Genomic DNA, 975,175 nt, shown 5'->3' with positions numbered 1-975,175 from the left:
AGGCCAGAACATTCCAGTTTGAAGTAGAACCTGCAGGAACCAAAGTGAGGGACAGACATGGAGGAAGAGCGCTTCAGATGGCCATGGGAGGTGGCTGGGAGGAGTCGGGGTTGTTGGTGATGGGGTTCCTCTCTTACCTTCCAGGCACTTGTATGTCAAAGAAGAAATTCATGATATATCAACTAGGGATGTCAGGCCATGGGCCCTGGTGCTGCCACACATCATGAGGACCAGGGAAACTATTTTTCTCCAGCAGCTGTCAAACCAGCTGGAAATACAACATGAAAGTCTAACAGGGATTACCTGAGATGCAGATCTGTCTTCACTTTAATGTACAATATTAACCGCACACACGTTCTCCTTGGTCTCTTTTTGAGGGGATTTCTCTAGGGGCGGTTAAAGACATTCCTCTCCTTAAATGACAATCACAAGGTCCTAAACTTCATGTCTGGGTCAGGGGCCTGTAACTAAGTTTGTGTTGTTCTGTGATAAGAATGCCTGAAGTGGTGGTTATCAGATCCCAAAAAAATGACCGCAGTCCTGCAGAAACACAATGAGGTAAGAACAAAAACAAAAGCAGAAACAAAGGTTTTCTTCCTGAACCAATATTCAAAGGAAATACAAAACTATTAAACCAACATATAGCGTGTTTTGTTTTGTTTTTGAATTTAATTACCAGTACTGCAACAGTAGTGATTCCTATTGTTCATAATGTACAGATTCAACAGGATTGTGGATTTGTTTTCTAGCTAAGAAACATTACTATTTATACTAAACAAGCAATTAAGTTTCAACGAATTAACAGGCTTGTTACGTTAACTTTGGAACACAGTTGGGGACCGCCATTGCTTTTACCTAGATCAGTAGAAACTTCCTCCTCCTTTTTCTCTTCTCTTCCTCTTCTTTTTTCAATTTTTAGAGTCTTTGTGTTTGAAGGATGCCAGATGTATGGAAGAGAAGGGGTCTTGCTCCACAAACATACCTTGAAATTGGATTCTTGCTGAAAAATGGACCTGGTTTCACAAATGATATTTGGATCCAATGGCAGGATGTGTTTAAGTATTTTGTCTCCAATTTTTGACTGAAAAATGAAAGATTCTCTATGAAATAATACATTTGCTTGGCACAGCTAAACACCTGGATTCTGAACAGATTGAATTCATGCTTTAAGTTAAAAAATTAGTTTTGTGCTTTTCTGTCAAAAATGTGAAAGAAGTTGAGTAAGTGGATTGCACATGAGCAGTCTATGTCTGGGGAAAATCCAAACAGATGGCCTCTGAACTATTTCTTAGTAAGACATAAAATAGGAAACCCAAAGGATGAATAAAGGATTTCATAAATTATTCAAAATTACCACATTAGATTATTTCCAAAAAATGGTTTTTTAGGCATTTCTTGATATTTCCAAAGAACTTTTAAGACAACTTCAAGGGACCTCTGACCAAGCCATACCATTTCTACAGTTTTCTTAGGAAATATTTAAGTAAACAAGTGTTAAAAGAAACAACACTTATCACAATATAGTTTATAATAGTGAAATTTGAAAGCAATCCAAATATTCGAAAGTAAGGGGTTGGCTACATAAATTATGATAATCAACTCAATAGAAGACTATCCAAGCATTGACAACTATACAGAGCTATATTTATTTATGCAGAATTACATTTTTGATATATTAATAAATTTTAAAATGTGCCACAGAACTGTAAAGTACAATCCAGATTATGTTTAAAATTCACCTTTAGGTATTCCTCCTATATAGAAAATCTGGAAAAATATCCTCCGAAAGTATTGCAGTAAACGTAAGAAAAAATCCTTCTGGAGTCTCTTCTCTCTTATTCATTACTGCGTTATCATTGACAGATCACTTACATATTACCTTTTTCATTTTACAAAGAAATTAATCTTCACCATTCCCCTTAGAAGTCCATAGACGTGAGGTATTAACATACATAGAATGATGATCATTTATGAGAAATTACCATGGAAAGAGTAACCACTGGGATTTTCTATCCTCACTATGGGTAAGATACTACTCTATGCACACTGTAATTGTACAGAAAATCACATTTTCTTAAAAAAAGAGAGAGAGAATTTTTTTTTAGAGCACTTTCAGGTTCACAATAAAATTGAGAAAAAGGTACAGAGATTTCTCATGTATGCCTCTGGCCCTACACACGCATCACCTCCCCAACTATCACCATGCCCCACCGGAGTGGTCCATTTGTTACAGCTGATGAACATACACTGACACATCATTATCCCCCAAAGTCCATAGTTTACACCAGGGTTCACTCTTGATGCTTATTCTATGAGATTGGACAAATGTATAATGACATATTCATCATTATAATATCATCAGTGTATTTTCACTGCCCTAGAAATCCTCAGTATTCTTCCCATCTATCCCAACCCCCTCTAGGCCACCCCCAGCTCCTCAGCCCTGGCAACCACTGATCAATTTACTGCCTCCATAGTTTTGCCTCTTCCAGAATGTCACTTAGGTGGAAGCATGAATGAAGTATGTGAACTGTTCAGATTGGCTTCTTTCACTTAGTAATATGCACTTCGGTTTCTTCCATGTCTATTCATTTATTGATAGCTCATTTCTTTTTAGTGCTGAGTGAAATCCTGTTTGGACTTAAAACAATTTATTTATATACAGTAACTGAACTGGATGTATGGTTATGTATTCACCCACCGGACAACATCTCGCCTGCTTCCAAGTGTTGGCAATTGTGATTAAAGCTGCCATAAACGGGTCTTTACGCAGGTTTTTGTGTGGACATGCTTTCAGTTTTGGGGGGTAAGTACCAAGGAGTATGATTCCCGTGTTGTATAATAAGAGTGTGTTTAGTTTTGTGAAAAACCGACAAACTGTCTTCCAAAGTGGCTGTACCAATTACGATTCCCAATAGCAATACATGGGACAACCTTGCTGACCTTTGGTATTGTCCGTGTTCCAGATTTTGGACATTCTAATAGATGTGTAGTTGTGTATGTCATTGCTGTTTTGATTTGTATTTCTCTGCTGACTTGTGATATGGAGTATCTTTTCATATGCTTATTTGCTATCTGTGTATCTTTTTTGGTGAGGTACCTGTTAAGGTCTTTGGCTCATATTTTAATTATTTTTTTTTGCTTTGTTTTCTTGGTTTTAAGAGTTCTTTGCATATTTTGGGTAATGGTCCTTTATCAGATAAGTCTTTTGCAAATATTTCCTCCCCATCTGTGTTTTGTCTTCTCATTCTTTTGACATTGTCTTTTCAAAAGCAGTTTTACATTTTAATAAAATCTAACTTATCATCAGTTTCTTCCATGGATCATGTCTTTAGTGTTGTAGCAAAAATGCATCACATACCCCAAATCATCCAGGTTTTCTCCTATATTATCTCCTGGGGGTTTTATATTTTTGCATTTTACATTTAGGTCTATGATTCATTTTAAGCTAATTTTTATGAAGTGTGTAAGGTCTGTGTCTAGATTCTTTTTTTTTTTTTTTTTTGCATGTGAATGTCTGTCTAATTGTTCCAGTACCATTTGTTGAAGGGACTATCTTTGCTCCATTGTATTGCTCCTTTGTCAAAGATTGGTTGACTATATTGATGTGGGTCTATTTCTGGGCTCTCCATTTCTTCCAATGATATATTTGTCTGTTCTTTCACCAATACTACCTTGTTTTGATTACTATAGTTTTACAGTAAGTCTTGAAGTTGGGTAACATCTGCTTTCCAACTTTGTTCTTCTCATTCAATATTGTGTTAGCTTTTCTGGGTCTTTTGCTTCCCCTATGAACTTTAGGATCAGTTTGTATCTATAAAGTAACTCACTGGAATTTTGATTGGGAATGCACGAACACTATAGACCAAGTTGGGAAGAAGTGACGTCTTGACAATATTGAGTCTCCCAATCCATGAACATGGACTGTCTCTTCATTTATCTGGTTCTTTTTTAATTTATTCATCAGAGTTTTATAGTTTCCTTATATAGATCTTGTACATATTTTGTTAGATTTATATAAAAATATTTTAATTTGGGGAGTGCTAATATAAAAAGAATTGTGTTTTATTTTTTTAAAGATTTTTAAAAAATGTTTTTTATTTATTTTGAGAGAGGGAGTGCAAGCACATGTGTGGGGGGAGGAGCAGAGAGAGTGGGAGAGAGAGAATCCCAAGCAAGGTTGTCAGCACAGAGCCTGACATGGGGCTCATTCCCACCAACTGTGAGAACATGACCTGAGCCAAAATCAAAAGTCAGACACTTGGGGTGCCTGGGTGGTTCAGTCGGTTAAGTGTCTGACTTCAGCTCAGGTCATGATCTCATGGTTCTTGAGTTCAAGCCCCGTGAGTTCGAGCCCCGAGTTGGGCTCTGTGCTGACAGCTCAAAGCCTGGAGCCTGCTTCGGATCCTGTGTCTCCCTTTCTCTCTGCCCCTCCCTTGCTCACACTCTGTGTGTGTGTCTCTCTCTCTTTCAAAAATAAACATTAAAAAAAATTTTTTTTTAAAGTCAGATGCTTAACCGACCGAGCCACCCAGGTGCCCCAATATTAAATATAATTTATTGTCAAACTGGTTTCCATACAACACCCAGTGCTCACCCCAGCAGGGGCCCTTCTCAATGCCCATCACCCATTTTCCCCTGTCCCCCACCCCCCCATCAACCCTCAATTTGTTCTCAGTATTTAAGAGTCTCTTATGGTTTGCCTCCTTTCCTCTCTGTCACTTTTTTTCCCCCTTCCCCTCCCCCATGGTCTTCTGTTAAGTTTCTCAGGATCCACATATGAGTGAGAACATATGACATCTGTCTTTTTCTGCCTGGCTTATTTCACATAGCATAATACCCTCCATAGTATTATGTCTTTAATGTCAAATTCTACTTGTTCGTTGCTGACACATAGGGAAGCAATCGGCTTTTGTATACTAAACTCGTGTCCTGCAAACTTGCCATAATTGCTTATTAGTTCCAGAAGGTTTTGATCAAATCTTTCAGATTTTCTACAGCTAATGCCAATGGCTAACAAAGACAGTGTTATGTCTTCCTTCCCAATCCTTTCCAAACTATAAACTTTCATTTATTTATTTATTTATTTTGCCTTGCTGATTCCTAAATGGTGTTGAAACAATGTGTTGAGAGGGGACATCCTTGCCTTGTACTTGCTCTTAGTGGGAATGCTTTGAGTATTATGTTAGCTGCAGGTCTTTTGTAGATAGTCTTTATCAACTTGAGAAAGTTCCTCTCTATTTTCAGCTTACCATGAGTTTTTATCATGAATAGGTGTTTCTGCATCTATTGATATGATCATGCGATTTTTCTTTTTTAGTCTGTTGATTTTATGGATTACATTAATTGATTTTTGAATGTGAACCAGTCTTGCATACTTGAAATAAATCCAACTTGGTCATGGTCTCTAATATTTTCATACATTTTTAAACTTGATTTGTTAATATTTTGTTGAGGCGGATGCCTGGGTGGCTCAGTTTGTTAAGCGTTTGGCTTCGGCTCAGGTCATGATCTCACGTTTCCTGAGTTCAAGCCCTGCGTTGGGCTCTGTGCCAAAAGTTCAGAGCCTGGAGCCTGCTTTGGATTCTGTGTGTCCGTCTCTCTCTGCCCCTCCCCCGATCGTGCTCTGTTCTCTAAAATGAATGAATGTTAAAAAAAAATTTTGTAATATTTTGTTGAGTATTTTTGAATCTGTGTTCATGAGAGATATTGGTCTGTCATTTTCTTTTCCTGTAATGCCTTTGTCTGATTTGGTATTAGGGCAATGCTGGCCTCATAGAATGAGTTAGGAAGTATTCTCTCTGCTTCCATTCTCTGAAAGAGGCTATGGAGAATTGGCATGATTTCTCCTGTAAATTTTCAGTATAATTCACCGGTAACATATGTAGGCCTTTCGAAAGGTTATTAACTATTGATTTGATTTTTTTAAAAATAGATATAGATATAACATTGTCTATTTCCTCCTGGGTGCTTTTGGAAGATTGTATCTTTCAAGGAATTGGCCCATTTCATCTAGATTATGAAATTTGTGGGCATAAAGTTATTCACAGTATTCCTTTATTATCCTTTTAATACAGAATCTGTATTGACGTCTCCGCCTTCATATCTGATATTAGTAATTTATGTCCTCTCTTTTTCTTAGTTAGCCTGCCTTATTGATTTTATTGATCTTTTCATAGAAGCATCTTTTTGTTTTGTTGATTTTCCCAGTTGATTTTTTGTTTGTTTGTTTGTTTTTGTTTTTGTTTTCATTGCTCTGCTCTAATTCTTATTACTTTTCTTCTGGTTGCTTTGGATTTAATTTGCTCATCTTTTCCTAATGGGGAAATTTATGTTACTGATTTTAGATGTCTCTCTTTTTTTTCTAAATTATGCATTCAATGCTATAAATTCCCCTCTAAACACTGCTTTTACTGCATGCCACGATTTTTGATAAGTTGTGTTTGCATTTTCATGTAATCAAAAATGCTTAAGATTATTTCTCAAGATTTATCTTTTGACCCATTTGCTATTTAGAAGTGTTGTTTACATTCCATGTATTTGGGATTTTCCAGTTATCTTTCTGTTATTGGTTTCTAGTTTAATCCGATTGTGGTCTGTGAGGAGGAGTGTTATGACTTCTGTTCTTTTGAATTTGTTGACGTGTGTCTAATGGCCAAGACTGTGGTCTATCCTGGTGAATTTTCCATGTTAGTTTGAGAAAAATATTTATTCTTACTTTCACCTCCACAGTTTGTTTTTTTAAGCTTATTCATTTATTACTTTTGAGAGAGAGAGTGAGAGAGAGAGTGTGTGCGTGCACACAAGTGGGGGAGGGGCAGAGAGAGAGAGGGAGACAGAATCCGAAGCCGGCTCCAGGTTCTGAGCTGTCAGCACAGAGCCTGACATTGGGCTCCAACTCACAGACTGTGAGATCATGACCTGAGCCAACGTTAATGCTCAACCGACTGAGCCATCCAGGTGCCCCAGCCTCCACAGTTTAAAGGTGGGAGGGTGGACTGATGGGCAAAAAAAAAAAAAAAAAAAAAAAACAAACCAAGTGATTTGCCAAAGAATGAAAGACTGTTGGGCTAATTACTTCTCAGACTCTAATGTTCATATCATCCCTGAGGAGATATTAAAAGCCAGCTTCTGGCTCTAGATCTTTGGAGGGGCCCTAAACTTCATTTCTAAAAGGCTCCCAGGTGATATTGATGCTGCTGGTCTGTGGACCACGCTTTCAGTAGCAGGAGGTGAGAAGATCTCTTAGACAAGGGAGCCAAAAACTCTCATTTCATAGGAGGAAACTTGGGGCTCTGAGATCACAGATGAATTTCATCTTGCCCACAGGCACAGTGTGAACCTGCTATCCTGTAGTGGGGTTCTTCCTCTCATTCATCATTCTGTATCTCTGTCTCTTCACTTTCTGGTCTGTCCAAAAGGACACAGAAGATCCAACACTCATCATATTTTGTTATAGTCAAGAGAGTATACTGAACGGGTGCAGGCTTGGGGACTCCAGAGTCTCTGAGGTTAGCATGAGCAGAGGATAATCTGCAGAAGCTTTGGCTACATCTTTAGTTAGACCCACTAGAATTTTATGGGTGTGTCTAGATCATAATGGGAAAAGGCAAAATTAGAATTTGGTAGAAGAGCTAGACTTATTTCTTTCTTTCTTCCGTGGAGGCTGAACTGAGGGTTCCTGCACCTTTTTAGTCTGTGTAAAGCTTCCTGTCAGACATGAAGTAGTGGAACTTGAGCAATGTTTGTGTCCCGGTTGCTTTGCAAGAGATCTTAGGAACTCAGATTGGAAAGGTCAAAACTCAGAGTACTCGGTGCTTGGTTATGGATATCTAAAAGCCTTAGGTTGGCCTTTCATCAATCCTTTGTGACTGAGTGATCAGCAGACTGGGAGAGGGACAGGAGCAAGTGTTAGAGGAAGAGGTCATTCAGGCCCTGGAGAGAAGACAAGTGTCTCGCATGAGGTCACTTAGGCCATGGGAATCATGGGTTGACCAGGTTATAGCTAGAGACCTCCTTCCATGCCTTCCTTGTAAGTTGGAGTCAATGAGGCACGGGGGCAAAAAGGGCACCGGGCACCCACCACGTGCTGCCATTTGTGGCACCTTTTTCTAGTTATGAATTACTGGAGATGATTGGAAAGAAGAAAATGGCTGTTTTTGGATAAGATATTGCAAATTCCTGAGGATTAGGAAGGAGAGTTTTATAATGTTCAGAAACATGGTGAGGGGATCATTCGTTTTAAAGGATGGACAAAAGACAATGGTTTTACAGATTTTACCAAGGATAAATTTATATTCTATCTTAAATATTTATAGAACATATCTAATAAAAGTTTAACAACTAATTTAACAATGGAGATTTTTTTTTTGTTTTAAATTTCAATGTACAGATGCCAAAAGAAGATGTCAAATGAAAGCAGCAAGCAGTACAAGCAAGCCAAATATTTTTAAAATATAAGTTCTTATCTGGTTCTCCACTGCAAGGACTGATTTATGCTTTATATTCGCTGAATATATTTGTTAAAAAGGACAAGACACCTTTTAGACTAGGAAGCATTTGCTAATCATAGAGTCTTTGGCATTAAACATGGCCAAATTCTATTTTTTAAAAAACTTTTTAAATGTTGTATTCATTTTTTGAGAGAGAGAGAGAGAGACAGACAGACAGAGCAGAGTGGGGGAGGGGCAGAGAGAGAGCGAGAGGTAATCAGAAGCAGGGTCCAGATCAGATCTAGGCTGTCAGCAGAGAGCCCTATGTGGGGCAGGAACTCAGGAACTGTGAGATCATGACCTGATCCAAAGTCTGATGCTTAACGGACTGAAGCACCCAGGTGCCCCAGAGATGGCCACATTCTAATCCTAGTTCTGCCTCTTACAGGTGTGTGACCTCTGAGCCATGGTGTTCTCCTCTATAAATAGGGGTAACACTAGGGATTGCTGGGGGTATTAAACGAGAAAATGTTTGCAAAACTATAACCACAGGGCTTCATACATAGCGAATATTAGTAAATAATGTCATAATCATGGAACCAGTAAGAACAACAAAAAAATAAATCATGAACTCAACAACGGTTTTGTTCAGATTCTCCAGGGGCCATCTCCATTGAGCTGGGAAAGTCAGAAGCAGAGATGCACGAAATGACGCCCCGGTTCAGAGGCGCTAAAACTACATTTCCCAGCAGCCCCTGTTTCCAGTGTCTAGGTTTCTCTCATTTCCGGGTCTGTCATGTGACTCTCTGGCTGCATCATGGCGGAAGCAGAGGGGCAGGTAAATGCTGCAACTGTTAGGCCGGGGAGGGAGAGGCGAGATGAGGTGATCCGGGCTTGGAGCTCAGAGTGTGGAAGTTCGGAGCTGCCAGAGGGCGAGGCAGGCCCACCGCGGGACGCGCGAGGGGCGAAAGGCCATTTCGGGGAGCAGAGGAGAGGGTGGGATGGCTACTCTTGGAGGGCACCCGGGGAAAGCTCTCCGACACACCCCCGGCGTTGGAGGGGCGGCCTTGCTTTGTCGCTGCCCCTGTGACCTGTCTTCAGTGAAATTTTGGCTGGAAGGCAGCCTGGTTGTCCCAGGAACTGACTGCCCTTGGGAAGCGTCGAAGTGAAGACAGTGAGAGTTGGTTTGCAGGAGGGCCAGGAGAGAGTAGATGATGAATTTTGTTTCGTACCTATTGTTTTTAGGTGCAAAGCTAAGTCAACTGTGACGTGCAGCAGTAGTTAAGTGCATTTGTCCTGGAGCAAAAATGTCTAGGCTCCAGTGCTGGTTCTCTTTTTTCTTTCTTTTTTTTTTTTTTTAATTATTTTATTTTTTGAGAGAGAGAGACGAGAGACAGAGCACGAGCGGGGGAGGGCAGAGAGAAAGGGAGACACAGAATCCCAAGCAGGCTCCAGGCTCCGAACTCTCAGCACAGAGCCCCGTCGTGGGGCTTGAACAGACCGTGAGATCATGACCTGAGCCAAAGTCGGACACCCAACCGACTGAGCCCCCCGGGTGCCTTTGGTTCTCTTTCTTAATATGTGACTTTGGGCTAGTTACTTAACTTTAAATATAAGATGGAGATATAAGAGTAACATTCTTGGAGAGTAAATAAGTTAGAGGGTAGAATAAGTTAGCACACCAGTTGAAGTGCTTAGTAAAAGTAGGGCTCAGTAAAAGTTACATGAGGTTCTTTGTTGCTGACAGAACATCAGATGGCAATGCCAGCCCACACATGGCTATGTGGGGTTGGAGTTTAGAGTAGTAGATAGTGAAGGCAAAAGAGTTATTTTCATACACGTGATAGTGGTAATCAAAGCTTAGTTGAAATGACAAAGTACTATCAAGAAGACAGAAAAGTGCAAAGCCCAGAACTAATTGTCCATCCACAGGGTCATTTCAGGTTGGCACAGTTTTTCCTTACAAATTAACAAGGCCATCAGTTTCCATAATTGTCTCTAAATAGTGGTGTATGATGAGCTGTGCCATAATGAAAAGTTTAGCTACTTGATAATTTATTATCAGTGGTATTAAGAATACCACTTGTAACATACTTCATTTATGTAATGCAGAGTTGCCCTAAGTACATTTGATATACATCAGTAATTAAGAAATAAAGTAGAAATTTGGTTTGGGTGGTCGTTGTGGTAATAGGAGTGTTGCTACCAGCCACCGAAGCCTCCTTTTTTTGATTCAGTCACTTCAAAGGAAAAATGCTTGTTAAGCACATGCAGCTTCATGAGTCATTGCTGGGTTTGATGATAGTGGTGAGATTGGTTTTCACACTGTTGGTCTTTCTGGTGGAAATAACAGCTTATTTGTTGTTTGATTTCAAACCAAAACGGGGTGCCTGCGTGGCTCGTTCCGTTGAGTGTCCGAACTCAGATCAGGTCATGACCTCACGGTTTGTGAGTTCGAGCCCCACATTGGGCTTGTTGCTGTCAGTGCAGAGCCCGCTTCAGACCCTCTGTCCCCTTCTCTTTCTGCCTCTTCCCTGCGTACGCTCTTTCTCTCTCAAAAATAAATAAAACCAAAAGCCAAGACCTTAGATACAGGGTAGTAGAGATGGAGAGAGTTGCTCTCAGTATTTACTGCTGTTTTGTGCAGAAGTTTGGCAAAGCTGTCTGGTATAAAAACACACATAGAAAGTTAGTGATATAGTAAGTATGCTTTGAATTTTGATGGTACTTTTCAGTGTAAAGCCTTCACATCACATTTGGTCCTCACAAAGTAATTCTGTGTGGTGAATGTTTGTTCTGATATATAAGCTAGGACCAGCACCTCCTATGTTCCAGGCCTGCCAGTGGCTTCCCATCACACTCTGAGGGAAAGTCAGACTCCTTTATAATACCCTAGTTGCCCTACAGGACCTTGCCCAATTGTTCCTTATTCCTTTTCTCTGACTTCGTTTTCTACTCTTCTCCTCTTCTCCCCTTTTGTCACTCTGCATCAGCTATACTTGGCTTTCTTACTGTTCCTTCAACAAGCTGGCCTGTTTCTACCTCAGGGCCTTTGCTCATGCTACACCCTTTATTGACCTCATATATCCAGGGCTTGCTTCTGGGGTTCCTTCACGTCTTTGTCCACGTGTTATCTTTTTGAGTGAGACCTTTGATTGTTCTTTGAGACCTCTTCCTTGCATTATTTTTCTCCTTAGTGCTCATTACCATCTGACATAGTATGTTTTAAAGTTTCTACTTATTTGTCCTGTGTGTTTCTGTGTTCATTTCTGTATATTCTCCCCATTTGAACATAAGCTTCATGACGGAAAGAATTTGTTCACTGCTGTTTGCCTGACACCTAGAGTATTGCCACAATATGTGTTAAATGATTGAATTTTACACATACGCAACTGGAAATTCAGACAACATAAGTAATTTACTCAGGCTAGTGTGTGTAATAAATTTCCAATCTTCTATTTCCAAATAGAAATGTGTTTTCCAGAGCTCATGTTTTTTCCCACTAGAACACCCCACCTTTTAAAAAAGACTTGAGAACCTAATTCTAATTTTTTTTTTTTTTTTACTTTATGAAGTAGAATGAACCTTATCACCTTAATAAATTTCCTTCAAGTCATAATTTCACCTTTGACACTTCAACAGCCTGAATATAGTTAAAGCAGGCATTCATCTCCCCAACAGGGTCATTCTCAAAAAGACCAGTGGTCCATTGTCAATGGCAGAAAGAAGCAGACATTCACAAATTGTCGTTCTGTTTTTTTAAAGCTGGTAAATAATTGTACCTATGTTATCAGTTCTTTTAGATTAAAAATGGTTAGATTTTTCTCACCCTGGTTGATTTGTGTGGTAGGGAGCTGTTGAAATCTGGCCTTGTGTCTACAGAGTTTTGAAAGCTAAAAGTGAACAAAAGTGGAGTTAAATAAATTTGTTAATTGTTCTGTTCGGCCCCTTGAACCTTTTAGAAAATCTTTTTTTTTAATTAATTTATTTATTAAGAGAGAGAGAGAGAGAGAGCATGAGTCGGGTAGGGGCAGAGAGAAAGAGAGAGAGAACTCCAAGCAGGCTCCCCACTGTCAGGGCAGAGCCCGATGCAGGACTCAAACCCACAAACTGAGATCACGACCTGAGACGAGATCAAGAGTAGGTCGCTCAACCGACTGAGCCACCTAAGTGCCCCGAACCTCTTAGAAAGTCTTGACCTAATTTTTCCCCCTAAAAAGCTTTGAGACCTGAGATGGGTATTAAAATGAGCTGTGATGACAGGTTAGGGCAGAGGAAGCTTTTTTCTTGGCATCATGCACTGGGAATGCAGACCGCCTCCATGATGAGCAAGCCAAAAATAAATCTCTCCTCTTAACTTTTCTTTGTTTTTAATTTTTATTTATTATTTTTTAATTTTAGAAAAAGTGAGCAGGGGAAGGGTTGGGGGGGAGAGAGAGAGAGGGAGAGAGAGAGAGAGAGAGAGAGAGAGAGAGAGAGAGAGAGAATCTCAAGTAGGTTCCATGCTCAGCACAGAGCCCAGTGTAGGCCTCGATCTCATGATCGTGGTGACCTGTGCCGAAATCAAGAATCAGACACTCAACTGACCGAGCCACCCAGGCGCCCCTCTCCTCTTAACTTTTCTGAGCCTTGTATTCTTTGATGATTGCTTTTTTTTTTTTTTTTTACCCTTTAATTTTAGAAAGAACCAAAGTAATAAGATCTGTATTGAATTAACATAATGTAAAATCATTCATGGGCTCTCAAGCTACGAAATCACTTATTTGGACATGATTGAACATTTTTTTAAGGCACTGGGAGGTCTTTGTTTATGCTGAGTACAGGGAAGGGAGTTCACAGAAATAACCACATGTGTATAGTTTGGAGAAAGGACTCACACCCTGTATTCTGCCTGGGAATTTTCTAACCAGTAGTTTTACTTAGTTCCAAAATGATTTACAGTTGACCATCATGATCATGGATGCCCAACAGTATTTGTTGAGACCTCTCTTATGAATAACATTCTGCTTGGAGTCTGGTTGTTTGTATATTTGTCTTATGTCTACTACAGACTGCTGAGTCCTCAAGAACGAGGACAGAGCTCACTCATGCGTGCATCTCTCACAGGGCTAGTGCTTTACAGGTACTAGGTGCTTAGTAAAATGTTTAAATGAATTTATTCGGGAGGAGAATGAATGGCCTTCTGAATTGAAGATGTCAAATTGTAAGTGAGATGCAGTAGAATTTGTGTTATGTTAGCTCCACTTGAAACTTTCAAGAGTTATTCATTCAAATGTATTGTAGATGACATTTCCTAAATTCCTTACTCTGCCAGCTCCCTGGGTACCCTTTGATCTTTCCTACCAACCATCAGGGAACCTGGTCTATTAAAATATTTGACCATCTATTCCTTGACAGGAGAGGAGAGTTTCTTTTTTGAATTTTCCCTGTGCGTTTTAGAATTGAGGATTTTTTTTTTTTTTTTTAAGAGAGAGTGTGAGGGCAGGAGAGGGTCAGAGGAAGAGAGAGAGAATCCTTCAGTAAGCTCCAAGCTCAGTGCAGGGCCCAAATGGGGGGTTTGAGACCATGACCCGAGCCAAAACCAAGAGTTGGATGCTCAACCGACTGAGCCACAGGAACCCAAAATTTGGGGAAATTTTATCCTTATTGTAGAGCATTTACTGATTATCAGATGACAGTTCATGAGCACGTACACACCCATGCGAGTGTGCCCCATGTGTAAAATAAAAATCACATCAACCAATACTTGCCTGTGGACAGAGGCATTTACGCTCTAGAAATCTTGTGAGTCTGAAATGAGATTATGTTAAAGTGGCCAGGTCAAAGTGCCTTATATGTGGGACTAGAGTTTATTATCTAGACTTGGGCTTTGCTCAGTTATATACTATTCTCTTTTTTTACAGTTTGATAAAGATCTTTTGAAAGCAATTTGACTGATAACTAAAGGAAAAATAAAGCCCCAAACAAGCAGTTGCTAAAAGCACAGAATCCGGGAAATTTTTAGAGGATCCACTCTTTACTGTGTAACTAAAGTGTAGTCACAAATTAGCTAGACGTGGTTATTGCCTTATAAGTTTTTCTGCTCATCTTTGTCTGGGCTGATTGGCTGGAGTCCGGCATCACTAGCTGATTACTAGCGGTCGCCCCAGTACCCACGTTACCACCTTGGGAGGGAGCACTCATCCAATCTGGGGTTCTGCGTTTCATGCATTCCCCATTCTTAGCTGTTCAGTCACGGTTGCCTTTGTTTCTGCCGGGGACCTGGTCCTCCTCGGTGTTCTTGTTCCCAGATGCTTGTGATTCTAGGCTCTTATTTCAACTCAACAAATCCGAATCTGTGAAGATGGCATGTTTGCGTGGGTCCTACCCAATTCCCCAGACTGACCTTATGCGATTGTGATGCGAAGTCAGATTTGAGACTGGGTCACTGGATGGCTTGGCTGGTCCCTTTTTCCACACTGGGCAGATGTCCAGATTTTCCTTCATTTGCAGAATATGATGAGTGCTGGAGCTGAGCCGTGGGGGGTTAAGCGGGGTACCCTGAGTCTGCCCACTCTTGTCAGCCCCCCATGTACTCTTTCATCTTTCCTACTCAACCAGCCTATTGCCTGAGTGCCCCGAACTGGCCACAGCTCCTTTGAGCTTTTAGAAATTGAGGCCTCAGGGCGCCTAGGTGGCTCAGTCCATTAAGTGTCCAACTTTGGCTTAGGTCATGATCTCACAGTTTATGGGTTTGAGCCCTGCATCGGACTCTGTGTCAACAGCTCAGAGCCTGGAGCCTGCTTCGGATTCTGTGTCTCCCTCTCTGCCCCTCCCCCACTCATGCTCTGTCTCTGCCTCAAAAATAACAATAAACAAAAATTAATTACATAGAAATTGAGGGCTCAATGATACCGGGATAGCAGGTACATATCACACAAAATATATCCTTTTGCCTCTGCCTGTGTCACATGTTGGGATCTCTCACACCCTGTCTTCCATTAAGCTCAGCTGTGTCCCAGTTTGTTGGCAAGGGGAGAAGGTGACCGTGTAGCGTTGAGTGTTTCAGCTCTATCCCCAGGCCAGGCTGATTGCCCAGAGACTGGTCTCTGCTGTTTCTTCATCCTGCAGACAAGGGAGCTGGCCTTCCTCAGGCTCCAGCCTCCATTTCTCCCCCAAATTCTGCACCCTCCCCCAGCAAATAGTGTGTATAGATTCAAGAGGTCACATGTCAAGCACCAAGATCATTAGGTTTGGATATATGCTTGAGTTTAGGGGATTGGTTTGCAACAGAAAGGTAAGGTAGCATTCCACTGTTGCCCAGATTTTATCTGGCTATATACTTGTCTCTCTGTGCCTTCTAGCTCATCATTTTTGCTTCAACCAGAACAGCACCATTTTATTATTGTGGTAAAATATGTGTAGTATTTACCACTTTAACCATTTTGTTTTTTAAGTTTTATTGTATTTATTTTGAGAGAGACAGAGACTGTGCGAGAGAGGGAGGGGCAGAGAGAAGGAGAGAGAGAATCCCAAGCAGGCTCCGCACCACCAGCCGGAGCCCGACGAGGGGCTTGAACTCATGAATCGTGAGATCATGACCTGAGCTGAAATCAAGAGTTGGGCACCCAACCGACTGAGCCACCCAGGCGCCCCACCACTTTAACCGTTTTTAAGTGCATTGGCATTGTCAGTGCAGCTGTCCCCACCGTCCATCTCCAGAACTTCTCATCTAGACCTGTTAAACCCTATCCTAAACCCCCCACCCTGTCCTCCCCCCAGCCCCTGCCAAGCTCTGTTCTACTTTCTGCCTCATGTACTTGGAACCCTGCAGTATGTATCTGGTTTATTTCACTTAGAAAACAACACAGTTTTGTAACTTGTATATTCATGATTTGTTTGAAGTTCTTGGAAAGATATAGAGTATGAAGCTAAAAAACGGTTGAAAACCACTGCCCCTTTCTAAACCGTAACCTTTCCCACCGTTCAGCCTGGCTTTTGGAGCCCTCTCTGGGACTTTCACTTCATGTCTTCCGATTTGCCCCTCAGTCCCCAGGGCATTAAGAAGCGGGGCTTTTTCAGTGGATGAAGCAAGGAGGTAGCAGACCAGGCTCATTCCTGAAGTCACTCTTGCATGGCTTTGGTAAGATTGCGGGCAAAAGTGTAATTTTTCTTGAGGCCGCAGCTCAGTTTGGGAGGTTCATGCTGGAGCGGGGGTAAGTTTGAGAATATCCTGGAGTAAATGTTCTCACTGATACCAACAGCTACAGGAAGCTTCTGTGAGAGCCTGGTTTTCTTCTGCAGGCTCGGGTTTTTGAGAGTCTCATGCCTCCTGGTATCACAGCCTGGCACTGCATGGTTTTTGGTGCAGAGTCAAGCATATAATTTGATTTTGGGGCGCCTGGGTGGCTCAGTCGGTTGTGCCTCCGACTTCGGCTCAGGTCATGATCTCATCGTGAGTTTGAGCCCCACGTCGGGCTCTGTGTTGACAGCTCTGAGCCTGGAGCCTGCTTCAGATTCTGTCTTTCTTTCTCTCTCTCTCCCTCTCTGCCCCTCCCCTGCTCACACTCTGTCTCTCAAAAATAAATAAAGGTTAAAAAAATTTTAGGGGCGCCTGGGTGGCGCAGTCGGTTAAGCGTCCGACTTCAGCCAGGTCGCGATCTCGCGGTCCGTGACTTCGAGCCCCGCGTCGGGCTCTGGGCTGATGGCTCAGAGCCTGGAGCCTGTTTCCAGTTCTGTGTCTCCCTCTCTCTCTGCCCCTCCCCCGTTCATGCTCTGTCTCTCTCTGTCCCCAAAATAAATAAACGTTGAAAAAAAAAATTTAAAAATAAAAAAAAAATTTTTTTAAAAGAAAAGAATATAATTTGATTTTGAGCTTTTGGTTGAAATTGGTGGGTGGAGACTTACGCTTTGGTTTTAACGAAGAACGTAAATGAAACATTTGTCCTTTTACCGTGTCTATATGAATGTATCTCAAAACAAAAAACAAAAAACAAAAAACCTTCCTTAGGTTTAATGGCACTTTTCTGAAAAGAGTAATCCATTTTTCCTTTAAAGTTCTTGAGCTGGGGATAGAAATCTAGGGGCAGGTCATTGGCATGGTCGTCAAAGCCTTGTTTCTCGAATGTTAGTAACTTACTATTCAGGGACAGTCAGGGGCAGAAAGGGTGTCAGAAGTCGTTAAGTTCAGCCTCTAAGCCTCAGTGTTCTTACCTCAGGGGTCATTAGGAAATTCTAAGATGCTGGGTACAAAGCATTTAGCATTGTGGGATATATATAATAGATGTTCAGTAAAGATGTCAGAATAGTGACTCTTAATAATAAATGGAGTGTGTCCAGAAGAGAAGGATCACGGTGGTAAGTGGATGAGAACCAGGATCTGGGGATGGTTAGCACAGAGGAAAAACAATTTAGAAGGGCAGGCATGATACGTGTCATTAACTCTCTGGAGAACTGTCAAGTAGTAGAAGAATTGGATTTTTTTATGTGTCTTATTGGTGCCAAGAACAAAAAGTTCCTATGGCGAGATTGTAGCTCCAAATTAATAAGCATTTTCTAGTACTTAGAAGAACCTTACCGCGTCGGGGTGTGGAGGAGATTCTCATGTTCATCGTGGTTAATGGCACAACTACAATAAAATTCTTAATCACAAGTCACATTCGTCCCCGTTTCACAGATGGCCTCTCAGAGCAAGTACCGTATCGTCCACAAGGCTGTTGCAGAGGCAGCCTGTCACCTGCAAGGTTCTTAGGAATTTCCTATGAATGAAATTAAAATGTGTGCAAACACCAGATTTGTGTTTAGCCTGCTTCGCAACCAGAACTGAGTAATAGAAGCATCTAACTTTTGTTAAAATGTTTATTTTTTTTCTTGAAAAATATTAGTACTTTCCAAGATGTCCTTGCCCCATTTTTTTCATTCTTGTATAGCTCATGGATTGTTGCAAAATGCTTACATTCAGTGTCAGCATATTAGTTGTAACCTTTTATTGCTATTGATATCTATAAGTACGTTAAGTAAATCTTCATTTTGCTGACCTCTTTGAGGATGCGTGGCATCAGCAGATTCTCTCTTTCAGTGGACAGGTGAGAGATTAGCAGGATCGAGTCAATTTTTCCCTTTTTGCTTTGTTTTCTCCAGAACAGCAAGATTCATGCTCTAGCAAGAGGGAAACTGTGTTAAATGGCAGAATTCGTCTTCTGGCTAATGGTTTTAAGAGTGGATGTAAATTATACAGCTTGTTTGCACAACGGCTGATAGGTACCACTCTAGGGGAATTCTTTTGTAAAAAGCTGTTTAAGCAAGACCATCATTTTGACTCAACCAGATTAATAGCATAGTAATTAATAGCACAAAGCCTTTTCAGTATAAAAATTGGCTCACGGATAATTTGAGACGGCAGCTTCCTCTTCCCTTCCGTGATCAGTAAGGCTGCTTTGCTGGACCCGTTTCCATTTTTAGCGAAGGAAAGAGCCTTCTGTGTCTTCCCATGACAGTTCCCGCGGTCATTCGTCAGCCTGCTGACCACCCGAGGGAGGTCAGCAGGAGCAGTGGGTCTGAGTGGCCCCAGAGTGACCGTCTCAGTCCTGCCACGCATGGGAAGTGGAGGGAGGCCTAGGAGGGTCACACCATGTGGAGTCCTTTCAACTGTGGTTGCAAATTACCTCCCAGCAGGGCAGGTGGGTGTTGGTGGCGGGGATGTGGTGACCCTTTTCTCTCAAAAATATGTTATATTTTATTCTTTTGTCACCTCTTCTGACCGTTCTCCCCCTCTGTGCTTTGCAGGAAACTGAGTCTCTCGAAGAATCTACAGATGAGTCTGAGGTAAGGTGGGTGGTTCAGGAGCCTGAGGATTTCGTGTCGCCACATGATCCCGTGCTTGTTTTGCCTCGTGGGGACTGGGGTGCGAAGGGCAGTACGTGATTGAACCTTGGGGAACAACATGCCAGTTGTCTTCAGAAATATATTAAAAAAAATTAAGGCTTATTGATTTTTGAGAGAGAGAGAGAGAGAGAGAGCGTGAGTGGGGAGGGGCAGAGAGAGGGAGACACAGAATCCCAAGCAGGCTCCAGACTCTGAGCTGTCAGCACAGAGCCCAATGCAGGGCTTGAACTCACAGACTGTGAGATTATGACCTGAGCCAAAGTCAGACGCTTAACTGACTGAGCCACCCAGGCGCCCCCCAGTCTTCAGAAATATTAAATGGATCGGCTTAAATAAGCAGGAGAAGGAACAAAACACTTTCTCCTGATCTTGAATAGTACTTTAACCCAAAGTGCCTTGGCAGTGGGAAATTTGATACAAAGTTCTACAAAACTAATCTTGGCCTCTTTAAAAATCTGAATTTTAAAACAATCGCTGTAGGTTCTACCATACTTATTTTTTTCTTCATTCTTTTAACAAGTATGGCATGCTCACTGGTGTAATTTATCAATCACCAAAATTAGAGTTTAGTTCATAAAATAAAAAGGAGGAAAGTCACTTCCTTAAAAACTGTTAAGAAGCTAAGTTTTGTTAAAGTTTGTATTTTAAGGAGAATAAAGTAATATATAGGGTGGGCTTTTTAAAACAAATTTCTTTTCAAGACTATGCATAGGAAATAGGTTTAAGTATAACAGAAACTAATGAACGTACCAATTTTATGGATGGACTTATAATAATACTTATATTGTTTCCTTATACTATTTCATTTAGCTCAGAGGAGTGAAAAAAATATGTGTGATAACCTGCTGGAAATTCACACCAATGTGACTATAGCCAGTATAATGTATAAATTTGGGTTGATATTGCGTATAGTTATTACATGGAATTTGTTTCCTTTTTCAAGGAAAAGGTGGGCTTAAACATATTCATCTGGAGAACATCTTATATGTTATGCTATTATGTGTTTGTAGTTTGGTGCTGCAGGCATGGTTCCTAATACCTTTACTACTAAAGACCTGTGATAATCTCTTTGGGGCTCCTGATAAGGCACTGCAGAGTTTGCTTATAGATATGGCATAACACTTGTTAATTTTTTGTGTGTGTTCATTTGTTTTTGAGAGAGAGAGAGAGAGACAGACAGAGACAAGATTGTGAGTCTGGGAGGGGCAGAGAGAGAGAGACAGGGAGACACAGAATGTGAAGCAGGCTCCAGGCTCTGAGCTGTCAGCACAGAACCCGACATGGGGCTCAAACTCACGGACCCTGAGATCATGACCGGAGCTGAAGTCGGCCGCTTAACCGACTGAACCACCCAGGCGCCCCAAGGTTGTTCTTTCAAAGTTGAACAAACCGAGACCCTGCAGGTAACCTGTCGTAATGTCGTATAGCAGGTTCATGGGAGAAGTGGGTTCAAACTCCAGCCCCCAGCATTTTGCTGTCTAGCTCTGATAGATGGGGACTGAGGGAACTGGAGTCCGGCCTCAGGTTCATATCTCAGCTGTACTTTGTACCTGCTGTGTGACCTTGGAGGTAGCACTCAGCTCCTCTGTTCCTCAGTTTCCTCTTACAGAAAATGGGGTCGTTGCTGACTGTGTGGCTGCCGTGACGATTAGGTAAGATTGCTCTTTGCACAGCATCTTGTATGGTGCTAGCACCTGGGAAGCAAGCAGTCCACGTAGGCTAGTGATTCTCAGCTTGTGTTTTAAAGGTAGCGGGGCGCCTGGGTGGCGCAGTCGGTTAAGCGTCCGACTTCAGCCAGGTCACGATCTCGCGGTCCGTGAGTTCGAGCCCCGCGTCAGGCTCTGGGCTGATGGCTCGGAGCCTGGAGCCTGTTTCCGATTCTGTGTCTCCCTCTCTCTCTGCCCCTCCCCCGTTCATGCTCTGTCTCTCTCTGTCCCAAAAATAAATAAACGTTGAAAAAAAAAAAAAAATTTAAAGGTAGCGCTGGTGCCCATTCTACAGCCTGGGGCTTCCACTTGAGGGCTTGGAGAGGCTCCCCGAGACCCTGGGAAAGCAGGTGTTCTCCCCAATACTGTGGCGTCTAATGGGTCCATGGGCCAGCGAGGTAGTCAGGCTGGTGGTAGACAAGTCTGGGGCTTTTCGGTGTAGCGAGTTGGTTTATAATCCAGCCTTTGGAGCATTTTGTCTTGGGTTTGTCCATTTGAATCACTTTCTGGTTATAGGATTGAGATTGTGAGACACTGCTCAGTTGCCGAAGAATCTTTATTTTTCCTTTTCTCTTCTTCCCACTAGGTTTTATAATGGTTAATTCAACTTGCACAGGGCAGGCCTTTCCTCCTTATACTTCTGCCTTTTCTTTATTCAAGTGCTCAGGTGTTTTTCCATTTCTTTTCTTTTCTTTTTTTCTTTAATTTTTAATGTTTTTTTATTTTGGAGAGAGAGAGACAGAGAGAGAGAGACAGAGACAGAGTGTGAGCAGGGGAGGGGAGAAGGAGGGGAGAGGGAGACACAGCATCCAAAGCAGGCTCCAGGCTCCGAGCTGTCAGCACAGAGCCCGACGCAGGGCTCAAACTCAGGAACCACGAGATCATGACCTGAATACGACATGTCCGAATACGGACACTTAACCGACTGAGCCACCCAGGCGCCCTAGTATTTTTCCATTTCTGCAAGCAACAGTATTTAGCGTTTTCAGCCATGGAATTGTAACAATTTATCTGTTTCCTTATGAAATGCTGCATTTCTTATAGACAGCTTTTATATTGGGAAGACCCTAGTGTTAGGTTATTCTAAAGTTGTTACTTAAAACATTTTTAAATTTATTTTTAATTGTGGTAAACTACACATAATGTAGAATTTGCCGTCTTAAACGTTTTTAAGCGTACAGTTTAGTATTGTTTAGTGCAGTCATGCTGTTGAGCAAACCTACCTCTGGAACCTGTTCATCTTGCACAACTGAAACTCTGTGCCCCTTGGATCACAGCTCCCCGTTCTTCCACCCTGCAGCCCCTGGCAGCCACCACTCTACTTTGTGTGTTTAGGAGTCTGACCACTCTAGGTGCTTCGTGTAAGTGGACTCATGCCGTACGTATTTGTATTTTTGTGACCGGCTTATTTCATTTAGCATCACGTCCTGAAGGTGCATCTGTTGTGTTACCTATGTCAATTCCCCCCTTTTTTTTTCTCTTAATTTTTATTTATTTTTGAGAGAGACAAAGTGCGAGCGGGGGAGGGACAGAGAGCGAGGGAGACAGAATCCAAAGCACGTTCCAGGCTCTGTGTCATCACAGAGCCTGTTGCAGGGCTCCAACCCACGAACGGCGAGATCATGACCTGAGCTGAAGTCAGACGCTTAACGGATTGCGCCCCTCCTTCTTTTCTAAGGCTGAATAATATTCCATGGCATATACAAACCACATTTTACCTAGTCATCTCTGATGGGCACTTGGGTTGCCTTTACCCTTTTGTTTTTGTGAACAGCGTGGCAATGAACATGAGTGTAAAACTATCTCTTTGAGACAACTGCTTTTAGTTCTTTGGGGTATGTACCCAAAAGTGGAATTGCTGGATCATGTGGTAATTCTATTTTTAATTTTTTTTGAGGAACCACTCTACTATTTTCCATAGAGGCTGCACCATTTAATGTTTCCGGCGGTAGGGCACAAGGGTTCTGGTTTCTTCACGTCCCTGCCAACCCTTGTTTTTTCTGTTTTTCTGTTTGTTTGTTTTTATAGCAGCCATCCTGACAGGTGTGAAGTGATACTGTGGTTTTCATTTGCATTTCCTTGATGATTCAGTGGTGCTGAGCACCTCTTTACAAGCTTGTTGGCCATTTGTATATTTTCTTTGAAGAAATGTCTATTCCAGTCCTTTGCCCATTTTTTAATCAAGTTCTTTGGGTTTTTGTTGTTGAGGAGTTCTTTATATATGCTGGATGTTAATCCTAGTCAGATGTTTGATGTAGTCCACTTTATCTGTTTTTGCTTTTTTCCCTGCCTTTTGGTGTCGTATCCGAGACATCATCGACAAATCTGGTGTTACAAAGCATTTCCCTTATGTTTTCTTCCAAATTCTCATTTTGTGTGTTCAAAAAAGGAAAACAAACTGCTCAAAACTCTCTGTTGGGGCACCTGAGTGGCTCAGTCGGTTGAGCGGCCAACTCTTGATTTCAGCTTAAGTCATGATCGCAGGATTGTGAGATTGAGCCCCATGTCCTGCAGTGTGGAGCCCGCTTGAGATTCTCTCTCTCCCTCTGCCCCTCTCCCCTGATCGCTCTTGCTCTCTCTCTCTCTAAAACAACAACAAACCAAACAACCCAGAACTGTCTGTGCTTTTTTCATTGTTCTTGGAACCTGCAACCACATAAAATGAAATTGCTGGGTGTAGTATAATTAATATAATTGACAGAGGTGTATATGTCACCATATAAAACTTTTAAGAATTTTAAGTTGTACTTTGCAGTTAAAGTGGAAATTCAAAACCATATTTCAACCAAGGGAGTATGTTATTTTTTTAATGTTTATTTATTTATTTTGAGAGAGAAAGTATGTGAGCAGGGGGAGGGGCAGAAAGAGGGAGAGAGAGAATCCCAAGCAGGGTCTGCACTGTCAGACCCGGGATTCGATCCCACGACCCTGGGATTATGACCTGAGCTGAAATCAAGAGTCAGATGCTTAGCTGACTGAGCCACCCAGGCGCCCCTAGTATGTTACTTAATAGGTAACACAGTTAAGGGTCTTTCATTCATCTTAATACTAAATGACTTGTGGCAAATTTTGTGGGATAACTGAAGTGGTCCTCATGTGTAGTATTTTTTGTTTCTAATACATAGTCTGCTGTTTATCCCACCTTCATATCATAAGCCAGACTATTTCTTAAATGGTGCTTTACTCTTGAAAAACATCACAAAGAAGTCTGTGTTCAAAAGAACTTCATTCCCATTTTGAAGCTCCAAGATCTTGTGAGTACTTAGGGATGATTGCTGTGGCATAGGTTGTGGCAGAGTGCTACGGGAGCACAGAGGAGTGGATGATTGGTCGGGAACGGCTTCATTTGGGGTCTCCAAGAATTAAATATGGAAGACGAATCTAGGCAGAAAGGCTGGGCAAGTCTTCAGGAAGAAACCGAGTCATGAAAGTGCATGTGCGTTCAGCCAACCGTGAGGCACTCCCTGTGGCTAGAATTTGGAGGAAGTTGGGGAAATGAGGCTGGATGAGGAAACTAGGGTGAAGTTGTGAAGCTACTAACATGTCAGACCAGACAGTTTGGACTTGATCCTGTGGACACTGGGGAGCCAGCTAAAGCCTTGATTGTTAAGGGTGGAGATAGGGGCCAGTGATAGATAAACTGGAAGGAGCGACCCATGATCAGAAGTTCTAGTGCAGGCCCCAAAAGAGAGAAGTAGGGGTGTAGCGATCTGAGCTGGGCAGTAGCAGAAGACAAAGAGGAAATGTTTCTCCAGTTCACTCAAAGGGAAGTGTGGGATAGTATGTGGCAGACGGGCTGGGTGGAGAGTCAAGAAGATTCCAAAGCATCCAGTTCAGCTGTGTTGTAGGAAACTGCATAAACTGCACTAGTAGTTAAAGTTTTGAAAAAGACATTTTAAACCTGGAGTTTGGGCGCCTGGGTGGCTCAGTCAGTTAAGCCTTCGACTCTTTATTTGGCTCGGGTCATGATCCCTGGGTCGTGGGATCAAGCCCCATGTTGAGCTCTGTGTTGAGCATGGATCCTGCTTAAGATTCTCTCCCCCTCCCTCTGCCCCTCTCCCCTACATACACACTCTCTCTCTCATACTCTCTCTCTCTTTCTCTCTCTCTCTCAAAAACAAACAAAAAACAAAAACAACAACAAAAAACCCCTGAAATTGATATCTCTATATTCAGGTTTTTTTCTTCTAAAGTGGTACCTTCTAATCCATTCTTGATTCTTCTTATAATGGTTTTGTTCAAGCTGAAACAAATAATATGCTTTCATATTAAATATGCTTTTAAAGAAAAACAAATGAGCAAACTAGTATCTGGGATTTTGTTGTTAAAATCTCACAAGTTACCGCTTATAGAAGAAAGTTCTGAGCTCTCTTTGGAGCAGAGATGGTGTAGTAGTGAAATCAGCAGTGTTCACGCTCTACTTTGATAATGAAGATTATTACAAAACCAGACTCATTTAGTGTAGGAAACAGCTCTTGGCACTTTGGTGAGCTCTTTAGGTACAGTAACAAGTCCAAGATTTGGCCCTGATTATTGCTTCAGATGAAGAAACAGACTTACAGTGTTTAGGTAACTGGCCAGGCTCACCTGCTGGTAAATGGATTTGAATCCTGCAGTCTGACTCCAAAGCCTGGTCTTCTACTGTGTAGTTACAATGCCTCCAACTTCACTGTGACCTCTCTAATTTTATTCCATACCCTTCTCTGTGTGCCTTTGTAGAATTGGGCAAGATTAAGAAAAAACTCCCTTGGAACTCCTGCCTGTGTATAAAATGATATTTTGGGTGATGTTACAGATTTTGGCTTGTTCACCTAGTAGGAAAAAATACTAGTTTCAGAATCTTGGAACTTTGCTTCTTTTCTGGGGAATAGAGAATTGTCTTGTTAATTTATATATAACGTTAATAATTATAATAAATTCCTGTTTTGCCATAAAATAAATAATGTTACCTATTTAGAAAATAATAACATAAACATTTATAAAATATTTATAAAGTAAATGTTAGGTATAAGTTTGTCTCCTTTGAAAAGTACATCCATCTTTGTGTGCAGACATTTAGCTACAAGAGTGTTCATTGCAACTTTGTTTATAATATAAAAATTTAGAAACAGGCTAAATATCCAGAAAGGAATTGTATTATCTTTATAATTGGTAAGAGCTTTTTGCAAAAGTGTCATTTAGAGCAGAGGCCGGCAAGCTTTTTCTGTAAAGGTCTAGATAGTAAATACTTAAAGCTTTGCAGACAAAGAGGCAGTACTGAGGATGTTATGTAGGTATGTAACCATATAAATATGTAAAAACTTGCTCGAAATCTGTACCAAAACAGGCATCTGGCTAGATGGGCTGGTTGTAGTTTAATGATTCCTGATTTAGAGTATAATCCAGTTTTTCTCCACCCTCCAAAATCCACATGTAAGCATAGAAAAAAAGATCACAAGACCATGTTGTCATTGGATCATGTGATTCTTATTTTATTTACTATCCTTATTTGCCTTAATTTTCTAAAGTTTTGCAAATAGGCATTACTTACATACTTAGCAAAACAATATAATTATTTTTTTAACAAAACATATTAATCTCTGCACATAATCTTACTGTGTTATGTGTAGATGTTACAGAACTTTTGGGTTGCATAGCAATCGGACTCAAAATGAAACCGCATTGTCCTCCCTTTCTTACCTCAAACTCAAAGTAGGGAGTTAGGAGAAAAGGTTTGGTTTGTTTCTTGCTGTCTTTATTTCATCCAAGATTACATAAGGCAAAAATTGTTCTTAACTCTAGTGTACATTTTTTCCTGAAGATTTTTTTAATGTAATTTATTGTCAAGTTAGCTAACGTAACAGTGTATATAGTGGGCTCTTGTCCATCAAGTGAAGAACGGACAAAGAAGATGTGGTTGTATATATACAACGGAATACTACTTGACAATGAAAAAGAATGAAACCTTGCTATTTGCAAAACGTGGATGGAAGTGGAGTGTATTATGCTAAGTGAAATAAGTCAGAGAAAGACACATATCCTATGTTTTCACTCATATCTGAAGATTTTTTTTAAGTTTTAATTTTGAGATAAATGTGGAGTCACATGCGGTTAGAAGAAATAATAGAGAGATTCTGTATACCCTTCACCCAGTTCCCAAAGCATAACATCTCGCATAACTTTGGTGCAACATCACAAGCAGGAAATCAATATTGATAACAATCCAGGGACTTGATTCTGATTTCACGAGTTTTACATGCAATCGTTTGTGCGTGTGTGTGTACATGTGTTAGTTCTATGCGCTTCTTTTTTTAAATATTTTTTTACATATTTGAGAGGGAGTGCAAGCAGGGGTGGGGCAGAGAGAGGGAGAGAGAGAGAATCCCAAGCAGACTCCATGCTGTCTGTGCAGAGCCTGACACGGGGCTCAATCCCACGAACCGGGAGATCATGACCTGAGCTGAAATCAAGAGTCGCATGCTTAACCGACTGAGCCACCCCAGCGCCCAGTCGTGTGCACTTCTGTCACATGTGAAAAGTCGGGTGATCACCTCTGCAGTAAAGATGCAAGAGCAGTTCACCACAAGGTTCGCTTATATGAATGATCACGGCCGCTCCCTCCCCAGCGGCAGCCCTTCTCTCTCTCCGTAGTTTTGTCATTTCAAGCACATTATATGAATTGAACCGCACAGTGTGTAATGTTTCCAGATTGACTTTTTTCCACTCTGCCAATTTGTCTGTGAATTGGCATGGTTTGATCATTCACATTTAAGGTAATTATTGATATTTTGGGGCTTAAGTCTGCCATCTTATTTTCTGGTTCCTCTGCTTTTCATTTCTCTTGTTTCTCGTTTCTTCCCTGTGAGTTAATTGAAACTCTTTTTTAAATATTCTTAAATATTTCTTAAAACATATCCATAGTTCTTTTTTTTTTGAGTGTATTACTTTGTATGGTTTTCTTAATGTTGCTCTAGGTATTAAGATATGCATATATAACGTATCCGTCTACTGGTGTCCTTGATATTTTACCACTACTGGTCAAGTATGAAAACCTTACTTCCATTTATGTCTGTCTCCTGTTCCCACTTTTTAAACACAGTTGTCTTAAATATTTACATTCATTGAGCACCCATGTCAGAGAGTTGGCATTAAACTTTTTCTTCAACTATATCTTAAAAACTCATAACAAGAAGGATAATTTACCCCAATTTTTACCCATTCCTGTGTTCATTTTAAAGTTCTAAGCCTCCAGGGTGCCGAGTCGCTCAGTGACTTAAGTGTTGGACTTCAGGGAATGCTCTCACGGTTTGTGGGTTCGAGCCCCGTGTCAGGCTTAGTGCTGACAACTCAGAGCTTTGGAATCTGTGTCTCCCTCTCTCTGCCCCAGCCCCGGTTGTGCTCACTCCCTCAAAAATAAATAAACATTAAAAAAAGAAAGTCCTAAGCCTTGTGTTATCTTCTATCTTCTGTTTCTTCCTATTTAGAAAACTTCTTTAGCCATTCTTTAGGCTTTCATTTTTGAGGGATATTTTCACCAAGTATCACCAGATATTCACCAAAACATTTGTGGTCGATGATTCTTTTCTTGAAAACTGCTCTGCACTCCCTTCTGGCATCTGTCATTTCAAATGACAGATGTGCTGTCATTGATGCTTCTCTATAAGTAATGTGTCCTGTTTCCCAGGCTGCCTTCAAGATTTTTTTTTTTTTTTTTTTTTTTTTTTTTTTTTTGCCTTAGTTTCCAGAAGCTTAATTATGATGTCTCTTGGTGTGGCTTTCTTTGATTTGTCTTAACTGGAGTTTGCTCAGCTTCTTGAATCTGTAAGGTTATGTCCTAGACCAAATTTGGAAAGTCTTCAGCCATTATTTCTTTGACTACTTTTTCAAATTCACTCTCTCTTCTTCTGGGACTTGAGTAATTAGAATGTTAGCTCTTTTGTTATTGTCCCACAGGTCCCTGAGACTCTGGTCATGTTTTTTCACTCAGTTTTCTTTCTCTTGTTTAGATTGGTAAATGCTGTTGATCTGTTCTCAGGTTCATTGGTTATGTTCTCTGTCGTCTCCACTCTACTGTTGAGCCCATCCACTGAGTTATTTCCTTTGGTTATTTTCTTTTTCAGTCCTAAAGTTTCCATGCCTTTTTTTTTTTTTTTTAACTTCCATTTCTTTGCTGAAATATTACTTCATTGGTTTCAAGAGAATTTATAATTGCTTGCTTATTGAAGCACTTTTATGATGGTTGCTTTAAATATCTTTTTTTTAATGTTTATTTTTAAGAAAGAGAGAGCATGAGCAGGGGAGAGGCAGAGAGATAGGGAGAGAGAGAATCCCAAGCAGGCTCTGTTCTGTCAGTATGGAGCCTGATGCCGAGTTTGATCCCATAAACCACAAGATCATGACCTGAGCTGAAATCAAGAGTTGGATGCGTAACCGACTGAGCTACCCAGGTGCCCCAGTGATGGATGCTTTACACTTGATCTTAGCCAAAAGGCTGAGAAGCGATGATGATGGTTGCTTTGAAATCCTTGCCAGAGGGGCACATGGGTAGCACAGTCGGTTGAGCCTCCAACTTCGGCTCAGGTCATGATCTCTCACTTCGTGGGTTCAAGCCCTGTGTCAGGCTCCAGGCTAACAGCTCAGAACCTGGAGCCTGCTTTGGATTCTGTGTCTCCCTTTGTCTGCCCCTCCCTTAGTTGCACTTTCTCTCTCTTTCTCTCCCTCTCTCAAAAATAAACAAACATTAAAAAAAATTTCAAATCCTTGCCAGAGAATTCTAACATCTGATTCATTTCATTCTTACAATATGCATTTTAATAAAACTCTGTAAATCCTGAAGAGTCATCAATTATTTCAACTTCAAGTCCCTTTCCTTATGTACCATGTATCGTGCTGAGTGCTCTGCATGGAGTATTCCCTCCAATATGATCCATAATTCTATCAGGTACTATAGTAGGCAGGAGAGGTTGGCTATGCTACAGTAACAATCAGTTCCAAAATTTTAACAGCTTAACACAACATGGATTTGCTTCTGAGTAGAACCAGTGGTGCAGGGAGAGGAAGTTGTGGCATCAACAACTCAGAAATGTCCTCATCTTCCGTAGGGTCTTGCCTGTTAATGGACCAGAAATGATGTCCCATGGAGTACTTTGGTCACAGAGCTGAAACCTGAGGCAGCTCTGCTGTGGGCAGAGATGTATTTTCTTAGACCTGGCTTCCTCTGAGTATAGGTTCCTAGGGTATTGTTTAGTTAGAAGTGTATTCCACCTTATCTGCAAAGAGTTTAGTGTGCCATACAAAGGACTTCGCAGCAAGAGCATCAAACTGTTAGCCTAACATTTCAAGATGAAACTTGCACAGCGAAGAGAGGAATAACAAGGGAAACAGCATCAGGCTAAAGAGGAGTGGCAAGGGAAGAGAACACCTGTGGGAGCAGTAGTCAGTCTGCTTTGTACCAGGTGAGGGTTCCGGTGACCTTTTGTTATTTGGGAACACGACTCAGTGCCTGTAGTAAGTTCCTTTGAAGTGAAGATTGCATGTAAATTACATTACCCCTGGCCTGGGCCCGGCATGTAATAACAGAGAGCTAATTAGTGTCACCGCTGTCTTGATTTTTGCTACCATTATTAATAAACATGCCTCCTGAATAGAGACCCATTCACATCTGGCTTAGTTCCTCGCAAATGTCCCAATCAGATTGCTTTGAATATGTTAGATATATTAATTTTAATAAACCAGGTGGACTGACAAATAACCGAACCTATTTAAAATAAACCTAGAATGCAATCTATGTTGAATGGGAAATTAATATTAAAATAAAAGGCAACTTCCAGATGCATCCGCGACAAGGATTGTTCTTTTCATTTTGTTAAAATGAAAACCAGTCATTGTGAGAAATCAGGAGATAGCTTTTTTTAATCAGAAAATGCATCACACAAAAATAATTTATTTATCTTACCTGGTGGGTAGAACATGGTGAATCATTTATTGAAACTCAAATTGATTCTTTACATGTATTAATTTTAATAAACAAATTTAGAGCAACTAGTAACTAAAATGGTAATGTACCTTGTTATGAGATTGATTGCTGAGAAAAATGGAGCATGGGGTTATAATATATCCTTCCAAATAGCCTTTGGATCAAAAATTTGCTCTTTCATTTAATGAGCTATTAATATTAACAGGTTCTACTGATTATTGCATCACTCAGGCATGGATAAACATTCCCTTTGAAGCATATATTATAAAAATTATATTTTTGGAAACTTAGTAGAAACTTTCTGGATGCAAATACAGATTTGTGAACCTGTATTTCTACCATTTGTTAGGGATTAAAAGATGAACACGACTCTGGTATGATATATTAGTCCAAGATGGACTGATTGATCATTTTATGTATTTGGCAGATATTTATGGAGTACTTTTGTTTTCTGGGTTCTAGGATACCCCAATATTTATTTGATGAAGGAGGCAGACAGTAAACCAAAACTTACGTATTAGGTGGTAGCAAAAGTTGTGGATGAAAATAACATTGAATTAAGGGACTGTGGTGCTGTTTTGCCCTGGGTGGTCAGGGAGGGCCTCTCTAATAAGATGACATTTGAGTAAATATATGGGAGAAAGTTGTTGTAGGGAAAAGGAAGAGCAGACAGTACTTTCAAGCAGGGTTGCACTAGACGTCTTTGAGGTTGCTATTGGGGCTGGAACTGAGTGTTAGGAAGTGAAGGAGTGAGTGGCCAGAACAGAGAGGCTATAAACCAACTGATGGACTTTGGTTTTTACTGTAAGATGGGAAGCCATTGGAGGGTATTGTTTTCACGAGAGCACCCTGGATGCTGTTTGAAAAAAGTCTTGGGACAACAAGTAGGCGGCATGCTACAAGACCACATAGGAGGCTTTGGCAGAGCTCTAGCTAGAGGTGGTGAAGGACTTGGGGTCTTTTTTGAAGTAGAGCCAATAGATTTCTTGACTAGGACATGGGGGTGTAAGTGAAAGAGTGGAATCAAGGGTGAACAACCAGAAAGGTGGAGCTGTCAACTGAGATAGGGTCAGGTGTTGGTGGTGGGGTAGATCAGAAGTTCCATTTTGGCTGTTTTAAGCTGGAGATGTCATTTCCAAGTGGAAATGTCAAGTACGTGGTGAGATAAAGAAGACTAGTGCAGGTCTGGGCTGGAGATGACAAGTTCTGAGTCAGCATTTAGATGGTGTTTAATGCCATGAAACTGGATGAGATCATTTAGGGCCTGAGGTTGGGTGAATGAGAAGCCTCATGCTTGGACCTGAGGGGTACTACCACGTTTTTGAGACCTGCTAGATGAAGGGAAGTCCTCAAAGGACACTGAGAAGGAGTAGCCAGTGAGGTAGGAAGAAAGCCAAATGAGAGTGGTGTTCGAGGAGTTGAGGGAGGAACGCATTGCGGGAAAAAGCATGGCCAACTGTGCCAAGTGGCCATGGAGAGGATTAGTAAGAGGGGCTCTAGGGATTCACCCTTGAATCTGCCAAGGTGAGGCCATTGGCCATCCGTATAGAAGCAGTCATGGTGACTCATGGCAGTGGAATGGGCGCAAGAGAGATTGGCTTGGGCAATGTCTTTGATGCTCTTCTAAGTTCTTGTACTGTGTGTCACAAAATGGTGACATCTAGAATGCTCATAAGAGACGTATTTGTTGTGTGACTGTTAATGGAGCTGATATGTATTTCGTGCTTTGTCATGGGAAGGTGTGCATTAAGCATGCTGCTGCTGCTGCTTTGTTACTTTCATCCACCTCTGGGCCCGGTGCTTTCATGAGGGCAGGGCCCCTGCCACTAAGGTCTCATTAGCAGAGCTGCTTGCGAATGAATAGATGAATTGATTACATGACTCCAACAATTATAGGAAACTGGCATTATGTTCTTTTTTTGGAGATCATGAAACCAGAGCTTTGAGAGATCCTTTGTCAAAAACAGATATACCAAGGACCTCCTGACTCAGGCTGAGAATGGTTTTAGCCCATGCTGTGTCCTCAGAAGGATCATGATTTAATTTAGGGATAAGCAAGTGAGAACTTTTAGCTTCTGGTTTGGCTTGGGGCATCCAGCTCCAGGGCCCACTATCATTTTTATCCTCTCAGTAATAGACAGAATAATGGTAGGCAGAATAATGGTTCCCCAGAGATGCCTATGTCCTGATTGCTGGAATCTGTGAATATGTTACATGGCAAGAGAAATTAAGGTTGCAAATGGAACCTGAGCTGACTGTAAAATAGGGAGATTGTTCTGGATGATCCAAGTGGGACCAGTATAGTCACAAGAGTCTCTACAAGCAGGTGAGAGGTAGAGGAGGCTGGAGTGATATGATGTGGGAAGGACTTTCCTGGCTTTGCAGGTGCGGGAAGGAGGGGGCCCCCACAGCCAAGGAATGCAGGTGGCCTCTAGAAGCTAGAAAGGAGAAGGAAACAGATTCTTTCCTAGAGCCTCCAGAGGAATGCATCCCTTCCGGCATCTTGATTTTCGCCCAGTGGTAGCTGTATTGGAGTGTGAGACGACAAATGTGTTGTTCCAAGCCACTGAATGTGATAATTTGTTACAGCATCCATAGGAAACAAACACAGTGAATAATGTGATTGGATGATCATACTCACTTAGCACTTTGCCTTTAGCACAGAAAATAGTTGCAATGAAATTGCTGATACTGTCAGGAGCTGTATTTATAAAAATGTATGTGTCTCTTTTCTGATACCCAAGAATGTTGTTTAAATAATAATCACATTTGACAATTAGGGCCTGATTCTACCCTGTCAGGACTTGAAAGCATTCCTTTCTCAGAAGAGTTTTATGGAACTGCCATAACAAATCTAATTTCTAAAAACTGTAGGTTTCTTTTTACCCATGAGCTCCTTCAGTTTTAATGAAGTTTTTTTTTTTATAATTTAACTTTGTTTTTTATTTTTTTTAAAATTTACATCCAAATTAGTTCGTATATAGTGAAGCAGTGATTTCAGGAGTAGATTCCTTAATACCCCTCACCCATTTAGCCCATCCCCCCTCCCAAACCCCTCTAGCAACCCTCAGTTTGTTCTCCATATTTGTGAGTCTCTTTTGTTTTGTCCCCCTCCCTGTTTTTATATTATTTTTGTTTCCCTTCCCTTATGTTCATCTGTTTTGTCTCTTAAAGTCCTCATATGAGTGAAGTCATACGATTTTTGTCTTTCTCTGACTAATTTCACTTAGCATAATACCCTCCAATTCCATCCACATAGTGCAGCCATTTTTAAATATACAGATTCACAGGCGCCCATGTTAACATAATTCTTTCTTTGAGAATATGATTGTCTTCTACAAAGATCTCAGTGAATGAAATAAATCTCTCAAAAGAGTATCCAAAGGGATGAGAGTGGGGAAACCTTTGATAAAGCTTGAGGTTTCAGTCTTTTGTCATCATTTCCATCTGTCACTGGGCGCTTTTGACATATTTGGCCTGTGATGGTGTAGGAGTGCTGATGACACTGACTCCATCTTGTTGACTCCTCTGTTGCCACTTTAGGTAACTACTACAGACCCCTAGGCACACAGGTGGCACCACTGTAGAATACAGACCCTCAGGTGCACAGGTGGTGCCACTTTAGATAACTACTCCAGCCCCCCTCAGACACAGGTGGCATCACTTTCGATTGCTAGGGACCCTCAGGTGGACAGGTGGCGCCACTGTAGATAACTACCCAGTGATCTCACTACCCTGCCCCTAGCTCTATAAAAACTGTGGGTTGAGGGGCGCCTGGGTGGCGCAGTCGGTTAAGCGTCCGACTTCAGCCAGGTCACGATCTCGCGGTCCGTGAGTTCAAGCCCCGCGTCAGGCTCTGGGCTGATGGCTCAGAGCCTGGAGCCTGTTTCCGATTCTGTGTCTCCCTCTCTCTCTGCCCCTCCCCCGTTCATGCTCTGTCTCTCTCTGTCCCAAAAATAAATAAATGTTGAAAAAAAAAATTAAAAAAAAAAAAACAAAAAAAAAAACTGTGGGTTGAGGTCCAGGGTTTGTGGAGAATGTGTGGTGGAGGGTGGGGGGAAGGGGGAAGGAGAACAGCTACTTGGTGCTCTGGATCGTCTGTCTGCCCGCCCGCCTGATTGTCCCTATTAGTAAGTTACCCTGAATAGAATCCTGTGTAAATGGTGTGGAGTGGTTTCCTTCACTTTTTTGGCATTAAAGTACCTTCTGAGTCTGGAGGATACTTACCTTCCTCCACCCTCGAATGGATTAGCTGCTTCTGGTGTGTACAGGCTTCCAGTAGAGACCGTAGCTTTCCCCTTCCTTTTCTAATAATGGGTTTGAAGACATTGTTTCAACGATGTGGCAAAATCAGAAGTAATGTATGTTCATTTTTTGAAATCCTATAAAACAGGTAAAAAGAGGGGTAATTAGGTTTAGATAATTTTTCTCTCCCTTCTCCCATCCTTTTTAAAATTGTTTTTATTTTTTAAATGTTTTATTTTTGAGAGTGAGAGGGAGGGGCAAGAGAGAGAGGGAGACAGAGAATCCCAAGCAAGCTTTGTGCTGTCAGCACAGAGCCCGGCTCAGGGCTCACACTCAAGAACCCTAAGATCATGACCTGAGCCAAAATCAAGAGTCGGATGCATAACGGACTGAGCCACCCAGGTGCCCATCCTTTTTTTAAAATTTTTAATGGCATTAGTAAACTTTACCAGGATTTTTTTCTTATTTCTTGTTATTATCTTTCATATCTCTTCCAGCATCCCCTAGATTTATTTTGTATTTGAATACTTCCTTGGAAAGTATGTTTCAGTGTGAGAATTTGTGCCCCGAGTCTTCTGAGTCCTGGTAAAGTGCCCTTTAGGCAGATCTGCTGGAGGCAGCAGCGCTGGGGGAGTTAATCTCCACTCGGTAGGGGGGAGGGATAGAAGACCAGGAGTGAATGCACCCAGGCCAGGGTGGAGCTGTTGCTGCCCATTTCTCTAGTGAATGGGGGTGGTTAACAAAACCTCAGAGGCCACCTTGGGGAGAGGTGAGCGCTGGGTCTCAACAACTCCCCCTTCTGGATGATTTCGATTGCCTCCAGAGTTTCTCACTTGGGATGTTAGGTTCTGGAGTCCCTCTTTCCTTTTATAGTGTCTTCAGGGCTGGTTTGGAGGGAAGAGGTCAGCAGTCCCGGTAAGCTGTCTGTCTTGGCAGGAGCTGTGTCTTAGGGTTTTGTAGAGAAACAGAACGAATAGGATCAGAGAGCGAGAGAACATCTGAGAGAGATCAGAGGGATCTGAAAGAGAGAAAGAGATGTGTTGTAAGGAGCTTGCTCATGGGATTATGGCGTTGGCAAATCCCCAGGTCTGCAGGGTGAGCAGCCAGCCAGAGATCCAGGAGAGCCAGTGGTTTCACAGGCTCAACGCCAAGAAAGAGCCAAAGAGCCAAAGAGCCCGTGTTTCAGTTCAAATTCGAATACAGGGAAAAAAAAAAAAAAAAAGCTGCCCAGTTTGAAGGCGGTTAGGTAGAAAGAACTTTGAGAGCTACTTGAGAGGGTTGGCCTTTTTTAATTTTTTTAATTTTTAAAAATTTATTTACTTAAATTCAAGTTAGTTAACATACAGTGCAATTTTGGTTTCAGGAGTAGAACGCAGTGATTCCTCTCTTACGTATAACAGCCAGTGCGCATCCCCACAGGTGCCCTCCTTCATGCCCATCACCCGTTTAGCCCATCCTCCCACCCACCTCCCCTCCAGCAACCCTCAGTTTGTTCACGGTATTCAAGATTCTCTTATGATTTGCCTCCCTCTCTGTTTATATCTTATTTTTCCTTCCCTTCCCATATGTTCATCTGTTGTGTTTCTTAAATTCCGCATAGGAGTAAAATCATACTTGTCTTTCTCTGACTAATTTCGCTTAGCATAATACACTCTAGTCCCATCCACGTTGTGGCAGATGGCAAGATTTCATTCTTTTTGAACATCAACTAATACTCCATTGTGTATACATACACCACATCTTCATTCTGTTCGTCAGTCAGTGGGCATTTGAGCTCTTTCCATACTTTGGCTATTGTCGATAGCACTGCTGTAAACATTGGGGTGCGTGTGCCCCTTCGAATCAGCATTTTTGTATCCTTTGAATAAATACCTAGTAGTGCAATTGCTGGATCTTAGGGTAGTTCTGTTTTTAACTTATGAGGAACTTATGAGGAACCTCCATACTGTTTTCCAGAGGGGCTGCACCAGTTTGCATTCCCACCGGCGGTGCAAAAGTGTTCCTCTTTCTCCGTATCCTCGCCAACATCTGTTGTTGCCTGAGTTGTTCACTTTAGCCATTCTGACAGGTGTGAGGTGGTATCTCATTGTGGTTTTGATTTGTATTTTCCTCATGATGAGTGATGTGGAGCATTTTTTCATGTGTTGGTTGGCCATCTGGATGTCTTTGGAGAAGTGTCCACTCATGTCTTTTGCCCATTTCTTCACTGGTGTATTTGTTTTTTGGGTGTTGAGTTTGATAAGGTCTTTATAGATTTTGGATACTAACCCTTTATCTGATCTGTCGTTTGCAAATATCTTTTCCCATTCTGTCGGTTGCCTTTCAGTTTTGTTGTTTCCTTCGCTGCGCAGAAGCTTTCTACCTTGATGAGGTCCCAATAGTCCATTTCTGCTTTCATTTCCCTTGCCTCTGGAGATGTGTCTAGTAAGAAGTTACTGTGGCCTGCAGGAAATTTTGAGGAGGATTCTCTGAGTGGAGGGTGGGGGAAGACCAAAGTGGCAAAGAGTACAAAGGACCAGAGAACATCACCACAAACAACAAATCTGCAGATAATACAACGGCACTAAACTCGTATATTTCAGTAATCATTCTGAAGGTAAAGACTAAATGCTCCAATGGAAATACATAGGTTGTCAGAATGTATTGATAGATAAGATCCATCTATCTGCTGCCTACAATAGACTCATTTTAGATCTAAGGACACCTGCAGATTGAAAGTGAGGAGATGGAGAACCATCGGTCATGCCAGTGGAAGTCAAAGAAAGCCGGAGTAGCCGTACTTATATCAGCCTTTTTGTTCTGTTCAGGCCTTCAACTGATTGGATGAGGCCCACCCACACTGGAAAGCACAATCTGCTTTAAATTAGTCTACCAGTTTAAATGTTAATCTCATCTGGGTCACCTGGGTGGCTCAGTCAGTTAAGCGTCTGACTTCGGCTCAGGTCATGATCTCGCGGTCTGTGAGTTTGAGCCCCGCGTCGGGCTCTGTGCTGACAATTCAGAGCCTGGAGCCTGCTTCGGATTCTGTGTCTCCCGCTCTCTGCCCCTTCCCCACTCACGCTCTCTCTGTCTCTCTCTGTCTCTGTCAAAAATAAATAAAACATTAAATAAAAAATAAACATTAAAAATTTTTTTAAATGTTAATCTCATCCCAAAAATCTTCCTCACAGAAACACCCAGAATAATGATGGACCAAATATCTGGGCATTTCATGGCCCAATCAGGTTGATACAAAATTATCACAAGCCTCGAGAGTTTTGTTCTTTCCATACAGTCGTATCCTCTGTGAGATCATCCAACAATGATGTATTTGTTTTTCATTTTCTTGTCTTTGACCTTGACTGAAAGTTCTAGATCAGCTTTGAAAAATAGTGATTAATAGACATCAGTGAGTCCTGTTGCTTCGTTTCATTGTTAAGTGAAGTGTCATGTTGGCTTTGATTTCAAATGGTTGTTCTCAGCTCTTAAAAGAAACCTTTTTATTTACTGAAAGCTTTTCTTTTTTTTCTCTCAAAGAAGCAGAAATGAGTGTGGAACTTTGTAAATGCTATTTCAGTGTCTGTCAGTGTGGTGCTACAGTTTTTTTTCCTTCGCTCTATTAAATAATGAAATCAGATTTCTTAATATTCAGTCTTTGTGTTTCTGTGATATTTGATCTTAAAAGTATTCTATTAATGTATTTGCTGGGTTTAATTTGTGAACTCCTGTTTGGAATTTTTACACTTAAATTCTCCTATGAGATGACTGAACTCTGCTTTTTTCCCTGTGATGTACTCTTTGGGAGTTTTGGTATCAGGTTACGCCGCCTTTTCAGAATGACTTGGGAAATTTTTATTTCCCTGTTATGGGACAGTTTAAATAACTTAGGCATTTACCTTTTTTACCTTTATTTTTGAGGGTGGGGGTGGGAAGAGAGCGTAAGGGAGGGGCAGAGATAGGGTCCCAAGCAGGCTCTGTGTGCTGTCAGCACAGAGCCCCAGGCGGGACTCGAACTCACATATTGGGAGATCATGCGCTGAAATCAAGAGTCAGACGCTCAACCGACTGAGCCACCCAGGCGCCCCATAACTTAGGCATTTTCTGCTTGAGTGAGAGTTTTCAATAGAACATGCTTAACAGTCTAGGCCAGATACCCTTCTGCAGGTAGTACTGAGACGACTTTTATTTTCTGTTTATTCTGTTTGTGTTTAAAAAGCGCCAGCCCTTGGACTTAAGATTCAGTTTTCTAGTTGACTAATGCATTCTTAACTTTACCTTTCCTGAGTGTTCTCTGGTTCCCTGCAGTGCCCCCCTCCCTGCTTCCAGCGTTCTCCTGGTCCTGCAGTGCTTATGGCTGGGGCTCCCAGACTGTCCATAATGCCCTGCCATATGTTAGGGGCTTTTGGTCTCTGCTGGTAGGAGAAAGAGGTAGACTGATGGTTGCCAGGGCTGGAAGTGCAGGCATGGAGAAACAGCGGGCAGAGGTTGCACATAGATGCCGCCTCCTGGAGAAAACAGCCCCTAAGGGGTGGGCGGTCCTCTTTCTGGTGGAGTGGGTCAGGCTCGAGGTCATGGGCATGGGGGATGGTGGGAAAGCTAAACATCTTTCTACTTTTGTTCAGATTATGTTTTCATGGAACACATCAAGGTGTGTCATAAACTCACCGTTCATTTTCAGCATTTGTATCAGTTTCTCCTTGATTCTGGTAATACTTCGTCTTAATTGTTATTGCTAGTGTAGGTTTTTAAATCTGTTTCTTCATTGAAATTTTTGAGAAGCTGTCAGACTCTGGTCGGGGGGGCCGGCAGGGTGCTTCTCTGCATCGAATATGGAGTGTGCAATTGAAAGATGTTTGGGAGGTATTTAATCTTCTCTAAAACATAAAATAGTCTTGGGAATTGTAGCATTTTCCTTTCCCATATAACAAGAAACACATGCCTTATAAATGTAGATTTTTCATGAACATTGTTTTAGCTGGCAAGGTTTCTGTCTGCTGTTGCAGTTAGAAGATGATAGAGCTTCATTTCTCTGAATTTCTCTGTAATTCTAATTTCTACCACTAACCGAATAGCCACTAGCTTCCCTCTGGGAAGCTTCCACTTCCCAGCCTCCCTCCATTCCATCCCTCCCCCCGTGTCTGCAGAACACATAGTTTAGATGATCTGTGTAGTTCCTTTTGACTGATAGCTTATGATTTGGATTTTCCTGTGCGGAAATCTAAATGAGAAGGTCGTAGAAAAGCTTCTACTGAACTCGGTCTGCTGGTACCGCTTACTTTTGTTTTAGCTGGTCTTTATTAGGTACCCACAGTTTTGTTAGGTGACGTTCAGAACAGTGAAAAGGCATAAACCCTGCTTCTCAGGATCTTGTGATCACCAAGGGATATTGGGAAGAAAGGAAAAGAGGGTTATGTTGGCTTTCGGGGCGGAAATTGTCCACCTGAATGGCATACCTTGAAGATTGGTGAGGTTATTCCATATTGGTGGAAGGAAATGAAAAGCTTACTTGCTTTTTTCATTCCCCCCCTCCTCTATATATTCTTATCGCTTTCCCAATATAAAATAAATGATGGGAGTTGATCCTGTTTATGGTATATGGCTTAGGGCACGGGAACCTTCACCTTATTTTTTTTCCTCCTTGAATTGAACATGCAATTCTGATGCTACAGGGCAAAGGAGAGACCAGGGTTTATGAAGACTGCATATCTTGTGAATCTTAAGTAGAGCTCTTCAATTATTAGAGGCTCAACTTTTTCTCACCTTCGTACTCCGTGTTGCGGTAAGGAAAGCAGCTTTGAGAGATAAGGATCTGAGTTCAGTAGACATCAAGTTTTGAAGAGGATGTTGAACAATGGCTTTAAAAATAGCATTTATTTCTATAATAACAGAAAATATAGAAAATATGGGCAATAGCTCACAATAGTGATTATTTGCTATTGTCTTTAGTGGTCACATCAACCCTGTGATGGGGGTCCTGCTATCATTCCCCCATTCTACAGATGAAAAAAACTGAAGCTTAGAAAGGTTACTATTTTGGTGCTTATTCTTCTGACTCCCCCCTCCCCCCCCCCCTTAAGCTTCTCCAATAAAATTTGGATCACGCAGGGACGCCTGGGTGGCTCAGTCGGTTAAGCATCTAACTCTTGATTTTGGCTCAGATTGTGATCTCATCATTCATGAGATTCAGCCCCACGTCAGGCTCTGCACTATCAGCACAGAACCTTCTTGGGATTCTTGCTCTTCTTTCTCTGCCCCCCCACCTTCAAAATAAATAACGTTAAAAAAATTGGGGTCATGCAACGCACATTTTATGATCTACTTTTTCAATTAATAGGACATTTTGAGAACACTTCCCTTGTTATTAAATAGTCTTTGAAAAATGATTTTAGGGCCTTTATAGCATTTAATCTTACGAAATGTATTTAACCCAGAGTTTCTCAGTCTTGACGCTATTGGCATTTGGGGCCGGATAACGTTTTGTTCGGGAGATTGTCCTGTGCATTGTAGGACGGTTAGCATCCTCTCTGGCCTCTCCCCACTAGATGCTAGCAGTGTTTCTCCTCCCACTCAGTCGTGACAACAAAAATGTCCCCAGACATTGTCAAATAAATGTCTTGGGGGAATAAAATTACCCTTGGTTTAAGAACCTCTTATTTAACCATATGTATTTTATGCTTTTAAAAATATATGGATATGTATAGACTCATTGTGAATTAACTATCTGTATGAAAAAGTAGACCCATGTCATCTAGATTACATCTATCAGCTCTAATTTCAGCTACTTTCTTTGGTTCATATATTTTCAGTAATAGCAATATTGCTTGGAAGTCAAAACTTAACAACATTATTTGCATTCATATAAGAATGTAATTGCTTATCTGTCACCAGTCTGATGGAAAGGCATCCTGGGAGCATTGACCACAGTTGTTTTATTGTAGATGAATTCCATTATCTCCATGTCACTTTCCTAAAAAGTTTGGTCATTGAGGCAGCTATAATACCTAGGGTTATTAATGGAAACCAGAAGTTACTTTTTCAGCTTGTTTAGGTAGTTTTCTTGATACGTTTTGACATTTAAGGATATATAAAGCCATCTTTTCTACCAGTCATCTTTTTATCTAAAGAAAATTGTATTTTGTAATAGAACTGTATAGCCTCCAATAATTAATAGTTGCACTTGACCTTTTAAGGTAGTAGCATTCATTTGGTGGGCAGGGGATGGTAGGCAAAACAAAGCTAATTGGAATCGTTAGTCCTTGGTTAATTGTGAATCTTTCGTTCAGGGATTTTACACAGTTTTTTCTCATCATAGATCTGTTCTTTCAGGAAAAGTTCAAGATTAGCATGAGGTATTTGGAGATGTCCTGTAATGTGCATGTATATGCATGTATGTTTACTGATAACGTTATAGCTTCAAATAGATGTATTTACACAATAATGTATAGTTCTTGACTTTGTTGACAATATGGTATTGTAGTGAATAGGTCTGTTTCTTAAAAATTTGTTAGTTATGGGGTGCCGGGGTGGCTCAATCAGTGAAACATCTGACTCTTGATTTCAGCCCAGGTCATGATCTCACAGTTTGTGGGTTCCAGCCCCACGTTGGGCAGAGCCTGCTTGGGATTCTGTCTCTCCCTCTCTCTCTGCCCCTCCCCTGCTTGCTCACGCTTTCAAAATAAATTATGTTTTAAAAAAATTCATGTTTTTGAAACTTAAATTTGTTTTGATTGACTTAAAGTATGGTTTGAATTATGCTTAAAAATTTTCATTTGTATTTGGCACAACTGTTTTATTTTTCTTTTTTCCCTCTCCCTTCTCTATTAAGTAGTGATTACAGAGATTTTAATATACCATGGGACTTCTTTCAAAGTGAATTACTTGTAAAGAAAGAACATTTTTTAAAATATAGATTTTCTAAAATTCAAATGTCCTGGTACTAGATTTCAATAGCTTTTTAAAACATATTTTACAATATCAGTTATATAGATTTCAAACATATAAGGGTGAGTACCAGTTTTGAATATTTCAGTTCCCCTTAAGCTAATTAGAATTCTAGAGAGAATGTTCTAGGTTTTCTTTTATACCTTCATACCCATGATTATTCATTTGCTTTTTATTAACACTTGATTTTTTACTGCAGAAGTTCAAACTGCATTTTTTTTTTTGATGATGGCAGTGTCCTTATTGTATCTAGCTTTAAAGCATTGATTGATTATTTCCTAAAAAGATTTGCCCCTTGTCAGATGCAGTGGTGACATGAGGCCAAGTAAACAGTTCATCTTATCACACTTTCTTTTTTTTTTTTTAATTTTTTTTTAATTCTTTATTTTTGAGAGAGAGTGAGACAGAGTGTGAGTGGGGGAGGAATAGAGAGAAAGGGAGACCTGGAATTCAAAGCGGGATCCAGGCTCTGAGCTGACGCGGGGCTTGAACCCACAAACTGCGAGATCATGGCCTGAGCTGAAGTCAGACGCTCAACCGACTGAGCCACCCAGGCGCCCTGTCACACTCCCTTCCCTGAATGTTCAGCTGAGGTCTTTCTCCTAGATGAAGCTGGCTGGGACAAAGCCCATCTCTGTAGAGTGAGGTTGTGATTTGTCAGGGAGTGCTCACCTGCTGGCATTTTCCACTAGCTTAACTTGGGTCTTATATCTCCCCTGTCCCTTTCAGCATGTCTAGTATTTTATTTCGGGGGCGGGGGGGACAGAACAAAAAATAATCCCACTGCATTTTCATAAAGAGATAGTATCCAGAAATAACATTTTAAGCTCTGTATTAATAGTAACAATAAAAAATACAGCGATCTTTGTTTGCTGCCTGAATACATGTGATGCACATTTTTTCAAAGTAAAATTCTTGGTCCTCTGGGCAGTGGTATATAAAATATACCCATGTGCGAAGGACCTAGATAAAGTTAAAACAGGATGAAAAATTGGTTCTAAATACCAAAAAAGCTTTTCTTGTACATGAATTTTAAGTTATCAGGTGAAAAGCGCAGTATTTCTTGTGCCTATACACATCTAAGTTAGGTGACAGGATTTCTGCTGTGAAAATTTACCCTACAGTGTTAGGAACAAATGCCCAAATAGTTTCTCAGGTGGAAATCTTTAATTGCCTTAATTGGTTATCCGCAAAAGCCATTCTTTTGCTTTTAAGTTTCAACTCCGTAGGAGTGGTATGATTGGGATATCGGATTGGGATATGATAGGATTATGATATGAAATTTGTTTTTCAGATACTGTTTTAGAACCCTATAGGGTGGTTTAAAGGACTTTTAATTAAAAGTGCTATACACTTAGTGAAAATCCGTGTTAGCTGAGGAATTGATTCTTGTGAAAGGAAAGCTGCAAATTTTTCTTGTATGGGTAAATGTCACTCTTTTCATATCTTCGCTTTGCTGCAAGCCAGGACTTATACTGTTCCACTAGGTTGTCATAGAAACGCACTTAACTGTCATCTCCACTTGACTGTTGATGGTTTTATTTGTAGGTTTGCAAGATTATTAAAATTTAACAAAAATTATTGATTTGCCTTTTATTAGCACTGGGTTGTTTTCCATGGAAATTAAAACTGCACAAAAGTCTTTTTTTTTCTCTTAAAAATTTTTAAAGATGACACTATATTAAATCTGCTTGATTTAAAAAAAAATACATATATTTAAAATGTGATCTATAGTCTGCAGCAGAATAACCTCCATGAATTGTATTTTTGAATCACTTTCCATTTTCTTTGTTTACAGCATGCAGAAAAAAAAAAAAACAACTTAAGTTAAAAAGCAGGCTAGAGGTGAATTTTTAACATAAAAGATACCTGTCAGAAAAGTGTGCAGTGCTACATCAAGTGCCTAATATTGGAGTTTTCATTTTATTTATGGTTTTTGAAGCCTAGCATGAATGCTTCAGTGAGCTGTGTTGTGAAAGTATTTACTTTTGTATATTTATGTGAGAGAAATTATTTAGTTTTCACTTATAAATAAGACAGGCAAACCTTATTTACAGTAACTTTATCTAATGGCCCGTGGATGACTGCTTTTATGCAAAATAGTCAAGAGGCTAGTATTAACTTTTCACATTGGATGCACATTTGATGTCCAGACTTCAGCAACATGTGGCATCTTATTATAAAGACTAGCATTCAGGGTTCAATTTGTATTTAACACATTTACTCCAGAAGGCACACATCATCTTTGCCACATTTAATGTTAACTTTGTAAGGATTTCTGTTTCTTGCCTGTAGGTACATAAGTAGAAATCTTTCTTTGTTGCTTTTTGTAATTTTCCTTTTTATGGGTTTTCTTAGACTTGGTTAATTTGTTATTTTAACAACAGGTCACTTCTAACATACGACAGCTCCTTGGGTTGACTTTCATCAGTTACCTTTTTATTTTTACTTTTTAGAGCATGCAAGTGGGGGAGAAGGGTGGAGGGAGGGAGGGGGAGAGTGGTGGGGGGAGACAGAGAATCTTAAGTAGGCTCCATATTTAGTGCAGAGCCTGATGCAAGGTGCAGTCCCACAACCCTGAGATCATGACCCAAGCTGCAATCAGGAGACAGATGCTCAATTGAATTAACCATCCAGGCATTCCCTGTCAGTTACCTTTTTAAAGAAGTATGGATCTTTTAGATAACCATATGTATTATACTTCCTTTTGTCACTATTCTTAAAGTTATTCTCGCAAAGTTAGTAGTGGGTACATCATCTTTGATTTTTCACAATTACTAAATAACTAATAGCTTGTATACACTTGGGGAAGAATATTTGATAGCTCATCAGAGACATGGAATACTGATTTTTTTTTCTTAAATCAGATTTTTTGCTTTTAAAATGTCATTACTTCTGTAGCTAGCCTGCACAATAGCCCCCTGATGATCCTCACCTGTTATTCCTGCCCTTGTGACCTTCCCCCCCAAAACTGAAATGTGGCTGACCTGTATGATAAATGGAATATTGCAGGAGTGTGCCTCTTAGGCTAGGTCATATATAACTGCTTTCTCTTGGATCACTCACTGTGGGAGAAGTCCCTTTCCATGTCCTGAGGACACTCAGGCAGCACTAAGGAGAGGTCCATGAAGTGAGGAACCAAAGCCTCCTGCCAGCAACCAGCATTGACTTGACAACTGAGTGAGCCATTGTGGAAGCAGATGCTCTAACCCCAGTCCTGCCTTCAGATGATTGCAGCCTCAGCTGACATCTTGCCTGCGACCCCACGAGAGACCTTAAGTCTGAACCACCCAGCTAAGCCAGTCCTGTATTGCTTACCCACAGAAATATTAAATATTTAAAAATTTTTTTAATTTTGAGAGCGAGCATGTGAAGGGGTAGGGGAGAGAGAGAGACAGACAGACAGACATGGAGAGGAAGGAAGGAAGGAAGGAAGGGAGGGAGGGAGGGAGAGAATCCCAAGTAGGCTCCGTGCTCAGCACAGAGCCCAATGCTGGGCTCGATCCCATGACCCCAGGACCATGACTTGAGCTGAAATCAAGAGTTGGATGCTCAACCAACTGAGCCACCCAGGAGCCCCTAAATTAATATTTAAATAGTTAAAATAATGTGTATTGTCTTAAATCAGTACATTTTGGCATAATGTGTTATGCAGCAATAGAGGACTAATGCAGCTACTGAACACTTTTAAACGTTTCCTGTTGATCACGTAGTTCATAGTTATTTGTAGGCATAGGGGTTGTGGAGGCTTCTGTTATGATTTGTAGCATTTGATAGGAGATTAGGTAGTGTACTATACAAGTCATTGACTTTAGGGCATTCATAACTCTGAATTTTGGCTCTGCGTACGTGCCTTGATGAAATTAAATTTATGGGGCGCCTGGGTGGCGCAGTCGGTTAAGCGTCCGGCTTCAGCCAGGTCATGATCTCGCGGTCCGTGAGTTCGAGCCCCGCGTCAGGCTCTGGGCTGATGGCTCGGAGTCTGGAGCCTGTTTCCGATCTGTGTCTCCCTCTCTCTCTGCCCCTCCCCCGTTCATGCTCTGTCTCTCTCTGTCCCAAAAATAAATAAAAACGTTGAAATTAAATTTATGATCATAATTTTATGCTGAAAATCTGTAAAATGGAATAATTATTCTTAACTCTTGGGTGTTTTTTTAAGTCAAGATGAAGTGAGATATCTGATGTTAAGTCTGTTATATGACGTTCTGTTATATGAATGTCACCCTTTCCCCCGGTGACGATGTGGTTCTGTGACCTAGAGGTAAAGACCGCTCTTGCCATTTGAGTTTGCACCTCTGCCTGGTGCGTCATAATCTTCAACAGGCCCAGCACAACCATTTTCCTTTTACTTACTTTTTCTTTTTACTAGGACGTGCCTAGGTGTGATTTTCTTCATATTTATCTTGCTTGGGATTACAGAACTTCTTGAATTTGTGGGTTGATGTCTGTCAGTTTCAGGAAATTCTCAGTTCTCTCCTATTCTCCCCTAACCCCTGGCTCATTTTCCTTATTCTTCTGGGACTGTAATTAAAAGTGTTAGCCCTTTTCACTGTGCTCCACATATCTCCTATCCTTTTTCTGTATTTTTCATCCATTTTTCTACTCTGGCTTCCCTTTGGAGATCTATTTGACCTGTTTTACACTTCAGTAAGCCTTTCCTTAGCTTTGCTAACCTTCTGGTAAGCCATCTGTTGCATCTTAGTTTCAGTTTTAAAATTTCTACTTGATTCTTTTTTACAGATTATAATTCCCTGTTGAAAATTTTTATCTCTTTCATCTGTCTTCTCCATCTTCTTTTATTGTCCATACTAATCATAGTTACAGTAAAGCCCTTTTTGATGATTCCAGGTCACCTGTGGGTCTACTTTTATGGTCTTTTCTCCTCTCTGAGTTTTAGTCACTGGGTCCTATCTTGTGGCATACCTTGTCATTTTTTTTTTTAAATTGATTTTGATATTTATTCTCATTATTGTGAGTGAAAATGGTAGAGGCCCCAGTACTTTTGTACTCCAAAGAGAAGTTTTCTTTTTCCCAGGAGTCCCCTTGTCCTTTACTGGACAGATAGGTTGGTAGTTACATACCTTAATCCAGTCGGGTTGAACTGAGTCAGAGACACACTGAAGTTTGGGTAAGCTACTTTTTCATGTCCCCTGGGGACCTGGGGTTCCAAGTAACGTGTGGTGTTCATCAGGACCTCATTTGTTGGTAATTCCTGGACTCTAATTCTTATCTTCTAAGCACATCAAGGCAGCTATTTTGTATTTTTGAGGCTTTGTGTTTAGCTTTTTAGCCTCATGCCCCATGTAGCTTTGGAAATTGGCAATTGTCTCATGGGGAAAATTGGCTGTGTAACAGGCTTACTTCTCTGCCCCTCTCCTCCATTGGGATCTTAGCCCCTCCAGTTTCCTGTTTTGTTACTTGAGTCCTACAAGTGCCAGAAGATTTGCGGCTTTTCCTACCCTCAGTGGTGGCCATCTTCCGAGGCAGAGCCTGGGTTCTCAGCCTCTTGTCCTATACCCAGAATCAGTAAATGGCTGGAGATTGCCAGCTCACCTTTCTGTGGTTTCTCCACCATCTTGGAATCTTGGCCCTTCTAGTTCAGGTTGCTTCAGCAGCCCTTTAATTGATGCCTTAGACTCGTGCTGTGTATTTCATTCAGCCTTTCTAGAGGCTTAGAGGTGGGAGCATTGGTGTGCCTGAAGCTATCTGAATGTTAGCGGGAAAGTGAGGACTATACAATTACAGTACTTTTGAAGGGAATGTCAGTGAGCAGGTTGTTTTCATGAACTTCTGTTTTGGCCAGCTTTATCCTGTACTTATTGGTACATGCACATTTTATAGTTTGTCATTACATGTTGATACAGTAAAATAACATCTTTTCCTGAGTCCTCATAATAATTTTTCGTAATTCTCCTTGATTTAATTCAGAACCATTATAGGCCACATAGATTCCTAACTTTGTTCCATAACTGTGAGGATTAAGGATATCTTTTGTTGTTGTATCAATAGTTAGGTTGAACATAGAAAGTGAGTAATAATACATACAAAACAACTAAGAAATTTTTAACACATTAAAAAAAATTTTTTAATGCATTAGGTTTATTCAGATGAAAGTAAATGGTACATTTTCTAACATAAATGATCATGGGTTACCAGTTTTTATAATTAAAATATTTTTTGATGTATGAATACAGTTTGTACATAAAATTTCCAATTTCCTTTCTTTGATTTTTTTTTTTGTAATTATATTTTTCTAACTAAAATGAGATATTCTCAAATCCAGCAAAAGTATTTATGGTCTTAAAATACAAAATCCACATCTTTAGAAGTTTATTGTATTCCTGTCTCACTGCTGTTTTTTGTCCATGACGTCAAAGTGACCAGTATTTTGCCCACACATCTTTTATTGGCATATATGGACGTACGGTTTTTGTATTTATTTATTTATTTGTCTTTATTTATTTTTGAGACAGAGAGAGACAGAGCATGAATGGGGGAGGGTCAGAGACAGGGAGACACAGAATCCAAAACAGGCTCCAGGCTCCAGGCTCTGAGCTGTCAGCACAGAGCCTGATGTGGGGCTCGAACTCACAAACCGCGAGATCATGACCTGAGCCAAAGTTGGACGCTTAACCGACTGAGCCATCCAGGTGCCCCTGTTTTTTTTTTTTTTTTTTTTTTTTAAGTTTAGGTATTTATTTTGAGAGAGAGAGAGACTGTGCGAGTGGGGAAAGGGCAGGGAGTGAGGGGGGAGAGAATCCCAAGCAGGTTCAGCACTGTCAGCTCAGAGCCGTATGCAAGGCTCAAAGTCACAAAATCACAAGATCATGACCTGAGCTGAAACCAAGAGTTGGACGCTTAACTGTCTGAGCCTCCTAGGTGTCCCTGGGTAGATAGTTTTATATTTAATATGCCAAGGTTGATTACTGTCGACGATAAGTATGTATACTCCTGTCCTCAACTTTTGAATGTATTCTACTTGTGAAGTTGTAACAGTTGATGTACCCAATTGGAAAAATGGAAACCTGAAGCTCTATTTTTTTTTTTAATTTTAATTAATTTTTTTGAGAGCTAGAGAGCACAAGCAGGTGAGGGGTAGAGAAGGCGAGACAGAATCCCAAGCATGCTCTGTGCTTCAGTGCAGAGCCCAGTGCGGGGCTTGAACTTGCAAACTGTGAGATCATGACCTGAGCCAAGATCAAGAGTCGGACACTCAACTGACTGAGCCACTGGGGCACCCCAAAACATTAAGATCTTAACCTTTACCTATAGTTGTAGTTATTGACAATCAATGGAGGAAGCCATCTCTGTTCCCCCTTAAGAATAATGTGTTTCGAGTCTATTTCAAATCTGTGATGGCTGTCATTTTCTCTGTTTTTTGTGTAGGAAGAAGAAAGTGAGGAGGAACCCAAACTGAAGTATGAAAGGCTTTCCAATGGGGTAACTGAAATCCTTCAGAAGGACGCAGCTGGCTGCATGACTGTCCATGACAAGGTAAGGTAGCCCTTGCAGAGGATTCTTCTCAGAGTCCTTTCTGTTGTTAAGTTTGTGTCTCCTCTCGACTCCTGATGATTTTGGTGGTGGCTTTTTCCAGTAATTGTATCTCCCTCCCACTCTTCCTTTCTTCTTCCTCTCCAACAGAAGAATGAAAACGACAACCAAAAACCTGATACGTATGTACACACATGCACACACACACACACACACACACACACAGAACACATTGCAAGGGTGTATCAAGTAGAATTTAGATAGATATGAAAGATTTCTAGCAAGTAGTTCTCGGCAGCTCTATCACTTTAAATTCTTCAAACTGTTAGTAGTAGAGTTGGGAAGTGTTCAGACTGGAAATCATGTAACACTCAGTGCTTTCATGATGGGAGGAGATGTTGCATCGGAGGTGTTAGGAATCATTAGAGCGGCCCCAAATGATTACTTACATATGTTATGGGTTAATACGTTCCACATCTGGGGCTCTGCCTTAACAAAACCCCCACCAGCTTTGTGAGTCCCCACCAGCACCCTTTGCCTCTTGGACCAAAACAAAATGTGTTCTGAAGGGGGAGTATTGGAGGCCTGGCGGTTTGAGCCACTGTCCTTTTCTCCCCTGTGGGCCTCCACAAGTGAGGCAGTCTCCCCAACTCTGATCTATCCCCTGGCTTCATCCTGAATCACCTGTAGTGTTTCTTTATCCTCCTCCTTCCCTCTACCCTTCCTTTTGTTTTTAATGTCTTTTTCTTTTTGAGAGAGAAAGCTCAGAAGCAGAGGAGGGGCGGGGGGGAGGGGGGGGACAGAGGATCTGAAGCGGGCTCTGCACGCATAGCCGAGAGCCCAGTGTGGGGCTCAAACTCCCGAACTGTGAGATCATGACCTGAGCAGAAGTCAGACACTCAGCCGACTGAGCCACCCAGGCTCCCCCTACCTTCCTTTTTACTTCAGGTTTCATCCCGCTGTTAATAGAACGCTTGTTCTCTCTTGCTTTAACCAGAAACCGCCTCCCTCGGGGCACCTCTTGTTGTGGCTGTCCCACCATCTACCCCTTCTCATCGTCGCCATCTTCCAGTCTGGCATGGCGACCACATCCCAGCCTGCTCGTCACCTTGCTTCGCTCGCTGAAGACTGGCCTTGCCATCCTTCTTGCGGGCCTTTTTCTTGATCTTAAATTTCAGTTTCCATGACTGCCCCCCAGGGACGCCTCCCCAGAATAGCGTGCCCGTTTATCCAGGTGCCTCGTTAACAGTTCCACCTTTTGTTCCATTTTTGCCAGAAGCTTGGCTCCCCCATCATGAGCGCCCCTTCTGCTCCCTCTGTAATCTCACATCTGGTTTTTGTTCTGTGTCCCATTTGGCAGCACCACAGTCCCTTTTGTCACCTAAGCCAAAGCTGGCTCTTCCTCTGCATCCACCCAGTCATTCCTAAGTCCTGGTGATTTTCTCCCTTTCCCTGCCTGTGCTCCCAGACCACTCCCTTTTCTAGTTTAATTTTTTTTTTTTTGATGTTTATTTATTTTTGAGACAGAGGGAGACAGAGCGCGGGGGGGGGGGGGGGGCAGAGAGAGGGGGAGACACAGAATCCGAAGCAGGCTCCAGGCTCTGAGCTGTCAGCACGGAGCCCGATGCAGGGCTTGAACCCATAAACTGTGAGATCATGACCTGAGCCGAAGTCGGACGCTTAACCAACTGAGCCACTCAGGCACCCTTCCCTTTTCTAGTTTAAACCCCTCTGCTGCCTGGTTGCCAGATCATCTGTTGAAAATACAGGTTTAAAACCCTTGGGTGATTTTCACCATCTGCTACGTAAAGTCTCAGCTCCTTCATGTGTGGCACGTGAGGCCCCCTAAGATTCTGCCCTCTTGTGTAACCGGCTTTATGTCTTACCCCTTTCTGCTGTATGGGTGGTATTCTGGTAGCAGCGTGTGGCTGTTTTTACTCACACCCTCTCTTCTGCCCAGATCCTACCCCCATCCCACCTGCTCGAGTCTGTTGGTGTAGGCATTTGTCTTTTCTCTTTGGAACTTACGCACATGTTGCTTTGCAAATCCACAGCACTTCTTTCTACTAAAAACAATCTTCCAGGGGTGCCTGGGTGACCCAGTCAGTTAAGCATCCGACTTCGGCTCGCATCATGATCTCACGGCTCATGAGTTCGAGCCCTGCGCCGGGCTCTGTGCTGACAGCTCAGAGCCTGGAGCCTGCTCCAGATTCTGTCTCCCTTTGCCCCTCCCCTGCTCATGCTCTGTCTCTCCCTCTCTCAAAAATAAACACTTAAAAAAAAAAAATCTTCCAGAAATTCAAGTCTGATCATGTAATCCTCTGTAGAATTCTTTAGTGGTTTCCTGATGTCTTCATGATGTGGAAACATTCTCCCACACCCTTTTCCTCACCTGTCTTTCATCTCCATAAATATTCAGATGCTTTCTGTTAGCCAGCCTTTCCAGCCTTATTACCTGTCTCTTCCTTGGACGCAAACTGGATGCTCCCACCATGTAAAACTATTTGTCATTTCTTGACTTTGTCCTACCCTTTTTTTTTCTCCAAAGTTTATTTAGAAAGAGAGAGGGAGAGAGAGGAGAGGAGCAGAGAAAAGGAAACGGAATCCCAAGCAGGCTCCACACCATCAGTGCAGAGCCCAACATGGGACTCGAATACACGAACCGTGAGATCATGACCTGAACCAAGATCAAGAGATGAACACTTAAACAACTGAGCCACCCAGTACCCCGACTTTGTCCTGCTTTTTGTAGGACTCCATGCCTTTGAGCAAGTTGTAGTCACTCTGCCTAAAATGATCTTTACCGCGTCCTGTCCCATCAGCCTCAGGGTGTACAGTCTAACTCCTCCTTCAAAGCTCAGCGAGCTGACACCTGCTGTGTTCCAGAGGGTCTTAGAGATGCCCCCATTTTAGGCATACTCTTTAAATTTAATTAATCAGCCCTTTCAATCTACCTCCCTCATTATACCATCACCTTTGAAGTTACACCTGCTTATTATCGAAGCGTATATAGGTGTTTTTTGTCTGTTGAATGAACCTCTGGATGAAGTGGGGAGCACAGTTTGCCCGCCCAGAGACCACACTTTAACACCATAATTAACCAGGTTGGTCAAGGAGCCTTCTGACAGTGGGAACTGTACTCAGTACTGACTTTTAGAACATGCACTCTTAACATGATGCCCATGTTTCTATTTATGAAGCCTCTGATCCAGTTGAGAGTATCTTGGCTCTTAATTCTAGCCTTAGGTGTGCCAGTGATTGACTGTTTCCAGGGAGGGCCTATCAACTCCTGGGGCTTCTTTTCTCATGTCGAGTTAAAGGCACTCCCTGCTCTAATATTTTGAATACTATAAAATGGTATGCGAAACATAGATGATTTTATACAGGTGATCACGTGTGAAACAGGCTCCTTCTTGTTTCCTTCGTGGGGTCTGAAGGACTGCTTATGCTTTTCTTCTGCTTCCACAAAGTCCGCTCATTCAGAGTAAAAGCAGTTAAGCAGTTATTCCAGGGGATGGGATGGGTCAGAAGGATTGGATGTCCAGTCTGCTAGTTCATAAAAGGAGTCAAGTTTCTATAATTAAATATGGAAGGGACTAATTAAATTATGCTTATCCTTTGCCCATCCTGGATTTTAAGTGTTCCCAGGTTAAAAATGCAATGGTTACAACAGCTCAAGGCTTTTAATGGCTGGAAAGAATCACATGAAAAACATTTTTTTAAATATTTTTATTTATTTTTCAGAGAGAGAGAGAGAGAGAAAGAGAGAGACAGTGAGCAGGCATGGGCAGAGAGAGAGGCAGACACAGAATCCGAAGCAGGCTCCAGGCTCTGAGCTGTCAGCACAGAGCCTGACGTGGGGCTTGAACTTGTGAACCGCGAGATTGTGACCTGAGCCACCCAGATGCTCCTGGGAAGAATCACATTTAAAGGGTTTATATTTACCTTTGTGATTTGTAGCCAAGTTTGCATTTTTGTTGTATTTTGAATAGTCTGAAGCATGTGTAAGGGAAAGTGTGACTCCTCGATAGTCTCAGTAGTTAGATTGTCTAAGACCTATACACTTGTCTTATCGAGACTTTTTTTTTTTTAAGGGCACGTAAAGTATTTATTTCTAAAAGGCAGCAGCAACAATTGATCTAATCCAAATGATGAAATGTTTTAGTAAACAAAAGGTAGCTTGTCCTAGAAACTGCTGCATTTGTGTTCAGAAGTGTTCTAAAGTAATTATGGTTTCAGGTTGAAACAGGAAAATCAAAATAATTACGTTTTCTTTCTATCTGAAATATTAAGTGAATGAAACTAGCAATTTTGAAAGAAAGAAAAAGGGAAGGAATTAATATTTGGGTGCTCTGTATAGAACCTTTAAAACTTTTGATAAAATCAAGTATAATTGGAAGTTCAAGAATGGCCTCCACAGAGGTATTGCAGAATCATCCAGTGTTAAAGCAGTTTAAGGATCCAAGCCCCCTTAGTTTTCTGACAAACTAAATACAGTATTTATGAGGAGAATCAATACCGTCCAGTACTTGGGGCCCAGTGAGCTTTTAAGACTCATTGTTTCACCATAGACCGCTGCGGAATGAAGCGGAGTATTTGTTTTTAGCTAGTAGTATGTGGGTTTTTTTCTATTCAAATACTGTCCGAGTGTCACTGTGGAGAAAAAATTACAAGCATCTGAGCCATCTGAGTCCTCTGTTTCTGATTAGAATGTTCTTTTGCTTTGGAGGCAACGTCCCGGTTTGGTTTAAATATTCAGACTAATTTCCCCCTAGAATTACCTCTTGCCCCTTCGTTTGCAGGGCCCGGGCATCCGCTTACACCAGGCTGGCTGTCTGCCCTGGATGAATAATCGGCACGGCACCTGGTGCATTCAGGCAGGCCTGTGCGGCCAAATCGTCATACCTAGTTATGTCTGCACACCTGATGTTTTATTAACCAGTATTGATTTTTTTACCCGGGGGACTTTTTTCTTCCTGAAAAAAGGCAACCTTGCAGGAGTGAAAGGCATCGCCGGGGATGAATTTCTAATGAGCCCCTTCTCTCCCTTTTTGTGACTTCTCTTTAATGTAGCTTCATATTTTAAATGAAATTTCATTTTCAGCAATTCCATTTTGATAAAATCCTTTTAAACCTTGACTTCCTGTAAGGTTATTTTTATAAACATTGTGCTGCTTGGCTAAAACGCTTAGTAGTGACTGTAAATTTCAGCATTTCATTATAGGTTGCAACGAAGCATGCTCACATGCAATGAAAGACCTAGAATTCGGAACATTTGAGTAATGGGGAAAGGAGTAAAATGGAAGAAAAAAATCTCCTGTTCTATTTCAGGTAGTTCTCAACTTTCTTCAGGTTTGTTTAGGGTTGGTTCAAAGAATTAAAGGAACGGTGGGAGTCCAGAACTTTCTCCTACCATAAACTGAATACATAGTTCAGCAGTTATTTTGTCACGGGAAAGGATTCTTTTCGCATTAGGATATAAACATCTGTAGTTCGTGTTACCCACTAACTTTTGTAGAGCATCTAATGCTAACTGATGATGTAAATGCTTCTGAGCTTTTCATCCCCCAACAGGACTCAGATTTTGCTTCCTAAAAAACAGTACTCTGTTGTTTGTGCGCATGTACATATATGTTTGTTAAACCCACATGATAGCACAGATTTACACATTTGCCATAAATTAAGGGGGGTTTCATCATTTCCTTTTGACTTTGAGCTCAACTGTAGGTTGTTCGTGCTTTCCCAGCTGCATGTGAATTTGCTGCCCCAGTCCGTCAGGCATTGTGTACAGACCGCAGACACACCATTAGTCGTCAGTAGATGAGGGTCGTCATGAGTCATTCTGACAGCCAGCGTGCACTCCTACGGCAGTCAGCCCTGCTCTCTTCTTTCCCTGAAGCTGGAAACAAGCCTCCTCCAACGCGTGCGCATCTTCCGAGGCACTGCAGAGATCACTTACGCATTCAGAGTGTCGACTTTGAAATTGGTTTGATTGCTAAATGTGCGTTGGTGGGCTCACTAATAAACTCCCCCCTCTGTTCTTCTTGCAGTTTTTGGCACTGGGCACACATTATGGCAAGGTTTATTTACTTGATGTCCAGGGGAACATCACTCAGAAGTTTGATGTAGTAAGTATACGGTGTAAAATAATGTATGAGCTAAATAAACTTCATGCTGAAATTTTATGCTTTACGTTATTAATTTTAGCAGTGTAATAGTATAAAGAAAGGGTCTCTATCAATTAAATCAGAGTGCTTAAATGTAACTGAATTTTACAGTATGCTAAAAATTATAACGGTGAACGTAAAAGGAAAGAGGTCTATATATATACATACATTTTATGTTTTGGCTGAGTATCTTTTGTATATAAACTCCATTTAAAAGTTAATTTTCATAAATCCATTGAATTGTAATTCTTGAGTTGATGATACTCATCCCTTTGGCTTTGAATGGGATTCAAAATATTTCTCTGTGCGTTTTAAATTAGAACAGTGTGGAATATCTAGGTGAGTTGTTATTTAAAAAAAAAAAAAAACTTCTTTTATTAGTGAATACTGATCTTAATTTACATATCGGGGGAGGTTGTAGAATCCTTAAAGTGTAAAGCCCTCTCATTTGGTCAGTGGTAAGCATATGCCCCACCATCTTCTCTAGATGCCAGATGTAACTGAAGATTGATCGGTCACCTTGTTGGTTCAGGTTATCTCTCCTAGATACATAAAGCTAGTATTTTATGTGAATGTTTTCATGCTTGGTCCCTTAGGGGATTATACAGATTGAAAGTGAAGAGCGAAGCTTTTTAATTTATTAATTTTGATTCGGAATCATTGAGGATGAAGGAAATGTTGAATCTGAAGCTGGATTTTGGTGTTTAAGATATACCTTGAAAGCTTCAAGAGCGTCCATGCTACTGTGAATGTGAACACTTGGGGTGAACGGGGTGCTCGTTTTAAAGGGCAGATATTACTTTTTCAAAGAGTGCATCAGCACCTGTTGAAAGATCGATTGTAAGGGATTGGTGTAGTTTACAAAGGAGCCCACAGTTTCTGATTTGGGCACATTGTGTCTGAAAGGAATAGGTTCCTTTGTTTTACTTAAAAGAGACTGAACCGGGGCGCCTGGGTGGCGCAGTCGGTTAAGCGTCCGACTTCAGTCAGGTCACGATCTCGCGGTCCGTGAGTTCGAGCCCCGCGTCGGGCTCTGGGCTGATGGCTCAGAGCCTGGAGCCTGTTTCCGATTCTGTGTCTCCCTCTCTCTGTGCCCCTCGCCCGTTCATGCTCTGTCTCTCTCTGTCCCAAAAATAAATAAACGTTGAAAAAAAAAAAAAAAAAAGACTGAACCACTGAATGTTGATGGATTCTTTTGGAACAGTCCACGAAAGGGACTTGTGTGCACTAATCATACTAACATATCAGGCAAATTGTGGGTTCTGGCTTTTCTTCAGCATCTTTCAGACCAGAGGAATATACTTTTGATCCTCTCTATACCTCTTGGACACCCATCTTGGTGACATAAACATCTGTTCTTTCAGTTGCCCTCCATTAAAATGTGTAGTTGGTGCTGGGGAGAGCTCTTTTTCGTCGTGGTACCTGTATCTCCTCATCTATAGAACAAAAATGAACACAAAACAAACAACAACAAAAAAATTCCACCTTTCTGGTCTCTTGAACCTCCTGCTCCAGTTTGATTATCTGACACTGTGCTTCTAAATCAGTCTCTTTTAAGTATTGTATAGAAGTTGCAGTGCTTGGGGCGCCTGGCTGGCGAGGTCAGTTAAGTGTGTCCGACTCCATTTGGGCTCAGGTAGGTCATGATCTCCCAGTTCGTGGACTCGGGCCCCTCATTGGGCTCTGTCTGTCAGTGGAGGAGCTTGGGATTCTCTCTCTCTCTCTCTCTCTCTCTCTCTCTGTCTCTCTCTGCCCCTCCCCCATTCTCTTTCTCTCTGTCTCAAATAAATACTCTTAAAAAATTGCAGTGCTTGGGGCGCCTGGGTGGCGCAGTCGGTTAAGCGTCCAACTTCAGCCAGGTCACGATCTCGCGGTCCGTGAGTTCGAGCCCTGCGTCGGGCTCTGGGCTGATGGCTCAGAGCCTGGAGCCTGTTTCCGATTCTGTGTCTCCCTCTCTCTCTGCCCCTCCCCCGTTCATGCTCTGTCTCTCTCTGTCCCAAAAATAAATAAAAACGTTGAAAAAAATATTTAAAAAAAAAAAATTGCAGTGCTTGATTGCTCAGGATTATGGGCATACCTGCTGGTTCAGTTGCCAAAAGAGAAACCAAGAAAAATACTGTAGGAGTTTATTCATGTGTTTGTTCACTCATTCATTCATTCATTCATTCAGTCCTGTGTCTACTCAGTATAAGCCTTCACTACCTCTTCTCTCCTGTCAGTTGTATCCAGTATATCACGTATCCTCTTTCAGGTAATTTATGGTGTCATCTCTAAATTTGCCCACAGCTTTTTTCTTTTTTTTTAATATCTTTCCATACGACATCTTCGAAAAATGTTTTCTAGAACCTTGCCTGCCCCCCTCCCCCCCCCCCCTTTTTTTTTTTTTTTTTGGCAAGGAGGGAAAGATGGTTTGGTGGTATTTTGTTTACCTTCCCAAAGAATTTGATAATCTTCTGTATTAAGGTTTTTCATGAGACCCTGGCTTCTTCATGATCATTACCGTATTAGGCATATGACTTTCAGGTGACAAGTTTCCTATTGTCCTCTTTTGGAAGGAGCCTTAATGTACAGCTTTTCATCTGAGTTTTTTCTTCTAGTGTTTTATTTTTCTGTTTCTGATGATGTGATTGCTTTGTGGGTCTCTGTATCACTTTTTTTTTTTTTAAGTTTATTTATTTTGAGAGAGAGGATATGTGTGTGTACCTGAGCAGGGGAGGGATTGAGAGAGAGAGAGAGAGAGAGAGAGAGAGAGAGAGAGAGAGAAGGAGAAGGAGAAGACAGATTGAGAGAGATAATCCCAAACAGGCTCTGTGCTGTCAGTGCAGAACCCATGAACCATGAGATCATGACCTGAGCCGAAAGCAAGAGTTGGACACTCAATTGACTGAGCCATCCAGGCGCCCCTGTGTCACTCCTTTTAAAAAAGGATTCTTTCAGTAAATACTATGATGCCTTGAATTTGCCGGTTTTCTTCGAATGTAATGATTGCTGTTTTAGTCCAAAACTTCATTCTTCGTTAGAATTGCAGTGAGAGTGAACAAATATTTTTAAAAATTAATGAATAAACACTCCTGACTTTAGTTTTCAGTTCTAAGTGAGAATAATTTAAACAAATTAAAATTAGAGAAAATAATACCTCACATTTGCGTAACATTTATTTTCTCCAGTAAGATCTCTTTACCCCATTCAATGCATTTTTGGTTTTGATTGCAGTAGTTTTGTTTGGCAGGGGGGTGGGGGCACGGAAGGATCTCTTAACAAAGTTTCCCGAGTGATTGTGCTGTTTGAGCTGGGATGGAATAATTGCTCTAGATGTCTAACTTTACTTTAAATACATATGATGTAAAAGAAAATAATGAAATAAATCATTCTGCATGTTGAAGAAAGGGATTTCTCTGCATTTCCACTTGCAGATATATATTCATGACAACTGAATGCTGTGTTTATGTACACACACACACACACACGCACACACACACACACACATGCACACACAAAATGTATATAGAAGAGTGTTAGAGTAGCTCAATTCATAATAACTCCAAACTAGAAACAACCCAGATATTCATCGGTGGTAGAATGGATAAGTAAATTGTGGTAGATTCGGAGCACTCGGAAAGAATAAACTGTCTATACATGTAACAACATACGTGAATTGCACAGATTTAATGTTTGGCCAAAGAAACCAGACACAAATGTGTACATGTTGTAGGATTCCTTTTACGTGATGGTCAAGAAAAGGTGAAATTAAACTGTGGTGCTAGAAGTCGAATATTATTTGACCTGGGAGAGAGCACAGGAGAATCTTCTGGAATACCGATGATAATCTCTGTCATGATAGTTTTCCATATACACATACACATACACACACACACACACACACACACACACACAGGTATTTACACACAGGTAAAAATCACTGAACTATGTATTTGAGGTTTGTGCTCATTAGTCTATGTGAGTTATACCTCCCATCACACGCACACGCACACACACACACAGACACACACAAACAGAAATACCTATACACTTGTCTGTATCTTTGACCTTGAGCAAAACTCACATTATCCTTTGTCTGTTGAAACAACCCTTTCTTCTCAGTTCTAAATACCAGTAAATTTATTTCCTGTTCAGGGATTTTTTATATGAATGGATCATGCCTACAACTGTATATTCTTATACAATTACATAAAAATGTAGGTAGAGAGGATTCTGTGTTACCCCATCTATGACTGTTCTTTTGTACTTTCTTTTAGATGTGGATTTTGCGATTTCAGAACACTTAAAAGAATATTCAGGTGTTAATGTTTTAACCACATATGTGGTTTTTAGAGGTTATTTCTACATATAACTTTTTGTTAATTCAGACTTAAGTGATAAAGTTCACTTCGTAACTCCCAGAGTAAAATGAAAATAGACCTCGCTTCTCCTATAAAAGTGCTCAGGTTGCTAAGAAAACTGCCTTTAACATAACATAGATCAGGCCATATTCCCCTGAGTAATGGTTGTCTCCATGCTTCCACAGTATATGACATCTGACTTCAAAATTCTTAGAGAATCTCAAAGACCTTTGAAATATCCACATGGCATTCGTACCCATATAATGCCGTTAAAAATCATTGTAGTTACTTTCTCTTTAATAGCTTCCACTTTCCTTGAAGTATATTAATGTTAAGGCTTACTAGTTAGGAGTACTTTCTTGGAAGCAATGAGCAAATTATTTGGGAGCATTATTCCATGTGTTTTAAGTCTTTGTTCTTTTAAGTGTGCTAGAGGGAGAGCAGAGAATTCCACTGACCGGACATAAATTTCTGCTGTTTACCTCTAGGTGTTTTTCTTCCTTTGCTTGAAATAGAAAACGATCCAGCTTTGCTGTCATGGTGCCGTGGCAGGAGGCATCAGATAAATACGGATGGTCACAAAAGGAAAGGGATAAGAAAACAAAATAAAACAGAACAGGGGCTTATTGGGCATTTTGTATTCAGATAAATACCAATTTTTTGAACTAAATCTCTTAAGAGGTGTGTTCAGGATTCTTCTTGAACTCCAGATAGCAGAGTCTATTGATGTTTCTATTCTTGTTTTTTATTTAGGATTAAACTAACACACTGTGCTTCCTACAGCTAATCTTTTCTACTTCCTCGTGTTCATATGCTAATAAAATCCCAGATCTCTATCACACCTTAAGTACCTTCACAGGATGGTATGGTATCTTAACATCCCTTCTACTGGGGGGGAGGGTCTTGTTTCTGTCCCCCCACCCCCGCCTCCATCAGTCTGATCACTGCCTCTGAGAACACTGGATGGCCCCTCATGCCTCCCCGGGTAGAGTTACTCTAGCTCAACACTCAAGACCCTGGTTTGGTCATATAGCCAAACCCACCTTTGTGACCTTCGTTTTAGTTTCTTTTTCCTCCAGACATTCTGATCCACTGACCATTTTCTGAGTATTGCCTTGGACATGCATGCTTGCTTCCAAGCTTTTTATCACATCTTTCTGGAATGCCCTCCTTCCATTAGTTGCATTCTTTTTGTAATGTGCTTGCCCTGGATTGTTGTCCTGAGGGTCCTCTCCTCACTCTGAACTCCTGTGTTATTACTGTTTTATTTGCACTGTTAACCCCTCGGAGGGTCAGTCCAGCTTCACATTCATATATATATTTAAGGTTTAGGAGAGCAGGGGCCGTTCCCTCTGCTGGGCCTCTCTCCTCTTTCTCTCTCTCTTGCTCTTTTCTTTGGGACTGTTTAGTACCCGATAAGCATATATTGGCTGATAATATCCTCTTGAAACATACCCACACAACTGGTTATTTATCTGTCCTTACTTAACCTCTGGGAGTCAGATCTCTGCTCTCCTATGTATTTTTCAACCCCCCACTTCCCCATTTGGATTTATGATTAGGACTTTTTATATTGAGATGTGAAACTTAACTCCTACTTTCAAAAAGTAACCCTTTTATTTCATAGTAGTTACCAAGTGGTTAACATATACTCAGATTTTTCCTAGTTGCTATGGGTAATTCAGGAAGTCATCCAAGTTTAGAAGCTGAGGACACTTAGCTCGTTCTAGATATAAAAGGTGCCTGGTAAGGAAGCCTGAAGGAAATTGGGCTTGAGCCACTTTGGTTCTGTCTTCCCTGCCTCTGTTCTTGCTTGTCTGGGTTATCGTAGGCCTCCCTCACATATGTAGACATTCTGATCAGGTCATTTCCTCTACCAAACTTTGAGATGTTCCTGGCCTGTGATTGACCATGGTTTCATTTCTCTCTCTGGGCTTTGGGACTTGGCCATCTTTGAGATTGCACCCCTGGCCTTCTGCTTTCTGTGGCTCAGAGGAATTCATCTGATATAAATCAGCTCCTTTTTCCTCTTTCATGTGTGTTGAGACCTAAGTGTTTGCAGGATCATGCATCTTTATTTCCCGTTTCAGGAAAAGAAATGCTTCCTTCCCATCTCCTCCCTTTGTTAGTCTAATCCTGGAAACTTAGAGTTCCTTTCAGCTTCTTGGACTGCTGTTTAAATATTCACTAACACCTTTTATCCTTCACATGATTTGATTTCCACCTCCGTGTTTTTACCACTTCTTGAACATCCAGTACTTGTGTTGAGATTATTAGAATAGAATAGAATAATAATATTCTATTAGAATAGAATGTGAGCTTCCTGAGGGCAGTTTCTATGTGCAGTTTACCTGTGCATCCTTGGTGCTCAGCCTAAAAACTGGTAAATAAGAGATTGATACCAGTTGGCTGAACTCTGATAGTTCTATATCTGTAACAGATACCTTATATTTGGACTACCTTCCAGATAATCAGGAGGTTTTTACACCTTCCTTTGCCACATCCAGCTGGGTGTGTATACATTATGGGAAATTGTATGGACATGACCATTTCTGTCAGAGTTAATACCGATACTTTAGGCTCATTCATAATGTGGCCAGGATGATATTGGGCTGATTATTGATGAAAAGAACCTTTGAGCAGATTGAAAAACATAAACTATCATTGAACAAAGAAATTGTGCTCTCCTCTTGGTCTCGTGGCACTTGCTTACCCACCTGATGTAAATCCCATCTATAGTATGTTCTTCCAGATATGGCACCATTACTTGGGAAGCATGGCATGTATCTTTTGATACTATCAGAGTCGTACATTGTTGGCTCAAATGTGTCAGTGTCTTTGATGCCTAAGAGTGATTGACAGGTCTCAGATTCCTAGGTGTTTAAAGAATCTGCCTTCTATATTTGGACTCAGTATTTTGAGTGATAAGAATTGTGTCAAAAGAGTTGAGAATTACTTAAGTGGAAATCATTCTAACGGACGCCAAGGAAAATCATATTTCCAGTTTTCTGCATTTTTGTATTCAATCATCTCCAGTTTGTGGATTATTTATGGGTATCTTGGTAACTTTGGTAGCATCTGTGCCTCGAGGTGGCTAAGAAAACATAATCAACTTTAAGTTGAAGCAATTAAAGCATTATGCTTACAGAAAATTGTAATATATGACTTTTTAGCGGTAACTACGTTTGGGCAAATACCTCTTAAGTAGCTGAAGTTTAAAGTATTTCTTCACTGAATGAAATCACCCTGATACTTCACACATTTCAAAGTCAGGGTTGTAGTGATTTTAACTTTCCGGAATGAGTCTGAACTGGGTAGTAGATTGGGGCCTCACAGAAAACCTGTGGATTCCATTCTACATACAGTATAGGGAATCCTCTGTTCTAGTGCTTTCTTTCCGGGTCAGACACAGGTTGCAAAGTGAGCACATTGAAAGGATGATAAACAATGTGGAGACTCAGAAGGTGTGATTAGCTTTGCAGGTGGGAGAAAGTGACAATTTGAGGCAAATCTTGAAGGGTGGATGAGCATTTTTCGATTGAGCAGAGTGATGCAAGCTTCATACAAAATGGAATCTGAAAGGACACTTAACACAGCCTTTTTATCTACATACAGGTTTATTTTTTTTCCACTAGTAGCTTGAGAATCGGAGAATGGAAAGGGAAAAATGGTGAGATGCAACGAGAGAGACTTTTTCAGCAGGTTTAGTAAGAGAAGGACCAAAGGGGAAAGAAAGGGAATGTTTTCACGAGAGTATCTTCATGGTGACTGGCTTTGGAGTTGAGCGTGTTTAGCAAACTAAATGAAACCATTATAGTGATGGTAAATCAGATGTCCTGGACCAGGAGGCAGGGGCTTTTATATATGGGTAAGGTAAGAGTGTCTGTGTATAGTTTAATAACAAATAATTTTTACCTTGAGTTGATGGTATATTACTTTTTCCTTAAACAAGCTTTCACTTTCTGTTTGAATAGCTTTGTTTTATTAGCTTTATCTAGAAACTATTTATTTGGCTAAAATTCCCAGGTAGTTTTCACTTGACACGATCATGATATATTGTGATAGTTGGGAACCTCCAGGATATTTTGTTCATCTCCCCACCCAAGACATGAGATTCTTCAAAAGCATTCTTGTCCTTTCCTTTTCAGTCCTTATAAAATAATTTTATATTCAGTCCTTTATAAAATAATTTTATACCTCTAGTAAGAAGAAACTTATTACTTTCGGGGGCAGCTATTAGCTCTTAACACTTTAGATTTTGTTAGCTTAATTGGTAGCAAGGAAAAAAATCCTTATTAAAACGAAATACAATGGAATACTACTACTAACAACCTCTTAGAATGGCTTACATGACAAAGACTGACCATACTAGGTGTGGGTAAGCCATTAGAAAAACTGGAACTCGCGTACAGTACTGGTGGAAATGGAAAATGGTATAACTGTCTTGGAAAACAGTTCAGCAGTTTTCGAAAACATTAACATGTACCTACTACACGATCTCGCCCTTTTACCCCAAGGAAATGAAAGCGTATGCTTGTATAATCACTTGTACATGAGTGTTCATGTCAGTTTATTTTTTCTTAGCCCTACAGTGGAAGCCATCTACACATCCGTCTGCGGGGGAATGGATAAACAAAATGTGGTATATCCATACAATGGAATTCTACTTAATCAGTAAAAAGGAACTACTGATGCATGCTATATAACATGGATGAATTTCAGATCTGTCCTATTAAGTGAAAGAGGTCAATACTTTTAGTATTAGGCCTTTTAGGCCTACCTATTATATGGTTACATTTTATATAAAATGCTGGAAAATGCAAACAAGTCTATAGTGGAAAAAAAGCAGATCAGTGATTGCTTTAAGATAGGCAGAGGGCTTCTAGAGTGGCATGAGGAAACTTTCAGGGCTGATAGATACATTCATTATATTGGTTTTGATGAAGGTTTTACGAGTATGTACACATGTCAGGACTTAACCAAATTTATACTTTAAATATGTGCAGTTTATTGTATGTCAATGGTATCTGAGTAAAGCTGTTAAAAAATAATAACAATAAAAAGACAAGCTGCAGAAAAGATGGAATAATGTGTTCCAAAAGGTAATGTTTACATATTAGTTCCATTTATGCAACCCCAAATTGTTTGGTATGCATTAAGGTGCTTGACATTATAAATGGCACCATACTGGGGTGCCTGGGTGGCGCAGTCGGTTAAGCGTCCGATTTCAGCCAGGTCACGATCTCGCGGTCTGTGAGTTCGAGCCCCGCATCAGGCTCTGGGCTGATGGCTCAGAGCCTGGAGCCTGTTTCCGATTCTGTGTCTCCCTCTCTCTCTGCCCCTCCCCCGTTCATGCTCTGTCTCTCTCTGTCCCAAAAATAAATAAAAACGTTGAAAAAAAAAAAATTGAAATGGCACCATACAGAATGGGGTCTATGTTGTCAAATTGCTGGCTGCTTTGGCTTTTCTTTAAATTGAGTTAAAAAAAAAACTACTTTTATAAATTTTTATTTTTATTTCTTTAATGTTTATTTTTGAGAGAGAGAGGAAGAGAGAGAGAGAATGAATAATGGAGCAGAAGCAGAGGAGGGGCAGAGAGAGAGGGAGACACAGGATCTGAAGCAGGCTCCAGGCTCTAAGCTGTCAGCACAGGGCCCAGCAGTGGGGCTTGAACTCACGAACTGGGAGATCATGACTTGAGCCAAAGTCGGATGCTTAACCGACTGAGCCACCCAGGGGCCCCAACTTTTATAAATTTTTATGTAACTTCTTATTTCTGACCAATGAAATATAGCTGGGGGAAAATACCCAAAGTTTAGCTTCTTACATGAGTGGTAGGAGAATTCTACCAATATTATCTTTTTTCCTGTTTTAGTTCTGTTTGCATAAGTAATATATGTCCCTTTTCGGGGATAGTACCACCTTTTATAGAAACGATATAGTAACTGGGAGTGAAATCACTGGATAGGTAAGGATTTGACATATGATTAAAAGGGGGCTTGTTTGAAATAGTAGAAATGTGCTAAGTATCTTGGGGTACATCTTCCAATGTAGCAGAAAGTCTCCCCTAATTTTGTTAACTTTTTTTTTTTTTTTTTTTTAGATTTTAGATTAGTATCTCAGAGTATTAAATGCCCTGTGAGGTAGTGAGGTAGTCTAAAAATCTAATTCCATTTTACTTATATGGAAAAAAATTAATATATCAGGGCACTTTGGTTGCCCAGTGACGGAAACCCAACTCAGCCAGGCTCAAACAACAGTGGGATTTACCAGCTCCTGTTGTAAGTCAAGTTGAAGTGGGGACGCGAGGCTCCAATGTTGTCTTGCGGCACCATCCCTGGGATAGGCTCTTTTCATCCGGTGGGCGTCATGGTCAGCCCACAATGCAAGACTAATGTCACTAATCCTCGTAAGTGCGGCTCCTTCAGTAACTTTGGCAAAAACCTGCCAAGAAGGGCTCTGATGGGCCTGGTTGGGTATATACTTCTGTTTTAATAGGATGCTCTGGCCAGGCTCAGGTTAGAAGTAGAACTAGATGGGGGCAGGGTGATCCTCACTCTAATAGAATCAGTTTCTTAAAGTAAAACGCTGCTCTGTTAACTGTCAGGAGCTGTCCAGGAACCAGCTTCCCAGTGCCTTATACACTTGATGAACTCTGCTCAATCTTGGAGTGATATTGGGCTGGGCTAAGGAGTCTAGTGACTGATTCTTTCCTTTGAATGCATCCTTTGAGGTGAAGTCACTTGTTCAGACACTATGAACACTTTTAAGGTTTTGCTATAGATTGTTGCATTTCAGTATACTGAGACGATACTGAACTGTACTCCCAGAAACCCTGTATGAGAATATGCTACTGTATCTTGTCACCAGCATTAGGCGTTGTCATTCAAAAATTCGTTTCCACTTAGATTTCCAGAGAATGGGAATTTATTGACTTACTTTGTATTTTTCTGGTTACTAATGAGGCTGTTTTACTCTTTTGAGAATTGTTAGTTCATCTACTTTGTCAGTATCTGTGTAAAGTTCTAAATTGATTTGTAATTAAAAAGTTCACCGTTGACAAGGAAAAATAACAACATTGATCAGGGAGGATCATGTGATGGCTCAAAATCAGAAGTCACCAGCAAGTCAAATTTAACACTTGCCATAAATCTTTCTGTCAAACGAAACACTGATGATTTGCCATTAGGATGACGTCCCTTTTCACCCTAAATTAATACTTTAAATGTGAACTTCATGATTTTTGTTCATTCACTTGTTTGATTTTTCAAGTTCTATAAACCTGTAATCATAAGGTATTTATAGCACATTTTAACTACATATGTTTGTTAAAATATTACTCCACAACAAGCTCTTATAGATCAATAAGGAAAACACACACACTGTGAAAGAAACAGGACAACAGATGAACAGGAAGTTCTCAGATAGAGAAGCCCAAATGTCTCCAATAACCACATGAAAAGACACCCAATTCTCTAGTACTCCTGGGATAATCAGGAAAATGTGAAATTATCTCACCCATTAGATACCATTTTACACTCCTCAGTTCAGCCAAACATCTAAAAGTCTGCTGAGTACCAGGCACAGACACTGGTGGTGGGCAGGGAATCGGGCCCTTCCAGTGGCAAACAGAAGAGTCTGGACATCTCCTTGCTGGAAACAGGGACAGATGCCTTCCAGTCTAACTTTATCTCTATCTTTTTTTGTTTGTTTTTTAAGTTTTACTTATTTATTTTGAGAGAGACAGAGACAGCGTGAATAGGAGAGAGGGAGAGAGAGCGAGAGAGCCTCCCAAAGCAGTCTCTGCACACCATCAGCGTGGAGCCCAGCGCAGGGCTCGAACTCATGAAACCGTGAGATCGTGACTTGAGCTGAAACCGAGTCAGACACTTAACCGACTGCGTCAGCCAGGTGCCCCTATCTTTATCTTTTAATTCCACATTTGTGGTATTTCAGTTCGGAAGCTTTTTTTATTTGAACGCAGGAAATATACGTTAATCTTCTCATTTAGAGTTTGTATCTTTCATGTCTTTGGAGAGAGAATTTTTTTGCCCCTACTGAGTCATAAAGCTATCCTTCTGGGTACAGAGTTTTCCTTCTCACATTTAACTTTCCGTTCTTCCGCAAGAAAAAAAAAAAAAACCCTGACTGTATAAAGGGGAAGGATTTATTACTTGGTATTGAGATGGAGTCTGAAGTTCTTGTCTTACCAGGAAAAAAATACATACATACAAAAATTTGCTACCCCCTGAGCCTACCAGTTTCTCATCTTCTTTCCCCTGTAATTTTGACTCGGTTGCATTATTGGAAATGCAGCTACCCCAGAACAGATGTGGAAAGAGAAGCTTTGAGGGGGTGGTTGGAGATGCAAGCTGACAGGGCAGTAATGCCCAGCAGAAGGGAGGCTGGCCAGGCTCTGGGGTTGGCAGGTTGCGGTCCTGAGGCGGGAGTTGGGCGGCGTGGGGTCCATCTCTTGGCTTCCAGCTCTTGAACCACGTTCAGTAGTTCAGGCAGGCTACTGAACCTCCCTTGTGCTTTCTTTCTCTGAAATGTAGGGCATAGTCTCACCCCTGACCAGTATGATTCATTTGAGGGTTATTTGAGATCTGCATGTAAAATATTTGGTGCAATGCTCAGTATTAACTACCACGAGGAATGGGATCAGGCCAAGTGTCTGATTGCCGACATTTACGACACTTCAGAAAGAGAGCTGTTGTTTTTTAATTCATTTATGTATTGGGCTCTAACGGTGTTCATGGTGTCTAGGACATGCAAAAATAGAAGAGGGAGGGACGGAGGAAAGGAAAAAAACAGAAAAAGAGAAGAAAGAGAAACTTTCTCAACACTCCCATTTTTAGACTGATTTTGCTGCCTGCTCCATCCGATCCTTTGTTTATTTGGGGCATTGGGTCCCTTTTATAGTATGTTTCAAATAGGTGTGTTTCTGTCATATTATAAGAGCACGCTTACTTAGGTAATGATGCTCTGTGAAACTGTTCCCAGTGCAGGTCCGGTGAGCTGACTTCAGGAATTCCTTTTTAGTGTAGAGACATTGCAACTTAGTTCACAGGGTGCTCTTTCTGAGAACTGTTGAGAGCTGACCATCTACTTGGGAAAGTGCCCTAATGGAGAATTGATAAAACAATGTTTTTACACTGGAGAGCATTCTAACGGTTTCCGTAGTGAAAGTACAGAGGCAATGGTGGAAGTTTAAATGGTCCTTCTCTGTCTTCTTCCTGAAAAAATAAATTTGGCGTTTTCTATCTGATTAATAATTCCGTCTCCATTATTTAAACCATATGTCCTGCTAACCTTTTTAGGTAAGTGATTCCCCCACCCCAAACCCATGGAAGCACCAAGCCTTTGCTTTCTCAAATGCTGTTTTTAGGCATATAGAATGCGTTAGCATTGTTGCTGTTATTATTCAGTTATAAATGAAAGAAGTAAGTAAGAACATCTTTGCTCCTAACAGATTTTTCCTTTATCATTGGTGGTATCATGAATGTGCAGGTCGAGAAATGATGCAGGGTTACCTGTGGGCCCTGGTGAGATGTTCACATAGCTCTGCGGTTGGCATGGATTTACACTCTCTCCGGCTTTCTGCACCAGCTTTTGTTAATGAAGTTTGTCCTTCAAGGTCTGGCATAGCAGATGCTTAGGACTTGGCCAGTCTAGGGGGGCTCTCTAAGATTTAATTTAAAAAAAAATTTTTTTTAATGTTTATTTTATTTTTGAGAGTGAGAGACAGAGTGCAAGTAGGGGAAGGGCAGAGAGAGAGAGGGAGACACAGAATCCGAAGCAGGCTCCAGGCTCCAAGCTGTCAGCATAGAGCCTGACGCGGGGCTCAAACTCACAAACTGCGATATGACCTGAGCCGAAGCTGGCGCTTAACCAACTGAGCCACCCAGGTGCCCCTAATACTTGATTTTAAAGAATAGTAATATGCTTGTTCTTTCTCTATTTATATAGTTACAGGGATGATAATCCCATTTCTGTTATATTAACTTTTATAGAAAAAACTTATATGCTCAGGGTAACGTTCTCTGGGGGAAAAGTGAATTTTTTTTTTTTCTGGAATTGTAGCATTAGAACCCTGTAGGCTAGAAACCTCGGGGCGATGGCCACTTGCAGAGGATACCTGATCCATTGTGCCCCCCCCATTCAGCTGAATTTACTTGGGTAGTAAAACATCAGTAATTATTTCTATGCTAAATTATTACGTGAAGTAACTTAGACAAGTTGGCTTGTGTGATGCATGGAAGCCTCTGTGTCGTGACACAAGGAACCGCTCTGCCCCTTCCCTGCTGAGCCCTGGCTCCCTGGTCTGATGGCACCAAAGTGCCCCCAGCAAGGTCCTGCCTTTGAATCAGACCCTGTGTCTTTCGGAAGTGCTTGTTTCTTCATCAGGCCGGTTGAGTGGACCAGACGAGGTATAGTCTCTTCTTGAATCTAAATACTGTAGCCAAGAAAAAGCCAATCTTTGCCTAACTGCAAAGATCAGCCTTTTCCAGGCATCTGATGGATGTTCCGTCTTCAGGAAGCCCCGTCCTCTTCTCCTCGTTGGGGTTTACTTCCATCTCTGTGATGTTGATCCTGCCTCGTGGGCCTCCATTACCTCGTATATCCCCGAGATTCTTTCCTGAGCTTGTTCGTTCTTTTGCTCGCTCTTTATATTGCCGCCACTCTTGGTCAAAGCCTTTATTGAATCCCCCCTGGGTTATTGCAGTGAAACCCAGCTGAGCTCCCTGCCTCATGTCCCCCTTAATCCATCCTTCACACAGCTGCCCAAGTAATCTTCCCAAAGGAGTGCCGGGGTTTTGCTGCTCCCCTCCTCGAAACACTGCTGGCTGCTTCTGCGATGGCTGTGGGATAAAACAGAGCTCCTCTCTTCAGCCCTCAGGCTTCCACTGTCTCGGCTACAGTGTCCGCCCCCCCCCCCCCCCCCCCCGCCTCACTGTGGTCTGTGCCGTATCTGGGCTTTGTCTTTTGCTTTTGCTGGAATGTGCTTTCCTGTCTTTGCCTGTGGAAGTACCCAGTATCTCACCGACTTCATGACCGCTTTCTCGATGGCCCACACGGAAGAGTGCCCTTTTCGTATTCATTCACTGATTGCTTCTTCCTCCTTCAGTAAACCTTTTGTAAGGATGTAGAAGGGATCTAGAGAATGATACAACACAGCTCCTGTTCTCGGGTCTGGTCATTATGGAGCTGGTTATATAAATAATCTGTAACATAAGGTACTAAATGCTAAAATAGAAGTGTTACAAAGTGCTGGAATCACAGCCTCTGTACGGAAACCCCTTGAAGGCAGGCAACGTTGCTACGTTTTTTGTTTAATCCTCCTTGTATCATGTAGGCTTTTTGGTAATATTAGTTGCTCTTTTGCTAAATGCATTTATTCTTATTTTTCTTCTGCATTATTCCCTTGCAGTGCCCAAACGACTTCGCGTTTCTGTGGTGACCCCGCTTTCCTTTTTCTGTCACTCCTTCCTTTGTATCTTTGTTGGATACGTGTATATGTAAGGAAAATATTAACTTGGTTAAGAACAGATAGGTTTTTTTTTCATCCTACTTCACACATTGTATTTCACCATTTTGAAAACTGTCCGTTGTGTTTCTTTCCAGGTCATTTATATATGTAAGAAATGTTTATTCTTCTAACTGTGGTTTTCCGGCCACACAAATTGTTTTATGGTGGCATCACAAACGCCACACAGTGTCTGGTAGGCGGCAGGTGCTCAGCAGTTCTTCTGGTACGGGTACTGGAAAGGGAAACTTTGCTGGCTCCTTACGCTGTTGCCTGGACTGCTTTCCTATTCAAGTTTTCCTCCCTCAGCTGCCAAATTTAGCATTGTAGACAACTACCCAAGGCATCACAGGGAGACTTCTCCACAGTGCCTACTCTGAATTGCTCAGCAAATGGCCATTGCAAACTCTAGGGAAAATGCGTTCGGACTCCAAGGACAGAGGACAGCAGCACATTTGTAGCAGCCCCGGGAGGTCACGGTCTTAAACGTGAACAGCGCGTCAGTGGTTTGCAAGCCTCAAAAGGGCAAGGACCGCATTTACTGTCTTCTCTGGGCATCTGGCAACGGCCGCTGGCAGGTGAATGAAAGACGATTGAATAAATACATAGGAGAAGTTGACCAAAAGCCTGATTCTTGCCTTTTTACTGAAGCGGTGTTGTGATCGGTGCCCAGCTGTGAAGGACTGTGTCGAGGACCTGTCGTGTGCAAGCCTGCCTCCCACCGTTGTGTGTGGGGATGTGGCACGCACCGGCAGACGAGGACGTTTAACAAAAGGAAAACGGCTCTAGGAATCAGCAGTGTGCCGGCTTCTTAGGCGGCAATCCCTTCCAAATCCTCCCCATGCTTTGAAAGGTTGTTAGGATTTAGAAGGCGAACGTCTGTGTAATAAATTTTCTGCCGTTCTGTGCTCCTGCCTCTGGGAGGTTGTACCATCCCGGTGGGGTGCCTTTCACCGGCGAGCCGTGCCTGGGAGCTGTGGGTGCTGGGCCCCAGGCGCGGGCAGCCGCCTGGGCTTTGAGGGGTCAGAGGAGGTTGCAAATGCCGCTCTCAGTTTACAGCATTGAAGTCATAACCCCGCGTGCTCTTCTGGGGGAGGTGGTTAAACCTCCTGATTAGAGGATACTCTTGAAAGGTTAAAGTATTTAGTGGCTCAGTAAAGCATCCGACTCTTGATTTTGGCTCAGGTCATGGTCTCGCAGCTGGTGGGTCTGAGCCCCACATCGGGCTCTGCGCTCACATTGCGGAGCCTGCTTGGGATTCTCTCCCTCACTCCCTCTGTCTCTGTCTCTGTCTCTCTCTCAAATAAATTAAAAAAAAAAAAAAAGAGGTTAAAGTATTTGGGAATGTGTCAGCGGCTCTCAAAGACTGATTTGTAAGTATTGTTCCAAATGCAGAAAATTTGAGCTCGAGTGTTAAAACAGTCATGACACCATTGAACGGACAAAATCCTTTTCTTTTCCAACAAGGTGACACTTCCCGAGAACGTCTTTCCACTCTTCTCGTTCCCACATGACTTTTTACTTCTTGTAGATTATTTCCAAGGTATCAGAGTTTAGATCACTTTCTAGGGACGTCGTTTTTCTAATAGGGAATTTCAGCTTTTGATCGTCAAAATGCAAGTTAAATCTAAGTGACAGATTAGAGATAATTAATTTCTGTTTTCCTAGCGAACTGCGTTCTTGTGGAAGTTGTGGAATATTTATTAAGGCTGTTGGGAAATGTAGACAGTGTACTGTGTGTTTTAGGTTGATCATTTCATATACACTCAGTTTTGCAGCATCAGAGGAAAGCTGTGTTGAACCAGAAAGCTACTCCAAGCACTGTGGCCAGATTGGAGTCACTGAGGAGTGCCTTTAATAGATGATGATATTGGGGGAGTAATTCAGAGTCCCTGCATTAGGAATACAGTGGACATTACCTCAAATAGCAGACCAGTCATTGTGTCACATTAAAATAGCTGTCAGTATGCCCAGCATTTTAACCAACATGTCATTTAAACTACTTTTCACTTAGAGATCAGCTTTGCTTATGTAATAGGTTAGTACTTTATTTTGAGAACATGTGACTTCTTTTCTTCAAGCTTTATTGCAGTGTAATTGAAGTATGGTGTTACATTAAGTTTACGGTGTGGGGTCTTATGATCTGATACACATATATATTTCAAACTATTTACCACAGTAAGGTTAACCTTGGCCTCACAGAATTGTCATTTGATGGTGATGTATGGTGATGGCGTTAAGTCTCATAGCAACTCTCAAGTATATGATACAGTATTGTTAATTATACCTCAGATGGTACCTCAGATCTCCTGAACTTTTTCATCTTATAACTTCGTACCTTTGACCAGCATCTCCCTGTTTCCTCACCTCCTAACTTCTGCAGCCACCATTTTACTCAGTTTCCATGAATTGGATGTTATTAGATTCCACGTATAAGTGAGATCAGAAAGTATTTGTCTTTTTCACTTAGCGTTATACCCTCAAGGTCCATCTGTGCCATTGTAAACAGCAGGATTTTTTTTTTTTTAATGTGTGTTTATTTTCAGAGAGAGAAAGCACGAGCAAGGGAAGGGCAGAGAGAAAGAGGGAGAGAGAATCCCAAGCAGGCTCCATGCTGTCAGCACAGAGCCCAACGTGAGGCTCAATCCCATGAACCAGGAGATCGTGACCTGAACTGAAATCAACAGTTGGACGCTTAACCAATTGAGCCACCCAAGTGCCCCAGCAGGATTTTTTTTTTTTTAATGGATGCATAATGATCTATATATATACACACCACATTTTCCTTATCCATTCATGTATGTGTCAGTGAACACTAAGGTTGTTCCCATATCCTGGCTGTTATGATTAATACTGCAGTGAACGTGGGGGTATAGATCCCTTGGAGGTCCTGATTCATTTCCTTTGGATATATACCCAGAAGTGAGATTGCTGGACCATGTGGCAGTTCTGGTGTTAAGTTTTTGTGGAATTCCCACACTGTTTTCCGTAGAAACTGTACCAGTTTACATTCCCACCAACAGTGCCCTAAGGTTCCCTTGTCTCCGTATGCTTGCTGGGCATTTGGTATCTTTTATAATATAATATAATATAATATAATATAATATAATATAATAGCTGTCCTAACTCACTGTGGTTTTGAGTTGCATTTCTGTGGTGATTAGCGATGGTGAGCACCCTTCACGTACCTGATGGCCCTTTGTAGGTCTTTGGAGAAATGTCAGTTCAAGTCCTCTGCCCATTTTATAGTCAGATTATTTTCTTGCTGTTGAGTTGTATGAATTCCTTATATATTTTGAGTATCAACCCCCTTATCAGGTATGTGGATTGTAAATATTGCCTTCCATTCTTCAGGCTGATCATTTTGGTGATCATTGCTTTGCTGTACAGAAGCTTTTTAATCTGATGTAGTTCCGCTTATTGATTTGTGGTTCTGTTACTTGTACTTTTGTCGTCCTATATAAAAAAAATCATTGCTAAGACTGTCAGGGATCTATGTTTTCCCCCTATGTTTTCTTTTAGGGGTTTTAGGGTTTCCTAGCTTACCTTTAAGTTCTTAATTCATTTCGAGTTAATTGTTGTGAGTGATGTGAGATAGGGGCCCGATTTCATTATTTACATATGAATATGAATTTCCCTACCATTTGTTAAGGAGACTATCCTTTCCTCTTTGAGTATTCTTGAAATACGCAATACTAGGTGACCATATACGCATGGGTTTATTTCTGGCCTCTTGATTCTGTCGCATTGCATTGTGTGTGTGTTTATGTCAGTACCGTAATCCTGTTTTGACCATTATAGCTTTGTAAATATAGTTTGAAATCAGGAAGTATGATGCCTCCAGCTTTTTCTTCCTCAAGATTGCATTGGTTATTTAGAGGCTTTTGTGGTTCCATATAAAATTTAGGAATGTTTTTTTCTATTCACATGAAAAAGAATGTATTTTTGAAAGTATATAAATTTTTAACTGATGATCAGTTGTCTTGTCCTTTGTAGAATAAGGGATATTTCAGCCACATCATCATAACAAAATTTGAAACGTCACTTTTACACAGCTATGCCTCCTTTCACCACTTACCCCTGCCCCCCCATTTATTCAGAGTGGAGAATAATGACTTTGTAGGTTTTTACAAGTTGGAATGAATTGTTGTGATGGAGCTTTTTCCATCTGCAGAAACAGCAGCTTCTGTTAAAAGCTGGATTATCACATCAAGAGCCTCAAATTAATGTAGTTATTAAATCTTAGAGAGGTAGGATCATCTTTAAAACCTCACAAGAGGGGCGCCTGGGTAGCTCAGTCGGTTAAACGTCTGACTTCGGCTCAGGTCATGATCTCACGGTTCGTGGGTTCGAGCCCCGTGTTGGGCTCTGTGCTGACAGCTCAGAGCCTGGAGCCTGCTTCGGATTCTGTGTCTCCCTCTCTCTCTCTGCCCCTCCCCCGCTCATGCTCTGTCTCTCTCTCTCTCCCTCTCTCTCTCTCTCTCTGTCAAAAATAAACAAAAATTTAAAAAAAAATTAATAAAAATAAAAACCTCACAAGAATACAGTTTTCTTGCATACTCATTTGAACAGTAAAATGTAGTCAGTATCACAGGGAAATGACTGCCAGATGTGGACCGTCAGCTCTTTAGCCTTTCAAGCCCGATACTGAGTACTGAAAACCCGAGATGAAATCTTAGAGCCACGGAGAAAATTTGAGGGTTTATAGTTAAAGGTTAGGTTGTTCTGGCCATAGAATAAGTCAGTGAGAAAATAAATGTTTGTTTTGCAGATTTGTAGAAAACCCACAAGGAGGTGTATTCTTCAGAGACTTCTTAAATCCAGCTGGAGGTCTTGCTCACCTCAGGGTGTGTCATCGGGGGAGAGTAAAATAAGCAGTAAAAAGAGCTTTTCCCGAGTATGAAAGAACAGGCGTCTGCTTTTCACACATGTAATGTAAGGGCAGCTTGCTTGCTAACTGTGACTAAAGAGCATGAACCTGCATGGGCAACCATGTGGATGTTGGGATTGCTAACTAGCGGATCTCAGAGAACGAAAATGAAATCCATCTTCTGGTTCTTATTCATTCCACTCCGTGTCCATGGGGACGCAGCATTTGTGAAGGAATCAATTATCCATTTGTTAGTCAGAGGAGCCTTACAAATTATACATTAGCAGATTGATTTCTTAGGTTCACTGTTGGGGGACCGATAGCTTCAGGTGGGGTGATGAGGAGTGTCGGGGGAAAAGAAGTTGCCACAAAGAACACCATTAAAGGCAGCTTTCGAAATGACCGTGAATTTATTCCTAATTGAAGAGCTGACATAATCCATACTAAGTGTATTTATTTCCAGCATTTTACATTAGGTGATTGATTATCACATGAGGTGTATGTGTTGGTGATTTTGCCTTTTCTTTAAATTTAAGAACTTGAGGCCACCTGTAGTGGACTTGGGCTTAGAAGGGGTATGCTGGTCCTTGCCCCCTCCTGCTTACTCAGGCTTCTTTTTTTTTTTTTTTTTTTTTTTTTGTTCCATTAAGGAAACATTTTTGTATGTTCTATAGTGTCAGCTTGACATTATTGATTTTTGAACAAACTCACTTATATTGTCCAGAATTCCAAACATGTCTCCATTAGGAATAAAATTGTAGCTAATGGAAAATACAGCTGAGGCCATTCTTCTCTGGTCTTCCCCACACTCCCCCTCCCCCCTCGGTCCCTTTTTCTTGTCTACATCTACTCCAGTATCCCATCTTGGCAGATACCCCCCTCATCTGCCCACCCCCAAAATCTGTGTGTAAAACAGGCAATTAGAAAATTCCATATTGAAAAAGAATCTTGTACTCTGTTTCCCCCTCCTGTGCCCTTTCTGTTTTTCCCTTTATTTCAAGTATACAGAAATGGTACATATGTGTGAGGCATTTGTCCCTGTTTCTGTGAGACATGTTCATAGATGCCAGATCCGTTACTTGTACTAATTGGTTGACAGCTGTAATGTTGAAATCCTGCTATTCTTTATCAAATATTATGGAACTATGAATAGAAACCGACGGGCACAGTGATGATAGTTGTCTCTTTAGATAAAAATAGATGCTGCAGGTGTGATGGCTTTACCATTTGGCATCTTTTTGGTTTTAAGTGAATGAACTGATTACATGATCATTTAAAAATATTTATCTTTGAATTACAAACAAAATAAATATATGTTTGTAGAAAACTAGCAAAACATAGGAAAGGACAATCTAAACAATAATAAGATCTCAGCACCCAGATATGACAAGTGCTAATATTTTGGAGTATCTACTTCCAGTCACATATATTATGTACAAATACTTGTCGGTATAGTCATATTTATAAACATTGGCTCGTGTCTCATCAGAGCTAGCCAAATTGTTTGAGTTGAGGGCATAGTCTTCCAGATGAGTGAATCTGCTGCAGACTTTCAACACCAGGTACAAGATCTGGGAGGTTCTCCATTCCATTCTCCTGATTGATGATTAGTTAGAGGCCTCACAGAACTCACTGAAAGTTATTATACTCACACTTTATTACAAGGAAAGGATACAGTCAAAAAAAAAAATCAGCTCAGGTAAGAGACACTTAGGGCAGACCCTGGGATACAAGATCCCATTGTCCTCAGGACATGTTACCGCCCTGGCATAGGTATTTGACAACCAGGGAAGCTCACACTGGTGTTCAGGGTTTTTACTGGGAATCTGCTATGTAGGCATGATTGGTTACTGGGTTGTCCACATGCTTGAATTCAGCTTCCGGGTTGGTTGATACCCTGTGACCCAAAGCCCCCACCCGAAATCACAGGGTTAGTCTTTTCTGGCATGGTCCACTGAAAGACTGTCGGGTTTTTAGCCTTTAACAAAGGCATCCCTATCAGGTGTGCAGGTGTGACAGATTATCTCCCAGAAGCCAAGGGCAAAGGACTGACTTCTCTTTGGAGAAAGTCAAATTCTTTACTACATAATACGTTTTTTAAGTTTCGTTGTTTTTTGTTGTTGTTCTTTTAATTTTCATCATTTACATTCCTTGCTTTTAGAAGTTTGGATCATTTCTATTTCTTAGTGCCTTAAGAAAGAAACCTGCTGTAGAAAACATCTTTGCAAAATAACCTTGCTACTTCTTATGTAAAACAGGCAATACACATTTTAAAGATTTTTGACACACAATGCCAAGTGATCCTTAGGAAAGTTTCTCCAGATTTGGCTCTACACCGATAGGGTATGAAGAGTGTCTGTTTTGGGGTTGCTTTGCCAAAACTGGATAAACAATCTTTGCTGGTTCCATAGACAAAATATCTCATATTCTTATGTATTTGTTATTACTGAGGTTGACTCTTGTTGTCTACCTATAATTTGTACGATTTTTTTTTGGTGAGTTGACTTTACTTGATTTACGTGAGTAAAAAAATCCAAATATTTTCAAAACCTAAAGAAAATATTTAAGTGTACACAAGAGGTAAATATTCCTAATCCTTACCTGACGTCTCTTGAATCAGTTTTAAAATTATGGCCATCCCACTAGCTCAACAGTTTCTTCCTCTAGATTCAGACTTAGAACTTACAGTTTAAGATTATAAATTTTACCAATGTATTAACTAGACTTTGTCTCCAATTCTGTTTGAAGTGACTTACGAAATAGAAAATATTTCTACTTTCACTTTGAAATAGGGAAAGGAAGGAGGTAGGAAATAAACATGTGGTAAATACCTTATCTTCTAAATGAGCCAGTGTATATAGTTGCATTGATTTGAAGTGAGAGGTAAAGTATAATTTCTAAAAATTTAAAGATAATCACTAACAGGATACAGACAGAATGAACAGCATTTAAGTTCATCCTAGACAGGCAAGAGAAAAGAATTTGAGGAGTGTAACAAGAGTAACAATGGAATGGGGAAACACACTTCTAAAAAGTACAAAATACTTCACTGTTAACTTAAAAATAGCCTCAGCTTTGATGTTTGAAATAAATATTAAGCATGTTGACAATAAAAATGTGAGGGAAAAGAGTTGAAGGCAAAAGAGCATATTCACTAGGAGACCCTATATCCTGTTGATTACATGTAAAGGTAAAAGGAAACTCTAACAATCATACCTTTGTGCCAAATTACAGGGCATCTAATATCTAGAGCAAACTTTACTTGAAATGCAGAGAGAAATGGACAGAACTGCAGTCGTCGTGGGACGTTGTTTAAACTTTTTTCTGTCAGTCTTTGATCAAGAAGAAAAAAGTAAATAAGAGTATATAGAAAATAATATGATTTAAAAATATGTGTATTTTGAACCACAAATAGGAGTTACTTTGAAATACCACTTTTTAATGTTTATTTATTTTTAGAGAGAGAGAAAAAAAATGCATGTGTGTGAACTGGGGAGGCACAGAGAGAGAGAGAGAGAGAGAGAGAGAGAGAGAGAGAGAGTCTCAAGTAGGCTCTGCACTGACAGCAGACCTCACGAACTATAAGATCATGACCTGAGCCAAAACCAATAGTCAGACCCTTAACTGACTGAGCTATACCCAGGCACCCCTGATACGATATCTTAAGTTTCAAAGAGTAATCAACTAAAAAAAAGTTACATAAACCGTATTTCTGACCACAATTGTAGTTATACTAGAGCTTTATTAATAACTAGACAAATAAGCAGATAATACTGTCACCATCCTTAGAAACGAAATAAAACAAAATAAAGTATTACTTTTCCCAAAGAGGAAATAATTACTGCAATTCTTGTATTATTTTCTGGGCTCTGGCCAGTTGGTATACTCAAAGGCAAATGCCGAATGTGTGGTTATTTTATGATTAACAGACAAGCAGTAACAACTAATGCATTATTTACTAATGTCAGGGAATTAGAATAAGGTCAAGACAATTGTTCTAAGACCAAAAGGGAAAGTAAATATAGAATACATAGAAATTAATAAAGTAGGAAACATTAAAATTATTTTTTCATATTTGCAAATAGGAAAAATAGTAGCTACCTCTTCGTATTGCGTGAGGACTAAGTGGTATATGTATAAAACTCTTAGAGCCTGATGCATGATAAGCATATAGTAAATGTTAGCACTAGTGGTCATAGTAATGTCACTAGTGTTATTGCAATATGAAAAGAAGAAAAGGTAAAAATAAAAAAAATTTCATCACTAGCAATATGAAATGCAGTATTTTCTGGGAAAAATCTAGATGACCGGAATAGAACTTTTGAGTTGCTTGACAGTCACGGGGAGCAGAACATAATCTAAGAAATAAATCTTTGATGGTATTGACCCCAGACGTTTTCATGGGCAAGTTCTTTGTAATTTTATTTTAAATTTTGTAACGGTTATTTTTATTGTGAAGTACAGCTTTACAAAGCACATAAAATGTGCAGTGAAACAAATAGTTATAAAGCAAACAATCACGTAACTAACATTCTGGAGAATAGACCATATGACCTACCTCCTCTCCATGGCTCCCCTTTCAGTTCCCTTAGAGGGACCCCACTGCACTGACCTTTATAATTAAAAATGCTTTGCTTTACTTTGCCATTTTCTGTCCTCTATGTGTACTACTTGTGCGCTACCTTGGAATTTTGTTGGTTTATTTATTTTTTTGAGAGAGTATGAGCTGGGGAGAGACAGGGAGACAGAGAATCCCAAGTGGGCTCCAAGAGTTGGACACTTAACTGACTGAGCCACCCAGGTGCCCCTTGCCTATTTTTGTATGTTGTGTAAATGGAGTCCTATTATACATATCAGGAATGAGAAAAGGGCGCTCACTGACGTTGCTACTCTCAGAATACAACAAAAGTATCAGAATTTACTTAGAGATGTTAAAGAAGGTCTAATAAATGGAGAAATGCTCCAGGTTTATGGATTAGAAGGGTCAATACTGTAAAGATATCAAAGGGAAAGCTTTCAATATTTCACCATTAAATAACAATGAGGAATTTTTCTTTTATTATGCCAAGAGTTTTTACCATGAACGAGTGTTGAATTTGATCACTTTTGCATCTATTGAGGTGATCTTTTGACCATTTCCTCATTTCCCTGCTGTTTTTTAAAAAAAATTTAATGTTTATTTTTAGAGCTAAAGAGCGTGAGTGGGGGAGAGGCAGAGAGAGAGGGAGACACAGAATCTGAAGCAGGCTCCAGGCTCTGAGCTGTCAGCACAGAGCCCATCGCGGGGCTCAAACTCCCAAACCGCGAGACCATGACCTGAGTCAAAGTTGGACGCCCAACTGACTGAGCCACCCAGGCACCCCCTCATTTACTTTATTAATGCAGAAAATTGTAACATTAATTTCCCTATGTTATACCAGCCTTAGTATTTCTGGAATAAACATGCTTTTTCTATATATGCTGATCTTACTAATATTTTCTTTAAGTTGTTTCATTCATGCTCATGACTGAGATTCCCTTGTACTTTTCCTTTCTCTTAATATCCTTGTTGAGCTTTGTTATTATAAGGTTATGCCGGCTTGGTGAAATGATTTGGGAAACATACATTCTGTTCTCTGGAAGAATTTGTGATTGGAGTTTTTTATTCTTCAAACTGTCCCTCATGTATTTAATATTGTAGTGAGTGAGTAAAACTACATAGTAAGGTAGATAGTGGTGAGAGCTACAGGGGGCACCAAGCAGTGACGCAGTTGCAATGTTCAGGTGAACATTGGAATTTTATATCACTGGCCAGGTGTCCCTGAGGAGGTGACTACGAGTGAAGATTTGGCGGAAACACATTCTGGAAGTGGTCAAACAAGCACAAAGGCTCGAAATCTAGAAAACAGCAAGAAGGTCATCGTGGCTAGAGGAGAGAGAACAAGGCAGAGAGTAGATGGGGGGGTGGGAAGTTGGAGGCAGGGCTGGGCCAGACTGTTTAGGACTCTCGGGTCATAGTAAAAACTTCAGGTTTCATCCTGAGATGGGAGGCCATGGGGGTAGTTTAAACAAAGGAATGACATTATCTGATCACCCGTGAACAATAGCTCTCTGCTGACTCTTTGAGAACAGACTTCTGGGAGAGTTAGGGCAGAAGCATGTCGACCAGTTAGGAGACTGTTAGGATAATCCAGACAAGAATGATGGTGGCTTGGACCAGGATGGCAGCTGTAGGGCTGGTGAGTGTGGTCAAAGTCTGGGTAAATTTGGTATAAGAGATGGTAAGAATTGTGCCGACAGATACACAGTAGTGTGTGAAAGGAAGACAGAAGTCAAGAATGGCTCCAAGGTTTTTTGTCCTGACAGCCAGAAGAATGTAGTAGTCCTTGACTGAGGTGAGAAAAGCATTAAGAAGGGCCCTTTTCTAAGAGAGTATCAGGATCTTGGGTTTGGATACGCTTTAGTTGACATGCCTGTTAGGCATCCAAGTCCATCTATAAAATAGGCAATTGTATATATTGGTCTGAGGTAGGGAGAGGCCCAGTCTAGAGATAAAATTCAGGAGTCAGTTCATGGCTGGGAAGGAAATAACCAAAGGAACAAAGATATGTCAGAGAGAAGAGCTGCACAGACTGAACCGTGAAATACAGAAATCAGGAGATTGGGAGACAAAGAGGGGAGCAGAAAAAAAAAAAATTTTTAACGTTTGTGAATTTTTGAGAGACAGCGAGCGAACCAGTGTGGGGAGGGTCTGATTGGGGGCAGGGGGGACAGGATTTGAAGTGATCTCTGTGCTGAGAGCCTCAGAGCTAGAAATTTAGAAGGAAAACCAGACAAGTATGGTTTCCTGGAAGTAAAGAGAGTTATCAGCAGTGTCACATGCTCTCATGAGGTAAAGTAAGCTAGGCACGAACAGTGACCACTCTGTTTAGTAACATGAGGGTCATTTCATCTTAAACTTCACATGGAAGTTGGGAAAAGCCAAGGAAAGTGTGAAGAATTGTGACTAGGTCTTGCCTCTTACCAGATAGGAGAACATGCTAGGTATGCTATGTATATTATAAATAGGTCAGTGATGGATTGATCTTGCAATGGACAAAAGAGACCACAATTGAAAACCCACAAGGTTTGTGTTTGTAAATATTTATTGTATGGAAGATAAATATGTAAATATTTATCTCAGTGTTTGTAAATATTTATTGTATGGAAGACATAGTTCTCTTCAGATGAAGGGTGGATTATTTAATGGGGCCAGCCCAACTGGATATCCTTTTGGAAGAAAATGAGTCCTGAAAGGATTAAACACTTGGACTTTAAAATAAGGGATAAAACAATAGCCATCTTGCAAGAAAAGGAAAAAAAAAAAAAAAGAGAGAGACCACATACACTGTCTGGGTGAGGTATTGTACCCAGACCTCATGCCCTAAAAATAAAAAGGAAATTAGCGAGAAAACAACAAACATATTCATAGAACAATGAGTAAGAGCTGTGAACAAACTAAGCTGCTTGAGCACATTTAATTGGCCAACAGACTTAAGAAAAATGCTTAAGTTTATTAGCATTCGGGGAAACAAATCAATGAATATTGATCATTGGCAGAAAAGTAAAAGAACAAATATCTGTTGCTAATGGTGATGTGAGGGAAAGAGGATCCTTATACCTTGTAGATCTGATTCCTCTGTAATATTGCTACTGTGGATTCTACTCAGGAAGAAACAGGTTGTAATGAAAAGTTTGGCTTGGGGGCGCCTGGGTGGCTCAGTCGGTTAAGCGTCCGACTTCAGCCCAGGTCACGATCTCGCGGTCCGTGAGTTCAAGCCCCGCGTCGGGCTCTGGGCTGATGGCTCAGAGCCTGGAGCCTGCTTCCGATTCTGTGTCTCCCTCTCTCTCTGACCCTCCCCCATTCATGCTCTGTCTCTCTCTGTCTCAAAAATAAATAAACGTTAAAAAAAAAAAAATTTAAAAAAAAAAAAAAAAAAAAAAGTTTGGCTTGTTTCTGCCCAGCCACTGAGAACTACTGTTTTGGACAGGACAGGAAACCTTGGCGTCGATAAGGCTTCATGCACCTATTAAATTATAATTTGAGATAGATTACAACCAATTGCCAATTAAATTACAGTCAGAGGAACGTGGGGTTTATATTTGCCAAGAGCAAAATGGGTATTAAAATGTTTGTGGGGCGCCTGGGTGGTTCAGTTGGTTAAGCGTCTGACTCGATTCTGGCTCAGGTCATGATCTGACGGTATGTGAGTTTGAGCACAGAGCCTACTTGGGATCCTCTGTCTCCCTCTCACTGCCTCTGTCTCTCTCTAAGATAAATTCAAAAATATATAAAATGTTGTTTGGTGAGGGGCACCTACCTGGTGGCTCAATCGATAAAGCATCCAACTCTTGATTTCGGCTCAGGTCATGATCTCACAGTTCGTTAGATTGAGCCTCGCGTTGGACTCCATGCTGAGCACGGAGCCTGCTTGGGACTCTCTCCTTCTTTCTCTCTGCCTGTTCCCCAAAATAAACAAACTTTGGAAAATAATATAAAATAAAATGTTGTTTGATGATCAAAAGATGAGAATTAGGGAACTGGTAACAAAAGATACTCTAGAAGGAAAGCATTTATCTGAAGAAGATTGGTTTTCTATATTCCATGCTGCCCATGATAGCATTCCCTTTACAGGACGCCGGTCCACTGCTCTCAGGGTCGGATCCCTGGCTCGTTCTCTGTTGTGATTCTCATCTGTGGGCTTCAGTCTATGTTCCTGTCAGAGGGATCAAATCTGTCTTCAAGGTCTTTTCCTCTTTAACACTCTAGGAACTTTTAAGGAGATAGGTTGTTTTTCAAAGATTACATTTTACAGGGGTGTTGCTTGTGTGGTGATCGAGATGGGGAAAGATTGTGGAGTCTGCCGTCTCCACCTGGGATGGGGGGAGTTTCTCTTACCGTCACCAGTCAGTGAGTGGGTAGCCTTCCGAAGTCTGGGAGTGTTGGTCTGCCCTGACCTTTGCTTACTAGCTCCAAGATGCGTTCCGCTGAGAAAAGAACATCCCATTTTGTATATTTCCACTTACTCCTATCCAAAAGCCAACTTATCTTAAGGTTAGAGACTTGAAAAAACTAATCTGCAGATTTCTGTCATAACTGATAAAGGCCAACTTTTCTTTCCTTGGTTAGTTTGTTCTATCATGTTTTGGGTAAAGTAGCTGGAAACTGCAGTTATTTAAGAAGGAAAACAAAAGCTGGCCATTGTTTAGTGTTGTCAACATTTACCAATTTTTTAAATAAATGTTTAATGTTTATTTTTGAGAGAGAAAGAGAAACAGAGCATGAGCTGGGGAGGGGCAGAGAGAAAGAGGGAGACACAGAATCTGAAGGAGGCTTCAGGCTCTGATCTGTCAGCACAGAGCCCGATGTGGGGCTCGAACTCACGAACTGCGAGATCGTGACCTGAGCCGAAGTCGAATGCTTAACTGACTGAACCACCCAGGCATCCCCAACATTTTGACTTCTATTAGAAAATCCACCTATCTGAATATTTTAGTAAGTAAACAGCTGTCTACATAGAGAACCAGAAAGCTGTGAAAAATAAAAGTTCAGTTGGGTATTTACGCTTGGGAAAATATATCCAAAATAGAATGCCTGCGTTCGGTCTTCACAGAATTTTTAAATTTGAGATTACTGGAAAGAATAAGGAGAACAAATTAGGGAATATCAACTAGACCCTGTGGATTTCCCTCCAGAAAGTACTAAGCATGAAGTATGAATACCAAGTTGATTCAGTGATTTGTGAGAGAAGGACAAATAGAGTGACTGATGAACTGAACTAAAACGGTGAACATTTTTCTTTACATCTTGATTTTTTTATTTTGGCTTTTGTTGTGTTCTTTTAATGGATCTGGTTGGGAAGGAATTTTAGGAGTATGGAATAAATAGAACAGAACAAATAAAAAGGCATGTAACCTGTAACAAAAATAACATTTTAGCTGGGACTTCAAGCACACGAAATAAAAAATTTTGAGGTGATCTTTTTCCATGTGTGAGAACAAAGCTATATGTCACCATTTTCACCTGCAAAAACAAAATATGTGTTGCACTCCTGCGTCTAAGCTAAGAGATGATTTGTATCACTTCAGTGTTTACAAGGAGCCAAGGTATTTGGTTGTTGACGGATTATTTTCCTGAAGTTTTACATGTTTGTTTGTTTGTTTGTTTTTAATAGAGTCCTGTGAAGATAAATCAGATTAGCCTGGATGAAAGTGGAGAGCACATGGGTGTGTGTTCTGAGGACGGCAAGGTATGGCCATGACCTGGTGTCAGAAGCCATCTGAGGGCTGGGATGTCCCCCAACTGCAGGCACTTGGAAAAGCCTTCTGCTCACTGTACCCCTGCCTTAGGAGAGCCTTGACTCCTCTTTTTGGGTATTGGACCTGCTTCGGATTGCTCGTAATTAAAGTAAAATATATTTTGCACAAATGTGCCTGAGGAAAAGTAATTACAAGAATGTCAATAATGTAACTAGTATTAAGCTGATTAACAGCTGTGGCAGGGCAACGTGTCACCTTAATCATTATCCCTGTGCCACTTATACTTCAGTGACTAGTCTGCAGTTCCTGCAAGACAGTAGTTTAATGCCTTTCTGCCATAAATCCACAAAATTGGATTTTGTGGGTATGATTTCTGTGGGCCGGTGGTTTTCATTTCCACACAAGTTATGAATGTTTCTCTTGAATTATAGAATCTTTTGATAAGCAATCATAGTTTATCAGAAGAATAAAGTGTCTTACAATGGCCACATTAAATAAATGTAAAATCAATATATGTACAGTTTTCTAAAAACCTGGCACCCACTTCCTCAACCGAGGACATACATCATTTGTGTGGTGTGTAACTAACAATTATCAGTGCCTCTTGCTGGTGTTGAGCTGTGACATTTAGTGGCTGTGGTGATTGATTTTCCACTTATAAGAATGTCTTTTTTGTTTTTCAGTCGATGGAAGTCTTTTCTAATGTTGGTCTGCAATGATAAAATTCTAATGCATGGTGTATTTAAGCTACTTCTCTAAAATAACAGTTTCAGGAGAAAGTACATGAAGAGTCCTTCCAGAATCTCACATGATCCTGACCGAGTAGAATGCATTTCCTAACCTAATTTTGTATTTTTACATGACCTAAATTCAGTGGGTCATTAATATGAGTGGATGAAAGATCGTGTACTCCATCTAAAAAATGTATACCCATTTAATCTGTTAACAAGAGAAAAATGAAGTCCTCCCACAAGAATGCATTTTATTTTTATTTATTTATTTAAATTTTTTTTTAATGTTTATTTATTTTTGAGACAGAGGGAGACAGATCATGAGTGGGGGAGGGGCAGAGAGAGAGGGAGACACAGAATCCGAAGCAGGTTCCAGGCTCTGAGCTGTCAGCACAGAGCCCGATGTGGGGTAGAGCCTACGAACCCTGAGATAATGACCTGAGCCAAAATCGGTAGCTTAACCAACTGAGCCACCCAGGAGCCCCAAGAATGCATTTTACATGTCTAAGTTGAATGTTGCCCAAAGAGTCTTTTGAAATGGTAATCAGTAACCTCTTTGCTTTCCAAAGAGGACTGTCAGATTTTGCAGTACTTTCTAAAATTCTGTGGTCCACCAGATTGTCAGAGTTGAGGGAGGAGTTGGTATGTATGGAAATTGAGAATGATCCAAACTGTTGAAACCTTTTTACATTCATGGTTTGTACAGAAAGGTCAACTTTATTTTATTCTCTTAAAGAAAACAGAACAAAAAAGTCCTTGTGGACTGACAGCCAATTTAATTGAACTGAATTGGTTGAAAGAGAACATTCGTTTTTCAAACTGAAAAAGGATTTTTATTAAACTACTTTGTCAAGGAATTTTCGAAGCTTTAAATGTTGAATAATTATTATTTGTAGAAAAGTGGGAGATTTTAACTCTGGTGGATTATGACCCTCAGATATCATCTGCTGCACTTCTTGGCAAATAGCTGCTTTTTCGCTTGAGTCCAATTCCTCACTGTCCTATTTTGGTGTTGACCCAGGATACAGTAAGAAAAAAAATTTTTTTAATGTTTTATTTGTTTTTGAGAGAGAGAGAGAGAGCATGCAAGTGAGCGTGAGCGGGGGAGGGGCACAGAGAGAGACACAGAATCCGAAGCAGGCTCTAGGCTCTGCGCTGTCAGCACGGGGCCCAAACTCGAACTCGCGAACCGCAAGATCATGACCTGAATCAAAGTCAGCCACTTAACCGACTGAGCCACCCAGGTGCCCCAACCCAGAATACATTTTTTAAAAATACTTTTCACGTATGTTTTATTAGCATTGATAAAACTGAAAATAAATCTTCTGGTATGCATAATTTATATAAGCTAGCCAGTATTGTGAAAATTGAGCAGCTAGTATAGAATGATCTGGCAAAGTGGTTAGTAATGATGAAAACATAAAGGTTATTATGAAGGTAAACTGCAGATATCTAGACCTAATGCATCTTTACATGGCTGTTGTGGTTTTTCTTTCTTTAGTGTACTAAGAGCCCTAGATAAAAATATGTCGCCTTCATACGTAAACTAGAATCAATTTAGTATAGAGTGCAGGGTAGAGATACTTTCTCTTGAAATTTTGGAAATGTTCCCTTTTGTCTGACCTTTATTTTTGTGGACGTGTCTGAGGCTAGCATACTTTTGTTCTTTCATGAAACCTTTTTAAATTTTTTTTTTTTTTTGTCCTGCCTTGGAGCTTAGACTAATAATAATAACAACAATAAAACAACAGCATACGGCCCTTGTAGTTCAGTTTGCTAAGTTATGTCTTGTTCGGGTCTATTTTCATTAATTTTGTCTGGAACACAGTAAGTCCTTGTGATCCATATACTGAAGTATTGTTTTCATTTCAGGAAAGTTTACTTCAGTTCTGATTTTGATTATTGCTTCAGTTCCATTTATTTTCATTTCTTCAAAGAAACCCAATAATACTTAGGCTGGAGGCAGTTACCATGCAGAGGCTGAGAGCATGGCTGTGTATCCCGCCTGTCCGGGCGGGATTTCCGCTCCCCTGCCCTGGGCTGGGCTCACTGCTTGCCCCCACCCCCCACCCCCACCCCCAGCATCTCCATTTCCTTAGCTGGGCAGTGGGCACGCCGGGAGGTCTGCATGAGGATGTTGTGAGGTGCTGGATATATGGCGAGCCCTCCAGGTGTATGTTAACTGTTTTTATTGCTAACCGTGCATGCCTTTTTAATTTTATTTAAAAAAAATTTATTTTAACATTTGTTTTTGAGAGAGAGAGAGAGAGAGAGAGAGAGAGAGAGAGAGAGAGGGAGCGGGGGAGGGGCAGAGAGAAAGGGAGACACAGAGTCCGAAGCAGGCTCCAGGCTCTGAGCTGTCAGCACAGAGCCTGACGCCGGGCTTGAACCTGTGAACTGTGAGATCATGACCTGAGCCAAAGTCAGGTGTTCAACCAACTGAGCCACCCAGGCACCCTAGTGAATGATTAATTCCCTCCTTAACCCATTGTAGACTGGCCTTTTCCCCTCCTCGCATTATTGTACCGGAACTTTTCAAGGAAAGAGGGTGACTGGGTAAGCACTATTCACCCTTCTTTTGAAAATATGCAGGTTGTAAGGAAAATCGGTCCTATTGTGTGACACACACATGTGTGTACTTTCATTTCTCATTATTTTTATCCTGCTCACTTCTCTGGAGTGGGGGAGACTTTCTTGTCTGTTTCCTTTGCTGATTTGCTTTTATCCCACTGTCCATTTTGCCTTAGGGAGTAGAGTTTTGCTCCATCTCGGATTTTTAATTTTCCTGAAATCTTTCTCTTGCTTCCAGCTCTATTTTCATATCAGCCAGACATATATTTAATTAAACAAAAAAATTTACAACTTGTTGTATGTCTTAGAGTGCCGGGCAGTGCAGTCTAATGGTTAGGAATGAAATTCTGCCACATGGTAGCCATGTGAGTGCAGGTAAGTTATTGTCATCTCTCCGTGCCTCAGCCTGTTTCCTTCTCTATAAAATGGGAATAACCATGGCACTTGCCTCAGTGATGATTGGAAATAAGTGAGCTAATACTTATAAATCGTTTGGAATAGTATCAGGAACAGAAGAAACACGTAGCAATTGCCAGCTATTATGATCCTGTCTTTCCGCTCCAGACTCATGAAGGCCTTTTCTTCTTATTGAAGTCACCCAATGGTTTTGTAGTTTCCTTTCTTTGCTGGTTACTAGTAAACACTTGTAAAAGCATGCTTCATCTCCCTCCGAGTCGTTGGAATGGCATTCTGCGATATCCTTTTTAGAGACCTCGTGTCCATTTTGTATTGCTTGTTTATCCAGTCCAGAATGAGGAGAAGAGCTCTTTCTGAATGTGGGTTGGCAAACACGTTCTGGGTCTGATTGCTCTCAGCCCAGCCTGTTACCATTTTGGGTAGCTCCGCACAGGGGCCTCATGAAGGAGCTTGATTTCCTCTGACCAGAGGGAGTCAGTTTAAGGCAGCCCCGCCAGCGACAGCCTCTGCTGTCCTCTCTCCCGGGTCTCTGACACTCTCCGCGGGCGGAGAAAATGAAAACCAGCTACCTCCTCTGTGATGGTCTCTTCAGCCACCACCCTAGATGAAATGGCAGCTTACATGTTCATCCCTGTTCTAACCTGACCCGTTACTGTTTGGAACCTGGGGTTTGAGAAAGGCCATTTCTCAGGAGGTTTTCTGATACTCTGGCTACCTCATTCGTGGTTCTCCTACATCAGATGGGCTGTCACCCGTTTTCTGGTTGACAGATCTGTAGAGCTCCATGCTCGAGTGGAGAAGAATACACAACTTCCTTATCGATTCGTGAGGATAGGCTTTCTTGACTTCAGGCAGTAAAACACATACCACATCTCCTCCGTGGTCCCCATACGGCCACCAAAGAGATGGTCTGGAGTTAGTGAGAACTCCTCCAGGACTGCAGTAGATGGACTCTACGGCCAAGTGTTCAGAACTTTGTTTTTCTTCGTTAGGTATTTTTTGTGACTAGTTGGGGGAGGTTGTTGGGGAACACCATTTTTAAAAAAAATTTTTTTAGTGTTTGTTTATTTTTGACAGAGAGGGAGACAGAAGATGAATGGGGGAGGGAGGGAGAGAGAGAGGGAGAGAGAGAGACACACACACACAGAATCTTGAAGCAGGCTCCAGGCCCCGAGCTGTCAGCCCAGAGCCCAATGCGGGGCTCAGACTCACAGACCGTGAGATCACGACCTGAACCGAAGTCGGACGCTCAACTGACTGAGCCACCCAGGCGTCCCAAAGGACACCATTTTCAAAGGGAGCCCCGCAATTTTAACCTTTAATTCTATGATCCTTATTTGGGATGAGATCTTCCTTAAAGCCAAAACTGTCTAGGCAGACATTGAACAGGTTCCTTTCACAGATGAGTATGATATTTAACAGGCAAGATGGCAAAATAAATCAAGAGGGAGAGAGAAAAAATGAGTAAAAACGGTTTTGGATTTTATTGGCTATCGTAGTGTGATTGTGACTGAGTTTCGCTTGTTATATTAGTGAAGTGAACCAAAACATCGAGGGTTTTACAAATCACCCTGCTTGTCCCGATCAAGTTAGGAGATTTGTCTCAAGAAGTTACAGTGTTCTTCCATACTGAAAGAGAAAATACAGTTATTTGACCAAGAGATGATTCAATTAAACACAGCAGTAGAGACTGACCCCAGAGTTCTAGTCTGACCTCTTTTCTGTTGATTCCCCCCCTTATTGGTCTACTATTACATCTTCAGTATTGGTCCCTAATGTTTAAAGGGGCACTTATCCCTGGTAATTCATCACTTATTTCACCATTAGATTCACAGTCCTGATATATATCTTCTCATTTACTGATGCCTCCATCTTTTTCAGTGGGTTCATACATCATTTATTTACATCTCATGTACTTTTCCCCACAGTAAAAATCACCTGCGGGCGCCTGAGGGGCTCAGTTGGTTGGTTATGTGTCTAACTTCAGCTCAGGTCACAATCTTGCATTTCTTGGTTTCAGGCCCCACGTCGGGCTCTGTGCTGACAGCTCAGAGCCTGGAGCCTGCTTCGGATTCTGTGTCTCCCTCTCTCTCTATCCCTCTCCTGCTCTGTCTCTCAAAAATAAGTAGACATTTAAAAAATTAGGAAAAAAAAAAAAGTCCCCTAACCTTTGTTCTTAAAATCACCTTTAGCCTGTTGTAGCCACAAGGAAGTTGATCCATTTGAATAAAAAGTCTGCTCCGTTTCGTTTCAGCTTTTTATCACAGTTGTCTAATTCAGAGTCTGACATTCACCTTTACTTAAGTTTGGTAAACATTTGAGGCTTTTGAATGGTATTTTCCTGTTCCACTTTTCTTATACTTTATGCAGAAAGATCTCTTATTTCCATATTTTAGGCTATCTCATATAATGTTAGTGTGTAAGAGAATAGGGTATGAAACACTCATCTTGTTCTTTGTGGCCTTGGCCAAGTCACTTATTTTTCTGCACACTCCTCTTTTAAGCAGGCATAATGGTGTTTGCAGTCCATACCTCGTGGTGTTGCTTAAAGGACCAAATGAGGCAGAGCAGGATTTTCAGTGCTAGCTACATAATTCCAGTTGTGGACCTTTTAAAATACCATTTCACTTCACCAGAACTGTTTGGTTTATCTAGGGTGGGGTCTTGCCATTAGTTTCCAGGGATCTTAACTGTGGAGTAATGATAATTCCCTCTAAACAATGAGAAGCAAGGTGGTGGGGGGGCATGCCTGAGGTTATCGTGTCAATAATGCGTCCTAAGGACTACCTCAGGGTAAATCCAATTCCCTCTCTGTCATATCGTACCATATGCTGTTGTTGGAACCCAAATAACATACTTGGCACAGGTTATAAAAACAGCAGGCCCAAAATGAGTGTCCTGAAAATTTTATCTCTTACCGAATGAATTTGTTTCCATAATTATGTCGTAAGTTTTCCTCTTTGAACTTGCAAAAATGAACCACTCACAACTTACTAAGATGAAAACAAGAAATCAGAAGTCTGAATAGTTTTATCACTGTTTAAACATTTGGATGTGTAATTATTTTCTCACATAGAGCCATCCAACCTAGATAGCTTCACCAGTGAATCCTTACAAATTAAAAAAATAATACCACTCTTCTAGAGACTGGAGACAGAGTGCACACATCCCAGGTGTTGGGAAATAGTTCGTGCACACATCCCAAGTGTTGGGAAATAGTTCTAAGTGCCCCTAACGGTTAGCTCCAAGTGTTTGAGAGCTCCTGGAATCTTAAGCCCTGTTTGGTAAGAGTGTAAATTGATCAGAACCACTTTGTGAAATGGTTTGGCTGTTTATTAAAAGTGAACAGATGCATAGCCTATGGCAACAATTCCATTCCTACTTACGTATACCCTTCATAAATGTGTACCTAAGTGCACCAAAAAATTTGTAAAGAGTGTTCATTGCATGCAGCTTGTTTATAATAGCCCCGATCTGGACACAACCCAAAGGACCAACAAATGGTAGATACATGTATTGTGCTGTATTCACACATTGAAATACTATACAGCAATGGCAGACAACCAGGCACTGCTATCCACAACAGTCTGGACACATGTTACAAGGAAGATGTTGAGTGAAAGAAGCCAGTGAAATAGTTTGATTGTATTTATAAAAAATTCAAACATCAGGACAGCTTCTCTGTGGTGATAGACTTCAGGGTGGTGGTTAATTTGTGAAGGTGTTACTAAATGGGAAGGAACACAAAAGTGCTTCTTGGGCTCTGCCTCTTGATCTGGATGGTGTCTGGAGGGGTATGTTTATGTCGAAAAAATTTGTCAAGCTGTAAATTTGTGATCCGCACCCTTTGCGGTATGGATATTAATCAGTTTTTAAGTAAACCACTCAGAAAAGAGATTAAGTATGAATAAAGTACGGTAGTCTTGAGCAACTTCAAGGGAGGCAGTGATAAGTAGAAACTTAAATCTTACATTTATACACTCTCAGTAGATTCAACATAAGATTATAAATGAAGTGCAGATCACCTAATCTCTTGCCACATTGATCTGCATGTTTGATTTATGTATGTATGACTCAAAAAAGAAGCACCTATTTCCTTCAGGAAAAGGAAGAAAACAGTTCCTTTAGGGATAGCCTATGGAAGTTCATAAAAGAATATTAATAAATGATTCATAACTATTTCATTTTTAAAAGTTGGCATCCCTTTAATAAATTAAATTTGTGGTGAGTAAAGGGAACCGTGTCCACGAGATGCTTATGAAAGCTTAATTGCGTTGGAGTACTCCCACCCTGATAGAATTGTTTTCATTGGATATTTGATAGAGATCACAAGGGCCCTAGATTATTAAATATTCTACTTTTTGTTAATCAATAGTATGTGTTCTCACTGACTCAGCAGCCTTCTTTGTTGCCGTCCTGGTGAACTGACCGGATCCATTTTACTTTTTAGGTGCAGGTGTTTGGACTATATTCTGGAGAAGAATTTCATGAGACTTTTGACTGTCCCATTAAAGTAAGTATTCAGTAAGTTTTAATTTTTCTAAGGATTTTCTCAACAAAGCCGTAAGGATTATAATACTTTGAGCACTATCCGTCTCCCATCAATTTCATCACTGAGCGTCTCTTCAGCACTTCGAATGTACTAGATACTATTTGATGGTATTAGAAGAGCATAGGATGTGTCTTATGTGACTGTGATCTCAGGCTATCCTCAGGAATTTTTTTTTTTTGTAGTGAGTGAGATGATACATACAAACACCCAGTCTGTCGTTAATGACCCAAAGTGGTAAAAACAATATTAAGGAGTCCAAAGCCGAGAGAAGTTACTTCTAGCTGTTCTTGGCGGTGATGGCTTCACAGGGGGCGTGATGTTTGAGTGAGCTTTAAGAAATGGACAGGGCAGACAGAGAAGCTGGCTTTCCATGTGGAAGAACGATATAATACAAACGGAGAGGGCAGAAAGTTCAAGTTGTGTTCAGGAAGTGGCAAAAATGGCCTCGTTTAGATGGCGCATAAAACACGGACTTGGCAGGAGAGCCATAGAGGCAGATTGGGGCTGGCTGTATTTTCAGGCGAAGGAATTTGGACTCCGTGTGGTAGATAAGGAGAAATTATTGAATGTGTAAGAGCAGAGAAGTGACATAAACTGAGCTAAGCTTAAGGAAAATTAATACGGTGACTATATACAGTATAGATTGGAGGGATGATAGGCGCGCGAGGCAGCAGGAACAGTCTTAGATAACAGTTATGGCCCTTAAAGTGACGATTAGAGTTGTTGAAGGAATAGGTCATTCGTTGTTTTCACTTGTTTATTCAAACACTTATTGATCAACAGGTAAAGGAGAGATAGGATCTGATGTGTGTTTTAGGAAGGCAGCTCTGCCGGAGTGGAGGGTGATTTAAGCAGGAGAGGGATTGCAGGCAAAAGGCAATTTAGAAGGCTCATGCTGTCCTGGAGACAGGGCATCACGGGGTCTCAGTGACAGGAGCAGTCGGGAGCGTTCAAGGTGGAGTCGAAGACGTGAAGGCGGAAAGCCTTTAGGAGGTAGACTTCGCAAGCCTTTGTGTTGGGTTGGATGGGGTGACGAGAGAGGGAGGAGCTGGCCCTTGGCTCTGGCCGTGGTGTGTGGCGATGCCACCACTTGCAAGAAGGGATGATTTGAATAAGGACGTTGCTAATTTGGTCTTGAGTTCAGATAACTGTGGTGTATCTGGTGGAAACGGTGTGGAGGTGTTGGAGACATGAGTGCAGAGCGCAGGGTAGAGACTGGCCCTAAAAACACAAAGTTGATACTCGTTGAGTAAGATGAAACCATCATTCAAAATCTCATCCAGTTAAAAGCTAACAAGCTGGCAGAGAAGACTGGGAGGGGACTGGCTCAGTGGAGAGCAAATGAGGAACTTCGGCTGCAGGGAAAGGGGCACGTCCTGCACGGTCAGTTCTGTAAGTGCGGTCCTGCAGCCCCGTTGTCTCCCACTGACGGAGGCTTGCTGTGACGACCCTAAATGCCTTTGAGGCTGCGTTGCCCCACCTGTTCCACTTGGTGCCCTCAAATCACTGGTGGGCATCCCGAACGAGGAGACAGCTGGGTTCTCTCTCTGGGTTTCTTCAGCTCATGGTGTTCAGTTACAAACATTTGTGACCTCTTGCTGCCTCGATTGACCCTAAAGAGGGGATGTGCACTCAGAGAGTCCTCACGCAGCCAGAAACTAGAACGAACTCACTCCTGTCTTTTAGCTTTCACCTGGCTTTCCAGAAGAGCAAAAACTCCGATGTCCTCAGTTGCAGACTGTTGCTTGAAGAGACCACTTCTTACCTAGATCTCAGGATAAGTTTTAGATCCTGCTGCCTGTAATGCATAAAGGGTTTTCATTCTGTGGGTTGGTTTTCATTCTGTGCGTTAATGGTGGCTCCTTAACCAGTGATGGGTCCTTGTTCCTTGTAGATCATTGCTGTGAACCCGCATTTTGTGAGGACCAGCTGCAAGCAATTTGTGACTGGAGGGAAGAAGGTAAATGCTTTGGTCTACCGTCACATGCCGTCTTGGGGTAGAGGGTGGAGATTCTGTGTGCTTTTTAATTTATCTGTAATATTTTTAACATCTGACTATTCAGTAGGAGGAATTGTGAGAAAGACTGATGGGGTGAAATTCTAAGCCCATCATCTCTCTGAGGAGATGTGATTCATGCCTGTCAACGATACTCCGTTGTAGTAGGTAAAGGGCAAGGAAAAAAAAGGGGTGCCTGGCTGGCTCAGTCAGTTAAGCATCCAGCTCTTGATTTCTGCTCAGGTCATGATCTCACAGCCCCCATGTTGGGCTCTGTGCTGACAGCGCAGAGCCTGCTTGGTCTTCTCTTTCTCTCTGCCCCCACCTCTCAAAAGTGAATAAATAAACATAAAAACAAAAGGAAAGAGAGAGCTGTTACTGGAACTGCCTAGTGCTTTGAAATGTCCCTTCCACAAAAAAGGAGGTAGCATTTAAAAATAACAAAAAGAAATGGGACTCCTGGGTGACTCGGTTGAGCATCTGACTTCGGCTCAGGTCATGATCTCACAGCTTGTGGGTTTGAGCCCTGCATCGGGCTCTGTGCTGACAGCTCAGAGCCTGGAACCTGCTTCGGATTCTGTCTCTGTTTCTCTGTGCCCCTCTCCTACTCACGATCTGTCACTCACTCCTTCTCAAAGATTAAAAAAATACATATATATTAAAAAAAATAACAAAAGAGCGATTAAACTTATGTTTTTCCACTTATTGTAGAAATCTCTGGCAGGCCTTGATAAAGTTTTAGAACAATTATGGCTATTTCTTTACTGACCTGTTTCTGACATATTTCATGATCTTAGTGCTGTTTTAAAAAATAAGGGAGTGAAATAATCCTTGTATATGTTTACATGTTTGTTTACAGACATAGTAAATTCTAAAATTAAAGAATCTTTCTGCTTATGGAACAAATCAAGTTAATTGTCTTCTGGTTTTTATTAAATGGTGTGTATTAAATGGTATTTAACCATTTTTATAACAAAACGCTGTCACGGTACTGAAACAGTGAATATTAACTTCATACGCAGTTTCGAGCTCAGTGATGATGAGGTAGTCTGCAGTTATTTCCGTTGTAGTGCACGCCTACGGAATGGCACCGTGAGGCTCAGCCACCAAAGGGTTTTTGAGAGTTTCATGGTAGTTGTCTGTTGTTTTCCCCTGGTTTTGCTGCTTCCTAGACTGATAGGGCAGGAAAGCATCCTGGTCCATACCCAGCATTTCTCAAGCCCTGGTTTTAGCTCATCATAGTGGCTGAGTGATGGGTCCCATAGATCCCCGATTCCATCCCACCACATGAAGCCGGCATTGCACCAGCTCTGATTTCTGGTTGTGAGCCAGCCAGCTTGCCAGCTCCCGCCCTCTCCAGTTCATCATTATCCTTAGGCTGTACCCTCATTAGCCTCACATAAAAATATGGGATCAACCGGTGGGAATTACGGATTTAATCTAACATTCTTTAGCTTAGATCTGCAGCTGATTCACTCCTGAACAATACAAAACAAAGCAAACAAACAAACAAAAAACTATCTTACTTGTCTTTGCTGACCTCAGGAAGGAGCAGCTTTAAAATTCCTCTATTACAGTATTTCTTTATGAAATACTTCTCTAGTTAAAAATTTTTAGGTGAGATATAGCATAAATTCACTAAGCTGTAATTTAAACCCACACATTTTTATTTAAAACTCAGTGGGGATAAAAAATGCTGAGTATTCTTTTGTGTGTTTGTTTTTTAAGCGGCTTAAAACAACAAACTTTTACTGTCTCACAGTTCAGAAAAAAATCACAGAGTGGTTTACTTCTGTAGTGCTGCCTCAGATTCTCTCCCTAGGCTTCAGTCTGCATTTTGGCTGGGGCTGCTGTCATCTGAAGGCTTGACCGGGGCTGCGGAATCGGCTTCATCTGCCTTCTTAATAATAATCCTCAGATACTTAAAATTGATAAATCACTTTGGTGTAAGTATTTTCCTAGTGTAGAATGCGGTTTTGTGTTCCAGTTTCCAATTTTAGGAGTTAGGAAGTTCACACTTGTCTCCTATTTCTTGGAGGTCTTGGTATGAAAGAACATATCAGAGATAATAGGAGTGGTGATGTCCAAATGGTAGGACTCAAACTCTGAAGGTGGAATTTTTCTGTGTTAATTTGTGTACTTAATGATCAGGTTATTCATGAAGGTTAATTAATAGTTGCTTTTATACTGTGAGGGATATCTGTGGTCTCATCAAGTCTGCCACAGTTGTCTTGGTACATGGATGTTTTGCCAACCTGCAGGATGCCTGGGTGAACTGTGCCAATCACATACTCTTCATCCTTCTACTTAGCATGTGTAGGAAGGATAGTGTGACTGTGGCTGTTCGGGCCAGAGCTCCTTGAGTAGATGCATGAGCATCCTGCAGACACCCTAGTCCAACCTCCAAGTGCAGATAGAGTGATTTGGGAAAAGTGGAATTGATACAAAGATGAACATTGTGATGGGCTGTGTAATTAGAATTCACCAGATGCTGAGCAGGCAAGAACATCAGGGGTTTGGTTCATCTCTTTGGTTATCATGGTTAATGTGTTAAATTAAAAGTGTTAATGTGTCAAGGGCTCAGTATATTGGGGTTGACAAAAGTGTATGTTATATTTTGATGTGAAGAATACTATGATTACACATGCCATTGTAAGTGATATTAAATCAATTTGTTTTAGGTTTTTAACAGCTTTATTGATATATAATTTGCATACCATAAAATTAACAGTTTCAAGTGCACAGTTCGATTGTCAACTTTTCCAAAGTGGCTGCACCGTTTTACATTCTCATTAGCAATACATGAAGGTTTCAGTTTCTCCACATTCTCACCAACATTCACTTTTATCTTTTTGATTCTAGTCAACTGGGTGTGAAGTAGTATGTCACTATTTTGTTCTGATTTCCATTTTCCTAATGGTTTTCATGTGCTTATTTGTCCATTTGCATATCTTCTTTGGAGAACTCTCTCTTCAGATTCTTTGCCCATTTTTTGATTGGGATATTTGTTTTTGTGTATACTTGCAGAAAATATTTTTATGTATTGTTCATACAAGTCCTTTATTGATATATGATTTGCAAATATTTTCTCCTAGTCTGTGAACTGTCTTTTCACATTACTGATGGCATCCTGTGAGGTACTGAAGTTTAGATTTTATGAAGTTCCATTAACTACCCCCACCCCCAACACACACACACTTTTTTGTTTGTTTTTGACACTTACGCTTTTGGTGTTGTATGTAAGAAATTATTGCCTGATCCAAGGTCATGAAGATTTATGCCTGTGTTTTTTTTTTCCTAAGAGTTTCATAGTTCTAACTCTTAAATTTAGGTCTAGAATTTGAGTTAATTGTATGTATGGTAGGAGGTAAGGGTCCAAATTCATTTATTTGCAAATAAATGGATGTCCAGTTGTCCCAGCCTCGTTTGTTGAAAAAGTTATTCTGTTGCCGTTGTCTTGGCCTCCGTCAAAAATCAGTTAACCATAAATGTTAGAATTTATTTCTTGACCGAGTTTTATCAATCTGTATATTTATCCTTGTGCCAATTTAGGCTTTAGAATCCCTAATTTTGCTGAGATTATTTATAGGATGATAAACAAATTAGCTGCTCTTAAAACATTTTGATTTTGAGTTCTCTCTCTTTAAAAAGCCATCATAATTTCTCCTATGTATATTAGAGGCTTAAACATTATTTTTTTTTTTAATTTTTTTTTTTTAACGTTTATTTATTTTTGGGACAGAGAGAGACAGAGCATGAACGGGAGAGGGGCAGAGAGAGAGGGAGACACAGAATCGAAAGCAGGCTCCAGGCTCTGAGCCATCAGCCCAGAGCCCGACGCGGGGCTCGAACTCACGAACCGCGAGATCCTGACCTGAGCTGAAGTCGGATGCTTAACCGACTGAGCCACCCAGGCGCCCCAGAGGCGTAAACATTATTATGTAAATGTATCTTCCATTCAGGGACTTGTAACATACACACTATTGACTGATTTCTCTGGATCCCTTAAGTTTCTTATATAAATATGTATTAAGCAGTAAAAAAGTAGTGTTTATTCAATAAACTATAATGATATCTTTGTACACAGTTAAATAACTAGGGATTTCCATAATGTGCACCACTTTGGTGCAGTTTGCAGAAATCTCTAGAGGGATTTCCTCCTCCGTGTGCATGGTATGCAATTTTAAAGATCCCTTATGCTGAATGGTTTTGGCATTGGTGTGCTTTGTTGTAAAACACACTAGGTTGAAAACATTTCAGGAAATATTTCTAATTTCGTTAAAGAATATAGCTTTGATTTTAAAAACTAAGAAAAAGGCCTTGAGAAGGTGACATTAAAAAGGGGGCACTATTGGGGAACCTGAGTGGCTCAGTAGGTTGAGCGTCTGACTTTGGCTCAGGTCATGATCTCACAGTAAGTGGGTTCAAGCCCCGCATCAGGCTCTGTGCTGACCGCTTACTCAGAGCTGCTTCAGATTCTGTGTCTCTTTCTCTCTCTGCCCCGCCCCCACTCACGCTTTGTCTCACTCTGTTTCTCAAAAATAAATAAATGTAAAAATTTTTTTAAAAAAAGGGGGCACTACTATGAAATGATCATTTCCATTTTAAAAGTGTTGGCAAGTTTTTAGAAGGATCTGTTTTTTTTTTTTAATATAACCAAGTTATGGCATTTTATACCTTTGAAAAATGAGAAAAACAGGACAACATTGGCCCAGTTGCAACTCTGATCTTTCCAAGTGCAGTTTCAACTAGCACCATAAACTAAGCAGAGCAAGTTTGAAGAGTCCAGCACTGAGCAAATGGTGATGACCTTGCAGTGATCATATATTGTAGATATTGAGACCTCTCCGTTTAGAACACATAGCAGATCCTATAGAGAGAAAAGAGAGTAAAGACAAGTATCATGTAACTGAGAGGTTATGACCTTCCACCTTTAAAAGAGAAATTATTCTAGCCGGATGAAGGTGGAGTGTGGAGGAAAGGCGTTCTTAACCCTTAAGAACCCTGATCTTCCTTAGACTGACAGCTAAAGGAATCTTGGAATCACCTGAGACCTTCCGTAAACAGTGGTGAGCGTGGCACGGAGACTCGAGAAGTGAAATTAAGTAAGTGGAAGCCCTACAATGAGACATTGGTAAGAATAATGAAGACACGCCTCATGTAATATTTTAGTTCTGAATTTATTAAAAATCTTGATTCCTGTAAAAACGTTTCTTCAAGTAATTAGAACGTGCAGTTCAGGACGGCCCTGCAGAACAGCAATGTAGCAGAAAAAAACTTGAGGCTGTAGTTTGACACATTTGTTGATATTTCCTTTTTAAGGTTCTAGCTTTTGAGGTCTTTAGAGATAGCTCCTTATCCACCAGGGACTAGGAAGAGGAAGCGATAGTTCTGTCTGGCATAAACTTTTATTTTTAGGTTTTCAAGGTAACTTCTCAGTAGTTGAATGCCATAGCTGGATTTATGGACTCTGCTGCTTGACACACGAGCATAAAAAGCTTATTCTAAATTCTGTTTTGTTTCCATGTTGGGAAAAAAAAAGGCGGGGGAGAAGAAAAAGCACATCTCTTAAAAGTGCCATTGGGAGAGAGCTTTCAAACTTGTGAACCTGTGGATTTCTTTTTTAAGTGTAACCTCTCGTGTAGCCAAAATTCCAATACGTGAGCATAGCAATGAGGTTTCTAGTTTAGAAATAAGTCTGCCAAGCAGCTCTTACCTGGGTGTTTTTTTTAATTGCTCAGCTTTCTCTGTCAGCAGATAAATTTTAGCTTCCTGTGACCTTTACCTTTGAACTCTGAAATAACACTTTGTAATAGTTGGTTCTACCGCTCTGACAAATTATTAAATTTTCACGATGCTGTTTGCAGCCGAGCTCATTTTTAGAAACGAGATAGTCAGCTGTTTGGCGTGGCGGCAGGGTGGAATGAAGGGACCTGGCTGCAGGGACAGGTTGCTTTGTAAGCTAGAAAATGTCAGTCAGCAAACAAAGAAAGGGTCTGTGTGCGGTGAAATGAGGAGAAGCACTTCACTGTTCAGGGCTGAAGGCTCCTGGCAGATTTTACGTGAAGGACAGAGATGGTAGCATCAGCTAACTTCTGGAAGTTTCCAACAGTGATCTGCAAACTCAGATGGCATTCTTTTTTTTTTTTTTTTTTTTTTGTTCCCCAGATTGCACTCTGACTCCTTTCTGGAAGGGGATTCAGTAGAGGAGCCTTTTGTACTAATGCAGATCTTTTTAGAATCCTGACAGCCCAGGGAAACACTCCAGGTGAAATGGAGAGCTGGTTCCTTCTGTGTTTCCTGTCTTCTGCTCAGGTTGGAGCAGGGGTTCTTGGGGCCAGAAGGGATTAGACTGTCAGTTATCCTGCTTGGCCTGCTGTCCAGTGGATCTCCAGGATGATCCTTTACAGGTGGTCAGATGGCTCTATATGCAAACGTTACATCCTGGTGGTTGCAGGTGGATCCATTATACAGAGATACCTTCATTTTTCAAGTACTAGGGTATAAATTGCTGTTCCATTACTAGAAATTCATTTCATGCCCTAAATAATACCAAAATTGATTAAAAGCCACCCATTAATAGGAAGTACAGCACAAGTATAACCTTCAGAAACATTTTTTAGGTATGTAACACCAAGTTGTGTTACAGCTATATTGCAAAAGGTGTTTGGGTGGGTTTTTTTCACGTACTGAACTGGCTGAAGCCACAAATAGAAATCCTGTTCTTAAAAAGAGAAATCAGTTCAGTGTCAAAAATAGACATTCTTCAGTGCTTTAAAAAATCAAGTTCGTTTGTCTCAAATACTAATTGCTTTTTCGATGTCAACATGAAGCCTTCCCAAAGTCTTTGGGATGGATCCATGGCAACTTTAATTTCTTCAGCGATTTCTCTTGTTTCATAGCCATCAAAAGCCTGTTGACAATAGAAGCCTTTTTTCTTTAATGAATTCAGCTCACTTTTCCCAATGTAATATTTCCATATTGTTTGCAGCCTCCCCCTGAATTCGGATGTAAAACTTACCATCTGTCTTCCTGGAGCAATCAAACCATCTTTTGCTTCTTGCTGAAAATATCGTCCTTTGCATGTTGAGAGCGCTGTGACTTTTCTTAAGTATTTTGAATAGTTAATGATGTAAGAATAATTTCCCACTTCAGATTGCTCATTTTCTCCTGGGGTTTAATACCAGTTGACTGTCGTTAACACTGAGAGGTGTTGTCTGTCTGTCCCTCTCCTTCTATATATAGCTGTACAAACACTGTCATTAACTTTGTTTTTTCTTTTTTTAAGATCAGGCTATTAAAGCAAGGGGTCATAATTGCAACTACTGTGGGTCGGTGTCACCAGTACAAAGTAAATCGTAGTCATTCACAGGACTGTTTGACTTGAATCTGCTTCTTGAGCACAACTTTGTGTCATGGTCCATGTTAGGAGCTGTGAATACACAGTCCTGGATTTTAGGAATGGTGGGGCATTTCCAAAAGTAGATGGGAGGAATGCTGTTGGTGGAAAGCAGCTAAACCATTAGACCATGAATCAGAATGGTGATTTTGTAGGAAAAGGAGGATTCTAAGTCTTTTGGGTGGGAAGAATGTGTATGTATATATGTATGTATGTATCCCTGTGGGGTAATTTTGCATTCCTTTGCCTTTGTATTTTCTCCCCCTGTTGTTTGTTTCCTTTCAGTTTTCCAATTCGGTTCCAGCCTCGATTCTTTGATGTTTGTAACAGTGAAAATTGGAGCAAAAGAAATGTCTAACAATAGTGACTGAGCTGTGTCAGTGCCCTGCAAGCAGAGGAACCAAGTGTACGACTGTGGGTTGTGAGGAAGAGGGTGTCAGAAAGAAGGAATTCTAGGGCTGGGGTTGGCGAGAGGGTATCTGGGCTTCGCTCTAGATTGGATGCTTTCAGGAAGCAAGAGTCATTCTCCCATTGGGTATGTTAATAAATCTTACCTAGGAGGAGGAAAGAATCAAGGCTAAAAATGTAACTGGTAAAGAAGCAGCAGCGTCTCATTTTAGCCAGGATAGGGACACGTTTGATCACTGATGTGGTTGGAAAATGTTCCTACTTTGTCTGTGTTCAGACATGGTTATGGAGTCGTTGTGGTTTTGTCCTGATCTTTCATGGTTACAAGGCCAGGTCTGATGTTGGTGTTCTGTGAGATTGTACCCGTTCGCCCAGAGAGCGCCGGGCCCAGCCATGAGTGCCCGGCCAGCTCCGGATGTCAGCTTTTCTCTCTGTTGCAAAAATAAAATGCCCAATGTTTGCTAGATTGCTTCTATTGAGGTACTTTACAAAAATATATGTATACTCAGATTCTTTTTTTTTTTTTTTTGTAGCAGTAGGAAAGCTATATGTGAAATTATTAGCAATACTAGTAATATTCACATTAACAATGTCTGTGCAGGATTATAAATGTTCTTTTTGGCCTTCATTGGCATTTTCTGCCTTTTTTTTTTTTTTTTTTTTTTTTAAGAAAATAGCCATTACTTTTATAATAAGAAAAAGTAATAGGGGCACCTGGGTGGCTCAGTCAGTTAAGTATCTGACTTTGGTTCAGATCATGATCTCACCTTTTGTGAGTTTGAGCCCAAAGTTGGTCTGTGCTGACAGCTCAGAGCCTTGGAACCTGCTTCAGATTCTGTGTCTTTCTCTCTCTGCCCCTCCACTGCTCACGTTCTCTCTCTCTCTCTCTCAAGAATAAATAAATATTTTTTAAAAAAAGCAATAATAGAAGAATGCGTATCTCAACTATTTTGGATCTTTTTTTAACTTAACATTGCAAATCATATGAAATTCCCTACATTGTTGAAGTCTAATCTTAAGTCAAGCATTCTTTAATGGTTATATAATCTTCCATCCTATCAATAGGTTTAATTTTTCTTAACCATTCTCATACTCTTGGACCATTAGGTTGTATCCAGTTTCTGGCCATCATAAATCGTGCTGTAATGAAGTGAGAAATCTTTGGGCATGAACTTTAGCTATGCTTTTTAATTTTTGCTTAGCACTGATTCCCAAGATGGGAATTACTGAGTCAGAGGTCATGATGATTTTTTAGGCTTCAGATGCATATCACCAAGTCAAAGTGCATTCCAGAAAACATACCATTTACACCGGCTGGTACCTACCTGTCTCACCACACTGTCTTTACCCATTTTGATACGCAAAGAAAGATAGTCCATTGTTCTCTTTTGTAACTTCTTTGTATTATTAGCAATTCTGAACATTTTTATTTACTGGCCACTTACACATCTTCCTTTATGATTTGTCTGACTGTATTCTTTGCTTGGGGCAGCTTTTAATATTACCATAGAAGCCAGGACAATGAAGACTGTCCATTTGATATTTATTGTCAGTTTGAGCACAAATTATTGCTGCTTACTGAATAGCCTGCAGCCTTTTCTCCAACTTTGGCTAAATCCGGAATAATTATTCTTGTTCCCAGGGAGGCATTATGTAGGAGTCATAATGAGACTGTAGAGTAGACACTGAAGTCTGTAAAAAGAGGACACATACAGGCTCCTCCGCAGATGTGAGTCTGCCCTCAAACCATCAACTCTGCCACGTGCATGGAGGCTGTCAAGGACAGACCAACGTGCTCTGTTAAGGCAAGTTCATTTGACTTGGTTTCTTCTCTGATGGTGTTCCTGATCTTTATTTTTTTTCTTCCCTGTTTGCTTTACTTCGAATCGAGTGAAGTGCTTGTTCAAATACATGAACGTGTGTGTTTGGGTGACTTTTTCTGTTACTCAAGGCTTGGCAGTTTTGTATTTCTTTTTCCTGTCTGCACCACGCGAAGCTCTCCCTCCAGCCATCTGTGATTGAGATTATGCACAGTTAACATCAGAGGTTCTTGTGCGTCGCGCAGACCATTAATTCAAGTTTAATGACCCAGTGGATGACTTTTGTGTTTCCTCTGCTGCTGACGGGGTCCAACCTTGAACCCAGCCCTGGGAAATGTATCCTCAGACAGCCGCAAACCGAAATACAGACCCGAGGCGTTTGGCATGAACCACCATGGGACTCATAATGGAGGACTTAAGTGGTAACATTACTTAAAAATCCTTTGTTCACTTTTAAAATCATACTTGCAGTTGTGCATCAGCATAGGCAGAAATTGCGGATTGTTGGTCTACGTAGGAGCCTACCTCACGTGCTGGCCACAGTCGATTGCTGAACCCATATAGATGGGGAGGTGGATACACAGATCTATATCTGTCTGTCATCACCAGTTTTTTAATATAAAGGAAACTGCCCCTAAGTGGTACCTCTGGTGTTTTGCTTCTTTTGCTCTCATTGAACCCGTAGCTTGGAGTCCTCAGTCACTAAATTGACGGTTATTTTGTCTTGATATGGTGTTTCTTACGTTTCAGAACGTTGTTTTGTCTGCACACTTTTCACAGGGTTGGTTAACTTCACGGGGCTTGCCCAGAACCTGTGTTGCACTGGCATCGTATTTACTCAGACATTGCTTGAAAGCAAGTGGTCCATCAAGCAAGCTCTGGAAATCTATGTCCTGAGACTTTCTGTGGTAGCAGTTTTGGCCTGTATTTATCCTCTTTTAAGCATGTTAAATTACCTCTAGGGAAAGGAGATTGAGGGATTATAACTCGTCCAGAAAATAACCACTGAATTTAAGCAATACTGTATTTGGGAAATTCTCCTTGTCTTCACACATGCTTTATGTTCTTTCTTGATGGTGTTTGGGAAAAGCTGTGTGTTTGAAACTTTGGTACTGAGCCAAAGCCAGAAGGAGGTGGTCTCTCCCACCTCCATCCAGATTCAAGACTCCTCTCTGTTGTCAGCAGCCAAACACCATCCCAGGTCTTTTCTGTGGTCACTAATTTTTTCTCACTTGCCTTCTTGAATTAAAATTTTTTTAACGTTTATATATTTCTGAGAGAGAGAGAGAGAGAGAGAGAGAGAGAGAGAGACAGAGCATGAGTGGGGGAGGGGCAGAGAGAGAGGGAGACACAGAATCCAAAGCAGGCTCCAGGCGTGGAGCTGTCGGCACAGAGCCCAATGCAGGGCTCGAACTCACAAACTGTGAGATCATGACTTGAGCCAAAGTTGGATGCCCAACTGACTGGCCACCCAGGCGCCCCGCTTTCTTGAATTTCATTCCTAATCTTTTCCAACTTTGGATTTTTAAGTCCCTCTGTGACAAGTCCTGCCCATCCTTATGCCCTTTGTCTATTTTTACCGAGACAGTCTTATTTGGCATGTCCTAAACGCGCTGAGTTTTCCTTTTGTTTCCTTATTCCTCAATTTTATTACCTCGAGCTCCAGCACCCTCTGTGATCGGGCATTTTATCTTTGTGGAGCCTGTTTTCTCCAAGCGCCTCAGTCGTTCCTGCAGGAATGCACCTGCCATCCAAGGCTTGCCCGTGGGCTTCCCCCACTGCCCACTCTTCCCTGCACCGTCGTCTGCCTCCAAGCAAGCACTGCTGCTGGTGTTCAGGAAGCCTGAAGAGTCAAGTGATTTATATACTTGAAAGATCACAAGATGATTAAAAAGGGGCCAATCACACTCCCTTTCCTCCATCAGGGAAGAGTGGGCGATGGGTAATGACGGGTGTTATGTTGCCAGAATCGGTGGCTTTATTACAGCCCGGTAGGAATCCCGCCCCGTGTGTGGGAGATTCTAGGATGTGCATCCTTACCTCTCTGTAGTGTAGCAAAGTACTAGATAGATTTATCAGCACAAAACGTAGGAGAATAAAGTATATTGCCGAGGATGTGAGGGCTCCTATTGAAATATAAGTACCGAGAGTGCTGACTGCCAGAATGTGGATTTATGGGAAATAAAGCCCTAAAATACTTTCTCCAACAAAAAAGAGACCTCTTGGAAACAGTTTTTCCTCTCCTTTGTACTTAGCTCCCATTGAGCTTAAATTGCTCTCAGTATTGTGTTAATGACAATTCAATATTATGGGATGCAGAAGATGAACCAAATAAATTAACCAGCTGCTTTTAAAGGTAGTTCACTCGATGACTCACCCTCTAAAATGCTTTGTAGAACATTCATGCTCAGTAGGTCTCTAGGCAGTTTTATGACTAGAAGAGAGAAACGGATTTTATTAAATGTCAGTGAAATACAGGCAGATAGTTTTGCTGTAGTTAAATTAGTGTAGAATATTTGTAAGAAAAGTAGCTTATCTTTCCTTATATCACGGAAGCAGGACTTTCCTTGGCATTCCTGCCAGGCAGTGTGTTTCTGCTTGAAAGTCCCATAGGTTAGGATTATAAAAGCAAATGGAGAGTGGATAGTCTGGTCCTTTTCTGGCCTGTATGAAACCCTGTACCCTATAGAATCCAAATCAAATCCCCATGTACTGCCTAGTTGTACTGGGAGAGTTTCAAAGTACAGTAATGAGAATGCTTCGTAAATTACTAGTTGCCATTTAAGGTTTTATACTACGTATGGATTGGAAATGAGGACTCATGAGTGAGGAAGAAAGTAGAGTGGGGATAGAAGGCAGAAATAAGTGCTTCAAGGACCAGGGGAGGTAACTCAGAGGAGAGAAGCAGGCCAGGGCTAGCCAACCAGGAGAAGAGGGCCTGGCGGTGATGGGGAGAGCCTTAGCAGGGCACAGCCACATTTCAGATCCTTACTGTTGGGGCCCAGTGAGAAGCCAGGCAGCATCCCTGAAATAAAGGAATTGCAGTCAGCTGAACTGAAGAGGAAGACTAACCTTAAAAGTACCTCCCAGTGGTGCCTGGGTGGCCCAGTCGGTTGAACTTCTGACTCCTGATTTCAGCTCAGGTCATGACACAGGGTCATGGGATTGAGCCCTGCCTCGGGGCTCTGCATCGAGCATGAAGCCTGCTCAGGATTCTCTCTCTCTGTCTCTCTCTCTCTCTGTCTCTCTCTCTCTCTCTCTCTCTCTCTCCCTCTCCCTCTCTCCCCTTCTCTCTCTCTCTCTCTCTCCCCCTCTCTTTCCCTCCCTCTCTCTCTCCCCCCCTCCCCCTCTACACCTCTCCCCCCCTCCCCCTCTACACCTCTCCCCGACTCACGCTTGCGTGCTTGCTGTCTTCCATAAACAAGTACCTCCCAAATTTGTGATCAGAGGTGCACAAATTCCGTCTTTTGGCATTGAGCAAAGGGAACAGGACCGACGTGTCAGGCGCAGGACACGGAGTCAGGATAACTGAGCCTTTTCTCAAGGGATGTACTTGTTCCATCGAGACTGTATTCATTGTGTATCAGTCAGTCACAGGGTTCTTTCCTTTAGGTTTGAGAAATTAGGGCAGATGCCATTGTGTCCAAAACAGCTTAGGGACATCACTAACGATGGGCTGAGTAACTGGAGGGTTTGGGGGGTGACGTAGGTAGCCTCCTCTAGGGGCAAACACATTGTGTGTGTAGGCAACAGGGCAGGCAAACTTGCAGGGCGCGGGAAGCCTGCTTGCTATCTAATACTTACTGTGCCCTGTGCATCTAGCAGGGCATGTGTGGCCACTTCCCTGCTGCATTTGAAGTGCCCTGGGGAGATGGAAAGTAAATATGTAAATCCCAGCCAACAAGAGACAGTATGGTATTTGTTATCTGTGATAGAACCAGCCTGACCCTAAAATGTATACAGAACCAAGAAATGAGGAGGACTTATGAAAGAATCCTAAAGGGGCACCTGGTGGCCCAGTCGGTTAAGCGTCTGACTCTCTGTTTCAGCTCAGGTCATGATCTATCTCATGGTTTTGTGAGTTCGAGCCCCGCATTGGGCTCTGTGCTGACAGTGCAGAGCCTGCTTGGGATCCATTTTCTCTCTCTCTCTCCCTCCCTCCCTCCTTCCCTCCGTCTCTCTCTCTCTCTCTCTCTCTCTCTCTCTCTCTCTCTCTCTCTCTGTCCCTCCCCTACTCCTACTGTCTCTGTATCTTTCAAAATAAATAAACTTACGGGGCGCCTGGGTGGCGCAGTCGGTTAAGCGTCCGACTTCAGCCAGGTCACGATCTCGCGGTCCGGGAGTTCGAGCCCCGCGTCAGGCTCTGGGCTGATGGCTCAGAGCCTGGAGCCTGTTTCCAATTCTGTGTCTCCCTCTCTCTCTGCCCCTCCCCCGTTCATGCTCTGTCTCTCTCTGTCCCAAAAATAAATAAACGTTGAAAAAAAAAAAAATTAAAAAAAAATAAATAAATAAATAAATAAATAAACTTAAAAAATTAAAAAAAAAAAGAATCCTAAATGATGATCTTCTCTAATATATATTTAAGGCCGTTTGTTTACAGATCATTTATTATTTTTCATCCACAAAATAGAAAATGATTGAAACTGAGCTATTTGAGGAACATCAGAAAAGAACACAAATCGTGTCTAAAACTGTAATGCAAATGAGTTAAAATGTGTTTCCTTTACAGAAGGTAGGTAGTGTATTAGCCTCCCCCGCCACCCTTCTTTTTGTTTGTTTTTTTGAAACCCTCATCAGTTAACACAGACGTGTGCCATCTGCACTATGAAAATCTCATTAAAGAAGAAGCTTCTTGGGGCGCCTGGGTGGCGCAGTCGGTTAAGCGTCCAGCTTCAGCCAGGTCACGATCTCGCGGTCCGTGAGTTCGAGCCCCGTGTCGGGCTCTGGGCTGATGGCTCAGAGCCTGGAGCCTGTTTCCGATTCTGTGTCTCCCTCTCTCTCTGCCCCTCCCCCGTTCATGCTCTGTCTCTCTCTGTCCCCAAAATAAATAAACGTTGAAAAAAAAAAATTAAAAAAAAAAAAGAAGAAGCTTCTTTGATCCCATGTCAGAGCAGGGTACCCAAGGTTTATCGTAATAGAACTCCGGAAACTCCGACTCAGCCTGGAGACCAACTGGATTCAGAATTCTCCCCTCTCTCCTTTCCTTCCTGCCCTCTGCTGGAGGTTTGCCTTGGAGCTAGAGCAGGAGACAAAGGAAGGCCCCTGTCCGCAGGCCTCAGCTTCCTGCCAGAAGCCAAAACACACCCACCAGCGACAGAGGGCTCCGCTGGAGTGAGTCTGGATCTTGGTTGGAATTGCAACGAGATCTCATGAACAGTTTCCAAAAGTTAATGCCTCATTGAAAAAGTAGGTGCACTTTATGTGAATTAATTCTACTACATACTCAGTGTGACTCCAAATTCCTTCCTTCTCTGAGTTTCAGTGAATTGTTGATGCTGTTTCGCTTCAACTGTTACCTGTGAAATTATCCCGATTATAAAAATAAGAGAATGGATTTTCATCCCCATATGTATTAACATAAAATTAATTCACATGTTCTATGCAGAATAATAAAAATAATATAAATCTCCTATCACCTGTTTCTAGAATTAATTAAGATTACTTTGTATTGTATCCTTCAGGTTTTAATATACGGATACACGTTCATTTTGTATTTAAGGACCATCATGTTTAATACTGTTTTGCAATCTGCTTTTTTATTTAATGGGCCCTGAACATCCTTTTACATTAATAAGCGTACATCGATAAAATCACTTCAAACTGGACACACACTTTTTGGTGATCTAGCTCCACCACATTTACTCCAGCATTTCCCAGGTGTTAGTGCATTTCTAGCTGTTACAAAGAACTAGACATAACTTCTTTATTCGCTTGTCTGATCACTTTTTAGCAGAAATTTCTAGGCATGAACTTCTTGGGGTCGTTTTTAAAGCTTTGAATCCCCAGTGCTAAGGGATCCTCCAGAAACAGGGTGAGATGACCACAGGGTAGTTTGAGGGCGCCCTGTTCCCTGCGCATATGTGCGCACCCGGCCCCCGCCCAGGGTCTGACCTCCTTGTTTTGATTCATCTTTATCAGTTCTTCCTTTTCTTTTTACTTCATGTGTCCGTTCTAGGATCATTGCTGTACTGTTTTGAGTGCGAATTTCATAAAAACACCCATTCTCCCACCCACAAGTTGCCCAGTTTAAAAAAAAAAAAAATTCCTATTATTCTCACATATCTTCAAATGAATTGATAGCATTTTGGAAGTTCTAGAAATCACTCCTTTGGGGGTTTCTTTGTGCTTCCATGAAAATCGCAGATTAACTAGTAAGGCTTAAGCTCTTCAGTGAGGATTTTGAGTCTTCTTATCCAGGAACTTAATGTATCTTTACATTTAGGTGGCTTCCCCTATTATATCTGCTAGTAAAATATTTCTGCTTTTGTCATTGACCTAGCGCGTGCACATCTGTTTTTGCCGATGTGCAAATGACTGACTTGTAGAGCTGTGGACTTTCCCTTGCTTACAACTTAGCATCCCCTAAAGTTCAGGTTCACAGCACAGTAGTTGTATTCTCGTTTCCAGAGTGCCCTGGTCGCCGTTTGATTTCCTCCCTTACTCGAGGGTATTGAGCATTTATTTTTTTTATTTCCACTTCGTTCTGTTCTTCTTATCCTCGGGTGTTCATTTGCTCAATTTTGTTGTCACCCGAGAAGAAGAAGAATTACTTCTCAAGCCCTGGTCTGTCTGGTGGAAAGTCTCATTCGTGTGGAGTCAGGAGTGGGACATTTCCCCTATTCCCTAGAGAAGTCCTGTTGCTTTCCTAGAATACTGAACTTGTCCATCTTGTTGGGGTTTTTTTCTCATCCATAGTTACTGAGAGAAGTCTATACCCAGTGTTCACAGTTGAAGTCGCTGCGAACGTCTTAGATTTTGCGAGAATTGGTCTGAATCTGGACATGGCAGGAGAAGGAAGTTTTATGGTTTCCTGTCTGCCTGGACTGGAACCCGATTGTCTGTCGGGGAAGTGGCTACCAAAGGGTGTAATTATTGATGCAGCAGGGAAGTGGCGTATGCGTTATGAGCCTGCTGTCCGTATTCACTGAGGCAGCTTGAAGTTTGTGCAGGTGGTTCCCGCCTGTCGTATGGCCCCGCCGCCATGGGTGAGCACCCACCCCGTCGCCAGCGTAGCTGTCTTCTTCCTAGCTGTGTCCCCGGATGACAGCAGGAGTGGCTGCTTCCACTGCCAATGTCGACCGCGACCTGTGTGTCCCTGCGTGAGATTTTCCCCGTGACCCCCGTCCCCCCAACCCCAATACACTGAGTGTGCTGGTATCTACCCTACCAGCGGCTTCCCAGGTGGGCTTTTTCTTGAAATGGGATAAATCCTGGCCTTCACCGGGGTCTAATTTCTGTCATACTTTACAGAAATCTTAAAGTTTGGGGCCTGTTGAGTTTTCCTAGCACAGGTGCAGATTGTCCCCCTTTCGTGCCACGTCGGTCACTTCTGGGTGGGATTGGAGGGAGAGCATTGTGATGCCACCTGCACCCCACTTTCCTCCTTGTCATCCAGCCAGCCATTCCTTCCAGCAGGTGGTTATGGGGTACTCCCCGGGCTCAGCCCGCTGCTTAAAATCCCCTCCATCTGAACCAGGCCACAGACGGAAGATAGGCATTGTGATCTCAGTTCCTCATGTTGAACATGATGGTTCCTAGCTGCCTGTGTTTAGCAGACTGTGTAGCAGGAGCTATGTGGTCAGGCTTTCTCCTTTCTCAGATTCCAGACTTAACCCTGTCACAGAATCCTGAACACATCGAGTGACCTCCTCGGCTCTGTTTTTTACATCCTGGCCGAGGAAGAGGCAGAATCACAGAGGGCAGATCTCAGGGTCTTTAACTGGGAGCAGGGAGGCATGGTGGTGGGGTTTCTTACTTAGATCATGGACTGGGAGAGGAAGGGATGGGTGAGAAGATCTTTGGGAGCCTAGAGGAGGCTTTCCTGTATCTATCTGACGGGAAGATTAGACCCCATGTGGTCAGTAAAAGCCCTACCTCCAGTCTCCACTGTGGACCGTGCGAGGCCACCTTTCTTTTGCATGGGTAATAGAGAACTTCAGACATTTATGTCATTTTAAAGAGACCGTTCTTGGCACGTTTGTGAAGATGGACGCTTATCTGATTTTAAGGTTTTGGGGTGTGTGTTTGTGTGCCCCTTCTGAGTATGGGAGCCTAACTATTGAGAAAGGTATGTAACAAATATAAATGAAATGTGAACTTACTCTCTTTCTCCTGTTCCCTATTTTCCTCCTCCTTTTTTTTTTTTTTTTTTAATTTTTTTTTTCAACGTTTATTTATTTTTGGGACAGAGAGAGACAGAACATGAACAGGGGAGGGGCAGAGAGAGAGGGAGACACAGAATCGGAAACAGGCTCCAGGCTCTGAGCCATCAGCCCAGAGCCCGACGCGGGGCTCGAACTCACGGACCGCGAGATCGTGACCTGGCTGAAGTCGGACGCTTAACCGACTGCGCCACCCAGGCGCCCCCCTATTTTCCTCCTTCTTAAGGGTGGGAAGGGACACAGAATACACTAAGGTAAACAGAAAATTACTCAAAAGATAGAAATTTTTAAACTTCTGTGATGGAATCTGTCATCAGCATTTCTTTTAAAAGGTAAACATCTACTTCAGGATTATATGTCCGAAGTTATATGTTGTAAATTATGTATTATATAAATTTTACATTAAGTTATATTATGTAAATGTCTTAAGGGATTTAAACTGGATACATCAAGGAAAAAGTATTGTAGCCCTTAATAATGCTTGAATTACTAGAACTACATCTTTACCAGTCTTAGAGGTTTTACCAGTTATATTTGGCAATAAAATTTATCCAGCAGATTTTTTTTTTAAAGATGTTATTTTTAAGCAGTCTCTATACCCAAGGTGGAGCTCGAACTTAGAACCCCAAGGTTAAGAATTGCGTGTTCCCCTGACTGAGCCAGCCAGGAACTTCCCATCCCCACACAAGCAGATTTCTTTTCTTTTCTTTCTTTTTTTTTTTTTAATAGATTCTTCCCTTTAAAATAAAGACCCTGGATAACTATGACCTTTTTTTTTTATTTAAAAAAAAAATTTTTTTTTCAATGTTTTTATTTATTTTTGGGACAGAGAGAGACAGAGCATGAACGGGGGAGGGGCAGAGAGAGAGGGAGACACAGAATCTGAAACAGGCTCCAGGCCCTGAGCCATCAGCCCAGAGCCCGACGCGGGGCTCGAACTCACGGACCGCGAGATCGTGACCTGGCTGAAGTCGGACGCTTAACCGACTGCGCCACCCAGGCGCCCCACTATGACCTTTTTAAAGAAGTTTAATCCTAAAGTAAGTTTGTCTTATTTTATAACATGAATTGCTGTTCAAACATCATTATTAAATTCTTTTTCTTGGGTGAAATGAAAAACAGGCTGCTTCTGACGATTGCAGTTTAAGCCGTGACTAATATCTTACTTTCAAGGAAAAAATTATGAGGTTTTGATTTCCCAAGTTACAAAATAAATTAATTTCTGGCCAATATTTGAAGAACTTTCTGTGACACAAATCTTTTGACTAATGTGTTTTTCTCCATGAATTTTGGTATTTTGCTGCCATCTAGTGGCGTAACTTCATAGTAACTTCAACATTCCGAGGACAGGCAAAGCAAACTGTCAACAAGAAGCCAGTAAAGAAATCTTGTATATGCGTCTCGGTTTCTTTCTTTCTTTTTCTTTTTAAATGTTTATTTCTTTTAGAAAGAGTAGGAGACAAAGTGTGAGTGGGGGAGGGGCAGAGAGAGAGGGAGACACAGAACCTGGAGCAGCACCAGACTCTGAGTTGTCAGCACAGAGCCCCATGCGGGGTTCGAACCCACGGACCATGAGATCATGACCTGAACCGAAGTTGGAAGCGTAAGCAGCTGAGCCACCCAGGCGCCCCATGTTTCTTGGTTTCTAAAAGTCTGTTTTTGTATTTGTCCATAGCTGCTGCTGTTTGAACGATCTTGGATGAGCAGATGGAAGTCGTGTGTTCTGCACGAAGGGGAAGGGAACATACGGAGCGTGAAGTGGAGAGGCCATCTGATCGCTTGGGCCAATAATATGGTAAAAGCACACCTTCATCTTCCAGATCCTTCTTCAGAGCCGGAAGAGTAGCCGCATTAGGAGGGCTGTGACCAAGAAGAAAGATGCCTCTGCTGCCATGGTCTTTTCTAAAGACCTAAAATGGCAACTGCCATCCTACCTGAAGGTTAAAGAGACTAGATTGCTCTAGGCTTTCATAATAGAGTAATTCTTAGCATATTCTGGACTTGACTTTGGAATAAGAAACGCGAGGCATGGAGAATAGCCAAGAAAATGAAAAGGCGTCTTAATAATTGAAGGGCTGTGTTGGGAATGCGGTGTTGAAAACACCATTTGCCTATTAGCCAAGGGCAAGGAACAGTTGCTATGAAACAAGTCAGGATATTGCTGATTTCATTTTCCTCCCAGTATAATCACAGGCAGAAATCAGGCCTGCCTTTTAAAAAGTAGATTGTAATTTTTGGTGTTACGCCCTATTTAAAGTTTACTCAATATGAGTTAGGGCAAGTAGAAAGTTTAAAAATTAGCTTTTGACATCTGGCCTGTCTTTTGGAATTCCAGGGTTTAACATAATAAATTGGTTCTATTCAGTTTTCAATGGTACAGTTCTCCCAGAATCTACTTTGCTATTCAAGACATTTCTTAAATTTCTCCTGAGTCATAGTAAAGGTAAATAAACCTGTTTGTTTGTTTTTTAATTTTTTTTTTTTAGATATTTGTTTATTTACTTTGAGAGAGCTAGAACATGAGCAGGGGAGGGGCAGAGAGAGGAGGGAGAGAGAATCCCAAATAGGCTCCGTGATGTCGGTGCAGTGCCAGACATAAGGCTCGATCTCACAACCCATGAGATCATGATCTGAGCCGAAATCAAGAGTCGGACGCTTAACTGACTGTGCCACCCAGGCTCCCCCCCTGGTTTATCTGTAGTTAGCTGCTTGCTTGATGTTCCCATTTGAGTGCTTTAAAATGTCAGGTGCAGTTTTCCTGGTTTTTCAGATTCAAAACTTATCTGAAAAAAAAAAAACAACCTCCATTTTTGTAGCAGAACAACACAATTAGAAATGTTACTTGTCTGTCATCTTGGAAATGCAGTGCTTGATATCTGTGTGTCTCACCCTTGTGTTGTGTTTGAGCCACTGAAGCCATCTGCTAATAGAATCTCTTCTGTCCAGAAAGAAGGGGAGAGGTTTTCTTTTGTTGTGGGCTCTCGTGGGGTTTGCGTGGATGAGGAGCGTGGCTCCCAGCAGTGCTCAATAAACACTGTCAATATTTTGCGGTGCCAGTTACGGGCGGCGTGTGGCAGTGGCTTTATTAAATTTTCCTTTCCTTTCCTTCTCCCAAGTGGAGGATGCCTAACGCTGTTGTATTTTCCAGGGTGTGAAGATTTTTGACGTCACCTCAAAGCAGAGAATCACCAACGTGCCCCGGGATGACTTAAGTCTTCGCCCGGATATGTATCCCTGTAGCCTCTGTTGGAAGGACAGCGTGACGCTGATTATCGGCTGGGGGACTTCAGTCAAGGTGGTTTTGCTTGCCTTTCTAATAAGTCTGTGTTGTTACAGATCCGCTGAGGGTGGTGCAAAGGAACAGGAGTTCTTTTTTTATTAAAAAAAAAAAAAAAATTTTTTTTTTTTTAAATGTTTATTTATTTTTGAAGGAGAGAGAGAGACAGAGCGTGAGCCGGGGAGGGGCAGAGAGAGAGGGAGACACAGAATCCAAAGCAGGCCCCAGGCTCCAAGCCGTCAGCACAGAGCCTGATGGCAGGGCTCGAACCCACGAACCGTGAAATCATAACCTGATCCGAACTTGGACACTTAACCAACTGAGCCACCCAGGTGCCCAAGGAATAGGAGTTCTTGAATTTCTTCCCACAGCCAAAATGTTTCCCCCTGCTTGTTATTGTCCTGTGATATTCACTTAACGGTCAATTCTCTTCATATGTGTAAGTTTGGAGATACATTCCGTCTTTTCCATGCTCTGCAAAACAGATGGGGAGCATTGTTCGTAATGGTGCCTTCATTTATGATCTTTAGATTTTCCATTGCCCAGTTGGCCTTAGCTCTTTATGGAACATGTGGTCGGTTTCAGTGGTTTCTGGATTTTCCATTCTTTTGTGTTTTTTCCATTTCCCTTAGCTTCTCCTCTTAGTTAGAGTTAATGGTGGAAAAAGAATGTTACATCTAAATCATCCTGCTTGCTTGGTCCTAGCTGGATGGAGCAGAGGCCCAGACTTCTTACTCGTAAGATTTGGGCCCATTTGGTGGAACACAAGTAAGTGTCTGCCCTTACTGTGCCTGGGTGACAGAGACACAGGCAGTCTACAAAAGCAGGCCCAGAGCTCACTCACATTTAGTTTTTACATACCAGTGTTTGTCTTGTATTAGATAGTTCAGAACCCAAAGTCGTTGGCTTCCCTTTAAAAACTTATAGCTTAATCTAAACAAAATAAACTGAAAATTAACCAAGGTAAAAATAGTACGAGAAAGCATCCCAGCAGCAGTCTGGTGGCAGAGCTCAGGCTTTAGAGCTGGACAGATGTGAGATCGGTTCCACCTTCTCCACGCACTTCCTGCATGAGCCGCAGCCTGACTCTCCTCATCCATAAATGGGAGTGCTGACTGTGCTCCGGTCCTGAGTTTGGGGGAGGATTAAATGAGGTAATGTGTACAAGGAGCTTAGCATAACATCTGACATACTGTAAGTGCTGCATAAGTGTCAGTTGTCATTATCGTGCCAGAAAATTCTAGAAAAGTCACGAAAGAGACATGTTTATTTATTTATTTTTTAAAGTTTACTTTTATTTTTGAGACAGAGACAGAGCATGAACGGGGGAGGGCCAGAGAGAGAGGGAGACACAGAATCTGAAACAGGCTCCAGGCTCTGAGCCATCAGCCCAGAGCCCGACGCGGGGCTCGAACTCATGGACCGCGAGATCGTGACCAGCTGAAGTCGGCCGCTTAACCGACTGAGCCACCCAGGCGCCCCTAATGTTTATGTTAAATGTACCCTTCTCTGGGGCACCTGGGTGGCTCAGTCAGGGAAGCATCCAACCCTTGATTTTGGCTTGGGTCACGGTCTCATGGTTTGTGAGATTAAGCCCTGCTCTGGGCTCCACACTGAGCCCAGCCTGGAGCCTGCTTGGGATCCTCTCTCCCTCTCTCTCTGCCCCTGCTCGCACACACATGTGCACGTCTTCTCACTCTCTCAGAAACAAAGAATGTACTCTTCCCTGGAAAAGGAAAGCACAAAAATTGTTAACTCGGTGCTTCTTACTGCGAAAACAGTCATTGTTAACTTGAGGTAAAGTCCTCCTGGCCCTTATGTCGGTGTGATTCAAGTCCTCCTTTCTTTCTTAATTGTTTCCACGTATGAAGCGAACTTAGCCTGATTCACATTTAGGATAGCAGCAGAGAAATTGTGTGCAGTAGTCCAGGATAAAAGAAGTAAAAAGTGATTTTCTAGTCTTCCCGCATAGTGTGGTTACTCATCCAGTAAGCTTCTGTTCAGGATATTTTTAAAATGCCTTAAATGGACCAAGTGGCTTTTTGTTGTTGCTTAAAGTTGTGATTTTCTTTTGGTGAGAGACCAGGCAAATGAGCTTGTAGAGACACGTGAGAAGTTTACCGATTGCTACCAGCAATGCTTTCTTCCTTAAGCTGAAGGGTGGCCCACAAAGGTAGCATGTCCTAATCCTGCAACCCATAAATGTTTCTCTGTATGGCACGAAATATGATTAATTAAGGATCTTGAGATGGGAAGATTATTTGCATTATCTGGGTTGACCCTAAGTGCAGTCACAGGTATTTGCTTTTTTAATTAAAAAAAAATTTTTTTTTAAATGTTTATTTTTGAGAGAGAGAGAGAGAGAGAGAGAGAGACAGAACATAAGTGGGGGAGGGGCAGAGAGAGAAGGAGACACAGAATGTGAAACAGGCTCCAGGCTCTGAGCTGGCAGCACAGAGCCCTCTAAGGTGGGGCCCGTACCCACGAACAGTAAGATCATGATCTGAGCCGAAGTCAGATGCTTAACCAGATGAGCCACCCAAGCGCCCCAGTCACAGGTATTCTTAAAGACGGAGCGCCACCACAGAAAGAGGGAAGGCAGTGTGAGTGGGGAGGCAGGGCTGGAGGGACACACGCAGCCACCAGAAGCCAGAGGAGGCATGTGGCAGATAGATTCTCCTCTAGAGCCTCTGCGGGGGGTGCGGCCCTGCAGACACCTTGATTTTGGCCCAGTGAAATTGGTTTTAGACTTCCGGCCTTCAGAAGTTCGAAAGGAAACATTTCTGTGATTTCTAACCGCTAAGTTTGTCCGGTAGAGTAGCCTTGGGAACGGGCACACTCTGGCCACACCCCAATGAGGATCCAACGTCATTTTTCCCATCAAGTGTTTCTTATTATCGGGGATTCCTCTTAGTAACATTTTGGGCGGTTCTTCTCAGCCGAGAATCCCACTGCATTCCGCTGAGGGAAGACAAGACAGGACATAGCCTATACTCCCAGAGAACAGTTCTGTTGGGGAGAGACAAGCACACGGCGTAGCAGGGCCTGCAGTTAGCGCCAACCATTCATTCCTTCATTCGCGCAGCAAATACTTACCGAGTTCCTGCGATGTGCCAGGCGGTATTCTGGCGCTGCAGATATGTAAACAGATGGATTCTCTCCTGGGCAGCTTTTCATTCTAGTGAGGGAAGCCATCTTCAAGTGGCAAGTGAACACAGCATGCGGATGGCGGTAAGATACCGAGGGGAGTAGTTAGACAGGGAAATGGGGGGAGGGGTTGGGGGTGTGTGCCACGTAACATAGAGCGGTCCAGGGAAGACCTCTGGCATAATGAACGTGCCCTTTGTCAGAGATCTGGAGGGAGGAGGCCATGCAGCCGTGGGAGGGGGGTGTCGGCAGGGGCAGCACCCTTGAGGAAGAGTGTGACTGGCGTATCTTTGTGGAAAATAAAGCCGCCATCGCCAGAGTGGATGGAGCAGGTGTGGAGGAGAGGGGAAGAGATGGGAGGGAGGGGGGTGCATGGTGAAGGGGCAGATCGTGTGCAGTCTTTGGCTTTTTTTTTTTTTTTTTAATTTTTTTTTTTTTCAACGTTTATTTATTTTTGGGACAGAGAGAGACAGAGCATGAACGGGCGAGGGGCAGAGAGAGAGGGAGACACAGAATCGGAAACAGGCTCCAGGCTCTGAGCCATCAGCCCAGAGCCCGATGCGGGGCTCGAACTCACGGACCGCGAGATCGTGACCTGGCTGAAGTCGGACGCTTAACTGACTGCGCCACCCAGGCGCCCCAGTCTTTGGCTTTTAATTTGAGGCGGGAAGCCAGCACGGGGGTTTTGAGCCATGGAGTTAGTTAAATGATCCAACTTGGATTTTGAAAGGGTCACTCTGCCACATGGAGCCAGGAGGCAAAGGGGCAGTGAAGAGGGGAGGTGGGGCGGGGGGCTCCTGAGGAGCCTCGGTGGAGGTTACGGTGTCTTGGGTCAGCCTCATGGAGCCGGTGGGGAGGGAGTGGATTCTGGATGTATTTTGAGCACAGACTCTATACTATTAGTGGTTCCGTGTGGGAAGTAAGAAAAAGCCAGAGCTCAGCGGTGACCCTTTTAAGCTGGGAAACTGGGAGATAAAGCTCCCTTTTACTGACCTGGGAAAGGCTGCCCGTGGAACACGCTTAGCGGGGAAGGCAGGAGTAGGTTTTGTGTGTCCACTTGAGACGCCTGTTAGACACGCAAGTGGACAAGGCAGTTGGATGAAACAAATTAGCGTTCGTGGGTGAGAACCTACCTGTCAGGGTAAAGGCTCTTGAGGTTATTGATTTGCTCTTATGCAGGACATGAGCTTAGCACTCAGTCCTCGCCCATGTGAGGCAGGTGCCGGGCTGGAGCTCAGGCCACACACGTCTGAGGAGGGAAGAGGGGAGCCCAGCCTCCAGTACCGCCCTGTGTCCTGGTCTTCAGAGGGGCGGTAGCATGGCCAGAGAAACAGTCCGGCCTTGGTGTGAGTTCACTTTTTCCGAGAAGCTTTCCTCTGGTCGGTAGATGCCCCTGCTCTGTATTTCTGTACTTTTCCCTTCCCGCTTGAGTAAAATCCCTGATTTGTCTTCCCCTACTGCACCATAATCTTCCTAAGAAAAAAAGCTATGTCTGTTTCTCAGAAGTCTTTTTTTTTTAATTTAAAAAAAAAGATTCTTTTCTTTATTTTGAGCAGGGGAAGGGCAAGAGAGAGAGAGGCAGAGAAAGAATCCCAAGCGGGCTTCGCGTGGAGAGCGCAGAGCCCAATGCAGGGCTCGATCCCAGAAACTGTAAGTTCATGACCTGTGCTAAAATTGAGAGTCAGTCACTTAACTGACTGAGCCACCCAGGCGCCCCTCTCAAAACTCTTGTCGTTTTTTTGTTTTGTTTTGTTTTTAAGTTTGTTTCAAACTTAGAGAAAGCTTGAGTGGGGTAGGGGCAGAGAGAGAGGGAGAGAGTTTTCCAAGCAGGCTCCACACTGTTAGCACAGAGCCCGACGTGGGGCTCTAACTCACGAACTGTGAGATCAAGAGTTAGGCGCGTAACCGACTGAGCCACCCAGGCGCCCCTCTCAAAACTCTTAACTTAGGACTGGTGCCCTCTAGTTGCTCAAAGTGTTAGGTAGTATTATTTATGGGTTACTTTCTATGATTCTACCTCACACCATTTGAGATACTACTCATGTTCTTTTATCAGCACATTAAAAATCAGCACAGCGTCTGTTTGGCACTGTGGGGCATGCCTGCTAGATAATCGGGTAGATTCCCTTGTAAGTGTGGACGGAAGAATAGCTAATGTGTCCGACCAAAAGTCTAACAAAAGGAGGGGGAAATTAGGGAAGACTGGGGAAGTGGACAGGGCATTGTCTGAGATGGACAGGCAACAGAAAGCAATCAAGGGAGAATATTTCCAGTCACTTCCAAGCAAATGCTTCTGCCTCCACAGCCTTGGGCCGGATCGAGTCCTGCCTTGGAGCGAGGACTGTCGTGTGGTCACTGCATCGCTGCACAGCAGCTTAGACATGTGTGCATAACATACGAAACCTTCTACTAGTTCACATCCCCCTTGATCTGTCAGTTCTACTTCTAGGAATTTATCCTGTAGAAACAAAAATCCAAAAGTTTTATATCCAAGTATGTGGATTGTATCGTGCTGTTGCTTGCCTTTGGGTTACATAGAAGCGAAAACCAAATGTCTAAGAGGGGATCGAGCAGGAAAATTCCAGTACACTCATACAGTGAAATACTATAAAGAATTGTGGAAGAATATGCAAATAATATATTAAATTGTTAGGTTAATAAAAGTAGTTTCCAAAAAAAAAAAAAAAAAAAAAGATTGTTAATGTGTTCACTTTGTATCAGAACAATGAATAATATTTGTTTTTTCTCTTTGGTTTTTTTATATTTTAGAATTTTCTATTTTGTCACTAAACTTAGGGTAACAGTATTTCTTGTGTTCTTTTATAGCTATCTGAAGAGAAAGGAAAAAACTGACGAAAGTTGTGTATAGTCAGCATTTAACTTTAGGCTGTCTTACCTTGATAGCAGAACTTATGTAAATTTTTGTTGTCATATTACAAAATAGAATATATTCATTTCAGAAAATACAGCAAAAGGGCGCCTGGGTGGCTCAGTCGGTTAGGCATCCAACTCGTTGATTTCGGCTCACGTCATGATCTCACGGTTCGTGGGTTCAAGCCCCACGTCGGGCTTTGCACTGTTAGCTTGGGATTCTCTCTCTCCCTGTCTCCTGCCCCTCACCCCACTGCCTTTCGCTTGCTCACTTGCTCTCTCTCTCAAAAATAAATAAACTTTAAAAAAAAAAAAAAAAACTGCTACACACGCATGTATATATCCAAACTGTATACATAGATTTGATTTTTTAATGTTTTTTTTTAAGTTTGTTTACTTTGAGAGAGAAACTGAGAGTGGGCGAGGGGCCGAGAGAGAGGGTGAGAGAACCCCACGCAGGCTCCATTCTGTCAGCTTGGAGCCCAACACGGGGCTTGAACTCACGAACTGTGAGATCATGACCTGAGCTGAAATCTAGAGTCACATGCTTAACCGACTGAACCACCCAAGTGCCCCTACGTGTAACTTAAAATAGAGGTTGGCAGGGGCGCCTGGGTGGCTCAGTCGGTTGAGCGTCCGACTTTGGCTCAGGTCATGATCTCACGGTTCGTGGGTTCGAGCCCTGCGTCAGGCTCTGTGCCGACAGCTCAGAGCCTGGAGCCCGATTCTGATTCTGTGTCTCCCACTCTGTCTGCCCCTTCCCCACTCATGCTCTGTCTCTCTCTGTCTCAGAAATAAATAAACATTAAAAAAAATTTTTTTAAATAAATAAAAAATAAAATAGAGGTTGGCAGACTTTTTCTGTAGGGGGTGGCAGGTGCTTTAGGTTTTGTGGGCTCCATACTGTTTCTGCTGAATATTTTTCTCCTCCTGCCTTCCTTCCTTCCTTCCTTCCTTCCTTCCTTCCTTCCTTCCTTCCTTTCTAGCCTTTCAAAATGTGAGAACTATTCTTAACTTACAGATCATAAAAAGACAAGTCAAAGACAGGCTGTAGTTTGCCAGCCCTGATTTAAAGTACGTAATACATTGATTTTAAAACACCTGAGAGGAAAGATAAAAAATAAAAAGCCACTCGAGAGAAGAAGAGCATGATGCCACTTATACAAAGTATAATTTAGCAACAGTGAAATAAATGACTAATATATAATCAGAAACACAGCCCTAACGCGAATGTTGCCCAGATTTGCTGTTGGGCAGAACTTTATTTGGACGATGGTAGAAATAGTCCCTGGGGTATCTGGGTGACCCGGTCGGTCAAGTGTCTGACTTCGACTCAGGTCACGATCCCACGGTTTGTGAGTTCAGGCCCTGCGTCGGGCTCTGTGCTGACAGCTCAGAGCCTGGAGCCTGCTTCAGATTCTGTGTCTCCCTCTCTCTCTCTGCCCCTCCCCCGCTCACACTCTTGTCTCTCTCTCTCTCTCTCAAAAATAAACGTTAAAAAAAAAAAATTAAAAAAAAAAAAAAAAAGTAGTCCCTAAGTAGAGTTGCTGAGAATGGGTCATTGGAAACGTTTTAAAACTATATTACAGTTTCTCTTCTTTCATTGCCCTCGAATAAGACTTTACTGAAGAATAATGTTGTAGAACCTAAGGAATGGTTGCTATACGTCATTGAAATTAATTTCTATCAGTGAAGTCGATTGTGTGCGTTCCATCTCCGTGCTACACGGCCAGTTTAACGAAAGTGTCCTATAGTGAATGACATGCTATGTCTTTTCCATGCAATGAATGAAAGAACCTGTGAATTTCTTTTCTAGATCTGCTCAGTGAAGGAGCGTCATGCCAGCGAAATGAGGGACTTACCGAGTCGCTATGTTGAAATAGGTATGCCTTCCGCGAGTATAACATGTCAAAAGAGAGTCCATTTTAGTAAAGGGAAACCTAAAATCGTGTTCGCCTTTGGGGCTCGTCCCTTGGCACCTTAGTGAAGTAGGTGGAGAGGCTTTTAAGTTTTGAAACTTTGCTATAGTATTTTTTTTTTCTGTCTGTATTTCTACTTTTTAGATGGTACTTATGTAGTTGGCTTTGAAGTTGAATAACCATGGGTTCAGGTTCTGGTTCTGTTGTTTCCCACCTGGACTTTGGACAGATCCCTACATGCCTCTGCATTCTCATCTATAAAATGTGAGAAAGAACCCCTGCCCCACGGGTGTCGTTGAGAATTCAGAAAGAATTCACGCACGCACAGCCCATAGCATGGTCCTGACACCTGGTCCTGCCCACGATGTACCCTCAGAATACTCCCCTTCATCGTCACCTGACTGGACCGGGCTGCTGTGATCTTTTCTCTGGATCGCTGCCACAGCCTCCTGACTGGTTTTTCTCCTGCCACCGTGAATTGCGGGGATCTAGCCTCCCCACCGCAGTCAGCATACAAAGCAGATCGTGTCACCACCCTTCAGCCCATTCCCATGTTTGTGGCACAGAGAGGAGACGCGTGGGATTTGTGTTGGCCCTCACCCGCGCCTCCAGCTTTAGCTCACAGCAAGTTTCTCTAACGTCTCTGCACCGCGGCCACACTGGCCACCTTTCACCCATCCATGCTCCTTCTTCAGGTGTCTCTAGAAAGCTCTTCTTGCCTGTTTGCACTTCCTTGACCCTTAATCATTCTTCAGCTCAAGGATTGCTTGAGAAAGCCCGCTGCACCTTGCTAGCTGGGTCAGCCGCTCTCCTTTCTCACGCCTGTTTCACTTTCAGTGATTGTGTGATTGTTCAGCGCGGGTCTGTCTATTCCAGCAGACTGTAACCTCCCTGAGGGCTCGCACTGCATCTGCTTTGGCTCAGTGTTTGTGTCTCAGGGGCCCGGCACAGTGCAGGTACTAAGTAATGCCGCGTACTGAACGAATCGGCGACTCAGGGACAGCTATTCAGGAGAAGTATGCCGAGAATGACACAGTACTACGTCCGCATCTTGGTTTTAGAACTCAGTGTAAAAGTTATTTGGACACAAGGGATAAAAATAGAGTGACTTTTGCCGATTGAATAGATATAGTGAGAGCTGTTTGGGATTATTCAGAACCAAGCAGAAGGAGACCAAGTTATGTGCCGAAGCTGTTTTGCCATCTTAGAAATCAGCTGAAGAGCTCATTTCCCTATTTGGATGGGAGGCGGGGAATATCAGTTTGAGTGGTTCTTACAACAAGGTGAAGCCGAGACAAATAATCTGCACACGACTGTATTTCTGGAAACAGAAAGGTGTGTGGTACCTCCATGGCTAACATAGTCCTAGCTTTTAAATCTGGGGTGTTTTGTACTTGAAGACAGGAGTGGGTTGGGTGACAGGGTTTCAATAACTTTCTGCCTTAGACGGAGAAATAAATCCACAGTTCGGATTGCGCAGAGGATGGACAATAAGCATGTGTAGAATATGATGGTACCAAGAAAAGCCAAGGAACGAGGAGCTAGAGAAAACTGAAAACTACAAGGTCAGGGTCATTATTTCTGTGTCTCCATCTTCTTTCCTGCTTCCCAGCCAAAACCTCTGAACATCTCAATGCATAGTGTCCTGAGAGAGAAGTATTCAATGTTTTAAATACAGATGAGTGGCGGGGGATGGGGGTTGGGGTAGCGAAAACCATGGGAGTTTTTAAGGATGGAGGAATTGCCAGGAAGACACAAAAGCGTAGCAACTGTCTTCTCTCCTTAGCTGGTGCTGATCACTCACACGAGCGGTGCGGGTCAGTCCCCCGTGTGGTTCACCTCACCGTCATGGCAGCCCCCTGTGGGGCAACTGGTCTGCTCCTCAGTCTTGTTCACAAAGACAGTTGGGGCTCAGGGACGTAGCTATCTTGTCTAAGATCTTACTACAGTGGCGTTAGACATGGACAGACTCTAGGGGCGCCTGGGTGGCTCAGTCGGTTAAGCACCCGACTTCAGCTCAGGGCGTGGTCTCATGGCTTGTGGGTTCGAGCCCCACGTCGGGCTCTGTGCCGACAGCTCAGAGCCTGGAGCCTGCTTCGGATTCCTATCTCTCAAAACTAAACATTAAAAAAATTTTTAAAAAAGAAATGGACAGACTCTGGCTGCAGAGCCACCGGCAGCTTCCAGGAAGGCAAGGCGGTTTGCCGAATTCCTGTGTGATCTTGATGAGCCTTCCTGAGCCAAGCTTTCCATACCTGTAAAGTGGAGCTGATAGTACCTACCTTCGCAGGCAGTTGTGAGAATTACACATTAAGTAATGTCTTGATCTCGGTGCTTGGCATACAGTAGGCGCTCACTGAATCATGGTGGTGATTATCACTGTGCAGACTTCCATCCCAGCTCTGTGACTGCTAATGGCTGGCCCAGTGGTGGCCCCGGAGCCCTGGGATCATGTTATTAAAGTATAGTTCATCTGGACTACAATTTATGTGCAATAGACCGTGTGTGGGTGCTGGCAATATCACATTACTGACGTTTTACTACTGTGGTTAGTGGTTAAGTACCATTTTTTCCCCTCTTGAGAGCAAACCTTTAAGAATATAAACCATTTCCACAGCAGGAGGCAAAGTGGTTGAGATAAGAGTCCTTGACGAGGATAAAGGAAAAGAGAAATATTAGGAGGTCTGGATTACAATTTGCTTTAGCCCTGAACAGTGTGAGCCACACTGTTCTTTAGTAAATGAGGTGAAAATGGCATTGAGGTTAAAGAACTATCGGTGCTGTACATTTCTTAGAAGCCAAATGTTTGTAGCTCTTCCCTATAAATCAGAATCTCAAGAACAACACAAAAAAGGTTTTGCTCTTTAAAATTTTTTTTTTCAACGTTTATTTATTTATTTGGGACAGAGAGAGACAGAGCATGAACGGGGGAGGGGCAGAGAGAGAGGGAGACACAGAATCGGAAACAGGCTCCAGGCTCCGAGCCATCAGCCCAGAGCCCGACGCGGGGCTCGAACTCACGGACCGCGAGATCGTGACCTGACTGAAGTCGGACGCTTAACCGACTGCGCCACCCAGGCGCCCCAAGGTTTTGCTCTTTAAAAGGATATTAATTTATTCTTATAAATGAAAATGAATGGCAATAATGAATATGAGGCTTACTGGGCAATCTACATAAGGCTTTTTGGATGTCATTTCTTTTTCCAAATTACATTGTGGGTTTTTTTTTTTTTTAAGTTTTTATTTATTTTTGAGAGAGACAGAAACAGCATGAACAGGAGAGGGGCAGAGAGAGAGAGAGAGAGAGAGAGAGAGAGAGAGAATATCCCAAGCAGGCTCCACGCTATCAGCACAGAGCCCAGTGCAGGGCTCGAACTCACGAAACCGTGAGATGATGAACTGAGCTGAAACCAAGAGTCAGATGCTTAACCAACTGAGCCACCCAGGCGCCACCAAATTACATTGTTAAAAGTAGGTTCTGGTCTAAGCCTGCCATAATTATTTGAACTTGGATCTCTTGCACTATCACGGGACTCCCTTGCCCTGTGGCACTGTTCACCAAAGTCTTCCGTGGTCTTCCAGGAATGGCAGTTGGAGAGCTCTTGAGAAATGAAGCCTGTATTTGTGGGTCATTTTCTGGGTGTCCTGCCAGAACAGATGGCTCACATGTGAGGAATTCACGATTCACTTCCTAGTCTTGATTTCCTATGGAAGCTTATTTCAAAAAACAAAAACAAAACCAAAATGAATCAAAGGAAATATTATATGGGAATCTATGTAAAATGATAGAAGCTAGGAAGAAAGGGAGGAGAAAAGGGATGTCTTTTCACTTTAATTAAGCAGTGGCCGTATCTTCAGTGATTGTACACCATGGCTCTGAATTTAGCACATTGTTCTATTTTTAGCCTCTTGATTGATTGGGAAAACAGTGACCTGGAAATGAAAGATCTGCGTGCTGGTGGAGACAAGCGTGAGATAATAGTCTTGGCTAGATCTAAGTGTGTCTTCCCATCCACCTGTTACTATGCTGACCCAGATACGCGGGTTCCACGTGAGTGACGTGGTTCATCTCCCTGGCTGAGTCTCAGCAGGAATCAGGACGGTTCTGGTATCATTCAGAGTGTTTTCGCTCAAGGATCTTTATTTGGTGTTCTGTTATAAATTCAGTTCGACTCTCTTATAATCTTGTAATTCTTCTTTCTGCATTAAAATTTTCCCTGACATCTTATCATGAGAAAAATTAAAACATACCAACAAGCGAAGAATTCTCACAAAATGAGCACCCATGTGAGCGCTCCTGGGTTCTGCAGTTAAGATTGTACTGTATTTGCATGTCTGGTCCTCTGTCCATTCCTCTTCAAAGTCAGGACTCTTTCCCTCTCAGTGCTGGGAACTCAAACGTTTGTTGTTGGGTGTGGCATTGGTAACTTTTCTCCGGAGCAAGTATCAGTAAGAAGTCTGAAACACTTGATGTAGCAAATATATTTTGTTCATTTTATAAAAACAACCACCAGGCACATGCCACGTAGATAGAATTTCATTTAACCTTCACAGCCAGATGAACAGGGCTGTTAGCCCACTTCATAGGTGAAGAGACTGAGGTTCGGAGGGGTCAGGTAACCTGCTCAGGATCATTACATTCATAAGCAAAGAAGACAACGTTTGAACTCAGGATATGCCGAGTTTCAAAGCTGTTGCTCATCGCCCCTGTGCCATACACTCTCACATGCATTCCCTCTAGCTCACGCCGGCCCTCAGCTGCAGCCAGAGGAGCTGACGAGAATGATGGAGGCTTGCCGTGGGCGTTCAGATAAAAACCATAGGGTAGAAAGTCTATAGAATCCAAACACCCCTTTCAATATGCCAGTGATATTACCTGTTCTTCAAAAGCCAGATGAAATTCCGTGGATTTTTTTTGTCTTTATTTTGGTTCGGCCAAGTATCCCGTTCAGAGAAGTAGTTATTTTAGTTCCCCTTGTTTTATTCTGGGACTGATAGCCCTTCACTGTTCGTCTTCCAAATTGTTAGAGAACATCTAGAATATAGGTGCTTAAAGGGAACCAAATCCGGATTTGTGATGTGGTGCTTTCAAACATTTGAAGAAGAAAAGCTTTTGTTTGCTCTTTTTTATTGTTTGACTTCAGTTTAGTTGACGCATCAAGGTAGTTTCGGAGCGGGGGAGGGGGGGTTGGTCTCTAAAATTATTTCTGTTTTTCAGTTTAATTGTGGTAAAGCTTAAGGTAAGATCTACCCTCTTAATGTTTTTTTAAATGTTTATTTGAGAGAGAGAGAGAGAGAGAGAGGGAGGGAGTAGGGGAGGGGAGGGGAGGGGCAGAGAGAGAGGGAGACACAGGATCTGAAGCAGGCTCCAGGCTCCAGGCTCCAAGCTGTCAGCGCAGAGCCTGATACAGGGCTTGAACCCACGAACCATGAGATCATGACCTGAGCTGGAAGTCGGATACTTAACTGACTGAGCCACCCAGGCGCCCCTGCCCTCTTAAATTTTTAAGTGTACAATACACTGTTGACTGTGTGTACAATGTTGAACAGGAAATCACTAGAGCTCACACATGTTGTTAACTGAGACTTTAGGCCCATTGATTAGCAATTTCGCACTTTCTCCCTCCCGCCCTTGGCAACCACCATTCCACTCCTTGATTCTATGGGTTTGACTCCTGTAAATACATCCTAGAAATGGAATCGTGGTATTTGTCTTCCTGTGACTGACTTGTTTCACTTAGCATAGTGTCCTCAGGGTTCATCCATATTATTACAGAATTGTCCTCCTTTGTCCTCCTTTCTTGAAGAATTGTCCTCCTTTCTAAAGGCTGAATAATATTCCATTGTCAATATACCACATTTTACTTATCCATTCCTCTGTTGATGGACATTTAGGTTGTTTCTACGTCCTGCCTATTGTGAATAGTGCCGCCACAGCGACCGTGGGAACGCTAATGTCTCTTTAAGATACTGATTTTAATTATTTTGGCTAAATACCCAGAAGTGGGATTGCTGGATCATACGGTAGTTCCATTTTTCATTTTTCGTGGAACCTCCATGCTGTTTGGCATGGCGCTGGGGCCACTCTGCTCTCTCCCCAGCAGCGTACAAGGTTCCAGTTTCTCCACGTCCTCACCAACATTTGTCTTTTCTTTTCTGACAATAGCCTATTTACAACTGCAAGTGTAACTTCTTGGTTTGACCCTTTTGACCCAGCAGGTCCTTGACCATTATGACCTTTTCCGCAGCGTAAGCAGCGTGTTGTGAGCCGCTCCCTAAATCACTCCTCATCCGTGCTGCTTCCTGAGTGCCAAAGTTGAGATGAGATTATCACAGGAACTGAGCTCTGTCATTTAGCACAGTGGTGTGGCGAATATTGATTAGAAAATATGCAATTAAATTGCGGACTACACTTGCTTTAAATGGCTTTTGTCTTATGTGTACTATTGGCTCCTGGCTTGAATGTTTTTGTTATTTTGTCCATTAGTCATCTCCTTCTATTTTATGCCTGTGTATGAGGTCTTCTCCCTGGTTTGCTGATGTGAAACATGGTAAAGTCGCTTTTACTTTCATGCATCTGCTTCACAGCACAGCCCTGAAGATGTTGGAATGTTGTAATATCCAAATGTGTTTTCTTAAATCAGTGGTCAGCCTGACAGAGTGTCCAAACTTACTGGAGAGTCATTATGAAATACTAATACTAGCGACTGAGGGGTCACATTCTCTTGGGAGGAAGGCACTATCACAAAGGGACCTCGATGCTTTTTTCATAAGTGAATGCAAGACAATGAAAGATAATTGTTCCTGTTTGGAAATTGCTTGAGAAACTCCTGTTTGTTTGTTTTTTAAGACTGAGAGGCCAAAATCTACAGCATATGATTTTATTTAGCTCCAGTAAAGATACCAAATCCTCTGGGTCACATCTGCTGGGGATTTTGAAAGCAACAAAGTGAAAACAAGGGCCTAGAACAAAGAAGCAGTGCAGATTGTCTGTGCTGAGTGCTTTTTGCGCTTTGTAGCACAGCAAATTCAAGGGAGGGGCCAGGCACCCCGGCCGCCGGCCACGGAACCACCAGAGGACTGTCAAAGCCTTAACTTGCATTTCTGCCAACTAACTGTAGCACACTTTTTTTTTTTTTTTTAATTTTTTTTTTTTCAACGTTTATTTATTTTTGGGACAGAGAGAGACAGAGCATGAACGGGGGAAGGGCAGAGAGAGAGGGAGACACAGAATCGGAAACAAGCTCCAGGCTCTGAGCCATCAGCCCAGAGCCCGACGCGGGGCTCGAACCCACGGACCGCGAGATCGTGACCTGGCTGAAGTCGGACGCTCAACCGACTGCGCCACCCAGGCGCCCCAGACGGTAGCACACTTTTAACCTGAGTATCTTTGTTCTGATGTATGCTTTCTAGTGTGACTTCTATCTGGGAAAAGGAAGCCTTTCAGATTCCTGCTTGAGTTACCTTCTACTTAACTTGAGTTAAGAGATTACCTTCTACCTAACCTCTCTGAGCTTTAGTGTCCAGTCCCCCCACCCCCGTCCCAAAATCAGTACAGGGTGGTTATGGTAAAAAGAAATCATGTCTGTACAATATTCTGCATCCTGCCCCTCCGCATAGGGAATGTTCATTAAACGGGAGCTGTTCATAACACTACAATTATATTCAGTTACTCAGAGAAAAGAGAGAAAAACAGCATTTCTTTTAACAGTCAGACTAAAATACTTTTGTCCACAAAGTCATTTGAAATAGGGATGCCTGGATGGCTCAGTAGGTTAAGCATGTGACTCGATTTCGGCTCAGGTCATGATCTCACAGTTGGTGAGTTTCAGCCCCACGTTGGGCTCTGCTCTGATAGCATGGAGCCTGCTTGGGATTCTCTCTCTCTCTCCCTCTCTCTCTGTTCGTCCCCTGCTTGTGCTCTCTCTCTCTCAAAATAAGTAAATAAACTAAAAAAAAAAGTCAGTTGAAAGAGAATTGGGGGAAAGGTATAGGTAAACATTTACCATTCCGAAGAGATTAGTATATTTCATGCCTGCATTTTTCAGTAAAATGTATCTTATAAACCTATATGATACAGATGCAAGTAATCAAGAATATTGATTTAAATATCACTTACAGGTCTGAATACACTGATAGTGAGACAATCTACTTGTGAATTATTTGGAAAATGGTCTTTGTGTTCAGACCTAAAATCTTGATTTTTATCCTTTACAATTTGATATACATTTCTAATACTTTTTTTAAATGAAAACATTTTAATGAGCACTTACTGCATTGTTTTCTTTCATGTTACGAACACCATACCTGCTCTTGAGGGGCTGATGGTCATTGCTGTTTTCACCCTTTTCCCTACCCTTCTGAAAATAAATTATCTCACTTTGTACAGTACCTTTTTTTATATATATTTCCATTTTTGCATAGCATGCTGTATTTTATTTTATTTTATTAATTTTTTTTTTTGTTTCTAGACTCAGGCTCTTTTAAGTCAGACAGGATCTTTAACATTCTGATACTTCTAAAAGAATGTCTAACCCAAATTGGTGCTCGGCGATTCTTCTTTTGAGTAGTTGATAACCAGAGATGTAAGGCGCAAGGTACAAGAAAGGTTTTGCTAATTTCTTTTTCAGTCACGCGGCAGTCATTTGGAAACTGTTAGCGGGTCTGCTGTCGAAGGTCCAGCGGTACCTGCGTATTTGTGACTCTAACCCTGACGCCATTGCCTGGCTGATGGAAAGCTCGTGTGTCACCCTGTAGCATTTTGTACTTGGAGGATTCTCAGAAGCGGCAGCATAACTCTTCAGTCTGCCCGAGTCGTCACCTGACAAGGGAACAGCTAAGTCACGCGACCAAAACCACATTGACAACATTGACCACACAAATGAGTGACAGAGTGGACCTGAGAGCCCCAGATACGAGTGAGCGGGAAGGCCCACCGATCGCCGCCAGACCCGCTGTGGGGCCCATGTCTGTGTGAGAGAAAGTAGAGGGTGGAGGGGAGCCAGGGGGCATGTGGTGAATTTGAGGTCAGGAGAACTCCCGCACGGCAGACGGGTGTTCCCAGGAGAAGACCACTGGCCGTTCAGCAGGTGCCGGGACCGCGTTGAGGAGCATGAAAGCTGAGTAGGATCGGGACTGTAGAAAGGAAAGAGAAGGGACAGTGAAAGTGGGGAGGGAACAGAGCCAGGAAGTCTCAGAAAGCAAGAGGCCGGGTTTTTTTTTTTTTTTTTTTTTAATTTTTTTTTTTCAACGTTTATTTATTTTTGGGACAGAGAGAGACAGAGCATGAACAGGGGAGGGGCAGAGAGAGAGGGAGACACAGAATCGGAAACAGGCTCCAGGCTCCGAGCCATCAGCCCAGAGCCCGACGCGGGGCTCGAACTCACGGACCGCGAGATCGTGACCTGGCTGAAGTCGGACGCTTAACTGACTGCGCCACCCAGGCGCCCCTAGGGTTTTTAACACTAAATAAAAACAGCGCAGGAGGGAGCGCTCTGCTATGTTTGATTAGCTGTCCTAGCCCCTGCCTCTTCCTAAGAGATCAGGGACCATGTTGTCGCCCACAGATGAGCACCAAAAGGCACCAAGGTCAAATCCCATACTCAGGCTTAAGGAAAAGTAAACAAGGAGCAGAATAACATCGTTGGCAATGAAAGCAAGAAACCAGAAAGAAACACCCAGAACAAGCGGGAAGACTTTTTTTTTTTTTTTTTTGAATTAGACATGAAAGAACAAAAAATCAATTTAAAGAAAATTTCAAATGAGATGACAGAAGTCAAGAAATATTTATAAATGAAAGGTCATTTCAGAAACAAAGATTGAACTAGAAGGAACATGGGCAAACAGAAAGACCGTGCCGTCAGAGAAATTGAAGGGGGAAAAGAGGACAATTTGAAAACATCGCAAAGCAAGAAGAAAAAGATTTAACAGTGAAATGATAAATACCAAAGACTGGCAAAGATGATTCAATTGACAGGTAAGGGTCCCTGAAGGAAAAAAAAGACAAGACAAAGGAATGGAGCAGATCCCAAACACAGTAATTCAAGAAAAATTTCCTGAAACTACGAAGAAACGAAAAGTTGAAGCTAGAAAGTCATACCCTGTGTCTCTGAAAATAGTGACCCACAAGGAGCACCATCAAGTTATGTTTGGGTAAAATGACTGGACTTTCAAGACAGTCTGTCGGGCGTCTAGATCTGCGCTGCCCCGTTGTAGTGCCGGATTGAACTGTACCGCACGCAGGATTCTAACGACTTAGTATGAAAATAAGTAAATTGTCTCATTAATTTTTTTATGTTCCATGTTGAAAACATTTGAGATACGTTGCAGTAAATATGTTTTAAAATTTTTACCTCTTTTTACTCTTCAGTGTGGCTACTAGAAAATTGAAAATTGCATGCGCAAGTTGTGTTTATGGCCTGCGTTAATATTCCGTTGGACAGCGCAGATCTAGAACTCCAGGCCCCCTTCTGCATCAGAGTCCCCATTCTGCATCCGTAGTACCTTCCTGGATAGAATTTTCCCGTGAATAGTCCTTTTGATATTTTCTCTCCATATGCTTAGAATCTCTCTTTTTTTGTCTTTTTCCTTGAATTCTTCTTCTAGCGTTTCAGGGAATTTTTCTCTTCCAGAATAAGCCAGGGCACAGCACTGCTTCAGCCCTAACAGGCACCTCATTGCTTCATCAGTCCTACTCGAAGTGAGCACAGCGCCCCCTACAGGGCCCTGGAGCCATCCCCACACTCTGTCTTTGTCTCCCTCTAGGAATGGCATTTTTCTCTCCTCTTTCTTCCCCCTCACCAGCTTTGAACTTCTGTTTTGTTTTAGTGCTCTCTAACCAAATTTGTCTTTATTTTCTTTGTGATTTATCTTTTTTAGATAAAGCATTTAAAAGATGAGCTTCTGTGGCAATAGACCTAAAAACTCTGTGTGTTTAAACTAGTTTTCTTTTAGGCAAAAAATAAGCAATCATCATTAGAATGATTAAAAGCATTGATATGTGGGAAAGAACAGAATTTCAGGGAAAATAAATTAACTGAAACTTCCACTGGTCCATTGGAAAATTTGAAATAGAAAGCCCGGTCATTACTGGAAGGTATTTTACACAATCAGCCCATAATGTTTTATATCATTTATGCATGTTCTTCAGGAGAATAAACATTACCATTCCACATTTCCTTCTCTTGGCACTTCTCTTGACACGGTTTTTATGTACGACATCCTTTCTTCGTAAATAGCATTTTTCTAGTTAGTTTGTAATTTAGTTACTGCCTAAATTACTACTAAATCTCAGGAAAGTCTGGTAAGATTTAGTACTTAACAAAAGCATTTATTACAGTGTCTGGAATTGACAAGTGAAATAAATACATGGTTCTGGACATTTCTCCTTGTTTTCTTTTGGAACACCTTAGATTTTCCACTGTTCTTAATTAGAGAACAGGAAGTCTTCTGTCTAATGCATGGAAGCCATTGTGCACTGGGAAATAAGTATGTAGAGCAGGGAAGATTTGGACAGAATTATCTCCAAGCTTTTCTGTTCTGTTTCGTACAGCTCATTCATAGACATCCGGGCTTGATGTGTATTTGGTTACATTGGGAAAGCCCCGGTGTTCCTTGTTAATGAGCAGCATATGTAGCATCCTGAATGTGGAGAGTATCTTGTCCACACATCACTTGCTAGATGGTGTTCATCCTCAAGTGCCTATGGTAGACCAGCACATCAAAGCTTCCTCGTAATTACCATGAATCTGTGGCATCTCTGACTGATTGATTGCACTGGGGGTATAGCATTTCAGTGATGAAATGTAATTTAGTAAAGTGGAACTCAAGTCCATTTCTACCAGATGGGGTTTAACCACCTCAGGAGTCAGTGCAGTCAAAACCTCTCGTTAATATGCCTGCGTGTCTCCTAGAATGTGACACTGCCACCTCTTTGATCACTGGCCCCACACTGTTCAGTAGCACCTGGACATCCCAGACCTCCCCGGGCCTTACCCCACCCCCTCCCCCTACGTAACACAGCAGTGGGAGCTTCTCTAGAATCTTCAGTGCCTGGTGCCCCTGGATGTGCTCATCTGTGCACGTGGCTGTGGTGGAGGCGGCCCTCTGCACGTGCACTTCATGTGAACACTGATCACGTAACCACCGTTTTACCGAAAGTATTTGCAAGTGCCGGATACAGATACTCAGTTGAAGCCCACAAAGGTTCAGGAAAAAAGTGTTAGTGGCAGTGCTAGGATCAGAGCACCTGCCTTTGGAGTTCTGCTCTGCTTCTTACCAGGGCACCATAACCACCTGTGTGATCTAACCAAGGCCAACATGTAAGAAATACTACCTTTTTAATGCTTATGTTACCATTTAGTAATTTCTTTGATCCTATAGATCCTCAGTTTTATTTCGGTGTGAAAATTGTGAAAACGGTTGTATAAGGAGGTGGCAATAAAGACAGGCAGGGACAAGTCACACTAAGTGACCTGCAAGGAAAGTGGAGAGGAGGTGGAAGAAAAATTCAGGGGTGCCTTATTTCATCTGTGTTAGGGATTTTACTTTTACTCTGATTCCATTATTTTATAGATGGGAAAAGTTATACCTGCAGAAGTTAAATGACTTGTTCAAGTTCAAGTTATAACCCAGATCTCTTGAGTCTACATTAAATATTGTTTCTAATATGCTACACAGACTTCCTGTAGTCTGGAGAAAAGAATAGTTTCATCCTAGAGATTAAATCTGAAGCTAATACCACGAACTGTGGAGAAGATCGGAGTCCGGGAACTCTTAGACAGTGCGGTGGGTCCAAATGAGAGTTTGCTTCCAAATGAGTCTGTGTGTGCAGAGCACGATTCTTGGAAGAGTCTCTGTCAGCAACACTACTGTATCAGCTAGCTTCGCTGTGTAACAAACCACCCCAAATTTAGTTGCTTAAAACAAAAGTCATTTATTATAAGTAGTTTACACCAGCTATTTATTAGAATCACACCGTAGCAATATTTGTACTTCAACCACTAAGCTGTCAGGTCTGTGAACTCCATTGTAACTAAATCCGTATACTTCTTCTGTGATACACTGGTTCTAAATTTTTAAATGTCTTTGAAAAGATAGAAATTTCTTTTTTTCTCTGACCTTTATTGCACTTAAGGAATCATGGTGTTTCATCACAAGGTACTCTGTATTAAAACACTTTTTTTTTTTTTAACTTACAAGTCTTCAAAGAAAATGTTTCTTGTTTTTTTAAAAAAGTTAGTTTCATAGTTTCATAATTACAAATAGTACTCTTTTGTACCACTGCAGTGCCCTAATTGTGAAAAACCTAAACTCAGGCATTTAAAAAAAAAATTATTATTGTCATTAATATTAGTTTACATTGGATTTTATGGGTTTAAAAGTGCCTTCATGGGGTTGAACTATGTCATTTATAAATTAGCTGCTCACAATGTCACCTTGGACTGTTCACGCTGGTGTTACTGTCAGGTTCGCTTTTGCTGGTGATAGAAAATTTCAAGTGTGAGTTCCCAGATATCCTTTCCTGGCACTTCACTATTGTCAAAAAAGGGTGATTGTCCACACCCCCTTTGCGTTGGCTTTCTCCAGTAAATCCACCCCGCGTTCGAAGTCCGTGTGTTCTTTCCTTGGTGGGCTGCTGTTTGCTCCTGTTAACACGGAGTCTTCTCCCCATTTTGTTTGCAGTGTCTCAGTTTGAAACCGAATTCTACATCAGTGGGCTTGCACCTCTCTGTGACCAGCTTGTTGTGCTTTCCTACGTCAAAGAGGTTTCAGAAAAAACGGTAATTTTATTCCATCCTTTTTTTTTTTTTTTTTACCCCAAATACGAAAGGAAGTGCGGATTCGGTTTTTAGCATTATGCCCAGATCAGATTGCCCAGGAAAGGGCTGTGCTGTAGTCTGAGCAGAAGTTCCCAACCTAGAAAATAAGGTCGGCAGAGGTTATGTATTTACCTTTCAGAAGCTCCACTCATTGCCTGCCTTTGTTCCTCTTGCTGAGCAAAGGGAAGTCATTTTTTTCCCCTCTTTTTTCCATCTCTTGGTATTTTAGGCGAAAGGAATGAAGGATTCCTTTTGCTGAAGGGCGAAGAAACGGAGCTGACACTGTGCGTTAGCAGAAATGACAGCAATGAAGTTGATCTGCCACAACAACAGGGGTCCCAGTGGTCAGAGGGAATTACGGAAAGGGCAGTTCGTTATTTCCCGTGGTCCAGACAGATTTGCTTCCTTCCCAGTGGCCTTCCGATCCCGAGCAGCTTGATTTTGCTTTGAAATGGATTGTGGCGAGGTCTCAGTTATCAATGCAAATGTGAGGGAAGGAGACGTAGGGCTGATAGAAAGCAGCAGAGAATCCAAACATCGTTGGACGTGACTTTGGAGGGAAGCCTGTATGTGTGATCCAGTGGAGGCCACGTCCAGCAGAGACACTCGGTCTTCCTTTGAAGCTTGGATGAGCCCCCTTCCCAGCTTGTCTTCACTGTTAGCGTCCAGGGGTGCTGCCGGGAAGGGAGCAGGGGTGGCTTCAAGGCATAAACAAGGAGAGCTTACCATAAAGGATTTTCTCTTAGATGCCACGTATAAAAGAAATTGCAAATTGATTGTCTGGTCCTCTACAATAAGAAGGCTCTCCTTGTCCGTATCCTCTCCTTTTCTCCCCCCTTTTCAACTGGCTGGGAATAAAATGGGGAGAAAAACCCTGGGAGGCCTGGTTTTGAAGTGGTAGCTTGAGAGCATTTCTCTGAGCGAGCACTTGCGGTGGGAAGTCATTGCTATAGTAACCTGAAGCTCTGGGCGCCCACGTTGCTAGGCGATGGGATGCTTTAGACTTAAGTGAATACTCACAGCTACTAAAATCAATAGGTCTGGCTTCTAGCCCTGTTGCAGGACATCACTTTATTATTTTATTTATTTTATTTATTTATTTATTTATTTATTTATTTATTTTTTTGAAAACAAAGGAAAGCAGTAGCTCCCAAGGGAGTAAAAATACAGTGCTTTCTGATGAGGAAGGTGGGGTGGGTTGAGAATGTGATTGAAAGATGGAGGAAGGAAGCAGTAAAATGAAAAAGGGAAAGCCCAATGCACAAGTGAGCAAAAAAGAAAGGAAGCAAGGAAACCTTTGCTAATAAAGGAAGAGGATTACAAAGGAGTAGAAACCAAAGAAAGGCCAACCCCATAGACCACATTAGAAAATGGAATTTCTTCAGAGGAAGACTTGTGAGGGTCTTGGAGATGATTTACAGTTGTGTGTGCCAGTACACGTAGCTTTTTATATAGCACTGAAGTACACCTGAGATCCTTAAACACAGAATAAACTAACAAAATTAAGACAAAGGCATAAAGCAAGCGTGGGGGCCAAACCACTCTCCCCTTTGTTCTTTTCTCATATGAAAAAGACAGTGTAACTGCGACATTAGACAAAATTCGTCTTTATGTCACGCATATCCTCCCCCAGAATAGTCTCCCCGTTACACCCGTCACGTACGTGCGTTATTCCGCACCGTTGTTGTCATGGTCGCACGCTCTTCTGTGTTGCCCTATTTTTGTGAACCTTATTCCATTCTCTCTCCATATGGCTGTGTCGTTTCCTGTCATTATCATTTATAGTGGCCGTGGACAATTCCATCTGGATTTATTCGGCTGTCTCCCTTACGTTTGTTCCATTCATTAACAAAGCATACGTGTAGCAAGAATCATGCTAAGCACTGGGGATCAAAGGCCAGCAAGACCAAAATCTTGCTCCTGGGAAGGTCACAGATAAGCAGGGGCCGCACGACCAGTGAGCAAAAGGTTGTAAAGGAACAAGATGAATCACTGATGGTTTTCTTATGCATTTAAAGGAGCTATTTATGTGGCCAAGCAAGGTGGTTTTCTTTTACTATTATTTGCTTCCAATATTTTTCTATTCTTGCTGTTCTAATTTGGATTTTGTTTTTGCCCTTGTTACAGCAGTTCATTTTTTAAATATTACAACCTTTCCACTTTTTCCCATTGTTTCAAAATTGAGACGGTTCTCATTTTTCCACAGATGTGAAAAATTCTGCTGTATACTCCCTTGTTTTTGTCCTCTACTAGTCGATCTTTCATAATTGCTGTTTTATTTTTGCCATGTTTTTAAACGTACGAGATGCAAAGCTAATGTCATTGCCTCTCAGTTAACCTGACAAAACGGATCAAAGAACTCTTGCAGGCTCACTGCGGTTCTTGGGGGACGTGGGGAATTGGGGGACATCTTCCACGCGGCCCCGCCTCTGGGTTCTCTGCGCCAGTGTCCCACGGCTACGGGTCTTGAGGCTTCGGAAAACCGGCAAGTGTATGTTTTATGCCTGTGTGCCAAATGCTCAAAAAGCACAAACTTTCAAAGTAAAACAAACTTGACTTCAAGTCCAAGGTTTACCGTAAGTCCCAGTTTTGCCACACATTGCAGTCTCCCTATTACATGACTTTTCTTTCCTACAACGACATCCCCCGTTCCTTCATCTGTGATATGTGGAGCAGTAATACTCACTTAGGTAATTTAAGGGGTAACTTATGAGCTCTGTGAGAACAATGTGCGTCTCATCGCCTTCTAGGTTAGTGGTGCTGCCACAGGCCCTAGAAAACCCTCTCTCCCCCTTCTCTCCTGACCTAGAGGTGCACTGTCCAAAACTATGGTCACTCACCGTATGTGGCTATCTACATTTTAATTAATTAAAATGAAATAAAAACTGTTTCTCGGTCGCGGTAGCCACGAGTGACTCTTGTCTGTCACATTGGGCGGCGCACATGGCCACCGTTGCCCTCTTCGTCTGAGCGCATTCTGCCTTAGACGTGGCTCTCGGTCCCTGGCTTCTCAGCGTCACCAGTGAGTGTACCAGTGGTGGCAGTGGCTTGGCAGTTTGTCACGTTATTTTTATGCTTCCCCACATTCGTGAGGAAGAGCCGAAGCCAGTTGTGGAAGTGTGCGGTGGCCATGCCCTTGGAGCTGGACAGGCCGCAGTGGGGACCGCCAAAGGACTCCATAGCACCTGTCCCCTTGGTCTCACAGAAAGGTCAGAAGATAACATGGTGTGACAAGGCTGTCACGCAGGTGGTTAGAAGGGCCTACATCTGTCCAAATTATGAAACCAAGGCATTTAACTAGGACTGACTGGAACGCATTTGTACAGTTTCTAGAAACATAACGAAAACATGCCTTTTCCCTCCCTTCCCTCCCCCGCCCCCATCCAGGAGAGAGAATACCGTGCCAGGCCTCGACTGGATATCATCCAGCCGCTTCCTGAAACCTGTGAGGAGATCTCTTCAGACGCTCTCACCGTGAGAGGCTTTCAGGAGAATGAGTGCAGAGATTATCATCTAGGTGAGAGCTCAAGGCTCTGGCTCATGTTGTTTCTTACGCTTGTGGGTTTTTTCCCCTTTCACGCTGTTAGCACAACCAGGAATTTAAATTGAGGTGCTGGAAGGGTCTTAGAGAATATCTGGGCAGGCCTGTTGTGTTGAGGATGAGGGCACAAGGCTCAGAGCTTGCTTGAGCTCCCACAGAAGGGAGGGGGAGACCAAGGTGAGGGGGCTCCGTGGGCTTGGTTCTTATGTTGTATCTCTTGCCCTGTGGAGTGTGACACCCACGGTGACATCAGGCAGCATGGTTCCATGGTTGCCAGATGACTCCCAACTGTGTATGTCTGGAAAGCGTGCTCTGGGATGGCAGACAGTCGTCTTCCTGTTAGTGACCAAATGCCTGTCACCTGGGAGAGTGCCCGGCAGGGACTCGGGGTTCGCCAAGAATTTGTTGAGTGGGTGAACGAATACGCTGGTCACTACTCAGAAGTCAGGGATGAATGGCTGTTATTTGGTCATTGCCAGGCCATCTGTGCTAGAGTGTCATCACATCATCCAAAAATACAGTGATGAAAGTAGAACAGCCTAAGCTTTCTTTTCGAAATTTTCCTGCTTCGAAAGCAATGGATGTTTTTGTTTTTGTTTGTGTCTGTTTCCAGAATATTTTTGGTTCTCATTTTGGCCAAAGGAAAGAAAGAAATATTCTATACGGTTTGAGCTTGCTTGCTTTCTTTTTTTTTCATTTTATTTTTATTTTTTTAATGTTTATTTTTTGAGAGAGAGAGAGGGCACAAGTGAGGGAGGGACAGAGAGAGAGGGAGACAGAATCAGAAGCAGGCTCCAGGCTCCAAGCTGTCAGCACAGAGCCCAACATGGGGCTCCAGCCCATGAACCATGAGATCATGACCTGAGCCAAAGTTGGACGCTTTACTGACTGAGCCACCCGGGTGCCCCCAGTTTGAGCTTTCTTATACGGAGCCCCTAATCAGTTGAGAAATTAAGAGTATATTCTGGACTTGGCAAAAAGCACATGTGATTCACAACCGGAAGTGTCCAGTCAAGGCATTTTGCTCAGCACACTTAACAACCCTTCCAAACAGGTTGTGTAATTGAATTCTGCAGGAAACCCTCGCAACTGGTGTTGTGCACAATGTGCTGAAATGATAGATGATGACCCCGGGGCCTGGGGCATCTGTCATTTATGCTTTAGGTGGCCTTGACCTTGATGAGGAGGAAACATTTATTGCCAACTATGGGGTGTAATTGTTCTGTAAAAATAGAACAGTGCTGTAAATGGCCATAAATTAAGTTTATATACAGAAGATGAATTCTAACACACAGGTGACACAGAGCATTTTGATCACCATCTTTCAGCCGAGGTCACGATGTTAATGTGTTAAACATAGAATTATAAACTACCTTATTTTTTCAAAGTTTTTTGATATTCCTTCCTTCCCTCCCTTTTTTTTTTCTTTTAAATAATTGTTTGCCTTCAGACAGAGCCAAACAGACTTGCCCAAAGGTAGCCAAGTTTTCTGTTTCCCTTGGAATTGTATAACCTGAGTCCCTTGAAACTGCTACTGAAGCATCTAATGCCAAGCCACCCACGCTGTTCCTTTCTTGCCTCACCTACAGAGTACTCTGAAGGGGAGTCACTCTTTTATATCGTGAGTCCAAGAGACATTGTCGTAGCCAAGGAACGGGACCAAGATGACCACATTGACTGGCTCCTTGAAAAGAAGAAATACGAGGTAGTTTTGATTTTACTTTCCTGAAAGTATGGTGGCATCTGTAACAGAGGATAAAAGGTTTGTGTAATAAATCTTTCATGTCGGTGAATTAGAACGCCCTAAGCTAAAAATAGGTAGGAGGCTGATAACTTTCCAATACTCTTTTCAGAAATGAGGGGAGAAAGGATTACAAGGAGGTTAACTGGTTTCGTTGTTCAGTGGAGGAAGAGGTGTGGTAGAGGGAGCGAGGCACATTAGATGCAGCCTATTCAAGTGTTTCTCCTATGGTTTTTCAAGGAAAATAAAATCGAGCTAGTGTTTCAGAATTGTCTCTTCTGTCTGTTAGTGACACCATTCATTTGTGCCAATTTCATACATAAGATTAAGCTATCAAATCAATACTCACTTGGAATTGTTTGAACTACTTGTTCAGAGATGATGATGATGTCCACCTCACCGAGTCTGGATTCAGACTAATTTGAGTAGAAAAATGTCCCATGATGACTTTTTTTTTTTTTTAACAAAAAGAAAACCTTTTAACTTTAAAAGCTGTAATGGTATTATTACGGTTGGCATAGAGAAACTCTCTGGATGGGCTTACATACTAATAAGCTGAAAACAAACAGACACAAAATAATCTACTCATTTACTGCTTTAAGTTTGTAACCGCCTGAAAGGATTTGGGGGGAAAATGGTTTTCATTTATAAACTAGCTTGAGTCCCGGCATTGCTACAGAGTTCATACCTCAGTGATTACCATATTGCTTCAGATGCAGCAGTTCCTTAAATAATTTTATGTTTTAGACATTTGTGTTAAAGTAATAATTATGAACTTCCCAAGATAAAAGTAAAAGTAGGGTTTTTCGAGATCTTAATTGCAGATACACTTAACTGTGTGCATCAAGTTTTTTTGTATCCCACAAAGGAAAAGTGCCCCTTTGTCACTGTACGTCATGCAGATTTAGAATGACAGATGAATTTTTTTGTTTCTTTGAACCCCAGAGATGTTGCTGTATTTTGATTTGTGTCTGAAATGTGATTCCACTATCCTAATGTGGAAATGCATTCAAATGGAAATAAGAGAAGTCTTCATTTTGGTTGACTGCTTCTGTTGGAGTTTGAATGCAGTGAGGTTCATTCAACCATAACATTAAAAATGCCCATGCTTGAAGCAAAAGCCATGGGAAAATGGGGCTTTATTTATGTAGTCTAGAACTTTAAAACATAATAAATATAGTGTTTATAACCTCAATGTCTTCTTTCCCACTCTCTTCCATTTTCCCTCCCTTCTTTTCTGCTCCCTTTATCGTGCTTTTGTAAATGTAGGAAGCTTTGATGGCAGCTGAAATCAGCCAGAAGAACATTAAAAGACATAAGATTCTAGTAAGTGTGTAATTTTATTATTTGAAACATAACTTTACCTTTTGATAAGTTATAATGAGACTTAAAGTAATTTGAAAAGAACAGGTTTTTTCCTACCTTTTAGAGACTTTATTTCAGACCTTCCAATCTGCAAGGTCAAAATATTTCATTTTATTGAATCAGTGTCTGCTTGTAACCAAGAGGCTTGACTACCTGCTAGGAGGCTGTTTTGGGTAATTTGGAAACTGGATTTGTGACATGCACTTTAAGTACAAAACTTTCCCATTGTGTGCGGGGAAGTTTTCTTTGCATTATCCCAAAATGTATCCAGAGTAGTTTCATAATGCCAGATTGCCTCAGTGTCTCCATAATAAGAGTCATATGTGTCATGGAGACGAATATAGGACCTCGGATACAATTTTCAGTGCATTTTGGACTATGGAAAAATACGGTGACTGAAAGCCCATTTCTTTGCTAATTGTGACAGTGAATGTGCAGATGGAAAGAGTGTGAAAGGTCTTTAGAAATCAGCCAATGCAGGACCATTGTTCACAGATGAAAACTGGAAACCTAGTGGTCTTTTTTTTTTTATGTTTATTTTTGAGAGAGAGAGTACAGGTGGGGGAGGGGCAGAGAGAGAGGGTGGGACACAGAATCTGCAGCAGGCTCCAGGCTCCCAGCTGTCGGCACAGAGCCCGACGCGGGGCTCGAACTCACAAACTCTGAGATCATGACCTGAGCTGAGGTTGGACGCTTGACCGACTGAGCCACCCAGGCATCCCTTTTATTAAAATTGATTTCCATGTTGGGGCGCCTGGGTGGCTCAGTCGGTCGAGAGGCCGACTTCGGCTCAGGTCATGATCTCATGGTCTGTGAGTTCGAGCCCCGCGTCGGACTCTGTGCTGACAGCTCAGAGGCTGGAGCCTGTTTCAGATTCTGTCTCCCTCTCTCTGACCCTCCCCCGTTCATGCTCTGTCTCTCTCTGTCTCAAAAATAAATAAACGTTAAAAAAAAAAATTATAAAAAAAAAATTGATTTCCATGTTTATTTGCATCTCGTATACTTTTCCCCCCCACAATAAAAATCACCTAGGGGCACCTGGTGAAAATAGAAACAACAGATGCATTTAAACATGCTTAGGAAGGAAATGAGCATAATTATGTACAGCACACTAAGGTGTATAAAACAGATTCTAAGCAGTAGTGTGCCAGCAGGACCCTGAGGTCATGGCCTGCTCAGGAACTGAGGCTCACCTTCCCAGTTTTTCCAGTTAATTATGAAATTCCTTCATTTCATTTTCCCTAGGACATTGGCTTGGCATATATAAACCACCTGGTGGAGAAAGGAGAGTATGACATAGCAGCACGGTAATAATGATATTTTCACAATTGTTTGTTAGTATAAGTAGAAGCGAGAAACGTTTACAGTAAAATAAGCCATTCTCTGGGGTTGGCATTTTTTTAGATCTTTCTTGGAGGGGTAATTTTTGAGTATTAGCGGCCTTAACCGCAGCCTGGCTTTGTTACTTACCCACCTACTGTCTCATTTTCACCAAACAAGGGATTTAATGAGAAGGATGTGAAAAACATGAAGCGTGTGAGAGTTTACCCTTTTTATAAGCTAACAGGGTAGCACATCGGTTTCACGGGTGCTGGCAGAAGACGTGACTCGTGGGTCGGAGACGCAGGCCTGCCTCAGCAGCAGCCGCTGTAGCCGGAGCGTCCACATTTGTGCCACATCCCACAGCCCCAGTTCCTACAGAAGGCCTCCGGGTGGCACTGCGCAGGCCATCGGTCGTGTTACAGGAGAAGGGACCCTGAGCTTAGGGCATCTGATTCTTTCATAATGAGCAGTAATCCTGCCTGCCCTTAGCTTCAGAGGAACACAGTATTTTTATCATCACCAACCTGCCCTCGGCTCTGGAGGGAAACACTATCTGTGTCTCTCGTTTCCGGGGCTGTTCACTCTACAGACATCCTTGAGAAGGCAGTCAGTACCACTGCCTATAATTCAAGGAGAGGGGTCTGCCAACAAGAGGGTGGCAATTACACAGAACTGACCAGATTTCAGGCTTCAGGTTTGCAAGAACACAAATGTTGTATAGTGATTGTGTGGGTGTGTGTGGGTGTGGCTCCCCCTGGAGCTTCAGGGTTCTCGCCTGCGGGACTGCACAGCAGCTTGGACACCTAGCCTTGAGGCCTACCTATTATTTTCTGAGATTTAGGGAAACGTGGTTTTTTGCAGCCTAAATTAAGTTTTGATTCGTATATAAATATTTCTCCAGATGATATACAGTGATAGGCTTCCAATTTTCTGACGTCTGATTTTGTAGTCTATTACTTCAAGCCATTCAAGAAGTGGTTTAAATTGGTGCTTTTGGGTATGGTGACATTTCTTCAAGGCCCCAAACCCGCTGGTTCCCAAACCAGCAGTGCTCATCTGGCTTAGTAGGAAACCCAGAACGGGATAATCATTGGGAAAACTCCTACAACTCCTAATCGTAGTCTTCTGAAAGGGACTCCTCTTTATTTCTAAGTATTTCATATCAATTTTCATGATTTCCGTCAACCTTGTATATGCAGGCAAGTGGTTGTCTAGTAATACCTTTATGTTCCTTGGCACTTGAGATAGAAATTTGTCACAACTCTGGGATGAGAGATTTATCTAAACCAATAGAGGAAATGTATTACTTATTCTTTTTTTCTTTTTTTCTTTTTCTCTTTTTCCTTTCTCCCTGGGATGTTTTGACTGCCAGCAAATGCCAGAAAATTCTTGGGAAAAATGCAGCACTCTGGGAATATGAAGTTTATAAGTTTAAAGAAATTGGACAGCTTAAGGTAAGCTAGCCTTATTTTTAACTCTTAATTTTTGTATGTAGGATATTAATATTGAGATGGAAATAAAATGAAGACCATAGTAATCAGTTTCTTCCTGGGAAGTGAGTGTTATCTCAGCTAGGAAGAAACATCAGAACATAAATCTGGTTTATATTTCATGTGTATAAAACATATACCTATATGTTATACCTTCTTACATCACTCCAGTTCTCTCTGTTTAGATGAAGTGTTTAATGTCCTTTCTAATGAATACGGAAAGCAGGTATAGTCTCATCCTGCAGATTATAAAAACATGAGTCGTTTTTCAAATGCACTGAAGAATTAATGTACTTTTCAAATAATATTTTATTTGTTGGAAGACAGATGAAAAGTTTGACCATGTAACTATAACACGTAACTCAATATTTCATGTCTTTACCTTCTTTTTTTTTCTTTTTCAAGTTCTTATTAATTTCCAGTTAGTTAATATACAGTGTAATATTAGTTTCAGGTGTAAAATTTAGTGATTAGCACTTAACATACAACACCCAGTGCCCCTCACGCTTGTTGATGTGATAAGTGCCCTCCTGAATGCCCGTCACCCATTTAATCCATCCCACTCCCACCTCCCTCCAGCAACCCTCAGTCTATTCTCTGTAGTTAAGAGTGTCTTATAGTTCGCTTCTCTTTTTTTTTACCCCTTCCCCTACGTTCACGTCTGTTTTATTTCTTAAATTCCACATATGAGTGACATCATATGGTATTGGTCTTTCTCAGACTTATTTCGTTTAGCATAATACATTCTAGCTCCATCCATGTCATTGCAAATGGCAAGATTTCATTCTTTTTTATGGTTGAGTAATATTCCACCTTCTTTATCCATTTATCAGCCGATGGACATTTGGGCTCTTTCCGTAATTTGGCTGTGGTTGATATTGCTGCTAGCATTGGTGTGCGTGTATCCCTTCAAATCAGTAATTTTGTATCCTTTGGATAAATACCTACTAGTACAGTTGTTGGATCGCAGGTAGGGTACTTCTATTTTTAACTTTTTGAGGAGCCTCCATACTCTCTTCCAGTGTGGCTGCACCAGTTTGTATTCCCACCAACAGTGTAAGAGGGTTCCCTTTTCTCTGCATCCTCGCCAACATCTGTTGTTGCTGGAGTTGCTAATTTTAGCCATTTGACAGGTGTGAGTTGATAACCTCATTGTAGTTTTGATTTGTATTCCCTTGATGAGTGATGTCGAGCATCTTCTCATTTGTCTGTTAGCCATTTGTATGTCTTCTTTGGAAAAATGTCTGTTCGTGTCTTCTGCCCATTTTTTAACTAGATTATTGGTTTTTTGGATGTTCAGTTTTATAAGTTCTTTATATATTTTAGATGCTAACCCTTTATCTGATAGGTCATTTGCAAATATCTTCTCCCATTCTGAAGATTACCTTTTAGTTTTGTTGATTGTTTCCTTTGAAGGAAACGATTTACCTTTCAATTTATTGCACAACATCCAGATTAAATAATATTATGTTTGTTTAAAATATTTAATTTTCCCCCCAATATTTGTGAACCTTCTCTTAGAGTTATGAATATGTTCTTAAAAATTTCTAGTTATAGGGTGCCTGGGTGGCTCAGCCAACTCTTGATTTCAGCTCAGGTCATGATCCCAGGGTTGTGGGATCATGCCCTATGTCAGGCTCCACACTGAACACTGAGTGTGGAATCTGCTTGAGAGTCTCTCTCCCTCTCTCCCTCCCACCCTCCCCCCACCTTCTCTCTCTCTTCCTTCTCCTCCGTCCCTCTCCTCCACTAGTGCTCTCTCTCTCAAAAAATTTTTTAAAAACTTAAAAAAAAAAAAAATTCCCAGTTGCTCAGTCTGCCCGCCCTGTGACATCTGCACTTTTGCCCGCATGTTGTTCTTCTTCCCCCAGGGACACTTCTTGTCTTGTTCACTGGGCTGCTCCTGGAGGATCTTATCCAGTCCTGTGGCCATGTGTACGCTGATGGCTCCATAAACCCATACCTCTCTTTTAAATTCAGTGTCTGTCCTGGAAACGCGTGATGGCCATTTTTACTTGCATGAACTGCTGATAACAATCACTCAGATGAACATGAATCCGTTGCTTTCCCAAATTTGGTCCTCCCTCTCTCAGTCTGTATCTGTGGCTTCACGATACACCCATCCCTCCATGCTTTACGGCTCACAGCCGCTGCCCTGATGAGAACATCTGAGCTGCCTCCCGATTCTGTTTAATCTGCGGCTCTGTCTTACCTTGTCAGCACCTCTCTTCCCCTCCACTGCTGCTGCCTTGACCCTTGTCTGTGCCATTGCAGGGGCCTTCTGGCAGACGGACGAACAGCCCTACCCAGGGCTAGCGGTTTAAAAATTAAATCTGCTCTTCTCTCTGCCCTTCTGCTTGAAGTATAAAATCCAAATTGCTTTCATTGCCTCACTTCCCCTTTCTCTCCAGATTTAGCTCACTTCTGTGACCCCTGTCCCACGTCTCTGAGCCCCTCTGGTCTTCCTGAACACAGTGCGCATCCATGGCTCCACGCTGTTCCCTCTGCCCTTCCCCATCTTTCTTTTCCTGATGGACTCCTGGTGTCCATTGCATCTGCCTCAGTATATAGGCTCCACCCCTGCTCACCCAGCACCTTGTGAACCCCTTTTTTAGAACACTTAGCACACAGGCTTGCAGTTGGCTGTTTAGATGTGTGCATGCCATCCCTCTGAGGCTTTGAGCCCCTTGGGATGGTGACTCTAGGTCTGTGTCCCCAGGACAGAGTATGGTGATGAGTACATAGTGCACTGCAGGGTCATTTAACAGTGTTTGGAAATTCAGCACTCAACACAGCACTCAAATGGCTAAAGAACGCAAGGTGTGTTATTTTCCCTTAATTTCAAATGATGATTATAAGTTTTTAAAGAGTGATAGATTCCATTTTAAGGAAAAAAATAGGGATAGGTGACCTGTGACTCCTTGATTACTTAAGGTAAAGCTTTTATTTCTGCGACATTCTTCCTCCTATTATTTAGAAGTATCAGGAAGAAGAGCGAGAGAAAGTTTAACCTGAGGCAGTGTTTTATTCATCATTCATACATACGTACATGTCATAGATACTTTTGAATATATATTGTAATGTGTTGTAAGACAGAGTTTATTTGAATTTTTTTCATAATAATTTTCCAAAGTACTCTGTTGCCATACATTTAAAAAAAACTTTTTTTTATGATTGTTTACCTTTGAGAGAGAGAGAGAGACACACACACACACAGAATGAGAACAGGGCAGAGAGATAGGGAAACAGAATCCAAAGCCGGCTCCAGTCTCTGAGCCATCAGCACAGAGCCTGATGCGAGGCTCAAACTCAGGAACCATGAGATCCTGACCTGAGCTGAAGTTAGATGCTTAACCGACTGAGCCACCCAGGCACCCCATCTGTTGCCTTACATTTTTAAAAGTAAAAATACAGGGGCACCTGGGTGGCGCAGTCGGTTAAGCGTCCGGCTTCAGCCAGGTCACGATCTCGCGGTCCGTGAGTTCGAGCCCCGCGTCAGGCTCTGGGCTGATGGCTCAGAGCCTGGAGCCTGTTTCCGATTCTATGTCTCCCTCTCTCTGCCCCTCCCCCGTTCATGCTCTGTCTCTCTCTGTCCCAAAAATAAATAAACGTTGAAAAAAAAAAAAAAGTAAAAATACACAGATGGTCTCCTACTTACAGTAGTTTAACTTCTGGTTTTTCAACTTTACATTGGTGCAAAAGTGACACACAGTAGAAACCGCGCTTTGGATTCGGATTTTTTCTTGGGCTTGTGATACATGGGACAAGCCTCTGTCGCACTGCCGGGCAGGGCAGCCGAGCGGAACTCCCGATTAGGTCAGCTGCACCATCACCTGGGTCAGCAGCCCATACGCTCACAAGCATTCTCTACCCACACAGCCATTCTGTTCTTCATTTTCAGTACAATACTCGGTAAACTAAGAGATGTTCAATGCTTTCTAATAAAAGCAGGCCGTGTGCTTTTATTTTTAGAGGATTTTGCCCAACTGTCGGCTAATGTAAGTGATGTGAGCACATCTAAGGTATGCTCGGCTAAGCTGTGATGTTCAGTAGGGGGGTACTTTAAAAGCATTTCTGACTTAAAATATTCTCATTTTGTGATGGTTTTATCAACATAACCCTACGATAGGTGGCAAAAGATCTCTGTACGTTTACATTTTCTACGTAATTGGAGTATGGTTTCGTTTTGTCCCTTCTGAAAAGATTTTTTTCCTTTTCCTTCCTTAGGCTATTAGTCCTTACTTGCCAAGGGGAGACCCAGTTCTGAAACCACTCATCTATGAAATGATCTTACATGAATTTTTGGAAAGTGATTATGAGGTACGGCCATTCTGACACGGTCATAGTTACTTTGTCTCAATGGGAAAGCGGTAAGAAATCTAGAAAAGTAATACAGGGGAGCAGGGGGTTGAAAGGGAGCAGATTTGCGGGTCGTGTGTGATAGATAAAGCCGAGGTGAGACCTTGATGCCCACTCATGTCTGCGTGTCTGCGTAGACCATGAAAATCTCTAGTCTGCATACATTGTGACCAGTTCCTCTGTTCCTTTATAATTTCCTACAGCTAATTCCTTTGGCTCTTTGAAAGGGCTAAAGAAAAAGGACTAAGTACTGTTTGGTGATTTCGTACACAGAAGAGCAGCAACCCATTGATGCTGGAGACTCAGAACTAAGTTTGCCAAAGGCAGAATGAAGAGAAACCGGGGGGGGGGGGGGCAGTGTGCAGGAATGGGGAAGGAGATTGGAAAAGATCTGTTTGCTTATTGATGGCAGGGAAAGGCACCATCTACAGCTCGTCGTAAAGTTCCAAGAGCCTAACCCAGTGATAGGTGTTCGTTTTTGGTGCCTCGTAGTATGCTACCAGCTGTCCCTGCCATCTTGTATCTTGGTGTTATGTTTTAAAAGATAAGGGGGGCGCCTGGGTGGCTCAGTCGGTTGAGCGTCCGACTTCAGCTCAGGTCACAATCTCGCGGTCCGTGAGTTCGAGCCCCGCGTTGGGCTCTGGGCTGATGGCTCAGAGCCTGGAGCCTGCTTCTGATTCTGTGTCTTCCTCTCTCTCTCTGCCCCTACCCCATTCATGCTGCGTCTCTCTCTATCTCAAAAATAAATAAAAAACATTAAAAAAAAAATAAAAAAAAAATAAAAGATAAGGAGGACTTTATGTGCATCAGAACTTGAGGTGGCTTCCAAAAAGGTTCATACATGGAGGAGGTGAGCAGACTGGAGTGCCTGGCTTCTGAGTGCCTTGTTAGGATCCTTTTTTTACCAATAACAGATGAATTTAAGGAAGGTCCCATGGCAAACACTACTAGGTTTTAACTCTGACGTGAATTTTAGATCTTAAGGTCTACAGGGCCCCTTAAAATAGTGATCCCGTATGCGGATAATGCAGGTATGCGGTCAGTTACTTTCTGCCAGGTGTTCCTGGATATGAAAGATTCAAGCAGCCTGAGGCACATGTGATCTGTATTCCCTTGCTTTTACAGCATGGATCTACTCCTTTCTAGATCTGTAGATGTAGATCTCCTAGAAGAGTTTATGGTAATAGTTTCTGTCATTTATGTTGGGTGCCAGCTGATGTAGGCTAGAGGCATGGTTCCTATTCATTTCCCATTCCGTTCAGTTCAACAGAGCTTTATTTAGAACCTTCCACGGTCTACAACTGCGCTGGATCCAAGAGAAATTTAAAAAACACAGTCCTATCTTCAGTAGATTTACAGGCTGAGGGTGGAGACCACCTCGGTAAGCTTTAAGCAACTGGACTGTAAGTGACACAGGGCAGAGCGATATGTTCTATACAAAATCTAATGAGAGACCATTATAGACCATTATTGGCCATAGTTATTGGAAAAGATTTCTTCAGTGAATAAAGACCTGTAATGGACTTCTGTTTCTTTCCAGTATGTTCTGAGTAGAGAGAGTGGCTGTCATAAATATTCCATCTTTGTACATCTTCCCAAAAGAGAATTATGAGTGTCCTATAAAAATGATAGAGAAAAATATGAATTTTATTGAGAAATACTGAAGCTTAGTATACCTGCCCTCTTTTTAAAATAATGTAATTTAACCATGGAAACCACAATTTTATTATTTTTATGATTGTGTTACAATTCTTTCACATGATTCAACTCTTTTTCAAGAAATGGTCTTAAATTCTGTATCCTTAAACCTATCCTATTGATTCATGTCTGGAAGCCTGTTGACTGAGACAAAAAGAAACAAGCATGACTTAAGCTTAGATTTCGTGGCTATTTTTTCCTGAATAATCAGGGTGTCTGCCTGGTCAGTACTGTTAGGAAGGGTCTACATAATTTATTGTCACTGTCATAAGCTCTTATAAATTGTCCACCTTCCCTCAATCTTAATTTCATGTTTAATTTTGAATTAAATTGTCACAGAATTGACCAGGGAACAGTGTTCTGTAGCAACACTTTTGATCATGTGTTAGGTGGATGAAAATTTTGTGTCACTAAACAGCAGGAAAGATCAGATTGAAAACAAAAAACAGCTGTCTACCTCTCTGGAATATTGACTTCTCAATTTTCTTCCTAAATGAAGATATGAAGTGGCTGTATTTACTTGGAGGTAGTGATGCTTCATGGCTTGTTTCTATGGGGTACAACCCAGCAGAATTATCTTATTATTTTTAAAAAATTTTTTTAAACATTTATTCATTTTTGAGAGACAGAGACAGCATGAGCGGGGGAGGGGCAGAGAGAGAGAGAGAGAGAGAGAGAGAGAGGCGGAATCTGAAGCAGACTCTGAGCTCTGAGCTGTCAGCACAGAGCCCGACACGGGGCTCGAACCCAGACACGATGAGATCATGACCTGAGCTGCAGTTGGACGCTTAACGGACTAAGCCACCCAGGCGCCCCATAGCAGAACTATTTTATAAGTACCATGGGCTAGCCAATTGTGCCACTAGAGCTCCATAGTGAGTTAAACTTTGTTTCATAATACTGATGACAAATGTATAGCTTATTAAAAGTAGGACAACTGCTCTGGCATTTCATTTAATGAACACTGTATAACCTCGTACTTAACTCTGATGGGCACTGAGGTGCTCTCTCACTCTCCCCAGTCGATCAGAACAGCCCCCTGATAACCGTGTCCTCTGATTAATCGTAAAGGCCACAGGGTTGATTGCATCAGTATTTCTTAGCACATCTGTTCGAGGGTGCACGGAGCCGGGTAAGCAGAGAAAAGCCTAATGTGAAATGTGATAAGTGTTTATTTTAGTTTATTTAGGAGTCATCATGTTTTTGTCACACAGTGTGACCGGTCATTTTGTCTTATTTTGTGTGAGAAGTTGTCAGTGCTGCAAGACTGTCACATGAAAGGGGAGAAGAGAAAATGGAGCCAAGCCTTTCCCAAACAGTATTATTCCTGGTCTCAGGGCTACTGAGAGCCACCAGTGTTTGGGTGGGAATCTTTTCAGATTTTTTTTTTTTTTATTTTACAAATTATGTGGTCTTAAAACAGAAACTTGATCCAAAGTATCATTTTGGCTCGAAGAACATTTTAATATTCTGATTTAATGATTTTATCCGATACCACATCTTTACTTAAGTACACCTCTCCCCAAACCTCTCAAGTCAAACAGCAATCGTGCTTTTATGTGCGAAGGTTGTAGTTTGAATGGAAAACGTGTTGCCTATTGTTTTGGTCTCTTGCCATCCTTCCTGGGTTAGTTAGGTAGGACTTTAATGGAGACTGTGATCTTGATTCTTCAGGATTTTCTTTGTAGCAAATCTTGGTACTTTACAGAAGCAAATTCCACCACACTATTTTCATTTCTAAATCTCACTTAAGTGGGGCTCCTGGGCGGCCCAGTAGGCTAATCGTCCAACTCTTGATTGCGATTCAGGTTACGATCTCACAGTTTGTGAGATCGAGCCCCACATCGGGCTCTGGGCTGACCATGCGAAGCCTGCCTGGGATTTTCTCTCTCCCTCTCTCTTTGCCCCTCCCTTGCTCGTGCTCTCTATTTTTCTCTCTCAAAAATAAACAAACATTAAAATGAATGAATGTCACTCAACTAAATTCATAGTAGTTTATTAAAGGATTAGTTGAGATACTTAATATTAATTATATCTTTTTCAATAACATGAAGATTTTTACTTCCCTTTGCTGTCTTGAATACATCTAAGGTTTTTCTCTACAAGCTGTCAAGGATCAGTAAGCAAACTGCTCTGCCATACTTTTGAGTTACAAAACCTGAGCACTGAAGTCAGGAATGGGAGGGCAGAGAATGCCCAGGATACTATTGGCCAATAACCAAACGTAGGAGGGAAACAGGATCCAGTCGGAAGATCTGGGGTTTTCTACGAGAACCACAAGATGTGAGATCCAGCTAGGGGCCAGGACTTGAGCCAAAGTCCCAAATCCCCTACACAAAACCAGGTTTAGGGGCAAGAATGGAAAGAGGACAAAGATGGTGTCTTGCTGATGGTGGGGTGCCGGTGACTCTGCTGTGGGAACAAGCCACCGTGTGTGGCACTGCCAGCTGCACAGGACACCTGTGTGACCAGTGCACACGAGGCCAGACACAGCGGGCACAGAAGGCGGGGAGGGAAGTAGCCAACTGGGGCAGCATCTTCAAGATGTTGAGAATGTCATCCAGCGTTACAGTTTGTCCAGAATGAGGTTAGAGCAAAGCAAACCTAAGCTCCGTGTGTGCGGCATTGCGTTATTGAACACCTGGGGGGCTGCCTTACTTGTGCGGAACTGGATGGCACTACCTCTTCCAGAAACGGTAAGTGGAGGTTAGCGGGCAGTAATTGTCTGCCTCCCTCACTGCCCCCAAACCCAGAGCCTGAAAATTGGTGATATGTTCATGAACCAAAGTTTTGCTTGTTTGTTTGTCTGTTTTATTTTAGGGAGAGAGCATGTGAGTAGGGGAGAGGGGCAGAGAGAGGGAGAGGGAGAAAGGGAATCTTAAGCAAGTTCCAGACTCGGTGCAGAGCCTGATGCAGGGCTCAGTCCCATGACCCTGGGATCGTGACCTGAGCCAAAATCAAGAGTTGGACACTCAACCGACTGAGCCATGCAGGCGCCCCTGGACCAGAGTTTTGATCATAAAATTATTCTGTCTGTTTACATGAATACTTTTAGGCATTGTTTAAACCTTTTGGATTGTTACTCTGTGTATATAGAGTGTTCTTCTGTTTTTCCCCCCCTTGATTAGGGTTTTGCCACTCTGATCCGAGAATGGCCTGGAGATCTGTACAATAATTCAGTAATTGTTCAAGCAGTTCGGGATCACCTGAAGAAAGATAGTCAGAATAGGACCCTACTCAAAACTCTGGCAGAACTGTGAGTACAGTTTAGTGCTGCTTTTTCCAATTCAGTCCACATGAGGAGTTTTTCATATTTTAGATCTAGCGTACTCTGGATGGGGAGGACGCAGAAGAGGGAGCCTTTTGTACCATTTTCCTACATTCGGTCTTAGTAAAGTCCTTTCATAAACCTCCGGTGCACAGCTAGCAGGTGAGGAAAACATGTGAAACTGTACAAATGTAATGCAGTGTGTTTCCCTGAGGAGAGGGGACCCTCGTCAGCAGCTCCACGTAGAGGCAGTGGTTCAGGAAGGGAAGAATGCCAGGTCTTAGATTCCAGAAGAAAATCGGTTTCCCAGGCAGGCTCTGGATTCTGTCACTCTTGGATCTGCGTGTCAGTTAATCTCTCAAACCTCAGCCTCCTTCTCTGTAAGATGGATACATTCCTAATGGGATGATTTAAAAGTTTGAAGGAGAAGTCATAATTAAGAACTAATTAAGCACAGTGCCTGGCACTGAGTCAGAGCCTAGAAAATGGAAGCTTGGTTAATATTTTTTATATTTGTTGGGCACTTCAGGTGAGCTGGGCTTTCTTCTTTATGCCTGGGACACGGGGATAGGTAAGACACAGTCCTGCCTTGGGGCAGGTCTGGTCTAGTGAAAAGAGAAGCATACCACGGGTCACCTCAGGAACCCTGTTCCTGTGTCAGCCTCTCCTGAGCATCCCTACCACCTCAGGCCACCCCTCCCCCATCTTCTTGTGTCTTTTGCCAAGACGAAGAAAGTGCACCAAAATGGCTTAGAATTCAGGGGCGCCTGGGTGGCTCAGTCAGTTAAAGTGTCCAACTTCAGCTCAGGTCATGATCTTGCAGTCCGTGAGTCTGAGCCCTGTGTCGTGCTCTGTGCTGACAGCTCAGAGCCTGGAGCCTGCTTTAGACTCTGTGTCTCCCTGTCTCTCTGCCCCTCCCCCATGCATGCTCTGTCTTTGTCTCTCAAAAATGAATAAATGTTAAATATTTTTTAAATAATAATTGTTAAAAAAAATTTTTTTTATGTTTATTTATTTTTGAGAGAGAGACAAAGTGTGAGCAGGGGAGGGGCATAGAGATTGGGAGACACAGAATCCGAAGCAGGCTCCAGGCTTTGAGCCGTCAGCACAGAGCCTGATGCGGGGCTCGAACTAACAGGCCACGAGGTCATAACCTGAGCCAAGGCTGGATGCTCAACTGACTGAGCCACCCAGGCACCCCATAATAATTTTTAACGAATAATGGACAATTTAGGTTCAGTTGGTTTTAAGGAGCTGGCTTCGGAATTAATGTGAAAAACAGTGTTTCAATAAAAAAAAACACGTGTCAGTTCTATAAGCTCCCCTGACAGAAAAGCTTTTGGGATAGAATCCATTTGCCAGCTGAACACTGCTTATAAAAAATTGGAACTGAATTTTTTTATTACTGGAATAAGAATTCCCTTTGTTTTGGATCATACTTTCTTTGCCTGGTATATGGACTTCTACGAAAAATTTTTGAAAATTTCTATAAAAGAAAATGTTTAGTACTTGACCATTGTAAATTCCCTGAGGTTTGGTTGAAACGGGAAGCAAGGTTCTGAAAAAGAAGTTCTTACTGGTCACATATAGTTAAATCCCAAAGAATAGTCTTCCAAATAAAGTGGACTTTTCTATTTAAACAAATTTTTCAGTTTTTCGTATTGCAAAACATGATTTGTATATGTGTATGTGTGTGTTTAATTGAAGTGTTGATGAACATTAATGTAAAAAATTTTGTATTACCAGGTACACCTATGACAAAAATTATGGCAATGCTCTGGAAATATACTTAACATTAAGACATAAGGATGTTTTCCAATTGATCCACAAGCATAATCTTTTCAGTTCCATCAAGGATAAAATTGTTTTATTGATGGATTTTGATTCTGAGGTAATGCATTTCTTATTTTAATACCGATCAATTATTTTTACTCTTCTAAAGTTTTAATAATTGGACACCTGTTCAAATGCTGGAGAAGGTAATAAATCAAGTAGCTTGGCTGTATAATCATGTTCAGAACACGGATCCTCACTAGATGTTCAGCTATATATATATATTTTTTTGAAGCTTATTTATTTCGAAGGAGAGAAAGAGCATGTATGTGCACAGGGGAGGGGCAGAGAGAGAGAGAAAGAGAGAGAATCCCAAGCAGGCTTGATCTCACAAACCTTGGGGTCATGACCTGAGCCGAGATTAAGAGTCAGATGCTTAACCGACTAAGCCACCCAGGTGCCCCTAGATGTTAAGCTGTTTTAGTACTTGGGATTCAGGAATCCTTTACTTGATGTGGTTATTCTGCAAAAGCAATCATAATCTGATGTGGAACTTGGAAAGTTGTGTGTGTGTGAAGTAATTGTTTCGTCAAACAATTCACATAATTCATAGAAACAGAGAAACTAGCCATACGCTCTGGCTCATTCACCTCTCTTAATCGTATGTTGCAGAATTAAAATTTTAGGTGAACTTCTGTTTTGATCCATTTATTGTGATTTCATTCGTTGGCATTCATAGATTCAGCATGTGGCGTTTCCACTGGGTCAGACGTGGAGAATGTGTTATTTTATTGCATGACAAATTTGAACAGTGGATTGTTTGACCAATGAGGGCACCCAGCCTCCACAGCTCACAGTGGCCTGTGTGTGTGTGTGTGTGTGTGTGTGTGTGTGTGTGCAACATAGAAAGCTAATCACAAGTAACCATGATGGACGTAAAGTTCATAGAACACAGTTCCTCATTCAGAAAATTGAAACGTTAGTTGAAGAGTAGAACCCGTAAGGCTCCAAAAGAATTAAATTGACTTTTTTATTTTATTGCATTAAAGGATGTTCTGCACTATATTATGTATGCACGTATACATGTATATTATGTACATATTATGCTAATGCTACAAATTAGTCGTCATAAACTTAAACTTAAATAGAAGCTAAATCCACTTTTTTTTTCCCTGAAAGATGCTTTTCACCCTTTTTTTGTACTGAATGGTTCAAGTCCTTCGGGACTGCCAATCTAAAAAGAATGAGTGCAGTTCTGAAGAAGTTCAGGGGCAGAGGGGCTGCTTCCCTGGCACAAGATGATTAAGATTAAGAGGATGAAGTGCTTGGGGCGCCTGGGTGGTGCAGTCGGTTAAGCGTCCGACTTCAGCCAGGTCACGATCTCGCGGTCCGTGAGTTCGAGCCCTGCGTCAGGCTCTGGGCTGATGGCTCGGAGCCTGGAGCCTGTTTCCGATTCTGTGTCTCCCTCTCTCTCTGCCCCTCCCCCGTTCATGCTCTGTCTCTCTCTGTCCCAAAAATAAATAAAAAACGTTGAAAAAAAATTTTTTTTTTAAAAAAAGGATGAAGTGCTTATATAAAAATTAATTACATTTCACCTTATCTGTTCTCCCCTTATTCCTACCCCCCATTCCCGCCATGTGTCTCCAGAGCTGAGTTTGACATGTGTAGCTGTAGAAAAAAATGATGAACGAGCTGAGACTAACTGCTGTTCAAGAGTATGAACCAAAGTTGAGGAATCAGAGTTTTCTAATTAGAAGATGCCTTAAGGATAATCTCTACCATCGTCACATTTTAGAGGGGAAACCAGTGGAGTGGGTAGGTAGGCAGCAGCAGACTCAAGAGCAGGACCCAGGCTCAGGTATCACGAATGACACTCCGTCTGATGGGCTGTCTTCTCACTCCCTGTTGTTACAGACACAGTCTCATGTGTGTTTCGTGAATGTTAAAGGTCAATAAAGTAAATCCCGAAAGTATTTGTATCCGTATGAGACTCCAGGTATCTAATTGTTTTCCTGGCTCTCAGCCTCTTCTCCACATAAGACCAGCCCCTTACACCTGTGAAATCCGTAGAGGGTCTCAGTGAAGGTTCAGGCGGCAGGAAGCGAAGCTCACTTTTGTGGTCCTGGGAACAGTATGCTCTCCGTAGCTAGCACGAGTGACAGGAGTGCCTGTGAAGTTACGTCCAACAACACGGAGGCTGGAATATGTGTAGACGAGATGTTTGGTGTTTGGTGAGTTGTAGCAGGACAGTGTTTTAGTGCTTTGCTAAACGCACAGTCCTCAGATTGAGACACATTAAAAATACGCTCATTTACAAATATCTCCCTTAAGGGCTGTTATAATGCAAAGGAACCCATATGTGTGGAAAAGAAACCCTCCACCGTGAACTGACGGCATGCGAGGTACACTGTGTTCAGTGTCCTCTTAACACAGCATGTGTCAATGACTGTGGCTACTTTTTTTTTTTTTATTTCAGAAAGCCGTTGACATGCTTTTGGACAATGAAGATAAAATTTCAGTGAGTGTCTTTTGTTTTCATATGTGTTGCCAGATGAGTGCCTGAGAGCACCCTAGCCATGAGGAAGAGAGATGTTTATCAGATAATCTTGCAGCTATGTTTGTGTCCCCGTGTAACTCCATGTTTAAAAATTCCTTTTCTCTCTAGATTAAAAAGGTGGTGGAAGAATTAGAAGACAGACCAGAGTTGCAACACGTGGTGAGCATGACTGTCTTCATTTGCCCTTTTAACCACACAGTGGTCGAGCCACCTGTCCGTATTGGTGAGGGATATTGGCGTGAATTCGCTCACGTCACTACTCGGATTAGAGGTTTGACCACACACCATAATCCGCAATTAGTTGTGCTCTGACCCCCCCCCTCCCCCCGCCCCTCGCTAGGGACTAATTACAGATTGGGTACTTTAACTTTGACTCATAATCGTGATTTTAAGAAAAGTTATCATATTCATGTTTGTATCACCAAACTGTGTCCAGAAGCAAGGAGTAAGCACCTTGCTTCTGGAGTTACCACTGAATACAACTGCAGCATAAATTACAACACCTCAGAAGGATCCAAGAACAGAGCCCCATTTTTCTGTCCTTCACCCTCATGCTAGCTCATCCCTCTCCTCTCATTTGGCCTCAGTGGTAGTACTGTTAAGGCCTATTCTAGACTTCCTTGAGAGGCTACTTGGATTCCCTAAATAAAGCAGGAGTGCATGTCTTCTGTGTCTTTTAAAAATGATATGAGAAAAGGCTTCAGAGAAAATAGATTGGTCCAGTAGGACTGTGGGCATCAAATTTGATGGGGCTTGATCCCACTTACAATTGGACCAAAAACCACAAAATACTTAGGAATAAACCTAATCAAAGAGGTAAAAAAGATCTGTACACTGAAAACTTTAGAAAGCTTATGAAAGAAATTGAAGACACAAAGAAATGGAAAAACATTCCATGCTAATAGATTGGAAGAAGAAATATTGTTAAAATGTCTATATTACCCAAAGCAGTCTACACATTCAGTGCAATCCCTGTCAAAATAACACCAGCGTTCTTCATAGAGCTAGAGCACACAATCCTACAATATGTATGGAATCAGAAAAGACCCCAAATGGCCAAAGTAATGTTGAAAAAGAAAACCAAAGCAGGAGGCATCACAATTCCGGACTTCAAGCTGTATTACAAAGCTGTGATCATCAACACAGTATGGCACCGGCACAAAAACAGACACTCAGATCAATGGAACAGAATAGAGAACCCAGAAATGGACCCACAGATATGTGGCCAACTAATCTTCAACAAAACAGGAAAGAATATCCTATGGGAAAAAAAAGACAGTATCTTCAGCAAATGATGTTGGAAAAACTGGACAGTGACATGCAGAAGAATGAACCTGGACCACTTTCTTACACCATACACAAAAATAAAACTCAAAATGGATAAAAGACCTAAATGTAAGTAAGATAGGAAGTCATCAAAATCCTACAGGAGAAAACAGGCAGCAACCTCTTTGACCTCAGCTGCAGCAACTCCTTACTAGACATGTCTCCAGAGGCAAGGGAAACAGAAACAAAAATTAACTGTTGGGACCTCATCAAGATAAAAAGTTTCTGCATGGTGAAGGAAACAATCAGCAAAACTAAAAGGCAACTGACAGAATGGGAGAAGATATTTGCAAATGACATACCAGATACGGGATTAGCATCCAAAATCAATAAAGAATTTATCAAACTCCAACACCCCAAAACCAAACAATCCAGTGGAGAAATGGGCAGAAGACATGAACAGACACTTTTCCAAAGAAGACATCCAGATGACTAACAGACATGTGAAAACATGCTCAACATCACTCCTCGTCCTCAGGGAAATACAAATCAAAACCGCAGTGAGATACCACCTCACACCTGTCAGAATGGCTAAAGTTAACTCAGGAAACAACAGATGTTGGGGAGGATGTGGAGAAAGGGAAACACTGTTGCACTGCTGGTGGGAATGCAAACTGGTGCAGCCGCTCTGGAAGACAGTATGGAGGTTCCTCAAAAAATTAAAAATAGAACTACCCTGTGACCCAGCAATTGTACTACTAGGTATTTATCCAAGGGATACAGGTGTGCTGTTTCGAAGGGACACATATACCCTGATGTTTGTAGCAGCGCCATCAACAAAAGCCAAATTACGGCAAGTGCCTAAATGTCCATCAACTGATGAATGGATAAAGAGATGTGGTGTAGATATGGAATTCTACTTGGTGATCAAAAAGAATGAAATCTTGACATTTGCAACAACATGGATGGTACTAGAATGTATTATGCTAAGCAAAATAAGTCAGAGAGACAAATATCATATGATTTCACTCATATGTGGAATTTAAGAAACACAACAGATGAACATAGGGGAAGAGAAGAAAAAATAAAAACAGGGAGGCAACCATAAGAGACTCTTAAATACAGAGAACAGACTGAGAGTTGCTGGTGGGGTGTTGGGTGGGGGGATGGGCTAAATGGACAAGGGGCGTTAAGGAGGACACTTGTTGGGATGAGCGCAGGGTGTTATATGTAAGTGATGAATCACTAAATTTTACTCCTGAAACCATTATTACGCTATATGTTAACTAACTTGGATTTAAATTAAAAAGAAAAAAATTCACTGGGGGCTCTTGTATCTTTGCCCACCTCTTTGCACCCCAAGAGGAGGCTCAGGGGATGGAGTCTTTAATCAGAAGTCAGTTTCACGCAAGAAGCTTTTTGAATACTCCAGGATGGGAATGTGAGGTACTTTGTTTTGTTTCAGTCAGGGGTTGTGCAGATGCTATTGTGATAGCGTTCACGATTGGAAATCTCAAGATTGTCCGCTTTAGCAAGCAAGGTGCCACCATGCTGGCCACTTTGGGATTTGTTTATAAAGTAATGATTTCTGGTCTGCTTGAAGCTTGAGACAGGACTGCCGGTGGGAGGTCCCTGCGTGGTAATTAGTGCAGTGGTGAAATGGTGAGAGCGCCCATCAAAATGGCTCCCCTCAAAGTGGCTCCTCTCCCCTGTCAGGCAACATAAGGTCTCTGAAAATTGGCCTTGGCAGATGTGACCGAGCCTTCCCATCCCATTGCACCTCTGGCGACCTGCACCAAGTGTCCTGCTCACATGGCGACCCCAGTGCTGGGGACAGGCAGGGCCGCCATCAGGCCACCGTGGAGTGCCAGCCACTCTCTGCCCCCTTCTGGCCTTGGGGAGACATGAAGCGTTGACCTGAGGAGCCGTTTCTCTGCGTGCATGTGTCATGCTTAGACTCGTTTAGTGAATGTCCAACTCCAGCTAACCCAGTTACAGTCACAGCATCAGGGGCAAACTGAGGCCCCGTTTCTCACAAACCAGTTCACTCGAGGTGGGAATGTACTTTATGTGACAGGTGCCATCAGGACTGTCCGCCTTGGGTGGGTAACAGGGTGTGCGTTTACGCTGAACACTAAGTACACATCAGACGTGGATTTCTGACTTTGGCATAATGTATTGATAGACTTAATCTTGCCTCTGAGTAGAAAGTGAATGACTCACTTCCTTTGAGGTTCATTCACTTTTTCAGACAGCTTAGGGAAAGGAATCGGTTTGGAAAATTGGCTCAGGACACCTGTACTCCTCTTGATTTTTAACCTTGGATGTCACCAGAACACGCAGCATGTCATTGCAGACACAGACCTCAACAAGGCTTAGCAGATGCAGAATGTGTGAGAATTAATTTAGCACTTGTTGCTTGAGCTTCTAAGAACATACTCTTGTCCCATGACTGTACCCCCTTAATGTAGAAGACCACAATTTTTAGGATTTAGGAAGGCCACTAATCAAGCATTTTACTTCTGAGGCGAAGCGGACGATGGTAATGATATTAATAACTATTATTAACCTTTCTCTAGTGCTTAGTAAACGCCATTATGGATCCGAGTGTTTTACACCTGGCAACTCATTCAGTCCTCCCAACAACCCCGTGAGATTTTTGCAGATAGACTCCATCACAGAGAGGTCAGTGACCTGTTGAGGTCACATGGCTGGTTAGTAGAGCCAGGTCACTCAAGGCCGTTCTCAAAAGAGTACCAGAATGTCCTTGCTCTTCTGAAGGTGTTCTTTCCACTTTTCCTCCACCTAGAGATTTTCCTGAAATCTGCTTTTCCCCCAGGCTATTTCGAATCGAACACAGCAGTGTAAACAGGTATTGTTTTTCTTACTCTCATATTCATGGTTTATTCCTTCGTTCCTTTTAGTATCTGCATAAACTTTTCAAGAGAGACCATCATAAAGGGCAGCGCTACCATGAAAAGCAGATTAGCCTTTATGCTGAGTATGATCGACCAAACTTACTTCCCTTTCTCCGAGATAGTACCCATTGCCCACTTGAAAAGGTAAGTCACAGGGGCGCCCGGGTGGCTCGGTCGGGTAAGCGTCCGACTCTTGGTTTCAGCTCAGATCGTGATCTTGCACTTTGTGAGTTGGAGCCCCAAGTCAGACTCCACTCTGATAGCACAGAGCCTGCTTGGGATTCTCCCTCTCTTCTCTCTCTCTCTCTGCCCCTACCCTACTCACGTGTTTTCTTTTTCTCTCTCTCTCTCTTTCTCTCTTTCTCTCAATAAATAAATAAACTTTGAACAAAAAGAAAAGAAAAGGTAAGTGACAGACTCATCCCATACACTTAATGCTGGGGCATCCTAATGAGGACTGGAGGTTCTGTTGGCTAAGATTTTGGTGAAGAGTTAGAGCATTTCTGCTCCAGGTTTAATTGGAATAAAGGTTTAATCCGGGGTCTAGGACTCCATCAACCATCAAACAAAAACGGTATCAGCGGGGCGCTGCGTGGCTCAGTCGGTTGAACTTCCAACTTTGGCTCAGGTCATGATCTCAGGTGGATTTGAGCCCCGTGTCAGGTGCCTGGAGCCTACTTTGGGTTCTGTGTGTCTCTCTCTGTCCCTTCTCTGCTCACACCTTCTCTCTCTCTCTCAAAATAAATAAACATTTAAAAAAAAAATGGTATCAGGAGTCCGAGTCAGTTTACCAGGGTCAGAGTGGGGCCTCAGAGCAACCTAGGAGGGAGACCCAGGCTACCCCAAGCCGGAGGCGGTTGTCTCAGACTCAAGGTCAGTAACTTAGGTCCTGCACCCTGTCTGCTTTCCACATCCACATCATTGGCGTCTCTGTATTTCTCTCTTATGCTACATAACATTATAATAAATTGCTAGTCTCTTTCCCACTATCCTGTACATTCTTTAAAGGACAAGGAGTTTGTCTCACTCATTTTTGATAAACCCAGCAGCCAGCACTCATTAGACATTTCCTAAATGTCTGTTGTACCATGAGTGGGTGAATAAATGACTACGTACAAGATTCTAGTTAGGACTGCACATGAACTAGTAAGTTTCATGAGCCTGCTCTTTCAACACAGTCGATACCTACCATGTTGGTACTAGAAACTGAGCAATCCAAGGCCACAAGTGTTGTTTCCCGTGGTTCTTCTTGCTGTCTGGAATGCTGTCTAACATCTACAGGTATCTTCCTGAATTCAGATGGCCAGGTAACAAATACTTTTTAGTCAGCTGTATGTATCAACAAAACAAAACAAAAATGTATTTGACCCTAAGAGATATGTATTGAGAAGTTGATTCAGGGGCACCTGGGTGGCTCAGTTGGTTAAGTGTCCAGCTCTTGGTTTCGGCCCAGGTCATGATCTCATGGTCTGTGGGTTCGAGCCCTGCACTGGGCTCTGCACTGACAGTGCAGGGGCTGCTTGGAGTCTCTCTCCCTGCCCCTCCCCCACTCACATGCTGTCTCTGTCTCCCACTTGTTCTCAAAATAAATAAATAAAAACTTAAAGAAAGGAATTGATGGATGGTAATGCAGTTGACGTGCACTGACCATGTCTAGAGTTGCTTCTTCAGCCATGTTGATAAATGTATTGGATTTATTATGAACCGATTTCAGCTCAGTTGATTTTCAAAATCTGTACTTAATGAAAAAATATCTTGCCTGCATATTAGTTGATGAAAAACTTTTAACCTTTTTAATTTGGGTCCTAAGACATTTTCCCAAGAATAAATTTGGAAATCCATCATCTTACTCTACAAAATAAAAGAGAGGTTTCCCTCTTCTCGCTACAGACTCTGTAATCTAGAGGACGAAAGTGAGACTCTTACTCTTTGAACAGTGCCCCTCCGTTCGTATCTCACTTTCTGAGGAAATGACATTTGCTTCCAGGAGGAGGGGCTGACGCTGGGTGTGGGTCTCTGTCTGAGGAGTCAGCCGTGACCAGCCGCCTCCCCGGGCTCCTTCTCATTCACAGAACTCAGGTGTGGGGGTGCCACCCAGATCCCAAGATGTTGGCATTTCTCACCCTTTCAACCCATCAGGCGTTTTCCAGTCTAGTAGTGTTCAACAGAAGGCACGCTGTTCTACCTAAAAGGGGAGCCTCAGAAAATTGCAGACCTACGAATGGCACTTGCAATACCTAGAACTTGCTTAGAGCATCATATAGACCTTTTAGAATTTTTCTCCCTGATCCACTGAGAAGAGCCAGTTGCATGTAAATGAATTCAACAGAAGCATATTGAAGCTGATTATGTTTTAAGTAGGTTTTTTTTTTTTTAAGTTATCTCATGTTTTCCACTGAAAGAGAATTTTGAATAAAATGAATTAGAGCTGGTTATGGTACAGACATGCCATTAAAAATAATCAAGTCAACAAGCTACCTTTTTAGAACTTTCTAGGTGAGCTTTCCTGTTACAGATCCTTGAGACTTCTTCATAAGAGATTATCTTTCATCAGATCCATTGTGTATATCCATCTGTATATTCGCACAAAAATACATCATTATCCTTGCTCAGGTACATAATGCCGTCTTAAAGAAGATACACTTTAGTAACTCATGAAGGATCTCATTCTTTTTTCCCTAGAAATGAGAACTTTATAGACATTTAATCATCTTAGAAATCCTTGTATGTTTACTTATAGCCTGAAAAAGAACGAATTCATTCTATATTTACTTATAACCTGAAAAAGCTAGCAGTTTATAAAAAGCAAATTTGCCCCCCATGAAATTCATGCCAAGCATGCTAACTGTGAAGTCAAGGTCATGAGTACAGGTGCACCTGTTCTGTCTAAAGAGAGACTCAGTAAATTTGTATCATTTTCTATTAAATACAAAGTTAAGTACTTAAATTTTTTAATGCCCCTACCAAAGAAATCTCTGTTTCAAAAGAGTGGATAGATGTTTAGTCCTATAAATGCTTGGGTGGTATTTTGGTGTTCATTTTAATTTAACTGGGAAGGGCCTAACGTTTCAGGGCTTTATTCAAAACATGTTGACCCCCTCTTGTTGATAATTCACTTCTGGCAGAATAGTTCTGTCTTTTTCTGGTTTTCTGCCTTTGTGGGGATTTGGGTAATTGTTGAGAGGTAGAGTGACTTCAAATGATGGCTGGGTGAAATCTTCAAGAATCCCAGTAAAACTTAGTTTGTATTTCTTGAAATCCCACAATCGATAATATTTGGCCAAAACTTTATAGAGATTCTGACATCACATCAGAAGCCATAAGGAAGTGGCATTCACAAGGCAGCAGTAGTTATCAAAGACCAGAGTTCAGGATTTAAAATCACCACAACTCCTAAATTCTAAAACTAATCATAAGCCTTTATGAAACTGTTGTTCCTTCTAAAGAAGATAACAGAGGTGGTAGGTATTTATAACATCGACAGCAATTTTAAAAGACCATAAAAATCGTTTATGTTTCCATTGTGCCTTATAACATGTGCCGTGTTTTCATGTACCTTATTTTTATTTAATCTCTACAAAAGCACAGGTAGGTGGATAAAGTCATTTTATCCCCAACAAGCTGAGTCTTCAGGAATTGAAAGAAACAAAACCCAGTCTAGAGCTAATAAGTCAGAGGGCCCAGACTTGGAACTTAGATCTCTTAAGTTAGATGCCCTAGTCTTTCCGGGATGGTGAGGAATCATTTCTCAGGTTTAAAATGTTAATTAAAATAATAACAATGGTAATGAAGATAATCCTTAGTATTGCAAGAATCATGAAAGGCATCAGTTGTTTTTTTTTTTTTTTTTAATTTTTTAAATGTTTTTATTTATTTTTGAGAGAGAGAGAGAGAGACAGAGCATGAGTAGGGGAGGGGCAGAGAGATAGGGAGACACAGAATCTGAAGCAGGCTCCAGGCTCTGAGCTATCAGCACACAGCCCGACACGGGGCTCGAACCCACGAACCATGAGATCATGACCTGAGCTGAAGTCAGACACTTAACTGACTGAGCCACCCAGGCGCCCCAGAAGACATCAGTTTTTAAACTAAATTGTCAACAGGTACTAGTTTTCATTTACAAATCTCATTTGTTTATGCCTAGAATAGATAAAAGCAGAATATCAGCTGTGCAGCTTTGGAAATTGATACCTGAATTTAAGATCTCCCTCATTTGTTATGGCATTTATAAGGTGGCAATATTTATGAACTTGGAGGAATAAAGCTGGGAGATGCAAAGTCCCATTAGTGACCTTTAAAGAGTATACTGTATAAATGATGGCCGGGTCAAGTCTGGGTGGAAGTTATTATTTAATTTATAGATGATCAGGTTCTTGTTAGTTACCCCCAAATTTCTCACTTTGTTCCTTGCCTTTATATGAAATCAGGAAAAGGAAAATTAAAACATTACTTCTGCATCATTTTTTACTCCACTTCTGTCATTATTATTTTTCCTTTTATTTTTGTTATGATTCTCCCTTTCTGTCTGTGTCCGTGTTGGTCTCTGTGTCTGTCTGTCTCCCTCCTTTTTTGGCTTTAAAAATCTTAGTTTCCCTACTGTTTCCTCTAGAGGGAGCACTGTGGCCCAAGAACATTCAAGAATCTAGGGAAACATGGTTTTATGCACTATGTCAATAATAGAAAAATTCTGTGTACCAGAAATATTTTCTTTTTACAGTTTACTCAGAATCGGTGATATTTCTAGAGTCTCTGCTCTCTCATATAAGAGAAAAGAAGAATAATTTCAGATACTGTCAAAAACTAGTCCTAAAACATTTAAAAATCTGGGAAACTCAAATTTCAGAGACTCAGATTATCTTTGAGCTTGTTATTATACATCTGCTTGCATTCCAGACCATTCTTGACTTCAGACTTGCCTTTAGACATTTCTTCCCACATGACTTGTCATTTTTCATAATATCCAAACAGAGCTGGCAGCATCATCCTGTGGAATGTTCTACAGTGATGAAACTGTGCTGCCCTGACAAGATAGCCAGGAGCCACGTGGGACAGTCAGGTGGTCAAAAAGCATCTAGTGAGGAACTGAATTTTTAATTTGAATTTGAATAGCTACATGCAAGAGACTGCTGTCTTAGACAGCTCAGGTGAGTCCTCAGGCTACAAAGTCCGTGTGGTTTGAGACAGACATGTTCTTAAATGCTCAAGAGAAGGGGAGATGGCTTTGTTGGAAACTTCTGGTACTTTAGTGTCAGCAAATTTCCCAGTATGAAACTGACTTATAGATACCTTTTGGTAATAAACTAAGCAGTATACTCTTTAGTCACACCATCTTCCTTTAAACATTCTACCTGTCCGGTCATATCACATTTTGTTGTTTATCTGTGCACAACATAGTCTCACCCAGCCATAAGCTGTCCGTCTGTCTAGCAGCTCGCAGGAGTCAAGGTCCTCAGCTTGTTTCTTTATAACTTTTTGTTGGAATGGTCCCCGGTCCTCTGGACTTCATATTTGTTTGCTGTTTCCTTTCACAATTTAACTGCTCACATGTGTATCCTGTCTCTGCTCTAGAACATCCCAGAAGGGTAAGGAATCCGTAAGAAAGTTACATTGTTTGTGATGATGATTCATTTATGGACCTGACGGTATAGAGATAGGGTAAATCGTGTTTTTGATCAAAACAAAGGAAGATCTTCTAGGTGTTAGTTAGGATTAGGTTCAGCTATGAGCGATAAAAATCCCAAAATAATAGTGGCTTCAGCAGAGTAGCCACATGGAAGTCAAGTTCTCTGTCACATGGAAGTCCAGGTGGCAGAGCCCTGTCGGTGGTGGCCGCCACGCGGTCTTTTCTCCTGGTCTCTCACCTTGTAGGACCTCGAGCTGGAGGTATAAGATAGTATCATTCATGTTTCCGGGAGAAGATTGGGTGAAAGCACTAAAAATAAGAAAAAGCGTTGACTCGCATTGCTTCTTTTTTTTTTTTTTTTTTTTTTCAACGTTTATTTATTTTTGGGACAGAGAGAGACAGAGCATGAACGGGCGAGGGGCAGAGAGAGAGGGAGACACAGAATCGGAAACAGGCTCCAGGCTCTGAGCCATCAGCCCAGAGCCCGACGCGGGGCACGAACCCGCGTACCGCGAGATCGTGACCTGGTTGAAGTCGGACGCTTAACCGACTGCGCCACCCAGGCGCCCCTCGCATTGCTTCTTAAAGAAGATTGCCAGAAGCTGCCACGTTGCCGGTTCATCTCTGTGGGAGACGTTAGTCACACTGCTCCCCTGTGGCTAGGAAGGCTGTTTTTTAAATTCTGAGCAGTCACACACCCACCAGAAATCTTATTACTACAGAAAATGGGTAAAGGATATTGGGGGGTAACCTCTGCCACATAACATTTTTTTTTTTTATTTTTTTTTAGTTTATTATTTTTTTTTTGAGAGAGACAGAGACAGCACAAGTGGGGTAGGGACAGGGAGAGAGAGAATCCCAAGCAGGCTCCATCCTGTCAGCGCAGAGTGTGATGCTGGGCTCGAACCCCCAAATCCGTGAGATCACAACCTACGCCGAGACCAAGTATCAGACGCTTAACCTACTGAACTACCCAGGCGCCCCTGCCATGTAACTGCTAAAGAATCGTGTGGGCCATCCAACTAAGAGTGTTTCCTCTTCATCGTGACCTTCTAGTCTTCTCGTTTCCTCACTTAAATAATTTGTGTACCTCAAACTCCTCCCTGTCATTCTGAGGCAAGGGTTGTTTTTCCTTTCTTTAATGTTTGGTTTAGGGTTCCCCCCTCCAACATCGATTTCTACGATCAGCATTTTTTCCTCCCTTTTTAGCTGTTAATCTCTAACCAGAGGCACATTTAAATCTATATTCTACACAAAAAATTTTAAGTCAAAAATGAGAACTCCAAACCTTATCCTGCTGCCATTTTCCAAGAGGGGTCATTAGCCCAAAGAGCTGCTGAACTTGCGCTGTTCTTTTTATCGCCTTGTTCTTGTTTTTAAAACAACCGTTGGCTTTTTTAACCCAACCATTGGGTTTTTAAATGACTACGCAACCCAATGATCTTCCTCCTGAAACCTTTTCTGCCTACTCCATCTGTTTAAAAGGAAAGATTTCCTGCACACCCACTAGGAGCCAGGCATCGTGCAGGGCACAGGGCTCAGGGCTCGAGTCACGTGGTCCCGGGCTGCGGAGAGCAGGCGGTTAGGGGTGGTTAACGCCCGGTACGTCATCGGTGGTTAACGCCTGGTAGGTCATCGTGGGGAAGAAGTGTGCGGGCTGCCCCGAGGCTGAGTACCTGGGGTCTGGCCTGCTGGGGGGCCCAAGGAATATTTGCCTGAATGGGCGGAGCGGGGGAGGGGGTTTGGGGGAAGGGAAGGCAGCCTTCCAGGCCAAGGGACCGCAGGGGAGGGGTGAGCGGAGTGTGAGGTGTTGCTGCCCAGAAAGGCAAAGGCAGAGCAGATCGTGGATGTCTCATAGGCCCCAGCGAAGATTCTCGGCCGTCAGAGCACAGCAACGCAGTAGGAAGGTTACACATGTAGGTGGGGTGGGAGATGAGGTTTCCGGGTGATCTCTCCTCATACCGCACCCAGTTCTGATGCCACACCTCTTCCATAAACCGGAGCTCATGTCCTGTGTCTGTGCACCTGGCCCTCTATTCGTGCCTCCCTGGTCACGGGATTGTGTGCTGTTGCCTCTCTGTGAGCCTCCCTGGAGTGCAGCGGCCGCGTGCTACCTCCTTGCAAGGAGAGCTCTCCCCCACCCCGCCCCCAGCCAACTTCCCTGGCGACATCAGCATCAGCATTATCTTTACTACCGTCCCCTTCGCATCTCCATCCGACGTGACCCTCCAGTGCCCAGTAGAGTGTATGGTAAATGTGTGCCAGCCCGTTCGCAAGTATGCAAGTATTTATGGACACGGTGTGTCTTTTTTCTTAGGCTTAAGGAAATGCAGTCACCTGTAGAGTCCCTCGTTTCTGTACTGGATCTCTTTTTTGATGCTTCTTGATGGTCACATATGGTTTTTTCCCCTCTCGGCTTTTGACAGACCCTTGCCCAGCGTTCTATTTCAAACCCTGTGAGCCAGCAGTGGAAATATCTGATCTGTGTGCTTGTTTGTGCATCAGACCACTGAGCTGTGGTCCACTCGGTGCTGGGAACGTGCCGCGATGAACAGCAGTGCCTTCCCAGAGCTTGCGTTCTGGTGGAGGGACAGGGAGCTGAAAGTGGTGACTGGGAATTAGGTGGGGAGCAGTGCTCTGAAGAAACCTGAAGTCACATCGAGAGAAAGCCTGGTGGGAAAGTCCTTCTCTTCTGCCTTTGCTCATGGAAGGTTCTGCATTATTTCAAATACGTTACCGGTTAAATTCTGTTCAGTCCGTCACCTGAGAAGCGAGTGAGGCCAGCCACCAGCAAAACCTAAGACTTGGGTGTTGTTCACTTTTTGTTTTTAAAGGGAAGCAATGGAAAAATTCTCTCGAGCATCTATGTGTAAGTGAGTCTGTTGAAATTTATTCTTGCCTGATAAGCCAGAGTAACATTTTTACCCTGTTCTGTTTGAAGGCTCTTGAGATCTGTCAACAGAGAAACTTTGTGGAAGAGACAATTTATCTTCTGAGTAAGTAGCATTTACTCCCTTTGGTCCCTGTAAGCTACACAACGGGGCGATGGTGTCATGTAAATTGTCTAAGAATGGACATCAGCTTTAGACCACGGTCACACAAAGCTTAGAGCCTATTCCCTATAAGAATTTAACATATGGAAAAGGAGACTTCACAGCTCAGTAGCGAAGGAAACGTTATTTAATAAATGCTACTGAGATAACATCTTCGTTTTGTGTAATAAACCAGACTGTATCAGCTGACACATCACAAATAAACTGTAGATGGGTTGGCGAGTTTGTCTATTTAAAAAAAAAAATGTCAGCCAGGCGCCTGAGTGGCTCAGTCGGTTAAGCATCCAACTTCGGCTCAGGTCATGATCTCGCGGTCCCTGAGTTCGAGCCCCACGTCGGGCTCTGTGTTGACAGCTCAGAGCCTGGAGCCTGTTTCAGATTCTGTGTCTCCCTCTTTCTCTGACCCTCCTTTGTTCATGCGCATTCTCTCTCTCTCTCTCTCTCTCTCTCTCTCTGTCTCAAAAATAAATGTTAAAAAAAAATTTTTTTAAAAAAATGTCAGCCTATTTTACCATGATCTTGGTAGAAAATAATGTTCATTGTCAGTAATCACACTTTAAGTGACCAGAGAAAATGCGGTTGAATATGGACATTTTGGAGAGAGGAAAACTGTTTGGTATAATCTAGTTCTGAGTTGTCCCTAGGCCTCTGGCATGGCCTCCGTATGTGTCATAGTTTTTGTACCAAGGGCGCAGGACCTACTGTCTTTCCCATTCCTCCTAAATGAACCACTTGCAAAGAAGCAGGGTGGATTCCTGAAGGTTTCCCAAGGAAGCTCTGTGCAGATATTTGTGGTATAAGCACAGAGTTCAGACATTAGGTGTTTCTCCAGCATCTCTTCCCTAAAAATACTCCAGTTGGGTCGATTTTTGTCACAAGGTCACATTGTCTTAGCAGACAAGGAAGTAGAGGACTCACAAAGGGAGACATAATCTCCTTTTTTAAAGTTATAAAAACTTTAAAATCCTACACATTTTAAAAATTAACCATTTTAAAGACCTAAGACAATGGGAATAATATTTGTAGGACACACAGGATGCTATAGAAGGTACGACAGATTGGGATCTCATTTTATTCCCAGGCCAGCTATTATCACTGGATAATGGCGGCTCAGAACGAGGAGGATTTGAGACCCGCTACTGGTTCCTGCCACAGGGCTGGCACTTGCTGTCCCGCCTCTGAGTAAAGCTTTCTACATGTACTGTATTAAAGACTCGTGGAAACTGTTAAAGCCATTAAAATACCAGTAGATCAGTGGGCAAAGTGTGTAAAGATAACCGAATAAAAGCATAGTTGGTAAAAATTTCATTTAATGAGGGCAGTTGGAAGGCTTTCCCCTGAACTTGGAGAGAAGGAAATGAGGTAGTTGATAGTTGAACTTGCATTTGGCACAAAGCGTATCAAAAGAGCAAATCCAAAGCTACCTCAAGAGGCAGAATGACTCCAGGACCTTTAAGTCTTAACTGTGTCTGGGTATGAATGTGTCCAAAAGAAATACACGTCTGTCAGAGGGAAGTCGGAATCTGACAGACTGGGTCAGATTTCAGACCTGCCGCATAGTAGCTGTATGATCTTGGCAAGTTATTAATGTTTCTGTGTCCTCTTCCATAAGACAGAAATATTACTAGAACATCCCTCGTAGGATTATAGTGTCGGTTAAATGATGTAATTTATGTGAAGCACTTACATGAGTACTTACCACAAAGGAAACACCCAGTAAATAGGGAGATTCATTATTTCACTGTGTTTAAATAGTAAAGGCTAATGTCACATGAGAAAACAGTAGCCTTCAAGACCAGAGATGCATAAACAAGAGGTAGGCGATTTCTTTAAAAATGTTTTATTAAAAGATCCTAGGGGCGCCTGGGTGGCTCAGTCGGTTACGTGTCCAACTTCGGCTCAGGTCATGATCTCATGGTCTGTGAGTTCGATCCCCGCATTGGGCTCTGTGCTGACAGCTCAGAGCCTGGAGCCTGTTTCAGATTCTGTGTCTCCCTCTCTCTCTGACCCTCCCCCATTCGTGCTGTGTCTCTCTCTGTCTCAAAAATAAATAAAAACGTTAAAAAAAAAATTTTAATAAAAAAAAAAAAAGATTCTAAATGAAGTATTTCTCCCATCTTTGCTAGGCCGAATGGGCAATAGCCGAAGTGCCCTGAAGATGATCACGGAGGAGTTGCACGATGTTGATAAAGCGATTGAATTCGCCAAGGAGCAAGACGACGGAGAACTCTGGGAAGACCTGATTTTATATTCCATCGACAAACCGCGTAAGCAGAAAAGCCCATCTGCGATCAGGCCTCTTATCTCTCGATACAGCCAGTGACATCTAGAGTAAGAATGATCTCAAGACCCACTGGGTGGAAAATAGGGCCAAGTATCTGTGATAAAAACAGGCTAAGTACCTTGTAACGACCTCCAGTGCTTCTCCTGCGCAGAGAAGCCTGGGGCCCCATCACATTGCATGACCTGAATGTGATAAACAGGTGGTTAACCTGATGATATTCACTGTGTCCCGGTCAACATCTTCTTACCTACCATACCAAACTCAGTAAATGTGATCCGGCTGAGTTTTGTTTTTCCAATTTGTATACAGGGGCCTTTATTTTGAAAATGTAAAGCCCTTGCCAGTGCCTTTTTATGGACCCCTGGAACTGTCACTAGACACTGACGGTCCTTGGATGTTTGCTGGGACAGTAACTGGCGCCTCTCCGTCCCGCCGTACTGCCTCAGTGCAGCTCCAGGAGCATGAGTGTGTCGCCGCCACGGGATTGTCCGCCTCCAGGGCTCCCATTTCGGAAAGAAATACGCAGTCACCCAGCAGTAACCCAGGCCCTCTTTTGAAGATCTAGAAATGATTCCAAAACTGGCAACAGTGGTTCAAAGTCTGCTCCCTTCCTTTCGCTATTTTAGTAAGAAGGCTTCTCTGTTCCAAGGCTCTCAAGTTTTAGAAACTGCTCTCGGGATTGTCTTTTTATCAGAGATGCAAGAGGATAATGCGGTTCAAGTCAGTTGCAGATGTAGATTGTCACATGCGCGTGCATCTTTGAGAATCTAACTCAGTGTGAGAAAGTCGTCGTTTACCGACCTTCAAGGAGGCAGGGTGGGTGAAACGGAGCACAGCATGACCTGGCCCGGGGTCTGGCCTGGGAGTGAATTTGGCTTTTGACTTGCTAGGTATGTGGCCCTGGATGAATCAGGCAACCACCCCATTTCCCTTTTCTGTAAAATGGAGGCAAACAACACTGCTACCTTGCCGAACATTGGAGAAAAGGGAGAGCCAAGCCATAGTGTAAACTCTCGGTAAATGTTAGGCATCAGCATGGCAGGCTGTGTTCTGAAGTCCTCATCTGCTCTCGAGCTGTTTTTAACTCATGGGGCTTCTCCTTTATGTCATGAAGTGAAAAGAAAGTTAGTTTTTGGGAATTCAGCAATTTAAATGGTTTTAGCACTTCCTTTAAAGGAAATAATTTGGGGGGCACCTGGGTGGCTTAGTCGGTTAGGCGTCCAACCCTTGACTTCAGCTCAGGTCATGATCTCGTGGTTTGGGAGTTCAAGCCCCACATTGGGCTCTGGGCTGACAGTGCAGAGCCCTCTTGGGATTCTGTCTCCCTCTCTCTCTGCCCCCCTGCCGCGCTCTCTCTCTCTCTCTCTCTCTCTCTCAAAATAAAAATAAGCTTAAAAAAAAATAAAGGAAATAAGTTTTTATTTGAGTCACTTTTGGCCTAAAACTGCACTATGTAAACTGCTTATGTCCTAATTATTGCATGTGCTATTTTGCAGCATTTATTACTGGCTTACTAAACAACATTGGCACGCACGTAGACCCAATTCTCCTGATTCATCGTATTAAGGAAGGAATGGAGATTCCCAATTTGAGAGACTCCTTGGTTAAAATTCTGCAAGACTACAATTTGCAAGTAAGTATCCTTTCTTGGACAAACCCGCCTGGGGGGGTGGGATGAGTCGACTTCCGGATAAACATTTGTAGGGTTATTTTCGCTATCAAAGAATTCATTTGGATAACTACATTTGCTTTCGGCCCAGGTATTTGGGAAACTCATGGAGTAGAGAAATAAGAAATCTCCCTAGAAGCTACTGAATTGTTTTAACCATTCCCAGATTTCCTCTCCTTGATACGCAGTCATTCTTCCATTTATGTGGTTGATGTCACATGGCATTTGCAAGGCTGAGGGGTGGTTGCACTGGCTGCTGGGCCACTCAAACCAGTTTTGAGTAGCATGAGTATTGTGTCCACTGGGAAGAATAAAAAACATGTTTTTCAAATAATTCTTTTATTTCCTTGAAGTTTCTCAGTAACCCATTGCCTGAAACATGTTGAATACGTGATCTCATTTAACGTTTTGTCTGCTTCCCCGACCAGTACAACCTCGTTGTCTGTAATAGTTCAGAACTTGGTGATAAAAGCAATGGAATGCCTTGTTTTCATATAAGTAATGAACATGCTAATTACAAAGCACCCTCCCCTTTTCTCTAAAAGGACTCCTAACAATTACTATTTCCCGGGAGGCTGGTAGCTTCCACAGAACTTGAAACTGTTGAAAGCACATTTCTTTAACAGTTTGGACTCTTCTTTCTCTACTTCGTTTGAAAATGAGTTTCTATTAGGATGGAGGGAAATTGCTTTCTTGGAAACACAAAGATTTTGCAGGCAGAGCCAGAGGATAAGGTTCCGGGGAGAGAAGTGATTGGCAGGTTAAGTAAGGAGAGGAGCGTCATGACGAGGATTTGTGGGGCCCCTGGCCGCTGTGAGGGGTGCCGAGTGGGGGGCTGCCCGCTGCACTTGGGCTGGTGGGCGCAGGTAAGAGGAGAAGTTGAGAAAGACTGATCGCAACAGGAAGTCGAGGGACAGGTGGAAAAGCAGGACAGAGGGACAAGAATGTGGGACCCGGAAGTGGGGTGTGGTCACATTAAAATTTCCAAACGCGTCCTCGTAAAATTTCCAAAGGGGTCCTTCAAAAAGTAGGGTGAAGGGTGAGGGTCGTCAGTGTGGAATTAGTCCTGAGACTGTGGGGGCAGTGAGTCCTCCCCGAGGGTGCTGAGGGATGTGGGTGGGAGGGCTGGAGCCAGGCCCCAGCAGCCTCCGTGAGCTGGGAGGCCAGCCTCTCGGCCTTCTGGGGCTATAGCACTGAGTAGCACAGCTTAAAGGAGAAGGCGTTTTCCTGAGGGCAGGACGCGAGAAGACAAGCAGCCTTCCTCAGGAGGGCCTGCGGGAAGTCGGGGTCCCGGGAGAGATGGGTGTTTGGTGCAGGCAGAGGTAGAGGGTTTCTTGTGTGCCAAGCTTTGAGATACACACGTGTTTATTTACAGAGGAACTGGGAGGTTGCGGACAGCCCGGGGAAAGGTTTTCAGGACAGAGAATGAGCCGGACGGGAAGGAGAGAGAATTGGGATGGGTGACTAGGTGAGCATTGTGGGCGGTGCCCCAGGGCTGTGGGAAAGTGGTCCAGGCGAGGGAACACTTCCTGAGTTCTGAGGTTGGAACCGGGCGTTGGGGAAAGTGGTTTCAGCGTCTGACCTCATAAGGCCCTGCATGTGAGTGAGCCTGATGATGATCTGTGTACTTCACGGGCTCTTCCCAGGCCCGGGTGTGCCGGGACCTGCTCGAAGTTTCAAGTCAGGATGTGTTGAGAAGTCATTTAGGTGCGGTGTCCCTGAGCATCTCTGCCCCATGGAAGGCGACAAAATGATCAGTCCTCTGTCCTCCAGATTACAAATGCATCAAGCTTAGCCTCTCGGTTGAAAATGTGCCTGTTTTCCCAGGCTCTACAGTGCCGACAGACACACCTAATAAATCCCTCTTACTAGGCTCTTAATCCAGAGAACCAAACTCCCGGGCCTGACTGGATTCCACTCCTCATTCATTTTTTATGAATAAAATTGCATTGTTCTGAGTCAGCCAGGAATAAAAATAAATTATTAGATGCAAAATGAATTCCATATTAAAAAATCATCCACTAAAACAGCTGATAAATCAATATTTTATCCTCTTAATTATGTTTTTAAGTGGACTGAGAGCTTTTCCTTAAGACATGTAAGTGTGCAGTTGGTGATGCGTTGAGGAGGCCGGGAGTTCCTTCTCCAGCGGATCCTGTAAGCCTGACCAGGGAGTGGCCTCTGGGACGAGGGGCGGGACCCCCAGGGAAGGTTGCAGAGCCTCTGGGAACTGCACCTGGGTCTCCCCTGGATCTCGGACATCTCACTGGAAGGTACAGAGAGGAAACACTGAACTCAGGCAGGTGGTTCAAGCAATTCCAGGGGACGCTCCCTTCTTATATGTGAAGAAAGACTTTAGAAGTTTTTTCTATACGAAAAGCTACTGTCTGTCATTAATGGCCACTTATATTCTTTCTCCAGGCCACCTGTTAAAAATAACTTAAGCCTACTTCTAGATTATAGAGCATTTGGAAGTTTCCAGAAAGGTTTCACATACATATTTTTCACTCTTGGTCTCTTTCGTTTGTTCCATAAAAGTATATAGTTGATTTTTACATGTTCTCGCAGGATAAAAATGGCTAGCTCCGTTAATCTCCCAAACTGGGGGGAAATTTTGCAGATGCATGTATTTGCGAGGACCTGGAACCTTCTCTGTTGGAGGCAGGGCGGAGGGGAAGGCCCCTGGCGGATATCGCGGACCATTCAGTAAACAAGGATCCACGGTCAGATGTCAGGGACAGGGCTCCTCCACGTTGGGAATGTCTTGGGCAGATTTACAGTAAAATGTGCTGCGCTGTAAAATGTCTTTCACCACTGAGAATGCTTCGGGAGAGCACTCATTAGCCAATAGCTTAATTGGAAACAGAAAGCAGGAAAAGTTGTGGGAAAAAATTTAAAATAAGTATCTCCTCTGGTTTTAAAATTTGATGTTTTCCAAAACGCAACAACTCTCCTCAGCTGAAGTTCAGCATGAGGCGCGTTAGCGTTCTGTGACATCATTAAAGTGAAGGAAGATTTCCCCTCGGCCGTGATGTTGGTGTTTACATTTTTAAAATTTACTTTATTGTCATGTTTTTGTACCTTGTTACACAGTTCGTATAATGACTCAACACATTTTACAAGCTTCATGAAATCCATAAGATGAAAGTAGTCCTGATTGTATTTCATAAACTTAAAATGTTCCTAGTCCTGGGGTGCCTGGGTGGCTCAGTCGGTTAAGCGTCCAACTTTGGCTCAGGTCATGACCTCATGGTTCGTGGGTTCAAGCCCCACATCAGGCTCTGTGCTGACAGCTCAGAGTCTGGAGCCTGCTTTGGACTCTGTGTCTCCCTCTCTCTCTGCCTCACCCGTTTGCACTCTGTCTCTCTCAAAAATGAATAAGCGTTAAAACAAAAATTTATTTAAAAAAAATGTTCCTGAGCCCGATTTCAAGGACAAAAAGCTTTTGTGTAATGTAAGATTATTTTCAAAACAGTATGGTATAAATGACATTTCAGTGCTTACATGAAACTGACAATAGTTTCCAAATTATTTTTATGCTATAGATTTTTCATGTTTATACTTTATATTTTTAAAATATTTTTATTTCTAAATTTAGCATTCATATCCGTTTCTGTTTTTATTTTCCCAGAAAAGTTCTAGCACTTTTGTTCCTATGGTCTTGTTTGACGGCCATTTCATAGTGGTCATTAGGGACTACTTCCCATATCACAGATGGGAAGGCTGTCTCAAAGGATTTGCCAGCCTGGGAAGCTGGTGAAACTGGGTTTGAGCCCAGGTCTTCTGACTCCATCTTGTGTATTCCTTACTGTTTGGTTGCTCCGTTGGTCTCTGGAGATGCATTTGCGGTCCCGGCAGGTTACAACAACAGAGGAGTATCCGAGATTGACCAGGCAGCCTGCTGTCTTGGGAAAGCAGTGGACGTGATGTTTGCAGAGCTGGACTCCGGTCCTGGCTTTGTCACCAACAAGCCTGTGGCCCTTTGGGAGGGCACCTAACCCTTCTGGATCTCAGCTTTCCCATTCGATTAAATCAACATTTGCCAGCCTGGCTACACACCCGACTTCCCTGAATTCTTTTAAAACTTACTTTGTTTCAGTAAAATAAAGCCTTCCAGATCTGCTAGATTAGAATCTCCTGGGGAGGACTAGGGGACTGAATCCACTCTGATGTTCCTAATCGCTAAGCCTGGCACAAGTCTGTGCGTTGACATTCGGCATTTAGGAACTTGGAGATTAGATGATCTCTAAAGTACCTTCCGTCTCTCAAGTTCTTCAGAGAGTCATTTCAGAAACACGCCTTTATGTTGTGCCATTTCTTCTTCTTCCTCATCTCTGCTTTGAAATCCAGAGACAAATAAATTAAGGGGAAATAGTGACTTCTTTCTTACCTGCCTTTTTTTATTTTTATGTTTATTTTTGAGAGAGAGAGAGACACACACACACACACACACACAGTGTGAGTGGGGAGGGGCAGAGAGGGAGACACAGAATCCTCGAACCAGACAATAGGCTCTGAGCTGGCAGCACAGAGCCTGACGCTGGTCTCGAACCCACGAATGGGTGAGATCATGACCTGAGCCGAAGTCCGATGCCTAACCAACTGAGCCACCCAGGCACCCTTGTTACCTACCTTTTTTGGGGGCTCAGATGGGTGGTTTCTTGTTCAAAGTACATAAACTCTTCATTTCTTCCAAGAGATATATTTTTTTTAATTTATAGATCTCTGAAATGGATTTAAAATGGATTAAACGGATTTAAAATGGATTTTTTTCCCTCTCAAATGATTTCCATTTGGCGTCATAGCAGCTTTTAGGTGACATAGATGGCCTATGACTACCAGGTGTAGCTTCTTTAATCAATCTGGCACGTGTATACTTTGTGCTGTTGTAAATTGAATACAATTGTAATATTGTTTTTGAACTCCCAACATGAGACCTTAGAGCCTTTCTGTTTTTTCCTTATTTCTCTGCATTTCATCTTCTTTGATGATAATCTCAACAAAAAGCAAAGCTTTTTCAAATAGAATTCACATCCCATAGCATCATAGCCTACCTGATGGGTTAGAAATTAGGCAAAATGGTTACCCCGGCTAGCTCCGGGATTGGTATCGTACTGGGGCTTGTAAACCCAGGTAACTCTCTGTGTTTTGCAATTCTAATGACAAGCACTGCAGTATGAACAAGGCAACGTCAGCAAAAAATTCAACACTCCGAGAATCTTTTAAAATAAAAATATCAGAAACTCGGCAATTTTTTATGGCATTTTTCCCCCCACAGCAGCCGTTTCCAATGAAGCATAATAACATCACTGATGTACGATTCTTTTATTGCTTTATAAAATATCTATGAGTCTGGTGCTTTGCACCGGGATGATAATCAATGATGATGAACTGCAGAGAAATCAGGAAAAACCGGAAGACTCTATCTAGAGTCTTCTGTTGGTTTTTGACAGCTGTCTTATAAATACGTTCTTTAAATTCACAGTAGAACAAGGTATGCTTACAACAGACCGATTCTAGATCCTACAGCTGGTTGGTTGTCTTGAAAGTGGTGAAGACGAAAAAGTAAAGGTAATGCTGGAAAGCTTTGCTCTATGGAGAAAACAGTGCAATGGTGAGAAAACAAGAGTTGAGAACTGAGTGTGGGGAGAAAAAATAAGGAAACGTCCCATAAGCAAAATGAATCTCTGAAAGGAAATGTGGTACTTGCTAAGCAACGCCCACACACACTTTTTGAGATGAAAGCTTGACGCCATTATGAAGTTGAGGAAAGAAAAGACCAGTGGTGTACTTCCCTTGGTGAAATTCTAACATGAACTGGAGCTTCTAGTCTGAGATGTGGATTACACAGAAGAATGAGAAGTGCGTGACAATCTTAGTATTTTCAAGAACTAAAATACTGCATCAAACTGAAAGGCATTATTAGTTAAGTGTCATTTAAAACAAAGACACGAGGGGCACCTGGGTGGCTCAGTCTCGGTTGAGCATCATACTGGGGCTCAGGTCGTGATCTCGTGGACTGTGAGTTCGAGCCCTGCATCGGGCTCACTGCTATCAGCAGGGAGCCTGCTTCAGATCTTCTTTCCCCCCTCCCCTATGTGCCCCTCCCCCACTCGTGGGTACGCTCTGTCTCTCAAAATTAAACATTAAAAAAAAGACATGAAAAAATACATCCCATAATAAAAAGAACACTATGATAGAAAATAGGAATACTTGAAAAATAACCAAATAGAACTCTTTGAAACTGTTTGGGTATTCATTTAAATTATCAGTTCAGTGCAAGGTCAATAGTAGATTGGACTCAGCTGAAAGGGAGAATGAACTGGAAGATCTGATGAAATGGTATATGCAGCACAGAGTAATTAAGAGATCATAGAAAAGAGTGGCCAATGGAGAAGGGAGGTGAGAATGTGTATGTCCTCAACCACAGGACTTCTGGAGGAGAGAAAAGGCTAATAGGGAAACCTCTAACAAAGTTGATCAAGAAAAAGAAAAAAAAATCCATATATATTAGGAACAAACATGACAACTAGATGCAGACAAGATTTAAAAACTAAATGTTACAAAATTTTACATCCGTATATTTGAAAACTCAGTTTTCCACACCCAAAAAACAAATAACCCAGTGAAGAAATGGGCAGAAGATGTGAATAGACACTTCTCCAAAGAAGACATCCAGATAGCCAAGAGGCACATGAAAAGATGCTCAACGTCGCTCCTCATCAGGGAAATACAAATCAAAACCACACTGAGATACCACCTCATGCCAGTCAGAGTGGCCAAAATGAACAAATCAGGAGACTATAGATGCTGGAGAGGATGTGGAGAAACGGAACCCTCTCGCACTGTTGGTGGGAATGCAAACTGGTGCAGCCGCTCTGGAAAACAGTGTGGAGGTTCCTCAAAAAATTAGAAATAGACCTACCCTATGACCCAGCAGTAGCACTGCTAGGAATTTACCCAAGGGATACAGGAGTACTGATGCATAGGGGCACTTGTACCCCAATGTTTATAGCAGCACTTTCAATAACAGCCAAATGATGGAAAGAGCCTAGGTGTCCATCAACTGATGAATGGATAAAGAGGTTGTGGTTTATATATACAATGGAATACTACTTGGAAATGAGAAAGAATGAAATACGGCCTTTTGTAGCTACGTGGATGGAACTGGAGAGTGTGATGCTAAGTGAAATAAGCCATACAGAGAAAGACAGATACCATATGTTTTCACTCTAATGTGGATCCTGAGAAACTTAACAGAGGATCATGGGGGAAGGGAAGAAAAAAAAAAAAGGGAGAGAGCCAAACCATAAGAGACTCTTAAAAACTGAGAATAAACTGAGGGTTGGTGGGGGGTGGGAGGGAGGGGGGGTGGGTGACGGGCATTGAGGAGGGCACCTGTTGGGATGAGCCCTGGGTGTTGTATGGAAACCAATAAATTTCATATTAAAAAAGAAAAGTCCGTTTTCTAGGAAAATATAAATTGCCAGTATTTACTCAAGAACAAATAGCCCTATAGTCATTAAATCAGTAGTCAGAACATAAAGCCACAATAAAAGCACTAATCCACAGTCAACTTTAGAGATTGGTTTTATCAAAGTTTTAAAACAGGCAGTCCCCAAATATATTTTGTAGTTAACCTTTTAATTAAGCCAGGATCTGCGAGGAGAAGAGGGCAACCTTTCTACCCTGCAAAGGAGGTGAGAAATGGTCTGTCTTCAGGACACGATGGACCCAACTGACACCTGAGGTCCCATCAGCTTCCAGGAAGAGGAGGACAATGCTGGGAGGTGGCCAGCCAAGCTGTCACAGCCCTGCCATATTGATTCAGTGAATAAAAGAACCATAAAATTCATTCCAGAGAGAAACCCAACATCTCGAAGATTGCTTTGCTGCTCATCTGAAAAAATAAAGAATAAAGCCTAACAACCAAACCCAAGCAATCCCTATTTTACATAAACTTTTCCAGAGGATAGAACAGAAAAGCTCTTCAGTTCCCTGGGGGATGCTAGTCTAACCTTTCCAGCGTCCTAGGAGGGCAATCTAAGACCATTAGAGCCTTGTCTCTTTAACAAATGCAGAAAGGCTACACAAATCGTTAGCTAATTGAATCTAACCCTTTAATTGTTGACAGTATGTACATAACCATAAATGTCATAAATTCTTTCTAAAGTAATCATCATCTATATGTTTGATACAATTCTAATCAAAACCCCCAAAGAATTCTTTACTGTCCTAAGTTTTTGTATAAAGTGGCTAAGGTTAAGAAGAATAAGGAGGAGAGATTTATGAGATATTAAAACATAATATATGGGAACGTAAAATGGTGTAACTGCTTTGCAGAACTATTTGATAGGTACTTTAAAAATTAGGCATATACCTATTTCATAACCCAGCAGTTTTGCTCTTAAGTATTTATCCAAGATGGAAAGTAGGTCCACAAAAGAACTGTACAAAAAATGTCCTTTGTAACTTTATCCCTAATAGCCCTAGAGTGGAAACAGCCTAGATGTCCATCAACAGGAGAGTATATCTCCAAATTGCTGCCTCTTGGTCACAAACCAGATGCTGTATCTCCGGACCGCACATCCACATTCCAGGCAGGAAGATGTGGGAAGCAAAGGGCTCTTTCCTGATGAGGCTTTGCTTTTTTATTTGGGAAAGGATGGCTTTCCAGCCTCTACGTTCATCTCATTGGCTAGATCTGTGTTGCATGAGTCCCAGGCAGCTGCATGGTTTAGTTGGGGACACACTGAACATAGTTGAAGTCATGTTTGTAAAAAAGGAGGAGGGAAGGTAGCGGGCACGGAAGTGTCAGCTAGATCTGAAATCTTTTCTTTTTCTTCTGAAATCGATCTGAAGCATACGGTAACACCTTAATAGCTTTGCTCAATCTAAGTGCAGAGACTTGAGTATATTTTATTCTCTATGTTTGCTGTATTTCACGATTTAAAACGGAAAGTAGCCCAAAGTAGTGGCAGAGGATATATTCAAAACGTGACTGGCAGTGACTCGACGGCATTTTGGTCATAAAGACCTGGATGGCAGGAGAGCGTGCCTGTGCCCCACGGACGTGAATAATGCCAGGTCTGCAAGGCTGGAGACCGTGGGAGGTGAGCGTCCACAGGTGGGAGCAGGCTGCGTGTGACCACCTTGGAAGATGGGAGTTGTCGGAAATCACGCAGGTCAGAGAGGGCTGAAGAGGACGGAGTTGGACTCCGCCACCGATGTTTTAATAAAGGCGTTCGTGGGAAACACCAAGTATCCACTTTTAAGGTTGAGATAAATCAGTGACCGCTACAGCCGATTTTTCACGAGTCACTGATGGTTGCTACAGCGAATGATCCATGGTCAACCTAATGCCTTGTCATGTCTGACGCTGAAAATAGTACCTATCTGATGCTACGGTGTTCTTGTGTGGGCTTCACTCACCTGCTCTGATTGCCCTCGGAGTACTCCCGGTTTTGTGGGATAACTGGTTCTTCTGCACCGATGGTAGCTGCATTTCGTGCTCTACCTACCTGCCTGGTATCACGTAAATGAGAAACCGTTTTTGTGTTTTCCTGCTTTGGAGGCTTGGGTTTTGGGCAGATGAAGTATAAAGTAACATATACTACGCTGTATTTGTGTATTTTCCCTTCTCCTGGCTGAGGGCCTGTGAATACTGAAGTTTTTCCTAGAAAATGCCTTGCTGTGGGCAGGCGGATTGTACCTATTTAGAAAAACGCAATCCTGGTAAAGAAACGGTTCCTCCTCAGTTTGCAGGGTTTTTTTTTGCATTTTCTTTTTTAAATTTGCAGGCACTGTGGCTTCTGTCCATACTGCTGGGTCTGCCTTTCCTCCTGTATCACTCGTGCGGGAGACCCACTCAGGGTCAGAGCCAGCTCGTTTTGAAACGTTTTACCAAAGATACTTTGACACTGTTTTTCTTAAGTTTTTATTTTGGTATCGGAGGCAGAGCAGTTTTCTGTTTGGTTATCAATTTTCCTAAAGTTACTAACATCAGTATTTTTTTTTATTTTTGAGAGAGAGCGCGAGCGAGCGAGCACATACATGGAAGGGGCAGAGGGAGAGGGAGAGAGAATCCCAAGCAGGCTCCACATCATCAGTGTGGAGCCTGACATGGGGCTCAAACTCACAAACCGTGAGAGCAGGAGTCAGACGCTCCGCGAGTCGAAGTCGGACGCTTAACGCACTGAGCCACCCAGGCGCCCCTGGTATCAGTATCTCCTAGATCTCTTTCTTACCATATTTTTCTCTTCCTGTGTGCTTTAATGATACCCATTAAAGTTTTAATGCCTTTTTTAAATGAATCCAAAATCTGATTTTTAGTAGCATTTTGAAGAAGAAAACGTCATAGGCAGTGTCTCGATTAATGTAGAAATCGTAGAGCTTTATTTCCTGTTCAGCAGTACTAGAAATGGCAGGTACAGAACTTAGATCTGGGCATCAGCTCTGTTTTCTTGAGTATTTGCTTTTGTAGGACTGGGGAGCAAGCCTTTGGGCTGCATTCCCCCAGCCCATGCTGTCCAGGATTTGAGAGGAGCGTGTATTAGTGTAGACACCGGGGATAGCAGAGCCCAGGTGGCCCAGTGGCATGAATTGAAAACCTGAAAAGCAAGACACATGCGTAGTATGAAGAAGGGTGGGACGCACCTCTTGAGAGCAGTATTCGCTGTGACCCAGAGCTGGACCTAGGGAGGCGGTGAGGGCATCATTCTGTGAATTTCCGGGACAGTTACATCTGACCGCACAGAAACGTGCATTAAGACCCATCGAGCCAGAAGAGCGAGCCACAGACCCTACCACAGAGAGCCTCACTGCCCTTCAGGCCCTGAGTGTCCCCCTCTTAGAAAAGCAACAAGTTCTGGTTCAAAAAAAAAAAAGGCACTTGGCATAAGCACACCTCACACAGCCTCTGCCAATTTCTAACAAAACACCTCGGAAAACCCATAACAGGCTGGAAACTCTCACCGGGGCCCATGGAACGGGGCAAAAGGTACAGCGGGTGGTCTGTCTCCTGTGCCCCAAGCAGGTGGGCACTCTCTGTCTCCATCCGCCCCGGCTCCGAAACACAAGGTGGGTGCCACCCAGCAGCATTGGCCTGCACTGTGGGTGTCGTGACTTGTGAGGCTGCTGTGGGGGTCCCTGCCTCTCCTCGTTGTCCAGGCAGCGAGGGAGAAAATATGTAACTTACGAAGTAGCAGGAAAAATGCATAAAGAAAAAGCGCAGTACTGGGATGAAGAAAATGGATCTTGTAACAGAATATGAACATCTGTGGTCAGTTTTCAGTCGTCTGCCCCCTTTAAGAGTCCCCAAATTGGAGGGTTAACAGAGACACTTGAGACCCTTAGCACTGCGCTGAACAGTTGGGATGGGAGAAGAGAGGGATTGCGGCCAGGAGGGGGGTTAAGACAGAGATCCTGTCTGCTTAGCTGCTCTGTGCCCTGTTCCTTGTCTGTGATATGGACCCCGTATAGATCAGTGCAGTAGATAGACGGAGTTATCAAATGGAACATTCTGGAATAGCTGGTTTTCCATCCTGGAATGAGCAGGTCACAGAGGGGCAGAACTGCCAGGCAGAGTCCGAGTTAGGAAGCCTTGTAAGATAACGTCAGGGTTCATTAATACAGCCTTCCTTGCCAGACTTTTACATTCGTATGTCATTTCACAAGCGCTACAGGAACGGCCATACATTAAGTGCAGTTGTGACTGCACGGAGGCTGGAAAGGTTGGTCTGACAGGTTTGGAGGGAAGAGTGTACTGAGGGCTGGCAAGCAGTGAGTGCTTCCTCGGGCAGCTTCAAACACCAATTTTCTGAATCCCCAGTAAGAGGGTTCTCCCCCATATTTGAGTCTTCTAAAGATGCGGGTTTCGTTTTGTTTTGTTTTGTTTTGTTTTGTTTTGTTTTGTTTTGTTTTGTTTTACAACGAATGCATTAGATCCTGCTTCGTGAAGGCTGCAAGAAGATTCTCGTAGCCGACTCTTTGTCCTTACTGAAGAGGATGCACCGGACTCAAATGAAAGGCGTTCTGGTCGATGGTGGGTATCATTGAAATAATCCTATTGGAACCATAGGCCTTGCTTTCAGAAGAGACAGAGCAAACAGAAAGGCTGTCTAATCCCAAATGTGTGTGTTTCCTTGCAGAGGAAAACATCTGTGAGTCGTGCCTTTCCCCTATTCTTCCGTCAGGTAAGATGGTTGGCGGGCGGAGATCCCCCAAATATGTGTTTATGAGGAGAATTAATTTTTTTTAATTTTTTATATTTTTGAGAGAGAGAGAGAGAGAGAGTGTGTGTGTGTGTGTGTGTGTGTGTGTGTGTGTGTGTGTGTTCACGTGGGGGAGGGGCAGAGAGAGAGAGAGAGGGAGACACAGAATCCGAAGCAGGCTCCAGGCTCTGAGCTATGAGCACAGAGCCCCAACACCAGGCTCGAACTCACGAGCTGTGAGATCATGACCTGAGCTGAAGTCGGGCATTTAACCCACTGAGCCACCCAGGCGCCCCAGAATTAAAATTTCGACGTTAGCTAATCTATAACTTCTGGAATAATCTGTGTACAGAATTTCGGCCCACAAACCTACCCAGTCCAGGCCGGCACCACCATTTTGTAAAGCTGAGGCGCTCATCCTAGAGTGAGCCCGCATTACCTGGAAGGCTCGGGAAGCCCAGAGTGCTGGTACCCCCCCAACACGTGCAGAGGCAGTAGTTCCCGAGCAGGACCCAAGAATTTGCATTTCCAACACATTCCCGGGTGACATAGATGCTTCTTCGGGAGCCATTCTTTGAGAATCATGGCTTTAGAGTAAAATAGAATGGAAAAACTACCATCAACATGTTTAAATTCCAAGGAAGAAGAATCGTGTGTATCTAGGAAAAAAATTGTACACCAGCACAAAAAAAAAAAAAATTGTACTTCCCTTTTCTTTAAACTTTTTCTCTGCTCTGTGGTTATGGGCCCCTAAGTTATCCCCGATTTCGACGGAAACCTACTATGTGCCGCCTCCTCAGAACACAAGCACGTGTTTATTTATAGTTGGTAGATATATATATCGTCGTGTGTAATCGGAGTGCCTTACGTAAGGATAGGACAGAAGAGGAAATTCCAGAATTTGAAAATAGCAATTAAAGCATAGCTGTTGGGATGCAAAAAAAGTGCTCCTTTGATACAAATTCAGCACACAGAAGTACCAAGAGAGCTAGCTGCTGCAGGGTTTACTTAGCTTTAAGGGATAATCTAACAGCAACATGAGAAGTCTGTTCCCCCCAGGGTCTTTTCTAGAGGAAATGGGTTTGAAGTGTTCATGTTAAAAACCGCAGCGGACGCAGGAAAAGTGAGCTTTCGCAGTGTTTTTAGGCCGTGTTTTAACAGACCTGCAGACCAGTGCACCCGCGGTGTGTAATTAAATTCTGCAGAAGTGCTCACAGCACGGTGCAAGGTCACAGCCTAGGATTGTCACCCTGCTCTGCCCCCAAGTCACTGAGTGGTCCTGGCCAAGGCAGTAGGTGAACTGGCAGGATTTTTCTAAAGCCACGGAATGGACTGAGGGATATGGTGTGTATAGTGTGTGTAAGGGCACAGGGAAGGGAAGAGGGGATACACATCCTAATTTGTTTTAAGTCTTAGAATGGGGGAGGGGCGGAGAGAGAAACCCAAGCAGGCCCCATGCTGTCAGCACAGGGCCTGATGCGATGCTCAGTGTCACAAACCATGAGATCATGTCCTGAGCAGAAATCTAGAGCTGGACACTTAACCGAATGAGCCACCCAGTTTCCTCCTAACTTTTTAAAAAAAAAATTTTTTTTTTCAACGTTTATTTATTTTTGGGACAGAGAGAGACAGAGCATGAACGGGGGAGGGGCAGAGAGAGAGGGAGACACAGAATCGGAAACAGGCTCCAGGCTCTGAGCCATCAGCCCAGAGCCTGACGCGGGGCTCGAACTCACGGACCACGAGATCGTGACCCGGCTGAAGTCGGACGCTTAACCGACTGCGCCACCCAGGCGCCCCAAGTTTCCTCCTAACCTTTAAAATAAACATGGTTGCATTCGCTGGGAAGCGGTCCCCAGTTTGTAGGCGTAACTGACATGGAGGTCTGTGACCTTGACTCAGAGCAGCTCGGTTGTGGTAGCTGCTGTGCGTTTGCTCCCAGCACCCCTCGGGGATGCCTCTGTGACCGTGCGGTCCTCCTACGGCGCTTCCTGCCGGAACGTTGAACCACAGCTGGACTTGCAGTCGGGAGCGGTTCCCGCAGTTCCCGATCTGCCTGTTTCATTGGGTTCTTCTCTCTTTTCTGCCCTGTGCCCCCCAGATGCCGCTAAGCCCTTCAGCGTGGTGGCCTTCCACTGCCGCCACATGTTCCACAAGGAGTGCCTGCCCGTGCCCAGCATGGTGAGTGGGAAGTCCGAAGTCTAATGTGTCATCCCGTGGCTCTGTGGCTTCTCAGAATTCGTTCTAGATCCCACGAGAAAATGGCTTTATTCCTCAAGGGTAAAGACGCTTAGTATACTACCCAGTAGTGCCCCCTTCTCCGTGGTTGCGGTCACCCGCGGTCTGGAAGCAGGCGGTTGTCTTCCTGACGAACAGCCAGGTCAGTAGTAGTCTACACGATGCCTGTTTCGTTCCTCACTTCACCTCCGCAGGCAGGCATTTCCTCCTCCTCCTCCTCCTCATGGGAAGAGGGGTGAGTACAGTACAAGGTAAACCGCGTTCACGTAACTTTTATTGCAGTGTATTGTTATCATTGTCTGTTTTATTAGTTATCAATCTTGTGCCTAATTTATCCTAGGTAGGGATGTACAGAAGAAACAGTGTATTTAGGGTTTGGTACTGTGGTTTCAGGCATTCCCCCGGGGGTCTTGGGACATACCCCCACGGATAAAGGGGGATTACTGTGCTAAACCCAAAATCGAGTGGATTCATGTAGGTACAATTGATGAGGGTCAAGCCATACAGCTGTGAGATACAGTGAAAACCATTTTCTAGTGTTCACTTTTTCAGCCCGATTTCCATATCGTGACACTGCTATTTTCAGTATCAAGTCAGGTCCCCCATGTGCCCCCTGGTCACATTAGACTTGTTCTGCTGTGGGGGGGTTCTTGGAGTCTCACAGAACCCTCTGTGACCCAGCAAAAATCTCCAGGAAATGGAGGGACATTTCCTAGCTTCCTCCCCACCCCCTGACCAATGTTCCCATAAGATTTCTGAATATGAGAATAGAAAGAATTTTTATTTTTTTAATGGTTATTTTTGAGAGAGAGCAAGCACACAGGGGAGGGGCAGAGAGAGGGAGACAGAAACCGAAGCAGGCTCCAGGCTCTGAGCTGTCAGCACAGAGCCCGATACGGGGCTCGAACTCACGGACCGCGAGATCATGACCCAGGCAGCCAAAAAAGCTTTTTTAAAACCCGTGTCTTGTAATTACGTTTCTAGAATTCGCCCGCACAGTTCTGCAACATCTGCAGCGCCAAGCACCGCGGACCAGGAAGTGCCATCTTGGAGTTGAAGAAATAGCCCGGTTCGGCTGGTGACCCCTCCTCCCCGTGCTCTCCAAGACTGTTTTTGCAACAGTGGCAGCATTCATGGACACCAACGCTGTTCAGAGATCTGTGCGTGTTTAGGTCACGCTCAGAAGAGGTGTGTTCATCTTTGCCTGCCTGCTCGGGGCTTCTCTCTGCAGGTGACGTTAGGGTTCCCCCCTGTCCCTGCCTGGGGCTCACACTCCACACTCGGTCGTTGGCTGGGTTCGTTCTTTAGGAACAGAAGAGAAGGGAGCGGGGTGGAAGGGAGGTTCTGGACCCTAGCGAGGCTTTCCGGCCGTCGAGTGCACTGCCGAGAGCCGTCCCCGCTGCCTGGGCGCAGCTCCAGGACCTGCCCAGCAACTTGGACCTGTTTCCACGGCCTCTGCTTAATCAGCCCTCCCATTCTGGGGGTGGCTTCGGTTTATGGCATCAGCTGTGCTTCTCTTCTTAATAGGCATCTAATGAAACACTGTGTAAATTGTCACTTAGTCAAGGACATCTGGGAATACCAGGCGCAGGCTGACGTCATGCTGTTTCACGTTGACTGATCACGTGTTCTGTGTGTCCTGACGACCAGCCGTGTCCGGCCCTGGCAGACATCCCATGTTTGTTGACTGAATAAATGTTCGCTCTTACAAAAGACTCCTTGTAGCGAATTCTGGCTCACCTCAGTGAGGTGTGAAGGGTCATGGTTGGGTCCTGCCAGCTGGGAGGAGGGAAGGGATGTTAGAGAGTCTGAGAGGGAGTCTCAGGAGAAATGGGACCACCCAGTGGCGGGGCCTGGGCCTGACACGTGTCCTGCAGCCCTTGTCGGCCCTCGGGGAATGCAGAGTGGAGGATGCAGGGACAGGATCCAAACTTGTGACCGTCTTGCAGTGGTCGGCTTCATCCATCCTGGGCTATGTTGTGCCGACCTCCTGCCATGGGTGGAAAACACATGCTGTCACCACACTTAGTCCCACAGACACGAATAAATGCAGCTCTCTGCTTTATTTTTTGGGGAGTGGGCGGGATGCTCATGCGTACTGAGCGCCTTCCCACCAGCAGCACCTCGTTTCATGCATAAGGCACCCCCCCCCCCCCCAGGAAGAACATACCACATCCCACAGTATCCTGTCGAGCAACTGAAACAGGGAGACATCATCACGGTTGCAGAGGTGACTGCCAAGCTCCAGGGCATGGCTCCCTGTAAGAAATCGGGGCAGAGGGCCAAATTCAGAGGAAATGCATGGTAGGTCTCCGCAGCAGAGCCCCAACATTCTCCAGCAGACATCAGGCTTTTCCTGTTACTCCTACAGATCCCAAACTAGAAAGTCCTCAGCACCCCTCCGTATCCCATTCCCTTGTTCCAGTTTCTGCTGGTTTTCCTTGTGTTCTAACCAGAGAAATCCTTATTTCACCAAAAAACTCACAAGTAAAGCCAATTTGTAAGCACACGTAAAAAGCAAAGCTGCTGCACTTACTTTGGGGAAGAGGGGCGTGGCTGCAAAATGCATGTTCCCTCCCACCCCTGTACAGAAAGCCACTCTGAGGGTGAAACAGCCAAGTTCAAGGTTCTCTGGTGAGAGCCTGTTTTCTTCTTCTAGTCAAAAGGATTTTTATACTAGTTTAAAAATGAAAAGTTCTCAACAATTTTTTTTTTTAAGTTTGAGAGAGAGAAGGCAGCACAAGTAGGGGAGAGGGGCTCAGAGAGGGGGAGAGAGAATCCCAAGCAGGCTCCACATTGTGAGCACAGAGCGCCCCCCCCCCCCCGGGCTTGAACTCACGAAACCACGAGATCACGACCTGAGCTGAAACCAGGGTTGGATGCTTTATCGACGGAGCCACCAGGCGCCCTGACAAATTTTTAACTTGGTGGTTATAATCTTAACCTATATATTTTCATATTCTAAAAACAAGCATTCGAGCAATTACTGTGGGTCGGGCGTTGTTGCAAGCACCATTTGTATTCTTCGTCCCAACTCCGAAACAGGACCCCCCCGCCACCAACCTTGTTATCTAACAGAGAGGAAGCCAGAGCCCGTAAGGCCGAATACATCTGTCTCAGGTCAGGTAGCAGGCAGGCGGCCTTCAGAGGCCGTGATCTTAACCGCTGTGTATTTGATTTTTTTTTTTTTTAAAGTATGCATTTGACCTGTGGTGGTCAGCACATAGAAAGCAAAATCCTCTCCAGTCCTAGAAGGGAATTTGTTATAAAGTAGCCAGTGGCTTACTGAATCATCGAGAGGACAGAGGAAGCAGATGCAGGGAGGGGGTACAGGAACACGTCACAAAGACCCCCCACAGAACTGGGCTGCCCAGGGCACCCCCAGCCCAACCTCCGTCAGAGGACAGGCGACACGGAGCATGTGAACCACCGCTTTTAAGTAAACTGTGTAAATAAAAGTAGGCACATTTCTCAGTTTCTTTTCATGCTCAGTCAACACTGAATAAGGATTATGTGTGCACGTCTGTGTAGGAAACCTTTGTATGTGCTAAATACCACGCCAGTTTATTCTGGCTTCTCTAACCAAGACTCAGGCTATTGAAACTCCGCCAATTTCGATACTAAGCAGTAACTGACTTCCCAGACCCCCATCCTGGGCTTGCCGCTGATCGTCACTTTATAAAATCTGGAAAGAAATGCCTTTCCTCCTGCACCTCCTGTCGGAGTGATTCGAATCAGTGTGATGTTAGGGACACAGGTACGATAGGAGAGAGAATGAAAAACGTGGCTTCCAGAAGCAGGGATCCCAGAGTTCGCCAATGCCCGGCCTTTCTTTACACAGACCCAGAATGGTGATTCTAAATGAAAATGGGGTCATGTCGCTTCTCTTAGAACCCTCAGGAATCCCAGTGCCCCGGATGTGAAGGGACTTCAGGTTTGGTCCCCGAGCTCGGTTCCCCTTGCTTTCCCATTGCTCTCCTTTAGCCGACAGTCCCGGGGCTCAGTGTGACTGACTCCTCGCCCACCCTGGCCTCCTCAGATGGCTCACCTGTCCTAGAAGGCACCCGGGGCTCCGTCTGCCTCTGGCATACCACACTGCAGCGGTCCACGTGCACAGACTCAGGTCTGCAAAAGAGTAACATTTAAATCCTTTCTCGAGGGGGTGCCTGGGTGGCTCAGTCAGTTAAGCATCCAACTTGGGCTCGAGCCCCGCGTCCGGCTCTGTGCTGACCGCTCAGAGCCTGGAGCCTGCTTTGGATTCTGTGTCTTCCTCTCTCTCTGTGCCCCTCCCCTGCTCGTGCTCAGTCTCTCTCTCCAAAATGAAAAAACATTAAAATCAATCAGTCTTCTAGAATCCATAGTCTACCTTGTGGTGTGAAGTTCATCTGAGTTCATGGTAGACTCAGATAAATCGGCCTTTGCTGTAGTTTAGGGACGCCTTCTTTCTTCTGTGGTGGCGGCAGGGATCATCTCAGTGCGTCCAGTATCCATGAGAAGAAGGCATCTCGTCAGTTGGCCTCTGTCCACACTGGCGCTGGTTGGAAGGCCACCATCCCCACAACCTGCTCTCCCCTGCATCTGCCGCGGGCATCTCGCAGATCTCTGCAGTCCCAGCCTGTCCCTGGTCCCCGCTTCTCGTACTGCCCCTGCTGCTCCTGACCACCAAGCCTCTGTCTGCCTCGTGGCCCTGGTACCTGGGAAATTCAATCTGGTCAACCGAGTTGGTCTCCGTCCGTTGCCTCCTTGCCGTTGCCAAGAGTGTGCGTGGTAGGTGTGCGGGGACAGGGTACGTGTTGGTTCGTAAGGCTGGCTGCTTCTCAGAGGAAACGGGAGGTGGGGACCCTCACATAGCTATCTGCTGAGTCCATCTTTGCTGAGACCGCAGTGTGGAACTCAGAGCAAGGTGGCCCTTGCCACTCAGCTCTCTTCTCTCGGGACCGGTCTCGGGCTCTCCCCCAGTCTGGTTGAGTGCTTCCTACAGGCACAGTGGAACTGGCTGCCACGTTATGTATCGTTGATGGTACCCAAAGGCTGAGGGGCCTACAGGCTGTTGGCTCTGTGAATTTTTAAGAACTTAAAATATGTCTGCCTCTACAGTGGACTGGGAACCAGGAACAAGGAACATACCGTGTTCCTCTCTCCCCTGGTAGAGGGGCACCCAAGCACCTGACAATGTCTGCTGAATGGAAGTCCAGCCTTTCTCCCTTGTTCAAGGTCGAGAAACGTACACCTTCCAGCATCCTGTGACATGAGGGACAGGACTCGTAAATGTGGTAGATGTGCTCATCCAGAGACCCACTGTCTCTTCCTCCCTTTTGGGGTCTTCACGGCCACCATCAACAAGTCTCCTTTGTCTCCATTCTTCCACAGTCGGTACGAATTATTCTCAAGTGCTAAAATCTCTTCTTTGAGTGTCCTTCCTCCTTTGTCTCCCCATCCAGTCCGCCATCTTTTCTGCCCATCTCCCTCTCTCTTCCATGCTCACTGCCATGGTCTTGACCCAGATTCCTATCATCAAGCCTCTAGATGGATCAGAACCAATCCCTTCTTGGTGTTCCTGCCTCCAGTACCCACACTTCTGATTTATCCTGCACTCAGTTTCTGCATGAATCTCCCTTCCAGACTGATCCAGTCAAGTTCCCAGACATTTTGCTATTCCCAGTGCTAACACTCTCTCACTCTCTACAGTACGTTTTTCCATGTATTCGGTTCCCCTCTTCCAACTCCTCAGTTTAGATCCCATCCAGCCTTCAGAGTCTAACTTAATGTCTCCCCAGGTCCAGGTCCTCCCCAACGTACTCTGCCCCCCACCTAAAGCGGTCTGCACTCCAACCTCCCACGGCCCTGGCAGAAGCAAGACAAAGGTATTTGTGATACATACCTATACGTGAATTGTTCATCACCAAATGCATGCTACAGAAAGGCCACTCAGTAAATGTCCCTTACTTGACTGAACAAAGACCTCATTCTCCTGCTGGGCGTGGGGTTCTTTCCTCTGGAAGGAGTGTTGGTGATATTATGGCACAAAGAAGAGAAGAGGCCTCCTTGGGCAGTTCCTGTGCTTTCTCCTTCTGGATACCTAACGGCAACATGGATACATCTGCTTTCCAGAGTCCCCTCTTTGTGCTGTGATTTTCGAAAAATAAACCATTCTATTCACTGTCAAAAAACAAAGACATTAGGAAGGTCCTTGGTCCCAGCATTATAAGTGCCTGACTAGGTCAGGTCACCACAGGTCAACGTATTCAAATGAGTTAGGCTAAAGCATTTTTTCCAAAATGAATCTAGCTTCTTGCCCCAATTATTCCAAGTAACCTCAATTCCCTCTTTTCTTTGATGTTCACACATCAACGAGAGCTTTTCAAAATTCATCAACTGCTCCTCGACTGTAATGATCATGTAATTCGTGACTCCAAGCACGGCATTTTGAGAATGTGAGGGGGTGCTATTACAAACCACCGCAAGCCAACGCGACAGTCCCTGGCAACCTAAGAAGCCTGTCACCCTTCTTTTGACGCCTAGTACTACTGGCTCAACACTACGTGTGACAGAGTTGAAGAAAACGATGCTGCTTAAAAGCCAATGCTGACAACAGGTTCTGTCTTCTAAAGGCAATTGGAGGGGCCATACCGCTGAAAACATAAACCTTTCTCCTCGCCTGCACTTACAGAGACTGATGGGCCAAGTGACAGAGGCTCAAGGGGGCAAGAGGAAGCATCAACACTTGAGAACCTCTGCCGGTTCCTGGCTGCACACTTTTACATAATAAAAGCAGAGCTCTGTCTGGGGCCAAGAGCTGAGATGCTCTGCTTTCTAAGGGAGGGGCACTGAGAGGTGAGGATTTTAGGGAAGGGAACAAGCAACTGGGATAATCAAAGGGATTTAAGACAAGACCAGGGGCGCCTGGGTGGCTCAGTTACGCTTCTGACTTCGTCTCAGGTCACTATCTCCCAGTTCGGGAGTTCGAGCCCTGCCTCCAGCCCTCTGCTGTCAGCACAGAGCCCGCCTCAGATCCTCCGACCCCCTCTCTCTGCCCCTCCCCTGCTCGCTCTCCTTCCCAAAAGTAAACATCTTAGAAAAGACTGTTCAACTGTATGTTGCCTTGATGCCGAACCCTCCTACCTCCCCGCTGCGTGTTCAGTAAGGTCTGGTGTATAAATAGGGTCATCTGTGAGTAGGTTCTAGGGGAAACTGAGGAGCTGGGTTCTACATCCAGGACCCTGAACAGCAGAGGGAGCAGAACACCCGCAGGAGGCAACAGCCGGAGTTGACTGAGAACAGGAGTTCAGACCCGCGTGCGACAACAAAAACATTAAAAACCCCGGATTTGCTGGCATGCTGGGGGAGCAAAGGCTGGTCTTCCTAAAGGGAAACGGATGAAGGCCCTGAGCCAATTTTATATAAACGTGAAAGGACGGACTGGGTGACTTCACTTACGACTGAGTTACATATTCGGGTCCGTATCGACAAGACGTGGCTATGGAGTGCAAACTTAAACTTCAATTTTGTAGATAATTTTACTTCAGAAACTACGTACGTGTTGTCGCCGGGCTTTTATTCTGATCCTAATATTTATCCAGTTTTGTAGGCACATCTGTGCATGCTGATCTCTTCATGGTTGTCTTACATGTAGATGGGGTCTGTGGATGGTATCAGGATGGCCGAAGGAATTCACAAATGATAGAATAAGAATGGGGGCGTGATGGCGGCTCAGTTGGCTAAGTGCCCGACTCTTGATGTCGGCTCAGGTTGTGCTCTCACGGTTCTTGAGTTCAAGCCCCACATCGGGCTCTGTGCTGACAGTATGGAGCCTGCTTGGGTTTCTGTCTCCCTCCCTCGCTCGCTCGCTCCCTCTTTCTCTCTCTCTGCCCTTCCCCTGCTTGCTCTTCGTGTCTCTTTCAAAATCAGTGAAAATTTTAAAAACTGAAAAAAAAATAAAAGAATTAAGAATGAAAGTGTCCCTGTAATACTGAATAAGCATGTAAAACTTAATACAGGTGAAATGCAAAATTCTTCAGTTATACTCAGAAAAATTATCTGTACAAAGATGGGTTAGGAAAAGACCTGGTTAGGAGTCTAAATAGAGACCGTGGGTAAAAAGCAGGAGCATTTCGCTCTTGAAGGTCAGCCTACATTTTAATCCACGCTCTGTCACTAAGAAACGAGTTGAATCAGTTAGCACTTCCGAGCCTCCATTGCCTCAAATGTAAAACGGGATGATCGCCGCACCTCTTCTGGAGGATGTGGAATGCCTTAAATGAGATGCCGCGTGGAGAGGGCTCGGCTGGTACCAGCACCGGAAAAAGGAACCAGCCTGTAGCGAATGCTACATGAAGGTCAGCCTCTGGGGTGGCCCCCGTTATCCCCACCCTCTACCAGGGCTGGTCTGTGGCCAATAGAGTGTGGCAGAATTGACGGTACATCACTTCCGAGATGAGGTCATAAAAGACACTGAGGCCCGGCGTCATTCACCCTGGAGGAAGCCGTGCCATGAGGATAGGCCCCGTGGCGAGGAGCCAAAGCCCCAGCCAGCAGCTTCCGAGGGAGCTCGGAAGTGACTCTCCCGTGCCAGATCCGAGTCTGCAGCCCCAGCCAACATCTTGACCACAGACTCCGGAAAGACCCTCAGCTGGAGCCACCCCCACAAGCCACTCTTAGATTCCTGATCCCGAGAAACGGAGGTGATGAATGTTGGTTTCAGTGGCTAAACTTGGGGGGAATTCGTTGTACGGCATTAGATAATTAATACAGCAAGTGCTTACCAATCATTAGCTTGCATTTTTCCAAAATTAACCCAGGTTTCTGCTGCTTGACCACTAATACAGAACATCAGTGACTACTAAAAAAAACAAACAAAAAAAAACAAATGCAAACTTCTGGTGGACTGTCGGTCCTGTTCACGGGAAGCAGCATCCGTTCCACATGTGAGAGCATTTTTCTGGGGACCTGTTTTAGCAGACGTTTTGACAAAGTGGAGAGGACAGAATTTGAAATCCTACCACTTAAGAAACAAGCGAAGGAACTGGATAGCACATTGCTTCAAACACATGAATACTGAGGGGTGTTGCAAGGTTTAGAAGTAGGTCACGTACGAAGGGGAAGAGGAGATATGCTTCTGTTGCTTTAGAAGTCCAATCGCTGAGGTTTGAGTGCAGGTGCCTGGGTGGCTCAGTCAGTTGAGCGTCCAACTCTCGATTTGGGCTCAGGTCGTGATGCCAGGGTCGTGGGATCAAGCTCCATGTGAGGCTCCGTGCTGAGTGTTTAGCCCACTCAAGATTCTGTCTCTCTACCCCTCTCCCCTGCTCATTCTAACAACAACAACAAAACTGTATTGGGGCAACTAGGTGTCTCGGTTAAGTGTCCAACTCTCGGCTTCGGCTCAGGTCACAATCACCTGGGATCAAGCCCCACACTGGGCTCCACACTGGCAGCACGGAGCCTGCTTGGGATTCTCTCTCTCCCTCTCCATCCCTCCCTCACTCATGCTGTCTCTGTCTCTCAAAATAAATAAACTTAAAAAAAAAAAAAAAAAAAGACCAGGGATTATGTTTAAAAGAAAAAAAAAAAGTGTTGAGGCACCGGGGTGGCTCAGTCAGTTAAGCATCCAACTTTGGCTCAGGTCATGAACTCGCTGTTGGTGAGCTCGAGCCCCCTGTCAGCTCAGAGCCTGAAGCCTGCTTCTGATTCTGTGTCTCTCTTTCTGCCCCTCCCCCACTTGCACACTCTCTCCAAAAAATAATAAACGTTAAAAAAAATTTTTTAAAGATGTAAACTCAAGAACTTTCTAATCTCTGAGATGTCCAGCAATGGAGGCACGTGCCCCCTCGGAGGGCCACTTCCTGGAGGTGGGCCAGGTTCCAGCCAAGGCTGACCGCCAGTCAGACCCATGGGCTCGCCTCTGGCTGCCCATTATAGTAGCCGATTCTAAGCCCCTGTCCCCTCTAAGCATAGCCAAATCCCTCTAGAAACAGCACATTTAATCGGTTACTCTCACACGCTGTTATTTTTATACTCAGATCCAATGCCCATCTGTCGTGCGTCTGAATACCCACGTCTTTGGCTGGCTCATTAATTCGGTGCCACTACAGGGTCCTCACTCCCATCCCCCCTGCCAGGCAAGACCCACTTGTCTCCCATCTGACCACGTTACAGCTTCCTTTCGTTTTTTTGCCAGACAAACGTAGATCTTTGGCTCATAATCATGCCAATTCTTGTAGAGCTGCCAACATTGCTTTTACTTATGTGCCTGGGGGCATTTTCCTAAACCTAAAAGGAGCATGACTACGTTTCCACACGTGTTATGGGCCAAGTCGTGTCCCCTTAAAAGTTCTGTGTTGGAAGTCCCCCCCCCCCCCCCCACCTCAGAATAGGACTAGACTCAGAAAGAGGCCTTTGAAGAGGTAATTAAGGTAAAATGAAGTCCTAGGGTGTGGGCTGTAATCCCAGGTGACAGGTGTCCCTAGAAGAAGAGGAAATTTGGACACAGTCACAAAGGAGAGACCATGTAGGGTCCAGTGGGAGGGCAGCCATCTGAACTAAAGGAGAGGCCTCAAGAAACTAAACCCGCTGACACCTTGGTCTTAGACTGCTAGCCTCCAGAACTATGAAGAAAAGACACTTCTGTTGGTTAAGCCGTCCAACCTGTGGTACTGTGCTAGGGCGGCCCTAGCTGACGGATGCAATGTACTAATCCCTCCTTCCATAAAGGGGCTGGTCTCCGCAGAAACACACTGCTGGTCTCCGTCCAGGAGACCGCTGCCTGCGCCTCTCAAAACACTGGGCATGCCCCCTGAGCCCACTCACATGCCGGGCCCCTTTTCAGAATGTCCTAGGGCTTTCTCATTCCTCCAGGTGTTACTTATGATCACACTTCCTCTCTGACTGCTTGGCGCCCGGCTTCTCCGCCAAAATGTACGGGTGAAAGTATAACAGGAATTGTCTCAACAGTGTAGGGGCGCCAGGGTGGCTCAGTTGGTTAAGGGTCTGACTCTTGACTTCAGCTCCAGTCATGATCTCACGGTTTGTGAGTCTGAGCCCCGCATCAGGCCCTCTGCTAACAGTGCGGAGCCTGCTTGAGATTGTTTCCCTCTCTCTCTGCCCCTCCCTCCCTTGCTCTCTGTCTCAAATTAAAAAAAAAAAATTTTTTTTAAATAGTGTATAAGGACATAAGAACATACATTCTGAATTCCAAAAATCTAGAAGAGGTGCTTTTAAGAACTTAATAAAATATTTGTAGATGACATCACATTAATATGAAGTTCATTTTGATGTAAGTAGCTTCTTTTAAGATTCTTTCTAGCTTCAATTTTTACAAAGGCTTGTGCTAAGATTTAGGTTCAAGATACGTACTTTCAGCCCCTCCAAACGTTAACATACCTGCATCAGTCAGGACCCTTGGTTGTGTGAGAAACGCAACTCAACTAAGCTCGGTCAAAATGGAGAATTTAGTGCAAGGGACGTGGAATTAGAAGAAGGCCGGCATTGTGCCTGGGCTGCAGGAACTCTGACGAGGCCAGTCTGAAAGGAAGAGCCTCCCGCAGCCTGAGGACACAAGGTGGACTTCCTGGAGGAGGCGGCACCCACCATCGACCCCCCCCTTGCACGATCCAGGGAAACAGACTGGCACACCCAGAAGCAGCCGCGGCCGCCTAGAGGAGCCCGGCTGCGAGCTTGGGCGTCCCACTACTATGCGAGCTGGCGCTGGCACTGCTTTCTCACATTCTGCCTTTCTCAGTTGTGAGTCGTGTCCGCTAAAGAGCGGGGGCCACTCTCCACGAGCAAGGATAGCATCTGGGCTCCACTTCTTAATACTGGAGGCGGAAGTGATGGCAGGTAGAAAAGGAGAGTCGCCAGATGCCTCCTCGCTCATCCCTGCACATCCTTCAGCTTCAACAGCCCTTCCCCAGAGCGGTGGTCTCTGTTTTCCACGTACGTCTAGCTTCCCTAGTACGTGCCTCCATGGCAACCTGGACTTCTCCAAAGGCTTGCGAACTCTTGAAGTTAATTACCCGCTTGATTCCCATTAGACCACAAATCCCCAGGTAGCAGGGACTGTCCGCTGAATTCTAGTTCTCTCCTCAGTGCCTAGCTAAGGGGGCTCTATATGAAAGACACTCAACTAGGTTTGCCGACAGGTGAGAAAACAGAGCTGACTCTGTATCAGCTCCACTCTACTCGGCCCAAATCCAGTAGCTGAAGGTAACACAGCCAAGGACACGTGAGCCCCTAACACATAGAAGCCTAATCCTGGGCCAGTCTTCATGCATCTCCGTCTGCTTTGGTCAAGTGGTCAAGTATAGCACCATTGCCATTGTGGTTTTGAGATCGTCCGGAGAATCGGGCATGACCCTTTCTGTGCCGTGGAGAGGCTACAAAAGGAGAAGGAGGTGGAGGAGGAAGAAGAGGAAGGTGCAGAAGGAAACTGGAAGAAAAGAACATTGGTCCTAGAACTGGGAGGTCAAAGAGATCTATCACCTACAATGAAGGGAACAGCATCTTGTGAGCTGGAACTCTTTGATGACGGAGGACTTTCCTTAAAAGTGAGCCATTTTCCAGAACCTCTGGTTTTTCAAGGTCCAAAATAAGTCAGGGTTTGCCTCGCCCCTTTCTTTTCTAATTTTTAAAATATTTTTGATAGACAGAGTGTGAGTGGGGAAGGGGCAGAGAGAGAGGGAGACACAGAATCCGAAGCAGGCTCCAGGCTCTAGCTGGCAGCACAGAGCCCGACGTGGGGCTTGAACTCACGGACGGCGAGGTCATGACCTGAGCTGAAGTCCGACGCTTATAAGCACCTGAGCCACCCAGGCGCCCCTGCCTCTCCACTTTCTGTGTTCACCTACCATCTTGTACGATTCTCTGGCATAGCCTATGATAGTGATCAAAGTGTCCATCTGCTCGAGTCGACAAAGACTGTGTCATGTATATGTGTGCATAGATATCTCCACCCCTCAGGGCCTATTTAAAACGTTTTTCACAGTTTCAAGGCTTAATAAATAGGATACTGATACTCTGTGGATGGAAAAGAAGACAACAGCACCAGAGATCGCAGGGCGTGTGTGTTCTATCTGACTTTAGATGACCCTTTATTCTAGGCTGTACCATCGGGGCATAAATAGGTTTCTTCCAATTCATTTCTCTCTTCCAGGCATATGGATGATCTCATATCATCGTTGTAATATGATAAGTGCTATGAGCCTCATTTTACAAAGCCTGAGACCCAAAAAGGTAAAATGCCTTACCCAAAGGAAAGTGTCAGAATCCGAAGTTGTCAGCAGGGCCGTGTGACTGTCCCACTCCCGGCTCTACATTTTCATGCTGGACTTTCTCTTCCTCTCTGCCAACCTACCATCCTGCCACGGGATTAAAATAAAGAGTGAAAGCTGAAGAATGTTCTAGCAAAGTATTTTGCACACAGTAGTTTCTCCACATATATTTCTTGGTTCAAGTGTAAGGGCTTGTCCCTTGCTAACACCTTCATCTTGCTAAGCAGATTCAGGGGCAGAGCCGGACCGCGGAAGGAGGGTTCGGTCTCACTCGTCCAAGAAGGACGAAGAAGACTGTTTCCCAGAGGGCGCCACTCTGTTGGATGCACAATACGGAAGACCCACAAAGCAACTAAACTACCGCTTGGTTTTGCGCTCGCTTTCTTCGTTACACAACAGCAACCACACTCCTATCTGAACTACCTCTGATTCCCCGCCACCTGACCTGCAGATGACCCTGTATTCAAGGCTGCACCTTTCACACGGTTAGGGTTCTCCTTCAAGATCGCTGGAAACAGACGCCAGTTTTCTTCCCAAAGTGCTTCTTATATTCATTTAATATAGAAAAATGACTTTAATAACATCAGCAGCCTGGTCACGGGCAGTAGCCACAGCTAAGATTTTATGAAGATCATTTTTCTTTGTGGCCACAAAAATAATGGAAACTTCATTTTTTTTTTTTTTTCCACTAACAAATAGTGAGGTTCCTGAATGGAAGAGACATACTGACCTCTGGAGACTTGAGCTAAGGTTTCTGCCCCCGCCCCCTCCCACCCCCCGAAATGCATTTTGAGTCCACCTGAGATTCAGAGAGCAGAGAGTTCCTCTTCCAACAGTTCCAGAACATTCTCTCTGTGGACAGTGATTGGCATAAACTGGTTTATATGCACACTTGGAGCCACTGGATGGGAGTCAGTCCCATGCAAACCACACAGATTGAGAGTGAGAAGGTGGCTGTGCTTAGGAGGAGGTGTTAAAGTGAATACATTTTTTTAATACATTTAAATAACCTGTATAAATTTCCATAAGAACCGTACGTTCCCCAAGAATTTTCCACAGTCTACCTCCTCACTTGCCAGACTAGTGTTCTAGGTACTATACTGGGCAGAAGCATTTAAATAAAAATGAATAAGACAGTCCCTGCCCTCAAGAAACTAAGTAGAGTTTCTCTCAGAGGGAAACTGGTCAGGTACAGAGAAACTCTCCTGGTCTGTTTCCAACAGGAAATTTAACCCAGGCAAGTATGGGACAAAGATGCTCTAAAGGCTAGAAGAGCGAAGGGCAGAATGAGGGAGACTGGAGAGGCAAAAGGGAGGCAGGGGGACACCCAGAGAGGAGAAGGTTCCAGCATCTCTGGGCAGCTGTGCTCCACCAGAGGGTGTGAGCCGCCATCTTGCTGCGAGGCCGCCTCAGTCAGTTCTGGATGTGCCGAAGCTGTGGAGCTGCCGAAAGGTGCTCCTGGCATCTGAAACTGCTCCAACCTGCTACCACTGGAGCGGCAGCACGGGCAGCCACGACAAACGCCAGCTGAGCTGGCGACCCCCGTGGCATTGGAGCCAGAGGTCAGGAGATTCTGTCTTCCTCCTGCCTTCTGATCTCCCGGTTGTGTTTTTTGTTTTCAGTTAAGTTTATTCATTTTTGAGAGTGAGAAAGAGGGGGGGAGAGGAAGAGAGAGAATCCCAAGCAGGCTCCGCACGGTCAGCACAGAGCCTGACGCGGGGGGCTCGAACTCACGAAGTGTGAGATCATGACCCGAACCAAGATCACGAGTCAGATGCTTAACTGACTGAGTCACCCAGGCGCCCCCACCCTTCCCCCGTTGTGCTTTCTATTGGCAGGGCATAAGAATGTGGCCCGAAATAGAGCCTAGGGACTATAGTTTGCAGACTTCCAGCCCCAACAAAGGGCGGAGGGCAGACGTGGGGCTGAGACACAACAGGTAAATACCAGCACCCACAGCGCAAGCAGATTGCTAACAAAACAGGAAACGTATGAAATGCTACAGGAGTGTGTAAGTAAATCATCCCACCCACATACGGGCTGGGGAAAACCACCGGAGCCAGTTCTGGAAAGATACATATAGTTTAGCCATTTATGTATCCCTTTGTTCAGCAAGTATTACGTACCAAATGAAGGGGCGAGAGGCTTCAAGTAGAGGCAGCAGCTTGTGTGAGACGAAATGAGGTCTGTCCTATAAAGGAAATGCACCATGTGAGGTGAGAAGGTGAAAGTGAAGGCCACACAAGCCACGCTGGGGGGTCTGAAGTGTGCCCAGGGGGTGGGAGGAGTCCTGAAGGATTTTGGTCAGGGAATGACATGGTCAGACTAACCTATGTTCTGGAGAAAGTATTTTAGGAGGGACTAGATCAGGACGATCCCTATACGCCCCTGAGGGCAGTGGTAACAAGGCAGCCACGAGACCAGCATCTGGGACTCGGACACCCTTAGGGTCGATCAGAGCACCCTTCATGCAGGGCTCCCCACCTTACACAGGAGTTTCGTCCCACTTGGGGGAAGCAGTGGTCCAACTCACTCTGACACTGCACGTACCATGAAGATGTCCCACTTGAGAGTATTTATAAATGGAGAATTCAGTATATTTAGGAAGCAGCATAGATTCTTGGAAACAAGTTCAAGGCTGACATGGCTGGTGACATGCATGTTCATCAAAGCCTGAGAAGTGAGAGAAAAGATGTGAGAGGCACACTCACTCCCCCGCCAGCCCCATGCCTCCTCATGCCTACCCGGCTGCTGCAATTGGTCATGATTTTTTAAAATAGGAATGAAATAGAAAAGAAAGCGTATTGGGGCACCTGGTTGGCTCAGTCGGTTAAGTGTCCAACTTCAACCTTAGGTCATGATCTCACAGTTTGTGAGTTTGAGCCCCGCATCAGGCTCTGTGCTGTCAGCTCAGAGCCTGGAGCCTGCTTCGGATTCTGTGTCTCCCTCTCTCGCTGCCCTTCCCCTGCTCTCTCTCTCTCTCTAAATAATTATAAAAAGAAAATAATTACAAGCATTCCCAAAATACAAGAAATCATTAGGGAACCCAAAACTGTACATTTCACTTGCATTCACATCTCCCCCTAATGCATTTTATAGTCAGATGAAGAAAAATGTAAGAGAACAGATGATTTATAATTAAATATGGGGCGCCCGGGTGGCTCAATCGGTTAAGCATCTCACTCTTGATTTCTGCTCAGGTTGTAATCTCACAGTTCTTGAGTTCAAGCCCCGCATTGGGCTCTGTGCTGACAGCTCAGAGCTTGGAGCCTGCTTCGGATTCTGGGTCTCCCTCTCTCTCTGCCCCTCCCCAACTTATGCTCTGTCCCTCCCCTCCCTCTCTTTCAGAGATAAAGACATTAAAAAAAAAAAAGCTTCTGCACAGTGAAGGAAACAATCAACTAAATTAAATGGCAACCTACAAGATGGGAGAAGATATTTGCAAATGACAAATCAAATAAAGGGTTAGGATGCAATGTATATAAAGAACTTATAGGGGTGCCTGGGTGGTTCAGTCGGTTCAGCATCCAGCTTCAGCTCAGGTCATGATCTCATGGTTTGGAAGTTCAAGCCCCATGCTGGGCTCTGCGCTGACAGCTCAGAGCCTGGAGCTTGCTTCGGATTCTGCCTCTCTCTCTCTCTCTCTCTCTCTCTGCCCCTCCCCTGCTCATGCTCTATCTCTCTTTCTCTCTCCCCCTCTCTCAAAAATAAACATTAAAAAAAATTTTTTTAAGGAAAGAAAGCATATATAAGGAAAACATACAGCTCACTTCCATTATCAGTTTACATTCATAGGAGAACTTCTGGAGTCATTTAAGGATGGATGATGGAACAACACATAGCCACCACATTTATCTTCAGGGAACCGATGCTCGCCTTCAGAAGGCTGGCATCCTCCTTTGGATGGTAACACCAACATGCACTAACCAGAACACCAACCTGGAACTAGAGAAAGCTGGTGCTCTGCACCCTCCCCTGCTAGCATTCTGGTAGACGACAGACATCTACCTCACACTTCCAGGGCTGAGGGAGCAAGTCCAGCGGGCACGGCCTACGCCCCACCAGCGCTGCCTACGACGCCTGAGCGGGGACAGGGTCAAGGGTGATCAGGCCAGTGGGCTCTTGGCCAAAGCAGAGAAATCACTTTTAAGCCCATGACAGAAGCAAAATGGGGGAGAATTGGGAGATTGAACTGCTTCAATTTGAGGTGAAAAAATCTGAGCAGACTAGCGGATGGAATGAGACAGAGACAAGGAGGGATACAGACCAAAACTGGCTTCGCGGACTAATTGCAAAGTGCGGGCCTCTGCCCCGATGCCACTCCTGTGTATTCCTGCCGTGCGCCAGGGGGGTCTAAGTGTGACATCCATTGTTGCTGGCTTTTCCAAATGTTTTACCACACACGTTTGCAAACATGTGCAAAAAGAGGGAGTTTATAGTCCTTAAGTGCTCATTACCCAACTTCAATAATTATTCTTAGTCCACCTGTTTCTTCTATATACCCCCTCCGCCCCCACACCAGATAATTTTAAAGAAGTATTACACATATTATTTCATTCATAAATACTTATATACATGTCATGAATTTTTATTTTAAAGTTTATTCTGAGAGAGAGTAAGCATGAGCAGGGAAGGGGCAGAGAGAGAGGGAAAGCGAGAATCCCAAGCAGACTCCACATTGTCAGCCCAGAGCCTGACGTGGGGCTTGATCTCAGGAACCGTGAGATCATGACCTGAGCCGAAATCAAAAGTCAGACGTTTAACCACTGACTGAGCCACCCAGGCTCCCCCATGAGCTTTTTAATACCAAGACTACAATCTCATATCTAAAAAATTAATAATTTCATAATTACAAATATTCACTCAGTGGTCACACTAGCCTAATGGTCTTATGGTTTTTGTTGTTTTGTTTTTTACAGTTTGTTCACATCATGAGCCAAATAAGTCACACTGATGTTTCCTAACTCCTTTTTATAAATTTTTTTTTTTCAACGTTTATTTATTTTTGGGACAGAGAGAGACAGAGCATGAACGGGGGAGGGGCAGAGAGAGAGGGAGACACAGAATCGGAAACAGGCTCCAGGCTCTGAGCCATCAGCCCAGAGCCCGACGCGGGGCTCGAACTCACGGACCGCGAGATCGTGACCTGGCCGAAGTCGGTCGCCTAACCGACTGCGCCACCCAGGCGCCCCATCCTAACTCCTTTTTAATCTATACGTTCCCCTCTGCCTTTTTTTTTTCTATGAGGAATTTATTTGCTGATAGTTTTCAATAAGTCTTCCTTCCAGTCATAAAAGCAAGTGCATATGGGCATTGAAGAAAGCTTGAGAAATGCCAAAATTCATCATTGTTTTTAAAATCACCCTAAGTTAGAATCCCAGTATCCAACTTCATCAACATTTTGGTATGCTTTCCTTCCTAATGCAGTTTGAGGTAAAGACTAAACAGAAAGAAAAAATAACACCACCGCAGAGAGATCGATCATTGGCATCTTACCCACTCCAGTGGAATATAGATCTCTGTGGCACTGTGCCCTTACAATAAATCCTCAGCTCCTACAACATGCCCGTTTTTAAGATTTCTGAAACATAATACCAGATTGCCCTCCAGAAAGACTACCAACCTGTTCCCTCGCCAGCAGTGTTTGGGAGCACGAACATAATCTTCAATGGCTGGTGGGACTAGACTAGAAAATGGCTTGGTTTGGAAAGACCAGGGAAGCCCTCTGGAAGCTTAGGGATGTCAGGAGAGCAGGAAGTGAGCCCTGGGGGAGACAGAGAGGAAGGTAGGCCGTCCACAGGAACAGAGGATACCACCAGCCTCTCACACAGCCGTCTGAAGATGGTCTACTGAGCCAGGAGGTGTCCACAGTCCAACAGAAACCTTTGTAAGCAGTGGAAGGGGACGACGACTGGAGAGTTCCACTGACATAGCCTACAGGAACAGCGCTTTCTCAACAACGGGGACTTAAAGCCCTTTCATCAGCCAGTCCATTCACCTCGAGCTTTCCTGAGGGTGCAAACCAAACTCTGTCTGTCCTTGAACACCATTTGCTTTGGGGGTTTTACCCTCGTTCCTGTCTGAATTTCTAATAAACAGGACATGCCAATTTCCTCATGAAAACGTGTTAGGTTGGTTTCATCTCCTGACCAGGTATTTCTGCACAGTTCTGGTCCTCGCCAGGATACTGACTTTTAGAGTAGTGACTATGTTACGTCTACTTTTCTCGCATGGCTTTGCAAGCTCACGAGTAGTGGAGGCTTACCCAAAAACAGTCTTTAATTTTGGAAACTTCATAAAAATAACTTCGCCCAGGTCCTTAAAAAGGAATAAAGCATGATTCCTGTCTTCCAAAAGTTTAGAAAGTCCTCTAAATATATACAGCATGTAATCGACTAAGATGAAATTTGAGAAAGAGAGTCCAACAACCCAAGTAAGAAACAGACATAGAAGCGATTCACCAAAAAGCAAGACAAAGGGCAAAAGGATAGAAAAAGCCCAATGTCACTAATATGTCGGTAGATGCCATGAAATATACTCAGGCTGTTGGCAAGGTGCTCAGAACAGATACATTTATATACTGTAGGTTGGAGGTGTAAATTGTCACAGTTTTTTGGAAGGTAATTTGGCAACATTAACTAAAATTAAAAATACAGTCTCATCACAGTAATTCAACTTGTAGATGTCTATCCTAGAGAACTTCTCACACTTGTGCACAAAAAAGCACGGTCAGTGATGGTCACTGTGAATGTCCATCAGTAAAGGCCTGCCTGATCCATGGTTCGTGTTCTGGAATTCTAGAGAACAGCCCTGGCACTGAAACAGAGCAATCTCTAAAGTAGACCAATCTCTGGGACACATTATAAAGTATAAACAAGGTACAAAGCAGTACATACAGAATGGTTCCACCCGTGTACAATAAAGCAAAGCAATCGTGTTTTTTAGGTAGGTGTAGAAGCGGTAAATGGCCAGAAATAACAGCAAGAACTTGCCTCTCAGGTGGAGAGGGGCACTGGGGAAATAACTAGGAAGGCAATCTTTTGGCCTTGTCTGTCTATATTCTTTGTATAAGAATGTATTTATATATCGGGGTGTCTGGGTGGCTCAGTCGGTTAAGCATCCAACTCTTGATTTCAGCTCAGGTCACGGTCTCAGGGTTCATGAGTTCGAGCCCCGTGTTGGGCTCTGCGCTGACAGTGCGGAGCCTGCTTGGGATTCTCTTTCTGTCTCTCTCTCTTTGTCTCTGTCTCTCTCTCAAAATAGATATATAAAAACAAAACAAAAAGGAATGTATTTATATATTACTTGGATGACTAAGAAATATACAAAAATTTTTTTTAGATTTTTTTTTAACATTTATTTATTTTTGAGACAGAGAGAGACAGAGCATGAACTGGGGAGGGGCAGAGAGAGAGGGAGACACAGAATCGGAAGCAGGCTCCAGGCTCCGAGCCATCAGCCCAGAGCCCGACGCGGGGCTCGAACTCACGGACCGTGAGATCGTGACCTGAGCTGAAGTCGGACGCTTAACCGACTGAGCCACCCAGGCGCCCCGAAATATACAAAAATTTAAAGGCTCAGCAGTAGCACAACAGTATTAGGACAGTCCTCAGTTTCCTTTCAGCAGTAAAGAGGGTCTACTTCTCCTCAAAAGTAAATACTCCTTATAGTTTTCCATCTTGTCATGTCTAGTAGGACCCTCAGTGTTTTACTTGACTATGAAGTAAAAACGGTCGTGCTCGTTCATCCAACAGTTCAATGCCAAGTTCATCCTGACCTGGGAAGAACTCTGCATCGAGTGCCACTGGTTGGTGTATTAATGACACCACAAGCAAATACTTCCATCAGCTATTGTTTGGATATGTGTAGGTACCACTGTGACTTGGTGAATCTTCTATGGCATTTTCTCAGAGCCAACTCAAGCTGTGGATCTGCCATATCATCAGGTTTGTGGGTGATGTACTTTTTTTTAAGGAGGCGGCAAAACTTGGCTTGCCTTCTTTGGGAAGGCATGATTTTATTTTCTCAATCTGTGTATCTTGTGACCAGCGTTGGGAAAATTACTAGGATCGGTGATAAAAAAATTATTTTAATTTTCAGCTATATTTGAAAAAGCAGAATCACGTTTCTGTCGTCTTTCTTTTAAAGAAGATGATCTAGAAAATTTCATCCACCAGACAACATCACGATATGGACCGTGATCTTCTCTTCTCAAAAGAAATCTACAGAAGATCCAGAAAGATGAACAGGAGAGGGGAAGAAAATGTTCATTCCAATATGTTGATCGTAAATAAGAATGTTGGAGGGAAGACCATTTTGCAATGATTTTCAGGAGAATATTCACGGCAGCTCTTGGTCTCAGCATATGGAAGGGTGTGCGTGTATCTGAGGTCTTTTGTTTGCTCCAGCTGCAGAAACGCTAAGCTGTTCTGTCCATTTGTGGGGTCTCCTCTCACGTACATGTCACCACCACTGACAGACAAGACACAGGCACACGGAAATACACAGAGGACAGGAATGGTCTCCAGTGCCATCCTTGCGACAATTTGTGATCTGGGAAAACAACCAGTTCTCTGCCTTCTTCAAGCACTTCATGAATGAGGGGACTTAAAAATAGAGGGAGGAGGGGCGCCAGGGTGGCTCTGTCGGTTAAGCGTCTGACTTCGGCTCAGGTCATGATCTCGCAGTTCACGGGTTCGAGCCCCACATTAAGCATCTGACTTCATCTCAGGGCATGATCTCACAGTTTGTGGATTTGAGTCCTGTGTCGGGCTCTGTGCTGACAGCTCCGAGCATGGAACCTGCTTCAGATTCTGTGTCTCCCTCTCTCTCTGCCCCTCCTACACTCACACTCTGTCTCTCTCTCAAAAATAAACATTTTTAAATTTTTTTTTTTTTTAAACAGAGGAAGGAAAAAAAGAACCACTAGTAAAAGTTTTTACAATGGCTATCACTGTGTCTCTCACATACTTTCCTTACAATATAACTGCCTTCATCACTAGAGGGTGGCAGAGGGGACCAAGGCTAGATCATAAAAATGCCATGCATTTCCACATTGCGCTCTTAGACCTCTACCTTACCGTGCTCTGAGCGAGCCCAGGCCACGTGCATGAAGAGGCTCTGAATAAGCGGTCCAGGTGACAACCCCAGCCAAGGTCCCAGCAGATAGCCAGTATCACCCATCATGCATGTAAGTGAGGAAGGCTTCATGGTGACTTCTACCCCAGCCACCCCCAAATGCAATCCCAAATGAGAAAGGCCTTGCTGACCCCAGGCAACTCCCGGTACCATCAGAGATAATAAAATGATTGCTATTGTTTTGAGCCACTAGGTTTCTTCTTCTTTTTTTTTTTTTAAGTAGTGAGAATTATACTTCTTAAGCAATTATTAGGTTGTAGACCTAAATGTATGTTAAGCATTACACATGTTTTGTCACTTAAACTTCACAAACAGCCTATTAAAGATGGTGGGTGTTGGGGTGCCTGGGTGGCTCAGTTGGTTAAGCGTCCGACTTCAGCTCAGGTCATGATCTTCTAGTTCGTGGGTTCGAGCCCTGCATCGGGCTCTGTGCTGACAGCTCGGAGCCTGGAGCCTGCTTCGGATTCTGTGTCTCCCTCTCTCTCTGCCCCTCCCCTGCTCATACTCTGTCTCTCTCTGTGTCAAAAATAAATAAAAACATTAAAAAAAAAAAAAAGATGGTGGGTGTGACACAATTAAAGAATGCTACGAAGGCCACCCAACCTGGGAGCTGGCAGTCTGTGGTTCAAATCCAGGAGAGTTTAGAGCCTGACCTCTCCTCTCACGATGGCCTGTCCCCTCGGAGGGTGCAAGGGAGCCCTGGAGGTTCATGGAAGGCCACCCCATCCCAGCCTCTTGTTCCAGATGGGGAAATGGCCTGTCCAGCTTGCACAGCCAGCCCAAGACACACTTCCCCCTCCGGCACTTAGGAGAAACCTGCACTAGGAACCCAAGCTGCATCTATAAATTCTTGTTCGTCACTTGGGACTGACACAGGCCATGACTGCACCCCACTGCTGGGTCATCACTCTGGTCAAGAACAGCAGTTTGCTCTCTTTTGTGTGAGTGTGGTAAAATAAACATAACATTTCTAGATTCCAAAAGGCTTCCCAGACTTTTCCAAGCCTATGGACTTTCTACACCAGCTCCGCTGATCGCAGACTATGTTCATGTTCACAAACATTACTGGTGAGAGAACATTTAGCCATTTAGTACATTTAAGCGCTCAGTTCCGTGGCATTAAGTACATTCACCTGTTGTGCAACCATCACGACCATCCAATGCTAGAACTTTTTTTATCCTCCCGTTGGAAACTGTGCATCCATTAAACAGCAACTCCCCACTGCCCCCAGCCCCAGGGAACTGCCATCTTACTATCGGCCTCTGAAGTCTGATGACTCTGGGTACTTCATATAAGTGGGATCCTACAGTTGCTGTCCTTTCGTGACTGGCTAAATTTCACTTAGCACAAGGTCCTCGAGGTCTATCTATTTTGTCGCATGTTTCAGAATTTTCTTCCTTTTTAACGTTGGATGTTATTCCATTCCATGTTTACACCACATTTTATTTATCCATTCATTTATCAAGAGACATTTAGGCTGTTTCCACCTTTTGGCTATTATGAATAATGCAGTTATAAACATGGGTGTGAAAGTATCTGGTCAAGTCCCTACTTTAAGTCGTTATAGATCCCAAAGCGGTATTGACGGATCATGTGGTAGTCTTTATTTTTTACAGTCCCACCAACAATACACAAGTGTTCCAATTTGTCCACATCCTTGCCAACACTTGTTATTTTCTGTTTGTTTTTTATGATAGCCACCCTAACGGATGTGGACTGATACCTCATTGTGGTTTTGATTCGCATTTCCCTATTGAAAGCTGCTAAGTTTGGGGATGATTAGTGACACAGAAATAGATGACCAGGACATTAATTAATCACATTTCTTTTGATCATTGCCTAGAGCAGATGGCCTTGTCTTTACAGAAATAGATTATTCTAGTCATTCTGAAGCAGTCTCTTTCTTACTCTTCACATTTTTTTTTAATGATTACTTCTTTGTTTGGAGAGTGAGAAAATGAAGCACCAGAGGAGGGGCAAGAGAGAGAGAGAATCCCAAGCAGCCTCCCCACTGATGGCACGGAGCCCTACACGGGGCTCGATCCCACAAACCGTGAGACCGTGACCTGAGCTGAAATCAAGAGTCAGGTGCTTCACCGACTGAGCCACCCAGGCACCCCTTGCTCTTTACGTTCCTAGCAGAGGCTAAATGCTCTTGCCTCATACCTCTCAGAGATGCTCAGATCCAGCCCTTCTCTCTAGTTCAGTTCTTTGTGACTTTGTACTTGGACTTAGTGTTTCCATTCAGGAATTCCTTCTCTGTACCGGCTGCAAAATCTGTTGTCACAAATCCTGAGGGGGAAAAAAACCAGTCAAGAAATTAGGAAAAATGGAAAAAAAAAGAATGCAGTGACACTCACAGCTTCACAGTCAACACAGAGATGTTACGGTTTCAAGGGAATCCACTGATGTCAAGGGCAGGAAACGCTGATGAGGGAATTGAATGGTAAGGACGGCATTTTCAGGCACCGGGGCTGGAGCATGGAGCAGGGAAGTTCACCGTCTAATCACACAGTCTGACTCGTAGCTGTTGCCATGTTACAAGTGTGTCTGAGGTATGGTCTGCTGACAAGGAGCCATTCGTGGAAACAATGGTAATAAATTTATACACACGGTCTATTTCATATAAATCCTGTGAGTGGGATTCCAAGAAGTAACACGTTTAAGAAGCAGAATAAGTCCTTAAATTCTGGAACTTCAACACATGATTCTGTCTAGTGGCATCAACCTTGCTAAGAGATCCACATGTCTGTTATTTGAACACTCCCCGGTCGTGTTCACAGTTTTCCAGTGTTTACATGCTATAGGTTACTTTGACAGAAGAAATACAAACAGAAGAAAATAGGAATGCTGTTGCGGAATACTCCAGTGGGGAATTAGAAACCGATGGAAAACTGAATCAGCAGAGCAACGCAGATTATACGTTTGATAGCAAATCCCAAGCCAGGGCAAAGAGACAAAATGTTTTCATCAGTAAAAGGGAATAAGCTTATGTGAAGCAGCCAGCGACCCTAATGCCCAATTTGAAGACGGTTTTGGACGCACTCTTAAAAATTCAACTAATGTCAATGCGAAATGGAAGAAAATTTTCTGGTTCTGGGATAGCCGTCATGAAATGAGGATCAAGACCGTACAACAGGGGAATTGGTGCTGTGTGGTTTTAAAGTTTTCACTTAAAGAATGGACAACTGGCTGACACTAATAGAACCCTGCATGTCAACTACAATTTAAAAACAACTTAAGCACCTGACTCCTAATTTCAACTCAGGTCGTGATCTCACGGTTCATGAGTTTGAGCCCCACGTTGGGCTCTGCACTGACAGCATAGAGCCTGCTTGGAATTCTCTCTCCTCTTCCTCTCTCTGTCTCTCCCCCATTCTCTCTCTCTCTCTGTTTCAAAATAAGCAAACATTAAAAAAAAAAGGTTTTAAAAAATAAAAAGTGGGCAAATGGATAAATACTAAATATGGCATTTCAAGTGTTTTAAGATGATTTTCAGTTGGCTTTTGTGTCCGTATTCCCATCTTACATTTTTTATCATCAGATATATTAGGTGGAGATCATTTTTACATATATTACATATTATTTTACATATATTACCTATGTCCTCTTGTTACAATATATTTCTCAGCAATAAAAAAAACAACTATTCACATGTTGCTATATCTTTACAGCAGAAAATCAAGAGCAAGTAAATAACCCCATCACAGAAAAAATATTTACCACTTATTATGGTCACTCATTATTTAAAAACATAAATAGAATTTGTTTTTAAGAAAAACAGAATGGTTTATGATTTGGGGATTTCATGGACATTCCAGAGACGTTCCTCTTCTTGTTCGTGAATCACAAAGATTCCAAGATTAGCCTGTTGGGAATCTGGAAATAAAGCTGGGCTACTGCGGACTCCTCCCTCTTGGCCCTGCTGTTACCTCTGTCACGCTCTATCTGTGCTCCTCCTGTTCTCTTAAAGGTCCATCAGAAAACCAGAGCTGCACACATCATTTTCCTGCCTAGAACCCCTCACCACATCTCACAACATTTGTGTGCACACACCCCTACGTGCCTACAGTTTTTAGAGCCCCCGCAATATAGGTCCATTTATACACTGCATCGATGTGCTACTATACAAAACCTGGACGTTCAAACATGCAACCTGTAAAAATTTTAAAGAATGAAATTTTTAAAATACAAAACTTCTAATTTTATATCCCAGCAAACCAGTAAATGAATCATTTGAGGTAACTTCTAAGAGGTCACACACCTTAGTTTGGGGCTCACTGATTTGAAGAATAAAAATTCAATTCCTTAGCAATTTTCTGCACGATTGGGCCATCCTCACACTTCTCTGTGCTTTGAGCACCCTCCTGTATGTGGAACATCTCATTATTTTGCCCTCTGTAGTCCTTGCTGCAGAATGATCTGGTCTCCTATTTTGCTTGGTGAAATTCTTCCCACTTAAAAAAAAAATTTTTTTTTAATGTTTATTTTATTTTTGGGAGAGAGACAGAGTGTGAGCTGGGGAGGGGCAGAGAGAGGGAGACAAAAAATCTGAAGAAGGGTCCAGGCTCCCAGCTGTCAGCACACAGCCCGACGCGGGGCTTGAACTCATGACCCGTGAGATCGTGACCTGAGCCAAAGTCGGACGCTTAACAGACTGAACCACCTGGGCATCCCAAAATTCTTCCCACTTTTAATTCACAGCCTAATCATCTACTCTTCCAAGAAAGCTCCTTTTCTCTAAGAAGAGTTGGTGAATGATACTAATCCTAGTTTTTATTTTCAGCTTCAAGCCCAGACTGCCCGTCCCGCACCAGGCAGTGCACAAGGAGTCTACAGACACCATCTCATGTATGCACAGCAACATCCCAGTGAGGCACTTCGTGCTCTCCTTTTTTGGACAAAACAACAGAGGCTCAATCCACCTGGATTTGGAGCCCAAGCACAAGACTGTTTTCCAGTGACTTCTTTCATGGCCCTTCCCCATTGCTGTACACTTTTCCGTAGCCTTATCCCTCACACAGCAGTGTGCCCTGGAAATCTGGTGCTGCTTTTCACTAATTTCTACATTCTTGCCTTCCAGCGTCATACCTAACATAAGAAAGCAACTCCACACTGGACCAGATGGACTTAACAGATATATTCAGAACATTTCATCCTAAAGCAGTGGAATATACATTCTTCTCCAGTGCACATGGAATGTTCTCCAGAATAGACCACACACTGGGACACAAATCACGCCTCAACAAGTACAAAATGATCGAGATCATACCATACATATTTTCAGACCACAACGCTATGAAACTCAAAGTCAACCACAAGAAAAAAATTGGAAAGGTAACAAATATCTGGAGAACATCCTACTAAAGAACATCCTACTAAAGAATGAGTGGGCTAGCCAAGAAGTTAAAGAGGGAATTAAAAAGTACATGGAAGTTGGGGCGCCTGGGTGGCTCAGTCGGTTAAGCGTCCGACTTCAGCTCAGGTCACTATCTCGCAGTCTGTGAGTTCGAGCCCCGCGTCGGGCTTTGGGCTGATGGCTCAGAGCCTGGAGCCTGCTTCCAATTCTGTGTCTCCCTCTCTCTCTGCCCTTCCCCCGTTCATGCTCTGTCTGTCTCTCTCTGTCTCTCTCTGTCTCAAAAAAAAAAAAAAAGTACATGGAAGCCAATGAAAATGATAACACCACAACCCACAACCCAAAACCTCTGAGTTGCAGCAAACGTGGTCCTAAGAAGAAAGTATACAGCAATACAGGCTTTCTTTCTTTCTTTCTTTCTTTCTTTAAACTGACTGAGCCACCCAGGGACCCTTTATTTTATTTTTAGTTTTATTTTTTCTTTTTTAAAATTTACATCCAAATTAGTTAGCATATAGTGAAACAATGATTTCAGGAGTAGATTCCTTAATGCCCCTCACCCATTTAGTTCATCCCCCCTCCCACAACCCCTCCAGCAACCCTCAGTTTGTTCTCCATATTTTTGAGTCTCTTCTGTTTTGTCCCCCTCCCTGTTTTTATATTATTTTTGTTTCCCTTCCCTTATGTTCATCTGTTTTGTCTCTTCAAGTCCTCATATGAGTGAAGTCATATGATTTTTCTCTTTCTCTGACTAATTTCACATAGCATAATACCCTCCAGTTCCATCCATGTAGTTGCAAATGGCAAGATTTCATTCCTTTTGATTGCCAAGTAATACTCCATTGAGCAATACAGGCCTTCTTAAAGAAGGAAGGAAGGTCACATATACACAACCTGACTTTACACCTTAAAGAGCTGGGAAAAGAACAACCCAAACCCAAAACAAGCAGAATACAGGAAATAATAAAGATTAGAGCAGAAATCAGTGCTATTAAAACCAAAAAACAAAAACAAAAAACAAAAACAAAAACCCACAATAGAACAGATAAATGAAACCAGAAGCTGGTTCTTTGAAAGAATTAACAAAATTGATAAACCCCTAGCCAGTTTGATCAAAAAGAAAAAGGAAAGGACCCACATAAATAAAATCAAGAATGAAAGAGGAGAGATCACAACCAACACAGTGGAAATAAAAACAATAATAAGAGAATATTATGAGCAAGTATATGCCAATGAAATGGGCAATCTGGAAGAAATGGACAAATTCCTAGAAACATATACACTACCAAAACTGAAACAGGAAGAAATAGAAAATTCTAACAGACCCATAACCAGTAAGGAAATAGAATTAGTAATCAAAAATCTCCCAAAAAACAAGAGTCCAGGGCCAGATGGCTTTCCAGGGGAATTCTATCAAACATTTAAGGAAGAGTTAACACCTATTCTCTTGAAGCTGTTCCAAAAAATAGAAATGGAAGGAAAACTGCCAAACTCATTCTATGAAGCCAGCATTACCTTGATTCCAAAACCAGAAAAAGACCCCACTAAACAGGAGAACTACGGACCATTTTTCCTGATGAATACAGATGCAAAAATCCTCAGCAAGATACTAGCCAACTGGATCCAACAATACATTAAACAAATTATTCACCACGACTAAGTGGGATTTATACCTGGGATGCAGGGCTGGTTCAATATCTGCAAAATAATCACTGTGATACATCACATCAATAAAAGAAAGGTCAAGAACCATATGATCCTCTCAATAGTTGCAGAGAAAACATTTGACAAAATACAACATCCTTTCTTGATAAAAACCCTCAAGAAAGTAGGGATAGAAGGATCATACCTCAAGATCATAAAAGCCATATATAAATGACCCAACGTTAATATCATCCTCAATGGGGGAAAACTGAGAGCTTTCCCCCTAAGGTCAGGAACAAGACAGGGATGTCCACTCTCGCCACTGTTATACAATATAGTATTGGAAGTCTTAGCCTCTGCAATCAGACAACACAAAGAAACAAAAGGCATCCAAGTGGGTCAGTAGGAGGTCAGACTTTCACTCTTCACAGATGACATGATACTATATATGTAAGACCCAAAATTTTCCACCAAAAAACTGCTAGAACTGATCCATGAATTCAGCAAAGTGGCAGGATATAAAATCAATGCACAGAAATTGGTTGCATTCCTATATGCCAACAATGAAGCATCAGAAAGAGAAATCAAGGAATCGATCCCATTTACAATTGCACCAAAACCCATAAAATACCTAGGACTAAATCTAACCAAAGAGATGAAAAATCTATACACTGAAAACTATAAAAAGCTTATGAAAGAAATTGAAGAAGACACAAAGAAATGGAAAAATATTCCATGCTCCTGGATAGGAAGAACAAATATTGTTAAAATGTCAATACTACCCAAAGCAATCTACATATTCAATGCAATCCCTATCAAAATAACACCAGCATTCTTCACAGAACTAGAACAAACAATTCTAAAATATGTATGGAACCAGAAAAGACCCGAATAGCCAAAGCAATCTTGAAAAAGAAAACCAAAGCAGGAGGCATCACAATCACGGACTTAAAGCTATACTACAAAGCTGTAATCATCAAGACAGTATGGTACTAGCACAAAACAGACACTCAGATCAATGGAACAGATAGAGAACCCAGAAATGGACCCATAAACATATGGCCAACTAATCTTCAACAAAGCAGGAAAGAATATCCAATGGAATAAAAACAGTCTCTTCAGCAAGTGGTTCTGGGAAAACCGGACAGCAACATGCAGAAAAATGAACCTGGACCACACACCATACACAAAAATAAACTCAAAATGGATGAAAGACCTCAATGTAAGACAGGAAGCCATACAAAATCCTTAAGGAGAAAGCAGGCAAAAACCTCTCTGATCTTGGCCACAGCAACTTCTTACTCAACACGTCTCCAGACTCAAGGGAAACAAAAGCAAAAATGAACTACCGGGACCTCATCAAAATAAAGGCTTCTGCACAGCGAAGGAAACAATCAGCAAAACTAAAAGGCAACAGACAGAATGGGAGAAGATATTTGCAAACGACATATCAGGTAAAGGGTTAGTATCCAAAATCTATAAAGAACTCAAACTCAACACCCAAAAAACAAATAATCCAATGAAGACATGGGCAAAAGACATGAATAGACACTTCTCCAAAGAAGACATCCAGATGGCCAACTGACACATGAAAAAATGCTCCACATCACTCATCATCAGGGAAATACAAATCAAAACCACAATGAGATACCACCTTACACCTGTCAGAATGGCTAACATTAACAACTCAGGCAACAACAGATGTTGGCGAGGATGTGGAGAAAGAGGAACCCTTTTGTGCTGCTGGTGGGAATGAAAACTGGTGCGGCCCCTCTGCAAAACAGTATGGAGGTTCCTCAAAAAATTAAAAATAGAACTGCCCTACAGTCCAGCAATTGCACTACTAGGTATTCATCCAAGGGATACAGGTGTGCTGTTTCAAAGGGGCACACACACCCCAATGTTTATAGATATTTAGTTTAGTGCTATTAACAACAGCCAAAGTATGGAAAGAGCCCAAGTGTCCAATGATAGATGAATGGATAAAGAAGATGTGGTATATATATACAATAGAGTATTACTCAGCAATCAAAAAGAATAAAATCTTGCTGTTTGCAACTACATGTATGGAACTACAATGTATTACTCTAAGCGAAATTGGAGAAAGACAAATATCACATGACTTCACTCATACAAGGACTTTAAGACACAGAACAGATGAACACAAGGGAAGGGAAGCAAAAATAATATAAAAACAGGGAGGGGGACAAAATAGACTCACAAATATGGAGAACAAACTGAGGGTTGCTGGAGGGGTTGTGGGGGGGGGATGGGCTAAATGGGTAAGGGGCATAAGGAAATCTACCCCTGAAATCATTGTTGCACTACATGCTAACTTGGATATAATTTTTTTTAATAATAAATTAATTAATTTAAAAAAAAGAAAGCAACTCAGTGGGGATGCCAAGTGGCTCAGTTGGTTAAGCATCCAACTTTGGCTCAGGTCATGATCTCAGGATTCATAAGTTCAGGCCCCACGTCGGGCTCTGTGCTGACCACTCAAAGCCTGGAGCCTGCTTCAGATTCTGTGTCTCCCTCTCTCTGTGCTCCTTCCCCACTCACATTGTCTCTCTCTCTCTCAAAAACAAACATTAAAAAAAAAAAAAGAAAGCAACCCAATGGTTACTGAATAACTTTGTAAGCAATGTGAAAAGTAATCTTGTCATCCTCCACAGTTTGTATATTGATATGGTTCTGAAGCAAATACATCCTAATAAACAACTATATTATAAAACTGAGCCTCCCACGCGTCCAGAGGAAAAAAAATGTTTAAAAAAATTCACTATTCCATGTCTCTGACGAGCGGCCAGATTTTCTTCCCCAAGCATATATAAGTTATTAGTTGTTTATTTAGTAAGAGTGTGAAAAATCAAAGATGATGTACCCACTACTAACTTTCTAAGAATAACTTTAAGAACAGCAACAAAAGAAAGTATAATAATAAGCATGGTTCCCTAAAAGACCCATATTCTTTGAAAAGGTAACTGACAGGGAGCGCCTGGGTGGCTCAGTCGACTGAGCATCCGACTCTTGATTTCAGCTAAGGTCATGGGATCAAGCCCTGCATCAGCCTCCATGCCAATCATGGAGGCTGCTTGGGATTCTCTCTCTCCATCGCACTCTCTCTCTCCTTCTCTCCCTCTCGGTCTCAAAGACTGGGCACTCAGGACTCCCTGGAAATTTCTGATGGCAAACACTACTCCAGCAGACATCCAATTGCTGCAAATCTCCTGCACACTCTCTCCACATTTACACGGCTCCTCATTTGGGGAAAGGAAAGCCTGTCTTCATGAGACAGACTGAAAAACTCTGTAGCCTGCCAATCACATGCACCCAGGAGATGGTCTCATTGGAACCCAGGATGCCTGAAGCCCCGTGGTCACTAAAGCAAGCTAGGTATATATAGAATACAGAAGGTGCACACAGTCCTTTTCTTAGAATCCAGTTCGCTTCTTCCAGCCCCGGCTGGAAATATGGTGAGGAAATATGGACACATTTCTCTACTCCAATTTGTCTTCCCAGGTCCAACAATTGGTTTTATAGCAGTAAAATTTCCAGAAAATTTGCTAAAGCTAATCCCTTCAGGGTCACAGGCATGGCCATCTATCATACTTAGCCCGGAAAGCCTCCTCACCCTCACTCTTCCCTGGCCCCAGAGTCATTTTAGCCAGATGTCTACCACCCACACTCTGAGGGCGTGAGCACAGCTTCTGACAGAAGCTGTCAGCGAATTTGCCTCCACTTGGTTTAGCCAGAATGGAGGGGGAATCCCCCCAGATCCAGGGAATGGAGGGGAGCTGGCTACCTAAGAGATAATTCAGTATTTTACGATCACCCCCTATGTATAGTTTTGTGAGTATTATGTAGAAAAGAGTGTACCTTTCTTCATCTTGAGTTTCAGAACGGAGGCCCCTGTCATCTAAGCTTTAGTCCCTGCCAGGACCATGGACAGAAAAGTGGATCTGCTCTGGGTAGAAGAGGGTAGAAACCCATCCCACAAGGCTAGACTTTCAATTAAGAAATATCCTCCAAAATCCTGGGTTCTTAAAACAGATGTCTGCCCGGTTATGCAATCTTGACACACTATCTAGGCTTCATGGTTTAGGAGAATTTCCTTAACTTAAATTTCCCACTTGATAAAAATGTGAGCACAATTGTGATTCCCACCCCCACCCCCCACCCCCCGCCACCCCCAGTGGAAGGATACAGTGCAGTTTAACTAATTAAAAGCTAACCAGAGGGCCTTGCACTTGAGCCATGCAGAGCGCCTCATCTCTGAGTTACCCAACAATAAAAGCCAGAAAGCAACAACAACCCGGAGACCTCCTAACAAAACAGTTTGAAGACATCGGAGGGCAGCAACATACTCAGGACTTAGAAAAGAGAAGGGAAACTCAAGGAGGGGAGCTGGAGTTTTCATCCACAGAGTGTTTGCTAATTCACAGTACAGGGCACAGAGACCTAATGCAGTCCGACACTGGACAGGTGAGATCAACACTGGAGTTCAGGGCTACCCAGTCAGCTAGGAATTGAGGACTCAAGATCCTGGAGAAAAAGGAACTGCAGAGAAAGAGAACCCACATTCCACGCAGAGGCATCTGCTAGAGTGTACATGGCAGAGTGGGACAGGGGGACAGCAGGAGGGTGGGACAGCTGGAGGGAGGCAGCCATGCTGGAGAGCACTGCCTGGTCCCATGAAATGTACACACGCCAGTGATACAGTGACTAATAACTAAGGAATAAACATATCAACACAAAAATGAGCAAGAAGCTGGTGCAGAGCAACAAACTGAGGAGTGTAATTAACCTGAGCGTCTACAATTAAACTACAAGGAAAAACGAAACTATAATAGTAACTTAAACTATAAGATACTTACACGCAGATGTAAAAAGAAATGTAAGAGATCAGTATAGAGACTTCTGAATACTTGAATAGACAGAGACCTCTTGGATTTCTGGATAGGGAGTCTCAAAATTATTAAGATCAACCCTTCCCACAATAGTCTGTATATTTAACACAACTCCAGGTGAGATCCCAAAAGATTACTGGGAACACTAGATGAAAATTAATTCTAAAATGAACACAGAAGAATAAGCCTGTGAGACTATTCAGAGAATGTTTGAAAAAAGAAAGTAGTGAGGACAAACTGTCCCTAGCAGCTTAAAATACATTATAAAGTTCTAATAACAGGGATAGCTATCACGGAGATAGACTAGATCCTACGTGGATTAAAGACATGTGTAAACAAGTCATAAAACACAAACTATAAAAATAATGCAATGTAAGTCCTTATTTATATATATATGGTGATCTCTCCTTTTTTTTTTTTTTTTTTTTTTTTTTTTTTTTTTTTTTTTTGAAAGAGCGCATGCAAGAGCTGGGAGAAGGGTGGAAGGAGAGAATCCCAAGCAGGCTCTGCACTGTCAGCACAGAGCCCCAGGCGGGACTCAATCTCAGGAACTGTGAGATCATGACTTGAGCAGAAATGAGGAGATGGACACTTAACTGAGCCATGCAGGCACTCCACTAATTTCATTTTTTATAACACATACCTTGATCCATTTTGGAACTTTGTTTGCTTTAAGGAAGTAGGAATTAAGCTTTGTTTTTCATGAGTAATTTACAAATAACCCTCCTCTTAAGCTGGTATCCTGTGATTCATTCACTGTCTCATCCTTTACCTATTATAATCACTACATTTTCATATGTTTTCATGTGCAGGGGTAAAACCTACCTGATTTTTTTTTTATCTCTAGATTTTCTCCCAGCTATTCTCTTACATATTCTTTCATATGACCTTTTAAATTATTTCACTAGGGCACCCGGGTGGCTCAGTCATTTGGGTGTCTGACTTCATCTCACAGGTCATGAGTTCAAGTCCTGTATTGGGCTCACTGCTGTCAGCTCAGAGCCCATTTTGGATCCTCTCTGCCCCTCCCCTGCTCGTGCTCTTGTGCTCACTCGCTCTCTCTCAAAAATAAACATTAAAAAGTGTATTTCATCAAATCACAAAAATAACTTTTGTTTGTGACTGCATTTAATTTCTTGATACATTTGGGAAGAGGTGACATTTCTACAACGTTGACTCTTTGGACCCAATCAGAAGATTAGCTAATAAGTTTTCTTAAAGAGGCATATTTTCAAAATAAAGGATAGAATATATGTATTTACTAATTATATTATTCAGCTGTAATCATTTGTATAATCTGTCAATGATGGAAAGAGATTTACATCTCTATGATTAGGTTGTAATACATTTTCAGCAATTTTTATCTTAAAGGTAATCCTGATATTTTTACATTTGATTTTCATAGAAGTTGAACTTCTATACATTTTTAAATGATTACTGATTCCTCTCCATCCACTCTGATATGCCAGATCAGATTGTGAGCTTCCTCAAAATCTAAGTTTTTAAAATTTTAATTCCAGGAGCACCTGGGGGGCTCACTCGATGGACTGTCCCATTTCAGCTCAGGTCATGATCTCACGGTTCATGAGTTCGAGCCCCATACTGGGCTCTCTGCCGCAGCGTAGAGCCCACTTCAGATCCTCTGTCCCCACCTCTCTCTGCCCCCCCCACCCACTTGCTTGCTCTCAAAAATAAATAAAACATTTAAAAATAAAACATATGCTCTTTGAAAAATATGAAGGGATATTTAAAAAAATAAACTACAAAACTTTAATTCCAGTATAGTTAAGTGTTATATTAGTTTCAGGTACACACTATAATGATTTGACAATCCTGTACATTACTCAATGCTCATCATAAGCGTACTCTTAATCTCCTCCACCGATTTCTCCCATCCCCCCACCCACCTCCCCTCTGGTAACCATCAGTTTGTTCTCTGTAGTTGAGAGTCTATTTTGGGGTTTTTTTTTTGGTTTGTGTGTTTATTCAATTTACATAGGAGTAAAATCATATGGTATTTGCCTTCTCTGAGTTATTTCACTGAGCATTATACTCTCTAGATCCATCTATATTGTTGCAAGTGGCAAGATTTTATGCTTTTTAATGGCCAATATTCCATCACACACACACACACACACACACACACACACACACACACACCCCACATCTTTATCCATTCATCAGTTGATAGACACTTGGGTTGCTTCCATAGTTTGGCGAATGAAAATCATGCTGCAATAAACACAATTGCATGTATCTTTTTGAATTAATGTTTTCTTTGGGTAAATACCCAGTACTGAAAGTACTAGATCATAGGTATTTCTATTTTTAATTTTTTTGAGCAATCTCCATACTGTTCTCTAGAGTGGTGACACCAGTGTGCATTCCTACCAACAATGCAAGAGTGTTCCCTTTTCTCCACATCTTTGCCAACATCTGTTGTGTTGATTTCAGCCATTCTGACAGATGTGAGGTGATATCTTAGCATTACTTTTCTTGTTTTCATATGTCAGCCAGCCAACAGTTCACTTTTGCTACTGTTACTATTTTGTCATCTGCAGTTATTTGCAATATTAATTGTATTTTGACCTTATTTTATAAAAATAATTGAGACATGGAAACATAAATGGGTTGGTGCTAATAATAAATTCTATCACAATAAAGGAAAAATTCACCAGGTATATTTAAAGCAGCAAATTCTTAGCTTCAACTAGGCATTTATCATGAAAACAAAGCAAAATTAGATGATTTATGTCAAAATCATATTAAGAAAGATGATCGTGTAGAGGAGTAGTGTCCAGTTGAACAGCATACAAGCCACTCAGCTCAATTTTAAGTTTTAGCAGCTACATCAAAGTAAAAACACAAATTAAATTAATATATTTTCTTTGGCCTGATGTATACATCATTTCAACATACAATGCATATTAAAATTTTTAATATGGGGATGCATTTTTTATAAAAAGACTTAGAAAGCTACTCTTAGGGGTCCCTGGGTGCTTAGTCAGTTGAGCATCTGACTCTTGATTTCAACTCAGGTCATGATCCCAGGGCTGGGGGACTGAGCCCCCTCTCAGGCTCTGTGCTACGTGCGGAGCATGCTTGGGATTCTCTCTCCCCACTCTGCCCCTCTTCCCCACTGGTGGTGGGGGTAATACTTATTTTTTATTAGATGTCTAATTAGATGTCTCTAATAAAAAATAAGTAATTCATTTATTAGAGATCTATAATAAAAAATAAGTATTTCGGGGCGCCTGGGTGGCTCAGTCGGTTAAGCGGCCGACTTCGGCTCAGGTCATGATCTCGCAGTCCATGAGTTCGAGCCCCGCGTCGGGCTCTGGGCTGACAGCTCAGAGCCTGGAGCCTGTTTCAGATTCTGTGTCTCCCTCTCTCTGACCCTCCCCCGTTCATGCTCTGTCTCTCTCTGTCTCAAAAATAAATAAATGTTAAAAAAAAAAATAAGTATTTCATTTATTAGAGATCTCTAATAAAAATAATTAAAAATAAATAAAATACTTGCTAAAAAAAAAAAAGCTACTATTTATTTTACACTTTGAGTCTCCCTTCAGGCCAGCACATTTTCAACCACTCCCAAGCTCATGTCTGATTAGTGGCTACCGTAATGGATGGCACAGATCTAGAAGGCCAGGTATAGTTAGGATGTTTATCATACTTTAGAGGTCTTGGAACAAATTTCCTTTGTAACTTAAAAGACGGTCCAGAATGGCGGGTTACATTTTCATAAATTTTTTCATGAACGTATTTTAAAAAGAGAACCATCTGCATGACATTTTAATGCCATAGGTTCTTGGCACTTAGGACCTTCTGGAACTTCTTGACCCAGCCACGTAAAGTGACTCTTTGGCATGTTTCAAATTGTTTGCTTAACTTTAACTTGGTGGTAATCTTATGACCCATGCCTTTGTTTGCAATTCCCTGACCTATTGTGCCTATGCTTTTACTTAAAATTTTGACCGCTCTGGTTTTAAAAGCATCTCTTGTAGACATGTTTTAATGACCTGTTTTTATGGTCCCTCTACTACACATTAGTTCATTGGCTTCGATCTGTGATCCAATACCTGAGTAAATGCCACTTCTACGTGGTATTACTACAATTCCACGGATATTTGTGTGAGCGTACATTGATTGCCCATCCCCGCTACATGGCCTGTGTTTTCCGGGAGTCCATCTTGCTTTTCTCCCTCTGACAGTCTGAAATTATTAAGAATGATCTTATTTCAATTTTAAGTAACATACCTAAATATGAATATTTTAAGTCAACTTCACTCAACCTCAGAAGCAGAGCAAATTCTCTTTACTTCTCCCTATGGAAGGTAAGGAAATTCACCCTCTTAGACTGCCTTCTGATATCAGCTCCATGTTTTTGTTGGGATATACTAGGACTTTTGCCCATGATTGTTTTTTTTTTTTTATTTATTTATTTTCATTTTTGAGAGAGAGACAGAGAGCCAGCAGGGGAATGACAGACAGAGAGAGAGGGAGACATAGAATCCGAAGCAGGCTCCAGGCTCTGAGCTGTCAGCACAGAGCCCAACGTGGGGCTCGAACTCACGAACCGTGAGATCACGACCTGAGCCGAAGTCAGATGCTTAACCGACTGAGCCACCCAGGCGCCCCCATAATTGTTATTTTTAACATCATGAGGTTTTTCTGTAAATAGGTATAACGCCTACACTCTGTATTATAAACATGGTTTTTCTAAGTTTAAATAATGGAATGTTTACGGTCCATCAAGACCAGCTACATAATTTGTAGGGCCCTGTTCAAAATGAACACATAGAGCTCTTTGTTCCAAAGTCAAGAATTTTGAAATGGCAACAGCCGAGCGTGAAACTCCATGGGACTTTTAAGCATGAAGCCCTGTGTGACGTCACCGATCAAAGTTCATGAAAACCCTGCTGCACACTTTTTATGCGGCTTCTTGGCTATTCTTTTTAATAAGCTTTTAATGTTTACTTTGAGACAGAAAGAGAGCTCTCACGAGAAGGGGAGGTGCAGGGCGGTGGACAGAAGATCCGAAGTGGGCTCTGTGCTGACAGCAGAGAGCCAGATGTGGGGCTCGAACTCACAAGCATGTGAGATCATGACATGCACCAAAGTCCTATGCTTAACCGGCTGAGCCACCCAGGCACCCCCGACCCCTGTTATTCTGCTTTATCATTTGGTCTACTGGATGAAGACCAGTCTGTACCAGTCTGGGGCCTGCTGGCCTTCAGATTTCTTCCTCACCCTTCTACTAACTCTGATCCATAGAGGGCCTTCCCTCTGCAAGAGATTTTACCAGATTGAGTCAGCTGGTTTTCAGCCAGGTTTGGCCAATGGGAGAGGATGGCACAGAATGAAAAGGATGGAGTACTGGGAAACAGTATTTCTTGCTTTCTCTGTCCAGCTCCAGCAGGATCTCGAACACCAACTCCCCCTGGGTCTCAAGCAATAGCTCCATTCTAAGTCTGCCAGAATTACAGCTCCCTTCAGGTGACTGGCCCCTGGGGTCTTCCGTCCCGCCAAGAAGGCTTACTGTCCCTTCTTGCTATTGCTAATCTTTTAATGTTTGTTTATTTTTGAAACACAGACAGAGCAGGGGAGACAGAATCTGAAGCAGGTTCCAGGCCCTGAGCTGTCAGCACAGAGCTTGACGTGGGGCTCGAGCTTATGAACCGTGAGATCCTGACCTGAGTCGAAGTTTGACATTTAACCAATGGAGACACCCAGGCGCCCCTTGTTATTGCTAATCTTAAAGTGTCTCTTTGTCCTACATGAGCTGCTCTTATATCAAGTGTGAAACCAATTTTCTTTACTCAGTTTCTCATTTCAAATACTCACGAGAAACCTATGTCCTGAGTCCATACAAAGAAGAGACGGTGGTCTATTACCTTTCTGTGTAAATGACAACTTAGCACGGTGCAGAATTCAGGAATTGCAATGTATCCAAAAAACATACAACACGAACAAAAAACCACACCCCCAGAGCAGAGTTTCACACACTTTACCATGCATCAGAGTCACCTGGAGGGTTTATTAAAAACACATTTCTGGGGCACCTGGGTGGCTCAGTCAGTTATATGTCTGACTCATGATTTTGGCTCCGGAAATGATCTCAGTGGTTTGTGAGTTTGAGCCCCGCACTGGGCTCTGCACTGACAATGCTGAGCCTGCTTGGGATTCTCCTTCTCTCTCTCTCTCTTTCTTTCTCTCTGCCCCTCCTGCCTGCGCTCTCTCAAAATAAACACTTTATTTTTTTTAATGTTTATTTTTGAGAGAGAGAGAGAGAGAGAGAGAGAGAGACACACACACAAAGAATGAGCAGGGGAGGGACAGAGAGGAAGACAGATTCAGTAGGCTCCAGCCTCCGAGCTGTCAGCATAGAGCCCGACGTGGGGCTTGAACCCACGAACTGCGAGATCATGACCTGAGCCGAAGTCAGATACTCAACCCACTGAGCCACCCAGGCACCCCCAAAATAAACACAGTTTAAAAATGAACAAAAACACAGTTCTGGACCCCACCTCCGGAAAACTGAGGGTAGGGCTCTGGGAGTTAATGTTCTAAGAAGATGCCCAGTAGTGAAGCTGGCACCCTACAGACCGACAGAGAGGCACTGCTGGGAAAGCTGCTCCAAGACCTATGAGGATTTCAGGCCACTTAAAAGATGCCCGCATTTATCTTTGGTTTCAAACTTAACAGGCCATGTGCATAGTTATGCGATTCAGACCTTAACCTTGTAGTTGAGCAAATTCACTGGAATATCATCACGGCATTGTCCGCCCACTGTAAATGTTTCTTTTTTTCCGAGCTGAAGAAGATGGCCTGGACTTATTTTAGAAAAAAACAATTTTCTGAAAGTATTTTTAAGTATATATTCCTGTTTCATTTGTTCTCTGTCCTCTACTCGAGGCAGCAACACCAAATTATGCACACATTGGTTCTCCACCGTTGAGACCCCAGCCAGGACACTTCTCCTCGGGGTCTTACAACTTGGTGAGATGTCCTACTGGGCCCAGCTCATCTTCCCAGAGGAGTGCTGCATTGGGAATGAAAGTAGGCACTCTGGGAACTTCGTTTCACAATAAACTTTTCTTTTAGTGTTTATTTTAGAGAGAGAGAGAGAGAGAGAGAGAGAGAAAGAGGGGAGGGGAAGAAAGAGAGGGGACAGAAGATCCAAAACGGGCTCTGAGCTATCAGCACAAAGCCCGATGCAGACTCGAACTCACCAACGAGGAGAACATGACCTGAGCCAAGTTGAAGCTTAACCAACGCCACCCAGGCGCCTCCTTACATATTCTTTATATGCATCTGTTAAAATAGTGGGGAGCCAACCACAGATCTGGCCTCTGAGAGAGCCAGGGTCTGTAAAATGAAACATGGCACATGGCGTTGGCTACTTCTCCATCCTGCCACCAAGGTCATTCTGTGTTGAGGGACTGGCCCGGCCCCGTTTTCTCCCTCAGTTTTTCCAGATATCTAATCTCCATCCTCCAAATTGGGGATTCTTAGTAGGACCTTAGAAAATCCCTGTGCTTCCCTCCTTTCCCATTGCAGCCTGTACAGGACTCCTCCTTCAGCTTGGTCAAGATTAAAGTGATCTATTAGTTACTTTTTATAATCTGAGGAGTTTTTAGAGAAAAATACCTGGTTTCTGAATACCAGGTTTTCTAAACTATCGTTAATATTTTTGTTCACTTAGGTTGTAAGGAAGGTTTTTTTTTTTTAATTTTCCAGCAAATTTCCTCGTTTAAAAATAATACCCTCATAATGGAGAAAATTAGGAAAGCATGGAAAATAGAAAAATAGGATATAGGGGCACGTGGGTGGCTCAGGTCATGCTCTCATGGTCTGTGGGTTTGAGCCCCGCGTCGGGCTCTGTGCTGACAGCTCAGAGCCTAGAGCCTGCTTCAGATTCTGTGTATTGTCCTCTCTCTCTGCCCTCCCCCACTCATGTGCTGTCTCTCTCAAAAACAAACATAAAAAAAAAAGGAAATAAAAATTGCCCATCATCTCACCATCTGGAAGTAACCAATGCTAACATTTTGCATACTTCCTACGTTTTTCTTTGGATTTTAACTTGGTGAGAGAAAGATTACATAATTCAATTTTTTTTTAACGTTTATTTATTTTTTTGGGACAGAGAGAGACAGAGCATGAACGGGGGAGGGGCAGAGAGAGAGGGAGACACAGAATCTGAAACAGGCTCCAGGCTCTGAGCCATCAGCCCAGAGCCCGACGCGGGGCTCGAACTCACGGACCGCGAGATCGTGACCTGGCTGAAGTCAGACGCTTAACCGACTGCGCCACCCAGGCGCCCCAATTCAATTTTGATCTTATATTTTTATTAGTAGAAATAGGGTGTCTGGGTGGCTCAGTCAATTAGGGATCTGACTCTTGATCTTGGCTCAGATCATGACCTCGAGGCTCCTGAGTTCAAGCCCTGCGTGGGGCTGACAATGTGGAACCTGCTTGAGATTGTTTCTCCCTCTCTCTCTCTGCCCCTCCTCTGTACATGTGTACCCTCTCCCACATAAACTTAAAAAAAGTAAACTAAATATATTTTCCAGGTCAGGTGCAGTGATTTGGTGGGAATATAACCCCATCTCGATGGCATGACCAAAGGTCCACTTGATTACACTTTTGCTCCAGGGTAATTATTAGTAATGCCTCTTTCACTCTCAAAAGTGTCTCAGTGAAGCCAACAGTGAAGAAAGTTGGAGAAAACGGTTTTATGGGGAGCTTAAAGGAAGTCAAGATAAAGGTAACTGAACCAAAAGAAGGCGAGTTTTATGTGTATTATTTAAGGTTTGAAGATCCATTATATTTAGCTTTTCTTTTGGTAATAAGCAGTTGGAAAAGCCAGAGGGAGAGGAGAAAGAAGGGTTAAAGTGAATTTAATCCTTATGTTGGATGTAACCCACCAGGAACAATGGCATCAAACAATGCCTGACTCTTCTATTAGAGCTGTTCTCCTGGAAACTCCATTGTCCCTATTGCTTGGCACTTGTGATGCTAAGGGTTTGAGTCTAAGCTACACCTAGACCACAGAACCTCTGCCAGTTAGTGCAGAAGAGGCATTTCCACCGACAAATTTGCCAGAAGGGGCCTCAATTTGCATTTGCAAATTACAAAAATTTACAAATTTTTTTTTTCTTCATAGTTTTATACAGGCCGTATGTCTGCTTAGTGAAAACTAGGTCACATATGGATCTCCAGCTGCAAGAGGGTCTGGGAAATGTAGGTTTACTTAAAAACAACAACAACAACAACAACAATGCAAAAAAGATTTCCAGCTTCTATAGTACAGGAAGGCAATAGAGGGTGTTCAAGTTTGGGTTGAGTGAGCCAGTTTACAGGATTTGCCATAACCTACCTGCCTAAATAGCAACAGTTGCCAGTATGTAAAATACAAATACACATATACAAATTGAAAATTCATACAGTACAGAAGGCATAAAATTAAAGGTAAAGCTGCTTCGTATAATTCTTCTCCATCCTCTCTTCCTGTATTAGTCATCTATTGCTGCATAACAAATTAACCCCAAACGAGGCAGCTTTCGAAACAAAACACTTACCCTGTTCCTGTGGGTCGGAAATCTAGGCACTGAGCAGGTGGTGCTCTACGGCTCCCGCTGTCGACTGGACTTCAGTCTCTTGTAACTGCTCCGCGCAGGAAGCTCCGTGCTCCTTGGGAGCATGCTCACTTGTGGGTGGGATTCACTCCCTCATGGACAATGGACCGACGGCCCCAGCTCCTCATGGGCTGTTGGATGCTGGCGCCCCTTGGTTCCTTGCCACCTGAGACTGTGCATCGGGCAGCTCACAAATAATAACCAGCTCCCCTCCAAGTGAGCAGACTGGAGAGAGGGCAAAAGAAATCCAAGATGGAAGCTGGTCTTTCTAGAACCTAATCCTGGAAGTGACATCCACCACTTCTGAATTCTATTCATTAGAGACAAGTCAGTAACAGCAGCCTACACGCAAGAGAAGGGGGTTTAAGAACCAGGAGGTGGCATCATCTTAGAGGCTGCCAGTCACACCCCCTTCCCCCCCATGTCCCTGTCACCAAAAAGCAGCCACTGTTAATAGTGTCTTCAGATTCCTTTCAGTGGGGAACACACACACACACACACACACACACACACACACACACAACTGGATTTAAATCAACTTTCCAGAAGTAACCTGAAAGTGTGCCAATAGTTGCTGCTAAGATTTAAATGTCAACCATTTCTAAGTGGCATGAAAGTCATCCCCCCAGCCAAGGGGACCAGATGAGCACCAAAACGCACAGCTTGTGTTCAGCAAACGAGGTAAACAGTACGGCTGTGGTAATGTGGTGACGGTGCCCAAATGTATGTTTACATTTTCAAATAAAAAAAAGAAATCAACCACAGAACATATGGGCCATGCCTCAGAAGGAATTTTGGGGACACCAGTCTGCTCAGAAAATAGGTCCACCCATGTCTGCAGGGAACAGGCTGATGTTCCACGACACTGACATGTTGTAGCCTGAGATACAAACAACAGTGATTGGGGTCTGCTGGCTCCAGCCACCACACTTCCCTCTCTCTCTCTCTCTCTCTCTCTCTCTCTCTCTCTCTCTCTCGGCACTCCTGGCCAACTCTGGAAAAGTGAGATTATTAGTCCCTCTCAGAGATGAGCAGACAGATTCTGAAAGAAGAGATCTGTCCACCTTCCCCAACCTGGGGGTCTTCTGGCTTCAATGCCTTTGCTCGTTTACTCAACTCCCCAGTGTCAAGGGTCAGCGTTAGACTCTCCCCACTTCTACTGATGCTCAGACCCTTCCACAGCTATTGTCTGGCTTGCTTATCATGTCCTTCTAACTCAGAAGGATATTTTCCAGTGGTCACCTGCCAGCCCCTCTCCCAAGTGAAGGATGTGGGGGGTGAGGATTATTATATGGTTCTCATCTGGTTCCAATTAATCTGGATAAGGGATGCTTCCCAAGGTTTTGGGTTTGTTTTTTCTTTTTTCCTTTTACAGAAGCCAACAAATAATTAGAAGTCATTCTTAAACTGTATACTGCAGCAGGACACTGGCTGCTGGCTTTTGTCCTGAATTTAAATTAAGAAAGCAACTAAAAATAGATAGAAGACTCAGCTATTTGGAGAGAAAACTCTACAAATAACACTTGTAGAGACTGTCCAAATATAACCACTAAGACATGTAATTATGTTAGAGAGACTGCTGGGTATTAGAAACTACTAGAAGCTATTTGATTTAGAAATTTGAGCTGTAACTGTAGTTGGAGGGTGGAGGCTGGCCAGGAAAGTGTCATCCAGACTGAGAATGCCCTTTAAGACTGAAAAATAAAGGGACACCTGAGTGGCTCAGTGGGTTAAATGTCCAACTTTGGCACAGGTCTCAATCTCAGTTTGTGGGTTCGAACCCTGAGTCAGCTCTTTGCCAAAAGCTGAGAGCCTGGATCCTGCTTTGGATTCTGCATCTCCCTCTCTCTCTGCCACTCCCCTGCTCACCCTCTGTCTCTTTCTATCTCAAAAATAAACCTTAAAAAAAATTTAAAACAAACAAAAAGACCGAAAAACAAAGCAAGCCACCCCATACCGTTTTCACAAAGCTTTACTCAGGGTAACTTACTGACTCCGGGCAGAGGTCAGGTGGATGGATGATTCAGATGGTATGCAGTGATCTTCCACCCCTATTCTCCATCCATTAATCCCCAGCTTTTGGTGGGGGGCATGGAGAGGAGGTCAAAGTTTTCTCAAGTGGTGCCACCTGGGCACCTGTCATTTCTCTTCGACATCTGAAGCGGGACCTTTTGTGCGCCACGTCAGGTACATCAGGACAAGCCCGCCTGCCTTCTGGGTAGGGTGTACATTACCCTCCGTGGGGCCTGGAGCATGTGGCCCCAAGGGTGGTCACCACGTGGGCATCAACAAGATGGAGAGTCAAAGAGGGAGTAAGCACTGCCAGCACTCCCATGCTCCGCACCCCCATCTTTACAGCCCATACAATGTTCACGCACTGTTCTTCCAAGATGGCCCCAGAGCCAGATGTTGGGAGGGGCTAGCATCCCTATGCCACAGCAGCCATATAAACAGCAACAGGAGATTAACCGATACCACCCTGGCTTTTTGCCATTCCTAATTCTTGAGAGGCAGGGACAAGAACCGCCCTCGCTAACTTCCTGCTGAAAAGGGCTGTAGACCAGGATTTGAGGAATGAAACTGCCTTGCATCCAGTGGCAGATACTCCCCAGTACGAAGCTGAGCCCCTATCCTTCATTAGAGCCGTGATTTGGGAACCTTCGTATACAGTCTGAAACAGGATCTCATTCCACATTTCCTAACAAGGTCATTCAGGTCAGTTCAGCTCAACAGTGGTCTCACTGCAGGAGGCGGTCCTGCAGGTGGGCTTTCAAAGTCAAGCCTATAGTGTGCAAGCGATCAGGCAGAAAATTAGCCAGATACGCAGGGAAACCGGAAGAACTCAGGATCCAGCCTAGTTTTATAGGTAAACAAACATTCAAGGACAGTTAATCATAACTAGAGTCTAACACACATGAAGGTGTGTTACTGAAACCATTTTTTTTTCCTTTCTAAAATCACCATTTCCAAAGGTAGCCAAATTAAGACTAAGTTGTTTGTGGAACAAGTTTTAACAAAGTTAGCCTAATTACTTATGTAAGTGCTACAAGAATGGAGACTGGCCATTTAGGCTTTTAGATCTGCTTTGCTGGAACTTCTCATAAGGAATTTCAGATGTGAGCCTCTAACAACAGCCCTCCAAGGCTAAGAGCCAAGCCAAATACTTGCCTTCAGACTCGCCTGCAATACCTATAGATTTGGGTTGCCTCCTTTCTTCTGGAGGTCCCCAAGATCTCCTGAGGTTCCAGAGCCTGCCAGGAAGTGACCTTCTTTACTCACTTGGTAAGGCTTTCCCAAATCCTGTAATCAAAGTACCAGGCCAACTTTTACCACGGAGCTTCATTGGCTCCATAAAGTCAACCTTTGTTCTTTAAGGCTGTCTGCTCATATGTGAGCCTGTACACGTCTCTATCAAATAGAACATTGCATTCACAGCCTTGGTAATAAAATGTTTCCAATGGTGTAATGTTATACGGAGAACATTCTTACTGAACTTATGGAAAGATCTATAGTTGATTTTCCATCTTGTCATTGCCACAAGCTCCCGCCAACCCTGCCTGGATATAAACTTACATCCAATTCACAACTCGTATCTGGCATGAATAGAACAAGGGACTGTATTTGTTTTACTACCATTTTGGCTGTTAAAGCCTCTTGTTAGTTAGCACCCCACTCCCAATGGCTTCCCTTCTTACTTTCTTACATCATACACAAAAATAAACTCAAAATGGATGAAAGACCAAAATGTGAGACAGGAAACCATCAAAACCCTAGAGGAGAAAATAGGCAACTACCTCTTTGACTGTAGCCACGGCAATTTCTTGCTCAACACATTTCCGAAGGCAAGGGAAATAAAAGCAAAAATGAACTATTGGGACCTCATCAAGATAAAAAGCTTCTGCACTGCAAAGGAAACGATCAATAAAACTAAAAGGCAACTGATGGAATGGGAGAAGATGTTTGCAAATGACATATCGGATAAAGGGTTAGTATTCAAAATCTATGAAGAACTTACCAAACTCAACACCCAAAAAACAAATTAATTCAGTGAAGAAATGGGCAGAAGACATGAATAGGCACTTTTCCAAAGAAGACATCCAGATGGCCAACAGACACATGAAAAGATGCTCAACATCACTCATCATCAGGGAAATACAAATCAAAACCACACTGAGATACCACTTCATATGGGTCAGAGTGGCTAAAATCACAGCTCAGGAAGCAACATACGTTGGTGAGGATGTGGAGAAATGGGAACCCTCTTGCACTGTTGGTGGGAATGCAAACTGGTGCAGCCGCTCTGGAAAACAGTGTGGAGGTTCCTCAAAAAATTAAAAAATAGATCTACCATACGACCCAGCAATAGCACTACTAGGAATTTATCCAAAGGATACAGGAGTGCTGATGCATAGGGGCACATGCACCCCAATGTTTTGGGCAGTGCTTTCAACAATAGCCAAATTATAGAAAGAGCTTAAATGTCCATCAACTGATGAATGGATAAAGAAGATGTGGTTTATATATATAATGGAATACTACTTGGCAATGAGAAAGAATGAAATCCTACCATGCACAGCAACGTGGATACAACTGGTGGGTATTATGCTAAGTGAAATAAGTCAGAGAAAGACAGATAGGTTTTCGCTCATATGTGAAACTTGAGAAACTTTACAGAAAACCATGGGGAAGGGAAGGGGAAAAACAGTTTCAAACAGACAGGGAGGCAAACCAGAAGAGACTCTTAAATACAGAGGACAAACTGAGGGTTGATGGTGGAGGGGGGGGAGGGGAAAATGGGTGATGGGTACTGAGGAGGGCACTTTTTGGGATGAGCACTGGGTGTTATATGTAAGTGGTGAATCACGGGAATCTACCCCCAAAACCAAGAGCACACTGTATGTGCTGTAGGTTAGCCAACTTGACAATACATTTTTTAAAAAATGGTTTCCCTTCTTAACCAAGACATACAAAGGTCTTAGTATTTTTGCTAGATGGGGAATAAAAAGTTTCCAGTAACCCAACCAACCAATAAAAGCCTGTAATTCATTACCATTTTAGGGACTAGGAAGGCTTACTCTATCTTATCAATGACCGCTTATGGCATCTCTTTTGTCTTATGTGATCACAACTTTTCCTATTGACCTCGCCCTCATCTTCATGACTAAGTCCACCTGTAAGGACGAGGCTATTTGAGACAGAGAAGATAAATGAAAGGTTAACATGACATCTACAGAACAATAAGGCACCATCTTCTCTGGCAAGATCCATTTTTCCAAATCCCTGGCTATCATGCCTTGACAAATTGTGGGACTAGGGAGTACTCTTGGGGCAACCCCTGGAGGGTCCATTGTCTCCCATCCCATGTGAAAGTGAATTGGTCTTGGGATTCAAGTCCTAATGGAATGCTGAAGAAGGCAGTAGATAGAGCCTGTATACAATGATGTCTTGTGTGTCATGATTTTTTCTAACAATGAGACTATATTGGGTACCATGGCAAGGATGGATAGAGTGATTTTCTGAGTTCCCTGTAACCTACTGTCATTGGCCAGACCCCATTAGATTTCTTTATAGGCCACACCTGACTATTGAATAGGTTTTGATCAGGCCTAATTACCACCCTCCCCTTTCCAATTCTTTAATGGTGGCAGTGATCTTGGTGATCTCGTAGCTTATATTGTTTCACATTTCTTACTCTCCAGGGAACTAGCAACAGTATAGGTTCCCATTTTGCATGACCCATGACAATGGGTTTCATTACTGGGATAAGCAAGCTGAATTCTTCTGTCAAAGCTGTGGTTAGATCCAGATTCTGTAAAACATCTATGCCCAAAGAATACTCAGGAATGGGGGAAATATGCACGAGAAAATAGCAGGGAGGAAGTGTGCCAGTCTGTAGGAAGACTAGTTTGGCCTTGATAATTTGTCCCCCATACCCATCAGCAGCCTTTATTTCTCCCTGAAATTTCAAGGAGTTTCCATAGGTAAGTGTACATTTAGCTCCAGCATCTATCAGAGTTAATACAGTCTGTTAGAACAAGACCAATAAATAGTTAATTCAACATGGGGCCTCTTCTGGTGGACTCCTATTGCTCATACTAGAGGGCAACACAGGCCTAGTCCCATTTCTAGGGGTGGGGTGGGGGGTGGGTAGCCACTCCCAAAATTCTGGTTGTTACTATCAGGAAGGGCTCTTAGCAACACACCTGGAGTTTTTGAGCCTTCTCCCAAGGAGATAAACTTCTTTCCCTCAGGACACATCTTCCATAGGTTTAGCAGGACCTAATTGGGTTGTTGGTCTAGATTTTCTCTCGGGGTCCCAGATAACATTAGATCTTGCCACACTTGTTTAGGAGAGACTTTGATGAGTTCCCTTCCCACCATCTTATTGATGGCAAGATCCTTGGTTTTTCCCCATTTTCCAACCCATCTCTTTCCCTCGTGACAATTTCTTTGGGGTTCACTTAGGGCAGCCGCTGTGGTGGTTGACTTAACAGTGGGCCAAGGAACCACAGGGTAAGGACGGTTACTGAAGGCCTCTACCATGCCCCCCAGGGTGGGGGGGGGGCTGTGGGATAGGGTCCTTCACACAAGGGGGAAGCAATTTTTCTTGTGGGCCAATAAAATGCTGGCATAGAAGGCAGGTTTCATTCCTAGTTCACCCACAATTTCTTGTAGCTCTTCCACAGAGGTCCAGCAGGACAGACGGGAGGGAATATCCCCCTTGGTAGGCCAGGTTATCTTAACAGATAGCATTTTCCAATCATTAAATTAGCTAAGGGCCTGCTCTTCTCGCCCACGCCTGTGGCATGGAACCTTCATCACGACGCATTCGACCAAGGCTGTCCCGACATCCCAAACCCATTCAACACCACACCATCACCCCCAGTATCCCCAGGTGGAGACGCCCAGGCTGCCGGCCCTTCTGGCACCCAGACCTCCGCCAAAAGTGGCTGGTTGGCTCCCCCAATTCCACAGCTGGCCACTTCGTCTCTAAAGCCCACGCTTCTCTGTCTATCCCAACTCTCTCCTTATGGGAAGCTCCCCGGCCTCAGAGTCTGGCAAATCACAGATCAATGAGCAAGCTACCGCCGGAATAGCTTGTTCACTTTGGCTCCTCTGTTTCCATTTCCCCACCATCTCAGAGATCCAACGAGCCCCTGGGTGTCTTGGGGCGTCCCGTACTCACACACTGTCTGAAGTGTTCAAAAGACCCAGTCAAGTCTCCCCCCATCACAGTGGCTGCCAGCTGGGGTTTCAGCCACCAACAGCAGGCTTAAGCAATGGCTCTCCCCCAGCATGGCCCCTTTACCCAAGCTTGCTTCCTTTTCAGTCTCCTGCGGGGCTCTCCCATTGTTAGAAGGTGGAAGAAGGTCCGTAAAGTGTCCTCCAGACTAGACGGCCCCTTAAGACTGAAAGAAGGAGGCCACACAGTCCCGTTTTCAGAGTACCGTATTCATTTACCTAGGGTAACTTACTGGTGGGGGCAAGCGAGCAGAAGAACAACCCAGATCATACACACCCATCCTCTACCCAACCCAGACCTCAGAGCCCGGCTTTTATAGAGCGAGGGGCATGGTGGTGAGGTCATAGGGTAGTTATCTAAAGTGGCAACACCTGTGCACCAATCAGCTCTACTCGTTAATCTAAAGTGAACCCTTCTGGGGCCTGGGGAGCTCTGTCTGTTAAGTGTCCGACTCCAGCTCAGGTCATGATCTTGTGGTTCGTGAGTTCAAGCCCCACGTCAGGCTCTGTGCTAACAGGACAGACCCTGAAGCCTGCTTTGGATTCTGTGTCTCTCTCTGCCTCTCTCTCTCTCTCTCTCTCTCTCTCTAGCTTATGCTCTGTCTCTCTCTCATAAATAAACATTAAAAAACTTTTTTAAATCAAAAGTGCTAAAATAGCGTTTCAGGATGAAGTACACATTTGACAAATATTTGCTGACCTGAGATCAGGCATAGGAAATGCAAAAATAAATAAAAGCATCTCTGTGATTCTAAGAGTCTGAAGAAGCAGAATGACGGGGGATCATATAAAAATAGGTATAGTACTCTGAAGGGGGCACTTATTTATTTATTTATTCATTTTTTAATGTTTACTTATTTTGGAGACAGACAGAGGGTGTGAGCAGGGGAGGGGCCGAGAGAGGGAGACACAGAATCCGAAGCAGGCTCCAGGCTCTGTGTTGTTAGCACAGAACCCAAGGCCCAGGAAGGGGTGGGGGAAAGGGGGGCGGAGGGGGGGAAGGGCACGGGGAGGGGGGCCTTGAACCCACAAACTGTGAGATCATGACCTGAGCCGAAGTCAGATGCTTAACCAACTGAGCCACCCAGGTGCCCCTGATTTATTATTTTCTAAAGCTTATTTATTTACTTTGAGAGACAGTGTGAGCAGGAGAGGGTCAGAGAGAGAGGGAGACACAGAATCCGAAACAGGCTCCAGGCTCAGAGCTGTCAGCACAGAACCCAATGCGGGACTTGAACTCACAGACTGCGAGATCATGACCTGAGCTGCAGTTGGATGCTTAACTGACTGAGCCACCCAGGCGCCCCCAAGGGGACGTATATTTCCCAATTCTTACGTTTTCGTGAGGAACTGGTGTTAGACAACCCGAGGCTTTTCTCCACCCCTTCCCTTCACTGGAAACCGGGCCACGGGTGGATTACCTGGTAATCGGAAGAGGAAACTGGACTTGGTTCTTTGCTCTCTCCCTCTCCGTCACCTCGCCCCTGCCCTTAGGTTCTCCGCCATCTAACTCCAGGAAGCATGGGAGGGGAGGTTCTGCCCTTATTGGTGTCAGCCCACATGACCGCACACGTAAACTTCATCTTCCAGGGTCCAGTGTACAGGGAACGGAGCTGGCAGTCTGATCTCCGTCCGATGTTCCCCATGTCCCTCTGTTAGAACTAGGTAAGGAAGAGAGATTTATTTACTGTGCCCCTTAAAACTCCAAGAAAAATAGGACTGGTGTTAAGTACGGTACATGTTGTAGGACATGAAGGAGAGACCCCCTCTTCCCACCGGGTATGTAAGGGCCTCACGGCACAGATGTTCCTGGGGCTAGATGTTGAAGTATCTGGACAAGGAAAGCAGGAAAGAACATGCCGGAGAAGATGTTGGAAAAAAACCTGCCCTGCACGAAAGTGTGTGTCATGGCAGGAAAATGGAAAATAGTGCATGTGGCCGCCGGGAGTACAGGCTGTGGGGAGGAGAAAGTGGGGCTGGGGTCACACTGTGGAGGTCCTAAGGTGGAGGGCATTAGATAGGTCCCTGTACCCCACTCCCAAGAACTCAGTGCCTCTGAGACAGAGAGTCACTATTTGTTCATTGCAAGAAGTACCCCAGATGGGGCACTGAGAGGCCTGAGAAAATTGAAACTTAAAAGCTTAAGTTATGGGAAACTGAAACCTAACCAAGCTTAACCAGCTTGTTCCGCTTCTGTACAATTGCTTGGCGCGCCCATGTATTCCTGATCAATCATTATTGCCTGGCACATCCGTATATTCTTGATCAACCATTGTTACTTGGCACATCCGTGTATTCCTGATCAATCATTGTGATACCCGTACCCCCGGTTGTGGTCTGACCTAAAGGCAGGAACCAATCCAATACTGTTAAGTGTCCAACTTTAAACACCAACCAATCGCAGCTCTGTAACTGTGGAAAATTCCTGATTTCCCCATGAATTGTTTGTACCTGTCTATAAAAGGGGTGTAAAAACCTCTCTCAGAGCCTCTTGGTGTCACCAGCAACAGGGGCGCAGAGGTCCATGTTCGAACCTACAATAAATGACCCTTGCTGCTTAGCTTTGACTCTGGACTCTGGTGGTTTGTTTTTGGGGGTCTCTTAGACTCTGGGCGTTTCAGCACCTGGGTGTCTCAGTCAGTTAAGTGTCCAACTTTTGATTTCAGCAGCCCACATAATGACAGCGCAAAGCCTGCTTTGGATTCTCTCTCTCTCTCTCTCTCTCTCTCTCTCTCTCTCCCCCTTTCTCTCTGCCCCTCCCCCATTCGTGTGCGCACGCGCACTCTCTCTCTCTCAAAATATATAAACTTAAAAAATAAATAAAACTTAGTTTTTTGTTTTTTTTTTAAAAATTTTTTTTAATGTTTATTTATTTTTGAGAGACAGACAGAGAGACAGAGCATGAGCAGGGGAGGGGCAGAGAGAGACGGAGACACAGAATCCGAAGTAGGCTCCAGGCTCCGAGCTGTCAACACAGAGCCCGATGCGGGGCTCGAACTCACAAACCGCGAGATCACAACCTGATGCTTAACCGACTGAGCCACCCAGGTGCCCCAAAACTTTTTTTTTTTTTTTAAAAGAAGAAATTAAGCCACATTTTTTATCAATGTTTGGGATTTGTACTTTGAGATCAAGAAAGATACCATGCAGGGCGCCTGGGTGACTCAGTTGGTTGAGCGTCAGGCTCTTGATTTTGGCTCAGGTCATGATCTCACAGTTCATGAGCTCAAACCCCTGCATCAGGCTCTGCAGTGACAGCTCAGAACCTGCTTGGGATTCTCTCTCTCCCTCTCTCTCTGCTCCTCCCCTGCTTGCTCTCACTCTCTCTCAAAATAAATAAACATGAAAAAAAATTAAGTATTTCTATTTGTCCACCCGTTGATGGTAAACGTGCTGGCTGACACACGATTGTGGTTGGTGTGGGGGCCGTGGCGTTCAGTGGCTGCATGACGTCAGGAGCACATCTACCGAGGAAGCATCGGCCTTGTGCTGCCTCTCAGCTCCAGAGACACCCTTTCTGCCTGTTCCGTGATGGTGGAAATGGGCCTTGTAAGCATTTTCCTTTTGTCCGCTTGGTAAGCTTTTAAGGCAGAGAGGCCCGATGAGACATCCAGGCTCCAGTGAGGCTCACCGGCTCCGCTCCTAGAGCCACTTTTGTTTTTACTGCTCCTTCGATGCCAGGTGCCCGCAGGGCGCAGCTGTCTCTGGCATTTCTATGCCACACTGCCTGCGGCATCTTTCAACTCGGGCGACGACAAAGTAGCCAGGAGTCCCAGACACTTTAGGCTCGTGTCACTGTTCTCTGCACCTTGTCCTCACCCCCGGCCATGTGCGCACATGGTGTCCAGGGCTGGTCGCCTAGTGAGTTGGCTGCCTGATAGTTTCCCGAGCCGTGCAGCCCCAGCCACGCATGTAGGCACGCTAGATTCCTGCAGAAGGTGGCTACGTCCACTTCCAGTTACAGCAGCGACAGTGGCCGGGCCCTGACGCCCTGTGTGTACCAGGCCACCAGCCGTGGCTAAGCTTTGCCCCGGAGACCGGTCTCTGTGGCCTTCCTGATTCAAACACCACATGCTCCACACTCGCTGCCCACCTGTCCACCCACCCTGACTCGTGTGCATGCAGAGGCTGCTCCCTGCTTGCCCAGCATCTGTGGCCCAGCTCTGTCCCAAACAACCCAGCAACTTCTCCGCCACCCCTCCCCTCTTCAATGAATTCTGAACCAAGCCTTGGGAATGGGGCCCCTTCCAAGTCTGTTCTTCCTTATGTATTTTCCTTTAGTGCTTCTGACTTCTCTTGAGGTCTTCCAAGGTCTTCTCTGACCATAGCTTAATAACCATCTTAAATCATGAGCAGGCAAACTTTTGCTCTGAAGAGCGAAATGGTAACTATTTTAGACTCTGCAGGCTACAATCTCTGTGACAACGACTTGCCCCTGCTGTTGTACTCGAAAGCAATCACTGTCCATGCGCAGAAGCATCGGTGTGGCTGTTACAGTAACACTTTAGTCACAAAGCTAACCCAACCGTGGTGGTCATTTCCCTATACATGCGTATATCAAACGACCGTGTTGTACATCTTCGACTTGCACAACGTTATCTGTCAATTATACATGCTGTAATATAATGTAATGTAATATAATCCAATACAATGTGTCAACTGTCAGCACTCTGCTCACACCTCAGTGAATGTGTTTGCCGGCAGGTGGTGCTGCACACGGATCAGAAGGCTGCCCTCAGGCAGCTCCACTCCCTTTGCCCCTCCCCGATCCCCACCTCCCAGGCCAGAGGTGCCCAGGAGAACGGTCTTCAGGGGCATCACTTAACCAATAATTCAAGGGAATGGGGGTATAAATACCCCAGCTCCCTTGCCCCGTGGCCAGGATAATTCCAAGGCATGTGTTTTACAGGGATCCCTAGAACTTCCCATAAGACGAAGCCACTGTGTTAGCTGCCTTAGGAACAGACCTGTTATTGGCTTCCTTCCTTATCCTACATCACCTTCCCATTCTCCTGATGGCTTCCCGAACCCCCAAATAGATGCTGTGCACTCAGTGCTAGCCTCAGTGTCTGGTTCCTGGGGGAAATCCTACTGGGAACAAGATAAAAGTATTTAGGGGTTGTTTTTGCTGACACAGCACAGAGTAAAAAAAAAAAAAATTAAATTCTTATTAAATTAAGAAACCTGTGCAGCATATAATTCACAATCGCACTCAAAAACCCTGAAATCACAATAGCAGCTGCACTCATTAAACCTCAAATACTGTATATATGCCAGCACAACTGAACTGCATTTTTTTTTTTTTTTGGAGTGGAAGCTGAGAGTGAAAACAAAAACACTGATAAAGGGCAATTCAAGTTTTTAATCTCTTTGCCTCCTGTCATCAACTGGAGTTTAGAAATGTTTGAGCCTTTGAAGAATTACTCTGTAAATCAAGTTCAGTGTCCTACAAATGGTATTAAACTTTTTTGTAATGTAGTAACCTAAAGTCGGTTTGCATTTTGTTTAGAATATTAAGCAAATGCAGCCCCCCAAATCTCAGCATTATGAAGTTTTGGATTTTGATTTAAATTGTAGTTTGAAAACCATACTTGCACTCCTACAACTCAATAAGAATAACATAAACAAGCAACCCAATAAAAAAATGGGTAGGGGTGCCTGGGTGGCTCAGTCGGTTAAGTGTCCTACTCTTGGTTTTGGCTCAGGTCATGATCTCACAGTTTCATGAGTTCCAGCCCCACACCAGGCTGGCTGCATGGAGCCTGCTTCAGATTCTCTCCCTCTCTCTCTCTCTCTCTCTCTCCCCCTCTCTCTCTGCCCCTTCCCCTCTTGCACTGTCTCTCTGAAAATAAATAAATTTTTTTTTTAAATGGGTAAAAAACTTGGGGCACCTGGGTAGCCCAGTCGGTTAAGCATCTGACTTTGGCTCAGGTCATGATCTTGCAGTTCGTGGGTTCGAGTCCTGCATTGGGCTCTGTGCTGACAGCTCAGAGCCTGGAACCTGCTTCGAATTCTGTGTCTCCCTCTCTGTCTGCCCCTCCCCCACTTTCTCTCTCTCTCTCAAAAATAAACATTAAAATTTTGTTTAAAAATGGGTAAAAAACTTGAATAGATATTTCTCCAAAGCTGTACAAATGCCAAATAAGACCATGAAAAGATGCTCAGCATCACTCGTCATCAGGGAAATGCAAACTGAAACCACAATAAGATACCACGTCATACCCATTAGGACAACTATCAAAAACAGGAAAAAAGAAAACCCCAGAAAATTACAGGTGTTGGCAAGGATGTGGAGAGACCGGAAGCTTTGTGCACCGTTGGCGGGAATGCAAAATGGTACAGCCACTATGGAAAACAATGTGGCGGTTCCCCCCCCCCCCCCCCATTAAAAATTGAACTACCATATGACCCAGCAATTCTAGTTCTGGGTCTCTATCCCAAGGAACGTAAAGCAGGGACTTCAAGAGATATTTGCACTCTCATGCTCATAGCAGAATTATCATTCACAACAGCCAAAAAGTGGAAGTAATTCATTATGTCCACAGACAGATGAACGGATAAAGGAAATGTGAAACATACAGATGATGGAGTTATCATTCAGTTTTTAAAAGGAAAGAAATTCTGACACTTGCTACAACACGGATGAACCTGGAAGACATAACACTAAGCGAAATAAGCCAGTCCTAAGAAGACAAATACTGTATGGTCCCGCTTGTGTGATATTATCTAGAGGAGTCAGATTTCTAGAACCAGAAAGTAGAATGGTGGTTGCTAAGGACTCGGGGAAGGGAAGAATGGGGAGCTGTTTGCTGAACGGTACAGAGTTTCAGTTTTGCACAGTGAAATGAGTTGAGTTCTGTAATGGTCACACAACAGTGTAGCCTGAATGTACTTAATGGTTAAGGTGATACATTTTATGTGTATTTCGCTGTAATTTAAAAAGGCGAAATACAAAAAAAAAAAAAAAAATTAAGTTTATTTATTTTGAGAGAGAGAGAAAGCATAAGTCGGGGAGGGACAGAGAGAGGGGGAGACAGAGAATCCCAAGCAGGCTCCATGCTGTCAGTGCAGAGTCCAATGGGGGGCTTGAACTCATGAATCGTGAGGTCATGAACTGAGCCAAAATCAAGGGTTGGACATTTAATCAACTAAGCCACGTAGGCACCCCACAAAATAAAAATTTTAACACAAGATACTTTGTATGGAAGAAAAAGCCAAGACCTATGAATATTTGGACTGAAATATTTACATATTTCTCTTTTTTTAAGTTTATTTATTTAGTTTTGAAAGAGAGAGAGAGAGAGAGAGAGAAAGTACATATAAGTGGGGGACGTGCAGAGAGGGAGAGAGAGAATCCCAAGCAGGCTCTCACAGTTGTGAGATCATGACCTGAGCCAAAATCAAGAGTTGGACGCTTCATCAACTGAACCACCCAGGCACTCCTATTTGCACATTTTAACATGAAAAATTTTGAAATGAACATATTCTCCATTTAGCAGAATTTTTTCTGTACTCTCTTGGCATGTTAGTACCTGTAAAGCTATTATTTTCTTAATTAAAATATATATTATGGTATGCAGAGAAGAATCAAGTAGAGCTGTGAACAATTTTAAATTTATTTTTATAAAAACGTGCATTTGAAGATGACTGGCAATTTTGTGAAAAAATATTTAAATCATTAAAAAGTATTTCAGACAACTATTGGTGACAGAGAAACAGATACGGCGGAGAAGCAGATTAAAGTAAGTGAATGTGTAGCAGGAATAATTATTTTCCTTACGTCATTTCAAAGGGTTAAAGAATCAATAAAAAGGAGTTTTTTATAAATTTTGCTTTAATATATGTAGAAATCTGTTACCTTCTCTAGAAAGTATTTTTCTTTAATGTTTACTTATTCTTGAGAGAGAGAGAGAGAGCGCGCCCAAGGGGGGAAGGGGCAGAGAGAGAGATAGACACAGAATCCAAAGCAGGCTCCAGGCTCCGAGCTGTCAGCACAGAGCCCGACGTGGGGCTCAAACTCACGAACCGCAAGATCATGACCTGAGCTGAAGTAGGACTCTTAACCCGCTGAACCACCCAGCCACCCCGAAAGTATCTTATTTTTAAAAAGAATTTTTATAGAATTACTTTATAAGCCCATAAACATGATAAAACCAGCCAGGGGCCAATAAATACATATTTCAACTTACATGATTCGTTCTTAGCAAACTTTTTCTGTCTTGAAAATATTCTTGTTTAGATGATTAATTATATGCTTAGCTATTTATAAAGTTGGTACGTTCCCCATTTGGTTGCTGATCCACGAGCAGCGGGTTGTGAATCATAACGTGCTCGTGCCCAGCCTTGGGAGGACACCGTCTAGAGCGGGCATTCCAAGGCCTGCACGCTTCAGGGGAAAGCTACACCCCTTTGTGCGGCTGGAGACACTGATGGGGTGGCAGAGACCATCGGGAAACGAGATTCTTCCAGTTCCATTTAAGGCTGACTTCAAAACAGGCAGAGCTTTACACGGGCTCCCAGGCAGCAGGGAGGCAATGTTGCTCTGCTGTCACAGCTTGTTTTCCTCTTTCATCTGTGTCTCAGCCCCAGCAGCTATAGCAACTTTAACTGCAAAAAGCGTCTACTTGTCACATATGCCTCAGGGCTCTCCCTGAGCGATGCTGGGGGCCTTGGTGCATTAGCTGTGGGCCTAGGCAGGTGGCCCTGGATCAGTGTTCCCAGATGGTGCATCCAGAGACAAGAAGGGAACCGGGATGAGACCAACGTCTTGACATCATGTGGCTTGTGTGCGGTTTCTTGAATCACCTCCTCCTTCTCCCCAACTTGGGATCGCTGATCACATATACTTCATTGTGTCCAGTATTTCATGACCCGGGCTGTGGTTTCAATCACAGTGAATGATGGAATCTGTTTTATCAGCAAGTAGATAAGGAGGGGCGATGGCCTTGTTATACGAGGAATACATCATCCCGAACTAAGGAGGATTCTGATAGGTTGTCTTATTCTTGGCCAAATATTTTAGCTTTCCCGCCTTATGTGCTTTTCTGGCACATTATATACTCCCACAGCTGAAGTCAGGAGTGCCCACGTGATTTATGTTGACCAATGAAACGAGGGCAGAAGAAATGTGTGCTATTGCTAAGCAGAAGCTGTAAGCGCCAGTGGGTGATTCTCCATGTCTCTTCTCTCTCTACCACAGCAACTGCCAATATTTCAGGTCGAAGCGGCTCTTCTAGCCTGGTCCTAGTATGAAGATGTCACAGAGCAAAGCCATAGCGACCCGTCACCATAGATAGGTAATGTGAGTCAAAAATAAATCGTTATCGCTGTACGTCTCCAAGATTTGGAGTCTCTTGTTACTGTAGCATAATCTGACTTATGCTGACTAATACATAATCTTTGTAAACTCAAAGGCTAGCAAAAAAAAAATTAGGGGGTGCCTGGGTGGCTCAGTTGGTTGAGCAAAATACTTCGGCTCAGGTCGTGATCTCATGGCTCATGAGTTCAAGCCCTGCATCGTGCTCTGTACTCTGTACCGACAGTTTGGAGCCTGGAGCCTGCTTCGGGTTCTGTGTCACCCTCTCTCTCTGCCCCTCCCCTGCTTGTACTCTGTCTCTCTTACTCTCTCAAAAGTTAATAAACATTAAAAAAAGAAAAAAAGTCTAGGTATGTCTGGACATTCTGCTTATAGGACTCCCAGAGAAGAAGGGGATGAAAAACACAGTAGAGGCAAGCCAGGCAGGACTGCAGCAATGTAGTCTCAGCTGTGGTTAGATGTTCAGGTAGTGGGAGGATGTTTCCAGGGTAAAAGTGCCTCAATCTGATAGGTGGGAGGGGTAGAGGTGGGCACAAACGGATGTTCTAATAGACTCAGAACTTGCTACGCTCACATTCCTTATCGTGGAGAACCCTAGGAGATACCTTATGGATGACTGTGTTGGGAAAACAAATGTTTAAGTGCAAAAGTAAAGAGAAAAGGAGTAAAAATAGTCTGGTCTATTGCACAGCCCTACATGTGCTAACGAGGAAGCAGTGCTCCATTCTGTCTCAGCGGATCTGCTTGAAAAGAGCAGGAAACAGGAGAGAGAAACTGGGCTTTGGAGGTTTATCCTAATGTTACAAGAAAAGAGGCATCAAAAAGACAGTTTTCTACTGTTACAGAAGGCATACAAGTTACTCTAAGACTAGAATTAAGAATCTGATGCCTTAGGGGCGCCTGGGTGGCTCAGTCACTTAAGTGTCTGACTATTGATTTTGGCTCGGGTCCTGATCTCACGGTTCCTGAGATAGAGCCCCTTGATGGGCTCTGCACTGCGCATGGAGACTGCTTGGGATTCTCTCTCTCCCTCTCTCCCTCTCTGCCCCTCTGCCCCGCCCCGATAAAATATTTTCTGGGCTCCTGGGTGGCTTAGTCAGTTGCGTGTCTGACTTTGTCAGACTCTGTGCTGATGGCTCAGAGACTGCTTGGGATTCTCTCTCTCTGCCCCTCTCCTGCTCTCTCTCTCTCTCAAAAATAAAAAAAATAAACTTTTTTTTTTTTTTTTAAAGAATCTGATGCCTTGCTTTTCTGTTTCCGCTGTGACAATTCTGCCCTGTAGCAACGGAGACCCCATCTAGTGGCTAATAATGATCACGGAGGAGAGAGCACAGGGAGGCATGGGAAACACCTTGGCGAATGCTTCCTAATTCTGTCCATTCCCTCATTTCGTACAGCATCACTTCAATTTTCCTCCTGCTACACTGCCCTGTGGGTGCGATTCTGGTGCACAGTGTCTGGGGGGGATGCGGCACTGTGACCGGTAGGGCAGATGTAGGAAATCCCTAGCCTGGCCATTTAGCTCATAACATGCATATAATTAAATATACCTCAACCAATGTGACTGGTGTGCCTACAGGCAGGTTTTCAAGAAAGAAGAACGTCACCAGAGAGACCCAGCATGAGCTGCAGTGAACAGAGGGCTGGCACAGCAGGATGTATGGACAGCAGGAGAAAAGGTGCAGCAGCTTAAAGGGAATATGGCGCCTCTGCCCGAGGCCCTGTCCCACAATCTGGGCTAAAATAATCTAACACCCCAAATGAAGGAAGGGAGTGCCGGATGGACTTTCAAAAGGCAACACTCCCGGGCGCCTGGGTGGCACAGTGGGTTGAGCATCTGACTCTTGATTTTGGCTCAGGTCATAATCTCATTGTTCATGAGTTCAAGCCCAGCATCGGGCTCTGCACTGACAGCGTAGAGCCTTCTTGGAATTCTCTCTCTCTCCCTCTCTCTCTGCCCCTCCCCTTCTTGTGTGCACGCTCTCTCTAAATAAACATAAAAAAATTAAAACTTAAAAGGCACCACTCCTGTTTTACAGCAAGATATGAATAATGGATGATTTTGAGACCAAAATGGTGAGTTATGCTTCCCTTTCCCCAAAGACTAATGCCTTCATACATGCACACGTGTGTGCACACAGACACACGTGGACGTATGCAGAGACACAAACTGAGGACTAACATGACAAAGGAGACAGGGCTGGCAACGGCACACTGGCCTGACCTGAGGTGGCAGGGACCCAGGAAGGTGTGTGGAGCGTGAGAGCTGCATGTCTGGCTCAGATGTGGCTGAGATACAGGCTCTGTTGGAAGAGCTGGAAGAGGGGATGTCTGGGGACAAGCACTGGTGAGGGAGGGAGCACATCACATCCCGTGCCAGTCTTGCCCTCTGTACAGAATCGGGAAGGAACTAACGAAACCCTCCCCTGAAGGTTGAAGCCGATTCTAAATATAGATGCCGCAGGCATCGCCTGGGCTCCGCCCAGCCCCTGGGATGTTTTCTCTGCATCCTTCTCCTGCCTTCCTTTGCTTTGGCCCACAGAGCTCTGCAAGTACGATTCTTCCGGACGACTTCCCCAGCCTCCCAGGGCAGCCTCTCCCTGCCTCAAAGATGCCCCAGCACTGACCAGTAGTGCTACTAAATTTCTCCCATCCACTCCTCCTGCTGCCAACAATGACTATGTCAGATCATGCCTCGTTCTTCTGAGAAGGCTTTTCATCTCAGCACATAAGCCCACTCCCCATCTGACTGAGAACCCTGAAGCCACCAGACAGGAGCTCCTTCAGCTTCCTGATACCAAACCTACGTAACCCACGCACATCCACACCCATCGGGGTGCTCCTACCCCTGCCGGCCACCCCCTTCTTCCGGGCCTGGGACCCTCCTTGCTTCTGCCATCACACTATCAAATACCCCTATTCCAGGACGCCTGGGTGGCTCAGTCACTTACGCATCCGACTCTTGGTTTTGGCTCAGGTCATGATCTCATGGTTCATGAGTTTGAGACCCGTGTCAGGTTCCACACTGACAGTGTGGCGCCTGCTGGGATTCTCTCTTTGCCCATACCCTGCTCTCTCTCTCTCTCAAAATAAATAAATAAACTTAAAAAAAAAAATTTCCCCTCTGCATCCCCAAGGAACTCTTCCCAATTAGACCTTTCCCAACACCACTGAAATGTGCTCAAGTCTCTTTGGTTTTTAATATTACCTTCCCTTCAGTGGGATGTGATTAGGGAGGAAACACATACTAAAATTCTGGTAATGTTCTTTTCCTGAAGTTGGGTGTGGGTCCATGGGTATTTGTTTATTATATTCTTTTTTTTAATTATTATTATTTTTTTTTTAATTTTTTTTTTTAAGTTTATTTATTTTTGGGACAGAGAGAGACAGAGTATGAACGGGTAAGGGGCAGAGAGAGAGGAGACACAGAATCGGAAACAGGCTCCAGGCTCCGAGCCATCAGCCCAGAGCCTGACGCGGGGCTCGAACTCACGGACCGCGAGATCGTGACCTGGATGAAGTCGGACGCTTAACCGACTGCGCCACCCAGGCGCCCCTAAATTATTATTATTCTTTTAATTTGAGAGAGAGAGCAAGGGAGGGGGCAGAGGGAGAGAGAAAGAGAATCTTAAGCAGGTTCTGTGCTGATGCAGGATTTGATCCCACAATTCTGGGATCACAACCTGAGCTGAAATCAGGATTTGGACACTTAACTGACTGAGCCCCTCAGGCACCCCTCTTTTATACTTTAAAATATACACACATTACATATGTTCTTTTGTGTATATGAGTTCTTCATAATTGAAAAGGCAAAACGAAACCAGGGCATCTGGGTGGCTCAGTTGGTTGAGCATCTGACTCTGGCTCAGGTCATGATCTCATGGTTTGTGGGTTTGAGCCCGCGTTGGGCTCTGCTTTGGATCCTGTGTCCTCCCCTCTCTCTGCCCCATTTGTGTGCTCTCTCTCTCTCTTTCCAAAGATAAAACAAAAGGCAAAACAAAACCAAGCCTCTCAATCACAAATCATTATTTATCCTACCACCACATTTCACTTTTCTTTCACAACCAGCCTTCTTGAAAGAAATGTCTGTTATTTTCTATTTGTGAATATTTTGCCTCTTTAGGCAGTAAAAATTGAGAACATTGTTTCTTCTAGAAAGTAATTGAATGTCTGATATTGTGTTTTTCATTTAGATCATGACATTAGGGAGCTGGAGGGGGTCTTCAACCTCAGAGTTAAGAAACCATACTTTTTTCCCCTCTCAATGAATTGTAACATTTGCAACGTGTTAAATGTGCAATTTCAAATCCTGTCTTTTTGGATAATGTGATCTCACCTTTGCATAGGATAAAAACCAGAAGGAAATAATGTATTATTAACCCTAATTGTCTCTTAAATATATTATTAATAATAATTGTCCTTTGGTGATAGAATTAATGAGCTTTTATTCTTCACTGTTTTTCTGCACTTCCTAGGATGTCTACAATGAGCATATATTGATTTCACAATAGAAAACAAACCCTACTGAGGAAAAAAAGAGAAGTCTGTATTTTCTGCCTGTTGTCTTAATTCCTTAAGTTTCTCCTTAACCTGTTCCAGGCTGGACACTGCTCCCACATTACCTGCTCCCACATTACCATTCCCCAGTCACTCCTCTGAACTGGCTCTGATAAGGTCAGCACCGATGTCTCCTATGTCAATGGCAGATACTGTTCAGACCCTGTCTGACTGCACAATTCAGCAGTGTTCCTGAATGCTCTCGACCACATCTGATTCCTTGCGACTCTTCCCTTGCCTTCAACACTGCCACAGTCTCCTGCCTTCCCCTCTCTCTACCCCTCTGTCGGCCCCTTCCTAGCCCTCCTTTGTGGACTCATCTTCCACTAAGCCACTAGATCTAGAGTTTTACAAGGCCAAGTCTTCTTTTTTTTCTTCAATATATGCTTTCTTTTCACACAACCCTATCCAAGATCATTAGTTTTAACTGCTATCTCGAAGCTGTTTATATCCAGTTATACCTCAGGCTCACACATTTTCTTTAAGTTCCGAGTACATATATCCAACTACCTACTTAATATCATCCTTTGGCATCAAAGGCACTTTAGGCACCTCATGTGCAAGACCAAACCCGGGCTCTTCCCCCACAATTCTGGTCTTCTGCCAGTGGTCTCTGTCTCAAAGAAGCCTCATACCTGTTTTTCTGGCCGTCTTCTCTTCCACCACAGGACCTTTGTACATCTCAATCTAGCTGCACAGAATGTTCTTCCTTCTTCTCTTTCCTGAAGGTAACTCCAGACATTATTCATATGTCAAGTGTCTCTTCCTCGGAGAAATCTACCATTTCCTACAAACCTGCATCGGTTTTCTATATTACATTCTTTTGCCCTGGAGCATTTACCTAAACTTGAAAGTTTGCATTTATTAATTAGCCCGATTACCTGATAAATCTTTGGGGGTCCCTCTAGACTTTTAACTGTCCTTCCCACAGAACCACCCTTGTTAGTGGCACCCTTGTAGTGCCTGACACCCATGGAGGAAGCACTCAAAAATATCTGTTTAAAACGTGTGTACAATGAGATGCCACCTCCCACCTGTCAGAGTGGCTAAAATTAACAACACAGGAAACAACAGGTGTCGAGGAGGATGCGGAGAAAGGGGAACCCTCTTACACTGTTGGTGGGAATGCAAACTGGTGCAGCCACTCTGTAGAACAGTAGGGAGGTTTCTCAAAAAGTTAAAAATAGAACTACCCTACGACCCAGCAACTGCACTACTAGGTACTTACCCAAAGGACACAAAAATGCAGATTCAAAGGGGTACATGCACCCTGATGTTTATTTTCTTTTAATATTTTTTAATGTTTATTTGTTTTTGAGAGAAAGAGAGAGAGAGACAGAGCATGAGCAGGGGAGGGGCAGAGAGAGAGGGAGACACAGAATTCGAAGCAGGCTCCAGGCTCTGAGCTGTCAGCACAGAGCCCAACACGGGGCTCGAGTCACAAACCGCGAGATCATGAAATTGAGCTGAGGTTGGATGCTTAACCGACTGAGGCACCCAGGCGCCCCTGCACCCTGATGTTTATTAACAGCATTAGCCAAACTATGGAGAGAGCCCAAATGTCCACCAACTGATGCATGGATAAAGAAGATATGGTATACACACACACACACACACACACACACACACACACACACACTGGAATATTACTCAGTCATTGAAAAGAATGAAATCTTGCAGGGGCACCTGGGTGGCTCAGTCTCTAAAGCATCTAACTCTTGATTTCAGCTCGGGTATGATCTCATGGTTTGTGAGTTCGAGCCCCGCATGGGGCTCTGCGCTGACAGCTCAGAGCCTGCTTGGGATTCTGTCTCCCTTTCCCTCTGGCCCTCCCCTGCTTATTGTCTCTCAAAATAAATAAAAATAAACTTTAAAAAAAAGAATGAAATCTTGCCATTTGCAACAATGTGGATTGAGCTAGAGTGTGTTAAGCTAAGCGAAATCAGTCAGAGAAAGACAAATATCATATGATTTCACTCATATGTGGAACTTAAGAAACAAAACAGATGAACATATGGGAAGGGGAAAAAGATAGAGAGACAGAAACAAACCATAAGGGACTCTCAAAGATGAAGAACAAACTGAGGGTTGCTGAAGGGGATGGGGGGGGGATGGGCTAGGTGGGTGATGGGCATTAAGGAGGGCACTTATGATGAGCACTGGGTGTTGTAGGTAAGTGATGAATCACTGAATTCTACTCCTGAAACCAATGTTGCACGCTATGTTAACTAACTAGAATTTAAGTAAAAATATGAAAAGAAAAAAAAAGCATGTGCGTATCATCATAAATGAATTAATGATTAGCATGTATTGCGACATACTTACTCCCTATGTTAAATGTTCAGTAATTTGGATGCTTTGTTTTATTGGGAGTCTGGGATGTGTTATTTTGTGTTTTTGTTTTGTTGTGTGGCTAATATCCAGTGAAGGGTGGACGTCTGTCACACACTGGATACTCTACTGATGTGGGGCTGGTAAAGCCCCAAAGAATGGGATGCTGGGCACCCACGGAGGAGTATTAGGAAAACTGTTCCTTAAGAGAACACCGAAAGCCTCCCATCACCTTCCTCTTTTGCTTAGAAGCTTCTCTTGCTAACAGTATGTTAAGGGATATGAGTCACTGGGGTAACACGAAGGCAGGAAGGTATGTGAGACAGTATCTCATGGCCAGGGGCTTCGTCTGTATATGCTTTGGGTGCAAGTCCCTTCCTCTGAGATAGGCTTTAAAGGGTGCAATGCCTGCTCTTCTGAATATAAAGGACCCCCGAGGACCATGAGATTATTCTCAGGTTCTACAAACAGACCTTTCTTTTCTATCCACTCCCTTGAAGATCACAAAGGAGGTATGCTGGCAACAGTAACAGAGGGGAAGTCAAGGGACGGATAGGAGGCTGAAAAGTAAAGAAGAAAGAGTAGGGGTGAAACTCAGTGACAATCAGAATGAGGATAACCACATTTATATAGCACTGATTATGGTCTTGGTACTGTTCCAATGATTTAATATGCAGTAACTCTTTTAATCCTTAATACAATCTTTTTATCTTTATCCCAATTTTAGAGATGAGGAACCTGGAGCAGAAGAGCCAAGGAACCAGCCCAAGATTATTAATGCTGTGCCATCAACTTTTCCAATATCAAATGGGTTTAGCCATGGAAAAGGAAGCGTACTGTACTCCACAAAATGAACAATGATAACTGGTGGGAGAAAGCCTGCCAACTTCCAGAAGTAAGAAAGACTCTCAATGGGAAGGCTGTTGACTTAGAGCTGGGACAGTGCAGGCGGGGGGGAGGGGGGGCACCATTGTTTGCAAATCTGTCCCTTCTGAAGGCCGCTTCTTTCTTGGGTGAGTATATTTATCTACCCAAGTCTTGAGATTCAGCAGGTTCTGCTGAACACATCGTAGATATAAACCAAATCCCTCTTAGCCTGCAGAGCTGACAGACCCTTGTGGGGCTGAGTTTTTTTATTTTCAAAAGTTGGGGTACCGTGGAATCTGGAAGCAAGGGGAGATTGTGATCCTAGGACCTTAATCCATTTGCACATGGGTTCTTAGCATTTTGCGTGGATTCAAGGACCCTTTGGGTCATCAGCTATGTGTGTCTCAGAAAACATGATACGATAGATCATTCTCCTCTCTGTGAAGACAGCGTGCACAGAGAAAAAGCAAGGGCATTCTTAATTTAGCTAGACGTACTTCTCAAGTGATAGATCCAGAATTGGAAAGGCTTGACAAGAGGCCAAAGTTCACTGTGTTAGTGAAAACAGAAATACACTCAGAAAATGCATTAGTGTCAGAAAAATTGGGGGACAAATGTGTAAGGCCACTGGAGCCAGTGAATGGCAGCTGTAAAGGTTCTGTGGCAGCTCAGTAACCAGGATCCCAGAGATGCAGGTAAGAACTTCCCATGAGACCATGGGGGATCACAGTGGGAATAACACTCCCTAGAGGGTGCGAGGGATCCCTCTGGAGGCCTGTAGGGTCAGAGTCATTCCACTCCCCAACCTCTTGTGGATCTGGGCCAAGGACCTTTAGACATGGCTCCCTAGGACAAGGCTGGGGCTGCCACCTCACTTCCCAGAGAGCGCAGGGCATCTGAGTAACTGGGGCTTGCAGTATGCACTTCGAGGAAGCTGTAAGAGAGTTGGGGATGGGGCGCCTGGGTGGCTGAGTCAGTTAAGCTTCCCACTCTTGATTTCAGCTCAGGTCACGATCTCACGGTTCGTGGGATCAAGTCCTGTGTTGGGCTCCGCGCTGACAGTGCAAAGCCTGCTTGAGATTCTCTCTCTCCTTCTCTCTCTGCCTCTTTCTCTCAAAATACATAAATAAACTTAAAAAATTAAAAATAAAATAAAAGGGTTGGAAGTCATTGACTGTACAGCAAGGACCGGGAGAGAGCCGGGTGAGTTCTAAGGATTTGGAGAAGATGCCAGAAGGAAGACATACCCCCCTCTCCCAAAACTATGAAAAAGGGTGATACAGCATTTATCATCAGAAATGTATATTTGGTCATCCTCCACATTTCCTGACTCATAGCCCTGTAAACCCTTGGAATTTCCTAAATGCTGAGAATGACAAAGGTGTCTCTTGTTACTTTAACGAGGTGACTTTTGGACCTCACTTAAGGATGGGGGCTGGTTGCCAGGAAAACCAACCATGTGATTGGATGGTTGGAACTTGCAGTCTCATCCTCCCCCCCCCCCGCCCCCCGACCAGCATCTTCAGGGAGGGGAGAGGGCCTGGAGGTTACGTCAATAACTATTAGCCAATAATTTAATCAGTAATGCCTATGTAAAGAAGGCTCCACAAAAACCCAAGAGGACAGGGTTCGGAGAGCTTCCAGTTCAGTGAACACATGGCGATTTGGGGAGAATGGCACACCAGGAGAGGACGTGGAGGCTCCACCCCACCTCTCCGTATGCCCTGCCCTATGCGTCTCCTCCATAGGGCTGTTCCTGAGTCATATCCTTTTATGATGAACCAGCAATCCAGTAAGTACAAAGTTTCTCTGAGTTCTGTGAGCCATTCTAGCAAATTAACTGAACCCAAGGGGGTTGTGGGAACCTCTGATTTGTAGCCAGTTGGTCCGAAACAGTTAACAAGCTCGGGAGCTTTCCATTGGTATCTAAAGTGCAGGGCAGCCTTAGGGCACCTGGATGGCTCAGTTGGTTAAGCATCCAACTCTTGATCTTGGCTCAGGCAGTGATCTCACAGCTTGCGAGTTTGAGCCGACATTGGATTCTGCACTGTGTGGAGCCTGGTTGGGATTCTTACTCTCTCTCTCTCTTAAAAACAAACAAACAAACAAACAAACAAACAAACAAACAAACAAATTTTGAAGTGGAGGGCAGTCTTGTAGGCCTAAACGCTTAACCTGCGGAATCTGATGCTATCTCTGAGAAGACAGTGTCAGAATTGGGTTGATTTTGTAGGACACTCAACTGGAGTGAGAGTATTGTTGGTGATGTGGGAACTCATACACCCCACCGCTGCCCCCATACAAACACAGTAGAATTGGGAGCAAGAAGCCATTTAAGAGATGAGAATGTATAAAAGCATCTTAGAAGAGGCAGAGTGTGTGATGAAATCAGCTAAAGTCACCATTAGGGAGGCACGGATGGACGCAAAAAGTCCTAGGCGATTTCCTCTGATTGCAGGGTTATCTCAGGTGAGTGTTTGCATAAGCCTACCCTTCGTGGCTTCATAGGAGAGCATATGGGGGTCAGTGCCAAATGAGGGCACAAAAGAAAACACGAATACACAGAAAGTGGTGCCATGTTCCTCAATGAGATATTTTAATATCACGAAATGTGAATTCTCCCATTAAAATAGAAATTAGAACCCTCGTATGTGTGGGGGTTTTTGAACTAAATGAACTTAAAGTTCACATGGAAGAATAGATGTTCAAGAAAAGCCAAGAAAACTTTGAAAAGGGGGGACCTTATAAGATATTAAATCAAGTGGAGCCTCTGTAATACAAGCAGCATGATATTAGCACAGGAATAGGCAACAAGATTAGCAGAACTGAGTAGGACAGGATGGTCTAAAATAGACTCTGCTGCCTGTGGGAAATTGATCTGTGAAAAATACATTTTAACTCAACAGGGAATGATGATTTATTTAATAAATAATACGGGCAAGATTGGCTATGCATTGGAAAAGGATAAATTCGATTTCTGTCTCTCACACAAAAATAAACTCCAGATAGAGTCAAATCTTAAATGTAAAAAATAAAACAATAAAATCTGGAAGTAAATGCAAGATGCCGTATACACAAGCTAGAGGCAGGAAACTCAGAAGCTATGAAAAAATTAAACACATTTTTATTTTATAAATATGAAGACATTGTAAGAGGTAAAATGTAACAAAATATAAAAGAAGCATACAAACTGTGAATGGAAAAAGACTTCTGCAATGGTTGTACAATTCACCCCTGAACAACATGGGTGTGAACTGCAGAGATCCACTCTAGACGCAGATTTTTTCTGGATAACTATAGTCTAGCGTACTGTAAATGTGTTTTCTCTTCTTCACGATGTTTTAAAAAAATATTTAAATTTATATATTTTGAGAGAGGAAGAGAGAGCGCAAGTGGGGGAGGAACAGAGAGAGAGAGAGAGAGAGAGAGAGAGAGAGAGAGAATCCCAAGCAGGCTCCGCACTGTCAGCACAGAGCCAATGCGGGGCTGGAACTCATGAACGGTGGTGAGGCCATGACCTGAGCCAAAAACAAGAATCTGATGCTTAACTGACTGAGCCACACAGGCGCCCCTTCTGTATGATTTTCTTAATAACATTTTCTTTTCTATAGCTTAATTTATTGTATTCTGTATATATACATGTAACATACAAAACACGTTAATTGACTGTTATCAGTAAGGTTTCTGGTCAACAGTAGGCTATTAGTAGTCAGGTTTTGGGGGGATCAAAAGTTATACATGAACTCTCAACTGTGTTGGGGATGGTGGTCAGTGCCCCTAACCCCCACACTGTCCAAGAGTCAACTATATTAGCTAAAGGGTATATTATGTACAAACAAATAGAACAGATTATTATGCACACCCAAAACACCACTCAGTAGAAAAATGGACAACAGGCAAGTCACAGAAGAATAATTCCAAATGGCTTGAAAGATCAACAAAAACAAAAGGTCATTAAACTTTCTAGTAGCCAGGGGAAAACAAATTAAAGTGATCATGAAGTATCACTGTAAACCGATGATATCTGCAAAAATGAAAAAGACATTCTGTCTACGGTTAGTGTCTTACTGTCAGGAAAAGGGAATGCTCCTTCGCTGCTGGTTAACATGTGAACTGTTCTGCTTTTTTGTGAAAACAGTCTAGCAAAATCTGTCAAAGAAAAAACCCCAGCAACCTAACACCTGGAAATCCAATCTCTAGGTATAAGAGCAGCAATGCAAAAAGAAACACTACTCAGATGTTTGTTTCAGCATGCTTTGTAGTACTAAGAATCTTGGAAAGGAAGTGAGTACAGGTCAGTAGGGAAATGGTTACATAAATTGATACATCTGACCAAGGCATATGATACAGGTATGAAAGAATCTGTTAGAGCTACACTAGTCGACTTGGAGGCTGGTAAACCAGAAATACAAGGTGCAGAAATACAAGGTGTATAAGACAATCTCACTTTTGTGAAAGTTAATGACAAAAAAAACCCTCCTTGATTTTATATACGTGTGTGTATGTATACTGCATATTTGTGTGACTTGCTTATGTAAATATATACATGTTCATAAATATGTGCACCAAAGAATCACGAAAGAATAATTACCAAAAGGTCACCAGTGGTCACTGTGGGACATGAGGTTTGTAAGTGACCCTAGGGGCATGTGAGTCTGGGGTGGGCCACAGAGCAGAGTGGGTATGAAGATGGGCTCTGGAGCCAGATGGGCTGGATTTGAAGTCCACCTCGGCTGCCTTTTAGCTGTGAAATTTACTTGTGCTTCAGTTTCCTCATTGGTAAGTGGATTTATAATACCTAACTCACAGACCTGTTATGAGAATTTAATTAAATGAGCCAATATTTAAAGCATCTAGAACAGAGCTTGGCACACAGTAAGCTGTGTATAAGTCTTTGTTAATTAAATGTTCACACATTGCTTTATTTTGTTGCAGTGAGAAGGTGTTATTTATGTGATCGGAACAAACTTGAATGACTTTAAAGGAACAAACCCAGAAATTGTTACAGTATAATTTTCTGCTTTAAAAAATCATACAGCTTTTATTTTTTAGAGACAGAGCATGAGAATGGGGAAGAGGGGCAGAGGGAGAGAGAGAGGGAGAGAATCTTAAGCAGGTTCCATGCTCAGTAGAGAGCCTGGGATCATGACCCGAACTGAATTCGAGAGTCAGACACACTCAACGGACTGAGCCACCCAGGCGTTCCCCAAATCATACAGTTTTTAAACTTCTCTGCACTTTCTGCGAAGTGTGAGCGAAAAACCCCCACAAAATTTCTCTTTCTGGGTGGGAAGTGAGGAAGACCAGAAGAGAAGGAGGAAGAGAAGCAAGAAAGAATGGAAAGCCTGAAAAGAGGAAAGTGTGTATGTCCCTAAAAGTATGTGAGTGGATAGTGCCAGGTGCGAAATCATGCGTAAGGAAGATCCTCTGTGGAAGTCAAAATAAAGATATGCAGAGTGAGGTCAGCAAGGTGTGAGAATAGTAGGTCCCAGCACATGTTCCCCACAAAAACAATGATGTAACAACTATCCACGGACTGAAGTAGCACTGCCCTGGAAGACGGGAGCGGCGGCAACAGAGTAGAGCCCAAAAACAGAGCAGAAAGGCAGGAAACCTTTTACCTGCATCACGCCATCCCCGGTCCCCGAAAACCCCTCTCCCTGGACACGAGTTCCCTCCACGCACAAAAGGAAAGCAGGAACCCACGGAGGACCCCAACGGCCCTCGCTGCTGTGGTGGCGCCTTCCCCCCTCAACCCTGCAGGTCCTTCACCGCGCAGGACCTTCACCGCGTCCTTCACTGACGCGGAGGACGGTGCTAGAGCTTCCCTGAGCCCATCTCACCGAGCCCCTCCAGAGCCCAGCAAGGGCGCCACTGCGCATGCGCACCCTGTATCTGATGCCCCTGCACTCTTGGAGCGGGGGCGCTGCGAACTGGCACCCCCACGTGACTCTGGACCCCGCGGACTAGGCACAACACGGCGCCCCACTGGGCCAGGGCCCTTACATGCACTCACGAGTGACAGTTTTTCCCTATGAAAGTCAGTCCATAAAATCTTGGAGAGGTGAGGGGCGCCTAGGTGGCTTGGTCGGTTGGGCGTCTGACTTAGGCTCAGGTCATGATCTCACGGTTCATGGGTTCAAGCCCCGGGTCGCGTCTGGCTCCGTGCTGACAGCTCAGAGCCTGGAGCCTGCTTCGGATTCTGGGTCTCCCTCTCTCTCTGCCCCGCCCCCCTCCCAACTCATGCTCTGTCTCCCTCCATCGCTCAGAAATGAATAAACGTTAAAAAAAAAACTCAAAGAGGTGACTACTTCTTCAAATCTGAGGACACCAATGCAAGCCTATAAGGAACATGATACCACCAGAGGAAGACAATACATTTCCAGGAACTGACATAAGAGAACTGTAAGTCTACGGGATGTCTGATGAAAAATTCAAAGCAATTGTTTTAAAAATTCAAAAATTGTTGTATATAATTGTTATACACACACACACACACACACACACACACACACACACACACACACACGGAGGGAGAGAGGGATTATTAGCCATAGAAAAGAAAGAAATCCTGCCATTTGCAACTTTGATGAACTTTGTGTATATCATGCTAAGTAAACCAGACATAGACAAATACTGCATGAGTCCATTTACATGTGGAATCTAAAACTGTCATACTCATAGAACCAGAGAGTGGAATGGTAGTTACCAGGGACTAGGGAGGGGGTGGGAGTGGGGTTAGGAGATGTTGGTCAAGTGTACAAAGTTTCAATTATGCAAGATGAGTAAGTTCTAGAGATCTAGTATACAGCATGGTGACTATCGTTACCAATAATGTATTATGGATTTGAAATTTGCTAAGAGGGTAGATCTTAGGGGTTCCCACAACAAAAAGTAAATAAATAAATAAAGATTTTGGTAACTATGTCGGTGATGGATGTGATAATTACCGGGGGTGTATATGTCAATCACAGCATCAAGTTGTATGCCTTAAGTACATATAATTATTACTTGTAAATTATACCTCAACAAAGACAAAAATAAAGATATGTACTAAATATATGCTGGTCTGTATGTAAAATACTTTCTGAAAATAGATTTTAATACTTGTTACTTTTGAGGACTTCAACTGGCAAAGGGAAAAGGGTAACATATTTCTCACCGTTTTGTGCCTTTCTTGTTTGAATATTCTAATCACATACATAACATTGTTTCATTCTTAAAATGTCATCGGGGTAGAGCACCTGGGTGGTTCAATTGGTTAAGTGTCGGGCTCTTGATTTCGGCTCAGGTCATGATCTCAGGGTTGTGGGATCCAGCCCCCTGTCAGACTCCATGCCGAGTTTGGACTCTGCTTAAGATTCTATTTCCCTCTCTCTCTCTCTCTCTCCCTCTGCCCCTCTCTGCTGCTTGTGCTCTCTCTCTCTCTTAAAATAAAAAAAATGTAATCAGGATTTATTGGAGTGATAGAATGATAGACTACTTGTATTTCTTTGTTTTCTTATGTTTTATTTATTTATTTTTGAGAGAGAGAGCATGAGTTGGGGGAGAGGGCAGAGAGAGAGAGAGAGAGAGAGAATCCCAAGCAGGCTCTGCACTACCCAACATGGAGCTCGAACCCACGAACCATGAGATCATGACCTGAGCTGAAACTAAAAGTCGGATGCTTAACCAACTGCAACACGCAGGTGTCCCTAAGCCATTTCTATTTCTATTTACTTGGTTTAAGTATGCTATGAAAATTCTTTTGTTTTTGTTTTTGTTTTTGGTAACAGCTTTATCGAGATAAAATTCACACACCACACAATGTGCCTATTTAAAGTATACAAACCTCGGGGCACCTGGGTGGCTCAGTTGATTAGGTGTCTGACTTCGGCTCAGGTCATGATCTTGCGGTCCATGAGTTAGAGCCCCGCATCAGGCTCTGTGTTGACAGCTCAGAGTCTGGAGCCTGCTTGGGATTCTGTGTCTCTCTCTCTCTCTCTCTCTGCCCCTACCCCGCTCATGCTCTGTTTCTCTCTCTCTCTCTCTCAAAACATTAAAAAAATTTTAAAGTATACAAACCAATGGTTTCTAATATATTCCAAAGTTGTGCAACCATGGCCACAATCAGTTTTAGAATGTTTTTGTCACTTCAGAAATAAACTGTACCCTCCTCCCCCCCTCCCCCCAGTTTTAAGCAACCACGAATCTATTTTCTTCTCTATAAATGTGTCTATTCTGGACGTTTCATGTAAATGAAATCATACAATATGTGACCTTTAGTGTCTAGTTTCTTTCACTTAGCTAATGTTTTTAAGGTACACCCATGAATCAATACTTAATTCCTACATTAATTACAGCATGAATCAATACTTAATTCCTTTTTATAAGTGAATAACATTCCATTGTGTGGATATACTGCATTTTATTCATCCATCTATCAGTTGGTGAATATTTGGATTCTTTCTACCTTTAGGCTGTTATGAATGATGTTACTATGAACGTTTTTATACAAATTTTCTGTGGACGTATTTTTTCATTTTTGTTGGGTATATACTTGGAAGTGTAATTACTAGGTCACATGGTACTCTAGTGTTTAACTTTTTGATAAACCGTCACACTATTTTTCAAAGTGGCTGTTGCATTTTACACTCTCATTAGCAGCGTAAGAAGGTTCTAATTTATCCACATATTCACCAACATTTCTTATTATTTAACTATTTCTAAATTTGTACTCAATTTTTTATAGTACTTTTAGATTCATAGCGAAATTCAGGGAAAGTTACAAAGATTTCCCACAAACCCCTGCCCCCACACATGCAAACCCCTCCCATTGTAAATATCCCCGCTAGAGCGGTGCATTTTTCAGTGGATGAACCTACATTGACACATCATAAACACACAAAGTCCACAGTTTACATATGGTTCACTCTTATTGTTATCCACTTTATGGGTTTGGACAAACATAATAACATGTATCCATCATTATGGTAACATACAGAATATTTTCACTGCCCTAAAAACCCTCTCTGCTTTGCTGATTCATCAGTCTCCCACTCCAACCCCTGACAACCACTGATTTTTTTTTTTACTGTCTCCATAGTTATGCCTTTTCCAGAAATCATAAGGTAAGTAGCCTTTTCAGATTGCCTTCTTTTGCTTAGTAATATGCATTAGGTTCCTCCATGTCTTTTTGTGGGCTTTACAGCTCGTTTTTTTTTTAGTCCTGAATCATATTCTATTGTCTATATGTATTAAAGTTTGTCCATTTATATACTGAAGGACACCTTACTTTCCCCCAGGTTTTGGCAATGATGAATAAAGTTTCTTTTTTGAATTTTTTATTTTTTATTTATTTATTTAAAAAAAATTTTTTTTCAACGTTTATTTATTTTTGGGACAGAGAGAGACAGAGCATGAACGGGGGAGGGGCAGAGAGAGAGGGAGACACAGAATCGGAAACAGGCTCCAGGCTCCGAGCCATCAGCCCAGAGCCCGACGCGGGGCTCAAACTCACGGACCGCGAGATCGTGACCTGGCTGAAGTCGGACGCTTAACCGACTGCGCCACCCAGGCGACCCTCTTTTTTGAATTTTTTAAATATTTATTTTTGGGAAACAGAGACAGAGTGAGAGTAGGGAAGGGACAGAGTGAAAGAGGGAGACACAGAGTCCGAAGCAGGCTCCAGGCTCTGAGCTGTCAGCACAGAGCCCACCACGGGGCTCGAACTCACAAACTGTGAGATCATGACTTGAGCTGAATTCGGACGCTTAACCGACTGAGCCACCCAGGTGCCCCGTGAATAAAGCTTCTGTAAACATTGGTGTGAGGTTTTTGTGCAGATGTAAGTTTTCAATTGTTTTGATAAATATCAGGGAGCACGACTGCTGAATTCTACGGCAAGTGTGTGTTTAATTTTGTGAGGAACCACCAAGATGTCTTTCAAAGTGGCCGTACCTTTCTGCATTCCCACCAGCAATGAATGAGAGTTCCTGTTGCCCCACATCCTTGCCAGCGTTGGGTGTTGTCAGTGTTCTGGATTCTGGCCACTCTAATAGGCGTGTAGAGGTATCTTGTTTTAATTTTCATTTCCCTGCTGAAATACAATGTGGGGTATCTTTTCATATGCTTATTTGCCATCTGTTTATCTTCTGTCTGTTAATGTCATTGGCTCATTTTTTAATAGGATTGTTTTACTTTTTGTTGAATTTTAAGATGCTTTCGTGTATTTTGGCTAACAGTCTTTTACCAGATAAGTTTTTTAAAAATATTTTTCCCCAGTTTGTGGCTTGTCTTCTCCTTCTTCTTGGCATCATCTTTTGCGGAGCAAAAGGTTTTCATTTTAATCAGGTCCAGCTTATCAATCATTCGTTTCATGGATCCTCTCTTTGGTGTTCTATATAGAAAGTAATTGCCACACCTGAGGTGATCAGGTTTTCTCCTATATTACTGTCTAGTTTTATAGGATTGCATTTTACATTTAGATCTGTGATCTATTTTTAGTTGATTTTTGTGAATGGCTTACGGTTCAAATCTAGATTTAATTTGTTGTATGTGGATGTTGTGCCAGCACCGATTGTTGAAAAGAGTTATCTTTTCATTATCGCACTGCCTTTGTTCTTTTACCAAGGATTAGTTGAAGGACACCTGCGTGGCTCAGTCGGTTGAGCGTCCGACTCTTAATTTTGGCTCAGGTCATGATCCCAGGGTCATAGAATGGAGCCTGTGTCAGGCCCTATGCTGAGAGTAGAGCCTGCTTAAGATTCTCTCTGTCTCTGTCTCTCTCTCTCCCTCTGCCCTATTCCCCTGCTAGCACACTCTCTCTAAAATAATGTATATATCTTCTTATAAAAAAAATGAGATCAGTTGACTATATTTAGGTGTGGCCATTCCCACTACTTAGAATACCTTCTCTCAAATACCCAAGAGACTCCTCCTTCAAGTCTGCCCAAATCTCACCTTCCCAAAGAGACTCACACTGATCACCAACGTCAAAATGGCAACTGCCAGGATCCCATTCCCTGCACTTCCAATACTTTTTCCCTACCCATTTTCACGCATTCATCATACTCATCATCTTCTAATGTGCTTATCTATTGGTCTTAGAGTTTATCGTCCTCTCCTCCACTAAAACATAAAGCATAAATACAGATATTTTTGTATGCTTTGTTCACTGAGAAATCCCAAGGACTTAGATTAGTGCCTGGTACATCTTCAACAATGAAAAAAAAATTATCAAATGAATGAATGAGTGAAGAGATGAGGGATTTAAACAAAGGCAGCACGGGGCCTCCTCGAAATTCTCCTCCGTATCTTGCCACTTTTCGCTTTTAAAAAGCAAGTAGCACATGAACTGTTCAGGCCTCAAATTTCTCAAATTGAAATTTTGAGAGAACACAAGGTGTTCCATACAATGGGAAGAAAATAAAGAAATCACTCACATTATGACAGAGGGAATAGGATGTCAGAGAAGGGTCAGGGAGATATAATTAAGATAAAAGAAACAGGACAGAAACCTGTAAACCTACTACAGAAAAAAAAAAACCACATAAAACTCAACTCTTCCTTACCAAAGACAAACCCAGTCCAGTAAATAAAAATGTAACTCAGAGAATGGAAGGAAACTCCTCAGGGCTGTTTTGTGCTATAAAACAATTACTAAAAACATAAACTCAATAAAGCAAGAGCTTGGAATTGTGTTTTTGACAATGATGAACTATTTTGTAGTAAACTCACCTTCTTACCAACAATGTGTAGAAAAGCCGAACAGAATTAAACATGTATGCACGCGCGCGCGCGCACACACACACACACACACACACACACAAACCATCTGAAGGTATCAGAGAGCTACCAAGTCAGTGAGGACTGAAGGAGGTAGGATTCTATAAATTAGGGAAAAGAGGCTGTTGACACTGAGATTTGGCACCATTTTTTTTACTCCCTGCTCTAGCTGGGAACTTTTATTGATTAAAAAAAAAAAAAAAAAGAAGCTGCAAGTCTGGAAGTTGAGAAAATTGTGGTTTATAAGACAGAGAAGCTGAGTAGAATTTCTAGAAGGCTCAGGGGGCTTGGTTATAAACACTGGAGTACAAGCCCAAAAAGGAACAAGACAGCTGGAATCATTCCATTCCATTCCAAAAGTGTAGACACTCCAAATTACAGTGAATCATAAACTGCCCAGCCTTTACGAAAAACAGGTTTGAATGAGTTCAATCTCTATTGGAATCAACGTGATCTTTATTTCTCCAACTGTTCACCAAAATCAAAAGAAAGTCCTAGCTGGAGGAAGATATCATTGAGCCTCAATTTATCTTGACAATATGTCATATGCGATGCATAGTCAACCAAAAACAACTTGCCATGACAAAAAAAAGAAGAAGAAGGAAGGAAGGGGAAGGGAAGAGAAATGAAGGGAGTAAAAAAGAAAGAAGGAGAAAAAAAACAAGAAAATATTTGGATGGGAAATTTAAATATTCGAGTTCTCAGATAAGAATATTAAAATAGTTGGGGCACTTGGGTGGCTCAGTCAGTTAAGCGTCTGACTTCAGCTCAGGTCATGATCTCACAGTCTGTGAGTTTGAGCCCTGCATCAGACTGTGCTGACAGCTCAGAGCCTGGAGCCTGCTTCAGATTCTGTGTCTCTCTCTCTCTCTCTCTCTCTGCCCCTCCCCGGCTCATGCTCTGTCTCTCTCTGTCTCAAAAATAAATAAAAACATTAAAAAAATTTTTAAAAAGAATATTAAAATAGTTGTAATTAATACACTCAAGAAATTAAATGACAAAATAATGAATTTCAGCACCTACCAGATGTTATAGAGAATAACCAACTGGGAATTCCAGAACTGAAAGACACATAACTGAAATTAACAATTCAGAGGAATAGTTTCACTGCTGATCAGGCTGCCGATGTTATGAAACATCACACTTCCTGCCCAAGCAACATATCCGATACTGCAAAATCTCAATTTTAAAATTACATTAAAATGATATTGAAGAGCTGGGGAAACAATAAAGTCTAAATGACCTATATTGAAGAACATGGCAAGCCCTTTCCAAGTGAGGAATGAGCGGCAGCTATTTTCATATGTAGGAGTAATTGTCCTGTCTGGTAGCATGGATATGCCACTCAAAATCTTCAAGTAAGGACTTATTGCCTTAGGGACTGGGAATGCTGTCAGAAGACAGACTTTGTTTTTTAAATCCTTCAGTGATTGCCTGAACTGCAGAAAGCCAAGTGGCCTAGCATCATGCTCTTCTGGGGATGGTCTTTATCTAATGACTGATTAGGCGTCTTGACTCAACACAAGAAAACGGTGACTGGCCATTTTATTCCATAACTCCTTGTGGGATTGGCTGAGAATACTGGGTCTGCATTGCAGCTTGATTTATCTTTCTATCTAAACCCACTTCTCCCTCCTCTCTTCCATACATGTCAATTCCTAATAAACATACTGTCCCTTAGACTCTCGTCTCAGACTGCTGTACAGAGAACTCCAGCTGTGAGAGTTATTGCCATGAGTGGGCAAAAAAGTGAACATTTACAGTGGGGTTTGGGGGGCACCTGGGTCACTCAGTTGGTTAAGTGTCCAACTTCAGCTCAGGGCATTATCTCACAGATCATGAGTTCGAGCCCCCTGTCAGGCTCTGTGCTGACAGCTCAGAGCCTGGAGGCTGTTTTAGATTCTGCGTCTCCCTCTCTCTCTCTTCCCCTCCCTTGCTTGTGCTCTCCCTCTCTCAAAAATAAATAAATACACTTTAAAAAGTGAGGTTTTGGAGTTAGATTACTCTCTTCAGCTGGCAATGAGGACTCCATCATGGTGATAAGTGGAGCACAGAGAGTTATTAAAACTTTCAGCAGTGATGAATGCTGACGGTACACCTGGAAAAGTGCACTAGCTGGTCAAATATATCAGCCAATGTTTGAAAAGTTATGGGAGAGCAAAGGACCTCCACATATTAAAGCTGAATACGAAAATTCCATAGCTGGTATCATACTCACTGGTGAAAAACTAAAAAGCTTTTCCTCTAAGATCAAGAAGAAGGCAAGGATGCCCACTCTTACCACTTCTAATCAACACAGTACTAGAAGTTCTAACCACAGCAGTCAGATAGGAAAAAGGAAATACAAATCATCCAGACTGGAAAGGAAGAAGTAAAATGGTCCCTGCCTGCAGTGACGTGATCTTATTTATAGAAAATCCTGAAGACGCCATAAGAAACTACTATGGTGTGAGAAAAAAGACTGCTAAGACTGAAAAATAAATTCAGTAAAGCTGGAGGATATAAAATCAATATACAAAAATCAGAGACTGAGATTGCGGTGGACTAGGAGGACCATAGACTGGTCTCGTCCTGCAAACACAACTAGTTAACTATCAGATCATCCTAAATACCCCAGAAGTCAACCTAAAGACTGACAGAACAAACTCCACAACTAAAAGGAGAGTGGAGGCTACAAGCAGAAGGTAGGAAGTGTGGAGACATGGTTTAGGGGAGAAATGGATCATGTGTGCTATGGAGGGGAGGGAACTGTGATCATGGAAGAGGGTGAGAGAGACAGAGGAGCACACAGGGGAACACACAAGGAGAACATTTCCCTAAAGCCATTGGCTTCAAAACTGACAGGGGCTGAATTTCATGCACCCAGTGGGGCTTAAAGCCTGGAATTTTAAAGGTCTGCAGGCTCAGCTGGGATAGAGCCTGGAGGGCACTACACCACTCCTAGAGAGAATGTAGGCAAATGACCCCGGGAATGACAGTGTGGAAACTGTGATCTGAAGAGCAGTGGGGGCACACGATGGAGAGATTATTTGCTCTTCAGAATGCATCCTTGAGAGGCAACATTCACAGAGACCCATCTCTAGGAACAAAGGAGCTGGCTAGTGCCATTTCCCTCCACCACCCCTTAGCATAAACAGAGAGCCACTTGTGGGAAGGAGGTCAGTGTCCACACTGGCCACCTAACTTACATACACCAAGGCACATACACTTGTGCTCTGGCGGGGCTGCTCTTCTCAGCACACTTGTCTCAGTCCCAGTGTGGCAGACCTCACTCCAGAAGACCAGCACAAACCCCTGACCACAACACATCTCCCAACCAGAGAGTTCTGCAGGGCCTCAGTGGAGGTAGTGTCAGGTCTCATTTCACAAGCAGACCAGAGCACACCTACTTAAAACTTGCCATATTCAGGTGGGGGACTGAAAGCAGGCAAAGAGAGCCTATGCAGATGACTAGCCTGAAGGATAGAGCAGCCAAACACAATAGCAGAGAGAACACAGCACACACTGGAAACACTCCCTGAAGCACCAGGCCTTCGGTACTACATGACTTCTTCTTCATAAGGCTATTACTTTCAGGAACAGAAGACACAACTGGCTTTTCTAACACAGAGAAGAAGGCAAAGACTTAGATAAAATGTGAAGACAGAGGAATTTATCACAAATGAAAAGACAAGATAAGGCCACAGTCAGAGATCTAAGTGAAAGATATAAGCAACATGCTTGATGGATAATTTAAAGCAACGATCATAAGGACATTCACCAGTCTTAACAAAAGAGTAGAAGACATTAATGAGACCCTTACCACAGAGACAAAAGAGTTAAAAAAGAATCAATCAGGGATAAAGAGTGCAAGAAATGAGATTGGAAACAGGCTCAGTGCAATGAACAGCAGGGTGGAAGAAGCAGAGGAAGAAATTAATTACTTAGAAGACAAAACAATGCAAAGTAATAAAGCTAAACAAAAGAGAGAAAGAAGAATTACACAATATGAGATAGACCTAGGGAACTCTGTGACTCTATCAAACATAATAACATTCATATTATAGGAGTCCCAGAAGAAGAAGAGAGACAAAGGGGGATGGCAGAAAATTTATTTGAGGAAATAACAACAGAAAACTTCCTTAATCTAGGGAAGGAAACAGACATCCAGATCCAGGAGGCACAGATAATTCCCATCAAAATCAAGAAAATCAGGCCAACACCAAGGCATATAGTAATTAATTTGAAAACTATAGTGATAAAGAAAAAAATCTTAAAAGCAGCAAGACAAAAGAAGTCCTTAACTTATAAAGGAAGACCCATAAGGCTAGCTGGAGATTTCTCAATAGAAACTTGGCAGACCAGAAGGGAATGGCATGATATATTCAAAGTGCTGAATGGGAAACATCTGTAGCCAAGAATACCCTATCCAGCAAGGCTATCATTCAGAATTGAAGGTCAAATAAAGAGTTTCCCAGACAAACACAAACCAAAGGAGTTCATGACCACTAAACCAGCCCTGTAAGTAATATTGAAGGAGACCCTTAAAGTGCAAAGGAGAGACCAAAAATGACAAAGACAAAAAAAAAATCAGAGAAAAACTCTAGGAAAAAAATGACAAAACAAGCAATAAAATGGCAATAAATATATTATCTATCAATAATTACTTTGAGTGTAAATGGACTAAGCATGCTACCTATAAGAGACTCATTTTAGACATAAAGACACCTGCAGATTGAAAGTGAGGGGATGGGGAAATATTTATCATGCATATGGATGTCAAAATAAAAGCCAGAAAAGCAACACTTATGTCAGAAAAATTAGACTTTAGGGGTGCCTGGGTGGCTCAATTTGTTGAGCATCTGACTTTGGGTCAGGTCATGATCTCATGGCTTATAGGTTCAAGCCCCGCATCAGGCTCTGTGCTGACAGCTCAGAGCCTGCAGCCTGCTTCAGATTCTGTGTCTCCCTCTCTCTCTCTGCCCCTCCCCTGCTCGTGCTTGTGTTTCTCTCTCTCAAAAAAAAAAAAAAAAAACATAAAAAATATTAAAAAAAGAAAAATTAGACTTTAGAACAAAGACTGTAACAATAGACAAAGAAGGGCACTATATAATCGTAAAGGAGACAATCCAACAAAAAGATATAACAACTATAAATATTTAAGCATCCAACCTGAAAGCATCCAAATACATAAGACAATTAAAAACAAACATAAAGGAACTAATTGATAATAACACAAAAATAGTAGGGGCCTTGAACACCCCACTTACATCAATGTACAGGTCATCTTAACAGAAAATCAAGAAGGAAACAACAGCTTTGAATGACACACTGGGCCAGATGAACTTAACAGATATATTTGGAACATTCCATTTTAAAGCTGGAGAATACACATTCTTTTCAAATGCACATGGAACATTCTCAGAATAGGTCACATATTAGATCACACGCAAAAAAATGGCCTTAAGAAGTAAAAAAGACAGGGTGGCTCAGTCGGTTGGGCGTCCGACTTCAGCTCAGGTCATGATCTCGCGGTTTGTTAGTTCGAGCCCTGCTTCAGGCTCTGTGCTGATGGCTCGGAGCCTGTAGCCTGCTTTGGATTCTGTGTCTCCCTCTCTCTCTGCCCCTCCCCCACTCATGCTCTGTCTCTGTCTCTTAATAATAAATAAACATTTAAAAAATTTTTAAGAAATAAAAAAGACTGAAGTCATAGCATGCACTTCTTCTGAGACAATGCTATGAAACTAGAAGTCAACCACAAGAAAAAACCTGGAAAGACCACAATTACATGGAGTTTAAACAACATCCTACTAAACATTGAATGGGTCAACCAGGAAATCAAAGAGGAAATAAAAAAATACATAGAAACAAATGAAAATGAAAACACAATAGTCTAAAACCTTTGGGGTATAACAAAAGCAGTTTTAAGAAAGAAGAATAAACAATACAGGACTACCTCAAGGAGGAAGAGAAATCTCAAATAAGGTTATCTCAAATAACCTTACACCTAAAGGAGTTAGAAAAAGAGCAACAAATGAAGCTTAAAGCCAGGAGAAGGAAGGAAATAATAAAGATTAGAGCAGAAATAAATTATACAGAAACTACAAAAATAATAAAACAGATCAATGAAACCAGGAGCTGGTTCTTTGAAAAAATAAAATTGATAAACCTCTAGCCAAACTTATCAAAAATAAAAGAGAAAGAACCTAAATAAATAAAATCACAAATGAGAGAGGAGAAATAATACTAATACCACAGAAATACAAACAATTATAAGAGAGTATTATGAAAAATGCCAACCAATTGGACAAACTGGAAAAAATAGATAAATTTCTAGAAACATATAAACTACCAAAACAGAAATAGGAAGAAACAAGAAACATGAACAGACTAATAATCAACAAAGACTTGAACCAGTAATAAAACAACAACAACAACAACAACAACAACAAAAAACTCCAACAAACAAAAGTCCAGGACCACATGGCTTCACAGGTAAATTCTACCAAAATTTAAAGAAGAGTTAATACCTATTCTTCTCAAACTATTCCAAAAAAGAAAAAAGAAAAAAAGAAAAGAAAAAAAAGAAAGAGAAAAGAAAAGAAAAGAAAAAAAAAGAAAAGAAAAGAAAGGAACACTTCCAAATTTATTCTATGAGGTCAGCATTACCCTGGTACCAAAACCAGATAAAGACACTATTAAAAAAGAGAACTCCAGGCCAATACCCCTGATGAATATACATGCAGAAATTTTCAACACAAGACTAGCAAACTGAATCCAACAATACATTAAAAAATCATTCATCACAATCAAGTAGAATTTATTCCTGGGTTGCAAGGATGGTTCATTATTCACAATCGATCAACGTGATACACCACATTAATAAAAGAAAGGATAAGAACCATATGACCTTGCTTTCAATAGATGCAGAAAAAGAATCTGACAAAGTACAATATCCATTCATGATAAAAACCCTCAACAAAATAGATTTAGAGCAAACATACTTCAACATAATAAAGGTCACCTATGAAAAACCCACAGTTAATATCATCCTCTATGGGGAAAAACTGAGAGCTTTACCTCTAAGGTCAGGAAGAAGACAGGGATGTCCACGCTCACCACTGTTATTTAATATAGTGTTGTAAGTCCTAGCTTCAGCAATCAGACAACAAAAGGAAATCAAAGGCATCCAAATTGGCAAGGAATAAGTAAAACTTTCACTATTTTCAGGTGACATGATGCTCTATACAGAAAACCCTAAAGACTCCACCAACTGCTAGAGCTGATCCACAAATTCAGTAAAGTCACAGGATACAAAATCAATGTATAGAATCTGTTACATTTCTATACACCAATAATGAAGTAGCAGAAAGAGAATTAAGGAATCAGTCCTATTTACAATTGCACCCAAACCATAAGATACCCAAGAATAAACCTAACCAAAGATGTGAAAGACCTCTCCTCTGAAAACTATAAAATACTGATGAAAGAAATTGAAGATGACACAACAAAATGGAAAATCATTCCATGCTCACAGATTGGAAGAACAGACTTTGTTAAAATGTCTACACTACCCAAGAAATCTACACATTGAATGCAATCCCTACCAAAATACCACCAGCATTTCTCGCAGAGCTAAAAAAACAATCCTAAAGTTTGTATGAAACCACAAAAGACCTCAAATAGCAAAGAGACCTTGAAAAAGAAAAGCAGAGCTGGAGGCATCCCAATTCCAGACTTCAAGTTATATTACAAAGCTGTAGCAATCAAAACCATATAGTACTGCCCCCAAAATAGACACAGGGATCAATAGAACAGAGTAGAACATCCAGAAATGAACCCACACCTAAATGGTCAATTAAGCTTTGACAAAGCAGGAAAGAATATCCAATAGGAAAAAGAGAATCTCTTCAACAAATAGTGTTGGAAAACTGGTCAGCAAATGCAAAAGAAGGAAACTGGACCACTTTCTTACACCATACCCCAAAATAAATTCAAAATGGATTAAAGACCTAAATGTGAGACCCCAAACCATAAGAATCCTAGAAGAGAACACAGTTAGTAACTTCTTTGACATTGGCCATAGCAACTTCTTTCTAGACGTTTCCTGAGGCAAGAGAACCAAAAGCCAATAAACCACTGAGACTCCATTAAGATAAAAAGCTCCCGCACAGCAAAGGAAGCAGTGAACAAAACGAAATGGCAACCTACAGAATGGGAATAGACGTGTGCAAATGACCTGAGAAAGGGTTAGTATCCAAACTCTATAAAGAACTTATAAAACCCAACACACAAAAATGAATAATCCAATTTAAAAAATGGGCCAAAACAGACACGTGAAAAGATGCTCAACATCACTCATCATCAGGGAAATACAAATCAAAACCGCAAAGAGATACCACCTCACACTGGTCAGAGTGGCTAAAATTAACAACCAGGAAACAACATATGTTGGCGAGGACATGGAGAAATGGGAACCCTCCTGCACTGCTGGTGGGAATGCAAACTAGTGCAGCCGTTCTGGAAAACGGTGTGGAAGTTCCTCAAAAAAATTAAAAACAGAACTACCCTGTGACATAGCAATAGTACTACTAGGCATTTATTTAAAGGATACAGGAGTGCTGATGTATAGAGGCACATGTACCCCAATGTTTACAGCAGCGCTTTCAACAATAGCCAAATTATGGAAAGAGCCCAAAGGTTCATCAACTGACGAATGGATAAAGAAGATGTGGTTTAGATATACAATGGAATACCACTTGGCCATGAGAATCCTGCCATTTGCAATAACATGGATGGGACTGGAGGGAATTGTGCTATGTGAAAGAAGTCAGAATAAAAAAATGTTTAAAGAAAATATATAGGAAACAGTAAGTAAAACAATTACGGAGTACAATACCTGTTGCCCAACTGATTGACACACCGGAAAAACGTAAGACTATAAGCAATTCACTGTCAATTGAAAACCCAGAGTGAGAGACAGGGTACCCTCTTGGTAGAATGTAGGAGGCTCTGAAAGGCATCTTAGTGGCAAGTGCAATCTGAGCCTGGGCCCAGGACTTAATCACCAGAGGAGCAGAGCTCCCAGGGCTAAACTCTCAGCCCCGGTGAGCCTTCAGCACCAAGATTAGAGCCTTGTTTGCAAAAGAATAGGACATTGACACATTCTCCATCTCTAGATGGAGATATCTAAATTGAAAACCCTCAATATCTTTTTTTTTTAAGTTTTGAAAACCCTGAACATTTTAAATCCACAAATTTCCCTAAAACTTCTGAGCCTTCAGGAGTGGCCCATCCCCCCATCGAGAGCTAGCACTCTGTTCCCTTGAAGACCATTCAAAGGTCTCCCCCTGCGAGGCAAGGATGCACCCAGGATATGCCCCTCACTTCAGTCCTGGCTACTAGGCCTGGAATTCAGGTGAAGTCATGTGATATCCCAAGCAGTGGTGGAGGAAAGGAGTGTACCACAAAGGCACTGTTGGTCGGTCCCAGATAGCACGTACTGGCAAGATCCGGGGGAGGGTGTGTGGGTCTGGAGGCTGAACGTGGTTGAGAAAGGGGACCCGGAACTTAAGACTGGATAAGAGAAGGTTTATAAATTAGTTGCACTTTCCCAAGATACAGGGTTTAACACCCTGGCAAGGACTCCAATGGCTCCTAGAAGCATGGAAAAAGTAATGGCCTAAGTGGGGAAGAAACAAAGCAGAACTACTGTGGCAGGCAATGGGAGGGAGGGATTAAAAGACTCCCAGAAGTGGGCAAGCTGGAGTGGATATACTACATAAGGCCAAAAACTCAACAGATAATCACTTTTGATGGGAAGTCCTGGAAGACCCACCATGTGCCACAGTCATCAGGAGTGCAGTGACATCACTAAGAAACTCACTGGTGGCCTCCTCTGCAGACTGGGGCTTAAGGGAGGTAGAACTAGGCCATGAGACCAATGGGGAAGACAAAGCTCTGGAACAACGGAAGGTGGCGTAGAAGACTGGTGGATGTGCTTATCACAATGACACAAGGTTGGAAGAGCTACTCCCCAAATGCATATGAAGAAGTGGAGCTGGGCTGCACAGGAGATGCAATATCCAATTTCCCTTTAAAAGAAGGACTGCTGGGGCGCCTGGGTGGCGCGGTCGGTTAAGCGTCCGACTTCAGCCAGGTCACGATCTCGCGGTCCGTGAGTTCGAGCCCCGCGTCGGGCTCTGGGCTGATGGCTCAGAGCCTGGAGCCTGTTTCCGATTCTGTCTCCCTCTCTCTCTGCCCCTCCCCCGTTCATGCTCTGTCTCTTTCTGTCCCAAAAATAAATAAACGTTGAAAAAAAAAAATAAAATAAAAGAAGGACTGCTGTCCCCATTGCTGGAGGTACAGCCAGCCTTTAGGGATTACCTCAGTTACAGAGAGTCACCATGCCCTTCCAGGGGCAGCCCGCATTTTATGACTGCTTAAGGCATGGGTATAAATTTCTGGACATTTCTTCACAAGGCAGGAGAAATCTGATGGACCATTTCAGGTCCAAAGCTTTCTGTGTGGCTTGCTGAGGCAGTGGGACATGTATTGCAGCTCAGCTTCCTCCCGTGTCCAATCCTGCTTCCTACTCTCTGGTACTCCCAATGATATGTCCATTGCCTAGTCCCTAGAACCTCTGAATGCTAACCTACTTGTAAAAATTGTTTTTGCAGATGTACTAAGGATTCGAGATGGGTTCATCGTGGATTATTGGGTGGGCTCTAGATCTAATGAATGGTGTCCTTATAAGAGACATAGAGGACAGAAACACGCAGAGAAGAGAGGGGGAGAAGGCCCTGTGAAGTTAGAGGCAGAGATTGGTGTGAACAGCTATAGGCCAAAAATATTAATAGCCAGTAGAAGCTGGAAGAGGCAAGGAATAAGGAATAGAACCTCCTTTAGTACCCCAAGATGGGCCCTAAACCAATGGGTTTAGGGCGGGAACCTGCCGACACCTTGATTTCTGACTTCTGCTGTCCAGAAATATGAGAGAATAAATTTCTCGTTTTAAGTCACCCAGTTTGCGGAAATTTGTTATGGAAGCCCCAGGAAACTAACATACTTCCTTTCACAGGTACTGATCCCCAGGGGCACTTCCTGTAAACAGCCTGCACACCGAGCGCCATCTTAGAGTCCGCTTCCCTGAGAACCTAGCCTGTGGCATGGGTAGTGGAGGGTCTGCCAGAGTCAAACCAACTTTTCCACAATAGGAAATCAGCTGAATGTTGAATAAGACTTGGCTGATAGAATGGAATCTGCAAAAGACCCGTGGTTGGCAATTAATGGCCCCTCAAAGACATCCACATCAGAATCCCCAGAATCTGTGAATATGTCAGGTTACATGCCAAAGGGGAGTTAAGATAGCCAATGGAATTGAGGTCACTAATCAGCTGGCTCTAAAATGGGGAGATTATCTTGGATTATTTTAATGTGCTCAATGTAATCACAAGTGTCCTTAAAAGTAAAAGAGGGAGTTGGAAAAAAGAACCAGACAGATGGCAGCATGGGAAGAGAAGGATTGGGATTGAAATTGCTGACTCTTGGGGCGCCTGGGTGGCGCAGTCGGTTAAGCGTCCGACTTCAGCCAGGTCATGATCTCGCGGTCCGTGAGTTCGAGCCCCGCGTCGGGCTCTGGGCTGATGGCTCAGAGCCTGGAGCCTGTTTCCGATTCTGTGTCTCCCTCTCTCTCTGCCCCTCCCCCGTTCATGCTCTGTCTCTCTCTGTCCCAAAAATAAATAAAAAACGTTGAAAAAAAATTTTTTAAAAAGAAATTGCTGACTCTTGGGATGGAGAAAGAGGCCATAAGGTAAGGAATGGAATTCTGGAAGCTGGAAATGACAAAGAATTGGGATTCCCCTCTAGAGCCTCCAGAAAGGAATGCACCCAGCTGATACCTTGACGTTGGCGCATTGAAGTCTTGTCAGACTTCTGATCTACAGAATCATAAGGTAATAAATCTGTGCTGTTTTAAGCCACCAAGTCTACAGTAATTTGTTAAAGTAGCCATGGAAAGCTAATGCAAATCTCAAACATAAATCTAGCCCTCCACACTCAACAATCTCTCCCGCTTTTCCTGAATTAGTGGTGGCCAGAGCTGGAGCTGGAAGACAGAGGTATCTCTTAGTCCCACTGTGCCTGTGTCACAGGCTGGAGGGGCCTGACATCGCCTCAAAATACTTGATGCTAGAAGATAACTGAATCAAAACCCCGGCTACCACTGCTCAACTCCCAATGAGATCAAGGAGGTCAGGCCCTGCACAGTGTAAGAAGCTGAAAGCAGAGAGAGATCCCAAGGTCTTATCGTATTCTGGTGAATCACTTGCAAGGCCCCACTGGAGGGAGAGGGTTGACTTCATTCTCAAGAGGACCACAGCTAAACTGCAACCATCTGAAGCTGCTACTGATTCCCTACCCAGCTTAACTCCCAATAAGATGAAAGAAATCATCCTTTTACCTTAGCTGCCTAACAGAAAAGGGTGTACCATTCTGGGGCAAAAGATTATTTGCTTCAATGTCTACTCATTTATACGCAATGTCTGTCATGCAAGTGTAAGTAAGAGACATGATTTGTAGTCTACATTAAAAAAAAAACAAAACATTGAGGGGCGCCTGGGTGGCTCACTCAGTTAAGCATCCGACTCTTGATTTCAGCTCAGGTCACGATCTCATGGTTTGTGGGTTTGAGCCCTGCACTGGGCGGTGCATGGACAGTGAGGAGCCTGCTTGGGACTCTCTCTCTCTCCCTCTCGCTCTGTCCCTCCCCTACTCTCTTCCTCTCTCTCCAAATAAATAAACCTAAAAAACTTTTAAAAACACAAACGTTGATAGAATCAGCCTACAGATGCAGATGACCCAGATATTGGAATTAGTGACACAACTTTCATAATCTCGTCTTCACTTTAGAGAGATATTTGAGAAATAATCTTTCATTTATTTCAGCGTTACAGTTCCTTCAGCTTTCTCGTTATCCCTCATGTTGACAAAATACAAAGGCTTGATAAAATTAGCAAGACTGTGGGGAAATAGGCACTTTTATACCTTGCTGATTAGGATGAACAAAAGTACTATCCTAAGGAAAATAATTCGACAATACTGATCAAAACTCCATGTGTGTGTATTCTTTGACTCACAGATTTCACTTCTAGGAATATCCTGAAGATACTCTTTGAACAACATGAAAATACATATGCAGAAAGTTATTCATATGCAAAAGTTATTCATCGAAGCACCATTTGTAATGACAAAATACTGCCAATTACTTAAATGCTCAAATGCGGGAGACTGCTTTCAGTGGCTAAATCTGGGACAATTTGAGCATCAAGATAAATTAGGACAATAATTGTTGGATAAGTAAAGTATGGGAAATACATACTATGGAGTATTATGAACCAGTAAAAAAAAATGAGGAAAATTTCTATGAACTGAAAGGGAATCGTTTTGAGAATATATTTTAAGTGAAAAATGCAAAAAAATACATGTGGTATGCCACCTTTTTTATAAAAAGTAGAAGAAAATTGGGGCACCAGGGTGGCTGAGTTGGGTGAGTGCCTGACTCTTGATTTCAGCTCAGGTCAGGCTCGCAACTCGTGGGTTCGAGCTCCACATGGGGCTCCGAGCTGACAGCGCTGAGTCAGCTTGGGATACTCTCTCTCTTCCACTCTCTCTGCCCCTCCACGCACGCGCTCTCTCTCAAAATAAATAAACGTTTTTTAAAAAGTAGAAGAGGGGCGCCTGGGTGGCGCAGTCGGTTAAGCGTCCGACTTCAGCCAGGTCACGATCTCGCGGTCCGTGAGATCGAGCCCCGTGTCGGGCTCTGGGCTGACGGCTCAGAGCCTGGAGCCTGTTTCCGATTCTGTGTCTCCCTCTCTCTCTGCCCCTCCCCCGTTCATGCTCTGTCTCTCTCTGTCCCAAAAATAAATAAACGTTGAAACAAAAAATTTAAAAAGTAGAAGAAAATGTAAAAACTACACACATCTGTATAATTTTGCAAAAAAATAAATACAAGAAAGATAAAACAAAAACTAATGAAACCAGTTACCCACAGGGATGGAGATGAAGGGATTGTAGGGACAGGCAAAGGGATGACTCTTCCCTGGGTATACCTTTCTATACAATGTTGCATAGAATTTGTACTAACGTTCTACAGATTTAATAACAAGAATGAGAGAAAAATCTCAAACTAAAGGAAAACAGGAACAAATGAGCCTGTTTCCAATGAATAAAGTGATTTGCCTGAAGAAGGTTTTCATTTTTCGTTGTGGTAAAACAGCATACAATTTATCATGTTAGCCAGTTTTTAAGTGTGTAGTTTGGCGACATGAAGCACATCCACAGTGTTGTATGATCATCACCATTATCCACCTGTGCAACTCTTTTCGTCTTGTAAAACTGAAACTCTGTACCTATTAAACAGCAAATCCCCACTGCCCCCAGTCACAGGCACCACTGTTCTATTTTCTGTCCCTCTGAAATCTAGGTACTTTATATAAGTGGAATCACGTGGTACTTGTTCTTTTGTGAAAGGCTTGTTTTACTTGGCATTATGTCCTCAAGATTCATCCATGTTGTAGCTTGTATCAAGATTTCCTTTATTTTTTTAAAGTTTATTGATTTATTTTGAGAGAGATGGAGGGATGGAGAGACAGAGAGAGAGAAAGAGAGAGAGAGAGAGAGAGAGAGAGAGAGAGAGAGAGAGAGAGAGAATCCCAAGCAGGCTCCATGCTCAGCGCAGAGCCCAAAGTGGGGGCTCTATTCCACGACCCTGGGATCATGACCTGAGCTGAAATCAAAAGTCGGAAGCTTTACCAACTGAGCCGCCCAAGCGCCCCAGCATCTCCTTCCTTTATAAGTTTGAATAAAACTTTGTTGTATGTATATACCATACTTGTTTATCCATTAGTCAATGGACACTAGAGTTGCTTCTATCTATATTTTGTTTATTACGAATAATGCTGCTGTGAACATGGGTGTACAAATATCTCTTTGAGACCTTACTTTAATTGGAGGGTGGGTATATATCCCGAAGTGGAATTTCTGGATCATATAGTAATTCTATTCTTAATTTTTTGAAAAAGTACCACATTATTTTCCACAGAGGCTGTAACATTTTACATTCCCACCAATAGTGCACGAGGGTTCCAAGTTCTCCACATCCTTGCCAACAATTATTTTCTGTTTTTGAGAGTACCTGTCTTAATGGGCATACAGTGGCATCTCATTGTGGTTTTGATTTGCATTTCCTGATGGTGAGTGATACTGAACATCTTTTCATGGGCTTATTGGCCATTTGTTATCTTCTTTGGAGAACAGTCTATTCAAGTCCTTTGTCCATTTTTTTCATCAGGTTGTTTTTGTTCTTGATTTGTAGGAGTTCTTTATATGTTCTGGATATGAATCCCTTATCAGATATATGGTAAACAAATATTTTCTCGGGTTCCATGGTTTGCCTTTTGACTCTGTTGTTTTTTGTGATGCACAAAAGCGTTTAATTTTGTTGTGTTCCAATTTACCTATTTAATTTTGTTGTCCATGATGTTAGTGAGATCCAAGAAGTCACTGCCAAACCCAGTATCGCAGAGGCTTTCCTCTCATATTTTCTTATAAGAGTGCTCTAGTTTTGGGTCTTACATTTAGGCCTTTGATCCATTTTGTATATGGTATAAAGTAAGAGTGCAACTTCATCTATTTGCATATCAATACCCAGTTTTCCCAGCACCATTTGTTGAAAAGACTGTCCTTTCTTCATTGAGTGGCTTTGGCCCCTCTTCTTAAAAATCATATGACCATACATGTGAAGGTTTTTTTCTGGGCTCTCTCTTTGATTTCATTGGTCTGTATGTCTGTCTTTATGCCAGTACCGCAAATAAGTTTGGAACATAGTACTCTGACTTCAATCTAAAGGAACAAAAAAGGTAAACCAACCTTGACTCCTCTCAGTAGGTTTATTTGTAGTGACATGAACATTATGAAATCATTTTGTGGCTACTGCAGAACTGAGCAAATGAGGGACTACAGTGAGGTTTTTGGGAGCCAGAGGAATATGGAAGTTGGGAGATAGAGGTAGGAACATAGAATGGGGGGAAGGCAAGCAAAAACCTAGGGTGGATTCAAATTAGAGGCATTGGTATAAATTTATTATTTCAATGACACTCAGACATTCAGTTGCAATGAGTAGAGCCTGAGCCAAGACCTTCATCTCTAAATATAATTCTCCACAGAAATGAACCAGGAGTTCATGGCGAAATGGCTTATTCAAAGCCCAGAAAATACAAGATGAGCCTGGCACATCTTATTATGCCAGGAAATAAGTGCCAAAAGAATGATGAGGGTATAAGAAAAAGAAATGAAAGGCCTTTCATTGGCCAAGGCTGGGATAACTGAGCATTAAGGTGAAGAAGAACAGAAATAGAGTGAATAAATCACAGATCCAGGAGTCCACCTTGATAACAGATCGTAAATTAAAAAATACCTGGGAAGAAAAGGTGACCTGTTCCGCAAAACAGAATGCTGACTAATAAACACGGTAGCACTGATGGAATTGGAAAATTACCATTTAAAAATCATCTTAGTAAAGACAGATTTAGGCAAGAATCCTCATGCATGCCAAATTGGGGGAGCGAGAGTTTGACAGGAGTTTGCATATAGTCTCAGAATATCTACCTACAAGTTTCTTATTTAAGTGGGGAAGTGGTAGCTTTTGAGTGGAGAAATCTGACAACACAGGTGACTGTAACTGACTTCATCCGTTAGGGACAAATGGACCATGTTTAAATGTAAAAGTCTGGCCTTCGAGGAGGATGACCCAGGAAGTGTTAAGGTACCTTCAGAACCTTCTGGTGTCTCAGTGCCCATAGGGGGCGCGAGAACATGGAGAGCTGAAGAAAGAGAGAATGACAGTTTGGAGAGACTGAAGCGCATGCGCCTAGTATGTGCCCAGGAGCTCTCTATCTGGACCACAGAGAGTACGAGTGGGATCCGCTGCCCAGACCGCCCCTTCGAGAAGACTTGCTGCCTCCCTCTGAGGGAATGCAGTCCCCAGGCATTGAACCACCTGGCCCCATTCACACCCCTCCTAGGGTGGCCAGTGGGCAGGGCGGTAATGGCCCAGCCCCTGTCAAACAGAGGCACTCACTATGCTCACGACAGACAAAGCCCCTCCCAGATTGGTCAAGGTTTCATCAGGCCTGCCTGGCCGCTGGACTTTCTCCTCTGCCAACCCTTCCTCCTCCTGCCTCTCACAGTTCAATGCTTTACTTAGCTTGTGCCCCAAACTCAGCCCCTGCTTCGCAAGGACCCGACCTGCCACAGGCTCCCTCAAAAGCCACCGCTTTTCCTACTAAATTAAGGAGAATATGGACAGATCATATGCTTATTAAAAAGACATTGTTTCCGAAGAAAGCAACAGATGAACACAGACTGTTCCAACTAATGAAAAGCTCCTGTTTGGAGATCTGTTTGTCAGTTACTTGGACTGGGGGATACAGTTTTCCAAGATGCAGGCTGGTAGGAAGAAAGAGGCCGGATTCTGTGTAAAAGTTTCTTAGGCCTGCGGTAACAAACAACAAGCCATTCCCTCGATTCTGGAGGCTAGAGGACCATCAAGGTGGGAGGAGGGCTAGGCTCCCTCTCCCTGCCTCTGTGCTGCTGGGGGTCCTTGGGGCTCTTTGCGTGTGGCTGCGTTACTTGGGTCTCTGCTTCCATCTCCACACTGGCGCTGACTGCTCGGGGCATTTTCCTCTTGTGTGTGTCTGTGTCTGCATCTCCCCTCTCTTTATAAGGACACCAGTTATGTCGGATTAAGGGTCCACCTTCCTCCAGTATGACCTCATGTTGATTTATAGCTCAATTACAACCGTATGGACCCTATTTCCAAATCAGGTCATATTCACAGGTACCAGTGGTTATGACTTCATCCCTTGTGGGAACTGGGAAAAAATTCCTCCCGTGTGTCTCTTTTCTATACTTCTTCTGACCACCAAACGTGGGAGGAGGGCTCAGGTTCCCCTTACCATGCAATTCTGCAACAATGGCTGGGTATCCTACAATTCCGTTCAGTCCTGACCCCATCTATGAGGACTTGGCATCGAATCCCACACATTAAAGGTTCAGTGCCACAAGACTGCACCTGCCTCCCACTTCAGACACCAGGTATAAGTCCCGGTTGTCACCGGTGCTGCTCACCAACTGTTTATAAATACAGTAAACTTTATTTTGCCAGCATAATTCGTTCCGGAAATACGCTTGTAATCCAAAGCATTTGTGTATGAAAGCAAATTTCGCCATAAGAAATAATAGAAACTCAGAGGATTCGTTCTACACCTAAAAATACTCATATAAAAATGGCTACAATACTGTAATACAAAACAAAATAATAAAGAAAATGCAAAATATAAAGAAAAAGAAACAAATTAACCTGCACTTACCTCTGAAAACCTTCGTGGCTAGTGTGAGGGAGACAAGAGAGAGAGGAGGGGTATCGAGTAAGATGACTTTCACAATCACTAACGGAATCACTGCTATCTATTGGCTCAATGGAATCTTTTTCTGCACGGGGGCATTGTATACACTCCCATGGATGTTGACTATAGTAAAGTATTAATAAACTTGTTATATACTGTATTTAATGGCAAGAAGGCAGCCAAGGACAGGGTCTGTATCTGCAGGCATCCTGACCTAGAATGAAGCAAAGCATTCCTAAGCTTACTCTTGTCTGGAAAAGCAAAGAACTGTCCATAGGTGCTTTGAAGTGACAAAAAAAAAAATACACTAGTGCAGTTGTGGGCACCTTTCAACGTTCTGAAAAATCACTGATTTCTGCCAAACACCATGGCCTGAGACCGAGCATTGGAGCATGGGAGATGATCACCCACAATCCCACAGAGAGAGAGAGAGAGAGAGAGAGAGAAGAACCATTGGCTCAGTTGTGATAACGTGACATTCGGTGTCAGGTACTACCCGTATTGCAAGACATCGCCTGCTTAGCAAGTTAAAATTTATTAGACATATTTGCTTGTCTTGCAGAACACTCACAGAACAAGTTACTCACAATCCAAGGTTTTACTGTAAATCAGAGGTTCCCACATCTCCCTCCTTGGATTCAATCAATTTGCTGCATCATCTCACAGAACTCAGAGAAACATTTTACCTACTAGATCACTGGTTTATTATAAAAGGATATAACACAGGAACGGCCAGAGGGAAGAGACACATAGGACAAGGTATGGGGAGGGGGTGCAGAACTTCCCTGCCCCTCCAGGCCTGCCACTTTCCTAGTGCCTCCCTGCGTTCACCAGCCCAGAAGCCCTCTAGATCTGTCCTTTTGGGTTTTTATGGAGGGTTCATTACATAGGCACGAATGATTAAATCATTGGCCATAGGTGACTGAACCCACTCTCCAGGTTTTCTCTCCTCCCCAGGAGGGGACTCTGTAGGGGTGGGGGATTGACAGTTCCAATATTCTAATCACATGGTTGGGTCCCCTGGCAACCGGCCCTCATCCTTAGAGTTTTCCAAAAGCCACCTCATTAACAGACATTCAGGTATGGTTGACAGGGAGCTGCTTCTGGATAGCCAGATGCCTTTATTGCTCTCATCACTTGGGGGAGTTCCAAGGGTTTTAGGAGCTCTGTGCCAGAAACACGGACAGGGACCAAATATAATATTTCTTATTATAAATGACAATATCACAGGGACACAACTCAATCCATGACAAATTGTGTCCTAGACTAGCTAACTGAAGCCTGTGTAAGCCCAATACCGTTGAACGACGGCAGTAACGCTGAGCTAATACAGGGAGTCTTCCCACCCTCACCACCCAACCTGCCTGATTCCTTGCAGGTGGCTTGAAACAGCAGCATGCTGGGGGTCTTTAGAGCAGAGTGGTGGAGTGAGGGGGTTTTGAGATGTGAGAACAGGTAGAAGGTCACGTGGCCTCTGGAGAGCTCGGAGGCTCTACTGCAGGGAAGTAGGCAGGCAGATATTTGGGAGAACACGATGCTTAGTCCAGGCTTCCTGAACATAAGATCCTAGCATGACCCCGGACTGGCCTCCTTAACCAGGGGCTTTGGCTGAAGTGCACGCAGGCTTGCAGTGGGGGGTCCAAGGATCCCCACACTATGGTCCCAAGTAGGACCTCTACTCTGCTGGTGGCCACAGCTCTAGGAGCCACCTTGGAGACAGAAGTATAGGGGTGACAGAAGAGGTGAGGGTAGGGGAGTGGCCAGGCAGTCAAAGGCAGCCACATGTGGATAGCTCTATTCTTATAAAATATAAACACGGGCAAATTTAACCAAAAATAAGTTCCTTGAACCAAAAAGTTCTCTTCCAATACATGATACAATTAAGTATTTCTTAAGAGGTTTTGAAGAACGTCCCTGCTATGAAGCGGGGGTTGTCCAAGCTGGAAAATTCCCAGTAAGATAATCCAGCTCTTGAAGCTATTAAGAGGGTGCTCTCGGTTGCCCAGACAAATATGCTTATGTCCACCTTGGATGTGGAATTTTTAGAGCTTATTTGTGGATAGAAAATAGCTTAAAATATTTGCAGGAACTTGTCCCTTTCTTCAGAAAGAGTTGTGGCTAATTAGAATTTCCATTTTGTTTTGCTCCCTGACCTCTCGATTGGCTTATAAGCTATTAAGTGATGTTCTAGCAATTTGTTTGGGATATGGGAGTTGTTTTGCATCTACTCTGCAAAAAAGCATCAAGCATGGTGTCAAAATACATTACAGTTATTAGGCAATTTATACATTGTGATTGTTTTTCTTGGTGGCCAATGGCTCTGTCTATGAAAAACAAAGCTCTTGACTCCTAGTTAGTATTTTGGGATGCATTAGTGATGCATTATTAATGTAGTGAGGAAGTTGCTATTTTTAGACCTGGTTAAATTAGGAATAGAAGAGGGCAGTCATACAGGCAAAATTTACTAAAACTGTATGTGGGACTAGAATGTAAATAATTGGCATACTTTGAAGAGTTGACTGTTTATCTGCACTTGTATGTTTTTACTTGAAATGTAGAAGATAATTGGTCAAAATATGTATCTTTCTAGAGAACGTGCTCCATCCGCTGCTACTTTAAATTTGTGAGAGAAAATAAAATTGCATCTGAGTCTTTGAACCAAGAGGGAAGTGTAACAACTACTCAAGATTTGATTGGGGCTGAAATTCCAGGTAGGCTCCACCAAATGTTTAAAGGAAATGCCTCCTTCATTAGATACAATGATGCAAAGAGGTTGTGGCTAATGACACACCATAGCATATATTTCAACTCTTGTAAGAGCTTCAAATAACTAGATACGTTTAAACATGGATTTAAAAATCTCCTTCCTTAAGGGTCTAAAAGGACTTACAAGATACAAAGATTGGCGAGCATAAAGCTCTGTGCCATTAAAAATATGGAAAATGAGTTCTGTGATAACACAGTAGTGATTCTGGGCCTATTCCAAATTATCAGAACCTAGCATAATTCACATTTTTTACTTATCAACCAATCTTAAGCTAAATTTAGGAGGAAAGAAAAACGAAGTTAAAAATAATTCAGGAAGGGGCTTCTGGGTGGTGCAGTTGGTTCAGCATCTGACTCTTGATTTTGGCTCAGGTCATGATATCAGGGTCATGAGATCGAGCCCCGTGCTGGGCTCCATGCTGGGCACAGATCCTGCTTCAGAGTCTCTCTCTCCCTGCCCCTCCCCTGCGTACACCTGCACTCTCACTCCCTCTCTCTCTCTCTCAAAAACAAGAAAAGAAAAATCAGGACTTCCTCCTTGCCTGGATGAAGAAGATCTGGGCGGGGCTGGAGTCATGATACTGTCTATGAAACTTACCTGAATAAATATCAACTATAACTTGACACCTAAGCTTGTCCTCAACGCTGGAAAGAACTGGGGTTATTCCTCATTAACAGTGAAATCTACATGGAACTGTAGAAGCCCTGTTTTTCCTTGACTGAGGAGAAAAATGGGGGGTAAAACTAGGAGGAAGAAACACCGGCAAGCAAGGAAAGTTGGGAGGTGGGTCCAGTGGTGTTGTGGGTGAAGGAAATGCACACAGAAGCATGGCTCCTGTGACTGTGGAGGTGGAAGGTGCCTCTGAGGTCACTTCCGCTGTGGATTTCCTCTGTGGGCAGGGAAGTCTGCAGCGCTGAAGGTCTTCCTTAGAGACAGATGCAGGCAATAACCGGGTGGCCTCATGGGTGGGGCTCTGGTCACTTCACACCCTCCACAACCAGAGAGGAGTCCATCTGATTAATATATTTGGGTCCTGCAGGAGATTTTGTATGAAAAATGCCTCTACTGTATGGCGTAACAATATTTAAAAATCATCATAGTTGGGGGCCCCTTCCACACACTGCCGTTCCAGGAGCATTATTGCAGAATTAGGAGAAGAAACGGCTTAGATGGGTGCCCAATATCTAGTCTCATGTACCCATGCATTTTTTTTTCAACAAATATTTGCAAAGCACCTACTAAGTAGCAGCTAAGTGCTTCATCACTATTCTAGACTGGCTAGAATGACCCTCATAGCAACCTGAAAATGGATACCGTTTTCTCTCTCAGCTGGAGAGCACTAATTCGATAACTTTGCGCATAACAACTTTGTAACATGCTCGGCATGTATTTCAAATACAATTATCAAGAAATGACTCGCTTCCCCTTTCTACCCCCATTCCAGAACTAGATTTGGGCATCTGAACCGTGGGAAAAGCTAGCCATTTGCAATTTTAGTTCAAAAGATATTTGCTGTGTTCCAAAAATTGGTGGGGGAGTAATTGCAAGGAGAGACAAAGCCTGGTGCAGTGGGAATGGATGGCTTGGGCACTCAGCAAGCAGAGGAAAAGTAAACCTGCTTGGTTTTTATTGCTTGGAACTCTGTCCCTTGCTTGTTTAGAAAGAGGGCAGTGACATTTGTGAGGGAAGCTATAGCCAGGCCCAGGATGGGAGCGGAGGGGGCTTTGGGACCCCCATGGACTGTGCCCACAGACTGATATGCTCCAGAACATTCTGGTGTATTCCAGCATTCTGAGGCTGGTATCCTCAAGACAAGATCTCAGGGCCGAGCTAAGGTTCTAAAGCCCCGTGTTTTATTTTTTAAAAAAAATTTTTTTTTCAACGTTTATTTATTTTTGGGACAGAGAGAGACAGAGCATGAACGGGCGAGGGGCAGAGAGAGAGGGAGACACAAATCGGAAACAGGCTCCAGGCTCTGAGCCATCAGCCCAGAGCCCGATGCGGGGCTCGAACTCATGGACCGCGAGATCGTGACCTGGCTGAAGTCGGACGCTTAACCGACTGCGCCACCCAGGCGCCCCAAAAGCCCCGTGTTTTAGAGACATGACTCAATTTCTGTCTTCTGGCCAGCCTTTTCTTTTCTTTCCTTTTCTTTTTTTAATATTTGTTTGTTTATTTTTGAGAGAGAGAGAGAGAGAGAGAGAGAGTGAGCTGGGGAGGGGCAGAGAGAGGGAGACACAGAATCTGAAATAGGCTCCAGGCTCTGAGCTGTCAGCACAGAGCCCAACGTGGGGCTTGAACCCAGAAACCCTGACATCATGACCTGAGCCGAAGTCAGAAGCTTAACCTACTGAGCCACCCAGGCCCCCTGGGCAGTCTTTTCTACTGAGTGTTGACCAAGAGAGGGATTTTCTCTTTACTTCCCTCTGAAGTAAACTCGTGTTTACTTCAGATGTTGGAAGTAGGGTGACCAGTTCATCCAGGTTTACCCAGGGATTTCTGGGCTTTAGAACTAGAAGTCCTATGGGGCGCCTGGGTGGCGCAGTCGGTTAAGCGTCCGACTTCAGCCAGGTCACGATCTCGCGGTCGGTGAGATCGAGCCCCGCGTCGGGCTCTGGGCTGATGGCTCAGAGCCTGGAGCCTGTTTCAGATTCTGTGTCTCCCTCTCTCTCTGCCCCTCCCCCGTTCATGCTCTGTCTCTCTCTGTCCCAAAAAAAATAAATAAACGTTAAAAAAAAAAAAAAAAAAAGAACTAGAAGTCCTGTTTCCTGGAAACCCCTTCATTCCCAGGCAAACGGGGATGAATAGTCATCCAGAGGAAATAAGAGCCAAGTGAACAGGCTGGATATTTCCGTAATAAACCACTGCAAAAGTTAGTGGCTGAAAAGCACTATCATTTTGTTTACTCACCACACTGTGCTCTGCTGGGATCAGCTGAGCGGTTCTTCTGGTGGTCTTGCTGATGCGAATTTAGTCAGTGGGTCAGACGGATGGAGGCTGAGGTTTCTCCCTTTCCACGTGGCCTCTCCATGAGGCTTTTCGCAGCAGGGAGAAATTCTACACGGTAGCACAGGGCTCCGCAGAGTGCCAAAACCGCTCGGCTTCTCCAGGCTTAGGCTGGATCTGGCCCAGTGTACTTTTACTACATCTTATTGGCAAAAGCCAGTCACTGTGCCCTTCTACAACTAAGGTGGGGGGACTTCCCACCGAGTGGATACCAAGGGGTGGTTCACAGGGGTGCTCCACAGGTGACAGTCTGCTCCAGTGAGATGCTCACTGGGACTCACCGGATTCAGGTGCCTGATTACCTCTGACCTGCTTGCTGGGCCACCGGCCACACTGCCTCACACTCAGAATGGTTTCACCACTGGTCAGGGCCTTCAAGAGTTCTGTGTAAAGTATATGACAAACTTATCCCTATTATTCTCCCTTCTGCTAAGCATACTTAGGACAGTGAATCCCTGTGAGGTTGCCAGCAGGTTCGCAGGAAGCCACAGGGCAAGAGGCCCAGGTCTTGCGATGTTAACGTGAGGCAATCAAGGACCTGACTGTCCTGGGGGCAGCAATTACCCAGATCACCAAAGCACAGCACCTTGCTTACAGGGACCATCCCTTCTCAACATGGAACCTCCCTACCGCGGGCCCCAAATCTCGTCTTCAAAGTTTGGGGAAGTGTGGGCATCGCTTTCCTCTCCACGGCAGCTCTAAACCCCGCACTGACTTGGTTTCCCAGTCACCTTTCCTCGGGCTGTGTGCCTCCTGAGGGCAGGGCGAGGCCCAGCTTTCTGGAACACACAACCAGGGAGGGGTGCACTCTCCGGAAGAGCCCATCCCCCCGCCTCCACGTCAGAGCACCTCCCATCCAGGCTTCCCCATTCCCGCCCCCCGCCCCCCTCCCACGAGCCTCCTTTTTTTTTTTTTTTTCTGGAAAGAATCGAGCCCCACTCGGCCTCCCCCAACGCAAACTCCGCCTCGAAAGAAGCCCGGAGCTGCCTCGGGGCCCCCGGACTGCCGCTGGGCTCGTTCCCCTCTCCCCTCCCGACCTCCTCTTCCACCGCCGCGGGCACTCTCGGGGCATTTTGACTTCGGGCTTCTTCCCTCGCTTTTTCTCGCAGCCCCGCAGCCGGGCCCCGCGCGTCCCGCCTGCGCGCTGTCGCTTTAAGCCGGTGCCTAGCGCGGCGCCCCTCCCTCACCCCTGCCGGCGCTCCCCGGCTGCTCCTCGCAGCCCCTCCCGCTCCTCCTCCTCCTCCTCCTCCCCTCCCGCTCCTCCTCCTCCTCCTCCTCCCCTCCCGCTCCTCCTCCTCCTGCGCTCCCGCTCGTCCTCGCCGCCGCCGGCCCGCCGCCCGCTCCGCTCCGCTCCGCTCCTCGCAGCCTCCCGGACCCGCAGCCATGGCCGACATCAAGACGGGCATCTTCGCCAAGAACGTGCAGAAGCGGCTCAACCGCGCGCAGGAAAAGGTCAGAGCGGGCGGCGGGCCGCAGGGCAGGTGGCGGGGGCGCGCGGCGGCGAGGGCCGAGCGGGCCGGGGGACCGGCGGAGGCCGGGGCCGGGGGCGCGGGGACGCCCTGCGCTGCGCCGCGGCGACTGCAGCGAGGCGGCCGCGGGCGGGGAGGCGGGAGCGCCCGGGGCGCGCGGTCCGCCCGAGTCTCCCCGCGCGCTCGCCCCCCGCGCTGCTGGCCGCGGTCGCCGCTCTCCCGGGCGGGCGAGGGCGCGAGCGGTGGCAGGTGCGGCGGCTCGCCCGCGGTCCCCGGAGCCGAGCGCTTCTCCCCGCCCGCGGCGCCCGCTCCCCGCTGGTCCGCGGGTCCGGGCGGGAGATTGCGGCAGCAGTCCTCCCTCCGGGGGGTCTCCTGGGGACCCAGGTGCGGCAGAAACGGCTGGTGCAGCGCAGAGGCCACCCCCCAGATCTGTACGGATCGATCGGGCTCATCTCAGAAAACCCATGGCTTTAATACAGTGCTGTCCAGTGAATCCTGGAGTTCAAAATAGAGATGTGGATACACACTTTTCTTTCTCTGTGTTCTTTTTTTTGGGGGGGGGGGTCCTCTCTGTGTGTGCCCCTTTGGACGTCGGTGTCCTTCTCTGGAAGGTCAGAAATACATGTGACCTGAACCTAACAGTTCTTTGCACATTTCTGCACAAAGAGGGCGTTTTATTGCATTAAAAACAAAAAAAAATCCACATTGCACACTCAGGTTGTGTTCCCTAGTGTTTTACAAGCTCCTCAGCACATTGGCCTCTCAGTAATTTATTTTCTTCTCCCAGAGATGGGCACAGATGAATCCCAGGTTTACACCAAGCGCAGCCCTGTGCAGTTGAGGTATTGTGGCAGGCGCTGGGCTCGCCTGGCTCCCCTCGAGACTGCTTGTCGTCAAGACCTTGTCAGCACTGAGGTCTTCATTTGTGTCTCCAGCCAAAGGACATTCATATTGCAGCTTAAGCATCGTACTTGAAAATGAACGCCGGCTAATTGAGCCCCACGGTTTGTGTCAGTGGAACTGTGTTCCCTTTCATGTGGCAGTGTTTTCCGTCCCTGGGATTCTGGGTGTTTAGTGTTTGCCTCTTTTACTGGAAGTCATATTTGCCGCGTTGCTCAAAATGACTGTGAATTTCCCTCTTCCGACCCTGGCTCAGGCTGCTGTCGGTTCCCACCCACCTGGAGGAACTGAGCGGAAGGGGGCACTGATCCCTTTGCCTGTCCCCAGGACCGGAGGCTGTGTGGCTGCCACTGGCCCCTCCCTCCACACACGCACACTCCCAGTGCAGTAAGAGGATTGTATTTCTTTTAATATCTACCCAAGCTCATCCTCAACTAAAGAGAACCTCCTCCAGCCGCTCCTTCGGCAGCTGCATTAGCAGGGCTTCTTGGCCTCTACCAGTCCCTGGTTAGTTACTTGTCCAGAAAGTAGCTAAGGATCTGCTGGGATCCCAGCCAGGTTTTGTCATCGTTTTTCCATGCTTCACTTTACCCACTTGTAGGTATTCCTCCCCGCTCTCGCTCTCCACTTCCAGCTAATTACTTGAATCCTTGGTCTGAAGCTTTTTACGGAGTCCACTTTCCATCTGTGAAAGAATTTAGTGGTATAGTCTGCCTTTTCACATATTACATTATTTCTTAATCTGGGTCACCAGCTGTTAATATGCTAAAAATAAATGAAAAGGTATCGTAATCTGTCTTACAGAGCGTGCAAGCCCTTGTGAATTGTTGAAAACTCACTTTGTCGTTATTAAGGTCAAGTGTGTATTACGACTGCAGTTCTGGATGGTGGTTACTTTTCCATGGGAGGGGAGGTCTAAGGGAGGCTTGTATAGGGCTTCAGCTATCCTGTTTTCTTCCCTGGGTGAAGTTGCTGATGGAAAGTGCCTGCTGTACCAAATGTAGGGCGTTAAGACACCAAAAGGCTGAGAGTATGGTTTCCACTGGTGGGTTAGTTCTGTCTCTTTCTTGAGCCTGTGCAGCACTAGGGAAAGGGCAGGTGGGAATCCAGGTGAGGTAGCCCAGCCAAGCCTGAAGAGAAGCTACTGGAGGGTGGAAAACACAGTAAGTGACTGCTGAAGGCATTGGACATCTCCCCCAGAGATGCCTTCCTGTTTTGTCTTTGGACTGTTCCTTTTCTCTGATGCAGATGCTCCATCGCAGTGTCTGTATACCACACGTGTTCTTGAGACCTTGGCTTCTTGTTTTTACAACCAAATTTTCCCCAAAGAGAGTCTGCTCGCTTAAGTTTCTCATTCTCTGTGCTACACCTAATGGTTGCATGCATTTTGGCTCCAAATGCATGACAGAAGCTACTCCTAGAGGGGTCTTAAGATTTTTTTTAAATGAATTTAAAATACATTTTTTTAATAAATTTTTTTAACGTTTATTTATTATTGAGAGACAGAGAGACACAGAGCATGAGCAGGGGAGGGGCTGAGAGATGGAGAGACACAGAATCTGAAGCAGGCTCCAGGCTCCGAGCTGTCAGCACAGAGCCCGACGCGGGGTGCAAACTCACAAACCGCGAGATCATGACCTGAGCCAAAGTCAGAAGCTTAACTGACTGAGCCACCCAGGCGCCCCAAAATACATTTTTTTAAATTGAAGGTGTGTGAAGGTTCAGTGGAGAAAGTGAAATGTATATAAGCGAGAAATAAAACCACCAACAAATTAGGACAGCCATAATTCTACCACCCAGAAATGTCACTATCGTTTGATGCATATTCTAGTACATCTTTAACCATTTTTACACGTATATATTTACAACAAAAACAGGCTCATACTCAAAGTTTTTTAACCTGTTTATTTCATTTAATAATCATGAACATTCTTCAGTATGTACGTATTTTCTGCTAACATTTTAAATGACTAAACAGTATTGGAACTCATGGATTTAAAAAAATTTTTTTAAAGTTTATTTATTTTTGAGAGACAGAGAGAGACAGAGTGCAAGTAGGGGAGGGGCAGAGAGAGAGGGAGACACAGAATCTGAAGCAGGCTCCAGGCTCTGAGCTGTCAGCACAGAGCCTGACACGGGGCTTGAACTCAAGAGCTGTGAGATCATGTCCTGAGCTGAAGTCAGACGCTTAATTGACTGAGCCACCCAGGTGCCCCTGGATTTTAATGAATCTTCTATTTTTTGGACATTCAATTTCCAATGTTTCTGTATATAAATACAAATCTGTATATAATTACAAGGGGTAAACTTGTAGGGAAAATGTTTGCATACACCCTGAAGTATTTCCTTAGATAAATTCCTAGAAGAATGATTGTGTCAAAGGTATGCTGATTTTTATTATAGCTAGATTGCCTTTCCAAATGGTTGTGTCAATTAACATTCTCACCGGTGGTATGAGACACTTGCCAACACGGGATAATAAAATTTAAAATAATCGATAGCTGTGTCATTGGAAAAACATGAGTTCCTGTTTGTTTTGTTTGATTATTGAAAACCAAACATTATTTTTTGTATTCCTGTTTGTTTTTTTTTTCACTTGTGAATTGTGTTTATTTTTTTTTTTTTGCCCACTTTGTTTAGCATCTGCACCCTGTTCTGTGTAAGGGCAAAAACTATCAATTCTAAAGGTTACAAATATGGTTTCTTCCATTTCTATTTACTTTGTAGTTTCTGATGATTTTCTTCTGCCATAGAGAACATTTATGTTTATGTTGTGTTTACGTTTTATGTATAACTACTTAAATCTCTCCATTGATTTTGTATGGCTTCTCTCTTGGGTATTGAATTAATCAGGGTCCTGGCTCTTGTAAAAAGTGGAAAACACCGATCAAACTGGTTTAAGGAAAAAGGGAAATGTAATTACTAAAAATAAAAATATGGCTCTTGCACATTCAAATCTAAATGGGATTTTAACATATAAATGTATATTAAACTATAACTGTTCTTATACATATACATATATGTAAATATATGCATATGTGTGTGTATTACATATTTTAACTCATTGGATTCTATGTGGTCGGTGTTATTTCTGCCCCCATTTTATTAAAAAAAGTTTTTTTAAACGTTTATTTATTTTTGAGAGAGAGCATGTGGGGGAAGGGCAGAGAGAGAGAGAGAGAGGGGATCCAAAGCAGGCTCCATGCTGACAACAGCAAGCCTGATGGGGGGTTCCAACTCAGGAACCACGAGATCAAGATCTGGGCTGAAATCAGTGCTCAGCCTACTGAGCTACCCAGGTGCCCCTCTGTCCTCATTTTAAATATGAGGAAGGGGGCGCCTGGGTTGGTCAGTCGGTTGAGCATCCGACTTCAGCTCAGGGCATGATCTCACAGTTCCTGGGTTTGAGCACCTTGTGGGGCTCTGTGCCAATAGTTCAGGGCATGGAGCCTGCCTCAGATTCTGTGTCTCCCCCTCTGTCTCTGCTCCTCCCTCTCTTGTGCGTGCATGCGCGCACGCTCTCTCTCTTTCTAAAATATAAAAATAAACATTAAAAAAAAATGAAGAAGAGGTTAAGTGACATGCCAAGGTCACACAGTTAGTAAGTAGTAAAGGCGCAGTTTGAACCCAGGCAGTCAAGTGATTTTCCATTTTGTGTTACTGCCTCTTACAATTAATGAAAAAGGCAGGGGTAGACAAACTTCAGACCTACCGGAACCGGGGGTTCAACCACAGGCATCAGGGCTCACATGCCTTCTCCCCATCTCTCCTCTTGCTGTTCATTCTGGCAGCTCCATTCTTTTTTATAAAGTTTTTTTTTCTTAATGTTTATATATTTTTGAGACAGACAGAGTGTGATTGGGGGAGGGGCAGAGAGAAAGGGAGACACAGAATCCGAAGCAGGCTTCAGGCTCTGAGCTGTCAACACAGAGCCTGACGCTGGACTTGAACTCGTCAACCACGAGATCATGACCTGAGTTGGACTGACTGAGCCACCAGGCGCTCCCCCCACCTTTATTTATTTATTTATTTATTTATTTATTTATTTATTTATTTATTCATTCATTCATTCATTCATTCATTCATTTTTGAGACACAGAGAGACAGAGTGATGACAGCCCATTTTTGGGCAAGTTCTGTCTTGGTGGCAGGGTGGCCATCAGCAGCTCTAGGTAAGAGCATGCTTTTCCTTCAACATTTATATAGAACTCAGTATAGCTCTCATTGGCCCAAATTGGGCCTCATGCTTCTTCCTGGGAGGAAAGAAATCTCTCTGGCCAAGGACCAGGACCATAGGTTGGATTGGGCCTGAGTCACAGACTACTACTAACACTGGGTTGGAGAAGCCTCCCCGCCCCCTCCAGACCATATGGACTGCTGTAGAGAAGGAAGGAAAATCAGAGTATAGATGGGGGACTGAATGCTACACTGGCAAAATAAAAGGTATCCACTGAGGCATACTTGTCTTCCCACGTTTATATAAATAGTCATGTATTTTGTAATTTACAATTTAATATTTGCCAAAAAAATTTCCTACCAAATTAATGTATGCAATTTAAAAAATCAAATATAATAAAATAATATAAAACGTTTATTTTGAAAAGTAGCAGGCCTCTGTCCCCTCCTCTCAGCCTCATCTTGTTTCCCCAGAGGTAGCTATGACTAGCCCCAACATCTCTGTAAAATATGCTTGTATAAAATAACTACTTGATCTATTGTTTAATATTTAGTGAATACAGGTAAAGATTTAGCTGTCTTACCTTCATCTCTATATTTCCACATCCTTCAGCATGTATTATGGCACAAACTGTTGATTGCTGAGGATTATCTTTTAAAAAATTATAAAGTATAATTTTTATTGAATAAAATATACAAATCTTAAGTATTCCACTTGGGGAATTTTTATGTATATGGATATCTGCATAGTTAGCACCCAGGTCAAATTATAGAACATTTTTATCCTGCCAGATACCATCATCCCTCATGTTTCTCCTGTCCTTTATCTGTTTAAATTCCTTTATTTTAAATTCCTTTATTGTCATTTCCCGGATAAGCATTTTTACATGTTCTTATTGGTAACTTTGATAGCTTCTTTTGTGAGGTGTCTGTTAAAGTCTTTTGGCTATGCTTTTATTTGGGTGGCTTGTCATTTTATTATTGATTTGAGGAACTTATTTATATATTCAGGATATGAATCTTGTCAAGTAGACATTTCACAAGTGTTTTCTTGAGGAAAGTGGTTTGCCTTTTTCTTTCTTAATGGTGTCCTTGGATAAACTGAAGTTTTAAATTTTTATGAAGTTGTATCTGAGGATTAAGTTTTTCATTCAGCTTTTTGTTTTCTCTGGAGTTAATAATTGCTTTTTTTTATTTGCTTATTTTCCTACAAACTATTTAGAATTATTTCTTCTTACTTCATCAGGTCTGTCATTGCCCATCAATATTATTGTCAAAGTCTCAGTATATAAGATAATGTAATTGTTCTGTTTTCCCCAACTGAAGGACCCCTCTGTACCCCCTTTTGGGGCCTCTGCCCTTTTGCTGTAATCTGGGCTGATTTTCTTTCTAGGCCTGCTTGCTGTAAATCTGTCATCCTCTGTCTTTACTTGCCAGTGTTGGGGTTAAGAAGGGCTTGAAGTCTCATCTATTCTATATCCCAGGCTTTCAAATAGTCCTCTATCATCAGGGTTGTGCTTGATATTCAACTGTATACAGTACTTAGTTGCACTGGGTTTTCAGCTTGAGTGTATTTGTGTGTGTAACTGTGAAAGGAGAATTGGCTGCTTTTTCATTGGTTGCTGTGTACAGGCACTTTTTTTTTTTTCTTGGTTTGTTTTACCTTTCTCTGCTTTGTTGAGTTGTTTCCATTCTTCCATCCTCTTTTCTGCTTCTCTAAAATGTATTAAACTCTCTGATCTACTATGATGCCTCCCCTGTTTTTGTCATTGTATGCTCATACCTTCTTTATGCCTGTACTATCTTATGCCTCTACTATTTTATTTAGGTTTTGGGAGGAGATGGAAATAAACACAGTCAATCTATCTGTTTTTCCATAAGCCTTTCTACTTAAATATTTAATCCCTTTGAGATCTATTTTTTGTCCATCTTCTTCCTTCTGTGAAATCCAGTGACATTTATTTGGTCTTAGCATCCTTGACTTCTGTGCAATATTTAAATTGGTGGACAACTGTAAACATTTTTATACATTAGATATATTTTAACATGATTCTTGTGAGCAGGGAAACTTTTGGTATGTTATAATATGAAACTTTTTAGGCATTGTTTTTGTTTCTTTCTGTTTTATTAAGGGAGCTACTTATTTAAATTCTTTTTAAATTCTCAGGAAGTGTCCAGTTTGATATTCTTTGGGCTAGTTTATCTGCCCCAAGTGAAAATTACGTGACAGTCCTAGGTGTAATGTTTTTCATGTATTGTATTTTCCCAACTAAGTTGAAGGTACTTGAGGACAAGGGCCATGTGTCTTGTGAATGGTACGTGTTCAGTGATGATGCATTGATTTGACTTTTGTGTTCTTGCTTGTTCATACGGCACCCCTGTAAAGCTTCCTTCCTCATTATTCTTTCTCTGTCTTTTGTGAAATTATCATAAAGGTTTCACTGTGCATCCCTGTCATTTTCTCTGTGATTTTGTGAAGGTAGTATATGAAATAAATTATTCTTACAGGTTCTGTACATGGTAAGGACTCCAAACAATATTAGATGGAACTGAGCTAACTTGTCATTTTTATAAGTCAAACAGCCAAATATTGGTACAGTCATGTGGTTCAGCCCAATATTGATTGTGTGATATGGCAAGAAAAACAATGTCATTTCTTCCCATATACCTAATTATATGACATTTTTTTAAAATTACTGCCTTGCTGATGCCCACAGATTTGTTCTCAAAGAGAAACATGTGGATGATGTTTCTGTGTGCATGTGCTTGTGTGTGTGTGTGTGTGTGTGTGTGTGTGTGTATGTGTATGTTAGATGTAAATACAATAGAGGGAAAACCTTGCTCTGTCCAGAAGATTCCTTTTTTTTTTTTAATTTGAGAGAGAGAGAGACAGAGAGAGAGCGCACAGTGGGGAAGAGGGGCAGAGGGAGAGAAGGAAACAATCTCAAACCGGCTCCACACTCAGTGCAGAGCCTGATGTGGGGCTGGATCCCACGGCCTTGGGATCATGACCTGAACTGAAATCAAGGGTCAGATACCCAACTGACTGAGCCACCCAGGAGCCCCCAGGAGATTCTATCCATGGGGCCTGTCCTAGAAGTGTGGATTTTATGACCACATTTGTATCTGAAGACACTTTGGAGCCTGCATCTCTGTGGCAATCCAAGGTTTCCTCTTTCAAGGTCATCTGAAGCTTTCTTGTTGCCTGCTTCTACATTGTGCAAACTTATGCCTTCCCTGCCACTAAGATAATTTTCTCTGAGTATATTAAAAACAGCCAAATTTAAAGTAACACAAGGATACTCTTGACACAGTAAGGCTTTCATCTTTCTTTTTCTTTTTCTTTTAACAGACACTCAAATACCCACACATCCTTTTTTCTCTAGGAATCAATACAATAGGGAATCAAAACTATAGGATCTCCGATTTTAACATTAGTAAAAGTTACCTTTCTCCTTTACAGGATAGCATATTGTGTGTGTGGCATGTATGTGTGTGAGATTCCTAAGTCATACTTTAGAAGCCAACTTGTCTATGGACCGATACAACTTAAAATACCTGAAATACTTAGGTAAATGATGTGGCCTACTTTATTTGGGGTATAAAACGAGGTCCCATTTCTTTGAATATTCACATTAAATGATTTCAACATCTCATCCAATGTATCATAAGAATCTCTGACTGCTCTCTGGGGTTCTGTCTTGTGATAAATTCAGCAACCCTAGGGGGGAAGTTCCCTGTCTCTAAAGAAGTCAGTCAGTGGTTTTTACTATGGCCCTATGGAAAATGGTCCCAAAAGGGTATCCAGCATTCAGATGTCATTCTTGTCCCCTGGATGAGCATTGTAGTGATCAAGGAGCACAGCGCCCCCACTAACAGTTCCCACAGTAATGGTAGGGGCAGGAAGCCTTTCTTTCTAGATTATTTCCCACTGTGGTCACTCTGTGCTGCAGCATGCCTGAGCCCCATGTGTATGATCCATGGGCGTATCATTTCCGAATACACCTGCACATGTATACCCATAGCTGCCCTGCTCCAAGATTTCCCATGATGCCAGGGTTCCTAAGTTGGGAGATTTGATGTTACCAAACACTGATTATCCATTCCATTCCATTCCACTGCAGTCTGTTCCATTTCTAATAAAATGCTTGTTGGGACCATACTGAATTGATCTCAAGACTACACTTTGAAAATACTACCCTAGAGGCCCTCCAGCATCTTTTCCTATATGTTGACTTTCTTTTGGGTCACTTCAGTCCATTCAGGGATGGGTGGATGGGTGTGAGTGCGTGTGCGTGTGCGTGTGCGTGTGTGTGTGTGTGTGTGTGTGTGTGTGTATGTATCTATGATTAGGTTTCAAACAAAAAATACTGTAATGCACTCTGGGAGGGCTTGAGTAGCGAAGAGAGAGTATTTAAAAAATAATTTGTTCTTGTGGCTTTTTAAAGTCTGAGAATTTCAACTCTACTGTTCAAACACAATTTTTTTAGTGATTTCGAGGGGCCATCTAAGAGATTCTGAGGAAATAAGGGCCTGTGGGCTTCCGTGAAAGGACTATTACATGTAAAGATCTCTTGTGTTACAGATACAATTTTCTAGAGAGTCTCAATAATGGCTAAGATTTACATAATGAAAGTACCATCATCACAGAGTTAAAGAATTTACCCATGAAAAAATATAATAAGACTATATACATAGCATTATGCGAAATTAAAGTGATAGTAATCACAGTTGCTTGAGAACACATCCACGGGCCAACTTTTAATATAGAAATGCTGAAACTTCATTCTTATTGATTCAAAATCTAAATTTAAGTGTAGTACTTCAGTAGATGCATTTCCTGAATACATATTGAGTGAATCCCTTATTAGGAATGATGCTGGATAAAGCCATGGGTAAGATCTTAGTTTTGAAACATTTGCTATGCTACAGCCATATATCAATTTTGATTGCCCTGAAACAACTTAGAACAGATGTACCAAACCCAGAAAACCACCAAGTTGATCATTTCACCTTATTGTCATACAGTTATTTAGCTGAAAGTTTAGTTCCTACATGGAAAGAACCTGAATATATCTATGCCATATAGTTTTTTGTATCTTAAAAGTGCCTATAATAATTTCTTAGAGGTGCTTGGGTGTCCCAATCAGTTAAGCACCTGATTCTTCATTTTGGCTTGGGTCACGATCTCACAGTCATGAGATTGAGCCCCTCGTCGGGCTCTGTGCTGAGCCCGGAGCCCGCTTGGGATTCTTTCTCTCTCCATCTTTTTCTGCTCCTCCCCTCGTGTGTGCAGGCCCTCTCTCTCTCTCAAAATAAAGAAATATTTTAAAGAATTTAGTAAAATACACATGGGCCCATACGTAAGTGCACTCTTGTTATGGCACGTAATACTGAGTAAAGAATGCTAAACTTACTCTAAAAGTGATATATTCTACTGTGAGGTCAATCTGGTAGAATTCATTTATTCACGCAGTCATTTATTAAGACTCTAATGCGTGAAAGACCCTTGGTAGCTACTTACAATATAGCAGTCAACAAAGCCATTCTGGTTGACCATATCGACCAGCAGGAGTTGGTAGAGAGGTAAACTTAAAAAAAAAAAAAAAGTTTATTTATTTATTTTATTTTGAGAGGGAGAGAGAGAGCGCGTCAGAGAAGGAGTGAGAGAGTCCCAAGCAGGCTCTGCACTGTCAGCACAGAGCCCAACGTGGGGCTCCATTTCACGAACTGTGAGATCATGACTTGAGCCGAAATCAAGAGTCAGACGCTTAACCAACTGAGCAACCTAGGTGCCCCAAGAGATGAACTTTTGGGCATAATAATAACTACATGGTTATTAATGAAAGATCATAATTAAATATTCTGTGAGGAGAAAACAAGTTTTTTTTATGTAAATGGGTAACTCCCCTGGAGTGAGAGGATTGGACACACCTACGTGAAGAAGGTAGATGTTAAGCTGGGATCTAAAGGATGAATTGTGTTATTAGGCAAGAGGGATGGGGTGATGGTTTCGTGATTGTAGGAGTCAGGATGAATTCCATAGAAATACAGAATAAGAGTTGTGGAATACAGAAGTCAGAATCAACTGTTTACACTGGCCTCATAAAGGATCCCCTTCTACCATTTCCACGCTTAGTGGGGCAAAGTGGACCCTAACCAGGATGGTCCTACTGTAATAGTAATCCCCCTGTTGTGTGATCAGATTTTTACTCTGACCTGTTGAAGGGTTTTTGTGGGGCTGAGTTCCTCCTTGACACAGAGGTGGGACACTGGTTCAGAGCCAGCTTGCCCTCTGAATTATGCATACATACATACGTAGATCATACATAGTCATCCAAAGATGCTTTTGTACAATGGCAGTAAACTCCCAGCCCGGTCTTCTTTCTTGGATTTGTAGGGTCTCTTACCTCAAGCCGTCAGAAATTTCAAATAAAAATGAAAGCCCTAAAATGTCACACACCGACAAAGATTAGTTTGTCTTTTAAACAAAGGGTTTGATTGCATTTGGATACCAAGCATTTGATGAGAGAGAGGGAGAAACAGAGAGAGAGAGAGAGAGAGAGAGAGAGAGAGGACAGAGGGAACACTCATGGTTAAGGCTGGCACCAAGTTGACTTAATTATGTTGTAGGCATTGACTTGATTATTTCACAGGCAGTGGTCTGGAATTTAGGAATAATCTGTTTGGGGTGATTTGCAGCTTGGATATAATCAAATTTGGAAGAGAATCTTTTGCAGCAGACTTTCTCTTCCTCTACCTAATCATGGTGGCTAACGGTTGATTAGTCCAGATAGTCCAAGCCTTGGAAGGATCTCCCATTTTGTGGTAGCACAGCCTAGAGCTGTATGATACCTTTCATATATCCTACAATTCCTCAATATTTGAGACATCTGTTATAAGAAAACTTGCCTCTTAAAGCTATGTATTTCTTTAGTAAAATATTAATTTCCTGCCTCCTCTCTGTTCAGTGGGTTCTTCTCTGTGTCTCTAGGACATGATATACAAACACTGCCCTCATCCTTTTAGGAAATGCCTGTGGCTGTGGGGACCACTAGCATTCTGAAGCAGTGGGTTAGGACAGGAAAGGGCTTTCCTGGAGACTTGCACTGGTCCATAATTGCTCCTGTTTTTTTAAGGCATTTTCTAAAGTTTATTTATTTTGAGAGAGAGAGAGCGAGCGAGCGAGTGCACATGCAGGTGCTCAAGCTGGAAAGGGGAAGAGAGAGAGAGGGAGAGAGAGAATCCCTAGCAGGCTCCATGCTGTCAGCACAGAGCCCGACGTGGGGCTTGATCCCACGAACCATGAGATCATGACCCGAGCTGAAATAAAGAGTCAGACCCAGCCAACTAAGCCACTCAGGCACCCCCAGAATTGCTCCTGTTACATATAGAAAATGAATGTGAAATCAAGTACCTCTATTCCAGTGTTTTCTTCAAGTGTCACCAGGAATATTTGCAGAAGAGGTGAGTTAAAATTCAGATTCCTGGGTCTAGTTACAAACTTAGCAGAATCTCTTAAGTAAGACATGCATTTTTAATAACTTCCTCTGGTAATTCAAAGGCTCACTGAAGTTTGCAAAACACATTGCTTTAGGGAAAGGACTTTGGTTGAGAATTTGTGGTGATGTATGATCTCCTGGGTCCACTTTGGGGTTATAATATGGTGAGTAAGCCTTCTGCTTCTCCATGACTTATAAATTTATCTCCAGTGTAGTGAAGAGAGAGAGGTGAAGCACAGAACCCTTATGGAATGCTTGAAAAATACCCTTATGTTTAAAATAGCTTACTTAAATTTCAAAGAGATCAGTCACTTTGAAATATTGGAAGTGTTTCATCAAGGGACAGATGTCTTTTTTGTTAGGGATGTTGTAGAGCATAGAAGGCTGGATCTGTGTCATCTGATTCTGTAAAAAAAAAAAACTATAATTTTAGAGTGATGCTACTTAATGCATCAATCACAAAAAGAAATGCCTCAAAAAACTGCAGCATATTTTTGGTAGGTGATAGAGGAGATGGGGTGAGTTTGAAAGATTTATTTATAATTACACTGAGTTTGTCTGTTTTATCATGGAAGTTATAGTAATGAGATTGCTTAAGTGCCTAGTAGAGAGTGTGGTCAAAACTCAGAGGATAATTTTAGTGTCCTGTGGGAGAAACCCTATTTGCTAGGAAGTAGACCATTCAATGTCAAGTTAGATTTTTTTTTTTTAAATTTTTTTTTTCAACGTTTATTTATTTTATTTTTGGGACAGAGAGAGACAGAGCATGAACGGGGGAGGGGCAGAGAGAGAGGGAGACACAGAATCGGAAACAGGCTCCAGGCTCTGAGCCATCAGCCCAGAGCCCGATGCGGGGCTCGAACTCCCGGACTGCGAGATCGTGACCTGGCTGAAGTCGGACGCTTAACCGACTGCGCCACCCAGGCGCCCCCAAGTTAGATTTTTAAAAATATTTTTTTAAGGATTTATGTGTCTGTATTCTTTGAGGGGGAGAGGGGCAGAGAGAGAGAGATTGAGAATTCCAAGTAGGCTCTGTGCTGCCAGCACAGAGCCCAATGTGGGGCTCAAACTCAGGAAGCCAAGACCTGAGAGAGCTGAAACAGAGTTGGATGTTTTACCAACTGAGCCCCAGGTGCCCCATGTCTATATTCCTAATGTATATTGTTTCACAGGTTTTTTCTGTGATGGTTTATCTCGTTTTAGTATCTGAGTAATAATGGTTTCAAAGAATGAATTGGGAAGTGGCCCCTCTCCCTATTTTTGGAAGAGTTTATGAAGGATTGGTGTTAATTCTTTTAATATTTGTAGAAATCACCATTGAAGCCATCTAGGCTTCGTTTTGTTTTATCTGTGGGAAGTTTTTTGATTGCTGATAAATTATCTTTATTTGTCTTAGGTCTATGCAGATTTTCTATTTCTTTCTGAGTCAGTTTTGGTAGTTTGTGTCTTTCTAGGAATTTTCCATTTCAATTAGTTTGTGTATCTACCTTGTTGACATACAGTTGTTCATCGTATTCTTTTATATGGTAGTATTACTTTTAATTTTTGTAAGACTGGTTGCAAATGTCATCTGTTTCATTGCTAGTTTTACTAATTTCAGTCTTCTCTCTTTGTTCCGTGGCCAGTCTACCTAAAGGCTTGTCAATTTTGTTAATCGCTCCAAAGAACCAACTTTTGGTTCCACTGATTTTCTCTGTTGTTTTTCTGTTCTCTGTTCCATTTACTTCCACTCAATCTTTATTTTTTCCTTTCTTCTATTTGCTTTGGGTTTTGTTTGTGTTTAGTTTAACATGGAAGGTTAGATAACTGATTTGACATCTTTTTAATACAGATGCTTATAGCTCTAAATTTCTCATTAAGAAATTTAGCTGCATTCCGTAAGTGTTGCTATGTTGTTTTCATTTATCTCAAAGTATATCTAATTTACTTTATGATTTTCTTTGATATGTTGGTTATTTAGGAGTGTGTTTTTTATTTCCATATTTGTTAATTTTCTAAATTTCCCTTGTTAGTAGTTACTAATTTCATTCAGTTGTAGTTGGATAACATACTTTATGTGATTTCAGTCCTTTTAAATTTGTGAGGGTGGGATTTGGATGAAGATGGTCAAAGGTACAAACTTCCAATTATAAGGTAAATAAGTTACAGGATGTAATGTACAGCTTGATGACCATAGTTACAATACCATATTGTATATTGAACATTGCTGAAAAGGTGGATCTTAAAAGTTCTCATTATAAGAAAAAAATTTGTAACTGAGATGATGGATGTTAACTAAACTTAGTGTGGTCATCATTTCACACTATATACATGTATGCAAATCATGAACTTGCACACCTTTCTTATACAATGTTACGTATCTAATTGCGTCTCAGTAAAACTGGAAAAATAAATTTATGGAGGCTTGTTTTATAGTCTAACATGTTGTCTATCCTGGAGGATGGTCCATATCCACTTGAGAATAATTATAGTCTGCTGTTGTTGAATAAAGTTTTCTATAGATGTGTGTTAGGACTTCTTGGCTTATAGTGTGTTCAGATCATTGATTTCCTTATTGGTTTTCTGTCTAGTTGTTCTATCCAGTATTGAAACTAAGGTATTGGAATCTTCAACTATTATTTTTGAATTCTCTGTTCTCTTCAGTTCTACCAGTTTTAGCTTCATATATTTTGGTACATTTTCATTAGGTGCATAAGTGTTTCTATTTATTGTATCTTCTTCACAAATTGACCTTTTGTCATTATAAAATGGCCTGCTTTGTATTTAGTAACGTTTTTTTCCTTAAAGTCTATTTTGTCTGATATAGACACTTTAGCTCTCTTTTGGTTACTCTTTGCATGGTATATCTTTTTCATTCTTACACTTTCAACGTATTTGTGTCTTTGAATCTAAATTGTGTCTCTTGCAGACATTAGGTAGTTTCATATTTTTTATCCATCTGCCGATCTCTGCCTTTTAATTGTAGTGTTTCGTTTATTTACATTTAATATAATTACTGATAAAGTAAGATTTATGTCTACCATTTATATTTTATTTATTTTTGTTTCTCAGTTCTTCCTCACTGCCTTTTTTTGTGTTAAATAAGTATTTTATAGAATGCCATTTAAAAGTTTCTTAAGGTTTATTTATTTATTTGAGAGAATGAGGAAGCAGAGGAGGGGCAGAGAGAGAGAGAGAGAGAGCGAGGGAGAGAGAGAATCCCAGGCAGACTTCACACTGTCAGCACAGAACCTGATGCAGGGCTCGAACTCATGAACCACGAGATCATGATCTAAGCTGAAACCGAGTCAGATGCTTAACCGACTGAGCCACCCAGGTGCCCCTATAGCATGCCATTTTAATTCCCTTGTTTCTTTTATGATGATTTTTAATACTAACTTAATTTTAATAGTATACAAAATTTTGCTCCTGTGTAGCTCCATTTCTTCTCCCCTTTTACGTGCTGTGATTCTCAAATTACATATGTACATATTGTATACCCATCAACAAGATTTGTTATTGCTGCCTTATGCAATTGTCTTTTAAATCAGATAGAATAAAACAATGAGTTACAAATGAAAAATATATTTATACTGTATTTTACATTTACCTATGAAAGTTACTGCCTATTTCAAAATATTTCTCATGAAATCGACTCTACTAAGTAATCATTGGATTATTTCCCCATTCTGAAGACTAAAGCAAGATCAGGTAGGAAGTATCTAGTGTGTAGCATATTTATTAAATATAACTATAGTTAAAAACAAAGTAATGTAAAGAATTAGTCTGTAGCTTTATTGTAAATAAGTCTATACCTACATTTTCTTAGTCTGTTTAGATCACTGAGAAAATGTTTCAGACTCCTCTTAATAGTTTTATAGTTCTGTAGTTAGGAGCTAGTAAGTATTACATAAGACTTAACAAAATACGTACAACGTTCTGTGTTTTTTTTTTTTTTTTTTTTCTTCTGGGTCCTTGTAGCTTTTATCAGATTCTTAGAAAGAACTTTAAAATGCTTAAACATCAGCGGGTCTGAAGTATTAAGGGATTCTTTTGCTTAAACATTTCCCTAAAATTCTTGAAGAGCAGGACGAATGAGGTCATTGGTGGATGCTAGAACTACTGGCATACAGGCAGCCAGTATGGTTTATTGTGGTTTTGATCATAGTCCTTGCCCCTCGAAGACTCAGATTATCTCGGTCCCGCAGGATTAGTCCAGGTGTTAGAATGGCTAGCATCAAAAAGACAAGATGCAAAAAACTGTTGGAGGGGATGGGGTGAAAAGGGAACTTTTGTGCACTGTTGGTGGGAATGTAAGTTGGTGCAACCACTGTGAAAAACAGTATGTGAAAAACTTTCTGGGGTTTCTCGGAAAGTTAAAAACAGAACTACCAAATTGTCCAGCATTTTCACTACTTTGTATTTCTTCAAAGAAAATGAAAATATGGATTTGAAAAGATATGTGCACCCCTGTACTTATTGCAGGATTATATATAATAGTGAGGGTATGGGAGCAAACTAAGAGTCCAACGATAGATGAATTGATAAAAAAGATGTGAGGGGCGCCTGGGTGGCTCAGTCAGTTAAGCACCCAATTTCGGCTCAGGTCACGATCTCATGGCTCGGGAGTTCAAGCCCCGCTTTGGGCTCTGTGCTGACAGCTCAGAGCCTGGGGCCTGCTTCGGATTCTGTGTCTCCCTCTCTCTCTACCCCTTCCCCACTCATGCTCTGTCTCTCTGTATCTCTCAAAAATAAATAAATGTTAAAAAATTTTGAAAAAAAATGCGATATATGTCATGGAATATTACTCAGCCGTGAAAATGGAATGAAATGTTGTCATTCGGGGCAACATGGATGGATCTAGAGGGTATTATGCTAAGTGAAATAAGTCAGAGGAAGATAAATACCGTATGACTTCACTTGCATGTGGGATCTAAGGAACTAAACCAATGAACAAACAAAGAATGAAAAACCCAGATACAGACTCATACATACAGAGAACAAATTGATGGTTGCCAGAGGAGAGTGGGTAAGGTGATGGGTGAAGTCTTTTATAACTCCCAGTTATAAAATATATAAATAAATATTTTATAATGTCCAGTTATAAAATATGTAAAGAATGGGGATGAAAAGTATGACATGGGGAATATAGTCAGCATATGGTCATAATTTTATATGGTGACAGGTGGTATAGATCACTTGTCTTGATGATCCCTACATAATGTATAGAAGTGTCTAATCACTGTGCTGTGCATCCGAAACTGATACAACATTGTATGTCAGTTACACTTCAGTAATCGTAAAAAAGTAAACACAACAATATGCTAAAAAAAAAAAAAAAGATTAGTCCAGTTATTGTGATTGTTTCAACATCAATTTGTGGCACATGCCCTCCATGACTCCAGGTTCCTTATCACACGCTTTTAAAATAATTATTTTGAGGGGTACCTGGATGACTCATTGGGTTAAGCATCTGCCTCTTGATTTCGGCTCTGGTCATGATCTCCCACTTCATGGGATTGAGCCCCGTGTCGGGCTCTGTGCTGACAGTGTGGAGCCCTCTTGGGATTCTCTCTCTTCCTCTCTCTCTCTGCCCCTCCCCCCACTTGCACTCTCTCAAAAATAAACATTTAAAAACTTGTAAAAAAATAATTATTTTGATCTATTATTTAAGGGATAATAAAAATTCTTAATCTAGCCTTCATGTCACTGTAGCTTACGTTTTTCCAGTTGTCCATCCACAGAAACTAGAATTCTGTGTATAGAGGTGGCCCAGGTAAACGAAGAGGGATTCGCTGGAGACGACCAGGGAGAAATCTACACTGATCCTCAAAGTGCCCTCGATGAAACCCTTTAGAGCATGGTTATAGAGCAACCTCTTTGGGGTTACATAGTAATGCTGTTGACTTCCCTATCATCACTAAAGACCCTGCTTCCTCAAGTTGAAATAGAGACTATCAGTATGTAAGTTTGTGTGTGTGGGCGTGTGTGGTTTTTGAGGGAAACTTTTAGAGTAAAGTATGGCACGCATGTATTAAGCTGCAAAAATCTTAGGTGTATAGCTTAGTAAAATTTTACATATATCTGTAACATGCAATGTGTGTTGCTGCCATGCAGGTGAAGTAAAGAGCATTTCTAGAACCCAGTAGGCTCCTTCATGCCCCTTCCAAAGTAATACTTCTCTTCTGCTCACTTCCTCCTACTACCAGGGAGCCATTATTCTGATTCTGCTCTCGTAGGTTAGTTTCCCCTGGTCTTTATATTCATATAAATGGAATCATACTGTATGTACTCTTTTGAGTCTTCCTTGTTTCACTCATCACGGTATATATAAGATTCATCCATGTTGCAGTGCGTAGGAGTTCATTTATTTTATTCATGAATAGCATTACATGGCACAGTATCCCACAATGTATACATCCTCCAGTTGACGGCCATTTGATTTGTTTCTAGTATTTGGCTATTCGGTGTAAATCTGCCACACACATTCTTTTATGTATCTTTTGGTGGTCAAAACCACCGATTTCTCTTGGGGTAATATCTGGGAGTGGAATTACTGATTCATCAGCATTATTTAGCTTTAGGAGATACTGCCAAATCGTTTTCCAAAGTAGAATACCAAACTTGCACCCCCATCAGCAATTGTGAGAGTTTAGAAAGCCTGTATCTGCAAATGATAAGTTTGGTGTTGCAGACTGAATTGTGTTTGTTCTCTGCTATATCCGCGTGGGACTCCTGTTGCTTAATGAAAAAAATGATTTGTTTATACATAGTCTTGGAAACATTTCTCTCTCAAGGACCTTGTCAATGTATTGTGTTTAAGTTGGGTGGTGGTGGGGCGGACACCATTCTTTTTTTAAATGTTTATTTTTGAGACCGAGAGAGAGAGAGAGAGAGAGAGAGAGAGCGAGCAGGGGAGGGGCAGAGAGAGAGGGAGACACAGAATCTGAAGCAGGCTCCAGGCTCCAAGCTGTCAGCACAGAGCCCGACGCGGGGCTCGAACCCACAGACCATGAGATCAAGACCTGAGCTGAAGTCAGACACTTAACTGACTGAGCCACCCGGGTGCCCCGGTCATTTTTAACTCACAGTACAGTTCACACATGCAGAGGAAATGTACAGATGGTGTCTGTGTAGTTAGGGGGTGGGGCAGGAGATGGTGGCGTAAATTGTGTCATGGTGGCAGGGGTTCGCTGGGACGCTATATTCTGCCTCCTGTCCTCTGGGAACAGTGTCTCTGGCCCACAAGTGGCTTTCTCTGCAGGTGTCTGTGGTTTGATGACTTATCACCTGCATCCCTGGGCTCAAGCAGGGCCCAGCGGCGTGCTTTGACTGACTCACCTCATCTTGGTTTCTCTTGGCGGTGTGTATGTTCCTTTCCCATCTGGCTGGCCTGATGTTGGGCTCTGATCCCCAGCCCTTGCTACAGAGCCATGTGGTCACTGCCACAGCAACCAGCCTTTCTTCCAATCCGGCGGCTTTCCTGGCCAGATTTCCAAGGAACTGTGCGTTTACCACGTGAGTATCAAGGGCAGCTCAGGGAGTTTAAACTTCGGGGTCTGTTTCCCCTGGTTGCATGGTATAGCTGGAGTGATGTAGCTGTGCCCTATGCTGGTGAGAAGGGCAAGCTGAGAAGTGATCTTTGTAGAGTGCCCAGTGGGGTGTGAGGGCCAAAGCTCTCCTTTGCCCTTGACATTATCCCCACTCCAAAGGGAAGAGGGGAAAATTGGGATGCACTTTTCTCCCATCGCTTATTCTCTTCTCCGTGGAGGGGAAGGCTTTCCTCTTCCTTCTTTTATATCCTCGTGCCACAGAGCTTGCCCCACTGTCATGGTGAAGGAGGCATTTGATTCCTTGGGAGCAAGGACTCTTACCATCCTGGCTTTGTTTGCCTCTTTAGCATTTGTGATAGACTAAAGAGAGAAATGAAGGATTATGGAAAATTTGCACTCAAGGCATTTTGCATCTGTGCTCATCTGGTTTGCATTAAGGATTGGGTGATTTCATATTCAGAGAGAAATTACGTGTCCAGGGTGTCCAGGGGCTGACGAGAGGGAGTAGGGGACTCACTGTTTAATGGATGTGGGGTTTCTTTTGGGGATGGTGAAAAGTTCTGGAAATGGATAGGGGTAGTGGTCACACAACACTGGGATTGGACTTGATACCACTGACTTGTGCACTTAAGAAATGGTTAAAATGGTGAATTTTATGTTCCATATCATTACAGTAGAAACCACTAAACAAGCAGAAACCGAATTGGGTATTTTCTGTTAGGCAGCATTACGGGCAATTTACATACATTAACTCGGTTAAGCCTCATAGTATACCTGTGCAGTAGGTGGTATTACTATCCCTAGTTTACAGATGAGGAGCCTGGAGCCCAGAAAGGAGAAGCCTAAGTGGTTTGCTTGAGGTCACTTAGTGAAATATGGGTTTGGGCCTTGATCTGGGAAATTTGGTTCCAGAGAGCCCACATCTTCTGAAATGACTAAAAACTTTGCAGAGGCCGTGTTCTTTTCATCAGTTCATTGAAGTTCTTCTGCAGTGTCGAGTTGAGAACTCCGGTAGTCGCCCAAAGTGGGGGAAAAGTTGTATGTGGCCTGGTACCTGAAACGGTCTCTTTTCCTTACAAGTCATTCGTTGCTTTATGCATCATCTTATTTATTTATTTATTTATTTATTTATTTATTTATTTTTTAAACTTTTTTTTTTTTTCAGCATTTATTTATTTTTGGGAAAGAGAGAGACAGAGCATGAACGGGGGAGGGGCAGAGAGAGAGGGAGACACAGAATCGGAAACAGGCTCCAGGCTCCGAGCCGTCAGCACAGAGCCCGACGCGGGGCTCGAACTCCCGGACCGCGAGATCGTGACCTGGCTGAAGTCGGACGCTTAACCGACTGCGCCACCCAGGCGCCCCTGCATCATCATATTTAATCCCTGGGATCTCTCAGTTGCCTTCTTTGTAACTTTTGGATTTTATATACTAGGTTTTCTTAAACTGGGGAAGACCTATGTGACAGTCACCTGTTTTTGGTTAGGTGGTAGTTTTATCCAAGCAGCTCAAATTACTTTAATAACCGTGATGCCCAGAATCTCGGGGAACCTTGAAGGAGGCACCGGCAATTTGGAGTCTTTGTGCCTCGAAAGGTGGGTTTGGAAAAGTCATAAGGAATCCTTGAATATCTAAATTCATTTCATTTCTTACAAGATGAACATCCTATAGCATCTTTACCGCTCACGGTCAAGTTGAGCACCAGGAGGAGCGGGAGAAGAAGTGCCACTGAGTGTGGCCTCACATATAGGGAAAGAGAGAGCCGACCATAGATGTGGGTCATCTACCAGACTGACAAAGGGCAGGTTTCTACAAAGGGTACATTTTTCCTAAGTCATCAGTGAACTTGCGGGTGTTCTAGGTCTGCTTCTTAGAAACGTGCATATGCTAGGCATGTGAGTTCCTCTTAAGTTCAGCTCCCTTGAATCACTCCATTTTCATCCTTCCAGGTGTTTTTCTAGAGCCTTCCAACTCCGTAAATTCTGTAGGATCTATCACAGAAACTCTGTAGCGTTGTGTAACGGTTCCTATTCTTTGTCCCTGTGTATGGCAGAAATTGCAGGCTGCCTCTAGTATCCCTTCTTCCTTTCCCGATTGGTAACACAACCCTAATTTTTGCTGCACATAGGGCTATCCAGCTGAAGATAGCATTTCCCAACCTCATTTGCAGCTCCACATGGCCAACTCAACTCCGTGTGAGTTGACCCTGATCAGAGGGAGGTGGGCCGAAGGCACACAAATAGAACTTCTACGTCTTGGTCTTAAGGGTGGAGGCTTGTGTTTTGTTGCCCGCTCTCCTTCCCCATTGTGAATGGGGATGGCAGGGTGGGAGGTGGAGCTGAGACCTTACACTATTCAATGAACATCGTGCCAGCTCACCTGTTGAGTGTGGCAGGAGAATGAGGTGGGAGGAGCCTGGGTCCATCTCACTGTGGAATAACCAGAACAGTCTGGGTTACTCTAGGACAGCTGCCTGACAGAGCAAGAGAACTCTGTCTCTACAGTAGCCACTATGCAAAACCTCCGTCGTAAGATTGAGTTCGAACCATTTGAGGTTGCCATCTTTTGGTGTGTGAATCAAAAATTGTCCAATACCATCACTTCCCTGCAGTTCAGCTGAAGAATACACATGCATTTAATCATTTTTTTTTCCATTGGATTTTGCACCTGTTGTCTGAGGATGCGTACTGGGAAGGGCGAGAGTGCTTGAGGGAGGGTGCTAGCATGACTCAGACAAGGTGGAGAGATACTATCGGTTCAGAACAAGAGACAGTGAGCAGGTGCTTGGTTACTGAGAAATTATCCAGATTCTGTCTGCTGAGAAGATTGATCTCCGTCGTTAAGACCTCCCTGGAGTCATCACAAGATGTTTTTATTCTAATTGGTTGGAAGGCAGCTACCTCAGTGGCCAAGTACATCCATGGACAGCTTTGAGGTTTGACCCCTGGGTGGTATTTTCATTAGAATCACGATGATGCTAAAGGTCCATCTGTACTGGGTCCAGTGCCAGTGGTAGCTGCTGATGATGCTATCAAGGGGCTATTTTCAGGTAGCCATGATGCCTTAGAAGGGGTGTCTTTGGTAAAAAAATGTGTTGCTAGAACTGCAGAATGATTTGCTAAGATTTGGAAGCAGTCCAGGATAGTGGGGAGAGATTTTGGCGTTAGTAGGTATGGGTTCAAATGCCTACCTCTCACTTCCCAGCTCTGTAGTCTCGGGGCGAGTCTTTTGGAACCTACCTTTCCACTTCAGAAAACGCCAAATAATGATGCAGATTTTTCAGGCTGCAGTTAGAATCTGACTTAACATCTTATTGTATTTTTTAAAGCTTATTTATTTATTTTGAGAGAGAGAGACAAACAGACAGTAGGGGGAGGTGGGGAGAGACAGAGAGAGGGGGAGAGAATCCCAAGCAGGCTCCATGCTATCAGTGCAGAGCCTGACAAGGGGCTCGATCTCATGAACTGTGAAATCATGACCTGAGCCCGAATCAAGAGCTGGACTCTTAACTGACTGAGCCACCCAGGTGCCCCTGACTTAATATTTTAAATATTGGCACAGTATATAGTATTTCCATAGAATATAAATGGTGGCTACTTTTCATTTCTTTGGATTTCAGTGTCTTTGTCACGGTGGCAAATTAGTGCTATATTTACATGTCTTTAATCTTCCTTTAGAATCGATGACAAAAAGAGGATCTAAGGATATACTCCTCACATCTATTTGGGGCAACTGGGGAAGTGCCCTGCTTAAATTAAGAGAATATGGCACCTAACACCTATTTCCTTTGGTCACACACAGGTGTGCTAATGAGGTGCCCCAGAACCACAGGTGGAGACAGACCTTTTGACAGCTGCCTTCTCTTGGGTACCTTCCAGGCCCCGTGTGGCCCTCATCCTCAGGTCTAGACCCATGGAATCTTTTGAGAATCCTGATTCCTATTCATGCAGAGAACCAGCTTTGGGTAAGACCATGACAGAGAGGCATTTTCTCTCTCTCTTTCCTCTCAAAGCTCTCTACGTATCCACTCTGTGAGGCTCTTTGAGAAAACTGTTCAGGTTGTAAGGGAAGAGCTGGATCCTGTGGGTAAGATGGAAAAGGCATCAACCTTGTCTCCTCTGGAAGCTCTAAACTTACTCTTGGAAACGCTAGTGAAACGTTCAATGGTGATAACGGTGAGAAACAAAACCAGTCTTACCAGCTTCCTCGTTGAACTTGTAGTTGAGTTGTAGAGCTGGAAGAGACGTGAGCGATCAGATCTGTGTCCTCAGACCTGGGTCATTTGTTTATTAGCCTACTGCTGAAGCTGTGTAGACAGACCCCGTTTGGGATCTGTTACATTTGCTGTACCCAGACCCATCTCTCTTCTTGTGACTTGACTACTTCCTCAGTAGAATTAAGGGTTTAATAATTAACTCTTCTTACTGACATTTATGAAATAAGGAGTTAAACCCTCTGTACCCAGTCCAGTGTATAGTAAAACCTTGGATTGCGAGTAACTTGTTATGCAAGCGTTCCACAAGATGAGCAAACATTTCTAATAAGTTTTAGCTTCATAAACAAGCGATGTCTTGCAATGTGAGTAGTATGTGTCGCTGAATGTCACATGATCACCACTGAGCCAATGGTTCTTGAAATTCACTTTGATATACAAGTGCTTTGGATTACAAGCATGTTTCCGGAACGAATTATGCTCGCAAACCAAGGTTTTCCTGTATTTGATACCCCTGTAGACAAGATGAGCTAATCTAAGTAGATGCACTTAAGTGATACTACCTGTGGTGAATGGATATTATTCAACTGTGGGGTTTCATTTTTTTCTGGGTTGCTGCAGGTAACAATTGTGGAGTTACTGTACAGGCAGGCTATAGACGTTGAAAGAATATTTTCTATATTGGCCATGCCTTCTGCAGTGTAGAGTGGAGGTTTAGGAATCAGAGATATACCCAGGGATTTATCAAATAATCACAATCATGCAGAACAAAAATAATAATCCTGGGGCCCAGATAAGCGAAGTTTATCTCCTTTTAAAAACCTTTTTCATTTTGATAAGAACACAATATGAGGTCTGCCCTCTTAATATATTTTCAGTGTACAGGGAAGTACTGTTAACATAGGTACAGTGTTTTACAGCAGATCTCTAGAACCTGTTCATCATGCTTAGCTGAAACTTTATGCCCATCCATTAGCAACTCCTTATCGCCTCTTTCCCCCAGCCCTTGGCAACCGCCGTTCTCCTCTTTGATTCTATGGATTTGACTATTTTAGATATCCCTCAGGAGCGGAATCTTGAAGCAGCTGTTCTTTAGTGACTGGCTTATTTCACTTGTCATGATTTCCTCAGGGTTCATCCATGTTGTTGCATATTTCAGAATTTCCTTCTTTTTTCCAGGCTGCCTAATATTCCATTGTATGCACAGACCACATTTTCTTTATCCATTCATCTGCCAGTGGACATTTGGGTTGCTTAACTATTTTGAGTGGTGCTGCAGTGAACAAGGGAGTGTAGCTATTTCTTAAAGATCCTGATCTCCATTCTTTTGGATAAATACCCAGAAGTGGGATTGCTGGATCATTGAACCTGAAATTTGACCTAACGTCTGGGTAATCCTCACCTCGTTTCTGATTTTCTTCCTTTCTGCTCTCCCATTCTACTGCTGTTGTTATACTCCTTGACCCTTTTCTATATGAGCTTGTAAGGTGAAATTACATAGTATTTTTATTTAGTATATTGCTGAATGTTTTATGTTCCCTTTTAAAAAAACTCATGGAACTGGTAAAGATGGACAGATCTGTGTTTAAAATGTGCCTTGGGGCGCCTGGGTGGCGCAGTCGGTTAGGCGTCCGACTTCAGCCAGGTCACGATCTCGCGGTCCCTGAGTTCGAGCCCCGCGTCAGGCTCTGGGCTGATGGCTCGGAGCCTGGAGCCTGTTTCCGATTCTGTGTCTCCCTCTCTCTCTGCCCCTCCCCCGTTCATGCTCTGTCTCTCTCTGTCCCAAAAATAAATAAACGTTGAAAAAAAAAAATTAAAATGTGCCTTTTCCAGGGGCACCTGGGTGGCTCAGTCAGTTGGGTGTCTGACTTCGGCTCAGGTCATGATATCACAGTTCGTGGGCTCGAGCCCCATGTCGGGCTCTGTGCTGACACCTTGGAGCCTGGAGCCTGTTTCAGATTCTGTGTTTCCCTCTCTCTTTGCCCCTCCCCCACTTGTGTTCTGTCTCAATAATGAATAAACATTAAAAAAAATGTGCCTTTTCCAATTACATGTTATTTGGCTCAAGAGAAGCCCTTTAGCCTCTGTGAATTTCACTTCTGTCATTTGTGAAATTTGGAAAACACTTAAGGGACTGTTGAAACCATTAGTAGGTCACGGAGGTAAAACATTTAGCACAGTGCTTAGGATAGAGTAAGTTCTCCATACATGGTAGGCACTGTTTTGTAAATCATGTAAATTGAGCATTTTACATTCCTCTTAGAATAAAATCTCTGCTAAGTTGGCTGTTTATTTGCATGTGCTCTTTGGATTTTTCTTTTCTGTAAGTCACTGGATTTCTTTTATATTTTCTTTTATATTTACATTAACCCTCCTTTCACTCTGGTTTTTTAATAGGAAAGTTTTAGAAAATGGTTACAGGATGGATGAATTACTGATGATCTTTCGAGTGTTTTCAGTCTGATCTGTAACTAAGTGTCCTGTTTAAGAAATTGTGACTTTACAGTTATGAATGTGACAAATGTTAATTGCCGAATACCCGTTAATTAACCTACAACCCATGAATTAGGGATAGCCACTCTTTAAATGCGTCTGTACTTCATGCCACCTGACCCCAATTTTGTTAAAAAAGAGAGCATTTGAAAATTGAGATTACAGAGACTACAGCTTTAGCTCCAGCTTTTTTCTGCTGAGCACCAGATTCTTGGTTCAGTACCCTTGGAGAATGTGGTTTTTATGGTTGTAGTAAGGATGGACCGATGTTTGAACCAGATTCCTCTCCGATTGCCCTCATGGAATTCTAGGGATGCCCCCAGGCGCTAGAGGGCCAGATGTTTCATTTCATTTTCTTTTCTTTTCTTTTCTTTTCTTTTCTTTTCTTTTCTTTTCTTTTCTTTTCTTTTCTGTTCTTTTCTTTTCTTTTCTTCCCTTTCCTTTTCTCTCCTTTCCTTTTCTCTCCTTTCCTTTTCTCTCCTTTCCTCTTTTCTTTTCTTTTCTTTTCTTGTTTTCTTTCCTCCTTTTTTCCTTTCCTTTCCTTTCCTTTCCTTTCCTCTTTTCTTTACTCCTCTCTTTTTTCTCTTTTCTCTTTTCTTTCTTTCTTCTTTTTCTTAAAGTTTATTTATTTTGACACAGAGAGAGAGACAGAGCATATGAGCAGCAAAGGTGGGACAGAGAGAGGGGGGGAGAGAGAGAACCCCAAGCAGGCTCTGCATTGCCAGTGCAGAGCCCAACATAGGGTTCGGCCCCACGAACTGTGCGATCATGACCTGAACCGAAATCAGGAGTCAGATGCGTAACCGACTGAGCCACCCAGGTGCCCCGGGTCTGATGTTTCTGGCAAGATGTCGGGAAGTGTTGTGACCCAGTGGCCACCACAGCTGACCGTAGGCAGGAGCATTTCTGAGTCTCACTAAGCATCAGGAGAAAGTGCAGCAGGTGTCTCTCAAGTTGGCTTGGAGGGGCTTTATCGGCACCGAGTCAAACAGAAATAAAACCTCCATCAAAGAAGAGAACCCTTGTTCATCCAGAGACGGCTGGGCCTTTGCCCGGGTATGTGCTGCCCACATAGTCCCGCTTGTGCTGATCCTGTCCACAAGCCCTGAAAAGCGTTCCTACTGAAGAGTCCGGCCTGAAAGCAGAGACTGGGTTTGGCAGCCTGCCTCGTGTCTCTCTTGGCCGAGTAATTTGATGATTAGCCTCTTTGCTAGTCATCTTACCTTTCAGATGAGTGCGATTGGTGCCAGGAGCCCATGAATCTTTCACCCACATTTTACTTTTGCTGAAAATACCACTCTTTGATTCATGATGACTTCTTACAGACTGTAGGTAGTATGGTTAATACATAACAAAAAGATAACAGCTCACTGAAGCTGCCCGTTATGTTGCTCAGAAAACACGGATCTCTTTGTCACCTGTTCTATAAGGAGCCTTCCTGATGTCGGCTTGCCAAGGGGAAAATGATCCTTGCGTGATTTTGATTCCCATTGTAGGCTGGGCGTGTGGGTTAAAAAAATGAGCTGCTGAGGCATTTGTATCACGCATGAGAGAGAGGCAAAGCGAAGACTTCAATCCACGCATGACCATCGCGAGTGACCAGACCTTTACCCTGATTTCCTTCCATCTGAGATTTCAGCTCTGTTTCTGTGGTTTGATGGCAGTATTGATACTTGGCGTTGGTAGTGACAGTAAGTGGCATGAATGCGTTGGGGGATTGAAGAGATACACGACAGAGATGAAACGATCAGCCTTTCTTCTTTTAAGTCTAGGGGCTCTTTGGTGTGCTGACCAGGATAATAGGGGGGTGCTGCAGACCTGAAAGGTCTAAACAGGGATCAATCAGAGTGATAACATTGTGATGAGGGTGGGGAACTACTTCAGGGGGAAGGGGCAAGAGAGGCGATCTGTCTAACTTAATTTCCACAGCAGCGCTGGGAGACAGAGAGGTGAGGACCTCAAGGTGCAGAGATGAAGTGGAGAGGGCAGTGGCCGTGAGGCAGCGTCTAGGAAAGCTGGCCCCCAGATTCACACCTGGACACCCACGGTCCTGCACACCAGCAAAGCTCACGTCTTTTGCAGGCAAATACCAGAAACTCTGACCCCAGGGATTTCACGAATAGCCACAGAAAATGGCTGATTAATTATGAGCCTTTTTGCCGAAGGCGAAAATAAAAGAAAGTTTCATCATTTCAGTCATTTTCCTAATGCTTTAGAAATGGAGTTTTTAATAGACTACATGTTTGTAACGTCAGGAATTAGTCCCACGAAGGCCTGGATATTAGAAGTCTTATTTTCTATTTTCAGTACCCTCCGTGGCATGTACAATCAAAATGAAATCCCTTACCAGGAAAATGGTGTAAGTTCCTGGTGTTCCTCCTGGTAGCACAGAGATCCCCTATACGTCCATTTCATCCTGTGGTCGCGGGAATAGATGACTTAGCAGACATTAGACCATCTCCAGTAATAGAGCCGGGTTTCTGTCCCCTCCCTTCCTCACCTGTTTGTAGCCCTCACTTCACTGGAGGCCCCGATGTCTTCTAGAAGGGCCTTCTCTCTCTCTTGCTTTCGACCGTAGGCTCTTTGATGTTAGCTTGAAACATTGCTTTGCTACCAAAAATTGGACCTGCGTCATGAATGTATAACCCAAGGCACATTTACCTGTATTTTAGCATTTTGGGTGTTCTGCTTTGGAAATTGAGTTGCAGGGGAGTTTGTAACTAAAAAAAAATAGGTGCCTTTAATGCTGGTTAGATTCTTTGGTATTGAGTACAGCTTCTATAATTATTTGGGAACTTCAGAAATTAAGAGTGAAACTGAGAAAGTTTCAGTCGGTAGAATTTAGGACATTTCTCTGAATGTGTCTTTTCTGTCACTGTCCCATCAACAAATACTTTCTGAGCCTCTTTGGACACCTCATAGCAGAGGATCAGTCCCATTTTGCAGAGTCAGGTCAGTGTAGTGATGAAAAGTATGGGGTTTCCCAGATGAATTGAAAACTGTTGTCCAAACAACATTGGGCATGAATATTCATGGTAGCATTATTCATATTAGCTAAAAGTGGGAACAGTGCAAATAGCCATCCAATAAGGAATGGTAAATAAAATGTGGCATATCTATACAATGGGATATTACTGTCTTAAAAAGGTTTAGCTGGCACAGGCTATACCATGAATGAACCTAGAAAACATTATGCTAAGTGAAAGAAGGCAGACACAAAAAAGGCCATTTGTTAGATGATTCCATTTAAAAATTTATTTTTATTTTTTAATTTTTTTTAATCTTTATTTTTGAGAGAGAGAGCGAGATAGAGAGAGAGACAGAGCGTGCGCGCATGAGTGGGGGAGGGGCAGAGAGCAAGGGAGACACAGAATCCAAAGCAGGCTCCAGGCTCTGAGCTGTCAGCACAGAGCCCGATGTGGGGCTCGAACCCATGAACCTCGAGATCATGACCTGACCGAAGTCGGACGCTTAAGTGACTGAGCCACCCAGGCGCCCCTAGATGATTCTGTTTATAGGAAATATCCAATATAGGCAAATCTGCATGGGTAGAAAGCAGATTAGTGGTTGGCAGGGGCTGGAGGAGGAAGGAATGTGGTCTTCCTTCGTAATGGGTACATGATTTCCTTTTGGGGTGATGAAAATGTTCTAACACTAGATAGTGGTGACAGTTGCACACCGCATGAATGTACTAAATGCCACCAAAGAGTTCATTTCAAAATGGTTAAAATGGTGAATTGTATGTTACATGGGTTTCACCACAATTAAAACAACAACAACAACAACAAAACAAAATCCAAAGGCATTGGGGGGTGGATTTAGACTTCCCCATGTTTGAGTCCTGGCTCTACCACCCACTTGCTGTGTGAGTTTGCAGGACTTACGTAATCTCTCTGAGCTTCTGTTTCTTGGTTTGTAACAATGGCCTTCTCTACTTTACCTGGTGCCAGTGGTGGGGATTACATGATATAGGGTGATAGACATGAGATAGTCTGAAATAAAAAGAGATATTAAATACATCCTGCCTTTAGGTTTTCCTGGAGAACCAAGTGTGACCTCCAAAGTCGCCTTAGAGAGTACTGGAAGTCTTTGGTAAAGTCTCTCAAGAGGTGCCAAAGGCGGTGTATATGGAGTGATAACACAGCAGAGGGTTCTGGAGATGCTTTTCACCTCACCTGTTTTCCATCAGCCCGTTTACTGTGGCCTTGTGGCTCCCTAAACACCCTCCTCTCTTCTTGCTTTCTTTCTCAAGACCAGAACTTCTCTCCGTGCGCCTCCACTGTCTCCTCACCTTTCCTTTCTTCCTTCCTTTTCTCCCCTTTTTCACTTGACGGAGCTCCCTACCTTCCTACCACGTATCAATTCACCCTCTGTCTGGGCCTTTTCGGCTCTGCAGAAATACCTACCACCCTGATCCGCACCCCAAGGCTCTCCAGCTTCAAAGAAGAAAGGCTGATAGTTTTATCCTTGTTGTAGGAAATTTATATTTATGTGGTAAATAGCCTTCCTTCATCTTCCCTGGTCTCAAAAACGAATCACCTGTGAATCTTTTGTCATTTTTTTTTTTTGGTCTTTTTTTTTTTTTTTTTTTTTTTTTAATGAAGGATGGAGACATGTTACTTAAAAATGATAATCTATTTTGATTAATGACCTTGTACCTCCAAGTAGGAAAAAAAACATTAGAAATAAATGAAAGAAAATGCCATTCTTCTAATGGGAAGAAGGAGAAGAGAGAAAAGAAAAACACTTTGAAGGGGGCTCTCATTTGCTTTAGCTGATAGCCGTCGTGAGGCTGCTGGACGGGTGAAGAGTGAATACGGTTGGTGGGGGTGGAGATTGTATTTTGGGCGGGATTCTTGGTCATAATCATAAGTGCTGAGTCTTTGCGTGAGCAGCTCATTCAGATCTCAGGAACCCCGTGAGGCAGTGATTGAGGAAACTGAGGCTCCCAGAGGCTTAATACACGAGTGAAATGTGGCCAAGTCTGGATTCCAACCCAGGCCACGGGACTCAAATGCTCAGCTGTCACCCGCTCTGTGCTGGGCCTCGGGCAAAGGTGTGCACCCTCCTTCCTTGTGTCTCCTTGCTCCATCCCAAACCCTGAACACTCCCAGCACATGGGCGTAAGCGCATTCACAGACACGGTGGGCATGCAGAAGAGGCAGGGTTTTGGGTTTGGGGAGTTAGAAGGTTTATGACTCCGTCCTTTTCTCTTGTAGCTTCCATTTGTCCTCGATTCTTCTGCGGCTCTGCAGCTGTGCTTGGAGAGTCACCTGCGGCTCTGCTTGGAGCCTCTGGGGGGGGCAGTGGATGGGGACATTTGCTATGGAGCCCCTGGCAGGGTGCCCAGCAGTGACCTGACGACCCTGTGTCTCAAGAACTTCTCGGGGCACACACTTAATGCTTCTGTGTGTGGTCCCCGCTTTTGTGTCTCAGGCCTTTGGTGGATAAACTTTGGCTGCCTGCCTGATGTGTGATTATTCTTTGTTCCCTAGGTCTGTTTACCATAGTACTTCTCTGTGTGTGCTTTGTTGGGGACACTGCAAATGTCTCTTTAGAAAGATTTTTGTGCACGGGTGGAACAGGGCCAACATTTGAAAGGTCATTTACCACCATGCTCTTCATAAAGCGACCACGGCGGCCTATTCCAGACAGGCGCGATTGTACCTACTTCCCTAGTTTTGAAGCTTTCTGGAAATTCCCTCCATGTCTTCATCGAAAAAAGAATATCATTCTCAGGTTGAACTAATTCTTTCTGCCATATTACCTAAATCCGGCATGGGTCTGTCCTGTGTCCACTGGAGAGAAAGACATTGCCTGCTGTACATCATATACTCACATGTTGTGTCATACTCATCAAAACCTGCATCTCTTTTCGTTGTTCCCAGGACGAGAGCATGGCCTGAATACAACTCGGCTGGTAGCACTGTGCACTCTGAAACCTAGGCATGGTGTTGGGCCCCAGGGAGGTGTCACATAAATGACCAGGTTGTGTGGGCGGGGAAAGCTGGAGCTCTGTGAGGCTTGGAACTAGTGGGGACTTGTGACTAGCTGTCACCGTGGGTTTGACGAGCCTTTTAGCATGTTGGATTTCTGAGCCTGCTTGGTGGAGAGAAAGGGAAGCCTGGCTTTTCTCCTGGTGGCTTTAATTACTCCATGGTGCCCACTCAGGGCGCTCTAGAAAACCAACCGCTATACTTGTTTTAGGCCACTACGGAAGCACGCACATTCATAGCCGTAACTTGTGCCTCGCTTGCTACCACAGTGGTTTAGGCGCTAGGAAAAATCTGGCTCCCACAGCGTCCAAAGGAGGTTGAGGGAATAAGAAAGAATTTTAAGACTGGCTCGAATAGCTTTCTCTTTTGCTTGGGAGTTTTGAGAAATGAGAATTATGTTTAGTATGATTTTTTTTTTTAATGTGATAGTCTTCTGCCTTCTTTTAACTTTTTATTTTGACACTGCTTCAGATTTATAGCAAAGTTCTAAGAGTGACATTCAAAATCAGGATAGAGTACTGTTCAGGCTATAGACCTGATGTGGGTTTCCCCAGTTGTGTCCTTTTTGGTACCACATCTTTTTAGTGTCTTTTGATCTCAAGCAATCCTCAGCCTTTCTTGGTAACAGGATATTGACAGTTCTGGACTCTCGGGCAGTTATTTTGTAGAATGCCACTCAGTTGGAGAGCGCTTGTCTCCTTGTGATTTGATGATTTGGGCAGGAACACTGTAAAAGGGATGCAGTGTTCACAATGTGTCACTTCAGTGTGTCACATCAAGGTCTTGGAGATTGTAATAAGCAGAGTAATGCACCCTCATAATGTCTACGTGCTAATTTCTGGAACCCATGAGTATCTTCCCTATTGTGGCAAAGGGGGCTTCATGGATGTGATGACGTGAAGGATGTTGAGATGGGGAGATTATCTTGGAAAATCCCAAGTCATCGCAGGGTCCTTAGGAAGGAAAGAGGGAGACAAGAGAGTCGGAGAAGGAGAGGGATGAAAGAAACAGAGGTTGTAACGATCAGGGCCTGGAGCCAAGGAACGTGGGTATATCCTCTGGAAGCTGGTAAAGGCGATGAAACAGGTGTGTGTCTTAGAGCCCCCCAAAGAAACGCAGCCCTGCAGACACTTCCAGGTTAGGCCAGCAAAACCCATTGTGAACTTCTGACCTTCAGAACAAATGATAGATCTGTGTTGTTTTCAGCTGCTGACTTTGCGGTACTGTGTCAGACCTGCAGCAGGAACCTGATACAAAGATCCACCTAGAAAGCTGGGCTGTTGAGAGGACATGAAGAAGAGTGCGGGGGGGTGGGGGGGTGGGCCGCCTGGTGAGCGGGGGGGGGGGGGCCTCTGCAACCCTCAGGACCTGGGGCCCCGTCCCCAGGGGGCTGTGTCGTGCAGCCCACAGTTGGCCGGCGGAGCGGTCCTGGTCACCCTCAGGTGGCTGTTCTTAACATTTTCCATTAAGAGTGGCTTAAGGGGGCGCCTGGGTGGCTCAGTTGGTTAAGCATCTGACTCTTGGATTTTGGCTCAAGTCCTGATCTCACGGATTGTGAATTCAAGCCCTATATTGGGCTTTGTGCAGACAGTGTAGAGCCTACCTGGATTCTCTCTCTCTTCCTCTTTCTCTGCCCCTCTCTGCCTCTCTCTTTCTGTCTTGCTCTCTCTCAAAATGAATAAATTAAAAAAAAAAAGAAGATGGCTCAGGCAGGGTAGGGTGACTGGTGGCTCCCAGGGCTTTCATTTACTGTCTTCATTTGGGCTCTCCTTTATTTTTTATGTTTTATAAAAATGTTTGTTTATATTGAGAGAGAGGGAATGTACGCACGAGGGAGAGCACGAGCAGGGGAGGGGCAGAGACAGAGGGAGAGAGAGGGAATCCGAGCAGGCTCCAAGCTCCGCGTCCAGCACGGAGCCAACACGAGGCTTGATCTCACGACCCTGAGTCATGACCTGAGCTGAAATCAAGAGCCGGACGCTTCACTGACTGAGCCGCCCAGGCGCCCCTGGGCTTTCCTTTAGATCCATGTAGAAAATGTGCTGCTCTGGGTGTTGTATGGAAACCAATTTGACAATAAATTTCATATATTAAAAAAAAAAAAGAAAATGTGCTGCTGGTTTTACATTGATACTTGCAGGTAATTCAGTTTGCTCTGGGGATCTAAGTAATCGACAGGGTCCACTACAGCTCTCTGGGGTTCTTTTTTGGCTGTGAGGATGAGACGGGGGGTGGAGAAGGTGAGGAGAATGCTTGCTCTGTTAGGCACCACACTTTATGTGTGTTTTCTTCTCGACAGCTGTCAGCAGTGTGAAGAGGCCGCTATGGTGAACCCACTTTACAAAAGTGGGAACAGACACTCAGAGAGCTAGAGTCACTCGCAACAAAATCACACAGCAGAGCTGGGGTTTTAAGACAGGTCAGTGGGACCCTGAGATTCTGGTCTCTTCGTTACGCTATCTGACCCCTGGGAAAGCGGACCATGCTAACGTCTCTAACCCAACAAACATCTAATGAGTGCTTATAACATGGCGAGGGCTTCAAAGAGTAAGAACGTGAATAAGACACATCTTATGTTTTCAAAAATCGTACAAATTTGATGATTTGAACATACCTTTGAGTGCGCTAGGCCATGACACAATAACTGATTTTAAAACTTAAAAATTTTTTTTAATCTTTATTTGCTTTTGGGAGAGAGAGAGAGAGTGCAAGTGGAGGGGAGGGCAGAGAGAGAAGGAGACACAGAATCCAAAGCAGCCTCCAGGCTCTGAGCTGTCAGCACAGAGCCCGACGCGGGGCTCGAACTCACAGATCACAAGATCATGACCTAAGCTGACACTTCACCAACTGAGCCACCCAGGCGCCCCCCAAAACAACTGGTTTTAAAGGGCCTCTAACAACATGGAACTTTAGTTAGATTGTGCAAAGAAAAACAAATTGAATTTTTTTTAAAGTTTATTTATTTATTTTGAGAGAGAGCGAGTGCGAACCGCGAAGTGGGAGAGAGAGTGGGAGAGAGAGAATCCCAAGCAGGCTCGCAGAGCCTGACACGGGGCTTGAAGTCATGAAATTGAGAGATCATGAGTCAAAATCAAGAGTCAGAGGCTTACCCGAGTGAGCCTCCCAGGCACCCTGAGAAACAAATGAATTTTGAAGTGTGAAGTAAAACAGAGGTCTTTGACCTTGTCTTTCAAAGGAGGCTGCTTTGAATGGGGTGTTATTTTGGCAGATCTTGACAGAGGAATGCAGTCAGACACCTGCTCCTGGGGGAGAGTGCTTCCGATTAGTGTCAGGATGAGTGGTGGGGACAGCTCTTGCAAGACTGAATGGGAAGGGCCAGCACTGGCAGCTGTGAGCTCTGCCTTGGGTTTGGGTGCCTGGACATTCTCTTTTGATTTCCATCTAAGCAGGACAGGTCTTGGCTTGGCATGGCCAGTAATGCGCACCCAAAACTGACCGTGGGAGAGGCTGCTTTGGAGCTAGAGAGCTGGTGGCTGACAAGGACCCTCTAGAGAGAGCTCTCTAAAATACAAAAAAAAAATACATGTATTAGTAGTATGATGAACATGATAGCCCTTCTTTTTTAATTAATTAATTTTTTTTTTAATTTTAGAGAGAGAGAGAGAGCAAATGGGGGAAAGGGGCAGACGTAGAGGGAGGGGAAATTTCAAGCAGGCTCCATGCTCATTGCAAAGCCCGTTGCAGGGCTTGATCTCACAACCCTGGGATCATGTCCTGAGCCAAAATCAAGAGTCGGAGGCTCAACCCACTGAGCCACCCAGGTGCCCCAAACATCATATCCCTTCTATTTAAAATCAGAAATATGAAAAGAATCCCCCAATTAACATTATTTAATGTTGATCTGGAATTCCGGGCTAATTCAGAGAGGCATGAAATAGAAGTAACATTATAACATGAATGTGACATGTTTAACAGATACAAAGAAAAATTTAAATATTCGGCCAAAACTCTTGCAAGTATTTAAATCATTTAGTAAGAAAGTTATTGTATTAATACATACGAGACAAAGACAATTACGATTTTCTTATTTTTTTAATGTTTATTTTTGAGAGAGAAAAAACACAAGCAGGGGAGGGACAGAGAGAGAAGGAAACAGAATGTGTCTCTTAAGCTGAAGTTGGATGCTTAACCCACTGAGCCACCCAGTCAAAAATAAATGAATAAACATTTAAAAAAAGTTAAAGGTGAATATATAACTGAATCTGTGGAGAGGATGAATTTTCTTTTTTTTCCTCTTTCTGTTTTTAATGTTTATTCATTTTTGAGAGACAGAGAACATGAGCGGGTGAGGGGCAGAGAGACAGAGGGAGACACAGAACTTGAAGCAGGCTCCCAGCTCTGAACGGTCAACATAGAGCCTGACGTAGGGCTCGAACCCATGAACGGCGAGATCATGACCTGAGCCAAAGTTGGACGCTCAACCGACTGAACCACCCAGGTGCCCCAAGATGACGAATTTTCTAATCATAAAAGCAACAAAACACTCGCCTAAGTTTGACTGCATGGAATTTAAAATGTAGATTTGTTCGATACGTATTAAGCAATATTAAAAAGCAAATAACTTGGGGCACCTGGGTGGCTCAGTTGCTTAAGCATCCAACTCTTGTAAACACATGACTCAGGTCTCATGGTTGTGAGATCAAGCCGTGCGTCGGGCTCCATGCTGAACGGGGAGACTGCTTAAGATTCTCTCTCTCTAAAAAGTAAATAAATAAAAAATAAAAATAAAAATAAACAAAACAAGAAAGCTTACCATAAACAAGATTAAAATATAAATAAAAATATTTTCCCATTATAAGATAGCTCAGAGCATGTGGTATGTTCTATTGAGTTTTGGTGGATGGATGTTATTAAGACTAGTTTGGCTCATCAGACGTTAATATTGCCTTCTGTGCATTTTCTTAGTGTTGGGTAGGAGTAATTTCTGCCTCTGTTTGTGAGAGATTAGAAAAATCTATTTTAATTGTGGAAAGAAATTTTCAAAGATAATTCACCTCAACATGGGAAACACAGATTTAATTTTAAGAAACCCCAGACAGTATATTACTTCAAAGCATATCTCTTGAATTAATCGATTGTATAAAAAAAGTATGTTTTTTACCTCGAACGCCTGGTTACAGAGCTGATTCAGACCCAACTAGGTCAAGTGCATGATTTGCTGAACCTAGTGATTCATTATAGTTCTTCTTCCATTACTCTTAGGTAGCAAATATTCAGTAGAGAGCAGTAATTTGACATAACTTCTGGTATGAAGTCGTATTAAATGGAAGTACAATAATATACATAAATATGCATGAATTCCTGTGATTGTATATGTCATGCAGTTTCGCAAATAAACACAAGGGATGACTGTGAATCTGAAGCTTTTAAGTATTTATTGTATCAGAACCATAGGATGAAATTGATGTTGTTTTTTGTGTTTTTTTTTCAGTTTACTGTACTGGTTGACAAAGAACTGTGTATGCCTTTTACTCTTCAGCTCAGAAGATTATACTAAAAGAGGGTGGGTAGCACATGAAGAAATGATCCGAACTAGATCTTTCATTTATTTTTTTACTTAAAAATATTGTTTAATGTTTATTTTTGAGAGAGAGAGAGAGAGAGAGCAGGGGAAGGGCAGAAAGAGGGAGACACAGAATCTGAAGCAGGCTCCAGGCTCTGAGCCGTCAGCACAGAGCCTGATGTGGGGCTCAAACCCACGAACTGTGAGATCATGACCTGAGCCAAAGTCAGAGGATTAACTGACGGAGCCACCCAGGCGCCCCAGAGTTTTTATTTATTAAGTGACTGCCGTGTTCTTGTTATGGGCCGGGTGGCGTCGGGCTTTATTCTAAAGTTAGTGGGAAGCTGTTGAAGCCAGAGCAGAATGTGAGTAGAGTCAAGTGAAGGGCCATTTGGACTATGGGGTGGAGGGTGTGTCTGGACGCAAGTTGGACTGAAGCTGAGGGATGAGTACATTGGTGAAGGGACAGGTGGCAGAGGCCATCTGTCCAGGGGCAGTGGCAGAGGGCTAGAGAGGGGTGGACAGGACCAAGGGGGCGTTGGGAGGTAGGACTGACGGGATTTGGTATGTGGGAGTGGGCAGGAGGGATGGTCAGGACAATCTCAGACTTCTGATTTGGGAAAGTAAACGTGGGAGAGAGAGGATTGGGCTCCCCTCCCTTCTCATCCTGCCATCCCCATCGGCAGCTCCAGTGTCATTCGATCATGCTCGTGGGCGGGGAGAAATTCTACAGCCATGACATGAAAGCACCCTTCTGAGTTTCTTTATAACGTCATGTCCCAATTTAAGATTTGGTGCGAACAGCGCCCTCCTTCGTCTTGTGGACCTCTCGGGAGTGTCTGTTCTCCCTTCCTGCTGCCACACTTCTCATCTGGGGTCTTTTTTTCTGATGGTCTGAGAATTCCCTGGCCTCTTTCCTTAGGTCCAAAGGGCCAGCCCTGCACACTCCCAGTTGGAGCTGGAACTGAGGGGAGAGGCTGGAGGACCCTTGACTGCTTCTAGGAGGCAGTTGCTTGTGCACAAGCTCTACCCGTCTGTAGACTCCTGTCCTCCCTCCCACAGGCAAGCGATCTCTCCCCCTTCCCAGTGGTCTTCCCACCCTGCACACCAGTAGCTCCTCTCTTGCACTTGACTCATGTCCAATCCGAGTCCAAGTCAGGGTTTTCTAGACACCCCAATTTATATTTGTCCTAAATTCCTTTGGGAGGGTGCTTGAGCTTCTCCGTGGTCTGCACTCTAATTGGATTCACTGGCCATCCCGACATCCCTTCTGTCTACAGGAGAGCCATGTCCTGTGGGCTACTGACTCTCAGCCCTGACCTCAGATGCTCTGTTTCTATACAGCCCATTTAAAAAAAATGTTTATTTATTTTGAGAGAGAGAAAGCAAAAGAATATACACGCACGTGCACGCGTGCAAGCAGGGGAGGAGCAGGGAGACAGGAAGAGAGAATCCCAAGCAGATTCAGAGAGTGCAGAGCCCCATGTGGCGAGATCATGACCTGAGCCGAAATCAAGAGTCAGATGCTTAACCCACTGAACCACCCAGGTACCCCATTACAGCCCTTTAAAAAAATTTTTTTTTAAATGTTTTATTTATTTTTGAGACAGAGAGAGACAGAGCGTGAGCAGGGGAGGGGCAGAGAGAGAGGGAGACACAGAATCCGAAGCAGGCCCCAGGCTCTGAGCTGTCAGCACAGAGCTCGACATGGGGCTCGAACTCACAAACTGTGAGATCATGACCTGAGCCGAAGTCGGACGCCTAACTGACTGAGCCACCCAGGTGCCCCATAGCCCATTTTTTTTTAACATGACAGTCTTTCCTAGCGCTTACCACCCTGTACCGCAGCAGAGACCGTGTGTCTGTCCCCCTCACTCTGCTGCCAAGAAGGCCGGCCGGAAGCAGAGGTGATGCGTGGAGGTGGGGTAGGGAGACGTGTAGATGTGGAGTCTGTGCAGCGGCCAGCTTCCATTAGAGGGATCAGAGTTCATATTTTACAGGTGTAACTGAGGGGCTGCTACTCTCTGTCCCTCTGCAGTCTTCCTGTCCCAGTTTTACTTGGCAAACTTCTCTCCTGGAGGGAAAGGCCGTTTGTGTCCTTTCTCTCTTATGCATTTGGATTGTGACACATGCCACGACAGTGGCCCAGAAGCCACTCTTAAAATTGTTATTCTTGGGGCGCCTGGGTGGCTCAGTTGGTTAAGCGTCCGACGTTGGCTCAGGTCACGATCTCGCGGTCCGTGGGTTCGAGCCCCGCGTCGGGCTCTGTGCTGACTGCTCAGAGCCTGGAGCCTGTTTCGGATTCTGTGTCTCCCTCTCTCTGACCCTCCCCCGTTCATGCTCTGTCTCTCTCTGTCTCAAAAATAAATAACCGTTAAAAAAAATTTAATAAAAAATAAAATAAAATTGTTATTCTTTTTTTTTTTTTTTTTTTTATTCCTCTCCTTCCTGCCTTATATTTTTGTGCAGGGTTTTTTAGATTCCTTGATAGTCTCTGCAGCACCTAGGATCGTCATTTGAAAAACATATTCCTAATAAAAAAAAATCGGGAAATAATTTAGAATTAGCATGGACTTCCCCATCTTGCAGGGATGGACCGCCCTAAGGTGGCACACAGGTGTGTTTGTTTAGCGCATTTAGTGTTAGTTTTTCAAAACCGTGCCTTTCGCGATCAGGAGATTTCACGTCATCATCTGCATTTCAGGTTTCTCTAGAGGAATGTGAAGATGTGGTAATCCCGGCCTGGCTTTCTCTCCTGGCAGCAACCTCCTAGCCTAGAATAGACGCCTCCCTGTTAGGTGACCTTGTCGTCTAGGTCCATCTTAAGGCCGCGTGGTGACCTCTGCCAAGCCGACCCACAGGGCAGTGACTGCACGGTGCGCTGACCATCCCTCCCTCTCACGTGGGTTAGTGTGGATGAGGTACACACGGAGGTGCTACCACGATGCCTGATATGAGGTGCACAAGCAGGAAGCGTGGTTACCGTCCCCCAAAGAGTCTGCTTACGGGCTTCAGAGGAGATGGTGTGTTTTGGGAAAGTGTTTTGCAACGCGAGAGGAGGAGCGTGGAGTTCGCTGGGATTATACGTGTATCTTGTGTGCAGACTTATCATCCTAGACTCCTCTCCCTAGCTCTCGCCCCACATCCAGTCCATCAAGAAGTCATGTCAGCTCTGCTTTCAGAACATGCCTGGAATTCGACCACTCCTCACCCTGGCTGATTCAGGCTGCTGTCCTCTCTCGCCTCATTATGGCATCAGTCTCCCAACTTGCCTTTCCACTCCTGCCCTTGACCTCTGTTCTCCACACAACCACCAGATTGCCAAGGTCAGAGGGTCAGGCCTCTTCTCAAAACCCTCCAGTGGCTCTCCGTGCCATTGGGGTGAAAGCCACTGCTAGGGGTCCTTGTGATCTGGCACCTCCTGGCCTCTTCGACCCCATGTCCTGCCTCCGCTCCCATCTCTCTCCTCTCCGGGTCCCTTAGTGCATCCCGAGCATTTCTGCTAACACCCTGCGTGTTTTACTCACTCGTCTTACCATCATCTCTCTCTCTCTCCCCAGTTGCAGGTAAGCTTTGGGCAGGAGTTTTTTGACCATGTGACCGCTATCCCCAGTGTCAGGAACAGTACCTGGTGCTTCGGTGGGTGGCCCCACCAGTGTTTGTTGATGAAGGAAGAAATGTTAATGAAAGCATGTTGCCAAGTAGGATCTAAAGTGGCTGTGGCGTTCCTCTTTCCAAAAGCGAAGACTATGAAGTAATCCGGCAAATTAACACTTGCTATTTTTAGAGAGGCATTTAACTCCTGTGATAGAACGAAAGCGATAAAGGGAAAATTACAGGTCCTTTAATATTTTTATTTGATTAAATGTATGAGCCACCCAGGAGCACAGCGTATTATTCCCTGGTGCTGTGGATGTAACCTTGGTTAATTTGGATGTGTGGATGTGCTCGCTCCCTTAGAACACACGTTCATTAGAGTGCCTTGGGAGCTCCTGGAGCTTTTTTTTTTTTTTTTTTTTTTTTTGAAGTATGTCAAAGCAAATTAGTGGATACGTTTCAACACTGAAAGAACAGATTTGATTTCACTGGAGTGAAATAGATCCTTTTATAAATACAAACATAATTAAATGACCCATTATCAAGCTGCTTTATGTTTTTTTTCCTTCTGGAGAGCCTTTTATTTTATATCATTTGGCAAACGTATTTCTTGTATCCCTACTGTGTGCCAAGCGTTTCCAGAGATGTAAAGAGAAGTATTAACACAATGTCTGCACGTCAATAACTTACAGTTCAGTCAGGGAGATATTGTAGGTTCGTAAGCAACTGTAAGAGAAGATGAATAAAGATAATAAAAGAGATGCTGCTTTAATAGTCATGGGGGGGGGTCCTAGAAAATGCCAGACCCTGTCCTCAGGGTAGGTCAGAGCACCTGTCCTTATTTAATCAGCTGTGAGGTAGGTATTGCTGTTTCCACTTTGTGAGGAGCGAAGTGAGATGCTGAGAGCTTCAGTAACCGGTCAGTGTCACGCAGGCAGGATCCTGCAGTGGGAGAAACTGAATTTGAATCAAGGTCATTAGACCCCAAGGAAATGTCCCTCTCCCCTCAGACATGGCCGAGAAGGCGGCATGCTTGTGGGGAGGGGAGGATCGTGTCTGTGGGAGAGACCTCAGAGACAGCTGACTGGGGGGACTGGCTTCGGAAGGACCTCCAGTGTAGGACAGTGAACAGAAGGGTGGAGGTGGTGGAGGGCACACTGCTGGGTGGATCTGTGGGGTTGCTAGCTCACTGTCCACAGGGTAGGAGAAGGGGGATAAGAGCTTCGGGAACTTGGAGACGTTTCCCCATTTTGGGGACCTTTTCAAACGTATGAGAACAGAATTTATGGAAAGTAGGCATTGCACATTATTCTCTGTTTTCATTGGGTTACTTAAAAAGTTTTTTTTAAATGTTTATTTTTGAGAGAGAGAGAGAGACAGGGCACGAGCAGGGGAGGGGTAGAGAGAGAGAGGGAGACAGCGAATCTGAAGCAGGCTCCAGGCTCTGAGCTGTCAGCACAGAGCCTGACACGGGGCTCGAACTCACAGACTGTGAGATCCATCCGTGGGGCTCGAACTCTCAGACTGTGAGATCATGACCTGAGCTGAAGTTGGATGCTTAACCAACTGAGCCACCCAGGCGCCCTGGTTGGGGTACTTTTTACTTGGAAATTGCCGTAGTTTTAGAAACTAGCAAGCTTGGGGTACCTGGGTGGTTCAGATGGTTAAGCATCCGACTCCTGATTTCAGCTTAGGTCAGGATCTCGAGTTCATGAGTCTGAGCCCCAGGCTGCGCACTTTCATTGCAGAGCCTGCTTGGGATTCTCTCTCTTTCTCTCAAAATAAATAAAACTTAAAAAAAAAAAAGAAACTAGCGAGCTCGGAGTGGGAGTCAATTGATAACTTAGCTGTGGTCTCAAGAGAGAAGAAATAGGGGGTCTTCACTTGGAAGGGCTCATGAGGCACAGTGGAAAGACCCTGGTGGGCTTTGGGCACAGCTCACCCTGGGCACAGATTCCCCCTCCCATCGGTGAGTAGCTGTGTGGTACGTTTCGCCCTCTCTGGAGTGATGACCGTGTCATGTATCACGTCCTCCTGAATATAAGGCAGCCAGCAAGGAGATTCATTTTTATTTTTTTCTCCTTTGTATTTTTGAACTTACAGGGTCATAGTTAAAAGAGTTGAATGCCAACATATAATATTAATGTATTAATTTAGTAACATATTTAAAAGTCTTTTGTATAAAATCACATCTTACCTTGGAAAAATTGCTTACATTTGATGAAACCATTTTTTTTTTTTTTTAGCCCGTCCCGTGCATCTTTGACCTTAGTGTGTTTGTTCCCAGCGGAGCCACCTTTTGGGGTCTCTAACTCTGTTTCCCTGACCATTTCAACACTCTGTTAAGGTTGTTTGAGATAAAGCACCCTTTGAAAGACCTGTATGATGCTTTCCCTGATAAGTTGATTCTAAGCAGTAAGGCCCCATTTTATTTTCACTCATCTTGCTTGTGATGGTTTGCAGTTTCCACCCACAGAATTAAGTGATGCCTAAAATCTTGCCTGTAACCAGTTGCGGCGTGTGCGACCCTGTGTTCACAGGTGCCCTCTCCGGGCCTACAAAACTCGTACGGATGGGTGTTGGGTCAGGTTAGGATCTCTACCCCAAACTGTATTATTTCTGTTCTCATTTAATAACTGAGAGCCCCATCGTGTGAAATCCTGTGTAAGCAACCTAATACAAGCCCTTTATTGTTAGAGGAATCATTTTGTTTAACAAAATCTCATTTCCAGGTCAGGCAGAAACCGCATGCTACGAGAACTCAGATAATGACGAGAATTCATGACATTTCGACATGACCATTTGGTTTAGATGTGGCTGTTTTCGACGTCAGGGGTTGTTGACAGTCTAGAAACCAAGCTGTTACACAGTTTGCTACCTAACAAAATTACCAAGTTGCGTATAAAACAGCCCTCTTTACTCTGTGCTTATGCTTTAGCATCACCTCCAAGCCGAGATGAGGGTACAGGCCTATGGGGGGATGAGGGATGGGGTAAGCGGGGGGAGTAGGAGTGGGTCATGAGCCAGAAGTGAGACCCCACCTCCCCAAGAGCTACCTGAGCCGTGCACGCAGTTACCCAAGAAGGATGCATGGATCATCCTCCGAGAAGAGTCTGCTTGTACTGCACCTTATGGTCTGAATTTCAGATGAACCAATTTTGCTCTTCTTAATGTTTGATAGTAATTCTTTGGTATCAGTGAAAACACTTAGTAGTTGAAATTGCAGTGTGATTAGCAACAGAAAATATGCTGTTTCCTATTCTAAAATGTAGAGAATGGGCACACCTCCTTTCTTGTAGGCTTATGCTAATCTCATTTGACTATCTGTTAGGCAGTGGGGGCTTAGAGGGGCAGGAAGGTTGTGGAGAAGGGTATTTGAACACCACGTGCCCGTGAAATCTTCAATTAAATTTGAACAGTTATGGTCATAATCTCGGTAAAATATAGATTAGATTTAATATCGTAAGAGTTCTTTATGTTGATGGTTTGGTGGTAAAGAAATGAAAGTCTTGGGGTGCTTGGGTGGCTCAGTTGGTTAAGCCTCTGACTCTTTTTTATTAAGATGTTTGATCTATTTTGAGAGAGAGAGAGAAAGAAAGAGAGCATGAGCAGGGGAGGGGCAGAGAGAGAGAGAGAGAGAGAGAGAGAGTCCCAAGCAGGCTCTGCGCTGTTAACATAAACCCCGTGTGGGACTTTATCTCGGAAACCCTAAGATCATGACTTGAGCCGAAATCAAGAGTCGGACGCTCAACTGACAGAACCACCCAGGCACCCCAAGCCTCTGACTCTTGATTTCGGCTCAGGTCATGACCCCAGGGTCATGAGATCGAGCCCTGCATCCAGTTCTATGATGATTGTGGAGCCTGCTTGAGATTCTCTTTCTTCCTCCCGCTCTGCCGCTCCCTCACTCATATTCTCTCTCTCTCTCTTTTTAAAAAAAAAAATCTGTTAAAATATAATAGTCTTCAGAAGCAAAGCCAGTTTTAACAGTTGTTCTGAAAACATATTTTTTCCTGATTATAAAAGTAATAAATACCCATAACAATTAATCCACTACAGCTTTCCTTAATTGGAGGGTCGATTTGACATAAAATAAGATCAGAAATGCAAAAGAAATCAGAAATCATTAATAGGCAAATCATTATTAATGCAGACATCATTAATAGGTAAAAAACCAGAGTTTTACATTTTGACAGGTCCATTTTGAGGTGGTGGCCGTAACACGTCAGGCACATACAGGAGACATTTAGAGAATCATAGATCGCAGTGCCCATTGCTTACCTAGATCAGTTCCCCAAGGGATGGAAAGCAGGATAATGATTATACATATGCCTGGAGTGCCTCTGCTTTTATATATCTATATCTATATCTATATCTATATCTATATCTATATCTATATCTATATCTATATCTATATCTATCTATCTCTTTATCTATGGGACCCAAATTCAGTGGAAAAGATTCCAGATAATAAGGGAGTCTGTAACATTGAGCGAACGGTGCAGAAATAAAGTTGGGGGAAGACTGAGGTAACATGGAAGATGTTATAGAAGATTATATTTTCCATCTCACCCGTTTTGAAGTTCAGAATTTTGAAGCTGAGAAGCCCAGCTGATGACTCTGGACAAAAACGGGGGGCTTATTATTAACGACTAAAATGTAGGGCTTCCTGGCAGTCACGGTAATTGTACAGATTTTCCCTTGGAATGGGCCCAGGGCATTGGTATCTATCTGCGACTTGATGTTTTAGCGTACGAAAGCAGGGTCACCACCTTTGCGTGCCCGCTGAAGGTCACTGTCACTGCCTGAGAATTTTGTCAATTAAATAACTTATTCAGAGAGTTCAGCTCAAAGAACTTTGCGTTTCCCAGCCCCTGGTGAATATCTTGGGTTCTGTGGCAAGAGTGCTTTTTTTCTTTTGCAGATTTTTCGTTAGTTAACTGTCAGAATCTCTCCAAATCCCTTTTCGGTACAAAATGTTATTTAATAGCTGAGGTTTTTTTTTTTTTTTTTTATTACCTGCACTTAAACACCGCTGATAATTCATGAAGTTTAAGCTGACAGTTTCCCTTGGAAGTAGCCCCTTCAAAGTGCTTCGAGGATGATGTCAAAATTCTTCTTGATGGCACTAAACAGTCACACTGGCCAACCTAGCGTCCCACCCGATGTAGGAAGCACCAGCAACCACAGCTGTTTCCTGATATCTGAGGTGGTTTGAAGTGCAGTGAAGGCTTGGGGCACCTGGGTGGCTCAGTCGGTTAGGTGTCCGACTCTTGATTTCTGCTCAGGTCATGATCTCATAGTTCGTGAGTTGGAACCCCGCCTTGGGCTCTGTCCTGTCAGGGTAGAGCCCGTTCAGGATTCCCTCTCTCTCTGTCCCTCTCGTGCTCTGTCTCTCAAAATAAATAAATAAACTTAAAAAATAAATAAAGGGTATGGAGCCCAGCAGAGAGGTTGGCAGGGTTTCAGCTTCTTGATTTATTTACTCATTCTCAAGGGAGTCATGAACTATAAAGTTGGTTAAGGACCTCAGACTTTAACCAGATGTTATGTTGATCATTCCCTTCATGCACACCCTGCAGATTCATAATAGGTGTGGACTTTGTGTGTGTGTGTGTGTGTGTGTGTGTGTGTCCATACAACTAATGATATTTGGGTCACTATTACTTGGACCCAAAGTGTGTTACAGGGAAAAGAATGCAGACTTTGACATCAGGAGGACCTGGTTTATAATCTAGATCCTGCTGAATGAGCAGTCTGATCTTGCTATGCCTCCGTTTCTCCATCTTCAAATTGATGATAAAAGTGCTTGCTCTGGTAGAGATTAAAAAGATACGGTAGAGTGCTTAGCACGGGATGTAGGCTAGAGTAGGCAGGCAGTAAATGGTAATGAGGATCGTGATGATGATAAGCAGAGTTGGGACCTGCGGTCTCCACTCTGGCGTGTTAGCATGTAGACTGTGTTCAGATTTATCTGTCTGGTATGGGTCACATGCTTTCATCTTGTATAACGGCATTGGCTCCAGCCCACTCCTACCATCTTGGACCTTGGCTGTAAATGTAAGAGAGAAGATCAGTCTGTGTTGCTTTGAGCTGACTCACGAGCAATTAGCACTTTCATATCTTGATTTGTTGCCAGTGAGTTACTATCTGGAGTGGTTTCAACGTTGAGCTGATGCTCTTGGTTGACTCCGTGATGAGTACCTCAAGATAAAAGTCTGAGGGAGTTACTGTCACTTCACATCGTGCCATTACCAGATGCCACATTTCAGACGCCACTGGAATTTCAATGTCCAGTGTGTTTCACCTGGAGAATGCCCTTTGACCAAATTCTGGTGAGAGCAGGATGGATACATAACACAAGAGGCAGAAGCTGAGTGATGGGGAGATGAGACTCTGTTACACTGTTATGTCTACTGATGTGTGTGCTAGAGGATTTCCATAATAAAAAATTTCCACACTGAAAAGATTCTGGGATGGTTGCCTTTCTGTTGAAATATTCAGAAATCACAGGTGTGTTTTCGTCCCATGTCTGACTTCATGCAGCCATTGTTTAGGTATCATTTAATGTATCATGTCGTACCATATGTTTTCACTCTTATGTGGATCCTGAGAAACTTAACAGAAACCCATGGGGGAGGGGAAGGAAAAAAAAAAAAAGGTTAGAGTGGGAGAGAGCCAAAGCATAAGAGACTCTTAAAAACTGAGAACAAACTGAGGGTTGATGGGGGGTGGGAGGGAGGGGAGGGTGGGTGATGGGTATTGAGGAGGGCACCTTTTGGGATGAGCACTGGGTGTTGTATGGAAACCAATTTGACAATAAGTTTCATATATTGAAAAAAAAATAAATAAATAAACCTCAAAAAAACACAAACAAACAGGAGAGGAGAAAAAGAAAAAACAAACAAACAAAAAGAAGCTTAAAAAAAAAATAATGTATCATGTCGCTATTTGTAGGAGGGGATGATTTAAGAAGGTTAAAAAAGATGAAAGCTAATTTCAAGAAAAATGTGAGAACATCATCTGAGTGCAAAGAGCTCAGAGAACGGTCTCTCAGGAAAGCTGCAATCTCTCCGTCCTCCGGTTTAGGGATTATGTAAGTGAAATCCTCTGCGTAGCCAGAGTCCATAGTTAAACATGCATTTATATTTCATTTTCCCATTAGAAGTAATCAGCGCTGAAGCATTATTGAGACTTAGAAATTCTACCGTATATGGCACTCAAATGATGAGGGATGTTCAAAAATAGCCCTCACTGCATTTAAATAGCCTGTTAGAGTAGACAGAAAATTCCACTGGCGCAGTGGACTTTAAGGCTATTTAATAGATCCGTGTATTAGAAGCTTAGGCTAAATTGGGGTCTGGAATGTAAAAGAACATCACATCTGGTATAATAGGCACTTCTGTCACATTGTTTCTTCAAGGATTCTAGTGTGTCAAGAGAATGTATTTTTCTGTTTTTTTTTTTAAATTTTTTTTTTAATCTTTATTTTTGAGAGAGAGAGAGAGAGAGACAGCGTGTGAGCAGGGGAGGAGCAGAGAGAGAGGGAGACACAGAATCTGAAGCAGGCTCCAGGCTCAGAGCTGTCAGCACAGAGCCTGACGCGGGCCTCGAACTCACGAACTGTGAGCTCATGACCTGAGCCCAAGTCGGTCGCTCAACTGACTGAGCCACACAGGCACCCTGAGAATGTATTTTTCTTAAGCCAGATGTGTGCCTGCAGGGCCTGGTCCCACAGATGACCTCAGGGCTTGCTGTCACCATCAAAGTGTATCTTCTTCCTTTGCAAGAGTCCCCGTGAGTGCCCTGCCAGAGTTACAGGGTTTAAGCATCTTTCCCCTCCTAGCTGAAAGCTTGTTACTGACTTATGTCGCCTACCCATTGTCAGCCTAGTGGAAAAAGGATATCTGTGTACTCTTTCCCAAAAGGTAATGGATTCAAGCCTGGAACTTGGAGCCAGACAGACCTGAGTTTAAATCTCTGGCACTGTGTCCTTATGGCTACATGACACACAAATTCTCAGATTCCTCATCATTAAACGGGAAGCACAGCGGGGTCTGCCTCGAAGCCCTGAGGTAGCTCCTCACTTAAACGGTACCCAATAAATAGTTGTGTGAATTATTGCTGCTGCCATTATTTTAATTATGAGTCATTGACTTAGAAGTCCAAGCGTTTGAACGTGTAGCTTGCTGCTTCCCAAAGGTGGAAATTGCCATCTCTCTTGGTTGTCATGGAGAATTCCAAGAGAAGTATTTTGTAATTCTTACTTGGAAGGGAGAGGAAATTTCAATCTGAAACCCACAGCACATGGGGAAATGTAGACCCTGAAGTTCGTTGGCCAGAATACACATATGCCCTTGCGTGCTGGATTCGAGCCCAGATTTTACATAACGTCCTTTTATTTAGGTACAAGACGTGAGGACACGGCTCCATCTGCTCAGGTCTCTGCTGAGACAGCAAGGGAATCAGGCCATGTGCCCAAGAGGGGACACAGGGAAAATTTCCAGGAAGCCTGCTGCCCGTAAACGCTGATTTCCCAGGTCTCTCATCACAAAGCTGGCTTTCTAGATTCCAAGGACGGCAGAAGGCCTAAATGCCAAGAATCACCCACCAGAGAAGGAACAGCCTATCCCTCCGGGGCACTCTTAAGTTTTGGCAGAATAACCGCCTTCCTGGGGAGAGTCCTGCATGGATGGCATTGTCTGCAAAGGAAGGTGCTAGGTGTTGGTAAATGACTAACCTGGCTGCAGAGATGCCTCGTGAGGATGACCACAGCTAGAGAGATGCACAACTGTGTAACGAAGAGGCACAGACGCGGTGGCAGTCACACAGGAGTGGCCCGTTTCCCACTACGGTACCCTGCCGCCAGGGCCTGCTAGAGAAATAGCTGTCCTCATGTACACAGATAATGCAGAGGATGAGTCTGGAATATCTTGTGATCCCCTAAAATGAGGAAGCTGGCAAAGACGAACCAGGGGGCACTTCCAAAGGGTACAGATGGCAACTGGAAGGTGCTCCCAGCGGCCTGAGATGTCATACGTGCTAACGGCATGGAAGGGATAATGACTGTGGTGGATTAAAACCCATCACGTGTATAAAAATGAATGGGTTCTTAACGATGCTAAAAATGTCTAAAAAGACATGCACATGTAAAAACACACTTGTTGTACCGAGTCAGTTTTCACGGATGCGGGAAGATGAGGATCAGAGAACTACGCTCTCAAAACACAGTGACAGCCCCAGCTCTCTATTGTGTCATGACTCAGTGAGCTAGGGGTGTGACGGTGGTGATGGTGCGGGGGGTGGGGGGGGGGGGGGACGTTCCTTAGGGACAACTTTCAAGGGTTGTTAGTGTAAGGAGACTGCACGACTTGTGCGGCGGCTCCTGGGCTCTCTGGGCTTCTGGGCTTCTGTCGCACCCAGGGCGTGGCCCTTGAAGCAGTGTCCCTCTGTATTGTAGTTCTGTTCAGGGTGGTTTCTGTGTTACACCGAAAGCTTCCCAGAAAGTAGGGGCTCTGATTTAGTCTCTTCATTCTCTTTATTCCTGTTGTCTACCACAGCGTGTGCCACATCATGACATTCAAATGTGCATTGGATGAGTAAGCACTTCATAGAATGTGTCTGTCCTTTTCATCCTCAAACCGAATGCAGGAAGCGTCACTATGAATGTCTACGTATCTATTTTCCCCAGGAGCTCCCTATTTATTTATTTATTTATTTATTTATTTAGCTTATTAAATGTGTCCTGATATTACTTTTTTTATTTAAAGGTTATGCTCTATTACTGAACTACTTTTTCAAAATCCACCATTTATTTAATGTCTACCTCTGCTCGACTCTTCATTAGGCACATTGTACAGCCTGTTTTATTTGACCCTCACAAGGCTCTGAAATTTCTCTTAGAGAGGGGAAATTAAGTTTCAGACAAGCAAAGCAGCTTGCCAAAGTCATTCAGCTGGGAAATGGTGAAGCTCAGGTCCGTGGAACTCTAAAGTCTATATTCCTTTTTACTACAAGAGATACAGAAATTTAGTGTTTTTTTTTTAAAAAGAAATGTTTATTTATGTTTGCTTATTATTTTGAGAAAGAGAGAGAGACTGCGTGCAAGTGGGGGAGGGGTAGAGAGAGAGGGACAGAGAAACCCAAGCAGGCTCCACGCTGTCAGCATGGAGCCCTATTCAGGGCTCGAACCCACGAACCAAGCGATCATGACCTGAGCTGAAGTCAAGAGCCAGATGCTTAACCAACTGAGCTACCCAGGCGCCACTCTTTTATATATTTTATATATTAACCCATTATCAGATATGTAAGTTAAGAAATATCTTCTCCTGTTCAGTAGGTGGTATTTTAGTTTTGTTGATTGTTTCCTTCACTGTGAAGAAGCATTTTAATCTGATGTGGTCCCAGTAGTTTATTTTTGCTTTTGTTTCCTTTGCATGAGGAGACCTATCTAGGAAAACGTTGCTATAGCTGATGTCAGAGTAATTAGTGTCTGTGCTGTCTTTTAGGGTTTTTATGGCTTCAGGTCCTACATTTAAGTCTTTAATTCATTTGGAATTTATTTTCGTGTATGTCATTTTAATGTTTTTACATTTATTTATTTTGAGAGAGAGCACATGTATGAGTCAGGGGTGGGGAAGAGAGAGGGGAGAGAGACAATTCCAAGCAGGCTCCGTGTGCTGTCAGTGCAAAGCCTGTTGTGGGGCTCAAACCCACGAACTGTGAGATCATGACCTGAGCCAAAATCAAGAGTCGGATGCCCAACTGACTGAGCCACTCAGGTGCCCCAATTTTTATGTATGCCATTTTAAACTTTTAAAAAATGATAACCTCAAAATCTTTTGGTTTATTTGGATTATATTCGTTGATATTTCCATTATTAGAAATTAAAACAAAAAATTTAAGCATAAGAATATACAGGTACACATTTCATTAGGTGTCACAGTAAAAGTGTCATCACATGTCATGGAGTTGCTGGAAAACTCCAGTATACCCACATGAGAGAATAGGGGTGAAAATATTTTTGATCTCATGGACCCATTGAAAGGTCTTGGGGATTCCTTAGGGAGGCTGGGCCATATTTTGATAATTAGTTCCTGTTTCTCCCTTTCTTTCTTCAACCCCATCCGGTAGGCTTTCTGCCTAATCATGTCATTTAAATTGTCAAGGCCATCAGTGACCTCTGCATTATTTAGTACAGTGGTCAGGTGTCTGTCATCACCTTACTTGACCTCTCAGAACCATTGACACAGTTGATCAGTTACTCATCCTTGAAATATTTTCTTCATTTGGCTTCCAGGGTGCCAGGCTCACTTCTTCTTTTGCTGATTGCCCCTTATCTCCTTGACCACTTAATGTTGGAGCTCCCCATGGATCAGTCTTTCAACTAACTTTCTTTCTCTCTCTTTCTCTTTCTTTCTTTCCTTTTTAAATCTATTATTCACTTGATATGGATGTCACATAGCCCCGTGTTTTTAAACACCATTTCTGTACAGATATTCCCAAGCACATATTTCTAGCCTTGATTGCTCTCCTGAACTCCAGATCTGTGTATCTAGCTGTCTACTTGACTTCTCTCCTTGGGTGTCTAATAGCATCTCATACTTAATGTGTGTAAAACTGAACCTCCTAAGCTCTCTGTTCTGCAAAACCTCTCCCATAGTCTTCCTCATCTCAGCAGATGCCCTTCTTTCAAGTTGCTCAGACCAAAAACCTGGAGTCATTCTCAATTCCTCTTTCACACTTCTCATCCAGTCCACCAAGTGGTCTAATATGGCTCAAAACCTAAAATGATCTGGAATCCCACTGCTTTTCAGCACTTCATCTGCTACCACCACTGAAATATCTTGCCCGAGTTACTGCAGAACCCCTAGACTGACCCTGGTCCCTCCCTTGCTCCACCGTAACCTCTTCTTCACATAGTGAATTGGTTGTTCGTGTTCAAAGGTGCGTCAGATCATGACCCTTCTCTGTTCCCAGCACTCCAGTGACTTTTCATCTTCGAACGAAAGCCACAGTCCTTAAAAAAGGCTCCCAAGGCCCCATATAACCTGAGTGGCTCAGTTGGTTAAGTATTTGACTCTTGATTTTGACTCAGGTCATGATCTCACGGTTTGTGGTTTCAAGCCCCCATCAGGCTTTGCACTGACAGAACACAGAGCCTGCTTGGAATTCTCTTTCTTCTCTCCCTGTCCCTCCTTCTGCTCATGCATGCACTTCCTCTTTCTCTCTCAAATTAAATAAACATAAAACAAAAATTAAACTGACATATACAAAAACTCAGCCCATTAGTACTGTTAAAGGGCACTCTTTGAGTGGAAAGAAAAGACCATAAGTAGGAGTAAGAAAAGTAGGAAAGTCTAAAGCAGTAAATTAAGTATATCTATAGAAATCAGTCAAGGAATTCACAAAATAAAAGAATACAAAGTATGACACCATATACCTAAAATGTGGGGAGGAGAGAAGTAAAGAATGACCTAAAGACCTAAAGGCACATGCAAATTGAAAGTGAAGGGATAGAGAAATATTTATCATGTAAATCGAAGTGAAAAGAAAGCCAGGTAGCTTCTTCCATCAGACAAAATAGACTTTAAAACAGAAAAGGGTAGCAATACTTCCATCAGACGAAATAGACTTAAAGACTGTAAAAACAGGGGCGCCTGGGTGGCTCAGTTGGTTAAGCGTCCGACTTCGGCTCAGGTCATGATCTCACAGTCCGTGAGTTCGAGCCCCACGTTGGGCTCTGTGCTGACAGCTCAGAGCCTGGAGCCTGCTTCAGATTCTGTGTCTCCCTCTCTGTCTGACCCTCCCCTGTTCATGCTCTGTCTCTCTCTGTCTCAAAAATAAATAAACATTAAAAAAAAAAAAAGACGGTAAAACCAAAAACTAAAACAAATAAACAAACAAACAACAAAAAACAGAGACTGTGACAAGAGACAAAGAAGAACACTATGTAATCATAAAGGGAGTAATCCAAAAAGAAAATAAAACAATTAAAATATTTATGCACCCAACATGGAAGCACTATATACATAAAGTAGCTAATAACAAACATGAAAGAAATAATTGATAGTAATACAGTAATAGTAGGGGACTTTAACATCCCACTTACATCAGTGGATAGGTCATCCAACAGAAAATCAACAAGGAAACAGTGACTTTGAATGACACATTGGGCCAGATGGATCTGACAGGTATATTCAGAATGTTCCATCCCTAAACAGGTGAGTACACATTCTTTTCAAGTGCACATGGAACATTCTTCAGAATAAATTAAATATTATGTCACAAAACAAGTCTCAATAAATTAAAAAATGATGATCTTTTCTGACCACAAAGGTAGGTATGAAATTAGAAATCAACCACAAGAAAAAGTCTGGAAAGAGCACAAATACATGGAGATTAAATAACATGCTACTAAAAAAGGAATGGGTCAACCAAGAAATCAAAGAGGAAGTGAAAAAAAGATACATGGAAGCAAATGAAAATAACATAATGGTCCAAAATCCTTGGGATGCAGCAAAAGCTGTCCTGACGGGAAAGTGTATAGCAATACAAGCTTAACTCAAGAAGAAAGAAAAAATCTCAAATAAACAACCTAACTTTACACCTAAGGGAGCTAGAAAAGGAACAAATAAAACCCAAAACCAGTAAAATGAAGGAAATACTAAAGATAAGAGCAGAAATAAAATAGAAACAAACAAAAAACTCTCAATAAAACAGATCAATGAAACCAGTAACTAGTACTTTGAAAAAAATCAAGGGTGCCTGGGTAGCACTATCTTTTCAGTGTCTAACTCTTGATTTTGGCTCAGGTCATGATCTCGTGATTTGTTGGTTTGAGCCCTGTGTCAGGCTCTGCGCTGATAGTGCAAAGCCTCTTGGGATTCTCTCTCTCTCCCTCTCTGCCCCTCCCCTGTGTGTGCTCTCACCTCTCTCTCTCTCTCTCTCTCTCTCTCTCTGTCTCTCCCAAAATAAGTAACAACTAAAAAACAAAAAACAAACAAACAAAAAAGAGTGGTGGTGAAGATAATGGAGTAGACAGATTTAAAAAAAGAAAAGATCAATATTGGTAAGCCTCTAGCCAGACTCAGAAAAAAAGAGAGAGAGAGAAAGAACTCAAACAAAATCAAAAATGGAAGAGGAGAAGTAACAATCGACACCACAGAAATACAAAGGATTGTAAGAGAATATTGTGAAAAATTATATGCCAACAAATTGAACAACCTAGAAAAAATGGATAAATTCCTAGAAACATATAATGCCCCACAACTGAATCAGGAAGAAGTTGAAAATTTGAATAGATGAATTACCAGCAATGAAATAGAGTTAATAATCAAGAAACTCCCGGGGCGCCTGGGTGGCTCAGTCGGTTAAGCGGCCACCTTCAGCTCAGGACATGATCTTACAGTTCATGGGTTTGAGCCTTGCTTCAGGCTCTGTGTTGACAGCTCAGAGCTTGGAGCCTGCTTTGGATTCTGTGTCTTGCCTCTCTGCCTTTCCCCTGCTCATGCTCTCTTTCTGTGTGTCTTAAGATAAATAAATGGTAAAAACATAAAAAAAGAAAATAATCAAGAAACTCCCAACAAACAAAAGTCCAGGACCAGATGAATTCTACCAAACATTTAAGGAAGAGTTAATAGCTGTTCTTCTCAAACTATTGCAAAAAATAGAAGAGAAAGGAAAACTCCCAATTTAATTCTGTGAGGCCAGCATTACCCTGATATCAATACCAGATAAAAACACTGCAAAAAAGTATTACAGACAAGTATTTCTGATGAATGTAGATGCAAAAAGTCTTGAATAAAATATTAGTAAACCACATTCAACAATACACTAAAAAGATCATTCACCACAATCAAGTGGGACTTATTGCTGGGATGCAAAAGTGGTTCACTATATGACAACCAATGTGATAACATTATATCGACAAGAGAAAGGGTAAAAACCATATGATCATTTCAACAGATGCAGTAAAAGCATTTGACAAAGTATAACACCCATTCATGATAAAATCCTCAACAAAGTAGGTTTAAAGGGAACATACCTCAACATAATAAAGGCTATATATAAAAAACTCACAGCTAACATCGTATTAAATGGTGAAAAATTGAGAGCTTTTCCCCTAAAGTCAGGGAGGGACAAGACAAGGATGTCTACTTTCATCACTTTTATTCAACATAGTACTGGAGACCTAGGCAGAAATAATCAGACAAGAAAAAGAAATAAAGGCATTCAAGTTGGTAAGGAAGAACTAAAACTTGCACTGTTTGCAGATAACATGATATAAATGTATAGAAAACCCTAAAGATTCCACTAAAAAACAGAAGTGATAAATGAATTCAGTAAGGTCTCAGTGTGCAAAATCAATATACAGAAATCCATTGCATTTCTACACACTAATAATGAAATAACAGAAAGAGAAATTAAGAAAACAATTCCATTTACAATTACCCCCAAAATTGGGGCGCCTGGGTGGCGCAGTCGGTTAAGCGTCCGACTTCAGCCAGGTCACGATCTCGCGGTCCGTGAGTTCGAGCCCCGTGTCAGGCTCTGGGCTGATGGCTCGGAGCCTGTAGCCTGTTTCCGATTCTGTGTCTCCCTCTCTCTCTGCCCCTCCCCCGTTCATGCTCTGTCTCTCTCTGTCCCAAAAATAAATAAAAAACGTTGAAAAAAAATTTAGAATTACCCCCAAAATAATAAAATTCCTAGGAATAAACTTAACCAAGGAGGTGAAACACCTGTACTCAAAACTATAAAATATTGACGAAAGGAATTGAAGATGACACAAACAAATGGAAAGACATTCCATGCTGATGGATTAGAAGAACAAATATGTTTTAAATGTCCATACTACCCAAAGCAATCGGCACATTTCATGCAATCCCTATCAAAATACCAAAGTAGCATTTTTTCACAGAACTAGAACAAACCGTCCTAAAATTTATATAGAACCATAAAAGACCCTGAATAGCCAAAACAGTCTTGAAAAAGAAGAACAAAACTGGTGATACCACAATCCCAGATTTCAAGATATAAGACAAAGCTGTATTAATCAAAATACAGTGGTACTGGCACAAAAATAGATCAGTGGAACAGAACAGATAGCCCAGAAATTAATCCATGATTATATGGCCAAGTAATTTTTGACAAAGTGGACAAGAATATGCAATGGGGAAAAAAGTCTCTTTAACAAATGGTGTTGGGAAAACTGAACAGCTACATGCAAAGGAATGAAACTATACCACTTTCTTACACTATACACAAAGATAAACAATGGAAAAACATTCCATGCTCATGGATTGGAAGAACAAATATTGTTAAAATGTTAATACTACCCAAAGTGATCTCCACATTCAGTGTAGTCCCAATCAAAATTGCATTGTCATTCTTCTCAAAGCTAGAACAAATAATCCTACAATTTGTATGCAACCACAGAAGACCCCTAATAGCCAAAGTTATGTTGAAAAAGAAAACCAAATTGGGAGGCATCACAATCCCGGACTTTAACCTCTACTACAAGGCTGTAATCATCAAGACAGTATGGTACTAGCACAAGAACAGACACATAGACCAATGGAATAGAATACAGAACCCAGAATGGGACCCACAAATGTATGGGCAACTAATCTTTGATAAAGCAGGAAAAGAGTATCCAGGGGAAAAAAGACAGTCTCTAGCAAATGGTGCTGGGAGAACTGGACAGCAACATGCAGAAGAATGAAACAGGACCACTTTCTTACACCATACTCAAAAATAAACTCAAAATGGATGAAAGACCTAAATGTAAGACAGGAAACTATCAAAACCCTAGAGGAGAAAGCAGGCGACAACCTCTTTGATCTCAACCGCAGCAATTTCTTGCTCAACACATCTCCGAAGGCAAGGGAAATAAAAGCAAACATGAACTATTGGGACCTCATCAAGATAAAAAGCCTCTGCACTGCAAAGGAAACAATCAACAAAACTAAAAAGCAACCAACAGAACGGGAGAAGATACTTGCAAATGACATAATCGGATAAAGGGTCAGTAACCAAAATCTATAAAGAACTTACCAAACTCAACACACAAAAAGCAAATAATCCAGTGAAGAAATAGGCAGAAGACATGAATAGACACTTTTACAAAGAAGAAGTCCAAATGGCTAACAGACTCTTGAAAAGATGTTCAACATCACTCATCATCAGGGAAATACAAATCAAAACCACACTGAGATGCCACCTCACACCAGTCAGAGTGGCTAAAATTAACTCAGGAAACAACAGATGCTGGCGAGGATGTGAAGAAATGGGAACCCTCTTCCACTGTTAGTGGGAATGCAAATTGGTGCAGCCATTCTGGAAAACAGTGTGGAGGTTCCTCAAAAAATTAAAAATAGAACTACTCTACGGCCTAGCAATAACACTAGTAGGAATTTATCCAAAGGATATAGGAGTGCTGATTCATTGGGGCACATGTATGCCAATGTTTATAGCAGTGCTTTCAACAATAGCCAAATTACAGAAATGTCCATTAACTGATGAATGGATAAAGAAAATGTGGTTTACATATACAATGGAATACTACTCGGCAATGAGAAAGGATGAAATCCTTCCATTTGTAACGATGTTAATGGAACTGGGAGGTATTATGCTAAGTCAAGTAAGTCAGTCAGAGAAGGACAGATATGATACATTTTCACTCATATGTGGAACTTGAGAAATTTAACAGAAGACTATGGGGGAAGGGAAGGGGAGAAAATAGTTTCAAACAGAGAGGGAGGCAAACCATAAGAGACTCTTAAATATAGAGAACAAACCGAGGGTTGATGGGGTGGGGGAGAGGGGAAAATGGGTGATGGGCATTGACGAGGGCACTTGTTGGGAGGAGCGCTGGGTGTTGTATATAAGCAATGAAACACGGGAATCTACCCCCAAAACCAAGAGCACGCTATATATATATATATATATATATATATATATATATATATATACACACACACACACACACATGTGTGTATATATATATGTATATATATACGTATATATGTATACATATATATGTGTATATATATATATACGTATATGTATATACGTATATATATACATATACACACACACACACACACACACACACACACACACACACTGTATGTTAGCCAACTTGACAAATTATATTAAAAAAAAAAAAACAGATTAAGGGCCTAAATGTGAGACGTGAAATCATAAAAATCCTAGAAGAGAGCACAGGTAGTAATTTATTTGATATTGGCCATAGCAAAAATTATGTAGATATGTCTCCTGAGGCAAAAATAAACTTTTGGGACTACATCAAAATTAAAAGCTTCTGCACGGCAAAGGACGACAAAACTAGAAGACAGCCTTCTGAATGGGAGAAGATTATTTGCAGATGATGTATGCGAATGATATGTACCAAAATACATAAAGAACTTATACAGCTTAACTCCAAATAACCCAATTAAAAATGGGCAGAAGACATGAATAGACATTTCCCAAAGACATACAGGTGGCCAACAGGCACATGAAAAGATGCTCAACATCACTACATCAGGGAAACGCAGATCAAAATCTCAATGCGATATCATCTCACACCTGTCAGAATGGGTAAAATAAAAAACACAAGGAATAACAAGTGTTAAGGATGTGGAGAAAAAGAAACCCCTGTGCACTGTTGGTGGGAATGCAAACTGGTGCAGCCAACTGTGGAAAACATACAGAGTTTCCTGAAAAAGTGAATAATAGGATTATCTGAAGACCCAGTAATTCCAGTAGTGGCTGTTTACCCAAAGAATATGAAACACTAATTTGGAAAGATATATGCACCCCTATGTTTATTGCAGCATTATTTATAGTAGCCAAATTATGGAATCAACCCAAGTGTCCATTGATAGATGAATGGATAAAGAGTGGTATGACATGTGTGCAATGGAGTATTATTGAGCCTTAAAGAAGAATGAAATTTTTCCATTTGCAACAACATGGATGGATCTGTAGAATATGATGATAAATGAAGTAAGTCAGCCAGGGAAGGACAAATACCATATGATTTGACTCATGTGTGGAATTTAAGAAACAAAACAAATGAGCAAAGGAGAAAGGAGACAAACCCAAAAACAGACCCTGAACTATAGAGAACAAACTGACCTACGAGAAGGTAGGTCACTGGGGGGGGGGGGGGATGGATGAAATGGATGAAGGGGATTAAGAGTACACTTATCATGATGAGCCCTGAGTAATGAACACATGAAACTAACATAACTGTATGTTAACTATACTGGAATTAAAAAAAAAAAAAAAGTTCTGTCTTCTCTCCAACCACAGCTGAAAAATCTCTTAAGGCAGCACTTTATCTGTTTCCTGTATTGCTATTCAGTGCCACGCATGTGCCTGCCATGTTCTAGACTCTCAATAAATACTTGTTCAGTGAATGAATGAGTGGGAAGTAAACTGTATTTCATCTCTTCAGATCGAGAAAGGATGGAAAATATCAAAGGTTAATAGGGTTAGTTAATTCTAAACTCAGAATTCTCAGAGACTATTCAAAATCATATGTACATTTAAAATGTCCTTTAGGGGCTAGTATCCAAAATCTATAAAGAGCTCACCAAACTCCACACCCGAAAAACAAATAACCCAGTGAAGAAATGGGCAGAAAACACAAATAGACACTTCTCTAAAGAAGACATCCGGATGGCCAACAGGCACATGAAAAGATGCTCAACGTCGCTCCTTATCAGGGAAATACAAATCAAAACCACACTCAGATATCATCTCACTCCAGTCAGAGTGGCTAAAATGAACAAATCAGGAGACTATAGATGCTGGCGAGGATGTGGAGAAACAGGAATCCACTTGCACTGTTGGTGGGAATGCAAACTGGTGCAGCTGCTCTGGAAAACAGTGTGGAGGTCCCTCAAACATTTAAAAATCGATCTACCCTATGACCCACAATAACACTGGTAGGAATTTACCCAAGGGATACAGGAGGGATACATGCCCTCCTGATGCATGGGGGCACTTGTACCCCAATGTTTATAGCAGCACTCTCAACAATAGCCAAATTATGGAAAGAGCCTAAATGTCCGTCAACTGATGAATGGATAAAGAAATTGAGGTTTATATACACAATGGAGTACTACAGGGCAATGAGAAAGAATGAAATATGGCCCTTTGTAGCAACGTGGATGGAACTGGAGAGTGGAGTGTGATGCTAAGTGAAATAAGCCGTACAGAGAAAGACAGATACCATATGGTTTCACTCTTATGTGGATCCTGAGAAACTTAACAGAAACCCATGGGGGAGGGGAAGGAAAAAAAAAAAAAAGGTTAGAGTGGGAGAGAGCCAAAGCATAAGAGACTCTTAAAAACTGAGAACAAACTGAGGGTTGTTGGGGGGTGGGAGGGAGGAGAGGGTGGGTGATGGGTATTGAGGAGGGCACCTGTTGGGATGAGCACTGGTTGTTGTATGGAAACCAATTTGACAATAAATTTCATATATTGAAAAAAATAATAAAATAAAATAAAATGTCCTTTAGAATAAGACATAACTTTGATTATAGGAAAACCCAAATTACAGGCTGAGGTTAAAGTATAAACTCATACCTACATGGTTAGATACCTTAGGCATAAATTGATTTTGTAGTGTGGTAACTTCAGTGTTGGGACTCTGCTTTGAGAATGAGTACAGCTATACCAGGGTGTCCTCTTTCATCTTTGGTGACACCATCTTTGATGGTGTCATCACCATCATCTTATACCTTCTTGTGTTCAGATAACAGCACTGATAGGGAGGGTGACTATTCCAGGCTCCTATAGGATACTGGCGGAGGGAAAACATCCCTAGCCACAGATCTGGTCCATCCATCCAGGGTACAATGCCTATCACCCCTGGGCTTTTACACCCCAGGTTTGATATTTCAGAAGGTACTGTCCAGAGAGCTGTGAGGGTGTGGCAGTGTCCGTGGATATCATACAAAATGTGGGGAGGTTCAAGATTATTTGGGAAACAGCCAATTAAAGCTTCTGGTTTTCCCGGCGCCTTCATTTTGCTATTGTGCATTGTAAATCTGTAAGAAGGAAATGTGGGTTGTAATGTTTCTTTAAAAATTTTTTTCCAGTGTTTATTTATTTTTGAAAGAGAGACAGACAGAGCACGAGCAGGGGAGGGGCAGAGAGAGAGGAAGACACAGAATCTGAAGCAGGCTCCAGCCTCCGAGCTGTCAGCACAGAGCCCGATGTGGGGCTCGAACTCACAAACCATGAGACCATGAGCCTAAGCTGGATGCTTAATCTACTGAGCCACCCAGACACCCCTGTAGTGTTTCTTATTGTAGCCTATACTTACTGGGATACAGAACCTTTTGTTCTTGCAACATCTCATCGGGGGAGCTCATGAGTATAGTAATGAGCCTTTACTAATATACGTTACATTCTTTTGTTTTTCTGCTGATCTCTAACTAGGAAGAGAAAGGCATAAAAATGAAGTAGAAAGGTTTTGTCATTAAATGTTTTGTTTTGTTTTTTTCAAAATGGGAACAAAATCTAGGAGGATATTTTACCTACATAGAATTGATGAAGTACTCTCAGGAAAATGTGTAAATGTGTATGGGCATCGAAGGTGGACTGGTCGTTTGGGAGATTCTCATTAGGCTAGCTTTTTACATAAATGTTCCCTTGCGGCTCCGGGGCCGATCTTACACTGTGTGCATTCTCTTGGCCCTTTGTGAACTGCTCTTTCCCTGTGCATAAATTACTTAAAAGGTTTGGTGAGAGACGAACACAATGTGAAATTCAGGTGTCGGGATTCATATCATTACTTCAGATTTGGCTATAAATATTAAAACTCTCTAGCTATTATCCTTTTTTAAAAAATGTTTATTTATTTTTGAAAGACAGAGAGAGAGAGAGAGAGAGAGAGAGAGAGAGAGAGAACAAGCGGGGAAGAGGCAGAGAGAGAGGGAAACACAGAATCCAAAGCAGTCTCCAGGCTCTGAGCTGTCAGCACAGAGCCTGACGTGGGGCTCGAATCCACGAACTGTGAGATCATGCCCTGAGCCAAAGTTGGATGCTTAACCGACTGAGCCACCCAGGCGCCCCAATTTTTCTAATTATACCAAGATACTGTTTGCTTTTATTAGTCTTCTACCAATATGCAATGGAGTTTTCCAGAGACTGGTATCTCAACAGATTGAATGCCAAAGCAGATGTGAGAATACAACTATTGTCTTTTAAGCCAGACAGAAAAAGGATTTGCAGACCTGTAGAAATAAAAAGCTGCATAATGTCATAATGTATGTTATTTAGATTGATATGTGATGGGCTTATTGTTACTTAAATGAATTCATAAAATATTTAAAATGTTCTTCAGTTAAAATTCTAATATAAAATGGGCAAGATGTAACTTCCATAAACTAAGGATCTTTACAAATTGTTTTAGTGTATGTATGTTCCAAATACGGCATATATTTTTATTTGCTAAATCTGGCAACCCTACCTGCTCATCTCTTGTCCTGCAAGGAGGACTCATTTTAGCACCTGTTCTTTGTCCGGGTAGGGGGTAGAGAAACCAGACTCTCTTCTTGCTTGCTTATTGACTGCCAGTTCAGCGGTGGGGGAATGAACTCTAAGGAGTGAGGGCATACTGGGTTATTCCTGATGTCTTTCTGACTTTGCTGTAGTGGGGGTGATTTTCTTCTGCAAAGCTTTGAAGGTGACTTGAAGGGCATCACCTATCAGAAGACAGGGCCTCCCTGGTTCTGTGTGACAGTGTCAGTCAGCAAGTGATCTCAGCCCAATCTCTGTCTTTATTACTAGACAGAGTATTGTGTCTCTGGTCATTCATAGCAGACCTGCATAGTTAGCACAGTAACTGTGCCCGTTTCCAGTGTTAAGCCCTTGGAATTTGCTAGGAGAGGGCGATGGGGCTGGCTTCCGAGAGCTGTCATTGGCATTACTTGATTCATTCATTCATTTTTCCTTTCTCCCTTCTTCCCTCCTTTCATCCATCCCATTCTCCTTTACTGGTTTGTCTCTGTTTCTCTCTGTTTTTCTCTCTCTCATTTGTTCAACAACTGTTCATTGCCTTCTGCAGTGTGTGAGGCACTGCGCTGAGGGTTGATCTTCAGAAAAAAAGCAAAAAAAGTAATGTTTCTGCCTTCAGGAAACTTGGTCTGTATCCCAGAATTCTTTGCAGCTGACTTGTGTGCTAATCAGGCTCAGGAGGGAATGAAACCTCTAAGTGAGAATGTGAATGCGTTCGTTTACAGTGGAGGGCTCTCCTTTCCAGTAGATTCCAGTACTTGGCATCTGCATATGGAGAAGGGAGGACTGGCATGCAAACCTGTAACTGACAGGTTCGGGGAGGAAGAGGGAAACCCCAGGAGTGGGGTGATTGGTCTTCGCTGCATGCAGCTTGAATACTGTGTGCCACGAGGGTGCGTTCATCCATAGCTCAGCTTGTTTGTCATGTTCCTTCAGGGTTTTAAAATGAGGTTTTGGGTATTGTTTGTGTAGTGGCATTTTTAAAGCTGTAATGAACTTCTAAGCTGGAAGTAGTGTGTCTTCTGCTTATTACTGCACATAAAAATCGATTTCCAGGGGCGCCTGGGTGGATTAGTCAGTTGAGCGTTTGACTCTTGACTTCGGCTCAGGCCGTGTTCTCATGGCTTGTGAGATCCAGCCCCATGTCAGGCTCTACACTGCCAGCACGGAGCCTGCTTGAGATTCTCTCTCTCTCCCTTTCTATATTCCCCTCCCCTGCTCACTTGAGCACACTCGCTCGCTCTCTCTCAAAATAAACAAACTTAAAAAAAATCTATTTCCAAATTTCCCACACTCTGGCAAAGGTGGTCCGTGTGTAGTCCAGAAGAGACTAGGACAGAAGACCGGAACCGCATCATATCTTCCTCAGGAAGTAATAACAGCAGCAACTAGGTGTTACGAGCATAGTGTGAGCCTTCTACGTATTACTTCATTTGGTTTCTCAAAGCAGCCTTCTCAGGTAGATTTTATCATTTCCCTTTTATAGGTGAGGGAGCTGCTTCCAGAAAGGTTAGGCGACTTGCCCCAGGTCACCCCACTGTTACATGACAGAGTCCAAAGTCAGTCTCATAGTCCATTTTCACAGCCACATCTGTGTGCGCCCCACATTTTCCTTGTGCTAGACACAGGAGAGATTTAAGTGGAGATCTCTGAGGCAGGAGGCTGGGGGTTCTGCCCCTTTAACATTTTCTCAGAAATACAAATGGGGAAGAATGATGGGCGACCTTCTATGCTCCATCCTTTTGCCTTTTGTCCTATAAATTCTGAGTTGATCGGTAAGATGAGCATTGTCTGGCTGTTAATTCTCACTCCGATGATTTCCCAGAAGACCCTGAATGGCTCATTCTAGGTATTCTCAGGTGGATAAGTATGAAAACAAGAAAAAATAATGAAGACTGAACAGTTAACACATTATAAGGGAAATTGCCAGAATTTAATATTGGAGGATATTAAATCAAACATTTGAGGGGCTGTCATGGGGCAAAGGGGTTAGTTCTGCCCTGAAATGACAACCTGGGGGAACCAGTAAAGAGAAATGACACACATGAGTTGTGGAGCTCAATATTAGGAAGGTTTTATTTTGTTCCCTTCCTCCTTCCTTCCCTTCCTTCTTTCCCTTTCTTCCTTCCTACCTTCCATTAGAGTCTTCCAAAGAGGCGTGGGCTCCTTTGGAAGGTTTTGGGTTCTCCGTCATTAGATGGCCCCATCAAAGGCTTTTTGTAAAGGCATTTATTTATCAGTTGTGTCCTTTAGAACTGCGATCTTTTTAAAAATAATTTTTAAAGTATTTTTTAACATTTATTTATTTATTTTGAGAGAGAGAGCGAGAGCGAGGGAAAGAGAGAACCAGTGTATGAGTGGGGGTAGGGCAGACAGAGCGGGGGAGAGAGAGGATCCTGAGCAGGCTCTGTGCTGTCAGCACAGAGCCTGACTTGGGGCTTGAACCCATGAACCGTGAGCACATGACCTGAGCTGAAATCAAGACTCAGACGCTCAACCGACTGAGCCACCCAGGCACCCGTAGAACTATGAAAGAATTCTAGTGGCCATCCAGACCAGAGGCTTATAAGATAATGTGTCAATTTAGAAGTTTCTTTGTAAGAGTAATTTAGGGATGGTGACTAAAAGCGACAGCAGTGGCTGGAGGAAGTCACAGGTGGCGCCTCTGGGGCTGTATCCCTGTCAGGTTTAGAGATGGCAGGCAGGCAGCTACCCGCTCTGGCTCTGATCCCAGGTGAGCAGCTCGAAAGAACAGAGGGAAGGTGGGCAGGGGAGGCTGGGCAGGCGTGGAGAAGCAAGAAGCAGGCAAGGTGGAAAGAGGGTCAGGCTGCCCTTTGGTGACCTCCCGTAGCTTCCTGGCTTTGACATCTAATGTTGGCTGTCTGTTTTGTTCGTGTATAAACATTTTACAAATTAACATTTAATTATACAAATATTTAGGACTATAGTTTCCACGTTAAAAAATCAAAATTATTACAGAGAAGATACAAACATTTTTTTTGTTCTTTATTCCCAGTGCCCGAAGGAGGCGTCTATGTAGAATAGGGCCAAAGCCCATCTGTTCACAGATGAAGGAGGCGACAGGAAACCTGGGATCTGGGTTTACTGGCACTGTTCAGTCCCTGTGAAGTGTTTCAGCGATGACTTTTTATTTGGGCAATAGGAAACGAATGCTAATTACAGAAATTTGGAAAGCTTAGAAAAAAATAGAAGAAACAACTCGCCCATAGTCCTGTCACCTAGAGATAACGGGTAACTTCTGCCGTTCTTTTCTTTGTCCCATTAACAGTTATCTTTGTAATAGGTAGGGGTTTTTCGTTTGTTGTCAAACTTTCCAGGCCAGCCATTTCCCTCTTACAAGCGGCAAAGGCCGCGCGAACATCAGCTGTTGTCAGTCTTCAGTGTCCTCAGTCTTGCAATTTGGGCAGACCCTAAGGAGAGTGCTAGCTGGCTGGAATTCGGACCTTCAGCGACGTTACGAGTGTTCATTTGTGTCCCTAGGATCCCGCAGCTGGACAGGGACCTCACCAGAGGCCCGTGCGTCCGTTTCTTCTCCGTTGTCTCGCACATCTGTGATGGCAAGGAAGATAAGAATATATGTGATAGAGTTGACATCACTAATTGTGAGAAATAAGGATGATTCACTAATGTTGCTAGGATTCTTAGCCGACTCCTCAGGAAAGAGAAAAAGAGCTTCAGGTCTTTGTGGGACACTACATCCACATCCATCCCAGAGACAGCAGGTGGCTGTGTTTGAGCGCTGCAAGCCTAGGGCCAGCCATCTGGGGTTCAGATCCCAGCGCTGCCACTTACTAGCTGAGGGACTTTGGTCAAGTGACTTCACTGCTGCAGGTCTCCATTGTCTCATCTGTAAGTGGGGATAATAGTAGCTACCTCAGATGTGAGAACTAAAATGCATTACTATATTAGTTATTATTTAGAACTGTGATTTAGAACAGTATCTGGCACAAAGCAGGCTCCATACAGTTGTTTCCTATTAATATTATGTTTGCCGGGGTGCCAGGGTGGCTTAGTCGGTTAAGGGTCTGACTTCGGCTCAGGTCATGATGATCTTGCAGTTTATGGGTTCAAGCCCCGCATTGGGCTCTGTGCTGCCAGCTCAGAGCCTGGAACCTGCTTCAGATTCTGTGTCTCCCTCTCTCAAAAATAAATAAACATTAAAAAATTTAATGTTATGTTTCCTATTATGTTTGTGATTATTATAATTCTTCACTGTTACTACTATTATTATTATGATTTATATATTATTTAAGTCATAAACAGGAGGCAATATAAATTAATACTTATCTGATCTTAAAATTGGAAAAGCTTCCCTTAATTGAGCATGCAGTCAGTGTAAGAAACTACAAAAGACTGATAAATTTACATAAACACTAATGTCTGTATTGGCTAAGTCAACAAAGCAAAGTATAAATATTTACAATTCCCGTATTCAAAATTATGCATACACTTATATATGAGTGCATGTGTATATACACGTATGTCTTTCTTTCCTGCCTGTATTATAAATGGTGGAAGTCAGCTTACAGCAATGTAAAAAGTGCAAGCTAGCAAATTTTAAAAATCGGAGAAGATAGAGTAGAAACCGTGTAGAGAGGTTAAGTTCGAGGCGCCATGCGGCTGTGATTGACAAGGCAAAGTAGTAGGAAGGCGGGGCAGTTTCGACATGCAGTGTCTATGAACCCAGATCTACCTGATTACTTAGGGTACAGATAGTTTTGACAAGGAGTACAGCAGAAAAATTTCTCTTCGGAGTCTTCAAAAGTGGGTCCTTACGGGTAACAGAATGGACAGCAATGTTTTCTTTTTATTTTAATGTTTATTTATTTTTGAGAGAGAGAGTGAGAGAGAGACAGAGCACAAGTGGGGGAGGAGCGGAGAGAGGGAGACACAGAATCCAAAGCAGCCTCCAGGCTCTGAGCTGTCCGCACAGAGCCCAACGCGGGGCTCGAACTCACAAACCATGAGATCATGACCTGAGCCAAAATCAGATGCTCAACCGACTGAGCCACCCAGGCGCCGCTGAATGAAGAGCGATCTTGGCACCGTTTTGTTCCTGTTACCAGTACTGATGGTGATGATGGACTTCACTGTCTTTGTATGGGCCGCGGGCACGACAGCAAAGCAGATTGCAGGGAAGTGATTTCTTGGAACTGAGGACAGTAATCTTGTGATGCAGTTCAGGTACCACATGGGTCCTGGGCCTGCTTGCCTTCAGATACCTTCCTCTGGGCCAGATGCTCCCCTTTCTCTGCCATGTGCCTTGGAGGGGCCGGACCCTGCAGGCTACACTTACCCAGTTTCCTGCTGGGATTGGCCAATGGAAGGCACTGTTAGGAGGTTGGAGGGTGGGCGGGAGGGAAAAACTTGGGCATTTCCCTCCCACTTCACCTGGGTGGGGGGGGCTTCTTTAGCTGTAGCTGTGTGTCCTTCCTGGATCCAGCGTCCCCGTGGACTGGCCTCCTGTGGTGCCAGCTTCTGTCAAGTGACCTTGGCTTCTGGGCTCATTCATGACATCCCCTCCTCCCTGTGTCTCTCCAGCCTAGGTGTGGGAGCAGCTGCCCACAGTTGCTAGTCTTTGCAATACGTCACTGTATCTCAGCTCCTCCGCCCCTTGTCTAATAAATATAAGAAACAGTTTGTGTTTTTCTGACTCATACCGACACCAGCTCTCAACTGACCTGGCTGGATTCTGGATGATGATAGATCATGTCATTAATCAGCAATAATACCAGCGAGAAGCTTGAAGACCGACCCCACCACCTAGTTTCCATTGCTAATGTGGGATGCATTACTTCTTGTGAAAATCTTCTTTTTGTTCTTTCCTTCAGCATGCTTTCTTCACCAGAGGGCTTGCTTTGGGTTGAGACTGAGCCTTGCCAATGGGCTTGGGAGTCCAGGACCTCCCAATTTCCAGGACTCATTAGGGCAATTTCCAGGCAGGCTGCACTGCTAAGAATCTACTTGAATATCCATTTGCACTGTGCACAGCGTTATGTAAAATTTGTGCTGTCATGGAGAATTACCATTTAGATTGAACAAATGTAACTCACTGGTTTCAGCCATTTATTCCCAAGAAACTTATGGCCTTACAAATGTAACATAATTGGGACATTTTGTTTTCCTGTTTCATGAAAATTGCTTCCATCTCTATATTAAGAAAAAAAGAACAAATAAAGAATGCCTCAAATGACACACACATGCAACTTTTCTACCACCTCTGGTGCTGTGGTTGTCCACTCAGAGTGGCACCCATAACCACCCTACCTCTCCCGGTAGACCCCTGAGCCCAGATTTGCGTTTTGTCCCAAGACTTTCTGAATTTTGACTTCTCTGCAAATTTCTTAAAAAAAAAGTTTTTCCATATTCTTTTTTTTTTAATGTTTATTCATTTATTTTTGAGAGAAAGGGAGAGAGCACAAGCAGGGGAGGGATAGAGAGAGAGGGAGAGAGAGAGAGAGTCCCAAGCAGGCTCTACGCTGTCAGCACAGAGCCTGACATGGGGCTCGAACCCACGAACTGTGAGATCATGACCTGAGCTGAAACCGTGTTGGACACTTAACCGACTGAGCCACCCAGGTGCCCCTGCATATTCTTGTCTATAAGCTGACCAATAGAAAGTGGAAGAAGCCCTATTCCCTCCATTATTATTTACTTGGCACGCCTCCACCCCATTTCAGTTCGAATGTGTTTTGCACTAATGTCGGGTACTTCTCTTAGGTGGTTCTGCTTTTCATGTAATGTGAGCTGGTATTAATTTATTATAAGCATAGAAATACAGTATTTGTACTATAAATAGACACAACTACATGTATAAACGTAAGCCACTTACATTAAAATGTTAGCTGGCATTAGTTTCTTAGTGTATGGTGATTAAAAAAAATACTTTTTATGATTATAAAATGCATTCATGTCGCATGGTCCTTACTTGGCAGTTCGCCAGTTTGGGGGCATTTCTTTTTCTTTTTCTCAATAATCTGATGGGAGTGTGTGTGCATAAAGTCATTGCTGGGTTTAAAATTTTTGTTTTAGGTAGCATAAAGTATTTCTCAGTGATCATATTATGCAGATTATATTTATTAGCCAAAATAGATGAGGATTGGATTATTAAGTTACGGTACCATTTTATAGTGTAATGTTAAAATATGTGTCTTCTACAGGCAGTATGGTTATGGTTAACAACATGGGCTTTGTTTCTGGGCAGACCTGGATTTGACTCTCATCCCCACCCTGGTGTGTGATCTTGGGCCTTTCTAAGCATTGGTTTTTGTATAACTCAGTAGTAATGGCATTTATATCACCCATTGTTTGGATCTGTGCTGCCCAATATGGTAGCCACTAGCCACATGTGGCTATTAAGTATTAAGAATACAGCTAGTAGATCTGAAATGGGCTATAAATGTAAAATCTGCACTTGGAAAATTTGGTATAAAGAACACGGTACAAGATTGGTACAAAAATATGGTGCAAAGTAGGGCACAAAAATGCAAATATCTCATTAATAATTTTTGTATTGATTACATATTAAAATGATAGTATTTTTTAAATATCGGGTTAAATGAAATGCTATTTAAATTAATTTTAAATGTCTTTTAATTTTTTTAAGTTTATTTTATTTATTGATAGAGAGAGAGAGGGAGAGAGAGAATGCATGCATGTGCATGGGGAAGGGGCAGAGATGGAAGGTGAGAGAGAATCCCTAGCAGGCTCTGTGCTGTGAGCATGGAGCCTGCTGGGGGGCTCGATCCCATGAACTATGAGATTGTGACCTGAGCTGAAATCAAGAGTCGGACGCTTAACCAGACCGAGCCACTCAGGTGCCCCTTTTAATTTTTTTAATGTGACTACTCAAAAACATACAGTGCAAATATAAGAGTACGTACGTGGCTCACATTATATTTCTATTGGACGATGCTAGTTTAGGAGATTAAATGAGATAATACATGTAAATCACTTAGCACCATACCTGACATGTGGTAAGAGTGTAATTAAAACTGTTTTTGTGTAATAGTTGTGTCAGATGTAGAGGCTGAGCGCTCAGTGGCTTGTTTGCACCTGGGGGGGAGGGGGAAGGGAGAGAGAGCAGCACCTAAGGAGATGAGAGAGCAGACAGAAACAGGCGGAAGGAGGCGGATCAGAGACCAAGGAGTATTTGTCGGACAGTAGTGAGTGCAGCCTGTCTCTGGCTGTCTTCCATGGATGGCTTCGCTTCTTTTAGATGTAGAAACAACCAATGTTGGTTTAGGTGAATTCTTCCCAGTGAGCCAAGAGGCAGCTGGCAACAACCTCTCTGGTATCTTAAGAACAGATCTTTCTGACGTTTTAGCAGCAGTCGAATCTAGTTGGGAGAGAGAAAGAACCCCCAGCTCAGAGGACTTCTGGAGCAGCATCCTGAGAAGCTAGCCCACCTCAGCCTCTTGCTGGGATAGAGGGTCCACAGCCCAGAAGAAGCACCCATCAGAGTGGACTTGTGACTCTGGTCATGCTCCCCAGAGGCATCTTGCTACTGCTGTGCACGGAGACTCTCCCTTCCTCTGTCACGCGGGCTACTGTTGCAGTTACCGGTTTCCTTAGGTGGTTACTTATATGCTGATTGCCCCTCCAGTGCCAGGGCTCCAATCACTGACTCCGTTCCCTTCTGTTGGTACCAACAACACACTCGTGCCCTGATGCCACACACTCATGCCCTGATGCAAAGCCAGTGCCTTATATTCGGCACCACTGGGCACTGGGTGCGATTGGGCAGTCAGTCCTGGTCCTGGAAATAGGTGCTATGCCGGTGCTGCCCAGGACCTGCAGCAGACATCAGTAATCAAATGCAGCACCTTGTCCTAGTAAGTCAGGATGCAGTTTCATCATCATTCCCATATTTGTCAACTAGCTTTTCAGGCAGCCATGTGTGATAAAGCTTATTTGCTCCAGAATTTGGGTGCATGTTGGCTCAAATCCATTAGGGAGTAGTCATGACTTTCAAAGGAAGGATTATTTATTTACACATTAGCAATTACACATCACGTAAATGGGCTACCTAAGTTGATTTAATTTGCACTTGTACGTAATAACCCCAACAATAAATAAGAACTGGTTTTGTTTTAAAGTTGGTGTTCCTTAAAATCTCAGGACGTGTAAAGATACTTGGGAAAGTTAGTGTTTAGTGTGTATCCGTAAAATTTTAGAGGTAATTCCAATGAAGTCTAGATCCAAATAATATAGGGGAAAAATATATAAATAATAGAGTATATAGGTACTCTGATTTATACTTGTTACAGTGTCCCCATACATTTTAGATGCTATCAAAATTAAAATGCAGGTTTAGTTATTGATTGTTCCTCAAGATGGTTCAAAATTGTGTACACCTATTTTCAGCATAGATTGAAAAAACTCATAATAGTTTCATTTATTGCTTATTATTATTATTATTATTATTATTATTATTATTATTTTGGTGGGTTTTGGGGGCATGGAAACTCCATTTCCTGGTTTACAACTATTCTAAGTTTTTTTTTTTAATTTTTTTTTAACATTTATTTATTTTTGAGACAGAGAGAGACAGCATGATCGGGGGAGGGGCAGAGAGAGAGGGAGACACAGAATCGGAAGCAGGCTCCAGGCTCTGAGCCATCAGCCCAGAGCCCGACGCAGAGCTTGAACTCACGGACCGCGAGATCGTGACCCGAGCTGAAGTCGGACGTTTAACCGACTGAGCCACCCAGGCGCCCCTATTCTAAGTATTTTTAACTTAAGATTTTTCTTTCTTTTCTTTCTTTCTTTTTTTGTTTATTTACTTTTGAGAGAGAGCACACGTGCAAGCGGGGGAAAGGCAGAGAGAGAGGGAGACAGAAACCCAAGACATGGGGCTCGAACTCATACACCGTGAGATCATGATCTAAGGCAAAATCAAGAGTTGGACGCTTAAGCAACTGAGCCACCCAGGCGCCCCTAACTTAAGATTTTTCTGAACAGGGTAAAGCAGCCAATATATAAAAATTTTCCTGCATGAAAAGCTGAGGGTTGGCAACATCTGATTGATGATGGCATGACTCTGCATGGGCAGGTGTTCTCACAGAATATGATCTGAAGGACTAACAAGTAGCAATGCTTTATCATAAGAACTCTATCCTTTGTGTATCTTAATGCTAACAAGGTTGAAGAGAGTTTGAGCTCTTCACAGCTCGACGATGTGCGGATGTGATGCTTTCATCTCAAAGGGGATTTTCCCCAAATCATTAGTTTTTCTTTTTTTGGTCAAATTGTAAGAGTAGTTTAGCTCTTTGTTGTTGTTGTTGTTGAGGTGTAATTGACTCATAGCATTTATATTAGTTTCACTCTGATTCCTTAATTGAACCGCCATCTCTGAGAGACGATAGCATGTCTCTTTTCCAATACTTGATTATATGGCCTCTATTCGAAGGCACCCCCTCTGAATTAAGAATGGCCGGGGCGCCTGGGTGGCGCAGTCGGTTAAGCGTCCGACTTCAGCCAGGTCACGATCTCGCGGTCCGTGAGTTCGAGCCCCGCGTCAGGCTCTGGGCTGATGGCTCGGAGCCTGGAGCCTGTTTCCGATTCTGTGTCTCCCTCTCTCTCTGCCCCTCCCCCGTTCATGCTCTGTCTCTCTCTGTCCCAAAAATAAATAAATACGTTGAAAAAAAAAATTAAAAAAAAAAAATAATGGCCATTGGAGGTTTATGGTAGTAAAGAAGCCCCACCATACTAAACACAACTCTCACCTATAATTGCCATACTATAAAAACAAAACAAAACAAAATCTTACCTTCCTGGGATGAATCTTACTTGTTCTAGAACTGAGGATCTGAGGGTTTTGATCATGTCAGCACCTACAAGGGGCTCCTGCTTTTGTGCCATCCTTGGTTCTTGGGTGTGGCATGGACATATAGCTTGTCCCTCATCATCTTTGGGCATCGAACCTCTAGTCCCGAGGTCTTTGTTCTTGTCTCTCCTGGACTCTCTTCTGGACCACAGCCCTCTTACCAAGGCCATGTGACCACCTCTTCAGACACACGAAGACTTTGTTCCACAGCTTCTGGTTGTTTATAGACCTACATTGCCTCCGTCACCCTGGAGAACTGAGCAAGAGTCCATAAAGTTCCTGCTCTCCCTGCAATGTATATGGTGGATATGGTGATGGAGATGGTGGGAAAGACTAATCGTTTGGAAATAGACAGCATCTAAATAAACCCTAATTACGTCCTGATGTTGCATTTGGCTAACGTTTGGGGAGATACTTTACCTTAGTTACATGTTTAGTTTAAAGTGGTAGGGATTTGTGCCAGTGAGCAAGAGAAACCACACAAAGCCTGTTGAGAAGCATTTTCAGAAAGCATTCTTTATTACTGTAAAGAATTGGAAGCAGCCTAAGTAATGATGAGCATGGTGATGATCACACGAGACCATTCAGTGATGAAACATTATGGAGCAGTTAAAACATAGATGCTTGAAAACAGTGTGGTGAGGTGATAAAATCCTCAAGATACAATTTTAAGAAAAATGATTCCAGTAATACAAGAAATAAGTGATCGCAGCGGGGGGGAAAGATAACACATACTAGGTGCTAATAGCGTTTTTTGCTGGTTGGTGAGATTATGAGAAATTTTTATTTTCTTTAGACTTTCCATATTTTCTGTAACAGAGCATTTATCGTTAAATCAGATTTTCTCCTAATGATTTCAGGACGGTTTTTGCCGTTTTCAGGTAATGATTCATAAATAAATACACAGATTACTGCTCTCGTCCAGGTGTTGCAAAGTTGTAGATCGTGTATTTAGGTAAATTTTTCATTCAACAGATATTTACTGAGCCCCTGTAAGAGAGAGGCTGTAGACCTCACTGCATAAGAACTTCAGGCTCTGGGAGTCGGATTCCTGGATTTTGGTTGTGTGATGTTTGGCAAGTTACTGCCTCAGGTCTTTCCCCCTGTGGAGCTCACATAGCCTGCTGGGAAAAGTATAATGTGGATACTTACCAAATGCGATGAAATGAAATAAGTTGATCACAATGTATTTATTTTATTATTTTTTAAATTTTATTATCTTTTTTTTTTTTAATTTTAGAGAGAGAGCATGTACACAAGCGGGGAAGAGGTCAGAGAGGGAGAGAGAGAGAGAATCTCAAGCAGGTTCAATGCTCAGTGCAGAGCCTGATGTAGGACTCAATCCCATGACCCTGGGATCATGACTAGGAGCCGAAATCGAGAGTTGGATGCTCAGTCGACTGAGTCACCCAGGTGCCCTGATCATGTTGTGTTTATTATTGCTGTCTGGCCTAGTGAGTTCCCAAATAGCATTTGGGAATAAATGATTGAAATAAATGGGTGAAAGAAAGTAGATTTAGAAAGTCTTCTCCCCTGGAGTAGAGATTGGTTGGTTCTTTGGGGGCATTTATGTGTGTAATTGACAAGCTGCCCTTGGGTGAACCATGGACCCCATTCATCCAGTCACTCATTTGCTCACTTATTCATCCATCCTTCCATACTTCATGGGCATCTAACATGTATAATGATAGGCCTGGAAAAAACAAATCCCCTTCTAATGCCTTTTCCTCAGGAAATACATTTTAATTAAGTAGGGAAACATAAAGTTGGGTGCAAATGTAGTTGGGCGCAAATGTAGTTGACCTCAAGTTCCTGCTGGCGAATTCAGGTATTGCTCGCTGTGCTTAAGAAGGGAGAAAATACAGAGATGCTCAAAGAAACTGCGTCAGAGACTGATGATGGCTTTAAATTCTGTTTCAGATGAGGTTTGCTCCCTCAATGGAAGGAGAAAATGTGTGAAGACACACCCCTCGTACTGTTGGGTTTTGTCCGTTCGTTCCTTTCGCTGCTGTATTCTTTAAATCGCAAGTCACAGATAAAACATGCTTCTGGTTTCTTCTCCCCATTCCCTTACGCACCTGCTCCCCTCTCCGCACACCCCTGTCCTCTTCTGCCTCTCCTCTGCTGCTTCTTTTTGTAACCAAATAAATCATGGTTCATCCTGTATTTGTTACAAGCCCACCGTTGGCTCTGAGGTTGAGGCTGTGAATCTTGACACTCCTTCACGGGTGTGACTTTTGGGACTCACCTGTCATGTCAGCCGTGTGGGAGGCCTGTGCATGTTTCTTCCGTTTTCCCTTCCTGTCTTCTGCTTTGCTAGCCGGTGATAATAAATATTCATGAATGAAGGATTTCATCCCGATGCTGTCACGAGACTGTAAATGACATCTCTTCAACTTAAGAGGTGTTTTTTTAAATTTTATTAAAAAAATTTTTTTAACATTTAGTTATTTTTGAGAGACAGAGAGAGACAGAGTGTGATAGGAGAGGGGCCGAGAGAGAGAGGGAGACAGAATCCAAAGCAGGCTCCAGGCTCTGAGCTGTCAGCACAGAGCCCAACATGGGGTTCGAACTCACAAACCGCGAGATCGTGACTTGAGCCCAAGTCGGCTGCTTGACCGACTGAGCCACCCAGGCACCCCTTAAGACATGTTTTAAAATTAATTGATTTAATGAGAAAAGGAAACCACAGACTGGTGAGCAGGACAGTGAGCACGACCTCACACTGTCAGACAGCTGCTTACAAGGATGCCAGGGAATGACAGCTTTCTCTTTTGAACATCAGGGTTTGCTGGAACGATCTGTAAGTGTCAATACGTTTTGCTTAGGGTGAAACAGGAGGGTTTTTGCTTCTGTATTGCCTGGTTGCTCCTTGCTTGCCCTTCTGATCTCTTTCATCTTTCTCTTCCACTCTTTCCATCCACAGAATGGCTTTCTTCTTTTTTCCCCCATCTCTGTTTCCATGCACCCAACTTCCTCATCTTCATGTCCACACGGCCCCTCAGCTGAAATCCCATCCCTTCTGGAAAGCCTTCTGTGTTAGTCAGCCGGGCCAGCTCTAACAAAGTACCGTAGACTGAGTCGCTCAGACAACAATTACTTCTTTCGGTTCGGGAGGCTGGAAAGTGCAAGATCAAGGTGCCGGTAGGTTTGCTGTCTGGCTTTTAGGCAGCTGCCTTCTCCCTGTGTGCTTTCCTCATGTGTATGTAAAGGAGAGGGCTTTAATCCCATCATGATGTCACCTAGACCTGATCACCAGCCCGAGGCCCCCTCCCCCACTACGGATGTCATTACACTGGGGGATAGTGTTTCAGCCTGAATTTGGGGGGCACATTCAGTCCATAGCACCTTCTTCCTTCACCTGAACCAGAGTAATTCTGCCCTCCTCCTTCCTTTAGGGTTCGCATGTGTGCCAGTCACATGGTTCTGCCGATTTACCTGTTCTCCTCTGCTTCTCTGTAAACACGATCAGCTCAAGAACCCCTGCGCTTGCCTGATCTGTGTTGTGCAGTGTCCAACACGACGCTAGGCACCTGGATGGCATCAGCCAGGTTTCTTGACGGAGTCAGTGACTGATTCTGATCCACGTGCTTGTTCCTCTCTGGGCTGTATGCCTGGCTCTTTCCAGAGGGTGATACTGCCCCAGCTGCCTGACCTCCCCCAGGGAAACCAGGTGGTGATTGTTTAGCATGGAGTGCTGGTGACTGCCCTACCATCAGGCTTTCAGAGCTGGAAGGGAACTTAGGGGCTCGTCATTAAACACCTGTTTCCAGGGCACCTGGGTGGCTCATTCGGTTAAGCATCTGACTCTTGATCTCAGTTCAGGTCTTGATTTCAGGGTTGTGAGTTCAAGCCCCACGCTGGGCTCCATGCTGGATGTGAAGCCTACTTGAGAACAGAATAAACACTTACTTCCATGTGGGGAAGATGGCTACAGGTGTGGTTAAATGACTTGCCTGTGATCTCGCACAGAGGTGGCCACGCGCCTGCCCTGTGAGCTTAACCACGTGTCTACTGTCAGTCTTGGCTACTGAGCCCTTCAATACCATGAATCAAAGTGGGCTACAAAAAGGGCAGAGGGTGATTCTTCCTTGAAGGTAACTTTTCGTAGTGAAAGGGTTCACCTTCTCAATGAGTGGGTGGGCTTTTCAGATTTTTCTTGTAGCCCAAGTTTGAGAGAACAAGCAGTAAAAACAGTATTGTCAGTCAGTCAGCTGGAATTGAAACCCTCACAGTCTGGTTCTGGAGAATAAAAGAGCCACACCGCCGCTTTAGCCGAGACCAATGAAAATCAGAATCGGGGGTGGGTCTCCCGCATCAGTATGTTTTAGAAGCACCTAAGGTGATCATTCTGTTGTACAACCAGCCACGAGTGGAATGAGGTAGGCCACAAATAATACAAAACAAAACTAATCAAACAGGTTCTCTTCTTGATTACACGCAACCTATCGAGCAGTGCGGCTCGGATGAGGGAAATTTGGCCACAGGGTCATATTGCACTGCTGATAACACCACAAAGATGTCAGAGCTTTACTTTCTAAATAATTGTAGCAGTTAGCTTGCGCTGTGTAGCAAAACACCCCCAAAGCTTATTAGCTTGAAACAACAAATGTTTATCATTTCTCTCAATTCTGTGGGTCATTTGGGGAACTCTTGTGGTCTGGGCTATCTTGGCTAATGTTTGGGGAACTCTTGTGGTCTGGGCTATCTTGGCTGATGTCAACCTTGGTTGCTGGCATCTGGGGAGGGGCAAGATGGTCTGGGATGGCCACAGTTACTTGACTAGTGGTTAATTTCGCAATTGCTGGGACAGGGGGATGATCCGGCTGCATGTGCCTCATCATCCAACAAACTAGCCTGGATTTGTCCATGGAGAGGTGAACCCAGAGTTCCCTGGCAAAAAAGGCATGCTCTTGAGTAGAGATGTTCAAGCCTCAATTTTCCTGAAGTTTACTAAGTTCTCATTGGCCAAAGAAAGTCACATGGCCACGTTAAAATTCAGGGGTTGGAGGAACAGCCTCCACCTCTTGATTGGAAGAGTGCAAGGTAACATTGCAAAATAGTATGCTTACAGGAAAAGGAGAGATTTTTGTGGGTGGGCCCTTTTGTCGTAGTCTTCTAATTAGCAGAATTTTGTATGAGACAGAATTATCTGTGGACATACACTTTATCATATTACTTTAAAATTTTTTATTTTAGAGACAGCAAGAGCGAGTGAGTTGGGGACGGGCAGAGGCGGAGAGAGAGGGAGCGAAAGAAAGAGAATCTCAAGTAGGCTCCGTGTTCAGCATGGAACCGGACATGGGACTCAATCCCATGACCTTGGGGTCACAACCTGAGATGAAACCAAGACTTGGACACTCAACTGACTAAGCCACCCAGGCGTCCCAGTCATATTACTTTTGTATTTCGGGTGGATTTACAATAACTTCACCAAGGCCTCGTTAAGAGAGCATGACCAACCGCTCATATGCACAGATGTTATATATGTCCGCTGCACAAGGAAAACGTGGTCTCTTAACTTGAGATAATGTTGCAGTTCAGCGTCATGGAACAGGAGGTTATGAAAAGCACCAAGACCTGGGCTTTTAGTACTGGCTCAATCCCTTTCTAGCTGTGTGACGTTGGGCCATTTATTCAATACCTGTAAGCCTCAGTTTTCTGGTGTGTAAAATGGGGCTAACAGTGGTACCTAACTCTGGGATATTCATAAAAGTTAAATGAAATAAAGCATGCAGCATGGTTCTTGACACAGCGTAAGCATTCAACACATGAAGCTGTAATTAGACAACCCCATTTGTCAGAGGGACATTAGTTGCTGGTTTTTTTTTTTAATTTTTTTTTTTAATGTTTCTATTTTTGAGACAGAGAGAGACAGAGCATGAACGGGGGAGGGGCAGAGAGAGAGGGAGACACAGAATCGGAAGCAGGCTCCAGGCTCCGAGCCATCAGCCCAGAGCCTGACGCGGGGCTCGAACTCACGGACTGCGAGATCGTGACCTGAGCTGAAGTCGGACGCCCAACCGACTGAGCCACCCAGGCGCCCCCATTAGTTGCTGTTTAACGTGACTGAGGGACGCAGCCTATTGTCAGCGATGGTTGGCTGGGCACGTTTGGGGGATCCCTGGCTCCCCATTCCATCAGGAAGCCAAGTGCCGCTGAAACCACAGCTCTGGCTTTCTTCCAGGGCATTCTGTGGAAGCCACCGTCTCTTGTTCCAGCCTAAAAATGAGGTCTACCCCTCTTAGTCCGTCATCTGTATATTCCCCTTGCGAAGGTGAGCTGTAAATGGAGCAAGCCTTTGACTGCTTTGTCATTTGCTGTTGTCATAATCAAGAGATGAGCTGAAGAAACGTGGCTGGGTACCTGACGGGATTTCAGTCCTGTGCAGCCGGGTTTGCCCAGGGGCTGAGTTACGGAACCCTGGCAGCTGGCGGGCTGCTCATATTGTGCCTACTAGGAACCCAAGGAGGCTGGAAAACACATGAATTATACATTTTGACAACAGGAACACGCAAAGGGCATGTCCTCTGTGACTTGAGTTTTTCATTAAACAAACTGTTCTTGGATTCAGCATCTGCGTACTTCCCTTCACATGTCACTGTTTCCTCATTGGTGCGTGTGTGTTACTGCCTGGAGAAATTAAGGGGGGTGACTTCCAATGGAGGAATGCCAAAGAAGCTTCTTAATGCCCGTCGTGGTCGTCGCCTAGGCACCAATTACAGAAACAATGAGCACTATTACTTCCTTCCATCTTTTACCCTCCAGGGTGAACTATCCAGGTCACCGGAGCCCAGAGTGGCTGCAGAGAGTCACAGGACTAACACCCGTCACTCACCAGTGTCTTTTTAAGGGAACTTTTTTCAAGATGTGAACATTGTTATATAACATGTTTCCTATCTCTTAACCTACAAACAGGCCTTTAAACTGAAATACTTTCTGTCTTTCTCAAGCAGATACCTACAGACCGGCTTCCCCCCTCCTTCACTGCAGGTTTAATTTTCTTTCCACCACCCCCAGGACTAAAAACAGTGTTAATCGAAGTGTTCAGATTTAATCCGAAGAAAAGTTTGGTGAGGGAGACCACTTTTTAGGTCCAGAAGTATTTCTGTTCTCTGAGCCAACCAAGACACAAGTTTAAAACTAGTCGTCTACCGGGGCGCCTGGGTGGCTCAGTTGGTTGAGTTTCCGGCTTTGGCTCAGGTCAGGATCTCATGATTCGTGAGTTCGAGCCCCGCCTCGGGCTGTGTGCTGACAGCTCGGAGCCTGGAGTCTGCTTCGGATTCTGTGCCTCCCTCTCTCTCTCTGCCCCTCTCCCACTCCCACTCTGTCTCTCTCTTTCTGAAAAGTAAAAAATATATATTAAAAAAAAACAACAACTAGTTACCCACTTGCAGGACTGAATTGTCAAAGTGGGTGTCTCTCTCTGGAGTCTCAGTCAGCGGTTTTGGGCCAGGTGTCCTCCCCTCCGCATTCATCCTGTTTGGGTGACACAAAGCCCGTGGTGTCCAGTGGCAGGGCCAAACCCATCAGTGCACACACCTGGCTGCTCATGGCCCTTGAATTTTATGCTGTGGATTCTTTTCCCTGGACCTGCTCTTGTTTGGATGGCCTGTCTATACGACCTGCACTTAGGTTTCAGGAAGGTCCACAATTTGCTTCAGCAACAAAGTCGGCGTTGAGCATTCTGAGGATTTCCAGGGAGGCCTGGTAGTCACCTTGTCTTATGGCTTTTACCTCTTCAGTGTTTCATGAATCTTTCTCTTTTCTCCTTTATTTTTCCTCATAGCCCTGAATGCTGTCTGAAATTATTTTTGTTTTGTATTTTTTTTAAATGTTTTTATTTATTTATTTTTTTTTGAGAGAGAAAGAGAGAGAGAGAGGCATGAGATCTGAAGCAGGCTCCAGGCTCCAGGCTGTCAGCACAGAGCCTGATGCAGGACTCGGACCCACGTACCCGAGATCACGACATGAGCCGAAGTTGGATGCTTAACCCACTGAGTCACCCAGGCGCCCCTCTATTTTCTTTTTTACTGTCTCACAATAGAATAAATTCCACGAAGGAAGTGCCTTTGTGCTTCTTGCCCATGGCTGCGTAACTGAAGGAGAGCCCCTGTGCCCCATGCACAGCAGAGTCAAACACTGAGACCAGGTGTGTAGCCAAGAAAGAAGTTTAATTTGCAGTGCAGCCCAATGAGGAGAAGGAGAAAAAAACTAAAAAATGCTTCTCTGAAAATGAGGTCTTGAGACTTTATGGGATTTTAGGGGGAGGTGGGGGAATGGGACTGGAAGCTAGAAAGGGTGGGGGAAGGGTGAGGTCTGTGCAGGCGTGGTGGGTCACGTGCTCAAAGATGGCGGCGTTGACATGACCATGGTGTGGGGATTTCAGCCTCCTTGACATCAAAAGGTCATGTATCAGACATTTGTGCAGACCTTCTTACTAAGTCTCAACCGGTCTGAATTGGGTGGAAGTGAGCATCTTAGTTTCTGGAAAACAGCCTAAGCAAATACCTTGTGACTTGTATGTCAGAGAGATGTCATCTATAGAAGCAGGTGCCAAGCCTCGTGCTCCATTACCTCGGCTGGGGCTGTCGAGAAGCAGGTGGTTGGTTTGGAAAGTCTGTTGTGAAAAGGAACAGGCCTTAGGTTATAGTTTACTACCATCCACCCTACACAGAAGGCAGCAGTAATTTAGCCTTGTTGTAGGTAGAATAAAAGTGAAAGTTTAATTGTAAAGCATCGTTTTCTGCTGTTTCCCCAGAGACTGGAACAGTGCCTGGTGCATAATCTACCCCGCTTAACGCTACAATAATAGTATTATGACGGGGACCACATAGGCAGTAGCGTGGCCATTCAGTGATCGTGGAAGGAACGAATTGATGTGCCTGGTACCACACCTTGGTTGGATCCACCTTTTTCTTCCTTGTCTCATGCTTCCTTTTTTTCCATCCCTCGAGCTGCCCTGTGCACTGCTGTCCTAGGCCACGTGGTCACCTTGCTCCACAGCTCCTCCCGGGACCTGCATCACACTGGGGATAAAGGCGCACAGACCGTCTGTCATCTGGCCCGTGCCTCCTTCCAGCCTTATCCCGTGTCAGGGTGTGCCTCACACTCCAGCAGCAGTGAACGGAAGAATGCCATTATTCAGCGCTCCCACTTTTGTTTCTTGCCTCTCTTTCATTCATTTATTCAAGGCATGTTTGCACGCTTATTATGTGATATTTGCTATAACGAGAGAGCAGAGCTGGGGGCAGGGAGGGAAGGGGTAAAGGGAGGGAGGGCGACATGCACTCTTCTTTGCTGAGAGTAGCTCCCATTTGTTCTTCACGATGAGGATCTGGGCTCATTCTCCCCGCCCTCCCTGATAGCCTTCCCAGACTGCTGGCTCATGAAGGGGGACATGCCCTCCCAGCTTTTCCTCAGTACCTGGTGAGCCCACCACACACGGCTGTGTTTGACACTTGTCATGCTCCTGGATCCGGGTCTAAGTTGTGAGCTTCTGAGGGCCAGGACTGGGTCCCACTCGTTTCTGTTTCTCTTATGCCTGGTAGGGTCGGGCATCTGGCAGGTGTCTAATAATAATAAAAGTAAAAGTTATGTGATGCTTTCGTAAGTGTTTCTGATAATATTTTACTTAAGGATAACCAAAAGAGGGTAAGAATTTAATTAATTAATTAATTAATTACATTTATTTATATTTGAGAGAAAGCACGCCCAAGCTGGGGAGAGGGCCAGAGGGAGAAAGATAGAGAGAGGGAATCTTAAGCACACTCAGTGTGAACGACCCTGGGATCATGACCTGAGCTAAAATCAAGAGTTGGATGCTCAACCCCCTGAGCCACCCAGGCACCCCCAAAGAGGGCAGTAGTCAATCAATTTTTTAAAAAATTTTTTTAAGTTTATTTACTTCGAGAGAGAGAGAGAGAGAGAGAGAGAGAGAGAGAGAACACAAATGGGGGAGGGGCAGAGAGACAGAGACAGAGAATCCCAAGCAGCAGGACTTGAATTCAGGAACTGAACCCAGGAACCTTGAGATCATGATCTGAGGCAAAACCAAGACTTGGACACTTAACCACCTGAGCCACCTGGGCGCCCCAAGAGAGGGCAGAGTTAGATGAAATATTTTCTTTAAGGTTGGGATGTTGTTTAAGGTTAAGTTTTGTTCAGTAACTTTTTTCTAACTTCCAAAGTGTATGTGCATTTTAGAAAATATGGAAAACAGTAAAAATGACGAAGATAAAAATGAAAAAAACCTGTAATTCTCTGCTGACCTTTAACTACTAATATATTTGCTGCAAAGCCTTTATGTATGAGCGCGCGCGCGCGCGTGTGTGTGTGTGTGTGTGTGTGTGTGTGTGTGTGTGAAAGTACACATATGCATAGCGGATCATAATCTCACTGTCTTATAACTTTTTATTACACAATAAAATGCTGTGACTATCTCTCCCTGTTTTGAAGATTCTGAGCATGTATTTATTTATTATTAGGTATATGTGCTATTGTGATTTATAGTAAATACTGTATTTGGTCCTCATCCCATTTCCCAGCACAGAGCTCCTAAAACCCTTGGAATTTCCTCATTAGGGCAACAAGGGTGTCTTTTGTTATGTTAATGAGGCGACTTTTGGAAAGACCTATGGATGATGGCTGGTTGCCTGGAGAAGGAAGCAGGTGATTAGAATGAATTTTCAGTCCCACCTCCCAATGGCCAATTATTTAATCAATATGAGTCTGTAATGAAGCCTCTGTAAAAACCCCAAAGGACAGGGTTTGAAGAGCTTCTGGGCTGGTGAACACAGGGAGGCGCTAGGAGAGTGGCAGGCCTGGAGGGGCGGGTAAGTTCTGCACCCCTTCCCATAAACTGTGTCTTATGCATCAGTTCCTTCTAGTTGTTCCTGGATTATGTATCCTTTTGTGACGAACTGTTAATCTAGTAGGTGAGGTATTTCTCTGAGTTCTGTGAGCCACTTTAGCAAATGAATGGAACCCAAGGAGGGGGTTGTTGGAAATGTCCAGTCCAGAGCTGGTGGGTTGACCGGCACAGTTGACAGCCTGGACTTGTGATTTGCATCTGAGGCAGGGTGGGGAGGGACACTCTTACCTGGCTAAACCCGTACCCTGTGGGATCATACATGACCTCCAGGCAGACAGTGTCAGAATTGAGTTGAATTGTAGACCGTTCAGAGGGTGGTGAAGAACCACTGGGTGTTGTGGGGAATCTCTCCACCTCCAACATACACACACACACACACACACACACACACACACACACACACACACACATTGGAATTGCTACTAGAGTCATTAGTATAATACTCTTTATTAACATAGTCCTTAGAACTCAACCTAGAGGAAGTCTTTGAGGACAGGGCTGAAGTTCATTTCTTCTGGAAAGGATTTGTGTCTGCCACAAGCCAGGCCCCCAGAGGCAACCATCAACCACAGTGACCATGGGCCCATCAAAGAAGGATTGCTTTAGATAAAATTCTTGGCTTCAGGTTTTGTCCCCATTGACCCCATAGGTAGTGGGGCTGTGAGTTTTGAATGCAATGAGGACACTTGGGGCTCACCATTTGAAGGAATGAGTTTCTTTCCAGTTCCTCCCAGTGGTAGGGTCAAGCAGGTAGCTTTTGTTACGTGCTCCTTGTGGGGACAGGTATAGTTCTAATTCATTGTGACCCTGAAGATGTAGCCCTTTGGGGTCCCCATGTTATGCAGGGCTGGAGAGGGGAATGTCAGGGTCTCCTGGTAGAATTCCCACTATGGGCTAGCCCCAGCTAAGCTTTATCTCTGGTTGGTCCAGCCAGAGTGGCTGTCTACACAATGGAAGATGCTCTCGGAACTCAGTCCTCCCAGACCACTTCCACTGGCCTTGATTTCCTTACTTCTTCCCTACTCAGCGTCACTTGAACACAGGGTTTATTATATTTGGTCTGGAAATTTGGGGTGGGAGGGTTGTTCCTAGATTTCTAGCCCACCAGAGTGTAAGAAATAGAAATGCCAGTAACATATTTAACATAATTCTCTACTTGGGGATATTTATGTTGTCTCTGCTGTTTTGCTGTGGTGAATAAAATTATCATGAGCCTTCTTGTAGAGAAATATTTGGAAATATCTCTAATTTATTCCTTAGTGTATTCATAGAAGCAGAATTGTTTGCTGGGTCAATGAATATAGACATTTTTCAGTCTTTTGGTAGATGGTGTATTCCAGAATGACTGAATGAGATTGTGCCCTCACAACAATGCTCATATATTTATTTTAGGCTTCTAAAGAACATGACTGGAAGCTAGTATATGGCACAGACAGTAAGCCCAAGATGTCCTGGGTGGTATTAAAGTCTCACATTTACTTTGTTTTCTGCGGAATACTGGAGACCACCAGAAATCATGACTGACACAAATTGAATTTCCCTCCTGGGCTTCAAAGAAAAAAAGGGTAGAGTGGACTTTATGAAAATGTCTGGAATGTAGCTCTCTGCATCTTCCTGCTTTCAGGAAGCTAGTTATGGCCAGATGGGTGAAGTGGAGGATTATGGGTAATGGAAGTGATGCAGAAAAAGCACCCTGGGACGCCTGGGTGGCTCAGTCGGTTGAGCATCCGACTTCGGCTCAGGTCATGATTTCACAGTCCATGAGTTCGAGCCCCGCATCGGGCTCTGTGCTGACAGCTCAGAGCCTGGAGCCTGTTTCGGATTCTGTGTCTCCCTCTCTCTCTGACCCTCCCCCGTTCATATTCTCTCTGTCTATCTCAAAAATAAACAAATGTTTAAAAAAAAAGAAAAAAAAAGAAAAAGCACCCAACCCACCTCCAGCACGTTACGAGAAATGCTTCTTTTAGGGGAAGAATCCAGTGATGGATAGTTAGAGCACTAAGCCCAGTGCTCCTTTTTTTCTTTTCTTTTCTTTTTTTTTTAATGTTTGTTTATTTTTGAGAGAGAGTGAGTGGGGGAGGGACAGTGAGTGGTGGAGACACAGAATCTGAAGCAAGCTTTAGGCTCTGAGCTGTCAGCACGGAGCCCGATGCAAGACTCGAACTCATAAACCTCAAGGTCATGACCTGAGCCAAAGTCAGATGCTTAACCGACTGAGCCACCCAGGCACCCCTAAGCTCAGCACTGTGGACGTAGCTGGTTAAACCTATAATGACCAGTCACCTCCTCTGTAGCAAAAGCAAAAACCCTTTTCTAGCCTTCATTTGCCGGAAGATGACACTCCAAGCCGCGTGTTCTGGTCCTTCCAAAGGGTTTTGCCTTTGCAAACCATCAGGCTCCATTTGATAGAAATCTGAGTTTTGGAATTTTATTTTCCAGAAATCCAATTCTGACAGCATTCATGACCCCATCAGCCCTAGTGAAAGCTCATGACAACAATTTTTAAGGGCCTTATTCTGAGTAAATGGTTATTCCCCTTCCTAGGGCACAGGCTTGCTTTACAACTGTGGCTTTAGGACTTTGACTCAATCTGGCATATATTTAAATGCACACTACTCAGCGTGTATTAAAACGGTATAATTTGGACACTCAGCGACCTATTCCAAGAGGCCAATTTTGTTCTGTGACTATGTATATTGCACATGTGTACTTTCAGACTGTGAATACTGCCTCCTCTCTATGGGTTCAGGATAAGCACAGCAGAACAGCAATCAGCAGGGCCAGAGATTGGCTCATGCCCTCAGCGAGGGCCTAGCAGGAAGCAGAATTCAGCTCAGATGGTTCAAGAGGCTTTAGTGAATGGACTGTTCGCAGAAGGGTGGGTGGTGGTAAGGGAATCACCAGAGACTGGTAACAAGAGCGAGAAGTTGTAACTTGCTAGTTACTACACCACTTGTTTAAAGGGGCAAGGGGAGAAAATGGACGGCCAGACCCAGTGAGAGCTGGAGTGAAGGGATATCACTCCCGCCAGAAACACAAAGCTGGTACAGACAGAGCAGGGCCTCACCTTTCTTTCCTCACCTGCTGGTACCTTCCATTGGCCCCAAAAGTTAGAGGCGGGAAGCTCGGGTGATTCAGCCCATTGGGCCAGTTAGTACTACCGGGAGCAGGGAACTGTAGAGAATGGATTTGAGGCCATGGATGCCTAGGTCTCTGGAGGGTCTCGATGTGAATGTGTTACACAGATGGTTTTGTTTCATCAGTGGTCACCGAAATTAGTAGAGCAGCGGAGAAGAAAGAGGCAAGAGAAAGCTTTAGCTTACACTTGGCAGAGTTGAGGCATGAACCCAAGCTCTTCCCCCATCCCCCCTCCCCACTCTCTGCCCATTATTTGAACCCAGTTTATATTGAATTATTCATACAGGGCGATTCATGACACTGATGTGTGTATCCCTGTAACCTGAGCTACACCCGACAGGGGTTACAATGTAGGGATTCTTTGGGGGAACAGTTGATCTTCAGGACCCTGTGTGAGGCCGTGGGGCAGCCGGCAGTTGGGGAAGAAACACATAAGGAATAAGTGTGACTCATCCAGGGTGATAGAGCTCATACGTGGCTGAACCAGGACATGTAATGATTTGCGTTATGTTTTGAGAGATGGTTCAGTTTTAGTTGTTCTGTAAATTTGGCATTAAAGTAGTTACTCTTTAGGAATAAGTACAAGGATTTGCCCACATCGGACAATCAGAACAGATCTGTGGTCATCGGAATGATCTGTGCGGCCCCACTGCAGCAGAAGCCTGCCAGATGCTCCTGATGCCAGCTGGGCTGGGGGGCTGTCTTAGAGGTGCCAGGGATCCCCCCGGTCTAGAACTCTGTGGCCCAGGTTTTCTCCAGGTGCATTTGGTAGAACATCAGTCTGGCGAGATCCTCCCTTGACCAAAAGTTTCTCTGGTCAAAAACACTTTGGATAACACTACATCTTGCACCTCCCTCTTGGAGGTTCAAAATGCACTTGACATTAAAGCCATCTGAAGTTATCCGGTTTCCTGGATCGTTTTGAGAGTGAGTTAATATTGAAATTTGCATTGAAGTTTATCGTCTTTCCAACGAGTTACATAAGCCTTTCATTGGCCCTTAACGCCCACCCAGGAGAGGCTATCAGTGCAGTCCATATTCAGAAAGAAAGCTGCTTTTAGTTGCTTAGGCACCTCCCTCACGACCTGATGTCCAGTACAGACATTTCTTTCTACTTCTCTTGTTTCCTAAGTTGGTAGCTTCACATTCCAGAAGCAGCCTTACCGGGGCTGTGCAAGTGTGTGTCTGTCTCCTCTCTCCTTCTCTTCCCTCACCATCCCTGTAGCTCTTCCCCCAGAGTCCTGGATTCATTGGGAGGAGGGGGAATTGGAGTTTTTGAAGTCCTGGGCATGCTTTGAAGAGAATTAGGTCCATCACATTCTTTGGAGAGACACATCTACAAAATGAAACTTCCTCTTGCCAGCCGCTTTCCGTAGCATGATTTAAGTATACCGTATGCTGACCAAGTCTGTTATGAAACTCCCAATGAAAGGAGAGGAGGGAGAAGAAAAAGGAAAGAAAAGAAGCAATGAAAGAGAGAGAAAAAGTCCCATTTGCCACAGCTGTGTTCAAAGGAGGCAGTGACTACTGTCACTATTTGTAGCTGATCCTCACAAGGCTAGACATGGTGTCCGGTTCACAGCCCCGTGCTGAGTGGGCATTTGGTTCTGACTGCTCGTTAGGTTCCGGAGGGAGAAACAAAGATCAGTTCAGTGTTAACGGTGCTGTGGCCTGCAAACCGCTGAGTTAAAGCCTCATTCTCATTTTATGTAGAAAACCATCATAGGCCATTTGACATAGAAATAGATTTGCTCTTGTTCACGGCTGTGATTGTCTGATGTTAAAATCCCTGCTTGCAGTCCCCAATTGCTTGAAACTGTGGTTCTGAAATCCCAAACCAGATGCAGCTCATCTGGTTTCAGCTATTGTTTCTGCATGAAAGGGCAGGTGCATCCATCAAGGGTTTTGAGCAAGCCAGCGATTAGATGTCCTTTTGGGGGATGGCCAGGAAAAACATCATGGATGTTCCTGTTTCATTTATATGAAGTTGTCGAATGTAACTGAGCCAGAAACTCAAGTTTAATTCACGTATTGTTGACAGAAATGTGACTAATCTGGATGATTGTGCTTCCTATGGAGTGGTTAGCAAAATCATCTTATTATAAAAATTTAGTTGCGACAACTTCACGAAAGCGCAAATTAAATGGAAACAATGGAAAGCGGAAACAACCAGAACATTTAACCTTTTGGAAATTTTTCAGTCATCTCCTTTAAGAGAATGGGGGATCTCTCTCTCTCTTTCTCAAAAATAAATAAACATTAAAAAGAGAGAGAGAGAGAGAGAGAGAGAATGGGGGAAAAGCTAAACAGATATCATGCGTTCATTTCAATAACCGGCAGTCAGGATTGTATCCTGTGACCATGATGGCTTCAGCCTGATGATCTTGATTTCTTTTTCTGCATCTATGACAAGTGCCCAGATTGGTTCTGTCATTTACTTGTAGGATTTGACACTGGGTTTGTAATTTTTAGAGCAGGCCTCCCTGAATGTTCAGAGGGATTGCCTGGGTGGGTTGTTAAATTGCAGATTCCAATTCAGTGGGTCTGGGATAGGCCCAGGACTCTGCAATTGCCAGCAGACTTCCAGGTGAGGTTGGTGTTGCTGGTGTGAAGAGAAAACTTCTCTTTGAGAAAAGAAAACGTAAGGAAGACGAAAGGACTCCATCAAATAAGGAATCCGTTAATACTGTTTAATACGTTCATCAAGATGACTAATTCTTGGAAGCGATGCAGTAAGATTTGAAAGTGTTCAGAGGTTCCTTCTTTCAGGTAATCTGCATATCATATTGACCACACTTACAGTATTCTTTCCATTTTCTGACTAATCAAATACCGGGTGTTATATTTTACGGCTTTAACAGGTACATAGGATCAGAAGGAAAAGAACCAACATTTAGAAAGCAAACTCATATCAATCTTTTAAAACAGAAGGCAGAGAAATCCTTCTATGGTATTGCATATAACAATAACAAAGTATGGAACCAGTGAATCCAGTGACTCTTAAGGAATTACCTCAGGAGTGTAGTCTGTAGAGAGTGGTTTTATCCTAGAAACATGGCCAACTATGTTTCCATAAACCCAGTCTCACCCTTTTTTTTCTATGTTAGTTTCTATCTTGTAGCTTCTGTGCTTTACACTGGGGACCTTTCATGGGATTTGATTTCTTGATGGGTGTGGAATAAAGCTTACAGGAAGCTACCTGTATGCAGGCATTGTTTTTGGTTACCGTGGTCAAGATTTACTAGGTGCTTTTGAAGGAAACTGCCATTTTGAAGGAAACTGCCATTAACGTAGGACAGAAGTCAGTTACCCAGTTTTAGTTTTCTATTCTGAAAGTTTGACTCATTGTCTCTAAAGAGCTTTGGGGTGAGATGTATCATTGATTTTTTGTTTTTTGTTTTTAATTTTTCTTTTCTCAAAATTGTTCGGGCTATTCTGTGTCTGGCTATTGTTTGTCTATTGTGTGCATTTCCAGATCAGTTTGAGAATTCGTTTTGTTAGTTTCCTCAAAAAAAAAGCCTGCTAGAATTTGGTTGTGATTATGTTGAGTTCTCAGTGGAGGAAGAATTGACATCTTAATAGCATTGATGAGACAATGTTGTGACAACTCCTAGATATAAAGTCCTACAACCCTTTAAAAAGGAAAACCAACTTCTGCCTTTTGAGATGCCTTCAACTGAAGGCTGAAAACGTCCTACTAAACACTTTTTAATGATAATTATCCTTTGGCAACTATAGGGCTTATGTTCCTGAAAAGTGTTGTCGTTGGCAAAACCCCATTGTTGTGGGCTTAGTATACTTAGACTTGCTTATTGTGCACATTGTTTCTGGTACTGGTTTGTTTTTAGATCATTCCTACAGAGTGACACACAGCGCTACTTTTTTTAGAAGACCGTTAGATTGTTTTAATTCATTATTTCTCCCAGTTGAAAGGTTACAAGGTAGTGGGAGATTTTAAGCTAGAAATTTTGAGACCCAATTCTATTCCAGGATGCCCTGTGGGGAGGATGAAGAGAAACTGGTAAGGGATGAGGGAATGGCAAAGGCCCCTTGGGCCAGCGACAGTGGAGAATGCTGGTGACCTTTTACTTCCTGGCCTGACGAGGAAGAGGAGGGAGCCACTTTGAAGGCTCAGAGAGGGGAGATGGAATTGTTGGACAGACCACCAAGAGAGAGGGTTGAGACTACTGCAAAATGGGTGGTAGAGTGAGAGACAGAGAGTCAGGGAATTGGTGCCCTCTCCCACCCTTCCATCTCCTGCCAGCGCTTCCCATTGGTTGACACCAGACAGAAGCCAGAGGGCCAGGGCAGGATGGAGCCCCTGGGGATCCAGTTCCCGGAGCACTGGGCAGGGTGACAAGGGCAGAGTGTGGATCTGGAGGGGTACATGCAGAGTATGGGTCAGGGAAGTGTCTGCAAGTACAGTAGTCCCCCCCTTAACCCCAGGGCATGCCTAAAACCACGGATAATACCAAGAAGCCCTGTACAGACTCTGTTTTTCTTTATGCATACATACATTTGATAGAGTTTAACTTATAAATTAGTTACAGTAAGAGAGCAACAACACTAACCTGATAAAATAGAACAATTCTAATAATACACTGCAATAAAAGTTATATGAATGTGGTCTTTCTTTTCCAAAATATTACAGAGTACTCACCCTTCTAATTGTGATGGTGTGGATGATAAAATGCCTACGGGATGAGATGAAGGAAGAGGAATGACATAGGCGTGGTGATGTAGCATACGAGTGACCTTCTGACAATATGTCAGAAGAAGATCATCTGCTTCTAGCCTGTGGTTGGCCACAGGTAATAGAAACTGCAGAAAGTGAAACTGTGGGTACAGGGGTACGGGGACTACTGTATTTACCGATGGTGTGAACAGCTAGTGAAAAGCTACTGCAGAAGCCTCTTTTCATGAGTGCAAGTATTGTGTGACTATCACTCAGGGTCTCCAGAAGACAATTGTGTTCTTCCCACCCATTCTATCATGTAATAATTCTCACTCCATCAGACTGTGTTTCTAAAAACATCCCCCTAAAGTATTCCTAAATGTCAGGTAAGGGTCTGGTGATATAACCCAAAGCAGCCTACTATGTTAGCACAGTGTTGATTTGCTTTTAAAAGCTCATGCAGTTTGCACACCATGTTATAAAATATCCATGTTCACCATAGGAACAGGGTGATTCCAGCTCAAGAAACTCCAAATCTGAAGAGCAGGCATTCTATAAAACTGTGCTTTCTCTTCCTTAGTAAATTTCCTTCATGCTGATCAGACTTTAAAAATGGCTACAGAAAACTGAAAATCATTGCATAAAATCAAACTATAGAAACGTGTACAAAAATTATTAGGACTGCATGATTTACTTTTTTCTTTGCTTATTATCTCTTTGCTTGTGGTGATTGCATGTTCTGCATTGAGAAGTATTTTCAACTCTGAGTGGCTGGGAGCAAGAGGCCATGCTCTGATACAGGCAGCCCGTAGGCAGCTACAAGGAACAGCCTCTTTCTCATTCAAGTATCCCCAGTACCTTATGTTGACCCGCTGTTCCAGTCCTCTTTAAAGAAAGGTTATGAGGGCACTGAGAATTCCTTCTTGAGCACAAATCCTTAGAAAACAAGGAACAAACTGAACTGAAAACACTGTGTCTACCTCTATGTCAGGACTCATTTCCAGAGAAAGTACCATTTGGTTTTCAGTCTATTAGTGATTGCCTTTTTTTTAAAACTTCCATTCAAACCTGCAATTTGTACAAAATTTGGGTTTTTAAAATCATATTATTCTTACTTTTGGATCAATAAACATTAAAGTTAGAAACCACTGTGAAATTGCCTTCTGGCCACACATCCTGTTGGATGCATCTAAAATCCTTGGTGATGGTGAGCCTGGCATTTGGGGTATACTGCACAGCTTGGGGACCATTTAAAAACCTGTGGTATTTTGGTGGTACTGCTGTCTGAGATTATGCATACCATGCTTTGAGATGTTTCCTAAATACCCTGTAGCCTTTCTCTTTTTCTTTATTCGCAATGTGTTTGCAAGCCAGGGAGAGGCAAGTTACCAAAGGGCACCATTTAATAAAAAAGGAGGCAAGTTTGCTTAACATGCTGATTGGCCTTCCTCATATCACTCAGTGATCCCAGGCAGGACTGCAATGGGGACCTCATGGTGAGGATTGTGGTCATACTATTCTTTCCAACAGAACGTGCTACACTTTTTTTATTTTATTAAAAAAATTTTTTTAATGTTTATATATTTTTAAGAGAGAGACACACAGAGCACAAGTGGGTGAAAGGCAGAGAGAGGGAGATATAGAATGTGAAATAGGCTCCCAGCTCTGAGCTGTCAAGCACAGAGCCTGACATGGGGCTCAAACTCACGAACTGTGAGATTGTGACCTGAGCTGAAGTTGGACGCTTAACAACTGAGCCACCCAGGTGCCCCGAACATGCTGCACTTTTAAATAATTTTTGGTCTTAAAAATATAAAACCAAAATGGAGAAAAGTGAGCTACTCTTGATAGTAGCCCAAATTCCACCCTCATTCCCCAGGCAAAGATTTTCCTGATTCAGGATTTGCAGTAGCACATCGGATGGTGGCATTTGGTCTTCTGATATGAACGAGAGTCACACAGAAGAATTCTATTTCCTGCTGCTCTAAAACTCTCCTCAGATGCTTCAGTAATATGGAGGAGTTGCTAATGAAGACAGTTTCTAGGAACCTAGACAGCTACTCTAGGCTACTCTTGGTTGCCTTGGCAATGTTGCTGACACATATGTGTTTCTTGGAGTTAGAGAATTGCCCAAGAAGTGTTTACTGAGCTTCAGAAAAATAACGGCTAGCAAACCATGCTGTCAATAAAGATGGTTCCATAGTCTTCACAGTGTGTCATTAACCGTAAAAGATCCCTCTGTATCCTAGAAGTCTGAAGATGTGACATTGGCAATACACTTTCCTCAGATTCTCATCTGTTAGATGAGCAAGTTAGATTGCATGAAATCCATGCTCCCTGTCTGCTGTTCTACACTGTGGTTTAGGGTGAAGATGTTAAATCAAAGAAGAAAAAGAATTAACCCTTACTAAAAAGCACCTTTTGGAGTCAGGCATCAATTAGGCTCTTTTGCTTGTGTTCTCATTTAATCTCCCCAGAATTGGCATGCTCCCTGTTCTAAAGATGGGGAAACTATGGCTTAATGAAGTTAAAAGGTTTGCAGAGGTCATCCAGGTCTCATTGGTGATCAAGTGGGGTCCTGTTTCATTTGACTTTTGTCCTTATTGTTTTTCTGCTGTGCTTGTGCTGTTTCTTATAATTCAGAGCAGTGGTTCTTCATCTGATGGAAGCCATGAACCCTCTGAATAAAAGACACATTCATGTTGTATTAGGCATGTAATTTCAGGTCATCATGGACACCTTGGAATCTATCTATGGACCAGATAAAGAGCCCCCTTGCCTAGAGGGAGGCCATGGTCATCTGTATTCTCAAGGGAGACCAACAGCCTTTCTACATGTTACTCACTCTTCAGGTCTCAATTGGAGAGACTCTGTGTAGTTGTGATTGTTCCTGTATGTGTATCTTCATCAAAGAAAGGGAAAGTTGCCTCCAGGGAGTAGCGATAGAGTCGTAGGATCTCAAGATAGATGTGTGCCTCAGAAGTCATCCGCAAGCCCCTACCATCAGGTACTTCAAGATTGTTCAGTGTTGTGTGTTATAATTGTAATAGCTAACCTTCTTAAGCGCTTATTGCTGGACATTGAAATAAAAGTTTTACGTGTATGTGGGGCACCTGGGTGGCTCAGTCGGTTGAGCACCCTGACTCTTGATTCTGGCCATGATCTCAGGGTTGTGGGATCCAGCCCTGCATCAGGCTCCATGCCGAGTGTGGAGCCTGCTTGTGATTCTCTCTCCCTAGCTCTCTCTCTCCCTCCCCTCTCCCTCACTTGCACACGCTTTCTCTCTCTCTCTAAAAAAAAAGTTTTTTTTTTTTACATGTATTACCATTTAATTTTCACACCATACACCGAGTTAGGTACGAGTATTCTCCTTAGTTTACAGATGAGCATACTACTATAGAAAGATGAAGAGCCTTGCCCAGGGCAGATTCCAAAGGGCAGGGTGGGATGCCAGCTTCTATCCCTCTATCCTTCAAACCCAGCACCCTCTTTGTCACTTTGATATGCTGCCTCCTGTCACTTTGTTCCTACCCACAGGGAACATTTTAGCCCTCTTTTCCCTTAGGACTTCTCCCAAACCAGAGAATTCACATGCTAATGGAGCTTACACCTGAGCAAATCAATCAAGAATTCCCGAATTCCTTCCTCTATTAAATTTGATTATTTTCTCTCTAGAGCAGGCAGGTAGGAAGACGGAGAACCTTCTTACAAATGACCAAGGGATTTTTCATTCACATGTAATTCCTTACCTGTTTTTGTAGTGAAGATCAGACAAATCCATATGATGCAGAGACCAGAAACTGTTCCCTAAATTGTGCTCCAGTAAATAGTAACCTTATAAGAAGTTAACAAATCCACATGGGAAACACAGGGTTGAATAATGTTACACAGTATTGTTTTATTGCAGGACTTCTTAAAACCTTTAATATGCTTATAACGGAAGATCATGGGTGTGCCTGGGTAGCTCAGTCAGTTAAGCATCTGACTCTTGATGTTGGCTCAGTTCGTGATCTCATGGTTGTGGGATCGAGCCCCATGTCGGGCTCTGTGCTGAGCATGGAGCCTGCTTGAGTCTCTCTCTCTCTCTCTCTCTCTCTCTCTCTCTCTCTCTCTCTTTCTCCCTGTCTGTCACTTTCTCTCTGTCCTTACCCTGCTTGTGCATATTCTCTTTCTCTCTCTCTGTCACTCAGAATAAATAAACATTTTTAAAAAAAGGAAATTGTGTAAGCTTTAGGAATTACATTGGAAGGGTGCAGTTGACTAAGGTCCAATGTATTTTTCATTCATTCAGCATTCTTTTAAATTTTTTTTTTCAACGTTTATTTATTTTTGGGACAGAGAGAGACAGAGCATGAACGGGCGAGGGGCAGAGAGAGAGGGAGACACAGAATCGGAAACAGGCTCCAGGCTCTGAGCCATCAGCCCAGAGCCCGACGCGGGGCTCGAACTCACGGACCGCGAGATCGTGACCTGGCTGAAGTCGGACGCTTAACCAACTGCGCCACCCAGGCGCCCCTCATTCAGCATTCTTTATTGCCTATATATGTGGGTTCTGTGAATTCTTCCTGGAACTGGAACATCTTACCTATTCTCTCATTAAATACTGAGTTAAAAAATAATCTTTGCCCATGTTCATTTGTATTTTTTAGGGTGCATTGTGATTTCCTCTTTTTTAACCTTTAACAATATTCTTTGATACTCTACCGAGAGATATATAGTATTTGGTTATCTTTCAAGTAGACTTGGCCCTGGATTTTTATTTTTTTACTTTTTTATTTTTTTGTGTAGAGATTTCTGAGATTATGTCCCATGGAACACTCTTTGGGAAACACTGTTTTATAAGAACATGGTAAATCAAAAGGGTAGCTGAAAACCAAATCCCAGCTTTATACAGACTTACAATACATAAACTTAGAACATCCCTGCAGAGTAGAAAGGAAGCAGACATTCTTATTCTGATTTTGGTCCTCATCCCCATGGGGTACAAAGCAGAGAAGCAATTATCCCAAAGTCCCACAGAGACAAGGCTCTCAGTCCCATCCATTTCCAACGATTATAGTCCAGAGTCTCAACACACTGCCTTAGTGAGTGTTTTCTGTTTTTTCTTTTTCCAGCTATACCCTAATCTGCCCATCTCAACCTTTCAATTCACCTCCTGAAATCCTGGAGAAAGATTGTTGATAAGGTAGAACAAAGCTTCCAAAAATCTTTCCTATGATATCTAATTAGTTCGCAATACACTTGGGTATGTAGACCGTGTTGCCAGAATGAGAGGGAAGTTGGCAGCATTTGGTGAAAATATGTTTTGTGAAGCCAAGATTACGGGCTCCAAGGAGCTCATGAAGGTGAGTGGTGGCCCTTCAGTGCTGTAGGGTCAGAGCAGGTGTAAGAGAGGACCTGGATCCTTCTTTCCCTGGGAGCTTGTCACTTGTCCTAATGGAATGATCTTGTCTTGACATCTGTGGAATCCGGTAAGGTTGTGTTGTCAGTGTTTCTGTCCCACTTCCTGCTCTGGTGACTCACTCTTTGTGTCCTGATTTTACAAGGAGGTAATGTTCCCCCAGGCCTTTTGCGAGTCAGAGGCAAATTGGACGGTTTCTGTCTAAGTGAGGGTAGAATGGGGAGAACAAGTTGTGTAGAAACTGTGACCGTCACTCAGCGTTTATGGATAAATATGATAACCTATTTTGGATGGAGATGGTGTCACATGGCTTTCATTTAATAAAAGTGTGGATCTTCTTGGGGTGCCTGGGTAGGTCACTCTGTTAAATGTCTGACTCTTGATTTCATTCGAGGTCACGATCTCACGGTGTGTGAGTTCAAGCCCCACGTCGGACTCTGTGCTGACTGTGCAGAGCCTGCTTGGGATTCTCTCTCTCTCTCTCTCTCTCCCTCTTTCTCTGCCCCTTGCCTGCTCACGTGCACATGTGTGCTCTAAGTAAACAAACAAACAAACAAACTGAAAAAAAAAGTATGGATTTTCTCACCACTAGGTGAGACGCTGACTCTGGCATCACGCTGTCTGCTTTGAGTCCTGGGTCCATTACAAAAGAACTCTATCACTGCGGTCAGTTACTCCAATTTTCAGTGTTCTCATTGGCAAAATGGAGATAATCGTTGTAACCTGACTCACAAGGTTGTTGGTAAAATTAAACTCATTTTTAGATCGAATGCGTATAGAACGAGGGTTGATGTATTTTACATTTACATAGATGATAGCAAATAAATCAGGGATTATGGAATTATTCGTGTGGGACATTTTCACAAGAGGAGGGAGAGCAAGAACATGTCCTTTCCTCTCTGTACTCCTTTTTCTCTGTATCCTGCCCATCGGCCCCAACAGCCCCCTCTTGATTTAGGAATTTACAGTCCCAGTTGAAATCCCTGGTAGGGTTTTGTGAACTTTTTGTTCTACCTAAGTCAACATCTTTCATGATTTTACTGCGGGTCAGTGTTTTTGCATTGCTGACTCATCTTTTGCTGGTATGATGGGTAGCTGAGGTCACAAAGACTGTCTGAAGAGTGCGTAGAAAGGAACCAGGAACAGAACTGCGTCCTGGTGAATTGCCTGGGTGCAGAGCTTCCATAACTACACACATTTGCAGGGGCTCTTCTACAGGTGGATTGCCAACATTTTAGCAGACAAGCATTCTCTCGAACATCTGGCCAGTGGTAAATGGAGGAATATCTCCCCCTAGCTGAGGGGCATGAGGATTCATTTAAATAGTAGAACAAGGTTAGAGGGTCATTGTATTATTCTGTGCAATATTGGTATGTCCCTGAAGGGGGCCGAGGAAGGAAGACCCCCTTCAGAGTGTCAGGATGATTTGAAGGCTTTAATAAACTTCTTTGTCACTGAATTTTGGTATAAATGTTGTATTCTGGGTCGGGTACTGGAGGTATCAGGTTTCCTGGAAGGGTAGCTCTGAGACAAGGATGGCCAACCCAGGCACCTAGAAGAGAGCAGGATGTCGAATGCCAGGGCGAATGTCCATTCGTCTTCCCTTGATCAGTATTCCTTAAGCTGTTTTTTTTCCCCCACCAATAATTATTGTTTTTAAGTTGGAGCACTAAGATGTCCTCGACTTTAGAGATGGGGAAGGATGGAAGAAAGCAGTCTTCGGGAGCCTGGTACCTGACCAGGTTGGTTGATACATGAATGAAAACAGCTTCGGCTGGTCCTCCCTGCACCTGCATTCTGAGGTCCCTTCTCACTTACCTCTGTTTCCCTTCCAGGCCCCTGAACTTTCTTTCCTCCATTGTGTTCTAATTCTCACTTGGCTCTGTCACACCTAGGATAAACCTGCTTGTGTCTGAGATTTATACTTTACTACATGTCATTCTCAAATTTTTTAAGTCTGAAGGTCACTCAAATGGACAGAAGGCTGTGAACATTCCCTCTCTCACCTATTTTTGCTTATCTCCTCAAAAGTGTTTCCCAGAATGAGAGGAAGGCTCATGCCAGCCTCTGAGAGACTTTGATGCCATAATGGCTAATGTATTAAAATCTGCCAGAGCAAGGAGTGGATGTTGTAATGACGCAGACATAAATCTATAAAAGACCAGATAGAGGGCAAAATACAGGACCTTGACAGGAACACTCCAAAGGATGATTCATCTTGTTCCTCTCAAGTTAGAGCACATTAAAGCTGCTGCTTTAAGTCTTTGAATATACCTAGCAAGAAGTCAAAGATCTAGTACCCTGAAGTTTGGCCAACAGTGCAGTGTCTGCTCATAGGATACCAGCACAAGCAAATACCCTGCATTGTCATGTACCTGATGGCCTCCTTCCAGTCCTTGGAAGTCCTTATGGAACTTGGCACAGGGCCAGAGTGAGCACTTGGTAAATGCTTTCTGAATGTGCACATGGACATGTGGGTATCTGGACAGATGAGTGAATGAATCCTCTGTACATGGGCAGGGGCGAAAGACCCAACTCTCCATGTCTTATCCAGACGAGAAGAGACCATGGTCATCCCATGTAGTTGCCTCCTGGATTCAGTGGATAGTGTATACGTGATTTTATGTGCTCTTCTTTTTTATAAATACATAGAGTGTGGAGAGAGGGGTGCCTCCTTGTTCAGAGAAGGCTAAATTAGGCGGTTCTCTCCTTGACTGCCTAAATCAGAGAGTTCTGAATTTCTAGAGACATTACTTGGGCACTTCAGGAGCAATTGCTCTAGAGAATTGCTCTTAAAAAGAATTTAAGGGGCGCCTGGGTGGCTCAGTTGGTTAAGCGTCCAACTTTGTTTAGCTCAGGTCATGATCTCATGGTTTGTGAGTTCGAGCCCCACATTGGGCTCTGCGCTAACAGTGCAGAGCCTGCTTGGGATTCTCTCTCTTTCCCTCTCTCTCTGCCCCTCCCCTGCTCTCTCTTTCAAAATAAATAAACCTAAAAAAAATAAAATAAAAAAAAACAATGTGAGATTCATGTCTTTGGAGCAGCCCAGGCAAACCATTACTAACTGCTTTAGGAGACACTGAAATAGGGTTTACTTGCGGAAATACTCCAAGCTACCATATTCCCGCTTTTCCTTCCTGTTTAATTTTTAATTTGCCCATGTCATGGTGTCTTTTCACGATCACATCAGAACTTCTGAACTCAGGCCTGAGAGGGGAGGGTGACACAGCCAGCCATAGAGGGATGCTTCAGAATCTCATCGAAAGGAAAGGCAGTTTGAAAATGCTTATTCAACTTAAGATGTAATTTTGCATTCAAAAACAGCAGCGACAAAATAACAAAATCCTGTTGTTTCAAAACAGTAAGGTGTCAGTGCAGATGAAATAAGCTGTGAGGTGAAAGATCGAAGTCCTGAAGCAAAACGCATGAGGCACAACATTGTCTGCCATTTGCCTGTGCGTGGAAGGTGGCTCATGTCGTCAGAACCTGAGTATCAGATCCGTGAATGTATAGTAATCGCCCTGTAACGTGAACGTCAATGGTGCCAAACTGGTCAGGTTAATGGATATTTTCAGTTACTGGGAGAAAAATCACAAGACTCTTCATGTTTGTTTTCCAGCTGAGCCATCTCTTCCATCCACAGGTCCTGTTGCGTATTTCTGGTTCTGACCTTTCCTAATCCCGCATCAAAACCATCCCCCTCCCTGGAGCCTTCGCCACAGCCTAGGTCCCTGGTTCTCAGTGGCAGAAACCTGAGGTCATCTGTGCGTCTTCTCTGTCCCCACCCTGTCCATCTTGTAAGCCAACAAGTGTAGTGTGGATTGCGCTTTTTTAAAAAAATATATTTATTTATTTTTGAGAGACAGAGAGCACGAGTGGGGAGGGGCAGAGAGAGAGAGAGAGAGAGAGGGAGAGAGGGACACACACACAGAATCCGAAGCAGGCTCCAGGCTCTGAGCTGTCAGCACAGAGCCCGACGCGGAGCTCGAACCCGTGAACTGCAAGATCATGACCTGACCCAAAGTCGGACGCTTAACTGACTGAGCCACCCAGGTGTCCCGGATTGTGCTTTTTAAGTGTCTTCCCAGTGTGTTTTCTCACTCAGGCTCAGTGGCATTGCCTGGACCGTGTAGTCTCTTAACTGGTCCCACTTTTACAAAGAGTCTTGCTCTCTTCTAATCTGTCCTTACCACTGTCTCCAGGCTGCACAAATCCATGCAGGTGGCTCCCTCCAAGCAAAAGCATCATTGGCTCGCCATGGTCTGCAGGAGAAAATGAAACTCTTGAGTCTTGCAGACTAATAAACCTCTCTGTCATCTGTCATCCACCTCCCACGCTAGCTTCCTCTACCCCGGTTCCCCTCACCTCGCGCCTCAGCATACCACACTCACGGTCCCTAGAACTGGCTCGCCTTTCTGCAGCCCCCTGCATGGTTGGGCACACAGTCTTCAGTAAGTCTGTCTTCTCTTCAGTTGGAGATAGGAGTGTATGGACTTCCTTCTCTGCCTACTCTTGACTGTGATTTATGTTCTTTCGTAGGGAAAATGTCAAACTTGATACAGTTCATTATAGATTCGAGAATTAGGTGATATCTGAAATTAGAATCTGAATTTGAATGAGAAGATACTTATTTCAGGGGCGCCTGGGTGGCTCAGTCAGTTAAGCTTCCACTCTTGGTTTTGGCTCATGTTCCGATCTCATGGTTCATGGGTTCGAGCCCTGCGTTGGGCTCCGCACTGATGGTGTGGAGCCTCCTTGGGATTCTCTCTCTTCCCCTCTCTCTGCCCCTCTCTGGAGATTTCTCTCTCTCAAAATAAATAAACTTAATATATATTATTTTGTCCCCCTGTTTGATGAGTAAATCTCTTCTCTGGCACCTCTATCTATTGGTTAAGCTCAGATTGCTGTTAGGACAGTGAGCTCATTACGTCTCCCAAAAAACTATTTCATTTCCAGAAAACCATGAAAAATGTGTTAGTACAAAAATTTTTTTTTTTATATATACATAGCTTTTTTTTTTTTTTTTTTTTAATTTTTTTTTTTTTTCAACGTTTATTTATTTTTGGGACAGAGAGAGACAGAGCATGAACGGGGGAGGGGCAGAGAGAGAGGGAGACACAGAATCGGAAACCGGCTCCAGGCTCTGAGCCATCAGCCCAGAGCCTGACGCGGGGCTCGAACTCACGGACCGCGAGATCGTGACCTGGCTGAAGTCGGACGCTTAACCGACTGCGCCACCCAGGCGCCCCTACATAGCTTTTACCTACCAATGCTAGTTCTCGATCTCGGTTTCGGATGGAACAAGTCTGGTCTTTATTGTGATGATCCTTCAGATATTTGAAGACAATTACACTCTCTTCCTTCTGGTCTCCTTTGCTCCCTGTTAATACCCCCAATTATATCACATATTCCTCTTACCTCAGGGTGTCAATTCTCTACCTTTCTGGGGACTCTAGCTGGCTCCAGGATGACTGTGAATTTATGTGTTTCCCAGCTTGTCCAGCCGAGAGGAACTTTTGGGCCTGTTCTGTCAGTTGCTCTCATGCCTACTGGTGCAGCCTGAGAGCCCTTTGTCGACACGTACAGACTGTCTGCTGAGGTCCTCCCTTCTTTCTCCTGAATGGCACCCATCATGTGTTTCTAGCATCCATTCTGTTGCTTGTCAGTTGAAAGTCGAAAACATACATTCAGTCCTTGTATAATTGTATTTCTGACCGAAAGTTTTATCCCTGTTGAGTTTCTTCTTGTTAGAGAAGGTCTTTTTGTGAATCCTGATTCTCCTCATGTGAGATGTCCAATATGTGAGATCTCCTCCCCATGTATTTGTGACCCTAAGTTTATGCTGTTGATGAAATTAAAATAAGATGAGGGGTACCTGGGTGGCTCTGTCTGTTAAGTGTCCAACTTTGGCTCAGGTCATCATCTCATGGTTTGTGGGTTCGAGTCTTGCATCGGGCTCTGTTCTGAGAGCTCAGAGCCTGGAGCCTGCTTCAGATTCTGTGTCTCCCTCTCTCTCTGTCCCTCCCCCTCTCACTCTCTGTGTCTGCAGACTAAGAAATAAACATTAAAAACATTTTTTTTTTTAATTTAAAATAGGATGAGCTGGCTCCTGTGAGAATCAGCTGAAATAAGAGACAGAATTCCCTAACGTAGTGAATGGCTTGGAGAGGGTTCTCAGCAAAGGCCAGATCCTTTCTTGTCCCTGTCCCCATGCCTCTTCTGTCTCCACTCTGTGGCTGCTGCCATCAAGATGTGGGTGTGCTGTGACCCAGAGAGGTCTGGGTCCCTTATTACTTTCAGTAGAAGAGAGAGTGTGGGATTATAGTATCGTCCAATCATAATTCCATCTCTCTTGGAACCTAGGAACAGTTTTTGTGGTTATTTTTTCTATTTTAATTATACTCTACAATTTCTAGAAATACAGATTGCAAGGCACTATGATTTAAAATTTAAATAACACGGGGCACCTGGGTGGCTCAGTCGGTTAAGCGTCCAACTTTGGCTCAGGTCGTGATCTCACGGTTTGTGAGTTCGAGCCCTGCACTGGGCTCTGTGCTGACAGCTCGGAGCCTGGAGCCTGCTTCGGATTCTGTGTCTCCCTCCCTCTCTCTGTCCCTCCCCCGCTCATGCTGTGTCTCTGTTTCTCTCAAAATAAAAAAAAGAAACAAACATTTTTTAAAAAAGAAAATAGGGGCGCCTGGGTGGCGCAGTCGGTTAAGCGTCCGACTTCAGCCAGGTCACGATCTCACGGTCCGTGAGTTCGAGCCCCGCGTCAGGCTCTGGGCTGATGGCTCGGAGCCTGGAGCCTGTTTCCGATTCTGTGTCTCCCTCTCTCTCTGCCCCTCCCCCGTTCATGCTCTGTCTCTCTCTGTCCCAAAAATAAATAAAAAACGTTGAAAAAAAAATAAAAAAGAAAAAATAAAATAAAATTTAAATAACAGACTTTCAGGAGAGGGTCTGTGAAAAATCCCTTTCACAATTGTAGATACGCACCCTCGAAGCTGTGTCTTTCTTAGGGTACAGTGGCCTTCAGGAATCTCAGGTGAGAACGTGAGAACGAGAGGATATGTAAGTCCCGTTTGCTTCCCATAAGAAGGAAGAGGCTCTCTGTGAGTGGGGATAGGGGTGCCAGATCTCAAAAAGGGGATTTCCCAGAGAGTCTCCAGTAGGCCACTTAACTATGTGTTCCTGTTTCCTCAGCTGTCATGTGTGTAAAATAAGATATAGCTAGGGGTGTTGTGAGAACGAAAGACGTGACAGGTAAATCACTTTCTCTGGTTTCAGGCATGTAGCGGAGACTCGATGAACATCAGTCTCTTTTCTCCCGCTGCTGAGACCACAGTGCCTTTGCACTGCGCAGACAGTGGGCGGGGGGCCGAGGTTGCCTGCTCAGAAGACTGACAGCTTTTTGTGGCTTTTGTGAACTGCTGACGTTACATGAGATGTTGCTTCTTTTCAAAGGCTCAACCACTCTAGGGGAGCCAAACATTTATGAAATAGTAAATTTTAAGAATTAGGGGGAAAGATCACATAGTAAATGCTAGGTACCTTTCCCCTGTTAGTTTTAGTGTTTATGTGTGTGGACACAGGTCATTTGGGAGACTTGACTTTAAAATGAAAAATAAATTTTTTTAAGTTTATTTATTTTTGAGAGAGAGAGCGAGTGAGAGAGTGAGCATGAGTTGGGAAGGAGCAGAGAGAGGGAGAGAGAGAATCCTAAGCAGGTTCTGTGCTGTTAGCATGAAGCCCGACGTGGGGCTCGATCTCACAGACCTGAGCTGAAATCAAGCATCGGACGCTTAAGCGACTGAACCACCCAGGCGCTCCTAAAATGAAAACTTTTTATTTTAAAAAAAAAATTTTTTTTAACGTTTTTATTTATTTTTGAGACAGAGAGAGACAGAGCATGAACAGGGGAGGGTCAGCAAGAGGGAGACACAGAATCTGAAACAGGCTCCAGGCTCTGAGCTGTCAGCACAGAGCCCGACGCGGGGCTTGAACTCACAGACCGCGAGATCATGACCTGAGCCGAAGTCGGCCGCTTAACCGACTGAGCCACCCAGGCGCTCCTAAAATGAAAACTTTTTAAAAGGTAGATGGAATAAAGAAGCAAGCAAGCACTTTTTTTAAAAATCATTTCTTTTTTTTTTTTTTTTTTTTTTAATTTTTTTTTTTTCAACGTTTATTTATTTTTTGGGACAGAGAGAGACAGAGCATGAATGGGGGAGGGGCAGAGACAGAGGGAGACACAGAATCAGAAACAGGCTCCAGGCTCTGAGCCATCAGCCCAGAGCCTGACGCGGGGCTCGAACTCACGGACCGTGAGACCGTGACCTGGCTGAAGTCGGACGCTTAACCGACTGCGCCACCCAGGCGCCCCATCATTTCTTTTTTTTAAAAATTATTTATTCATTAAAATAATTTTTTTTAAGTTTATTTATTTAGAGGGAGAGAGTGCGTGTGTCCACATGGGGCAGAGGGAGAGAGAAACAGAATCTCAAGGAGGCACCATGGTCCACGCGGAGCCCAGTGTGGCACTCAGGCTCACAAACCGTGAAATCATGACCTGAGTCAAAACCAAGAGCCAGACCCTTCACTTAGCCCCCCAGGCACCCTGCAACTTCTTCTTTCTTAAGTTATTTTGCTTTAGAATGCAGATCTGGGGGTGGATGGGAAGAGGTCTTGTAACAAGGCCCAGAATCCCTATGTCGTTGAAGTTCCTTCTTCTGCACGTGGGACCTGTGCGATTTTGCTTTGCTCTAACAGCAGTCATAAAAATAATAGTGACACTATCTTGCATTTACACAACACTTCTAAGTTGATCCCATTCTTACAGTTTTTCAAAAGTTAAAGATAACATTGTCATGTAAATAATTTTCAACTCATTAAGGCAGTGTTCATGGGGGTTTCTTATGTTTTTGTTTTTTGGGTTTTTTTTCTTTTTCTTTTTTTTTTTTTATTCTCGAATGACTTGGTGTTTTAGATACTACACGTGGGACTACTGAGTAGGGAACCCAGGTGTGGTTCTCAGGATCCTTCTGCTCTATGCCCAGGTAACTCTCTGCTGTGTCTGTGAGAGCACCTTCTCCTGTTACCCAATCCTGTGCTCCGGGAAGATGGAATCACTCCTGCCCAGTCCCACAATATGTAATGATTTTTCCAGTGATCTCTGCAGAGGCTCCTTCCTTGGTGGGAATGCAGTCTGCCACATTCCTGTCTGCTGGCATTTCCAGCACAGTTTGAGTCAGCTCGGCAGAGCATTCCCTGGTAACCTCGGCTCCTCCTAAGGGATATTGCTCACAATACTGTTAACCCTTCATGTTGCCTGTGACCCATGGTCTCTGATTTGTTACTTGTGAACCTGCCTTGTTTACATCACTGGACTCTGCGTTTCTCAAGATTAAGTACTGGGGCCTGGTTTCATTCATCTTTACATTTCTGGATCCTAGTGCTTAGCAGGGGGCTTTGCGTATTCCAGGACATCACTGAGCATTTTATGAGTTGAAGGGCATATTCGAAGGCGGTGGGGGAGAATTTGCCTTGTGCCTGGCTCCAGTAATTCTAATACCATCCCTCAAAAGTAGGCTAAGTGTCTAGTAGAATAACTTTGGTTCACTGTTTCATAAACATCTGCGTACCTGTTACGTATCAAGCATCGTGCCAGATTGGACAAGACAAGGCACAGCCTTTCAGTAATGTACAGCTTACTGGAGGAAACATGTATAAATCGATACATGCAATGTAGCATTTGCTCAGCCTGTGAGCAGCGGAACTGTGGTTAAAATCCCAGTCTGATCACCCAGAACCCAGCGAGCCAAGATGCTTCCAGAACAGAAACACTAGCTATGTTGAGTGACATCTCAAGAGAGCAAAACAAGAGCCTTGCCCTGCCTATTATTCGAAGACACTGTTAAATCAAACCGTTTTTGTTTCCTTTGCAAACTAGGTTCTTCAGAAGCTTGGGAAAGCTGATGAGACAAAAGATGAGCAGTTTGAAGAATATGTCCAGAACTTCAAGCGGCAAGAGGTGAGTACAGTTTTCTAGTTTTCGGAGGGAGAAATGGGTTGACTGTGTCTGTGAACTTCTTTCTTCGGGGTTGGCATGCCAACCTGGGGGTGGCACTGCTGATTCTGTAGGCTCTCTTGTGATGGGCGAACGAAGAGGCAGGAGGCACTACAGGAAGAAGCTTTGTGCTTCAGTCGTAATCTCAGGAGATGAAGACGTTGCTGGTCTGGAGCTCTTCGATACAGATTATCGATCTAAAGGAAAGATGCTGTTTGTGGTGATTTATAGTATTGGTATAGTATTAGAGAAACAGTAGTTCAGATACCTCCCGCACAATTATTTCAATTGTTGCATGCTTCAAGATCATGCATTCTCAAGAGGGATTATATCTCCCCCAAGAGGGTGGAAAATGGTTCTTTGTGGGTGAAAAAAACTGTGTATATCACGTAAATAGATACATAGTGTATCTGTGGTATTGAAATTTCGTGGGGGTGTGTGATGAGGAAAAATAGGTCTAAAATAGCTCCTTAAGGGAGATGATAATGAGGAAAAAGTTGAGAAACATGATTAGATTTCTGCTATTCCTTCTTTTTTTTAAGTTTATTTATTTTGAGAGACAGAGAGCAGGGGAGGGGCAGAGAGGGAGAGAGAGAGAATCCCAAGCAGGCTCCATGCTTTCAGCGCAGAGCCTGATACAGGGCTCGAACTCACGAACGGTGAGATCACCACCTGAGCTGAAACCAAGAGTTGGATGCTTAACCAACTGAGCCACCCAGGCTCCCCTGTGGTGTTTGTTCTTTTAATGGGCTGCATAAAGACACATGCATAAAGAAACGAACTCTTTCAGAAAATTATCTGTGTGTATCTCTAAGGCTAGGATAAGAATGGACAGAATATCCATTGGATATCTGGACAGAATATCACTCTTTAGAGAGCATGCATGAAGGTCAAGGTAGGGGAAGGTATACGTGGGGCCATCTGCAGTTAGAAGCCTCCCATCTGGAGATCATACTAGCCATGGGGTGGGAGGAAGGCTGCACCACCAGATTTTGGAAAATGGGGTTTGGACATGGGGATGATGTGAGGACACAGCTTTATTTTCCTGGTGTCACTGGAGCTACCAGTGTCCCCAGGATGTTGTGGCCTTGGGATGATGACAGTCAGTAATGTCAGATCATCACAGGTTTCTTTTTTATTTTTTAATGTTTATTTTTCAGAGAGAGAGAGAGAGAGAGAGAGAGCACAAATGGGGGAGGGGCAGAGAGAGGGGAACAGAGGATGAGAAATGGGCTCCTTGCTGACAGCAGAGAGCCCAATGCAGGGCTTGAACTCATGAACCCTGAGATCATGACCTGAGCTGAAGTCGGACAGTTAATCGACTGAGCCACCCAGGCACCCCGATCATCACAGGTTTCATTTTGTCCCGTTTGTTCCTGTTTGCAGATCTCAAATTGCAGAGATTTCTTTCTTCCATGTGTGTACCTGAGCACCCACTGTTTGTCTCCCTGCATCCATGCTATTTTTGTCCCTCACCAACACAGGTGGTAAAAATCCAGCAGGTATGAAGCCAGGTAGACCAGTCTCCATCAGAACACATTCCTGAAGGCCTCCAATTTCATCCCAAGACTAAGCATTGACATGTGCAGAGAGACAGATACTCCGTTTACTGTGATAGCCATCTTGTTCTGTCTGAAAGTGACGATGGAGAGAAGGGAGTTGGAGAAGAAAGCCATGGGAGACAGGTAGAGCATATCCACAGAGAGCTTTGCATTCATGAAGGTAGAGGAGACAATTCTATAGCAATGTTGGATCTAGGCCCATAGACTATGTTGGCCTCCAGTCTCCTCCAGGAGAACAGATTCTCCACGTCTCCTTATGTTCTTATGCTGTGAGTTCTTGTACGTTTCTCCCTTGCACTTGGATCACACTCAGACACAGCACCATCTGGATTGCAGTGACTTCCCACAGAAAAGATGATCAGTCACTGCCCTGTTGCTTTGCAGGGTGATCCCGAATACCTGCTTTAAGGGATTGGAGTTAGAAAGAAGTGATTCAGGTTTATAGATGTACCTGTCTGAGGATTTACACTCTACCCTTTGAAACTTTGTCTTCCTTTCGGGGGGTCCCCGTGGAGCTGATTAGGTCTCTGCTCTTGGATTTTTTCCTGTATCACTCTTATGGTGTCTTGATGCAGTTAGCGTCCCAGAAGGCTAACCTTGGGAAGCATCAAGTTCAGGAATGCATTCATGACTAGGAAGCAGTTTGCATTTTCCAATTACAGTGAATTCTTATTGGCTCTTTTTTGGACTTTGTTGAGCGGGCCAGGTGAGAATTATTTTTTGTCTAAAGCACTAAAGGAAAGTACAGTTGGTCACATCATCAGCTCCATCGGTTATGTGCCACTAGCATCAGCAGCGTGAGGTGACCGTGCAATGCTGCTGTGTCTTCCACTCCCATCACAAGATATACATTTTCTTAAATGGGTACTTTCTTTTAAAAAAATGTTTAGTGGGGCAGCTGGGTGGCTCGGTCGGTTAAGCATCTAACTTCAGCTCAGGTCACGATCTCATAGTCCGTGAGTTTGAGCCCCATGTCGGGTTCTGTGCTGACCGCTCGGAGCCTGGAGCCTGCTTCAGATTCTGTGTCTCCCTCTCTCTCTCTCTGCCCCTCTCCCGCTCTGTCTCTCTCTCTGTCTCTCAAAAGTAAACATTAACAGGAAATACTTATTTAGTTTTGAGAGACGGCAGGGGCAGAGGATCTGAAGCGGGCTCTGTGCTGACAGCAGGGATTTTTAAATGTTATAGACAAAATCATATGCTATCAATTCTTGAAGACCTTGGTCCTTTGTAGAATATTAGCAGATTTCAAAATCTGGGTAAAACTTCAAAATCTGGGGAAGTTTGAACAAGCAATTCTACCTTATAAGAGTGAAACAATTACGTTGGAAATACAGAAATGGTATTACTCAAAGAGTATCTTAACCCCCTCTGTCTCCCTTTGAAAACAGTTTTGCATCAAAAACATCTTACATTTGCACATACTCATTTTGATGGCTTTTTTTTGTTTTCATCAGAAAAGATAAGTTTATAGTCATTTGAGTGCAATAAGGAGGGATGGTACCTTAACTAGAAGGAGAGAAGTCCGTATACTAGAAGGAGAGAAGAATATGCTGAGAAAGGTGTTTCTACATATACTTGTGTAGAAACTTTAACCTAGAAAGATGGCTCTACTAAGATTGTGGCATCTCTACGAGGCCTAGTACTTTTAATGTTAACATAATGGCAAATCATTACTTTAATGGCAGAAAGCATCATCTAAAGGCGACAGACTCTGAGGATATTATCTGACCCAGGAAATCAAGATTTCATGTTTTTTTCTGTGATAATGTTTTTCAAATCCGAAAAGATACTACTTGGAGTATAAAATGAACTATATTTGTATTTGTGCACTATAGTATGGTAACTTCATCATGCTTAATTAGTACTTAATCCAGAGTAGATTATTCTAGAATATTCTAGAAAGTATTCAAACATTTTTGGGCTCTGATGATCTTACTTTTAAATTCCCTGTAGTAAAATTCTGAAAGTCCTCATAGTGATCGATGTATGCCCTGATCCTTCATGTTGGAAACAAAGGTGGCATCAGGATCTGTGTTTGAACTCAAGCTTGAAGCTTAGCCTTTATCTTATTCCAACCCCAGGTTTTTCTTTTTGATCACAAACCTCTTTTCCTAAAAGGTGGTTTTTGTTAGACTGAGAGCATGGGTGAAGGGTCTGTGTACAACTGTCTCAGTTGTCCATTGGGTTTCCCCATTGCTGTGCTTTTCATGGTCCAGATTTCCTAAACTACTCAACTGGGGCCAAGAGGAAAGGGAGAGAAGGGGGAGAGCAAAAGGGAATAGAGTGAACTCTGCAGAGAGCTTGGGATTTTCCATGATGACGAGTACCAAAAAGAGCAAGAATTATAGAAATCTATCCAGCAGCAAGAACAAAATCTGACTTCCACATGTCCTCCCCAAAGTGTTTTTTTTCCTTCCTTTTTATTTTGCCTGTCTTACCAAAGCTGCTAATGAGTAGCAGAATTGACTGGTGTGAACATCGCCTACTTTCATCTGGCTGCCTGCTGCCGATTGTGTTAATGAGCAGAGAGAAGGTCCCAGAGAGGAAAGAAGGTCCTTGGCCTTTCTCCCTCCTTCTTGCTAATAAACTTGCCATTAAAATGCCATGCTTATGGCAACTGTGCTAACTGCAACAAGAATTGAATAACTTAGGGGCTGTGTGGGCTCAGATTACCAACTCTTTGGTCACATTTCAGTGAGTACGGCTGTGAGCACCCAACTGGACTTACAGTCCAAGAATAATACTTCAAATATTCCAATTAGTATTCATTATCGTTATTATTCCAATTATTAGAATCATCCAGTGACTGAAAGCTGGAGTCGTGTCTTCTTACTAATCTCTTCTCAGCACAGGGGACCTGTGTGGCTGCTTTCATCCTTTTATGTCTACGGGATCGAGTGCTTTGCACATAAGCTTTAAAAATACTTGTCCTACATCCCCAAAGGCAAGGGAATTAAAAGCAAAAATGAACTACTGGGACCTTATGAAGATAAAAAGCTTCTGCACAGCAAAGGAAACAACCAACAAAACTAAAAGGCAACCAACGGAATGGGAAAAGATATTTGCAAATGACATATCGGACAAAGGGCTAGTATCCAAAATCTATAAAGAGCTCACCAAACTCCACACCCGAAAAACAAATAACCCAGTGAAGAAATGGGCAGAAAACATGAATAGACACTTCTCTACAGAAGACATCCGGATGACCAACAGGCACGTGAAAAGATGCTCAATGTCGCTCCTCATCAGGGAAATACAAATCAAAACCACACTCACATATCACCTCATGCCAGTCAGAGTGGCCAAAATGAACAAATCAGGAGACTATAGATGCTGGAGAGGATGTAGAGAAACGGGAACCCTCTTGCACTGTTGGTGGGAATGCAAATTGGTGCAGCCACTCTGGAAAACAGTGTGGAGGTTCCTCAAAAAAATAAAAATAGACCTACCCTGTGACCCAGCAGTAGCACTGCTAGGAATTTATCCAAGGGATACATACAGGAGTACTGATGCATAAGGGCACTTGTACCCCAATGTTTATAGCAGCACTCTCAACAATAGCCAAATTATGGAAAGAGCCTAAATGTCCATCAACTGATGAATGGATAAAGAAATTGTGGTTTATATACACAATGCAGTACTATGTGGCAATGAGAAAGAATGCAATGTGGCCCTTTGTAGCAACGTGGATGGAACTGGAGAGTGTGATGCTAAGTCAAATAAGCCATACAGAGAAAGACAGATACCATATGTTTTCACTCTTAGGTGGATCCTGAGAAACTTAACAGAAACCCATGGGGGAGGGGAAGGAAAAAAAAGGAGGTTAGAGTGGGAGAGAGCAAAAGCATAAGAGACTCTTAAAAACTGAGAACAAACTGAGGGTTGATGGGGGGTGGGAGGGAGGGGAGGGTGGGTGATGGGTATTGAGGAGGGCACCTTTTGGGATGAACACTGGGTGTTGTATGGAAACCAATTTGACAATAAACTTCATATATTGAAAAAAAAAATACTTGTCCTACCTAGGGCATCTGGGTGGCTCAGTCAGTTGAGTGTCCAAGTTTGACTCACCCATGATCTCCTGGTTCCGGGGTTCGAGCCCCACGTTGGGCTCTGTGCTGACAGCTCAGGGTTTGGATTCTGTGTTTCCCTCTCTCTCTGCCCCTCCCTTGCTCGTGCTCTGTCTGTCAAAAATAAATAAACATTAAAAAATTAAAAAAAAAAAAACCAAAAAACACTTGTTCAACCTGAAGCTGAACCTAGTGACAGGAATGATCATTTTGAGCACTCTCTTAGACCATGTTTTTATTTCAGGGATAGAAAAGATGTTGAATATGTGAATTTTTGCAAGCAGTCTCATGACATTTTTTAATACATATGCATATAAGTAATTAAAAATAAAACTTAACAGAATAGAAGTTTTTAAAAATGTAAATACAAATATACTCCCACAGTGTGTTAATGTGTGAATAAAATGTTTATTTATGGCAAATTGCATTTACATTTGGAAAATTTTTGCAATTTTCTTGAACACATAGGCCCAGCAGTTACCTTAGAGTTATTTCTTTTTACTACAGATAACCATGATCTGAATTTGTTAGTGTATCCACCTTTTATTTATTTATTTAAACTGTTTATTTATTTTGGGGGAGAGAGCGAACACAGGTGCAAGTGGGGGCGGTGCAGAGAGAAAGAAAGGAGAGAATTCTAAGCTCTATGCTGTCGGCTTAGAGCCTGGCGTGGGCTTGATCCCATGAACTGTGAGATCATGACCTGAGCTGAAATCAAAAGTCAGACACTTAACCAACTGAGCCGCCCAGGGGCCCCTGGGTATCCACCTTTTATGCTAACAGTGACCTTTCCTCTGAAGTAACCACTGCCTTGATTAAATGTGAGCCCATCCATCTGTCTGAGATAATGACCCAATTCTAAAGGACAGCATCCTACCTCAGAGTGTGGAGAACCTCAGCTAGCCTACAGAGCCTCCTGTCCGGTCATCAGACCTTCTGGGTTTTGAGTAAAAACTTCAAGTGGCGAGTTTTGTGCCCACCAGAGCAGCAGTTTTCAAACTTCAGCTGCATCAGAATCACCCAGAAGGCCTCAGGACAGCACAGATTGCTGGGACCCACCCCTGAGCTGCTGATTCAGTAAGTCTGGGGTAAGGCCTAGAAATGTGCATTTCTGACAGGTTCCCAGGAGATGCCAGTGAGGCTGTTCTGGGCAACAAATTGAGGACCTGTGCTTTATTTCTATTCATATACTTTTTTTCAACCACTTCCTCTGATGAGTTCTTGAAGCTTCTAACCCTGTGTTTGATATCTATTTTAGTATCTTTATGACAAAAGACGGCTAGAGATTTGGTGGCCATGCCCAGAATTATCTGCGATCGGCGTAACTGAGGTCTACTGAGAGGATCTTATCTCTAGCGGGCACGATTTGGGGTACAGGGGCAGAGTTCCCTTCTTCCCATGGCTGTTGATCCTGGAAACTGTATGCCTTGTGAAAATACAGGTGCCCCTGCAAGAGAAAAAATATGTGCTGCTCAGACTTAATCAGGATGAGTTTAATAAGGCTTTTTTTCCCTAGATACTCAGGCTTAATAGGAGAAAGTATAGAAAGTATCAGAACTCTAGATACAGGATCCTGAGAAGAAATGAAGTGTTCTTATCGGCGGTGGGGTGGGGAGGGGTGTCAAATGCAGCGAATATAAGACCTTGAAAATAAAATCTTTCAAGCAGCTGAAGCAATGCTGGCAGGGAAATTTATGGCATTACATGCTTACATTGGAAACAAAGAAAGGAAACAAATCAGTAATCTAAGTTCCAACCTTAAGAAACTAGAAAAAGATGAACAAAATAAACCCAGAGCAAGCAGAAGGAAGGAAATACAAAAGAGCAGAAATCAATGAGAGTGAAAATCGAAAGCAATAGAGAAAATAAATGAAATAAAAAACTGGTTCTCCAAAAAAATTAATACATTTGATAAATCTTCAGCACAACTGAATCCCCAAATAGACTCAAATCATCAATATCAGGAATGAAACAAATGGTATCACTATAGATCCTGTAGCCAGTAAAAGGACAACAAGGAAATACTGTGAAGAGATTTTAATTAATTAATTTATTTTTAGCAGGGACGGGAGAGAAGAGTCACCCAAGAGAATGACATACGCAAAAGCCAGAAGTTCAGGAGAAAACCACCTTTGAAAAATGGCGTATGATTCAATAATATTAATGCTAAGAGCTGAGTCAGGTGCGTGAGGGTGGAGATGAGCTGGCCAAATAAATGGGCGTGTAAACCTGTAACACAGTGTCAGTAAATCAAACCTAGCAATATAAAAAGAATTATAAGAATGACCAAGTAGGATCTATTCAAGATATATAAGGCTGGTTTAACATATCAAAATCGATCAGTGTAATCCACCATATAAACAATGTAAGGAAGAAAAAAACCTTATGATCATACTAATTGAAGTAGAAAAAATATGTGACAAAATCTAACACTCATTTGTAATGAAAATGCTCAGCAATTTAGGAATAGAGGGGAATTACCTCAACTTGATAAAGAGTATATACAAAATAACTAAGTCTCACACTATACTTAATAGCAGAAGACTGAATGCTTTTCCCTAAGATTGGGAACAAGTCAAGGATGTCTGCACTCACCAATGCTGTCCAGTATAGAAATGGAAGTTCTAGCAAATATAATAAAGAAAGAAAAAGGAAATGCAAGGCACACAGGTCAGAAAGGAAGATATAAAACCGTCCATTTGCAGATACATTGTGTATATAGAAGATCCCAAGACTGCAACCAAAAACTCCTAGAACTTATAAGTGAGTTTAGCTGTGTCACAGGATACAAGATCAGCACCCCAAAATCAATCATACTTATATCCATTAGCAATGAACATGTGGAAATCAAAGATACATAAACATAGTAGCATTCTAAAGAAAGAAAATATTTATGTACACACTTCACAAAATACATACAGTATTTATATGCTGAAAATTACAATATGCTAATGAAAACTCAAAGAACTAAATAAATGAAAAGATATACCATGTTCATGGATTGGAAAGTTCAACATAGTAAATATGTAAATTATAACCAAATCGGTCTGTAGGTTTAATGAAATTTCATGTAATTCTTAGCAGCAGCTTTTTAAAAGACATACACAAGCTTATTCTAAAATTTATATGGAAGCATCCAGACCCTAGAATAGAGACAAGAATAAAGAGAGAAGAATCCATTCTATTTCAATATTAAATCCTCTTATATTGCTGCAGTTTGATATCAGCAGAAGGATAGATACATATGTAATGGAACAGAACAGGTAGCCCAGAAATAGAGCCGCACAAATACACTCAACTGATTTTTGAAAAAGGTACAAAGGCAGTTCGATAGAGGAAAGAAAGTCTTTTCAATAAATGGTGTTGTAGTAATCGGACATCCATAGACAAAAAAATGAACCTTGACCCAAACATGCACCCTTACGTAAAATTTAACTCAGAATGAATCAAGAACTTAAATGTAAACATAAAGTTTTAAAACTTTTGGAAAAAAGAATAGGAGAAAATCTTCAGAATGTAGAACTTACCAAAGAGGTTTTTAGACTTGACTCCAAAAGCACAATCCAAAAAAGGAAAATTTGATAAGTTGGATCTCATCAAAACCAGAATATTTTGCTCTATAAATGAACTGTTAAGAGAATAAAAAGATAGGTATCTGGAACATAGAAAGAACTCTCAAAACTCAGCAGCAAAAAGCACAAACAATCCAGTTAGAAAGTAGTCAAAAGATATGAATAGACATTTACTGAAGAGGATATCTGGATGGCAAATAAGCAATTCATAAAATGTTGAACCTAGGGGCGCCTGGGTGGCTCAGTTGGTTAAGTGTCTGACCCTTGGTTTGGGCTCAGGTCATGATCTCATGGTTTGTGAGTTCAAGCCCCACATCAGGCTCTGTGCTGACAGTGCAGAGCCTGCTTGGGATTCTCCCTCTGCCTCTCTCTGCCCCTCCCTGACTTGCTCTCTCTGTCTCTCTCTCAAAAATAAATAAGTTAAGGGGCGCCTGGGTGGCGCAGTCGGTTAAGTGTCCGACTTCAGCCAGGTCACGATCTCGCGGTCCGTGAGTTCGAGCCCCGCGTCAGGCTCTGGGCTGATGGCTCAGAGCCTGGAGCCTGTTTCCGATTCTGTGTCTCCCTCTCTCTCTGCCCCTCCCCCGTTCATGCTCTGTCTCTCTCTGTCCCAAAAATAAATAAATAAACGTTGAAAAAAAAAATTTTTTTTTTAAATAAATAAATAAATAAGTTAAAAAAAACAATGTTGAACATATATTTAGCCATCAGGCAAATGAAAATTAAAATACAGTATCATATACCTCAGAATGGCTAAAATAAAAATTAGTGATAATACTAAAGAACATCAAATGTTGTCAAGGATGTGGAGAAAATGAATTACTCATATCTCGGGTGAAATGATACAGCCACACTGGAAAACATTTTGACCATTTCTTTAAAAATTACAGGGGCGCCTGGGTGGCGCAGTCGGTTAAGCGTCCGACTTCAGCCAGGTCACGATCTCGCGGTCCGTGAGTTCGAGCCCCGCGTCGGGCTCTGGGCGGATGGCTCAGAGCCTGGAGCCTGTTTCCGATTCTGTGTCTCCCTCTCTCTCTGCCCCTCGCCCGTTCATGCTCTGTCTCTCTCTGTCCCAAAAATAAATAAACGTTGAAAAAAAAATTAAAAAAAAAATTACAGCTATCATCTAACCCAACAACTGCGCTCTTACACATTTATCCCAGAGGAAAGAAAACTTAAGTTCATACAAAAACCTATACACAAATGCTTGTAGCAGTTTTATTTGTAATAGCCCTAAATTGGAAACATCCCAGATGTCCTTCAAGAAGTGAATGGTTAAACAGACTATTGTATTTCCAAAGCATGGAATATCACTCACCAATAAAAATGAAGTTACTGGTAGATGTAGTAGCCTGGATGAATCTCTCGAGAATTATGCCAAGTGAAAAAAAGGTTACATTTTATATGATTCCATTCGTGATATTTTGGCATGACCAAATGGCAGAAATGGAGGAAAGATTAGTGGTTGTCGGGGGTTAGGGATGGGAGAAGGGAGACTGGTGTGGTTATATTAAGTTAACACAGGTCATCCTTGTCCTGGTGGACCAGTTCTGTGTCCTAACTGTGACGATGGATACATGAAATTATACATGGGATAAGGTTGTGTAGAACTAAATACACATGTTTGCATGAGTACAAGTAAAAAGTAGGGGAATAGGACTGGTGGATTCTATCTATGTTTTGATATTGTTCTTACTATAGTTGTGCAACATCGAAACTGCGGGCAGGATACAAAGGATCTCTGTATTTCTTTCTCCAACTCAATGTGACTGTGTATAATTATCTCCATAAAACTTTCTGGTGAGAAACATCCCCTTTCACACCTTTACCCAGAAAAAGTTTACTGCCTACTGCTTGTATCAGATAAAGGTGCTCTATGGTAAAAGCCAGAGACTCATACTGTTGTAGAGCTGGGGAGGGAACATAAATGAGCGAAGTAGACAAGTAGTGAAACAGTGAGTGGTGAGGACTGGGCTGCCTTATAGGATTCATAGGGTGTAAAAAAGCAGCTGTCAGCTCCAGCTCACATCTGTCACATGAGAATGTCACCCAGGTTGCCACATCTGATTTCCTAGAGAAGATCAAATCCATATTTTACATGGAATCTCCCCAATTGGTTTTGTATGTTTTATTTTTTAAAATAATTTTAATCTCACTAGAAGTTATAAAATGGTACACAGAACTGTTGTATACCCTCAGATTTCCCAATCTCTTTATCATTCTGTCCATCCATCCATCCATGCACATGTTACCTATCTAGTATACAAAAAGGACACTCTCCTACAAAACCACAACTAATCCATCAGAATTGGTGAATGACCATGAATCCCATATTACCACCTAATGCACAAACCCCAGATTTTGTCTATGGCAAAGCTTTTGATCTGAGAAAGACCCGGTTAAGGGAATGAAAAGACAAGCTACAGACTGGGAGAAATTACTTGCAACATATTGTCCACTTATGTTCTTCAAGGTCTAGGGGCCACTCCAGGGTCATACTGACATTTACTTGTCAAGTCCCATTAGCTTCTTTAAATTTGGAGACATTCTTCAGCCTTTCCTTGTCTTTCATGATCTGCAGATTTTTGAAGAGTACAGAGCAGTGTTTATTTGTAGAATGTCCCTCGACTTAGGTTTTCCTGATAATCTCTCAGGATGAGCTTCATGTGATGCCTCCTGGCAGGATTTCTACAGAAGTGATGCTGTGTTCTTCCCAGTGCATGATTTCAGGATGCACATGATGTTGATTTTTGCCTTTACTTTGGATATCCACTTTTATCACTTGGTTAAAAAGAGGCTGCCTGCCAGGTTGCCCTAGTGTTTAGTTTTAAATTGGTAAGTACCTAAGAAGTATTTTGTGGGGATACGCTTTGAGACTCGGTAATTAACCTATTCCTTCTGAAAAGTTTCGCTACTACTTTTATCTGTTGAAGCTTCTTGTCTTAATCAGCTGTTACTCTAATGGTTGCTAAATGGTGATTCTCCCCCGTCCCCTGCCCCAATTCCTTCAACACTTATTAGTTAGCATTCTACTCCTTGGTAAAATGTTCCCTTCTCCTCTAATTATATTAGTATGGACATAGAGATTCCTATTTTATTCAGTGGGTTGTAATACATTATTATTAGTTGTTTTGCAGCACAGTTGCCCTAAATTTGGCCAGTGGGAACTGCCAGTGGTGACTCCTGTGTCCTTTATACATGTCCCCATTCTTTGAGAACATTTTTTCCTTTTTCTTTTCTTTTCTTTTTTCTTTTCCAGCTTCATGCTGTGCCTGTCCTCCCCAGCCTTCAATGAATGGTTTCTTAGGAGACCTGGTCTTTTTTTTCCCTAAGTCGAGAATGACATTTAGAAACCAAGACCTGAGTGCTGGGTATATTCTTTGCTTTTAGGGTATCGTGCTTCTATAAGTCTTCCAACTGAACAGAATAAACACACATAAACTTATTACACGCTCTCTGTATTTTTTCATCTCTCTGAAACCATGATATCTCCAATTACAATTCAATATCTCCTGCTTTTAGTCTTCCCTCTTTTCATATTTGTACCTCCTTCTTTGAGATGAGCCATCTGGCTTCCATTATTCCCAATATATATTTATTTGTGTGATACACTTTATGTAACTAGTCTCCTGACCATGTGGGCTAACTTCTCGTTTCCTGTGTTGTACCAACCAAGAGTGTTCTCTGCTATTTGTCTGGGGCTGATTCACATCAGCCTGCACTTTGCCCCTCCTCTGTAATCTAGGATGGTTGGCCAAGACTTATCACCCACTTGGCACACCAGCAGAGCTTTCCCCCCTGTCCGGTGGTATGCCTGCCTGCTAGGAGTGCTCTGTCCTGGCTTCTGGCACCTGACTTCTGACTGTTTCTTCCCTACCCCCACTAACTTTGGCCGTGCACCAGTGGAAATAACTCAATTATTAAATGTTGGCACTGATTCAATTTTATAATTGGGTCTATAAAAATATCCATGTCTATGGGATGACCTATGGGCTACATTATACTAAATATATAAGTATTGCTATACGTGTAAGTATACTAAGTAATAAGCATTATTAATGTCCTAAAGGAAAGGCAGCAGTTAATACAGTCTGTTAACTTATTGGACACTCTTCTTTTTAGACTTTAATAGAATGACAGTTATCAGTTAAAAATATGTGGTTTGTTTGTATTGTCCCTAAAGAATAAAAATGTGGTTCCTTTACATCTTATTAGGAATTTCTTATGAGAAGTGTAATAAGACATTCACAGGGTGGTTAAAATTGACCCTAATTACCCTGGATTGTGGCCACTGAAGTAAGTCATGGAGGAATTCTCTATCCTGGGATGAGGGCTCACTCATTCCAGGGCACCTCTGGTACAAATCACAGGTTGATTATTTATATAACATTTTCCTCCTGTTGTCTGCTTTTAATACTTTCATTTAAAATAAACTTTATTCTAGGTTATGTGTTTGAAAAGAAATCATTTGTTCAGGGCCAGGGCCAACATATGTAATTTATGTTAATGTAGAAATAGGAGGGCTCTTTAAGATTGCAGTGGCCTAACTATTTGAAATGCCATCATGACCTTCGTGAACGCTATTAAGTGTGGGATACGGGGCTAATTCTTCACATTCAGTTTATTGCCCATTGGTTGATATCCTTTAGCAAAACATAACAAGGTTTAAATTGGATCAGACACTTACCTTTGGGTCCTTTATATAATGGACAAAGCTGTCAAATGGAGGGAAAGGAAGTGTTTTGACGCTGGATGAGGACCTGCCAAGGTCTTAAGTGGGCATGGTAGACCAGCAGGACAGAATTTTGGTGACCTTGCAGCAGAGTGTGTAAGAGAAGCTCCTACCAAAAGTCATGCCTTCTATGAAACCTGTCCAACAGAGAGTGAATAGTCTATAGAGCAAGAAAGCAGCATAGAAATGGGGTGGTGAAGGGGCGCCTGGGTGGCTCAGTCAGTTAAGTGGCCGACTTCGGCTTGGGTCATGATTTCACGGTCTGCGAGTTGGAGCCCTGCGTCGGGCTCTGTGCTGCCAGTTCAGAGCCTGGAGCCTGTTTCAGATTCTGTGTCTCCCTCTTTCTGACCCTCCCCCGTTCGTGCTCTGTCTCTCTCTGTCTCAAAAATAAATAAACGTTAAAAAAAATAATAAAAAAAAAGAAATGGGGTGGTGAAAAGTTTTTTTTTCTTGAATGAAGTATAATAAAGCAAGAGTGATACGTGGAGTGGTGTGTTAATACTCAATCTGCACCTACCCAAAAACCTCTCTACGAGTAACTCTCTCTGTTCTTTAAAACATGTCTGACTCCATACATTCTAACTCAGAAAAATCTCTGACCTGTCTGGAGTAAGTCCCTTAAGTGAGCCTTTTAAGAATATGTATTAGCACAACTTTGAGAAGATTCTGCTTGGTTAGTCTTTGTCTTTTTATTCCGTTCCCTGTTTTGTAGGGCATGAATTGGTTTTTGTTTTTGTTTTTAGGTTTGTTTATTTTGAGGGAGATAGAGAGTGCATGGGGGAGGGGCAGAGAGAGAGGGAGAGAGAATCCCAAGCAGCCTCCGCACTCTCTCACGTTTTCTCACTAAACCTTTCTTTAGCCTTCCTCTGATTTTATCATACTGTTTCTTATGATATTTGATCACACTGTCCCTTATAGTATTTGGCAGAAACAGCCTATCAGTGATATAGATGGCAATTCTCTTTAGGTACCACATTAGGGAGGCTGGTTCGAATCCAGATGCTGTGGTATAATGAAAGGCAGAAAGGAAGTTGGTAGAGTGAAGAGTTGGTGGCCTGTGTCTGATGGTGTCCTTTAGGGACTAGACTGCTTACTTCCAAGCTCTTCTTCCAGTTCCCCCACTGCAAGAGCTTCCTTGGAATTGAACTGTCCTTGCCTGATCCGCCATCCCCATGTGTTCAAATCCCACCTTCCCTTACAGTCAACTTACACGGTATTTCCTACCTGATGTCTTTCCAGTCTCCTCAGTCCACATCTCTCTTCCTCTGTATACTCCTGTAGTATATTTCTTTTATACTTCATCTGATAACTCTTGTTCCATTTTTCTTATGTAACAGTGTGTATGTCCTCATTACATTACAGAATATGTAAAGGAAGACATCCTGTCTTAGTCATTTAAAAAAATCTTCCATGCCTTCTGGCACCTATTAGGTACTTAGTAAGTATATCCTTCCTGTCACACATATTCTCTGTCTTCACTCTTTGTCTTGGATATTCCGTGCCTCCTTACCAATTCAATACCAAAGCCCCTCTTCACTGTCATTTACTTGACTTCTTTTATCTTCATTTTTGGCAGCAAAATAGCCCTTGGAGAATGTCTGATATGGCTTAGAGTTGATTATAACCTGGGTTATCAAGACTAGAACAAGGCTCTGGCCCCTTCCTGGATTCTGGAGCTGCCTTAGTTCTATGCTACTCCATAAATATCAGCTGGCACATATAATATTTTCAATCTTCCAAGAGCTTTGCATACATTTACTAATTTAATATAATAAGTCATCTTAATTATGCAGGAAGTTTTTCAGTCCTTGAATCCCAGTTACGTTCTCCAGTGTTAGCATTTTTTACAAGTATATTTTGGAGCAAGCTCACTCTTCTCTGGTAGGATGTTTTTACTGCAGAGCATTAATATTTTGAAGTGATACTAGTTCATTGCTTCTGAGAAACTTTATTGTTGAGTCTTGTTGCTTGAGTTTATACTGGGTTTTTCCATTAAAGTTTAAACTCCATGATTGCACAATACTCTGTAAGAGAATTGGTATGTGTCTGCATCTCTGGGAATAAAGTTTACCTAGAGATCCTTCTAGTTCCAGCTCTCCATAAGTTTCTGTGAGAATTCCGTAATATTGAAAACCATCTTACTGTGCAAATATTTTCCAACATTTAAAATGTTTTCTCTTAATATCAACTTTCAGGGAATTTTTGCAGGTTGCTTGATACATGATAGCATGTGGCTGCAGGTTCAGAACTATAATCTGTAACTACCTAGACATCCCTCTGTCTTACATTTATTGAGTGTCTTCTTGTCAGGAATATACCCAGATCTTTGGGAAGCTTGAGTCAAGACAAAAGTCACTTGAGTGAGGACAAAGGTCCATGTTTGGATCTTATATTCCAAAATACGGGGATAGACAATAAAGAAAACATAAGAAATAAGCAGATTATATTGTTTTCTAGAAAATGATGAGAATTACAGAGAAAAAAGCCCCAGGTTTTCTTGTGCAAGTAGAGAGTATGTAGAGCAAGGTGAAGAGTATCAGGAGGTGTAGAGACAGCAAGTTTTCAAGTTTTGCTTTAAAGGGTTGCAGGTAAGGGGCACCTGGATGGCTCAGTAGGTTGGGTGGCAGATTTTGGCTCAGGCCATGATCCCACAGTTATGAGTTCAAGCCCCGCATTGGGCTCTGGTGCTGACAGCTCAGAACCTGGACCCTGCTTTGGATTCTGTGTGTGTGTGTGTGTGTGTGTGTGTGTGTGTGTGTGTGTGTGTCTGCGCCTCCCCTGCTCATGCTCTGTCTCACTGTCCTTCAAAAATAAATAAACATTAAAAAAAATTTAAAGGGTTGCAAGTAAATAAAACTAACTTGGGGGAGGAAATGGGGTCAAGAGAACATTTTTCTTACAATGGCAAAATTCTAGGGATACTAATGGGACTCATTTAGTATAGAAGGAAAATGTGATGAATCACAGAGAAAGGGAGGAACAACAACTGACTCATGTCCTTGAGTAGGCAGTTGGAGATGGGCTCTAGTACACAATTGGAGGGATTGACATGAATTAGGAGCTGGACAGTTCACTGAAGACAATAGGTAAATATTTGTAACAGGCCAGAAAGAACTTCCCCATGGATAAGTATATATCAAAAGCATTTCTGGGGCACCTGAGTGGCTCAGTTGGTTAAACATCTGACTCTTGATTTCGGCTCAGGTTATGATCTCATGGTTGTGGGTTTGAACCTCGCTTGGGGCTCTGCTCTACAGTGCAGAGCCTGCTTAGAATTCTGTCTCGTTCTCTCTCTACCCCTGCCCCTGCCCCCCCCCCCCCCCCGCCGCCTCTTTCTCAAAAAAGCATTTCCTGGCTGACTCAACACATCAATATTGAGTGTCTACTAAGCACAAGGCTTTGGAAACAAAATAATAAACAAATCAGTCATAGTTCTTGTCTTTGTCAAGCTGGTGGTCTAGTGTGCAAAAGTCTTCTTTCTTTATAAGCAGTTAAAATAGTACAAAGAAGACAAAGGGTTCTGAGGTGATATTCCTGTACTTCCATCATGATGCATTTTGGTATCCTAGTTTCATCACTTAACATTAGCGCCCAAGTTTACTCTCACTCCAATTGGTATTCTTTGAAAAAGTGATTTCTATGCATTCCCACAATCCCATTGCCATCTAGACTCCCTGGGCTCAGTGGGTGTCTACTGGCTGTGACTGCCAGGCTCTCATTCTGTAATCAAGCTTGCATTGTGTGTTAAATATTCATGAAGTGGCTATATGCTCAGCTACAAGGCTCTTAGTTTAACTGATTTATATGTAGTACATCCACCGTGTGGCAAAAAGCAAGGGAATATAATCTGGCCACTAGTTCCCTAGTTAAGACTGTAAGCCTCCTGTATAATCTTGTTTTTATGGCAAAGATGTGTTTTGTGTGTATAGTCTTGATTTAGATTCCTTTTTTGGTAAGTATGACCACTGTGATTGCCAATACAACCGACTTCTATGGGAGGGAACAGAGAATGGAAATCTATAGGTGTCAAAAGAATATATTGGCCCATGCGCTTCAAATTCCCCTACATTTCTCTATAGTGTCTCTATTTATTGCATTTTTGACACATCCATTAGGCCTCTTCTATTGTGCTCATTGGCTTCATAGGAGCAAAAGGAGTCTGCTTGCTTCCTGTGACTATTAGGGTGTTGCTGTCCATAGTGCTAGAGGGGAGGAAGAAAACAAAAGCATTTCCTGGAAAACCTATCCATCTTTTATCCTCTTTACTCTTACTTGTTTTGCCACATCTGCAAGAATATCTCCTTAGTTATGGCGTATGTAAATAAAAAGGTCTAGTTGAAACCTAACCAAAATCTGGCCCAAACTGCAGACATTCCAAGGATCACTATTTGTGTAGCTCCCTTTAGTATCTGTTACCCATTTAAGAAATCACTTCTAGAGGAAGCTCTTTGTGTTATTACTTTGATCATTCCCTTCCGTCTATCCTGTGCTGTTACTTCTCTTTAATTGTGTTTTACTTGACTACATTAATTAACTGTGCCAGCTGGGGAGGGTTTCATACCCCATTCCTCAGCATCCAGTTAGAGACCAATTCCATATGTCTTCCGCTTCCCCTTGTGAAGTAAGCGTATTACCTAGTTTGGATGTTCTCGAAATGATCCCCAGATTGACTGTATTGTTGTGGTAATGGGATGCAGAGAAGTAGAGATATCTCTCATCTGAGCCCGGGAAGACTGTCTGAAATGGCCTTGAAAATCTGCATAGACACGCTGCAATTGACTTTCAGGTTTGTGTCAGTATTATTGTTCCCATTGTCTGTGATTCTCTCTCATCAGTCAGCCCGCACACCCCACATACACTGTGTGTAGGAGTTCCAATCTAAGTGATGGGTGCCTTAGAAGGAATGTCTGATGGTAACTGACAGAAACCTGGAGCCAGACATATTTTTAAGTGTCTTTTTGGCCATCTCATACGACAGCTGCATCAACACACTAACTGTCAACTACATTGTAGACACAGCGACGAACTGCAGTAGAGGTTCCCAAATAACCATCAAAATCACCTGGAGTCCTTGTCAAAATACTGATTCCCGGGCCCCACTCCAGACTTCTGAACCAGCTCGCACAGTTGACTTGTGTCTCTAAAGAGCCATCATATGGTAGTAACAAGTTGGATGCAAGCCTGAGATGATATCAATATAGTAAAGATAATGGTTTCCTTAATTGCACATCTATTTGAATATGTTCTTAACCTGGATCATTATAAGAATTTCCTAAGGAGCTTTAAGAATTGACAAATTTCCAAGCCCTGTCTGACTGGCTTAGGTAAAAGCAGTGATGAGGTATTTCTTATTATTAAGACTTTCCACAAATAGGCCTAGCCATTTATAAAGCGTTTTGTACAAACACTGTCTCACTTGATTCTCCTAGCCTTCCACAATTACAATTCTGCTTTGTGTATGAAAAACTGAGTATATGTCACAAAAGCTTTCATTATGGCATGAACTTGATCATTCTTTTGGCCACTGGTATTCATGCTATCTTGTTTCCTTACAGCAGTTTATCATATTGGCTTGGTATTTCTTAGATCCATTGTTCAGTGGCTCTTACATATCTGCAGAAATTATTCCCATGTACTTTAGGATCCTCTATTACTGACTGCAACATTTTTTTAATTTATTTTGAGAGAGAGCGAGTGAGTGGGGGAGGGGGATAGAGAGAGAATCCCAAGCAGGCTCCACACTAACAGTGCAGAGCCTGATCCAGTGCTCAATCCTATGACCCGAGAGATCATGACCTCAGCCAAAGTCAAGAGTTAGACACTTAATTGACTGAGTCACCCATGGCTCCTATTGCTGCAACATTTAAAGCTATTAAAAAAAATAGTCTTCCTGGAAAGCAAAACTGTGTATTTTAGACTTAGACATAAAAATAAAGGAAGCATTCTAAAATCCCAAGTGGCTTGTTTTGGGGAGGTTTTGTGTATTCCTCATGAAGATATTTCTTTATAATATAACATGTAGCAAACTTAGTTCAGTCAAGCACTTCTGAAACACCTATTCTTTGCATATTTTCGCATTTGGAAAATATTATGTAGAATAATAATCGTGGTATCCAACATTTACCAAATGCATCGTGTGTGCCTGGCCCTCTGCTGATACTTTCCATGGGCTGTCTCCCTCGGCCTTTGTGATAGCTCTAGGAAGTGAGTACTATTACCATCTTCATTTTACTGATGAGGAATCACAGGGTTGGAGAGGTTCAGTGGATGGCCCAAGGTTGCACAGTTAGAAGTTACAGAGCTCAGGTTTTAAAGCCAGGCGTTGTGGTGCCAGAACCCATCCATTTAACCCATCCATGCTATATGAATCTCATGGAATGTACTCTGTGGAACCATGAGCTTTGTAAAGAAACACATGAACAGTCGGTATTTTAATTTAAAGATTAGAACAGTACCATGGGAGTGCAGAAAATGGTCTTTAGTTAAATTATTCTCATTGATCAACAGTTGATTCTTCTTGGGACAGCCTCATTTATCCTCAGCTGTCATTTGTGTCTTTGTAGCCTGGAGACAAAGGGTGGTAGAGGGCAGGAGGCATGTGGGCTCTGGAGGCGTATTGTGGAGTTTAAACAACCCATAGGCTGTTTAAACTACCCAGGCTCCAATACTGGCTTGCTGTCTACCAGATGTATGACCTTTGGGCAGGTTTCTCAGACTCTATGCCTCGGTTTTCTCACTGGTAAAAATGTGCTGACTTCATGGAGTTAATTTGAGGATTATGAGGTGATAGAGCTGTGGCACTTAGGACAGTATCTGGAACAAAGGGACCAGTCAGTAAGTGTTAGACCTTGTGGTCATATTGCTCTACTAAAGGCTTGCTTTGAGAATATTATTATGGGCTTAATTGTGTATGTCTAAATTTATATATTGGAGTCCTAACCGCCAGCACACTTCAGAGTTGTGGCTGTATTTATAGATTAGGACATTTGAGAGGTCATTACTAGGATTAAGTGAAGTCATATGGGTGGGTCCCACTCCACTAAGATTGATGTCTTTATAAGGAGCAGGAGAGACACCAAGGATACATGCATACAAAGCCACGTGAGGACACAGCGAGAAGGTAGCTGTCTGCAAGCCAAGGAGTGAGTCCTCAGGAGGAACCAAACCTGCCAACATCTTGGTCTTGGACTTTTAGCCACCAGAGCTGTGAAGAAATAAATTTCTGTTGTTTGTGGTATTTTGTTATGGTAGCTCTAACAAACTACTGTATCATAAATGGCAGTCTCAGGAATGTTCTGGATGTTATATTATGACTGGAGTAATGAATTCCAAGATACTTCCTTCCTTCTCATCAATACATCTCATTAATAACTTGACATAGCAGTTGTTTTTCTAAAACTTTTACATCCTTTCTACTGTGGACATGTTCATGGTCCCACAGAAGGGGACGCTGAACAATAAGCCACAGGACAAGAAGCCATGCTTGGGGTGGGAGTCCCATGGAGTTTCCCTTAATTTCTGGGTCGGTTTCCTCCCTACTATATTAAACACTATGCCCTCGGTATTAAGGTAAAGGTTGAAAAGGGGTTTATATAATACCTATGAAGCTCCTTATGCATCAAATACACACACACACACACACACACACACACACACACACACACAGAAGAAATTGGAATGACTTTTCAGGGATCACAAACTCAGTTGCCTAAAGGCAATAAAGTATACTGTCAAGTTGTATCCAGCATCCATGTGGTGACTTTAATAGTTCTAACTGGGCAATTCTATCCCCTTACACACACAAGCGGGCCAGCTTTCCAGAAGACCAGAATAGAGATCTGTATGAACTCAAGTTAGTTGGCTTAAGGAAGCTATGTGGAAAAAATGTATATGGAATTACTAGTAGCTAGCTTTCTAGTTTTGTTTTGTTAAAGGGTAAATAGTATATTAGATTTGGTTTTCCGATCATAATTACTTGGAGTTGCTGACAAGGATAGTTGGAAATTGGGCTAGGAATCTGGAATAAAATTGTGGAAACTGAGATGTTCTCTGATGTCTATCACCTGTCCATGCACCACCCCCTACCATGATTAGCCCATGAATGTGATTTCAAAACCCACTTAGATTTCCTCTCTCTCATCTCTGTTGCATTAATATATGCCAAAAGAAATTAAAAAAAATTCTTTTAAATGTTTATTTTTGACAGAAAGAGACAGAGCATGAGCGGGGGAGGGGCAGAGAGAGAGGGAGACACAGAATCCGAAGCAGGCTCCAGGCTCTGAGCTGTCAGCACAGAGCCAAAAGCAGGGATCAAACCCACAAACCAAGAGATCATGACCTGAGCTGAAGTCGGATGCTCAACTGACTGAGCCACCCAGGCGCCCCAAGAAAATTTTTTAATGGAAAAATTTTTCTTTGAGATCAGTGCTAGGTTTTTAATGATGGCTCCTGTTAACTACAAAGAGTTCAAAGCGTGGAAAAAAATGTTAATATTAGAGACCCTGCTGCTTTTACCTTTGAAAAACTATCATCTTCCAATTTAAGTGCATCTGAACTTGTAACAGAGAGAGAGCTCTGTTTCTTCACAGACTAATAGTACCTGTACTGTTCAATAGGCTAATGTTATCTTTGATCATAAGTAGATTCAGATTAGTCATCTGTTAATCAAGGTGCTGATTATGGCTCTATTAAACCTTATCTCTTTGATAACCTGATTTTCTTCTAAGCTTCGAAAATGGTAAGAAATCTTACTAACATGGCTTTCAAGATTGAGTTAACCTGTCTGAATTTTGAGAAATTGGACCAGTTTTAACTTTGTTATGTTACTTAGCCTTTTCAAGAGAAAAATGTCAGTAAAGGCCAAAAATCATAATGTAACTATGGGAACTTCTATATGCTCATGATCACAGATGAGATGATAGGACTTACCTTTGTGAAATCACAACTTTGTGACATTATATCTCTTCAGATCCAACTTTTATATGCCAATACTGTTGGCTGTCAACTCACAGTTTCTGAGAGGCAAGTTAATGAAAATATTCCTGTAATGTGTGTGGCGTTTTCTTTTCTCCAGTCCATCTTTTTCTTTTTATAACAAAAGTTACCTATAAATGTAAATAAGTACTACATTTACCATATTTAAAGTTGGTTATTCATTTTTTTGAGAGGGATAGAGAGTGAGCAGGGGAGGGGCAGAGAGAGAGAGAGAGAGAGAGAGAGAGAGAGAGAGGAAGACAGAGAATCCCAAGCAGGCTCTACACTGTCAACACAGAGCCCTATGTGGGGCTCAAACTCACGAACTGTGAGATCGTGACCTGAGCTGAAACCAAGAGTCAGATGCTTAACTGACTGAGCCACTCAGGCACCTCTACATTTACCATATTTTAAAAAGTCAGTTCAAAAAGTCCTTGCTTGTTTAATAGGTATTGAATACCTATTGATTAAGGTGGTTGGCTAGACATGCATAACCTTGCAAATAAAGCTCACTGGGTTTGATTTTGCAAGTACAGCCAGGGCTGTATGGTACACACCATTGCACAGAAGTGTCATGTACATGGCAGAATGTGGGCTTGCCCCTGAATTTTCAGTGATTGCTCCCCTGAGTTTAGTTCCTTAGAAATTATTAATTCATTCTATGCATTGTGCCTACAATTTAATCAAATTAATGCCTCAACTCTGGTTGAATAACATGGATGTCTGAAGTAACTGGGATAAAGGTGAGCTAACAAAATGGTACCTCTTTATGGATCCTGAAGTTCTAGGCATAAGTATTAACAAATATTAGTATATTTTTAATGCTTCAGAATTTAGTGCATCTAACAATAAACAGCCTAACTCATTAATCATCAAATAGCTAAATGCAGCCCTGCTTTTAAACCCAGTGCCTATGACAGGACTTTGAGACACTTCCGTGGTTCAGAGTCTGTGGTGGCTCTTCTTACCAGGAGCTTGGCTCACCTTGAAGAAAACCTGTCTGTAATTCCTCTGTTCACTTACCAGAGTGCCATAGGAAACACTGATGCGGTAATGGTCCTTTGATTCTACAGAAGTTAAATCTTTGAAGAGTTTGAAGGGCTGTCCAAGGTGCTGAAGAGAGACATGAATGAGATCTATCCAGGAGCCCAGTATGTCTGGGAACCTGCTCCTCTCTCCTTGCCTACCCCAACTACCCCAAGACATATATACAAATAATTAAGGAATTGGTGCTACTAAGGACCAATCTGATGTCAAACAATTTGGAAACACATTTAATTAGGTATGGACTGTGATTTCTTTGGATGTCTGAAAACTTCCATGATGGTGTACCTGCAGTGTTCTTTCTCTACCTATTTAATTAGATTTTATTAAATAATTCATTAAATAATTAAACTTCATTCTTGGCGGGGAGGTGGCTATCATGAGTAGTGCTTACAGGAGTAAGGGAAGAAAGCAACAGCCTCAAGATACTACTCAGCAAGGGAATAAAGAGATTTTTTGACTGGAGGCAGTAATTCTCAGACCTTTGTAAGGTTTTAAAACCTTGTACACTTTTTGCATGCCTGCTAAGTTTTGATTATCTCCATGATGAAACCCAAAATGACCCGGTCTTGTTTTCCAGGACAGCTTGGCAGAAGGGAACTATGGAGACTGCTTCCTTCTCCCTAGCTTTGCAAGAGTGTGACACCCAAGGGAGAGCGTGGGTAGGAGTAGCTTTAATGAGGAAGGAAAAGCAAGCCAATTCCCTTGGCTGTGTGGGAAGAAAGTGAGGCCTGGGCATTGTCTGGGCTGGAGAAACAGCAGCTGCTGACACTGATAAATGATCCAATTGAAAAAATAAATGAAGAACCTCTAACACCAGAGCTTTGTTATTATACCATATGCCTACAGGGTCCTTCGGTAGGTGTGAGTCCTTCTTAGATCTTGTCTAAAGAAGAGTATTAGTTGGCAATCAGACAACTTAATTAGAATAGACTCACTTAGGGGCACCTATGTGGCTCAGTCGGTTAAACGTCCAACTTCAGCTCAGGTCATGATCTCTTGGTTTGTGGGTTTGAGCCCTGCCTCTGGCTCTGTGCTGACAGCTCAGAGCCTGGAGCCTGCTTCAGATTCTGTGTCTCTCTCTCTCTCTGCCCCTTCCTCACTCACGCTCTGTCTCTTTCTCTCTCAAAAATAAAAATTAAAAAAAGAGAGTAGACTCACTTGGCCTCATGTTACCTTAAGACCTGAGGAGAATGTGACCCCAAGTTAGAATAATAGTTTGAGCTTACCTTATAGGGAATGACATAAAGAAATAGAAGGGAAAATGTACTCATGTAGTTGTAGGTTGTGGAATTTTGAATTTGTTTTCTGTGCAATACATAATTCAAGGCTGAATTACTGAAATGGTAATTTTCAGAGGAATATGGAACAAATTTCAGATGCAGTGAAATCTGAGCTTAGCTGTAAGAATTTATTTCTAATTTAAAACATCTTTGTGATTCACATAGGATAACGATGTTAAGAAAGTTTTATTATGCAATAGGTTTTGTGCAGAAGAACTTCTCTGTGGCATATTATAGGTGAACAGTTTCTCTCCAGAGCCTTTTACTTTCTGATTCAGGCAGAATTTTAGATGAAATTCGATAGGGTTATTACCAAATGATTTATGAACCTTAATAATCATGGAGGAAAATTAAGAATTTTAATAATTGGCAAAGAAGATTTATTTAAATAAGCCTTTCAGTTTATCTGCTTAAATTGAACTCATCTGTTTAAGCCATTAGTGTATAATTTGAACTTTCTGCCACTCTTAGATATCTAAAAAAATTCTTCTGGGACTCTTATTTCATTTTTTAAAAAATGTTTATTGCTTCGGCTGGGTGAATGCAGCGTATGGAGTGAAGCCTGAATTCTTTCATTCTCTCTCTTGTTCTGAAAGAAGAGGCAATTGTGGGATTAACTTGATGTGCTTTGTTTCTTAAATGTTTGGGAAAAGAACACCCTTCCCTGCTACTTTTTTGCTATTTACAGATACCCTGCATGGCTGTATCGTCTCATAACCAGCAGTTACTGCGGCAGGCTTTGTATTACCTTCCGAGGGGAGAGCATCCTTCTGGGTAGAAATGAGCCCTGCCTTAGCTCAGTGCTTTGCACGCTTGCAGGGAAGGACCCACGGAGCAGAGCTCTAAAGCAGACAGCTAAAAACAGGAGACGTCTTGGAGTTCTGTGTTTAGTCTCTGTAGTTTTTCATCGTACGTCATGACAGGTTGCTTAGTGATTACAAAAGAATGGTTTCTTCTCCATTTGCTCCCCTCCAACCTCAGTAAATTGATGTTCCAGAGATATATTTTAGGTTTATTTCACGGCTCTATGTGCCCTAGACAAACCACTAAGTACCCCCAAGGTGTACACTTACCATTTTGAAAAAGGGGGCCTTAGGGGATTCAGAGCCTCCTAATCGCACCTTTTAGGGCTGTAGGCTTTAGATTGATCTGGGTCTGGATCCATCCAGGTAAGTCACATGTCTGGTTTTGGGTGTTCTCTCTAAATTATCTGCCCTCTATTAGGACGCATGACTCTGGGCCTCGCTGCTCTCTCATATCCACCTATCTATCACTTGACTAACACTTGGGCTTCCATTTGCTAAGCCATCCACTTTGTCCTTAACCCTTCCAATTGGATTTACTTTCGCCAATGTTTGTGTAAATGCCTTTAGTGCTTTCCTGCTAACTCTGTTGGCTTTTTCTTTTTCTGTTAGATTTCAGCCTTCTCCATCTTTCAGCATTTCCGCTATTGATGGTGAACCATTTTTCTCAGGCCATTTAGGGCAGGTGATGCTGTGCTCGTAGTACCTCGGTGGCTTCCAGCAACAGAGCTTTATTTCTCGCTCATGAAAATATGAGTGGTGGTCGTGCTTCAAGTTCTCTTCCCTCTATGATCCAGTCTGGAGAAGCAACACCTATCTGGAATGTTACAGGCCTCGGGGTAGAGGGGAAAGAAACGGTAGGACTGTGTGATGACTCTGACACCTGCTCAGGAGTAGGACGTGCCACTTGTGCTCCCATCGAATTGGCCATGTCCCGCAGCCAAGGCCGGTGTTGATGGACTGGAAGTGTAATCTTCCCCCAAATCAGGTCTGGTAAGGAGGTGTAAATTCGACAGTAATACAGTCTCCCACAGCCTTATCTTTTCAGCTTATATACTCAGAATCTGACACAGTGCTTGTCATATAATAGATATCAATGTGGGAAAGACCTACTTCTTTCTTCCCCAAATTCTTTTTGTGGTGGTGTTAGAGATGTTGGACTATCTGCACCTGTTTCTTCCCTGGATCCCCTTCATCCTCTACATTTATGCACGTGTTGACCATCAATATTTTCTTTTCTTTTTTTTTTTAATATATGAAATTTATTGTCAAATTGGTTTCCATACAACATCCAGTGCTCATCCCAAAAGTTGCCCTCCTCAATACCCATCACCCACCCCCCCTCCCTCCCACCCCCCATCAACCCTCAGTTTGTTCTCAGTTTTTAAGAGTCTCTTATGCTTTGGCTCTCTCCCACTCTAACCTCTTTTTTTTTTTTCCTTCCCCTCCTCCATGGGTTTCTGTTAAGTTTCTCAGGATCCACATAAGAGTGAAAACATATGGTATCTGTCTCTCTTTATGGCTTATTTCACTTAGCATCACACTCTCCAGTTCCATCCACGTTGCTACAAAGGGCCATATTTCGTTCTTTCTCATTGCCATGTAGTACTCCATTGTGTATATAAACCACAATTTCTTTTTTTTTTTTTTTCCAACGTTTATTTATTTTTGGGACAGAGAGAGACAGAGCATGAACGGGGGAGGGGCAGAGAGAGAGGGAGACACAGAATCGGAAACACGCTCCAGGCTCTGAGCCATCAGCCCAGAGCCTGACGCGGGGCTCGAACTCACAGACTGCGAGATCGTGACCTGGCTGAAGTCGGACGCTTAACCGACTGCGCCACCCAGGCGCCCCAAACCACAATTTCTTTATCCATTCATCAGTTGATGGACATTTCAGCTCTTTCCATAATTTGGCTATTGTTGAGAGTGCTGCTATAAACATTGGGGTGCAAGGGCCCCTATGCATCAGTACTCCTGTATCCCTTGGGTAAATTCCTAGCAGTGCTATTGCTGGGTCATAGGGTAGGTCTATTTTTAATTTTCTGAGGAACCTCCACACTGCTTTCCAGAGTGGCTGCACCAATTTGCATTCCCACCAACAGTGCAAGAGGGTTCCCGTTTCTCCACATCCTCTCCAGCATCTATAGTCTCCTGATTTGTTCATTTTGGCCACTCTGACTGGCGTGAGGTGATATCTGAGTGTGATGTAAAAGGTCTGTATGCTGAAAACTAGAAAGCTTATGAAGGTAATTGAAGAAGATATAAAGAAATGGAAAGACATTCCCTGGTCATGGATTGAAAGAATAAATATTGTCAAAATGTCAATACTACCCAAAGCTATCTACACATTCAATGCAATCCCAATCAAAATTGCACCAGCATTCTTCTCGAAACTAGAACAAGCAATTCTAAAATTCATATGGAACCACAAAAGGCCCCGAATAGCCAAAGTAATTTTGAAGAAGACCAAAGCAGGAGGCATCACAATCCCAGACTTTAGCCTCTACTACAAAGCTGTAATCATGAAGACAGCATGGTATTGGCACAAAAACAGACACATAGACCAATGGAATAGAATAGAAACCCCAGAACTAGACCCACAAACGTATGGCCAACTCATCTTTGACAAAGCAGGAAAGAACATCCAATGGAAAAAAGACAGTCTCTTTAACAAATGGTGCTGGGAGAACCGGACGGCAACATGCAGAAGGTTGAAACTAGACCACTTTCTCACACCATTCACAGAAATAAACTCAAAATGGATAAAGGACCTGAATGTGAGACAGGAAACCATCAAAACCCTAGAGGAGAAAGCAGGAAAAGACCTCTCTGACCTCAGCCGTAGCAATCTCTTACTCGACACATCCCCAAAGGCAAGGGAATTAAAAGCAAAAATGAATTACTGGGACCTTATGAAGATAAAAAGCTTCTGCACAGCAAAGGAAACAACCAACAAAACTAAAAGGCAACCAACGGAATGGGAAAAGATATTTGCAAATGACATATCGGACAAAGGGCTAGTATCCAAAATCTATAAAGAGCTCACCAAACTCCACACCCTAAAAACAAATAACCCAGTGAAGAAATGGGAAGAAAACATGAATAGACACTTCTCTAAAGAAGACATCCGGATGGCCAACAGGCACATGAAAAGATGCTCAACGTCACTCCTCATCAGGGAAATACAAATCAAGACCATCAATATTTTCTTTTCATTCTCCTCACCCATTCCCCATAGTTTTCCACTCTAATCTTTGATGTTTTGGAAATCCAGAAAGGTGTTTTTTTTCGTTTTGATCTAGCTTATGGCAGTTTGCCTTCATAGGATGTTTCTGAATGGTTCAACAGGAGAAGGGAAACTTAAGAGTTTTCATTTTAAACCATATTGAGACACCATGCATACTATACCATATAGGAGAATGTTCTCATGCATAAGCCCTTTTCAGATAGCCATAGTCTTAAACATTCCTTTCCACGGTTGCTTTGTATTAATTACTATCTATCTTTACACATGATGGGCATTTTGTCTTTACTTTGTACTCCCAAATATTTTGAATGGTTACTGCAGAGCTAAATGTAACCTGCTTTGGAATGCAATTTTTATTTCAATACTTTGGTTCCTCCGCTAGACTGCAATCATTGAAGGAAGTAGGGTTTTTTCCCCTTTTTACTTCCTCCCCTCCCCACATTTTTTTTTTTTTTTGCTATACGCTAACCAACACATGCTTGCTGAATTGAATGTGGTTATGATAGTTGCTGTATTTTTAACTATCAAGTTAGACTTAAACTATAGTTGCTGTTTTATTAATTATCAAGGTGGAGCCATTCTGTGTGCTAGCTCTCCGCAAGTTTGTTAAGTGGTTGTGCGGCTAAAATGCACATTTTAAAAATATTTTCAGTTGCAGGGACCTAGTAGCTACCCTTTCTGAGCCCACTGAATTTAGTTGCTACTGCTCGCGAGAGCAGCTGTTTGTCTGAGGACTTTTTCCTGTATCCCCCCCCACAAGGAACAGCCCTCAACCAATGACTGACAGGAGTTGATGGCTGAATGTCCCATTTACCTTGCTCCCCAGTTAGGATATCTAAAGGGTGTTTGATACTTTCTCCCAGAGCTCCCGGTGGCACTGAGGCTGGGCTGCCCACTGTTGCAACTGCTTGATCATGCATGCAAGGGTCTCCTCCTTCCTTGCCTCATTTCTCCAGTCCTGGCAGCGTAATCTTAGTCTCAGAGTTGCTAAGCCTTATCCAAACCAAAACAAAGATTTCTATGTCAAAATTTATTATTTCAGAGGTTCTCTAGTTTAGTGATGTCCAATAATAATATAATGCAATCCACGTACGTAATTTAAAATTTTCTAGTGGCCACATCTTAAAAGTGAAAAGAAATCATGAAATTAATTTTAATAATACAGTTTATCGGGGGACCTGGTTGGCTCCATCGTTTGAACATCCAACTCTTGGTTTCAGCTCAGGACATGATCCTGGAGAAGTAGAATCGAGCCCTGTGTCGCTTATGATTCTCTCTCTCTCTCCCCTGCCCTTCTCCTCTGTTCATGCTCTCTCTCTCAAAACAAAAACAATAATGCAGTTTATTTAACTCAGTATATCCAAAATATTATGAGTTTAACATGTAATTGACATAAAACATATCAATTTGATTTTTTTTTAAAGAAGTCTCTGAAATCTGGTATTTTACACTTTACGGTACATTTCTCTTTGGACCAGCCACATTGCAAGTGGTCAGCCTCATATGGCTAATAGCTACCATATTTAACAGTGGTGATCGGTCTCCTACTGTCGTATTCCATGCGTCAAAATTTATGGACTTGCTAGTTCTTGAGTATATGGGAGGCCGTCTGGTGGGTATAGTTTCCATTCTCAGCAAAATGTCACTTGCCTTTTCCTTTACTTTTAAGCTGAATAAAATCTCTATAAATATCAACACTGACAGGCGCCTTCTTTAGTCTGTGTGTGTACATATTTATGCTCTTTCAAGAATGAGCCTCTGGTAATAATAAACTCTGGGACTTACTGCCTCTCGCATGTTTCCATGCAAAATATAGACAAGATGCTTAGCATCTCTGTTTGTGTGTTTTTCAGGCAGAGGGTACCAGGCTTCAGCGAGAACTCCGAGGATATTTAGCAGCTATCAAAGGTAAATGTGTGTGGGTTGTTTACTGCATGTCCCCAAGCCCAGATTGTTCATCACGAGTGGCAGGATTCAGCGTTAATTACAAAGCCAGTTGGCTTTCTGACAAGATGGGTACTTGAGCACAGGTGTTCATTCCACCCACTCCCCAAATCCCATTGAAATGATAATCAGAATATACAAGAAAAAAAGATGTCTACTGTGATGCTGGAAAGGAGGAAAAAGTGCCTCCCACACCAGAGACTTCTAGGAAGCGTCGAGAGATCGAGTGAGCTTGAGACCTTGTTTAAGAAAAGCTGCAGCTGGTTTACAATTCAAGGGAGAGCGTGTCCCAAGAGGAGCACACTCACAGACTCACACCCAAGGCCTCCAGCTGGAAGGGGCAAGGAGTCGTGGCAGAGGCAGATGGAGGGCTATCAGAAATCAAGGCCCTGGACCACCTGTGACTTGTGGGGACCTTCTGCACTTGCAGCCCTGTCACTGTGCAGAGACAGAGAGGCCGTGACATTGGTTTCTGGCCTCAGCCATGCAAGTCAAAAGAATGAGGTGGGTGGGGCGAGAAGAGGGTGGCAGGGAGGTATGCTCTGTCCCTGCCTGCTCTTCGTTGCCCAGCTGCCTGCACTGAGTCAGGTCAGGTGTACCTGTGGATGTGATGGCTCACAGGGCAGACTTCGAGAGTAGTAGGGGAGAATGGATCTCTGCCAGGGGTCTTGGATAAACTTGCCAAACTCTCAAAAGAAAGTAAGATTCTCAGCCTCGCACTCTAGTCTGTCCTTCTCACTTACAGATCTAGTAAAGAGTTAAATATGTATGCAAGGAGATGTTCTATAGGACTGGAATAAAATACCATGGACTTAATAGCCCCTAGTCTTGGGTGACAAGGTCTTTACAAAGGGTAACCCAAAAGAGGTAACCATAAGATTGAGAGATTTGACCTCAAGAATATGTCAGACTTCCATACATACTTAAATAATTATTTCGACAACATATTTAGTGAAAGTGAACCAAGATATTAAGAGCTCAGGAGGTAAACTAAATGAATATCAGTTGATTAAAAGAAAAAAAAATAGGTAGAACATATGAAGAGAAAATTAGCCAGAGAAGAACTGGTCGGTGGGTAGTAAGTGTGAAAAATGCTTATCCTCATAGATGGATAATCAAAGAATATTTAAATGATATCAGAAGGAATATGCAGCCATTTTCCCTCCACATGTTCAAAGACACTGAAATAAAAAAAGAGACCATGATACGTAGCATCGGAAAAGCTGTGGGGAGCAGACCCCTCTTGTACGCTGCTGATAGGACAGCTTTCCTGGGAGGGCAGTTTGGCAAAAGCCTCTACGTGTGTCTTTTGGGGAAGGGGGTGTGTGTACCTTTTGACCTAGTGGTTCCAGTTGCAAGGATTTATTCTAACAGTTTCATTGTGGATGTGTGAAATTGATTATAAAGATAGCGGTAAGTAATGAAATGATGATATTAACAATCTTAATTAAAAATTAGTCATAATAAATTAGTGAAATTGATTTTTTTTGTAAAGTTTATGTACTTATTTGGAGAGAGAGAATGGGGGAGGGGCAGAGAGAGACGGAAAGAGAGAATCCCAAGCAGGCTCTGTGCTGTTAGCGAAGCAAGATGGGTACTTGCTGTCTCACAACCTGAGCCAAACAGATCAAGAGTTGGACACTTAACTGGCTGAGCCACCCAGGCACCCCATGAAATTTATTTTTAAAACTAAAATGTATTTAAGCTTTTATAGGGTGGGCATTTAATTTTAATTCTCATGACAGCTCTGAGGCAGGTACTTGTATTGCCTTTGGGTTACAGGTAAGAAAAGGGAGGAACAGAGAGGTTAAATAGCTTGTCCAAGGTCATGAACTAGTAACCAACAGGGCCAAGATACATTCTCTGGTCCACATGTCTCCTAAAGCATTGCTTTTTTTTTTTTAATTGAAGTATAATTAACATACAGTGTTATATTAGTTCCAGGTGTACAATATAGTGATTCAACAATTCTGTATATTTCTCAATTTTCATCATGATAAATGTACTCTATTTTTTTAATGTTTATTTTTGAGAGAGAGAGAGACAGAGTGTGAGTAAGGGAGGGGCAGAAAGAGGAGAGACAGAATCTGAACAGACTCTGGGCTCTGTGCTGACAGCTCAGAGCCCGATGCGGGGCTCGAACTCATGGACCGCAAGGTCATGACCTGAGCCGAATTCGAACGCCTAACGACTGAGCCACCCAGGTGCCCCACGATAAGTGTACTCTCAATCCCCTTCACCTATTTCCCCCATCCTCCCATCCACCTCCCCTCTGGCAACCACCAGTTTGTTCTCTATAGTTAAGAGTCTGTTTTTTGGTCTCTTTTTTTTCTTTGTTTGTTCATTTGTTTTCTTCAGTTCCACATATAAGTGAAATCATATGGTATTTGGCTTTCTCTCACTGTCTTATTTCACTTAATACCCTCTAGGTACATCCATGTTGTAGCCTTGCTTTTTTTTACCCACTGTCTTATCCAGGCTCTGGGCTATGTGACTGTTAGTAGGGCATTGGTTTCACAAATGAGAGTTCATCTTTCCAGTGGGATAATGGTAACTTACTATACTGTTACTATGGAATGAGCACTTCCGCGTGCCAGGCTGTGTGCTAAGCATGGGCATATTACCTCTTTGTAACCAGCCGACACAGCTATATGATAAATGATAGCCTTGGCTTACATTTTTAAAGTAAGGCTCCGAGAACTTTCACAGATCCATAGAGCTCATAGTTAACTGTTCAAAAAAAATTAACCCTAGGTATTTATAACAATTCGATCAGAAACTAGAAGGCACTCTAGGTATTTCTTTTACTGTTGGACACAAGCTGTCATGGATTATTTCAAGCCCAGGACTTTCTTTATGTTGGATGATTTTTTTTTTTTCATGTGGATAAATGTGTTAAATGAATGGGTGAATTCAGTCTCCTTCCCAAAGTCTATATATTTTGGTCAGTTTTGCTTCCCGAATAGGAAGATCACTGCTTTAAGCATTTAAGACGCGAAGAATTCTTTTCCTTAACGTGATCTAGGAGACTCCACTGAGTGAAGAGTCAGCTCCAGAGAGACGTTGGTGCAGCATCAAAGCACCCTTTCAGTGTTGCAGACTGTGTCCTGCTTCCACTTCTGATGGTTGCATCCCCATATGGAGGAGAGAGGACCTTACAGCAGCTTTTCCCCAGCACATTTTGTTAACAAATGATACTCTGTAAAAGAGACCTGTGTTTACATTACTTTGGTCAAGGTTGGTTGGAATGAATTTTCAAACAGGCTATTACAGAGTGTATTACTACAGGGCCCTTAATATGTTCATATTATCTCCAGAAGGTCTGTGGGGTGAGCAGCATTTTACCAGGTATTCGGCTGTGGAATGTTTTTCTCAAAGTCTTAGAATTAAAGTTCCTTGGAGCACATTTTGGGGTTTGGGAACACACAGAAAGACAAGGGGTAGGCATCAAATGGGTCATCATTTGGGTTTTCAAAGGGTTTCCATGGCCAACTCTCCTGGCTTTCACAAAAAAGAACACCGGCTAACTAATTGTACTGTAATGCAAGCAGCATTACCGAGAAGAGAGATCTGGCCCTGGGGAGTGATGGCCCCTGCGTCTGGTCTCAGGGACATTGGTGGGAACATCACCAGGTTCTCAGCTGCCTTGGGTTCCTTGTCCATAAGGTGCTCCAGTTTCTCTCAGAAACCCTCCACATCTCTCCCACGAGGACTCTGGGAAATTGGGTTACTCTTCATTTTATCACTGGTCTTTGGGTGCCATTCTTTTCTGTAGGTTGGTACTATTTTTGCGGATGTTTGGGTTTGCAAAGTAAATCTGGTGTTCTTGTTCATTTTAGCAGCGCACATCACATTGAGCCCTGTTTATGGACTCAATGCTGTTCTAGGAGTGGAGATGCAGAGATGACAAGACACAGTACCTATTTTCATGGAGCTGGCAGCAAAGACGGGAAGAAAGTTAAATAAACAAAAGGGCCAAATGTGCATAGTAATACATACTTTAACAGAAGCGCATCACAACGGGACAGACTCCTACCTGAGGGACAGGAGACCAGGTCAAGAACCTAGATGTAAATGGACCCAGGAAGGGAGTATAAGTAGTCATCAAGTGATAAGATACACTGGAGACTAAGGTTGATGTTGGAAGGACTTCCAGGTAGAAGAAACATGTACAGAGGCCAGGGAGGCAGAAAGAAGCATGGGCTCTTTAGGGAACAAATGGATCATTGAGGGGTAAGCAAGAATCTGAGAGGGATGAGACGTGGAAAGGTAGGCAGTTGTTCGTAGAGACAAGTGATTATGCATCATATCATATTGGGGCTTTATTCTCTCCGCAGGGAAGAGAGTCATTACATTATTGTAGACAAGGGAATGAATCATGTGATCAGAATAGCATTTTAGAAAAATAGTTGTTGTGGTTTTGTGGGATTCAAGCTCGAGGGGATAAAGCTGCAAGGAGACTTCTTAGAAGTCTAGTCCGGTATTTAATAATGATGATGATGATAGCTAGCATTTATTGAGCATTTCTGTGCTAGGCACTGAGGTAAGTTTTTACTAAGCCTCATTTCATAGAATTTTTACTGTGGCTTATGGCATGTATTTAAAAATAACGTACACTTTGGAAAACTGAGGTCTAGGATGGTTAGGTAATTTGCCTGAGATCACACAGAGCACGTGTGTTGGAACCAAGATTTTAACAAAGGCTGATTGATTGTGAATAATAGTTTTAATTATCATGTCATAATGCCTTCAAAATTATTTTTCATAAAGATGGCTGACGTTTGAATGTTCTCTTTGGCTAAGTACTTTGCTCAGCTGTTCCCATGGATTCTTTCATCTGCACCAAATGATCGATGATGGGTGTCCAGTCCAGTCTAGGGCAGTGAGAGGGGGCATGGAAGCAAAGGGCTTCATTTGAGAGTCAGGCCGAATTGATGTGCCTTGGTGATGCACTCACTCTGGGAGGATGAATCTGGGATGACTCCCAGTTTTGTAACTGGGACCATGGGGTGACATCCACGAGGACTGGGAAAAGGAGTAGGAACAGGTTTTGACAGGAAGTTCAGAGTTGGTTTTGGGCATGTGAAGCGTGAAGTATCAGCACATCCAGGAGGAGATGTCCAGTAGGGATTTGGAATTGGGAGTCACCGCTCTGTGGGTGGCAGTGGAGGCCAGACGCAGGGGCGATGAACACACCAGATCTTCCTCTAAATTGGAGCATGGCCCAGCTGGTGTCATCGATATTTTTAGTTGTACGTGGCTTATCGTGTGTAAGCATGACCCAGTGGTAGAGTTGACTGTCCTTGAGCTATCTCACAATCTGCCTTCCCCCTTCCACCCCCGACTCCTGCTCCTATATTTGCACTCCTTCTTAAGTCTCTGGAAGAAAGGCTTCTTCTCCTGTTTTCCTCAGAGCCAACTGCTGACTTCCTAAACAGCTCCCTTCTAAATAATAGGCCAAACTGCCAGATACAATATTTTAGATACTCCTGTGATGGTTTATAGCTGCTGCTGGTTATTGTCATAATGTAGTTTAACTGATGGTATTTTTAACTAGAACATACACCCTCAGGCTGTACAAGGAGGACTCTTGTAGCAGTGTAATCTCTGCATCCAATCTTAGAGGGTGAAAATAGATGCTCACAAATTTGGTGGCAAAGGGAAAGAGAGAGGATGTTGCAGTAAATGCCTTGGAGAAAGTCCAAAATTTTAAAGCAAGGGAAGTGGTTCCTACCCAATAGTAGAATAATAATTCTGTGTATGATATTGGGTGCCCATCTTGCACTTTTGGAGATCACTAATATTTTAAGAAAATACTGGATATAGATATTATTAAATGCCAGAGGTAGCATTTAGCATCCACTTTGCTTTGATGTCGCCAAGCTACTTTGAAGGGGACTTGGGTTTTAGCTTTTTAATTTTTCTCTTATGCTCTGTCAGCAGAGTAGGTTCTAAATCCCTAAAATCTCTGCAATTCTTCATGGCATTCCTTATGTATCCATCCAAGTACTTCCCATGGAGTGTTCTAGAAACAATTTCTATGTCAAAATGGATTCTTTCCAAATTCTCCATCACTACTTATCCACACAGCAATTAGCAGTTATTTTTGGCTGCTGGGAGACATATTTACTGCAACATTGTGCTTTTAGCCTCAGTGAGGAAGGTCTTATATAATTTTATTTTAAGCTTACATTCACAGTTTTATTTTTCACCACAAAGGTTATTTGACCTGCAACCCCATCATTTCTTTTTCTTCCCCTTGAAACTTTGAGACCCTATCTACACAGCTGTTTATAATTTCCATCAGACCTAAGACAAAGATTTAAGAGAAAACTTCAGAGAAGGCTTTTGGCATCTGAATTATAGAATGGTATCAACTAGTCACTAATTTTTGAGGGGTACACTTAAAAAAAATTTTTTTTACATTTATTCACCTTTGAGAGACAGGGAGAGAGTGCAAGCGGGGAAGGGGCAGAGAGAGAGAGGGAGACACAGAATCCAAAGCAGTCTCTAAGCTCTGAGCTGTCAGCACAGAGCCTGGCACAGGGATCAAACCCACGAACCGTGAGATCATGACCTGAGCCGAAGTCAGACGCTTAACCCGACTGAGCCACCCAGGCGCCCCGAGGGGTTCATTTCTTAGTAGAGGCTTGCTTTTACTTGGGGAGGGGCGAATGTGGACGCTGGAGATACTGTCACTCGTCAGCAGTGGCCACATGAACAAGAAGGAACATTCTCCTTGGCTTGCACTCGGAGTGTGCTAGGGGACACGTGCAGGTGTTTGCATTATTTTTTGGCTGTCTCTCCACCTACATAACTTCATGGTGTCACCTCTGGGGTTTCATCTTTTGGTCGCCAAGTTGTTTCAGCTGGTGTAGGCTGTACGGTGTGTTGTAAAGGGCATCCTTCAGTGTGCTCGGTGACGTACCTTGTGGAGACAGGGTTGTAGGCTTTCATGCTTCATGTTGCCCTGAAATCTTCAAACTTGTCACTTGCAAAGACCAAATCTGTTACCTGCAGCTTATCTGGGGAAGGCGGGTAGGGGGTGGTTCTATAACCTAGAGAGAAAACATACTGTGAAATACCATGTTGACTTTTGCACATACTCTTCAAGGATACACTTCTGTCACTTCGGACGTCTTTTATTTTGTCCTTTTCTCGTGGTTCAACCCAGAATCGGCTCCCTTAAATCCAACAAGCATGTAGTTGAGTCTAGATTGTTGCAGCTTTCAGTCTCATAGAAAACTTTCCATCATGGAGTCATTGGCATTAAGTTTATGGGATGCTTTTCATTTTTTTTTTTATAAAAATTTTTTAATGTTTATTTATTTTGGGGAGAGAGAGAGAGAGAGACAGAGCACAAGTGGGGGAGGAGCAGAGGGAGAGGGAGAGGGAGGCGCAGAATTAGAAGCAGGCTCTAGGATCCAAGCTGTCAGCACAGAGCCCAATGCGGGGCTCGAACTCACGAACTGCAAGATCATGACCTGAGCCGAAGTCGGAGGCTTAACTGACTGAGCCACCTAGGCACCCCAAGGGATGCTTTTCATTTCTAATGATTGCACTCTGACTTTCCTCTTTTCTCCTCTTAGCCAGCTATTTTTCATATCCCCTAGTGACAAAGGCCAAGACGCCAGCCAGGACAGGTCTCAGCTTCCAGCTGGTAGGGAGGGCTTGTTGCCACAGGGGACACCTACAGTCAATGAACGCACTTTGGACTGTTCTGGGCCCTGTGCTGTCTCTACACAGTCCACACTGTGCCCTCCCTGTTTGGAAGGAGGAGCAGATCGGAGAGTGGAACAGACTTGGTGATACTTTATATCTTTCCTATTATTTAACAGCCATATTTATGCAACACACCAAAGCCATGTCTAATGAACATTGTGACCCGTAGATTTAAGAACTCCAAGCTTTCTGAGTGTTCTGGTTTAAAACTGTATATGTAGCTTCTAGTAACATTAGAAAAACTTTTCTTTTTTTCTTTTGAAAATGTTTAGGCCTCTTCAACCACTTTCAGCTGGGAGGCCCTAGAATCCTGTTAATTTTGCTTCAACCTGCTTCTATAGATGGTCTTTATTTCTTATATTTAAAGCCATTTAGGATTAATTTTAATTTTGGAACTCTGTAGTTTTATGGGCCAGTTTTCTGGGTGTCCTGTGTATTTATGGTTCCGTGCCACTTCGTAAGTGACCGCACACGTGATAGAACACGTTACTCTTGTTGTTTTCAGAATAGGACACCTTGTTGATTTTTTTCAAGGCTCTGTATCAGTCATTACCATGTAAATAATGAGAAACGCATAATGTAATCGGGTCAGTAGGAGACCCTCCCGGGAAGTTGTGAATACAGTCGAAAGTAACAGTCATGCCTTCACAGTTTTTCCTTAATAGATTAGTGGGTAGTCAAGGTATTCTTCTCTTAGAAAAGTAGGGGAGGGGTACCGGGGTGGCCCAGTTGGTTGAGCATCCGACTCTTGCTTTTGGCTCAGGTCATGATCTCAGGGTTCGTGGGATCGAGCCCCACATCAGGCTGTCTGCTGACGGCACAGATCCTGCTTGGGATTCTCTCTCTCTCTCTCTCTCTCTCTCTCTCTCTCCCCCCCTCCCCTGCTCTTCCTCTCTCTCTTTCTCTCTCTCAAGATAGATAAATATTAAAAAAAATAAAAGTAGGGGAAAGAGGAATAGGCACCTCACCAATTTATATCCAACAAGAGTTGTTTTCTCTCCAACACCAGCCATGCAAGAAGCCTCCATGAAGCTCACCGAGTCGCTGCACGAAGTCTATGAGCCTGATTGGTATGGGCGGGAAGATGTGAAGATGGTGGGCGAGGTAAGAGCCAGGATCATGCACCACAGGAGGCCTGGGGGGTCTCTGCCAGGCTGCCGCCAAGTCCCACTCACTTACTCTATCCCTTGACCCCCGTCTTACCTCTTCACAGCCTTAATCGTGAAGGTGGGAGGGGAGTGCTATGTAGCCAGAAGACGCTGTTTAGTTCTGGCATCAAGAGCATGCCAAATACACGGTGATTAGTGAACTGTTATAAACCGAAATAAGAATAGTGTTTTTCTATCTACACATCTTAGCTCATTGCAGCAGAACTGGCTCATGGCATGACTCTCTGTACTGACTTCACCCCTGCAACCTTGCTTTTCCCATCCCTTCTGGAAAACAGGATCAGGAGGTGCAAAAAGCATCTATTTCACTTAAATGCCACTGGTCCACTCGCTGGTCTGCAGATCCAAAGGACTGATGCGGACAGCCTGTTAATAGCAATGTAACTTCCAGAAGCCTTTGTCCCTAGACATGTCTGAACACCCAAAATCCAATTTCTAACCGAGGGCCATCTGGCTGGCGGGAAGTGATAAAGCGGGTATTTTCTGCTTTGGGGAAGGAGAATGGGGTGGAGACCAAGAATGATCTCTATGATAGTTGATGCATTCTTTAATCTTCTCAGGCGTTAGCTTCCTCATCTGTGAAGTGAGACTAAGAATCATACCCACAAATAACACGTTTAAAGTCTGCGTGTTCGTGTCATCGACATGATGCTCGATACACGTGATTCTTACTGGTAATAGCAAGCCACCTGTCGGGAGTTCTCTCGTGTCCAAGTTCTTTGTTAAAGAACAGTGTTTGTCATACCCACCTCACGTGAGCTCATTGATGAACATTCAGGCACAGAAGGGATCCTTGTAAGGGATCCTTCCTAAGGGATGCGGCCACCCAGCTCAAGAGGTCTGACATGTGATGTGCTGTCTACGCAGCCTTTGGAAAGATGAGTTAACAGTGCAGCCCCAGGCTGCTCTGTGAAAATTCTGACATCCCCACACTGATTTCCATAATCTTGTTAAGACTGAGATAGAAGCCGAGCTTTAATTAGGAGGAAAGTTCTTATTGGCCCTGTTACTTCTTTAGAAAACTTTCAGAAAATGAATCTGGCAGAACCAGCCTCCACACACCCTCTCCAATACAATTATTAAGTAATTCCTTCTTCTCACATTTTTTCAATATAATGACGCTGTTTCAACATCTTGTTGTTAAATGCTTCACTTGTATGACCAATTTCTGGTGAATGGTGTATAATTCAAAATTCATCATGAAAGGAAGACTTCTTAAGGGAATAATAGAAATGTGCATTAATAGCTTTTCAGAGCATCGTGTTTCGTTCTATGCACGGCAGATCCCACTGTTGACATTTGTTCCGTAAGGAAATGCTGGAATTCCACCTTGGTCCTCGTAGGTCCTGCCAAGACTTTTGGAACCTTTAGTTGCAGATCCAAATACGGCCTCTTCTGATGGTGAAGGAGCTCAACGCTATGTGTTCAGGGCATCTGTTCGCCTCAGAAGATGAGCCTCTTCATGCAGAGGATTTAAATTCTTTTTTCCATTTGCGTGAAATTTGTGGATGGGGATCTGTAATAATTAGGGTGAGTATTGAAGTGTGAAAAAGAAACAAAAGCAAATAAGCCCCCAAAAGTAGCTTTCAAAAGATAGAATGTTATCTCTCTCCCCTAAAGGGCTTTGCAGGTGAGCAGCCCAGGTATGGGGACAACAGGGGCCCATCGTTGCCTTCCTCACTGCTCCCTCCAGGTTCGGTATGATTCTCTGAGCACTGGCCATCAGCTCTCACTTCTGCATCCCAGTTGGTAGAAGGAGGAAGCGTGGAAGATAAGCCTCCTTTTAGGGACACCTCCTGAAAGTTCACCCCATTGGCCAGACCTTAGTCCCATGGGCTGTGCTTAGCTGTGCCGCAGGCTGGCAAATGTAGTCTGTATCCTCGGTACCCTATATTGTAAACTGGAACTGGTAGTCAAGTTGCCTTGAAATTGTATTGTATTATTAAATAATCCACCTTTTCTTCTGGTCTCTACTATCCAGGGGAGTCCTATTTATCTAATTTTGTCATTTTTGATTTTTCAGAAGTTTGGTGAAAAGGATCCAATTAAAATCATTCAGCAGTAATCTCTTTTTTCTCTTTTTTCTTTCAGAAATGTGATGTCCTGTGGGAAGACTTCCATCAGAAACTAGTGGATGGGTCCTTGCTGACATTGGATACCTATCTGGGCCAATTTCCTGACATAAAGGTATTTTACTTTGTGTCTATAATGGGAGGAATTGAATGGTTCCATGGACTAATTGAAACACGGGCAAGGGAGGGGCGCCTCTGTGGCTCAGTCAGCTGAGCTTCTGACTTTGGCTCAGGTCATGATCTCATGGTTCGTGAGTTCGAGCCCTATGTGGAGCTTTGTGCTGACAGCTCAGAGCCTGGAGCTTGCTTTGAATTCTGTGTCTCCCTCTTTCTCTCTGCTCCACCCCCACTTGTGCACTCTTTCTCTCTCTCTCTCTCTCTCTCTCTCTCTCTCTCTCTCTCAAAAATAAATAAATGTTAAAAAAAAAATAAAATAAAATAAAGAAACACAGGTAAGGGATAAGTGGAGTTCAGAGTCCTCAAGCTGACATCAAAGACGGTAACTTTTCATTCATTTAAGCATGGACGCGTGATCCTGTTCCTATCAGTTTTGAAATGAAATGTAGCTACAGAAATGACATTTTCCCCTTTGGCAGACTGCTTCAACTTTTATTTCTCTGCAGACATCTTTTTAATACTCTAGATATAAAATTGCAAACCAGATACCAAAAATTCCAATCTTCTTTATGTTCAGACCTTTTTTATTGCATAGCGTTTGATAAGAATTTCCATTAGAATAAACAGCGGTCACAAGGAAAGGAGAAAACCTCATTGCGAACACGAGAGCAAAAAAATGTGATCTTCCCGTGTTTACTGTTCGTAACACACCTGCATATTTTTTCTCTCCTTAAAATTTTCTGCTTCCAATTGAATTGTTAAGATACAAGCATTTCAAGTGCATTAGCATCTGGATCTAAAAATACCTTGTCTAGAACATTTGTCTTATTTGACACTTGGATTCATTGAAAGGGAAATATATAAGTGAAGGATTGAACATCATAGATTTGGAATTAACTCTGGAGGTAGACATGGTTTTTAAACCTTCAGGGCTGTATATAGCAAATGGTAGCATTAATAGATTTGCCCGACCCCCACCCCCCATTGTCTTTCCTGCTCAAGTAAGAGTACCAAATAAGATAACCTTGTGCTGCCCTTCCTTTAGTGTGAAGGAAGCCATGAACCTGCATCCACCCACCTGCAGTGCCTTAATTCAGTGATTTCTTATGTGAAGGTCCACTTTTACCTGGCCTGCTTTGTAGCCATGGCCATGAAACATAGTGAAGCTTCTCGGCCAGAACAGCACACCTATCAATGATGTTAATTTCCTTGGTCCCACACAGAATACCTAACAACTAGTTGGCCAGCATCCGAAGTGTTATTTTGGGACACAGGGGCACCAGACAAGAACCTCAGGGGGATCAGACGAGGTACATTAGCCTTGGTGACAAAATGTCACAGAGAACAAATCCAAATGATGGATTCTCAGTGATGTTATCATAATATGCAAGACATTTTATTGAGCCATTGCAGGACCGTATCCTCATTAAAAGGTGTAGGTTGGCTTTTGAAAGTTTTCTGAGAAATGTAAAAATTAAACTGAAAAAATTTTAGAATTCTGTGAGGCTGCATGCACTAACCTATAGAGAATATGTCTTGGGATATCTTCAGATTATTTGGTAGACAGTCACATTTTGTCTTGGAATTTGTAACACTCGTGGAGCAAACAATCTCAGAATCCCTATCATACTTCAGGATATCATATATTACATGGTAATTTAATCTCCATAAAAATAACTTCCAAATATGTCAGGAGAAGATAAGGGAAAAGTTTGACCTCATAGTCAAAAATTTCAAAGCAGTTTGCAACTAGTCTAAATTATTCATATATTAAACATTCATAGTATGATTTAACTAAGCAAATGGGGGCTGTGACTGACCAGAGAAGAACACATTTAAAAAGTTGTTGAGTTTCAGGAACAAAAACTTGGTATCATCAAAAAAATGCGGAGGATCTCAGTAGTTATGGTACTTGCCAGTCATAGTTATTTGGAAATTGGCCATACTCTCTAGGAGCATATAATTTAAAAAAATTTTAGTGTTTATTTATTTTTGAGAGGGAGAGACAGAGCACGAGCATGGGAGGGGCAGAGAGAGAGGGAGACGCAGAATCTGAAACAGGCTCCAGGCTCTGAGCTGTCAGCACAGAGCTCGACACGGGGCTTGAGCCCACGAATTGTGAGATCATGACCTGAGCTGAGGTCGGATGCTTAACCTACTGGGCCACCCTAGGAGCATATAATTTTATAAGACAAATACACCCAGAAGTACCTGCATTGAAACATAGATTAAAGTAAAATCATTATAAAAGACATTGGCTAGTGTTTTCAGTTTGTTCCATGTCAGAAAGATGAAGAACTTAATAGAACTTTTAATTAAGCAGTTCTTTTCTTGAGGTCCATGGTTGAGGCCATGCAGAAAGATGATCCTTCAGTGACTGAACAATCTTTACATTAGAGATTTGGGAATAACATCATCTACCTGGATGTCTTGAAAATAAGTGAAATACATGCCTTGGTGTTGCCTGCATCATGCAAAGAGGCTGAAAGAATCACTCTTTCTCTGAAGTTACATTTAGAATATCATACCATACACATAGGGTTTCAACCAAGATAGATAATTATGAAACCATTTCATATGACAAAGAGTTGAGGAAATTGCATTTCAATAGGAAAGGAAACTGTCTGGAATTAGAGCGTAGACAGGGTAGCTGCTTCTCATATTTGAAAGACTGTTTTCTGTGAAGATACACTTAAGCTATTCTCTGTGTCTTTGCTCACTGAATGGAAGGTAGAAGCGGATGTAGGCTCTGTCACTTTGTCACGTTAGTGCTGAATGATTATGTAATGAATGGGTTATTGAATGAAAGGAGGCTGATGATTAAAAATACCGAGTAGAGAATTTTCAGAGCATGGAACTCAATTGACTTCCTTGACTTCCATTGAAAGCAAACAGGCCAAGTGTAGTTAAAACGTCAGGCAAATTTCCAAATATTTACTGCAGCTCACCAGCAAGGGCTATGAAGTACCATTCATGAGGGAATGATGTTTGATTTTTCCAACTGTGATTGGCAGGGCACCCAGTATTATAGTTCTTATTATGCAGCACTGACATCTGAAATCAATGCTAGAATAAGAGCCAGTTTGTCATCAATGCAGGCAGGCTTACAGCTCTGAGCAGTTATTGTAAAATGGAGTTTAGATTCTGTCTTGGCAGCCACGCAGAAGCACCTAAACATACATTTATGGCAGTGTGCCAAAGTGAATCCAAATTGGGGTTATTATCGAAATTTTTGAAAAATACAGTAAATTAAATTTTTTACTCTATAAGGTGAGCGTGCAGTGGGAAATCTGAAAAAATTTCAATTGAACCATCTAATTAAACGGTTTGCCATCAAACTAGTGAATTTATTTAATGAAATTTGCCACTGGATGGTGACATAAGAATTGTATCATGTTCTATATAAAAGCCAACGTGAATGAACTCGACCCTCACTTATGAGACTTCTTTTTTTCAATGTTTTCAAATATCAGATAGGTAAGGAAATAAGATTGATTTGTATTTCCAGCACAAAACTGAGGGGTGGCCTTTAAAACAGTCACTTCTACCTTGGTAAGCCCTGCTCTGTAGTTGACTTGTCAGTTACATAAGAAAATGAGTCATCACTTCCTGTTTTTGAGCAAAAACAAAAAAACAAAAAACAAAACACATGACCCAGTATACTCTTCCACCTTATTCTCAGGCTCAGAAGTAACTGAATTTTGGCTCTTTGAAAAATCACATTCATCTTCAAAGAATCAAGATTTGCTTCTTGGAAAATACTAAAGAAGAGTTCCCCACCCCGATCCCTACCCTATTATATCCACAAAGCAGAGCTCTATCAGAATTACGTAGAGTCTCACAAGACCATTGCTTCAAGGGCCAGTGGTCCCTTGAAGGTAATAGTTAGATGTTTGCTAAAAATAATGAGCCCTGTCACCTCATAGGCACACTGTGTCCACCAGAGTTCACTGAAGGGCATCACTGCATGCTGCCTAGACTCATTCATTGCATATCTTTAAGCCAGTGTGAGTCAGCCATTCCTTCCACTACTAACACCAGTTGGATGTGGCAGGTGTAGAGGGTAAAGGGATTGGAAGCAGCTAAATGAGAGTAACTGCCCCAACCCACCTGTCACCAATCCCGAAGGGGGTGTAGAGGAATAGCATAGAGTGGTAGTTGAATGATGGGGTCCGTCAGAGAAATCGGGGAGCAGTTAGAAGGAGGAGTAACCAAGAGTCAGGAGCAGGGTGGGGACTGGGTGAGGCAGGTGAGGGCACCAGAGTTCAAGCCAAAAGGAGGCACCTGCTCTGGGTTGCTGATTCTGCACGTTTTTGACCCAGAGAGTAAGGGCCTTCTTAGATATTGTGTCCTACAGGTCTCACGGGCATCTCCCTGCCCCTGGCACTGGTCGGGGCAGGAGTGGGGGAGGGTGGGAACTGACATCTAATTCATCTTTGCCAGAGACTTTCTGAGCAATTCTGGACACGTTAGAAGTTAATCCCGTGCGACTCAAAATCCTCTATACGTAAAGTGGGAATAATCCCTACAACACCCATACTAGATGTTGCAGAGGGTCTGTGCGTAGTGACTGTTTTGTGTGCCACAAACATAATTTTATTGTTGTTTTCTTCTTCCTTCCGTGCACAATTTAAAGTGTTTTTAAGGATCTCCTCCTGCTGTAGTTCTCAGATTGGACTAACTAGCTGTAACTGGACTGCTAGGGATCTTTTTAAAAAGGACAGGGGTGCCTGGGTGGCTCAGTTGGTTAAGCATCCGACTCTTGGTTTTGGCTCAGGTCATGATCTCACGATTCATGGGTTCAAGCCCTGCATCGGGCTCTGTGCTGATAGTGTAAGGCCTGCACGCAATTCTCTCTCTCTCTGCCCCTCCCCACCCTCTCTCTCTTTCTCTCTCTCTCTCTCTCTAAAAATCAGTAAATAAACTTAAAAAATACTTTAAAAAAGGACAGATGCCTGGGCCTTGCCTCGACTAATTAAATTTGCTTATTATTTGCTTATTAGTTATACGTCTGTAACTTTTTAGTGGTTGCTCTACAATTTATAACACGTCTTTAACTTTTCCTGTCTAACTTCAAATACTCTCACAGCACTTTCATATAGAGAATATATTTCCAGTTCTTTCCTCCCGTCCTCTGTTATTATCAGACGTTTTTCCTTTACAAATGTTATAAACCCCATGGTACATATTTTCTGTTTCCTTTTATGCTCTAGATAATCAGTTACCTTTTCAAGCAATTAAAAGTAAAAAACCAAAATCATGTATATTTACTTGAATTTTATAATTTCTGGTATGTTTTTTTGTTTTGTTTTTTTGTGGGTTTTTTTTGTTTGTTTTTTGTATAGCTCTACTTTGTATTAAAATTCCCATAACGAAAGTGAGTTCTTTCAGCTTTTGTTTGTCTGAAAAAGACTTTTTCATTTTCACTGTCGGAAGGCATTTTTACTGGGACTAGAACTCCGAGTTGGCAGATTTCTTTTTCTTTTGTTTTCTGTACTTTAAAAATGTCATTTCATTGTATTCTGGCTTCATAGTTTCTCAGGATTAGTCTGCTGTAATCTTTGCCTTGTTCTTTCTGCTTTTCTTTATCCTTGATTTTAAGCAGTTTGGCTGTCAAGTGTCTGGATGTGTACTGTTTGGTGTTTATCCTTCTTGGGGTTTTGTGAGTTTCTTGGGTCTGCCCTTTCATGTCTTTATTATTATATAAATTTCTCAGCCAATATCTCCTCAGATATTTCTTCTGACTTACCCTCTCATCTCTTTTGGAAAATCCATTGATACGGTGTTGGACCATTTAATATCAGGTCTTGTATGCTTGATTCTGTTACGTTTTCAACTCTTAGTTCTCTTTGTGTTTTAATGGGAATAATTTCTCTTGATGGATTTTCAAGTGCAATCTTCTTTCTTGGCTAAAGTACAGCAATTGGCCTATCAAAGACATTTTTCCTTTCTGGTATCATTTTTTTTTTTTTTTTTACTTCTAGCATTTCCATTTGATTTTTTTAGAAAGATATTTTCAATTATTTTTAACGTTCATTTTATTTTTGAGAGAGAGAAAGAGACAGAGTGTGAGGGGGGAGAGAGAGAGGGACACAGAATCTGAAGCAGGCTCCAGACTCTGAGCTGTCAGCACAGAGCCCAACACAGGGCTCGAACTCACGAACCGTGCCATCATGACCCGAGCTGACGTCGGATGCTTAACCCACTGAGCCACCCAAGTGCCCCTCCATTTGATTCTTATTTGACTATTAAAGTTCCCATATTTCTGTAGACATTATTCCTCTGCTTATGTCTGTTATCTTCCTTTTGCAACTCGATTCTTGTTTGGTATTTCCAACATGTCTGAGGGATCATGTCTGAGTCTGGTTCATGGATTGCTTTATTTTTTTCTCATGGATGTGTGTGTGTGTGTGTGTGTGTGTGTGTGTGTGTGTGTGTGATAATTTTAGAATGAATCCCAGGCATCATGTGTAGAATAGTAAAGACTGAAGTAACATTAATGTCTCGAAATGGGCCTATCTTTTCGTCAGGCCAGCAGCATGGGGATGCAAGTCAATCTGATGAATTGAAGTGGTTTGGGTTTGTTGGTACTGTTGATACTTTCAGTGCACAAGGGCTTTCACATTCCTCTAGACTTGGGCTGCTAATGCCTTGTTCTGCTCTCTTAACCTCTATCATGTTTTTAGACTCGGGTTGAGGTCTGGTTTTTGCCTCTCCTTTGGCCCACATGGACAGGCCCGTGGATGCGAGATCATTTTTCTGAGTGTCCTTGTTTCCATCAGATTTTGGTTCCTTGTATGCTTGTATTGCAGAAGGGGGCCCCCCATATATATTTGCTCTCCCACCAGTGGGAGGCAGCTATTGCTTGTTATTGAGCGTTGGACTTATCATGGGGGCAAGGCTGTCTTCTGGTATGCTTTCTTAGCCTGTCTGAAGCAAAGTCAGCCTCATATCTGTGGTTGTTTTTTTTTTAATTTTTTTTTCAATTTTTTAAAAATTTACATCCGAATTAGTTAGCATATAGTGCAACAATGATTTCAGGAGTAGATTCCTTAGTGCCCCTCACCCATTTAGCCCATTCCCCCTCCCACAACCCCTCCAGTAACCCTCAGTTTGTTCTCCACATTTATGAGTCTCTTCTGTTGTGTCCTTCCCTGTTTTTATATTATGTTTGTCTCCCTTCCCTCATGTTCATCTGTTTGTTTTTTTTTCCCTTTGGTTGGTTTTGAGCAGTTTCCTGCCCCTGCCCGAGTGGGAACAGACCTCTGCGTCTTAAAGGGGTCAGACTCTGGGCCCCAGAAGGTTTATGCCCCTCCCCTGAATGAGTAGGGACTTTTTCATTTACCCTTCTTTGTGGAACAGTGTTCTTTGCATGTAGCGTAGGGGACAGAGGGGTTTCTATCACCGCCCCCTCTCCCCCAAGGCCAGACTGGTTTTGCTTCTGCTCTTCACCATCAAGCAGTGGATCTCTGCCTGGGGTCTGTGAGTAGGAGGATTTCTCGCTCCCTCCTTAAGCCACTTAAAGCTTTTGCCTTGTAAGAGAAAAATGTCCATTGACACAGGCGTGGTTTGGTGCCCACGCTGTGTAACCATAGCTCATCTCATTCTCACCTGCACTGCAAGGGAGTGTCGTGTTCCCAGACTTTCTCACAGCATCCAAGGGAGGCCAAAGGAAAGAACTTACCCCTGAGTGCAATTTGCCCTCATGCCTTGGCCACCCAGATTTCCAAAGTGATACCTTACCCCACATTAGGCCTTTAACAGTTTGTTGAAATTTTAGCTGACCTCCTCATGTCCACTTGTATGGTAGCCACAGCTGTTACCTGTACCCTGGTGTGTTGGCACAAATGGTCTGTTGGCTTATCTCTTCTCGGATGGATTTTCCCTCTTCCTGAATAAAAGAATTCAGATTACTTTGTTGCCTTGTGACCTTAGGTCTCTGATACAATCAATGAGAGTTACCCTTTTATAGATGATCCACATTTTTTCTTGTCGGTGTGAGAGTGACATTTGTTGCAGTTGTCTGTATCCTAAATGGAAGTGGGAGTCTCTAGGAATCAACGTATTTTTAAAGCTCCTCGGGTGATTCTAATGAACAAAAGGATTGGGGAATACTTCTAGGAAGAAGGATTTTTTAGGAAGTAAATCCGTTTTATAGAATTGCTGTTGGTGTGAGTGTTATTTGAATTGTAAAACCAGGGGCGCTTGGGTAGCTCAGTCGGTTAAGAGTCTGACTTCGGCTCAGGTCATGATATCACGGTTTGTGGGCTCGAGCCCCACACCGGGCTCTGTGCTGACAGCTCAGAGCCTGGAGCCTGCTTCGGATTCTGTGTCTCCCTCTCTCTCTCTGCCCCTCCCCTGCTCGCGCTCTCTCTGACTCAAAAAGAAATAAACATTGAAAAAAAAAGAAGTGTAAAAACAAATGCTAACATAGTTTTCCATGATCTTCAAAGTGGAACACTTCACGATTTAGAGGAGAGGCTAAAAGACAGTATAGGTTTACTGCTCTCCTCAACCAGTTCTGGAAATTTTCTGATTTTTGACCGTACATTCTACCCTCAACTGACCAGCCTAATTACTATCAAAAGGGAAGATATTTACCTAATGGTTTTTACATAAATGGTTTTACATAAGAATTGGAGGTGTATTTTGGAGAATTTCCAGGTATCATTTGTCTGCTGAAATTCTGGCTCACTTCAATCTCTAGTCAAGATATTTGGTTACTCTGGACAAGGAAAACATTTCAACAGTCAAAAAGAGACTCTATGACCACTCCTTTTCCTTATTTGCATGTATTTCCTTGTTGGCAGAATCGCATTGCAAAACGCAGCAGGAAGCTGGTGGACTATGACAGCGCTCGCCACCATCTAGAAGCTTTGCAGAGCTCCAAGAGGAAGGATGAAAGTCGAATCTCTAAGGTAAGGATTGATCCCACCATTGACACCACTCTCTACGTTCTATGACTTCTGACAGTTTCTCTTTTTAAGATTGAATACAAGCAGATTGGGAGGAGTCAATTTGGTGGAGGAGTAGGGGGACCCTAAGCTTGCCTTGTCCCACAAACACAGCTAGATAAGTATCAGATCATTTTGAACACCTAAGAGATCGATGTGAAGGCTGAGAGAGTAAAATTAAATACAAGCATACCTCAAAGATCTTGTGGGTTCAGTTCCCGACCACTGCAATAAAGCAAATATTGCAGTAAAGCAATCAGATGCATGTTTTAGTTTCCCGGTGCAAACAAAGGTTATGTTTATGCTATACTGTAGTCTGTTAAGTGTGCAATAGCATTATGATTAAAAACACAGCGTGCGTATCTTAACTAAAAACACTTTATTGCTAAAAAATGCTAACCATTACCTGAGCTTTCAGTGAATCATAATCACTGATCCCAGATCACCATAACAGATGTAATAATAATGAAGATGCCTACATATTGCAAGAATTACCTGAATGTGACACAGAGACATGAAGTGAACAAGTGCTGTTGGAAAAATGGCACCTGTAGACTTGCTTGGTGCTGGGTTGCCACAGACCTTCAATTTGCAAAAATGTCAGTTATCTGCACATTACTGTAAGGTAAAGCGCGCACACACACACACACACACACACACAAAACAACCGAGGTATGCTTGTATTTCCTTTTTGAAGGAGATTGGAAACAGGACAGAATTTCAACTGCATCATGGTACCTACGGGCTGCTTTCCATAATTCTTAAGTAAAAAATAAGGTTCTGCATGTTACCATAGAGTACACGTGGCTGACACTGACTCCTACATTTTGATCAAAATAAACCTTGGCCCCCAACAATCCTGCAGGGTCAGTGAAAGTAACGTGTTCCCACACTTCCTTCTGTGTTTGTAGTCCGTAGTTGAAGCTAAAAGGCAGATTCAGAGAGAAAACCAAATTTGAAATGCTAAGATATAACCTGTGATTGTCAGAGAGCCCAGCTATGGGCTAGATTTGTGGAACTGATTCATTTTCTTGTAGAAAACCCACTTCCGCAGCTTTTACTCCGTATGCCCATTACTTACAGACACCAACTAACTGACACCTGGTAACTACTCGCTTTGCTCTCAGTCTTGCCTCCTCCTGTCTGCCTACACACAGCTGTCTGAATAGTCTTTCTGCCTCACATCTCTAGATCTGTTTCCCCACTGCTTGTCTTTTAATGGCTGCCATTGCCTGTAGAAAGCAAATCTAAGTTCCTTAGCAGGCGTACGAGCCCTGCACAACTTGGTGGTTGTTCATCCTACTCAACTTTCAAATTTTCTTTCCCCTCTGCTTCCTCCCTACGCATATCCTAAGCTAGAGCCCCCGTGACCCACACCTCAGTTCCCGAGTGGCCATGATAAGAGCTCTGCTTCGTGCACAACCCCATAGATGCCAGGCACCATGATCATCCACATTGTCATTTCTTAATAGTCACAATAGCTGTGAAGGAGGCATTACCATCTCCCATTTTATCAATGAGGTATCCAAGGTGAAGAAAGTGAAAACAGCCTCCCAAGTTTCCACAATTGGTAAGCTAGGATTCTGGCTACTAGGGAACGCCACCTTCGTGCATTGGAGTGTCTGTCCACCCCCTTCTTTAGCAAACATTTGCTGATTCTTCAAGAGTCCATTAGAATATCACTTTCCCTGTGGAACCTTCTCTGTTTCTATACCATCTTCCCCAATAGCATGCTCTGCAACACTATCTTGTAATGTAATTATTTTCACTTCCCGGTAGACTGGGAGCTCTTTAGGAAGCATCCGTGTGCAGTATCCAGAGCAGAGCAGTGCATGTGACAGTTAACCCGTTTTGTGGCATGAATGGATCTGCCAGATTACAAAAGCACCCATTGTAATTGAGTCAGTTTCTGTGTCTCAGTAAGACTTCGTGTTTCTTATCGGAAACGGTTTTGTGGATTATAACCAGACAAATTTCTGTCCTTCTCAAAATGTTTCTTGGATGCCATAAAGCTATTCCTATTTTATGTTCAGTGCTGTTGTCGTACATAACAGTGGCTTGTGTTTCAGTGAGACTTTTTTTTTTAGCGTAAACACGTGTCAATGTGTCCTTTCTAGGCAGAAGAGGAATTTCAGAAAGCACAGAAAGTATTTGAAGAGTTTAACGTTGACTTACAAGAGGAGTTACCATCGTTATGGTCAAGGTAAAGTTTCTGTGCAGGGTGTACGTGTCCCATTTAGAAGATCGAGAAGAGGCGATATCCCTTCTCTTATCTTTATTGTTTGTGATGCTTCAGGGCCATCGAACCTGGCAAAACGTTCTATGTATCTATATATCTGTGCTTTTCAGAATGGTAGCTGCCTGCCACACGTGGCTGGCTGTTGAACTCTTGGAATATGGCTCATATGGTGTGAGGAAGTGAATTTTTAATTTATTTTGCTTTGACTCATTTAAATTTAAATAGCCACACGAAGCTAGCAGCTGCTATATTGATGACACAGTTTTTAGACCTGGATATATTTCTCAAGTGGAGTCTCCCATCTCAGAAAGAGGCAACAGGAGAATTGCCCTTAACTTTGAAATTTACAAGGATACCCCATTAGCTCTTGGCAGAACTCCCTTGATCCCCAGAGGTCATCTGGTCTTCAGGCTTGGATGCCAAACCCTGTGCTTTCAGCTCTGACCTTTTTAACCTGAACTGCATTCCCATTTTAAGCACTAAATATTTTTCTTTTATGGTTACTCTGCAATTCTCATGGCATTAAGTGCATTTTCCATCCCTTGTCTTATATTTCCCCCTCAATGGTAGAACCAAGAAGCTGTTGGATGCAGTGGGGACTTCCGCCTCTCAATTTCCATCGGCACCTCATGTGACCATGCCATATAAACACATTTGCACTTGCTATGCAACATTGCTTTAAGACAAATCCTCTGGCCCGGTTTCCAACCAGACTGGCATCCTCAAAACCTTCCTATCTAAAAATTCTGGAAGTCCTACTTATCCTTTAAAACTGTAAGCGTTTTGAGGGTCTAGAGTGGAGTTTGTCCGTGTTTGTGTCCACTCCGTGTTTATTTTTGAAATAACTAGAGGAAATTTCGGCCAGTTCACTCTAGAATCAGCCTGTAAGGCATCCCACTTCAATGTCCAGCCATAACCCAAGGTTCAACATGTGTGAAATTAACTCCTCGCTCATCTGAATTTACTCATTCTTTCCACACCTGCATTTCTCTTTTTGGTACTGTCATTCTTGGGCTCCCCGCCTCAAAGCTTTGGCGTCATTAACTATGGGAAGCCAGAGGACCATCAAAGGAATCAATTTATCCTTTCTCTGTGGTCTTCTGGATTGGTCTCTGCCTCCGTATTCTCATTGCCACCACCCATCCCCTCATCACCCTCCTGTTGAGGCAAATATCTATTCATAACTTTCATGGAGTCATTCGTGCCTATTTAAAACCACAAATTATAGGGGCACCTGGGTGGCTCAGCCAGTTGAGTGTCTGACTCTTGATTTTGGGTCAGGTCATGATCCCAGAGTTGTGGGACTGAACCCCACGCTCAGTTCAGAGCCTGGTTGAGAGTCTTTCTCTCTCCCTTTGCCCCTCTGCCTGTCTCCCCTGCTTGTGCTTTTTCTCTCTCTCTCTCTCAAATAAATTTTAAAAAGAAGATAAAGTCACAAATCATATGAAATTATGGGTTTTTTAAGAAGTATATTTTTTCATTCTTATATTTCAAAAAATACTTGTATCCAAAATCTTTATGCACATCGTTGGCACCCATGTCTTTGTCCTCATCAAGGCTGACTCATGAAATGTCAGCCAGGAGTTCTCCCCAGCTTATCATCTTCCTCAACATCCCCAACACCAGTTGTGATTTGCATACAATTTAAACAGTTCTCCTGTTCATTTCCCCTCTAAAGGAATTTTTGTGATCTCAAATGTCATTACTTACCCAATTGCTTTTTAAACTGATCTTTATGAGAACTTAGGTACCACAACGCTCAACACTTCCAATTATGAGATAATACTCCCAGGAAAATTGCCAAAATTCCCCCAAAGGTGGGTATTATTTGCCTTAATACGTATTGGGTATGGAACAAAAATATTTCTTCTTAATGTTCTCGATAAGCATCCTAAACTAGCATTGACTGATGAGGTTTCAGGCTTATGTGTCTTGCCCAGATAGTATTTGGTCATTCAAAATAAGTAATTGTCAGAGTATCTTGTAATATGAAAGACTTTAGAGGAATTTAAACACAATGGGAATATTTGAAGGACAAGTTTTGGAGAGAAGCCATTCCCCTTATCTGCCATATACAATATAAATACTTCAGTGCTCTTTGTTTTTAAATGTTTATTCATTTTTGAGAGAGAGTGTGAGTGGGGGAGGGGCAGAGAAAGAGGGGGACTGAGGATCTGAAGCGGGCTCTGTGCTGACAGCAGCAAGCCCGATGTGGGGCTCGAACTCACGAACCGTGAGATCATGACCTGAGCTAAAGTCGGAAGTTCAACCAAGCCACCCCAGTGCCCTGCTTTAGTGCTTTTTAATCCACTGTGACTTATTTCCGCACTCAAGGGTTTTTCCTTTTTACGTCAGTCAGGTCCTGCCCTTTGATCCAATCCTAGCTTGGGCCTTTGTATATACTCTTTATATATACCATGGTTTTTGACTAGACCTACATTATTCAACCGCAGTAATTGTGTGTACTGTGTTTATACGAGAGGAGAAGAGAGCGCTCATTATTGTTGAATACTTTGTATTTTCCAGGTATCAGTTTATTCACTTTACACACATAACCTCTAATCGTCACAATTGCATATATCCCCACCTTACAAACGAGGAAGCTCGGGATCATACTGGTTAAACACTTTGCCGAAGATCGTCGCGTTTATACATCCTGAAGCTGGCACTTAAAAACACTTCTGTGGTGTTGCCTGTAAATCCTGATTGTCTGCATTTAGGACTTCTTATGTAAAATGAGACCGTACGCAGCCTTTCATAAATAAAGCTTAGTTCATAAAATTGTCTTATTATACATATGTTTTCTTCCCAGCCATATTACTCCACCTTGAAATTGCAGTTATTTGTGTCTTCCGGCCTCCCTGCTATGGTGGGTTGAGGAATGAGAGCTCCGCTATTTAAGGAAAGTGCAGAAGTCCCTGAGAAGGAATGATCACAGATGTAGGAGGAGGCCCGGGAGAGTAGTATCTTAAAAAGCCCAAGAATGGCGAGAGTTTTAAAAGTGAAGGCGTGCCAGGAGAATCATTCACAAAACGGAGGTCAAGCAGAGGAGACTAAGGGTGTATTGTCTTGGTGAGCCTCCAGACAGGCTCCAGCTGATGGCGGGGTCAGAAACCTGACTGCAGCCATTGGAGACGCCATGGTTGATGATGTAGAAGGATATCATCTCTTATTTGAGGATCTTGACTATGCTGGGCCTGAGGAATAGTGGTAGCAGATACAGGGGGAAGAGTGGGCAGGGGAAGCCTTCTAAAATTAACCGGTATCATTTTGAGGGGCTCGGTCAGTTAAGTGTCCGGTTTTGGCTCAAGTCATGATCTTGCGGTTCATGGGTTTGAGCCCTGCGTTGGGTTCCGTGCTGGAGCCTGGAGCCTGGAGCCTGCTTCCGATTCCCCCACCCTCTGTCTCTCTCTCAAAAATAAATAAGTGTTAAAAAATTAATTTGAAATAACTGGTATCATTTTGAGAAGCCGACAGTGGCAGCGGCACAGGTTGGGATGATTTAGGACTGGGGATTTCTGGAGCCAGTAGGGGACAGGGGGATAAAGACGAGGTGTTGGCACAGCGACCAGCCAGTGGTGAGAGGTATGCCACAGGGCCCGAGCTTGAGAAAGCAAGATGCCGAGCCTGAGGGGGACGACAACCTGGAAGGAAAGGGGCACTGATCTCAGACAGATTAAGAAAAAAATCAACAAGTGGAACAGAAGTGAATGAATGAAGGATCTTGTGGTCTAGGAAATTGGGTTAGGGAGCAGGCCTCTTGATTGTCTCCTATCAGTTGTGAGCCATGGATGGCAAGACCCAGGATCCGCAGCAGAATTTATTTGAATAAGCATGTGAATTACGAGTTTGTTTCTTGGTTTAAGAGTTGGATGTCGCGGTCTGCTGTGTTCGTGTTAGGATTCGGTGAAGGAGAGCGAAGGGAATCAGGAGATGTGCGCTGTGGACAGTCAGTGGGGTGGCGGCCTGGGGGTTGGTAGATGAGCCGTACAGGGCCGAATACGTGCGGCATGAATCTCAGAGGAGGGAGTGTCAGGGGCCCAGAGGAGCAGGGGCCAGCTAGGAGAAAGTTCTTCGCTCTCCCACTCCACCCCCCTGGTAAGTGACGGATGGCACGGGATGCTTCTTCCATTGCAGGGGGTTGTGGTGAGGGGGTCGCAGTGACCCCCCCCGCCCAGCCCCACCCCTGCAGATTTCCCTGAGGGAAGCGCTGAGGGGAGTGTCCTGGCCTGCACTGCTGTGACAGCTCAGCTGACAATCCTTCCCATTGTTTCCAAGAAGAAAAAACCATCTTAATAAAGAAATTAAGTGGGGCTTGAGAGCTAACCTGAAGGGGCCTGAGGATGCCTCAGAGGAGTCCTTCGGGGACATGGTAATGTCTTAGTCCCTTGTTTATGAAGAGCGTGTGGAATGCCTCGCAAACACGTAAAAGCAGTACTCTGTGGATGTCTGGTTCCCTGCTGGTGACATCAGGTTTTTACAAGCCAAGGGCAACAGTCAGCATATGCCCTTCCAGTGGAATGAGTGCCACGTTTGTTGGCTCATTCGTTCATTCATTGAATATTTACTTGCACACCTGCTCTGCCCTGGTGCCGTATCAGGTGCTAGGCCTGTAGTAGTGACCTGCCTACAGGCAGGCCCTACTTTGAAGGAGTCTCCAATTTCATAACTTGAAGAAAACCCTCATATGACGAATTACATCAAAAATGTCCACCACATTTTTTTCTAAGTTAAACACATCCTAGTTGACTTAACTTCAAAATTCTAAAATGAGCCACAAAAATATTAGAAAATCATTTGGTATCTGTTTAGTCGTGTTAAACAAGGTCTTTATTTCTTTCTGGCACCACACCACTTATTTCTCTAAATAATAATTGATATAAACAAGATACGCTATATATCAGAAAGCAAAACTAACAGGTTGAAGAACGGGAATTCTTGTTTTTTTGCTTAATGTCTCCAAGAATCACTATGTTTAATAGCAGTTAACCTTCTAAATAAAAGGGGGGGGGGAGCACTAAGAAATGAACATAAAAAATGAATAGGTTACTCGCAAAAGAAGAAATATAAACGGCTATTAAGTAAATGAAGAAAAAAGTATTAACTTTAATTGAAGGAATATAACTATAAAAGGCAGCCGGGTGCAAACTCTCGCCCATCATATTCCCGAAGGTTTTGTGCAACTTCGCACTGAACGTCAAGGAAGTAGAAGGACCCCGCCCCCGTGGGGGCAGCTTGGAAGTGCACACCAGAGCCTCTGTGGTCTGTGCCTCTCACACAGCGTTTGCACTCAAGGCACTTATTCTAAGGAAATAGTCGAGCCATGCACCGAGTTTTAATTCGTAGGTCATCGTTAGGGTTTTGTTCGTCATAGTGAAAAATCAATGAAAACAAAGCAGTCCCCGCCAATGAACTTCAGCTACACCCCCTCTCCCATCCATCTGCGCCTGCCGTCTATTTAAATCTGACCCTCCTTCGGGCCAGCCCAAGTTGATCCTCTCAAGCAGACGTTCGCAGCTGGCACAGGGCCTGTCAATTCCCCCATCTTCTCAGTTCCTGTAGCTGTTTCTGTCTGAACCTTCATTTTTGGTAGTCAATTGTGTATGGCCTCTCGTGGTAACTTTAACATTGGCATTCTGCGTCTTTCACTCACCAGCGTGGGTGAAGTGTGTGTTCATGAATCCTCCCCTCGGGGACTCCTGTAAGTGGACTGTGTGTTCCTGGAGCCCCCGGAGCCCACCCCTAGGCATGAACCCAGAGTGGATAGGCCCTTCGTTGAGCAATTGAATGACGGGAGGTATGAGGAATGACCGGTTGATGGGGGTCCTGAGTTGGCACTTACAGTGCCACCGGAAGTCTTCTCTGCCACATACGGTGAGCTGGACCCTCTGCCCAGTGTTGTCAGCGCACCTGCAGACTCCCCTCCTGTACAGGTGCTGCTTTGTTAGCTTCCTCAAACACAGGTCCTCTCCATTCCCCTGTCCCACACATGGCTAGGGACTGCAAATAACCACTGCCTGCAAATAAACGCATACTTCACGGTCGGGAAGATCCCCTGCCCCAGCGCACAGGCCTGCCTCACTGCTCTTATCTCCCAAGCTTCTGATCTGACCCTCCCAAGTAGTTGCTATTTCCCAAACACCCTGTGCCAGGATTTTCTTTATTAATATATGTCTGTTTATCTGTCACCTATCAATATATACACACAGACACACATATACACACACACGCACAATGGAATATTATTCAGCCATAAGAAAGGAAGGGCACCTGGGTGGCTCAGTCGGATGAACGTCCAACTGTTGATTTCAGTGCTCAGGTCATGATCTTATGGTCATGAGATCAAGCCCCATGTCAGGCTCCACGCTGGGCATGGAGCCTGCTTAGGTTTTGCTCGCTCGCTCTCTCCCTCTGCCCCTCCCTTGCTCACTCATGCTCTCTTTCAAAAAAAAAAAAAAGGGGGGGGAGATTCTGCCATTTGGGATAATATGGATGGACCATGAGGGCATTACGCTGAGTGAAACAAACCGGACAAAGATGTATGTTCCACTTAATGTTTAGTATCTACAGTGATTATGTCTCTCAATTCACCTATTTTTATTTTGATATGAAATAATATACACAATATATGTCTGTGTGTATATGTATATTCATATATATATATATGCAGGTGTACGTATCCTGTATGTATATATGCATATACGTGTGTGTGTGTGTATATACATGTCACACCTTCTTTTTATTTATTTATTTATTTATTTATTTATTTATTTAAAATTTTTTTTTAACATTTATTTTTTTTTGAGATAGAGAGAGACAGAGCATGAACGGGGGAGGGCCAGAGAGAGAGGGAGACACAGAATCTGAAACAGACTCCAGGCTCTGAGCTGTCAGCACAGAGCCCAACGCGGGGCTCGAACTCACGGACCGCGAGATCACGACCTGAGCTGAAGGTGGACGCTTAACCGACTGAGCCACCCAGGCACCCCACACCTTCTTTAATCATTCCCCGGTTGATGGACACTTGGATTGTTTTCATCTCTTGGCTCTTATGAATAACGCTGCAGTGAATGGGGCAGTGCCTGTATCTCTTTGAGTTCCTGGTTTCATTTCCTTCAGACGTATCTCCAGAAGTGGGATCACTGGGTCGTATGGTAGTCCTATTTTTACCTCTCGGAGGAGTTTTCCCCAGTGGCTGCACCAATTTCCATTCCCACCGACAGTACACAAGGGGTCCCTTTTCTCCACATCCTTGCTAACACTTGTTATCTGGTCTTTCTGATGACAGCCGTGCTGATGGGTGCGAGGTGATTCTACTGCATGCTATCCCTTGTATGTGGAATCTGGGTGGGGGAAGGCAAATTCATAGAAATGGAAAGTAGGAAAGTGGATGTCCGGGGCTAGGAGGTGGGGAAATAGGGACAGGTTGGTAAAAAGGTATACACTTTTAGCTGTGAGTAAGGTCTGAGGATCTAATGTAAAACATGGTAACTATAGCTGATAACACTATATTCTATAATTGAAATGTGCTGAGTGTAGAAGTTAAATGTTCACACACACAGGATACATTTATGAAGTGAGAGCTGTGTTACTTAACTAGATGGGGGAACCATTCACAATTGTGAATCAGGTCACCACAATGTACACTTGAAATATCTCACCATTTTAATTATCAGCTATACCTCAATAAAGCTGAAAGATGAAGGAAACCCAAGTAAACTATTCTTCTAAAATAAAAAAAAAAATTAAGTGGAACACGGTAGGAACTTAAGGCACAGGTTAAGATGTAGAAAAAGTAAGTCTTACTGGAGTTTCACATGGTACTTAACCAATATTTCATCTCTGAATCTCTAAATTGGGTTTTTATCTTTTATCTTGTTAAAATTCTAAACCCTAATTCATTGGAGAGAACAGAAATCATGATACTCGTGCTTAAGCAGAATTTCTTGTCACACAGTCCGTGCTTTTCTATTGGTCTTCCTCCTTTTGGATCCAAACACAGGTTCTCCGGTTATTAATTACGAGACCTTGGACAATTAGTATGTCTGTGCCTCGGGTGACCTGGATGTAAAATGAGGCTCACTACTCTGGAGGTAGTTACAAGAATTAAGTGAGGGAATAAATAAAGGTGTCTATTACATGGCAGCTCTTTCTGTTGGCTTTAGTGATAATGGAACATTCGTCCGCTCGGCTTATTGGAATCTTGCTCAGCACAAGGCACAGCTAAATAGGAAGGTCCCCTTTTATCTATGCTTTCATGTCATTGTTGAAATAAGAGGGGCCCTCCTGTGTACAGGCACATTCTTACTCCCCAGTAATAAGTTATTATTAAATAACAAAATTATATATTAAACAATAAATTATTCTTATTACAACCTCCCCTCCCCCCCCCCCCCGAGTATATGTTTATTCCATATATCTGGCCTGTCTAATGTTTCTGGCATCTAAGTTCTTACTTGGGATTTAGAATCTCATGAACCAGTCAGGATTCTGGAGTTGTTTTTGAGAACGTCATTGAAACAAGAACATGAATGAAATCAAAGTAGTAATTTATTAGATGGATTCAGAAAGATTGAATTAATACAGTGTCCTCATTTAGAGCAAAGGGAGCCCATTCAGGAGGTACTGGGCTGAACCCTCGGGGTTGACGGGTGTGCTTACTATTAGGGACCTAAAAGTCCCACCCCCTGGCTTTGCTTCACAAACCTGTTTGAGATACTGTGAATGGACACCTTGTGTCTTTATTTGGCCCTCTTACTTTAGCTGAGGAATTGTAGTTAATCGGTAGGTTTTCTATTTCTCCCTGTCCACCACATTTCAGAATCCAAAATGATAGTATGTATATGTCATAAAAATTAATGATAAGCTTCTCTCTCTCCAGCCCTTTACAAGACACACGTCTAAAATATAAGCAGACTCTTAGGGCAGTGGTTCCAAATGTGTTCCGTCTGCAGGAGCAGCAGCCTCAGTGTTACCTAGAGCCTGTTGGAGATGCAAATCCTAGGGCGCCTGGGTGGCCCAGTCAGTTAAGCGTTGGACTTTGGCTCAGGTCCCGATCTCACGGTTCATGGGTTTGAGCCCTGTGCTGGGCTCTGTGCTGACAGCTCGGAGCCTGGAGCCTGCTTCAGATTCTGTGTCTCTCTATTTCTCTCTGTCTCCCCTGCTCACGCTCTGCATCTCTCTCTCTCTCAAAAATAAATAAACTTAAAAAAAATTTTTTTTTTAAATGCACATCCTCCACCCCTATCTGAGACTGCAGAATCTGAAATGCAGTCCTGGTGTTCCCCACGTTGTGAGAGCCACTGTCTCCGCACGTCCACTGCCTTTGGAGAGATTGTGCTGTGGGCCAGCAGATGTGGCCCAGTGTTAGTCACAAGTATATAAAGGAAACCTGTTCCTAATGCATTTCATTGCCATTACAAATGCGGTTTTGCTGACCGGTCTTTCCCTATTCTTCTTTCCTCTTTGTGTCTCTACATGGCAGACGAGTTGGGTTTTATGTCAACACTTTCAAAAATGTTTCCAGCCTCGAGGCCAAGTTTCATAAGGAAATAGCGGTGGTAAGTAACGATTATTTTTCCTTATGGAACATAAAATAAGTGAACTTTTTTTTTTTTTTTTTCTGAAAGCAAATGAAATGGCGTAGCATTGTCACTTACTTGCGAGTTTGTTTTCATAGCGTGTTATTACTCTCAGTGGTATTTCTCCAGTATTCCTCCAGGCCCTCAGGAATCCTGGCTGGTCTTCGTTCCTCTTCCGAAATGCTTTTTCTCCCTGTCACAGTCTCACAGTCTTGTTTTGTTTGGTTTTTGTTTCCAGTCAGCTTTAAAAGTTGGCGTTTAAAAGTGATACTTTTTGAGGCTGAGGAAAAATTGGTATCTGAGCATTCAGTCAGCAGTCCTGTCGTCAACTAATATTGTCTTAGTTCAGCAGGGTGGTCGTACGACTTTATCTCTAGCAGAGTCAGCAGAAACAATAAGGGTTTGTTTTCCATTCTGTACTCTGGTTGAGAAATGTATTTTGGTTTTTTAAAGGTTTATTTGTGTTTGTGGCCTTTCAGTTTTGACATAAGTTTTTTTTTTTTTTTAATTTTTATGTATTTAGTTTGAAAGAGAGAGAGAAAGAGCAGGGGAGGGGCAGAGAAAGAGGGAGACTCTCAAGCAGGTTCCACATTGTCAGCGCAAAGCCTGACGCCGGGCTTGAACTCATGAACCTCGAGATCATGACCTGAGCTGAAGCCAGACACTCAACCGACTGAGCCACCCAGGTGCCCCTTGATATGAGTTTTAGATTGTCCATTTGCAGAATTTAAAGGTATCCTGAGGCCATCCCTATCGTCGTTAAGGTTCTCAGTTTTTCAGTAAACGCTTCCTCCTCTCTTAGGGCAGTAGCCTGAATCGGCACCAGAATGACTTACAGCTAACAGACCAATGGTCTCCATCCCTTTAGCTTTGCCACAAATTGTACGAAGTGATGACGAAGCTGGGCGACCAGCACGCTGACAAGGCCTTCACCATTCAAGGAGCTCCCAGGTAGGCCGTGTTCTTGAGACCCAAGTTCATGCAATGCTTGTTGCAATTTCTGCAGTCTGCACCAGTCCATGCTATTTTAATCCTTTTAGAAAACTCTAACACTAAGGAGCCTTTCCACTGTCAGACTCTGTTCTGTGTTCACCTTAACCTTTAGCCTTTAAATTTACTCACTGTGGGCTTTGGTCATTGTCACCGTAGAACTGACTATCTGCCTGTCTCCATTTTCCACGGGACCTGTCGGCCAGGGTATACATTTTTAACATGTAATTTCTGGTTGTGCACCTGTTACTTTCTTTGGAGAAGAAAGGAATTCCTAAACTCCCAGCACTTAGTCCTTATGCTTATCGTCAGTGCTGGATCTTCAATGAATCCATTTTGGGAAGTAATTGACACCTCACCATCATCTTACCTCCTGACTTGACCTCGCAAACACTGCATTGTTTTGGTCCTGTTGCACGTTGATTCTGTGAGTCAGTCGGTCAAATACACCGATCCTTCTCAGGCATCATATGTTCAAGGAAGGCAGGCTCATGAGCCTTGGGCTGGAAATCAGAAGACCCAGCTTTCAGGTTTGTGATCCTGCAGTTAATAGGCTTTTCATTCCTTGAGTGAGTCCATTAATCCTTTGGGTGAAGATCTCATTTTTTTTTAATCAACAGCAAAAAAAAAGATGGTATTGAACTAAATGGCTTGTAAGGTAATATGCAGTCCTGACATTCTCTATTTGCAATTTCAACATCAATCATCATATAGAGTCCTACATATACCTTTATAAAAACACACACTCCTACCCATGTTAGTGTTTGGATTTCTCTATAGAGAACTAATTTTCTTAAATGATACTCTTTGTATTAGCCATCCTCATAATAGTCTCTGCTACAGCTGCTATCCCAAGTGAGCATTTAGGATCTCTTATCCTTCGAAGGAAAGGAACATTCCCTACAAGAACACATGAAAGGAGTGGAAGGAAGCACTGTTTCCAATATAGTATCTCAGCATGAACTTGGAACAAAGAGGAAGTTTTAAGAGGAACGTCGCAATGACATTGGGTGTTTTGGCTGTAAAGCACGTGAAAAACTTAGGGGGTCCTCCCTCGTAGAGACGTGAAACAAACGTGTCTGAACACTTCAGTGTTGCTGAATCAGATAAAATGAAGACAGAGTGAGGCCATGGCCACTTACCAAATGTTCCTTTGGTTTTTTTCAACATTCCTCCGCAGAACGAGGTGGTGAGTGAGCTCAGTGGGCTCCCTGTTGAGTGTAGATTGGATCCGCGCTTCCCGACAGAGGACATGATTGCTGGCACGTAGTCTCAATCATGTGGCCCATCCGTGTTCCCTGCAGGACTCACTCCCTTGAATATGTAGATCATGCTGTGGTGTATGCGCTAGTTTATTTTGGGGTAGAGACGCTGTTCCCTCAATCTGTAGATGTTAGAAGGTCTTAGAGAGTAGGATGTGTCCCAAGTGCCCTCCTCCTGCTCATCACCTTTGAGCTGGTCCCACGCCTCTGGCCCAGTGCCAGGAATGCGGTGGGTTTTCAGGAAACATTGCTGACACTCTGCCTTCACGTAATTCGTTCGTGCCTGTCAAGGCGTCTGAGTTCAGTCATTGTTTTATAAGGTGTAGAAAGGGGAACAAGTAATGAATTTGTTTCCAAATGTTATCAGAAAAGACTCTTATAAAATCCTACTCAGCACTATCCTGAGGATGCCTTTAACGTAAAATTTATCATTTTCAGGGTAGGTTTTTCTATCGATTATGACCTAGTAACATTCTGAAGGAAATCAGAAGTTGAAAGTGGCTCAGCTAGTTCAGCTTCTCTTTGGAAGATTCTTGCAGAGCCTGTTTGGCACAGTGGAGAGAACAAAGGGTTTGCATTCCCAAGGCCTGAGTTCAGAGCCAGCAAAATGCTGAGTGACTTCAGGGGTTTTTAACCTCTCTGTGCCCCGCTTTATGTGGGGACAGCAAGGCCTGGGTATTGTGAGGTTAGAGATGATGTATTACGAATGGGGTCTGGCATCCAGTGGATAATAAATACTGTACATAACAGCCAGAATTAACCTAGAAGGGGGCTAGACGAGAGCCAAAACCTATTGTGCCTCAGGATTCCTTTGGGCTGAAGGACCCCTGAAACGTAAGTGCTGTTCTTTAGACGGACCGTTGCTGACTCTCATGTGTTTGTTCATCCAGCGATTCTGGTCCTCTCCGCATCGCAAAGACCCCATCGCCGCCAGAGGAGCCTTCGCCCATCCCGAGCCCAACAGCTAGTCCTAATCACACGCTGGCACCTGCGTCTCCTGCACCGGCAAGGCCTAGGTCACCTTCACAGGTAGGAAGAGGTCAAGTATATTGGGGCAAATGGAAGAACTCGGCATGAGGACCCCTGTCTGGGATAGTCCTGGGGTCCTGGGGCATCAAAAGGAGTTTCCAGTTGGGGAGACTTCAAGGCTGTCGGCATTGTGATGACCACTAAGGAATCAAGCTGTTTTTCCAGTTTGGAGCCCTACATCCTCACACACCCTACGTTTGAGTGTGTTGAGACCTCTCTCCACAACCTCAGCTTCCTTCCATGCCCTCCTCTCCTCCCACCTCTTGCTTTCAGAAGGCTCTGATCGGTCCTGCCTTCTGCTAGGACCTCCCTTCCTCCAGCACTTTCGGTTACCCTTGGGTCAAGTATGGCCAAGAAAGCCGTGATGTTTATACGCCATTTCACAGTTTGGGTACTACCCACAGTGTGTGGCGCACGAGCTCAACAAAAGTGTCTAGAAGAAATGATTGGGGGAAACCGGAAAGATTAGAAAAGGTAAATACAGAGAAACATGGCCGCCTTCGTTTTCCCCACTTTGGGTGAAGATGAAGTTCCTACAGGAAGATTCAAAGTCTCCAGTGCGGTGCAGGCTTTGAAAGTAAGGCAAGTCGCGAGAAGATCCAGGGAATTGTTCTGTCAAGTTCTTACTCCTGAAAACACTCACGTGGGGAGTGCAATGTGTGCTACCTATGGGCGGTCTCAGTGATTCCAGTGACAAACTTTCCTGATGTTAGTGTTCAAGTTCCAGTTTATTGCTGAAATGAGAAATCCTTTTCAGTTGACTCCACAAAAGGTGTTGCCTTAGTTTTAACTTTAGAGGCATAGGCACCTGGCCCTGCGTGTAGCGCTTGTGTTGAGATGAATGGAGTGGCATTGCCGGAGTATTTCTCACGGGGCCCTTGCTTGTCGGTGCTCAGAGAGCCACCAAGGGAGATAGCATTCTCTGCTCAATCAGGTGTTCTTGTTTCTGTACACGTATCTAAATTTCAGTCAGTGACCAATACGTCCGCCCAGCACTGTTCTGTGGCATTTCTGCACATCTCGCGTGCCGTCTTTGGCTGAATTAGTTTGCTTGTGTTTCTGATGTTTTGTAGACCAGGAAAGGGCCTCCTGTCCCACCTCTGCCCAAAGTCACTCCAACAAAGGAACTTCAGCAGGAGAACATCATCAATTTCTTTGAGGACAACTTTGTTCCGGAAATCAGTGTGACGACACCTTCGCAGGTAAGTGCCTCGTATGGAGCTGCGAGGTCCACAGAAGTTCCATGGCAGAGGGACCCTCAGGGACCAGCTTTAAAAGTGGCAGATGTTAGAGCCCGCAGTATCATTTCAGCTGTCATCAGGTTTGTTAATTACTTGGTATGTCTAAAGCATTCTCAAATGGGAGACGTACATACAATGTTTGGAAACACCGAAAAGTGTGAAATGACGAATTTTCATAATCCCCTAAATCATACCACTCTGACATAGCCACAAATGAATGCACTTTGGTTTATTTTCCTTCAGTCTATTTTTCTAGGTAAATACCGAATTTGTACCATAAAATTCAGATGGCATTGTTACATATTCCTGACTTTTCTACTTCATCTGACTGAGCGTCTTTTTTTCATGTCATGTTACTGTTTTCTTTTTTCAAAAGAAGATGTTTAACCAGAGTATTCCATGTGAGGAATGGACCAGGTAGCTTTCAATTTTTCTGTTTCTTTACCAGCACTTCGGGGAACATCAGTATGTGTGAATTCATGTCTTTATGCCCTGTGTTAGTTCTTTTGTATTGCTTCCTAGTAGAGAATAGGAAAATACAATGAAAAGAGATGACTATTTTTAAGCCTTTTGACCTTCCTACTTTGGCAAACAGAAGCATCCGCAATTGCCCTGGTCTCAAAGACCCCGGGGCGCACCTGCCCCAGGTACAGCTACCTTCGTGGACTGCAAGTCTAACTCTGCTGGCGACTTGGTCATCCCATTGTCTCAAGAATGAAGATTCCTGACTTCCAGAGCTGTTCCTGATGCCATCAAAGCCATTTCTTTGTTTTAAGAGTGAAAGTCCCCAGAAAAATCGTGCCAGTATTAGTTGCTCCCAGCATCCTCAGGGTCAGAAATAATACCTACATTTTACAAGATGTGAGAATGCAGCCCTATAATTACTGAGTACATCAATAACAACACTGTGTACAACATCCCAATTATAATCACGTCCTGTTGACAATAACAGAAATAATGCACTAATAACAGAGAACTCAGAAAATAGCCACTCGGAAGCCCGTCGTAATTTGTCGTTGCTTTTAAGGGCATTCATCAATAAGGCACAATACTTTCAGCTAATAGTGTCCTTCTTCTGTTGTTTGTATGAGATGTGGGATTTGGTACACTAGCGAGGCCTTGAAATGTGATTTAGCAGCTCTTTTCGAGGAGGGAGAATTGCACGTGGCTGAGTGCAGGGACAAGTGATGTCTGTGGATACCCAGATGCCCTCAGGGCTAGCTCTCTCAGAGCCAGCTGTTGGCCTGGCACCAAACGTGAGCAGTTTTCATTTCCACGTTATGCTGTCCATTTGTATTTGCTAACAGCTCAGCTCCCTTCTTTCTGGTGCTTCATCAGTTTTCAAATAGGGGGTGTTTCGGCCGATGATACCCTTATTCAGGTTGCTTTCCCCTCTACCCTCCAAAAACCTGCCCTTGGTCCCCTCCACAGAGAATGTGGTCACCCAGAAGCCACATGTACTTAGCTGAAGACCCTTCCATTTAGCACCTGAGGCAGCGAAAGTAGAGGCAACATGACACATAGACTAGTTCTGAAGCAAAGATGGGGTTCAAAAGTGTTCTTTCCTTTAAAATGTTTTTTTATTTGCAGTTTGCTGGCTCACATAAGGTTTCTTCATTGGTAGAAAAGAAAAGCATCACAGCACTTTTTACAATTGCAAATGCTAGACGGGGGCCCGGAGTGCTTCTAACAGCATTAACTCTCATGATGCTGTTGCATAGGAGTCATGGGAAGTCAGGAATCGGGGACAGAGGAAGAGGAAGCAGTTTTCTAAGCAGAACCAACCAACCAGGGGCCTGGCCCGGGCCCAGCCTGGCTGTCTTTGTGTAGCACTCCAAGGCTGTGGCAAGAGGAGGAAAGCACCCCTTCCCCCATACTGGCTACGTGTCCCCTCCATCAGTGTGCTTGGGGATTCTGAAAGAACTGACCGCCAGAGACATCATGGGGGTGCATTTGGGGGGATTCAGTTTCATTTATATTGTTTTCTTTTAATCAAGAGGAGGCAGAAGGAGGTTTCTGTCGTTTTTTTCTGACTCTGTGGTAACGTGGCTCTTGTGGTGGACCACAGCATGTGACCAGAGCATTTCCGTTGACTAAATGGCTGTGAGTCTTATGTCACGATGTCAAGAGAAGGGAGTGAAGCAGGGTTTATGTTTCAGTCTGTTTCCTTGCTTATTGAGTGATAGAATCTAGCTTTATTTTGGGGCGCCTGGGTGGCTCAGTCCATTAAGCATCTGACTCTTGGTTCCAGCTCAGGTCACGATCTCGCGATTTGTGAATTCGAGCCTCACATCAGGCTCTGCGCTGTCAGCACAGAGCCTGCTTGGGAGTCTCTCTCTCTCTCTCTCTCTCTCTCTCTCTCTCTCTCTCAAGAAATAAATAAGCATTTTAAAAAGATACAATAAAATTATGCAGACGCCGCCTGTCCCTGAACCATCTTGACAGTCCCCTTGGTCGCTCGTTCCTCTTTTGATACCCACAGGGCCAGTGTGCGTTCTCTCACTCCTTTTGGGTCACATCCGGCCAGAGTTTCTGATTCAGCCGCTCTGGGGTGGGGGCCAAGAATCTGTATTCCTAACAAGCTCCCAAGTGATGCTGACAACTGCTGGTCATGGGATCACACCGTGAGAACCACTGTTTTAGGCCAGGATTTCCTCGTGGCACAAATATATGGCCACGAACAAAGTACCACAGTGAATGAACAGATTTCTCCCAGGGAAATACCCAGCTGAGTCAAGTGTATATCATGTATGACCATGTATAACTGCTGCACTTAAAAATTGTGTGACTTGAGAGGCGCCTGGGTAGCTCAGTCAGTTAAGCATCCAGCTTCGGCTCAGGTCACGATGTAGCGGTTTGTGAGGTCGAGCCCCGCATTGGGCTCATTGCTGTCAGCATGGAGCCTGTTTCTGATCCTCTGTCCCCTCCCTCTTTCTGCCCCTCCCCATCTCTCTCTGTCCCTCCCCCTCCTCTCTGCCCCGCCCTGCTCGCACACGCTCTCTCCCTCTCTCAAAAATAAATAAACATTAAATTAAAAAATAGTATGACTTGAAATACTCCATATTTCGGGCAATTGGACTTACATGTACATACATGTGCATGTACATGTGTGCTTGTAATATTAGATGTGTTGATCAGAGTATATGTCAAGTTACATATTCTAAGGGAATGGACGGTCTCATCAGGGCTGTGATGTTTTTAGATAGGCACAGATAGATGATGAAAAAGAATCAACAGAAATGCCCGGAGAAAATGCAGTGCCAGCTGCATGGAAGCTAGAAAGCTGAGATGTATCTGAAAAGCTCTTCTCTCCCAGATACATGATATTTATGATCATATGGAGTGGTCCATTTCAGTTTTATTGTGATATTTTTTAAAAGTTTAATAAGTCAGTCTACATTGAACAGATAGGTTTATGTCCCCAGTTTGCTATTTTTATCATGTACTTAGTGGGGAAGAAGAGTGTTTGTATTAATCCTACCCAGAAGCTCCAGGTGTGATGATTGAAATATTCCTCACCTCTGATGGATTTGTGCGTCTCTTACACCAAGCTTCACGGTGGCGACAGTCCCTCCTGAGTGCATCCGGGGATTGGAAACCAATCCATTAGGCCTAGAGAGCCCTCTAATGGCCCCAGACCTTAACTATATCATAGAATCTTCTCTGGGAAGTATCCCTACCTGCTTACAGGGAGAGGTCCTCATGTCAAGACCACAGGGCTGACCTTGCTTCTCTGGTTTTGTGATTACAAAAATGGAACTGCCAGCCCTCTTTATTTTTCCCTCCCAAGAACCTAAATTGAAAGAAATCTCTTATGGGGTGTGTGTGTGTGTGTGTGTGTGTGTGTGTGTGTGTGTGTTCCTGAATCATTCTTTAAAATTTTTTTTAAGTTTATTCATTTTTGAGAGACAGAAACAGAGTGTGAGTGGATGAGGGGCAGAGAGAGAAGGAGACACAGAATCTGAAGCAGGCTCCAGGCTCTGAGCTGTCAGCACAGAGCCCGACACGGGGCTTGAACCCACGAACTGTGAGATTCTGACCTGAGCCGAAGTCGGAGGCTTAACAGACTGAGCCACCCGGGTGCCCCACATTATTCTTTCAAGACAGCATTTTCCATCCCATCCCATAAGATGCTGTGAAAGGGGGTCCCTGGTCATCGGAGGCTGGGAGGGGCTGCACCCCCTTTTGTTTTACATAGTTTGTGTCAGCATGTCCAGGGCTCTGGGAAGTTGTGCAACAAAATCCCTTTTTGTTTAAATCAGAGTTTCTCAAATAATCTCCCTTTTCTCCCAAAGTACTACCTGTTCCAGGGACGTGGGCGTTTGGTGAAACATGTTTAAAAACGAAGATTTAAAAGATATTATATCCCTGGAAACCAAATTTATGGCCTATAAATAGGATTTTAACAGATCAAGCCCAAAAAAAGCAATCATGTATATTATATACACACACATATGTACACATGCAAGGTTGTTTCTTTTTTTTTTTCTTCAAAAAACGTTTTGAAAAAAGATGTTTCGGACTGCTTTCTCTTCTCACGATCGCGGTTCACCCTCCTTTCCCACCAGGGCTTTCCTGAGGGATCGTGGCTCTGGGCAAATATTTTCAGAGGGGGGCTTCTGTCCATATAACCAATTCGAGTCCCTTGAAATGAGCCTGTCCGCAGCATTCTGGTGGTCAGTCTGATGGGATTCCGTACGTGAAACGCCATGCTGCCCAGTGGAGGCAATCTGCCCACCAGCCACCCTCTTGGAAACAAGCCTGGCCACCACGTTCCAGGACAACTGGGTGGATATGAGCCCCAGAGTTCCTGGGGGGTGTGGTAGGTACTCCATGTAGAGAGGGTCACAGAGTGCTCCAAAGAGAGATGGGCGCCAGCCCCATGTGGGTGCCCTGACCAGATAGCATTGCTAGCCACAACCACCACCACCAGAGAAGGACTTAGAAAATTTTAGGGAATGTATTCGAAAGTGTGGGGCTCCCCTGAGGGTCAGGGCTAGGGGCGGGGTTCCTGCTTGCCCTTCTACCTGTCAAGTGGCAGAAAGGAAGAAATTGCCTGTTTCCACATTTTTTTTTTCCGTAGCAGGTAACCCCCCCCAACTGTTTTGCTTAAATCTTTTCCCAGCAACGACGTTGCATATTTTCTCTCTTTGCTTTTAAATCTTTTACGTTTTTGTTTATTTTGAGACAGAGACAGACCCAAGCAGGCCCCGCACTGTCAGCGCAGAGCCCGAAGCGGGGCTCAAACCCACAAACCGTGAGATCGTGACCTGAACCGAAACCAAGAGTCAGACGCTTATCCAACTCAGCCACCCAGGCGCCCCTGCATATTTTCTGTTTTTGAAACTAACATTCTCCTTTACAAATCCAGACGGATTAGGTTGTGACCATCCAAGCCTACTCCTCCAAGCCCATCTCCCCACTCCTGCTGGGAGACCTACTGTGCCAGAAGGCAAGACAGCAGCACAGCCTCTAAGCCGCGTGGCTGTCGGGATCAAGTTAGCATCATTAACTCTGCTACTCTTAACGCCTCTGCTTTCCAGCCGAATGCTGCAGCTCACATTTTAAGTTCATGAAGTCATTCAGTTTTTCCTTAGCTAATCAAACTGAAGTAGATTTTCAGCTTGCAGAATAAGTTCGTGAAATGGCCCTTTTCGTCTCCCCAATCCTGAGAGGCCATCCTGCAGTCACATGCGTATGTACCCCTCGCTTCCCGGGTATCTGTCACCTGGTTTTGAATTCCGCTTTGGCTTTTCTTTTCAATGTAGCATATTTCTGGACCAGCTGCCTCTTCTTTCAGTTGGTATTTTTTCCAAGTAAACATGTTAGCATTCTGGTAACGCAGAAAGAATTAGTAAGCTGAAAACTGGAAGGAAGGAAACCGTGTGTCTTCAGCCCCTTCAGCCCCTGTTTGGTCGGTCTGTTGGGCTGGTGGGTCGCCCACACGACCCCTGGTTCCTTCGGCAGGGGTGGCCAAGTGGGGCAATTTGTTTATCATCTGGGGCTCTGACAGTGCTCTTAAGTCGTCATGCCACTTGGCTTCACAACCTTCCAAGGTTCTCAGACACCTGAACTTCTGACAACGTCTAGACTTTTCGCACTTTGCCCTTTTTTGCATTTTATATTCTACCTCCTTGCAAAGCATCTCACGGTGTGAGTCTTTTGAGATTTTGTACTTTTGAATATGGTTTGAGGTATGGGTTAGGGAGTGGTGGTCAGCTGGCTCAGAGAGGCCAGCAGGGGAAGGGGAGAAGGAGAACACAGAAGAATGAGTTGGGGAGAAAGGAAAGAGCTCACGATGAGGAAGCACGTGACTGACTATGTTACATGCAGGGTCTCCTTCGATTTAGCTTTCACATCATTCCTGTGATTGACAGGTCATTATCCCTACTTTTTACTTTTATTTTTATTTAAACTTTTTTTTTTTAACTTTTATTCAATTTTGAGAGACAGAGAGAGACAGGGCATGAGCAGGGGAGGAGTAGAGAGAGAGGGAGACACAGAATCTGAAGCAGGCTCCAGGCTCCGAGCACAGATCCCGAAACGGGGCTCGAACCCAAGAACCATGAGACCGTGACCTGAGCCGAAGTCGGACATTTAACCGACTGAGCCACCCAGGCACCCCATCATTATCCCTACTTTTGAAGTTGAGCAAAGCCGTTGTCTTTCGGCCACACTGTGGCGTTCATAGGGCAGCCGTGGAAAGCGGAAGTCTGTAGACCACCCATGCTGGTGGTCTAAGCCCCTGATGGATAGCAGGTACTAGATGGCCAGTAAACTGAACAAATCCATCCAGACTCTCTCTGTAATGTTCAGAATGCACGTTCTCTACAGCGTCTCTTCGGGTTTTTGATATTAGCACAGTTCTTCAAGTTGTGACAGATCAGCAATGTTATCGTTAAATTCCAGGGGCGGTGGGAGGAGGGTCTTTACTCCACCAGTTGAGTTACTTGTTCATCCAGTGGTCATCACTGAACCTCACTGGACGCACGGGCCCCGTCCACCTCCCCTACTGTCTCTCTCCTCCTTACGGTCAATGTGCTGCACCGCCACGGCTGTGCAACCTAGCAGCTTGCTCCAGTAAAAACAAAAACAAAAAACCTAGGTAAACAGTTCCTTAGAAAGTTAGTACGTTGTGCGTCACCTCATTAGACCGTCTGCAGGATCCTATAAATGTAGGTAGGCACACGCAGCAAAGACGGCAATAGGAGAGCTTTGATGAGTCCAGGTCATGGGTAAATGGATCTTCGTTGTACTGTTTCTTTTTTTAAGTTTATTTATTTATTTATTTTGAAAGAGACAGAGACCACTCGAGTGGAGGAGAGGCAGAGAGAGAGAGAGAAGCCTAAGCAGGCTCAATGTGGGTCTCGAACACCTGAACTGTGAGATCATGACCTGAGCCGAAATCAACAGTCAGGTGCTTAACCAACTGAGCCACCCAGGCGCCCCTCGTACTATTCTTTTAACGTCTTATATAGTTAAAGCTGTAGAACAAATACTTGACAATGTCCTATGAAATGGTTGAATGATGACTGCAAATTCTAAGACTGCAAATATAAAGGTCTTGAGCCCGGTCAGGATACTATAGTTAACTACCATTATTCCCAGTAACTGCTGCGTACGCATCTGTAGTGGTCTTACCATAGGCTTCCAGTTATAAAGTTCAGTTTCCTGAGGATGCCCACTCACTTGCACACTTTCTTTCTCTCAAAAGAAATAAACATTTAAAAAAATTTTTCTTAGGCCGCTGCGTTCATCATTACCAACGAAATGCAAAAGCTTTACTCACTGGTAGAAATTGTCAGCTATGTTGTGACCCTTCAATAAACGACATATCTATTACCTGAAAAATAACCCCAACTGGCCTCGTTCCTAAAAACTTTATTTAACCTTTCTGTCTTAAGTTTGTTATCTGACCTCCCCAGACTTATTGGGAAGTAATAAGTGTCCTGCCTAATATTTAGAATATAATGAAAATGTCCTTAAGATATGTTTAATGAAAGAATAAAAAATTAAAAAAAAAACTCTTTGGAAGAAATAGTACCTATGACTTTATCTGGCTCACTGAAATATTGTGTTATCATTAAGAAATCGGGGTGCCTGGGTGGCTCAGTTGGTTAAGCATCCGACTTTGACTCGGGTCATGATCTCACGGTTCGTGGGTTTGAGCCCTGCGTCAGGCTCTGTGCTGACAGCTCAGAACCTGGAGCCTGCTTTGGATTCTGTGTCTCCCTCTCTCTCTGCTCCTCCCCCACTCATTCTCTTTCTCTCTCTCAAAAAAAAAAAAATAAACATTAAACAAATTTAAAAAATTGTGTGTGTGTGTGTGTGTGTGTGTGTGTGTGTGTGTGTGTCTATCCATCTGTCTGTCTGCATGCACCCACGGGAATGGCTCAGAGATTGCTCTACTTATAAATTTTTCTGTCTGTAGCTATATATTGAAATCTCTGTTACCTGATATGCTTGTAAGAGTAATGTCATAAAGGATGCATGGTTAACCCAAAACACTAGTAAATTCCAGAGAAGCAAAAAGCAAAAGTTCTATTTCTCAGCAAAAACCACTGTTACTAATGTAGTTTTTGTAATGCCACAATTTTATTCTCTTCAAACAGTGACAGAAAGGTATTTTTTTTGGAAATTTGATCATTTTATATCAGTTTTATAACCTATGGGTTTTTTTTACTACAAATATAACAAAGATATTTTCATGTCAATTTAAGATATATCTCACCATTTTAAGTAGCAACAGATCCCTGTATCATGAGGTTGTACTATAGTAGGTTTAACTAATCTCCTGTTGTTAGAGTATTTTCTTCTGTTAATCAGTTTCATTGATATCTGACCAACATACAGTTAACGGCACATATTTAAAGCATACTTTTTGATAAGTTTTGAAATATGTGTGCACCCATGAAACCATCACCAGGATCAAGGTAGTGACTATATCTCTCACCCCCAAAGTTTCTTCGTGTTGGTAATCCTTTCTGTTCCTGTCCACATGCAGTACCCTCCAGGCAAACACTCATCTTTCTGTCACCATACACAAGTTTGAATCTCCTAGAATTTTGTATAGATGGAATCACCCAGTGTGCACCTTTTTTGGTCTGGCTTGTACTGTTCTGCATAATTATTATGAGGTTCATCCATTTTGTAGCAGGTATCAGCAGTTTATTCCTTCTTATTACCGAGTAATATTTCATTGTATGGACACATCAGGGTTTGTTTGTTTGTTTTTTTTTTTTTTTTCATCCATTAATGGATATTTGGGTAGTTTCTAATTTGGGGCTATTTTTTTTAATGTTTATTTGAGAGAGAGAGAGAGAGAGAGAGAGCGAGCATGAGTGGAGGAGAGGCAGAGAGAGAGGAGATACAGAATCCAGAGCATGCTCCAGGCTCTGTGCTGTTGCAGTGCAGGGCTCAAACCTGCGAACCTCTGAGATCATGATGTAAGCCAAAGTCGGACGCTTAGCTGGCTGAGCTACCCAGGTGCCCCTAATTTTGGGGTATTGTAAGTAAAGATGCTGTGAACATTTGTATACAAATGTTCTTTGTGCACATGCTTTCATTTCTCTTCAGTAAATCTCTATGAACTAGCTGGATCATTTGGTAGGAGTAAGTTTAACTTATTAAGAAACTGCCAGACTTTTCTTTTTTAAATTTTTTAAAATATTTATTTATTTTTGAGAGAGAGAGACAGAGCATGAGTGGGGGAGGAACAGAGAGAGAGGGAGACACAGAATCTGAAGCAGGCTCCAGGCTCCGAGCCATCAGGACAGAGCCCAACATGGGGCTCAAACTCACAAACCGTGAGATCATGACCTGAGCCAAAGTCGGATGTTCAACCGACTGAGCCACCCAGGTGCCCCAGAAACTGCCAGACTTTTCTAAGTGATTATACTATTGGTGTTTCCACCCACACTGAAAAAGAATTTCAGTTCCTCCACATCTTTGCCAACACTTGGTATGGTTAGTCTTTTTAATTTTAGCCATGATGGTAAGTATATAGTGTTATTTTGTTGTGATTTAGTTTGCATCTCCCTAATGGCTAATGATGTTAGGCATCTTTTCATGTACTCATTGACATTTTTCCCCCCAGCTCTATTGGGGTATAACTGACAAATAACAATTGTATACACTTAAAGTATACAACTTGATGTTTTAACATATGTATGCATTGTGAAGTGATCTCCCCAAACCAGCCAATTAATATATCTATCCCTTCACATAGCTACTCACTTTTATTGTTGTTGTTGTTGTTGATGATGATGATGTCAGAACACTTAATATCTATCCTCCTGGCAAATTTCAAGTGTATAATACACTATTTTTGCTTACAGTCACCATGCTGAATATTAGATCTCTAGGACTTGCATAACTGAAACTTTATACCCCTTGACTAACATCTCCCCGTCTCCCCTCCCCTGAGGCCCTGGAAAAAACCATTCTACTCTCTGCTTCCATGGTTTTGACTGTTTTCAATTCCACATGTAAGTGAGATCATTTCTCTTTCTGTGTCTTGCTTATTTCACTTAGCATAGAAACTTCTGCACAGCAAAGCAAACAATCAACAGAGTAAAAAGGTAATGTAGGGAATGGGAGAAAATATTTGCAAATCATGTATCAGATAAGGGGTTAATATCCAGAATATATAAGGGACTCATACTACTCAATAGCAAAAAAAAAAAAAAAAAAAAAATCAAGTAGTTGGATTAAAAAAATGGACAAGGGACCCGAATGGACATTTCTCCAAAGAAGATGTACAGATTGCCAGCAGACACAGGAAAAGGTGCTCAACACCACTAACCGTCAGAGAAATGTACTTCAGAATCACATGAGATATCACCTCACACCTGTTAAAACAGCTACTATGAAAAAGACCAATAACAGTTGTTGGTGAGGACGTGGAGAACAGGGAATCCTTGTACACTGTTGATGGGATTGTAAATTGGTAGAACCACTATGGAAAACAATATGGAGGTTCCTCAGAAAATTAAAAATAGAACTACCTTACTATACAGCAACCCCACTTCTGGGTATTGAAATGAAACCAGCATCTCAAAGAGCTGTCTGCACTCCTGTGTTCACTACAGCAGTATTCACAATAGACAATCCATGGAAACAACCTAAATGTCCATGGCGGGGGGCACCTGGGTGGCTCAGTTGGTTGAGTGCCTGACTTCGGCTCAGCTCATGATCTCATGGTTTGTGAGTTTGGGCCTCATGTCAGGCCCTTGTGCTGACGGCTCAGAGTCTGGAGCCTGCTTTGCATTCTGTGTCTCCCTCTCTCTCTCTGCCTTCCTCTGCTCATGCTCTCTCTCTCTCTCTCTCTCTGTCTGTCTCTCAAAAATAAACATTAAATGTCCATCAGTGGATGAATGAGTAAAGAAAATGAGGTATATAAACACAATGGAATATTATTTGGTCTCAGAAAAAGTAAATCCTGCCATTTCTGACAACATGGATGAGTCTAGAGGACATTATGACATATTACTATGACATTAGTATATCCTCATTGGTGTCTGTGAAAAACTTTTGCTGATGTATTCACTTACTTGATGGAGTCTTGAGAGTCCTTTGTATGTTCTGGATACAAGCCTTTTATCAGATGCATGATTTGCAAATATTTTCTTCCAGCGTGTGGCTTATCTTGTCATTCTGTTAGTGCTTTTTAGAAGAGTAGAAGTTTTTTTTATTTTGATGAGGTCCAATTTATCCAATTTATTTATTTTTTAAGAATTAGGCATTTCACATCACATCTAAAAAAAAAATCTATGCCTAACCCAAGGTCACAAAGATTTTCTCCTGTGTGTCCTTCTAGAAGTTTTACAGCTTTAGGTGTTACACTTAGGGTCTGTGACAAATTTGGAATTTTTTAATATGTGCAAAGTATAGGTTGAAGTTCATTTCTTTACAGTTGAAATGTGATTGTTGAAAAGTCTATCCTTATTCTACTGAATTGCCTTTGTACCTTTGTGGTTCTCTTTCTGAACTCTGTGATTTTTTATTGGTCCATTTGCCTACCTTTTATGCCAGTACCGTGTTAATCTTGATTACTGTCACTTTATACTGTCTTGAAATCAGATGAGGTTAGTCCCTCAGCGTTGTTATTTTTCAGAGTTGTTTTGGGTGTTCTAGGTCCTCTGAATCTTCACATGAATTTTAGAATCAATATGTAAGTTTCTACAAAAACACCTTCTGGGATATTTTATTAGATTCCTAGGGCTGTTTTAGCAAAGAAGCATAAACTGAGTGACTTATAACAACAGACTTTTATTCTCTCACAGTTTTGGAGGCTAGACGTCTGAGATCAAGGTCATGATTGAGTCTGAGATCAGCAGGCTATGCTTCTTCTGAAGACTCTAGGGTCCTTCTTTGCTCCTCTCTCCTTCTGGTGGTTGCTGGCAGTCCTTGGCATGTAGATACATAATTCCAATCTCTGCCTCTGTCATCACACTGTGTTTTCCTTATGTGTCTGTGTGCTCTGTATCTTCACATACCTTTGTGTTTATGTATCCAAATTTCCCTGTTTTTATAAGGTCACAAGTCATTGCATTAAGGCCCATCCTAATTCAGTATGACCACATCTAAATTCCATTACATCTGCAAACGTCCTATTGCCAAATAAGGTCACATTCACAGGTTCCTTATAATCATGAACTTTGGCGGGGGGGTGGGGTGCACAGTATTCAGCCCAGTACAGATACTGACTGGCATTGCATTGAATATGTAGATCAGTTTGGGGAGCATTGACATCTTAATAATAATGAGCTCTGTGATCCATAAACACAGTATAGCTCTTCCTTTATTTTAAGGTCTTCTCTAATTTATCTTGGCTGTGTTTTATAGTTACTATTCAGTGTACAGGTTTTCTCATCTTTGGTTGGATTTATCCCTAAGTAATTCATATTTTTAGTGCTATTGTAAATCATATTTTTAAAATTTAAGTTTCTGGTTTTTCATACTCTTATATATCAATAAAACCAGTTTTTGTACATTAATGCTGTATCCTGCAGCCTTGCTAAACTCAGTATTAGTTCCTATAGCTTTTTTATAGATTTCCTTGGATTTTTCTATATAAGTGATCATATCTTCTGTGAATTAACATAGTTTTACTTTTTTCTTTTTAATCTGGATGCCTTTTATTGCTTTTTTCTGCCTTATTTTAGTGTTTAGTACTGCCAGTATATTGTTGAGTACAAGTGTTGAGACGGCCATCCTTGTCTCGATCTTAGGGGGAAAGCTCCTAGTCTTGTGTTATTAAACATGATGATAGTTGTATGTTTTTGTAGATACGCTTATCAGGTTGAGGAAGTTGCCTGTGTTTCCGACTTTGTTGAGAGTTTTGAACAGGAGTGGATATGGATTTTTTCAAATACTTTTTCTGCATCTGTCAAGATGATCGTATGAGTTTTCTTTTTTAGTTTGTTAATATCGTGACTTACATTCATTGGTTTTCAAATGGTACATCAATCACACATTCCTGAGGATAAACCTCATTTGGTTATGATGCAGTTTATTAATATATATTTCTTCATCCAGTTTGCTAAAGCTTTCTCTAGCATTTTTGCATCTATGCTGATGAGGAACATGAGTCCATAGGGCATTGTTTTTAATAATGTCATTTTCTGGGGCACCTGGGTGGCTCAGTTGATTGACTTCATCTCCGTCATGATCTTGTGGTTTGTGAGTTCCAGCCCTACATTGTGCTTGCTGCTATTAGCACAGAGCCCCCTTCGGTCCCCCTCTCTCTGCCCCTCCCCTGCTTGCACTCTGTCTCTGAAAATAAATAAACATTTAAAGTAAAAAAAAAAGTTGGGATGCTTGGGTGGCTCAGTCAGTTAAGTGTCCAACTTTGGCTCAGGTCATGATCTCGTGGTTTGTGAGTTTGAGCCCCATGTCCCGCTCTGTGCTCACAGCTCGGAGCATGGGGCCTGCTTTGGATTCTGTGTCTTCTTCTCTCTTTGCCCCTACCCCTCTTGTTCTCTCCCCACCCCCCTCTCAAAAATAAATAAGTGTAAAAAAATTTTTTTTAGGTAAAAAAAAAAAGTAATTTTCTGATTTTAGCACCAGGGTAATGCTTTCCCCATAGAATAAGTTGGGAAGTTGTTCACTCCTCTTCGATTTTGTAGAATTGGTATTTTTTTCTTATTTAACTCTTTGGTAGAATTCACCAGAGGAGCCATTTGGGCCTGCAGGGTTGTTGTTGTTTTTGTTTTTGTTTTCTCTTAAATTTTTTTTTTTTAATTTGAATATAGTTGACACACAATGTTAACCTTAGTTCCAGGTATGCAACATAGTGATTCAAGTTCTCTATATGCCACAGTTTGTATTTCTCAAGAAATCTGTCTCTCTCATCTAAATTGTTAAATGTATTGGAATAAAGTGGTTTAAAATACTTCCTTATTTTTTTTTAAATATCTGCTAATGCTCCCTCTCTCATTCCGGATATTGGTAATTAGTGCCCTCTCTGTCCCTCCCCTTGATCAGTCTGGTTAGAAGTTTATCAATTTTATTAATCTTCTCAAAGCACTTGGTTTTGGTTTTATTGGTATTCTCTCAAGCTCTCTCTCTCTCTCTCTCTCTCTCTCTCTCTCTCTCTCTCTGTCATTCTCTATTTAATTAATTTCTACTCTGATCTGCATAATTTTCCCCATTTCTATTTACAATTTTATTTGCTCTGTGTCTTTTTTTTCCTAGTTTGCAGGGTAGAAGCTGAAGTTACTAATTTGAGACCTTCCTTCTTTTTTTTTTTTTTAAACTTTATTTTTTAAAATTTACCTCCAAATTAGTTAGCATATAGTGAAGCAATGATTTCAGGAGTAGATTCCTTAATGCCCCCTACCCATTTAGCCCATCCCCCCTCCCACAACCCCTCCAGCAACCCTCAGTTTGTTCTCCATATTTATGAGTCTCTTCTGTTTTGTCCCCCTCCCTGTTTTTATATTATTTTTGCTTCCCTTCCCTTATGTTCATCTGTTTTGTCTCTTAGAGCCCTCATATGAGTGAAGTCATATGATTTTTGTCTTTCTCTGACTGACTAATTTCACTTAGCATAATACCCTCCACTTCATCCACGTAGTTGCAAATGGCAAGATTTCATTCTTTCTGATTGCCGAGTAATACTCCATTGTATATATACACCACATTTTCTTTATCCGTGCATCCTTTGATGGACATTTGGGCTCTTTCCATACTTTGGCTATTGTTGATAGTGCTGCTATAAACATGGGGGTGCCTGTGTCCCTTCGAAACAGCATACCTGTATCCCTTGGATAAATGCCTAGTAGTGCAATTGCTGGGTCTTAGGGTAGTTCTATTTTTAATTTTTTGAGGAGCCTCCATACTGTTTTCCAGAGTGGCTGCACCAGCTTGCATTCCCACCAACAATGCAAAGGAGATCCTCTTTCTCCGCATCCTCGCCGACATCTTTTGTTGCCTGAATTGTTAATGTTAGCCATTCTGACAGGTGTGAGGTGGTATCTCATTGTGGTTTTGATTTGTATTTCCCTGATGATGAGTGATGTGGAGCATTTTTTCATGTGTCGGTTGGCCATCTGAATGTCTTCTTTGGAGAAGTGTCTATGTCTTTTGCCCATTTCTTCACTGGATTATTTGTTTTTTGGGTGTTGAGTTTGATAAGTTCTTTGTAGATTTTGGATACTAACCCTTTATCTGATATGTCATTTGCAAATATCTTCTCCCATTCTGTCGGTTGCCTTTTAGTTTTGCTGATTGTTTCCTTTGCTGTGCAGAAGCTTTTTATTTTGATGAGGTCCCAGGAGTTCATTTTTGCTTTTGTTTCCCTTGCCTCTGGAGACATGTTGAGTAAGAAGTTGGTGCGGGCAAGATCAGAGAGATTTTTGCCTGCTTTCTCCTCGAGGATTTTGATGGTTTCCTGTCTTACATTGAGGTCTTTCATCCATTTTGAGTTTATTTTTGTGTATGGTTTAAGAAAGTGGTCTAGGTTCATTCTTCTGCATGTTCCTATCCAGTTTTCCCAGCACCACTTGCAGAAGAGACTGTCTTTATTCCATTGGATATTCTTTCCTGCTTTGTCAAAGATTAGTTGGCCATATGTTTGTGGGTCCATTTCTGGGTTCTCTGTTCTATTCCATTGATCTGTCTGTTCTTGTGCCAGTACCATACTGTGTTGATGATTACAGCTTTATAGTATAGCCTGAAGTCTGGGATTGTGATACCTCCTGCTTTGGTTTTCTTTTTCAAGATTGCTTTGGCTATTCGGGGTCTTTTCTGGTTCCATGCAAATTTTAGGATTGTTTGTTCTAGCTCTGTGAAGAACGTTGGTGTTACTTTGATAGGGATTGTGTTGAATATGTAGATTGCTTTGGGTAGTATCGACATTTTAACAATATTTGTTCTTCCTATCCAGGAGCATGGAATCTTTTTCCATTTCTTTGTGTCTTCTTCAATTTCTTTCATAAGCTTTCTGTAGTTTTCAGTGTATAGATTTTTCACCTCTTTGGTTAGATTTATTCCTAGGTATTTTATCATTTTGGTGCAACTGTAAATGGGATCGATTCCTTGATTTCTCTTTCTGTCGCTTCATTGTTGGTGTATAGGAATGCAACCAATTTCTGTGTGTTGATTTTATATCTTGCAACTTTGCTGAATCATGTATCAGTTCTAGCAGTTTTTTGGTGGAATCTTTTGGGTTTTCCACGTAGAGTATCATGTCATCTGTGAAGAATGAAAGTTTGACCTCCTCCTGGACAATTTGGATGCCTTTTATTTTTTTGTGTTGTCTGATTGCAGAGGCTAAGACTTCCAATATTATGTTGAGTAACATTGGTGAGAGTGGACATCCCTGTCTTGTTCCTGACCTTAGGGGGAAAGCTCTCAGTTTTTCCCCATTGAGGATGATATTAGCGTTGGGTTGTTCATATATGGCTTTTATGATCTCGAGGTATGCTCCTTCTATCCCTATTTTCTTGAGGGTTTTTATCAAGAAACGTTGTATTTTGTCAAATGCTTTCTCTGCATCTATTGAGAGGATCATATGGTTCTTGTCCTTTCTTTTACTGATGTGATGAATCACATTAATTGTTTTGCAGATATTGAACCAGCCCTGCATCCCAGGTATAAATCCTACTTGGTCATGGTGAATCATTTTTTTAATGTATTGTTGGATCCGGTTGGCTAATATCTTGTTGAGGATTTTTGCATCCATGTTCATCAGGGAAATTGGTCTGTAGTTCTCCTTTTTAGTGGGGTCTCTGTCTGGTCTTGGAATCAAGATAATGCTGGCTTCATAGAAAGAGTTTGGAAGTTTTCCTTCCATTTCTACTTTTTGGAACAGTTTCAAGAGAATAGGTGTTAACTCTTCCTTAATTGTTTGGTAGAATACCCCTGGAAAGCCATCTGGTCCTGGACTCTTGTTTTTGGCAGATTTTTTTATTACTAATTTGATTTCCTTACTGGTTATGGGTCTGTTCAAATTTTCTATTTCTTCCTGTTTCAGTTTGGGTAGTGTATATGTTTCTAGGTTTTCCTTCTTTTCTTATATAGGGATTCAGTGCTATAAATTTTCCCCAAATCCTATTACAGCAGCATCTCACAAATTTTGGTATGTTGTCTTTATATTTTTTATTTTTATTTATTTTTTTAAAGTTCAGTTTTATTTGGGGTGCCTGGGTTGCTCAGTTGGATAAACATCTGACTTTGGCTCAGGTCATGATCTCACGGTTCGTGAGTTCAAGCCCTACATTGGGCTCTGTGGTGACAATGCAGAGCCTGCTTGGGATATTCTTTCTCTCTGCCCCTGTCCCCTCTCTCTCTCTCTCTCTGTCTCTCTCTCTCTGTCTCTCTCTCTCTCCCTTTCTCTAAATAAATAAACTTAAAAAAATAATAATAAAGTTCACTTTTATTTACTTTGAGAGAGAGATAGAAAGCAAGTGGTGGTTCAGAGAGAAAGGGAGCCAGAATCCCAAGCAGGCTGCCGTCAGTGCAGAGACTGATGCAGGCCTCAAACTCATGAACCGTGAGATCATGACCTGAACTGAAGTCAAGAGTCAGTGCTTAAGCCACCCAGGTGCACCTGTTGTCTTTATTTTCATTCAACTCAAACTGCTTTCTAATTTCCATGTTGATTTCTTCTTTCTTCTGGTGTTTTTCTTTTCACTTCTTTCATTGAGTTATTTAGAATGTTATTTTTGTCCACATATTTGTGGATTTTTCTAGAGATAATTCTCTTACTGATTTGAAACTTGAGGGGTGCCTGGGTGGCGCAGTCGGTTAAGCGTCGGACTTCAGCCAGGTCACGATCTCGCGGTCCGTGAGTTCGAGCCCCGCATCGGGCTCTGGGCTGATGGCTCAGAGCCTGGAGCCTGTTTCCGATTCTGTGTCTCCCTCTCTCTCTGCCCCTCCTCCGTTCATGCTCTGTCTCTCTCTGTCCCAAAAATAAATTAAAAGAAAAAAAAAAAAAGTTGAAAAAAAGAAACTTGATTCCATTGTCGTCAGCATACTTTGTATGACTTGGATGTTTTTTAAGTTTATTGAGACCGGTTTTAAGTTTATTGAGACCTGTTTAATAGAACAGTGTCTATTATGTTCTGTGTTTGACATGCACTTGAAAAGAATTTGTATCGTGCTGCCGTATGGAGTGTTTTATAAGTGTAAATCAGGTCAAATTGGGTCTTGGTGTTTTCTGTATTTTCTATAACCTTGCTGATTTTCTCTCTATTTCTTTCAGTTGTTGAAAGAGGGCTGTTGAAATCTTCCCTACAAAATTGTGCATTTTAAAATTTCTTGATGCTGTGTTTTTGGTTCTTGCTTCATGTATCTTGATACTTTCTGATTGAATCCATAAATGTTTAGAATTAACACCTTTTTACATTAGGAAATGACCTCCTTTATCCATAATAATGTTCTCTTATTTGCAGTCTGCTTTGTTTGACATTAATATAACTGTTCCAGCTGTCTTTTGGTTAGGTTGGCATAATATATCTTTTTTCTTCCTTTTACTTTCAACTTGTTTGTGTCTCTGTATTTGAAATCTGTTTCTTATAGGCAGTATCTAGTTGAGTCTTGCTTTTTTAATCTAATCTGATAACCTCTGCATTTCATTAAACTGTTTAGGCCATTTTCATTCAAGGTAGTTATTCATATGGTGACGTTTCAATCTGGCACCTTGATATTTTTTTTTTCTATTGAGCCATCTGTTTTAACTCTTTTTTCCTCTTTTTTCTGTTTTCTTTTAGATTAATTGATTATTTTTATTACTCTCTTATTTCTTTTGTTTATTAGTGATAACTTGTTTTGGTATTTTAGTGGTTGCTTTAGGGCTTAAAGTACATGTTTTAATTTATTAAAAAGTCTGCCTTCAAATAGTGGTATATTTCAGGTCTAGCATAAGAATCCCATAATTGTATACTTACATTTCCCCCTCTTCTGGTTTTGTACTGTTTTGTCTGTTTTGTCAAATAGAATTTATTTTTTAACGTAAAGTCACTTCATTTTACTTTGTGATTATCTTTGTTTAAGCAGTCAGTTATCTTTTAAGGAGATTTAAATAATGACTAAAGTCATGTATACTTACCTACATAGTTATCATTTCTCATTCCTTTGGAGCCTATCATTCCTTTGTGTACATCCATACTTCCATCTAGATCCGTATTTCCATGTAGCATCATTTCATGCCTGAAAAATGTCTTTTCACATTAGTTGTGTTGATTGGATGGTGATGGGTTCTTTCTGCTTTTGTACGTATGAAAAAATAGTCACCTCATTTTTTCTCTTTTTTTAAAAATTTTTATTTATTTTTGGAAGACAGACAGAATGTGAGCGGGGAAGGGCAGAGAGAGAAGGAGACAGAATCCAAAGCAGGCTCCAGGCTCTGAGCTGTCAGCACAGAGCCTGATGCGGGGCTCATACTCACAGACAGTGACATCTGACCTGAGCCGAAGTTGGACGCTTAACCGACCGAGCCACCCAAGTGCCCCACATTTTTGGTCTTTTTTTTTTTTTAATGTTTTCGGGGCACTTGGGTGGCTCAGTCTGTTAAGTGTCAGACTCTTGATTTTGGCTCAGGTCATGAAATCATGGTTTGTGAGTTCAAGCCCCATGTCGGGCTCTGTGCTGACAGTGTGGAAACTCCTTGGGATTCTTTCTCTCCCTCTCTCTCTGCCCCTTCCCCTGCTTGTGCTCTCTCTCAAATAAATATTTAAAAATGAAAACATGAAAATATTTTCAAGGGGCACAGAATTCTAAGTTTCTCTCTGTACTTCAAAGATACTGCCTCAACATCTTTTTGCTTGCATTAATTCTGGTGCTAAAAAATGCTATTTATTATTCCTAGGTTGTCCCTGTGTTCAGTAACATGTCTTACCCTGCCCCCCCCCCGCCCCGGCCACTTGTAAGAATTCCTCTTTAACACCGCTTTTGAGGAATTTAGTTATGGTGGGTCCAGGTGTGTTCCCTGTGGCTCCCATCCTCCTTGACCAGTGGTTCCCCGAAGCTTGTACGTTGCACAGTGAGTGGCAAGAATACAAAAAAGCAAGTCACCCACACAAACATTTCAAGCCTTCATTTGTGTGACATTTACTAACATCCATTGACTAAAGCATGACAGATGGTCAACCCCAAGTCAAGGGATAAGGCAGTAAACTCCATCTGTAGGGAGGCCATGGCAAGACTAGGCATAGGATTATGGTCAAATTGTCTACCTAGAGTGGAAGAAGTTCAGTACTTCGGTTATAAACTTAGATGTCCCTAGCAGAAGACACTTCCTGAAGATTATTATCACTGGTAAGATCTTCCCTTTGGGTATTTTCCCCCTGTGGTTTACACATGTAGTCTCTTTTCTTAGGATCACATTCTGGGTCTAGACTTTTAATGGGAACCCGGTACTTAAGCTCTGGCTTCTAAAAGTTTACAAATGTCGACACCACATCAGATCTGCTCTAACGGTGACTCAGGTATAAGGAAAGAGAGAAGAGGAGTTTTCTTTTGTTACATTAAGGGACATGACATGTCACCGTGTTTCTTTTTTTTTTTTTTTTTTTTTTTAATTTTTTTTTTCAATGTTTATTTATTTTTGGGACAGAGAGAGACAGAGCATGAATGGGGGAGGGGCAGAGAGAGAGGGAGACACAGAATCGGAAACAGGCTCCAGGCTCTGAGCCATCAGCCCAGAGCCTGACGCGGGGCTCGAACTCACGGACCGCGAGATCGTGACCTGGCTGAAGTCGGACGCTCAACCGACTGCGCCACCCAGGCGCCCCTGTCACCGTGTTTCAACATGTTAATGACAGGGTTGTCATTTTATAAAGGAATGCTGTATCAGCGGGCAACTCCTTTTTTTGCTCTTTTTGTAGTTCTGTCAAACTGCTGTTTGATATGAGTGCCTTAAGGGGTAACTCGCAAGAATTAAGGGTGCAAAACCAAATAGAAATGGAATCTGAAGTAGCCAGCTGCACCTTTTGAAGACCACCACACTGGTATACAGTCTCATGCCACTTGTCATCCTTGAGCTCTACATTTCCATTCGAGCTTTCATAAGGGGCCCCTTTAGGCTCAGAGAGGATTAATGGACAGATTCGTTTGGGCTCACGTTTTAAGAAGAACTTAGAGACTGTCCAGAATTCCTCTGCAGATCCCCATGGTGCCTGTTTGAGAGATGTGGGCCCAGGTCTTAGCAGCAGCCTGGAATAGCATTGGGGTCCAAGGCTTCTGGCTGTTGCAGTCCTGCCTCGGCTGCATTGCATCTGAGGGACCCAGGACAACAGCCCTCTCTCCTTATCCCCAGATGGAGGAATGATGCCATTTACCCCTTGGTTTTTGTAAGGATTAGACCATGCGGGCGAAATGAAATCTGGGGGATCTAGGAAGGTCATTCTTTGAAGGCAATAATAGTGTTGTAGCATTGTATCATTAGACTGCAGCGAAGTGCCCTAACCTGAGTTAATATTTATATGCACGAAGCTCTCAGAACAGTGCCTAGCACATTCTAAGTCAATGTAAGTGTTCGCAAAATTTTAGACCTATAACTTGTACCAATACAAATGTTGGCAAAAAACAAAACCCATGCAGATTTTGAATAGGGGCCAAAGGAATCAGTTGATGGTTTTGTGACTGTAATTGTTAAAGCAAGAAGGATTAGTCTTGTGAAATTTTAAACGTGTAAGAATGATCATGCTGCAAAATAGGTAGCCCAGGACCAATCGCGTGGTATTTAAGCAGATTTCCTTCTGCAGTGAGTGTGGATATACTAAAAACAATTATCTCTTATGCCCCAAAGCTATTCATACAGCTCTATGTATTTTTAAGTTTTATGTCTATGATCAATATTAATTAAAAGAACTCTTGTTCTTTAAAAGCTTTCTCTGAACATTCCTATTCTTTTGTGCTTCATCCATGGTTCTGACCTTTGAGTTTCTAGAGTACAGATGGTCAAAACTGAAGCTTATATCAAACACCAAACACACATTACCTGATTCTGTGGAAACTGAGCCAGTTCTGTTCACCGTGATTGTTTATGGGGGCTTTATTTCAGCTCTGACCCTTACTGCGTGACTTAAGCCAAGGCTAGGCTAACTTCAAGCCATGTTATTTTTTTTTTTGTATCATGAGACCACAATAAATGAATGAATATTAATGTTCAGTATTATAAATATGTCGCTATTATAGCAGGACTTTTATCCTGTGTCTTATTTGGCTTACATGTTTCTAATCAAGGAATGTTACTTTATGGCAAATGTTGGGGGATGTGGTTCTCTCCCTCCCTCTTTCTCTTTCACCTTCCCTCCCTCATACTTACAGCGGAGACCAACAGTAATATGGATGAAGAATGGTTCATGTGATGACTACATCAAAGGATAGGGTCTCTCTGAGGGGATGAGGCAGGTGGAGGTAGTCCGGGTAGATGGCATCCCTTCCTTTTTACACACTAGCTTTGCAGGGGACCTCACAGCCATGGGCTATGGTGATGGGTCCCAGCCGTGGCCTATTGTATCCATCTGGTCGTCCGTAATTCTTGACCTGAGATTCCTAAACTAGCAGAGGAGAGTCCTTGGATCTTGATGGCATCAGGATATACCTCTTAGACATTCTCTTTGTTGGCTGGATTCGGAGCTGGACGAAGGACAGAAACCAAAACCTGGGTCGCATTCCTACGCATCTTAGGTTCCAGTTGGCCAGAGTTGGTTATTTCCCCCTTCATCACATTTCGCGAGTGACTCTGGGTAAACTATCAGAGCTTGCTTTGGGGATATTCAGTGATAGTAGAGGATTACACGGAGATTATATCATAAAGTCTCATATTCTGTGTTGTTCTCCTTTAACAGAATGAAGTCCCCGAGGTGAAGAAAGAGGAGACATTGTTGGATCTGGACTTCGACCCTTTCAAGCCTGAGGTGACACCTGCAGGTTCTGCTGGAGTGACCCACTCACCCATGTCGCAGGTATCCGATGGCAGCTTTGATGTTTGGAGATGACGTTTTCGTGAACTTCAAGGGCAGCAGATGCCTTTCAGACCGCTCTCCATTTCAAGTGACTATTTACTTTTCTTTTGGGTTGACAAACATTTTCTAATGGAAGGAAGGGTAGAAAGAAGACCTTATCCATATCTATCTCCAAACCTCCTCCTCCCATTCCCTCTCTCTCTACCCATAGAGCTGGGATAACCATACATCCCAAACTGGAATGTATGGTTGCCCAGGAATCCCTTGTCTCAGAGTAATTGTATCATTAGTATCATTTTACACTCAGACCGTTCAGACTTCGATGATACATTTCATGACTTCTCTAAATGAAGCTCTTTCTCTTGGCCCTGGACTTAACCTTCTCACTGTTTCCTCTACGTTCCTTCTCCATGCTTTGGAGATTAAAGCACGTTAGACATAGCCTCGAAATTGTGCCCCAACGGAAATGTTTTCCAGTCTTGGTCACTTTGAACTTGATGACATTGTCTTCCTCCACATTGCAGAAGCTTCCCCTATGGGATCTGGGCTATGGCTTGATGCGGAGCTGGCCTCCCATACCCAGCTTCCCCTTGCTCATCATCATCATCCTCAACCTTTCCTCACTTCACTAGTGACGGCCACAGCGTTCTCCAGCAGAAGGGCCCCGGAGCGGGGTGCTCTAATGGCTTGTGGATGATTCCTCTGCAGTAGACTTCTTCCTTCACGATTGTCTGTGCCCATGAAAGGAAGTTAACTCAAAATCTGTCTAAGCAGAAATTGTTTGTATCAGTATTTTTGATGTGCTTGGGGCCTCACATTTGAATTTGGGCAAATCCAAAGGTGGCTGGGATATACTTCCCGTGAACTAAGAAAGGTGTATTATAAACTGAGACCTAGCTCAATCTTTTAGTCTTGAAGCCTTCGTGATACCTTACCGTAAACCACTGTCAGCTTAGTATGAACCTCAATAAATAAAGCCTCTCTTTAATCCATGCTTTATTCCAGAATGTGATCGCATTTCTGAAGGCCTCCCTGTTGTAATACAGGAACAATACAAATCTGAGATGTCGGTAAAGCAGGTAATTAAGCAGATCAGATACGAGCCTTTGAAGATATTTTGCAAAAAAATGGGTCTCTTAGATAAATGTTTCAGAAAGTTCTATTAAATCCCTTTTAGGAGACTCATGGTAGGCATTACAATATTAAAGGCTCCAGGAAGTCCTGCAATTAAAAGAAAAAACCGTTTAGACTTGTTTAACTTAGAGATTCCCAAATGTGTTTGACCACAGAAATCTGTTTGAATGAAAGTTTCTTCACATTCCCTTGAATGTTCTCTAAAACATACTTTGGGGAATGCCACCATAGTGATTATCAGCAAGCTTGAGGGTTCTGCCTTGGGGGCCCAGCAAAGCAGAAGATGAATGTACATATCATTCAGAATACTTCCGCGAAAGAGCTTTCTCACTGTGTAGACTTCTTTGTCTACAGGACTTCTCTGCCTCACACTCCAGCGTTCACTGCTCTAGTGGCAGAAGGCAGGTTTCTACAGTGAATGTTGTCGTGATCAGTGGATGAGATCCCACAGCATGTCTATCTGCGAGTTGGATCAAGAGAGAAACCTCTTTTATATCAACCCATGATTAAAAAATTCCACAAATCATGGAACTTTGTGTGGATTTAGGACTAAGAGACTCTTTCATAATTAGAAAAAAAAATGACCGAGGGACGCTTGGTTGGCTCAGTCGGCTAAGCGTCTGATTTTGGTTCAGGTCATGATCTCATGGTTCGTGGGTTCGAGCTCCGTGTCCGGCTCTGTGCTGCCCGCTCGGGGCCTGGAGCCTGCTTCGGATTCTGTGTCTCCCTCTCTCTGCCCCTCCCCCACTTACACTCTCTCTCTCTACCCCCCAAAAATAAACAAACTTAAGAAAGGTTTTTTTAAATGACCTTGATTAAATCTTCACAAGTCTTTCTTCTGAAGAAAATGCATCACCGCAGTTAGAAAAAGCTGTGTGTGCCCCGTGTCCTCCCTCAGGCCAGGTAATAAACCGCCCCGGCTGCCCAGTGGCTCTAATTGAGTCACCTCACTGCAGAGTCATCCTGTGAGCTGGCTCTAATCACATCTCTTCTCCAAGAACAGTCTTAGGCTGAGAGGGCAAAAAAGCACAGAGCCATTAGATTTGTGCGGGCCTTCTTTCCCCTTCGCTCAGAATGATCTCGCTTAACCATCGCTTGACCCCACGCTTTAAATGGATGTTCTTGCTGCTGGCAGAACAGCTCACCTTGCGATCTCCATGGTGTCCGCACGCGTTAACGTGTCCTTTCGTGATCCTGAGGACTGATAAACAAGACGTTTCACTTTGCCGCCTTCCTTTGGAGAAAATACCCCACGCCATCTGCATGAGGCAGGGATATGGGGTAGCTTTTAGGAGCTGTGATTCTTAAGAGGCTGGGAAGCAAGAAAACACAAAACATGTTAGATGCAGAAGGAGTACACATACAAATAACTGGGGCTTTCCATGCAACCGTTCTGCTCTCCTTTCTTAAGTCCTTCAACAGGTGGGACCTAACCCAGAGAGCAGCCAGGCTGCACAGAGACGCAGGGCGGCTGGGGTGATACAGCCAAGGGGGGGCGGGCTCTCTAAGAACCACAGGACCCCTGTCCTGTAGTACTGAATCCCAGTGAGACATCTGTGACCCCATCTGGAAACCCCCATGTTCTTAGTTTGGGCGTGCCAGGCTCTCTAATTTGCCACTCATTTAGAGATCAAAACAAGTGCATAAACAAGGATCTGATTCTAGTCACAAAGACAAAGGCAGAAGAGGGTGTGGCATTAGCAGCAATTCTCAATCACAAAGGAGATGAGAGAGGTCTCCCTCACTTTCCCAAACACATGGGTGGAAGTCACTTGAACCATCTGGATTTGCTCCCCAGGATCAATGAGCTTTATAATTAAAATGCCAGTAGTAAGCATATTCATCCATTATGTCTTAGCAGGCACCCTGCTGATTTGCATGATTATTAATTGAGCTGTGTTATCATCTAATTCAGCATATTGAAGAACTACCTTTCTGGGGTTCATTGACCATCAAACTGGTCATAATTCATCCTCTTGAATTTGGAGGGTGGGGGGAGAGGAAGCAGTAGCAATGATTAGATCTGTATTTCCTCAAAGATGTGAGAAACTAAAATCTGGACACCTTGTACTTCATTTTAAGTGTGTGTGTGTGTGTGTGTGTGTGTGTGTGTGTGTGTGTGTGTGAGTGAAGTAAACACATTCATCATGTTTCAGATACAGTTTTTACTCCTACAGTGAAAAGCAGATTGACTGGTCTCCTGTGGTTTATTGTAGTAGCCACAAGGCACATTTGACTATTCCAATTTAAATACAATCAAAGTATATAAATTTTAAATTTTGGTTCTCTTACACTAGCACCTCTCAAGCGCTTAATAGTACCCGTGACTGGTGGCTACCACCTTGGACAGCGCAGATACAGAACACTGTCCTCACCAAAGCAAGTTCTGTTGAACAGTGCTGTACTAAATATTTCAAAAATGTTTTATTTTCAGAACTTCCATCACGTCAGTATTTTTTTACATGCTTGGGATTTGTATACTAACCATATTTTTGTTTGTTTGCTTTCAGACATTGCCCTGGGACCTATGGACGGTAAGAGTACGGAGAACTCCTATTTTGATGTATCTGGAGCCCTAGAAATTTGGAAACCTTATTATATTTTAATTAATCTGTGATGAGAAGAAGACCTAACATTTTTTTTAAGTTTATTTTTTTATTTTGAGAGAGAGAGGGAGAACACAAGCAGGAGAGGGGTAGCGAAGAGGAGAGAGAATCCCAAGCAGGCTCCACACTGTCCGTGCAGAGCCGACGTGGGACTCCGTCTCACGAAGCCTGAGATCATGACCTGAACCCAAATCAAGAATCAGACATTCAACCAACTGAGCCCCCCAGGGGCCCTGAAGACCTAGACATTTTTTAATGGTAATGTAGCCCCCTAGAACCATAATCAGCTCCCTGGTGGTTCCAAGCATTACCAGCACCTAGAAACAGTGGCGTGGAAAAGAGTGTCATTGTTCCAGACTCCTAGATAAGCAAGAATCTGTGGTGTTATGCCTTTTTATGCTTCTTCCCGTGGTTATTGGCCACAGGAGATGTTGCGGTTGAGGACGTGCACCTTTTTTATTGCTTTTAAGTATAATAGAAGAAAATGTGGCTGAGCAAACGTAAGGGACATGCTACTCTGCACCGGGACCCAGTTTCTCACTATTATTTTCAGTAATAATGAAGCTTCGTCAACAAGATCTTGGGCTTTAGAGCCAGACGGCCCTGGATTTGAATCAAGACTCTACCTCTTACAGCAATATGACTTCGGGCGACTTATGAATTTCTCTCGGCCTCAGTTTTTCTCCTGGCTAAAATAAGGGCAATGTCATCTACCTCAGAGGGCCACGTGAGGATCAAGTAGTTGATATTTATAGTGTTTAGCCCCACATCTGGTCCATAGCAGTAAAAGGTAGCTATTACTGGTAATGGTATGTATTCAGCTAATCTGATGGGCAAAGAGGGGCACTTCCAGAAGTTAGAGTTGGGAAAAAAGACACAAATGGAACTTCGTGGTGGCGGCATCTGTGCTGGGGAATTAGGAGGGTGGCCATACTCACATGAAGCCTGGTATCCCTGAGGAATAAGGCCTTTGTCTGCCCTATATTGGAAAAGTTCTGGTCACATGGTCTTCAGAGCTCAACTTGGGTTTCGTGTTTTTCTTCTTTTTTATGTTTTTAAAGTTTATTTTTGAGAGAGAGAGAGAGAGAGAGACAGAGTGTGAGCAGGGAAGGGGCAGAGAGAGAGGGAGAGGGAGAGGGAAACAAAGAATCTGAAGCAGGCTGCAGACTCTGAGCTGTCAGCACAGAGCCTGACGTGGGGCTTGAACTCTGAACTGGGAGATCATGACCTGAGCTGAAGTCGGACACCCTAACCGACTGAGCCACCCAGGCGCCTGGTGTGTTTTTCTTCTTTTTTAGTGAGACAGCGGTAGGAAAGTTTGCTAGATCTTGGTGTTCATGGGTCTAGTCTTCTGAAGTGACATTGCTACTCTCTTCCCCTAAGACAGAAAGTTGACTGCCCCCTTCCCTTCCACAGGAGCGGGTTTATACCACCCTACTTCGGATCCTTAAAGCATCCTGGAAAGCTCTCAAGAGAAGAGCTAAAAAATGTTGACTGAAAACATCTTTTATAGTGAGCTGGCTTTGCTCGTGTAATCACAAAAAGGGATATGTGCACTGCCGTTCAGGACATTTGAATTCTAGCCACAACTCCATGGTGATTTTCTTGAAGATCAAGAGGACAGTGCCCATGTTTTACTGTTGCAGTATTTCACATATTCAGTTGGAGTTACAATACATTTTTCCTTCCTCGCCAGGAAGGGTGTGGTGAGGGTGAAGGTATCATCTAGGGAGAGCACTGATTATTTCAGAGGATAAACCTGCTAAGAAAAGTAGTGATGACCGGGGTGCCTGGGAGGCTCAGTCAGTTGAGTGTCCGACTTCAGCTAAGGTCATGATCTCACAGCTCGTGAGTTCGAGCCCCATGTCGGGCTCTGTGCTGACAGCTTCGGATTCTGTGTCTCCTCCTCTCTCTGCCCCTCCCCTGTTTGCGTGCGTGCTCTCTCTCTCTCAGAATTTTTTTAAATTAAAAAAAAAGAAAGATGGTGATGGCGACACTGCAGAACAGTAGCTCCCTGGCCATAATTGCTGGCATTCCTTGCTCCCCCTCAACCCCTTAGTGTCGTCTGTGTGCAGACCAGGCTTCTAGTTCGTGGGTGGGGGCGGGGAGGACATGAGGACAATCGCCCAGGCAGTCAGAGCGGTTAGTACCAGACCATCTTCCCCCTGCCTCAGAGGCAGAACCCAGTGTGGGGGGAGTTTGGGGGAAGATCTGTTCTGGTACTGTGACCGAGCATGTGATGTGTGTACTCTTGTGGGTGCTAGAGATTGATCTTATTCTCGTGTTCTTGAGTTTGCTTCTTTATTTGAAAACTTCACAGTTCAGAGTTCTGCTAAAGCAGAAGTCCTGTAATAGCCACGAGGCCTCCTTGCCGACTAGAAAATGGCAGAGGCTTTCTTCGGGTTTCAACTGTGTCATCTTAAACAGTATTGCAACAAAACTCACCCCTAGCACAAAACAAATTATAAAAGTTGATCTCAAACCAGTAAAAGCCACAGCTTTCAGGAGAATGTTGACTCTGGACAGCATGGGATGGTAAGGTGCTAGGGAATTTTCTTCTTTTGCCTTATTATTATTATTACTACTGATTATTATTATTCTTTTTACTCATGCAGACAAGCACTGATTTGGTACAACCGGTAGGTAAATATCCAGGATATTCTGGATTTCTTTTTATATTTACTATGCCTTGTATATGTGGATATTATCTAGAATGAGCTTGTTTTTTTCCTCCATGGCATTGCTAGTTGCAGATTTAACCTTAACCATTTAATTTTAATTTTAATTTAAATACTCTACTTTTGTTTAACTGGCGCTACCCTACTGAAGAGCTTTGCATTTCTCATCAAATCCTGCCATAGTCTATTTTATCTTATGTTTGTTTGTTTTTTTTCCTTTGCTATTCTGCATACTCTAAAGACTGACTCTTCAAAAAGCCTTTCCCTGTGTAACCTGATCATGGAGGAAACTCCAGACAGTGGGTTGGCCGAAGAAATTCAAAGATCTCAAATTGACCTAGGTGCATTTATTTGGGGCCCTGATGCTAGTACAGAGAGTGTCAGCCAGGAAATTACCCAAGGTGGGTCTCAGGAAGACTCTTCATGTCTCTCTGAAGCAGAGCAGGACATGAGATTGTCCACTGGAATGCTTCCTTCCGCTGACTGGCACACTGTAGCTGACCAGGGCGAGCTTGTTGTGGGGCCAGCCCCTCCGGGTGGAAGTGAACAGCTGTACCCAAAGCCCATGCCTGAGGCTGAATTTGCCACAGCTGCTTATATGGAGATGGAGCGGCCTCATGACTTATCTGACTCAGAGATGGCAGCCACAGAAACTGGTGGCCCGGTCGAAGAAAGTCCAGAAGATGTTGAACAGTCAGAAGAAGAGGAAGAGAAACAGAAGATCGAAGATTCTCTGTGGGCAGGTGTGGAGACATATGAAAAGGTAGACACTGGACCTATTGATCTCAAGGCCCTAGAAGGTACAGAGGAATTTGAAGAGAAAGCACGGGAAAGTGCAGGAAACAGGCTAGTAGATCTCCTTAAGACAACAGGAAAGCCAGACCAGGAGACCTTAGAAATCAGTAAAGAGGAAGTGAGCATCGATCTAAGAGCTAGTTGTCGGGAAAGTGAAAAGACCAGTGCAAAGAATTCTGATACAACTGATGCGTTAGAAAAAGACCTGGAAAGAGTAGCTACGGCCGCTGAATTTGGTGACCGAAACCAAGGGCTAGATGAGGGGCGTCCAGTAGTAATCAATAATTGTGAAATTATAGAAGGCTCTGGAGCTAACCCTGCCCATCACGCAGATGTCTTATATCTGCGTCTCCAGACTGATTCTGTATCTAATATTGAAAATGCCAGTCCTGAGGGATGGGATTTAGCTAGAAGAGACATAAGGAAAAATTCAATAGGTCCTCCTAACCACAGTGTAAAACATCACTCAGGACGAGGCAGTGCAGACGCAGAAGAAATTCAGCAGGAGGCTGTGTTACCTACTCCTGGCGTTGGCAGGGATGAACATCAGTCTGTTGTTTCCTCAGTAAACCATGAAGTGGCAGCTCAGTCTAGGACAGACCTTAATTATTCTCTGGGAGCTAATGCAAACCGAAGAGATTGGTGTTTGTGTAAGGCAGAGTTCTCATTAATAGAGGGGTCTGAAAGTACAGTGACTGGGTACTGTAGTCCTACCATTAACTTACCAAGTATTGTGAAAACAGACTCTTGGGCAACATATCCAGGTCAAATCTGGCAGCCACGCTTGGATTCAGCAGTGAATAATATGGATATATTGGAATTCTCTGGTATACCAGATGGCCAAGCAAGTGGCTTTGCCAATTGGTTCGATTCCATTAACCACTGGCCTATCAGAGATGTGGGAGGCTTAGATAATTCCTGGGAACATTTAGGTACAATTGAAGGCAAGAGAGGGCTGGAGGTGGACTCACCGGCAGATGTGGTGGGGGGATACGCCATTGCTAAGTGCTGGGAACAAAGCCGAGACATGGCTAGACCGTTGGTTCTGGGAACCTCCCGCAATGCTAGCACCGACAGTCCCGCTAGTCCCCAAGACAGTGACCTCAGCAACTCAGATTTATCCGAAGATGAAATTGCTAACCAGAGATATGGATTGTTGTACCAAGAAATAGAGCCTGATAAAGAAGAGGTACTTACCCTCGTATGTAGTATAGACTAGCCAAAGACTTCTGTAGGTTCTGTTTTTCCTAATGTTTCCCACCTATTTCATTCTCCATCACTGTCTTCTCTGACGCCTGCCTCATCTCCTTGAAATCTGTGCAAACCAAACACAAATAGGTTGACCAAAAAAAAAAAAAGAAAATTTACAAAAAGCAGAATGGTTGTGTTGGGAACTAATGAGTCTATGTACCATCCCGTTTATTGTGTTTATTCCGCTTTCCTTTTTACTGTTCAACTGCTACAAATATGTAGAACAGACTAATTTACTATTCCTAAAATGATTCTACTCCATTAAGAACACATGCAGTGTTTCCACCCAGGGCCCCCAGAAACTATAGAATCTCCCAAAAGCCATTCATTCAAATGATGTCTTAGAGAAGTCCTAAGAATGCAGATGGATTCTATCAGTGGCCTAAAAAAGAAGCTCACTGACTTTCCTCTGGAATCATCTTCTCATTACTGAGAAAGTGGGCTTTGATTAACATTGAGCCATACACCAGCAATAATTGTAAGAAGGATCTTTTTTTTTTTTTTTTTTTTTTGGTCAGCCTATTTAAAATAATACACTTTGGTCTTTTGCATTTCCTAAACACTCTCGTGCACAGTAGCCTTTTGTATTATTTTAAAATGTGTGCTGGTCTTTACTTTCCAACTTGTCTGACGGACATTTGCTGATCTCACAAAAATGATACAAAGTAACGTACTTTGATTTCCCTTTCTGTTTAGGCTTCCAGTGGTACATTTAATGGATTCACCCAGGTAAGAGATCGGTTTGCTTGCACAACCCATCTGTTGAGAATGAGTGGCCTCAGTGTCACTTGAGTAACATAACGTTTAAGCGCGTCGGGGCAGTCTTGACCCTGTCACTTGCAAGTTTGGTAACGGAAGCAGCAATGGTGGCAATATCGTAGGGTTGTGGTGAAGAGTCCATGAAATATGCAACCAGCACACTTTGCCCGGTAGCCCGGCACATACTAAGTACCTCCTGACTGTCCTAGCTACTGACATTGTTAGCCAACCACAGAATTATGCTGATTCCTCTACTAGAAATTAGAGGTTGTCCTGATCCGAGAGATCCACTAGATTCAGCTGTCGGAAAAGAAGAGAGAGGATTGTTTTGAACTAATGGGATGGGTCTTCAGAAAACAGAAATGGTTTTTAGGAGCCTCCTTACGCAGAATCATACATAGCCTTACCTGTGAAATGAGAAAGTTCCGCTCAGACCCACATCCGAATGCAGGTACACACAAACACTAAGGGAGATGATAATGCATCTCTTCCGTCTGCCTGAAACTCTTTAAAAGGTCAGGTCAGGAGAATTGTTACTCATTTCTCTCTCTCTCTCTTTTTTTTTTTTTGAATTTGTGTGCTTAGCAGTTATAAATGCGCGTCATTTAAAGAGCAACAAAATTGTATAATAGTGTTTTGTATAGAAAGTTCAGACCATCCACACCTCCTCCATTTCTGATGATTTCTTTTTTTTTTTTTAAATTTTTTTTTTCAACGTTTTTATTTATTTTTGGGACAGAGAGAGACAGAGCATGAACGGGGGAGGGGCAGAGAGAGAGGGAGACACAGAATGGGAAGCAGGCTCCAGGCTCTGAGCCATCAGCCCAGAGCCCGACGCGGGGCTCGAACTCACGGACCGCGAGATCGTGACCTGGCTGAAGTCGGACGCTTAACCGACTGCGCCACCCAGGCGCCCCTTTTTCTGATGATTTCTTAGAGGTAAATACTTCAACTCCTTTTACCAGGTTCTCTGATCTCAGCCACAGGTGTGCGCATAACTGTCTTATAATGCTACTTTGTGGTTCCTAAATCATTATCTATCTTCTGTTATCTATCGACTCCTCTCTGGAAGGTGCGGACTTAACATGCCTGCAGATAACCCCCCACCCCCATGGCTCACCCCTCCTTCTCCCTCCTGCCCTCTCTCTCCCTGCTGTAGTCCCACCAAAGCCATCCAGCCAATCTCTGGTAATAGTAATAGTACGATGATACAAATGCTGTCAGCGCCCCAGCCATGAAGTTTCCGTTTACTTTTATGCCAGCCTTTTGTTCTCCTTTGAGGAAATAATTGCAGGCTCTTACTTGTTTGCTTGTTGGTTTGTTTGCGTAGTTTTTTAGGTACATCTCACTAATTCAGTCCCATACTCTGTAGTTCTGTGAATCTCCCCTCCTTTTTTGTTGGCAAACATTAAGCATTCAGTCGGTTTCATCTTCCCGAAGAATTTGCTCGTCTCTCTTTCTGGACTGCTCCGTCTGAACTGGGTTCCCTCTGGCTACACCTGCTGCCCCAGCTGTTCCCCAGGCTCTTCTGGTATGTCTGACCTGGGACTGGCCTTCACCTCTTTCTTATGTCAGGCCTCTCTTTCTGGACACCAATCTGCCTCCTTTGTGGTTTAATCCCACATACTAGAACATGTCCTCATCCACAAATTAAAGCACATCCTCCAGTAGGCTTTCTAAGAAAAGTATGCATGAGAAATATGTATTGGTGACCTTACACATCTGAAAATGTCTGTATCTATGTACAAAATGGTCTGTTAGATTGGACATTTCATTAGGATATAATATTTTCCGTTAGAATTTTGAAGTCATTCCTCCATTTTCTCTACCTCCTAGTATTGCCACTGAGAGACTGTTGTTTTGATTCTTTTTAAAAAAAATTTATCTTAGATTTAGTAAAATTATCATGACAACTCCATGCTAATTTTTAGAATAAACAATTTTCTGACAGAACTATTTCACAAACAGAAACTTTACTTCATGTTTGACTTTTATAGCGAGATCATAGAGTCTTTTTATTTCCCTCAAGAATAGGTTTTGAGGGGCGCCTCGGTGGCTTAGTCGGGTTAAGTGTCCTACTTGGGCTCAGGTGATGATCGATCGCATGGCTCGTGAGTTTGAGCCCTGCATCAGACTCTGTGCTGACAGAGCCTGGAGCCTCCTTCAGATTCTGTGTCTCCCTCTCTCTCTGCCCCTCCCGTGCTCGTTTGCTTGTTCTCTCTCAAAAATAAATATTCTTTAAAAATTAAAAAAATAAATTTTTAATTAATATTTGAGGATTTTGTCAGTTTTCCCAGGGGCCTTTCTTTTTTATAATTTTTTTTGACATTTATTTATTATTGAGAGGCAGAGAGACACAGAGTGTGAGCAGGGGAGGGGGCAGACACAGGGGCAGACACAGAATCTGAAGCAGGCTCCAAGCTCTGAGCTGTCAGCACACAGCCCGATGCGGGGCTGGAACTCACAAACTGCGAGATCACGACCGGAGCCGAAGTCGGTTGCCTAACCAACTGAGACCCCCAGGTGCCCCACCTAGGGGCCTTTCTTAATCTTAGTTATTTATAGCTTCTCAGCCTTTTGGCTAAGATCAAGTGTTGAATAGTTATTTAAATTGTATTCTCCTTCCAAGTATCTATTATGTTGTTCTCCTTGTATTGACCCGTTCTTCATGTATTGGCTGGTCTTTAATTGGGCATCACCATTAATTGTGTAATACTGTAATAGTTCGCCAACATCATTTTCATCTACTACTAGAAATTCTGTAGCTTATTTCAGAACTTTAATTTCAATTTGCAGGCAATTTGTATTTGTGTAGAGACTGAACCATTAAAAACTATTGGGAAATGATTGATATTAGTCCTAGGTTTTATTTTAATTCCAATTTAGTAAACATACAGTCTTATGTTAGTTTCACGTGAACAGATAGAGGTGGTCTGTGTATTTACAATGGGATATTTCCGAGCCATAAAAAGGAATGAAATCTTGGCCATTTGCAAAAGTGAAATAAGGCGGCCAGAGAAAGACAGATACCATATGATTTCCCTCATATGTGGAATTTAAGAACTAAAACAAATGAGCAAAAGAATTAAAAAAGAGAAAGAGAAAGGCAAACCAAGAATCAGACTCTTAACTGTAGAGAACGCACTGGTCCTTACCAGAGGGGAGGTGGGCAGGGGGACGGGGGCAACAGGTGATGGGAATTAAGGAGTGCACCTGTTTGTGGTGAGAGCGGGGGTGATGTCTGGAAGCGTTGAATCATTATATTGTTATTTTGACTTTTGGTATTTTTAAGAAAACTTCTCTCTCTCTCTCTCTCTCTCTCTCTCTCTCTCTCTCTCTCTCTCTCTCTCTCTCCTTTCTTTCTCTTTCTGCCCCCTTCGATACCACTCTTTCTCTCTGGAAGTTTGTAGCATCTCTTTTTTACCCCACTTTTCTGAAGTTTTACAGTGATATTCTGTGGTCTCAGTCTATTTTCATGCATTGTACTAAGGCCCTATTAATCTAAAAATCTATGTCTGTTTTTAATTGGAGATTTTTTTTTTTACCTTCCTCATGGTTTCTCTTCTGTTTTGGTTCTCTCATTCTGTCATATTCTCTTTTCCATATGTTCCTCACCTAGTCTTCTGATCATTGTTTTCCTTGCTGTTTCTTTTTCTTGATCATCTTTCTCTTCTTTCCAGCTCTTTTAACAAGTTTTTTTTTACTCTTTTTTTAAATTTCCAAGAACTCTTTCATTTACTGAATATTTGCTTTTTAATAGCATCATCCTCTTATGTCATGAATACACTTCTATTATATCTCTGAAACTATTAATAAACATGATCGTTTTTGAAGGTTTTTTTTTTCCCACCTGCAAAGTCTTTATTTCTTCCATTTGCTTTTTTTTAACTATTCAGTTTTTTCCTTTAATATGTGAGACTTTTCCTAAATGTCTGGTGATCTTGGCTATCTACTCCCATTTAAGAGTAAGATAGTAAAAAGCTGTCAGGGAACTTGTACCGGTAGGTAGAGTTCTCTGACTATAGGTGTTGTTCTGGAACTTTCTGGCTCATTTTTCCTGTTGAGGAGCCCCTGATGTGAAATTCTTCAGGCATTTATTTTTCTTGGGCTGGTTAAACTTCCAGCTCTCTGTCTCATGTCTGGCGGGTATAATGGGAGGTGACTGGGAAAGAAGTTGGGGGTGGGGAGTGGAGTCCCCACTCTCAGTATTTATTATTCCTAAGATGTCTGGGTGTTCCCTAGTCCAGAGACCCTCTGTTTCAGCCTCTGCAAAAATGTCAAGTCTTGTATTGGAGTGAAGGATATCACTTGGTTTGCAGATCGATGAAAGGATCTTGAGGTCCAGTCACTTTTTAGTAGACTTCCAGCCAGCTCCCCACCTTTAGCACCACCCAGCTTCTATTTCCCTTGGTACCCACATTTCTAAATCTTTTGTAAAAAAAAAATTTTAATGTTCATTTATTTCTGAGAGAGAGAGGCAGACAGACAGACAGAGCAAGAATGGGGAGGGACAGAGGGAGAAGGAGATACAGAATCCAAATCAGGCTCCAGGCTCTGAGCTGTCAGCACAGAGCCCCACGAAATGTCATGAAATGAGAGATCTTGACCTGAGCCGAAGTCAGAGGATTAACTGACTGAGCCACCCAGGTGCCCCCCTCCCCTGCCCCTTGTCTCTAATTCTTGATCCTTTAGGAATTCTGAGTAATAAACCAGGTTGCTTTTTTGGCATTTCTTACATCACCTTAGGATACAGATTTTTTTCTGGGTCTGCCAACTTCCTTGTCCATTTGTCTGCTTTTCAGTTTCAAAATTTTGTTGCTCTTATCTTTCTTCTCATGCTTTTTATGCTCAGGGATTTATGCCTTTTTAAATTTGCTTTATGAAATTCCCTTTATGGTTTAGTTTGCATTCTGGAGGTAACAGAGGTAACTGCCTCGATTCGACATCTTTAACCAAGTGTCACTATCTCAACTTTTCTGTTGGGAACCTTTTCTGTAGGTACTTTTTTTTGTCTTCAACTGGTCAGATTAACCAGGAAAGACTTTTCCAGTCTTCCATCTGCTGGTTATAAACCTGGCTACCAGCATAAGGAGAGGTGAATATTGTCTTAGAGATCACTGTTCCCTTAGATTTATTCCAGCTTGATTTTTTAGGTCAATGAATACATGGTATGAAATGTTTAAGTTTTGGTTCAATATTAGCCCATAGAGGTCATACTTAGGTAACAGTGTAAGATTGAATTTCCAACATTTAAAAAAGTGTGAACATATAGCTTAGAGCGACTGAACTCTTTTTTTTTTCCTCCTTTTTTAGTGTTTTATTTATTTTTAAGAGAGAGAGCATGAGCGGGGGAGGGTCAGAGAGAGAGGGGGACAGACTCTGCGCTGAAAGCTTCGGTGCTGACAGCAGCGAGCCCGGTGTGTGGCTGGATCACGACCTGAGTTGAAGTTGGATACTCAACTGACTGAGCCACCCGAGCGCCCCTTCGAGTTGTTAAATTCTAATTCAGTGTAGATGTCCAGAAGATAAGCTGCAGAACAGAAATGTTCCTGAAATCACTGCCCGCTTTTAAATGATTCTATATTATTGTATAGTATCATGCTAACCTACATTTATGACATCTATGTTTAGAACATCTACTGTTAAAATTACTTTCGCATTACCTGCTCTTCTGATTTAAAATAAAAGGAGGGGCGCCTGGGTGGCACAGTCGGTTAAGCGTCCGACTTCAGCCAGGTCACGATCTCGCGATCCGTGAGTTCGAGCCCCGCGTCGGGCTCTGGGCTGATGGCTCAGAGCCTGGAGCCTGTTTCCGATTCTGTGTCTCCCTCTCTCTCTGCCCCTCCCCCGTTCATGCTCTGTCTCTCTGTCCCAAAAATAAAAAAACATTGAAAAAATAAATTTAAAAAAATAAAGTAAAATAAAAGGAGACTGTTAAAAAAACTTTATGTTTATGGATACAATTGATGGAAGCTAATTTAAATGATATCTTTGTCTTTTTTTTTTTTTTTTTTTTTAGCAAGTTAGCTGGAACCTTCATAATTTTTCCTCTTTTATTTTCTCCCCAATTTCAGCCCCAGGACACTTCATTGTTCACCATGCAGACAGACCAGAGCATGATCTGTAACTTGGTAAGTTAACTTTGGTGTGTGTTTTGGGGAAGCTGTTACTTCCTGCTGAATGTTCTAGGGTCGATCATTCTAGGTTATCTAGAGCTTGAATATCCAGAATGTGGTTTCTGCAGCCCTTTCTTTTCTGGAAGATAGGAATGAAGGCTTCTGAAAAATCTCATGGTGTCTTTGATGTAGGTTGCTTCTATTTATAAAGGCACAGTGATCCCAACAAAACACAAAAGTCTCCTAGTTAATGGGCTTCCGTGGAAATCCATCAATGGCGTGGTTGTTTCTGCCTGCATGTAACTTACTCCACAGGATTGAAAGTGAAATAGCTTTGAGAATTCATGCTCCAAAATAGATCTTTCCTTCTTCTTGAGCCGGAAGCGACCTCATTTCTCATCTCTCATCTCCTCCCTCCATTTTGTGAGTTGTAGAAAGTCATGCACAGTAGAGATAGGATCCTTACGTTGCTGCCAGAGGACGTAGGAAAAAGGCTTAGCTCGGAATCACTCCTCTTGGTGTTAGAGGAGATCCCTCCAAGATTGTTGTTGCAGTTGTCATGGGAAACCCTTTCCCCAGCAGCTTCCTAGTGAAGTGAAGTTGCATGAAGAAGCCTTGAGTGACGTCACTGGTGAACTTGGCAGTGGTACACTACAGAGGACGGGGCGCTGTGAGAATTCGTTCACAAGGGTTATTTGTAGCTCACTGGTTTTCCCGTGGGAACGGTATGTAGTTATCCCAGCTCCCGGCTTTCGCACTGGACGCTGAGAATTGGATTTACGTAGAATAAATTTTTCTTTTTAGATGATTTCACTTCTAAGTAAGGAATTCTGTTCTGGGAGGTTTGTCTTTTTTATTTATTTATTTTTATTTTTTATTTATTTAATTTTTTTAGTTTTTTTTTTTTTTTTTTTAATTTACATCCAAATTAGTTAGCATCTAGTGCAATAATGATTTCAGGAGTAGATTCCTTACTGCCCCTTGCCCATGTAGCCCATCCCCCCTCCCACACCCCTTCCAGCAACCCTCTGTTTGTTCTCCACCTTTAAGAGTCTCTTCTGTTTTTTCCCCCTCCCTGTTTTTATATTATTTTTGTTTCCCTTCCCTTATGTTCATCTGTTTCGTCTCTTAAAGTCCTCATATGAGTGAAGTCATATGATATTTGTCTTTCTCTGACTGACTCATTTCACTTAGCATAATACCCTCCAGTTCCATCCACGTAGTTGCAAATGGCAAGATTTCATTCTTTTTGACTGCCGAGTAATGCTCCATTGTATATATATACCACATCTACTTTATCCATTCATCCATCGATGGACATTTGGGCTCTTTCCATACTTTGGCTATTGTTTCCATACTTTGGCTATAAACGTGAGGGTGCATGTGTCCCTTCGAAACAGCATACCTGTATCCCGTGGATAAATGCCTAGTAGTGCAATTGGTGGGTCGTAGGGTAGTTCTATTTTTAATTTTTTGAGGAACCTCCAGAGTGGCTGTTTTCCAGAGTGGCTGCACCAGTTTGCATTCCCACCAACAATGCAAAAGAGATGGGAGGTTTGTCTTAAAGGTTACTTCGCTATTTCTCAAAGGCCAGGACGTCTGGAATGCCATGTCTGTAGATTGTCATACTTTTTGCCTTTTGGGTAACCAGGTGAGAGGTGGAGCTGTGTGGCTTGCAAATAAAGATTTAAGTACTTAAAATGCAAATTATGTAGGTGCTGCTAATGGAGCCAGAGGGACTTATGTGTCATATTCATTGGTGATTTTCAGCCTGAGTGATGGAGTAAGGGTTATACTAATGCTGGAAGATGAGACTGTTAATTATTGCTTGTGAATGGGTCAAGAAAAATGGAGAAATACTGGAATAAAAAGAAAGGCAGTGGGTCATAATTAAACTCACACCTATTACTTTGATGCAGAAGTCCGGACATAGAATCCCATGGTTTTTAAGTTTCTCAAAACATCTTCGTACTGCTCACAGCTCGCTGTAGAAGCTTCCGTTTCTTGCTCTTCCCTTCTTTTGATATGTATTCTCTGAAGCATACATCTCGCACCTTCTTTCCATTGGGACTCTTAGCTTTGTCATGGCCAGCACTGCAGAAGCTTCTAACGTTGGCTGGGCCATGTGAGGAACTCGGAAATCCTAGCAAACCCACTTCTCCCGCTGAGTTGTGGTTATATAGGATCTTCCCAGGAGCAGGACAGTTTCCCAACATTTGGTTCATTGACTGGTCTGAGCAAGGTGAAGGCTGAGGTTCGTAGTCAACTGCACATCTCCGCAGTCTGCATCTTACGGCCCACAGGACATCCCTTGAGTGTAAGTTTAAACTCTTTTGAATCTGCAAACCTTGCTCAGGGCTCAGTTAGCTCTATGTCCCTTACAGTTCCCACTAAATTAGCTTTCCCAAATTTGGAGAAACAGGACTCTAAGGCAAGTGCCATACTGGAATGTGACTAGACTCTTTTTTTTTTTTTTAAGTTTATTTATTTCTTTTGAGAGTGAGAGTGAAAGCCAGCGCATGATTGGGGGAGGGGCAGAGAGAGGGAGACAGAGAATTCCCAAGCAGGATCCATGCTCCCAGTGAAGAGCACCACACGGGGCTTCAACTCACAAAATTGCCAGATCGTGACCTGAGCCGAAACCAAGAGTCGGACGCTTAACCGACTGAGCCACTCAGATGCCCCAAGAATGTGACTAGACTCTTAACCCCACTCCCAACCTATCTCCTTCCTTTGCAATGACCTGCCTTCCGTCTCATGACAGAGGACTCTAGAAAATGTGCACTGAGGCTGTACTTACCATTCTGTTCTAAAGGAAGAATTCCATTTCTGTGTCTCAGAGTTAAACCGTTGGGACATCCTGCTGCCACCAGTAAATTTAGAGCATACTTCTCCTTTGAATGTGTAATGATCACCACCCCGGCAAATAGTGCTCGTAAATGGGTATGGCTTGGATCAACCCATTCACAAGTCTGCCAAGGGAGTCATCTTGCAGAAAGAAAGTGGTAGAAACAGGGCATAATTCTGACCAGGACCATTTTAGATGTTTCCGCAACATGTGGTTCACGGTCTGCCTGTGCTTTTCTTGCATCTTGACAAAATAGTTACAATTTTACATCATCTTAGAAGGGATAGAAGGGTGACTTCTATTTCTAAATTGGAGTAGGTGATTTGATGTGCAGTCATGCTACCATGTCTCATCCTTACTAATGACTCAGTGAGTTATATTTCTCCCCCTAGAATTTAAGTTGTTAAGTTGCACAGCTGTATTGTGATATCTCACATGATATTATAATATAGGGGAGGTGTTGTGACTTGTGGGGACATAACCAATCCTACGTCCTCTTCATACTGTGTTTCTGTTGCATTATCTGATTTCAGTAAGCAAATGCAAGTCACATCATATATGAAAGCACTTACTTATTCTTGCCTTGAGTAAAACTTGAGTTTCTTTGGACTTCCAAGAAACCCAGACTCTGATGCAAATGTTTTTTTCATTTTACGTTATCTAGATGTATATATATGTACGATGATATATTTATTTGACTCATATTTGGAAGCTTCTTTTGGTTCCTTATCTGGCTTCAGACTTTCTCCTTATAGACTCAGCCCCCAAGGGGACCGCCACCTGCATATGGATTCCTTGGGGCTTTGTCAAATTACCCTTCTTGTCCCTGTTGTGTAGGTCATTTGATATCGTCCTCTCATAGCAAATCACCTTGATTCCAAAATGGTAATATCATATCCTGAGAGCTTACAGTATCTCTTGGCTGCTATGAAACCTTGCTCCATTATGAAGATAATTCTTTTGGAACAATAAAAGTGAAATCTTTTCCCATAAAAAACTCTTGAGAGTATATTAGAGCGAATTTATCTTATTCTTTCTTAAAAATTGTGTCAGATCGCCCCCTTAAAGGTTATAAAAGCCCATAAAAATATCAAATCGCTGCACACTTGTCTACCAAAGTGTCCTTTCTCTTTTATTGTGTGTGTGACCATGGAGTGAGTCACGGTGGAAGATGCGGTGGGGGGGGGGGGGCGCAAGAGAAATATTTTGTGTGTTAATCCAGCACGAAGGTACTTGTTATTCATTTCCTGTAATCTCAGCCTACCTTTCCCATCTCTTCCATATGGAACTTGTCAAAGGGGCTTTGGCTCTTCATTGCTTCTGATGAGGGAGAGTTTGACAGAAGTTACTGATTTCCCCAATCACAGTGTTTTTGGAAACTTCTTACTCCTCTAGGAAAACACTTTTCAACTTTCTTAACACTTTAAATGTCCTGATGGAAAAGGACCTCAATGTGCCTTCTGATGGCCATCCATTTAGTGAAATCATGCAGCTAAATAAACGTGCTTACATTAGTCAGAATTGCAAAGGGGGAAACATTTTCAGTAGCCGTGGTGATATGCATTGGCTGTGGTGTTCTTAAGGGGCCTGTTGTTACTTAATATTGCTAATTTTGAAACTAACGAAGTCTGGAGTGAAGAGATTCCAGAGGCTTGATTCAGCATATAATTGGGATCAGGAGGAAGTCTGTGTGTCAAGGTCACCGTGGGATGGAAAATCCTCACTCTTGGCCACACAATTAGAAGAGTCTAATTGGTATCACAGAGAATACCACCCTGTGGTCCCCTACAAAATTAGCTTATTATATGAAGAGACTGATTGCTAAGAATTTGTTTGGGGAGCGGGGGAAAGTGGAACAAGACACTGAACAGGAATATACAAGGCCGCAAAGCATCTGTGATTGTGGTGGCTACTTGCCAGGTAGCTGGGTCTGCTCCTCCCAGCCAGGTGAGTGGGACGGTGGCTTCATGGTGACCTAGTCATGCAGATGAATGCATTTTGATCTAAATATTGGAGTGACCCTTCAATTTGGGGTCATTTGAAATGCAGTGCATATATATCAGAGCCAGAAGGTCCCAGAACCCTGTGCCTCTGAACTCTTTCTCGAGACCTCCTTCCAACTCCTAAGGGAGCTCTTAGGATCTCCTCTCTCTCTGCGAGATGGCAGAAAGTACCATTTTAGGATCTCTTGCAGACATCATAAAGCTGCAAGTACGTAAAACGAGTAGTAGCCAAAATGGTAAGTCTTTGTCTGACTTCAGGGGAAATGACAGTGCTTGATGATGCTAAAGCAAAGCCTAATTAAGGGTTCATTTCTAGAGTTTCCAGTTAAGGGCTCCTGATGCCAAATGTGTGGCTTTTTTTCCAGCACGGACTTCATGAAGCTAGTTGCCCATCGGATGATGAAGAAAGTCTTAATTGTCCAGTATCCTGTGATGTTATCTACTCACATGTTGAATCTTTTTCCTCTGACCCTAAAATAAACAATCAAAGGCTGAATCTGAACAGGCCCTACCCACAGAGCCGAAAGCAGAGGAGCCCCCTGCTGCCGCCACACCTGCTGTCGGGCTGGACTCTGGACTGGACACCCGGGCTGAGGAGCCAGTGGAGGGGGCAGTGGTGAGCGCCGCCCCCTTCCCACCCTCCACCTGCCTTCTCTGCCACAGCCCTGCTCATCTCATGATCTCATTTCTCCCTTCTCATCCATGCTTCACTTGGGCCAAATCACCTCATCTGCCATGGCTCCCCAGGTGCAAATAGCCTTTGTGCCCTTGACAGTGAAACTTCATTCTCGTTTATGTTTTTAAAAGGACGATATCCAGACACCTGATCTTTTGATCTAGTGAAAAACGTCATATAACCTCAGGCTTGGTTCTCAAAAAAAGGGTGTCTTAATTCTTTTCTGAGACTCTCCTATTCATGGTAGGTAGGTTGTAGAACTCACAAATAACCAGCCTTGTTGCTGTTGTGCTCTGTCTGTGATGGGCTAGCAATGGCCCTGCAGGGAGGGACCAACCTGCGGGTGATAAACAGAAGGATACTAACTTTGTTGTCTACATATTGATTTCTTACAATGTTAGTTTTGTAGGTTGGTTAAGTCTCAGTGGCGGATGGAAACCCCATATTAAAAACCCTTGAATCTATAAAGATTCCTATGTGTACAACCATTTCCTCAAAACCACATCTGGTGTTCGCTCTTAAAAGAGGGACCTTGAGGTTGTATTCTGTGCAAGGGTGGGGACCCTCTGTCTGCTTGGAAACCCACTCTTACCCCGCTCCACACAGCCACATAACACACCAGGCTGAGCTCTCTACGCACCATATTGAGTTGGACAGTGTAGCGCTCATGAAAGCGACGATAACACCAAGGAAGATTTAATTCAGAATACTCATGGAGAGTGGAAAATAGTTTATGTATGAAATGCAGTTAAAATGTCTCCCAAGAATCTCAATCAGGTTACCATTCATTATAGTCTTTACAGAATCTGTACAAAGATGAAAATCAGCCTCCCTCTTCCCCAGAAGAACATTGCCTAGATTAGATAACTGGAGAAATTAAAGTTATATTTCTTGCTATCATTTTTTGTTGTTATTTTACCAGGAAGAGGGTAGGTCACCGGTCAAATCTATGGTTTATTAATAGAGTAGAAAATAAATAATAGGGTAAGATAGTGATGGGAAATACAGACTCAAGCAAAAGGATTTTCCACTTACAGAGTTGGACAGAGTTCTGCAGGGAAAACAAGAACTGTGCTCTGCTAGGTTGAGTCGCTGTTGGAAGTGCTGCTTACACGGACTTCAGATTGGAGAGCGCTGAGGCTCAGTCTCAGGGCTCCAGTGTCGGATTTTCTCCCACATTCGCTAGTGATCTTCATAATTCAGTGCAGATGCCCCCCCTCCATTGGGTGTCAGATTTCAAACTGTCCTCCCATGTTCCCTTTAAGGTGATTTAAATAACAAAGGAAGGGGAAGACACAGTTAATTTTGTTTTACTACTGTTAGAAAGGGAATTGATTTTCAAAAGACTACAGGTGACACCCGGGAGTTTGATATTGATGAGGTTCAGATGGTGATTTAGAAATGGCTTCAGTCCCAAAAAGTTGTCGCCAAATTTCTGTTTTGAATAGCAGCACAGACTTCATCCTCACCAGTACTTTGAAAGCACATGGATTCCGTGCCCCAGTGTAAGGCTTGATGCCAAAACACCCAGGGTTTTGAGCAAGGCTGTGTGATGTCATGCCATAGATTGGAGGTGTGAAATAGTAGACAAGCTCACGAGTTAAATACCAGCTGGAATGTCAGTTGTCCATGGTCCCCTCTCAGCAGGTCCTGGCCATGTACCAATTGCACCTATCCTTCTTTAAACAGACCTACAGGGGCGCCTGGGTGGCGCAGTCAGTTAAGCGTCCGACTTCAGCCAGGTCACGATCTCGCGGTCCGTGAGTTCGAGCCCCGTGTCAGGCTCTGGGCTGATGGCTCGGAGCCTGGAGCCTGTTTCCGATTCTGTGTCTCCCTCTCTCTCTGCCCCTCCCCCGTTCATGCTCTGTCTCTCTCTGTCTCAAAAATAAAAATAAAAAACGTTGAAAAAAAAAAACAGACCTACAGAAGTAGTTTTTGTTTTCAGAATTCAAATTCAGGGGCGCCTGAGTGGCTTAGTTGGTTAAGCGTCCAGGCTCAGGTCATGATCTCACAGTTTGTGGCGTCAAGCCCCACATTGGGCTCTGCATTGACAGCACGGAGCCTGCTTGGGATTCTCTCCCTCTGCCCCTCCCCTGCTTGTGCTCTCTCTCCCTCAAAAAAACAAAACCAAAACCAAAAACAACCAGAGTCCAAATTCATTGTTTTTTCCAATGAACAATATTAATAGCTACCCATTACTAAGCAGCTACTATATCAGACCTACCATGAAGATTTATAATCTTTTTTAACCAAGGTTGATTTAAAAAATATTTAACACACCATGTGGTACAACCATCACTAAAACCAGCTTCCCTCATGTCGGGTAAGGAGATATTGGACAGAATTCCTCTTTCTGAAAACACTTGTCTCCTAAAGCTTGTAAGTGAACTTTGGAGAATAAAAAACAATTTGGATTCCTTGTGAAAATATGAGGCAATTTGGAGAGTCCTACGAAGGATTCAGGTACCTGTCGAGACACGGAGGTTATGTGGGAACCACAGGTACAGCCCATCTGTGAGCCACCCTCTCTGAGGAGAAAACGTTCCAGTAACTCATTTTCCCATCTTCATACTGTCTGAAAAATGGCAACAGAAGAAGGCAGCTTACAGCAGCTCACTTGGACTAACACTCATCAAAGGTAGCTCCTGTCTCTGTGTCATAAATTGACATGCTTGGATCAGGTCAGTTCTCCATGTTCTCCCTTGAACTTAGGGAAACACCATCCTATAGAATGTAGTTTTGTCCTCGAATGTGGATTTACAGCTTCTTGCTTCCGGTCATAATCATGTAAGATAGTATTAGGGTTATTTTTTCCAAAGAAAGTTCTTCTCCCTTGCTAGATGTGTGATATTTAGTTGTAAAGACATAAAAAATTCACCTTGTGTTCTGAGAATTAATTAGTAGGTTGGCGATGGCTGTCATCAGTCAGGATTGGGTTGACATGACCTTTTGAGGTCCTTTTTTTTTTTTTTTGCTGCCAAAATGTCACCACACAGTTATTATATTGAGTCTTGACAATGCATCTCATATGAGGTGAAGTTTGTGGTGGTTTTGTTAAAAAAAAAAAAAAAAAGAGAAAGGCAAATGCAATTTCAGAAACAGGAAATCTTAACCGTGGTTCACAAAGAAACCTAGGGCTTTCAAGAGAAGTAATTATTACATTTTTGTTTGTTGTTCTATTCCCCTTTACCTAATGTTTTTAGTTTTTCCCTACAGTGCTAAATTGCTCCCGTATATCTGTAGGATGCATTTTATTTTTATCTATTTATTTTTTAACATTTATTTAATGTCGAGAGACAGAGAGTGAGTGGGGGAGGGGTAGAGAGAGAGGAACACAGAATCCGAAGCAGGTTCCAGGCTCCGAGCTATCAGCACAGAGCCAGACACAGGGCTTGAACCCAAGAACTGCGAGATCATGACTGGAGCTGAAGTCGGATGCTTAACCGACTGAGCCACCCGGGCACCCCTCTTAGGATACATCTTAAAAGCCAACACTTGTTTCTTGTCCAAATGTTTCCATGTTATATAAGTGATGGAAATCATCTTTAGGAAAATAGATGATCAGTATTTGTTTCAGATATATATCAGAAAATTAGGTTAAGAATCAGATAAAGATTTTTACCTGCATTTGTTCAATTTTCTTGTTAGAAAGTCACTTTCTAATTTTTTCTAAATTTCTGTCTGCTCCTGTATTTTGCTCTGATGATGTGAACTGGACCAATGCTTTTTTTTTTTTTTTTTTTTTTTTTTTTTTGCCTATTATTTTTAAATATACTGCAATTAAATTTAGGGTTACCGTGATTTCTAAAACAGAAATGGGGGAAAGATCAAGGCAAAGATGTTTTTAGAATTGGTGGAGAAACCTGGAAGGCGAAACATTGACCCATTATTCTGGGGTCTACTTTTGTTTTCGCTGCATTTTGTTTTTTTGAAGATGTCACCAGACTTAAGTTGACTTGTCAACACCAACTTAAGCCACCAAGGGGGGGGGAATATATATATATATATATATATATATATATATATATATATATATAACACTTAATCTTGCTAGGAAGATTTCTGTGTGCTTCAGTAGAAGGCAGGTGGCTGTTTCTTCCTTCATTCAGTTGACAAATATATCGGAGTCCTCCCTAGATGTCAGGCTCTATTCTGGATCTGGGGCATACAGTGATACAGTAAATAGACACAGTTTCTGCCATCCAAGTTCACACAGACTAGTGGTGGAGGAGGTCAAGATTACAGCGTGCTCGAGGTTTCTTCCGTGACGGTCACATGCATGGGAGACAGCATTTCAGGTTTCTCCTTGTGCAGAGTAAATGTGAGAGCCAGGGGCTTCCACTGTGCCTCCAGGCATGAGGTCCCAGTATGTCACAGGAACACACAAGATGACAGGAAGCCAGAGTACTTTGATTTCTTGTCTGCCCTTCATCATCGTAGAATTATCTACAAAGTTGAAGCGCCCACTCTGGAACATGCTTTGAATTAAGTTCTATGTATGTATGTATGTATGTATGTATGTATGTATCTATCTATCTATCCCTTTTTATAGAAAAAAACATCACAGAAGTGGCTATTTTCTCTGAGTTTGACTGCATTCCCACTAACAAGTAGTTACATTTTCAGTGCCCCTCTGGCCAGACAATGTCTCTGTTGTTGTGGTTGTTATTGTTATTGTTATTGTTATTGTTATTGTTATTGTTATTGTTATTGTTCCATGGTACCCAGTACAGAGCAGGGTGCCAGTAAATTCTGAGTCATTAATTTGATTGGTTGACACTCTAATCTGGGGGTCCTGAAAGAGACTACAGCCAGATCTTAAAACACAAATATTTAGATGGTCATTTTCCTCCTCTTTGCTTCCATTCAGATAATTTAGTTTTGTTTTTTGTTTTTTTTTTTCTTGAGAGACAGGGGGAAAGCAAGAGCATATGTGTGTGTGTGTTGGAGGGGCAAGAGGAGAAGGAGAGAATCTTGAATAGGCTCCATGCTGACGTGAGGACTCAGTCTCACAACCATGAGATCATGATCTGAGCTGAAGTCAAGAGTTAGAAGCTCAACCAGCGGAACCATCCAGGTGCCCCCAGATAATTTACTTTTTATATTTAGGAAAAGCAAGCTGCTTATTGTGATAAAAAATGCTGCCATCTTTCTTATTCCGCAGCATAGTAGCGCTGTGACCTCTGAGCCGCCATCACCTCAAAGGCAAAATGGGTCAATAATTTTCTTCAAATTTTCCTGTAATGGCTTGGAAATAACACAAGTCACTAGCTCAGCAACTGGCACATAGAGGTTCCTCAGTCAATGATTTTTTGATGGTATGGTTATTGCCATCATCATAATGAAAAGTGGTTTCCCCCAAGATCAGCAGAAGTAGGTGAAATCTATACTTGGGGAAGAAGAGGGCAACAGACGTGGAAGATAGAAACCCCCTTTTCAACATTGGCCCTATGTCAGAAGTGTTAAGGGACTCAATCTCATATAGGTCCCCCTCAGCACACGTTTCCTCTTGGTTCCTAAAGCTGTGTCCCATCAAAATTCTTTGCCCTGTCTAACTAAGAAGACTTTCAGGCAAAGTCCATTGATAGGGAATTTTTCTGCCTTCGTTGCTAGGGAGATAGGGTCAATCAGAGAACTCACACTGTCCCCTCAGCTACACCCTCCTTTAGGTGGCTGGAGAAGGAGAGAAAGGCAGGTGAGCTCCAGAGATATACACAAAGTTGATACAAGTGGCTGGGCCTAGATCTTTCTCTCTACCATTGCCCCAAGTCACAGGAAAGAGATGAAGTTAGCCACCACTAAAGGGAAGGTAACAAGCTGGAGGACATCTCCCCACATCTCACACCTCACAGACCTGGTTGACCTGGATTTGTCAGTTTCCAGCTCTGGAAAATAGGGGCACTGCTATTTCTGGCATGAGGCCAGACAATGATGAACATCATTGAATATCACAGAGGTATTCGTTAACCACCTGCCAGTTGCTAAGCAACTGCTTTCTGGGGTCTACTATTCCAGATCCCCTTCTTGAACAGGCCTAGGTGAGGGGTGTGTAATGTTATCGTTCGTTCTGAGTGTTCTTCCACTCAGAGGTGAATATCAGGTTTCAGATCATTCTGCCACTGTCGAGGAGCTACTTGTAGATGATGGGTGCCTAGTGATTTTCTAAGTGTTTCTCTTGACATGTGCTTTTTTTTTTTTCTAAATTAAGGTGAAATTCAAATAACGTAAGAGGAATCAATTTAAAGTGAACAATTCAGTGGCTTTACTACATTCGTAATGTTGCACCACTGTTACCTCTATCTAGTTCTAAAACATCCTCATCACCCCGAATTAAAACCTCCTACCAATTAGGCAGGTCCTCAAGCCCTTCTCCCAGACCCTGGTAACTGTCAATCTGCTTTCTGGCTCCACAGATGTACCTACTCTGGATAGTTCATATAAGTAGAATCCTACAGTGAGTGAAGTTTTGTGTCTGTATTCGTGTATGTTTTTTGTCACGTAGGAAATTTTGTGCTCTGGGTGATGTTTTTAACATGTCTGGTTGTAATGAAATGGGATTTAAAAAAAACAAAACAAAAAACTCCCCTCTTCTCCCAGTGTATATTGGCTCATTTACAAGCCCACATGGAAACCATTGCTGGCCAATCAGCACTGTTGGGTAGCCTGTGTAAGACCAGACCCATTCAAATGTTAAAAAAGACAACTCTGAGGGCTCCTGGGTGGCTCAGTCAGTTAAGCGTCCAACTCAGTTTCGGCTCAGGTCATGATCTCATGGCTTGTGGGTTTCAGCCCCGCATCCAGCTCTCTGCTGTCAGTGTGGAGCCTGCTTGGGGTTCTCTGTGTCCCTCTCTCTCTCTGCCCCTCCCCTGCTTGCTCATTCTCAAAAATAAATAAATATTTTTTTAAAAAGGCAACTCTGCTTAGGCAGTAATAACTAACCACCCCCCCCCCCACACACACACATCAATTCCAGTCCCTCCCCATACATGAGAGCCTCAGAGATGCATTCCACTGGCTCAGCCCTCTCGCTCCATGAGTGAGCGTGCTAAGATTTATGGAGTCCACGGATAATGTGGAACTGAACATCCAGACTAGCGTGTGTTACTGTTCTGTATCTGCTTCTTGCCCTTTCTTGATGGTCTATCTTCTCAACTCCCCCAGGGTAGAAAAGCCCTTTACATGGACCACTCCTCACAAGTGGACGTGATTTGGAACCATATGTATGATCAGTAAAAACTGCTTGAGGGAGAATAGAGAAATTATCTCTGACAAATTGTCTTCTGTTCCCACAAGTCTCAAGTGGCTCAGATGCTTTCTTCGAGAATGACTTTGTGTGGCCTGAAGCAAAAGGCAGTCTGACTATAACACCAAGGGAGTAAGGTTAAAGTAAACAGGGGCCATGTAGTAACAGCAGATATCACTGAGTGCTAATATTCAATGTGTGTTATCTCAAAGCTCCAGGAAATAGGCTTTACCTCAGTGTCATTGTCCCATTTTACAGATTAAGGAAACTGAGACACAGAGCATACGTGGTTTAACCAAACTCGCACACCCAGAAAGTGGTAACGTGAAATTCAAATCCTGGCATCTTAATCCATAGATAGCCGTCTCCCAACTGCACCAGCTACTATATTTTTAAAAAGAGCAGGCTTTATAAAAGTACATTTGTAGAGGTGCCAGGGTGGCTCGGTTGGTTAAGCACCCGACTCTTGATTTTGGCTCAGGCCAGGATCTCCTGGTTCGTGGCTTCGAGCCCCGTGTTAGGGTCTGCGTTTGGCAGTGCGGAGGCTGCTTTGGATTTTCTATCTCACTCTCTCTCTCTGCCCCTCCCTTGTATGCTCTCTCTCTAAAATAAATAAAATAATTGAAAAATGTTTACAAAGTTCTTAAAAAGTACATTTGTAGACCGATTTCACAGCACATCTAACTAAAGCCATCGGGGTCACAGCAAGGCGGAAATCTCCCCATCCTGACCCCAGCATGTCCCACCACTAATGCTTAGACTCCGTGGAAGTTCCTGGTTTGTAGCTGAAGGGTCAAGATGAAAGCAGAAATGTTTGTGCAGCCTCAGCCTTGAACTTCTCAGAAGGAACGTGTATTCTAATCCCCCACTTTGTTTTTTTTTTTAATTTAATTTAATTTTTATTTTAGAGGGAGAGAATACAGGTGAGCGGGGGAACAGCAGAGGGAGAGAGAGAGAGAATCTTAAGCAGGCTCCATGCTCAGTGAGGAGCCGCACAAAGGGCTTGATCCCACGACCCGGAGATCATGACCTGAGCTGAAATCAAGAGTCAGATGCTCAATCGACTGAGCCACCCAGGAGCCCCTAATCCCCCACTTTGGATGTAGAGCAAGTATCAAAGAGGCTGTAACAGAAAGACCCCTGAATTGAGAGTCTGGAGAATGGGTTCCATGGCTAAGCAGCGAGGTGGCCTCGGGGAAGTGATTTTACCTGCCTCTGCCAGTGTGCCCATCTTCCTTTAAGAGCACTGTACCTGCTAAACTATATGTTCTGTTCCTGTGCTCAAGAATCTACAACTTATTACATTAAAGAGTAAGCATTTCCAAATCCCTTGTGGTATCTGCTAGGCAACTGGGCTGACCCACCACCCTGGAGTAGGCTTTACTTACCAATACCTCGAGCTATGCGAAGGCTGCAACATCAGAGGTGTGCAGTTGGATCTTCCACATGCCGCTGTCAGCTGCCTACCCTTCCCCAAGATTCAGGCTCCAGTCCATCATCTGGCCGGATTCCAGGCTGTCCAGAAAGGCGCATGTGGTTTTTGGCAAGGTCAAGATTGGGAGTTTTGCCAACAGACCATGATGACATTTCGGTGATTTGCAGATTACCATTTTTGGTCTAGTCTCTGGGTGTGTCTGGCAGCCAACTGAAGCATCGGTCCACTCACAAGAAGGCACTTTGAGCAGTGGCAGCAAATGCTTTATGTATCATTCAAAGACAGATCATGCGGCCAGGCAAGGTCAACTGTTCCTTGTGTTGTAAAGGCATTTTCCTTAAACAGCCTCTGAAACTACGTGCAGTATCCACGGAAGCTGTCCTTTGCAGCCTCCTTGGAAACTGGTACTTGCTCACATCCCCATCTCTGAGAGCATGTGGTATGCCATATTCACCTTTGCTTTGAAAGATAAATCCACTTGTCCTAGGTATGTATGTCATAGACTTTGCAAGTAAATCTCTAATTAAAACTTTATTGTTTGAATACGTATCATTATTGGATACTCTACCATGACCTGAAAGGCCAGACCAACCAAAAATTCATTAATTTTGGCATTTCTGCAGAAGATCTTAATTTTTAAAGTACGGAGCTAGTTCTGACAGACGTTGCCATGGCGACCCTGCTCCCAGTGGCTGAGTTGTGCTGAGACCCGGTTGCTGACGGTTGATGATGGGACTGCAGGCAATTCTCAGAAAGTAGATTGAAAAAAGATGATTGAGATGAAGGTCAAGGGGAAGAAAACCACTAAACTTTATTAGGAAGGGACGCACATAGATCTATCAAATGAAGTTTGTAATAATACCAGGTGCCCCGTTGGAAAGGAACACCACTGGGGGTGGTGTCCATGGGAGAACTCACCTCTGCAGTCCTGCTGAAGAAAAATGAAGGCCTGAGCTGTTTTCAGTATAGTTTGTGTGGAGAGGAGTACCAGCCACTAGCCTGTGTCTCAGTACAGGAGTCTTTGGGGCTAAAATGATGCTAGTTGCCTCTTAGACTTTTCTTTAAAATGCATCTGGAGGAAAATCCTGTATTTAGACACAAATGTTAGGATCTTCAGACAAGTCAAGGGCTCAGGTTGGATCCATTTTAAGGGATGGGTAGGAAAAGGCAAGGGTGGCCTGTGGCCAGCATTTCCTTTATGCTATTTATCTCCCTTTCTGACTTTCTAGAGGGACTCAGGGTTTCATTCCAGCTCCCATGCTGATTAGTGGAAGAATCACAACTAAGACTTGGCACTCCAGCTCTCTCTCCAGTGGTGCTGGCATTCCATCCCATTTTGTCATCTGTAAAATGGTGACATTGGGTTAGATGGACCCCATGGCCCTTCCAGCTTTGGGATCCTATTCGTCTCTAACGTGAATATAACCGAGAATGTCCAACTGCCGAGTTTCTAAGTGTTCTCAGTTGTAACTCCGTAGTGCAGAGGGTAAAGCCAAAAGACGGTTGACCTTCTCTCCCACCACATACGTATCTTTCTAAACAATGCATCTATAGGGTGATCGGCAAAACTAACGTTAGGGAAATCCTACCCAGCCAACCATTTCTCGTTATCTTTTTGTCATATAATTAGCTCTCCATTAAGAGGGATTTTATGATATGTTTGCTTAGGTGCCCCATAAATAGTGCATGTATGTGGATAAAGATTTTATTTATAATCTACAAATCTCACTATAAAGAATGGCATTCCAAGACAACAGGTGAATGCATTAGAGTTTGTGAAAATACACTCACATTCTTCACCAAGCATCACTTGCTTAGTTGTCAGTAGGAAGCAGTGAGTCCATGGGGATGCTCTACATCTCAGGATGACTACAGAACTCTGGAGTGGTGCATTGTTTTCTGGGATTCGGGATGGTGTGACAAAACACGGAATGTAGACTTAGACAAACTGTGTTGCCCCTGGTTTACTGACAGGGTGAGTTGCTTTACCTCTAAGTATTCGTTGACTTGTGTAGAAAATGGGAATGATACCTAATTGGGGTGTTGGGCACATAAATGTGCAATAAATGTGAAAAACCAGGGGTGTAACGCCTAGAAAACTCTAGAGTCACAGTAAAGGTCAGTTTCCCCACCAGCTGTGGGATGTGCATACGTTGAACCTGTCAAGCAGAAGTCTGCCTGTGGATCAGAATTCTTACTCTTCACGTTTGGGGTAAATTGGCAAGCCTAGAATTCAGTGACCTTTTGGGCCAAGTGCCTCTTCCAAGAGCAAGTATCCAGAAGATGGCTACTCTCTGACTCTGGTATAAAATGTCCTTTAACCAAATTAACAATATACTGTACATTTCTTACATTCTTTAGTTACCATTTGTGTCACTTACCCCAGGAGTATTTTAATGAAAATGAAATGCATCCCAGGAACACATAACTGAAAATTAAATGAGACACCTGAAAACATTAAAAAAAAATCACGAACTTACATCAGCTTCACTATTACCAGGGTTGGGCTTTTTGTTTGTTTGTTTGTTTTCATTTTAATGCCCTTTACACTTAAGTATACAAAGAAAGTCAAAGTATCAGTGGTGCTGTATTCTGGAAGTATTAGCCAAGACCAGAGGACTTTGCACAAACCGAGGATTAAACAGATCGTTAAAGTATGATAACGAAGCCTGGCATGAATAAGTATGTGATCGTTTCATTCATCCAATCTGGGCAGAAGGCAGTTGGCATCCAGCCCCCCGTGGGGTGGGAGCATCTTTCCGAAGCATCAAGGTCATTCTGGGTCTGCTGCTTCTCTCATAGCAGTTTGTCCTTTGACACATATAGAGGCATTCATGACAGATGCTTTTGAGTAGACACTTGATGCATCCTTCCCCAGCTCCTGTTCTGGAAAGGACATCTCCAGATGGGGGAATAAAAGGAGCCAAGAAGATGGTCCTGTGTCTACTGATCAGGCCTAGAGAGATATATATAATTTTATATAATAAAACAAGTCAACACATTTTTAAAATGGCTGTAGAGAGAGCAACCCAAAAGGAGGAAAACATTGCCTAATGGATACAGAGTTTAAATTATCTTTAGAGAACAAGATAAAATTACCAACATTTTTTGTCAGCAAAATCCAAGATGTCCTTCCTTATGTGAAACAAAAAATGAGAGAGGTGGTGATAAGGTAACCGCATTGAGATAAAAAGGGAATTGCTTATGAGGCAGATGATGTAAGAAACAGTTTTAAGGGGAGGAAATGTAATATTAGAATTAAAATTTGCAGAAGTGGTGAAGACCAGAAGCCATAATGTAGAGAATGGATTTTGTGATAGGACAGACAGATAGGGGGAGCTCTCCTGACACAAAGAGGGAAATCATAAGCAAAGGTAATAGATGTAGGAGTCAAAGACTGAGGAGAGGATTCACGGATAACTGTTCACCTTAAAGAAAGGAGTAGCTGCTGGGGCGCCTGGGTGGCTCCGTCAGTTGAGTGTCCGACTTTGGTTCAGGTCATGATCTCACCATTTGTGGGTCTGAGCCCCACGTCGGGCTCTGTGCTGACAGCTTAGAGCCTGGAGCCTGTTCCAATTCTGTGGCTCCCTTTCTTGCTACCCCTCCCCCGCTAATGCCTCCCCCAAACATTAAAAGGAAAAAAAAAAAAAGGCAGATGCAACACCAGCCAGCACAACAGAAGAAAACAGGCTTGAGCTGAAAGTTTCCTCAGTTTTCTAGTTGAAGGAATTGCTGCGTGCAGATCACAAGAAATCACCAACAAAAATGCACTATTGATGAGAGACTAACATCTGAATGTATTCTTTCAAACTTTTAAATTCAGACCTTGGAAGAAAGTTCTGCAAGCATTTCACATGGACAGGGATGGGGGGGGTGGGGGAGATGTGCTACCAAAGAACAACCAGGCAGGCCTTGGACTTGCCCTTCCCAGCACTAAAGTTCAGGAACTATTATAACAACATGCAGATTTTGAACATAAAAAAATCACATGGTAGCTATTTAACCCCAAGACAGTATAGTTGGTCACATATGGAAGCAGCAGAAAGATATTATCAAATATGTAAGGGCTACAGAGTCACCATAGAATTTCCTGGAAAACACTGTGATAGACTGAAAGATGACTCAGTCAGCCTGGACAGACAGAATAAAGCAAATGTAACATGTGGATTGAAAGTCCCAGGTAGTAGGCACTTGGATGTTCAGTGTATGATTCTTTTTATTTTCTCCATATTGACTGTTACCCTAATAAAGTGCTAGGCAAAAATTCAAAAACAGAACTCAATAAAGGCATCATAAATGAATAAAGGGATTATGGTTGAGTATTGAAACTATTTACCTGTGTCGTCTAAGCAATTGCTATAAATATGGTTATAAACAAAGACCTTTCTCAGAGTATTAGTATAATATTTAAAGTAGAAAGCAACTAGTGTTCAACGACAAAACTGTTAAATAAATTGCTAAATAGGAAAAAACAATAGGGGCGCTGGGGTGGCTCAGTTGGTGAAGTGTCCAACTTCAGCTTAGGTCATGATCTCAGGGGTCATGAGTTTGAGCCCCACATCGGGCTCTGTGCTTGTGGGTCAGAGCCTGGAGCCTACTTCAGATTCTGTGTCTCCCTCTCTCTCTCTCTCTGCCCCCCCCCTCAAATAATCATTAAAAAGAAAAAGAAAAAACAATAAAGTACAAATTATATAACCATTGATACAATTTTTCTAAGAAACAGAATCTGTGTGTTGTAAAACAGACAATAAAGCCCCTCTGAGCACAGAAAATGAGTAAAAATCAATATGTGAAATGTTATTTCTTCTATTGTTTTTAAACCCATGGTATCCATTATTTTTTTATCAGAGAAATGCCTATTTTCAGTTAAAATCGCCTAGCCGATACGTAAGTATGGAATTTCATTCTAGGGTAGTCTTCAGACCTTGCTGGCTTTTCCGCCATTGCTCAGAGCTAACATTGCCAAGAAAACAAACAATGAGTAAACAAAATAAATCAATAAATTACACAAGATTGCAAATTATTGTGTAGCCAATCACTACTCTTGTCTGGAATCTGGGTCCCTGTGGACCTGCTTTCCGGGCGCCATCTCCTGGAGAGGTTGGCTGGTTTCCATCATCCTGTTGTGTTTCCCTGCTTTGTGGGATACACACCCCATTGCTGCATTGAATTCATTGCATTCCACTTCTGGAAGCTTTGCTAACAGGTGTTTGGAAGGGCTTTGGCACGAATGCCAGGACCAAAATGCTTTCCATCAAAGAGATTGTTGAGGCAGAAGCTCCAGCAGTAAGATCTGCGTGGTGTGATAAAGTGAGAGCCCTTGCTGGTGCTTGTGGTTTTTGTGATGCATGTACAAATTGCCACTAGTCAGGATGCCTTTGCTTCAGTGGGCCTATTGGGTACAGTCAACATGTGCCCGAGGGCAGGGAGAACTTTTTTATATCTCTTTGCATGAGCTGTTTCCCACCATAAATCTATTTGGCCAACAGATAGTACAGGTTTTCTTTAATGATTATTTATATTTGAGAGAAAGAGAGACAATGTGATCAGGGGAGGGGCAGAGAGAGAGGGAGACACAGAATCGGAAACAGGCTCCAGGCTCTGAGCTGTCAGCACAGAGCCCGATGCAGGGCTCGAACCCACGAGCTGTGAGATCATGACCTGAGCTGAAGTCAGACACTTAACTGAGCCACCCAGGTGCCACACAGATAGTACGTTTGGGGCAGAAGTTAAGATAATGGTGTTTCTCTTAACATTTGCGGGGACAAGAAAAATTTAACAACATTGACTGTCATAGGCTTGAAATACTTTCACTAGTTTCAGTCCTCTGGTCTCCCCGATGACACTTAAAAAAACAAACAAACAACAGATAGCAGTCATTAATCATTGTGGTGTTTCCTAGCAGTTGTAACATCTCTAGTAGTAAGTAAGAAGAGTCCAGAAAATGTTTCCCATTTCTGAATCTACAAATAGCTAACAAATTGGAACCCATAAAAATAATAACAAAAAGAGGGATAACTCTGTCACTGAAAATCACTTTTTCAATCTGTCTCTGATATTATCTGGAGCTCACACCTAGTCTGAGCAAATGGAGTCCTGTTTTCCAGTGTATGTTTATGTTGTTCTGTTATTACAGTCAGTAAATATGTATTGGAGATATTTTGGTAAGAGCAGAAAATGTGGAACAGATTCCAGACATAAAAGGAGGATTGGGCATTCTTGATTTTCAAAGCCAGTTCTGGAGGCAGAAAGGAAGGAAGACAGGTAGCAGACAGTCTTTCTGTGTTTCTGAAATAGTCTTAAGGTCTGTAAAATCTAAGTGTTATGTTTAGCTAGAGAAATGGGAATTCATTGCTAATGGACTCAAGAGAAGAATGGGAGCGTGTTAATTTCTGCCCTCTTCCAAGTAGTTCATTTAGAATTGTTTTAATGTCTTATTTATTTATCTGTAGTCAAAGTGTCTGTTTCCTTGACACTTCGCCTTTACTAACATTTTTAATTTAAATCTTTTGGTGATTTGTGTTGGCCATCATTCTCCCCTCCCCCCCCCCCCCCTTTTCGTGTATGTGACAGATCAGGTAAATTGCTGACCAGTGGAAACTGGGGTATTTGCTCCTTTGAGATCAGCAAAACATCCGAGCTGGGGACAGACATTGCCCTTGGCCTCCACCTGCTGGTGGCTGGAATCACAGCAGCCACACTATCAAGGTCTCAATCACATCCAGCCAATGACAGCTGTTTAAATTATTTAGCAAAGGCAAGGTGATAACATACTGCCAGGTATATCTTGCAGTCGTAAGATCTGGTATGATCAACCTGATAGCTCTTTAGAGCACTAGAGATAAATCAGGGACTCCTGATTAACATTCTTTTTGTATGGAGAGAGTTAAGTTATTTTTGACAGCACCATTAAGACTTCACAGAAATATATTCTCTTCTGGACATACATCAGTTCAGTTGAGAGTAAAATCCAATCCCTAGTGGTTTGTGCTTGGCACATATATGGATGGAAGGATTTGTGCATAATCATTGGGAGGGGTAGCCTGTTCAACAACACAATGGTTGCCTTTTGATCTGTGACTGTGTGTATGTGTGCATGTGTGTGTACCATCTGCATGATACACAATCCATCTGGTTTGATGCCATTGAAGAGTAGGGAGATACTCCATAGGTGTGAGTTTTCAAGCAGATGGAAAGCATAAGTGACTCAGAATTATGATAACACCACATGCTTTCTACATTTGAGTCTGAAAGTCCACTGTATGCACACTATATATCGTTTCCGATGTGGAAGAAACTTTGCCAGGAAGTCCTTAGGATCCTGGAGACAGTCCGTTGATTTCTTCAATGGCAAAGCTATGAATAATTGTTCATTGTTCTTGGAATGAAGATGCCCTGCAGATTTATGTGCTGATTATCACTCCCCTGACAACAGCAACGATACATGCACACAAAGACGTGTTCACTTAAAACAAGAAATGCAGTTCTCTTAAATTTTTGAACAAACTTTGTATTTAGGGGAATGTGCCATCATTCACCAGAATCTGAATCCCCACTTCAATAATTGTTCACATATAAATTTGCTGTAAATGAATGTGTTACCATTCATATAAGCATTACTTTTCTGAACCCAGTACTTTAAAGATGGGGTAGGGAAAAAAAAAAGAAGGAAATGGTACGTCATGGTTTGTGACTACATGTTGGATCACTGCACACTGTGTGGAGAGCCAAATTCCTATAAGGCAGGCAAGTAAATTTCTAAGAATATGAGTAATACTTGGCCATGTAACAAATAGGATAGCTGTTAGCACTGTTTTTCATCCCGAAAGCACAATATTATGTTATAGACAAATGCATTCTGTGGTGGGTTGGTTTTCTTTCATCTGTTACCTATAAATTTGAGTCAGAAGAAGGGTTCTTTGTTTTGTTTTGTTTTTTAATTTTTTTTTTAACATTCATTTATTTTTGAGACAGAGAGAGACAGAGGATGAACAGGGGAGGGTCAGAGAGAGGGAGACACAGAATCGGAAACAAGCTCCAGGCTCTGAGCTGTCAGCACAGAGCCCAACACGGGGCTCGAACTCACGGCCCTCATGGACCGCGAGATCATGACCTGAGCTGAAGTCGGCCGCTTAACCGACTGAGCCACCCAGGCACCCCTTGTTTTGTTTTTTAATGTGCTGCCCTGGGGGTGCCTGGGTGGCTCAATCAGCTGAGCATCCGACTTCAGGTCAGGTCATGATCTCACAGTCTGTGGGTTCAAGCCCTGCATGGGACTCTGTGCTGACAGCTCGGAGCCTGGAGCCTGCTTTGGATTCTGTGTCTCCCTCTCCCTCTGCCCCTCCCCTGCTTGCGCTCTCTCTTTCAAAAATGAATAAAATTTAAAAAAATTTTAAACTGTGCTGCTCTGATATTAAGTCTGTGGCTCACATTCTCCATCTTCACTTCTGATGCCTGCTTTGCACTGTCCATTTCCTGTTCTGGGTGTGGCAGTCAATATCAGCAACACTAGAACTTTCCTAACCTAACGGGACAAGCTGGCTGGAATTTATTCAGTAGAGAAGAGGAACAGCTAATGCTAATCACAGCAGATCACTTTTTTGAAATATGTGTCTTGGGTGTATTATATAAGATCAATTGAATATTCTTCTTCCTCAGTCTTTTCTGATTTGAACTTTGCAAATCAGGCCTGCCAAACTGATGTTAGAGTCTTAGATGTGTGCTCTATAACCAATCTGTTCAAAAATAAAACTTCTGATTGCATTTTATTTAATTTTTGCAAGTTTTAAATGCTACTTAAAGCTCTTCTTTGACTATGTCCAACCTTAGAAATAAATTTTTTTTTAATGTTTATTTATTTTTGAGGGAGAGAGTGTGAGCAGGGAAGGAGCAGAGAGAGAGGGAGACACAGAATCCAAAGCAGGTTCCAGTCTAAACTGTCAGAACAGAGCCCTATGCGGGGCTTGAACTCATGAACCATGAGATCGTGATCTGAGCTGAAGTCAAAAGCTTAACTGACTGAGCCACCCAGCCCTCCCAAAAGAAATTTTTTTAACTTCTTTTCTAGTTGACTTCTCATATTAAAGGACCCCAAATTTGATTTGATTTTTGATTACAATGCATATTTTATAACAAAACTTTTTTCCCCTTCATTCCCAGGAAGTCCCATTGAGAAAACTCCCCAATATATTTTTTTCACGATTGCGATTTAGCTTCTGGGACCTTCCCCACGAAGATTTTAGAGTTTATACTCAAATGCAGTTTTTCTAAATTCTGACTTTGCATGGTGAGGATGCTTTTCTTAATGTAGCTTTCTTCCCTGATCCGGGTTTTGGGGTCGGTCCCCATCCATTTTGTGACTCAGATATCTTCTAGGGCTTTGCCACCATCCACTTTCAGGCGACAAAAATAGAAATACCTTGGGAAGGGGACCACCCACCCTTAAAAGCCATGTCTCAGGAATGACATACATCACGTTCATTCAAATTCCATTTGCCGTGAAGTGCAAGGGAAGCTGGGGAATGTGGCATCGTTGGGGGCTCAGGAAGAAGGGTTGTCATTTTCCGTTTTTTTTAAATGAAGTGTAGATGACACAGCAGGTTACGTTAGTTTCATGTGTACAGCATAGTGATTTGACAAGTCTGTGCGTTCTGCTCTGCTCACCATAAGTGTACCCATCATCGGCACCCAACAGTGCCATTACACTCCCATTGGCCGTTGTTCCCTGTGCCGTGCCTTTTGTTCCCATGGAAGAGAGGTCAGCTCTGATGGACGGAGGGCGGGCCCCACCATGCCTGAATCCTGGGCTTCGGTACGTCACAGAGAACTTCGACATCTGATGAGCCTCAGGAGAGGGGATGGAAGTGGAAGGGCCGAGTCTGACTCTTGTTGAGTCCCATGGAGGTACAGACACAACCTGTCCGGTTCCCGGTTTGCAGGTCGTGCCTGGGACGGATGCTGATGTGACTGTTGCAACCTTGGTTTCGGCTGCTGAGGAGGCCCCGGTGGAGGAGGCAGAGATGGAGAAGGCAGCTCTTCCCACTGGGGAAGGAGCAGGTGTAGAGGAGGCCCGGACCGACGCGGATACCGCACAGGCCGTGGATGGTGACAGATCTCAACCCGAAGAGTCCGAAGTAGCAGCACCTCAGGTGAGTGTCCCAGTGAAATGGAGTCTCCGGGCAGGTGGTGCCAGCTGAAATACTGTTTCCTGGGGAGTGCTGATCTCCCCTTTGGGTGCAGAATAGGTCTGTGGCCATTGTGTGGTGCCCCGCATCACAAAATAGAATTGTATCTACGTTAATATATGATATATATCATCATATAACTTCATATATGTTTAAAATTTTAAATTCATTTTATATATGTTATTTATATTTTTGTTGTTATCTATATATTTATATGTGTATATATATAATCTTCTCAGAAAGAATGGTCCTGGCATTCTCTCGATGTCAGCATTGTGAGATTCACGCAGGCCCCCCTGGTGACGGAGAAAAAGAAGGAAGCATAGACCATGAAAAAGTGAGGTGGAGGGAGGAGGGAGAGAATGTGACAGAATAATGGGGCTGTGGCAGGGATTACGTGAGAGAATGGCTCTACAGTGAGCGCTTTAGCCCAGTGGCAGGCACCCAGTGAGAACCCAACATTAGTAGTTAAATCATATCATTCTTAGTAATATGTAGGGATTATTTTTATTATTAGAGTGCCCCCAAATTCACCATTAGGCTCCTTTCACCAACCCCCGCCCCTCATTTGCACATTCAAAAGGACAAAAGACAGCAGGTCATTAAATACATACATGAACTTGCCCGATTGGCCTCAGGTCTTGGCTTCTTCAGAGAAGTGTTCAAAGTCAACAAATCCATATTTCACGATGGGGGCGGGGCGGGGGGGGGGAAGGTCTTCTAAACCCCACATTTGGTTCTTCTAGATTCCAGGAGGTAACAGTGAAAAGGGCTCTCAGTGTTCTGCTTTCCTTCGTCCTGATGAGTTTACTCAGGAGAAATCTGTCCCGAATCATCTCCAGGGTTACTCAAAGCTTGAAACCAAGTGATCCCTTTGATCCTGCTAGAAAAACAGCGGGGAGTACTGGTATCTGGAGAAATGCCTCAAAATATGTTCCATTTGTTCACCAGGTTTTCTTGTCACAGTGCCAGAAGTGTGTTTGTATTCCATGGTTACACTTGTTGAAAGAGTGTATTCTTTTCTCCAAATAATAACTGGGCTATTTCTCCCAAAATAACGGGAGCGCCCACTGATATCGGAGGGAGTGTAGAACTTGACTGGAAAGGCAGTAAACATCTCCAAGACTTCCATTATGCTAGTCAAATTCCTCTTCTTGCTCATCTTTGTTGCAAAATACGAGGGGGGTCTTGATCCTCTGGTGTTTTACCCCTGGAGAGTAGAGTCCTCGGAGTGGTGGCGGGGGGGGGTGCGGAATTAGCGCCCTCCAACTATAACTGCAGTGTGGGCTCTGACGATAATCAACTAGCAAAGCAGAGGCAGATTTTCTCCAAACTGCAATATGGCTGCAGGCTGTTCAGGAGTCCCGTGGGACCCTGGGAGAAAAGCGATCACAGGAGGTTATATGTCCCCTCCAAACAGTGTTAGGGGGCACCGGGGTGGCTCATTAGCTTCAGCGTCCGGCTCTTGGTTTCAGTTCAGGTCATGATCTCACAGTTTGTGGGTTCGAGCGCCACATCGGGCTCCACGTTGACGGTGCAGAACCCTGCTTGGAATTCTCCCTCTCCCCGTCTCTCTCTGCCCCTCCTCCCTCTCTCAAAATAAATAAATAAACTTTAAAAAAAAAAAAAAACAGTGTTAGTATTCAGTGGGAGAGGAGTGGACCATGGCAAAAACGAGGCCATTCCTGGAACCCTACTACATTCTCTTTCAGGATTGTCTCCCCGCCCTGACATGACTCCCCTTCCCTCCCTGCAGTCTCCTACCCCCTTCCCAATTTCCACAGAAACCCCACTTCTCAGCAAACTGCCTGACTGCTCAGGGGTCCAGAAATTAATCCTGCCAAGGGTTTCTGTCTCAGGAGAGATAGAAAGGAGGCCATGTCAGGAGGAAGGTCCTGCAAGGTTTGGGCCAGTTTTGGGGAACAGCGGGCACTTTGTTGAATAGAGGATGTGGGGAAAGTGGGAGCCATGGAGGGTATGCCAGGGATGGAAGCAGTGCACAAGTCTTTTCTTTGCTCCCAGCCTCTGCTCGGCACCATCACATTTTTCTTCCCGCAGGAGAAGGTCATCCCTTCAGTCGTCATAGAGCCCGCCTCCAACAATGAAGGGGAAGAACACGAAGCAGCTGAGGTGGCAGAGACCAAGGAGACCCCCATGGCCGCGGCTTCTGCCAGCGAGCCGCCAGAGCTGGCCGTAGAGCCCAGGGCGGGTGAGGACTCCCAGCCCGTGCCTTCCGCTCCAGCCGCAAGCCAGTTGTCTCAGGAAGTGCCTCCCGGCTTCCTCTACAAGGTCTGGTGGCCAGTTGTCCTTCCTCTGCTTTGAGACCCTTTTGCTGGAAACTTTGATTTTTGGCTGTTTACTTTTGCCTTTTGCAATATGTATTCTTTTTCTGCACTGGAGGGAAGAAAGGTTCAAATCAATGGGATGAAGGTTATGTTCGGAGACACCATCAAATAGCTACTTAGAGGGGCACCTGGGTGGCTCAGTCGGTTAAGTGTCCGACTTCAGCTCAGGTCACGATCTCACAGTTTGTGAGTTCCAGCCCCATATCAGGCTCTGTGCTGACAACTCAGAGCCTGGAGCCTGCTTCCGGTTCTGTGTCTCCCTCTCTCTCTGCCCCTTACCCACTGACACTCTGTCTCTCCATCTCTTAAAAAGTAAATAAGCATTTAAAATTTTTTGAAAAAAAAAAAAAAAAAAAAGGCTACTTAGAGATTTCATAAAGGGAAGGGGCCTTACCCAAAACCTGTTTTCGGTAAATACCTGAAAACACTGGCTTAAGCTAAGTGTCAAAGGCAGTTAATCCTCCTTAATAGAATATAGGTGGGAATTTTCAGTTCCATAATATGAATTTACGTTTCAAAACTCAGCTCTTTTTCTTTCACAAATGTTAAATTTAAGTGTGTTTGTGAGGGCGGGAGTGGAGAGGAATAGTCATCTTTTTTCTTTTTTTAAATGTTTATTCTTGAGAGAGTGTGTGCATGCAAGCAGGGGAGGGGCAGAGAGAGAGGGAGACAGAGGATCCAAAGTGGGTTCTGTCCTAACAGCACAGATGCGGGGCTCGAACCCATGAGCCGTGAGATCATGACCTGAGCCAAAGTTGACACTTAACCAACTGAGCCACCCAGGTGCCCCTAGTCATCTTTTTTTTTCTCTCTCTGCTCATTAGAGACCTGTCCCCTTGCTACCTCAGATGGTGGCGGGGCGGGTGGAGTTGATTTATGAATGAATCACGCAGAGGAACAATTAAACGTGTGGTTAGTGAGGGCGGGTGTCCGCTGTGTGGTAAGCAGAGCACAGGAAGTCAAGGAGGGGGATTCCCTGCAAAGCCAGCCTCCCTGGGGCCACCCCCACTCCCCTCACTAACTGCAGCGGCCCGAGGAACATCACTCCTCTCTCTGCACTTCTCTTTCTCAGCAGCAAAGTGACTTTGAGAATAAGATCCTCATTTCCAGCTCTGACATTTTATCATTCTGTATGCAGAGTACAGCCAATCCCTTAACCTCAGGGGGGTAGGGCTAAGGGGAGGGACATGGGAGAAATACACCTGTCCATGACTGAATAGTTGTTCAAGCTGGTGAGGAGTATGTGGGTCGTTATACTCTTCTTTCTACTTCGGTTTTTAAAAAAAATTTTATAATCAAATTTTGAATAAATCTTTCCAAAAAAGGGGAAAGAGAGGGGGTAGGGAGAGAGGACAGGTGTTGTTTAAGGGTATAAACTTCCAATGAGTAGAAGCTAAGCCCTAGAGATCTAATGCACAACATGGTGAATACAGACAACAATATTGTATTATAATCATCAAACTTGCTCAGAGACTAGATCTTAATTATTCCAACCAGTAGAAAGAAATGGTAATTACACAACATGATAGAGGTGCTATAGTGGCATCATATTAGGGTATATAAATGTGTCAAATTAGCATGTTGTACACCTTGAATTTGCATAATATTACTTGTCAAATATATTTCAACATTTATTTATTTATTTATGATTATATTTCAGTTTTTAAATTTTACTTTTTTACTTAAGTAATCTTTACACCCACTTTGGGGCTCAAACTCATGACCCCAAGCTCAAGAGTCACGTGGTCTTCCGACTGAGCCAGTCAGGCACCCCAAATAGATTTCAGTTTGGGTTTAACGTTTTTATTTATTTTTGAGAGACAGAGAGTGAGCGGGGAAGGGGCAGAGAGAGAGGGAGACACAGAATCCGAAGCAAGTTCCAGGCTCTGGGCTGTCAGCACAGAGCCCAACGCGGGGGCTAAAACCCACAAACTATGAGGTCATGATCTGAGCTGAATCCAGACACTTAACCAACTGAGCCACCCAGGTGCCCCTATGTTTCAGTTAAAAAAAAAATGAAAGAAAAGAAACAGATTGGCATGGTTTCAAAGGTAAGCTAGGGAAGGAAATTTATACAGGAACTGATCCCTGCGTTTAATTAAATAGTACTTCCCATATAACATGGGAAGTGATGATTTTTCCAATCCTTAATTACATGACAGAAGTGAGGTTAGAGGCACTTCCAACTAGGCATTTTTATTTCAAGTTTAAAAATGAACAATAATAAAGCATTAGTGATAATAAAATGTAAATCTCTAATAAAAATATGATGAATTGAAATTTAACAAAAGCACTATGTTTCAACTCTTGCAGAAGGTATTGTGTTACTAAATGTACATCCAAACTGCCTCAGTGTCAGTCTTCAAGAATTGGATGTTGTAAGTAAACAGGACTTCTTTCTCTGTTTAGAGGTCTTCTCCCTTGAGGTATGTTAGAATCACTGTCTTTTTTATCCGGGTTGGAGAGGCTTCTACAAGTATCTGCTGCTCATCTGGCTGAGAGACTTCAATGTTACACTTCCTTTCTTTTTAAAAGTAGTAAATTCAGGGCGCCTGGGTGACTCAGTCGGTTAAGCGTCCGACTTTGGCTCAGGTCATGATCTCACGGTCTGTGGGTTCAAGACCCTCATTGGGCTCTGTGCTGACAGCTCGGAGCCTGGAGCCTGCTTGGGATTCTGTGTCTCCCTCTCTCTCTGCCCCTGCCCCGCTCATGCTCTGTCTCTCTCTCTCTCTCTCTCTCTCTCTCTCTCTCTCTCTCTCTCAAAAATAAATAAATGTTAAAAAAATAAAATTAGTAAATTCTTCTAAAATCTTTTGCAGGTGGAAACACTGCACGATTTTGAGGCAGCAAATTCTGATGAACTTACCTTACAAAGGGGTGACGTGGTATTGGTGGTCCCCTCAGATTCAGAAGCTGACCAGGTAAAGAGTGAAATTGAAAGGTCCTACGGGCTGTGTTGGTTTTTTTTCTGAGGGTCTCTTGGACACAGTGACTTCCTGAAGACATTTCTATTTCCTGAGGTGCTACAGGGCGCTTAGGGCTTATGAGAACAGGACATGGCTAACAGAAGCTTTTTAGGACACCTCTTTGGTTGATGCTGTTATATTGTTTCTTTTTGATACAAATAGAGGACCATTTCTTATTTTGCATCCGCTTTCTAGGGATGTTGTCTCTGAAAAACCAGTGTTTAGGAAATGTGGCCCCTATCCACGTGCACTAAAAATCTCCCTCAAAAGTAGTTGCCTCTGGGGATGGGGAGATTGGCCAGGAGAGAACATGGGGGAGCTTTCTAGGGATGGAAATGTTTTCTGTCTGAATAGGGGTGTGGATTACACGTGTGTATGCATTTGTCAAAACTAAACTGTACATTTAAACGATGTTTGCATTACCTAGTATTTATACCTCAATTTTAAAAGACTCTTAAAAAAATCACCTTTGAGCATAGTGTTCTGATGTGAAGGTGCCAAGAATTCCATTTGGTTCTTATTCATAGGATTTGTGAACCCCTAAATAGCATGCAAAATGTATACATGTGCCTATTGAACATGTTTTTCTGGAGAGAAGAGCTATAATTTCCATCATCTTCTCAAGGAGGTTTCTGAGCCTTTTACCCCCCAAAATAAAGTTGCTACTTTAGAGGTCAAGGTTTCCCAAGCCCCACATTTTGTTCTTTCTCTTGATAATACACTTTCCAAGATAGAACAGGTGCTGGGTCAAAGTCTTGACCATAATAAGATTAAATTAGATATGAATAGTAACAATACAGCTTTAAAAGCTCTAAATATTAAGTGTATATATATATATATATATATATATATATATATATATATATACTTCTGAATAATCCTTGGACCACATAAGTCACAGTGTAAATTAGAAAAATATTTCCTAGTGACCATCAATTTCTAAATTTTCAGCCCAAGAGGATAAAAAAGATCAAATTAAGTACAAAGCACAGGGAAGGACAGAAATAATAAAAATAAATTCACAGATGAATGCAATAAAAAGACACACAATGGAGAAAACTAATAAATCCAAAAGTTAGTTGTTTGAAAGGATCAATAAAATAGTTAAAACCTCAGATACAATCTTCAAGGCAAAAAGTGGCAAAGCATTAATTACCATCAGGCAAAAGTGTCTACATATCTCAAAATCGTTAAAAAAAAACCATTATATAAGCTAATTTTTTTTGCATTAACCATAAGTTATCTTTTAAAAAGATTAAGAGTAAAAAGCTAATCTTACATCTACCAACATGTTCACCATTTTCTCTGCTCTTTCTGGTTCTTCTAATAGATGAGTTTCCATCCAGTCTCACTTCTTTTCTGCCTGAAAGTTTTCTTTTCTTTTTCTTCTTTTTTTAAATATTCTTTTTCAGTGCACTTTTTCTTTTTCTTTCTTTTTTTAAAAAAAAGATTTTATGTTTAATCTCTACATCCAACCTGGGGTTCGAACTCACAACCCCAAGTTCAAGAGTCACATGCTCCACAGACTGAGCTAGCCAGGTGCCCCTGCCTGAAAATTTTTCTTCACCAATTCCTACGAGGCTAATCTGTTGGCAATATATACTCTCAGTTTCTGTTTATCTGAAAATGTCTTCCTTTCGTCTTCGTTTTTAAAGATATTTTCCCAAGAGGAAGAATTTTGAGTTGACTTTTTCTTTCAAATTTTTAAAGATACTGCTCCGTGTTCTCTGTTTTATTGCTATTTATGACTAGAAATCAGCTGCCATTTGTTTAGCATTGTTTCTGGGTATATATATATACTGTGACTTTTTCCCTAACTGCTTTTAAGAATTTCTCTGTATCTTTGGTTTTCATCAGTTCAATGTAATGTGCTTAGGGCTTGTTTGTTTTGTTGTTTTTATTTGTTTTGTAGTTTTCTTGTTTGGGATTCACTGAGCTGCTTAGATTTGTAGCCTGATGTTTTCCATTACATTTGGAAGACTTTCAGCTAATATTTCTTAAATTCTTCTCCTGCCTCATTCTCTTTCTCCTCTTTTTTGGAGTCCCTAATTATACATCTGTTGGACTTCTTGATGTCTAAGACTGTCCTTTTTTGTTCAATATGTAATTCTTTCTGGTACTCAGGTTGGATAATTTCTACTGATTTGTCTTCAAGTACAGTGACCTTTTCTTCTGCTACTTTGAATTTGTTGTTTAGCTTATCCAGTGACTTTTTCATTTCAGATGCTGTACTTAACACAGTTCTATAATGTTGGTGTTGGTTTTGTATTTAGTTGCCATTTCCTTCCTGAGATTTCCCATCTATTCTTTCATTATTGCTATCTTTCAGTGTAAGCACGTGCCCATATTTTATAATAGCTGTGTTAACTTCTTACTGCTAATTCCAAAAGCTAGACCATCTCAGCACACACTTCTATCGATTGCCTTTTATCTTCAGGGGATATTTTCCTTTTTTTTTCTCATATCTAGTAATTTTTTAAAGTTTCTTTTTAACATTTATTTATTTTTGAGACAGAGAGACAGAGAGAGAGAGATTATGAACAGGGGAGGGGCAGAGAGAAAGGGAGACACAGAATCTGAAGCAGGCTCCAGGCTCTGAGCTGTCAGCACAGAGACTGACATGAGGCTCAAACTCGAGAACCACAAGATCATAACGTGAGCCAAAGTCAGATACTTAACCAACTGAGCCACCCGGGCGCCCCTCCAGCAATTTTTTTCTTTTTATTGATACTGGACACATTGTAGAGTCTGGATTCTGTTTTCTGTCTCTGAAGCTTGTTTCTTTTTCCTCTAGCAGACATGGAGGTAACTGGATAATTAGCTTGAATTCATGGAAGTTTGTCTTATGCTTTGTTAGGGTGGGTCTGTTTCAATTTTGCCTTTCTTTGAGGATGAACTCTTAGTCCTAAGACATCTTTTACTTCTGAGAATGGCCCTTCTGAAATTTGAGTAGAAAACCTGAAGGATTCACCAGGCTTCCTAACTTGGTGGGATTTAAACTCTAAACTCTGTCTCCCCTCCATGGGCAGTGCTGAAACTTGTCTTCAGTTTTTCTGCCTCCCTGTGTTGCTTTCTCCTTGGGGGACCCCTTGTATATTCACAACCTGTGGGGGCCGCTCAGGATTTCAGGGGAATTTCTCTGCATGCTTCGGAACCCGCCTCTGTTGATCTCTTCTTTTCAAGATATTCCCCATAGAAATATAGTTCCTCTGGAAGCCCTCCACTCTTCCTTTGAATGCTCTGCATCACACAGGCTGAGGCTAATCCTCAGGCGCGGGGGTGGGGTGCTGTATTGGCAGAGATCTCACCCAGTGCAATTTCCTACTTTCAAGGGTTAAATATTCTCCATTTTTGGCCTGCTTTTTTAGTCGGTGCCAGTGCCTTCAAATAGTTGTTATATATGTCAACCCCATGATTTGTAATAATCCTATCATATAAACTTTTATATTACATATTTTATTATTTCTGTACATAAGTAGTTGCAAATATGTATACATATACATATGTAGATTTGTATAATATATAGTTATTCTAGTGGTTATAATTGTTCTGTGCAGAAGCACCTGTCTGACACAGCTATTTGGCCGTTACCAAAACTGTAAGTCTCGTCCACCACACATTTTAAGCAGTTAAAATTTAATTTTCCCGATTTGCCTTGGCTCAAGATTGATATTGGGTAATATTTTTCACTTCACTATATAAATTGTGTTTCAGAGTATACGTATTGGCATACATCTTGATGATGAGTTTGTACCAGTCCATAACTTTTGTTCTTTATTGAAACAATTTTAAAATGCATGACTCTACTTGGCTCCATTAGATTTTTTCATTCATTGTAAATAAAGTCAAATATAGACACTTGTGGGGGGAAATATGGCCTTTTAGATGCTTACTGGAGGTTTAGAAAAAATTTAGTTATCATCTTTTACTTTAAGTATAACTTTGCCCTTCACATATATAACATCATAATTTTCAAGAGGACATTTCCCTTCCTAGCTAGGATATTATCAGGTATTTTATTGAGTCATCTTTTCCTCGGGTTTTTTCTTTCCCCACCTTCGAAAATTGGCCTGTCTAAATGCTTATATTGCTTGTCTATATAGCAGCATCAATTTATAGCCTCAGATTACACCAAGAGGGAATGTGTTCAGGCTCTTTATTTAATTTTTGAGACCTCATTTTATCTGATGTACTTGAACTATATTGAGAGTTGCTTCTGATTGAATCTCCCCATCCTTCATCCTAAGTGGGATCTCTTTCGTGCATTGGTTAACATAATCAAGACAAGCCATTGCCCGCTGGTTTTGCACTATAAGGTCTGTAGGTTTCATGCTGCTCCTTCCACTCAGCGTTTTCCAACCGGGATCTGCTGATCTGCCATAGGCCAAGGGCAAACAGCAGCCTTCGTCCTCAGTATCACCTGTCGTCTCCCGAGCTGAATGGCCACACACAGTGGCTCCCTTCACTTTCCTGTGGCTAACTGTCTTCCTGTTCATGATGGTACTCCTACAAGACAGATGTTTGTGAGAAATACTTTATAAAGAACACAGGAATGTTTCCAACAAGCATGTCATGACAACAACCTGCTTTGTGGTTCATATAAACTCGAAAAATCAGATACTGTCACAGCAACAACACACACAATGCCAATATCAGGTTAACACCTATCTAGCGGTTATTTGATAAGCCTTATGTGTGGTGGTTTATTTGGGTCACATGATGTGAGCTGGGGCACAGAGTTCTTCCTTCCAGGCAGGTTCAGGATGAGACACTAGGCCTTCCATGACTTTGCCAGCACTATATCCTGACCTGGGTCCTGAAGTCATTTCTTCCCTGTGACCCACAGGATAGAGAATGTTCCTGTGCACGACATGTTTGTACATGGTGCTTTTCTTTCTGCACTGGCTATCATTCTTAATCCTTTCCTCTTCCTTAAGAACTCCTGTCGTAATCCAATTAACGTCAATTAACTATATACAAAATTATAATATTTGTATCAACTTTCAGTTAGCTATACTAGATCCAGAAAATAAATAATTTTAAATGTTTATCATTATTATTATTTTTTAAGGTTATATATCTTGAGAGAGAGTGAGCGTGAGTGGGGGACGGTCAGAGAGAGGGGGAGAGAGAGAATCCGATGCAGGCTCTGAGCACTGTCAGTGTGGAGCCAGATGTGGGGCTAGATCTCATGAACTGTGAGATCATGACCTGAGCTGAAATCAAGAGTCCACCCCTTAACCGACTGAGCCACTCAGATGCCCCTTGTTTTTTTGTTTTTTTTTTTTAACCTAATAACTTATTTGGGACGAGCTTTCCCACTGCTTTCAGACACTGGTTTATGTATAATGTAACATCCTGGTGCAGTATCACAACACTAAATTATTTTGGGGCTGCCTGGGTGGCTCAGTCTGTAAAGCATCCAACTCTTGATTGTAGCTCAGGTCATGATCTCACAGTTTGTGAGTTCAGGCCCCACATCGGGCTGTGCGCTGACAGCCTGTAGCCTGCTTGGGATTCTCTCTCTCTCTCTCTCTGTCTCTCTCTCAGCCCTTCCCCATTTGCACTCTCTCTCTCTCAAAATAAATAAATAAAATAGACATGTAAGTTATTTTGTTAATTCTTGGCAGTGCAGATTTTTCCAGTAGTCTGTTAGACCTTGAAAGCCCTGTCTTTGTCTTGCAGGATGCAGGCTGGCTGGTGGGAGTGAAGGAATCAGACTGGCTTCAATATAGAGACCTCGCCACCTACAAAGGCCTCTTTCCAGAGAACTTCACCCGGCGCCTGGATTAGGGCCAAAAATATTGTAGAAAGAGCCTATCGGGTTTTTAAACCCGCGGGGAAAACCCAAAACGTTCACTTTTGCTATTACACTCTTAATGATTTACAGGCTGGTGCCAGACAAAGCTTGGAAAGATATATCAATGGAGCATGTGTGCAAGAAAAAAAAAAAAAAAAGATAAAAGAAAAAAAAAAACAAAAAAAAAAACCCACAAAAAATGTGAGAGAAAAAAGTAAATTACAGATAAGGTCCTCACTGGTTCCCACGTTATCGATTAACAGGTTTATTTGTGCTTTGTCCAAGCTGTGGAGACTCTTGTACTTGATCCCCTCCCACCAGTGCTGCAGTAGCTTTCTCCAGACCAGAACCTTAATTTCTCTGCGCCACGTGTATGGTATTGAGCGGCTGTCCTGCAGAAGATGTGATGAGTTATCCCGTAGTTCGAGATTATCTTGTTCCCTTGCACAGGTGTGAGCACGTGCTCGCTCTCTCCCAAGTTTACGGTGTTTAAAAAACTGTTGGCACACGTTTTCAGTGTTCTTTCCCACCACCTCTCTCTCTGTATATGTATAAGGACACACAGGTACACACGCTAGTTCCCATCTCTCCCCGATCTATGTGTATGCCCAGCGCAACGCTACATATACATAGTTGCCTTTTGCTTTCTTTCGTTCCATCCGAGCTCTTTGCCTCTCGAGTGTCATTGATACATGCATTGCCCTGGCTCTGTCTGGCATTTACAGTTGTAGTTTTGCCTCCGGGCAAAACCCGCCATCCCATTGCCAAAACAGTCGACAGTATCTGTGTTTTGTAATGTGCATTTTTTCAGGATGCCATGACGAATAGCATGTCAGAGCTGCTGTCCCTTTGGAGAAAGCCGAGCCTCATTGTCTAGGTGTCCGGCTGCGGTGGCTGGAGGTAAGCTAGCTGGGATGAGCAGCTATGTAGTGTTAACTTTTGCCTTTCTAAGATTGGCTGCCTGATGGGGCATAAAAGTCCACCCCCAAAGAACACTATATATATATTAAAAAAAAAAAGCTCCTATATATTTCCAACTCTTTATATTTATGCGACTCATCTTCCCAGATTGTCCCAAAATAAGATAGGTGATGTATGCTGTATCCACAAATCATGTGTAACGACTATGTTTTCAGTGCTGTGTCATTCCAAATAAACCATTGGTAATCTCCAGCAATTATCCTACTTCCTCCGCAGAGTCCTTTGTTTGGGGAAGCTTGTTTCAGTCGGATGCACTGCTTGAAATAGTGTATTGTTGGAGTTGTTATTTGTGCGGAAATACGCTTGTTCCTCCGGGTTGTGCTCCATAGCCCGCCTCCCTTCCCCAGAGCCCTCCCTCCCAGTCATTGCTGGTCATTCGGTGTCCCTGCTGCCCAGCAATCACTACAGCACAAATAACAGCTTTGTGGACAGAGGCCCCTCGGAGGCACCGGCTGTGACCGTCTGTGTGTCACCGAAAATCTGACGACCTTCATCATCAGCAGTTTCCTTTCACGTCAGCCTCATCTTTCGGTCACCTTTCTTTCTGACATGTTCATGTTCATAGCGACGTACAAAGAGATCACGCGGAATAGAAAAGTCATTTCACCGGGCCATTGTTTATAGAAGAGCGTTCTTAAACAAACGAAAATCCTTCATTTGATTCACTCTTTTCTGCTGGCGTAATCCTGTATGCAATGTTGGCTGGTCTGGAATAGGCATCATCAGACTTCCGAATCTGGTGTGTTTTTCTGATGTGTGGTTTCAGTTCTCCTAGCGCATTCCCTTCACGTTTCTTACTAGGGAAATCGCTGTTACGGAGCCAGGATTTTCCCAGCGGCTGATTTGCAGGGAGGTTGGTTCACCACGAGTGCTACATTAGTGCAAGAAAATAACAGTCCGTGCCCGGTGGCATAGCTGATAACTCACATAAATGGCAGCGACTTAAGATGAATCCTCGAGAACCACTCCTGACTGGAGTACGCAGGACCCGGAACTTTAAGCGGAGACTGGAACTTTAGTTCTTATAATAAAATACACCTAGTGGTCTTGAAACATAATTGCTGCCTCTTCGGGCGCAGTTCCTCTGAGACCCCCCTTGCGCTCGCCACCGCCACTCTTAGTGGCTCCGCAGGTGCACAGCCTGGTGGGGGGACACAGCTTCTCAGACACACACCTGTGTTTCTTCCCACACCTGTAACATTCCTAGATGCATTTAACAAGTCTTTCCAAAATGACAGGTGCTTAATGAGTCCTTTCATCCTGGTTTAGAGCCTTTGAAGAAAATACCAACAGTAAATACAAGTGATTGGATTGTTCCAGAAATCTTCAAGGTCCTCCATTTTCCAAAGCACTGAAAAATGAACAGGAATGGGGAGGGGGGGACGGGCGGGTAGTGAAACAGGGGAAAGTGGTCTTCTACAGAAACGCTTACAGATAGGGAGTGAATTTTCTTTTCCACTGAATGGATTTTCTATGGGACATGTGGTTCCTAGCATGGAGGTTCTTCCCACCTCTGTCAGTCTGACTGCGGTTCTGAGGCCACCAAAGCACCCTCAGAACACCCCCTGGCCCTATGTTGGCGAATTTGCAGCAGTGTTTTACTCCAAATGGCCTTGACCCAGCAAGCCCTACCCACTGTTTGTGCCCACTGTTTGTGTTTTCACATTTCTCTTTCAAACCCGGTGGCACCTGGACCTTTGAATAGTTCCAGAGGCCTTCAGAGAATCACATAGAGCAAGCCTGTGGTCTTTATTAAACAGACACCGAACTGGCATTCCTACCAGTACCTCAAACAGACGCTCATTTAAACATGAGTGATGTTTATAATTGCCAAGCGAGCCCTCTCCCGATTTGCATTTTTAATAGTGTATCAGCGTAGCTGGGCCCTGGGACAGGGACAGCTCTGCGCGCTGTGCTGTCACATTGCCTCTGCTGTGGCCTGCCCCTCCTGCCATGGCTGGGACAGCTTCTGAGGGACCCCGAACACCACCAGTAGCTCGGTCATGGCCTGGGCCGCTGGGAAAGCATGTGCTGGCCCCGAATGCCGAGCTGTCTCTCATCACATGCCAAAGCCTATGATCAGGCTGTTGGAAAACTCCTGGCAAGACCCCACGGTCCATGGTAGTGGCCCAGCAAAGAGTCTCTGGGAGACTGCAAAGCTTGTGGGAGATCAGGGGGTATAAAGAGAACTGAAACTCCGAGCTTGAGGCCACACGAGACAGGTGGCTGAACACCTCAAAGCCTTACCCACAGGCTGCTCTGCCTTGCTGGGACCCCACTGCTCCTTCCAGAAGAGCCCAAGCTGCCTTCCGGTGTTTACCTGGGACCCGGCTGACTGTCTTAACCAACACTATGTGCCAGACCTTGGACATGAGCATCATGCATTCATTCCCCTGCACAGTGGCACAGCCATGGTCTTCCTAGGACTCAGAGAAATGCAGTTGGACATGGGGTGGCTGTGTAGAGAAGACGGTGACCGATACTCTCGCAGCAAACCTAGAGAAAGAACAGCCACGGGGTTCTATTCATCCTTGACCCTGGCCTCAGTCAGACCTGCTTTCTCATTATCCTGCACGCGGAGCCACCTGGGAGGAGCCCTGGCTGCTGGAGGGCAGCACTGCCCAGGGCACACAGCAAGGGTGGATACACTGCTCACAGAAACCGAAAAAAGTGTGCTGGAGTAAGCCTAATAGTCTGGCCACGAAGTTTGCAACTCCTTGGTTATCCTCTTAAGATCGCTTACGGGAGCATCGGCTGACTTGTTCAGCTTGAATGCTAACTGAGACACTACGATTAAATCTGTGCAGATTGAGAGGAAGGCCAGGTACCCTGAGGCTCTTTCAAAGGATATCTAAACCTTCTCTTAGTTTCCTAGAATCCAGCAGATTCCCTGTCCCCTGGGAGCTCAGGTCCGACACTCAGGGGGTCTCATGCTTGTAGGCCCGGTCAGAGTTGTGTGTTTACCTGGCCCAACATCCACTGCGTGGGGCTGCTCTTAGCCCTGGGGAACACGTGTTGATAACACTGGAAAGCCCTGGGAAGCCGGTGCAGGGCCCGAGCTCCTTGTCTGTAAGACATTGCCACCTGGCGGATGCCCCTCTACCCTCCCGCCCCCTGGATAAATACCATTAAACCGTGTCCTATGCTCTGCTCTGCAGAAACCTGCCAGGGACCACCCAGCAATTTCTGTGGCTTTTGATGATGCCACCACGCCTCTCTAAACTCTAAGCCCAAGAAAGGAATTTTCTTGTTTTCTTGCCTGATTGTTCCTTTGTCACCTTCACTAATTTTTCTTCCTGCTGCAGTGGGTGCTGGAGAGGGGTGTCGGCTGGGGCGTCGGGCGGGGTACATTATCCTCGATGGGTGGGTGTGTGTCCCAGCTGTCCAGACAGTGTTTGCTTTGGAGCGTCTTATTGCTGCCAAGTCCGCATGTGCGTTTGTTCATTAAACATTTGTCAAGCTCTTGCCAGGTGTTGGTTACTGCACACGGGGAACCACATTACTGAGACTTTGCATCAGTGAACTTCTTTCAAAATTCCCCCTTATCGCAGCCCTGAGGGTTCCCCCTTTCTTCGGAACCGCCCCCTCCTGGGCTTCATGTTCCAGGTGACAAACCCCTGAGTCCCGAGCTTGTACTGTCATCCCTGCTACCCGGTGTAGGAATGGTCCCCGTCCCTGCCAAGGAAGACCTTGATCCTTGTTGCCCCCCTCACCTCCCTGCTTCCCCTCTTCCCAGTTTGCGGGCAGGCCCTGGACTAGCTTCCTTACCCTGATGTCAGATGTACGGCTCGCTCTCCTCTTCCTCCTCCTCCACTCACACACACACACACACACACACACACACACACACACGTGCTTGTGCTAATGATGAATATCTGCGTTTCACATCTAATCCCCAGGTCTCTGCTTGGCTGTCAGTATCCTCCACATCTTCACCAATACGTGTCTTCTGCTCCCTCAGGGGAGGCTCAGCACTGAGCCACGTTGCCGTCCCGCTGCACCTCTACACTGCTCACCCTGGTGCAACGCCCCTTCCCTCTTGTCCCGCCTCCTCCACTAGTTCCTCCTCTGCCCTAAGCCCCACGGTTCTCTGATTGCATTCCGTGTAAAGTGATGTCAGTTACCCTTCCTTCTCTCCACGAACTGAGCCACTCTCTACCGATCTCCTCTGCATTCTGAGTCTGCAGGATGGATGTTGTGTACAGGTGCACCGAGCGAATAAACGAGAGACTGAGAGATCCATGAGTTCAGGGACGTGCAGAAAAGCTAATCCAGAGCATGGAGTTAAAATCTGAAGCTGAAGATCACAAGAAATGACGGAATTCTTTTGTGATACTGGAGAGGGGAAAGCTTTCGTACACAAAACTCCAAAGTACACAAAGTATGTGGCTGAAAGGAAGTTTGAGCACACTATAGAGAAATTTTATGTAATGAAAAGTACTTTAGATAAAGTTTAGACCCATGATAGAGTAGCTGAGGATATTTATATGAGCCAAAACTCACAAAGGAGAAATATCCAGAAGATATACATTCATTCAAGTCAAGTGATTAATAACATTAGTTACTACGATCTTAAGTAATTTTAATAATTTATCATTTTCTTTATCTTTATTTGTATTTGTAGTATCAATAAATTACTGTTAATAGGAAGTATGATAATAACTAACAATCTTGATTTGCCAGACACTCTCCTAAGTGTTCCACGTGTATTAAATTATTTAATCCTCACAAACCTGTGAGGTGTGGGCGGATTTCCCTTTTTGAAGACGAGGAAGCTGAGATTCAGCGCAATGAGAACCGGGTCCAGTCACACGGCCAGGAAAAGTGGGCCCGGCCGTGGGCAGCCTGGCTCCTCTGGGTGCTGTAGCCTCTGCCGCCGGCCTCCTTTCTGCTGCGCCCAAAGGGCACGGACGGCCAAGTGTCCGAGGCACAGACTCAGTGGATGCCAGGTATGAAAAACCCTCAGCTTCCTCATCAGCAGCCCAGGGCAATAACCTGCTGAAACAATGTGATCCTGTTTGGTGGCCATCAGGTTGGTAAAAATTTCGGTGTCGGATAACATAGCATTGGGTATTTATTGAGAATGTGTATGTGTGATTCCTGGAACCATTGTCCCCAGGATGATGTTCCCAGGGAAGCGTGACTCCCAGCATGCAGAGACCCTAAGGTGCTGGTGCCAGCCTCACTGGTGACAGCCAGTATGCACAGCAGTGCCTGTCGCTGGTGGTGGATGAATCAACGCAGTGGCTGGGAGCAGAGAGGAGCAGTGAGCTAGGTGTACAGACAGATGGGCAGACATGCATTCACAAAATGGTATGCCATTTACAGAGTGGTGAACATGCATTATTCACAAGAAATTTTCTGTAGTTTTCACAGGTACATAAGACACCAAACATATAACAATTCTGTCTTGGGACGCCTGGACAGCTCAGTCGATTAGGCGTCTGATTCTTGATTTCGTCTCAGGTCATAATCTCACAGTTTCTGAGACCGAGCCCCGCGACAGGGTCTGTGCTGACAGCACAGAATGTGCTTGGTTTCTCTCTCTGTCTTTCAAAATTAATGAATAAACGTTAAGGAAAATCCTCTCATTTGAGGCTGGAGAAAAGGGGAACCTCCAAAAAGAAGACACTTACCTAAAATCACCAAGCACACTGAGTATACAACTGGTAACAGGTTTCCTGCTGCTGTATTTCCGGGCTGTTTTACTCACTATGCTGAGTCTTTGCTGTTAACAGACTTCCCTTACCTGAGGAACAATATAGAGGACGGTAACATGTATGACATACCTGGAATGGCCAGCAGGGGGTGCTAGAAGCCAGTGTAAGTAACTGGATGCACTCAAAATAGTGTATTTTTTAAGCAGGAAGTGCAGAACAGAAAACAAATGGGAAGTGTAACAAGATCACATTTTTGCATCGAAAGACCGATCAATGAGGACAGAATTTAATCCCTTAATCACAAAAAGACGAGCAGGTTGCTGAAGACACAGGCTTTGAGAGCCTGGTAGACTAGAAGTTCTTACTGTGCTCTTTCTTAGCTAGGCAATCTCAAGTAAGTTACTTACCCTCCCTAAGTCTCTGTCTCATCTGCAGACTGGGATAAATAACACCTACTTTATGCAGGGAAGGAATCAACATGTACATTGACATCCAATAAAGCTTATGTGATATTACTTAATGGATCAATGATGACTGTTATGACCTTTAAAAAATTAATCTCTCACAAAAGGCAATAAACTATTAATTCACAAGTGCTGGAAAACTCTCTACACATTCTGAGGTGCAGCACAATTTCCTGAAAGACTGCTCTTCAACAATAGCTTGTCCTCTATGCATATATATATATATACACCTCTATATATATAAAATAAATTTTATATATATATATATATATATATATATATATATATATATATGGAATGGATGGTGTGACGGGTTTTGTACTTTCTTAGATGTGGGTTTGAATCAAGGCTTTATTACTTACTTACATGACTCTGAGCAGGTGAACAGAACAAGATGTTATAACTACCTTGACATGTTATTTGAGGAATAGATTGTCATAAAAATTATACTGTACTTAAGACTGATCGCGTTTATTTACAAAGCAACCACCTTGGCCCAATCCCTGGCCCTTGGTGGATGATGTCTCCAGAGTAAGCATTACTATCCCCATTCACAGTGACTTTCCCAAGGACACACATCCTCCAAGTGGCAGGGCTTGGACTGGAGCTGTCATTCTGTCCTTGTCAATGTAATAAATCTTCACAGACTCAGGAGGTGTCATTCAGAGCTTTCAAATGTCCCTGTTGGGCAGCGCCATGCTGAGAAGGACCTCTCCCCTCAGCCACCATGTGTCAGATTACAGCGTCGGCTGCTCAGAGAGTGGGGGGGCCCCTGGCTGGGCCCCACGACTGGACCACTCACCAGACAAGTGGGTCTGGAAGGCTGGCCACACGTGAAGGCGTCTGAACGGGCAGGTCCCTGCAGGCCGCGTGCACCTGGCAGCCACGGAGCCCGTGGGAAAGGCAGGCAGGATGTGGAGCTTTGGCTGAGGTTTCCGGGCGGCCCTCAACTCTTCTGGAAAGTGCCCTGGCCCAGCCCCGCCCCGGCACCAGCAGGGGACGGGGCTGGTTTCTGGGAAGCTGCAGGCGGCCCCGAGCAGCACCGGGCCCGGGAGAGTGAACTGGGCCCTAGTGAGGCTTCCTCTCTCCCCCACTGTCAGCCCCTGTTTTAGTCCAGTGTGTTCAGTAGTGACTTGCATAAAGTCACGTTCCCATCCATGTCCCAGCCCAGACTGCGTGAGAATTCTGTTCATGACAGTTTCTTCTAATCTTCTATGCAAGGAACACGGTATGTAATTCAGTGTTATTGACACCCTGATAATAATATTCTAAAACATATGGTATCTCATACACGTATATTAAATGTATAGCATCTTCTAAGCCTTTCTGCAAGTACTCTCCATACAGAGGCATGCGGTCATTATGAACACCTCTGATCTATGTCACTGTGGTCACAAAACAGCATAGAGAGACCCATTTCAAGGTCATGATATCGTAGGACATTCTAATAATTCATGATAGACTATTTCTCACACTGTCACTAGGTAACACCTCACAACCAGCTGATAGAAATATAAGCACTCGTGTGCATGCAATGACTTCGTCTCCAAGGCAGCAATGTTGGGGACAGTTCTGTCCCTGCCATCATTGTTCTGATCACTTGATATGTGGCAGGTGCGATTATCAGGAGACACTCAAGGAGTAAACGTACATTTGTGAGCTTGGGCCCATCTTGTCCCCTTAGCACAGACCACAGGCCTGTATCCCACAGGCCCCAGGGGACAGAGAAGAGAAGCAGAGAGAAGAAGGGACGATGGACAAAGAGGCTCCTATGAAGAGGGCGCTGAGAGGACAGGAAGTGGTCATCAGAAGACAGGGAAATGCATAGAATAAGGAAGAATTTCAAGTAGCTACTGTGACCATTGAAGGAGAGGTAGAGAGAGAGAGTGGAAAGTCAGTAAGAGAGAGAGAGAAATAGAAATAGAAACTGGGTGTTAGAGATGGCCAAACAGATGTAGGGAGACAGATATGCAGACACAGATAAGAGACATGTAGAGAGAAACAGAAAGAGAGGGAGAGAGATCAGGAGGAGACAGAGGAGAGATAGAGAGAAATAAAGAAGGAAGAGAGCCGGCTGGAAAGGGAGATCTGGAGACAGACGCAGGGGGATGGACAGCAACAGGAAATGAGAAAGGCAAAAAGCTGGACACAACGAGGGAGACAGAGGGACGTCAGGAGGGGACAGGGACACGGAAGGGCAGCGGGAGCAGCACCAGTGCAGGTGACGGAGCTGTGACCCCCCCCCCCCCGGGTGACACGTGTCCGAATCCAGTGTCTCATGAGGGGCTGCTGCAGGAGAGCGATTCCCTCCTTCTCCAGTTCTAATTTCTCCCTCATGTAATGATCCTGAGCCCATGAAGTGAAGCTGTCGTTCGTCAGCTCTGTGCTGTCCTGAAACATAGTTTGTATGGAGACGGGCGCGTACGTGGTGACTCTGTACTATTGTGTCATTTCTGGTTTCAGTCATTTCTCACCTGAGTCCTGGTGCTCGTAGTAAGAAATGGTGTTTGATCCCACAACATAGATGCCAGGAATGCTCAGAGTTCCGGGTTATTATGGCTTTCACTTTTCTCAGTGGATATCTACAAAGGGAGTAATTTTTAGAGATGAGGATTCAACTATAGATCACAGTTTTGCTAATCCTTAAAAATTGTATATTTGCATTTTCCCCTTATACTGACATCTTGCTAAGTAACGCTCTCAACGTGAATTTAAAAATATGAATATTAACAAATTGTAATCACCACTAACAACACTAAGCCCACAGGATGCAATTTAAGATTTTTTCATTCTCTCTCCCCCCGTCCCCCTCCTCTAGGGCACCTTGTGCTCATGAATAAACTCTGGGGCCAATACTGCCTTCTTTTCTGTGCTGTAGCTTATAGCTTCTTTAACATTCTGGTGGAGGAGATTTCTCACTACTTTTCTTGTTTTAAGGATTCTCTTTCTGCTCTAGGTGATGGTAGTTTTATACTTTCTTAATTTTGAAACCATGCCCCATCTGGCCCAGCAGGGATTTTCCGGGACCGCAGACACTCACGCTTGCCTGGGACAGTCTGCTCTTGGAGCTGTTCCTGTGACAGCCTCGTGTCCCCTTCATGTGGTCCCTGAGCAGAGGATGGTCAGCCAGAGTCCCTGCCCTTCCTCCCTTCCCCGCTTCTGCGATGACACCTGTTATTGTACTCTTTCTGATTACAGCCATCTATCAGGTGTGAGGTGCTAGCTCAATGTGGATTTGATTTACATTTCCCTGAATTCCAGGTAAACAACAAAATCATTGTAGTTTATGTCCAAATATTGCATTGCATTTTGCACTTCCCTGTAAATCTGACAACTTTGTGAGGCTGCCTTTTTACTTGAGGAGGAAATTCTCTATCAAGTTAATTTGTTATGAATGCACACACACACACACGCACACACACACACACACACACACACATTTACCTTTGAGAAGGGTCCAATGCAGACCAACATAACTGATCCTAATTTCTTCTAATAAAGCTGGTTCAATGATTATCAGATTTGCTCAGTTGTTTTCCAAAGTCCAATGTGAGGAATGTCTTAAGGAGCCTGACGGTCATCATCTGTTGACTGGGAACACTAATGTGTGCCTCACAGAATTTTACAACTCTCAAGGGTTACGAAAGTAACGTTTATGTTTGAAAAAGGGCCTGGTCCCAGCCTTGAGATGTAGTGGGTACTCTGATGTAGTTACTGAATTAGAAATGACAGGTCCACTCAATGTGATGTGTTCACGGTACAGAGGAGGGATGGGGGCGCGGGGGTTTGAATCCTGCCTCAGCTGCTCATGGTTTTGTAATATTGAAGGAATCGCCTGTTTTGGGGAGCTTTAAAGATGAGAAACAATGAGGCATCTGGAATGAGGGTTTTCTTCTTCAACTTGAAGTATTTAAAGTTCTGTGATTCTCTAGCGAAGTGTGAATGTCCCGGATGCTACTTACGACTTGGTTTTAAAAATGGGATAATTAACCTAACAAAAGAGAAATATATTTAAGGAAAAATGTGGATTCAACACAAAGTGTTATAAACATGTAAATGGAAGAAAAAAGGAAGAATATTTTACGGACAGTCCACTCATCAAAATATATCAATGTCTTCCCTCTTTTGGACTTTCGGGTTTGTCCCGTTCACCGAAGGTTGACGTCATGTCTGCATCCATTTATTCCACGTGACCAAGGGAAGCGGTCACACTGGACGAGATCTCAGACTCTCTGCTGGGCGGAGGGGAGCTGCCCCAGGTGAGGCGAGCACGCCAGCCTCTCAGAGGTTAACCGAGCAGGTCCAAGCTTCAGCACCTGGCCCTCTGCACAGGGTCTGCCTGAGTCCACACCTGCTGTGACCCAGCCGCCTCTCCCCTGGGGCTGAGGTCTGGAGCCATCACAGCAGCTTCATTCATGCAACAGCGGGATGATCTGGGGAGACAAGACGTCCTGCTCCCTCAAGTGCAGTGTAATTTCTCTCTTCCTGGAGTCAGTGGGGTCCTGATCAGAACCCTCCACTCTCCACATAAGGGTGGCTACTCTTTCTCTCTTGCTGAAGAGTTTTCCCTATTATTTCTTTAAACAGGAGCATCTTTTAAGAAATATGACCTTTAGTGCCACTTAGAGAAGAGCAGGCACACCCCACAGCAGGAAGAGTAGAGGAAAGGTGAACAATGGTCACCTGCTGACATACATCTCCAGGCCCAGGATGGAGCCACTCCTGCCCAGGGTCCCAGGTCAGCAAGCAGAAATGTAGGTCCCTTTCCTGTCCCTGTCAATGCTGCCCTTGACCAGAAACAGTATATCCCAGCCAGCCGGTCCCCATCACCAAGAATCTGTAATGATTTCCCTGTTCTAAATGGGATCAGATATGCGACCCCAGCCAATCAACCTGAGCCAAAAGCTCTCTCCTTATTCCCTCAGTGACCTGCTAGCCTTGTAGGGAGATCCCTGAACACCACCTAATCCTTCCTGTTCCCCCCTTGGCTGTTTCTAAGGCTCTATAAACTCCCTCTTGCCAAAATCCCTGGGGAACCGTGTCCACTGCTTGTGAGGCACTGAACGCCCCAATCCATGGATTATTCTTCTTTCAATAAAGGACATAACACACTACAAACTAAATTGTTTGACTTTTGTCATTGACACACCCAAGAGAGTATTTGGCTGGAGGTTTGGGGCAGACTTCATTACCCACTGAGCCTGGTGAGCTGTTGAGACACTTTAATGTGAGTAGTATTTGAATAAAAATGGTAACAGTAATTGAGAGAAACAGACTTTTGAATGCTGACCATGTGAAATAAAATTTATTTTCAGAAAACAGTAGAAGGTTGTGGATTTTCTCCCCCAAAGTAAGATTTGCCTATCAGTGAAAATCTAGGAAATAGAGAAAGCAGGAAGAAAAATGTCACCCAATTTGTCACCACCCACACTGCTCACCTTCTATATTGAGACTCTTTCCACCTGCCGTTTTGCTGGTCAGATGTCTCCCCCGTTGTCACTCTCTTTTCCACTTAACACTTTAGCACAGCTGCCCTAGACACCTGCTGAGGGTCTGAATGATGGGCCTGGAATATTCTTTTAGCAGAGCATCTACTCAACACCTCACCGTCTCAGCACAACCTCAAAGCCTGCATTTTGGGACACTTTAGCTTTGAATCCCGGTTATAGCTCAGCAGGTCTGCCCTCCAGTTTTACCAGGAGGAGGAGCATGGGAGCTGGGTCTGGTCATGGGTGTTGCAGGACCCAGCCCTCCAGCCCAGCCAAGTCCCTTTCCTGGCTGTCCCCACTGCCCTCGCCCTCCAGGAGGTCAGCCTATAATGAGTATAACGAATTACTATAACTATACCCAGGAAGCCTTGGTATACTTGCCATAAGTGAAAAGGAATTTTCGTTTCGGTTGGAAGTCAATGCTATCTTTATTTCTCACGCATTTCCGGTGCATTCCTCAGCTGACCCCTCACAAGGCCCCGCCTTTCCCATTTTTGAAGATCTGACCCTGGGACTGCAGGACCTGGTCCCACCGCCTGGTCTACACTGCCCCTGGGTCGATGCAGTCTTCTTCCTTTGGATACACACACACACACACACACACACACACACACACACACAGGTGTGCCCACAGAAGCCCACATCCTTTTTTTTTTCAAAACTAATCCTATGCTATGAGAAAACATCTACTGCCCAGAAAACATCTACTGCCAATAGTCCAGCGTTGAGGTGAAACACCCGTCCCCAACATTTCCTGAGCCTTGTCTATGCACCTGGGACAGGCTACACGCTTTGCTCACATTTCCTGTTCACTCTGCCTGCAAACGAACGAGATCCCTTTTGACAGATGAGGAAAAGGAGGAGAAACAGCTCGCCCACGACTGCACAGCTATCATGTTATGTGAGGGCACTTAATCTCCTGATGCCACCTCTGGGGACAATGCTCCAGTGCCCGCTTGGGAGCCCCATGCCTTTTAGGCGGGGATTGCTGCTCTGCTTGTCCCTGCCCCCCAGGGAGGCAGCACACCCATTGCTCTGTGAGTGCCAGGTGGCCATTTGAGGTTTGGGATTTGTCTCCAGCCAGACCCGGCTGTCATCCCACCTGATTCCTCTTAGGCATGCAGCCTCGAAAGAGACACTGAGCAGAAACAAATTAGTGCTGTGCTCCATAGTCCATGTCAAATCAAGGATTGCTATTATTAGTGGTGTTTTTATTGCACCAAAGCTCTTCCGTATTCTCAGCACCCTGACCGTTGGGGGTTCCTCTCCCCATTTTGTGGTCAGACCTGTCCCTGCCCTCTGGCTCCACCCTCCAGCCTCTCTCTCTCTGTCTCTCACCAGCAGGTGCCTCAGGGATGCAGAGCTCAGACACTAACCTGCCCTCTGCCACCTACCTAATCAGTCTCCTTCCAGCAGGTGCAGCTGGGAGGTCACCCTGGGCTTCTCTCCACCAGCGGGGAAGCAGAACCATGCTGGGTCCCCTCGCCTTCCTGTGCGCCCTCCTGTTTCCTGGTAAGTCCTGACTCCCTCCCCGGTGCGGGTGCGTGGGGTGCCCTGAGGCTCTTATCCTTCCCTGTCTCACCGCTGTCCCCCCTCGCAGGTGGCGTGGCAGCGATCAGTGTGGAGCAGCCAGCCGTGGTGGTGGCACGTGCAGGCAGCTGGGCCACGCTGCCCTGCAAAGCCAGCACCTCGGTCAGCTACATCCACTGGTACCGCCACCAGGAGGGTACAGCCCCCAAGAGGATCCTCATGCTGGATATGTCCAGCTCATATGTGACCAGAGATGGTGTCTTGACAGCAGACAAGGTCCACGCCAAGAAAGGCAAGGATAGCACAAGCTCTAACCTGTTGCTGCTGAAGCTGGCGAAGAGCGATGAGGGCGTGTATTACTGTGCTGTTTGGGAAGATTTGGTATAGCTGGGCCCACAAAGTGTTCGGTCCTGGCACACTGCTCAGGGTTACAGGTAAATATTCTTTCATTCTTCCGTATAACGTAGGGAGGGGAGGCAGGTGATGCAGGGGCGGAGGCCAGGGGCTGGTGCTGGCCCAGAATTCTAGGATTTGGTTCCAGTTTGGACACAAATGGCAGCAGGATCCTTGGAGAGGTAGGTGACTGTTTCCCAGTCCTTGGGGGGTGGTTGCCGCCTGAGTTCGCGTGGACGACATTGACGAGGAGCTAACTTGCTAGAGCAACTGGGGGTCCCTGAGGGGTGGGGATGTTAGGTCCCTGTGGGATTTCTGTACTGAAAGGTTTGTAAAGAAATTTGTGTATCTTATTTACTTGATTCCAAAAACAACCAGTGAAAAAGAATGAACAAAAATTGCTGAACTTGTCATTTTGTCAGAAGCTGATTCATACCAGGGATGGACACATTGAACTGTGCAAACATATCCATTAATGTCATGAGCTGGGTTTGTTTGTTTGTTTGTTTGTTTGTTTGTTTGTTTTTCTACATTCAGGCTAGTAAATGTGTTCATTCTTCATTACCCTTAGAGATGAAATTTTGCCTGGATGAGGGAGAACACCTCCCAGGGATGTTTCTAGATTGCCAGATCTAGTCAACTACAGGTTTTCAAAGAATTTTCACAATGCTGGTAAAACATTAGAATTGTGAAATGTAATGATATTTTTTGGTTTCCTTAGTGGTTGTGGTCATAGGCACAAAGAATTAATAAATTGAAACACAGCATTCTGGTCCTCTTTCGTCCACCCGACTGCAATATAAATTATAGCAATCTTATTAAATATGGTGACACAGATACAGTTCATGACGTCCTTTAAAAAGTGTTTTTAGGAGAGTGTAGTGCAGAAAAAAATATGGACTGTGATCCTGGATCTATCACTTTCTGTTAGAAATAGCTACCACATAGGTTCAGACATGGTCAGTGATTTAAAAAAGAAAGCCAATCCTATAGAATTCAAATGATCACCTACTGAAGTACTTTATGAATCATGAGTACAGGAAATGTATTAAGTATGATCTGGTCTACAGGTCATTTTGGAACAATTGGTCAGTATTGGCAGAATACCTTCAGTTTCTAAGACCCATTGTTACATGATTCTAAAAATGAGTAGAATGTAGTAGGCATCACCTGAGACATTGTTAGTCTTAACATCAGGGGATCTCGCATTTTTTGGCGGAAACCTCTGGATGTAAAAAAGGAGAGGTTTTACAACTTGAATACATAAAATTATATTAATACCCATAAAATTAAATCTTCACTTATAATTAATATCTTCATTGGATTATGCCTACAGATTAAAAATTACATCATTATAAATATCATTTGAGAAATACTGCTTATTTCTGCCCTCACATTTCATTAAAATGTTTTTTCAAACCCTTCATACACATCTAACATGTGTACTTCAGAGCATATATCTGAGTTATCATAGGGTCTGAGTGTCTGTTTTGGGATTCCCAGATGATGATGTCCCTAGATATTTTATTGGAAGAGAAAATTCACCCACTTACAAAATAAAAGCATTCTTTTCATTTATACTGTCTTTCTATGTATGTGAGACAGAAGCATGAAGTATAGAGTCTTTAGTCCCAAGTCAGATTTACTAAATCCACATTAAACTGCTTATTGTCTTTTACCAGCGCGACTTCCAAAACTAGTCTCATCAAGTTTATTTCAGGTTGGTATCCTGTCCAAGTAGTATTGTTGGATCAAAGTTGAATGGATTAGAAGAGCCTCTTTTAATAAGTGGCCCAGGACTGAAACATAAGACAACCCCTCTTTCGTGAGGGATGATGTTGGGAACGCAAGCCTCACCTTCTTCTCTGGCGTTTCGGAGTGGTTGAATTCCACACGTTTTGCGTTTGTATCACAGAGAGGGATTTGGACACCTCTTCTTTCGTTTTTCATGTGATCTCTGAGTTAGACCTTCCTAAGCTCTGAAGCCCTGGGGCCGAACACACCAATGGTTTCTCATTTATTTATACTGTCCCTTTCCATCATCTATTTGAGAAGGCCTCAAATAAAAGACACAAGTACAGTTAGGCCATGAAATAAAAATAAAAGATTAAAAGCACTAAGGAAAGCAGAAGAAGAAGGAAAAAAAAAAGCCTGTGATGATCTAGAAAGAAGCACAGGATAAAATTTTATGTTCACAAGTAGGAGAAAAATGTGGTGGAGTACATACTTTGTGTTAAGTGATAAAATGAAGTACACCAGAGTTTCAAAGATGTTATGCCTTATCTATCATAAAATTAGAAAAAACACTCAAAGCATGAGTCCTTTTGGGGGAATATGAAGTGAAGAGTGGGAATCGTCTTCCACATCCGTTTCATATAGTGGATAAGGTGGTTTTTACACAAATGCATTTCATGCTACAACTGCATCATTACTATGGGCACCATGACATTGAATGTCATTCACAGATGGTGATAATCAGCCGACAGGGTCAGGGATCATGCAGTCTGGTGATCTAATGTGACAATAGGAGACTTGGAGGACCAGGCAACTGCCTTTGATCTAGTCATTTGGCCTGAAATCCCACTGTAGGAGATTCAAGGCAAACCTAGGCACGATCCGAAAGAAAGGCAGTTGGAGGTAGAAATTTCTGGTGAAAGCTTAGAATGCACATGGATTATGCTGTTGATGGGAAAAGAGACATTTGCTTTGGACCACGCAGGTGAAGCAGTTCCGTGAACTGACCGCATGTTACTAGGCTTTAGCCAATGTTCCCTTTGACTTTCTTAACACTGGAAATGCAGCAGATAAGACAAGTGATTGCCTATTAACTGGTGTGTCAAAGGCACATTCCAGTGATGATGGCTGAGTGAATCGAGACACAGTAGAGCAAAGTGGGGTGCAAATGAAGGAATGAGTCTCCATGCTTGATTTACATAGATCCAATCATTACCTCGAGTACCATATTCCCATTAGTAAGAAAGATGTGGTCCCATGCGATTAAAATGTCATGTTGGAGCACACAATCATCTAAACAAATTGCTAATAACCATGGTAATGATAATAATATACTTTCTCATTTCCATAGCATGTTTGGTGGTGGAAATCTTAGGAGGGATTTTAATATCAATCCTTACAGTAAAGGTCAGCGTAGACAACATTGTGCAAATTCTGTAATAAGATCAGACCTTGTGTCCGTGTGGACTTGTATAAAGTGTTCATGTACATCATGTGTAACTGTCGTGAAAGGGTTTGTTCCAAGAATGAAGTTGATCACGACAGATGTGCTTTGTGAGTTGACACATTTCCTTTCCTGACGGTGAAAGGGTGTAGTCAGAGAGCCCGGGATTTGCCCCAGGCTGACCTGGAGCCCTATCTCTACCACGTAGTGCTTATGTGAATTTGGCGATTATTCTCTGCCCTCAGTTTCCTCATCCATCAGGTGGGATAACAGGAGGCATTCAGCAGGAGTCATATGAGACTTAAATGAGAGACTGTGAATAAATTACTTGGCATGTTGTCTAACATATAACGGGTGCTGGATATGCAGTGGGTATGCCCTAAGAAGTTGTCCCATTGCAAACCTAAAGGGACAATAGTATCCAGTATGGAGGGTCTGTAGCCAATCATAATGATAGAGCAGAAATGTGCCCAAGGATTCAGCTGTGCTTCTAACTGCTCCAGTGGAAAGTGACCTTCCTGTGCACTGATAGACAAATAACTTGAATTTAGAGGTATTTGTTTCATTTAATGAACTTTTCCTTCACTTGGCCACAAAATGAAATTAAAATGTGGGTTTTGTTTTTGTATTTTTGTAGTTTTTCTGTGTATTTAAACCTTAACCCTTTATCTTAATTTTTATTATCTCTAACTTTACCAAGTTTGGGATTCGTGCTTGTATATGGTAGAAAAACAATGGTTGAAAATATGGTTAGAATGTACATAGAAATATAGTTACAGATATGGTTAGTCCTTTTAAATATACTTAGAAATGTCATAAATTTGAAATTCATATTTACATATGAAATAGCTTTATTTACTTACTAAAAGAAAAATTAGAAGAATAAGCTGAGAAATTTGGAGCCAATATTAATGCAGGTTTGAAATCCCCACTTAATTGAAAGTGTGGTTGCATTTGGTTAACTTATATAGAATTCATACTGCTTCGTCCTAATAATATGTCTACAACTCAGGCAATTTACCTTAAAACATTTTTTGATTATGAATATATAGAAATGTAATGGAAAACTTATTTGTTTTGTGAACTGGTTTCTATGTTATGCATCAGTCAAATGATTGTGGCCATAAAAAACACTGCTAGTAAGTTTAAAAAAGAATGTTGGAAGAAAAAACATGTAGTATAATTAGCCAAAATGTAGGCACTAATCATATATAATCAAGTACACTATTTAATGCTCAGTTAATTATCACATTGAGAAAGTTATAGGAGTTCAAGATTCCTTCTATCCTGAAAAGAATGAAACTTCCAGAATCTAGCTGAAGAAAAGGGACAGGAGGTAAGCATCCTGTCTTCCTGTCCAATAATTTTCCAAGTAGATCATTTGATTTTCAAGTTCTTTACGATGATGAATCAGAAGTAATCTTATAAAAAAAAACAACTTCCTAACATGAAAACTAGATTCCTTAAATGTATTGACTAGAGGCAAAAATCATGTAAATATCATATACTTTGAAAAATTAGTCTTGTTTTCTATAACATGCTTTCACAATGAAAAACAAAGTATATGGTTGGAGAAATATAGACTTTCTTAGTATTACAATCAATAAAATACTATTTGCAGTGTATGCAAGACGAACAAGTTTAAGACAACCTCATTATGATCTAATTCTATGTATAGCGTGGTTAAAAAAGTCATTGTTTGCTTACAGATTAGTATAAAAATCAGGAACTTTGAGGCACTGTCAGAAATTCTCAAGAATATTTTTTCCTTTTCTTCTCAAAGGAGAAATAAAATTCTTCTTTTCTTCGGAAATTGTCCACAAAATTATTATTCTAACTCCTAACTAGCCCAAAGAGAAAATGTGTTAACGTTTGTGTTTCAGTTGGAAATCAAATTGGAAGGGTTCTACTCTTTATAATTTCAATCACTAGTTAACAATCAATGTATAAGCAAGGAACATTCCAGCCTTCAAGTGACATGCCCTTGACAACTATGATGTTTCATTACATATTTTCACATTATGTCTACAAGAAACTCTGGAACCATAACTGTTAACATTTTACCAGTTACATATAATGTTATTTAGCAGGTGAAATCAAAGAAAACTGTGTGTGTGAAAGCAAGTTAAGCAGGCTTCCAGGGCAGATTCGAATTTGGAGGGATATTCTAAGTGTCAAAGTATGGTGTCTTTTTAGTCATGCATCAACTGCAACGAAATTCCCGTTAAAATGTGCCTTTAGTGAACATTTCTTAAAGCAAACCGAATTCTGAGTAGTACAATACTTGATAAAGTTAATACGAGCATTTCTGGAAACAATCAATAAATTTTTAATAGCCGTTTTGTAAATTTAGCCACATCACTTCTAAATTCAAGGCATTGTAGATAATTTGGAGATGCAGCTTAAAACATCACTCTACTCAAAATCCTGGTATGATTCAGATGTGAGAGCAAGATGGTCTATAAAATCAGGAATCAAGCAGAAGAAATCCCGTATCAGAAGTGGACATGGGATCCTTATTTGAAGCTAAAAGGCCAATGTGACAGATCAAGTGTGGGTGGAAATAGATTCCCTTTCAACAAGTGACTGTGTATTGTTTCAAAAAATTCCACATTAATCCAGGTGCTGCCCTTAATAGCCGTGACTTTGGACAATTTACATAACCCCTTTTCCCATGGAAAGTAACAAAATAAGCAACTCAGAACCCACTGTGGATGAAAGGTCATAGTAAGCACTAACCCTATGCAACTTTTCCTTCCTTTTACTGTGTGTTAGGTGGTTCCAAACCACAGAATGTTTCATTTCTCTAATGTTTTCATTGCAATTGCATTTCTCCCACAGATAAAAATCCTGATGAAGACATTTTCCCCAAGCCCACGATTTTTCTTCCTTCAGCTGATGAAGTAAAACTCCATAATACTGGAACATATCTTTGTCTTCTTGAGGACTTTTTCCCTGACGTTATCACGATAGATTGGAAAGAAAAGAATGGCAAAACAATTCTGAAATCCCAGCAGGGTGACACCATGAAGACTAAGGACACATACATGAAATACACGTGGCTGACTGTGCCTAAAAAGTCAATGGATAAAGAACACAAATGTACCGTCAAACACGAGAATAATAAAGGAGGGGTTAATCGAGAGATACTGTTTCCTTCAATAAACAAAGGTATGTGCATATACACATGATGATAACCTTTCAGAACCCTTTGTTTCAAAGGGAATACCACACCTTGTCTATCAAAAATTAATGGGAAACAAGCAAATAGAAATCTTTCTTTAACGTAGTTACTTTTAACGGTCACATAAATGTCCTGTTACTTCCCCATAGAATTAAAGTAGAAACATACAAAGAAAGAGCACAAGAACAATTCACTTAGCCTTTATCGCCTCAGTTTCATCATCCAAAATATGAAGGTCACAATGATGTTTTTTAGCGTCACTGTATGGATTGAATGAAATAATACGGAGGAAGCACCTAGCAGCCTCACACACAATAAATGCTCAAAAAGAGAGTCCACTTTCTATGATCTTACTTGATAAGGAAATAAGAACAATCGCATGTCTTTCGGGAATGTTCTACTCAATAGTCAAACTCCCTCTCACCTCAATCTGGTCTACTCAAAGTATCACCTTTAAACAGTTACAGGTGACAAAATGCTGCTCCTTTGATGGTGCTGGATTGCAGCTCAAGTAAAAATGGTGATTTGGCTGCCGAGTTTTTAGTATGGTCTTGGGTGTTCCAGATTTGAATTTTATGTAAGACTGTAAGGTGAAATTTGGTAACTGGAGAGGGGTGAGGTTACATGTACAAACATTCTCCCATTGTCCACAATGGATGTATTTCTACCCCTGGGAAATGCTGCCCAGCAAACACTTCCTGCCGTCCGAGCGTGTGCCAGGCCTGGGAGGGAGGCGGGCCGGACCACTGTCCCCAGGAGGATCACTACAGTAGGGCGAATACACTTTGCCTAATCAGCCAGGGTCCCTGGTGATTCAGACATGGTGTCCTGAAAGAGCCTCACTGGTGCCGAGGCTGGTCATATGTGACAATGGGGGCAGAGCTGAATGTGCCCTGGCCTGGCTGTGAGCCAGGAACTCGCTAGACTCAGAAGTCAAGTCCTGAACATTAATATAAAATGCCCCCAGAGGGCCCATAAGAAGGAACCAGTTTGTACTTGCTCTGTGGTTAACAAGCACTTTTTAAGCAGCAGGGAGCAAACACATAGCAAGACATGTGAAGAGCTTTGCTATATATTTCTGAGGTAAGTCTTTGTCCTTTGTCCTCCGGGAGTGTTAAAAAAGAAAAAGCAAAAAACAAAAACCCACAAACCCCAAATGGCAACACTCAGCTTAAAGCCCCAAGTCACTCCACCAAGACTTAATACCTAACCCAAGTACAATTTCAATGCCCCAGAAGAGTAACCTTTAACCAGTCGACTAGGGAATTTTCCTGGTCAGCACTAAGAAGTTTCCTAATGGACCCCTTCCCTTCTCTGTCAGGGTGACCTTGCCTAAATCAGTGGATTCCTTGCTAAAAATTTCCTTTTTTCTGCTCCTTCTCTATTGTAAAAAAGATTTCTTTCCTGTCCTCCTTTGGAGCTCCTGTCTACATGCTAGATGGGATGCTCTCTGATTCATACACTGATTGATGAATACAGCCATTGGATCTTTAACATTTACTTGGTTGAGTTTTTGTTCTTTAACAGGTTTGGCGGAGGCCAGAAGATCCGAAGTGGACCCCCAGAGGCATTCAGAGACAAGGCGAAACACAGGGGTGGTCACTGTGAGCCCTTTGAGTTCACTGTCCTCCTCACCGGTTTCAAGGACTGCAGGTGAGTTCCTCTTGGTTCGAAGCTCCCCTCTCCTTGCCTTCGGGCTGCTGATCTGATGGGCCTTCCTTTCCAGGACAGGTCAGCTTGGGCTGCAAGGGTTATGCCCAGAGCCCGGCTGAGCCGGCATGTTTATCTGGAACCCTGTGGAACTGGCCTATTTGGCCAGAGCCCAGCTGGGCTGGCAGAAAGGTGTGCCTGGAGCCAAGCCCCCAACCTTTCAGACCGCACTTCCCCTGCTAGAAAAGTCTGCAAGGTTCCAAGAGAATTGTTGGTGGTGCACATGGAGTCTTCTTGGGTCCTGAACGCAGTAGCCTCTCTTATTGCCCATTCAGTAATGTGCACACGATTGTCTCCTTTCGTTTAGAGAAAGGCTACTGGCAACAGGGATCTCAGAGGTCCCACATTTAAAGACTGTTAGAGCACTCGCTACCTCAAGAACACTCCTCTGATGGTACAAGTTGGTGAGGGCAGGGGTCGTCGGGTCAGCACTGGGTCACCCATCAACCTCCGGAAAACCTCTGTGCAAGGACGTATACTGTAAAACACACACAATCCCCAATTCGGGTCATATGCCTTTTAGGTGTCAGTTTGGCTCCAAATCTTAGCTCATGGGATCCTCAAGTCCTGAAGGGTCAAGCCCACCACCTTCCAGTACACCTGCTTATTTTTCATCTAAGAACTATGGTCCCAGATGTTAAAGATATAATTTCCAATTAGATAAGACCACTTAGGAAAGGCACTTAAGAGCAAGGGTTTTACAGTTAAAGACAGTAGGACCCCTCAGTTTAATTAGCAAGCAGAAGCTTCCAAAAGATTTTAAAATGTCAAGGTCATTTTTTTGGATGATTCACTGCAAAAGTCTCATGAATGGGAAAAGATATTTGCAAATGACATATCGGACAAAGGGCTAGTATCCCTAGTGTCTATTCATGCTTTCTGCCCATTTCTTCACTGGGTTATTTGTTTTTTGGGTGTGGAGTTTGGTGAGCTCTTTATAGATTTTGGATACTAGCCCATATAAGGGTACTGGCTTTCATTAGTCTTGTTGTCATGTCCACAAACACCTCCACTCTAGAAAATCATGTGCGGGGCTTGCGGTTACCGGGGTGTGCGTGATTTGGAAAGGTAAGGCTGCTTCCGTTTTTACATGGGAAATTGACCTAAACCAGCCTCCTTCCAACGTGTAAGATTCTGCTGTGGATTCTTGGGTTGGACGACATCATTTTGGTGGCCACACTTCATGTGAGCGGTGTGTGCTCAGGTCTTTACAGCAGCCACTGTTTCTGGTTGGTTTTCCTCTCGACAAGTATTTACAGAACACCTGCTTTGCCGCAGGCACTGTGTTAGGAGCTGTGAGCCCAGAAGGAAAACAAGATAATCTTAGATATTATCCTCCAGTTGTGAGAAAAAAAGAAAAAAAAATCATGAACTTCAATGTATCCATGTGCAGAAATACCATATATGAATTGATCTGCTCAGTCACAAAGAATCAGAGCACCTTTTCTGGAATTGTGGGGCTCCTATTTGTAATGGCTGTCTCCAGTCTGTTGACAGATTCTATCTGCCTGTCTGTCTGTCTCTCTCGCTATCCATCCATCAAACTATCCACGACACAGACACGTGTCAAAGAATGGATATGAACAACGGAATAATACTTGCTTTCATTTCTTTTAGAGCTCGCCGCTGTTAACTACACAAAAGCTTCTCGGAAGGATGAAAATGGTAAGTTCTTCTATGTTTGTCTTTTTGTTATGCTACAGCATTTACCTTCTGATCAACTTAACTTTTGAACTTCCCTGGCTTCAAGGAGAAATATCACAATGGTTGGATCTTGCAAAATAGACTTAGTGACAGCTGAAGTCTCCATCATTTCCCAGGAGTCGCCTTCACACAGTAAATTCTGGCTTGGGAATGAGAGGACTATAAAGTAGGGGTGCAGTGAGGGGCTCTGAAGTCTTTCAACAATGGATTTCATTCGTTTCTGTGGTCTTTGTTTCTACGAACTGAGGAAAACATGGTATCAAGTAGCTTTTAGAGTTTTTTTTTAAATCTTTGTATTTGTTGGTAGTTAATAATATGAACTGACACTGAGAGGTTCTTGTACAGAAGGCGTTGTGTGTACTTTGAACGGGTTTTGTTTAATTCTGTTAATACTCACTACAAAGTATTTTGTTCTCACGTTACAAATGAGGACAGTGAACTAAAATTAGCTAAGTCCCTTGTGCCCTGCGACACAGCAAGATCCGGGGCTTCAACCCAGATCATCTGAATCAAGAGTTCATACACTTACTCAATTTTTATTCTTCCTCTAAATCCCAAAGCCAAGGCCCTGAAACAGGCTGCCCAGGGGAGGGGGTGTGATGGCAGGACTTCGTGTGCCAGAATCCAGACTTAAACCCCAGTCTTTAATTATTACTTGCAGAAATATGGGCAGATTATTTGCATTTTCTGAGCCAACCACAAATGACACAAATAACACCCAGCTCAGTTATGGAAAACATAAGGCCCCGCATGTGGAATGTCTAGCTTAGGGTATCTCATTTAGCTGCTACATAATAAGACTTGTGAGTACATTCTAAGTATAAGTAGTAGTTCCTAGCTCTTTCTCCACACATATGCACAAAGGAAATGATGAAGACCATTGGCTCTAGTCCTGCTGATTTGTCCTCATGTCCAATATCAAGGGGCTCCTGGACTCTGGCTACTCGTCATCATCTTCCTTATCATCATCCAACTTTACATTTATCCATAATCATTGGGTGTCTTGGGTATTCATTGCATGTAGAGATCCAGGATTACAGAGTAGCTGAGAATGCGTCCTGAAACACCAGGTTGCTGAGATTGAAATCTGGCCTCTCGTACTTACTAGTTGCATGAAATCAGGCAAGTTGCTTCTCTCTCTGTCCTCAATTTATGTGAGAATGGGAATGAAAATAATAACCTCATCTGTTATTAAAAATTAAATACAATTAGGGCTTCACATGCACAGTTCTGAAGTAACATTTAAGTTGTGGTTAATGGATATTGCCTATTATTCTTACCTGGGGACATGGGGGAATGAAGAAATGCTAGAAGCTATTTATCACCAATGCTTGTTTTTCCCCATTGGACTCATTCATTCTAAACACAACCTATTTTTTAATACTTTGGAATGTTCTAAGTGAATTTGAAAGGTTTTTTTTAAATTTTGTTTTTGTTTTTGTTTTTTTACTAACTTGGTCTGCGAACCGGATTCTGAGTAGTCTTGGGGGTGGTGTTAGTGGTGATGGTGGTGTAGATGTTTACTCTCCAGTTGTACCGGTGAGAGAGTCACTTCAACCCAGGACATCAGAAATGTGTGTTGTGACCCAGCTCCCAAACTAAGTCCTCGCCTTTCCAAAGAACAGGTGAAACTAACTGATGGCTTCTTTTAGACCCCCGGCAGGTGCAGCTCGCGAACACCTCTGCCTACTACACGTACGTCGTCCTCGTCGTCAAGAGCATGGTCTACACCGTCATCATCGCCATCTGTCTGCTTGGGAGACCAGCACTCTGTGACAATGGGAAGAGTTTCTAACCCATGGTGGCACCAAGGGTCCACTTTACTCCTTGACTATTGTCACTAAAAGAGTCTGTTGAGGATCTAGAGGGGCTTTCTCTCTGCATTTGGGTTATTTCAGTTCACATGTTTCTTTTTCTATGTGTCATCATTGCAGAACAGGTTTACAAACCGCTAGGCAGACAGGAAATGTCACTCTGCATGGAGAACAATTTCTACTATGACTCAGGGGCGGGGCCGGGGGCACCCACGGGGACGTCAGCACCGCTGTCTCCTTCACGTCCACCAGCCCGTCAGCCACTCAGCACCCTCGCCTCTGAGTACAGCCGGCGTGCAGCTTCCATAGCGGCCCCTGGGGCTCTGTATCCAGATAACTGCCTGGAGGCCTTTTATTTTGCATTTCTGGAAGTCTTCCTCCTTGCTACCTGAACTTTGTGCTATTTTTCATAACAGACCTAATAAAAGCAATCACAAGTCTACTTTCGCCTCTGTGGACATTTATTTGGTGAGACCTGAGTACAAGGCCATGGACAGCATGACAACTGAGCCTTCACATTCAGCATTGATGTACTCGTGGTCAATTCCACATCTCTAATTCTTTCCCTAAGATAGTCCTTGTGATGCCTTCTTTGGGGGCACTGGCCCCAGGGGAACCACAAACAGTGAAGGTGCCCAAGTCATTTCTCCTTGAAAGGTGAGCAGTTTCAGACTTATTTAGTTTAAGACTCTCCCCTGGTGACAGTTTAATAAGTCACAAGCCTGCAGGGCATGCTCAGGGCACCGGTGTCAGACCTGGACCAGTGTCTCATGTGCACCGTGTTCCCTGATGTCACAAGAACCCCATGAGAGCTGCAGTAACACGGGAAAGGGAGAGTGCTGGAGGGTTTAAATGCTTGGACTCTGAATCCCGGGAGCCTGGGTTTAAATCTTGGGTCTATAGCTATTAGAACTTTCTGTGCCTTAATTTTCTCATTTGTAAAATGGACTTACAGTGACACGTCTCCAGGAGTCGTGTGGATGAGCTGAGATATTAGTACATGCAAGTCCCCAACAGTATCAGCATCTACTGTTGGCAGCTCCACTTTAGAAATAATAGAGAACATGCACTCACGTGTACACACACACACACACACACACACACGTGTATATATTTCTACAAACATGAATATAAAGCAAAATGTTCAGTGTGTGGTAAGTGGGTAAAAAACTAAATGTATATTTTCTATTTTCGGTAATGAATGCACTTACAATAAAAGCTTGCATATATTAGAACAAAAACAATGCCTCATTTAAAATTGGAAAGGATTTTTTTTTTGTTTATTTGCAATCAGCTTCAGTTTCTGTGACACAGGTGGCTTTGGAGACCAAATACAGGTTCCCAAGGGGAAACAACACAGGACCCACCAGATACAAGGAAGAGGAAATTTAATTTCCATCTACTTGATTCTCAGGAATTTGACCAGACCTCTTTAGGGCAAATACCTGGGCCTCTACTTAGAGATCTGGAACTGTTTCTGTGTATGGAAAGCACAGAGGCAAAGGGGAGACTAGCAAATGACCCAGAGCCGTGTGGGCTGATTTCAGGGCCGGGCACTCCTAGCCAGTGTCCCCTGTGGTTTCCAATCCTCAGCCCCTCCCTTCCCCAACCCAACCTGGGCAGCCCTGCGGGCTCTGTTCTGCACTGGCAGGTGCAGAGAGGGGGAGGGCGGTGGTGCAGGGGACAGTGTGGGGGGCAGGAGGGTGCTGGTGCGGAGGTGGGGTTTTCTTTTCTCGGGCTTTTCTTGTCTATGTGCTCTGTCAAATGTGGTTGATTGGTGGAAAATGTTTGAAGTCAAACCGGCCCCCACTGGTTGGGACTGTGCAAGGGGTAGTAGGTTTTGTCAGATAAAATAAGGGCAGTTAGACCACAGCCAAGTTTGCTCTTTTCCACAAGGCCACGGCTGATGAAAAGAAAATATCCATCTGCACAGACGTAGGACTGCTGTCAAACATACTCCTAGGCTGTGGTCGAGGGGTTCCCCTGTTTTATATCAAGTTCACTCCAAGTAGCTGCTTCATGAGTTGGGAATCGTATGACCAGGACTGTTGAGACACTGAAACTTCAGTCCGGTCCAATGACAGTATTCTGAAGGACACAGCACACAGACTTCTTCTAGCCCTCGAAGGATCTGTACTTTTCCATGGCATGTGATTTATTGAGGCTCCTATTTTTCAGTCTCATTTCTTGGTGTAGACAGGTTTCCAGAAGACCAGTGCCCATGAACCTATGAGCACAGGTAGACTGAGGACATCACAACAGAGGTGCTTCTATCCTCACAAGAACACAGACATAGGGAAGCTCTGAGTCTACTGTGTAATTGAATGTCATATATTGACTCATCTAAGTCCCTCTACAGGACAGATGACTGTAGAGTTGAGCTTCATTAGAGCAAGCTTAATATAAGACAGGCACATCAGCTAGGTGGGATGGGGGTCCAGCAGAGGAGGGTTGTTCAGCAATGTGAACCCAAGAGTAAGTGTCCCCACCCCCACCCCACCGGAACATGGTACAGAGAGGGGGCCCAGTCCTGAGACCCAATCTGACCAGTCCTTGGAGAAACAAAACTCTATTGTTGAGGCCGCTGCTTTAGGCTTTCAAGGTTTGACTTACTGCACATTCTCACCACAGATTTCATTTCCCTTCTTCTGTGCTTGAGAGCAAACTTCTGGGTGAGCTTTGGCTTCCATGAACATGGGCCACATGCTATTGGTTCAGCTCAGGGTAAATTATACACTGACATCCAGCTTAGGCATCATCTGTGGGCCTGTTATATATGTGACTCCACTCCTGAGACAGGGGAATCTAAATCTGACCACACCACTGAGTTGCTGAGATTTGAGTCCAAAGTCCAGAATCTGCAGACATTCCTCACCCCTTTCTCCACCATAAGATGCTCTTTCTGGCTAAGCCTCAGGTTCCCCCAGCCCTCTTGATGGCACTTCTGTCACTCGGTCCATTCTTAGAACAAGCCTAGACGGAGCTGATCTGACCTGCACAAATGCACATTTGACCCTGTCGTTACACCCTGTAGTTAACTCCTGAGGAAACATCTCTGACAAAAAAAAATAATACTTCTTTTCCATTATGTACCTTAGCCTTCCAAAAAATAGAAGAAAATCTAAATGTCTGAGAGCAGAAGAAAAGTTAAATAATTATTTTACGTCCATGAAATAATTGGCGGTCATTTAAAATTATGTGTGTAGTTTACACATCATGGAAAATGCTCACCTGTGAAGCAAAAGTAAATATGCAGTGAAAAAATTTTATATCCTTTTGGAATATATTTATAAAAATAAAAACCCAAATCCATAGGTGAAAATCAGAAAGACAAGAAGAAAATAACCAGATGACTTCAATGATGCCTGGATATTCCAAAGTTTTTGCAACAAACTGACTTCATTACTTTTAGATTATAATTTTTAAAACAGTGAATAAATATATGGACGGTATGGCCACAGTAATGTGAAATTACAAACACAAAATGAGTTGGGGACAAATGAAGCTGTCGACACTGATTTGGCCGAGTATTCTGAAGGACCGTTTCTTTGATTCTTGTTCTCCAAACATTTTTATAAGAAGTGTGTCCTAGTCTCACATTCAGGGAAGAGAAAAAAAAAAGTGGTCGTTGGAAGACCGAGGGAGCAGGTTAGGGACAGAGCATCCTCACAGGCAAAGGAAACAGCCTGCTTCACAGCTGCTTTCCTCTTGTGAGATAACACACCTCGAATAGGACATTTTCTTTTCCTGAAAATGCTGCATTAGAGCCAGAACAAATCTGGTCCACGAGAATGAACAGCAGAGAATCTTAAGAAAAGATTGTGTCCCACATCTTAACCTCATAAACGTCACACAGTTCAGGTGAAGTTTGTGTGACATAAATAGATTAGAGTATGGCTGTTGGAAGGCTTCACTTTCCAGCCTATTCCACTGCTGTAGACACACGGGGGCAGATGAAATGCCTTCCCACTTGGACAGGAGTCTAAGGAAGATGGTCTTACCACGTCTTCCTGTTTCTGGGCTTGCTCCCCACCTGTCAAGTTAATGGCACTTGAGCCACAAGAAGCCGAAACGTCTTGGAATTGAGAGGGCTAAACAAAGCCAAACATTTAATTAATACATAACATGTATGCTTTGCATAATTTAATAGTGATGTAAGGCAGGCCTTACAAATGGAGATATAGATATAGATAGATATAGATATAGATATAGATGATATAGATATAGATATAGATATAGATATAGATATAGATACAGATACCAAGGAGAAATAACTTAGACGCTGCTGGAGGAAATGGAACACGGACAGCAACTTTGTAGAACATTTTGACAACTACTTAAAAATTAAATAGAAACTCACCAAAGACCCAGGAAATCCTCTGCTAGAAATCTGTCTAAGACAAACAACAACCGCGGCACCTGGGTGGCTCAGTCAGTTGAGCGTCTGACTTCAGCTCAGGTCAGGATCTTGTGGTCCTTTGAGTCCCGCATCCCGCTCGCTGCTGTCAGGCTGTTGGTGTAGAGCCTGCTTGGGATCCTCTGTCCCCTTCTCTCTGCTCCTACCCTGCTTGCACTTCCTCCCCTCCCCCCCCCCCAAAAAAAGAAATATGAAAACAAAAGTCCGCACAAAGACATGAGGGTCAAAGTTTATTGCAGGTTAATCATAATAGCAAAAGTTGGCTATAATTCCAATGTTCATCCACTGGTGGATTGTCAAAATGCTGTCATCCACTCAGTGGACTGGTATTCAGCAATACAAAGAGACAAACTACTTATGCATGCAACATGAATGACCCTCAAAAACATTATGCTAAGTAGCAGCCAGATGTAAAAAACTACACGTTCACATTGTATGATTTAATTTATATTTATTGTCTAGAAAGTGCAAATTTACAAAACACAAAGCCAATCGGTGGTTGATCTAGGACTGGAAGTAGGAGCAAGGATTACGTGGAAACAAAGACACTATCTGGATGAGAAAATTGCTCTGCAATTGTGCTGTGACTTAGTTTAAGAAGTGTAATTTACTCAGGGCACCTGGGTGGTTCAGTTGAGCGTCTGACTTCAGCTCAGGTCATGATCTCATACTCTGTGAGTTCGAGCCCCACGTTGGGCTCTGTGCTGACAGCTCAGAGCCTGGAGCCTGCTTCGGATTCTATGTCTCCCTCTCTCTCTGACCCTCCCTTGCTCATGCTCTGTCTCTCTCTGTCTCAAAAATAAATAAAAGCATAAAAAAATTTTAAAAAAGGAGTATAATTTACTAAGACCTGCAATCACACATTTATAATGGACTAATTTGATGCTATGCAAACTATACCTAATAAGCTGTTGTTTTTTTTTTTTTTTATTCAAGTGATATCTTCAGCAGTGATGTCTCCATTCTTTTTAAAATTTTTATTAAAAATCTGAAAAATTGGGTTTCGGATCTACTGAAACATTCGGTGACTCTATAGTTGGTAATTTACGCAAGAACACTTCAGAAGGATTAAAGCCCCCCCCCCCCCCCGCCCCCAATTCACTGTCTTCAGCCCCTAAATGCAGACTGGACCAAAGTGGGCTTCTCCGTGGTGCCCGATCCCTGACTGGCTACTCATGCTACCCCTCCTCCCTCTGTCTAGCAGGTCAGCGACCCACCTCCCTCGGTCTAGCAGGCTGGTGTGCTGGGACACTCAGGTTTGTCCCTCACAAGGTCCAACCCGCAAAGACCTCGCCCTACAGGAGGGACCCCTGGAATACAGAGCCAGGGCTCCCCCTGGTGGTTGGGGAGCCCAGAGACAATCCCACGGGACCTGGGCCTTGTCCCTCCTTCCCCCAACTAGGATCCTAGCAATGTGACAGCTGACCAGTGTGATGCCCACAGTAGCCTTGACTGACAGAATGGAGGTCAGGGGACATGGGTGTCAATCTCAGTAAGAATAAACAGAGTGCAGAGTAAGTATGTGTTCGCAAATCACCACCCTGTCCCCCCTCCTCACCCCCCCCCCCCATGCCAGCCAGAGTGAGCCACTTGGAAGAGGACGCATTTTACATTCAGACACTAAATTTACAGGCTGACATTCTTGCAATTTAGTACTAACGTCCATGTATCACCAAAAATCTGACAACCTTCATAATCAGCAATGTCTTCTCACAACAGCCTCAGTTTCGGTCAGTTTTTTTCCCGATATTTTATATTTATAGGTACGTAAAATTAATAGATAATATAGAATAGAAAAGTCCAGTCATTAGCCCAATGTTTATACAAGAGAATTCTTAATGTCTTTCATTTGATTACTCTTGTTTTCCTTATGTACCTCTGCACTCCACGTAAGCTCATGAGGGGTGAACAGCATTCCCCCCCCCCCCCCCCCCCCCCAGTTCACGTGTCCGCCAGCGTCCATCCGGGTTCCTTATTGCATTCAGTGTAGAAACAGTACAACTCAGTCTTCGTGTCCCCGGTAACCGCTAAAGTCCCCACCGACCTTCCCTGTGTTCGGACTCTGCTGCAGGGACCTTATGTACAAGTGCAAGGAGCAAATACACGGGACACTGAGTGATTGATGAGTTCAGAGACGTCCAGACACACTGATGCCAGGATCAGCGTGGAGGAAAATCTCAAACTGAATATAACAGGAAATGATAGAAGGCTTTTAGGGTATCAGAGAAGAACAAGTTTTCTTGACCAGGACTCCAAAGTACACGAAGTAAATGGTCAAACAAAGTTTGACCACAAAATTGAGACTCTTTATTTAGTAAGTGCTTTAGACAAAGTTGAGACATTTGATAGATTAGCTGAGGCTCTTTATAACAGCTAAACCTCAGAAAGGATAATTATCTAAGAGACTTAAATTTGTACAACTCAACAGGTTGTACAATTGCTATAACAATTGCTATAATCTTAATTAATTTTGATAATTTAAAGTGCCTATCATTTTATCTTTTTTTGCATTTGTAATACATTTGTAAGAATGTATTAAAATAATATTTGTATTATGCATATTTGTATTTACTTGTATTTGTAAGAGTATAAATCAGTGTTAATAGGTAATATAATAATAGCAATCTTGATTTGCCAGACACTCTCCTAAGTGTTCCACGTGTATTAAATTATTTAATCCTCACCAACCTGTGAGGTGTGGGCTGATTTCCCTTTTCGCAGACGAGGAAGCTGAGATTCAGCACATTGAGAACTGGGTCTGGTCACACGGCCAGGAAAAGTGGGCCCGGCCGTGGGCAGCCTGGCTCCTCTGGGTGCTGTAGCCTCTGCCGCTGGCCTCCTTCCTGCTGCACCCAAAGGGCACGGACGGCCAAGTGTCCGAGGGACAGACTTTAGTGGGTGCCAGGTATAAACAGAGACCCTCAGCTTCCTCATCAGCGGCCCAGGGCAATAACCTGCTGAAACGATGTGATCCTGTTTGGTGGCCATCAGGTTGGTAAAAACTATGATGTCAGATAATAAGCACAGTATTTAGAGACACGGTGTATGTGTATTTCCTGGCAGCCGCAACCCCGGGATGACGTTCCCAGGGAAACTCGACTCCCAGCATGCAGAGACCCTGAGGTGTGGGTGCCAGCCTCGCTGGTGACAGCCAGTATGTGCAGCAGGACAAGTGACTGTCACTGGCGGTGGAGGGATTCATGCAGTGGCTGCAACCAGCGGCAGAAGGAGCAGCACAGAGGAGCAGTGGACAGACGGAGGGACAGACACGGATTGACGGGAATGCGATGCTGTTTATATAGATGTAAATACACATTATTCACAAGCAATTTCTGTAGTTTTCACAGGTATATAAGACACCAAACATATCAATCAATCCTCTCATTTGAGGCCGGGGAAATGGGGGTCTTGCAAAGAGGAGCCCCTTACCTGAAACTCCCAAGCACACTGAGTACACAATTGGAAAAACAGTTTTCCTGCCTAGTATTTCCGGTTGTTCCACTCACTAAGCTGAGTATTTGCTGGAAGAGACCACTTACCTGGGCTCCACTACGTTGTAGAAGGTGTGGCTCATACCTGCAATGACCAGCAGGGGGTGCTAGATGTCAGTGTAAGTAACAAGCAAACTACCATAGATTTTATGCAGGAAGCTCCTTCTTGAAAATAGGAAGTAGAACAAGATCACAGATTACATTTGAAGCAACAGCTCATTGAGGACAGAAATTAATCCCTGAATCACAAACATCCAAGCAGGTTTCCTGGGGCACGTGCTTCCTTAACCTGAAGGTCTTGAAGTTAGTTCTTGCTGCGCTCTTAGCTAGACAATCTCAAGTATGTTACTTACTCCCCCTAAGCCTCTGTCTCATCTGCAGAATGGGATGAAGAACCCCTACTTTATGCAAGGAAGGAATCAAGATGTACAATGCTTGACATTTAAAAAAGCGTGGTTGTTATTATTTAATGCACCAATGATTTCTGTTATGACCTTCAGAAAATTAGTCTCGGGCGCCTGGGTGGCTCAGTCGGTTAAGCGTCCAACTTCGCTCAGGTCATGATCTCGCTGTCCATGAGTTCAAGCCCTGCGTCGGGCTCTGTGCTGACTGCTCAGAGCCTGGAGCCTATTTCAGATTCTGTGTCTCCCTCTCTCTCTGACACTCCCCCGTTCATGCTCTGTCTCTCTCTGTCTCAAAAATAAATAAACGTTAAAAAAAAAAAACTAAAAAAAAAAAAGAAAATTAGTCTCTAACAAAAGGAAAGGAGGTATTAATTCACAAGTACTAGAAGAATTTCTGTTGTGTTCTGAGGTCCAGCACTGTTAAATGCATGACTGCTCTTCAAGAATAACTTATGTTCTGGGGGCTCCTGGGTGGCTCATTCAGTTCAGTGTCTGACTTTGGCACAGGTCATGATCTCACTGTCCGTGAGTTTGAGCCCCGCGTCGGGCTCTGTGCTGACAGCTCAGAGCCTGGAGCCTGCTTCAGATTCTCTGTTTCCCTCGCTCTCTGCCCCTCCCCCGCTCGTGCTCTGTCTCTCTATCAAAAAAATGAATGAATGTTAAAAAAATAAATAAATAAATAAATAAAAATAACTTATGCTCTTTGCTTATTGGCATGTGAGAGTAATTCTTGGGTTCTGCATTCTCTCTGAATTTTTCTTCATGACTCCATAGTCTTTATAATTAAAAGAAATTACATACATATATATGCAGTTGTATGTATAAGGAATGGAGGGTGTGACGGGTTTTGGAATTTCTTAGAGTAGGATTTGAATCAAGACTCCATTACTTATGTGACCCTAAGTAGTGAAACATTTTAAGATTCCAATAGCCGATTTGTCAAATGGGGTTGTTATAACTACCTTGACATGTTATGAGGAATAAATGCTTATAAGAATTACATTGTACTTAATTCAGGCTGATCGTATTTATTTATAAAGCAACCAACTTGGCCCAATCTCTGGCACTGAATTCCCCAATCCATGGGTTATCCTTCTTTGAATAGAGGACATCACATTCTACAAACTAAATTGTTCTCCCAAGAGAGTATTTGGCTGGAGGTTTGGGACAGACTTCATTAAACAGTAAGGCTGGTCATGGCCACAGTTCCTGAGACTTCAATTTGAGGAGTATTTGAACAAAAATGGTAACATTGAGAGAAACAGACTTTTGAATGCTGATAATGTGAAATAAAACTTGTTTAAATAAAAGAATAGAAGGCTGTAGATTTTCTCCCCCAAAGTAAAATTTTCCTATCAGTGAAAATTTAGGAAATAGAGAAAGGAGGAAGAAAAATGTCACCCAGTTTGTCACCACCCACACTGCTCACCTTTTATATTGAGACTCTTTCCACCTTGTTGTTTTCCTGTGCAGATGTCCACCCCATTGTCACTCTCTGTTCCACTTAATACTTAATAAGCACAGCTGCCCTAGACACCTGCTGAGGGTCTGAATGATGGGCCTGGAATATTCTTTTAGCAGAGCATCTACTCAACACCTCACCGTCTCAGCACAACCTCAAAGCCTGCATTTTGGGACACATGAGCCTTGAATCCCGGTTATAGCTCAGCAGGTCTGCCCTCCAGTTTTACCAGGAGGAGGAGCACGGCAGCTGGGTCTGGTCATGGGTGTTGCAGGACCCAGCCCTCCAGCCCAGCCAAGTCCCTTTCCCCACTGCCCTCGCCCTCCAGGAGGTCAGCCTATAATTAGCATAACTATTTATCATAGCTACACCCAGGAGGCCCTGGTATACCTGGCATAACTGAAAGGGAAGCTTCATTTCAGTCGAAGTCAATGCTCCCTTTATCTCTCAAAATTTCATTTCAGACACATTCCTCAGCTGCCCCTTCAGGAGGCCCGCCTTTACCATTTCTGAGGATCTGACCCTGGAACCTCAGGACCTGGTCCCGCCCCCTGGTCCGCACCCCACTTGGGTCAACTCAGACTTCTGCCTTTGGCCACACACACACACACACACATTCACACATATCCCTGTCTTCCACAACAATAATATTCCCTATAATTTTGCACTCTGGGGATCCCAGAAATCATCGACGGCACCCAGGCCAGTGTTGAGGTGAAACGCCCGTCCCCAACATTTCCTGAGCATTGTCTATGCACCTGGGACAGGCTACACGCTTTGCTCACATTTCCTGTTCAGTCTGCCTGCAAACGAACGAGGTCCCTTTTGACAGATGAGGAAAAGGAGGAGAAACAGCTCGCCCACGACTGCACAGCTATCGTGTTACGTGAGGGCATTTACTCTTCTGATGCCACCTTGGGACAATGCTCCAGTGCCAGCTGGGGGGGGGGGGGGCGGGGCGGTGCCTTTTAGGCGGGCATTGCTGCTCTGCTTGCCCCCATCGTCCCTGGGCAGGCCACGCCCCATTGCTCTGTGAGTGCCAAGTGGCCATTTGAGGCTTGGGATTTGTCTCCAGCCAGACCCGGCTGTCATCCCACCTGATTCGCCTTAGGCATGCAGCCTTGGAAGAGATACTGAGCAGAAACCTATTAGTGCTCTGCTCAAGCAAAGTCGATGTCCAATCAAAAATTGCTATTATTAGTGGTGCTCTTACTGCACCAAAGTTCTTCAGTGTTTCTTAGCACCCTGACCACTGGTGGTCCCTCTGCCCCTTGTGGTCAGACCTGTCCCTGCCCTCTGGCTCCTCCCTCCCCCCTCCCTCCCGCCTCTCTCTCACCAGTGCCTGCAGATGCCTCAGGGAAGCAGAGCTCAGACCCTAACCTGCCCTCTGCCACCCATCCAGTCAGTCTCCGTCCAGCAGGTGCAGCTGGGAGGTCACCCTGGGCTTCTCCCCACCAGCAGGGAAGCAGAACCATGCTGGGTCCCCTCGCCCTCCTGTGTGCCCTCCTGTTTCCAGGTAGGTCCCGACTCCTTCCCTGGTGCGGGGTGACCCTGGTGCAGGGTGAGCTGAGGCTCCTATCTTTCTCCGTCTCACCGCTGTCCCCCTTGCAGGTGGCGTGGCAGCGATCAGTCTGACTCAGCAGGCTGTGGCTGTGGGGCGTGTGGGCAGCTCGGCCACCCTGTCCTGCCAAGCCAGCGCCTATGTCAGCTACATCCACTGGTACCTCCACCAGGAGGGGACTGAGCCCAAGAGGATCCTCATGCTGGACATGTCAAGGTTATATGTGCAGAGGTATGGGGGCTTGAAAGCGGACAAAATCGATGCCAAGAAAGGCAAGGAAAGCAACAGCTGTGAACTGTCAGTGAAGAAGCTGCAGAAGAGCGACGAGGGCGTGTACTACTGTGCTGCCTGGGAAGCTTATACCCCCTATTCGGAGCTGGGCCCACAAAGTGTTCGGTCCTGGCACACTGCTCAGGGTCACAGGTAAATATTCTTTCATTCTTCCGTATAATGTAGGGAGGGGAGGCAGGGGATGCAGGGGCGGCAGGCTAGGTGCTGGTGCCGGCTCAGAATTCTCGGATTCACCCCCAGTTTGGTCACAAATGGCAGCGGGATCCTTGGAGAGGTAGGTGACTGTGTCCCAGTCCTTGGGGGTAGTTGCCGCCTGAGCTTGCGTGGGCGACATTGACAAGGAGCTAACTTGCTAGAGCAACTGGGGGTCCCTGAAGGGTGGGGATGTTAGTTAGGTCCCTCTGGAATTTCTGCGTTGAAAGGTTTGTAAAGAAATTTGTGTGACTTATTCATTTGATCTAAAAGCAACCAATGGAAAAGAATGAACAAAAAATTGCTAAACTTGTCATTTTGTCAGAAGGTGATTCATATCAGGTATGGACACATTTAACTGTGCACACATATCCATAATGTCATGAGCTGGTTTCTCTGTTTGTTTTTTTCTAAATTCACACTAGTAAATGTGTTCTTTCTTCATTAGTCTTAGACATGAAATTTTGCCCGGATGAGGGAAAACGCCTCCCAGGGATGTTTCTATACTGCTAGGTGTGGTCACCTACAAGCTTTTAAAAATTTTCACAATGCTGGTAAAACAATGAAATCATGAAAGTAATGATATATTTTGGTTTCCTTAGTGGTTGTGATCAGAGACACAAATGAATTCATAAATTGAAAAGCAACCTTCTTGTCCTCTTTTTTGTCCATCTGACTGCAATATAAATTCTAACGGTCTGATTAAATAATGGTGACAGAGATATAATAATTCATGAGGTCCTTAAAGTTTTGTGGGAGAGTGTGATCCAGAGGAAAATATGGACTTTGATTCTGGATCTATTAGTTTCTGAATAATCATCCTTTAGCAAATAAATTTTAATTAGCTGGCCGTTGCTTTCTTAAAATGATAAAAAATAGTACATGGCCATTGTGGAGAAAAATGGAAAAGAGAAGAAATAAAAATTGGATAGTGACATTTATTACTGTTAACATTTGTTATATTTCCATCCATTCATTCTGTCAATGTAAAAAAAAACATCTCGAGTGGTTTGTTTTGAAGACTAAATGAAATTATAGCTACCACATCAGTTGGGACAGGGTCAGTGATTAAAAAAAAAAGTCAATACTGGTGTGCCTGTGTGGCTCAGTCAGTTGAGCAGCAGACTTTGGTTCAGGTCATGAGCTCACGGTTTGTGAATTCAAGCCCCGCGTCGGGCTCTGTGCTGACGGCTCAGAGCCTGGAGCCTGCTTTAGATTTTGTGTCTCCCCCTCTCTGCCCCTCTCCTGCTTGCACTCTGTCTCTCAAAAATAAATAAATTTAAAAAAAAATTTTAAAAGTCAGTTGTATAGAATTCAAATAATCACCAGTGAAGGACTTTGTGAATCAGGAGTACAGGAAATGTATCAGTTATGATCTAGTCTACAGGTCATTTTAGAACAATTGGTCAGTATTGGCAGAATACCTTTAATTTCTAAGACTCATTGTTGCATGATTCTAAAAATGACTAGAATGTAATAAGCATCATCTAAAATATTGTTAGCCTCAACATAAGGCAATCTCTCACTTTTCAGTGGAAAATGAGATATAAAAAGGACAGGTTTTACAACTTGAATATGTAAAATTATAATAATATCCATATAGAGTTAAATATTCACTTATAATATTTAATGTCTTATTTGGATTATACTACGGATTAAAAGTTATATCATTATAAATACCACTTGAGAATACTGTTTATTTCTGCTCTCACATTTTATTGAACATTTTAATCAAACTATTCACACGCATCTAAAATGTATACTTTAGAGCAAATTTCTGAGTCATTGCAAGGTCTGAGTGTCTGTTTTGGGATTCCCAAATAATGATGTCCCTGGATATTTTATTGGAAGAGACAATTTACCCACTTACAAAATAAAAGCATTCTTTTCATTTATACTGTCTTTCTATGTATGTGAGACAGAAGCATGAAGTATAGTCTTTAGTCTCCAGTAGTATTTACTAAATCCACATTAAACTGCTTATTGTCTTTTACCAGTGCGACTTCTAAAACTAGTCTCATCAAGTTTATTTCAGGTTTGTATCTTGTACAAGTAGTATTGTTGGATCAAAGTTGAATGGATTAGAAGAGCCTCTTTTAATAAGTGGCCCAGGACTGAAACATAAGACAACCCTTGTTGCGTGAGGGATGATGTTGGGAACGCAAGCTTCACCTTCTTCTCTGGCGTTTCAGGGTGGTTGAATTCCACACGTTTTGCATTTGTATCACAGAGAGGGATTTGGAAACTTCTTCTTTCATTTTTCATGTGATCTCTGAGTTAGACCTTCTTAAGCTCTGAAGCCCTGAGGCTGAATGCACAAACGATTTCTCATTTATTTATACTGTCTCTTTCCAACATCTATTTGAGAAGGCCTCAAATAAAAGACACAAGTACAGTTAGGCCATGAAATAAAAATAGAAGACCAAGACACGAAGGAAAGCAGAAGAAAAAGGCCTGGGATGATCTAGCAAGAAATGGGAAAACTTTACGTTCAAAGGTGGGAGAAATTGTGGTGGACACACACTTTGTATTATCTGATAAAATGAAGTACACCAAAGCTTCATATGCCATTGAAATCATAAAATTAGAAAAAACTTTCGATGCATGCGTTCTTTAGGGGGACTACGAAGTGAAATAGCAGGCATTGCCTTCCACATCCATTTCATAAGATGGAAGGAGTGGTTTTTCAACAAAGCCTTTCATGCTACCGTGGCGTCATTACTATGGGCACCGTGACATTTAATGTCATTCACAGATGGTGACCTTCAGCAGACAAGGTCAGGCAGGTGATAGTCTAGGGACCTAACGTGACAATAGGAGGCTTGGAGGAGCGGGTAACTGACCATTGATGTAGTCATTGTCTGGGAGGCCCACTGTAGGAGATTCAAGCCAAATTTGGGGCATGATTAGAAGGAAGGCGGTTTGAGGTAGAAATTTCTGGTGAAAGCTTGGAATTTGCTTTGGACCACACAGGTGAAGCAGTTCCATGAACTGACCCCATGTTACTAGGCTTTAGCCAATGTTCCTTTGACTTTCTTAACACTGGAAATGCAGTGGATAAGACAAGTGATTGCCTATTAACTGGTGTGTCAAAGGCACATTCCAGTGATGACGGCTGAGTGAATCGAGACATAGTAGAGCAAAGTGGGGTGCAAACAAAGGAATGAGTCTCCATGCTTGATTTACATAGATCCAATCATTACCTCAAGTACTGTATTCCCATTAGTAAGAAAGATGTGGTCCCATGCGATTAAAATGTCATGTTGGAGCACACAATTCATCGAAAGAAATTGCTAATAATCATGATAATGATAATAATATACCTTCTCATTTCCATAGCATGTTTGGTGGTGGAAATCTTAGGAGAGATTTTAATATCAATCCTCACAGCAAAGGTCAGCATAGACAACATTGTGCAAATATTGTAATAGGATCAGACCTTGTGTCCATGTGGACTTCTATAAAGTGTTCATGTACATCGTGTGTAACTGTCACAAAAGGGTTTGGTCCAAGAATGAAGTTGATCACGACAGATGTGCTTTGTGAGTTGACACACTTCCTTTCCTGACGGTGAAAGGGTGTAGTCAGAGAGCCCCGGATTTGCCCCAGGCTGACCTGGAGCCCTTTCTCTACCACGTACTGTTTATGTGAATTTGGCGATTATTCTCTGCCCTCAGTTTCCTCATCCATCAGGTGGGATAACACGACGCATTCAGCAGGAGTCATATGAGAATTAAATGAGACTGGGGATAAATTATATGGCACATCATGCAAAACATAATAGGTGCTGGTAGAAGTTGCCCCGTTTCACACCTAATGGGAGAATTGTATCCTCTATGGAGGGTGGTCTGTAGCCGATCCTACTGACAGAGCAGAAATTCTCCAGAGGAGTCAGCTGTACTTGTAACTGCTCCAATGGGAAGTTCCCTTGCTGTCCACGGATAGACAAATAACTTGAATTTAGAGGTATTTGTACCTGTTTACTGGACTTGTCCCTCACTGGGCCACAAAAATGAAATTAAAATTGTATTTTTGTAGTTCTTCTATGTACTTTAAAACTTATTTATCTTAATTTATATTACCTCTAACTTCAACAGGTTTGGGCTTCATGCTTATAATAGTAGAAAAACAAAGGTTGAAAATATAGTTACAATGTACATAGAAACATAGTTATAGATAGACGTAGGGCTTTTAAATACATTTAGAAATGTCATAAATTTGAAATTCATATTTACATATGAAATAGCTTTAAATAATTATTTAATAAAAGAATATAGTTGAATAAAATGAGAAATTTGGAGTCAATATGAATATGCAGGTTTGAAATACCACTCTTAATTGAAAATGTGGTTGTATTTGGTTAATTTATATAGAATTCATACTGCTTCATATCAATAAAATAGATACAACTCAGGCAATTTACACCCAAAATTTTTTTAACTTTGTGCACAAACGCACTGGACAAACTTATTTATTTTGTAAACTGGTTTCTATTTTATGCATCAATAAAATGATTGTGGCCATAAAAAAACACTGTTAGTAAGCTTAAAAAGAATATTGAAAGAAAAAACATGTAATATAATTACCCAACATATAGGCACTAGTCTTATATAATCAAGTATACTATTTAATGCTCAGTTGAGACAATTACAGAAGTTCAAGATTCCCTCTATCCGGAAAAGAATGAAACTTCAGGATCTAGCTGAGGAAAAGGGACAGGAGATAAGCATCGTATTTTTCCATCCAGAAATTTTCCATGTTCATCTTTGATTTTCAAGTTCTTTACAATGATGAATCAGAAGTAATCCTATAAAAAAACAAGTTCCTAAGATGAAAACTAGATTCTTTAATGTATTGACTAGAGGCAAAAATGATGTAAATATCATGTACTTTGAAAAATTAGTCTTCTCTTATATAACAAACTTTTAAAATTAAAAACAACATATATGGTTGGAGAAATGTAGACTTTCTTACTATTATAATCAATAAAATATATATATTTGCAGCACAAGTAAGCTGTACAAGTTTAAAACAACCACATTATGATCTAATTCTATGTATAGCATGAATAAAAAACTCATTGTTTGCTTACTGATTTTGTATAAAAATCAGGAGGTTTGTAGCACTCGCAGAAATTTTCAAGAATATTTTTCCTTTTCTTCTCAAGGAAGAAATAAAATTTTTCTTTTCTTCGGAAATTGTCCACAAAATTATTATTCTAACTCCAAACTAGCCCAAAGAGAAAATGTGTTAACGTTTGTGTTTCAGTTGGAAATCAAATTGGAAGGGTTCTAGTCTTTATAATTTCAATGATTAATTAACAATCAATGTATAAGCAAGGAACATTCCAGTCCTCAAGTGACATGCCCTTGACAACTATGATGTTTCATTACATATTTTCACATTATGTGTGCAAGATACTCTGTTAACATTATACCAGTTACATACAACTTTATTCAGCTGATAAAATCAAAGAAAATTATGGGTACAACCACAAGTTCAGCAGGCTTGTAGGGCAGATCCAAATTTGGGGGAGATGCTAAGCATCAAAGTACAGTGTCTTCTTAGTCACATGTCAACATCAAATGAATTTCCAATATAAAATGTGCTTTGAGTGAACATTTTCTAAAGCAAAACAAAATTCTGACTAGTGCATTACTTGCACTATAACGTTCATATAAGAGCATTTCTGAAAATAATCAATAAATTTTAAGTAGCAGTTTTGGAAATATTGCCACATTGCTTCCAAATTCAAGGCACTGTAGGGGTGCCTGGGTGGCTCAGTGGGTTAAGCACCTGACTTTGGCTCAGGTCATGATCTCACAGTTTGTGGGTTTGAGCCCTGCGATTTGTCTGTGCTGACAGCTCAGAGCTTGGAGCCTGTTTCAGATTCTGTGTCTCCCTCTCTCTCTGCTCCTCCCCTGCTCGTGCTCTGTCTCTCTCTGTCTCAAAAATAAATAATCATTTAAAAAAATTTAAATTCAAGGCATTGTAAATATTTTGGAGGTGCCGCTTTAAACGTTGTCCTACTCAAAATCCTGGCATAGTTTAGACGTGAAAGTGAGATGTTCTATAAAATCAGAAATCAAGCAAAAGAACTCCAGCATCAGAAGTGGGCATGGGATTCTTATTTGAAGCTAAATGGTCAACTTGATACATTGTCAAGTATGGGTGGAAATAGATTCCTTTTCCAACAAGTGACCATGTATTGTCTCAAAAAATTCCACATTTTAACCCATGTGGTGACCTTAATAGCTGTGACTTTAGGCAACTTACATAACCTCTTGAACCCCTTTTCCCATGGAAAGTAACAAAAGAAGCAACTCAGAACCCACTGTGGTTTAAAGGTCATGGTAAGCACTAACTCTATGGCAACTTTTCCTTCCTTTTAACTATGTGCTAGGTGGTTCCAACCACACAATGTTTCCATTTCTCTAATGACGTTTTCATTGCTATTCTATTTTTTCCCACAGATAAAAATCCTGATGAAGACACTTCCCCCAAGCCCACAATTTTTCTTCCGTCAATTGCTGAAGTAAACCTCCATAAGGCTGGAACATATCTTTCTCTTCTTGAGGAATTTTTCCCTGATGTTATCGAGATAGATTGGAAAGAACAGGATGGCAAAACAATTCTGACGTCCCAACAGGGAAACACCATGAAGACTAAGGACACATACATGAAATACACCTGGCTGACCGTGGGTGAAGAGTCAATGGGCAAAGAACACAAATGTATCGTCAAACACGAGAAGAATAAAAGAAGGTTTGAACAAGAGATTCTGTTTCCTTCAATAAACAAAGGTATGGGCATGTGCATGTGAATATAACCTTCCTGAATTCTTTGTTTCAAAGGGAATACCACACTTTACCTGTCAAGAATTAATGGAAAACAGGGAAAGAGAATTCTTTTCTAAAACTTTTACTTTTTTTCTTTTTTTTAAGAAAACCAAACTTAATGTTTATTTATTTTTGAGAGAGAGAGAGCCCGAGCCTGAGGGGCGGGGAGGGGCAGAGAGCGAGGGAGACACAGAAATCTGAAGAGGCTCCAGGCTCTGAGCTGTCAGCACAGAGCCCAACGCTTGAACTCATGAACCGTGAGATCATGACCTGAGCCGAAGTCGGACATTCAACCGACGGAGCCACCCTGGTGCCCCTAAATGTTTTACTTTTAATGGTACATTAAAGTCCAAATATTTCCCCACAGAATTAAATATGATGGGCTTTGGAAGATATAAAGAAAAAGAAAAAGAAAAACTCACTTAGCCTTTGCTGCTTCAATTTCATCATCCAAAATATGAAGGTCACAGTGACGTTTTTTAGCACCACTGTATGGATTAAATGAAAGAATACATATGAAAACACCTAGCAACCTTGCATACAATAAGTGCTCAAAAAGAGAGTGCGTTTTTGATGATCTCATTGATATGGAAATAAGAAAAATTTCACATCTTTAGGGAATGGTCTACTCAACAGTCAAACTCCCTCTCACCTCAATCTGGTCTACTCAAAGTATCACCTTTAAACAGTTACAGGTGACAAAATGCTGCTCCTTTGATGGTGCTGGATTGCAGCTCAAGTAAAAATGGTGATTTGGCTGCCGAGTTTTTAGTATGGTCTTGAGTGTTCCAGATTTGAATTTTATGTAAGACTGTAAGGTGAAATTTGGTAACTGGAGAGGGGTGAGGTTACATGTACAAACATTCTCCCATTGTCCACAATGGATGTATTTCTACCCCTGGGAAATGCTGCCCAGCAAACACTTCCTGCCGTCCGAGTGTGTGCCAGGCCTGGGAGGGAGGTGGGCCGGACCACTGTCCCCAGGAGGATCACTACAGTAGGGCAAATACACTTTGCCTAATCACCCAGGGTCCCTGGTGATTCAGACATGGTGTCCTGAAGGAGCCCCACTGGTGCAGAGGCTGGTCATATGTGACAATGGGGGCAGAGCTGAATGTGCCCTGGCCTGGCTGTGGGCCAGGAACTCTCTAGACTCAGAAGTCAAGTCCTGAACATGAACATAAAAGACCAGGGCCCCAGAGGGCCCAAAAGAAGGAACCAGTTTGTACTTGCTCTGTGGTTAACAAGCACTTTTTAAGCAGCAGGGAACAAACACATAGCAAGACATGTGAAGAGCTTTGCTATATTTCTGAGGTAAGACTTTGTCCTTTGTCCTCTGGGAATGTTAAACAAATAAACAAACAACAAAACCCGTAGTCCCAAAATGGCAGCACTTAACTTAAAAGCTTGAGTCACTCCACCAAGACTTAATACCTAATCCCAGTGCAATTGCAACCCCCAGAAAAGTAACCTTTAACCTGTCACCTAGGGAGTTTCCTAGCCAGCACCAGGTACTTTCCTAATTGACCCCTTCCTTCCCCATGAAGGTGACCTTGCCTAAATCAGTGGACTCCTTGCTAATAATCCTCTTTTTTCCGCCCCCTGTCTATTGTTAAAATATTCCTTCCCTGTCCTCCTTTGGAGCTCCCGTCTAAGTGCTAGATGAGATGCTGATTCACACATTAATTGACGAATACAGCTACTGGATCTTTAACATTTACTTGGTTGACTTTTTGTTCTTTAACAGGTGTGGTGGAGGCAAGAGGATCCCAAGTAGACCCACAGGGGCATTCGGAGACAAGGCGAAACACAGGGGTGGTCACTGTGAGCCCTTTGAGTTCACTGTCCTCCTCACCAGTTTCAAGGGCTGCAGGTGAGTTCCTCTTGGTTCGAAGCTCCCCTCTCCTTGCCTTCGGGCTGCTGATCTAATGGGCCTTTCTTTCCAGGACAGGTCAGCTTGGGCTGCAAGGGTTATGCCCAGAGCCCGGTTGAGCCGGCATGTTTATCTGGAACCCTGTGGAACTGGCCTATTTGGCCAGAGCCCAGCTGGGCTGGCAGAAAGGTGTGCCTGGAGCCAAGCCCCCAACCTTTCAGACCACACTTCCCCTGCTAGAAAAGTCAGCAAGGTTCCAAGAGAATTGTTGATGGTGCACACGGAGTCTTGTGTCCTGAACGCAGTAACATCCAAGTCTGAGATACTGAGAGCAGCTGTCCTGACAAACACGAACAGAACTAGAAATGCAGCTCTTGGGTCAATCCAGAGTTCCCCTGTCCCTTCACCCAACCCCACACTTCTCCTAGTCCTAGAAAAGGGCTTATAGATGGTTGGCTTTAGGAAAGCAAAGTCCTTCTTGCAGGAACCTGCATTCTTTCTCTGTCCTCAAAGTGATCTATCTGATCAGGTCCTTGAAATGTAAACACAGCCCACAAGTGCCTGGGACTGAGGGAAACTAAGGGAAAGAGGTCTTTTTAAAATACAATCTGCTAAAGGGCTCCTGTGCCTAAACCCTGGCTCGGTGTCCTTCGTAATTCCAGGGACACATACAAACCTTAACACTTTCTCCATAAATGTCTCCATGAACGTCAGTGACCCCAGGGTCTTTGCAGCGATCTGTGTGTCCACAAATACACGTCGTCAATGTGAGATATTTTTCTCTCTGGAGACATTGTCAAAATTCGTTTACAAAGAGCTCTATATTTCTTTGGTTTTTAGACAAACACTTGTGAGGACTGGGCATTCTAGACCTCTCAGAAAGGGAGAAACTATCCCATGCGTGTTTCAACTTCACATGTCGGGTCTGTGTCTGGTTGTTGTTTAAGCAAAGCAGACATCTTTTTAGAATTGTCAGCACTAAAATTAATTAGAACTTTCATGTGCCTGGGTTTACTGAAATTCAAATAAGTAGATGGGATCTCAGTTACAAAACGTTTAAAAAAAAACAGCTTGGGAGAATGACAGACTTTGATGTTTCATAAGTTTTTGTTTGTTTGTTTTTTAGTATTTTTATTTTCATTTCAGTTAGTTGGCACGCAGTGTGGCTCTAGTTTCAGGAGTACAATCTAGTGATTCAGCACTTCATAGGTCACCCTGTGCTCATTAGGACGAGGGCACTCCTTATTCCCATCGCCTATTTAACCCATCCCTTCCCACGCCTCATAAAGTTTTTATGGGTAATTTCAGCTCAACTTTTAGGAACAAGTAACTTGAATAGATGTAAATAAAATAAAAATTTTTAGATAAAGTTGTAAATAGTTTCCCAAAGCTTTGGGGGAACTAAAACCTTAAAGTGTTGCTGAGTGAGGTCACCTGTTAAATTACATTAAATTCATTAAATATCTAGATCATTTCCAAGTGTGATAAAATAGTCAATTATTAGGGCATCTGGGTGGCTCAGTGGGTTTAGCGTCTGACTTTGGCTCAGGTCATGATCTCACGCCTCATTAGTTCGAGCCCGAATCAGGTTCTGTGCTGATGGCACACAGCCTGAAGCCTGCTTCGGATTCTGTGTCTCTCTCTCTCTCTGCCTCTGTCTCCCCTGCTCATACTGTGTCTCTGTGTCTCTCTCTTAAAAATAAATAAAAACTTAAAAGAAATAGGAAATTATTTTTTATTTCTTTTGTTTGAAGTTTATTCATTTATTTGGAGAGAGAGACAGAGCACGTGAGCAGGGGAGGGGCAGGGAGACAGAGAGAGAGAGAGAGAGAGGGAGAAAGAGAATCCCAAGCAGGCTCTGCACTGCCAGCACAGAGCTCAAACCCAGGCACTATCATGACCCAAGCCAAAGTCAAGAGCTGGACGCTCAACTGACTGAGTCACCCAGATGCCCCATAAATAGGAAATTATTAATTAAGGAACATAGGTTTATCTCTTTTTGGTTTTCTTAATGCAGAGAAACTGAAGATACTTTTGGGCCTGCTTGTAAATGTACTTTGTGCTTTACTGAAAGATTGTTTTATAAGGAAGCAGATGTTTCTAGGAATTATGAAATGTATTCACAAGTTCGCCAATCCAAAGGATGCTGTTTGACAGTTCACAACTGCTTCCTTATTAACTTTTGTTAAAAATGAAGGTTTCTAAGAGTTAAGAATTCTGATAAATTTAATGAAGACTGCTGGAAATAATAAGGGAAACAACCCAGAATGCAAAGAACATAAGGTGTGTATTTTTAGTAAGGAAAAGTCTGATGCATGGAGTTGTACTTTTTGAGAAAAGAAAGAAAGAAAGAAAGAAAGAAAGAAAGAAAGAAAGAAAGAAAGAAAGAAAAAAGAAAATTTTCTCCAAAGGGAGGCTCATTTAAAGAGGGTAAATTCAGAGGGCGCCTGGGTGGGTCAGCTGGGTCAGCATCAGACTTTGGCACAGGTCATGATCTCAAGGTCGGTGAATTCAAGCCCTACATTGGGCTTTCTGCTGTCAGCACGGAGCCCGCTTGGGATCCTCTGTCCCCACACCTCTCTGCCCCTCCTGGGCTGTGCTCATTCTCTCTCTCAAAAATAAATAAACACAAATAAATAAATAGATAGATGGATAAATAAATAAATGAATAAATAAGGTAAATCAAGACAAGTTCTGAATGTAAAAAAGAAATTAGTAAAGATTTGCAAACATGGGATATTTGGAAAGGAATGTTATGTGTGGTCAGGACTGACTAATATTGGCATGAAGAATTTTCAAAGCAAAAGTAAGCTGATCCCGGGGCACCTGGGTGGCTCAGTCAATTAAAAGACTACTCTTGGTTTTGGCTCAGGTCATGGTCTTAGGGTTCTGGGTTCTAGCCTCAAATTGGGCTCCAGGCTGGCAGGGTGGAGCCTGCTTCGGATTCTCTCTCTCTCTCCTTCTCTCTGCCCCTCCCCTGCTCCTGCTCTCTCTCTCTCTCTCTCAAACAAATAAACAACAAAACAATACAAAACAAAAACAAAACAAAACAAAAAAACCAAAACAAAACAAAAGTAAGCTGATACAGCATTAGAATTTGGTTTTCTCTCTGTCCAAAGGGCTAAGGGTTTTGTGGTTTTTTGCTTGTTTTCTTTGGAGTTTGGTCTGCTTAGGTCTCTTTAACCTGGAACATTCCAAAGGATTTGTTAAACTAATTTGGCTTACTTGATATGTTAACGGAGAGCATTGTCAAATAAATGTTCATACTAAGTTTTCTTTACAGTGTATTTATAAGATTGTGGCACTTGTAGATAAAGTCCATTCTGGTTCTCCAAAAAAAGAAAAAGATGGCCTCTCATGCCAGACTTGCTGTCCTAATGACCTTGTACCATGGCACCGGGGTGCTTCTGAATCCGAGAAATCAAGGTGAAAAAACTGGCAGTGTATTCAAGAAAGAGTTGGAGTTGAGGGAAAACCAAGACAGTCACTTGGTTCTTTCTGACTCCCTGACAAACCCTGTTTTTCTTGCTTTTTTTTTTTTTTTTTTTTAGTTTTGTTTTTTCACTCTTTCACCCACCATGAGGCATTTAAGATGACTCGAATTATAAACAGGCATCAGTGGTAAGGATTAAATAATAGTACAAAATGACTTACCCTGAGTGTCTAACCTGCTAGGTGCATAACCTTGGAAAAATTGTTTTTTGTTACAGAAGCTTCAGACCTCCTCCCTGGGGACCCCTTGAACACCCGCAGCCAGACTTCATGCCACTGCCACTTAGTGCGGGCTGTCAACACGCCCCAGTTATTGTTTGTACATTTCTGGGAGGGTTGAAGCCTTTCCCTGCCGAGAGGCTGATGCCCTCCCCGTGGCGAAGACACTTTTAAAAAGTGGGTTTCCCCCTTGGGGCACATCTTCTGTGATCTCCAGGGACCAAGTCTCCTATTTTAGTGGGCAAGTAATAGGCGCCTGAAGGAAAACCTTGCAAACTTTTTGGGATTCTCTCAGTGCACAACCTTCTGCTGATCCTTTCTGTCCTATGCTAGCCTGTCCAGAGGGTGTGTGTCTACCCTGTCTTCTGCTCAAGCCTGTCACCACCAGGTTACGGAAGCCTTCTTAGATCACAGTGCAAAGGATCCTGTTGGTCACAGTTTAAAGCCTGGGGACTAGGTATTTTAGACACGTCATCAGAGGAAGACAGCCCTCGAACCCCCAGTAGAAGAGGGACCTTACCGAGTGCTCCTGCTGTAACTCTAAAGGTATGGAGCCTCGGGCACACATCACACCAGTACCCTTTCCATCTGACGCCAGGTCCTGCCCAGACGCTGGACGTTTCTGAATCAGATGGAGACAAAGTGAGGTAGCTCACCAATGCACGATGATAAGAGATTTTTATTTATCGTTTTTAAAGTTTTTGTTGGAATTCCAGTTAGTTCTCTTGTAGTGCTATATTAGTTCCAGATGCGCAGTATGGTGACCAAAGCCACTGCATGGAAAAGAAAGACATTTAAGGCATTTTAAAGTCAGCTTTTGAGAATATTTTAACATTTAACGTAATTATACTAACAGTTTCCTTCTTGGGATTTACCTGACAGTTTATACCTCAAACCCATCCTTTTAAGAGTGACAAAATTAGATTGTGTGGAAGGTATACAATTGCACACCTGAACCACGTGTGTAGGGACAAGGACACATTTGAACAGAAAAAGGATAAATCAAAACAACCTCATGACTCTCTGCATCCACCGGTCAATGATCTTTGTAAAAAAATTTTTTTTTTTTATTTTTTTTAATTTTTTTTTTTTTCAACGTTTATTTATTTTTGGGACAGAGAGAGACAGAGCATGAACGGGGGAGGGGCAGAGAGAGAGGGAGACACAGAATCGGAAACAGGCTCCAGGCTCCGAGCCATCAGCCCAGAGCCCGACGCGGGGCTCGAACTCACGGACCGCGAGATCGTGACCTGGCTGAAGTCGGACGCTTAACCGACTGCGCCACCCAGGCGCCCCTGTAAAAAAATTTTTAACGTTTATTCATTTTTTGAGAGACAGAGAGACCCAGAGCGTGAGTGGGGGAGGGGCAGAGACAGAGGGAGACACAGAATCCGAAGCAGGTTCCAGGTTCTGAGCTGTCAGCACAGCGCCTGACGTGGGGCTTGAACTCACAGATGTGAGACCATGACCTGATTCAAAGTCGAACGCTTAACCGACGGAGCCACCCAGGTGCCCCACGGTCAATATACTTTTTAAGGAATTTTGTCTTTGTATGTATGTTGGATGTTTTTTATTTTGGTTGTTTGTTTTTGTATTGTTTTGTTTTTACACTCTATATAAATACAACCCTCATCTCATGTTTTATGTATTCAGGCAGCTATCGATGTGACTTGCCTATCATCCTATCCCTGCAGTAAGTACACCCAGATCCTGAGCTTCCGTAATAAATGGTCAGTTGGTAAAAGTAACGAGGGTATCCGGAAGAGATGATATATGAGAGTCCACGATGGTGGACTTAGGTTTGATTTGTATGGATTGTTGTACAAGGGACGTTCCACATGCTGTAGCTCATCTAACCCCCCACCTCCGACCCTGAGTGCCGGCTCTGCCCGTCACTGGTATGATTCTCAGCAAGGTACTTATTGACTCTAAATCCTATTTCCTTACGCGTAACATGGAGTCCTCCAAATCCAGCTCATGTCAGTGTCACCAGGATCAGATGAGATAACGCACGTGAACTTTCACAGAGTGCCTGGCACAGGAATAACCATCTAAGGGTACTGGCTTTCATTAGCCTTGTTGTCATGTCCACAAACACCTCCACTCTAGAAAATCATGTGCGGGACTTGAGGTTATTGGGGTGTGCGTGATTTGGAAAAGTAAGGCTGCTTCCGTTTTTACATGGGAAATTGACCTACACCAGCCTCCTTCCAACGTGTAAGATTCTGCTGTGGATTCTCGGGTTGGACGATATCGTTTTGGTGGCCACGCTTCATGTGAGTGGTGTGTGCTCAGGACTTTACAGCAGCCACTGTTTCTGGATGTTTTTCCATTCAACAAGTATTTACAGAACACCTACTTTGCCACAGGCACTGTGCTGGAAGCTGTGAGGACAGAGGGAAAACAAGATATAGTCTTAGATATTACTCCCCAGTTGTGAGGAAGAAAGAAAAAAAATTCATGAACTTCAACATCTTCCTGCACAGAAATACAGTATATGAATTGATCTACAAAGAATTACAAGGAACCAGAGCTCCTATTTGTAATGGTTCTTTCTTATCTGTTGACAGATTCTATCTATCTGTGTATCTACCTATCTGTGTATCTGTCTCTCTATTATCTATCTCTCTATCTCTCTATCATCTATCTATCTATCTATCTATCCATCCATCAAACCATCCACAGTACAGACACGAGTCAAATAATGGATATGAACAACAGAATAATACTTGCTTTCATTTCTTTTAGAGCTCGCTGCTGTTAACTACACAAAAGCTTCTCTGAAAGATGAAAACGGTAAGTTTTGTACTTGTTTCCTGTATGTTAGGCTATAGCATTGTTTCCTTCCGATCAACTTAACTTTTGAACTTCTCTGGCTTCGGGTAGAAGCCTCACAATGGCAGGATCTTGCAAAATAGACTGAGTGGTAATTTAAGTCAGTCCATCATTTCTCAGGAGTCGTCTTCACACAGTAACTGCTGGCTTGGGAAGGAGAGGCCTGTAAAGTAGGGGTGCAGTGAGGGGCTCTGACGTCTGTTAACAATGCACTTCATGCATTTCTGTGGCCTTTGTTTCTACTAACTGAGGAAAATATGCTGTTGCTTTAGATTTTTTTTTTAAGTCTCTATTCTTGCTGGTACTTAGTAAATGATGATGAGAGGTTCTTGGACAAAAGGCATTGTGTTACTGTCAGTGCATTTTGTTGAATTCTCTTAACACTCACTGTGAGTATTTCATTCCCATTTTGCCCCTGAGGACAAGGAGCTGAGATTAACTACGTCCCTTGTATCATGCCACACAGCGAGATCCGGGCTTCGCCCCAGGCTAGCTGAATCAAGACTTCATGCACTTACTCAGGTTTCATTCTTCCTCTACATCCCAAACCCAAGGCTCTGAGACAGGCTGCACACCTGGGGTGGGTGGGATGGCAGGACTTCGCGTGTCAGAATCCAGACTTACACCCCAGTCTTAATTATTTATTTGCAGGAATAGGGTTAGCTTATTTACATTTTCTGAGCCAACCACAAATGACACAAATAACACCCAGCTCAGTTATTGAAAACACAAGGCCCCCTATGTGGAGTGTCTTGCTTCAGGTATCTCATTTAGCAGCCGCATAATAAGTACCTGTGAGTACATTCTAAGTATAAGTAGTAGTTCCCGGCCCTTTCTCCCCGCGTATGCACAAAGGAAATGATGAGGACCATTGGCTCTAGTCCTGCTGATTTGTCCTCCTGTCCAATATCAAGGGGCTCCTGGACTCTGGCTACTCGTCATCATCCTCCTTATCATCATCCAACTTTACATTTAGCCATAGTCATTGGGTGTCTTGGGTATTCATTGCATGTGGAGATCCAGGATGACAGAGTAGCTGAGAATGCGTCCTGAAACACCAGGTTGCTGGGATTGAAATCTGGCCTCTCGTACTTACTAGTTGCATGAAATCAGGCAAATTGCTCCTCTCCCTGTCCTCAGTATAAGAAAATGGGAATGAAAGTAATAATCTCATATGTTATTGCAAAATTAAAGAGGATTAAGGCTTTCTAGGCAAAGTTCTCAACTGACATTTAGTTTGTGGTTAATGGATATTGCCTACTATTCTTACATAGGGACATGCTGGGGATGAAAAAATGCTAAAAGCTATCTATCACCAATGGTTCTTCCCCCCTGGGTTCATGAATTACAAACACAACCATCGTTTAGAATACTTTGGAATATTCTAAGTGAATTTCACAGGTTTTTTTACAGACTTGGTCGGCAAACTGGATTCTGAGTAGTCTTGAGGGTGGTGTTAGTGGTGATGGTGGTGTAGATGTTTACTCTCCAGTTGTACTGGTGAGAGTCACTTCAACCCAGGACATCAGAAATGTGTGAAACTAACCGATGGCTTCTTTTAGACCCCCGACAGGTGCAGCTCGTGAACACCTCTGCCTACTACACCTACCTCCTCCTTGTCATCAAGAGCATGGTCTACACCGTCATCATCGCCATCTGTCTGCTTGGGAGACAAGCACTCTGTGACAATGGGAAGAGTTCCTAACCCATGGTGGCACCAAGGGTCCACTTTTCTCCATTGGCTATTGTCACTAGAAGAGTCTGCTGGAGATATAGCAGGGCTTTCTTTCTGCGTTTGGGTTATTTCAGTTCGCATGTTTCTTTTTCTATGTGTCATCATTGCAGAACAGGTTTACAAACCGCTAGGCAGACAGGAAATGTCACTCTGCATGGAGAACAATTTCTGCCATGACTCAGGGATGGGGCCGGGGGGCATCCACGGGGGCTTCAGTACCTCTCTATCCTTCACGTCCACCAGCTCATCAGCAGCACAGCACCCTCGCCTCTGAGTACACTTGGTGTGCAGCTTCCATAGAGCTCCTGGGGCTCTGTATCCAGATAACTTCCTGGAGGCCTTTTATTTTACATTTCTGGAAGCTGCCATCTTTGCTACCTGAGTTTTGTTATGTTTTTCATAATAGGCACAATAAAAACAATCACAAGTCTCCTTTTGCCTCTGTGGACATTCATTTGTTGAGATCTGAGTACAAGGTAAGGGACAGCATCACAACTGAGCCTTCACATTCAGCGTTGATGTAATAATGGTCAATTCCACATTTCTAACTCTTTCCCTGAGAGAGTCCTTGTTCCGGTTAGGGTTCTTTGGGGCACTGGCCCCTGGGGAGCCCCAGCCAGTGAAGGTGCCCAAGTTATTTGTCCTTCCAAGTCAGCAGATTCAGACTCATTTGTTTTAAGATGCTCTGCTGGTGACAGGATCACAAGTCTCGTGACTGGCAGATGTGTTCAAACTTGTACCCGTATTTCATGGGCACCATGTTTCCTGAGAGCTGTACCAACTCTGGAAAGGGAGGGTGGTGGAGAGGTTAAGTGCATGGACTCTGAACTCCAAGTGCTTGGGCTTAAATCTTGGGTCTATAGCTATTTGAACTCTCTGAGCCATAATTTTCTCATTCTAAAATGGAGTTACAGTGACCTGTCTCCTAGGTTGTGTGGACGACATAATTATGCTGGGCACATGCAAGTCCCCAACAGCATCAGCATCCACTGTTGGCAGCTCTAGTTTAGAAAAAATCAAGAACGCACATGCACACGCACACATGCTAACAAGTATGACACTCATTTCTATGTGTGTGTGTATTGCTACAAACATGGATGCAAAACAAAACGTTCAGGGTGTGGTAGGTGGGGAAAAATGAGTGATTGTATATGTTCTGTTTTCATTAGTGAATGCATTTAAAGCAAAAATGTTTATATATTAGAATGAAAACAATGTCTCATTTCAAACTGGGGAGGATTTTTGTTTATTTACAATCAGCTTCTGCTTGGTGGGACAGGAGCTTTCTGAAGCAAGTAGAGATTCCCACGTGGAACCTACGTAAGACCCACCAGATACAAGGAAGCGAAAATTTAATTTTGATCTACTCCTTGAGTCTCAAGAATTTGATCAGACCTCCTTAGGACAAAGTCTCTACATAGAGATCTGGAACTGATCTGGAACTGATCTGGAACTGTTTCTGCATGTGGAAAGCACGGAGGCAAAGGGGAAACTAGCAAATGACCCAGAGCCGTGTGGGCTGATTTCAGTGCTGGGCACTCCTAGCCAGTGTCCCCCATGGCTTCCAATCCTCAACCCCTCCCTTCCCCAACCGGACCTGGGCAGCCCTGCGGGCTCTGCTCTGCACTGGCAGGTGCAGACAGGGGGAGGGCAGTGGTGCAGGGGACAGTGTGGGGGGCAGGAAGGGGCTGGTGTTTTGTTTTCTCAGGGTTTTTCTGGTCTATTTGCTCTATCAAATGTGGTTGATTCGTGGAAAAGGCTTGAAGTCAAACCGGCCCCTACTGGTTGGGGCTGTGCAAGTGGTGGCTGGGGTGCTGCATGATAAATTAAGGGCAGTTAAACCACAGCCAACTTTGCTCACTTCCAAAAGGTCACAGCTGATGAAAGAAAAATCCATCTGCACACACGCATATAATTGCTGCCGAAGATATTCTTATTCCGTGGTGAAGGGTCCCTATTTTATACCAAGTTCATTCCAAGCAGCTGCTACCTGAGTTGGGAGCCTTATGACCCGGACTGTTGAGCCGCTGTACTTTAGTCCTCTCTGATGACACTGTTCTGAAGGAAGCAGAATGCAGACTTCTTGTAGCCCTAGCCAATCCTGATATTCCACGAAGAATCTGCACTTTTTAATGGCATGTGATTTACTGAAACCCATGTCTTTTAGTCTCATTTCTCGGTGTAGACAGGCTGACACAAGACCTGTGCCCATGAATCTACTAGCACAGGTAGGCTGTAGATGTTCAACAGAGAGGTGCTTCTTTCATCACAAGAACACAGACATATGCAGGTGCTGAGTCAAGTGTATAATTGAATGTTGACTCATCCAAGTCCCTCTACAGGACAAATGACTGTAGAGTCAAGCTTAATTCGAGCAAGCTTAATAGAAGACAGGCACATCAGCTAGATGGGATGGGGGTCCAGCAGAGGAAGGCTGTTCAGCAATGTGAACACAAAGAGCAAGTGTCCCCACCCCTGCTCCACTGGAACATGGTACAGAGAGGGTACCCAGTCCTGAGACCCAACCTGACAAGTCCCTGGGGAAACAAAACTCTATTGTGGACGTCAGTGCTTTAGGCTTTCAAGGTTTGACTTCACAGAACATCTCACCATAGATTTCATTCCTCTTCTTCTGTGCTTGGGCGCTAACCTCTGGGTGAGCCTTGGCTTCCATGAACATGGGCCACATACTACTGGTTCAGCTTAGCCTGTGCGGGACTGAGCTCTGTCTCAGGATAAATTATACACTGACATGCAGCATAGGCATCTGTTGGCCTGTTATATATGAGACTCCACTCCTGAGACAGGAAAATCTAAATGTGACTATACCACTGAGTTGTTTAGATTGAGTCCAAATTCTAGAATCTGCAGACCCTCCTCCCCTTTTCTCCACCATAAAAAGCTCTTTCTGGTTAGGCCTCAGGGTTCCACACCCTTTCTGGTGGCACTTCTGTCATTTGGTTCATTCTCAGAACAAACACAGATGGAGTTGATCTGACCTGCACAATGCACATTTGACCCTGTCATTACATTCCATAGTTATTTCCTCAGGAAACATCTCTGACACAAGAATACTTGTTTTCCATTACGTACATTTTCCCTCTAAATATTAGAGAAAACTTTAAACGTCTGAGAGCAGAAAAATATGTTAAATAATTATTTTATTTCCGTGAAATATTCTATATCCACTTAAAATTATATTTATATCATTTATACATCACAGAAAATTATTCACTTAGGAAGGAAAATCAAATATGCAATAAAAAATGATATATTGCATAGGAATATATTTATAAAAATAAAAACATAAATACGTCCATGCAAATCAGAAAGACAAGAAGAAAATAACCAAATGGCTTCAAGCATGTCTGCATATTCCAAAGTTTCTGCAATAAAGTGACTGTATTCTTTTTAAATTATCATTTTTAAAACAACGTATACATATATTGGCAGTATGGCCACCATAATGGGAAATTACAAACAAAAAATGAGCAGGGGAAAAAAATGAAACTGTCAACATGGGTGTAGCTGAATATTTCGAAGGGCAGTCTGTGATTGTTCTACAAACACTTTTACAGAAAGTATGTATTAGTCTCAAAGTCAGGGAAGATAAAAAAAAAAAAAAAGTTGTCATGAGAAACCAAGGTACAGGTTAGGGATAGATCCTCCTCATGCACAAAGGAAGCAGCCTGCCTTACAGCTGCTTTCCTCTTGTCAGATAAGACACCTCAAACAACACATTTTTTTTTTTTTCTTCTGAGAGTGTCTGCCTGCTTTAGAGCCAAGAACAAATCTGGCACAGGAGAATGAACAGAATCTAAAGAAAAGATTGCGTCCCACATCTTAACCTCATACATGTCACACAGTTCAGGTGACATTTGTGGTGACATAAATAGATAAAGGTATGGCTGTTGGAAGCCTTCACTTTCCAGCCTCTTGAATGGCTGTAGACACACAGGGGCAGATGAAATGCCTTCCCACTTGGACACGAGCCCGGGGAAGATGGTCATGACACGTGTTCCTGTTTGTGCGTTACTCTCCACCTGTCAGCTTAATGGCACTTGAGCCCCAATTCTGATGTCTTGGAATTACTTGAGAGTCCTAAATAAAGCCAAACGTTTAATTAAAATGTATGCTTTGCATAACCGAAAAGTGAATGTAAGCCAGGTCTTTTAGCTACGGCCAACAAATCATCTCCTTGGACACCAACTGCAAACTGGACTAGGTCAACAAAGACCATTTCTGTGGTTGGAAAATGTCCAAATTCATGTAACAATCTGAGACGTTTTTATGCTGAAAAGCTGCAGATCAGGGAACAACAGTGGCGCACTGGTCTAGAGGGACTCCCATTCCTCTCCCCGCCTGCCAACACCCGGTTCCATGGGCATGAAGGTTCTTCCAAGATGGGATAGGCCATGAGGACTGGCAGCAAATCCCACAGTGTAAGGGAACTCAGATAATTTGGGATGGGGAGTGATGTGAGGATGAATCGAGAGACTCAGTGGTGTGCAGGCAGGAAGGCAGGGGCTGTGCTGGCCTGAGGTTGAGGTCATGGCTGCAGCAAGCGTGTGCTTGGCTGAAGCTGTGTGCCTGCTTAGCAGAGACCCGAAAGAGTACAAGCCAGCCACAGACTCTTGTGTGACCCTGAGGTGATGGGCATATGCAGAGGAGCTGTGAAAATACTCAACAAAAATTTTAAGCCGGGAAGACTTATACTTTTGCACATAAAGTCTATGTGCTAATTGCCTAAAATATGAATATGCTACCCAATCTATACAAAATAAACATTTGGTAAGGGTCACAGTCTTAAGGTGCTTGAACACAATCCCTAGTTAATCTTGGCTACGACTAAGCTATGTAGACAAAGGTGTGATCTCTAGGAAGATAGGCTACAAAATAAAATAAAAGAAAACAAGAGAGTCATGAGCAATCATATACGGCAGGGGATATAATATCACAGATTTAGTCCAAGCAACTCACTGAGCCTACAAAACAAACTTTTGTGGAAAAAGGAGTTCATGCAATATATTTTCAGCAGCATAGTTTTCAATAAAAAAATACGAAGACAGGCAAAGAATCAGAAAAGTGTGACTATTCTTAGGAGGAAAAGCCCCCACAACTCAACACACACTGTCCTTGAGTGTGTCCAGATATTTTCTTTAACAAAGACTTCAAAGCAGCTATTACAAATTGTGTTCAAGAAAAAAAAAAAAAAAACCCTCTAGAAATCCATGCTTAAAGAAATAAAGGACAATATGACAACAAAAAGTCAACAAAGTTATTCTAATGACAGATACCCAAATTACAGAACAGAACATATGTTTAAAATAAATAAAATCTATAATCGAAACTTTTTATACCTGAAGTGAAATATTTGCTAGAGAGCTTTAAATTGAGAGAGCAGAAGAAACCATCTCAGTGCGAGGGAACTTGTTCCACCTAATAAAGGGCATCTCTGAAAACCCATATGTAATCATATGTAATGTTGACAGACTGAATGCTTTCCCCCCAAGACTAGGAACAAGACAAAGATGTCTGCTCTTGTCACTTCTAGTCCACATGGTATTGAAGTTTCTAGACAGTGCAACTCAGTCAAGTAAAGATCTCTATCAGATTGAAAAGGAAATACAAAAATGTATCCACAGATGACATGATCCTGTAGGCGAGTATTCCCATGGAACCTACACGCACACAAAACCAAAACTACACTTCGTAAACAAGGTTAGCATCATCACAAGGTACACACTCAAAGTACAGACTATCAGTTGTATTTCTATGTACTAACAGGCAAAATTGAAACTGAAACTGACGAAAGAATTCCTTTTGCAATAGAACCAAAAATAATAACACATTTAGGAATCAATTTCACAAAAGACGAGCAAATCTTTTTTGTTGATAAATATAAAAGAAGGTAGAGAAGAAATTAAAAATATCAGAAGGAGCAGCACAGAGGAGCAGTGAGCCTAATTGACAGACGGATGGACAGACACGGATTGATGGGAATGGGATGCCGTTTATATAAATGTAAAGATGTGTTATTCAGAGCAAATCTCAGGGCGTCGGGTGGCTCAGTTGGTTAAGTGTCTCACTCTTGATTTCGGTTTAGGTCATGATCTCACAGTGGGTGAGACTGAGCCCCATGTAGGGTTCTGCACTGACAGCACAGAACCTGTTGCGGGTTCTCTCTCTGCTCCTCCTCTGCTCGTGCTCACTCTCTCCCTCCCTCTAGCAAAATAAATTAAAACTTAAAAAAAAGAAACAACCACATTTCTATAGTTTTCACAGGTACACAAGACACTAAACATATCAGTCAATCCTCTCATTGAGGCTGAAAAAACAAAACAAAACAAAGAAACAAAACGGCTTCCAAGAAGGACCCATTTACCTACAATTCCCAAACACAGTGAGTACACAACTGGAAAAACAAGTTTCCTGCCAAGTATTTCTGGACTCTTCCACTGACCAGGCTGGGTCTTTCCTGTAACAGACTTCACTTCTCTGGGCTCCAGCAAGAATTATAAGGTGTATGACATACCTGTAATGGCCAGGAGGGGGCGCGAGAAGTCAGAGTAAGTACCAAGCAAACTACCTTAGTTTTTAAGCACAATATTGAAAACAAATGGTTAAGTATAACAACACCACGTTTTGCATTCAAAGCAACAGCTCAATGAGGACAGAAATTAATCCCTGAATCACAAACATCCAAGCAGGTTACCTGGGGCACGTACTTCCTTAACCTGAAGGTCTTGAAGTTAGTTCTTGCTGTGCTCTTAGCTAGACAATCTCAAGTACGTTACTTACCCTCCCTAAGCCTCTGTCTCATCTGCAGAATGGGATGAAGAACCCCTACTTTATGCAAGGAAGGAATCAAGATGTACAATGCTTGACATTGAATAAAGTATTTGCTGGATTAATGATTTTTCTGTTATGGCCTTTAAAAAATAGTCTCTCATGGGGCTCCTGGGTGGCTCAGTCAGTTAAGCATCCAACTTCGGCTCAGGTCACTATCTTGCGGTTTGTGGGTTCGAGCCCCGCGTCAGGCTCTGTGCTGACAGCTCAGAACCAGGAAGCTGCTACAGATTCTGTGTCTCCCTCTCTCTGTTCCCTTCCCCGCTCACACTCTCTCTCTCTCAAAAATTAATAAACATAAAAATAGTCTCTCACAAAAGGTAAGCAACTATTAATTCACAAGTGATAGAAGAATTTCTACTACATTTGACGTCCCGCACTAATAACGACTCTTCAAGAATAGCTTATGTTCTTTGCTTATTGGCACGTGAGAGATAGTCTTGAGTTCTGCTATCATTCTGAAATTTCCTCCTGGCTCCTTACTCTTTAGAGCTTCAAAGTAACTCTATATATATGTTGAATTCTACGTGTAGAAAATGGATGGTGTGATGGGTTTTGGAATTTCATAGACTTGGGTTTGAATCAAGGCTCCATTATTTATGTGATTCTGAGCAGCTGAAACATTTTAAGATTCCAGTTAGTTGATCTGTCAAATGTGGTTGGTATAACTACTTTGACACGTTATTATGAGGAACAAGTGGGTATAAGGACTACATTGTACTTAAAACTGACTGATCTCATTTATTTACAAAGCAACCAACTTGGCCAAATCCCAGACCCAGGCTAGATGAAGTCTCCAGAGTAGGAATTGTTATTCCCATTTACAGTGACTTTCCGAAGGACACACATCCTCCAAGTGGCAGGGCTTGGACTGGAGCTGTCATTCTGTCCTTGTCAATGTAATAAATCTTCACAGACTCAGGAGGTGTCATTCAGAGCTTTCAAATGTCCCTGTTGGACAGCTCCATGCTGAGAAGGACCTCTCCCCTCAGCCACCATGTGTCAGATCACAGCGTCGGCCTCCCAGAGAGCTGGGGCCCCCGGCTAGACCCCACGACTGGACTGCTCACCAGACAAGCGGGTCTGGAAGGCTGGCCACATATGGAGGCGTCTGAACGGGCAGGTCCCTGCAGACCGCGTGCACCTGGCAGCCACGGAGCCCGTGGGAAAGGCAGGCAGGATGTGGAGCTTTGGCTGAGGTTTCCGGGCTGCCCTCAACTCTTCTGGAAAGTGCCCTGGCCCAGCCCCGCCCCGGCACCAGCAGGGGATGGGGCTGCTTTCTGGGAAGCTGCAGGCGGCCCCGAGCAGCACCGGGCCCGGGAGAGTGAACTGGGCCCTAGTGAGGCTTCCTCTCTCCCCCACTGTCAGCCCCTGTTTTATTCCAGTGTGTTCAGTAGTCATTTGCATAGTCACATTCCCATCCATGTCCCAGCCCAGAAACCCCTGGGTAGCTCAGTTGGTTGAGTGTCTGTCTTCGGGCTCAGGTCATGATCTCACAGTTTGTGCGTTCGAGTCCCACATCAGGCTCTCTGCTGTCTGCGCAGAGCCCAATTAAGATCTTTTGTCCCCCCCTCTCTGCCCCTCCCCTGCTCATACTTTTTTTCTTAAATACAATGAATACACATTAAAAAAAAATTGTATATTTGCATTTTCCCCTTGCACTGACCTCTTGGTTGGTGACACTGTCAACATGAATTTTAAAATATAAATATAAATAAATTATAATACCACTAATAATGCTAGGCCCAGAGGATATAATTTTTTTTAATGTTGATTTATTTTTGGGAGAGAGAGAGAGAGAAAGAGAGAGAGCACGAGCAGGGGAGGGGCAGACACAGAATCCGAAGCAGGCTCCAGGCTCTGAGCTGTCAGCACAGAACCCAACGTGGGGCTTGAACTCACGAGGCGTGAGATCATGACTTGAGCTGAAGTCAGACGCTTAACCAACTCAGCCACCCAGACGCCCCTAGGTCCAGAGGATATAAACGAAGATCTTTTTTCATTCTCACCCTCTCCCCACTCCCCCCTGCCAGGACACGTTGCGCTCCACAAATAAACGCTCGTGTCAATACTGTGCTCTTTTCTGTGCCGTAGTTTTATAGTTTCTTTAACATTCGTGGGGAGATTTCTCTTGTTAGTTTTTTTGTTTAAGAATTCTCTTTCCATTCTAGTGTGATGGCAGTTTTATATTTTCTTAAGTGTCAACCATGACACGTCTGTCCCAGCAAGGATTTTCTGGGACCATGACACTCATGCTTGTCTGGGACAGTCTACTCTCGGAGCTGCTCCTGTGACAGCCTCGCATCCCCTGCACGTGGTCCCCGAGCAGAGGATGGTCAGCCAGAGTCCTTGCCCTTCTTCCCTTCCGAGCTTCTGTGATGACACCTGTTATTGTACTCTTTTACAGAGTAGCAATTCTAGCATATACGGGGCGACATCTCATTTAATCGAGTGATCAGTGCGGTGCTCAGGTGTAGTCCATTTCCAATGAAGGGATTACTATCATTGCTGGTGCTCTTGCTCCACCATTTCTCAGCACCTGACCATTGATGGTTCCTCTCCCCCTTGTGGTCAGATCTGACTCTGCCCTCAGGTCCCTCCCACTTTCCCACCTCTCTCTCCCCAGTACCTGCAGGCACCTAAGGGACACAGAGCTCAGACCCTAACCTGCCCTCTGCCACCCACCCAGTCAGTCTCCTTCCAGCAGGTGCAGCCGGGAAGTCATCCTGGGCTTCTCTCCACAGGTGGGAAGCAGAACCATGCTGGGTCCCCTCGCCTTCCTGTGCGCCCTCCTGTTTCCCGGTAAGTCCTGATTCCCTCCCCGGTGCGGGTGCGTGGGACGCCCTGAGGTTCCCAGCCTTCCTGTCTCACCTCTGTCCCCCTCGCAGGCAGCTGGGCAGCGATCAGCCTGGGGCAGCCCTCTATGGTCGTGGCGCAGGCAGGCCACTCAGCCACTCTGTGGTGCAAAGCCAGCACCTCGGTCAGCTACATCCACTGGTACCACCACCAGGAAGGTGCGGCCCCCAAGAGGCTCCTCACACTGGACATGTCTGGAACGTTTGTGCAGAGAGATGGGGGCCTGAAAGCGGACAAAGTCAATGCCAAGAGGGGCAAGGGTAGCAACAGCTGTGACCTGTCCGTGCTGAAGCTGGAGAAGAGCGACGAGGGCGTGTACTACTGTGCTGCCTGGGAAGCTCACAGCTGCACGTGCTGCTCCACTCCCTGAGCAAAAAGGTTTCTGATTCCTCGGTCCCTGCCTGCCTGGCACCTTCCACTTGCTCTGGATCCCTGGGGTTGCCCTGAGTCAGCCCTCAGCACCCCTGGCTGTTATGGACAGGCCATTTAAGATTCTGACCACATCCCCTGAAGAATGTGGGAATAAAATATCGTGCAAATAATTTCAAGGCCGAGAGACTCTCTGGGGATTCCGCACAAAATGGGTGCAAGCCGAGACTGGAAGGCAGCTCCTGACTCCAGTTTCTAAGTTGCCGCCCCGCCCACCGCTGGTTCCTGTGCAGAGAGAGAGACTCCTTGATCAGAAGCCCAAGAAACAGTGTGGCTAACTTCGCAGCACCCTCGCCCAAGCCTGGCGCTCACTCTCCTGCGGGGGAAATGATCCTCAGGGCAGGTGCACGCATCAGCCCTGGACGAGACCCCGGGCCCTCCGCCTTCCCCGTCTCCTTGAAAGTGACTCCATATGGGATTTGGGGACCAGCTTCCCTGGACCTCTGTTCTCTCCTCTGTAAAGTGAGGAGGTTTAACTGCTACAATGTGTGACTGATTTTTGTATTAAAGAAAAATTATACCAAAAATATATCACTATGTTCACTAACTTCTTATAAAATTAGTCAACTTCTTGACAAGAAGAGGAAGGAAGAGGAGGAAGAGGAGAAGAAGAAGAAAAAGAAAGTAAGAAAGAAAAGAAAAAAGAAAAGAAAAACTATGTTACTGATCCCCCCACCCCAAACAGGAAAGCCCCTGCTGCTGTGTGTGTGTCGGGGGGGGGGGGGGGGGAAGAAAAAGCTCTCTGAGGAGGTCTAAGCTGAATTAAATACATTTTTAGTTGAAAATTCAAACTTTATGAAATTTCAGTTAAAATTTCAAATTTTTTTGGTAAAAATGATTACTGAAAGTCTAATGATCCTCAGTTTCACTAACTCCTCCTCTATCTCGCTGAGCTTCTGTTTTGTGGATGGAGATTTGTATTTAGGACGCGCCTGCCCATGAAAGAGTCCAACCAACAGTTAGTGCAAGATGTCATCAATGAACAGAAACCAGGAATGAGATGGTCTCCAGTAGAATTTCCCAGAGCGTTGTGCACAATTTCCTTCAGCAAGATTGTTTGGCCCTTTTATTGCCTGAAAACATGACCCACTTCATTTCATGAAAGATTGCTAGAAAATCAGCCCCATGTGTTCTTTACCTGGAAACTGAGAAAAAGATAGACTTTCAATAGGACTCTGTGTGTCCCCTTCTTTGGGGGCACAGATTTCTCTTCCAGTCAAAAATCAAGCACGGATGATGGGCCGTAAAGTGTGGATTCTGCCAAAAATTCTGTTTTAGCCCCAGGATCCATGCTTCATGTTCTCTCCACCCCGCCTTGTGCACCAGGAGACTAACCCCTATGGGTCACACTAATGGGCATCTTTGCTTGATCCATTGAATGCTGGCCAATGGAAGTTGAAGTTCAAAGAACCATCACCATGTCCCCTGACAAAAGCATTCCTTCTTGGGGACCAGATTTCCAAGCCTGTGGATCCAGAGACCAGGGAGAAAAGAAAGAAATTCCTCCAGTGGGTTAATTGGTATAAAAGGAAATGGCCACTCTCACCTATACCTCTTGGGTCCCGAGCACAAATTCTCTCTCTGGGGTAGATGGCCCTATATGTTGGGCCCAGGGGAAGGTGCAGCCAACCCAAGGCCACCTGTCATGGAGGGAACCCTGAGCTCACTCTGCTCCCAACTCCCAGCCTCCTCCTGATGTTTCCATTGACTGCTTCCAAACAGTAACCAAAGAATAAAGAAGACCATCCATGCGGTCCATGAGGGTCCAGCCTGGGGCAAGGTAAAGAGAGGTAGACCATCCATCTGGAGGAGCAAAAGAATGAAATTCAAGCAGACAGTCAAATAAGTGGGTTATGTTTGCCCCTAAGTAAGTAAAAAATTTAGGGATTCGGGAAAAGGTTTTATCTAGTTCCTTTTCATTTCACCTTCCACAAAACCACCAAGGTGCCATGTCTAACAGGACAGAATGTACCCTGTTCCTTCACTAACGAAACAGGAAACTGGGCAGGTGTTGACAGATTATCATTTAATTCTGTGCTTTTCCAGTTGATAAATTTAGTAGACAGAAGCATGTACATTATTTGTAATGCTTTTGACCTTCAGAAAAAGCAGGGTTTCTTGGGTCTTTGCCAACTTATTAAATCATCAACACCTAAGTAGAATAAAATGAATAAAGTAAATAGATCTCTGTGTAGATAAATGATTATAGTGCTTTATGAACCAATATTATAACGAATACAACTCTGTGTTCTTGATGTTTTTAATACAATAAACAAGTGCACAGTAGTGACACAATCCTAATTCTTATTAAATGAAACTAGATAAACATCTGCCACTTTCATAATGTCAACTACAATCCAGTCTCTTGCCTTTGTTATAATTGACCTATTTTTTCTGTCCTTCCTTATCTGCTTTCCTGCTATCTATGAGTCAACATTTAACTGTATCAATCACAAGCTGATCATTCCTAGCTGCAGTAATTCTGTAACCTTTATTTTCTTAACTTCTAAATTGAAGTTATAAAGTAATTACCAAAAATCTACAGTTATATTCTGAAAGTGGTAGAATTAGCATTTGCAGTCTGTGGGTCAGCAGATTGCTCTGATGGATTTTCTTGCTCAGCCAAAAAACAAAACAAAACCAGAATTAATTAGTTTATAACTACAGAATACAACGCACAGTCATTCTCTCAGGGAGCTCAGTTCCATAATAAAGAGAACGTTCTGATTAGAATATAATAATAGCTATTTTTTAATGAGAATTCCTGGTGCAATAGGCACTTACGAAGCACTTCATGCATTTCTTGTTATGTTATGCCTCTGTATGGGTGGAAAGGGAGTGTGATGGCTATCAATCGTACCCCACCCCCAGATGTTACTCTAACCATGTCCTGAAATGGCTGGTTTGACTTATTTAAGTATTGGAATGAATGAAATGGAATTCATGTCCATTTAGCTCCATGGCTGCCAGATAATGAGCTAGATGTTGTGTGTGTCCAGAAACTCATGTGATCATCATGAAAGTCCTGCAAATAAACCTATGTCATGGAAGAAAGGATCGATGTTTGGAAAGAAACAGAAATGTTTCCAAACAAATAGTCCATGGTGTTTCTTTTTTTAATTTTTTTTTAACGTTTATTTATTTTTGAGACAGAGAGAGACAGAGCATGAACGGGGGAGGGGCAGAGAGAGAGGGAGACACAGAATCTGCAACAGGCTCCAGGCTCTGAGTGGTCAGCACAGAGCCCGGCGCGGGGCTCGAACTCACGGACCGCGAGATCGTGACCTGAGCCGAAGTCAGACGCTCAACCGACTGAGCCACCCAGGCGCCCCTGTCCATGGTGTTTCAATTGCACTGTTAGGTCACTTTAAATATTCTTGGTGAAGGTTAACTTTACAAGAATACACTCTGGCACTTGTGGGCAAATACGGGCTGTCCCACACCTGCTCCCCAGGCCAGTATACTGGTCAAGACAGTATGAGGGTCACACAACAAGCCATGGCCAACGGGTCACAGTGGAAGAGTTCCTTTCTGGGCAGTCTGCTCCAGGACTCTTCCTGCAAGTGGAGAGGAAAGACTAAGAAAATCTTCTCTGTTTTGTGAACTGGTTTTAACAGAAAGTGTCATAGGTCAACTACATGGAGAATGCTCAAAATCCCGCAGCCAGACTTCAGTAAACAAACAAAATATGCAATGAGAGTGATGCTTTGGAAATTTGTCTCTGGCACAGTTTTTTCCCCTAATACATCATGGCACCTGGAATCCTTCTTCTGTTCAGGCTAAACCATGACATATAGCACCTGTAGAAGGAGATAGTGGCTTTGGCCAGCATAAGCTCCCGTTTTGAGTGAATCATGAGATAGTTAAGCTTAAAAGTCAGATTTACTTGATAAAGAAAGTGATTGTCTAAATTTCCAAATCTCCCATTTATAGATTGGTGGGTAAGCCTGGTAAACTAGGAACACAGGATTTTACCAGAGGTGCTAGATGGAGATAAGGGGAGATGTGGTGTCATCAAGGTTAGCGTGTACGCTGAGAGAAAGGGCTAGTTCTGATGGCCGGGATGTGGTATTCAATGGTGAGGAGAGAGTAAGTGAAAGTTCCTTTTGGTTCCCTTGTCTCTGAGGGTCTTATCCCAGAGAGGATAGAAACTTCTTCAACAGAAACCCAAAACTGGGGTGCCTGGGTGGCTCGGTCAGTTCAGTTGTCTGACTCTTGATATTGACTAAGGTCATGATCTTTTGGTCATCAGATAAAGGCCTGAGTCCAGTTCTGCATTGACAGCGGTGAGCCTGCTTGGGATTCTTTCTCCTCCTCTCTCTCTCTCTGCCCCTCCCTCAAAAAAAAAAAAAAAAAAAAACAAAAAAACTCCTAGACACATGGAGGGAACTTCTGAGAACATCTGGCTAATGTCAAGCTTCTGGAACACGGCCCTGGAGGAACACCACCAACAGTGGAGACATCAGCACAGACCAGCCCAAACCAGCCCTGACTGTCCCCACGGGCTGCACAGGTAGGAGACCCATAACGCTTCTTAGCATCTCTGAGAGGGTCAGGGCTCTGAGGGGACCACAGGAGGCAGCAGCCAGGCTTTGGATGAGAAGCTGAGGTGGGAGCTTTGCATCCCAAGGTGTGCTGTGAGTCAGTAGGGATGGGTTCGAGGCTGGTAACTGCACAGAACAATTCAGAGGGAGAGGCTGAATCCAGAGGGCGGGGCTGAGGGCTAGAAGAGGGTGGCAGGGAGACTGTGAGAACTAACTCTCCTCCCGGGTGCAGTGATGGCAGCAGGAGGCAGGGAGACAGAAGGATGAGGAAGGGGACAAAGGAGACAGAACTAGCCTGAAAGGGGCTGTTCTAAACCAGAGAAAAAAAATTTTTTTTTAATTTTTAGCATTTATTTATTGAGAGACAGAGAGAGACAGAGCATAAGCATGGGAGGGGCAGAGAGAGGAGAAGACAGAGAATCCAAAGGAGGCTCCAGGCTCTGAGCTGTCAGCACAGAGCCCGATGCGGGGCTCAAGCTCACAAACTGCGAGATCATGACCTGAGCCGAAGTCGGACGCTTAACCGACCGAACCACCCAGGCACCCCGAGGAAACTATTTTCAATTGGTAAGTTTAGTGCCTCTTCCAACATCAGAAGGAGGAAGAGATGACACGTGTGAGTTCAGCAATGACAACGCTCCTGTCCCCTGCCACACACCAGAGATGTAGCCTGGATTTGCTCTAACCACTGCACCCTGCTCAAGGTGCCTGCGTGAAGGGGGAGAGGGCACCAGTGGGGACCACAATCCATCCCGAGCCCTCCCCGCCCTGTACCTGGAGCAGGGCTGTGTGAGCCTGGAAAGAGCGCCTTTTTCTAATTTTCTGCCTAGGTTGTGCCATGTTTTAATTAGTAAAAAGGAGGCTTCTGTGCTATGGGAGACCCTGTTCAGGAAGAAGTAACTACAGAGTGGTGTGGACAAGGTACAGAGTTTTAAAAACAACTGAGTCCATGAAGCTTCCTGAGCTGAAAAAGATAAACTAGTCTCCAAAAAGAATCGTCCAAGAACCAACGAAAATACTGTTATTTGAATCTAGAAACCAAAGTTTACCTTTCAGAGCCTTGAGAAAATATTCATAGAGAATGTAGTAAAACAACAACAACAACCACAAAAGCCTGCATTTGCGTAGACCCTGGTAACCCAGGGGGGTGCAATGAGAGGAGGAGGTGAGCTGGAGCTTCTCCAGAACCTTCTTCTGTGGAGCAGAGAAGGGACGGTGTGAGGTTATGAGATTAGAAATCCAAATGCTTAGCGTGCAGCCTGGAGGAAGGACTTGGTAGTAATTATCAGTATTTCTTGTCCTTTTCACTTCTGCCTCCATGTCTTAGAAGGAAATAATTGGGACATTTACACACAAAAACCTTCCTTCATTCGTTTTGTAATATTACTATCTGCACAAGATATACCTGTGTCTCTGTCTCTGTCTCCATCTCAATCTCTATCTACGTATCTGTGTCTATGTCATTATCTCTATCTCTATTTTTCTCTATCTCATCTCTAGCTCTAGCTCTATCTTTCCCTCTATCTCTATCACTATCATCTATATCTATCCATTTACTCCCCCGTCAATCTAACTATCTGGAAATGGGCTGGTGGGATTGCTGTTGCCACAACCTGACCAATATTCCCCAGACAAATCAGAAATCTTATTAGAATTTGCATGGTAGGGTGGCCCCTGCTTGACCCACTATTTTCTTCCCTGACACCAGCTGTCACACACACCTAACACTGACCTGAGGCTTCTGGAAAGCAGGGTTCTCAGGTCTCCATCTTGTCCTTGGAGGCAAAGCCTGGATAGACAAGATGACCAGTTACAAGCAGTCATCTGTCCTTTTTCTGGGCTAATGAGCTTCTTCTTCGCTCTGTTCAGATTGTGTGAGAATCTTAAGAAATTATTTAATGCTTCCTATGAATATTTGGAGAAAAGTCTGCTCTATTCTCTCTCTCTCTCTCTCTCTCTCTCTCTCTCTCTCTCTGTCTCACTGGTTAGTCATCAAAATGACACGACTGGAAATATCTATGTACACAGTAAAACAAAAGATAAAATACAATATGTACAGTACTCAACATTGCATCTGTTAACTTAGCCGTTAATTGGTACCAACAAAAATGAATCAGACTTTAGAGCATCGGACACACATTTGGTCTCTTATAACACCCGCTCAGAGACAGAAGAAAGCAATAAATTGGCAGCACTGAGACACCCTGTCTCCTCCACTGCGATTCTTTTTTACAAAGTCCACAGAACAGAGTAGATGGAGCCACGGACAAATGGGTACAAAGTATGAGAGGAGCCAGGAAGTCGGCCCCAAGTCCCCTCTTCAGTTCTGGTCCTTTTGCACGTGGGCAACCTCAGCCCCCGTCCCAGCCTCAGCCTCAGCCCCGCCCCGTGCTCCCTGACAGGTACCTCAGTTCTAGAATCAAGAGGAAAAGAAGCAGACGGCCACCAGGTGCACCTGCAGGATGGCAGCCTCCTGCGCCAGCTTCCCATTGCCTCCTGATGACAGCCGCTGTCTGGTCTTGTGGAGAACAGCTGAGTGCGTCAGGGACCCTCAGCAATTCGTCCTGAGGTTTCCAGGGAGTCTGGGTGACACAGGCCGCATGACGAGGGGACTGGGATGGAGGAAGGGCAGGCGACCGCGGTCCCAGACGGGACTCGAAGGCCAGCTGCTGCGCCACACGAAGGCAGACGGAGGCTGATGCTGCTGGGATACAAGTGCCCGGAGGAGCACCCTTGTGTGTGGTTCTGTGACCTCACCAGGGTCTGCGCGTGCCTGGTCGGTAATGCAGCCTCGGTACCCACTCGCTGAACGGATGTGTGAATAGATGAATCTTAGGGAGCAGTACTGAGCAAGCACATTCAGGGTACTTCCTGTGATGAATCCTCAACCGTGCATTCTAGAGCCTTGAGAGACATACATACACACAGACACGCACATACCTGTGTGCACATACATGTAGGCACATTATTATTACAGAGTGTAATCTATTATTACAGAGTGTAATGTAATCTATTATGTTCTCATAAGTGTATATGGAAGAAATAGTCCCCTGTTTAAGAACGTGGGTTCCAGATACGGCACATGCACACCATGGTGGACTATACAGCTGTAAAATAGATGTGACATGCAGGGTTAATTGCAATTTATGTCCTAGCAAGTCGCAATTGGAAACTGAAATTTACCAATAGTACCATTTACAACAGCAACAACAACAATATCAACGAACATATGTAATACATAGAGAAAAATTTAGCCAAAAATATGAAGGATTCTTATGCTGAAAGCAATAAGACTTTAATGACAGAAGCTGAAGAAGAACTAAATAAATGGAGAGATATACCACGTCCATAGATTGGAAAACTCAACATATTTTAGATGTCAAACATTCCTCAAACAGATAAGTAGATTCAATATAATCCCAATGAAAATCCCAGGAGGACTATTCATGGAAATCACTAAACTGGTTGCAAATTTCATATTGGAAAGCAAAGGACATAGCATTGCCAAACCGGTTTTAAAAAGAGATCTAACACTTACTATTAAGACTCAATGATCAAGACAGTGGGGTTTGGGTAAAAGCATAAATGGATAGATAAGAGGAACAGAATCCAGAAATAGGACAACACATAAATGGTTACCTAATTTCTAACAGCGTGCCAAGGAAATCCAATGAACAAAGAATTGACTTTTCAACAAATGGTACTGGAACAAATGTTCATCTATCTGGGGAAAAAACCTCAATCGATGTGAAACATCACAAACACAAACTAATTAAAAATGGATTCTAGTCATAAATGTATAACCTAAAAAATAAAACTTCTCGATGAAAATACAGGAGAAAATCTTTGTGACCTTGGGTAAGGCAAGGGTTTCTCATATAGGACACCAAGAGCAAGGTCATAAAAGAAACATTTGATAAATTGGACTTTCTAAAAATTAACATTTCTGCTCTTTGCAATACTATACATAGAAGGAAAATGGAAAATTGCAAGAAAATGAAATGAAAATCCACAGATTAGAAGAAAATATTTTCTACTTTAAAAAATTTTTTAATGTTTATTTTTTGAGAGAGATGGAGAGCACGTGCAGGGAAGGGACAACGAGAGAAAGGGGCAGAGGATCCGAAACAGTCTCTGTGCTGACAGCAGAGACCCCAACGTGGGGCTCAAACCCATGAACCATGAGGTCACGACCTGAGCGAAGGCAGACGCTTAACCGACTGAGCCACCCAGGCGCCCCTAGAAGAAAATATTTTCAAAAGACATATCAGAAAAGACTGGTGTCCAGAATATGGAGAGAAATATCACAACTCAATACTAAGAAAAGAAGCCCAATTAAAAAATGGGAAAGAGAGGGGCGCCTGGGTGGCGCAGTCGGTTAAGCGTCCGACTTCAGCCAGGTCACGATCTCGCGCTCCGTGAGTTCGAGCCCCGCGTCGGGCTCTGGGCTGATGGCTCAGAGCCTGGAGCCTGTTTCCGATTCTGTGTCTCCCTCTCTCTCTGCCCCTCCCCCGTTCATGCTCTGTCTCTCTCTGTCCCAAAAATAAACGTTGAAAAAAAAAAATTTGAAAAAAAAAATGGGAAAGAGAAATAGTAGAATGTGGGCAGAAGTCACCTAAAATCTCTTCTGTTCTGTTACTGTTAGAATTTTAATGTAAAGAAAATACAAAAAAAAAAAAAAAATTGAAAAGAGGACCTGTATGTGATCAGAGACGTAGAGGGCTGGGAATGCACAGTTCCCATCTAACAATAACATCCAAAAAAAGCAGGACAAACTGAAATTTAATATCTGAACCCATTAGAGAAGTGAGATTGCAGGGTGCTTGACATACTCAAACATTGGAGACAGACGGACACTTGCAGAGAGACACAGGATGTGAGCATTTGCTGACCTTAAACAGATGTCCAACATACTCACTTGGTCACGGGATTCAAGTAGAATTTATTAACAAAATAGTGAGAGCTGAGTATAGACTAGTGGGGAGTGGGAATGCTTGAGAACATAACCAGGGTATTTCCCAGCACCTCTTAAGATTCTTCTCCAGGAAGCCCACAAAACTCTTGCAGGGCAGGCCAGGGACAATCCACACAAAGCCTCCCCCTTGGTGCTGCAGGAGGGGAACAGCAACTACCACTGAAATCCACCCAGACCCCATCCACCCCATTACCACTGGAGACAAAAGGTGGCTTCATCTGCAGGGGACGTGCCGGTGAAATCTGCTGCGGTTGAGGGAAGGCAAAGGAGGTGACCACCAAAACTTTTGCCAGAACATCTCCCCTATGTCCCAAGGTAACAAGATGTCATCTGCAGAAGGATAGGCATCAAAATCAAACCCATGGCCTGAAGTAGGGGGGCACCCACGGCATCTGGGGGAGGGGGAAGAAGGATTTAAAATGTTTTATTTCTGAATCCTTGGATTGTACTCCTGAAACCAATATCACACTGTACGTTACTAACTGAAATTTAAATAAAAATTAAAAAAAAAAAGAAAATGTCCCATCTCAGGAATAGAGGCAGGAATTTGTACGACGGCCACGTCCTTAAGATCCAGTTTCACTGTATCTGCTTAAAAGTGGGACTTAATAAAAATACCAGAGAATGTGTCCTTTCCTGACCTTTCACCCCCGTGACAGCAAACCTTGAGTAAAAGTAACCATGGAATAGAGCTGAGAGAGAGCCAGAGATAGACTTTCTCTGGGGAGCAGAACAACGGAAGCCTCGAAGACAAGTGAAGGGACCAAGGCAAAGCACAACTAAAGAATTTTTAAGTGTCTGGACTCTGGCAACAACACATTTCAACCCTGATAACTTAGCGACAACCAACTCCAGATCCGGTCTAATTCCTGCCTAGTTAACCCAAACCCCCACACTAAAGGCCGAGCAGAAGGAAAGGTGTGCTGGTTTTCAAGCACAAAACGTATTTACCTCAGTATCCACTCTACCAGAGCACGTGGCCTGCTTCCAACCAAACACTCGGAGGCATACAGCAAGTCAAGAGGAAACACAGTGTGAGGGCCCAGAGCGGTCACCAGACCCAGACTGAGACATACTACAGATAGATGGTGGAAGTATCAGGAACTTAAAATAACTATGATTAATATGTTCAAGGCTCTAATCCAATAGAGAGATGGACAATATGGAAGATCAAATGGGTAAATTCACCGAAAATTATGGAAAGTCCCAAATGGAAACTATGGGAAAGAACCAAAAGGAAAAGCAAAACTCAAAACTATAGCAACAGAAATGAAGGACGCTCTGAGAGGCTCACCAGTGGATATAAGAGATGTAAGGAGAGAATTAGTTCAGATAAATATAGGAAACTGGAAATTACCCAAACTGCAATCTGCAATGGAAGGACGAAAGAGACAGAGAGACAGAGAGAGAGAGAGAGAGGAAGCAGGTAATCAAAACTCACAGAAGAGAACTCGAAGAACTGCCCCCCTCTCTCTCCCTCTCCCACTCTCTGTGTTAAACCATAAAGGACTTTAGTCCTTTAACAAGAAAATGGTTTCTTTACACCAATATCATTGGATGGTAAAAATCACCCAGCGGTCAGAGAAATCTGCTGATAAAGTGGGTTAATAGCCCTGTTTTGCAGGACTTTTGGGATAAATACTGTGGGTTCTTAGCTGTGTGCTCAGAACGCCCCTTCCTCTTACGGCAACAGCCACCAGATCTGCGCGGTGATCAGCCCCGTATTCAACCACCTCTCCTGACAAGTGCTGGCAGAACATGGCTCCTGTCCCGGATGGTCCTGGTGGCCTCTCTTGGCAGCTGTGAGTGGCTTTACCCACGGGGCATTTCACTCAGTAAAGAAAGCTGGTGTTTTAAGCATGGACAATCTAGTCAGCAGAAGGCCGCCCACATGGTCATTCAAACTAACCTGACAGATTCCACCATGACCTTGAATTCTTCAGGAAGAAAACGTAAATCTTAGACCCCAACTTTTCCATTAATAGAGAACAAATGTGTACTATTTTAGTGAATGTCAAAATTTCGCTAATTGTTGCTTTTGTTTCTCTTTTAGATACAAATGGCGACATTTTAATAACACATCTCATACCATCCATTACCAAGAAAAAGGACACACAGCATTTTTATTTATTTATTTTTTGTTTATTTTTATTCTTGACATAGAGACTGAGTGTGAGTGGAGGAGGGGCAGAGAGAGAGAGAGAGAGGGAGACACAGAATCCAAAGCAGGCTCCACGCTCGGAGCTGTCAGCACGGAGCCGGATGCAGGGCTTAAACTTGTGAACCACAAGATCATAACCTGAGCCAAAGTCGGATGCTTAACTTACTGAGCCACCCAGATACCCCAAGGATCACAGCATTTTTAGAATGCCAAATAACAGGTGTCTTAAAGATGAATGTATAATAGGGGCGCCTGGGTGGCTCAGTCGGTTAAGCAACCGACTTCAGCTCAGGTCATGATCTCACGGTTGGTGAGTTCGAGCCCCACGTCAGGCTCTGTGCTGACAGCTCAGAGCCTGGAGCCTGCTTCAGATTCTGTGTCTCCCCCTCTCTCTGCCCCTCTCCTGCTCATGCTCTGTGTCTCTCTGTCTCTCAATAATAAATAAAAACGTTAAAAAATAAAAAAAAATAAAGACGAATGTATGATATACACTAGTATCGAATGATGTCAGACCAGCCTCTAACACACATCCTGTGTATTTCCTCAAGTGAAAATGTACAGGAACAAGGTGTTAGTGAGGAAAGATGTGAAGCCAGGAAAGGACAGAGGGATTTGCCAGCGAGCCTGAGGATACACCGAGTTAATGAGTCAGGTGCTGGGCTGTATGACTGCACCTGCTGGGATCCACTGTATGGAAATGCGCCACTGACACTGAACAGAAGCCCTCCCACTATGCCACACCCCTGAAAACATATACCCACGCCATTCTCACTCCCAAGGACCTGGCCACTGTCTATACAGGACTTGTCTCCTGCATCTGTGTCCTCAGCAAGGTCTGCGCTAGGAGCCCAAGGACGCAATCTGTGATGTTTCTTTCAGTTAGGTCACTCGATTCTTATCACTGTTGGGGACTGAATGGCTTTTGTAAGTGTCCTGAATTTTCCACTTCTCCATCTATGAGAAGTTTCCTGGGAAGGAAGCCATATCCAACGTGCAAAATGGTTTGCTGGCTTTGAATGAATAATGAATGAATGAATGAATGAATGAATAGGAGAATGATGAAAACCACAAGGCCTTTGTTGTTTTTCTTTGTTTGTTTGCTTGAGAAAGAGAGAGAGAGAGAGAGAGAGAGAGAGAGAGCGAGCATGAGCAGGGGAAGGACAGAGAGGGAAGGAGACACAGGACCCAAAGCACACTCCAGGCTCCTAGCTGTTGGCACAGAGCCTGATGCGGAGCTCGAACTCATGAACCTCGAGATCATGACTTGAGCTGAAGTCAGATGCTTAACCAACTGAGCCACCCAGGGGCCCCCATAAGGCCTTTGGAGTGATAAAAACCTGGATTTGAATTCCTGCTCAGCCACTTAACTGACAGCACGATCCAGGAACGTTACCAAATCTTTCTCATAGGGTTGCTGGGGACCGAAGGAGGTTCCACACAGGACAGTTCGAGCACAGGGTCAGCACATCACAGTGTCCTTTCCCATTACAACCGAACGGCTTCCCTGAGCCATCTCAGCTAACACAGGAGCTCAGGGACTCATTAAAAGTCACATCTGACATTGTCCTTCAAACAATAAAATATGCGTCCTTTTGAAATGCTAAGAATTGTGGATATGGAAAGAGTTGAGGATAAGAGTCGAGGACAATAAATCAAAGATATTTCTTCTCCAAGATTTTTGTTCATTCACAGCAGAGTATAGTAACATCATAGCATCTAAAGAAATAACTATAGTAATTGTTAATATTTCCTCACATTTGTAAACTTTCTACAAACTACCCATATATAAAATGCACCTACTTCTGCATAATGTGGTGGGATTATTATCTCATTTGTTATTGTAGAGTAGTAAAGCTTTTCTTCCAATTCTCTCCCACACTCTTGCAAAATATGATGTAAAATCTAAACTTCAGAGTGAAACAGAGCTTAAGGGTAGGTGTGTTTGAAGCAAAACCTAAAGGAAAAAGTGAAGTTATTGCCTCCTGAAGGAAGATAATGTTGAGTTATGATAACATGGGTGTTTTGGTGAGGTTCTGGAATCCAGTATTTCTACATCCCAGGAACATAATAAAATAACACTGAGACGGATCTTAATGACAAGGTCATTCCTCCCCCGTACTTTACTCTGATGAATAAGGCCTCCACTGCCTCCCCAGTCCTGACTCAAGACCCTTCTTTGAGGAAATTCTGAGTACTCACCGGCAATGCCAACACTGCGTAATTCTGTGCATCTTTGGCTTGGGTTTGTAGGTTGACTATACTCCTTTCTTGTCTCTTCACTGTTTTCCTGTCTACTTCAACTTATTCAAGTGCCTCTGATTTCTCTCCTTTGCTTTTTAAAAAATTAATTAATTAATTTTTGAGACAGAGAGAGAGTATGTGCACGTTCATGTGAGCAGGGGTTGGGCAGAGAGGGAGGGAAAGACTCCCAAGCAGGTTCCACACTGTCAGCACAGAGCCTGACAGGGGGCTTGAACTCATGAACTGTGAGATCATGACCTGGGTCGAAATCAAGAGTTGGACACTTGACCAGTTGAGCCACCCAAGCGTCTCTCTTTCCTTTGCTTTTTAAATGAAAATACCAAAATTAGAATGTCTCAGGATCAATTTTTTTTTTTAACTGACTGTGGGGAATAAGTTTAGGAATTCCCTGAGCTTGCACCAATGGGTTAACAAGGCTTAGAGCAAAAAGCAGCCACAGGATGGAAGTGCCCAGAATAGATAAATGGGTAAACAGGGCGATAGACCTCCACGGCAGGGTGAACTTGCCTGGAGCTAATTAGCAAAAAAAAAAAAAAAAAAAAGTGCCTTGTTGACCCTGAGGTAGCATGCTCGATCTGTCTTATCCAGTAGGTAAGTTAACATAGACAGGGTCCCCACTGCCTGCTGTAAACAACCATCTGCACAGCACCAGGATTTTGTTTTGTATTGGCCCAAACCCGTAACACCACATATCTTTGAAACCTCCTTTCTCTCACACACGAGTTAATGATCACTGTTTGTCTCTTTCTGCACATAACCCTTCTGATCCTGATAAATACAGAGCAAGGACCCTTACTCGGGGCTCTTGTCTCCTCCCAGACATTAGCCTCTCTCACATTTAATTCTGCATTCACTCTCTTGCTGGACAGAGAGAGAACTCCAGACTCAGAGTCTGCAACAACCGAACACCACACAGAACAGTGCACATAGGTTGCAAGCTGTCTAGGGGTTCCTTGGAGAAGGCCACAGTGCACTGGTTCCAACAAAAAATAGAGCCCCTGAGATGAATCCTATATGGCTCAATCAAGATTACAAGCAAGACAAGCCCAACTCCTCCTTGGACACACATAAGAAAGACATAAAATCTTCTATCTGATAATCAATTATGTGTTCAAATCCAATGAAGACACCTGCTACTATGCCCGCTAGGATCTTACTCTGTCACACAGGCAGAAGGACCTGTAAGAAAACCTTCTTTATCACTAACCTTCAACTCCTTTCTCACTTGAGCAGCCACAGCAGACACCTCCCTGCTCTTAATCACAGGTTTCTAAGCTGTTGGAACAGGAAGGTCCCTTTGGACAGCATGGCCCAATGCCCACACAACAAATGGGCATATGGGAGCCCAGAGATGGCAGATACCTTGTCCGAAGCTAGTTAACCACAGAGGTGGGGCTACACCTGCATATCTAAAGATCACAGAACAGCTTCTAAGAGGCTTCTTCTTTCAACATCTCAGACAACTGAGTTTGTCTTCAAACTTTAGTGTTAATAAGAAATCCATTTTTCCATGGGAGATAGAATTCTACAAATTTCTTCTTTTATTCCAGGAGAATATTGTCATCATAGAAATTATTTTCTCATTGTGCATTGCATGGTAAAGATTTGTGTTGCCAAATGGTCAACGTGGCTGCTAAAAAATGGAGACCATTGTTCACATTACTCAAGTATATGTCTGTTGGCATGTTTGCATTTTCAGTTACCGAAGTGAGTACTCTTTCAGAAGTACAATCCAAAATTGCTAACGGAGCAGACCTGGTGTTTGTGAGAACAGAAGGGCTTTTCCTTTGATGTGGTGTCTGAGCGGTTTCACACACTTGAACACCTGGAAATCAAAATGTCTTAATTCTCTGAACACTTTTCCTGGTAATTTATAAAAGTCCTTGGTAGACCACTGGTCCCTATCTCTTCTTTTTTTCTTTCCTTTTTTCTTTCTCTTTTCTTTCTTTCCTTCACTTATTTCTTTCTTTCCTTTACTTCTTTCCTTTACTTCTTTCCTTCACTTCTTCCTTCCTTCCTCCCTTCCTGTCTTTCTTTCTTTCTTTCTTTCTTTCTTTCTTTCTTTCTTTCTTTCTTTCTTCTTTCCCTCCTCTTTCTTTCTTTCTTTCTTTCTTTCTTTCTTTCTTTTTTTCTTTCTTATCATTTCCATTTCTTATCAGCACTTTTTTGTGTCTACTGCCCCCCCCAAAAAAACAGATATTTGGGTCAATTAATCTGAGGAAAAATAAAATACCAGATGCCATGAAGCCTATATCCAAGGACTTCCAAGGGAACCCGGAAGATCAAATCTCCAGAACAAGGTTTCTACCTGCTGGTCATGCCATGAGGCTCAGAAGAAGGCTGACATCTTTTTAGAAGCTCTAACCAGTGTGATAACCTCTAACCAGGCTGGATCAAGATATTTGCAGAAGGAGTTAGGCTCATAGTAACTCCTCCTGGTAAGTAACTCTGTTCTATTTGGATCCTGTGAATGAAAAACTGACAGAATTTTTTTTAGAAAAAAACAATGTAGGATCACATCAACATATGGACAGCAATTTTGTAGCTACTGGTCACTCTATATGGAAACAAAACTACTTGTAGACAGCTTATTTTCCTCCCTGCTTATAAGAAGGTTGAAATTCTACCTTTAGGAAACACACCTCATAAAAGGATAGTTTCAGGATTGAAATTAAAATATGTGTGTAAAACATTGCTGTACGTTGTTAGTTCAAGAAGATTTTCTTGTAGACCCCGTTTAAAGTGAGAAACACTTTAAGTACCTCCGATGCTCCGTTGTTCGTAATGAAGAGTGCTCCTTTCTCTACCAAACCTGCAAAGCCTGTATGATGACTTCTGGTCTCATCTTCAAGAGCAGTACAATGAAATTTAGGTCTTACAGGAAATGACCAAAGAACATCAATAAATCCCACTTACTCTTTTTTTTTTTTTTTTTTTGTCCCACTTATTCTTTATTCCAGCTTCTTAGAGGGTAGGCTGAGACTAGTCAAAATTTGTGCTCTCATGGCTCCTGTGATATTGCCTAGAGATGGACCAGTGGAATGGAACTTGTGAGCTCAGTAAACCATTTCAGCTCCGGAATCCATGAAAAGAATCTGTCTGCATGGTTTTACAATCTCGTGTGTTCATTTATTGTCTCAACAGGCATTTATTGAACACAGTTTCTACATTCGATGCTAGAGATAGAAGGTGTGTAAGGCACAGTCTCCACACTCCAAAAAGCTTGTAGTCTAGTGGACAAGTAGTCTACATTGTGGCTTGTCAGGCCCCTTGTTTTTCAGCCTGTGGCCGTCAGAGACACAATGTCTTAGGTTCATGAGCTCTTTTGCTTTCTTAATTTATGTACTACTTATTGCTTATCAAATTCATACATTTTGTTTAGTGGAACATTGGATAAAGGGGCCCCAAACCATCCCATTACAGTGGATAATAATATTAGCAAATATTTATTGAGGGCCAGATACCACGTTGAATAGTTTCAGTGCCTTATCTCAATCCTCAACAGCCCTGCCCAGAAGACCCTCTTTTTCCACTTTCACAAGAAAAACAAAAACAAAAACAAAAACAAAAAACCTGAGGCTTAGGGGTGCCTGGCTGGCTCAGCCGGCTAAGCACCTGACTTCAGCTCAAGTCATGATCTTGGGGTCCTTGGGTTCAAGCCCTGCATCAGGCTCTAAGCTGACAGCTCAGAGCCTGAAGCCTGCTTTGGATTCTGTCTCACTCTCTCTCTGACCCTCTCCCACTCGTGCTCTGTCTCTCTCCTTCAAGAATAAATATACATTAAAAAAAAGAACCTGAGGCTCAGAGAAGTTCAGTTATTTGCTTAAAGTCACATGACGAGTTACTGTGGCAAAGTTTGAGACCCAATGGAGACTTAACCGTTCCAAAGAGTCTGGTGTAGACCATTAAGTAATAGTGGAAAGATTAAGCCATATTTTAAATTCTAAATATTTACTCCTCTGAGCCTAACCTTTTCAATCAACTCTTTAGTTGAATGCTTAATAGTAAAGGCTTATTATTTGTATTACTGCTCATGCAGAAAACAATGCTTCTTAAAAAACAATGCACTAAAATAGTCCCTCTCCCCCCAAAAAGATCATGTCAGACTTGTTGAATATGCATTTATTGAATTCTCATAGTGTGATTCTTAGAGTGTTTCTGTAAAATGACAAGTTCTTTGGGACACCTGGGTGGCTCAGTTGGTTAAGCGTCTGACTTGGTTTCCGCTCAGGTCGTGATTTCCGCATTCCTGAGATGGAGCCCCTTACGGCAGGGAGCTTGCCTGGGATTCTCTCTCTCTGTCTCTTTCTGCCCCTCCCCTGCCCCCACTGGCACACATGCTCTCTCTCTCTCTCTCTCTCTCTCTCTCTCTCTCGCACTCTCTTCCTCTCTCAAAATAAACTTAAAAAAAAACCCGACAAATTCTTTTGACACCATTGCATTCAGTCTTCTTTTTCCGCATCGGCATCAAGTGCGCCGGAAACACTGACTCTGGCAGACGAGCTGGAGCAGGTGACCTACACGCAGGACTCGGCCGCATGACCCACAGCTGCCTTTTCACTCAGGCCGGGACAGTGGCAGAAAGACCAGACCAGACAGGATCCCCTGATGAGCAGCTCAGGATTTTACATCAGTGCTCTGGAAACGGTATATATATAGATATAGATATCTATCTATATCTATATCTATATCTATATCTATATCTATATCTATATACCTATATATACAATATATATAAATATATACTTATGTTATATATATAGGTGTATATATATAGGTATATATATATTCAATATATATAATATAGGTATATCAACATATATATCAATATATATTGATTATATACATATAATCAAGTCTAAAGAGGGGTCTCAGCATAATAGGTTAAGAGATCATCATTAAGATTTCAGACTCTGGGACAACTCATCTGGTCTACCATCAGTGGGAATGGGATTCTGGAAAGAACTTACTTTACAATCAGACCAGGTACCCACCCCGAGTACATAGAAACAACAACAACAAATATCTGTAAAAAGATTAACTTTTATTTATTAAATATTCAAATATGCTATTTCTATTTTTGTTCCTCTTTGAACATTATAGAAATAGTATCTGTAAATTACACTCCAGGAGAAGAACTGGTCTGATACATGAAAACCTCTTAAGAAAAGAGGTTTAGAGGATTCAGCAAAATACTGAGGAAAGGTAAAACCATACTCTCCAACCCGGGTGAGGGAGGTGGAAAGACAGAACCCAGCTGCCCAGGCAGAAAGGGGTCAGTTCATCCATTCTTGACTGCGTTCATATCTAATGTGATTTGGCTTGAGATTCATCTTTGTTTAATGTTAGCAGGGCCTGTTTTTACATATTTATTTAAATACTGAAAAATATGGGCTCAGTTTAAAAGGGGCACAAAGGGAGATTTCTGTAAAAGCTTTTCAGACAGTGGGCTGGGTATGGCTGGGCCCACAAAGTGTTCGGTTCTGGCACGCTGCTCAGGGTCACAGGTAAATATTCTTTCATTCTTCCGTATAATGTAGGGAGGGGAGGCAGGGGATGCAGGGGCGGCAGGCTAGGTGCTGGTGCCGGCTCAGAATTCTAGGATTCAGTCCCAGTTTGGTCACAAATGGCAGCGGGATCCTTGGAGAGGTAAGTGACTGTGTCCCAGTCCTTGGGGGTAGTTGCCGCCTGAGCTTGTATGGGCGACACTGACAAGAAGCTAACTTGCTGGAGCAAGTGGGGGTCCTTGAAGGGTGGGGATGTTAGGTCCCTGTGAGATTTTTGTGCTGAGAGGTTTATTAAAAAACTTTATATTTTATTTATTTGATTCCAAAAATACCAGTGGAAAAGAAAGAACAAAAAATTACTTAACTTGTCCTTTTGTCACAAGGTGATTCATATCAGGTATGGACACGTTTAACTGTGCAGACATATTCAAGAAGGTCATAAGCTGAGTTTGTTTTTTCTAAATTCAGACTAGTAAATGCGTTCATTCTTCATTAGTCTTAGAGATGCAATTTTGCCTGGATGAGGGAGAACATCTCACGGGGAGGTTTCTAGCTTAGCAGATCTAATCAAATACAATTTCCCAAGAATTTTCACAATGCTGGTAAAACATTGGAAAAATAAAAGAAATTATATATTTTGCTTCCCTTGGTGGTTGTGATCACAGATACAAGTGAATTCATAAATTGTGAAGCAAGTTTCTGGTTCTCTTTTTTTCCAAGTGACTACATACCCCCATGTAAATTCTAGCAATCCAGTTAGATACTGATGACAGAGATATAATCAGGAGGTTCTGAAAAATATGTTAAGAGACCGTGGTGCAGAGAAAAATGTGAACTTTGAATCTGAATCTATCATGTTGTGTATAATCATCCTTTAGCAAGTAATTTTTGATTCACTGGTTATTGCTTTCTTAAAATTATAAAAATAATACATGTGCATTATGGAAAAAAAACTGGAAAAGAGAAAGAATAAAGAAAAAGTTAAAAATTTATAGGGACACTACGGTTAATATTTGCTAAATTCCCACCTATTCATTCTGTCAGTGTAAGAACCATCTCAAGGACTAAATGTTACAAGGACTAAATGAAATTAAATATGGAAATGACTACCACAAGGGTTGGGACATGGTCAGCCATCAGAAATAACACTTCTTCAGAATTCAGATTACCACCCACTGGAGTTCTTTATTAAAACAAGAGTACAGAAAAATGTATTAATTACCATGTAGTCTGCAGATCACTTTAGACCAAATGGTCAGATTTGCAGAATACTTTTAATTCTTTTTTTTTTTTTAATTTTTTTAACGTTTATTTATTTTTGAGACAGAGACAGAGCATGAACGGGGGAGGGTCAGAGACAGAGGGAGACACAGAATCTGGAACAGGCTCCAGGCTCTGAGCGGTCAGCACAGAGCCCGACACGGGGCTCGAACTCACGGACTGTGAGATCGTGACCTGAGCCGAAGTCGGCCGCTTAACCGACTGAGCCACCCAGGCGCCCCGGAATACTTTTAATTCTAAGACTCATTGTTACCAGTTTGTAAATGATTAGAATGTTGTAAGCATTCCCTCAAATATTGTTAGCCTGACTATGAGATGATTTCTCATTTTTCAGTAGAAATGCCTGTATGTAAAAAAAGTGGGATGGTCTTGCAACTTGAATATATAAACTTATTATGATATAGTTATAAGGTCAAATATTCATTGATAATGTTTTATATCTTTATTAGATTATACTTACAAATTAAAAACGATATCATTATGAATATCAGTTGAGAAATACTCCTTCTTTTGCCCTTATATTCATTAAAAATTTTGTTCAGACTCTTCACATGCATCTAAAATGTATACTTTAGAGCAAAAAAAAAGTACTCATGGGCAATCTGTAATTGTCACGAAAGGGTTTGGTCTGAGAACAAGTTGATCACGACAGGTAAGTTTTCTCAGTTGACACATTTCCTTTTCGGATGGTGAAAGGGTGTGGTCAGAGAGCCTGGGCTTTGGGCTCAGGCTGACCTGGAGCTCTGGCTCCACCACTTACTGTTTATGTGAACTTGGGTAATTAATTATTCTCTGGCCTCCATTTCCTAATCCATAAGATGGGGTAACAGTATGTATTCAGAAAGAGTAGACCAGAATTAAATGAGACATTGTGAATAAAGTACTTGGCACGTTGTCTTACACAAAATGGGTGCTGGATGGAGGTTGCCCCATTTCGAACCTAAAGGGAGAATTGTATCCACTATGGAGGGTGGTCTGTAGCCGATCCTACTGACAGAGCAGAAATTCTCCAGAGGAGTCAGCTGTACTTGTAACTGTTCCAATGGGAAGTTCCCTTGCTGTCCACGGATACACAAAAAACTTGAATTTAGAGGTATTTGCTTCTGTTTAATGGACTTTTCTTCCCTTACTTGGCAACAAAAATGAAATGAAAATGTGTTTTTTTTAATCTTTGTAGTTCTAAGTACTTTAAACCTTAATCCCTGATCATAATTGATAGAAACTCTAACAGGAACAAATTTGGGCTTCATGCTTGTATTTAGTAGAAACACAATTACATGTCTAAAATATAGTTAGAATGTGGGGCGCCTGGGTGGCTCAGTTGGTTAAGCACCTGACTTCGGCTCAGGTCATGATCTTGCGGTTTGTGAGTTCCAGCCCCACGTCAGACTCTGTGCTGACAGCTCAGAGCCTGGAGCCTGTTCCAGATTCTGTGTCTCTGTCTCTCTCTTCCCCTCCCCCACTTGTGCTCTGTCTCTCTCTATCAAAAAAAATAAAAAATAAAAAAATATACAGTTAGAATGTACTTAGAAACATAGAGATGTAGTTAGTACTTTTAAATATACTTAGAAATGTCGTTAATTTGAAATTCATATTTATATATGAAATACTTATAGTTTATTTTTAATAAAAGTAAAATGAGAATAAAATAGAGAAACTTTCAATCAATGTCAATAGGCAACTTTGAAATGTCACACTTATAAATATTGTGGTTGACATTTGATAAATTTATATAGAATTCATACAGCTTCATCATCATAAAATTATAAAACTCAGGCAATTAACCTCAAATTCTTTTTCTTATATAAGGGTATCAAACAAGTTTATTTATTGTGTAAACAGGTTTCTATTTTATGCATAATGAAAATGATTGTGGCCATAAAAAACACTGTTAATAAATTTTAAAAAGAATGTTGAAAGAAAAAAAAAACATGTAAAATAATTACCCTAAAGACAAACACTAACCGTATACGATCAAGTACACTATTAATGCTCAGTTAACTATCACACTGAGAAAGTTATGAGAGTTCAAGATTCCTTCTATCTGGAAAAGAATGAAACTTCCAGAATCTAGCTGAGGAAAAGGGACAGGAGGTAAACATCATGTCTCACCATCAAGAAATTTCCTTTACTGTGATGAACCAGAAGTATTTCTATAAGAAAATCAAATTTCCTAACATGAAAACTAGATCTTTAATGTATTAAATGGTGGCTAAAATGAAGTAAACGTCACGTAAAATTTTAAAATTAAACTTTTTTCACATCATATGCTTTTTAAAATAAAAACAAAGTATATGGTTGGAGAAGTATGCAGAGCTTTACTATTATAGCCAATGAAATACTATTTCTTCCTACAAGCAAGATGTACAAAATTAAAACAACCACACTATGAGCTAATTTTATTTACCGCATGAGTAAAATCTCATCATTGCTTGCTTACTGATTTAGTATAGAACTCAGGAACTTTGTGGCACAGACAGAAATTCTCAAGATTTTTTTTTTCTTTTCTTCTCAAAGAAGAAATCCAGAAATCCAATTACGCTTAAGAAAATGCCCATACAATTATTATTCCAAATCCAAAATAGCCCAAAAAGAAAATGAGTAAATAATTAGTGTTTCAGTTGGAAATCAAATTGGAAAGGGTTCTACTATTTATAATTTCAATCACTACATTAACATTAAATGTATAATTAGGTAACATTCCAGCATTCAAGTGACAGGCCTTTGAAACCCATGATGTTTTTTTTTTATATGTTTTGACATTATGTCTACAAGAAACTCTGGAACCATAACTATCAACATTACAGCAGTTACATATAACATTATTGAGCAGGTAAAAACAAAGAAACTTGTGGGTACGACAAGTTCAGCAGGCTTGTAGGGCAGATCCAAATTTGGGGGGAGATGCTAAGCATTGAAGTATGGTGTCTTTTTAGTCATGTGTCAACTTCTAATGAAATTCCAATATAAAGTGTGCTTTCCGTGAATATTTCCTAAAGCAAAACAAAATTGTGACCAGTGCATTATTTGATAAGGTTAATATAAGAGAATTTCTGAGAATAATCAGTAAGTTTTTTTTATATAGAAGTTTTGGAAATATTGCCACATTGCTTCTAAATTCAAGGCATTGTAAATAATTTGGCGGTGCAGCTTTAAACATTGTCCTGCTCAAAATCCTGGTGTGGCTCAGATGTGAGAGCAAAATGTTCTAAAATTCAGAAACCAAGAAGAACTCCAGTGTCAGAGGTGGGCATGGGATTCTTATTTGAAGCTAAAAGCTCAACTTAATAGATTGTCAAGTATGCCTGGAAATAATTCACACTCAAACAAGTGACTCTGTATTGTTTAACAAAATTCCATGTTTTAAAACTTTTTTTTTGTAAGTTTATTTATTTATTTTGAGAGAGAGAGAGAGAGCAAGCAGGCTCCACACTGTCAGCACAGAACTCGATGCGGGGCTTGAACTCACAAACCATGAGATCATGACCTGAGACAAAATCAAGAGCTAAACACATAAAGGACTGAGCCACCCAGGTGCTCCACAAAATTACATGTTTTAATCTGGACTCTGCCACTTAATAGCTGTGACGTTGGCAAGTTTCATAACTGCTTGAACCCCTTTTCCCATGGAAACTAAGAAAACAAGCATTTCATAACCCCAGTGTGGACAAAAGGCCCTGGTAAGCACTAACACCATGGCAACTTTTCCTTCCTTTTTTTTTTGTGTTAGGTGGTTCCAAACCATACAATGTTTGTGTTTCTCTCATAATAGTTCTAACTGCCATTCCAATTTCTCCCACAGCTAAAAGCCCTGATGAAGACACTTCCCCCAAGCCCACGATTTTTCTTCCTTCAATTGCTGAAAGAAAACTCCACAAGGCTGGAACGTATCTTTGTCTTCTTGAGGATTTTTTCCCTGATGTTATCAATATAGATTGGAAAGAGAAAAATGGCAGAGTAATATTGAAATCCCAGCAGGGAGACACCATGAAGACTAAGGACACATACATGAAATACACCTGGCTGACCGTGAGAGAAGACTCAATGGGTAAAGAACACAAATGTATCGTCAAACACCAGAAGAATAAAGGAGGGGTTGATCAAGAGATTCTTTTTCCTTCAATAAACACAGGTATGTGCATGTACACATGAATATAACCTCCCAGAACCCTATTTTTCCCCGATGGAATACACCACCTTTTCTGTCAAGAATTGATGGAAAAGAAGCAAATAGAAATCTTTCCTTAATGTTGTTGCCTTTAATGGTACCATAACTGTCCTGCTATTTCCCCATAGAATTAAAATAGTATGGGCTTTGGAACATACAAAGAAACAGAAAAAGAAAAATTCACTTAGCCTTTCTCGCCTCAGTTTCATCATCCAAAACATGGAGGTCATTATGATGTTTCTGAGGGTCACCGTATGGGTGAAATGAAACAGTACACGTGAAAGCACCTAGCAGCCTTGTATCCAATAAATGCTCAAAAAGAGAATCCACTTTTGATGATTTTACTTGATCAGGAAATAAAAACAATTGCCCATCCTTCAGGAATATTCTACTCAGCAGTCAAAGTCCCTCTCACTTCAATCTTGCTCTGCTCAAACATAAGCCATAACAAATGAGTTCTAGGCAACCAAATTGTTGTTCATTTGAGGGAGGCAGATCACAGCTCAACAAAAAGTGGTACTTTGGTCACTGACGTTTTAGTACAGTTTTGGTGTTTTCACATTGACTTTTCTCTACCACTGTAAGGTGAAATTTGGTAAGTGAAGACTGAGTGAAGCTTACACATGCACACGTGCTTCCATTGTACATAATGAACATTTCTTACCATTAGTAAATGCTGCCCAGCAAACACTTCCTGCCGTCCGAGCGTGCGCCAGGCCTGGAGGGGATGCAGGAGGGACCACTGTCCCCAGGAGCATCACTACAGTAGGGCAAATATCCTTTTCCTCTCGCTCCTGTCACCCGTGATTCAGGCACAGTGTCCCAAAGGAGCCCATTGGTGTAGACGCTGCACGTATTTAGACAGTGTGGGCAGAGCTGAATGTGCTCTGGCCCCACTGTGTCCCAGTAACTCTCTAGACTCAGAAGTCAAGTCCTGAGCATGGACATGCCAGACCAGGGCCCCAGAGGGCCCCTAAGAAGGAACCAGTTCATACTCTTCCCGGGGGTTATCAAGCCCCTCGCAAGCAGTGGGGAACAAGCACATAACAGGACATGTGAAGAGCTTTCTGTATACAAGTCTCAATTTCTGACATCAGTCTTCATCTTTTTGGGTCTGGTAAGAAGAAAACCATAGACCCATAGTGGCAACACGTAGCTTAAAGCCTCAAGTCACTCAAGCAAGATTTAATACCTAGCCCAAGTGCAATTTCAACCCCCAGAACAGTAACCTATAACCAGTTGACATGGGAATTTCCTGGTCAACACTATTAAGTTCATGGATTGACTCCTTCTGTCCCCCTTTTCTGCACTCCCCTTCTATTGTTAGAAACCTTTCCTTCTCTATAACCCTTTGGAGGTCCCCTCTACTTGCTAGGTGGGATGTTGCCAGACTCATAATTCACTTGATTAAAACAGCCATTAGATCTTTAATATTTACTTGGTTGAATGTTTGTTATTTAGCAGATTTGGTGACGGGATCCAAAGTGGGCTTCCAGAAGGAATCAGAGACAAGTAGAAACACAAGGCCGGTAACCGTGAGCCCTTCGAGTACACTGTCTGCATCACCATTTTCAAGTGCCGCGGGTGAGTTCCTGATCGCACTGGGCTTCCTTTCCGGGGCAGGTCACCTTGGGCTGGCACATTTGTCTGGAGCCCAACTAAAGTGGCAGAAGGATCTGCCAGGAGCTAAGCCCCTAACCCATCAGACCACAGCTCCCCAGGTGGAAACCTCAGTGAGCCTCCAGGAGAATTGGTGCCACACACAGAGCATTATTCTGGCCAGAACGCAGTATCATTCCTTGCTTACAGCCCACACCCTAAGGTGCACATAATTGTTTGTCTGGTTTTGTGTAGATAAAGGCTACTGCTCACAAGGATCTCAGATGCAGAAAAACCCACAAAATTGGCGGGCATGAGTCAGGCACTTAAAGACTGTTAGAATGCTCATCATCCCAAGAACACTCCCTTGATAGTGTAACTTGGTCAGGGAAAGGGCTCAGTTGGCACTAAGTAACTCACCAAACTGAGAAAACGTCCCTGCAAGGAGCTACACTCTCAATCATGCACTGTCCCCATCTGAAGACACATCCATTTTATGTATTAGTTCGGGTCCGAGAAGCCCCCAGTCTGAGCTTATGGGATCCTTAATTCTAAAGAATCAAGTACACCACCCTCCATTACACCTGCTTATTTTACGTCTAAGAACCATAGTCCCAGAAGTGACAGATACCTATCAAACATGGCAAAATCTTAGGAAGCTTGCTTTGTGTCCTGAGAAACTGGCTTTGTAACTGGGTTTGGTGACCCCCAAAGGAGACCAAACAGAAATATGGCTACACCTCATTTGCGGCTACATATGGCTAAACAAAAGGGTGTGTTCACTTAATTTGAGGCTAGGATCCCACAGATCTGTTTCCAGCCCCCAGAGCAATTACGACCTAGAAATACAATAGACATCATGGGGAACTTTCCAACTAGATAAGATTATTTAAGAAGTGTGTTTAAAAGCAAGTGTTCTCGGGGCGCCTGGGTGGCGCAGTTGGTTAAGCGTCCGACTTCAGCCAGGTCACGATCTCGCGGTCCGTGAGTTCGAGCCCCGCGTCGGGCTCTGGGCTGATGGCTCAGAGCCTGGAGCCTGTTTCCGATTCTGTGTCTCCCTCTCTCTCTGCCCCTCCCCCGTTCATGCTCTGTCTCTCTCTGTCCCAAAAATAAATAAACGTTGAAAAAAAAAAATTAAAAAAAAAAAAAATAAAAGCAAGTGTTCTCAAATTAAGGAGGACACTTCCATTAATTAATAAGCAGAAGCCTCCAGAAGGTTTAAATTCCAAGGTAGTTTCCTTGAAACATTCATTGCAAAAGCCTAGTGAAAATTAAAGATGGAACAGGTAGCTATAACAACAAAACTGTAAGACTCACGTAACTCCCCCCCCACTTCCCTCCTTGCTCTTTGGGCCCTCACTCCAGTGTGAAATGTTTCTCACTGTGAAAAGACTCCACAGCTATAAACAGAAGTCAGCCAAGTCAACGGCCTTACAGACACCCCCGTATGTACCTTCATAGGAAGAACTCCACATGAGCCCCACCCAGAGTTGATGAAACTGAGGGCTCTTCTGGAAACTGCTACATTATTTCCTTAAACAGTTAAGTGATTTCTGGTAAATACTGTGGCCAACAGAAGGGGTCCTGCAAAAACTGGCAGAAGCCATCCAAGGGTGGAGACTCGAAGGAGAATCCACTTCTTCTAAATCTCTGCCCACAATGCCTGGTCCGGAGAGGATAACAAAATTTCCTGTTGTCCCACCCTTTCCAAATCCACACCCATTGCTTATGGATCCTTCCTCTCCCAGAGACAGCCGTTGCCTCCTTGCTGGCGTCATCCTGAATCACTGCTCTTAGCTCTCTGCCTGCCTGGGACGTGTGGCTTATGGGTTTCTTCCTTTGGCTGTGACTGTGGGTGACCCTGGATCTGGGGAGGGCAATATTCTCTGCACCCTCTCTGGGGACCCATCTTACACCCAAGGGGGTTATTCCATATGCCAGAAATACTTAAAATGTAAAGTATGCACTCAGAGGGAAGGAAGCCAATTGAGGCACATACTTGGATCAAACTTTGATGTCATTTCACGTAAATCCAAGTATTTGAGACACTGAGACCAGCTGGACTGACAAATGAGAACAGAACCAGAAATGCAGCTCTTGGGTCAATCCAGAGTGCCCCTGTTCCTTCACCCACCCCCACACTTCTCGTAGTTCTGGAAAAGGGCTTATAGATGGTTGGCTTTTGGAAAAGAAAGTCTTTCTTGGAGGAACTTGCATTCTTTCTTCACCCTTAAAGTGATCAATCTTATCACACTTTTGACATGTAAACACAGGCCACAAGCGCCCAGGACTGAGAGAAACAAAGGAAAAGAGACCTTTTTAAAATACAAACTGCTAAAGGCCTCCTGTGCCTAAACCCTGGCTCGGTGTCCTTCATAATCCCAGGGACACATATAAATCTTAACACTTTGTCCATAAATGTCTCCATAAACATCACTGACTCAAGGGTCTTTGCAGCGATCTGTGTGTCCACAAATACACATCGTCAATGTGAGATATTTTTCCCTCTGGAGACATTGTCAAAATTAGTTTGCAAAGAGCTCCATTTCCTTGGTTTGAAGGCAAGCACTTGCAAGGATTGAGCATTCTAAACCTCTCAGAATGATAGAAACTAACCAATGTGTGTTTCAACTTCACATGATCTGGGCAATTATTTGGTTGTTGTTTTAAATAAAATAGACATATTTTTTAGAGTTATTAGCACTAAAATTAAAACTTTCACATGCATGGATTTACTAAAAGTCAAATAAGTAGATGTGGTCTCTTTAAAATCTTAAAGAAAATAGCTTGGGATAATGATGGATTTTGATATTTCCTAACATTTTTCTTTTTGAGTTTTAATTTTAATTCCAGTGTAGTTAACAGGCAGGGTTCTATTAGTTTCAGATGTACAATCTAGTGATTCAGCACCTCATACATCACCCTGTGCTCATCGGGACGAGGGCACTCCTTATTCCCATCACCTATTTAACCCATCCCTCCCCACGTCTCATAAAATTTTTATGGGTAATTTCAGCTCAACTTCATGAACAAGTAAATTGAAAGATGTAAATAAAATAACTCTTTTAAGATAATGTTTTAAACAGTCTCCCAAATCTTTTTGGTGACCTAAATCCTTAAAGTTCTGCTGAGTTAAGTCAAGTATTAAATTAGATTATATTCATTAAATATCTAGATCATTTCCAAGTAAAATAAAACACTCACTTGTTAGTTAATGAACATAGGTTTACCTACTTTTGGTTTTGGTATTGCAGAGAAACTGAAGATAACTTGGGCTTATTCAGAAATGTATTTTGTGACTTACTGAAAGATTGTTTTATGATGATGCACATGTTTCTAGACTTTTTGAAATGTATCCATAAATTTACCAATCTAAGAAATGCTGGTGTAACAGATCACAACTGCTGGCTTATTTTATTTAAAAAGATTTAAATATTTATTTATTTTTTAGAGACAGACAGAGTGCAAGCAGGGGAGGGGCAGAGAGTGAGGGAGACACAGAATCTGAAGCAGGCTCCAGGCTCCGAGGTTTGAGATGTCAGCACAGAGCCTGACGCTGGGCTCAAACCCATGAAGCACAGGGTCATGACCTGGGAGGAAGTCAGACGCTTAACCGACTGAGCCACCCGGGCTCCCCAACAATTGCTTGCTTATTAACTTTCATTAAAAATGAAGTTTCTAAAAGAACAGAATTTTAATAAATGTAATTCAGACTACTGGAAATAATAAGGGAAACAACCTGGAGTGCAAGGAAAGTAAGATGTGTCTTTTTAATAAGAAAAAGTATGAGAAATGGAAATATGTTTTTGAGGGAGGGAAAAAAAGATTTTTTTCCTAGGCAAGCCTGGTTATCTGAAGATGCAAACTCAAGAAAAAGCCTGAATGTAAAAGAGAAGTTGTAAAAGGGGATGTTTGGAAAGGAATGTTATGCGGGGTCAGGATCGATTAAGACTGGAAGGAAGAATTTTTTAGGGCGCCTGGATGGCTCAGTTGGTTAACTGTCCAATTCCTGATTTGGGCTCAGGCCATGGTCTCAAGGTTCCTGAGATTGAGCCCCTCCCCGGCTCTGCACTGACAGTGTAGAGCCTGCTTGGGATTCTCCCACTCCCTCTTTCTCTGACCTTCCCTCACTTGTGGTCTCTCTCTCTCTCAAAAATAAACAAAGATTTAAGAAATATCACCCTTCATACTTTCATCAAATGTGAAACTCTTTCTTCCTCTTCTCTTTTCCTTTGCTCTGGCAATGACCCTCATTTGTTTCTCCCAGGTAATTGCTAGCAAGGGTAAACTCTGGACTTTAGAGGAAACTTCTATTTCAGACTAGCAGTAAAGGTAACTGGTCTTAGCTTTACTCAAGCTAAAGAAGACCTCTCATTGGTTGACTTCCCTCAGTTTACATCCTGAGTTAGAAGGGACTTCCCAGGAAGCTTCCATGATCCAGGATTCCCTCCTTTGGAGGGGCCCTACTTCCCTGGTTAAGGATAAATTGTAAATGAGGTATGTTCAGGACCTTCTCCTTCATTCTTGAATTTGTTGCATAACCTCTTACTAAAGTAATGGCTGCCCAACAAAAATCCTTAGACTCTGGCGCAAAAGTACTTCCTGAAAATAAGATAGACCTTGATTATCTCTTAGCTGAGCAAGGCTGGGTCTCTCCTCTAACCAAGACCACCTGCTATACCCCAATTAACAGGTCTGGGGAAGTTAAAACTCAACAACATCAGGTCACTGAGCAAGCCTCTTGGCTTCAAAGAGTTACTTGATTTTCATTGCTTTGAGTCTTGGGAACTATCCCTTCAAACTACTCCAAACATGAGGAATTATCCTGTATTTTGTAATTACAATAAGCTGCCTGGTGGTTCTCTCAAAAGCTTTAAATGCAAGTTCAGAGCCGGTTACCTGCAAACTAATGATGTCTCTAAGATTGGAATGTCAAAAGAAAAGAAATCAAGAGAACAGAATGACCAACTCAAACACTGTAGAGCTGAAGCGGTAACCTCTGAACATTCACAGGCCAAAAGGTCAAGACCTGTGAATATCAGAAGAGTGAACACACAAACTGTGAAAACTTCAGAGAGGTTGCTGAGTGCTGTTAATGCCTTCAAGTGTGTCTCTCTAAGTTAAACCGGGAGTCTGAGCAAAAGGCAGGGCTGTTAAAAAGAAAACCACAGGCTCAAAATGGCCTCACTCAGCTTAAGACCCCAAACCAGTAAACCAAGACTTCATCCCTGCCTAGCTGCAGTTTCAACCCCCAGAACTGTAGCCTTGAATCAGCGAACATGGGCATTTCCTGGTCAGCACTAGGGAGTTTCCTGATCTACCCTCTCCATTCCCCTTATGAGAGTGACCTTGCAATAATAATGTTCTTTGCTAATAACCTTTTTCATTCCCTATCTTTAAAAATCTCCCCATTTCTGTGCCTCTTTGGAGCCCCTCTCTACTTGCCAGATGAGATATTGCCCGATTCGTGAATAGATCAATCAGATCTTTAAAATTTACTCGAATGAATTTTTGTGATTTCACAGATTATTAGTGTGTCCAATGATCAAATTAGGGCCACACATTACCTTCGCTTTCAGCTGGACTATGATGAGAGCACATGAAATTATGCCACTAACAACGCTTGATCTTGAAAGCATAACATGGATTAATTTTTTTTACTTTTTGTTTTTTATTAAACATTTTTAGGTATATTTATTTATTTTGATGGGGTGGAGAGTGCAGAGAGAGAGGGGGACAGATGATCAGAAGCAGGCTCCATGCTGACAGCAGAGAGCCCGGCGCGGGGCTCGAATCCACCAACCATGAGGTCTTGACCTGAGCCAAAGTCAGACACTTAACCGACTGAGCCACCCAGGTGCCCCACGGATGAATTTTTTCATATACTTATTGTATTTATTTATGTCCTTCCTTATAACTAACTAAAACAAGATCACACAGGCAGCCCTAATTTTTTAGCTCTGTAGCTAAGAAACAGAAAAGAAGCAAATGAGCACAGCATAAATTTAATGTGACCATTGGGCTGAAGTATCCTCTTCAGTTTTGATTTCTCTAGTGATTGGAGAAAAGTAAAAGGTATAGTAAGTTCCATGGTGATGTGTATGATGAGGGAGAAGTTCCTGTTTTATGATGTGTCTTACTTGGCACTTATTTCTGAAATGAATGTTTCCCAGCGTCTTCTCATGACCACAAAGCTAATGGGGCATTTCTGTTAATGTAATTCTGCAGCAGATTTCTAGTGCTGTTTCTTGGAAGTTTTTGGTTTGTTGTTGTTGTTTTTGGAAAAAGCTTGTGTGTGTGTGTGTGTGTGTGTGTGTGTGTGTGTTTATGATACACATACATGAAAGAACAAAACAATGGAGTGATTCCAAAGGCAGATAAAACTCATCTTGTCCATGTTTTTAACCAACCACAATTAAGAAAGAGCACCTAGGACACACACAAATTTTATTATGAAAATTGTTACCCACATGACTTTATGTTGATCAATGCATGATGATAAGAGATTTTTATTGATCTTTTTTAAAGTTTTTATTTTAATTGCAGTTAGTTGATACACTTACAGGCTATATTAGTTTCAATATAAAGTCACTGTATGGGAAAGAAAGAGATCTTTAAGAACTTTAAAGTCAGCTCTTGAAGATCTTTTAACATTTAACAGCTTTATACTAACATGTTCCTTCTTGAGATTTACCCAAAAACCTATGCCCTAAACCCATTTTTTAAATAGTGCACCAAAATAAGATTACGCTCACCAGAACAGAAAAAGAATCAACCAAAATTATCTTTCACCTCTCTCTTTCTGCATGCAATTGTCAATGATCTTTTTAAGGAATTTTGTCTTTGTATGTATGTCGTGCTTTTTTTTTTTAAAACACTATAGAGAAATACAACTGTCACCTCACGTTTTATATATTCAGATGGCTGGGGCGCCTGGGTGGCGCAGTCGGTTAAGCGTCCGACTTCAGCCAGGTCATGATCTCGCGCTCTGTGAGTTCGAGCCCCGCGTCGGGCTCTGGGCTGATGGCTCAGAGCCTGGAGCCTGTTTCCGATTCTGTGTCTCCCTCTCTCTCTGCCCCTCCCCCATTCATGCTCTGTCTCTCTCTGTCCCAAAAATAAATAAACGTTGAAAAAAAAAAATTTATATTCAGATGGCTATCAATGTGACTTGACCTGTCATTCTATCTTTGCACTGAGGTGCTGAGCTTTTCAGATATCTGGAAGGGATGATGTCTAAGAGTCCACAATGGTGCAGTTATGTTCTATTTCTATGGACTGTTTTACAAGGCACTTCCCACATGCTGTAACTCATCTAACCCCCCACAACCATCCCTGAGTGCTGGCTCTGCCCATCACTGGCACAACTCTCCATAAGTTATTTAAACCCTCTAAACCTTATTTCCTTGTGTGTAACATGGAGTCCTCCAAATTCAGTTCACATCACTGGCACTGGGGGATCAGATGAGATAATGCACATGAACCTTTGGCATAAGTGTCTGGCACAGTAATAATCACTCAATAGGAACTGGTTTTCATCAGGATTATTGACATGTCCACAAGCACAACCACTCCACAAAATGATATGCGGGAGTTGGGCATTGTGGGGCGTGTGTGACTTGAAAGGTAGGACTGATTTCTTTGCTTGATGGAAAATTTACCTAGAACAGACTCCTTCCAACATGTAAGATTCTGCTGTGGATCCTAGGGTCGGACGCATTTATTTTGGTAGCAACCCTTCAGGTCAGCAGTGGGTGCCGAGGACTGTATGACAGCCACTGCTTCTGGTTATTTCTCCATCCAACAAGTATTTATAGAGCACCTGCATCACAGCAGACTCTGTGCTAAGAGCTATGAGCACAGAAGGAAAACAAGACAGTCTCAAACATTACCTGCTAGTTGTGAGAAAAAAACCATTCATCATTCAAGAACTTCAACATCTCCATGTGCAGAAATACAATGTATGAATTGATCTACTGAACTACGTAGAATCAGACCAACCCTTTCTGTAATTGTGGGCTCATATTTATAATAACTCTTTCTTCTCTGATGACAAATTCTATCTGTCATCTATGTATGTATGTACGTATGTACCTATCCATCCATCCACAACACAGCCACGTGCCAATTAATGGATATGAACAATCAAATAATATTTGCTATTATTTCTTGCAGAGCTCACTGCTGTTAACTCTACAGAATCTTCTTTGAAAGACAAAAATGGTAAGTTTGTCTATATGCTTGCCTTTATGTTATGCTATAGCATTTTTTCCCTCACAATCAGGTTAACTTTTTTTTTTTTAACGTTTATTTATTTTTGAGACAGAGAGAGACAGAGCATGAACGGGGGAGAGGCAGAGAGAGAGGGAGACACAGAATCGGAAGCAGGCTCCAGGCTCTGAGCCATCAGCCCAGAGCCCGACGCGGGGCTCGAACTCACGGACCGTGAGATCATGACCTGAGCTGAAGTCGGACGCTTAACCGACTGAGCCACCCAGGCGCTCCTCAGGTTAACTTTTAAACTTCCCTGACTTCAGATAGAAACCTCACAATGGTTGGATCTTCCAAAATAGACTGAGTGATAATTTAAGTCAATCCATCATTTCCTGGGGATCATCTTCACACAGTAAATGCAGTTTTGGGAATGAAAGGACCATAAAGTAGGGGTGCAGCAAGGGCCTCTGAAGTCTTTCAGCAATGGACTTCATTCACTTCTGTGGCCTTTGTTTCTACTGACTATGGAAAACATGATATCGAGTTGCTTCTGGAGTTTTTTTTAAGCCTTTGTTCTTGCTCATAGTTAATGAATGAACTGACACTGAGAGGTTCCCGTTCAGAAGGCATTGCGTGCACTGTGAGTGCCTTTTGTTTAATTCTTAATACTCACCATGGAAGATTTTATTCCCATTTTACGCCTGAGGGCAATGAGCTAAAATTAACGAAATCTCTTGCACCATGCCACACAATGAGATCTGGAGCTGCAACCCAGAACAACTGAATCCAGAGTTCATATACTAACTCAATTTTTATTCTCCCTCTAAGTCCAAAGCCAAGGCCTTGAGACAGGCTGCACCCTTTGGAGATGCCACAGACTGGATTTTCACCCCAATTGTTTCGTTATTAGTTGCATGAATATGGGCACATTACTTACATTTGCTGAGCCAGCCAGGAATAACACAAATAACGCCTGAGTTAGCAAAGCCATAGGAGCACATATGTGGAATGTCTAGCATTGGGTATCTCATTTAACGGACACATTGTAAGTACTGGTTTCTAGCCCTTTATTCCAACATATGTGGAAAGTAAGAAAATGACATGGAGCGTTGGCTATAGTCTTGCTGATCTGCCCTCCGAGTCCAATATCAAGGGGCCTCTGGACCTTATATAACGTATTACCTGACCAAGGGCAAGGAGTTTTGATCGCATCACCCCTTGAGGTCCCTTTCACACCAAGTGCTAATAATTTTGGGGTTCTGACTTTGTGGAGATAAAGCCTTGGCCTTGTGGTTCATTGAGTAGCCAGCCTGGTCCATCATTATTGTCATTAATTATTTCTGACATCATGTATTTCCTGTTACACTTCGAAGGATATGAAATACTATAGTCCTATAACATAATAGCTAGAATGATAGATACTCAGGGAGAAAAGGGAATGAGTTTGATCTCCTAAAGTTGCAGAGAAATTGAATTAATCCCTTACTTCCATTTTATGTAATGCCCTCTTAACACAAACCTCTCACCCACCCCGCCATGAACACCACCAAATTTCCATGATTTGTACCATTGCTAGGAATCTCACTGAATGCACAACATGTAATGGCTGAGATCCTTCAAAATAAACAATTCAGCTTTATATCTGTACTTAATCATTTGATATCTTGGATAGGTATTACGTGAAGTGATGCAGAATTACACAGTAGCTGAGGATATGTGCTTGAACATCATGTTCCTGGATTTGATATTTGGCTCCTGGTACTAATGATAGAACACTAGGCAATTACTTCTATATCCTCAATTTATTTTTAAAATGGGAATGAAAATAATAATCTCAGAGGTTATTGACAATTAAGTAAGATTAAAGTTTTGCATGCGAAGCTCTCAAGTAAGTGGCGGTGAGTTTGTGGTCAATGGACATTGGCAATTATTCTTACTTCGAGACATAGTCGAGGTGAGGAAGTGCTAAGAGCTCTTTATCACCAATGATCTTTTCCATTGGATTCGCTCATTAAAAATGTGACTCTTCCTTTGAATATGTGGGAATGTTCTAAGTCAACATCTCAGAGGTTGGTGATTGAGTTGACCTGCAAGCTGGATTCTGAATTGTCCTGGTGGTGGTGGTAGTGCTGATGGGGGTGTAGATGTTTAATGTCGGGTTGTGGTGGTGTTGGGTGGTCACTTCAACCCAGGTCATCTGAAATGTATGCTGTCAACCCCTCTCTCATGTAAGTCCTCGCCTTTCAAAAACACAGGTGAAACTAACCGATGGCTTCCTTTAGACCCCCTGCAGCTGCAGCTGGTGAACACCTCTGCCTACTGCACCTACCTCCTCCTCCTCGTCAAGAGCATGGTCTACACCGTCATCACCGCCATCTGTCTGCTTGGGAGAGCGGCACTCTGTGACAATGGGAAGAGTTCCTGACCCGTGGTGGCACAGGGTCCATGTTTCTCCATTGACTGTTGTCACTAAAAGTGTCTGCTGTGGGTCTAGCGGGGCTTTCTTTCTGGGTGGTTCATTTCAGTTCACACGTTGTCTTTTTCTATGTGTCATCATTGCAGAATGGGTTTGCAAACTCCTGGGCAAACAGGAAATGTTACTCTGCACCAAGAACAGACTCTGCCATGAGTCAGGGGCGGGGCCGGGGGGCACCCACGGGGGCTTCAGCACCGCTCTCTCCTTCTTGCCCACCAGCTGGTCAGCCGCCCAGCACCCTCGCCTCTGAGTACACTTGGCGTGCAGCTTCCCAGCTTCCCTGGGGCTCTGTATGCAGATAACTGCCTGGAGGCCTTTTGTTTTACATTTCTGGAAGCTGCCATCTTTGCTACCTGAATTTTGTTCTGTTGTTCATAACAGGCATAATAAAAATAATCAAAAGTGTACTTTTATCTCTGTGTTCTTTCCTTTGGTGAAATCTGAGAGGCTAAGGTAAGGAACAGCATGACAACTGAGCCTTCAAATTCAGCATTGGTTGTAATCATGGCCAATTCCACATTTCTAATTCTTTCCCTGAGAGAGTCCTTGTGATGCCTTCTTTGGGGCTCTAGCCCCAGGCGAGCCACTGTCAGTGAAGGGCTCAGGTTATTCCTTAGCAGATTCAGACTCATTTGGTTTAAGACACTCTGGTGGCCACAGTATCACATGTCACGTGACAGGTGGGTATGTCAGACCTAGACCAGTGTCTCACATACGCCATGTTTCCTGATGTCATAGGAACCCCAGGACAGCTGCACTAACACGGGAAAAGTAGGGTGGTGGAGAGGTTAAGTGCTTGGACTCTGAACCTCAAGTGCTCGGATATAAATTTTGGGTCTATAGCTATTTGAACACTCCGTGCTGTAATGTTGTCATTTGTAAAATGGACTTACACTGACACGTTTCCTGGAGTTGTGTGGATGTGATGAGTTTTTATTTGGGAAGTTCAACAGCATCTACTGCAGGCAGCTCTACTTTAGAAATAATAGAGAACACACGCACGTACACACACACACACTAAGTATGACACTCATTTATATATGTGTGTGTATTTCTACAAGCATGGATGTACAACAAAATGTTCAATGTGGTAGGTGGGTAAAAAAATAAATGTTTTTCTATTTTCGGTAATGAATGCACCTAAAGTAAAAACTTGTATATGTTAGAATGAAAACAATGCCTCATTTAAAATTGGAAAGGATTTTTTTTTTGTTTATTTATAATTAGTTTCAGTTTCTGTGAAACAGCTGCTTTTGGAATCCAAATACAGGTTCCCAAGGGGAAATAACACAAGACCCATCAGATATAAGGAAGAGGAAATTTAATTTTCTACTCCTTGATTCTCGGGTTTTGATCAGACCCCTTTAGGACAAATACCCGGGCCTCTACCTAGAAATCTGGAACTGATCTGGAACTGTTTCTGCATATGGAAAGCACAAAGGCAAAGGGGAAACTAGCAAATGACCCAGAGCCGTGTGGGCTGATTTCAGTGCCAGGCACTCCTAGCCAGTGCCCCCTGTGGCTTCCAATCCTCAGTCCCTCCCTTCCCCAACCGGACCTGGGCAGCCCTGCGGGCTCTGCTCTGCACTGGCAGGTGCAGAGAGGGGGAGGGCGGTGGTGCAGGGGACAGTGTGGGGGGCAGGAGGGCGCTGGTGTTTTGTTTTCTCAGGGTTTTTCTGGTCTATGTGCTCTGTCAAATGTGGTTGATTCGTGGAAAAGGCTTGAAGTCAAACCAGCCCCTACTGGTTGGGGCTGTGCAAGCGGTGGCTGGGGTGCTGCATGATAAAATAGGGACAGTTACACCACAGCCAACTTTGCTCACTTCCAAAAGGTCACAGCTAATGAAAGAAAAATCCATCTGCACACACGCATACGATTGCTGCCAAACATACTCTTATCCTGTGGGTGAGTGCCAGAGTCCTGCTCCAGCAGGTCCAGGGGTTCCCGAAGGAAGAACGGCGTTGGTGAAAATAAAACAAAACTAAAATAAAAATGGACACAGGCAACAGCAGTGTGTTGAACTGGCCGATTTATTGCAGTAAATGTGGCGTTCTATATGCTAGCCATTTCCTTGTAGCATACGTCATCTATGTTTTTCTAACATCACGTAATTTTGAAAATGTTCCTATGTGTAAACAACCTTTAAGAAATAACATGGCGATTTTCCCCTAACTTTCCTGCATGCCCTTGGATTATTGATTAATTTCTTACATTATTCCATTATGCATCTGCGTTTATCTATAATCTACAAAGCATTCACTTTGCTGTTCTCGTGAAAGGCCCTCCATTTCTCAACACCTCAAGTGGAACAGTTACAGGGACATGACCTCCTAACCACATGAGGCCAGAAGAACAATGTGTTTGCCTCGGTCCGAGGTGCCAGGAGGGGCCGAAAAAGCCTTAGAAACCCATGCCCCATACATTCTCAGAGAGACAATGCACCTAGGAGCCAATGAACCATTCTGTACCTCAACCCACTAGGTTCAGTCATCATCTGGAATGCCTCCGGGGGGCCAGGTGGGCCTAGGGGTTGAAGTCAACTGTGCCCAGGGATACACTCCTTAGTTGCCGGAGTGAGGCTTTCAAATCCATATGTCTCTCCTTTACAGGCCCTCTTTGCTGGCAAATGTATGAGGCTATCCTTCCTGTAAGTAGAGGAGTCTCCATAGGGGATGGCAAGGGCTAAATGTAAGGCCTCACAATTTCTTGAGGAACCTTATTTTCTTCCCTAATGGTTCTTTTCCCAGGAGGCCTGCCGAGGGCAATTCCACAACAGACAATACCCCAGGTAGTTTTAAGGCCAAATTACCTAAAGCGGGAGTCCACAGCTGGGGCCCTGACACTCAGGCTGGGATAGCTTGGCTTCCAGCAGAGTCTGAAGACATTTCACCTTAGAGTCATGTAAGTCAGTAAAGGAGCTTTGACTCAAATCCAAGTCTAACAGAGTCCAAAACCCATCACAGCATCCACTGCATATAAGTAGAATTCCATGTGTACATATAGTTTCTTTTAAGCTCTAAAAAGTAAACAGCCATAAAGGAAATTCCAAAGAAGTTGCAGAACTCGAGAATTTCTCTCACATGCCAGTAAGCAAAGAGCATAAGCTATTCTTGAAGAGCAGTCATTCGGGTGACAGTGCTGGACTCCTGAACGTAGTAGAGATTCTTCTAGCACTGCTGAATTAGTAGTAGTTTGCTTTTTGTGATGACCAATAGTTTGGAGGTCATAACGGCAATCGTTGATCCCTTAAATGATACCAAATAACCTATTGAATGTCAAACACTGCACATATTCATTCCTTCCTTGCAGGCATAAGTAGGTATTACTCATCCCATTCTGCGGATGAGACAGAGGTGTATTTGAGCTTGCCTAGCTGAGAAAGAGCACAGCCAGAACTTCGAGTCGGCCAGGGTCTCATGGCCTGTGCTCTAAGTAAACTTCTTGGATGTTTGCGATTCGGGGCTTAATTTCTGTCCTCAGTGAGCTGTTGCTTTGAATGCAAAATGTGATGTGGTTCTACTTCCCTCTTTTTCTCAATATTGTGCTTCCTGCTTAAAAACGGTGGTACTTTGCTTGTTACTTACGCTGACTTCTTGCACCCCCTGCTGGCCATTGCAGGTATGTCCTACACTTTATAATCCCTGGATTCCCAGCAAGTGAATTCTCTTACAGGAAAGCCTCAGTTTAGTGAGTGGAAGAGCCCAGAAATACCAGGCAGGAGACCTCTTTTTCCCCTTGTGTACTCGGTGTGCTTGGGAGTTTTAGGTAAGCGGCTCCTTCTTGTAAAATCCCCATTTCTTCAGGCACAAGTGAGAATTGTCTGATATGTCTGGTGTCCTATGTACTTGTGAAATCTACAGAGAATTGCTTGTGAATAATGTGTCTTCGCATTCCCGTCAATCCGTGTCTGTCCCTCCGTCTGTCCACTGCTCCTCTGTGCTGCTCCTTCTGCCGCTGGTTGCAGCCACTGCATGAATCCCTCCACCGCCAGTGACAGGCACATTTCCCTGGGAATGTCATCCGGGGGTCACTGGTGCTGCTAATGTGACTAACACTTGAATGCGAGAGTGATGCCACCACGTTCAAAGGCACTAATGGGGCAGAACTGGCGTCAATGAAAACGTGGAGCAGCGGGTACGCTCACGGTCACGAGCAGGTAGTGAGCTCACACCTGCACCTGCAATTCGGCCGCGGCTTCCTCCAGCTTCTCTCGTGTTCGCTCAGCTCCGGACGAGACTCGCCCCCGATGCTCCCTGTGCTCACGGGCGCCCGTCCTGAGCTTCCACGTCAGTTCCTCTCCTTTTCTGTGTTTGTTCAATTCCCTTTTCTGGGGGGACCTTTTTAAATAATAAATCTTTCTTCCCCATCTTACTGACGCTTTCCACATTTATACAAGTCTCTCCACTTATTGTGCCTTACATTTGCTATTTCCCTAACGAAGTGAATACTGGAGGCCATTTGTATGACCTACCCGGTGGTTTTGCTTTGTGCTTTGGTTTTGATTATGGTGATTTCTGCAGGGAGGAAAGTGTTCTCCAGGGAAAGAGGCCATAAATACTGACTCAAAGAATCCCCTGAGTCACAGGCAGGTTTTTAAGTCCGCTGCCACGTGCCCTCACAGCACTGGTTCATAGCATAATATCAAAACTTATTTTTTGTTTGAAAGATTTTCTTTCTGGCAAGGGTTTTTCTCTTTTTTAGCGTAGCAACGACACCATTTTATTGTGCCTAACCTCGCCGAGAAGCTACCAGAACCGTGACGTCACTCTCAGCCTCTGAATTTCTTCCCTTCCAGGACTCCTGATAGTTCAGGATGCTTCAGAGAGGGCGGCACTCATACCTGGAGGTCTTTCTGATGGTCAGTTTTATTCTCCTCCTGAATCTGAAGCAGGTAACAAAAATGTGATTATCGTCTGTGGTTTCATCCATCATTCAAAAGCTCAGCCCTCCCTCCCTCTCCTGTCAGAACGCTGCTGAGCAGACATCTCACAGTGCAGGCACGTAGGAGACAGAAATCACCGAGATGTGGTCTTGATGTGGGAGCAGTAGGGAGACACAGAGTGTAAAATACGTGTAACCCAGGGACACAGACCCCGTGTGACCGGCCATCTGCATGTCAGACGACAGGCAGACGAGGGGAAGGGTCCGCTCCTCTTCTTACCTGTCATCCCCTAGCCCGACCTTCCTCCCGGGTCCCCGTGTCTGAGGGTGCACCTCTCTCTGAGCTGTTGCCCGTGAAGAAAGCAGAGCCTCCCTGGGGACTCGGCCCTTTCTTAGGCCTCACATCCCTGCCTTCTCCAGGCCATTTCCACCCTCTGTATTTCTGCCTCCTTTATCTCATTCATTGCACCACTTCCTGTCTTCTCCACCTTCCCTTCAGCATTTCCTGCTTTGGTTTCTGCAGCCCTTTGCTGCCTCGGTCACCCTCTCCCTGCCCCGCCAGAGCGCCATGTCAAATATAACAATTGCATTGTCGTATGGCTTCCTCAAACCCTCGATGAGGTGGGAGTCTCATTATCCCTATCAGAGATGAACAATGAGGCACTGTGCAAGGTCACTGGAAAAGTCAGAGGAGGAGTTAGGATTTGAAGCCGGTCTCAGTGCTGCGGCCCACACTCACAGCTAATTCATGTGGGCCTTTACTTTCATTGTTACTTTTCTTCTTGTTTCACTATTATACAACCTTTAGTATCACGCCGCATAGGAGCATCAAGAACAGACATCCCTGCATTGTTCCCGGTCTTTGGGGAAAAGCATTCAGTCTTTCAACATTAAGTATGACATCAGCTATGGGTTTTCACAGATGCCTTTTATCAAGACGAAGAAGTTCCTTTGTTTAGAGATTGTTTGATCTGCCAAGCTGAATATTCTCTTAAAGCCCTCTAGTGAATATTTCACTTCAGGTATAAAGCTTCTGTATTATAGATTTTTAAAAATATGTATTCTTTTTTGCATTTTAAGTAGTTTGCATTAGAATATCTATTTGTTGACTTTTTGTTGTCATACTTCTCTTTAATTCTTTAAACATGGTATTGTATAATTTTTGAACACATTTGTAATAGCGGCTTTGAAGTCTTTGCTAAAGAAAGTAACTGGACACACTCAAGGACAGTGTGTATTCAGTTGTGCGGGATTTTCCTACTAATATTAGTTATGCTTTTCTGGTTCTTTGCCTGTCTTCTTATTTTTTTTCTGGAAAAATGTTTTGTTGAAAATATATCGCAGCAGCGCTGGACTGTGAATTTGCCCCCAGTTTGCTTTCATCGCCGTTTCTATGTTGAGAATGTCGCTTGAGCTAAATCTGCGATATTACATCCGCTGCGGTATGTGGCTGATTGGATTCTCCTGTGTTCTTCTTTTAATTCTTTTCTTTTTCAGCCTAGATTCCTACGTAGCACACTGTGTCCACATGGCTTACTGGTAGCCAAGAACAAGTGTGTTCAAGCAACTCAATTAAGATTTCAATCCTCTGCCCAATGTTTTCATTATCTGTGTTGAGTAACTCATTCATCCTTCGGGCAATGGGCACACAGACCGTATGTGCTACGTGACAAGTCTTCCCATGTTATACTTTTTGCTGAGTATTTTCATGGCACCTCTACCTGTGCCCATTATGAAGAACCTTCATGTCCATGGAAGCGGGTGTTGGGAGGTGGCGAGGAATGGGACTCACTCTAGACCAGAGCACCACTGCTGTTCCCCGACTTCTGCAACTTTTCAAGCATAAACAACTCTCAGATTGTTGCATGAAATTGGACATTTCCCAATCATTGAAATGGTTAGTTTTGTTTTGATCTATTTTACCTTTGCAGTCGGTTTTCAAGGAGAAGATTTGGTGACCATGGCCAGAAGGCCTTGCTTACATTCACTTTTAAATTATGCAAAACATATACATTATTGCGTTTTAAATAAAAGTTTGTCTTTTTTTAGGATGTCCAAATAATTCCAAGACATGTCAGCTCTTTATGGTGAAACACCATTAACTTGACAGGTGGAGAGTAAGCCCAGAAACAGGAAGACGTGGTAAGACCATCTTCCTTAGACTCCTGTCCAAGTGGGAAGGCATTTCATCTGCCCCCGTGTGTCTACAGCAGTGGAATAGGCTGGAAAGGGAAGCCTTCCAACAGCGATACCTTTATGTATTTATGTCACCACAAATGTCACCTGAACGGTGTGACATTTATGGGGTTTAGATGTGGGACACAATCTTTCATAATGTTCTCTGCTATTCATTCTCCTGGACCAGATTTGATCTTGGCTATCACATAGCAGACATTGTCTGAAGAAAAAATGTCCTATTTGAGGTGTGTTATCTGACAAGAGGAAAGCAACTGTGAGGCAGGCTGTTTCCTCTGCTTGTGAGGACGCCCTGTCCCTAACCCGCTCCCTCGGTCTTCCCACAGATCCTTTTTTCTTTCCCTTCCCTGCTTGTGAGAGGAATACATGCTTTTTGTAAAAATGCACATAGAGAACCCATCCTTCAAAATCTGCGGCCATATCACGTTTTAAAGTTTAGTTTGTATCCTGACAGTTTGGTGTTTGTAAATGTCACAGAATTGTGGCCGTACTGCCGATATTATGTATATTAAAAAATTATAATGTAAAATTTTTACTGTCTGTTGTAGAAATTTTGGAATATCCAGAAATGATTGAAGTCACCTGATTATATTCTTCTTGTCTTTCTGATTTGTGCATATGTATTTCGGTTTTTATTTTTATAAATATCATCCTATGGGACATATGGATTTTTCATTACATATTTGCTTTCATTTGATAGCATGAGCATTGTCTGTGCTACCATAATATCTCTCTCTCTCTCTCTCTCTCTCTATATATATATATATATATATATAATTTTGAAGCTTCTGGGTGGCTCAGTCGGTTCAGTGTCTGACTTGTGATTTTGGCTAAGGTCATGATCTCACAGTTCATAAGATCCAGCCCCGTGTTGGGTTTCATGTTTACAGAACCTGCTTGGGATTCTCTCCCCCCCTCTCTCTCTGTCCCTCCACACTCTCGCTTTTTCTATCTCTCTCAAAATAAATAAATAAACTATGTAAATATAATTGTAAGTGGATGCAGTATATTTCATGGAAATAATTATTTACTTTTCTTCTACTTTCAGACATTTAGATTTTTTTCTGATTTTTAGAAGGAAAATGTATATAATGGAAAACAAGTATTATTTTGTCAGAGATATTTCCTGAAGAAATAACTACGGAATGTAATGACAAGGTCAAATGTGCATTTGTGCAGGTCAGATCAGCTTCCTCTGTGTTTGTTCTGAGAATGGACCAAATGACAGAAGTGCCACCAGGAGGGGCTTAGGAGGCTGAATTTTAACCAGAAAGAGTTTCTTAAGGTGGAAAAAGAGTTGAGGAGGGTCTGCAAAATTATGGCCTTTGGACTAAACCTCAGGAACTCAGTGGTGTGGTCACAGTTTAGAATATCCTGTCTCAGGAGGGGAGCCCCATATACACCAAGTCCACTGATGATGCCTGAGTTGAATGTCAGTATATAATTTGCCCTGGGAGAGAACTCTTTCCTACACATGCTGGACTTAACCAGTAACGTGTGGTCCATGTTCATGGAAGCCAAGGCTCACCCAGAAACTGGCTCTTGATAACAGACCAAGAGGAGTGAAGTCTATGGTGTGAACATGCTGTGAATTCCATCTGTTGAAGCCTAATCCATAATCTCAACAATAGAGTTTTGTTTCCCCAGGCACTGGGCACATTGGATCCCAGGACTGGGCACCCTGTCTGTACTGTGCTTGGGATGGGTCGGGGTGGGGATGCTTGCTGTTTGTGCTCATGTGGCTGCACAGCCCTCCTCTGCTCAACCCCCAGCACACTTTTACCTCCCGTGCATGTCTTCTATTGAGCCGTGCTCAGCTTGACTCTCCAGTCATTTGTCCCTGTAGAGGGACTTAGATGATTCAGTACATGTCATTCAATTACACAGTTGAACTCAAGGCCTCCATATGTCTGTGTTGTTGTGAGGAAGGAAGCCCCTCCTTATTATCCTGTCTACACTCTACCTGTGCTAACAGCTTCACATGCCCAGTCTTCTGTCACCCTGCCTACACTGACAAAATTAGATGGGAAGTATGAGCCCCGGTAAATCAGACACCATGAAAAAGTGCAGATCATTGGTGGAATGTCAGGATTACCTAGGGTGACAAGAAGTCTGTGTGCTGGTCCATCAGAAGAGTGTCATCAGAGTGGACTGAAGGTACAGTGTCTGAACAGTCCTGGTCATATGACTTGCAACTCATGAAGCAGCTACTTGGAATGAACTTGGTATAAAATAGGGGAACCCCTCACCCACAGAATAAGAGTATGTTTGGCAGCCATCGTATGTGTGTGTGCAGATGGATTTTTCTTTCATTAGCTGTGACCTTTTGGAAGTGAGCAAAGTTGGCTGTGGTGTAACTGCCCCTATTTTATCATGCAGCACCCCAGCCACCGCTTGCACAGCCCCAACCAGTAGGGGCCGGTTTGACTTCAAGCCTTTTCCACGAATCAACCACATTTGACAGAGCACATAGACCAGAAAAACCCTGAGAAAACAAAACACCAGCGCCCTCCTGCCCCCCACACTGTCCCCTGCACCACCGCCCTCCCCCTCTCTGCACCTGCCAGTGCAGAACAGAGCCCGCAGGGCTGCCCAGGTCAGGTTGGGGAAGGTAGGGGCTGAGGATTGGAAGCCACAGGGGACACTGGCTAGGAGTGCCCAGCACTAAAATCAGCCCACACGGCTTTCAGTCATTTGCTAGTTTCCCCTGTTTGCCTCTGTGCTTTCCACATGCAGAAACAGTTCCAGATCTCTACGTAGAGGCCCAGGCACTCGGCCTAAAGAAGTCTGATCAAACTCCCAAAAATCAAGGAGTAGATGGAAATTAAATTTTCTCTTTCTTGTATCTGGTGGATCTTATGTTGTTTCCACAGAGGCTCTTCTATTCGTTTTTCAAAAGCAGCTATTTCACAGAAACTGAAGCTGATTGCAAATAAAGAAAAGATCCTCCCCATTTTTTTTTTTTTTTTAAATTTTTTTTCAACGTTTATTTATTTTTGGGACAGAGACAGACAGAGCATGAACGGGGGAGGGGCAGAGAGAGAGGGAGACACAGGATCGGAAACAGGCTCCAGGCTCTGAGCCATCAGCCCAGAGCCTGACGCGGGGCTCGAACTCACGGACCGCGAGATCGTGACCTGGCTGAAGTCGGACGCTTAACCGACTGCGCCACCCAGGCGCCCCTAGATCCTCCCCATTTTTAAATGAGACATTGTTTTCATTCTCAGATATAAAATTTTTTACTTTAAATGCATTCATTAGCACAAATGGAAAAAAAATAAACAGTCATTTATTCTTTTCCCCACCTACCACATCCTGAACATTTTGTTTTATACCCATGTTTGTAGAAATGTATGCACACATATAAATGAGTGTCATACTTCGTGTGTGTGTGTGTGTGTGCACGTATGTATTATTTCTAAAGTAGAGCTGCATCAGTAGATGAAAATGCTGTTGACCACTTCATGTGCCCAGCATAATTATCTCATCTCATCCATACGACTCCAGGAGACGTGTCACTCTAAGTCCATTTTACAAATGAGAAAATTATGGCACGGGGAGTTCAAGGAACTGTAGACCCAAGATTTAAACCCAGGCACTTAGGGTTCAGAGTCCAAACACTTAACCCCTCCACCACCCTACCTTTCCAGTGTTAGTGCAGCTTTCACGCGGTTCTTGTGACATCAGGAAACATGGTGCACGTGTGACACGGGTCCAGGTCTGACACACCCGCCAGTCACATGACATGTGATACTGTCACCACCAGAATGTCTTAAACCAAGGAGTCTGAATCTGCTGATCTTTGAAGAAGAAATAACCTGGACACCTTCACTGGCCAGTGTCCCCAAAAAAAACATCATAAAGACTCTTTCAGGGCAAGAATTAGAAATGTGGAATTGACCATGATTAGAACCAATGCTGAATTTCTAGGCCCAGTTGTCATGCTGTCTCTTACCTTGGACTCTCAGTTTGAGGACACCAAATGAAAGAATACAGAGACAAGAGTAGAGTCTTGATTATTTTACTTGTTCTTTTTAGGAAAAACAGTGCAGAATTCATTAACAAAGATAGAGGCCTCAGGGTGTGTAAATTAAAAGGCTTCAAGGAAGTCATCTTGTTAAAGAGCCCCAGGGGACATGCCTGGAAGGTGCCTACTGGCTTTTAGGGATAACAGCCAATGGAAAAAGGTGGACCTTTTGTGCCACCATGTGTTAGGAACTCTTCCCATTACCAAAGAGTGTGGGTTTCCCAAGCAGATTGACAGTGATAATGGCAGAAGAGACCATGCTCTTGAGGAGGAGCAGGAGGTAGGTATAGTAGGCAGAGTTGTTCACGAGATGCAGATGCAGGGCGTCTAAAAAGAAACCATTTATTAATTTCACCTGCTCTTTTGAAAGGCTAGGACTTATTAATGGGAGCGGGGTCACATTATACATTTCCAATGATCTGGGTTGAATTGACTCTCCTACACCAATACAACCCAGTTGTAAAAACATCTACACCATCATCAGCACTACCACCACCACAAAGACAACTCAGAATCCAGCTTGCAGGTCAAATCAATCAACAATCTCTGCAAAATTCACTTAGAACTTTCCAAAGTATGAATGGTAAGGTTGCATTTTTAATGAATGGATCCAGTGGGGGGGGGGGGAAGCATTGGTGATAAATAGCTTTTAGCTTCTTGACCCCGTCTCTGTCTCAGAGTAAGAATAACAGCCAATATACATTGGCCACAAACTAAACACCACTGACTTTGAGAGATTTCCACGCAAAATGTTAATCTTATTTAACTTTTCAATAACCTATGAGATTATTATTCTTATTCCCGTTTTATGAATAAATTGAAGACAGAGAAGTAATTTGCCTGATCTTATACCATTAGTAGGTACCCGCAACATGACATTTAAGCAATATTTTCAGCTATGCTGTAATTCCGCATCTCCACATGCAGTAAGTACCCATCAAATGATTAGCACAAATATAAAGAAGAATTGCTTATTTTGAAGGATATTAGCCATTACATGTTGTGCATTCAGTGAGATTCCTAGGAATCCTTGGAAATTTGGTGGTGTTCACAGTGGGGTGGGTGAAAGTTTTTTGTAAAGAGGACATTATATAAAAAGAAAGAAAGGGGTTAATCCAAAATCTCTGAAACTTTAGGAGGTCATGGCTTATTCACCTGTCTTTCTTGAATGTCTCCTTGTAGCTATGATATTGTAGGAAAATAGCTTTTATTATCCTCTGAAGTTTAGAAAGAAATATATGTTGAAATAATTAATGACAACAATGGTGGGACAGGCTGACTACTCAACGAACAAGGCCAAGTCTGTTCCTATGGAAATTTACTTTACATGCTTTATCTCTAGAGTTAAGAACTCCAGAATTATTCCCCCTTGGTGTGGAAGGGACTTCAAGTGGTGATACGCTCATAACTCCTTACCCTTAGTCAGGTAATATGTTACATAGGGTCCAGAGGCCCCTTGATATTGGACATGGAAGGCAGACCAGCAGGGCTAGAGTCAATGCTCCTCATCACTTTCTTGGTACATATGTTGGGAGAAAGGGCCAGAAACCAGTACTTACAATGTGTCAGCTAAATGAGACACCCAATACTAGACATTCCACATATGGGACCTTATGTCTTCAGTAACTCAGTTAGGTGTTATTTGTGTTATCCCTGCTTGGGTTAGAAAAATGTCAGTAATGTACCCACATTCATGCAACCAATAATTAAAAGACTGGAGTTAAAGTCAGTCTGTGGCACTTGAAGTCTTGCACTCACCCCCCCACCCCGCCCCCATGTGTGCACCTGTCTCAAGGCCTTGGCTTTGGGATTTAGAGGAAGAATAAAAACTGAGTAAGTGTATGAGCTCTTGATTCAGATGCTCTTGGTAGAAGACCCAGATCTCTCTGTGTGGCATTGTGCAAGGGACTTAATTAATTTCAGCTCATTGCCATAATGTGTAAAGTGGTAATAAAATCCTTCATAGCGAGTATTAAAAGAATCAGACAAAATGTACTTCCAGGGCACACCATGCCTTCTGTACAATAACCCCTCTGTGTTAGTTCATGTTATTGACTACTAGCAAGAGCAAAGACTCAAAACAAGAAATCTAGAAGCAAGCTGATGTCCTCAGTCATTAGAAACAAAGGCCACAGAAATGAATGAAATCCATTGTTGAAATACTTCAGAGGCCCTTGTTGCACTCCTAATTTATAGTTCTCTCATTCCCAAGCCAGGATGTACTGTGTGAAGACGACTCCTGGGGAATGATGGGTTGACTTAAAATATCACTCAGTCTTTTTGCAAGATCCTGCCATTGTGAGATTTCTATCTGAAGCCAGGGAAGTTCAAAATGTAAGTTGATCAGGAGGAAAAAATGCTATAGCATAACATAAAGGCAAACATATAGAAAAACTTACCATTTTCATCCTTCAGAGAAGCTTCTGTAGAGTGAATAGCAGTGAGATCTAAAAAAAATGAGAGTAAGTATTATTCCATTGTTCATATCCATTATTTGACACGTGTGTGTATTGTGGATGGATGGATGGATGGATGGATAGATAGATGCAATTTGTCAACAGAGAGGAGAGAGGAATTACAAGTATGAGCCCTGAAATTCCAGAAACGGTTGGATTGATTCTATGTAATTCAGTAGATCAATTCATATGTTGTATTTCTGCACATGAACATGCTGAAGTTCATGAATGATGGATTTGTATCTTTTTTCCTCACAACTAGAGGGTCCTTTTTAAGATTATCGTGTTTTCCTTTTGCGCTTGTATCTCCTAGCTACAATGCCTGCCACAAAGTAGGTATTCTGTAAATACTCATTGAATGGAAAAATAACCAGAAACAGTGGCTGCTATATGGTCATCAGCACCCACTGTTGACACGAAGTGTTGCTACCAAAGTAAATTCGTAGACACTAGAAACCACAGTAGAATCTTACACGTTGGAAGAAGTCTGGTTTAGGTGGATTTCCTGTCTAAGGAAAGAAAGCAGCCCTACCTTTCAAAGCATACATGCCCCACTATCCCCAGATCCGGCACTCAATTTTCTGGAGTGGAGGTGTTTACGGATGTGACAGCAATGCTGATGAAAGTCAATACCTATTGAGTGATTATCACTGTGCCAGGCACTATATGAAAGGTTCACATGCATTTTCTCATCCGATCCCCCAGTGACACTGATGTGAACTTAACATGGAGGACTCCATGTTGCACACAAAGAGATAAGGTTTAGAGAATGTAAGGAACTTGCTAACAGTCATACCAGTCACCAGCAGAGCCAGCACTCAGAGGACACTCTGGGGGTTTAGATAAGCTAGAGTGTGTGGAAAGTATCTTGTAAAACAATCCATAGAAATAGAACATAACTCTGGGGCACCGGTGTGGCACAGTTGGCTAAGTGTCCGACTCTTGGTCTCAGCTCAGGTCATGATCTCACCGTTCGTGACTTTGGCACAGAGCCTGTTTGGGATTCTCTCTCTCCCTCTCTCTCTCCAACCCCCCTGCCACTTGCTCTCTGTCTCTTTCAAAATAAATAAATAAACTTATAAAAAAAGAGAAACAGAACATAACTGCACCATCGTGGACTCTCCGACATCATCTCTTCCAGTGTCTTAATTACTCTTAGCAAATGACCTTTTAATTGTAGAAGTTCAGCATTTCAGTGCACTTCCTTGCAGGGATAGAATGATAGGCCAAATCATATTAATAGCTGTCTGGATGTATAAAACCTGAGGTGAGGATTGTATTTATCTACAGTGTTAAAAAAAAAAGTACAACATATGTACAAGGACAAAATTTGTTAAAAAGATCAGGGACTATTGGATAGAGGAACAAAGAGTTGAAAGGCTGTTTTAGTCTATCTTTTTTTTTCAATTTTTTAAAAAATGTTCATTTATTTTTGGGAAACAGAGACAGAGAGTGAGCAGGGGAGAGGCAGAGAGAGAGAGGGAGACACAGAACCCAAAGCAGACTCCAGGCTCTGAGCTGTCAGCATATAGCCCAATGCAGGGCTCTAACTCACAGACCATGAGATCATGACCTAAGCCAAAATTGGTCACTCAACTGACTGAGCTACCCAGGTGCCCCTAGTTTGTCTTTTTTCTAATTGATGTGTTCTTGTCCACACATACATGGTCCTGGTATGCAATTTTATGCACTCCATACAATCATATTTTGGTGCACTCTTTAAAAATGAGTTTGACAAAGGACACAAAAATACTGATTCGAAGGGGCACATGCACCCCAATGTTTATAGCAGTGCTATCAACAATAGCCAAAGTATGAAAAAGAGCCCAAATGTCTATTGACTGACAAATGGATAAAGAAGATGTATACACACACACACACACACACACACACACACACACACACAATGGAATATTACTCAGCCTTCGAAAAGAATGAAATCTTGCCATTTGCAATGACATGGGTGGAACTAGAGTGTATTTATACTAAGTGAAATAAGTCAGTCAGAGAAAGACAAATACCAGATGATTTCACTCATATTTGGACTTTAAGAAACAAAACAGATGAACGTATGGAAAGGGAAAAGAGAGAGAGAGAGAGAGAGAGAGAGAGAGAGAGAGAAGCAAACCATCAAACCATAAGGGACTGTCAACTATAGAGAAAGAACTGAGGGTTGATGGAGGGAGGTGGGAGCGGGATGGGGAAATGGGTGACGGGCATTGAAAAGTGCACTTGTGATGAGCACGGGGTGTTGTATGTAAGTGATGAATCACTAAATTCTAGTCCTGAAGCCAATTTTACCATATATGTTAGCTAACTAGAATTTAAATAAAACCTTGAAATTAAAAAAAACTGGATTTGAGGTATAGGCTTTGGGAAAAATCTCCAAGAAGGAAAATGTTAGCATAATTATGTTAAATGTTAAAAAATCCTCAAGAGCTGATTTTAAAGTGCTTTAAAAATCTCTTTCTTTTCCATACAATGATTTTATTCATCATATTGTGCACCTGAAACTAATGCAACACTGTATGTTAACTAACAGAAATTCAAATGAAAAGGTAAAAAAAGATAAATAAAATCTGTTACCCTGCATTGATCGACATAAAGACAGTAAGGTAACAATGTTCATAATAAATTTGTGTGCGTGTGTCCTAGGTGCTCTTTCTCAATCCAGGTTGGTCGAAAACGTGGACAAGATGTGTTTAATCTCTCTTCAGAATCACTTCATTCTTTTGTGCTTTCATGTGTATGTATACATATAAAATATACACGCTTTGGGGCACCTGGGTGGCTCAGTTGGTTAAACGACCGACTTCGGCTCAGGTCATGATCTCGCAGTTTGTGAGTTCGAGCCCCACGTCGGGCTCTGTGCTGACAGCTCAGAACCTTGAGCCTGCTTCAGATTCTGTGTCCCTCCATCTCGCTACCCCTCCCCTGCTCACGCTCTGTGTCTGTCTCTCAATAATAAACGTTAAAAAAAATTAAAAAATATATAAGCTTTAATCAAAAACAAAAACAACAAGCAAAAACTTTCCAAGAAACAGCAATAGAAATTTTCTAGAATTGCATTAACAGAAATGTCCTCATCCTTACTTCTCCCTTACCGTAATCATCACCATGGAACTTTAAATACATTTTACATTTCTCTGATCACTAGAAAATTGAAACCTCACAGGACACTTCAGCCCAGTGGTTACGTTAAATTTATGCTTTGCTCATTTGGTTCCTGCCTGTTTCTTTCTTTTTTTTTTTTTTTTTAATTTTTTTTTTTCAACGTTTTATTTTATTTTTGGGACAGAGAGAGACAGAGCATGAACGGGGGAGGGGCAGAGAGAGAGGGAGACACAGAATCGGAAACAGGCTCCAGGCTCTGAGCCATCAGCCCAGAGCCTGACGCGGGGCTCGAACTCCCGGACCGCGAGATCGTGACCTGGCTGAAGTCGGACGCTTAACCGACTGCGCCACCCAGGCGCCCCGGTTCCTGCCTGTTTCTTAGCCATAAAAAGTTATGGCTGTCCATGTGATCTTACTTTAGTTAAGTTTTAGGAAAGAATATACATAAATGCAATAAATATATGAAAAAATTCATCCATATCATGTTTCCAACAGCAAGGATTGTCATCAAGATAATTTCATTCGCTCTTCATCACCGACCAGGTGAAAGCAAAGGTTTGGCCCTAGTTTGATCATTGGACGAACTAAGAATCTGTCAAATAACAAAAATTCAACCAAATAAATGTTAAAGACCTAACTGGCTGTGTTAAGTGATCTATTCATGAATCAGAGAGCATCGTATCCAGCAAGTAGAGGGGAGCTTGGAAGGGCTGCAGGAGTGGGGAAGTTTTTTCACATAGAGAGGGAGTGAAAAAGAAATTATTAGCAAAGAACATTGTTTTAGGCAAAGGGACCAGAGTCGATCAGTAAACTCCCTAGTGCGAGCCAGGAAATGTCCATGTTCCCTGGTTTAAGGCTACATTTCTGGGGGTTGAAACTGCAGCTGGGCAGGGATGAAGTCTTGGTTTACTGGTTTGGGGCCTTAAGTTGAGTGAGGCCATTTTGAGCCTGTGGTTTTCTTTTTAACAGCCCTGCCTTTTGATCAGACTCCCGGTTTAACTTAACGGAGGAATCACAATTGAAGGCATTAACCGCACTCAGCAACCTCTCTGAGGTTCTCACAGTTTTTGTGGTTGCTCTTGTGATATTCACAGGTCTTGACCTTTTGGCCTGTGAATGTTCACAGGTTACCACTTCAACTTTACAGTTTTTGAGCTGGTCATTCTGTTCTCTTTGTTTCTTTCTTTCTTTCTTTTTTTCTTCTGACATTCTAATCTTAGAGAGATCATTAGTTTGCAGGTTACCAGCTCCGAACTTGCATTTAAAGCTTTTGAGAGAACATAAGGCACCAGACAGCATATTGTGATTACAATAAACAGGATAATTCCTCATGTTTGGAGTGCAATTTGAAGCCATGCTTCCCAAGGCTCAAAGCAATGAAAATCACATAAGTAATAAAGACCTTGCGGAAGGAATCATTCATTTAGGCCAAGTGGCTTGCTCAGGGATCGAATGCCATTGACTTTTAACTTCCCCAGAAGTGTTAATCCGGGAATAGCAGGCAGTGTTGGCTACAGCACAGACCCAGCCTTGCTCAGCTAAGAGATCATCAAGGGCTATCTTATTTTCAAGAATTACTTTGGCCAGAGTCTAAGGATTTTTGTTGGGCAGCCATTGCTTTAGTAAGAGATTCTGCACCAATTTTCAGAATGAAACAGAAGGACTTGATCACATCTCCCTTACAATGATCCCTGACCAGGGAAGTAAGGCCCAGCCAAAGGAGTGAATCCTGGTCGTGAAAGCTTCCTGGGAGGTCCCTTCTAACTCAGGATATAAATTGAGGGACGTCAACCAATGAGATGTCTTATTTAGCTTGAGAAAAGTTAAGACCAGTGTTAGATTTTCTCCCAGCCGGAAATAAAAGGCTGCTCTCAATTCCAGAGTTCACCCCCCTTGGCTGTGACCTGGGAGATACAGATGAGGGAGTTATCTTTCCAGGCCGTTCGTTGGAAAGAAAAGAAGGCGAAAAGGTTTCACATTTGGTTGAAGTGTGAGATCTTGATCCATTGTCTTGGGCAAAAACACCCTACCTGCATGTCAGCTACATCACTTTCTTTCAGTTTGACTCAGAGATGTCCAGTGTCTGTGTAAGACCCAGTGACAGGTGGAGACTTCTGTAGCTGTGTGATGTGCACCTGAGTGTTATAGCAGGAGCACTCGGTAAGGTCCCTCTTCTACTGGAGTTCAGTGGCTCTCTTACTCTGATGATGTGTCTAAAATACCTAATCATCAGGCTGTAAACTGTGACCGACAGGATCCTTTTAATTACGATTCAGGAAAGCTTCTGTAACCTGTTGATGACCGGCTTGAGCATAAGACATTGGAGACAGTAGCTGGTCTGACTAGCATGAGACACAAGGATCAGCAGAAGATTGTACACTGAGAGCTTTCCAAGAAGTGGACAAGGTTTTCCTGAAGGCGCCTATGATTTGCCTGGTGAAGTAGGAGCCTTGGTCCCTGGAGCGCACAGAAGACGCGCCCCAAGGGGGATAGCCATTTTCAACACTGTCTTTGCCCTAGTGAGGGCATCAGCCTCTCAGCAGGGAAAGGCTTTAACCCTTCCAGAAAATGTACAAACAGTAACAAGCGCATGTTAACAAGCCACAGTAAGTGGTAGCACGTAAAGTGAAGCTGCAGGTGTTCAAAGTGTCCCCAGGGAGGAGGTCTGAAGCTTCTGGAGACAAAAACAATTTTTCCAGGGTTACGGGCCTGACAGGTTAGACATTGACAGTAAACAGTTTTGTTTTATTATAGAAGTCTTTCAACTGATGTCTATTTATAATTTGAATAATCTTAAATGCCCTGATTCAGAAGCAGACTGCTGCCATGTTATAAGAACATCAGGATAGCAAACGTCTGGCAATGAGGGGCCATTTTTTTTGTGGAACCAGAATGGACTTTAACTACATGTGCCACAATCTTACAAACACAACATAAAGAACATCTAGTATGAATTTTTATTTGACAATGATTCCTGGTAATTTAGCTTATCAAATATACCCAATTAGTTTAGCAAATCCTTTGGAATGTTCCCAGTTAATGAGACTAAGAAGACCAAAACTCCAAAGAAAAGAAACAGACCCACAAAACCCTTTGTCCTTTTGACATAAAGAAAAGCAAATCTAATGCTGCACCTGCTTATTTTTGATTTGAAAATTCTTCATTCCAATTTTAGTCCTGACCACACATAACTTTCCTTTTCAAACATCCCCCCTTTCTTTCTTCTTTTCTTTTCTTTTCTTTTCTCTTTTCTTTCCTTTTCTTTCCTTTCCCTTTCTTTCCTTTCTTTTCCTTTCCTTTTTTTTCTTCCTTCTTTCTTTCCTTCCTTCCTTCCTTCCTTCCTTTCTTTTTTTCTTTCTTTTTGAGAGAGAGAGAATGAGCAGGAGATAGGCAAAGAGAGAGAGAGAGAGAGAGAGAGAGAGAGAGAGAGAGAAAGAGAATCTCAAGAAGGCAGCACACCCAGCACAGAGCCAGTTGCCATGCCTGACATGGGGCTCAATCCCAAGACCGTGAGATCGTGACCTGGGCCAAAATCAAGAGTCAGATGCTTAACCAACTGAGCCACCCAGGCGCTCCCAATCATCCCATTTTTACAAATCTTTACAAGTTTCTCTTTTAAATTCAGAATTTGTCCTGAGTTTACCCTCTTTAGATGACTGGCCTTGCCTTAGGACAAAGTCCTTTTTTATACCTCAAAAAATACATTTCCCTTCCTCATACATTTTCTTACTAAAAACACACATTTTACTTTCCTTGCATTCAGAGTTGTTTCCGTTATTATTTTCAGTGGTCTTAATTACATTTATTAAAATTCTGAACTCTTACAAACTTTCATTTTTAATGAAAGCTAATATGTAAGCAATTGTGAACTGTTAACCAGCATTCTTAGATTGGCAAATTAATGTACACATTTCAAAAGTTCTAGAAATGTGTATTTCTTCATAAAACAGTCTTCCAGTAAAGCACAAAATACATTTACGAATAGGTCCATGTATATTTTCAGTTTCTCTGCAATAAGGAAACCAAAAGTTGGTAAACCTATGTTCATTAACTAATAATTTAGCATTTTCTCTTACTTGGAAATGATCTAGATAAGATCTAGATATTTAATGAATGTAATTTACTTTTACACTTGAGCCAACACTGTAAAATTTGAAGGATTTAGTTTACCAAAAAGATTTGGGAAACTATTTAAAAATATATTTAACATTTTTCATTTTTAAAATGAAATACATATTTTTAAAATATCTATTCAATTTACTGGTTCTTAGCACTTTTGCTGAAATTACCCATAAAAACTTTATGAGACAACGAAGTCTGTCATTCTCTCAACCTATTTTCTTTAATATTTTGTAAGAGATCAACTCTACTTATGTAAACCAAGGCACGTGAAATAATTTAATTTTAGCGCTGCTAATTCTGAAGACATGTCTATTTTACTTAAACCAACAACTGGATATTTGCCCAGATCATATGAAGTTCAAACGCATTTGGGTTAGTTTTTATCTTTCTGAGACACCATCCGGAGAGGAAAAGATCTCACATTGATGACGTATATTTATGGACACACAGATCACTGCAAAGACCTTAGAGTCACTGGCGTTTATGGAGAAAATGTTAAGATTTGTATTTGTCCCTGGAATTTTTTGTAATGTTTATTTTTTTTATTTGGAGAGAGAGCAGAGAAGGCGCAGAGAGAGAGGGGGAGACTGAGAATCCCAAACAGGGTCCGTGCAGTCAGCACGGAGCCGGATGCAGAGTTCGATCCCAAGAACCATGACATGACCTGAGCCAAAATCAAGAGTCTGACACTTAACTGACTGAACCACCCAGGTGCCTCCCTGGAATTACGAAGGACACTGAGCCAGGGTTTAGGCACAAGAACCCTTTAGCAGTTTGTATTTTTTTTTAAGGCCTCTTTCCCTTAGTTTCCCTCAGTCCCAAGAATTTGTGGGCTGTGTTTACTTTTTTTTTTTTAATTTTTTTTTCAATGTTTATTTATATTTGGGACAGAGAGAGACAGAGCATGAACGGGGGAGGGGCAGAGAGAGAGGGAGACACAGAATCGGAAACAGGCTCCAGGCTCCGAGCCATCAGCCCAGAGCCTGACGCGGGGCTCGAACTCACGGACCGCGAGATCGTGACCTGGCTGAAGTCGGACGCTTAACCGACTGCGCCACCCAGGCGCCCCAGTGGGCTGTGTTTACTTTTCAAAGATGCGACAAGATAGATCACTTTGAGGACAGAGGAAGAATGCAGGTTCCTCCAAGAAGGACTTTGCTTTCCTAAAATCAATCATCTATAAGCCTTTTTCTGGAACTAGGAGAAGTTTGGGGGTGGGTGAAGGGACAGGGGAGCTCTGAATTCAGCTGCGTTTCTAGTTCTGTTCACATTTGTCAGGACAGCTGCTCTCAATGTCTCAAAACTTGGATTTTCGTGAAATGACAACATAGTTTGATCCAACCTATCCAAGCACATGAGCCTCAATTTGCTTCCTTCCCTCTGGGTGCACAGTTTTAAGTATTTCTGGCAGACGGAATAACCCCCCTTGGGTGTAAGATGAATATTATCTAAGGATATTACCCTCCCCAGATCCAGGATCACCGACAATGACAGCCAGAGGAAGGGAACCCACAGCCGCACATCCCAGGCAGGCAGAGAGCTAAGAGCAGTGATTCAGGATGACGCCAGCAAGGAGGCAACGGCTGTCTCTGGGAGAGGAAGGATCCATAAGCAACGGGTGTGGATTTGGAAAGGGTGGGACAATAGGAAATTTTGTTATCCTCTCCGGACCAGGCATGTGGGCAGAGATTCAGAAGGAGAACTGATTCTGCTAAGACTTCCCGCCCTTTCCTGGTTCTGCCAGTTTTCCCAGGACCCTTCAGCAGACCTTGGTATTTATCAGAATTTCCACTCGGCTCTTTAAGGGAATTAGTGTAACAGTGTGTCAGAAAGTCACCCAGTTTCTCAACTCTGGGAGGGCCTCATTTGGGGACCCTCCTCTGAAGGTAGATACGGGGGTGTCCGTAAGGCCATTAATATGACTGAGTAGTCTTTTCGGAGAGGAAAGCCAATTCACGCTTGAATGACTGCTCAAGGGAGCAAAGAGCAGAGGAGGAATTAGGTCAGTCTGACAGCTTTTTGTTTTAGTACCTCTTCTGTCTTTAATTTCTCACTAGCCTTCTCCAAAGAATGTTTCATTGAAACCACCTTGGAATTTTAAATCTTTTAGAGGCTTCTGCTTGCTCATTAACAGAAGTGTCCTATTTTATTTAATTTGAGAAATTTTGCTTTTAAATGTAGTTCTTACATGATCTTATCCCTAATTGGAAAATTCCCCGCTATCGTATTTCTAGACTGTAATTGCCCTGAGGGCTGGCAGCAGATCCATAGGACCCTAGCCTTGAATGGAGTTAACCCACACTTCAGTCCAGCCGTATGTCTGCACAAGTGAGGTGTAGCTACATTTCTGTCTGGCTTTGTTTTGGGGTCTCCAACTTATGGTTATCAAGCTAGTTCCTCAGGACACAAGGCAAGCTTAGTAAGATTTTGCCATTTTTGCTAGACATCTGTAACTTCTGGGACTACAGTTTTTAGACATAAAATAAGCGGGTATACAGGAAGGTGCTTGCACTTGACCCTTTAGCATGTAAGGATCCCAATAGCTAAGACTTTGGGCTTCTCAGAGCAGAACTAATACCCAAAAGTGATGTGTCCTGGAATTGGGGATTCCACGTGTTTTAAAGTATAGCTCTTTGCACAGAAATTTTCTTGAGGTGGATGGGTGAACTGGTGCCAGTCCAATCTATTCCCTGACCAAGTTATACTATCAAGGGCATGTTCTTGAGGTGGTGAACATTCTAATAGTCTTTAATTGCCTCACGGTCTTTTTTTGTCTAACAGTCCTTATTGTGCCCATCAATTTTGTGGGTTTTTCAGTCTCTGATCCCTGTCAGCAGTAGCCTTTATCTATAAGAAGCAAGAAAAATAATTATGTGTACCTTAGCGTATGCACAGTAACCAAGAGATGTCACTGGCTTCTGGCCACAAGAAGACTCTTTGTACACCATCAATAATTCTCCTGGAAACTTGCGGAAGTTTCCATCCAAGAAACTGTGGTCAGAAAGTTTGGGGCCTTGGCTCTGGACAGATCCTACCTGCCAGTTCACTTGGGCTCTGGGCAAACATGCCAGTTCAAGTGGGGTCCAGACAAAAAGGCCAGCTCAACTGGGCTCTGACAGTAACCCTCTGCCAGCCCAAGCTGACCCACATTGTAAAGGAAAGCCAATTAGATCAGGAGTCTGAATGCAAAGAGATTGAATCTCAGAACCAACAGGAACTCACCTACAGCCCTTAAAAATGATGAGGAGGACAGTGAACTCAAGGGGCTCACAGTTACCTCCCCTGGCTGTCTCCTTGTCTCTGATCGCCCCTGGAAGTCCATTTCAGATCCCATCACCGACACCAAATCTGTTAAATAACAAAAATTCAACCAAGTAAATGTTAAAGAGCTAATGGCTGTATTAATCAATTTATGAATCAGGCAGCATCTGATCTAGCAAGTAGAGGGGAGCTCCAAAGGACCACAGGGAATAGAAGATTTTAACAATAGCGCAGGGAGTGCAGAAAAGGAAAATATTAGCAAGGAATCCATTTTTCTAGGCAATGTAACTCTCCTAAGGGGGAAAGGGGTCAACTGGGAACCTTCATAGTGCTGACCAGGAAATTCCCATATTCACTGATTAAATGTTACTGCTCTGGGGGTTGAGATTGCACTTGGGTTAGGTATGAAGTCTTGTTTTAGTGATTTGGGGCCTTAGGTTAAGTGTTACCATTTGGGGTCTGTGGTTTTCTTTTCAACAGACCCAAGAAGATGAAGACTGACTTCAGAAATTGAGACTCGTATACAGAAAGCTCTTCACATGTCCTGTTATGTGCTTGTTACCCACTGCTGAAAAAGTGCCTGCCTAACCACAGGGAAAGCACAAACTGGTTCCTTTCTGGGGCTCTGGTCTGTCATGTCCATGCTCAGGACTTGACTTCTGAGTCTACAGAGTTACTGGATCACAGCTGGGCCAGAGCACATTCAACTCTGCCCACACTGTCTAAATATGTCCAGCTTCTGGAAAATGGGACTCCTTTGAGATACCATGACTGGATCACGAGTGACCCTGGATATTCACTTTAATGTAGTGGTCCTCCTGGGGACAGTGGTCCGTCCCGCCTCCCTCCCAGGCCTGGTGCACGCTCGGACGGCAGGAAGTGTTTGCTGGGCAGCATTTCCCAGTGGTAGAAATACATCCATTGTGGACAATGGGAGAATGTTTGTACGCGTTAGCTTCACCCAATCTTACTTTCCAAGTTTCACCTAATGGTGGGATATAAAATTCAAATCTAAAAATCCCAAGACCATACTAAAACCTCAGCAGCCAAATTACTATTATTTGTTGAGCTGCGATCTGGCTTTGTCAAATGAGCAGCATTTTGTCACCTATAACTCACGTTTCTGGGTTATACTTTGAGTAGATCAGATTGAAGTGAGAGGGACTTTGACTACTGAGTAGAACGTTCCTGAAAGATGTATAATTGTTCTTATTTACTTATCAAGTAAGATTATCTAAAGTGGACTTTCCTTTTGAGTATTTATGGTGGGCAATGTTGTTAGGTAGTTTCATGTGTACTGTTTCATTTAATCCATAGAGTGATCCTCAGAAACATCATTATGACCTTCATATTTCAGATGATGAAAGTGAGGCAAGAAAGGCTAAGTGAATTTTTCTTTTTCTTTGTATGTTCCAAAGCCCATACTATTTTAATTCTATGGGGTAATAGTGAAATATTTGTGCCTCCGTTAAAGGCAACACTATTAAAGAAACATTTCTTTTTGTTTATTTCCCATTAAGACTTGACAGAAAAGGTGGGCTATTCTCATTTTAAAAAGGGGGTTCTGGGAGGTTATATTCATGTTTATATGTACGTACCTTTGTCTATTGAAGGAAAAAGAATCTCTTGATCAACCCCTCCTTTATTACTATCATGTTTGACAACACATTTGTGTTCTTTACCCATTGACTCTTCACTCACGGTCAGCCAGGTGTATTTCATATATTTGTCCTTAGTTTTCATGGTGTTTCCCTGCTGGGATTCCAGAATTGTTTTGCCATTCTTTTCTTTCCAATATATCTCGATAACACCAGGGAAAAAGTCCTCAAGAAGACAAAGATATGTTCCAGTCTTATGGAGTTTTCTTTCAGCAATTGAAGGAAGAAAAATTGTAGGCTTTGGGGAAATGTTCTCAACAGGACGTTCATCTGTGGAGGAAAATGGAATAGCAACGAAAACTATTATTAGAGAAATGCAAACATTGCGTGGTTTGGAAGCAGCCCTGAACAGAGTATAAGGAAAGGAAAGTTGCCATAGGATTAGTGCTTACCAGGGCTTTTCATCCACAATGGGTTATGAGGTACTTATTTTCTTACTTTCCTTGGGAAAAGAGGTTCAAGCAGTCATGTAACTTGCCCAAAGTCGTAACTACTAAGTGGCATAGCCTGGTTTAAAACTTGGAATTTTTTAAAAACAATACACTGTCATTTGTTTGAATGAGAATCCATTTTCGTGCATACTTCACAGTCTATCAAGTTGAACTTTTAGCTTCAAATCAGATCCCATACCCGCTTCTGATACTGAAGTTCTTCTCCTTGATTTCTGATTTTGTAGATCATCTTGCTCTTACGTTTGAACCAATCCAAGATTTTGAGTAGGACAGTGTTTAAAGCTGCACTACCAAATTATTTACAGTGCCTTGAATTTAGAAACAGTGTGGCACTATTCCCAAAACTTCTATTAAATAATTATTATTTTCAGAAATGGTCTTATACTAACCTTATCAAGTAATGTGATGGTCTCGATTTTGTTTTGCTTTAGAAAATGTTCACTAAAGGCACATTTTATATTGGAATTTCATTAGAAGTTGACACATGACTAAAAAGACACCATACTTCAATGCTTAGCATCTACCCCAAATTTGGATCTGTCCTACAAACCTGCTGAACTTGTCATACCCACAATTTTCTTTGATTTCACCTGCTGAATACAGTTATATGTGACTGGTGTAATGTTAACAGATTATGGTTCCAGAGTTTCCTGCAGACATGATGTCAAAACATATAACAAAACATCATAGTTCTCAAGGGCATATCTAGCCCATCTCCCACCCACCTCCCTCCATCAACTTGCATTTTGTTCTCTATCATTGAGTCTTTTGTGGTTTGTTTCCCTCTTTCTCTACCCCCTTCCCATATGTTCATCTGTTTTGTTTCTTAAATTCCACATATGCATGAAATCATATGGTATTTGTCTTCTTCTGATTGACTTATTTCGCTTAGCAGAATATATTCTAGTTCCATCCACTTCATTGCAAATGGAAAGATTTCATTGTTTTTGATGGCTGAGTGATATTTGATTATATATATATATATATATATATATATATACACGAATGATATTTAAGAATATTTAGAAAAAATTATATTATTACTATATATATATATATATATATATATATATATATATATACCACATCTTTATTTTTCATCAGTCAATGGACTTTTGGGCTCTCTCCATAGTTTAAAAGCTATTGTCAGTAATGATGCTATAAACATTGGGGTGCATGTGCCCCTTTGAATCTAAAAAAGATTAATTTCTAATTGTACATGATATTGTCATGATTTTCGCCTTCAGTCAGTACATTAAAGATTCCAGTTTTCATAACAGGAACTTTGGGCTCTTTAGGAATACTTCTGATAATCATAGTTAAGAAAATTTCTGGATGGTAAGACATGACGCTTACCTCCTTTCCCTTTTCCTGAGCTAGATTCTTGAAGTTTCATTCTTTTCAGGATAGAAGGAATCTTGAACTTCCATAACGTTATCAATGTGATAGTTAATTGAGCCTTAAATAGTGTACTTGATTATATATGGTTAGTGCTCATATTTTCCATAATTGTATGACATGTCTTTTCTTTCAACATTCTTTTTTAAACTTACTAACAGTGTTTTTTGTGGCCAAAATCATTGTCATGATGCATAAAATAGAAACTAGTTTGCACAATAAATAAACTTGTCCAATACATTTATATACATTCATAATCAAAAGAGTTCAGGTGAGTTGCCTATGTTGTACGTATTTTGTGAAGATGAAGCTATACGAATTCTATATAAATTTACCAAATACCCACCACATATCAGTGTGTTATTTCAAACCTTTATATTAATATTGATTCAAACTTTCTCTATTTTAGTCTTCTCATTATTCTTTTATTAAATAATTATACATATTTCATATGCAAATATGAATTTCAAATTGATGACATTTCTAAGTATTTAAAAGTACAAACTGTAGAAAGAGCCAAAGCATAAGAGACTCTTAAAAACTGAGAACAAACTGTGGGTTGATGGGGGGTGGGAGGGAGGGGAGGGTGGGTGATGGGTATTGAGGAGGGCACCTTTTGGGATGAGCACTGGGTGTTGTATGGAAACCAATTTGACAATAAATTTCATATATTAGAAAAAAGAAGTACATACTGTAACTCTATTTCTCAGTACATTCTAATTATTTTTTTTAATTTAATAGTTTTTTAATTTAATAGTTTTTAATTTTTTTTAATTTTTTTAATTTTAATTTTTTAATTTAATAGTTTTCAATCTTTAATTGTTTTTCTAATAAATACAAGCATGAGGCCCACACTTGTTTGTGTTAGAGATGATACCAATTAAGGTAAAGGGTAAATTTAACGTATATAAAACAACTACAAAAATACAAAAAAAATACGTCTTAATTTCATTTTTGTTGCTAAAAGAGGAAAAAGTCCACTAAAAAGACACAAACACCTCTAAATTCAAGTCTTTCATGTATTGGTGGATGCTAAGCTAAATTTCCATTGGAGCAATAAAATGTACAGCTGGGGCCCCTGGCAAATTTCTTCTCTGTCAGGATGATTGGCTACAGACCATCCTCCATACTGGATACAATTCTCCCTTTAGGTTCAAAATGGGGCAACCTCTATCTCGTACCTATTGGCACATGTCTCACAGACAATGTGCCAAATATTTTACTCACAGTCTCATTTAATTCTGGTCTACCCCTTCTAAATACATATTGTTATCCCATCTTATGGATTAGGAAACTGAGGCCAGAAGATAGTCACCCAAGTTCACATATGCAGCAAGTGGTGGAAACAGACCTCTAGGTCAGCCGGAGTCCAAAGCCCAAGCTCTCCGACAGCAACATTTCACCATCAGAAAAGGAAATGTGTCAACTCACAAAACTTACCTAACATGATCAACTTCATTCTTTTAAAAAAAATTTTTTTTCAACGTTTATTTATTTTTGGGACAGAGAGAGACAGAGCATGAACGGGGGAGGGGCAGAGAGAGGGAGACACAGAATCGGAAACAGGCTCCAGGCTCTGAGCCATCAGCCCAGAGCCTGGCGCGGGGCTCGAACTCACGGACCGCAAGATCGTGACCTGGTTGAAGTCGGACACTTAACTGACTGCGCCACCCAGGCGCCCCATGATCAACTTCATTCTTGGGCCAAATGGGCTTTCATGACAATTACACATGTTGTATGTGAGCATTTTATTATAGTCCACATGGACACAAAGTCAGACGCTATTACAGTATTTGCACAATGTTGTCTATGCTGACCTTTACCATAAGAATTGATATTAAAATCTCTCCTAAGATTTCCACATCTAAGCCCCATCCCAATCCTCTTTTTTCTAAACATTCTTAAATATTATTCCAATTTGATTGTTTCTTGCCTTCTTTCTTTTATCTTGAAAAAATTGCCATCTTCTGTTACTTACCTATGAAAACAAATGTTGTTCCATCACTAAAAAGTTTTACAAAATAATTCCATAGGGGTACCTGGTAGCTCAGTTAGTTAAGCGTCGGACTCTTGATTTCGATTCAGGTCATGGGATTAAGCCCCACGTCGGGCTTTGCCCTGACAGTGCAGAGCCTGCTTGGGATTCTCATTCTCCCTTGCTCTCTATCCCTTCCCCACTCTCTCTCAAAATAAATAAATAAACCTTAAAAATAGAATAAAATAATTTCACAGTGATTCCACCCATATCAAATCTTTAGTGGATTTATCTTCTCTGAGTTCTTTGAATTCAGTGAACTATGATGGCCTCCACTTGAAGAGACCAGGATTCAGATTCTGATTCATTTGGGGTTTTTTATTTGTTTGTTTAATGTTTATTTATTTTTGAGAAAGAGAGAGAGAAAGAGAGCCCATGAACAGGGGAGGGGCAGAGAAAGAGGGAGACAGAGGATCCAAAGCTGGCTCCAAGTTGACAGTAGAGAGTCCAATTGGGGCTTGAACTCACAAACAATGAAATCATGACCTGAGCCAAGTTAGATGCTTACCTGACTGGACCACCCAGGTGCCCCCTGATTCATTTTGGTTATAACAAGTTCTGTGGATGAACAAATCAAGTAAATTAAAATCTTTGCTACTTTGTTTATTTTAAAATGATGATGTTAGTGTGGATCAGTTCAACACTCCACCAGGTGCTGAAGCGAGTCGAATATGAAACAAGAGGGGCGCCTGGGTGGCGCAGTCAGTTAAGTGTCCGACTTCAGCCAGGTCACGATCTCGCGGTCCGTGAGTTCGAGCCCCGCGTCAGGCTCTGGGCTGATGGCTCAGAGCCTGGAGCCTGTTTCCGATTCTGTGTCTCCCTCTCTCTATGCCCCTCCCCCGTTCATGCTCTGTCTCTCTCTGTCCCAAAAATAAATAAACGTTGAAAAAAAAAATTTTTTAATAAAAAAAAAAAAAAAAAGAAACAAGATCTGGAAAGCGATATGATCAAACCTGCTATGGCACGGGGAGATTATAATTGCTACCATTATTAATAACAATTGTTTGTGTTGATTGTGTGCTCCAACACATTTTAATCAAACCTTCCCTTACTAATGGGAAGACAATATTTGGGGATGCCAATTAGATCTATGCCAATGAAACATGGAGACTCATTCCTTCATTTGCACCCCAGGTTGCTCTGCTATGTCTGGAATTCACTAAGCCATCACCACTGGAAATGTAACTTTGACACACCAGTTAATAGGCAATCACTTGTCTTGTCCACTGCATTTCCAGTGTTCAAAAAGTCAAAGGGAACATTGGCTAAAGCCTAGTAATATGGGGTCAGTTCATGGAAATGCTTCACTGTGTGGTCCAAAGCAAATGACTCTTTTCCCACCACTGGCATAATCTATGTGCATTCCAAGCTTTCACCAGAAATTTCTACCTCAAACTGACTTCCTTCCAGATCATGCCCAAAGTTTGGCTTGAATCTCCCACAGTGGGCCTTCATGGCCAAATGACCAGATCAATGGCTGGTTGCCCGGTCCTCCAAACCTCCTATTGTCACGTTAGATCCCTAGGCTGTCACCTGCCTATGTCTGCTGAAGGTCACCATCTGTGAATGACATTAAATGTCATGGCGCCCACAGTGATGATGCAGTTGTAGCATCTAATGCATTTGTTTGAAGACCATTTCTTCCATTTTATAAAATGGATATGGAAAGCAATGCCCACTATTTCACTTCATATTCCCCCTACAGGACTCATGCACTGAAGTACTTTTCTCATTTTGTGGTGGAAAGACACAACATATTTGAAAGTTTGTGGTGCCTCATTTTACCAGTTAATAAAAAGTATGTACTCCATCACATTTTTCTCCTACCTTTGAACATAAAAGTTTACCCTGTGTTTCTTGCTAGATAACCATGGACCATTTTTCCTCTGTTTTCTTTAGTGCTTTTGATCTTTTATTTTTATTTCATGGCCTAACTATATTTTATTTTAGGTCTTCTCGAATAGATTCTGGAAATAAGCAGTGTAAGTATATGAGAAACAGTTTGTGCATTAGAGCTTGATTTTTCTTCTGCCCCAGAGCTTGATAGTTTAGGATGGTCTACCCGAAGGTGACATGAAAAACGGGAGAAGATGTTTGCTAATCCCACTCCGTGATAGAGACACAAAACACGTGATATTCAAACACACTGAGACTCCACAGAATAAGGTGAATCTTCCATTCCCAACATCATCCCTCACAAAACAGGGGTTGCCTTATGTTTCAGTCTGGGGCAACCTCTCATATTAAAAGAGCTTCTTCCAATATTCTACTTTGATGAAACAGTACTACTTGGCAAGATATCAGCCTGAAATAAACTCAATTTCTGCTAGTTTTAGAGATAACACTGGTAAAAGACAATAAAGAAGTTTACTATTAGGTTTGGTAAATAGTACTTGGAACTAAAGTCTCTATACTTTATGCTTACATTGCATAAATATATGACTGCATAAATGAAATAAATAGTTTTCTTTTATTTCATAAATAGGCAATTGTCTCTTCCAATAAAATATCCAGTGACATCATCATAAGGAGATCCCAAAACAGACACTCCAATCCTGTGATGACTCAGAAATTTGCTCTGGAGTAGATGCATGTTGAGGCCCTGAACAAAATTTTGGATGAAATGTGAGGGCACAAAAAACAGATCTCTCAACTCATATTATAAAAAAAGATACACTTTTTAATTTGTGGGTATAACCCAATAAAGGTATAAAATATTATAAATGAATATTTCATTTTGCATCTATGTCATTGTAAGTTTGTATGATCGAGTTGCAAATCCCCCCCTCTTTTTACATCCAAGTATTTGTACTGAAAAATTAAAGATCATCTTATACTCAGGTTGGCAATATTTGAAGTAATGCTTATTACATTCTAATCATTTTTACAATGATTTGAACGGTGAGTCTTAGAAATTAAAAGTATTCTGGAAATCTGACCATTTGTTTTAAGTGTCCTATAGACTAGATTGTAACTAATACATTTTTTCTGTACTCCTGATTCTATGCAGAACTGCAGTGGGTGGTAATTGGAATTCTGAAGAATTGGCTTTTTTCTTATTACTGACCATGTCCCAACCTATACGGAGCTAATTCCATATTTAATTTCATTTAGTTCTAACCACATCCACTTGAAATAGTTGTTACGTTGACAGAACGAATGAATGGAAATATAGCAAATGTTAACAGTAATAAGTGTTGCTATGAGATTTCAATTTTTTCTTTATTTTTTCTCTTTTCCAATTTTTTTCATTTTAGACATGTATTCTTTTTATAATTTTAAGAAAGCAATGACCAGTGAAACAAAATTTATTGGTTGAAGGATAATTATACACAACATGACAGATTCAGATTCAAAGTTCACATTTTTGTCTGCACCACTCTCTCCTAAAAACATATTTTTAGGACCTCATGAATTATAACTGTGTCACTATTTTTTAATTGGATTGATGCAATTACACCGAGTAGATAGTCAGTTGGAAAAAAGAGGACCGGAAATTTCTTTTTCAGTTTATGAATTTATTCATGCCTGTGATCAAAACCACTAAGGAAACCATAATATATCATTTTTTCTTCATTTTTCCAATGCTTTTACCAGCATTGTGAAAATTCTTTGAAAACTTTTTTGACTAGATGCTGCAGGCTCAAAAAATCCCTGTGAGATGTTCTCCCTCATCCAGGAAAAAAATTCCTCTCTAAGGCTAATGAAGAATGAATACATTTACTAGCCTGAATTTAGAAAGAAACAAACCCAGCGTAAGACATTCCTGATTATGTCTGCACAGGTAAATGTGTTGGTACCGGATAAGAATCACCTTCCGACAAAATGACAAGTTTATCAAGTTTTTGCTCATTCTTTCCTACTGGTTACTTTGGAATCAAATAAGCAATACAAATATCTTTACACATATTCAGCACAGAAATCCCACAGGGACCTAACATCCCCACCCCTCAGGGACCCCCAGTTGCTCTAGCAAGTTAGCTCCTTGTCAATGTCGCCCACGCAAGCTCAGGCGGCAACTACCCCCAAGGACTGGGACACAGTCACCTACCTCTCCAAGGATCCTGCTGCCATTTGTGACCAAACTGGGGGTGAATCTGAGAATGCTGAGCTGGCACCAGAACCTAGCCTGCTGCCCCTGCATCGCCCGCCTCCCCTCCCTACGTTATACGGAAGAATGAAAGAATATTTACCTGTAATCCAGATCTCAGGTTTGGGAGGAGGATTTTTTTTTTTGTAGATCCCCCATCCGTAATAGCCCACTGTCTGAAAACCTTTTACAGAAATCTCCCTTTGTGCCTCTTTTAAAATCTCGCCTATATTTTTTACTATTTAAACACATAAAAATTGGTCCTGCTAATATTAACAAAGATGAATCACAAGCAAAATCACATTAGATATGAACCCAGCAAGAATGGATGGACTGACCCCTCTCTGTCTTTCCATCTTATTCATCCACCACAGAGAATATGATTTTACCTTTTCTCAACATTTTGCTGAGTCTTCTAAATCTCTTTTCATAAGGTTTTCATGTATCAGATCAGCTCTTTTCCTAGAGTGTAATTTACAGGTACTACCTCTATAATTTTCAAAGAGGAACAAAAATAGAAATAATATATTTGAATATATAATGAATGAATGTTCAATTTTTTAACACGTTGGTTTTCTTGTTTGTTTGTTTCTATGTATTGAGGGGTAGGGACCTGGTTTGACTGTAAAGCAGTTCTTTCCAGAATCCCATTCCCACGATAGTAGCCAGATGAACTGTTACAGAGTCTGAAATCTTAATTATGGTCACTTAACTAATTTGTTGCTGAAAGACTGTTCCTTTGAACTTGAAATTACCCTAAGAGTTTCCAGGGCACTGATGTAAAGTCCTGAGCTGCTCATCAGAGGATCCTGTCTGGTCTGGTCTTTCTGCCGCTGTCCCGGCCTGAGCGGAAAAGCAGCTGTGGGTCATGCGGCCGAGTCCTGCATGTAGGCCACCTGCTCCAGCTGTCCTGCCGGAGTCAGTGTTTCCGGCGCACTTGATGCCGATGCGGAAAGAAGACTGAATGCGATGGTGTGGAAAGGACTTGTCATTTTATAGCAATACCCTAAGAATCACATTTTGAAAATCTAACGAACGTGTATTCAACATGACTTACTGGATCTTTGGTGGGGGCTGGGGGGTGGGGCGGGGAAGAGAGACAATTTTAGAGCCATGATAGAAGCAGAAACACTGTTTTCTGTGTGAAGAGTAATACAAATTATGAGCTATTACTAGTTAAGCGCTTGACTAAAGAGTCAATTTATGAGGTCAGGCTCAGAAGAGTAAATAATCAGAAATAAAAATACAGCTTGCTGTTTCTAATAGCACGTAACGGTCTAAACCATGCTCTTCAGCATGGACAAGTGTCTATTGGGTCCCAAACTTTGCCACAGTAACTTGCCATGTGACTTTAGGCAAATAACAACTTCTTTGAGCTTCAAGTCTTTCATCTGTGAAACTGGAATAAGGACCTCCTGTATAGGACTGCTGAGGACTGAGATAAGGCACTGAAACCAGTCAGTGTGGTTATCTGGCTCTCAATAAATATTAGCTAATATGATTATTCTCTTTAATGGGATAATTTTTGGCTCGTCTATCCCAATTTTCCGCTAAACGACACATGTGGATTTTATAAGCAATAAGTATTACATAAAATAAGAAAGGAAAAGAGCCGATGAACCCAAGACAGTCTGTATCTCTGTCAGCCACAAGCCAAAAAACTTGGGGCCCAGTCAAGCCACAATCTAGAATGCTTATCCACTAGGCTACCAGCTTTTTGAGTGTTGGGACCGTGTCGGGAGCCCCTTTGACCTCAAGCATCCAGCATAGACACTGTCTTCAGTGAATGTTTGCTGAGGCAATGGAAACAAACAAGGATATAAACCATGCAGACAGACTCCTGATGGACTCTGGAGCTGAAGTGGTTTACTGAGCTCACAAATGCCTTTAAACTGGATCATCTCTAGGCAATATCACAAGAGTCACAATGGGACAAATTTTGACTAGTCGCAGCCTACTTCCTCAGAAGCTAGAGTATTAAGATGAAGTGGCATTATTGATGTTCTACAGTCATTTACTGTAGAAGTGAAATTGTTTGTACTTGGTTAAAGATGAGATCAAAAGCAATCATATAGGTTTTCCAGGTTATTAGAGAAAGGGGCACTCTTAATACTAGAGATACTTAAAGCGTTTCTCACTTAAAAGACCATCTACAAGAGAAACAGCACGAACCAATAACTTACAACAATGGTTCACAGACACGGTCCTACAGATGTTTGAATTTCAAATATGAGTCTATTATTTTCTGTGTGTGTTTACTAAAAGTAGAATTTCAATCTGCCTCCAACTGGTTAAGTGAATAAACCATTTTCAAAGTGGTTTTGTTTCCATACAAAGTGATCTGGAGCTGGAATACTGCTGTCCATATGCTGGGATGATCCCATATTGTTTTCTTCTGAAAAGCATCAATAAGTTTTTCATTCACAAGATCAAAATAGAACAAAGTTACTTACCAGTGGGAGTTACTATGAGCTTACTTCATTCTACAAATATCTTGATCCAGCCTGGTCAGACGTTCTACAAAACTTTCAGCTAAGCTTCACGGCACGACCAGCTTAAAAACTTTGTCCTGGCAATTTGATCTTCTGAGTTCTCTTGGAAGCCCTTGAATTATAGTCTTCATGGCATATGATATTTTATGTTTTCCTTAGATTAATTTAGAAAAATATCTGTTTTCCATGGAAGTAGTAATCACAGAAAAATGCTGATGGAAAATGGAAATGATAAGAGAAAAAAAAAGGAAAGAAGGAAGGAAGGAAAGACAGAAAGACAGACAGGAAAAGAAGGAAGGAAAAGAAAGAAAGAAAAAGAAAGAAAAAGAAAGAAAGAAAGAAAGAAAGAAAGAAAGAAAGAAAGAAAGAAAGGAGACAGGGAGGAAGAAAGAAGAGAGAAAGAAGAAAAGAAAAAAAGAAGAAGAGATCAGGGCCAAGTGGTCAACCAATGACTTTTCTAAATTACCAGGAAAAGTGTTCAGAGAATTAAGAGGTTTTGATTTCCAGGTGTTCAAGTGTGTGAAACCTCTCAGAGACCACATCAAAGGAAAAGCCCTTCTGTTCTCACAACCACCAGGTCTGCTCCGTTGCAATTTGGGATTGTATTTCTGAAAGAGGATACACTTCAGTAACTGAAAATGCAAACATGCCAACCAACAGACATATACTTGAGAAATGTGAACGATGGTCTCCATGTTTTAGCAGCCACTTTTACTATTTACAACATGAGTCTTTACCAGGCAATGCAAAATGAGAAAATAATTTCTGAGATGACACTATTTTCCTGGAGTAAAAGAAGAAACTTGTAGAATTCTATCTCTCATGGAAAAAATAGCTCCTTATTAAAACAAAGGCGCCTGGGTGGCTCAGTCGGTTAAATGCCTGACTTCAGCTCAGGTTATGATCTCGAGGTTTGTGAATTCAAGCCTCACATCGGGCTGCACACTGACAGTGCAGAGCCTGCTTGGGATTCTCTATCTCTCCTTCTCTCTCTCTCTCCCTCTGCCCCTTCCCCACTTATGCTTTCTCTCTCTTTCTCAAAATAAAGAAATAAACTTAAGAAATACAATCTATTACGAAAACAAACCCAGTTCTCTGACATGTTGAAAGAAGAAGCATCTTGGAGGCTGTTCTACGATATTTACATATGCACACGTAGCCCCACCTCTGTGGTTAACGGGCTTTGGGTAAGCTTTTGCCATCTCTGGGCTCCCGTATCTCCATTGGTTGTGCAGGCATTGGGCTCTGTATGTCCAAGGGCCCTTCCTGTTCCAACAGCTTATGACCCTGTGATTAAGAGCAGGTTGCTCAAGTGAGAAAGGAGTTGAGGGTTAGTAATGGAGAAGGTTTTCGTACAGGTTCCTTCTGCCTTTGTGACATCGTGGGATCCCAGCAGGGATAATAGCAGGAGGCTTCATCAGGCCTGACGACTTACTGATTATCAGGTAGAAGACTCCTTTGTCTGTGTCCAAGTTGGAAATACGTAGTCTTCCACGTAATAGTGGCTGAGCCACATAGGATTTATTTCAGGAGCTCCCCTTATTTTAGGGGGTAGCAATGCACAATGATCTTCTCAAGGGAAGCTCCAGACAGCTTGCAACATATGTGCAATATCTGATATTGCATTAAAGAGAGTTGATCCTGAGGGATTCTCATCTTGGTGTCTCCATTTGAAAAGCAAGGGAGTGGAATCAGAGGCACGTGAGCAAGTTAGCAGTGAAAGTTTCATAAAAACAGTGAAAACGCAAGAAAGGACGATAGTCAACCTACAAATGAAGTGAAAGACATGTGTAAATCCATGAGATGGCATTGCCAGATTTTTCTCCAAGAGCGGGGCATGAATCAGGACTGAGGAGGCAAGGATGTGGGAGGCAAGGTTGGCTTTAGAAGCAAGGAAAGATCTTCTCAGTAAGATCCTTCTCACTGTTATTTTATTATGTTCCCAGTATAAAGAACGATCAGATCCCAGAACCTCACTAAAGCACCCATGTTATAATAATTCAATGTTATCTTCTACATGGAAACAATAAACTCAAAATTTTCCTCTAAGTTTTGCTTCAAACACAACTATCCTTGAACTCTTTTTCACTCCCTGAGTTATAGATTTTTCGCTGTATTTGTGAGATTGTGCGAGCCATATGGTTATCATGAGAAATGGAAGAAAAGTCTTGTTACTGTACAATAACAACTGACATAATAACCCCACAACTTTATGCAAAATTTTGTACATTTTCTAGATCAGTGGTTTGTAGAATGTTAACAAAGCTTGGTGAAATTTTTTTAAATGTTTATTTTCTTGAGAGAGAGTTGGGGGGATAGATAATGAACTGGGTAAGGGCAGAGGGAGAGGGGAACGGAGAATCTGAAGACGGCTCTGTGCTTGCAGTAGAGAGCGTGAAGAAAGGCTCCATCTTGTGATCCCTGAGATCATGACCTGAGCCAAAGTCAGACGCTTAAGCGACTGAGCCACCCAGACATCCCAAACTTGGTGAAATCTAACAATTACTATAGTTATTGCTTTAGATGCCATGACGCTACTATAGTCTGCTGTGAATGAAGAACAATCTTGGAGGAAATACATATTTTGGTTTATTACCCTTGACTCTTTTCCTATGCACAATTGTTAGTTGTTTTTAGAATTAGAGCAACACTTTACTGTTGTTTGGAGGATGATGTCAGATGTGACTTTCATTTATTTTTTTTTAATTTTTTAAAAGTTTTTTCTTTTTTAATGTTTATTTATTTTTGACAGAGAGAGACAGAGCATGAGCGGGGGAGGGGCAGAGAGAGAGGGAGACACAGAATTCGAAGCAGGCTCCAGGCCCTGAGCTCTCAGCACAGAGCCTGATGCAGGGCTTGAACTCACAAACTGTGAGATCATGACCTGAGCCGAAGTCGGACACTCAACCGATTGAGATACCCAGGCACCCCAAGATGTGACTTTTAAAGAGTCCCTGAGCTCCTGTGTTAGCTGAGATGGCTCAGGGAAGCCATTCAGTTGTAATGGGAACTGACACTGTGATGTGCTGACCCTGTGCTCGCACTGTCCTGTGTGGAACCTCCTTCGGTCCCCAGCAACCCTATGAGAAAGATCTAGTAACGTTCCTGGATCGTGCTGTCAGTTAAGTGGCTGAGCAGGAATTCAAATCCAGGTTTTTATCACTCCAAAGGCCTTATGGGGGCCCCTGGGTGGCTCAGTTGGTTAAGCATCTGACTTCAGCTCAGGTCATGATCTCGAGGTTCATGAGTTCGAGCCCTGCATCAGGCTCTGTGCTGACAGCTAGGAGCCTGGAGTGTGCTTTGGGTCCTGTGTCTCCTTCTCTCTCTGTCCTTCCCCTGCTCATGCTATCTCTCTCTCTCTCTCTCTCTCTCTCTCTCATTCTCAAACAAACAAAGAAAACAACAAAGGCCTTGTGGTTTTCATCGTTCTCCTATTCATTCATTCATTCATTCATTCATTATTCATTCAAAGCCAGCAAACCATTTTGCACACTGGACATGGCTTCCTTCCCAGGAAGCTTCTCATCAATGGAGAAGTAGAAAATTCAGGACACTTACAAAAGCCATTCAGTCCCCAACAGTGATAAGAATCGAGTGACCTAACTGAAAGAAACATCACAGATTGCGTCCTTGGGCTCCTAGCTCAGACCTTGCTGAGGACACAGATGCAGGAGACAAGTCCTGTATAGACAGTGGCCAGGTCCTTGGGAGCTAGAAAGGCGTGGGTATATGTTTTCAGGGTTGTGGCATAGTGGGAGGGCTTCTGTTCAGTGTCAGTGGCACATTTCCATACAGTGGATCCCAGCAGGTGCAGTCATACAGCCCAGCACCTGACTCATTAACTCGGTGTATCCTCAGGCTCTCTGGCAAATCCCTCTGTCCTTTCCTGGCTTCATTTCCTTTCTTCACTAACACTTTGTCTGTGGTCACATATGCATTTGAAGAAATACATAGAATTTGGTTTAGAGGCTGGTCTGGCCTCTGTCAATAAGAGTATATATTTACATTCTTCCTTAAGACACCTGTTTTTATTTGCCATACTAAAAATGCTGTGTTTCCTTTTTTCTTGGTAATGGATGGTATGCGTCGTGTTATTAAAATGTCTGCATTTGTATCTGAAAAAAAAAAAAACCCAAAAGCAACAATTAGTGAAATTTTGACACTCATTAAAATAGTACACATTTGGGGCGCCTGGGTGGCGCAGTCGGTTAAGCGTCCGACTTCAGCCAGGTCACGATCTCGCGGTCCATGAGTTCGAGCCCCGCGTCGGGCTCTGGGCTGATGGCTCAGAGCCTGGAGCCTGTTTCCGATTCTGTGTCTCCCTCTCTCTCTGCCCCTCCCCCGTTCATGCTCTGTCTCTCTCTGTCCCAAAAATAAATAAAAAACGTTGAAAAAAAAATTAAAAAAAAAAAATAAAATAGTACACATTTGTTCTCCATTAATGAAAAGCTTGGGGTGTGAGGTTCATACTTTCTTCCTGAAGAATTCAAGCTCATGGTGGAATTTGTCAATTTAGTTTGAATGACCATGTGGGCAGCCTCTGCCCACATGGGCGACTAGATTGTCGATGCTTAATATCACCTTTCTTCACTGAATGAAATGTCCCGTGGGTAGAGCCACTCACAGCTGCCAAGGGAGGCCACCAGGACCAGCCGGGACAGGAGCCACATTCTGCCAGCACTTGTCAGGAGAGGTGGTTGAATACGGGGCTGATCACAGCACAGATCTGGTGGCTGTTGCCATAAGAGGAAGGGGCGCTCTGAGCACACAGCTAAGAACCAGAGGAAGAGACCCACAGTATTTACCCCAAATCATCCTGCAAAATAGGGCTGGTAACTCACTTCATCAGCAGATTTCTCTCATTACTGTGTGATTGTCACTATCCAATGATATAACTCTAAGGAAGCCATTTTCCTGTTAAAAGACTGAAATCCTTTACTGGTTTAGAACAGAGAGGGAGGGGCACCTGGGTGGCTCAGTGGGTTAAGCGTCTGACTTTGGCTCAGGTCATGATTTCACAGTTCATGAGTTCGAGCCCCGCATCGGGTTCTGTGCTGACAGCTCAGAGCCTGGAGCCCGCTTTGGATTCTGTCTCCCTCTTTCTCTCTGCCCCTCCCCCACTCATGTTTTCTCTCTCTCTCTCTCTCTCTCAAAAATAAATAAAACATTAAAAAATATAGTAATTTGCAGCAGAAGTTATATGTCTGGATGCAGCAGAGGATCTATGTCTGGAACCTATGTTCTTAAGTAGGATACTTTTTCTCTTCCATTTAAACTTATTATAACATAGTATGTATGTGTAACATACATGTTACATACCACTCTGTAATAATAATGTGCCTACATGTATGTGCACACAGGTATGTATGTGTCTCTGTGTATGTATGTCTCTCAAGGCTCTAGAATGCACGGTTGAGGATTCATCACAGGAAGTACCCTGAATGTGCTTGCTCAGTACTGCTCCCTAAGATTCATCTATTCACACATCCGTTCAGCGAGTGGGTACCGAGGCTGCATTACCGACCAGGCACGCGCAGACCCTGGCGAGGTCACAGAACCACACACAAGGGTGCTCCTCCGGGCACTTGTATCCCAGCAGCACCAGCCTCCGTCTGCCTTCGTGTGGCGCAGCAGCTGGCCCTCGAGTCCCATCTGGGACCGCGGTCGCCTGCCCTTCCTCCATCCCAGTCCCCTCGTCATGCGGCCCGTGTCACCCAGACTCCCTGGAAACCTCAGGACGAATTGCTGAGGGTCCCTGACGCACTCGGCTGTTCTCCACAAGACCAGACAGCGGCTGTCATCAGGAGGCAACGGGAAGCAGGCGCAGGAGGCTGCCATCCTGCAGGTGCACCTGGTGGCCGTCTGCTTCTTTTCCTCTTGATTCTAGAACTGAGGTACCTGTCAGGGAGCACGGGGCGGGGCTGAGGCTGAGGCTGGGACGGGGGCTGAGGTTGCCCACGTGCAAAAGGACCAGAACTGAAGAGGGGACTTGGGGCCGACTTCCTGGCTCCTCTCATACTTTGTACCCATTTGTCCGTGGCTCCATCTACTCTGTTCTGTGGACTGTGTAAAAAAGAATCGCAGTGGAGGAGACAGGGTGTCTCAGTGCTGCCGGTTTATTGTTCTCATCCAACTCCTCTCAGCCAGTGTTACAAGAGGCCAAGTTTTATCAGATGCTCCAGAACCTGGTTCATTTTTGTTGGTACCGATATGGCTAAGGTGGCGGATGCATGCTGAGTACTGCACGTAAATGTGTTTATCCTTTGTTCCTCCTGTGGATAGAGATACTTCTGGTTGTCGTGTTGGCTACTAACCAGAGAGACAGAGACAGGGAGACAGAGAGACAGAGAGAGAGAGCACATAAAACAGACTTTTCCTCAAAATATCCAGAGGAGGCATTAAGTAATTTCTTAAGGTTCTCACATAATCTGAACAGATATAGGAACGAACTCATTCACTCAGAGGAAAGTGACAGGTGGTTGCTGGTAAGCGGCCATGTGTCTACCCAGGCTTTGCCTCAAAGCACAAGGTGGAACCTGAGAACCCTGATGGCCAGAAGCTCAGATCAGTGTAAGGTGTGTGACGGCTGGTGTCAGAGAAGGAAATTGTGGGTCAAACCTAGGCCACCTTGCAATGCAATTTCTGAGGTTTCTGATCTGTCTGGAGAACATTCGTCGGGTTGTGGCGACAACATCCCATCAGTCCATTTCCAGACAGTTAGGTAGACAGGAGTCAGTGTAAACACACCTAGATGATAAAGACAGAGACTTGGCTATGTAGATAGTGATGGAGACAGAGACAGAGACGGGGACAGAGACAGAGATGGAGACAGAGACAGAGACGGAGATGAAAATAAAGAGATAGAGACACAGATGTAGGCACAGGTATATCTTGTGCAGAGACAAACTGTTAAAAGTGCCTCGAGGCAGATTTTTCTAATTAATTATCTCAAATATTTTTTGCTAAGGAATGGAGACAGAAGTGAGATTAAAGGAAATGCTGATAATTACTACTGATAATTACTCAGAGCTGCACGCTAAGCATTTGGATTTCTAATCTCATAACCTCACACCATCCCTGGGGTGGGTGCTGGCATCTCTGCTCCGCAGAAGAAGGTTCTGGAGAAGCTCCAGCTCACCTCCTCCTCTCACTGCACCCCCTTGGGTTACCAGGGTCTATGCAAATGCAGGCTTTTGTGGTTGTTGTTTTAGTACATTTCTCATGACTGTCAGTCTGTCTCTGTGCTCTGGAATTTAAAGTTTGGTTTACCAGATTCAAACAATACTATTTTCATTAGTTCTTTGACAATTATTTTTGCAGACTAGTTTATCTTTTTTAGGCTCAGGAAGCTTCATGGATTATGTTTGTAAAAACCCTGTATCTTGCCTACACAACTCTATGTAGTTACTACTTTCTAAACAGGACCTCCCTTAGCACAGAAGTCTCCTTTTACTAATTAAAACACTGCACGACCTGGACAGAAAATTAGAAAAAGGCACTTTTTCCAGGCTGACACAGACCTGCTCACGGCATAGAGGGTGGTGGGCATGGGATGGATTGTGGTCCCCACTGGTGCCCCCTCCCCCCTCACGCAGGCACCTTGAGCAGGGTGCAGTGGTTAGAGCAAACCCAGGCTACATCTCTGGTGCGTGGCAGGGGACGGGAGCGTCGTCATTGCTGAACTCACACATGTCATCTCTTCCTCCTTCTGATGCTGGAGGAGGCACTAAGCTTACCAACTGAAGACAGTTTCCTCTGGTTTAGAACAGCCCCTTTCAGGCTAGTTCTGTCTCCTTTGTCCCCTTCCTCATCCTTCTGTCTCCCTGCCTCCTGCTGCCATCACTGCACCCGGGAGGAGAGTTAGTTCTCACAGTCTCCCTGCCGCCCTCTTCCAGCCCTTGGCCCCGCTCTCTGGATTCAGACTCTCCCTCTGAATTGTCCTGTGCAGTTACCAGCCCCGAACCCACCCCTACTGACTCACAGCACGCCTTGGGATGCAAAGCTCCCAACTCAGCTTCTCATCCAGATCCCGGCAGCTGCCTCCTGTGGTCCCCTCGGCGCCCTGACCCTCTCACAGATGCTAAGAAGCATCTGGGTCACCAGCCCATGCTGCCCGGAGGGACAGTCAGAGCTGGTTTGGGCTGGTCTGTGCCGATGTCTCCACTGTTGGTGGTGTTCCTCTAGGGCCGTGTTCCAGAGCTTGACATCAGGCAGATATTCTCAGGTTCTCCACCCCCCCCACCCCGTGTTTTGGGTATCTGTTGAAGAAGTTTCTATCCTTTGTGGGGCAAGGCTCTCAGAGACAAGGGAACCAGAAAGTACCTTCACTTTCTCTCTCCCGAACATCTCACACCACATGCCAACCCCTAGCCTTTCGTCTTGGGGTGCGTGCAAACTTTGTGGACACCACACCCCCACTTATCTGCATCTAGCACCAGTAGTGAATTTCTGTGTTCCTAATTTGCTAGGCTTGCATACCAATGTATCAAATAGGTGATTGGGAAATTTAGAAAATCCCTTTTTTTCCAATTAAATTTGACTTTCAAGCTCACTATCTCATGATTAACTTTTTTTTTTTTTAACGTTTATTTATTTTTGAGACAGAGAGAGACAGAGCATGAACGGGGGAGGGTCAGAGAGAGGGAGACACAGAATCTGAAACAGGCTCCAGGCTCTGAGCTGTCAGCACAGAGCCCGACGCGGGGCTTGAACTCACGGACTGCGAGATCATGACCTGGGCCGAAGTCGGACGCTTAACCGACTGAGCCACCCAGGCGCCCCAACTCATGATTAACTTTTAAAATGAGCTTATTCTAGGCACAGCCAGTGCCTGCTTTTGTGGATGGTATCTGTCAATGTTTGGTGTAACCTGAGAAGGGCTCCCAGTGACATGATGTATATGGGAAGATAAAACTCTGCCAGCTACAGATTTCCAAAGCATCATCCTCTTTGCACATTGTGAGTGTTTATTTAAGTCTGGTTATGGGATTTTGAGTGCTCTCCGTGTATTTTCCTTGACACTTTCTGCTAAAACTAGCTCACTAAACAGAGAAGATATGTGATTTTTGTTAGCCTTTTCCCTTCCACTAGCAGGAAGGGTCCTGGGGCAGAATGCCCACAAAGGAACTCATTCAGATGCGTGCCCACTGTGACCCTTAGCCATGGCTTCATGAGTGGCCCTCATAGTGTCCTGACCAGGCTCCACTGGGTAGGGCAGCAGGTCTGAGACAACCCAAATTTGCTCACAAATGCTGACGTACATTCTTGTAAAGTTAACAAACATTAAGCAAATTCAAAGTAGCCCCCTATTCCCCAGCTTATTTTACTTATTTGGTGGAAAACATAACCCACTTAAGTGACCATCTGCTTGATTTCTTCCTTTTGCTCCTCCAGATGGACTGTCCATCTTTCGTTACCTCATTCTGGGCATTAAGAGGTGGACCCTCATGGACCGCATGGATAGGTTTCCTTATTCTCTGGTTGCTATTTGGAAGCAGTCAGTGGAAGCATCATGAGGAGGCTGGGAGTTGGGAGCAGAGTGACCTCAGGGTTCCCTCCTGACAGGTGGCCTTGGGTTGGCTGCATCCTCCCCTGGGGCCAACATATAGGGCCCTCTACCCCAGAGACAGAATTTGTGCTCGGGACCCAAAAGGTGTAGGTGAGAGTGGCCATTTCCTTTTATACCAGTTAACCCACTGGAAGAATCTGTTTCTTTTCTCCCAGGGCCCTGGATCCACAGGTTTGGAAGTCTAGTGCCCAAGGAATGGAAATTGTCAAATGATGAGGTCATTGTTCCTTTGAACTTCAACTCTCACTGGCCGACATTCAGTGGAAATCACAACAAAGATGTCCATTAGTGTAGTCCGTGGGCGTTAGCCTCCTAGAGCACAAAGCAGGGTAAAGAAATGAGGAAAATCAATTCTAAGGGGAATACAGAAGGCATTCAACGAAGTCCACCCTTTATGCCCCTCAGCACCCACTCCTGTCCTTTGACCGGGAGAGATATCAGTGCCCCCAAAGACAGGGATACACAAAGTCTTAGGTGAAAGTCTATCTTCTCAGTCTCCTGGTGAAGATCATGAGAAGCCAATTTCTAGCAACCTTACACGGAAGGAGGCAGATCATGTTTTCAGGCAGTAAAGGTGTCAGACCACATTTGCTGAATGAAATCACAGCTGCGTGCATCACTGTGTGTAATACGCTTCAGAGGATTTCATTCCAGCATCTGCATTTGGGTAAAAGAGACATAAAGCAAGTCCTGAGTATTTGTGCCACTCTCTGTAACACTTGGTGTCTGTCCTCCACAGGGGAAAAGCCACACTCAGCCCAAGAAGCTGCTTTGAGCTCTCCAAGCATGAACCTTTCCTCTAACTTGGCTGATGGAGTCCGTGGGAATCGGGAGCCAAAAAAGGTTCTGTTTTGTAAAAGAAGCAAAGGTTGTGTGAGAGGAAGGGAGAAAAGTGATCAAGACAGAACCGGTTCCAGGTCTTTCTAACCATCAGATTGTCTAACCATCACCTGTTGTCTGTAAGTGTTCAATATTACGCAGTGATTTTTAACATTCTAAGATGCGTGAGTTCTTTTTAAACTACATTTGAAAACAAAATTCAAAAGCAATACAAGATTTCTATGAGACAGTTAGGGCTGAGCCCGTTCTCGGGGCTGAACATGAAGAAGACCCGATACAAAACAGTTAACGTGGATTTCCAGGCGTGCCTGGAAATTTTTAGAATTGAGATTCTACCAGGTGGCTCTGAGGTAATGGACATCAATGTTCCCACAATACTAGGATGTGTGGGCAACTGGTAATGGATACTGTAACTTTGAAAATTGTGATCCTGAACATATTCTTAGACTTTATTCAGCATTAATTTGATAACATAATGTTGGTCCCATTATTTAAGGTCACTGTGACTTGCCCTCCTTGTGGCAGTACCAGGATATAGCTGAACTTGGTTCTAGCCTGGCGGGACAGGATGGCCGAGCTGCCAGCGCGTGCCACGATCAAGGTTGGCTGCTCCAGTCTGACCTCCACAAGGCTGCTTGGAGGAAGCCCCTGAGGCTCCAGGCCACCCCCCACACTGGGTACAGGGGAGGGAGTCCAGACTTACCGGGAAACAGGAGGGCGCACAGGATTGCAAGGAGACCCGGCTTGGCTCCAAGTCCTGGCAGGTGGACAGAAGCCCAGGGTGACATAGTGGCTGCACCTGCTGGGAAGAGACCACCTGGGTGAGTGACAGAGGTCAGGAGAGGGTCTGAGCTGCTGCGTCCAGGTGGTGCCAGCAGATACTGGTGAGAGAAAGGAGAGAGAGTGGGAGGGAGGGGGAAGAGAGCAGGGGCGGTGCAGACCAGGGGGCGGGACCAGGTCCTGCGGTTCCAGGGTCAGATCCTCAGAAATGGTAAAGGCGGGGCCTTGTGAAGGGTCAGCTGAGGAACGCATCTGAAATGAAATTTAAAGAAATAAAGGGAGCATTGACTTCCTACTGAAATCAAGGCTCCATTTCAGCTATGCCAAGTATACCAGGGCCCCCTGGATACATTTATGGTAATTAGTTATGCTAATTATAGGCCGACAGCCTGGAGGGAGAGGGCAGTGGGGATGGCCAGAAAGGGCACTTGGCTGGGCCGGAGGGTTGGGTCCTTCAGCACCCATGACCAGACCCAGCTCCTGAGCAACTCCTCTTGGTAAAAACTGAAAGGCAGACATACTCAACTATAATCAAGATTCAAGTCTCAAGTGTCCCCAAGTGCAGGCTGTAATGTTGTGCTGAGTTGGTGAAGAGTTGAGTAGAATACTCTGCTAAAAGAATATTTCAGGGCCATCATTCAGACCCTCAAGCAGGTGTCTGGGCAGCTGTGCTAAAAATGTTAAGTGGAAAAGAGAGTGACAGTGGGGGAGACACATACACAGCAAAATGGCAGGTGGTAAGAGTCTCCATATTAGGTAAGCAATGTAGGTGGGGAGAAATCAGGTGAACTCTTTTCTTCCTACTTTCTCTATTTTTTACATGGTCACCAATAAGGAAATCTTACTTTGGGGGAGAAAATCCACAACCATCTATTGATTTATGAAAATAAATTTTATTTCACATGGTCCGCATTTAAAACTCTGTTTCTAGGGGCGCCTGGGTGGCGCAGTCGGTTAAGCGTCCGACTTCAGCCAGGTCACGATCTCGCGGTCCGTGAGTTCGAGCCCCGCGTCGGGCTCTGGGCTGATGGCTCAGAGCCTGGAGCCTGTTTCCGATTCTGTGTCTCCCTCTCTCTCTGCCCCTCCCCCGTTCATGCTCTGTCTCTCTCTGTCGCAAAAATAAATAAATGTTGAAAAAAAAAATTTTAAACTCTGTTTCTATCAATTATGGTTATCAGTGTTATTCAAATACTGCTCAGATTAAAGGTTCAAAACTGTTGGCCAGGACTCTTTAATAAAGCCTGTCCCAAATCTCCAGACAAGGACTCCTCTGAATGTGTCAAATGACAAAAGTAAAACAATTTACCTTGTACAGTGTGATGTCTTTTATTCAAAGGAATAATCCATGGATTGGGGCTTTCAGTGCCTCACACACAGCAGAGCATGCTTCCCCAGGGATTATGGGCAAGAGGGAGTTTTATGAGCCTTAGATTTTCGATTCTTGGTGTTTGGGCACTGGCTGGCTGGGATAAATGGTGTTTCTGGTCAAGGGAAGCATTTACTGGGATGGGAAAGGTACCTAAGTCTCGGTTTGACTACATGGCACCCTGTGCTGGAGGGGCTCCATCTTGGGCTCAAAAATGTATGTCAACAAGTGACAATGGCTTTCCTTTCCTCTACCTCTCTTCTTGCTGTGGTGCATCTGTGCTCTTCTGTACGTGGCACTAAAGGATCACATTTCTCCAACAGTGACACATGTTTAAAAAATAATAGAGGGAAACTCTTGAGCAGGGCAGAAAGAGTAGTCAAAGCTTTCACCCAACCCTCATGAGGAGAGTGGAGGGTTCTGATCAGGACCCCGCTGTCGCCAGGAAGAGAGAAACTGGGCAGCACTTGAGGGAGCAGGACGTCCTGTCCCCCCAGGCCATCCCGCTGCTGCATGGTGCTCTGATGGCCCCAGACCTCAGCCCCAGGGGAGAGGCGGCTGGGTCACAGCAGGTGTGGACTCAGGCAGACCCTGTGCAGAGGGCCAGGTGCTGAAGCTTGGGCCTGCTCGGTTAACCTCTGAGAGGCTGGCATGCTCGCCTCACCTGGGGCAGCTCCCCTACGCCCCGCAGAGAGTCTGAGATCTCGTCCAGTGTGACCACTTCCCTTGGTCACGTGGAATAAATGGATGCAGACATGATGTCAACTTTTGGTGAATGGGACAAGCCCGAAAGCCCAAAAGAGGAAAGACATTGATATATTTTGATGAGTGGACAGTCCATAAAATATTTTCTTCAATCTTCCACTTATACTTTTATAACACTGTGTGTTGAATACAATTTTTTTAAAAAATCATGTCTTTTCTTAGATGAGTAACCTCTTTTTATTTTTCTTAATGTTTTTATTTATTTTTGAGACAGAGAGAGACAGAGCATGCACAGGGGAGGGGCAGACAGAGAGGGAGACACAGAATCTGAAGCAGGCTCCAGGCTCTGAGCCATCAGCACAGAGCCTGACACGGGGCTCAAACTCACAGACTGTGAGATCATGACCTGAGCTGAAGTCGGACGCTTAACCGACTGAGCCACCCAGGTGCCCCAAGATGAGTAACTTCTCTTTAAAAACCAAGCCCTGAGCAGCGTGCTAGAGAGTCCTACTTTGCTATGAAAGCCCAGAAGCTTAGACACTTAACGATGAATAGAGTAGGGGCCCAAGGCAAGCTTCCCCTGACGGCATAAATATTATTTTGCCATAAAGATGATTTTGAATTAAAGGTAATAAAACCCACCAGATGCAGGAAAATCTCTGTGCCTCGCCCTCAACTACAGCAAATTACACTGGAAAGGGGAGCCTGTGCCAGCAAGAGAGCTATTAACAGAGACTCCCCTTTACCTAAGGAACTTACCTGCATGATTGGGCAAGCTTTTTCTTCCAAACAGCTCCTCTCACTTTCCCGCTCCTGGCCCCTTTGTGTCCTCTGCTCTCTTTAGCTCCCCTAAGCTTCTTGTTGCCTCATTGTCTTTGGAATTTCCCTATGCTTATGCCTACTAAATTTGATTTTCTCCTATCAATCTGTCTCATCACTTTGATTCCAAGTCCAGCTAGAAGGACCAACAGGCAGAGGAAGGTCTTCCTTCCTGGCCAAAGAAAGCATTCATTCCTGAGGTTTCATTGTTCCTCGTCATTAAAGATGAGAAAATAGCTCCCCGGTGCAGGCGGCCCATTCAATATCACGGGACCATGAGCAGCTGAGGCAGGATTCAGACACCCCCTCCCTCCTCTCTACGGTGGGCACTTCTCATTGAGTGGACCTGTCATTTGTCATATCAAAACCAATAACTGCATCAGAGCACCCACTACGTGTGAGGCACGGGACCAGGCCCCTTAGAAACGTTAACCTCGGTTTCGGCATCCTTGGAAATAATACAGTTCTATGCGGCACACATTAGTGTTCTCAGTCTACAAATCATGGCCGTCAGGCTCCTTGGACGTTCCTCACATTGGACTCCTTTAAATAGCTGAGCAGGGGCGCCTGGGTGGCGCAGTCGGTTAAGCGGCCGACTTCAGCCAGGTCACGATCTCGCGGTCCGTGAGTTCGAGCCCCGCGTCGGGCTCTGGGCTGATGGCTCAGAGCCTGGAGCCTGTTTCCGATTCTGTGTCTCCCTCTCTCTCTGCCCCTCCCCCGTTCATGCTCTGTCTCTCTCTGTCCCAAAAATAAATAAACGTTGAAAAAAAAAAAAATTTAAAAAAAAAAATAAAATAAAATAAATAGCTGAGCAAACGTGCTAATCATTGACCAACCTTATTAGAAAAACATTAGGATCAGTTAGGTTGGTCTGCATTTGACTCTCTCTCCTCCAAGGTAAATGGATGTGTGTGTGTGTGTGTGTGTGTGTGTGTGTGTAGCACATTAATTTAAGAGAAGATTTTTGTGGCTCCTCAAGTGAAAAAGTAGCCTCGCATAGATTCACCAGATTTAATGGAAAAAAAAAGTGCGAAGTGCTACGCAATATTTGGACATAAACCACATAATTATTTTTAAGTTACATAATTATTTGTTGTTTATCTGAAATTCAGGCAAATGCGAGCAAATCCACAATGAGCCATCATCTCCCACCGGTAATAATGACAATTAGCAAAAAAAGAGTACAATAACAGGTGTCATCACCGAAGCCAGGAAGGGAGGAAGGGCAGGGACTCTGGCTGACCATCCTCTGCTCAGAGACCACGTGCAGGGGACATGAGGCTGTCACAGGAGCAGCTCCGAGAGCAGACCGTCCCAGGCAAGAACACGTGTCTGCGCTCCCGGAAAATCCCTGCTGGGCCAGATGGGGCATGGTTTCAAAATCAAGAATATATGCATCTGCCAGCACACAAGAGCAGAAAGAGAATTCTGAAAACAAAATGCAACAAGAGAAATTCCTCCACCAGAATGTTCAAGAAAAACGATGGAGCTACAGCCCTGAAACGAACATAGTATTAGTACTAGATTTTATTCAATCAGCAAAACTTACCTTAAGAGGGGCTGAGGGAGCGAAAGAGAGAGAGAGCATTTCTTTTAAGCTCTAAAGAGTAGGGGTCATGAGGAAAATTTCAGGAAGATTGCAGAACTCTGGAATAACTCTCACGTGCCAGTAAGCAAAGAGCGTGAGCTGTTCTTGAAGCACAATCATTCAGTTAACAGTACTGGACCTCAGAACCTGTAGAAATTTCCTCTAGCACTTGTGAATTAACAGTTGATTGCCTTCTGTGAGAGACTGTTTTAAAAGATCATAACAGAAATCATTGGCCTGTTAAATAATAACAAATACACTTTACTGAACATCAAACATTGTACATATTGATTCCGTCGTTGCAAGTGAAACGTAGGTGTTATTCATCCCATGCTACAGATGAAACAGAGGATCAGGGAAGTTAAGTAACTTCCTGGAGATTGCCTGGCTAAGAGAGAGCACTTCAGTTCTGCCAGGCTCTCAAAGCCTGTGCCCTAAGTAACCTAAGTAACCCACTCGGATGTTTGTATTTCAGGGATTCATTTCTGTCCTCATTTTGCTGTTGCTGTGAATGCAAAGGGTCATCTTGTCATACTTCGCATTCCTTTTCTATAATGTGCTTCCCGAGGTTACACACTACAGTAGTTCGTGTTATTTATGTTGCCTTCTAGCACTCCCTGCTGGCCATTGCAGGTATGTCCTACACCTTATGCTCTGCATTGGAGCCCAGGAAGTGAAGTCTACTACAGCAAATAACTCAGCTTAGTGAGTGGAAGAGCCCAGAAAACCTAGGCAGGAAACCTGCTTTTCAATTGTGTACTCAGGTGTGCTTGGGAGTTTTAGGTCAGCATCTCCTCTTTGCAAGGCCCCCATTTCCCCAGTCTTGAATGAGAGGAGTGACTGGTATATTTGGGGTCTTATGTAGCTGTGAAAACTACAGAGAATTGCTCGTGAATAATGCATGTTTACATCTATATAAATGGAATCGCATTCTTGTCAATCCATCTGTCCATCTGTCCATCCACTAGACTCACTGCTCCTCTGTGCTGCTCCTTCTGCCGCTGGTTGCAGCCACTGCATGAATCCCTCCACCGCCAGTGACAGGCACTTGTCCTGCTGCGCATACTGGCTGTCACCAGCGAGGCTGGCACCCACACCTCAGGGTCTCTGCATGCTAAGAGTAGCATTTCCCTGGGAACGTCATCCCGGGATTGCGGCTGCCAGGAAATACACATACACCTTGTCTCTAAATACTGTGCTTATTATCTGACATCATAGTTTTTACCAACCTGATGGCCACCAAACAGGATCACATTGTTTCAGCAGGTTATTGCCCTGGGCCGCTAATGAGGAAGCTGAGGGTCTCTGTTTATACCTGGCACCCACTGAAGTCTGTCCCTCGGACACTTGGCCATCCGTGCCCTTTGGGCGCAGCAGAAAGAAGGCCGGTGGCAGAGGCTACAGCACCCAGAGGAGCCAGGCTGCCCATGGCCGGGCCCACTTTTCCTGGCCGTGTGACCGGACCCGGTTCTCAATGCGCTGAATCTCAGCTTCCTCGTTTGCAAAAAGGGAAATCAGCAAATACTTTATTGGCTTATAAACTTTAAGTAATTTTTTGGTTTTAATTTTACATTTATTCATTTATTTTGAGACAGAGCCAGAGAGCAAGCGGGGGCAGGACAGAGAGAGAGGGAGAGAGAGAATCCCAAACAGGCTTCAAGCAGAGCCTGATACAGAGCTTAATCTCCTGAATCGTGACCTGAGCCAAAATCAAGGGTTGGTCGCTTAACCAACTGAGCCCCTCAGGCGCCCCTAAAATTTAAATAGTTTAATACAGGTAGAACACTTAGGAAAGTGTCAGGCAAATAAAGATGTTAGTTATAATTATATTTCCTATTAACAATAATATATTATTCTTATAAAAACAAATATACATGAAGCAAATATTACTATAATATGTTACTACAACTATGTCATCCATACGAATAAAGATAAAATGTTATATATGTTAAATTATTAAAATTAATTAAGATTTTAGGAATCTTTATTAATTACTTGTTGATTTGAATGAATTTATCTCTTAGATATTTATCTTTTACGAGTTTTAACTTTCACAACTATTCTCAGCTAATCTATCAATGGTCTAAACTTTGTCTAAAGCACTTTCATTAATAGAGATTCTCAATTTTGTAGCCAGATTTTTTTTTTTTACCACATACGTTGCATATTTGGAGTCCTGCTTAAGAAAACTTATCTTTCTGGGGTGCCTGGGTGGCTCAGTCGGTTAAGTGTCTGACTTCAGCTCAGGTCATGATCTCATGGTTCGTGGGTTCAAGCCCCACATCAGGCTCTGTGCTAACAGCTCAGAGCCTGCTTTGGATTCTGTGTGTGTGTGTCTCTCTCTCTGCCCCTCCCATACTCACACTCTGTCTCTGAAAAGTGAATAAATTTTTTAAAAATTAAAAAAAAAACAACTTGTCTTCTCCAATATTATAAAAAGCCCTGTACCATTTCTTGTTATATTCAGTTTGAGATTTTCACCCACGCTGATCCTGGCATTAGTGTTTCTAGACTTCTGTGAACTCGTCAATCACTCGGCGTCTCCTGGCATTTCCGTAGAAGATCCCTGCACCATATTCAGAAATAAGTTGGTAGAGACGTTTTCAGTTACTGGGAAAATGACAAACTAAGTTGTACTGTTTCTACACTGAATACAATAAGAAAACTGAATGGGCACTGGTGGAGAAAAGTCATGATGTTCACTCCTGATGAGCTGATGTTGAGTACTGACTTATGTAGGGAAAAAAGTTAATAAAATGAAACATACTGAGAATTCTCTTGTATAGACATTAGACCAATGACTGGACTTTTCTGTTCTATATGATCTATTAATTTTGTATACCTATAACTATAAACATGTCAGTAAGAAAAGTAACAAGATGCAGCTTGTGTAAGAAGACATTGCTGATTTTGAAGGTTGTCAGATGTTTGATGATACACCGACGTTAGTACTACATTGCATTTAATGTCAGACTGTAAATTTCATTAGTGTCAGAATTAAAATGCCTCCTCCTCCAGGGAGCTCACCTGGCTGGGGTGTGTGTGTGTGTGTGTATGTGTGTGTGTGTGTGTGGCAGTTTGCTAACAATGCTGACCCCGTACTTGGTTAATACTTCCTGAGCTTGACACCCATGTCCCCTGACCTCCATTCTGTCAGTCAAGGCTACTGGGGCATCACACTGGTCAGCTGTCACATTGCTAGGATCCTAGCTGGGGGAAGGAGGGACAAGGCCCAGGTCCCGTGGGATTGTCTCTGGGCTCCCCAACCACCAGGGGGAGCCCTGGCTCTGTATTCCAGGGGTCCCTCCTGTGGGGAGAGGTCTTTGCAGGTTGGACCTTGTGGGGGACAAACCTGAGTGTCCCAGCACACCAGCCTGCTAGACTGAGGGAGGAGGGTCACCTGCTAGATCGAGAGCAGAAGGTCGCTGACCTGCTAGACCGAAGGAGGAGGGGTAGCATGAGCAGCCAGTCAGGGATCGGGCACCACGGAGAAGCCCACTGTGGCCCCGTCTGCGTTTAGGGGCTGGGGACAGGGTGATGTGGGAGGGCCCCGGCTGGCAGAGCTGCTCCAGGCCTTAGGTGCTTCTGGCACCGACAGGTCTCTTTGTGAGGAGGGGGCTTCCCAGCGTAAAATGTCTAACTCGAATGGTGCTGGGTTATGTGTCTTTCAGCTGACGACAGCAGTGACCAGTGCCTTTTTACTTGCAAAAGTGATCCTCTCAAAGGTACAACCTCCCACGTTTTCTGTACAATTACCGTCTATACTGGCGAAGGCTCATGTTCCAGTGTGAGCTCCTGGTAACTGCATTTCCCTCTCCTGGTCACGTCTGTCCTTCCAGCTTTTCTCTCAAGGGGCTTTCGGCTACGTGCTCCCCATCATTTCGTTCCTCCTTGCCTGGATTGAGACGTGGTTCCTGGATTTCAAAGTGTTACCTCAAGAGGCAGAAGAGGAAAACAGTAAGTGTCTCCCAAGTTAGGCTCCTCAGATGGGCTGGGGACCGAGCCAGAAGGAAGAGCCTGGAAGTCAGATTTGAAGGGAGCCACACTGGGTGGGGTAGGCGGGTCTCGGGTCTCCACCGTGCAGAGGACCCAGCAGAAATCCAGAGCAGGGCGGAGGACAGGACAGTGAGAGCACGTGGCTCCTCTCTGGAGCTGTGAGGCCAGACTTCTCTGGAAGAAAGTGTGAGCCCTGGTGAGAGGGACAGTCAGACAGCAGAAAGAGCCAGCACCTCCTTATCCCCAGTGATGGCGGTCCCAGGATACCAAGCACTTTGTGCATCTGAAGAGGACTGTTCCTTAGGGACACAGGGATGGCAGACACGATAGGCTGAGCTGAGACAGTAAGTCTCAGAGTCCGCGATCCTGCCAAGTCTCACGTTGCTACCTTACAGCAGGTGGTGGACTGGAAGGGGCCCCAGTTAGCACAGGGGGTGCCTGGTGGGGGAGAGTGCTGGGTGAGTGAGGAACCCAGAGGGCTGGAGGGGGAAGACAGCAGCCAGACACGTGTGCTCAGCTCAGGGTCCACCTCCCCCTGTGAGTAGCGGAGGGACTCCTAGCGATCTGTGACCATGAGCCCTGCGGGGCGGCCGTCATCTCCTGCGTAGACTCATGTGGATACTGACCAGGAAGGCCCAGTGATGGACTGAGCTGCATGATTCAGTATCTGGCTAGAATTCCTCTCTGCATGATGGCCTGAGTGGAAGCCCACGGGCCACATCTGCCCTCTGGTGGTGACATGTTTGAAACTCAGTACAGAGCCCCAGGCCTTTTACCACGGGCCGTGGTTAGGTCCTTCATGCGTCTGGCTCAGATTGCCCTGCAAAATAGGAAAAATAAGGGTCCTATGTCCTAGAGAAAGTGAAGTATGATTGTAACCTCAAGGGATAACGGAGAATGAGTAAACATGTAAATGGATTTATTTTGAGTAATCTCATTGACAGAGTAGAAATCTATAAGAACAGAATTATTATTCAAGAGTGCATTTTAAACACCTGAATCAGACCTAGATAAGTCTTCTGTCGTGTGTCCTCTGTGCTTGTATGAAAACCTGTTGTGGAGCAGGGCAGGTACAGCTAATGGAAGTCGCTTTTGGACTTGTGTATAAACATCAAATCGAGCTTGGGTGAAAGCATATCAGCTGTTAATGTGACTGGGGCTTGAATGCAACAGTGATGCCACCACGTTCAAAGGCACTAACAGGGCAGACCTGGCGTCGATGAAAACGTGGAGCAGCGGGTACGCTCACGGTCATGAGCAGGCAGTGAGCTCACACCTGCACCTGCGATTCGGCCGCGGCTTCCTCCAGCTTCTCTCATGTTCGCTCAGCTCCGGACGAGACTCGCCGCCGATGCTCCCTGTGCTCGCGGGCGCCCGTCCTGAGCTTCCACATCAGTTCCTCCCCTTTTCTGTGTTTGTTCAATTCCCTTTTCTGGGGGGACCTTTTTAAATAATAAATCTTTCTTCCCCATCTTACTGACGCTTTCCACATTTATACAAGTCTCTCCACTTATTGTGCCTTACATTTGCTATTTCCCTAACGAAGTGAATACTGGAGGCCATTTGTATGACCTACCCGGTGGTTTTGCTTTGTGCTTTGGTTTTGATTATGGTGATTTCTGCAGGGAGGAAAGTGTTCTCCAGGGAAAGAGGCCATAAATACTGACTCAAAGAATCCCCTGAGTCACAGGCAGGTTTTTAAGTCTGCTGCCACGTGCCCTCACAGCACTGGTTCATAGCGTAATAACAAAACTTATTTTTTGTTTGAAAGATTTTCTTTCTGGCAAGGGTTTTTCTCTTTTTTAGCATAGCAACGACACCATTTTATTGTGCCTAACCTCGCCGAGAAGCTACCAGAACCGTGACGTCACTCTCAGCCTCTGAATTTCTTCCCTTCCAGGACTCCTGATAGTTCAGGATGCTTCAGAGAGGGCAGCACTCATACCTGGAGGTCTTTCTGATGGTCAGTTTTATTCTCCTCCTGAATCTGAAGCAGGTAACAAAAATGTGATTATCGTCTGTGTTTTCATCCATCATTCAAAAGCTCAGCCCTCCCTCCCTCTCCTGTCAGAACGCTGCTGAGCAGACATCTCACGGCGCAGGCACATAGGAGACAGAAATAACTGAGATGTGGTCTTGATGTGGGAGCAGTGGGGAGACACAGAGTGTAAAATATGTGTAACCCAGGGACACAGACCCCGTGTGACCGGCCATGTGCATCTCAGAAGACAGGTAGACGGGGGGAAGGGTCCGCTCCTCTTCTTACCCGTCATCCCCTAGCCTGACCTTCCTCCTGGGTCCCCGTGTCTGAGGGTGCAGCTCTCTCTGAGCTGTTGCCCGTGAAGAAAGCAGAGCCTCCCTGGGGACTCGGCCCTTTCTTAGGCCTCACATCCCTGCCTTCTCCAGGCCATTTCCACCCTCTGTATTTCTGCCTCCTTTATCTCATTCATTGCACCACTTCCTGTCTTCTCCACCTTCCCTTCAGCATTTCCTGCTTTGGTTTCTGCAGCCCTTTGCTGCCTCGGTCACCCTCTCCCTGCCCCGCCAGAGCGCCATGTCAAATATAACAATTGCATTGTCGTATGGCTTCCTCAAACCACTCGATGAGGTGGGAGTCTCATTATCCCTATTTCAGAGACCATCAGATTGAGGCACAGAGAGAGGAATCATTTGTGCAAGGTCTCTGGAGGAGTAGGAGGTGGTGGGATCTGAACCCCGGCTCAGTGCTGGAATCCGCGCTCACAGCTGATCCATGTGGGGCCTCTCAGTATTAATGGAAACGCAGCATTGACCACCTCTTCCCCTGCCCAGAAGCCTTCAGTGGCAGAAAGGATTAAGGAAGTCCTGGGTCCTGAGCCTGGCAGAAAGCACCATTTTGACCTCATTACCCAGTTGTCTGACTTCCTGGTACCGTCTCCGTGTGTTCTCTTCTTAGCTTTGCTGAAAACGTTGTGAGCCCAAGCCACCAAGCCAGCGGGCAGCTTGCTTTTTCTGTTTGTCACCCTGTCCCTCTGCAGGCCTGCTCTCCACGCATGGGAGAGAAGGCTGTCCCACCGCACCCCCACCCTCTGGCTCCTGGGAAAACATTCTCTGCATTTCCTCGGACATTTCTCCCACCTGTGCGGGCTGCACTGCCTTCAGCCCTGACCTGGCCTCGTTCTATCACTGGGGTGGAAACTTGAGTTAGAGAGACTGCGTTATTTCATTCCCCGCATTGAGCTTAGTAACTATTTGAAACACACACACACATAGGATAGTAAAGCAGATTCCAGGCAGAATGAGGCATGTGAAAGATCAAAGGCCCAGCAACGTGACATAGTGAATCATTGGAACTCGAAGTAACTTGTTATCCTGGGCTATTCGTATTTGATATTAAAGCAGGTTAAATCAGGAAAGCGTAGGGTCAGATGAACTACAGATGTGAATTGGCAGAATTTCTCTTCTCAGTCAGCAGAAGGTCAAAGAAGTGTCAAACTCTCATTACTTCAGTATGAGGGTTACTTCGGGGAGATCTTTTGGTATGTCATAGGACTTGCTCTTTTGGCATAAAGGCAGTTCACAGTTTAGTCCGTGCTTTTGCACAGCTCTTATTTTTCTAACACTAGTAAAAGTTCTCAGCACTAATGTATTTACTTAATTAGAAACCCTAACTTGATATTCTCTGGACTGTGTTGGATCTAAGCATGGAGTCAGACGAAATACAGATATGAACTAGGAGCCAGTCTCTTTCTCAGGCGGCAGATACTCAATATAAGCATTCAGTTTTTCATTACCTCGCTATGAGGGTTATTTCATTGAGGTGTTTTTATGTCATAGGAGTCATTCTTCTGAAAAAAGGGAGTTCACATTGTTCATGCTTTTATCTAGCTTTTATTTTTCTAGGACTAACAAAAGTTCTTGTTGCTAATATCTTTACCCAATTAGAAGTTCAGAACAGCCGGATAATGATAATAGGAGGAGTTACACCTTAGACATTCTTCATCAAACTTTCTAGTCCTGAATCCATAGGCTTCCTGCCTCTGACTTTTACCCCCACCTAGTGGTGGTTGGGAGCATGACCAGTTCATTGGATTATGGGACTGACCTTGAACATGGTCTGGGTGTTCAGGTAGCTTCTTTGTTCAAGACAAAATGCCGGTGAGTCATAGGCAGAGAAGGAGGGTTCAATGTGACTTACTCTATTGTATTATATTTTCATTGTCTGAATATGCAAGTTAGGAAAGAATTAAAATTAAACTTATTGTTGGAATTAACATGTCTAGAAAAGAAGATTCTCCTCTAAAGCAGGGCTCACTCATTAGGCCGGTGGCTAAAAACTACACAGGAGTCTGTGCTTCTGCTGTCCTGGGACTGACACAGGGCTGATTGGCGCCTGGGGGACAAGAGGGCATCTGGGGCTGCTCGCCTGCTCTTGACTTTCCTTCCCCAGCACCCAGGGCAGTGCCGGTACTTAGTAGATTTGTAACTGTGGAAGGAAGGAATGAGAAGGGAGAAAGAAATCAGAGTCACCAAAAATTAAAATGTTAGTATTTTTCCTTTTAATGGAATGGCTTGAATTTTAGTATCAATATACTAAATATAAAAATGAATATAGCTGAGAGAGAGAGAGAATCTCAAATCACGTACCACACTTTCAGTGCAGAGCCTGACACTGGGCTCGATCCCACAAACCCTGAGATGATGACTTGAACAGAAATCGAGAGTCAGATGCTTAACCGACTGAGTCACCCAGGCACCTCTCATGTCTCAGAAGTGTTCCTGCTTAGATGATCAATTATATAGTGAGTCTGTGTATGGTCCATAGACTTGAAACACAATTTTTCTTCTTTTTAATAAAAATTTTGAAAAGTATTAAAGCATCATAGTGCATTTTCGAGTTTTTCATGCTGGTATATAGAAATACAACTGATGTTTTTAAATTGAATGTGTACCATGTGACAATGCTAACCTTGCTGATTAGTTCTACTTTTGGGGTGTGTGTGTGTGTGTGTGTGCGCACATGCATGTAGATTCTAGGGGGATTATCCATGTACAGAAGCATGTTATCTGTGGATAAAGACATTTTAACTTCTCCTTTGCAATCTGTTAGATATCTTTACCTTTTTCCTACGTGCACTGTCTACCTTTAATACCATGTTGAATAGAAGTGTCAAGAGTAGACATCTTTGTCTTTTTTCTGGTCTTTGGGGAAAAGTGTTCAGTCTTTCCACATTACGTATGATGTTAGCTATGGGTTTTCACAGATGCCCTTTATCAGGTTGAGGAAGCTCCCTGATATTAAGATTGTTTCTTCTGCTGACTGCATTATTCTTTTAAAGCCCCCTAGTGAATATTTCACTTTGGCTATAACGCTTTTCCATTTCAGATTTTTAAAAATATATGTCCTTTTTTTTGTAATTTCTGTCTCCTTTTTTAGATCGCTATTTGTTAATTTATTGTTGTCATACTTTTCTTTACTTTTTTCTTTCTCCAAATTTTTATTTAAATTCCAGTTACTTAACAGGCAGTGTAATATTAGTTTCAGGTGTAATATTAGGTGTTTTCATCACTTACGTACAACATTCAGTGCTCACAACAAGTGCCCTCCTTAGTCCCCATCACATATTTAACCCATCCCCCTGTCTACCTCCCCTCCAGTAACCCTCAGTTTTCTCTCTATAGTTAGGAGTCTGTTTTCCAGTTTGCTCCTCTGTCTTCTTTTTTTCCCCCTATGTTCCTCAGTTTTGTTTCTTAAATTCCACATATGAGTGAAATCATATGGTATTTGTTTTTCTCTGACTGACTTCTTTTACTCAGCATAATACTCTCCAGCCCCATCCAGGTACTTGCAAATGACAAGCTTTCATTATTTTTTAGAGCTGAGTAGTATTCCATTGTTTATATATACCACATCTTCTTCATCCATTCATCAATCGATGGACTTTTGGGCTCTTTATATAATTTGGCTATTGTTGATACTGCTGCTATAAACATCAGGGTGCATGTGTCCCTTCAAATCAGTATTTTCGTATCCTTTTGGTAAATGCCTAGTAATACAATTGCTAGGTTGTAGGCTATTTCTATTTTTAATTTTGTGAGAAATCTCCACACTGTTCTTGAGAGCGGCTGCATCAGTTTGCATTCCCACCAACAGTGTAAGAGGGTTTCTCTTTCTCCACATCCTCACCAACACCTGTTGTTTCCTGTGTTGTTAATTTTAGCCACTCTGATAGGTGTGAGGTGGTATCTCAGTGTGGTTTTGATTTGTATTTCCGTGATGATGAGTGATGTGGAACATCGTTTCATGTGTCTGTTAGACATCTGGATGTCTTCTTTGGAAAAATGTCTATTCATGTTTTCTACCCAACTTTTAACTGGAACATTTTTGGGGGTGTTCAATTTTATAAGCTCTTTATGTATTTTGAATACTAATCCTTTATCAGATATTTCATTTGCATATAACTTCTCCCATGCCAAAGGCTGCCTTTTAGTTTTGTTGATTGTTTCCTTCGCTCTACAGAAGACTTTTATTTTGAGGAAGTCCCAATAATTTATTTTTGCTTTGTTTCTCTTGCCTCAGAAGACATATCTAGTAAGAAGTTGCTATGTCAAAGCAATGTCTGATGTCAAAGAGGTTACTGCTTGTGTTCTCCTCTCAGATTTTGATGGTTTCCTGTCTCACATTTAGGTCTTTCATCCATTTTGATTTTATTATTGTGTATGGTGTAAGAAAGTGGTCCAGGTTCATTTATTAGCATGGTGCTGTCCAGTTTTCTGAACACCATTTGTTGAAAAGAATTTCTGTTTTCCATTGGATGTTCTTTCCTGCTTTGTTGAAGATTAGTTGACCATACAATTGTGGGTCAGTTTCTGGGTTCTCTATTCTGTTCTACTGACTTAAGTGTCTGTTTTTGTGCCAGTACCATACTGTCTTGATGATTATAATTTTGTAATATAACTCGAAGTCCAGAATCGTGATGCCTCCAGCTTTGCTTTTCTTTTTCAAGATGGCTTTGGCAATTTGGGGCCTTTTGCGGTTCCATACAATTTAGGATTCTTTGTTCTAGCTCTGTGAAAAACGCTGGTGATATTTTGATAGGATTGTATTAAATGTATAGATTGCTGTGGGTAGTATAGACATCTTAACAATATTTGTTCTCCCAATCTGTAAGCATGGAATGTTTTTCCATTTCTTTGCGTCCTATTCAATTTCTTTCATCGGTGTTTTATAGTTTTCAGAGTACAGTTCCTTGACTTGTTTGTTTAGGTTACTCCTAGATATTTTATGGTTTTGTTGCATTTACAAATGGGATTGCTTCTTTTATTTCACTTTCTTCTGCTTCATTACTGATATATAAAAATGTAACAGATTTCTGTAGATTAATTTTGTATCCCGCAACTTTGCTGCATTTGTGTAACAGTTCTAGCAACTTTTTGGTGGAGTCTTTGGGTTTTCTATATAGAGTATCATGTAGTCTGCAAACAGTGAAAGTTTGACTTCTTTTTTGCTGATTTGGATGCCTTTTATTTCTTTTTGTTGTCTGATTGCTGAGGCCAGGATTTCCAATACTATGTTAAATAACAGTGGTAAGGGTGGACATCCCTCTCTTCCTGACCATACATGAATCTCTCAGTTTGTCCCCATTCAGGATGATATTAGCTACGGATTTTTCACATGCAGCCTTTATAATGTTGGATATGTTCCCTCTATCCCTACTTTGTTGAGGGTTTAATCATGAATGGGTGTTGTACTTTGTCAAATGCTTTTACCGCATCTACTGAAATGATCCTTTGGTTATGATCCTTTCTTTTATTAAAGTGGTGTATCACGTTAATTTATTTATAAATATTGAACCACCCTTGTAGCCCAGGAATAAATCCCACTTGATTGTGGTGAATGATTCTTTTGACGTACTGTTGGATTCAATTTGATAGTTTTGTTGAGAATTTTTCATCCATGTTCAGCAGGTGTAGAAAGAAAACCTGTAGTTTTCTTTTTTTAGTGGAGTCTTTGTCTGGTTTTGGAATCAGGGTTATAATGGCCTTGTAAAATGAATTTGGAAGTTTTCCTTCCATTTCTATTTTTTGGAATATTTGAGAAGAATAGGTATGAATTCTTCTTTAAATGTTTGGTAGAATTTGCCTGGTCCTGGACTTTTGTTTGGTAGGAGTTTTCTGACTACTGATTCAATTTCTTTTTTGGTTGTCAGTCTGTTCAAGTTTTCTATATCTTTCTGTTTCAGCTTTGGTAGTTTATATGTTTCTAGGAATTTATTCATTTCTTCCCAGTTGCCCAGTTTGTTGGCATATAATTGCTCATGATATCCTCTTAAAATTTGTATTTTTGTGGTGGTGGTTGTTTTTTCTTCTCTCTCATTTGTGATTTTAATTTATTTGGGTGCTTTCTTTTTACTTTTTGACAAGTGTGACTAGGGCTTTATCAATTTTATTAATTTTTTCAAAGAACCAACTCTTGGTTTCATTGACCTATTCTACTGGTTTTGTTTAGTTGCTATATCATATATTTCTGCTCTAATCATTATTATTCCCCCTTCTTGTGCTGGCTTTAGGTTTCATTTGTTGTTCTTATTAGAGCTCCTTTAGAAAGTTTAGGTTGTTTATTTGAGATTGTTCTTGCTTCTTGAGGTAAGCCTGTATTGCTATAAACTTCCCCCTTAGAACTGCTTTTACTGCATCCCAAAGGTTTCAGACCATTGTGTTTTCATTTTCATTTGTTTCCACATATTTTTTATTTCTTCTTTGATTTTCTGGTTGACCCATTCATCCTTTAGTAGCATGTTGCTAAACCTACATGCATTTGTGGTCTTTCCAAATTTTGTCTTGTGGTTGACTTAAATTTCACAGCGTCATGGTCAGAAAAATATGCATGGCATGATCTCAATCTTTTTGTAGTTGTTTAGGCCTGATTTGTGACTTAGTATGTGATCTATTCTGGATAATGTTCCATGTGCCAGTTTTGGGGCTGTGCTCTTTACTGAAGTTGGTTTATGCTGAGGGGTGGGGGAGGAAAATTGTGGCAGCCAGCTCCATTTTCCTCAGAGAAGGGTCTCCATGCTTGCTTGCTCTTAGAGAAATACTCCCAGAAGAGCAAATAATTTCCCTTCCTGCATCCCGGGTGGTTTTCAGATTGCTTTTTTTTTTTAATGATGTCTGCCTCCAGTTTGCTTGCCTGCTTGGAGCAGTGCAGTGCACTTTGGGCTCTATCCCACCCAATCCTGCTGACTTTTAAGACTCCAAACTTAGGAAACCTGGTGTGGCGGGGGCTTGCACTGGTTCTTAGGAAACAGTCTCACCGTGCTGGCTGGGCCTGATTTAGGGTTGATTCATGAGGGCAGTCGCAGAGGGGTAAGATTTGGAGCACGGCAAGCTAAACAGCCAGTGTCCAGCAGGTGGCTCTGCACCTATGCCAAGAGGCAGGAGAGGGAAATGGTGCCCGTGGGCTATTTTGTCCTCAGAGAGGTGTCTCTGCAAATGCCACCTCTCACAGATGTGCTCCAAGAAGAGCAACAGTCTCTCCCCATGTGCCTTAGGTGATCTTTGAATTGCACCATCTGCCCCAGAATTGTTTGCCTGCCTTCTCTCCAAGAGCAGGGCAATGCCCTCAGGGTTCTATCCCAGCCAAGCCCAGGGACCTGTAAACCTCCAGTCTTTAAACCCCACTGATTGCAAAAATTCATGAAAATCACTTCTTCTCATTTTCCCAGCCAATGGCTTTGGGGAAGTGTTCTCCTGGGCATTCCCCTGTGTGTTTCGGCTCTCTCTCACCTTCCCCCACAACCGGGGCTCCCTCCCTTCTGCAGCACCTTGATCCTTTCTCCCTCAAACTGGCATGTGTCTGCTCATGACTCTCCTCAGTTTCCTTTTGTAAGTTATTTTCTTTCTAAGCTTAGCTTCCTGGAGATCACCCCTGTGTCTACATAGCCTAGTGGTAACCAAGATCAGGTAGGGGTTGTGGTCAAGCACTTTGAAGAAGACTTCCATCCCCTGCCAAATCTTTATGTTGTACGTATTGGGTAGCCCCTTCATACTTTAGGCAATTTTGAGTCTTACCCAGCTTATACACTTTGCTGAGTCTCTTCACATTGCTTCGGCATATGCGTATGGCCTCAGGGTCAACCAGGAGTATTGGGCTGGCTTTGAGTCTCCACTAAGCGTGCACGCAGCTTCAACCAAGCACGTGATTGCCTCAGCCATGACCATAATCTCAAACCAGGAGAGCCTCTAGCCCTTCATCCTTGCACACCACTGAGTCTGTCAGTTCACCCTCAAATCACTCGCCACCCCAGACTACCCAAGCTCCCTTACACTGTGTAATTTTGCTGCCAGTCCTCATGGCCTGTCCCAACTAGAAGAATCTTCATGCTCAGAGAGCTGGGTATTGGGAGGCAGGGGAAGAATGGGATCCACTCCAGGCCAGAGCACGACTGTGGTTCCCTGCACTCTGTAGCTTTTCAAAACTAAGCACTTCTCAGATTATTGTCTGCCTTTGGACACTTCCTAAGGGTGAAAGGGCTGGCTTAACTGGTTTACTACAGTTTTATATTGATTTTCAGGGAGAAGATTTGTTAACCTCACTTGATCAGAGCCAGAAGCCCTTGCTAGATCTCACTTTTAAATTATGCAAGGCATACATATTATTATATTTTAATGAAAACTTTGTCTTTGGGGCGCCTGGGCAGCTCAGCGGGTTGAACATCTGACTCTTGATTTCAGCTCAGGTCATGATCCCAGGGTCGTGGGATCAAGCCCCATGTCAGGCTCTGTGCTGAGCATGGAGTCTGCTTAAGATTCTCTCTTTCTTTCCCTCCCTCTTCTCCTCTCCCCTCCTCACGTTCTCTCTTTTTCTCTCTCTCTCGAATAAAAATTTAAAAATAAAAAAAATAAAAGTTTGTCTTCAATTAGGACGCCCAAATAATTACAGGGCATGTGGCTCAAATGCCATTAGCCTGACATGTGGAAAGGAACCCCAGAAACAGGAAGACTTGGTATGACCATCCTCCTGAGACTCATTTCAAATTGAGAAGGCATTTAATCTGCCTCAGTGTCTCTAAGATTTACGGCAGTTTAATATGCTGGAAATTGAAACCTCCCAACGGCTATACCTTGATCTATTTATTTTGCCACAACTTTAACCTCAAATGTGTGACATTTATGAGGTTAAGAAGTGGAACATAATCTTGTCTGCTATTCATGCTCCTGCATCAGATTTGCTCCTGGCTACAATGCAGGCAGACATTCTCAGGAGAAGAAATGTCCTATTTGAGGTGTATTATCTGAAAAAAGTAAAGCAAAAGTGAGGCAAGCAGTTTCTTTTGTGTGTGAGTAGGTTCTATCCCTAACCTGCTACCTTCCCTTCCTACTGCTCGCTTTCATTGTCCCTTCCCTGATTGTGAAAGTAATGCATGCTTTATATAAAACTACACAGGGGCGCCTGGGTGGCTCAGTCAGTTAAGTGTCTGATTTCGGCTCAGTCATGATCTCGTGGTTCATGAGTTTGAGCTCCGCCTCGGGCTCTGTGCTGATGGCTCAGAACCTGGACCCTGCTTGGGATTCTGTGTCTCCCTCTCCCTCTGCCCCCCACCCCCCACTCACCCTCTGTCTCTCAAAAATGAATAAACATTAAAAAATAAAAAAAAAATAACTGTACACAGAACAGCAAAGAACCTGTCTTTCAAATTCCATAGCCACATTAGTATTGACAGTTCAGTTTGTCTCCTGCTAGTTTTCTGTGTGAAATTTCACATCATTGTGGCCATACTGCCAATATTATTTCCACCCTGTCTTAATAATTATGATTTAAAAATTATAAAGTCAGTTTTTTGTACGTATTTTAGAATGTCCAGAACCGATTTAAGTCATCTGGTAATTATTTTCTTCTCATCTTTCTGATCTTCATATATGTGTTTACTGTATTTAGTATCATAAATATGATTCTATGCTATATCGTTTTTTTTCATTACATATTTGCCTTTACTCTATAAAATTTGCATTTCCCATGCTGTTCTAAGCTATATAAATATAATTTTAGTGGATGCAACATACTTTGTGGAAATATAACACTAATTTTTTCTTCTACTCTCAGACATTTAGACTTTGCCCTTATTTTTAGGGGGGAAAGGTACATCATGGAAAGCAAGTATTATTTATTATTTCCTCAGAGATATTTCATAAAGAAATCATTCTAGAGTGAAATGTCAGAGTCACATGTATGATTAATATAAGACTCATGAGGCATGACCCACAGTGGTTATAGCAGCGCTCTCTGGCCACCGTGCACACAACAATGACCTTCTGGGATCTTTGACATTAAGAAGTCCCCACCGGTCTCATTCACTGGGTACAGCGATTTTTAAAATTAGGTACAGTAGACTGTGCCAAAGCTCACAGTTATTTGCGGTTGAAAAAAATACATGCCAACTTCTTAGCAAAGAGGTGGAGGAAGAGGAGCAGTAGATAATAATTCTTAGTCTGCATACAATTTTTCAGTAGTACAGAAGGGACATCCATTTTGATAGGTTACCACGAGTTAACCAAAGGTCTTCCTCCTACAAGAAGTAAAAGTAAAACTTTACTTTACAATTACAGTTTTGTGAACCTGAACTCTTGGCAATTAAAGACGTGTATCTCTGGAGGTCTTAAAATGGTTTAAAAAATTTTAGGTCTATTTATTTTGAAAAAGAGAGAGACAGAGAGACAGAGAGAGAGAGAGAGAGAGAGAGAGCACAAGCACATGGGGAGGGCCAGAGAGGAGGAGAGACAGAATCCCACGAAAGATCCACAACATCAGCACCCAGCCCAGTGCGGGGCTAGAACTTATAAACCTTGAGATCATGACCTGAGCAAGATCAAGAGTCTGACGTTTAACCTACTGCACCACTGAAGGAACAGCATCTCAACGGTCCTGGCCATACAATTCCCGACTCAGAAAGCAGATACCTGGAATGAACTTGATATAAAACAGGAGCTCGGGATACTAGAAGTCTGCGGGCTGTTCCCCGCAGAACAGAGGCATCAGACTGGACTGAAGGTGCAGCGTCTCAACAGTCCTGGTCATACGATTCTCAACTCATGAAGCAGCTACTTGGAATGAACCTGATATAAAACAGGGGAACCCCTCGACCACAGCCTAGGAGTATGTTTGACAGCAGTCCTACGTCTGTGCAGATGGATATTTTCTTTTCATCAGCCGTGGCCTTGTGGAAAAGAGCAAATTTGGCTGTGGTCTAACTGCCCTTATTTTATCTGACAAAACCTACTACCCCTTGCACAGTCCCAACCAGTAGGGGCCGGTTTGACTTCGAGCATTTTCCACGAATCAACCACATTTGACAGAGCAAATAGACAAGAAAAGCCTGAGAAAAGAAAACCCCACCTCCGCACCAGCGCCCTCCTGCCCCCCACACTGTCCCCTGCACCACGGCCCTCCCCCTGTCTGCACTCCAGGGCTGCCCAGGTCAGGTTGGGGAAGGGAGGGGATTGGAAGCCACAGGGGACACTGGCTAGGAGTACCCGGCCCTGAAATCAACCCACACGGCTCTGGGTCATTTACTAGTTTCCCCTTTGTCTCTGTGCTTTTCCACACACAGAAACAGTTGCAGATCAGTTCCAGATCTCTAAGTAAAGGCCCAGGTATTTGGTCTAAAGAGGCCTAATGAAATCCCTGAAAATGAAGGAATGGATGAAAATTAAATTTCCTTCTTTTTTGTATTTGGTGGGTCTTGTGCTGTTTCCACCTCTACTTGGTCTCCAAAAGCACCTGTTTCACAGAAACTGAAGCTGATTGTAAATAAACACAAAATCCTTCCCGATTTTAAATGAGACATTGTTTTATTCTAATATGTCAAAACTTTTACTTTAAAAGGATTCACAAGAAAAGGGAAAAAATGAACAATCACTTATTTCTTCACCCACCTACCATACATTGAACATTTTGTTTTACACTCATGTTTGTAGAAATAAACACACAAATATAAGTGAGTGTCATATTTCTTAGTGTTATTACTCAGTAAAAATCATAGTCAAGGAGTGGGCAAATATTGCACACAAAAAAAGAAATGTAAATAAACTCAATATATGAAAAGATGGCTATACTCATGAGAGAAAAACAAATTAAAACCATGATGCAATACTATTTTTCACCTGTCAGATTAGCAAAATCCTGATGTTTGACTGTACTGTTCCGACATTCATCTACACTGTGGTACTCACATGATGGCAAGACACCAGTAACTATCAAAATGACCAGTACACATGTCCAAAGTGACATAAAACAATATTATAATTTCAGCATATTTTAATTTTTTTATTATTTATTTTTGACACACACACACACACACACACACACACACACACACAATCCTAAGCAGGCTCCAGGCTCTGAGCTGTAAGCACAGAGCCCGCCACGGGGCTCGAACCCAGGAACCGTGAGATTGTGACCTGGGCAGAATTCAGACCTCAATGGACTGAGCCACTGAGGTGCCCCAATTTAGCATATTTTAAAATAGCAAATGGTAGGAAATAATCCATTGGTCGATCACAGGGTACTGATCTTAGAAAGGTAAGGTAAACATTATAAGGTAAACATTCACTAGCGAAATACTGTGCCGCTAAGTGTCCCTGTATACTGACATAGAAAGGGCCTAAGAATGTGTAAGTGAGAAGTGCAGAATAATGTAAGTTGTGTTCTGCCTGTGTGTTAGAAGGAAGAACATTAGATCTGTATGCATTTATTAATTTTGTATGTAAATTCATATTTGTATACATTAAAACTGGAAAGATGCCCAAGAAACAAAACTGTGACCTTGAAAGAGGTGAGGAGGTAGAGACAGTGGTTGAAGCAAGATTTCCTAGTTCGATGTTTAGAGTGTTTTGATTTTTGGAACCATGTGAAGGTATAATCTAACAATTTTAGTATGGTCCTGCCATGAATACTTCTTCCACAGCACTTTCTTTTTTTTTTTTAAGTTTTTATTTATTTAAGTAATCTCTACACCCAATGTGGGGCTCCAGCTCATGACCCCAAGATCAAGACTGAGCCAGCCAGCCGCCCCTTCGGTGACAGTCTCTGATTAATTTTCCATTTCTTTACCAATATACACTTTTTGGTAAATGCATCATAATCCATCATACAACATCATTTCGTTTATTTTCTTGCTTTCTTATTGGGCATTTGAGTTCATTTGGGATTGTTGTAAATGGCACTACGGTATTGCATGTAAATCTCAGCACATAATTTGCGTGTGTGTGTGTGCGTGTGTGTATGTGAGGATGTGTTCTCTATTATTTCTAAACTAGAGCTGCCAACAGTAGATGCTAATGCTTTTGAGGACTTGTGTGTGCCCAGCACAATTAACTCATCGCATCCACACAACCCCAGGAGACGTGTCACTGTAAGTCCATTGAGAAAAGTCCAAATGAGTCCAAATGAGAAAATTAGGCACAGGGAATTCAATTAGCTATAAACCCAAGATTTAAACCCAAGCACTTGGGGTCAAGAGTCCAAGCACTTAACCCCTCCAGCACCCTCCCTTCCCATGTTAGTGTAGCTCTCATGCGGTTCTTGTGACATCAGGAAACACGCTGCATGTGTGACACGGGTCCAGGTCTGACACACCCGCCAGTCACATGACATGTGATACTGTCACCACCAGAATGTCTTAAACCAAGTGAGTCTGAATCTGCTGCCCTTGGAAGGAGAAATAACCTGGCACCTTCGCTGGCTGTGGCTCCCCTGGGGCCAGTGCCCCCAAAGAAAGCATCACAAGGACTCTCTCAGGGAAAGAGTTAGAAATGTGGAATTGACCATGATTACATCAATGCTGAATGTGAAGGCTCAGTTGCCATGCTGTTCATGGCCTTGGACTCTCAGTAATATTTCACCAAATGAAAACACACAGAGGCAAATGCAGGCTTTTGATTGTTTTTATTGTGCCTATTATGAAAAACAGCACAAAGTTCAGGCAAGAAGGATGAAGGCTTCCATGTATGTAAAATAAAAGGCCTCCAGGCAGTTATCTGGATACAGAGCCCCAGGGGCCGCTATGGAAGCTGCACGCCGGCTGTACTCAGAGGCGAGGGTGCTGGGTGGCTGACGGGCTGGTGGACGTGAAGGAGAGAGCGGTGCTGAAGCCCCCGTGGGTGCCCCCCAGCCCTGCCCCTGACTCGTGGCAGAGTCTGTTCTTGGTGCAGAGTGACATTTCCTGTTTGCCTGGCAGTTTGTAAGCCTGTTCTGCAATGATGACACATAGAAAAAAGACACATGTGAACTGAAATAACCCAAACCCAGAAAGAAACCCCCGCTAGAGCCTCAGCAGACACCGCTAGCGGCAGTAGCCAGTAAAGAAAAGTGGAGCCTTGGGCCACCATGTGTTAGGAACTCTTCTCATTGCGGCAGAGTGCTGGTCTCCCAAGCAGACGGTAGGCGATGATGATGGTGTAGACCACGCTCTTGACGAGGAGGATGACGTAGGTGTAGTAGGCAGAGGTGTTCGCAAGCTGCAGCCATAGGGGGTCTAAAAGAAGCCATCGGTTAGTTTCACCTGTTGTTTTGAAAGGCTAGGACTTATTAATGGGAGATAGGTCGTATTATGCAATTCTGATGACCTGGGTGGAAGTGACTTTCCTGCACCAACCCAACCCAACAGTAGACGTCTATACCACTGTCACCCCTACCACCACCACCAAGACAACCCAGAATCCAGCTTGCGGGTCAAGTGAATCAACAACTTCTGTGAAATTCACTTAGTACATTCCAAAGTCTTAAAAAGCAAGGTTATGTTTTAGATGAATGAGTCACCCTGCAAAAAGCATTCGTGATAAGTAGCTTTTGCCATTTCTTCACCCCCACCATGTCTATAAGCTACCATAATAGCTAATGTGCATTAACCACTAACTAAATACCAAACATTTGATTTGAGAGTTTTGAGGGCAAAGCTTTAATCTTACTTAAGTTTTCAATAACCTAGGAGATTCTTATTTTCATTCCCATTTGACAGATAAATTGAGGACAGAGAAGTAATTTATCTGATGTCATACAGTTAGTAAATACAAGCCAGATTTTAATCCCAGCAACATAATGTTCGAGAACACATTCTTACCTACTCTGATTCTGCACCTCCACAGGTTACAAATACCCCCAACAAACAGTTAAGAATATGTGTAAAGATAAATTGCTGATTTAGAAGCACCTTAGTCATCACACATTGTTCGTTAATGAAGTTCCTACTAACGGTACAGTCCATGGAAATTTGGTTGTGTTCATAGCAGGTTGGAAGGGAGGTTTTAGTGGAGGGTGTTGGCTGTGATGAGCACCGGGTGATGTATGGACGAGTTGAACCACTCACTATATTGTGCACCGGAAACTACTCTTACCCTGTATGTCAACTAACTGGAACTTAAATAAAAATTTTTAAAAAATAATAATAAAATGAAATAAAGTGGAAAAAAGTAGTCTCCAAAGAGTAAGAACTCCAGAATCATTAGCCCTTGGTGTGTGGAAAGGGACCCTGAGAGATGATGTGTTCATAGCTCCACGCCTTTGGTCAGGTAATATGTTACCTAAGGTCCAGAGGCCCCTCGATATTGGACATGGAAGGCAGATCGGCAGGGCTGGAGACAATGCTCCTCGTCACTTTCTTATACATACATGGGAGAAAGGGCCAGAAACCAGTACTTACCATGCGTCAGGTAAATGAGATACCCTATGCTAGACATTTGCCACATGTGACCCTATGTCTTTCATAACTGAGGTGTTGTTCGTGTTATTCCCGGTTGGCTCAGAAAATGCAAGTAATGTACCCATATTCATGCACAAATAATTAAAAGACTGGGGTTAAAGTCCAGTCTGTGGCCCTTGAAGCCCTGCACTCACACCCATCCCCACGGGTGGCTGGCTTTGGGATTTCTTGCTCTGTGACTACATCTTACAGGTAGAATAGCAAACTAAGTAAGCATATCAATTGTTGACTGAGATGGTCCATGTTGAGGCCTCAGATCCCGCTGTGCGATGTGGTGCAAGGGACTTAGTTCATTTTAGCTCATTGCCCTCATGCGTAAAATGTGAATGAAATCCTTCATAGTGAGTATTAGGAGAATTAAACAAAATGCACTCACAGTAACACAATGCCTTCTGTACAAGAACCTCTTAATGTCAGTTCATGTTATTAACTATGAACAAAAACAAAGACTTAAAGAAAAAAAAAAAGCAACTCAATATCCTGTTTTCCTCAGACAGTAGAAACAAGGACCACAGAAATGAGTGAAATCTGTTGCTGAAAGACTTCGGAGCCCCTCACTGCACCCCTAAATTATATAGTCCCCTCAATCCCAAACCCACAAAGATGTGAAGATGGCTCCTGGGAAACGATGGACTGACTTAAATTATCAGTCAGTCTATTTTGCAAGATCCTGCCATTGTGAGATTTCTACCTGAAGTCAGGGAAGTTCAACAGTTAAGTTGATTGGGAAGAAAAAATGCTATAGCATAACATACAGGCATACACATACAAAAACTTACCATTTTCATCTTTCAGCAAAGCTTCTGTAGAATTAATAGCAGGGAGTTCTAAAAGAAAATAGAGAAGGTATTATTCAATTGTTCATATCCATTATTTGACATGTGTCTGAGTTGTGGGTGGATGGATAGATAGATACTTCCAGACATACACACATACAAACATACATACATACAATTTGTCAACCAAGAGGAGAGAGCCTAGACATATATGATCCCCACAATTTCTGGAATGATTGCTCCGTTACTATGTAATTCAGTAGATCGATTCACATATTCTATTTCTGCACATGAAGATGTTGAAGTTCATGAATGATGCATTTTTTTTTTTCTCACAACTAGAAGGTAATGTCTGAGACTATCTTGTTTTCCTTCTGCGCTCACCGCTCCTAGCACAGAGCCTGCCTCAACGTAGGTGTTCTATAAGTACTTGTTGACTGGAAAAATAACCGGAAATAGTGAATACTGGGCAATCCTCAGCACCCACAGCAGACATGCAGAGTTGCTACAAAATGAATTCATCTAACCCTAGACTCCACAGGAGAATTTTACATGTTGGAAGGAGTCTGGTTGAGGTAAATTCACCTAAGTAAAGGCAAGAGGCCCTCCCTTTCCAAACCATGCACACCCCCGTGGTGTGCGTGGGTGTGACAGCAATGCTAATGATAGCCGGTACCTATCGAGTGATTACGACTGTGCCAGGCACTGTGTGAAAGGTTCACGTGCATTATCTCATCTGATCCCCCAGTCACACCGGTGAGCTGAATTTGGAGGACTCCATGTTACACAACAAGCAATAAGGTTTAGAGAGTCTAAGTAACTTGACCAGAGCCATGCCAGTAACTGGCTAAGCCAGCACTCAAACGGCAGTTGTGGGGGGTTAGATGAGCTAAAGCAAAAGCTCAGCGTTTCAGTGCGCGCTGAAAGATTGGCCAAGTAATCATAGTTTTCTGAATAGATAAAACCTGAGGGGAGGGTTGTATTTCTCTACTGCGAAAAAAAAAAAAAAAAAAAAAGCTGAAGTTACATAGAAAGACAAAATCCCTTAAAAAAGATCATCGACTGTTGGCTGGACGGACAGACAGTCCCAACATGTTTTGGCTTATCCTTTTTCTGCTTGATGAGTCCTTGTCCATACAGATACGGTTCTGGTATGCAAATTATTCACTCCACACCGTCTTGTTTTGGGCGCTCTTACATTCTAAATTGAGCTATAGGCTTTGGGGTAAATCACAGAAATAAAAATGTTTGTATAATCATGTTTACATGTTAAAATACCCTCAAAAATGGACTTTAAAGTGTCTTAAAAGTCTCTTTCTTTTCCATACAGTAGCTCTACTCATTAAAAGAAAAAGAAAAATCTCTTATCACCATGAATTGATTGAGGTAGAAACATTAAGGTAACAATTTTCCAAATTAAAATCTGTGTGTGTACCCTAGGTTCACTTTCTCAATCAAGGTTGGTTGAAAACTTAGACCATATAGTTTTATCTCTTCCAAATCATTTCATGGATTCATGTTTCCATGTTCTATATATTTTTAGCTTTCATCAAAAACAAAAACAACAAAAAAAAACTTACTAGAATCAGCATTAAAAATTTGCTGTAGAATGGCATTAACAGAAATACCCTCATTAGCTCTGTTCCATTGAGAAGACCTTGGGAGACATGCGTTTCCAAAATTAAGTGCCAAGTAAAATACATCTCACAAATAGGAACTTCTCCCTTTTCGATAATCATCACAATGGAACTTACTCTACTTTACTTTCATCACTATAAAAACCAACATCTAAAGGATTACAGTGGTTACATTAAACTTGTGCTTTGCTCATTTGCCTCCTCTCTGTTTCTTAGCTGTAGAAATTTTTAAAAATTAGGGCTGTTTGCACTCTTACTTCAGTTAGTTTTAGGAGAGGATGCACATAAATACAAGAAGCACATGAATAAATGCATTCATGTTATATTTTCAAAAGCAAGCATTTTCACTGACATGATTGTATTTCTTCTTCATCACAGCCGGGGAGAAAGCAGAGATAAATGTTCAACCCTAATTTGATCATTGGAAACACTAAGGATCCAAGAAGATAAAGATTCATTTCAACAATTTCAAGCGGTACACAGCAAAGGTCTTTGCACATTTAGTTACGTGCGTGTTCCCCCTGCTTCCAAAGGGCTTGGTAACCACAGGGAAAGGTACAAACTGTACCTTTCTGTCCAGTTCTGTCCAGTGGGCCCTCTGGGGCCGTGGTCTCTTATGTCAAGGCTCAGGACTTGACTTCTGAGTCTAGAGGTTATTGGATCACAGCCGGGTGCCCACGCTATCTAAAAATGATCAGCATTTGTACCAACGGTGATCCTACGGGACACCATGGCTGAATCACAAGTGACCGTGAGTGATTAGGAAACGTGTATTCACTCTACGGTAGTGATCCTCCTGGGGACAGTGGTCCATCCTGCATCCTTTCCAGGCCTGGCACACACTCGTTCTGCAGTGTTTGCTGGGCAGCATTTCCCAGGGGTAGAAATACATCCATTGTGTAGAATGGAAGAATATGTGTATACATTAGCCTCACGCAGTCTTTACTTACCAAATTTCACCTTAGAGTGGTATGTAAAATTCAAATATGAGAAACAGAAGACCATACTAAAACCTCAGCAACCAATTTACTATTTTTGTTGAGCGCGATCTGTCTCCACCAAATGAACAGCATTTTGTCGCCTATGACTCATTGTTTATGGGTTATACTTTGAGTAGAGCAAGATTAAAGTGAGAGGGACTTTGCTGAGTAGAACATTCCTAAAGATGTATAATTGTTCTAATTTCCTCATCAAGTACAATCCTTAAAAGTGGACTCTCTTTCGAGCGTTTATTGTTTGGGAGGATGCTAGGTGCTTTTGCATGTACTGTTTCATGTAATTCATATAATGACGCTAAGAATATCACTGTAACCTTAACATTTTGGTTTATGAAATTGAGGTCAGAAAGGCTAAATGAATTTTTCTTGTTTTTTTTTTTTCTTTGTATGTTACAAAGTCAATACTATTTTAGTTCTATGGGGAAATAGCAGGACATTTATGCTACCATTAAAAGTAACAACATTTAAGAAAGATTTCTATTTGTTTCTTTTCATTAATATTTGACAGCAAAGGTGGGATATTTCCTTTGACAAAAGGGTTACTGGTATATACACACATACCTGTGTTTATTGAAGGAAACAGAATCTCTTGATCAACCCCTCCTTTATTCTTCTCATGTTTGACAATACATGTGTGTTCTTTATCCATTGACTTTTCTGTCACAGTCAGCCAGGTGTATTTCATGTATGTGTCCTTAGTCTTCATGGTGTTTCCCTGCTGGGATTTCAGAATTGTTTTGCCATTTTTCTCTTTCCAATCTACCTTGATAACATCAGGGAAAAAATCCTCAAGAAGACAAAGATATGTTCCAGTCTTATGGAGTGTTCTTTCAGCAGGTGAAGGAAGAAAAATCGTGGGCTTGGGGGAAGTGTCTTCATCAGGGCTTTTATCTGTTGGAGAAAATGTAATAGCAATTAAAGCTATTGTTATAGAAATGGAAACATTGTGTGGTTGGAACCACCTGGCACTTAGTAAAAGGAAGGAAAAGTTGCCATAGAATTAGTGCTTATGGTGGCCTTTCCTCCACAATGGTTCTGAGTTGCTTACCTTCTTAGTTTCCGTGGGAAAAAGAGGTTCAAGAGGTTACATAACTTGCCCAAAGTCACAGCTACTAAGTGGCAGAGTCGGGATTAAAACATGGAATTTTTTTAAACAGTACACAATCGCTTGTTTGAATGGGAAATATTTCCAGGCGTACTTGACAACCTATCGAGTTGACCCTGGGTGGCTCAGTCACTTAAGCATCGGACTTCAGCTTGGGTCGTGACCTCGCAGTTCTTGAGTTCGAGCCTGGCGTGGGGCTCTGCGCAGAACCTGGAGCCCATTTCGAATTCTGGTCTCCCTCTCTCTCTGCCCCTTCCCTGCTTGCAATCAGTCTCTCTCTCAAAAATAAATAAACATTAAAAAAACAATTATAGAACATCTTGCCATGTCAGGACTTCGTGTAGGGCAATGTTTAAAGCTGCACTTCCAAATTATTTACAACACCTTGAATTTAGAAACAAAGTCGCAATATATCCAAAAGTGCTATTTCAAAACTGATTATTTTCAGAAATGCTTTTATATTAAAGCCTTATGAAGTAACACCCTTATCAGAACTTTTGTTTTGCTGTGGAAAATGTTCACTGAAAGCTTATTTCCTATTAGCATTTCATCTGAAGCTTATATATGACCAAGAGAACACCATATTTTGACTCTCAGAGTCTCCCCTCTAAGTTGAATCTGCCCTAGAAAGCTGCTGAACTTGTAACCCACAATATTTGGTGATTTCACTGGCTGAATAATATGTAACTGGTGTTATGATTCCAGAGTTTCCTGCAGACATAATGTCAAAACATATAACAAAAATGGTAGTTTTCAGGGACATGTCATTTGAATGTTGGTACGTTACTTGATACATTTACTGCTGATTTAATGGTTATAATTATAAATGTTGGAACCATTTTAAAATTGATTTCCAACTGAAATGCAGGTGCTTTACTGACATTCTCTTTGGGCTAGTTTGGTATGAGTTTAATAATTCAAAGGGCAATTTCTTAAGAAAAGAGTTCATTTAAGAAGAACAGAAAAAAATTCTTTTGGGGGGGCTCTTAATATACTCTCTTTTTTTTCTTTCTTTTCTTTTTTTTTTTTTTTTTAGAAAAAAAGATTCTTGAGAATTTCTGCCTGTGTAGCTAAGCTCCTAATTTTTATACTAACTCAGTAAGCAAACAATGAGTTCTTATTTAGGCTGTAGGTAGAATTAGGTCATAATGTGCTCTTTTTTTTTTTTTTTTAATGTTTATTTAGTTTTGAGAGAGACAGAGAATGCGAGTGAGTTAGGGGCAGAGAGAGAGGACACAGAAGCCGACATAGGCTGCAGGCTCTGAGCTGTCAGCACAGAGCCCGGTGTGGGGCTCGAGCTCATGGACTGCAAGATCATGACCTGAGCTGAAGTCGGATGCTTAACTGACGGAGCCACCCAGGCACCCCTATAATGTGCTTCTTTTGAGTTTACACATCTTGCTTGTAGTGCATATGTATTTTATTGATTATAACTGTAAGACATCGTATATTTCGCCAACCACATATTTTGTTTTTAGTGTAAAAAGCATGTTAGATAGACAAGATTAATTTTTCAATTGTACATGATATTTAAATGACTTTAGCCTCTAGTCAATATATTAAAGAAACTAATTTTCATTTTTGAAAATTTGTGGGGTTTTTTATTGGACCGCTTCTGATTCATTATAGTGAAGAACTCAAAAATCAAATGATGAACTTGATAAATTTCTGGACGGTAGCATACTGTTTTTACCCTCTGTCCCTTTTCCTTAACCAAATTCTTGATGTTTTACCGTTTTCAAGATAAAATGAATCTTGAACTTCCACAATTTTCTCAATGGAATAATTAACTGAGCATTAAAGCATCCATTTGATTATATATGGCTCATGCTTGTATTTTGGGTAATTATCTTACATAGTTTTTCCTTCAACATTCTTTTTTAAACCTGTTAACAGTGATTTTTATGATGAAAATCATTTTTATGATGCAAAAATAGAAACCAGATTCTAAAATAAATAAGCCTGTCTGGTATATTTATATACATTTATTTTCATCACCATAAAATACATTTGAGTCAAGTTGCCTGAGTTATTTATGTTTTAAGATGCAGCCATATGAATTTTAAATAAATGTACCAAGTGTCAACTACATTTTCAATTTGCAAGGGTGATACTTCGAACCTGCATATTGATGTTGATTTAATTCTGTTCTACTTTTTTTAATTTTTCCTTTATTAAACAAATAATTATAGCTATTTCATATTTAAAATGTGTGGGGAATAAGTTTAGGAATTCCCTGGGCATGCACCAATGGGTTAACAAGGCATAAAGAATTACAAAGCCATAGGTTACTCACACCCAAGCTTGGGTAGATAAGATTAGGCCCCCAGAATAAAGTAGGGAGGGACCAAGGCCCCCAGGATAGAGAGGGGGGCAAAGGCCCCCAATACAAAGGTATATGAGGTAAGCAAGATTAGGTATTCAGGACCAAAATGCCCCCAATTTAGTACTATCGCAGAAAGCTGCTTTCACAGGAGGGAAGGACCAAATTAGGTAAAACTGTACAGAGGACTATAGACTGGTGTGTTGGAGGTGATGCTGCCCAGGGCAGAGCTGATTAGCAAAAGAAAAGGTGCCTTGTTAACCCTGAGGTTACATGTTCTGTCTTAGCCCCTAGGGTAGCTAAGATAAGCAGACATAGCACCTCCTGTCTGCCATTAACAACCATCTGCCCATCTGCCCAGCGCCAGGATTTTGCTTTATATTGACCCAAACCCCAAACCCCATATATCTTCAAAACCCCTTTTCCCTCATGGCCACGAGTTAATGTTCACAGTTTCATTGTCTCTTTGTGCACGTCCATCATGTTTGTAAGCCTTCTTATCTTAATAAATACAGGGCAAGGATCCTTAATCGGGGCTCTTGTCTTTTCCCGGACATGAGCCATCTCTCGCATTTTAATCCTGCATCCGCTCTCTTGCTGGCCAAGAGAGAGCTTTAGACTCGGAGTCAATGACAAAAATGTATTTCAAATGTATGACATTTCTAACTTTATTTAAAGGTCTAGCTATATTTAAAAAGTTTAAACATTTTTCTGATAAATATGAGCATGAAAGCCAAACTTGTTGGTGCCTGAGTGTGTCTGTTGAAGGTCGCCATCTGTGAATGACATTCAGTGTCATGGTGCCCACAGTAATGATGCAGCGGTAGCATGAAATGCTTTTGTTTAAAGACCATTTCTTCATTTTAGAAGATGGATCTGGAAAGTAATGTCCGCTATTTCACTTCACATTCCTCCTAAAGGACTCACGCATTGAAGTCCTTTTCTCATTTTATGGCGGGAAACACATAACAAATACGAAAATTTGGTGATCTTCATTTTATTAGATAATATAAAGTATGGACTCCACCACATTTTTTCCTACTTTTGAACATTAAATTTTACCCTGTGCTTTCTGTTAGGAAATCCCGGACCTTTTTCGTCTGCTCTCCATAGTGCTTTTTTTTTTTTTTTTTTTCAACGTTTTTATTTATTTTTGGGACAGAGAGAGACAGAGCATGAATGGGGGAGGGGCAGAGAGAGAGGGAGACACAGAATCGGAAACAGGCTCCAGGCTCCGAGCCATCAGCCCAGAGCCTGACGCGGGGCTCGAACTCACGGACTGCGAGATCGTTACCTGACTGAAGTCGGACACTTAACCGACTGCGCCACCCAGGCGCCCCTCCATAGTGCTTTTGATCCTCTCTTTTTATTCCATGGCCTCACTGTACTTGTGTATTCTATTTTAGGCCTTCTCAAATAGATTTTGGAAATAGGCAGCTGAAATAAATGAGAAATGATTTGTGCGTTAGGGCTTGTTTCATTTGCAGCTTCAGAGGTTGATAGTTTTGCAAATCTAACTCGAAGGTGACATGAAAACTGAGAGAAGATGTTGGCAAATCCCGCTCCGTGATACAAACACAAAACATGCAGAATTCAAACACACTGAAATGCTGGGACATGAGGTGAAGCTTTCGTTCCCAACATCATCCCTCATGAAACAGGGGTTGTCTTATGTTTCGGTCCTGGGCAACCTCTCGTTTGAAAGGATGCTCTTCTAATGCTCTACTTTGATCAGACTATACTCCTTAGACAAGGTGTCAACCTGAAATAAACACAATGCTAGTTTTAGAGGTAGCACTGGTAAAAGACAATAAAGAAATTTACCATGGATTTGGTAAACAGTACTTGGGAACAAAGTCTCTACCCTTTATGTTTACATTGCACAAATATAGAGTAACAGAGTAAATGAAAACAACGCTTTTTAAAAATTTTGTAAGTGGGTAATTTTTTCTTTTTTTCAGATAAAATATTCGGTGACATCATTATAAGGAGATCCCAAAACAGACACTGGGACCCTGAGATGGCTCAGAAATGTGCTCGAAAGTATACATTTTAGACGCATATGAAGAGTTTGAACAAAATTTTTGATGAAATGTCAGGGCACAAAAAACTGTATTTCTTAACTTATTTTGTACTGATATCATTTTTAACTTTGTAGGTGTAATTCAATTAAGATATTAAATATACAAGGGAATACTTGGCTTTTTGTCTGTATCACTGCAAGCTTGTGCAAGCTTCAGGTTGCACAATCTCTTCTCTTTTTATTTTACGTCTGGATCTTTCCACTGAAAAATGAGAGACCACCTTATGTTCTGGCAGGCAATAGTGGAGGTAATGCTTATTCCATTATCATCATTTTTAGAAACAGGTGACAATGAGCCATAGAAATTGAAAGCATACTGCAAATTAAACCGTTTGTTCGAAAGTGACCTATAGACTAGATGGTAATTAACGTATTTTTCTGTACTCCTGATAATATAAAGAACTCCAAGGGATGGTAATTTGAAATGACATTTTTTTTTTAAATTTTTTTTTTCAACGTTTATTTATTTTTGGGACAGAGAGAGACAGAGCATGAACGGGGGAGGGGCAGAGAGAGAGGGAGACACAGAATCGGAAACAGGCTCCAGGCTCTGAGCCATCAGCCCAGAGCCTGACGCGGGGCTCGAACTCACGGACCGCGAGATCGTGACCTGGCTGAAGTCGGACGCTTAACCGACTGCGCCACCCAGGCACCCCAAAATGACATTTTTTTTTTATCACTGACCATGTCCCAACCTTTATGGTTCCTATTGACATATTTAATTTCATTTAGTCCCTGTAACATCCACCTGAGATGGTTGTTACAGGGACAGAATCAATGGATGGAAATATAGCAAATATTAGCAGTAATAAGTGTCACTAAACTTTTTTAATGTTTTCATTATTTTTTTTCTCTGTTCTTATTTTCATAATGAACATGTATTATTTTTATAATTTTAAGAAAACAATAGTGACTGAATCAAAATCTAAACGCTAAGGAATGGTTATACAGAAAGTGATAGATCCAGAGTCATAGTCCAGATTTTTCTCTGCACCACACTCCTCTTAAAACACACTTTTCAGGACTCCGTGCATTATACGTCTGTCACCATTGTTTAATTGGATTGCTAGAATTTACGTGGATTGTGTAGTCAGTTGGAAAAAAGAGGACCACAAACTTGCTTTTCGGTTTATAAATTCATTTGTGCCTACAATCACAACTATTGTGGAAAAAAACCACATCACTTTTTTCATTTTTTTCAGTGTTTTACCACCTTTGTAAAAATTCTTGAAAAATTTTCTTTGATGAGACCTAGTGCTCTGGAAATATCTGTGTGAGATGTTCTCCCTCATCAGGCAAAATTTCACCTCTAAGGCTAACGAAGAATGAACAAATACAGTATACTGCATTTAGAGGGGGAAAACCTAGCTTAACGTTCTTGCATATGTTTATGCAGTTAAATATTTTGATACTTGATAGTAATCATCCTTTGACAAAATGAAAGTTCAGCAATATTTTATTCCTTCTTTTCCATTGATTATTTTTGGAATTAAATAAATAAGATACACAAACTTTACAAGACGTTCAAGACCGAAATCCCAAATGGCTCTAACATCTCCCCCGCCCTTAGAAACCCCCAGTTGCTCTAGCCAGTTAGCTCCTTGTGAATGTCCTCCACACTAGATCAGGTGGCAACTACCCCCAAGGATCGGGGCAGAGTCTCCAAACTCTCCAAGGATCCTGCTGTTATTTGTGAACATACTGGGACCAAATCCTAGAATTCTGAGCCAGCACTGGCATCACCATCTCCCCTCCCCGCACTTTACTAAGAATGGAAAGAAAAGGTTCCTATAACCCTGAGCAGTGTGCCAGGACCGAACACTTGGATTCGCAATAGCCAGACCAATCACACTGTCTGAAGAGCTTCTACACAATCTCCCTTTGTGCCAGTTTTAAGGTTGTGCCCATGTTTTTTCAAGGTTTATATAAAGACATAAAAATGGGCCCCACTACCATTAAACAAACATGAAACTCAAACAAAATCACATTAGATATGAACACAGTCGAGAATTGAGGAACTGACCTCTGCCTGGTCAGCTTGGTTCTGTCTTTCCATCTCAGTCACACAAGTTGGAAAGTATGATTTTACCTTTTCTTACTATTTTCCTGATGCTCAAATCTCTTCCCTTAAAAGGTTTTCTTGTATGATATCCCTTCTTTTACCAGAGTATGACTTGCAGTTATCATTTCTTTTGTTTTCAAAGAGGAACCAAAAAGTATTTAATAAATGAGTGTTCAATATTTTTATAGTTTTTTTTTAATTTCTACATATTGAGGGGGTAGTTATCTTGTCTGATTGTAAAGTTCTTTCCAGAATCCTGTCGCCCCTGATAGTAGACCAGATGAGTTGTTACAGAGTCTGAAATATTAATAATGATCTCTAAACTTACTTATTCCTGAAAGACTACCTATTTGAACTTGAAATTACCCCAAGAATTTCCAGGGAACTCATCTAAAATCCTGAGCTGTTCATCAGAGGATCCTGTCTGGTCTGGTCTTTCTGCCGCTGTCCCGGCCTGAACGGAAAGGCAGCTTTGGGTCATGCGGCCGAGTCCTGAGTGTAGGCCACGTGCTCCAGCTGTCCTGCCCCAGTCAGTGTTTCCGGCGCACTTGATGCCGATGCGGAAAGAAGACTGAATGCGATGGTGTGGAAAGGACTTGTCATTTTATAGCAATACCCTAAGAATCACATTTTGAAAATCCAATTTTTGAACGTGTATTCAACATGACTTATTCGATCATTTGTGGAGGAGAGAGGCGATTATAATGCCATGATTAGAAGCAAAAGCATCATTTTCTGCATGAGGAGTAATACAAATTGAGCTATTACTAATTAAGCATTCAACTAAAGAATCTATTTAAAAAGTCAGGCTGCAGATGAGTAAATATCAGATTATAAAAACATGGCTTCATGTTTCTAATATCACATCATGGTCCAGACCATGCATTTTCATTTTGGAATGGACAAGTCTCTATCGGATCCCCCTCTATGCCATAGTAATAAGCCATGTGAGTTAAGGCAAATAACTGAACTTCTTCAAGCCTTAATTTCTCCATCTGCAAATTTGGAAAAAGAGGATTTTCTGTATAGGGCTGTTGAGGAATGAATGAGATAAGGTGCTGAAACTGGTCAGCATGGTATCTGGCCCTCAGTGAATCTTAGCTAATATTATTGTTCTCTTTAATGGGATGGTTTCAGGCCATTTTATCAAATTTTTCCACAAAACAAAATGTATGGATTTTGTAAGCAATAGGTATTATAAATTAAAAAAGCAAGAGAGCTCATAATTCCAAGACGTTTTGTGTCTCCTACAGCCACACGCCGAAACACATAGGGCCCAATGACGCCACAATCTAGAATAGTTGTCCTGTAGACTAGAAGCTTTTTGAATTTGGGGGTTGTGTCTTCTTTACCCCTTTTCTGGCATCCAGCATAGAAACTGTGTTCAATAAGTGTTTGCTGAGACAACAAATGAACAAATGAAAATGTAAAGCCCTGCAGACAGACTCTTTTCACGGACTGTGGAGCTAAAATGATTTGTGGAGTTCATAGTTCCATTCAACTGGACCATCTCTAAGAAATATCACAAGACTCGCAATGGCACGGATTTTTAATAGTCGTACCCTGCCCTCTAAGAAGCCAGAATAATAAAATAAGAGGGGTTGTTGATGTTTTATGGTCAATTACTGTAAGAGTAAAAATTTTTGCACTGCATTAAGGGTGAGATCCAAAGCAATCACAGATTTTGCAGGTTATTAGAGAAAGAAGCACTACTCATTAAGAATTCATACTAGAGGTACTTAATCAAAGTGTTTCTCTTAAAGAGACCATCTGTAAGAAGAGCATCTTGAACCCGTAACTCACACCAAGGGTTTAAAGACACCATCCTAAAAATAATTTTAATTTCAAGCCTTGGTCTATTTGTGCGTGTGCGTACTGTCAAAACATAGAATTTCAGTTTACTTGCAAGCAGGTAAGTAAATAAGCCATTTTCAAAGTAATTCATTTCCATACAGAGTTTCCAGTAGCTGCAAAATGGCTCTCTGTATGCTGACTTGATCATATAGATCATTTGTTTTCTCTAAAAAGCATCTCTTGGTTTTTTATTCACACGATCAAAGTAGAACAAAGTTACTTACCTGGGGGAGTTACTATGAGCTTAGTTCCTTCTGCAAATATCTTGATCCAGCCTGATTCATCACACTGGTTAGAGCTTCTACAAAAACGTCAGCCTTGTCCTGAGCCTCATGGCATGACCAGCAAGTAGAAACCTTGTCCTGGCAATTTGATCTTCTGGACTCCCTTGGAAGTCCTTGAATATAGGCTTCGTGGCGTCTGACATTTTATAAGTTTTTCTCAGATTAGTTGATAAAAATCTCTGTTTTCCAAGGAGGCAGTAATTACAGAAAGTGCTGATAGAAGATGGAAACAATTAGAGCACCAGTAAAAAGAGGAGAGAGAGAGAGAGAGAGATTGGGAGTAACTTGTCATCCAACTGCTCATTTAAATTACCAGGAGGGGCACCTGGGTGGCTCAGTCAGTTGAGTGTCCAACTTTGGCCTAGGTCATGATCTTGCCTTTCCCAAGTTCCAGTCCCATGTCAGGCTCTGTGCTGACGGCTCAGAGTCTGGAGCCTGTTTCAGATTCTGTCTCTCCCTCTCTCTTTCTCAAAAACAAAAATAAACATTAAAAAAAATTAAATTACCAGGAAAAGTGTTCAGTCAATTAAGATGTTTTGATTTCCAGGTGTTCAAGTGTGTGAAACTACTCAGAGATCACATCAAAGGAAAAGCCCTTCTCTTCTCAGAAACACCAGACTGGCTCTGTTAGCAATCTGGGATTGTATTTCTAAAGGAGGAAACTCTTTAGTAACCAAAAATACAAAAGTGCCAACAGAAATATACTCGAGAAATGTGAACAGTGTTCTCCAGTTTTAAATCAGCTACTTTTACCATTTGACAACATGATTCTCTACCACACAATGCAAAATGAGAAATAATTTGTGTAATGGCATTCCCCGCCCCCCCCCCAAAATAAAAGAAGAAATCTGTAGAAGTCTTTCTTCCATGAAGTACTAGATTCCTATTTAAACCATAATTTGAAAACAAAATCCAGTTCTCTGATATGTTGTAAAAAAGAAGTGATTCTGTGATCTTCAGAAATGCACTTGTAGCCGTCTCTCTGTGGTTAACTAGCTCTGGCCGAGCTTTTGCCATCACTGGGTCTCTGCATCCCCATTGGTTGTGTGGGCATTGGACTCTGTATGTCCAAAGGGCCCTTGCTGTTCTAACAGCTCATAACCTGTGACTAAGGACAGGAAAGGTTGGGCTGTGGTTGCTCAAGTGAGAAAGAGGTTGAGAGTTAGTAATAAAGAAGGTTTTCTTACAGGTCCTTCTGACTCTGTGATATTGTGAGATCCCAGTGGGCACCATATTAGGTGGCCTTATTGGACTTCAGGACATTTTTGATTATCAGGTAAAAGCCTCCATTTTCTTTCTTATCTGTGTCCAAGCCAGAATTGGACTAGTCTTACAGGTAATATTGGTTAATAGGATTGGATATAGGATTCGTTTCAGGGGCCCTGCTTCTTTTCGTTGTTACCAGTGGGTCTACTTGAGGGAATCCCCAGAGTACATGCAACACATGTCAACTGTTCTGTCTGGTGTTTGGGGAGAGGAGAGTTGATCCTGAGAGATTCTCATTTTGGTGGCTCCATTGGAGAACCAAAGGAGTAAAATCAGAGGTGCTTGAATAAATTGGAAGTGGACATAAAAACAGAAGATAAGCAAGGGGTATAGTCAACATACAAGCCCAAGCCAAAGACCCACATAAATCCATTTGGTTGGCATTGCCAGTGGTTGGTCAGAATGGACTCTAAGAGGGGGGCATGAATCAGGACTGGGAAGGCAGGGCCAGGCCTCATTCTTCAGAGGCCAGGATGTGAAAGGAAAGTTTGTTTTAGAACCAATGAAAAAGCTTCTCTGTAAGACCTGTCTCAATGTTATTTTATTATGTCCCTGGTATAAAGAACCAACAGATCCCAGCACCTCACCAAGACACCTATGTAATAATAATTCAATGTTATCTTCCTTTTGGGGGCAATACCTCCATAATTTTCCTTTAGGTTTTGCTTCAAACACACGTACCCTTGAGCTCTTTTTCATCCCTGAATTATAGATTTTTCACCAAATTTCACGAGTGTGGCAGCTATATAGCTATCATGAGAATTGGAAGAAAACTCTTACTACTGTATAATAAGAAATGAGATAATAACCTCAAAACATTATGCAGAAGTATGTACATTTACATGGACATCTTATAGATCATTAGTTTGTAGAAAGTTCCCAAAGCTTGTTGAAATTTGATAATTAATGTAGTTATTGCTTTAGATTATATGACGTTTCTATACTCTGCTGTGAATCGAAGAAAAATCTTGGAGGAAGAATTCACAATTCTTAACTTTTCAAAATAAAGCAGACTTTACTGTTGTTTGGAGGACGATGTAAGATGTGACTTTTAAAGAGCCCCTGAGCTCCTGTGTTAGCTGAGATGGCTCAGGGAAGAAGCTCGGTTGTAATGGGAACTGACACTGTGATGTGCTGACCCTGTGCTCAAACTGTCCTGTGTGGAACCTCCTTCAGTCATCAGCAACCCTATGAGAAAGATCTGGTAACGTTCCTGGATCGTGCTGTCAGTTAAGTGGCTGAGCAGGAATTCAAATCCAGGTTTTTATCACTCCAAAGGCTTTATGGGGGCCCCTGGGTGGCTCAGTTGGTTAAGCATCTGACTTCAGCTCAGGTCATGATCTCGAGGTTCATGAGTTCGAGCCCCGTGTCAGGCTCTGTGCTGACAGCTAGGAGCCTGGAGTGTGCTTTGGGTCCTGTGTCTCCTTCTCTCTCTGTCCTTCCCCTGCTCATGCTATCTCTCTCTCTCTCATTCTCTCTCTCTTTCTCTCTCAAACAAACAAAGAAAAACAACAAAGGCCTTGTGGTTTTCATCATTCTCCTATTCATTCATTCATTCATTCATTCATTATTCACTCAAAACCAGCAAACCATTTTGCACATTGGATATGGCTTCCTTCCCAGGAAGCTTCTCATAGACGGAGAAGTGGAAAATTCAGGACACTTACAAAAGCCATCCAGTCCCCAAGAGTGATAAGAATAGACGATAAAGTGACCTAACTAGAAGAAACATCGGATTACATCCTTGGGCTCCTAGCATAGACCTTGCTGAGGACACAGATGCAGGAGACAAGTCCTGTAGAGACAGTGGCCAGGTCCCTGTGGGAGGCAGAAAGGCGCGTGTATGTGTTTGCAGGGGTGTGGGGTCATGGGAGGGTTTTTGTTCAGTGTCAGTGGTGCATTTCCATACAGTGGATCCCAGCAGGCGCAGTAATACAGCCCAGCATCGTCCTCACTAATTTTGTGTATCCTCAGGCTCGCTGGCAAATCCCTCTGTCGTTTCCTGGCTTCATATTTTTCCTCACTAATACCTTGTTCGTGGACCACATTTTCATTTGAGGAAATATACAGAATGCGTTTTAGAGGCTGGTCTGGCCTCTGTCGATACCAGTGTATATTTACGTTTTTCTTTAAGACACCCGTTTTTACTTGGCATTCTAAAAATGCTGTGTTTCCTTTTTTCTTGGTAATGGATGGTATGAATTGTGTTATGAAAATGCCTCCATTTGTATCTGAAAGAAAAACCAAAGCAACAATTAGCAAAATTTAGACATTCATTGAAATAATACACCTTTCTTCCCCATTAATGAAAAGCTTGGGGTCAGGGGGTCAACATTTTCTTCCGGAAGAATTCAAGGTCATGGTGAAATTTGTAGTTTACTTTGAATGACCATGTGGGTGGCCTTCTGCCCACATGGGCCACTACATTGTCGATGCTTAATATCACCTTTCTTCACTGAATGAAATGCCCCTTGGGTAGAGCCACTCACAGCTGCAAAGGGAGGCCACCAGGACCAGCCAGGACAGGAGCCACATTCTGCCAGCACTTGTCAGGAGAGGTGGTTGAATACGGGACTGATCACAGCACAGATCTGGTGGCTGTTGCCGTAAGAGGAAGTGGTGCTCTGAGCACACAGCTAAGAACCAGAGGAAGAGACCGACAGAATTTACCCCAAATTATCTTGCAAATAAGGCTACTAACCTGCTTTATCAGCAGATTTCTCTCATTACTGTGCATTTGTTATCCAATGATATTAATGTAAAGAAGCCATTTTCCTGGTAAAGGACTATTGTCCTTCACCAGTTCAAATCAGAGAGTGGGAGGTGGCGGGTAATTCTTACAGTTCTCTTCTTCTATGAGTTATGAATTATCTGCTTCCTCTCTCTGTCTCTATGTCTGTCATTCTCTCTCTCTCTCTCTCTGTCATTCTCTCTTTCTCTCTCATATCTTTCCATTGTCATTTGGGTAATATCTAGTGGCCCATAGTCCTTCCTTATTTCTCTTAAATCCACTGATGAGCCTTTCAGGGCATTCTTCATATCTGTCACTGTGTTTTTTATTTCTTGCATTTCCTTTGATTCTTTCCATCTCTCTAATGAAATGATTTGCCTGATCTTGCATCTTGTTTACTTTTCCTATTAGATTAGATCCTTTAAAGCATTCATCAAAATTATTTTAAGTTCCCTGATGGTTCCAACATCTTCTGTCATGTCTTAGTCTGGTTCTGGTGACTGGTCTGGGTCCTCACATTGTTTCCTCTTGACTTGCTCTACGCCTCTGGGTGTCTGGCTGGAAGCTGGCCACGTTGTGTGGTAGAGTAGATACTGGGATAAATATGTTTTGTGCTTGAAAACGAACACACCTTGGGGCGCCTGGGTGGCTCAGTCGGTTAAGCGTCCAACTTCGGCTCAGGTCATGATCTCACGGTTCGTGGGTTTGAGTCCCGCATCCGGCTCTGTGCTGACAGCTCAGAGCCTGGAGCCTGCTTCAGATTCTATGTTTCTGTCTCTCTTTCTCTGGCCTGCCCCTCCCCTCCCCTGCTCATGCTCTGTCTGTCTAAAAACTAAATAAACAAAAAATAAAAAATAAAGTGGACAAAATGAATATTACATTGCAAAAATGTTGTGATCATTATATATATATGTAATATGTATACATAATATACATAATATAATATATATGTGATATCGGCAACATGTTTCCTGGCACTCAGTGATTTCTTCTTTGGATTTGAGCAACATAAACTTTCGGGTAATCTCCAGACAGTTATCTGACTTGGTCCAGATGTTGAACATAGTCTGAGTTTTCAGAGGTTGAGGAAGACGTCCTGGGAAGTGGAGGCCAGCTCTGAGCACAAGCCAAGAAGCTGGCCACGGTGCTCACGTAGGGAAGGATGTGGGTAGACACAGACCTGAGAAGAGGTTCCGTGTGGGTTGTCCGGGCACCCCTTGACCTATGTGTCCAGCTGACACAGTAGTAAATACCCACATTTCTTTTTCTTGCAGATTTATTCTCAAGGTCAAAATGGACCCGGGAACACTGTTTTTGGCGACAGAGCCTCATGGTTGATAAAAATCTGTCAGGCTATGCTTCAACCAGTACGAGTGGCTGGATATCATCTTAGGCAGTGTTTGGACTTTTTCTATATTTCTCAGAAAGATTAGCATTTCAGATCGCTCCAACTTAAACTGTCAAACACAAACTGGGCTCAACAAAGAGGAGTTCTGAACACCAGCTTTATAAAGATGCACCATTAAATCATGTCTTTGCTCTCCCACCAAAAGTTGAAACGAGTGAGGAGCCGGTCTGAGCTCAGACGGAGGAGAACGTCAGTACTTCCAACACTGACATCTTGCTGAAGAGGCAGGAAAACAAGAGCTTGATGACCAGATGGTTCAGTCAGGGGGGGAAGGGTGTGATCTGACCCAGGTGGGTCACATGGTCTCTACAGGCCATCCCATGCTGGCTGCACACCAGATAGGATACCCCGGGGGTGTGCGGAAAATCAAGGGAGACAGCCTTGATTGTGTGCTGGTTTGGGGATGATGAGATTGCCTTATTTCCTTCGCACACCCTGTGCCCCTCCCAGGGTTGCATACAGTACATAGGAAAAGACGCCTTTCGTGTTCAGTATGAAACCTTTCACCTTCTGGTTTCAGGGCGGAGTGATGTGAAACAGTGCAGCAATTTCCAATAACTATATCCAATACTGAGATCCCTATTGATATTGTTTGGATGCCACAATAATTCCAAAGGCGTGAGCAGTAGAATGCATTTAAAAACTTAATTTGGCCCCCACAGTACAGATGCAATGTCAGAAAGTCCTAATTTCAATGTCCTATCATTCACTTGTTTGGGACAACACCAGATAGACTAGAGTGTAGACTGGGTCATGACTTGAAGTCTGCCTAGACCTTGTAGCCTCTCTCATGAATATGTCATACCTAGATCTTCCAGAAGTAATTTTGGTATGGAATAACATTAATAGTACTATTTTTTGAGCATTTGCTATCTTTTAGGCACTGTGCCTTACGTATGTTATCTCATTTTCTCCTCTCAAAGGTCTGAAGACCTTATAGTCTGTTGTACAGATGTAGAAAATGCACCAAACAGATATTAACTCATGTATCCAGAGTCACAAAGCTGGTATCTGCGGGACCCTGGGAACTCAGTGAAAAACTCCTGTGGAAAAAGGGAAAACACAATGATAACAACATAGGTCTCCCATGACTATACCACTGTAGGGCAAACACCATTTTCAGTGTGGTACATTTATTTATGGTTTTTCTTCCACAGCATATACATATACAGACACACATAAAATTATATGATTATATGCAAAAAACTAATTATACACCTATATAAATTTAAATTATACGTACACATACATATATATAATTTAAGTGGTCATTTACTTAGACTTTATACGATTTAGCTTTAAATCGTATAGTGAAGTGGAGGCTGCTGGTCCACGAATCAAATGGTGGGCACCAAAAAGTTAGAATAAGCATCCAAATGATTTCATTTTCAAATAGGCAATAATAACCCATATAATCGCTGCAATGCCCCAATATATTGAGCATGAGGCATGCTCCAAGCGTCGTGAGAACTTTATACGCATTATTGACGTTACTTCTCTCAGGACCTCCTTCAGGTTAACATGTTTCCATTTTAAAATAAGGAAAATGAGTCAGAGATATGTTATGCAATTTATTCAGAATAAGTTCATAAATGGGGAGAGTGGCTATGTAATGAAGGGACATTGAAGAAACACTAAGAAATAGGGAAACCTATAGTAACAATAAATGTCACTCTCAGTGTATCATTCTATGGAGGTGATTGACGAACTACTTCTGTGTAGGGCCACACGATAACATTTTAGGGTTTTGGGGTCTCTGTTGCAACCATTCAACTCTGGCATTTAGTGTAAAAGCCACTATAAACAATTTATAAACATATGGACAAGGTGGTGTTTCAGTAAAACTTTATTACAAAACTAGGGGCTGCTGGGTATCAATATAGTTTGCTGACTTCCTGTTCCATGGCAAACATTATGGCTAATTGTAGTGTTTTAGTCTGTATTTTTTATGGAAGATACAAAGTAGCAATATTATTACACAGAAAATTAAAAATATATAACAATTTTAAGTGTGTCATATGTATATATAGCTATATTCTATATTATTATATACACAATCTCATTATTAAATGTATAGATCAATAAAATATTGAGGATTATGTATACATAATAGATTTTTATTAAATTTTACAAAATCTTTAAATGTACCAAGAAGAATTAAAAACACCTATCTTTCCAGAGACATCCACTCTTTAAACTTTGAAGAATTCCTTTGCGTTAGTTCTTTTTATGTATTTGAAAGCGTATTACATAAACCAGTTCTGTGTTTAACCTTTTCCTTGAATATGTGGTGAATATGTTCCAGGTTCTTATAGTTGATCCAAAAAACATGTTTTTAATGGCTCCATAATATTTTGTCACTTCAAGTTCTCATAGATGATGGCCCTTTTCCCTCCTGTCACCACTGTAGGGGTTCCTGGTCGTTTTGTGTTGAAAAGTCAGGGTGGCTCTCCCTCCTGAGATCAGTCTCCGTGGGGCCACTTCAGGTGAATTCTGCCCTGCTCTTCTCATTATTAAGTGATATAATCTGTGTAAAGCATTTGACACAGATACGATAAGAAGCTAGGTACTTCTTTTCATCCCCTTCTTTCTGGAAATGGTTCACATTCTCTGACTCTGTATTCCCTTCAGGGATCTTCCTACCGTTGCTTCTGTAGATGTGTTAGGGGACAGGTGAGACCCTTTGAGACCCAGGCCCTCTGGGTCCTCCAGCTGGGGACCCACCACTGTCAGGAATCATGATGGACAGAAAGTGGGACACAGGATCCGGAGTTTGCCCCTGGGAAGGAAGACATTCAGTTTCCGTGGCCTCTCTGCACGTGATAGAAGCCCCTGATCCTTAGAAAGAGAAGCAGAATGAATGTGTTGTCATTATCTCAGGAAGCAGGGATAAAGTGCAGGGCAATTATGTATTCAGATGTTCACATTTACCAAAGGTACCAACATTTTTGCCAAGTAAAGGTTTTTTTCTCATCCTTGACAGTGAACTCTAAAGAGGTGGGAGAGGAGTTGGGGTTTTTTTGTTTTTGTTTTTCTTGAGAGAGAGAGAGAGCTCAAGTGAGGGAGGGTCAGAGAGAGAGGGAGAGAGAGAATCCTAAGCAGGCTCGTGTCCAGTGTGGAGCTTAACTCAGGGTTCCATCTCATGACCTTTGATCATGACCTGAGCTGAAATCAAGAGTCTGATGCTCAAATGACTGAGCCACCCGGGCGCCCCAAGAGAGGGAGTTTTATAGCTTCACACATAACACAGTGTGTTTCCTTATTTTTGAAAACTCATAGCCATCCAGTTACCAATCACAGATTTCAATTCTCAATAATTATTTTGTGTTTTATTGATGTGTGAAGGACATGCCTTTCTCTTCTTTACAGATGTAGAGACCGTGTATTATCTATCTTGTTACCAATCTGATTCTTATTCGGGATCTTTCTTTCTCTTTGTAGAACCCTGGAGAACTAAGTCTTGGAGGCATATCCGCCATGTTGGAAGCATGTGAAGTGCTCAGGGCTGTTTAAAAGTACATCTCTGGTTTTGTCCTCGTATCGATCCCTGGATGTGGAGTGAGGCACTGTCTATCTCTCCAGGATACAGAATTTATACCTTGGTGTCTCCTATTCCCCAAAGACCTGGTTGCTTACTTCATGGTTTCATGGTCACTAGATTCCTTCAGGATGGCCTCAGTTATTATGTCTGACAGATCATTCCACCTGTGAAGAACTGTAATGCCCGTGAATTAAGTCAGAAAGTAAAAATGACAGGAAATATTTATGCCCTTTCCTCTCTTCATTCTGAGCCACTTGGGTGCTAGAAACCTCTGTCTCCACAGTGAATTAACAGACACATGGATTTTTCCCTGATCCATCCACCCTGCGTCTTCAGAGTTCCCAGACAGCTGAATCCAGCGGCAACCAGTGTCAAACTGCTTTCACGGGGACCGTCACTGCTGGTATCATGTGGGGCTCGCTGTGCGAGCAGAATCTACAATGTCTTCCTGCAAAGGTCAGGAACTACTGCAGAGGGAGAGGCTCCGGCTGGGCACCGGGCTGTGAGGCCTCTGTGGTTGCCCATGTGGAGAAGGATGTGGGTGGACCCAGACCCGAGCACGGTTCTTGTGCAGCTTCTCCTGGCAACTCTGGTGCTGTGGCTCCAGTCCCAGGAGGCACAGAAGTACACGGCCTCGTCTTCTTGCTCTAAGAAATTTATTTTCAAGGTTGCAGTGGAAGTGTGAGCGTTTTTACTTGCCTCAAGTTTGTCGCTCTTCCCTCCTAAAGAAACTCGAACGGGCTGTGTTGAGACGAGTGTTAGATGTTCTATCTCTTGATCTGGCTTCTGCCGGTACCAGTGTATGGCTCTGTTGATGACCTCAGTGGACATCTTGCACGATATGTGTGCACTCTTCCCCCTTGCTCTGGAAATTGATATTTCAGGTTGTTCCAGTTTCTCCTGCCCAAGGCCAACTGCAAGCCAAGAAGAGAAATCCCCATGAGCAAATGATATGGAAAAAGGCAACAATAAAGAATTTCTCAAGTCTCTCCTGTAGACTGAAGTGACTGGGGAACACTCACAGGCCCAGAGAGATGAGAAGATGACGGCCTCCAGCAGTGACATCCCGCGGGCCAGGCTGGCTCCCCAGGGACAAGGTAAGAAGTGAGGTCCCCGTGAGCAGGAGTGGGCAGGCCAGTGATAGGAGGGCGGAGCTGGTTCAGGATTTAGAAGAAGTGGTGGCTTAGAGAGTTTCCTGGGGTTTTTCATGATCAACCACAGGTACGAGCAGTTCTGGGGCTTCCGGAGTCCCATGAGTGCTGGGCAGACTGGGTAAGAGGGCACCCAATCTGGAAAGAGATCCCGGTACCAATGCGTCTGTCTGGGGTGGGGCAGGATGGTTCTCACACCCACTCAGCCATTCCCCCTGGGATCCCAAACCCCAGAGACATTGCCCAGAGACATGGGGCCATGCCTGCTGGGTTCAGCCCCTGTGTGTATCTGCCTCTCATTTGCTGTTGACTCGCGACTCGGATGGGAAACCTGACCTTTACTCTTCTGTAACAACCACAACAACACAACAATCAGAGACTGAAATATTTCATCGATGATTTGAATATGCCATGTGAACAAGCACCAGAGTATCTTTGGGTCTTGTAAGTTAATTGTGATGTCACCAGGCAGATGAGGACTCAGAGAAATCAAATTTCATTTATAATCTGGGTGCCTCCAGGAAGGGAGTAAGCTGCAATTGCTGGGGGTCATGGGTCAGAGCAGTCTCTGGAAACCAGCTCCTACTTGCCCTGGGCCTTGCCACTGTCTCATGAGCATGATGTCACATGTGGGATCATTTTCAAAGCAATGTTGTGTTTCAAACGTAATGATAAGTGTTAAAATTAATGTACATCCAATGTCCATTGTGGACTTGCTTTTGTTAGGCATATTTCTGAAGGTCTTCCTGTATAATTTATGTAATCCTCTCCCCTGTCCCAGGGGATGGCTGTTGTGATTAATCTCCATGTCACAGATCAGGACATTAGCAGGTAGGGTCCTGCGGCAGACTGTCCTGAGAGGGAAATCTTCCAGATGTGTGCCCGCTGTATTCCGTTACACGTGACTTCTTTTTTTCATTGTTTATTAATTTATTTTTGAGAAAGAGAGAGAGACTTCACAGGGTAGGAGCAGAGAGAGAGAGGGAGACAGAATCCCAAACAGGCTCCCCACTGTCAGCGTAGAGCCCAATCAGGGCTCCAACTAACGAACTATGGGATCATGACCCAAGCCAAATCAAGAGTTTGCTTAACCGACTGAGCCACCCGGGTGCCCCAGCCATGGTTTCATGAGTGACACTCATACTGTCCTGCCCAGGCTCGGCTGGGTGTGGCGGCAGGTCTGGGACAACCCATGATCGCCCACAAATGCCAGAGTATGTTCTTGTGAAGTTAACAAACACTAAGGGAATTCAAAGTGGCCCAATGGTGCAATTGAAACAGCATGGACTATGCATTTGGAAACATTTCTGTTCCTCTCTAAGCAACAATTCTTTCTTCCATGAATTAGGTTCGTTTGCAGGATTTTTATGATGATCACATGAGCTCCTGGATGCACACAACATCTGGCTCATTATGTGGCAGCCAGCGGAGCGAATGGATATGAATTCCATGCAGTTCTTTGCCAGCCTGAGCTTTTGACACTTCTGAAAATCTCTGGGGAATGAAACACTGCACCTTGCTTCTCTCTGAGATAATCAGACCATTTCAACATACCAAGTCTCCAAATAGGAATCCAGCCCAATAGGAAGTTAGGTGAAACCAGACATCTGGGATACAGTTGGTAGCATCTGTGGGGGTACAATCGACAGCCATCAGACTGTCTTTTCTCTTTCCTCTGAGACTGAGGCATTGACCTGAGGAAGGTCACAGGACGTAGTGCAGGCTGAGGCTGAGGCCTAGTCAGGGCTGAGGTCTGGGCTTGGGGCCAGAGTTGTTGGGAGGGATGCGGTCACAGTCATGATTAGGGGTGTGTGTGATTATTAACTTGGTGTAATGGTAATGTAGGTTTCTGGGGGCCTTTCTACTAGGTCATCGTGTCCTCTTCTACTTCTGCATGTTTTATATTAAGGACCAAAGCAGAACGGACAGAATTTTATGCACCTCGTGGTTGTGGTTCTTTGTCTGTAATTGATCTTGAACAAGGGTTTTCGATCCACAAATCCTGATTTGGTGTTGTCGGTACCTGTGTGCATGAAAAGTGAAATCTGGGTACCCTGTAGTGAAAATATCATTTCCATTATTGAAACAAATATTTCTGTTGCTTCCATTATGTATATCCACTTGCAAATCTAAACAAAAGAACAGCATTTCAAGAAAAGCCAAGGTTATCAAGAAATAAAACATGAAATTTAAAAATTTTAAAGTATCACTCAACCAATCTGAAAAGTAGGGAAACAAATGCACATTCGCAGGTGAATACTGCCTGCTCAGGCTATCTGCCCACAAAGAAGGCTAAGGAGGAGCCAGGGAGGCCGGAACAGGAAGAGGAGAGGGAGCCTCCAGGAGTGTGAGCACAGGAGAGGGGTGACTCGGGGCCCGATGCCAGATCGGGCATTTCTGACATTGCTCTAAATGGCCAGCAATATATGGGAATTTTATCCATATGTATCTGATGCCAAAATAAACAATCCATTTACAAAGGTGGAAGTTTTCCTTAGGATGATTATTAGCAAGATTATTATTTCATCAAGAGGATTTTGCTGATTTCAGTAGGAAAGCTGGCCCCAGTTACCAAGTCTGCGATGACCTGAAATCCCCTTTTGACTTTCTAGGTGACAGTCATCACTGGTCCCTCTGCCCATCTGCCCCTAGGGACTCAGGTCAAACGCTTCCATGACCCTTTATACAGATCTCGGCTCTGAATCTCTGGTGGCCCCAGGGCCTGGGGAGTCCTTTTGTTTGTGTGAAGGTGGGAGGGCTGTCTCTTCATGTCCTCATTGGAAGAAGCCAGGATACTCCCAACTGTATCTTTAGAGAAAGACTCCATAGAATCAATGTCCCCAAGGATTTAGGCTCCCCTTATAGCTGGGCTGGATGTAGTGCAAGAGCCAAACGTTGGAATTATGAACTCTGTCCACCTCCCAATAAGTCTTTGGGAAAGGTAGCTAGGCCAGGATTTCTCAGCCTGAAAATTGCTACCATTGGGGGCTCAGTATTTGTTTGACATGGGGGTGGGATATCCTGGGCACAGTAGAATGTTTAACATCATTCCTGGCCTCTACTCACGAGATGCCTATAGCACCCCCAACCTGTTGTGACAACCAGAAACGTCTTCAGACATTGCCAATATCCTCTGGAAGGGAGATTGCCTCCGGTTGAGAATCAAGGTTTAGGCCCCTCTTGTAGGATACAGGCACACCTTATTTCTATGGTTTTGAGTGTGGGCCTCAGCCAGCCAAGACTGGGACAAAATCATACTCCCATTAACATCCAACCCACAAAAGTTCCATTCGCTCAACGAACAACACCATTAATGTGCTTTCCTTGGAGATTTCGCTCCCTCATCTGGGTGAGTGTAACAGGAAATGACTCTATCACTTTGTTAACATACAGGTCCTGCCTTGCTTGACCGGCTGTTACCTGTTACTTTCATATATCCTGTGCTAAGTTTCACTTTTGCTACGTCAGCCACAAGTTTTAGTCATTGTTCAATTTCCCTACTGCATCTAGCATGGTGCCTTCCCTTTAGTGACAGCTCCTTAAATATTCATTATCCTTAAATGATCATTCATATTCTACAGCTTATTGGCACAAATGACAGTTGTTAAAATAAAAGGCTAAGTCTTTAGTACAGTATTTACAATTTCCAAGATGCCTACATCCTTCAGCTCGTTTTCTCTAAATGATGCTATCTTGAGGCAAGAAGTGATTCCCAGAGCGATGAGGATGTAATGTAAGGCTTCTTGGATCATACATGGTGGAACTGAAAGTCACACTTATTTCTCTAATGCCAAGTGTGCACAGTGTAGAAGAGAGCCCAAAGACATCCCCACTGCTTCTAAATCCCATTCTGCATGTTATCAGCATGACTTATTGGCTGTCTAACAGTGTCCTTAACTACGTAAATGCAGTAAGGAGTTCAGGACCTGACATCTACTTGTCCCTCATTTCATGCCAGGCCCTCCCTGGCAGCCATAGAGGAAGTGAGCATATCTTGGCCATTTGAGTCAAGGCTGCTGTTTTGTTTTCAAACGTCTGAGCTCCAAGAGGCTCCTGGGAGGAACACTCACCATAGTGGACTCCTGTTGTGTCTTATCTGCACCCTCTTTAATCAGGGCCACAAATAATAATGACAAGTGAAATAGTTTTGTTGAACTCTTACTATGTGACAGGCATGAGTCTAAATTCTTTGCATATATAAACTCAGTATACCTCCCAGCAACCCTCTGAGGTAGGAACACTTATTATACCTCTTTAAATGCCTTGGGGGACTGGATCTCAGAATGTTGAGCCGGGTGGTAGCTGTATGTTCTGTGTGGGCACCTATATATACTAGAGAACAGGGTCCTCAAAGGTAGAGAGGGGAACACTCCATCATGAATGTCTGAACTCTACAGATTAAAGTTATTAACGCTCTGTATAGAGGTCTCCAAACATTCTTGAATTTTTACCATGGTGCCTCCCTCCTTCACGAACCTCTTCTCTCCAATTTTAGGCACAATGACTTACTATTCACCATAGGGTCTAATGCTCATGTTCTCATCACCAGTGTTATCCCGTTTCTGAGCAACAATCAGGCTGTTACCAGTGGGGCTGGGAGTGCGTCCAGGAGCATTTCAAATACAGCAAACAAAGTGGTCAAAGCAACTTCGGTCACCGTGATTGACCTGGAGGTCCTTTACTCTCTTGTCCATGCACCCACGAGGAATATGTCCGCACTCTCCAGTGGGCTGAGAGTGGGGGAGTGGAGCACCAAGGGCAGAAATCAAGGAGCACATCCTTGTGTTCCATCTTGATGCTTCTTTGCTCCATAAACAGTTCTTGTTATGCCTATCTTTCCTCGTAGAAAAATTCTGGGGTTCCAGAAGTCAGAAAAAAATTGACTGCATGATAAAATTCTCTGCAGAAAATTCTCTGCTGATTGTCTCTAAATATACACCACAGGGATCAATTTAAATAGCTCTGTGTGGCTCCCAGGGATGGAATATACCTTATATTTAAAGAAAAAAAGAACATAATCATAAAAAGGATGGTTAAATAAATTCTCTATTTCTGTCCAACATGCCTGCTTCAAATGTTTTCTTTGTTTCGCTTTGCTTTGCTCACCAGTCTGGATCAAGAGCTCAGATTTTGTAATCAGACAGATCTGGACTCAGATTCCAACTTGCTCCTTATTAATTATCAAGGCACTTGATTTATGGAGGCATCAAATTTCTAAAATATCTATAAAATTGAGACGATGATAATAATGAATAGTTATCTCACAATATTGTTATTAGAATTACATAACAAAAAGTATGTGAAGTATTTAATACAGTGCCTAGTACATAAGGAATATTCAATTAACACTAGCTGTTAGTATATTCTTATCAGAATATTACATTATATTTATTAATTTTTATATGGAACCGAGCGCCTTGAGAGAATGAGTACACATTCAACTCTGAACACATAAACTAGTTAATTCTTCGTTTTGGTTTGGCTGAGCAAAGAAAAGAAGCAGAGTCAAAGAAATCTGGTGACCCACAGATATGCGATACAAATAAAACACAAGATAGCCACACCAATGCTAATTCCACCACGTCCAAAATGTAACTGCAGATTTTTGCTAATTACTCTGTAACTTCCACTTAGAAGTTAAAAAAATAAAGGCAACCGAACCACAGTACATAGGAATGACCAGCTTGTGATTGAAAAGTTAACTGTTGACTCATAGATGGTAGGCAAGTAGATAAAGGAAGGACAGGAGAACGGATCAATTATGAAGCAAGAGAGGCTATATTTTAGTCGACATTATGAAAGTAGCAGGCGTTTCTCTAGCCCCAGATATTTTTTTTTTTAATTTTTTTTTAACATTTATTTATTTTTGGGACAGAGAGAGACAGAGCATGAACGGGGGAGGGGCAGAGAGAGAGGGAGACACAGAATCGGAAACAGGCTCCAGGCTCTGAGCCATCAGCCCAGAGCCCGACGCACTAGCCCCAGATATTTAATAAGAGCTGGGGTTGTTTCACTACCCTACTTGCGTATTATATTAAAGAACATCAGGAACACAGAACTGGATTCCTCATGACATTGGTGAATAAAGCGCTATAATCATTTGTCTACACGTGGACTTCTTTTAGGTTACTCATTTTATTCTACTTACACGATGATGACTTACTTAATATGTCAACAAATACCACAGAATCCACTACGTAACCGAAGAACAAAAGCATTACAAATAATCTGCATGCTACTTTCTTAGTTCATCAGCCAGAAGAGCACAGAATTTAATGATAATCTCGCAAAACTTGTCCAGTTTCCTGTTTTGTTACTGCAGGAACAGGGCACATCCTGTTCTGTTAGATACAGGTCCTTGGTGGCTTTGTGGAAACTGAAATGAAACAAACTAGATAAAATGGTCCCCCTGCTCCCATTTTAGTTATTTAATGGGAAACATGACCCACTTATTTGGCCATCTGCTTTATTTCTTCCTTTTGCTCCTGCGGATGAATGGTCTACCTCTCTTTACCTTGTCCTGGGCATTACGAGGCAGACCCTAATGGACTACATGGATGGTTTTCGTTATTCTCTGGTTACTGTTTGGAAGCAGTCAATGGAAGCGTCAGGAGGAGGCTGGAAAGTGGGAACAGAGTGAGCTCAATGCTCCCTCCCTGACAGGTGGCCTTGGGTTGGCTGCATCCTCCCCTGGAGCCAACATATAGCCCTCTACCCCAGGACAGAGGTTATGCTCAGGACCCAAGAGGTGTAGGTGGGAGTGGCCATTCCCTTTTATTCCGATTAACCCACTGGAGGAATTTGTTTCTTTTCTTTCAGGGCCTGGATCCACAGGATTGGAAATCTTGTGCCCAAAAAGAAATGCTTTTGTCTGGTAACATGGTGATGGTTCTTTGAACTTCAGTTTCTATTGGCCAACATTGGATAGAAATCGGAGCAAAGATGTCCATTAGTGGAATCCACTGGGGTTAATCTCAGGGGTCCCAGAGCAGGATGGGGAGCATCGATCCTGGGGATGAAACAGAAGATTTTGGAGAATCCACCTTTATGGCCCTCAGCATCCATGCTTGTCCTTTGACTAGGAGAGAAATGGGTTCCCTCAAAGAAGGGGACACACAGAGTCCTAATTGAAAGTCAACCTTCTCTGTCACCAGGTGAAGATACATGAGGTTGACTTCCAGCAACCTTCCATGAAAGCTAGAAGACTACGTTTTCACACAATAAAAGTACCAATCGACTTGATGGAAACTATGGTTGTGTGCGATTCTGCCGGAGACCATCTCATTCCTGCATCTGCATGTGGGAAAAAGATACATAGAGAAAACAAGGAAGTTACCGCACAGTGTTACTAAGAAGACTGAGGATTTGTGCCACTCTCCGTAGTACTTGGTACTGTCCTACGCAAGGGAAAAGACACACTCAGCCCAAGTACCTACTCTGAGCTCTCCAAGCATGACCCTTGTCTCTGACTTGGAGTCCATGGGAATCAGGAAAGAAAATAAGATTTTTTAGTGAAAGAAGCAAAGGTTGTTTGAGAAGAGGGGAGAAACGTGATCAAGACAGAGCCAGTTACAGGTCTTTCTAACCATCACATTTCACCTGCTGTGTCTAAGTGCTCAGTAATATGCAGAGATTTATTCACAAGCAATTCTCCGTAGATTTCACAAGTACATAGGACACCAAACATATCAGACAATTCTCACTTGTGCCTGAAGAAATGGGGATTTTACAAGAAGGAGCCGCCTACCTAAAACTCCCAAGCACACCGAGTACACAAGGGGAAAAAGAGGTCTCCTGCCTGGTATTTCTGGGCTCTTCCACTCACTAAGCTGAGTCTTTCCTGTGAGAGAATTCACTTGCTGGGAATCCAGGGATTATAAAGTGTAGGACATACCTGCAATGGCCAGCAGGGGGTGCAAGAAGTCAGCGTAAGTAACAAGCAAAGTACCACCGTTTTTAAGCAGGAAGCACAATATTGAGAAAAAGAGGGAAGTAGAACCACATCACATTTTGCATTCAAAGCAACAGCTCACTGAGGACAGAAATTAAGCCCCGAATCGCAATCATCCAAGAAGTTTACTTAGAGCACAGGCCATGAGACCCTGGCCGACTCGAAGTTCTGGCTGTGCTCTTTCTCAGCTAGGCAAGCTCAAATACACCTCTGTCTCATCCGCAGAATGGGATGAGTAATACCTACTTATGCTTGCAAGGAAGGAATGAATATGTGCAGTGTTTGACATTCAATAGGTTATTTGGTATCATTTAAGGGATCAACGATTGCCGTTATGACCTCCAAACTATTGGTCATCACAAAAAGCAAACTACTACTAATTCAGCAGTGCTAGAAGAATCTCTACTACGGTCAGGAGTCCAGCACCGTCACCCGAATGACTGCTCTTCAAGAATAGCTCATGCTGTTTGCTTATTGGCATGTGAGAGAAATTCTCGAGTTCTGCAACTTCTTTGGAATTTCCTTTATGGCTGTTTACTTTTTAGAGCTTTAAAAGAAACTTAAAAGAAACATGGAATTCTACTTATATGCAGTGGATGCTGTGATGGGTTTTGGACTCTGTTAGACTTGGGTTTGAGTCAAGGCTCCTTGACTGACTTGCATGACCCTGAGCAGATGAAATGTCTTCAGACTCCAATTAGTTGATCTGTCAGATGTGGTTGTTAGAAGTACCTTGACGTGTTATTACAAGGAACAAATGGTCGTAAGAATTACACTTAAGACTGCCTGATCGTATTTATTTACAAAGCAACCACCTTGGCTGTATCTCTTGCCCTTAGTGGATGATGTCTCCAGAGTAGGCATTATTATTCCCATTCACAGTGACTTTCCAAGGACACACATCCTCCAAGTGGCAGGGCTTGGACTGGAGCTGTCATTCTGTCCTTGTCAATGTAATAAATCCTCACAGACTCAGGAGGTGTCACTCAGATTCTCCAAAGTGTCCCTGTTTGGCAGCTCTGTGCTGAGAAGGACCTGTCCCCTCAGCCACCATGTGTCAGATCACAGCGTCGGCTTCCCAGAGAGCTGGGGCCCCTGGCTGGACCCCACGACTGGACCGCTCACCAGACAAGCGGGTCTGGAAGGCTGGCCACACGTGGAGGCATCTGAACGGGCAGGTCCCTGCAGGCCGCGTGCACCTGGCAGCCACGGAGCCCGTGGGAAAGGCAGGCAGGATGTGGAGCTTTGGCTGAGGTTTCCGGGCTGCCCTCAACTCTTCTGGAAAGTGCCCTGGCCCAGCCCCGCCCCGGCACCAGCAGGAGACAGGGCTGGTTTCTGGAAAGCTGCGGGCGGCCCCGAGCAGCACCGGGCCCGGGAGAGTGAACTGGGCCCTAGTGAGGCTTCCTCTCTCCCCCACTGTCAGCCCTTGTTTTAGTCCAGTGTGTTCAGTAGTGACTTGCATAAAGTCACGTTCCCATCCATGTCCCAGCCCAGACTGCGTGAGAATTCTGTTCATGAGTTTCTTCTAATCTTCTGTGCAAGGAACACAGTATGTAATTCAGTGTTATTGACACCCTGATAATAATATTCTAAAACATATGGTATCTCATACACATATATTAAATATATAGCATCTTCTAAGCCTTTTTCCAAGTACTCTCCATACAGAGGCACGTGGTCATTATGAACACTACTGATCTGTGTCACTGTGGTCACAAAACAGCATAGAGAGACCCATTTCAAGGTCATGATATCGTAGGACATTCTAATAATTCATGATAGACTGTTTCTCACACTGTCACTAGGTAACACCTCACAACCAGCTGATAGAAATATAAGGTGTGCATGCGATGACCCTGTCCCCCAGGGCCGCAATGTTGGGGACAGTTCTATCACTGCCATCATCGTTCTGATCACTTGATATGTGGCAGGTGCGATCATCAGGAGACACCGAAGGAGTAAACGTACATTTGTGAGCTTGGGCCCATCCTGCCCCCTTAGCACAGACCACAGGCCTGCATCCCACAGGCCCCAGGGGACAGAGAAGAGAAGCAGAGTGAAGAAGGAACGATGGACAAAGAGGCTCCTATGAAGAGGGTGCTGAGAGGACAGGAAGTGGTCATCAGAAGACAGGGAAATGCACAGAATAAGGAAGAATTTCAAGTAGCTACTGTGACCATTGAAGGAGAGGTAGAGAGAGAGAGTGGAAAGTCAATAAGAGAGAGAGAGAAATAGAAATAGAAACTGGGTGTTAGAGATGGCCAAACAGATGTAGGGAGGCAGATACGCAGACACAGATAAGAGACATGTAGAGAGAAACAGAGAGAGAGAGGGAGAGATCAGGAGGAGACAGAGGAGAGATAGAGAGAAATAAAGAAGGAGGAGAGCCAGCTGGAAAGGGAGATGTGGAGAGAAAGACGCAGAGGGATGGACGGCAACAGGAAATGAGAAAGGTGAAGAGCTAGACACAGTGAGGGAGACAGAGGGACGTCAGGAGGGGACAGGGATACAGAAGGGCAGCGGGAGCAGCGCCAGTGCAGGTGACGGAGCTGTGACCCCCTCCCCCCGGGTGACACATGTCCGAATCCAGTGTCTCATGAGGGGCTGCAGGAGGGCGATTCCCTCCTTCTCCAGTTCTAATTTCTCCCTCATGTAATGATCCTGAGCCCATGAAGTGAAGCTGTCGTTCGTCAGCTCTGTGCTGTCCTGAAACGTAGTTTGTATGGAGACGGGCGCGTACGTGGTGACTCTGTACTATTGTGTCATTTCTGGTTTCAGTCATTTCTCACCTGAGTCCTGGTGCTCGTAGTAAGAAATGGTGTTTGATCCCACAACATAGATGCCAGGAGTGCTCAGAGTTCCGGGTTATTATGGCTTTCACTTTTCTCAGTGGATATCTACAAAGGGAGTAATTTTTAGAGATGAGGATTCAACTATAGATCACAGTTTTGCTAATCCTTAAAAATTGTATATTTGCATTTTCCCCTTATACTGACATCTTGCTAAGTAACGCTCTCAACGTGAATTTAAAAATATGAATATTAACAAATTGTAATCACCACTAACAACACTAAGCCCACAGGATGCAATTTAAGATTTTTTCATTCTCTCTCCCCCCGTCCCCCTCCTCTAGGGCACCTTGTGCTCATGAATAAACTCTGGGGCCAATACTGCCCTCTTTTCTGTGCTGTAGCTTATAGCTTCTTTAACATTCTGGTGGAGGAGATTTCTCACTACTTTTCTTGTTTTAAGGATTCTCTTTCTGCTCTAGGTGATGGTAGTTTTATACTTTCTTAATTTTGAAACCATGCCCCATCTGGCCCAGCAGGGATTTTCCGGGACCGCAGACACTCACGCTTGCCTGGGACAGTCTGCTCTTGGAGCTCTTCCTGCGACAGCCTCGTGTCCCCTTCATGTGGTCCCTGAGCAGAGGATGGTCAGCCAGAGTCCCTGCCCTTCCTCCCTTCCCCACTTCTGCGATGACACCTGTTATTGTACTCTTTCTGATTACAGCCATCTATCAGGTGTGAGGTGCTAGCTCAATGTGGATTTGATTTACATTTCCCTGAATTCCAGGTAAACAACAAAATCATTGTAGTTTATGTCCAAATATTGCATTGCATTTTGCACTTTCCTGTAAATCTGACAACCTTTGTGAGGCTGCCTTTTTACTTGAGGAGGAAATTCTCTATCAAGTTAATTTGTTATGAGTGCACACACACACACACACACACACACACACACATTTACCTTTGAGAAGGGTCCAATGCAGACCAACATAACTGATCCTAATTTCTTCTAATAAAGCTGGTTCAATGATTATCAGATTTGCTCAGTTGTTTTCCAAAGTCCAATGTGAGGAATGTCTTAAGGAGCCTGACGGTCGTCATCTGTTGACTAGGAATACTAATGTGTGCCTCACAGAATTTTACAACTCTCAATGGTTACGAAAGTAATGTTTATGTTTGAAAAAGGGCCTGGTCCCAGCGTTGAGATGTAATGGGTGCTCTGATGTAGATACAGAATTAGAAATGACAGGTCCACTCAATGTGATGTGTTCACGGTACTGAGGAGGGACGGGGGTTAGAATCCTGCCTCAGCTGCTCATGATCTTGTTATATTGAAGGAATCACCTGCTTTTGGGAGCTGTTCTCTCATCTTTAAAGATGAGAAACAACGAGGCATCTGGAATGAGGGTTTTATTCTTCAGCTTGAAGTGTTTAAAGTTCTGTGATTCTGTAGCAAAGTATGAATGTCCAGGATGCTACCCATGATTTAATTTTTAAAAAATGGGATTATTAATCTAACGAATGAGAAATAAATTTTAGAAAAAATGTGGATTCAACACAAAGTGTTATAAACATGTAAATGGAAGAAAAAAGGAAGAATATTTTATGGACAGTCCACTTATCAAAATATACAAATATCTTTCCTCTTTTGGGCTTTCGGGCTTGTCCCATTCACCGAAAGTTGACATCATGTCTGCATCCATTTATTCCACGTGACCAAGGGAAGCGGTCACACTGGACGAGATCTCAGACTCTCTGCTGGGCGGAGGGGAGCTGCCCCAGGTGAGGCGAGCACGCCAGCCTCTCAGAGGTTAACCGAGCAGGTCCAAGCTTCAGCACCTGGCCCTCTGCACAGGGTCTGCCTGAGTCCACACCTGCTGTGACCCAGCCGCCTCTCCCCTGGGGCTGAGGTCTGGAGCCATCACAGCAGCTTCATTCATGCAACAGCGGGATGATCTGGGGAGACAAGACGTCCTGCTCCCTCAAGTGCAGTGTAATTTCTCTCTTCCTGGAGTCAGTGGGGTCCTGATCAGAACCCTCCACTCTCCACATAAGGGTGGCTACTCTTTCTCTCTTGCTGAAGAGTTTTCCCTATTATTTCTTTAAACAGGAGCATCTTTTAAGAAATATGACCTTTAGTGCCACTTAGAGAAGAGCAGGCACACCCCACAGCAGGAAGAGTAGAGGAAAGGTGAACAATGGTCACCTGCTGACATACATCTCCAGGCCCAGGATGGAGCCGCTCCTGCCAGGGTCCCAGGTCAGCAAGCAGAAATGTAGGTCCCTTTCCTGTCCCTGTCAATGCTGCCCTTGACCAGAAACAGTATATCCCAGCCAGCCGGTCCCCATCACCAGGAATCTGTAATGATTTCCCTGTTCTAAATAGGATCAGGTATGCAACCCCAGCCAATCAACCTGAGCCAAAAGCTCTCTCCTTATTCTCTCAGTGTACTGCTAGCCTTGTAGGGAGATCCCTGAACCCCACTTAATCCTGCCTGTTCCCCCTTGGCCGCTTCTAAGGCTCTATAGACTCCCTCTTGCCCAAATCCCTGGGGAACCGTGTCCACTGCTTGTGAGGCACTGAATGCCCCAAACCGTGGCTTATTCTTCTTTCAATAAAGGACATCAGTCTACAAACTAAATTGTTTCACTTTTGCCATTTGACACACCCAAGAGAGTATTTGGCTGGAGGTTTGGGGCAGACTTCATTACCCACTAAGGATGGTCATGGCCAACAATTTTGGGCCTTTAATTTGAGCAGTATTTGAACAAACATGGTAAAAGTCATTGAGAGAAACAGATTTTTGAATGCTGACCATGTGAAATAAGATTTGTTTTCATAAAAGAAGAGAAGGTTGTGGATTTTCTCCCCCAAAGTAAGATTTGCCTATCAGTGAAAATCTAGGAAATAGAGAAAGCAGGAAGAAAAATGTCACCCAATTTGTCACCACCCACACTGCTCACCTTCTATATTGAGACTCTTTCCACCTGCCGTTTTGCTGGTCAGATGTCTCCCCCGTTGTCACTCTCTTTTCCACTTAACACTTTAGCACAGCTGCCCTAGACACCTGCTGAGGGTCTGAATGATGGGCCTGGAATATTCTTTTAGCAGAGCATCTACTCAACACCTCACCGTCTCAGCACAACCTCAAAGCCTGCATTTTGGGACACTTTAGCTTTGAATCCCGGTTATAGCTCAGCAGGTCTGCCCTCCAGTTTTACCAGGAGGAGGAGCACGGCAGCTGGGTCTGGTCATGGGTGTTGCAGGACCCAGCCCTCCAGCCCAGCCAAGTCCCTTTCCTGGCTGTCCCCACTGCCCTCGCCCTCCAGGAGGTCAGCCTATAATGAGTATAACGAATTACTATAACTATACCCAGGAAGCCTTGGTATACTTGCCATAAATGAAAAGGAATATTCCTTCCAGTTGGAAGTCAATGCAAACTTTATCTCTCAAAATTTCATTTCAGACACATTCCTCAGCTGCCCTTTCACGAGGCACCACCTTTAGCATTTCTGAGGATCTGACCCTGGGACTGCAGGACCTGGTCCCACTGCCTGGTCTACACCGCCCCTGGGTCAATGCAGGCTTCTTCCTTTGGATGCACACACACACACACACACACACACACACACACACAGGTGTGCCCACGCAAGCCAACATCCCTTTTTTTCAAAACTAATCCTATGCTATGAGAAAACATCTACTGCCCAGAAAACTACTGCCAATAGTCCAGCGTTGAGGTGAAACACCCGTCCCCAACATTTCCTGAGCCTTGTCTATGCACCTGGGACAGGCTACACGCTTTGCTCACATTTCCTGTTCACTCTGCCTGCAAACGAACGAGGTCCCTTTTGACAGATGAAGAACAGGAGGAGAAACAGCTCGCCCACGACTGCACAGCTATCGTGTTATGTGAGGGCATTTAATCTCCTGATGCCACCTCTGGGGACAATGCTCCAGTGCCTGCTCAGGAGCCCCATGCCTTTTAGGGGGGAATTGCTGCTCTGCTTGTCCCTGCCCCCCAGGGAGGCCACACACCCATTGCTCTGTGAGTGCCAGGTGGCCATTTGAGGTTTGGGATTTGTCTCCAGCCAGACCCGGCTGTCATCCCACCTGATTCTCCTTAGGCATGCAGCCTTGGAAGAGACACTGAGCAGAAACCTATTAGTGCTCTGCTCAAGCAAAGTCGATGTCCAATCAAAAATTGCTATTATTAGTGGTGCTATTATTAGTATTAGAACTGCACCAAAGTTCTTCAGTGTTTCTTAGCACCCTGACCACTGGTGGTCCCTCTCCCTCTTGTGGTCAGACCTGTCCCTGCCCTCTGGCTCCTCCCTCCCTCCTCCCTCCCATGTCTCTCTCACCAGTGCCTGCAGGTGCCTCAGGGAAGCAGAGCTCAGACCCTAACCTGCCCTCTGCCACCCATCCAGTCAGTCTCTGTCCAGCAGGTGCAGCTGGGAGGTCACCCTGGGCTTCTCCCCACCAGCAGGGAAGCAGAACCATGCTGGGTCCCCTCGCCTTCCTGTGTGCCCTCCTGTATCCCGGTAAGTCCTGACTCCCTCCCCGGTGCGGGTGCGTGGGGTGCCCTGAGGCTCTTATCCTTCCCTGTCTCACCGCTGTCCCCCCTCGCAGGTGGCGTGGCAGCGATCAGTGTGGAGCAGCCAGCCGTGGTGGTGGCACGTGCAGGCAGCTGGGCCTCGCTGCCCTGCAAAACCAGCACCTCGGTCAGCTACATCCACTGGTATCGCCACCAGGAGGGTACAGCCCCCAAGAGGATCCTCATGCTGGATATGTCCAGCTCAAATGTGATCAGTGATGGTGTCTTGACAGTGGACAAGGTCCACGCCAAGAAAGGCAAGGATAGCACAAGCTCTAACTTGTTGCTGCTGAAGCTGGCGAAGAGCGATGAGGGCGTGTATTACTGTGCTGTTTGGGAAAAGCAGAGCACAGACTTACAGGAAGCTCAGGTCCTTGAGCAAAAAGTCCCCAACTCCCAGGGTGCTCCAGTCCTGGACTTTCCATGGGTGCTGGGTCCCTGGGGTTTCCTGGGTCAACCGACAGTACCCTGGACACTGGAGGACACCTCCTCCGCGGGTCCACTGCACATGACTCAGGAGGCTAAGGAGCCCCGGCTCACAGGCTGGTGCAGACCTAGGGGGCTGTCCCATCTGGAGGCACTTTTCTAAAGATCGTCCAGGGTGAGCTTCTGAAGCATCTGGAGCAGGATCTGAGCTGCTCAAGGCAGCAGCCACGAGCACCAGGCACCAGCCCCATGTGGCTACTGAGCACTTGAAATGTAGCCACTGCACTAATCCATGCCGCCATGGGCTGCTTGTGTAGCATATTCTGGAGACTATAAAAGAAGATGAACTATATCCTTAAAAATTTCTATATTAACTGCACACTGAAATACTATTTTGGATATCATTCACTAAATAAAATTTGTGCTAGAATTATTTCTTTAACTTTGTTACTTATTTATTTAACCTTGTTTTTAACGCAGCATTTAGGGAATTTTTAATTTGTGTCTCAAATTGTGTCTAACACTTACTTCTATTGAACAGAGCTGTGCCGGACTGACGATTCAAGAATCTGACCATCTCCAATGAAGAATGTGGGAATGAAATATCACGCAAATAATTTCAAGGCCGAGAGACTCTCTGGGGATTCTGCACAAAATGGGTGCAAGCAGAGACTGGAAGGCAGCTCCTGACTCCAGTTTCTAAGTTGCCGCTCCGCCCACACCTGGTTCTTGTGCAGAGAGAGAGAGATTCCTTGATCAGAAGCCCAGGAAACAGTGTGGCTGACTTCGCAGCACCCTCACCCATGCCTGGCGCTCACTCTCCTGCGGGGGAAATGATCCTCAGGGCAGGTGCACGCATCGGCCCTGGACGAGACCCCGGGCCCTCCACCTTCCCCGTCTCCTTGAAAGTGACTCCATATGGGATTTGGGGACCAGCTTCCCTGGACCTCTGTTCTCTCCTCTGTAAAGCGAGGAGGTTTAACTGCTACAGTTGTGTGACTGATTTCTGTATTAAAGCACAATTATGGCAATAAGATCACCATGTTCACATCTTCTTGTAAAGTTAGTGAACTTCTTGACAAAAAAAAAAAAAAAAAAAAGAAAAGAAAAAGAAAAAAAAGAAAAGAAACAAAGAAAAGAAAAGAAGAAAAGAAACACTGTGTTACAGATCCTCCAGCCCCAAACAGGAAAACTGCTGCTGTGTGTGGGGAAGAAAAGCTCTCTGAGGAGATCTAAATTGAATTAAATGAATTTTTAATTGAAAATTCAACTTTTATGTATACAACTCAATAGCATTGATAAAAATGGTTAATGAAAGGAAAGTCTAAATGATCTGAGGTAAAAGTTGGTTTCTCAGATTCACTAAGTCCTCGTCTATCTCCCTGAGCTTCTGATTTTACAATACAAGATTTATGAAAGACCTGCACCCTCTACTGAAGTCCTGGGTCAAAGCTAAGGCCTCCAGCATGCGCAGGAAAGGGTAGGCTGGGGTGGGGGGGGGCAGAAACTTACCTTTGCTCTGTAGGGGATGTTCCTTCATTCATCTTCCTCATTGTCCGAATACAACAGCATCCTTTCCTATTGTCGCACCTTCTCAGTCTCTCTTCCACAGAGGGGTGATTCTGAGATCTGACTATTATAGTTTAGTTAGAGAGAAATTAGCTAAATATGAAGATATTTTCATGAGAAGTCATCCCAAGTCCATGTCAATCTCAGTTTTCCACATGGTCCCATTGTGTCTTTGAGTTACAGCCTGAGAGGACAGTGACTTTGAACACAGAGGAAACAATCTCTACCTGGAGGTAAAAACAAGACTATATTTGGAGTCATTTCTTCCCCCTGCCCTTCTCCTTTTGACTAAGATGAGTTTTACCAATGACACTTTGGCCACACTTAGTAAAGGCCAACTAGTCAGAGGCCAGCCAGCCCTGCTTTAAGTAAAGATTTCTATTTACATGATTGTTTAAAACACTGATTCGTAAAAATACTAAAAATATCTTATTGGAGTATTCAGGGCCTCTGTCTCTGTTGAAGTGAGATTCATATTGAATGTTAGTGATGGTCTCACATTATCTCATGAGTAGGGGACTGTGCGTAGGTGGCTGCTTGAAAGAAATATCCTGATGATTTGGGCTCAAGTCATTTGTTTCATTCCTGAGGTGGGTGAGACGCAATGATTTAGAGTAATAGAAGCAACATTATAATATCAAATTAATGCTGAATAAAGTCCAAGAACAACTCAAAAAAATCACAATTTTCATAGGTATAATAATATCCAATACCAACTGCTCACACCCACCAGTACTGTGGAAAAGTCATGTCTGTTACCTCAGAGTCATCTCCTAGAAATCACAATTCTAAAAGTATCTAGGCATGGAAACCCATGTTGACTATTTTTTCGGGTGATTTTTATGTTTCGCCCCCAGAATGGGTTCAGGGACACAGCCCCGGGTAGAGGAAAGGGCACAACTTTGGAGGGGTCACTTCTAAACACTAGGATCAGGACAGTTTTTACTATGTCACTTCTATACCCTAATTTGTCACATAGCCAACTTGCGTTGCATTTGAATTGTATTTTTTTTTTCTTTTTTTTCAACGTTTTTTTTTTATTTATTTTTGGGACAGAGAGAGACAGAGCATGAACGGGGGAGGGGCAGAGAGAGAGGGAGACACAGAATCGGAAACAGGCTCCAGGCTCCGAGCCATCAGCCCAGAGCCTGATGCGGGGCTCGAAGTCACGGACCGTGAGATTGTGACCTGGCTGAAGTCGGACGCTTAACCGACTGCGCCACCCAGGCGCCCCTGAATTGTATTTTAAAATGTATCTCTAAAAAGAATTCACGTTACTTAATATTTAAAATCTTACATATTATTGAGCACTTAGATACAACATGTGCAATCTGATGGTTGGAAAGGCCTGAAATGGACCTCTGTCTGGACTACTTGTGTCCCCTCTTCTCAAACAACTTTTGCCTCTGTTACAAAACAAAATCCTCTTTTCTCTTCTGATTCCCACTGACTCCATCGGTCTACTTAGAGACCAGGTCCGTTCTTGGAGAATCGAAGTAGGTACTTGGGCTGAGTGTGTCTTTTCCCCCGTGGAGGACAGACACGAAGTACTACACACAGTGGCACAGTGACCCTTTGCTGAGGGTCAGGACAATGAAAGCCTGCATTTCCGGACACCTGGGCCTTGAATCTTGGTTAAAGCTCAGCATGTTGGCATTTCTGGAAGTGGGTGCTGAAGGACCCACCCAAGTCCCCTTCCTGGCCAGACCCCACTGCCATCTCCCTCCAGGCAGTCCGGCTATAATTAGCATAACTAATTACCATAACCATACCCAGGAGGCCCGGTACACTGGACATAACTGAAAAGGAAGCTTCATTTCAGTCGGAAGTCAATGCTCCCTTTACTTCTCAAAATTTCATTTCAGACGCATTCCTCAGCCGCCCCTTCCCGAGGCCCCGAATGACCATTTCTTTCTTTCTTTTCTTTTTTCACTAATAACATAATTTTAATGTAATATAAAACCTATTATACTGCATGACATTTATGGGTTTTCAAGTTTGTCTCTTCCTCTGAACCCTAAGCTCCTGAGGGCAAAGATCATGACTGATTCAACCCATTCTTTTTTTTTTTAAATATGAAATTTATTGTCAAATTGGTTTCCATACAACACCTAGTGCTCATCCCAAAAGGTGCCCTCCTCAATACCCATCACCCACCCTCCGCTCCCTCCCACCCTGCCTTTACCACTTCTGAGGATCTGACCCTGGAACTGCAGGACCTGGTCCCGCCCCCTGGTCTGCACCCCACTTGGGTCAACGCAGACTTCTGCCTTTGGCCACACACACACATACACACACACATGCCCCTGATTTTCCAAAAGAGTAATATTCCCTATAATTTTGCACTCTGGAGATCCCAGAAATCATCGATGGCACCCAAGCCAGTGTTGAGGTGAAATGCCCGTCCCCAACATTTCCTGAGCCTTGTCTATGCACCTGGGACAGGCTACACGCTTTGCTCACATTTCCTGTTCACTCTGCCTACAAACGAACGAGGTCCCTTTTGACAGATGAAGAACAGGAGGAGAAACAGCTCGCCCACGACTGCACAGCTATCGTGTTATGTGAGGGCATTTAATCTCCTGATGCCACCTCTGGGGACAATGCTCCAGTGCCTGCTCAGGAGCCCCATGCCTTTTAGGGGGGAATTGCTGCTCTGCTTGTCCCTGCCCCCCAGGCAGGCCGCACACCCATTGCTCTGTGAGTGCCAGGTGGCCATTTGAGGCTTAGGATTTATCTCCAGCCAGACCCGGCTGTCATCCCACCTGATTCGCCTTAGGCATGCAGCCTTGGAAGAGACACTAAGCAGAAACCTATTAGTGCTCTGCTCAAACAAAGTCAATGTCCAATCAAAAATTGCTATTATTAGTGGTGCTATTATTAGTATTAGAACTGCACCAAAGTTCTTCAGTGTTTCTTAGCACCCTGACCACTGGTGGTCCCTCTCCCCCTTGTGGTCAGACCTGTCCCTGCTCTGGCTCCTCCCTCCCTCCTCCCTCCCTCCTCTCTTTCACCAGTGCCTGCAGGTGCCTCAGGGAAGCAGAGCTCAGACCCTAACCTGCCCTCTGCCACCCATCCAGTCAGTCTCCGTCCAGCAGGTGCAGCTGGGAGGTCACCCTGGGCTTCTCCCCACCAGCGGGGAAGCAGGACCATGCTGGGTCCCCTCGCCTTCCTGTGTGCCCTCCTGTTTCCAGGTAGGTCCCAACTCCTTCCCTGGTGCGGGGTGACCCTGGTGTGGGGTGAGCTGAGGCTCCTATCTTTCTCCGTCTCACCGCTGTCCCCCTTGCAGGTGGCGAGGCAGCGATCAGTCTGACTCAGCAGGCTGTGGCCGTGGGGCGTGTGGGCAGCTCGGCCACCCTGTCCTGCCAAGCCAGAGCCTCCGTCAGCTACATCCACTGGTACCTCCACCAGGAGGGGACTGACCCCAAGAGGATCCTCATGCTGGACATGTCAAGGTTATATGTGGAGAGGTATGGGGGCTTGGAAGCGGACAAAATCGATGCCAAGAAAGGCAAGGAAAGCAACAGCTGTGAACTGTCAGTGAAGAAGCTGCAGAAGAGCGACGAGGGTGTGTACTACTGTGCTGCCTGGGAAGCTCAAGGTCAGGCTGGATCATGGTATTTGCAGAAGGAACTAAGGTCATAGTAACTCCCCCGGGTAAGTAACTTTGTTCTGCTTTGATCGTGTGAATAAAAAAACTAATACATGTTTTTTAGAAAAAAACAATTTAGGATCAGAGTAGCTTATGGGCAGCAATTTCGCAGCTACAGACACTCTACATGGAAATAAAACTACTTTGCAAACGTTTATTTACTTCTCTGCTTGCAAGTGGAGCGAACTTCTACTTTTAGAAAAATGTACACACAAAAATAGACTCAGTCTTGAAATTAAAATGATTTTTAGGACTGTGTCTATAAACCATTGGTGTGAGTTAATGGTTCAAGCTGCTTTTTTTGTAGATGGTCTCTGAAGAGACAGACACTTTGATTAAGTTCCTTTTAGTATGAATAGTGCTCCGTTCTTAATGACTAGTGCTTCTTTCTCTAATAACCTGCCAAATTCTGTAACTGCTTTTGCTTTCAGCTTTTAGCAGTTGAAAAATAATTTACTCTTACAGTAAATGACTACAAAATGTCAATAATCCCATTAATTCTTATTACTCTAGCTTCTTAGAGGGCAGCCTGAGACTAGTCGAAATTTGTGCTATTGTGAGTCTCGTGATATTGCCTAGCGACAGTCCAGTTTAATGGATTTTGTGAGCTCAATAAACCATTTCAACTCCAAAGTCCATAGAAAAAGTCCGTCTGCCTGGGTTTACGTTTTCATTTGTTCATTTATTATCTCAGGAAACACTTATTGAACACAGTTTCAGTGTTGGATGCTAGAGATAAAGAGTAAAAAAGACACAGCCCCAACACTCAAAAAGCTTTTGGTCTACAGGACAAGTATTCTAGATCGTGGCTTCTTCAGGCCATAATCCCTTTTCGGCATGTAGCTGTAAGACAGAGAAAGTCTTGGATTCATGAGCTCTCTTTATTAATTTGTATAATACCTATTGCTTATAAAATCCAGATGTTTTGTTTGGTGGAAAATTTTGATAAGATGGCCTGAAACCACCCCCTTGAAGAGAATAATAATATTAGCTAAGTTTCACTGAGGGCCAGATACCATACTGACTAGTTTCAGCGCCTTATCTCATTCATTCCTCAACAGCCCTATACAGAAAATCCTCGTATTCCAAGTTCACAGATGTGGAAAGTGGGGTCTGGAGAAGTTCAGTCATTTGCCTTAACTCACATGGCGAGTTACTATGTCAAAAAAGTGGGATCCAACAGAGACCTGTCCACCCCAGAATGCATGGTATAGGCCATGATGTGATACTAGAAACATTTAGCCATGTTTTTATATGTCGATATTTACTCATGTGCAGCCTGACCTTTAAAATAGACTCTTTAGGGGTCTTAGGGTGGCTCAGTTGGTTGAGCGTCTGACTTCAGCTCAGGTCATGATCTCGCAGTCTGTGAGTTGGAGACCCGTGTCGGGCTCTGTGCTGACAGCTCAGAGCCTGGGGCCTGCTTCCGATTCTGTGTCTCCCTCACTCTCTGCCCCACCCCCGCTCATGCTCTGTCTCTCTCTCTCTGTCAAAAAATAAATAAACATTAACAAAAAATTAAAAAAAATAAAATAGACTCTTTAGTTGAATGCTTAATTAGTAATAGCTCATAATTTATACTGCTCCTCATACAGAAAACAATGCTTCTGCTTCCAATCATGGCATTAAAATGGCCTCTCCTCCCCCCAAAATATCCAGTAAGTCATGCTGAATACGCATTCATTAGATTTTCAAAATGTGATTCTTAGGGTATTGCTATAAAATGACAAGTCCTTTCCACACCATCGCATTCAGTCTTCTTTCCGCATCGGCATCAAGTGCGCCAGAAACACTGACTTGGGCAGGACAGCTGGAGCAGGTGACCTACAAGCAGGACTTGGCCGCATGACCCACAGCTGCCTTTCTGTTCAGGCCGGGACAGCGGCAGAAAGACCAGACCAGACAGGATCCTCTGATGAGCAGCTCAGCATTTGATTTGATTTGTTTTGATTTAAAAAAATTTGTAATGTTATTTATTTTTGAGAGAGAGAGAGTAAGCATGAGTAGGGGAGGGGCAGAGAGAGGAGGAGACACAGAATCTGAAGCAGGCTCCAGGCTCTGAACTGTCAGCACAGAGCCTGACGTGGGGCTTGAACCCACAAACTGTGAGATTGCAACCTGAGCTAAAGTCGGACATTTAACCGACTGGGCCACCCTGGCACCCCACTAGCATCTCAGGATTTTAAATCAATGCCTGGAAACTGTTGGGGTAATTTCATGTTCAAACAGGCAGTCTTTCAGGAATGAATAGATTAAGAGATTATTATTAATATTTCAGACTGTAACTACTCATCTGGTCTACCATCAGTGGGGCTTGGATTCTGGAAAGAATTTATCTACAGTCAAACAAGATAGCGACCCCTCAATACCTAGAAATAAGAAAAAAACATGTAAAAATATTGAAGATTCATTTATTAAATACTTTTTTGTTCCTCTTCAAAAACAAAATAAATAATAACTGCAAATTATACTCTAATAAAAGAAGCGATATTGCACGACAAAGTCTTTTAAGGGAAGAGATTTCTAAGGGTCAGGAAAATGTTGAGAGAAGGTAAAACCATATTCTCCAAGGCGTGTGAGCGAGATGGAAAGACACAACCCAGCTGCCCAGGCAGAGAGAGGTCGGTTCATCCATTCTTGACTAAGTTCATCTCTGATGTGATGTTGCTTGAGGTTCATCTTTGTGTAATGTTAGCAGGACCTACTTTTTATATGTTTATATAAATATTGAAAAAATGTGGGCACAATTTTAAAAGGTGGCACAAAGGGAGATTTCTGTACAAGCTTTTCAGACAGTGGGAGTGGTATGATGGGTATCGCTGGTATAGCTGGGGCAACAAAGTGTTCAGTCCTGGCACACTGCTCAGGGTCACAGGTAAATATTCTTTCATTCTTCTGTATAACGTAGGGAGGGGAGGCAGGGGATGCAGGGGCGGAAGGCTAGGTGCTGGTGCCGGCTCAGAGTTCTAGGATTCAGTCCCAGTTTGGTCGCAAATGGCAGCAGGATCCTTGGAGAGGTAGGTGACTGTGTCCCAGTCCTTGGGGGTAGTTGCCACCTGAGCTCCCGTGAAGGACATTGACAAGGAGCTAACTTGCGACAGCAACTGGGGGTTTCTAAGGGATGGAGATCTTAGGGCCATTTGGGTTTTCTGTGTTGAAAGTTTTGTAAAGAAGTTTATCTTATTCATTTAAATCCAAAAATAACTAATGGAAAAGAATGAACACGGAGTGCCTGGGTGGCTCAGTCGGTTAAGTGTCCGACTTCCACTCAGGTCATGATTTCACAGTTCGTGGGTTCAAGCCCCCCATCGGGCTCTGTGCTGACAGCTTGGGGCCTGGAGCCTGCTTCAGATTCTGTGTCTCCCTCTCTCTCTCTGTCCCTCCCGCACTTGTGCTCTGGCTCTGTCTCTCAAAAATAAATAAATGGTACAAAAAAGGATGAACAAAAAAAATTGCTAAACTTGTGTTTTGTCAAAGGATAATTAATATCAAATATCGAAATATTTACCTGTGTAAACATATTCAAAAATGTGATAAGCTAGGCTTTTTCCCCTAAATGCAGTATTAAATTTGTTCATTCTTCATTAGCCTTAGAAATGAAATTTTGCCTGAGGGGGGAGAATTTCTCACAGGGATGGCTAGTGTACTAGGTGAGTCAAATAAAAATTTTTAAGAATTTCCTCAAAGGTGGTAAAACATTGAAAAAAATGAAAGATGATATATCGTGTTTTCCTTCATGGCTGTGATCATAGGCACAAATGAACTCATAAGCTGAAAAGCAAGCTTCTGGTCCTTTTTCCAATTGACTACGTAATCAATGTAAATTCTTACAATCTAATTAAATAATGGTGACTTAGATATAATTCATGGAGTCCTGAAAGATGTCTTTTAGGAGAATGTGGTACACAAAATATAGACTGTGGATCTGGATCTATCACTTTCTGGATAACCATCCTTTAGTGATTAAATTTTGATTCAGTCATTATTGCTTTCTTAAAATTATAAAAATAATAAATGCTTATCATGGAAAAAATTGGAAAATAGAAAAATAAAGAAAAAAATTAAAAATTTTCAGTGACACTTATTGCTGTTAATATTTGCCATCTTTCCTTCCATTCATTCTATCAATGTAACAACCATCTCAAGAGGATGTTACAAAGACTAAATGAAATTACATATGGAAATAGCTACTATAAAAATTAGGTTGTCAGAGATAAAGAATGACAATTTCAAGAATTCAAATTACCACCCACTGGAGTTTTTTAATGAAATCAGGAGTACAGAAAAATATGTTAATTACCATCTAGTCTACATGTCATTTTAGAACAAATGGTCGAATTTATGAAATACTTCCAACTCCTAAGACTCATTGTCACCTGCTTGTAAAAATGATGAGACTGTAATAAGCCTCACTTTAAAGACTGCTAGCCTGAATAAAAGGTGATCTCTAATTTTTCAGTGGAAATATCCAGACATAGAGAAATAGGGAGGAAGTTTCAGAACTTAAATATATAAACTTACAGTGATATAGATAAAAAGTCAAGTATTCATTTGTATATTTAATATCTTAATTGAATTATACCTACAAAGTTAAAAATGATATCAGTACAGCATCACTTCAGAAATATTGCTTTTTCTGCCCTCACATTTCATTACAAATTTTGTTCAGACTTTTCATATGCATCTAAAACATCCACTTTAGAGCAAATTCCTGAGTTGTCTCCGGGTCCGAGTTTCTGTTTGGGCATCCCGTTATGATGCTGTCACTGGATCTTTTATCTGAAGAGAAAATTACTCACTGACAAAATTTTTTAAAAAAACATTTTTTTCATTCACTTCACTATTCTATACTTGTGCGATGTAAGCGTAAAGTGTAGCGCTTTTCGTCCCAAGTAATATTTGCCAAATCCATGTTACCAGCGCTACCTCTGACACTAGCATTGGGTTTATTTCGGGTTGATATCTTGTCCAAGCAGTATTGTTTGATCAAAGCAGAGCAGTAGAAGAGCTTCCTCTACTGAGGACGTTGCCCAAGGACATAAGGCAACCTGAGGGATTGTGTTGGGAAGTAAACCTCACCTTAGGCTCTGGCATTTTAATGCGTTTGAATGGTGCATGTTTAGCATCTGTGTGGCAGAGTGGGATTTGCAAACATCTTCTCTGATGTTTCAAGTCATCTTCAGTTAGACTTGAAAAACTATCAACCTCGGGGCGTGTGGGTGGCTCAGCAGGTTGGCCATCTGACTCTTGGTTTCAGCTCAGGTCACAATCTCATGGTTTGTGGGCTCAAGCCCCGCATTGGGCTCTGTGCTGACAGCTCAGAGCCTGGAGCCTGCTTCGGATTCTGTGTCTCCCTCTCTCTCTGCCCCTCCCATGCTCATGCTCTGTCTCTCTCTGTCTCTCAATAATAAACGTTAAAAAGAAATTTTTAAAATAAAAATTAAAAAAAAGGAAAAGAGACAAGAGTTAGAAACAGTATGTTACCATCCAGAAACTTCTCAAGTTCATCATTTGATTTTAAAGTTGTATACTATCAGGAATCAGAAGTATTCCTATTTAAAAAAAAAACACAAATTTTCTAAGATGAAAATTAGATTCCTTAATATATTGACTACAGGCTAAAATTATGTAAATGTCATGTACAACTGAAAAATTAATCTTGTGTATCTAGCTTGTTTTTTAAATTAAAAGCAGAGTATATGGCTGGAGAAATATACAGTATCTTATTGATATAATGAATAAAAAACTATTTGTACTACAAGCAAGATGTATAAACTTAAAATAAGCACATTATGCCCTAATTCTACCTGCAGCATGAATAAAAACTCATCCTTTGCTTACTGACTTAGTATAAAAATCAGGAGCTTTGTTACACATGTAGAAATTTTCAAAAAATTTTTTTCCTAAAAAAAAAATAAAATTGAGTATTAACAGTACCCCCCCAAAAAATAATTTTTTTACTTGTACTTCTCAAATGAGAAATCTGACTGCTTTTTTCTTAAGAAATTGTCCATTGGACTGTTAAACTAACTCCAAACTAGCCCAAAGAGAATATCAGTAAAGCACTTGCATTTCAGTTGGAAATCAATTTTGAAAGGATTCTAACATTTATCATCTCAATCATTAACAGTAAATGTGTGATCAACTAACATACCAACATATGCCCCTGAAAACTATGATGTTTTGTTATGTATTCTGCCATTATGTCTACAGGAAACTCTGGAACCCTAACTGTTAACACTACACTACTTACATAAAACTTTATTCAGCAGCTGACATCACCGATTATTGTGGCATTGTAAACAGTTCCGCAGCTTTCTAGGAAGATTATGCTTTGAGTGGAGACTCTGAGAGTCAAAATACGATGTCTTCCTAGTCACACTTGAACTTCAAATGAAATTCCAATAGAAAATGTGCTTTTAGTGACCATTTTCCACAGCAAAACCAAATTCTGGTAAGTGTGTTATTCCATGAAGCTAATATAAAGGCATTTCTGAAAATAATCAGAGTTTTTTAATAGCAGTTTTGTATATGTTGCCACGTTGCTTCTAAATTCAAGGCATTGTAAGTAATTTGGAGGTGCAGCTTTAAACATTGTCCTACTCAAAAAACTGCGTGATTCAGGCGGGATAGTGAGTTGTTCTATAAAATCAGAAGTCAAGGAGGAGGATTCCACTACTTTAGAAGTGGGCATGGGATCCATATTTGAAGCTAAGAGTTCAACTTGATAGATTGTCAAGTATGTGTGGAAGTAGATTCCCATTCAAAAAGTGACTATGTATACGGTTTTAAAAAATCTCATGTTTATCCACACTCTACCACTTACTTATTAGCTGTGACTTTGGGAAAGTTACATGACCTCTTGTACCTGTTTTCCCATGGAAACTAAGAAAGTGAGCAACTCATAACCACTGTGGATGAAAGACCATGGTAAGCAGGAATACTATGGCAACTTTCTTTCATTTCACTCTGTGCTAGGTGGTTCCAAACCACACAATGTTTGTGTTTCTCTAACAATGTTTTTAACTGTTATTCCATTTCCCCCCACAGATAGAAGCCTTGATGCAGACACTTCCCCCAAGCCCACACTCTTTCTTCCTTCGATGGCTGAAATAAAATTCGATAGGACTGGAACGTATCTTTGCCTTCTTGAGAATTTCTTCCCTGATGTTGTCAAGATAGACTGGAAAGAAAAGAACAGCAAAAGAATTCTGATATCCCAGCAGGGAAACACCATGAAGACAAAGGACACATACATGAAATACACCTGGTTGACGCGCACTAAAAAGTCAATAAATAAAGAACACAAATGTATCTTCACACATGAGACTAATAAAGGAGGGGTTGATCATGAGATTGCTTTTCACTCAATGAAAAAAGGTATGTGCATATCTAATCTAATCTAAGTATAATATAATGTAGTATAGTATAATATAATATAATATAATATAATATAATATAATATAATATAATATATAACCTTCCAGTAGCCTACCTTTTCTGTCAAATATTAATGAAAAGAAACAAATATAAATCTTTCTTAAATGTTGTTACCTAATGGTAGCATAAATGTCCTGCTATTTCTCCATAGAACTAAAATACTATGGGTTTTGGAACATACAAAGAAAAAGAAAAAAATTCATTTAGCCTTTTCACCTCAGTTTCATCAACCAAAATATTAAGGTTACAGTGATGTTTTTAGCATCATTGTTTGGGTTAAACGAAACAGTACATGTAAAGGCACCTAGCAACCTCACACACAATAAATGTTCAAGAGAGTCCATTTCTAAGGATCTTACTTGATCAGAAAATAAGAACAATTACACATCGTTCAAGAATGTTCTACCCAGCCAAGTCCCTCTCATTTCAATCTTGCTGTACTCAAAGTATGACCCATAAACAACGAGCTGTATGTGACAAAATGCTGTTCATTTGAAGAGCCAGAGCGCAGCTCAACAAAAAAAAAAAGTATAATTTGGTTGCTGAGGTCTTAGTATGGTCTTGGGTTTTTTAGATTTGAATTTTATGTACTGCTGTAAGGTGAAATTTGGTAAGTAGAGAGGAATGTGGTTATGTGTACAAACATTCTTCCATTCTACACAATGGATGTATTTCTACCCCTGGGAAATGCTGCCCAGCAAACACTGCAGAACGAGTGTGTGCCAGGCCTGGAAAGGATGCAGGATGGACCACTGTCCCCAGGAGGATCACTACCGTAGAGTGAATACACGTTTCCTAATCACTCACGGTCACTTGTGATTCAGCCATGGTGTCCCGTAGGATCACCGTTGGTACAAATGCTGATCATTTTTAGATAGCGTGGGCACCCGGCTGTGATCCAATAACCTCTAGACTCAGAAGTCAAGTCCTGAGCCTTGACATAAGAGACCACGGCCCCAGAGGGCTCACTGGACAGGACTAGTTTGTACTTTTCTCTGTGGTTAACAAGCCCTTTGGAAGCAGGGGGAACACGCACGTAACTAAATGTGCAAAGACCTTTGCTGTGTACCGCTTGAAATTGTTGAAATGAATCTTTATCTTCTTGGATCCTTAGTGTTTCCAATGATCAAATTAGGGTTGAACATTTATCTCTGCTTTCTCCCCGGCTGTGATGAAGAAGAAATACAATCATGTCAGTGAAAATGCTTGCTTTTGAAAATATAACATGAATGCATTTATTCATGTGCTTCTTGTATTTATGTGCATCCTCTCCTAAAACTAACTGAAGTAAGAGTGCAAACAGCCCTAATTTTTAAAAATTTCTACAGCTAAGAAACAGAGAGGAGGCAAATGAGCAAAGCACAAGTTTAATATAGCCCTTGGGCTAATGTCCTTTAGGTATTGATTTTTATAGTGATCAAAGTAAAAACACAGTAAGTTTCATGGTGATGATTACTGAAAAGAGGGAAGTTCTAATTTATGATGTGTTTTCCCTGAGAATTAAGTTCTTGAAAGGAGTGTCTCCCAAGGTCTTCTCATAGCAACAAAGCTAACAAATGCATTTCTGATACCATTCTACAACAAATTTCTATTGCTATAGGTTTGCTGCTTGTTATTTTTATTTTTGATGAAAGCTAAAAATATATAGGACAAAAAAATCAATGCTTTTGAAGAGATAAAACTAATCTGGTCCAAGTTTTCAATCAACTTGCATGGAGAAAGAGAACCTAGGGTACATACACAGATTTTAATTTGAAAAATTGCTACCTTACTGCTTTTACCTCAATCAATGCATGGTGATAAGAGATTTTTATTTCTCTTTTAATGAGTAAAGGCACCATATAAAATAGAAAGGGACTTTTAAGACACTTTAAAATTAGCTCTTAAGGAGGGGTGCCTGGGTGGCTCACTCGGTTGAGCACCCAACTTTGGCTCAGGTCATGATCTTGCGGTTTGTGAGTTTGAGCCCCATGTAGGGCTCTGTCCTGACAGCTCAGAGCCTGGATCCTGCTTCAGATTATGTGTCCCCCTCTATCTCTGCCCCACCCCTGCTTGTGCTCTGTCTCTGTCTTTCAAAAATGAATAAACATTGAAAAAAAATGTTTTAATTAGTTCTTAAGGATATTTTAACATCTAAATATGATTACACATTTTTATTTTGGGGATTTACCCCAAAGACTGCACCTCAAACCCATTTTTTAAGCACACCCCAAAACAGGACTCTGTGGAGTGTGTAAAATTGCATCCCAGAACCATGTGTGTATGGACAAGGACACATCGAGTGGAAAAAGGAAAAACAAAAACAACCTTGTAACTCTCTCTTCCTGCATCGCATGGTCAATGACCTTTTAAATTTTTTTTAAATGTTTATTTATTTTTGAGAGACAGACAGACACAGAGTGTGAGTGGGGGAGGGCAGAGAGACAGGGAAACACAGAATCTGAAGCAGGCTCCAGGCTCTGAGCGGTCAGCACAGAGCCCGATTCAGTGATCTTTTTAAAGGAATTTTGTCTTATTACGTATGTTGGGCTTTTTTTTTAAACATTGTAGAGAAATACAACCCTCACCTCAGATTTATATATTCAGAAAACTATAATTATTACTCAGTGTATCTTTCTGTCCCCGGAAAGAATGCACTGAAATGCTGAGCTTCTGTTATAAAAAGGGTCACTTGCAAGAACGATTAAGGTACTAGAAGAGATGATGTCTGAGAGTCCACAGTGCTGGAGGTATGTTCGATTTCTGTGGATTGTGTCCCAAGGTACTTCCCACTTGCTCTAGCTCATCTAAGCTCCCATAATTGTCATGTGAGTGCTGGCTCAGCCAATTTCTGGTATGAGTCTGGGCAAGTGAGACTCTCTAAACCGTATTTCCTTGTGTGTAACATGGAGCCCTCCAGATTCAACTCACATCAGTGTGACTGAGGGATCAGGTGAAACAATGCAAGTGAACCTTTCACACAGTGCCTGGCACGGTCAGGTCATAATCACTCGATAGGTATTGGCTTTCATTAGCATTGCTCTCATGTCTTTAAACAGCTCCACTCCAGAAAATCATGCGCAGGAGTTGGGGTTACTGGGGAGTGCAGGGTTTGAAAGGTAGGGCTGCTTTTCTTTGCTTCTACGGGAGAATTATGTAAACCAAACTTCTCCCAACGTGTAAGATTCTGCTGTGGATTCCAGGGTTGGAAGAATTATTTTGGTAGTATCCCTTCATGTCAGCAGTGGGTGCTGAGGACTGTATAGCAATCACTTTTTCTATTTTTTTATTATTTTAATTCAACAAGTATTTACAGAACACTTACTTTGAGGCAGGCACTGTGCTAGGAGCTATGAGCACAGGAAGAAAACAAGATAGTCTCAGACATTACCCGCTAGTTGTGAGAAAAAAAGAAAAAAAATGCATCATTCATGAACTTCAACGTCTTCATGTGCAGAAACACAGTCTATGAATTGATCTACTGAATTATATAAAATCAGGTCAACCATTTCTGGAATTGTGGGGCTCATATTTGTAATGGCTCTATCTGGATTGACAGATTCTGCCTTCTTCCCTCCCTCTTTCCCCTCCTCATTCCTTCCTATCTTCCTTCCTTCCTCTTTCTCTCTTCTTTCCCTTCCCTCCTTCCTCTCTCTCCCTTTCTTCCTTCCTTCCCCTCTCTCCCTTTCTTTCTTTTATTTCTGCCTCTCTCTTTTCCTTCCTCCCTCCTTCTCTCCTTCCTTCATTCTTTTTTTTTCTTTCTTTTCTTTTCTTCTTTTCAGCCCCAACACAGACACATATCAAATAATGAATATGAACAATTGAATAATACTTGTTCTTATATCTTGTAGAGCTCGCTGTCATTGATTCTATAGAAGCTTCTCTGAAAGATGAAAATGGTAAGGCTTTGTATGTTTGCCTTTATGATATGTTATAGCATTTTTCCTCCTGATCAGCTTTACTTTTGAACTTCCCTGGCTTCAGATAGAAGCCTCATAATGGCAGGATCTTGCAAAATAGACTGAGTGATACTTTAAGTCAGTCCTTCATTTCCCAGGGATCAACTTCACACAATAAATGCTGGTTTGGGAATGAGAGGACTTTATAGTCTTAGGGGTGCAGCGAGGGGCTCTGAAGTCTTTCCCCAATGGACTTTATTCGCTTCTGTGGTCTTTATTTTTACTGAGGAAAACACAGTATCAAGTTGCTTCTACATTTGTTTAAGTCTGTGTTCTTGCTCATATTTAGTAACATGAACCAACACTGAGAGGTTCTTGTACAGAAGGCGTTGTGTTACTGTGAGTGCATTTTGTTTAATTCTCTTAATACTCACTATGAAGGATTTTATTCCCATTTTACACAAGAGGGCAGTGATCAAAAATTAATTAAATGCCTTGCACCATGCCACACAGTGAGATCTGAGGCTTCAACACAGAGGGTTTAAGAGTTCATATACTTAGGGCATCTGCGTGGCTCAGTTGGTTAAGTGTCTGACTTAGGCTCAGGTCATGATCTCTTGGTTCACGAGTTTGAGCCCCTCATCAGGCTCACTACTGTCAGCGTGGAGTCCACTTCAGATCCTCTGTCCCCCTCTCTCTCTGCCCATTCCTCACTCATGCGCTCGCTCTCTTTCTCTCAAAAAACAAGTGGGGGAGAAAAGAGTTCATATACTTACTCAGTTTTCTATTCTTCCTCTAAGATGTCATCATAGTGCAAGAAACTCCAAAGCCAAGGCCCTGAGACAGGTGCACACATGGGGCGTGGGTGTGGGTGCAGGGCTTCAAGTGCCACAAACTGGACTTTTAACCTCAGCCTTTTAATTATTAGTTGCATGAATATGGGTACATTACTTACATTATCTGAGCCAACCAGGAATAACATGAATAACACCTCCCTCAGTTGTTGAAGACGTAAGGTCACATATGTGGAATGCCTAGCATAGGGTATCTCATTTAGCTGACACATTAGAAGTACTAGTTTCTGTCCCTTTCTCTCCACATCTGTGCAAGAAAGTGACGAGGAGCATTGGTTCCACCCCTGTTGATCTGCCCTCCATATCCAATACCAAGGACCTTAGCTAACATATTACCTGACCAAAGGCAAGAAGTTATGAGTACCTCACCTCTCAATGTCCCTTTTCATACCAAGTACTAATAATTCTGGAGTTCTGATTCTCTGGAGATAAAGCCTGTACAAGAAGTTTCCACAGGAAGAGACCCTGCCTTCTGGTTCATTGAGTAGTCAGTTGGTCCCACAACCATTGTCATCAATTACTTCTTGACATCATATATTTCCTGGGTAATTTCAAAGGATAGTAAAGGCAATCATTCTATAACATCATAGCTCCAATGAGGAATATTCAGGAAAAACAAGGGAGTTAGTTATGACCTCCTAACATTGGAGAGAATTTGGATTAACTACTTCCTTCCACTTTATTTTCTTTTGTTATTTTTTTTGGTTTTTATTTAAATTCCAGTTAGTTGACTTAGCGTGTAATATTAGTTTCAGGTATACAATATAGTGAATGATTCAACACTTCCATTCATCACCTAGTGCTCTCCACAACTAATGCCTTCTTGTAAAACCTCCCACCCATCCTACTGTGAACACCACCAAATTTCCATAGAGTATGGAAATTCCTACACATGGTAGGAATCTCATTAATGCACAATATGTAATGGCTAAGATGCTGCTAAATCAGTAATTCATCATTATATTTTTGCTTAACTGTTTGTTGCTGGGGGTACTTATTGCATGTGGAGGTGCAGAATTAGAGTTGGTAAGAATGTATTCTTGAACATTGTGTTGCGGGGATTAAGATCTGGCTTGTGATACTTACTAGTTGTATGACACCCGGCAAATTCCTTCTCTGTCCTTAATTTATTTGTCAAATGGGAATGAAAATAATAATCTCGTAGGTTACTGAAAAATTAAGTAAGATTAAAGGTTTGCCCACAAAACTCTCAAAATTAAATATTTGGCATTTAGTTAGTGGTTAAATCATATTAGCTTAATAGCTAACAATATGTTGCTTACAGACATGCTGGGGGGTGAAGAAATGGTAAAAGTTACTTATCACGAATGCTTTTTTCAGGATGACTCATTCATCTAAAACATAACCTTGCTTTTTAAGACTTTGGAATGTACTAAGTGAATTTCACAGAAGTTGTTGATTCACTTGACCCGCAAGCTGGATTCTGGGTTGTCTTGGTGGTGGTGGTAGGGGTGACAGTGGCATAGACGTTTACTGTTGGGTTGGGTTGGTGCAGGAAAGTCACTTCCACCCAGGTCATCAGAATTGCATAATACGACCTACCTCCCATTAATAAGTCCTAGCCTTTCAAAACAACAGGTGAAACTAACCGATGGCTTCTTTTAGATCCCCTATGGCTGCAGCTTGCGAACACCTCTGCCTACTACACCTACGTCATCCTCCTCGTCAAGAGCATGGTCTACACCATCATCATCACCTACTGTCTGCTTGGGAGACCAGCACTCTGCCGCAATGAGAAGAGTTGTAACACATGGTGGCCCAAGGCTCCACTTTTCTTTACTGGCTATTGTCGCTAAAGGTGTCTGCTGAGGCTCTAGCGGGGCTTTCTTTCTGGGTGTGGGTTATTGCAGTTCACATGTGTCTTTTTTCTATGTGTCATCACTGCAGAATGGGTTTACAAACTGCTGGGCAAACAGGAAATGTCACTCTGCACCAAGAACAGACTCTGCCATGAGTCAGGGGCGGGGCTGGGGGGCACTCACGGGGGCTTCAGTACCGCTCTCTCCTTCACGTCCACCAGCCCGTCAGCCACCCAGCACCCTCGCCTCTGAGTACAGCCGGCGTGCAGCTTCCATAGTGGCCCCTGGGGCTCTGTATGCAGATAACTGCCTGGAGGCCTTTTATTTTACATTTCTGGAAGCTGCCATCTTTGCTACCTGAGTTTTGTTCTGTTGTTCATAACAGGCATAATAAAAATAATCAAAAGTGTACTTTTATCTCTGTGTTCTTTCATTTGGTGAAATCTGAGAGGCTAAGGTAAGGAACAGCATGACAACTGAGCCTTCAAATTCAGCATTGGTTGTAATCCTGGCCAATTCCACATTTCTAACTCTTTCCCTGAGAGAGTCCTTGTGATGCCTTCTTTGGGGCACTGTCCCCAGGGGAGCCACAGCCAGTGAAGGTGCCCAAGTTATTACTCCTTCAAAAGGCAGCTGAATTAGACTCATTTGGTTTAAGACACTCCAGTGGCAAAGGCTATAACATGTTGCATGCCTGGCTGGTGTGTCAGACCTGGACCAGTGTCTCACGTGCACCATGTTTCCCGATGTCACAAGAACCCCATGAGAGCTGCACTAACACGGGAAGGGAGGGTGCTGGAGGGGTTAAGTGCTTGGACTCTGGACCCCAAGTGCCTGGGTTTAAATCTTGGGTCTATAGCTATTTGAACTCTCTGTGCCATAATTTTCCCATTTATAAAACGGACTTACAGCGACACATCTCCTGGAGTTTTGTGAATGTGATGAGTTTTTATGCTGAATACATGCAAGTCCTCAATAGCATTTGTATCTACTGTTGGCAGATATACTTTAGAAGTAATAGAGAACACACACACACACACACACACACAATGAACACACTAAGATTTACGTGCAATGCTGTAGCACCATTCACAACAGTCGCAAATGAACTCAAATGCCCAATAAGAAACCAGAAATAAACTAAATGATGTCACATGACGGACTAACATGCATCTACAAAAAAATGCAGATTGTTAAAGATACGGAAAATTAATCAGGAAGTGTTGTTGAAGAAATATACATGGCAGGACCATAATAAAATTGGTAGATTATACCTTCATATGATTTCAAATTCAAAACACTCTAAAAATTGAACTAAGAAATCTTGTTTCAACCACTGTCTCTACCTCCCAAACATTTGCAGGTCACATTTTTCTTTCTTGTGCATCTTTTGAGTTATTTCTGCAAATATGAGTTTACATATAAACATAAATACAAACATGTCTCATTTTCTTCCAACACACAGGTAGTATACAACATACATTATTCTGCTCTTCTCACTTATATATTCTTCAGCTCTTTTTATGTCCATATATAAGGACACGTAGCTGAACAGTATTTTACTGGTGAACGTACATTTTGTAAGATCAGTTCCTTGTGATAGACGAATGGATTCCTTCCAATCTTTTACTATTATAAAATATGCTGAAATTATAATCTTGTTTTATAATATTGGACATGTGTACTTGTAATTTTGAAGGTATTGCCAACTTACCCCGACAGAGGTAATGCCATTGTGCCCTTCCCACCACAGTGTAGGTCAGTGTCAGGACTGTGCTTGTCAAACATCAGGATTTTGGTAACCTGACAGGTGAAAAGTAGTATTCCACCGTGGTTTTGTTTTTTCTGATGAGGATAACCATATTTTCATAGATTGAGTCCATTTATGTTTCTTTTTTTGTACAATATTTGTCCAGTCCTTTGACCATAATTTCTGAGGAATAATACTATTAAGTATGACACTCATTTATATGTGTATGTATATTTCTACAAATGTGGGTATAAAACACAATGTTCAATGCACAGTAGGTGGGTGAAGAAATTAGTGATTGTTTTTCTCTTTTTCTAATGAATCCTTTTAAAGTAAAAGTTAAAAAGGGGCACCTGGGTGGCTCAGTCGGTTAAGCGTCCGACTTCGGCTCAGGTCATGATCTCATGATCCGTGGGTTCGAGCCCCGTGTTGGGCTCTGTGCTGACAGCTCAGAGCCTGGAGCCTGCTTCAGATTCTGTGTCTCCCTGTCTCTCTGACCCTCCCCTGTTCATGCTCTGTCTCTGTCTCAAAAATAAATAAACATCAAAAAAAATAAAGTAAAAGTTAAAAATTTTTAATGTTTATCTTTGAGAGAAAGAGAAACAGAGCGTGAGCAGGGGAGGGACAGAGACAGAGGGAGACACAGAATTCGAAGCAGGCTCCAGTCTCCAAGCTGTCAGCACAGAGCCTGACATGGGGCAAGAACTCAGGAACCGCAAGATCATGACCTGAGCAGAAGACGGACACCCAACCGACTGAGCCACCCAGGCGCCCCTAAAGTAAAAGTTTTAATATACTAGAATAAAATAATGTCTCATTTAAAATTGGGAAGGATTTTTTGTTTATTTACAATCAGCTTCAGTTTCTGTGAAACAGGTGCTTTTGGAGACTAAGTGGAGGTAGAAACAGCACAAGACCCACCAAATACACAAAAGGAGGAAATTTAATTTTCATCCATTCCTTCATTTTCAGGAATTTAATTAGGCCTCTTTAGACCAAATACCTGGGCCTCTAGAGATCTGGAACTGTTTCTGTGTATGGAAAGCACAGAGGCAAAGGGGAGACTAGCAAATGACCCAGAGCCGTGTGGGCTGATTTCAGTGTCCCCTGTGGCTTCCAATCCTCAGCCCCTCCCTTCCCCAACCCGACCTGGGCAGCCCTGCGGGCTCTGCTCTGCACTGGCAGGTGCAGAGAGGGGGAGGGCGGTGGTGCAGGGGACAGTGTGGGGGGCAGGAAGGGGCTGGTGTTTTGTTTTCTCAGGGTTTTTCTGGTCTATTTGCTCTATCAAATGTGGTTGATTCGTGGAAAAGGCTTGAAGTCAAACCGGCCCCTACTGGTTGGGGCTGTGCAAGCGGTGGCTGGGGTGCTGCATGATAAATTAAGGGCAGTTACACCACAGCCAACTTTGCTCACTTCCAAAAGGTCACAGCTAATGAAAGAAAAATCCATCTGCACACACGCATATGATTGCTGCCAAACATACTCTTATCCTGTGGGTGAGGGGTTCCCCTATTTTATACCAAGTTCATTCCAAGTAGCTGCTTCATGAGTTGGGAATCGTATGACCAGGACTGTTGAGACGCTGCACCTTCAGTCCAGTCTGATACACCTGTTCTGCGGGGAATGGCCCGCAGACTTCTCGTAACCCCAGTTAATCCTGGTATCTACCAAGGATCTGCGCTTCTCCCTGGCGTGTGATTTCCTCAGGTGGTACTCTCGGTCTCATTTTGTCAGTGCGGACAGGGGAACACAAGACCCGGGCACATGAAACTATTAGCGCAGGTAGAGGGTAGACGGGGCAACAGGAAGGGACTTTTTTCCTCATGAGAACAGACATATGGAGGCCCTTAGTCAACTGTGTAATTGAATGTCACGTGCTGGATCATCTCAGTCCTTCCAAAGGGACACAATACCGTAGCATGAAGCTAAGCAAGGTTCCATAGCAGACATGCACAGGAGATAACAGTGTGCTGGGGGTCAAGTGGAAGAGCATTCAGTAATGTGAGCACAACGAGCAAGTGTCCCCACCTCCACACCACCCGTGTACGGTACAGAGAGGGTGCCCAGCCCCGGGACCCAATCTGTCCGGTGCCTGGCAAAGCAGATTTTCTGAGATCAGCCTTTTATGCTTCCAGTCTGCCTTCACTGCGCATTCTCAACACAGACTTCATTCCTCTTGGTCTGTGCTCTGAGAGTCAACTTCTTGGGCGAGTCTCGGCTTCCAGGAGCATGGGCCACGTGCTACTGGTTCAGCCCAGCGTATGTAGGTGAGGGCTCTTTCTCAGGGTAAATATACAGGGACATCCGGCTGAGGCATCCATCATCTGGGGGCCTGGTGTGTATGCGGCTCCCCTCCTGAGACACAGTATTCTACCTGAGGTCCCTCCACTGAGTTCTCGAGATTCGGCCAGACCCTGCAGACCCTCCTCGCCCTTTCTCCACTAGGAGGCTCTTTCTGCTTAGGCCTCAGCCTCCCACAACCCTCCTCGTGGCACTCTGGTCCTCTGGTCCAGCGTCAGAACGAGCACAGACGGAGCTGACGTGACCTGCACAGACGGCCAGTTGCCACCACTGTCACTACACAAGTTGAGTTTTTCTTGAAGGACACAGTGAATAAGACCAGAAAACTAACAGACACGCTGCCTTCTATGAGGCATTGAGGTGAACATGCATATCTGAAAGAAGGAGTTCACGATGTAATTTAGTTTATTTCAGTTCAAATTAGCCACATAAAGAGAAATGATGGCCACGGTCTTCTCTTGTTCATCCAAAAGAAGACTCTCACGTTATTTCAGAACCGTACTTCTAAGGGAAGGATACCATTTCATAATGAAAACAATGCAAAATGTCTGGTTATGCTCGAACATGCATCCACACCCCTCCGTGCCCCATTCGGTAATCCCAATACTTTAAGCCAAATACATAATGCCAAATAAGGAAAGTAAAATGAACCACTTCGATACGTTGGATTTTATTACTTTTTAAAATTGTACAAAGAGCGCGTAAGCGTGAGTTAAAAAACACGAGGGAAATGTAGGATGTTAAAAAAAGAAATACAAAAGAAATCTGAGACATGAAACAAAAAAAAAAAACCTCCAACCCTGCAAAGCAAATAAAAAGAGATTTTGCTTACTAAAAAAGTGTTATTCCAATATATTAAGAAGTCTTTTGATCGGGAATACAGCACAAGACTCGGCTCCAAGTATTCATGGACAGATCAGACTCAGTCTCACCCAAGGCGGTGTGGCTCATCACATGATGCACCTGCCGCAGGCAGGCTCCTAAATGTACGTGGGTGTGGTAAGACGTCTATGAGGTATTACAATAAATAAGTTCCTTATCGGCCGTCCGCTGAAGTCAGCGGCGGGTGTCAGCACTTCAACCTGCAACAGGAAAGACCCCGGCTCTGGTCCTTGTCCTCCTCCAGTGACTTTCAGTGACGGATTTCTCACACTTGGAAGAAGAGACGAGAACACACGAATATTTGAGACGCAGTGTTAACAGGTAAAGTGCTACACTTTGCCCTGTATTTCGATGAGAAAGTCTGTGTGAAGCTGGGCGGCTACAAACACGTGAAGACCTGGGTGTGGCCACTTAAGAATTTATTTTAAAGCCTTCCTGAATTTGGCTGTTCGCGTGCCCCCATCTCTGCTGCCTCTCAAGCACCGATGCAGAAAGCGGGGCTGGAGCGGGCTGGGGCGCAGGGGCTTTAGAAACAGGGCCCGCTCGCTGCCCCCAGGCTGCCTCCGAGGCTAGTCCCTGCCTGTCCCAGCTCCTCAGCAGCTCTGAGCCTGGCACCACTTTCCTTCCGTCATCACGTGATTAGGCGGACACGCTGCCACTACAATTCACTTTGTGTTCATTTGCTGCCATTTCCGGGGTGGAAGTGTTTCCCTTTGATGACCTCAAGGGGCTGAACAACACGCTCCACCTTGAGGCCCATCAGTCTACTGCTCTGGCCGGACCACACCTTTCATCTCGGGAGCTCCACGGCACTTGGGGACACCTGGGTGCAGGTCCAGGGCGGACCCTGGTACCAGACTGGGCGGGCCTGAGTCCCAGCTCTGCCACTCGCCAGCGGTGCCCACTGGGACAGTCACTCACCATGCTAGTCCCACTTGCCCAGGTGTAGACAGAGATGCTCGGTACCCACGTCGCGTAGGATTGCTACCCTCACTCAGCACACTAGGTAGGGTTTGTAACTGAGTAACACCTGACATGGAGACGCTCTGGCTAAGTAAACAGTAACGAACTCATTCTCACTCTGCAGAGATGTGGATGGGAAGCAGGTGTATGATGGTCAGCACTTGGCAGCAGGGATTTACGGTGTATGCAAATAATCGAATTATGATGCCGTAGGCGGGAAACTCGCGTAAGGCTATGTGCCAATTTTAACCTCAATTAGAAAAAGAAGAAATGGGAACTCTGAGGTATTTTTTATACTTTACAAATTCATACTGATGCAAAAGAATGGTAAGAAATTTCACATGAGAAAAATGTAACCATAAATTCATGTGAATGGGACAGAGCTGGCTCTAGATTTATACTCATATTCTTCGAATTTCACCTTGAATCTACTCAGAGAAACGATCCATATTTAACTAGTTTGTTGCTACACTTTCGGTTGCACTTACTGTCACAAAAGTAGTACTCATAGTTCCAAAAGTGGTTTTTCACCGTCCTGCTTTTCTTCAGCTTCTTCTTCAGATCCTACAAGGGAGGGAAAGGGAAGGAGAAAAAGCATCAGATTCCATTAAGGACACAAGCCATTTGCTTGAAATGATAATATACGGTCATCAAATTTTATGTGGGAGGTGCATCTGCTCATTTAATCCTCAGTATTAAAGGTTGGAGTTGGGGCGCCTGGGTGGCGCAGTCGGTTGAGCGTCCGACTTCAGCCAGGTCACGATCTCGCGGTCGGGGAGTTCGAGCCCCGCATCAGGCTCTGGGCTGATGGCTCAGAGCCTGGAGCCTGTTTCCGATTCTGTGTCTCCCTCTCTCTCTACCCCTCCCCCGTTCATGCTCTGTCTCTCTCTGTCCCAAAAATAAATAAAAACGTTGAAAAAAAAAAAAAAAAAGGTTGGAGTTAAAAAACTGTACCTGTAAAATAAAGTTTTACTTTATTTCTTGTAGGAAGAAAACACTTAAAATAGGATCGATCACTCATACTAATCAGTTGAATGGACTTCCCTTATGTAGTTCTGAAAGTTTTCATATAAAGCAAGAATTATTATCTACTCCTAGTCCTCCTCCTCCTCCTCTTTGCTGACAGGCTTAGGTATTTTTCAAGTGTAGATGACACTGAGCTTTGGTACAAATCATTTAATCTTATTTTTAATGTTTATTAATTTTTGAGAGAGAGAGACAGAGACAGAGAGAGGGAGACACAGAATCCAAGGCAGGCTCCAGGCTCCCAGCTGTCAGCACAGAGCCCAACACAGGGCTCGAACTCACAAACTATGAGATCATGACCTGAGCCGAAGTCGGACGCTTACCTCACTGAGCCACCCAGGTGCCCCAATGCTATGTTAATCTTATGGCTTATGACATATTAGCTCGAATATGTCTATAGAAACAAACTTTCCCATATTAACTGTTTAGTTCTTTTAAGATATACAGTTGACCCTTGAACAGCATAGTTATGATCTATGCAAGTCTACTTATATTTGGGTTTTTTCGATATAGTACTGTTTTATTTTTTTATGACTTTGTTTTAATTTTTTCAAAATGTTTGCTTTAGAGAGAGAGAGAGAGAGAGAGAGAGCGCACATGAGCAGGGGAGGGGCAGAAAGAGAGGGTGACATACAATCCAAAGCAGGCTCCAGGCTCTGAGGTGTCAGCACGGAGCCCGACGCAGGGCTCGAACTCACGAACCGCGAGATCATGACCTGAGCTGAAGTTGGACATTTAACAAACTGAACCACCAGGCGCCCTACTTATTTTTAAAAGTCGCTGTAGGGGTGCCTGGGTGGCGCAGTCGGTTAAGCGTCCGACTTCAGCCAGGTCACGATCTCGCCGTCCGTGAGTTCGAGCCCCGCGTCAGGCTCTGGGCTGATGGCTCAGAGCCTGGAGCCTGTTTCCGATTCTGTGTCTCCCTCTCTCTGCCCTTCCCCCGTTCATGCTCTGTCTCTCTCTGTCCCAAAAATAATAAACGTTGAAAAAAAAAAATTTAAAAAAATAAATAAATAAATAAATAAAAAATAAAAGTCGCTGTACCCAGTGAGTGAGAGTTTTGAGGACTTCCTGATGCCGAGAGTGACAGTGCTGTAGCACTGGGACACCGCGGTGGGTCCTGCCTTGTGAACCTTAGATTATTGGTACGTTGGAGCCCGCCATTTCATTCTGCAATTATTCCTTGAGGAAACATGTCTGATGCAATCATACTTTTTTCCATTAAGTAGATTTTACTTCTAAAAAATCTGGGAAAGGGTGCCTGGGTGGCTCAGTCAGTTAAGTGTCCAATTTCGGCTCAAGTCATGATCTCACGACTCGTGAGTTCAAACCCCTCATCAGGCTCTGTGCTGACAGCTGAACCTGGAGGCTGCTTCAGATTCTGTGTCTCCCTCTCTCTCTGCTCCTCCCCCACTCACACTCTGTCTCTCTCTGTCTCTCAAAAATATATAGACGTAACATTTTTTTTTTTTAAATCTGGGAAAAAATCTAGATGTTTGAGGGTAGGAGAAAAGTTAAATGATTATCTTATTTCCACAAAATATCTTGTATTCATTTATATTTATACAGTTGAAAACAGCATGGGAAGTGCTTATTTTATAATAAAGTAAAAGCAAATACACAATGAAAAAAACTGTATCCTGTAAGATCGTATTGATAAAAATAAAAACTTAAATACATGCGTGCCAATAAGAAAGACTCTAAGAAAATAACCAGATGACTTGAATCACTTCTGGATATTCCAAAATACATACAACAAACTGACTTTATAAATTTTAAATTATCATCTTTAAAAAAGGGTATAAATAACATCAGCAGTATGGCCACACTTATGTGACATTACAAACACAAAACTAGCAGGAGACAAACTGAATTGTTAATACTGATGTGGTCACAGAGTTTGAAGGACAGGTTTTTTGGTTGCTGTTCTTTGTTTTAATTTTTTTAATATTTATTTTAGAGACAGAGAGAGAGAGAGAGAGAGAGTGAGTAGGGAACAGGCAGAGAGAGAGGGAGACACAGAATCGGAAGCAGGCTCCAGGCTCTGAGCTGTCAGCACAGAGTCCGACGTGGGGCTCGAACTCACGAACCGTGAGGTCATGACCTGAGCTGATGTCAGACGCTTAACTGACTGAGCCACCCAGGCACCCCTCTTTGGTTGCTGTTCTATGCACATTTTTATAAAAGGCCTGTGTTATTCTCACAATCAGGGAAGGAACATAAAAAAGGAGCAGTGGGAAGACCAAGGTACAGGTTAGGGATAGGGCCTCCTCACACACAAAGGAAACAGCCTGCCTCACAGCTGCTTTCCTCTTGTCAGATAAGACACCTCAAACAACACATTTTTTTTTTCCCTTCTGAGAATGTCTGCCTCTTTAGAGCCAAGAACAAATCTGGTCCAGTAGAATGAACAGTGGAGAATCTGAAGAAAAGATTGTGTCCCACATCCTAACCTCATAAATGTCACACAGTCCAGGTGAGCTTGTGGTGACATAAATAGATAAAGGCACAGTGGTTGGAACGCTTCGCTTTCTAGCCTATTAAATTGCTGTAAATCGTAGACACACTGGGGCCAGTTAACAAGTTCTCACTCTGAAACGAGTCTCAGGAGAATGGTCATACCTTTTCTTCCTGTTTCTGACCTTACTTTCCACCTGCCAGGCTAATAGCATTTGAGTGACAAGTGTCTTGGAATAATTTGGGAGTTCTAAATAAAGCCAAACTTCTAATTAAAACATAGGTACATTAAATAATATGTATCCTTTACATAATTCAAAAGTAAATAATAACAAGACCTTCTGGTTATGGTCAAGTGCAGTTAACAAACCTTCTCCTTGAAAAGCAACTGTAACACTCAACTAGACGAGCAAAACTAACCATTTCAGCAGCTGGGAAATGTCCAAAGACATACAACAATCTGAGAAGTGTTTATGTTTGAAAAACTGCAGAATTCAGGGAACCACACTGGTGCTCTTGCTGGCGTTGATCTCATTCTTCCCCCACCTCCCACCTGCTTGGGCATGAAGGGTCTTCCAAGATAGGACAGGCAGTGGGGAGCGGTGTGAGGGCAAACCGACAGACTCAGGGGTGCGCTGGCAGGAAGGCAGGGGCTGTGCTGGTCTGAGGTTGCGGTCGTGGCTGCAGCAAACGTATGCTTGGCTGAAGCCGTGTGCACGCTTAGCGGAGACTCAGCAGAGCCCAAGCCGGCCACACACTCCTGGTCAATCCCGAGGCCTTGGACATAGGCAGAGGAGATGTGAAAAAACTCAGCCAAGAGTAGAAGCAGAGGACGACTTGATATTCCCTAAAATGTGAATGTGCTACTCAATATATACAAATAACCATTTGTCAGAGGATGGAAGTCTTTTTTTCATTTCCGGTATAATGAATGTGTACTGTTAGATTAGATTTCAGTGTCTGATATACTGATTATTCAATTCTATACATTACTCACTGTTTATCCCAAAAAAAGTACTCTTAATCCCTTTCACCTATTTTACCAATCCCCCCCCACCCCCACCACCTGCCCTCTGGTAAAAAGTCTGTTCTCTGTATTTAAGAGTCTGTTTTTTTATTTGTCTTTCATTTGTGGGTTTTTTTTTCCTTTCTTAAATTCCACAAGTGAGTGAAATCATATGGTATTTGTCTTTCTCTGACTGACTTACTTCACTTAGCAGAGGATGAAAGTCTTATGAAGGTGTTTGAGCACAATTTCTGTCTAATCACTAATCACTGGCGACCACAGCTATGCTTAAAAATAAATTAAAAATTAAAAATCTGAGTAGAGTTAATACTCACACACTGCAAGGGACACAATTTCACAGATTTTGCCTAAGCAATTTTCTAAGCAAAAACATAACAATAAAAGCGACCTCTGGGGGGGAAATTGGAATCTAGAGTTGCTAAAATATATTTTCAACAAAATATTTTTCAACTAAAAAAAAAGATAGGAAAAGAATCAAAAAGTGTGACTATTCTCAGGGGGAAAAAACCCTGTAACAATTCAATAGAAACTGTCTCTGAATGTGTCTAGGTATTTTATCTAGCAGACAGACTTCAAAGCAGCTATTATAAATATGTTCAAGGACGTACAGAAAACCACGTTTAATGAATTAAAGGAAAACATGACCACAATAAATGAACAAATAGATTCTAAAGAATGAGACAAATTACAAAACAGAAAAGGTACTTAAAAATGTAAAATCTGGAATAGAAAAATATAATATTTAAGCAAAATATTCTCTAGAGGGGTTTAAAAGAATGTTCAAGTTGGCAGAAGAAATAATCTGTGAAACTGAAGATAGGGCTGTATAAGTTATCCAATCTTAGGAAGAGAGAAAAAGACTGAAGAAAAATTGAAAAGAGTTCAGAGACCAATGAGATAGCATATATGGAATGAACTCCCAGAGAGGCAGAAAGGAAAAAAAGAACAGAAAAAATGTTTGAAGAAACAATGGCCTAAACTCCCTCATGGCTAAAACATCCCAATTTATTTGAGAGATAATAATCTAGACATTTAATAAAGTAAAGAAATACTGATTATGATGTATACAGATTCACATGTAGATACATAATAGGCAATCTGATGAAAGCCAAGCACACATGAAAAGAAAACGTAACACATTAAATTTCCTAAGAGGTCACTAAAGCAATGCCTAGATGAAAATTCATATTCTTTTTTTTTTTAATGTTTATTTGTTTTTGAGAGAGAAAGACAGACTGACTGTGAATCAGGGAGGAGCATAGAGAGAGAGGGTTTGAGAAAGGGCTCAACCCACGAACGGTGAGATCACGACCTGAGCTGAAGTCAGATGCTTAACCGACTGAGCCACCGAGGCACCCCAAAATTTATAGCTTTAAATGCCTCTATCAAAAAAGAAGAAAAATTTAAAATCAATCATGGAAAAGAAGAGTAAGCTAAACTCACCCAAACAGAATAAAGGAAATAAAAATTGGAACATAAATAACTGAAGTGGAAAACAGAAAAACAAGAGAGAAATACCAATGAAAACAAGTCCATTTTTTTGAAAATCACAAGTTTGACAAACATCAACCTAGAGTTACAAAGAAGAAATGAAAGAAGACACAAATTTCCAAAATCAAGAAAAAAAGAATATCGCTACCAACTCTACAGAAATTTAAAATGATTATAAGGAAATATTATAATTTGTGTCAACAATTACATAATTTAGAAGAAATGAATTCCTAGAAAGACACAAATTAACAAAATGGACTCGAGAAATAAAAAATCTGAGTACATCTATACATAATACAGAATTAGCAATTGGAAGTGTTCCCACAAAGATAATTAATTCTTAGCCCAGATGGTTTCTTTGAAGAATCTATCAAACATTTAAAGGAGAAACAATATTAATCATTCATAAGAATTCATTCAGAAAATACAGTGTTTAGGAAGACTTTCTAATGTATTCTATGAGGTCAGCATTACTGATATTAAAGCCAAAGACATAAAAAGAAAACTACAAGACCAATAGGTAAAATATCATGAGAATCAGTATAAACATTCTCAAGAAAATATTAGCAAATCAAATCCAGAAACATAATAGTGGATCATCCAGCATGACCAAGTAGGAATTTTCCTAGATATAAACAGCTGATTTGACATCCAAATATTATTTAATGCATCACCATATTAACTGAATATAGGACAAAAACCACATTATCATCTCAATAGATGCATACAGAGCACGTGAAGAATTTAATGCCCATTCATGATAAGAACTCCCAACACACTAAGAATAAAAGCAAACTTCCTCAACCTGATAAAGGGCATCTATGAAAACTCAGAGCTAATCGTACTTAATGATGAAAGACTGAACGTGTTCCCCCAAAGACCAGGAACAAGACAAGGATGTCTGCTCTTGAAATTTTTTATTCACCTTTATTTATTTATTTGAAAAAGAGAAAGAGAGCAAGGAAGGGGCAGAGAGAGAGGAGAGAGAATCCCAAGCTGGCTCCATTCTGTTAGTGTGTAGCCTAACATAGGGCTCAATCCCATGAACTATGAGATCATGACCTGTGATGAAATCAAGAGTCAGATGCTTACCCAACTGACTACCCAGGTGCCCTTGCTGTTGACATTTCTGTTTAACACGGTATTGAGGTTCTAGACAGTGCAACAGGGGAGAAAAAGATATCTAACAGATTGAAAATTAAAACTAAAAGTCTTTATCCAAAGATGACATAATCTTGTATGTAGATAATGCCATGAAATCTACAGGCACACAAAACCAAAACTAGAACTAAGGAACAAGCTTAGCCTTGTTGCAAAGTACAAATTCCATAAAAATTCTATACAAAATATCAGTGGTATATTTATGTACTAGCACAGACAAATTGAAGATGAAATTAAAGGAACAATTCCATTTACTATAGAACTAAAAAGGATAAAACACTTTGGAATTAATTCAATAAAAGTAGAGCAAAACTATGCTGAAAATTACAAAACAACACAGAGAAAAATTAAAGAATATCTACATAAATGCAAAGAGGGTCCATGTTCATCGATTACAAGATTCAATATTATTGTGATGGCAAGTCTTCCCAAATTCATCTATAAATCCACTGCAGGCTTTATTCACAAAAAATTAACAAGCTCATGCCAAAATTGACATGAAAACACAAAAGACCTAGAACAGGCAAAATCATTTTGATAAGGAACACAGTTGGGAGAACCGATAAGGTCACCCTGCAGAAGCAATGTGGGAGAGGGGAGCACCCCAAATTTGACTTGGATGTTGAGACTGATGAAGCCGCACACACAGAGGGTGTGAACAGGTTTATTACTGACACAATTTGGGGTCCTGGGGACAGCAGGACGAGCCATTCAAGCAAGGTCTTAGAGCACCTGATTTCAGAGCTCACAGAATTCAGTTACATAATTAAGCCAGTGTGGTCCTGGTTCAGAGAGAGCATATGGGTCACCAGAAGAGAACAGAGAGTCCAGAAATAAACCTGTATTTATGGTCAACTGGACTTTGATAAATGCGCTGAGTTAATTCAGTGCAAGACAGGATAGACTTTTCAACAAATGCTTCAGCTACAACCAGGTATCTGAGGGCAGAAGAGTGAACATCATTCCTTACCTCCTCCATGTGTGAAGACTAATTCACGATGGACCGTAAACTTAATGGAAGAGCTAATACTATAAAATCTAGAAGAAAACATAGGAGGAAATTTTTGTGACACAGGGTTAAGGCAAGGAGTTCTTAGATGTGACCCCAAATGCATTATCCATAAAAGAATAGATTCTGATAAACTCTGACTTCATCACGATACAAAACATGAGCTTCAAAAGGCTCCAGGAAGAAAATGAAAAGATTACAACCTTGGAAAGAAGTATCTGTGCATCACAGAAGAAACTTTTATCTGATAAAGGGTTTTTATCCAGGATGTATAAAGAACTCTTACAACTCAGTAAAAAGGCAAACAACATAACTTAAAAAAAAGGGGTGTGTGTGTGTGTGAAATGGACATTTCTCCAAAGAAGATATCTGAATAACTAATTAGCGCATGAACAGGTTCTTGAGGCCACCAGTCCTTATGGGCAAATGAGGACCACAAGGAGATAGCACTTCACACCTGCTGGAATAACTGTGATCAAAAAGACAGCCTTGGCCATGAGGCTTGTCTGTGAGAACAAGGAGAGCAAGCCCTTACACACTGCTGGAGGGAGTGTAAGATGTGCAGCAACTCTGGAGAACGCTTTGGCAATTACTGGAAAAGTTAAACAGAAACTTGCCAAACACTCAGTGAGTCCTGTCCTAGGAATCTATAGGAAAAGAAAAACAAACGTCGCCACAAAGACATGCACTTAAAAGTTCATAGCAGGATGAGTCATAACAGCAAAACTGCCAACAATTCCAACGTCCATCCACTGATGAATAAACAAAACACTGTATATCCATACAATGGAATAGTATTGAGCCGTGCAAAGAACTTATACATAGTACAACATGAATGGCCATCAAGAACACTATCCTAAGAAGCCACATGCAGAAAACTACATATTCTGTGATTATATTGATATGAATTACCCAAAAAAGGCAAATTTTCAAGACAGAAAGGAGATCAGTGGTTTATCTAGGACTGCAAATAAGAGCAAGGCTTGGGTACAAATATTTTCGGATGAAAAAAGTGCTCTAATATTATACTGTGAAGTTGGCTTAAAAAGTATAAATTTACTTGGGGTGCCTGGGTGGCTCAGTTGGTTAAGTGTCCAATTTCAGCTCATGTCATGATCTCACAGTTTGTGGGTTCAAGCCCCGCGTTGGGCTCTGTGCTGAAAGCTCGGAGCCTGGAGCCTGCTTCGGATTCTTTACCTCTTCTCTGCCCCTCCCCAGCTCATACTCTGTCTCTCTCTCTCTCTGTCTCTCTCAAATATAAACATAAAACACTTTTTAAAAAGTGTAAATTTATTTAAAATCATGCAATTGCACACTTAAACGATGGATGCATTTTATGGTATGAAAATTATAACTCAGTCAAGCTATTATTTTTTTTTAATAAAGATTATGTAGTATCCTCAGCAGTGACGTTTCAATACAATTTACCATTCTTAATAAAAATTAGAAAAACTGTCTTTCAAATCTATTGATTATACATGGGGTGACTATAGAATTCATCATCTAAACAAGAACATTTCCTATAGACCAAAGTGGTTCTAATAATCATTACTTGGGGCCACAGGAATAAGTCAAGAGTACGCAGGGCAAACCAGCATGCATGGCTGCTTGCTATTAGAAAGTGTCAAACGAGGGTGCTGCGGTGGCTCAGTTGGTTAAGCATCCGACTTCGGCTCGGGTCATGATCTCATGGTTTGTGGATTCGAGCCCCATTTCAGGCTCTGTGCTGACAACTTGGAGCCTGGAGCCAGCTTGGTTTTCTGTGTCTCTCTCTCTCTGTCCCTCCCCCACTCGTGCTGTCTCTCAAAAATAAATAAATGTTAAAAATTTTTTTTAAAAAGTGTCCAATTTGAATTATACTGTCTTCTTCTAGATTTGCTTATTATCACAGATTATATAATGCAATTGAGCTATTCTTCAATTTAAGTATTAAGATGATTTAGAAGATGATTTACAAGGTGACGAACTATCTTTTCCTCAGCATCACGGCTGGTTCACTTCAGCTGTCTGACCCCCGTAACAACTTGAGCCCAATCATCTGACAAGGCTTGTGCTTCCTCATCCTTCCACTGAATACACAGGGGAGCAGGACATGGTTAGACCCACAAAGAAACCTCCCAACAAATCACCCTTACATTCCTTAGAAGTACATGTCACGAAAGGTGCTAACTTTCAGAATCTCTCTGATGCTAAAATTCAAGCGACACCTTTACAAGGAAAAATACTAACATTTTAATTTTTGGTGACTCTGATTTCTTTCTCCCGGCCTATTGAGCCAGCCATGCTTTAGAGGAGAACCTTCTTTTCTAGATACATTAATTCCAATAATAGGTTTTTTAAACATGTGTATTTATTTTGAGAGAGAGAGGGAGAGAGCCAGGGAGAGAGGGAGACAGAGAATCCCAAGCAAGCTCCATGCCCTGCACACAGAACCCAACATGGGGATTGATCTCATGAACCATGAGATGATGACCTGAGCTGAAAGAGGTGGCCACCCAATTGACTGAGCCCTGCAATAACAGTTTTTAATTTTAATTCTTTCCTAACTTGCATCTTCATACAATGAAAATATAATACAATAGAGTAAGTCACATTGAACCCTCCTTCTCTGCCTATGACTCACCGGCATTTTGTCTTGAACAAAGAAGCTACCTGAACACCCAGACCATGTTCAAGGTCAGTCCCATAATCCAATGAACTGGTCATGCTCCCAACCACCACTAGGTGGGGGTAAAAGTCACAGGCAGGAAGCCAATGCATTCAGGATTGGAAGGTTTGATGAAGAATGTCTAAGGTGTAACTCCTCCCATTATCATTATCCGGCTGTTCTGAATTCTAATTGGGTAAAGATATTATTAGCACCAAGAACTTTTGTTAGTCCTAGAAAAATAAAAGCTAGATAAAAGCATGAACAACGTGAACTCCCTTTTTTCAAAAGAATGATTCCTATGACATAAGAAAACCTCAATGAAATAACCCTCGTAGCGAGGTAATGAAAAACTGAATACTTATATTGAGTATCTGCCGCCTGAGAAAGAGATTGGCTCCTAGTTCATATCTGTATTTCGTCTGACTCCATGCTTAGATCCAACACAGTCCAGAGAATATCAAGTTAGGGTTTCTAATTAAGTAAATACATTAGTGCTGAGAACTTTTACTAGTGTTAGAAAAATAAGAGCTGTGCAAAAGCACGGACTAAACTGTGAACTGCCTTTATGCCAAAAGAGCAAGTCCTATGACATACCAAAAGATCTCCCCGAAGTAACCCTCATATGAGGTAATGAGAGTTTGATACTTCTTTGACCTTCTGCTGACTGAGAAGAGAAATTCTGCCAATTCACATCTGTAGTTCATCTGACCCTACGCTTTCCTGATTTAACCTGCTTTAATATCAAATACGAATAGCCCAGGATAACAAGTTACTTCGAGTTCCAATGATTCACTATGTCACATTGCTGGGCCTTTGATCTTTCACATGCCTCTTTCTGCCTGGAATCTGCTTTACTATCCTATGTGTGTGTGTGTTTCAAATAGTTACTAAGCTCAATGCGGGGAATGAAATAACGCAGTCTCTCTAACTCAAGTTTCCACCTCAGTGATAGAACGAGGCCAGGTCAGGGCTGAAGGCAGTGCAGCCCGCACAGGTGGGAGAAATGTCCGAGGAAATGCAGAGAGTGTTCTCCCAGGAGGGTAGGGGTGCGGTGGGATAGCCTTCTCTCCCGTGCGTGGAGAGCAGGCCTGCAGAGGGACAGTGTGACAAACAGAAAAAGCAAGCTGCCCGCTGGCTTGGTGGCTTGGGCTCACAACGTTTTCAGCAAAGCTAAGAAGAGAACACACGGAGACGGTACCAGGAAGTCAGACAACTGGGTAATGAGGTCAAAATGGTGCTTTCTGCCAGGCTCAGGACCCAGGACTTCCTTAATCCTTTCTGCCACTGAAGGCTTCTGGGCAGGGGAAGAGGTGGTCAATGCTGCGTTTCCATTAATACTGAGAGGCCCCACATGGATCAGCTGTGAGCGCGGATTCCAGCACTGAGCCGGGGTTCAGATCCCACCACCTCCTACTCCTCCAGAGACCTTGCACAAATGATTCCCCTCTCTGTGCCTCAATCTGATGGTCTCTGAAATAGGGATAATGAGACTCCCACCTCATCGAGTGGTTTGAGGAAGCCATACGACAATGCAATTGTTATATCTGACATGGCGCTCTGGCGGGGCAGGGAGAGGGTGACCGAGGCAGCAAAGGGCTGCAGAAACCAAAGCAGGAAATGCTGAAGGAAAGGTGGAGAAGACAGGAAGTGGTGCAATGAATGAGATAAAGGAGGCAGAAATACAGAGGGTGGAAATGGCCTGGAGAAGGCAGGGATGTGAGGCCTAAGAAAGGGCCGAGTCCCCAGGGAGGCTCTGCTTTCTTCACGGGCAACAGCTCAGAGAGAGCTGCACCCTCAGACATGGGGACCCGGGAGGAAGGTCGGGCTAGGGGATGACGGGTAAGAAGAGGAGCGGACCCTTCCCCTCGTCTGCCTGTCTTCTGAGATGCACATGGCCGGTCACACGGGGTCTGTGTCCCCGGGTTACACGTACTTTACACTCTGTGTCTCCCCACTGCTCCCACATCAAGACCACATCTCGGTGATTTCTGTCTCCTACGTGCCTGCGCCGTGAGATGTCTGCTCAGCAGCGTTCTGACAGGAGAGGGAGGGAGGGCTGAGCTTTTGAATGATGGATGAAAACACAGACGATAATCACATTTTTGTTACCTGCTTCAGATTCAGGAGGAGAATAAAACTGACCATCAGAAAGACCTCCAGGTATGAGTGCCGCCCTCTCCGAAGCATCCTGAACTATCAGGAGTCCTGGAAGGGAAGAAATTCAGAGGCTGAGAGTGACGTCACGGTTCTGGTAGCTTCTCGGCGAGGTTAGGCACAATAAAATGGTGTCGTTCCTATGCTAAAAAAGAGAAAAACCCTTGCCAGAAAGAAAATCTTTCAAACAAAAAATAAGTTTTGTTATTACGCTATGAACCAGTGCTGTGAGGGCACGTGGCAGCAGACTTAAAAACCTGCCTGTGACTCAGGGGATTCTTTGAGTCAGTATTTATGGCCTCTTTCCCTGGAGAACACTTTCCTCCCTGCAGAAATCACCATAATCAAAACCAAAGCACAAAGCAAAACCACCGGGTAGGTCATACAAATGGCCTCCAGTATTCACTTCGTTAGGGAAATAGCAAATGTAAGGCACAATAAGTGGAGAGACTTGTATAAATGTGGAAAGCGTCAGTAAGATGGGGAAGAAAGATTTATTATTTTAAAAGGTCCCCCCAGAAAAGGGAATTAAACAAACACAGAAAAGGAGAGGAACTGACGTGGAAGCTCAGGACGGGCGCCCGCGAGCACAGGGAGCATCAGCGGCGAGTCTCGTCCGGAGCTGAGCGAACACGAGAGAAGCTGGAGGAAGCCGCGGCCGAATCGCAGGTGCAGGTGTGAGCTCACTGCCTGCTCGTGACCGTGAGCGTACCCGCTGCTCCACGTTTTCATCGACGCCAGTTCTGCCCTGTTAGTGCCTTTGAACGTGGTGGCATCACTGTTGCATTCAAGCCCCAGTCACATTAACAGCTGATATGCTTTCACCCAAGCTCGATTTGATGTTTATACACAAGTCCAAAAGCGACTTCCATTAGCTGTACCTGCCCTGCTCCACAACAGGTTTTCATACAAGCACAGAGGACACACGACAGAAGACTTATCTAGGTCTGATTCAGGTGTTTAAAATGCACTCTTGAATAATAATTCTGTTCTTATAGATTTCTACTCTGTCAATGAGATTACTCAAAATAAATCCATTTACATGTTTACTCATTCTCCGTTATCCCTTGAGGTTACAATCATACTTCACTTTCTCTAGGACATAGGACCTTACTTTTCCTATTTTGCAGGGCAATCTGAGCCAGACGCATGAAGGACCTAACCACGGCACATGGTAAAAGGCCTGGGTCTCTGTACTGAGTTTCAAACATGTCACCACCAGAGGGCAGATGTGGCCCGTGGGCTTCCACTCAGGCCATCATGCAGAGAGGAATTCTAGCCAGATACTGAATCATGCAGCTCAGTCCATCACTGGGCCTTCCTGGTCAGTATCCACATGAGTCCACGCAGGAGATGACGGCCGCCCCGCAGGGCTCATGGTCACAGATCGCTAGGAGTCCCTCCGCTACTCACAGGGGGAGGTGGACCCTGAGCTGAGCACACGTGTCTGGCTGCTGTCTTCCCCCTCCCGCCCTCTGGGTTCCTCACTCACCCAGCACTCTCCCCCACCAGGCACCCCCTGTGCTAATTGGGGCCCCTTCCAGGCCACCGCCTGCTGTAAGGTAGCAACGTGAGACTTGGCAGGATCGCGGACTCTGAGACTTACTGTCTCAGCTCAGCCTATCGTGTCTGCCATCCCTGTGTCCCTAAGAACAGTCCTCTTCAGATGCACAAAGTGCTTGGTGTCCTGGGACCGCCATCACTGGGGATAAGGAGGTGCTGGCTGTTTCTGCTGTCTGACTGTCCCTCTCACCAGGGCTCACACTTTTCTTCCAGAGAAGTCTGGCCTCACAGCTCCAGAGAGGAGCCACGTGCTCTCACTGTCCTGTCCTCCGCCCTGCTCTGGATTTCTGCTGGGTCCTCTGCACGGTGGAGACCCGAGACCCGCCTACCCCACCCAGTGTGGCTCCCTTCAAATCTGACTTCCAGGCTCTTCCTTCTGGCTCGGTCCCCAGCCCATCTGAGGAACCTAACTTGGGAGACACTTACTGTTTTCCTCTTCCGCCTCTTGAGGTAACACTTTGAAATCCAGGAACCACGTCTCAATCCAGGCAAGGAGGAACGAAATGATGGGGAGCACGTAGCCGAAAGCCCCTTGAGAGAAAAGCTGGAAGGACAGACGTGACCAGGAGAGGGAAATGCAGTTACCAGGAGCTCACACTGGAACATGAGCCTTCGCCAGTATAGACGGTAATTGTACAGAAAACGTGGGAGGCTGTACCTTTGAGAGGATCACTTTTGCAAGTAAAAAGGCACTGGTCACTGCTGTCGTCAGCTGAAAGACACATAACCCAGCACCATTTGAGTTAGACATTTTACGCTGGGAAGCCCCCTCCTCACAAAGAGACCTGACGGCGCCAGAAGCACCTAAGGCCTGGGGCAGCTCTGCCAGCCGGGGCCCTCCCACATCACCCTGTCCCCAGCCCCTAAACGCAGACGGGGCCACAGTGGGCTTCTCCGTGGTGCCCGATCCCTGACTGGCTGCTCATGCTACCCCTCCTCCCTCGGTCTAGCAGGTCAGCGACCTTCTGCTCTCGATCTAGCAGGTGACCCTCCTCCCTCAGTCTAGCAGGCTGGTGTGCTGGGACACTCAGGTTTGTCCCCCACAAGGTCCAACCTGCAAAGACCTCTCCCCACAGGAGGGACACCTGGCATACAGAGCCAGGGCTCCCCCTGGTGGTTGGGGAGCCCAGAGACAATCCCAGGGGACCTGGGCCTTGTCCTTCCTTCCCCCAACTAGGATCCTAGCAATGTGACAGCTGACCAGTGTGATGCCCACAGTAGCCTTGACTGACAGAATGGAGGTCAGGGGACATGGGTGTCAAGCTCAGGAAGTATTAACCAAGTGCAGGGTCAGCATTGTTAGCAAACTTCCACACACACACACACACACACACACACACACACACACCCCAGCCAGTTTAGCTACCTGGAAGAGAAGGTATTTTACATTCTGACACTAATTAACCTTGTATGCTGACAGTACGTTTTTAGGTATCAGGTGACTCGACCTTCTGTTCCAGCTGGCTGGTCCCTTCCTCCAAATGTTTTTAAAAGGAAGAATCAAAACCAATCAAATGGATGTGCTGAACATGACCTGCCCCTTTCATAATTTGGTTTAGATATTAAAGATACTTTCTAAAGAGTCAGTGAATGTCACTCACTTTTCTGAAACAAATTTGAGACAGATGGTCTGACAAATACTAGTGCATATTAAGGAGACCCTAGAAAACTGGGAAGAGACCATTGCCACAGCTATTTGGTACCAGCAGAAACGTATTCAGGAAAGGGACTCAAGTCTGGCTACTACTGGCAGCCTGCATCTGAGATACATTAGCTTGGGGCTCAACTGATGGTCCTTATGTAAGCCCTATGATTCTGCGGATGCTTGGAAGAGATGGCCCAGGGAGATGTGGCTCCTGTGGACTGTGTCTCGGGAAAGAAGCACAACCCCATCCTCAGCTGGGCACGCCACACTGGCCCACACCGACTGAGGCCTCACTCCAGAAACAAAACTGTAGGCTGTTCCTGAGCAGGCCACTCCAGCTTGGGGAGCTCAGCATTCCCCCCATATACCTGCCTTCTTAGCGCTCTCAAAAAGGTGAGTGTTCAGGCATCTGTGGACATAGCAAAAATAATTGAGGCAGAATGGCTTATAATTCTTCTTTCAACCAATAAATATTTACCGAGGGTGAACAGCATGTGCCAAAGCTCTGTGCTAGATGCAAAGAAACAGGGATGAGTAAAAAACACCACTGCCTTCAAGAAGCCTGAAGGCAACAGTAAAAGGCAGCGTGGGAACTTTTCCCTTTAAGACTGGAAGGAGGGTGGGGCGCCCGGTGGCTCAGTCTATTGGGCGTCTGACTTGGGCCCAGGTCACGATCTCGCAGTTCGTGAGTTCGAGCCTTCGCGGTTCTTGAGTTCGAGCCCCACGTCAGGCTCTGTGCTGACAGCTCGGAGCCTAGAGCCTGCTTTGGATTCTGTGTCTCCCTGTCTCTCTGCCTCTCCCCCACTCACTCTGTCTTTCTCAAAAATAAACATTAAAAAATTTTAAAAGAAGACTGGAGGGAGGGGAGGGGATAAAACAGCAAGAAAAGCAATGATCAAAATAAGCAGCAAGTCAGTCATGAAAAATCACCAACGAGCAAAAGGGAAATTTTCCAAGTATCTTTGTGACAGAGGTACTGATCTTATCACTCATCTGTAAAATGCAGTAGAGGGCGAGTTGGTGCATGGCAAAGAACCACTGATGGGTCCCTATGTTCCTCAACTGGGCGGTATCCGTAGAGACAAAGGTAGGAACTCATCACTACTGGAACAAAGCCCTGGTCTTAAGCCTACGGAAGTGTGGAGGAAGGGGCCTCGGGAAAAAGCTGGTAGAATTCATCCCAGATGAGAGGTGCATTTGGGCCCAGCCCAGCCCTGTTGTGAGCGGGCCTGGGCCAGCAGCACTGGAGGAGACGGACCGCTCACCGTGGTGACATACTCACCGCTATTGCCCACCAATGGCGCAGTCTGCATACGGCATACGCGAGGATTAACACTTTAAATCGAAAAACTGCCAAGAGCTAGATTAAAACAAAAATGACAAGGTAAGTTAAAAAAAAATAGATACAAATATAAGATCACTGAGTTTTAGGAAGAACCCACCAAAGTGTCTTCATCATTCTGTTTAGCTGAAGGCTGCCACAGACTGCCACCGGTCCAAAGACCAGTATTTGGGATCTCTGCTTTAGAATGAATGCAATGCCGCCCAAATCAGGATTCAAATTCAGTTCCCATTATCAACAAAAGAATTTATAATTAATGTTTATTTTTCATTTCCATTTGAGTGCACGTATATTTCTGATATCCTGTTAAGACTGGAGAAAACGTTCTGAGAGCTGACTTTTCCACTCCTGGTACAAACACTCACTTTTGGGAGATACCAGGTTCCTAGTAAAGTCCACTGTAAATCTCTGGGTTACGGGGGTATTGGGAAGGTTCTGTTCACCCTAGTAGCTACCATCTGATAAATTTAGGGTGCCTCTGGGACTTTTGTGAAACCCTTTATATGTATTATTAGCCCATGTAATCCCTTCCTCAATGACCTCATGCGTCAACTACTATCATCGATCCCGTTATACACATACGGTGGACAGAAAAGTTGTGCAAGGTCACACAACTGCTTAGTAAGGAAGCCAGGACTTGAACCCCGGTGGCCAGACTCTACTTAGCCACTATGTCACAGCTGTCTTAGTAATTCTCATCTAGTGAGGAACACAGGGAGAATAAGATTCTACCAGTTTCCCTCAGAAGAGACACCTTGTCATGGGCAGGGAGAAGTCAGGCAGCTCGTGAGCAATGCTTGAGGCCAGGGGCTGCCAAAAGTTCCTCATGAATCTAAACTGCTGAAAGGCTGGAGGCCGACGGCCCTTTTGCAGCCATTCACTAACGGGCCACACTTAAGATCCTTTCACATAAGTGAAGTTCACGGGTTGTATTTGTTTTTAATTTTCTGCTGTCGTTACAAGGGCACCTGGGTGGCTTAGTCGGTTAAGCATCGACTCTTGATTTCAGCTCAGGTCATGATCTCACAGTTTGTGAGATCAAGCCCCACGTCAGGCTCTACTCTGATAGCGTGGAGCCTGCTAGGGATTCTCTCTCTCCCTCTCTCTCTGCCACTCCCCCGCTCACATTCTCTGTCTCAAAATAAATAAGCTTAAAAGAAAAGTTTAAAAAAGTGTGTTTTCCAACAATCCTCAAACTTAGTTTAGCTTCTCTATTCATTCCAACTCTATCCCTGTGTTCTGGATTTGGCAAAAAATATAAGTCTTGGGGTACCTGGGTGGCTCAGTAAGTTAAGTGGCCGACTTTGGCTCAGGTCATGCTCTCACAGTTCCTGAGTTCAAACCCTGTGTCAGGCTCTGTGCTGACAGCTCGGAGCCTGGAGCCTGCTTCGGATTCTGTCTCCCTCTCTCTCTCTGCCCCTCTCCCACTCACACTCAGTCTCTTTCTCTCTCAAAAATAAATATTAGAAAAAATATTTAAAAAAAAAGTATGAGTCTTCTTCAGCCCTCTATCTCAAAGTCTCCTGGGTGCCAAGGTTTCCTGGAAGCTGTGTCCACTTTCCAGGCCAGATATGCCAGTCCTTTCAGTCTGAGCTAATGGGCTCCACCTATCTGTCCAGGACCATTAAGTCCCTACGCATAAAGGACAGAGAACCCTTGGTGGTCTAGCTGGTAGATGAACCTGGCTTCCTGGCTGAGGCTATGTGAAGATAAATTCAGCAAGGGAAATAAGAGAAGAGAAATCAATTTTGCTATTACATGTCAATAGCTTTAGAAGAAAGAAATATCAAGAGATGTGGGATGTGACATGCTCTTTCCCCCTGCTTCAATGACCTGGCGCAGGTAGGCGAAGATGCTGAAACCATGAAACTCACTTTCCTCATGTGACAAACGAGGGGATTAAATTGTATCAGTGGTTTTCCAAACGTTCTGTAGCAGCCAAACGCTTTTTCAGCACAATCCTACTGGAACTCAAACGTACCGTACAGATAAAAATGGAACCACCTCGGCTGCAAGGGGCTATGACAGGGAACCCTAACCTCTACTTCCCGGGAGCTTTACCTCCTTCCCCACACACTTCTGCAGCCCCCTTCAGAAATAAAACCACCACAACACAAAAGCCTTTCTAGTATAATTTGAAAACCACTAGAAAATATAATCAGCCGATTATTAAAATTCTCGACCAAAAATAATGATGATGTTGATTAGTGACTGCAGGTGGTTCTCTGAGTTTCTTGGAGGTATCTATCCTCAGGCTAAATGTTTTCCATACCGTATTTCATTTACTTTTTAGAACTATGGTGATCTCATTTTACATATGAAAAACTGAAGTTTAGACCCAATATATTAAAAGATGGATACAAATAGTGATAGCATTGTGAATCAAACCCAGGTTTTTCTGACGTGAAGGGTCCTACTCTTAACCGGTGTGCATAAAGCTTCTAGAGATAGTGATTAATGTGGTTAAAATCAATTTGGAGGAACTCACCGCGAACATTAATTGCCTATCCTGCATCCAACACAACGTTAGAACCTGACTTGCTTACATGATCCGCTACAAAGAGATACCAGGAAGAGGTACCAAGCCCAATGAAAGTCACAGAATGCCCTAGAAAGAATGCAAGCATTTCTTTGAATGAAATGAAGGCCTCATCCACAGAGAACTGCACCTGTGTAGTTCCATAACTGACTAATGTTGCTCAGGATTACCAATATGGAACTTTCGTCAAAAACTATTCTAGAAAAACGAAACAGTATTATTAAAAGTACACTCAGAAATCTATCTCAAGGCAGAAAAGGAATGGCATTTTCATCAAGTTCTTATATAAATAGGTCACTTTTCCTTTTAGTGATTAGGACACATCCACGGCTTCTACGAAAAGAATAAAGGCTCTCCTCCAAGAAAACAGAATGGCTCCTTCTGCTGCCCTCCCTTATCTCTCGTTTCTCTCCTCCCTATGACCAAACAATTCCTTACAGCGAGAGAGAGAGCGTTGACTTGGCCAGTAACTGAGGGGAAAGGAAAGACAGTGTTCAGGAGAGGACAAAAGAATGGCACAGACTAGGAGATCTATTCAGGGGAAATTTACCTTTTAGTTACAGATTCATCATATCTGAAATAAAATGGAAAACAGAAAATACTTACAAATATATCGAAGTAAGAGGAGTAGTAGTCATAGCGCACTACCTCCTTCTCTAAGGTGTTCTCAATGCCTCCATTCACCTGGGAAGGACGGTGAGAAGTAAAACTGAGAGATTTACGTGTGAAAATAATACAAGAAAATATACAAGTAAGGTTGTTCTCGTATATACTTTTCTGCCTACCATCTCAGAACCCTGGAATGTTAGTTAAAATGGGAGGAACAGAGACACGCATCAACTCTAATAGAAAAATGCTGAGTAGTATTTCCCACTTCAATTCTGAATTCATTCACTCGACAAATATAAACATATAATGAAAAACAATGCCTTGTAAAAAACTAGTTCCTACTTTGGCAAACTAAAATGTTCAAAAATGATTCTTTTTCTCTTCTAAGACAAAATCTTCAAACATACCAATGTATAATCTTAAAGAAGATAAGTCACATTCCTCCAAGCCTGCCCTCACTTTCTGACCAGTCTCTGCTGTTTAAGGCCTTGGAAGGCCAACGGGTCCCCTGATCTTAGCAAAGATCAATGACGGCAGTTACTGTGACACAAGATAGAGGTTCAGATCTTTTCTCTGGTTTTTCTTTTTTATTTGTTCCTGGCATTTGAAAATCCTGCCCTCTTAGCTATTTTCATATATACTTTTCATTTGATAGATAATGAAATAAGGGGAAGACCAGACCTACAATCAAATGTGATGAAGTTACAGTGAATGATGAAAATCAGCCCTAAGATGATAAACTTTGTCCTCTCTCGATTCTCCTATCAAGATGAATTTTAAACGATCAAGTTCAAATTCTACATATTACACTACAGAAAATATTGTTTTAAAAATCAAGTAGGGGCGCCTGGGTGGCTCAGTCAGTTAAGTGTCTGATTTCGGCTCAGGTCACGATCTCGCGGTTCGTGAGTTTGAGCCCTGCGTCGGACTCTGTGCTGACAGCTCAGATCCTGGAGCCTGCTTCTGATGCTGTGTCTCCCTCTCTCTCTGCACCTCCCCCACTCCAGTTCTGTCTCTCTTTCTCTCAAATAAACATTAAAAAATTAAAAAAAAATTTTTTTTTTAACATTTATTCATTTTTTGAGAGACAGAGAGCACAAGCAGGGGAGGGGCAGAGCGAGAGGGAGACACAGAATCTGAAACAGGCTCCAGGCTCTGAGCTGTCGGCACAGAGCCCGATGCGGGGCTTGAAGTCATGAAACGTGAGATCGTGACCTGAGCTGAAGTCAGACGCTCAACCAACTGAGCCACCCGGGCGCCCTAAAAAATTAAAAAAAAAATCAAGTAATGGAATGTGTGTCTGGCACCTGCGGCAGCACCCAAGCAGACACCACAACTGTTAGGGCCCGTGGATTAGGGCACAGGACGTGCAACAGTAAATTCCCATTTCCAATCTGGAGTACACACATCGTTTGTCCTGGTAAACTGATGGAGATATCTGAAAAAGGACAAAGTGAAGGAGGATGAGCCAAAGAACTGGGCAAAGGGGGAGAAAATTAATAAGGAACACCCCTGCGAGGTTTGCTAATCGGCCTAACTGGAATTAAAGTTGCCCCAAGGGAAGGCTCCTCTTCGCTTAGATACTTTTACAAGTATATGTATTTGTTATTCAAATGAAAGTTTACTATAAACACTAGTCAGTACTTTAAAATCTCTTAAGGGGGTTTAGATTTCTGTGTAGTTTGTGCAGATGGGCTATAGATGTGCTTGACTATAGATCCCTAATAACAAACAGGACAGAAAACTTGGGAGCAAAAGGAAATAATTATTAAAAGGCAACCAACCATGTAGTCTTATCAAGTGTGTCTGTCCAGACTAAGGAAGCTTACCAAGCTCTAAAATACTAAAAGAATGATTATTCTAAGTGACCTAGGGCACAGAGACCACCTTCCTGGCTGAGAGCCCGGGAATCAAGCTGCTGATAACAGTTCTTCAGTAGAAAAAGGTTTTCCACGGTATCTGCATACTTTAAAAGACCCTGATTTTGCCTGGCCTTTAAACAGAGAAATCGAAAATCTATTACCTAGAGCTCCAACTTGTGCTCTAAATTCTCAATTTCAAAACCTCTGGCTCTACCTCAAGATGTCCCCCATAGACTTGTCTTTAGTTTCACATGGAATCTCTTCCCACAGTTCTGACAGAGCTGATCCTATTCTTTTTATGTTCTATCATTAGAAATCTTGAGTCCTGGGACACCTGGGTGGCTCAGTTGGTTGAGCATCCAACTTTGGCTCAGGTCAGGATCTCGCGGTCTGCGGTCTGTGAGTTCCAGCCCCACATCGGGCTCTGTGCAGACAGCTCAGAGCCCGGAGCCTGCTTCGGATCCTGTTTCTCCCTCTCTCTCCGCCCTTCCCCAACTCATGCTCTGTCTCAGAAATAAATAAACATTAAAAAAAATTTTGTTTAAATCCTGACTCCTTCCTGAATACTGGAGATAAAAAAACTCAGCTTATCAAGAAGTCTATCAGCATACTTACATTTCTTTAAATTTTTTTTAAGTTTATTTATCTATTTTTTGAGAGAGAGAGTGAGCAGGGCTGGGGCAGACAAGGAGAGACTCTCAAGTAGGCTCTGCACTAGAGCCTGATGTGGGGCTTGAACTCATAAACCGTGAGATCTTGACCTAAGCCACAATCAAGAGTAGGACTCTTAACCAACTGAGCCACCCAGGCGCCCCCAGCATACTTATTTTTTTAGGATGCCTCTAAGATTAACTTTTTCCTTCCGATTCTCACCACTTTGCATGGGATTCCTTTCACAGCTTCGCAGCCAATCTGTCCCTAATGTAATCCTACTGGCAAACCAGTGCCATGAGATCTTTATCCATTCACCGAATATTTGCTGAACACTTGCTAAGTGTTGAATATGGTTCTAAATACTTCAGTAAACAAAACAGTATCCCTGTCTCTATGGAACTTATGTTTTAGCAAGGAGTGAGAGATGACAAACAAGAAAATACGTGCTGTACAGAGAACGGAAGCAGGGCAGTGCGACAGGAGTGATGGTTGACTTCTTTGGGTTGGACGCTAAGTGGAAGCCTTCCCTGTGGTGAGATCTAAGCTGACAGATACCAGCATAAGACGTCAGCATCTGCATCAAGATAAAGGAAATGAACCATTTTCATTTAGAAGGAACTAGTATAAAGGTCCAAGACAGAAGGGAGCTTGTTCTGTCCTGAGATCAGGAGGCAAGTCTGGGCTTATCTGGGAGGGCCAGAAACAGAGAGTGGGAAAGGAAGGCTGGAGAGGCTCCTTGGGGGCTATGCTGGCCAAGCTATGGCACTTGGATTTTATCCAAAGTGCTCTGGTCCATCAGAAGGGTTATAAATAGAAAGTAACATTGTTTGATCTGTTGTTTTCAGTCTGTCTGGCTTGTTTTTACAATTTTTTTTAATGTTTATTTATTATTTTTGAGAGAAAGAAAGAGACAGAGCATGGGTAGGGGAGAGGCAGAGAGAGGGAGACACAGAATCCAAAGCAGACTCCAGGCTCCGAGCTGTCAGCCCAGAGCCCAACGTGGGGCTCCAACCCACGAATTGCGAGATCGTGACCTGAGCCAAAGTCAGACGCTTAACTGACTGAGCCACCCGGGCGCCCCAAATCTCTCTGGCTTCTAGGAGGAGAATGGATATTAGGAGGGCAAGAATGGAAGCTGGCTAATCAGTTGGGCTCCTGGTACAGGAGTCCAGGGGAGTCATAATGCTGGCTTGCTTGAGGGTGGCCACGGTAGAAATGGAGAAGACGTCATGACTTGGATCTATTTTGCAGGCCCATCCCATAGGGCTTACTTTTCAACTGGATAGGGAATGTGAGAGACACAAAACAAGCAAATTAATTAAGGATGAGTCTTCATTTTTGGCCTGAGCATCTTGCTTCCTTGGAGAAAGGAGAAAAATTGGCTAAATTGGAAGTCATATATAAAGGCAAAGTACTTGGGTTACTGTTATGATTGCATAGTCCCATTACTCTTTTGAAGGCCTAAGCACCTCTGGCACTATTTCTTTCCTCTTTCAAAGACCAGCAAGATAGGGCAGCGTAAGATATGTGCTGTATCTGCTCCGCTAAACTTCAAATCTTACTAATGTTTCTGTGGAGCCTGCCACACCTAAATCTGAAGCCTATGTCTGGCACTCAGTATATGTGTAGACAGGTGAAAAGAACAATGGATTTCAGTGATTAGAGTGATTACAGAAACAGACCACAAAAGAAAAGACATATGGTACAGTGTGTGGTGAAAAGCCTAGGTCAGGACTGACAATCTAAATCAAACACAACTAGAAACCGAATGTAAAAAAAAACAAACCAAAATATCAAACCTTGCCAAAAAAGTCAAGATGTGCTATCTTAAAGATCATATAGTCTTGTGTGATCTTTTCATTTTATAACTGGGGCAACTGGCAGTCAGTGGAAAAGTTTTAGAACACATTTCTTAATTTGAAATATGCATCTCTAGGTTTACTGCAGCATTGTATAAAAGCTGGGATATGGAAGCAGCCTCAGTGTCTATCCACAGATGATGGATAAAGAAGATGTGGTGTGCATATCTATTTATCTATAGACATATATAGATATATACACACACAATATATATATACTCACACATATATATTACACAATATACACACACACAATGGAATAGTACTCAGCTGTAAAAAATAATGCGATCCCGCCATTTGCAACAACATGGTTAGATGTAGAGAGTATAATGCTAAGTGAAATAAGTCAGACAGAGAAAGACAAATACCGTATGATTTCACTCACACATGGAATTTAAGAAACGAAACAAACGAAGAAAAAAAGAGACAAACAAAAACCAGACTCTTACATATGGAGAACAAACTGTCAGTGGGGAGTTGGCGGGGAGGGGCTGGGAGAAATTGAAAAGGGAGATTAAGAGGTACAACCTTCCAGTTATAAAATAGATAAATCATGGAGATGAAAAGCACAGCACAGGAAACAAAGTCAGTAAGACTGCAATAGTGTTGTCTGGTGACAGATGGTGACTCCACTTACTGCATGAGCGCCGAGTCATGTACAGAAATGCTGAAATGTTTTATGCCTGAAACTAATGTTAACACTGCATATGTTAATTACCTTCAATAAAAAAAAATTAAACAAAAATACATCTCTTAATTGCTAGGCCTGGTGATTTTTTTCATTTATAACCTGTCGCACACAGACATCAACCAATCCCTCCTGAGGAACAAAACCAAGTTCAGTCCACTTCACTCAGTTGAAGGGAGGAGGGAGGTGAGTGTGATCCTATGAACCCCTCACCACAGCTCTACCCCCAGGCTTCCCTCACTTAAAAGTAGGTAGTGATCTTGGTGGTAAATCAATAAATGCTTTGATTTTGTGCTGTCATTACAATCATTTTTACATGAGCTCCCTAAAACTGCTGCTATGCTTTCCGGTTGAAAGATGTATTTCTGGGGTGCCCGGGTGGCTCAGTCTGTTTAGTATCCAACTCTTGATTTTGGCTCAGGTCGTGATCCCAGGGTTGTGGAACAGAGTCCCACGTTGGGCTCTGCACTGAGCATGGAGCCTGCTTGGGATTCTTTCTCTCTCCTCCTCTACCCCTCTCTCTCTCAGTAAAATAAAAAAAAATAATAATAAGGGGTGCCTGGTTAAGTCGGTTAAGTGTCTGACTCTTGGTTTCGGCTCAGGCCATGACCTCGCAGTGTCGTGGGTTCGAGCCCTGAGTTGGGCTCTGCACTGGCAGTGCAGAACCTTCTTGGGATTCTCTCTCTACCTCTCTCTCTGCCCTTCCCCTGCTCTCTCTCTCTCAAAAATAAATAAACTTAAAAATTTTTTTTAAATAAATTAAAAAGATGTATTTCTTTTTTATTTCTTAATAGGTACTAGTTTTGAAAACATATTACTCCTTTGAAATATATGTTAATTTAAATGTTTTCTTTAATGTATACATGTGGAACAAATAATAAAAAGAGAGACTCTAAATTAGTGCATCATATCACTGGCTTGTGTGGTTTTAAACAATTCTTGCCTGTGAGGAAAGCATTTGGAAGAGATTACCTATTTATAAACAGAGTCAAGGCTTTGGGAGAAAACAGATATATTGGACTAAATAAAATATATTATTAAAATGTATTTCACCTGTCTATTTTCACCTTTATTAATGTAGCAACTAGAGAACTTAATTGTCTACCAGGCTTGCATTATATTTCCATTGGATAGTACTAGTCTAGAGAGTTATTTGACAATATAACTGCATAGACCTGACAAGATCGAGACAAACCTCCAAATGGTTCTGAACATTTTTTTTCAATAAAAGATGAATAATCTCTTTGTGAAAAAGTAAAGAATAAATGCAAGAAAATTCTTAAACATGGGCATTAGAAAAGTAGATGTAACATCTAAAACATATTCCACAGGCATGCTACATTTTTGAAGCAAGAACCAGCAATCTTTTTCTGAGAAGGGCCAGGAAATAGATACTTTTGCCTTTGTGGGCCAGATGGACTCTGTCACAACTACTCAAGTCAACTAGAGCACAAAAGCCAGCCACAGGCAAAAGGTAAACAGATGGGCAGGGCTGTGTTCCAATAAAACTTTATAAAAACAGGCCAGCTGAATTTGGCCCCCAGGCTATGGTTCGCTAACTCCTGACAGAGAACAAAACACCATGAATTCAAATTTCAAAGTAAGTTTTAAATGAACTAGCCTTTGTTTTAAAAAATAACAGCACAGAACAAGAGAGGTCAAAATCAGCTGGAAAAGAGCACTATCCCCCCCTTTGGAAAAACATGGAATTCACTAAATGACACAGAAATGAGGAGAAAAATAAGAAAATTGTTTTTTGGCTCTGGAAAAAATTCTTATGTAAAGTCATGGGGAAGAAAAACACTTACATTTAACTCTATTATCCACAGTAACGTTACAAATAAGAGGTCAAAGGTGACAAACAAACAGAAAGTCCTCCGGACATCAGATATGCCTTTCTTCTCCCTTCCTTCATAAGACTCAATCCTGGCCATGAGGTGTGCAGGGTTGATGGAATGAACGTCGCGCAAGGAAGCGTGAGAGCTCTGGCTCCCGGTGAGGGCGTTCTCCATGTCTTCTTGCAGGGGGTTCATCCTGGAGGCGGGTTAAGGGAGCCTCTCTCCAACTTCACCATCCCTGGAGAGAAGACAGCTTTGTGTGAAATCAGAGCTCACCTGAAACCACCATGCCACCCCCACCTCCGCACAACCGTTTCTCTAGCTGAGCGACAGTGTCGTCACTGAAGACACCTGTGTCCTGATGAAAACATAAAGCCAAAGGGAAATGAGACGTGCCTCTTGATGCTCTCAATATTACAAACGAGCTGGTACAGACATGACTGGCAGCAGAGAAGAATGCAAGTGTGCCACACTAAAGAGGGAAGACAGGATGCTGACCACACGAGGAAGGGGTAACTGAGAACCTGGAGCAAGCCGGTTCCCGTGCGTTTCCAGGGAGAAAACCTCTCCAAGTGTGTGTCATTACTCAGGAAAACATTTCCCGAAAGCTCCCCAGAGAGCGTGTGACTAGGATGTGAAAACTAGACACAGAAAACATTGTCTCCTGAAGAGGAACTGCTTTCCACCAAAAGTATCTAATAAACTGATCTTAGCGTTTCCCCCATTACGTTTTAATGAATAAGCATGTGTCAGGCCCCTTCTTGGAAAAGTACCCACACCCCCAAAGTTCATCAGCGTTACGCAAACACCTCTGCTGATGACCCAAGTTACAGCTCTCTCTAGAGATCCAAGACCCCCTCTCCCCAAGGCTAGGATGTGCTTCTACGCTAAAAGTGAAAGATTACTAACGTAAATGATCTGACCTCCTCAAGAAGGAGGCAAAAACATGAAACAGTATGGTGGACGGTATTGCTGTGTTCCTTCTACAGCACCTCTCCCCGGAGGGGGACACTAGACCCCTGGCTCTACTGACCTCATGTGCGTTTCCCTGGGCCAATTTAACCCGCTTCTGTCCACACATAAGAACCCTGCACTGGTTCTCCTTTCCTTCTGCCACAGTGACTGGCAATGTCCAGATAAGGAAGAGCATTTTCAAGGCGGGTAAAACGGAAGTTGAAAACAGACTGCTGACATCTCCCAGAAGCATCATGGTCCCGCTTGGTCCTACTCACAGTCCAGAACAGTGTCGCTACACATGGTCCTCATTTCTTTCTCTTCCCATATTCCAGGAACAAAAGTCCCTTCCACATTTTCATACGATAAAACGACATAACATTTTCCAAAGCAGTTCGGTTATACGAACTAAGATGCTTTAAGATATTCATACCTACTGGTCCGGTAACCCCAGGCCAAGACATAAACTGATCTATGTCACTAGAGGTTGGGTTAGTGATGTCAGTGATTACCCGTGAGCAAGAGAGAGGGAACAGAGACTAGAGCTCACAAGTTTGGTCAAATTCCATTTCTTGGCCTGAGTAGAGCTACCATGGCTGTGCTCCCTTAGTGATAATTTACTGATGTAGGGCAGTCATTTCAATGGGGCACTGACTTGCAAATATTCAAAATGCTGTATGCTTACGTACACGTACACATGTATGAATGGTGTGTGTGTGTCTGTTAGGTAGACTTTATCATTATATATGTATAATAGTCCCAATGAGAAAACAGTCTAAATATCTAACAAAAAGGGAATAATGAGATAAATCATAGTATAACCACAGTATAGTCATTAAATAAGGAACTCAAAACTTAGAAAAATGATTACGTTATAATAGTAACTGGACTAAAATCTCAACATCAAATGGAACACAGGCACAGACAGCATTTTCACAACTTTGTAAAATAAAACCAAATTTTTAAAAGAATGTACCTATGAAACATATCAAATGCTAATACTGATTATCTCTGCCTGGTGATATATTTTCCCCCTTTTATCTTTTCCATGTTTCCGTATTTCCTATTTTGCACATATTGTGTCTACAACACAGGGACTAAATTAAAACATCATTGTGGTAGAGTCCTAGATAGATATCCCAGGACTTTATGGGGCTCTTGCCTCTCTTTCACACATATGGGTGACAGGAGATAACAGCCTATTGAGCATTCTGAAAAGCTCAGTAGGAGTCCACTTCAGTGCTTTGTAAAATAAAATACAAAATTCCAAAAGTTCAAAGTATTCTACACAATTTCTTTCTCAATGAGACCAACACCATCCTAAGGGAAGGGATTCCAATGGCATATTCCCCTGTCCAGTTGTTTTTAAAATAAAACTTGCAAAACACTAACTTTATTCTGCCAGACTTCTAACAGTTAATTCTGGGACAGTAAGTAAAAAGGAATGTAACTATGTTTTCTGTGATAAAACACACACAAAATTCAAAAAGATACCAGAGATGCTCTCTAAATCTGAACCTGGATAAATAGAGACATATTTCTGTGGCAACACATTCTACAGCAAGAAAAAGGAACCCAAGTAGTTTTTAAACTGATCTAATATTATTCTATTAGCAAGTATATTTAAAAATTAATTTAACCATTTTTTTATTTTTTTATGATTTTTTTTTGAGAGAGAGCAAGAGCATGGGTGCACAGGAGAGGGGCACAAAGAGAGGGAGAGGGAGAGAGAGAGAGAGAGAGAGAGAGAATCTTAAGCGGGCTTCACACTCTGCACAGAGCCCCATGTGGGGCTTGATCCCATGACCTTGGGATCATGACCTGAGTCGAAATCAAGAGTCGGATGTTCAACTGACAGAGACACCCAGGCACCCCTAAAAATTAATTTAAACTGTTAAATCTACTAAACCGTATGGACGATTCAACAAATTCACAATTCAAACTCAGGGCTGTTTTTAGGAAGAAAATCGCTTTTCTCAGGCTCATGCATTCCTCCGTCCCTGAGCCCACTCCTCATGAATACAAAGGGATCCCAAAGCAAAACATCACTCCTAGAAATCTGAGGCTATTTCAAACTAAAATCTGACATCTTTCAATGGCATACACCTTCCCTGAGAAATGAGGATCATTCCGTTATCTTTCAGATGCATACACAGAACTGCTAAGTAGCTAGAATCTACAGATACTTGCACACCTTTAGCAATAGTTACCCAAAGCACAGATTGTTGTGAGCAGAAAGAGAGAGAGAGCTTCCTTATAAGGTGTAAAAGAGGACACCACACAAAGCCCCTTTCTACTCTACAATCACAGGACTTCATCCTAACCCTGTCCTTCCAAAAGGTTCAAGTATGAAACTTTACAGTAGATGTCACTGAAATGCTCTCCACATTCTAATCCCCAGGCAGGTCAAGTACATCTCCTCCAAGTCCCCCTAGGGCCGTGGATATTATGTCACTTCTGGAACTGCTTACCACAATGTGCCTTAATTATCCACTCGCCTGTCTCTCCTGCTAGTCAGTGTGTTCCGTGAAGGCCTTGAATTTGATTTGCACATCCCTGTGCCCCAAGGACTACCCCAGTACACGGGACATGGCAAGAACAAAACAAATGTCGACTAAGTAAATTCTACCACCTCACACAGAGACCCGCAGAGCCGGCTTTCACATTCTCTGCACTGGAGAGGCCACAACTGTTTTTTCCAAGGAAGAGCTTGGATATTCTCCCAGGTATAATTTTGGAAGCACTAAATATTCAGTTCTTGGTACTGAGAGCCTCTCTGGGGTTGGTTTAAGGAAAGCTAAGCCTCTCTAAGGAGGGGGGTAAGTACCAAAGAGCTGTATACACAGGAACCTAAATCTGCAATGCAAGATTTATTCCAACCATGGGGAACATATGGGGGATGAGGGTGGAGAACTACAAAGAAAAGAAAAGAAAAACATCCCCTTATCTTTTTCTGGCATTTGCGTGAGGAGATGAGAATCTTTTTGTTCTTTCAGTTTTTGAAAATGAGATTCATGTCTTCGTGAATCTCATATGAATCGCTGTCCTCCTCTGTACTGTAATATTAGCCAGCCATTTCTTCATTATGCTACATTAACAAGGCGCTCCAAAGTTCAAGGGCATAACACGATCTACATTTGTTCTCAAGCTCACAGGTCTACAGGTTGCCTGAAGTTCAGCTGATCTCGTGGGGGCTCAGCTGGGCAACTCTGCTTCTAGGGGCAGCACAACTTGGCTTCAAATCGTGTTGGATGCAGGTTGGCTCTCTGTCTTCCTCCTCAGACCAGGACTATCTGGGTCACGTGCTTTTCACAGCAAGTGGCAACAGCACACGAGACAAGCGAGAGCATGTAAATACGTTTAAAATCTCTGTATATATCACGTCTGCTCATATTCTATAGGCCAAAATCTTCTCTCAAGGCCATGCCCAAAGGCAGTAGAGCTGGGATTTACACTCTGCTCAGAGAGGAGAAAGCAAGTGAACATTTACTGGTTAATATTCCAGCCTGGCACAGCTATCAGTGCTCTAAACCAGGGGTTGGCAAACTGTAGCCTAGAGGTCAACTGTGGCTTGCTACCTGTTTCTGAGTATCAGGTTTTAACAGAACACCACCACACCCATTCTGAGGGTCTGTGGATGCTCTCACACTAGGACGACAGAGGTGAACTATCACAACAGAAACCATATTTACTTTCTGCATTTTTCCAGAAAAAGGGATGACTGTTTTCATCAGCTTCACAAAGGAGACCCAGGAGAGCTCTGGAGTGATTCAGGCTAGCAACTGCAGGCTAACTGATGAATATGAATCCTTCCAATGCGTGCTCTGATTGTGTGGTTAGCAAAAACCTGCAGTTCATTTACCTGAGGGCCACTTCAAATGGCATGAACATGCTGCTTGTGGACTTAATTCTCTTTCCTTAACTCCACGCTACTAAAATTGGAGAAAAATTCTGTCTCACCTATGCTGGTAGCTTCTTAAACGAGGATATCCTTCCCACGTGGAAAAAAACAAAAACAAAATGAAAAGAACGGAGATCCTTTCTGCTTCCAAGAAGAATTGCTTACATCTTTGGGTTTCTTCCACCGCACTGGTCCCCAGGCTGGGTGCAAAGCTGAGCCAAAACTTCAACTCCATCTGCTTGAACACAGAATCGATACTCTCCAGACGTTAAACAGCGGCTGCTCTGAGCACTAGTCATCACTGCTGGCCTCATACAAAAGTCCCAGAGTTTCTTGCACCTTCCTAGAGAGGGCCTCTGGGCACCAGCTGGGGGCATCAAACCACACCTTTCATCCCCAACACCCAGCCTTCTTCTCTTACTACTTATGGCTACGATCAGGACACTGTATGTTCTCCTCCAAGAGAGTGCCAGAATAACAGACACTGAAATCATTTAGTTCAGAATGACTTTAGGTCGTCATCTTAACCAAAGGCCTAGGGAGCGGAACTGGCTTACCGACATGTTTTGCTTGGTCTGGCACAGTGTTTCTCAAGATTTTGAACTAACTGTCAACATTTTAAATAATGAAGTTTCATATAAAACTCCAGACTTCCAGCTTCTCTTGAAAAGTTAAAAGCAGAATCAGGAGGCCTGAATTTCCTTACCACGGCAGTACGGCTGCTGACCTCTTTAGACGTTATACGCACTTTCCACTCCGCCTCAGTTTCGACCTAGCTCGGAGGGGTTTAAGTTTGCCAGTCTGATCGATTTCCACTCCCTTGTTTCACAGGCAAAGAGACATATTAGTGCCTGAAGACTGTGTCTCATCATGTTGTTTCAAAGCTTTCTTCATCTTTGTTAACCAAGTTATTCTTGCCTGTAAAACAAATGTATGCTTAAACTTGAAAAAAAAAAAAAAAAAAAGAAATAAGAATCTGAGGCCTACATGGATTACAGGGATGTGCCCATCTATAAGAGATTTTAAGATATATTTTAGGATTAAAGCTCAAATCTTTTACTTCTTTTCTCTCCATCACTCTAAGAGGAAACAGGATTACAGGGATGTGGCCATCTAAAAGAGATTTTAAAATATATTTTAGGATTAAAGCTCAAATCTTTTACTTCTTGCCTCTCCATCACTACCAAGAGGAAACAGGAGGGACATCTGTAGGTGTTTAAATGGGCCTTGGATGCAGGCATTGAATTTGAGCTTCCCCAAAGACCCGGGCTGCCTCAGCTGGGCCCGCTCTACTCTAAGACCAGGTTTCTGTGGGAGCAGGTAGCAGACTGAGCTGGCTATCCTCTTGCGAGGCGCATATGTTAGACCCAGTTTATGATGGTAAAAGTCCTATCTAGAGCCTGCAGGTTCCAAGATGAAACAGCTAGAACTAGGGAATGGGAATACTGAGCGGATAACCTGGCATTTACAAACATGCCTTGCCAGTAAGAGAAAGAGGCATGGTAACTCAGAAACCTAGAGACTTTAAAGAATAAAAATGCACAGAAAGAGAGGATGTGGGAAGGAAGCTAAAGCTAATTTGGGGCATTAAAAAACATAGTAAAGCAATCTTCATATTTTATTTTTTTATTTTAAGTTTGTTTACTTATTTTGAGAAAGAGAGCATGTACGTGCATTGAGTAGGGGAGAGACAGAGAGACACAGAGAGAGAGAGAGAGAGAGAGAGAGAGAGAGAGAGGGAGGGAGAGAGAGAATCCCACACTGTCAGCACAGAGCCCCACGCGGGGCTCTATCCCACGAACCATGAGATCATGACCTGAGCCGCCATCAAGTGTTGGACGCTTAACCAACTGAGCCACTGATGCACCCCATGGCCTTCATATTTTAAAGTTATCAATATGGGGGGAGGAAAGTTCTGCCATGCCTAAAAATGTCATGTCAAATTCAATCAATGATTAACTTTTCATAAAATACAGCTTTCTACTTAATGCTTGCTTTCATGAAGCTGCTTGTATTTTTTAAAACTTTCAAAGTTGTTTGTAGGTTAAGATGTTCTAAACGAAGAAACAAGTATGATTCCCCGTCCTGTACTTCTTGGTGCTCTTGATGCTGTGACATATGCCAACCTTACCCTGAAAGTAAAGACCTGGGAGAACGCTGACGAAAGTGGCTTGAGAAAGACTGGCAGGGGGCAAGGTTAAGGAGCGGACACCATTGTACAACCCTGCAGCTTCCTGAGCAGGAGAACTGGCATTACGAAACACTACAAGAAGTTTCACTTATGAGCAGACTGCCCACTACCATTATGTTCACATTTCCAAACAGTCTTGGCTTACTTTATATGCCACGTATTTTCCAAACAAAATACAACGTTGAGAAAAATACTTCTACAATCTAGGCTATAGGATTGAATTTTATTTTTTTGCTTCAAGTTATTATTTAAGTTCTAGTTAGCTAACATATAGCATAATAATGGTTTCAGGAGAAAAATTTTGTGATTTATCACTTATATACAACACCCAGTGCTCATCCCGACAAGTGCCCTCCTTAATGCCCATCATCACCCATTTGGCCCATCCCTCCACCCACCTCCCCTCCTTCAACCCTCAGTTTGTTCTCTATAGCCATTAAAGAAAAATGAAATCTTGCCATTTGCAACGATGTGGATGGAGCTAAAGAGTGCCACGCTAAGCAAAATAAGTCAGAGAAAGACAAATACCATATGATTTCACTCACATGTGGAATTTAAGATACAAAACAGATGAATACCGGATTGGATTTTATAACACCTGCATAGCATATTCAAGTTAGCAGTTTAAACAAGAGGAAATTCTTGGATAGAGAGAAACAATTGGAGATTGCTAGATAGAAAAATCTGGGGGGGGGGATCCGTTATTTCAAAGTAATAGTGAAAAATTTTTATGGAGAATTAAATAAAACCCTCCAACTGTTTGGTATTACTTCAAATAAAAACAAATCTTTCCTGAGTCAAGGAGTCAAATTTTGCCAGTAGATACCTATTAATTTGACAACTGAGTGGAATATTTAAAAAAGAGAAAGAAAAAAATTATGTGCATGTATGAAACCCTGCAAGGCTTTTTATAGACTTCCCCATATCATCAGGATTACAATGGGGGAAAGCGGGGGAGAATTTTGAAACAATTAAAATAATACTGCTGAGAGTTAAACTATACATTTAACACACAATGAATCAGAGCGGATGTACTGTGTCCCTCAAGAAGCCAAAGGGCTCGCAGTCCAAGATAGGAGAGTGCTGACGGGACTTATCATCAGCTAGGCTGTAAGGAGGGGAAGAGGAAATGTGCCCTTCAGAGAGGAGATGGGTCAGTCCAGAAAACACAGGGAGAGGAGTGTCACAAACGAATGGTGGCTGTACCTAACCCGGCATCTTCAAGAGGGAGTGCCTTGCCTGGTGGATTTTAAGTATCTCCAGTCCAGCAGTCAGATTATTCCTCTGATTAATACAATGGCTAAGGGTATCATTAGTCCCTTTTGTCACTGAACAATTTAATAATTCCCTGCATGCTTCCCACCACCTTTTAAACATTCTCTTTCTTATTAAAATATCATAGTTTGAGTAGGGAGACAGTAAGACTGGTCAGCTTGAAACAAACTCAGTCTACACAGCACTTACAGTGTTCACTGAAGGTTTTAAGATGTGAGTTGACCCATGTGAGGCAGAGCCACTCTCCACTGGGCTCTCTGTAAACAGATGGGGACAAATCAGGTCTCCTGGTCAACAAGAAAGAGGGCTGGACTATAACACTAACAAAGTCAATGTGATGCCACTATGAAGCTGTTTGGGAGATGGATGTCTAGCTGTCTCCTGATGACCCTCAAAAGCACTGCTTTCTGGAAACATCTAGAGATACCATTCAGACACCACCTTAGTGATGGGTTAGTCATCTTTAAAATAGTAGCATATTCTGTGTATAATATGCAAGAGGTGACATTTTAAAAAAGAAGTATAGAAAGCTGTGCCTTTACTGAAGTATTCTTCCAATATCTCTTTAATTTTTTAAAAAAAAATTTTAACGTTTATTTATTTTTGAGAGACAGAGAGAGACAGAGCATGAGTGAGGGAGGGGCAGAGAGAAAAGGAGACAGAATGTGAAGCCGGCTCCAGGCTCTGAGCCATGAGCACAGAGCCCGACATGGAGCTCAAACCCATGAACTGTGAGATTATGACCTGAGTTGAAGTTGGCACTTAACCAATTGAGCCACCCAGGCGTCCCCTCTTCCAATATCTCTTTGTAAGCTTACATGCAATTATCAATAATTTTCTGTAAGTGAATTATTAAGAGCACCACAGTTATCAGGCTCCAAACAGATATAGAATAACTGAACTTGACTCTGCAATGCTAATACAGTACATTTGCTTATTTTAAAATCTGGCTTACAAGTATTTGAGTATGATTACTAATTCATAACCAAAAAAAAAAGCAGGGAGGTTCTTAGTAAGTATACAAACTCTTCAAAAACTCAAGATTCATAATTAAGCTCTAAAGATTCTGCCATATATCCTCTTAACTAAGCAAGTATAGCTAATGTTTGTATTTCTAAAAATTGAGAAGTGTAATACATTTGAAATCAGGTTTAAGATTTACCACTCAGTATCAATAATGTATGCCTTACCAGAAAGAACAGAGATAACAACTGCATCTTAAAAACAAAGAAAATGTAAAAGCTAAGTAAACGATAGATTATGATCAAAATGGAAGGTGTGACAGTTTATTTTTTAAAAAATCCTATTTGGTATCTTGAAGATATACATACGGATGCTGATTATTCGAAAACATAATAAAGTTTTTTAAAGACAGATAATTCTTTTTGTAACCCTTCAATCACAGACTATATACTATTTTGAGCATATTTTGATACGCGTACAACATTTAGCATAAAACTATACTACTAAAAATATCTAATTCAGTAAGTCTTGCAATTAGGAACTGTCTACAGAAAAACAATGCATAATAGACACTCATAACATAGAAGTACTTTCTAAAATAACTACTGAGATAAATATATTTAATTTTTAAATAGTATTTTTAAAATGACAGTAAGGCCTTAGGAAAATGTTCACAGGGAGATGTTTATAAAAGAACTCTAAAAATGTTCTATTGGGGCGCCTGGGTGGCGCAGTCGGTTAAGCGTCCGACTTCAGCCAGGTCACGATCTCGCGGTCTGTGAGTTCGAGCCCCGCGTCGGGCTCTGGGCTGATGGCTCAGAGCCTGGAGCCTGTTTCCGATTCTGTGTCTCCCTCTCTCTCTGCCCCTCGCCTGTTCATGCTCTGTCTCTCTCTGTCCGAAAAATAAATAAACGTTGAAAAAAAAAAATTTAAAAATGTTCTATTAAAGATGCATTTAGATAAGAACATGTCAAACTCTCTGATATTCAGTGTAAATATCCATTTTTCTCCTCTCCTATATCAGGGATGAGAAATGCATACAATAGAAGTAACACATCTTACTCTGAAAAACAATAAATTATGTTGTATAATTAAAAAAATAATGACAGTAAAAACAGTGGAAAGGTGTCATAGTTGTGCTTATCATCAAATTCATTTCCTTAAAGTGCTTTAATTCCTTTTTAAATAAAGAATAAAATTTTAAAAAGAGGCATTTAAATTATAACGTTACAAAAACTGTAAGTATCCCACAGGGAAAAACATTAAAAAGGAAAAAAGAAAAACAGTGAACACAATTAATAAATAAATCTGAAAGGAGAATGATAAATGTTCCACGCTGGGGGATGGGTATAATGTGATTCATTACACTAAACTCCCTACTTTTGTACATGGGTAAACGTTTCTGTAAGTTTAAGATATATAAATAAGCCTAAGAAATGGGCAAACAAGCAAATCTAGATTGCAGAGGGGGCGATTAAGAAAGGAATACAAGTAACACTATTAGGAGAGGTGGTTTTTCAAACAGTAAGTGACACTTCACACTCATTGTGTTTGAAAAGCATAAATACTTTGGAAATATTACATCAAGAAGATGTAGATGGGCTGACTAGAATGAATCAACCAGAATGAGCCCAAAGGAAAAGTGAAAAAGTTGACAAAGAATTACCTGGCAAAGGAACTAGAGTCAGACAGTTTGATTGGTATTTCAAAATTGGGGGAAAAAAATAAAATTTTACAAACTTTAAATGTTATGTTATGTTCCATAACATTAAAAAAAAGAAACAAAGAAAGTGAGGTTACCCTTAAAGCTAGAATAATCCGACATTATCTGACCAAGAACATACAGGGACAAAGAATACAACACAAGTATGAACTAATCCTATCTATTGACATCTTATTATATATTATATAACACTGCATATACCACATATTAACCTAATAGCAAAATGAGTCATTTCTGTAGCACAGACTGAGTTAGGCACAGTGCTGAGTTCTTAACGTACATTAGACTCCTTTAAACCTTGCGACTGCTCCCATGAGTAGATCTTCTGTATTCAAATGTTCCTGAAACATCACATAAATAAGTAAAAACTCATATAAATAAAAACTAAACCTAATAAGAAGGCAGATTATCTCTATTCACCCATTAAAATGTTTCTTTGCATTTCAAAAACATTCATAAACACAACCTATAATTCATTTGGGCCAAAAAGCTTTGAAATTATGCACATTTTGACTGGTTTTCAATTTGGGGGGGGGACTGGCATAACTTCAAACTTTGTGAGACTCTTCATCTCCATCTAGATATCTACTGTCTTCCGCTTTCCTTAAAATGTGGTTCTCTCAAGTCTCTTATTCTCCAAGTTTTGAAAGAGACATAAGAAAATACATTAGTGATATAAGAAAGACAACAGTGTAAACGAAGAAAAAGCGACAACTGATAATCAGCATCAGGAGACACAGAACAGGGGCAGACAGGAGAGGACTGTGTGCCTATCTTCAGGGGCCATATGTGTGCCACACTACTGATTTATCAGGAGAAGTCAGCAATCTGAACTGTAACAGGAAATTGACCAAGTACCAAATATTAGTTCAATTAAGCAAATAATAAAACTACTAAAGATCAAGGAAAACTCATTACCTATAAACTATCTGCCCAGAACTTTCCTAAGTTTTTCTGCAAAAAATATCTACCGATGATAAAGATGCCATCGAAATTCAGCTGCAAGAGACTAGAACTACTAGTCATTCTAGATTCTAGCTCATGGAGAAAGAAACCTACATATCAAAATATACTGAGGGTTCCACTTAAAAGTTAATGAAACACAGGCGCCTGGGTGGCCCAGTGGGTTAAGCGACTCTTGATTTAGGCTCAGGTCATGATCTCACAGTTTGTGGGTTTGAGTACCACTCTGCCAGGATAGAGACTGCTTGGGATTCTCTCCCTCCCTCTCTGCCCCCACCCTGCTTGTGCACACACATGCACACACAGTCTTCCTCTCTCTCTCAAAAAAATAAGCACTTAGAAAATAAATAAAAGTTAATGAAACAAAGCCATCCTCCTGGGTTATGTAGTAGAAGAAACTGCAGGTGAATAACATGATTTCAGGATGAGGAATCTGTAAGAATAAAGAGAAACAGGTCTCAACACATAAAAATAAAAAGCTTCCCTATCTTAAACACATTAGAAGTAAAACTTACGTGATTAAAGACACAATGAAGACCTTACAATTCAATTAGAAAAATGGGCAAAGAAAGACAAGGCACACAAGGAAAAGAAATTTCTTTTGAATAAAAAAGAATTCTCATCCAACACCTGTAAATTTTTTAGAGAAGCAAATTAAATTCAGAGATCATTTATTAAATAGTTTCCGGGGACCTTCAGGTAGACCTCAAACTCCTTAATCTTGCCTAACCTAACACGTGGCCTACTTCTGCCTCCCTCTCCAGAACCACTTCAGGCCAAAAATCACAAGCACTTCCCTAAAGGAATCACATTCTCAGGCACCTCTACTTGTAATTTTCCCTCTACCTGGACGGCTCCTCTCCCTACATCTCTGGCTTACTCATCCCGTAAGCCTTAACTCAAACGCCATTTTCTCTGGGAGGCTTTGGCTTCCTCCCACTCTTCCACACCTTTCTCCCCTGAGCAGAGAACAGCATAGACCTCTATAATGGCATTTATTATGCTGCAGCAAGACTATTTTTGCTCATTTTTTTTTAAAGCAACAGCTTGCTTACAATGTTGTGATTCACCTATTTACCAATTCCTTCATTCTGGACAGTGAGAGTGGGGAGAAACTAAAGAGAAAGAGACAGATGAAAAGAAAGAAGGAAGGAAGGAAGGGAGGGGAAAAAAGAAAGAAAGGAAGGAAGAAAGAGGGGAAGGAAAGAAGAAAATGTAAAATTGCATTGAAAACATTAAAATAAATTTAATAAAATATATGCAATAAATTTAAGGAATAAATTTAGCAAAACATATGCAAGATCCCAACACTGAAAACTGTAACACATTGCAGAGAGAAGAAATAAAGATGAAAATAAATGGAGAAATATACAGCATTTATGGATTGGAAGAATTCAGTGGTAACATTTTAATTCCTCCCAAACTGATCTACAGAGTCAGCTTAATTCCAATAATAACCCCACCAAGGTTTTTATGGTAGAAATTGATACGTTATTTCTAAAATGTATACGGAAATGCAAAGAAATGAGAATATCCAAAGAATCTTGAGGAAGAACAACAAAATTGGAAGACTCCTACTACCTAACTTAAAGATCATCTATAATACTTCAGGAATGAAAACAGTGTGGTACTAATATACAGATCAACAAATAGATCAACAGAACATAACGGACAGCCTAGAAATAGAGCTGCACTTATTTGATCATTTGACTTTTGACAAAGATGTCAGAGCAATCCAATGGTGGAAAGAAAGTCTGTGTTCAACAAATGCTGCTGGGACAACCAGACGTCAAAACTGAAAAACAAACAAACAAACAAAAACGAACCTTGAACCCTAACACCAGACAAAAATTAAGAATGTGAAGTAGAATATTTTTACAACCTATTTGTAAGCAAAGATTTCTTAGAGAAGACACACACAAAAAAACCATAATCATTATTAAAAAACTATATTGGCTGTCTTGAGGGGTTCCCACTGGCCAATGTGGGACAACTTGAACATGAAAACAAGTAATGACATTATTAACTTTACAGAAAAATATATCAGATAAAAAAAAAAAAAAAAGGAAGAAAAGGGGCAGCTAGGTGGCTCAGTCAGTTAAGCATCCAACTTCAGCTCAGGTCATGATTTCATGGTCCATGAGTTCAAGCCCCACATCGGGCTCTATGCTGACTGCTCAGAGCCTGGAGCCTGCTTGGGATTCTGTGTCTTCCTCTCTCTCTCTGTCCCTCCCAGCTTGCACTCTGTCTCTCTCTCTCTCTCAAAAATAAACATTAAAAATTTTTTTAAAAAGGAAGAAAAGATAATAAAATGAGAAAAATCAATAATCTGTAACCCTTACTTGGAATAACAGAATCATGTCAGAATCTTCAATGAATGCTAAAAATTATTATGAAGCTGTTGAGAAATAGGATCTTCACAGTCTCAAAGTATTATCCCTCAGATTATTTAATAATTCCATTGGGGATAATACACCTTTATAGTGAAGAGATCTAGCAGCCACCATCTGTACCAAGTAATGAGGCGGCATCACCAATACTGGAATAAGCAGACATTATATATCTTCTGACATGAAGTAGGAGGAAGTACGTAACACCAATCATCTGTTATGATACACCCTCACCGAAAATGTTTCACCTGATTTCAGTCATAAAGAAACACCCAGACAAACACAGCATTTGGAACGTTCTCCAAGACAGGTACTGTGTACTGTTCAAAGAAGTCAATGTGGTTAAAAAGAAAATAAAGAACAGAAAAAAGGAAAAGTGCTGTGGATACTCTTCAAACTTAAAAAAAGCATAAAGAGACACAACCATCAAATGCAATGCATGAGCCTAGACTGAAATTGAATTTAAAAAAAAAAAAAAAAAGGAAGAGAAGTTACAGAAGACAATTGGGGAATTGATTACAGCTTAGTATTCTGGTTATGTAGGAGAATGGCCCTATTCTTAGGAAATGCATGACGAAGTCCTGAGTAGTTAAGTGTCGTGAAGTACACAGCTTAACTTACAAATCGTTCAGAAACACTAAGGACAGAAAGATGTTTTGTAATAAAGTTGCTCTATTTATCTACCCACCCATCCAGCATCTATAAACATACATATGATACAAATATATTTACATGTAATGTATATACAGTATGCATATGCGTATGTAGCATATAAAGATATTAAAGAGAGCGCAGGCAAATTTTCATTGCAAAAAAATCATTAAATTGACTTTGCTACAGTGGGGGCTACCTTTTTTGAGTACAGAGGAACCAGAATCATCCTAGAAAACGGCTTAAACCAGTTTTTCTATAACGCAGAATGCACTTCGATTTTGTACACATTTGCATAATAATTCTTCTGTACATGACAGTTTGAGACACAGTGACAGTCTAAAAGGAAAACCTCTATAAGTGCTCAGGACCCCCAAATCATTTTACCCATTATATAATAACTATCAAATTATCCCCACACAAATGAAAACTGGCTGAAGACTTCTAAAGTGCTTGTGACTGTAGACAGGAGTCACTCTGTCTGAACTTTCAGCCCGTGTCAAATACCTAAGAATGGCCTTTCTGTTGTTGTTGTCATGAGGCCTAAATTAAACAGCGGAGGGCATGCTGAGCGAGAATTCAGGGTCTAAAGTTTGCTTGGGTCTTTAATGAAAATGTGCATAAGATATCACTTTTCTGTAAGCTTTTCCAAGCCAAATCTGTCCTTCATTCGGTTCCACAGATTTGTACCCAAACTGTTCCCAGACACCTCAGGAAAGAATTTTACAAGGCATCATCCACTGAGGCTCAGCCTCAGTGCCATTTTATTCATGCAGATGATTTCTTTCTTTTTCTTTTTTTTTTTTTTTAAAGCTTATTTATTTCAGAGAGGGAGAATGAGAGTGAGCAAGCAGGGGAGGGGCAGAGAGGGAGAGAGAGAATCCCCAGCAGGCTCTGCACTGTCAGGGCAGTCTGGCTTGGGGCTTGACCTCAAGAACTGTGAGATCATGACCCGAGCAGAGATGAGGAGTCGGACACTCAAGCAACTGAGCCACCCAGGTGCCCCCGTGCAGCTGGTTTCTTATACTAACACTGGTACCTACACTCCCACACCACTTCCTTCTGTCCTTTCTCTTTGCTTTAAGAATTTAGAATGTCCAGCTCCATAGTGATATCTCTATATAATGTCCATGGCTTTATTCCAAATATTTATTTTCTGGGTCTCATATTTTCTACTGTTCTTTACTCACTTGGGATATAATAAAAGCTTTTGTTCCATCCTGATAAATCTACTCACTCTTCGCTGCTACACTTTCTGCCCCAAGCACACACATTCAAGGCTCTCGGTTAAAACCCCGTCATTTCTCACGGCCTTGTCTCATTCAATGATTCCTGCTAATATCAGCAGACCAAAGTAACCGTACATAAGCAGGATTTAACCTTTCAACAATATGCTTCAAGACTAAGATTTATTTAGAAATTAATTACCAATGGCTTGGAAAAACTAAAGCAGAAAACAAATATGGTGTTTTTTTGTTTTTGTTTTTTTTTAATTTTTTTTTTAACGTTTATTTATTTTTGAGACAGAGAGAGACAGAGCATGAACAGGGGAGGGTCAGGGAGAGGGAGACACAGAATCCGAAACAGGCTCCAGGCTCTGAGCTGTCAGCACAGAGCCCGACGCAGGGCTCGAACTCACGGACTGCGAGATCATGACCTGAGCCGAAGTCGGCCACTCAACCGACTGAGCCACCCAGGCGCCCCCAAATATGGTGTTTTTAAGTCAGTCCTCTACTAACACTAATTTATCTCCCAAGCCCACACCTGTTTTTAGAGAAACTTAATTTTTTTTTATGTTTATTTATTTTTGAAAGAGAGAGAGAGAGAGAGAGAGAGAGAGAGAGAGAATCCCAAACAGGCTCCATGCTGTCAGCGCAGAGCCCAATGCAGGGCTCAATCTCACAAACCATGAGATCATGACCTGAGCTGAAATCAAGAGTTGGGTGCTTAACGGACTGAGCCACCAAGGCGCCCATAGAAAAACTTAATTCTCTAAGTGATTTTGGCCTGGGTTATGATCTTGTGGTTCATGGGATCAGGCTCCACATAGGATTCTGGGATTCTCTCTCTCTCTCCCTCTCTCTGCCCCTCCCCCCAAATAAATAACATTTTTTAAAAAAAGAAATATTAGATTTAAAGATGGCTGGATAAATGCATACTGATGTTCTTGTACTTTATGAGACAAACCAAAACATATACCGAGAAACTGAATCTGGATGGGCACTACAAAATTTTAAAATTGTCCTTGATAATTTCTGAAAATTCAAAGTTTGCCAGGAATATAGCACGTCTACTTTATTTACTCCACAAATACGTCTTGAGCACCCAAACCGTGTCAGGCCTTCCTCTGAGCACTGAGCTTATTTTCTAAAGTAAGGGGACAGAAGATAAACAAAAAAGCATTGTAATTTTAAACTGGGAGTGGTCAGGATGACCTCCCTGAGAAGGTGGAGCAAAGACCAGCAGAGAGCAAGGCAGGTAGAGGGAAGGATAAGGGTAACATCCCGAGGTGGGGTGAAGTTGGCCGCGTAGGCGTCCAGACAGGTCAATGGCTTTCAGCTTTGCCGGAGCTAAGTAACAGAGCTGGAGACCAACATGAGAGGGTAAGAGAGAAGGGGCAGAGGATCTTACAGGCCACTGTAAAGACTTTGATGAGATAGGAAGACTGGAAAGTTTTCACTAGGCGAGAAACCTGATTCAACTGAAGCTTTAAGAGGCTCTCTAACTGAACCACAGAAGCAGGAAGACCAATTCGCGGGTTATGGCAACGATTCAGGCAAGAGGTGACGCATTGACTTGGGAGACTACAGTGGTAGCAGTGGGGGCGGTAAGAATCGATTGGTTCTAACTACAGAGCCAAAAGCATTTGTTGATGGACTGGATATGGGGCGGGGGAGAGGCAGGGAGGATAAAGTAAGGACGAAAGGAGAACTTTCAGAATTATAGCCTGGGGAAATGGAAGGATGGAGTTGCTATTTGCTGCAATGGAGAAGATAGTCTCAGGGCAACTTTGAGGAAGAGCATCAGTTTAGTTTGGACACATAAAGTATGAGATACGTATTAATATCCACACTGACAGTGATCATTATTAAAGTAAATAGTAAAGTACGTTAAGTCAGGAGTTCAGAGGAGAGGTCTGAGCTAGATATAGAAATCTGAGAGTTGATAGCATATAGATGGAAGTTAAAACCATGCAAGAGAACAGAAATTTGAATATTCTCCCTTCTTTCCATAAAAGATGGAGAAAAAACAAAGTGCCTTTATTTGCAGAATAGAAAATAATTAAGGGGGGGGCCCTCTTTAAGTCCACTGAAAGTTCCCATGTTGTTAAATAATAAGCACTGACCACCTACAAAATGTAAAATACCAAGGACATTTAAAAGGATTCAAAGGGCAATGCAAGAGTTCCCATGCTCTTAGCAGAATCTCCATCTAGTTGAGGAGCCAGATAGATAGATAACAGAAGGGAATGACTGAGGAGAAAGAAAGGAAGGAAATCAATGTACCCTTGACAATAACCATGCCCCTGGGTGGTGCCGGGTCCGGGGGAAGATGAGCCAGCTGGAGACTGCCAAGGACTTGACAACGTATATTTGTTCTTCCACAGATCACAGGTTGGCAAAATGGCAGCATGCCACGGAGTAGCCAGTCTTGTTGGGTAGTTCATGCTGTTAGCTCAGTACCTCTGCAGGGATTGACACCTTGGTAGCCAGTTATGTCACCAGCACTGGCTGAGTCAGATGGCTGGCATGTTACGGCTACATCTTACCACTGTTCCAAAAAAAAAAAAAAAAAAATCTGTCTCAAGTTGGGCTCTAGCGAACAAGAACATTCTTTCACTTGTCTCGTCTTTTTCAGAAACTGCTATCTGGGCCCCAAATGAGTGGAACAACATGGGTCTCTACAGCTACCTTCCACAGTCTCTCTCCAAATTCTGATTCTCCTCCAATAGGTCTCTTCTGGTGCTCAGATATTACAGCTTTTCTCCCTCTCTCAGCTTGAGCTCTAACTTCTATACTCAAATATTTCTTACACGGCTCCTCTACAAACAGCTTTATTTTAATCTTCTAGGTCACAGAAGCTATACATAATCCCATTTTCCTTCACGAGTCACACGGAGTCATTTCCACAGGTGTAACACTGCTTTCTCTGGTTGCTGACTACCCACCATTTTCCAGAACATCTAGCTTTCTTTAAAAATCACAAGAGATCAGTAATAAAATACTTGGTGGTTATTATGGAGTTACCACTATTTTTCCCAATTTGGACTTCATTAGTACTGTCAACCATTAGTATATGGTAATTCAGAGAACCATGCTGCTCCTAAGTGCCTCACATTCTCATGAATATTTCAAGCTTCCTCTTAGAGATGCGCCTCCAGCTTTAGCAACGATGGCGTCAACAGTCACATTACTATCTAGACAGATGACATCTGCTGGAGATGAAGATGTGACCGCCAGTCAACCTGTGAGCCAGACCTGGCCAGTCAGAGGCTCGTTGCCCCCTTCCCCGGCCTTGGCATGTGTACTCTGCTTGCCTTCCCCCCTCCCAGAAGCTGCTCCTAAGATACAGCCTTGAAACAGAAACGTGGTGCTGAGGCTATCTGGACTGGGTATATGACTGACTGAACTCACTCAGGGCCTCTACATCAACTTTGCAGACCCTGGAGGGTGGGTGAGAGAAGCCACTGTCTTGCAGGTGCTCAAGACAGCCTTGTAAGTTAAGCTCCTTTGCTCCTGAAAACACCACTACCAATGTGAAGTGGTCTGCCTCTTTCTTCTTTCTTTGCTCTCTCCCTGCCTTACACATATAGGGGCCAGTTTCAGATTACACCCAGGAAGCTCCTGAGGAAGTCGTGAACCAACAAAGTCCCTCAATTAAGAAACTTGAAATATTTAGCAATGCATTGGAAGGAAGACCTCTCTGCACCAGTACTTACTGCAAGCAGTATTCAAATAGAAGCTTTCAGTTCTCAGGACAGAACTATGGTCTTATTGATCTAGATGTGAAAATCAGTACCATCCCAAGGCAGGGAGTTCACTGATCTGCCAGGAGTCACAGGAAAGTGGCTACAAGAGTTCACTTTTTTTCTTTTAAAAAAATTTTTTAATGTTTATTTATTTTTGAGAGAGACAAAGCGTGAACAGGGGAGGGGCAGACAGAGAGGGAGACATGGAATCTGAAGCAGGTTCCAGGCTCTGAGCTGTCAGCACAGAGCCAGACGTGGGGCTTGAACCCACAAACCATGAGCTCATGACCTGAGCCGAAGTTGGATGCTTAACCAACTGAGCCACCCAGGCGTCCCAAGAGTTCACTTCTTTTAGCGACTACCTGTCTTCATCTCAATGACTAGAACTAAGAATGTGTTCATGGCACATTCTCCATAGGCCTCCCCAAACATATTCTCTATACAGGAAGACAGAAGCTAAACTCAAGTAGCCAGCTGATGAGGAGACAGCAAAGCTAAGGTGGCTATCCAGGGGCGAACTGGGTTTCTCTTCATTCAAAAGCACAAGACTCCTTCCATGGAAGAGGAGAGAGAAGGGTTCCCACAAGTGTCCCATCCTGTACTCACTGCTCCTGCAGGGGCTCCATAGCTGGCAAAAGTGGCGCACTAAGCGTAATGCCAGGGGAGATAAAACATCAACTGCCCCTGGAGGTATCCAAGGCCAATTTCCTAATTCACAAACCAGAGCAAGTCAGTAAGAGGAAGTGCCATTCACATCTTCACCCAACAGGCAAAAGTTACATGTTATCTCCTACACTTGTTTTTGTTTGTTTTTATAATCAGACATATTTCTTATTCTGTCCAGAAAACTTATTTTTTGCTGAGAAAATCCTGATTATAAAAATGAACATTTTTATTTTTTATTATTTTTTAAGTTTTTTACATTTTTAAATTTTTTATTATTTTTTAAAGTTTATTTATGTATTTTGAGAGACAGAGTGAGAGCATGTGCATGTGAGCAGGTAAGATGTCAGCACAGAGCCTGATGTGGGACTCAATCTCAGGAACTGTGAGATCATGACCTGAGCCAAAATCAAGAGATGGACACTTAACTGACTGAGCCACCCAGATGCCCCCTCATTTCTTATTTGGAAGTCCTTGCTAGTGGTATGGGTTTGGACAAGTCACTTAATTTCTCCAAATTTCAGTTTCCTTATTTGTGTTAAGTAACATTACTATTAGTAAGTTCCCTTCTTTTTTTTTTTTTTTTTTTTTTGCTTCAAATTTTTATTTTATTTAAATTCTAGTTATTACACATATAGTATAATATTAGTTTCAGGGGTAGAATTCAGCGATTCATCACTTACATACAACACCTAATGCTCATCATTAAGTGCCCTCCTTAATACCCTTCACCCATTTAGACCATCCCCCATCAACCCTCAGTTTGCTCTCTATAGTCTCTTCTGGTTTGCTTCCTTCCTTTATTTTTCCTTCCCATATGTTCATCTGTTTTGTTTCTTAAATTCCACACATGAGTGAAATCATAAGGCATTTGTCTTTCTCTGACTTATTTTGCTTAGCATAATACTCTCTAGCTCCACACACGTCATTACAAATGGCAAGATTTCACTCTTTTTAATGGCTGAGTAATATTCCATTGTGTGTGTGTGTGTGTGTGTGTGTGTGTGTGTGTGTATATATATATATATATATATATATATATATATATATATATATATACACCACATCTTTATCCATTCATCAGTCGACAGACATTTGGGCTCTTTCTCCTATACTTTGATATACAAAGATGGCACACAGTTCCTAAAATAATTATTAATCTTTATCATGGATGAAGGTCTGCTTGGTGCACATGGTATATAAAGAAAGTCAATGGCAAAATTTTGATGCCTGGATTAAAAAAAAAAACAAAACAGTACCCTTTTCTTTCTTCATCAGACTTCTTAGGTGGTCACATAGGAAATTCAAGATATCAGCATGTCAGACTCACCTGTGCTTCAGAAAACAAAACACACACACACACACACACACACACACACACACACCCCACTAATTTATAAGACTCAATGCAACCACAGGCTAATACAGCCAGAAAACAGAATCACAACCTCGTAATAAGTAAGAATGGGCTCAGAGCGTGTTACAGAGGCAGAGGATATCACCAAAGTAGTAGGATCTCCATAAGCTCACAAGGTTTGAAAAGCTCAAAAAAGGTTTGAAACAAGCTCTATTATTTCCTCTCAAATAATTTAATAAGAGACAAGCAATTACAAAGTCAAAAAGAAAATTATAAGAAAGACTTAAACATACATATATTGATGTATAACATACACTACCTGTAAATATTTCAAAAATGTCTCAGGTAGGAAAAATGAACCAATAATAACCCATAAGATCTTGTGTACAGCATTATTATGAAGACAACATGTTAAATTTGATTCCGCTGTGAGCTCCATTTTCCAAACTGATTGATGACCATGTCATTCCCCTAATATCTCTTATTGGACTTTTCCACGGTTTTCCCAATCACCACTCATTCACATTACTCGAGTAATTCAGACTTGCTCATCTACAAAACATCCTCCATGCTGGTTTCATGCTAGTTTTTTAAAAACGAAAACCTGAATGAACCATTTCATCCCTCTATTCAAAACTCCTTTTCTCTCACACCCAGGGCTCTAGCCACACAGACCTATTTTAAGTTCCCTGTACAGGAGGAGGTTTCACCATCTATGCCTTTTCCTTCATGCTCCCTCTTCCTGGAGAGCCTTTTCTTCCAAGCACTTCAACAACAGCAATAATAAGCCTATTCATTGTTCAAGGAAGCTTAAGTACCACTTCCTCAAAGAAACCTTCTGAATCCAATTGGATAACATACATGCCACATATCTTTAATGGCACCTCAAATCTTTCATATACATTTCACATATTGCTTACATGTCTTTTTCTCAGTACTATACCAAAAGCTCCCAGAAGACCTGTCTATATTCTTCGCAGGCAGGGAAATGCCTGGCCACATGTTAGGCATTAGATTTGTTTGCTCAATTCATGAATTACAAATATCATCATATAAAAGTATGGGATCTGGGTATTTGTTAACCAAAATGAAGCAAGTCTACACACATGTCTGGAGTTTCAATATATGATATTGAATGAGCCAAGAATATTCCATCTTTAATGAACTATAACTGACAAAACAATTAATCAAAATGCCCCACATTAATTAATTTGGTCATCTCTTTTTCCAATGTATTTTGAATGCTATTTGTTGAAATCATTCCAAAACTCTGCTCCAAAGCTCCGCTGATAGGCTCATAAGTGGCTGCCAGGATTTCTGATGCCGGGCATCAGAACCCAGGACACGTGGCTGTTGCGAACCAGGAGTACAAACCAGGCTTCTCAGCCCAGCACCACAGGTGCCCCAGGCTGGCCTCTCTGGCCCTTTCTCATTTTAAATTTTTTTTTTTTTCAACATTTATTTATTTTTGGGACAGAGAGAGACAGAGCATGAACGGGGGAGGGGCAGAGAGAGAGGGAGACACAGAATCGGAAACAGGCTCCAGGCTCTGAGCCATCAGCCCAGAGCCTGACGTGGGGCTCGAACTCCCAGACCGCGAGATCGTGACCTGGCTGAAGTCGGACGCTCAACCGACTGCGCCACCCAGGCGCCCCATCTCATTTTAATATTAACAAGTGGAGTTGCTTTTACTTTTTCCAACACCATAAACACAGAGAATGATTTTCTGGGGGGACAGTGTGCCTTAAATATTCACAACCCAAAGATCTGAGTTCCTCTCACAGGATCCCTTGGTAAGTCAGACCCTTAACTGAAACAGGAAAGAGGTTCTGTTGAAGCAGAGCCAAGAAAAGCAGAATGGTGCTTCTCTCAAAGATGAAATCGTAAACGTGTAAACAAAACCAAAGGTCTCTACAATCTACAAAAAACTGCATGTGTAACATGAATTGATAAGTATCTTTTAAGCTCAAAGAAATATATATTTAACACCCATGTATAAAAGAATGTATTACCAAAGATACCAGGATTGGTAAACTGTCAGAGAAATACTCCCAGAGGGGCTGGGAAAGAGGTTTCCATTAAAGACACAGGAAATATCTCATTAAATAAGCAGCACAGATGGACACAGAGGGATGGGCAGAGTTTTGGCTGGATCTGTCCATCTAGAAGGCATTCCAGGCAGAGCATGAGCAAAGACACCAAAGTTGGAAAGGCCAGGAGTCCAGTTGGGGCAGTGGGCTCACGGTGGAAGGGTGGCACTACAGTCTGAGGCCAAGTCATGACAGCCCAGATCTCCAGAACATGGACATCAGTGGCACCAACAATCTTGAAGGATGGAGATACTCGGTCAAAATACCCAGCAAATGGCTTAAAGAGCAAAAGCTCTCTTTTGCCTAAATTTAAGTAGTTTCCACATGTAAGAAAGAAGGCAATTCCATTAACATAATTCTAATTTGACTGATGAAAGGCAATCTCTATTGAGCTAGAGGAGAGTCAAAAAAGCCACAAGAATGTGAACTTAACTATTTGCGAGTTTACTATTATTCACCTACCATATCCCAATCATAACTGAGAAGCAAAGCCTGGAAATAAATAATGGGTATTTTTTAAACTGTAGGAACATTTTTGAACCATAGAATTCACAAACTGATTCTTCCTTATTTTTTACAAATGATAATTACCAAGAAAGAGAAGTTATATCCCTGAGCTAGCCCAAGGGCTTCCTCCATTCTAGGAAGAAACTCCACTTGCTAACAGAAACTATGAGGCAGCCACTCTAGGCAATGTTCCCATACTGTTAAACACAACATTAAAGCTGGGAAACCAGTAACAAGCTTTAAGTTCCCTTTCAGAGACAGGTGAAATTAAACCTTAAATTTTAAAGTCATTTTGAAACCACTGTCTTTCTCCTAACTAAAAGCAAAGATTCGTCCAGCGAGTTTGCACCTGCTCGCCGCTGAGAAAAGGGAAAGAAAACAATGGATTATTTTATCCTAAGGAGCATTACTACCTTGTACGAGTTTTGGACAATAAGCCCGTCATGTTGAAATATTGTATTTTCATATATGCAGAAATCTTATGTAGTATAACAGAAAAACAATTAGGCTGCGAATCAGGAAGGTGAGAGAATTTGGTGGCAGTTAAGTCTTGAAAATCACTGAACATCTATGGCCCTCCACAGGCCCACCTCTAAACTGAGAGGGTTGAATCATGACCTCTGAAATGCCATTTCAAAAAATTTAATTTCAGATAGTGGAGATGTATAGCTGCTGCTTCATATCCAGGGAAGCAGTGAGGCGGAGTGGCACGGAAGAGGCTCTGTGGGCAGGCCTACTGGAGTGACCAAATCTACGCTCACTCAGTACTAGCTGGATGGCCTTCAGTGCACACTTCCTTTTTGCTCAAGAAGGGATAATATTTACCTCTGCAATATGCTGGAAGGGTTAGAATGTACGTAATGCACCTGGCACATTATAGGCACTAAATAAAGGTGGACGTTAAGTCCCTGGCCAGTGATGAAAGTCCTGATGGCAAACGGTAATCCACTTGACAACACAGTTTCCTAAAACTCAGCATGGAGAATGGCAGGCATTGAGTGCCAGTCCTTTGCAAAGGGTGAGCACATAAATACTGGAGGACTCATAGGAAGGAAGGATAAAAGCAGGGAGCTGATGATAAGCAGCAGAGGCTTACAGTCCTGCACGTCATAATGACAACCAGGAACACAACAGCATGGGATACAGGGAAGAGGACAGATTTTCAGCGAGAGAGAGGACTACTGGTGAAACAACACAAAACAAAACAAACCATAATGAATTACTGCAATGACTTCATAACCGAAATAAAGCAGAGAGCTGGCTACAGTCTATGAGTCTCACTAAATAGCGGGTCTTGGCAATACACAAGCCCTACTTCCTTTGCCTGTCTGCAATCCTTACTCAGGGTTCAGATGATCCTGCCTGTGGCTCCTGCCCACCTCATTTGCCCCACCCCACCTCACTGTCTCCTAGGTTTACTGCACTCCACACGGCTCCTCTTCTACCCCTGTAACATTCTAAGCCCATTTTTCCTTTAGTTCCTTTGCCCTATTATGTCTGCCTGGAAACGTCCACCAGATCTTCCCATGCTGCCTCATTCCACACACTCAGGTCTCGCCAAACTGTCAATTCCTCAAGAAGTCTTCCGCGTCCACCATATCTAAATTTCCCTCCACCCCCCCACATCCCAGTCACACCCTACCCCCTTATCTTGCAGTATTTTTTCTGGCATTTATCATTATCTAGAATTGTCATTTTTGTTTACATGTTTATCATTTCTCCACCAAAATGGAAGGCCCGTGAGGGCAGGAATCTGACCTAAATTCTTCAGCACTCAATCCCCCAACACCTTAAACCAAAATGTGGCACAGAGATGATGTAGGATCAGATGTATTCATCTGATGAACTTGTTCAAAGAATAAACTCTGATGATTAAAACTGCCATCCTTCTGTGAACATAAGGAAAAGTCCATTTTTATGAAAATACAAAATATATACATATGCATATGTTGTACAGTACACTTTTTCACTTTACGAGCATGAATCCATACATAAAGCAAAGGTACTGTAAGTTTTGTTTTTCGAGATCCTGCTTTTAGAAAGAGAAGGCGGATGAGTAGATGGTATATAGATGGGAATTATCTTTCAGAACCCTTCTCAACAATGACTGTGAGGTAAACAAACCGAACTAATTCCAGTGTATTTGAGATCAGACCCGTTACTTTGTTACCTTGCTAAACTTATCCCAACTATTACTGAGTCAAGTGATGAATTCAGTGATTCCATCTGTGAAACAGAAGACAAATGACATGGTGAATAACTGGTGCAGTAATGGGATGGTAAAGGAAAAGTTTCACAATGTTAACCCGTATTTGGACGAAAAGGGGGGGGGGGGATCTTTCTAGAAAATCCTAAACAAAAATAAGCATGCTGCTGAGATTTCAAAATATGGCCGGATACCATGAGTGGGCAAAGCAGTGAAATGAAACTGTGGCCAGAACACTCATAACTTGCGCTTTTTCCATTTTGTTCTGCTTGAAACACAGATTTTTTTTTTTTTTTTTTTTTTTTTTAATGAATAAAAAAGGTCAATGATAGACCTTGTCTGTATAACCCACGCATCACCCCAGTCACCATTCTTGGTGACTCTGGAGGGCCCATGGCGCCAGCACGGGGCGGGACCCCACCGAGGGCTCCTCGGGGTCCGCAGGGTGAAGGAATGGAGACTCACAACCTGTATCCATCCCCCGAATCCCAGCCTAAGCAGTGGAACTAGGTGGGGCTCGGCATTCTGCAACTTCACTTTTGCATCCTTTATAAACACAGCCCGCCTAGCCCCTCCTCCTCCCCGGAGGACCGCACAGCGCTCAGCAAACACCCGAACGCCCGGGCTCTGGCCTCCGTTCACGGGTCTCCCCTGAGCCCCGGGCAAGTCATCTGATCCCGGGTGACTCAGTTTTCCAATCTGTCAAATAGGGTGACGAGAAACCCAGCCTACCTCATCGGGTGGTTTCGGGCCGGCAGCCCCAGGCTGGCCCGGGGACAGCGGTTCCGCGGTTGAGCCCGCGGAAGCCCTAGCGGGCGGAGGGGCGGGGCTTGGCGGGGCGGGGACGAGGGACCAAGCCCAGCAGGCGACGCGCAGCCCACCGCCCGCAGCCAGCAGCCCCCGGACCTCCTCTGGTACCGGGCCCGTGACGTCAACACGCTGACGTCGACGCGCAGAAGCCCATCTCGCCCGAGGGACCAAAGACTGGGCTGGGGCCCTCCTGCCTCCCGTAACAGAGCCAGCGATTGGTGAATGGGTCTATCGATCATTTGCCGCCCAGTAAGCAACGCCGGAAGGCGGGAGAGGGCGGGCTCGCCTCGCCTGTGTAGAGGGTGGGAATCTGAAATTCGGTCTCTGAGAGCTGCGGGCTGGTTGGATTTGCCCGAGTGTTGTCCCTTGCCGTTTTATTAAGAGGCTGCTTTCCCGTTATTGGCGATTCTGCTTCTTCCGCTTTCCTCCTGTCTCTTGGTGGGGATTTAGGTTCCGGCTCGTGGAAAATAGTCGTGGCCTGGATTTCAGGGCCCCTGGCACCTCGCACTGAGCTCTCCAGGAATTAAAAAGTAGGACCTTACATTGCTCTGTTCAAGCGTCACCTCCACCCTGAATTCTCAGGCCCCCACACCTATTTAGGAGACCTTTTCTCTGTGCTCCTGTCGCATATCTAACACTTGGATCTTAATAGTAGTCACATTTAATTATATTTGTATGTTTGGCCAGGAGACTGAGCATCTTTTAATTATTGTTATTTTTCAAATTACTTTTAAGTTTAAATTGAACTTTTTACCAATAGATGCTACAGTTATAACGTTCAAATATTTAAAGATGTAGAAAGCTACAGAGTGAAAATTCTTCCACTACTAGTTCCTCAGGCACTCAGTTCACCTATTGGAGGCAACCAGTGTTACTCGGTGAATATTCTTCCAGAGACATTATAAGTGCTATTATTAATTTTAAGTTACACAGAATAATAAATGGAAACATTACAAATTAGAATAAAATCCTTTTCAGGCATTAATTACAAACCCAGTCCCTATAGGATGACCCCTAGTTCCTATGCATTTTGTGTAGGTATTTTTTTCCAATCAACATTCTTTTAAACTATTGCACGTTAGTCTTCAGAACCAATAGTCCAGAACCAATAGAAGCAGTTTATGACTTCCTTACCCTTCGATATGTAATTCCTTTCTTTTCGTTTTTCTATCAGAAGCATCGCTACCTTCAACGTAAGTCGAACCTATACCCAAGCGTTTTCTAGGGTAGAAATACCAGCAAGTGAATGTATTGGATAGAGAATGCACACTTTAAATCTTCATAGTAGATTCCCTTCATTTGTCCTTTTAAGTAGCTGTTACAACTTACAGTCCTACCGGTAATATATGAGCAACTCTTTCCCTGCATCCTTGCTAAAATTAAAAAAAAAAAAAAAAAAAAAAAAAAAAAAAGATTAAAAAAATTTTCCGAATTGATGAGTATAAGAAAAATTTTGAAGGATGACACGTGTGCAAAAGAAGTGCAGTCATCATGTGTCCGTGTCTTGGTAACAAAGTGAATGAACTTCTGTAACCATTCCCTAGCCCAAGATTTTAAAAGTTCACCAGGAACATAGACTCTCTCCTCATCCTCGTCTTGGTCATTGCTCTCCTACACACAAATCGCCACGATTCTGAATTTTACCACCAAAATTAGTTTTGCCTGCCTGAACACTTGTAAATGGACAAAGATAGTGTGTACTCTCATGTGGCCCTTTCTGCTCAGTAATATATTTGTAACATTGATCCATATTCAAGAATGTAGTAGTTTATTTTTTGTGTATACTTCCAAGATGTCTCCATTTATTCTGATACTGCTTGACGTTAGGTGTTTGCACATAGTTACATGTTTGGTTTGGGTATATCCCTAGGAGTAATCTTACTATGGCACTGGATGTGCATATGTCCACTGTTGGTGGACATTGCCAAATAGTTTTTTGGTTTACCAGTTTACAACCCACTGGCAGAGAATGAAAATTCCTGTTGCTCTTCATCTTTGCCAACACTTGATATTCTCAGTTTTCTTTTCTGCTCATCCTTTTTTCTTTGTTTTTTGTTGTTGTTGTTGTTTTCAATTTTATTGAGGCAAACTGAATATACAAAAGGTTGCATCTATACGTCCCCTTGCCTTTGTTGTTGTTCTAGCTAAGAGCACATAGCGTGAGATCTACCTTCTCAACAGGTTTTTTTTTTATTAAAAGTTTTTAAATGTCTATTTTATTTTTGAGAGAGAGAAAGAGTGTGAACAGGAGAGGAGCAGAGAGAGAGGGAAACATGGAATCTGAAGCAAGTTCCAGGCTCTGAGCTGTCAGCACAGAGCCCAGTGCGGGGCTCGAACCCACGAACCGTGAGATCATGACATGAGCCGAAGTCGGACGCTTAACCGACTGAGCCACCCAGGTGCCCCGCTTCTCAACAAGTTTTTAAGTGTACAGCACCTTGTTGTTAACTGTAGGCTCTATGTCATATGGGAGAGCTCTAGAATTTATTCATCTTGTATATATCCATAACTGTATAATCATTACAAAATTCCCCACTTTCTCCTGGCAACCACCATTCTAATCTCTGCATCTATGAGTTTGACTATTCTAGATTCTTCATATAAGTGGAATCATGCAGCATTTGTTCTTCTGTGACTGACTTATTTCCAGGCATAATGTTCTCTGTGACAATGCGATATCTTCTGTTCCTCACACCAAACTTCATGAAAGCCCCAAGCTGGTCTGGTCTTCAGTGTCTGCCCTGAGGGTAATCATCATGAGGGGACCACAAGCAGGTAAGAGATGCTACAGTGACTCTGGGTCACCTTTTGTTCCTTTCTTTGTGCATCCCCACTCAGACCTCACTTCAGATGTCCCCAGACCTGGAACCTGAACCCGAAAACTTCTCTGCCCCCTCCAGGTTCAGGCTCTGGGGATCCATGTTTGCCTAGATGGCCAGGATACGTTTTGGCCCTGGATTTTGTATTCCAGAAATCCCTAGGAATGGTCTGGGCAAGACAGATGCTGTACAGAAAATGTGATGCTTGAACTAAGTAAAACAGTGTCAGAGGAAGATGTCTCTGATTGTGCGACTGGTCTATCCCATGCCTTTTAAGCAATTAGAACTAGATAATGCGATCATTTGTTACCCAATTAAATTTGGAAGGCCAGAAATGCATGGATTAGCACTTTTGCTTTTGCTTCAAAGCAGTTGTTACTTAGATAAAAGGACACTTAAAATGAAAAATAAGTTCTGATACAAATGAAGAGGTATAGATAATATTCGCTTCTACTTTTTAAACACTTGAAAAATGAGTCCATTCATGATGTCACACAGGGTAGGATTTCCTTCTTTTTTCAAGGCTGAATAACATTCTCCCAACAAAGGAAAGCCCTGGATCAGATGGCTTCACTGGTGAATTCTATCAAACATTTAAAGGCTTAGCACTAATCCTTCTCAAACTTTTCTGAAAACTTAAAGAGAAGCAGTAGTTTGCTTGGTACAAGGCCTCATCGTACAAGGCCCACATTACACTGCTCCCAAAACCACAAAAACACACTACAAGATAAGAAAACTGAAGGTCCATATTTCTGATGAACATGGATGCAAAAATCTGTAAAAACAAAAAACCTAGATGCAAAAATTTGTGACAAAAGTTCTAGCAATCAGAATTCAACAGCATATTAAAAGGATCATATACTGTGATCAAATAGAATTTATTCCTGGGATGCCAGAATGCAAATCAATAAACATGATATACCACATTAACAGAATGAAGCATAAAAATCATATGATTATCTCAGTAAATGCAGAAAATGTACTTGATAAAATTCAACATCACTTCATGTTAAAAACTCTCAAATCAGGTATAGAAAGAATGTACCTCAATGTAATGAAGTCCATCTATGACAAGCCCACAGCTAACCTCATGCTGAGTGGTAAAAAACTAAAAACTTTCCACTAAGATCAGGAACAAGACAGAGGGGCCCTTTCTCACCACTTCTGTTCAACTTAATACTGGAAGTCCTAGCCAGAACAGTTAGACAAGACAAAGAAATAAAAGGCATCCAAACTTGAAAAGAAGTAAATTGTCTCTGTTTGCAGATTATATGAACCGTATATATAAAACCCTAATGATTACACACACATATATGCACGTAGGCACACACACACACCTGTTAGAATGAATAAGTGAATCCAGAAAAGTTGCAGAATATAAAATCAACATGCAAAAATCAGTTGCATTTCCATACACTAAAGGTGAACTACTCAAAAAGGAAATTAGGAAAATGTTCTCAGTTACATTAGCATCAAAACCAAAATATGTCAGAGGTGAATAATTTGTACACCAAAAACGATAATACACTGATAAAACAAATTAAAGGAAATATAGAGAAGTGGAAAACACCTTGCGTTCATGGATTGAAAGCGTTAATATCATTAAAATGTCCATACTACCAAAGCAATCTACATATTCAGTGCTATTCCCATCAAAATTCCAAGGGCGTTTTATGCAGAAATGGAAAAATAGTCCTAAAATTTATGTGGAAGAGCAAAAGACCCAGAATAGCCAATGCAAAGAACAAAGATGGAGGCATCACACTTCCTGATTTCAAAATATATTACAAAGCAGCCATAGTTGAAATAGTATGATACTGGCATAAAAACAGATTCAGACTGATAGAGCATAATAGAGAGCCTGGAAATAAACCCACATGTATATAGGGAACTAATCTTCAACAATGGTGTCAAGAATACAGAATGGGAAAAAGGTCATCTCTTCAACCAATGGGGCTGAGAGAACTAGATATCCACATGTAAAATATGAAAATAACCCCCTACCTTACAGCATACACAAAAACCAACCCAAAATGGATTAAAGCTTTAAACATAAGACCTAAAACTGTAAAAATTCTGGAGGAAAATGGTAAAAATTCCATGATGTTAGTGTTGGCAATAATTTCATGAATATATGGATATGGCATCAAAAGCACAGGAAACAAAAGCAAAAGAAGATGAGTGGGACTACATCAGACTAAAGCTTCCTTCAGTAAAGGGAGAAAGCAGAATGGAAAGGCAACCTAAAAACTGAGGAAAATATTTGCACACCACATGTCTGATAAGATATTAATTCCCCCCACTTCCTAAAATATATATAAGGAACTTGTAAAAATATTTAACAAAGAAAACAAGAACAAACACAAATAGCCCCATTTAAAAATAGGCAAAGGACTTGAGGGGCGCCTGGGTGGCTCAGTCGGTTGAGCGTCCGACTTCGGCTCAGGTCACGATCTTGCGGTCCGTGAGTTCGAGCCCCGCGTCAGGCTCTGGGCTGTGGCCCAGAGCCTGGAGCCTGCTTCCGATTCTGTGTCTCCCTCTCTCTCTGCCCCAACCCTGTTCATGCTCTGTCTCTCTCTGTCTCAAAAATAAAATTAAAAAATGTTAAAAAAAAAAATAGGCAAAGGACTTGAATAGACATTTCTCCAAAGAAGACATATAAATAGCAAACAGGATATATAAAAAGCTACTTAACATCACGAATCATCAGAGAAATGGAAATCAAAACCACTATGAAATATCACCTTATACCAGTTTGGATAGATGTTAGTAAAAGATAACAAATGTTGACAAGGATATGCAGGAATTAGAACCCTTGTATGTTGTTTGTGGGAATGTAAAAATGGTATAGCCACTGTGGAAAAGAGCATCGAGGTTTTTTTGTGATGTTGTACATTCTGATGCATATGTAAGGTATCACATTGTTGATTTAATTTTCATTTCCAGGATGTTAAAAAAGAATTTAGCATTGTTTCATATGTCTGTATGCCATTTGGATATTCTCTTTTGTGAAATTCCTGTTCAAGTCCTTTGCCCATTTTAAAATTAGGCTATCCATCTCTTATTGATTTCAAGAGGTTTTTCTATACTTTAGATATGACTCCTATGTCAGTTATATGTGTTGTGTGTATTTTTCTTATTCTGTGGCTTACTTTATTATTACAAAATGAATCTCTGACTTACTAGAATGTACTACAAGTTAATACTTTTCTAGTTTCTGGACAATTCAAGGACTTTAGAACATTAATTTCATTTACCCAACTCCTGATTTGAGTGCTTGTTGTCATGTATTTTAATTTTATTAAATTTAAAAACCCAACAAAATAGTATTTTGCTTTATATAGAGAAATTTACATTTACCCATATATATATATGTATATATATATATATATATATATATTCACTTTACTTTGCCTTCTAGTACTTTTTGCTTTTCTGGGATTACATTTGAAATTATTTCATATATATATATTTATATATATTTACATATATATGTGTATTTACATATATATATTATATGCATATGCACTTTACTTTGCCTTCTAGTACTTTTTGCTTTTCTGGGATTACATTTGAAATTATTTCATTCTTTGTTAGAGTATACTTGCTTGTGATAAAAATCTCTACTAGGCTATCTAAGGTGAGATACCTAAGCTCTCTCTCCTGGCTATTTTGGTTACTCTAAGATGCAACTGTTTTCTTTTCAAACTTGTGGTTATCCTTGGTAGGAAGTTGGTCCGATACCAAATAGTCAATTATAGCTCAAAATGGATCGAGCATGTTGACAGGTGTGAATAATATTATTTTGGTGTTCCTTAGCCTAGAATAGTGCCATGCACCACAAGAAAAATATTTGGGATGACATTGGTGACAATGGTGGAGCAGGCAGCTCCAATAACCTACTCCTCCATAGAAACATTAAAAAATTAAGCAAACACTATTGGAATAAACTCTCTGAGAAGTCTGGAAAACAGATAAAAGTTTACAGTAACAAGCATGTGCTGAATCAAGGAAGGGGCAACTTTGAATAATAAAATAGTTTTGGGTGCTTTTAGTTGCCATTGACCAGGCCCCTCCAGGCTCTGTAGTGGTGTTGAAGATGGCAGCCTGTGTTCCCAGTCGGTGACCCTGGTCCCTGGGTAGGAAAGGGACTAAGCAGAAACAAAAGGTATCCAAATTGGAAAGGAAAAAGTAAAACTATATGTATTCAAAGATGGTATAGCCCTATATGTAGAAAATACAAAGAATGTTTTAAAAACCCTACTAGAGCTAATAAATGAACTTCACAAAGTTGCAGGTACAACATCAACACAAAAAATCAGGTATGTTTCTATACACCAGAAGTAAAAATATGAAAGTAGAATTAAGAAAGGAATTCTATTTATACAAACATAGAAAAAAACTAGGAATGAATTTAACCAATGAGGTGAAAGATTTATACACTGGAAACCATAAGACATTGCTGAAAGAAATTTCGGAACTCAGTAAATGGAATGACATCTCATGTTCATAGATTGAAAACTTAATGTTGTTAAGATGGCAGTACTTCTCACAGCCATCTACAGATTCAATACAATCTCTACCAAATGTCAATAGTGTTTTTTCCATAAAGGGAAAAGCTGGTCTCCCAATTCACATAGAGTTTCAAGGGGCCCAGACAGACAAGTCAATCTTGAAAAAGGACAACGTTGGAGAATTCATATTTTTTGGTTTTAAAACTTACAACAAGGCTACCATAGGGGCGCCTGGATGGCTCAATCAGTTGAGTGTCTAACTCTTGATTTTGAGTCAGGTCATGATCTCACAGTTGGTGGGTTCAAGCCCTATATCCAGCTCCTTGCCGAGTGTGGAGCCTGCTTGGGATTGTCTCTCTCTCTCTCTTCCTCTTTCTCTGCCCTTCCCCTGCTTGTGTGCTCTCTCTCTCTCAAAATAAATTTAAAAAACATAATAAAAGACTACAATAATCAAGACAGTGTGCTACCAGAATAGAGATGTATAATCAATAGAATAGAATTGAGAGTCCAGAAGTAAACTCAAACATCTATAGCGAAGTGATTTTCAAAAAAGATGCTAAGACCATTCAATAGGATAAATAATAGTCTTTTCAACAAATCATGCTGGGACAACTGGACATACGTATGCAAAAGGGTAGAATTGGACCCCTACATCAATGGTAGATATAGATATAGATAGTTAGATGATATATAGATAGTAGGCAGATGTAATATCTCAAAAGGAGCAAGTAGTCTAAAGATAAGAGATAAAACCATAAAACTCTTTGAAGAAAACATAGGGGTAAATTTCTATGTCCTTGGATTTAGCAGTGGATTCTTAGCTTTGACAACAAAAGTATGAAAAATAACAAAAGTAAATACATTGGACTTCATCAAAATTAAACACTTTTGTGCCTGAAAGAACAATAGAGAAGAAAGTGAAACCCCAGAATGGAGAAAAAATATTTGCAAATAATGTATCTGATAAGAATCTAGTATCCAGATTATATAAAGAACTCTCATGACTCAGCAACAAAAGACAACCAAATGAAAAAATAGGCAAAGGACTTGAATAGACATTTATTCAAAGAAGATACATACTAGGCCAATGAGACGTGAAAAGACTCTCAACATCCATCATTAGTTATTAGGGAAATGAAAATCAAAACACAGTGAAGTACCACTTCACACCTACAAGAATGGCAAACAAAACAAACAAAACAACTCCCCCAATGAAAATGGAAAATAAAAGTATTAGCAAGGATGTGGAAAAATTGGAACCCTGTCCATTGTTGATGGGAATGTAAAATGATGCAGTTTTTGTGAAAAACAGTTTGGCATTCCTCAAAAAGTTATAGTGTGACCCAACATTTCTACTTTTAGGTGTAGACACAAAATAATAATTAAGAAAGATAATAAATACATGTACATGCATGTTCACCACAGCACTATTCACTATGGCCAAGAGATAGAAATAGCTTGGGGCACCTGGGTGGCTCAGTCGGTTAAGCGTCTGACTCTTGATTTCCTCTCAGGCCATGATCTCACAACAGGTGAGATCAAGCCCTGTGTCAGGTTCTGTGCTGGCAGTGCAGAGCCTGCTTGGGATTCTCTCTTTCTCCCCCTCTTTCTCTGCCCCTCCTGTGCTCGCTCTCTCTCTCTTTCTCCCTCTCTCTCTCAAAATAAATAAAATAAACTTAAAAAAAGAGGTGGAAACAGCTCAAACATCCATCAATGGATGAATGGATAAACAAAATTTGGTGTATATGTATGCAATGGAATATTATTTAGCCATAAAAAGGAATAAGGTACTGAAACATGATACAATGTGAATGAAACAAAACATCCTGTATGATACCATACAGACACAAAAGATCAGGTATTATATGATACCATTTATATGAAATTTCCACAATTGGTAAATCGATAGAGAGAATGTACATTTATGCTTATTAGGGGAGGAGGAGTAGAATAGGAACAAGTGCTTGAGGAAATAAGAGGAAAATGAGAGATTTTCCGTTGGGGTGATGACCGTGTTTTAGAACTTTATAGAGATGGTGGTTGCACAACATTTGAAATGCATCAAATCAAAGCCACGGAATTGTTAACTTTAAATGGTAATTTTATGTTATGTGAACTTTTCTTTGGTTCAATAATTAACAATTTAGTAACCCGTCTCCATCCCAAAGAAAAATGTTTAAATGAGTTTTCTTCTCTTTCCCAGACTTCCATGGATTTGAGGTAGTGGGGAAACCTATAGCTATTTTAAATATGGAAGAATTATCTAAATCACATGGAACATATTTACACTGTTCTACTTAAGCTATGTAAGTGTAAAAATAGAAGTTAATGCAGAAAATTCTACCATTATATGCCCAACTCATCTGCCCCTCCCCCTCCAGCTTTGCATTTGGCTAGCTATACCTTTTTTCTGTCCCAGATCAGGTACTTAGAAATATTTGTTGAATGATGACACGATGAATAAGCATTTTACAGTGCTCATGCAAATACAATGCTCTCGTCTAAACTGTCCTCTATACTGTCACTATGAGTGACACTATGAGTTAGTCTCTATGAGATGTGATGAAAGCCTGTAGGCTTGCAATAGTTATGTGTATAATGGAAATCAGTAATATTCATTAGTGTGGATTGAAAAGTAAGCAATGAATATGTATGTAAGCTATTAAAAAGATAAAATAGACAAAATCTGACTATTGTCTTTGGAAAAATAAGAATAGAGAAGGGGGATTGGTTGGAGAATTTTACCATTAACTTAAATTAGAAATTCAGGAGGAAAGTTGGATTGGGCAGGGTCTGTGTTATAAACTCCCCTTTGAACATTTTGTGTTTGAAATAGGTGTGGTTCATTTGGACTTGTGTGTCTAGTAGGCATCTAGATTTTAAACTTAAAGAGTTTAGGATAGATAGACACTTCAGGTTGTTATCACTCAGGGAGAATACAGATTGAGAAAGGAGGAGAACCCAGGACAGAATCCTAGGGAATATCATCATTTAAGGAGTAGGTGGAAGCAGAAGAGACTAAAAGGAAACTTAGACACAATGAACTCAAAGCTCAGAAAAGTGCCAGGAGAAGAGTCATGAGTGACTAGAGAAAACCATGTCTTGAAAATGATGGAGTGGTAAAGATTTAGGTCAAAGTCAGCAAGAATTAAGAGAATACAGAATATACCGTTCAAATTAGTGTTTGTTTTCTTTGGGTAAATACCCAAAGTCGTGGCATTACTGGCTCATAGAGTTTTTCTTGTTTTAATTTCTTTTAGGAACCTCCATACTGTTGTCCATAGTAGATACACCACTGTACCTTCCCATCAGCAGTGCAAAAGGATTTTTTTTTCTCCACATCCTCACCAACACTTGTTATTTCTTGGCTTTTTGATTCTAGCCATTCTGACGGATGTAAGGTGATATCTCATCGTGGTTTTGATTTGCATTTTCCTGATGGTTAGTGATGCTGAGCATCTTTTCATGTGTCTGTTAGCCATTTGTAGGTCTTTTTTGGAAAAAAATGTCTATTCAGGTCTTCTACCCATTTTTAATCACATTATTTGCTTTTATTGGTGTTGAGTTAGGTAAGTTCTTTACATACTTTTGATATTAACGCTTTATTGGATATATCATTTGCATATATATACAGTTGCCCATTCAGTAAGTTGCCTTTTCATTTTGCTGATGGTTTCCTTCACTGTGCAAAAGCTTTTTGTTTTAGTGTAGTCCCAATAGTTTATGTTTGCTTTTGTGTTCCTTGCCTGAGGAGACATATGTAGAAAAAATGTTGCTCGGGGCGCCTGGGTGGCGCAGTCGGTTAGGCGTCCGACTTCAGCCAGGTCACGATCTTGCAGTCCATGAGTTCGAGCCCCGCGTCGGGCTCTGGGCTGATGGCTCAGAGCCTGGAGCCTGTTTCCGATTCTGTGTCTCCCTCTCTCTCTGCCCCTCGCCCGTTCATGCTCTGTCTCTCTCTGTCCCAAAAATAAATAAACGTTGAAAAAAAAATTAAAAAAAAAAAAGAAAAAATGTTGCTAAGACCTATGTCAAAGAGATGACTGCCCAAATTTTCTTGGAGGAGTTATATGGTTTCAGGTCTTACATTTAAGTATCTAATCCATTTTGAGTTTATTTTTTTGTATGGTGTAAGAAAGCGGTCCAATTTAGGGGTGCCTGGGTGGCTCAGTTGGTTAAGCATCCAACTTCAGCTCAGGTCATGATCTCACAGTTTGTGAGTTCAAGCCCCGTGTCAGGCTCTGTGCTGACAGCTTAGAGACTGGAGCTTACTTCAGATTCTGTATCCCTCACTCTGCCCCTCCCCCACTCATGTTCTGTCTCTCTCTGTCTCTCTCTCTCTCTCTCTCTCAAAAATAAATAAACATGAAAAAAGTTAACAAAAAAAAGTGGTCCAGTTTAATTCTTTTGCATGTAGCTGTTTTGTTTTTCTGGCACCATTCATTGAAGAGACCGTCTTTTCCTCATTGTATATTCATCCTTCCTTTATCATTGATTAATTGACCACATAAACATGGGTTTATTTATGGGCTGTCTATTCTGTTTATCTGCGTGTCTATTTTTGTGTGTGTATATATGTATATACACACACACACACACACACACACACACACACACACACACCACACAATGCAGTATTATCCAGCCATAAAATGAATGAGATCTTGCCATTTGTGACAATATGGATGGACCTAGAAGGTATTATGCTAAGTGAAGTAAGTCAGAGAAAGACAAACACCATATGATTTTACTTGTAAGTGGAATCTAAAAAACAAAACAAATGAACAATGACACAAACAAACAGACTCTTAATTACAGAGAACAAACTGGTGGTTGTCAGAAGAGAGGGGTTTGGGGAGGGGTGAAACAGATAAATGAGATTAAGAGATACAAACTTCCAGTAATAAAATAAATAAGTCATATTGATGAAAAGTACAGCACACAGAATATTGTCAATAATATTGTAATAATATGTCTAGTGATTCTCTGAGCACTGAGTAACGTATAGAATTGTTGAATCAGTATGTTCTACACTTGAAACTGATATAACATTGTGTAAATTATACTTCAAAAGTAATAATAAATAGTGACTACAGAATAGAAATCCCAGCAGAGTGAGGCATCTATGGAAATATTTACTTCAAGATTAATTGTAACTTGTATCTTTAAGGATGTGAGTGGTGTAGAGCAGTAAGAAAGTAAGCAGAAGATAGAGAAGGGCAAGCTTTATAGGAAAAGAAGTCGAGGTAGCAGTGTGTGAGCCACCTTGAGGGAAGCCTTGAGTGAATGGTACATGAAACTATAGGTCCCTGAGTGATTTAAGCTGATAAGTCACTTTAGATTCGAAGAGAGGCTATGTTTGGTCATATGATGAAGAGGGATTAACACATTTTCTTCTAATGTTTTCCTTCTATTCCCTTTATTGTTTATTAGTTTGCAACTAAAACAGTACACAGTTTATCTGAAAGGGGCAATCCTTCTAGTAATTTAGGAATTTGGCAAATCACTAGGATATATTACAGTTTAGTTCCCATAAAACGATGCTATTTTATAGGTAAGTAAGTTAAAAACCTGGGATTCAAGGTTTCAATTAAAAAGAAACAACACACCACCAACCCTAGAGAAGAACCCAATGGTGGATGGCTGTTGGGAAGGGCAGGATAGGTACTGTCCAAAGAGACATGGGTTCTGAGACAAGTTGAGACTGATCCAGTCTGATCCAAGATAGACTTTTAAATTTAATCCACTCTTAAGCAGAATATAAATTCCTATAGAATTTGTTGAAAAGGCAACTTGAGGTGCAGGAGTTTAATTACTAGAAGTTGAGAAGACCAAGGAAAACATGATTTATGAGCGTAGAGCTAATGTTAGAACTTCATAGAATTTTGCCAACTCAAACCATCAGTGAATTTGGTCGTTCTCATCCTGTTCTCTCCTAATTTGAGGGATTTGGTTGCATCTTGGTGCAGTTGTTTAGCTCACCGCGGTCTCTCGCGTAACGGTACCACAACCCCAATGAGCATCCTCTTCTGCTCCGCAGTGAGTCAAGACAGCCAGGAAGGAGGCTCTCCTCTCCACTGTGACTCATGGCGCATGAGACTGAGCTGGTTCCCTGGGGTATGGAGCCACTGCACACCCCTCTTACATGTGGACCTGATGTTAGCCAAGGCTGGTCAAACCACCAAATCCACATGTCAAATTAGGCCTCTGGCTTGCAAAGTTGCTAAGAAGTCATACAGAGGTCATTGGTTTATTCTTCCCAGTGATGTTTGTAAAGTTTTCACACAATGCTTATGTTGGCAGGAAGCAGCTCCTATAAGATTCTAGTGGTAGCATATGAGGAAGGGCCAGAATAATGGCAGAATATCCAGGAAAGTAATGTTTACCATTTGTCATTAATTATTTTCAAAGAAAGTTTTCCACATTGCTTTTTTGACCAATTGGAGGTTCCCCTAGTCTTTGTTTGTGTGTGTCTGTAAGCTGATGTCCTTTCTGTGTTTAAAAGAAAAAAAGAGTAAAGACATTGTTAGTAACTCTTAACTTTAGAAAGCACCATATTGATTCAAAATTTCAACATAAGATTGTACTATCCATAAAGATGTTTTAAAAGAGAAAAATAATACAAACAGAACACTATAATGCTAATATTCAATCTTTGTGAAATTCACTATGAGCAGGAACTGATAGAGTTAGTAAGTTTTTTCTAAGAATTTATAGGGAAAAGGAGATTGGACTTACCTCACCCTTCCTCCTTCCTTCCTTCCTTCCTTCCTTCCTTCCTTCCTTCCTTCCTTCCTTCCTTCCTCCCTCCCTCCCTCCCTCCCTCCCTCCCTTCCTCCCTCCCTTCTTTCCTTCCTTCCTTCCTTTACTTCTTCCTTCTTTCTTCTTCTTTTTGCTATAGAAAAAGGAAAAAAAAAATAGAAAACCCAGTCTTCACATCTAGCCTCATTTTTTAAAAAATGTTTATTTATTGAGAAAGGGAGAGAGAGCATGCAAGGGTGCACATAGAGGAAGGGCAGAGAGAGAGAGAGAGAGAGGGAGAGAGAAAGAGTCCCAAGCCGGCTCCCTACTGTCAGCATGGAACCCAACTTGGGCTCAATCTCATGAACTGTGAGATCATGACTTGAGCTGAAATCAAGAGTCAGATGCTTAACCAACTGAGCCCCCCTGGTGCCCCACATCTGGCCTCATTTTTAATGCTGTATACCAACAATTTCAAAGAAAGTTTGTCTTTCCCAAGAGGTTCACTAGTGTCTGGTTATAACAAAGTAGACAGTATTTAGACAGACCAATTACCTATATATGAAATAAACCTGCATAATATGTTAATTCGAAATTCTGACTTTAAAAATTCCATATCAAAAAATAAAAAATAAATAAAAATTACATATCACTTACATAAATAATATATGAATAGACTCCTTACAAATAATTAAAATATTATAGATGTATAATGAGTGAAGAATAAAAATCTTTCAAATGCTCCCATTTCCATTTTTAAATTTTTTAATATTTATTTGTTAAAGTAATCTGTACACCCAGCATGACCCTGAGATCGAGAGTCATTTGCTCTTCTGACTGAGCCAGCCAGGTGCCCCCAAATGCTCCTGTTTTTAATCCAGTCCCACAGATGGCTACTATTAATCATTTAGTGTACAGCCTTCCCAACTTTTTCCTCTATATTAACATTATGTACATTAGCAGTTGAAGCCAGTATACTGGACAGGTAAAATGCATTGGATATAAATTGAAAACATTTTTTATTTTTGCTTTCCATTATCTCTTTAAACAGGCTCAGTGGGAAATTTCTTCCTCTGCCAATAGGTCACCACTGGGCATATCTATTGACTCATCTGCTCCTTCCTAGTTAACTCTTAAGTTCTAAATTATAGTCCTCTATTAGAAATTAGAATGCTAAATGCTATATATGGATCAGCACTTCAATCTCACAAATTCAAGCCATCCCTCCTTCCTCTCCCAGGGCTCACTATAAATGGACCACCTGCTGCTGGAGACCACCTGCCCCTTTTCTCCCCTCTTCCTAGCTACTTCTTTCCCTGTCACTAGCAGTGATATCTGACCCACTCTAGTTGAATCTAAAGGGATGGGAAATAGGGAAGAAGGGGAGATGGGTGTGGGAGGTAGGCAGGAAAGTGTTAAACTCTAGTGAATTTTATAAGAAGGTTTCAGGGTCTCTGGGCCTGGGTGTTTTGTATTATTTTAATTGTGGTTAAAAAAAATGGTAACATTTACCATCTTAACCATTTTTAAGCATACCATTCCATAGGGTTGTGTTCACACTGTTGTGCACTTGCTCTCTAGAACTCTTTCATTTTGCAAAACTGAAACTCTGACCCATTGAACAACAGCTCCCCATTTCCCCTTTCCCCCAAACCCTGGCAACCACCATTCTACTTTCTGTTTTATGAGTCTGACTACTTTGGATATTTCACTTAAGTGGAATCATACACTATTTGTCTTCTTGTGACTGAGTTAATGTCCTTAAGTCCCAACCATGTTGTAGAATATGACAGAATTTCCTTCTCTTTTTAAGGCTGAATAATATTTCATGGTATGTATATATCACCTTTTTTTTTAATCCATCCATTCTTCTGTGGAAATTTGGGTTGCTTCCACCTTTTGGCCATTGTGAATAATGCTACAATAAACATGAGTGTGCAAATGTCTTCAATCCTTGTCTCAATTTTTTTGGATACATACCCAGAAGTGTGATTGCTGGGTCATGTGGTAATTCTATTTTTAATTTTTTGAGAAGCTTTACATTCCCACTAACAGTGCATAGGGTTCCAATTTCTCTACATTCTCACCTATACTTGTTACTTTCTGGTTTATTTTTTTGACACCTCATTGCACTTCTTTGATGATTAGTGATGGTCAACATCTTTTCTTAAGCTTGTTGGCCGTTGGTGTATTTTTTTCTTTTTGGAGGAATGTCTATTCAGGTGCTTTGCACATTTTAAAATCAGGATGCTGTTGTTGAGTTATAGGAGTTCTTTGCATATTGTATATATTAACCCCTTATCATATCTGTGATTTGCAAATATTTCTTCCTATTTTGTAGGTTCATGTTTTACCTGTAGGTATTTAATCCATTTTTAGTTCATTTTTGTGTATACTATAAGGTAAAGATCCAACTTTATTCTTTTCCTTGTGAATGTCCAGGTTTCCCAGCATCATTTGTTGGATACTGTTCTATCCCCATTGTGTGGTCTTGGCCAGGTTGTCCAAGGTAATATGACCAAATACATGAGGGTTTATTTCTAGCCTGTCTGTTCTCTTCTGTTGGTCTATATATCTGTCTTTCCATGGTACCACTCTGTGTTTTGATTACTGTAGCTTTGTTATATGTTTTGAAATCAAGAAGTGTGAGGCCTCCAACTTTGTTCTTTTTCAAGATTTAGTTGGGATTCCTTGAGATTCCATATAATGTTAGAATTTTTTTCTAGTTTTGCAAATTGTCATTGGGATTTTCATAGGGATTGCATTAAATATGTAGATTGCTTTGGGTAATATGGACATTTTAATGTTATCAAGTGTTCCAATTCATGAACATGTGATGTCTTTCCATTTATTTGTGGAAATAAATAAAACTTCTAAGTATTCTGTTCTTTTTAATGTTACTGTAGATGGAATTGTTTTCTTAATTTCCTTTCTGAATTGTTCATTGTTAGTGTGTACAAATGGAACTGATTTGGGTTGTTGTTTTTGAATCCTGCTGCTTTGCTGAATTTGTTTAACAGCATTTGTATGTGTGTGCACATCTTTAGTTTTCTGCATATAAGATCATGTATTTGTAAACAGAGATGATCTTATTTCTTCCTTTAGAATTTGGATGTCTTTTTTTTTTTTTTTTTTTTTTTTTGTCCTGACCTATTTCTCTGGCTAGGATTTCTAGTACTATGTTGAATAGAACTGGTGAAAATGGGCATCTTTCTCTTGTTCTTTATCTGAGAGGAAAAGCTTTGAGTTTTCCTCTATTGAGTATAATATAAGTTGTGGGCTTTTCATATATGCCCTTAATTATTTGAGATAATTACCTTTGATTCCTGGTTTTATGAGTGTTTTTATTGTGAAAATGTGTTGAATTTTGTTAAATGCTTTTTCTTCATTAATCGAGCATGTGTTTGTTTCCCTTCATTCTGTTCATGTGGTATATTAAATTGATTGGTTTTCATGTGTTCAACCATCTTGACATTCTATGAATAAATCCCACCTGGTCACTATGGAATGCTTTATTTATTTTTAATTAATTAATTAATTAATTAATTATTGTATATAATTTATTGTCAAATTGGCTTACATACAATGCCTAGTGCTCATCCCGGAAAGTGCCCTCCTCAATGCCCATCACCCATTTTCCCCTCTCCCCCACCCCCCATCAACCCTCCGTTTGTTCTCTGTATTTAAAAGTCTCTTATGGTTTGCCTCCCTCCCTCTCTGTTTGTAACTATGTGGAATGCTTTTAATGTGCTGTTGAATTAAGTTTTCTAGTATTTTGCTGACTATTTTTGTATCAATATTAATCAAGGTTATTTGCTTCTAGTTTTCTTTTCTTATAATGTCTTTCTCTGGTTTTGGTCTCAGGGTAATGCTGGAGTCCTAACTGAGTTTGAAATTTTTTGGAAGAGTTTGAAGACTATTGTTGTTTTCTTCTTTAAATATTGGTGGAATTCTCTGGAAAAGCCATCTGGTCCTGAGGTTTTATTTTTGGGGAGATTTTTGATTACTGATTCAGTCTCCTTAGTGATTATAGGTCTGTTTGGACTTTTTGTCTTTATGATTCAATCTTGTTAGGTTCTATATTTCTAGTAAGTTATGTATTTCTTTTAGATTATCCAACTTGTTGGTGTATAATTGTTCATAGTGGTCTCTTATATTCCTTTTATAATCCTGGCATCAGGTGTAATATCTCCTCTTTTATTTTTGATTTTATTTATGTGAGTCCTCTTTTTTTTCTCAGTCTAGCTAAGAGTTTGCCAATTTTGTTGATTTCCTAAAAATCCAACTCTATGTTTTCTTGATTTTTTTCAATATTTCTGTTTTCTATTTTATTTATTTCTGCTGTAAAATTTATTATTATTTTTTTCCTTCTGCTAACTTGGATTTAGTTTGTTCCTTTTTAGTTCCTTACAGTTGAAAGTTAGGTCATTTATGTGAGATATTTCTTCTTTTTTAATGTAATTGTTTACTGTCATAAACTTCCCTCTTAATACTATTTCATTGCATCCTATCGGTTTTACTATGCTGTTTTTCTATTATTTTCACTTGTCTGAAGATACTGTGTTCATTTTTGACTCATTGGTTGTTTAAGAGTATTAATTTCTACGTATTTGTGAATGTTCAATTTTCCTTTTGCTCTTGATTTCTAGTTTCATCTCATTGTTTGGAAAAGATCTTTGGCATGACTTAAGTCTTCTTAAATTTGTTAAAACTTGTTTTGTGGCTCAACGTGGGGTCTCTTGTGGAGGATGTATCGTGTTCATTTGAGAAGAATGTGTATTCTGCTGTCCTTGGATGGAATGTTTCGTATATGCCTGTTAGGTCTAATTGGTCTGTAGTGTTGCTCAAGACTTCTGTTTCCTTATTGATTTTCTGTCTAGTTATTCTAGCCATTATTAAAAGATGGCTGTTGAAATTTCCTACTATAATTGTATTGCTGTCTACTTCTCCCTTCAATCCTGTCAACTTTTTTCTATATATTGAGGAGCTCTGATGTTAGGTGCATGTATCTATAATTCTTACATTTTTCTGATAAATTGATCCTTTTATCATTATAAAATGTCCTTCTTTATCTCTTGTGACAGTTTTTAACTTACCTATTTTATGTTATGATTATGTTCACCCCTGCCTTATTTACTATTGCACATTATGTCTTTTCCCTCTTTTTGCTTTCAGCCTATGTGTGCTCTTAGATTTTAAAGCTAAGTCTCTTGTAGACAGCATATAGATGGATCTTGTGTTTTTTAACCCATTCAATAACTCGATGTCTTTTAATTGGTAGGTTAATCTATTTACATTTAAAGTAATTAATAATAGGGTAAGACTTACTATCGCCATTTGTTACTGATTTTCCATGTGTCTGGTAGCCATTTTGTCCCTCTTCCTGGCTTGCTACTTTCCTTTTTGTTTCATTGATTTTCTTTTGTAGTTATATGCTTTGATTCCTTTCTCATTTCTTTCATGTATCTTCTATAGTATTTTATTTGTGGTTACCGTGAAGATTACAAGAAGCATCTTAAAGTTATAGCAATCTACTCTATTATTTTATTTGTCTTTAATTTTAATTCCAGTAGTTAACACACAGTGTTATATTGGTTTCAGGTGTGCAATATAGTGCTTCAACAATTCTATACATTATCAGGACTCATCAAGTTAAAGTACTCTTAATCCCCTTTACCTGTTTCACTCATCCCCCCCCCCCGTATCAATCTGTTTTGAACTGATAATAATTTAACTTAACTTGTGTAGAAAAACTCTATTGCTTTACATCTCTGTTCACTCAGCTTTATGTTACCAGTGTCACAAAATTACATTAAAAAAATTTTATGTTTATCCATTTTTGAAAGACAGAGACAGAGCACAAGCAGGGGTGGGGCAGAAAGAGAGGGGGACACAGAATCTGAAGCACGCTCCAGGCTCTGAGCTGTCAGCACAGAGCCCGACACGGGGCTTGAACTCACGAAAGATCCGAAGTCGGACGCTCAACCGACTGAGCCACCCAGGTGCCCCACAAATTACATATTTTTATACTGTGTACCAATTAACATAGATTTATAGTTATTTTTAATGCCTTTGTCATTTAAATTCTATGCCAGAATTAAAAGCGATTTATGTCAACATTACAGTACTGTTTGTCTTTATATTGATCTTTCCCAGAGAGAGAGCTTTATAATTTTGTTTTCATTTGCTATCCAGTGTCTTTTTGCTTTAACTTGAAGAACTCCTTTTAGCATTTCCTGTAAGGCAGTTCTTGTGGCAGTGGACTTTTTCAGCCCTCATTTGTCTAGGAAAATCTTAATTTCCCTTTCATTTTTGAAAGACAGCTTTGCCAGATACGGTATTGTTTGGCAGTTTTCTTCTCTCATCACATTGAATAGATTATCCCAAGTCCTCTGGCTTGCAAGATTTCTATCTATTGAGAAATCTGCTGATAATCTCATAGGAGCTCCCTTATATGTAATGAGTCACTTTTCTCTTCCTGCTTTCAAGATTCTCTTTGGGATTTTTGACAATTTGATTATAATGTGTCTTGGCATGAGCCTTTTTGTATTTATCCCAATTGGAGTTCTTTTTATTTCTTGAGCTTGTGTATCCATTACCTTTCTCAAATTTGGGGCATTTTTGGCCTTTATTTCTTCAAATAGACCATCCACCCCTTTCCCTGTCTCTTCTGTGGCTCCCATAATGCATATATTACCACTTTTGAGTAGTATGCTTTTGAGGGTGTCCCGTAAGTCCCTTGGCTCCTATCACTTCTCTTCATTCTTTTTTCTCTTATAATTCTGACTCATAATTTCAAATGACTCGTCTTCATGTTAACTGTTTCTTTTGCTTGATCAAGTCTGTTGTTGAATCCTGTGAGTGAATTTTCCAATTCTCTTTTTGTATACTCCAGCTTCAGAATTTCTCTTTGATCTTGTTTTTAATAGGTTCTATCTCTTTGCTGATACTCTCATTTCGTTCATGCATTATTTTCCTAATTTCATTTAGTTGTCCATCGGTGTTCTCTTTTAGCTCATCAAGCATCTTTTAGGCTGTTTTTAATGGTTCTTTGTCAGGTAGTTTATAGATCCCCATTTCTTTAGGGTTGGTTTCTGGAGATTTATTTTGTTCCTTTGATTTTTGCCGTATTTTCCTGTTTCTTTGCATGCTTTGTCATTTTATGGAAATTTGGGCATTTCAAAAAATAGCCATCTCTCCTGGTCTTTATGGACTGGCTTTGCACTGGGAAGATCTTCAAAAATAAAGCTGGCTAGAGATTCTGGAGCATCTCAACTCACCTATGCATATGTGACTTCTCTGAGCTTGTGCATGTGATTTCTCTGTTAAAGAAGTTTGCCTTGTTTCTTTTCAGGAGCTTATAATATTTCCTTTCCCTGGTGACTGCCCATGGTAATTCAATCTCTCTGGTGTTGCAACAAGCCACCATGCTAGCCTTTGTTCTCAGTGGCCCTTAGGCATCCAAACTATATTGGTTCCTGTCAGAACTGAGTTAAATGAGACAAAAACTAGTCCTTGGGACAGCCTTTTGAAAGGCCAGAGTGTTTGATAGATGTTCCACTTTTCTTTGTCTCTCCTTAGGGAGAAGCCACAGGTTGGGCATTTTCTACCAATGTTCTGTGCTGCAGAAGGGGAGGGGATATGCCGGGTCAATGCAACAAACTTTCTTACCAGCTTCCATGTGGCTCTTCTTGACTTTGCCCTCTCCAGGGGTGCTGCAAATTCTTAACTGGTTTCTCGAGTTCTCACAAAGGCAGTTTAGTCTGTATATCATTGAGTTGGTGTCTCTGTGGGGAAATAAGAGACTGGGACTTCCTGTTCCACCGTCATGCTGGTGTCACTCCTGGGCATTGGTGTTTTTTCACATGTTCTTCATTCACTGACAGTTTTACTTTCTCTATTTCAAATTCTGTACATAGCTTAGTAAGTAATTTGGAATATACCTGTTTTTTTATCTCCAAATTTAACATCCTGTTTACACATATAAAATTGCATTTTCATCTTTTGGTAGCTATACCACTCAGTCTCTGTTATTTCAGCGTGCACTCCATTCCGATGTTCTTCTGGGGTCCCATCTCAATGTCAACCTCATGAGTAGGAGTTGTAAAGGTTCCAGGCTAGCTCTCTCCTTTGTGTTCTGATCCACAGGAAATACTCTTGTATCCTATGCCACATGTCAGTGTAAGTTTAGCATGTTCCCAACAGAGCCCGGTTTCACTTTCTCTCTTCTGCCACCCCAGGATAACAACGACAGCCCCTCTCCATTAGAATCCTGAGGCCTTTGTCACATATTTCTGTGACATTTTCTGTGACATCCAGCCCCACACCTCCAAGAAACTTATGTCATACCCTCTAAGTGCTCTTACAGGACTCCTTCCTGAGAGAAGTTAGTACCCTCTAACATACCCCCCCACCCTTCCACTGGGTGTGTATGTGACAAACACTCATAGTTTGTTCTAAAGAAATCTTTCTCACAAAATCTCTTAGCTTCAACCAGTTTTACTTACCCTATTTCAAATTCTGAATATAGTGTAGTAAGCCTTTTAGAATATAATTTATTACATCTTTAAATTTAACATCCTGTTACACATATAGAATTGCATTTATAGGCACATATAAATTTCCAGTTATGTGTGTGTGTTTGTATGTTTTACAAGAATTGGATCATTCCATGTGTGGTAGGCAGAATAATGGCTCTACAAATAGGGCCACATCCTAATGCTCACAGCTTGTGGATATGTGACCTTATCTGGCAAAAGGGACTTTGCAGATGGGATTAAGGTAAGGATCCCAAGATGGGGAGATTATCTTGTATTATCTGGGTGTGTCCAATGTAATCATGAGTGTCCTCATAAGTGAAAGAGAAATGCAGGAAAGTCTGAGAAGGAGAGTTGATGATAGAAGCAGAGATTGAAATGATCTGATTGTTGGTCAGGGCCATGTTCAAGGAATTTTGGCAGCCTCTAGAAGATCAAAAAGACAAGAAAAAATGAATTATCCCATAGAGCCTCTAGATGGAACATGGCCCTGCCAATATATTGGTTTCAGCCCAGTGAAATCCATGTGGGACTTCTGACCTCCAAATGTGCAATGCAATAAATTGAAGGTGTTTTGAGGCATTAAGTTTTTGGTAATTTGTTACAGCAGCAATAGAAAATTAATAAGGGCTTGATTAAATGAAATATAGAAATCATAGATCAAGAACCTGTGGAAGAGCCAAGTATTAGTCACCCCTACCACCCAGGTTCCAAGTGCACCCCCATGTTTCCCAGGCTCCCTTGCAATTAAGTTGGGACTGATCATGGTTAATTGAGTGTTAAGTGGAAGTTACATATTACTTCCAAGCCGGTTGAAAGCTCTCCACTCCCCTTTCTTGGCAACTTTAAAGCCCACATGTTCAAAAGTAAATCTGCAAGTGGTGAGATGTCAATAGAATGTCATTTTACCTTATATTCTTGGTTTATGCCAAGTCTTTACTTGTAATGTAAATAAAAACTATCACTATCAATAATGTCATAAAGATGTTACCTTACTTTTTTTTTCTAAAACACTAGTTTGTCTTTTGCAGCTAGATATTCATCCAACTGGGATTTTTTCAGTATATTATGTTAGGTAGTAACCTAATTTTATTCTGTATTCATAATCAGTTGGACCAGACTTTTTATTGAATGGTGTATCCATTTGAACATACTTGTTATATATGGTTTCCATATGTGAGCAGGGCTATTTTGAGTCTACTGCTCACTTCTGTTTTATTTGCTTGATTTATCTGTCCCTGGGCTAATACTAGACAGTCTTAAATACTGTTGCTTTATAACATGTCTCCCTTCCTGTTCTTCAAATTTGTCTTTGAGATTTTTGGTTCTTTGTCAATTTCCATGGAAAACTCTGGTGGGGCTTTGTGCTTATATTTAATTTGTAGATTTATTTGAAGAGAATTTCCATCTTTGCTGGAGAGTCTTCCAATTTTTGGAGTTGGCATTTTTTCGTCTTAATTTATGTTTTCTTTTCCATCCTTCAATAATGTTTTGTAGTTTATTTTGTAAAAAATCATTTAGATTTCTTTCTGGACACCCATAAATTTTGGTCACTGTTAAAATGGAATATTTTTTTCTACTACCCTAATAGTAGTAGAAAAAAGTCTACTTTATAACTGGAGATATATGAGGATTGTAGATACTTTTCTTTGTATCTAGTAGCATCACTAACCACATTACTGATTCTAAGGGTTTATCTATAGATATTCTTGAATTTTCTATGTAGACAATAGTCAAATCTGAAATACAAACAGTTTGGGCTCTTATTTCTCAATTCTACTATCCTATGTTTATTTTTCCTTACTGTTTTAACTAGCGAACTAATGTTAAAAAGCAATATGACATGAAAGGATGCTCAGCATCACTATTATCAGAGAAATGCAAATCAACACCGCCATGAAATATCACCTCACACCCATCAGAATGGCTAAAATTAACAACACAGGAAACAACAGATGTTGGTGAGGATGCGGAGAAAGAGGAACCCTTTTGCATTGCTGGTGGGAATGCAAACTGGTGCAGCCACTCTGGAAAACAATATGGAGGTTCCTCAAAAAATTAAAAATAGAACTACCCTACGACCCAGCAATTGCACTACTAAGTATTTACCCAAAGGATACAAAAATACTGATTCAAAGGGATAGATACATGCACCCTGATGTTTATAACAGCATTATCAACAGTAATCAAATTATGGAAAGAGCCCAAATGTCCGTAGACCGATGAATGGATCAAGAAATTGTGGTATATGTATAATGTGAATCCAGACATGAGGAAATACATTTTAGCAGTTTCCAAACCCTTTTATGATGCTTGCTGATAAAAGTTACATGGGAGGCAGTAGGAGGGAACTAATATTTGTTGAACCCCTACCATGATTTGGGCAGTAATGCTGACTTCTGAACACCTGGTTTCTCATTTAATTCTCCCAGCTCTCTGTGAGGTGAGCAGTGTGATCCTTATTCTGCAGAGGAGGAAACTCCGAATCAGAGAAATGATATTTGCTAAAGGTCACGCCAATGGGACATGGTAGAGTCCAGATTTGACTCCTGGTCTGTTTGATGCTAAGGTTTTTGCATTTTTCCCTTTAGGTCTGAATTACACTTTTCCTTGTTGTTAGTCAGTGGCACAGTTTTTCTCTCAGTCACTAAGCTCTATTCGTGATTAAACAATTATATTAAAAACGTAGTGCTTAAGAAAAAAAGAAAAACCTGGCTCTCGGAAGTTGAGGCGAGAGTGACGCCGATGTGGTAGCCACCGCCACTTTCGTCATGGGATAATAAAGCCAGGACGTACCACCTCACTGGTTAACTATGGAAGACTATACCAAAATAGAAAAAATTGGAGAAGGTACCTATGGAGTTGTGTGTAAGGGTAGACACAAAACTACAAGTCAAGTGGTAGCCATGAAGAAAATCAGACTAGAAAGTGAAGAGGAAGGGTTTCTAGTACTGCAATTCAGGAAATTTCTCTATTAAAAGAACTTTGTCATCGAAATATAGTCCGTCTTCAAGACGTGCTTATGCAAGATTCCAGCTTATATCTCATCTTTGAATTCTCTTCCATGGATGTCAAGAAATACTTAGATTCCATCCCTCCTGGTCGGTTCATGGAATCTTCACTTGTTAAGAGTTACTTGTACCAAATCCTACAAGGGACTGTGTTTTGCTACTCCAGAAGAGTTCTGCACAGAGACTTAAAATCTCAAAATCTATTGATTGATGACAAAGGAACAATTAAACTGGCTGATTTTGGCCTTGCCAGAGCTTTTGGAATACCTGTTAGAATATACCACATGAGGTAGTGATGCTCTGGTATAGATCTCCAGAAGTAATGCTGGGGTCAGCTCGCTACTCAACTCCAGTTGACATTTGGAGTTTAGGCACCATGTTTACAGAATTAACAACTAAGAAACCACTTTTCCATGGGGATTCAGAAATTGATTAACTCTTCAGAATTTTCAGAGCTTTGGCCACCCTCAATAATGAAGTGTGGCCAGAAGTGGAATCTTTATAGGACTATAAGAATACATTTCCCAGGGGGAAACCAGGAAGTCTCGCATCCCGTGTCAAAAACTTGGATGGAAATGGCTTGGATCTGTTCTCAAAAATGTTGGTCTATGATCCTGCCAAATGAGTTTCTGGCACAATGGCACTGAATCATCCATATTTTAATGATTTGGACAATAAGATTAAGAAGATGTAGCTTTCTGAGCATTTCTACGTATCAGAAACAGATAGTTATGTTTTTACTGCTTTGTCTATTTTTGTTTTGTGTTTTTCTCTTTCTTTCTTGCAAACTTAAGCTGTACTTAGTCTTCTGATTTCAAAACTGTAACTTAAAAATGTAAATATTGTTCTATATGAATTTAAATATAATAATTCTGTATATGTTTATAGATCTCACTTCAACAACTATTTGTTACCATAATAAAAGTATAAATCTACTTTCAGCCATAAAAAGGAATGAAATTTTGCCATTTGCAATGATATGGATGGAGCTAGAGAATATTATGCTATGTGAGATAAGTCAGTCAGAGAAAGACAAATTCTAAATGACTTCACTCATATGTGGAATTTAAGAGACAAAACAGATGAACATATGGGAGGAGGAAGGAAAAAGAGAGAGAGGGAAACCATAAAACAAACTCTTAACTGTAGAGAAAAAGCTGAGGGTTGCTAGAGGGGAGGTGGGAGGGGTATTAAATGGGTATTAGGTATTAAGGAGGACACTTGTGATGAACACTGGGTGTTGTATATAAGTGATGAATCACTAAATCGTACACCTGAAACTAAAAAAAAAAAAAAAAAAAAAGATTGTGAATTCCCTCGTTTTTTTTTTTATTTTCCATTTCATTGATTTTTGATCTCATATTTATTATTTTCTATATTCTATTTTCTTCAGATTATTCTTGTTCCTTTTCTAATGTCTTGATCTTGATGTTGAACTAATTAATTTTAAATCATTTCATTTTTTAAATTAATTTTTTAGTTTATTTATTTTTGAGAGAGAAAGAGAGAGAGAGAGTTGGGGAGGGGCAGAGAGACAGGGAGGCACAGAATCTGAAGAAGGCTCCAGACTCTGAGCTGTCAGCACAGAGTCTGATGCAGGGCTCAAACTCATGAACTGTAAGATCACGACCTGAGCTGAAGTTGGATGCTTAACCACCCAGGCACCCTAAAATCACTTGATTATATGTAGGTATATATGTATATACTATGCACCTACACATAGTATATATGTATATATATTTAATTGTGTAAATTTACCTCTAAATCCCAGTTAACTGCATCTGATAAATTTTGATATGTAGCACTTTCACATGTGTTCATTTATGATTTTTCTATTATGATATCCTCTTTACATTTTAAAGGTTTCAAATATGGGAGGTTATAGGCAAATTTCCTTTTAAACAATCTTAAATTTATTTCTAATTTTATTGCAGAGATTATAATTTATACACTATTGATTCTTTTGACCAGATACCAAGAAAGAATACCCAAAGCATTGCAACTTTTCTAAATATGCTATGTACACATTAGAATAATATATTTTATGTATTTCTTGGGAGCAATCTTTATATACACATGTGTGTAAGTATACCAAATCAAGCAGTTTAGGTCTGTTATTTAAGTGTACTATAACCTTTCTAATTTTGTTCACTAATTCTATCATTTTATGATAGGTAATGTGCATGTAAGCACCCCCCTCCCCAACTGTAATTGTGGATGTGTATACCTTCCTTGAGCTCTATTTTGCCTTATATATTTTATTTTTATTGTGATAAGATGTATAACATAAAATTTACAATTTTCACAGTATCGAAGAGTACAATTCAGTGGCATTAATTACATTCACAGTGTTATGTAACCATCACGGCTATTTGCAAAACTTTGATTAATCCACACAGAAACTCTGTAACCATTAAGCAACAACTCCCTATTCCTCCTCCCCCTGGCTCTGATAATCACTAATCTGCTATTTGTCTCTATTAATTTGTCTATTCTAGATACCTACGTGGAATCCTACAGTGTTTGTCCTTTTGTGCTGGTTTATTATACCTGGCAAAATGTCTTGGGGTGTTTATTTTGTAGCATGTATGAGAACTTCATTCCTTTTTATTTTCAGGTACATTCAAAACCCACTGATTTTAAAGCTTTTGTCAACACACTCTAATTAGTGATTTTGTTGACTGTGTGTAGTTATTTCATATGTTTTGGGATGTAGTTTGCAGCTTCATTTGGAGTGGGAAGTTCTGTCTCTCTCTCAGTCTCTTAGTCTCACATGTTTGGTTGCCTCCACTAGAATCATATGGCTTCCCAGTCCAGAACCAGGTCTTATGTAATATAATGAGAGCTTAATGCGCAAGTTCTCCTGTGGCATAGACAGAATGCAGATCATGATCTGAGCCAGCAGGTGGTTGGTTTCCATTCTTGTTTACGAGGCTGTTTATGTGTCTTCCCATTTCCTTATGCCCGTAGCTTCTTAAAAGCTGTAGCCACATGTTGTGTTGGTCAGCCACAGTTTGTTGATTTTTTCCTTCCCAGTGCCCTTTCATGACCAGGGCAACTCCACCCCAGTCCCTGGCACTGAGTTGTGATTCTACCTCTCTAATTCCTTGTGCTGGATGGATCTTTTTCCGGTGTGTCACCTTACATAGCTGAAACTCCCAGTTGCTGCTTCCACACCCAGAGCACAGCAGGCCCGTAGGCTCAGCCCTGCTGACCGCTTGCATTTTTTTCAGTTTCTGTTTCAAAGAGATGTTTATCTTGTTTTCAGTCTCAGCTGTGTCTTTTTTTTTTTTTTTTTTTTTTTTAATAATTTATCCTTCCCTGCCTTGGATCAATAGAATTTCTATGATACTTTTTCCCCTTTATTAGTTTGGAAGCTATTGATTGTGTCTCTATTCTTTAATGGCTATAATTAAGTTTTTTAAATACAGAGATATATGACATTCTTACAGTGAAGTTTATGAGACCATATTCATTCTTTTAAAGAACAGTTATGAAATGTCCACATCTTTACCAATACCAAGACCAAAAAAAAAAAAAAAAAAAAAGAAATCTCATCACACCCCAGAATCTTTTTATGGGGCCCTCCTGGATTATTCTCCTTCCCTCCTTTTTTAGCAATTATCAGGGTATAAGAATTTATACTAATTCTTTATTTCCTTAGTTTTACTTTTTTCCCCCCTATGTTTATATCCTTTAACAAAACTAAGTTTTTTTTTTCTGTTTCTGAAGGTAATATAAATGAATTACTTGTTTTTCTGTTTGCTCTTTTTTACTCAATATGATGTTTAAGATTTATTCTTATGCATCAGTGTATTTGGTCAGAGTAATATATTACAAAATTATTTGAAATGATTATATTTTTCCCATGTGGTTGTGTTTTTTAAATTGATGAAGAGTTTGGTTCCCTTGTTTTGTGTTGGAGAGAGTTAACTTTATTGAGATATAATATACATAAAATTTACAACTTGTGAGTGCAGACTTGATTACATCAACAAATACATTCATCATCATAACACGGAACATTTCTGTCACCCCAAAAAGTTTCTTTATGCCCTTTGTGATTAATCCTTCTTCCCATTCCCTACTCCCTGGCACCCGCTGATTGGCTTTCTGTTACCATAATTTTCGCTTCTAGAATATCATAAAAATGGAATTATACTGTATGTACTACTTTTTATTTGGCTTCTTTCATCTAGCATAATGCTTTAAACATGAATCCACAGTGTTTTATGTATCCTTAATTTGTCTCTTTTTATTTGTTACGTGGTATTCTATTGTATATAAAGGCCCATTTGGTTATTTGTGTTGTTTCCCCTTTGGATGTTAATTAAAGTTGCTATAAGTATCTGCGTGCAGGTTTCTATGTGAACACAAATTTTCATCTTCTATGAGTAAATGCCTAGAGTACGTGGCTGGGTTATATAGTGACTGTATAACTTTATAAAAAAATCACTAAACTTTCAAAATGTACAGTTTATATTCTCATCAGCAATCTGTGAACATTGCAGTTGCTCAGTGTACAAGAATTTATACTAATCTTTTATTTCCTTCACTTGATAGTTGGTTATTTTTGTTGGGGCCATGATAATACGCATGTAGTGATAGCTCATTGTGGTTTTATTTGCATTTCCCCAGTGACTAATGACTTTGAACTTCTTTTTAGGTGATCATTAGCCACCCCTGAGTCTTCTTTTCTAAAGTGTCTGCTTAAATCTTTTACTCAAGTCTTAATTGTGTTGTTTGGCTGATTGCTGAGTTGTCAGAGTTCTATACATATTCTGGAAATAAATTCCTCGTTGAATATAGGTTTTGCAAATAATTTCTCCTTGTCTGTGGTTTGCCTTTCATTTTTCTTGACTGTCTTTGGAAGAGCCAAACTTTATGACTTGATAATGTCTAATTTACTATTTTTTTTGTTTGTGCACTTTGTACTCCTATATAAGAAATCTTTGCCTACCCCTAGGTCAATAAGATTTTTTCCTGTGTTTTTCTCTAGAACTTTTATAGATCGAGATTCCTCTCCTTGTGGATGTCCAAATATTCCACCACCATTTATTGAAAAAACTATTCTGGGGCACCTGGGTGGCTCAGTCTGTCAAGTGTCCAACTTCAGTTCAGGTCATGATCTTGTGGTTCATGGGTTTGAGCCCTGGATCAAGCTCTGTGCATACAGCTCAGAGTCTGGAGCCTGCTTGGGCTTTTCTGCATTTCCCTCGCATTCTGCGTTTCCCTCTCTCACTGCTGCTTCCCCGCTCTCGATCCCCCCAAAAAATAAATGAACATTAAAAAAAAAAAAAGAAAGAACTATCCTTTCCACATTGAATTGTTTTGACACCTTCGTTGAAAATCAATTGGCTCTACTTATGTGGGTCTATTTTTGGAATCCTTATCCTGCTCCATTGATCTGTATGTCTGTCTTTATACAAATAACACAGTGTCTTGATTGGTGTAGCTTTATAATTCTCCAATGAAACCATCTGGATCTGGATATTTCTTTTAAGTTACACATTCAATTTCTTTAATAGTTATAGGACTATTCAAACTCTTTCATAATGGTGAGTTATGGTAATTTGTATTTCCAAGGAATAGGTCCATATCATTTAAATTGTCAAGATTATGAGTGTAGCGTCATTTGTAGTATTTCCTTATTATCCTTTTGTAGAGATATCCTGATACAGATAATTTGTATCTTTTCTCTCTTTTCTTTATCAACTTTGCTGAAGTTTGCCAGTTTTAGTGATATTTTAAAAGAACCATCTCGGGGCGCCTGGGTGGCGCAGTCGGTTAAGCGTCCGACTTCAGCCAGGTCACGATCTCGCGGTCCGTGAGTTCGAGCCCCGCGTCGGGCTCTGGGCTGATGGCTCAGAGCCTGGAGCCTGTTTCCGATTCTGTGTCTCCCTCTCTCTCTGCCCCTCCCCCGTTCATGCTCTGTCTCTCTCTGTCCCAAAAATAAATAAACGTTGAAAAAAAAAAATTAAAAAAAAAAATAAAATAAAATAAAAGAACCATCTCTTATTTCGTTGGTGTTTTCTATTGCTTTTTCTGTTTTCAGTTTTATTGAATTCTGCTGTTACCTTTATTATTTCCTTCCTTCTGCTTGATTCAGGTTTATTTTGCTCTTCTTTTCCTGGTTTCGTGAAGTAGGACCTTAGACTATTGATTTAAAACTTTTCCTCTTTTTAAATATTATTTAATATTTAAATATTTAAATTTAATATTTAATATTTTAAATAAAAATTAAATTAAATAATTTAAAAAATTATTTTTATTTTAAATTTTATTTAAATTTTTTTAAATTAATTAAAATTTAAAAAAATTAAATTTAACTTAATTAAATAAAAATTAAAATTTAATATTTAAAATAATTAAATATTTAAATAATATTTAAATTTAATAGCATTATTTAATGCTATAAATTTTCTTTTCTGAACTACTTTATTTATGTCCCTCAATTTTTGATGTGCTGCATCTCCATTTCATGCAGTTTAATGCACTTTTTAATTTCCCTTGAGACTCCCTCTTTCACCTATGAATTGTCTAGAAGTATTGTTTAGTTTTCAAGACTTTCAAGATTTCCTGTTATTGACTTCTACTTTGATTCTAATGTGGTCAGAGAGCACACTCCATATGATGGCAATTCTTTTGAATTTGTTGGGATTTGTTTTACAGTCTGTGGCCTATCTTGATACATGATTCCTGTGCACTTGAAGAGAACTTGCATTCTGGTGTTTTTGAAAGCAAGTCATTTCTAAATGCTGGTTACATACCATCGGTTGATGGTGTTGTTGAGTTATTCCTGATCCTTGCTGATTTTTTTTTTTTTTTTATTCTGTCAAGTTTTGAGAGATTGATGTTGAAGTCTCAAATGATTCTTGTGATTTATCTACCTCTCATTTTGGCTCTACGAGTTCTTGGTGCACACACATTTAGGAATGCTATGTCTTCATGGCATTTGGCCCTTTATCATTTGTAAATGTGTCTCTCCATCTCTGCTAATTGTCTTCTCTTTGAAGTCCACTTAATGCTGTCGCTTTTATTTTTCTTCTACTTTTATTCCATTTATGTTTGGAGAATATATCTTTTTCATCATTTTACTTTTAACCTTCCTATCTTCTTATACTTGAAGTGAGTTTCTTACAGACGGCATACCGTTGGGACAAGTTTTTCAGTCTACTCTGACAATCTCTCTTTCAATTGGCCTATTTAGACTATTTACAGTTAATCTAATTGTTGATATGGTAAGGCTTAAGTCTGTAATTCTGTTTTCCTGTTTTATGTTTGTTTTTGTTTTTTGTTTTGCTGTTTCCTTCTTCCTGACTTCTTGTGGGTTACTCGGACATTTTTAAGAGTTCTGTTTTGATTTATTTATAGTACTTTGGGGTATAGCTCTTTGTATAGCCTTTATAGTGGTTACTCCAGGTATTACTTTATATTTGTACATAATTTATCACAATCTACTGGTGTCATCATTTTATCACTTTGAGTGAACTATAAAAGTCACTGCTCTTTGTATCCCTTTACTGTCTCCATTTATAATATAGTTGCTTTAAATATTTCCTCTATATACATTTAAAAGCACATTGATGTTATGTTTGATTACACCAACAAAAATCATTTAGAAAACTCAGAGGAAAGAAAGTCTATTGTATTTACCCATTTAAAAAATGTTTGTTTATGTATTTATTCAGTGCATGCACAGGAGGGGCAGAAACAGAGGGAGAGAGACAGAGAATCCCAAGCAGGCTCTGTGCTGAATCCCAAGCCAGCAGGGGCCTTGATTTTACAGAACCATGAGATCGTGACCTGAGCCAAAATCAAGAGTCAGACACTTAACCAAGAGAGCCACCCAGATGCCCCATACCCACAGTTTTGTTTATTGTATTCTTTCTTCCCTTCTGATGTTCCAAAGTTCTCTCTCTTATCATTTCATTTCTATTTTTTATTTAGCCATTCTTTGAGGATAATTCTGTGGGCAGTTCTCTTAGTTTTCCTTCATATGGGAATGTTTTAATTTCCCCTTCACTCTTGAAGGGGATATTGTCTCTGGATATACCATTTAAGTTGAGTTGTTTTCTTTTAGCACTTGAAAAGTGTCGTGTCTCTTCCTCCTGGCCTTCTTTGTTTCTGATGAGAAATTTGCCGCCATTTGAATTGTTTTTCCTTTAAAAGTCAAGTGTCACTTCTCTCTTGCTGCTTTCAAGATTTTTTCTTTGTTTTTAGTTTTTATAAGTTTGACTGTGACATATCTTGGTATGGATTTCTTTTGGTTCATTCTCTTTGGCATTCCCTCAGCTCTCAGATGTGTAAGAAGTATGTATTTTGCTTAATTTAGGATGTTTTCAGCCATTATTTCTTGACTTTTTCAGCTCTGCACATTTTTCCTCATCTTCCAGGACTCTGATTACAGCAATGTAAGATCTTGTCCCACAGTGTTGTAATAATTTATCATTTTTTCTTCAGTCTCTGTTCTCTGTGTGTTATTCAGAAGGGATAGTTGTTGATCCCACACACTGAGTTATTGTGGTTTTCAGTTATAAAGTTTCCACCCTTTTATATCTTCTATTTCTTTGCTAAAACTATCTCTTTCATTCCAAATTTCATTCCATTTGAGTTGCGTTCACAATTGATGAGTGTCTAACTCCCCGGTGGGTCTTCTCTGACACTACGTGGTTATGGAATAAGGAGGGGTGCTTTGTTATTATTGGGTGGGGGACAGAATTCCAGAAGTGACTGAGTGTGGCACAAGGTGAGATCAGGAAAGTATACGGTGCTAAGCCACAAAGGGCTCTGTAATTCCTGTGAAAGACTTTTAATACTGAGAAGGTATTCTTAAAATTTTGTGTTCTTTAGTCATTTATATCTCCTTTCCTAGGTGCTCTTTAAGCCACAAAACCTTTTCCATAGGCTGCTTTTTCCCCCTAATTATTCTTCAGGGAGTTTTCTATCCTGGTCTGATCTTCTCAGGTGAGTGGATTCTTCCTGGATTCTCATTTTCCATTTTGATGCTATCTTAGGCATTCTCTTAGTTCTCCAGCATTGCCTGGACAAGTAGGAGAGAGACCCATACCATTAATGCATCTGTTAGTTCTTGTCCTTTTCCAGCCACCCATTTCCTGTTTGGCAATGTTACCTTGCCAGATCTAGGCCCAGTGTGCACAGACCTCTTGGCTCGTGTAGAACAACCCTGTCTTTTGAGGAAGATGGTCCTCACTCTGCCACCACTGATGGCCTGCTTTATGATGTCACTACACATAATACTCAGCCCCCTGCTTAATTTACCAAGAAGTTCTTCAATATATTAGCAAAATAGCCTGATCACCTGGGAAAACCATACCTCAAAGTCATTGCTACATTGTCTGTGGCCTGCTGTTCTTAGTAAATGCCTGTTCCCTGGGGTCTGATTTCAACAAGGCGCTTGCCAGTGAATCAATGAGGGACACTTGAGACACTACCCCGGAGCTGCTGCCCCCGTTGCCTGCTACCCAGGAAAGCCTCTGCTGCATCTGACTTCATTACCCAGTCGTCCCTGAATTTCCCCTTCTCCCTGGCCAAGGCAGTTGTTCTGAGTCTCTCTCAGTCTTTCAAACCCTGCCTCCAGCCTTTGCCTTCATAACTGGAGTACATTTTTGGAACCCAAGAGCATTTCTGTTTATTTGTTTCAGTTCCAATCTGGTCTTATTGGCACCATGTACAGTAAATATTCTTGAGGTTTCTAGATCTAGGGTGACTGTTAGCAAATGTCTGTTCCCTGGGGCTGACATCTCTTATCAACTTATTGTACTAATAATTCAGGTTATTCTTTTGCTCTTTCTTTCTCTGTCTCTCTCTCTCTTTCTCCCTTTCTCTCTCTCTCTCTCTCTCTCTCTCTCTCTCTCTCTCTCTCACACACACACACACACACACACACACACACACACGCACACCCACACTTCTTGGGTACTTTTAAAAGAATGCCATTAGAGAGAAGAGAAGTCATATATGTGCTTTGACTGACCATCTTTCCCACTAAATCTTAATCATCATAGGCTAGGTCCTTTCTAGTTTTCTATTCCATTTTGCTTTAACCTCTAGGTTTTTGACATTGCTCAGGCTTTCAAATATCCATCTATCACAATATCATTACCTCCCTTTTCAATTACTTCTCCCTACCCATGTTATCTCTTCTCAAACATGACTAGCAGTACATCCACAATTTACTTATAATTTGCCCAAGAAGATTTGTTGGTGGGGGGATGGTATTCAACTAGTCTCTCTGCCTGAAGTTTAATATACATGATTCTGTGTTTCTCGAGCTTCCACTTTTTAGGAGTTTCCAAGCATTTTTTCAGCCCTAGAATGGACAGAGAAGCATGTGGTCAGCTTTTAGAGTGAGAATGGTATCCTTCAGTCAGTCTTCAGATAAGGAACTTGTCTATTATTTTAAAACGGTGAGGAAGTTCTCGCAGGTGGGACAAATTGGTTCTACAGGAATTGCTTTGGTTTCTTTATCACTTCATGGTCTTCTTCATATGAAAAAGTAATTTACTATAATATTCAAATTCAAATAATAATTTTACTCTTGCTGCATGCAGCATATGTATGTGTAGGTGGGATGTGTTAGTGTGCATCTGGGTGCATGTTTATATTTCATGTAATATAATGTTTATATGTTGATATATTTTAACACTTTTTTTAAAAAAAAGATTATTTCGGGGTGCTTCAAAGGCTCAGTCCGTTGAGCATGTGACTCTTGATTTCAGCTCAGATCAAGATCCCAGGGTCGTGGGATCGAGTTCCCCATCAGGCTCTGTGCTGAGCATGAGTCCTGCTTAAGATTTTCTCTCTCTCTCTCTCTCTCTCTCTGTCCCTCTCCCCTGCTTCTGTGTGCTCTCTCTCTCTCTCTCTCCCTCTCTCTCTCTCTAAAATAAAAAATGGTGCGTGCAGTGCCTGGGTGACTCAGTTGGTTAAGCGTCAGACTCTTGGTTTTTGGCTCAGGTTATGATCTCACGTGAGATTGAGCCCCACATCAGCTGTTTGGAATTCTCTCTCCCTCTCTGCCCTTCCCCTCTGCATGCATGCATTTTTCTCTCTCCTGAAATAAACTTTTAAAAAAAGAGAGAAATTATCCCGCTACCACTACAGTACACATATACAAGTGTGCACTTACGTATGTATACACACATGTACATGACTGATTGAATGTATTGTACACTAGCCTAGTCCTAATGGTTTCATAGTTAGATACAAGAATGAGGGGATTTCTGTGACCCAGGAGTTACAAATCTATTTTATGTCCTTATATCCTGCAAACCATGAGCGAGCAAAATTTAGCCTTTGTGGCAAGGACAATTGCAGACTAGAGTAAACAAGTCCCTAGATGTGCTGAGCCATCAATTTATCAACTTTACTAGGAGCATTCGATTTACTATCAAAAAAAAAAAAAAAAGATGCATTGTGATTTTTCACATCTATGCAATAGTTATTTATCATTTTCCCTGCATATAAAATACAATACTTTCCATTCTCTCAAAGATAGTGATGCAGTGTTTCTTTTTTTTTTCTCTCTCTTTTGAAATCACATTTATTCATGAAGATGTTACATGTCACATTTTGACAGGTTAGAGGACAGACAGCTATTTATTGAATTACAAATAAATCCATCTTTGGCTAAGCAGGCTTCCATTCATGTAGATGAGCCTTTATATTTGTTGCTTTTTCTTGTGTGCTTTCTTCCTGTTCTTCCAACTTTAAAGCTACTAATAAACATCAGCAAGGAAAAAGAAAATGTGTTGATACATGGCTAGGCACTATTTTAATATTTTGGAGGACTTAGAGTTGGACCTTGCCCCCCTCCCGCCCTGCCGTGGAATTTGTGACATACTTGGAGAACACAATCATTGCGGAAGTTGTAGAAAAGGTATTTTGCCCAGCAGATATCTAAGGAGTACTCCTATGAATAAAGGTTTCTCGCCCAGATTTCCATTAGTTATGGGTGTTCTGATGTATGTGCACGCAGCAGGCATAAGCAATTGCTAACACTCAGCACTTGTCGGTAGCGTCTACAAAGAAACTAGCAACAAGACTCCATTAGTTTCTTAGGGCTCCCCTAACCGAGTACCCCCAAAACTGAGTGGCTTCAAACAATAGAAATTTCTCATCTCACAGTTCTGGAGGTTAGGAACCTGAAATCAAAGTGTCAGCAGGACCATGCTCTCTCCAAAAGTTTTAGGGAATATCCTTTTTTTCCTTTTCATAGCTTCTGGCAGTGGCCACAGTCCTTGGTGTTCCTTAGCTTGTGACTGTGTCACTCCAGTCTCCGCCTCTGTCGTCACATGGTGCTCTCCTTCTGTATTGTCTTCAGTCATCTTTCTTTTCTCATCAGAGCACTGATCATACTGGATTAAGGGTCCATCTTATTCTGGCAATACCCTATTTCCAAATAAGGTCACACTTGAAGGTGTGCACAATTCAACCCATAACAAAGACTAAACCCAGTCTGAGAGTTACCAGAGAAGTAGTGGTCAGCTTACACAGAAATGTTCTAGGGAACAAAGAATAAGACAGGAGTCTAGTTATAAGAATCAGGACAAAAGGTCAGAACCAAAGCAAGATCAAGGATCACTTAACTGCCACAGCAGACTGTTAGCAAAAGAGATAAGGAATTGTGGCCAGGGTTAAAATTTATTCTAGTGCCATAAATATTGGGGTCCTGGGAAGAGAGGGGATTGTGGAGGGTGAGAGCCAGATAGGCACGGTTAATCATTAACATTTTTGTTTCACATTTAATGATGTGAATCACTTTGTGTAGCACTTTAAAATTTGCAAAAACATAAGACCATCTTTTATGTGCCAGGTCCTCTGCCGAGTAGCTACAATAGGCAGATACAATAACGGAAGACGCCATGTCCTTTAGGGCTTTCTAGCACTTTGGCAAGACACAAATATGGCATTTATACACAGGTGTTACTAATAAAGGGCAATCAGACTGGTAATTGGTGCATAAATATGTGATCGAATGGAGGAGAGGGACAACATGACTTGACAGAACATATATTTTTTATTATTTATTAAAAAGTTTTCTGGGGCGCCTGGGTGGCGCAGTCGGTTAAGCGTCCGACTTCAGCCAGGTCACGATCTCGCGGTCCGTGAGTTCGAGCCCCGCGTCGGGCTCTGGGCTGATGGCTCAGAGTCTGGAGCCTGTTTCTGATTCTGTGTCTCCCTCTCTCTCTGCCCCACCCCCGTTCATGCTCTGTCTCTCTCTGTCCCAAAAATAAATAAAACGTTGAAAAAAAAAATTTAAAAAAAAAAAAGTTTTTAATGTTTTTCATTTTTGAGAGAGCGAGAGACAGAGTGTGAGCAGGGAGGGACAGAGAGAGGGAGACACAGAAGCCAAAGCAGGCTCCAAGCTATAAGCACATAGCAGGGCTCAAACTCACGAACCGTGAGATCATGACGTGAGCCGAAGTCGGGCGCTTAAACGACTGAGCCACACAGGCGCCCTGAGAGAATATATATTCTGTTTCAGTGAGCCTGCCACTCTTTACCCATTCCCTTTTGTTATCTGGCTTCCTGTCTCTTTCTTGTATGTTGATCTCATCTTGGTAAACATGTCTCCTGACCGTACTGTGACACGGAAGCTAAAGCCTTCTGGTGCAACCCGAATATTTGTGTCTCCCCAAAATTCATACTGAAATCTAATGCCCAGTGTGATGGTGTTAGGGTCGAGGCTTTGGGGGGTGCTTCCACCATAAGGGTGGAGTCCTAATGGAGGGGAGTAGTACCCTTATAAAAGAGACCCCTCAGATCTCCCTAGCCCCTTCTGTCATGTGAGGTTACAGTGAGAAGATGGTGGTCTATGAAGAAGCGGGCCCTCACCGAACATTAGATCTGCTGGAGACTTCATCTCGGGCTTCCTGGCATCCAGATCTATGAAAAATAAATTTCTGTTTATAAGCCACCCAGTCTATGGTATTTTGTTACAGCAGTCCAGACAGACTAAGACAGCTTCTTTTAGTCTTTATTTCTACATTAGTGTTTGCTAGGTAGGTGAATAGGTGGGTGGAAGGAAGGAAGGAAGGAAGGAAGGAAGGAAGGAAGGAAGGACAGAGGGAAGAAAGGAGGCTAGGACGGAGGAAGAGAGGTCCTCAGTGTACTAGTGAGAAAGCCCTGGGTGGGAGAATTGCTTGGAAAGCACGTACATTAACTCTGAAATCTAACCCTGGCTCGGAAAGACCGTGAGGCAAAATCACCTTCTCAGTCTTCACTGTAATTAAGTTTTCATCTCTGCAGGCTGCTAACCCGCTGTTAACTCTGAGGAATCAGTGTTTGAATTTAAGTATGCTATGACTTAGGAAAAATGTAATTTTAGTGGTTGACTTGCACGTATACACTTTCCCTCAATCAGCAAAATGGGCAGATCAGCTGATTCACTCTTTCCTATCCTTGCCTGAGCCTAAGAACCACCTGGAACCACAGTTAAACGTACAGATTCCTGCCCCAGCGCCAATGTATCAGCCTCTCCGGGGGGAGGGGATCTGAACCTCTATTTTTAACTTAGGAGAGCCTCATGATCAGGCAAGTTTGGAAACATTGAGCTAATATAGGGAAATATTTCTGAGAAAAAAAGGAATAGAGCACTCAACTTACAAATATTATACATGTATTTAGAAATAACTATCCCATTTTTTAAAGTAAGGAATGTCTAGTTGATACCTTAAATCTTTTTTAAGTTTGAGGATGATGATTTATCAGATTCATACCCATTAAGTTTCCCCTCTGCCTCATCTTCCGTAATAATAATATAATCATATTGAATTGCCTACCCAGCATCTTTTAACTAAATGGAATTCTAATTCCTTATTAAACACTGCTATTATTTGTTTAAAAGAAAGGTTTCTACAGAAATAAAAGGAAAATTAACATGCCCCTTATATGAAGGCAAGAAATGATCTTTTTTGAGTATTTACTATGATTCTTATGCCATATGCCATATAACTGTCTTCACATCAAGGCCTGGGTTTCATTTCACTGATTGAAAAGCAGACTTGGAAAAGCCAAGAGGCTTTCCCATGGCCATAGAGTATAAGGTGGGCCAGGATCCAAACCCAAATAATTTATTAGGACAGCAAACTGTAACTAAGTGGAGATGAAAGTTTGAGAACTTACGTTGTATTTTAAAAACAAATCTGTCATGGGGCGCCTGGGTGGCTCCGTCGGTTGGGTGTCCGACTTCGGCCCAGGTCATGATCTCACAGTTTGTGGGTTCGAGCCCCGCATCGGGCTCTGTGCTGACAGCTCAGAGCCTGGAGCCTGCTTTGAATTCTGTGTCTCCCTCTCTCTCTCTGCCCCTTCCCTACTCACACTCTGTCTCTCTCTGTCTCTCAAAAATAAACAAACATTGAAAAAAAATTAAAAAAAAAAAATCTGTCACAATATATGGAAGAAAGGAAAAGCTTACAAGTGCTTATTCTAACTCCTAGAGAATCTACACTGCTTTTGTATTGGCGGTTGTGTTGATTATAGCAACACCAGTGACGTCACAGACAGTGGGTTGAATTCTGCAAGGGTGATGAGTAAGTTTAACTATAGAAAACAAACAACGAATCAATACAATTTCCCACAAAAACAAAATAAACATCATTGTTTTCTGGTGTTTTGTTATGCAAAAGCAGACCATAGGAAAACTTCTTGGAAAAACAAACTCAAAATTTTTATGCCAGTATACAGAATAATAGGATTTAAGTATTCTGTGGCTTCTCCAAATAGCTTGCTCACTGCTTTGAATTCTACAGATCCTCATGTCAACTACCTTCTTATTGTTGCAGATTTTTCTTTTCAACCATTTTGAAATCTAGTGGTCTCTTGTGTTGACTAGACTTTTAACCAATGTTAAATCAAACTATTCAGGTGTATAATTTTCTAATACCACCCTAGGCAGGATCTCAGTGAAAATAGTTACTGAATCATTTATGTTCTTTGCCCTTCAAAGATAAAATATAAACATCTACCAGAATCTGTGCCAGGAAGTATTTTGAGGCACAGTGGCCAAGTATTTAAAGAAAAGGTATCAAACTTGGTAGGACATCAAAGAACTTTCCAGAGAAGCATTATACGATAAGAGAAAATAAGGCCACAGTGGAGGGTACAATGCTTTACAATGTACACTGTCTTTCACAGAGATTCTGACTTATACTCAGCTTCTGAGATAAGTTTCTCACGTAGAAGTTATACTAGTAACTTATTCAGGTAAATTACACAGGTAAGTTCCTAGTCACCTGTAACCCCTGGGATAAATCTATCCCTTTGCGGATTCAAGTGAAATAATTCATGTAAATCATATAGCATAATGTCTGTTCCATTGTTAGTCACCAATAAAATTTAGTCATTATTAAAAGCTGTTACTAAAACTGCCTCTACAGCATGTCCCCTGCAAAATGAGCAGTCTTGTTGGAAATAGAGAATGTTAAATGTGTTTGTTTTGCTGGTTGGTGTAGCAAGAAACTTGAAAGCAGCATGTGGTTTTATAGGAAAACAAAACCACATAATACTACAATAGGAGGATCCTTGGGAAAAATGAAATATTTATATAAAAGTTTGTCACACACATGGAAAATTACAAATATTATACAAAACTAGAGAGTTTAGTATAATGTGTCTACCACCAGCTTCAACAACCTAGCCCCCAAGCCATTCCTTTTCTTCCTCTGCCACATGCATTATTTTGTAGCAAATTACAGAATCATATCACTAAATAAAATTTTAATCAACTTTGGGATCTTATTAAATAAGGTAAGATATCATTTTAAAGGATATGAAACTGACATAAACATGATCTAAAAAGCAAAACCATGTGAAGTCTCATACTGTGGACTGTAATCTTTTAAAACAGAAGAAAAGAATAAAATAATATTATCTCTTTGTCACATGTGTCTTATTAAGCTCTCAAATATGTGATTGAGGAAATAAAAATTACTGAACACTTTTCAGTATTAAAATGTTTTGAATGAATATTACTTGATAACACTATCTCCTTATTTATTTGAAGAGTAATAAAAGACTCTAAAATAAATGTTTCTACATATCACAGGATCTGTTATTTGGTAAGGGGTATCTGGCAAGGTACTAATTCATCTCCCAAAGAGACACATGAATTTCCACCGAGACTAGAGATGACTCTTACTTTTTTAAATTTTAGATATGTGGGTTATAGTAATAAGAAAATGGGTAAGTCAAAGAGGAAGTAATGTGTGGGTGCAGAATTTAACTGAACTAAAGACTTGGTGTGGTACAGCTCCTCACACGTACTGTAGAATATTCACCATCTTGAGACACTGGCAGAATCACAAACTGGTCCTAGAACAACACGCAAAACATGTTCTTCCTATGATAATGTGTATTAGTTATCTAGTGCTGTGTAACAAATCACGCCAAAACTTACAAAATTAAAACAGCACGTACTGATTATCATTCAGTCTCTATTTGGGAATCTGGGCCCAGATTAGCTAGGTCCCCTGGTTCCATTTTTTTTCACAAGGCTGTAATCATGATGTTGCCTGTAGCCATCCCCACGTTCATCTGGGGCAGGCCTGAATCTAGGCTATTCCAGTGGACATCAGTGGGATTCACTTCCTCATTGGCTGTCGTACTGAAAGACTTGGTTCTCCCCTGATGGTTGGCTAGAGGTTGCCCACAGTTCCTTGTCATGTGGGCTTCTCAGACATGTTGTTAAAGCCAGCAAGAGAGTCTGCTAGCAAGACAGAAGTCATCATTTTTGTAACCTAATCCATGCCTAGTGGGCACAAGTCAGAGGTCCAGCCCTCATTCCAGCAGAGGCCATTACACAGAGTGTGACTAGCACGGGGCAGAGATTATTGGGGGTCATCGGGAAGTTGGTCTATCGCATTAGATCTTATAAGCTTCAGCCCAAAGCCACATCTCTTTTTGCCTTAAGATATTTTTTCTATCACATCTCATGAAAATCTTCATCCTGAAATATTTTAATCCAAGAAATTTACAAATATATGAGAAGAGGGGATTGTCTCAGTATAAGCAAAATTTTCATTCTTAGGTATCGATGAAAATGAGCAAATTAAGTTACAGAGGCAGCAGAAATTCTAGAACCTGACATCCATCCATATGGCAATGACTTTAGTACAAATCACACAAATTTATACAAATAGGATGTGTTGATTAGTCAGCAACAGCACATTTTTTGTGTGTTTTTAATGTGAATGTCTTTAGTTCAGGTATGTTCTCTCTAGTTCCTTACTGGCCCGTCCACTGCTCCTGGGCATTTGACAACCGTAGGTGTTTTCTCATGTAAATAACAAACCCAGCACCAAATCATTTGTATTCAGACCCCCTGTGGTGTAAGGTACCACTTGGCAGAGGCTGTTTAGACATCCGTGAATCTAAGATACCCCTATTTCTCAGTGTCTTAGGGATGGAGTCTTTTAGAACTTCTTTCATGTTCTGGAAGAGGACTAACATAATGGAAAGACAGCAGATAGATTTCATTGTTATGCTTAGTATAGGTGGTCAGTAAACCAAGGTAGCAAATATTTTAGGTTTTATGGGCCACATATGGTTTCTTTCATATATTCTTCTTTGTTTTTTTCTATTTAAAAATGTAAAAGCCCTTCTTAGCTTTAGGCTGTATGACAAGGACTGCAGATTGGATTTGGACTAGAAGTTTTAGCTCATTAACTCTGGAAGAGTTTTCTGAAATTTTTGATATTCAAAAGCTAAAATACCATAATTCTTTTTTTTTTAAATACCATAATTCTTAATTTGAGACATAGGCAGTTTGTTTCAAACAGTGATTCAAATTTAGTTATTTAATGTACTTAATATTTTTCCTTTATATCTGCTGACATATTAATTGAATATAAAATATTAAGTAAATAAAAGGCCACCTGTTGTGCTAGATACTTTGTGGGCCATTTTGATGTGGGAAAATTTCTTCAGGAAATTTGATTGCATTACTCTGTTAAAATTTTATCCCTTTCCTTTTTCTCTACTCTTTTTATGAACGTGTCATTAGTAAGATATTGGACCTCTTCAACTCATTGTCTTTTTTATCATGTTTCCCCACTCATCATAGGGTTTTGGCCATGCTTTTTTGTGAGATTTCCCTAATTTTCATCTTTCAATTAAACCTGTGATTGTCCTTAAATAGTTCTATTTCTAGGAGCCCTTTTTTGTTCTTCAATTCATTTTCCATAGCATTGTGTTCTTGTTTTATAGAATATCTTCTCTGATTGCTCTGAGGATATTAAATAAAGATAACAGTTTTGAAGAAAACCTTAAAAAGCTCTAAGATTGTTTTTTTTCCTATTGGAAAATATGAAAAATTTTTTCCCTATTTTCATCTTTCTCAAATGCTTCCTAAAATTTCATTCCCATGAATATTTCATAGAGAGACTCTGAAAAGCCAATTGGATGCCACGTGTGGTTTAGCTTGAAGACTACTCACTCATTGACGGTTTTTCTTGTTCCACAAAATACCATTAGTAGAGGTATATCCCAAGGATCCCTAAGCTCTGCAGAGAAGAAGCTGCCAGTCTCTTGCCCAAGGCGGGAGATGGGAGGAGCTCAGCTCACTGGGTCGCACAGGAAGGAGGATGGAGGAGTTAACTGTGTACAACCTTTGTGGTGTCCACAGAAATTCAGTGTTGCCCTGCGTGTCCTCATCACTTGCCTCTGTACTTTGGTTCTCCTAACCCTAAGCCCCTCCCAGCACTAGCAAGTGAACTGTTGCTCTTCATGCACCGTCTGGCTTTGTGACCATAGTTTCCTCAGTCTCATTAAATCCATAGATGTTGTTTTCTAGAAACTGATTGGAAATTCCTCCTCCGTTACTGTCCCCCTTCCCCTTCCCATGTTCTCTTTGTATTTGTCAGTTTATACCTTTTTTCCTCTAATACTATTTTTAGGAGATTTTTAGGAGGGATATTAGATGAATAGTTTACTGACTCCACATATTAGTGCTTAATTTGACTTTATCTTACCTGAATTAATTTTAATTGTATTGAAATATAGTTCACCTTTATATTTGAATAATAGTTTTTCTAGCTGGGAAAGCCAAAAGATATTTGCCTCAGAACTTCAGAGATACCACACCATTATCCTCTTGTATCTAGTGTTACTAGAAAGATGCCTAATTTCAATCCGACACCTGGTTGTTGGTAGATAATTTTTGGTTAGTTGACAGTCAACAAGATCTTGAAAACTTTTCCCTAACTTCATAGTGGTAAACTGTTCAAATCAATAGGAAAGTTGAAAGAATAGTATAGGAAATATGCAGGTGCCTGCCACCTACATGAGCATTTAGCCGTATTTGCCTGGTGTACCCCTCTCTCTGCGTGTGTGCATTCTTTTGCTTAACCATTTATTTGAAAGTGAGTTGCAGCCATCATGGGATTTCACCTTTAATTATTCAGGATACTTCTCTAAAGAATAAGGACAGTCTTCTAGGAGGCACAATCCTCTCATCATCTAGGAAAATTAATCCTTATTATTTTATAACTAATATTTTATATTTCCTTATCTTCTACATTTTAGAATTTTTCCTTGATGCTTTGATATTTTACTTTTGTGTGTACAAAAGCTGGAGCTTTCTGTATGATTTATTTTTAATCTATTTTTAATCAAGATTTTTAATCTTGACACTTAAGCAGACACGTTCAATCTTGCACCAAGCCTCTTCAGTTCTCACACATTGTCTTCTTTTATTTCTTTTAATTTATTTTATGTGCCACCACCACTACCCCCTCCCCCCCCCCCCCCCCCCACACACACACACACTTTGTCCTCTGTGCTGTCTTCTTCTGGAAGTGCCTCTGGAATCTCTAAAGATGTACATGCTATGTCTCTTATCCTTTCTTCCATGCTATCAGTTGGTTCCTTTGGATTTCATTTAGGGAGAATTCCTTAGCTTGATCTTTAGCTCACTAATTGTCTTTTAGCTTTGTTCATTTTTCTGGGTATCAAATCTCTAGAGTATTCTTTTAAAGTAATGATCAGCTTTTAAATACTGTAAATCTCTATTTGAATATTTGAGGGGTACAAAGTCTTCCTGAGCCTCTCTGGGAGGAAGCTGTCTCCATTTATACATTTTCCAAAGTTCCATGTAGTTTGCTGTATGAACTCCGTTGCTTTGTAGTCTTTCCACAGATGTATCGTGATTACTGGTTGTGTACTCATCTTCATTTGCATTTCCCTGTGAGCCTTCGGTAGACATAGTATGTTTTACTGCAGTCTTTCTCTTTTGATTATAAGGGAAGGATGCAGTGTACTGACAGATGGGGTGGCTAATAGCTGGTTTTCTTTTATGTGGTTTCCCCCCATTCTTCCTGTTTTGCCAGCATGGCACCAACTGATCCTTAGCAGAAGTCCCACCACTCTTTTTTTCATTCACTCCTGCTGTGCACTCAAAAGTTTGTAAGTCATCTCCATGAGTTACTGGGGCTGGATCCCTGAGGAGTGATAGATGCCTCTTAGAATTATCCTCCTGAGGAGTAACAGAGAGCAGTGATTCACCATCCCTCCCTGACCCCCATTGGTTGACAGTTCCTCAACAGGAACTTTGGCTTTTTTCCCTGAGCTTTTGGCTGCAAATGTATTCACGCAGAGTGGTCTTCTGTGTCATCTGTTGTGACACCGAGAAGCCCTGGGTGCTTGAGGTGTTAGTCCCGTTAGTATGCCATGAGACAAAATGTTCACAGAGCTCTTTGCCGTGACATGGCTGAAATCAGACATGAGGCTGAGAAGGTGTAAGGCAGGCACAAGTGGCATCTGATACAGAGAATGAGGTAGGAAATTTCAGGCAAAAGACATTAGAGAGACTCCTTCCACAGTTATGGTTCCTATGAGACACAAGAGAAGCTTAATAAAAGCAAAGACAGGTCCTGCTTGCTGTTACCTGCCTTTACAAGGACTAGAACACATCCAAATGAGCCTCAGGTGATGACAGTTCCTCACGACACTTAAATCTGGTTCAAAGGAATACATTTTAGACCAAGATATAAAAACAACACACAAAACTCCCTTCTCATTGCCATTTTTTGGCATTGCCTCCAAATTTCAGTATCCATCCAACGCTGTTATAATTCACAACACGGCGGTGAGAAAGTGGACCAGCACTAGGAGATAGGGAAGGGACAAGTAACACGTGTTGTCTTCACCTATAGTGGGGACGTTTGTCCTTGGAAGTCTGTCATAGTTTCTTTTAGCTCCTTGTGATTTTTAGCATCCTCCCACAAGTACTGAAGAATCTGTACTTTAGCAGACATCTCAGAAGAGGATTATAATTTCTGAATCAGTATTAGATCCTGTGTGTGCCAAAATTACTGTACTCTATATATCCACTAGGGGAAATTATTCTCACATAAATGATGGACAAATTTTTGCCGAATAGCTTCATTTTACAGAAAAAGAATAATAGAGGGCTGGTATATAATTGAATCCTGGAGGACAAAAGGGAAAAAGATTATCAGAGAACATTTACCTCTAACTCCCACTGTTTATGGAAATCGTTCACAATACAGCTTCAACTGGATATTCTCCTTAGAAATCCTCCACTTAAAGGAAAAAAGGAAAAAGCATCATGTGAGTGAAAGCAACAAGGAGAGAAACAGTTTTAAGAATATGGGAAATACCATCCATTTCCATGTTACAGCAGCAGCAGCAGCAGCAGCAGCAGCAGCAGCAGGTTCAAGGCAGGGGGTTCTGACATTCATTGCTGAAGAGGTAGGCAAGGGTTAGATCCTAAAGAAGTACCACGGTAAGTTGCCCAGGCATTATTCTGTAGACAGTCACTGAAGGGTACAAAACACAAAAATGATGTAATAAGCCTTCATCTAAGAAGAGTGATTGGAACCCTTGTGGACAGTGAAAACGAAGGGACAAAACGAGTAGCAGAGAGAGTGTGAAGGAATCTCTTGCATCTCTGAGAAGGTTGTGACCGCAGCCTGGTGCCTGGCAGGTACAGTGGAGTTGGAGAAGAGGGTTCTAGTACCAGAATATTTGAGGTATAATCCATGACTAAGTTAAGAATGTGCTGGGGCGCCTGGGTGGCGCAGTCGGTTAAGCGTCCGACTTCAGCCAGGTCACGATCTCGTGGTCCGTGAGTTCGAGCCCCGCGTCAGGCTCTGGGCTGATGGCTCGGAGCCTGGAGCCTGTTTCCGATTCTGTGTCTCCCTCTCTCTCTGCCCCTCCCCCGTTCATGCTCTGTCTCTCTCTGTCCCAAAAGTAAATAAACGTTTGGAAAAAAAAAAAATTTAAAAAGAATGTGCTGTAAACAGCGAGGGAGTAGGGGACTGAAAGGTATGTCAGATTTTAAGCTTGAGTTAAGGTGGCTGCCGTATAGCCAGTGTGTACTGGGGATGCAGAAGGCCTTGAGGAAAGGATGCAGGGCAGTGGGAAGAGATTAGTTTTAGAAATACTGGATTTAGGTTCTCTCAAAAATTAATAATCAGGTTCAGCTAGCTAGTGAAAATCACAAGAAGGGGAGGGAGTTGGAAATCTGGAAATACAGATTTGGAAGTCAAAAGCATTCTGATGATAGTTAAAAATGACATAAGATGAGTTAATTTTACATAGGTTTTTTTTTTTTTTTTGAGTCTGGGATTAAGTCAGAGAACTGAGAAAAGCATCCAAAGTTAAAGAATATGTAAAAGAAAGAGATTCACTTACAGAAATGGGGATAGAGGTAAGAAAGTAGTATGTCTTGGAGAACAAGGGCATAACACATTTTAAAAAGAATAGGATTAGCAGTGTTATTAAAGTAGAGAGATCCAGTAAGATAGAAACTACAAATGACTATTCAATTTGGTGAAAATGTTATTATGGGCCCCGACAAGAGCAACTTTAGTGGAGTGCTGAGAGGGGGCGCCAGAATTCAGCAGATCTAGATGGCAAATATATTGCACATCTCACCCTTCAATGTGGGATCTGTGGATCATTAACTAATGATGGTAATGGGCGGGGTGGGGGGTGGTAAACAGGCAGGTAGAACAGAAGAAATGGAACATATAAGAGAGGCAGTAGATGATTGAAGGAAGTGTATGAGGTCAAGGGCTGGGTGGTTGACCCATCACCTGAGTAGGGAGAACTTAGACCAGAGGAAAAAAGGTAAAAATGGATTGGTGGTAAATACATTTGCAGATAAGATGGAAAGTTCAGAATGAGAAGAAAAAAAACTAAAGAGCAAGCAAACAAACCAGTGAAAGCTTTGAGCATGGTCTGAGTAGAAGGTAACATTGAGAAGAGGTGTGAGAACAAGGAGTTAGGCTGTGAATTTAATGGCAGAAAAGTGATGGTGTACATTGAGAAGAGCCGTTGGAATGGAATGGAAGGGAATGGAAGGGAAAACTTACATTAGCTAATAAAAGTGCAGATAGGAGGCACCCATGGGTTGTGAAGTCAGAGCCCAGAAGTTTGGTTTCCTCAACTCACAGTGTTGTTCAATTTAGGGCTCAGTCCCCTAGATAGAATAGGAGAAAAGGTGGGTTATTTCTTGTCTTTCATCTAAGGATCAGGTGGTATGCAGAGTGGGTAGTGGGAGGATAGATTGGAGGTAAATGGAGGTGCTGGTGAGAAGGTAGAGAAGGTAAATCATGACATTCAGTGTCAGTAGGAAAGCTACTATTGAAAGGACACGCACACTTGGGTGAGGGGAGATGTGGAATGAAGGAGAGGGAGGTCTCTGGGGTAAAAACAAGATCTTCTGAGAAAAGGAAAGTCAGGAGGTGGTGGTAGGGTGAGATATTGGAATCTATGGCTTCTGAGACCTGAGTGCCTTCTTCAGACCAAAATTGAACAGACTGATTTTGGGGCTTAAGGACAGAAGATGAAGACCCAAAGAATTATTTCTGTCCCATATAACTGTCTCTTCATCAATGCCCTGGATCCATACTGGGGGCTAAAGCAGTACGGTGGTTATCAATTCACAACTTTTCTGATCCCTGCCCCCTTTTATCTTATCATTCAAGAGAAATCTGGTTAAAAGCAACCATTAATGGGAGCCTGGGAACAGCTGACTGTGCAGGAAAATGGGAAAGTTAATCTATTAGACATTCCCTCAATCACCACTCGGACATAATGTGATTACGAGTGGTCGCTAGTGGGAACATTTGCAAGGTGGGAATATTGTACCGCAGGAAATATCATATTACATACTTGTTTCAATATATTTTAACAAAATGCTATGTGATGGAATAATCTGATACTAGGTGTAGTGTTTAAAGATACGTCAAAGAGAGGATGACTTAGCCTAGAGGTTTTGAAACACTATGGAAAAAATGGAAATCTTGGGTTGTTCTCATTAACTATTGTGGATAACCACTATATTTCCCAATCTGCAAAGTATGCAAATTGTAGAATATTCACAAAAAAGTTTTTGGAAAATGGCAACAAGAAAGGAGGTAATCTAAATGAGTTTTCTTCCAGAGCAGATTATTAGAATTTACTTTGGTTTTCCATCATTGTACCCTTAAATATTATCACCTACAACTCACACAGACACTAGACTACACCATACTCCATTTCTCTTTTGGTTACAAAGCTGTCATCTTGGAAAGCTTCATGAACTTTTTTCAAACTAAAGAGCGTATGACCTTAGGATCCCGAAAGAATAGAAATTACCTTAAGCATTCTTTTATTCTTGGATCACTTCATAACATTATTCAGGTTTCCTAGCCTCTTCCTTCAGGGCTAGTGCTCTGACCTTAGGGGGGAAATAAGGCTAAAGCCTAATAATGGAACAAGGTACGTTGCCAGTCTAAGCAACTTTTTAATATATCTTGGACTGAGCTGGTGAAGTTCAGTAATTAGCATCATAAACACATCATTTTCTTTGCTTTGCTGGTTTAGAGTGTTTATGTACTCTATGGGTGTAAGTTTTTTTTTAAAAGTCCACCCTTGTACTTAAATTTTCTATCCCATCAGCAGAGTTTAGCTTACTTGGGCCTAAACTATGTCTTCTGATAGAATGAGGTACCCTCCAAATTACCGACACCAAACTCTGCCGCTCAATCAAGGGTGTATACATTTAGAAAAAAGATGCTGTTTGACCAGTCAAATGTAAATGTTTAATAATTTAGAAACACCAGAGCACAGCTTGTTCTGATTTATTTTGCAACTTTGCAGCTCCAACCCAGCCTCAGGCAACTATGGAATAGAAGTTCCAGCCAAGTGCAACGTTTCTTTTTTTAAGAAGGGAAAATAGAGATTAAAAATAAAAAAAGCAAATTGAAATCCTTTTCTATCTTTAACCTTCTCAGGATCACAGAAAAAGAATAGAGATGCAAAGTAGTCTGTCCTGAACCTAAACCAACAGGAGGGGGACAGGAGCTGTTTGGGAAGCCAGTGACAGACGTTCAGAAGCCTTCTGTGCATAGGTGAGTTAACTCCACATACAATAAATTCCCTTATTTCAGTTTTTCTAATTTCAAAATATTAGACTTGCTCAGTTTTTTTTCCCCAGTCACCGAAGGATATCTTCGTTTACATGTTCTGTCCCACATCTCAACTTCATTAGGACTAAGAGTGCCTCTGTGCCAACCCAACTCTCACTCCTAAAGATAACTTGATGAGATAGTTGGCATTCCAAAGAAGGGTGGACGTTCAATGAAAGAGGCCATAAAATGTTTATTAGCCTGGTTCCCAACTCACCAAGGTTTTTTCTTTGCAGAAGCCCATGGGAGATGAATGCAGGGAAAAGAGTTCAGGGCATAGTGAGCACCGAGGCAGACATGTGATTTCTGAAGGAAAATCTCTTCAGACTAATTCCCAAGGGGGAGAGAGTTCTAATGTTTCTCTTGCGGTTGTGTTGTGCTTTGCTGCACTTTGTAATAAACGCTCTGGTCAAAAGACCGAGTTCTGATGAAGTGGCACAAAACTGCATGTCGACCCACAGCCTCAGAAAGGAGGTCTCTCTGTTTTTATTTTAAGCATACCATAACATGGGATCCCACCAGTCTTTGAGAATTGAAATATAACAGCACACAACTGTTGTTTGGATTGCCTGTAGACCACAAAAGAATAGCCACGATGCCAGCAACTTTCCTTCTCCGCTCCAGCCAAATGTTCTAAACGCTGCATCCTGGAATTCTGATGTAGAAGACCATTGACTTCTGGGGGAGGGGCATGCGGTCTTAGAAGACAACGACTGATTAGTTCTAATGCAGCGTGTGGTGATAGAAAGTGCCTTAGATAGGAATTTTAGCTTTTTTTTCTTCACCCCAGTAAGTAACTCTGCAATTGAGGTCAAATCGTTTTGGAGCCCTTCATTTAGCAGATGAGAAAATTAATGTTGATGGCAAGGAGTTTCCTTATCTGTAAGTGAAAAAGTCACTGTTTGAATTTCATGGTCAATAAGACCTTCCTAAAATTCTAAACTTTTCCTTTTTGTTTAGAAAGGGGTTATATCACTGGTGTAAAAAGTACTAGTTACTTAATACCCTCCATTTAAAAAATATATGACCTGTCAGGAAATTACTTTTCTTAGTTCTTAGCGAAATTAATACTATACTAATTTTTTAAAAAATTATTTCCCTGAGGGGCGCCCGGGTGGCTCAGTCAGTTAAGCCTCTGTCTTTGGCTCAGGTCATGATCTTGCAGTTTGTGGGTTTGAGCCCCGCTTCCGCTTCAGGCTCAAGCCTGGAGTCTGCTTTGGATTCTGTGTCTCCTTCTCTGACCCTCCCCGGCTCGCACTCTGTCTCTCTCTCAAAAAATATATAAACATTAAAAAAATGATTTCCTTGGCTAATTACCTCTAGAACTGATTGATGGGAGGGGATATGCAATTCTACTCCCTGCAAGATCTTAGAGATTAGGATACAGGTACTTCTCACTTACAGTGGGATACAGTAATTGAGTTCCTACTTATGGGAATAATGAGGCAGGACTCAGGAATTAGGCAGTGGTTATTTATTGCTTGTTACCATTGGTGTTCACTGGAACTCCCTCTCCCTTCCCCAGGGGATCAGAGCTGGGGTGGAGGCTTTAGGAAAATTTGAGCCAGACCTTGGGGATCGGCTGCTTATAGGTCGGTTGAAGGAAGTTGGGAAGCAGCAGAAGAGGACACACAGTTTATTTGAACTTTGACTTTGGGTTATTTGTGAATTTCTCTCTGTTCAGATTAGTGGAGAGTTGAATGACCAGATGTCTATATTACTATATGTCCACAGCAAAATGGATAATTTACCAAGGTTGTTTCTGATCTAATTATGTGGCAATCCTCAACTCTATGTTCAGCATTGTCTTCGTATTTATTCTTTTATCTCATGTCTGTACTTAACGACACAGAAATACTTTCATGAGAAAGAACACTGGCATACAATCGAATTATAAGAGGGAAAGATTTTGCTGAATTGGAAACTTTATTTAAATATCATTTGTTGTTCCATTGCATGCTCCCCTAGCTCTTAAGTGGCAAATAATAATGACACCAGTTATTTTTTTTTTTTTTACCAAGAAGGGATTTGGGGATCATCCACTTGGTATTGAACTGCTGAGGATGCTTCACACGGTCAGTGAACGTCAAATCTCTGAAAGCAAAATATGTTGCTTTAATGCATGCAAGGTGATTTAATCCATGCAGAGTAATTCTATGAGCAGTAGAAAGATTTACAGGCATTAAGGTCACTCAGTCTAAATGGACCATGCTTTTGCAACAAGGTGAACTATTGCCATAAAGGAATGTTGTTCTTCCTTGTATAAAAAAGGGGATGGTCACTGGGACAAAGATGGAGTTCTTTCACATTAGGGGTTGGTAAAGAAGAGGGGAGGGAGGAGTGGTAATTCTGGCCAATTACATGGCCGAGACTGAGAACACCTCCAGATTCAGCCACCCTGGAGATTAAGTGTGGATCTTGTAAAAATGTCTTTATGTGTATACTCAAATAGTCTCTTATAAATAAGACAGAAGTCATGGGGCACACAGGCCTACAACGGCATAGAATCATCATAGTTGTACGAGACACTAAGGAGAGCCTTCTCCCTGCGGAGAAGGAAAATGATAGATAAATGATGGATGGCAGTAGTGCTTGTGGGTCACCAAGGCTTTTCTCTGCGGAGGTCTCCAGCCCCAGAACCTGCCTGGGACTCAGCAACAACATTGTGCAGCAGGGACCCTACCTGGGTGGCTGTGTTCCCTGCGTTTCAATAGCGACACCATGCGGCAGCAACTATAAAAAGGAATGGCCTCTGCCACTGAAGGACCAGGTTTTCTGGTTCTTTCAAGCATGGGTAAACATCCCTGGGAGCTCTCAAGATCTCACAGGAGGGGGAATCCTTGGAAGAAAAGGGAGAGAATGATTGCAGTCTACATGGACCATGGCACTTCTTCAAAATGGAGAAGACAGGGGAGCACACTCATTGACTGTTTTCCTTCAGGAACGATCTCCTTACTCAACAGGAGACATCAGGATAAATCAGTTTTAAGACTCAGGAAGATTCAGTATGAATGACAGAACAAATCAAACTATATGCCAAACTGATTACCAAATAATCTGTCTGCATCAAGGACCTTAGAATAGAAGAGGTTGAGCTTTGCATTAGACCTACCTGGGTGTAAACACACTCCTGCCACTTATTATGTTTGACTTTGGAGAAGTTATATAACTCTGGGCCTCAGCTTTCTTATCTGTATAATGGGAAGGAAGAACACACATCATAGAATGATCTTGAGAATTTAATGCATGAATCTAAATCAGTTGCTTAGGCCAGTAATGGACCCAGTCAACTGACATTTGCTGGATGCTATTGGTTTTTTTACCTTTTTATACTGTCTTACTGCTTACCTCACTCCAAGTGTCCTTTACTTTCTCCAATTCAGTATTCATTCTGTAAGGTAGAAACCAGATCTTAATGTCAGTCTTATATCTTTTCTCTTTACATCTATATTTCTAGGATACGTTTCAGTATTAAATTATATTTTCCTTAGGTTGTTTTTTTTTTAATAAACAGCCATTGCTTGAGATTTTCTGGTGCAACTGTAGGGTAAAGATCACACAGTTAAACACCTATAGGGGCCAGATGGGACTAGAAATGATTAAAACAGACAAGATGAGAAAACCTAAGCAGGGTCTCATGTGAGAGTGCCATAGAAAGGGCCTGGTAGAGTCAGCTGGCTGCTGGCAGGTGGAGAAGCAAGAAATACAGTTTTATAATATGGAATTAAACATATACCAGTAATACAAAATTCTGAAAACATCGTGGGCCAATCAAAACACATTATGTGGGCTAGAGTCGGGCCATGTCAGTTTGCAACGTCTAATTCACCTTCCTGGGTAAATACAGCTTTGGATGAGTGCCACCTAGTGGTAATAATTATAATTAAGAGGCAGTAAGTAACTGTAAATAAATAAACTGTAAAACAGCATGTTTATACTGTCTTGCTGCTTACCTTATTCCAAGGCTTTATTATTGTAATTCAAAGTATAAAGGGTGATCAGTGTCCTCTAATAGTTTCCTGAATAATTATTCATAGGTGCTGGTGGGCTCAGTTTTGGGAACCTCTTTAACACAAGTTGTGATATCATAAAGGGGGCTTCAGAAGCACTGCCTCAGAATTGTCAGCCAGAAGATCACCTAAATTCCATCCTATACTTTTTGGAGATTCTATTCCGATAAACTCTCCTATCTGATATCACTTTCCTAAGCCTCTGTCTTAATATTTACTTTGTCTAGAACTGGTAAGAGGTGGGAGTGAGGTAAAAGAAAAGGAATGATGGGTTAAGGTGAATAAGAGAGTAAAAACTTGGGCTGTTTACCATTTTTGCTCAATTCCTTTTTCTGTATTTTTATTGAATACCTAGTCCAGCTTCTGAGATTGATTTTTCGTATAAAATCATGATATCTTAAAATATTTTTTTGTATATTTATCAGGCCCATGATTTTGACCTTTCAATAGACCAAAGGTCAGCAGACTACGGCCTGTAGGCCAAATATGGCCTGTCACATGTTTTTGTAAATAAAGTCTTATTAGAAGACATGTATGCTCATTTGTCTACATAATGTCTATGGCTGCTTTCTTACTACAATCGCAGGGTTCAGTAGTTGTGACATATACCTAAAAATATTTGTTATCTGTCCCTTTACAGAAAAATTTTGCTGATTCTTGCAAAAATGTAGAACATTTCTTTTGATTACTGACTGCATGGTATATATTTTACCATCCATTTACTTGTAATCTTTCTGCACACTGAAATGTGTCTCTTTTAAACAGAAGATTGTTCCATTTTATTTCATCCAACCCTAGTTTTTATTTAACTGTCAAATTCAATTAAAGTGATGTATTCATTATTTATTTTTTCCATCTTATTTTGTGATTTTTGTTTATCTGCTTTTACGCTGTGCTCCATTTCCCCCCCTCCTTTCAACCTTTTAGTAGGTTGTTTTTATTTAAAAACCCTGTTGCTCCAATAATATTTATAAAGCTTTGTGTTCTACTTATCTTCTTTAAATAAACAGTCTTACATTTTCAACACACATATGTGACTGAAAAGTTGAATGTTAATCAGCATTTTTATCCCTCACTTGAAAAGCACATATTCTTAGAACACTTAAATGCCACATTCCCCAGATCTAACATTTCCTTATTTTAGTTTTGACCCATTTTTATATTCTTCAAATAAGTTGTAAATAATAATGATAATAATATTTTATGTAATAAATTCTTGTTTCTGTTAACCCCAATGTTTGTCAGTTCCTTTATTTTACTGCTGGATCTTACTTTTGAAGTTCTTCTTTTAGGTTGCATTTCCTTCTTCTGGAAGCACATCTTTTAAAAGAAGTTTCAGTGAAGGTAAATCCTATAAGAAATTGGAGTTCCAGAAGGGAAGAAGACAATAGGGAAGAAATAATATTTTTTCAAGAATTTTATAAATCTGACCAAAGATACTGAATAATAGATTCAAGAAGTGTATGAAGTCCAAGTAGGATAAATACAATGAGAGCCACACTTTGGCATATAAAACTGCTGAAAATGAAAGAAAGAAATATTAGAAGTATGCAAAGAAAAAAGATACATTACCTTTAAAACAGTACCAATATGATGGACAACTGATTCCTTAACAGAAATGATGGAAGCCAGAAGACAATGTAATGACATATTTAACGATGAAAGAGAATAACTGTCAGTTTAGAATTCTCCACCAGATGAAAATAGATTTTATAAATTGAAAGTGAAATAAAGAGTTTTCATGTGGACAAAAACAGGATTTACCATCAGCAAATATTACACTAAACACTACAGGGGAAGGACGCCTGGGTAGCTCAGTCAATTAAGGGTTGGACTTTGGCTCAGGTCATGATCTCACGGTTCATGGGTTTGAGCCCTGTGTCGGGCTCTGTGCTGACAGCTCAGAGCCTGGAGCCTGCTTCGGATTCTGTGTCTCCCTCTCTCTCTGGCCCTCCCAGCTCATGCTGTGTCTCTCTCCATCTCTCAAAAATGAATAAATGTTTAAGAAAAAAAATTTTAACACTACAGGAGATTTTTCAGACAGAAGTAAAATGATCCCTGACACAGAAAAACAGAAATGCAAGAAGGAAAAATATCACTGGTATTGAGCAAGACACGTATACATATAAAATGATATTTATAATAAAAATTAAATAGTAATATTTTGTGATGTTATACATAGAATTAAATGCATAATAATAACAAAATATCTGAGGGTGTTAAAAGAACTTTAAAAAAATCATAACTTTTTCTCATTGTTAAGTAGTAAAAATTATTATATGAGGTGATAATGAGTGAAGGTTTCAAAGGATGCATTTGTAATTTCTGAGATAACTATATGTATGGTATATGTATAGATAAGTATATATATATGTGTGTGTGTGTATATATATGTGTGTGTATATATATGTGTGTGTAACTATATGGTGTAACTATACCTCTCTCCCCATAAATGCATAACTATATATCTATATGTAAATATATTTAGATATATAGAGGTATATAAAATATATACATCTATTCATGTACTTACATATCTCACAGGTTAATAGAGGGAAAATTAGAATAATAAAATAATCGGTGGAACATAAAATAAATTGTATAAATAGAAAACATACAACAAGTTGGTAGATATAAAAACAATATTGTTACTCATTACACTATAAATTGCACTATAAATGTGACTAAACAATGAATGACTAAACAGTCAAACTAAAAAACAAAGATTTTCAGACTGAATAAGAAAATAGCATAAAACTGTATATTCCTTACAAGATACAAGTTTTAAATGTAAAGGCATAAAAAGATTGCAGCAGGGTAGGAAAAGATTTTCCATGTGTAGCTCTACTAATACCAGACAAGGTGGACTTGAGGGAAAAAATATTAATAGAGTCAAAGAGAGACATTTGATTTTGCTAAATATGTAAATCTACCAGGAAGAAAACAATTCAAAATTTGTAGGTATCTGATAACTAATAAAGCTTTAGAACAAAAATGGATATAATTTAAGGGAGAAAAGACAAATTTATAGTTACAGTGGTGAACTTAAACGTGCCTCTCTCAATAGCTGATAGACCAGCCTTAAAAAAATTGGTAAGCATATAAATATCTGAAAACATGATGAACCATATTGACTAATATGCAGAAAACTGCACCCAGCAAGGACAGTATGCATATTCTTTTCAGGAGCATAAGAAGCAATTACCAAAATTGGCAAAATTGGTCATATGCTAAGCCATAAAACAATTTGCAACAAATTATAAAGGATTTAAATCTCAGAGGATGTTCCCCTACCACACTGCAGGTACTCTAGGAATCAATAACAAAAGCTAACTATAGAATCCCCAAATATTTAGAAGTGCAGTTAACATACTTATAAATAACCTTGACTAAAAGAAGAAATCAGAAGGGAAATTGGACAGTATTTGGAACTAAATGTTAATAAAAATCTTCAAATTTATGGCATATACATAAAACTGAGTTTAGAGGAAGATGTAGCTTTAAATATATAACTTAGAAAAGAAAGCTGAAAACAAGCTAAGTATCTTTTTCAAGAATGTAGAAAATGAACAACAAATTAAACTCACTTTTAATTAATTAGAAAATAAATATAAACTAGAAAATAGAAAGTAAATAAACCAAAAGTTTGTTCTTTAAAAAGACTAATAAAGTTGGTAAGCTTTGGCAAGACTGATCAAGAAAAAAGGAAGAGAGAGGCAAAACTAGCCAAAATTAAGAACGGGAAAGAATGAAAATGTTTTTTATCATCAAATAATAATTGTATACCTCTCTGTCCTTTGACTAACATTCCATTGTCTTGTTCTAGTTTTATGAGTTTGAATAAAAGTAGAAAAACTCATCTCGATATGCTCTTTAAGCTGCTTTGACTGTTCTTGAGTCTTTATATTTTCATAAATTTTAGAAACAGCTTGTAAAATTTTTAGAGAACAACTTTGCAGTATTGATTGGGTGTATATGAATGTATGGATTGATTTTGGGAGAAATGACAAGTTTATAAAGTATTGAACTTTCCTACCCATTAATGTGGCATAGCTTCCATTTCTTTAGGTCTTATCTGTTTTCTCTACATAAGGTTTTTTTCTATAGAGATATTGCACATCATTCAGACTATTTATTTTTAGGTATTTGATATTTTTAATCATATTGAAAATTGTATGCTTTGCAAAATTTTATCTTGTATTTGTTGTTGGTACAGTATATGGAAACAGTTTTTAAAAAGGGATGTGACATGATCACAGTTGATATTTAGAAAAAATTCTTGACAGTGGAAAGTAGAAGAGGAGGAAGCTTGGGGAGCAAGAAAATTCAGTAGGCATCTGCATAACACGCATGATGTCGTCTAAAATAAAATTGTGGCATTGCAAAAAAATTAGCTAAAAGAGAGATTTCATAGTTTGTGTGACTATTGGATGTGAGCTTAGGGAGAGGAAATAATTAATGATCGCATTAACATCTGAAGGGATTATAGTATTATTCACAAAGGTGTAGGAAGAAAAATTGGGGCTTGAATGAAGAAAGTGAGGCCTAAAACCGGAACTCATTGAGTTTAAAATGGAGCATCTAGGTTAAGGTCTCCAGGATTTAGTTGAATTTAATATGGGTATGAAGTTGAGAAGAGAGATTTTTGTCTTACATTATTATGTAAGCGGTAGGTACAGAAATAGAGGTTTAAGAGATTGCTTAGGAAGTGTGTAGGAAGAGAAGGAAACTGTCAGGTGTTGAACGATGGATATATCCATATTTAAGAGATGGGCAGATAAGTCTGAGCTTCGGCATAGAATAAAGGCATAAGATAAAGGAGTAGGAAGAAATTAAGAAAAATAAAATAAAAGCCAAGATAAAGGAAAGATCAGTGTTAAACACTGCAGAAATCTTTTCTTCAACAGAAGAGTTGAAAAGTTTAAAAAAATCTTTTGAATTTATCACGAAAAAGTCATGATGACCTGGGAGAATATTTCTAGCATCTCAGAAGTGAAAGCCAGACAGTGATTCTTAGTCTGCTCTGAAACCCACTATGAACAAGCCTTTCAAAAGAGTCTGTGTTGTGAACGGGAAAAGAAAGATGAAATAAAAATCAGAGGAGGGAAGAACCAGGAAGTATTTTTAATGAGTTAGAAGCAGTAAGCATGCAAAAAAAAAAAAAAAAAAAAAAAAAGATAGTATATCACTAGTTCCCAAGATGTAGCATGCACAAATATTGTCAAGGACACTCAGATAAAAGAGTTTTCTGGGTTCTGCCTCACAGAGCTGTTGACTCAGTTGATTTGAGATGGAACATTGGAATCTGTGTTTAAGTAAGTATGCCAGGTCAATGTGAGGTGTGTATTGGAAAGACCAGAGTTTTAGAAATACTTCAGCACAGGGAAAGTAAACAAGAATAAAACTGGTAAGACCTAGTGCAGAGAGGCATGGGAGGGGGTGGGGTCCAGAGACTGGGTGGTAGAATAAGCATCATAACGGAAGAATACACCTGCTCCTCTATGACAAGGAAAGGAGTGGGGTCGGCAATAGACGCACCTGTTGTGGTTCGTTCTGTAGGGTTCTTTAATTCTCTTTAGAATAAGCAACAAGATCATTTATTTAAAAAAAAAAAAAAAAACTCCTCAGTCTTGCTGAACAGTAGAGACATGAGGAAATCATTTTAAAATGGATGTTTTCAGGGGATGGGGAAGAGACGGTCATGAACGTGACAGCATTGCTGGGCAGCTAAGGCCCAGGGGGAAATAGATGCTGTATATAGAGTCGCAGTAACAACGATCTGACATCTCCCCTTCTCCCGCACCAGTCTTTATGCACCAGGTGCTGGACGGCTCTAAAGGTAGAGTTTTTGTGCCGTGTGTAGAACAACAAAAAGGTAAGCTAATTATGCCAGTTGTCAGTTTATCGTCTTTCCGTTCCAAATCCATCCTTCTTGACCTTTGCAATACCGGCGTTGCACCCTTGAATATTTCTCCTACCAGCTAGCACATTGTTGGGCCTTGTCAGGAGAGTGCTGGTGGGACACTGTAAGAGGAGGGGCCTTCTTCTCCTTATACTGGTGCTTTCCTTCTTGATCCTGGGGTATTGTTGCTGGGGATGGCTTCTTTGCCAGTGACACTTCCTGGACGTGGGCAGCTCCTCTGTCAGGGGTGTGCTGGAGACCAGAGATGCCAGCCCCAGTGGGTGGCTTCTTGGGAAGTCTGGTCAGTGCTTGGGGGTGGGGTGGGTGCTCTTCTCAGCTTCCTTCTTGAGTTGTTTCCCACAGCCCAAAACCAGTGTAAGTGTTCCTTACACTGCCTATTTTTAGAATCCTCTTCATAGTTAATCCCATTACTATGTTTTTATATTAAAATTGCCCTGTTCACAGGTGTGGTTTTACCTTTTACTTCATCCTGAATGATTGTACTAATTGAGAATGTTTTCTTTGAAAATAGCAATTTGTAGTAAGTTAAAATCTATATTCACAGAAGGTTGGATAATGAGATAAATTATTTGAGGGTAAAGTGAGGCAGGGAGTTTTGGTTAACTTGATTAATTTCTCCCCACACTCAGTGACAAATATTGTTTTATTTGACTATAAAAATGCCTGGTTCCCTAAGAATAAAAGTAAAAGGAACCAGTGAATGTCCACATAGGAGATTTGGAGAGCCATCATTGTGGCTAATAGTTTTGCAAAAGTGCGTTGTTATACGTGGATTTTCTTGCCATATTAATAGTGAGAAAACATCTGCAGAAATCTGCCTCTGTCCAACTTGCTTGAAAGTTCACAGGATATATGAGATGTTTTGACAAATTGTATTTAGCCAGATTGTTTTGATATGTTAATAAAATATAATCTTCTGCTATGCCAGCTCCAAATCTACTCCCACTTGCCCCACTTTGTGATGCTGGGCTGGACCCTGTAAACATTTCTCCTTGCCAGCTGGATAGTGTTTGGCCCTGTCGGGAGAGTGCTGGGGGCGGGGGGGGGGGGGGGGGGGGGGAGGGAGGGCACTGTAAGAGGAAGGGGCTTCTTCTCACAGAAGTCTTTGCATCACTTAATTTTGAGGATAGTATTTATGGCATATATAAATCTCTACTCTTTTTTTTTCTTTCTTTCTTTTTTTTTTTTATAAATCTCTACTCTTAATTCACAACTGCTATAGGAAAGGAATGTTCTTATTTAAAGAAACATCTGGCTTAAATACTCGTTATTTTCTATCATTAGGGAAGCAAAAGGGAGGGTCATGCTTTGTTGGTACGCATTATAAACTTTTTTCCTGCCCATTTGTGAACCCTTAATTCATTCAACAAATAAAATTACTGATCTCTGAATAATACAGCAGTGATTATGCCAGGGATACAGAGATATATAAGTCATGATCACCACCCTTGAAGAAATCTAAGATCAAACAATTACTTTTTTGAGATATAAAATTCATACTTTCCCCCACATTTTGACATTTAATATCTAAAATGGGGAGCCCTTAGTCATGCCAACTATCTATCTGATGGCATCTTGTCACTTATAGTTACTGAGGACAAGGATGCAGGTGAGAAATTGTCATTGCCTGCATGTGGATGAACTTGAGCATAACAATTCACCTTGTCACTTCAGTAATACACCACTAGTCAAAAGCCTGGTGGAGGGGGAGAAAAAATGGACATAATAGAGTCGCTCCTTCAAAGGAACAAGAAAAAAGAAACATATTTCTTTGACCAGAAAGAGACCCCTCTAGGGTTCATGGTGGGAGAGAAAGTGAAGTGGGACACCTACCTATCAAGTATGAAATTGATGGGATAGAGGCCCTCCATTACTGATCAAGCATGCTACATTTTTTTTAAGTTTATTTATTTATTTTGCGAGACAGCAAGTGGGGAAGGGGCAGAGAGATAGAGAGAGAGAGAATCCCAAGCAGGCTTCATGCTGTCAGCCTAGAGCCCGATGAGGGGCTTGAACCCATGGACCGTGAGGTCATGACCTGAGCTGAAATCAAGAGTCGGACACTTAATCAACTGAGCCCCCAGGCACCCCAAGCGTGCTTTTGTTTAGTTTTGTTGATATGCAGTGGGAGAACAAAAGGAAAAGCTCAACACAAAGTATAACAACTCTGTTGCTATGTCCAATGTTAAGACTAGACAATTGTGGCTCTGAACACCTTAGTCAACAAATATTTAATGCTCATTTAAAAAGTAATGTGGAACCCAATTGTTTGAAAACCTTCCACTGATTTCTTCCAGTAGACGTTTTACTGTCAGCATCAAATATTTGAAAAGCATCAGTAGTGTGGAAGAAAAGCCTAGAGACCAGAGTGGACCCTCTTATTAGTACATGATGTAGCAGCGCATCTCCTGATGGCCCGAGGTGGTATGGGAGAAAGCTTGGGCATCAACACCTCTGATTCAGAAGAGTTGAACTTGAAGGGGAAGAAGCTTTAGGAATGAGAAACAACTTATTTTGCTAACATTTTCTTGTGATGTAAGCATGAGTTACATATGATAAAATTCTACCTCTAAATATGTCTAAGAGAGTTTTCAATTAATGTAAAATAAAAATATAACATATGATATAATTGACAACTTTTTTCTTTCTAATGACATATAAAACAATGATGCATTTTACAATTGATAGCATCACAGTTTCAGCGAAATGTGATTCATAAAATTGCCACATAAAGAGATGACATAAAAGGTATGAAGTGTTTCTTTGCTGTAGACTTGGAGCTTGTTGTTACATATTACTAAACATCAATTAACTTTTAACCTTTGGAAGGGACTATATATATTACCAAGTGCTTAGAAATGAATTTTCCTATTTCAGTCTTCAGATATATGATTCCTATATATATGTTCTTAGAAGCAGAGCAACTAGATTGAAAATCTAGTGTGGAGAGAGTGACAGAATCCTATAATTCACATAATTGGTAGTACATTCTGGAACTTTTTTGGTAAATTTGTCAGACATCTGTGCAATACTTCTAAATCCAGTTTCTGTTAAATTTTGCCTTGTGCTTCATTCCTTAAATAGTGAGTATGGGTTGAGAGGAAGAGAGAGAGAGTCTATTTTTGTAGACTCACCTAGTGAATGGGATCAGGTCTGTTAATTAGGTAGGTCTCTCCATCCAGAAAGGCAAAAAGAAAGGTTTCAATGATGCTTATCGGATATTTATGGCATAATGAATACCTGTATTTGCAGTGGAAAATAGGTTGCATAGCGCACCAGTTCCTTTGTACCCAACAGTATGGCTGTCATAGAAGAAGGGCTCAGGGCACAAACCTACAGTCTGGTTTTCTGCAGTCCCAACCTAACGTTTCATTCTTCTGTCCTTGCTTATTTTATCCTCATTAGGTTCACACAGAGTTTAAACTTATTCCCCACCCAGAAACCCACAGGAATCAAGCAAATGTGTTTTGATGGATTTTTGTAGTTTTCTTTCAGAACCAGATGTTGGACAGCAGCCATAACTTAGTAAAAACACTGGGTACATGAGGCAGGTTAAAAAGAAGAAGAAATCAGTGGGGAAAAACATATGTTCAGCATATCCACAGATAAGAAATTTAATTAGTTACTAGATAGTAATAACTCAAAATTTGAAGTCTATAATCCCTGGAAGTGACATTGACTTCCACTCACCAAGACTGACCTGACTTTAGCCACTGCTGAGTGCCCAGTTGGCCAGTGGTAGGAACTAACATTCAGACCCCACTATGATACCACGCCCTGCATTGACTGCGCGTTGGAAACAAGGAAATAATTAGGTTTTTGTAAGATTCCTGGACACTGCCTCTGAACCGATATTAATTCATGGAGGCTCAAAATGTCACTGTGGTCCATCAGTCAGAGCAGGGGCTTATGAGATCAAGTGATCAATGGAGTTTCAGCTCCAGTCTCTTTCACAGTGGGTCCAGTAGGTCCCCGGTCTCATCCTCTGGTTATTTCCTCAGTTCCAGAAAGTTTAATTGGAATAATAGACATACTTAGCAAGTAGCAGAACCCCCAGCAGTTTCAGATGTTAGTGGTATCAGAATTGCCTTGAGAGCTCATTCGAACACAAATTGCTGAGTTTCTGATCCAGTAGGGCAGGGGTAGGATTCAAGAATTTGCATTTCTAACAAGTTCCCAAGTGATGCTGCTGCTGCTGGTGGTTAAGACTGCCATTCTTTGACAGCCACCAATTTAAACCATGAAAACGATGAAATATTTTACCTTTAATTCCTTGCCATAAATATTAGAGACCACAGAGATACTATATGGGACAAAGAAAGGTTTTGTGAGGGTCCGGATGGATCAGTATAAGTATCCAGCCAATATAAATGATGAGATGATTTCAATACTGTATCTATAGACACAAAGCCAATGAGGGAAATCTGCACGATTCAGGAGTTAATGTTTAAATTTTGTTGCTAAAAGAGCTCTTATTGAGTTTGAGATAAATGCAACTTCTTCGGCCTTTCACTCTCTTCTGCAACATGAATATCCTCTGAAATCGGATGAACTAGAAGTGGAAGTTTTCAAAAGAGTATGTTGTAAAATATTTTCAATAAGAGTTTGATAAAGAACTACCTATTAGTTTCTTAGGGTTGCCATAACAAATTGTCACACACTGGTTGGCTTAAAACAATATAAATTTGTTCTCTTACAGTTATGAAGGCCAGAAGTCTGAAATCAGTGTGTCACCAGGGCCACACTCCCTCTCAACGCTTTAAAGGAGAATCCTGGAATGCCTTGTTAGCTTCTGGAGGTTCCAGGCATTCCTTGGCTGTGTAACTCCAATCTCTGCTTCTGTTTTCACATGGCATTCTTCTCTCTGTATTCCTGAGTCTTCTTCTCTTCTTATGAGCACACTTGTCATTAGATTTAGGGCCCACCCAGTTAATCCGGGATGACCTCTCATCCTTCACTTAATTACATTTACAAAGACCCTTTTTCCAAAAAAAGGTCACATTCACGGGTCCTGGGGGTTAAGGTTTGGGCACATAATTTTAGGGGCTGTTATTCAAACCATAACTCATGAAAGAATCCTTTCTACCTGATTTAATATTTACTAAAATTTCACATATTTGGAATTTTGAGAAACACAAAGCAAGATATACTTTGATAGTCAAACTGCTATGTAGCTATAGAAAAAAAGCAAGGATAATGGTTTTCACACCATTCTTTTGTTGAGAAACACTTTTGTTATGTCTTTTTTGAGGCAAATCAAAAGCAAGGACTTGTATGGTAGATTGTCTGTAATGTTGGCTGTCAGTGATTACTCCTACCCCAGGGAAAGAGAGCCTTTTTCTCCCCTTGAATTTAGGTTGGCTCTTTGGCTTGCTTTGATCAGCTCAGTGTGGCAGAAATTGTTTGGTATGACTTATGGGCATAGGCCTTAGGAAGCTTTGCAGCATTCATTTTTATCTTCTTGGGTACCAGCTATGATATTAAAAAAAAAAAAAAAGTCAAGGGCGCCTGGGTGGCTCAGTCAGTTAAGCCTCCGACTTTGGTTCAGGTCATGATCTCGCAGTTTGAATTCGAGCCCTGTGTCGGGCTCTGTGCTGACAGCTCAGAACCTGGAACCTGCTTCGGATTCTGTCTCCCTCTCTTTCTGCCCCTCCCCCACTCATGCTCTGTCTCTCTCTGTCTCTCAATAATAAATAAACATTAAAAAATATATTTTTTAAAAAAGTCAAATACACTGCAAGAGAGAGAAACCACACGGACAGAGAGCCATTGGAAGAAAAGAGATTACAAACAGAGAAAAAGAGGGACGGCCAGCACAAGTCCTTCCAGGCAGCTGGGATCACGTGACTTACGTGCTAGCTGAGCTGTCCTTATCAAAATTACATGGCGCCAGGAAGAGCTATCACTGCCAAGTACAGCTCAAGTCACAGAATTATGAGCAAACAAATCATCGTTTTATCCCACAAAGTTTTGGGGGGGCATTTGTTATACAACAGTAGTTACCTGTAACAGTTCATCTTAAATTTAAACAATAAATATACATATAGTACTTAATGAAAATGGTATTTCTTAGTGAGGATATAGAGAAAGTAAAAAAAAAATTCCCTTATTGTGAGAAAATTCATTCTTTTTATTGTGAAAAGCTTTTTCAAAAGCATCAATGACTGTCTTCTGATTTTCTAGTTATTTCTGTCACCATTATCTATTTTGCCATGAGCTGACGTGGTAAGAACTGAGAGGGTCAATAAATAACTTGGGAGGAAGGGGCAGTTGTCAGACAGGGGAGGTTGTAATTATTCCTTTCTACCTTTATGCTTTTGCTAGGAGAGGCTAGGTGACTGTGAATATATTAGAGGAAGAGAAGTGAATGAAAATAAAGTTGCAAAGATTTGAGCCTAGTTTAGAACATTGAATTTCAACCCAAGGAATTTTGACTGAGCAGTAAAGATCCATTTCATGTGATGGATTTACAAAATATGTTAAGAAAGATGGGGTGTCTGCCTGGGTGGCTCAGTTGGTTAAGTCTCCAACTCTTGATTTTGACTCAGGTCATGATCTCACGGTTCATGGGATTGAGCCCCACCTTGGGCTCTGTGCTGCCATTGTGAAGCCTGTTTGGGATTCTCTCTCTTCCTCTCTCTCTCTTCTCCCCTCTTCCTGTCCTTTTCTCTCCCTCTCTCCCTCTTTCCACCCTCCCCCCCCCCGCTCTGTTTCTCTCAAAATAAATCAACTTTAAAAAGAGTTGAAGACCTTCACTTTCAGACTGGCATTCAATGTCTTCACACTGCTCAGCAACTAATCTGTATATATTAGACTGTTCTAAACATAAGTTTCCAGGAATGGAGGTGAGGGTACCCACTGGGAAGCCATCACAGTGATCAAATACTAGGATAGAATTAGAGATACAACTGTCAATGAGAGAGCCAGTGAAGAACTAATGGGCCACAACTTCCTGAACATTTTTCATTAAAATGAGTTTTCTGTTGCTTACAATTCTTGGGCAGCAATCCATGATGCATAAAGGAAAATAGCAATGGAAGCTGCAGATGTAGGAAGCCAGTGAAGGAACCAGCTATAAAGGCTCTTTTAATCATATTGGATTTAAAGTGGCATCTAAACAGTAACAGATGATTGTGAAAGGAAAAGGAAAAAAGATGTTTAGATTTTGGATTTGTTTCCTATTCAGTGCAAAGCAGTATAGGAGAGTAGTTTCAAAAAATGAGATCTAGAGGATAGCCGGGTTCTAATTCTGGCTCAAATATTTAATAAGTCTGAGACATTAAGAAAGTTACATCCTTTTGTTGAATCAGTTTTGTCGTTGTACAATGGAGATAATAAGAGCACCTATCCCTTAGGATTGCTGTGATGACTAAATGGGCTAATATATATATGAGGTATTTAGAACTATGTCTGACACATAAAACCTATTATATAAATGTTAACAACCAATTATGTGCCAGTTGCCTTGCTGATATCTATTCTCCCCTTCTTTTTTAGTAATAGAAACCCTGAGTTGTCAGGAGTAGCAATGTTCTCAGCTAAAAGAAAAATTACATTTCCAAATCTCTCTTATAGATATGGATGGCAAATGATCTGTAAAGGAAGTTGTTGGATGTAACTTATGAAATTTCTTTAAGAGGGCTAAATTGGCTATTTAGGATGCTTTTTAATTTGCTTTTTCCTCCTTTCCCTTTCATGGAATAAATACATTATGACTAGAGCTATAGGAACCCTTTTGGACCATGAGGGAAAGATGAAAAGAGCAGAACTTTTGATCGTGATATCTCTGAGTCACTGAATCATGCCAGCAAGCATTTGCAAACCTTGCTAGACTTCTCATTACACAAAAAATATAAATATAAACCTTGTGCATTTAAGCCACTGTAGACAGATCTCTATTAATGTCTATCTTAATTCTTCTTCTATTGTTATTATTAATGAAATGTCCAGTTAAGATGTAATTGCTTAAAAGAAATGAAAATAAATAGATCAAAGGCAATGTATCATGAAAGCCAAAATGGAACAATATTTCCAAAAGCAGGGACTTATCTTAATTATATTTTGTAGTGACTTGCTTCCAGATATTAGTTGTAATCTCCAAGGTGACTATGAAGAAAATAACTAAAAAATATACAGAAAAGGAAATGAAGGGAGGATCAAAAGGACACAGCAAACAAATTAGCATGAAATAAGGCAGTATTGGAGGATTTGAGTCACAAAAAAAGATATGACATATAGAACACAAATAGCAAAATGGCAGAAATAAGTCTTTATCTGTAATGACTTTAAGTGTAACTAGATTAAACTAATCAGTTAAAAGACAGAGATTGGCAGAATAGATTTAAAAATCATCTCTTGTGGTTGGAGATCAACTGTGTGCTGATTACAAATCCAAAGACACAGTAAGTTGAAAATGAAAGGATGTAAAAAATATTCCATGCAGATAGTACCCAAAAGAAAGCTGGATGGCTATGCTAATGTCAGACAAAATAGACTTTAAGTCAAAAATTATTGCAAGAGACAAATAAGGATATTATCTATTAATAAAAAGTTTAAATCATCAAGAATACATAATAATTATAAACATGTATGCATCAAACAATAGAGCCTCAAAGTATGCAAAACAAAATACAGAGTTTAAGGCAGAAATAGTTCCACAATATTAGTTGGAGACTCCATATCCCCCTTTCAATAATGGACAGGAATAATGGATGGAAATGTACAATTACAAGAACTGACTCGAGAGGAAAGAAATAGAAAATCTGAACATACCAATAACAAGTAAAGAGAATGAACGAGTAATCAGACTTTCCAACAAAGAAAAGCCCAGGATTAGATGGGTTCACTGGTAAATTCTACAAAACATTTAAAGAATTAACACCAGTCCTTCTCAAACTCTTCCAAAACCTAGAAAAGAAAGGAATACTTTCTAACTTGTGCTACGAGGCCAACATTATTCTAATACCAAAGCCAAAGATATTAACAAAATAGAAACTACAGACCAATGATCCATATGAATATTGATGCCAAAATCAGATAGAGTTCCTCAAATATACTGACTAATGAACTGAATCCAATAGCATATTGAAAAGATTATATACCATGACTAAGTGGGATTTATCCCAAGAATGCAAAGGTGTTTCAACACAGGAAAATCAACCAGTGTAATACGTATTACATATATATACAACAAAGGAAAAAAAATGACATGATCAACTCAGTTGACGCAGGAAAACTATTTGATACAATTCAATATTAAAAAATAGAAGAAAGAAAACACTCAGAAAACTAGAAATAGAAGGGACATTTCTTGCTATGACAAGGGCATTTATAGAAAACCCACAGCTGGCATTGTACTCAGTGGTGAAAGACTGAAAAATATCCCCCAGGATCAAGAACACGATTAAGATGCCTGCTTTTACCACTGCTATTCAATGTTGTACTGGAAGTTCTAGCCAGAAAAATTGGGCAATAAAAATAAATAAAAATCATTCAAATTGGAAAAGAAGAAGTAAAACTGTATTTGCAAATAACGTGATCCTATAAAGAAAAACCCAAAGAACCCACACACTAAAAAACTCTACAGCTAATTAAAGAATTTGATAAAATTATTACTGAATATACTGAATAAAGGTCAATACAAAAGTCAGTTGTAATTCTATAAAACAGCAATGAGCAATCTGAAAAGGAAATTAAGAAAACAATTCTATTTACAGCAGTATCCAGGAGAATAAATTCCTAGGATTAAATTTAACCAGGAAGGTGCGAGATGTACACTGAAAAACTATAGCAATATTTTTGAAGGGAACTAAAGACACAAATAAATGGAAATACATCCTTGTCTATGTATTGAAGATTCAATATTGTTAAGATGACAATAATACTGCAAGCCATCTATAAATTCAGTACAATGCCTATCAAATTTTCAGTGGTCTTTTTTTTCAGAAATGGAAAAGCTGATCTTCAAATCCTATTTCAAGAGGCCCTCAGTTACCAAGACATATTGAAAAAGAAGAACAAAAATAAGAATCATACTTCACAATGTCAAAATTTACTACCAAACTACAATAATCAAAACTGTAGTACTGGCATAAATATGGACATATAGACCAATAGGATAGAATGAGGAGTCCGGAAAGTAATACAAATATAAGGGCTAAAACAACTTAATGTACATTATTATGTATATAATGTATATATAAGTAGTAAATACAAGTGCTGAAACTATAAAACTCTTAAAGGAAAACTTAGGAGTAAATCTTCATTCAAAACCTTGGATTTGGCTAGCCAAAACAGTCTTGAAAAAGGCAAACAAAGCTGGAGGTATCACAATTCCAGATCTCAAGTTATACTACAAAAATGTAATCAAAACAATGTGGTATCGGCACAAAAATAGACATATAGATCAATGGAATAGGACAGAAAGCCCAGAAACAAACCCACATTTATATGGTCAATTAATCTTTGACAAAGGAGGAAAGAATATGCAAAGGGGAAAAAGACAGTCTCTTCAACAAATGGCATTGAGGTAACTGGATGGCTACATGCAAGAGAATGCAGTGGGACCTCTGGCTTACACCATCCACAAAGATAAATTCAAAATGGATTAAGGACCTAAATGTGAGACATGAAACTATAAAAATCCTAGAAGAGAGCACAGACAATGATTTCTCCAACATGAGAAATAGCAACTTTTTTCTAGATGTGTTTCTTGAAGCAAGGAAAATAAAAGCAAAAATAAACTATTGGGACTACATCAAAATAAACAGCTTCTGCACAGCCAAGGAAACAATCAGTAAAATTGAAAGACAGCCTACTGAATGAGAGAAGATATTTGCAAATGACATCTCTGACAAAGGGTTAGTATTCAAAGTATATAAAGAATTTATATACTTCAACACCCCCGTAAAGATAATCCCATTTAAAAAGGGGCAGAGGGATGCCTGGGTGGCTCAATAGGTTAAGCATCTGACTCTTGATTTCAGCTCAGGTCATGATCTCACGGTCGTGAGATGGAGCCCTGTGTCAGGCTTCACACTGGGTGTGGGGTCTGCTTAAGATTCTCTCTCCCTCTCCCTCTGTCCCTCTCTGTCTTTCTTTATCTCTCTGTCTCTCTCACTAAAAAATCAAATTAAAAAGAATAAAAATTAAAATGAGCAGAAGACATAAACAGACATTTCTCCAAAGAAGACATCCAGATGGTCAACAGACACATGAAAAGATGCTCAACATCACTCCTCATCAGGAAAATACAAATCAAAACTACGATGAGATATCACCTTGTCAGAATGGTTAAAACAAAAAACACAAGAAACAACAAATGTTGGAGAGGATGTGGAGAAATAGGAACTCTCATGCACTGTTGGTGGGAATGCAAACTGGTGCAGCCACTGTGGAAGACAGAATGGAGGTTCCTCAAAAAGTTAAAAATGGAATTACCCCATCATCCAGTAATTGCACTACTGGGTGTTTACCCCAAAAATACAAAAACACTAATTCAAAGGGACACATGTACCCCTATGTTTATTGCAATTTTAAATACTGACATCATGGAAGCAGCCCGAGTATCCATTGATAGATGAATGGATAAAGAAGATGTAGGGGCGCCTGGCTGGCGCAGTCGGTTAAGCGTCCGACTTCAGCCAGGTCACGATCTCGCGGTCCGTGAGTTCGAGCCCCGCGTCAGGCTCTGGGCTGATGGCTCGGAGCCTGGAGCCTGTTTCCGATTCTGTGTCTCCCTCTCTCTCTGCCCCTCCCAGGTTCATGCTCTGTCTCTGTCTGTACCATAAATAAATAAAAAAAAAAAGTTGAAAAAAAAAATTTTAAAAAAAAAAAAAGAAGATGTAGTATATTTAGTATACTACATATATATACATACACACACACACATGCACACACACACACACATATATACACACACAATGCAATATTATTCAACCATTGAAAAAAATGAAATCTTGCCATTTGCAACAACATGGATGGATATAGAGAGTATAATGCTAAGTAAAATAAGTCAGAGAAAGATAAATTCCATACGAATTTAAGGAAAAAAACAAATGAGCAAAGAAAAAAAGAGACAAACCAAAAAGCAGACTCTTAACTAGAAAGAACAAATTGGTGGTTACCAGAATGGAGGTGGGTGGGAGGATGGGTGAAAAAGGTGAAGCGGATTAAGAGTACTCGTACCATTATGAGCACTAAGTAATGTATAGAATTTTTGGATCACTATATTGTGCACCTGAAAATAATATGACACTGTATGTTAACTAGACTGGAATTAAAATTTTTAAACTTAATTAAAAAAAAAAGTACAGAAGAACTGGAAAAAAAAACAACCCACCTTGGATTTGGCAGTGGATCCTTACAGATGACACCAAGAGCATAAACAACAGAAGAAAAAAATAGATCAATTAGACCTTAGGAAAATTAAAAACTTCTGTCCATCACAGGACATAATTAAAAAAGTGGGAAGACAGCTTAGAGAATGGGAGAAAGTATTTACAAATCATATCTGATAAGGGTCTAGTGTCCAGAGTATATAAAGAATTCTTATACCCCAACAACAGAAAGATTAGCAACCCAATTTTAAATATGCAAATGACTTGAAATGACATTTCTTTAAAAAAATATACAGGGTGCCTGGGTGGCTCAGTTGATTAGGTGTCCAACTTCAGCTCAGGTCACGATCTTGTGGTTTGTGAGTTTGAGCCCCATGTCAGGCTCTGTGCTGACAGCTCAGAGCCTGGAACCTGCTTCAGATTCTGTGTCTCCCTCTCTCTCTGGCTGTCTCCCGTTTGTGCTCTATCTCTCTCAAAAATAAATAAACATTAAAAAAATTTTTTTAAAGATATACAAATGGCCAATAAGCACATGAAAAGGTATTCCATATCATTAGTTAGTTATTAGGAAAATGCAAATCAAAATTACAATGATGAGGGAAATGCAAGTCAAAACCACAATGAAATACCTCCTCATACCCACTAGGATGACAATAATTAAAAAAAGAGAGAATAAGGGTTGGCAAAGTGCTAGAGAAGATGGAACACCAGTACATTGTTGGTAGGAATAGAGAATTGTGCAATCACTGGAAGAGTTTGGTAGTTCTTGAAAAAGGTAAACACAGAACTAATATATGATTTCACAATTCCTCTCCTAGCTATTTATCCTCCCAAATGGAAAACAAGTACTCAAACACATATTTGTACATAGATATTCATCCGAAGCAGCACTATTCACAGTAGCCAAGAAGTGGAAAAAAAACAATATCCAGCGATAGATGAATGGGTAAACAGATTGTGGTATATAGGTACATTAGAATATTATTCAGCCATTAAAAGGAATGAAGTACAGGTAGGTGCTACAATGTAGATGACCCAGAAACATCCTAGGTGAACGACACTAGATGCAAAGTTACATATTGTATGATTCCATTTTATGAAATATCCAAAGTCAGTAAACCCTTGGAGGCAGAAAGCATTTTGGCAATTGCTAAGGGCTGAGGGAGGAAAAACAAGGGGAGTGACTGCTTAATGAGTATGGGATTTATTATTATTTATGATTAGGAGTATGGGGTGATGGAAATGTATTGGGAGTAGATGGAGGTGTGGTGGCTATGCAATGTTGTGGCTACACTAAATGCCATTGAACTATACATTTTTAAATGATTAGTATTTTTTAATTTTTAATGCATTTTTTTAGAGAGCAGGCAGGGAGGGGCAGAGAGAGAGGGAGAAAGAGTATCTCAAGCAGTCTCAACACTGTCAGTACAGAGCCTGACGCAGGGCTCAATCTCATGAACCATGAGATCATGACCTGAGCCAATATCAAGAGTCAGAATGACTGAGCCACCCAGGTGCCCCTAACATGGTTAGTTATTAAAACTGAATGTTACCTCAATTTAAAGATCAAAAAATGAATTACTTTGTTGATTAAAGGTAAGAATACCAAAGAGGAGCTTGCAAATATAATAAATAAATATAATATTATATATGTATAAATATATATAATAAAATAAATATAATAAATTCAATGATGGAATGACCTCATTTAGCAAATTTGCAGTAGTAATGTTCATCTTTGCTGCCTGTTCTAATAAGTTATTTGAATTGCCATAATATGCTATTAGACACATCTAAATAATGCTTGCCTTGGACTGAAGGGAAATGAGTGAATATGAGATTAAATCAGAGGATTTGAGTTACTAACCTTTTCTAAAACCAGAAAGAACCCCAGTTAACTCCCTGTTCTACTAGCACAGACCCACAATGCATACTGAAGCAAGGACATCTACACATTGTTTTTTTTCAACCCCAATGGTCTCACCTCAGACTGATTTGTGACTCTTGTTACTTGTAGTTTATTCTCTAATCTACTAGTTAAGTCTCTCCTCCTAAGAGAGACTTACTAACACATATTAGGAACCTTGTCATGAGGAAAACTGCCTTGATGAACAGTAGTCTCCAAATATACTTTTTCATCAGGCTACTCCAAACAGGCTCCCAGAATAAATTCAGACACTTGCATCATTCAGTTTATTAAATTATTTAAAACATAAAAAGAGGAAAAAGGAGTGGTAGGTTAACACATTAAGTATAAAGTTGTAAGCAGGGCAGAACGACCGCACGGCTTGGATCCTAATTTAAGTGACATTGGTATGGCTTGCTCCTCCCTTAGCTGCATCAGCAGTCTTTGTTGATCTTGGAGTTATGAGAACCGGAATTAAGGTTGAGCGAGGGGGCTAAGCATATGGAAGGTACCCAGAGCTAACCATACCCACAGTTGCTCCAGCAAAAAGACACAAGGACAAGTGTTTGTCACAGCTGTAGTTCACCAGTTAGCCCAATGAGCAGCTAGCTGCCCATTTTATGTGTACTTCCTGGGTTGGCCAGCGGGGCCAGAATGGGTGTCAACAATGGATGATCAATATAAGGTCTCGTGAATAACTAAGTGCTTAATACGTCTCCTGTATTAGTGTTTCACAAGTATTAGGTGCTGCTTGGTCCTTCCGTCCCTATTTACTGTATCTATGGTCTAACATGTCTCACAAGTTAATAACTTGATAATTTATGTTGACACACTTAAGGACTTCTGTGCATGTTTTTTTTTTTTAATGTTTATTTCTGAGAGAGAGAGAGAGAGAGAGAGAGGGAGAATGAATGCAGAGGAGGGGCAGAGAGAGGGGGTGGACAGAGCATCCAAAGCAGGCTCTGTGCTGTCAGCATGGAGCCTGATGCAGGGCTCGAACTCATAAATCATGAGATCATGACCTGAGCCGAAGTCAGACATTTAACTGACTGAGCCACCCAAGCGCCCCTGTCCATGTTATAAAGGCAATTTGATTATTTATTTAGCACATTTTATGAGTCTCACCTATGTCTTAAAACTACTAACTTATTTATTATCCATAGTTAGCATGACTTTGAAGTTTTATACATCCCATTTATCTTGTGTTCTATAGGAGAGTAAATACTCTTAGTTAATGTATGAAACACATATTCATTAATGGGAAATGACATTTTAATACCATGGTCTATGTATGTTCAAGGTATTCCATGATATGTATTGTACACATAATAAAATTTACTCCAGGCTTTTAGCCAATGGGTAAAAATTAGATAAGTTTAAACAGTGATAGCCCACATTTCACTAACTAATGTTCTTGTCTCTCTAACACAGGACCTAGTACTATCCAAATTCTCTGGTGGGTAATTTGGAGAATCCTGGGTCCCTCTGGTGCACTCACAAATAGTCTGCATCATATATCTGCACTGTACTTGACTAGTGGATAGAGTGCACACAGTGGATACAGTTTATTTTGAGTTTCCCTCCTGAGCTCAGTGAGATTCTTAGATAAGAGTCGACTGTGTGAGCTAGGTAAAACCGTATCTCAATGATTCTAAGTGATTTTGAAAATGCAGTGTTGAGGCTGCCTTACTGGATCAAGCTGAGTATTCTTGAATCTTCCTTCAAGAATCTCTTTTTAAGGTACTGTGGTCCTGTTCCAGTGGGTTTCTTCTGGCCCTACCCCACAGATTCATCAGGAACAACCACACATATGTGTCAGCCTCTGACTCAAGCTGAGATGCCCCACACCCTCATACATATTCCATAAATAATAAATATTACTCCAAATCTTTTTAACAAGCTTAAATGATAGGTACCATCATGGTTGAAGAACATGAGGTTCCATGGAGATAAAGAAACTTGCGCAAGTATGATAGTCCGTGCTTAGGCCTGTCATGCTCAATCTCTTATAAGCTTTGTTATATTAGAGGTGACTGCCTATATGCCTATATCATCTCAAAATGACTAAGGATAGGAGGTGCCTTGTCGTTGCTAAATATATAAACTGCTAATAATTAAGCTAGATGACACTCGTGGGGAAAGAAATTATTTCTGGACCCTGATTGTTAAGTCCAGGTGATGGGGCTTATACTGAAGTGTAATTTCACCTTCTCGTTGCTTCATACTGATGGTAGCAGTACATCTTGTCGTTAAGTTGATGAATGAAAACTGGACAGGTGATCAATCCAATATTGCCCTCCCAGACTCCCCTGCCTATCTTCTATGAGCCTTGGCGACAAGGAAGTGGAAAATAGTGTCTACACCCAACATAGGGCATGAACTCACAACTCTGAAATCAAGGGGTCGCTTGCTCCACCCACTGAGCCAGCCAGGTGCTCCTAGAGAATGGAAACTGTTACAGAGCCTTATAAATATTACAATTTCTATCCTATAGTGCCAGATTACATTCTGGTGACTGTAGGAGATGTTATACCCAAAGACCATGTCTCTGACTAACAGAAATCTTAGAATTACAAAAGTAACTGTATACAGCAGCCTCTACACGAAGACCCATCCACTTGGGTCTGTCATTTTGGAGGCTGAAAAAATTGTCTACTTCCTTTAAGGAAAAGTTTCAACCAAGAGGCAACATTTAAGCAGATCCCCAGAACTCAAAGTCAATGGCATATTTCAGAACAATCAAATTTAATATGGTTTGAGGTTTTGCAATAAAATCTCATATGATCCTAAGCAAAGAGTGAAACTCCCTTCCCAGAGTCCAGGAAAGAACTTGAACTGACGATACTAAAAAATAGGTTAAACCAAACCAAAGGAAGCAGACAGGAGGATGGGAGGCACTGCCAACACAGGGTGGACTGGAACAGATAGTCACATACATTATCATTTTCCAAAACATCCTCTCTCCTGGAAGCCAGTGTTACCACTTGGCCTGCCAAAGGCCATGTGACCAGCCATTAATAACAAACTCAGGTCAACCATAGCCTATGAAGCTCTTAACCCTTTAATCTCACCACAGTGCTGTTTTGAAGATGAACTGGCATATTTATTTCTGTGTTGAAGGAATTTGAGGATTTGAGGTAGCCCAGAAGGAGCGCCTAAAGGGACATTTTTCGTTCAAAAGTTATGCAGTCTGTTCCTCTGCTAAGGACAGCAGAAGATGACAGTTAAAATTATGCCTAACATTTTATGCCAGTCACATTTTATGGGAAACTATTTTCTGTGTTTGGATATTCCACAAGCAAAAAAAAAAAAACTTTTTTAAATAAGCATTCTATTTAAACACATGAAATAAAAATTTTACTAGTTACTAAAATGCTACTTCACCCTCTCTAGGCAGACACTGCATTTAGAATTTTATTCACTTCCTAGTTTAATCCGCTAAATAACTCTGTTATGCAGAGTTTAAAGTTAGAAAAACCAAGTCCTGGAGTGGAGGAGAGGGGGTTGGTAATGATTCTATTCAGTATGGGGGATTCGCTTCGTGAGATTAAGATCTCCTCCCCCATCCCTCTGCTACCCATAATGCTGGCCTTATTGAAGCATTTTCTCCTCTACAATTTCTTGGGAAAGTTTGAGAAGTGTTGTTGTTAGTTCTGCCTTAAATAGTAGAATCCACCAGTGAAGTCGTCAAGGCCAGAACTTTTCTTCATGGAAGATTTGTTAATTACCGATTCAATCTCCTAACTAGTTATAGGCCAATTTGATTATCCTATTTTTGTGTGATTCAGTCTTGGTGGGATTTGTGTTTCTTGGAAACTGTCCATTTCATCTAGGTGATACAATTTATTAGAGTGTGATTGTATATAGTACTTTTTTGTAATGTTGTTTATTTCTATAGAGTCAGTAGTAAAGTTCCCACTTTCATTTATGACTTTAGTACCTGGAGCTTTCTCTCTCTCTCTCTCTCTCTCTCTCTCTTTTTTTCTCCTTATTCAATCTAGCTAAAGTTTGCCAATTTTGTTGATCTTTTGGAAGAACCACCTTTTTGTTTCATTGATTTTTTTCTATTATTTTTCTATTTTCTATTTTATTTACCTCTGTTCTAATCTTTATTATTTCCTTCCTTTTATACTTGGGCTTAGTTCTTTTTTTTTTTTTTTTTTTTTTTCTAATTTCTTTAGTTGTAAACTTAGGTTGTTGATATGAGATCTTTCTCTTTTTTTTTTACTGTAAGCATTTATAGCTATACATTTCCCCTTCAGCAGTGCTTTCACTGCGTTGTGTAAGCTTTGGTGTGCTGTACTCTTATTTGTGCCTTAATATTTTTGAATTTCCCTTGTGATTTCTTTTATTCATTGGTGGTTTGTGTATTATATTAATTTCCAAAAATTTGTGAAATTTCCAGTTTTCCTTCTGCTATTGATCCCTAACTTCATCTCACTGTGGTTAGAGAAGATGCTTTATATGACATATATCTTTCCAAATCTATTGAGATTTAATTTGTGGCCTAATATATTGTCAATATGTAAAATAGCCCATGTCCACTCAAGAAGAATGTGCAAACTGGTGTTATTGGGTAGAGAGTTAGATCTGTATATGGCGGTTTATTGTCTTGTCAAGTCCTCTGTTTCCTTACTTATCTCTGTCTGGTTCTATCCATTATTGAAGGTGGGGTATTGGAGTATTCAGTTATTATGATACAAGTACCTATTTCTTTCTTCAATTTTGTCAATTTTTGCTTTATACATTTTGATAATCTGTTATTAGGTGCATAAATGTTTATAATTGTTATATATTCTTGCTGTAGTGAAGCTTTTATTAATATATAAATGTTTTTTACATTTCCTTGATTTAAAGTATATTTTGTCTAATATTAATATAGCCACCCCTGTTATCTTTTGGTTACTATTTGCATGGAATATCTTTTTTCATACTTTCATTCCATTTGGATCTAAAATGAGGATGTTTAAATAGCGTATAGGTGCAATTAAAAAAATACATTCTGCCAACCTCTCTTTTGATAGAAGTGTTTAATCCATTTACAGTTAAAGTAATTACTGTTAATGAGGGACTTCTGTAGTTCTGAGGCTCCTGTAGTTTTGCTATTTGTTTTCTATATGGAATGTAGCTTTTTGTTGTTGTTGTTCCTCTCTTTTTGCATCAATGTCTCTTTTGTATTTAGTTGATTTTTATGGTGAAATGTTTTAATTCTCTTCTCTATTTTTTTCTTGTGTGTGGATTCTATAACACTTGTCTATTTTCTTTGTGGTTACTGTGGCCATTGCACTTAAAATCCTATAAGGTATAACATTATACTTTAAATCTATAGCCACTTAACTTCAATAACTTAAAAAGAAACCTCAAGTCATTTATAGCATGGTCTTCATCCTTTTCAGTTACTGATGTTACAGAATTACATATACATTGTGTGTCTAAAAACATAACCTAATAATTGTTTGCTTAATGCATTAGTCTCTTAAATTATGTAGAAACAAAATGTGGGGTTACAAGCCAAAGTTACAATAATACTAGCTTTTAGAGTAATAATTTTTTAAAAATTGTATTAGTCTCTTAAGTCATGTACAAAACAAAAATAGAGTTACAAATTGTCAAGATACTAGCTTTTATAGTTTCCCATGTATTTGCTTTTACTGATGTCTTTATTTTCTACATATGGCTCTAAGATACTATTCTTTCATTTTCAACCTGCAGGACACCCCTTAGGATTTCTGGAGGGCGGTTCTAATAGCAACAAACTCTCTTAGTTGTTTTTTTTTTTAGGGTTTTTTTTTTTAATATCTGGAAATGTCTTAATTTATCTCTTACCTTTGAGGGACAGTTTTCCTCCTGGATATAGGAGTCTTGGTTGATCTTTTTTCTTTTCTTTTTTTCTTTTCTTTAGCACTTTGTATATATTAGTCCACTGCCTTTCTGCCTCCAAAGTTTGTGATGAGAAATTTTCTGATAATATAATTGAGGGTCTCTTGTATGTGAGAAGTCACTTCTCTCTGGCTACTCTCAGGATTCTCTTTCACTTTAGCTTTCAACTGTTTGAATAGAAGGTGTCTTGTGAATAGCTTTGAGTCCATTCTCCTTGAAGTTCTTTGGGCTTCTTGCATGTTTGTATTCATGGATTTCATCAAATTTGGGAAATTTGGGGCCATTATTTGTTCAAATAATCCATTTTCCCCTTTCTCTTCTCTTTCTCCTGGGACTCCCAAAATGAATGTATGCCAAACAGTGTCCCCACAGGTCCCTTAGGTTCTGCTCACTTTTTTTGCAGTCATTTTTCTTTCTATTATTCAGACTCAACAATTTCAACTGCCAGATCTCCAGGTTGCTTATTCTTTCTTCTGCCTACTCAAATCCCTCTGGTGAAAATTTCATTTTAGTTATTGTACTGCTTAGCTCTGTAGTTTCTTTTGGCTTTCTATTTCTTTATTGTGACTTCTGTTTTACTTATATATTGTTTTCTTGAGCTGTCTCCATATCTTCCTTTAGTTCCTTGCGTTGTTTTAAAGTTCGTGTCCATGAGGCACCTGGGTGGCTCAGTCAGTTAAGCGTCTGACTTCAGCTTGAGTCATGATCTTACGGTTCGTGGGTTCAAGCCCTGCATTGGGCCCTGTGCTGACAGCTCAGAGCCTGGAGACTGTTTTGGATTCTGTGTCTCCCTCTCTCTCTTCTTCTCCCCTGCTCTCTCTCTCTCTCTCTCTCTCAAAAATAAGTACACATTAAAAAATTTTTTTTAAAAGTTTGTATCTAGTAAGTCTGCCACTTGGATTTTCTCAGAGATAGTTTCTGTTGGTTCATTTTGTTTCCCTTTTAATTGGCCATATGCCCCTGTTTCTCTGCATGCCTTGTGATTTTGTTGTTTTTCTAGTTGTTGAAAACTGGACATGTGAATCTAATAGTGTGGTAATTCACTCTGGAAATCAGATTCTCCCCTTTCCTTGGGGTTTTCTGCTTTCTGGGTTTGTTTGGTTTGGTTTTAGGTTGTTGTAGGCTGTTCCCATGTCAAGTATCAGCCTGATGTGTAAGCTTAAGGTCTTCTCAGGTCTCTCAAGCCTGCGACTTTCCCTGAGCATGTGTGCCTTTAACTTCCCTTGGATATGGGTTGCTTTTTGAACAACTTCTTCTTTAATGTCTGTCTCTAAAAAGGGGGGAAAGAGAAATATAAAGGCAGGGAAAAAAATGGATACTGGCCCTATAAATCCCTTACAATTGCTTCAGCCAAAGAAGGGAGGTCTTGCAACAATGGGGAACAGGGAACAACAATGATCTCTAATATTTGAACATAGATCCCTGATGTTTGAAGGACAAATAAAGCGTGCCTCCTTCAAGCTTAATGCAAGCTACTCCAGGAACATGTGTATAACTTCTGGCCATGGTGCTGGGGGTGTGAAGGTGAGGTAGGGTATGGGTGATTGCTGCTAAGAGCTAACGTTGACTGAAATTAAACACAATTTACCATCCATGCCTCACCCTGGAAGTTACAAGCCTTCAACATACCCCAGAGTTCTAAAATTGTTACATCAGACACAGTCTGCCAGTACAACTTTTGTCTGTGTGGGGAGACACTCCTATTGCTTCCTATTCCACCAGCCTCCCAGACTCAGTGACATATTTTAAATATTCTGATCGTCTTTCATTTGCACATCTTGTTAGATTAGTCACACATACTTTTCAACATATATATTATTTTAAATAACATTTGATTATAACTTACATGTTTAATTTTTCATTAAATTTTTTTTCATATTTTTTTCCTAGCTCTCTTTTCTTCCTTCCGCTTTTTCCCCTTCCACCTATAAAGGCCTTTTCCTTTTCCCAGGAACTATGGCAGTGACCTAGTATGTATGTACTTCCTTCATGCCTCTATAACTATGCATAGATGTATAAATACATAAATACAGGTTTTGTCATTGTTTTATAAAATTGGATCATACTGTGTACACCTATTTTACATCTTACTTATCTCCCTTAACAGTAAATTATGAAAATTCTTCATAACCTATTGATAGAACTCTAATAGACTAGAGTGCATGCTTCTACTAAGAATTCTACAGTAAACGTCCTTTTTTTTTTTTTTAATTCAATGGGACAGCTTCCGGTTTCTGCGTAGGATGTACAGCAAGAAAACACTGGACAACCTGCAGAGCCACAGCTTTTGACAGTCCTGTCAGAGAGCTGATGTCCCAAGACAACCAACTAGTCTGACATTTATGGAAATATAGGCACTTTGGGGGAGAGACTGAATGTGGACAGTTGCTTACCTGGAGCAAATGCCGCTGGATGTCATACGATCTGTAAAGAAGGATTTAGTGAAAAGTTTTTAATGAACTTCATATAGAACGACTGGAAGCTGAAGACCTGAGGAAGTGTTGCACTGTCAGGGTCTTCATGAACCTCACTGGGCACTCACAAGAAAATTTAAGAGTGGCGGACACTCCCGAGAAAGCATGCTTGCCATACAGGCCTGCAGGAGGGAGTGCGGCAGCTGCTACAAGAAAGGTGTGAAACTCACTAGATTTTTCTTCCCCATTTCCCTTATGGCAGAGGTCCGGGGGGAACAAACTTCAGCCACTGGGAAGAAGACAGTAAACTCTGGTGCTGTCAGGACACTACTGAGTACCCAAGCTGGAGGAAGGAAACAGGGCAAGGGGCAGGAATACATCCTGGATCTGGACCATTACGTTTCCTACAGCTTGGAGGTGAAACAGAATCATAGACATGGTCCAGTCACTGAGACCAAGGGACACAGTGCCTGCCAAACACAGGCTGAATCGGAAAAATAAGAGGATGTCCTCCAATCCACCACCCCTCAAGACCAGGCTAGCAAGCACTGAGTAATCAGTAACAGTCTATTTCTGGAAGAGGGACAGAAGCATGAAGGGAGACCTTCTCAGAGACATAAAGGGATGAACTAACACTGAGGGTATAGCAGACATTGAGAAAATAAGGTAGCAAACCAGCCTCCATCCTAACCACAAATTAACACTGCTGGTATGTTTTAGTCTGTTCAGGCTGCTGTCACAAAATATCATAGTCTGTGTGGCTTATAAACAACAAATTTATTTCTCACAGTTCCAGAAGCTGGGAATTCCAAGATCAAGGTGCCATCAGATTCAGTTTCTGGTGAGGGCTTACTTCCTGCTTCATAGAAGGCTATCTCCTCACTATAACCTCCCATGGCAGAAAGGGCAAGAGAACTTTCTGGGATCTCTTTTATCAGGGCACTAATTCCATTCATAGGGCTCCACCCTCATGACCTAATCACCTCCAAGAGGCTCCACCTCCAAATACCATCACATTGGACATTAGGATTTTACATATGGATGTAGAGGCACAAATATTCGGTCTATAACAAAGTATTTGAAACCTGAAATCTGTAGTGCACAGAGAGTAACCATAGCAACAGCAAAGATTAAACCTAGCTCAACTCATTACAGAATTGACAGGGCTCATATTAAGTCCCTAGTAGAAGAAAAAATGTGCTCATTTCCCAGCACAAAAATTGTTTACTTCAGTCTATACTGTACTACACAAGGTGTAGGACATATTTCTACCAAAAATTACAAAGGATCAAGAAAGTAACAACACTTTTCAAGAGATAAAACATTCAATAAAACCAGACTTGGAAATGGCACTGGTATTATAAACTGCCAGATAGAAAGTTTTAAATAATGAGATTAATGTCTTAAATTTCTAGTGGGAAGGGTGGAATATGCAGAATCAGATGAGAGACTTCAGCAAAGAGATGAAAAGAATAAAAAGCAATCATTTGGAAGAGCTAGAAATGAGTACACAGTAGGAGAGATGAAGAATGTCTTCAATAGTCTTGATAGCCAAGGAAGGAAAACACAGAGACAAACATAAAAAGCTCAGAAGAGAGTGTGCAAGAGGTGTGAAAAAATACCAAATGATCTAACATGTGTAATTGGATTTCTAAAAAGAGTTGAGAGGAAGAACAGAGCACAAGAAATATTTGAAGAGGCAATGGCCAAGAACTTTCCACAATTAATGACAGATACCAAAACACAGGTTCAAGAACCTCAGAGAATAGCAATCAGGGTGACAGTAATATCACCTGATATGTAATATATGTAATATAATAAGTTATATATATATATGAAACTTAAAGATATAGAGAAAACTGATATCCCAAGAAGATTCCAACTTTTACACAAGTATATCTGGTCAACCAAACGTAGCTCACATCCAGGATCCTAGATTTGGCAAGGGATTGTGAAAATGTAGTTTTTAATTCTCCAGACTCTACAAACTAGAACACACTAGAAAGATAGTGGTATGGATTTTGAGTACCAAATTAGTATATGCCCACCATGCAATTAATATGTAAATAGTTTTCCTTTACATGTGTTTTTTATTGGATTTTATAAATATTCAAAAATGCATAAAATACAAATATAAATATAATTTATATAGGAAGTTACAATTTGAAAATTACACATACAGTATCTATACATATACAGTTGACCTTTGAACAATTCAGGGGTTAAGGGTGCCAACTCCCTGCATAGTCAAAAATCTGCACAAAACTTTTGACTTTCCCAAAAACTCAGCTACTAATAGTCTACTGTTGACCAGAAGCATTACTGGTGACATAAAAAGTTGATTAACACATGTTTTGTGTGTTATATGTATCATATACTGTATTCTTAAAATAAAGTAAGGTAGAGAAGAGAAAATGTTACTAAGGAAATCATAAGGAAGAGGAAAATATACTTGCAGTGTCAATGCACTTACAGGGTCAGTCATATTTTAGTCTTTTCCTTGCATTCTAATTTTACTCAGAATTTCTGGAAGAAATGTCTATTGAATTGTAACAATCATATTTTCACCACCAGTTGTTATATTCATATGAATTTTCCCTTTTAAAATTTTAATGTAATAAAATATACTGATAAATCTAGCAATATATCAAAATAATAGTAAACTCAAGTAAGTAGGATTTATTTTAGGACTGTAGTTGTGGTTCTACATTTAAAAAACTTATTTTCTAATATTTGGTGCAATTTATGCGTCTATGTCTATATTAATAAATAAGATCAATCTTTCTCTCTCTCTCTCTCTCTCTCTCTCTCTCTCTCTCTCTCTCTCTATTTAGTTTTAAAGTTATCCTGAATCCATAAAATTATTTGGAGAGCTTTCCAGTTTTACAACAGCCTGGAATAACACATTTTTTAAAAATACCTAACAAAGTTTGAGGGCAAGAAAGGAAAATTCTTAGGTGCCTAAAAATGGAAAATGGAAACACAAAGCTAGAGTTTAAGAATAGGAGTTTAAGCCAGAACTGAGGTTCCTACATAAATGTGGGATTCATGCCAGGTCATTTATTTCAAGGGCTAAGCCCTCATAGAATTTTACCTTACCAACTTGTGAAACTACAAGATTCTTATCATCTGCCTAAGGCCTTATAGAATAGGGAATTACCTTAAGACATTAAAACAGAAAGTCTGTGCCATGCTAGGGTATAGTGTATAAAACATAGTACCCATGTAAACTCAAGCCAAAAAATTAACAGTAAAATACATTAAAACCATTTGACCCATAAGGGCTCCCGATAAAAGCAAAGGCTTTGGAGAATGTCTCCAAAACCTGTAGGACAACCTCTGTCGGAGGGGTACGTAGTCAAAAATCAGAAACCACATTTGTAAACAAGTCACCATGAGGATGCTTCAGTAGATGCACTAAATGGGAGAACAAACAATTCAACACTAAAACTGAAAACTACAGTAAATTAAACACCCTCAATGGATAAGTTACCAGCTAGATAGAGTTGACATATCGGAAGATTGATCAACAGAAGATATGAAAAAGACATTAATAAATATAAATAATAGGACAGGAGGCATCAACTGAGGTCTTGAAGGTGTTTCATGAAGAAAGAATGGAAAGAATGCTAATACACTGTATAAAAATGATTCATGAAGGAGAAATTTCCAGAATAAAGAAATCAATTTTCAGACTCAAAGATTATGCTGAGTCCTAAATGTGCCAAGTAAATCACAACTGGGTAAATCATATTAAAACAAAACTGAACTTTCTAGATTAAAAGTAATTTTAAAACAACCTGTGATACATGGTGTAACTTTTCTATACACCATGTCTTCAACCTGTACATATACTTTTTCCATTAACCATTTCATTGCTTCTTTGCTTTAGCTATATCTTTCTCTCACCACAGTGCTCTGTTTCAACAAACACAGTTTCTTTCTACATCCCAAAAGATATAGATGACCTAGTTTCACAACCACACTTAGAAACTATTGTTCTTCCAATTTGTTGTTAAAAAAATCCATATTTTGAGATTTTGGCATCTTGTTATAGCGTTCTTTCTACCCCTCACTATTGTTGTCATTGATTTCGTTGTTAATTATCATTTATAAAGGTTCATGGGAATGAATTTCAATGAAATGGAACATTTTAGTAACTCGGAAAAATGGCCTTTTAAAATATTCATATAATATGATGGGCAACTGACTTTAGTCTATTTTAGTCACAGTCTGGTTCTCTGTCATTCGCCCAGTATTGCCTATATTTTGAAGAAGAAACTAATTCAGTAATATCAGACTTTGTAATCTGTTATATAAATTATCTTGTGCCTGGGTGGCTCAGTTGGTTGAGCATCCAACTCTTGATTTCAGCTCAAGTTATGATCCCAGGGTCATGGGATCCAGCCCTGCATCAGGCCGTGTGCTGACAGTGCAGAGCCTGTTTGGGATTCTCTCTCACCCTCTCTCTCTGTCCCTCCCCTGCTTGCTCTCTCAAAATAAATAAATAAACTTTAAAAAATAGACATAAATAAGAAAAGATAAACATATCCATTTTAAAATGGACAAAGAACTTGAATGGCCATACAACTGGTTGGATGGGATAGCATTTTTTTATCCATCAATCTACCCAACACTGGGAATGGGACGGACTTGTTTGACAACTATGTAAGGAAATTGCTACTATCTGCAGGTGGTGGGAATCAACAAGTTATACCAATTTAGATACCTATTATAAAGTTTTAAAATTTTAATTCCACCTTTAGGAACCCGTCCAAACAATGTGGAACTGATTTTTTTCTCAAAATGTTATAGGAAAAAGTAGAGATAGAATGTAAAACTAAAGACTGAAATTTGGATAGAACTATTTATAAGTTCTACGATAAATAAGTCAGTCAAGAGAGACTTTGCAGGAAGTAGGTGGGAAACAGGAAAGTGCAATATTAAGGAAATCAGAAAATGGAATCCCAACAGCATTTCAACAGTAGCAATTTCTATAAAGAATCCATTAACTTGAGTTTCAAATGGATGAGATGGGCTGACCCACTTGAAAGCTGATACTGAGTGGAATACTGTCAAGAACTTGTTTAACACTTCGTATCATTTTTGGAAATTGTAAAATGCACCTGTTGCTCACCAATTGGTTAAACCTCCATGAGACGTTAAGTACACATGTATATTCACCGTTACTGCCTTCTTAAAGTCTCTTATATTCAAATCAAAGCCATAAGAGAGAGAGAGACCCAAAATTTGATTCTCAGGCTTTTCACTAGGCAATGTTGCATTGTTATTTTGCTGTATGCCATCAAAATAAAAACTATTCAAGAAATCAGCTGCTGCTATAAAGGTCATCTGGAAAGTCCAGGGAAGGGCCCTGAGCTGCTGCTGGGAAAGGGAAATTGTCCTCTGGCCCGTGATCTGGCGTGTTTGTCTGCTGAGTGGCTTCAGTGGTTTCATCTACTGCTGAAGGAGCCAAGAGAAAGGAATAAAACAGGACTGTAGTCCACACCACAATGAGCGGGATTGGAAGAACAGCCAAGTGAATGTTTTGTTTGTGTGCTGCTCCTTCTGGCATCCCAATTTGCCGCGCAGATTTCTTTGGCTTCTAATCATCATTTAGAACCTGAACATATGTTGGGTTTTTATGCAACTTGCTGATAACCCAAAAGGTGCTAGAACATATGACTCCACATTATAATTTGTCAAAGCATAGTGATGTCACGGCATGAAGAGTAAACACCTCCCATGTTCTTGTATCCTGTGTACTTTCATTGGATGTTCACAGAAAGAAAAGACTAGATAGAATACCCAGAAACTGATTTTACTTTCAATCTCTGATTAAGTACAAATCAAATAATGGAAATAGGTTGAAGACATATCACGGTTTGGAGTCCATGATTTAGATTGTTAGTTCAAAACTGGGCATGGAAAATTCTACTCTTCTCTTTTAAGTGTTTTCCCCTTGATCTAAAAATGCTGTGGGAGAGAACCAGAAAATAACTTGTAAGAATATTCCGTTAAAGATGTCGGATTGATTAGCAAAGATGAAAAAAAGAACTGAATTTTATGGAAATGGACATCTTCTAAGAAAATATGAGGAAATAGAATCCATCTCTTTAGAAGAGAGGAAATTGTGCCAAATCTTCTAGATCAAAATAGGAACCCAAATCCTTAATTCCTTATAGACTTGGCAATCATGCTTATTTATCCTAAGTATCTAATAAGACAAGTGTCCAAATATCCAAGTATAAGGATAATTGTTGTAATACAGCTTGTACTGTAAAAATATAAACAATCTAAATGTTTTACAGTGATTGAATTTTAATCCAGTCTATAGATATCGATTTAATCAGTCCTTTAAAACACTGTGGAAGCATATTGGACATGAGAACATGTCATATGTTCTTTCTCTTGCTAACATTATAATATGAAAAATAACAAACCTACAGAAAATTGAAAAAATTGTGCAGAGAGCGCCCAAAGAACTACCACCTAAATGCTGTAATTAACATTTTACGATACCCGCTTTATCATATTTGTCCATCTATGTAGCGTTGATCTTTTTTCAAAATGCATTTCCAAGTAAAATGTGGACATCGGTTCCCTTCCCCTAAGTACTTTAGTATGCATATTATTAAATAGAGTTCAATATTTGTTGTTTTTTAACTTAAGTAAAAATTTATATGCAATAAAATGTACAAGTCTTTTTTTTTTTTTTTCAACGTTTATTTATTTTTGGGACAGAGAGAGACAGAGCATGAACGGGGGAGGGGCAGAGAGAGAGGGAGACACAGAATCGGAAACAGGCTCCAGGCTCTGAGCCATCAGCCCAGAGCCTGACGCGGGGCTCGAACTCACGGACCGCGAGATCGTGACCTGGCTGAAGTCGGACGCTTAACCGACTGCGCCACCCAGGCGCCCCTGAAATGTACAAGTCTTAAGTGGACCATTAGATGAGTTTTTGCACATGCATACAGCTATGTAACCCAAACTTCTATCAAGACATAGATCATTACAACCACCCCAAAAGTTCACTCTTGCCCCTTCCTCTCTCCTTGCCCCATTCTGCCAAGGCAACCACTTTTCTGATTTTTTCCATCAAAGTTGAGCTTTACTTGTTCTAGAACTTCATATGAATAAATGAATTCATACAATATATACTCTTAGGTAAAGATCCTTTCATTCCTCATTATTTGAGATTCGTCCATATTGTTGTGTGCGTGGGTAGCTTATTTCTCTTCCTTGCTGAATACTTTTCCATTGGATTACTCCATTGTATAAATGCACCACAGTTTGTTCATCCATTCTCCTGTTTACAGACACCTGGGCTAAGAAATATGTAATGTGTTCTTAAGTGAAAAGAAAAAAACTATAAAATAAGAGGGTCATACAGGTTTTGTATTTGTAAAACACACAAGACACTCAAATGTGTGTGTATGTATCTGTCTCACAGAGACATAGCACATTTTGGATCCCGTAGAGTCAGACTGATATGTATATACAGTGTGTGTGTATGTATATATATATATTTTTTTAATAAAATATACTCTTGAGTACTATTTATATAGAATGCTATCTGATAGTCACCAATGCTACAAAATTATAAGAATATCCCCCCATTGGTTGAATTTGGGTGTTTTAACTTTTCTAGCTCTCCTACAACTAACATTCCATAACTAACAGTTAGCCCATCTTTGTTATTAGACTTCCTGTGATGGGGCTGTAGGGAGACTGAAATGAAAACACCGAGCTGTAACGTGAGTTTCCTTCCCTGAAATCAGTGGGAAGAACGGCCATGTAACTGCCTGGCTGGAAGCGCCACGACATGATCCGTCTCCCCACAGAGAGAGCTTTGGTTACATGTGAAGTGACCAAAGTGCTGTCTGTGGAGAAAAAAGCTTGTGAAAAACTCCTCTCTAAACAAAGACCCAGACTGGAGTCCTGTGCCTGGATTAGAAAGCCACCTCATAAAATCCCCCAAAACTATTGGCTCTCTATTTTACAAAAATTCATGGAACATTTTTACTAAAGAATAGAGCATAGAGCGCCCGGGAGAAGGGAAACCTGAGTTTGTGTTGAAGGGTAAAAACAATACTGCTAACTAAACGCCTCACCTCCAATCATCCTTAAAGCTACATGAGGTACATGATGAGGTTTGGGTGTGATTGTGGGGCTCATGGGGTCCAGAGCCGATGACCAAGAAAGAATTCTTGAAGAGGTCTTTGGTGCAAAAAGGTGATTTTATTAAACACTCATGGGCTGGAAGAGCTGCCCCAGGACCATGAGGAGAGACTGGTTATATACTGTGGACTTGGGGGAGGTAAAGTCCAGGGGAAGTTTCCAGTGAGATTTTCATATGCTAAAGAAGACTCATGGGATACTGGAGGCCAAGCTATTGTCAAGCTAAGGTGGTTTTTCCCTCTAGCAGAGCATTAACATTAAGACAGTAAGGAGTTCCTGGAGAAACTATTACTCTGCCAGCCTCAAGTATCAGTGGGCTGCAGGTTATAAGGAAATTTAGTTCTATCTGCCATTTCCTTCTGCCTTTGTTTCCCACATCACTATGGAGGGGTGATGGAGACTTAGGTCCCGCAGGACAATGATCTCTATCAGTTAACCATTTCTTTTTCCCCTTTCCTTTGTTCTTGGGCAGCCAGGAATGCCCAAGGAATATCACCCATATCCCACCAGGGTCGGGGTGTTTGTGGCCTGTCGGCTTGCCTTATGCTCCCTCATCAGTACATAGGGTGGTTGTAGTTTCACTGGCAAAATAGGAATAATTAAGTGATATCACTTGCCAAAAATCATGGAAAGTGGTAGCTTAGAAACCTTGTACCTTTATTCTTATGGTGAAACTCTCCCTGCTATATCTGTTGAGGATTTAAACAGATTTAAAGCATTTTTTAAAATACATCTTAACTCTAGGCCTGGTAAGATTTGTTTGTCATTAAGTGAAAAGCAAAAACAGTCATTGGAAATGACCATCTAGCTCAGTGGTCTTCAGGAGGATCCTGAGAGGGGAAGGGAGTGTCTTACCTTCTGTGTTCAAGCCTTCCTGAGGGGCCCAGGTAGTCCAGTTCCCTGTTCCCGAAAAACAGGATTGGAGGCTGAAGAGCCAGCCCTGATTTTTCTCTTTCTCTCTTCTCTTACTCAGAAGGGAGTGATTTAAGAGCACAGGATTTTTGGTGAAGTAGGAACAGAACCCAGACTTCCCCACCTTGATTTGAGAGTCAAACCACTGGATGAGGCTCAGGCAGGGCCACTGGAGGGCCAGTGGCCACCTCAGTTACATGGGAACCACCGGTCTCCCTCTGCATTTATCCCTCATTATGCAAAGAGAGCCTGGTGGGCTCTTTGGCTGATCCACTGCGTGAGAGCCTCAGAGGACAGCCCTTGCAGCCACAGAAGAGCCAGGACATCCCAGAGCTCCTTGGGCCTCGTAGAAAGATCACTTGGCAGAGTAGGCAGAGTGCTGGTTATGGAGTTAGACAATGACTTTGAATCCCATCCAATGGGGTCAGAGCTCTGGAGTTCCCAAAGTCTTAGTTTTGTCATATGGGTGGAAAATGTATGAAATAAAATATTTGTCACGTTAAAGCACTTGCCATGGATCCCAGGATTAATACCCCCAAACTAGAATAATGAACTCAGATTTTTTTATTAAACACTTATTTGTTTAACATTTTGTGCTAGACATTGATGACTATATAAATACAATTTAATGACTTAATGATTGCAAATCTAGACTCCAGAGTTAGACCATCTCAATTTGAATCCCAGTTTCACCACTGGTCATTGGCAGGAGATTTGGGAGTTATTTAACCTCTCTCCTAAGATTTGTCGTTCATAAAATGAGGATAAAATTACCTTCCTCTTAGGGTTATTATGAGTATTAAATGAGTTAGTCTGTGTAAAACACTTCCAACACCTCCTGGCCCATAAAAAGTCCTATGCATTTGGCTGTTATTAGTGTTGTTAGACATAATACCTGCTTAAACAGGAACAACTCAGAGATGAGAATAACAGTGTAGCCAGGTATTATTTGATAGAGATGTATTGACACAAAATAAGTAGGGGCCAATTTTTATATGAGCTAGAAAGTTTATCCTAACTTAATTTGACATCGTAATTAATCAATAGGCCAAGAATAGCTGTGTATTATCACCCAAAGAAATGTGAAGAAGCTATTAATCTGTCCAGTCTTTCCAGGTCTGGGTTGATGCAGTGTCTGGTGATGGAATATCAATAACCAGGGCCACACAGTTCCTGAATAGATCACTTTGACTCTCTCCGTTGCCAGAAATAGCAACTCAAGGAGGTGGACTGGGGAAGGGTCACAGCAATAAGGCTGTAGGCCTTTCTTGGTTAACTCAGGGGCCAACTTCTCTGGACCAGTACAGCTGTCTTCTCTGTTCTCAGAAAGCACAGCAGTCTGGGCTGACCTTTTCTATTGCACCTCCCCTATTCTTTTCCCCAGATTTATTTCTCCTGGGGGAGAGATTAGGAAGAATAAAACAGGTGCACAACTTTTCCCCTTTTTGCCTTTGCTAAAATTATACTCATGTACTGGCCACAGAACACCAGCAACTCAAAAGCAGGAGTCTGCCAAGAGTCAGTGCTGGGATAGAGAACACACACTAGGTCTAGTTGGAGAAGACAGGGCAAGATCAAGAAGACAAGCCGGAGTTGGAGACCAACTGTCAGTACTGAAATTTCTAAGAGCTGAGTGGTGATGGAAAAGAGAAGGAAAGGAAGGAAGGAGAGAGAAGAAACCAGCAGAGGCAGGGGTGGCAGTGAAGGAAGTATTGAATTACTTCTGTAGAATCAGGCTGAATTCACAATTATCTTGTGGAACCTCTTAAAGATACCAATAATATAGGTTTGACAGAAATAATTTGTTTACACTACTTACTTTGGGGAAGAAAGTTATAGACTCCCAAGAAAAAATTTAAAACATACTAGTTTTCTCAAGGGAGAGAGAAATTCTCAGTTTGGGGGTGTATATTTTTTAACCTAAATGCAATGAACCATTCATGGAACTCGTAGAGAAGCCCATAGAGCCATGAGGTTGAGTGAAGCAACATAGTGAAAGCAGTGGGATGTCTGGAGGCAGGATGACAGACCCTCTATGGGATCAGGATTGAGTTTCATTGCTCTCTTGGCTCAGGCGAACGCCCAGAGTTTGTTCTTCATAGTACCACCCATGTACAGGTGCAGAGTGCTAAAAAAAAGTAAAACGTATAAACATCTTTCCCCTTCCAAATTCCACTGCCCTTCTTGATGTCAGGGATCCAGCCTCTTATTAAAGAAGCCTTATGGCTGTCTTGGACCATTAAAAAGAGGAAAGTTCCTACTGAGGATAGTTCAGACAGGACTGTGCAAAGTCTTGAGTCACAGACAGTTCTTCCTACTGAATTGTCAATAGGTAGTAGGTGGGCATGTGTCCTATATGTTTAAAATTCAGGTTCCCCAGAATTAGTTGGTGATGCTTTAAAATATTGGATTTCTCTCTTATTAAGTCCGCATAAGTCTACTTTAGGTCCTGGGCCCAGACCCCCATTATAACATACCCAAGCATTTCAATCACTAGCTCAGTGTCCCTAAAGTCTTATCTCTTGCCCGTCCTTATTTCCAACCCCAGTTCAAAGGAATTAAGACAGTTTCTCCTACCCTGAATCTGCAGACTACCATGGCACTCCAAACTTCTGATAGGATCAACATTTTATGGTTTAGAGAACTTAAGAAGTGGAGGATGAGATGAAAGAGGTGGGCAAAGAGGAAACAAAGACCTCAAAAGAACTCGTTCCTGCTGGAATGATGAGCCAACAATCAGAGATCAGCACATGAACATCTCAGATCCACACTACAGTGGGAACACGGGGACCAGAGAAAAGGCATATGCAGTGATGTGTGCTCTCACGCCATAGCCTCTCTCTTTTCCCTCCTTTTCCCTTTTTTCAGCTCAAGTGTCCTCAGTGATTTCCTTCACATAGGCAATTAAAAAAGTCTTACCAGTTCCTTCTTCGTATCTCTGTGGAAAGCGAGTTCTGACCCACATGGTCAGGAGGCCCTGACACTGGCTCGTCCACTGAGAAACTGAGCAGGGCCAAAAATTCTTTAGTCCCTCACTTCTGGGGCCTGTGAGAATGTTTCAAATCCAAGATTCCTTTTGTACACTTTCATTTTCAGGAATATGTTAAGGAGCTCAATTGCTGCAGGTGATTTGAGTTCGGGTTGGTGTTGGGGAGGAAAGTTCTGGCCCAGCTCATTGCTCCAACTACCCTGGACTATGGCTGGAGGCTTCAGACAGGAAGAGTCCAGAAGCCCATGTTTTCTCTTTTGTCCACTCCAAGTGGCCATTTAGAAATGTAGTGATCATGATTTGCTAAATAATTTTGGAAATGTTTTCTAGAAATCTTAGCTTGGGGTTAAGTGCACTGCATATGGAAAATCCTGATTTATGAGCCCAATGGAAATATGTGTTTTCAAGAGAAGTGGGAAGAATTCCTTTGTATATACCTCGTTTTAGTGTTGACCCAATCTGGGTGTGGTGTAAACATCCTACATTTAGAGTTGATTCAAGCTAATGACCATGAGTTCATTTACTAAGTTAACAGAAGAGTCCAAATTCAAGTGAGGGCACTTGTTTTAAGACAATAATTATTGCAGTAACAATATGTTTGCCTTCCTCTTTATAAAAGAGCTAATTTGAATGTACAGTTTAAGCAAATCTTTTGAAGTTTCATATTTTGTGAATTAGGACATACCAAAGAAAGTAGGGAAACATGCCATCATAAAAGCATTCTCAGAGTATTATAATGGAAAGAAATCTTATAAATAAGATTATAAGAGATTATAAGATTATAAGAGATCATTTTCCATCTGAAAAGAGATCAGATGGAAGTAATGGATTCACTAATGTCATCTGTATTAAAACACTAGAACGTGGTCTGATTTCAGTTTTTTTCCTCCTTAAATTTTGAACTATTTCAAACACATAGAAAAGAATGGAGAAAAATGTAATCTGACATACTTGATATAAAATGTTACCTAATTCAATAATTTTTAATCTGAATTTTAAAACCCCATGCACTGACCCTATTTCTCTGTCTCCCTCCTCAGAGTTATACATATAATATTATTTTTCATGCACTTAAACTTTTTTCTGTTTGTAATTCTTGTCTTGTATTTTCTGCAATATTTGAATTCTATATACAGAAGAATATAAAAAATAATACTGAAGACCAGCCATAGACTGGGAAAAAATATTTGTGAAAGACACATATGATTAAGGACTATTATCCAAAATATACAAGGAACTCTTCAAACTCAGCAATAAAAAAACAACCCAAATTAAAAAATGGGCCACAGACACCTCTCCAAAGAAAATATATAGATGGCAGATAAGTAGGTGAAAAGATGTTGTACATTGTATGCCACCAGGGAAATGCAAATGGAAACAACAGTGAGATACTACTGCCTACCTACTAGCATGGCCAAAATCCAGAACACTGAAAACACCAAATGCTGATAAGGATATAGAGCTACAGGAACTCTCATTCATTGCTGATGGGAATGCAAAATGGAACAGCTACCTTGGAAGGTAGTTTGGTGGTCTCTTACAAAACGAAATATAGTCTTACAATGGGATCCAATAATCATGCTCCTTATCCAAAGGAGCTGAAATTTTATGTCCGCACAAAAACCTGCACATGAATGTTAATAGCACTTTTATTCGTAATTGCCAAAAAGTGTAAATTATCCAGATGTCTCTTAGTCGGTCAATGGACGAACTATGGTGCATCCAGACAATGGAATATGATTCAGGGCTAAAAAGAAATGAGCTAGCAAGCCATGAGAAGACATGGAGGAATCTTAAGTGCATATTACGAAGTAAAAGAAGCCTGTCTGAAAAGGCTACATACTAGATGATCCCAACTATATGGCATGTTGGAAAAGGCAAAACTAGAGACAGAAAGATCACAGGTTGCCAGGGGTTGGAGGGGTGGGAGGATGAATAGGCAGAGTACAGCTTTTTAGGGAAGTGAAAATATTCTGTAAGATACCATAATGATGGGTTCATGGCATTTTACATTTGTCCAGACCCACAGAATGTAAAACACCAAGAGTGAACCATGATGTAAACTGTGGACTTTGGGTGATTATGACGTGTCAGTACAGGCTCATCAGTTGTAACAGATGTATCACTCTGGTGGGGGTGTTGATAATGGGGGAAGCCAGGCATTTGTGGAGACGGGGCTATATGGGAAATCTCTGTATATTCCCCTCAATTTTGTTGTGAGCCTAAAGCTGCTCTAAAAAAAATGAAGTCTTAATAAAAAGTTAATTCAAAAAAATTAAGCCTGATTAGCGAAAAAAATTATGAAAATAATACTGATTATATATAATAATATTATATACTGATTATATGTAGTATAAGGTATATATCAGTATGTAATATGTCAGTATATATTAATATTATATATAATAATATTATATATTGATTCTACATTGCTACATATATAATTAATTTGTGTAATTATATATAATACACATATAAATTATATGTTCATATAATTATACAATTAACAGATTATATAATTATATTATATGCTGTAATACACATATAATCAGACCTCTGTTGTTCTTGTAGTAGATGGAAAAACTTGCGAGAAAAGCAAACACCATGTGGAGCCTGTAAATGTTTTTGCATAACCTGTAAAGCATTCATGGAAGTGGCTAATAAAAAGGGTTTTAATATTTTTTTAAAAAAGCAACTATGTCAATGTTTACATCTGTAACTTTTTCCTTCCCTGTTCTCATTTTAACATTCTGGTGAAAATGTAGGCAAAGTAGCTTCCAGTTTTAGAATAAATAACCATTTGGATTGAAAACACACACACACGCACACATATGTATTAATGATGTGTAAATTTCATCACTTTTATTTTCTGGTTTCGGCTACTAGATAGATAAGGTACGAGATCCCAAGATAATGAGATTTCCAGGAAGAGAGTGTGTTCATCAATCAGCATTTAAGAGATGGATGGAGCAGCCCACAAAGAAGTTAGAAGGAACAGAAGTGCTGAAAAAAGCAGAAGAATGCGTTGTTATCATAGAACATCATCACAGTGTTGGCATAGTTAACAGTGTCCAAAGTGACACTGTTTTTTAGGGAATACTATGAGCACATTTAGAGTTTTCACGTAGGAAGGAATGAGGAAAACTGAAGAATTTCTTTCACCACTAGACATGCAAACATTCGACCCGTTGCTCAGCCCAAAGCCACACCATTAAGTTCTTTCATTTAGAGAAGCTTAATGTGAGAGTTTCCAGAACAAAAGAATTTCAGACTTTATAATTCTGCACACGAATAATCTCTATAAAACAGTTCAGAGTACAATTCCTTCTTGTCTATTATTTCCATCTATAAAACTGTCACTTAGAAAACATCATTTATCAAAACCAAACCCTGTGCAAATCCTTACCCACTATATCATGTTGCCTCCTCTGAAAGAAACTTAAGAGTTCGGGTTTGGAGCCAGTTGGAACTGCATCAATCACACTTATTAGCTATGTAACATTGGGCGAGTTATTTAACCACTATGAGCTTCAGTTTCCTGTGTCTTAAGTGGAAATGATAGGGTTGTTTTGAGGATATGTCAGATAATTCATGTAGAAAGTGCTTAATGAGTTAGAATAATAGTAAGGCCCTCTCTCATAACATGTTTTAAAATGCCATTCTTTTTGCTTTTGTAATTTTTCCTCTCAACACATATATCCAGGTCTTTGGTGTTTGAAAAGTACCTTGTAACTAACCGATGCTCTGATTTACATGCACTTATTTATAACTGCTAGTAGTGCAAACAATATGGCCTCTCCTTGACAAAGTTGAGCACTTCCCCTTTGCAGAACTTTTTTTTTTTTTTCCATCAGCACTTGAGTGGTATCTGGCTTCTAGCAATAGGCCCGTTCATGAATTGAAGGACAAAATCATGATAATCTTGACAGATGCAGAAAATGTACATGATGAAATTATAACATGCATGTATGATTTAGAAGAATACAAACACTCTTAGCAAACCAGGTTAGAACATTTAATAATCTAATGACGAATACCTAAAAAACAAAACAAAACCTCAACAAATATACATATTGGTGAAATAATGAAATTATTCCCTTTGAAATTGGGAACAAGGCAACAATGTTATCACTTTTAGTCAACAAATTGCTCAAGTTCGTGGTAATATAGTAAGCCAACAAAAAAGACATGAAGTTTGGAAGTGGAAAAAATAACAGCAAACTTCTATATGAAGTAATTGCTTATATATGAAGAAAATTTTAAATAATTCACAGATATATCATGAGACTTAAAGAGTGCTTTGCTAGGTTGCTATATAGGAAATCAATATTTAAAAATCCGTTCATTTCTGTATATTGGAAAGTGTTAGGAAATGAAATTTAGTAAATGCTTTTATAATAGCATCATAATGCCATATACTTAGAATAAATCTAAAGTTGTATCAGACTTCTATGCAGAAAACTGGAAACACTAAAAGAAATTGAAGAAAAAATAAATTTAAATTGTGCTATAAAATATGAAGGGATTGAAACACTCAATCAGCTGCAATCTAAACTCTTGTGGATTTTTTTTTTAATTCGACAGGCTGAATCTAAACTTAATAAGCAAATGCAAAGGACTTCAGAGAGCCAAGATTTTTAAAGAAGAAATATAAGACAAGAGGATTTATTCTCAAAGTCCTCATAAGTTATCATAAAGCTTTAGTTTGAACTAGACATGTAAAGTAAAGCTCTCAAGACCTGGCTAGATGCCACTTTGCACGGGCAGGATCTTGACTATGGCTTCCAGGAGTCAGAGAAGCTGTGTTAAGTTTTGCTGAACTTCCTTCTGATTGCGTGACCACTTAAATCTTTAGCTCATCTTACATATTTTTCAGAAATGTTTTTGGTGTGAACTCACCAGTCTCACTAGAATTGGAGGCAAATGTCAACATTCTCAAGGAGAGGAGGGAACCAGAGAATGACAGATTTAGACACAATAACCCAAAGGCAAGAAGCTGGTTCCTTGGGGGCAATTTTTATAGACAAGTCATGTCAGTGTAATTTGTCTATTCAATCCCTCATTTCAACTGGTAGGGCTTTGGGTTAAATAAAGAGGCACAGTGTGATACAAGAAATAGATACGTCCCCACCAGCTCCCAAGTCTGGTAGCCAGGTGCTGAGAATAAACCAGCCAAATTGTAAAGATTAATCAAATTTTCAAAGGAAGCTGAAATAGCAAAGGGAGGAAAGGCTGGGATCCATGGGTGGTAAGTGGAAGTCCCACCTCCAGGAACCTTAGAGAACACTGGGGAAGAACAAGGTCTGAGGCTCTCTCAAGAGCCTGCTGGAGTGGCAGTTAGTGTCTTTTAGTCAGAAATTAAATGAATGCTAGAATTGTGGATGCATGAAGATGAGAGAATGGAGCTCTCAGTTCCCCTGACCTAACGCTGTGTAGGAGGGGCTAAAAATACCAGGCTGACTACAAGGCAAATGATGTTTTCAGTGCCTATGTTATTGCTTTTAATTCAGAAAAACTCTATTTTTACATGCAAGTTCATCTTCTTATTCCTGCAGACAGCTCTTCGTCTTCTAAAAAGAACTGGACCAAACTCTCATTTTTAACAAGTTTGTATAAAAGTATTCTGAGCTGCTTGAGATTTTGTTTTAAAAAGTAGAGCATTGGAGTGTCTGGGAGGCTCAATCGGTTAAGCCTCTGACTTCAGCTCAGGTCATGATCTCATGGTTTGTGAGTTCAAGCTCCACACTGGGCTCTTTGCTGTCAGCATGGAGCCTGCTTCAGATCCTCTGTCTCACTCCCTCTCTGTCCCTCCCCCACATGCTCTCTCTCAAAAATAAATAAATATTCCAAAAAAATAAAAAAATAAAATAATAAAATAAAAAGTAGAACATTAAAGGTACCTAATGGAGACGTGGATCGTTTGTTAGTAATGTATAAAAATTATTTTTGACTTTTTTTTTAAAGGAAAACATTACCTTGTTGGATGAGAACTGAGGAAGAGCAACAGAGAGGGTAATGCCAGGAAAAAAAAAAAAAGGATTTAAAAAAGTTTTTCACTAAATGAAAACTACAGAAATCTGATGCTTCAGGTATAGCTGGATCTAGATGCTCTCACGTATGACCAGAAAACCATCTGTATTCATCTCTTATCTTTGAAAATTTTTTTAATGTTTATTTATTTTTGAAAGAGAGAGAGACAGACCGAGCACAGGCAGGGGAGGGTCAGAGAGAGAGGGAGACACAGAATCCGAAGCAGGCTCCAGGCTCTGAGCTGTCAGCACAGAGCCTGACATGGGGCTTGAACTCACAGACTGTGAGATCATGACCTGAGCTGAAGTCGGATGCTCAACCGATTGAGCCACCCAGGCACCCCTGAATATTTTTTTCATTATCATTCTTCTCTGAAAGATTCTTCCCACCTGGTAATAAGATGTGACCATGAGTAACTCAAGTCTTCCTCCTACCTCCAACTCCTGTGAAACAGATGCATCCCCTTTCCTTCTCCTTTTTGTTTACTTTATCTTTCAGTTTTACGTATTTGCTTATTTCTGAGATATAACTGATATTACAGCACTGTATTAGCTTCAGGTGTACAGTGTAATGACTGGATTTTGTATATGCTGCAAAATGCTCACCACAGTACGTCTAGTTAACATCCATTGCCACACACAGTCACAGATGCTTTTCTTGCGAAGAGAACTTTTAAGATCCCTCCTAGCAGTGCAAACAAATGCACCCCTTTTCTGATGTAATCGGTAAAAGTCTTTGGATTGACTCTAGTTTTTCATACCTGTGCAGTTGGGGCTGGGGTCAGCCCCACTGTAAGCACATAGACTAAAGAATGTGGAAGGGGCTTTCCCCAAAGTGGTGCTATGCTGATGAACATTGCAAAATATTTCCTCAGTGGAGCTGTGATAAACATCTATTGCTGGGGAAGTGTTTGCTGTGCTTCTGACACCACTGTGTAGCTACCAGAACTGGAAGACACTCAGATTGTCTTCACTACTGAAATCTGCCTCCTTTTCAGGTATTCCCACACTTCCTGATGGGTAGAGGCCACTGGAATCTGTGGTGTATCATGTTGGGTTTTCTCCCCCGTCTATGGAAACTTTGGTGATTTAAAACCAGTGCTATTTTTCGAGGTGCCTGGGTGGCTCAATTGGTTAATCAATCTGACTCTTGATCTCAGCTCAGGTCATGAACTCACGGTTCTCGGGATCGAGCCCTGCATCAGGCTCTGCTCTGACAGTGTGGAGCCTGCCTGGGGTTCTCTCTCCCCATCTCTCTCTGCCCCTCCGCCACTAGCGTGCACTCTCTCTCTCTTTCAAAATGAATAAATAAATTTTAAAAAATAAATAAAACCAGTGCTTTTTTTCAAATCTCTGTTTTTCTATTTAATAAAGTATTAATACATGTGATTTTTTTAAATGTGGCCCATAATTATTTAGCTAATGTATTGGGCTCCTTTTATCCCCAAAAGGATTCTTTATGAGATACCTTCATTCCAAAAGTAAAGTTCCCCACCACTAAGTCATTGAACAACCATTTACTAAGTTATGCTCTATTTAGGCATAGGATACGTTAATTAACAAGTAAATTCAAGTCTCTGGACTTTCCCCAACTTCAGATCTCTTTCTTCTCTCCCCGATGTGATTTAGATTTTCCCCCATGTAAGAAATTTAAATTTCACCGACAAAAGTTCAGTATTTCATGGTAACCAAAGCTGTATTTGAAGGCACAGACCAGAAAGTATGGTCTGATACAAGTGACACTGTTCATAACAAAGGGCAACGAGAAACCCTCAGTTGTGACTCATGTTTTAGTAAACAGAGCATGCACATGAACTCTGACATCCAGGCAAGGTTTCTGCCACCTAAAAACTAAAATAGTGAATGTTGTGGGGCTCCTGGGTGGCTCGGTTAAGCGACTGACTCTTGATTTCAGCTCAGGTCATGATCTCATGGCTCATGAGTTCGAGCCCTGCGTCAGCTCTACGCTGACAGCACGGAGCCTATTTGGGATTCTGTCTCGCCCTCTCTCTCTCTCTGCCTCTCTCTCTCCAAATAAATAAGTAAACTTAATAAAATCAAATAATAAGATAAAATAAAATAAAATAAAATAAAATAAAATAAAATAAAATAAAATAAAAACAGTGAATGTGATAAACTCCTTGAAACTAACTTGTGTCAGAAACCCTAGCCAAGGTAGTGCTGCCTGGCACTGTTCTTGAAACAACTTATAGTAAAAGAAAAAAATATTTTTCTTCTGTTATCCCTTTTTTTCAGGAAGAAGCAAAAAGCAGCTTAATGAATTAGAGATGATTGGAGGTGGTTGATAAGGACCGAGTCCAAAGGTAGGTTGGAGTTGTCAACTTAAACAGCATTTAATCCTCTCCCTTTGCTCCTAGTATCACCTCCTTAGGCCCTTGGTAGCAGCTCCTGTTTTGAAGGGCAGGAAAGTCTGAAGACAACTACGAAGACGAATCCAAGCCACATCATCTAAAACATAGAGTTGTGATCATAAATACAAACACAGTCAAGGACTCCCCAAACCCTGGCATTTCTGAAAATAGGCATTTCCAGGTGCCAGGCTGGGCACTGGGCATGTGGGTGACAGCCAGACTGACCACTGCGCGGGCAGTCAGTTCTGTCAGGCTCCACTGACATGAGTCTTGCTTCAGGGATAAGATTTCCTTCAAGGACTCCGGGTGAGCTCCTGGAGCTGTCTCACTGGCTGACCTGGGAAACCCACACCAAGCAGCAAAGGCACCATAGGGGTGTCAGGTATAAACTTTCAGTTATCTTCTCCAATCTCCACCTCATTCTGGAAGGGAGGCAAAGAGCTCATCTGCTTTGCAAAGCGGAGAGACGGTTATCCAAGGAAACACAAAAGCCAAGGTCAGTTTAGATTCAGAAAGTCACTGCACCAAAGATTCCATAAACCTCGCCCTGCAGAAATGAGGGAGGCAGTTCTGGGTCAAACCAGTTCTTAACACATGTGCAAAATGGACCACCCAAGAGGGGTTCTTGCTGAGCAAACTGACCTGCCTGCCTTCTGCTTTCCTGTGTCTGCAACTCTGGGCCCAGGAGCAAGCTGATGACACCAGTCTAAGGGCATAAAGGACCATTCCTATTCATCCTATTCATTCATTCATGTCCTAGGGCATCTAGGACAGCAGATATCAGGAAAGAACACTATTCAAATTCAAAGATTTCACCAGTGCCTCTTACATGCAAGTACTTCTAATGGAGAGTGTTTACCAAAACAGTCAACTCACTACTGCATTTTTTAATCTGTCTTCTTTCACATTTGTACAATGTGATAAATTCAAGCAGAGATGCCCTGGGGATTTCTTGGAATAATTCATAACCCAGTGGTTTTGCTGTTTATTGCTACTCCTGAAGTCCCACGATGTGAGCCTCTCTTTCCATTGACACCCTAGTATTGTTTATTCCTTCTGAGTATTGTATGGCTTGCCTTTTCAGCGCTCTCCTCCAAATTACACAAAGTTTAGCTTGAGACTTTGACATCTATTAAAACACAGGGTCTCCTTCAGGTAGTAATATACTTGATTACTGTTTTTACTTAAGACGTGAAGTTTATTATCCTATCAGCTGGGCCCAAAACAACCCCAACCAAGTTCACCAATTTGCAGACTGCAGACTAAATCTGGCCTGCAGATATTTTATTTGGCTGGCTCAGTGATTTTTGTTTTGTTTTGTCTTGGTTTTGTTTGGTTTTGCTTTGTAATTGAATTTGAATGACTTCTGGCAGAAGATTCTCAAATTCCATAGACCCCACCCCTCCCTATTGCCATGAACCTTACAGACACTGGGGTTTGTGATGATTGCCCAATATAGTAAATGGTGATAGGAGGAACCCGTGTCTCATTCCCAGTCTCTTAATAAAAGCTTTCAATATTTCACCTCTAAATATGATAAGATTCTTTTTTTGGTTTATATTTATATTATTTGTCGGTGTTTTTTTTTTTTTTTTTTATATTATCAGATAAAGAAGACCTTTCTACTTCTTGTAGAAGTCATTATCACAAATGGGTGTTGAGTTTTACCAAGTGCTTTTCCTGCCTCTACTGAGGTGACCTATTATTTTTCTCCCCTTTTTCTGTTAATTGCTAACCTACTTTGCTTGATTATCAAATGTTAACTGAACATTATATTTTTAGAATAACTCCATCTTGGTTATGATATAGTATCCTTATTATACAGAGCTTGATTATGTTTGCTATTATTTTGTTTAGAATTGTTACCTAACTTGAAGAGAAAGCTTAGTTTTACATTTTCCTTTTTAGAAAAACAAAGATCTTTGGTTACAGAGGCCAAGGAAATGCTCACTCATTACAGAAGTTGGGAAGGGTTCCTCTTCTCTATTGTCAGGAAGAGCTTGAGCCTGGGTGGTTAAGGTTGGTTAAGCATCTGACTCTTGGTTTTGGCTCAGGTCATGGTCTCATGGTTCCTGTAATCAAGTCCCGTGTCGGGCTCTCTGCCGACAGCGCAGAGCCTGCTTGGGATTCTCTCTCTGCCCCTCCTGTTCTCTCTCTCTCTCTCAAAATAAATAAACTTAAAAAAATTAACTGATTTACATGAAATCTCAAATTAATTGCCTAGGGTTCTAAATAATAGCCTCTTCTTACCTTCTTAATGCCTGCATGATTTCTAATGATGACTCCTTTTTCATTTCTGATATTGGTCTTTTGAGCCTTTTCTCTACTTTTCATCCGTCCTGCTAATAGTTGATTGATTTTATTAATCTTTTCTCAAAATTAACGTTTGGCTTTATTTTCTCTATTTGTTTGCTTTTTAATTTAGTTACTTTTAATTTAGTTACTTTTAATTTATAATGACTCAGATATGACTGCACCATAACATATAATTAGGCATCCAGATGTGCAACTATGTGCAGAATCATCATGAACGTGACACGTACAGACTCTGACCACCCAGGTATGTTGTGTAGGGTGGCCTCAAAATCACGCGCAGCCTTGCTGTTAGTGACGTGGTCTTCTGAGACGGGGAACGGTTTGTGGAATCATTCCCGTGAAACCAAATGCAGTCTTCTCTCCAGTTACAGTTATTACCAAAGATTCTATGTATATTAAAACGGTACAGAACTACTTTGTGTTAATATAAAGGAAGGTAGGCTCTAGGTAGATTTTTCATCGATGTAAATTTCTAGTGAGACAAGGTGAAGGTTGGGCAGGATGTGGTACAATTATTTGATTGCAGGACACCTTGTATCCCTAACCCATCTCACTGAATGTCCACAGCATTTCCCAATCAGTGTGACAAAAGGGAAATACAAGCCTCCTAAAATTTCCAAAATGTCCTCGGGTGGCTCTACCATCCCACTGAGGTATAACTGTTATGGGGGAAGATTATGGCAGATTATCCTCACTATTTTATCATCAAAAATGGATCTGTCTTTAACTTCCCCATATCCACTAAAATTGAGGGTTGACTACTGGGCTCCATTTTTCTCTTCTGCTTGGACAAGCTGTGGCTCCCCAGGGCCTGCCCTAACTGAGACTTCCTCTGGACTGTCTCCAGTCCACTCCTACTACATAATAGTGCTCACTGACCACCACTACAGCAATGCTAGTGCAAGATCTGTTCCCAGCCTGTGTGGCAGCCTGGATCATGGTCTCTATAAAGCCTCGTGTGTATCCTTCCACCCCCTTCTTCACTTGGGTCATTCTAGACTGACCTGCAGTGCAGCCTGAGCCCTGCATTTCAACAGGTGGTTACCTTGGTGTAAAGCTCCCTCCCTGGAGGTCCCAGGGGATTTTCCAGATCTCTAACTGGCATCAGGGCTGAATGGAGGCAAAGTAAGTAAGTCCTGATTGGGTTTGGCACACCAAGTTCATTACATATTTTAGGGGCTCCACCTAGACTATTTGTCAGTTTCAAAACCCTTCACACATGCTTTTACCTAGTTCTACTTCTGCCTCTTTGGGTCATTAACTACCTTTCTTGAGCCACCATGATGTTGTGGGTCAATGACAAAACCTTCATTCTCTGTGCTGGTAGCAAGTTCTAGGATGACGTTAACCCATCAAGTTACAGGGGCTGCAGCTTCCAGTCCCATAGTTAACTGGGATTTCTCCCACTGTGGGTCCCTTGCCACCGATGGAGTCAACATGTGCTTGATCCCAAGGCCCGTAGTTCAGGCACCTGCAGCACTGCCTGCACTGTGACAACACCCCCCTTTCAAGCACACCTACTCAGGTGACACACTGAATGTCTTCTAACCTTTTCTTTGACACAAGTCGCTGCTTTTTACCATGCTAGAAGTGAGGCCAGCAGCAGGAGCAGGTATGACCAGTGTCTCTCTGCTGCAAGGGCTACTCAACGACTGACGTGACTTGTTGAGACTCCTCCTTCTGTTGAAACTCCTACCAGCGGTGCTTCTGGAGACCCAGAGACTCCCATAGCTAAGCAGCCCATGTCCCTAGCTGCTCACCGGTGCACTACTCAGTCAGGACTGAAAAGGACTTTGGCCTTTGCAGGAGGAATGATGTTTTGTTTTGTTTTGTTTTGTTTTGTTTTGTTTTGTTTTGTTTTGGTTTAGTTATGCATCTCTATTTCCTCCTATGACCCAGCAGTAATTGTCAGAGGGACGTATGTGATCAGTGTTAACACAACTGACAAATGGTTAGCAAATGGTTGGTCAGACTTTCCCTGAGCATTCATGTGGTATATAACAAGGTAGGGCAGACCTGGGAAAAGCATTTTTCCAAAAAGGATCATTTTTATCTCGGCAGCTGTTCCGACACCAAGTCTGGATTGCACTGACATTGGCATCGACCTTGTTCATGTGTGTTTCTGCATTTCTGTACTGTCCTGATATTCTGGTTTCCTGACATCCTTGTCTACTCTGGGGTTCTTCCTTTACCTCCTCACCTGCTGGGGTTGGCACTGTTTTCTTCTGCCAAATGCAGATGAATCAAAACCATGAGCAGAGAGGCTCATGTGAGCAGCCTGTTGAGAATTTGGCCTCATTCTGATTTTGGCCACAAGCTGACTCCTTATACATGTGGATTGCTCCTGAATTAGGTGCCCGAGGTAGGTAGTGCAATGTATTATAACATGAGAACATGTATAGAATAGATTCTGGGGACCATCAGTGTATATGAGCTACTTAGACATCCACTAAGACTTTTCTTTGTAAATATTTTCTTTATAGTTAGTCACTAAAAATTACAGAGCTTCAGTCACCCAAAATGTATTTCTTGTGCATACTCGCTGAAACCAGAAATGTAACCTGATTCTGAAATTGAAACAAGACATCGTATTCTGGTTTTCTTCATGGGAAATGACTGACTTTGGTAGAGTAGAAATAGAAAGTTAGAAGCTTATGAATAAGAACCAAAGATGTATAATGCCAAAGCACCCATTGCAAGGTCTGATGAATTGCATTTAATAGATACAATTTAAAATGGCTAAGGGTTCGTCAGCTTCGTGAAAAACTAAGCTATATCTGAGTTGGACTTTTGGCTGCTGAAAAACTTGCTAAAATATCTGGTCAGATGGACTCACTCTTAAACCCAGAGATGGTTTCAGATGCTCCTGTGAAGCCACAGTGAAGACAGCAGGCATCTCCTCTCAGTGTCCTTGTCTATTCCCTAGCTTTGTCACCAATGGCCACACCATGTATTTGGAGAAATATTTTCTCACTTAATAGGAAACCTGCTCAAGAGGGATTATGGACAAAAAATAATACCTATTTCCATCAACCTTCTGTGGGCTTTTCCATTAATTTGCTATGTTGCCAACATAGAAAAGTCGGTTATGGAAATAAGAAAGTCTGCCATGGGAAGTGAATAAAGGACTACTTCTCACAAGGAGCACGAGCTGGGATATTAGGAAGTCAAATTTATACCATGCTAAGATATCACTTGTGGGAATTTTCACACATCATATTTCCTTTGTATAAAGATATATATTCAAGCACATTTGTAAAAGAAAAAAAACAACAAAAACAAATATGCAACAGAAAACAATACCATATTATCACACTTCTTAGTGTAGATCTTTACCAAGTGTCACAGAAAATATTCATAAAAGAATATCAACTGCAAAAAAATAAGTTATGGAATATATATTTATTTATATGTTCATACAAATATCTAGATAGAGATACATCAATATGCAATAATGGGATTATCTCTGAATGGTAGGGCTTTAGGCAATTTTGTTTTTCTTTACAACTTCTAATTCTTCTACAATGGACTTGGATTGATTATATAATAAATATGCTGAAAACACAAGAAAGTATATTTCCCAATGTCCCAGCTTCTAGTCAGTGAAATGACTAGTAGGAACAAGAGTAGGTCCACAGTGTTGTGTAGTGACTTCACAGTCTTTTACTAGTTCCTGAGCTACCAGCTCTCTTGCTTCCTACCTCTTCTGTCCTACCTTAAACGCCTGACGTGTTGATGGAAAACTCTTGTTGGCCTTAGCTTTTACCATGTGTGAAATGGGCTCATTTTATCATGTATTTCAAGTGAAATTTACAATATAGATATGGCTGGTTAGAAGCATGCCATCAGGTTATGTACCTTAAGATTACATCAAAATGGCTTATACATTTTTATCATTCACTGCTGTTTTAATTGTAAAAGACAAGGCACCCAGAAGACAGACCGTCTTATAGCTCAAACTATAAATGGCCAAAGCGTGGCACATTCAGTATTCTGTGTTTATTAGGACTATGTTTTCTCAAACAGCATGTCTATTACACTTATTTTTGCATCTCTGTTAGTATTAGTTAAATTATCAGTGTATTAGAGTCTTCCTAATAACCAGTACTTGAGGCTTCCTGACACATTGTTATACAGCCTTCAGCTTTTAATAAAAATTGTTTCACCATAAAAGGAAAATGAATCTGTAATAATTATTGGCTTGTTTCAGGTTTGTCTTCAAGAGAGATTGAGCTGGTAGGCTAGGGGAATGTCCAGGAGTGGTGTTTACATAAGGAGAAAGATGTCTAATACTGACTCAAACATGCTTTTATTCAAAGGCAAGTGGCAGAAATTGCTGCTCATAAGAAAGCAAATGTGAAAATGGCAGTTCTTCCACTTCTGCATACCTAAGGGTAGCTGCCTTAGGTATTACCTGTTGTTGTTGTTGTCTTAAGATTTCATTTTATTTTTGAGAGAGAGAGAGACCAAGCGAGCAAGCCCGAGTCAGGGAGGGGCAGAGGAAGAGGGAAAGAGAAAGAAGTTCAAGCAGGCTCCTCACTGAGCGTGGAGCCCAATGTAGGGCTCGATCTCACAACAATGAGATCATGACCTGAGCCAAAATCAAGAGTCAGATGCTTAACCAACTGAGCCACCCAGGCGCCCCACCTTAGGTATTATCTTTACACCTCACTACAATCCTGTTCTGTAAGTGAGGGAACTAAACCATAGACATGGCCTAACCCAACAAGCTGAGAAATGGCAGTTAGATTTTACACAATTTCAGTTTGATTTCAAAGTCCTGTCTTTCCTGAAGCTATAGGACCCCAATAATTCTACCATGCCTTTATAGGAATTCTTATGCTTTTTACAGTGCCACCACATAATAAATACTGCAGGTTTCTTTTGATCCCTACAACAATCAAAAGAAGTGTTTCTCGTCATATACACAGATATGGCTAAGTTTTTGCGATGGAAAAAAATCCAAAAGACATGGAGTTTTTGTTACTATAAATGTAAATCCTATTCATTCTTTCCTGAAAGGTGTTGTGTGATACAAGACACTGAAACTTGCTTATTGAGAATAGAAAAGTCTTGGTCTCAGTTTTGATCCAGTTCCAAACCAAAGGAATCTTGTGCTGGGGCTTAAAACAGAGAGCTGAAATGATACACGTCCCTTGCTAGACTGGGAACCGCAATCCCTTAATTCAGATGACCTCAAGGCTTGACCAGAGAGTACTCAGCTGCTTCTTCCGGTTACCTTTTCATGCTGGCTTGTCCTTAATATAGCTAATGCTCCCCAGATGTATCAGCTGCTAGCTGTCTTTAACTCTCACTGGGCTCACATGCAGCACTGCCTGCTTTGCACCGAAATGGAGGGAGAAGAAATCTCTCCTAATGCAGAAAATTTCAAGTCTCTCAAGTGCCATCAGAGCAAAGCAATGCCATTCAGGCAAAGCGACCAAATGCACATTTTTATTTTAAACATCTCATTTTTTAAAAAATAGAATACTGTAATAAACTTCCCCTGTGCCATTACCCAGGTTCAACAAAATGATTTCATGTTGTAACATGAACCTCTTACCATGTACACCTTCCAGGATGATTTTGTAGCAAATTTCAGACATTTCATTTTGTCAACAAACATTTCAGTGTGTAACTCTAAAAGAAGAAGACTCTTCTTTCTACATAACCACAGTACCATGATGGTAGCTTTAAAAATAAAATAATTCTGAATGCCATCAAATACTTGGTCAGTGTCTACATTTCCAACTATATCTTTAATGTCACAAAGTTTTCTGGTTTGAATCAGGATCCAAACAAGGCCTACATGCCATTATTGGTTAATATATTCCTTTCTCACCTATGGGGGGGTTCCCCTTCCATCTATTTTTCCTCTCTTCAGTTTATTTGAAGAAACTCGATTGTGTGTCCTGTAGAATTCTTTGTCCTGATTACATCTCCATAGCAGGGTTTAGCATATTCCTTTTTCCTCTGACTTGTCTGTGACTTAATAAATGGATCAGGAAGACTAACCAGATTCAGGTTTGATTTTTTGGAAAGATGCCTTCCTCTCTCAGCAGACACCTAATATCCGGTTTTCTTTCTGTTTTTGGTATTAGTAATAATTGATACTTAATGCCTACATCCACGAACTCATTTTGTGTTACAAATGGATGATATTCCAATTCTGTCATTTCTTTCTCATTTATTTGCTGACCTACCATAATTTACTCAGTGGTTCTTTGCTTATACATTTTCAAAGTAATGAGTTGGTTCGTTAGAGTCTTCTGATGGCTGACCAATTATTGTTTTAAGTATCATTATGAACTCATGGATTTAAACTGATGAATTAAAATATGTTTTTGTTTTTGTTTTTTTTTTAGAGATAGTATGAGTGGGGATGGGGCAGACGGAGGGGAAAAGAAAAAACCCAGACTTCACACTCAGCGCAGAGCCCAATGCAGGGCTCAATCCTACCACCCTGGGATCATGACCTGAGCCAAAATAAAAAGTCAGGGCTCAACTGGCTGAGCCACCCAGGAGCCCCTGGTGAATTTCAATCTTTTGAAGGTTTTTTTTTTCCTCATTGATCTTCATATTGCTTCATCTTTGACAGTCTCTGAGAGCTGATTTTCAAGTTTTTGACACACACTTAATAATCTTTGATAGCTTCCTCATTATCTGATGTGACAAGAGTTTCCAAGACAAGCTTGTATATTTCCTGTCCTGGATCTGAATCTAGAATTAGCCATCTCTCCAAAGATCTCTTGTTCCTTTCAGAAGGAAATTGGATTTCAACACCACATCCTGGGGAGCAAGAGTGCTTCTAGGACATTTTGCTACTGGGTGCATCAGTGTTTCTTAGACTTTTCAGTTGAAAAAACTACAAATAGTTTCTTTCAAGCAGAAAATGTCAGTTTATACTGAGACTTCAAATTCAGGACTAAAAGCTCTTATTAATCTCTTCCTTCTGACATCAGTTTTTCCTTTCTCCCTTGTCAAGAATCTTGCTTGTCAAGGACACTGGATAATAGGATTATAATATCGCAGAATTATACTTTATGCATACAACATTTTTGAGTTACAAAACCATTGCTATCACCTATACTATGATTACTGAAAACTACCATTTTTTTTCTAGCTTTTTTTTTTTTTTTTTGTCCTTAAGGCATATATTAGGGATGTACAATCAAAAACTGTTTTTTAAAAAATATTTTGGAGCACCTGGGTAGCTTAGTCGGTTGAGCCTCTGACTCTTGATTTCAGCTCAGGTCATGACCCTAGGGTCATAGGATCGAGCCCTGCTTTGGGCTCCATGCTGAGCAAGCCTGCTTAGGATTCTCTCTCTCTCTCCCTCTGTCTTTCTCCCCTGCTCTGTGTCTAAAAAAAATAAATACAAACAAAAAGATATTTGGATTCATTTCTGAGGGGTTATGCCAGCACTAGTTACCGGTTTTGATTCACTTCTCTCATTTTAATTCAATTTTTAGGGACTTAATTTTTTATTATATAAAATTCTTACACAGATTCAAAGTCAATTCCATAGAACAAGGTATATTGAAAGAAGTCTACCTTCTATCCCTGTTCCTTCATCCTATTCACTCTGTACCCTTAGGGGAGATGTCAGCATTAGGATTGGTACCTATAATTATTACATATTGTATTTCTTCCCTTATTACCATTATTTACTCACTGTTCTATAATTAACTATATGCTAATGCTCACCAAATGCCCTTAAATTGATGTCTATCCAGTCATTTTAATTGTCTGGGTTATTCTTGAATGGATATGTCAGGAATAACTCATGGGATGTTGAAAAGAGTTTGGCTTTATACTTGAAAAGCAACTTATCTGAGTAGAAAACAGTTGGTCCAGATTTTATTTTTGCTTTATCCTAGAAGGCATAAAATGTTGCTATTGAAAATTCCTCACAATTTTATTTTCTATCAGTTATAAGTGACTTAGATTTCAAGATGTTTCCCAGATGTCAAGAGAATTTACTCAATTTCGTCAACAACCAGTAATTTCCTTACTTTCCTGTGTTCTCATTTTATTTTCCCAGGTACACAGTGTGTCCTTTCAACATGTACTGTCTTATGCATATATATTCTTAATTTTAGGAAAGTTTTTTTTATTATAGATTTTTAAAATATCTCATTTTATTGTTTTGGTTTTCTTCTTTGGGGACCTTATTATACACATGTTGTTTCTTCTTTTCCTATCTTTCATAAGGCTGAATGTATCAGAGATTTCCAGAGGGCTGATACCTGAACTGTACCTATTAAAAGCCCAGCTTTAAATGAGCAGTAAAATGTTAAGGAATATAAGCCTAAGGTCTATAAAGTCTAAGGATAGAATTGACTAACTACCAGGTGAATTGAATGCATATTCTCCTATGGTTCAGACGACCAACAGGCTATATGTTTCCTAGTAATCTTATGTCCTCTTATTTTCTTAAGTGCCTAAAATAAGAAATTACATGAAATTTACTATTGCAAGTGAGATTATGCACAGTTTCCAAAGTAAAGTTTACAAAAACAGTTCCAGGGGAAATTATTTATAATTCATTGCTAGGCAAAACTTTGTTTTCCCTGTTTCTTTTTTTCTAATGAGGTCATCATAACCAGGCTTTCTATTTCCCCCTGCTAGGAATCTGAGCCAACTTGTGGCTCAGTCTGGTAACAATAAACATAATTATGACAGGATCCTTATTGCATGCAGGTATTCTTTAACTTGACCCCAAGTTAAAGGTTTTTAAAATTTGGTGTGAAAGGACAAGTTTACAGAGAAACCATATACAAAATTTAGTTAGAATATACATTTTTTTTTCTGGGAAAATCCAGACATTTCATCAGATTTTTATTCTAAAAGAGATCTGTGATGCAGAAAGAATGTGAAAACTACTGTTCCTTTATTAATTATTTCATTAATAAAACAGAAGGCTCTATTTTAGTTTAATTTTAAATTCTCAGTGATTTACCTCAAAATGAGTTATTTACTTTTGGAATCACACTAAGGTTATTTATTTATTTATTTATTTTCAACATTTATTTATTTATTTTTTATTAACGTTTATTTATTTTTGAGACAGAGAGACAGAGCATGAACGGGGGAGGGTCAGAGAGAGGGAGACACAGAATCTGAAACAGGCTCCAGGCTCTGAGCTGTCAGCACAGAGCGCTATGCGGAGCTCGAACTCACGGACCACGAGATCATGACCTGAGCCGAAGTTAGCCACTTAACCTACTGAGCCACCCAGGCGCCCCAACGTTTATTTATTTTTGAGAGACAGTGTGAGTGGGGAAGGGACAGAGAGAGAGGGAGACACAGAACCTAAACCAGGCTCCAGGTTCTGAGTTGTTGACGCAGAGCCTGACATGGGGCTCAAACTCAGGAATGGCGAGATCATGACCTAAGTCAAAGTCAGAGGCTTAACCAACTGAACCACGCAGGTGCCCCAGCACACTAAGCTTTTTTTTTTTTTTTTGTCTTGACAAAATATAATGAATAACAAACTGATGAATTTAACTTCAGACCTCAATCACTGAAAATTAAGTCATTCCATTTATAAGTCTAGATTATGTAATATGGGGGGGTGTAGCTAAGCTCTTTTTCTACAAATATTAAGAGCCTGCTAAAAATAAAACTGGGTTCCCTAACTTTAGAAAGAATGCTAGCATCCTATATGATCATTGTAAATAGTGTCCTCCTTAAAATACAAACTAATGAGGCAATTATTTCTATATAAGCTAGTTTCATTATATTTACTTTTTCTCTTCTTCTATAATGCATTGTGTTTTCTTGCACATGTCTTGTAAATGTCTCAAGGTCTTTTGGTGAACATTTATCAAATTGGTCATATTATTTCATCATTGCCATATATCAGACCCCTCTGGAGAAATGCTTCCATCCACTTAATGAAGAATCAAGGTCTGCAAATAGTTCTCTTGCTCAATGCATAAAGACAGAAGATATTGTAAGATAGAGTGTGTTATAGAATTAAAACAAATACTAAATTTACATTAATCGGATATCTGAGTAGAGCGAAGAGGTAGAAAAGGCACGCAGTGCTTGTTAAATCAAAGTTGACCAAACTTGGGAGGAAAAAAATTAAGCTTATGCTTAGGAATCCAAAATATCTCAATTAGATGTGCAATTGATAGAATCACTTACCTAGAATGCATTCATTTTGTATTTTGTCAACGATTTCCTTTTAACTGTTTGTGTTCATTCTTTAAGCCTTTTTCTAGCATACAGTAAGTTTGTAATTCTGTGAACAGATTGGCATTTCAATAAAAAGAGTTTTGTTGGCTTGAGAAATAAAATTAACTTCTGGTTTTGGACCTATTGGAAATACAGTTGCCATTTCCATTCTTGCAAGGATCTGCAAAATTAGCTTTGAATAATTTCTTCCTGTTTTGCTATTCCTCGTGTAATTAAACACTCTAAAATTCAGAGAATTTAGATTTGACTTGACATTTCAAACTGTTTAGAATGTGGCTGATGATTAAATGGTGAATAATGGTAATATACATAATTTTGCATGACATGAATAAAAACAGCTAGGTGAAATTTCACAAATCATTTGCCCTTTAAGCAAATGGTTACACATTTTTGGTTTGTTGATTTATGCAGTCAACTAGAATTAGTAATTAACTTGCAATCTGATGGACTTGAAGTCGGAGAAAAAGATTTGAGGTTGGAATTTGTTTCTATGAATGCTTTTGTAAATGTGGAGTCAGCCTAAATGCCCGAAGTGGATTCTGACACTGACACTTTTCTTCCTCTCTGCTGATTTGATTCATAGGGCCAGTACTTAAGTGGCTGAATAGTGAGGTTACAAGCAGTCATTATTAAGGTAAGCAAAGCCTCACTCTTGCTTGTGGTCGGACATCTGATTTTAATTGTGGGAGAGGTAGATAAACATTGATGCTATGGTAGGATAGAAGCTGGTATGCCATTTCTAAGCTCATTGGAAGCTTATAGCTTGCCAGTTTACACAGACATACGCACAAGAGGGTGGAAATAGAGCCTAGTTTCTGTATTCTTTGTTTCTGTATTCTACTGATAATTTTCTAGAGAGATAAATACAGCCTCAGATGTAACCCTAGATTTAAAAAGCAAAAATACAAAAAATGAAAATGGACTACCGTTCAGTTCACATGCCCTCACACCCACCCTCCAATCCCAACCTCTGGGTCTCACTGGGGCCACATTACTCAGTTATTTATTCCTAAATCACACAATCCCTTTCTCTACCACTTATTTTCCCTAACTGCACTCCAACCCCTGCCAAAAACAAAAGACTAAAAAATAACATCAAAGAAGACCCCACAAAGGTTTTGTTTAACTTCCTTTACACCCCACCTTCCACCAAATGAATTCTTTAAAAGTCACATCGTGGTTAATCATGCTGGTTTTCAGTAGAATTTTCTACTAATGTAACACAAATCAGAATCATAAAGATGGAGGACTGAACATCATTCACAATCCTTGTTTCTTCTTCATTTTATGCTAGAGTCCTAAAACACAAAAACTGATTTTTGCCAATGTGTCCTCACTACATACTTAGCACTTCAGAGAGAAAATTTACCTTAATAAACTTAACTCATTATATACAAGTCTCAGCTTACGATTGATGTTACTTTTCAATAATTTTTTTCCCTCAACTTCCATCAAACTGAGTTTAAACTTACATGCTTACTAAATAGGGTGTGGATGACTTTTTATCTCTATTTTCTATTTATTTGCATTTTCTGTATTCCCACTACCCAAAGATAAACCTGCAAAAAGCTTCAAAAGGTTATATTGATCACCTCCTTAAACTGAGGAAATAACCAGGAAATACATTCTGTGCCTCACTGACTTTGAACAGCCACCTGCATAACCAACCATCACTGAATAAAGACTTAGGATCCTTGCAGACAATAGGTCACATGTGGTTACAGGCAGCATTTTCAAGATCAAACCAGCTCTGAATTGCCATGGGCAAGCTATTTAAAATAAATCCATTGGGGAGATTTCACCTGCTGAATAGGGCTGTTCATGTAGTTCTTTGTAAAAGTTATCAATGGGAAGTAACTAAACTTCTATTACAATAGCTAAAATTAAAAACGACAACAACCTTTGCCAACATAATGCATGCTTATTCTCATCTTGGCATCTGTTTCTTGAGGGAATAGAAGGGAAATTTTATGTAAAATTTATGTATGTAAATTATAGCTCAAAAAAAAAAAAATAAAAGCATAATGTCTGCCATATAGTAACGGCTCCATGAAATGCTATTTTTGATAGCTCTCAAAAGCCAGAACTGTTACTCCTATGCAAAAATGACAGTGAATATGATTTACTTTGCGAGCTTTAGTTAAATAGATGTTTAAGAATTTCATTACTACATTTGAAGTAACTTTAATTCTTTGACCAAAATAAGGAACTTAAGGATTTCCAATAAGGATTCGGTACATTGGTGAATTTAATGAAGCTTTAATAGTTTAAAATAAATGATTTAAATAAAAATTAATTCAAAAATATTTAAGAACTATTTTTCCCCATGAATTAGTTAGAAAATTGTTCAATTATCCAGAATCTCTAACTTGCATGTTTTCTTCTTTTCAAATTGCCAAAGTAATACTTTTGGGTTGTAATAAGTAAAACAACATAATGCAGTTCAAAAGTGGGCAAAGGTAACACTCACCTGCCCCAGCAGCCCAAATTCTTAATTAACCCACCCCATCCCAAGGTCATCCCCTGGAGATCTGATTCCGTATCTTTCCAAACCCTTATTCTTGCTCAGGCAAACACATAGCCATAGATATATCTGTATAGAGATGCTATTTATTTCCTTTATCCTGAAATAGAATCAGAAAGTACCCATTACTTAATTGTTACTTTTTCTGTTTAATACGTTATGGACATCTTCATAAGAGATCCATCTTGCTCTTCTAATTTCTGTAAGCATGCATATACACCTATAATTTCACACACATCATATCGTGTTATGGTTCTTCATTAGTAGTCTCTTCCCGACTTTAATTTTCTGCTTACCTTACTTCCCCACCTTCTCTATCCTTTGCTCTCACTGTCCCTTTCACTCCTCACATTTTGTATCCTTTTGTAATTTAATGTACGTACGCATTCCATACACTTTTTTGTCGTTGTTTACAAAAGTGGAATATTAAATACTCTTCCATTCATGTCATTTTCCTCCTTCAACACATTTTGGAATACCCCCAAGTCGCCCATCAGTTCACAGAACTTAATTATTCTTTAATAATAATTGCTAATGTTTTATAATAGTCCATGCATAATTTATTTAAGTGTTTTCCATGTGTTGGCATTCATCTGGCTTGCATTTTATTTTGTGCCACCTTAACCAGTGCTGCAATAATTTGTTTTTTTGTATTTTCCGTTATATATTGTGATACTCATACCCATGGAATCGATTCCCAAAAATTAGACTATGGGGCTGAAGTGTATGCAAAGGTTTAATTTTAATAGATATTTTCAGTTGTTTTCCCAAAAGATGGTAACCATTTCTATTGCCACCATATCTGTGTCATCAATAGATATTATTACTCATTTTCTATTTTTATAGTTATATAAGAGTTGTTGAGAACTGTTATGGGACAATTTCTGATTCTTTGATAACTCTGAGTAGCCTTAAACCAGAGAGGAGAGAGTGAACTATGACCGCCTTACTCCATCCTCAGGGTGACCTGTTACAATGAAAACATCATGAACTGAATTTTCCACATGCGCACTGATTAGCAGTCACCAGAACAGTGCAGCTGTTCCTGTAGACAATCTAAAATTTCTACTCTCTGTCCTTACCACACTCTGAGAGCACCTTTCTTTAAAGGTCTATCGCAAGGGAAATGTGAGAAAAATTTCGGCAACAAGATCGCTTCTTCGTCAATCAGCAAAGATGACAAAATCCTCCCTTAAGTGGTTGTGATGTTAGGGTGGGGCTGTGGTGGCAGAAGGAGTTACTACGGTCCTAAGGCTTTGTTTGCTGCAGAAGTGTTAGTATGTTGGGCTCACCCGATTCTCATACCCTATTTGTGACAGGGTAGAGGGGCCCACACTAATTTCCTTGGTGATCTCACATCTTGATCACCTGTCGTTTCACCAGTGAAAACTCCTTTCTAATCAGCAAATGCAATAGTCGAGATTTAGACTGCATTTTTTAAATGTTTATTTTTGAGACAGAGAGCATGAGTGCGCATAAGCGCATGAGCAGTGGGGGGTAGGGGGCAGAGAGAGAAGGAGGCAGGATTTGAAGCAGCCTGTGTGCTGACAGCAGAGAGTCCAATGCGGGGCTCGAACTCACCAACCGTGAGATCATGACCTGAGCCAGAATAGAAGCTTAACTGACTTCAATTGAAAGTATTCTGTGTATTGTTTTCTGGAGAGTGGATACCTGATAGGGTCTCTCAAAAGCTAACCAACCCACCCTGAAGTGTGAAGTCAGGGTTAGGAAACTGCAAATGTTAACCAACTTTTCCAGGTTGTAGACTGCAGATGGCTTATACACATACATTATATTATCCAAAATGGAATATTTTATTTTATTTTATTTTTCAACGTTTATTTATTTTTTGGGGGACAGAGAGAGACAGAGCATGAACGGGGGAGGGGCAGAGAGAGAGGGAGACACAGAATCGGAAACAGGCTCCAGGCTCTGAGCCATCAGCCCAGAGCCTGACGCGGGGCTCGAACTCACGGACCGTGAGATCGTGACCTGGCTGAAGTCGGACGCCCAACCGACTGCGCCACCCAGGCGCCCCTAAAATGGAATATTTTAAAATAGATATGGTACAGCAGGTGAAAGCCAGCTTGGCGTGGCTGCTTTTCCAATAGCAAGTGACAAGAAAAAGGAAAACTAATTTCTCTATTTTACTGAATATGCTCCAAAAATTTTAAGGCATCGGTAGTGGGACCTCCAGTAGCCAAGACCAGAGGAGGAGAGGAGGAAGAAAAAGACAGCAGTCAGAATATGGCAGCTGAGTGGATATGTTCGTAAGCTCATGGGTATGGTGTTAATGCTTAGAGAAAGAGGCCTTATGGAACTTGTTTGCAGGTGGGGAGCAAATGTGGACAAACTGGGCCTGCTTCATAACGTTTGACATATGTGTCTTCACAACTCTTCCTAATGGTCAAAGCAGCTCATTTAGGGTTCAAAATGCCCAAGGCTGCACTATAAGTGGTAACAAACAGATTGGAACAAATCCTTTTTGCACAGAACACACTCATATTTCAAGGGAAATCCTAAAAACATAGTAACAAAGCTACAAACTGTTCCAGCATTTTCCAAGGTATGGGGAAATGTTTCAAAGACACATGGTTATAATTATTGAACTTAAGTTGTAGGTCTAATATGATAAGCATTGAGGGTATGAAGGGACGAAATGCTTTCCCAGCGATAACGGAACAACTTTGAGTAATAGCCATTTGGTTGCCTTTGTTTTTGACACAGTGGTGGGAGCACGTTATGGTCACTGCTGTTTGATAAATGACCTTCCCATCATTCTCATTTTGTGGGTTTAGGCCAGACACCCATATTGTGACTTGGTTGGTGTGGAGGTTGGTGTTTCACTGTATTTTTAGAATATTTAGTCTATTTAGAAAGTTTACATAATTTTGGTTACAGTGACTAAAGTGACTAGGACTAAAATAAGATTGGCTTCTACAAAAACAAACTCTTCTAGCATTCGAAGGTGGCATTCATTGTGTGCAGAAGTGAGAGGGGTATGGTCAAATACTTCATATCTCGTTGATATTTCCTGGGTAGTTTATACCATACTTGAAATCTATTGAATCAAGAATTCTTTGTGGACTGATGTTTAAACATGTATTCTAATATATATAGCATATAAACTTATAAAATGGATTTTCATAGCTATTATATACACATGCATGCACACACATATGTATGTGTATGATTTGTAAGCACAGTTAAAGAATGTTAGTTTTTAATTAATTTTAAAGACTTTAAGAATTTTAATTACATTAATTTTGATTAATTTTAATTGAAGAATGGTACTTGAGATCTAGTTGAAATGGAATCACATTTTGCTTAACAGTTAAATAATATATTACAAATATTTTTAAGGTGATATTTTAATGATGATTGAAATAACTGGAAAATTATAAAGAAATGTACATAGATGAACAAAATAAACATATATATACACATACATATATGTGTATATATGTCTATGTATATCTATGTGTATATATGTAAAATATTATGTAAATATGTAATATGTATAATATTGCATATATCTTTGATAGTAATCCTTTGAAGTTGTATGACTTCATCTATATTTTTCTCATTTGTGAATTACTTTTTCATTTTGTTTATGTGCCACTTATGGACAAGAAGTTCTTAATTTTAATATAGTCAAACTTATTAGTCTTTTCCTTATGGTTTATGCTTTTCATGTCTTATTTTGACAACTCTTCCCTACCCTGATTCATAAAGATATTCTCCTATGTTCTCGTCTGAAAGTTTTATATCTTTGTCTTCTGCATTTAAACAATTATCCACTTGGGTTTTATTTGTAGCAAAATTATACTGTCTTCTTTCCTACATTTTTATAGTAAGTATTTTTTTAAGTGTATTTATTTTGAGAGAGAGAGTGAGAGAGAGAGAAGGAGCAGAGAAGGAGCAGAGAAGGGGCAGAAACTCATGAACTACTTTTTTCTTTGTCTTTTTGTTTCTTAAATTCCACATATGAGTGAGATCAGATAGTATTTGTCTTTCCGTGACTGACTTATTTCCCTTAGCATTATATCTTTTAGATTCATTTATGTTGTTGCAAATGACAAGATTCTGACCGGTGTGAGATGATACATCATTATGGTTTTGATTTGCATTTCCCTCATGATGAGTGATGTTGAGCATCTTTTCATGTCTCTGTTGGCGATCTGTCTGTCTTCTTTGGAGAAATGTCTGTTCATGTCTTCTGCCCACTTTTTAATTGGGTAATTAATTTGCTTGGGTGTTTTGATGTTGAGTTGTATCAGTTCTCTATATATTTTGGACACTAACCCCTTATCATATATCATTTGCAAATATCTTCTCCCATTCAGTAGGTTATCATTTTGTTAATTGTGTCCTTTGCTATGCAGAAGCTTTTTATTTTGATGTAGCCCCAATAGTTTTGTTTTCATTTTTGCTTTTTGCTTTTGTTTCCCTTACCTCTAGATATATGTCTAGAAAAATGTTGCTATGGTCAATGTCAGACAAATTATTGCCCGTGCTCTCTTCTAGAATTTTTATGGTGTGAGGGCTCACATTTAGGTCTTTAATCCATTTTGAGTTTATTTTGTGTATGGTATAAGAAAATGGTCCAGTTTCACTCTTTTGCATGTAGCCATCGAGTTTTCCCACACCATTTGTTGAAGAGACTGTCTTTTTCTCGTTGGATATTCTTTCCTCCTTTGTTGTAGATTAATTGGTCATATAATTGTGGGTTTATTTCTAGGCTCTCTATTCTGTCCCATTGATTTATGTGTCTATTTTTGTGCCAGTACCATACAGTTTTGATTACTACAGCTTTGTAATATATCTTGAAATCTGGGATTGTGATACCTTCAGTTTTATTCTTTTATAAAATTTCTTTGGCTATTCAGGGTCTTTGTGGTTCCATACAAATTTTAGAATTATGTGTTCTAATTCTGTGAAAAAGTGTTACTGGTATTTTGGTAGGGGTTGCATTAAATGTATAGATTGCTTTGGGTAATTAGGACATTTTAACAATATTTGTTTTCCCACCTCCACAGTAAATCTTTACTTGGTCTGGACTTTCCTGGGAAATAGACTCTGAGATGGGGATTCATGTCCAGGAGTTTATGCCTTGTGGTCAATACCTGAGAAAGAGTGAGACAAGCAAGATGGGGCAAATGGAGAAGTTTTTTTGTGGTTCAGCTTGTTAGAGGATTCAGTGGATATCTTGGGGACCCTGGAGCTGGGTGTTCCCTTCAGAGATGTCCTAAATTGAGATAAAGGGGTCAGGCCTTTTATTTTTTTTAAGTTTATTTATTCATTTTGAGAGATAGAGCAGGGGAGGGGCAGAAAGATAGGGAAAGAGAGAGAATCCTAAGCAGGCTGTGCACCAGCAGCACAGAGCCTAATGCTGGGCTCAATCTCATGGACCATGAGATCACGATCTGAGCCAAAACCAAGAGTCAGATGCTTAACTGACTGAACCGCCCAGGTACCCCAAGGGGCCAGGCCTTTTAATGCCCGTAAGTATCTGAGACTGTGATCATCAAGGCCTTCTTAGGACATGGCTCCTGTACTTGTCCATTTATTGTCAAAATTAGGCAAGGGAATCACGAAAGATGATACAGTGGTTTACGTAAGTGCAAATCTGTTCTTTCTTACCTGTATAACACAGCCCTACTTCCTCCTGCATATGATTAAAGCTGATTATCCTTTTTTTCTTGTCTGCTGTTCTCTTGACACAAGAAGTCTTCAGGGATTGGGCAGTATCCATAGTTTAAAGTTGAATCAAGCTCTAGCTGTTTTTGTAGTGGAAACACTTCTCCTTTGGGAAACAGAAACTATGGGTTGCAGAGATATATCTTGGAAGATGGCATTCCATCTTTTTTAGGTATCAACTTCAAGTTCATGCTTCACCTATACCTTCAAAAGGCCATTCAGTTGTTCTACGAGGCCAGTACATTCTGGATAGTGTATTTTGTGATCGGATCCAAGGATCCCACAGACATGTCTATTGTTGTAAAGTCTTTTCTGTGAAGTGGAACCCTTGGTCCATGACAGTAGTGGATAGTATTCTCTGTTTTATGTTGGCCAGTCACTGTGAGCCTTCAGTTGTGCTGGCCAAAGTCCTGCAGATAGGAAAGGTGAACTGTACCCATAATATCAATTCTAGATGAGATAAATTGCTGCCCCAGCCAAGGGTGAAAGTGGTCCTGTGTTAGTTTTCTAGGGTCACAATAACAAATTACCACACTCTGGATGGCTTAATACAACAGAAAATTCTTCTCTCACAATTCTGCAGGCTACATACAAGTCTGTAATCAAGGTGTCAGCAGGGCCATGACCCTATCTCCTAGCTTCTTGTGGTTGTCAGCCATCCTTCATGTTCTTTTGTTTACAGCAACATAACTCTCAATCTCTGCTTCTGTCATCACATAGACATCTTACTCCCATATGTCTATGTCTTCGCATGTATTCTCTCTGTGTCTGCCTCTGTGTCTCTTTGTCTCTTCTTATAAGGATACCAGTAATGCTGGGTTAAGGACGCACTCTACCCCACCTCATCTTAACTTACATCTTCATTACACCCTCAAAGACCATATTTCCAAACAAGGTCCCATATACAGATACCATGTTGGAACCTCTATATATATATTTGGGAGCCACAATTCAAGCCACAACAGGTCAGCTGTAATCAGTATGCCCCTCAAGTGGCTGCTTGTTTTCCATGGTATGTTGTCCATGAATCGGGGCTCAGGATAGCTTCCTGCTACTGGAAGGTGGGGCATCTGGTAGCAGCAGTAGCTTGCTCAGCCTTGATGAGTAGAAGCACTCGCTGTTGGACCCATGCACAGCTTCCACCCCTGACAACCATAAAATGACTTCATTCTTGAGCCCATTGTGCTAGCACTGACATGACCAATGGCAGAGGCTGGCTGTGGTCAGTTTTTCACACCATCCATCTGTTGCCCATTTAGCTTTTCTTATATTGTGAATGCTCACTGATAGGTGTTATCACGTGAATTTAAAATACTGTGTACCTCAGGCTGTGTTAATCTGCTTTAGCAAAGGTACCTCATCTGACATAGCACCTGTGACTGGGAGTACGCCTTGGTTAAGTTCACAGTAGACAACTATCATCCACCAAGATCCATCTAGTTTTCGAAGGACCACAAAGGTGAGTTAAATGAGTGTATGGCAGGGACCACCAACTCTGCACACTTTAGGATTTTAAGAGCAGCACTCATGTCTGGCATCCACCCTCAATTCTAAGACACAATATTGTTTGTAACTTACTATTTTGGTGGGAGAAAGGAGAGAACATTCAGAGGTTTCAACTTGATCAAAAATAAATGTGAAGCTTATGCCAAGTACCAAGTATACTGTTTCCATTTTAAATTCAGGATGGAGAGAAGTGACCGCTGACTGGATCATAGACTCAGTGGACACTCTGTGAGCTGGACTTGGGTCAAGATTCCTTTTATTACTTCGCTTCTATATGCTCTCATTCCAAAAGGA

The 975,175-nt window shown here is 42.1% G+C and overlaps 4 protein-coding genes, 5 long non-coding RNA genes, 1 pseudogene and 5 gene segments (V, D, J or C); 9 read left to right on the top strand and 6 right to left on the bottom strand.

Annotated features, from left to right (window-relative positions):
* The first annotated feature begins 9,203 nt into the window (after positions 1 to 9,203).
* VPS41 (VPS41 subunit of HOPS complex) lies at positions 9,204 to 197,196 on the top strand. Of its 2 annotated transcripts, XM_086696999.1 has the most exons (29): positions 9,204 to 9,270; positions 19,197 to 19,235; positions 50,508 to 50,615; positions 56,663 to 56,740; positions 87,710 to 87,784; positions 95,964 to 96,026; positions 97,960 to 98,025; positions 117,745 to 117,864; positions 119,218 to 119,364; positions 127,181 to 127,247; positions 140,967 to 141,064; positions 144,491 to 144,620; positions 146,234 to 146,349; positions 147,655 to 147,711; positions 148,996 to 149,057; positions 150,446 to 150,527; positions 154,791 to 154,883; positions 159,749 to 159,876; positions 161,635 to 161,779; positions 164,138 to 164,179; positions 164,327 to 164,377; positions 168,409 to 168,546; positions 176,967 to 177,021; positions 179,205 to 179,345; positions 180,859 to 180,995; positions 192,975 to 193,074; positions 193,181 to 193,225; positions 195,345 to 195,424; positions 196,466 to 197,196. In XM_086696999.1, exons 1-29 carry the CDS (start codon positions 9,250 to 9,252, stop codon positions 196,544 to 196,546), a joined length of 2,565 nt encoding a protein of 854 aa, XP_086553125.1. In that variant the 5' UTR covers positions 9,204 to 9,249; the 3' UTR covers positions 196,547 to 197,196. The 2 variants fall into 2 exon arrangements, with proteins under 2 accessions (XP_086553125.1, XP_086553126.1); XM_086697000.1 differs by lacking the exons at positions 9,204 to 9,270; positions 19,197 to 19,235; positions 50,508 to 50,615; ... (2 more) ...; positions 95,964 to 96,026; positions 97,960 to 98,025 and adding an exon at positions 112,959 to 113,094.
* On the top strand, positions 19,246 to 25,105 carry LOC147583344 (uncharacterized). The gene is made up of 2 exons (XR_015248118.1): positions 19,246 to 21,042; positions 21,273 to 25,105. It is a non-coding gene; the product is annotated as an uncharacterized LOC147583344 (long non-coding RNA).
* A 28-nt stretch (positions 197,197 to 197,224) lies between the features above and the next one.
* LOC147583343 (uncharacterized) lies at positions 197,225 to 300,577 on the bottom strand. 4 transcript variants are annotated; one of them, XR_015248115.1, is made up of 10 exons: positions 239,374 to 239,785; positions 220,049 to 220,174; positions 211,294 to 211,416; positions 210,870 to 210,934; positions 208,720 to 208,830; positions 203,019 to 203,404; positions 201,363 to 201,640; positions 199,848 to 200,722; positions 197,652 to 197,740; positions 197,225 to 197,471 (listed from the first exon to the last, which is right to left on the bottom strand). It is a non-coding gene; the product is annotated as an uncharacterized LOC147583343 (long non-coding RNA). The 4 variants fall into 4 exon arrangements; XR_015248117.1 differs by lacking the exon at positions 199,848 to 200,722 and adding an exon at positions 199,530 to 199,606; XR_015248116.1 differs by lacking the exon at positions 239,374 to 239,785 and adding an exon at positions 299,630 to 300,577 and having other exon boundaries at positions 199,848 to 201,640.
* Positions 300,578 to 300,641: 64 nt separating this feature from the next.
* AMPH (amphiphysin) lies at positions 300,642 to 553,709 on the top strand. Of its 4 annotated transcripts, XM_086696995.1 has the most exons (22): positions 300,642 to 301,177; positions 410,549 to 410,629; positions 441,802 to 441,856; positions 450,624 to 450,718; positions 452,875 to 452,970; positions 461,783 to 461,890; positions 464,044 to 464,129; positions 473,650 to 473,725; positions 474,615 to 474,697; positions 476,889 to 477,027; positions 478,101 to 478,229; positions 501,569 to 501,685; positions 505,330 to 505,353; positions 508,041 to 508,064; positions 508,345 to 508,866; positions 510,846 to 510,878; positions 516,983 to 517,039; positions 522,366 to 522,491; positions 541,168 to 541,377; positions 543,472 to 543,702; positions 546,578 to 546,679; positions 552,410 to 553,709. In XM_086696995.1, the coding sequence occupies exons 1-22, from the start codon at positions 301,109 to 301,111 to the stop codon at positions 552,515 to 552,517; spliced, it is 2,571 nt and encodes an 856-aa protein (XP_086553121.1). In that variant the 5' UTR covers positions 300,642 to 301,108; the 3' UTR covers positions 552,518 to 553,709. The 4 variants fall into 4 exon arrangements, with proteins under 4 accessions (XP_086553121.1, XP_086553123.1, XP_086553122.1 ...); XM_086696997.1 differs by lacking the exon at positions 508,345 to 508,866; XM_086696996.1 differs by lacking the exon at positions 522,366 to 522,491.
* A 4,368-nt stretch (positions 553,710 to 558,077) lies between these two features.
* Positions 558,078 to 562,285, bottom strand: LOC147583342 (uncharacterized). The gene is made up of 2 exons (XR_015248113.1): positions 562,104 to 562,285; positions 558,078 to 559,254 (listed from the first exon to the last, which is right to left on the bottom strand). It is a non-coding gene; the product is annotated as an uncharacterized LOC147583342 (long non-coding RNA).
* Positions 562,286 to 566,854: 4,569 nt separating this feature from the next.
* LOC147583341 (T-cell receptor gamma chain C region C10.5-like) lies at positions 566,855 to 579,073 on the top strand. The segment is given in 5 exon segments: positions 566,855 to 567,082; positions 573,061 to 573,390; positions 574,931 to 575,056; positions 576,731 to 576,778; positions 578,470 to 579,073. Coding segments are annotated over 5 exon segments (738 nt in total).
* Positions 579,074 to 589,598: 10,525 nt separating this feature from the next.
* On the top strand, positions 589,599 to 607,873 carry LOC147583340 (T cell receptor gamma constant 2-like). The segment is given in 6 exon segments: positions 589,599 to 589,921; positions 590,017 to 590,389; positions 596,923 to 597,252; positions 599,036 to 599,161; positions 605,621 to 605,668; positions 607,270 to 607,873. Coding segments are annotated over 6 exon segments (1,063 nt in total).
* A 9,039-nt stretch (positions 607,874 to 616,912) lies between these two features.
* LOC112866872 (T cell receptor gamma constant 2-like) lies at positions 616,913 to 655,167 on the top strand. The segment is given in 7 exon segments: positions 616,913 to 617,093; positions 617,180 to 617,485; positions 636,963 to 637,025; positions 642,109 to 642,438; positions 643,936 to 644,058; positions 652,246 to 652,293; positions 654,567 to 655,167. Coding segments are annotated over 7 exon segments (1,056 nt in total).
* A 10,675-nt stretch (positions 655,168 to 665,842) lies between these two features.
* On the bottom strand, positions 665,843 to 691,245 carry LOC112866873 (T-cell receptor gamma alternate reading frame protein-like). 3 transcript variants are annotated; one of them, XM_086696992.1, is made up of 5 exons: positions 690,904 to 691,245; positions 680,416 to 680,745; positions 678,779 to 678,904; positions 668,264 to 668,311; positions 665,843 to 666,191 (listed from the first exon to the last, which is right to left on the bottom strand). In XM_086696992.1, the coding sequence occupies exon 2, from the start codon at positions 680,743 to 680,745 to the stop codon at positions 680,557 to 680,559; it is 189 nt and encodes a 62-aa protein (XP_086553118.1). In that variant the 5' UTR covers positions 690,904 to 691,245; the 3' UTR covers positions 665,843 to 666,191; positions 668,264 to 668,311; positions 678,779 to 678,904; positions 680,416 to 680,556. The 3 variants fall into 3 exon arrangements, with proteins under 3 accessions (XP_086553118.1, XP_086553119.1, XP_086553116.1); XM_086696993.1 differs by lacking the exon at positions 690,904 to 691,245 and adding an exon at positions 688,554 to 688,925; XM_086696990.1 differs by lacking the exon at positions 690,904 to 691,245 and adding an exon at positions 688,412 to 688,506.
* An 8,645-nt stretch (positions 691,246 to 699,890) lies between these two features.
* On the bottom strand, positions 699,891 to 702,430 carry LOC147583339 (uncharacterized). Its single transcript, XR_015248112.1, has 2 exons — positions 702,054 to 702,430; positions 699,891 to 701,167 (listed from the first exon to the last, which is right to left on the bottom strand). It is a non-coding gene; the product is annotated as an uncharacterized LOC147583339 (long non-coding RNA).
* Positions 702,431 to 726,509: 24,079 nt separating this feature from the next.
* Positions 726,510 to 741,897, bottom strand: LOC147583338 (T-cell receptor gamma chain C region C7.5-like). The segment is given in 4 exon segments: positions 726,510 to 727,115; positions 729,119 to 729,166; positions 732,312 to 732,641; positions 741,402 to 741,897. Coding segments are annotated over 3 exon segments (336 nt in total).
* A 29,964-nt stretch (positions 741,898 to 771,861) lies between these two features.
* LOC147583337 (T-cell receptor gamma chain C region DFL12-like) lies at positions 771,862 to 786,946 on the top strand. The segment is given in 5 exon segments: positions 771,862 to 772,085; positions 772,181 to 772,548; positions 779,594 to 779,923; positions 783,814 to 783,861; positions 786,342 to 786,946. Coding segments are annotated over 5 exon segments (980 nt in total).
* A 4,294-nt stretch (positions 786,947 to 791,240) lies between these two features.
* On the bottom strand, positions 791,241 to 847,750 carry STARD3NL (STARD3 N-terminal like). Of its 3 annotated transcripts, XM_086696988.1 has the most exons (10): positions 847,541 to 847,750; positions 838,523 to 838,787; positions 819,976 to 820,243; positions 813,102 to 813,179; positions 809,897 to 809,974; positions 807,628 to 807,681; positions 807,396 to 807,513; positions 805,362 to 805,457; positions 792,920 to 792,995; positions 791,241 to 791,738 (listed from the first exon to the last, which is right to left on the bottom strand). In XM_086696988.1, exons 3-9 carry the CDS (start codon positions 820,198 to 820,200, stop codon positions 792,937 to 792,939), a joined length of 708 nt encoding a protein of 235 aa, XP_086553114.1. In that variant the 5' UTR covers positions 820,201 to 820,243; positions 838,523 to 838,787; positions 847,541 to 847,750; the 3' UTR covers positions 791,241 to 791,738; positions 792,920 to 792,936. The 3 variants fall into 3 exon arrangements, with proteins under 3 accessions (XP_086553114.1, XP_086553113.1, XP_086553115.1); XM_086696987.1 differs by lacking the exon at positions 838,523 to 838,787 and having other exon boundaries at positions 847,541 to 847,748; XM_086696989.1 differs by lacking the exons at positions 838,523 to 838,787; positions 847,541 to 847,750 and adding an exon at positions 825,567 to 825,778.
* A 2,524-nt stretch (positions 847,751 to 850,274) lies between these two features.
* LOC147583336 (uncharacterized) lies at positions 850,275 to 952,582 on the top strand. Its single transcript, XR_015243047.1, has 3 exons — positions 850,275 to 850,393; positions 899,502 to 899,618; positions 952,514 to 952,582. It is a non-coding gene; the product is annotated as an uncharacterized LOC147583336 (long non-coding RNA).
* On the top strand, positions 873,021 to 873,943 carry LOC112866809 (cyclin-dependent kinase 1 pseudogene; annotated as a pseudogene).
* Positions 952,583 to 975,175: the final 22,593 nt, after the last annotated feature.

Source organism: Puma concolor, chromosome A2, assembly GCF_028749965.1.
Source record: "Puma concolor isolate L17-30 chromosome A2, mPumCon1.1.hap2, whole genome shotgun sequence".
NCBI lineage: Eukaryota > Metazoa > Chordata > Mammalia > Carnivora > Felidae > Puma > Puma concolor.
Note: the sequence above shows the minus strand (reverse complement) of the source record. Positions and strands in the feature narration are given on the sequence as shown.

What these genes read in the sequence shown, in the direction of transcription:
- LOC112866873 (XM_086696990.1), bottom strand. Translation starts at nt 688,504, where the DNA reads ATGCAGGGGCAGCAGGCTAGGTTCTGGTGCCAGCTCAGCATTCTCAGA. An exon ending in GCAGCAGGATCCTTGGAGAG is followed by an intron (nt 680,746 to 688,411) that starts GTAGGTGACTGT and finishes TTTCCTCCACAG; the next exon opens with ATGAACGTCCTGTTGAGAAC.
- VPS41 (XM_086696999.1), top strand. Translation starts at nt 9,250, where the DNA reads ATGGCGGAAGCAGAGGGGCAG. An exon ending in TGGCGGAAGCAGAGGGGCAG is followed by an intron (nt 9,271 to 19,196) that starts GTAAATGCTGCA and finishes TGTGCTTTGCAG; the next exon opens with GAAACTGAGTCTCTCGAAGA. An exon ending in AAGAGGTTTCAGAAAAAACG is followed by an intron (nt 141,065 to 144,490) that starts GTAATTTTATTC and finishes GCCCCCATCCAG; the next exon opens with GAGAGAGAATACCGTGCCAG.
- STARD3NL (XM_086696988.1), bottom strand. Translation starts at nt 820,200, where the DNA reads ATGAACCCCCTGCAAGAAGACATGGAGAACGCCCTCACCGGGAGCCAG. An exon ending in GCCATTGGTGGGCAATAGCG is followed by an intron (nt 807,682 to 809,896) that starts GTGAGTATGTCA and finishes TGTGTCTTTCAG; the next exon opens with CTGACGACAGCAGTGACCAG. An exon ending in TCCTCCTGAATCTGAAGCAG is followed by an intron (nt 792,996 to 805,361) that starts GTAACAAAAATG and finishes CCTCCCTTGTAG; the next exon opens with GATCTGAAGAAGAAGCTGAA.
- AMPH (XM_086696995.1), top strand. Translation starts at nt 301,109, where the DNA reads ATGGCCGACATCAAGACGGGCATCTTCGCCAAGAACGTGCAGAAGCGG. An exon ending in TTCATAAGGAAATAGCGGTG is followed by an intron (nt 473,726 to 474,614) that starts GTAAGTAACGAT and finishes CCATCCCTTTAG; the next exon opens with CTTTGCCACAAATTGTACGA. An exon ending in GTGTGGAGACATATGAAAAG is followed by an intron (nt 508,867 to 510,845) that starts GTAGACACTGGA and finishes CTTTCTGTTTAG; the next exon opens with GCTTCCAGTGGTACATTTAA.